Genomic DNA, 980186 nt, shown 5'->3' with positions numbered 1-980186 from the left:
GGACTTGTTTCTGATGGTAGCCAAATGGAATGTTGCCCCCAGAGAAGCTCCCTGGCTCTGACACCCTGGCATGTCCTCCTCCTTTGCTGGTCCTTGCTGGCCCCTGTGTCCCCATCTACACGTGGGGCTCGCACTGCCTTTCCTGGGGTGGTCGCAAGGATTAAATAGGAGCTGCGTGAGACCTGGCGCACCTTCCCTCAAGGGTTCCATAGAGCAGCCCCATCAGAAGCCCTCAGAAGCCCTGGGTTCTGAGGTGTCCAGGGAGACATGTACCTCTCCATCCTCCAGGTCCTTTCCTGGAAATGCAGACGTGGCGGCACCAGACCAGAGATGGACCGGGAGCCTTCCTAAGCTGTGGTGTGAATGAGTGTCCTTCAGGCACGGAGCCAAGCAGGGAAGTCGGCATCCGGGAGGGGATGAGCCCAATCAGGGCACCACATTGGAGTGGCTGGCCTAGGGCCGGCACCCAGTGACAGAGTGGACAGCAGGGACAAGAGCCACTGTGGGAGGTTCAGGATGGAGGGGAGGAGGAGGACTCGGTGCTCTCTCATAGGATGACTGCCATCTTGCCCAAGGCTGGGGAGGGCACCAGGTGGGTGTGAAGTGCCATTGTGTGTATGAATCAACAATTCCTCCTCCAGGACCGTGTCAATTCCTAAGAAACGTGGGGAGATTTTGCTGAGAAGCAACTGCCGAAATCAAAGACCAGAACGTTAGAGATGCGTAGGCCATAGTGGAAAGAGCGTGATTTGAAGTCACGCAATCTTGAGATTGAAATCTCTCATTTGGTTTCAGAGTATGACACAGTCTTGATTTCCTAATCTGTACAATGGACACCGTAGTTCCTACTACAGGTTATCATGAGGCTTATGTGAGCTGGAGGCAGAAGGTGCCTGGAAGAGAGGAGCAGGTGCGTCCCCTAACTGTTGATTCCCTGACATTCACCTTCTCCCCTTTCCCATAAAAGCAATGGAAACCTGGCTGAAGAGTGAGGGAGGGCAGGAAGGGGCCACCTGGGAGGCAGAGAGGGTCCCTGGGAGACTGTCATCAGAGAAGACATCCAAGCTGTGTAATTCGAGAAGTGCCAGGAGACCCCTCCCACATGGAAAATCCCCCAGCCAGATGGTGACTTGGGGGTTGTAACTTAACACCTCCTGGATTAAGGGCTTTAAAAATGATCTGTGACCGGAGGAGGGTTGGGGTCTGCAGGTTCGGCCCCGTGTGCAGAAGAAAACACGTGCACGCGCTCCTTGAGCACTGAGGGCCGTGCCTGTTGGGTGACGGTGGGGACGCTGGTCCTTGGAGTTTCCACCTGTTGTTGAACACAGAGCCCTGGGCTTTGCCAGGACAGTTGGCAAAGGAGGTGTCTCGAGGAGACAGGGGACCTGATGGGTTCCAGCCTCATGACACACTCGGTGTCCCAGGGTGCCACCTACGCAGCCACACTTGTTCACATTCACTTCCAAAGAGAGGTGTGTGAGCTGCTCTCATAGCCACTTGGAGGGTAACAAGCATTTACTGATAATGAAGAGAAAATGCAGACGTTGTCGGCCAATTCCTAGAGGAATAGATCTGTGCTTGATGATTTTTTTTTTTTTTGAAGTCCTACGATTCTGTCTTTACAATGGTGTCTACACTTGCTCATATTCCCTGTTTGATGGTGGAGTTTCTCTCCCCCTTCTCCTCCTCCCAGAGCCTTAGCTGTGCATTCTGCCTCAAAGCAACAGCCCCAGGGCGGCAGGAAGGGCATGCTATCCGGGATCAAATAGAGATAGGTTCAGATTCTACCTCAGGCACCATGTGGAGTCATGTGATGGATGACACAACTTCTCTTGGCCTCAGATACTTCTAGGTCTTGTTAAGGATTCAGAAGTAGCACGCAGACTCACTGTTGGATAACATGCACCATGTGAGGTTAGCTCCTTATTTATAAGGTATAGCAGGAACTCCAACTTACTTATTTGTCTATTTGTCTTGTCATGCTGAAATAATTTCAGACTCACATAAAGGTTGCAAAAATGGTACCCCCCATCTCACCCACCCTTCACCTCGATCCCCCAAATGATAACATCTTCTATAAGCATGGCACAGTTATAAAATTCAGGATATTAATGTTAATAACAATATTATGAACCGATGATTTAGATTTTACCCTGTGTCCCATGAATGTCCTTTTTCTGGTCCAGAATCCAATCCAGGATCGCACATCATCTTTACTTGTCCTTAGTCTCCTTCTAATCTGGAACCATTCCTTCACCTTCCCGAGATTTTCCTGACCTTGACAAATTGAAGAGAGTATAAAAGGCTTGTTATATTTTGTAGGGTGCCCCTAGATTTGGGGTTGTCTCATCTTTCCCTGTTCCGAATTTCAGGCTATGCATTTTTGGCAAGAAAATCACAGGAGTGATGTTATGTCTTTCCCAGTGCCTCATATCCAGAGGCACATTGCCTACTCGTTCCCGCACTAGTGATGCTGACTTGATCCATTTGGGTTTAGATTTCAAGGCTTCTTTTCTTCCTGTTGCTACATGTAACCCACATTCTGATTTCTGTCCATTGAGCTCAAACTGTCAGAAGTGATATTGCTGTCAAAGCAGTGGAAAATTATATTAAATGCTATTACAACTCTAGATGTTGCCTTCACACTGTGAGTTTACTTGAGGGAAAACACCAGTTCTGAATTTCCAGTGTTTTTGTATCTTACACAGAGAAAAACCCAAGATGAAGTTCATTGAATGAATAAATAAATAAAATAATGAACAAATGAATGAATGAGATTCTCAGTTCAGTCTCCTCCTGGAGGGCAGGAAAATATACCTTATTTATCCCTTTATCTTCTGTAAAAAGTAGGTACTCAATTCAATGTGAGTGAATAAAACTTAATCCTCTGGTGGATATTTCCTTACTTAGGGGAGGAAGGAAAAAATGGCTGTTTTATCTAAACAAAAATTTTTTTGCAGCCCTTCCTTTTTCTTTTCTAAATAAAGGTGTTTCTACTTTGATCCGGAGTGTGTAAAAATAAATGATTTTCTCTCTTTGGTTATTCCTGGTGTTTTTGGCAGATGGAGACCAAGACTATTTGGTTTAAGAAGGCTGCTTAATGATCTGGGGCTGTGGTAGGCAGAGTTCTGAGATGGCCTCAAAATTCCCACCCCGTGATGGTCATGCCTTGGCTTTCAGTGTGGGTGGGCCTGCCCCAGTCAGGTGAACCTTTATGGGACTAGAAGTCAGAGATGGAAAACTGAGATATTCAGAGCTGAAGCAGATTTTCTCCTGTTGGCCTAGAAGGACCAAATGGAGAAAATCCCGTGGCAGCGAATGGCGGGAGGTCTCTAGGAGCTGAGATCAACCACCAGTCAATGGCTCTCAGCAGGAAAACAAGGACCTTGGTCTTACCGGCACAAAGTGCTAAGTTCTGCCAACACCCTGGATAAGACTGGAAGAGGACTCGAGCCTCAGGTGAGACCCAAGCCCCACGGACACCTTGATTTCAGCCTCATGAGACCCTGAGCCAAGAGTGCCGCTGCGCTGGGCCCAAACTCCCGACCCAAGGAAAAGGCGACGTGACAAGTTTGTGTCACTGAGTTTGTGGTAATTTGTTATACGACAGTAGTGGTGCCTTTTCCAGAGTGTCACAGAGTTGGAATCATACAGTGTGTAGCCTTTTCAGATGGCTTATTTCCCTCAGCGGCATTCATTTGCTTCCTTCACGTTTTCTCTGTGACTTGGCAGCTAAAGTAAAAGCTTGGATTGTGAGTAACCTGTTCTGCGAGTGTTCCCGCAAGACGAGCAAACGTTTCTAATCCATGTTAACTTGATAAACGAGCCTCGTCCCGCAATATGAGTCGTACAGGTCGCCAAACGTCACATGATCTCAACCAAGCCAATGGCTCTTCTCTTTCTCTCTCTCTGCGGGATTGTGGGTGATCGTCTCCTGTGCTCAGATGCTTGGTACCGGGCCACAGTGTTTGGCAGAAATTGTTGATTTTTCAGAGCATTGGAAGGTACCCACAGCTGGCACCAGTGTGTTTTTTGTCACTTCAAAGCACCTATGGACCGTCCTTTCCTTTTCATACAAGACTGAGCTTAGGAATGCTTTGCTTCATTCTAGGTCAGGCTGCCTGCAGATACAGACCCTTTCTTCTGCTGCTTTATTGCCAGTTACATTAAATACAGTATACGACAAGAGTTTATTAATACCATACCGTAGTCACATCCGTGCGAGCGTATACAAGGGCCCCCATGCAGAAAAAGATTCCACTGAGCCAACAGATAGCCGTGACTGCATTAGTGATAGTGAAAACCGTCCTCCTCAATAACCCTCCTCTCTCTTGTCCCCCCTACACCAGCCACAAAGGTGTATACAAAATATACAAAATATACAAAATTATACAAAATATACAAAATATACAAAATATACAAAATTATACAAAATATAAAGAAAAATGAACTAATTAGCCTGCACTCAAAGTTAAGTGCAGGCTAATTAGTTCATTTTTCTTTATATTTTGTATTTTCTTTACTATTTTGTATCCTCTTACAGTATTGCAATCATTTTTTTTTTCAACGTTTTTTATTTATTTTTGGGACAGAGAGAGACATAGCATGAACGGGGGAGGGGCAGAGAGAGAGGGAAACACAGAATCGGAAACAGGCTCCAGGCTCCGAGCCATCAGCCCAGAGCCTGACGCGGGGCTCGAACTCACGGACCGCGAGATCGTGACCTGGCTGAAGTCGGACGCTTAACCGACTGCGCCACCCAGGCGCCCCAGCAATCATTTTTATATGAATACTTCTGGGTTGTGGAACGAATCATCTGAGTTTCCATTATTTCTTATGGGGAAATTCGCTTTGATATCCAAGTGCTTTGGATCACAAGCGTGTTTCCGGAACGGATTATGCTCACAAACCAAGGCTTTGCTGTAATCTCTTTTCATTGCTCAGTAACAAGTAATACTCCCTTGTTTGGCTGTACCGTAGTTTGTTTATCCATTCGCCTACTGAAGGAAGGACATCTTGGTTGTTTCCAAGTTTCAGCAGTTAGGAATAAAGCTGCTGTAAGCATTGATGTGCAGGGGTTTGTGTAGACATGTTTTCCACTCACTTGAGTAAAGGTCGGAGTGCAATTGCTGAATAGCATAGTAGGACTATGTTAGGCTTTGTGAGAAACCGTCAAGCTTGTCTTCCAAAGCGGCCGTATCATTTTGCATTCCCACAGCAGTGAATGAGAGTTCCTTTTGTTCTACATGCTTGCCAGCATTCGGTGTTGTCATTTTAGGGGGTTTTAGCGGCCGAAGGCACTTTTCAATGTTACTGCTGCCAGGACAAGCCCTGTCTCCCCCTTCCCATATTCCCACTTCTGCCTGTAATATAGGAATCGCCACCTGTGGCTCCAAGGTGCTGTGATGACAGCTTCTGCTTCTTTCTGCCCCTTTTTTCAAATTTCTTCATGGGCAAGGAAGACACTCCCCCCGATCAGCAAGAGTCCAACACCTACTGGACCTCGTTTTCCAAGGAGAGACTGGGTCCCGGAAACAAAACATGCCTCTGTCCCCCAGGGTTGAGTGTGCCCCCTTGGGGAAAGAGCTGCCATTCTTTGAGGGGGAAAAGAAGTAGGTTTATTTTGGGTGGCAGGTAGATAGGAGGTCCTGTGGTGGCTTCCAGTCATGTTTTATCAGGGGGCTCCACTTAGAGAGTTGTATCCCATTAGTCAATCCTGACGTGCCATTTTTTACTGCTTGTGTTTCCCAGTTAAGAAACTGAGAGACGTTAGGCTTCCCCAAATCCTCAGTGATATCTGCCACCACCAACATCCACAATTATTCCTCACACAGTTATTATTTATAGTATGCGAATAACCACTGCCCTTGTTGACTGTCTGTAGTTATGTTGGGCCCCAGAGTCAGTGTATGAGCTATGCTATATCATACATCTTCACAAGGAACCCAAGATTTGTGTATTATTACCCCAAACAACTTGAGGCTCCCAGAGGTCACACAGCCGAGAAATGGCGGAATCGTATTTTGAACACTGCTCTAGTTGAGTCAAAGACCTCCCTCTCTGGAGGTCACAGCATGGCAGGGGATGGGCGAAGGAGGTGAGGGAGGGCACTTCTTTCTTTCTCTCTCTAGTCTACCCTACATGCTTTTCCTTGGATTCCTCACTCAGAATGGTTTTCCTATCAGCTTCTAGTTTAGATTGTTATCAAGGGAGGGAGATCATGAAGTGATTACCTTCCACGTACTGGATGCCAGACTGCTTTTCACTTACCCCCCATCCCATTGGGTTGGGTAATATTATGATCTTTTTCCTATAGATGAGGAAATGAAGTCTCAAAGAGGTTAAGTTACTTTTCCAAGTCCACAACTAAGTCCCATGAGTAGACAGCAAGTACTGAGTTTGGAGTGTGGGGTGATCTCATTTGAAATTCTGTGATCTTTACTGCATCCAGGTGGTCCTCATACTTTTTTGGTCTCAGGCCCCTTTTATGCTCTTAACAGGGACTAAGCTGCAACCCTTACTGAGTTATTAGATTTAGATCATGACCACCATTGCTGGTAATTTCACCAAAAAAATTTCACCTCCCCCTCCGCATGGCAGAACACAACACCATTTGCCTCTAAACTGAACTTCCAATGTCCGGGAAATAAAGGGGAGAGACATATGGTAAACAAAACTCCACCAATGCAGTTAGTCAGATCTAGAATGTGGTAGAACACCACACCACAAAGTATTTCAGCATTTGGTTCCCTTACCAAGTGAATTTCAAAGAAAAAGTATCAATGAGAGAAGGAAACTAGGAGAGACATTTTCTACAATTGCCCCGTGTAGACTATTTCAGATCCTGATCTGAACAAAAAACTGTGGGGTGTGTGTGTGTGTGGGGGGGGAGGGGCTTGTTGGTAATTTTTTGGTAGGATAATGTCACTGTGGCTATGCTTTTTAAAAATGTCCTTGGGGCGCCTGCGTGGCTCAATCGCTTAAGCACCCAACTCTTGATTTGGCTCAGGTCATGATCTCATGGTTCATGGGACGGAGCCCCATGTTGGGCTCTGTGCTGACAGCATGGATCCTGCTTGAGATCCTCTCTTTCCCTCTCTCTCTGTTCCTCCCCTGCTTGTGCACACACTTTCTCTCTGTCTCTGTCTGTCTGTCTCTCTCTCTCTCAAAAAAAAAATTTAAAAATTTAAGCAAAGATAGTTTTAAAAATGTCCTTATTGGGGCATCTGGGTGGCTCAGTTGGTTAAGCATCCGACTTTGGCTCAGGTCATGATTTCATGGTTCATGGGTTCGAGCTCTGCAATGGGCTCTGTGCTGACAGCTCGGAGCCTGGAGCCTGCTTCAGATTCTGTGTCTCCCTCTCTGTCCCTCCCCTGCTCGTGTTCTGACTCTGTCTCTGTCTCCAAAATAAATGGATATTAAAAAAAAAACCTCTTGAAAATGTCCTGATATTCTAGAAGTATGTAATTAAACATTGAATTAATTTCTACGTGCTTTGCTTCTCACACCATTTCCCCCATATTTTTAGATGAAATGAGAAAAACCCAGAGAAGTGATTTGCCAAGTTCACACCTGGTACATGGCAGAGCTGGGTCTGAAGGCGGGGTGGGGGTGGAAGGAAATTGCTCTGCCTGGTTACAGCCTGGCACCAGACATTTACAGTCTCTGGTCAGTGTGTGGCAGCTACAAGACCTGAGCACCGAACCATGAGACAAACATGCAAGTCATGGAATTTTAAGCTGTGGCTTTAGCAGGATTCAGTTTAGGGGTTTTACCATGGAATTCCCTATACACAAGTTCGAAAGATACCCAGAAACAGCTCGATGCCAGGAAAGGAAATGCCAAAAGCAGCCTGATTAAGACTGAAACTCCAGATGTCACCAAATTTCAAGGCGTGTGCAATTTCATGGTGAGTAACAAGTGCTCGCCAGGGCTGCTGACTCACAGGCTGGGAGCCAAGGGCCTGGGTTGTTTCCTACACGAACATTTCATCAACCAGTAGCCATCTTGATATTGCTGTGTTGGCTGGTCTCAGAGGTCAGGCTGTTTTCGCAGGTTTTGATGGTTGGTCCACACCAAGGGACACTGCTTCATTCCAAACATATGCAGAACTCAGGCACATCTTGCTTTGGAGTTTCTGGTTGATGAATGAGAACCTCACCTTCCTTCCAGTTAGCCCATGGGGTTGGGGACATGGAACTGAAGAGGAGAAGGCATGATTCCGACCTTACGTGAGCCCATTACCTTCCTGATGGATGCGTGAATTCATGATGGAAATGCAGTCTCAGTCATTGAGCACTTATCAAACAATCATCATGAACACAGAAGCACTCCTCATGCTAACCAGTGGCTTCCACAATGCACAGTTTCTGACAATAGAAGAGAGAGGCTGTGGATGAGTCATTGCAAAACCACTCAGGGACTAAGAAGATAACTGAAAGATTTGAGCAGGGTTGCAACTCAGTCTCTGTTGAGAGCCTGCGAACAACAACAACAAAAAGGTATGGAAGGCTGAAGACCTTCCATAAAGGTCTTCTGTAAAGGTCACAGGGTTTAAAATGAGACCAGCCCACACTCCAAAAGATGTGTGGTTGGCTGCTAGCTCGATCTTCTCAGTGGAAGTCCCAGCTGGGCAGGACAAACTGTTGTGTTTGACACAACTGTTACATCTGGGCGTCAGAAATGTCTGGGCAAGTCTAGAGGATGAAGGGTTGGCCTTCTGGGATCATTTGCCTGAGGCCTCTGAGAAACAGCCGTTCGGAGGGGAGACTGAATCTAGACCAAAAAACTTGGTTCAAGAACAGAGGTCAGTGTGTAAGGAACACACTTAGCTGCTGAACTTCCCCAGGACAAGGCGGCCACAATAAAACCCGAGCACACATTCCGAGAGTTGCTACACATCAAAACTCAGGGAGGCTTTGAGAGCCCACGGCTGCAGTATTTTGTAACCAAGGAAACAGGATGTAGACAAATTGGGACAGGTACTTTCCCAGTCGGGGTGGCTGTTGAAGCACAGAATGATGTCACGCTAGAGGGCATAGTGCAAGGCAGTGGGATTTGGGGCACAACGGTGACCCTCCCATAGAGACATGAAGCTAGGGCTGGCCAGGAAGGATATATGGCAGACTCCACGCAGAATCCAAGGGGGGCATGTTCTTGAGTTCATGCACAGTGGCTTCTGTGGACCCAGCCAGGGTGTTGAGTAGCATATTGGAGGGCCGACGTGAGGATTAAATGAGAATAAGAGCTCTCGTACTGGTATTGCTGTTTTGTATTTTTTATTGTTGTGTCAAATGAATCTTGGTTCTGATATATGTGTCTTCTATAATTGAATTAAATTATATATGATAATTTATGTAAAACCTTCAACCCACTGTCTATGCATAGTAAGCACCCAGTGGCTGTTAGTTATTATGATTATGATTATTATTACAATTATTAATGGGGATAGCGGTACTAGAATAACAGGAGGCATTAAAAAAAACAAAACAAAACTAGATGCTACTTAGTTGGAGACGGGGGCCAGGATAGAGAAATACCTTTTGATTCTGATTACCATTAGCCCTGTTTTTATCCCCAGACTAAAAATAGAGCTTGGAACATACAGGTCATATTTGAATAAATGTGTTGTTGAACTCATTAAAAGAGGGACTTTCAGGTTCCACTTTCCTATCCTGGTTCAGCGTGTGGATTGGGTGCCCTCTCCTCCCCCATACTGCTGTGTTAGGTGCTCTCTCCTTCCCATTGGACTTAAGGCTTACAGGATTTTTCTGAAGGGTGGTTTTCCCCCATGAAAGGTTGGGAACCTGAAGCTCAGGGACCAGGAGATCCCCAGGGAGGCCCGCTGTGCCCTCGGAAGAGACGGCGAGATGAAGGCTCACCCAGGCAAACGCGCTTGCCCGAGGGTCTGCTCATGCCATAGATGCAGTGACTGAGACAGAGGAGGCCCGAGAGGCTGGCTGCAGATTTCAGGCTGGTTAGAGTCAGCCACGAGTGCCAACATCTGAACTCCGGCCTCCGCCTTCAAATCCCTTTGTGCCGCACGGGGCTGTTTCAGGTGTGAGAAAGGCCCCGGAGGTCCTGGTGCTCAGCGTGATGGGAACAAAAATGGAGAAAAAGTGGGTTGGGATCTGGGCTCCCATCTGTGTCCCTGGCTCTCAGAAGAATGTCCTGGTCCAGCCAAAGGGAGAGATGCTGGGTGAGCTGGAGAACTGGTTTGGCTGAGGGTTCTAAATTTAGAAGGGGACTTGGATGTGCCCTCTGCGGCTTTTGACTGGAGCCCAAGCTCAGAGCGTGTTGGTGTTTTTCCTCTTTGGTTTCCCTGTGGGGCGGGGAAGCTGTTCCCCTCTCAGGTTCCCGAGGGCTCAGGCAGCGCTAGGTTTATAAATACCTCTCCCTTCCCTGGCAGCTCCGACCCCAGCTGATGGCTAGTCATTTCGGGGTTTCTCGTGGAGCCTCTGTGCTCTGATTCCCTGGGGTGATAATCAAGGGTGGTGGGTTACTCCCAACCTCAGGGAGGCTCTGTGGCAGAGGCATGGCGTGACCGGCCAGGGCATGGCTTCAAGGAGCTGCTTTCCTCCTCACCATGGCCTCACCAGCCCGTCAGAAGTCATATGGGAAGTAACACTTTCCTTGGTTCCTCAGATGAAAGGGTTTGGAGGTTCATGTCATTAAAGGGGCTGGGGGCATGGAGAAAAGATCCTGATGGGAGCATCCATACAGTGCTGTCCATGCACCAGGCTTGTGCTAAATGATTTAATGCTAGTTGACGATGGGAGCTGATACTGGACGTCACATGTGTGACACTTGTCACATGGACTGTCTTTCTTACTCACCCATGTGATTCCACATAATCTGTACAAGATCTGGCAACTGAAATTGTCCTGTTTCATGGGGAAGTACCTGAGGATCTGAGAAATGTCCAAGCTGCACGGCTGGTGCATGGTAAGCACCAAAATGCTTCCTCTTTCTGCATGCCATGTTGAGAGCCGCTGTCATCTTTAATTTGTAGCATACTGGGCAATTAAGCAACTTGAACAGTTTTGAAGTCATGTAGACTGGGGCTCAAATCACAGCACTGCCACTTGCTCTAAGAATCTGGGCAAATCCTCTAAACTTATGAGTCTCCGTCTTCTCATCTGTCAAATGGGAATGAGAGCAGAGTTTGTGCAAAGACTGGGGTCGTGTAAGACACCAGTCTGGGAAGAGGTGTGCCCCGAATAAATGGTAGTGAATAATAATAAGAGCTAACACTATTCCATCCTTCCTTCCCACGTGTCAGGCTATGCTCTGAACATTACATATTTTATTTCTACTCTCAGCCACTTTAGGAAGACATGCTTTTCTTAACCTTATCTTTCCAAAGAGAGAGCTGAGCATTAAAGGAGGGAAATGACTTACCCATGGTCTCGTAAATGGTGGAATGTGGGTTTGAATCCAGAGAGTGACTCCAAGTCCATATTCTCCCCTCATGTATATTACTTTTGTCATCATCATCATCCCCAACATCACCACCATCATCCTCATTACTATCACCATCATCACCACCATCACCACCATCACCACCATCATCATCATCACCATCATCACCACCACCATCATCATCATCACCATCACCATCATGATCACCATTATCACCACCATCATGACCACCATCACCACCATCACCACCATCATCATCATCACCATCACCATCATGATCACCATTATCACCACCATCATGACCACCATCACCACCATCACCACCATCATCATCATCACCATCATCACCATCATCATCACCGTCATCATCACTACCATCACCACCATCACCACCATCACCACCATCATCATCATCACCATCACCACCATCATCATCATCACCATCATCACCACCGTCATCATCACCATTACCATCATGATCACCATTATCACCACCATCATGACCACCATCACCACCATCATCATCATCACCATCACCACCATCATCATTGCCATCATCATCACCATCAACATCATGACCACCATCATCACCACCGCCATCACCAGCACCATCATCATCATCATCACCACCACCATCATCATCATCACCATCACCTCCATCATCACTATCATCATCATCACCATCATTACCACCTTTGTCATCAGTTCCACCCTCATCATCATCACTGTCATTCTATCGTGATTATTGTTGTTCTTTAACTACTTCTATCAGCCCCAGACTCCTCCAGAGTAGGGCAAGTTTAGGCCCAGAACACAGTAGGGTCTCAGCCTGTGTCTGTGAATTGGCTGAATGACCTATGGCTGACTGGAAACACATATGGGGTAATCCTCTATGAACTCCGCTCATCCAGGAGATTTTCTTACCCTTGTACCCAGAGAAGTCGAGGCCTAGTGGATCCTAATCCTGAAATTATTTAAAATTAAATAAAATGGAAAACTCAGTTCCACAGTTATACTAGCCACATTTCAAATGCACCGTTACCTGTGGCTAGTGGCCACCATATTGGACGGTGTAGATACAGAACATTAGTATTGTTGCAGGATATTTTACTGGTACTATTCTAGAAGGTCCTGATTTTCAGTCCCCTCTGGGTGCACGAATGTTTCCAGGCCAGGAGGCTGATCTAGGGCTTAGGAAAGGTGCTCATTGTGGCCAACAGATCAGTGGGATGGAGAGAGGAGCCAGAGAAGTTTCTAGGGGACCCATCAGTCTTATTAGTATCTTTCATAAGCACTTCACTGGGCTTGAGGTGAAATGGTTAAAGTTGCCAGCATTGGGGCACCTGGGTGGCTCAGTTGGTTAAGCGTCTGACTTCAGCTCAGTTCATGATCTTGTGGTTTGTGGGCTCAAGCCCTGTGTTGGGCTCTGTGCTGACAGCTCGGAGCCTGGAGCCTGCTTTGGATTCTGTCTCCCTCTCTCTCTGCCCCTCCCCTGCTTGTGCCCTGTCTCCCTCCCTCCCTCCCTCTCTCTCTTTCTCAAAAATAAAAAATAAGTATTAAAAATATTTTTTAAGTCTCCAGCATTGGAGTCAGGGCCCACATCTCCATTTCCCAGCTGTGTGACTAGGGGCAAATTAATAAACCTCCCCGGGCCTCATTTTCCCAGTTGTGAAATGGGTATGCTAGGCCTCTGCCCACTTCACAGGGGCTTCTGGGAAAATTGGATGAGCTTGCACAGAGCAGGTTGTGAAGAAGTGTTAGTTCTCTTGCCCTGCACTGGAGAGAAGGCTGGAGTGGGTGGGGGTTAGAGCCAGGTGGCCGTGTAAGCTGCACAAAATCTCCACCCCCCCCTCCCCCCCCCCCGACTTCAGCCTGCCTCTCTCCACCTCGTTAGTCCTGTTAATTTTCTTACAACTATTTTTATAGGTTTGGGTATTTGTTGAGTCAGAGAATCAAATGTACCTTCACCAGTACACAAAACACAACACTTTCTCCAAAGGAAAGAGTGAGAGGAGAGTTAGGGGCGAGACCCCTGGCAGTCATAGCATTGGGCTCCCCTCCACCCGGTCAGGCCTTCCCCTTCCTACCCTCCACCCTCAGCTCACCCTGCTGGTCCCACACCGCCCCCACTTCTCTAATGAAAATCGGTACCTCCGCGGTTGCAAAGTCGGTAAGTAGCAGTCGTAATCACAGGTACTGTTTGTTGAGGTCCTTGCTCAAAGGTTCAAAGGCATTTACATACACTGTCGTAAAAACCCTCCGGTGAGCCACACTGTCAGCCCATTTTACAGAGGAGGAAACGGAGGCCCAGAAAGTGTAACTCACACACCCAAGGTTGCCTGGCAGGTTAAATGGCAGAGGAGGGAATGGAATTCAGGTGTATAGGAGGCCGGAGGTCCTGCTGTTCCCACACTTCCTGTGGGGCTCGGAGGCTGCTTATGTGAGAGGGTCTGGAGCAGGGTAGGGTTTTATGACTGTGACGATGGTCCAGCTTGGGGGCAAAAGCTCAGGCTTTGTGGTATCAGTTCAGCCTGGAAGTCTGGCTCTGTTGACCAGCACGGAGATCTTGGGCAAGTTGCCTAAAAACTTTTAAAAGCCACGTTAAGTTTTAATTTCCCTCTCCGTGAGACAAGGATGGTAATTAAACCTCACCATGATGCTTTTAGGATTCGCTCCTCAAGGTCTGTGTGTGACAAAGCGTTTGGCCCACATTGGGTGTCTGGGGCACATCAGAAACTTCTGCCCTTGCAAGTTTCCCCTCGCCCCAGCCCAGCGCCTGTCTGCCTTGGGACTGTTGGCATTCTGGGCAGAGAGTTCTTTGCGGCTGTTCTGTGCATTGCAGGACATCAAAAATGTCTCCAGACTTTGCTAACTTTTCCTGGGTGGGAAAGTGCCCCCTCCACATCCTCTAGGGGGGAACCTGTGCCCGAGTCACACTCATTCTGATTCACTGAAAATGGCACAGGTGCCCTTCATGCTGGAACTCTGTGCCCCTTCCCCAAGCAGCAGACCAGGGCGGGGACCCCAGCTCTAGCCCCATCTCCCATTGAGTGACCGGGCCGGGAGCTGTGACCAGCCTGGGGTGGCCCGGGCTGGCGTCTTTTGAGAATTGGCACCCGGCTCACGGTTTCAGCTGGCAATTATCTGAACAGAAGTGCTCTAATTGCCTGAGGATCAGGTTTCCTCTGGGGGTCATTTCTTTCAAGGCTTCTGTTGCTGTTTATTTATACTCATCCCAATAAAAAGTATGTGCTCTGCAGGGTGGGGTATTAACGATGGGAGGGTGGCTCCAGATGGCGCCTGGGGAGGCGCATATGAATCCACCCTGCAGAGGGGTTCCTCATTTGATGGATCTGCCTGGCAGGGCCCTGGTGGGGGCAAAGTGTGTGAGTGTGTGTGTGTGTGTGTGTGTCCCATGTGCTGAGAGTGGGCATTTGTTGCTTCTCTGCCTTAGCTCTTGTGATAACGCAAGTGTTCCCCGCCCTCCCAAGGAAGTTTCTGCCCTCACATCTGGCCACCAGATTGGGTCTCTGCCAGCTCAGACTTTCTGCACCCCATCTCAGGCCTCTGTGGCTTCCAACTTGACTCTTGGGGATTGCTGAAACTCAAAGCCATCACAGCTCGCTGTCCCCCTAGAGGGGGCTAATGCAGTCATGAGGATGCCACACGTGTGTGTGGGGCTCCCTTATTAGCAACAAGCTTTCTGCTGGTGATCATCATGATAAGGATAATATTAAATGAACCGTTATTGAGCACCGACTCTGTGCCGACCACTGAGCTGCTGATTGGTTCATTCATTCATTCATTCATTCATTCAGATGTTAGAACAGACATTCAGTTAGAACTGAGTATGGCTCTACCCCAGTCATCACTATAGTGCCAGGGTAGTGAGAGACAATCAGACAATTAATAGCTCCCGGGATGCTGACAATTTCAGGAATGTAGAGGGGCGACTGAAAAACAAGTCCCCTCCCGCAACCACACAATTGTAGGCAAAAAAAAAGAAAAAAATGAGCAAGATAATTTCAGTTACTGATAAATGCTGGGAGGAAAATAAAATGGGGGAATAGAACAGAGATTTGCTTAGATGAGAAGGGCTTCTTCAACGTGAGGGTGTGGTCACAGAAGACCTCAGGGCAAGCCCTTAATGACAAATGACTAAAGTATTCTTGGAAAAGAGACAGCACAGCAAATGCCTTGAGGTGGCAACAAGTTTGAATGACTCAAGGAACACAAAGGTGCCCAGAGCAAAGTAGAGTCTGGAGAAGTCTCAGGAAAGGGGAGGTGGCCAGAGAGACCAGCAGAGGCCAGGAACTGAAGGACTTCTTGGGCTACGGTAAAGAGGTGAAATTCAAGTCTAAGTAAAGCGGATGCTCTTGGGGTTATTACGGACCAGACGATGTGATCTGATCTCTGCGTGTCGAGGCCCAGGCTGCCTGCTGTGGAGGACGGACTGAAAGGGGCAGAGGGATCCTGGGAGACCAGTTAGCCGGGGGCCGTGGGGAGGTGGGGAGGTGGGTCGAGGTCCTCTTGCTGCTATAACAAACACTGCAAATTTATTATCCCGCTGTCTGGAGGGTAGAAGTCCCAAGTGAGTCTCACTGAGTAAAGTCAAGGCTAGTTTCTCTGGAGGCTTTTGAGAAGAACCTGTCCCTTGCCTTTCTTTCCCCGCTTCTGGAAGCCACCTGAATTTGCTGGCTTGGGGCCCCTTTGGCATCTTGAAATCTTGCACTGTAGCATCTTCAAATCTCTCCCTAGACATCTGCCTCTCTGACTCTGACCCTCGCACCTCCCTCTTCTAAGGATTCTCCTGATGATGTGCGACCCACCCAAACAACCCAGGGCTGTCTACCCCCGTCCCAAGATCCCTAACGGCATCATATCTGCAGAGTCCCTTCGGCCATATCAGGTGACACATTCACAGGCTTTAGGAGTTTGGACGTGGGTATCTCTGGGGGCCGTTATTTTGCTGGCCACAGGAAGTGAGCCATGATGGAGCCTGGGGTGGTACTGGTAGGGTGAAAAGAAGCGAGCAGATCGGGGGTTCTTTCCAAGGAAGAACTGACAGAGCTTGTCGATGGATGGGGTGTGGGCTGCGAGGAAAAGCAAGGCATCAAGGAGGCTCCTTTCCCGAGATGGGAAGGCAGCAGCCTTGGTGTGGGGACTGACCGAGAGGTTCTCTTGGCCGTCCTTGTGTTGAGACGCCCACTAGACAGTCGAACAGAAATATCAAGTAGTCAGGAGTATGGATGAGCCTTTGAGGGTGGAGGCCAGGGTGGTGATAAAAATGTGGGAGCCACCAGCTTATAAATAGAATTTAACCAGAATTTAACCATGGGATAGGATGAGACCCCCTATGCAAAAAGTCTCAAGAGGAGCAGAAGGTAATGGCTTTTAAAGATGCAGCAGAGGGGGTTCCTGGGTAGCTCAGTTGGTTAAGTGTCAGACTCTTGGTTTCACCTCAGGTCATGATCTCACGGTTTGTGGGTTTGAGCCCCGTGTTGGGCTCTCTGCTGATAGCATGCACCCTGCTTGGGATTCTCTCTCTCTCTCTCTCTCTCTCTCTCTCTCTCTCTCTCTCTCTCTCTCTCTCTCTCCCCCTTTGCCCCTCCTCCTACTCTGTCAAAATCAACAAATAAACTTAAAAAAAATAAAGATGCAGTAGAGAAGGAGGAACCAGCCAAAGAGCGATGCTCCCAAACACAGAGCCGCCCACGACGCCCTGATGCCCATGCACCTCCAGTTCTCTGGGCCTTACTTGCCACATCTCCCTTGGGAATAGAGAGAGAGGCTATCTCACCCCAGTGGGGCGCTCACTCCAGACCAGGCAGAGTGCTAAGTGCTTCAGACACCTTGTCCCATTTCGGCACCACAAACAGCTAGTTGAGGGCATAGTATCTCCATTTTACGGGAAGGGGGTCCATCTGGCCGAGCTGGAGGCTGTGTCGCAGGCCCAGGACTGAGTGGCTCCTTGGCCTGGGCTCCTTAGTCCTCCCTCAGCAGCATTTCGCACACCTGTAATGCTTTAATTCATTGGTTATCTTACATTTTTGGTGACGTTTCTTCCCTACCACACTGCAAGCCTCGGGGGACAAGGACTATCATGTGAGTGCTCTGTTCCCAGCACCGCTAGCCAGCCAAGTGACTAGCTCTGTCCCCAGTTCTCCTGCCCTGCCTGCCAGATGGGCTCAGAGTGGGACCTGACACAGAGTCAGGGCTGCTATGCCCATTGTGAGCTCGGGGGGACGAGGGCAAAATCCTGTCCCCTCCTACAGCTGTTCCAAGCTCTGTCCCCGCCCCCCATGACCTGCATTGTCCACGCCACCTGTGGGGACACCTGTTCTGCTCTGGGGAGTCCCCAGGGCCAGTGAGCACAGGTCCTCATGTGCCCAGTTCCTTAGCAGGCCCTTGGAATCTTCCAGGGGCTGGGACCGAGAAAAGCAAAGCCATAGCTTCTTTGTGCTGGAACTGCATCCTCCTTAAGGAGGCTGCCTGTCCTTCCTTCTCCCCTTTTTCTTCTCCCTTCAAACGCCCTTCCCTTCACCCTTCCTTCCCCTATCTCCTCTTCTCTCCCTCCCTTGCTTCCACAAACACAGAAGCAGAGCCACACGCTGGGGCATACAGTGTGGGGCGGAAGGCTGACCTCTTCTCGGCCATCATGCTGAAGATCAGGCTCAGCGGTTCTCTTTCCTGGTGGAAAGAGCAGAGATCCAGTCATGCCCCAGACTGACTGCATTGGAAAGGGGTGGGGGGGTGGTGTTATAGTCAAATTGGTGTGGGGGGGTCAGGCTTCTGTACTGTTTGAAATGTCTCTAGTTGATTCTAATGCCCAATGGGACTGAGAAGTCTGATCTAGGCGTCCAGTGGATTAACCCAATGTCTCTCTAAATAGTATAAAGCTGCAACCCTGATAACTGCTATGGGACGGTGGGGTGGAGTCCGGAGGGGATATCTGGAGGGTTTGACTTGGTTAGGGAGTCAGGGAAGGCTTCTCAGAGGAAGTGACTTCGAGTTGAGATCTGAAGGACAGATAGATAGGAGTGAGCCAGGTAAAGAGGTGAGGAAAAAGCATATGCAAAGGCACTGTGGCAAGAGGCAGTGTAGTGAGGACATTGACAAGGCCCTCAGGAGGAATCGGTGTGCCTGGAGCCAGAGAACCGGTTGGAGGGGGAGTTGAAGAGGGGGAGGGAGGGGAGGGGAGGGGAGGGGGAGGGTTAAGGTGGGGGAGATGGGGGATGGGACAGGTGAGCAGGACCCAAACCACTCAGGCCATGTTGGCTTGTCAGCCAAGGTAGGAGCTTTGTCTTTACTGAGAGATCAAAGGGAAAGCATCAAGGCATCGATCAAGGGATCAAGGGCTGGCACGCCCACACTGACGAATAGGCCGCAGGCTGCACGCAGAATGTGTGAGGAGGGGTGTTTAGGGTGCATTTTAGGAAGACCCGTCAGGAGGCCGTGCTGTGGTCCAGCAGGAAGGCCAGGAACTTGGATTCCGGAGCTAGCGGTTAGGAAAAGTGGCCGGATGCCAGAGGCTAAGTCACTTGGCTGGATTCACACGCCAGCAAGTTCAAAGCCAGTTCAATTGTCCTGCGAAGCCCATGTACTAAGCCACCGAAATTCTAACTGCAGATTTTCCCCTCATGGATTCTTGACATCATTTCTGCGGGTCAGAACCAACAGTTGCAAAAAAGAAAAAAAGAAAAGAAAAGAAAGAAGAGGGAAAACAGGATAGAATTAAATACAGCACAGGGTACTACAAGTTGTAAAGCAAGGACGCTTCGCGCAGAGGCGTTTCTGTTTTGTATGCCCATCTGTAGATGGGTGTGCCGGGCTGTATTCCTTGTGTCTGGTCACAGCCGAGACAAGGTTGGAAGTGGTACTCTCGAGTTCGCCCTCCGCCCCCTGTCTTGCTGACGCTGGGTCCGCGAATGAGTCGCAGGAGAGGGCAGCCCCCTACTCTCTGAGTGCCTTACGCTTCTTTACAAAACGGTGCTGTGAGTCGGGGGAAGGCTGGGGGCGGGGCCAAGTCCATGGCCGAGCCACCATGGCACGGGCGTCCAGGGGAAGGGGAAGGCCCCGAGAGTCCTCCTAACTCAGGCTCCGGCTCTGGCTCGGTCAAGACCACGTTCCCCGAGAGCACAGGCTACCCCCCGTTGAATCTGCTGCAGGATTCAGGGCTTCCGGCCCCTGGTGATGAGTCCCGGTGGCCCCAGCAACATCCCTCCATCTCTGGCTAGGAGGCAGGAGCGGGGTGCGAGGCCGAGAGGCCCTTAATTTGTTTGATGTAAGACTTCTCTGCCGGACGGTGCGCGATGCCAGCAAGGCCTGGCTTGGCCTGGCCCCCGAGAAAGCGTCCGCACGGATCTCACAGGACAGAGCCCGGAGGACGAGCCAACCAAGGAATGAGGGCCTGCTTCTGTCTCCCTCCCCGGCCACCCTCTCCCTGGGCCTGGCCCCGGGGAGGGGACAGAAAGACCTTGAGTGAGCTTCTCAGTCCCCTGGAGTTTGTTTTGAGCCCCAACTGTGTAACTTCAGGCAACTTAATCTGCCCGGGCCGTGGTTTCCTCCTGTGCGGGCCTCTGCCATTCTCTTTGTTAGAAGTTATCACTTTGAGAATGTTACGAATGATGGTCGAATTCCAAATACATTCCCAGTTCTGTTGAAAAGAATGAGAAAGGAGACGGGTCCCCCCCATCCCCTGCCGAAACTGTATCTGGCTCTAATCCTCTATTTATTTAACTCTCTTCTCCCCCATTTAAATGTCCAGCACCTCTTGTAGATAGGGAATCTCAGACAAAAGTTCCTGGAAGAGGCTTCCGTTCTCAACTAAAGCCTGGCTCAGAGAAAACCACCGGTCGCTCCCCTCTGCTTCCTGTGGATGGGAGCATGATGTCTGGAGGCACGGCAGCCATCCTGAGACCACGAGGGTGCGTGAGAAAGACACTAAGACAGAACGAAAGCAGCACATTTGTGGCATCATGACGTAGATGTCACGTCTGCTCACCTTCAGACTTCTTACCCATTTAAATCCTGAAATCAACTTCTTTTGCTTGTAGGCAAATACAGTTTCTGACTTGTGTAGTGTTTTATTCACGCAGGGGCCCGATCCCTGAATTTATTCATTCGACAAACATTTGTTGAGTCCCTTCCATGTGCCAGAGAGTGGCACTACAAAGGTCAATTCAGATTTTGACACTCACTTGAAAGGGCTCAAAGTCTCATGTGAGAGGTAGGAAGTGTGGAATCGTCATAGCAAAGGGGGGCTCCCTGTCCCCCAAGATCTAGTTACAATCAGCTGCAATGCCTGTTAATTCCAAGGCAGTTTTAAAACCTCAGATTCAAATAAGATCAGATTTCTGGCTTCTGTTAGGAAGTCCCCATCTCTAAATCTTATCTCTGTTGCTTGATTTCTGCCAGCATGGATCCAAATGGAAAACATCTTCTCTTATCAACCAATCAAATAGTCCTTGCCAAAAAAAAAAAAAGTCCCTGTTCACCCAGAACCTTTGTTTGTGCAGGAGACTTGGCGAAAGGTTTGGGGAGACACAGCCCACAAAGTTACAAATTGAAAATTAAACATTCTTGTTCTGAAAAGTCATTTGCTCTCTGTCCGATAGCTCCTCCTCTACCCCTTTTCTTCGTGCCTTGCCCGCCCCCAACCTCAGTTACCCTCGTGGAAGGTTACATCCTTGTCTAAATATACTCAAGAAAGCTATGCTGGTGGAGATGACAGGGCTTTGAAGTCAGACGACCTACATACCAATCATCTAGTTTGTGGCTCACTTTTTGCATCTGCAGAAGGGAGATGATAACCCCACCCCCCCCCCCACCCTGCCTTGCAGAATTGGGGGAGACAATTCAGTGGGGTGAAATCTGGCGCAGGGTCTAGGGCATTTGTGGTATAATCCATATTCTAGTTCTTTTTTTCTAAAGATTTTTTTCAGTGTTTCTTACTTATTTTGAGAGAGAGAGAGAGAGAGAGCAGGGGAGGGACAGAGAGAGAGGGAGAGAGAATCCCAAACAGGCACCACACTGTCCGCGTCGAGCCCAATGCAGGGCTCGATCCCACCAACCGTGAGATCATGACCTGAGCTCAGATCAAGATGCTTAGCCGACTGAGCCACCCAGGTGCCCCTCCCCCCCCCGTATTCTAGTTCTATATGACTTACCCCTCTAGTGCCCCCAAAGAAGCCCTTTAGAAAAGAAGTTTCCATCTCAAATAGAAAACCATCACCACTAGGCTTTATATTTCTGTAATCCTGAGAAGAAATAGCAAGGAATATGTGTCTTCATTGTGATCTGATGAGCAGAGAGGTAGAGTATTTTCCTAGAAAATGGGATGTTTGGGACCGCTGACATATTTGGCCCACTCTGTTCCATTCGCGTAGACCAACACCTGTCTCTCAAATTCGGTTACCATCATGGGAGAATTTAAGGGAATGCACTTTTCCCCATATGCACACGTCCCAATGCCTGTCCCGTTTCTTTTCTTTTTTCTTTTATTATTATTAGTTTTTTAATGTTTATTTTCTTTTTGCGAGAGAGAGCACTAGTGGGGGAGGGGCAGAGACAGAGGGAGACACAGACTCCGAAGCAGGCTCCAGGCTCTGAGCTGTCGGCACAGACAGCTCTGGGGCTTGAACCCATGAACTGTGAGATCATGACCTGAGCTGAAGCCGGACGCTTAACCGACTGAGCCACCCAGGTACCCCTCATTTATTTTCTTTCGAAAATGTTTATTGAGAGAAGGGGGGAGAGCAAGCGAGAGAGAGAGAGAGCGAGAGAGAGAGCGCGTGCGAGCAAGTGGGGGAGGGGCAGGGAGAGAATCCCAAGCAGTGATAGCATGGAGCCCCATGCAGGACCCAAACCCATGAGCCAAGAGATCATGACCTGAGCCAAAATCAAGAGTTAGACGCTTAACTGACTGAGCCACCCTAGCATCCCCCCATTTCTTTTCTGGAACCAGCAGACCATATTGAGGGGCCCGTATTCCTCTCTGAGACTTCTTTTTTTAAATTGAGATATAAGTCACATAACATAAAATACAGCCTCTTAAAATACACAGTTTGGTTGTGCAACGATCACCACTAATTCCAGAACATCTTCGTCACCTTAAGAGAGAAACCCTGTTCCGGTGAGCAGCCAGTCCCCATTCACCCTCTGCAGCCTGTGGCTATCCCTATTCTAGCTTCTTTCTGTGTCTGTGGCCCTTCAGAAACTTCTGGCACCAGTATCTCAGCTGTGGCCCTGCCATCCCCACCTTACCTTTGCTCCACAAGAAGCAGTTTAAATCTCACCTAAGACCCATTTCCCATTGTTTGCCCACCATGGGGACGTCCTTCCCATATCTGTGGAACTCCTTGGCGTATGGCTTTCTGTAGGAGGCAGAGGCCTCCTCTCTCTAGCAAAGCTAAAAAAAAAAAAAAAAAAAAGCTAGAAACGTGCTTTCCCAGAGTCCCTTGCAGCTAGACCTCAGATGTGTGAGCTAGCAGCCAATGACTTTAAATCTGGAGCCAGCGGCCCCAGAAAGCAGGGACAGTGGAGAATCTTTACTGGTAGCTGTGGTGACCTCAGCAGTGATATCTCAGGTATCGGCAGCCACGGCAGTGGGTCCGTGGCAGTGAAGCCGTGCTCGGTGCCACCAGTGTCCTCCCTGGGCCGGCTTTGACTCTGAGTGCAGGTCTGGTTACCTCGTAGGTTCCCTCCTTCCTGCCTGCTGTTCCCCTCAGGTCCTCTAGCCTTCCCAGCTATCTGGTGTGTTAGACCCTGTCATCAAAACAGATTCCCTTTTAGCTCAAATCATCCAGAGTTTGTTTCTGTATGCTTGCAGTTGAGAAGCCCGTCTCCGTTTGAGGCAACGTGTTTCATAAGAGTTGAGTTTTAACCTGAGCGGGCTCACGGGGGTTTTGCCTGGGAGAAGGCCTCACGTTTTAGAGATCCACCCTCCTCCCCTGTGTTCGTACTCGTTCCTGCTGAGCCGGACTTTTCCTCCGGGGCCATCTCCTTAGTAGCAGGGTGACCAAATGGACATGTTGACTGAGATCGGAAGCACGGAGTGTCCATTGTGGTGTCCCCGAATACGAGAGAAGTCCAAGCCTCTCCTCACCCCGCACCTCCTTGTTTAGAAGCTGCGTTTCTGCCTGCTTGTCCTCTGCTGCGTGTTGAATTGTGTCCCCCTGAAAGATCCATTGAAGCACTAAAGCCCTGCTACCTAAGAATGTGACCTTGCGTGGAAGGAGGGTTATTGCAGATGTCATTAGTTAGGAGGAGGGCGTACTGGAGTAGGGTGCGTCCTTCATCTAGTGTGACTGGATGCCCTTTTAAAAAAGGAAGACGGCAAAGACACCCAGGGAAAAAAGCCACAGTAGGACAGAGGCCCAGCTGCAAACCAAGGATCCCCAAAGACTCCCAGCTACCACCAGAAGCTAGGAGACAAAGAAGGACTTCAGCCTCCAGAGCTGCAAGAGAATGATTTCTGTTGTCTTAAGCCATGCAATTTGTGGTAGTTTGTTACAACAGCCCTAGGAAATTAAAACATCCTTGGTACCTAAGCTCCTGGCAATGGCTTTGTTTAAGCACCCAGCCTCCGAGGCTACACAGGTCCCGAGAGGGAGAGGCCGTTTGCCTCCTTAGAGTCTCCGTTTCCTCATCTGCAAATCAAAGGCGAACACATCTCCTTCCAAGACTGTTAAACATGTAAAGCAGTGCCTGGTCCGTAACTGAGCACCACTGACATTAAACACCTACCCCTTGTCAGTATCTGGCTCCCATGGTCCCGTCATGTTGGGGGGCATGAGTCTAAAGTGTTCTCTGAACACAGATCAATGCCATGGCTTTATTAAAAACCAGTGAATGTCCTTTTCAAAAGAGAGGATAATTCCATGCATGCCATGTTCTCTCTCTCTCTCTCTTTTAATATCCTTTTGCACTTCTTAGCTTATGGTGCAGGAAGACCCCCTTCTCGGCAAGAGTGAATGCTAACACACAGGGCTGCCCACCACTGCCCAAGGACAGAGCCGCCTTCCCTGCCAGCCAGGGTGGGGTCAAGGGGGTGCAGATGCTGGGGAGCAGTGGGTGGGGAGTCTGGCCTCCGATCTGGGGAAGCTCAATGCTGCCGGGGGCTTTAATATCCGCTCTCCACAGCTTTATCTCCCCTCAAGATGGCCATGCTGATTGCAGCCCAATAAAGCTGGAGTTCTGGAGGGGGGCCGTTCTGCTGTCCCTGGTTATGGCATTTAGAGGCTACCGTAATACTCTTCAGGGAGAGATGGCAGTGATTCAAGGTAACTCAAGAGTCTAGGAGTCCTGGATGTTTATGGTTCCTTCTATCCCCAGGGATTTTAGGATTCAGGGTGTGTGGCCACACGGCAAGGCCAGCCGGCTGCTGACATGAGGAAGAGATTTAACAGAGGCCAGTACCTCCCGGGGTGCCGGGTGGTTTATACACGATTAGCCGTGTATACCCCAAACAAACCTTAGGGTGTCTGAAGACAGGTTCCCTAGCAGTGGGCCCTCCACAAGGATTCCTGTGCATGTGATGGATGCAGGAGGAGCTCCAGGGAAGCCAGCAGGGAGAGGGGGAGCTGGGTGGGAGGGGAAGTAGCCCAGCAAAGATGCTATTTCAGGCCAAGACCATTTTGGGGGGGCACACAGGGGCCGCTGGAGGGTGAATCGCGCCTCTCCTGGGTGCACGGGAGCTGGACTTCCACACTCCTGCACCCAACGCTCACTGGCTGAAGGCCTTGAGGGTCAACGTGAGCAAACGCCCAAGCATTAAAGGTTCTCTCTGTGTGCTTACAAAGTGGCTCCAGTAACCCCAAGGCAGAGCAAACCTACCTTGCAGACCAGCAGAAGGATACACAGAAGTGATTAAAAAAGAAAAAAAAAAGTATTCAAGGGCATCTGGGTGGAAGCCAACAGCGTCTGCTACAGGGAGCAATTAAGATCTCCTATTTTACAGATGATAACACTGAGGTTCAAAGAGTGAACCGGAACCAGCATTCCCTGGAGAGATTAGTGGCTGAGTCAGGATTTGAACCTATGTCCCTTCCACTGCGTGGTGATGGTGGGCCTGTTGGTGGCTGGGAACCAATGGCTGAAAGCACTGATCTTTCTTGTTGCTTTTTATCATCTCCCTGAGATACCACATCCCTGGCCTCACAGACCTACTTGCTGCAAGGAGGAGAGACTCCCTCTGCCACCAAAGAAAAAAACATTTCGGTAGCATTTTCTAGGCGTAAAAAAAGCAATAAACAACGATAAGGATGAGGGCTTTGCCACTCATGCACAGCACAGCTGAGTCTTTCCATGGAGAGTAGGGGGAAAGTGGACAAAGAGCCAGATTCAACTTATGCAAAGTACACAAAGAGGAAAAACTAACGTCTGCTGACTCAAGCCAGGCCCTGAGTGCTCCTTGGGGTGGGTTAGAGGCCTGAAGGAAGCCCAGAGGGTACTTCATTCAGTTGTTTCTGATTTGGGGTGCTGGTCACACGGCTGTGTTCAGTTCGTGAAAATTCATCGGGCTAGGTACTTTGTGTATGATTTTTATATGCGTAGCATGCTCCAGTAAAACTTGGAAGTTGCCGGAAAAAGTGAAGGAAACAGAAGATAAAGAAGGGCGAAAGGGAGAAAATAAAATAAAGCATAATCCCACCCACTCAGAAATCACCCTTGTTAATGTCTGGTGTGTATTTCTCGACCTCTTTCCACGTGCGCGTGCACACGTACGCAAACACGTGCGACAGAATTCCCGGCTGTGTTGGAGCTGATTATCCTAATCTTGAGAGTAGGACAGGCTGTTTTTGGTACTGACAGCAACAGAAATAATAATGGCAACCCCAAATCGGGAATCAATATTCTGGCGAGCGCTGGGAAGAAAGAGGTCTGACAGAAACCTTTGAGGTTCGATACATCTGGGAGGTGGAGACTCAGTGATAAATCTACCCTTGTTTATTTAAAGTCTGTGTCCCATTTGTCCCCCAAAACTGGAAGCGTGGATTATGCCACACACAGTATTCTTCATCCAAGCTGTCTATGCTGTGTGTGGACTAAATGCTGACTCTGAATCATACGCGGGGCTTGCGATGATAAATAACGCTGGGGTTCTGACCTCAAGGGGCTTTGAGTTGAGTACTGTAACTCTGGGCAAGACACTGCCATCTTGCGAGCCTCGTTTTTCTTATTAGGAAAAGGGGGATAATAAAATCTACCAGGGGAGAGTCCTCTGCGTGGAAGAACCATCTGATTACTGAATAAGGTTGGGAAACCTGGCTGGGGAATCAGCTTTGGTTGGGTTTTACAGGGTGTCTCTTTTCTCTTTCTTTGAGTTGGGATTGGGGTGACACCCTTTTACTTATTTCTTGGTGGTGGCTTTGAGTGGCTTGGGCTTGGTAATGGAGGAAGATTTCAAGAAGAGACAAATAGTATGGCGGGAGTGTTCCTAAACCCACCCAGTCACAGCCCCTCTCCTTGGGGCACTTGCTGGGGGAAATACATGTCTGCATCCTGGGGTAGCACTTGGAAAGCCTTAAGGAGAACAAGAATCTGCTGAAAATCTTCCTCAATGCAGATCTCCATTCAGCAGGTCCGGGATGGGCCCCTCAGGGCCCCCTAAGGACCACTGGGTATATGTGTGGGGTGGGGAAGGACAGGAGAAGAGGAAAGAATGGAAGGGGAACCTGGCCTCCTTTACAGAGAGCAAACAGCTTTGCTCGCCTCTAAATTAAGGTTGTGTTGTGCATGAAGGTCGCGATTCCTAAAGCAAGGTTTCAAAACCACTGGCCTAGAATAAGCCTGGCTCGCCAGCTCCTTCCAGCCAGATCACTCACGCCCTCTCCTTCACACTGTAAACTCCCATTCTGCCTTTCACATCCAGCTGAGGTGTATCTGCTTGAATGCAGTGTTCCTTAAACACCAAGCCTTTATCAGCCCCTTATCTGTACTGCCTAGGCCCTCACACACGCTGCACTGGTTGCTATTATCTCAGTGTACTGAAAATGTGTTCTTTGCACACCTATCTCCATTATACACTAGGAGCTTTGGGGGCAGGGATGACATCACCCACGTCCGCTCCTGGGCACAGAGTGTGCCCGGCATGAAGTAATTCCTGGTTAAATGCTTGCAGAATGGGCACTACCTGGTTAATGCTTCCCTGATTAAGAAGCACACCTTCTTTCCTTTAAATTCTCAAATGGAGCCTGTATTTTTATTAATCTGAGATTTCATAAATGGTTATTAATCTTTGCTTGCATCTCCCGGAAATTGCATGGGCTTGGCAAGAGCAGGTAAACATGTTCAGATAATATCCTCTTCCCCAGCCCCTGACATCACTGATGGTATTGTGCTTTTTTTTTTTTTTTTTCCCTTGGAGACGCTAGACATTCACTTTCCCGCTACTTCCCTGAGACATGATCAAATACCCACCGAAAGGTCTGGAGTTTGTGAACAACTTAAAGTTCACGTTGGATAAGGGATCTGGCCGACGGCACCATTTGGGCCATTGTAATTTGATGATGCTGGCACCAGCCCATTCCCCAGAGGTGTGGGATTTGCCCATACACGCCTCCCAGCCCCGCTCCACAGAGGGTGCAGCTGTGAGTGCTGGAACCTATTCCAGGAGCCAGACCTTCTGGCCCCCTGGCACTGATGGAGAGGCCCCAGATAGCTCCTTGGGGCGACTCAGGAAGCAGGAGTTGTGCAGGAGCAGAGAGAGAAGGAGGCCCCTGAGAGTCGATGACCTGCCTTCACTCATTTCGCGATCTGAACTGAGAATCTCATCTTGCCATCTGAATTGAGAAGTTCTAAAGCTTCTAATTGGTCAGAATCCCATCTTGAATATTCTTGGGGGATGTAGCTCATTATGTTTACTTCAAAGGTGCTCATTAACTGAGTGAACCCCTTTGCAACCAACCGTGTGATCCAGGGAATAGTGTTTCTAAGATAGGGCTGGGAAGGGATAGAGATATTGACTATTTGCCCCACAGACCCCGTGTCAGATTTTCTCCCCGGCACTGAGGTGTGTGTGTGTGTGTGTGTGTGTGTGTGTGTGTGTGTAAGTAAGTGTAAGAATAAGCCAGTTTGTGTTCTTTTTAAAAAAATTTTTTTTTCAACGTTTTTTATTTATTTTTGGGACAGAGAGAGACAGAGCATGAATGGGGGAGGGGCAGAGAGAGAGGGAGACACAGAATCGGAAACAGGCTCCAGGCTCCGAGCCATCAGCCCAGAGCCTGACGCGGGGCTCGAACTCACGGACCGCGAGATCGTGACCTGGCTGAAGTCAGACGCTTAACCGACTGCGCCACCCAGGCGCCCCCAGTTTGTGTTCTTAAGCCTTACAGACTGTCAAATGCACAGCTTCTCTTGAATGGATTGTTGGGCAAATGCAGCCAGTTAATACGGACTAGAAATTCAGTCTTATGGATTGGATCGACTAATCGACTTATCAATCCAGACTAAATAGAAAAGCTGGTTATACGCGTAGGCAGAGTGGAGAGGGGGAAAGAAAGAGTGGTTCAAACTGGTTACAAGTGTGGACGGAACAGGGAGGTGGATAAAGCACAGGCTTGGTGAACACACAAAACAGTAGATGTGCTATTGATGGGGAGATTAGTCCTCTGAGCCATTCCTGATATGATGGGATTCCACAAAGGGGATGGTAGTCTGACATCCTGTAGACCCGGATGGAGAATTGACTGCTGGGGATTTGAGGGGTTCGATCAAAGGATTAGGAGCAACCACTCTATCCGATGGACTCCATAGCAATCGTCCAATGTCCACGTTGTGATGTGCATCACATTTATCATGATAACCTAACACCTGGGATGGCCATCTTCCAGCACTTTCTGGCTCTCCACGCAGTACTGATGAGGGTGATGATGCTGGTTGTGACGACCCTTTGCTGAACATCTGCTAAGTGTCAGGTGCTTTGTGTAATTTTTTCGTGTGTCCCAACAACTTGCAATGTAGGAATTATGGTCTGTACTCTTCACATGAGGGTTCTAAGGCTCAACAATTTTAATTGCCTTGTCACAGGTCTGGTGAGTCAGCGATGGAAGGGAGTGGTTATTTTTTTTTATTTTTTATTTTATTTTATTTTATTTTTTTATTTATTTTTGGGACAGAGAGAGACAGAGCATGAACGGGGGAGGGGCAGAGAGAGAGGGAGACACAGAATCGGAAACAGGCTCCAGGCTCCGAGCCATCGGCCCAGAGCCCGACGCGGGGCTCGAACTCACAGACCGCGAGATCGTGACCTGGCTGAAGTCGGACGCTTAACCGACTGCGCCACCCAGGCGCCCCTGGAGTGGTTAAAGGTGTGTGCCCGAGTCATGTGTTGAGGTTGCCGGTGCCTCCTCTGACACTTAAAAAGCTTGATTGACCTTGGGCAAGCTGTGAGACTTCTCTTAGCCTTGGTGTTCTTGTCCGCAAAACGAGTCCGTTGTGAAACTCCACCGTGCCTGTCGCATAGGAAGTGATCAACAAATGTTAGCTCCTGCTGCTCATTCTCTTTTCTCTTTTCTTCCCCTCTCCCTTCTCTTCCTTCCCCTCTTTTCCTTCCTCTTCTTCTTCCAAAAATAATAATAAATTATCATTAATATTATTGTTATTGACGGCAGGGCTGGGAGTCACAGACAGACCTGTCTGGCTACGTAGCGGTGTTCTTTCCTCAATGCCACGCTGCCTTCTGGGCATAAGGGGAGGGTTGACTGCCAGGTGAATCTATGCCATACTTCTTTACCCCTTTGTCTCTCCTGTGGCTCTCCGCCACTCCAGACGCCCGGGGCCAGGTGGAGTGATGCTTTGAGAATTCACCTGCCCAGAATCCAGGTGGCCACTTCTCCTTGCAGCCAATGTCAGAGGCAGAGGCCACTCAGCAGGTGGAAGTGAAGTAGAGACCCCGTGCCTCAGTGAGAGGGATGCCTCAGTATCTGTTTCCCACCCACAGCTCTGCTCCGCAAGAGCCCAGCAATGGCTTCTTCTCCTGTCCAGCCAGAGCCATGGGGTGCGTTTTGAAGCAAGGGAGCGGGTGGTCACAATCCATCTGTTCAGGGCCTCTGATGAATACACACTTCCTCGGGAGCCAGCTCCTGGACCAGCTCTGATGAAAGCAGCCAGGGGTGACCCAAATATAGTGCAATGGCTAGGTAAGGACTTTTTGGTGCCAGGCAGCAGATGAAACCCACTCCAGTAGAGTGTACAAAAAAGAGGAAAACTTACGAGTAGGCTTTGGAGGTGTTTCATAAACCCGTGCGTAAAAATACAGCTGAGGACCTGGAACATGGCCGAGAACCCACGGAATGAATGCTGTGTCCTTGCTCTGTGGTACAAAGCATGGCAGCTGTATTCCTTCCTACTGAGAATGGGCTCTCTCTGCTACTCCCCTGTGGAAATTGGGGTACCCCAACACCTGTGCATCGGTCTAGCCACCCGGGGGCTTCCTCTCTGTCTTCCAAATCTAGGTAGCAGGGAAGCATCTCTCACTGGCCTCCTCTGGGCCACTGAGAAACTTGATGGAATTGCATACAGATTTTAAGAGAAACCCTAGGTAGGAATATGGAACTCCTTGTTAAGTGATAAATAAAGGAATGAGAGAAAATTGTGTGCTCCACAGGATTATAACTCTTTAAATCTATTTATGCATGAGGTTAAAGATTAGAAGAAGCCACAGTGAGGTATATTAGATGGCTCGTATTCTGGTAAACTTGGTTTATGTTGCCAATATTGCTAACAACAACAACAACAACAACAACAACAACAAATGGCATCTATGCTCTATAGTTCAGAATGTTAGGCCACTGCAGGTGGGCACATCTGTGGGCAAGTAATCTGAGGTCTAGAAAATGTAGACCCTGCTGATCACTAAATCGTAGAGTCAGGGTCTCAGTCTCTTTCTCCTGCACCATGTTCCACCTCATGCTGTGAAGATGACCAAAGAATGAGAATTTTAAAATCATTTTTGTGCGCAGTAGGGATGTTTAATGTTGGCGACATCTAGAGAGTGAGTCCCAAGGTCATGTATGGTGAAGGGAAAAAAGGCGTGGACGTTTCTTAGAGAAAGAACCTAGGAGGAAGGAAGAAGTTCAGTCTTCTTTTCTCTGTGTTCAAGGAATGACTGAGTACATGGCTAACTCAACCTTCTAATCAAGTTTTCATAAGAATATACAAAAAAGTGTTACTAACCTGAAATATTCAAGATACTAAGAATATTTCAAGCTGCCACGCGGATGCCTGAGTTTCCATATCTAGAGTTGATTTCCTGTTAGGGGAGCACTCTTAGCCCCCATGATTCCCACAACTTCAGATACCAGTTTATCATTTGTAAGGCTCCTGATTGAAGATGTTACTACTCTGAAAGCTCTGTTATAGCTCCAAACATGTTCTAGTTTTTTTTTTTTTTTTTTAAGAAATAGAATATAAGACCCAACAGTGGTTGACTGAATGAATATCTGTGGCCATTTCACCTAAACATGCTCTAGTTCCCTATTCAAGGGTGGTGCGTTCTTTTCTAATGTCAGAAAAGTAAGGATATTTTGCCCCATGTCAAAGACGTACTAGGGATCATTGTAATTTGTCAAAGACTGATCCGAGTCTTAGTCCACGGTAATTTTTGCTTTGGAAGATGATAGGTAATCTAACTAAAAAAAAACAGAATGTACCCTGTAAAAGGGACTGTGAGAGGCTGTGCCTGCTGGAGCCTTGAACAGGCTCTTGCCCATTCTCTCCTGGGATGGTCCTGCTATTCCGTGATGAAGATTTGGGGGCTTGTAACGCTAATGAGGTATAAAGGCATTTTCAGCTATTTTATTAAGCTGGCATTTCCAGGTTCGTTATCATTAATATTTATAGTTGGGATATGTTCCCCCAGAGAGTCTGCAAATAGCTCTCCCATTTGTTCAGGTAAAGTTGATAGCAAGATGGGGAGGTACCATTGAGCCCAGGCTTGTACTTCTCATAGGAAACAAAAGCTTTGGCACCGGTTTTACATGGATGTGGGTCTCTTTAGTCTGTGTGTTCAGGCACCTTTTAAATAGAGTTAATTAACTATGCTGTTATGAATGCAAGGGGGAATGTGGATGTCTGTGTGCTGGAAGGCAGAGAGGGGTGGTACAAATCCCCCAAGATCATAGCCTCCTCCGTTGCGACTGGTGTTGGCAAGTTCTCCCTTTTGTTGCCACAGTCTCTGTCTCCAACAAAGGGTTACAGTGTCCTCTGGGTGCGGAAGTGCAGGCAGGATCACAGCAGAGTTTCCTACCCAACAGGATGGAAGGGTTTTCTTCCCAGGAAGAGCCCACACAGAGCCCGGACACTTGCAATGGTGTCATCTGTACCTGTCAGAGACTTCCCACTGCTGCATCTCAAATGGGGCTTGAAATTTCTGGCTGGGCCAGGAGGAAGGAAGTGGCTTTGCCACTCAGCCGTGCGTCTGCTGACGAGCTGTGGGTGGGCTGGGAAACTATGGGGAGATGACAGATTTAGGTATTGGAATCCAATGTTACCTCTGGTACATTTTATAACAATGAGCTACTTTTTACTTCCTAAAAACAATTTTTTTTGGAAGGGGTACAGCTTATACAAGAGCATAAGCCCCCTAAAAAGATCATAGGCACCAATTTCATTGGCATGACCAGTCCAATACAAACGCACATACCCAATTCCTGAAAGACACCTGATCCATGATTCAGGCGAAATCCTCACCTGCAAAATCAAGGGGTTGGATAGACCATCTCTGTGGTCCTCTCCCTCAATGATGCATTTTCTTGCCATTTGAATTCTAACAAGGCCTTGTTTATGTTTGGAATGCTCAGCAGGTGCTGAAGCTGTCCCTGGGTGAGTGAGTTATGATACCTACACCTCTTTGGGCTGAAGGATGAGGTTGGGTCCGGCATGGTGTGTCTGGTCTCCAAGTCATGGTGTGGAAGGAAGGGAAAGCCCATGACTGAGATCTGCTCTTCAGCTGAATTTCCTCTGTTTACAGGCTGCATCTGGGTCCTGGTGGGAGGGGCTTGGGGGTGGGGAGCAGGTGGCACTGGGGACTCTAGGGACAGGAAATACAAATTCGATACCACCTAGAGGTGGAAAATAGAGAACAAGGTGTTGTAAAAACAGCTAAGAAATTAGAGACATGGTAACCAAGAGCAACATGTGACCCTTGTAGAATCCTGGATTAAAAAAAAAAAGCTATAAAGGACATTATTGGGACCTTTGGGGAAATTTGAATATGACTGTGTATGAGATGGTATTGTATCAATATTAAATGACTTAAGTATGAAATTGGGGTTATGGTTGTGTGTGTGTGTGTGTGTGTGTGTGTGTGTGTATTTTTTACATGTATATCTAGACAGAGAGAGATGAAACAAATGTAAAATATTAACAGTCGGTGAATGTGAGTGAAGCTTAGGTGAGTGTTGACTGCTATTCTTTTTGACTCTTTTTGACTCTTCTGTAGGTTTGAAGTTACTGAAAATAAAAAGTTGTGGGAAAATTACTCAAAAGTCAAATATGCGCTACAGTAGAGGGAACTGGGTAAAAGGCACACAAGATCTCTATGTTATTTCTTACAGGTTCATGTGAATCCTCAGATATATCAAAATAAAAGGCTTAATTAACAAAAGAGAGAATATGAGGCAAATACAGCAAAATATTGACATCTGTTCTAACGGGTCTTGGAAATCTGTTCTATTCTTCGTTTCATTATTTTCTGAATGTTTGAAATATCTAGTAAAAAAACACCCTCTGGAGTTGTGGGAGGAGGCGCTCAGCTGTGGAGCTGACCCTGCTGAGCGCCACGCCTCTGACTTTTTAATGTCCCTCGTTTAACCTGGGAAAGCATCTAGCGCCCCTAGAGGATGAGGACTTCCTACTCCCCGGTAGCTCCCGCTGTGCTCCATGGAACCTCCGGGACGTGCTAATGAAACGGGCAAAAGGACACAGCCATGTTGATTCTTGGCACACCTCTAGACTACAAGGACTGTTGCAAGGAAGGCTTGCTAGGATTCCCACTAGAATCCTTCAGTCTGGTGTACTATAAAAAAAAAAAAAGAGACCTCTATACCAGAATTCATTTATTACATAACTAAATCACAACTTTACAATACATTTGAAAGGGACTAAATGAGACGTGCAGAATAGTTTGTGAAAATAGTAAATAATGTCTGAAAGATCAGATTGGAATATAATCTTGGTAATAACTAAGGAGTAAATAAAGCATTTGCAACTGGGCATCACAGGACAGGATGGGCCCTAGCAGGTCTATTCACATGGATTCTGAATGACGATCAGAAGATATTCCTTATCTGTGGAGAGAGACGGACAAAGTTAATCCACTGGAAGAATTCAACTTACTAAGTGAATACTTCGGCTAATCTGCGTTTCTCTTCAAAACATCACTTGGACTCTCTGTAGACCAATGGTTTCCCACCCTGGTTGCACATCAGAATCACCTGCTGAGCTTTCACTACCACGACCCGGGACCCAGTTCCAGAGGTTCTGAGTTCACTGGCCTGGGGTAAGGCCTCTGGTATCAATAACTGTTTTTGTAAAGCTTTCCAAGTGCTTTTGATGTGCAGCAGGGTGAGAACACAGTATATGGGTAATTCTGATGTTATAGATGTTCTCTAGAGAAGTTTGTTCCAGACTAGATTTGGGAGCACGAGTCCTGTGTTACACAGACATTGGTGAACACTGTGAATGTAATTCCTTCAAGGAGAGGAGTGTTTCTATGGCTGCCGTCTTGAGGCAGGCCCGGTAAATGTGTTCTCTCGAGGGGAGGGTGTAAGACCCTACAGGGCTTTGATCCACTCCCTACATTATCCCTATTTTGATTACTGGTAATAAATGCAAATGGGAAAAATTCAGATTCTTCAAAGGTTAAATCTGTCGCTAATTTCACAAAATTTCCAGCTTGAGTTTTTCAGATTCCAACGTCTTTCATTTTGTAATTGGAGAACACTACGCGCCATATTGCAGGTTAAAGTCTGTATGTCCAGTTCCTTGAAACAGAGCTTTTATCCAGTAAAGGAGAAAGATGCTTTAAATATGAAGTGAAACGCCACGTTACCTGGGGCTACCATGATTTCATGTTTCTTTGACCTGATCCTGAGAAAGGTGAGGTCATTCTGAGGATCAATGTCACGGACCGTGCTCTTGGCTTTCATTGTCAGCTGATGAAGAAGACCCGCGTACTGAACCGTCGTCGAGTTGTCCAAGGTTGTTCGGATAGGAATGCCTGTTACAAGAGTCACTTTTGGGTTAAAAGTTTTAACTGTCAAAGGAATGTGCACCCTGTGGATATACCGGAAAATACTGATGATTTTAAAGAGGAAGAAAAAGTTATGGCCGACATCACTCACTGGTAACAATTTTAGTTTCTTTCCTTCCGGTCTTTTTGTGTGTACGTGGGTCTTAAAATGTAGTTGTGACAAACCATCATGACAAATTGGACTACTGCTTTTTTCTTCATTTAAGTGATAGCATACCCGAGCTGTTCTTGTCAGTGACACGGTCCTCAAATTATTTTTAACGGCTGTGCACTATTTTATAACATACCGTCATTTGACCAATCCCCTATTGTTAGACTGGTAAGTATTGTTTTTTGGGTTTCGTGCACACATTATTGGGAAGCTGTGCACTGATTATTTCAGAACTGAGTTCACATATTAGTCTACCTAATGCCCTCCTCCAAGCAGTCTATAGCCATTTTGCTTTGAAATGCTTCGTCCGTGACGTGGTGCTCATGTCCTCCCCTGAGGCCAGCAACAGAAGGGGATATCATAGCACACGTTGAGGAGTGTATCCAAAGGGGATTTTAAAAATTACGCTGTGGCTCCTCACACGGTATTTTGCAAACCTTACATTTTATATGAGAGAATCCAGCAGCAAAGACACTGTGGTTTTGCTGGGCATTCCCTGGTTTGCGCTCACTCTTGGCTTAAGCATTCTTAGATTTAGCTGCTCGTGTGCTCTATTGTTCCATTATGCGATTTTAAAACTGAACCTATTAATTTAACTGGGAAAATCTATCCAGACAAATATGCAAGTATAATTCAATTCAGTTCAAATCAATCCAGCTCAATTCTGGTCACTCGGTGCTCAGCACTTACTTGTTAACAGGTGCCGTGCTGGGTATTTTACGTGTACCGTGTCTCGTCTGAGAGGGCTTTCAGATTATTGTGAGAACTACCAGACAGCCAGGGAATTGCAAGGATTCCATTTGCACACGTGCCTTCAATTTAGGGGGACACGTGAAGGTGAGTGTGGGGTGGCTGTCAGATCCCACAGGCACCTGAATGAAGGCCGATCAGTGGAAGAGGCTAACACAACTCTGGGTCGTCCCTCAGAGAATGCAATTCCAGAAGCTGTTAAACAAGAGGGGATTTCAGGAGTGGAACGCTCTTACAAACTAACGATTTTACCAGTTTTTCATGAAACTCTTTGAGGACCTCCATTCTGAATGTGAAACAGTCTCTTTTAAAACAACCGTTCGCTCTGGAATAGGTCTTGCCAAACGATACAAGGACAATATTTTCAGGAAAATCTGTTCAATAAACAAGGTTTTATATCAAGTTTGTTAATTTCTGTATTATTATTTCTTGGCCACTTTCCCCCGAAGTCAGTTACGCCTTTCACACCTGATGAGCCATCACAAGGCATGTGTCTTTAACGGGCAGGGAGCTGAGAGGTAGCAAGCTCTCACCTTTTAAGGGCACTTTCTGAGGACTGGTTTCATTTTGCATCCTGAATAGTGACTACCTCCAAAGTCTGCACCGCTCAGTGTCAAAACCAGAAATACAGCCAGGATAAATTATTTAAAATGTAGATGACAAGATTATGAATCCAATGCTCAGGCCTATTTAGTTAGTCTATTCATGATCCAAGTCAATAAATAAAACAGCTAGCCTTTCTGAATAATAAGTGCACACTGTGGAAGCTCTGGGAGGTTTTCATATCCATTACAGACCACTTGAAAAAAATCAATCGACAAATATTTATTGAGCTCTTGCTTGGTACCCTGCAAGGTAATTAAAAAATAATTTATTAAGGAGCAATTTTAGCACATGGTATAAAATTCACTCATGGCCCCTTCTGCGAGGTGACCACTGCTCCCAGTTTCTTTGGGAACCTTGCAGAGATATTCTAAGTGTGTTCAAGTGTCTTTTTGTTTGTATTCTTTGCATTGTTTGTTCTCTATTCTGTAAAAAAAATTATTTTTCATGAAATACACTTGGAAACTCCTTCTGTTCAGTACACACAGGGCTAAGGCTAGGCGTGTTAATGACTGCATCACATGACTGTCGAATGGATGCCTTGTGATACACGTAACAAGTATATCCTCCTGGCGGGCATTTAGGCTGTTCCCAGGCTTTGACTTTAATAAGCAAGGCGATGGAATATGTCCGTGTGCATGCCATTTCACATTTGTGTGTATGTATGGTATAAATCCCCACGATGGAACTTCTAGAACAAAGAATATGAATTGGATATTGCCGAATTTATGGCACTCCTTTAAAATATGACTCTTTATGATCCCAGTAAGCTGGTACTCTTCAACTGTGTATTTGTACTTTGGTTGATTGTATTTCAAAAGTGTAAGGAACTGACTGGATGGCTGATAAAGTCTAATGAAATTCAAATGATTGATGGTTAGAAATGTCAAGAATATGTAAAATCAAGAGCCTCTGGAAATCAGGCTTATATACATAAGAATATGGGATAGTTATGACCGTCTGAGAAATAATATGTATTCACCAGGATCTAATTCAACAATCAGTGCTGCAATATTGTAAACCGTGAATGGTTGGATAAATGGGAAACCGATGTTAGCAAAGGATCTAGTCTAATAAAAACCTCTACTGCTCAGCAGTGGGCTAAATTGGGAAGTCTGCTTTATTGTCATGGACAGGGCGCCTTGGTTTCACTAACGGTGAAACCAAAGGACTCTGTTTAACATGCCATATGAGATCGAAATGCATAAACCTGGTAGAAGGCCCACCTCGCCACAAACAAAACCTGGAGATATGTTAAAATGATTTGCTGAGAATTACACTAAACCCACTGGTGGTGTGCAAGAACATGTGAACACCATCTTAGATTTTTTTCAGCATTTAAGTTCCTGGGTCTTCTGAAAGCTGCCGGGCTGCACCATAATAAATGGCACTTTCACCTAAAATTGAGTAGGCAGCTGAAATGGAGTATTTTATTAATTCTGTTCACACACAACTTATACCATATGCTATTAATAAACATGCTTGTCGTACACTCTGGTTATTAATAATCTGACCACAAAAATAAGACCCTCATTTATATTTTTGGGAAAATGGTTAATTTGGTGTTTGGAAGGGTGCCCCGAATCCTAACATAATCTTATCTTAGTAAGGGTTAATTAGAAGAGGTTAATGGGTTTTTAAAAATCACATTTTGCCGCCTTTGGATAAGAAAAATATTGAGAGACTTCAAGCAAGTGAAAGCAAAGTCAATTGTAATTCCAGCGGTCAGAGATGATCGCCGTAACATAGCCCTGTCCTTTCTTCCATATTTACTGTAAGTGTGTTTGTGTGGCTGGCTATGTTTATGATTAGAAAATGTTGGCTACTGCTCTGTTCCGTGCTTTTCATCTAATATTGTTTCCCATGACTGTAAATATTCTTCAACATTTTCAATAGAGTAGTGGTTCACCAAGTAAACATTACATAATGAATGAAAAATTTTCCGTACTGCTGGGATAGATTTATTTACTTATTTGTCTGTTTCTTCACTGCTTTTGTACATGATGCCTCAGTGAGTATCCTTTGCACCTAAATCTGTTTCTTCGTCACTCCTTAGGATAAATTCCTAGGAGTGAAATTGCACGTCACAGGCTATGGACATTTTCAGACATATGATGCATATGGCTAGGATTATACACTTTTGACTAGGATCTTCCAAAGTGACTCGTAAGATGAGTTGTCCTGGGTTGAAAAGTATCTTTTCCCCCCCAAATTCAAGTCTATCCTAAACCTTAGCATGTGAAATAGCATGTCTTTGCAGATGTAATTAGTTAAGATAAGGTCACACTAGATTAGGGTGGGCCTGAATCCGACGACTGCGGTCCTCACAAGGAGAGTAAACAGACGCAGAGAGGAGAACGCCATGGGACGATGGAAGCAGAAACTGGACTGATGCCTCTACAAGCCAAGGAATGCAAGGACTTCCGGAAGCCACCAGAAGCTAAGAGAGCAGCAAGGAAGGATCCTGTAGAGCCTTCAAAGAACAGGCTGTCCTTACTGACACCCTTATTCCAATTCCCAGCCTGCAGACCCGAGAATAACTTTCTAATGTTTTAAGCCACCAAGTGTGTGGTACCTTCTTGCGGCAGCTGAAGGAAATGAATGCATTACCTTTCTGAAGCCCCACACGTAGCCCGTCGGAGGGGGTGTGTGGACTTGATGAGCATGCCAGGAACGAGACTCATTCCAGACAGAACAATGTGCTCGCGCTGCACTGCTTCCTGGAAATACTGGGCAGAACTCTTTCTTACCAATAAGGCTGATCTTAAATCCTTTCCCTCCTGATCACTCAAGCTGGGTGAATTTATTCATTTGGTGTTATTTTTCATTTTATTTTATTATTTGCAAAACACATCCAATGTTCTATTTACACATCAAACGTTGTCGCTGTACAAATCAATTAAAAACGTCCACATGCTGAGAACTATTTAATTATAATTCTGTTAAGTGTTGGGTACTGTGCTAGGCACCCAACAGTTAACATTTCATCCAACTATCATAAACCCTCAGTGAAGTAGGTTGTGTTCTGTCTTTAACTGCTAAGGGATTGAAGTCTGAATGTAAACAGGCGGTAGTATGTAGTTGCTCAATAAATATTTGCTGATGGATTTGGGCCAAAAATAATGATTAGCTGTGAGATTCTGTTGCAAAGCACTCTGTGTGCCATGGCAATTCACCAATTCTGTGGTTGCGCCGTGAGTTATGTGAAGTAGCTACTCTTATTTCCACTAATGCTCTGGGATTTGTGGTATTTCTTGCCTTTGCAAATGCCTGAATTAGCAATGAAACTAGCAGGAGCCTTCAAGAGATTGCCACCATAGCTGAGCCCATAGCAATGTGCCAGAGAAAAGGCTTTGTGGATTGTTAGCAGGGATTGTGGGACGAGAGAGAGCACGTTTCTGGTATAAGTTTACGGATCTCCTAGGTGGACATGCGTGGGCCCTTTTATACTATATCCACAAAGACTATCCTGTAAGTCGTATTAAAATTTATTCTCAAATATTTTATTAAGTGTGGGAAAGGAACAATTTCACTTAAAAGGAAGACTGAAACTCTGCACCCTTTATAATGTTAAAATAAAAACTAACTGCCAACAATGATATTCTCCCTATCTTCAATATGATACTTTCAATGGTATCCCTGAAATATTAGAGGAGTTACCAAAGCTTTAAAAATTAGACATGTGTAGTGTTTCTTAGGAATACAGAGATATTTTTAGACATGTTTTATTCATATTTATATCTTTAACTCTTAGCAGAGTGCTTGGTATATAGGAGGTACTCAATAGATATTTGGTGAGTACATGTTATAGCTACGACACAGAAAATAAACTTTACATTTCAAATTCTAAGGTGTCTGTCTTAGGCGAGGCACAGCCAACAGGTCCTTGTTTGGCTTGTGTGTATCTAGAAGGCATCCTGTGATATATTTACCTTCTGCATTCACGACCATAGTTCCCATCACCCCTTTATGGCTCTGGATCCTCTTTAGGGTTTCTTCCACCTCCGCCTGAAGAGATCAAGAAGGCAACTAACCAAAGGGGGTCTTTGCGGTAACCCTAATCCTAAAGTAAATGTTTAGAAAGACACCTACTCCCCCGTCCCCTTAACCTAAGGTACTGCATACTATGATCTCAGACCTTCGGAAGAGACCTTTGAAACCGCCAAGTCCTGTCTCCAAGCCTGCATAAGACTCCTGCATACAACTCTGACACATCTCTTGGTGTGAACTCTTCTAGAGAAGGAGAGCTTACTACCTCACAAGAGCTCACTCAATTTTCAATGTCTCTATTTGCTGGAAAAGCATTCTCTATATTGGACAGAAATCTGCTCCCATTCATGTTTTACTCATTGATCTTTCTGTATTCGTATGAAAAATTCCTTTTCTGTATTACACTTCTTTAAATAGTTACAGAGCTATTGTCATTATCTCCCTCTGTCTGAAAGTATCCCTTAGGGGTGCCTGGGTGGCTCAGTTGGTTAAGCATCCGGATCTTGATTTCTGCTCAGGTCATGATCTTATGGTTCATGAGATCAAGACCCATGTTGGCCTCCGTGCTGACAGTGCACAGCCTTCTTGGGATTCTCTCTCTCTCTGCCCCTCTTCTGCTTGTGTGCTCTCTCAAAGTAAATAAATGTAGAAAAAAAAGTATCCCTTAATGAGAAATCTTATTCTCACTCCTAAATGTTACCTACTTGGGAGTTCAGATGATTAAATTCAGGATACTGTGTAAACACAACATATCCCAGGATTCTCTTGGTAACGTGCCTGGGTCTCAGTGCAAGCTGAATATTCACCCATGAATGATTATGTTGGAGCCCCACTGGGTTTTAAACTCAGCTTCCTGAATGAATCTTATGCACAGACTATCTTGTACCAGTTTTATTCCCTTCTACAAATGCTAAAATCACAAATAATCTTTTTCAGACCTGCATATGACTCCTAAGTAATCACTGGATATTCCGAATTCAAGCAGTATCCTGCAGAGCGTCTTGATGAGGGTTTGTTTTTTTCCCTTCTAACCTCAAACGGGTAAACATTATGCTACTTTAGTCAAAAGACAGTTTTCTTTCGGAACGGCTGGGTGGCTCAGCTGGTTGAGTGTCTGACTCTTGATCTCGGCTCAGGTCATGGTCTCACAGTTTGTGATTTCAGGCTCGGCACTGACAGTGTGGAGCCTGCTTTGGGATTCTCTCTCCCTCTCTCTCTGCCCCTCCCCTGCTCACACACTCTCTCAAAATAAATAAACATTTTTTTAAAAAGATAGTTTTCTTTTGCCTTTGATGTGGGCAGGAACACTGATTTCCTCTTTTCCATAACTACAGCATATGCTTGCTGAATTTCAGGCGTTTGTGTACTGGAGTCACATTTTTTGCCATTATGAATATCTTCTATATTATATACCTAACATGTTCTTTAAATGATCTCACTACTAAAAGCTACTAAAAAACAAATGGATTTTTACAAGGAAACTACAACTACACATCACTACCACAAATGGAAAGCTGCTACTATTTGTCCGAGACAGAAATAACCGCAAGAAGGAACAAAATGAAGAGAGTGCCTATTATTAAATTCTACCCCAAAGAAAGGTCTGAGCCTGAGGTCTGATATTCAGGTGAAACATGGAAAATACCAAATGGCAGTGGTACTCAGGACCTAACAGTGCCAGGAGCTTTCTTGGATACAGTCTCCAGGCTGGGGGAAAAAATGGAAGAGGAGTCACTTCCTCAGGTGTGATTCGCTCTGTGTGATTTGTTATTTCTGAGCTATTTTACATAGCAACTACTGTTTGCGTCTCACTTTGGGAAACACTGCACCAAAGCACAAGAGTGATACAGGCGATCCAGTATCACATTTTGGCCGTCTTTAACACAATGTGCATAGCTCCCTACAACCACTAACCCCCCTTTATCTTTTTTTTTTTTTTTTACTTCTTTCCCAAACGGCTCTTTCTGCTGTCAGCCTCTCCCTCTCTCCTTCCAGTTGTTTCTTCCGTGATTTCTGCACCCCTCCAATACAATCTCTTAATCCCCATCTCCAATCCCCTTTCACCTCTCTTAAAAAACTCGCCTTGCTCCTCTTCAAGCTATCCCCAGTCTCCGCTTTCTGTCTATTTACTGATTTATTTATTATCTCTCCCCTCCCTTTCCTTTTTATTTTCCTTTCTTCTTTCTCAGTATCGCCTCCTTCTCCCTTCTCCTCACCCCCCTGCTCTCCCTGGGGCCCCTTTCTTCCTTCCCAGGTTCTGACTTCTCTCCCTCTCGCCTCTTTCCTTTTCAAACTTCCCTCGCTCCGGAGCTCTCTCACCCCCTCAAGACCTTTCATCCCCCCGTCTCTCTCTTCTCCTTCTCGGCATCCACACCCCGCAAGTTCCACTCGCCAGAGCCATCCCCCTTGATATCTATCCCTCAAGACAGCTTCCCCCATCTAGGCATCTTCTCCCCTCCAAGGTCGCCCTCTCCCTCCTTCAGGGGCTCCCCGTCGCCTCTCCAAGAATCTTCTAGAGCCCCCAGCCTTCGCCACAGCCCCCGGACCGTCTGGCGAAGGACGGCCTCGGGGGCAGGGCAGCGAAAGTCCCTCCCCACCCCCCCACCCCCACCCCCGACGTCGGCTCCCCTGAAGCGCCGGGTCGCAGACGGAGGCTCCAGATTTACCATCGTGCGAAACGCGGCTCAGCCCGGCGTCACCGCTGCCCGGGAAGTCAGCAACGCTTCCAGCCGTTGCTAGGCGACGGGGGAGGAAGTGACCTCCCGGAAGTGCGGGTGCACGCGCCTGCGTGTCCGCGGGTCGGGCGGCAGCCCGCGGCGGCTCTTCCGCCCTGAAGTGGCCTTGACGCCTCCCGGCCGCCGTAGGCGGAGGTTGGGGGCCGGTGGCCCCGGGCGCCCACTTGGGTGCCCCCAGCCCCGCGGGGCCGTGGGCCTGAGGACGCTCGGCGGGCACAGGCCTGGTCATTCGTTCGTCCATTCATTCACTCACTCCTTGAGGTACGCCTTAAGGTAACAGCCACTTCCTCACTCACGAGCGTTTTCTTGACCGCCTGCCACGTGCCGGGCGCTCTAGGCCCGAGTGCATTCTAGCTGGGGGAGACAGGCCGAATGCGACGGGCGAAGCAACACTTGCCAAGTGTGATACGTGCTGCGGAGCAAATAAGCAGGGGATGGGTCCGTCTGACTCCCGAGCTCGGGCCGCCTTAGAGATTTGGTGATAGGCTCAGCCGCTTGGCGAGGCCCAGTGTCCTCGCTTTCTCGGTGCCCTGTGCAGGCGGATACGTGTGTTCCCCCCCCCCATCCCCCCCCCCGATAGTTTTTTTCCGGAAAGAAAAACATGTTGCAGCATTGAATTGTACAATTATATATGTATAATATATATAATATATATTATGTATATGTTATATATAATATATACTATATACATAATATATATTATAATATAATATATTATCATATAATATATATTAATATAATAATATATAATATATAATATAATGTATATATAATATACATTATGTATATATATTAATATAATAATATATAATATAATGTATATATAATATACATTATGTATATATATTATATATATAATATATATATATAATATTGTTGATGTATAACTCCTTACTCCTTACCCCCCAAACAGTAGGGTAAGCTACCTCTTAGACTCTCATCAAGCGATAGCATCCCCTTCTCTGCTCCTCACTCAGTTGAAGAGTTTCTACTCACCAGTGTATTTGTTGAATCCCTTAGGATCTTTCTTTTTTTGGTCACTATCTGCTAGAAGTTCTGAGTTGCTGGAAAATCGCAGGTGGTAGTGCTGGAGGCTCCACAAATTGCCACAGAAGCGCATATGGCTGGGTATTGAAGGACCTGATGGAAGGAACCAGTTAAAGATCAATTAGGGATGGTCAGAAGTCACTCACTTTTGAAGGGCATTGATGATGTCTTTGCGGCCCGGGGAGGCAGAGACTAACTGTTTTGTGACGGGCAGCAGAACGGTGTGGTGGCTGGCGTCATGAAGCCCTGGGGTTTGAAGAGGGCAGACCCTGATCACTAGACACAAGGTATAGGATGGGAATTCCTCCCCCACAGGACCGTGCTTTAACGACTCCCTGTACTGCTGATGCGGTTTGTGCTTCCGTTTCCGGAAAGCGGTCTCCAGCCAGACATGGCATGCCTACTGCTAAGAATGTCAGCTAGAATCTGAATGGGCCCTCGTCAGGGATGCTCTGAACCAGTTTTGAAGTTGGTGGTTTTGGGGCTAATTGGTCCATTTCAACTTAGAGTCTGTCATTTCGTGACATTATGGACAGAAATACTCTGAGAAGCTCTAGCCGTGCTTCCTTTTCTTGGTGGTGGGGGAGGAGATTCTGGTCACTGGCAGTCTCTTCTTCTGCCTCCAAGAAACTTAATGCCTCTGCAAAATCCAGCTCACAATAGCTAAATGATCCCCCTTTTAACAAACCCCTGTAACTCCAACCGAGATTATTTGGAATGGACAGCTGAGATTGTAGGAGAAGAGTCAGGTGTGTGTGTGTGTGTGTGTGTGTGTGTGTGTAGCTGGCTCTTGACTCACTGCCCATATCTACCATTTTAAGTAAGCGTAGGTATTTCCAGTAATACTGGCTGAGCTGTATAAAGACTGATTCTTGCTCTCTCTGGGTGTTTCTTTTTTTTTTTTTTTTTTTCTTTTTTTTAAATTTTTTTTTTTTTTTCAACGCTTTTTATTTATTTTTGGGACAGAGAGAGACAGAACATGAACGGGGGAGGGGCAGAGAGAGAGGGAGACACAGAATCAGAAACAGGCTCCAGGCTCCGAGCCATCAGCCCAGAGCCTGACGCGGGGCTCGAACTCACGGGCCGCGAGATCGTGACCTGGCTGAAGTCGGACGCTTAACCGACTGCGCCACCCAGGCGCCCCTCTGGGTGTTTCTGATCAAGGAGACTCTTCCTTGATTGTGTAGCCATTTGTTTTGCTTATAAAAATCAGTGGCAGTGCACCATATCTGTTATGTCAATCAGCTTTAATGAAGGAGCCCACTGCATATGCATGCAGTGTGAATCCCCTCGCTTTTGGAGTCAGGGTGTCAAACTCGTTCAATAGCTGACAGCTGTGATTAGAGCCAAGCAAGACTCCAGCATGAAAGGAACTGACAGGAGTACCCAACTGCTGAAAAAGTAATAAGAAGTAGCCAAACTGACTTCTAACCAACAGTCAAGTTTGACTCACTGTGCATAGGAAATCAATGAGGAGAATATGAGCCATTTTCTCCTTATTGATTTTCACTTCTAATTATTCCTTGGAGGTAGCTTGGTTTCATTTTTATGCCCCCCCCCTTTTTTGGTGAATTATCCCTTTCCCTTCTCCCCCTCCCACCCCCTTACCCCTCCTTTTAACCTACAGGAAGTGCTAAATAACTTTGAACTTAAGTGAGAGAATTAATGTATATTCCTTTTTTCAAGTACTCTGAAGTGACCCCCAAATTTGTGGTACATACAAAGTCCACTGTTTTTCACAGAATTTTTGTCAAAGTGAGATGATTTTTTTTCCCGAGGTCTCTCTTTCTCACTGGTGGTTTGCTAGTACTTTCTGCTTAGCCTGAAGAAATTTGGGTAATTTGATAATTTTGAGTTTTCTCTGGGAATTTTCTCTAGCACCCCATACATCTGTCTATCTTTGGCATTCATGCTAAGTTGGTAAATACTATAAACTGGACCATGGAATATACTTTGTGCCCATTTTCTCATAAGATAAGGCATTCTTTGTCAAACAGAGCATCTTGTACTTTTTTCACTCCAGAAAGTGAAATATTAGATTCTTTCACTGGATTCTTTGAAAATGCCCCTTGGTCGTAAGGCAAAATTAGAGGATGTCAATGATCTCAAGAAGTATTCCACATAATACGACCCGATGCCATAGAATTGCAGAATTATAGGCTTAGGGTTTCAGAAGATCAACTATTTTCTACTTATTAGGACAAGGGCACCCTCTAGGGTAATTCTTTCCAGGACTCAAGTGTCACATAAGCATTTGCTTGCCATAAAGGAATTCTCCCTGTTGGAATTAAAGGGTTTCCTTGAGCCCAGAATTTGGAGTTGCGTGCAGCCAGGGTTGATGTTCCCAGGTGTGTTTCCTTGACTAAAATAAATTCTCAGAGCTTTCATTTCCTCATTTATAAAAGAGGAAAGATAATATATACCTTACAGAGTTGATATGAGATTTAAATCATATGGGTAAATGCCTGGCTTCTACCAGATGCCCAATAGGGATCATTTTGCCACATTTCTTTCTTGTGTCTTTTCCTTTCTTTAGTCCATCCTTCCTTTTTCTTTCCCTTTTCTCTCCTCTCTCCCTCTATCTCATCTCTTTCTCTAACCTCTTCCTCCCTACTTCCCTCCCCTGTTTGTTTCCTCTCTCCTTCTCCTCACCCTCCTTTATTCAACCTCTTTTTCCTTCATGCCCTTCCTAGAAAAAAATATCCAGAATTCATATTGTTGAATTTCTCACTAAAAGACATCTTTCCCTTTCTTCTATTCCCTTCCTCCTGTCATTCACTTAGAATTGTAGTTCATTGACCTCTAATCTCATTTTTCCACAAGTCCCATTTTTATTTATTTGTTTGTTTGTTTGTTTGTTTTAAGTAATCTCCACACCCAACTGGGGCTCACACTCACGACCCCAAGATTAAGAGTCACATAATCTACCAACTGAGTCAGCCAGGCGCCTCAACAAGTCTCATTTTTCAACTTCTGGCTCCAGTAAGCAGTTCTCACCTCAGAGAATTGCACTTAGTAGAAATTCTCAGTCTCTCAGGGTTGAGGGCAAACTGTAAATATTTCCTCATCTATTAATTTTGTTCAAAGAAGGTAGCGCTGAACGGAGCAATAAATCCCATGTACTTTATGTACCCCTTCTTTTTTCTGATAATCCATTCCCAAAATCTCCCATCTATTTTTCAAGCTCTTGGATCTATTTAGTTTCAAAATGACTTTCATTGGTAGGTATCACACACAAAAAGTTAGATGCACAAAACAAAAGTTAGGTTGGTGAGTTACTACAAAGTGAACTCTTGTGTAATTCTCAACCAGGTGAAGAAATAGAACACTGTCTACATTCCAGAAACGTCCACATGGCCAATTCCAGTCATTAACTTCCATAGTACACGGTCTGAAAAGCCTAAAGTATTTATCTGGCCCTTTACTGAAAAAATTTGCTAATCTCTATAATAGCCTGTTCCTTCCCTCTTTAGTTTTCAAATGATAGTTGAAAACAACAACAAAAAATTATCGCTTCTCAGCCTTTTGGCTAAAATCAAGTGAAAACAAAAATAATTATAATATTATGCAGAGTTTTCAAAGTATATAAATATAATATGTAAAATAACTATCATAGAAAGTGGGGGAGGGTGAAGGGAATCTGTCTTAAGAGTGAAGATCTTATATTCCGCTTGAAGTACTTAAGTATTGATTCTAAGTAGACTGAAAAATGAGGGATATAATCCCGAGAGCAAGCAATAAAAAAGGATACAAATATGTCAAAATAAAGTCCTAAAAATTGTTCAAATAATCTAAAAGAGAAAAGGGCAAACAGTAAAATGGAAAACAAGTAGAGCAATCAGAAAGCAAGTAGTATACATGTAGCATTAAATCCTGATATATCGATGATCGCATTAAATGTAAATAGTCTAAATACATCAGTTAGAAGACAGAGATTGTTATAATTAATTTTAAAAGATTATCAATGATTTTTGTTTCTGGAAATTTGGAGTAGATGTACTTTCCCCTGTTCCTCCTATTAAATATAACTAAAACCCCTAGAAATTATACCAACACAAGAAGACTCTGACAGAATCAGTCACACTGTCTAGCGACCTCAGGACCCAAGGAATGACATGATTGTAAGTTACCTGGGTTTCCTTTTGCCTCATGTATTCTAGACTTGGAACTGAAGAAGCTGGTAACCCTAAAATCTGACAAACATGGAAATTTTAAAAAGCCCCAACAAATGCCTATTCTTTAGCCAAAGGACCGGGAAAAGGCCATTGAACAAGGCACAAACTTGTAGAAAATAAGCATTCTACTCCAGCTAAATAGCGCGCGCGCGCGCGCGCACACACACACACACACACACACACACACACACACACACAGACTAGAAAGGCCAGGGGGAGAGTATAGACTTCCACTCTCACCTTGTTATAACTGCCCCTCATCCTCTATCAGGATGATGTCAAAGAAGGCTCAGTAAGGAATCAGTTCTTTCATCCTGTTCAGAGTTAACTAATTAGGCACCTCGCCACCCTCTGCAGCAGTTTCAGTGAAGTCCATTGGGGGAGCCTGGACTTCCATCTCCACTCTAGCATATGAATAATTAAATATAAACAGCTAAAATACACCAATAAAAAGATATAGATAATTCGATTGTATTAAAAGAAACATGACAACTGTATGATGTCTATAAGTAACTGACTTCAAATATGATAATATGGGCATATAGAAAATAAAAGGAGGGAAAGAGATATATCATGCAAACATTAATCCAAAGAAAGCATGAGTGGTTACGTTAATATCAGATAAATAGACTTTAGACCAAAGAAATTCACCAGGTATAGAGAGGACCATTATATAATGATAAAATGGTCACTTCACTAAGAAGATATAGCAAATCTAAAAATATATGCACCAAACAACAGAGCTGCACACTATAAAGCAAAAGTGGCAGAACTGAGAGGAGAAGTAGTCATTTCCTCAGTGTTAGTTGAAGATTTTAACACCTCTTTCTCAATAGCTGATACAAGAATCAGGCAGAAAATCACCATGGATGGAAAAGTCAACATCATTAACCAATAGGAACTATTTGACATTTATAGAACAATCAATATCAGGAGAATCCATATTCTTTTCAAGTGCCTACAAAGCATGTACTAAGATAGACCACATCCTGGACCATAAGACACACCTCAACAAATTTAAAAGAATTGAAATCCTACAGAGTATGTTCTCTGACTACAGGTAGGCTAGACATCAGTAACAGAAAGATAATAGGAAAATATCCAAACACTTGGAAAATAACACTTTCTAAATAATCCATGAGTCACAGAGGAGATCTTAGTGAGAAGCCAACAAATGAGCGATGAATTAAATGAAAATGAAAATACAGCATATCAAAATTGGGTACAATTAAAGCAATGTTGAGAGCAAAGCTAGCAATACATGCTTACATTAGGAAAGTAAAACATCTTAAATTAATAATGTGAGCTCTCACAGGAAGGGTGTAGAAAAGAAGAGCAAAATCAAAGTCAGCAGAAGAGTCTAAATCATAAAGATAAGAGCATAAATCAATAAAATTTAAAACAAAAACAATAGATAAACAAGGAGTCGGTTTTTTGAAAAGATCAATACAATTGACAAGTCTCTAGCAAGATGGTCAAAGATAAAAATGGGAGAAAATACAAATTAGCATTATCAGGAATGAAGCATGGAATTGCACTACGTACTCTACAGACATAAAAAGGACAGGGAATGCTGTAAATATCTCCACATACATACAGTTGAGGACTTAGATGAGGTGGACCAATTTCTTAAAACTGCCTACCACCAAATTTACCCAATATGAAATAGGTAATTTGAATAGCTCTATACTATTAAAGACATTGAATTCATAATTTGAAATTTCCCCAAAAGAAATCTTCACTGGAGATTCACTATACAATTCTGTCAAATGTTTGAAAAATAATTAATATGATATATACACAGTCTCTTTCAGAAAATGGAAGGGTTTGGAAAACTTCCTAATTCATTTTATGAAGTTAGCATTATGCTGATACTAAAACCAGACATTGACAGTACACAAAAATTAATAAAGGGAAAGAAAGAAACTATGAGCCAATATCCTCCATAAATGTACATGCAAAATCCTTCAGAAAATATTAGCTAATAGCATTAGCAATGTATAAAAAAATTATACACCATTACCAACTGGAGCTTTTCCCAGAGATGCAAAGCAGGTTCACCATTCAAAAGTCAGTCAGTGTAATCTGCTGTAACAGGCTAACAAGAAAAAAACATAATGTGATTCTATCAATTGAGGCAGAAAAATAATTTGAGAAAATTTAATACTCATGATTTTAAAAAACACTTAGCACACTAGGAATGAAAGAGAACATCTATAACTTTACAAAGGCCATCCCCCCAAAAAGCTACAGATAACATACTTAATGTTGAAGGACTGAATCCTTTCCTCCTAAAACTGGGAGCAAGTCTTTTTTCATTACTGTGGTTTAACACAGGGCTGGAACTTTTAGCCAGTTCAAAAAGGCAATAAAGGGAAATAATAGGCAAACAGATGGAAATGAAGAAATAAAACTGTCCCTGTTTGGAGATAACACGATTGACTGTGTAGAAAATGCCAAGGAACTTACAAACAGAAATGAAATTCCCATGTATCAGTATAACAAAACCTGAAGAAGACTTGTATGCTGAAAACTACAAACTTCTGATGAACGAAAATGAAGAAGATCAAAATGAATGGGGGAGAGTATCAGTTCTCTTCAAATTAATATACAGACTTACCACCATTTCTGCCCAAATCCCAGCAAGGTATTTTATAGATATAGAGAAGATCATTCTAATATATATATTGAAAAGCAAAGGAAATATAATGGGTAAAATGATTCTGAAAAGAAGAATAAAGTTGGAGGAATCATGGTACCCAATTTCAAGACCCATTCCATAGTTACAGTAATCAAGAGCGTGTGGTATTGGTAGAGGGATAAACATACAGGTCAACGCAACAGAGAACTCTGAAATAGTCCCACACAAATATGCCCAACTGATTTTTTGACAAAGGTGCAAAAGCATTCAGTGGAGGAAATATAGATTTTTCAATAAACGGTGCTGGAGAAATTCAATAACTGTAAACAAAATAAGCAACCAAACCAAATCAAAACAAAACAAAATCCTTGACTTCAGGCTCACACCTTATATACAGATTAACTCAAAATGGATCACAGACTTACATGTAAATGTAAAATTTTTATAGTTTAAGAAAAATAAAAAACGTAAGAGAAAATCTTTCTACTGCAGAGTGAGGCCAAGAGCTTATGGACTTAACCCCAGAAGTGCAATATGAAAAAGAAAAAATTGATAGATTTAATCAAGGTTAGTACCTGTGAGAAGTCTTGTTAAGAGAATGAAACACAAGCTACAGACTAAGAGTGAATATTTGCACATCATATATCTGATAAAGGATTAGTATCTAAAATAATTAAAGAACTCTCAAAACCCAACAGTGAAAAAATGGATGATCCAGTTAGAAAATGGGCAAAAGACATTTCATTGAATAGGATATACTGATGACAACTAAGCACATAAAAAGCTGTTCAACATCATTAGCCATTAGGGAAATGCAAATTAAAACCACAATGAGGTAGCACTATACATCTATCAGAATGGCTAAAATAAAAAATAGGGACAACACCAGTGAGGATGTGGAGAAACAATCACTAATACACTGAAGTTTCATTTTGTGTGGTTTTCTCTGTTTTTTTTTGTTTTGTTTTGGCTTGTTTGTGTGTCTGTGTGTGTGTGTGTGTGTGTGTGTGGCTTTCTTTGTATTTATCCCCCTAGGGGTTCGTTTTGCCTCGTGAAGCCTTGGCTTGATATCTTTTGTCAGTTTTAGAAAATTCTCATCCTGTGTTTTGCTAGTTTCCAGTAATTAAAAAAAAAAAAATTTTTTTTTTTTGAATGACCAAAGACTCTTGAGATTTATGTAAGGGACCTGGCTGAAAAAAAAATTTTTTTTTAAAAGTTTATTTATTTTTGAGACAGGGAGAGACAGAGCATGAATGGGGGAGGGGCAGAGAGAGAGGGAGACACAGAATCGGAAGCAGGCTCCAGGCTCCGAGCCATCAGCCCAGAGCCCGACGCGGGGCTCGAACTCACAAACCGTGAGATCGTGACCTGGCTGAAGTAGGACGCTTAACCGACTGAGCCACCCAGGCGCCCCTGAAAAATGTTTACTTATGGTACTCAGCATGTATGTTCCTGTGTACACAATTATAAGTATGAAAGTAAACAAAATAACACAACTATATATACTATTTCCCCTTTATTATACCCTAAATGATCTCTAGTTGGTTCTTACTCTCAGGATCTACTGATTATCATTTCATGTATGTTAGGCTAATTTGGCTAGAAGTTTTATCTTCCAACGAAACCTAAGTCAGGATGTTAGCAGTGAAATATTCTCTTCAGATCTTTAAAAATTGAGGAAAATGGCTATGGGATGATGAGGCAGTCTGTGGTCGTTCTATTAACATTAATAATCTCTCATTTTTTGTTGGGTGGACATAGTTTTCCAAGCACTTTGTTAGGGCCTGTCTCAGTTGCCCTCGCAATGACCCCTCGAGCCTGGCAGGTTTACTTCCATTTTCCAGATGTAGTCTCAGGCGAAACAGATGACCGAAAAGGATCCAGAGTGGTAAATATATTATTTCATCACAGTCTGGAACTTCCCAGGATGGTTCTGACTCTCTATTTGGGTGCCACTATACTCTTCAGGTTACCTAGATGGCCATATGCTCTTCTAGCTCTAGAATATCATAGTCCTTCCATGGACACGATAAGTAGTTGAACCAGAAACAAAGTTGAACTTCCTTGTTTTCCTTCTGTGCTATTATGTCAACCGCATACAGTAGAGGATAGGACTTTGTTACCTGCTTGGAAGGAGGAGCCGGGGGTGGGGGTGGGGGGTCTCATCTCCCTCCCAGTTGACTCTCGCTTCATTAGAGCTCACCAGACGTCCCAGAAAGATCCCTACTGTAAATATTTTGGTTGACCGCTTCTCTTGCAGCTGACTCAGGAATAGAAATGGGTTGTCTGCGGATCCTAGAACAAGTTCTGGAGATGGTGAACAGATGGCCAAGCAGAATTGCCATAATCCTCGATAGCAAGAGGCAGCTTACCTTGTGGAAACTTGGGCCTCTCTTCTGACGACTGTAGGGATTAAGAGAACAAGGTAAGTGAGGAAGAAAACCAGTGGGTATTGAGGCCCATGTTTTTGGAAGGCGAAGAAATGCAGGCTGTGTGCCTAACATCAGAGTCCTCCCCAACATAAATCATGCTTATATAGGGCGATCATTCCTTGATGGAGGCTTTGAGCTGAGACTCTGGGGATGCAGGGAATACAACTGTGAATAAGATAGAAATCCCCCCAGCTTTGATGGCATCTGCAGCCTAATGGGGGACATAGTTAATAAACAAGTAATTACATCAAGCTTCCTCATGGGAGAAGTATGGGATGCAGTTGAGGCACATAGGAGGTCATCTTGACCCAATGTAAGGGAGTCCTGGAAGGGTTCCTGGAGTTAGTCATATCTGAGCTAAGTCACAAACCAGAACCAGACACTTACGAAGTGAAGAGGTATGGAGGTAGAATAGAGGGAAAAGCCTGTGCCAGAACATGAAGACATTTGAAAGAACCAAAATCATTGCAGTTTGCCATGACTTTTAGTGATGGCTTTAGCATACAGCATGGGGAAAAGGTTTCTCTAGGCAAAACCTCGTATTCCTTTGGTCAGTTGGGCCCAATTGCATTTACGTCAAGAGTAGAGAATCACCATGAATGACCCACTCACTGCCCATCTCTGACCCTTTACTAGGGCGCTCGTTTGAGAACCCTGACTTCAGAATGCAGGTGAACTCAGATTTCTGCAAATTGGCCTGGCAAACTGTGACTCCGTCCCCTCTCCCCGAGGTGGACAGCGCCCCCCAGTGGAAATGAAGGTGAGCCCTCCTCCCATCCCCCACTGGCCGGGGCCACACTGAATGTACATGTTTGCCATTTCCCTGTGAGGTTGTAGCCGACCGAGGGTCTACAAAATTGCCTGAAATTCTGAAACCAAATAATGTAAGGGGAGGACTAGTTCCTATGAATAGCAGACATGTTTTATTATCTCAATTGTAATCCTTTTAACACGACTCCAAAGCAGTTCTCTGGTTCAGAAAAGTTACAGAAACGATAGGGGAATGAGAACTATAAAAAAAAAAAAAAGTGAGATGTTTTATTATTTCTCTTTCAACCCACCCCAGGACATTGATTCAGCTTAGGCCAATGGAACGGAATTAGTAAGTGGATGTGCTGGTGTAAACAGTTTTAATAATAGAAAGTTTATTATTTTTTTCTCAACTCAACGTAAATACACAGTGGACAGTAGCTCAGGAATGGCATGATTTTGAAATGTTACCCGTTGTCCAGTCTTTGGCAAGATAGAATAAGGAGGTGTGTGTGTGTTGGGCGGAGAGGGGAGCCATGGCCCAGGTCACAGTGTCCCAGGGCCTGGGATCCTTCAGCACACACCCAGTACTGCCTCCCCAGGAGGACAGCGGGGATCCTTGTTCCAATTGCATTACGATTTTGAGAATATTCCATCTCATTTAGCTGTTCCATAAACATTTCAAGATTTAAGATGATGCTCAATGATGTGGACAGAATTAAAATGCTTTAAAATGACATAAGATGGTGAACTCTATAGCTGCCTTTCTTTTCGCCTAAAGAGGAAGAATGGCAAGTTGGGGGAATGACCCTGTGTTACTTTTCAGAATCCTCTAGATGGTGCTGCTGTGATAGCTATTGGCCAGACTTTCTTTCTTCCTTTTTTTTTTTTTTTTAGCACTTAACTATCAAACCAAATATTTAACTTGTTAAATGTCTTATACTTATAGTTAATTGCTAATATGATACTATTGGTAATTTATACCATCACATTTACATTACATTCTCTTAACAATAGTCTATGCGCATAAATCATACAAGCAGAGTAATTTCAAGAATTGAAATACATGTACTTCTCTGGTCATTATTCAATAAAATTAAAGACTCTCATGTGTGGATGGATTTTTCCACACACATTAAAACTGGCTATAGGATTAGCTCTTGACTACCTCTCCTTGTGTTGGACAGTACAGGACAGTGGCTTGTACATAGTAGTTGCTAAGTTAATGTTTATCAAAGGAATTGATTCTAATTTGTTTTTTCCCTTCCACTACTGATTGGAGATGAGGTGACCAACTGGATTAAGCTTTTCAGAACCCCGGTTGGAGATTGCTGCTTATCTTTGCTTATCTTGCTAACGAAAAGATTGGGAGGCCATTTTTTTTCTGTATTTCTGAAAATGGCCTGGTGGGGGTGGGGGGAATGTGTGTATGTGTATAAGATCACTTCTTTATTTTAAAAGCAAATTGGTTTTCAGGTTGGTTCCACTGAAATGCAGGAATGGTATGAAAATTGTGTTTGATAATTGCTCGAGTCTTAATCAAGATTTTATTAAAATCAATATTTGATATGCTGCTCAATTTAATTAAATTAAACCATAGAGAAACGAGTAATAAATGAGTTTGAAAATCAATCACGGATAAGGTATGTTTCTTTTAATTAGTTTAACGTAGAGAATGTTGGGTTAAGCAATTGCTGACCAGAGAAGGAACAACAATGAAAAAAATCACCACTTTTGTTTATGCAGTATGAGCAACTAATAAGTTTCTTCATTAATTTTGGGACAAATTTTAGGAGGTCTGTCTCCTTAGTTGATGATTCAGACCTGGGTTTGAGCTATCATGAGGGTCCTGGGCCATTTAGCCAGGAAATGGCAGAGATAGATTTTAACACAACAATCAAGCTTTTGCCTCTACCTGGAGTCACTCAGAAATAGCAAGAAAAAACATACTTTTATTAGGATGAATTTTAGAGAAGTGCATTGGTGGTAGTTTTCTTTCTAAAAGAAGTGTTGCCTTTGTAGACGAGTGATAGATGAGAGGGGGGAGAAATCCTAAATCAAAAAGCGTGAACGTTGACTTAGCAGCTCAGAGTCTCGTAAAATACCAGAGAAAGGAAGAGAAAGAAAGAAAGAAAGAAAGAAAGAAAGAAAGAAAGAAAGAAAAGAAAAGAAAGAAAAGAAAACAAAGAAAGAAAGAAAAGAAAGAAAGAAAAGAAAGAAAAGAAAGAGAAAGAAAGAAAGAAAAAGAAAGAAAGAAAAGAAAGAAAGAAAGAGGAAGAAAGAAAGAGTGTTTTATTTTTCTGGACAGACACAGAATACAGTTATTTACCATGTAATTTATGCTTATTGGGAAAGGCAGAGATTTATGGCTTTAGTAAAAAAAGTGTTCTAATTGGGATTAGCTAATGAAAAAATGGTGGCACTGGAGAGGGAGAAAGGAGGAAAATGTGATTTCGGTTGAGGTGTTTCTTCTCTCCTGGGATGTAACAAAAGGGCTAGTGTTCCCCACCGGGGCAAGAATCACACTTCTAATTAGGCCGTCGGAGTTGGTGCCTGTATTTTTGGTTCTGGGTCTTTTTAGTCATCCGTGGAATCAACTCTAGGAAACTAAGGCTATTCTTGTTAAATACTGTCGGCGATGAGGACAAAACTTCAGCTTGCTGAAAAATCTCCCTCAATTTTATTCAGCGCTTGTTTGGTGGGATGAAAATAAAACCCAGCAACAATCACAACCATACAACTGCACAGCTTCCCTGCCATAGACCTAGAAGAATCTGTCTCAAGGCACTGCTTGCTAAACTTCAGTCACGATTTTTGCCATCCCTGCGTGTCTTGTGTTACTTAATATTTTCCTTGAAAATGGCTCATTATAAAACATCAAAATTAAACACGGTTGTTTTCGAAGGAAGCTTTGTTTCAACACCAAAAGTGGGAAACCAGAGATCCTTTCTCTAAGAAGGATGGGAGTGAAAAGAAATACAGTCAAATCAAAACACGTTATCAAATTTTAACTCCAGGAAAGTGTCCAGAGGTCATAAAGACATACTTGCACCAAACTGAGACTTCCTCTTTGACTATATCTGAGCAATAAAAAAAGATTGGAAAAGGGAATAATGTTATCATTATGTGAATCAGTTTCATCCAACAGTGTCTATTTATCACCTAAAATCATATTTCCGGGCCCAGGTGCATCCGTTAGCTTTTGTGATCAGCAGCCCACGTATCTTTGTCCGTTGCTCATGCGAAGCTTTGCCCCCTTTCTTTTCTTCCCTGATTGCCCCCAGTCACATCTGAATCTTGGTCTCTGCCCAGATAATTCCTCTTACCTCATTTCTGAACATATAGAGAATTCTGTGAAGCTAACACACGGGATGGAGGGCAGATTATAAAATGAATAGTTTCCATTGCTGGTTAACGCTACCTTTCTCCATCTGTACTGTTTGAGATACTTTTTCTCTAACTAGATGTGGCAAATTTCCAATAATAGTAAAGTAAATGTAGTGAGTGATATGTCTCTTTACCACCCTGACCTTCGTACACCCGGTTCCCCTACACAGGCGACCACCGTCATCATGTTTTACGTATTCTTCTGGAGATGGTCTGTGTATGTGAAACTTTACTTGAACCTCTGTGTCTCTCCCTAAATTTCACACAAATGGAAGCACACCCTACATGTCATTCTACAGTTCACTTTTTTTTTTTTACCCAACAGTATTTTTTGGATGTAGTTTCATATTAGTATATGTAAGCCCTCATCCATTCTTTTGAACGTTGCCTAGAAGTACTCCATGCATGTAACTCTTCCCCTTTTGATGTGTACTTAGATTATTACTGTTTTACAAATAATGCTGTAATGTCCCCGCATAATTCTCTTTGGGTCCATGATGGGCAGTAAGAAGTAAATCTGCTGCTGGACAGTACTCACTCAAATGGTTAGAGATCTAATTACAATAATTAGAGAGGGCAAACGTGATCATATTTCTTCCCATGAGAATCCCATGCTCTTTCTTCGTCCTCACCCATAATATGAACTTGTCTTGGGGCACCTGGGTGGCTCAGTCAGTTGAGCGACCGACTTCGGCTCAGGTCATGATCTCACAGTTTGTGCGTTCAAGCCCCGCGTTGGGATCTGTGCTGACAGCTCAGAGCCTGGAGCCTGCTTTGGATTCTGTGTCTCCCTCTCTCTCTGCCCCTCCCCAACTCATGTTCTGTCTCTCTCTCTCTCAGAAATAAACATTTAAAAAAAAAATGAACTTGTCTTTGTCATGGTGCCCCCCCTGCACAGCATGAAGCATCCTGATTTGTACATGAAGTTGTGGCCTCCAAGTTACGTTTGTCGTGTGCGTCTAATTCTATTTAATCTTCCCTTGTCGCCATCACATTTGAAATTAGTTGTGTAGTTTTGTTCTCGGTGCCTCTCTTTGATGGATGACAAGTTCCATGAGGTCAGGGAGGGACTTGATGTTATGGAAAAACCTTAAACTTCTCTGCCCTTAGAAAAAATGACCGCAATATCATTTTAATGGCAAATAGATGCACGTTCCTAAGGGAGCTCGAATGGGGAATATGGAGGGGAAAAAAAAAAAGAAAAGGAAAACAACCCATGAGAGTTGGGGTTGCTATTTTTGATCAAGTTGGAATTGGGAAATACCAGGAGTCTCCTAGGAAATCTTGATCTCACTGGAAGATGATCCTGCTCTCTTGGCCAAAGAGCAGGTCTGTATTTCTGTGCACATAAAACTTGCAGACCGAGACAGAGGGCCAGTGTACCTTCTGGCTTCGCCTGCCATTTATTATCATTCACAAGGTGGTGTTAGATGCTCAGCTTTTAAAAGAACTGGCTTTTCAGCAGTATTTTTACCCTTGAGAGTATATGGAGAGAGCTCTGTGTTGTATATTAATCAGAGCTTCCACGACTCTTTGAATGGTATTCGAAATGTGTCTGGGAGTGTGGTGAATGAACTATGCCCAAAGTGTGCTCTATTATTTATTACACAGGAGTCTTTCCATCTGAGACATAGGCTGAAATTAAAGGAACCTAATACCTACTTTAATAACTCAGCGTTCTTCCCACTTTCTGCTCCTTATGCACTCCTGCCCCCAAAAGCTTTCTAGGATTTGATACCTCTTAAGAGTCCGTTTGTCTCTCAAATCGTACTAAAATTTGTATTTCTAAATTCCCCACTCTTTCTGTGGATGTGTAGCTCTCAGTGCACCCCATGCTGTGCAAACATTTAACAATCACGCCTAGAAGCTGTTCCTTCTAGAGCTCCTTCCATCCCTTTTCCCAGATGGCAAGTCTTACTCATCCTACAAAACCTGGTTCAAATGTCATTTCCTCTTCTGCCCTCCCCGACTGTCCCAGGCGATGAGTCACCCTCTTCTCTGTGCTCCCACCATCTTCTCTGTGTACCTCGACTGCAGGCATCTCAAGAGAGCAGTGTTGTCCCCAGGAGGGCAAATGTGCATTCTTGGGGAACAAAAAATATTATTCTGTTTATGCATAAAACACAAATACACACAGCACACAGCCAGACAGCATATAAATTTCCATGCTGGCGGACAGATTAGGAAAAAGATGTCTAAATATGCTTATAGAAAACACAAAGCGTACATACATGCACAGCCCAAACATCTGCCGGCTGCCTCGGTTCACCTGGGTGGTACCATGCACCCATCCCCTTTCTCTTCGATTCGGGTGGCCCTGCTTCCTCCACCCCAAACCAACTCACGAGCCATAGCCCTTCCATTGCCCATACTTATACAGGCAAACCTCAGGTCTTCTTCAAGGTCAGGTGCATCGTTCTGTAGTACCTGCGTGTTTATTTAACGTGTATAAAACCATTTAACATGCAACCACTGTTACTAGTTTCTTTTTTCTGTGTCACTGTCAAAGTCACTCGGTGTCGTGCCCCCTTGTTCCACCTTCCCCATAGGCCCTGTGGTTTCGGCTGCGCGATTTTGCGGAGCAAGCTGACTTTTTAGGAATGCATATGTTGTGTTACATCAGAACTGACGGTACTTAGATGCTTGCAACTCTGAACTAATGACTCAGTTTGGATTTCAGAGAAGTAAGTTGATCTTCAGCTGAATAGTATTGAGGCTTTTTTTTTTTTTTCCTAGGGGGCATTTTGAAATAAGGATGAAATAAGTACATTGATACATATGCGTAGAATTGCCTTACTGTAGCAGCTCAGATGTGGACCAGTGCAGTCGAGCCCCGCTAGTGACACAAACAACCAGTAGGGGCGCTGTTACAAATGATGCGGGTTTCTAAAGAGGTGAATAACTTCTAAAGTTCTGAACAAAACAAAGTATACCTCTGTAGTTGCTTTCCCGGAAAATTCATTTAAATTAACCCTGTGCACCGCCCCCCCCCCCGTATTCATAACTCAGATGGAATTTGCTTCTGGCCGGTTATGTATAAACATACTTTTCATCTATAGGAATGGCATGGGGGACAGTCCCCTCTAGGGGACAGGCAAGCCCCTGCCCATCATGTGACAACCCACCTGCCCCCACAGATTTCCAGCACGCCCTCTGGTGAACCACTGGCCCATTTCCACCCACTGAAGATAAGCTATAACTGTGTAAGTTCCTCATGCAGGCTGAAAACATAAGTATACAGAGAAAGGAAGGGAGAAAAATGATTTAGCACAAGGAAGGGTAGGAAAAGTTCAAATGTTTTTGCTGACAGTAAGTGAAATAGGAGTAACTAGTTTTGTATGACCTCATATCCTTAGGCTGATTGGAAGAAATACAGCAAGACGAGTGCTGTCCGCTGGATGTGAGTACATTCGTGACTTCAGACTTTCCGGTAGCCGCATTTAAGAACAAGGTAAAAAGAAACATGTAGAATCAACTTTGCAAATGACAGTATTTAGTCCAACATACCCAAGGCAATGTTTTGTCAAGAATGTAAGCAGTATGAACAGTATATTAATCAGCTAGTTTGTATATATTTCTTGTACGAAGTCTTTCTAATTTTGCACTTGGAGCACCTCTCACTTTTCAAATGCCCAAGGGTTCTCTATTTGCTCCCAGCCAAGGAGCTCCCGATCTTATTGGGTTATGACAGTGCTTTAAAGTTAAAACATTAATTCTGTAGTTCCTAGGACACTATTAAGGGCGAGCCGAGAAACCCCGACTCACGCCGCCTTAAACAGTAAGAACGTTTGTTCTCTTTCTTAAGTCAGGAGGGAGGCTGTGGTCCAGGGGTGATTGTTCAGCAATTCGTTCAGCCTTCATCAGGGATGTGGGTTCTCTCCGTCTTTCTCCACATGGGCTGTTCCTCTCATGGTTGTTAAGGTGGCTTCGGTCTCCTCGTTTGTGTCCAAAAGGGGGAGTGTTGCTCTCCCGCGACTTGAAATATCCCTTCTTTCCTTCAGTCTTATTGGGCCCAAATGCCACGTCCCATGTGGCTCACGCAGATCACCAGGGTCAGGCTATTGGCCGTTCTTGTGACGGATGCGGGGATGCCTTTGGCTGGGCATTTTCTCTTCATTTGCTCACAAAAGAGACACCGTTTCTTATCCTATTCTTGCTTTCTTCACTCATTTACCGGACCTCACTGTGTCTGTGACGTCCTCGTAAAACCGGGACTCCCATAATTTTTGGCCAAGCCACACGTGCAACATTGCATTTGATTCTGATTTAAGGGGATAGAAAGGATGGAATGCATTTCAGGGACAAAGAGAGATGAATCATAGTATGTCAGGAATGTTGAAGGGAATGGGGGTGTAGACCCATGAGAAGTGGGAGCTGGATGTGGGGATGAGGCATCTTCCACGTCTTAAGACGGTGTGCCTGCTCGTAGCAGTGTGGCTGCCTCTAATTTGTTCTGGAACTGGAAGCCAGATAATTAAGTCTGTTAGAATAACGCCTATGAGAAGAACAAATAAGTTGTGACCGAGGCCAAGGTGCTTGTCTAAGAAGAAAGTATTTCAACATCAGTCCGTGAACTTGGTTACCCTCCTTCCATCTCTCACCTGATCCCTCCGCCCATGGCTTGAGGCCTTGTGCTTAGTTCTGGGCACATAGTGAGGTTCTTACCGCGTTTTAGAATGATAACAAGTTTATGAATGATCGTTAGTAAATGACAACATTAATTAATCTTTATTGATGATCTGAGCTAAGTACTAATTTATCTGTTGTCTTCTTAAGTCCTCAGCAAACCCTATGAGGTGGGTGCTATTTGTGTCTCTGGTGTACAGATGAGACACTCAGGCTTGTGAGAGAAACGAACCTGCCTAAGGTCACGGAGCTGGGAGCCATGCCAGGACTGAGCAGCCTCTGAACCTAGGATGTTAGCTAGCCCGGGAGATACTAGAGGACTCTCTGCCCTCTCGATGTGCAAGGTGTTAGAAAGAACAAGTGTTCTTCCTGATTCCCTGTGATGCTGCTGGGGCTCGTGGCTGAGACCAAGGGGTCATGACTTGGATGTGACGTGGCTTCGTTTTCTTTTTCACTCTCTGAGTGGTCTGCTCCTCTCAGGGCTGTGCGGGATGATTTTACCAGGGGTGAGGTTCTTAGTTCATTTTGTGGGCTCACACCTGTCTTCACTCTTGTCCGGTTCTGCTTCTTTGAGCACTGTGTGCCCTCATGTGCCCTCACAGAGCAGTGCACACCGTGGAAGCGAGTCCACATTTGTGAAATCAGGCTTCGTCTGAGGGCGGTGGGATGCCAGTAGAGCAGTTTTTAAGAAGGGGAGCGCTTTATAATTTATAAGCATTGCTCTGGCCCGTTTTGGGGACATGGAAGGTGAGAGTGACCAAGGGTGACCGAGCTCAAGAGGAAGCTCTTTCTCGGGGGATGTCACTCCGTCATCTCCAGATCTCAGTCCTCTTCCTTACAACGCTGAAGTCCTCTGCGTCATGTGTCAGGGAGATGGAGAGAATGTGTTCAGAAGAGAGGGGAAAAATCAGCCAGTGCAAGCTCACTCTTTGACCTGGGAGATGTGTGTTCATTTCCCTAAGGCACTCTTCACTTCTTGTGTCTCTGCCCATAAGCCCTGAAGCACCCAGATTTTAACACTGTTTTGGCAGTTCATGATCCAGTGAATCCCCAGTGAATCCAGTGAATAACTGGGGAGAAATGAGAAAGTAGAAATGCTAGGAATTAGGAGCGCCGGGGTGGCTCAGTCAGTTAAACGTCTGACTCTTAATTTTAGCTCAGGTCATGAACTCAGAGTGTGTAAGATTGAACCCTTCATTGGGCTCTGTGCTGACAGCCAGAGCCTGCTTGGCATTCTCTCTCTGCCCCTCCTTCTCTCTCTCTCTCTCTGTCTCTCTCTCTCTTTTTAAAATTTTTTAATGTTTATTTATTTTTGACAGAGAGAGAAAGAGAGAGAGAGAGAGAGAGACAGAGCATGAGTGGGGGAGGGGCAGAGAGAGGGGAAGACACAGAATCTGAAGCAGGCTCCAGCCTCTGAGCTGTCGGCACAGAGCCTGATGCGGGGCTTGAACCCACAAACAGCGAGATCATGACCTGAGCCGAAGTCGGATGCTCAACCGACTGAGCCACCCAGGCGCCTCAGTCTCTCTTTCTTTCTTACAATAAATAAATGAACATTAAAAAATCCTAGGAATTATAAATCCTTCCAGGACAAAGCTAGTGTAGGCCATTACTATTTTATGGAAGGAAATTGAGGATAGAGGGATGAAATCTTGCTCAACTCCAGAGCAGTTATAACAGCTAACGCTGACCAGGCACTTAACACATGTAGAGCATATCATACACATTATTTTACTTAATTCCCACTACAGACACGCGAGGGACTATTCCTGTTCCCCTTCTATAGGTGAGTGCTTTGAGGCCTTGAGAGGTCAAGTGAGGTTCTCAAGGTCACAAGGTAGTAAGTGGCAGAGTGTAATTCCAACCCAAGCTGTCGGACTCCGGAGCCAATACTTTAAACTCTGATGACTTTGGATTCCCCCACTGTTCAATTCAAGAAACCCGAGACCGTCCCTTTCCACAAAACAGTCGATCCCGCGCTGTGAAATGTGTAGCAACGTTGCGGCTCCTGCCTAATCGCCCGGTAGCCCTGGCCAAGTGTCACCTAATCCAGATCACACCCAACATGGACGTCCGTGGAAACGCGTAATGTCGACGTTCCAACGTGAGGAGCGCCATCGGGCAGCACCATCAGTGGCCAAGCGAATGGCCTAGCAAGTGAGCGCTAAAGCATCTCTACAAGGTCTAAATAAATAATAATGTGGAAAGAGAGCCGTTTGCTGGATGCAAGACGCCAGCTGTAGTTTCAAGGAAATGTTGATTGCATGCTTTAGCAGCTACTCCACAAAGCCGTGCTCCACTGTGTGTTTTCCTTGTAAGGTAGCAGGAGAGAAAGAGACACTTTTCTTTTGCCTGCAGTTTATTGTTTCCTCCTCAGCAGCTGTGCCGACGTGGTGTTGATTACGCAGAGAAGAATTATTTTGATTATTGACAGTTGGCATTCTTCTCGTAATTTGGAGTTCTTCATCTCTGGTTCACTTCCTCACCTCCTCTCCTGCCCACACATGTATAAAAACCTTGGAAGCTCTCGCTAGGATTCTTACGCATGGCAGCTGTGAGCAGCGATGGAGTTGAAAGTTCAGGGGCAATTTGACACGAAACTCTTCCTCCTGGTCTGTCCCTTCTCTGAGCATCGCTTCAGAGCAAGGGAGCCGGTGGGCTCGTGAGGTTCGTGGTGAGCGTCGGAAAAGCCTCTCCGTGAAGAAGCCAGGTTCCCTCGTGGGCCGCCTTGCCCCTGCATCTCTGTCTGCTGGCGGGTGCCCCATCTGTCCCAGCCACGTCCATTCAGAGCTGTGTGCCAGTGGAGTGCTGGTTGGGGCTGGCTCAAAGGAATAGTCTGTGGGAAGGACCCCGTAGTTTTCCTTGGAACAAAGCCCGCTTAAGAAACAACGATGATCTCAACAAAACAGAAAAGATCCCCCCTGGAGGTAATCTTCACATGGTGCATGTGACTGATTGCTGTGGAATCCTCTGTCACCTCCCCTTGCCTACCTGTATTTCAGCCTCAGATAAGACACACTCAGGTGGCAGACTCCCACCTCAAAAGTTTTCTCTCTCGGCCAGGAGTTAATGCCCCTGGGGATAAACCTCCATGAAGGGGATCAGAAGAAACCAGTGGGAAATGGCCCAGCTTCTCTTCCTTCAGGTGGGCAGTTCTGAGAGGCACTTTGCTTCTCAGACACCCTGGCCAAATCAAACCATGTTGCCTGCAGCAGTGACCCCAGTGTACTTCCTTGTCTCAGCTTTTTCTCTTTCCCTAGATCACCTCCCAAACGAACAACATGTACCCGAGTCCTTGTCTCAGGCTCTGCTTTTGGGGAAATACAAAATAAAGCAGTGACAGTGAAAAGATTATTCTTCCCTGAACTTATCCCTCTTTTTTCCTTTCCCAGATCTTACTCATTTGTATTGTTTTGGGGTAAATACTGAAATCTATTCTTAAAAAAAAGTAGGAGTAACATAGGTACATCGAAAAAAATGTTTTCTCTATTTGTACACATATGCATGTGCAGGTTTTTATTTTATACATGTTTATATATGTATGTATACGTGTATATATATTTTTTATGTTACAATCATCCCATCATCCCTTCGTGGAGACAGTACATCATGGACAGAGCACAGTTTTGGATCAGACAGACCTGGGATTGAACGGTGGCTTCGTAACATTCAAGTCTTACGAATTTGGGGTCATTATTTACCCTCCCGAGGCCTTAGTTCAAGCTCCTGTAAAATAGAGTGAGCATTATTTACAGGGTTATTATGCATATTAATCAATGTTGTATAGGTAGCACGCTAGCACGTCTCTGAGCATTTAGCAAGCACTTAGTGTATTTCAGTGATTATTATAAAAAGCAAAGCAAAACAAACGTCTGCACCAAGCTGTATGTACTCCCCCTACTCCCTGAGGGGTTGGGGCAGGGAGGAGGAGGAAACCACTGTATCTGCTGTGTATCTCTCCAGAACTTTTCCCATGTTTATACAAACTTTCTAAAAATGTACACACACACACACACACACACACACACACACACACACACAGGAATCAATAGGGGAAGCATTAATACATCATACATTAATAGAGGAGAGGGCAAAGCCATGGTGAATTAGTCAGGCTTCTCCAGAGAAACAGAACCAATACATATGTGTCTCTATGAGGGGAGTCGGTGAGATGTCTGTGGTCTTGTCATGGAGACTCTTTGACTCTCTTGATTCACCAGAGACTTTCCCATTCCCACCAGCACCTTTAAATAGATCAGGCTTCTTGGGCTCAGTCTTCCTTCTTGATATCCAGGCTCACAGCCTTCCGTTTAAGGACATAATCCCCAAGGATACCCTGGTGATGCAGGATAGAGCCCCTCTCTGGATAACAGGCCTGGTCCAAAGCTGACCCAGGGCAGCTCTTAGAACAATGCTCTTTGGAAGTGCTTGTGCCTTCTCTGAAGGTATTAGGCAACCAGGAGCCAGACACATTTGCATAACCTCTTACCAATATGCAGGTCCTTCAGCATAGGCTTTCTGAGGACTGTGGACAGACTACCCAAAGCCAAAACTCTATATATGTGATTTTAGCTCAAAATTTTGTTCTGGATGTATCTCATGTCCAGCATCAGCACGTACCCTGGACATAGGAGCTTTCCCCCTCAAGGAAGGCAGAAGTTAAAAGGGAACTATGCAAATTTAGGATTCCCTAGCTCCTCTCCTACCTGGAAATAAAAGGAGATTCCTGGTGTTGGATGCTCTGAACTGAGGGTCTTCTGGGGAGGGGGGACTCCTCCACTGCTGAGTGGCCCTGTTTTGATCTACAGTCCAGCATGAGCTGCTATGGCTGTCAGGGACCAGCTATTCAGACAAGCCCTCCTTTTGAAATCTGCAAGTGTAAAGAAATGATAATATATCAAAACAGATGTCGGGCATCCTTTTTCTTCCATTCTTATCTATGCTGTTGTATTTAATTACTAGACATTCTAGTCTATGCAGTTTCTTTCCATTTGAACTTGTGACATTTTATTCTATATTATTCTGCTCTATTACTTTCTATTTCATTCCATTCTGTTCTACAGCCATGTATTGAGTTCTTGCTCAATGCAAGGGATTTTGCTGAATGTTACAAAAGAAATTCTTGCGTATGTGTGTGTGTGTTGGGGGGGGCAATGCACACACGTGTGTTTTGAGGAATAGTTTTCAGAATATCATTATATTTGACAAAATTTCCACATTTCTTGTACCCCTTTCTAGAAATACTCAGGAGGAAATCTCAGGTGAATCTGAAATATTACAGAATAAGGCTTTACCTAGAAAGCATTGGTACCAGCAGTGAGTTCAGGAGAATTCAAGGTTTTAAGCCCTTTGTGTTTCTCTGCCCATCGTTTTTTAGAGACCATATTTACTAACAGTGCAAATACAAAGTAAATTAAGATACACTGAAGTCTTTTTTTGAAATTTGGAAGCTATCATGCAACAAGACTACAAGGTGAATAAAAACAACATCTGCTTTCAGATTTGTCAACCATCTTCCTTCAGTGTTGGCTGTGATGTGTACCTTGACATTTTTTTGTCAGCTGAGAGTCAGTTATTCTGGGAATAATGTGTTCTTGAGAGCCAGTTTAGTGTCATGGTTAAGGTCACGGGCTTTCCAAAGAGCTGAGTTAGAATGTCAACTCCACCAGCTCCAGCCATACGAACATGGGCATGTTCTTTAAACATTTGGATAATAGTAGTATCTCCTTCATGATTTTCTTGAAAGAATTAAATGATATAATTCACATAAAGTGCTTAGGGTCACACTTGCCAATATTAAGTGGTCAATAAATGTTAGTCGTTAGTTGGGAAATAGGGACGATGTAATACTCTTATGGGGATTTTGAGGATTAACTGAGATGCTTGTAAAGCATTTAGGTCATCATCTGACACAGTAAGCACGCAATAAATGTTCATCATTGACATCATTGTTTCTGCTATTATGTGTTAAGTGCAAAATGTGGATAGTGTAATTAAGCATAGTTATAAATACTAATTGAGATAATGTGAGTGAAGTATTTAGCACTGTGCCTGGCATGGAGTGAGAACCAAATTAAAGTTAAGTTCCTGAAGGACAGGAACTATGTCATTGGCTCTTTTATCCCCAGCATCCTGGGCAATGCTTAGTACATAGAAAGTATCCAATAAATATTTTGTAAATAAATAAGTGAATAATTGTATTATTAATTAGGTTCTACTCTATTGCAAATGTAAAAGGAAATCTTGGAAAAGAGTTCTGGTCTCCTTTAGAAATCTGATGACCCCTGAAAAATGGGGAATAAAATAAACCCGAGGAGACAGGATGTTCCCAAACTCTGAGATCATCGTCATAATCCCCTACATTACAAAGGTCTTTATGGTTCACAAAGAACTTTCACATCCATTATGTCATTCAACATAAAAAAAAACAACAACAAAAAAAACAAAACAAAACAAAACAGGCAAGAAATGTCCTTAGGGTTGGCCTGGACAAGGAACTCAGTCTCTTACAAATGATTTAAAACCCATTTCGTCTTGCTACAGATATTGCTTACAGAAAACTTCAGGCACAGCAATGCTACCCAGCTTGATTTAGCTTAAAGAAACCTTTCGTGACCTTATAAACAAACACAGCCCAGTGGGAACCCAAGTGGAATTTCAGAATTTTGAAGATGAGCTGAGAGAATTTGCTCAGAAATGGGACATATTAAAACAATCTCTACCAAAGGAGTGAAACAATAAAGAGATTGACTCAGAAGAGAACAAAAAGGCCAGTGCCACTTACTCGTGAGCAGTGAGCTCCTGACTCATTGTAACTGTTGACTGCGTAGCATAATGTTTGGGAACATTGCAATCTTGAGAGCGGGCTTATAATGATGTTCATCTGCTCATATGGATGGATGGCCTTACATAAACTCTGATTGTTCGTGGAAAGAGCTGCTTCTCCCGAAAGTACACTACCAGAATTGGAGTGAGCAAGGCTGATTAAAAAATATTTTTATGAATATAAATGTCAGCTTTTAAATGCCTGTTCTCTGATATAATGCTGTGTGTTCATGCACATGTTGGGTGAATGCGTTTTGACCTTATGTCATGAGTGAGTGGGTTAGGCTAGTTGATTAACTAAGTGAGTTACTGAAGTTCAGACAAGGACTGTATTGGTCAGCGTCCCAGCAAGAAACTTGGTTCAAATAGAGTTTCAGAGAGTTCAGTTGGTGGGACGTTATTAATCTAGATATGGGCAGGGTTACTCCCAGATGATTCAAATGGAGGGACAAAACAACTGAAATATGGGCAGTGTTACAAAAATGGACAAGAGATGGTGAGTGAGGTCATTACTGACTAGCCATAGTAAGAAGCTCTCTCGACCCCTAGGATGTATAGAACATTATGGGAACCCGGTGAAAACGCAGTATAGATGGGGAAGCCATCTGGAAGGGCCTGTGATAGTAGGAAGACAGGTACCATTGTAGATTTGGCAAAGCAGGGAAGAAATACTCTGGCCGCCCTCTCCTTCCACCCTCTGATTTCCTGTAGGCACTTCCCATTGATCAAACCCAAGTGGATGCTGGCAGGAAAGGGAATCTGGGAGTTGCAGTCTGCTTGGTCTCCTAGGCACAGATTAGGGCAGAAAAGGGTGGATCTGGGTGTGGGCCTTATCGTCTTTGTTGCAGCTACTCACCTCTGCCATTACAGGGTAAAAACGGCCATAGATAATAGGCAAATGAAAAGGTGTGGCTGTGTGCCAATAAAACTTTATTTACAAAACAGGCAGTGGGCCAAACACACAGTCATGGTTTGCTGACCCTTGGTCTCAGAAAAATCGTTTATATGTTGAGTCCAGCATAAACACAGTCATTCAGTTTCGGGTAGCAGCAGTATCCTCAGATGTTTTTGGTAAGAGCTTGCCTCCATGGTTTCTGCCCTGAGTGTCACATAAATCGAAACAATTGCCCCAGTATAGGCTTAACACACACCAGGGTAAATTTGGGTGGGAGCCTTTAACAAGCTTGAAATGAGGACATGAATAATTCAGTTGAATACATAAATGATTCAAGCCAAGTCTTCCAGTAGTGTGTGTGACATACACAAGCGTATGTGTTATGTTGTATGTCATGACTGAAAGGACAACCTAAAAATTATGTGCAGATAGATCACCAAAGGCAAGTGATCTATCTCCTACTTAAGCCAGTGGACTTTGAGATGGATGTGGGCCCTGCTCAGAATTTTAGGCAGTTTCAGGTAACAGGAGAAATAAAACAGTGACCATCCAAATGAGAACAAGCAGAAGCCCAAACTAGCATTGGGCAGAGGCTCCCAGGCAGGCAGGGGAGAAGGGATGTTGTATAGCGAAAACAAGGGACGTTTCAAATATGCCCTTCTTGGAGGCTGTTCTTATGGGGAAGCCGGGGGTGGCTAGAAGTCGGGCAGCCTATGTGATTGGTTTCCAGGACATATGTGGCTTTCTGAAGTTGGTCCTGAGTTGGAGAAGGAGAAAAAATGAGGGAAGCTGGGTGTTGTTGACCAAGCCCTGAATGTTTTGGATTGATAGTTGCAGTTTGTGGTTTGGCTTCCTGGTCTGGCTGCTGCAGAGCTTGTGGGTCAGAGCTCTCTTGTCACATACGGTCTGGCCATCGGTTGTCTGTATATTCACTCTCTCAATAGGTTTCTGTTGACTCCGTGTCCTAGCTCAGCCACATCCTGGGTGATGCTCTGCTTTGCTCTTCTCCTCTTCAGGCCACCATGACAGTGAGCATTTCCCTTTCTGTGCACGCAGCGCTGCAGGGACTCAAAATGGATCTGTGGTACCTGATTATCCCAACACTGGCTGAATTATCACAACAGGAGAAGTCACAGCCCAGTTCTCCGAATTCCTTACGAAACTCAAACTGCAGTCGACCCTTCCACATAAATCTCAAATTCTTCTCTTAATGACCTCGTCCTTGGTGGCATATCCCTTCCCAGATCTCGCCATGAGGGAGACCCAGCCAGGTAACATGTGGATTCTTCTCCCGTGATCCCTTGCCTCATTTGCACGTGGGTTTTCTCATTACGCTTTCGTCACCGGAAGAGGCATCCTTGAGCCAGGAGGACCCAGAGTGGAGTGTACCTGTGGGACTTTCCATTCAGGCCCAAACAGATGTTCCTCTGAGCCCCAGGTTGCTGTCTTCTATGCCATGAAAAGATTGCAAAGGCTCTCACAGAACTACTTTTCCTTCATACCTTAGTTCTTCCTTCCTCCAGGGTTTACCTTTCTTTCCTCAACCCTCAGCTGAACTGTACGGTTTGTTGTGAATTTGCTCAACTACTAGAAGTCTTTCCCTCCTTCTAAACTAAAATGTATGACCTTCTGAATTTTGTTTCTGATCAGCGCTTCTCTCTCAACAGAAACTACCCTCTCTGCTCTGAAGCAGACAAGCCCTGTAGGCAGTACGTTTGTGTGCGTGTTCATTTGCTCACCTGAGTCAAGTGATAAAATTCTTTTTCATAGACTTGCAAATCCCTGGAGCAGGAAGGGAATCTTAGAGGTCAGGGAGGCTAATATTCTCCAAATGTGATACATAATCCATTGGGGTATGTAGGATGATGTTAGCTCAACAGTAAAAAAAAAATTTTTTAGTGTTCTTGTTCATTTTTGAGACAGAGAGAGACAGAGTATGAGCAGGGGAGGGGCAGAGAGATAGAGGGAGACACAGAATCCGAAGCAGGCTCCAGGCTCTGAGCTGTCAGCACAGAGCCCGAGGCGGGGCTCGAACCCACGGACCGTGAGATCATGACCTGAGCCGAAGTCGGACGCCCAACTGACTGAGCCACCCAGGTGTCCCAATGTCAGCTAAACATTTTAAATAATTTTAGTTGTTTTATGTTTAGTTTAATTCTGTTGGAAAACAAGTGTACAACCAGTACACGAAACCACATGAGTTCATGAATATCATTGTTCAGGATGAGGCTGAAGCAGATGCTACCTTGGAAACCTCTTGTACTCAGTATATATGAATTGCAGGTGCTAACAGGTAATGCCTGGATGCGACAGAGACCGTGAGAGTTGCATCTTTGGAAGCACCGATCGGCTCTCCAACAAGAGGAAACGGAGGTTCTGGAAAGGGAGAAAGTTTGTCTAAGGCTACTCAGTGTGTGGAAGCAGGACTAGGGGCAGGTCATGATTGCCCAGATTCTCCGTGCTCTTTCATTCGGTTTCCAAGGACCCCTTCTTGGCCACTGGAAGTTCACCTGGAGATCGGATACCATGATCAAGTCCTCAGAAGGTGCCTTGAGGATGAATTTTCAAAAGCACAAGAAGATGGACAAAAGCCTGTTCTACCCACACGGTGAATTACCTGAACGAATCTAAGAGCCTCATTTTCAAAGACAAAAATTGGTCGTTTACTGGATCTAGAACAACTGAAACTTCGCTGGATAACAAGGTAAATGAATGCATTGCACCATTCACCAAAGTGGAGGCCCTCAAGCTGCTGGTTGTTTGGCGTAATGGGAGATTCAGAATGCAGTTAATGGGTTAGTGTAGTTTTTATTGTAAAAGCAAACTAAATTAAACTGATAGTTTTAATTAAATTTGAATTGGCTGTGATTTTACTCAGTTTTACAGGCCACTTGAGACACTAGTGTTGCACTTAAAATCTAGTGTTGTAATTAGTGACATCTACATTTATTATAATGGTTACTGCACTTTATTGAATTTATTCAGGAGCAAACAAAAGCTCAGCATCTAAAGAGCTTGGACTCCAGGCTAGGTTGGCTTTGGGAGCCTGTTTTGTTTCTACTGGAATGTCGGGCGATGATGCTGATCTTGAGAAGGGAAGTTGGTGAATTAGCCGTCCAGCCACAGGGTTAAGACCTTGGGTTACCTCGAGTTGAAACTGTCCCAGAACATCGTATTTATGTTTTCACTGTACTCTTTCTTCGTCTGGAACATCCACAACGGTGCATGTTTGAACATCCCTCATTCCCCCGGTACCTTTAGAGTTCAAGGTCCGCAAGTCTAGATTTGGTGACACTGTCAAGCAACCATTAATCTGATCTGTGCGCCAGAAATGCCGTGTGGAGCTTTGGCAGGTGTCAGGCAGGGAGGCCGCCGTCTTCCTGAGGAGGGCAGTGCCCCACCGGCACAGTCCTGGCAGTCGTCTCAGACCGAACTGGGCTCCGATGCAGTGGTTCACACAGGTTTGGTGTGCGCGGAATTACCAGAGAGGCTTATGAAGATGCAGCCTCCAGAGCCTCATCTTGAGGAATTCTGGGGTAGTAAGTATGCGGGCAAAACCTATTTCGAGAAGCTCCGCCCTGATGCGTTAATTCAGCACAATGGAGTCCTCAGAAAGACCAGCTGATGGACAGAAATCGGAGTATATTCGCAGAGGGTCATCATATTCCGTGTTTTGTTGAGAGGTCTGTGTGGCAGCGGTCTCTTGGCAGTTGTTTGAGGAGAATGAGTTAGAGCAAGGATTAGATTTTTATTTCAAATTAATAAATGCTTAACAAAATAGTACAAGAATGTATAACATGAAAGCTGAATTATCCATAGGTAATTCATCCAGTCCCTCTCCCCAGAGGCAAATAGTTCACTGTCAGGTATGTATTCTTTCTAGACACTTGCCTTTTTACTTGTCAGCATAGATATGAGTAGATGCTTCCCTTCTAGATTTTCTCTACTTATTACTTTGTTCTGAGTTTTGAGGGATTTCCTCTACTGTTTTTATGTTCTTGGGATATTCCTTTTATGTAACATCCCATTCTTGTTTTATGGATATAAATAAATACTTTGCCTCTGTCTTTGAAGATGGGATTCAGGGTTGTTTTGTTTTTGTTTTTTTTTTTTTTTTTGGTGGGGGAATAGGGGATACTATCTGTATTTTGTCTGTTACCACATTTTAAAAATTTATCTTGATCTTTTTCTGGCAGGCTGTAGGCATGGTGGTTCTCATTCATTCATGTGTAAGAATGAGGCTGCAAGAAGCCTCAGGGGGACTCTAGGATCGCCGGGATGGGTGGTTGTTGGGTTTTTCTTTTAAGGCGGTAGGCAAGAATCTGGACATTCTGGTTTGGAACTTCTAATGCCAGCATGTGGAGTGCTGTCTACGTCCACAGTCATCTTAGCTGCCCTGGTTTTTCTGTTTATGTAATATTTTTAGAGGAAGAGTCCTAGTTATCACTGGTGTGTGGTGTGTGTGTGTGTGTGTGGGGGGGTTATTTTTATTGCAGGTAAACACTTGCCTTTGGGATGTTCTGACCACGAGGGAGGGGAGTTGACTACTCCCAGGTGTAGAACTGTAATTAATCCTACTTTCTTCCTTGCTAATCTCATTTATGGCCTGATGTTTATGAGTTCCCAGCCTCACTGGAGTTCTCTCCTTTTGAGATAGTGTAGTTAAAACTCAGAGTTTTTCAAGACAGTACTCACAGACTTCCCAAACAATCTAAAATTCAAACAAGTTGATTAACAAACAACACTACCAGGAAACAAATCTGTGCATTTTAATAGTAACCAAGGGTTGGGATATTCTCACATCATTCACATGAATTTTAGGTTTGAATCTTTAGGAAGTGTCTACAAAGAACAGTGACTTTTGAACCAGCATGAAACAAATCTGAATCATTCACATCTGATTCCTTCAATTCAAGCTCATTGATGACTTGGAATCTATAGAACCTAAGAGTGCTTAATAATCATCAATTAAACAATCAAACAAACAGCAAAGAAAAATCCCAAGCTCGATGAACACGGATGTGTTGGGAAAACAATTACGTGTGATTTCTTTTTAATCAATACAAATCCAATTACTTTTACGCCTGTTGTCAATGTAAACCTCTGATGCGTTGAACACCAATTTCAGAATTCCACACTTATTCACAAAAGCTATAACATCAAAATATTTTAGACCTTGAAAGGGCCTTATAGAGCAATTAAAGCAAACTCCTACTTACAGAGATAAAGAAACGAAGGAAGCCATATTGGGAAGAAGTTAAAAATTTGGGCTTTGAATTTAGGTAGGCCTGGGTTCTCATCTGCCTTGGTCTGTGCCCGTTGCCTGTGTTCATGGTCTGCTGGTCAGAAATAATTACATGGCCGTCTCTTCACTGCAGGAGAGTTTGGGAAATATGGGGTCACACACAATGGTGATCAGAAGTTCTCTTTACCAGTATCATCATCATCATCACATCCAAAGAGGTGAATGCCTTTTGTCTAGGTTTACGGCCCATTTGGCAGAATTAGGACTAGAAGCAAGATAAGTGTTGTGCCACACTGGAGGATTCTGTCCACAAAAGTCTTTTATCTTACAAAGCGTTATGCTCGGGTTCCGAGAGGCTGAGCAGACATCTTAAGATGGTTGAATTAGGAGCAGTACTGAATTTTGTTCTTTCTACCTAATCATGCTTTCTCTCTTCTGGAGATTTCTGTAGTAGTCCCCTCTCACCATTATTTCTGTGACGTTTTTCCTCCAAATTACTGAATTGTTTATTATCACCTAGAAAGAATAAGTCTTTCATGGAATGTATGAGCATGTAAATTTTATGATAATGAGAAACGTTTCCTCCTAAAAGTAGGATAGAGCATCTGGAAACATAAAATGCACATTAAAATGACTGAAGAGACCCCCCCTCCTCTCAATCAAAGTAATTAAAGTTTGGTTTCAGAGATTTGTGTTAAGATCAGAAAAGGCTTCTTTAGATTCTGTAATGGTGAAGTCTTGTCACAAAACAGTCTTCTAACACGTGGATCCCATCGATGCTTCACTGGTGAAATGCATCCTTCTGGCACAGTGATTCTGAGCTATGAGGTATCAGTAAACTTGTGTGAAGTTAGCGGGCACCATCTCCAATCTAGGTTGGACTTCCACTCTGGTGGTTAGAAATGGCCACGGATTCTTAACCATACTCCCCAGTAAGAGGTAGGGTCCCACTGACAGCACGGGCTCTGTGTCTGTTTAGACCAGTGGAAGAATATGGTGGAAGTGACCCTGTGTCAGTTCCCAGACCCAGGTTAAGACCGTTTCCATTTCCTGTTTCTTAAAATCTTGTTCTGGGATCTCTATGACCTTAACCTTCATGTGGACCAGCTTGAAACCATGTGGAGCGACAGGGCTCCAGCAGTGCCCAGCTTTCCAGTCAATCCTGCCAAGACACCAGATGTGGGAAAGACGAAGCTGTCTCGGAAGCAGATCCCTCCGGCCTCAGTCGCCCCACCTAAGGCCACGTGAATCAGAGACAAACTGCCTGGCTGAGCCCTTTCTGAATTCCTGGCCAACAAAACTGTGAGCCAAGTAAAATGGTTGTTTTGTAAGAGGGCTTGGTTGCATGGCAATCGATAACTTGCACATCTGTCATCTGTGGTTCCTATCTAGTTACAAGTATAAGCTCTTGATCCAGACTGCTTGGGTGTGAATCTTGCCACCAACGCTTAGTAGCTATGTGATCTCAGGTAAATTATTTTAATTCTCTCTGCCTCAGTTTTTTAATCTATAAGATTAGGATGCTGGCATTTATATTAAAAGGCAGTTGTGAGAACATAAAGTACTTAAAGCAGTGCTCAATAAGTATTCGCTCAACAGGTACTTTTTTGAGGACCTACTGTGTGGCAAGCACAGGTTCTAGGGGCACGTCAGTGAAAAAAAATAGGCAAAAAGTCCTGCCCTTATGACATCTACCTTCTAGGTAAATATTATTATGCCATATACATTTAACATTAACCACATGAGCAAAACTGGAGCTCATGAAATCAAGGACCTTTTAAGACTCAGGATTACAGCAGTCAAATGTGTGATCCCTTGTCACGTTTCTGTACAGCCCCACTTTTTAATGTGGATAATCTTTGATTAAGTGATGGTTAAGTCACTATTGCAGTGATTATGGTGACTTACGGGGACAGTCAGGAACAGCCTTCAAAGGGAAAGCCGCTGTGTAACCATGGCCATATTGACCTTCCTGAGTCTGTGTCCTTACCTGTAAAGTGGGCCAGGTACACTGAAGGATATTTAAGGTGTCACTTACCCTTGATAATTTGCATGTTCAGAAAGGGAAGTGGTAAGAGGTCATCCAACGGTTGTGTGGAGAGTGAGGTAAGGGCACCCTGCCCATTGGCAGAGGTGAGGGGCCTAGTGCTATGGGGACCGTATTTTCTAAACTCTGCATCTACATACATGGTCAGATATGTATTAGTGCCGTTTCAGGGGCAGTAGGAAAGTGTTTCTTAAATTATGTTATTTTCTTTTATATTTTTCATCATGATCAGAGTACTCCTTAATCCCCATCACCTATTTAACCCATCTCCCCTTCCCTCTGGTAACCATCAGTATGCTCTCTATAGTTAAGAGTCTGTTTCTTGGTTTGTCTCTGATTTTTTTCCTTTGCTTGTTTGTTTTGTTTCCTAAATTCCACACATGGGTGGGATCATGTGGTATTTGTCTTTCTCCGACTGACTTATTTCGCTTAGCATTATACTCTCTAGCTCCATCCACGTCATTGCCGATGGCAAGATTTCATTCTCTTATATGGCTGAATAATATTCCATTGTATATACATCACGTCTTCTTTATCCATTCATCTACCAATGGACACTTGGGCAGTTTCCATAGTTTGACTACTGTACATAATGCTGCTATAAACATAGGGGTGCATGTGTCCCTTCGATTTAGTGTTTTTGTATCCTTTGGGTTAATACCCAGTAGGTGCAATTACTAGTTCCTAGGAAAGTTCTATTTTTAATTTTGGGGGCAAGTAGGAGAGCATATCTACAACATGGTTTGGATAAGGTAAACCAGGTGGCTCTCACGTAGCAGAATCATTTGCACGTAGGCGGCCGTGAAGAGAATGTTTGCACCAGAGGAGACTTCTTTGTTCTTACGCTCAACTCATCCAGCAACAGCACCCTGTCTCCATCTCTTTTTCAGACTCATAGACTCATTTCCTGCTTATAGCACGGCAGTCCCCCTCCTTCACCGAAGTTACTGACGCCTCTACTTGGCGCTTCGGAGGTGGTGTTTATTCACTGGTGCATTCGTTCCGTGAACACGTGCTACGCAACTATTTAGTGCTGGATGCACACAGGCGACAGTGATGTGTTGCGTTAATTGTACGAGTGGAGGTTTGCCCCGGACTCTGTGAGGGCTGGGGAGAGAGGCTGTCCACCCGGCCCAGGTGGCTCGGGACAGGCGTCAGGACAGCTGTTGTTTTTGTCTCTCTAGTACCTCTTCCTCCTCTGCAGATAACAGATCTCCTTCCAGTGAGGAGTAAATCCTACATGTTCCAAGTGGGACTGACTCAGCAACCCCTGGCCTGCGACCCAGACAAATAAACATCCCCCCTCAGAATTTTATGACACAGCCATTGGTGGAGACTGATTTTGTCAGGGTTGTATACCCCAATCTGATGGGGTATATATTTGGGGTGGCCGCTGTCATCTTTCCTTTCATTTGGAGAAAGTCTGCCTGTGAATGGAACATATATTAAGACAGCCCCCCCCCCCCCCGCCTGAGTCAATCTAAGGTAATTAAAATTTGGCTGCAAAGATTGATATCCAAATCACAAAATACATCCTTAAATTTTAGAGTGCTATTGTCTTGTTACAGTGATGACACTCTGAAACAGTGTGGACATATGCTTAAGAAGGAAATCAGAGAACTGGGGAAAACAGCCCCAAGAGAAGGAGCGATTGACAAAATCTTATATCATCCAAGCTCCTAGATCCAGTCATACCTGAAGCTAGGCGATAGGCCTGTACATATCTTGTTATCTGACAAAATGAATTGCTTCCTTCCCCCACCTTTTTTCTACCCTAAGCTAGTTCAAGAGAGATTTCTGTTGCCTGCATTTACAAAGGATTTCTAGAATATATAATGCCTGAGCTGAGTCATAATGGATGAATAGGAATTCATCAGGCAAAATGGGGATGGCAGGTGAGGTGGGTAAGATTTTCCAGGCAGAAGAAACATATAAACAAAGCCTTGTGGAAACAATTTCTAAGGAAAATATCTCTGTAAAGTAACTATACAATGGGCATTGTCATTAGCCCAGGCTGTTCTTTTGGAAAAATACTGTGATGGAGTGGCCAAAATTAATTTGGAAACAGTACCCACAAGACCGTGGCCTTCTGAGTAAAATCCACAAAGCAATAATGAGTTGGGAAAACTCTAGCTCATAAGATTCACTCAGTAGCCTTCTGGGATGAAGTTATAAGTGTGATAGACACAGAAGAAGTGACGGAAGAAAATACCTTGAATCAGAAGTTCAATTCAGTCCATTAGCATACTCACAGAAGTTGGGGGAAATCAATTGCATTTACTGTATGCTCTTGTTTATTTAGAATGGCTGAAAAATGAGAGGTTTCTCCCTAGTTGCTTATGAGTTACAGAATTGTTTTCACCTGAGTTCTTCTGTTTTACCAAAGATGCCGAATTTAATAATTTGATAATTAAAATGAATCCTCTATATGGCTTGCTCAGTGATAGTAAAGTCATACGCAATATGAGCGTATCATTCTCCTTGCTTGAAACGAGTCTTTGTTTCCTCCTCTTCCCTACTGTCTAGATTGACGTCTCCTTTAATGCCCAATTTCAAATTCTATTTCCTCCAAGTAGTTGTTTCTGAGTATTAAAAGAGAATCAAGCCCATCCTCTTCTGAATACATGTCTAAGTTTACCACGTGGTCTACAAACTACTTATTGTCTCTTTATGACATTAACTTGAATTACAACTTGACTTTGGGTTATAGGTCTACTTGGATATAGCATCTGGGGCAAAGGGGCTTTAGTACCATTCATGAATTGTGTGTGTGTGTCTGTGTGTGTGTGTGTGTGTGTGTGTGTGTACTTTGTAGACACAAAGTAGATTCTGTATATAACTCTCCAAGAGTCCCACCAGTGTGCCCCTGCCTTGTATGAAAGATATCTCCAGGAATTGTAGTTTCATGAGATATTAATAAGTGTTATGAAAAATGGCTCTGTGACAAAATACATTTGGGCATTTCATGTATTAGATGAAATACTCTAAATTCAATAAGTCTCTGTATTGCAGGACTTATCAGAGATTTTAATATGTTCTATTATTCCTCAAAGGAGGATATAGTATGCAACTTCATATATTGTCTTCATTGACCTATTTTCCATAGAATTTATTTGGGAATACTGGACTCCTTGGCTTTCTAGAGGAAGATGTGTTACTCTTCTGTTGTTGCTCAATAAATGACTTCCAGAAACATCTTTTCTTCCCAGATACCTGTTTCACTTAGAAGGGAGAATATCTCAGGGTTCTCATTTTACAATAAGAAGCAGTCTTGGCCCAAGAGACAATGAGGTGTGTGCCATGGTCTTCTAGTCTTTTCCTTTAGGGTGAGTCAGCAATTAACATTGGAAAAGCTTATTTCACTAAATGCTGAATTTTACCTCCATCATTTACCAGACAGATTCTTTTTCTCCTCTTTCAAATCTTAGTTCAGAAGGAGGCCAAATGTTTTGTTTTGTTTTTGTCTTTTTCTGCTGAACCCCTTCAATCATATTTGAATGTAGGAACAGTTTTAAACACAGAAATTCACTACACCTACCCCAAGTTCTCTTCATGGTGTGTAAGAGTTGGGCATATTTTAAGCTGATTTCATGAACAGTGGTTTCTGTCCCTGTATTTGGAAATGCCTCGAAAGACTGTTCATTTCTTCTTTTCATCCTTAGAACTGGTGGCTCTGGGGGTCGTGACGTGGAAAGAGTGGGGTCAAGAACACACTGAACTTGAACGTGAATGGCTGCTCTATTTCTTACATTGTGGCTTTTGGAAAAGAGTTCACTTTTCTGAACCTCCATTTCTCCACCTACATAATTAGAATGTTAACATACACTGGCCTCACTGGAAAGTTGTGACCTTTCCCTGTCTTGTCTTTGCAAGCTGAAATGCCGGATGATCCAAAGTGAAGTTATTCCCCTTAATCCAACTGTTGCTTGTGTTGTTTCCTTCTCCCACATAGGTGACACTTTTGTCCCCATACCAACCTGCAGTGCCTGCTCACATCAGTTTAGCACACAGACCTTTCCCACCTGTCCTCTTGCCAGTTTGTCTAAACATGTGATGTCTACAAACAGCAGGTGCCATCTGACTATTTCAGAATATCTTTGGTGAACCATCATCTGAAATAAAATCTTGGATTATTTCGGTCAAATGAGTTACGACTACCCCAAATTGAGTCTTATATGCCTAATATAAGATATATTTATAAGATATATATATATCTTAATACATATTAATATACATATTAATATACATATTAATATAAGATAAGATAATATAAGATAACATAAGATACATAATATAATTCTGAGATACACCTTGGAAACAATCTTGACCGTAAGAGAAATCACCCTACATTTATTCCGTCAATCTTTATCCAAAGCATCAAAGTCAAATTCTTGATCCCCTCTCCCTCTTCTCATCTCTCTTTCTCTCACCTTTTTGATGAATTTATTTTAACTTCCATTATGGAAAAGTTCAAACATACAGAAAAAGAAATGATAGTATAATGAAGTCCCACATACCCTGCACCCAGCTTCGACACTTGTCAGTTTATGGGCCATCTTGTTTGATCTGTGTCTTCTGCTGTCTCCTCACCGTTGGATTCTTCTGGGATAAGTCCAAGCCATCTTGTCATTTTATCTACAAACATTTCAGTATGTATATTTCAAAAATGATAAAGGCACCTTATAAAAATATAACTACAATAGAATGATCACATTTAAAAAATTAAAAAAAATGTTTTAATGTTTATGGATTTTTTGAGGGGGAGAGAGAGAGAGAAAGAGAGAGAGAGGGAGAGGAAGAGAGAGACAGCATATGAGTGGGGGAGGTGCAGAGAGAGAGGGAGACACAGCATCTGAAGCAGGCTCCAGGCCCTGAGCTGTCAGCACAGAGCCCATTGCAGGGCTTGAACTCATGAACCGTGAGGTCATGACCTGGCCGAAGTCAGATGCTTAACCAGCTGAGCCACCCAGGCGCCCCCACATTTAAACAATTTTAAATAAGGGTATTTGTTATGCCAATTATTTTGAATGGCGGAGGTGGGGGGAGACAAATGGTACAGTAGTTGAGATTCAGTCCTGAGCCATCGCAGATTGAGAAAACGTTGACTTGGAAAGCCTGAGCACTTTGTGATCTTGGCCTCCATGCCCTCTGCAGATTTAAAGAATCTAGGAATTTCTAAAACTGTGAAAAGGAGAGAAGTGAAGTCTATGGAGTGAACACATAGTGGTCCTGAATTCCTACCCGGCGAGGTTACCAGGGGCCAGAAGTTTCTGGAGACCTGCAGACTCATTTGCTGGGCTGCACCAATTGTCAGTAAATACTGTATCATTGGCAGAAGGTGATTTCTTCTATTTTGCAATTGAAGGGGTTTGCTGCAGTGTGGATTTTGGACCCAAATGGGAGATTCAGTATGTTTATGATATTACTATACCTTTCAGGAGCCAACAATTAAGAAATAGGAAGAAAGAAAATCTCCCAGAGAAGTCCTAAGTGTGCTGAGGACCAATAAGTACCCCCAAGTGGCAACATTTCCTGTCAAAGTGTGACAGAGTTCTTTTTTTTTTCTTTTACAAAGGTGCCAAGTTAATTAGCACCTCAGAGGACCTTGTTATAGCCCAGAACGACTTTCCATCTGCTGATAATTTAATCGTTATACATGTGACACAAGGAAATCGAGCTTCACATTCCGTTACATAGTGTAAATTGACGGTGAATGCCGCTCAATAGCTTGATGTCATTACTAAGGCTGTTTCTTAAACTCATAACAAATATCAAGTTGTTTTCTTGTAGGTTAAAAAAAATAGACCCAACGCATGTGACAGTTTTGTGACGTGAAACAGCCCAGGCACATCTGTCGTACTTCCAGAAGTTGTGGGCTACAGACGGGAAAGATTGTGTGGGCATTGATCTTTGTTTGAAGTCAAGAAGTTTCCAGAAGGATGAACGGCAGGGGCAGGGCAAAGGGCTGTACAGCCACTGTTCTCCCAGGTTGTCTTTGGCTTTTGACCAGGGGGTGAGAGCGGGGTCCTGTTCCTGCTGTAGAGGACTCCAGCCCGGCCAACGTGGACATGTGGCCGAGGCAGCGCCATGTTGGAATGAGGGAAGGAGAGCTTTGTGAACAGACGCCAGCGCTTCCTCTGATGCTTCTGTAGCCTTTCCACATTGGGTCACAGGTGCTCTGGTGAGCACATTCTTGTTGCTTCAGGGCTTCAGTGTTACTGCAGAGCGGCCCAGGAAGTAACTGTACAATCTGGGGATAGTAGGAACCGTGTCTCCATTCTGACCACCAGCCCAGGCGGCTGGAACAAGTTCACACAGAGTCAGCCTGCCTGGTAGGCCCTGTGTTGCCTCAGGAGGAGGCTTTCTCTCCAGCTTGTCGCATAATGCCACCCTAACCCTTGCTCTTGCCTGGAGTTTCTCCATCCCTGACTTAGTTCTATTTCTCCTGTCAAGCATCCCATTGTAGGTGAACAGTAGAAGCCTTTCCACATCTGTCAGGTGGGGTAGGGTTATGCTTGGAGTTAGGAAACAAAACCAAAGCAGACAGACACAAACGAAATGCAAGGCTGGCCAGAAACGGGGGGCGGGGGGCAGGGGCTGGGGGCAGCGAGGATGCTAACTGTGGAAGGTTTGGGCTCATGGAGCAGAAAGGCTGAAGATACTGTCAAGCTGCTCAGGGAGGGGCTTACAGACAGCAGGATTCTGGAAGGTCTGAGGGGAGGGCCCCCACATGCAGAGGATTAGATTTGAGGAAGGGGGTCTGAGCCCTGACTCCTGCCGTGTTTGGAGAGTGGGGATTGGAGCAGTGCTCCCCCTCAGGGCTCCTGGGTTAGAAGGGCCCAGAGGAGTATGTCTGGGTAACTGTCCTCAGGGAGGTGGGCACCACGTGAGCAAGTGCAAGGCAAGGTGAAGAAGCGGGCCCCAGTGTCAGACTGGCTGCCAGAGGGGGTCCTGGACACCGGTCACTACCACAGCCTGGTTTTCAAAGTGTGAAGAATTAAGTCGCATAGTGGGAGGTGTGGTGGCTAAGTGATCAAACTAGGTAAGACAGACTCCGAATCTGGCTTGTTTTGTGTCTTTGGAATAAAGAATCGCCTAGCTTTAAACCTAAGGTTCCTCCCGTGTCCTTCTTCGTAAACAAATTCATGGCATTTATAGAAAATCAGAAACTTTAGGTAATAAAAATAAAGAGAAATACAGATAGGCAACCCCCAGTGCTCTATACTTATCTAGAGATAAGTCACTATGATAAACTTGATAGATTCTTCCTCTTTCCTCTTCCCTTCCTCCTCTTCTTCATGTCTCCTCCTATATGTATGTGTGAATATATAAATATAAACATATATGTATGTAAATAAATACATACATGTATGATATTCTATTTTGGAGCATACATTTTCTCTCTAGTGCTGAAAATAACTCTTCATGTGTCTACAACATTTTCTGTGACGGCTGAGTAGTACTCCACTGGGTGAGTGCATTCAGTCTGATTGCCTGATCATTGACGTGATGCTCTTCTTAGTATTTTCTTTTGGGGGGACTGTATTGCCTGCACTGTGCCTGTAACAGTGAACTCCTATGGTTTTCTGGGGAGAAGAAAGGAGGAGTGCGCCTAGACTCACGGACTCTCAGGGCGAGATGAGAACTGGGTTGCGATTTTGGAAATCCTCAACCTTGTTTTACTTGGTGCCATTTGTAACCACTTCTCCCCTTGGGTGGTCCAGCCTCTATGTGACAGTGGCTAGGAATTCACTATGTCAGAAAGCCACCGATGAGCTTATTAAATCTCCATCATAAAACATTTTTCCATGAAATGGTCCAGAATCTGCTTTAGAACATGGGGGCCAGGAGTCAGATAGATTGAATGTGGAGTCCTGGCTTCTCCACCTACCGGCTCTGTGAACTTTGGCAAAAGTCTTAACCTTTTTGATCCTCTGTTTTCCTCATATGTAAAACATGTATAGTAAAAGAGAACATGCCTCTGACAGTTGTTAGAAATATCTAATGAGGGGCGCCTGGGTGGCTCAGTCCGTTAAGCGTCTGACTTCGGCTCAGGTCATGATCTCACTGCCTGTGAGTTTGAGCCCCGTATCGGGCTCTGTGCCGACAGCTCAGAGCCTGGAGCCTGCCTCGGATTCTGTGTTTCTTCTCTCTCTGCCTCTCCCTTGCTCGCACTCTGTCTCTCTCAAAAATAAATAATCATAGGGGCACCCGGGTGGCTCGTTTGGTTAAGCGTCTGACTTTGGCTCAGGTCATGATCTCACCGTTCGTGAGTTTGAGCCCCGCGTCGGGTTCTGAGCTGACAGCTCGGAGCCTGGAGCCTGCTTCGGATTCCGTGTCTCCCTTTCTCTCTGCCCCTCCCCCATTCATGCTCTGACTCTCTCTGTCTCTCAAAAACTGAATAAAAAAAATTAAAAAAAATCATTGAAAAAAAATTATCAAATGGGACGAAGAGTGGGGAGTGCAGAGTAAGAGCTCACCAAAAGTCAGCTTCAATGATGATAATGCCTGACATTATTGTAACAGAATGTGTTTAGTCCCTGCCTCTTGGCGGGCCTGTGGCAAAGCAAAGCAGCTGCATGTGGCAGGTGTCCTGTGTCAGTCTTTCTTCTCTTTTGGGAGCAACGTCATCGGCCAGCTACTCATGACCCTTCACCCCACCCAGCTCCTCTCTCCTAAATAGACTAATGTTTTCACCCATTTTGACTGGCGATAGCTTTTCTCTTTGTCTTCTCCCCGCCCCCTCCACACTTCCCTGGACAAAAACCTACCTTTGTGACTTGACTCCCAGTGAGTCCTCCACTGACTGCACAGAGGTGTTCCCTTCCCAGAGCCTCCACTCCAATCTCAAGAGGCGGAGTTGAGGGATACCACTGTGCAGATGAAATGTGAACGGTTTGGATATTCGATATCATTTGCTTCCCGTGTCCTTCTTAAGGGTGGATTTTGGTGGAATTATCATCACGAAAACAATCTGTGTATGGAGATAACACCGAACTTGTTGAGATCAGGGACCTTATTGTGCCCCGTCCTTTTTCGTTCCCCTAGTTTATGGAACATGTTATTAATAGTCATTGTGTGTGGAGCACTTACTAGGTGCCTGACTCCGTATCAGGGGGCTCAAATACATTGTAATTCTTCCAACAACCCTCTACTGTCCCCACTTTGACAGTTGAAGAACCTAGAATCCAGGGGGATTAAGCAAAATATGCAAAGTAAAACAGCTGTTAAGTTTTGGAATTTTTAGCAGGTCAATAAACGGCAATATTTTCTTGCCCTCACAAATTCAGAATGAATTGATAGACACAAGAGTCAAATGGGTGAAGATAAAACACTTACTGCCTTTAGTTGTTTAAAGCCGACCGAGGGGCGCCTGGGTGGCTAAGTCGGTTACCCGTCAGGCTCACGTCATGATCTCACAGTTCGCGGGTTCGAGGCCCGCATCGGGCTCTGTGCTGACAGCGCGGAGCCGGCTTGGCATTCTCTCTCCCTCTACCCCTCCCACGCTTGTGTGTGCTCTCTCTCTCTCTCTCTCTCTCAAAAATTAATAAAGAAACTGAAAAAAAAAAAGCTGACTGAAGGCTCTCGTTGTAGATTTATGGCCAAGAGGGCCTGTAGACACCTTCTCCTCCTCAGGAGTTAAGATTTTGGCAGAGCCCACTGAAGGGAAAACTTGGGAACGAAGATCGGTTTGCTATCCTGCATCGATCTGAGATCAGGGAGGAAAGAAAAGAGAGAGAAAGAGGGGGAGAAAGAAGGGAGGGGGAAGGGAGAGACGAGAACACGAGTTCCCGGAACTTGCTTCCTTTCAGTAGATTGACTTTACCCCCACCAATCCCAGTGACTCTTGTGTGGGCAGCACCAAGAGAAGAGGGAGGGCCCTCTGGTATCCTCCACCTGGATTTGAACCCAGACCAGTTTGACTTTGGGGTGCTTGCACCTATCAGCAGGCTTCCTTGCCTCTCTGTGATTTGCTTACCGAACAACTTTGATTTCCTGTTGAGAATATTTTAGGAGGAAAAAAAAAATCTTTGGAGGCTTTTCCATGCATCAGTATTTTTAAGCAAAATGAGACACACAGTATAGTTTTGGTTGGCAGAATTCCCGCTCTTAACCCAACGGAGGCCTCTGCTTGTGCCCGCAACCCAACGTGTTTCCACAACCCATGTGACTGGAGCTGTTTGCTAAATACCATTAAGTGACCAAGAAGGTTGACAGATTTTCCAGGTCTTCCCACCCTGACCAGACATCTTCTTGGCCAGACTGATGTCTCGCTCCCATTAGAATAGATCAGAGAAAATGGTGTCTTGCCTCTAATTAAATTCTCATCTTTGCCCAACTGTTTGAAAGGGCAACTGTCTTAAACCTTTGAACTTTATTTGTAATACAAAACTTCAATTAGATAAAGGACAATAATTAGCAGATCTTTTATCTTTGGGCATAATTAAATCTTTAAGAAGGGACGTTTTAATCAATGAATTGTAATGACAAGTTCATAAATTAATTAATCCCACCAATGGAGGCTTGGCAGTAATCAATGGGTCTTTAAAGAGGTTCAGGGTGAGGGGACATGGCTGTGGGGACACAGATGCTCACTCAGTTCAGTTTGGTGTAAAGATTCTAATTTGTTAAGGATTAGCTGGTTCAAAAGATTACCTATTTATTTAAGGGAAAATCATTTAAAATATTAACTTTTAATAGAAGAAAAACCTTCTTCTTGCAAGTTTTTGCCTTCAAAACTTTCTTCTTAGAGCTCTCAATTCAGACCATAGCTGTGGATGTACATTTGTACCCTCGTCTTAGAGTTGTTGGCCAATTTACTGATTTGATAGCTAGCTTGAATTAGAGAGAAACCAAAACTAAAGTTGACTGTCTTTAGCTACTTAAAGGTGTTTCTTCTAAGACAGGAATCAGCAAACTCTGCCCCCCTTGCTAAAACTACCTGCTTTTTATAAAGTTTTAAGGGAACATAGCCACGCCCAGTTATGTCTATATTGCCCATGACCGTTTCACATTACAAAGGCAGAATTGAATAGTAAATACAGAAACGATATCACCTCAAAGTTGAAAATATGTACTCTTTGACCCTTTTTACAAAAGAAGTTGGCCAGCCCTGGTTTTAAAACATTATGTCCTTCTCCCAAATGTTGAAGGTTTTGATGAAATTTTGACTCAATATAGCACTACATAGACAGCATTTAGTATAAGAATGTAAATTAAGTATTTTCACATCTGAAGTTCTGTGGCTTTAATGGCCCATAAACCAGGCTCCTGGTATTTATCTGGGAAAAAAACAAGGGAAAAATGATTTGGATGAGGGAAAGGAACTGGCACATGCAAAGGTCCTGTGGCAAAAGGAAACATGGCTCTTTCAAGGGATGGAGGGAAGGTCCAAATGGCTTAAAAGGAGTGGGGGGGCAGGTTGTATGTAAAGGCCAGAGGTTAGGCAATATCACCAAGGGCTGTGAAGGCCATTATAATAATTTCATAGTGCAAGTCCAGTCAGGTCCTCCTTCCCTCAGGTTAAAACCCTTCAAGGACTTCACCTGTCTGTATGATTAAACCCCCGAGAGCCTTCCTTACGTGGGATCCAGATTAGTCTGCTTTGGGGCTGGGAAGGGGAGTTTGGAGGATGGTGGGGGAGGGAGCATGGAGGTAGGGGAGCTCTGACAGGGTTAGCAGGCCGCCTCCTCTGAATCCTCCACATGCTCTGGGGACCCCCCGTGAGAGAACATGTCTATATTGGCTTGTAATGGTCACTGTTCGTATATTCTTCCCGAATCGACTTAGCTTTTCCAGGACAGACACCTTGTCTTGTTTAGCGTCACGACCCAAGCAGCCGCGGTGGAGCCTGGTGCTTGGTGGCTCCTGCTTAAAGCCGCCGGAACCTGCAAGAGGGGGTGTTCCAAGATGGCTGTCTGGCACCCCACCACTCTGAGCAGGATACTCCCGGTCAGGAAGAGGTCCTGCCCAAACTCTACTCTCCAGGAGGTAGTTCCCATTACTGCCAGCCCCCGCGCCCGCTCTCACCTGTGTCAGCACTGTCGCCCCTGTTTCCGTCAGCTCTCCTTAGTAGTTCTTGCTGGAGCAGAGAAACACTCACGTCTGGAAACAAACGGGGGCCCTTTTCACACCCCTCAGACATGTATTTGTTCCCAGAGGGCTTTCAGTTATGGATGGAGAATATGTCGATGCATCCTTCGTCCCATACACCATCCCTGAAGAAGCAGAAATAGAAAAGAGAGAGGAAGCGGGGCCCCTTTGCCTCCCTGCGAACCTCCAGTCCGTGGGAATTGTCTCATTAAGTCTTGACAGTGTCTCTGGAGTGGGTTCCACCAGAGAAACAATACCAGGAGATTGTCTCTCATTCGATTGATCAATCAATCTATCTGTCTCTATCTCAGGATAACCCCCAAGGTAAGGTGCTCCTCCTTGCTGGAGGGGCATATGAGCTGAAGCCTGAAGGAGCAGTTCAGGGAAGAGGGTTGTTGATGCCATTCGTGCTCTGGGCTGGGGGACGTCATGTGCAAATGCCCCGAGGCAGGAGCTGGCTGTGTTCCACAGAAAGAAGGCCAGAGTCATGAGTGGTGGCAAGTGGGTGGGTGGTAGTGAGGCATACATTCAAGCTGAGGCTGCTGTCAGGGATCAGGCAAGGAGGTTGGAATCTGTTCCAAATGGGAAGGGAAGCCATGGAAGGAGTCTAAGTTGGGAATATTCATTTCCCTGGGCTGCCACAAAAAAAATCACCACGCATTTCATGGCTTAAGACAACAGAGATTTATTGTCTCACAGTTCTGGAGGCCAGAGTCCAAAATCAAGATGTCGGCAGGTCTCTGCTCTCTCTGAAGGCTCTAGAGAGGATCCTTCCTGGTGGCTCTGTGTGTTCCCCAGGTGCCTCTCTCTTCACACGGCCATCTCCCCTGGGTCCGTGCATCATCTCCTTGCTCTTTCTCTAATGGGGCAGCAGTCATTGGGTTGCAGCCCACCTGAAATCCGGGTTGATCTCCTCTCAAGATCCCTAACGACCTCTGCAAAGACCTTATTTCCAAATATGATTCCATTCACAGGTACTGGGGATTAGGACATGAACTTCCCTTCTTGGGGGACGCAATTTAACCCACCATACAGGACATGATCTGCTTTCTTGGGGCAGGAGATTGGGCTGAGGATGCCCAGGCACAGAACTGGAGCTGAGAGGCCACCAGGAGCTTCCAGATGGGAGGTGACAGAGACTCCCAAGTGTGGCAGCCCCTGCCTGGGAGGTGCTGTGGGTGGGCGTTGCTTTCTTGGGACTCCTCTGCGGCCTAGAGGAAGTTACATCAGGTGGGTCTTGTGCAAAGTCGGGTGATGTTTCCTGCCCTCCTCTGAGAGTGTGTGCAAAGAGTAGGGCCGAGGGGAGCAAGAAGATGCTTTCTTGGGGAAGGGTCTGACCCCGTACATAGAAGATGCTCTACATACAATCCGCATATGCTGCTAGAATAAGTACAAGCAGAGGACTGTTCCAGATGCATTCTTCTCTGAGTGTGTGTTGGCTTTGGGCAAGGATGCAGGTCTTCCCTTTCCAAGATGTTAAAAAAAAATAGCAAACTCATTTGAACGGGGCTTAGAGGGCCTTGGCAGGGAGACATTGGACACTTGGAAATATTACTATTATTTCTGGAGCCAAATTTAGCAAAGGACAGTTCTGTCTTTAATTACTAGTTGATGCTGAGTTGTACAGGCAAATGATTACATGCACAATTAGTTGTTCCCACAAGTAGCCAATTATGGGAACGATTATTTAAGAAAATTGTGGCTCCTGCTAAAGGGACTTTACATCTTAGCCTCAAAATACATTTCTGTATAAAAATTCCTCTTATTGCATGTATTATTATTTTTTCCTCTCTGCCTGGGCTGCAAGAAAAAGTGGCCCTTGTGGTCTCATTTGCGGGGAGAGAGAGTGCTGGAAACCCAGATCTTTGGGGCACTGTGAGATCCGGGCAAGAGTGAGGTTGAGAGCTAGAAGCTCTGCCAGGACCCATCTCGTGCCGGCGACCATGTCTTAACCCCAGAGATGCAGTCTAGGGGAAGGCTCAGGCCTCTGGACGTTCCAGAAGGGGGTCATTCGGAAGCACATGGTGCCCGATGGCATAACCACGTGCCACTGCAACTCCGTTTTTGCCTTTGGCCCATCAACATGCTTTCCATTGCTTCGTGATGACTCTGCTTCTTACTAGGCTACTTCTGCCGCCAGAGCGTTACAGATCCCTCCATGTGGCCACGTTGTCATCAAATTCTAAGTTCTCGGAATCAGAAGGGACAGAAACGTCATCTGGTTCATCTGTCTCATTTCCAAGATGGTAAAACTAGGGCCAGACAGGCAAAGGACTCACCCAGTGGTCAGAAGTCCAGCTCAAGGGTGACCCCATCGTGCTTGAGTCCAAGCCCTTGGCTCTTTCTCCCATGCCATGCCTGCTGCTGAGGGTACAGCTAAGGGTCAGCACACTGTGACCATTATGGCCAAGAGGCAGCCTAATGTCTGGCACACACTGGAAACCATGCCAAGGAGAGTTGGAAGGGACTCCAGAGAACCTTCTAGCTTAGTCCTCTAATTTTGTATCTGAGTGGAATTTGGAAACTGTATTTATCTAAGCTTCTCTTCTCTCTTTGAACATTTCTCACTATGTAGGCCTTGGAATCTCCATCATCAACCCTAACCTCACTCATGTGGGAGAAGCCACAAGTCCAAATGCTGGTGTTTGGGTTGGTCCATATAAACCCTGTTCCCTGCCCCCAAATATAAAGTGTGCTTTTGTGTTACTGTGTTAACTACTATTGACCAAGAGTCAGGGGTTTTTTTCTTCTTCTTATTTTCATAGTGATATCCACTATTCAACCTTAATATGGTATATTCTACATCTGGTCCCAATTCTTCAGTACTCGGTACTAGTATTTTATAGCCATATCCTTGCCAAGACCTCATGATGGGTGAAATGTACTTTCCTGCTTCTTGGGTTTGGATTTGGCTACGCACTTTGTTTTGGCTAAAGAGTTGTTAGTACATGTGACATGAGCAGAGCTTTGAAAAATGCTTGCACCTTTAGGCTTGCCCTTTTGTGACTAGGCTATATCCTTAGTCACCCCATGCCTTGTTTACCCTTTGAAATCTGGAATGAAGAAATGAATGGGTAATTTGGACTTGGCAATAATTCACTCTTGTAGCCTGACTGCGAATGTCTCTCAGTGTAAGAAAAAGACTCCTTTATGTTTTATTAGGAAAGAACAAACACACAAGTAGTTTTTAAATCCAGCCGTCTTATTTTCTTCCCCCTCAAGTTGAAAGAAACCAGCTAGCAATGTTCCATAAGCCTCACCTGGCTGCCTGATAAACTCACCTCTGGCAAGATCTGATCTAACAGCATTTTTGTGTATCTTTCAAATGCCACCTGGTGACCTTTATTAAGTAAGCTGAAAGTAATAAATGGATCTGCTCACCACAAATTTCTCTTGTTGGCTGCTCAGGGTTCTTTGCCTTTTCTGGAATCAGGGGCTCAGGCTCCGAAAAGATGCTGGTTTCACTTCACAAGAATGCAAACCCAGTTTGCTCTGTGGCAGACCGTGACCTAAGCCTCCTTTCTTCCAGGACACCAAAACCTTTTGGCTCTAGAGATAATGTCTTTTGTGACCTTGGCACATTTGAAGATCAGCGACCAGTTATTTTATAGATTGTCCTTCAATTTGGGTTTCCCTGATGTTTGCTCACGATTACTCTGAGCTCACAAGTGATGCTGGGTCCTTGTCACCGGCAGGCGGGTGGTGTGGATATGTCTCATTGCTGTGAGGTTAATTTTGATTATTTGATTAAAGTAGCATCTGCGGATCTCTCCACTTTAAAATTATTCTTTTACCCTTTGTAATTAATAATTGTCCTGAAGGGAGATCCTTTGAGGTTATGTATAACCTCACCTTTTTTTGCATAATTCTTTTCAGCCCGCTAATTTCAGCACCCATCACTCATTCTCCATCTACCTTTCAAACTTGTGAGTTTGTTAGGGCCTGGCCCCAGGCGCTTTTGTCGTTCTCCAAGTCCTCCCCGCACATCTTGTGCTCCCTGGCTTCAGTTACATGTAAATGCCGCCAGCTCCCGTGGCCGCACCTGCAGCCTGGCTTTCCCCTTGGGAGGATGCGGCGTGGATTCAGGGGCACGTCACCTAACCACTCCCAAACCCATCTTGCCATCCTGGTGCATAGTACGTCCCAACAGGCCCCTCCACGCTTCCCTGCCTCATCAACCGTCATGGCCCGCACCCACTTACTCGTGTTACAAAGCTGGGAGGACCCATTCTTGTCCTCTCCGTTTGATTGGTCACTGAAACCTGTTGATTCTGTCTCTGTACTCTTTCCTTCCCTTTCCACATCCACAGCCAGTACCACACATCAAAACCACAGTCATCTCTGCCCAGAGCTGTTGCTTTGCCCTTGTAACTGGTCTGATGGCTCTCGGTGGTTCCCTTGGGTTAGGTTGTCTCCGTACCACCCAGCGCAGCTCTGTTCATGCCTCTTTCCCATTAGGTAGGAAATGCTCATGTAAATCTCGGTGACTCACACTTTGAGATATTACATAGCCATTACTAACAAGGCGCTAGTCGCATACCAGGGGACTTAGGAGTACTAAATGCATGCATGAATGAGTGACAGTGGAGGAAAGGGAACCACTTTCTCCTTCCTCGTGTTGATGGCTCCAGAGGAACCTTGCCCAGTGCTGGGACTAAGGGGTGACAAATGAGATACATACCTCAGGTGCAAAACCAAATTTAAGGGAGTGCCAAAACGCTCAGTAAGGAGGATCATTTTGCAATGCAATTAAAAAACATCAAAGCTAATTAAAAAAAATCCATGATGAACCAAATGCCAGAATTAAAATATAGGTAGAATCCTTATTAAGCATCACTCACCTTACCCCAGTGCTGTTCCTCTTCTTGCCAATGGGAACATTTCTCTCAGCAAATTATAATCACTTAGAACAGGAGTTCTCAAGGGGAGGGAGAGTGACCTTGCCTCCCCTGATCCCCCGGAAGGGGGCAGTTGGCAGGTGTCTGGAGTTGCTTTTGGGTGTCGCACCGGAGTGGGAGGGGTATGCTACTGGAATCTGGTGGTGGAGGCCAGGGATGTTGTTAAACATCCTGCAACACACAGGGCAGCCCCCACAACAAAGGACCATCAGCCTCCAAATATCAGCAGTGCCAAGAGTGATAAGCCTCACTTTAGAGGTGACTTGAAAAGTACCGTGTCCTTGTCTTTAAAGGCTCTGCATAACTGGAAAGAATATATCAAGGAGAATTTGGCAGGAGTCAACAACCTCCACAGTAGGGATACACTTCCCCTTCCCTTTGTTAAAAAAAAAGTCTGATGAATCTGAAAGGAAATAGGTTGTCGCAACTTCTGAGCCGTTGAGTTCTCCATTTTTCACGGGATGGGATGGGCCCAAGGAAGTCCAGCCAAGTAGTCCCTACATCTGTCCTTGGTCACTGGACGGGAGGCACCCCAGTGCATACTCCCAGAGTGACTAAGGTTGAGAATCAGGCCCCGTCGAGGGGTCTCCTAGGCCACTGGGTGATTTGCTTCTTAGAAAACAGTGGGAAAATGAGCTGGCTAAGGTGGTTCTCCAAAGACAGCCTCTGCGTTTGGTTGTCGTTTATTTATTGTGTTTCCTGTCCCCTGCCCCCATTAGTCTAGAATGCTGTCTCCTCCTCTTGCCTTATTAGTCTCAGGAGCAGAAGCGATTTCACCCTATTGCGGATCCCAAGGGGCACCACCATTCTGTGCTTGTTCCCCTGTCCCCACCTCCACTTTGCCTTTTCGTAAAAGCCTTTTCCTTGTCACTTGAACTACTTGGGTCGAGTGTCCTCGCTGCTAGTACCCTAATTGATAAACTCCTTTTCCAAGCTGGGTCAGCTTCTCCAATTTCATTCGTTGGTGACCTCAAGTTTTTCTGCTAGTTCATCTTCTGCCTCCACATTATTGGTGGCTGGCCGTTGGGCAGGGGCCCATGATTCCATCAGCCTTGGATTTATCATTTGTTAAACTGAGGTCCTAATTATCTGGCCTCTGGACCTCACAGGGCAATTCCAACCATCTAAAGAAATAATGAATGCCAGAGAGCTTGGTAGATTATACAGCGCTGCACGAAGCAAAGCTGCTGTTAGTATTCTCATTTCCCCACATTCACCCCAGGTCATCACATCTGCTTTCAGAAGCCTCCCCCGTGAATCCTTGGTGATGATGTAGGAAGACGTGTTCTTCTTAGATTTGGAAGAAGACAGACTCCAGTAAGCATCGCCTGGAGGTTGGAAAAGAGGCTAAATCGTGGGAATTGTACACATGCACCCTCAGCGAATCTCTTCTGAGGGACAGAGCAGAGGAGTATCCTGGTCATTGATTAGTTTAACAGGCACCTACCAAGCGTCTTGCATGAGATGGCGAAGGAGAATAGCCTAGTGTCTTAGGCAGCTTGGGCTGCCGTAACAAAGCACCACCTACCAGGTAGCTTAAAACCCAGAAGCTTATTTGCCCACGGTTCTGGAGGCTGGAAGTCCAAGATCAAGATGCCAGCATGGGGTTCTGGTGAGAACTCTTCCTGACTTGCTGTATCCTTACATGGCAGAGACAGGAAGCTCTGGTGTCCCTTCCTTCTCTTACAAAGGCTACTAATCCTGTCTTGTGGGCCCTACCCTCATGACCTCATCTAAACCCAGTCACCACCCAAGGGCCCCATATCCAAATACCATCACATTGGGGGGTAGGGCTTCAACATATTTTAGTGAGGAACACAATTCATTCCATAGCACCTAGTGTCCTGTTTATCCTATCACCTGGGAACCCTGTTACAATGCCAACTCACATCCTCCCTAGCTTGCCTGTGGTGGGGTCAGAGATTCTGGGTTTTAATTTCCAGGTATGTCCCGAGCTGACAGTCTCTGAGCCATCATGTGAGAAACTCCAGGCGTCTTTCTTAGGAGTGTGAGACCTTCAAATTCTGGCTCTGGTCCTTGCAACTTGGGTGACCTAGACTAGAATATTCTCCCTCATCTCTGTCTCTGATGGATGCAGTTTGATCATCTGTAAAGTGGAGATAGTGATAGAATGTTGTCTCCTACGGGGTTTCTGTGAGGGTTAGTCTTAAGTGATTGTTTAATTGTTTGTTATTAAGTATTAATTTATTAATTATTCATTAAAGGCAGATCTTAAATGCCTTTTATTTGTAGCCGCCGTCACCAACATCATCAGGTTATTTTCTCTGCCCTCCACAGGATCGTGGAATCTGGATCTTGTCCCCTTTTGACCTTGCAAACTCGCGTCAAGAGTATAGCCCTCGTAATGCCAACTGAGGAATGCCTGGCTGTCCCCAGGAGTACCCACATTTGGTAGGAGGACTTTCCATGGATACCTTTCACTCTACTGCCATTTCTCTCTCCCGTAGCCGCCGATCAGACACACTGTGCCTGGGCCAGGTATTACCTCCCAGGCTGTCAACAAAGGCATGGTTGACCTTCGTTTTCCAGATGCTCCCAATGACTTTTTTCTTGCTGAAGTTAACTTTGTCCCTTCCGGAGACAGTGGACAGGAACGTAGCCTATCTGTCACGGAGCCACCAGATGGCGGTGTTTCCCTGTCATCGCCCGGAGGCCCGGGGACACGCGCTGGTTTCAGTGCCCAGGCTTCCAGCTCCTGGTGCCAGGTCTCCCTGCTGACTGTCATGGTGTCCCCGTGGCTTATCTTTGGGAGGCGGGCAGGACAGCTCTGCCTTCCCTCAGTGGAAAGCTCATGCCCCTGTAGGCACAGGGCTTATTCAGAGTTGCCCAAGGAAAGCAACATTTCTTATTTCTAGATGGCCAAGCTATTGTTTGCTAACAGCTTTGATCCGATTTTGGAGAACTGTGGCCAGCGGCTCACAGGAGTCAACCATTGATTCTCTGGCTTTGGTTGACTTTCATTTCTTTCTTCCTTATTAAATGGCCCCAGTTTTGATAAATGAAACCTCCAAATTAGTCTCCATTTTATGAATGTAAAACCACTTCCCACACTATTTGAGATGCAAAGAGTCCCTCATAAACTGTGAATCGCCTGAGAACAGAAACACAGTGCAGGCAAAATCCTCTATTCTGACGCTGAGAAAGGACTTAGGTCAGTGTTCCATCTCAGCCACCTGCGAGGTGGTTTCCTCCGGCTTACATGATGCTGGTGTTGGGCTTTGGCACTCCGCCATAACCACCCATTTTTCTGAGCTGGTCACATCCACCTTTGCTTGTAATGCGTAGACCTGGGTCACTTGTTTAGATACTGCAGACTGGGCCTTTTACGTCTTCTCTATTGTGTGCATCTCCCTGTCCCCAGGCAATTTACACCAGCAAGGAGCACAGTTAGTTAACATAAAATCAGGCGTCAGCCTTGGGTTTGAGTTTCGGCATTGTCATTTATCTCCTTTGTGTTCTGGGCAAGTTATTCAGTCACTCTGAGGTTGCCTCATCTGTAAGATGGGAATAATAACAATACCAACATGTCACTTTGCTATGAAATGTAAATGAGATAATGCACGTGAGCCACTTGGAGCAGTGCCTGGCATGCTTACTAGAAAACTTTATTATACGGCTTAGCCTTGTCAAAAGGTGCCAGGAAGGAAGAAATTCAAGGAGGGGGTGGAGGAAGAAGACACAAGAGGTCCAAGTGGCACCCTTAGTGCCTTGTCTAATGGAAATAGGCCCCATTTCGAGTGACGGAGTTAGCGCTGGTAGTGAGCTTCCTGAGGGCGTCTGGACTGGAGCCATGAGGCAGGGGCTGCAGGCTGCTGGTCATTCAGTCCAATCTTAGTTCTGCCGATGAGCCGTGGATGTGGAACGTGTAATGGAAAGACTTTACTAGCTCTGAGGTGTGCATGTGCACAGTCGCGTGTGTCCGTCTCTTTCTCCTTCCCGTCCTCATCCTCCCTTCTGGACGTTTGTAAGTAATCACTCATTATTTCCAACACACTTCTGTTCCTTCTTCCTGCTGTCCTGTCTGCCTAGTGCCCTCTTCTGTCCGTCCCTCTGCAGGGCCCACCTTCCTGTCACTTGGTCCCGACGTCTTTCCTAGGCCTCCGCCCCTGCAGTCCACTGCCCTGCTCTCTCCCTCACCCTCACAACTCTAGGATGATTGCCTCCTGAGTTTCATGCCCTGGTGCCTCATTCATTGCACCCCGTCCTGGCCTCTTTCACCTCGAGCATTTAAAAATTAAATTAATTTACATTGCAAGAGAATATCACTCGCTACCTTTTTGTACAAAAAGAAGATCAAACAACAAATCTAAGGCTCAGATTCTCTGGCAGCCTTCGTCACCTAATCTTGACTCCCCACATCCATTTTTGGAATGAGGTGGGTCAGGGCACCCAGTGATATCTTTTTGAAGTATATCCTTCCAGACTTTTTGCTGTTACGTTTGTTTGTGCTTCTGTGTGCTTATCTTTAGCACTCTTTTTGTGCTCAGATAACAGTGTTTATTGCATCATGTTGAATGGCTTGCTTTCATACCTGTCCCATCCCGTAGGCTACAAGCTATTTAAGGGCACCCACTGTATCTTACTGATCTTTTCATCTCCAGGACCCAGCACTGAGCCAGGCACACAAGGGGTGTGTTTCCCTAAGTGGCTGCCTAGCAATCAAGTGTGGTTGAGTGTGTGCTCCCTGGTGTGAGGTGGGGAGAAGGACGAGGCAGGGCGTGGAGGAAAAAAAAAATCACAAGAGGAAGGCATAATTGGAGTGTGACCTCCCCAAGTTGCTAAAATTCCCAGAAGACATCTTGGATCTCTACAGAAGCTGTAAGAAAGGGCAAGGTTGGAGCGCGCAGCTGAGCAGAACACTGAGTTAAATGCAGGCGCTGATCCCTGAAAGACCCAGCTCAGCCGGGGAGAGAGGGCGACTGGAGGGGACAGGATGTACGTCGGTGTCAGCAAAACCTCCCAGCCCCGTGGCTGCGTGTTAAGATTCGCTTGGTCATTAAGATTCAACCGGGAGAAGCGGAGCCTCTCTGTCTTGAAGATGCCTACTGAGAATAGGCTGTACAAGCGTAGATCTGGACGGTGGAAGGACTCATGAATTATGTCTCAAAACCTAGGGGGAAAAGTAGTGTGAAACGGCTTTTGTTATTAGAAGTGTATTTTATTACCGTAGTTTGGAAGGCTGTTTGGAGACTGGAAGTGCTTTCTCCAGGATCCTCCCCACAGGTGGAGAAGGTTTTCTGTATTTGTAGCCTGTCTGCTTTCCTATTAATCTTTCCGATTCTCTCCTCCTGTGCATATGTCATGCGCCTCTCTGTTTGAAGACTTTATCGGTATTTATCTTGTAGCCTTTAATAAATCATTTGCTGATTGTGTGTGATCCAGGGTAGTTTACATGAATAGAACACCACCCTATCCCCGCTTTAGTACCTTGCTTTGACGTGTCTGTGTAACTTCTGTTCTGGATCTCTCTCTGAAATAGGAGCCAGAGACCAGGTGGAATTGGCCATCGCATAAAGCTTATTTGGGAAGAAATGGGAATTTCACCTAATCTAATTATCTGTAGTCATTATTTTATTGGACAGTGCTCATTAAAGCAGAAACATTTACTAAGATAGAATAGCGTAGACCACTGAAAATGAAGTCCGGTTTTCACTGGGGGAGGTGTGTGTGTGTGTGTGTGTGTGCTTTTGCATCACTCGCCTCCCTGAGGCCCTTCATTCATGGCCTGTTCAACTAAGCCAGAGGTGGGCACATTATAGCCCACCTCCCGTTTTGTAAATAAAGCTTTATTGGAACATGTGTTCTGTACATGGTAGCATACTTCTCATGCTACAGTGGCAGAGCTGAGAAGTTGCATCAGAAACCTTCAGGCCCACACAGCCTAAAACATTTACTCTCTGACCTTTTACAAAACAACTTTGCTGGCCTCTGTTCTAGATGTTCCACGGATATCAGTGGGTAGTGTGCCCTAAACTCTGCCCCCAGGGCCCCTCTAACAGGTGCCACAACTCTGAAGACAGCTCCATCAGGGACTATATAGTACATATGAATGTGAATGTGAATGTGAATGCGTATACATGTGTGTGTGTGTGTGTGTGTGTGTGAATCTTTGTGCAATCACTCTGTACTGGTTCTACAGCAACAACTACAAAATTCTTTCTTCTTATGTTTCCTAATTTTCACTGCATGGTTTGTGAAAGAGAAGTCCTGTAAGGGAGCTGAGTAGGGGAGGCATCCTTGTGTCAGGGACTCACGGCTGTGCGATACGTGAGCGTGTGCTTGTGGCTTTGTGGCTCCCCTGATTCATGCAGAAGGAGCAATCATAGTTCTGTCCTTTGCTTGAAAACAAAAGAAAACAACAAAATAAGTGTATATATATATGCACATATATAAATATACGTATGTAATAATTTTTCTCCCATTTATCCTCCTTTTCTGTACACTTTCTTTGTTTTCTCTTTGTGTGTTGTTATTTTCGATCCAAGTAATGATTATGGAAGGTTTTAAGCAAACCAAATGACACCTTTTTATTTTTTTTAAAGTTTATTTATTTATTTTTAGAGAGAGAGAGAAAGGGAGGGGCAGAGAGAGAGAATCCCAAGCAGGCTCCTCTCTTTCAGCACAGAGCCTGAGGCAGGGCTCAAACACACCAACCGTGAGATTGTGACCTGAACTGAGATCAGGAGTGAGACGCCCAACCGACTGAGCCACACAGGTGCCCCCAAATGATACCTTTTTAGATGGATCTGTTCGTCTGCTAATAGGTTCCTTGCCCCGTGAAGAGCTCTCCTCAGTTTCTTGCAGTTTCTCTGCACGCCCTGTGCTGGAGCGTGACACTCTGAGCCACGATGACCATCTTTCCGCAGAAGCCTGGCTCCTTGAGGGCAGGGGCAGTGCCTGGTTCTGTGCCTGGAAGGACAAATAAAAGAGCAGGTCAAGATGTTAGGCTCCTCGTGTGCATTTTCTCATTTAGTCCACAAAAGGGGCCTGTGATGAAGTCCTTCGTATTCTATTTGACACGGTGGGAAAGTCACAGAGATGTGAAACCATGCAGCCCAGAGTTACGGATGATGGGGCTGAGGTTAAACGGGCTCTTTCTGACTTCGGAGCTCGTGGTCTTCCTATTGTGTGGTATTTTGCCCAATGCTTAACAGAGAGAAAGAAGGAAGAAGGAAGGTCGGAGGGGCTTATAAATTAGGAGGAGACAGACGCAGGGAGACATGGCGATGCCACGGGACTAAGTGTCCTGCCAGAAGGATGCCACCTGGAAGCAGTGTTCCACCCCGCCCACGGGAGCATGTGAGGGGAGGGTGTACAGGGAGGCGGACTTAGGGGAGGGGATAATGCAAACCTAAGGGGGCTGCTTATACTCTCTTTCAAAAATTGAAAATGAAAAAGCAGTTTTCCTTTTTTTTTTTTTTTTTTTTTTAATCTGGAAATTGACTGAGAAAAAACAAATTTGCTTTGGTGTCCTCTGATCCCGAATTCTGAGTTTCTGAGGCAAGGCGAATGCTCCGTTACATTGGCAGCCAGGGCACTGAGGGACCAGATACTGGTGTGAACTCCAGTCTCTAATAAAGAATCTGCTTCTCTGTTTTCCTGCCATTTTCCAATTGAAAACACACCGAACACCGACAGGTTTTTGGCAAAGACCGAGTGTTCGCCAGGTTAAAGTCTTTACGCTGGAAACGGAAGAGTCAATATTCCTGTGTAAAGAGTTGAACTCAACTTGTCTTGGAAAGAGCCCTTGCCTCGTTCTCCACCCACCACTCCCCGAGGAGGACTGGATTCTCTCACCCGAAATAGTCATCTCTTTATCACACCAGGGTGCCTGTGAGGCCGTTATGTGGGATTTCTGGAATGAAGTCCTTATTGGAAGCAGCGGCTTCCTCCCCTCTCCTCCCCTTCTGGAACTTGCGGAATGTGATTTTCCGTTTGGCCGGAGTGCTTCTCTTTATGGGGGCCTGTATTTGGCCTGGTCTCCATTCAACTTTCTTAAGGAAGTCCGTTGCTGCTGTTGTTTTGGCTGTGGGGACCCGTGCACAGAGTTGTGACTTGAGCCAATCTTCTCGAAAATGCAGGTTCCAAGGATTGCAGCTCCGCGTGTCAAGACCGTGCCAGTGATAAAATGTTGGAGGTGGGGACTGGTGTGTCCTTTGTTCGGCCACCCTCTCACATTGTGGAAGGGGCTGCCGAGGCCCAGGTACCTGATCAACATCTCAGAGAACATTGCTAGCAGAGGCTTTACGAGAATCCCCGTCTCTATTGCCGAGTCCGTTCCCACTCATCCCTTCTCCGTGTGTCCCTGAATCACTCTTGCAAATGTTTTCCTTTCAGGTTTAAACCCAGTGGGTGGGAATGCAGGATCCAAATATTCTGGGATTTTGTCCTTTTCTGGCTAATTTGTGCGAGGGTTTGTTGCATGGAATGCAACAGGCCAGGCCAGACTCTAGGCCCCAGGTACATTCACAAGATGCTGGGTGAGGGACTGTGGAGTTTGGAGCCAGGGCAAACTTGGTCACGTGTGAACATCAATCCAGTCACCTAGGACTGTGGGGTTGGGGCCAAGACACCTCTCTTTCTGACCTCCTGGTTTCCTCATTGGTACATTGAGCCTAATACACTTTCCCCACTGGATGGCTGTGAGGTATAAATGAGAGAATGTGGGGAACACTTGGAACCGTCATGGTTGCTTGCTACACATTGGCTGCCTCTCCTCTTCCTCCTCCTCCTTAGGTGCAGATTTGTCACCTTAATTATGTTTACTTTTGAGATTCCCGAAACCTTGGGGATATAGTGAGGCAGGAAAAGAGAGAAAGGGGAATATTTGTTGAGCATTTACCATGTGCCAGGCCATATGGTTCTAGAGCGATCTTGTAATTAACCCCAGGGTGCTCTTCACAAGAGAATGGATGAGTAGTAGATCCTTTCTCTGAGAACTCTGAGGTGAGGCCACTCACATTCTTACATGGAGTCCAGGATATTGGTAAAGCAGGCCTTGAATGTAATTCTTGTCACATATTCCAACCCCAACAAAATCCAAGGCAGTAGAGACACAAGAGTGACTGCCAAATCACTTCATGACACTTCAGACAAACTTTCATATTCCCCACATGCTGTATCTTCCTTGTTCACCTCCACCTGCCCCCACATTCCGGTTAGCCCCAGGCATGAGTTCTCAGCCCCCAAATTCAGCTTAGCCCCTGGCACGGGTCGGGTGGGCAGTGTGGAAGAAATGTGCCATGATTAACCTCCCCTTAGTATGTTTCATGTGAGTGACTTCCTGGGTCCAAAGAACTTCTCTCTCTCTCTCTCTCTCTCTCTCTCTCTCTCTCTCTGTCTCTCAGCCTTGAGCTATGACACTGAAGACCAGGGTGAGGGAGGGAAGGGAGAGAAAACAGAACCTTTCCCCATACTTCATGTCCCTACACATGAAAGAGACAGGTGTGCCATGAGAGAGAGATGATTACCCCTCTTACAGATGGGGAAGGTGGGGCCCAGAGAGTTTATACAACTTCCTCAAGGCCACATGATAAGTGGAGTTGGGTTTGACCATAAGTCCTTCTGATTTCAAGGGCTGTGTCTTTCTCTTAGCAACCTAACCTTAGCTTTGGGTTTCCAAAGACCTGTGTTTGAATATCATAATGTAGTTTTGAATAAGCTTAGTCCATATTGGAAAATCAAATTCAGAGAGAAGGACTGTCTGTGTTAGATCTTTGTATTAATCATCTCCAGCTACCACAACTAAATACCATAGGTTGGGTGGCCTAAACTACAGATTTTCTTTCCCTCAAAGTTCTGGAGGCCGAAAGTCTAAGTTCAAGTTTCTGTCATTGTTTAGTTTCTGGTGAGGACTGTCTTCCTTGCTGGCAGAGTGCACTCTTCTCTTTGTGTCCTCATCTGGAGGAGAGGGAGCTCCGGTGTCCCTTCCTCTTCCTCCAAGGGCCCCAGTCCTATGGGACCAGGACCCCACCTTCATGACCTCATTTAACCTTAGTCCTCTCCTGAAAGGCCCTGTCTCCTGGAGTTACATGGGGTTAGGGGTTCAGCATATGAATTTGTGGGAACATTCAATTACAACAATATTTGTGTTGAGGGTTCACAGAATTAGAAATGATTTTAGATTATGGAGTCAGATCACAGCCTTCTTGGGGGTGGTAAGGCCCAGCTATAAGAGGGAGGATGATAGGGAGAGTTGATGAAGACATTTAGGAAAAGTAAGTCTTGTTAGAAACATTGTCTCCCTGATTTTGCTTTACTATAGGGAAACGCAGGCCAAATATCTTGGTCCATTCACTCTGGCTCTGTTTTTATCACTCTGACTTGGTTTCCCCAAGTGGTAGGTAAAGCAGTTGGCACTGTGTTAGGTTATGCCAAATGCATGTGAATGTTAACTGCTATTATTCTATTTGCTATGGTAGTTATTAGTGAAGTGAACCAGATCTTTCCAGATCTCCCCGATCCCATTCTAGGAACAAAGTAGCTAGCATTTTTAATTCCCACTACCCCCTTGGGTTAGACATGCTTATGTAACTTGCTCTGCTGAATTACATGGGAGTGGGACAGATGATCACTTAAGGTGGAACTTTTAAGAGCCAGTGCACAATTCAGCCATTCTCTTTTTCCGTCTGCCCTTACAGTCAGCAAAGCTCCAGATGGTGGCTGCTGTATCAGTCCTGGATCCTAGAAGGGCAACGGTATAGAGCAGAGCCCCCAGATGATTAGCTGTGGACAAGTAGCATGAGCTAGAAACAAACCTCATTGTTTTAAGTCACTGAGACTCAGGAGTGATTCGTACTGTGTCATAACCTAGCTTATCCTGACTTGTCTCCTGACGCAGAATCAGCACTGCCCCCTGTCTACACCATGGGCTCTGAATCACTCAGCGCCTGGGGATTCTGTACTGCCGCCTTCTCCTTCTTCTTCTTCTTCTTCTTCTTCTTCTTCTTCTTCTTCTTCTTCTTCTTCTTCGCCCACTTATTCTTCTAATAAGAATCTGCCAGTCGTTGAGAACTCTGTATTTGCCAAATCTGAGTTTTGGGCTTGAACTTGGACTTCAAATATCTCATTTAAGTCACAGAATGATGCTGTGAAGTAGGTCCTACTATTCCACTTTACAAAAGAGGACACCAAAACTCGTATTATGGAAGTATGATGTAACGAGAGATACAACCAGGAAGTGAGTTAGGTCTTGAACCAGATTTTTCCAACTCAAAATCCCATGGCATTCCCACAGTGGTACACAGTGTATCTTCTCAGGTACTGCAGGTGTTTAGAACTCTGCATCAGGGTCTGAGCTGTCAACTGATCAGAGACTAGCAATAATTTGGTCCAGGGGTTGGCAAACTATGGCCCACGGGCCAAATCTGACCTGTTGCCTGGATTTGTAAATAAAGTTTTATTGGAACATGGCCATGGCTATGTGATGCTTTCATGCTCCAACAGTGGCTTGAATAGTTGTAAAAGAGACCATCTGGCCCACAAAACCTAAAATATTTACTATCTGACTCTTTACAAAAAAGGTTTGCTGACCTTTAATCTAGACAGACTATGCTTCATTTGAAAAACTAGGAAACTGAGACCAGAGCAGAGGAGTATGCATTCAAATAGAAAATGATTTTTATGCAAAGCTGTGTGGTGAACCATTAAGCATAAGAAAATAATCTTTATGGTCTATGTGCACAACCGTGCTAAGTTATATAATTTGAACATTTATTTCTCTCTGCATTAAAAAAAGATGGCTGTTTTTGCTTTTCTTTAAAAAATCTAATAAACTTTTGTGATAACCCTAATGAAATGGAGATTAAATGAAAAGAAAAATCACTCTTGAATTGGTTTGAAATGAGTTTGTATAATATTAGTTGATACCATATGTCATATATAATGTTGTCCCTATTTCAGTTCATTTGACCTTATATCATGAGCATTTCCAGGTCGTTAACATTGTACATAAATGTAATTACCGATGGTTGCATAACATTCGGCTCTATAGAAATGCCATAATTTATATAATCATTAGAATATTTAGGGTTTCTAGAAAAGTTTTTCATTACACTGAATCTTTATACATAAATCTCTGTCTACATTTCTGATTTTTTCTTGGCATAGATTCCTAAAAGTAGAATTCCTGGCCAAAGCATATTAGTGGTTTAAAGGTCTCAACTCATGTTGTAAATTTCTTCAGGAAGGATTGTCTGATACATATTCTATTTTGAGGGTGAGGATATCTGTCTTAACTCCCTAAACAATTGCGTGTTGTTCTTTTTAACGTCTTTCCTATGATGATATGTGAATATAGTATTATTATATTTTTGTTTTAATCAGCGTGTTTTGATCATTATTCAAGGTGAACTTTTTTATATAATAAAAAGGATAACTAGCTATTTATGTTTTACATTCTGAAAATATTCAATTCCAATTATACTCCCTTTTACCAAGAACCCAAAATACTTTTAAGACTTCCCTTGATGTATTTAGTGAGACGTTTTATTGGCTGGTTCTACCATTTTCATTTGTTGGTGTTTTTTAATTGGTTGGAAGTGGCCTTTTCTATCCACAACCCCTATTTCCACCCTACCCTGAGCCTTCACTTCCCTCTGAGTGTGCTCATTGTCCTCTTAGTTATCTTCACTTCCTCATCTCAGCCCTCTTCTCCTGGGCCACTGATTCTCTTTGTGAACTACAAAGTACCATATAAATGTTGATATTGGTGTTGCTCAGCGGTGACCCCCTGTGTAGTTATTTCAGCATTGGTTCTGACAGCCTCATTTCCTTGACCTGCCATTGTGTTTATCTGGCCGATCCTGACTCTTCAATACACCCATCTCATGTTTAGGTATGGGAACGCTTCTAGAGCCATTCAGTGCATTTATTTGACACATACTCATTGAGCATTGACTTGTGGGGTGCCTGGGTGGCTGAGTCGGTTAAGCATTCACCTCGCGATTTTGGCTTGGGTCACGTTCTCATCGTTTGTGAGTTTGAGCCCTGCGATGGCAGCATGGAACCTGCTTGGGACTCTCTGTCTCTCTGCCCCTTCCCCACTATGTCTCTCTTTCAAAAATAAATAAACATTAAAAGAGATAAGATCTGAGCAAAGACTTAAAGTAGATGAGGGGGATAGATGTGCAATACCTTGGAGGAAGAGTATTCCGGGCAAAGAAAACAGCCCTCAAGGGGCTCTAAGGTGAGGGTGTGGCTGGTATGTTCCAAGAACAGCAAGAGGAGGACAGTGGCTGGAGTGGAGCAATCATGGGGGAGATGGTAGGGGATAAGGCCACAGAGGTTAAGAGAATTCAGGCCATGAACGGCCATCCAAGGGGTGTGGATTTTATCCCGAGGGAAATGGCGGAGTGGAGCACAATCACAGCATCTTAAACAGAGGAGTGACTTAATCTAACTCAGGTCTCGGAAGGTCTGCTCAGGATGCTGTAACGAGGAGCTTCTGCAGAGGGACCACGGTAGAAGTTAGGCAGTGGTTGCGGTACTGGTGTAGAGAGGCTGGTAGCTTGGGTCTGGGTGGAAGCAGAGGAGGCAGGGGGATGTGATCAGACTCTAGGTCTACTTTGAAGGTACAGCCGACTGGATTGACTGCTGGACTGAGTTTCAGGTCCTAGAGAAAGAGAGAAAAAAGGGGTAAGTCCAGGGTTTTCAGCAAGAGCAGCTAGTAGGAGATGCTGCCATCAGCTGAGATGGGGAAGGTTATGAGAAGAGTAGGCTCCGGGGTTGAGGACTGGGATTGCTTTTGGACATGGTGTATGTGGGATGTCTAAGCGGGACTCCTGGTGGATGTGTTGAGTAGGTAGAGGAGAGCAGGTTTCACGAGAGAGGTCTGCGCTAGAAATATCAAGTTGGGGGGCACCTGGGGGGGTCAGTTGGTTAAGCATCCGACTCGTGGTTTCGGCTCTGGTCGTGATCTTAATGGTTCATGAGTTCGAGCCCCACATCGGGCTCTGCGCTGGCAGCTTGGAGCCTGACCTGGGATCCTCTCTCTCTCTCTCTCTCTCTCTTTCTCTGCCCCTCCCCTGCTCACTTGCTCTCTCTCTCTCTCTCTGTCTCAAAATAAATAAAATAAACATTAAAATAAAAAGAAATATAAAGTTGGGAGTCACCAGGAAATAGATGGCATTTAAAGCCACTACAGTGCATAATATCCCACGCAAACGAGTGCAGGTAGACAATGACCAGATCCTCTCTAAATTTCCCTGCTCTGGTATCAGCTGGACTCTGTGTGCAGACTGGTAATTCTTTTACTTTTTCCTTGACTTATTAGCTCTGGGCTTTTCGATCTGGGTTATGACTCCTGCCAAGAGTTACAGGAAAGGTTATGTGATGGTGTGTACTTTGTATCTTTCTCAGCCTCAAATGTGATTCAGAAAACTCAGAAAAAATGTTTATATTGAAATGATAATTTGTGGAGTAGCATGCAAATGATTTTTTTAAAAGCAAACAATCTTTTAAGGAAAATGCATGCTTTTTCGAGGATTCCTCGCATCTCTCAAATTTGGCCAAAGTGTGGAGGTATGTGTCCCCCAGTTTAGGGGTGCTGTGGTGGGAAATTCAGGATGTAACCTCACCAGTTCCCTATCACAGAAGAAGGTCCCAGGCTAACACCTTCATCCTTCACCCCTTCTTAGTTTTGAAACTTTTGATTATTTCTCAGCTAAGATCTTTCTCCCTTTGTGAACGTTTCTAAAGTATACAACATAGACTCAAATAATATTCCAAAGAAAGGGTAAGCGTAGTTTGGGCTATGGCAGGATCCCTATAAATGTGTGGCCTCCTACTGTGATGGTTTTATGATGAGCAATACTTCTTTGTGTGACTTTTGGATCCATTTGTTAAAAATTCAGTTTCAGGTCTTTGTACTTATATTTCATACAGTTTGATTTATCTCCCTAATTCATACCATTGTATGTGCATTAAAACTCTAGCTTCTCACACAGGATACGTGCCAGTAAAATGAGGGGGAGGGGAACGAGAGATCGAGGGAACAGCGCATCCAACTTAAATGAGTAACGAAGGTTAAGTCCTGGGATGTAGCAGATGTAGCAGGGCTGTGTTTGTTTCCACCGCATCATTTGTTAGAGTGAAACAGAATGATGGAAGCCTCTAGAAAAGAGGCATTTTGGGGAGAAAATCTTTGATCTTTCCTTGAGACACCAGAAATACTTAAGGATTTGATAAAGACAATTTAAAACTCCATGAAAAACAGGAAGCTATATAAGCAGAGCAGTATTATCATTGCACCTTATTTAGCTAGATTGGTCTCCCTCACAGAGGAAACCTGGACTTGCTTTTCAACATAGGGCAAGGCCTGATTAGAGCCAAGTACATTCTTTGGGTAAAGCAACATTTATTGAGCATCCATTGTGTGTTAGTACCTTCTGGAATGTAACCACCTTTTATAAAATGCTCAACTTGCCTGTGGGATAACTACTAAAATTTCCATTTTTTTAGTGGCGAAACCTCCAATATAGAGAAGGTGAGAAAACAGCCCCAGATTCTGCACTTAGTAGCACGTTGGAATGCACATCCAATCTGTTTGCTCTGAAAACCCACGCCCTCTTCTACCCTTGCTGCTCGCTCCGATGGTGTCGGCAGAGCAGTTGCAGAAATGATTGTCAGCCACCTAAATACTATGGATGCGATCAGTGTATTTAATCATAAATACGTTGATTAGCAGAAACAGGAGTCCAAAATAAAGCTAACCAAAATGGAAGCACAACATTCATTCCCCAGCCATTGCATATTAATTAATAATTAGCCAATTATTCGACCATAGTAATATTGAAGGTAACATTTATTAGAATCCTTAAATTAGTGGTTCTCAACCAGGGGCGATGTTGCCCCAAGGGGACATTTGGCAATGACTGGGGGAGTGCCCCTGGCATCTACTGGGTAGAGACCAGGGATGCTGTTAGACATCCTATCAAGCACCAGCCCGTCCCCACCCACACCCAAACAAAGAATGATCCAGTCCAGAATGTCAGCGGTGCTGAGGTGGAGAAACTCTGCCCTAAATAAAGAACACATGCAGAGAAAGGCAACCAATACAACTGGTTTAACAAGTGGATTCATTCTCCTTTTTTTTTTCTTTAACTCCAAAAGATAATCTAGTGTTTTGAGTGAATATTTATTTTCTAAGGTTATTTTAGCTGTGTTTTGAAATGAAGATGAAAACTACCCATAATAATCTGGGTAAAGCGACTAGCTACTGATGTCCTGTCAAGGTCCAGGTATTTCTGAAGCATGTGGGTCAGTGGAGCGCATATCCTCTGTGTGAGGAGCATCGTGTGTACATACAGGCTGTTGATTGTGTGTTTGTGTGTGTGTGTGTGTGTGTGTGTGTGTGTGTGCGCGCGCACGCACACACATGCACGCGTGCTCTTGCTGGTTTTGTTGGGAAGTAGGAATTGGGTTTTGGAAAAAGATGCCCCCTACCACCTCCAACCGTAAGCCTTCACTGCTTCCTATTAAGATTTCCCTTGCAACTTGGCCTCTTTTAAACTCCTATCTCGTGCATTCTGTCTTCTAATCTAATACCTCCGCGTACATATCTAAACATGATCAGTGACAGTTTTCGCTGCGGGGTGAGGCTTTCACTGACAAGGCCAGTGAGCGCTGATTTGAGACCAGCCATTGTGAGTGACTTCAGCTGTCTCTTCAAGTGACATCCAGCTACTTGAGAAAGGAGCGATGACGAAAGTTCTTTGGACAGAAAACTTTCACTGACAAGAAGGTGACAGGTCCTTGCACAGCTGGTCTCTGATATGCCTCGGAAGGGGCCCACGGAGTGACTAATTTGAGCTTTGCAGTAGCTGGGAGGAAGCATGGGGCCCATGTACTCCTAGAGCTTGGATAAGTCTGTAAAACAGACCAGAAGTGGACGCAGGCTGGAGGAACCCATTGTTGGTGGGCAATAGGCCAGGGAACCTTGTCTGTTTAGAACATGAGAACACTGAAAATATTCATGGTGAATGGACATCTATTGTTTTTGCCTGCCCAGAAGCCATTCTCTTTCTTCTGGTAACAGCACCTCATTTCTTCTTTACCAGATACCCCATGTATACTCTCATTTGGTTGGAGCCAACCAGGCCCCCTGGTTGCAGGGACTAGCTACTCAACACACCCATTCCCTTCATTGCAGTGATTGGTTCAGGGAAGTGCCGGTGACCCCAGCCAATCCAATGAGACTCAGCGCTGTGCCTTTTGCCGTAATTGTTACGAAAGAGATGCCCTTTCTCCCTATAGTCTCCAAGCTGTAGAAGTAAGCCTAGAATTTCTGGGAATCACCATGTGGAACAAGGTACCTCAGAGAATAGAAGAGCTGAGAAATAGAAAGAGAGAGAGACAGAGAGAGACAGAGAGAGACAGAGATTGAGAGGGAGATTTCAGGTCCTAATGAAATTATGTGAGCTCCTAATTTAGCTGTAGACTTTCCATTACACAAACCAATGAATTCCTCTTTTCCTCTTAGCTGATTTAAATTGGTTTCTCCACAGACAGATTCCTGATCGATACAAATGGGTACCATTTTGAGTGCCTGCCATGTTCTAGGCTGTGTGTCCACGAGGCCATTTATCCTCACAGTGACCTATGGGGTGGGTACTACTCACGTCCCATTTTAGACATGAAAAAGTCTGAGCCTCGGAGAGATTAGGTGATACCTGAGGGTTGTGGCTAGTAAGGGTGACCCTGAGAAGCAAGTTGTCTGTCTTAGAAACATGCAGCTCCATTTTCTGTGTAAAAAGTGTGTAACAGTGTGAGTTTTGGAGCCAGACTGTCTGGCTTTGAGTCTTTGTCTTAGTGCTTCTTAGAGATGTGCCATTCATAGGACATTTAATGTTTCTGTGCCTCAGTTTTCTCATCTGCACAGTGGAGATTATACATAATTATAGTTACTTCAGCGTGGTTGCCAGGATTAAGTGAGCGAATGCTTGTAAAGTCCTTAGAACAATGCCTTAGAATACAATCAACACTCAGCGCATGTTAGCTGTCTTTATTTTCTATCAACAGGAATGAGCTGGGGTGGCTGCTTTCGGGGTGAGACCTAGGCTATGCTCTCTTAGAAAGGATACCCCAAGAGCCCTGAACATCTAAACTGATTGATTAGAGCTAAAATTCATTATCCTCTGAAGAGGGGAGAAGTCATAAAAATAATGGGTGTTTTAAATAGGTAATACACCATGTTTCGTTTATTCATCTGTTCTGTGTTTATGGAGTAACTTACCTGTGTCAGATGTTGGGGTGGATACATACATGAAGAGATCAGAGTCTTTTCCTTCGGTAAAAGAAGTTAAGGCACAAATAAGACTGATAGAATAGGCAAAGTGTTGTAGACTGTGAGAGAGAAGAAATAAAGCACCATGGAGCCTTGCTTGGGAGGAGAGAAAATATGAGAAAGGACAAAATGAAAGGATTCAGGGAACAGATGTTAGATAGGCAGGGTTCCGACACATAGAGTAAGGGGCGTTTCAGGAGGGGGGAAAGTAAGTGCCAAGCTGTAAGGAAATATGGATCATACTGTCTTCTGTGGGGAAGGAGAGTATACCCCGATACCCAATGCCATGACCAGACTCCCAGTTTGAAACAGGGCCCTACTGATGTGCTGAAGGGTGGGGCAATCACTAGAGTTCACTCGGAGTTGACTACATTTTATGGTCTGGTCATCAGCTCATTAACACACGGGAACAAAGCCCATCCATGCCGGCCTGGCCCAAAATAAAGGAGCAGAAAGCTGGCTCTATGTACCGCCCCTTCTACTGATGTTCCTTTGGCTCATCCAGGGGCCGTCACATTCTGACAACCTCTGGTGCTCCCATGTGGTGGTCCCACCCTTTTCTTTTCTCTTTCCGCAGAGTCCGAAAGCTGCCTTGGCTTCTTCACTCATGTTGTTTCTTGGCATTATAAACTCCCCCTAGGGACGTCAGATTGGCTCTCTCCATTCATTCTCTATTCTTAATACCTCCCTTTTCTACTACAGAGGGCCCTCCATCCCCTCTTCCTGGACCAGACCATCTTTTCCATTTCCCTGGTGAGGCCAGTAGGCTCTCTGTATTACAACCAAAGTCTCACCAACCATACTTTGAAGGGCTGGATAGGAGAGGAAGCAGCGAGGATTGGGACCCTTGGACGACCAGGGACTCTGTGGTGGTGAGTAGGTTTTGGCTCGTGAAGAGCTCATAGCCTAGAAGAGACACGCATGCCCCAATTAAATATAGCAGAGTATGAACAGCACATAAATTGGAATATATGCAAGGTCCAGGGTGGAGGAGGGAAAAACTGATCTGATTGGTGGGAGACAGGTTTCCCATGGAAGATAGTAGTTCAGCTGGATTATTTTTTCATTGTTTTTAATGTTTATTCATTTTTGAGAGACAAAGAGAGACAGAGCGTGAGCGGGGAAGGGGCAGAGAGAGGGGGAGACACAGCATCGGAAGCAGGCTCCAGGCTCCGAGCTGTCAGCACAGAGCCCGACACGGGGCTCGAACTCACGAACTGTGAGACCATGACCTGAGCTGAAGTTGGATGGTCAACCGACTAAGCCACCCAGGTGCCCCCAGCTGGATTTTTCAGGATGGATAGTACTTCCCAAAGCTGGAAAAAAACCAGTAGGGGCCTTTTGCACTGTCAAATATAGTAGCACTAGTCACCTGAACTGAGATGCACTGTAAGTATAAATTATACTAGATTTCTAAGACTTAGTACTCCCTCCCCCAAAATAAAACTCTGTAAAGTATCCCCTTAATAACATTTTAAAATTGATTATATGTTGAAATGATAATATCATGGGTATTTGGGGCCAACTAAAATGTATTATTAACATGGATTTTCCTGGTTTATTTTTTAAAACTGTGAGTATTAGGAAGTTTAAAGTCACATATGTGACTCTCCTATCTGTGCCTCCTCTTCGTTATGGTTCTATTGGACGGTGCTGCTCCGGGAGAAAGAAACAGTATGTGCATAGGGAGGCAGGAAAAGCATGAGTGAGTACAGAAAACTGGTTGACTCATTTGGAGTGAGAAGTCTTTAAATCTGAGGGGTGGGGAGACGTGGGCAACGTGGCTGGAAAGGCAGCCCAGAGCAGACCACGCAAGGAGGCCCACGTGATATCCTGACAATAAGGGGAGCCATTGAGGGGGTCAAATGGAGAGACGTAATGGTCAGATTTACGTTCCTTGTCTTCAGGGCCGTCAGCGAGGTGACAGGTCCTGATTCGTAGAAGACACGGAGATGCTGATGATTCTGGGCAGACGGGCGCGTTCCTTTCCCGTGACTTCTGTAACTGACTGCCACAAACTTGGTGGCTTAAAACAAAAGTCCGAGTAAAAATGGGGTAGTTGGTTGGGATGAAGATGGGAGAATATATTTGAGCAACAATATTTAGAAGATAATTGACATTAAAGCATAGGACGATACAATGTCTGAGATTTACTTCACAAAATTCCACAAGTGGGGAGGAGGTGAGTGGGGTATAAAGTAAACACGACTTCTCTGAGTCGAGCAGTTCTGGAAGCTGGTAGGTCATTCACTCTTCTCTGTACTTCTGTATATGCTTGACATTTTCCAAAATAAAAACATTTCAAGAGAAGGTAGGAACATTCCATTTCCTTATGTTAATTACATCTTAGTTACATTTCAGTTTTGGGGTGCCTGGCATTTGATGAGTCCCTTGTTTGCCCCAGATCTGTTTGTGTTTCCAGTGGTATGACACTCTCATATCACCTGACAAATAGGCCTAAAGGTTTACTTTGTGTAGAGGCACAGGCCTTTGTGGCAAGATTTTGTCTTAGGATAAATGCCCTTTCATCTCAAGAGGAGAGGAGATTCATGTCACCTTGTCCAACCCGGGAGAAGTGAAAACCCACAACTAGCCAGGGTCTTGTTGGAAGGAAACAGTTTGTTTTTCTTAATCATCCCAACGTCACTTACGAGTAGGAATGAGTGACAACGGTCTCTTTCTGACTCCATAAACTGACTGTCACAGGGAAAGATGAGCCTGTTTAACTGAGGGAAAATGCTGAAATAGTTTAATTGTCTTGTCTCCAAAGCAGACGGTTGTTATCAGGGTAGAGGAGGGGGAAGCAAAACCCAATGAAATATTAAATGCAGACAAGAATGTGTGGGTGAGCGTGATTCTGTAGTTCAAACCACGTGTTTTTTTTTGTTTTTTTCAGATCATTTTTAGTTTTGTTGCAAAGTGTGGTATAAAAATGATGTCAGAAGAATGGTTTGCTGGGTTATTTAAAAGCCTGCATACACCATTTACAAGGCATGTTGTTGACAGTTAAAAATGACATATCTATTATTCATGGGGCTCCCCCCTCCCCCCCCCCCCCCGCCCCATGACATAGAAGAGGTTGCTTGAACTTGGCGGCTGTAAATGAGGAAAGAGGAAAGTGATGGAGTTCGTGATGTAAATCCATGCTTAAATGTGTCTCAGGCTATTTCAGAAGCTCAATATTGCAATTTTCCTTTGAGGGATGACCAGCTCAGGGATATCCTCGTCTGATATAAACACCATTTAATGAAGTTTCCTTGTACCTTCCTGTCGTTTATTGCAATTTCTTTGCTATGATATTCATTTTTTTTGGTCTGTCTTCTTCTGACTGTGGTGTTTAGGAGCACATATCCTGGCCTCAGACCCCAGCTATGCCAGCTGCTAGCCTTGAAGCCTGAGTCTAGCTGCCCAGCCCCTCTAGGGACCAGGTTCCCTGTCTTTTTAAAAATGGATATGATGATTTCTAGCTGTTTCAGAAAGTTTTTGAGAGAATTCAAGGGTATAAATGCCTGTGGCAAATGTAGCACAATGTTTGCCCTATCCAACTGATCCATTGATTGAGTGACACTCAGTCAACATTAGGTCCTAGAGAGTTTGAGAATAAAGAGATTTACCGGGCCTTAAAAACAGCAGAGAAAATGAAACCCATGTGCTGAATGTAGCTTGCAGACTCACAGCGGCAGGGAGCTGGGAAGATGTGCAGAACCTCAGGACCCACCCTGCATCTGCCGAATAAGCAGCTGTACTTTGACATGACCCCCAGGTAATTCGTATGCATGTTAAATATGAGAAGAGCTCGACACATTCCTGTTAGAGGATATGGTGAGGGAGGGTTTCCCTGTGGTCTTGGAGCTAGAAACACAGGTGGTAAGGAACCTGTGCTTTCCAAAGAGCTGTCAATAATTGGGGCTAGACGCTCTTTTGGACCCTGACTCCACCCCAGCTTTCCAAGGGTTTGCAGAGCTGGCTTTTCCACTAGTCTAAATTAACAGACACCTGAGGACGGAGGTCACTGGGGGGAATTGCCAGAGTCATGAGTTGTTGGCCTGAAGTAGAAGGCTTTAAAATTTTTTTTTTTCCTTCTGCTTCCCCCAAAGCCAAGTAAGAGAATACCTTCAGGGACATCACTTTTGAAGACTGAAGATGCCTTAAAGAAGTAGAAATTGGCATGCCATACTCATTGGATAGTGGCTGAGTTGAGAACCTTCAGGCCCAGCCTGGGGGATATTGACATGTGGTCCCTGGAATTTGGGAGTATGTCTGAACATGGGGACGAAGGGGCTGATGCTTCTCCCCTAGAGATTTATGAAGTTAGGATATGCTTGGGAAGAGAGATGAGAAAACTACCCCATCCTAGGCTCTTGTGACCTCCAGGGAGTAGTTCCTTGACGCCATGTGAATAAGTGTGGATTTAGAGAAGCAGGCTTTGTGGTGCTGTCATTCTTAGATGGGATCAGTAGGAGTATGATTATTAGTGTGGCTGAATAGGAATGAAGCTTCCCATCTGTACGGTCCTCAATGACTGACAGGGTCAGGGTAAAGTTGTCCACCACCCAGAAGACCATGGCTCCTCTGGGAGGACACCACCATACTGGCAAAGATAATCAGTAGCCAACAGAATTCTTAGACAATGACAGAGTGACTGTGCCACTTCCCTTCCACCAGGCAGGTGACCATTTTCCTCCTAGTTCTCAATTCCAGGGAAGAGAGAACTTGAAACCAGCATTTGGGTTTCCCTCACTTCAAAGTGCTAGGAAGGGAGGAGAGAAAATGAAAAACAATTTCTAAGAGCTACAGGCCCAGCTGGTGATGAGGAAAGGGGAGAGATTTCAAAGTAGATATGGGTTTGGGGTCTTGAGGTGGGCTGGACTTGTAATAACTGAAAATAACCATGCATGTTTGGAATCTACTCAAAAGTGTCCTAAGAGAATAGAGTTAGAAAACCAACAGACTATAGTCCAAGGCTGTGACTGGAGAAAGAAAATATGATGTTTCTGATTTACATCTCTGAGTTGTACTACGATAAACTCAGAACACAGGTTCCTTAGTCTTTCAGGTATTTGATATCCATAGTTTTGGCCATGTCATCAATCCTAGGCTTTTGTGATTTGCAGTAACTTTCAGTTGTGCCTAAGAAAGAACGTGAAACCCTTGCTTGGAGCTGAGACCAGAGAGTGAGCATTTCCCATTCACCAGTCTGCCCACCTCAACCGTCCTTTGTCACCCTGACTTGTTTTCATGGACACAGTGACACTCTGCTGTGTTGTTTACTTATAAATACTGACACCAAAAAGAGAACCAAGTGCTAATTCAGGTAATAGCAGGGAAATAAAAGTGGAGATGTTGAAGAAAGGAATGATTCAGAGACAGAAAGCAGAAATTTGGGAGAACGTGGGTGAAGGATGTCTGTTTCAATGTGGCTTAAATTTGTGGTATGAACGTGTTGACTAAAAGTTTCATGTCAAGGCAAGAGGAAGGTTTAACAGGTTAGTGCCCCTCCATCTCAGGCATGAGTAGACCTTCCATGCGCTAGACTCACCCTTGAGTGGTATGATAATTTCTTCAAATATCCAAAAGGTGGTCAGTGGGTAATGGGATTGGCATTATCTCAGGATATGGACTTCAAAACCAATGGAAGAAAAAACTGGGGCTTTGAAAGTTCTTTGGAACAGTAAGAGCTGCCTCACAAGAGTGGACTTTCTGTCACAAGTCATGAAATTTTTGTGTGTTTAGAGCCCTAAGAGATCTACATTACAATCTACATTTGCTTATCCAGTGTTCCTGATGCTATCCCCACATGTGATAAGTCCCAGATACTGCCAACAGCATTGAGATATAAGGGTTGATCCTTCTGGGGAGTTAACGATGAAATCAATATGTAATAGACCAGAACAGAAATGTGTAAAGTTGTCGTTGCCTTAATCACAATGAAAATAATAGCTAAAGTTATTGAGTGTATGTTCTGTGACAGGTCCTTTGCTAGAAGCCTCTCACTCATCCTTCCATCCGTCCATCCGTCGATTCATCCCTCCACCTACCCACCTAATCCATTCATCCATTCATTGTCTGTCATGTACTCATCAGTTTTTAAATCCCCAAGGGGACCCTGTGAGGTTTGTATTACCATGTCAATTTTACAGATAGGGAGTGGCTCCCAAGCCCATATCGATGTCTAAAGATAAGATGGGTCTCTAGAACTGGTGACTAGTCACCTCTAAGAGTATAGATAAAGAGAGACAAAGAAACAGAGTCTCAGAGGGCAAAGACAGCCCAGGCATTATTCACAAGGGAAGGAATCTTTTCTACGTGTTCTGGAGCTTTACCGTATCCTGGCCATGCTAGCTAACCCTGGAGTGGGAGAGATTTTCTACCTCAGAAGCTCCTCTTTACTGTTGCTTAAGTGGGCATCAGTTTGGGCCTGTAAATCCATCTTGTTTGTACCTTAACCGAAACATTAAGAAAATAGAAACTGTAATGTGTGCGTAGGTGAAACCATGAATATGTGTGTTTGTGTGTTTATGTAAAATATATTGTAATACATGATTATGTATTTATCTGATAACATATAATTCCCATATGTACAAATTAAGTACACGGTTATAGATACTGTTTTAGCTCACCAGAGACTGAAGGAAGGCAGGCAAAGCTTTCTCCCCATGCTGGGAACTAATTTTTGTTGAGTCCCTGCTATGTGTCAGTTTTCTCCTGCATGTGACAGAGGCAAAATTTGAACTCAACCCTGGCCACTTTCAAAGTTGGGGCTCCTCCAGGTGAGAGGTATTTCCTTCCCTTTTGTTGAAACACCCCGCAGTTGGGGCGCCTGGGTGGCGCAGTCGGTTAAGCGTCCGACTTCAGCCAGGTCACGATCTCGCGGTCTGTGAGTTCGAGCCCCGCGTCAGGCTCTGGGCTGATGGCTCGGAGCCTGGAGCCTGTTTCTGATTCTGTGTCTCCCTCTCTCTCTGCCCCTCCCCCGTTCATGCTCTGTCTCTCTCTGTCCCAAAAATAAATAAAAAACGTTGGGAAAAAAAATTTAAAAAAAAAAAAAAGAAACACCCCGCAGTTGAGAGATCTTATCTCTAACTTCATCTCAAGTCCATAGACGCTCTCTCTTCAGCCACAACCAGAAACAACAGCTGGGACTAGAGGCTGAAGGGGGCGGGGAGCCTACTCTGGTGACAGGGGCATTGCTCAGCCGGCCTGGCTCCTCCCGTGGCTCTGAGCTGGCCACGGAGTAACGTGAGTCGAGGTGCCTGCCGTCCCGAGGTGGGTTTAAATCGTCAGAGAGAAATCTCCGCTGTGCACGTGCAATTCCACCTCACTCAGTGCCTCGTGGAGGCTCTGGACAGCAGTGTGTGGAGCACTGGCCCATGAGGGCCGTTTGAGTCCATTTCCCCGAGCTGGACCCCAGGATCGGACCAGCCGCAGGTGGAGGTGAGCCATGCTGGATCTCCGGTCAAGGGCGTTGGATTCGTGTCTTGACTTTGAGCCAGAGTGGAATCCCGGAGGGAAGAAGAGATTCTCCTGGGAAGTGCTGTCAAGCGTATCTTCCTGTTTTTTGTTTGTTTTGGCTTTTTTGGTTGTTTGTTTTGTTTTCGTGAAGGACAACTCCTTTTTTTTAAGAACCAAGAACCGTGTCTTCAAAGTAGATGGTTGGAACATGACAACAATTAATTTTGTTTCTCTGGTAGCAGGTTCACATGCCAGAATCGGTTTTTCTTCACTTGGACACCCTTCCTCCCTTAAGACGTACCATAAAGTGGTGAACAGTGGTTCCCAAGGGAATGGGAAAACCACTCTTAAGCACCCACCCCCCACCCAGGGAATGGCGGTAGAGTTGGTGTTGCCTCTAAGCTCATCCTGTGTATATTGAAAGTTGAGCCGCCTAGCAAGGTGGAAGACCTGTTTTGCGAGCCCAAGAATGCTTCTTGCTTTGGGTGGGAGTTCCCTTTTTCTTCGTGCGTCAGGGCTTCATCCATCACTGCCCTTCCTTGTCCAGCTTCATTAACCTGAGCTTGTGTTCCATCCTGTGGCAGCTTAATAACCTTTATTTGTGGAATCCCTCAAAGAAAGCCTTGGTTATAAATCCCACATCACAGAAATGAAGGCATAAATGCCAATCTGTGTCACTGAATAATATTTATTATTTTAATTAAAGAAAATGGATAGTGACATTTATTAGGTCACAAGTTACTTGTTAATGGCAACGAATGACAAAAAAATTACTGATTTTATGAGCAAATCTTGGAATGTTCCTCAATGATTACTCTGCTACATGCTCCCTGTGACTGGTGCTAACAATGCAGTGGGCACATTTTTGGAAGGCAGGGCTCGTTATGGACGAGATGCACTTTCCTTAGCAGAAAGCATCAGCTTACTGAGAGGGAGAGTCAGAACTGACTGGTGAATTTAGAGTTGCTTTCTTCCCCAGCTGTCTTTAGGATATAGTTTGGTTTTGTGAGATAACAAAAACGTGTGTGTGTGTGTGTGTGTGTGTGTGTGTGTGTGTGTGTGTGTGTTGCTTCCAAAGCAGAATAAACACGGTGGCAGGAGCGAGGGATTTGTATTAGAACGTTGATCTATCTCTGAGCCACTCCCACTGAGGTAGCCATTCAGATGGGGAAATAAGTAGGAAAGAGTCCCCCAAGGCTGGGGACATACAGGGTGTTGAAACATGCATTATTTCATTTAATTTTCATGCTACTGCCATGAGGAGCATACTTTGTATCTCCATCTGTTTACTTATTCATTTAGTCAACGTACAGTATTGGGATTAGTTGTTTGGGGAATAGTTTAGGGACAAGAAAACAAGCATTGTTTCATAACTTGTGCATGGTCTACAGCCTGTAAATGGCAGTGCTGGCGTGTGAACCTGTCGTTCGTGACTTCGGAGCCTGTGATCTTATCAGCACTCCACTGCGTCCCTGCAACAGTGACATCTAATGATGGGGCTTTTGACCACTGAGGTGGAGAAGTTAAGCAGACCTGTGGCTCTGAGGAGCCCACTGCTGGTAAACTTCATTTTTGTTTGCCCATTTCCCAGGGCTTGGATTCCTTTATCTTCTGTGTGGCTTCTCTCCTGGGTGCACAGGCTAAAGAACAGTGCTGAAAATTTAAGGCAGGGTCGTTTCTTTAATGGAAATTGTTAGCTTGTTACGATCATAACTGGTTGTAGTCTTCATTTTAATGTGTATTTTATTTGCATCCTATTGGTGGGAAATATTAGAATACAAGGGCTCTATTGCTTTTACTTCATTATGCTAGTAATTGTTTTGTTCCTTTAGTCCAATGACACCGAGAATGATTTTGCTCTAAAGACAGATACAGCGTATCGTCCACATTTACAAGGTAGGCTTAAAGATAAAGCCACACAAGGGAAGAGAGAAAAAGAAATAGTTATTGAATGCATACTTTGTGTTAGCCATTATACTACATACTTTACATGCATTAAAGCATTTAATCTTTTAAGATACGAATTACTGTTTTCCGAGTGGGGAAGTTGAGGCTCAAACTCTTTCCACTATGCAACCAAAGGCTATTAGATCAATTGCACACAACTGAAGCCTTTGATGTTGGGGCACTCACTGTCTGGCATCTATAAAATATTTGGGGAGGTAACTTATATGCATCAACATATCTCTGAAGTGTATAGTTCAATGAGTTTTGATAAATGCATGCACCTGTGTAACTGAAATCCCAGTCAGGGTGTAAAACATTAACATCACTGCAGAAAGTGCCCTGTGCCCTTTCTAGCCAATCCCCATCACCTACATGCATTCACTTTCTTGATTTCTTCATCATAGATTAGTTTTTTTCTTGTTCTAGGACTTCCTATCGATGGAATTTTATGGTATATGCTCTTGAACATATGGCTTCTTTCATTCAGTGTATTGTTTTTTAGATTCTTCCAGGTTGTTGTGTATGTCAGTAGGTCATTCCTTTTTTTTTTTTTCTTATTGCTGAGAGCATTACACTACATTGAATATGCCATTGTTTATTTATTAATTCACCTGCTAATGAATATTTGCATTTTTTCCAGTGATGGGCGATTATGGATAGGGTTGCTGTGAGCATTGTTTTGCAGGTCTTTGTATAGATATTTGTTTTCATTTCTCTTGGGTTGGTAGCTAGGATTGGGATTTCTTGGTCATAGGGTAGGGGTATGTTTAATGTAAGAAACTGCCAAAGTGTTTACCAAAGTGGTTGTGCCACTTTGTGTTCTCACCAGCAGTATGTGAGAGTTACGGTTGCTTCATAGTTGCCAAAATCTGCAGCTGTCAAGCTTTTTAATCGGAACCATTCTAGTAGTTGTGTTTGTTTTAATTTGTATTTCCTTTTTGTTTTAATTTGTATTTCCCTAATGATTAAAGCAGTGGGTACTTTTCCTATGTGCTTATTGGGCATTCAAATATTTTCCTTTATGAAGTGTCTGCTCAAGTCTTTTGCCAGCTTTCTATTTTCCAATTGAGCTATTTACATGTATTTTGTTTATTTGTAAGAGTTCTTTATATATTTTGGATCTAAGTCTACTGTCAGATAAATATTTTGCAAATGTTTTCTTTCAGTCTGTAACTTATCTGTACATTTGCTTCTTTTTTTTTGTAAACCATTTTATTGAGGTGTCATTGATATATAAAATGTTGCATACATTTTCAATGACTTTTCAGTTTGCTTAAATATAACTTACTCTTTTTCCTTTTATAATTATTATTTTCGTTGTTCCATTTACTCCCAGACTACAAAGACATTTCCCTTCGTCATCTCCTAGTGGTTTTGCAGTTAGATCTATGGGTCATCTTCAACTGATTTTCATATTTGGATTTGAGTAAAGGTTGAGGTTCATTTTTTTACCTTATGGACATTTGATTGTTTTAGCACCATTTGTTGAAAAGCCTCCTTTCTCCATTGAGTTGCTTTTATAACTGTATAAAAAATCCTACTACCATATATAAGTCTATTTCTGGACTTGATTCTGTTCCATTGATCTGTATGTGTACTCTGTACCCTTCCTGCACACATCTGTGCCCTTTGCGTTTCTGTGTAAGTTTCAGAATTAGACTGTAAGTTTCCAAACAACAACAACAACAACAACAGCACCTGCTAAGATTTTGATTGGTACTGTGTTAGATCTGTGGGTGAGTTTGGAAGAGAATGGGTACCGCTATGGCACTAAATCTTCAAATCCATGAACATGATCATGATCTGTCTCTCCATTTATTAGGCATTTGCTCAGATTCTCTTAGCAATGTCATAGTTTTCAGGGATGGGAGCCTTTACGATTCTTGCATGTTTTCTACTTCATCCATGTTGTCATTTTACCTGTAAATATTTCTGATGATGTTGTAAATGGTGTAATTTAAAATTTTCATTTTCTTATTCTTCATTGCTAGAACATTGGGTATGGATTTTTGTATATTCACTTACTAGTTCTAAAACTTGTTTCATAGATTACTTAAGATTTTCTATATACATAATTATGGTAATCTGCAAATAAAAACATTTTTACTTCTTTCTTTCAAATCTGTATATCTTTTAATATTCCTGCATTATTGCTCTGCCTAGGACTTCCTGTTAAATACAAGTAGTGAGAGCAGAAATCCTTGTCTATTCCTTATCTGAGGGGAAAATGTCACTTTTCAGTATTATATATATGATGTTATTTGTAAGTTTTTTTAAATAGATGATTTTTATCAAGTTGAGGAATTTCTCTTTGTTCATAGTTACTGAGAGGGTTTTTTTTTTTTAAATCATAAATGAAGTTGGACTTTGTCACCTTCTTTTTTGTATCCATTATGTTAACTAGCCATAGCATATTTTCTGTTACAGTGCTGATAATGGTCAGTTACATTTATGGGCTTGCTTTATTTTTTTTTTTTTAATATTTATTTATTTTTGAGAGAGAGAGAGAGAGCATGAGCAGGGAAGGGGAAAAGAGATAAGGAGACACAGAATCTGAAGCAGGCTCTAGGCTCTGAGCTGTCCACACAGAGCCCAATGCAGGGCTCAAACTCATGAACTATGAGATCATGACCTGAGTTGAATGAAGTCAGTTGCTCAACTGACTAAGCCACCCTGGCGCCCCACATTCATGGGTTTTCTAATGTTAAACCAATCTTACATATTTGTGATAGAGACTATTTAGTCATAATGTATTATCTTTTAGTAAATTGCTCGATTTACTTTGTAAATATTTTCACTGGGATTTTTATATCTCGTTCAATGAGGTAGGTTGGGCTGAAATTTTCTTTTTTTCCTTTTTGCTTTTTTCTGGTTTTTGTATCAGGGTTATATTGACCTCATAAAATGAGTTGGGAAATAGCTCCCCTGCTGTATTTCCTGAAAGAGTTTGTGTAAGACTGATTCATTATTGAATCCATGAAGCCTGGAATTTTCTTTGTGGAGATGTTTTAAATTATGAATTCTTTTTTTTTTTTCAACAGATATAACACTATTCAGGTTTTCTATTACTTTTTGTGAAGCTCTGGTAATTTGTGTCTTTCAAGAAATTTGTCCATTTCATCTCTGTTGTTAAATATATTACATATGTTTGTTCATAATGGCCCCTTACTGTCATTTTAATGTCTGTAGTTATATCCTCACTTTCATTATTGATGTTGGTAATTTATAATTTTCTTTCTTTTTTCTTGATCAGAGTTGCTAGTAGTGCTTGATTTTATGGAACTTTTAAAAGACTCAACTTTTGGGTTGTTGATTTTTCACTCTTGATTTTTATTTCAGTAATTTCCTATCTTTATTATTTCCTCCTTTTAGTTACCTGATTTAAATTTGCTCTCCTTTTCTACTGTCTTTCTAGCAGTGGATCACTGATTTTAGACCATTTTATTTTCTAATGTAAACTATAGCTATAAATTTCCCCATGAACACTGCTTTGGGTGCAACATACACATTTTGAAACACTGTATTTTTCATTATCATTCAGGTAGAAATATTTCCTAGTTTTCTTAATATTTTTTTTATCTTTGACTATGGGTTATTTAGAAGCATATTATATATTTTGAAGCTCAGGGCCAGGAGCCTGCTTTGGATTCTGTGTCTCCCTCTCTCTCTGCTCCCCCCTCCCACCCCCATTCATGCTCTCTCTCTTTTTCTCTAAAAAATAAGTAAAACATTAAAATTTTTTTAAAGTATTTGGGTATTTTATAGACACATTTTCTTATTTAATTTCTTATTTTATTGTTTTACATTATCTTCTATCAGTGTTCTGTAAACTCATAATATCTTAACACTTTTCAATAATGCTGCACTAAACAGCTTTGTGTGTGTATGTGTGCATTCTTGTCCTGCTTGTTTGCTTAAGACATATTATCAGGAGTGAAATTACAGACTTGAAGGGTATGCACTGTTTTAAAAAGTCTTTTTTTATTTTTGTCAAGCTTTCTTTCACGTATCTGATACTCTTGCCTCGTCTTACTGATCTGGATTCAATTTTCTTTTGAAGTCATAGACTCAACTACGAACAACAGTACTCTTACTTCCCTGGAATCTTCCTATAGAGATTACCTTTGCATGGAATATAAAGTCCACAGGGCCCTACTGAAGTTGTACAATATGGCTTTTCTGAGGAATGTCCTGTTTTGTAAACCTCACAGATTCCCCAAGAGGTAAATAGCCTTTCTTGTTTCCTGTCTCCAAATACACTTTCATTTTCAAACTTTAGGACTATAGGAATAATCACCACCCAGAAGTTCTGGCCATATCCTTAGTGTTTTTCTCCTCCTCCTCGTCCTCCTCCTCTTCCTCCTCCTCCTCCTCATCTTCCTCCTCCTCCTCCTCTTCCTCCTCCTCTTCCTCTTCCTCCTCCTCCTCTCCTCCTCCTCCTCCTCCTCCTCCTTCTCCCCCTTCTCCCTCTTCTCCCTATTCTCCCCTTCACTTTCTCCTTCTTCTCCTTTTTTTAAAGGAAGCATTTGTCTTTGTAAAATTTCTGATCCCCATAAAGGAGCCATAGAGATGATTTTCTTGGCACACCTGATTTCTTGGTATCTACCTGGGATTTTGGAGCAATCAAGAGGCTCACAACAAGCTCACAGGCTCTGTAATATTTCCTTTCTCTTTGAGCATCTTGCTTAGAAGGATAAACCCACCAAGTGTCCTGAAATCAGGATCAAGGGTGCTTTAGTATCTGTGTCTTCACAGCTTAGTGAAATCACTAGATCTCTGAGAACACATAGCCTTCCCCAAGTTCTAATCTGTTTCTGATAGTCAATATATCTGTGGTAAACATATGAATCCACTCCGATTCTAGGGCTAATAATGAGTCTGTGATGCAGGTGTACATTGTATTGGGATTTATAATAATGACAAACAAGTCTCTAAAGTGTATTCCTAGTTTACATGGGCTTCTTCAGCTTATGGGTGCAAACAGAGGCTCACTAGCCATAATAACTCATACATAGTAATAGCCTCCCAATTCAGGTAAGCACTTAGCCTTTGAGTACATGTGGCTCACATGTGCTACTTTGTCTGGTTGAGTGTCACTGCTGTTTTTACTGGATACGGCTGAACCACCTGCCACCGAGAGCAGTCCAGAGTAAGGAGAATGAAACGTGTCCTCTCACTGGAAGGAGTTAGCAGATACTGCCATGTTAATTTTCCATCAAGTGAGGAAAAAAGGAAAAGCTATAATATTAGTCTGGGATTAGTCAGAAAAACAGAGCCACCACATATATAATGGGAAAAAGAAGTGTATTATATGAATGTGGGAGAAGTCCAGGTTTGATGGTTTGGAAGCTAGAAGATCAGAGACACATTCACTAATGACCCAGGCTTGACACAGTGGGGCAGATGGGGAAGTCATAGCCTCCAGGGAAAGGGGAGGAACCACTGCATCTAGCACCTTCCTACTCAGTGGGAGCTCAGAGAGGTCTGTGAAGCTGCCACGTCTGGCTGCTAGAGAGTTCCTAAAACAATGTCTCCTACTTCCCTGCCACCTTCTAAATGTCATGTGAATTCCTGCAATTGGCAGATTCTAACCTGAATCCATATGGGGAAGGAGATCTAGAAATGGACTTACCAGCCTTATAAGGGAATGATGGCAGGGTCAGCCTGACAACAGATGTTCTAGCACCAGGACTCTCTTCCTTTCCACCCTCATAACATCTAATGCATGCTTGGCACCGCATGGGAGTTCTGTGAGTACTGCCCTTGTCTCCATTTCCACACTCTGATGTTCTCTGGAGACCTTGCACTATGCTGTGGTAGGAAATTAGGAACTCAGCCCCAACCCTCAGCGCACCCAAGACAGTCAGAGTCTGTGTGTGATCTGACGTGCTGGAATGGTGTTTCCACCATAAATATGATCCTTGTATGGAGGCTCAAGTGCTGTAGTCATGTTGCCTCTCTTTCCAGAAGGAGAGATTCAGTTGGCTTCACATGTGTCCTTTTAAAATGCAGATACCCTCAATACCGAGATGTGGTCTATGATGTTAGTGTAAATTCATCTCACTGACATTGCCTGGGGACATGAAAGGACTCTTGTGAGAAGAGTTAGTGTTAGCAAGGATATGACAAATCTAAAGAATGGCTCACTGGGTATTTTTTCAAAGGGTTACCATTTAAGTAAAAGGTTCTCAGACAGGAAGAAGCATCAGATAACCGGAGCATCACATTGGAGGTTCATGGGCAGCTAAAGGGTGATACACACGTGCCTGGAACCTAGAGGTAAAGGAGAGAAAGCTCCAGGAAGAGAGGATGAAAGAAAGCGAATATGTCATTGATGAGTGACATTTTTCTTGAAAATTTGTCCCAGGTTATTCATTCGTATTTAAAAAGAGTCTACAAACTTAGAAGAATGAACGTCAAAGTCTTAGATCTGGTATCTTGAACCGAACTAAGGAGGTAGACAAACTGTTGGCAGATGACAGAATTTGGGTAGAAATTTGGGTAGTGGGAATCCAAGGTAAGGGTTGGGTGATTCAGACACTGTTTGGTTAGGAAAGCCATCTCCCACCCAAGCCCTGGGCAGCAGCATAACTCAATCCCAAGCCCCATGGAAGGGGGACTAGAGTGGCAGACATGTTTCCTACCTCTTTGTCTTTCAAAATGACCCAAAAGGCTTGGAGTGGCCTTACAAAGCTGAGCTGCAGCTAAATGGTTATGACTCCTAAGCAGCCTGGGGCAGCTTGTCATGTGAAGGACAGCTACTGGAGAACCTTTTTCCTCCCTTCAAGGATGTCCCCAGTTAGCCTCACCTATTTTGTCTCTCAGGTGCTTTGATCAGAACCTTTCACTGTTAGTTGCCTTAAACATTTCAAGTCTTAACTCTGTACATACATTCAAAATCTCTTGGACTTACTTGTACCTATCTAAACAGCTCAGGCCAAGTTCTTGTTTTTAGCACATGAGGAACTTTGACAGTCAACACAAAGAGTGAGAAGAGAGGAATTTTGCATGCATTTTCTTCCTGCTGTCGGGATTGGTGTCGTCTCCATTTTGTTGACTTCCTGTCTCCTGGCACTTCCTGTCTCCTGTCTTCCTTTGATCATCATCAAAATGATCTTAATAATCGTTAGCACCTGATGATGGTTGGTAGCTATTGAGGACTTACTGTGTGTCCAGGGGTCTTCTAAGTGCTTAATATGTAACATCAAATTTAAGTCTTGAAAGAGCCCTAAGGGTTTGCAACTATTGTTACCGGTGAAGTTACTTGCCCGGGGTCACACCTTAGAGGCAAATTGGTTGGAATTTTGCGGGTAGGAGTGAATGTTTTACTCATGGGGAAGGTCTTGTTTTACTCCTGGTATGTTGTGTGACATCTGAAGTTGCTAAACTCAGAAACTAAATGACCCCAACAACCATGGGAAAGAGAAAAGTTAACAATCTCCTTGTATTTCTGTTGCTTGAAGCTATAGGTACTAACCTTGTTCTTTTGACTCATATTTCATTTTTTGATCCTTAAAATAAAAACATGCAAAATCACCCTTGTTATTAATCTTTACAGTATTCCTTTGATTTTACTCTGACTTTATTTCCAACAACGTAGATGTTTCTATGCACACTCGGGTGCATGTATGCTTCTAAGGGTGGTACTATAAATCATTTATTAAGTCCTACTTCCCCTTCACACCCAACTCTAAGATCTTCAACAGAAACTTGGTTTTCAGGGGCTTCCAGAACAGTGTGGGCTAGATTAAAGACCTGTTTGACAGATCTGCAGCTCTCTTACTGATGGGATTTTCAACTTAAAGGGCAGGTTGGGGATGAAGAGAGGTACGGGGGAGAGCAGAGCCCCCGGAGAAAGCTTTACGCAACAATCTGGGGGCAAAGGGAAGGAGAAGCCAATGGCAAGTACTCTGATTTTCACTGGAACCCTGATGTCTGGAAATGAGGAGAGGCTCAGACTTGGGCTGAAGGTAGTGAGGGACCCTGGAATACTAGAAAGAGAAGAGGCTAAGGTTATGTGGTTCCTTTGTGTCTTGAGAAATGTGTTTTGGGGAATATGATGAGAGGACATAACAGTCCAGGACTGTTACCTGGACAGGGTAACAGATTTCCCATTTAAAGCACCTGTAGCACCTCAGTGGGACCAGGGTTGGGGGACTGGAACAGGATAAAGCATTCCTTTGTCTCTCTCTCAGCTCCGGTCCCTTCTCCAGACGGGAAAACCGGCTTGCTGTCCCTTGGGCACGTCCTGCTCTGTGTTTGCAGCTAAAGAATGAAGAAAGTGCAGGGCCAGCTAGCCCAGCAGGTTCCGAGAAAGCTTATCCTATTGAGATGCAGTGTTGAAGATTCCAACCATTCACACATTCACGTTTGCTGCATACATTGTGGACCACTTTTTCCTAGTGATTTTCTCCTCTTTAGTGGCTTGGTTCCAAATTGTCTTCTTATCAGGAAGAGTTTGTGGCTTTTGCTCAGTCACACTATGCTGTGGACTAAATGTGTCACCCTCAAAATCCACATGTTGAAGCCCTAACCTCTAGTGGGTTGGTACTTGGAGATGGAAGTAGAGATGTCACGATGGGACTAGTGCCCTGATGAAAAGGGACAGGAGAGAGCTTGCTTCCTCTTTCTCTCTCTCGGCCACGTGAGGATACAATGAAAAGACAGGCATCTGCCAAGTACAGAGTAGACCCTCACCAGGACACAACTAGGCTGGCATCTTGATCTTGAACTTCTCCACCTCCAGAACTATGAAAAATAAATGTCTGTTATCTAAGCCACCCCATTAGTGGTAATTCATTATGGCAACTTGAACTGACTAAGGCACGTCACTATGACTGACAGCTTTAAAATCTTTGCGGGAAGAAAAGAGTCTTTTAAATTAATCACGAGTCGTTTGAGAAGAGCATATTATCATGGAAATAGTACAGGCTTTGAGGTCATACAGAGTTGGGATCGTATCCCAGTTCGCACTTAGGAATTAGGTGACTTTAGACAAGTAGCTTAATTTCTTTGAATATCAGTTTCCTAATCAGAAACTCTGGGGCTATGGCTTCTGAAAGCTTCAGAACGATAAAATATGTAAACTTCTTACATACTTGGTATATGATAAGACCTCAGTCAGAAGTAGCTGTTCTTTATGCCCACGAGAATGAGCAGCATATTTTGCCTGAGAGCGCCAAGTGCCGGGGAGGGTGTGGGCCAACTGGAACGCTCACTCCCCACTGGTACAAGCGTGCATCGGCACGGCCACTTTGGAACACGGTTCGGCGCTGTCTACTAAAGCTGAACATCTGCACACATCGTGGCCGGCAGCTCCAGGCCAGGTACGTACCCCCAGAAATGCATACGTATGTGGCCCAAAGGACACATACAGGAATGATCCCAGAAACACTATTCGCATCCGTCAGAATTCCCAAACAAACTCAAATGTCTGTCAATAGTAGATCCAGTCATGAAAAAAGTTAGCTATTACTGTATGCAGCAATTTGGATGGATCCTTATGAGCGTAACATTAAGTGATAGAAGCCAGATGTAAAGGAGTACATATGGTGTGATTCCATTTATGTGAAGTTCAAAAGCCAGCAAACAGAGTCTGTGTGGTACAAGTGAGGAGAGTGATTACTTTTGAGGAGGAAGCTGCCAATGACTAGGGAATAACAAGAGGTCTCAGGGGGCTGGCCACGTATTCTATGTTCTTTTCTTTTTAATTTCTTTTAATGTTTATTATTTAGCTTTGAGAGAGAGAGAGAGAGAGAGAGAGAGTTAGAGAGAGTTAGAGAGAGAAGGAGACACAGAATCCGAAGCAGGCTCCAGGCTCCAAGCTGTCAGCACAGAGTCTGATGCGGGGCCCGAACTCACCAACCGTGAGATCATGACCTGAGCTGAAGTCAGATGCCTGGCCACTGAGCCACCCAGACACCCCACACTGTCTACGTTCTTAATCATTTCTTGATCTAGTTACAAGAGTGTAGTCACTTTGTAAAAATTCCTTGAGCTACATTTGTGAATTGTGTACTTTTCTGTGTATCTCTTACAGGACAGTTAATAAAAGTTTCATTTCTCTTTATTCTTATTTGCTGTCTCTAGAGGTCTTTGCTTTTTCTCTTGTCTTCGTTCCTCTTCCTCCAGCCGGAGCCTCATGCTGTGAAGGCGAGTCCCAGTGCTCTAGACTCTGTCCTTGTCAGCTTTCTGCCCACCCCCGCCCTGAGTAATCTCAGAGACAGCCCTGTAAAATCGGACTTGACTCTCCTGTACCACAAATTCTTCCCTCAGCAGGGAGGACACAGCAACCCTGCCCCTCAGGCGCGATGCCCGGCCAGCCCCTCAGAGCTCTCGGTTGATTAAACCCTACATCTTGCAGAGCTTGCAAAGTCTAGGATGTTGTTTAGATGTAAGCTAGTGGAGGGGGGGCCCTGGTGGCAATGATCCCATTCAGAACCGGAGAATTAAGGGGCTTGTTCACCATGTGCTTGGACACAAGTTTATCTGTAGGTCCTGATAGAAACTAAACTGAAGGCTAGAGAGAGACCTTGTTTTGAAGAAGGGGATTGGTTCGCTTTAGAGAAAAGAAAGCCGTCTGAAGCACTAAGCGAAGTTGGTAGAAATTTCTGTGACCTTGATCTCCATTCCCTCAGGGCCCCATGTCTTCTATGCAGAAGCGTTCGGGCCCCTCATATGTACCACACTTGGTGTGATGCTTATGCAAATGTTATCTCAAATAGCGTCAGTCCATCTAGATAGTGTTAGTCTATCCTCCAGAGAGGAAGGATGAGCAAACTGAGTCTTGGGGAGCTTAAATAAGTTTCCCATGGACACAGGACTATTAAAGTAACTCAGGAGTAGCTGATTTGCAGATGTACCTGTTGGATGGCCAGGGCTGACGGTCACCAAGCAGACAAGTATGATGAATTCCATACTCAAAGACCTGATAAAATGGATGCCAGGATTGTCTCTGCAGAAGGTCAGGGATAAACCCAGCAGCGGTGAGGAGGTCAAAATAAGCAAGGGTTGAACAAGCTAAGGGAAGTCAGCACTGGCATCTGTATCTTCACTGTTCATAATTTCTGAAAGTGTCGTTCTGTCATACTGCGATTTCATGACTCAGGTCCCTGTCTTGTGTTCCTGGCTGGGTTGCAAGCTCCCCAGGGTGAGCATGTGTTCTTGGTGGCGTCTAGACCAGGACTGCGTGTGACGATCCCCAACCCCCCTCCCCCGCCCGTGAGCATTTGGCAGTCAGGTTTGGCCCTTACCACGTTGCGTTGGTCACAGGAAAATGCCATGTACTTGACCCTTGGTCATTCCTGATGACCTCTGATATGCCCAAGAGGTGTAGCCCTTTAGCGCACGGTGGCATTTCTTTTGCCAGACTGGTGGGTAACTGACATTGCCACTCTATACGTTCCTTGTCTCAGTCACTGCCTATCAGCTAACTCATTGCTTGAAAATCTGTTGATTAAAGGTAAACCACAATAGTGGCCCGTGTGACGAAGTGGCAGTGCCACATCTTAGGGCTCCTTGCCAACTCCTTGGGCAGTTCTGCTTGCCCAATTAAACACCTCGCATCACACTGACTACATTTGCTGAGGCCCCTCTCTCTACTCACCTGTTATTGAGCATTAAAGGCAAACTCAATTTTATGCAGATAAATAGAGTTTAGTGGTAATGTGCCATATGACCTTTGAAGTGACAAGATGACATTAATTTTTAGGGATTCTACCTTCTCAGGCTGTCACTGTTGAGCATGTAACTTGATGAGAAGTGGAGGTCTCTGCATTTTGAGGACGTACTTACAGTTTAACATGCTGTTTCAAATGTAAGGAGGCTCTCTCTTTAATTTTTTTTCACCAGCTTGACAGTTTTTCAAACATATTCACTGTCAGCCCTAACAACCTGTCAACAAATGCCATTATGTGAAAATTGCCAAGATTCACTTGAGGACTGTGAAAAGTGACAGACATGCCACACGGATAAGTTTCTCAAAAAGCCAGGGCTGAAACTTTTGAAAGACACTCTGGCCCTTCCAAGGAAAAAATGAACAGTCAGATCTCCAGGAAAGAAAAAAACCCATACACTTGTCATATCAGATATCTGTTTCTATCCGGGGCAAATTGAGGTGTATGTGAAAGAATAAAACATACAGAGGACAATAGCTGCAGAAATCCGAGGCTGGGCTGTGTCTCCACTGTTATCTGTGAATCTGAGAAAGGAACAGAAAACCATTTTTTCCCCCTTTCCACTGGGGAATTGAAGGGGAGGCTTCCTTCATTTTTAGGTTGAATGTTTCTGGGAATAGAAGTGGGGAAGAAAGTGGCTTAGATAAAGCAGAGTGGAGCCAACCACAATTCTCAGACACAGAAAAATGACAACTTGTCCTAATATTGGGACGGGACATGTCTTGGCGGGAAAGTGCGGGGGGCGGATATAGGGTGGTGTAGTACAAAGAGCCTTGGATTTGAAATAAGGGGGCCTGGATTTGAATCCCAAGTCTGCTCTTTTATGGCCTTGAGCATTTTAATTTAATTTCTCCTGCCTCAGGTTCCTAGTCCGTGCACTGGGAATGATAATACCCACCCCAAAGTGTTGTAGGGAGGATTAAATGAAATAATGTATGAACGGGGCTTTGCTCAAAAAAAAAAAAAAAAAAAAAGTGGAGTTGGAGTCTGAAACTCATACTGACTTTGCAAGAGGATGTCTCTGACCCAAAGGGTCACATATTTCATTTTAGATGTTAACCGGGCTCTTCGTTTGTAACGGAGGCTTCTGTTTACTCATGTTCAACTCAAGGGAAATGTTTTGTGTGTTGGATGACGTTTCAAACCAAAGGCAACCCTCCCATGAACACTGGTGGTGAGAGAGGGAGTCGGGTAGCAGAGAGGGAGGGGAGCTGACCTGGACTGCAGGCATACAGACCCTTCTGTCCTATCAGATGATGTCTGTCCGTGCTTTGATTTATCCACAGGGCTAAGGCTGCTGGTTTTCATTGTTGTTGCTTGGACATTTTTATCCCTTTTATTTTAAACTCCAGGGCTTACTCTAATGCTTCTGTCTTCCACCTGCCTCTCCGGAGATGGAATTCCGGAGATGGAATTCTCCCTTACACAGGAATTCACGTAGGAGACCCATAAAGGAGGACCCAAGATGACAAAAATCCTATGTCCTCTATAAGGAAAGGGAAGGTTTGTCTTCAAGTTCTGGGTGTTTTGTCCTAAGGAAGCTTAGAAAGGGGATATTTAAACAGAATTAGGTAATGCTTCCCAGGGACCCAGACAAAGAGGTAGAGTCTGGGGTCAGTGGGCATTTCAATGCTGAGTGTACCTGTGTCTTTTCCCCGGGGTCTTCCTATATATCACTTTCAAAGCCATCTCCCCATTTTTGGATATATCTGGGTGCCTTTTGAAATTTTAGGAAAGCTTATATTTTCCTGTTATGATTAGGGTATCTTCACAGAGTTGGAACTTACTTCCTTTCCTCTGTTTGCTATTTGGAACTTATGTGTTGACACTGTGCTCGTACTTCAGAGGAATGTCTTTGATGCTACTCAGGAGACATTGATCCAGTCAGTGGTCTCAAATGCTGATCGGCTGGCACTTGTCAAGGACCCTCAATATCCCATATGAAAGTCCAAAGGACGAAAGCCCTCTGACCTGACTGGGTGTAAAGTCCACATTTGCCGGTTCATAACCCCCTTCTTATGATCTACACTACTTATGACTGAATGTGGAGGTTGTAGTGATGGTCCAGTGACACAGTTGAGAAGGGCTGGGATGACATGAATATATGGTCATGGATTTTGCCTGTGTAAAGGTTTGTAGAAATCTTGACCTTGACCCTTGTGTATCAGATATGACACATGCTGTCCTGTTTAATACAGCTCAGTCTCTCTGAGCCTCCATTTCTGGCAGCTGTGAAATAGGGATAATGTCTGTGTTTCGGAGCCCGTGGGAGAACGAGCCGAGACCTGGTGTGAGAGGACAAAGTAGCCACTCTGTGACTACCTGTGGGTCTGATTTCGGTGTAGTCATGGTGGTCCTGGCAATTTGTGATGATAATGCTCTTGGCAGCCGTTTGACCAGAGAAAAAGGTTAGTATCTAAGACATTCTCTCTTCTGTAAAAGTCGTAAAGTTGCTGTTAGTTGTGACGGTGATGATAATGAAAGTGGTAACGATAGCCCTCACTTACTTATAGAGTATTCACTTGGTACAATGCATTCCGCTTGTGTACTGTATCATTTCGCCTCCCGGATAGTCTATCATAACCAGGTTAATTTTACACATCTGTTATGCCCTTTCTAATGAGGGATAAACTGAGGTCTAATCAGGGTTAATACCTTTCTCAAGGCTTTACAGCTACCAAATGGAAGACCTGGTCCCACTTTTGTTGGAGGCTGAGGCTAGAGATCAGTTCTCAGAGATCCGGGATTTTCCCAAAGTCTAGTACTCAGATTCCTCGAGTCCTTTATGCAGCTGTGGAGTTTTTCCAATTGAAACTTCCCCTGTTGTTCTCTTTGCCATTGTGCCCTTGGGAGCAGAGCCTTCACCTTGATTTTGGCGGTAACTTCCATTAACTCTAATGGGTGTCTAGCACATCTCCCCCAGCATGTTGAGATGAGATTATTTCCCATCCAATTGTTTTAATGTTGTGGGTGTTGAGTGAGTCTACAAACATTTAACCTTTGGTTTCATTATAAGGCTCAGAGCAGACAGGGTGTGAGGAGGAGATAAAGCAGGACACAGATGCCAAGCAAAGATGTATTGGAGATGGCTTTATGAGAGTACAGCGTATGGAATAATAGAAAAATAATCACGAGTGCATTTGAGAAGTGGATGGATCTTTCTTTCTTAACTTTGAACATTAGATGAACATTACCAGAATGCAGAATAGAAGATGCTGAGGGAAGAAAACAGTGTGTGTTATATAAAATTGCAACAGAACGGCCGTGTTTTTTTTTAATTATTTAAAAAGATGTAATAATATCCCAGAATGTGTAGGGCACATCAGGGTTTAGTATACACAATTCTTTTCTTTTTTTAATTTTCTGGACCTTATTATAATCGTGTGTGGTTTGAAGTTTCAAGGGTATGGCATTTAGATGCCTTTGCTTTGAGTTCCACTAATAACACTTACAGGTTTGTGACCTAGAGAAAGATACTTCATCCTTCTGATAAGACTGACACATTCATACCTCATGAGAGTTTGTGTGTGTGTGTGTGTGTGTGTGTGTGTATGCATGGTATAAATATACCATATATATATGGTATATTATATATATGTATATTATATATATATGTATTATATATATAATATATATATATAACTCATTATGAGAATAGTAAGGATATGAATATACGATAGCACCTATATGTGTATTTATCTCCATGTATATAGCCATATCCTATACAGGGTTTGACACTTACAAGGTGCTCATTAGATGCTTTCATGATAGCGCTATTATTCCTTTCATTCCCATCCTCCATTTAATAGATAAGTAAGCAAAGGCTCACAGAGGAGACTCGAACCACCCATACTTACACAGCTCATTCGTGGCAAGGCAAGAACATGACGATAGTCTCTGGATTCCGTCAGTGTCCATTCTGACTGGTTTTATAGGTGAAATAAATAGTTTGAGAAATATGATGTTTCTAAATCCACCACTAAAGTCTCCAGAAAGATCATCCCGCACCATTCTCCCCTGGATCAAGCTGTTTCTAAGAACGTTTCCATAAACAGCCATGCAAGGCGTCCCTCTGTCCCTGTCCCCTGGCTCGTGGTGAAGCCTGCACTTCCAGCCCTTGTGTTTGGGAAGCCTCGTGACTGCTCTGCCCCCACTGGGAATCACGCTCCGGAGGTGCCCTTCAGTCACCGAGTCCTGAAGCCGGGATGGCTGATTTCTGTGTTCTTACCAAGTTTTCTCAACTCTTTCATTTAACTAGAATGCTTTTTATAACCCCCGTTTCTTTCCAGGATCTAAGAATGGGTCCCCAAGTAACTGTGAGTTGCTATAAGTAGCTGTTCTCTCAACTCCCTTTCCTCAACTTTGGTCTCAGACTACATTTATGACTTTTGGGTGAATCCCTCCCCAGTCTGATACATTTTCTAGGCTTATGTGTTCTCTTGGACCTGTGATCAGCATCAATGGGTCAAATTGACTTCAGTCTGAAGAGACCCTTTAGGCTTTCAAAGAAACGGATTCCTTTCCCAAAGCCCCGGTCATGCACCCTGCCCGGTATATCTGATGTTTCCACGAAGCACTTTGCTCCTTGTTGTAGAATCTTCCACTAGCTATATTTGTCAGACTTCTGCATTAGAATGCGGGTGCTGTGAGAGAAGAAGCTATTGTATATTTATACTGTACATAATATAACACAATTATTATGTGGATATATGTATTTCTAAAAATATTTAATATTTTACTGCCACCTTGAAGTTCTCCTTAGGTTTTGATCAGTGCTTGGTGCTTAGCAAATGTCACTCTTTTTGAGTTTAAGAATTTCAAAACTGAGGGTAAAGCGGAAAGAATACAAATAAGTTATTAGAGAGAATGGTCATGAAATCTGCTTTCCTTACATTGGGAGTATAATATAGAAATTAGAATATATCCACTGTTTCTCATTTACTCTTGTCTGCTTTCAGAGGGCATTTGGTTCTCTTCCCAGTTTGGGGTAAGTGCAATGGGGTCCACCTAATTAGGGGCTCAAGGTAGGTATTATTCTGCTGTCTGTAGCTGTTTATGAGGCTCACTTTGGACCCCGGCAGCCTATGGAAGGATCATGGTAATGCTTGTAAACCCTTTGGAGCTGGTATCTGAGCATGTTATAAAGAGGTGTATCTATCATGCGTTCTGATGGACGCATGAGTGTTCTTATTAGTGATCTGATTCAGAGAGGGTAAGTTTCTGAGTGACAGTTTAACTTTGTCAGACAGAGATTAAACCACCCTGCTCAATATGCCTCTCATTGATGACCCCTCTTTTCTCAACACAGCAAAACTCATGATACATAGCATTACGACCCCAAATACTTGGAACTTCTTTTCCTGAGACAGGTAGCTGAGACAGATATTTCCTGGTTCTGATGAGCTCAGAAGACATTTGCTATCATGTCAATCTAATCTTGCTACTTTCTGGTGTAGAAGCTTTCGATATTGTTCTGCCTGTGAGCTTAAAGATTGTCGTTATTAACAAGGATTGCAAACCCTGATCAGACACTCAAAGCTCCTAGACCGTCCTCTGTGTATTTCTTCTGTGCCACATTTTTAGGTGTCTGTTTTAAGGGGATCCGGATTTGTTTTAATCATATATGGTAAGCATAGACTTGAAATTGACTGTCATGAGGGGGAGGTATACACTCACATTCCCCTAGACACAGAAGGCATGAGTACCATGCACAAGGGCCATACGGGGAAGCCCCAGGGTCAGCCAGGAGTCAGGCAGAGCAGGGAGAAAATGCAAGAAGGAGACTGTTGTGGTTTCGGAGTGAAAGGAAGAGTCGAGGCAGGGTTAAAAGCCTTAGGATTGGCTCATTTGAATGATTCCAGTGGACTCTGGGCTGTGGGGTCTGTCTAGCTGTCTGGCACTGGGCCCTGGGATGATTAGGGCAGGGTTATGGTGGCCCCAAATGTGACAGCCTGATCCACCTGTCATGGAGCTGCACGGAAGAGGATGGAACTGCTTTAAAAATAAGAATGATCGTGTCAAGGACCTAGTGAAGAGATATAGTCAGAGACGCTTACTGAGTATAAGGGGCACGAACAGTGGTGTGCTAGGCTGTGAGGACTCACTGGGCAACCAACGGCATGAGTTTGGCCTCTCAGTGCTTACAGTTGGTGGTCGACCAGACTCTGCCATGCATGGAGAGATCAGAGGGCAGGATAGCATGGGATCATGGTATGAGGGTCAGTTCCCCTCTTCCTGGGACTCTCAGCTAATAGAAATCAGACTTGAGATCTTGAGTTCCCTTAAGAGGGCTATTTTTCTAGAACCTTCCTTTCCCAGTTACATGTAGGGAGAGGAGCATAACCTTTCCCCTTTACATATTAGAGAGCTCAACACATGATGGGAAATATCTGCCTTGTACAGAGTGGTTGCTGAATAAAGTTTGAAAGGATGAGTGCATGGATAAATGGAAAATGTTATTGGTTTTGGAATTTGCTCCTTGTGCTCCATGGACTCCCTACCTCTTTATTCTCCTCTTCCCGCTAGTTTATAACCTAATGTTTGTAAGGCGCCCAGGTCAGTTGAAGCCTCGGGTAGGTAGTCAGTGAATGGTAGTTTCCCTTCTCCTTTGAGTTTCTGCTTCCTGGAAGCCCTGGTGCTTCCTCTCACTCTGGAGTTGGCAGGCAGGAAACGCAGCCTTTGGGTTCCAGCTTGCGGGACTCCCTGGTCACCCTAAAGGGCCGTGGTACCCATGCCACGGTTCTGTCAACGCTTTAAGGCCAAAGGCATTCTGGGAAACTGAGCAGCGCTGGTGTGAGTGAAGAGGTACAAAGGTAAATTTGAAGGAAGTCTGGTTCTTTTCTTTTTTAAGTAGGTATCCCAGACCTAGGAACTTCCTTCATGTGATGACACATAAAGCTGTGGTGAAATATCTTCAGCACGACCAAGCACGTTGACAGTTGGTCCTTGGACTCTCTACTTTCATATGGGCCTACACCACACATTTCATAAATGAGTTGGGTTTTTACTCGCCTTTACGTGCGGACATCTTCAAGGGCCACACCATTTCCTCTCCTGGAGTTGGTTTCCCTCCAGTTCAGATCGAAAGAACATTTGTGAAGCAATATCATTTGCCAATTATGCCTTCACACCTTTTGGTGATGGTTGTATTCATTCTTATGGATAAAGAAATATAAATTGAGAGAGGGTAGGTGATTTTCGTGAGGCTACACAGCTAGAGTTCAAATCCCATTTTGCTCATTCTAAATTCTGATTCACTTCCCTGTTGAGCCAAGTATGGCTACATATTTTCTGTCTTGCTGTTGACTTTTTTCTGTCTTGTTATTGGCTGTAAGGTAATTCTCTCAATCAGTCATCAAAAGAATTCTTGAAGGGATTTGGAACCTGTAGTATTTCTGATGCAGAGCAGGACTTGGAGAGAAGAAATATGTAGTCATCCCTTTGAGATCTCATTATCCATTCATGACCTGGCAATTGACCCAGCACCTACCCTGTCTCCTCCATGTCCTGGGACCTAGGGACATAATACTAAATATGGCTCTGCGGCCCCATCTCAGGGAGCTGATTTTCTCTAAGAGGGAGGCGTGTGATAAATAAGTAAACAAATGAATGAACAAAGTAGGTACTTACGGTCCAGTGCTAAGGGCTTTGATGAAATAGGGAGCCGAGGAAGGATTTCTGTGTAGCTGAGAACTCTGTTAAATGGAGTGGATAGAGAGAAGTGACGTTTAAGCCAAGACCTGGACGAATGATTAACAGGTACGGACTGATGTGGGGAAAGCATTTCAGCTAGAGGGAAGAGCACTAGAAAGGCCCAGAGGTTAGAGGACTTTTGTCTTGAGGCGTTTTGTTCTGTGAGTCAGACCTGGCAAAGGAGTACGGACAGACGTTGCATTCCGCCTGAGGGAGGCTGCTGGGCAGAGAGTCTCCTAGTGACCAGCACAACTTCTACAAGGGCAGCGCAGTGCTAACCATGAGATTTATGCACCTGCAAGGGTGGTGAGGCTGGCAAATGCCGAGAATGCTGCCTGTGTCTGGAAGCACTGAAAGCTGAGGTCAGCCCCGGAGCGCAGAAGCCTCTCTCCGTCTGCCTGGGGTGGTGGCAGACAGCACGAGTCCGTCATCTCTGCTGCACCGCCAGCAGTAAATCGCAGCTGGTTATTGCTAAATTCTGGGATTTGCTTCTTGGAGAAAAATAATTAACACTGGCAGGAGTTTGATTGCATTAATTCACAGAAAGAAACACCCAAATGATAAATCCATAGTGGGAGAACTGCCCATATGTTACAGATTGGCTTAACATGGTTGAGGCATTAAATAAAAGAAGTCTGGGAAACAAAAACCTTTATCAGCTTTATTAGCATTGAACTCTGTGGCTTCCACTGGGGCTGACACACTTAATTAAAGATGCTCTGGTCTAATTAGGTTGCACATCAAATATACAAATACGAGCTTTTAAAAAGCCCAGCGACTGGAATTTGGATTCCCTCTGCTGTGCATATTTATTTCAACCCAACACCAGAACCTTCTCCAGTGAGATGTGGACACTGTTAGGCAGTTCTGCCTAACGTCTGGAAGGAGTAGCATGATGCTCTTTGGGCCACACATCTTTGCATCCAGAGGACGCTGGAGAAGGCATACTTTGTCTTTCTTCTTTTCTCTTAAGAAGAAGGATGCATTTTGAAGAATTCATCCAGAAAGCCATTTTGGCTATAGTTTTAATGGAACATTTTTGGGGGCTATTTATTTAGATCACCAGTTGCCGCCACCATCACCATCGTCATCATCATCATCATCATCATCATCATCATCATCTTCATCATCATCACAATCATTATCCTTCACTGAGATACTGATATATGTTGGCTGCTATTTTATATTAGCTGGTCCACTTGTACTACGATGGCTTTGGGAAAATTCCTTAACATCAGTAGTCTCAGTTATCTGTTGTTGTGCAACTAATTACCCCCAAGATCTACGGCCTAAAAGAACGAACATTAGTTATTTCACACTTCCTGTGGGTCATGGATCTGAGCATGGATTAGCCGGGTCCTCTGTCTCAGCCATCAGCCAGGCCCGTGGTCTCATCTGAGGCCCCGACTGGGGAGAGATCCACTCGCAAATTCACTCACGCGGTTGTCGGCAGGATCCATTTCCTCACTGGCTGTTGGCTGACGGCCTCCCTTGGTTCCTTGCCACATGAGACCCTGCGGGGCCCTCAGAGCGAGTGAGATGGACATCCAAGACACAAACCTTAGTGTTTTTATAAACTGATCTCAGAAGTGGTATTAAGTCCCGCCCACGGCCGGGGGGGAGGATAATACAGGAGTGTGACTACTAGGAGTTAGGGTCACAGCCGCTATCTTAGAAGCTGTCTACCACATCACTCTTCTGATTTTTCAGCTGTCAAACGAGGCAGCATTAGTGTCTACCTTGGGGGCTGTTGTTCAGAGTAAACCTAAGGGTTTTGAACAGTAGCTGGTACATAGTAAGTGATAGCTATCGCTGAGGTCTGCCAATGCTTCCAGCAACACTGTGGGTTAAATAGAAACATTCCAATTCTTGGGGCGCCTGGGTGGCGCAGTCGGTTAAGCGTCCGACTTCAGCCAGGTCACGATCTCGCGGTCCGTGAGTTCGAGCCCCGCGTCGGGCTCTGGGCCGATGGCTCGGAGCCTGGAGCCTGTTTCCGATTCTGTGTCTCCCTCTCTCTCTGCTGCTCCCCCGTTCATGCTCTGTCTCTCTCTGTCCCAAAAATAAAATAAAAAACGTTGAAAAAAAAATTAAAAAAAAAAAAAAAAGAAACATTCCAATTCTAGAGAACGAAGAAGCGGAAACTTAAAAAGGTATCATGCCCGTGATCATGAGTACTCTCTTGTACTCTGCCTTGAAAGTTCTCCACCTGCCTGAGCTCTCTTCTCTCTCCTCAACTCGGTGACAACTGCCATGGTTTGTCACAGTTTGCCCGTCGTAGGCTGGAGTCGAGAAAGTGCCTTCAGGTAGAAGCCTGGGGTAACTACAGTGCTTCTCTCATCATTTATTTCTTGCCTCTCAAAGGGTTTTAAGTCCTGTGATGCTTGTTGTTTGCTTGAAAACAGCCATTTCATGTATCCTGTTTCATTTTCTTGTTGTTGATGGCTGTGTAGAAAATGGAAATTACCCTCATCAATTCAGTTTTTAAAAATTATGTGTAGTTTTACATTTTGTATATTAACCTCACTTAATATAAGGAAGGAAATGAGACTGTCCAAGTAAATCTGGGGCATATCCATTGAGGACACCAGAAAAGGTTGACATGTGGGGCTTTTTAAGCTCTTCCCTGCTTGTCTTCAGATTTGTCTGGGCTTATGACCACCTCTCTCCCCTCAAATACTTGCTTCCTAGTTATGAAACACAAAATGTTGGAATCTTGTTATGAGGAAGAACAGTTGCTGTGGGCATCCCATCTCAGGGTAGAGAACAAAGTATTTAAGAAGGGTTTAATATATGTATATATGTATGTATATATACATATATTAAACCCTTCTTGTATACATATACATATATATATATATATATATATATATATATATATATATTTTTTTTTTTTTTTTTTTTTTTTTTTTTTTTTCCCCCCCAGGAGAGTGTTTCTTTGGACTTGAGTAACACATGGATTCCACTAAAAATGCTGTTTGGCTCAAGTTTTAAGTTCTGTTCATCGCTACTTGTTTTAGTTTACCCTTTGCAGGACATGATAGACGTCTGTCTGGCGTTCCAGGAAAACCTGGTAGTGAATGCATTTGCCTTGATGCACAGGGGGCAGAAAGAAAGCCGAGGGTTGACGTCCAGAACTGTGCTCTGTGTTAGTCACCCTAAAGGATGTGTCGTCCCTTGCGTGGGAGTCGCTGAGTGGGACATTAGCAATGGGTGCTTCCACAGCCACCCATCTCCTGTACGCCAGGTTCTAGTGCTAGTTCCTGGCCAAACTGGGGGGCCAAGAAGGTCTTTGTCTCCTTTCTTTTCTTTCTGCAGCAATATTGCACCCTGTTAACTCACAGGAAACTCACTCACCTTCGAGTCCTCTGAAGATGCGTCCCTGGACTTGTCTGTTCAGGCCCATCTGACCTCACCCCGCCCACATTCAAAACTGAACTGTCCATTGTTTTATTCTCACAGGGCCCCAAGAGCTGGTGGCTGTCAATATGTGATTTTCAGTGCACTTGTCAGTTTCATGTCTGTGTCCTCTGTTAGGTGAGAGGCTCCCTGGACATGTGGGTCAGGGCTCGTCAACGAAGCCCCCTGCCCATCACAGGACCCCATACCCGGTGGGCAGCTGGGATCCAGCTGCATTTGAATAAAGGAAGGATAGGATAAACTCAGCCGCACTTCAGTCTTATGTGAACGCCTACCTCAGGCTTAGAAGGCCTGGGTCCAATCTCAGCTCATTAGCTCGGGGGATTTTACAAGTGGCTTTGTTTCTCTGAAGGTGTTCAACAGGGAAGTAGATCTGCCTCAGCAGTTGTCGTGGTGGATCTTGCTGCTGCTGCTGTGAGTTTAGACACGACACGGTGTCCGGCTGGAGGGCTGGCTGTTGGTATTTGGCTTATGCTTAGTGGAATCTGGAGACCTTTTCGTTCTGAAGTGCCCCACGCTGTCCTCTTAAAAAATTAGCCATGATGTCGTGTCCTCCAGAGTAGGTGTGTGTTCTGGCTCAGTCACTTACCAGCTTCATGCCTTGGTTAGTTACTTCTTTGAGCCTTGGTTCCTTTATCTGTGAAATGGGCTGATATCGTCTCCTACCTCATGGGGTTATGGTGGGAATGAGTTAGTTGAGAGAGTGTCGAGAATTAATAGAGTACTTTGGTGTCTAGTCGGTCCTCACTGAATGGTCCTTACACCGTAACAGATAATCTCAAATGCATCAGTCCCCATAGAGAGCTACGTGGGGATTCGACAGTAGAGACCGTGATGTTGGAATGGTTTACAACGCAGGAATGCCGCATAGATTTCCTGCTGCATTCCAAATCTTATTGCACAGTAGTGGCTGCCGGGAGATTTGTGTTGAGATGGATTGTGAGGTTGCCTGCAGGCTCACAGGAAAGGGTGCTGTGATGGATTAGCAGTGGCTGCCCTGTTAACAGTGGCAGTTCACATGTCACACGCTGATAATCTCTGAGTTTTCCTGGTGGAATTTTCCTGGTTGTCCAGTGCGGAGTAAAGGAGGAGGGATTCAGGACTTAAACAGGGAAAGACTAAGCAGGGAGGTTTGGGCATGTCTTCTCTAGAGAGATGCTGTGTCCCAGCCCATCCTGACTGCATGTCTCCACGATACTCACCAGGGTTGCCGAGTTCCTTCCCAACCAGAGAGAGTGTCCTAGCCAGTCTGTGTGTTGAACGGTCCCCTCTTGGTTGCCCTGTGTTTGCCTCTAATGTGGACTCCTGTTTGCTCAGAGTTTCAAGGCTCATGAGGCAGGCCACGTTTGGCTTTCCCTAAAGGGCGACCGGGTGCTTTTGGACAATGGTCAGCAACTTTTGCTTTGATACTCCTCACTGTGGCCCTGGGGCCTCACACTCTTTGCTGATTCTTATCTAATTGAAGGATTTTGTTTCTGTCTCGGAGGTGGTTAGGTGATTGCCGCTTACCCCAGCCCTGCTGGTGACCTGAAGTTATTAAACTGAATGAAATGGTGACGGGGAATGTGAACAAACAGCTGGAGGCATTCTGTGAAAAGGACCCTGGAGTAGAGCGATTTCCGAAGCCTTGTCCCAGTGAGGGGAAGTGACATAATGCATGCAGACATGCTTGGGAAATTTAAATTACCTTCAAAATTCCTACTATTTTTTTTTCCAGGGATTTAAAGAAAATGACTTTTCCTCCTGGTGCTTCTTTGTAGAACAAGCTTCTAACTTTCAGATCTTACCTAAATGTCACCACTTCAGAGATTTCTTTCCCCACCACCCTATCAAAAGTAGCCCCACACCCCATCCTCCCCCACCACTCCACCTGATTTTCCTCTCATAGCAACTATCCAGAGCTGAAGTAACAGGCTGCAGATGTGACTAGTGTCTCATTGTCTGCTTCTTTTGTTTCCCCGACTCCAAGACCCATGTCTGTCTAGTTCACCAGTCTGTCCTCAATTATCTAGGAGATGCCTGACACATAGTAAGTGCTCAATAAATATCTGTCGAATGAATATTTGGGGGACAGAACATGATACCGGAACAGGATTAGTGGGATTACAATAAATGCACACATGGGTTTGCGTCCTGGTTTCATCTCTTATTAGCTGTGTGATATTAGGAAAGTTCTGTAACTTCATGTTTCTAAAAAGAGGAAAACCAAAGAGGACCGTATGAATATAAATCACTGCATGCAGTGACTATGACAGGTTAGCCCTTTGCACACATAAGCTATTATTGTTAAAATGAGTGACTCTTAATTCATTCCCTGGCTCATTCATTCAATGGTAATTTATTTAATACGTGCCAGAGGGATTTTCCTTAGGAGAGAATCATGAGGCCCACAGATAGGCTAGCTTTTGTTCCTTTTTGCTACTCGTCTTTGACCCATTCCGGGCCCAGCCCACCTAGCTCAGAAGCAGCTCTAGCCTTTCCTGCCAGTACATAATGGTCTCTTAAGTCCATCTGCCCCAAATAAGAGCTACTGGGTTACAAAGAAAAGTGGTTCCCAATATAAGACAAACAGTACTGAGAGGACAGGACTATGTTAACTATAAATATGGGCTCCAAGTGCAGGTACATAAATAAGCAAAGGGATACAAGTGACTTGAAAGATGTTAAGATTTCGACCTAGGTCCAGGGCTCATTTAATGAGTACCTACTGTACGCGAGGTACTGTGTGCTTAGATGTTCTCATTTTTGTTTCAAATTTTCATCCTGATACCCTCTCCCATCTTCTTCTGAAATCAAGTGGGTGTCTTCTTTGCAGATCCAAATCCTGCTCGCCTTTTGACCCCCAGGTCACCTCCCTTGTCCTCCCCAATGCAGACAACTTCTCCTTTCTTTGAATTCCCCTTAGCATTTTATTTTCACCCTTCTTGTGATAATTTCTGGGACTTAACCTCTCAGCTCCCTGCCGACATTGAACAGAGAGATGGACAGAAGGTGTGCTGGTGGCTGTGTTAAATCTGGAAAGGGGGTGTCACAAGGGAGAGGTTTCTATGATTCCGACCATTCTGTCCTCCATCCTCAATTTTATGGACTTATCAGGCGTTTGCGGGGATGTCTTAGGTTGACCAGATTCACAAGAGACTATTATTTACATGAGAGACCATATGTTTTATTTATTGTGGTGTTCCATTGCCACAAGGACAGGAATACTTGCCCTAGGTGTCTAGAGCTATCCCTGGGGACTCCACATCCCTGGGCCAGGCCACTGTGTTCAGATACCCCTGTTCAATAAATGTACTGTTAGTCCTCTAACTGCTTCAGCCTGTCGTTGAGGACTCATTTTTGACACCCGTCTCTTCCTTGCTCCACACATCTGAACGATGGCAGAGCCCACACACTCAGACTCCTGGATGTCTCTAGAGTTGGCTCACTTCCTTCAATCCTCACCTGCACCCTCCAAGTTTAGACTCCCATCACCTCCACGGCTGCATCACCTTCTAACTCTCCTCCTCCTTCACCCTCATGGGCCCTCCACACCACCCTGAACCCCAGTCTGGGGAGTAAGTGCAATCATGAACTTCTGTTAAATCTTTGAAATGAACTGTTGCTCCCTCTGTCTGAAAGATTAATGGCCCCAGCAGATGAGTCAAACATTCAACTTGTGTCCTCCTCTTGCCTTTCTTGCTGATAAAGGATCCAGGCCCTTCCAGTTTGGAGTCTCTTTCTCTCCCAGGGATGCTTTTCTATCTTTTCTTCTTGGCCACCACATGTATAAACAATGTATACACGGCCCTCGGAACCTAAAACGCTCTCTTAAGACACAGCTTTCTACCTTGTCTGTGTCTCTAATGTAGCAGGAAGAAATTCGTGTCCAGGACAGCTCATTCTTAATGCCTTTGGGCTGAATCCTGGCTGAGAAAGGAGAATAGGAGGCTCTTCCTAGGTCTCTGGTTTCAGATGTGTAGGAGAATGTACTTTAGCAGAAACACGCTAAAATAACAATAACAATAAAATAAAATACAGACGATTATTATCTAGCAAGGATGCTAGGCAAAGACACCATGGGAAGATGCCTTCTCCAGGAGCCATATTCCCTGCCAGAGCCCACGTCTAAGGGGGCTTAACCCCTCCCCTAGAATAAAGAGAACTAAAAAAAAAAAAAAATTAAAAAAAAAAAGAATAAAGAGAGCTAAACCTAGAAATGCACCTCCAATTACATGAAATTGTAATTTCTGGAAGATCACTGATGCTCTTCTGGACAAGTGACAGATTCTTCTCTAAATCTATGATTACCGGGGCGCCTGGGTGGCGCGGTCGGTTAAGCGTCCGACTTCAGCCAGATCACGATCTCGCGGTCCGTGAGTTCGAGCCCCGCGTCGGGCTCCGGGCTGATGGCTCAGAGCCTGGAGCCTGTTTCTGATTCTGTGTCTCCCTCTCTCTCTGCCCCTCCCCCGTTCATGCTCTGTCTCTCTCTGTCCCAAAAATAAATTAAAAAAAAAAAAAAAGTTGAAAAAAATAAATCTATGATTACCTTACCACCTGGACCAAACTTTTACCATTCTGATATTCTCCCTTCCAGATACCATCCGCCACCCCCCAATCCTGTGAAATTATTATTACCCCATTTTAAAGTGATGAACTTAAGATAAAAAAGATTAAGACATGTTCATAATTATTTCCCAGTTAGTATCAGAGCCAAGATTTGAACCAATGCCTCTGTATCTATAATGCAGTGTTTCTATCTGTTTGGGCACCATTCCAAATACAAAGAAAATAAAACAATTAATCATTTAAAACAACTTTTAAACGTGACCTTTAAGAACTTTCCTAATTTCTTCACTATGGGATGTTTGCAGAGAATATTTTCGACACTTTGGAGGAATTCAGAGACTGTGTAGGAGACATTGACTCCATTCATCCACCAACACAAAGTGCCAGAATGTGTTTCTGGGGAGAGAAAAGAGAAGAGGAGAAGCATTCAAAGGAGGGCCAGCTGCTGAAAGAACTTACATTTTTTTAAAGCAATAAAACAATACATGCTCATTTTACACATTTTAGATAAAACAGAAAAGTTATAAAAAACAACCAACTCCATATTTAATACCATGCCAAAATGTAATGGGCATCTCTTATTTATCTATTTAACCTCTACTGCCTTGGGAAACTGTCTTTATTTTGTCTGGTCATCTCTTTTCCTGCTCTAACTTTATAGTTTCCATGGAAGCTTCCATTGTGTTTCATGCTTCTACCCCTTGCGCTGCCGCCTACAGGCCACGGATGATTGGTCTGAGAGCAGCATCTGAGCTACATCAGTTAACCACAGCCCTTCCCTTGGACTTTTAAACGTGAGGCCAGAAGGAGCATCTTTGTTCTTCCAGTAGTGGAGAGTGTGAGATGAAGAAAATATATGTAAAAAATCCTCAATACTCGGATTTCTACAAGTTGGTAAAAATCCATTTCCAGTGATTAGGAATAAAAATCATCATCATAATAGCTGCCTGGGTTTAATGCCTTTTTAACTCTTTACCGGCTGTGTGGCTTGGGCAAGTTATTTCATCTTTCTTAGCCTTAGTTTCCCCATCCATAAAGTGGTACTGTTCTGAGGATTAAATTAGTTACTAAAGGTAATGTGCTTAGACCGTTGCTGTGTACACAGTAGGCACTCTGTAAGTGCCCATTGCTGCTGACGTAACAGTACCGGCTGTAGGACCAGTACTGGTGTGGTAAGAATTGCACCGTTACAGGCAGAAAGATGCAGACATCAGAGCAGGTGAGAGAGTCTGGGTGGCATTCGCACTTCTTGGTTCAGGTTGGTTTCTAAGATTTGCTGAAATTGTGTTCTTCTCAGGGTTGGTCTCTCACACTGCTGTGAGATTCTGCGAGTCACAATATTCCATTTGTATCTAACCCGGGCGACTTGAGTTTCTTCCACTTACCACCAAGAGTCCAATAACTAAATTTCTTGGCACTTACCATGTTTAATATAAATGAGCTAATTATGAAAGTAATATAACAAATACTCCTGTCCGTTAACTAGAAATAATAAAATGTAACATTTTGATGTTTTTGCTTCAGGTTTTTGTGTTTATAATTATTATTATGGTATAAAATGTGACATATCAGTGAAGTCTCCTATCTGTCCCCGGCAGCCACGTTTCCCTTCTCTGCTTTCCAGAGAATTTTCCTTGGCACATATCCTTCACTTCCATAATTTTTATACATTTACTACATCAGTACATATCAAGAGATAATATATGGTATGAAAATGCATTAGTGGTATATTACGCAGTACTTATCCTTCAGCAACATGCTTTTAAAATTCAACATACTTATAAATCAAGTTCTTTCATTTAAGTGTTGAATTTTTCATTATTTGACTATAACATAATTTATCTGTTTCTCTCCTGATGAACACTTAAGTGTTTTCTCTTACTTATTTATGTATTTGCTTATTTTGTTCTCACACACCCTTAACATGTTTGTTAATTTCTTTGTGTGTGTGTGTGTGTGTGTGTGTGTGTGTGTGTGTGTGTGAGAGAGAGAGAGAGAGAGAGAGAGAGAGAGAGAGAGCGCGAGCATTTCTCTGAAGTACATACCTCAGAGAAGTAGGTTGCCGTTTGGCAAGGTTTGGGTGTTTTTAATCTTACTAGATGCTGTCATGTTGCCAAAATACACATTTACCATTAGTGTACGCATGATCCCTCCAACATCTGATATTGTGATTAATTATATGTGCCAGGTTTTGGGGTAAAAAATGGTATTTTCCTGTTGTTTAACTACATCTCCTTGATAAATGCAAATGTTGTGGAACCTCTCATGTATTTTTTGATCATATTTCCTTTTTTATGAACTAAATGCTTGTAGCTTTTGCTGTTTTTTTCTATTGAGTTATGTACCTTTTCCTTATTGAATATTAAGTGTTCTGTATATATTCTGATACTAACCAATTGTCAGTTAAGGACAATTGGCCTTTTACATTTTAATGGTATCGGTAGTTATATAGAAACTGATAATTTACTTTTAGTCAGAATTCACCATCTGTTTCTTTATAACTGGTGCTTTTTGATGTCTCATTTAAGAAATGATTTGCTACCAGGGAGTATAAATATTTTATTTTACACATTTTTTTTGTTAAAGTTTTTGTCTGTAGGTTTTGCACATTGATTTCAGCTAGAATTAATTTTTCTGTTGTATAAAGTAAGGATCTCATTTTATTTCTTCCCTAAATGAATATCATTTGTGGCACATTTAAATGAATAGTCCATCATTTCCTTACCAGTTGCTAATGTCAACCCTTGTTGTATCAAGTATCCATGTACATGTGACTCTTTCTTGGTTCTCTGCCCCATCCTATCCCATCTCCATTTCATTCCATCCCATCAGATTGTATCCCATCCTATCCCGTCCTATCCCATCCCATTCTACCCCATCTCCATTTCATCCTATCCCATCCAAACCATCCCATCCCAAACCATTCCTTCCCATCCCATCCCATCTTAAATCATTCCATCCCATCTCATGCTATGTTATGTTTAATCGCTATAATTTAACTATCATGTCTTATGGGAACATACCTGTGGTGGTTTTAAAAATTGTCTGAATATTCTTTGACACTTCTCCCAAAGGTCTGATTCCCCACTTCTTGATTCTGCAAAGGCTTTGCTATTTCAAACAGATAGGATATAGTGGAAGTGATGTGTGACTTTTAAGGCTAGATCAGGACTGAGCCACCATATTGTGAGGAAGCCAAGCGGCCACGTTTAGGGGCCAAGTACAGGTGTTGCAGCCACCAGCCCAGCAGCCTCGGTCCCAGCCATCAGCCAGCATAAACGGCAATACAGGTGAGTTAATGAGCTTTTAGATGACGGCAGCCCTCAGCAGTGCTTTTCAGCTTCTGCTGCTGCCTCCTGGGGCAGAGAAGAGAGGTTTCCACCGAGATCTGCCCAAACTGTAGATTTGTGAGCAAAATAAATTGTTGTTTCAAACAACTTAGATTTGAGGCAGTTTATTACACAACAGTATATACTGGAACAATTTCCTCTTCTTATTCTTCACAGTTGTCTTTGCAGTTCTTGGATCTTCCTCCTTCAATATGAATTTTAGGATCTGTTTGTCAACTCTGTGAAAAACCCTGTTGGGATTTTAATTGTAACTGTATTGAATTTATAGATGAATTTGGAGAGACTTGGATTTTTAGTGGCATTAATTTTTCTCATTTATAAATGCAGTATATATCTCCATTTATAAATGTTTATATCTTTCTGTGATTTTTATTGTATTTCCTCCACAAGTCATATACATTTTTATAGCTTTATTTCTTTGTAATAATTAAACACCTTGAATTGTTCTCTAATTTCTAAGTACTAATTTCTAGTACTTTCTAAATTGGTGAGTGCTGGTTTATAGGAATGTTACTTATTTATTTTTATTTTGGAATCTTATCCAGAAATCTTGCTTGTGGATAATTTTGTCCTTTTCACTGCAATAGTTTTGTTTTACTGGGTAAGCCATAGGATGATGTGTAATTTGTATGTAAAATCATTTTTTTCCTTTTTATTCCTAATTTTTAACTCTTATTTCCATCTCTTGGACTACCTCAGGAACTAAGACCTCCAGAACAAAGGAATAAAAGTGATCATAGGACATATTTTTCCATTTCCTGACTTTAAAAACAATGTTTCTAATATTTCACAATTAAGTATGCATTTTATAGTAGGTTTTTATTTTTTTATTTATTTTTTTAATATATTAGGTTTTTAGAAATCACTTTGTATCAGATTAAAAATGTTTCCTTTTCTTCCTAGTTTCCTAAGATTATGTCATGAGTATTTAAGTTTCATAAAATGTTTTACCCATATCACTTGAAATGATTATTTTCTACTCTTGAACTGCCCTTGTGTTTCTAGGGTAAAAATCTGCTTGATCGTGCCATCTTTTTCTGTCATACAGGGTCATGCAAGCCATCAGAGGATTAGAAATCTATTTACAATATCTGAGATTGCTGGGATATCAATAACATGTGATGATCCAGTCACTGATAGCTTCCTGATTCTTTTTGATTCTCCCTTTAAAATCTTCATCTCATAGGAGGTGTTGAGCACTTCCGTCAGGAGGTACATTATGTCTGCTTGTATCTCTTTTTGGATGTTAAAATTTGTTGGTGGATTCACATATGGTCAACTCACCCCATCCCTTTATAAAACTTCCCACCAGTTTCCCACCTGAAAGCTTAATTGGCCTTTGATAATGATAGCCTAGATCCATCAAAGGTTTATCAAATGTTGCAGAGTGGTGATGTCCTCCTGTGTCTGTCTCTGTTGCATTGTTTAACCTGGAATTCTTCAGAAAAGGAGAACTTTTATTTTCCCCTCCTGCTCTTATTCTTTTAAAGTTGCTGTGAGGGAGGGGTGCCTGGGTGGCTCAGTCGGTTGAGCATGCGACTTCAGCTCAGGTCACGATCTCGCGGTCCGTGAGTTCGAGCCCCGTGTCGGGCTCTGGGCTGATGGCTCAGAGCCTGGAGCCTGCTTCCGATTCTGTGTCTCCTTCTCTCTCTGCCCCTCCCCCGTTCATGTTCTGTCTCTCTCTGTCTCAAAAATAAATAAGTGTTAAAAAGAAATTAAAAAAAAAATAAAGTTGCGGTGAGGGAGAACTCATATTGGAGAGGGAGGGTAAATACTTGATTTCTATCCTCTTTATTTTTCAGTTTTCAAAATAATGACTTAGTTTCCCAGCATCCTCCAGCAGTGACTGTCTTAGTTCATTCAGGCTGTTCCAACAAAATACTGTAGACCGGGTGGCTTATAAACAAGAGTAATTTATCTCTCATAGTTTGGGAGGCTAGAAATCCAAGATCAGGGTGAAAGCATGGTCAGTTGAAGGCCATCCTCTGGGTTTCAGATTTCTTGTGTCCTCACATGGTAAAGAGGTTAGGGGTCTCTGTAGGATCTATTACGTGAGAATACCAATTTCACCCAGGAGGGTGTTTGTTCACATGACGTAAGTGCCTCTTAAAGGCTCAACTTCAAAGTGGTCACACTGAACATTCTTATTTCAACATATGGATTTAGAGAGTGGATACAAACATTCAAACCGTAGCAATGACAAACTTTTAAAAACAATATAATTATAAACACACGAATTTTAACATGATTGATACGTTTAAATCAGTGGCAGCTACTGTTCTTTTTATGCTCAAGTTGCCCCATCTTTGGCCAATGGAATTTCTTTCAAGTTGGCTTCTGTGTCCTTTGATGTGATCCCAGAAGTCTTGGTGACTCGTGCTTTCCTATTTGTCTCTGGCTCATCTTGTTCATTTCCTGTGCTTAGATTTGCAATCAGCCATTTCTCCAAGGAACAAGTGCTTTCTACCAGTGAGAAAAGGTGTTTTGAGACCAGATCTGGACTCTGGGCTCTTTGTATTTGGTTGGTCATTATACACAGGCCTTTTCTGAAGACAGCTCTAAGAAAAACATATTTTTATGAACAGATATGTTGAGTTGATACTGACAGTTCAAATGCCCAAAGCAAATATTTCTTTGCAGTTCTTTCTGACCTTAGGATTGAGTCTCATGGTCAAATTATTGTATTTTCAAGTCACTTCAAATAATGTCTTTTGATTATGTCATGTATACTTAGGTTCTTTGTTTCATTTAGTTTCCAATTTTGAGGTATTTTTTCTTATTCTCATTTAATTGTTTTAATACAACTTGGTAAAACATTTACATAGCTTTAGAGGCACATCTGAAAAACAAGATATATTCAGAGAAGTCTAACTTTTACCCTGACTATCCATTCTGTTCTTTCACTTGTCCGTACATGGCACTTTGAAAAAAATACAGGTACTTCTCTGTGCCTGCATTTTTAAAATTATAAGCAGCTTCACTCACGCACACATTTCCTTTCTTAAATAAGAGGAAATGTACCCTACAGGCTTATCTGCTCCTTGCATTTTTGAAATGAACAGTATTTTCTAATAACCACTGAAGAACTGTATATAGATCTCTTTTATTCCTTTTTATAATTGCATGGTGATTTATCCAACTAGCTACTTATTGATGGACATTTGTATTGTTTGTAGTTTTTTGCTATTACGAGCAGAGCTTCAATGATGAATTTGCTCAAACCATCTTATTTTTTGCCAGCACATCTTTGGGGTTTCTGACTAAAAGGGTAAATGCATGTGTAACTGTGCTAGACATTTACAAAGTCTTTGATATAGGGGTTGTACCATCTGAAAATGCTGCCACAAGTATTAAAGCTCGTTTTTCCCTCACCAACACAGTGTGTGTGTGTGTGTGTGCGTGTGTGCGTGTGTGTGTGCCCGCATGTGAGCGTGTGTATGTATGTATGCAGTCGACCTTCATAGGCATGAAATTCTATTTAGCTGTGAACATAATAGGTGGGAAATTCTATTTAGCTATAGTTTTACTTTTCATTTTTCTTTTATTAGCAAGAGTGAGCACTTTTTCACACATTTAAGAGTTATTATATTTCTTTTTCTGTGACTCCTGTATCTTGTTTTATTCATTTATTTTTTTCCTACAGGATTGTTGGGTTTTCTTTCTCTATTTATAGAAGCTTTCAATATATTTGGGATGTTAACTTTATTGTGATGTAGGCTGAAAATATTTTTTCCTCTTTGTCATTTGCTTTCTGCTTTGCTTTTTTTTTTTTTTTTGCCACATATTGAAAAAAAATATTTGGCCATCTGTTCTTAAAATTGTTCCCCTCATCATTCCCTTATTCCCTTATTCCACCCCTCTGACCTCAACAGTTACTGGTAAAGGGCTATATTTAAAATGCTAAGTTCTAGAAAAGGCAAAGAAAAGCCGATTCTTCCAGGGAGTTGTGGTTGCTTTCAGGAGAGGGGCTCTTTGTGATTAAGATCTGCAGGTCTTGGAGGAAAGGTACTTTCTTATGAATATGTGGGAGGGAGCTCTGGAGTATCCACGTCACAAGAATTATCTCAGTGTGGAAAGAACAGTGGCTTGAAGCCCGAAGTATGGTTTTGAATCCAGTTTTGTCACTTGTAGGCTGACTTACCTTGCTCAAGACTGTGTCACATCCCTCACAGGTGACAGTATCAGTTAAAGTCCTAACAGATGTAACAGCACCTTGCATATAGTTAGCTCGATCTGTTTGACTTGACCGTTGAAAGTGTCGTCAAGGTGCGTGGCAGCTCAGTTGGTTTAGTGTCCGACTCTTGATCTCGGCTCAGGTCATGATCTCATGGTTCATGGGATCAGGTACCATGTTGGGCACTATGCTGATGGCACAGAGCCTGCTTGGGATTCTCTCTCTCCCTCTCTCTCTGCCCCTCCCCCATGTTCTCTCTTTCTCAAAATAAATAAGCTTAAACAACAAAGTGAATAAGCCCTTTTTCTGCGAGATGGGTGTGGGAATTTTAGGTTTTCCTTTCCCGAGCGTTGTTTTTTCTATTCTTTGACGGCAACTGATTTATTTCTCCTTCTATGCCTGTGGTTCTTTCCAGGAAGCAAATTACTAGGTTCCTTATTTGAAGCCTTTTACTTTCCGTCAGTTCTCAGACTCCCGTGGAACTTTGCCCACTAGCTTCCAGGCCTTGATATTTCTTATATGAGTTACAGGTAGCTTATGTAGGTCAGGAATGCCTGCCTGCCTTCCTTGGAGGCCACTGCCAAGAGATCTGATAGTCCCATCGTCTAAGGTTGTCCTCCACATCTTAGATATTGTGCTTGAGATTGTCTGTCCCATTTTTGCCTTCAGTTTCAGTATAGGGACACATAAGTAATAAAAATATTAGAAAGCAACTATTTGGGGGGATATTTTTACGATGAGTGACCAAGTCCACACGTCCCGTGTATATGTGGTCAGCCCTATTAGCTCTATGTCCGAAATAGGTCCCCCAGCTGGCCACTTTGCCCCGTGGGCATGCCACCTCCTCTGCCCGAGCCTCTGTCTCCCATCTGGATTCCTGAAAGGCCTTCTTAACCCTGTTCTCCTTTTGCTCACCCGCAACCCAGTCCTCTCCAGAAGCTCACACACATATATCTCTACCTGATTGGAAACAACCGGATGCCTTCTCATCACCCTTAGAAAGAAATCCAAACTCCTTATCACATCTGTGAGGACTTGTATGATCTCATCTCTCCTCTGACCCCACGGGCTTCCAATCTCCAACTTTGTTTGGTGTCTTCTGTCATCCTGTCCTTTTTCCTCATCCCTCAAACCAGCCAAGTTCTATCCTCCTTTAGGGCCTTTGCGCTATCCATTCTCTCTGTATGTTCTTCGTGGAATTTACTCCTTTTTTTTTTTTTTTTTTGGTTAATTGAAGTGTAGTTGACATGCCATATTAGTTACAGGTGTACAACATAGTGATCTCACGTTTGTAAACATTATGAAACGATCACCACAGTAAGTCTAGTTACCATCTGTCACCATACAAAATTATTACGATGTAATCACCTCTATTCCTTATGCTGTATTTTACATCACTGTGACTTACCTATTTTATAACTGGAAGTTTGTACCTCTTAATCCCCTTTACCTAGTTTGTCCATCCCCCCTACACCCCTTTACCTGCTGGCAAACACCAGTCTGTTTGTGGTATCCTATTTCTGTTTTATTTTGTTTATTCATTTGTTTTTTAGATTCTACTTATAAATGAGATCATATAGTATTTGTCTTTCTCTGTCTGACTTAATTTCACTTAGCGTAACACCCTCTAGGCTCATCCAGGTTGTTGCAAATGGCAAGATTTTATTCTTTTTTATGGCTGAATAATATTTCAGTGTGTGTGTGTGTGTGTGTGTGTGTATGTGCATGCATGTGTGTATATGTGTGTGTATATGTGTGTGCATGCATGTGTGTATATGTGTGTGTGCGCGTGTGTATGTGCGTGTGTATATGCCTGTGTGCGTGTGTATATGTGTGTGTGTGTGCGCGTGTGTGTGCGTGTCCCACATCTTCATCGATTCGTCTGTCGATGACACTTGGGCCGCTCCCTTATCGTGGTTATTGCAAATAATGGTGCAGTGAACATAAGGGTGCATATATATTTTCAAATTAGCGCTTTCATTTTCTTTTGTTACGTTAAATACCAGAGGTAGAATTTCTGGATCGCATAGTAGTTCAGTTTTTAATTTTTTTGAGGAAACTCCATACTGTTTTCCACAGTGGCTGCGCCAGTTTCCATTCCGGCCAACAGTGCATGAGGGTTCCTTTTTCCTACATCTTCGCCAACACTTGTTGTTTCTTGTCTTTTTAATAATAACCATTCTGACAGGTGTGAGGTGGTATCTCATTGTGTTTTTGATTTGCATTTCAAATGATGATGAGGAGTGATGTCGAACATCTTTTCGTGTGTCTGCTGGCCATCTGGATGTCTCTTTCGGAAATGTGTCTATTGAGGGTTGCTGTCCATTTTTCACTAGATTGTTTTTTTGGTGTTGAGTTTTAGCGGTTCTTTATGTATGTATTGTCATTTGCAAATATCTTCTCCCCTTCAATGGGCTGTGTTTTTGTTTTATGGATGGTTTCCTTTGCCACATGAAAGCTTTTAAATTTTAGAAGTCCCGTTCTTTATTTTCACGTGGTACACTCTTGTCACCGACTCTGCCATTCCCAGTCTTGCTAAGTGTCACCACCTCAGAGAGGACTTTCTTTCCCGACCATACTATCAAAAGCAACTCCCTGAATCCAGTAATTATCATGTCACTCTGTTTTCTTTTCTCCATAGCCCTTATATCTGGCATCTTATTTAAGTGTGGCAACGTGTTCACGGCCGTATCCCCAACATTTCAAACTCTATATAACACATTGTAGATACGTAGTAAGCATTTCTTGAATGAATGAACAAATGAAAAGTGTATTTGTGTCTGTGGTGTGGACGCATCTGGACATTTAGCATCAGAGGGTCTCAGTAACACCTGACATCTTTGTTGAGCAGAAATCCCACACATTGGATGTAACGGGGCATTGTGTTCACCTTGCCTATATATTTCCTTGTCTGGTCCTCCATGTGAACCATCCAGAGCAGCTACTGGGCGTTCCATTTTACAGATGAGGGCACATTGCTGAACACTTCGGTGAATGTTACACTGCGGCTGAGGCAGGCCACCAGCTGCCTCTCCCACCCTCCAGTACAATGTTCTTCTGTAAGCTCCTTCCCTCCTGCGCTGGCCTACAGGCAGAGAGAGTAGAGACTAGACAAAATGAGTGGTTTCTGCAGAGCATACTACCCGAGGAGTTCGTTTTCCAGAGGCTTAAAATTAAATTAAATGCAAAGACCATGTCCAAATAGAGATTGAAACAGAAAAGACAGGCAAAGCTCATTTCAAAGAAAAAGTGTATGTTTACTTTTTTAATGCCACACTTAGAAGAGGGAGGGAGATGGGTTGCCAAGATTTGGCATAACGGTATTTCAAATGCTCCCTCCTGGAGCTATTTTTTTTTTTTTTTAAACTCTGATCGTTTTTTATGTGGCAGTTGGGATATAGGGTTGCAATGGTATAGGCTCTTGGTTTTCTTTTAAATAAGTCGCTTAAAGTTACGTTCAGGGAGAATCCGGGCTCCTCAAGGTCTGTTTATTGATTCTGCCCCCTCAGCTCAGGGTAGAATAAAGATGACAAGGCGGCTCACGGGAAACAGATTTCTCTGCTTTGCAAGGAAGGTAACAGGGTGCTGGCGTCCCGGGAAAACGGACCCTGCTAACTCCTCCTTCAAACACTGTTCTCAAGCCCTTTATTCCCCTTTGTTCTAAGCTCCTTGGCTGTTTCTGGCTTCATCACAGCTGAACCAGTGAGAAAACAAAACAGATCTCGAATCTGCATCCAGCATACTCATACACAGTAAATATTTGGGAACAAAAGTGGTAGAATTCAGTCAAACTGGCAGGTACACATGTATCTTTGGAATTGCCAGTTTAACCAACGTCTCCACTAAAAAGTCTGCTTTTGCCTCTGTAGATAGTTGAGTTGAAAAGACCTCAATTGAAGTGCACTTTATCAGTTTCTGGTGTTCTTTTTAAAATGTTTATCTCAATAACCTTTGGAACTGCAAACAAAATCACTGATTCCTTCTGTATGCATATCCCCTCCCCCCATGAGATAGCCTTAGCTTTCTGATTTATTTTACTTTTAATAAAATATTGAATGCCATTTTTTCTAATTATTTCTCATTGAATGTACTCCTTAAGTCCCCTCTTTTCAAATAAAAAGAATAAAAACGACCATGTAATAGGACAATGGTTCTATCACTACTGATAATTATACATTTTGTTCTCATTGTAATTGCCCTGGTTTGAACTGTGCTCATTTTAGCAGAAAGCGTTCATTATTTTATCAACAACTGGCAGACCCCGCTGGTATTTACTGACTTTTCTTTAACCAAAACAAGGATTAGAGCTCCTATCCATGGCTCAGCTGCTAAATCTTTGCTAAGAAATTTGGGAACCCCTTTTGAATGAAACACTGTACAAAGCTTTAAGCACTCTCTTTGCAACTGAGTTGTATTAAATGATAGACAAAAAAAGCCCTCTGAAGAATTGGTGCTTAATTACAACTTAATTAGCATAATTATGCATGCTAATAGCATCTCAAATGAATAGCAGTTGTCAGGAGGTTGGGACCATCTGTAAGAATGTCGGATTAATACATCATTTTTTATTTCTAACAACGCTGTAACTCTTTCCCTGAAAGTGATTTTCATTAATCAAGTTCATTTTTATTATATAGAAAATTTGGCATTTTTCATTATGGGCCATTATCTGTTTCCCCATGCAGCCCTAATACAATACTAATGAGCCCCCGTGTGGCTGGTCCACACTGACAATGGTGGTACAGGTGTATTATTATAATTGTTACAAACAGCACAGTGTACCTCTGGAGTAGTGGAGTTCTAATCTCAGGGCACCCGCGTTTCCACTTGGTACCTCCCCAGGGCCTAGTACAATTTTCAGAGCTTTATGAAAAACATACATGTTTGTGGTTACAAAGAAGCTATTTAAAGAGAAAGCGGCCCGCGATTACCTGCGGCCAGGATGCTGTTTTGCTGAGAATCCCTTTTGTGGAAACCGAAAAGCTTTGGGGGCAGAGAGGAGGTCTGTGCCTCGACCAGCCCCGCTCTGGGGAGGAGGGAGGCAGCGTCTGTGAGGCCTGGGCGCTCACCGCAGAATGGTTCTGTTCTGTTCTGTTCAGCATCACTCATTGCTAAACGTGGTCATAAAACTGCAGGGGGGACATGTGTCTTCATGGTTCTTAGCCCCAGGAAGCACCCCAAATGGCAATCTCGAAATCCACATCTGGATCCACGCACACATGCCGCAGCAGGCCCTGTAGGTATCTAGAGAATCGGCCTCGTCTCTGAGCTGCACTCTACGTTTGCTTGCTCTGAGGGTTATCCTGCCCCGCCCCAGCCCCCAAAGCTCTGCTGGTCCTCCCGCCAGGTACACGGCCACGAGGCTCTTTTTGTTCTGTTACTTTCAGAGGAGCCTCACCTATTGCTGCGCCCACAACCTAGACTGAAGCCCAGGTCTCCTGTTCAGGACCCCCCGTGAAGGGTAGGAGGGCCCTTCGGTGCCCTCCACTCCTTTCCAAGCTCAAGGGGAGCATCAGCCTCACCTGCGTTGTGCACATGCGAAACACAATGGTTTCGGCTTTATCCTAGACATCAGTAGAAAGCAGCTACTGGCTGCATGGACAAGCTCCGTGGTCCAGAGGTGGATAAAGAGCCCTCTCTTTATCATCACGAGCTACACGGGGCTGGGAGGGTGCCCTATGTGGGGACAGGGGTGTGTGTTTCTCCTTTGTGCTGGCAGATGGGGAAATGGCGGGGTGCTGGAGAGGGGGTCTCCACTCTTGGTGTGGTTACAGGGGTTGGGACCGGTGGTGGGTATCTCCCCCACTTAGGATCTTTGGCAAAGGTGAGCCTATCACTGCACGTATAGGGAAGCACGCTGTGTGTGCATCACATAGGCTGTGGAGGAGCAGGGATGTGGCGTGCAACGTTTGTATACCGAAACAATGACGTGTGTGTGTGTGTGTGTGTGTGTGTGTGTGTGAGGCTGTGTGTGATTGTAATTTGCTAAGTCTGGCAACCCAACTCCAGAGCCAGACTGCCTGGCCTTGACTCCTGGTCCTGCTCTTATAAGCTGCGTGACTCTGGGCGGCTTATTGAATCTCTCTGTGCCTTGTCTTTCCTGTAAAATGAAGACCGTGCTACCGACTTTAGAAGGTAGTTGAGAGAATTAAATGACTTTTGTTTTGATTTTTTCAAAATGTTTATTTATATTGAGAGAGACAGAGAGAATATGCATGTGTGAGCAGGGGAGGGGCAGAGAGAGAGAGGGAGAGAGAGAGAATCCCAAGTAGGCTCCAGGCTGTCGGTGCAGAGCCCGACATTGGGTTCAGTCCCACAAACTGTGAAATCATGACCTGAGCCAAAACCAAGAGCCAGATCCTTCACCGACTGAGCCTCCCAAGCATCCCTGAATGAGTTTTAAGGGTTAAGCATCTAGAACAGTATCTGGCAATAAGCACTCACAAAGTAATACCTATTACCATTGTCTCCTTGGAACCGAGGGCCAATTGGTAGCCTCTCTTCTACTTCCAAGTTTATTGTGTTTCTGATAGCCTGTTTGTCTCTATCCATAGTGTTAGCCACTGACTGTTTTTAAAACCAAAAGGTTTCACAAGCCCTTGAGGTTCGCTGAAGTTTGCTGAAGTCCCAGGATCAGGTACAAGATGCCGCTTGCGGTTTAAACGCAAAACATGAGGGCAGCTGTTGCGGGTGGGAGGGAGGGTTAGGGGGTGGGAAGGGACAGCGGGATCAGAAGTGGTGCAGAGCAGTGGTTCTGAGCACCAGCTTTGGAGCTGAAGGAATCTGGGTTCCCAAGCTTAATTACTGGCAGCGGGATCTTCCACAGGCTTATTGAGGTGACCTCCTGTGTCCTTATTGGCAAAAGGAGTTATTCATGGTTCCCGCTTCACGGGGCTGCTGGAGAGACCACTGGAGATAAGTGTAGATTGCTGAGAGCAGTGCCTGCAGTGTGGACAGACACCCCCACCCCTGCCCCCAGCCTAGTGGGAAATAGCCCTGGGCCTAGATTCCTGCTTCACATCTGGCGCTTACCAGCTCTGGGACTCTGAATAAGTTACTCAACCCCTGTGCCTTGGTTTCCTGCTCTGTAACTGGGATAATGGCAGTACGACGGCACTGGGTGGCGATCAGCTGTGTGATTGTGTACAAAGCTCTTAGGATTGTGCCTGGCACTTCCTTAGTCATCAGCATAAGCTGTTGTGGTTTTCAGCTGCCACGATTCCTTATCTCCGGCAAACTCTCCCCTCGTCGGAGGAGTAAGGCCCGGGTTGTTTGCCAGAGTGAATTCCGGGCAGGGCATCCATACAGAGCTTGCCTGGTTTACAACAAGCTGCCACTGGGAGATGCACTGTGTCCATGACAGCTCCAATCAGCCCCGAACAAAAGAGCCCCAGGCAGTCCTGCAGACAGCCTTCACTGGGGGCGGGGTGGGGGGGGTCGCGGCGTTCTTCTGAAGGTCACGGGCAGCCTGCTTTTGTTGTTTTTGTTGTTTATGGAATGGCCTGCTTCGTGCTCGGTATGCACGCGTGCACACATGCGCATGCACGCACACGGTGGCCACTGGCCTGGGAGGGTCCAGGTGCGCTCTCTGCTCCTTCTGCACGTATAAGGTCGCCCTGAAGAACATGGGCATGACCTAAGGGAAGACATCTTCGTCCACACTCAAGAAGGGAGAGATCTGGTATCTTCCTGTTAAAAGGGTTAAAATCCACCGAAAACTGGGAGACCCTTATTAAGTGGCTGCTGTTCACTCCATCACCTGTTCATGCACTTATGGGCTCTTTAGCAGACATGTAATGAATTGCTTTCCTCTACATATGGAGGCAGGTTCGTATGGCGGGACTCAGAGGAGCATGGGGGTTTTGTGGAGGAGACCGACCATCTGAAGACAGGAGGAAGGGCAGGGGGAGGGAGGAAGCAGGCACAAGAAGCCAGGTTGAGGTGGAAACCTGGGCAGCTTTCTACTGGTTTTGTACAGAGGTGCTGCGATTACCAGGCTGACCTAACATCCCGTCCCTGATTTAAAGATGTCCATCATGCGCAAGCCTGCCATGGGACTTCTGCTCCAGACCTGTGCTGAGACGGTCCTCTCAGCCTCGACTTGAGAAACAGAAGATTAGAAAGAATCAGGATGTTCATTAATAAGAGAATGGTAAATAAATGATTGTATATTTAAACAATGGGATATTATGAACTCATGAAAAAAGAATAAAGTGGATCTCTATACGGTGACATGGAAAGATCTCAAAGCTCTTTTGTTGAGTGAAAAATACCAAAGGCGTTATGAGTCTGGAATGTTCCCCTTGGTGGAAAGAAAAGGAGATATACACATAGGCATGAAATAAAATATGGTGAATAATGCTTGCATCTAGAGGCAGGGAGGGCCTGGGTTCAGGAGTTTGAAAGAGAATTAACCTCTTTGTATAGGCTATTGTTATATTTTCATTTTTTCCCATATGTGTGCATGAATTTTTCAGTCACAGAAAGAGAAGAGCAAAGACAGAAATCTGTTCTCTGCCGGGAGGCACCGAGAAGCCGGTCCAGGAGAGCAGGCTGCATGCCTGGGGGCTGGCGGGGGCGGGGGGGGGGCGCACAGCACATCTACAGTCTTGCCGCCTGAAATAGTCCTTCCAAACCTTTTCTCGAAGATCTTATAACTTGTCAAATGTGGTAGCTGGTAGAGACACCTAACGGCTGGTTTCCCACTATTGTTTTGTCCCACAGGAATGTTGATGGGGCTTCATGCGAATGAGATTTGTACCCATCTGCCTTGGTCCTGGAACTAAAGTAGTTTGGGGCAGAAGAAAGTAGATTTCCTAACAGAGCCCTATCATTTAGAAGCAAGAAGCATCCCTTCTTAAGATTCACAGTTCCCAGTCAGCTCGCACGAGTCATAATCCTTTGTTGTGTTATCACCCCTCTGAGACTGGATCCAGGGAGTGTTGGACGTAACTCTTCTGAATCGCTGGAGAAATCCCGAGCTTCTGCTCCAGCTGGGTCAACATGCATGCAGTTTGGGGTGAGTCCCCTCCACTCCCCGGCCTTAAGTTCCTTATTGGTGAAAGGGAGGGTTGCCTCCAGTCACTGCCGGGACCCTTCAGTGCTCATATCCTGCGGTTTTATGAAACTTCATGAGAAACAGATTCCTCTGGCCTGTGGACACCAAGGTCATACTGCTGACACTTGCTGGTTGTATCTGCCTACACCAGTTTTGGGCTTAAATATGAGGCTAATTAAAAAAAAAAACAAACCTATAGCCTTGAGTTTAAATAGCTACTTCAGGTTTCCTGCCTCCCTACTGTTTGGTCTGGAACTGGAGTTTATGACCAGTGGATATATTTGCTCTAGATACCCTGCCTATGGTTGAAAGGGACTGGCCCTAAGTCGTGCAGAGAAGCGTCCACTCCTTCCACTTGTCCCACATGCTCTCTGGCCCCTGTCACCGGGCCTCCCGAGGGTTATGATCTTCCAGTTCTGAAGCCAGGATGTTTTCTCGCTGGTGTTTCCGAACTCTATATGATGTTACTTAAAAAAAAAAAAAGAAATAAAGAAAAGAAAAATTCTTTAAAATGCTTAGAGAGTGGGAGTGGGTTTGCATAGAGGAGTGGCGGCTGCTATTCATTAGAACTCCTATAGAGTAATCAAATCTTTTCATTCCGAAGGGTGTTATTGCCTGGGAATTAATATTAGATCTGATTTTGAAATAAGCCTAATGATGATGACTTTTGGGAGGGTATATATATTTTTTTGCTATATTTGCATAAAGCCCTTTTCTCAGCTTGGCATATGGAAGTTAAAAATAGGAGTTCTGCCCTTAAAATGCTTGTTGGCATGTTATCCAGAAGAAAAGGTAATTGCTTGCAGGGACCATGGTTAGGGAGGCTAACGTAGTGTCCTCTGAAATGTTGCTCTTGAAATTAAATGGCCTTCTAGGCACGGAAAGCTTATGGGCCAGTCAGGGCTGGGAAAGCTCAGAAGCCCTGGCTGTCTAGAGCCTCTGGGGCTTTTTATTTATTTTTTAATGTTTATTTATTTATTTTGAGAGAGAGTGAGAGAGCTGTGGAGGGCCAGAGAGAGAGGGAGAGAGAGAGAATCCCAAACAGGCTCCGTGCTGTCAGTGCAGAGCCCAATGCGGGGCTCACACTCACGAATGTGAGGTGGTGACCAGAGCTGAAATCAAGAGTCAGGTGCTTAACCTACTGAGCCACCCAGGTGCCCCCTCTGGGTCTTCCCTAGAGGCCGAGGCAGGATGTGTTAGAGAGACAAGCTTGGTATATGTACATTTTCCTTGGCCTTTCTGTCTTGTCTGCTGAGCCACAGCACCACCTCTGTTATGTTCTGATTCCCCGTCGCTGTTCACAGAATGAAGTTAGTGCCTGCACAGTATGGTGTTTTGTCTTGTATTTGTTACCTATTGCTGTGTAACAAATTACCCCAGAATATAGTGATCTAAGGTAAAAAACATAGATTATCTGAGTTTCTGTGAGTCAGCAATTTGGGAGCGTCTTAACTAGGTTGTTCTGGCTCAGGGTCTCTTCTGACCCTCATTTTCTTCCCTTTTTCTCTGTGCACAATTTTCTGTCTGCTTGCAATGCTTTCCCTTAACCTTCTTTTACCAGGTGGCAAACTCCTATACATCTTACAAAACCCAGATTAAATAATCCATCCTCTCTTTTTTCCACTCACACTGACTAGAAATTGGCTTCTACCTCTAGTCTTCCATGGCCTTTGGGCATCCTTCTATCAAAATGAGATCCTCTGGAGGCGCCTGGGTGGCTCAGTCGGTTAAGCGTCGTCTCTGAATTTCGGTTCAGGTCATGATCTCACGGTGTGTGAGTTTGAGTCCCACGTCCGTCTCTGAGCTGACAGCATGGAGGCTTGCTTGGGATTCTCTCTCTCCCTCTCTCTCTGGCCCTCCCCTGCTTGCTCTCCTTCTGTATCTCTCAAAGTAAATAAATAAGCTTAATTGTTTCCCAAATAAATGAATGAAATGAGAGCCTCTGGTTTTTTAAATTTTTTTTTTCAACGTTTTTTATTTATTTTTGGGACAGAGAGAGACAGAGCATGAACGGGGGAGGGGCAGAGAGAGAGGGAGACACAGAATCGGAAACAGGCTCCAGGCTCCGAGCCGTCGGCCCAGAGCCCGACGCGGGGCTCGAACTCACGGACCGCGAGATCGTGACCTGGCTGAAGTCGGACACTCAACCGACTGCGCCACCCAGGCGCCCCGAGCCTCTGGTTTTTTAATGTGTGTATACAAGATGTATAGACCCTGTGACGTTCAGTGTGATAGACAGTATCCACATGTGACTATTTAAATATGAATTTAAATGAATGGGAATCCAAATAATAGATTGAGTTCCTCAGTCACATGAGCCATGTTTCAAGTGCCAGCTAGGCACACCGGGCTGGTGGCTGTGGTGTTGGCCTTTGATGGCCTCTTGCATCGTTGTAGATAGTTCTTTGGGAAGCATAGGCTCGTGTGGTATCCCTTTCAACTCTGGGATCCTGTCCTATTCATCCAAAATGCAGTTTTGTTTTTGTTTTTTGTTTTAAAGCAGCAAGTATTTGACCTGTTCACTTTTGTGTTTCCCGTGTCTGCATAGTGTTTGGTTGAATAAACTGGGGAAGTGGTTTCTGGAGCATCTCAGAGATGCATTTGACATATATGAGTTTCCATTCCACACCAAACACTGAATAGCTTGTCACCGGGGCTGAATGTAAAAGGGGTGAGGGGGGAGACTGGCTCAGTCTCTATTACAACACCCTTCTCGAATGTCACCTTCCAGCTAGAGGTGGCAATTGGATGCAGTGGCTATTGGGAGATGCAGGGATATGTCTGCTATGGAGTTCTTGGGAGGTCTTTTGCCTTCCCAATACTGTTGTTGTCACAATGACAGGCCAGATGATGGCCAGATGATGAGCTATCACTCTTTTTCATCTCTACTGGAATACAGGTATGATGGGTGGGGCTGCAGCAGCCATTTTGTGGCCATGAGCTGATGAAGGAGCCCCCTGAAATGACAGAGCCAAGGATAGGGACAGGTGGAGAGTGATGCTATCAGTCTCTGCACCAGCACCGGACCATAGTTCTCCAAGTTTCTTTTTGTGTGAGGAAAAAGCACACCCTTGGTTTTGCAGATATTGTGGCCGGAGTTTTATATTCCTCGCAGCTGAATGAAACCGTAATGAACACAGATGGAATGTGTAGAAACTCCGATCCCTTCTAATTAAAGGTAAGGGGGATTCTTCTGTAAAACCTAGCGCTTAGGACCTATGGCCACTTCAGAACACAGCAGCTGAAGGTAACATTTCTTACCCAACTGTCAAATAAAAGATTGGAGACTGGGCTCACTGGGAGCACTGGAACAGAGTCCTCCCCCCCAGGTTTGAGGAGCTTGGTGCTGTACTTGGTTTTCCACTCTCAAAGCCTTCCAGCAGCATTCAGGAGGTGGCGTTGCTGGGGCCATTTCCCACAGAGTGCCCCAGAGGCCCTGTACCCATGCTGACTGTTGGCACCTGTGAAACACACCGTCAACTGAGGGCCAAGCCAGCTCTGGACACTGGGTAGTCTTCTCTAGTCCTAGTCTGCTGCAGAGCCTAGAATTGAGCAGAGAAGGGTCTGGAATGACTTTGGAGTCTTTCATTTTATACATTTCTCATATTACACTTAAAAAAAAAGTTTCCAATCTTTATTTTTGACAGAGAGAGAGAGAGAGAGAGAGAGAGAGAGAGAGAGAGAGTGGGGGAGGAACAGAGAAAGAGGGAGACACAGAATCCAAGGTAGGCTCCCGGCCCTGAGCGGTCAGCACAGAGCCCGATGCGGGGCTCGAACTCACAGACCAGAAATCACCACCTGGGCTGAAGTTTGAAGTTGGCCGCTTAACCCAGTGAGCCACCCAGGCACCCCGCTCGTATTACACTTTTGACTTCAAGCAGGTCGGAGAAAATCTTTGTTCTGGGGAAACACGGTGAAGTCTGTGGACAGGTGAGGATTCCAAATCTAACCTTGCTTTTTACCTTGCTTTCTAATCTTGCTTTTACCTCACCCAGATCACCTGTGTGTCAGGTTTGACTGTGTCGGTTAAGTACTTCAGTACTTTGAAGGAATGCCCCGCGTGTCCTTATCCACCAGGGGAGTCAAGACACTTGTTGACGCTGCTGGAAAGAGCAAACTTAGCTGTAACTCACGAACCCTCTTTTTAGCATTCTTAGCCACAGACTTGTGTTTGCAAGGCTTCGAACCTCTAATTGGCGCATAACATCAGACTGACAGCAAGCTAGATTTCAATCAACATACTCATGATTTGCCAGTATTTTGAACAATAAATTGCTAGCTAATAAATTTCCTGTAGCTTCCTTTGTAAATGCCAGCTAAAGGCCTAAACATTCCATGTAGATTTAATTACACATTTAGTGTTCCTGTAATTTTGAATTAATTACATGCCAAACAGATTTATGTTCTATGTACTTAATAAACCTCAGTAAGTGCCCTTTTAGCAATCAATTGGTATTTAGGACCCAGTTTGTTTTTTAAAAATAATGGTTCACGTTGCTGGGTCTTGTTGTTCCTTCCATATGCTTGGGTGTTGATAGAATTAGAGGCACCAGATGTTGATGCCGAAGTGAAAACAGAGTCACTGGCGGATAGCGGGGTTCGGGGGTGCGAGGTGAGGGAGGGGATGAGCTCATACTTGGACTTCAGAGAGCCACATGGACTTCATCTGCGGGTTGGGGCTTTGGCGTCTCTCAGGCCGTGGTGCGGTGGGGGGCAGATGCTGTTCTGTGGGGGTAGAGGTGAGTTGCCGGGAGGTGCTGCATCCTTGCGGTTTCCTGGTGGTTGGTGTGCCAACGGTCACTCGAAAATGTTATTCAATTTTTTTCATAAGGTGCTGCTTCTTACTGTGTTTTTTTTTCTCAGCACATTCTTATTTCCAAGCTTATTGGGATAGCTTGATTTTATTTATCGAAAGTTTACTCCATGCCCAGCACTGTGCTGAGTATTTATTTGCCCTGTTTTGATGATTTTTGATTTCTCATTGCAGCCCTCTGTGGTGGAGACACAGGGGGGGGACCCATTTGCATTTAACAGATGAGGAAACTGAGGCCCAGAGAAGCAGAGTCACTTGCTGAGGTGACAGCATGAGTCACGTAGTGGGAATTCAGACTTGGTGGAAGGCACAGATGTCTGGTATTTTTAGCTGGATTTTTATTTTGAGCTTTTGTTTTTAACCTCCTGTCTTAGTCTGCGGGCCAGGTGGCTTAAATAATAGACCTTTATTTCTTGCAGTTCTGCAGGCTGGAAGTCAGAGACCAGGGTACCAGGCATGGCTGGGTTCTGTTGAGAACCCTCTTCCGAGGCTTACAGGTGGCCACCTTCCAGCCATCCGTGCACTCGCGTGGTGGAGAGAGAGAACAAGCCCCCTGGTGTCTCTTCTTATAAGAGCACTAATCCCATCAGGGAGTTGCACCTCAAGACCTCCTCTAAGCCCAGTCACCTCCTGAAGGCCTCATCGCCAAATGCCATCACCCTGGCGGGTAGGGCTTCGACATACGAGTTCGGGAGGGGTGGTGATCACAGCTCCGTCCTTAGCCCCTCCTGAAATGGCTGATGGTAAGTCGGATGGGAGGAAGAATCCAGAGTCCATGACCTCTGGAATCTCTCAGGTTTGCATGATCTCCTAGCAGACATTTCACTTTGTGCTGCAGAGACACTTCTCAGCGAGGAAACAGCCGCCACATTTCGTGAGAGCCTTCAGCAGAAACCGTCCTTTAGAGCAGAACTGGAGGAGGCAGGCTCTGCCCTGTGTCGCCAAGATGAAAGTGGATCCACAGGGGGATGCAGACGCAGGTCCGGTGACGAGAGAAGGGCAGCAGTGAAATGAAAAAGCAGCTCCTGGGGGCGGGATTGGAATTCGACATGAAACAGAGTGGCAGAAGGTTCTCTCTGTGCAGAGCCAACGTCTGATTTCCCTTGTTGTTAGAGGTCAGGGAGGCCGGTTTACAAGTGCGAGATGAGGGATGCTGCGAGATCACTAAACGCGTTTTGTTTTGCTGTGCCCACCCGCTTTCCATCCCATGCTCTGCCTCCTGCAGAAGGATGCATGAGTGCAGGAGCGGCTCCCTCCTCTGACCACCCCACCCCTCTGATGGGACCGCTGAGCTATGTTAAGGACAGGGAGAAACTTGCCGTTTTGCCTGTGTTCTCTCTTTATCCGGAAACGTCCCCAGGCCTGTGAAATTAAGCAGTAACATAGCATGCGGCCGTCATTATTGCTAGGTAATTGACTACGTATCCCGAGTGAAACAAAGGTGGTTACAGAACGGTGAAGTCAATTATCATTTATTAATGGTGGTTACAGAGCATAGCAGAGCAATTTATAAATTGAATTTTTAAATTGAATAGCTTTCTATTTATATTTTTAGAGGTAGGAGGCAGATGTATGGGATAAAGCATGTGACCTTTAGCTGGTGGCAGGGTGCATATGTTTTTGGAGATTCTTTTTAAAGGAAGTCTTTATTAGGCCGCCTTTGTGATGCATCTTGTTCCCTTGAATGAAAGCTGTTAAATGTGCTAATTCTCTCCAATCTGATTTGGGTGAATGGATACGGCAACTATTATGTGTCTGTATGTGGGCCATGATGTGTATTTTATCCGCACGCATATGTGTGCCTTTAAACATCAAAAGAGTACATGTGGATGCAGGAAAAGAGGTGTAAGATAAAGTCAGGGGAAGGTTGGAGCTAACCTCATGAGACTTTTTCATCAGTAGACGTGCCATTTCAACTGGTCCTGAAATGGAAAGACAGATTGCCAAAAAATCAGGGAAGAGATCACCAATATCAGAGCTTTCACTGGAGGGTGGTTTAGGCTTTGCTGTCTTTTGAAGGCATTTTTATCTTTAAGGAAAGAATGCTTAACTTGACAGCACTGATTGGCTACAATCACATAATTTATGGCGGGCTGAATGAGTGTCTCCAATTTTTCAGGATTAAAAAGCTCCTTTCTCACACTTAGAATGAATAAGTAGGCTAATACGGTACCATCTGTGAGCTCAAAGACATTTTGGCTCTTCCCATTCGTTCGTGTTGTGGGCACACACCTCCGCGGTGGTGAGAGATCTTACTTCGTCCGTGATTTCATCGCTCACGAGACTCTCGTTGATTTACATCCCAAGTCACACTTTCACCTACGTGGTACCTCACGGTCTGAGCCAGAAGTGAAGGTCACCTCCAGGGGTATTGTCCAAAGGCCCTGTATTGCTGGTGTTGTTTTGTTTTTACTACCACGTGACCGAGCTGGTTCTCACTCAACCTGCTACGCTCCGCAGAACTGCTTGAAAGACACAAAGCTGAGCGCCAGTGTCTCCTTTCACCCGCTCGAGTGGTTATTCGCGGCTATTTGTTGGCCGCACAAACCACTCTGCTTTTCACCCCCTTCTTCAAACACGCTTTCTTTACCCCTGATGTTTGGGCCCCGGGAACGTCTGATGTTCTATACAGATGTTGCCTCATGCATGATGAATACAATGTGCGATGGCACAGCTGGAATATTCCCTCGGAGCCTCTGCCCAGCGCAGATCCCCTCCCGTCAGCTCCTGCTCTCTGCTATGAAATCAGCATTGCGCCCTTCCCTTCTGTGTTTCCATTAATTTTTCCTTCAGCACATCTGATTTCGATTGCAGGGTCTCTGGGTAGAGCCCTGATTAGCTTTTCTTTTGGAGTCGGTCCTCGTGTTGCTTACAGAACGAGTGCAAATCATGAAAACGGTCCTAAACAAAATCCACTAGCTGGAAATAGTGTGGGGAGGGACTGTTGCGGCAGGGTGATGCATATTTGAAAACTCGCTGAGTTGGATGCCGTTTGCCAGAGATTCTACATAAACACTGGTGATTGTCAGGGCTTATCTTTCTTGCAGTATTTATTTCTGCTGAGAACTATTGAGCAGGCCCTATCTGGAAGATTCCGTCTCTCTCCTAAAAACAAAACAAAACAAAACAAAACAAAACAAAACAAAAAAAACCAGAGAGAAAACCTATCATCCCTCTGAGGCATCCCACTTCTAACTTCCCAGCCCACTCAGCATTGACTTGGAATTTTTGGCCCCAAGCGAAGCTTTTGTGCCTTTTTACATAATGGCTGGGCCCCTCCACGCAGGGATGGGTCAAGTGACAATTTTCTGCATTGTGTCCCTGTTGCCTGACTGGGTCGACAGTACATCCCGAGACTAGGAAAAATAGCTGTGGATAAAAACAAAACCGTCATTTAAAAATCCCCACACAGTCGCCCCACCCGCCGTGGATGGGCTGACATTTGGGGGCCAGCGGCCAAGACGTGGAAGGGCAGTGTGAGGGCGCACTCCGCCAGCCAGCATCATCGAGGCAGAGGGAAACAGATCCTCCTCCCCCACTCTTCTCCATTCCAGCCAAACTTCCTGCTTGGGTTATAAATATTTAAAGCAACAGTCAACAAAGTTTAAAGACAGGGGAGTTAGGAAACCCAATCCCGTCTGCAGTGCCTTCTGTGTCCTATGGCCTGCTGTGTCTATCCTTCAGAGTAAGGTCAATGGCACATAGCTCAGAGGAGTCTGATGTGGACCTTCCGAGCGGGTGCTTCTCTTAAGGAAAGTCATCAGCCCTAGTGAGTGGCACAGACCTTTCATCTTAGGATTCTCACTCTGCTGAATGTCAGATGTGGACCAGTTTGCCAGAAATAAAAATTTTGAAGCGGATTGCTCTTACAGATCCTTGCTTTGAATACCTTCAGTTCGACAAGCATGTTATGCGCTCTCTGCTGGATTTCAGGGATGCAGAACTTAAAGGACACAGATCCTCCCCCGTAAGAACTCACATTTATAGTACAAAGTGATACGTGCTCAAACATGGGGCATTGGGAGGCTTACCAAGATATATGCAGGCTGCCCAGGGGGCTTAAAGGACAGGTTCCTTCCTTCACCCAGCAGGTGCAAGCACTCACTTCGTGCTAGGCGCTGGGCCGGCCTCCAAGGAATCAAGGATGAAGCAAGGCTGAGAGCAGGGAGAAGCCTCCACTGAAGGGGCTGACTTTGTTGGATCTTGAAGGGTGAATAGGGGTTTTCTAGGTAAAAAAGTAGGTGAGGCTTGAGGAGAGGACGTTCCTGGCAGAAGGAAGTCAAGGGCAAAGGTATGCTAAAGTGGCCGGCACGACCAAGGAATAGGCAGAAACCCCATGAGGAGTTTCCTCGGGTACACGGGTACTTGACAGGCAAGGTCCTTGTAGACCAAGGCAATTACTTTGGATCTTAATTAAGCTGGAGACTCTGGTTCCAGGGCCATGCCACTCAGAGAACGAGGTACGTTTGAAAACATTGTCCCACCTGGAGGGAAACTCTTTTTCTAATTCTCACAAATATCTGGCATATCCTTATCTATCCTGTGCAAACATTGAATTCTGATGCATCCTTTACCCAAGGGGCAGAGCTCCCCGTAGGGTGAGAGGGAGGCAACTTCTTCCTATCTTGCCTCGGCTTTGGGACACACTTTGCCGTACCTGCCTGTCTGGACAAGCAGTGCAAGACTTCTTCTGGTGGAGCCATGTGGGCTGCACCCTGCAGGAGCGAGGCCTGGTGTGCAAAAGCCCGGGTGTGCTCCTCCTCTGGCTTAGCAAGAATGGGTGCAAATGCAAGTCATTACACTGGAGAGGTCTTCTTTGGGACAGTATCGGTGAGGGGCAAATTTAACAATAGCGGGGTAAACCCTGACCCAGAGGTCAGTTTCTAGCCGACGTGGGTCTCCTGCTTTCCTGAATAGAGCTGTCTTCCTAATAGGGGGGCAACCCAAGCCTTAGTTTTAAAAGACCATCTTTTCAACTGCAGCCAAACTTTAGTTGAATAGCATTAAGTAGTTCTGATGAATTACACATGCAATTGCTTTAGAAAATCTTAAAAAAAATTTTTTTAAATGTTTATTTTTGAAAGAGAGAGGGACAGAATGTGAGCAGGGGGGAGGGCGGAGAGAGAGGGAGACACAGAATCAGAAGCAGGCTCCGGGCTCCGAGCTGTCAGCACAGAGCCTGATGTGGGTCCCGGACTCACGGACTGTGAGATCATGACCTGAGCCGAAGTCGGACGCTTAACCGACTGAGCCACCCACACACTCTGAAAATAATCTTTTTGTATAGTACTCTTTCTTCAGTGGAAAATTTATCATTCTTTACTCTGTCTAAATAAAACATTTTAGTTTACAGAGCACTCTCATATATGTATTCTTCACAGGACCTTCCTGATGGCCAGGGGCAGATTCTTAAGCCCATTACACATGGGTGAGAAGACACAAAGTCAGAGAGATCTGGGACTTACAGGGGCACGGGACTGATTTTGGCCAGCATGGTTCCCCAGGAGGTGTGGGATTGCTCTCAGGGTCTGTACGAGGCCCCCTAGGGATTTGAACCCTGATCTCAAATCCTGATGCAAAATTTGATTGGATGCCTTGCCCGGAGGTTGTGGGCCTGAAAGGGCTTCATCTGATGCTAAGGAGCTGTGGCTTCGAAGGACTCATTTGTAGGTTGAAGTGAGTATGTGATTTGGGTCCCAGACGCTCTGAGATGGCTCTGTGAGGACACTCACGGTAGGACACAGCACTGCCTTCTGTCCTACAGTGTGGCATGTGGGGCCAGCCCCCTGGCTTGACAGTGGTCCCTGGTGGTGGTAAAGGACACACAGTCACTCGAGAGTAATCACTTGGGGACCTTGCTGTTCGGTGATCAAATGGCAGAGGTAAGGGTGTTGCTGTAACTTAGTTTTATCATTTGACGTCACCTGTAGTAACTCTGAATGGCCTGAAAGAGGCTCCTGGAGACTTCCGAAGTTGGCTGTTTGGTCCCCGGCAGTATTATATTCATCTCGAGCATCAGTCCTCTCCTCTTTGCCCGTACAGAGAGAAGTGCTCTGACATCCTCCTTTTGCCTCTTAATCATATCTGCCTGTGACTTGTTTTTGAGCTCTTCCCTGTCTGTGGCCTTATTTCTTGTTCTCACGTGCTCACCCAGAGTTTCAGTTCCCCGATCATCCTTCTGAAGTGCTGTGTCAGGGGTTCGCAATGGCTGGGCTGCGGACTTGGAACCCCGAGAAGATGAGCTCTCGACAGTTGCATTCAGTCCTGCTGGATCTGTGAGGTCTGAGGCTGAGTCAGTGTGCGTGTTCATTCCATTTTCCACAGGGCCTGTCACTTCTGGGCCTGCTGTGACTCTGCTCACGATGGAGAAGTGGCAAGGGGGCCTGGATGATACCTCCCTTCTGAGATAGTTCCAGAGGATGCAGTCTGAGGCTGAGGAAATCTGTGTGTGTGTGTGTGTGTGTGTGTGTGTGTGTGTGTGTGTGTGTCTTCTCACCTCTATCCATGCATATATAGTTGCTGGTATGATACAAATTCTGGAAGCTTTTGTAAAGCTGGATCCCTTACAGATTCCCATTACCAGTTTGGACCTAAAGTGGTAATAGTTTTATTAGAAAGTGAGGAGACTTGAATCCACACAGTAATACATTTCTGTAGGAAAGCAGCTCCAAAGGAAACATTTCTCTTAATCCAGGAACCACGAATATCTGGCCTTCCCTGGGTGTGTTCCACAAGAATGAAAACTGTTCCCCACACCTCTGCTGGGTGACAGCTGGCGTGGGAAGACGGGGCGAGGTGAGGGGGCTACGCCTTGAGAAGGGTTTCGTGGGAAACAAGATGTGGTTCTCAAGATGAGAGCCTCTCCGAAGCGACTCGCTTGTTCACAGAGTAAGATGAGTGGTCCGGTGTGAGTGTGTGTGGAAGGGGGACTGAGGCTTCTTTCCTGGGCACTGTGCTTCCTTGGCCACAGTCCCTGCTAACCTCAGACTTAATGCCCGGAGGAGAATAATTAGACTGTCTTGGGGTTGTCTTTTGTTTCTTTACGAAGAGCGCGCCAGTGGTAGGCAAGTTCGGAAAGCGTTACGGCTTAGTGGGCTTTGGTGACAGTGACTGGGTCAAGCCCTAGTCTCCTCTCCTCGGGCATGTGATTTCATCTCTCATGCCTCAGTTTCCTCTGCCCGCGCAGCGGGAATAACATTACCTACCTGTGATAGGCTGAAAAGATACGCATGTCCCAATCCCCGGAACCTGCAAGTTTTAGCTTCTTTGGGAAAAGGGACTTTGTAGGTATGATTAAAGTCCAGGATCTTGAGAGGGGGAGATGATCCTGGATAATCCAGGTGGGCTCTTAGTGCTATCGCAAGGATCCTCACAGAGGGAGGCAGAAGCAGATTTCACAGACACACAGAGGAGGAGACACGTAGAGGACGGAGATGAATACAGAGAGGGATTTAAATATGCTGGCCTTGGAAACTGGAATGATGGGGCCGCAAGCCAAGGAATGGCAGCAGCCAGTGGAAGCTGAGAGAGGCAAGGAAGGGATTCTGCCCCGGAGCTTCCAGAAAGAAGCAGCCTTTCTGGCACCTTGATTTTAGCCAGCGACACCAACTTTGGACTTCAGTTTCCAGAGCTCTGAGAGACTAAATTTCCATTGTTCAAAGAAACTTGTGGTGATTCATTCCAGTGGCCTCATGAAGGAAGTACACACCCTCATGGTGTTATTGATAGGATTAAATACGATAATGCATGTAACACATTTTGCAGAGTCTTTGGTGTTAACAGAGCAAGTTCTCAGTAAGTATTATTTTGAAGCTTGTAGGAAGGGTTACATACGACAATGAAAACTGATCGAGGGGGTCAAAAGAGTGGGTCACTGTCCCTTGCAAGCTGAGTTTCTGTTTTTCTCCCAGCCGACAAAGTCCTGCCCCAGTCTCCTCCCCCGAGTTGTGAGGATCAAATGAGTTAATGAACGTGAAAGCACTGTGCACGTCACCCACGTAAACTGTTAAGCTGTGGTTACAAAGACCGGGACCAAGCTGAAGCAGTGTGGCCGAGGGCTGGGCGGGAGCTTTGTTCCTTTGGCCCTGTGAGGTGAGGTCACCTCTTTCAGCTTTTGTTCCTGCCTCTCTGAGCTCATTTGCTGGTTTGCCCCCTAATCCTGGCCCCCTTCTGCCCCGAGTGGAGCTTCAGATGACAAAACTCTAACAGTCCCAGCCAGCCGTGAGCCTCCCCTGGGGCGTATTTCTTCTTCTTTCCATTTTTAAGGGGAGCAAACAAAAATAAAAACAAAACCCAAAACACACTGATCCTGAAAGTGATTTGCAAATGCCCACCATAAAGATGAAGTCAACGGATTCCAATTTAACTTTACTAAGGCTTTGAGATGTTTTCAATGTATTTTTCAGGCCAGAGACCCATGAAACCCAGGAAAGGGTGTCAACTTAGATGGGAACAAGTCAACCTTTGTCAAATGCTTCAAAGTGGTGAATTCATCTGTAAAGATACCCAGCCTCCCAGGAAATGTGCTGTTTTAGCCTGAATAGGCAAAAGACAACACACAGGGTAAAAACAAGCCATTTCTGGCCTTGATTTGCTTTGTCTTTTAATGATTATTTCCAGTAAAATCTTCATACTCCCTAAGATGGTCAAAGGTGTATGTCGTGAAGACAGCCTGTTTGCTGAAGGAAGTGGCAGATTCCTCCAGTTCATTGACTCCAATCTTGTCACCCACTGGAAAATAAAGGACCCGTTCACATGCCTTCATTCATTTAGCAAAAATGTTTTGAAAACCTACTGCGTTCCAGGCATGGTGCTAGGCACTGGAGAAACAGGGCTGAACACAGTGCACGTGGGTTATCTGGAGTTTGGTTGTGAGTGGGAATGACAACATTAACCACACGGTGACACAACACTGACAAGTTGCACCTGTGCTACAAAGGGCACCGAGTACTAAGAGCGTTTCCAATGGAGATTTCTCTGGCAGAGACAGTGAGAGCTCAGTTCAGGAGACATCCAGGCATCAGCTGAACCAAAGGAAGGGGAACACATTAGATTCAGAGACAATAGTGTGTGCAGAGGCCCAAAAGTGGGAAACAATATGGCATGTAGGAGGAAGCCAGTGTGATAGAAGCAAGGAAAGAGAAGAGTTTGGGGTGAGGCTTAAGGTGTAATGGGGGCCAAAATGGAGGTCTTGTTGGCCATTATAGGGTTACACCCTATTTGGGGAACATTACCTTCCCCAGTCACCCTCTCCTGGTGGTGCACTGGTATGGACCTTTGCAGGTGGGCTCCCCAGGCCCGTTCAGTTCCTGTGCCAGCCTTGCCAAGGTAGGACCATTAGAAAGTTGAGCCACCCCGTAGCTCGTAGTGGAAGCCAGCTCAATACCAGCCTGGAACACAGAGTCTGGAGAGAGTGCTCTCAAGCCCGTTCTAGGTCTCCATTCGGCCCAGCTCATGCATAAGGGTTTGCCTCCGCTTCCCTGTAGGTGTAGGTCTCTATTCTGTACTCAGCAAGGCTCGCTCTGGCCTTGAACTCCCCTCTGCTTCTAGTTTGTTCACTTACTCGATGCGTGGCCTGTGCCAGGTACTGGGCTAGGCCCCGGGGATGCCGTGCCAGAGTGCTCTTGCTCTAGAGAAGCTTCAGGTCCAGCGTGGGGGCAGGCAATAGCTTGGAGCCCCTGCAAGCAGCGGTCACCTTCCCTTTTGCCCTTTGCACAGACCTCCTGCTGTCCCCCTCCGCGGACTGCCACCACCTGCCTTCACTAATCACGGGAGCCTGTAGTGGACTGCTGTAGTCCTCCCCGTCACGGGCCACGGTTCCTTCCCACTGTGGTCCCAGCGCCACCCCCTGGCGTCTTGGCCGCCTGGCCGCAGCTTCAGGCCGGAGTAGAGACACCAAAAGCATCTTGCCGGGATCTGCGACCCTGCGCTGTGACTCCAGGTGCCCAGAAAGGCCGTCTTCCTTGTTATTTCCCTGCGGGCACGGGTCCTCCGAACGCAGCATAAGTGCCTTCGAACGGTGGCATATTCCCGCTTGCCAGCAGTTAATGAACTGTTACTGGGGATGGTTAATGCCCTGTGAAATCAGTCATTAATTGTAGAAACAACTGATTTCAGAGAGATTGTGGCAATTATGAACCATTTAAGATGGCAGAGGCATAAGAAAACAAACTGCCATGTTGCCCGTTCGTCATGAGGGAAAGAGTCTGCAACCTGACTTTGAAGTTGCCTCGCAGGGAGTGGTCATGGGCCACCGAGCGTCCTGCCACCGCACTCTTAAAGCCCTGGCTACAAAAACAAGAAAGTTAGCAACTGCCTTCCTTTGGGAGAGAAAGTACACCTGCAAAAGGCCGGCTGAAGGAGGCAGCATTGGATAATGGATAAAGCCGCTCTTGGGCGGTGGCCTTTCCTGGGCTGATGGCTTCCGAACTGCAGTCCCAGGCACTGTCGAGGGTCAGTGAAGGTTCTCCCTGCGGTCTCTGGGCTGGCTTCTAAAAGCGATGACGGTGAGACTTCTTCATCTGTTTTGTTTCTGGGGAGAACTGAAGAGAAGCTGGCCCCATCGCTGGTGGCGCCTTCACAACATGACCATTCGTTCGTTCTTTTTGTAATGCAAGTTTTCCTCCCAGCACTCAGAGACCAGTCACAGGAATGGGACTGAGAGCAGTCTTTCTCTGAATTGTCCCTCATAATGCTGGGTAAGATTCCCAGCTTTCCACCTTCCAGTCTCCCAGTTACTTCTGGAGCTGCTCTGGAGAACAGCTTGTGTAAACTCGTGAAGAAGTCTTTAGAGACCTCTGTGCTTCATTCAGCTCCTGGCAGACGGACCATGGGGGTCCTCCGCTTAGTTGTGGGCCCTGCGTTCGTTCGCAGGCACTGGGTCCTGTCCCCTGTGATGTCCACAGACGGTGGTGAGCGTAAAAGGTTTTGCAGCAGCAGAATAGCAGGTCCGTTATTCTGTTTTTGAGAGGTCAGCCAGGTCATGGCTGGGGAAGGATGCTAGCACATCTTCCCAGCAAGGTGATTTATAACATTGAAATGTTGGCATTACCCTAAATGATCAACATAGGATTAGCAAAATGCATTTTGGTACGTCAGTCAGTAGGTGGGATCTTCTGCAGCATTTAATTTGATCGTGAAAATCTGTGCTTATTGACATGGGAAAAAATGCCCATGGTATATTATTGAGTGAAAAAAAGCTGGCAGTCAAGTGTGCACGATCCCATTTATGGACAATGTGCTCACGTGTGCATATGGGCATGTGAGAGTGAGTGCGTCTTCGTTGATATGCCCCAACATGCTAACCATGGTTATTCTGGGAGATTGAAGGTGACTTTTAAATTCTTCCTTATACTTTTGGAGAGGGTCTGAATTGATTGTAACGAGCATGTCTTTGTTTCACAATAAGAAAAAAAAATTACATTTAACTGAAACCTGCTCTATTATATTTATTGTAATAAATTATATCTTATCAGGGTTCCTAAAGCTTCGTTACTTGCCCTTACTGGCCAAATTAAGGTAGACTACCATTAGGAAAATTAAAAATATTAAATTTGGAAGATACAATCTCCAAAGAGTTTTAAAGATCGAGTTGTAAAATAAATGCCGTGCATATTTTATGGATTATATTATAAACTGAAACCAAATATCACTGGCAGCATTGGAGAAGGTAAGACTGGGAGGGGGCAGTGCTGGCTTGAAACAGAGGTGCGGGCCCACAGCCGGGTTAGCAATAGCCCACTGAAAATAGCGCTTTGGCAGTGATGACGGGTGAATGGTGTGGTACAAGGCTGTGTTGTGACCACGGAAGTGATTAGTGGCCAAAGAAGTCTGAGAATTTGTGACATGACAAATTTTCACTCGGTCTTAAATTTACATTTCTCTTGACTCTGTGCATGACTCCAGATGCAGCCATTCCTCTTCCTGGTAATCTGTCTGGTCTCTAAATGCTGGTGGTGTTCCATCTGGCTCCCTGGCTGAGAACAGGCCATCCCAGATACCCAAGGATGTGATTGTCATTCCCGTGACTCCGTAAATGAGGTGTTACACACCAGTGCACGCAGACCTCATGTTAAAATCCCGCAGCACAGTTGGAATTTCAGCCAGGGCTGTCTTCAGAGTCCAAAGCAAGAAGATATCTCTTTAATGAAATTTGATGCAAAACGTGAAGTCTGAAATCAATATTGTGAATCTGGGTTTTATCTAAGTTACGAAGCACCTGGAAGGAGGGAACAGGGATTTTTTGTAAACAAGTTGAATAAATGAAGTATTTTTTAAAAGTTATTTTAGGTCTGAATGGAAACAATAGCATATATTCATTTAAAAGCATCTTTGTAAAAAAATAAAATAAGATAATAAAATAAAATAAAAATAAATCTTTGTAATCATGGTCAGAATTCTGAAACAAATTCCACAGCATAATAAACATTGACATCATTCTATTAATGGTTGAACAAATCGATATTTAATACACAAACCCTATTTTTTTCTAAAAAAAAAGTCCTGTGTTTTGTCAGAAGTTCTCTAGCTTTGGGAAGATAGTTTATAAATAGAAAAATAAAGTGAAATCAGTACAAGACTCATTCTGATTGAAGTGGGGGCTCCACTAGTAAGAATGTTGCAAGACCCAGGTCAAAAGTGAAAACCACGGAACTCTCCGTATTATCCCTTTACAGAGCATCTTCTTGACCAGTGATGAAGACAGTCTGTTCTCTACTAGCTGCAGGAATGCAGCTTTAAAATAAATCTGTTCATTGTTCTGTGTGTCTGTATTTTGTCTCTCCAGCAAGATTTTGGACTGTCCAGGGCCAGCACCATTTGCTCTGTTTCTGTTCTATTTCCCGCTATTTTGGTTGTCAGGATTGCTGGGGATATGGCAGGTGCTTCGGCATTATTTATTCAGCGGGCAAGAGTCAGATTCAGAAAAGAATACATTTTATACCACTTGCCAACTCTAGTTAATTGATAATAGCTTTCTTGACCAAGTTAAGAAAGACTGAGGACGTCTGGCCTCCGCAGAAAGAATACTGTGGCCGGTGGGCACTGTCCACCAAGGGCACAAGAGTGGTGGTACTTCTGCTGCGTTCGGTGCCTGTCCCTGAATCCACCAACCCTGGAGTCACGACGCTTCTGGACTCTCTGTTACATAAGATAAACGTTTACATCTCCTTATGTAAGCTACCGTTAATTGATTTTTCTTACATGCAGCTAAGAGCATCCTATCTTACACAGTCTCCTATTCACCAACCCCAGTACTTCAACAGAAGCTTTTTTTTTAACTCATAAATTATTTTTTTCCACTTAGGAATTTGTTTTAATGAAGCACCATGTAAGGTACAGGGCTGGAAAAGTTCTCGAATATTGATTCTCCTCCTTCCTAGTTGAGTAACTTCGGTGTGAGTGTTCCTAAAGCTCTCCTGTCTTCTGTTTTCTAACTTCGAAAAAGAGGACATTGTATGTCTCACAGATGCTGTGGAAATGATCTAGGTAAGATCCACAAGCTCGTGCAGACAGCAGGCACACATGTAATGCACAGCAGGTGCACCGCCCGGGGAGGTCAGCTTGCTCCGACCTCCCCAGGGAAGTGGAATATCAGCCACTCTGTAAAAACATCCATTTCACTTGGTCACCGGAACTCAGTCAGCATCTCTTCACACGGAGCTCTAGGAGGTCTGGAGCGAGGGGGTGGACAGGCTTTGCCTTTGGACTGGTGGATTTTTTTCATGAAACCATCACGTGATTCTGGCATCACATCCCTCTAGCTCTGGTGCAGCCAAAAGGCAATCTAAGCAGGAGACGAAAGTCAGTGCTAATTAATATGTAATTTGCAAACCTTCTGAGAGTAGATATATTTTATTCTTTGGAAGATTTGGGTCTTATTTTATTACTGGGAGTCCTGATAAATTAAAGAGAGATGAGTTGTTACAGGGCCAAAAGAAACCCTTACATTTAAATTAAAATTTAAGTCTTTTCTGTGTTTGCTGTCAGACCCACAGGGCTTTGTCGGAGGGACTTGAGCTATGTGACACTGTTTTATGTATATATTTTCCTAGTCAGAAAGGTCCTATTGACTTTTTCTGTGAATCTGTTAGTTTGTCACTAGAAGGTTACTCTCTAATATAAAGGAAACAACTGATGCTGTAGGGAGAATGACTTAACATTCAAGAATTGATTCAGCAATGGATAGAATTTCATAACAGTGAAGAATGGGCTTCAAAGTCCAGACAGAACTGCTTGTTAATCCTACCCCTGAACAATGACCTTGAGCAAAGCAGATTGTTAACCTCTTGTAGCCTCTGCTTCCACATCTGTAAAATGAAGGTGATGCTTGTGTTATTTAACCATTTTGCTGTATAAACACCTCCCAAAATTCATGCGCTTTAAAGAATCTTTTTTTTTTTCTTTTTTTTTTTTTTAATTTCTTCAGCATCTGTGTTTCAGATGAAGTCATCTGCACTTAGTTGGGTGACTCTGCTCAACTTGGCTGGTCATAGCCACATGACGGTGGGTTGGCTGGGAGTCAGTGGGAGTGGCTCTACTCCACGTGTCCCTCATCCTCCTTGGAGCCACAGGCCAGTCGAAGCCTGCTCTTCTCATGGCGATGGCAGAGGGACAAGCCGGCGAACCCAGCCATTCAACCCCCTGGCAAGACTTTTGTCACTCCTGCTAACATGCCAGTGGGCGAAGCAAGTTATATGGCCAAGCCAAAGTCAAGAGCTAGGGACTTCTGTCCCTGCTCCTCTTCCCTATTTTCTTCCTCCCCCCACCTCCTCTCCCCTCCATCTACCTCTTCCCCTTCTTCTAAGTCTCCTTCCTCTTCTCTCTGTGAGCAGTTTGAGGAGGAAAAAACCCATGTTTTATTAACCTCTCTCCACCTGACACCTTGTGGGTACCTGATACATGTTGACTGAAAAAACACTGTAAGGGAGTTTGCACTAAGCTCGTGAAAACACATGTGCTCCTGCACACACACACACACACACACACACACACACGTGCACACACACACACACACACACACAGTTGGAGGATGTTGGACACGTTCTGCTTCTGAGTAAAAAAAATGACCTCAGCCTTGTCAAACGCTTCAGGAGAGAAAAAACATTTTCTCTCTATGCCATCATTTGCTCAAAGGCAGATCCAGAGTGTTAGTTCAAATGTTTCTTCTCCCCCGATTATCTTGTACAAAGCTCTCCATTTGGGACTACTTGCAGGCTTCCTTGTCATTCTCCAGCTCTGGTTTATATAAAAATGGATCATTTGTTGAGGCAAACTTCAAAGCCAGAGAGTGCCCTAAGTCATAAATGGTTCCGTCGTTTAATTCAGGCATAATCCTATTAGAGACACAGCTCTCAGGGCTGGGGAATCCTTTTAGGCCTCTTTGATCAAGGGAGCACATTTGAGTTCAGCGGCTTCAGCTGCCCAAGCCCTAAAAATAACAGGGAACCCATTTAATATCTGGAAATGTCAATTTCTCTCATTTCTGGTGAAAGAAGTATATTCTCAAGTGGACCAGTAACCGTGTCTGAATTCAAGGGAAAGAGTTGTGCTGTGTTGCCCAAATGTGGGGCACCCTTGCCGGTATGCCAAAGAACTTAGGTGACATTAAATTGTGTCTGGAGGCATTTGCTACCCTGCTGGCTCATTAGCCATCTTCAAACCATGTTTCTGATTGCAGGAGATGAAAGTTACAGTTTGGTCTTTGTTTTTTGCTTCTCAAACTCTCGTTAACTTTTTCATCTCACGGGGAACATTAGGAAAGATGCTCAACGTCGCTCCTCATCAGGGAAATAGAAATCAAAAGCACACTGAGATACCACCTCATGCCAGTCAGAGTGGCTAAAATGAACAAATCAGGAGACTATAGATGCTGGCGAGGATGTGGAGAAACGGGAACCCTCTTGCACTGTTGGAGGGAATGCAAACTGGTGCAGCCACTCTGGAAAACAGTGTGGAGGTTCCTCAGAAAATTAAAAATAGATCTACCCTAGGACCCAGCAATAGCACTGCTAAGAATTTACCCAAGGGATACAGGAGTGCTGATGCACAGGGGCATGTGTACCCCAATGTTTAGAGCAGCACTTTCAACAATAGCCAAATTATGAAAAGAGCCTAAATGTCCATCAACCGATGAATGGATAAAGCAATTGTGGTTTATATGTACAGTGGAATACTACTTGGCAATGAGAAAGAATGAAATCTGACCATTTGTAGCAACATGGATGGAACTGGAGGGTATTATGCTAAGTGAAATGAGTCAGGCAGAGAAAGACAGATACCATGTGTTTTCACTCATATGTGGATCTTGAGAAAGTTAACAGAAGACCATGGGGGAGGGGAAGGGGAAAAAAAGAGCTACAGAGAGGGAGGGAGGCAAACCATAAGAGACTCTTAAATACTGAGAACAAACGGACGGTAGATGGGGGGTGGGGGAGAGGGAAAAGTGGGTGATGGGCATGGAGGAGGGCACTCGTCGGGATGAGCACTGGGTGTTGTATGGAAACCAATTTAACATAAATTATATTTAAAAAAATAATAAAGAAGATAAAGGGCATGTTGAACACAGGAGCCCACCTGGAAGAGATTCCAATAGCCAAAGTTGGAATAATTTGAGCAACAAACTAAATAAAGATAATATAGAATTATAACCGCCCCGCCCCCCCACCAAAAAAGACTGGGGTTCTTTGCACTGTGCTAGCCTCTGCCTCCCTGCCGGCCTGCAGTCTCTGCTCAGCCCCGCCTTTCTCTCCTGCCCTCCTTCACACTGCTCCAGCCACCTTGTGTTAACATTCCAGACCTGTTCACACCTCACAAACTTAGCACACTTTGTTTCTTCTGTTTTGGAAGGTTTTACCCCCAGAAATCCATGTGACTCAGTCCCTCACCTCTTTGTTTTTTAAAAAAAAATTTTAATGTTTATTTCTGAGAGAGAGAGAGAGAGAGAGAGAGAGAGAGAAAACCAGTGACAGCGTGAGTGGGGAAGGAACAGAGAGAGGGAGATAGAAGCAGGCTCCATGGTCTGAGCTGTCAGCACAGAGCCTGATGCGGGGCTTGAACCCATGAACTGTGAGATTATGACCTGAGCTGAAGTCGGACACTTAACTGACTGAGGCACGTAGGCATCCCAATCCCTCACCCTCTTCTGATCTTTGATCAAATGCTGCCGTTTCCATGAGTCTAGCTCTGTCCACCCTGTTCCAAGCATCCCCCCATCTCTGGCACCTTCTGTCTTCCGGCTCTGTTTTGTTTTATTTTCATAGCACTTTCCACTACTCATCACAGTATAAAGTCACTTACGTGTTTACTGTGCATCTCCTCCATGAGCAGATAAGCTTCTTAAGTGCAGGGATTTTTGTCAGTTTGGTTCTGTGCCATATTCCCAGGATTTAGGACGTGCCTGGCTCATAGAAGATGCTCATTAAAGATTTGTCGAACGGATGAGTGACAGAACTGCTTTTTGGCTTTGGTGGATGATAGTGTTTGGCTGGAGTTTGGTAATGCTGCTCTGTTTCCGTTGGAATCATTTTTACCTGGCCTTTCTATTTAAGGCAAATGACACTAACATCTGGGCCCACAGTTCCTGGACCGGAATTCCTTTTAACCTTCCGCATTCTGATTCCTCAATTTATCTGCCAGGCCTCTAGAGTTCATAGCAATATTTATCACACTCTTGGGATCTTTCCTAGTCCAGTTGAAATATGGGTCTCATTGGGTTTGGAAAGGTACATTTTGAGGCCCTATTTCAATTTATGGTTTTCATTTGTTTTTCTGAGTTTTTCACGTACAGTCCGCATTTTTCATGATCGGGGAAATGAAATTTGTGGACAGGAGGGCTGCGTGCTCTTCCTATGTCAGCTTGCTTCAAATGTAACGGAAGAATTCACCCATCAAGTTTAAAATGGAACTCTACCCTGAGCGCCATCTCGGAAGGGTGAGAGTCCTTGGAAGTGCTTGGAAGGTAGAGTCCAAGAGTGAGTGGGCTTGCCTCAGATCGAGCACGGGAGGCCTTTCCAGACACTCAGAGAATTTATTGTGAAGAAGCACCAGCCTCGGAGAAATTAAAAAAAAAAATGGTGAAAAAGCATCAAGGAGGCAAAAAGAGTCGGGCCTGAGCTTGACAGTGGTTGGGAGGCAGAAGTCTGTGACTCTGAGTAAACAAATTCAGATGTACCTGAGCTGTCCTCACCCAGCGGATGCGGTGACCCAGATCACTCGTGAAGCAGCAGGTGTATTGAGCTGCTCTAACGTGCCAGGCACCATGCTGCGTGCCTGCCACCCAGTGATGACGGAGCAGAGAATGGAGTTCATGTCCGGTAGGCAAGAAAACAAGCCAACACTCTAAGTAATTATCCATTTCCAAAGTGGGGGAATATCTCTGAAGGAAGAGGGAAGAGAAGTGGTCCGAAACTAGCAACAGGGGTCAGAGACTATCGGGCTCTGACTCGGACTGGAGGGAGAGCATCTAGCATGCAGTGGGGATGTAGGGCTCTGACTTAGATTAGGATTCAAGCTGAAGGTCTGGCCAGGCCATGTGGTGGGGTCCCCAACCTCTGCCCACTTCTCTCTTCACCCATGAGCTCCTTCCTGTCCTTTTCTTACTCATCTTCTACCCCTAGGCCAGTGCCCACCAAGCCTGGCTAAAGATTGGAACCTGCTAGGGGGACTGCAAAGGGATAACCCTGGGGCCCTTTGCAAACTTAGGGACTCTGAGTCTCCAGGGATGGGTCCAGGGAATATGCATTGTGAAAACCACCCCTCACATTGTTCAGGTGGCTCATGCTTGGGGGCTCTGTTTCGGGAGAGCTTCTGAGAGTCCCCCAGTTCTCCCACCAAATGACGCTCTGGGGCGTTTGGCTTCTGCTCCCGCATCTGCGTTCCCTCCGTCATTACTTGCCATCTCTGACCTGTAGCCCAACCACACGGGACTGTAGCAATTGACTCTCGCCTGCCCGTCTCCTTTGCCTGTTTGGAAGGCCCTTGAGTGCAGGGTGGGGATTTCCATGGGTGCATCACCAGCATGCGTTGTGAGAAAGTAAAGAATTATAACAGGCAGCACTTACATGGCACTTCCTATGCGTCTGACAGTGTCCTGATACTTGCACAACATGTCAAGTCCTCCCAGATTCCCAGGAGGTAGATACTGTTGTTATCCCTACTTAATGGGAGAGAAAACTAAGACACACAGGTATTAAACAACGCAAACACGTAGCTAGAAGTGGCAGAACCAGGCACCCTGATCCCAGAATCCAGATCCTCGAGCGTTGTGCACTTAGTGAATGAACGAATAAATGAATGAATGATTTTTGTGTCACCCCATCCCATTTTATCCTTGAATAATTAGTACACACTGTGTTGGGGAAGCCCTTAGAATGGTAAGAAGCTTTGATCTCTGTTAACACAAACCCTGTTTTGACTCATCCCCAGCTTTTGAAGATTTCATTACAAATACCTTGAGACAGGCGGTGGACAGAAAGTCCCCAAAGGGAGGGATTTCCTAGTAAATAGCCCTTGTTTTTCTCCTTCCTCCACCCCCTAGCATCACTGTTCCCTTAATGCACATTGTTAGACTGTTGATACTAAGGCACTGTTGGATATCCACTGTTGGTGTCCATGGGTGGTTCTTGCATGGGGCTGAAGCAAGATATGGGGAACTGATCGTAGTTTACAAACCGATGCATAGAGGGAGTCTCTGGGTTGTGTCCAACGTCCTAAAATGCCAGAACTCTCTTCTCTTGCAGCGTGTGCTAGGTAAGTCAGGTGTGGTTATTTACTCAGACCTGCTACAACCAGGCACTGCACAGGTAACACCACTTAGCTCATAGTGGCTCCTTCCTCTGATGGTTGGATGGCTTGACCCAGCAGACATTGCCAATCTGCTGATTCACTGGTTCCCAGTCTTGGGTCATATCAAGATCACTCGGAGAACCTGGCAAAAATACAAAGTCCTCGGTCTTATTTCAAGGATCCTGGGCTCTTGTCTTTAGTAACTTTCCTTGTGATCCTGATACTCACTTACTTTTCAGATCCTCTGTACTAAGACAACGAGCCCTGCACGGAAATATCAGAATTAAGTAGGGGAGCTTTTAATGCCAAGCAAACTGGTGCCCAGGTGACTCTGATTCAGAATCATGCCTCGGGCTTCATTCTCACCTGCTGCACGCCGCCGGCAGTCATGGGAAGACAGTAGGTTGGTCGCTCCTCCCGAGTCCCAAATACTCCAACTTACTCTTCCCTCCCAGGCTCTGCAGTCTCCTGTGGGAAGATATGCATGGACCCAGCATCCTTGCTACAGAACCCTGGGACTGCAGGCTTTTGTCAGGTAAGGAGATCTTTGCCTTTTATTTTGAATACAGTATTTTTGGTCTAGGTCGCTTTTGGGTTGGCTCTGTTTTTTGAAAGCCAGATCAATGTGGTTTCCTAAAGTCTGAGGCTGGATATCTGTTCTACGCGGCTTAAGGTAGGCCCTGTCTCTAACGAAGGCTATTTCTGTGCCACGTTTTCCTAAGCCTGTTCCCACCCAGCCTGTCTTCCGTTCTCCCCAAGTGCAGCAAGATTGGAAGGGTGGTTTTGTTACAAGAGAGGAGAGTGAAACACAAGGGAGAGGCTGGGGCGATAGCCGAGGACTTCTGGCTCTAAGCCGGTGCTTGCAGAGGCCGTGATGCGCCAGCCCCTGCGCACCGGCTCTCTTGACAGAGGAGGGTCCTTGACATTGCGGCCCAAGGTGGGGGTTGGGGAAATCTCTGAAACTGCACCAACCGCGGCTTCTACCATAAGCCATGGCGACGCTAGCTAGACTTAGGGCCCTGGTGATAAATTGGCATTAATGAAATCTTAATAATCTAGCCACGAAGAGCAAAACAAAAATCCATAACGAGCCTTGATGGACCATTAGGTGTTAATAGGAATACTACAAATGCCTGACAGGGTGCGTTACGGAGTTCAGCGAGCCTCGCCCAGTCCCTCACAACCTGTAATGTCTCAATATCTTCACTGTGTACAGAGATGCTGGATTGGGGATGATAGGGACTAAGATTGTGGGGGAGGGACCGTGCAAGTTCATGGTGGCAAACCTTCACTCCCCACCGGAAGAGACAGGTTTGGGCGAGACTTTGAAACTTTGACCTTCTCTTTCCAATCTGTAAAATGGGAATAAGACATTTTCTTTAGTCTTTAACTTGAGAAGATGGAAAAAGACCATACGGTCTTGTCTTGTCTTGTCTCGCTTTCCCCTCATTTCTAGGTGAATTGGTCACCTTTTCACATGTGGCTTTTGTAGTTGTCTCGGCCTGTCTACCTGCCGAGTTTCTTTTTTCGAGGTGTCAAACTGTACATTATGGACGTTCAGCTTTTTTTCAGCTATGTCGCAAATATTGTCTCCCTATCTCTTTCTTAAAATAACTGTACTGAAGTATGACTCACACACCATAAAATGCAACCGTCATAAGTCTACCGTTCAGGAATTTTAAGTGAATTTACAGAGTTGTGCAGCCTCACCACAATATACTTTTAGACCTTCTCTGCCAACCCACAAGTTTTCCTTGTGCCCATTTGCAGTTAATCCACACTCCCACCTCCCAGCCCTTAGCAACTACTGGTCTGTACTCTGTCTCAATAAATTCACCTTTTCTGGACTAAATGGAATCATACAATATATAGTCTTTTCCATCTGACTTCTTTCATTTAGCATAATTGTTTTTAGGTTCATCCATGTTGTAATGTGTCAGGACTTCATTTCTTTCTGCTGTTGGATAGTATTCCATTGGAGAGATATGCCGTGTTTGTGTCCTGCTCAGTCCCTGCTGTGTGTGTGTGTGTGTGTGTGTGTGTGTGTGCATCCTCAGCCAAGAATGTGCTGTCCCCAAGACCACAACTTCAAACAAGTAAAGCCATGGGCCTTCCCTGCCTCCACGATAGTCACCTTCACTGATAACACCTGCAGGTTTGGGCATTGTCCTGGTGGGCATGTGAAGCTGTCACTCCTCAAAGATATCCGCCCTGGCCGGATCTCTGCCAGCTAGGCACTAGCCCTCTGGTGATGGTGGTGGTGATGGCGGTGGTGGTGGTGATGGTGGTGGGTAGTCAGTTCTGGTCGCAGTCCAAGGCGAGACTATTGCAGAGTCCCCCTGTTCTTAGCGAAAGTCTAGCGGTTGTATACGCACAAACACTTCGCAGGTTGTTTTGTGCCTTTGGTGATGTCCAGGGCTCTGAAATGGTTGTTTTTGTTAATTTTTTTCAGCTTTAGAGTTGCTTTTAGGGTAATGATTTGCTGAACTCCTCATCCTTGGCTGGAAGGCTCACCTTGCTTCTCAATCTCTTGATTGCTTTCAACTCAGCTGTGAGGTCTATTGTCCTAGAACGATTTTAATTTTAGTGTGGGCGTATGTGTCATTGTTTCTATTTTGGCATCTATTTTTTTGTCTTGTTTAGAGAGACCTTCTCCCTCCTGAGATCACTAACAAATTCCCTTATACTTTCCTCTGATACTTTTTTACAGCTCTGTGACTTACACGTAAAGGCTCCTGATTCATGCACAATTGCTTTCTAGAAGGATTGTACACATATATTATTCCAGTGGAAAAGTATTAGAATTTAAAAAATCCTATGCTAGCTAGTGTTAAGATTCACATATATTTTCTCTACATTAAAGGTGTTTTTTAATTAGTTGTTTATCTTGTTTTATGAGTTTATGCTGTTTGCCATGTATTTCTTATGGAGTCTCTACACAGAAGATATTGAGCCCGCGTTTATGATAATTGTTGCAAATATTTCACCAATATGCTGTTTGGGTAGTAAGTGGCTTTATTTTCTGATGATAGGAATATAAAATCATTTTAGAAAAATGGAAAAATGAACACAAGAAAAAATTGGAAAGTACAGTTTTATTTAAATTTTAGTATTGATGCTTTTTGTGGCCTGTATAAATATAAACACGTATTTACACAGATAGTCCACCTGACATACCGTATCTTTTCACTTACCATATCATGAACCTCTCAAGGTCAACAGAATTGTAGTGATTGAAAAGTATTCTATTATATGGATATATGGATATACTCTAATTTTATATCATTTACTCCCTTCACTTGGTCATGTGGGTTCTTTGCAATGTTGTATTCTCTGTATAACACTCTGAAGAACAAATCTGGAGCTAAATTGTGATGGATGCCTTATTCATTTCCTGGCATACTTTGTCAGAGAACGTGACGATTACCAAAGCTTTTGATGCCTCTTGACAAACCAGCCTCCAGAAAACTTATTCTAGTTTACATTTTCATTGGTGGTGTATAAAAGTAACTTTACTCTGAGAACAGCAGGTGTTACCATTTTAAGAAAATCTCTACAAATTTGGGAGGCAAAATTGTATCCTTTCAATGTGTTTAGAATAGATTCATAAATTTATATTTTTATAAAAAGTAAAACATAAATGTATGCACATGTGCGTTTGTGTGCATATATCCGCATACTTATATATGTGTATGGATGTGTATATGTGTAATGTTTAATTGCAATGATTTAGTTACTAATAAGTTTAGACCATTTTTAATTCATGCAGTTGCATTTCTTCTATGCATGGTCTCATCATGTCACCTGCCCAGTTTTTAATGTTCATTTATTTTTGAGAGAGACAGAGAGTGAGCTGGGGAGGGGCAGAGAGAGAGCGAGACACAGAATCTGAAGCAGGCTCCAGGCTCCGAGCTGTCAGCACAGAGCCCGACGTGGGGCTCAAACTCACGGACTGTGAGATCATGACCTGAGCTGACGTCGGGACGCTTAACCGACTGTGCCATCCAGGTGCCCCTACTTGCCCAGTTTTTAAAGGAGTATTGATCTTTTTCTCATTGACTTCCATGTTTTTAAAAACTGTACTTTCTTTTCACTCTAGTTAACGGTGTTATATGAGACTTATGGGTTCCATACATATTTTCATTTGACAAATATAAGACTACAGTATTTTATAGTGTGTCTTTCTTAATTTAGACTATGTAGTGAATCTAATTCCGTATCAGTAGTAAACGTTGATATTAATATCAAGAACATGGCATTGTTTTACCTGCTTTCTTTATTCTTTTGCCACTGTGGTAGACCGGTTGCCCAAGTCAATCAGAAAGTTCCCAGTTCTCTATCCTTTCTCCTCCGTGTGCTCTCTGTTATAAGACTTTGCCCTTCGTCCCATCCAGGCATGGAGGCTTTAGTCTACGCTGCCTCTGAGACTTGCTTTGGCCAACTGAATGGGGTGGAGGTGACAGTGGGCCGTGATTGTTCTTTCTCTTGGGATTAGGCCACTGTCATGTGAACAGGCCCGGGGTTGGCCTGCTGGGTGCTGACAGACAGGGCCCGGTCACCATATTGCCTTGGCAGGCACGAAGCCCACTGCCAGACTGGTATATGACGGTGTCATTGACCACCAGACCCAGATGACCTGCCAGCTGACCAAAGGTGCATGAGCAAGTCAAGGCCAAGATGGTCCCAGACAGTCCAGAGGAACAGAGCCCTCCAGCCACTCCCTGGAGTTGTTAGTGGTAATACATGGTGGTGGTTTTAAAACTGCTACATGTTGGGATCATTGTTAGGCAGAAACAGGTTTTGTGTTTTTTTTTTTTTTTTAAGAAAATGAGGTCATGAAGACTTGGGAGTTCCTTTTACTCTACATGTGGTTGTGATTTGATATGTATCCTATTTTTTCATGATTATTTTAATTTAATAGGTATCTTAAAACAATAGAGAAGTTTTCAGTCTTTACCACCAGTCATTTTATACAAGGTGCTAATGTTCGAGTTCTTCATTTTGAGTTACCTCTTGCTCTGTTTTTGTGCATATTGATGAAAAAGTGACGATGCAGCCTGATTTTAAAATGTTTCTGCTAAAGTGACCGTTTATGGTCACTTCTGCCATAATTTGTACAAGGCAGGAGAGAGGCGCTTTCTGCTGGTTTCTCAACTCCAGGAGAAGAGGGACTGCTTTTGTGTCAGTTGAGATAATTACAGCAACTTCAGAACGTTCATGGTTGTCACATTTGATGAGTAAACTAAAATTCCACTCCCTGAAACAAAAACACAAAGGGTAAATAAAAATTCCCTATTAGCAATAAACGAGTGAAGTTAAAGTAGAATCTTACTGAAGAGCTTCAAATGAACTAGGCAGAATTCAGTGTTTCTTTAATGAATCGCTAATATTTAATTTCTTGGTATATTTAAAGCATCGGATTCTTCTCCAACTCTGACCTTTATATTCTTGGATGTCATGGTTTGTGCATCAGGTTCTTGAAGCTTTATATCAATAATCAAACTTTCGTAATCTCTCAAGTTCATCTGTGACCTCTGTTTCTTTTTGTTTGTTTGTTTGTTTGTTTCTATTTTAGAGAGAGAGCAGGTGAGCATGTGAGCATGGTAAAGGGGCAGGGGGAGAGAGGGAGAACCTTAAGCAGGCTCCCTGTGCTCAGCAAGGAGCCTGCTGCTGGGCTGGATCCCATGACCCTGGGATCATGATGTCAGCCAAAATCAGGAGTGGAACGCTCAGCCGACTGAGCCACCCATGCACCCCTGTGACCTTTGTTTTAAATGCGATTTTAATCCAGGCTAAATGAAAGATTTGGGATTTATTGTTTTCTATTTCCCCTAGTATTTTAGTGATTTTATTCCCTACAATCATAAATGAATGTTAAAATTCATGTGTCACTACTTATCTAAGAATGTCATTTAATTATCTTCAGATGCTTCTGTCCATTTGGCTGGGTATAATATTCTCAGGCTACGCATGTTCGAAAAACCATTTGCAAGGGCCTTGTTCACTTTTCTTCTGCCCTGTGCTCTTGGAAGGCCAGCCTGATTTTTCTTCCTTTATGGTTAACCACCGTTTTCTACCTGACTGCTCTTAATTGTCATCTGTTCTTGGATTTAAAAGACAAAGCCCACAAACAACCACAGTGAAACAGGTTTTTGTCTAGCTATTGGTTCCTTTATGTTGATTTTGCCTGCTTTTCTGCTTACAGATCAACTTATTCAGCTTCATTGTAGCTTTGCATTTTACTTTTGTTTCCTTTGTTTTGGTTCTCTGCAACATCGATTACCCATATGTTGGACTTGGAGCTTTGCCATTTGTTTTTCTTCACTACCAACTTCCCCTTCAACTTGTATTTGCTCTTTTAGTTGGTGTTCTGTGAAAAGCACACCAAGCTTGTTCTCCACTTTTTTTTTTTTTTTTCGGTGTCAATTTTACTTGCCATGGTTTTTAATGCTATTTACTTTTTAATTCAGTAAAGGGTTTTGTTTTTCCTTACATATGTCGGGAACCATTATATCTCTAGGTTCCCTTATCTACATGTCCTTGTGACTTCTCTCCCCGGAAAGCAGACCCTATGCGTGTGTAGTTAAGAGAAGAAAACTTGTAAGGGATGAGATACTAAGCTAGCCGACACAGTGGCACCTAAAACCAAATCCCAAATGGAAACTGTAGGAAATGGTATGAAACACGTGCTCCATATTATCCCATCCGGTGTGAGGAATCTGGGGTATTTACACTGTTAACGGAACCTGGTCTGGATGACCCGGCGGAATAACCAAGCGGCACTCAGAGATCTCGGAAGGCAGGGGGTTTATTTCACACTGGCGGGCTCTGGAGGAGATCACTCTCCAGAGGTCTGAGCCCCAACACAAATTATAGTCTGTTACTTCCGCGTTAGTAGCAATTTGACGCATGCGCGGCAAGTGGAGTAGGAAGAAGAACCCGGAATGGGAGTCTTCGGTCGGGCTGGAGTTTCCCTATCAGTCCCGTTGGCCATCTTATACCAGATTTTTCCCTATCAGTACAGCACGCCTGCCAGCCAGTGCTTAAGGGCTATCTGCGGGGGGATGTTAATATCCCAGGGACCACAGCTCGCCTCCTCCAGAGGCTGAATGGGTTCGGGAAGCCTGAGGGCAGACATCTGAAAAAGATGCTGGCCTTGGCCCTTGTAAATGAGGCTAGTGTGCATGGACATTATAAGGAGCCTTGAGGGACTATGAGAAGAGTGTTACTTTTGGCCACGTCAGATGAGAAGAAAATCAGCAAAACTAGTTGCTGCCCTGATAAAGCCAGGCTGACAAGGATGTGAGTAAGTGCACTTTAAATTCAATTCACTTCTGCCACTTCTTGGCTGTGTCTCATATCGCTAAGACTGCATTTCCTCAGGTGTAATTTAGGTATCCTTACAGGGTACCTTCCAGAGTCAAATATGATAGTGCCTGGTGTCTAACAGGTGCTCAAATAGACAGGTATTTATTTAAAAAAATTCAGTTGTGATTTTGCCTTCAAATGCAGCTTTGGCCATATCCTTTAATTTTATGATGGAGTATTTTTTGTGGTGTTTTAAATGTGCTGTGTGTGTGTGTGTGTGTGTGTGTGTGTATGCTCCTTACCTCACTTGAGACCATTTTAAAAAGCCGCCCAGCTGCCAAGCCTGGGCAAACAAAAAAAACTGAAACAACAAGACTTTGTACTTGTTTTGTGTTTTGATGTTTAAAGGACTTCTTAAATGTAAATCTTTTTCTGAGAGTACCTTTGTGAGGTTTTATGGATGAAGAATTATGCTTATAGAGGTTAGGCAATGTATCCAAGGTCCCAGAGGAGGAACTAACAGTGTCAGAGCTAGAGCTCTCTGACTCACCTTCTGGGGCATTTTCACAGTGTCCTTTGTGTGGTAGTCAGATACTGGCCCCCAAAGATGTCTACGTCCTAATCCTCTGAATCAGTGAATGTTATCTTCTACGGCAAAAGGGGCTTTGCGGTGTGATTAAGTGTTGTAGATGGAGAGTTTTTCCTGGATTTTCTGCACGAGCCTAATTGAATGCTAAGGGTCCTTGTAAGGGAGGGTGCAGGAGGGTGTGGGTCAGAGAAGAAGATGTGATGGAGAAGCAGGTTTGGAGAGTTGACAGGGCAGGGAGGTGGGGAATACGAGGGGAGGAGACAATGAGTGGGAGAGAGATTGGAAGCCACTGTGTTGCTGGCTTTGCAATGATTGAAGGGACCCTGAGCAGAGGAATGGTGGGGGCCTCCAGGAGGCAGAAACGGGAAGAAAACCATTCTCCCCAGGGAACCTCCCAAAGGAATGTGGGTCTGCCACCAGCTTGATTTTAGCCCTGTGATTTCAGACTTCCAACCTCTGAACTGTTAATAAATTTGTTTTAAAAGATTTATTTTTAGGGAAAGAGAGCAAGTGCGGGGGGAGGGGCCGAGAGGGAGAGAGAACCTCTAGCAGCCTCCACGTTCATGGCAGAGCCTGACATGGGGCTCGATCCCACCACCCTGGGATCATGACCTGAGCCGAAATCAGGAGTCGGATGCTCGACCAACTGAACCACCAAAGTGCCCCAAATTTACGCCGTTTTAAGTCATGACATTTGTAGTCATTTGTCACACCAGCCATAGGAAACTGACACGCTTTGTAATGGTAAGCGATTTGCATACCCACAGGTGCGCTTGAGGTGTTTAGAAATTGCTTATTCGTTTTCCATGCTAGGAACAGTAGTAGGAAGGACAGGCAGGGATAAAGGCAGGTTCCTGCCAGCGAACACCTCAGAGCTGAGAGCAGTAGCATGGAACATTAGAAGGCTTTGACCGTAGGTTCAAAGAGACCAGCTTAGATCCTGCATGAATAGAGAGAGTTCAGAAGAGGTCAAGGTGCAGCTGGAGCAGAGAGATGGGACCCGGTTGCCCTAGGCAGTGGGAACAGCATGTGCACAGCCATGGGAGGAGGCGGAGAAGGGCGGGGCGGGTCAGAGGTAGCACGGGGAGCAGCCAGAGCAGCATTCGGTATGCGTGGAGGATGATGACAGATGTGGCTGGACAGGTGCTTCCCCTCTATGCCCACACTCCCCAGGTTCTTCCCAGTAACAGCTGGCCTCTGTGCCTATTCCTCAGCGCACCTGTGGGCTTGCTTCCACTGCTCTGGGCTGGGATCTGGTCTTCTCAGCAGAGGAGGGAGAGCAGGTCAGCATCTGCTGGCAGTTCTCCTGGCTCCAGAGGGGCCTTCAGTCTGCTGATTCATAGGCACTGAATGTCAATAAAAATAATCAAAGGAAACCAGCAGCCCAGAAACAATATTAGCTCCAGGACTCGTAGGGTACATGGGGTAGGAGAATATCGGTGCAGTGTACACTGGGATGCTGGCCCAAGCCCCAAGGTGAAATGGGTTTTCTCTATTAGTAACACATGCTGATCAAAAGATCAAATGGTAATGGTTTAATTTTATGTGTCGAGGGGAAGACCACGTTCTTTCCTCTTTTCTGTGTATCTCATCTTGGAGTTGGGTCTTCTCTTCTGAGGTCAGCTCTGAACATTTCCAGGTTTTCCAGGAGAGCTCTGGACCCTGTACCTGGAGCTTCCCTGCTGCTGGGTCTCAGGTTTGGTTGAGCTCATAGCCTTGATCCTACTACTCTTTTTTTTTTTTTTTTTTTTAAAGTTTTTAATTTATTTTGAGAGAGGGAGTGTGTGGGAGGGCAGAGCGAGGGAGAGAGAGAATGAGCATATCCCAAGCAGGCTCTGCACTGCCAGCACAGAGCCTGATGTGGGCATCCAACTCACAAACCATGAGATCATGACCTGAGCCAAAACCAAGAGTCAGATGCTTAACCAACTGACCCACCCGGACACCCTGATCCTATGACTCTTTGACACCAGCATTCAGATTCCCTCTACCCTGCCCCTTAAGTAAAATTCAAATAGCAAATACTCAGATATCCAGCTCCTGTTAAAAAAAAAAAAAAATCTAGGTGGATCGGTTTTGAGTGTTAAAAGTAGGAAAGGTAAAAAAGATGAGATACTGATTTGGTATGCTGGCTGTTTCTTTAGCATCCCTTGCCTGGTTTCATTAACCAAGTTTACTAGTCATGTCTTCCAGCTCTGCCCTTTCCCTTGTGCTGCGTGGACAGAGCCTAACACCCAAAGGCTGAGTCACCTGGACACCCGTGTTCTCCCTGGGGCTCTCTCGCCTCAGTGTGTGTGTTGTATTTGTGTAGCATGTACTGTACGGCAGGTATTCTTGTAAGCACTTAAAGATATCACTTTATTTGATTTTCGTAACAGTCCTACCTGGAAGTGACAATTATTACCCTGCGTGAGCAGGGGAGGGTCAGAGAGAGAGAGAGAGAGAGAGAGAGAGAGAGAATTGCAAGCAGGCTCCAAGCTGTCAGCACAGAGCCCGATGCGGGGCGCGAACTCCCAAACCGTGAGATCATGACCTGAGCCAAAGTCGGACGCCCAACCGACTGAGCCACCCACATGCCCCAGTTTGGTTTAGTTCTAACGCTGCCTCTTGGGGAATGAGAGATTTGGTCACTCTGCAGCGTCCTCTTGCTTGCCAACCTCTTCTGTTCTTTAGAAGCCACATCTCTCACGACTCAAGTTCTTTTGCCTTCTCTCACACCAGCCCTGTGTGCCTGCCGAGGCCGAAACCTCTCTGCTTGCCTGGCCCTGGCCCAGGGAGTGCCCCCCTCTCCTCCTCCTCCTCTCTCACTCTGTGCTACCAGGCCCTGAAGGTCGACCCCAAAGGAAGCGCTCCAGCTCCCTGGGCCTGCCACCACCCACAGATGTGCCCTGCTCCCAGACGTACAACCAGGCCCTTTGTTGGAAACTGACAAGTGGATGCCAGTGGACGAAGAGCTTAAGTATCCTGCTGTATCCACCTCACTTGCCACCCACCCCCCACCACCCCCCACCACAATCCCAGAGTTTGGGGCAGAAGTGTCCGTGTTCTTTCAACAGCTCCTTTGAAGTCCCATCACTCTTCTGTGGGGCTTAAGGGGGTGTGCTAACCTCTTAGGGTCATTCAGTAGCACTCCAGACAAGGTAACTGGAATGAAGGTCTGCAGGATCCAATCTTCTGGACGGTGCCTTGGTAAAGATACATCTCTTAAGTTGCCCCTGTGCCCTGTACGGAGAGTGATTTGATTTTCTGAGTGCAGCATGGTCCTGGGCAATTCCCTTCGACTTCTTGTTCCTTCCATCAACACGTATAGACAAGTCAGGCCCCGTGTAAAGCACAGGGAAACCAGAGAAGTTCCTGCCATAGTTGCTGTCTCATTGAGCTCATCATCCCCTGGGTGGAAAACAGATAAATGGGCAATTAAATCAAAGGTGGAGAAATGTTATGATAATAGCAAAAAAGTGGGAAAGACAAGGTAACCTACTGCAGGGTAAAGTCTTAGGAGCTGACCCTACACTGTGTCCTAGAATAAGTGGTGGTTATCTGTGTGCAGGAAAAAGAGAGACTGTTCAGGTGTAGGGAATAGCATTCGCAAAGGTGTGAATAAGGGAGAAAACATTTTTGAATGCTGCTTAATGTGACAGTTGATCATGGGATTAAGACTTGCCAAACAAGGGGTGCCTGGGTGGCTCAGTTGGTTAAACTTCCAACTTTGGTTCAGGTCATGATCTAACAGTTTGTGAGGTCAAGCCCTATATCAAGTTCTGTGCTAACAGCTCAGCATCTGGAGCCTGCTTTGGATTCTGGGTATCCTTCTTTCTCTGCCCCTCCCCTGCTCATGCTCTGTCTCTCTCTCTTAAAAATAAACATTAAAAAAATGAAAAAAAAAAAGACTTCCCAGTCAAATGTATACTCTTGTGTAAGAATTGATGTTTGGCACTTTAGCAGCCATCTTGTGATCATGAGGCTGTGAGCCAGAGGATTGGAGCCAACTCATTTGGGATGTTTTGTAAAGTATTAAGTATCCTTAGGATCTAAGCCACCCTTTGTTGTTGTTGCTGTTACTTTCAGCTGGAAAGATATTAACTGATACAACTTTGATAAGGAATTTGGCCTTTATAATAATGAGAAGACCTAAAATGTTGAGTGAGCAGTCTTTTTTCTAGACATGTCATGTCCATGATGGGTGTGTGTGTGTGCGCGCACGTATACTTGAGTGTATTTTCCCGATACTGCATACTCCGGTTGTGTCCTTACATTATTGGTCTCAATAAGTATCAGTCTAAATGGGGGATAGATGGAGACATACCTCCATCCCTTACACTTGCTGGAACACAAAACCTTTGTGAACGGTCACCTCCATAACAAGCCACATTCATGCAAATATTCACAAGGAGGATGCCAGCTCTCCTCACACCCACCCTGCAGCTTTCGAAAACTTTTCAAGTTCATCATTATTTAGAAAGTTAATGCTTATAATGAAAAGGTTTGTCTTTGATGTGGGAGTGTTTTCGAAGCCTTGGTGACCTATATTGCCTACGCACTCTGTGTACGAGGTGAGGCAGGGACCGGCTGGGGAATTACCCGTGTTTAATGAACACTAAAATTAGAATTTGACTGAAATCCACAGAAATGGCTCGACAGCAAGTTCGAGATGCCCCTGGGGAGCTGTGGGCAGCTCAAATTTACCCACAGGCGTTTTTGAAAATGTTTTCTTTTTTTTTTTTTTGAATCAGCATAGTTGGCTCTTTTGAGCGGAGAATCCTGCTTGTACTCAAAGTTTCCCCCCCTCCCCCCTCCACCCCAACAGTGATGCTTCGGGGACAGCTAACGGCCTCTGTGGGCCTTTGTCATTTGGTCATGCCCTAGTGAGCACAGAGCATGGAGCCCGGCGATGGTCCGTTTCCCCTGTTGCCGGTGGCCATCCTCCTCATGGAAAGTTCTAAGGGAAATCACAGCATCGTGACCAGAGGTATGGTCAGCCGAAAGGGACCCTAAATGTCTTCCTGTTCTGTGAACCCCAAAAAGGGGGCCTCGAAGTTAATTTTGATGTTCAAAAAGGCCTAATAGAAATTCTCTGTTTAATGAGAGCAGAGCCCCACGTGAATAAACGAGCTTAGTTTGGTGATGATCTCTCCAAACCTAGGAACCATATAAATGAAGCACTTAGGAAACAGAGTCCCAGATGTTGACAAAGGGTGGGTTTGGAGAAACGTCCAGAGTGCTCTGTGCCCGGGCCTCTCACCCCGGTCTGGACACAGGTGCTCCACTCATATTGGAATTCTCAGTAAGCATTTTATGTGCTTGTATAATTCTAAGACTTCTTTTTGGTTTGAAGCTATAAAAGCATTTATTAAAAGTGCTTGTTTTAATAAGTAAATAAAATGCGTGTATTGAAATGTAAGCACTCCCCACGCTTGTCAGTTTCTGTAAGGAACTGATGTTAACATTTGATGTGTAGTATTCTTTAGTTTCTTCTATTCTTTATTTTTAAATCTTCCTAAAAACATTTTTATTTATTTTTGAGAGAGAGAGAATGTGAGCAGGGGAGGGGCAGAGAGAGAGAAGGAGACACAGAATTGGAAGCAGGCTCCAGGCTGTGAGTTGCCAGCACAGAGCCTGACGTGGGTTTTCAACCCACCAACTGTGAGATCATGACCTGAGCCAAAGTTGGATGCCCAACCGACTGAGCCAGCCAGGCACCCCTAGTTTCTTATATTCTTATGTAAACATACAAATATATAAATTATAGCCATGTATGTCTGTACTTTTTAAAAGGGATATTATGCTCTTTACTCAGCACTTGGCTTTTTTTACTTAAAATTACGCCAAAAGTACCTTTCTTCATGTATATGCATCCTCTAACTCAGAAGAATTGTTCCATAAAGTTCTACACTATTCTGACTTACCAGAATTTATTCATCACTCCCTATAGATCCGCTCATTCACTTTTCAAAATATATTTTCGTGTGTCCCCCTCTCTCTTACTACTACCCAGATCCAGTGCGTCTCAAACTTGAGAGTGTGTAAGAATCACCAGGTAAACTGATTAAAATGTAGATGCTTGGGCCCAGCTCCCAACAATTGTGGTTCAGTAGGTCCAGGTCAGTCCTGGGAATCTCCTTTTCCAAAGGTCCTGGGCGTGGGGTGATACTGCTGGCTGAAACCCGGCTTTGAGTAGCTCTGCCCTGCTCTAAAGTCACTCACCTCCTAGTGTGATGGGTAAATTCGTGTCTTAACTCACTGCTCTCCCACACCTCCTCTATCTACTTGTGATCTGTTCTTGGTGCAGCCAGAATGATCTTTTGGAAACAAAGCTCATTAAGCTTGTCACTGCTGAAAACCTTTCAGTATAATCTTTTGTGGGCTGGTCTCCCAGGACCTGCCTCCTTTCGTTCCCCCCACCCCCTTCTCAAGGCTCACTCTCCTTGGCTCTCTGCCCTTGAGCCACGACGGCTGTCTTTCGATTTCTCTTACTTGCCTTGCTCCCTGTAGCCTCAGGACCTTTTCATGTGACTTAGCTGCTTCTCCCAGTGTCTTTCCTGCTATCCTTTGCCAGCATAGTCCTTTGCACGTAGTAGAATTCAGAGAACAGCTGTCGAATAAATGCACGTATAAGGCAGCCCTACTATCTTTACAGACTTGGCCGACTCTAAAATGGACTTTTTGGGGAGCCGAGGTGTGCAAATGACACCTCCTTGGTTTGTTTCTATTCTTCTCCAAGGTCAAATCGAAACCACCTGTGCTTTCCAGGAGGCAGAGCAGACTGGAACTACTCTGAGCTGCTCTCCAAGGTGTGATATTCATTAGTTGCCGAGAGAAAATTCATCACTAGCATATTGTGTTCCATGTTGCCTGCCCTCGAATCCAGACCAGTTGCTGCTGGAGGTCTTGGCTGGTGATGGCCAGAGAGCATTAATCCAGGTGGGCTAGGCTACAGCCACTGTAGACACTGCCCCTCTGTGTGTCTGGTTTTGCATTAACAGGCCCCCTTCCCATGCCTCTCAGCCTCTCCCTACTCTGTCTTAAGCACACCCCTGTGTTCCTTGGCAGTCCGTTCTGGACTTCTGGACAGTACAGCCTGCCAAAATGGATAAACAGGAGGTATTTCCTATGTTATGCCCACCCAAACCATAGTTCCTTTAAAGTGTTCAAATGTTTCCATATCCTATTAAAAAAAAAAAAAAGGCTGGGACCCATCCGTCAGATTCCATCTTGAAAATTAAATCCTCCCTGAGTTCTCCTATGACTGCTCCCCCCTCCCCCCCCCCCCCCCCACCAGTTTGGGTCTCTCCACCAGCCACCTCCTTCAAAGCATGTATTTGTAGTCTGTATCCTCACCGTAATTAAATATGCACCGCTGGACAGAAACCACTTTACGGACGAAATCATGATTATTTTGCCTTTTTGTTTTTTGCTAGTCAATCTTCCTCCCCTCAGTCTTCAGTGGCTGGCACGTAGTAGGTGCTCATGAGACATGTGCTTCATGCCTATGTGAACGCGTGGACAGATTCACAGCACGCCCCCTGCCCAGTCCTTCACACACTCTAGGCCCCAGATAGAGTCCTGTACCCTAGGAAACAGCACGCTTCTTCAAAAAAATCTTTGCCTTCCCACGGGATTCTCCCTCCTCCTGAAATTTCCTCCTCTTCCTCGTTTCCTCTCTTCACCACGAAACACCTCCCCACCCGTTGAGGCCGAGTGCGAGTGTCAGGGGCTCTGTGGTGGCTTCCCAGGTGCTCGTGGTGAGTTTATCTCTCCCTGGGTTGAATGTGACTCCTGATGGCTGTGAGCCCCACACTGGGTTTGAATCCCGATCATCCCCCCTTTAACACCAATAATCCACACCCGGGCCTTAGACACTCTGCTTGAACATGTTCACCAGGGGCCTGGACCCCGTGATTTTTTTCCAATGGGAAAGATTGTATGGCATTATATAGCAACCCCAAAGCCTTAACACGTTTCTTAAATCATAACGAAGACTCAGTAGAATACCCATAGATGGAATAAGCTATCATGTTAGAGTGTAAAATGCTTAAAAGTTTGCATTTGAACACCAACAGATCACACAGATGTTATATATCGATAAGTTGTCTTGTCTGCTGTGAGGCTGTAATGTATTTTATTATTATTAAAAATTTTTTTAATGTTTATTTATTTTTTTTTTTTACTGAGAGAGAGACAGAGCACGAGCAGGGGAGGGGCAGAGAGAGAGGGAGACACAGAATCCGAAGCAGGGTCCAGGCTCTGAGCTGTCAGCACAGAGCCTGACATAGGGCTCGAACTCACAAACCGCAAGATCATGACCTGAGCCTAAGTCAGATGCTTAACCGACTGAGCCCCCCAGGTGCCCCTATTATTATTATTTTAATGTTTATTTATTTTTGAGAGAGAGAGATAAAGAGCAAGTGGAGGAGAGGCAGAGAGAGAAGGAGACACAGAATCCGAAGCAGGTTCCAGGCTCCGAGCTGTCAGCACAGAGCCCGACGTGGGGCTTGAACTCCCGGACTGCAAGATCATGACCCAAGCTGACGTCTGAGGCTTAACTGACTGAGCCACCCAGGTGCCCCATTTTTTTTTAATTTGAGGCTGTAATGTATTTTAGTGCAGCCACGCCTGAGACATGTGTCCCATCTGTTGGCCTTCAACTAGCTCTTTAAAATATCTACATGTCATTCTGACATTATGCTGATTTTTGTCTGGAAGGTCATGCAATTCTTTATTTGCACATTGTTTTTAAAAAATATGTTGCCCAGAGTTTTGGGGATGTAAATATATATTTTCCTTGATAAACACTGGTAGAATAATGTTGAGAAATAGTTGCATATTTTTGGAGAAGTAGTTACATTCTTGAAGTTTGAGTATTAAAAACCAAGTGTTCTGCTAGAAAAATGTTAACTGGGGAGATGTTCTCTCTGAAAAAAAAATACCACATTTTTTTCCTAAAACCAGCCAATCAATAGCACCACCTGGAGAACTTTCGCTTAAATGATTCATAGTCTCCTCCCCCCAGAGATTCAACATCAATAACTTTGGGGACCTGGGGATGGGGCCCTGCAATTGATCCCCAGTTATTTCACATGAACAACCAGGTTCAAGAATGATTGGTTTAGATTATGGTCTTTGCCAACTAGCTCATGAATTTTTCAGTGACAGGAATTCCTGTGTGGCTTTATGCTTGGATGTCTGGAATGGAGTGGTGTTCCAGTGGAGTTGAAGAGTCCTGATGCTGTGTATACAGCAGGCCTGCTGCCGTGCTTATTCAGAAATATTTGTGTGGGACCAGATTCTTTGAAGATTGTCCTTGCTACCTCTGCTGCAGGGCAAGGAGTATGAGGAATCAGTTGAAGATATTTCTTGGTGACAGATCTCGAATAGTATTTTGTGTAAAAATGTTCCCTCTGCTTCTCCTGAGTCAGGCGGGTTTGGTTGTTTTGCAGGACTGAGAGTTTCTTGAAGCATCTGTAAGGCTGAGTGAAGCCTGATCCTTGTTATAATCATTATTGTCATCTGGTTCTCATATCCTCCTGTCCACCCTGGGGCCAGGTCAAGCTGCCCCCTTCCTGAGCTCTCGCCTCCAGTAAAGCTTCCTACCCTTGACCTTGGGGCCCATCAGCTTGCACTTCACTTTGCCTCTCCAGCAAGTTCAGGGTTGCCTCTGGGGCTCTCACCTTTCATTTTATTTTCGTTAAATCCTTCTGGGGCTTCTATTTTTATCCTTGTGTTTGAGATGTCGGGGCTGTTTAAGATGAGGCCTTGGTGTGGTAGTAGCTCTCCTTCCAAGGGTGGGGACTGCTGTCCCCACACGGCCACCTTGTAGCATTTACCTGGACACATGGGGTGACTTCCTTTCTCATTCTTCATCCTTTTCACACATAACAATGCAAGCACATGCTGCCGTTTAGCAACTGATAAGAGGGGAAAATAGGACTTGGTCAATTTCTGGTCGCCTGCTTTTTCTGCATCGGTCACTTCTCTTATGTGTAACTCATTTTAAGCTCTAAGTATTTTCTGACTAATACCAGTAATTCAGCTCTGATCATGTAATATTCTGTCCCTTTAGTAAGGCTGTTAGACTCTTTGAGATCAGAATTCTGTCTCACCCACCTCGTTGCAGCACCCAGGAGCCCTCGGTGGCTGCTTGCTGAATGAAATGTTAGGCTCTGGATTTCTGAAGACACGGCCATTGATGCTGAGCAAAATAAAACACTGAAAAACAAAATTCCAATGGTTTATTTTTGAAACGTGCAAAATTTAAATTCTAAGATACAAAAACATTTACAAAAATGCTTGGTTTTAGCAGGTAAAAAAAAAAAAAAGGAAAGAAAAAGTTAATAGTCATTCCCCACCCTTCTTCAGCCTCTACACATTAGGGAACCAACGTGAACATTTGATGTATGGTGTTCTATAGCTTTTTCGATACTTACATCAACATACAAATATGAAAATATATAGGCAGACCTGTCTACATGTTTTTAATGGGTTTTTTCATGTGTTTCCCATTTATAGTTAGATGTAAACAGCTGAGCAGCACAACTTGGTCTCATGTCCAGGAAACAAGTTGGTGAATGCGTCAGAACCCTGCCTCGCACGCGTCTCCGTGGTGACGGTGCCTTAGCTTGCCTTCCTCTGGAGAAACAGAGGAGCCCATTTGAGCAGAAACCAATCATGAAGAAGGAGGAGAGGGGTTGCGTGGTAGTCCCACAATCCACCCTGAATAACACCTACATCATGTCTGTAGCCCAGTCTGCCTTTTTTTTTTTTCCCTTCGACAACCTTTTACCCCCTAAGCTTCAGCACATCTTTCTCCCTGAAACATGTTCCCTTGTTCTCTTCACCTGAGAAAGGTCTGCTAATTTTTCCCATCTCAGCCTCCGTGTCAGCTCCTCCAAGAGGCCGACCCTGACCTCGCTGCCCCTTGGGACGGCATTAGGGGCCTCTTCTCTGTAGTACCGTGGCCTCCGTTCTTCCCTTCCCTCTGTGTGTTATTATCCTCCGTAGCAGTTTTCAGCATAGTGTGCGCAGAGGCCCACCGCCCAGCTCCGCTGGGAGGCAGGACTGGATACCCAGCAGCAGGCCGTCTAGGTGGCACATGGTGGGTGAGCCACGTAAGCTGGGGCAGCCCCCGTCCAGTGACTGAGCGAGGCGGCATGTAAAGACCCTGCCGTTTCACCCAGGTTCAGGACAAGCCCAGCAGGTGGTTCCTGCCCCAGGGCATCTTACTCAGTGAGCCGAGGTCCTTTCGGACCTGCCTCCCAGCCCCCTTTTCCCTCTGCCCGGTCCTGCACCTTCCCTTCCTAATAAACATCCGCACCTCAGCTCTATCTCACTGTCTGCATCGGGAAAGCTCAGACATCTAGTTAGTTGCCTACCTGCTTCAGGTGAGGACAGGGAGAGTCTTTCACTACTTACTGCACAGAACTGGGTACTGTTGATGAATCTATTGAATGAATAAATGAATGAGCGGAATGAATGGATTTTCATGGCTCCAAAGAAGGCTCAGATGCTTGTTTCCCCCTGACCTCGGCCAGATGCCCCGGTCTTCCCATCACCCTCGTGACCTGAGCCCTGTCAGTCTTCCCTTCCTGCGGAGAACAGCACATTCACTGCATCTCTTCCCTTTTGTTCTCTATCCTTGCCTGTCCCTGGGAGGGCCGGGCAGGGGTGCTAAGAAGCCCACAACAGACAACCCCTTTTATTCCTTTTGACGGCCTCGGGGAAGTTTGATGGGGATATTTCCATAATCGATGAGGGAGCCCTGTCACCCCAAACATGGAGTCTTTAAAGAGAATAGGTTTATGCAAATGAGATATCGATGGAATAATGATTAATTGGCCCTGAGCCTTTGTTAATATGCAATTGTAGTAACAGAGATACATTTATAATTATTTTGGTTAATTGTTCAAACAAGCACTCAGGACTTAATTGCACAGAGTAATTGAAGAGCCTTCGTATTAAGATTATTTCTTCCCAGAGAAAAATTGGAGGTGTTTAACTAGTTGGACTCCTGTGCTGAGTGGGGGTGGATGAGGTCTGATTCTTTGAGGTTCTTGTAACTCCACCACAAGATGGGACAGTCACGTACAATGAAGTCTTGTGTTCGCAGAGGGTTGGGTATACGGGCTTTGCCTTAGGACCGATAAAGGTTCAGAGTCCCAACTTTGCCACTTCAGTAGCCCTGTGGTGACGGGCAAGTTATTTAGCTTCTCTGAGGTAGTTTTTTTAAGTCTGTAAAACGAGAGGCATAACACTTGACTTATGCCGCGGTGGGAGATACACACGAGGCAGCCGGTGCCCCGTACACGGTCCACGGCCCGAATGGGAGCCGGGACGGCACTGCTGTTGGCAGAGGCAAAGACAAAGGGAAACGGATGCAAGCCTCCAAACACCTGTGAGCCGGTGAACAGGAAGCATTTGGGAGAGGAAGGGCATAAAAGGCCTGACTTAGAGAGTTTATTTAAAAACGCAGAGATTGAACAGATTGGAGGAACATGTGCTCTGTTGCTGATCTGCAAAAGGTGATGACAGTGCTCTGCAGGGAGCTGGTTTGGCCACCCACCCTAAGGTGACCCACTTCTGGACAAAATCAGTGTCAGTTCCAACTTTTTCTTGTTTGCCTCTCTTCAAACTCTAAAGGAACTTGAAGCTGTCTGGTAAGGGGAGGGTGTTCTTTCCAGTGGTCCCTGGGTTTCTCTCCGGCCCTTCCTTGAAAGTGGACCCTCCCAACCATGCAGGGCGGGAGACTGCAGGATGGGCCGGTCGGTGCCTACCAAGGGCCGCCTCAGCACCTGCAACCCGGGCCCAGCGGGAGGGGAGAGGACGGATAGTGGTATTCAGAGCACAGGCTAAAAAGCCCTACCAACATATTTGCCAGTCAAGGCTGTGCCATGCCCAAGTCCTTGATCTTGGACAGGCCATCTAAACTCTGACTCAGTTTCCCTATTAGTAGTTTGGACTTCAGTGAGCTGAGATGAGGCCTGAGTGGGATCATGCAAGTAAAGCATTTAGCCCGGTCCCCGAGCACTGTAAGCTAAGCGTTTGACAGATACGTGGTGATGGTAGTGAGGGTCAAGAGCTCTGAGATGGCCTCAGCCAGGCCTGTGGGAAGTTTCAGAGGTACCACCAGGCAGATCGCCCCTTCCCATGTCACCCCATCAACTGCAACCATCAGCAGAGTCACCCAGGCTACGTGGAACGTTTATTTCCGTGATCTTTTGGTGGGTAGACCACTTTTCCAAGAGAACGCCTGGTGATTTCTTTGGCTGGGACCCTCCACTCAGCACGGCTAACCATGCTGCCTTTTGGTCGTCTTTGGCTAAGATCACAGAACAGAAGGCAATAGGTACAGGGAGGGTTGGTTCTGCGTGGTAGACCATCGAGATCGCTAGCTTATTGATTTGGTTACAACAGATGCTGTGCAAAGAATAATTCTGTGTAGTGAATGATTCCTCTGTCCCATCTGTGTGGGGCTCAAGACCGAGAAATGCTGAGGGCGCCCTATATATGCAGTGGACTCTCACAGAGTCATCTTAGTGAATTTCCTCATCATCGCAGGACGTGGGGATTTTCGTGATCCCCATTTTACAGGGAAGCAAGCTGAGACTGAGACAGATGTAAGTTGTATGTGTGAGGCACAATTCTCCATTTCCTGGTATATTGGGGAATCCCTTTTCATAAAATATTCTACATCCTACTCACTGAGGCTCAGGGTTTTGCCATCAAGGCTCCAAGGAAGTCTTTCTTCCCTTTTAAGTTAAAAATCATGGTGATAAGGTAGGGACGTGTGCAGACCCTTCTTGAAGCTTTTACAGGCAACGGATGTTCCTGTGTAATTGGTTTTGTCACTGCCGAGCGGTGCATCCACATCGGGAGCTGAATTTATTCCCACTTTGTCAGCCGCTTGCCCTCTCTGAGCGTCGGTCACTTCTCTAGTACATGTGGCCACCGTGGCACGTGTCTCATCAGGATGCAGTGAGGATGAAATTCACGAAGGCCCATTCAGGATTTAGCCCATGGTTTGATGCGATGTGCCGGCATAATAGGTAATGTTTTTGTCTCTTTTTGAAAGCATGGAGGAAAAGCACCGAGGAAGCTGGGTGACGGGACAGGAGAAAGGGGTAACGTCAGGTGTTGAGAAGGGGACTGGGCAGGGTTGCTCTTTCTTGGGGAAGGCATTCGTTTTTAGGAACTTCCAGTTTCTTGCTTCAAGAGTTTGTCTTGAAACTTTAGACACCTTAAAGTCTAAAGTTTAAGGTGTGGTGGAGGGTTGCATCCTGTATAACACAATGTTTTAGCTAATAGTGGCTCTACATCCCAAAAGGAAAGGATTCAGTTTTCAAAGAATGTGAAGCAAATAATACAGCAGAGTGCCCGTGATGTCCTTGTCCACTGCTTGGTGCGGAGAAAATGCTCCGTGAGTACATGTTTACTCCGTGAATAAATGAATGAACTCTGGATCTTCCTGCTCCCAAGCACTTTGCTCTGAGTTTCTCTCTGTTCTTCTCTTCTTCCCCTCATGCCTTCCTGTCTCTTCCCCCTCCCCTCCCTGGGAATCTGGGGGACCAGGCACCCCTGTGTCTCATGATCCCGTGGGAATGGTGTCTGAGACTCCTCTGAGACGGTGGAATCCAAGTCCAGGGCCTAAATGAGGGCTTGCTCGCGGACGTTTGCCGTGGGCTGCTACCTTCACTGTTTTCGTGTCCTTCCTTCTCCGCCACGAAGCGCGAAGGCTGCTGCTTTGCCCATCCAAATGCAGGGAAGAAGGGATTACCAGTTCTGTGAGCGGGACCCCCTTTATCGTTCCCGATTTCTGCCCCCACCCGGTCTGCATTGGGGGATGGTTCTCCTCGACACTGCTGTGCGTCAGGAAGCAAATCCCCACCTAAGCAGAAAAAACTCCTTGAGTTAATTTGCTTCCTTGTCTTTCCTGGCAGCTCTCTGGTCCTGTGGCCTTTGTCAGCCGTGGTGTGCCAGACTGCACGGAGGAAGCCAAATGCATACGCGCGTTTCGGAAAACACTTCCCTGACCGCTTTGCTGCCAGCTGCAGGCTCGGATTTTGCTTGGGGGTGTCGCCCCCATCTGTTTCCATCCCATCCTGTGACACCAGGTCTGGCCCTGGGCCACTCACCCTTAGCAGCCTCTCCCCAGGCCCTGGGTCCCCACCTCCCTGGCTGTGTCCTCAGGCTTCCTGGAATTGGGGAGTTTCATGGCATGTTATATTCCACAATTGTCCGCTCATCTCCTTTATTTCACTCTCTTCTCTGAAGAGGATGAAACCCGGGAGCAGAGGGCTGTCACCGATGGCAGGTCTGGCCCAGGTGTTTTATACGGAGGATGCTTCCCAGTGGCCTTCTCTCCACCTGAGGCACCAGCTCTCTTCGCAGCTGTATCTCTGGAAGCACATTTTGTGTCCGGTCTCCCTCGCTGGATATTACACTAGATGAAGAGGTTCCTAATTGCCCGCTCTACTCTTGTGCATCCAAGCTTACCTTCAACGTATGTGTGTCTTTATATTTAAGACCCCTCTCTTCTAGACCACCTATGGTTGGGTCTTGATTTTTTTTTTTTTTTAATCCAGTCTAATGATTTCTGCCTTTTGTTTAATGTAATTGTTGATGGGATTCGATCTCACCTGCTTTATTTACTATTTGTTTTGTCACGTCCTTTATTTTTGTTCCCGTCTCCCCCCGCCCCATCTTTTTGGTGTTAGTTTAGAGCCTATATTACAATTCCGTACAATTGATGAGCTTTTTAGGTGAATCTGTTTTTAGTAGCGTCTATAGGTACTGGAATATATATTCTTGACTATATTCTCAATCTACCTAGAGTTAGTATCTTGGACCACTTCAAGTAGAATGTAGAAAACCTCCAGCTGTGTGGGTCCGTCACCTCCATCCATGTTACAGTTGTACGTCTTCTATCTACATATGTTATAAGCCTCAAAATAAGATTTCCTAATATTTGCTTTAAATATGGACAACTATGGCCTACAGGACAAAACTTAGCCATTAGCTGCTTTTGTAAGTAAAGTTAGATTTATACGTAAACATGCTCAACTGTTTACGTATCGTCTGTGCCCACAAGTAGCTCCAACGGAGACCATATGGGCTACAAAGCCCAAAATATCTTCCAGCCCTTGGCAGAAAAAGTTTGCTGACCTCTGCTTTCAACTAATCGTGCATATTATAAAGGGACTGAGAAGAGGAGAAAAGCCTCTCACGGAGTCCACAGAGTTGTGCCTCTGAAGCTGTTCGTCTCTTTGTGAGCGTCCAGATTTCCGTCTGCTGCCATTTCCCTTCAGCCCGTGTCTTGTAGCTCAGACTCTGCAGTGCTATCTTCTTTTTGGTGTTACTTGTTTATTTTTTAATTTCCATCCAAGTTGTATACGGTACAGTGATGGTTTCAGGAGTAGGATCCAGGGACTCTTCCCAGCAAGTGTCTTCCTCAATGCCCCTTGACCATTTGGCCCTCCGCCCACCCACAGCCCCTCCAGCAACCTTCCGTTTGTTCTCTGTAAATTATTTAAGGGTCTCCTAGGTTTTGGCCCCCTCCCTGTTGTCGTATTGTTTTTGTTTCCCTTCCCCTGCGTTCGTCTCTTTTAGATCTTAAATTCCACTTACGAGTGGGCTCATACGTGTCTTTTTCTTTTTTTTTTTTTTTAAAATTTTTAACATTTATTTATTTTTGAGATAGAGACAGAGCATGAACGGGGGAGGGTCAGAGAGAGAGGGAGACACAGAATCTGAAACGGGCTCCAGGCTCTGAGCAGTCAGCACAGAGCCCGATGCGGGGCTCGAACTCACATACCGCGAGATCGTGACCTGAGCTGAAGTCGGACGCTTAACCGACTGAGCCACCCAGGCGCCCCATACGTGTCTTTTTCTGATGCAACGCCATCTTCTAAGTGCTGATGCCCCTCCAGACTCTGTCTGCCCTGGGTCACTCTCCAAAGCCTGCAGGTAGATTTAAATATTTTGTTCGGAGTGTTCATTTGTTACCTGCAGCAGTAATCTTTTTGCTAAGAGTTACTCTGCTAGGCCTGGAAGCAGAACCTCTGATAGCCTCTGAATTCTGAGTTAGTAGACACCTCCACTCATGGGGTGTGTGCAGTGATGCAAACAGACTTCGTGTATCTGAGTGCAGGCGCTCTGGTAAACACTTCAGGCACTTACCGCATTGCACCCTTATGAAAACCCTCCGACTTGCGGATGATTCGCGTCCCATTTCACAGATGAGGCCCGGGAAGGTCTGAGGGACAAACGGTGCGCTCAAGGTCACGCACCCAGTAATGGGCCCCCAAATCAAACCCACGTAGTGAGCCAGGCCTTTCCAACCTGGGCAGTCTGGGCAGGCCTACAGCCCCACCCTGCCCTCAGCACGTGCCTGATCTTACAGGTGTGGAGAGGCAGGGCTGCTGTGAACTGGCTGAGATGGGGGAGATGCTCAGATGAGGAAATGAGTGGATCGTTAGAGAATCAGAAGGCAGTGGTGGGGTGGATAAGGCAGGGGGCCAGGGAGAAGGGGTGGACTGGGTTCTGGGCAGGGTGAGACACTGAGACGATAAGCGAGGAAGGACAAACACATCTGCAAGAGGCAGAGCTGACAGGAGACTGAAATCTGTGCCCATAAGAGAAAAGGGATGGGTTTCAGGAACAGGGTAGGGAGGTAAGCCATCAAGAGAATGCCTGGATCGTACTAACTTGCTTTTGGAAGGTTCAGAATCTGCCACCTTTTCCCCAGCCAAGAGAATATACCCACCTATCTCTCTCTCCCTCTCTCTCCCTCTCTCTCCCTCTCTCTCCCTCTCTCTCCCTCTCTCTCCCTCTCTCTCCCTCTCTCTCCCTCTCTCTCCCTCTCTCTCCCTCTCTCTCTCTCTCCCTCTCTCCCCCTCCCCCTCTCTCCCCCTCCCTCTCTCTCTCTCTCTCTCTCTCTCTCTCACACACACACACACACACACACACACACACACACACACACACACACACACAGTTTGAGCTCCCAGAGTTTGGCTCCTGATAGCAGGTGCACAATAAATCCTTGTTGAATTAAATTAAAATGTTTAAGGAGCCATTTTCTGAGCCAGGCCTCTCTCTGCCATCAAGGAAGGATTTATTTAACAAGATCTACACTTTGGCAAACAAACTCTACTTCTCTTGGCTGGTCCGTGGTCATGATTTAAGATACCGATATTGCCGCCCGCTGTTGGGAAATGGGTTCTTGTTTGGGGAAGGGGGTGGGGCTTCATGGTTTGGGAAGCAGATAATTTCAAGATGCTTGAAACTGATAGTCCTCTGGTGCTTCCAAAGGACTCTGGCTGGATCCTTGAAGCACACGCTTGGTCCTCAAAAAGAATAATTCTGTGAGGGCAGTTGGTCATTTGTGTTGCAACTGCAAAGGCTTTCGTGCCAGAAAAGCACCTCCAGATCATCCCTTTGCAAGAGGCAGGGGATATTGATGACATCATTGCAGTGTCTGGTGCCCGTTTCCTTTGTTTCCCCCTGTGGATGTTGTCCATAGCAAGTGCTGGCTTAAATACGGTGTATATTTGCCATGTCTGGGAGCACCGGTCAGCAATCCGAAGCGGCCCCTAGTTATCACTTCGTGGTGCATCTTGCCTCCTCTTATTTCATGACCCACAGCGAAGCCTTTCCCTCCTGGAGCAGAAAAGTTGCTGTCCTTTTCTAGACACCCAGGGCTGAGATGGAGTGTCTGTGCCAGGACTTAATGATCACCTGTTTCTCAAGAAGACGGCCACAGCAGCTAGAAAGAGCCCCATGATTCAGTGAGGTAAAAACGAAGGGAGACGTTTTAATTTTAGCGGACAAGTGCCTTGCTGCTGCTTGGAATCCGGGCACTCGATCTCCAGTCCGGTGAACGCCAGCTCTGTCCCCAGTTCCAGTGGACAGGAGAGCCAGGCCCTGTTGGCAAGAGAGGCACCTGCCAACCAGCTCTTGCTTCTTCAGCGGAGACGGGGGATCAGAGGGTAAAGAAGCCACGTAGGTGCTGGTTTGGCCCGTGTATCTCTTGGCCACGGGGCAGCGTGGCCAAGTACTCAGGATGCTGTTATATTCGTCCAGATCTCGTGCCTGGTCTCAGCTGGGGAGAAGGTCCAGCAGACAATCTACAAGTTGTGAGCCTTCCTTATGGGTTTCGTACATCGGACCTTTGGATCCCTCCGGGTATAATTACCTGAGAAGTAGGCTCCATCTACTTAATTATGTAGGATTCTCTACTAACCCCAAATGATTCCTTTTGCAGAGATGATGTGAGAGAGGGAGCGAAGTTTCAAAGTTGCCAGACACTTGGGCAATCAGAGAGTTCATTTGTCCTTCTCCCAGTGGGGGCTGGAGTTAACAGTGAATAAGACATTCCCTTCTAATTCATCTTGAGTACTTCAGTGTGGAGTGAAGACAGTCCTGTTCTGAGCATAGTGATGTGTGTTCGGTTTCCCAGCAAAGCCTTTTCACAAGGCATTTTTCTTTCTTTGCTGCTTCTTTCCCACATGTCACTCCTGCATATTTTAAATAAATAAAAAACACAAGTATTAATGACTTTAAAAATTGGAAATCTAGGACCCCAGCTAACCCATCATGATTTCATTTCTGTTTATCTTCTCTGCCTGTGTAATTACAGAGAACACAACACCAAAACTACTCCTCTGTGTTTGATTTGCACTTTGACACTTTCCTCTGTGATTACACAAACTCATTTTAATGATCCCTCAGTATTCTGTCCTGTTGCTTTACAAATACTTATTAAAATTGTCCCCAAATATTGAACATTTATGTTGTTTTCAAAGATTAACTTTTAGAGGAAATATGCATTAAGTATCTGCATGCATATAATTTTTTTTTCTTCCATTTCTGCTGAATTTCATCCTTGGATACAATTCAGGAAAGCAGGATCGTTACCTTAATAGGCCTGCTTTTCTAAATCCTTTTTTTTTTCCTTCTAAGATTTTATTTAAATTCAAGTTGGTTAACATATAGTGTGGTATTGGTTTCAGGAGTAGAATTTACTTGATTCATCTATTACATGTAACACCCAGTGCTCGTGATAACATGCGTCCTCCTTAATGCCCATCACTCATCTATCCCAACCCCCACCACCTCCCCTCCAGCAACCCTCAGTTTTCTTTTAATATGTACTCTTTTTTTTTTTTTTAACGTTTATTTATTTTTGAGACAGAGAGAGACAGAGCATGAACAGGGGAGGGGCAGAGAGAGAGGGAGACACAGAATCGGAAGCAGGCTCCAGGCTCTGGGCCATCGGCCCAGAGCCCGACGCGGGGCTCGAACTCGCGGACCGCGAGATCGTGACCTGAGCTGAAGTCGGGCGCTTAACCAACGAGCCACCCAGGCGCCCCAACCTTCAGTTTTCTATTGTTAAAAGTTTCTTATGGTTTGCTTCCTGCTCTGTTTTAATCATATATTTTTAAGTTTATTTATTTTGAGAGAGAGAGGTTGGGAGAGGTAGAGAGAGAGAATCCCAAGTAGGCTCTGTGCTGTAGAGCCCGGTGCAGGGCTCGATCCCATGAACCGTGAGATCACGACCCGAGCCAAAATCAAGAGTCGGACCCTTAACCAACTGGGTGGCTTTTGATCTTCTTTCTAGCAAGAAAGTCCTGGCCATATCCGAGCTTGTCAAAGGTAGTGTTTACTTGGCTTCGGGGCACATACAATCCTTTCCCTAAGGGCTAAGAATTCCTGTAACTTCTCTTGTGGTGAGTGAAACCCAAAACAGAGGGAATCCATTGTCTTGCAACGTGAAACCCAAAAGAGAGGGAATCCATTGTCTAGCAACGTGATAACCCAGGCTGTCGTTCCCTCAATGGGGAGAAATATTCTACTTGATTATTTTCTCACGTCTGAGACCCCCAGCTGTTGTGTGTCCTTAATCCAGTGGAGAATGTTCAGTCTTCATCCTCCTGGACCCTCAGCAACTCTTCATCCCGGACCATTCTCTCTTTGAAACAGTGTCTTCCTTTGGGGTCTGTGACCTTGTCTTCCCTATGTCCTTTCACTTCTCTAGCTGGTCTTTGAGGTCCTTTGTTGCCTCTGTCTTCTCCCACCTGGCCTTTGAATGTGGGCGATTCCTGATACTTACTTTAAGGTCTTGGGAGGCCTCATCCTCCATGCACCCTGGACAGTCTCATCCTCATGGAGGCTCAGCGATGAGCCTCTCTGTGCCGTGGCTCCTAAATGGAAATCTTCATCTCAAGCCAGAGTGCCAGACACAGAGATCTGAGCATCACCTGAGCATCCCCCCCGACCTTCTGGTACGGTGTGGTTGATTCTGACGTCTTGGGGTTCTCCGTCCCAGCACTGGTACCTGCATTTGTTCATTCAGGTGAACGGGGACCAGGCAGCATCCGTGCTCACGCTTTACCCTGTGCTCGCCGACGGCTGCACCAGTGCCAGGGCCTGGAGCTTCACCTCCTGAACCTCTCTGGACTCCATTCAGCTCTCGCCATCTCCAGAGTTGCCACCTTGGCGCAAGGGAGCCGGTGTTGCCACGCCTGCTCGACCTCACCTCTCCCCACTCCGCTCAGTTCTGTTCTCTGCACCGCAGCACATGGCTTCCTTTGCTTAAGACCCTCTGTGGCTTCAGCTTACTCTTAGAGTGAGGACCCAAACTTCCCATGGGCCCCCAGGCCCCACATGATCTCATCCTGGCCCTGCTGTCCAGCCTCATCTCCGCTCACGCCTGTCCTTGCTTTCCGTCCCAGTCCTGCATGAGCCTTCTCTGCATTGTTCACGTGTTGATCCATGCACTCTGCTACCACAGGGCCGTTACACGTGCATTCCCACTGTTGGCTCTGGCTCCCTGTCTCCTAGGTCTCTAGCTCCTTTTAGGGATGTGGGGGGTTGGGGAGTGTTGCTCACCATTCCCATTTAAGCATTCACCCCCTCTCCTGCCAGAATTGCCATTGGCTGACAGCTGAGTCTTTCCCCAGATGTTGTCCTCAGCTGAAGGGAGCTGCCTTGACCAAAGTTATGAGTGGTTGATGTGGGGGTACAAAGTCCAGGCCTCTTGGCCTCAGCTGGGGACACTTCTAATCAGTCTCCCCAGCTCCTGAGCTCCCAGGTCCTGGAGACCTGAGCTATAGCCCTCCTGCTTGTCTTTTAGGTCTTGGCTCGTACTTCAGGCATCTTCCCTGATGCAGTAAAACTGTGTCTTGATTAGTATCATTGATTAGTGCATGGCTGCGCTTCGAGCTCCTTGAAAGCAGGGAGCTCACCAAATACTCAGCTCTAGGCATGGTGCTTGGCACAAAAAGGGTGTTCAAAAAGGGTTGATTCTCATTACCCGTGGTGGTTACATTAGGGAACATTACAGAGAACACTGAATTAGCCATTGCTGAACCACTCTTCCTAGGGCAAAGAAAGGGTTAAGTTCCCACTAGCCTCTGGTCACAACGTCTTCATCAGCTGATCTTGTCTTATGTGTGTTTCTGTTTTAAAACACCGGATTTAATATGTATTGTTGATTCATTAACCTAGAACTCACGGCCCATAGAACCACAGCTTATGCCTAAATGAAGCTTATCTGGCACCAGTTTTTTCTCCATAAGGCACATCACAGCCTTGTCGCACTCAGGACCACTAGACAGCACTATGTTTTGGGGCCGTTTTAAACCGCAAAATCGCCAACACGCAAGAGCATCCCAAGATCATAAAGAAATGGCCCCAAGTAGACCACAAGCAGGGGGCTTGTTCTGAAACGAGGGGGTGGGGTCTGGCTTCAGCTGGGACACGGGTACCGAGTGCCTCCGTGTTTTCCACCGTTCTGTGAATGGCCACTGAAGTGCTGTGACAGTTGATTTTGGGCTTAGAAATTAATTCAGTGAGTACGCGAACTTACAGATATGGAATCTGTGAGTAATGAGGATCAACCCTATTTGTTTAATGAACAAACGTGATAAATTAATAACGACCACATACGATTCCCCTCCTTCTGGCACACCCTTTGGTAATCACCCCCTGTACTGACTCTGAGCTGGTCTTGGGACCTGGTCAGTGGGACGGGAGCAAACAGAAAGCAGGCGGAGGGTTGGGGAATGCTTATGCGTTGTGGCATACTTTCTTGGTGTTGCCTGGAGCCCCCCAGCTACCACCACGTGAGGGAGCCTGGGCCAGCCTGCTGGGGGACAGGGCGTGTGGCCGGGTCATATCCACGCTTTCCCATCATCTGACCTTGAGTCACCTGCCACGTGTGTGAGCGAGGCCATTCTGGATCATCGATCCTGGGCCATCTGGCCCAGCTCAGAAGGCCTACCAGTTAAGCCACAGAACCTCGAGAAGTAAAAAAAAAAAAAAAAAAAAAAAAAAAAAAAAAAATATGTGTGGAACAAGTTGCTTCCGCTTCCGGAGTTTGAGATGATTGTTCCTTGTGGCTTCTCCCGGTTACGAATGTGAACCCCTGTGGCATCTACAAAGGGCAAACTGTCTGTGAGTATGTCGACTGGGCATTGACAGTTAAATACAAAAGCTCTAAGCTTACCTATCGAGGCTTTTGAACGTAGTAAGTGGCTTTCTGCTCTGCTCTGGGTGAGGAAGAGAGGGTGAAGCCACGTGTGTGGGGAGCAAGTGGATCCTCAGTGATAGAATTCCTTTGGTGGCTGTTCTCAGGCCAAGGCAACAGGCCACCTGTGGACTACGGAGGCCCGCATGGAGTGAGTCACAGGCCGGTGCTTCTTTCTGTGTTGTTGCATCGTGCCAACCTGTGGACTGACAGCCCTCTCTCGCAGCCTGTCTGCTTGCTGGTGCGTTTGCCTCTGATGCTCGGAGCTTCGTGTTTAGGTTTCCTAATGCCGTGTTTAAAAGTACTTTCCAAATCCCCGAAAATTGTTTATCTCAGGCCATGGTGCCTCTTGGGGAGAAAGACACCTTTGCATCAAAAACCAGAGCGGCAGTATTTCTCAATAAAACTGGGGGGAAAATCAGAGTAGCAGTTAAAAGGCAGAGAGGTCCACAGGGGTGAGTGTAAATTGAATTGGGAATAGGATGTACGACAGACTTTTCAAAAAACCAAGAACTAATCATGCAGTAAGCCAACAAAGTTATTTTGTGAGGCAGGCTTTTTCAACAGCTTCCACTTTTTTTTTTTTTAAACGCTTCAGTGACTAAAAATAGCAAAAACATTTTATTTATGTAAAAAGAAATCCCTTATATGCAAAGTTGCAGCAGCTGATTATAGGTATACAAACGGATAAAAGCCTGGGAACACGCGGCGTTTTCTTTTTTTAATGGAAATCTTGATTCACTCTTCAGTGTGGAGTTGAGAATCCTCCCTTCAGTGGTATCTTGGAGTTCAAACTGGACTGACCTCAAGAAATGAAATTCTAGGAAGACGTCCCTGTCCTGGTTATATCTCATTAGATGCAATTTTGCTTTCGAGAATTGTGACTTTCGTGATGAAGCTAGAAAATAAAAACAATGATGCTAGCGGCAGTAATAATTAGTAAAATTTCTAAGCAATCATTGTTTAATATTATCTGATATACTTTTCTCCTCCCCCACAACCGTGTCTTAAAATAATCATTTTTTTCCCCAATGAAGAATATTCAAAAATAGAATAATGACTCTAAAATTGTTCAGAGAGGATACCAGAAAATATTCCGTGCTTCGATTAACTTGTCTTTGGTGACTCAGAAAAAGAAAAAAAGAAATCCATTGTGTATACCGCAGACAGGAATGATGCTTTTATAAAGAAGATCATATAATCACTTATCTTTCAGAGCACCATCCAGTCTAGTTTTTAAAAAATTTTTTTGTTATTAAAATTTTAAAAAAATGTTTACTTTTTCTGACACACACACACACACACACACACACACACACACACGCACACAGAGTGTGAGTGGGGAAGGAGCAGAGAGAGGGGGAGACACAGAATTCAAAGCAGGCTCCAGGCTCTGAGCTGTCAGCGCAGAGCCCGATGCGGGGCTCCAACCCACGAACCGTGAGATCATGACCTGAGCTGAGGTGGGACGCTTAACCGACTGAGCCACCCAGGCAGCCCCAGGCTAGTTTCTTTTTGTTCGAAGGCAGTAAAGTTAACTCTGGAAGTCAATAGTGATGGGGGTTTAAAGGACAGAAACTGGGCAGGGACCCAAATGCTGTCATGGTCAGACCTTGTGTCTGGGCACCTGTCCCGAGGAGGGACAGTCTGGGCAGAATGGGCTCAAGAAAAGGTGATTGTGCTCTAGTAGCAATTTTTAACGAGGGGCACCTTTGTCCCTTAGGTGACATTTGGCAATGCTTGAACACATTGTTGGTCATCAAAGCTGGGTGGAGGCCAGGTCTGTTGCGGAATATCCCACAGAGCATAGGACAGCGTCCCCCACAAAGGATTGTGACCCGAATGTCCACTGTGCAGAGTGGGAAGCCATCAGGTAGTGAGACCCTTGCAGTGGCTACGATACCCCCCCCGGGCCTGTCGGGGTGTTTGTGAAGAGGAGTGGCCGTGAGTGCCAATGAGGAAGCAGAGTCATGGAGGTAGTAAGCAGAGCCCAGCTGGAACTTCGGTCCCCAAGGAAGAGCAGGGGACACAGAGTCTAAGCTCCGAGTTCCCGTATGGGGCTCTCACTGGCACAGACACTGGAGTTGGCAACAGTGAGGGCTTCGCAGGAGCCTGCTGTGCCACATGACGGAGAAGGGCTGCGACCCAGAGTCCAACAGCGGGGGTGAGAGTCCGTGTTCTGTGGGGGGGCCTTGGGCCTGTCACTTAAACTGCTGGGGCTGGATTTTGTTGCTTGTAAAATGAGGACATTGCATCACGTGATCTCTAAAAGACTTTCCACTTGGCCAGTTCTAAGCCTCTCCATGATTGCATGAATTTTCTGCCTTGTTCTGGAAGGGATTTGAGGCAGCTGATGCGCTGATGAGCATGTGGTTTTCCCCCACTGGTCCAGCACCCGAGAGTCTCCTGATGGCTGTTGACAAAACGATACAGTCCACAACATCTTCCCAGAAGCCTTTTCTCATGGTGTCCTTTAGTTTTGCCAAGAGAGACGGGGAGTGTTGGCTGCCCCTTATAGGGAGGCAAGCTGAGAGTTAGCAGCGGCTCGCGGTGCTGGAGATGCTTGTGCCGAGCTTGATGCCCGCGGGACTCCCCACAGCATTTCTGGGAAGTAGAAGCTTCAGGTGAATGTGCGTAGCCCTGTGCGTTTGTATCAGGTAATTGCTCTAAGGTATGGTCGTGCTGAACACGTTCATCTGAGAGAATGGTGGGTCTGGGAGAGAGTCTTCCAAAGCCGGGAAAGTTCACAGGGCCGGGCAGAGTCGGGCAGGCGTCCCGGCAGTGTCCCTCCACGCCAGGCACTCCCAGGAATCCGTGCAGCAGGGGGCTCTGTTTTGTGGGTGTTGTCACAGGGTGTCTTCCTCTGGGCGTCCAGATGGCTTGTCAGCCCAGTCACGGGGTTGGTTCCAGTGGGGTCCTGACCGCGCGGTGGCACGGAGCTCAGCTCAGTCCGTCCTGGTGCAGGATGTGGCAATGACAGAAGGTGGTCCGGGCGCCTTTTGCTTCCTGGAAGTGTTTTCTCTTTTCCTAGCTGGTCCAGCTGAACGCTGGGACTGAGAGCCTTTCCAGTGATGGGCATGAGGCTTTTCTTTCATTCCTGATCAAGTTTCTGTTCCCTTCACCTCCAGTCTGCCCAGAGGTTCTGCCTCCGAGCTGGCATGTACCAGTCTCGCTGAGTTGGCCATGGTTTCTTCGAGGGCATGGACTGTGTCATATTTTGTCAACAGCTGAAAGAGTGCCTGGCATGTGCTAGATGCTCAGAATTTGTAGGAGTGGCCCAAGTAACAGTGGGGATGGGACCCTCTGTTATCAGGGACATTCAGTAAGCCTTACTCTGTACTGGACACTGTTCTAGGCCTTTCCATCGAGTCAATCACTTGGCCCTCACAGCAGCCAACAGTAAGGACTCTTGTTATCACCGGTTTAGAGGTGAGGACGCTGAAGCCCAGAGCATTTGAAGGACATTCCCCCGGGTGCTTGAGCCCAGGATGCAAAACCTGGAGGCTACCCCAAGAGCCTGGCTTCTCGACAGGAAACCGGGACTGCGTAAGGCACTCCGTGTTCCGTTCATGCTGCCCCTGCCCCCTGACCTCACCCCTCCTCTCTGTAAAGTCCCATTTGCATTTTTGCTCGTGGCAATTGTAGAACCGCGTGGTCTCCCAGACCCTGCACCCCAGCTGGAAGCCAGAGACATGGCTCTTATTTATTTTTTTAGAGTTTTATTTAAATTTATTTATTTTGAGGGAGTGAGTGTGCATGCAGGAGGGGCAGAGAGGGAGAGAGAGAATCCCAACCAGGCTCCGCGCTGTCAGTGCAGAGCTTGACTCTGGACTCGAACCCGCGAAATGTGAGATCGTGACCTGAGCCCAAAATGAGAGTCCTACCCTTAACCAACTAAGCCCCCCAGGTGCCCCAGAGCCGGCTTTTCTCTTACAGGCACGCTGGGGATGTGGTGGGCTGAGGTGCGTGTTCCTACTCTCTCATCTATCCACCAGCGCCCCAGTCCATTGTTCTCTCCCCGCTGTCTGGTCTTCCTCAGCATCGGCCATCCCCGCCCCCAGGGCCTTCAGTCAGCAGCATCGCCCTCTCTTTCCTGCCGTTAACCATTCTCACCAAATCTTCAGCTCCGTACCGGGCCGCAGGCTAGCCATTTCCATGCCAGACAAATTCTGCATTCTGCCCCCTTCTGCACTCATGGTCTCTGCTCTCCCCACCAAGAACCACCTTCCAGGAGTAGCTCGCGGGCTCCGCTGATACCCTCCCCTTCACTTTGTGCTCACCGCAGTGCTGTCTTTCTCTTCTTTCCACTTATTTGCTTATTTATTGTCAGTCTCCCCTTTTTTATAACCAGAATATAAGCCTCTATGTTAAGGCTCTATCTCCAGTGCCTGGAACACTATGGGCAATGTAGGTACTTAGAACACATGTTTCGGAATGGACACATAACAGGTAATGTTTAATTAAATTTCTGAAGGCGGGAGGCCTCATCTGACTTGTGGGCCTGTTTCTTATCCTGGTCCCAGCTTTGTTCCCAGTTAGCATCATTGAGGGACACCAGCTGTGAGCCAACTTTGGGAATGAAAGTGTTGTGGGGTTGACTCATGTTCCCCAAAAGACCCATTCAATTGCTAAGCCCCAGTACCTGTGAATGTGGCCTTATTTGGAAATTGGGTCTTGGTAGATGTAATCAAGCTGAGATGAGGTCATACTGGATTAAGATGGGCCCTAAATCCAATGATTGGCATCTTTGTGGAAAGACGAAATTTGGACTTAGAGACATAAAGTTACACACAGATGGAGGCAGAGATTGGGGTGATGTGTCTACAGGCCAAGGAATGCCTAGGATTCTCAGAAACAACCAGAAGCTAGCACAAAGGCGTGGGACGATTCTCTCCTAGAGGCTTCAGAAGGAGTGTGGCTTTGCTGACACCCTTCTATCAGACTTGGAGCCCCCAGATGGAGAATACATTGTGTTGTTGTAGCCTCCCAGTTTGTGGCCCTTTGTTGGAGCAGCCTCGGGAAGCCAGCACACAAGGGAACCTGTCTCAGGGTGCTCCTCATACTTTGGCTATTCCTCGAAGCTTGGGAAATGCTCAGGGTGCTCCTTGTCCTTTGGCTAGTCCTCGCAGGTCAGGAAATGCTCAGAGTGCTCCTCGTACATCGGCTAGTCCTCGAAGCTCGGGAAATTCGCCCCTGAAATAAACCCGGCGTGAACTGGCCAACTCAGCATTGCCAGACAAAAGGATGTCAGAGAGTCGAGGCAGCGAATTTTTCACTCCCACAGAGCAGGGATGTGACCAGAGGCAGCTCTGGGAACCACCACGGGCCTGAGTGGTGCAGGACCTACGTGAAGCCTCCTGGTCTGGACCTCCCAGATACCCGGGACCCGGGAGCTGGTAGTGGGGATGTGAGCCAGCTTCTAGCTTAGACGAAGCCCAGCTTTGACAAATGTCCCCTTTGTGTACATTATTGTGGCTTCTGCGTGCGCCCTTTGGAAGGGGCGCCTTCTTGTCATTACTTACTGAATCTTTATCTTTTCTCTTAAACTCTAGACTTGAGGAGGAAAAAGACTTTTTCTGTCCTCAGGGCCCAGTTCCTGGCACACAGTAAACACCCTGTACCGTACGTGCAATTGGACCAGATTGATTGGAGTTACATATCCTTGCAGTTATTTATTCTTTGATAACTAAGTAAGGAGTCCAGTTATTGTTTATAAAAAGGCTGTTTTCGTGCCTTAAAGAAAAGTTTAATGATTCCTTAGGTGCTTAAAGGGGTAGGAAACCCTCTAAAACAAAGCATCTGAAAGCCTGTAGGATGTATACCACCAAGAGTGAGCTCTGATGTCAACTGCGGACTGTGGTTAATAAGAGTCTATCCATATTGGTCCATCAGTTGTGACAAATGTATCACTCTGATGCACAGTGTTGATACTGGGCCAGCTGGGGTGAGTGGGGGAGGAAGATTACATGGGAACTCACTCCACTTTCTGCAAACCTAAGAGTGCTCACAAAAATAAAGTGTATTCATTTAAAACATCTAAATACCAAAAAAAAAAAAAATCTCATTTCCTTATCATGTCCTTATTTTCTGGAGACTTATAATTTTTTTCCAGGATTACTAGCAACATCTCACACACACACGCTTAAGTATTTTAATAGGAATTGGCTATAAGAGGGGGTATGAGAAGGGGTTTCGCTTGCCTCCATCCACTATTTAAAGCCCCTTAGCCAGAGTTTTTACCCATATTAACTCCATAGGTTAATTTTTATATGTAGAAGCCCAGGTAGCAATGAATCAAGATGCAACTGATAACAAATTGCATAATTAATGCCCTGCCTGAATCCCAGATCATTCCTCCCACACATGGCCTTACCTTTGGTGGCTCACACTTGGCCTCCTGTTGAATTTCAAGATCTCCTTGACAACCACCTCTGGTATGATTTTTAGCCGCTACTCAAATCCGTTGCAATTGGAAGGCACTGTTCTGGCTAGCACCACAGTCTGTGTTTTCATGATTCCATGCCTCTGCCTTGTGGGGAAAATCCAGAAACTTAGACCGACAAAGATGATACGGTATGTGTGACCCTAGTGAGATAAATGTGCTCATCAGCACCCTCTCCCGAAAAGTCCACCGCAGAGGAAGCTATGGTTGGAAGCGGAGAGAGGTCGCCTCTGCCAGAACATTTCTAGCGCTTTGAGATGAAGGAGCAGGTAAAGAGTCCAGTAGAGATGACTGGATGGTGGGAGAACTGGGTGAGAAGGTCACCCTGAGCTACGCAGACACCTAACATGGCCAGGAGGAGGGAAGGTAAAAACTGAGCAGGCCACGGAGGGGGGAGCGGGTTTGGGGGGCAGTTTTATTAAATGGAAATCTCCGGAGAGAGTGGGAGGTAAGAATCAGGAGGAAAAAGAGGGGGTTGAAGACAAGTTTCTGGGCCGTGCTAGGTGTCCTTCAAGGGAAATGAATGTCCAATTCCAAGTCATTTGACAGCCCTTTAATTTTTGGTTTCTTTTTTAAACATAATACATTCTCTGAGACAGAAATGGACACCTTGTGCCTTCACGACCCCTTGTAGGGTGTGTGGGACCCCGGGAAAGTTTTGGGAGTCCTTGTCTGTATACGCAGTTTGATTATATGGGGCGCCTGGGTGGCTCAGTTGGTTGTGTCTGACTTCGGCTCAGGTCATGATCTCGCGATCTGTGAGTTTGAGCCCCGCGTCGGGCTGTGTGCTGACAGCTCAGAGCTTGGAGCCTGCTTCGGATTCTGCGTCTCCCTGTCTCTCTGACCCTCCCCCGTTCGTACTCTGTCTCTCTGTCTCAAAAATAAATAAACATTAAAAAAAAATATAAATAAAAATAAAATGTCTTCAAAATTCATGGGCCCATATAAAGGTTGGCGATCTGGTGAAGATAAAGAATAGCAGGCAGAGAACGCAAACTTATTTATTGACCCAGTGGTGCATGCGAGGAGTCCTGGCATGATTCACCCAGGTCTGGGGACCACTTCTCTGTGCCCCTTCATTGTTAGTGCTCCATTCCCGGTGAATTTCGTATCTTCTACCGGGAGCTGCTGTTGCTCGTAATTATTCCGTGACTTTTCATAACCTGCTTATATTCCAACAGGGCCGGTGTTCTTGTGTTTGCAGTGCCCACTAGCATATAGTTAGTGCTGGTGCCATCATTACTCATGGTGATGCATCATCCTTCATGCTGTCTGTGAATTCCACTAGCCTCCGGTGACTCTTGCAAAGGTTGTGCTTTGTTGATGGCGACCACAAATACAGGAGGTTGGGCATGACGACTCATTGCCTGGTCATGTTAAATCTGCCGTTCAGAAAATGTTTTTGTAGAACAACACATCTTCCAACAGTGTCTCCTTCTGAAGTCTTGAGGATATAATCACTGTGTGCCTGGCATGTGATTTATTTTGATGTTGATGGTACCCTGCCATTCTCCGAGTGGGATGCATAGGGGTAGACAGGCAAAGGGCCCGTGAATCGAGAAATGGGGGTAGTTCATTTGTGCAGAGTATCTGTGTCTCATGCAGCATGACCTTGGCAGGTCATACCCCTGTAAACTGGGACCTGGCTGTGGGGCGTTAGGGAGACCCTAGAGGTAGGAATTTTGGAACTAACTGGGACATCTGTTTGACTCAACATATGGGGTAAAGATCTAAGAGTACCCCACAATGGAGAAATGAAACCCATAGTTTAAGGAAGGTACTCCAAAGTGTGTGGTCCCTAAGGCATGGAGTCAGGTTGGGGCCCTACTAGCCAGGGCCTAAAGACTCCTCGCTTGCTGTCTGTTGTCAGTAAGATTATGAAGACAAGTCTTCACATGGTTTCACTTCTCCCCAGTCTCCTGATGTTCTTTGTGACCCACCACTCAGGTTACTGTGTTCTCTCACCTCCTTGTTCTCTCAATGCAATTTCCTGTCCTAGGGTGGATAGCAGATACTACAAGTGAATTTCCTCCTCCTCTTACGGTGAATGCTTTTTTTCTTCAAAATCCAGCTCATTCCCTCCTTTATCAAATCTTCTGGTACCTTTGCATCTTCCCAGTCCCTTTATCCAGCCAATGAGAACTTTCTAGTGGGCGCCTATCCTGTGCCAATCTGTGTTCCAGGCATTGTATCAACAGCAGTGAACCAGACAAATCCTCTAAGTTGCCATGTAGGCCCCCTGTGGACTCTCGATATTACTTTTTAATTTTTTTTAAGTTTGTTTATTTATTTTGAGAGAGAGAGAGAGAGAACACCAGAAGGGGAGGGGCAGAGAGAGAGTGGGGACAGAAGATCCAAAGCAGGCTCTATGCTGATAGTAGAGAGCCCGATGTGGGGCTCGAATTGATGAACCATGAGATCATGACCTGAACCAAAGTCGGACACTTAACCACCTGAGCCACCCAGGTGCCCTGGACTCTTAGGTATTTATATTTCCATGTCTCTTGTGTTAAAATTACTTTTATTTGCCAGCAGATGTTTTCTGTAAGGGGCCAGACAGTAAATACTTTACACTTTGAGGGACACGTGGCCTCTGTTATAACTACTCAGCCCTGCTGTTGTAGCACAAAAGGGACCAGAGACAATGTGCAAACAAATGGGTGTGGCTGTGTTCCAATAAAACTTTATTTACAAAACCAGGCGTGGACTTTGCCCGCTAGCCTCAGTTTGCTGACCCCCTGCAAGGAACAAAAGCTCTCTGAGAATAGGCCTGATGTTTTTCCCCCTTATTTTTTTGCTGGTGTCTTCCAGGTGCTTGGAACAATACTTTGCACCTAGAAGGCACTCGACATAGTTTTGTTAAATAGGGGAAGTGAATAAATGTCACCTATTAAACGGGAAGTTCCTGAAAGGCAGGGCTCCCTGCACCGCGATCGGCTCAGAGAACAGGTTAGGTGAAAATGGACTGAATAGGCGACGAGGGACGGACACCCCTCCTCCCATCAGCACCTCTGCTGGCTGGACAGGAGCCGGGCGGGTCCGGGCCAGCCTCATTCTCCCGGCCCTGTCGCAGCGGCCTCCTCAGCGGCCGTGGATCCACATGAGGAACCAATTACAGGATCACAGGCGGGCCTGGCTGCTCCCCGCGCCCGCCCCACGGCCAGCTGTGACAGCCGGCTGCAAGCCTGCAAAGCAGAGGCCAGGTTTCAGGGAACTCGGCAGCGGAAAGGGCCATTAAAGTTAAACACGACTGCCTGTCAGGGGACGAAGTGACAACAGGAGCCCTGCTCCCCACCATCTAACTACCTGTCAGCGCCAGCCGGTTGGCTTTCCCCGGGGGCACCATTCTGGCGCTCGGGGCACCGGCTGGGACAGGCGGGGGGCCCTGGTGTTGGGTGGGGGCGCGTCAGCCGAAACCCAGAGGCCGAGCTTGTGTCGTTTTTGGAAATTGGGGCACGGCCAGTGCAGCCGGATAAAGACGAGAGGAGGAAGGGAGGGTGGGGGTGCTGCCCTGTGCCGGGGCGGGGGCGGGGGTGGGGGTGGGGGCTGGCCAGCGGGGCCCTCCGCTGCTGGGGCCTCACCCAGAAAGGACGCGGCTCCTCTTCCGTTGCACGTCAACTTCGCTGCCATTGGATAGTCTGCGAGATTTCAAACAGATAAATGCCCCTTTGGGAAGCCGGAATGCCGTGGCAGACAATTTTAGGCCTTGATTTGATTGATAAATCCTTTGTGACAAGAGGGGATGAGAGAGGCCCCCGGTTTGGTACATATAAATAGGAAATTAGCTGGCAAAGTTGTCAGAGATAATTAACTCTCCGATTCTGCGGGTCTATTCAGGTTGACATCCTGAAATTATTTAGAAATGCACATGTCAACGCTCTGACAGAATTTGGGGCTGATCAGATAAACAGATTTGGAGATGTTTGAGTGTAAAATGATGTAAGCGCTTAGCTGGTGCTTTATCACCGCGTGCTTCCGTTCGCGCCAGTGGATGTGGCCGGGAGAGGGTTTGGCTGTGTGGGGATGGGGGATGGGGGGAGATTGGGTAGGTTGCACAAGGTTGGGCTCGTTGCCTTCTTCCTGCTTTTACTCTCACGGACTTGAGAGATTCCTAACCCTCACTTCAGCTGCAGTGAACCTTGGACTCAGCCCAAGGACTTGTCTCTGAACCTCAGCCTCCAGTCAGAAGGGAGGCGTCGGAAGGATTCAGCAACGTGTCTCCTGTCCTCCTGTGAAGCCCAGTATGGGTCAGGCGAGCACGGTGTACAAAACCATGTAGAGTCACTGCTGTTCCTTATTCATCACGACTTTAGGGTAAATCACTGGGCCTGACATGCTATTAAGAGGGGAGAATGCTGTCTCTGGCATTTCCGTCTTGTTATTGGAAATTGCCTTTTAAAAAGCAGATCGGTTTGGAGCCAGATCCTTCCAATGAGGAAGCATCCTTCCTCCAAGTGGATGAAAACTAGTATTTAGTGGGCACCTACTATGTGACAGAGACCAAGTTGGACACTGTACTGTAAGATTTGCTTACGTCGGTCTTCAGAATTTTGGTAGAGGTTTCTCTTTCTCGTTTGGATGAGAAAACATACTGAGAGAAGTTAAATCAGCTACTGGAGGTAACCAGCCATCAGAGTGAAATTTGGATTTGAACTTGGGTTTGCAGTCTCAGCCCTTCCCCACCCCCCACCTCAATGTTATTTTATGGTTAATTGCATCAGCTATTTAGAAGAAAGGGAATTCGGAGATCATCTAATTCAAGGTTTAATAACCTATAGGTCAAATCCATTCTGTTACCTGCTTTTTTTTTTTTTTAATGACCCATGAGCTAGGAATGCTTTTACATTTTTAAGTGGTTGGGGAAAAAAAAATCGAAAGAAAAATATTTCGTGACATGTATGAAAAACTGGTGAAGTTCAAATTTGAACTGTCCATGAGTAAAGTTTTATTGGGACACAGTCTCCCTCCTTCATTCATGTATCACCTATATGTTTTTCTGTGCTCTGAAGGCAGGATGGTGACAGAGACCATTTGGCCTTCAAACTTCAAAAGCTGAAAATATGTACCGTTTGGCTCTTGACAGAAAACATTTGCTGAGCCCTGGTTTCCCTCTGTCTCAGTGAGAGCTTACTGAGCTGGCACTGGTACAACTCTCAACAGGCATTACCTAATTTATCGCAGCCACTTGAGGTGGGTCCCAGTAAGTATTACGCAGGCGAACAAGCTAATGTTCAGAGAGGTTCAGGAAGCTGGCCTGGCTAACACAGCAGAGCCAGGATTCATGGCCAAGCCGGCCTGATTTCACACTCAGAGCACAAACCCTGAATTCCCTCCCTTTGTTGCCATTTCACTGTAACTTCATGTTACCTGGAAGTGGCTTTTCTTGGCCAGGCGCTTAAGACACAGGGGTGACTACCACTGTGGTGGGCAGAATAACGCCCCTGCAAAGACGTCCTCATCCCAATTCCCAGAACGGTCACTCAGCTACCTTCCGTGGCAGAAGGGATCTTGCCGATGTGATTAAGGATCTTGAAATGAGAAGATGGCTCTGGATTATCCTACAGACAAGGGTACTTACAAGAGGGAGGCAAGAAGGTCAAAGAGGAAGAGACGGGAGACTGAAGCAGAGGTTGGAGTGATGGGGCCCAGGGCCAGGGAGAGCAGGCTACCTCTCAAGGTGCAAAAGACAAGGAAACGGGTTCTCCTCTGACCTCCACCACTGCAAGAGGATGGATTTGTGTTGCTTTAAGACACCAAGCGAGTGGTAATTTGTTACGGCAGCTACAGGAAACTAGCACACCCCCCGCCAGGTCCTTGCCTTCAAGCCGTTCAGTCTGGTAGGAGACTCGGCCATCAACCGGAGCGGGTTTCAAAGGGAAACCTGAGCTGCAGGCGTTGAGAATAAAATCAGGCAATTTATTGGGGGGTGGGATCGTCCTCGAAGGCCTTCCTCACGGAGGGGCCAGAGGGCTCGCAATAGTGCAGAACTGTGTCCTGCACGAGGTCTGTCTTCATTCTGGTTTCTGGGGCCAGATCCTGGCATCTCCCAGGGCAGCCCCAGAGCACAAGGAGGAAGACAAGAATCAGGCCATTTCCTTCACTTTGCCATGCTACAGTGTCTGCCCTGTGCACTGCACATCTGGGGCCAGCCTCAGGCTTTGTGGCACGTGACCTACAGCTGCTGTGTGCTCCTCAGCGAGTTTGCTTTTGGTTAGTGAGGACCTAGGCTTTTGCAAAAGGGAAATCACAGTCTCGTCTTCATTTTATTAATATTGTGACCATTTGCAAATGAATTTCGAAGGCAATATAATTTACCTCTTGTATAGAATTCAGTTTTGATTACTGCCCAGTCACTGAAGTTCCACCTTTTGCGAGAGCTCTTATTATGAGAAATTAAGATACCTTTCTCCCTCGTCCAAATAAAATAAACGTATGGCTATGGGATGCGATCAAATTAAAAAATATCATTTAATCCAGGGAAGATAATTATTTGAATGAGGCTGGAGAGGAGAAACTCAATCTAGGGTTTGAATGTTGTCGTGGAATTTTGAAGGCTATTTTCACTCATCACTGACTTTTAATAGCATTTTGCACAGAGTAATTTGCAGCATAAACCTTGTTAGGGTGATATTGGTTATTTCGGAATCATGTTGGATCCCAAGACAGAACCTTTCTGCAGACCATGTTGTGGTGCCCCAGTATGTTTTAATGGATATTCCTGGAGCATCATTTAACCAGACATCGCTGTGCCTCTCCCTCGTTAGTGGTGACCACAGTGGCTTTATTCAATTTGATCAGGCTTTGTTCAAGATGTCATTGGGGAAGGAAGCAGAAAAGTTAGCTTTTGCTGTTGTACCACGTGTATGCCCCATGTTGTGTGTGTTTGCGGCAAGGTTCGTAGACTTGAGGGAGTGGCCTTGATTTTCAATGCCGGACTGTGTGCCCTGAGTTTTGTTTCAACAGTAAAGGTCCCTGCCATATATGTCCTTGGAATGTGGCACTTTGGAGCACACCCTGCCTAATTCCCACCTGCAGCCCCTATGATTGTTTTGAGTGCTTTCACTGCCGTGGGAAGCCCAGTCTGCCTGTTTTGAAGGAAGCTGGAAGTGTTCCGGAAATCATAGCCCTCAATGAATAACTCATGTGCTTTGGTGGGAGGTGGAGACATACTTCTCTCAGGGTGGAGTGTGGGTGGCCACATGGCTATTGTTCTCTGTGCCTAGTGTTCCCTGGTGGGAGCCCCAGTTGCCCCTAATGGTCACAGGCATGAAAATCCATCCTTTCCCCAGTTTGTGTCCCTTCTGTGTGTCACTCTCCCACTTCCTTGAAGTTACTGCCCAAGTAGACCACTTGCACCCAAATCCTGTCTTGTCCTTTGGGGGAATCCAAATCAAAATGATCATTGTACCAACTAATTTGTTTGCTTGCTTATTCAGTAAACACCTGTCTTGAGCCTGTTCAGAGCAGGCAGCTGGGAACTAGGTAAGCCCTCTGACTGGAGGAGCATAGACCCTGGGGGAGCAGACAGATGAGATAGGCAAGCAGACATAGAATGAATAGTTGTACCGAAGTGTCCTGCTGAAAATAAGCAGGGTCGCTGGAGGGAGAGAAGGGAGACTCTTGGCATACAGCAGTCGTCAGGTGAGCTCTGGTGAGCTGGTGACCTGAAGCCTGGCGAATGGGAAGGAGCCAGAGGTGCAAAGACTAGGGCAGCATCGGAGCGTTCACGGAGTGTCAGGGAGGATGTTGAGTTTGCGGTGTTGATGGGGATTGTCGTGGGAATCAGAGAAGACACAGGAAGGACCCAGATCACCCAGCTCTCAGGGGTCGTGCTAAGACCTACTTTATTTTAAGGGAGAACGACAGCTTAAGTTAAAATCTATGTGAAGAAGCAGGAACACTTGAAGTGAACCTGACACCTGAAGAAATGTTCAGACTCAGTGATCGCCATTGCTGACAAAGGCTGCGTTCAGGTTTCAACGATAATACAGATGGGGATGAACGAAAGGGAAGCAGCACTTGCCATGAACTTGCTCACGGCAGAGTGCTTTGTGCCTGGCAATATCCTACTTTCATGCTTTCTGCGACCAGTTAAGTTGGTCGTTTCCCATCCCCGTTGACACGGTGAGAACATTGAGGATCCGGGAGTTTGGATAATTTACCTAAAGCTCAGTGACATTTGAACCCAGATCTCTCTGGCTCTTCAACAAATGACATCCCAGTTACTAAAACACTGCCATCTTTGCTTTGTCTGAAGCACTGTTTAAAATAATTGATAAGCAGCGAGTTGCCAGTAAGAAAACTAGCATGAGATCTTTTGATTCAGTGAAGACAATGGAAAGGTTTATTGACTCCATGGCTATGTAACTTGCATGTTTCCTATTCCACAAAAGCATCGCCACACTTTGATCATTCTACCTTGCCAAGCTTTGAGTCTCTGATCTTCTGTTATTTTTCATGCTTAGAAAACTCCTGAACTGGGGTGTGTGCATGTGGGTGGGGTATACCCTACAGGTGTGGTGCTGACTGCACTCGGTGTGTTCATAGTCAGACGCCATAAAAGGTAGGAAAATGCTTAGCTCCGTTCTGGCTGCCTAACGTTAGAAATGACGATCTTCCCTTGGCTGGTTTGTATCTCTAGGACTTGCTTAATTAGACAAAAGTGTTGCCCAGCCACTGGAGATGCTTAAAGCAGTTCAGTAATCTCTTAACAACCCTTATCATTTGCCAATAGAAAGAGAAGGAATGTGTTTATTACTCTTTAGCCCCCCACCTACTATTGATAAGCAGTTTAGCCCCTTCTTAGCTTGTTTAGCCACAGAACTGAACATTTTCTCCCACGGCAAGCCTTTGGCTGGCGAGATGGGATGAAGGGCGGGGTGGCGGGGGTGGTGAGGAGCCCATTAACGTCTGGAATACTTGCTGGATTAAAGTTAGAATTTTGTTTGGGTTCACTTTGAATTTAATGTTAATATTACTTCAGTAGTTGAATCGACCCAGCTGATTTTAATATTTTGATTGGCATGGCCTATCATAGAAATTATTGAGCACTTACTATGTGCTGAGCACAGCGGTTGTGGCCATGACCACAACATAGACGGTCCCTTCTCCTCTGGAGCTGCAGTCTAGGTGGGGTTTCAAACAAACAAATCCCCATACCTCAGGTATGCACATGAGTTTTGGTGATGCTAAAACCCAGGGAAGTGACAGACACCGGTTGCAGGCGATCTTCAGACGGGGTGGTCGGGGAGGGCATCCCGAGAAGATGACAGCTGAGAGCTGAATGTTGAGGATGACGCCAGGCCAAGATGTGAGAGAGGAGCTTGTCAGGAAAGGGGAAGTACGGACGTCAAAGTCCCAAGGCGGGAATAAACTCAGTGCAGTTTCAAGAATGTATAAATCAAGGCACGTTGCTGGAGATGAAGAGCCAAGAGGGAGGGAGGCAGAAGGAGGTGTTGGTGAGGTATGCAGAGTTTATACCGAATTGTGTGGGGAAACCACTAGATGGTTCACATCAGACTCATCACATGCTCGGATGCTCATGTTTTTAAAAGATCGTTCTGGCTTCTTTAGGAGAGCAAAGACCAGAAGCAACTGTACCAGCAAAGGAGCTGTGGCGGCAGTTGGGGATCACTGTGTCTGGCATTAGGCAGTGAATGGATTTGGGAGAGGCCTTGCAGGTAATCCCACAGAGCTTGCTGATGGATTAGATGACAGGAGGGAAAAAGAGGGAATAGGAGTAAGTCCCCTTGGTGGGGGGGGTGGGCAGAATGCCAGGGCGGTGCCATTTTCTGAGATACAGATGACTGGGGGAGAAGTTGGCTTAAAAAATGAACCGAGAGGGGGCGCCCGGGTGGCTCAGTAGGTTAAGTGTCTGACTTCGGGTCTGGTCATGATCTCACGGTTTGTGGGTTCAAGCCCTGCCAACGCAGGGCTGACAGCTCAGAGCCTGGAGCCTGCTTCGGATTCTGTGTCTCCCTCTCTCTCTGCCCCTCCCCTGCTTGTGCTCTGTCTCTCTCTGTGTCTCTCAAAAATAAATGTTAAAAAAAAAATCAAGAGTTTTGTTTTAGTCTTGGGTTTTAGACATCAGTGGAGAAGTCCTATATATGATTCTATACTGTTTACAATTCTAAGAGTTTAAAGATCAAAATTTAAAACACAGCCTAGTCAAAATAACTTTAGGTTAACATGATCCAACTCTTCCATTGTGTATTAATAATCTCTGTTCTCTGAGTCTTTGTCCAGGTTAAGACAAAATTCTATACTTTACTCATATCCTTCCAATGAACTTTCGATGACACCTTCGTCCTGAAGTATGGCGTATGTGTGTGTGAGAGAGAGAGAGAGAGAAAGGGAGAGAGAATCTTTGTTTCTTAAAGTTTTTATTTTAATTCCAGTTGATTCACATACAGTGTTCTATTAGTTTCAGGTGTACAATATAGTGATTCATCATTTCTTTACATCACCCAGTGCTCCTCACAACAAATACACTCCTTAATCCCCAACAAGTATATTCCTTAATCCTCATCACCTTTTTCATGAGAGGGATAATTGTGTATTCCTTCCAGGCACTTTGCACTCACCTTGGCTTTGTAGGTCTCACAGAAAACCTATGTAGTTGGTACTTGACTCATTATGATGAAATTTGGCTTCACTTACTGGAAAGTCTCCTGTAGTGGTTTAAATACACAAGGTTGAGTCTCACAAGTCAAAGGATAACTGGAGCTGGGCAATCCAAGGCTGGCATGGCAGCTTCATGAAATCATTAAGGGACACGGGTGGGTCCCTTCTGCCTTGCTGCTCTGCTAGTTTTAGCATGTTGTCTCATGGTCCAAAATGGCTGCTCAGGCTCCAGCCATTATATTCTATTCCAGGCCACAAGAAAGTAGGAGTGGAAGGTCTTCTTCTTCTTCAAGGACTTTTTTGGAAGTTTCCTGCCATACTTCTACTTATAGCTCATTGTTGTATGTCTACACCTAGCTTCAAAGGAGTCTGGGAAAATAGTAAAGTGGCATTTGCTAAGGAAGAAAGGGATTAGGAATATTAGCAATTATCTAGCAACTTTCCTTCAGTCCTAGTATGCCTGCTTTACTTGCCCACGACCACATAACAAAATAGGTTGGTAGGCTTTACTATTATTTGTTCTCTTACTTTTTGCCTTTCTTATTCTCAGCTCTTCTGTTATCTTCACAGTTGAGAAAATGGCTAGTTTTGTTTTTTTTTTTTTTTTTTCCTCAAACACCCTCTCAGAGCTATTTATTTTCCCATTTCTAGTGCCAGGACCTTTCTGTGAGTTCTGCAAAGTGTTATGGGCAACAGAAGAAAGGGAAAGTACTGATTTTCAACCTTGCAATGCAATATCTCCCAACTTCCATAAATCAGCAGGTTTTCAGGAGGCGGGAAGGAGAGTACCATCTGATTTTTACGCCTGATTCACAATAAAATGTGCACAGGGGCTTCTGGGATGCTTGCTTTCCCAAAAGGCTGAGGCAGCAGAAACATGTCTATTATGTCAGGAGAGAAGGAGTCGCCCATTTAGAAGTAAGTGCTAATGCTGATAGAGAGCATTTGAACTTTCTATATCTATTTTTACTACAACTTGGTGGGACACGTCCTTCCACGTGTCTTTGTACATGTCCTGAGACTCCCAGAGAGGATCCTTAGTGACTTTTCTGCTGTAAACCAAAGCTTCGTTTTAAAAATAGGAACACCGAGTACGTGGACCTCAGATCTCTTGGATCAGCATGGGTGTGTGGCTTCTCAAGGTCCAAGAGTGCTAATTCCTGTTGCTGTAGAACATTCTCTTCCCTCTGCCGTAGATTCATATCCACTGGGTTATATGACTGCAAACCCGAATCTTGGGCTTGGTGTCAGTGTCTTTGGAATCTGGGGACCACATGTGAACATAGAGGCAAGACATAGCTCACCTGCAAACACAGGTACCCATTGTCTTGACCTGGAAGCCACTTCAACACTTGGGTCTCAGGCTCCGTCAGCTCCAGATGCAAGTCCGTTTAGACCATTTACCGCATTCCTGAACAGGGTGACGGGGTGGTAAGAGTTGTGATCTGTTATCCTGAGGGTGCCATCCTGTGACTGAGGGCTCTCAGCAGGAGTCCATTAGGTGAGCTCCTTTGGAGACATACTGTTTCCTGGACCCTGCACATTCTCGCATCATCCTCTGGGTAACTCCACAATGTAGTTGCTGACATCCTTGTTTTACTATCGGGGAAACTGAGGCTGAGAGAGGTCAATAACTGACTGACACTCTGCCTCATAAGGAGTAGAGCCCAGATCGGAGCTCAGACGTTTAACACCTGTCCACGAGCTTTCTTTCAAGAAAGCTAATTTACTACACGTACACCCCAAATAAAGAGTTTTTAAAACTTAGCGACACAGGGCTGGGTTAGGTTGAACTCTGTGCCACCGCAATACTCGATGGTATTTGTGTTACAAAAATGTCACTTCCACGTGGCTCCATCAGTACCTAAAATAACCCCTTGCCAGGTTATTTGATTCAGTTTAGGGTTGGGAAACTATAATTATTAAAGGACTCCTCTGCCGTTAATATTCTAGAACCCATAATTCCAGCGCAAATGAGCATAGTGCCAATGAGGACAGCATTATCGATCGGCTTGGCCATTACTCCTGGCTAGACATCTGTTGTCCCCTGTCCTTCTGCACCCCACCAGGAACTGCTAGCTTTCCACAAAGAGGAATGACACTTCTTCAGTGACGTACTTTCATGGAACTTAGGTAGTTGCCTTTCGGAAAAAAAAAAATTCTTTACTGCCACAGTTACAAAAACTTGTGAGATTTCTGCGTAAAGAAGTTTACTGCAGGGCGCCTGGGTGGCGCAGTCGGTTAAGCGTCCGACTTCAGCCAGGTCACGATCTCGCGGTCCGTGAGTTCGAGCCCCGCGTCAGGCTCTGGGCTGATGGCTCGGAGCCTGGAGCCTGTTTCCGATTCTGTGTCTCCCTCTCTCTCTGCCCCTCCCCCGTTCATGCTCTGTCTCTCTCTGTCCCAAAAATAAAAAAAAAAAAAAAAAAAAAAAGTTTACTGCAGCAAGAGGCACAATATGTACGTGATCGCGGTCAATACAGGAAGGTCGGACTGGAGGATGTAGGAGAGCGTCTTAGGGACTGCCAGTGAAATGGAGCGGAGTCTGTTTTACTTTCTCCCTGCTCTATCACACTTTCGTATACTGTCCAGCTTTCCTCTGTCATATGCTTTATACACACACACACGCACACACACACACACTTAGGAGAAGAAAATCAAATCCTCAAAAATGAAAGAAAAGTCTTCAAAAATACAACTTAAACATGGTTGGGCAAAAATATTGATGCGAAGAGGAAGTCTTACTCTGTCTTTTGGTGGAGAAAGAGTTTGATTTGCTGAGAGACCCTGCCTCTACAAAAGGAGTGTAGAGGGGGCTGTGGGGGCGGGCGGGGGAAGGAATACGAAAAGGGTGGAACAGCATGATGGCAAGCTGGGAGGATTCTAGAAGGAAGGGGACAATGGTCACACAGTGGGATATCTCACTGCGATGCCACATCCTCCATGGTGCCTCCCTGAGCCCCCACTCTGATTAGAGCCTCCCAAGTGCACCCTCATTAGGATGACATTGCCTGTTCAACCAGGACCTCCTGGTTTTAGCACTGCAAGTTCCATCCCCTGGAAACCCACTGCGATGGTTGGCCACGTGACCGCCATGGTCCTCTTTCCTTTCCTGTCGCTGTACTTAGCACAATTGAGTGCAGTTGTTAGTTACGGGGTGTGTAATTTCTTTATCTCCTTCATTTTCTTATAACTGTTTTCCCCTGTTAGGCAGTAGATTTCATGAATGCAAAAACTATACAGTGCCTTGCACACAGTGGGTACTGGAGTATTTACTGAATGAAGAGATATGCTGGCCAGGAGCAGGCAGTCAGGCTGTGCATGCGTGAAGATAGGTGGGGAGAGAACTTGGTATATTCTATAGCCAGCACGTTCACAGCAAGGCCAGTGAACAGTCAGAGGCTTGGGGTGAGACCATCCTAGAGTATTTGCATTTGGACGTTCATCCACCCTCTTCACTGTCTGCCCAAAGCTATCGACCTGCTCCCCACAGAAAGGCCCGGCTACACATCATTTTGCATATATCTTCGAAGGTTAGAGCAAGAGTGACAAGACTACATCCCATTGGATAAATGTGGCCCATGGCATGTTTGTAAATAAAACTTTATTAGAGCACAACCACGGTCATTCATTTGCCTACCGTCACTGGCTGCTTTCTTGCCCGAGGGCGGAGTTGCATGGTTGTGATGGGGAGTGTGATGGGCCTGCAAAGCCTCAAATATACCTTTGGGCCCTTTACGGAAAACATTGGCTGGCCCCTAGTTTAGAGAGTGCCAGGGGCCTCTGGGTGTCTAGACGTAGGATGAACCTTGCTGTAGTGGCTTGAGAGCCACTGAAGGATTGTGAAGATGACAGCAAAGCTCTCAGTCCCCCCCTTGGGGATGATGGCTCTGGCTGTGCTGTGGAGGGGTACAGAAAGCTTAAGACTGGCAGTGGGGGAACCTTTGTGGTCACGGCCCACGGGTGGGATGGTGAGATTGAACTGGGAGGGAGGTGGAGAGGAGAGCATGGAGTTTCAGATGCCTGCCTTTCCCGCTTGCTCTGCCTCTCCGTCCACCCAACTCTGCTCTGGATACGCCCCTGGCAGTTGCAGTCCACACTTGACCCTGACCTGCTGGGTCCCACGCAGATATTGTCCAATCAGCCCGTCTTAGGCTCATCCCTGGCAGCATGCAGAGCTCTCATCAGGGGAATTCACTCATACGCTTGTGCTTTGTGCAGTGCTGGCTTTAAAAAGATCTAAATGCAAAAATTGAAAAAAAAATCTAAAACCCTGTGGGGTTCACAGAGCAAGTCAAAGAGCAAGAGCTTATTGTTGGCCTTTGAAACAACCATTGCCTTTGAAATGTGAGGTCTTGACAGTTATGCATCAGGACAAAGTTAGGATGCAGTGAGATCTAGCTACTCACCCTCTGTACCCTTTGTCTATGATGATGCTGGGAGCATTGAGAAATAAAGAACAACATGTACCCTGAGATGTACTCCCCCTGGGAATCCTGTCTTCCTGTTTGCTATGTCAGGGTACAGGGACCACATCTAGAGATGAGATAGATATTGGAAGTGAGTGCTCATCCCACATTTACCATCAATTTTTTCCCTCCACTTGGAAGGACTTGTACAATTATTTGCCATAAACAGTGCCCTGAAGGAAGAGCTCCACCAGTGCTGGGCTGTTGTGGGCTCTGAGAATGTTATGAGGGGTGATGTGAGGTGGAACAAGCCTCGGTGAGGGGCAGTTACACAGATCATGCTGCGGTGTGGATGAATCTTGAGAACAAAACACTAAGTGAAAGAAGCCAGTCACAGAAGACCATAGATAGTATGATCCCATTTGTGTGAAATGTCCAGAATAGGCACATCCATAGACACACAAGATTAGTGCCTGCCAAGGCTAGAGGGAATGGCGAATGGGGAGTAAGTGCTTAATGGGTCTAGAGGTTTTAATCTGGAGTGATGGCGGTATTTTGGAACCAGATAGAGATGGTGATTGCACAACGTCGTGAATGTGCTAAATGCCGCTGAACTGTCCAGTTTGAAATGGTTACTTTTATGCTATATGAATTTTGCCTCAATAAATTACTCTAACAGAGGAGGGGAGGAAGAGCAGGAGAAGGGAGAGGCATGTCCCTTAAAGGATTACACTTCTTATGGGATTCAACAGTCACCTTCATCTGTCTCCCTTGTAGAACTGTCTCCTGTATGTATGTGGCTGTGCTAGTTCTCCCATTTTTATGTTCTATGTCTTGCTCCCACAGGCCTCGGATTTACCCCCGAGTCTCTCCAATCCACCTCTTCCTTTCTTGTCTTGCTGTTACCCCCTTTGTCTGGGACCTTCATCTTCCCAGAGTGGGAGATGCCCTTTCTCCCTGCCTCCAGTGTCCCCACTTCGAATCTGCTCCCAGCCCTGGACTGGAGAAATCTCAGTAGCACACCTCTGGCATGACTTCACACTGCTGTGCCCCATGTCTGTTCTGGTTCCCATACTTTGTGTAGAGCGTTCTAGTTTACCAGCCTGGTGTGATAAACTGAAGAGGACCGTGGGCCTGGATTCAGAAACTCTGGCACAACTTGATTCTGACATCCACTAGGGCAGCATCTTGGCCAACTTGAGTGTATGTGTGTTAATTTACACAGGCTCAGTTTTGTTTCCCATTTGTTTTTTCCTTTTGTTGTGTGGTGGGAATGACAGTCTGTCATGGGGTTTGGTGTGAATCAAGTGATGTTATGTGTGGCTGACAGTTGCTGAGCACTTGTGCTGGCAGTGCTGGACTAAGTACCTAATTTGGATTTTGTCGTATAGTAGAAGACAGCATCAACCTGAGGCTTTACCTGTGTTTGGTATACCATTTTCATGAACATTATCACTACCTTTCACCGTTCTCGTCAGTATGCTCTATTGCTTTGGCTCATTGCTTTCATTCTGTACATTGGGTCCATTTCCCTACCCCTGAACATGTCTCATGCGTGCTGGCCTCCACACCATTGTGTGGACTGTCCCCTCTGCCTGGATCTCCCTTCCTTTCCTCAGAGTCAGTCTACCTACAGTACCTCTAGTAGCCCAGTTCCCTGCAGGGAAGGTTTGAGAGGACTGTGGCTATTTTCCCAAAGGTTTCTCAGACTCAAGCTGCCTGAGGTGGCCATGGGGAGTGAGAGAGGCAGAAACCCTCAGATCTCTCCTTGCCCTCGCTGCTGAGCCTCTAGCAGAAATTCACAGCTTTGCCTGCAACCGTGTGTTCCAGGGTCGGCTCAGGAGAATTCACATCCTGGTTTGCTAAATTTCAACCTTGCAAATACTTACATTAACATGCCCTACCCTTAACGCTCTGGTCAAATGCCAGTGTTGGGTAGGACATTCCTTGTAAATGCCACATGTGTTTAGTGTGGCTCATCCAGCCTCTGACTCCCTGCCCTGGGATGGACCTGCTTCTTGTGCATGGTCCAGAGCTTGGGTGCTGCTGTGCGGTCTCCTTTCCCTCTCATCATTCAGGTTGTATCCAGGAAGGCTGATGAGGAAGGAGGCCTGCAGAGAGGCAGGAAACTGACAGTTGTCACTTTTGTGATCACTTGACACATAATGTGACTTCCCAAACATCCAAACAGAAACTTTCCTCCTTCCCCTCCCCACCTCTTCATTAGAATTTTAGCCTTAGATCTGGCTGAAAGGGAGTGCACAGGCCCAAGTCTTGGCTGGGGTGCTATGGACGGTGTTTGGCTTATTGATCCCCTGAATGAATGTTTATTCAGTATATGCTCTGTGCCAGGAATTATGCTAGGTGTTGGGAGTATGAGGTGAAGCACGTGAACATGCTCACGGGCCTCCCAAAGTTTACTACATAGTACGGATGACAAATAAGAAATTACCATCAGACAGTGTTGTGAGGGCAGTGGCAGAACGTGTGTGTAGGAACGTAAAACAGAGCTGTCTCCCTAGTGAGGAGTAGTCTGCGAGGGCTTCCTGTAGGAGTTAACATACGAGCTGAGGCCTGAAGAATGGAGAAGAATGAGCTGTAGGAGCATCGCAGGCCACTAGAATAGCACATGCAAAGTCTTGGAGGTGAGTGACAATGTGGAACATTCAAGAAAGTGAAAGGGGGTCAGCATGGTGGCTGGAGTGAATGGAGAGTTCTGTTGGGTTAGGAGGGACAGGGACAGGGAGAAAAGTGAGAAACGAGGCTGGAGAAAGTAGATGGGCCTGACACCTGAAGTGCCTCCCTGACCCCAGGGTACCCAGAGAGAGTCCCTTCTGTGCCCTGGTTGTTGAGAGGGCTGGAATCACAGGGCCTTCTGTGTTCTAGCTCCCCCAACACTTAACAGCGAGTCACTACTACTGAATCATGGTGTCTTGCCCTGTGAAGAAACATAGCTGGCCTCGCCATTCGCGAGGACGGAGGATTGGAGGGGGAGTGCCACTGATCACGGTTTCCGTGTGACCGACACTCCTCTGGAGGTGCTGATGCTGTGGCTGCTGGAGCTCAGCCTCCTCTGGCCTCTGCTGGCAGCCATCAAGCCCGAAAGGCTGGCCAGTGAGCAGGCAGGAGGGGCGTCCAGCTGCACTCAGCCACAGACAGAACCCCTGCAATTTTCTTCTGACTCCTTCAGTAGAGGAGAGGGCTTTGGTACCACACACATGCGGACTTGGCTCTGTTGTGTTCTCTGCTCATTTTGTTCATCGCTTCTCTCACTCCAACCTTGCTTGTCTGTTGTGCACAAGGATGTTCTCAGCCCCAGAGAGACACCCAGGCATGGTGAGCCAGCCACACATGATCGTTGTCCTTGGAGACCTTACCGTCTAATCAGGAAGAGGGGAAGTTAACAAAGAAATGCGGAAGTAATGATCAGGACTGTCAGAGGACCTCCAGAGGGCCAGTAGGGCACGACCAGGGCTCTTGTCCCACATTGTAGTTCATAGTTTAAATCTTGGCTCTCCTGATTATCAGATGGGGAAGTTCTTGGACTTTTCTATGCCTCGGTTTTCTCACCTGCAAAAATGTGAAGATTAGGGCCAAACCATGCAAGAAATGCTTTTAAACTTTGCTGCATCCGAATCCCCTGGGGAGATCTTAAAATTCCCATTGGCCAGGTGGTACCCACACCAGAGCAGTCAGGATTTCTGGGGCTGGGGCCCAGACCCCAAAGTTTTCTTACAGATGCTTAGGTGATTCCAGTGGGCAGCCAAGTTTGGAAACCAGACTTCTAGCCCAGTGCTTCTCCTACTTGAATGTGCCCATGAATCACCTGGAGTCTTGGAATATGCAGATGCTCACTCATTAGTTCTGGGATGCGGCTGGAGCATTTACATTTCTGACGAGGGTTGGACAATGGTTCTCAGTTTCGGCGGTTTTGCCCCTAGTGGACCTTTGGCAAAGACTGGAGACACTTTTGGTTGTCAGAATTGGAGGATGAGGGTGCTATTTAGTGCGGGCCACGGATGCTGCTAAATATCCCACAGTGCACAGGACAGCTCCTGTCACAGGACTTTCTGGCCCCAAATGTCAATAGTACTGAGGTGGAGAAATCCTTTTCCCACTGAAGCCGATGCTGCTGGTCCACAGACCACACCCTGAGTGGCAGCAGAGTCCCCTTTTCTGGCTCAGCCACAAGGACTCTGGGCTAAGCTACACAAGCGAAGCTGAGAATTTGTCACAAAAGTGAGCTGACAAAATTAGCAGAGATCAGTTTTTATCCCTTGTTAGGCTTTTGGCGGCAGGTAGAGAGGATTTCACCAGCTCCCAATTCCTGGCACTAAAGAAGTAGCTGTTTGAATGTTTGGAAGGAAGGGGCATTGAGAAAGCAAAGGAGCACGTGCACACAACCGCCAGATTTAAGCAGCAAATACAAAAAGAACTGAAGAAGGCAAGGGCATGAATTATTAACAGGGCCGGGTGTGAAAAGTGTAGCGCAAGCCTTTTTAACACTGTTTGAGATCAGGATGAGGAAAAATGGGCAGAGACTTAATTGTTTCATTGACTTCTGCAGAGGAAACCCAGAGTCATCAAATACACACACACAGAGCAGAAGAAGAATTCACACACCACACTCTCCTCCTTTATTTTTTTTTAAAGATTAATTTCTAATTTATAGCTTTAATGACCTGCCTGGTGATGGAGTCGAGATCTGGATTTAGGATTCATAACATGGTGACCGTTCCACAGCTCTCCAGAGTGTTCCCTCCACCCCGACCCCCTTGGCATACTTACACCCTCATTGTTTCTCATCCAGATGAATTCATTGGGTTCCTAAGTGGTTTTCCTGCGTTTACCCTGTCAGCCTTCCCTCCACGTTGTGGCCAATGGGAGGTTTCTCAAAAAAATGTCTGATCTCCCCCAGTCCGGGTGAAGCTGTCCATTGACACTTCCCGGATGTGGTCAGTTAAGCTTCCTAGTGCTGTACCATTGCCGAGGTCCTCTGAGCATGATCCAGGAGACCTCGTGGGTCCCCAAGACTTGCAGGAGGTTTGCGAGTGCAAAACTATCTTCCTAATGTTGAGACATTGGCTTTTTCATAGTACTGACACTGGGTCTGATGGTGCAAAAGCCATGGTGGATGCCAGTGTTGGTGCCTTGGCGGGAGTCAACACAGTGGTTACACAAGCTGGGTTGTACAAGCTACTACTGTCTTCTTCACTCCCCTGCTCTCACATTAAAAAAGAAAATAAGACAACTAGAGCCAGTTTTTCTCAAGCACGTCCTTGATAAAGCAATAAAGATTATTAATTCCATGGAATCTCAACCCTTGGCCACACATCTTTTAATATTTTGTGTGATGAAATGAGAAGTATGTGAAAAGTACTTCTGCAGCCTAGCAAGAGTGCGGCTGCTGCCTTGAGGAAAAGCACTTGAGTGACCGCGTGCTTGAGTTGTGAGCTCAACCAGCCACTTTGTTCATGTGACACCATCACCTGGAAGAATAATTGACGGACAAATTATAATTATGCGAAGTTGGCTATTTGGCAGACATTTTCTCGAAAATGAGTAAGGTGAGCCTGTTGCTTCAACAGACACAACCGACAGTCCTTGTTGCCAATGCTAAAATTCAAGCTTTCAAGTGAAAATTAGAATTTTGGAACACTTGTATGTGCAACTGTGAGCTTGACAGCTTCCCAATTCTGGATGAGATTGGTGGTATTAACACATGTGGGATTTATTTTTTTGTTAGTATCATATAAATGAAATGTGAAAATATTTAGAAAAGATCTACACACCTCAGGGAATCTGTATTTTCTTTTTCCTTTTTTAATGTTTATTATTTATTTTTGAGAGAGAGAGAGTGTGTGTGTGTGAACAGGGGAGGGGCAGAGAGAGAGGGAGACACAGAATCTGAAGCAGGCTGTAGGCTATGAGCCGTCAGTATGAGCCTGATGCAAGGCTTGAACCCCTGAACGTGAGATCATGACCTGAACTGAAGTTGGACGCTTAGCTGACTGAGCCACCCAGGCACCCCAGGGAATCTTTGTTTTCCAAATGATTCATCATGCATGATAAACCATTCAAAGTGCGAGATAGACTGATGAATTTTAATTGGACAGATTAAAAAAACATATTGACACGGTTTCAGATTCTACATTGCAGCTAATCTTTGAGAAATACCCCTTGTTGAGTTTTGGTGTAGTATCAAAGAAGGCTACCCACAATTATCTGAGAAGACTATTTCAAGTATTCTTCTCTTTTCTAATTACATACCTACGTGAATCTGGATTTGCTTCATAGACTTCAACTGAAAACCAAATTCTAACAGATTGAATGTATAAGTAAATGTAAGATTCTAGCTGTCTTTTACTAAGCCAGACATTGAAGGCATTTGCAGAAAATGTTACTAAACAATGCCACTGTTCTCACTAAGTTGTTTTTTGTCTTAAAAACTATGGTTATTTAAAATTGAAACTGTTGCTTAGGTTGACATGTGATGGATTTAGTATTGCTCTTTGAAAGGAATGAATAAATATTTTAAAATATCATCAGTTTGAGTATTGATAGACATAATTCACACAAACCAAAGCTCCTTGGGGACTTCCATAGATTGTCACTGTGAAAATGGGTCCCTGAGACCAAGAGTTTGAGCAATACCATCTTAGACCTTCACTACTGACACCTCTTTGATCTTCTCTGCTTAGAGGGATGTGCTACTCTTGTTCTTAACCTGTAAATGTGCACCACTCCAGAGATTGTTGCATTTCAGAGCGTGGTCACATTACATTATCAGCTGAAGTTTCCCAAGGCTAAGGAGTTGGGGAGTTTGGAGGCTTAATGACCTGCAGCCTGGAAAGCCATGCTGTGAAAAATAATACCCAACAGCTGGTGGGAATCGAATGCCCCCTGAGAGTTGTCCTTGAATGTGTCAATCTTTCGCCCTGAACTTGGAGACCTGCAACTCTCACCCCTCCATTCAGCGGGAGCTCGGCTGAGTTGTGTGCGGGTTATTCCTTTAAGGCGTACTTGTAACAGGTAGATTGGATTCTTGGGGCTCCCTTCTCAGCATTGTGTCTTCTTCTTTCTCAGAGATGATCCATGAGTCGCCATCAAGACCCAAATAGACCGGTAGCCAATGAGAACGTCGGTCTTCCACAAGCCCGCCTCCGCAGAACTGCAGGCTTTGTCGGGCCTCATCTAGCCTCCTCATGGGGTAAGTTGTCTTGGCCTGGACCAGATGGATTCCCCCAGGAGGTTTGGCTAAAACATCTTCTTTTTCTGAACGTTTGAAGCCCTCATGCTCATAGGCACCCATCTGTTCCTCTTGGAAATGTGTCTCAGCCGTTGGGTTTGGGATGATCTGGCATTTCCCCTACAAATGAAATATCTCTGCTCCATTTCCTCTGACACCCAGTTGCCACTTTCACAGGTGATGGGTTTGCTTAGAAGACTCAAATATGACACTAGCATTTTAGAGTTCTGTGTCTGATTGTAATGTCTACATTCTGCCATTCACCCTCTTGTTACCTAGTCTCCTGAGACAAGGGAGCTGTGTGACCAAGGGCAAAAGCTAAATGGAAAGCAAGGAAGGACTTGGACAGAAATTTATGTACCAAGAAACGTGAGATTCCTACAATAAGCAGAGATTAGACCAAGGGCTTCAGAAAAACTACTTGCTTCTCCTTCCTGAACCTCTGCTTGTTTTACCTGGAAATAATAGAGAGGGATATTATGAGTATAATTCAAGAACAAGTCAAATCAATGGCACCAAATAGAGAGGGTAGCTAGACACAGGTGGCCTAAGATACTGGCAAGTTATTGGCATGGGCAGCCTAATCCTTGCTGGTCCACATTACTAGGTCAATAGTTGAAGAGAGAATGGAGATGAGAAGGTTTGGTCTCCTGCCACATGGGGGACAATGCTTGGCCTAGACTGGAACTGGAAAAATAACTAAGAATATGTCCTTCTGGGCAGTGTTTCTCGGTCTCAGCACTATTGACATTTTAGGCTGGGTAGTTGTTTATTATGGTAGGGCTGTCTTGTATATTGTAAGATGTTTAGGAGAAACCCTTGATCTTTACCAAGTGGATACTAGTAGGACCCTCCTTCCCCCAAGTCACAACAACCAAAGATGTCTACAGACATTGCCAAATAGGTCTTCCTTAAGCTGAGAACTACCAATCTGGGGTTACTGGAAGAGTGGCCTTGTTTTTTTCCTTGAAGATACAGGAATTGGTAACACATAGGCCAGTGAATCTCCTCCACCTCTGGACCACCAGCTTAGAAAGTCATCTGATGAGGGGGAGCTTGGGAAAGGAGGGAGCCCAGGGTCTGAGGCTCACGCTCCACACTGCTCCCATATACAACGCCTCTGTCTACTTTCCTGTGTGAAGAAAAGCAGAAATTCAACCTTTCTCCACCCCAGTCCCCATAAGAAAGAAGAAAATGCACATTGTGGAGGTCAGTGGTACAATGTTTGGTTTATCCCTTGGTAATGTACTATTCCAAGTATTGTGCATCATCCAGGACTCAGATTAGCAGCCCTTCTCTAGAAAGTGTTTTCTGGCTACCCTATTTCATATCATTTCTCTCAGTCTTTCAATATATGACTAATGATGATTTTGTGTTTCCCAGTCATTTTAACAGAGATTTTTTAGTTCGTTTTCTCCCACCCACTGGAAGTAAGATTGCCAGGTCTCTTATTTATTATTAGATACTGGGAAGGTGTTTATTGATTATCCATCCCACCTCCATGGAGGTTGAAGCATGATGTTACTGATAAGGGCTGCACTGTAGGTTCCAATCTGGGCATTCTGAATAAGCATCCATTTCCTCAAATTATAAAAGGAGGAGCTCAAGTCAAAAGCAATTAGTGAGAAGAAAACATCTAGACATGTGTGACATCTAGACAGGTCAGAGATCCATCAGACACCATCAGTTATAGCCCCATTCACTTCTATTTACTGTCAACCTTTAGCAAATCACTTTACTACCTTGAGCCTTAGTTCTTTAATCTGTGCAATACTAGCATAGCAATATGTGCATTCGAAAGCTTTCAGGAAAATGAAATAAGGAATGTATACAGTAAAGACTGAGCCCTGAAGAGGCTCAAGAAAGAGACTATCAAAGCTCTAGGGGTTGAGTTTGGGTGGGGCAGGGGACTTGAGAACATATGTCATTGTAGAGAGATGGGCCCAAGAATATTTTGGCTGCTAGGAAAGTTTGGGGAGGAGTAGAAACATCTAAACATAATTTCTTAACAAGAGGCTGTGTTTGTGAAAAAATAAATCTGTCTTCTGCTTAAAAATCTAGGTAGTTGCTAGTTTATTTACATAAGCTTTCAAGTCAGATTTGTGTCTCTTTCCATTGGCAAATTCTACAGAAAGAACCAGGAAGGAACCCATATATTTATAAATTACATTAAAGAGTGGCTCTAAAAACTCCCCTTAAGTTCTCACCAAACACTGGGTTCTTCTTCAGCCCTTCTCTGATAGGATCCTGTGAGGGTATCCTGTGTAAATTCTGTGTGTCCCTCACTTATAAGTGACAGATATTCTAAGTGTGCTGACATGTTGACAGATCTGACTGGGAATGACAGGGGCAGGTGATGCCACTTGGATAAAGTTTGTGATGTATTTTTATGATGGGAAGACTAGCCTTGTGCTTTTTGGTCTAGACAGGAAGTGATCGAAGATGAGCTTGGACCATGGTTGATTCTGTTATTTAAAAACATTTATATGACAGCAGCCATAGAGTGGAACAACTCACATTACAAAACAGATGTGGCTGGAAGTCTGTTGCCATTATTTCTGGGGCCGGAGCTCATACTGATTCTTTACTGAGGCATTCGGAGCAAGCTTCCTATGATGAAACCGTCCTGATGAATTTGTGGCAGGAATTGGTGGAGGGTATTTGGTTCCCTGTCAACTTCCCAGATCCCAGAGAGGAGAATTAGGTGAGCAGTGAAGGGCTGATGGTCCCCAAGGAGGCCCCACTGCCCAACAGAAGCAGCCCCATGTGGGGAGGGAGGCTGGTGTTGGGGTAGATAGAGAAGGTCCAGCACGTTGTACATTTCTTCTCTTAGATAACAGCTTTATTGAGATATTACTCACATACATAAAAGTTACCATTTTTAAACTAGATTTTATGCTTTATTTGTCTTTATTATTTTTTTTTTAATTAGAGAGAGAGCACGCGTGCGCACATGAGCACGAGAGAGGAGCACGGGGAGAGAGAGTGCTTAGTGGAGCCCGACACAGGGCTCAGTCCCATGACCCCGGGATCATGACCTGAACCAAAATCAAGAGTTGTGCACTCAACCGACAGAGCCACCCAGGTGCCCCTAAATTTTATGTTTTAGGGCAGTTTTGGGTATACAGTAAAATTGAGTGGAAGGTACAGAGATTTCCCTTATACCCAGTGCTCCCACACATGCAGAACCTTCCCCAGTAACAGCGTCTCTCGCTAGATTGGTACGTTAGCTACAGCCTTTGAACCTGCATTGACACATCATTATCACCCAAAGCCAATAATAGTCTACGTTAGGGTTCACTCTTGATGCACATCCCATGGGCTTGGACAAGTGGATAATGACATATATCTACTGTAAGAGTATCATGCACAACTCTAAAAAAACCTCTGTGCCGGAACTCACCATTTTCAAGTGTAGAATTGAGTGGTTTTTAGTGTGTGAACATGGTTGTGCACCCATCACCAGCATCTGTTTCCAGAATATTCTCATGGCCTCTGAGGAGAAACTCGTTAGCCCTTAGCAGTCACTCTTCACCCATCCTCCAGGGACCCCTGGCAATCGCTGAACTTTCTGTCTCTATGGATTTTCCTGTTCTGGACATTTCATGTAATTGGAATCATGTAATATGTGGCTTTTTTATGACTGGCTTATTTCATTTAGTATGAAGTCTTCAAGATTCAGCATGTGTATCTGTTCTTCATTCTTTTTAATTATCAAATAATATTTCATGGTTATACAACACGTTTTGTTCATTCATTGGTTGATAGACATTTGGGCCGTCTTCCATTTTTTGGCTATCGTGAATAGTGATAGGGTGAGCATGCATGGTTTTTGTGTGGACACATATTTCTCCAGGAGATTATCTTAGAAATATGCCTAGGAATGGACTCGGTGGATCATATGGCGACTGTATGTTTAGGGTTTTGAGGAGGTGCTGAGCTGTTTTCCAAAGTCGCTGGGCCATTTTATGATTCCACCAACAATATATAAGGGTTCTGATTTCTCCAGATCCTCAACAAGACTTGTTATTGTTGTTCTTTTTGATGCATCCCTTTATTCTTTCATGTATTCACTCAGCAGTTAAGCATTGGGTACCTGTATGTGTTAGAGACTAGGGTATGATAGAAAACCGCACAAGAAGCTTATGACATTTTGGTAGAGACAAATAACAATTTAGGATAATATAAGTAAAGATGTGATTATGCGAAGAATTACAAGAGGGGAGCAGTGCATGATGCTCTGAGGTTGTATACCAGTGACACCAAGTGAGACCAGACTTTGACCAGGGGTTTAGCGATGGTTTCCCTGAAGGGGCAATGTCTGGGCTGGGAGGTGCAAGGTAATGAGAATTATGTGGTTGTTTGATCCTGAGCAGTCGTGTGAATGTGTCCGTGCCTCCGTTCTTCCTTTGTAGTATGGAGTTAGCCAGATCCACATAGCAGAGTGGTTTAGGCAGCTCGGTGAAAGCCATTGTCAGGCACAGGTTAATTCCCTCGATTAGTGATTCTCTGGCTTCCACTTGTGGTCTTCCAGCCCCCCGCACCTCCCTGCCCCCCGCCATTCCAGAAGATAGGTCCCTAGACAAGTGATGGTGAGGATGATGATGATGATGATATTGAGGTAGGCTAGGATTTGGTGAGTGCCTTCTGTGCACCAGGTACTGTGCTAAATAATTTACATCATATTCATTCCTTATGAGGACACTGCCCTAGAAGGAGGTCCGCATGAGATTAGAAAGGGTGAGAAAATAAGGCAATGGGTGAAAAAGGCCCTGGGTTTATGTCTGCAGGAATTGGGCTTGTGGTTGAAGAAATGATTTTACGGCAAGTATTTCCAAGGCCACGTTTAGAAAGCACCTGAAACAGGTACTTGGTTTCAGAAAATATATTTTTATGCAACTTAATTCTGTGTATACTTAGAAGGCTATTTTATTTCTTGAATATGGAATGCAATTTCTTTTATTTCAAATGACTTCTCTGGTATTAAACTAAATAGTTTAGCTTAATCACATATAACAAACCTCCCAGTATAAGGGCCTGGATCCCAAATCTGGCTACAAATTAGTTTCTAGCCCAGGCAATAAATGCATACCTGGAGCAAATTCAAAAAGGGAAACCACTTTAATTAGGTTTGAAAGTGTCTCCAATCAGTTCCAGAATAGCTGTCCCTGGATTTATGATGCACCTTCCAAACCGTGGCTCTTTTTATATCTAGCTGAAGTGAGAAGGCCCCAGAGAAACTGAGCGTGATTTCTTGAAACCTAAATATTTATCTCCCCCAAATAAGTGCCCCAAGAAAATATGGACAAGACTGATGGAGGGAAAGCTGGCTCACCTTAGCCAAGCCTGTCCGTTAGCCTCTGTCATTGTTTCCACATAATTGCAAGGGTTCTAGAAGGATTAATTCAATCAAACCTCCCTTGGAACATTTCCATAAGGATAGTCTGACCCCACTAATCTGTCACACAACAATTACCTTCACTGTTACATTTATGTCCAGACGGCAGTAACACAGGGCCTTACAGGAGAAAGAGCTGGCAATGAGACTCAGAAAGGGTCGTGACTTGCAGAATATCACCGAGCCCTAAATGTCAGAACCAGGACTCAAGCCCAGGTCACTCCACCACCAGGATTCTGAGCCCAAGGAACATACTCAAAGGAAAACATTGCAATAAAAATAATGATCGGTCATCTCATTTACATGATTCCCAGCTGCTCTGAGGTTGACTCACCTGTTAATTTCTGTTGGAGTCTTTTATCCTTGTTTTCCCAGCTGTAATACATGGATGTGACACAAACATGAGAAAATATACAGGCAGCGTGGGGTGCAAAGTTGGAAAAGCTGGACTAGAGCCTGGGTTTCCATTTCTCTGTCATGTGACTTTGGGCTTAACCACTCTGACCCTTAGTCTCTTCCTCTGGGTAGAGAGAATTAACACCTCCAAGGAGAGAGTCGTGAATATGAAGGCAGAAAATGCCGTGTAGGCTCTAAAACGCCTTCCATGTTATTTACTACCTCTAAAATCTGTAAGAGTGTAAGTCTGACAAAAGAAGTCTTCATGGGCTTCTCTAAGTGAGTTCGTTGGAGATGTCATTGTGTCAGGAAGTCCCAGTGCCACTTATCCTTGGGCACTCAACGACCAGCTCTTTTCTTCTTGCAGGAATGGTGTGGTGGTTGCAAAGAGGGGAGGACCTCAAAGTTAGAACTAGTGTTTTTTTCCCACAGTGTGCTTGACACCTACCAGATGCTCTGTGAATATCACCTCTCTGAAGCAAGTCTGTGTAATTGGTCGTTTTATAATCGTCGTTTCCCCAGAATGGAACTGACCACAGAGTGGCTCAGTTTGAGTTGAACCAACTCAGCAATCATTTCTTTTGTTCCAACTTCTTTTGCCCTTCCATTTCTTTGTTATATTCAAAGTGATTTGCCAGTGGAAGTTGAACTCTTTCTCCTAGGTTATTGTCATTGAATTTTAATCTGACTGACTGTACAATGGTGTAGTAGACAGAAAACATCCCTGTCCCCCTCCCCCGAGATGTCCACACTCTAACTTCAAGACCTGTGAATGTGTTACCTGACATGGCACAAGGAACTTTGCATATATGACTAAGGTAAGGACCTTGAGGTGGGAAGATTATCCTAGATTATGTGGATGGGCCCAGTGTCGTCAGAAAGGTCCAGTGTAATCCAAAAGTCAGAGAAGGAGGCGTGATGACAAAGCAAAGGCCAGAGTGGTTCATCTTAAAGATGGAATAAGAGGTCAGAGCCAAGAGATGCAAGCAGCCTGTAGAAGCTGAAAGGAAAGGAAATGGATTCTCCCCTAGAGCCTCCAGAAGTAACCCAGTTCTGATGACACTGCAGTTTTTGTCCAGTAGGACCCCCTTTGGACCTCTGACCCCAGAACTGTAAGGCGTTGGTTTTAATTCACTAACCTTGAACTGCTTTAAGCCACTAAGTTGCAGTAATTTGTTATAGCAGCTATCAGAAACTAATGCAGAGGGTCAGACCAAATAATTGTTCACGGTGAGCAAACCAACCACAAAACTTCATCATAAAAATTCAAATGAGTATAGCTCTACCGTGGATTATCAACATTCAGAGTGGCAATGGATTGGGAGGCCAGCCAGTGAGGTCAAGGCCACCCAGCTGGGAAGTGCAGCTCCTGGAATCCAAAGCCCTGTCTTTCTGACCACGTCTACCCTCTGTCTTTATAAATATGGCCTGCATAGTGGCTCACTCAGGGGTTGACAGCTGACTACCATCAGAGCCAGGCTTACAGGTGGTCCTTATTCTCCAGATACATTTTCTTAAAATCAGCGACGTGAACGCACACTCATCCCAGGAAGTGGATGCCAGACCTGGCTCTCGCGTCTTCTCCATGCACCTTATTTCTGCAAGCCCTTGAGTGTGCTGCTCATTCATCACTTGTGACTAGCTTGTCCGTCCTCAGGATCCTGTGCCAGCGATTCATTGGCGTACAATAGAGCTCAATGTGAAATAATCACTAATGAAGTGGTTAATGTTTGCTGAATGTCCCAAGACTGCACTTTGATTCCTTGTCACCACCACCCATCATCGAACGGGAGTCCCGATAGAAGAATCTCTTTTGATGTAAACAGAAGCTAGGTTTGCGCATGGTTTGGGGCATATCCTCTAGAATATCATGTCCTGCCCAGGGCCGAGATGAGGGCACGGCTATATGACAGAGCTGTGTTTCTAGGGTAGGGAAGGAAACTGCATGTGGCTGGGCACCCATTGTCTGTACAAAAGTATGCCTAGTGCTTTCAGATCTGTTAATCCTCACAGTGGCACTGCGGAGTATTAACAGTTCCTCTTTCCAAATGTGGAAACTGAGGCACAAATATTATGGGCAACAGGACTAGAAGCAATGCTGGGAAGCTTAGAAACGTGGGATCAAAAAAAGAAAAAAAAAGAAACGTGGGGTCAGTGGTGTTAAGAAACAAAATTCAGCCGAGTAAATTTGAAGCTTTAATTGGCTTTAGTAAGCAATTCATAAGTCAGGCAGCAAACTTTCTAGCAAGTAGAGAGATGCTCTGAGGAGTTGTACAAAGTGGAAGGTTTTTATAGGAAGGAGGGTGGGGGGAGGAAGTGATAGCAAAAGAAAAGAAAGGATTGCTTTAGGTCAGGACACCCTTTTGGAGGAAGGGACCAGCAGGACTTTTATCATGAAGATTACCTACCTCCCCAGTGCTGATAGGAAATTTCAGATGAACTATTAGTTAAGAGGGAGAGGTTGAAACTGGGATTCATTCTTGGTTTGCTGTCCTGGGGGTCAGATGACTCTATTTTTTGGCTCATTGTCTCTTTTTTAACATTGGGGGAAAAAAACGAAGTTATGATTCATACCCTTGGGTAATCAACAGGCACTACATGTCCCCTTTTTCCACCTACGAACAGGAGTCTTAAAATGCCATTATTGGCCAACACATAACGTGTAGTTTATGTGGGCATGCACATGTCCTGAATAGAGATGCTCTAAATCTATTTGTGTGGTGCTGGGTGAGCCCTTGAAGGTTGGTGCAAACTAAACCAGCATAGGATTCAAAGACTTGGATTGTAGTTGTGTTATTAGTCCTATTTATTTATTTATTTATTTATTTATTTATTTATTTTTATCTTGCGCAAATTAAAATTTAAAGAAGTCTTCTCTCCAGACTTTCTTACCTGTTGAGGCAATATACAGGATGGAAAAATAGCACAGGTTTTGAAGACGGGCAAACCCTGATTAAAATTCTGGCTCAGCCAGGTGCTAACCGTGGCCTCGAGGAAGTCACTTAACCTCACTCGTCTTCAGGTCCTTCATTAGGAAAAGGAGGATAATGATATGTGGCCAGTAGGGCTCTTTAAGAACTGTAAATAATAAATTACAAGCATCCAGAAAGCCAGTTGGCACATAATAGTTCCCAGTAAGTGGTAGCTGTACGGGAGATGTTCAACTAAGTAATCTCTGGATCTCTGCATGTCTGTAATTTTAGTTTTTCAAAACCTTCAACTGCTGTTTATGGGGGACTTATGACATAGTAGGCTCTGTGCCAAGGATTACACCTGCATTATCTCATTAAATCTTGGTCACAACCTTAGGAGGTACGCTATCAAATCCTTACAGATAAGGGCACCTAGGCACAGAGAAGATAAATAGACTGCCCCTGTTACAACAGCTAGTGATAGAGTCAAGATTTAAATCTAATTATCCCTGACTCTAGAACTCCCACTCTTAAAATTAAGCCCTTGTTAATAACATGTGTCTAGGCGTACTATTGCTTTCATAGAAAAGGCTGGACATCGATTCTCTCTTTTCCTCTACTGTGGGTGGCCAAGCTGTGACTTGCTGAGTGAGTCCTTGTGAGTCCCCGGATGGCATCAGGACAAGAAAACTCCAGCATAGACTATCTCAGTACTTTCAGTAGAAAGTTATAACTGAGAGCAATTGTCAAAGCTGTGGGGAAAAAAGTGAGATTCACGTGTTTGGTTGACCATGTTGTTAGTGAGAGGAAGAGTCTCTGCTCAAGGCAGGTGGGAGCCTTTTTCTCTGAGACCAGCTGGGAGATGTTGGAACAGGGCTTGCCCCGTTCCTCCATGGTGATTCCCAACCATTCAGTAGGTTAGACAGTTGGGAAAGCCAGTCTCTGAATCCTGTAACTATCTCCAAGTTGCTTCCAGAAGATTCACATTTAATGAGCATCTAGAATCTGCCATGCAGATTGTTAGCAATGAGAACAGAGGAAAGAAGATAAAGTCCTTATCCAAAAGAAAGAAAGAAAGAAAAAGAAAGAAGGAAAGAAAAGCCCTGATGTGTAGCATCTGCCCATGTCTGTGGTGTACTCCCATCACAGCCAATTTCAAGCTCCAAATGTGATGTCACTGAGCATGAAGTGGGGAGGAGTTGCATGCAGTTGGCTCTGGTGAACTGGTACAATCTGGTCCCAGCCCCCACCCAGTCCTCCTCCTGGGTTCCCAGACATGTTCTTCACTCCTCTGCCTTGTTCATGCTGGCTCATCCTTCCCATCGCCACTCAACTGTCACTTCCTCACAAGTTTCAGCTGGACCTTTGCCCTGGATGAAAAGCCTTCTGAGAGCTTGAGAGGCCTCTCCAGTCTTCTCCGTTGTTTCATGAGATCCGAGAGAGCACCCCCAGAGAGATTTTGGCTGTGACTCCGTGTGAGAACCCCTGAGCAGGACAGAGACTGGGGTGAGGGGCACACAACCTTGAAGGAATCTTTTGAGCTGGAACCTTTGTGTCAGAACAGCTCTTGGAGCGCGTCCTTGATCCCATGAAAACTTTTGCAATGTATCAAACGCAATCTTCCCAGAAAACGACTACAAAGAGACTAGCTGACATGTGCATTACATAATACTGAAAGCTCCCATCCCATGCGTTCACTGTGGAACACGGGATAACGCTCTTAAGCGATGTATGGTTCTACCTTCCAGTGGCATTTTAGGTGTCACAGGGTAGAGTAAAGACATTTAGTTGAGGGCTTTGGAAATACTGTAGCAGCACCCTTGTCTTCTCTCTAGAGGCTGCTGAGCTCATTTGGATAAAATAGGAAATGACTTTACCCGTTAGCCTTGAACAAAATTGGGACAGAGTTAAATGTGTGAACTTCAAAGGAGTTCACCCACCTTCTCCCCTGCTGGTCTTATTTGCCTCTGCTTTCCCTTCCTAATCACCACGCCTGGCCAGCTGTGGGGATGTCCCATTGGAAGTCAGCTCTGCCTGGGGTATTTCTGGCCTCACCCAAAATAGGAAGAACCCAAGGTCTCCTGAGAGCCGTATCGCCAGAGATTCCCGTCCGAATCTGAAATCCCGAGAGAGAGAGAGGAGCATTTGCAGGACTTGCTGTCGGAGGCTGAACTCTCATCTCCTCATCGAACTAAGGAGAGCCACCTACTTTTGAGAGGGTCACATGTTACAATTTGTCACCAATGCCTGGGGATATTGATTTTTTTCTCATGGTCTGTTCTGACACCAAAGAGCCTTTCTGGTGCCTCCTCTCGGGTCTAATTGCAGACATTCACAGAGCCTCTACGATGATCCAGTGGCCTGCCGAGCATGAGCATTTCCCATGTAGTGTCTCATCCAAATCTCACAACAACCCACAAACTTACGGTTTTTGCTTTAAGGTTGAGAATTCCAGGACTCACGTTAGGAAAGTTGCCTAAGATCACGTAGCTCATAAGTGACAGATTTTGAGACTCAAATCCGGGTCTGGTGACAGCCTTGTCTTCTATCAATAGCCCATCTAATGGAAATCGATGGAATGATACAATTTCATTTGGGAAAAAATAACTTCTTGGTGAACAGATCACTTAGGGGTTATGTTTTCTTCCTGTCACTTAGTTACTCTCAAGAAAACTTGCTGTCTGACCTCTTCCTGATAAAGACAGACAGAAGCCATGGGCACATCAGACATAGCTCCAGGCCTCCAGTGCAGGGCTCTTTGGGCCCCCCCCCCCCCAGCAGATGTGCTGTTTAACCCATGGCCGTCTTCGTTGGCCCCTAACCTCCCCTAAGGACCTAACTGGCTTCTCCTCCAATTTCTCTAAGAGCCGAACAAGACGATAGGGCATATATAAATAGTGAAAAAAATGTTTTTAATAACTTTATTCTCACTGCACATATACGTGCCTCAGATTCAACAACAGGAGATGTTTGGCTCTTTCATGACTAATTTCAATGATTTTTACTTTCCCACACATAATACCCTTGTCTCCAAAGGTCTTTGGGCTTCCCTCACGGTGATGCAGGGAGGGGCTGGTCATGTGGTCCTCGCAGGGAGGCCGCAAAGGTAGAATTTCCTTAAGACAGTTTGAATGACAGATTCTGCCTCGAGGCTGCCTTTACTGTTTTTCCTGGATAAAAAACACTCAAAGTAGTGAGTGGATTCTACATTTAGTATTCTAGGGTACAAACAGCCTCACTGTGGGTTAGAGCAGTGGGCTTGCAAGCAGTGGGCTTGAACCTCCAGAGGTTCCCAGGGAGGAGGAGAGGAAGCAGGGTCTGAGTTGGGAAGGGATTAGATGGCCTCACAATTGGCCTGAGAAAGTTCAGTCAGGCAGACCCAAATGCTCTGCCCAAATGATGGGGAAAATCTATAGTGATTCTGGCCTAGGAACTGAATCTGGAGGGCAATAGGCAAATCCCCAGGTCAAGTTGGATGGGCGTCTATATCAGGAGATCTGACTACATCATAAAGAAGATTAAGAGACAAGAGGGAAATTATACCTAGAGAGTATTTACTTTGTATCATGTTTTTTATATATCTTACTTTAGTTTAATGTGGGACTAAAGCATCAGATAGATCTGGGTTCTATTTCTGGACCTCCCTGAGCCCATCACTTCTCCACTTAGGAGAATAGAGTAAAATGATTGGTGGGCTGGCTCACTTGCTTAATTCTGTCTCATATGGGGAGTTATGGCTCAATCCTTTTCACTTAGATCCCACAGAATGGGTTCCCTGCAGGAAGTGTATAATTATCAAAAGTAAAGAGAATGGATGTGGAACAGCCAGAAGCAACAAGTGTCTGTTCAGTGATTGAGCCCCAAGTCCCCAATATTCGTTAATCTCTATACTGAGGGCGGGAGGGAGAGGAGGTAGCCTCCAGAGCTCCAGCTTCAAAGAAGTATGGAAGACTGATGTGAACCACCAAGTAGAACATTTTAATCTAATTAGAGACCAGTTTCCTCTATTACAATTTTTTTTTAATGTTTGTTTTTTGAGACAGAGAGAGAGCATGAGTGGGGAAGGGGCAGAGAGAGAAGAAGACACAGAATCCAAAGCAGGCTCCAGGCTCTGAGCTGTTAGCACAGAGCCCCATGCAGGGCTGGAACCCATAGACCATGAGATTATGACCCAAACCAAAGCTGGACGCTCAACCGACTGAGCCACCCAGGCACTCCTGATTTCTTAGGTCTTAGAACTAAAAGGTGAATGTTTCAGTCGAACTGAATGGACAACTTGACCCAGAGATTCACCTGCCAGGTATGAATAGAGCAAAAATGAGACAGGGAGGGAAAGGAGTGTTTCCACTCTCAGGAAGAATGAGGGTGTCATTCTCACCCTCTCAAGTGTGTTGACAAAGAAGGAAGGTAGAGACTGTCTTGTCCCAGCCCTGAGACCAGCCATGGAGGGCTGGTCCACCTTGGGGAGTGGGGGGAACTGCTGTTTCCTTTGGCTGCCATCAGCAGCATAGTCACTGTGGTGACTCCATGAGAATCTGTCCTGCACCCCCCTCCCTCCAGGGAGGGAAATGTACCAAGCCCCACCTGCTTTGCTCTGAATCCTTCACTGTGTTTGTGCCAAGGGTCACTCTTTCTGGGGGCTGCTTCCAGACAATGACTGAGCACAGCAGCCCCGTCCAGAGACACAGGATGGCTTTGACTGGTAACTGTGCCTTGAGGACTCCCCAGTGATCCTGAAGAACTTTCCTTAGACTGCAAAGGGGTCTAGGATTCTTGCTTTACACAGGTTGTTTTCCTAATGAATTCCCACTAAACTCCTGTATGTCTGCATATTAGTTTCCTGTTGTTGCTATAACAAGTTGCCACAACCTTAGTGCCTTAAAACAATGCGAATTTATGCTCTCACAGTTCTGGAGGTCAGGAGCCCAAATGGGTTTCACTGGGTTAAAATGAAGGGGTTGGCACAGCTGTATTCCTTCTGGAAGCTTTAGGGAAGAATCTGTTTCCTTGCCTCTCCCAGTTTCTAGAAGCCACCTGCATTCCTTCCTTGGCTTGTGGCCCATTCCTTCATCTTCAGAGCCAGAAGTATAGCATCTTCAAACCTGTCTCTGACCCTGACCCTCCTGCTTCCCTCTTTATAAGGACCCTTGTGATTATGTTGGGTCCATCTGGATAATCCAGAATAGTCTCCCCATCTCAAAATCTTTAACTGCGTCAGCAAAATATCTTTTGCCAAGCAGGGTAAACATATTCACAGGTTCAGGAAGGAAGCTCTGTCTACCACAATCTGTTGAAGCTTATCCAGGAATCAGCTGTTCTATTAAGACTTCTTTTACTCAAAAGCAAGTACTCATGGAAGCAAGTACTCATTCCTATGAAACACATAATTTTAGTTTTGTCATACGATATTGTGTTATTGGACACATCATGCTACAATGCCTTATTTCATTGTTTATATCCCATGCACTAGATGATGAGATCTTTGGGGTAAAGGGTCATCATATCTTACTCACCTCTGGAGTACCTCAAACCGAGCAGAGTCTGGCACAGCTTAGGTTTCAGTAAATACTCACCTGAACCGAAGGATACACTTTATAATGTGTAGATGGCATTTTAAGTATTTCTAAGGTGGGGGGAGGGGAATCCATTAAAAGGTTATTTGTAGATTGTCCAATATTTAGGACCAAGCAGACAGAGGGCCCATGAAACAGGTAGAAATTTGGGGAGATTTCAAAGTCCAACCTAACTTAAAAGGTTTGGTGGAAATGCCAAGGCAAGGAGGTGTGCTCCAACATAGTGTCTTGGGACAGTAACAATCTGTTGGAGTTGCTGGAACATAAAATGCCAGTAGGAGCAGAGCCTAAAGATGAGGCTGGAGGGAAAGAATGAAAATCTGTGCCAGACTCTTATAATTCCTGCTAAGGAGTTGGGGTCTTGTTCTGTAGGCATCAGGGAGCCATCATGGATTTCTAGTTTGATGTGATCAGGTTTATGTCTTCTGAGGCTGGAGCGTGGAGGGTAAAGGAGAAGAAGGCAGGCTGAAGGCAGGCGGGTGGCCATGGCTCATGATAGGGACACTCATGTGCTGAGCTAAGGCAGTGAGAACCGAGATGGAGAGGCAGAGAACCCCGGTGAACGAGGGAGTGACCGCGTCATTTCTGCTCACCATTTTACCCCAGGCCCCACAAAGGATCAGTGGGCATTCAGTGAATATATATCTGCTGAGTAAGTCACAGAAGTGGTTCTTGTGATGTTAAAAAAAAAAAAAGCAGGATTGGTGGAGCTGGGTCGTTGGGACCTGTGCAACTGATCAGGCAGCATGGGGGAAGCCCACTATGAGGCGAGCTTGAAGCGGACATCAGTTTGAACTTGGCTGTCAGATACCTACCTTACTTGCAGCACATGTGAATGTGTGCATGGTGTGGGGGGAGGTGGGCTCGGGGTGCAGGAGTGCCTCCCTCCTGGCTCCTCCCTGCCCTGCACATCTCTCTGGGCTTGTTCTTGGCTACTCAGGTTTCTAGTCCTGGCTTACCCCAAAGGGCATCGTGCATAGCATTCTTTCTGCAGCCCACTCAGGGATTCTTAAATGTTGCCTCATTTCCATACTCCCAGCATTTGCCAACAAATTCATTTGGGTTCATTTTTAATAAGCTCCTAGGCGCTTGGCTCAGACCTTAAATATTTCACTTGATTTGTGTTTGAGAGGGGGGGAAAAACCCACAAACCAAAAATGATGGCCCTGTGTGAAATGACAAATATTTATTGGACTTTTCTAAATGCACCCAATACTTTTAAAGGCCTCTGGGAAAATATTAAATTAAAAACTGTCTGTGCATTAAACAACCTGCAAAATCAACCGCTCTTGGTACGTAAAGCTTCATTTCCCTGACCGGCATGTATGGGTTTAGACCGTTTGGCCACTGCTGTCTTGACGAACAGAGAGAAAGTCGTGATGAAACATTACCTGTATCTGGATGATTCTTCCTCGTGGGCCACTTAAAGTAACTCCCACCCACCACATTTGTCCTTGCTTCTTGTTTTGGTGTGTGATTTGCCTCTCTCTGATTCAACAGACCTGGAGAAATTGATCTACAGAGACATTCTGAAATCTATAATTTTACCACAGTTGAGAGAATATGAATAGCATAATTGACCAAATATAATTCTCGTCTCTGAGGCTCACCCGTGGTATGTCGATATTTTAGAAAGGAAAGAAACCAACATTTATTGAACACCTACTGTGTGCCGGATATTGAGCTGAGCGGCGTTTCTGATCCATGCTCGGTGTTTGTCTTTCCTGTAGCAACAGTATTCCTGTCTCTGTCGTGTCGAACAGGGAGAGGCAGCTCAGAGACAGCAGACGCCTCGGCCAGGATTACACAAGAAGTGTGAGTAGCAGCTTTCAGGGCTCAAGCTTACATTTGTCACCTGCAGGAGCAGTTATAGGAGGAAACGAGGTGACAGCCGCCAGCGGCTTCACGGGTAATGCTCCTTCTATGTCCTGGCTTGCAGAGCATCAGCTCAGGCACTGCACACGCTGGCTGGCTGGAATCCAAGGCCACCATGTATGTGCAAGAGGGAGAGGGCCCTACTCCCCAGGAAGCCCCACTCTCAGTTCCTAGTAGCCTTCAGGAATGACTGCCTTGCCTCCGAATCGAACGGGGATGCTTTTGGTGTTTGACTGTCGAGTGTGACGTTGACTTGTGGTTTAGGGTGTCTTGTTTCCTATTTCTGCTGCGACAAATGACCACGGACCGGGTGGCTTAACACAAAAGAAATTCATTTTCTCCTAGTTCCGGAGGCCAGCAGTCTGAAATCCAGGTGTTGACACAGTGGTTTTGGGGTCTCTGAGCCAGAAACCGTCCCGTGCCTTCCTCTGGCTTCTGGTGGTCGCCCGCCGGTCTTGGGGTTCCTTGTCCTGTGGCCGCATCTTACTCCTGTCCCTTTCTCTGTGTACGTCACCTTCCCTGTGCCATTTCTGTGTCACATAAGGACACTCTCCTTGGATTCAGGGCCCACCCTAAACCAGCATGATCTCATCTTGATCCTGACCTTAGCTACATCTGCAAACACCCTGTCTCCAAATAAGGTCACGTTATGATGTTCTGGGTGGACGTGAACACTTTGGGGGATACTATGCAACTCGTTACAGATGGATATTGTTTGCAGTATTTAGAAAGTATTTTGATAAGATGCTATCAGCATTTGGTGTTTAATTTTATTAACTATAATTTTGGCTTTCTTTGAGTTAAAAAAAAATCTCTTTTTGTCTTTGATGGATTGAAGAGGACCAATCTATTAATAGACCCCTTATTATTAAATGATGCTCTAATAAGGTATTCAGCTCTCTTTAGTAGAGAGCTACATAGTATTGAAATGCTTGTAGTCTTATTTTAATGCATTTCTAGATTCAGTTTAAAAATATATTATTTAGGGGTGCCCTCCCGGGTGGCTCTGTCACTTAAGTGTCCCACTCTGGCTCAGGTCATGATCTCGCGGTCTGTGAGTTTGAGCCCCGTGTCGGGCTCTGTGCTGACAGCTCAGAGCCTGGAGCCTGCTTTGGATTCTGCAGTCTCCCCTGCCCCTCCCCCGCTCACACTCTGTCTCTCTCTCTCTCTCTCTCTCTGTCTCTCTCAAGAATAAACATTTAAAAAATTAAAAAATATTTATAAATATTATTTAGAATTTTTACATCATAGTCCCAAACAGGAGTGAATTTACAGTTTGTCCTTTGGAATATTTCAACTTAGTTATAGTCCATCCAACTTAAAAACTTTGGGAATTGTCTATCTCTTTTGTGTGGGCTGGGTAAGATTACACATTGTAAAAATGAGTTAATCTTTGAAGTGATACATCTATTAATTCTTCTGGACCCAAGGCTCTTTTACATAAATGATAGTAGGAAACTTTTTAAAAAAATTCTTTGCCAATAAATATTGACCTAAGCAAATGGATCAATTTTGATAGCCTCCTAGAAAATGTTTAACATTTAACTGTGATTTTTTTTCTCATTAGTAGACTGTCAAACAGTGTTCTGTTTCAAAAACTCTGCCTTGCTTCTTATCCAAACATTGTCCTTTTCTGTTTCCTCTCTTTTTGCCTCCGTTACTTGACTTCTCAGAGTTCATTGTAATTTCTACCTTGTCATCCCCATGTATCCACTCTTAGGCATTTTGGTTACTTGTATGCTTTTTCTGTTTCTTATTTTACTAAGTTACCATTACTTATATATTTCCCTTTATTTTTCAACTTAAGTGGAAAAAGATTGTAATGTAATATACATGTATAGCATTTAGAGTATAAAATATTTTTCATATACCTAATATTTAACCCTGTCTTATGTGTATGCATAAATACATAAAATATCTAAGGTGCCTGGGTGACTCAGTCGGTTAAGTGTCTGACTTAGCTCAGGTCATGATCTCACGGTTCATGAGCTCGAGCCCTGCATCGGGCTCTGTACTAACAGCTCAGAGCCTGGAGCCTGCTTCACATTCTTTGTCTCCCCCTCTCTCTCTGCCCCTCACCTGCTCATGCTCTGTCTCAAAAATAAATAAACATTAAACAAAATTTTTTTAAGTATATAAAACCTTTACCCTCTGAATCTGCTTTTGACTATAGTACTTAACACATCTTGTATGGATTTATTGGTCACCTATTGGCATTTTATATATTATATACCCTTTATTTACTTGTAAATGTAGGTGAAAATTTTAATTTTGAACTTTTTTTCTGACCCATGAATTAAAGGTGTGCTTACTCAAAATAATTACAATTTTTGCATAAGTTATTTGTTCTACATTTTTTAAATTTATTTTTGAGAGAGAGAGAGCATGCTGGGGTCAGGGCAGAGAGAGAAAGGGAGACACAGAATCCAAAGTAGGCTCCAGGCGCTCAGCTGTCAGCACAGAGCCCACTGCGGGGCTCGAACTCAACAACCGTGAGATCACAACCTGAGCCGAAGTCTGATGTCCAACCAACGTAGCCACTCAGGCGCCCCTCTACATTTCTAATTTTACAACTTTCCGATTAAACCATGGTGTTTGGAGGGCTTGTGTTTTGGGAACTTTATTTAGATGATCAATTTGTGTAGATATGCCAAGGACATTTGGGGAAAATAAAAAGACATTCTGTAGAAGTAGGTATAAAATTATTACATAGACCATCCAACTTGAATTTTCATTCCTCTGGACTTTCAAAGAGTGTTAGTCTGTCTTGTTTTAGTTAGCTAATTGTTGGTGAGGCATTAGTTAGACCCTAAGTTGGTTAGTGTCTTTGGTCTCCTTCCAGGAGGGATTTATAACTACAGACAATCCCATTGGTGGTGGTTCATATCACCTACATTTTTTTGGTTAATTTCTATTTCGGTTTCTAATGATTTTGATTTTATATTTTGACTCTATTATTTTGTCCATAGAGCTGCATGATTATTATAATAACTTTTTCAAAATGTTTATTTATTTTTGAGAGTGAAAGAGAATGAGAGGGACAGAGACAGAGCCCGAGCAGGGGAGAGGCAGAGCGAGAGGGAGACACAGAATCCGAAGCGGGCTCCAGGCTCCGAGCTGTCAGCACAGAGCCCGACACATGGCTTGAACTTACGAACTGTGAGATCATGACCTGAGCTTAAGGTTAACCGACTGAGCCACGCAGGTGCCCCTATATTAAATTTAGGTAATTTCTTTGTCTACGCAAAACCAGACTGTTGCTGGAACTCTTTAATGCATTTTATTTTCACTTTTCCTTTGTCTACCTGACTAATGTTAAATATCACCCCTTATTTCCCATTCCTTTGTGGTTGCCTGCTGTATATATACCTGAATTCCATCTTGGAGGTAGAGGAGAGGTACCTTCCCCTAACATTTACCCACAGTCTGTGTGTGTGCATGCACACACGTATTTTAGATGCAGGTATGTAGAAGAAACTTTCTTTTCTTTTTAAAAAAAATTTTTAATGTTTATTTATTTGTGTGTGTGAGAGACAGAGTGTGAGTGGGGGAGGGGCAGAGAGAGAGGGAGACACAGAATCCGAAGCAGGCTCCATCCAGGCTCTGAGCTGTCAGCCCAGAGCGCGACGCGGGGCTCGAGCTCACGAACCGTGAGATCGTGACCTGAGCCGAAGTTGGACGCTTAACCGACTGAGCCCCCCGGGTGCCCCATGAAGAAACTTTCTAATAGAGGAAAGCTGTGGGGGCAGGACAAAGCTCAAGAGTTGTTTCCAGGTTTTACAAGACGGACTGCTCCTTTGCTGCCACCTTCTTTCAGAAGAAGCTGTTAGTGAGACAAGGGGACCTCAAAGACGACCCTCCTGAAATCTGGGTCCCCAGGCCCTGACTTCCACCTCAGCACTTTGCGGTATACACAGCCCAAACCACAGTTCCTGTCATGACAAACACGTAACGCATCGGTAACATCTGTGTGCGTGCTGAGTCTGGTGGCCATGTGTGATTTCTTCGGAATCCGCTGTGTTTTGGAAGACAGGTCTGGAAGAAAGAAGTCATAAGTCATGCTACCGCACCACTCATTATTCATTCATTAAACTTTTAGTGAGCAGCTAATGTGGCCGTGTGGGGGAGACTAGCCCTGAGGACAGAAAGGTGAATAAAGCAGACCTGGCCGTGTGCTCCCTCACGGGAGGACGAAAAACCTGTTCCCCGCAAGACAAATAAAGCTGCGGTTGTAGGTCACCTGTTTCCAAGAATCACCTTCCCGGGGAGGGGGGGCGGGGAGAGGAAGGAGACTTGGGTTACTACAACTCCCTCACATCTTGGAGAAGACAGTACGGAGAGATGATTTTTGTGATGAACTGCCGGTGAGGAAAGTAATGTGACAGAAAGTGTCATAGCCTTGGGCTAAGAGAAAATCAGCAATTAGCCCGAGAGAGATTTGTACCCCCCCCACCCCCCAAAAAAATTGAAGATGGAAAAAAAAAAGTTCCTTAATTTTATATATACGCTAAGGAAAGGGGACCCTGTGGGGAGTGACTTCCTGTGCCCAGGGTATAAGTAAGAGTACAGTCCATCCACATGTCCTGGCAGACTCAACCGAGAGCACCAGGAAAGTCCTGAGGTTACATTTTTCTTTTTGAAGAATGCTGCCAAATTGCTAATTTGGACTTAGGTTCTTTTTCTGCAACATCGCTTTCTCTGACCTCGGAGGAACGAGGGTGTAGGCAGCTGAGTATCTTAACGTTTGAGAATTGCCAACTCTGCTTCTCCTCCTAAACTCTCGGGTGGATTGGTCCATAGGGTTAAATGGCTCATTGCAATTCAGCAAAGTGGCTTTTATGTGCAATTAATGTTTGTTAATTTGGTTAAATGTCAAAGCATACATTTTTTTGGGGAAAAAAAAAGTTTCTGCAATACGGTCTCCACCCCCAAACCTTTTAAATATCGAGGGGTGAGATGTTATTCTCAAACAAATGCAGAGGCAAACATATTCAGCGTCTGCTTGAAATTGAATGGACGATACCTTAGCTAAATGTCCCTCTTGGGAGAAGAGACAGTAATATGTCAGCACATCGGAGTGTAGAGCCAAAACTAACAGATAGTTGAGAAAACCCACTGGAAAACTATTGCCTTTACCACCTGGCCCCTAAAGAAGAAAGAAGGGCTTTGACTCAACTGTTGGCTCATTGTTTTGATTCCCCATCTGTTTGTTTCCCTAATATCTTAATATTTTCCCCTTGTATTTGTGTCTTGCATGCTCTGGGTATTTGTTATTAATCTTTGGTGTGTCCATATGTATATATTCTGATTCTGTTTGTTTGGGTGCTAAAGGTTCAGGCATAGTTACTAGATCCTTTTTATAATGAGCATTTTCATTAAAGCCTATCATGCATTTATGTAAAATATATGTAGTGAAAATGTACACCATAAAGATTTAAATAGGCTAAAGCTCTAGATTCTTCAGCCTTGGTATATATCTGGTACAAAATGGTCATCTTTTCCAAATTCACCAGGGAAAAAATAGATTTAAGGGTCTCAGTATTAGGATTTCTCTCCTACTTTTTATTTTTTTCCGTAACGGTTTGATCCCTGTTCCAGCCCCGTGCTGGTTAGATGGCACTGCTTCCATGCTTAGTGTGACTTTGGGTGTCCTAGATATTTTTAATTCCATGTCTTGTTCTCTTTTAAAAAATCATTCTCTTTGTGCTGCTCCTCTGCCGTGTCTTTGGTATAATTCGGTGGCTACGTTTTGTCTGCCCCACTCACTGCCCATTCACCCTGCTGCATGGCCGGGGCTGAGGCTGATCCCTTCCTAGCCTCAGTGATAGATTTCCGCTTCTTTTTGTTCCATCAGTTGTTTTACACTCATCACTCCTTTCTTCCTTTTAACCTCAGGAAAGAAAGACCCCCCAAGGGCCAGGATGTAGGGTCTATGGAGACCTGCTTTCGTTTGCTCATTAGGTCAGAGGGCCAGAGGCCGTCCCAGCGGCTTTTCCACACTAGGAAGGACCCCCAAAAGCCAGCTGATCGTAAAGAACATATATTTCTTGACTATATTCTCTCTTCAGATCATTCTCAGGAACCTATCACAATGGGTTGTCTCCAGTAGGGCCACGCCTGTGAACCTGTGGCCTGGTCCCCATGCTTGGAGGGGCCTTGCACTTGGTTTAATGCTCCGCTGTTGACGTCTTAAAAAATTATTACTAATTTTTGAACAAGAAGTCCCATGTTTTGATTTTTCATTGGGTCCTACAATAATGGAGCCGGTCCTGATTTTCTCTGCAGGATTCTGACCATTCCTCTTAGGAGATCGTCAACCCAGTGAATGTTGTTGGCCAATAAATGGGAGTTTCTGTCGTCCTCATCTCGGGAGGGTCAGGGACATCTAGGTACCTCTCTGGGCCTGGAAGAATGTGTTAATGTTCCCCAGGGTTCAGTGAATTGAGTTCAACAATGATTTAACTTAACTGCCAAGGAATTTATGATTATCTCGGGTGGTGAGCTCATTCACTGATAGCACTGTTTTTATGAATGGAAGGGAACAAGGTCCAAGGTGCTGATCAGTACGGTGGAAACCAGTCATGGCTTATCTGGGATGCCCTATGAATTTTGTGGCCCTGGGATCCTTGAAGGTGACATCTCTTCAAGTTTGATACAGAGTCCTATTTCCTACTTTTCTTATGTAACCACTAGCTGTCCTTTGGTTGTTCTTTCTGCCAGGACTTCTGCAGAGTCCTCCCAAACTTTGCAGAAATAACCTGTGGATTTTTCAACCAAAGAGTGTACCATTGCCTCTCATGGGATGTGCTATGTTCAGGAACTAGACTATGGTAAGCCGTCAGATAAATGATCTCCTTTCTCCTTTCCTGTACCTTTGTCTCAGGCCTTTAGTTGGATCTCCACAGCCCACTGGAAACAAACGACAGACGCTTCCTCAGCCAGATATTCAAGACACATGTCATTCTGTAATCCATTTATTTTTCTAGATAAGTCCCTAACTCCAGGTGCTAGGGAGGACATTTTGCTAGAATTGGAGGAGGTAAGTTACACACGTGTAACTTGTGTGAGAAGTGTGGTCAGCTTGGTTTTCTGGCTGATGGGTTACATTTAAGAATGGGCAGGGGCGCCTGGGTGGCTTGGTCCGTTAAGCGTCCGACTTCGGCTCGGGTCATGATCTCACAGTCCGTGAGTTCGAGCCCCGTGTCGGGCTCTGTGCTGACAGCTCAGAGCCTGGAGCCTGCTTCCGATTCTGTGTCTCCCTCTCTCTCTGACCCTCCCCCATTCATGCTCTGTCTCTCTCTGTCTCAAAAATAAATAAACGTTAAAAAAAATTAAAAAAAAAAAAAAAGAATGGGCAGACAGGTTGGTGGAAGGAATTGACCAGCTGACTTTCTGTCCTGGAGGCATCACTACGATCTCTCTGCCTCTGCCTCTGGCTTTGACTTCCTCTTGTGTGTGCTTTGATTGTAATTGGATTCATGAAGGAGAGAGGAGAAGTGCTCTGCCCCCAGCAGAATGGTCCACTGTGGAATTCTTACTGAGTGTGTAGGATTCTGGGAAGGATTGGGTTTGCTTCTTTGTCCTCCTCTCCCCAACCCCTCCCCCCCCCGCCCCCCCCCCCGGTCTTGATTTGATAGAGGAATGAATTTAAAACTTCATTTAAAAAAATACCATGCTAGCCTGGACTCATTGTCTATCCTATCCAGGGCCTCTGTTTCCAGGAAATGGTTGGACTGGGGAAGGAGTCTTGGGAAGGAAGTGGAAAGTCAGGTTTCAAATCCCAGCTGTGTGAGTGAGTAGCTGGCAAACTTGCAGTCTCCTCTTCACCACATTTAAGAAGGGCGGGGGGGGTGAAGTTGAATTATCACAGTGACCACTATGGTTTCAGAATGTTGTATGTGGAAACTGCCTAACCTAGTGTCTTGTGCATAAGAGACGCTCAGATTGTATTCAGTTGAACCAGAGCAGGGGAATAGCTCTGTATTAGTGTTTTTATTGTTACTAAGTGTCCTTTTGGCAGGAAACTAGGGTTGTCCAAATTCTGCTTCATCATTTGCCTACTTATATGTTCTGTGATTTTTTATACACGTGCGTATATACATACATGTGTATACACACACGTACACACACACACATATATACACGCACATATGCATACATAAAAGATTGTGACAAACCGAACATTACAGTAACTGATATTTGTGCCCAAACCTCAATGCAGGGGAATATGGTGAGGCGGAGTGTGCAGAAATCTATCTAACACAGTTAGGCTTAACCTTGTTCCAGGCCGGTGTGGCATACCCACAAGTCCTGGGATAATGGACGTGGAGAGCAGGAATGAATTTGCTTGCTCTAGCCTGCTACAGGGGAGTAGCCCTGGTTCCGGCTGACAAGTGAAATCGGGAAGTGCAAGGTGGCCGTCAGGTGGCCTCCAGTGTGGGACTAGCCTGGGCCCCCAAGAAGGACAGAAGGAGAGAGGAAGAGGGAGAGGCAGAGTGAAAATGACAGGGAACCAGACCTATAACGTGGTGCTCGCGTGCACGGTGACCCTGGCTACCAACCAACAGGGCTAGGTCAGACACGGCTTCCCGTTCCGGCAAATCCATAGCAGGTCCTGCCCTTGGGAGAGAGAAGCATTTCAAAGAGGAGGATTAGAAGTTCACCTCCATCCTAATGGCTCTTCAGAGGCCACTCCTTGTAGATTTGATTTGATGTCTCTCAAGGGAAACTTAGATTTTGTTCTTCTCGGGAGAATTCCACAACAGATCACACTCCCTGGGGTCTTGCTTTTCCCACCTGAATAGAAGAGGGGCACGTTTCAGGCCATCACGGAATTCCAAACTCAGATTCCAAGAAGGAAATTGCATTTGTTCATATAATAAATAACAATGCATTTGGGCCTGACAACCACTAGGCATGGCTGCAGAAGATATATAATACAATTAGCCCTTGCTGGGAGTTGCCAGCTGACAATGGGGCAAGATTTATGTGGTTGCTTTTTCCATAAGTACAGTTTTATTTGATAAGTACAGCCCAAAGATATAAAGAATTAATCCAAGGTCTGCATTGTGGGATATTTCCTCTGTAATATTAAAATAAATATTACTCCTCTATCTAATTACATAAAATTACGTTAATAATATCTTCTTTGTTGTTGTTGTCTGCCTGTTTCATCTTTGTAGGCAAAGAGTTTATTAAAAGCAGTGACTGGCTTCCTTTCAGAAAGAGGTAGATTTTTTTTTTTTTTTTTTTTTATCATCTTAGAAGAGTACAATTATCTCCTTTTAAAGAGAAACCCTCCTAACTGGGTTGGAAGGTCTGGTGACCGTTAGGGTTGGTTTTTAGGAGACAGCCTTTGCCCTGAACTCTGCCACATCTAGCTACTCCCATGTGGCAAACTTGAACTTTTGGGAGTGGCCAGCTCATGCTCCGCTTTGATTGTGTGTGTGGGGCTGGGAGTATATAGAGGTGGAAGGTGGGCTTTGGATCGTTTTGAAGGATTCTATACTTACCTGCTATGGGGCGTTAACCCTGCAGTGTGAGAAGGCAGAGGGTCAGAGGGTCACAGCTTGGGGAGAGGCTACTTTCTTCCTTTCTTTTTTTAAGTTTATTTTTTTTTACTTATTTTGAGAGAGGGAGAGAGAGAGCAGGAGAGGGGCAGAGAGAGAGAGGGAGAGAGAGAATCCGAAGCAGGGTCTGCACTCTCAGTGCAGACCCCGACGTGCGGCTCAATCCCACAACCGTGAGATCATGACCTGAGCTGAAATCAAGAGTCAGCCGCCCAACGGACCGAGCCCCCCAGGTGCCGCCTGGGAGTTACTTTCTTAATTGCCCATGTCATGGCCGGACATTCGGTGTGTTTATTGGTGGGTACTTAGTAAGAGTTTATCCGAGGCCAGGGGTGGTATAGACAGTCTCCGTGAAGGACCTGGAACCTGGGAGAGAAAGCAAGAAGGTGGAAACCTTAAAGTGTGCGGCGGCCTCAGAAATAACAAGGTCCGCTTCTTCACACGGGCATACACACGAGACAGCCTTGCCAGCTGCTTGTCTTTGATCACACTTGACTGAAAGTGTGCTCCATTGTGTGGCTTGCCAGTCTGCAAACTGCTGGGTGCTTACTCTCCAAGGTAAGGGAAGCACAGAAGTGGAGAGCTGGTGTTTGATTACATTTACGGCGATATGACACAGTCGTCCTACGCCTACGGACTCTCGGTGGTAACAGTCATCAAAGTTTGGCATTATAGCTTGCGTTTCACGTCACTGTTCTAGTTATATCGTTTTCTAGTAATTAATTTTTATTAATCGGAAGTGCAGTGACCTGGGGAAAAAGAAAAAGGAGCATTGAGTTTTTCAGCTGACGATTTGCACCAGTGCAGGTCTTAATGGACAGAGCGTTTTCTATCCCCAGAGCCCATTACAAAGATTAATACTTGGCAGAGCCCCAGTAAACATTGGTGACCCTGGCATCAGCTTTTTATGTATTTAGTTTTTGGTTTATTTATTTATTTTGAGGCAGAGAGAGAGCATCCTAAGCAGGTTCCGTGCTCTCCGCGCAGAGCCTGATGCAGGGCTTGATCCCATGGAACTGTGACATCACAACCTGAGCTGAAATCAAGAGTCAGACGCTTGACCAACTGGGCCCTGCAGGCGCCCTAAGCATGAGCTTCGAATGTGATTCCAGCACCTCTGCTCACCCCTGACTTCTGCTGTTGGGGAGGAGGAGGAGAAGAAGAAGAAGAAGAAGAAACGATTTGCCGTGGGTCCCGTGTCCTGGATATGCTCATAGTGAGGCCTCACAAAAATCCTTTGAGGAAGTGTAATTGGAGACATTTCCCAGAGGAGACAACCAAGGACGCACAGGTTACCCAGCTCCCAACGGATGGAGCCAGGTTTCGGTCCTGAGTGGCTGCTTTCTTTTTTTTTTGACGTGCCTGTGCTCAGCCGAGACTTTCGGCCAGCAGGGAGTGAGTGCCCACTGCGTTCTAGGCACAGCGCGGAGCTCCTTGCAGGCCTCCTCTCGGTAATTCCTCAGGAGCCCTCGGGGCTCATTTCGCTCTTTACCAATGAAGAATTTCAGTCACGGTTTGCTTAACTGCCACGAGAAAAACTGGACCGACCAGTGTCTGACACCGATGCTGTTCAGCGAGGGGCAGTGTGGCCCGGTGGTTCCTCTCAGGTTTTGGACTTGAACAAACCCTGTTCACGTCTGCCGAGAATAGGGGTGCCACAGCTGCAGGCTGCAGGGGTACACCCGTGCACTATACGACATCAGGGATCGCCATTTGCATCATCACCTATGTAGTGCAATGTAAAGGTGTGCCGTGTGTAACCTGCAAGGCTGCATCCGCGGGCCTGGCTGGGAAAGGCTGCAGAGTCTGAAACCTGCGGTTCAAAATAGTCCCAGATGCGCTTTTCAGAAAACACACCAAGCTCCACCCTGCTCTCAGTGGAGAGAATGCCTCCACGCGCTCCCCCTGGTGCCCCTGTTGTGCCGCCCCTGGTGCAGGTCACTGGTCAGAAACAAAGCAAGATGAGCTTGTGATACACCCTTTGTTGGCCCTTTAATCTCTGGCTCACTGTGCTTTTATGAAATGTGAAAGTAGATTATGGGCTGTGAAACACTGTAGAGCTTCGTTAGGTAATGATTAAAACATAGCAAATGCTGCCCGTGATAATAAAGGCAGAATGAGGTCATAGGAAAACGTACTCACGTTTCAGCTACTCGTTGTTTTAGAAGATCCAGATTCTCCGAGAAGAACAAAACCAGCATTTGTTCTTACTGAGATCTCTGTTGGCCTCTCTGAGTGGACTTGGCCTGGACTGTGCATTCGGTAAATGCTGACAGATGAAGGAAGGAAGGAAGGAATGAAGGGAAGGTTAAATGACTGAATAAATGAAGCTGCAGGGACAGCAGAAACCGGGAGCTTGCTGCCCGGCTGTGATATTTTTGGAGAGGTGGATGCGTGCAGATTATGGGATGGTACTTCCATGGGTGTAGATCGCCGGGCATGGAAACCAGTGTTTCCTGAGACCCAGCTGTATGTCCAGCCCTGCGGTAGGGGCTTGTCCACGTGCCAGCTCATTTAATCCCTCATCAGCCTCACGGTGTAATTACCACCATCTCCATGTTACAGGTTAAGTGACCGGTTTAGGCTCACACTTGTAAGTGACAAATACAGGAGTTGAACGCGGTCCCGCATGACTTGGGAGCCTATGCTTGTCTGTCCTGTCTGTCAAGCCAAGCAAAACTTGCCCAAAGGTACGCGGAGATAAACCCCCCGTTTGGAATTGTGGGCTTTCCGGGGTCTTGGGTTCCCGCCTCCCTCCCGTTTGTGTCTATTGTTGGGGTTTTGCCTTTGCTGAGAAGTGCCTTGTTCTCCACGCCCCTGGCAGAGCCGTGGGTGCAGGAGTGGGGATGGGAGGTAGAATCATGGGTCCTGTTACACAGCCCCCTCAGCCCCAGCCTCAAGGTATTGCTGCTGCTTGAAAGCGCCCCCCCCCCCCCCCCCCCACACACACACAGATCCAGGGCTGGGCTAATGGCTGCGAAGGGCTATTAATAAATCACTGTGCACAGATCAGAAGATCATAGCGAGAACTTTCTTCGAAAGGGGGCAGGGGAGGAAGGAAAGAGAAAGGAAGAAAGAGACAGACTGAAATTTCCAGAGTTGACAGATACTACCTCACGCCAGTCAGAGTGGCCAAAATGAACAAAGCAGGAGACCACAGATGCTGGAGAGGATGTGGAGAAACGGGAACCCTCTTGCACTGTTGGTGGGAATGCAAATTGGTGCAGCTGCTCTGGAAAACAGTGCAGAGGTTCCTCAGAAAATTAAAAATAGACCTACCCTATGACCCAGCAGTAGCACTGCTAGGAATTTACCCAAGGGATACAGGAGTGCTGATGCGTAGGGGCACTTGGACCCCAATGTTTATAGCAGCACTCTCAACAATAGCCAAATTGTGGAAAGAGCCTAAATGTCCATCCACTGATGAATGGATAAAGAAATTGTGGTTTATATACACAATGGAGTACTACGTGGCAATGAGAAAGAATGAAATATGGCCTTTTGTAGCAACGTGGATGGAACTGGAGAGTGTGATGCTAAGTGAAATAAGCCATACAGAGAAAGACAGATACCATATGGTTTCACTCTTATGTGGATCCTGAGAAACGTAACATAAACCCATGGGGGAGGGGAAGGAAAAAAAAAAAAAAAAAGAGGTTAGAGCAGGAGAGAGCCAAAGCATAAGAGACTGTTAAAAACTGAGAACAAACTGAGGGTTGATGGGGGGTGGGAGGGAGGGGAGGGTGGGTGATGGGTATTGAGGAGGGCATGTTTTGGGATAAGCACTGGGTGTTGTATGGAAACCAATTTGACAATCAATTTCATATATTGAAAAACAAAACAAAATTTCCAGAGTTGATCATTGAATTATTGGATTCACCTTTTTCCTTCAGTGATTAGTGGCAGAAAACCCTGGGGAGAGTGAGGATTCAGGGTCATGAAAAAAGAGAGAGAGAAAAACCCCACTTCTTTGTCCTGTCATTTGATGCCCCCGGATGCTGAGGTGGGGCTGCAAACTGCTGACCGGTGTTTGGTTGGTGTTGGTAACGTTACCTGAAAGCTCTGGGAGCCTGAGTGGTGGGCCTGGAGAGGAAGGAGAGGAATGTACTTGCGGGGGCAGGAGGGCAGGGTGCAGAGGTCAAGGGGGAAGAGGAGGCTCACCAAGCGTCGACATTGTTCAGTCTTTCAACCTGTCAGCTCGTTTGCCACTGCTCTGGCCAAGGCCCGGAGCTCTTCCTGTGGCCCCTATGTCACCTCAAATCTGACTTTATGTTTCTAGGGCATGGTGTGTTAGCCCCCTCCCCCTTCTCTTCTGCTTCTGTGCTGACCCACGGTCCTTTCCGTTCACGGCCAGGGTGATGGGGCCAGGCCAGAGTCCCAGGGCCCCGAGGCCTCACTCACATCACGATGGCCCTGTGCCGAGTCCACCAACGGGGGCTGCCTGACAGTGCCAGGGTGTCCCCCCCTTTCCTGCACCGCCACAAGGAGGCAAGGGCCTGGGTGTGGTACCTCGTCCGTGGTGTTTGTGTCCTCGACAGTAAATTCTTTTAGGATTTGCCGCCAATCAACAGAAAGCTGCTGAGCGTGCTGAGTGGGCCTCTTACCTACTGATGCCGCAGGGAAGCTGGGAGGGCCCGGGTGTTTCCATTTGCCATGCTCAGTCCTGGTAGGGAGTCTGAACACAGTGCCTTTATGTTTCATTTCCTCCGACTGCATTTTCAAGAGGTCTCTCAGAGCTCTGTAATGCTTAGACACATGGTGAAGTCTTCTGGTGGGTTGTTTTTTCTTTTTACCCTGTGCTCTTAATCCTGAATTCTTCTTAAGGATTTCAGACCCGCATGTACGTGTGTTCTGTGTTCGAGGCCCATTATTGTGCCCAGAATCCTCCAGTTTGATGCCTCCTAATGGCTTCTGCAGAGCCTAATGTCGGTGCCTGTTTGGTGGGTGGGGGCCGTACAGGTTTTCACCAGCACCATCCCTCTTCCTACGACCAAGGAGTTGGGGCGAAAAAGGCAATCCTGTGGTTGGTCAGGGGTGAAATTCTGCCTTCACATAACCCAGGATGTCTGGGGCCTTCCTACCTGTTGGATTTAATCCCCCAGCAACTTTCTGAATAAACCTTCCGGTCGTGGTTCTGGGCTGTTGCTAAAGCAACTGACCGAGTGTTCACGTGCTGATTAAAAACTTTAAAACTCACATAGGATCTGGTTCACGGGACTTTGGGGTCATGCCTTCACTCCTTTGATTTGGGAACCTTTTCCCGAAGCACACTTGAGCGTGTGGTGGGTAGATTCAAGAGGACCGCATTTGTTCTGGTATATTCCTCCCATGAGTGGGGAGAATCTTACTCCCCTTCCCTTGAATCTGAGTGGCCTCACGACTTGCTTAACCAATAGAAGGCAACAGAAATGATATTCAGGGACACCGAAGGCCGGGTCATAAAAAAGCCTTGCGGCTTCCTCCCGGACCTCTTAGAACACTTGCTCTGCGGATATCTCCTCTGGGAACCCAGGCGCTAAGCCCTAAGGAGAGAGCGTATGCAGGCGGTCGGTTTAACAGACCCCATGTCAGCAGCTGGCTTCGACAGCCAGCCTTCCAGCCCAGGCTCCAGGCTGTGAGTAAAGAGACTACCTTGGAACAGACCCTCCAGCCCCCTGGCGGGATCGTTCCATGTAAGAGCTGACTCACCCAGCTAAATCCGTCTTGAATTTCTTATCCACAAAATTGTGAACAAAGGCAAATGGCCTTTTATTTAAAATGTTGAGGCAGTTTCCGCGGTCCGTGAGTTCGAGCCCCGCGTCAGGCTCTGGGCTGATGGCTCTGAGCCTGGAGCCTGTTTCCAATTCTGTGTCTCCCTCTCTCTCTGCCCCTCCCCTGTTCATGCTCTGTCTCTCTCTGTCCCAAAAATAAATAAAAAACGTTGAAAAAAAATATTTTAAAATGTCGAGGCAGTTTGGTATATAGCAACAGGTGACTAGAACACTCGATGTACAGAGATTTGAGTTCTTGGGAATATGAGGTGTTGAGAAGGGTCAGTGCACCCAGTCAGAAGGGAAAAAGAGAAGAGGGCTCTTTGCTACCTGTTTACAATTCCTGATCTTCCCCTGTCTCCTCGTTTCTTGCAGTCCAGCCAGTCAGATTAACTAATTTCCCAATCCAGTGTTCCACCTGGATATTTTTGTTAGCTTCAAAGTGGCTTTAAGAAATGCAGAAGAAGAGATTTTGAGGCTTGGGGCGGTTCGACCTTGGAGTTGCACCTTTGCTGGGTTTTACTGGGCAAATCTGCGTGGTCGCGAAGTCAGAGGGATGGATGAGGCAGGCCTGGCCGTGAGAGTTCCGCCCTGTCCTACACAGGGGTGGGGGGGGATTGTGGGTTCAGTGTCATGTTTGAAGTACATTCGTCCCATAGCAGCTTCCTACGGTCCAGAGTTGAGAAGTTTTCTGAGGCTGGCAGCTGGCTCAGGGGGAAGGAGCATTATCAGCGGTTTGTGATGTTTGACAAGGAATAGTTGGTGCTACACTGTGAGTTCCCTGTGGCCAGAGACCGGGCCTCTACGGGTGACCAGTGGTTCTGATGCAGACCGTACACGGCTCACTGAGCGAATGAACCCAAAAAGGACCATCGACTCTGGCAAATGCCTGAGAGAATTTCAGTAAATTCTCGCAGTGGATCTTGGGGGCACAGCCCAGGGAGCCTGTGACTTTGCCCCATTGGAAATCGACGAGAATGGGGGTGTGTACACTCTTTGGATTCAGAGAAGCTATGACGTGTGGTGCTTGGAGTGGATTTTATACCAGACCATAAGCAAACACACACACATCCTGGTAGGGTGGCCTAGTGACATGCACACGAGACACGAAACGAGACAGCTGGTGTGCTATGGCCGCCATGACAGCACGCCATACGCTGGGCGGTTTAAACAACAGACGTTTATTTTCTCACAGTCCTGGAGGCCGGAAGTTCAAGATCAGGGTGTCAGCAAAGTGCGTGTCATCTGAGCCTTCTCTCCTTGGCTTGCAGATGGCGGCCACTCAGTCTGAGGGGGTTTCTGTGTCCTAATCTCTTCTTACAAGGACACCAGTCTTACTGATTTAGGGCCCACCCTAACGACCTCACTTTACTTTGGTCACCTCTTAAAAACCCCATCTCCAAATACAGTCACATTCTGAAGTACCTGGGTTAGGTATGCAACATATGAATTTGGGGGAGTGGGCAACACAATTTAGCCCCTAACATTTGGGTTTGAGTACTGGCTTTCCTATCTACCGGTCATGTGACCTTGAGTAAGATATTTAACTTTCCTGAGCCTCGGTTCCCACGTTTGCATAGTGAGAGTGAAAAATCACAGCATGTTGGGCGGTGACCTGATGTGAGACACGCACACAGCAGGTGCCTCGTGTGTACCGACTGTGGGTGAATAACCGCTCCTTGCCTTAGCGTCTCAGTAACAGCCCCTTCTGGGATGGGGGACATTAATCTCTAACATTTATAGAATTACTTAGAGACAGATGTAGTTCATCTAATTTCAAAAATTGTGTCATTACTATTAATATCAGAATTGTTGTTAGTGCCATAATTATACTGATGTGACGGGTACAAAATAGGTCTCTGTCTCCCATCATAGACCCACTGAGGCTGAGCATCTTGTCCCTGGTAATAGCTTTCACGACCTCAGGCACTGGTAGCGGACTGTCTCACCAACCAGCCTCAGCTCTGGGAGGTCTGTGGCAGTCTTAGGATCAGGAACATGAAGGACATACAGGTTGTCAGGCAGAGTACTTTGAGTTGGAACCCAGGGGTCTGTGGGGTCTGTCACGCTCTGTCTTGCCTTCCCATTCCTTCTAAAATCAGTTGTGCAGAAAACTCAGTGTCTTTATGTATCCTCTGGCTCCTTTTCTAATTTCAGAATTTGATTCCAGTGACTTCTTGTCAACTCTTAGTATAGAACTACCTCTGGCTGGCTCTGAAGAAACGCCTTATCAAAGTTCAAAACTGTTATCTTGAGGAGGTCAATGAGAAGGAAAACAACATCTTATCAGCTGGGAGCCAAGTTAATGTTTCTCCATTTATCTTAGCCATAGACGGGGGTCAGAGGACTAAGGGGCATATGAGCAATGATAAAACCTCTGTGTACAACACGTGGCCTTACTTTGTTTTGCGGCTAAAGAGGCCTCTGCTTTGGGAATACTTTGAAGAGAAGACTCACTCACGGGGGTCTGTTCAGGGAATGTGGAGATCTTGAACATGTCACAAGCCCATCATCGTAGGAAGGACGACGGGACCCACCATCTTGCATGAGCGTACCAGCAGCTGGATGTGGGTCAGGTGTTTTGTGGATGTAACGTGACTCGATCCTCCCACAAAGCGATGAGGAAAGGAAGGAAACCGACTGCAAACCTTGACGTGTGTATTCTTCATAAGGTCTCCGGAATCAGCAAGATTTAGGGTCGGATCCTGGCTCCGCGATCAATACGAGATGGAGGCCAAGTGTAATGGTTCTCCAAGCTTCTCTTCCCTTCCTTGCAATTTGAGGTGATGTAAGTGGAGTGCTCAGCTTAAGGTCTGTTACATAGCAAGAGGTCCGTCATGGATGAGTCACCTTCACCGTCATCACCACCAGACACCTCGATTATGCCATTTTCTAGAAGGCTCAGTGAAGTGGGCCTTAGTGTTACTTGGCACGGAAGATGTTTTAAGTTATGCCGATGAGCCTTCTTTGTATACTCTTCCTCATAGAGAGGAAGTCGCTTCCTTTTCAAGTCTTTTTCAGTCCTAATTATCTGAAGGAGAATATCACCATTTGGGGCATATAGGACTTCCACACCTCCCTGATGCTTGTTAACAAAGAGAAATCAGGCCTGAGGCTCAGAACGCTAGACAGGGGGTGGTCTCTAACTAGAAGTTGACAGTATGGGTTTTGTTATCATGTCTTCACGTCTTCTTCTTCTAGATGGCAAATAGTGTTTTCACACTCACAGTGGTATTTGAAGCATCTTACATAACATGATTCAGGGAAAGGCTAGAGTAGTAAATTACAAACAAGGAACGAACAGTGCAGATTGTAAACGGATATGACAAACGTGGTGATGGTGCTACGTGGCTATTTGGAGATTGGAGGGCTGCCTCCAGACAAAGAAAGCAAAACGCATTAACGTTGGCTCTATGCTCAGAATTGTAGCGGTTTTCCATCTCTTCCTGCTTCTCCTGAAAAGCCTAGTACCGTGTCCCCTGCGTCAGAATCATCCAGGAGAGCCTAACAAACATGCAGGCTCCTGGCCCTGTCCCCATGGTGTCCTGGAACCAGCTCTTACCAGCTCACAGGCGCCGAGGGGCCACTTCTGTTCCCAGCTTTGCTCAGTGACGTCATCACAGGGGAAGCTGAAATTTGCCGAAGTGAGAATACTTACACCAGGAAATCGGCAAGTGCCACAAAGCAGGGGTTTCTTCTTCCTCTTCCTCTCCTCCTCCTCCTCCTCCCCCTCTTCCCCTCCTCCTCCTCCTCTTCCTCCTCCCCCTCTTCCCCCTCCTCCCTCTTCTTCCTCCTCCTCCTTCCTCCCCCTTCCTCGTCTTTCTTCTTCTTCAAGAAAGCTGGTTGCAAAATTTACCGGCGCACCAACTGCCCCTACCCCAAACCTGCTGGGGCAGAAAGTCTGGAAGGGCCCAAATATCCACGCTCACTAGGGTGCATGCCATCCAGGTGATTCTGCTGCTTGGTCCACATTTTGTAGTCACTGCCCGAGAGCCTCAGCAACCCTCTGGACCTGCAACTCTGGCTTTCGCTAAGCCACTGCCCCTGCTCCGCCCGCCTCTTCCCCCAGCCTCTGTGGCCGGGAGGGCTCAGCTCTCTGGAGGGAAAATGCTGCCGAGGCTTCCCTCTCTGATGAAGCAGAAAGACACTGGACAGGGACAGAAAAAATACTCACTTAAACACAGAGAGCCGAAATAATTGCTGAGCAAATCTAGAAAATGACTGGCTAAGTAAATTGCTTTTTTGTGTGTCAAGTTTCTTGGAGTTTGCCCCTGGCTGCGGGGTGGAGGGAGAGAGCGGCTGCTTGTGAAGCCTGGGGCGGACTCAGAATCCCTGGCTGTACCTCCCCCGGGTTACACAGGCATTTCCTCCTGCTTCGGGTCACGGCTGCCTCTGCCCGCAGGACCCCTGAGCTTCTCTTGGAGGCTCGGGAAGGAGGCCAGGGATTACCGTAAGACACTGAGATCTCAGTCTGGAGTCGCTGTTGCGTTGGCTTCTCAAAGTCACGCTCTTTTGGTATGGAATTCAGATCAACATACAGCCTGTGAAAATGGTGGTCTAACTTTCTTGCAGATAAAAGCCGTGGGGATGTCCCTTTCCATCAGTAAGCACTTAATACGCGTTTATCGTGCTAAGGTGATTTTCTTAAGAACATAATCGCAGCACCCCAGCACGGGGAGCATACGAGGCACCGTCACAAAACCCCTTTCACACGATCACTTATTAAAAGCACACAACGAGTCTCTGAGGTACGTGTTCTTGTTCTCCACCGAGGAACAGTGGAGAACTGTTCCGTGGGACGGAATCTTGAGGATCACAAAGCTTGAGAGCAGAAGGGACCGTGTGGGGTCCCCGCTGAAGCAGCTCCCCCTCTGTCAGGCTCTAGCTCTGTGACCCTAGCAAGTCCTTCCGCCCAAGACTTTGTCTACCCTCTTGTAAGATGGCCATTATAACATTTGCTCAAGACGTCGTCAGAAACATTTAATAAACGAGCATGCACAGCCCTTCTAGCAAAATTCCTGACAAAGCACGGGGGAAAAATGTGTTGTTATTATTATTTCAACCCAAAGCTGGATGTTTTTGTGAGTTTGTTATCATGGTGATTTACAGGAAAATCCCTCAAAGCCTGGAGCCTGCCTGTCCCCAAGGTTAGTCCTGTGATAAGCCCTAAACCCAATCAGGGATCTCTTCCTGGCTGGCATCCCACAAACATTAATGAGAGAGGGAGAGAGGAAGGGAGAGGGAGGGAGAGGAAGGGAGCCGGAGAGGGAGAGAAAGATAAGCGGGGGAGGGAGAGGGGGGAGAGACACAAGGTAGGAATGTCCTAACCCTCCAGAAGAGGCTGTCTGGACCGCAGCAAAAGTCCGGCCAGGGCCCCTGGGCTGCAGGGAAGGACGTGTAAGTCCGGCCAGGGTCCCTGGACTGCGGGGAGGGACATGTATTGGTTTTGTCTCCCCAGAGGAACTCTGTTGTTTGTCACCACCTAGTCTGACCTTAAGGTTGACTCACTTGCCCTCACACAGCAGCAATCTCCACGCAGAGCCAGCTGGGGATCAATTTGATCTCAGAGCAGTCCCTTTGGACCAAGAGTAAACTCCCCTTTCCTGTCAGAATGAAGGCTGTCTTGTCTCCCGCTGGACTCAGTAGACATTTTGGTTTCAATTTCTGATCCTAGAATGTCAGCAGTCGTCCAGATGTAATGCAAGAAGCTGCCTGGGGCTTCTTTTTATTCTTATTTATGTTTTAAAATACTTTAGAATATTAGAAGTACAATAGTTGGCGATTGAAGACGGTTCAGAAAATAAAATAAGCCAAAACAAGGGGAAAAAAAATGGAACTACAGATCCTCCCTTCCATAAATGTAAGCTATAGCTTGATATTCTTAATTCACTTCCAATTCTCTTATAAAGTAAGAGAATAAGTAAAAAAAAAAGTATGCAATGCTAAGTGGTTAAACCTGCTGGATTTCGTTGCTTCCCAAATGCACATGGATAGAAATTGGGGGCGCTTGCTTTGAAGTTTGAAAAGGAAAGAGCTGCTCCTGACCTCTTCTGAATAAAGGAAGACAGGGAATATTCGTGGCCTTTGCTGGGGCCCCCAGGAATGGCACATTCCAGAGTCTGAAAGGAAGCAGTGAGGAGCCCCGAGACTCCTAGTCCAGATTGCCCGCCTTCCTAGGAATGAGTGGCAGCAAGGACAAAGATGGACGTAGGTCTGCCAGAGGAAGGCTCTTTGCCACCCACAGATCCACTCCCTGGGCTTTCTGATCTGCACAGAGAGAGAACGGGGAAGTCCGCTCTCACATGTTGGCAAAGCTGGCAGCGGGGAGGAGGGACGGGCCCACCAGCCACCCGTTGGCAACGCTTTGGTAAAATCACCGTGATTCAAGGCCCAGGCTCCTTTTTTGCAGTCCCGGGATTGCCGGTGCCTTGCAAATGGGAAGGTTCACGTTGGCACAACCGGCCCAGTTTCCAGCCTTTGAGTAGCTGCAACCGCAGCCGAATTGCCATCAGGAGATGGCTCGGCGATGGTGCCACGAGAAAAAGCTACCGAGCAAGTGAAGCGGCCTGGTGCCTTCACCCGAGCCTTCCGTCTCTGCCGTGAGGAGAGGGTGGCCGGGAGGTCTGCACGTTGAAGGCTTTTTCCTTTGTCTTTCCTACTTACTGTGTTGTGGGGTTTGGAGACCGTAGAATGGGTAAGGCACTTGAGTTACTTTGCCTCAGTTTTACCACCTGTAAAGTGGGAATGATGCAGGATCAATGGATGCTGGTGGATGTAAACCACCTGGCAAGCTGCCCTGCTCTTACCCAGAACCATTTTCTTTCTTCCTTTCTTTTGTTGTGGTTGTTTCTACACAATAACGGGACCTAGTTGGTTACTCTAAGTTCTTGCTGCGATCAGAGGCCATCCAGTCCCATTAAGGTGACACTTAGCCTTCAACTGAAAGCAGTTTCTGGCAGTCTGTGTCTGGAGCTGCCCCGTTTGGTTCCTGATTGTGAGAACCGCTCCAACTTCCCAGATCTATAGGGGAGGTTGAATGGTGGGATAATCCAGCAGAGGAGATGAAGGGATCCCAACTTAGATTACTGCCTCTCGGAAGGGTCCACATGGTGAGTAGAGACTGGATATACCTTGTGATCTTCACTTCTGCCTCCCAGCTTGGTAGATATCACGCTTTCCTTGAGTCCCATCGTGTGGGGGAAACACACCAATCTAAGAGAAAATCTTAGCATCTCCTGAGAGAGGCACCACACTCAGACCTGACAACATATGACGACAATGGAGTACAATCTTATGAATCTCTCAGGTTGTGTATCATTTCTGAGAAAGTATTTATTAGCAGGCATTGAAATTATCAGGAGTTAGTTTTAACCCAGAAAGGAATATATTTTGCAGGCAAGCAGAAACACTTCAGCATTTTTTATTAACTTCAATTGACGTCTAGGGATTTGAGGGTTTTCTTAAAGAAAGCTGGTTGGAAAGCCCAGCCGTTCGTGTGTAAACTTTCCCCATTAGTCAGGCTGATTGCTCCTGGACTTGCCCATTAACCCACCATTTTCTTCTTGCCCGAAGCCCCCTTTGTGGCCCTCACAAGGATATAGATCCTCTACTCGTATATGCAAATGTTAGATCAGTCGATTCCTTCAAAAGCACAGATGCCAGTCTTAGCTACTGGGAGCCCAAGATGGTCGAAGATCTGTCTTCTCATTCTGTTTTCAATCCGTGTTTTAAGGCAGCATTTTACAAAGTCAGGGACTTCTATTCCCGGAGGGACCTTTCCACTTTGGTACCTGTGGTCCAGCTGGTACCTGGTAGACAAGGCACTAAATAATGTTATCACACATTGTAAGATAATTATTTCCTTTTCAGTTTTCTTTCACTATTTCTGAAGGTGTCTCAGAGAAAAGGTCAGCGTGATGCTGGTGTAAATTGTCAGTCCCTTTCTAGGCTTGCCAATTTTAGCAAATAAAAATATAAGACACCCAGTTAAATTTTTCAGATAAGCAACAAATATATTTTTAGTAGAAGTATGTCCCCAATACTACATAAGCCATACTTACACAAAGAATCTGTTTATCTGACATCTGGATATCTTGTATTTTCTCGGGTACTTCCGGCTCTTTTTGATTTCTACTAATGGCCCCTTTTCTTTTAAAAAAAATTGTCTTTCACGTTTGTTTATTTTTGGGAGACAGAGGGTGAGTGAGGAGGGGAAGACAGAGGGAGACACAGAATCCAAGGCAGGCTCCAGGCTCTGGGCTGTCAGCACAGAGCCCGACCTGGGATTTTGAACCCACAAACCATGAGATCATGATAGGAGCCAAAGTCAGATGCTTAACTGACTGAGCCACTCAGGCTTTCCTACTAATGGCCCCTTTTTAACAAACATTCGCAGACTTCAGGCTTGAGAGCTATGCTTGGCAGTGACGTCTAGTTAAAGTTTAATAACAAGATTTTGTTCTCACAATATTTATGTTTACACATACATTGTAACTTAGGAGGAATAACTCCAGTTGTGTATTCACAGTAGGTCATTTAAAAATAAAAGGTGATTTTTAAAAGAAACTTAAGACGAAAGTGCGGAGAGATGAAAACGTGTTAGTACAGAGTGAATTTGAGTGTGGGCCAGAATGACTGAGGATGGGACTTGCTTCCTCCCTTTGGTTGTAGTTAGAGGTATGTTGTATATAAGCCTGGGGTAAAATACAATGCGTGCTACAAGTCCGAGGAATCCACAGCTCTCTCTGTGAATTCTTTTAATACAGGAACATAGAGAAAAATCCCAAATTGCCGTTTTTGTTTCTTGGTTATCCTGAGAGTCAGTGAGACTGGACTCCAAAGTGAAGAGATGCAAGCTTTTGCTCAGATGATTTTCTCACTTGGAACTGTTTTCTCTTTCTTCCCAACTTCTCCTAGTTCAGTGGTTTCTGCCAGTGTAGGGCCAGAGCGCTGAGTTCATGGGGAGCATGTCAGAAACACAGATTTTTCCGGCCCCACCTTGGACCACCAGCCTCTGTGTTGACAAGCTCTCCAAGTGATTCTGATGTGCCTTCCAATTTGAGACCCTCTGTCGCAATGCCTACATCGAGTCACAGCTACAAAGCTGGGACTGCTGGCAATGTCCTCTCCCTTATCGGAATATCCAGAGCAGTTCATCTGAATTCCCTTGTTTTTTGTGGGCACTGCAGTTTTTTGCAGGCAGTGTCTGCTGTCCTGTTTCACCGTGAGCTCCCTGCGAAGAGGAATGTTATAGATGGGTATCTAAAACTTACTGAAGAAATATCAGAACTCTTTATCTGACAAGGGGTTTTTAAAAATGCATTCCTAAGAGGTCTTGAACATAGGGATCATTAAGAAAAAAAAAAATCACTAAACTCTTAATAGCCGTACCTTGGGCTAAAGGTGCAAGCAAGACAAGACACAGAAGAAGCCGTGCAAATGGCTAAATAGGCAAAAATATTCAGTTTCCCTGGAAAGTAAGTTAAAGCAAATTAAGCTATGAATAAAGCCATGTTAGCTATAGAATTAGCAAAGATTTAAAAGTGGTAATAGGTTTGGCAAGAATGCAGAAAAATAAGCACTCCTATAAAGTGCTGGAGGGAGTTTAAGTTATACAATTGATATGGAAAGTAATTTGGCAGGATGTAGAGAGAGCCTAAGCAAAGGTCATGCCCTTTGACACAGCCATTATTCTTCTTGGGGAAAAGTCAGAAATGCATATGAATATTTATACACAAGTATGTTCATTGCAACATTATTTATAAATAGCAAAAATGTGGGAATGGAATGCATGCCAAAATGGTTAAATAAATTATGTTAAATAGAAATGATGGAACATATGCAGCCATAAAAAAATAATGTTTTCAAAAGATATTTAATGACATGGAAAGTTGGTGTCTTATAATGTTAAGTTAAAAAAAAGAGCAAGATAAACATTTATATATACAGTATCATAAGAATTATGTTAAAAATGTGTGTGTGAACACACAAAAGAAAACAGACCAAAACGTGGGCAATATTAGCTCTGAATAGTAGGCAATTCTTTTACTAGAAGATGCTGGGTCCCTTTATTTTCTTCTAGACTTTGTGGCATTGGGTAGACAACTGGTTCAACAGAACAAAAATATGTACCAAAACAGATTCACATATATTCAGTTGGTTTTTATGGAACATCCAGATAAGCATATAGAAAAAAGTAACTCTTGACCCCTACCTCACGCCATGCTTAAAAATTGATTTGAGATGGGTCTTAGACTTAAAGGTTAAATCTAAACCTTTCTAGAATAAAACATCGGAGAATATCTTCAGGACTTGGAGGTAGGCCAAGACTTGCTTTCGTGGGGTGGGGATACAGGTATGGGGAGTCCCCAGGGTTAAATATACCTGTCCCAAGTTATTTCAGATTTCGTAACCTTTCAGATAAGTGTCACGGTTTTGTCTCCTTTTCTTTTTTCTTTTCTTTTCTTTTCTTTTCTTTTCTTTTCTTTTCTTTTCTTTTCTTTTCTTTTCTTTTCTTTTCTTTTCTTTTCTTTTCTTTTCTTTTCTTTTCCCTTTCCTTTCCTTTCCTTTCCTTTCCTTTCCTTTCCACCCATTTTCTCTTCCCTTAAAGGATGCATCTCATAGGGAATTAATTGTTTGAAAAGAATGGGACGACCTTGCTGCGTAGCACCAAGAGCCCCAGCTTTGGAGCCAGGCAGATGTGGGTTTAAGTACGAGCTCCTCTTGTATCAGCATGAGCAAGCCACTCAAGCTCAGAGTTTCACAGGGTCATTTTATCAGTTAGGCAAAATCATGTGCATAGCGTGGCCAGCACATAGCATAGTGTCTGTCACATTATAGGTACTCACACAGCTGTTCCCTTCCCTCATCTCTTTTATCCAGGCACAAAGGTGGCCATCTGCAGGCTGGTGTGCGACACATGAGGAAGTAGTGGTTAGGGTACAGGTTGTGGAGTCAGGCCTTTTGGATTGAAGTCACACACACTCCCTGAATAATGGAGCAAGTTGTATTTAATCTCTCAGTGCTTTAGTTCCTTCATATGCACAATCCTGAATTAACCCAGAAGGTTGTTGCACCATAATCTATATGAGATGCTTAGCACAGTGGCAGAACGTATAGTCAGTGCTCAAGATGTTAGCTCCAGTACTCTTTCTGAAGAAGGACCATCTTCGGATGTTAAATAGCACCCCACTCTGATTACGGGATAGAGGGAATAGTGCTGAGGCCTTCAGAGGGCTGTCTGAGTCACAGAGATGCCTCCACTATTCAAGGCCATATTCTCTTTATTCCCAATGTCAATTAGATGCCGGAGTACATGCTTCTTGGAACCCAGAGCAACACCAAGGTCGTTCTACTTAGCCCAAGTGACAGCTGAATTATGAACATTTCTCATGTCCTCAACTCCAGGTCAGGATAAATCACACTCTGTTCTTCGTTATTATTTTCATGGGGTCTGTGACACGGTCTCTCGAAATCATGTGGTGTTGAAACATTAAGACAAGTAACATCTGTGGGGAAAGCCCAGTATCAAACCAGAAGCCGAGTGTTCTCTGTCGGCTTCATTGCCCAGGCTGGGGGGGGAAGCTATTTATAGAGTATTCCTTATTTATATCTGTGTAATGGCAACTTTGCTGGCTCCGAAGGAGGAATTATGAGCGGGTACATTGTCTCTGAGTGGCCTCTCTACAAAGAAAAAAGACTCAGTGGATATCCAAAAAATCAAAGCAAAATTGAGTTACAGCTCCCACGACTCAGAGAGGTATAGAGAAGATGGTTTGTAGCTCAATGATGAGTAAGAGTTATATTCTCTGCACTCTGGGCAGAGGGATGAAGAAAATGCCATTGAAGGTAGGGTGTGCTGCATCCTGGCAGCCTCAGGGTCCCTGAGAAGTGCTAGATTCTACTTGTCTGATGTGAAGAGGGTCATCAGTTCAGCCAGCAGTGTTCAGTATGCACAGCTACAATGGCATGGCCCAGAGAGAGGGCAAAAAGACTTTTCTTTGATGGTGAGGACTTACGCAGTCATAACTTTCACTGAGAAGGATGCATGTTCGTAGATTAGTCCACAAAAACACAAATAACCCTCTTGTACTTTCCAATTATCCTTCGTAAAGCCCGTCATGCATGTAACTCAGACCTTGTGTTTATATCTAGTACCATTCCTGAATGTAGCAGATACTCAGTAATTGAGCAGTCGCTTGAACTTTGCCCATAGGATATAATACTGCCTCAGAGGGCATTGTTTATTATTTCCTTCATTCCCTTTCCAAGAAGGTGGTTAATTCACGAGATCCTAGGGAAGAACCTGGGTAAAAGGAAATCATGAACATCTCACTGGTGCTGTAGAACAAGTTAGACACACTGGGGTCTTCTTAGTTAGGAGTCTTTTGGTTCCAAGCAACTGGAATCGACTTTACCTAGATGAGCTCGGGAGGGAAAAGTTTGTATTATAAGGCTTTGGGGTAGAACATGATCTTCAAGGGCAGGGAAGGAGCCACTGTTGGTCTTGGGTTTAAATCCAAACATGTCATCAGGACTCTCCCAGGTCTTGTCCTTGCTTCTCTCTATGTATCTAGTCTTCCCCTCTTCCTTGCTGTAGTCTTTCTTTTCTAGCACGCATGACTGAAAATGCCCACCCACACGTCCATTCTCAAGACCAGACAGACCCAAGCTGAGATTTCTTGGTATCTGTTCTGTATTTTCCAGGAAAGAGACTTAAGTCCTTTTGGGGTCACATACCATGTGCCTTTTAGTTCCTTTTAGCCAGGGGCCCACTCCTATTGCCAGATGGGTAGAATGCATGGGGCAGGACAACTCCCAGCAGAGATACTAAGCATTGTGGCTTAATTGGTGGGTATTCCATTTGTGATTCTAAAGCTTCAAGATGGCCTGTCCCTTCCCTAGGAATGTCAGAAAGGTTTGAGAAAGGATCTGAATGTCCCAACAAAACATCCAGTATACATCCAGTATACTTTCTTGAGTACACTTAACAACAAAACATACAGTATACTTTCTTAAGAGGCTAATGAAAGATGCTACTAAGATAGGGGACCCAGAGGGTAGCCTTGTAACAGACAATTGATGCTTAGGGACAGAACATCCCACCAGTTTGTCCTTGGGAATATGCGCTTCTGTCCACCTTCATGGCCATTACCTTGTTTGAAGTCCTCATCCTCTCCTACCTCAACCTCTTGGTAGCCTATTTGCCTCCCTACCTCATGGACTCCCTACTCTCACTCCTGTCCATTTCCTGAAGTGCTTTCAGAGACCAGGATTCCTAAAATTCAAGCCTGGCCATGTCACCTTCACTCTTGAAAATGTTAATGATTCTAGTAGCCCTAAGAAGTCCATATGCTTGACTTTACCCTTTAAGATACCAAATAGTGATTTGGGCCTCACTTCCTCTTCATGCACATCAACCAGAAGGTATATCTTAGGTTTGTCCAACTCAGCCACCAGGAAGGATGATAGAGTCAGAGCCCTGGATTCCAGTCTTCCTTCACAGCTGACTAGCTCTGTGACAGAGGCCAAGATACTTAGTTTCCTCCTTTGTAAAATAAAAATTAAATATAATACCCACACATAAGTTTGTAGGAAGAACTAAATGAAATAACCTATATAAAGTGCTTGAAATAATGCCTGGAATATGATGAGTATGCAGTAAATACTACCTATCATCATCATTGTTAGCATCATCAATAAAATTAACACCTTGTTCCAACAAACCATCGTTTTGATTCTTAGACCCTCAGCTCTCATGAATTCCAAATTTTGTTATATCACTCATTTCTCTGAAGCCAAGTTGAACGTATTCTTTTAGTATGGCCAAAAGGAAGCTAGGAACTGTGGATATAATGAATAAAACGCTGCCTCATTTATGAGTCCTCAACCATGTCTTCCTCAGAGGCACCTAAAAGATAAGAATAAATGTTTTGTGTTGTTTGTTTTTTAAAGAAATAATGTCTTTTTTCCTAAGTAGAGTGGGTGGAGCCTTCTAGTTCTTGACCTAGGACTGCTCACATAGGAACCCATAGGCAGAGGGCTGGGCCCAAGATGGCTGCCACTGGGTCTCTGGAGCACAGGGTCTGAGCTGTAGCACCTAGCTTGCCTGTGCTGTCACAGGGGAAGGATGTGGCAACCCTGTAATTCATTCCCAGTGGAAATAGAACATCATTGCAGAGATAAGGACAACAATGGCTTTCTATCCAGTGATAAATTACTAACAGTCGCATTATTTTCCCTTATTTATATATGGGTCTCTTTATTGAATTTAGGGGGAGATAAATAAACGATCTGCCAAGCGTCTGGTTAATATTACTTCTCAGGGACTCGTTTTAGGCCCAACTAGACTCCTACTGATAATATCTGTAAGCTTTTCGGGAGGGAGAGACATAACATTTGTTTCTGACAAGAACCCTCTGTTTGCCTTATCTGTTTCATTTGAGAGGCCATCGACCCCTAGCTTCTTTGGTTAAAACAAACTCTTTCCAGCCACGGAGGAGTTCTTGAACTTGATTCTCGCCACACAATGTGACAGGGTGTTGTGGCTGCAAATCTGAGGTCCTCTGTCATATCCAGTCAGACTTAGTGCTTCCTGTTGGCCACCAGGAGCCAGTGAGGGACATAGTGCTGAGTTTCTTCCCTATTGGATCGAGACAAGGATTCAGTTATCCAATCTGCATATTCTTTCCTGGTAGGAATTGAGAGTTTCTTTTTCTTTTAATCACAGCATTTACATTTTTTTTTTTTTTTAATTTAAGGAGCTGTTGATACACATTGGTTTAGAAATGCACAGCTGGTCTGTGGCAATGAAAATTAGCCCTTGGCCACAATAAAAAAAAAACAAATAACTCTAAGTTTCCACCAACATGCTGCGATAGGGCTGTAAACTCAGAGACCCTCTTTATTTTCAAGATGTGCCATTCTAATGTTCTGACTCTGTACACCATGTTGAAGGCGTTTTTCTACATGGTCCCGAGGAACCTGTGCTCCTTCTCTGCTGGCCATTTCAGAGGCAACAGCCTCCGAGAACCTTTTTCTGATCCTAGGTCTGTGTCTAAACAGCTAACTGCTCTGTTCTACGTTGTTGGCACCCACCACGCCGCTTTGCTGTGTTTCCATACTCCTCATTCAGGGCAGTGAGTTCTGGAGGACAGGCCGCCACCTCTCTGTATCTTCAGGGTTTAGTTCAGGGTTTGGCATGGAATAGGTGCTTAGTAAATATCCCTAGGCCCTTGTGAACCCTAATGGGACAGTGTTTCTTTCCCTGGAGTGCTGGTCTTCGTTTTCTTTCTTTGGCTTCATTTATTATTTGAGAAATGAATCTCTGTCTCACCAGACCATAAGTTCTGTAGAAGCAGAAGTTGTATCTGTATGTATACACCATTTCCCCGATGTCTAGCACAGTGCCTGACATTTAGTTGACGCTCAACATATGATTACCGAATGAATGAATGAATGAATGAAAGGCACTAGGGCTTCTGATGCAAGGCCTGTGCCTGTGGGGCAATGTCACAGTACCATGTAAGTACCACATAGAAGAGGGCACATCTGAGTCAAGCTTGGTTCACATTCCAGCTCCAACACATCCGTTGGGGATAGATACAATGCCACAACAACAAGAACAAATGTGCCTCCATTTCATCATTTGCCAACGTGGGAAAAATCTTAGGGATGTTGATAAGAATAAATATCCAATGACTCTGAAAACTTCTACTTCACTTAGATGCACCATTCTGATGGTAGTGACTCTCTGACTCGTGTCCTAGCCTTGAGTGCTTCCTTGAACAGTAGTCAATATGCAGTGAGACAGGCCCAGGTGAGGCTCAGGAAGAAGTTCTGGTCCTGGGTGACTCTCAGCTTGCAGGAGCCATGGTACAGAAATGAGAGAGCCAGCTGGAAATAAGAGGCTATGTTGCTATGGCAACAAGATCTGTCTCTGGGCCCTTCAACTGTGCATATTCCCTGGTGAAGGCCTTGAATGGGCTGTCGTTGTTTTGACCATCAGTGGTTCCTTTTTCTTGGAACCCTCCTCACCTTATCCCACATGGCCCATTCATTCTCTTTCTCTGTTTCTCTCCCTCTTTCTCTCTGACCTTTTCTGCCCCTTCTGTGATCCTCCAGTTGAGCCAGGTGCCAGTTTCCAGCTGGGATTGAACACAGCAAGAAAACCCTTCTAAGTCACAGGTGGGTGGGTGCAGTTTGGGAGTCTGGCGACTAGCCCTGTAGCAACAGGCCTTGCATCATCCCACCCAATTAGTGTGCTGGGTTTTTTCTAAACCTTTCTCTGTGTCCTGCGCGCAGCTCGTCCTCTCTCATCCACCCGCCACCCAACCTCATGCAGGCTCACTGCGTTGCTCTGAAATCGCTGAAGGCACTCTGGCTAATGAGCTAACTTCTGGCTAAAATTCAGTTTCGACTCTGAAATTCTTCACATTGCTACCAATGTTATTTTTTAAAAACCAAATTGGGGGCATTATATTCCCTTTATCCCATCCCTTGAATGAGTTTCTACTTCTCCTAGTTAAATTCCATATGCCTCATCCTGAGATTTAACGCTTTGGATGTGATATGCCTTTAACTCAGCTTTCTAGCCTCATTTCCCTCTGAATCCTGCTAACCCCCAACTCTGACGTTCCTCTAGACCCCTTCTGGGGGGGGCAGGGAGTATGGAACATCACTTGTATCTCCATCCTTCTTAATCTGTATTTGTGCTATTTTGTCTATACCTTCCTTGGAATATAAAAGTCATGATCACCTTTAATTATCACCTTCTTTAGGAAATTTTCCTTGAGTCCCACAATTAAAATAAATTTCCCTTTGGTGTGCCTGGGTGGCTCAGTCAATTAATCATCCAGCTTCTGCTCAGGTCATGATCTCACGGTTTGTGAGTTCGAGCCCCGCATCGGGCTCTGTGCTGACAGCTTGGAGCCTGGAGCCTGCCTCGGATTCTGTGTCTCCCTCTCTCTCTCTCTGCCCTCCTACCCTTGTTCTCTCTCTCTCTTTATCTCAAAAATAAATAAACATTAACAAAAACTTAACATACATTTCCCTTGAACTTTGCTCCCAGAGCAATTTGACTGTGGCCCCCCTTAACCTATCACAGCTGGTGTGGTTTCCAGAGCTATCTTTTCTTTCAGCAGCATCTTGGTCAGTTCAGGCCGCTATCACAATACCATTGACTGGAGGGCTTCAACAACAAACACCGATTCCTCACAGTTCTGGAGGATAGGATGTCCAAGGTCAAGGTGCTGGCAGATTTGGTGTCTGATGAGAACTCGCCTCCTGGTTTGTAGATGGCTGGGTTTTCATTGCACCTTCACCTGGTGTGGGGAGAGAGAGAGAAAGATGATCTCTCTCATGTTTTGTCTTGTTTTTTTGTTTTTGTTTTTTTTTTAAGGACACTAATCCCATTCATAAGGGTTCCACCCTCATGACCTAATTACCTCTCAAAGGTTCCCCTTCCAAAACTGTCTCATTGGGGTTTAGGTTTTGACATAGAAACTTTGAGGGCACACAAACATTCTGTCTGTAGCAAACATCTCTCACTTCGACCAGGGAATGAGTTTCTTGAGGACAGTTTCTTGTTTCCCATCTATCTCTCAGCTCAGAGTCTAGGACACAGTGAGTGTTAATGTATCTATGGGAAATGAATTTTCATAGTTTTTCCATAGATATACCTTTCTCCTTTTATTGCCAGGTCCTTTTAAAGAACTGCTTTTTATGGAAATTTTCAAAGTACACAAAAGTTGTGAGAATAGTTTGGCAAACCATGTATTCATCATCCAGCTTCAAAAATCTTGTCCATTCTTTTAAAAGCAAAACTCTGCTTCAGACAAAGACTTTGGTGGTGAGGGGCATAAAGACACCATTCTGTAGTGTCCAATTAATCCAAATCAAGTTTGAATATAGGACTCCAAGTGAAAGGATGTCTTCCTAGGGCAATTCTGAAGACCAAAACGCAATATAAGAACACACTTCCCAATAATGTGAAGATCTATGACTCTACTAAATAAAAATGTTCCCTTAATGTACTGTAAAAAAAAATAAAACTGTTTGGCTAGATTTATCAATCTGCTCCAGGAGCAGAATTAAGTTTCCATCCTACATATTTTTTCTACTTATTTAAAAACACCTGAGTTGTTATGTAGCTAGTCAGACAACTGCTTCATTATATAAGTATAATACATGTCTGCCCTTGAGATGTATGGTTTCAAAAAAAAAAAAAAAGGCTTCGGTGTTCTCAGACCTGTTGTTTACAAGTCATTGTTTATGATTCCTAAGGAGACAGATATGGATACAATTAGCTACATGCTAAAACATTACTAAAGATTTTAAGAAATTAATAATGTATCTGATATGTAATGTAGTAGAGGTTCAGACTGAGTTCTCACAAAATGAAATTAAAGCCAACTCAAAATTTTGAAGTTATGCAGCTTGGAAATCAAATGGCAAGGAAGGCCAAGGATGGAAATCTTGATTCTCAATGGAATGGATCAGCCTCGGAGATTCATGGTTGGCAATAATGAATGTATGTGCATATTGACATGTCATTATATCACATTCTCATTTTAGAGTCGTGCGAAGTTCATGGCCTTGAGTTCCAACAAACAGCGAGTGAGGAAAGGCTTTTCTCAAGTGTTTGCTCCTTCCATAAGCCATTCACCAGTATTGCCTGCAGCTTCTAAACCGGGCAATTCACAGGCCATGAGATGATTGAGAACAATCCAACACAGAGTGCTAAAACGGTGACCTGTGGCCACCAAACTCCTGGAGAGAGCAAGGTGGGAGGTTGGAGAAGGCTGGTGAGAAGCTACAAGGTTGTGAAGGTGAACATCAGGGTGGGTGGGGCTTCCTCACTTCTTAGAGCCGACTCTAAAGTCCATTTATGATGGAACTGGGAGATTTGGAGTAAGCCCACCAAGTAGTCAGTGGCTTCTTCTCCCAAAGGCTTCCATAAACCTGGATTGGTGGAGTATTAATTTGTTGGCTTTTTTATTTCCTCTTTTCTGTCTCAGTGTCAGCCCAGGAGAGAGCCGGAATATCACATTTCACTGGGAAAATCACTCCAAGCTCCTCTGAGCAGTTCTAGCTCAACCAACAATCCTGCTTATGAACATAGCACAGTGTAGATTCCTCATGAGCCTTCATCAACAACTAATTGATTTGCTTAAGTTTAAGTAATGAATGATGAGTCTCTCTTGGCCCTCTCTCCAGTTCTCAATCTCTCCTGATCAGGACTGACATATCAATGTAATGAACTGCCTCCGTTCTCTTGTCTTCCAGCCATAGAAAACACCACCACTTCCAATTAAATTCTCTGTGATTTATGGAAACCTACGAGCTCATTTGCCTTAATTCTTCCCTCTCTTGGCCATGTGATCCTATTACATTTCTTCCTTAAAGTGTAGTGCTCCCTACTCTGAAATGGCATGGGTTGTCGTGCACAAAAAAGTTGGAAGAAAGAATGGGCTAAAGGAAGTCTGGACAATAGTGATGGCTTCCTACCACTTAATGGATAGTACCATGTTCCAAAAAAATGCCCGGGGCCCATTAGTGAGGAGTGTATCCATTACATTATTAAATCCCAGGAACCTCTATAACCCCCCTTGAAAGACAGTGTAGTGCCCCTGTTTTATATATATGGGAACCTGAGACATGGAGAGATCAGGGGACTTTACTAAGGTTCCATAGCAAGTGGCAGAGTTGAAACAAGTGCCTGGTGCATAGTTGACTGACAGTCATGTTACTCATGATTACTCTTCTTGTTTCATGCTGTGATTGGGTATCTGTGGTCTGTATACTTCTAGAAGCCTGGGAAAGTATTATTGGTTTCTAAAACCATTTTTGATATTTCAGACATAGAAGCGATTGATGCATTTATCGATGGGATGGAGCCACAATCTGACAAAACGTGTTAATTTTCTTTGTTTGGGCTGGCGTTTTAATAACTCGGAGCAACCGTCCTGATTATCCCTCCTGATTAGTGTCCTAGCAACGTGAAGGAGGTCTGATTAATGTGGTTTCACACACAAACAAGGCAAAGAAACAAACAAATGAAAGTTTAGAATGTGGGTTCCTTGGTCAAAGGAATAACAATAATCATGAGAATAGTTGGTTTTGTAGTAAAGCGAGTACTGTTTTGGAGAGACAGAGCTGATGTATGTGCAAAAGCAACGGACAGACTGCAGACACATGCAAACACGTAGACCTAAAAGGAGTGCTGTAGCCTACATGCTGCCTTCCCTTGTATCTCTAAGGAATAATGGATGAATATCAGATGGGTGGGTTAGGTCAAGTTATTTAAATAGTGAGTTTGAAGCTGGACCTGAGTAAAGAGTGGGACTTGAGTCGGAAAATTAACTGAATATGTGTTTCCGTGCAGAGGAGTGTAAACGTAGCGTAGTAACAGCTTCACCTGTTCATCATACTCAGGCATCAGATGTGTCTTGGGTCAGGCGCTGAACTAGATGCTGGGTGTAGAAGTGAAAAAGTCAAGGACTGGGGCGTCTGGGTGGCTCGGTGAGTTAAGAATCCGACTTTGGCTCAGGTCACGATCTCGCGGTTTGCGGGCTCGAGCCCCACGTCGGGCTCTGCGCTGGCAGCTCAGAGAATGGAACCTCCTTTGGATTCTGTGCCTCCATCTCTCTCTTTCCCTCCCCTGCTCACACTCTGTGTCTCAAAAATAAATAAAACAGTAAGGAAATTTTTTTAATTAAAAAAACCCCATAAAGTCAAGGACTATCACTTGTGGACCTCAAGTCTAGTAAAGAAGGCTGAAGCATCAATAAAATAATTTAGTATGGAGTGATTAGGCTTCAAGGGAAACATATACTTAGCAAGGCAATGACAAACAAGAGGGAGTAAGTAAGACTTTTCTGACCTACCCAGGCTGAGTAAAACATGTGAGCTCCTTCTTGAAAGGTGACTGGGAATTGGCCCGGTGGGAAAGGAAAGAAAAAGGGGACCCCACTCATCATCCTGAGACATCACAGTAGCTGTGGGTATTCAGTGAATTCAACTGTGTTTTAATATCATTTACTAAGACACTTATTCTCCAGTTGAGTCAATGGAGGATATGTGCAATTTGCTGAGCTTCTTAAAGTCAAGAACCTTGCCTTTGTATCTTTGCATCCCTGAGGCATTGACTTGCGTATAGTAGCTGCTTGATAATTTTATTTATTTATTTTTTTTTTGGCGCTTAGTTGGGTGTAAGGACGTGCAGAACCTGTGGTACAGTGAATAGTGTTAGAATTTTTTGAAATGTATTGATAACTTGCCTTAGGAGACAGAAGACATTACATGGGTCACAGAACTGATTACATTTGTAGGAAATGCTGCAGGGGAGGGGGATATGGGTAAGCAATGGTGATAAGCGTTGGTGTGGTCCCCACTTGGCCCCAACAAAACAAATATTTACGTTGGGGCTATAGACTGTTTGGTTGTAAAGAGAAAAATACAGGAGTGAGTTATGGGGCAATGTCTTATTGAAAGAGACTCTCAAGAACAAGAGAAAAAGACTTGAACGGAGCCAGCATGGTTCTGGGCTAAGAGCTCTGGTAGAGCAACAGGTAATGGTTCTTGTTTGGACTTGGCAGCCGTTCTGTAGACACCGATTATGATTTAATGACATTTTACTGCCTCCGTCCCATACAAACTGGTCTCCTCAGTCTCGTCTACCCAGAGTGGTTTCTTACTAAGCATTTCATTCTGTAAGACTCAAACCACAGAAGTGCTTGATGGCTTCTCTCTCGTAACATGCCTTCTTCTTGAAGTCATAGGAAGCCACGATGGGAGATAAACTTGTGATACGAGCAACTGTCACATGTACTCTGTTGTGAAATCCCAGACATAATTTTTCTAAATATGGACAGGTCTTTGTGAGGGGGACGGGCATTAAGAAACAGCGAAATGATTAGTAGCTTGGGGGAAACGTCCCTTTTTCCTCCACGTGGACTGGAGCATCGCTGAAATGAAGCCAGGGAGCATCTTTAGGTTTTACTTCATTAAAATGACTAATGTTTATGTGGAGATACAGAGGTTAATCGCACCGTCTCAGAGAGCCAGGCACATACATCTACATTCAAGAGAGTTGCAACCGCCAACCAAATACCACTTTGATGCCTGAGGTATAGTAAGCTTCCATTTTCAAATTCTGTGCCTTGCTAGAATTTTCTGGAGCCCACCCTGTTACCAACTTGGAGACTAATCCTTCAATATTAACAGATTGAACTTTTCTTATTCATCTGAAGATCATCTCAAGTTGAGACCTCATGGTGTTTTCCTGTCCTCTTGTCCATTGATCCAAATCGTAATGATTCTGTAAGTTGCACCTCTTTCTGAAAGCCTTCCATCATGCATTCTTTGAAGCCCTTTAGCCCTGAGAGGCTGCCTTTGAATGGGAACGGTCATCTTTCTGGTTCTGTCATGTCTGTACCACCTGTGCCTTTATGTGGACCAGAAGCCCCTATGGCCACAGGCACGTCTCATGTGTTCTCCATCATCTCCCTCCCAGAACAGAACATGGAATAAGCCCTCAACAGGGATCGTGATCCTGCCCCATGCACAATGTCATAAAATGAGAAAGGAAACAAGCATATATCGAGCACTTACTGTATGTTAAATCTTGGTTCAGATTCTTTATATACATTATTGATTTACTCGGCAACCCTGAAAGTTGGTACTCACATTTTAGAGATGGGAAAACAGAGTCATAGGATGCTAGTAAGTGAAAGAACCAATGTTCAAAGACAGGTCGTGTGACCCCAAGGCTCTGCCTCTCTCCTCAATCCCGGGCCGTCTTTTATCTCCCCCGGGAGTTGCTTGGGCTCCTGATTGTAGCTAATATACTGCCGAGAGAACGAATTTAAGGGATAGAGTGTTAAATAAGCCTATGCTCACGGCTTGACACTATTCCTCTACTATCATGGCCCGTGAGGGGTGGGTACTGCCATGAAGCCTAGAAACTGAGGCTAGTGCAGTAAATTGTATGGATTACTCTAGAAGGTACAGCCAGTCATTATTATGGGGCCCATTTTAAGTGAGATACTGGCTCACACAGTTGCTTCACCCATGGCCACTTTTCCAATTAAATACAGTGAATGAGGAGAAAGAACCAGAGGAGAGGAGATGTGGCCTCAGAAGGAATTGGCTTTTGTATGCTCAGTCGCTGACTCCTGGGTTTTAATTGGCTTTTTGTTACCAGGACGTTCTAAAGAAATCATTTCTTCTGACCCTTGAGAGTTCTGGCAGTCATCACTTTTTTAAACATCGATTTGCATATTCAAACATTCGCTCAAACATGAACTGAGAGAGATGGGCTTGTGAGGCTGAATGCAGACGCCGTCTCATGCACTGCCCCCCCCCCCCCCGATTTTCCCAGTGCTGTCCTCTCTTCCACACCATTTGCCACGTGGAGACCTCGTTTCTTCCAGATGTCGCTCAAACATCACCTTCCCCACAGAGACTTTTCTGAACCCTCGCATGGCCCCGCCCGACACAGATAGGTCCTTCTACCTCTGAGATCCAAACTTTGGGGTGCGTTCAGCATCTGTCTCCTGCTCTTCAGTATGTATTAAAGCATGGCTCTCCGTTCAGGACATCTAATTATTTGAGGAGGCAATGCTGCACGGTGGTTAACACCGTGTGGCTCCTAATCCAGGCTGGCCTTCCACATCAGTGGGAGCGGCATCCCTTAGGTCGCTGGGGGAGCTAAATGAGACAGATGATCCTGGTAAAATGCTTAGTGCAGACCCTCGACTAGCGTTAGCTATTTATATTGCTGGCCGGGGGCGCCTGGGTGGCTCAGTCGGTTAGGCATGCGGCTTCGGCTCAGGTCATGATCTCACGGTCCATGAGTTCAAGCCCCGCGTCGGGCTCTGTGCTGACAGCTCAGAGCCTGGAGCCTGTTTCAGATTCTGTGTCTCCCTCTCTCTCTGCCCCTCCCCTGTTCATGCTCTGTCTCTCTCTGTCTCAAAAATAAATAAACGTTAAAAAAAAAATTTTAAATTTATATTGCTGGCCGGTCAGCCACCCTCCCAACCCCCACCCCGGACTCCCTTGACTATCTGCTGTGTGCAGAGAGCTGAGCACAGGCTGGTGAGCCTTGGAGCCCAAAGTCCCCCGCCCCAAGGACGCTGGTCCTTGTCCACTTGTATGGTCCCTGCTCTGTACTGGCGAAGTGCCGTCTGTTGTGCTTGGCATGTCTTCCGCAACCTCTCTGTGTCATTCTGATCCTTGCTGCCCGTGCTACACCTCCTCCCAAGAGTCCCCTGACCCACCCAGCCCAGGGATTCCACAGACTGGATTCCTGCAGCATTTATCTGGGGTGAGTAATTGCCAAATTCTGGCTTTCCTCACCAGTTTGCTTCTCAGGTGTCTGCATGTAATCTCAGACTCTGAGTGAGAAGCTGGGAGGCAGGGCCTGTGCCGGATTCTCCTCTCTTCCCAGGGCTTGGATAAGTGTCCCACACAATCTTAGGGCCCCAGTCATTCTAGATTCCAGGTTGGTGTTTCAGTGAATGCTTTTTTGTTGGCTCCTTGCACCAGGCTGGGCCCTGAAGTGCATCTGTGAACAGAGCAGCCAAGGCCCCCCCCCGAGTCTCCCTGGAGTTCATCCTAGCCCAAGTTACGATCCAGTAAGCATGTCAACACGTGAATGAAGGCGATAGTTCGAGATGGTGTTAAATCCCACGCAGAAAATGTGTTACCAAATGACTGGGGGTGGCAGCCTGCCCTCGGCTTTGTCGTCCCATTACTCAGCAGTCAGATATACGATCTCCTACGGAGCCGCCGGGCCACAGGCTCAACTACAGGAAAACAAGGGGGCCTATTGTCAAAAGCGGTTGGAAAATACATCCTACATGTTTATTCCCTGTTGGAGCCACACAGATTTTTGTTGGTATGTTAAAGGCTTTGACACTTACTTCCGTAAAGACATTTCTCTTTTGCTTCAGCTGGCATTTCCTAACACCGTTTTGATAGAACCTTTTGTCTACCTTTTAATATTTAGCACCCACTAACGTTCCCTGAAACCCATGTCTATGGAATAAACTTTGGGGTGCATTGATTATGCTGAATAAGGTTTTTTCTCAGCAAAGCTCTTGTTTATACACACCACAGAGAAGCTGGTCCACATGTCATTATCAAGCCATAATATTTAGGCAGAGGAGAAGGAACTGCATTGGTTGAGCTGATAATGAGTTTATTTTCTTAACAGTCTTTTTTAAAAACAGCTTATTTATTTATTTCGAAAGAGAACAGGGGAGGGGCAGAAAGAGGGAACGAGAATCCCAAGTAGGCTCTCCATCATCAGCGCAGAGTCAGACATGGGGCTCGAACCCATGAGCTGCGAGATCATGTCCTGAGCCCAAACCAAGAGTTAGGCACTCAACCGACTGAGCCCCCAGGTGCCCCATAATGAGCTTCTTTTCTTTTTAATGTGTATTTATTTCTGCGCATGTGCATGAGGGACAGAGAGAGAGAGAGAGCGCGCGCGAGCGAGCAGAGGAAGGGCATAGGGAGGGAGACACAGAATCTGAAGCAGGCTACAGGCTCTGAGCTGTCAGCAGAGACTCACGTGGGGCTCGAACTCACGGACAGTGAGATCATGACCTGAGCCTAAGTCGGACGCTTAACCAGCTGAGCCACCCAGGAGCCTCGAGCTGATTTTCGTGAATCATTTTGATCTTGCCTTCTCTCAGTCCCCTAATCCTTAAGTACCTACTAGATTCTGGTAAACGTTCTAGATGCTTGGAGTAGAGGAGAGAGCAAAATGTAGTTCCTTCCATCACGGAGCCATCCGCACGTCTTGTTGGATGATTGCTGTTGCTTCCTCCCTGGCCTTTCCTACAGTTTACTCTCTGCAGAACAGCCAGAGTGAACCTTTACAAGAGCGGGCGGATCATAGCCCTGCTTCGCTCAGTTTCCCAATGGGTTTTTGCCTCATGCCGAGACATCGCCGAAGTCACTTATGGTGATCTGTAACCGAGCTGTCCTGAACTCTAGCCACTAGCCACACGTGGCTTTTTAAATTAAAATTATTTACAATTAAAGAAAATTAAACATTGATAGTATAAACGGCGCTTAGCCACATTTCAAGTGCTCCATGGCGGGTGTGGCTAGGGACCGCTGGAGCGGGCAACCCTGACAGAGAACATCCCCATCCTTGTGGAGAGCACTGCTGCTCGTGCGGTGCCCTGTGAGATCCGGCGTCTGCTGATGCTCTCATCTTCCCCTGCCCTCGCCCCTCATCACTGTGCTGCCACCACGGTACCCTCCGTGTGGTCCTCCCACCCTCTAGATACAGCCCTACACGCCTTCCTGCTCCTTCCTCTGTCTGGCACCGTCTCCCTCCCGTGGCTACCTGGCTCCTTCCCTTGCCTCTCGCTGCTTTTCTCATACATCACCTTTTCAGCAATGCCCCTGTGGCTACCTCACCAGAAATGGCAGCATCGGCCCCTTACCTTACCATGCCCTATTTGCCACCTTGTTTTTCCCCTTAGAGTTTGTCACCATCTCAGGCACAGACCCTTTACACATTTGTTTCCTGTTTGTGTCTTCTATGAGGGTAGAGAACGTCTGTCTGTCTTGGCTCCCTGCTGCTTTCTGGCGTCTAGAATAGTGCCTGGGACATAGCAGGTGCATGGTAAACCTTGTTGGCTGAAGGAAGGAGCTCTATGAAGAAAGACGCTAACAACATCTGCACAATAACATCCACGTAAACAGATAAAGATGTCTGATGTCGGGTAGTGATAAGTGCTACGGAGGGAAAAAAAAAATGAAGCCACCTTGCATGGAAAGTGTTTCATCACCATTTTAAATAGTCAGGGACACAGAGATTCAGGGAAGTTAAATAGATTGCCCGTGATCATATTCACAGTGGACCAGCCAGGATTTGAACGTCCGTCCAGGGTGGTGCTGTTAATAGCTAACTGGCTCTCTGAAGGGAAAATAAAGTGCCTCAGAGTTGGAAAGAGACGTTTATAACCATCCCCCCCACCTCCACCCCCCACGTTGTGCAAGTTCCAGTACACCACTGTACCTGACCTTGAGGTCCACACCCAGCCCACTGTACCAGGTGGCCCTTCCTGGAAAGAGGCAAGCACACCCCTCTGGAGAGTCCTCGCTGTCCTGAGACTGGAATCTTTGGCTCTTGCTGTTAACCTCCGTCCCCCCAAACCAGTTGGGTTTACATTCGACCTGTTTGAATGATGGCATTTTCCTCCTAAGACGATCATGCTTATTTGACGTGACAGCAAAAGTTGCTCTCAGAGGATTCTTTTCTCCATGTTAGCCTTTGAAATGACTGCCTAGATGGCACAGGTAATCCTGGTGGACCTTTGGGGCCTGGGCGGACTAGTTTTTAATTGATAATTCCATGTTTCTATAATAAGTGGCCTCCTTAGTAATAGCCTGCCACGTCCTATGTGATGATTGCTAATTTAGGTTTTCAGGCTTCCTGGATGTAATGAGCTCTAATAAGGCCGAGACTTGTCACCGACTCAGGAAAGCCCGTTTCCCCCCTTGAAGCAATGATCTCCCTCAATCCCTGGACACAATTGGGCATACTCTTAAAGATATTAATAAGTGTTACTGGGATGTTCACCCCTTTCCAAATAAAACATAGAGTCCTGGTTTCATTAAGCCAAGCTATTAAATTAAGAAAGTGTTTTTAATTATCTGAGCATTTCAGGGAGCTCATAAAACATTTAAGGACCTCACAGGGGTGGTGCTGAAGCCCTTTCAGAGTGAATTAGAGCCTTGACTTCTGGAGCTGGATCGGAAGGGCGAGGGGCGCGCAGCCGCGGATTTCATTTGGCCCAGAGCATCGGCCTGCCAGAAAGGACAAAGCCGTGGGTCTTGTCTGGGGGGGTGGGTGTGCACCTGTGTCCGAGCTGCAGAGGAAAGCAGATCAGCTTCCGCCAGGAAGGAAAAACTCTACCCGACAAAAGCTGACAAACATTTCCTAGCACTTCCTCTGTGCCTGGCTCCCTGCTAGATGCTGGGGCTTCCGACGATGCTCCTGCCTTCTGAGGCGTCTCTTATGTGCTCGGCACTCTGTTCATGTTGTCTCCTGCCATCCTTATGAAGGTCACGTGAGCTTCCTGTTGTCACCCCCATTTGATGACTGAGAAAACAGAATTGAAATTGCCCTTGAGAGGGAACTAGCGAGGCCCGGCCCTGTGAAGCCACCGACCCTGTCTGGCCCCAAGCCCCTGTGTTCCATCCTGACGAGTGAGCTGAGCTCACACTCTGTTGCCATAAGATAAGAACCACTATTGCTGTCACCGTGGAATGATTGATACTATTTATTTAGGGTGCCGGGCCCAATGCTAGGCCCTCTACATAGCTCATCCGATTTAATCCTGACGATGCCGTGAAGTCATTAGCTCCTCTATTACTGATGAGGAAACTGAGTCATGGAGAGAGGTCAAGGGATTTCTGTGAGGTGTCACAACCAGTGTTGGAGGTGGGATTTGTGCCAAGATCACCGATCCCTGGTCTTTGCTCTTACTCACTGTGGCCCTTCAAACCCTCATCTGAGCCTGGCTCGTCAGCTGCCCACGCCTGTGATTTGTTAAGCATGAGCATTAGGTTGGACCAGAGCGTGCACCGTGTGGGAAAGGCGTTTTTCTTTATGAACCAACAAGACCTATGGGTCCTTTCCAGCTTCCTCTTTTCCCTTCTTACTGCCCGGGTCACTCCAGGTAATGCACCTGCCTCTCAGATAGGCTTTTGTGTTGATTGGATGAAGGGCTGAAGTAATGATAACGGGTCCTTTAGTGATAGAAGTGAACCAGCAGCATTCTTTTTTTTCCCTTCAAAACCATAGTTTCCTAAGTGTTATTACATACAGATTGCTGAAACACTGATGCCCTGCTCAGATACCACATGTGCAAGGGTCACCCTGGTTCACTGTTAAGTCTTTATGGCATTTAAAAAATCTAGTAGGGGGCACCTGGGTGGCTCAGTCAGTTCAGCGTCTGACTTCAGCTCAGGTCATGATCTCGCGGTCACTGAGTTTGAGCCCCGCGTCGGGCTCTGTGCTGACAGCTCAGAGCCTGGAGCCTGCTTTCAATTCTGTGTCTCCCTCTCTGCCCCTCCCCCACTCACACTCTGTCTCTCTCTGTCTCTCAAAAATGAATAAATGTTTAAAAAAGTTTTAAAAAGTCTAGTAGAATCCTTTTTTTTTTTTTTTTTGCCTACCAGAGTGATTAAAAAAAAAAAAAGCAATCTTCTGGCAAGGTTGTGGAAAAGAGGCTCTTGTGAGTGAGAAGGTCATTTAAAACTCCGATGGAGGGCAATTTTGCAGTGTTTATCCAAATTGTGAGTGCATAATCTTTTAGATTCAGCCATTCCTCTTCTAGGATTTTGTTTTTTAGGTAAACTTACTCCCAGTGCTGTATATCCATTATTATTTGCTGCAACATTGTTTAAAGTAGGGGTGGGGGAAGAAAAAAGACAAAAAAAGAAATGACATAGGGCTTTGTGAATGGGGCATGGTTTACGTAAATGATGGAACATCCATAGACTGGAATACTGTGCAGCTATAAAAATGAGGCAACCAAATTGTTGAGTAAAAGGAGGAAGCAAGACAGATGTGTGTATAAATGGTGCTACCCTCTGTGTAATACTGGAAAGAAGATAGTATATGTGTGGATGTGCTTAGATATGCTTTAAAAATCTCGTAAAGCATCTGGAGGTGGGGATTGAGTGTGGGGAGGAATGAGGTGAACAGCGACAGAGTTGGGTGGAGAATGTATTCGGTATCAACTTTTAGACTTTGGCTTTATAAATCAAATGTGTTGCCCATGCAAAGATCGTGGCAGGAGCGTGGAGAAGGGGATTCCAGATGGGGTGACACGTGCAGGCAGGAACCTGGTATTTGCAGGGAACTGAAGGAGGGTCAATGGCCAGAGTGGAGAGGAGAGAGGGGCCAGAACATGGCTTCTAGGGCTTCCTGAAGATTTCTGGGTCGTTAGCCTCAGAGTGACTGAAGCGTTCTGAGCAGGCTGGGGGTGTCTTGATCACCCCCACGCCCCGGAATGATCGCTCTGGCCACGTGGCAGGCTGGTTGGAGAGAGAGCCACGAGGAGCATGTTGGCTTTGCCCAGATGAGGGCCCGGCTGGAGGCTGTTGCATCAGAGTCGGGAGCGGCCAGGACAAGGAAGGGATAGGACGTATTGGTGACATTGTTAGGAGGTGAACTGATACACTCAGGGAGGGATTGGATGTGGAGGTGAGGGAAGCAGGAAGGGATGAAGGTTCTGTCTGGGACCTGGTTTGTGCAACAGGCAGGTGGAGCCAGTTTCCAAGAGAGGCTGGGGACCAGGTGTGTGGCAGGGGAACTTGGCTGTAACCTTACGCCCTGAGTCCAGTTTCCTTTGACACATCACCGAGGAGACGGCAAGAACGTGACTGGGGGGTGGAATTCTGGAATTTGGAGAAGTCTGACCACAGCCGGGAGCCCTGTATGCAGATAGAATCTGAGGGTGTACCCAAGGACGACGTTTCCTGGGACAAAAGTAGTAATTATGCCCTCCTCCCAGAGATGTGCGCAGAGCCCTGGGCATTTACTTGCGAGTACCATCCACATCGTGCTCCGCTGGGTGTCAGCAGCAGTTATGGGGGCTACCTGCTCAGTCTCTATCTCTCTTCTTCCCACTTGGCCCCCTCCCACCTGGGCGGCCTCTCCTGTGCCCCTGGAGTCTGTCGTGGGACCCTCCGCACAGTCCCTCGCGTGGGCCGTTCCCCCCGCAGCGTGGAGGTGAGCCGGTGATAATGCCCTCCTTCTGAGCACCTCCCAGCCCAGTGAACAGCTGCAGCCTCCGGGAATAATTGATATTACAGAAAACACAGGGCCAGGTGCCAGCTTCACATTCTCCAAACATTGAATGATTCAACCTTTTCAGTTTCATCAAAGCCAAGCTTGGAAACTCCCCGATGGCCCACCGCTGACAAACAGCAGGGTGCCTGCTTCCGCCATGCTGGTCCCCGGGTTTCCCAGGGGGGTGGATGAGACCTTTGGCTGGATGGCAGCAGCCGGGTAGCCCCTTTGGTGCCTCTGTGCCCACAGAGGGGCCTCAGGTTTGGCAAGCTGGGTGACCCCTCACTCTTGTAGGGGATCAGCCAGCCACGTTGGCTGGAGGATCCAGAGGTTGGCACGAGCCACCCATTAAAATGTGTTTGTTTAAGCTGTCAAGACAGGAAACAGCTGTTTGTGACAGGAAAGGGAAGCACGGGACAGGCCAGAAGTCTGTTGTGTTGTAGAAGCCAGGGGAGGGGGGTCTATTTGGGGAGTGCCGAGGCCACTAAGGAGTGAGGCTGGGGGAGGGTGGGGGATAGGGAGCAGGGCAGGGGACCCAGGGAAATGGGAAGGAATGGGAAACCAAGAGACAATAGAAGACGGACAACACAACACAACAAAGATAGAGACGCAGAGAAAGAGGAAGAGAGAAAGTCAGGAATGAGAGCTGTGCACATACACACACACAGACACTCACACAGAGGTGGCAGGGGGGTGGGCACAGCCAGCTTCCCAGACTTCAGACCGCTGAGCTGGGTTCAAATTCATTGAAAGACACTTGGCTTTCCCAGTTTGTTTGATTACCGACCACAGTGAGCCTTGAAAGCCGGGCCCCCCTGGTATGTTGTCGTTATTTTTGGTAGTAACAATAGCAGAAGCAGTCACTGTTGTGGTAGAAAGAGAACTTGCTCTTAGAGCTTCGCAGGCTCCTCGCACAACTATCCAAGGTAGACTTTATAATCTCTGCTGACAGTTTAATAGCTGAGAAAACCGATGCTCAGAGGAGTCAAATCACTTTTAGAAAGCCACCTAGCTCCTCAGAAACAGAAGCCCTGGGTTCATTCACTCTCCATCTCTTAGTATTTCCATTACACCTGTCTTTCCTTCCCACTCAGTCCATAAGATGAATGTATTTCTTTGAAGGCAAAGTAGACATAAGAAGAAAACAAAGCTTCAGGTGTACCGTGATTAAAAACAACAACGACAACAAATCTTCAGTTTGCAAACATTTCCACCTCCCTCTTGTAGGCACTGGACCCTTGGCAACGGTGGGGGAGGAAAAGGAAATGGGACAGGAAGGAAGAGAAGAAAGAAGGCAGAGAGCTTTGGCAGTAGGTTTTTAGGTGTCTGCACAATGTTCCCAGTCCCCAGTGTGTGACAGAAGGTGGGGTCAGGGGTGCATACCTGACTTGAGGTGGTAGGTTGACTGGGTTTCCTCTCAATGAATATTTAAGAACTTGAAACGAGAGACCCAGGGGCTGGGGTATGCCCACAGCATCCCTCTGGGTCTGCTGGTCTCAGGTCTGCTCTGGTTTCTACCATTCTCAAGGCCCACTTGTCCACCTTGCCCTTGAATCCTTTGAGGTTCTGCCATCTGCCTCAGTGGTCAGGCTGTGTGTTTCGTTCACTCAGAACCCTTACTTGGGAAACAACTCCTCTCCCTCTCCGTGTCATCCTAGGAAGGGCTGGCCTTGCCGCTTGGCCTCATGACACAGCCAGGCTGATCAGAGTGCACCCCCTTTCTGCCCATCATGGTCGATTCAGCCATGGCTGGGCCAAATCAGGCCAATTAGAGCCCCCCCCCCCCCCCCCCCCCCCGTCTTGTTGGAAAAGCCTTTCCTTCTCAGGGCTTCCAGGTTGGATGGGTGAGGTGAGGCATTGCTGCTTATGGGCACACCTTCCCCAGATGTTCGAAGGAGACACGCGTTAGTGGCAAAAATGGAAACAACACACAGCACTGGAGCCCTAGGGTCCGATGTGTCTCAGCATCCGTGGATGCCATCTCAGTCAAGAGAGCCAACACGGGCCTTGTTTTGGGCTCATGTTGGTTTGAGTTTGGTTCGTGCCCTTGACCACCAGAAGAGTTCTGATAAACGCAGCTGTAATTACTTTTCACCTTCAATTGTAGCTACATTAGCTTTCTACTCCTCGTACCTACGCAAGCTTTAATTTACACAGTTATTCTCTGTTGACAGTGAAAAACAAGACTCCTGAAAATGTCCCCGCTGTAAGTAGCCTCTGGGGATCATGTCTTGACGCAAAGTGGCTTCTATGTAACTGTGCAGGTGTCACAAAAATGTGAGCGTGCTTGAAGGCAGGGCTCATTTCTACAGACTTTTTTCTATGCCGAAAGCACACCCAGCAGGAGCAGTGAATTCAAATGCAAACAGGATTCATGTGTGAAAGGAATTCGATGCTCTCTGAATGGAAGTTCTTCTACTTGGTGGCTTGGAGCTGTTAGCTATGGCTGCATAACAAATAACCCCAAACCAACGGATTCAACGCTTAGCTCTGTCTTTGCAGGTGGTTATGAGATTCCACTGGCTTGATCTGGGCTTGGTAAAGCTCAGCCGTTTCTTCGAGGTCAAGTGTGGGTGGTTTGGCAGCTTTGCTGAACCTGACAGGGCTTTCCTACATGTTCTGGGCTCTGCCTTGTGTGTTTTCTTATCTAACAGCCAGTAATTCCCATGATGAAGACACGGAAATGAGAGAGTAAATGGAAATGACTCTTTAAGCTTCTGTTTATATTGAGTTTTCTTCTGTCCCATCTGCAGAAGTAAGCTAGATGGTCAGGCCAAGAGTCATTGTGGACAGACATCCCTGAAGGGCATAGATACTGGAGTATCTTCTGTTGTCATTAGTGAACTTCCAGAAAGTCTTAGAAGTGAACCCTCTCCTCACCTGGCTAGCAAATGAGAATTGCTGATGTGAGATGCTGAGAATCCAGAACTTTACATAGGGGTGGATGGGAGAGTGGGCCTTTCAGTTCATACTCAGGAAAGAATTTAGAACTGTATGTTCTGTTATTCTTCTCTTAAAAATATCTCACACAGAGAAGTGGGGTTTTTTTGGTTTGTTTGTTTTTTTGTAATAACCACTTCAAATCTCTCTTTTCATGCCAGTGCCCTTTTCTTGTCTTTTCAGAAAAGAAGGTCCTCAAAGAACTTACAGTGTAGAATGAGAGGCAGACACAGAAACAGAAAGTGTCCCGATCAAAAAATAAGGGCTGAGGCAGGAATAAGCAGAGATGCTCTGGGAGTCCAGCGTCAGGGCACTTAGCCCAAGCAGGCAAACCATTTAGAGAAATCTATTTTAAATTGATTGTTTTATTTGCTGGATTTTATATTGACATGTTTTGCTTTGTTCTCAATGTGTTCTGGGACTGCAGCCTATTCATTTATTATTAAGAGAACGGTAATTATTTCCAGGAGCTCCTGAGAATACGCTTTGCTTCCCCTTCGCCTGATCTCTGCTGATTCTGGTGTAACCTTCATATCTGCGAGGATGTCTGGCAGGAAGTGACAGCCCCCGGGTGCCGGGTGGAATCCACCAAAGACCCCGCTGCTCCGTAAGGAAGGTCTGCCGACCACTGCTTCTCAAACTTTAATGAGCGTAGGAGCCCCCTGGGAGTCTTGTCAAAATGCAGATTCTGATCTAGGAGTTCTGGGCTGAAGCTCGAGATGCTTGTTTTTCTAACAAGTTCCCAGCTGCTGCTGCTGTTACTAGTCTGTGGACCACATTTTGAGTAGGAAGAACTGTATAAGATCAGCCGCACTTTCTGCACCCGTGAATATTATAGCAGGGATACACAGAGGCTTACCTGTACCTTATCTGTCTATCTTTCTAGACTGTAAACTCAGTGGTCTTATCACCTTTTTCTCACCTGGACTCTATATCCCATGCCCGGCGCATAGAAAAATCTCAATAAATAATTGTCAAATGAATGCCTCCTGTCCGCCCACCACCCCTTTTCCACAGGTATGTATATGTGGAGCTTTACCTGATGTTTTCATTTGGTGCTGTGAGTGGAGCCTAGACCTGCGTCCATCCTGTGGGCCACAGTCTTGATCCCTTACCTAGCGCAAGACAGCCTGGTGGCCCGGGGCTGGGCCTCGTGACCTGCAGGTCCCTCTTAGACTTGGATAAAGCTCCTCTAACACTGGAGCATGTGTCTGATTTGCAGCACTCCTTCCCCTGACTACCTTACTGCTCCCTATCTATATCATGCCCATGGACCAGACCAGCTGGGTATTGATTCTGTCAAAATACTTCACTAGAGTTCCTTACGTCCTCTGAGACTCGCCGATTGCCACTGTTGACTTCTTCCTATCGCAGCTCTTCTGGCTTGGTTAAATTTCCCCAAATCTTTTAGCACTTCCTGCTTCCTTACTTGGGAATCCCAGCAAAGCTGCGTGGCTGGAGCCGGAGGTAGGCCCGTGGTGACATGAAGGACTAACGCTGAAATATAAGATCGTTGCTAGTCTCAGCTTGAGTTCCCACCCAGAAACTTGGCACCCTCTCCTTAGAATGCATTTTTAAAAAGCCAAAAGCAATTAACCATTATGCTAACTATCTAATCCTCAGCTTCCTCAACTGCAAAATGGGAATAGCTGTACCCTCCTTGTGGGATTTTAATTAAGACTGAGTTGTGATGTAATAAATTGCTTAGCTCAAGATCTGACCCTTGGAAAGTGCTCTGTAAAGGATAATTCTTTTTATTTTTATTTCTGAAGGGCGAATCCTAAAGTCCAGGATCCCCAAGGGGGAAAATTCCAGTGCGTCTTGGCTCATTTCTCTAACAGCTCATCATGGAAGAGAGAAGGTGGGGTCCAGTAGGGGGCAAGGTATAAATAGCTAACATAGTGAAAACACAAGGCTGGCACCCCACACAGAGTTATGGACCATGAGAGTACGTGGACCCTGAGTCAAGCCAACAGAGTAGCCCTTTGGTGCCTCAACTCCTAGGCGTCCCTTAGACTCCTTTCTCTTGTCTAATACCTCTCCGGTCTCCTTGCTGTGAGTATAGATTGTACCCGTGTACACCACCCAACACTCCTGCAGAGTTGCTTTCATTGTAATGTTTATATTTTCTTCTCTTTAAGATTTAATATTTATTTATTTTAGAGAGAGAGAGAGAGCACGCACAAGTGGAGGCGGGTAGAGAGAGAAGGTGACAGAGGATCTGAAGCGGGCTCTGTGCTGGTAGCAGAGAGGCCGATGTGGGGCTTGAACTCACACCCGGTGAGATCATGACCTGAGCTGAAGTCAGACACTTAACTAACTGAGCCACCCAGGCACCTCTAATGTTTGTATTTTCCAAACCGTCTGTAGTACCTTGAGTTTTATTTGTCTTCTGAGATTTTTCATCATCAAAGAATATGGTAATTTATTCAGTTAGTCAACAAATATTTAGCAAGCATCTTCAATGCATAGGACACTATTCTAGGATAGGGCACATCCAAAGATACAGTGCTAAACAAGCCCGAGAAACGTCCTGTCCTTATAGAGGTTAAATGTATTTTGCAGAAGTGGCATGGATTTTTCACTTAGTCAGAAAATAAGATGGTGACTAGAATGAGTCCCAACCTAGCAGATATTCTAGTAAAAGTCCTAGTAGGAATGCATACACAGTAGATACTTGTCTGCTGACCGAATCAATGAATATACGATTGGGATGGTAAAAAAAAGAAGATGGGAGAGGACAGATGGAATGTGGGTGGATTCCCCAGGACCCACTCCAATTCTTCCTGGGGGCCAGGTACTCACTCAGTTGTGGATGACCAAGAACATGCATTTCATAGTCAACAAAAATAACGAGACTGGCTTTGAACTTTGACCATGTGATAGCTGTTAAAATTGGAAAGACAAATAGTGCAGTTGGCAAGACAGACTAATTCCTGTCTTTATCAAGTTCGCTATCTAACTAAACATTCTTCCTGGGTTCTCTGAATGAGCTCAGAGCCTCTTTCCATATTTTCTTAGGTATCTGAAGGTCCATCCTGATCTTAAGTTTCATTGAATGTATTTTGGGGTAGGAGGACTTTTTAAGTGTGTGTGTGTGTGTGTGTGTGTATGTGTGTGTGCACACGTGGGTGTACCTGTGGGTGCACGTACCTGGGCTTCAGCTCAGGGATATACTGCTGAAAAAGAACTAACCTCTGTGTGGCTTGAGAACTCCTTGGCAGACCAGGAACGATCTCGAATGACCCTTGAGAGCACAAGCTTTGGAGAGAGATCTGGATTTAACTCCTGGATCGGCCATCCACCTGCTGTGTGATCATTTTGGTCAAGTTGTATAACTTCTCTGTCTCAGTTTCTTTATGGGACAAATAACAGTATCTGTCTCATAGGGTCATTGTGGTGGGGGGATTAAAAGAGCCCAGGGCTGTGAAACACTGAGTATCATGCCTGTGGCCACGTCAAGTTTGCTTAATAACTATTAGTTGTTGTTGCTATTATTATTCGTGTTATTTCGCCCTTGGGTACATCCCTGGGGATAATTTCAAAGCAGATAGTGGCCTCTTTCCAGGGCTTTCCTATCGTGCCAGAGTAGCTCAGTCAACAACTTCCCTAATGAGCTCAAGACTCCATCAGCAGGACCCTTTGTTTTCCTACTAACTCTCTGTCAACATGGTTTCCGCTCTTGCATCAACATTATACCAATTGCATTTTCACTAGCCTGCAAGGGACTCAAGACTATCAATTGCTGCAATGGAGTAAATGATATTCATTGTTAAAACAGGGTAAATGCCTATTTCCTTTACACAATAGGAGGAACTGTTATAGCCTATTAAGTAAATAACTATAAATAACACACTATAAAATGCTTTACATATGCCTTATCGCGCAGAACTACGATGCTCTGAAGTAGCTGTTATGGCTGGGTAAATTATACGTGTTTTTAAACACTGTCCAAAATACATATTTACACGTACTTAAAATCCTACACTAAACAGTCTCTATAGCAACCAGTAAAACACAAAAGCCTTATTAAGCATTCTTTGTAGTATTTTTAGGAGTTTAATCATTAGGAGAAAGCTCATAGGCCATGTAGACACCAGGGAACACGAAGAAAGAAAGTCTTTATAGGAACAAAAGAATGAGGTTGGCTTTGAACCTGGTGGGAGAGGATTTTAGTTTTTTAAACTAATAATCACCAAGGGCCTTCTCTTTGTGAAGGCGATGCTGTGTTTGGGGTACATCAGACACAATTTTGGAATTACAATCTGGTTCTCAACAGAGGAGAGAGATTCTTCAATTAACATATTCCGGCAAAAGACCGCTTTCAATTTTCTCTCTTTAGTCACAGCAAAAAAAAAAAAAAAAAAAAGATTTCCTTGCCATTCGAAAGTGAAGAAATATGTAATGTCTCTGTTGAGCCAGAGTCCTGTGACTCTTTGAAGGGTAATTCTGAGGGTTTCATTGGGGTGGCGCCACATCTCATCATTTAAATTCTGTATTTACCCAGTTATCTGTGTGGCATGGTGCAGTGACCGTGTATCCTAGAAATACCAGTGACTCAACACGGCAAACATTTCTTTCTTGCTCATTCTCTGTGTCCACAGTGCCAGTCAGTAGAGTTTAGGTTCCATTCTCACTCTCAGGGACCCCAGGGAACTCTGTCCTCTTGTGATGCCACCAGGGCTCTGCAGCCAGGCAAGAGAGTGCTGGAGGGTGGCCTGGGGACCCAGAAGCAGCACACCTCATTTTCACTCACACCCTATTGGCCAGCGCACAAATCAAGTAGTTCCAACCAACCTGTAGCAGAACTTGGAAAGACAGGGAACACAGGGAATATTTACTGAGCCCTAAACAGTCTTGAGGAAAATATCACTTAAACGTCAGAACTATGCCAGATACTTTATACTCCTTGATTTGATCTTTAAAACAACTTTGCGATGTAAAATTTTCCCATGCACTGATGGAGAAACAGGCTCAGAAGTTTTCATCTTTTTAAATGTTTTTTATTTAGTTTTGAGACCGAGAGAGAGGCCGATGAGCGTGAGCAGAGGAGGGGCAGAGAGAGTGAGACACAGCCTCCGAAGCAGGCTCCAGGCTCTGAGCTGTCAGCACAGATCCCGACGGGGGGCTCAAACTCACAAACCGCGAGATCATGACCAGAGCCAAAGTCAGACACTTAACCGACTGAGCCACCCAGGCGCCCCCAGGCTCAGAAGTTTTAAATGACTTACTTAAGGTCACTCAACCAAAAATTGGAAGGGTGAATTTAAATTTAGGTCAAGCTAGAGCGGAACATAAGATACTCTGTGACCCAACATTTCTACTCTCAAGTACTTTTCTAGAAGGACGCTCATATTTTTACCAAAAGACACGTTTGTAGACTGTTTGTACAAGCGATCTCCATGACGCACTCTTCATAATAGCCCCAAACCAGAAACAACCCATCATCCACCACCAACAGTGGGATAAATTGATTGTGGTATATAAACAGAGTGGAATATTATTCAGTACTGAGAACCAATAAACGGTAACTTCATACAGACATGGATAAGTCTCACAATTACCACATTGAATAAAAGAAGTCAGATAAAAAGAGTTGATGCAGTATGATCCCATACGATGTAACTCAAAAGCAAGCAAAATTAATCTGTGGTGATAGAAGTCAGGATAACGATGACCTTGGAGTTTGGTAGTGATGAAGAGGGTGCATGCATAGAGCTTCTGCTTTTCTTGTAGTGTTCAGTCATCTGGATGCTAGTAACATGGGTCTGTTTAGTGTGTGGAAATTCATCTATCTGCACAATTAAACTTTTGCATATTGCTCTGTAGGTGCTATACTTTAATAAAAAGTCTGCTCGGGAAAAAACAACCTGCAAAAGTATAAATTGTAGGTTCAGGTCAAACCGATTCTAGGACCCTGTCTGTTCTCACGTAGCATTTATTTCTTCTCCAGCCACATTAAAGCAAAGCTCACTTCTACCCTTAAATAGTTCAGCTTGATTTCTACTCCACCGACACAGCCCCTCCATTAAGTTAGTTCCTTAGAATAATGGTTTAGATAGAAACTTCCAAAAGATTTGAGAGAATTGTCTAAGTCGACTATGATTCACTCCAACATGGACTTTGGTAAGTTAGCTTTCTTCACCGAAATAAAATGTAAACCTGGAATTTCCAGGGGATGGAGAAAAAGGCGACAGAATCTGTTTTCTCCTCAGGCTAGAGGAATGAACACAGCCAAGCATGGTGTAGCGAATGAAACTTACATGAAAACAGACCCCCAAACAGAGACAACACAATAATGCAGGTTGGGGCTGGAGATGTTTTCATCCATTTCACTTGGAGCCATCATAAAACTCAAAAACCGTCCTACGTACTCAGCTGAAATGAACTGACAGCTGAAAGATTAATCCCATTGCTTTTTGTCTGCCTCTTCCCAACCCCCAAACACACCCAACACCAAAACAACAATTTGGTGGAGCCCTGGCTGCCAAAAGACAATGTTGTCTTCGGGAAGGTATTAGTGGTAAATCCTCAAGCTGTTTTATAAGCACCTCGTAGGTTGGCAACAGAAGACTAAACACAAAATTGCAAGATGAGCTTGAATTTAATTTTGCACTTTTCATCTGTCATCACGTTATGACAGTATGGTGTTCTGGGCTTTTCAGGAGGTTCAGGGCATGGGTATGGTAACTCCTACTGGGAAGGCCTTCTCTCCCATCTGTTCCTGTCTTGGAAGCAGTGCTTGTGGGATCATGGATTTCAAAGATCTAGCTGAAGTTGCCAGAGCCCACTCTATAGACCTGTTGGATTCTTTTTTTTTTTTTTTTTTTTTTTTTAATTTATTTTTGGGACAGAGAGAGACAGAGCATGAACGGGGGAGGGGCAGAGAGAGAGGGAGACACAGAATCGGAAGCAGGCTCCAGGCTCTGAGCCATCAGCCCAGAGCCCGACGCGGGGCTCGAACTCACGGACCGCGAGATCGTGACCTGGCTGAAGTCGGACGCTTAACCGACTGCGCCACCCAGGCGCCCCTAGACCTGTTGGATTCTTAATGGCACTCTTGATCTGCATTCTTTGTTTATTCATTTATTTGGCATGTTGTTTCAGGTGCTGTGCATGGCTCTGGGCATGGACTAGTGAACAGAGAAAATGTGCTTCCTGCCCTGGAGAAGCTCCTGATCAGAGGGGAAATAGACAAGTCAGTGGGGGAAATACTAAGAAATACTAATGGTATTCAGTGGTGTGCTATAAGAGCGAACAGGAGGCATGGCCAGCAAGCCTCGAGGAAGGATGTCACTTCTCGGAGGTCATGACATCTAGGGTAAAACATGAAGAGTGCAGTGAAGCTGTATTGGATGGCCACCCACATACCAACTGCTCTGCGAGGCTTTGGAAATACAAGGATGGCTAGAGCCTGGTCTGAACGAGGAGGTAGAGTGTTTTTTGACAAGGGATAAAGAGAACCAAATGGGCTATTTCAATAGATGGGTGAAGTGCAGTGGGGTGTTTGGGAAGCAGCTTGATGGAGGTGATGCCTGGAGAGTTAATTCTGAGCAAATGAGTAGCAGTGAGAGGAAGAAACATGGGGGGAGAAAATGGAGGATGTCCCAAGAGAAGGGACACCATAAGTTGGCACAGAGTCATGAAACAGTGGACCTACAATGGCTACTTTGTGTGTTTCAGTGTAACTGGAGTATACAGGTTGAAGCTGGGGGCTGTGGCATCTGAGAAGTGCTCAATGTGGCAGTCACAGTGAGCCATGGTGATTTTGGTGAATCACCAGTTGATGGTGGTGGTGATTTGATCACAGTGTGCTTGACAAGGATCACTCTAACACCAGTATGGTGAGCAGATGACATGTGAAATCCAAATTAGCATGACCACTGTGCCAGCGGTACCCGCAAGACGTATAGAGTTTCCTACCTTGGTCCTCTGGACCATTAGAAACATGAAATCCAAGCCCAGAGAACGGCCGCTAGAAACACAACAACCTGTTATCCTGCATTTCCCCTGTAGACACACGGCCTCAGTGTGGATTTATACAACTACATTTAGGACTGATGATAGAATCGTTGTTGGTGGTGTGGTTTTTTTGTTTTTTTTTTTTTTATCTCTTCCATGACACAAACCAAGAAAAAAAAAATCATAATGAAATTTTACAAGTTAGCTGCCACCAAGAATAAACAAGAGAGCACTATAGGAAATGAATCAGAGGCTCTAACTGAATCTGCTCTCAGGACAATAACTCTAATGCAAAGCCAGGGTCTGAGGAGGTCGCGGTGGGAAACTCTCCTGGGGCATTTCTGAGGAGAAAGGAGATATTCTCCTGCTGTCATGTTCACTTCATGTCCTAATATGTCTGTGGATGTGCAGAGAAAACATAATCCGCAGCCTCTGCTCTGAATCAAGGTTTGGATAACCAGGGCCATTAAAGCATCCCCAAGGATCATAGAATTAACCCTCTCTGAACCTAAGGAAGCCACTGCCACTAAAGCACCAGAAGAAAGTTGCTTGATTCTAATCACAGCTGAGCCATAATGTCACTTACCATTAGGCTCAATGGGCATTCCCCCCCCTTTTTAAATTACAAGATTACCTTTAAATTGTGTACAGGAGCTCATAACTGCTGTCCATTGGAGGTAATCGGGAGTGATTTCATTTTACCCAAAGACAGGTTCCCTCTTCCAGAGTCTTTGTTCATTAAGCCTCTGTCTATCTCAGGTTCCATTTCAGCATCAACGAGGAATAAATTCTGTAGCGCATAAGACCTTGCATGTTTGCTTTTAGAGTCCCCTCGTTTATTGGCCACTGATGCTTCAGAGCAACCTGGACCCTCCTGAGTCTCTCAGGTGTATGTTGCAAATGCATTCTGTATGCCCCCTGGGCAGTCTTTTCAACACAGATTGCTGTGCTGGGCTGACCCCATGAACTCTCCAAAAAAATCGCTTGGAAGGACAGGTCTAAACTGCCTGTCATTCTTTGTTGCCTTCAGTGGAAGCAACCTAATTATAACTGTTTATAGAACAAGTCATAGCACTATTAATTAATTAATCCATCCATCCATTCATTCATTCATCTGAAATAACTATTGCACAACAGCTGTGGGTAAGACATTGAGCCTGGCTTTGGGTACACTGGTGAGCTGGAAACTTCCAATATAGTGGTAGATGGGTGAAATTAAACAGGCTATTTCACTGCTCTGTGACAATAGCCATGAAATGGAGAGACTAGGAGGCCCAGCCTGGGTCCATTTGTTACAGGGTTTGGGGCACAAGCAAGGCTCCTCAGAAAGAGGAACATCTGAGCTTATCCTGGAGGTTGAGAAGGGTCTCACTGGATGAACGGACAGCTTGTTCAAGGGTCTAGAGGGGAGAGGGGCCCTTGGGGAGGGGGAGAATGGAAAGTAGGTATGCATATGAAGAAAGCAGAGCAGTGGATCAGATTGCCAAGAAGAGTTGCAGATGGAAAAAGACAGGGGTCATATCACAGGGAGCTTTGCCAGCCCTGTTAATGAGCCTGGACTTGATTCTGAGGCCGAAGGGGTAGAGAGGAGAGATGTGAGCAGATGTGCATTTGGAAAACATCACTGTGGGCGTTTTACACACAGTAGATGACAGGTTCTGTGGGGACCTGATGTGTTTGTAAACCTGGTGAATCTCCTATGCATCATCCCTTTCCCCAGAAACAGTCTCTAACCAGTCACCCCCTTTTATTTTGATCTTTCCCCCTGAGAACACCCTCTGTACTCCATTTACTCCTCTTCTGCATGTAATGGAGTAGAGTTACCAGAAGAGCCCATCTAATGAGGTTCACAGCAAAGAGCCGAGGGCATGACAAGATCATAAACACTCATGGCCCAAGACCCTCACCAGAGGCCACTCGTAAGCAGAGGAAGACTTTGGATTGGTCGTAGCAGACTGATTTAAATGGCTGCATGGTCAAGTCCTTCTGCTTTACTGATAGAAGAAGTTTAAAAACTTGGGTTAAGAGTTGTAACATCTCTGACACCTGTCAGACACACCGGATTTAGAGTCTTCAGATCCAAGTGTGAGGTTCAGTTATGGCACTTAAAATCTTAGACAACATACAAGAGTTTGGAGTCACATTTTTATTTTTCATCTAAAAGGTTAGTATAGCTCTTCCATCCTCAACATCCTCAGCTGCTGTGGGGACTTAATGACACAAGTGTAGCATATTGCAGATAGTTATTGAATGAACGGAAATGTGATAGTGGAGAAGACCCCAACTCTGTGGGCTACAGTCTCCTCATCTACAAAATGAGAAGGGTGGGCTGGATGCTTTTGATTTCTTCCCAGCTCAAATGATCTACAGCCCTTTGACACCGGCCTCTTTTGAGGCTTATACTGACCAGTGGCGTGGTGTATGAAATATAGGAAAATCTGGTTTGGCATCTTATAGTCAGGGGACAAGGAATAGAAGGTTTCTGAGAGAAGACACCAGAGTGATAGCTCTGGCCCCACTAAAATCACTCTTAGCCCAGAAGCCAGGTAGCGAGAAGAATGTTTATTTGCTGCGGTCACTGGCTTTACTTGCCTTCTCTGGTAAAGACTTGGTCTCCGAGGATGCCACTGACAGCAAATTTCCTGTAAGACCACTTTGAACTGCAGGAAAAAAATGACTTTATCCTTTCATGTTATCTCATGAAACACTATTGATGCAGTGTTGATGCTAAAAAAAAAAAAAAAAAAAACCTTCATGTTTCTGCTTGAGTAAGGACTCGAAGAAAGACAATCTGAGCACAGAAAATCTGATATTGAATAAATGTTCTTGCTGGCTTCTGGAAAGTGGTCTGATTCGGAATTTAAGCACCTCTGGGAATTACCCCCTCTGTTCAGTACCATTGAGGTGTATATATTCTATCCTTGCCACGTTTAAAGAATGTGTTCTTTCTTATTAAGTAGACATTGGCATGACTCAGTATGTGATGCCTCAGCTGATTAGCCTTTACTGTGATGATGTAGCTAAAAATAGCCACACGTGGAGCTGTTCCAAAGATAGGGCAATGGAAAATTTGGGGGAAATCTGTCTTACCTATTTGGGAATGATTGAAATACTGTATGCCCCAATTACAGTTTGACTATCTTTTGGCCACAGTGTGTTATCTCCTATATTGTTAGGACCTGGCACCTGCTGTTTTCTGTATTATCCGTATTTTTCTTTTGCTGCTTCAGAAAGGCTGACTATGATGGTGATCGCATAGGACCATCCAGATGCCCTTCCTAGAAGGCAACCCTTAAAATGTAGGAAACAGAGCTGCAAATCCAGTGCTCAGGATAGCATGAAATAGTTAGAAGGCAAAACCACAGTTTCAGCATCCTTTTCTCTGGGAATCTGGGCTGACCCCTTTGTCAGTTGCTTCCTTAGAAAGCAGCCTCATAGCATGTACTTTATCGTGGTCACTCCTTTGATACTCATTTCTTAGCTTGAACTTTACGTTCCTAGGTGATAGGAAAGCTGGTTGCTTGCTCAACTCTACCATTAATTGTCTGGCACATAGTAGGTACACAAGATAATTTCCAATAAAGGGTATACATATGATAGTGTTGCATTTTATTTTATTTTATTTATTAAAAAAATTTAAGTAATCTCTACACTCCATGTGGGGCTTGAACTCACAAGGCCAAGATCAAGAATCACATGCTCCACCAAATGAGCCAGCTAGGCACCCCTGTTTGTGTTGCATTTTATTTGTCTCTCTTCCTTATTAGATTGCAATTCCATGAAATAGAGACTTCATCTTTTAAAAGAAAATAATGTATTAGGAGAGTGCTGGTTGTTAGTGCTCAATAACTACTGAATGAATGAATGAATGAATGAATGAATGGATACACATAAGCCAAAACCAATTTAAAAGTGAAGAAAGTGTTCAAACCTTTGCATTCAAACTCTACTACTCAGAACAAATACATTGTGTTAAAAATTGTGAAATTAGTGCATTTATCTCTTTATTCTGAATCATCAATCCACTTTGTCTAAAATATGCATAGGCATGTTTTAAGAATTCTGACACTAAAATCATTCCAGTGTTTGCTATTTTTTTAAAAAAAGACCTCTATTGATGGAAAATTAACATAGAACAACCTGCACATATATAAAATGCACAGTTTGATAAGTTTTGATATGTGTAGACTCTAGTTTGATATACGTAGACAAGTTTCCTTGGGTCCCTTTGTAATCGCTTCTGCCCATTAGGCAACCACTATCTACTTTCTGTCACTATACATTAGTTTGTATTTTATAAAATTTCCATCAATGGGATTCTATGCATACTTGCTGTTTGGCTTCTTTCACTCACCACAATTTTGAGGCTGATCCATGCTGGGATGTGTATCAGATATTCATTCTTGTTCTGCCTGGAAGTATCCCGTTGTATGAATATGCCTCTGTTTAACCATTCACCTGTTGTTGGAAATTTGGGGAGTCTCCAGTTTCTAGGTATTATAAACTAGGCGTCTCCAAACATGCACGTAAAAGACTTTGTATACACAAATCTTTTCATTTCTTTCGGGCAGATAACTGGGGTTGGAACAGTTGGATTATAGGATAGGTGGATACTTTAACATCTTAAGAAATTGCCAAGCTGTTTTCCAAAGTAGTGGTACCATTTTACATCCCCACAACAGTATATGAGAGTCTTTTCCAAGACCCAGTGAGATCAGCCATTTTGATTTTAGTCATTTGAATAGGTATATAGCAGTATCTGGCTATAGTTTTAATCTTCATTTCCCTAATGACCAGTGATATTGGCAACTTTGCATGTACCTACTTGCAATCCATATATCTTTTTATTTGTTGGGTGGTTGGTTTGCCTATTATTGACTTTCAAGAGTCCTTTATATATTTTGAGTGCAAATTCTTTGCCAAGTATATTACTTGTGAATATATACTCTCAGTCTGTGCTTTGTCTTTTCATTCTCTTCACAGTATCTTTTGAAGAGTAGACATTTTAAATTTTTATGAAGTCCAGTTTATCAATTTGTTCCTTTATGGATTGTGCTTTTGATGTCATGTCTGAGAAATCATTGCCCAGTCCAATGTCAAAAATGTTTTCTCCTACGTTTTCTTTTTGAAGTTTAATATTTAAGCCTGTGATCCACTTTGAGTTAATATTATATATTAGCAAGTAATGGATCAAAGGTGATATTTTTATATGGATACTCAGTTATTCTAGTACCACTTGTAAACACTACCCTTCCTCTGCTGAATTGCCTTTGTCCCATGTAGAAAAGCTGTTGTTTGCACATTGGCACTTTGTTATAAATCTTGAAATCTGGGGTGTTAGCTCTAAAACTTTATTCTTTTTCATAGTTGTTCTGGCCGCTTTAGCTCTTTTGCATTTCCATATGGCTTTTAGAATACTCTCAGTTTCTGCCATAAGGAGCCTGCTGGGATACTGATTAGCGAGAACTGACATCTTAACCATATTGAGCTTTCTGACCCATGAACACCGTATATCCTCCATTTATTTAGGTCTTTAATTTCTCCAGCAATGTTTTATAGATTTCAAAGTACAGGTCCTTCATTTCTTTCATCAGATTTATTCCTAAGTATTTCATATCTTTAAAAGATAGGCAAGGGAATTAAAAGCAAAAATGAACTATTGGGACCTCATCAAGATAAAAAGCTTCTGCACTGCAAAGGAAACAATCAACAAAACTAAAACCGACGGAACAGGAAAAGGTATTTGCAAATGGCATATTGGATAAAGGGCTAGTATCCAAAATCTATAAAGAACTAACTGGGACGCCTGGGTTGCTCAGTGGGTTGAGCGTCTGACTTTGGCTCAGATCATGATCTCGTGGTTCATGAGTTCAAGCCCCACATGGGGCTTTTGTGTTGACAGCTCAGAGCCTGGAGCCCGCTTCAGATTCTGTGTCCCCCTCTCTCTACGCCCCATCCCTGCTTGTGCTCTGTCTCTCTCTGTGTTTCAAAAATGAATAAACATAAAAAAAAAGAACTCCCCAAAGTCCACATCCAAAAAACAAATAATCCAGTGAAGAAATGGGCAGAAGACACGAATAGACACTTTTCTAAAGTAGACATCCAGATGGTCAACAGGCACATGAAAAGATGCTCAATGTCACTCGTCATCAGGGAAATAGAAATCAAAAGCACACTGAGATACCACCTCACACCGGTCAGAGTAGCTAAAATGAACAAATCAGGAGACTGTAGATGTTGGCGAGGATGTGGAGAAACGGGAATGCTCTTGCACTGTTGGGGGGAATGCAAACTGGTGCAGCCGGTCTGGAAAACAGTGTAGAGGTTCCTCAGAAAATTAAAAATAGATCTACCCTATGACCCAGCAGTAGCACTGCTAGGGATTTACCCAAGGGATACAGGAGTGCTAATGTATAGGGGCACTTGTATCCCAATGTTTATAGAAGCACTTTCAACAATAGCCCAGTTATGGGAAGAGCCTAAATGTCCATCAACTGACGAATGGATAAAGAAGATGTGGTTTATATGTACAATGGAATACTACTTGGCAATGAGAAAGAATGAAATCCGGTCATTTGGAGCAACGTGGATGGAACTGGAGAGTATTACGCTAAGTGAAGTAAGTGAGGCAGAGAAAGACATATGTCTTTCACTCATATGTTTTCACTCATGTGGATCCTGAGAAACTTAACAGAAGATCATGGGGGAGGGGAAGGGGGGAAAAAAGTTACAGAGAGGGAAGGAGGCAAACCATAAGAGACTCTTAAATACTGAGAACAAACTGAGGGTTGATGGGGGTGGGGGAGAGGGGAAAGTGGGTGATGGACACTGAGGAGGGCCCCTGTTAGAATGAGCACTGGGTGTTGTATGGAAACCAATTTGACAATAAATTATATATAAAAAATAAATAAAAAACTAGTATTATTGCAAAAATGGATATTTTAAATGGTATTTTTAAGATTTTGATTTCCAGTTTTTTGTTGATAGTATATAGAAATAGAATTGATTTTTGTGTATTGACTTTGTATACTGCAACCTTGTTAAACTCATTTATCAGTTTCAGTATCATTTTTTGGGGGGGCCCACCAAGTCTTCTCCATTGAAGATCTTGTCATATGTGAGAACAGTTTTAATTACTTCTTTCCAATTGGGATCACATGGATCCCATGATCAGTGACATGACTGGTTGATTGATTGATTGATTCATTGGTTGATTGATTTTTACTTGCCTTATTGCCCTGGCTAGAATGTCCATTACAACATTGAATACAGGTGGTGAGAGTGGCTCTCCTTTGCCTTTTCTTTGACCATAGACAGAAAATATTCAGCCTTCAAGTGTAGACTCAGAACATTTGCAGAGACCAACTGTGGTCTGCAGTTTGTATAAAGCCCCAAATGTATACATTTTACAATGTATACAATTCTAATGAAGATTGCTATGGAATATGGAATAACATTACACAAAAATTGGAATCAGCAGCTGACACTAAACCAGATGATGAAAAACAGAATTTCGGTAGGGTAAGGATAGAAATACTCCCTTCACAAACAGAGGCTAGGAGCCTGATGAGAAGGGACTGAACATTAACATCAGAACTGCACTTTAGATTATTTATAACTTAGTATTGTCAGGGTGATATTAAATACAAACACTGATCAGGATTTACAGGCTGTTCTAGCCAACCAGTGTTGGTCTGCTGCCTGAGACGCGCTGTCTGGGAAAGAGTTTGAAATTAGCTCTAGATTGACATGGGTACAGTGGTGTGTTGGGGCCAGCTCACACACGCTCTCCTGGCCAATCTTGCTGAACTCTTCCCACCTTACATTCAGTGATGTCACCTTGGTAGCTTGAAATTGACCATGGTAGGAGTATTTACGCCATGAAAATTTGCCAATTGCTATAAATCAGGGACTTTTTCCCCCTGGAGAACTAGTTGTTAAACATACATGAGCACACTACAATGTAATTAGCACTGATCAGTCCACCACTCCATAATCAGAACTCTGTATATAATTATTATATTGATCAATTAATACATAGGTTATAATTCCTTGCATCTAAGAGTAAGACACAACATGATTTTATGTATAATCCCAAAAAGAAAAAAAAATGCTATCAATTGCAGTTTAGAGATTCCACTGATAGGCTACACATCCTATTTTCAGCCCTGCTAAAATGTGAAAAACTCTGACCTTTAACATTGAAGAAATAGAGCATTATTAAAGTTTGTTGTGTAGGAAAGACCAGGTAGTTGATTTTATTCTGTGTATTGCTCATTCACAGAAAATGTTTTCATTTTATTACAGAGTCCCATTAAACAAAACAATTTTTGGAGTTTAGCCAAAGTATTTCAACTTGGTGAGCCCAACCCATAGTCTGAGTCAAGATTTGGAGACTTTATGCGGGCAAACCAAAGAAACAGCCCTGTTTCACCCAATCTCATGGAGCACTTACTACTTTGCATTGGTGTAGTCTGTTCATTCGTTCACCTGTCTTTCCCAACTAGATAACAGTAAGCTTGAGGGCAGAATACTTGTGTTTCTTATTCCCCTTTATCTTCTCAGTATTGTGATAGTTACCCAACTATTTGCTTGTAAGTAACCAAGAAATTTCAAGTAAAAGAAGAATCTGTCTACCTCCCTACCTACTTTCCTACCTACCTACCTACCTATCATGGCTCCTCAAGAAAGCATATCTGTGTCCACACCAACCACGTGTGCACCACACAGATAGGAACATACACACAGATGGCAACACGAAGATGCTATTTTTACAGATCTGTCATTATAACTTAGAAATAAGATATACTGTTGAGTAACCTCGTTCGTCCTGAAAATCTCACTAGAGACCAGTGCTCAGTGTTGACTAAGTAACGTAGTTGGTGGGGTCGGCTATTTCTGAGAGACGAGCTGAGCAGGAAGATAGTCGATGCCTGAGCGTCCTGCGTGTACCATTGGGCTGGTAGGCTGGTATCTGTGCATTTGGACGTGGGTAGATTTGTCCTTTCTGCTCTTCTCTTAAGGAATGGATGCAAGTGAGTCTTCGGTCAGCTTTTGTGTGCCCAGTTGCTTAACAGGCTCTGGGAAAGTCTTAGGGCAGTTCTGCTCAGGCAGCCTGGTTGAGTGTGTGAGAAACTGACCCTTACTACCGGGCAGCAGCCCAGCACATCCCTCCGAACAGATCCATTTGGACATGGTGGCTTCTTTCCCTTCCTTTTTCCAGAAGCTGAAAATAGCCCCTGATGGCTCAACAGAGAAGAATAAATTGTCCTCATGTATTTACACAGAGGAGAAGGTTTTCCTCATTGTATTTGCAATTCTGTCTCATGCGATGACCCCCATTTTCATAATCCTTCATGGAGTATCATGATTTAAAAAGCTTTCTCTCCCTGCTGTTTCTGTTAAAAGGTTTTCTGGTGCGATTCTTGGAAAGTCAGATTCTGCATTTAAATGTTGTATTTTTGCAGATACGATTTTAAAGAGGCCATCCTTCTGGAATGTTTTTCTTTCTGGGAGAGGAGCAAGCAGTTCCACCCTTCTGCCTATATTGTTAGCCGAGCCACGAGAGCGTACCGCAGCTTTAATAGCGAGGCAGTTGCGATTACATCTCGCTCGTAATTACATTTATTTGCTCACATATGTCCGAAAAGGCAAGCATTAGCCAGACCGTATGGGTGTGTGTTTGTGCAAGGAAGATCATCTGGCGGGTTGACGGTGAGGAAAATAGCTTTCAGCCACTTAGGCCTCTCCTGTCACGGACACGCGCGAAGACTGTCAGAGCTTACTTCGTTTTTGCTTTCATGCCTCTAAAATCGATTGCGTTTGGAAAGCAGGGGAATTTATTATGGGTGATGGATTTGCATCAAAATAATCAAAATATCAGGGGCTGTGTATAACAAGATACGTGTCTGTGGTCCCTAAGAGAGGCAAGTTGAGAAGCACCCTGGTTCGAAGCAGTTTTGGAAATGGCCACTGTCCCATCCGAGGAAGGGATGTATGTGGCTTCCGGGAATTTAGAGGAAAATGACAGGGTTAGGCATGTGAAGGAATTTTAGCTCTGCATCCCAAGCCGTCCCCAAGGAAAATGAGAAGGTGGTGAAAATGGCACGGGTTTGTTTGTGAGACAGACATGGTTGGATCCCAGCTGGGTCATTTGTAACTCAAAAGACTTTGGAGAAGTTACTTTAGTCCTCTGTGTCTTCAGGTTCTTAACATTCGAATGGGTGTAGCAGTACCCGCCTTTGTGGCCTGTTTTCTCACTTACCGTTCTCTGGCCTGTAAATATGTTCCGGACTCTTTGGGCCACTGCTGTGCCCTCAGAACCTGGCACAGATCCTGGAGCAGCATACTTACTCAGTGAGTGTATTTTTTGAACAAATGAATGTAAATTATGTGATATATGCCTGACAGCAAATAATATTGTATTAGCTTGCTGTTGCTGCTCTAGTAAATCCCCACAAGTTTTATGGCTCAAAACAGCACACATTTATTATCTCGTAATTCTGGAGGTCAGAAGTCCTAAAATCAGCCTGTCAGGGGCTGCGCTCCTTCTAGAGGTTCTAGGGAGAACCCGTTCCTTGCCTTTTCCAGCTTCTGGAAGCTGCCTGCATCCCTTGGCTCACAGCTCCTTCCACCATCTTCAAAGCCAGCTGCGCCTGCCTCTGACTCTGCCAATCCGGCCTCCTCGTTATAAGGACCCTTGTGATTACATTGGGTCCACCAGATAAGCTCAGATAATCTGTCTCAAGATCCTTGGCCTAATCACGTTTGCAAAGTCCTCTTTTGCCATGTAAGGCAACATAGTTACAAGGTATGGGATTCTGGGATCAGGGTATGGACGTCTTTGGGAGTGCCGTTAATCTGTCTCGCGCAAGTTTCCGTTTTGGAATAGACCCCCTCCCCCTGATGTGTTACTGCCACGTCTTTTTATTACCTGTTTGAAAGCTCCTGTTGAAGCTCCTCCTAACAAGTAACAGAGAACTTGCAGATGTATTTTTTTGCCTCCGTGGCAGCAGTCCAAGGATGCTGGACACAACCTGTGTCCCTTTAGGCCTCAGTTAATGATGATTTATCTCACTTATATTTGGAGTTAGGAGGGCCTTTGTGGGGTCGAAAAAAGTTCTCTCCGCAACTAGCAGAGGGTTTGGCATTCAGTAAATGGTTGTGGAATGATGCGTAAATCGGTGTCAAAAAGGTATCAGCCTACCTTCCAGGATCATCTCGAAAGACAAGGGATGCCTTAGAGAAGATTCTCTGTTAGCAGCAGAAGAGCGACACAGAGCAGTGAGCATGTAGCTCCTGGGACTCAGCTATCAAGAAAATGTGGTGGGTTCTTGCGCCTCTCTTCCCTTGGGCTGAGAAATTGTCAAACACTGGGCTGGAGCCCTCGGGGCCTGAAGCTGGTTGCTGGCCACCAAATACTGGGGAATAGAACTGAGTTGTGTGAATAACCAAGGAGTTCAGGGAAAAGCCAAGATCTCCTACGTTTGGGGCTATGAGAAGGTGAGAAAGGGCCATCAAATTTAACCTTTTACCCGATATTTAGAATTTTTCTGGCCATGTGGTCTAAAAATAAGCCCTTGAAATCCTTCTCTGATGATGTCAGAATAAATTAATTTTCTATCTCTGCCAAATCTGGTGGGAAGTTCTTTGTTATATTGAACCAAAATTATCTCGCTACAGTGCCCATCCACTCATGCGTTCTCTGTGTCATACATCACCTTCCATGGACTTCTCGAGCCAGACGAGCGTCTGCCTTCCCATTCTCTCTTCTCCCATACGTTCCACATGACTCGTATGGTTCCTGTAATATCAGGTTTCAGGAGGCCATTTCACATCTCTCTTACTAGACTTCTTAAAAGCAAGTTTGTTTTATCTTTAGCTTTGAATCTCACAGCTTAGCAGAGTGCCCGATTTATAGCATACACAGAGTCAAGTTTGCTTGAATTTATACCGTCGGTAATGGAGCATAATGGAACGGGCCCAGGACACTCAGTAGAGAATTGGGTTTGAAGTTTGCCCATGCTGCCTTTGAACCGTGTGGATTGGGCAAAGCAATTCTCCTCTCCGAGTCATAGATTCTTGTCTCTATGGCAGCTACCTGGGGTTGTTTTGAGGATAAAATGTGTGAATTATGGGAGCATATTATGCAAATGGGAAGGGTTGTCTCAGTGCCCTTGAAGCCAGAGCAGATCTCGCCCTCTTCTGTTTGGCAGTCCTTCAAATATTCACAGGAAGAGATCTCACACTCCATATCCCAAGCTGACAATATATATATAATGACTACCTGTGAGATGCCCAGATTTCAAGCTCTGGGTTTCAGGTATCTGCTCTACTGTTTAATAGCTGTGTGATCTTGGGCAAGGTACTGCTCCATGCCTCAGTTTCCCCGTCTGTAATTGTGGGATCTAAAGGTGGGACCCATTTTATAAGGTATATGTGAGGGGGCACCTGAGTGTCTCAGTCACTTAAGCGTCGGACTTTGGCTCAGGCCGTGATCTCGTGGTTTGTCAGTTCAAACCCCGCATCTGGCTCTGTGCTGACAAATTGGAGCCTGGAACCTGCTTCCGATTCTGTATCTCCTTCTCTCTCTGCCCCTCCCCCACTCGCGCTGTCTCTCTGTCTCTCTCTCTCAGAAATAAACATTAAAAAAAAAATGGTAAGTTGGATGTGAAGATTGGCTAAGATATTGGGTATCCAAGCTGAGGACAGCTCCTGACATGCAGCAATTAATCAGTTGATCTTAATGTCCCAAAAGTTGTCATCCGACTGAGGATGAGAAGTTGATCGTTTTCTACTCTTCAGGCCTCACCTTCCACTGACCTGGGGTTCTGTGTTGTCCGCACACCTCACAGACTGAGGTGGAAAAAAGGAAAGAAGGAGGTTCATACTAAAGAGAGCGAGAGCAAAGACTGGAGCCCCAGCCCTCGCTTTTGTAAGAGCAGGGTTCGTAGCATCAGCACCCGTGTCTTCTGGTCCCGTCTAGACACCTGAACTCAGGCATGGTCTCTTACCCTCTAGGCGGTGCCCTGTTCCCTCTGAGGGAGAGCATTTACTTTGGAATCTTTTGGAGGTGCCATCACACCTCCACTACCTCTCCCCCTCTCCTCCCTGCCCTCCTCCCCAGGCTGCTGGCCAGGTGCCCCGGGCAGGGAGCCCCCTCTCCCGCCACAGGGAACCCTGGACAAGACGCATGCCGACAACCACTTGAAACCGCAACGTGTACTTGAGCATGAGCCGGAAGGGGCTTTGCGGCAAAGCACGCAGCTCCCGAGCAGCAGACCCTGGCTTTATTCACACGGTGCAAGAACGAGCCACGTCCTGCCATCTGTCCTCTGCCGTTTCTCCTCCTCCAGAAAGAATATAATGAATTAAACATAGTAGGAAATGCAAAAAGGTTACATTGAGACATATACTATTTGAAGGTTTAATTCATTTTTCTAGTGTATAAGACACAAGGCTATTAAATTTTTAAAGCCGTGATCTCCTAAACTCTCTACTTTATGAGGGCTTTCTTCATAAAGATAAATGGTTTCCTTGCCAAATCAAATGCAGATTTGAAACAAATTAAGTTAATGTTCAATGGTACAAGGTAGAATGGATGGGGAGCTGTTTTATTTTGCATTGTAATAGCCATACACACCTAAATCAATAGCTGTGGAAAAAAGGCAATAATATCGCGTAACTGCAGGAAATGAAATATAGTAGCTGGGTGGGGGGGAGCAGACTGCAAAAAGAAAGGGTTTGTATTGGAATAATGACATTTCATTAAACAGGGAAGGAGTAGTATTGAAGAGAAGTCCATAGCAGTAAATTCTATTTCGTATAATAACACTTGAGACAAGTTAAAGTTGGCTGGGTATTGTGATAAAGGATAATGCTGTCGTCAGTCCGTGCATTGTGCTGTAATTTTCTGTTTAAAGAAAACCTGAGATATTAAAGAGGCAGCGTATGTTTTCAGAGTGTGTCCCCATTCTCCTAACCTTTTGCTTAATTTGGTACAAGCCCCAATAATCTGTCTGAAAGTCAGCAGTTGGATAAGAAAGGTGGCCTAGTTTTGTTTTGTTTTTTTTCTAATTCCTTTTGAATAAAGCCAACAGGTTTCCTTTTAATTTATGATTATGATTATGATTATGGTAGGGAGTAGGGCAGGGACAAAGGGATTTGCTATTAAAGAAAGGGGCTTTTTCAACAGTTGTGAGAAAGGGATACGTTCACAGAGCTGCCGTTTCCCAACATATCCCTGCCCACCCCTGGGCTGTGGAATAGCTACCTACAACGTGCCCGGGAGACCCAAACTCCTTGGCCCCCAGAGGTGCAGGGGCCTGCCTCTCGGATATCCCTGTGTGAAAACCATTTTGACTAACCCATTGCCGTCTTCTCAAACTGGCTCCGAAAGAGCTTGGACAAGGACCGTCATTCTCCTCCTCCAGCCACAGCCCCTGTGGGTGCGTTCTTGGATCTCCCTGGTGCTTTGAAATCAGTCCGTAGGGGCTGAGAACTTGAACCTTCAGAGGAGCTGCTGAATGTTTTTTCATTCCGCTCCCTTCCCTGGAGGAGACAGAAGCACCTTTTCTATTTGCCACATATACACCTACCTGACTGCGCCTAAGGGGTGCTTATATAGCAAGCAAGATCCTAGGGGAGTCACCTCCTCCGGGAAGCTTTCCTTGCCCTCGCCAATTAGATGAGCTTTTCAGTCTCCATTCACAGCACTGCTTTGGAGTGGGAAGGCAGGACAGTGCGTTTTACTCTATTACCTCAACTAACCCCGCCAGCATAATGGGAAGCAGGTATCACAGTTAAACACGTGGGCTCTGGAAGACGCACCACCCAATACCAAACAGTAGCCCTGCAGTCTTGGGCAATTCCCTTAACCTCTCTGTTCCTCAGTTTCCTCATCTGTAAAGTGGTTCCCACCCCTCAGGGATGTTGTCGGCATTAGATGGGAGGATGCACGTGAAGCGATCATCAGTGTCTGGCGTGCAGAGCGTTCGGTAATTGTTCAGTGTTAGTTGGTACTGGTATTGGGCCCCTTATCTTTGTCATTAAAAACACGATCACAGATTATTCTCCCCTATTTACATTTCAGGAACTTGAAGCTCAGTGGTGCATGCGGCACATAGAATGCACTCAATAAAACCTCCTTCCCATCGTCCCTTCCTTCTTTCCCGGAGTGCTCGCAGTGCTGTAGGGTAATTTTATGCACATAAGGGGTCCCTCTCCCAAGCTGATGAATAGACAGGGTTGCTTTGTTGAATAGGAAAGGAATGTTAGGTTTGTTTGTTTAATACATTAATCTGTAAATAATGCCTCAGCTGTCTCCACCCCAGACAGGTGCCTCAGTGCCTCTGGGTGTCTGAGCCTCCCAAGGTAAGCCCATTTACCAAATGCTGCTTTAATGACTAGGAGGCATTACATAAACTGTAATAAAAGAGCTCTGATTAGACAACCAAGGGTATAAACAGAGCACATTTAATTACCCACCAAGCACAGCTCTTGGAATTAGGTCTCACGGTTGTTCTGGTCCCGTATATTCTAAGTCACTCTCCACTTTCCCTGTGCTGGAGAACATCCTGAAGCCTCAGCCCTGAAGATACTGGCAGGGGCCCTTGTGGGAGACACACAGAAGCGGAAGACATGTTCTGCCTAGTGCCCAGGGTTGAGCGGGGGCCCGGGCACCCAGCTCCCAGAGCAGGCACAGCGCAAGAAGGTCTGAGAGGACCGTGTGGTTCTCAGATACCAGACTGCGGGAGCACCACAAGGAGAGCCGTCTTTGCAAATTCTGCAGTGGGCTGTGGCTAGAGAGGGTGAAGCCACGATGCATTGTCCCCAGGCACCACTTACCCTCAATTTCCTGCTGGCGTGACCAGGAGAGAAGCCTTCTTCATTCCATCTGGGCGTGGCATGGCTTGGGTCTGCACCGGGCGGGGGGATGGGGAGGGTGATTCTCTTGAACTCCCTCGGCCTCCATACCTGCCCGGCCAGTCTTCCCTCCCCAGCTCATAGGTCCATGATGCCTCATATACTGGCGTGAGTGAGCGTGGAGATTCCAATCCCCTGCCTGGTTCCTATCAAAACACTGTCTCTTCCTAGCTAGGTGGCCTCAGGAAAATAACTCGGCCTCTCTGAACTTTCGTTTCCTTCTGAACTGAAGGAGACTCATCACGGTGATGATGATCTGAAGGTTAAATCAGATGCGCAACCTCTAATACTGTGCCTGACCCATAACACGCGTTTAAGAAATGCTAGCTATTATTAGTAGCTGGAGACTGACTCACCAGATGTGCAAGAGGCAAAAATTCAACCAGTGTGGACGGCTTAGGAGAGAATTTCTCATCATCTGCCCCCCGCCCCCCAACCGCCACTTCTTACATTGACATTAGGGTCTCATTTGATAGGTGCATAGCCTAGGGGTAAGCATGTGGACTCTGCAACCAGACCTCTCAAGTTTGGACCTCAGCTCCAGCCCCTCAGTCTCTGGCACCCTTTATGCCTCATCTTCATCATCCTGTGAAATGGGGGCACTGATAGAAACTTCTTCAGTAAGGTCAGAGTGAGGATGAAATGAGCTAATGTAAGTTGCGTGTTGGAATGAGGAGAGTGCCCGAAACATTGTCCGCAATGGAAACAGATGCTGTTCATCCGTATGACTACCAAGTGTAAGAACAAGTATCTATAGGTGAGGGAGAAAGAAATTGAGGCCCAGATGTGACACAGGGGATTTCCCCAAGGTTAGAGAGTGAGAAAGTGACGGATCTGGGTAAAACAGAGACACCGGTGGTGTTAACCCTCCGCTGTCTCATGTTAATGAGCCACCTCTGCTTTGGCCACTTCTCCTCCGGGACACTCCGTCTCCTCCCCATCAGCTGGCTCATCCTGGAAGCCCCAGCCCATCGCTTCTGCCAGAAATCAGCCGATCCCTCTCCCGAGCCCCTTTGGAATTAGTGCCCTTGCCACGTGTGTCTGTTTTCTGACTCTTCCCACACAGCACAATACAGCATCGGCCCTTGCCGTGACTGTTTCCACTGTCCTAGAGGCCCCTTGATTGCCTAGAAGAGCCTGTTAACCATTCAGTGTCTGATGGCTTGACTTGTGAGTAGCAGGTAATAAATATCAGTTGGACTGAAGAGCTGAAGAAAGAAGGATCGAAGGAAGGGAGGGTGGTAACTTTGGTTGGTGGAATTTAAAGTACTCTTGACTTTCTATTTTTTTCTCAGAACCTTTCCTAAAATTTGAACCATGAGAATGGCATAATCACATACAAATGAGGTACATGATAACTGTTTGCAAACCCAGGATTGATTCTCAAGTTTCTGGGAACTGCAAAGGTTAGGAGCTTTGTAACCAAGAGACACTGGGTTTGAATCTTGGTCTGCAAATTACTAAAGTCTCAGTGTACTCACTAGTGAAATAGGCATTCGGATCACCTAGCCTGTGAGGCTCTTGTGACAATTAGAAATCACTGATGGGATGGGCACCCCGGTGTTTCAGTCAGTTAAGCGTCGGACGCTTGATCTTGGCTCAGGTCATGATCTCACAGTTCATGAGTTCGAGCCCCACATCAGGCTGTACATGCAGAGTCCCCTTCGAATCTTCTGTCCACCCCCTCCCTCTGCCCCTCCCCCTGCTCTCTCTTTCTCTCAAAAATAAATAAACATTAAAAAAAAAAAAGAAACAGACAGATACTTGCAGGGGATTTGCATCGTCTGGCTTGGGCATTTGGTTAGTTTCTACTTGTTGCTATAACAAATAAGCCAGACTTGCTGGCTTAAAAGTGTGCACGCATGGGGCACTTGGGTGGCTCAGTCGGTTAAGCATCATCCAACTTCGGCTCAGGTCATGATCTCACAGTTGATGGGTTTGAGCCCCGCATCGGGCTCTGTGCTGACAGCTCAGAGTCTGGAGCCTGCTTCGGATTGTGTGCCTCCTTCTCTCTGCCTCTCCCACGCTCATGCTCTATCTCTCTGTCTCTGGAAAATAAATAAGTTAAAAAAAAAATAAAAAATATAAAACTACGCACACACATTATCTTACAGTTTTAGGGGTCAGAAGTCTGATACGGGTCTCACTGCACTAAAATCAATGTGTCGGCTGTGCTGCACGCTTTCTGGAGCCTCCGGGGCTGGGGCGGGTGGGAATCTGTTTCCTTTCTTCTAACTCTTAGAAGCCACCCGAATTCCTTGGCTCCTGGCCTCATCCTCCCATGAGCCAGCAGTGCCTCATCTTCACATCTTTGACTCTGAACCTCCTGTCTCCCCTCTTCATTTATAAGATCCCAGGTATTGACACTGGGCTGTCTTAGACCATCCAGGACAATCTCCTGATCTCAAGATTGTTAACCCAATCACATCCGAAGGTGACACAACTCACACATTCTAGGGATTAGTGTGCAGACATCTCTGGGGGCCATTTTTACTATCTGCCCCACATTCCATGAAGATCTCCCGCAAGGGGTCCTGAGTGGTGATTAAGGGAAATGCAGAGTAATCTACCAAAGGCTTTGGCAAGCGGGGCTTGGGCCTGTGGATAGGGAAACATGGAGAAAGAGTTTTCTGTTTGAGTTTATTATTACCTTTTTCATAAAAGGGCATTTCCATTTTAGTAGGAGGTGATAATCGTGATGCCAACGGCCCTTTATTGAACATCCTCAAAGAGTCACTCCCTTTGCAAAGTGCCTGACCTCAGAAATTTATTTAGTCTTTATAATAACCCAGCAAAGCATTATTTCCATCCTGTTCAAGGTCCCATAGCTATTTTACTGTGCAGGTGGAATTTGAAGTCATGTCAGTCTGACCTGAAGCCCCAGTTTGTTTCCCCTAGGACATACTAGTTTTTGGAAAAGAATTCCTTATTTTTTCCATGGACTGAGCTCCTGGTCAACAGTCTCTCTTTCCCAGCCAGATGTGGACAGATGCAAAATGAGGGGCCAGTGATGCCTTTTTTTGCTGGAACACTAGCTTGACTGGGGAGATCTGGGCCGGCAAGAGCTCAGTCATCTGCTCTTTTCTCACTGCCCTTGGAGACGCAAGCCAATCCGGAGAACAGGATTTCCCTCCCGCCCGACATCAAAAGGTTCCAGTCAGGGGCGCGCTGGGCCAGGATGCTGTTAGCATGGGATATTAACCAAACACACTTCACCCCTGTGTTTGCCAGGGATGGTTGTGTCTTTGACGCAGCCTCATTCCTTGGACTTAATTAAAACCCAGTTCCCTCTTTTATTCAATTTATGAGGCCTAGCCGGCAGGATTAAGCGATTACAGACAAAAAGCCCCATTTGTGAAACACTCCTAAACTCAAGCTGTTACGCTGCTTACTTGTACTCCATTAAATTAATAAGGAATGAATCGGCTGATCCATTATGAATAAAGCAGTGGGGAGTCTCTGCCCCGGTTCATACTTCCTGCTCCCTCCTCAGAGAACATTTGTGTAAAATGATTATGTTCATATTCATTCAGTTGGAATTCTCTAAAAGTGGAATGCATAAATTACTCTAAAGGCACAGAGTTTATCTTAAACATTAACTACGAAGGGTGAATTAATAAGACTATTATAAAGCCATTAGCATTCAGTGTATTTACCTACAGTTGCAGTATACCTAAACCATATTCAACCCACAGTTGCCATTTGTGTTGGGTGATCAAGCTAGTTTATTTTAGCTCACAGTTCATTTAAACTCGCAACACACCCTTGAATATCCAGGTTTCTACTAGCTTCTTTTTTTAGGGCTCCTCTCAGTTGGAAATTGACTGCTGTTATTTCCTCATTCAACCACAAACCTCTCTCTGGCAACTGTTGTACCCAAATGTTTCCAAATATTGGTTGTTTAATGCTACAGAATAGGAACCAAGAGGCTAACCTTAGTCAGATGAAATGTGAGTTCACATATTGAGGTCCCGAGAAGTTAATTTTCTAAGGGGTGTGGGGAACACAGTTGGAGAGAGGGGCCATTGGAGGATTTTTTGTTGACCACAAGCCCAGGCTGTTTGGGGAGGGTAACAGGGTTTTGTAGAAGTCAAATCGTCAAATCTTACTTTATCCAGGATTTTCCAACCCGAAAAGTCCCGACGTTTGGGGCTGGATTGTTCTTTATTGTGGGGCTGTCCTGCGTGTTGCAGATACTTAGCAGCCTCCCGGGTCCAATTCACCAGATAGCAGTAGCAACAGTTGCTCCCTCCCTAGCGGCTGTGACAACCAAAAACGTTTCCAAATATTGCCAGGTCTCTCCCGGGGAGGAGAATAGTCCAGAGTAGACCCTGGTTGAGGTTGAGAGCAACTTCATTCTCACTAACAATTAACAATAGGGTTAATCTATATAATCCTCTACATCCTGGTTTATATTGTGGAATATACACCTGCTCAGAGACGGTCGCTTCTCTGTCCTTCATCTGGTGGGGACACAATAGCTTGGAAAGAGGGACCACTTCGTGCTCTAAAACCATCCCCTCCCTTCTCTGCCATCCTATCTCCTGCTTACAGATTAATTTCTCATTCTAGGCTTGAGTAATAAAGCAGAAGCCCGCCAGAGAGAATTTCCACAGGCTTTACATCTAACTTCCCACCCGCGTGTGTGTCCACGCACCCTGCCTTCCCCCTGGTAGTGTAACTCAGAATCAAGTCTAAAGTTTTTATTGTCTGACTCTACATTTTAAATTCTTTATTGTCACCCACAAGGACTTCCAAGCAAGGGGGATGCTTCCAAACAAGGACCTGAGGTGTTGCCCCTCCGCTGCTTCAGATTCCAACACGAACACGTTGCTGCCAACGTAGCCCTCCCTTCTCTAAGAGATTCCTGCTCTAGAGGCCCCCCAGCTGTCAGGGACTCAGATGCCCTGAAATCCAGGCTGTCTAAGCTTAGAATGGCGAGCTCTCTCCCTCTTGCCATGTTGAAATCCACCCTGCAACACAATCCTGTATCCCAGGTCTCACTCCCATTCCAGGGCGTCTCCGGAAGCGGGCGGAAGTGGTTCTGAGCCGAGCTCGCAGGAGGAAGCGGGGCACATGGCAGCGGATGCAGGTGTCGGGGTTGACTTAAAGCGTGTGGAAGTTCTCTTTTGATGGCTTCTACTTTCCTGCTTGAGGCTGGACTGGGAATTCTGTCTGTTACGAGGCAGTGCTCTCCTTGTTGTGGGCCCAGAAGCTGAGACCGAGAGAGAGAGACCAGTTAACTTACTCAGTGCCACTCGTCCAGCGAGAGGCGGGAAGAGGGAGGAGTGCTGATTGCCTGAAACCCAATCTTCTGACCCTCTGACCTCAGCATTCTGCTTTCTTACCGTCTTCAAATTACCATGGTCATTACAACCTATCAAAAACCAACTCTTCTTTGCCAGGACTGAGCACTGAGTAATTAAATGCATTAAAAGTCTGCTCTGTACCAGGGGTTTTGAGCTCTGACACTGCCATTTTTTCTTCTTCTTTCTTCTAAATAGTACAGTAAGCGCTTTTACGTTGGCAGGTTTTCCTCTTGCGTCTCTAACTTTTTCACCTTTTCTCTCCGCGTCAACGGCTATCGTGGCTCGCGTATCCTCAAGTTTTAAGAGGAAGGAGAAAGGAAGCCAGGGAGACGGATAACCAGCGATGTGGCTGTTCATCACCTGCTCGTTGGCTAAAGGCAGTATTGGGCGTCGCTCAGTACAGAAGGAACTCTCCGCGTGGACTGTGTGTATGTGCAGCAGGGCCTCTGCTGTCCTGGGACAGGGTGACACCCCGGCTGATGGTGGATTAGCTGCATGCGCTGAGGCAAGTTACTTACAACGAGTCTCAATTTTCTCATCTAAAGAATTCATAACCCGTGCCCCTCGGTGCTGCCGTGGATAAAGCGCGTCCACTTATTAAGGTGCCTGTTAAGTGGTCCTGGCACACCCTTTACACATACAACTGGAGTCAGGAGCACTCTCCCCCGTGGGGCCCCTAAACTCCTCATCCCCAGCCCAGTGGGAAGGATTAATGCATTCTTTCTTGAAAGAACTTACGTGTACATATGGAATTGGCAAAAGTCTGGCTCTTTGGCCTGATTCCAAGCAAAACTAATCATCAGAAACTTCATGCAGATTTACGATTACTTTTTCTATAACAGGGTGAGGCCCAGGCTGCTAAGACAGAATTAAAAAGGGGCTGGTACAAGCAGAGAAGGCTCAGGTCTTCACAAAGAAGGATTTTCACGCAGGGCACCGCATGTGCACCTCTGACTCAAGGTTGGCTGTAAATTAGCATCAAGTGTTCAAACAGCCCGGCGCCCCTTTCTTAAGATTGTTGTGATGAGTCCTCACAACTGGGCTGTGGGCTTTCATTTAAGGCTAATGAAGAGTCACGTCGGATCTTCTCAATATAGTACGCATGATCCAACACATAATTTAATGTTATGAAGGCTCATGCGCACACAGAGGTCTTTCTCACTGTGGATGGGATGGCCATGGCTTTGAGCTATAAGCCCGGGTTCCAGACCACATCTTGCCACATACTAACTGTGAGATCTGTAACGAACCATCGTCTTTCTCTGCCCCGATCCCCGTTTATAAAATGGCAGATTAAGGTCAGGATGGAGGGCATCAGCTGCAGGCAGCCTGCAGAAACAGTTTGCTACACACTGGCTATACACTTTGAGGAGACATTAAATTTATTACTGGTACTAAAAAATTGACAGCATTCACATACAAAAAAAAATGTGCATTTTTGGCCTCTTCGAGAAAGCTGGGGGATTGGGCAACAAGCTTTGCATTTCGTAACGGCAGCAGGTGGATGGTGCTGATCCGTAGTTACTGCATTTTGCTTGGTCACAGGCTGGTTTTTCAGCCTGCCACTGTCCCCACCATCCCCTCTCAGTGCCACCTGGCCTCCATTATTCATCTCTATGTTTTCTCTTCCCTGCGTTATAGTTTGAAATCCCTGTATTGTGAAAACTCTTCTAGTTTTCGAACAATTGATTGATTTAGGATTTTGAGGATGGTGTGATGTGTGGAATTATCTGAGTAAAAGTACTGTTGCCAGGGAAATCTTTTAGTGAGACAAAAATCTAGCACTCTTATACTAACACACCTGAGATGCTTCTGGCTCAATTTATGCGATAAGTTAATTTTGAAAGCCTACTACTATGTGAAAATGTTTGCTGGCATATACTGGAGGTACAAGGTTGAACAAAGGTTGGTGGGTAAGGAAGACAGAAAATAAATAAGCAAACGGCCAAACGAATGTGAATGAAATGAACATCTGAGAGAATTCCAATATCACAGAAGAACAGATTTAGTGAAAAAGAACCATTCAGGGGGATGTCCCTTCAGGCCGGGGGGTTGCCATTTAAGCGGAGAATCGGGGATGCCGAAGAAGGCGAAAAAGGTCAGTGTGTCTGGATTTTAGTGGGTCAGGAGACAGAGGAGGTAGAGAGGGATCTTGGTAGTAGGCAGTGGCTAGAGCAACAGGGCTTTGGAGGACCTGAGAGCCCAGCTTGATTTTTCAAAGCTTAGGGATGAAACAGATGGGGCCATTCATGAACACCCACTCTGGCATGGATCAGGAATCTTGCTCAGGGAACCCACTGAGGCATTAAACAAATAGGCCCTCCTCACCCCGACATCCAACTTTCTGACCCTCCCTCTGTGCCCTTTCCCCATATTATCAGTGCCCACTGAGCTGATGTTATTAAGGATATCATTTACAGATAGAGGTTGCTTTTCTTGCACAGGTCATGATGGAGTCGTTTGAGGAAAGAAAACTAGCACTTCCTGAAAATGCTCCACTTGCCAGGTCTATTCCGTATAATTGAAAACAAACAAAGAAACCCTTTGTACCGGAGTATAAATGTGTATTGAAGTTCGCAGATGCTAAATGTACAGGGTGATGGATTTCATGGTGAACAGCACCCAGATCAGGAAAGAAGGCCGTCGGTTCTCGAGGAACAAGAACTTGTACCCCTTGTACCCCTTGATCGCCCCCTACCCCTTCCAAGGGTGACCAGCGGCCCAGATTCTAACCCCAGAGCCCAGCGTTTTGCCTGTTTTTGAACCTTATGTAGGCAGAACCGGGTGGGTGTTTATGGGCTTGTTTTGCTCAGTATTATCCTTTGTGAGACCTGCTGTTGTGTTTCCATTACCCCAGCAGTTCCATATGTGCATATGGGGCCGCCCTTCAGTTTTACCGTAGACGGACACTTGGGTGGTTTGAGACTTTGGTGACCGGCGCTGCCCTGGACATCCAGGTACTTATGTCCTCATACGCATGCGCATGTATTTCTGAGGGCCGAATACCTACGCATCGCGTTCTGCTTCAGTACTTCATACCAGACCGCTTTCTGTCCCTGCAGCTTTTACCCGCATCTATGCTTTGTGTTTTTGCATCAACCTTTCGATGTAGCCATTTCATCCTCATTGGCAGATGAGGAGACAAGGGCCCGGAAGGGCACCGTCAGTTCCTCGAGGTCACAGAGTCGGTTGAGCCGCAGAGCGAGCACGCGAACTTGGATTTGTGTGGCTCCATCACACCACGAGCCCCCGATGATTCACTTGCTCCGGGGCCCCGCCCAAATGGCACCCCTTCACCAACCCGTGCCCTGACCCAGCCTGGGGGAATTAGTGGTGCTGCCATCTGCTCCCCGGGCACCTGTGGGTCTCCCTGTGGCCGCCACGCAGTGGTGAAGCGGCGGGCTCCGTGGTCAGACAGGCGGGGTCTGAGTGTCAGCGCCGCCGCTCGGCTCACGGAGACTCGTGGCAAGTTGCGTTTATTCCTTGGTGCGATGGGGGTAATGACGATGGCGACCTCACACCTGTGGTGTGAAGGTTGAAGACGTGACGTCAGCAGGTGCTCAGGCAGGACCTGCACGTAGTACCGGCAGTCAACAGGTGGATGGACAGAGAGCAGCGTAGATACTCCCGCAGAGGATTAGTCACAGCTACCACGGTGGGTGCATATGTGTGTGAGCCTCGTATGCCTGCAGTTAGCTCTGCATTTACCCCCACTTGACGGGCTTGGCATAACCTTTCTCCTTTTAGGGGTCTGGCTCTCCTCCTCCGTCACCGAAGAGATGCCAGAGGATTCAGATTAAACAAGCTTTTGTTGATCAAGTACTCTCTGCCAGAAGCCTCTAGAACCGTCTCACCCATTAACTCCATTATTTTAATTAAGTAGTTAACTGAATTAAGTAATTAATCCATGCCCAATTTAAAGCTAGGGAAAGTAAGACTCAGAGAGGCAAAGCAACGTACCCCAAATCACCAGCTTCTGAGCAGCAGGGTCAAGTCAGTGTTGAGTCGCATTCCCAGAGTGGCACGTTTCTCCTGTCCTGCATCCTAGTGTTTCCCTCCCGAGTCTTTGGTCCTCTGTGATTCTTCAAGGGCTTTCTGTGTTCCTGCCTAAGGAGAGTTTGGCAGAGGCCTGGTCTACACTTAGGAGAAGGAAGGGAATAAAGAAAGCGTAGGGGAACTCAGTGGGAAGCCAGAAAGCCGAGTCGCTGTGAGCAAATGAGTGTGACACATCCCCACGTCTTCTCTGTGAGTGGTTTTGCACTCCGACCTGGCTCAGCTCCTGTGTCGCGCTTCCAGTGCTGGGTTGAATAGTGTCCTCAAAATGTCTGCGTCCGCACAAAAACTCAAAACGTGGTCTGTTTTGGAAAGAGAGTCTTTGCAGATGTAAAGAGTCAGGATCCCAGGAGGCACGCTGGATTTCGGGTGGGCTTTAAATCCACCAACAGGTGTCTTTATAAGTAAAGGAGAGGGCACAGAATTCCGGAAAGAAGAGGCCGTGTGGACGCAGAGGCAGAGATTAGAGCGACTGTAGTAGCCGTGGAACCCCAGGACTGCCAGCAGCCCCCAGAAGCGAGGACAAAGGCGTGAGGCCATTTCTCCCTTAGAGCCTCCAGAAGAGCCAACTCTGTCTCCTCTTTGACTGGGGACTGCTGGCCTCTTGACCTGTGAGCGAATATATTTCTGTCCCTGGTGATCTGCTATGGAGCCCCAGGAAGTTCATCCACTCACAGGCTCTGCCTCTTGGGGAGCCCCTAACCTCTGTGGGCCCTGCTTGCACACATGGAAGATGGGTCTAGTGGCTGAGAAGCCCCTGGGGGACTTCTGAAGATTGTAGATAAAGCATAAGGAAAGAACCTCCTCCAGGGCGGCTGGTTGTGAAAACTCCCAGGCCGCGTTGTCCCTCCCTGGGTCTGGCCACTCTTGGGCCTGTGCACGACACCCGCCCTCTCATCCAAGCTCCCCAAGGCGATGCTCGTGAGCCCTTCCCTGAGAATTTTGCAGCGGCCACTAGAATTCAGCACACCCTTGTTGCTTTTAGTCGTGATCATGTATCGCCGAAGACGCGTATCCCCCTTAGAACCATAAACGCTCTAATAGCAGTAACGGGGCAGCCTCGATCATGACCAAACGTGATTACATTCCACATAAAAATATAAAAGCTCATTTGAGCCGGACTCCCTCTGGGCCCATTGCCTGCACTTTTATTGAAAACCCCACATTCCTGACTTCGTGAGCACTGATGTAAGGGCCCAGTGAGGCTGGATCTTGAGAACCCCTGTAAAGCCCCGAGGTGGCCTGGTGGGCTGGACTCAGCAGGAAGTCCCTGGTGTATTCTCAGGCACAGAGCCTCACACTTCATTGTCTGGCGACTCCTATCCTCTTGCACCTCCCTAGATCCCCTGTGCCAGCCCAGGCCTCTTGCTTTGCCCCTGCTAAGATGTAAGGCTGTGGAAGCAGGGAATTGGCCTGGCGTGTTCCCTGCTGTATCCTCAAGACCCAGCCTGGTTCCCAGTGTGCAAGTGAACAGACATCCCGGGACACCCCTCCCTTCTCCACACCTGGCCCTCTGGCATCCTCCTCACTAACCTCCGCTCCCCCTCTTTCCCATCTCACCTTTCAGCCATACCCTACAACATGAGAGTCAGCCAGTCAGGCTCTGTCATTCCCCCATGTGCCACGCCATTCACTCTGGGGGGCTCTCCCTCCTCTGTGCCTCCCCACATCACCCTGACCGGCCAGCGGCCCCTCACCTGCTCACCTGTCTGTGCCCGTCTCTAGACTCTAAGCACTGCGAGGTCCTGGACAGTCTTCTTCACCCTTCTCTCCCAGGCCCTGGTGGATGTCTGGCTCGTGGCTTGTGCTTGATAAGTATTGGTCAAATCAGTTGGCAAACTGCTGAGAGAAAAACAAACACATCATCATAAAGTAGACACAAAAGTGGGGGAAATAGAGCGCTCGGTCACTATGGCGGCAAGTACCATGGAACGTAGTTTTACAGGTCTTTTCCATTGGATTCCTACACCAGCCACACGAAGAAGCCCCCGTTGTCCTCCCTCTCTTTTCCACATGAGGGAAGAGTGGCCAGGGATGGTAACTTGGCTGGTGTCACATACGCTGGAGGCGTGCAGGGCCAGGATTTCAGTCCAGGTTTGTTTGACTCCAGATCCAAATTCACAGCACAGGGAGGATGTAAGAAACTGTAGGAACAAAGTCTTCATAAGTGTTTCCAGAAAGTGTAATTGTTAAAAGCCCAAAACTACATGCCAAGGCCCAGGAGGGCCTGGGACAAATCGGTTCACTGCTCTGGACCTTGGTTTCCTCATCTGCACCGAAGGGCTGGAGACCTTTGTGAATTGGATTAGGTGATCTCAATACCCGTTCCAGCTCCAAAAGTATTCTGAAGTGTTGCACAATTTATGGAAAAACATATATTTTGAAATTCGGTGATTGAGGCAACAGCTGTCAGCATGAGGTTTTTTTGTCGTGTGCTTTAAAAATAGATTATACAGAACTGTGTGTGTGTGTGTGTGTGTGTGAGGCTGCGTATAGTCACATGCATACAAACCCATGAGTTGAACAATGACAGTTGTAGAGCTGTGGCTTCCTTTTAGACTGTTGTCCTCATGCATATCTCAGGGAAAACATAAGCAGCTTGCTGATAGAGATGCTCTGGAATCAGACCAAATAGTGTGGGTTTTGTCAACACTTTTGTCTTGATTTACCTGGATTTCTGTCCAAGTGGCATCTCTTCTCTCATTCCAGGAGACAGTCAGGCCAATATGAAAGGTGTGGGTTATGGGGGGCAGGAGGTGATGCTGGACGAGCCTGGGGGAGCAGGAAAAGAAGGCAGGCCACTATCAAGGCAGACACGTTGAGGGACGCCTGGGGGGCTCAGTCGGTTAAGCGTCCAACTTCAGCTCGGGTCATGATCTCACGGTTCGTGGGTTCGAGCCCCACATGGGGCTCTGTGCTACAAGCTCGGAGCCTGGAGCCTGCTTCCGATTCTGCATCTCCCTCTCTCTTTGCCCCTCCCCTGTTCATACTCTCTCCCTCTCTCTCTCAAAAATAAATAAAAAAGATTTAAAAAAATTGTAAAAAGATACGTTGATAATACCTAACAAAGCAGGATGACTAGGTGGTATCATCAGTCCCACCACGGCTTACACCTGGTGTGACATGAGTCCCACGTGTGGTTTCCAAAAATATAGAGGCTAATTCAATGCTTAACAAGCTCTTCGTCGATTTTTCTGCAAGATGATTTCTTCTTTGTGGTAGAGGAATTACATTGTTCGTTCATTCACAACACACACACACACACACACACACACACACACACACTCCACCAATGTGCCACATACTGTACATGGCGATGGCGAGTGGTCCTTGCCGTCACAGAGCTCCCAGTCTAGTTGGGAGTGCAGTAGACCTAATAGTGCCCCCCTCCCCAGAGGTGTCTATGTTCTATTCCGAGACCCTGTGAACACGTTACTTTACATGGCGGAAGGGACCTAATAGATGTGAAGGATCTTGAGATGAGAATAGCTTGGATTATCCCGGTGGGCCCAGTATAATTATTAAGTGTCCTTAATATGGAGAGGGGGAGGCAGAAGAATCAGGAGGTGGAGAAGGGGCCACGAGGGAAGGAATGCAGGTGGCCTCTAGAAGCTGGGAAAGGCAAGGAAGCGGACTCTTCCCTGGAGCTTCCGGAGAGGAATGTGGTCCTGCCGACACCTTGACTTCACGCAGCCCTGAGACTCTGACCTCCTGAACTGTAAGAGAATAGATGTGTATGGTTGTAAGGCACTATGTCTGTGGAACCTTGTTAAACAGCAAAAGGAAATGGACACTGTCTTTAGGACACCAGAGGGCTAAGTATATATAAATGCACAAAGTGGGGAGTGCTAAGAAGGAGAAGAACAGGTTGACTTAAGACCAGTCAAGGTCCGGAAAGCTCTTGGTGGGGGAAGGCTTCCCTGAAGGAGAAGGGCGTTGGTGCCTGGGGGATGGTGTGGGTGGGGAGGAAATTCCACATCGAGTCTGTTCTCTGCGCACGGGGCTGTGCAGGGAAGGAATATGGCGCAGGAGGCCAGGGGGCCTGGTGCGCAGAGTGTGAGCAGGAAATAAGGCAGACCATGTCGAAACCACCTCTGGGATCTAAGTTGGGCAGAGCCTTTGTAAATTGCCAGGAGTCTGGGTTCTTAACCTAAGAGAAATGGGAATGTTTTGAATGGTACCGAACTGCAGTGAGATTTGGTCAGCTTTGTATTTTAGATCTGTGCTGTCCAATTCAGTAGTCGCTAGCTATGTGTGGTTATGTAAATGTAAATTAATAAAAATCAAATAATTTTTAAAATTCAGCTTCTAAGTCACACTAGAACATTTTAAGTGCTCATGTAGCTGGTGGCCACCACATCAGAGAGAATAGATCTAGAACATTGCCAGCACTGCAGAAAGTTCTGTTGGATGGTGCTGCTTAGAAGTCACACCACAACTACAGAGTGGACCATGAAGTAGGGAGGGAGGCACGAGTGGAGGTGGGAGAGCACGTAGGAAGAAACTTCCCAATATTCCAGGTGGGATTTGATGGCAGTTCACACTAAGATGGTGGCAGTGGACATGGACATATGTGGGGAGACTGGAAATGTAACTATGGATTTGGAAGGAATAGCTATGGATTTGGAGCTCAGATATTGGGAAGTTTCTGCCTCCTTTTCACCCTTCATCAGAATCGTTACCTAAAACAAGTGGCTTAAATTCACGAGCTTCACTTTCCTTATCTGTGAGTAGGAGTAACATCTACTTCTAAAGGGATGTTGTAGCATAAAATCTCTGGCATGATGAGTGTTCAATAAAGGGTACATCTCATGCCCTTTATAAATCTCCAGCTGAAAATGGTCTTTTGGATGTTGTTAAGATCCGGGAAGAATCGCTTTGGAACTACAAACACCTCCTGACCTGGTGAGCTCTCTCTCGCTCTCTCTCTCTCTCTCTCTCTCTCTCTCTCTTTCTCTCTCTTTCTTGTAGAGCCTGATCAGAGTATCTTCCACTCAGATGGACAAGCCCTTACGCTGGACCTGCCCTTGGGTGTGAAGGTCACGGGGAAAGGTACAGAGGGAAAGAGCCATATGTAGAAAATGAGCAATTCGGTTCCCACCATGACGGCAGGGCGTCCAAATGGAGCTATTTTGTAGTCAGAATACCACGTAGGACCACACTAGGAGAGCGAGCTTGGGGGAAGCCAGGAGAAGAGCGTGCCATCCGTGTGGAGAAGATAATTGAATCCATGGGAGGTCGACTGGGGCTCATTTCACACAGAACCGCACAACAGCACGTGGCTCGCTCAAAGACAATACAGGCCTTCAAAGCGAACCGCTGAGGGGAGTGCATTTCTATATTAAGGGCACAACATCCTCTAAGTGAGACGCATTGTTATGCCTCTTCTTCCCAGCCACAGCCTGGAAATAGCCATAAAAGAAATGAAGTATATTTGCCTTGTTAACACAGTTTGTATTACATATTCATAAACCATTTTGTGAAACTGCAAGGGAAAGATTCAATTGTCTTGGAAACTGATAATGGCCAAACAGCCACACAGAGAGCAGGCAGCATGTTATGGAATTAGCTGCACAATGAATGAAATGCAACGCCTATAATAAACCCATTCAGATATAAATTATGGCCCAGTAGATGCAATGTTTGTTAAGCCATAAAGCCTGCCACCCTACGTGGGAAATTGAACGAGATTTATCATAAAATATGGCGGAGAATGTGCTAAGAATCTGGCTCCCCAAACTGGGCTTAATCAGAACAATCTAGAGAGCAGGCTTCCAGGAACAGGAAACCAAAAGAAAACGACAGCAGTGGGTCCAAGGGGGCATTTTGACATTGTGACCCCGAATACCCTTGGTCTCCGCAATTCCACCAAGGATATTTGTATTTTGAAAAAAAAAATCTGTTTTGATTTTTCCTTTGAGGATTATCAAAATGCCTTGAGCTCTGGGAATATGAAATGTGACCAGTAATTGGCTTTCTGGTTGGCCAAGGCAATAATTGAATTCAGGGACAGGGACCTTGTCCAAGTGACATTGGGCTCTTGGTCTCCCTTGGAAATGGTGGAGTAATGATCCGCAGGGAGGCAGCTGGCTCTCAGACTGCACCGTTGGATGTTTTACTGGGTCCTTGAAGGACGTGCAGCTTGTTTTCTCACAAGACCTCCCTTGAATCTTCCATGCACAGTGCTACACGAATATGAGAGCGTGTTGTGTGTCATCTCCTGGAGCTGGATCTTGGGTTTATCTCTCCACTTTCTGGGAAAAATAAAATGAAACCAAATAAAATAAAACAAGAATTAACCCAGCATGCTGCAGGCTTTCTGGTATTGTTACTCGAAAAGAACGGCAAATATTTTATGGCTTTACAAGCTGAAGTCAACGTTTGCAGTGTGTTGAGAACAATGAAAAATACCTTAGGAATGTATTATAGTCCCAGAGTTGGATTAAGAGTGTTCAGAAGCGGAAAGGAATTTTCTGCCTGCTAATAACATTACCCTGAAATCTAATGAAATGATCTCCCTAAAGCCAAGTTTATGGCATAAGCTGATTTCCCATTTGCTGTTAAAAATAAAACAAACAAATGTCTTCTTTGGTCAGCTCATCACTCAATCCGCATACTGTCAAACTGTGCTTCAGATAGCCAAGTTGTACAACTTAAACGGGTCACTCAGGGTGTTTTAGAAATAAGGATTATTACGGACGTTCAGTGAAGTGACTGTAGAATTCGAATTTGACAACAAGCGCCAACACATTCCCAAAGAAGCTTAAAAAGCACACATTTCGGAATTGCTGATGACTGGAGCTACCTCATACTCCCTCTGTCCTCACATTATGTGTGTCTGTGCAAATATATACACACATATACCTGTATATGCAAATCTACATATGTGCACGCACACACACACACACGTCAATAAGAAAATGTAGGTATTAACAAAAACATTGGAAAAATCAGAAGTCATATTAGATTCTAAAACAATTGATAACAAATCTTTTCTTCGCTTTCCTCATCAAGACATATTCTCTATACTCTTTCTCTCAACTAAGATGAGCTAAGTGCCAGGTATTTGGGAAGGTAGTCCAAAAAACAGGGGACTGAAATCAAACATAAAGATGAAGGCAGTCCTCAGTATCATAGCCAGGAGCATTATGTCAACAGCCTGCATTATTATAGGCTGTTTCTTTTTTCCATGCTATCATCTCATTCATGTCTCACAAAAATCTCCACAGAGCAGGAATCTCCATTATCATCTTCCAGGTATCAAGGAATCTTGTGCATCATTAGAAAACGTTCTTTCTGGACTTGAAATGATGACACATTTGTCTGTCCCACATAACGAGAAGTCTGGTGGTAAGCCTTTCAGAGTAGGATGTACCAGCAAATACTTAGAACCCCTTCTCTCTCTGCTCACCCTCATCCTGTACACTCTCCAGAATGAGAAAAAAGTGAAGGGCAAAAGAATGAGGGCCACACCCTCCGAGTGCGTCCTTTGTGTTGCCAAAACCACAGCTCTCCCAGAAGCCCCATCCTGCAGACTTTCCCACTTTTGTTTCATTGATCAAAACTATTGCTTGGCCACCCCGGACTGGGAAGGAGTCAGAGGGAGGGGGGGCTTTGGAGGTTATCACGTGTGAATTAAATGTAAATCTGAGTTGACCCACTTGGCACTCCTCTGTAATGGAGATTACGTTGAACTTGGTATGAATTCACCAGATCCACATGCTAAAGATTTCCAAGTTCTGGTTTATGATTCTAAATTAGTTTAACCAAAAAGGATAATTTAGCATAATTTCTGAACCATTTGGTTTTTATGGGAATATCAGGTGAGGCAGCAGTTAGGGACGATTTTTAAAGTCTTAGAAATACTAGGGGCTCTACTCGCAGTTGAAACCTCCCTGAAATGAGCACTACATAGTCTTCATGCTAATGTGCATTAAAGATTGTTTAACTAGTCTCGGAGTAATTGGGTAACTAGGGGATCAGCCATTTTCCCTTACCTGAAAAGTGATCAGAATTTATCTGAGAGTTTCAAGATCTAAGAGGAAGAAAGAAGACACTTTCCTTTTGAAAGCCTCTTAGTCATCTTGGTTGATCCAACCAAACATCATGCTGTCTATGGGCACAACCAGTTTGGTATGGATGCCATTCAGTGTCCATCATCCAGTGTGGCTATATTCCATAGCACAAACGTTCCCAAGCGACATGCGTGTGGGAAGGAAGGAGAGAAAGGAGCCACAAAAATGAAACCCACTCTAGACCACACTCACCTCTAAGACAACACTTGACTCCAAGACATTCATCAGTGAAATGTAGGCATACGGTGTTACGTTCCATACTGATACTACCAACTCTTGTTCCAAAGCACGGGTCTCTGTTTTCCAGGGTTTGGCTGAGGTAGAAATGTCCCGAAAGCTTCAGTTCTCTGTTACTGTGCACTAAACCATCCTAAAATCTAGTGACTTAAAACAACCCCCTGCCTTGGCTCAGACTAGTGCCGTTTCAGAAAGGCTGGTGGTAGCTGATCTCTGTTCCAGGTGGTGTTGCTGTCGTGCGACTTGTTCATCTGGGAGTCATCCGGGGGTGTACTCTGAGCTTTTTTATGTGGCAGCTGGATCCTAAGAAAATGAACATGGAAACATCCAGGCCTCTTGAGGACTAGAATCCAAAACTCACGCGTCACCCCACTACACTGCATTGGTCACAACAAGACACCGGCCAGCCCAGATTGCAGGGAAAGAGAAACATATCCAACTCTTAATGTAAAGGGTGGCATGTGCTCACAGGGACAGGAGGAGTCCTTGGTAGCCATCTTTACAGACACCTGCACGCCCAGCATCAGCGACTCTCTCATGCTTTTATTGATTCCCTCAAGGAATCATCCCCACTCTCCCAGGAACCTGTGTCTCTCTCAAATGGACCAGCAGTACAGTGTGGAGAGTTTTACAGTGGGGGATTTAAGGTGGGAGTGCTGATTCGAAGCCTGGATGTTCTAGCTTGCTCACTGTCAAATCTTAGTCAAGGTACTAAATGTCTTTGAACGTTAGTGTTCCCCTTAATAAAATGAAGATCATAGTGGTGCTGTCTTCATAGGCTCTTTGAAGTATTTTACAGAGTTAATCCATGTCAACCACTCAGGGTAGTGCCTGATACATAGTCAGGTGTAGTAACATTGATTCACACCTGCTCCCTCCTCTCTTCTATGAATTTCTGAGGGCAGGACTGGTATTGCCTTTGTCTCTGTGCCCCTGGGATGCTGTAAAGATTTTGATATGCAGGTGTTCAGGGAAAATGTGATAAGTGACTAATGAACCAGGGCTGTCTTTTCCTTTAATTGGCCCAAATGAAACAATTATTTATCTTTTAAAAAGATGGGGGCTGCATATGTCATGTCATGTGTGCCAGAAGCATTAACACACATTCGTTCATCCAGAAAATATTATTGAGCACCTATTATGGGCTGGAAAGTCCATTGGATTCTGGAGATACCATGGTAAATATGCCATGCGTAGTTCCTGCCTCATAGTAATTACATTCTAGTAAAAGGAGAAAATTAATAAACTCAAGGGCAGAAGATAATATTAAATAATAATCCGTGTTTTGAAGAACATAGCTGTAAGGTCAAGTGTTTGGTCTAACCAGGAGTGGGATGAGACGCAGCTTTGAGATAGTGATCCACCTTTGGCTTGGTGAATCTCCTACTTTTCAGAAAAGTTGAAATTTTAGCAGAGACCTCAAGAAGAAAAAGTCAATCATTTGGAGGTGTGTGGATGGAGTCTTCAAGGAAGAGAGAGGAGCAAAAACAAGATTTGTGTTGGAACTGAGTGTGGGGCTTGAAAGACATGAGGAAGCCCCATGTGCCTGGATCTTGATGAGTCAAGGAACGAAAGGCAGGCAGGGGCTAAAGGCTGTGGCACTTCTGATTCAAATTTTACTGTGTGCAATGGAATACCATCAAAGGGGTTGAAACATGAAAGATGGAAGTGGTTTCCCTTCCTTGTATATCATTCTTCAGTTATTTTATTACCGATAGCCACCCTACTCAACCATGATCCCACATTCACAGAAATTGGGGAATCCTGTTGTTTTGGTATATGTGTATGTGAAACTCTGTGGTTGTGTATAGTGGTGGTGGAGGGTCCTTTTCCAGCTACGTTGAGAGTATCTTGATTTCCCTGAGAAAAATCCAGATGATCCGGATTGTTTTTGTACCAAGAATGAAATGGAGATGATGCATGATGATGGCAGCTGTCTATCTCACTTTTTACTATGTACCAGGCACTGTTACATGCTTCACAAACATCGCCATGTTTGGTTCTCAGAGGAACTCAGGAGATCTGCCATTGACATCCGAGTTTCACAGTTGAACCCACTAAGAACTATGAGGCGAAGCACCCACCAAGGTTAACCCCCTGGGGATTTGAGTCTGAGTCTTTGGACCTTTGCTTCTGAGCACATTGCAAAGTTCTGCTCATCCGCACCTCCTCCCGAGAAGCCTCCCAGACGGTGCAGATAGACAGCAAATGAAACTCAATGATCGGTTACAAGATGTTCTCTAGAACTTGCGGAAATCATAGGGTGGGATAGCTGTGCTGGTTTTGCAACAATGCTCCTAATGAGCAATTTAGCAATGAGTGGTGCACATGTGTGGGGGAGTCTGAAGCACAGCCTGCCTCTGGCACACATTTGTGTCATTGTTTGGTGTCTGCATACAAGTTGAGATTTCCAAAATGTTACCCAAAGAAGTGGATGAATGGCATTTCTTCGATTCTATAGCTTCCAGGCTGAGACAAGCTAAATGTTGGCCTCAAGTCACACGGCAAGATGATGGAAGCTTCAGAGGCCTGCCTGGAGAAGCCATATACCACGTCCTTCTGTCTATATGATAAGTGATTTGACCTTCACCTGGGGATCAGTGTTTCCAGACAAGGTTTGCTGGACCACACTTCACCAACTTCTTCTTTAATTTATTCAACCAACGTTAAATAGGTCTTAGGCACTGTTTTAAGCAAGGAGAAGGCTAGAATGGACTAGACATGGTCCCTGCCCCTGAAAGGTACCAACCATTTCCATCCGGACTCTGCGTTCCTCAGTGTGTCCCAGCCCAATGCAGTAGTGGCGAAGACTGTAGATTGTGGTATTTGACTGCTTAGGTTCAAATCCTGGCTCTGCAGGACCTTGGGCTAGTCCCTTAACTTTTCTGCCCCTCACTTTCCTCATCTATAAAGCTGTAAGATTAATAGTACATAGTAGCCCGTAAATAAAAGAACGGTTGCATAAATAAAGTGACACAGTGCAGCTTATTTTTTTTAAGTTCCTTAATGATAGGTTTACTAGGGATACTTATTAAAAATGCAGCTCCTGGGGCACCTGGGTGGTTTAGTCGGTTGAGCGTCTGACTTCAGGTCAGGTCATGATCTCACAACTCGGCTCATAGGTTCAAGCCCCACGCCGGGCTCTGTGCTGACAGCTCAGAGCCTGGAGCCTGCTTCAGATTCTGTCTGCTTCTCTCTGTGCCTCTCTCTCTCTCTCTCTCTCTCTCTCTCTCTCTCTCACACACACACACACACACACACACACACACACACACACTTAAGTAAACATTTAAAAAATGCAGCTTCCCCTTCCTTGGAAATTCTAATGCAGTGGCTTTGGAGCCCAAGACCTTGGTTTATATTGTCATTGTTATTTGTTGTTTTTAAACAATATTCGAGTGATAGTTGTCATTGGGATAATCGGGGAAACATTGCTATAATGCATGGGGAGCGGTGGTTCTCGTCTTGGTTGCATGTTGCAATTTCTTGGGGAGCTTTAAAAATACAGATGCCTGGGTTCCCCTCATGAAGTTCTTTTTTAGTAGGTTGGGGTGCAGGTCAGAATGTTTAAAGGCTCCCCAAGTGTCTCTAATATGCCCTCAAGGTTGAGAATACCTGCTATGAAGCGCAAAGTGCTACTCAAGGCACCATTTTCATTGTCATCCTTCTTGACTTCTCCAAAGGAAAAAGGAAACATACGAGTAATAAGAAAATTGAATGTCAAGGGGCACCTGAGTGGCTCAGTCAGTTGAGCGGCTGACTTCGGCTCGGTCATGATCTCACCTCCCCAGCTCACACTCTTTCTCTGTCTCTCAAAACTGAATAAACATTAAAAAAAAAGAATGTCAACTGATGTGTAAGAAGAGTGAAAAGAGCCATCCTGAGCTCCCATAACACTTAATGTTTCATTATGACATTTAGGCTCCTTCGTGATCTCCAAACCTTAAACATTTTTGTGTCTTTTCCCTCCTTGACTATAAGCTCTATTAGGAGTAAGAGAACTTTCTGGTTTCCTTTTTTAATATCTCCACAAAAGTTTGCCCAATGCCTTATCTGTGGAGTAGGTACTAACCAACTATCAGGTAAATAAGATAAATGCATTAGTGGAAGTATAGTGGAGACCAAATACTACAGGAAAGGTGAGGAAGGAAGGATTTCAGACTGTTGGAGGTGATGTAACACCTGAAGAACGTGTGGACTTTTTTTGAGCCGAGAGGAAGAGGGGTTTCTGGTGGGAGAAACAGCTTGAGCAAAGGTGTAGAGGAGAAGATGTCTTCAGTGTGTGCAAGGGGACAGGGACACCCAGGCTGTGATGGAGAGCTGGCATGGTAGCTACAAGGGCACGTGGAGGAGCATTCGAGAAGGTTGTCGGTACTGACTCCTACTTACTCGAGGGCAAGGAAACAGGCAAAGGGAGGTTGGGTCCCTTTACCAAGGCGCACAGCGGTGGATCTGGAACTCGAAGCTCGGCGCAGGCAGCCTCCACACTCCAAGCTGCTGCACCCTACGGTCTCCCAGTGTCTCAAACAGCAGGGGGATAATGAAGACTTTCCAAGCAGAAGCATGACAGCCTCAGACAGATTCTGGAGAACAATCATCTTGGCAGCTGTGAGGAGCAGTGATCGCAGAGTGGTGAAACCAGAGGTCAGGTGATGAGTTCTTTCCAGAGTCTCTCCTTCTCAAATAAGGGTGAGTGATGTGTGCTTACAGCAAATGTGCATGCCCGCACACGCACACACACAGCACAGAGGTCAGCACGCAGAGTCTGTAAGTACCTGTCATGCGTCCTCTTCTCCCGGATAGAGACGGGCTGCCACTTTGGATCTCAGGGCTCTGGAATCCAACCCCCAAAGGGCACATGGTTTACAGGGGCTATGAAATGAAAATACATGGTCACTCAGGAGATGTCTAGCCCTTGCTGTGTCTGAAGCCGGAGAGAAAATCCCTCCTTTGGTTCCCAAAGTGAGGACCTCTTGCAAGATGCTGGATGTCGCCGTCAACAGTAGAAAGAGCAGAGTCCATTGTGTTGCTTCCTGAACGGTCTTTAGCAAAGGAGGCCTCATCAGTGGGGAGAGCTCCACCTTAATCCTGGAGCATCTAATTTCAGGACTTGGATAGTCCAACTTAGTATTTTCATAGCATTTTCACTTATTATTTAATAATAAACAATAATAAATGTGCCACCCCCCCCCCCAAAAGCAACGGTTGCCTTTTTTTAGGCAACTAAATGATTGATCATTCTTACTATATTCTACTTTATTTCCAGTGCTGAAAATATAAAGCTGGGCTTTTAAATATGTATATTGTAATTTCTTGCTGTCATATCTTCAGCATTCATAATGAAATGTCGATAGCTGTGGTAGCATATTAATAGGAATCTTCCTAATGATATATTAATAGAACAGAACCATCCAGCTTTTCTCCTTTGATGTTTTTATGCTGATTTTAAAACCCTGTGTACCCTGTTTGTATATAACCATAGGTTCTCATGTTCACAGTCGCCTTAGTCTTACATAGTCACTATCCTTTTCCTTCCTCTTCCTACCGCTTCCCAGTCACGGGATGTTGCAGAATCAGTTTGAACATGGCTTTTCACACTCCAGATGCCACCCGCGTCATTGCTCTGGGAAAGCAGGATCAGGGAGGCAGACAGGGAAGGGGAGATAATAAATGAATAGTAATTAAGCACCTTCTCTGTGTGAGGCACTTTGCACATTGCCTCTCTGAACTAGACAACACCCTCAGTGACACGCATTCATCTCCCGGCTTAACAAGGAGGGGCAGCGAGGCTCATGGAAGGCCAAACGAACGACACATGTGGGTTTACACATCTAATGGTAAGCCTCAGAGAAAAGTGTATCTCAAATCTGACTTCAGTACCCAAGTTCTGTTCATGGCACTATGTTTCTCCAAGGATAAACCTGAAAACATAAAGGCAGTAGGTTTCAGTCCCAGGTAAAATGATACATACATAGTGCATTCTGGCTCTTCAACTGAATGAAACAGTAAAAGCTCAGAATGCACAGAGAAACTATTTGAAGACTCAGTGTAACAGCAGCAGGCATACTGGGGACAAAGATCAGAATTCAGAATTCAAAGTGCCACCACGGGACCCGTGGTGAGTTTACCGCTTCTTTGCCTTCCTCTACCCTGCAGCCTAGACTCAAGTCAGCTGAGAACACACCAGTGTGCATCAATACAGAGAGAACTCGAAAAGAGCAGGAAAGTGGACTCCCAAAGCTCAGAGAGAGCAGGGAAATTGTTTCCTTTGAAAAATGGCTTACTCTCTCGAGCCCCAGTGCCCGGGTGATCATTGCACAGTGGTGACAGTGCAGTGTCAATGATGAAAATGGGGGGCCTTCCAGCCACTAAATCTCTGGGGAAGATGAACCCTTCTCTGTAACTGATCCCAAGAGGGAGTGATGTATCCCTATCACTTTTTTCCTCTCCTCTCTTCCCTCTGGATGCAGGTGCAGATGTGGGGAAGCTGCAGCTGACCAGGGGAACTAAGAGCCCAGCTTTCTAGTGGGGGGAACCAGAAAAAGGAACTTCAGGGAAGTGGAAAGTATTGGGGAGGTTACGTAGAGAGAGGACGTTGGCCCTCTAAAGGAAGTCCACTAAGTTGTGTATGAACTGGGCTCGTTCCACACTGAGCATGCGTGTTTCTGATCCCGAGGAGCATACCAAAGCCTTTGAGAACTGAACTGGTAGACCACCAGCCGGGTCCCAGACAGCCTGCAGGGTGAAACTCATGCCGGAGAAATCCAAAGAGAACTGCAAGGGCTTTGAAAATGAGACTCAAACTGAAACCACAGCCCACAAAGGGCTGGGGAGAATTTGCACCCTTGACCCAATGGGGTTGATTGCCTGGTAAAACAAAAATGTGAACATTCCCTGTAAGATTTAAACAAGATCCAGTGTCTTGTAACCTCAGACTCAACATATTCAGGACACAATTCAACATCACCTGGCATACAAAGCACCAGAAGGGTATCAATTTGTGTGGCAAAAGATAATAAAATATCAACGCCGAAGTGACACAGATACTGGGCTTACCTGATGAAGTCTTTAAAACAGCTCTTGTTCGAACGATCCAGGTAAAAGTTTATACTTTTGAAAAGAATGGAATGATAGAACATTTCACCGAGTAAGGAGAAGATCGATAAAAAGTGGAAACCTTAGAAATATAAAAACGATAACAAAACAAACCACACGGCCCCTCCCTGAATGTCCTTCATGACAGAATAGGGTTTAAACAGAGGAAGAGTCACTAGATGAACCTGAAGACAGACCAGTAGAAAATGTCCAATCTGAACAACGGATAGAAACAAAAGGAAAGGAATTGAAAAGAGCCCCAGGGACCTGTAAGGACACCACCAAAAGGTTAAACGCTTGTGTTATAGGAATCCGAGAGGGGAGGAGAAGTAGTGTGCTGCAGAGCAAAATACTTGAAGCAGTAATGGCTGAAAATTTCCCAAATTTGGGAAAAGACGTAAATCGGCAATTCGTGAATCTCAGTGTGTTTCAAATGGAATAAACCAAATGGAAGACTCTCAGATGCATTATGATCAAACGATTTCAATCTAAAGGTAACACAGTCTTGAAAGCAGCACGTTACTTATAGGCAAGTAACAATCTGAATGATGTGGTTTTCTTCCCCGAAATCAGGGAGGCCAGAGGAGGGGGAAAAACACTTTTTAAGCATGGAAAGAAATGAAGTATCATCCCCGAATTCCACAACCAGTGATGTCCTCCAGGAGTAAAGGTAAGATTTAGATATTCAGGGAACAAAGTATCCCTGTTTGTCCAGGATTGAGGGGCTTCTCCGGATGCAGGACTTCTAGTGCTAAAGCCAGGAAAGGCAAGACAGCTGGTCACCCGAACATTCTAAGATGAACGAAAACTAGAAGAACTTGTTGCCATTGGACCTGCTCACCTGGTCTAAAACGGAAGTGCTGTAGTCAGAGGGAAGTGACACCAGCTTGAAACGTGGAACATCGAAGAAACACAGGAAGGGAAATTAAAGTAGTAAATATCTGGGTAAATAAAATGGTGAATTGTTCTCACTTTAAGTTTTTAAAATGTGCTTAATGGTTGAAAGCAAAAAATATGACCATCGTCTGGTGAAGTTTTCATGCTGTCTAATAATGTCAAGCTTAATGATGAAAAGCAGAACAAATGCTCTCTCCCTGAGATTTGGAATAAGCAAACGAGATATACTCTTAGCACTCTTATTTAACTTTTTGTGTGTGGAAGTTCTAGCAAAGATAATAAGGCAAACAAAGGAAATAAAATTTATAGAGATTAGAAAGGAAGAAATAAATGTGTCCTAATTCACAGATGATAGGATTGAGTTGTTAGAAAATCCTCATGAATCTACAAGCAACACAAACGACACTATAAACTCTCAGTTCCACTGAGTTAGTTTGGGAAAATCCCGGATACAGAGTTGACATATAAAAATCAATTGTATTTGTGCATATTAGCAATGAAGACTTCAAGCCAAAACATAAAAAAAACAGGCAAAAATACCTTCTACAACAGATGAAATTGTTGGACACACATCTAAAAGTCATATCCAGGATGTATATGCTGAAAGCTACGAAAGCTTATGTAAGAAATAAAAGAAGACCTAAATAAATGGAGAGATATGCATGATCACAGATTGGAAGATTCAGCATGGTGACATGTCCCTGCTTCCCAAATTGATCTATAGAGTTAATGCCCTCCCCGTCAACATCCCAGCAGGATTCTTTTTATACATCTAGAATAATTTATCCTAAAAATTTACTTTAAAATCTAAAAAATGGAAAGGCAAAAGAACCAGAGTAACAAAATGATTTTATCGAAGGAAAATGATGGTGGAGAAGCACTCAACCCAATAGTAAGACTTAAGTGCAGCTCTCCAGTAATCAAAGCAGATGGTGTTAGTTGACAGAGAGACATTCAAACCCAATGGAACCAAGTGGAGGTTTCGTAAATAGACCTACACCAACATGGCGATTTGAATTTTAAAAGAGGAAAAAAGAATTCGGTGGAGCAAGGATATTCTTTTTTTTTTTTTTAGCGTTTATTTATTTTTGAGACAGAGACAGAGCATGAATGGGGGGAGGGTCAGAGAGAGAGGGAGACACAGAATCTGAAGCAGGCTCCAGGCTCTGAGCTGTCAGCACAGAGCCCGACGCGGGGCTCGAACTCGTGAACCATGAGATCATGACCTGAGCCGAAGTCGGACACTTAACCGATTGAGCCAGCCAGGCGCCCCAAGGATATTCTTTATAACAAGTCGTGTTGGAAAATTGTGGACTTTTACATATGTATATAAAAGAACATCAACCTAAACTTAGCATCCTAGAAAAAAAATTAAATTATGTACTAGATGTAAAAGTAAAATGTAAAATGATAATACTTTAGAAGAAAACACAGGAGAAAATATTTGCTACCTGGGACAAGGAAAAGAGTTCTTTGACATTCCAGGAGCATAGTTCACTAAAATAATAATAACTATTTTATTATTATTATTACTTAACCAAAATTAAAAATGTTTGCTCCGTGGAAGATACTATTAAAAAAGGAAAAGATAAGGTACAATCTAGGGAAGAGTCTCTGCAAACTACATATTCAACAGAAGAATTCCATCCATGGTTTATAAGGAACTGTAAAACTCAGTAGTAAGAAAGCAAATAACCTAATTTTTTTTTAAACAACGGAAGACTTGAACAGGTGTCTCACCAAAGAGAAAGTAAATTAGCACATGAAAAGATGCTCCATCATTAGCAACTAATTAAATGCAAATTGAGTTACTGCTACACACTTGTTAGAGTGACAAAAAAAAAAAATACTGACACTACCAAGTGCTGGTGAGGATGCGGAGCAACTGGAATGTTCCCGCATTGCTGGAGGGAGTAGCGGTACAATCTGGGAGACAAGTAGTCTTATGGTTGTTTTCGTAAAGTTAGCATAGACTTGTCATATGATACAGCGATCCTGCTCTGATTCTAGAGGATAAGGATCCTTTCATTACTCTGGAGAAATGAAACTTATGTTCCCACAGAAACCTGCTCGTGAGTATTTATGAACTCGGAACTGGAAAAAAAGGGAAACAAGCTGATTGGTTTTCAGGGGATGAATGGGTAAACTCAATGTGGGGCATCCACCTGCTATGGTATTTTCAGCAACGAAAAGGAATAGCTATTAATACACCCAATAACTTAGACGAGTCTCGAAGGCCCCATACTAGGTAAAAAAAAAAAAAAAAAGCCAGTCTCAAGAGGTTATGTTATACTTCATTCATACAACATTCTCAAAAAGACAAAACCATAGTGACAGAGAACAGATCAATGGTTGACAGGTGTTAGGGATGGGGGAGGGGCGGCTACAAAGTGAGAGCGTGAGGAGCATTTTGGGGGGTGATGGACATGTTCTGTATCTTGATCGTGGTAGTAGTTACAGGAATCTATGCGTACGTTAAAATTTATAGAATTGCGCGCACACACACACACACACAAGCCAATTTTACAGTATGTTAAGCTCAAAGAATTTTAGAAATAAACACAGCAATTGTTTTTTAAAAATGTTTATTTTTAATTACAAATGTATTTCCTAAAGAAATTCTCGTTGCCAAAATGGTAATAATAAAGATGCAGAGAAAGTTCCTTTGGCACCTTGACTAAAACTGCCCCCTTACTCTTCCGTCTTCCTCCCTCTGGGGGTAACCTCTCTTACCAGTTCACATATGTTCTTGTAAAGGAACAGTGGTTTCTCATCTTTGGAATTTCATCTCAGAAGCTCAGCTCTTTAATTATAAAATAAACGAAATGAAACAAGTTTGAAGCATTTCAATCCCACGCACTTAAATATGTGGAAAACACTGGTGCAGAGTCGGCGATGACCCTGCTGTTACGACGCTGCGAGGCACGCAAACATGTGTCTATGTTCGTCGAGCGTATTTATAAATTAGTTTCTGTTCCCATCTACTGCACTCACTCGCACCTCAATTCTGTCAGTGTTATGTTATTCATTTTAAATGGCTTATTTCATTCCTTTTAAACCTTCCCATCGAAACTCTCTCCCATCAATCATGGACGATCACAAAATCAATCTTAGGGCAGATGTTGTGAACAGACACTCAACAGATGCAAAAATTACAACAGAAACAAATCACTCCCTTTTGATGTGCTGGTCCCCCGTGCTTTCGCTTGGTCTCTGTGTCTTGATATTCTTCATGCCACCTTCCACCTAGTATCTCCGACTAAATGTTCAGAGTTCTCATATTTCCGGTTTAAAATCTGAGCTCTGTTTTCCAGGTTCTGGCCACATCTCTTATTTAGTATAGAGTCGCTCCAGACTGAGTCAGTCGTGGCACCTGTTTGGCACACCCTTGGGGACTCCATTATTGGTTAGCAGATTGCACCCCCCCCCCCCACCCCAGTCAGTTGCCTCCTGTGTTCATATGAAGCAAAGCCTGGGCCTAGACTCAAGCCTCAGGCACAGTCCATTTTTGTCCTGTCTTGCACATCCACATTCTGGATTGCTTGTGCTCTTTGCTCAGTCATAGGTGGTATCTCTATGCTGGCACCAACTCAACCATATTTTAATCACATTAGTTAGTCCAGTTGTCAAGTGGCAAAAAATAGATGACTAGCTTGAACAGTTGAGCTAAAATGGTTATTTTATCATCGGTGGTTGTAATGGTTCAGTGACTGTAATGGGATCAGACTGAATATTTAGGACCAATCCAGTGACTAGAAATCGACCTAAAACAGCCTGAGAGTCAGATTCGGTTCTTATTTTTAAGCATTGTCTTTCTCGTTTGGATCACAAGGCCATTTGTGTCCTGATTTGCATGAATTTTCTTTGTTAAGCATTGTCATAGGACAGCAATCATCGCATTCACAGATATGATAACAGTGGGCTGTGCGCTAAGTGGTATTTTTCTTGTTCTTCAAATTCCTGTGATAGCCACGATATTGATTTTATAACAAAACAGAACCCAAAGAGAGGCCACCTTTATGAATGGATCTGTAAAGAGAGAAGCTTCTTACATATTTAACGCTCCCCCCCCCCCACACCAAAGGAGATGGTTTCCTTGTCTTCCACTCTATTTCCTGGCACCCAGGACAAGAACTGCATACAACAGGCACTCGCACGGGGAAGGCAAAAAGCGTGGCCAAAAGTAAAAATGTGTGTAGTGTGTCAGGCAGTGTGCTGCACCCTTTACTTGTGTGATATTTAAAAAATTCCCACAGGAGGGGTGCTTGGGCGGCTCCGTCGGTTGAGTGTCTGACTTCGGCCCAGGTCACGATCCCGTGGTTTGTGAGTTCGAGCCCCACGTCAAGCTCTGTGCTGACGGCTCAGAGCCTGGAGCCTGCTTCGGATTCTGTGTGAGGCTTAGAGTCAGGGCCACCACAAGCTTATATAGTGACTTTGTGCAAATGAGACCCCTGGAAGACATAGCTCCATGAGTTGGCTAATGGGGCACAGGTAGGATTTCAGTCTTCACTTGCCCCCTCCGCTGGGAAACTTTTTGCTATTAGCAACCTGTACGACTGCACATGGTCATCCTGCTCAGAAAAGTCAAGAAATTTTATCAGGGTTTAATCAAGGTTTGACTCTAAAGTTGATGCTCTTGCTAGTTTAGCAAACTACTTACTGGTAAATGAATAAAACTCATGCTGTCCTTCCACTGAGAATATTCAATGATCTAGATTCTAAAACTTAAAAAAAAATTTTTTCATCTTTATTTATTTTTGAGAGAGAGTGTGTGAGCAGGGGAGGAGCAGAGAGAGAGGGAGTGATAGACTGCAAAGGAGGCTCCAGGCTCTGAGCTGCCAGCACAGAGCCTGACGCGGGGCTCGAACCCTCGAACCCTGAGATCATGACCTGCGCAGAAGTCAGATGCTCAACCAACTGAGCCACCCAGGCGCCCCTAAAACTAAAACTTTTAAAGAATGGATGTAACAAAATACATAGGGCTGGTTTCTCCACATTCAGCTCAGATTGCCTTTCATCGAGACTCTCTTTATTTTTGAATGTTGTGGTTGACTTTAAATTCAACTTAATCAAGCTCCCAAACCACCCCTTGTTCCCACCACCTCCCCACCTCCCAACTTCAGGAGCCAAGTTCAACAGTACCCTTGCCTTATGTCATAAGACAGGGCCCTGAAATATTGGCAGTAGCATCAGAGAAAGCCACAGCAGCATTAGGGGAATTCAAAGAAACCAATTTGCTTTTTAGTAGCTCACATAGCCAACTCTTTCCAAAAATATCTGCAGCTTTGTCTAATGCAGATTTATAACTCCACTCCCAATAAAGCTTTATTTCCCCCCAAGTTGTGGTGTTTAAAATTCACATGATGTAATACTGTTAACTAATGTTGCAATTTATTTCTATTTAAGGCGTTACGTAGGGGAAACATAGAAGAATAACTTAACGGGAGTGATTCAGAATGATATTAAGTGTTAATCAAAGCACAATAAAGTAATAATGAGCTGGATTTTCTGGCCTGGGTCAGAGGTAAATTTTCCCCAGATCTTGCCCACCCCCTTGTTAATTTGTAGTGCTGTGCCCCTCTGAACTTCCTCTGATTCGCCCCCCTTGAGATTTGGGTCCGGGATTGACTGCTTGTAGCTTCAAGAGTTCTGTTTAAGGATGTATGCAGCCAGATGAAACACAGCCCGTCTGTTCTCTTAATAAATGGGCAACTCTGGCCCAGACACGCAAACGTTCTGGTGTAAAACAAATTTAAAGAACACATACCCAACCGACACCGAGTGCAGTGTTGTTCATAGGTGCACTTTTTGTAACAGCCCACATCTGGAAACCACACAAGTGCCATCCACAGTAGAATGTGCTCCTGGAGGGCTCAGGCAGGTGGCTGGTGCTCCGTGCGTGTCTTCCTTCCCTTGCTCCTCCGCCTCCATGTTTGCTCATTTCAGCGGATTCCAAACTGACAGCCAAGTTGCTCCATTCCCAGCATGCTCCAGGGTGCTCCTTGCCTCTACCCACAGGACTTGTGCATATCAGGCACAGACGCTTAACCGACTGAGCCACCCAGGCGCCCGTATCGTCATCTATTTTAAATTTTTGGGGGATTCTCCATACTATGTTTCATGGTGGCTGCACTAATTTATAATCCCACCGACTGCACAAGGGTTCCCTTTTCTTCACATTCTTTTTCTTTTTTAATTTCGCTTTAATGTTTATTTGTTTTTGAGACCGAGAGAGAGAGAGAGAGAGAGAGAGAGAGAGCGCGCACAAGCAGGGGTGGGGCAGAGAGAGGGAGACACAGAATCTGAAACAGGCTCCAGGCTCTGAGTTGTCAGCACAGAGCCCGACGCGGGACTTGAACTCACGAAGTGTGAGATCATGACCTGAGCCGAAGTCAGACACTCAACCGACCGAGCCACCCGGGCGCCCCTCTTTTCTTCACATTCTTGCCCACGCTTCTTATCTCTTGTCTGATAGTAGCCATGCTAACAGGTGTGAGGTGGTACTCTGGTTTTGCTTTGTATTTACATGATGATTAGTGATGCTGAGCATCTTTTCATGTACCTGTTTAACATCTGTATGTCTTCTTTAGAAACATTTCTATTCCAGTCTTCCGTCCATTTCTAAATCATGTTATTTGTTTTCTTGCTATTGAGTTATGGGAGTTCCTTATATATTTTGGATATTAACTCCTTATCCGAGATCTTATATATGCCTTGCAAATACTTTCTCCCACTCCATAGGCTGTCTCTTTATTTTCTTGATTGTTTCTTTTGCTGTAGAGAAGCTTTTAAGTTTGATGTGGTGCCACTTGTCTCTCTTTATTTTTATTGCTTGTGCTTTTAGTTTCATATCCAGAAAAAATCATTGCCAAAAGCAGTATCATGGAGCTTTTTTCCCTATGTTTTTTTGTTTTTTTTTTTCTAGGAGCTTTATAGTTTCAGGCCTTACATTTAAGCCTTTAATCCATTTCAGGTCAAATTTTGTGAGTGGTATAAGATAATCCAATTTCATTCTTTTGCTTGTGAATATCCAGTTTTCCCAGCATCATTTATTGAAAAGGCTATACTTGCCTCACTGTATATTCTTGGCTCCCTTGTTAAATATTAGTTTGCCGTATATGCATGGGTTTATTTCTAGGTTCTAGGTTCTGTTCAATTGGTTTATGTGTCTTTGTGTGTGTGTGTGTGTGTGCGCCAATAACATACTGTTTTGGTAGCTATAGCTTTGTAATGTAGCTTGAAATTAGTAAGTAATGCCTCCCGCTTTGTTCTTCCTCAAAATTGCTTTGGCTATTCTGGATCTTTGTGATTCCATACAAATTTTAAGATTGTTTTTTTTTTTTCTGTGAAAAATGCCATTAGACTCTTGATAGGGATTGCCTTGAATCTATAGATGGCTTTGATATCAGGGCAGTTAATACTGGCCTTATAAAATTACTTTGGGAGTGTTCCCTCTGGAAGAGTTTGAGATTGGCATTAATTTTTTTTTTAATGTATGGTAGAATTCACCAATGAAACCATCTTGTGGCTTTGTTGTTGTTGTTATTGTTGTTGTTGTTGTTGGGAGGTTGATGCTTACTGCTTCAGTCTCTTCAGTCTTTAGTGTTTTGTTTATTCAGATGTTCTCTTTCATTATGCTCCAGTCTTGGTGGGTTTACAGGTTTCTAGGAATTTATCCATTTCTTCTAGATTATTCAGTCTGTTGGCATATAACTGTTCAGAGTAGCCCTTTACATCCTTTGTGTTTCTTTGGTGTCAGTTGTAGTGTTTCCTCTGTCGCTTGGAATCTTATTCGAATCCCCTTTTCTTGGTTAATTAGTGGTGTGTTGATTTCGTTTATCTTTTCAAAAAACCAACTGTTTCACTTTTTTTCTATTATCTTTCTAGAGCCATGCCATTTATTTCTGCTCTGATATTTATCATTTCCATTCCTCTGCTAAATTTTGGCTTAACTAGTTCTTTTTTCCAGTTCCTTGAGACGTAAAGTTAGGTTTTTTATTTGAGTAGTTTATTTTCTCTTAATGCAGGCATTCATTGCAACTCATTCACCATGAGTTCTTGCATATCGTTTTCATTTTTATTTGTCTCGAGATACTTTCTGATCCCTCTTTTGATTTCTTCATTGACCCACTGGTTGTTGGTGATAGTGTTTAATTTCCACGTATTGGTGGATTTTTCCTTTCTCCTCCTGTTATTGATTTTTCTATTGTAGTCAGAAAAGATACTTGATATGATTTAAATCTTCTTAAATTTGTTAAGACTTGCTCTGTGGCCCAAAATACCATCTACCCTGAGGAATGTTCTGAGCATGCTTGTGAAGAAGTGTATTGTGCTGCTTTTGGATGGAATATTCTATATGTCTGTTGGGCCCATTCATTCAATAGTGTTAACCAGGTCTGCCGTTTCCTTATTGGTTTTCTGTCTGGATTATCCAGTGCTGCAGGTGCAGTGTTGAAGTTCCCAAACGTTACTGGATTGCTGTCTGTTTCTCCTTTGAGTTCTAGTCATACTTGCATCGAATATTTAGGTGCTCCAATGTTGGGTGAATGTATATTTATAATTAATATATCCTCTTGGTTAATTGACCCATTTGATAATGGTAAAGCCAATATCTAGAGATGTCCTTTGTTTCTTATTTCATCCCTTCACTTTCAGCCTAATGTGTTTTTAAAGCTATAGTGGGTCCCTTCTAGGCAGAATATTGTTGGATCTTGTTTTTTGGTTTTTGGTCTTTTTTCTTTATGCATTCACCCACTCTGTGTTTTTTTTGTTTGTTTGTTTGGGGGAAATTAGCCCATTTATGCTTAAAGTAATTACTGATAGGTAAGGCCTTACTGTTGTCCTTTTGTTAATTGTTTTGTGACTTTATACAAAAAAAATTTAGTTCCTTTGTCCCCTTCGTCCTCTGTGATTTATTTTTTGTAAGCGTATATTTTAATTCTTTTTATCTTTTGTGTATCTACCACAGGTGTTTGCTTTGTGGTTCCCATGAACAAGGCTTACATAAAACATCATTTAGGTCCAACAGTCCATGTGAGGCTGATAACAACTTACCTTCAGTTGTATACAAAAACACTTTTGCTTCTCCTTCCCCCACATTTTATGCTGTTGGTGTCCCGCTTTACATCTTTTTGTGTTGCACATCCATTAACAAATTATTGTAGCTATGATTATTTTTAAACTTTTGTGCTAGAGAGGAAAGTGGTATCAGTCTTTGGGTATCTTGAATTTGACTATGAATTTACCTTTACCAGTGAGTTTTATGTTGTTACTTAGTGTCCTTTCATTTCGCTTTGAAGAATTCCCTTTAGCATTTCTTGTAAGGAAAGTCTAGTGGCGATGAACTCCTTAGCTTCTGTTTGTCTGGGGATGCCTTTGATCTCTCCATCCCTTACGAAGGACAGTTTTGCCAGGCGTATCGTATTTGGCCACGGTTTTTAGATGGGTGCCCTCCTCAAGGGTGATGGCCCCAGGAGCCTTGCCCCTAATAGGTACTCCACCTAAGTCGGTGCAGTGAATAAGTGAGTGTACGTGGGACGCAACCAGCTCATAAAGATCCAGGCCTACAATTCAGGCCTCGGATATCGAGAGGCCTTTTCCTTTCAGAGACCATCTCTAGATGGATGGCTCCTTCCGTGCAGTGGCTTCTGGCTCACCACCCCAGGCAGGGAGCAACAGGAGTGATTGGATTGGGCTTGTAAAAGTCACATTCCCTCATGAGAAACAACGTGGGGACTAGATCCAGGAAACCAGCCCAGTTGGTAACACCCTTGTAAAGAACAAAAAAAAAAAAAAAAAAAAAAAAAAAAAAAAAAGACTGATAAATAAATAAGCTAGCCGTCCAGCTTTTCTTCCCCTCAGCAAATGAGATGAGGCAGCTGGCCTTGGAAAGAGGCCCTGTGCTTTGTTAACTGGAAACAGATTAGCCGACTCAATCGGCCGGCCCGTTTTCTTCAGTCTGCGGCCTTGCGACAGTTGAAAAAGGGAATTTTTGTTGAAAGTTTCTCTGGCAAGGGCCAGGCAGCAAATGAACTAGCCTGGCCTGAATGTTACACGCTGGTGGGTAAAAATACTTCTTTTTTTTTTTTTTGGATTCTCATCTTTAACTTTCCTGTGGGTCTTTGACAAAAACCTCAGGGAATTCTATAGAGCGCATGTTGTCAGTATTTTAATCAGCTTCAGCTGTCAAAACTCTTGTAACCCGCCTCTTCTATTTAAAATGTGTCTTCTAGGCATAAAATAATTAAAGGTGCAGGGCCATACCGTAAGCTCACAGCCATTGCAATGTGACAAAACCCTATGGATGAAAGGTATTATTTCAGGAAGTTTTAAATATAAATTTTGTTTTGTCAGAAGGCTGCAGGGCACACATTTTCTATACTGTCAAGCTTGATAGTAACAATATTTATATTTCAAATAAAAAGATTAAATTGCAGTCTTACGTGTTTCTGCTTTTCATCAATTTTTTTTTACTAGTTTATCATATCAGAGTGCTTTCTCCGTATGGCATCATGCTTTTTTTTTTCTTTTCTTTTTCTTTTTTTTTTTTTTTTTTGCTGACAATACTTTTATTTTATTGAAACGTTCTGCCTTTTGCCGTCAATCTCAGAGTTGGAATAACGAAGGCGGACAGCCGCGCCACTCGGGTTTGGTTGTTTTACAGACGTCTTGTTTTACACGTTGTTGGAGGCTTTGTGAAGAAAATGCAAAACAACAAGACCAAACCAAATGGAACAACAGCAACAACAACAACAACCCCCCAAACCCCCAAACCCCGCCCAGTCCAATGTGTTCAGCGCGCGTGCTGGAAAAAGCGTTGAGCGCGTCACCTGGGGGTCACATGGCCGCGTTTTCCTCTGGGCGGCGGGAGGCCCGGGAGCAGAGGGCGTGCAGGCGGGGCCCCTGAGCCCCCGGAAGGGATGCGTGCTGTGTGCCCTGTGTGCCGAGAGCCGCGGCGCTGGCCTCTCGGTGTCACAGCTTGTCAGCCGAGGCCGATCCGGGGTCTCCAGAGGGGCTGGGGTGGCCCGGGGAGTTTTCTGAGCCACGGGGTCTGCCGGGCCTCTCAGGTTCCCAACTGGTGTCAGCCCTTGAGGATCGCACCCAGCAGAGCCGTTTGGGGGCAGCCTGCAGGGTGAATGACTCACGCCCGCTGGACCAGAGCTGGGCCGCTCTGGGGGGGGGGGGGGGGGGGGGGGCGCCGGGCCTGCTGGCCTGGAGATGGAGGGAGGGTCCTGGCCTTCAGGTGGGGGGCTCCCTCTTCTTCCCATTCAGCCCTTGGCTCTGTCGGGGGAGAGTCAGCCGGCTGATCGGAACTCTCCCACCCTCTATGGAGTTGGCGTGTTTCGAGTCCCCGAGGCCCGAGGAAGTAGCTTCATCTCCGTCTGAGCGGACAGGTCCCAGGGGAGCAGGAATGTCTCCTGCTGCGCCGCAGCAGACATCACTAATCGATCTCAGCGCTTTTACACTCAACCAGCTGCACCTCAGAATCCCTGTCTGCAGGTTCCAGGGCCCGGTCACAACCAGGCAGGTAACAGGCTGCCTTTGCCTCACCAGCTCCCTCTGCAGGGCACGGGGCGGGGAGGGGGCACCAGTCCAGGCACATGTGTCTTTAGCCGTCTCATGACTCGAGCAATGCTGTCATTTTATTTTTTTTAATATTTACTTATTTTTGAGAGAGAGAGTGTGAGCAGGGGAGGGGCAAAGAGAGAGGGAGAGAGACAGAGACACAGAATCTGAGGCAGGCTCCAGGCTCCAAGCTGTCAGCACGGAGCCCGGGGTGGGGCTCGAACCCATGACCTGTGAAATCATGACCTCAGCTGAAGTCCTGTGCCCAACCGATGGAGCCACCCAGGCGCCCCAATACTGTCGCTTTAATGGTGCGGTTCCCAGACCCAAATAAATCACATTTTAACCATACTTGAACTCACCAAGTCCTTTCCTATCCCGATCTTACTTGGCAGCTTAGAGCTCTCAAAAGCCCCAGTGAAAGCTGCCAAGCAGAGAGCCATTTCTGCCACATTCTGTTGGTGAAAGAGCGAGATGGGAGCCACCCAGATCCCGCATGGGAGGCGAGCCTCACCGGAGGCTGGCTTTGGAGTGTGGCCACCACAAGAACGCTCACTGCTCACTATGATCTAGATGAGAACATCTGACTCTCACGGAAGGATTTTCTCTGTCGTCAGCTCAAAAGTGACCTTTTGCTTTTGAATTAAAACCCATACCCTTTGGTATAACTATCAAGGCCTCGCACCATCTAGGCTCAGTTTGTCTGGTGTCAAAACTGCCATCCTTCTCCAGTATATGCCATTGTGTCTATGAGGCACTTCCTTTCTCCAGTTTCCTCATCCCCGTGTGATCACTTTATTATCCTGGATGATCCAGCCCCAGTGCCCCCTACTGTCTGCTCCTAGCAGAGCCAGAATGAGTCACTATTTCCCCTGAGCTCTTAGAGGACCCTGGAGGGAGGAAGAGGTGGAGGAGGAGGAGGAAGAGAAAACACGAAGAAGGGGGAAGAATTCCTTGCGTGAATCATAAACGACAGGGAAAGCCAGACAGTTTGAACCACTGATTGGATGGACATATGTTATGCGTTGTTTTCAGTGTGTAAGCATACACGCACGCACACACACACGCTGAAGTTACACTGTCAGGAGCTGAGTCAGAGACCTTATTCTTTCCCCTCTAAACTTCACTGGCCACCTGGAAACCTACTGATCATCTCATCCCATTCAAACTCATATTGCTGTAACATCTTCCAGAGGACAACCCCTGTCGTATGCATGTCGCATGTCAGCCTGTACAGGGAAAGAAAAACAAAGTTTTGGTTAAATCTGAGCCATTCACTGTACAAGGCAGGTTAGATGCCAATCTCCTTTTACCTTATGTCTCATGATATTCAGCGGCAAAGAACAGCCTAAGCAAAAGTAGAAGAAAATTTAAAAATGAAAGATACAGGACAGGGTCTTCTGGAAGCCAAGGCGGGGAGGTGTCAGCACGCGTCAGTAGCAATGGGAACGTTGTCCGCAGAAGCGAGAAGTTCCTTTCTCGGGTCCTGTCAGCTTTTGTGTCTAATTCTATACGGGTGTCTCTTCCCTTGGTCTCGTCATCCCTCTCTTTCAGTGGTTGCAAAGCAGGTTTCTTTGCCTCTTTGCACATGGTCCAAACATGGCCGTTACCATGGTGACCTTTACACTCTCTATGCCACATCTTAAGACCTGGCATTTCTCTGTCCTGATTCCATATTCCCAAGGGGGAGAATCTGATTGGTCCAGATAGCTCCTGAATATTTCTGGGGAAAGTGGCCACTTCTGGTCTAAACAGTCATGGCTACTGTGGTGGGGAATGGGGACTTCACTTTCCACCATGTGGTTTTAGGACCTCCTTCATGTTTTTGTGGGGGAGATGTTCTCAGATAAAGTCTTTTGAGGTGGATGAGAAGAGACCTGCCCATGCTTACTAAGGCTTATAATTCTTATTTCATAGAGAAGAAAATGGAATTTCAGAAACTTTGTTTTTGGAGAGACAGACTCTTTCTCTTTCCTTATATTTAACACAGATATAAGGCCATCTTTGTGGACCACACCCCAGTGTCACCTTCAGCCCAAATTTGGCATAATTTAGTCATCTCCAAATATCAGGCTTTCTTTTTCTTTTTTTCTTTTTTCTTTCTTTCTTCCTTTCTTTCTTTCTTTGTCTTTCTTTCTTTCTGTCTTTCTTTTTCTTTCTTCGTCTTTCTTTCATTTTTTCTTTCTTTCTTTCTTTCTTTCTTTCTTTCTTTCTTTCTTTCTGTGTCTTTCTTTCTTTGTCTTTCTTTCTTTCTGTCTTTCTTTGTCTTTCTTTCTTTCTTTTGTCTTTCTTTCTTTCTTTCTTTCTTTCTTTCTTTCTTTCTTTCTTTCTTTCTTTCTTTCTTTCTTTCTTTCTTTCTTTCTTTCTTCCTTTCTTTCTTTCTTTCTTAATCGCAGAGGGGACCATCATTATGACACAGCATACAGCCCATTTACTTTGGGGTTGACAGGTTAATGGCATGCCTAGTATGTAACGAAAGAAAAGGCACTCCCTAAAACTCCTGGGGGTACATGGCTAACCTCCGGTTTCGTGAGCAGAAATTCATAAGGATAGAGTCATTAGGAAAAAAGTGGTTTTTTTGAATAGGTGATTGATAGCTTTTGAATAGTTTTTGAGTAGGTAATAGACCTGAAATTACTGGCAAAGGAGGGTTCCATTATCAAAAGCCAGAAGAGTCATTCTTAGCTTAAACTATTATGTGTCACAGGATAGTTTTCAGAGTTTCATACATTTATAAAAAGTATGACAGAGCCCATTATAATTCACCTCAGTTTGTCAAATGACTTTTAAATCTTCATTGAGAAATGTAGTGTCTGTAAAAACAAAAAGCAAAACCAAGAAAACAAAACAAAACCAATATTCTAATTGTGTGAAAACAGAGAAGAGAAATTTATCATGTGGATCTAATCCCATTTTCAAAAAAATAAAAAAGATATAAGGGGAATCAGTGAAGCAAGAAGAAGACAGGACTATGTCAAAAGCTATAACCAAACTATTTAAAAATTTTTACCGTGTGTTCATTTTTTGAGAGACAGGGACAGAGCGTGAGTGGGGGAGGGGCAGAGAGAGAGGGAGACACCGAATCTGAAGCAGGCTCCAGGCTCTGAAGTGACAGCACAGAGCCCGACATGGGGCTCGAACTCACGGACCACGAGATCTTGACCTGAGCCGAAGTCGGATACCCGACCGACTGAGCCACCCAGGCGCCCCAACCAAACTATTTAAAAGCAATAGAAAAATAGATGTAACAGATCCTAGGAAGCAGGTTAATGTAGGTGATCTCTACTCAACTACCGATAGGAAGCCTGGTCTTGAATATTCTCTCACCGCAAGTAATCTCCAAAGCAGTTTCCCAGGACCTGCCAAAAAGGGGAGATGTTCTGAGTTTGATTCTTGAATAAAAAATAAACACTGCACAGCCTCCAACAAAGAGATGGTGCTCTGTCTAACATCAAGCTGAAGGGAATAGTTTCTCTACTAAGGGCACTTAGGACAAATAACACTTACAATGTGGGGAATGGGCATGGAAAGGGTGGGGGGTGGGGATTCAGTCCTTTTTTAGCGGAAGAGAATCAACAGGGAAGAATGAGGTGGGAACAATATGCTCTCATCCATCTCCTCTGTGAATTGTTATTGACAATACCAGCAAATTAATCAGGAAGCTTGCTGGTTTGATGATAAGGAAGCTGTCACTTTTCCTGCTGAGATTGACATGCCTCATGCCATCAGTATAATTGATGTCTGTTCAATAATACTCAGATCTGTCCCAGAATCTGTGCAAGAACATCTGATAGTTACATCAGATTTAAAAGTGAAATGCTAGAGAGGAGAGCGTCCAGATGGACACAGATGTTCTCAGACAAAATAAGATTAAAAAAAAATTATTCAAAGCTGGTTAACAGATGCCATATTCAACAAAGGAATGGATGGTTCACGGTACACGTGTTGGTTTTGGAGTAAAGTACTTTGTATCCAACGAAGCCTTGGCTTCATTGCCGTTGTTCTTGGGGCGATGGTGGTGAAGATTGTTTTTGGTGATCGCTTACATTTTTGAGCTCTTGCTAGACGACAATCTCGGCGGTAACTGCTTGACCTGCGTACCTCATTTACTCCAAACCCTGACACCATTAGGTAGCCACTATCCCCATTTTACAGATGAAAACACTGAGGCCTAGAGATACTGTGCCGTTTGTCCAAGGTCATGCAACCAGAAAATGGTGGATGCTACATGGAACCCAGACTAGCCGCAAGCAGAGCTCATGCTTTTGAAATGGTCAGGACGAGAATCTGGGCTTCACCTCCGGTCAACACATACTGGACTTGTGCTTGTTCTTCCCCTGACCTGACTAAACACAGCGAACACAGAGGGCAGCCACCACCCTAAGAATCATATGCTTTCGGGTTCACCATCTTCAATTCAGCACTGCCCTGGACTCAGGCTCACAGAATTTACGTCTATTTTCTATTTCATGAGCACCAAGTCCTTGCCGTAGCAATGCGCAGAAAACCATCCCAAACTCACAACCCGCTGTTGTGACTCCCCAGATATTTGTCTACCTCATGGAGATGAAGGTAAGAAAATGGAATTTAGTAGCAGCTCACATTTATCTAACGAGCAACACAAACCCATTTGTATTCTTTTACTCATTACTTTGTTTTGCTCATTACTTTCTAAGGAAATTAAATGAAGTGACACATGCAAAGTACCTAGTGCGTGTTTAATTGTTGGTAACTGTCACTATTACGACCTCATGCTCAGACTCTTGATACTTTTTAGCCTCTCTTATCCGCAGAAGAAAGCACTTGAGTTCCCATTTAGTATCCTTTGGATACTAAGGGCACAGAAGTTGCTTAAACAGCGGATAAGATTTATTTGACAAAGCAGTTTTCTACCCAAAAAGGCCCAATCAGCCCCATGAGGCACATGGCTCTTAAATCAATCTCTGTGGAGCTGGAAGGCAGGGTCTGTTACATCACTGTCAGCTTTCTAGGACCCACAGAGGGGAAAACCTCCCTCAGCCCTCCCAGATCTCTCTCTTTAGTGGAAAGGAGTTTAAATCAAGGGTAGAATGGGCCCTCAAGCCAAGAGTCATTGAAGCACCCCAGCAGAGGAGCCAGCCTGTTGTGGACATTGTTGGTGGATTACCCAGGATCCAATACACCTCCCACCAGTAGGAAACTCATTTTTTAGATTTTTGATTTATGTTTTATGTTTCTCATCTTCATTAAGTAGCTCATTTGCCTCAGGGGGAACTTACTCCATGCACAGCATCAAAGGCGAGCTGGCTTAGTTGCAAGGAAATCATCTCCCCTGTGAGTGATTGTTCCATGAAGGGTGTCGTACCCCACTGGGCCAGTGGATATAGGAAGCAGTGTTCTGGGGTCTTCCTCACTTTTCTGGGAGAACGTTCTAGAGCCAAGCTGTGCAGTAAGATAGCCACCAGCCACATGTGACTACTGAGCACTTGATGTATGGTGAGTCTAAACAGACATTAGGTCTCCAAGTTAGTATGAAACAAGAATGCAAAATCTCTTATTGATATTTTTACTATTGATTGAATATTGAAATGTTGGTGTTTTGTATATATTGGGTTAAAGAAAATATATTTTGGTGAATTTAATTCCGCCTATTTCTTTTGGCTCTTTTTTTTAAATAGATTTTTAAAATCAAGAATAATTAACGTATGGTGTTATATTACTATCACGTGTACAATATAATGATTTAACAATGCTATACATTAAGCCCTGCTCATCATGGTAAGTGTCTTCTTAATCCCCTTCACCTTTCCACCCATCTGCCCACCCACCTCCCCTCTGGTCACCACCAGTTTTTTCTCTAGAGTTAAGAGTCTGTTTTTTGTGTGCGTTTGTCTCTTTTCTCTTTGTTTATTTTGTGCCTTAAATTCCAGGTATGGGTGAAATCATGTGTTATTTGTCTTTCCCTGACTCAGTCACTTGTGCATTCATCAGTCAGTGGGCACTTACATTGCTTCCATATCTTTAATGTTTATTTCTTTTTAATACAGAGAAAGACAGAGCATGAACAAGGGGGGTCAGAGAGAGGGAGACACAGAATCTGAAGCAGGCTCCAGGCTCTGAGCTGTCAGCACAGAGCCCAACACGGGGCTTGAACTCACGGATTGTGAGATCATGACCTGAGCCGAAGCCGGATGCTTCACTGACCGAGCCACCCAGGCGCCCCGCATTGTTTCCATATCTTGCCTGTTGTAGATAATGCTGCAACAAACATAGGGGTTCGTGTATGTTTTTGAATTAGTGTTTTTGTTTCCTTTGGGTAAATACTCAGTAGGTAGAATTGCTGGGTCTTTTTACTTTTTTGATATGACTCTTAGACCGTTTAAATTAGATATATGGCTTGCTTTCTCCTGGACAGAACTATTTCACAGTGACTCCCATTAGTCTTCTAGGCATTGCTGTGTGCAGATAGGCCAAGAACTGCCATGGCCATGTTGCCATCAGCCTGTGGGTAAAGCCAGCACAGGCAGAGGGACAGAGTGAGGAGAGAGCCAGAACATGATGTTCAAAGAACCTCTGAACTTCCATTGACGTGATCTAATGGTTATTTTTATTGTTCAAGCAAATCTGAGATGAGGTTTCCTCTTACTTGCTATTGAAATAATTTACCCTTGTACATGGCCTTTGAAGCCTTACCTCCAGAGAACTTGGGGAAGGGGGTACACTGAGGTGTGAGTGTTTAGACCAGAATGAGGAAGAGAAAGCCTTGACCTCCAAGTCCGGTGACCAAGCTCCGAAGGAGCTGGGCAGGCAACCTCTCAGAGATGGGATATGACAGTGTTTCCAGAAGGTTGAACCGTCACTGATAACTTAGAGCTGGGAGACCGTCTGTGAGGATAAGCTCCAGGAGGGGGACTCTGGGGCAAATACAGAGCACGGGCCTCCTCACCTTCTACACCTCTCCAGCAACACAGGAAGGAAATGAGAAAATGAGGCTTAGTTGACCTGAACAGTCAGAATGATTGTGCTGGTTGCCTCCCTTAGCCCCTCCAAGATACTCTCCACCCTTCTCTGCCCTGCTCCCTCTCTGCAGGTCATCAAGAGCTGGCATTATCCCTCAACTTGAGATCATGGTTCCTGTCGGGTTGTCCTCTCCTTCTCAGCACCATGCCTCTCCTTTTCCCCCTTGTCCATTCAGGTCTGGCAATCGTCATGGTGCCCCCCTCCTTCTCATGGCCCCAAGATTCTGAAACTGGTGGTTTACCTATACCCTACCCGTAACTTCATCAATAGTCCTGGTTAAACTCTTTTCCACCGATCCAAATTGACTATGGCATCTTTTTCTGTAGGGACTCTGATATCATGCTGCTTCTAGCTCTCCCGTGTTTTCTCTGACCAGGTTGTGGGACGAGGTTACCGAGGTCACACACTGCCACATTCCAGTATGGAGAAGCATCCAGTGATCAGAGAGTAGGGGTATGACGGGTGGACTGGAGCAGGAAGGTGAAGGGAGTTGGCTCAAGGAATGAGCCATGTGAGGCAGAGGTGATGGGCCCTCCCAGCTGACAGTGACTGGGTTTGGAATCTCGACATGGAAAGCGAGGAGTGCAGGTCAGAATGGCCTGATCTTCCCTCTTGGCTTGTGACCTACAAAGTCATCTGTAAGTCACACTCGTATCTGGACTCTTTAGGGTGCTGTATAGAGTTTCTAGAAGCCTCTTCTAAAATCCCACCTATACAGGGCATTCATGTTGAATGAACTTCCTGGAAATGCCATGAAGCCTGAGCTTATGGAGCTATGGAGTATGTATTGACCATTTATGACTCAGGTAGGTAGCCATGTGATCTGGTCTTGGTCGGCCCAGAGAGAAACTCGAAGGTTAGAGAAATTTGACTCCAACGTTGTTACCTCTCTTCCTCTCAGTTCTGCTCTTCTTTTTTTTCTTTCACCTCTTCTTAAACTTCCTGTCCCTTGGCGTCTGTTGGCTCAGTATTTTTCAAACGTCGGCCATTCCTTTGTGTACTTCTTCAGGATTTATGGCAAATAGTTACAACCGATATTGATTTATTCAATATTTTCTTAAACCGACTTGCTTGTTTTTTTTGTTTTCACTTTAACTGCCGTGTCCTAAACATTGACATTTATGAAACCACAAATTTGACAACTGAGTTGTAATATTCCTTTTATACATACACACAGATACGTAATTATGATAATCAAAAAAAATCATGTGCCAATTACATCATTCCAGGGGCCATCAGATCTATGGCTCCAGCTCAGGACACGTGAGATTGTCTGACAGTTTCTGGAATAGTGCTGATGATGGGAATGTCTATGTCTGCGCTATTTGGTACAGCAGGCAACAGCCCCATGTAGCGACCGGGTACTTGAAGTGTGGCAAATGCAACCGTGAGACTGAATTTGTAGTATATTTAATTAATTAATCTAACGAATGTAAGCTTAAATTCGAACAGCCACATGCCGAGTGTGGCTACCATGGTGGATAAGCACAACTCTAGGGTATCTGCACTTAAAAATAAATCCTAGCAGAAGGGATGAACCTCAATACTGTATAAGCAGTTTGCATATTTTCCTAAGGACCCCGTGAGGGACGTATTTCCGCATTCAGGCAGTAGGCGCAAGTCAGCAAGGGGAGGATTTGCCACTGCATCCTTAAATACACAAACAACGAAGCCATTCTCTGTTATTTACAGAAAGAGAGAGCGTGCGCGCGCGCGCGAGAGACCTGTAAATGAGCAAATTGTCATCCAGTCCCAGCCACATTCAAGATTTAAAAGGTTGACATTCCTTTTTTCCTTCTCTCTCCCTTTTTTTTTTTTAAAACATCCAGCCTTCCTCATTAACCAGATATCTTCATTCTCTAAATATTTACCACCCAAACGAAATTTACAGTTTAATTTGCTGTATAAAATCATTTATTGACTGATAAACCTCATTACTAAGCTCCAGCACAGCCCCTGGTACTCCCGACAGTTTTAATTCTTGTAACAGCAGGCTCCTGCGAGAGAAAAACAATCCTGTCAAATGAACTGCGGGGGTCTAAATTATTCAAATACACTAAATCCATGCAGAACCCTTTCCCCAGCTCATAATTTTTCTTTCGGAGCCAACAATTAACTGGCAATATTCTAACTTGAACAATGACAGCCATTCTGAAAGAATTCTGGGAACGGGGAACATCCCACCTTCTCACGTGTCCTTTTGCTCCTGGGGCACCAGAGGAGTGACCCCTGCAGGAGGCCCTGTCTCTACCCAAACGCCTCGCCTCTTCAGAACATTGTCATTCTCTCTCCCCTGTCCCCAGGTCAGAGACTGTCTTCTGGGCATCAAGGTATGTGTGTGTCTGTGAGTGTTTGTTTCTAGCATTTATGAGGAGCATCGGTCTGCAATTAGTTAATTGCGTATGCCTCCTTCCGCCTCTAGGGGAAAGAGGGCCTCCAGTTTTCTACCTGCAGATGCAACCAAACTAATTATTGAGCTGCTGATTCAGAAGGCAGGCCCTTCTAATTGAGTCTGCAAAAAGAGAGAGAGGAAAAAAAAAAACCCCTCTAAAAATGTTATTAGCTCAGCAAAGCAAATAGCAAGAGTCCGTCTCACATTTGAGAAGGAAAGTTTTTTTCCACCATGTTGGACCTCAGTCATGATCGGCACAGTGAATGGCCTTGAATGTCAGTGGATGTGGTTTTGTATCTCATTTCCCATAGCCTGTAGCCCCAAACAGTCATGGATCCCTCTGCCTGACACTCAGTGTCAAAGTTCTTAAACAGGAAAAAGAATTGTTTTAAATGCTGATCTTGACAGTTCATCCATGTGTTCCTTCTTTTATCAGATATTGAGCGAGTGTCAACTCTCTGCCGGCTCATAGCGCCTAGGAAGCATCATGGCACCAGATGTGGGAGGCGAAGCAAAAGAGTGACACTTAATCAAAGTGGGTCTTAGTCCTTGACCCCTAGCTCAGGGCTGATGTGAATGTGTGAACCGGAAAAACTTCAGAGGTTTATTTAAAATGCAGATTCATTGGGGGCGCCTAGGGGGCTCAGTCAGTTAAGCGTCCACCTTTGGCTCAGGTCATTATCTTGCAGTCTGTGAGTTTGAGCCTTGCGTCAGGCTCTGTGCTGACGGCTCAGAGCCTGGAACCTGCTTCAGATTCTGTGTCTCCTTCTCTCTCTGCCCCTCCCCGCTTGCTCTCTCTCTCTCTCTCTCTCTGAAAAATAAACAAACATTAAAAAAAATAAAATGCAGATTAATCGGACTCATCTCACACAGAGTAAATCAGAATTTCTGAGATGGAACCCAGGAATCTGCATTCTTCCACGCTTCCCCAGGCGGTTCTTCAGTGCTTGCAAATTTCAAAGTGTTGGCTTCCGGCTTGCCAGATGACTTACGCCTGAGAGCATCAGGCACCGCGAGATGACCACGAAAGAAATGTCAGCCTCAATGGTACAGATAAGTAACCCAGAAGACCTCAGCGAGGGGCATACCCAAGGTCTGCACTCAGAGCTGGCTTAGAGCTGAAGAGACGAGGTGTGGGGTGTGTTTGTACAAATGCAAGGGGCAAACGGTCATTGTAACAGTGGTCGTCCTGCCTGTGGGGTTCATGGGGGCCTTGGTCTTGTGTTTACTGTTATTTTCTTCGTGGCTTTACTTGTTTACTTTATTAAATATTAAACTTTTAGTTTTAGAATGATAAGAACTTTGGAAAAGTGTGCACGGATGGTGTGGAGAGTCTCCTTATACCTCACACCCAGTTCCCCCCATTATTAACATCATCAGTTAGTGTGGTAACTTTGTCACAATTCCCGAACCAGAACCGATACGTGATTATTCACTGATCTCCATACTGGAACCGAATTTCCATAGTTTTAAACTTAGTATCGTCTCCCCTGTCCAGAATTCCATTCCATACTCCTCTATCATCACGTCTCCTTAGGTTCCTCCTAGCTTTGACTGTTTCTCAGACTCTCTCTGTTTTTGATGGCCTTGATGGTTTGGAGGTGTATCCTTCAGGTGTTTTGTAGCCTGACCCTCCGTTGGAATTTGCCTGATGTTTTTTCTCATGATGTTTTTCTCATGGTCTTATCCCTGTCGATGTTGACCCCGCTCACCTGGCTGAGTATGTTTATGAGGCTTCCTCACTGTAAACTTACCTTTCCCCTCCCTTCCCATCCTATGTGCTTAAAGTCAGTATGTGCAGCCCAAATTTAAGGGGTGGGGAATATGTTCCACCTCCCTGAGCAGAGAGTATTTACATGAATTTTTTGACATTGTTCTGTATGGAGGACTTGTGTATTCTCTTTCATTTATTTTTCCATTCATTCATTCAAACGTTTATTATGTTAGTATGAGCTTATGGGTATTTATGTTATACTCTGGGTTTTAACCCAATATACTATGTTATTTATTTATTTATTTATTTATTTATTTATTTATTTATTTATTGCTCACATTGCTCCAGTGGTAGATATTGGGGCGATTTCAACTGGCTTCTGTGTTCCTCTGACGTATCCGCATAGTTCTGTGTTTTGAGCACTCTGCCGTTGCCTTTCCTGGCCATAGTGGAGTTATCAAAATCCATGAGAGAAGTGCTTTCTAAGAGTATGCACTACACGCCTAGGTTGGTGGTAAAGATAAGGTTATAGAAGTTAAGGTACCAGGATCTCGTCTCTAGTAGTTCTGTTTCTAATGAGGTGGGGGGACCTTGACCCTTGTCCCATTTTGCCATTGTCGGTTTGTTTCTCTAAGTGCCCCCATACAGAGGAGCATGGGATGCCACAGTGTCTCAGAGGAGAGGACACCTTCATCTAGTTTGGAACATGTGGGGAAACATTCCAAAGGAGGCAACTCTTCAGCTGAGTTCTGAAGAATTGATCAGTATTTTGAATACGTGTCTGTTGAGTGTTCTAGTACAGGCTGGGTGTTGAGAACATAATGGAGGGGAGAAGAAGCCGGATAAGCTTACTGGATTCACGGAGACCTCAGTTAAGTGAGGAACTCAAGCGATTAGTAGCACAAGGGGCAGCGAATCAGGTGGCGACCTGGTGGTGCAGCCCTGAGGTTTCGCCTGCAAACTTTCCTTTGGGTTCTCACAGCTCCGTGTCCGTTGAGCCCCTCTGCGAGCATGTTCCGCCAAGATCCCAAAGCCCCTGGCTTACCGGGAGCTGTGTGCTGACTCCTGTGCATTGCATCAGGCACAAGGGAGAGGGGAGGAAAGGCGGGGGCCAAGTGGGACAACTTCCATTTTATCCTTTTTATATGTAAATGTGACTTTAAATAATATTTTGTAATGACCTGCATTTCTGTTAGGAAATATCTCTTGATGATTTATCTTTCTCTCTGCAATTATGACAGCCTAGTGATCTTGTTAATTAATGCCAAAGTGGGTTTTTCAGCACCTCATGAAAGGCTTGTCCTTTCAGGACACCGACACTCATGCCAGGGGCACAGAAAGCCGTTTTCTGGTGGGTGGAAACAGACCTTTTGATCCCCCACCTCCTCCTTTTCCTCTCCTTTGGCCTCTTATTATATGTCCATTTTCCCTGTTCTGTATCTCCTCCTCTTCCTCTTCATTCTCAGCCCTCTACCTTTCTCCTTTTCCTTTCCGTCTCTTCCAAAACACAGCTGCTCCTTATTGCTCTGAAGCGTTGTTTTAAATAGTTCATCAGCGTGTTCCTTTGGAGGCTCTCTCTCTTCTGGAAGGATTGTTTTATTTTACCATTTCATTCGATATTTCCTATTCAGTAAGTTTTGGTTACCTTACAGACATCAGGGAAACAAGAGGGAACCAGAGAGCGTCCTGCCTGCAAGACTCTTAATTTTGACCCATAAAAATTACTAACACGTTGAATGAGTGAATGAACGATTCTGTGGTCCAATAAATGTGTTAATCCTACCTCACGGCTGGCAAACTGTGGCCTGAAGGCCAAATACTTGCGTGTTTTTGTAAATAAAGTTTTATCGGAACGCGGCCACACCCATTCACTTGCATATTACCCATGGCTCCTTTCCTGCTACAACCACAGTTGAGTTGTTGCACGATAGAAGCCCTGTGGCCCACAGTGCCTAAACTATCTACTTTCTGGCCCTTTACAGAAAAAGTTTCCCGATCCCTGCTCTGTTCCCTCACGGGAGATTCTGAATGCCCATTATATATTCAAAAGTCTGAAAAAATTCTGCGGTCAAAAAACTTGATTTCTTCAACTCATTTTTTTCCCCAAACGTATCTGATCACAGAACCCTCCTCCAACCCTCATTTTCATGAATTGACTTTGTAGACATTGCCCTTAGATGAAATGCCTAGACCTGAAGTTTGTCTTTGTCTGCCTGATTTCCATTCTGGCCCTCTGTCTTCCCCTGGCTGGACTTCCCCTGGCTAACTCCAGCTCCTCTCTCAGCCCCTTTGAAAATACCCTTCCACTCAGGCATGAACGCAGGGATTCTCCTCCATTCCAGTGAGACAGGTTTCTCTTTCCAGGAGCAATGATGTGTAAAGCCCAAGTCACCACTCATGGCAAAACAAGTTAGACGGGTCTTCTATCCATGGAGTTTCCACTCTTGCCTCCTCTGAGTCATGTCAAAGGAAACTCGTTTCGATTTGTGGTTTATTTTTCTGTGGTATTCTTGAAGCAGAGATTAAATGGAGAAGGCTTAAAGATCAGCCTGACCTGAAGGGAGGGTCATGGTGGTATTGAAAATCCCAGCAGGTGTCAGTTTCCCTTAAGGTCCCTAGAGAACCTGGGGAGCTACCGCAGGAGATCGGCCTTCCTGTCCTGGATGTTGGGGGGTGGTCTTTGGAGGGGAAGACTCAGATTATACCTTGGCACTTGGAGCGTGCCTTAAAAGTAGACATGGGCTCCAAGGTCACTTCCCAGTCCTGCTGCTTCTTTCGTTCTCATAAATGAGGCTTGAGGAAGACAGCAGAGTGTCGGGTACCACAGGTGGGGTGTGGGGACAAATGCTTTTTCACTGGGCTGGGGGCGTGAAGTCGGTAGATAGCCACCAGCCGTAGAACCTGGAAGAGGGCGTTTCCAGAGCCAAATAAATAACCACAGCGCTAAAGTCAAGGAATGGTGCACAGAGCCCAGTGTAAGTGTGGCAGGCAAAATTATAAAGGAGTATTTTCTCTTACCCTCCACATTTCCTAATCGCCAGGAAAATGAATGTGATGGTGTTACTCCTGTGATTATGTGATATTACATAGCAGAAGGGGTTTCGTAATTAAGATGTAATTAAGGTTACTAATCAGTTGGCCTTAAAATAGGAGATCAGCAGTTTTCTTCATCTAGTGGCAGAAAACGAAGTCAGAAAGACTCAGTGCACAAGAAGGACTGCCCTGTTTCTGGCTTTGAAGATGCAGGGAGCCATGTGCCAGGATACAAGAACAACCACCACAAGCTGAGAGCAACCCCCACTGACAACCAGCAAGGGAATGGGGACTTGAGACCCGCAACCACAAGGAACTGAATTCTGCCAGCAACCTGAATGAGCCCAGAAGCATATTCTTCCCCAGATCCTTCAGATAGCATTTAGCCTGGCTCACACTTTGATTTCAGCCTTGAAAGATCCTGAGTAGAGAACTGAGCCATGCCGTACTGGGCCTCTGACTTTCAGAACTGTGAGCTACTAACGTATTTTGTTGAAGCTGCTAAGTTTGTGGTCATTCGCTTAGTGGGAAACTAAGATAATAAGCAAAGCATCAAGATGGCTAATAGTTTCATGAGGAGTGTCAAAGGGGCATATTATAATGTTTTTATAGCATCCCTTACTTTGTTAAGCTAACACTTCCCTCTTCTATAATAATCTTGGCTAGTCTCTGTGGTTTCTTTCAAATCTACTGCATGTCTCCACTCCACCCCAGGAGTTGACATCAGATCCAAGTCTTGCTAATGACAGGATTTCAACCTCCTGGCCACATTGATAAGTTCAGGAGTAAATTTATAACATAAGTGGGGCAGACAAAAATTATCGGAAAGACAATCTCAATGAACTCTTGAGCCATGAAGACTATGTGAGTTTCTTTTCTGGTAGTTGGAGAAAGCTTGGGAATAAAGCAACCACAGAGGAAAACAGAATTGTCAGATGGAGAGAGTCCATGCAATTGAAACATAACTCCAACTAGCACCCATGTCAAAGTGCAGGATTTGTGAGCCCCATACCGTTCTCTGAGGTTGGGCTAGTTTTACATAATAGGTTGAATCCCCAAGACCATACCAGATGTCATGGAACAGGCACACAGGTCCCTCATCTGCCCGTCGGGATTTCCCCATGAGTCTGCCGCTAACTCATATGTGACCTCGGGCCAATTGCTTCTCCTCTTTTACTTACAAAGTTAGGGTTTGGATAAGAACTAGCAGAGTTCTTGAAGACCAGCTAACACCACGTGATATCCGTGATTCCCTGGATGCACACCTGCGATCCGATTCTCTAATGGATATGGACCTGTGTGTGCGAACATCGGAGATTTGGAATCATTGTTCTGTACTTATTAGTACGGCACTCGTCATTCAGAGTTTCGTGGTACCCGAAGATCTTTCGTGGGTGTGAGACTCGTGGCCTTCTCTAGTTATGCTGTGAGCATTGTCATCTACCTGTCATGGAAGAGGTAATGCGGTTCAGAGAGGCAAAGCGACTTGCTCAAGCTCAGGGTACCGGTAAGTAGCAGAGCCAAGAGGAAATCCGAGAGAGCCCAGCTCCGTGGCACTGCCCTTTCTGCCACCATCCTTGCGTCGTTCAGACTGCTCGGGGAGGGTTCCTCTGCACGTGGCTGCCCTTCTCTGTTCCGCACGCTCAGCATTTGGGTTTGCGGCTGGAGGAGCCCGGTGCATCGGCCTGGAAGCGTCTGCCCTGTGACTGCCCATTATAAGACCACCACTGCCACAGAACCAGTTTCTAAGCACTGTCCACAGAAAAGCCTGAGCAAGCCCGAGTCTTGCCCGTGGTTTGAAGAACTCTAATGAAGGATTGATCTATGTCCTGAGCCTGAGTCTAAAGAAACTAAAGAAGAAGAGACAAAGGAGTAGCAGATGAAGAGACACAGATTGACCTTTCTTCTAGCGTCTGGTTTGAAACCCAAGTGGGTCTGAAGACGGGGCCAAGAATTCCGCGCACAGTCCCTCAATTACATGCTGTGCCGGGGGAGATGGCTTCACGCGCTTGGGACGTGCCAGGGTAGGTTGACAGCCCGAAGGCGTGGGGCAGACCTCCTGCTTCCAGCAGGGCTCTGAGCCCCAGAGGAACAGGGAGGAGCTGGGCCCACCTGTGCTGGGCGTTCTCCCTGGCTCTGGCATCCAGCAGGCCTCTCCCTTCTGTCCTGGGGTGGGAAGAGGAGGAAGTGGTGTGCTAACCAAGTCCAGTCCAAGGGGAAGGAACTATCATGAGTTAAGGAGCGTTTCTTCTTAAAATAAACATAATCCTTGCACAAGTGTGTACCTTTTCCCGGACTATCGGCCATGAGAAGAGCATTGTCCTTTGGTGCTGCGATGTGCCGTCTGCCCATCCATCCTTCCTTGGTCCCCTGCAGTGTCCTGGGATCCCTTTGGAGCAGAGATGAAACCTGAGTGTGCCCCGACACCTTGCCCTCGTTTTACAAGATTAGACCTGGAGAGCGACGCTCATCCTTTTGCATGGGAAGTAACTTCCACTCCTTATGGTGTCTTTAATCTCTGTGCCATAGGCCGAGAAAACTCAAATAGCCATTTTCAGCTTTGATAAAGAAAACCAAAATAAACTAGTCTGGCACAGGGTATCTACAGGAAGTCCCAAATGCTCATTAGGTTCTCCCATGAAGGAAAAGTGCCCTAAAGCCTTGCAACTCAAACTGTGGTCCGTGGATCTGTAGCACTGCATCCCCGGAGAGCCTGTTAGAAGTGAAGAGTCTTAGGACTTGCCCTGGCTCACCCTGAACTGGAACCTGCATTTGAACAAGATCCCAGGTGATCTGTGCGCTCATTACAATTTGAGAAGCACTGCCGTGAAGTCCTTCCCACCCAGGGGAAAGGACAATCCAGTTGTGAATACTGCAGTACACATCCATCCCACCACCAGGGGAAAGATGCAGGTATACTAATAATCAGGAGAGAGTGTTGGGGAACGTGTATTTCGGTGTGTGTGTGGGGGGGTGGGTACCACCAGACCTCCTCTCTGAGAGAAAATTGGTTGACTGTTTTCGTAAAGACTGAGCAGACACATTCATTCATTTACTTTTTGTTTGTTTTGAGAGATGACTCTGGGCTCCACACTTTGCAATAATCTCGGCGTACTCTGGTGAAAAAATAGACATCATCGCTGTGCACATGGAATTTATCGCCTGCTGGGAGCGACGTATGTTTACTTTTATATTTGTCTGCAGTTGTGACCGGGAGGAAAAGAACAGGGGGCTGCGCAGGAAGGACTCGGTTACCTTGGTAGGAGCGAGGTGATTTCAGGGCGTTCTGGAGGGGGAATCATACAGATCATCTCGACCAGGGACTAGGAAGCTAGAGCTTATGGGTCAACTCCAGCTTGCCACGTGTTTTTTAAGTGACGTTTTAATGGAACAAAGACACTCCCATTTACTCGTATTTAGGGCGGCTCTGGCCCTACAGCAGCCGATTCCAGTAGTTGTGACAGAGACCGTGTGGCTCGGCAACAGCTAAAATATTTATTATCTGGCCCTTGGAGAGTAAGTTTGCTCCAGCCTTTTAGGGTTTTTGTTTTGTTTTGTTTTGTTGGCGATAAGCGAAATGATATCCAGGCAGGGGAAGTTAATTACCCACGATCACAGAGCAAATGAATGCAGAGCAAGCATAGGACTCCCCCTTCCCTGACTCTCAGGGTTGGCAGGGGCCCCGGGAATATCTAGGACGTGCTATGGCAGAGGGACAAGTGGAGCCAAGGACCCTGTCTGGGCAAGGGCCCCAAGCAGCGAGCTGTGGACTTAGAAGCTGGCCTTGGTAGATTAGGAGAGACTGTCCAAGGCCCAGCGGGGAGAGGAGGTCACAGTGCACCCAGGAAGGAGGGAGGAGCTAAGCCTTGAGCCGACGCGCAGACAACCAACCGAGGAGAAGTGGGGTGACGATTTACATAGCAGTGGTTCAGAAAGCCCACAAACAGTGTCTTTCTCCAGAAAACTCCATTTCTACAGACCTGAAATGCCAACCCCAACAGAATGAAAATGAGAGGGTACAGAGGTGGGGGACCTGGGCCAACGAGCCTTACAGGCAAGGAGAAGAACAAATATAGACCCCAAGGCAAGCAAGGGCATGAAGCAGCTAAGAGACTGTAAGGAACTCAGTGTGGATCGTCCACTTTGCACTTTTTCTGAACTTGACCTCACTGTGGGTAAGACCACCTCCCTAGTCATCGCCAAGGCAGACTCTTCACTGGGGCTTTTGAGCCACATCATCTGAGCAAAAGGCTTCCACATACAGGAAGAAGGTGCTAATTCCTTGCTCTGGCTCAGGCCTTAAGCAGAACAAAACAAGACAAAGCAACACAACAGAACTTGCTGGTGCTGACCATCTGATACCATCAGGTTCTGCATCTGAGGGAGATTATTTTTGACTATGTTTTTCAATTAAGCAAGTATCCTAGAAATAATATCAGAGTCATTAGAGTTAAGCCCCATTCATCAATGTATATTGATTGATCTTAGTCATATTCAAATAGGAGAAGGGAGGCCATTGGGGGGAAGGCGTTTTTTGCTTTTATTTTTGTTTTTCTGTGAAGTCCAGTTAGATGCGCTTAAATGTAGAGAAAATAGAGGCGTTGAATTCACTCTTGAGCTTGTCAAAGAAATCCGGCAATTCCTTTAAAAAAGTGACAAACTCGGGGCCAGCTTTCTATCTGGCTGTTGGTTGGTCTTTCAGTCTTCGTGTGATATGGTTGAACCTCATTGTTAGGGGCAAGCCACGCTGCTCCTGGATTAAAGGACTGTTCTGAAACTTGTAGTCACTAATTATTTGGGATTTTTTTTTCCCGCCTGATGTTGTCATTTGAACTAAAGGCTAAGACTAGAGTCTCATTTATTACCGTGATTCCTCCATAACAGGGATGGATATGGAATTTAAATACAACCCTCTTCTGAAAGCCACGGTGCCTGCTCACACACAAAAATGTTCACTGAGTATGCTGAAATGTCAGAAGCAAGACTCTTAATGGAATCTGGTAGCAATGTCTGACATGCTCTGGAAAATTCCGATGTAGTAGACAGAGGGCTCCAAGGCTAAAATTTAACTATTTTCCCCTAAAGTTTAATTTCCATGGCTTGATTTCATAAAAAGCAATTTTCATCATGGTTTTTAGGTGGTCATAATTGAAAGAGAAATTTCTCCCCCTGAGAGGGTCTCTGAAGATAGCTGTCTTTGACACTGATGCATCTCCCTCTTGGCCAGAAGCCACAGAGATGGGTCCCCCTCATGTTAGATCATTAATTGTTCGTCTCCAGGTTTGCACGCACTAAGCTGAGAGCCGAGGCAATTATGCAATTAAGTCAAGCAAAAAACGATGCTTGTGCTCCACTGATCCACAATTTTAGTTGACAGTTGCTTTGACTTGACTTGTCCTGATAATTGCTTCAAGTCCTCCATGACCCTCTGACAGAAAGTGTGAGCTCCTTTAGAGAGTGTGTGATTTGCGGGGGACAGTTCCACCATCTTCCAGAAAAGTGGGGAGTGGATGCTGATATGTTTCATTGACGTCAAATACAACCCGTGTTAGTTGGGATTTGCCCAGAGGCTGATCCTAAGACAAGATCCCAGATGCATCGGATTATCCCAGAAGTGATTCCGGGAAGTGTTGGTAGAGGGATGAGGGCGTAAGACCGCAAATTACCTCTGCGGGTAACGAGCTTACCCCCACGGGGCACATCTAAGAACCAGTGTAGGCACCCTGCTCAGAATTCCTGCCTGAGGGAGATACACAGACCCCCAGTGGTCCCTGTTCAGGGCCTTTACCGGGGGCATTAGCTCTTTAGCACTTGGGGCACAGTGGGCTCCAGCTTACAGGGAAAGCCATCGGGCAAAGAGAGGCAGATGTTGGCCTGTGAAGTCTGGCCGGCAGGCTCCGCGAAGAGGAGTCCCAAACGGAACGGACGGGGCACCAGCTCTATGTCCAGACCTCCTCGAGCCACAAACCCTCACTTTTTGTCCCTCCAGATCCAGCTCCACCTTTCTTTTATTCTCTGCTTTCAGAACAAATTCTGATGTTCGGACCTGACCTTGACGAGCGTGCACCTTGTCATTCTCCTGGAGAAGGTAAGTCACCAGTGGAACATGCACATGACTTTTCAGTCTCTTTGCAAAACTCAAGATATTAGAGACACTTCAGATAAAATAGTCCTACGCTGGATTACCTGAGTTGGATGATGCCTCTTATAAAACTAACTCCGTAATGTTACCTATTTTTACTCTCAGGTACCCTTTTGTCTTTAAAAAGAAAAAAAATGTAAAACTTTAAAACAGAAACACCCCACTGTATCTGGTCTTTCTGTATGCCTTTCAACAGCCTCTGGCTCGAGGTAATGTCATCCTGATCAGATTATTTTCTTGGCTAGACTACACACATAGCCAGGCCAAGCCAAATCAACACGTATTTATTTAACAATTAATGTGTATCATGATTACATAAGGTAAGTACTTCTCAACCACATACTGCGTAACTTGCTCTAAGTCAACTTTTCGTCTTTGCCTCTGGTATTACTTGCAAATACATCTAGGAAAGGAATGGACACTGAGCTAACAATGGGTTTGCAGGATGGAAAGCATAATCCCCTTTCCGCATTTTGCCTCATGTAACGTTCTTAGAAAACCCGAGTACACATGAGCTCAGGAATTGTTCCCACCAGTATTTACAATGGGATCTTTTATTCTTTCAATTACAGCTCCTTTAAGAATGCTTGATAATATTAAAATCTAAGTGTCACGGGCACAGAAATTTAGGGTAATCTTTTGGCTCCCTGGAAGGAAGTCCGCATGTATAGATAAGTACCCAGAAGAGAGTTGTAAGGGAGCAGGCCTTGTACATCATTCTTATTAGCTGGGATCTCATTTATCTCATCTCCTGAGACCTTCGTGTAATGCTCTGTGCTCCGAGAGCCTTCACTAGCTCCCCTGGACAGAGCGAGTTGTTTTTCTGATTCTCCCACCTCCACCACTTTGTTTGGTGTTTACCTGTTTTACACCCTACATAGTGAATTTCTCAGAGCAAGGATAGTATCTTATTCAAAATGGGAATTTAGGGGGTGCCTGGGTGGCTCAGTTGGTTGAGCATCTGACTCTTGATTTTGGCTCAGGTCATGATCCCAGGGCCATGGGGTCAAGCCCCTCATCAGACTCTGTGCTGAGTGTGGAACCTGCTTGAAATTCTCCCTCTCTCTCTCCCCCCACAGCTCTTCCTTTGTCCCTCTCCCCCACTCACTCTCTCTCTCTCTCTCTCTCTCTCTGAAATAAAAAAAATGAGAATTTAAAATTCTCCTCTTGCGTAGGATAGTGACTAGGACATAATGGGTGATCAGCAAATGCTTGTTAAGTTGACATGAGGAAGAGTGTTCTTTATTCTGATAATGGCTACAAAAAAAAATCTACACCAAATATCATAATTAGTGGTGAAATATTTAAAGCTTTCCCTTGAGATTGGGAACCAAACAAGAATGCCTGCTATCTTTTTAATGTCACAGTGCATGTCCAAGCCAGTTCAGTGAGGAAAGGACAAGAAATTTTAAAATATAAGGATAAGGGGAGCCTGGGTGGCTCAGTCGCTTGAGTGTCTGATTTCATCTCAGACGTGATCTCGCGGTTGACGAGTTCAAGCCCCACATCAGGCTCTGTGCTGACAGCTCAGAGCCTGGGGCCTGCTTCAGATTCTGTGTGTCTCCCTCTCTGCCCCACCCCGCTCATGCTCTGTCTCTCTCTGTCTCAAAAATAAAAAAAAAACATTAAAAAAATTTGTTTTAAAATGTAAGGATAAGAAAGGAAGAAATACAACTATCATTAGCACACAACATTACTGGAAAGTAGAAATCTAAAAGTCTACAAGTAATGTGTAAGAACTAATAAGTGAATTTAGCAAGGTTGATAAATATAAAGTCAGTATGGAAATATGTACGTCTGTGTACCAGCAACAAATACTTAAGAAAATGAAATGAGGGTCACCAGGATGCTTTAGCAAATAGCATCACATACATTAAATATTAGGGGAAAAAAACCTAACAAAAGATGTACGTGACTTCTAAAACTATAAAACATCATTGAAAGAAATTAAAGAATGTGGTCTTCCCCCCAACCCTTATGGTTTCCATGTTTGTGGACGTGCAGAGTACAGAGTGTCCTGGGAGCGTAGAGTGGCCGAGAAGGAATCACAGAGCGATCGAGACCCTGGTTCGTATAGATCCGGGTAGGCTCTTCTAGTTATCAGTTGCTGTGTAACAAATGACCCCACACTTTGTGGCTGAAAACAGTGTTCAGTTGCTTGTAGATCTGTACTTTTGGCGGCGGCTCAGCAAGGGTGGCTCGTTGCTGCTCCGTGTTGCGTCAGCTAGAAAGGCTGGACGCGGTGCTAGGAAATTTCTAGATGATTCCAGTACGCGGCTGCTGAGTGGGTGCTGGGTGTTGGCTGAAAGCTCCGCACAAGCGTGTGCCTCTCTTTGGGCAGCTTGGGCTTTCTCCTGGAGTGGTCCCAAGAGAGAGCATCAAGGAGAATAGGATAGACGTGCATGGTGTTTGTATGACCTGGCCTCCAAAGTCACGCAGAATCACTGGCACCGCACTCTGTCGATCCAGGCAGTCACAAAGTGCCACTCAGTTTTAAGAGGAGGGGACATAGACTCCACCTCTTTGCGGGGAAGCAGCAAGGTTCCAGAAGAACATGTGGGGCAGGAGATGTTATTGTGGCCACCGTAGAAAATAAAATCTGCCACAAAGTCTCCGGTAAGCTTTCTGGATTTTCTCTTTTGTTACAAAGTTTTGAGCAGAGGGGTGACGTGACCTGACCTGGGATATATTTTGCCTTATTATTTTGCCTTATATTTGTATCTGGGCTTTGATTCCACAGATAGGATTTTGTTCTAGAACTAAAACACATGGGTCATTGCATATATAACTGTGACCCTACGGAAGTCAGGTGCCCAGCATATTACAGAATATCATCAAGTGCTGGGATCCTTTAGATTTTTGTGTGGTCATATCCAGCGGCCAGACCTGGGCGGATGGGCCCATGAGTCCCAGCAGTTCTGTACACACGGGGATCTTCGTGTGCCAGAGAAGGGGCGTGGTGAAGAGACCCGTTTTCTCAGGCTGGGGTGTCGGCTTCCTGAGCAAAGACGCAGACTGTGCAGAGACAGCTACCCGGCAGAGGCAAGGTCTGTTGGAATGTGTCTTGACGACCATAGAGGAGGCTCTACCCCTCTTGATTTGGAGTGATTTCCCAATTCTTACCCAGAGTCAGATGGAGTCTTTGGATGAGATGAGTGAAGGGAGACAATGTGCTCGCTTCCTGTCCTCCCAGGCACTGGGGAGAAGGCCAAGGAGCTAAGTAGGTCACAAGAGGCAGGAAGAGAAAAAAAGAGAAGAGCCCCAGAGATGGAATTTCTAGGGGAACCCTCGCCAACTTGGATGAAACGTTCTCTAGATTACTTGTACGGCTCAGTATGGCGTCATGGGGCAATCGCCAGCACGACAGTCAGAGAAAACGGCGTTTGAATCTTACCTCCAGCACCCATGAGCTGTGTGCTGGTAGACATGTAATGAAGTCACGCCTCAGTCTGTCCATTAAAAATTAAAGGTAAGGATGGCCACCAAAGGTCATTTTGAGGATTGAGTGAAATGACATACACAATACCCCCGGTACAGTTACAGTCACGGTGGACTCTGAAAATGGCGGGTACCTTCCCCTCTCGCTATTGCTTCCGTCCATCCTTCCTTTCCGTTGCCCGCTCTGACATAGCGAAGCTCGTGCGTATTCGGCCTGCACTCCTGGAGATTTCGTCTAGAGATGAGGCATAACATTCACGAAAGAAGACTCACCGTCTTTTCCACCATCTTTTCGTGGGATCACACAAACTTGGCAGGTATTTTGAGTTATTTAGTAATTATGAGTAGGAAGGGTAGTGGAAGAGAGGAAAAGGAAGGAAGGAAAGGGAACTCTATTTTACTTGTAGCAATAAGAACTCATTTGTTTATGAAAACAAAAGAGAGCATAAAAGAAAAGTGGATGGACTGATTCCACATAAAGCCAAACAAATAAATATTTTAGTAGATCCCCCAATAGAACTTAGAGGTTTGGGTAGTTTTGGTGGTTTTTACTTTTTTTTTCCCCTAGTAATCCTCTATACCTAAGTATATTGTTTGGGTCAACACAGCGATCACCCGTCAGTGTCGAGAAGCTTTCGTCACGTGTCTCAGTATCCGTGCGGCACGGCTGAGAATGAGGTACGTGTTGCTGCCATCTTGTTGGGGATATTCTAGATGGACAACACTTGTAGATGCAGACTTATGGAGGAAGACTCAGTGGTGTGCCAGAACCAGCTCTAACCAGCTCATGAGACCTGACTGTGCTAACTTGCTAACTCCACATTCGTTGCCGTCCCTCACTTTGGTAGCTTAGCATCATGAGCCACCCCGGGAGTATTTGCATCATGGACACCAGCAGAAGTCCCAAGTTATTATGCACCCTCTCCCTGACCAAGACTGATTGCTAAACATCTACTGAAACACCACTGGAGAGACAGAATGAAATGAAAACTTGTAACAGCTTCATTCAAAGGCAAAGAAACTACATTACATATTAAGATTTTGGTTTTGTTTTAAATAGGCAAACATGAGTTATGTACTTGAAGCTATTAAAAAAAATCTCAATTTAGAACTTGTATTTTGAGTTCCAAGGGGTTGCGTTGATTACCATCCAATCTAATTTTAAAGAAGAATTTCATTGGTTTTGGATTCATTGAAACAGGGATTTTTAAAGAATTGATTTTTGTTTTAAAGTTCAATAAAATTTTATTAATTTAATTAGTTCCTATCAATTTTTAAATAAGCAGTGGCTTAGATTAAATTTGCGTGCTTGGGGCGCCTGGGTGGCTCAGTAGGTTAAACATCTGCCTTCAGCTCAGGTCACGATGTCTTGTTTCGTGAGTTTGAGCCCTGTGTCTGGATCTGTGCAGACAGTTCAGAGCTTGGAGCCTGCTTCAGATTCTGTGTCTCCCTCCCTCTCTGCCCCTCTCCTGCTCGCTCTTTCTGTCTGTCAAAATACATAAACATTAAAAAAAACATTTTAAATTTGCATGCTCTCTCTCTCCCTCTCCTTCTTCACCCCCTCTCCTTTTTCAACCCAGTCTTCTCTGAGCACATTAATGGATCTAGGCCATCATTTTGTGAATAGAACACAATGGGTGATTGTAAATGAGGTAAAAGATCTGGGCCGGAATTTTGAGGTGTTGTTTCCATTAGGCTGTATGTTACCGACTCTGTAAACCAGGAAAAAGAATTTGGGTAGATGTAGGACAGGGGTTGTGTTTGTGGTGGAGGTCAGTCTAAGCCAGTTGGACTTGGTGTCACATTCAGAAGTTGATTTGAGAGTGGAGTGGAATCGGTAGGCATCCCATCGACAGGATGGTCCGGGTTCACCTTCCTGGTGCGTGTGGACATGGGGGTAACCAGGGAGGAAGCAGCGTCATGCAGTGTGATCAGAAGAGGGCCAGGTTAGAAGATAAAGGGCCCACAGTTCATAGTTCTTTTAGGTGAGCTTGCCTGACTTCAGAACAGGATCGAAATCACAATCCAGAGGAACTAGAAAAAGGAATAAATAGGTAACGAGACTGGAGTTAAATGCTGAGGAATGAGAACCCAAGTGTGAAGGAGTCTTTCCCCGCTTGCTTTCTTCCACCCGCTAGTCCCACGTGATGCTTTCCAAAACAAGGATTTGCAGTCCAGTAATTTTGCAACTTCATGGTGTCATCCTCCACCCCCTCTCAGAAACGCATAATGGGCATTGGCGTAGTTTAGGCTCTGACAAGTCGTGCAGTTAATAAAGCCATTTATGCTTGTGGAACTGACTCCTTTGAGCACAGAACACATTTTGGGCATCACGGTGTGTACATTCTGAGACCAGACAGACAGAGCATCTCAGATCAGTCTGCGATGTAGGGCAGAAAGAGCTTGGGGTCTGGTCAAATACTCCCAGACCCAAATCTGGAGATAAGGTCTGCAAAGAGACGAGCAAAGAACCAGGCACATAACAGACCCTCATCACACAGTGGCCTGAATTCTCCCAAGGCAGAGGGGGGCATGATTCTGAAAGAGAGGCTGTCCTCACAGGGGACTCAGGTGGGTTACTTGCTCTCTGCAGAGTTACCTGTCTGGAGTGAGGATGTGAGAAGGTCTAGAGTGGTTTAGGGAGTCCAATAACCTGTTACCCATTCCTGACTCTCCGGCCGTCTTGGCATAAACTTTTTGGCTGTGAAGTTGAGTTCAAGCTTCGTGTTCCTCAGGAGGCTCCCAGAGTTCCAGGGCTCAGAAAGTCAAATTGGGGACAGGTACCGAGGGCTAACTATGTACCCAGGATTAGCATCCCGGGTTTGGTAAAGACAGTATCTGTTGTTGAGTGTCTGTTTTCTTCCCTTTCGAGCAATCTGCAAGGGAAGAGTAGTGTCTTCTGGAGGCTCCCAAGATCTGAAATAAGAGGATGAAAGGAAACTGTTTATAAAGACCTGGGTGTAAACAGTAGGGCTCTGGAGAGAGGAGGTGGTGGGGGGAGTGTGCTCTTTGCGCCCTGGTAATGATCAAGGCGTCTTGGATGGTTTTACCTTCCTGCTTTTTCTCCAGGGTGTGATCCCCTGGGGGAAATGCACCCTGAGATCTGCCTGTAGCCTGTCTTCCCCAGCTCATCGGTCATTTTTGACTCAGTTGGCTGAGTCATAAGCAGAGGGTGGGTTCAGATCCTCATTTCTAAAATATTTCCCGTGCCAGGCCTTGTGCTAGCTACCCGGAGTACAAAGAAGGAGATGGGGCAGCCCCCTCCCTGAAATCACTCATGGACTGGGCGGGGGAACAGATGTACATACTAACTGATCATTAAGCCACAAAGCAGTGAATGCTGGGATAATCCATGAAAAGTGCTTAGAATACTGTCTGAGCACATGATAAGGGCTCAATACATCTTGATTACTATTATGATCGATATAATTATTATTATTAAACAGGCAGGTTGCAGTGGGAGCATCGAAGAGTGTGTGTGTCGGGGGTGGCTTGTTTTGCCTGGAAGCTGAGAGAAAGCTTCGCAGACAGAAGGTAATATTTCTCTTGAAAAGCTAAGAATGTGGCCATGCTCAGGAGAAGGAAAACATATCCCTCTGGTCAAAGAAACATGTACGAAAGCCTTGACATGAGTATTCAAGCATGTCGAAAGACCTGCAAATATTTTAGCATGGCTGAGTCATGAGGGGTGTGTGTGTGTGTGTGTGTGTGTGTGTGTGTGTGTGTGTGTGTGGCCAGAAACAAAATGGGAAGATGAGAGGTTAAGAGTCAGCTTGTGCTTGAGAAGGTGATCACTTACTGCAAAATTGGGATTATAAATGTTTACAATAGGAACATAGCTATGGTGGGTTTTTTAAGAAATATAAATTAAATAATTAACTATGATGAATACAGTAATGCACCTTTGAAAGTTGCTAAGAGAGTAAATCTTAAAAGTTTTCACCATAAGAAAAACATCTTATAACTGTATGGTGACGAGTGTTAATGAGACTTAGCATGGTGATCATTTCACAATACACACAAATACTGAATCATTATGTTGTCTACCTGGAACCCGTGCAATGGTAATAATGCCAACTATACCTCAAGGAAAAAAAGTGAAAAGCTCTTTGACCAATTGATTCCAATTCAGGGAGTCTGTTCTCACAAAACAGAACTGTTTATGTCAAAACATTAGGAAAAAAATCTGAACCAGGAGGAGTTGCGGAGTAAATTTTGATATGTCTCTCTGATTCCATTAGGGAACTATTCAGATTGTTATTAAAGAACAGACTTAGATAGTCTGGGGAAAAGCAGGTAATGTAGCTTCAGGTGAACAAAGTCTAGAAATAAAAACGGACTCTAAAAAAGAATCTCGACTCTGTTACAAAATGTGCTTAGCTGGACGATTAGAAGACAGTATTTTGAAAGGTTAAAGTTGTTATTTGTGGGGGAAGGCGTCAAGGGAAATTTTTATTTTCTTTTCTGTATTTATTCCAACCAGGGAAGAAAGGGGGGGCGGCAGGGGGTGGTTCATGTACCCCAGTGGAGAAACCAGAAAGCGGCCTGGTTTGTGACCTCCCTCCGCCCACCCATAGGACACCAAGCCATGCCTCCGGGGTTCACCTTGGAGCTGAGAGATGAGCCTTTGTGGGCATGTGGGTGAACCAGTACCCCACAACTGCACCCAGTAACAGTGAACTTGAACTCTCCAACAGGGGCTACAAGAGTTCTTGAGGGAGAGATCAGGGTGACCAGGGCCAGGAGAAAGACTTGTTGTAGACAGCAGGATTCAAGCTGACTCTCACAGGGTATGAAGGTTTAGACGGGGAAGAGGAAGGAAGCTTCACCTGAACCCCGCTTGTCTTTTCTAGCTCCTTAATGAGTAAGTAAACCCTGATTCTTGAAGATCTGCCTCCCACTGGTGCCTTATCTAAATGTCGATGCCTCTTTGTACCAAGCGAGCTAAACTGAGCCATTTGGTGGTTGGAGACATGATTGTAATAACTACCAGTTACTAAGCACTCGCCCAGCGCGTTAACCTGCCTGGCTTCTTCCTCTTCACCGAGCCCTCTTATAAATTGATGTTTTTACAGATTGGAAGACGGAGGCTTGGGTAGATCACCTAAAATAACACCTAAGTGCTAGAGTATAATTGGATCCGGGCCAATCTGGCTTCATAGTCTGCGAGGGTAAGCCGTGGTCACTTTCCACTGTACCGGTTTTCCCCTCCGCCTCCCCACCTCACATCACACCTATCCTCATTCATCTGGGGGAGAAGCAGGGCCCCCAGAATGACCTCTGTTTTCTGAACAGCAACAGCGAGTTACTGAGATCCATCCTTGTGTGCTTTCAACCGGTGTGTGTTTGTTGAATGAGCACAGTGTGCGGGATGCCATGCTGGGTGAGGGGGTGACAATGTGCCCAGGCGCTCCTGGAATGGAACCCATCGTGGCTTCCCAGGCTCCTCGCTGTGTTTGTGTGGGGGGGCAGGGACTGGTGTCCTTTAGCCCCAGCCCGAGGCCAAGTCCTGCCGTCTCTGGGGTGGTTAGCGCGGGAGCCTTATCATCCAGGGGAGAGACCTCTGAGCCGGCCGTGTGACCTCAGAGCCTCCTCCCACCGAGACAGGACAAGGCTGAATTCAGTGATTTTCCACATCTCTCCATTTTCGCACGTGGTTCTACTTCCCACCTAGGGAAAATACGAGGCCTCGGAACATGGAGGCAGGGTGAATCACACACGTGGAACAGAGGGAGAGAAGCCAGGCCCCGTGTATAGTGTAATTCGTGTACAGTTCACAAACAGGTGAGACCAACTGAGCTGTGGAGTTAGAGATCTGTCAGGATACTGGTCCCCCCTGGACGGGCGGGGGTGGGGGGCGTGACTGGGAGAAAGAAGGAGGATGCTTCCAGGGGCCGCCGGATGGGTCCTGCATCTGGATCTCTGCTGATTCCCCCGCATGTTCCCTTCACGATGCTTTGTTGACCTGCACGCCTAGGACTTTGGGTCCTTTTCTTTATGGGTAAACAGTACTTTAATTAAAAACAGTATTCACACAGCATCAAAAGAGAGTGGTGGGGCGGGAAGTGTCCCCGAGGGCTTTCCGGGGCAGGGCAGGGGCTCTGGACTCGCTCTGTGACTGGAGCAAGTCTCCTGCCCTCTCTGAGCAGTAGGGGGTCACTCAGGGCAACAGCCTCACTTGCCGGAGGGTCCGTGCTGTCGACGCTGCCCGGATTTCCCCGGCTCTGAGCTTGAACGGGAGCAGGGCACTGGGCTGTGCCGGGCCCGGCGCCTGAGCCTGGAGCCCTGGGCAGGAGCCCGAGGAGCACGCTATCGTGAGCATTCAACAGGTGGCACTCTTCCCTCAGCCTCCGGAGCTCGTGCGGCAGGGGCTGCCTTGACGCAGGGCTGAGCCAGGAGGTGAATCTCCAGGAGCAGGCCTTGCCACTCCCGGGAGCAGGGGTCTCAGACCCAGGGTCCCCCCGCACATAGTCCGCCCCTGGCCATTCTTCTCAAGGCTCCCGGGATCCCCAGGAGGAGCCCGGGACCAGTGTCCCCGGTCCCCTCCTCCTTGGGAGCGCTCCCACAGCCCTTCTGCCGGCATCCGGGGGTCCCGGGCTTCAGGCGGAGAGGGTCCTCCTTCCTGTGGGGCGGTCCTTCTAAACAAGAGAGAGAGAAATTTCTGGGAACCTGGGTGACTACTCCAACAGAGAAGGGAACATGAATATTTCATTAAGGTGGTTCGAGCTATTAAACAACATTACAAAACCAAGCGTGTTGGCAGGAATCTGAGAAGCACATTTACATGGGTACAAATAGTGTGAAAAGGGGCCCAGTGAGGAGGCAGCCTCAGGGAAAGCCCCCTGCTGGTCTGCCTGAAGTGGCCTCCGGGACACCCCTGTCCCCGCTCCAAGCACATTCCAAAGGGGAGGTGGAAGGGGAGCTCAGAGATGGCAGGACCCCCAGCCCAGTGTAAGTTCTTTCAGTGCCCTGGGGCAGTGGGGGGAGACTCTCAGGCATCCCTTTCCTGGTCTGAGGGGCCAAGGGCCTGGGAGGAGCTTAGAACCCATGGCTGCCCCAAGAGACTTCCCTAGAGTCTCAGATGTCTGCGCCGGAGGAAGTCAAGCTTGGGGAAACAGGGTGAGACGTCCGTCAGAGTGAGGGCAGGATCCAGCGTGAGGCCCCATGCTACCCTCTGAACCACCAGTGGACCGGCCGTCTCTCCCCCGTGTGTCCCTCTGGCTGAAGGACAAGGACACACAAAGGCCTTTTATGCAGCCGCCACCTAGAGCATTGAGATGTCCTTACATCTCATGTGTGTCCCCTTACACAACTCGAGGCCCCCTCCCCCGAGACCACTTTTGCATGATTTCTGCGCGAGATGATACTACAAAAACATGGGTGGAATTTAGCATTTTGCATCTCTGGTTTCTTATAAAGCTCTGACGTAGATGCTGATTATAATCTCCATTTTACAGAGAAGGACACCGAGGCTTAAAGAGGTTAGGTAAATTGCCCGAAGTCACACTGCTTAGTAGAGTCAGAGGGCAGTTGAAATCTAGGTTCATTTGAATCCAGAACCTACACTCTAAATCCATCTTGGCTGGAGAACGTGTCAAAGCCTCTGGTTCTCTGACTCCCTGATCATACCAGAGAGAGGTGTGACGGAGGAGGGCTCACAGAAGAAGCTGGAGAGTAAGGCCATGGGAACAAAAGACCAGGCTATTTATGAAGGCTGCTATTTAAGCACTTGGACAGACAGCTTAGCTGCTCGGAGACTCCATTTTGTCTACTTACCCTGAGAACTCACCACAGAAATACCTATAAAGTGCCAAGCCTGGTGTCTGGTAAACAGTAGGAACTCAATAAATGGCAGAGCCCTTCCTCACTTCCTGCTGCTCCCTCCACCTGCCCAGCTAGACATGGTTCTCTTCCAGGTTGATTCTTTCTGCTCAGGAAGAGTTTTCTAGAGAGGCTGTGAGTGGTGACTCCAAACTCGAGCTATGTGTGGGATGTCCTTTCCCCACACCTTGAACGCTTCCTGTCTCAGTACTTACCACATTGTGCTGTAGATTGTTTAATTTGTCAGCTATCTTTCCTCCGCTGGGGACTTGATGTGGCAGGAAATGTGTCCACCTCGTTCCCTGTGGAATCCCAAGGTACCGGCAGAGGCCCTAAAATGTTAGAACACTCATTAAGTATCTGTTGGTGGCCGTGTGGGTGAGAGGATGGGTGGGCTGATGAGCGGGAGGAAGGATGGAGGGATGGATGGACGGACTGATGGGTGAATTGGATGGGTCATTTGGTACATAGATAATCAGCTTGAGTATCTTCACTTATCACATTCTGTCACATGTGTACACACTGGGGTTTCCAGGAACATTGTCCTCCTGTTTACCATTAACTCCACGTTTTTGGGTTTTTTTTACCATCCTAAGGGAGGTAGAAGCAATACCCAAGGCTGGCCCTGCCCAAGCTGATAAGGGCCACTGTCCAGCCCAAGCCCCACAAACAAACAAAGGCATTTTCTGAGCCTTCTCCATCTCCACAAGCGTCCAGGAAGAAAAAAATTCTGTTTGGTAAGAGTAGATGCCAAAGTCTATCCCTCATTTCCACAAAGCTTCCCTCCACTCAGGAGGAGGGGCTGCCTATGATTTCTGGAATCTTAGACTCCTTTTTTTCCTCTTTTTTCTCCTTCGGTGTTGATGGGAAGGAGGGGGTCTGATAACCAGGCTGCTAATTGCTCTGCCTATCAGAAGATGGTCTTTCATTGCCGTGTGTATGTGGGGAGTGGGTGGTTCAGAAGGCAGAGTGAAGCTGGAGTCTGTGGCTTGGCCGGGACTGGGGCCCAGTGGAGAGATCAGGGTTCAGGGAGAAGTGAGGGAGGGCAGGGCCAGTGGAATGCTCTCAAGATAATCTCCTGTTCTTATCAACGGCACGTTTCCCCAACACACATACTTAATGTACTTGAACTTGTAACCCTGGAAAGCAAAATAGCAGCTTCAATCTGTTGGGCCCCAAGGGAAGCAGATTCTGGTTCTGGTTCTCGAGTGGGCTTGACCAGAGATCAAACCTGGGGCGGGGGGGGGGGGCGGTCTCCTTCTCATGCCCCTTTACTCCCTGTCATGCTCTTCCTCCTTCCTCTTTGCAGATATTATCTGGGGACTCTCTTCATGCCCACCTCGGTCCCCTTTCTAAACAAGTTCTCAAAATAGACTCAGCTCAACGCAGACCCGTGGAGGTGTTAAGGACTGAGAAAGCTCTTGTTTGTACCAGCACTGAGATAAATAAACCTGTCTTGGGAAGCTCCCCTTTGCACTTGGCCAAAGAAATGAAGTCCCTGTCTTAAATGAACAGATTGTTCAACAAAGTGGTGTGCGGGGGTGACCTGTCAGGGACTGTTGTAAGTATTGTCTCAAGGTGGGAGAGACAAGATAATAAGAGAGGAAGGAAGAAGGAAGGCAGGGAGGATGAGCTGAAAGGATGGGTGGGCAGAAGAGAGAAGTGTGGTACGTAATATTGATTGAGTATCTACTTAAGTCAGGGACTAAGCCACACCCTGTAGCACATTTTTCTCTAAGATCCACAGCCATCTGGTAGGTTTGTTGCCTTCCATTTAATAGATGAGGAAGCTGAGGCCCAGCAAAGTTCATGAATATGCCTAAGGTCACACAGCAACTGGAATCGAAGCCCAGTAAACCTGGTGAGATAGGCTGCCTTCTGTCTCACACCTGCTATGATCGGGTGGCCCATTAACTTGGCCCAATGAGGTTCTACTGGTCATCAGGACCACCACGCTTAAAGCCCCAACTAGGGCCTCCTTACTGGGCAAGTCTTCATTCTCAAACTTGGAAGCTGGAGTTGTCAGACCTCAGAACTCACTGCCCAGAGTCTGAGATGCAGTGAGAGGTCAGGTCTTATCCAGGGTCCCATGGTTGTTTGAGGCAGGAGCTGGGACTAGATCTGTAGTTTCCTGAATCATGGTCAGTGTGGCTGCTTTGGAGACACTTTGAGTCTCCTGTGCAGTCAGTTCTGTTATCGTGTAGAGTCGCAATTCACAGGGGAAGTCGCACAGGAGAATGGGATGGAGAATATGAGAGCCTAAGTCTCGACGTCTGCCTTTACACGGCTGATCTGCGAAATGGGACTGTTGTGCCATGCTGTGCCCACAACAGTCCTCCACACTTCATCCTTTCAGGCTGTTAGTAGAATATTTTGAAGACTTTATAGAAATAAAGGTTGGTACATATAAATCATATGGAGTGAGTTACCTGTGACTCTGGAAGGGAGTCCTTCCAACTCCCATTAGTGAGGTTGGTCAATAGGGCTGATAGGGAGTCCAGGGAAGATGGCTGATAAGGTGTAGGGAAAAGGTCCCTGAAGTCAGAACTCTTGGTTTGTGCTCAAGCTTTGACCAGTTGTTGGGTGGTTCCCATTGTTCCCGTGATAAGGCCTGGACAGGACAGGGTAGCCTGTGGGACCCCTTCTAAGACACCTCATCTTCCATCCCTTTCTCCCTCCCCATCCCACCCTGGGGTCCTCGGATTTGTCATGCCGTCTCCTCTGCAGGGACACTACCTGGAACCCCACCCACTCCTCCTTTTCCTGCCCAATTTCTCGTCTCTGATCTCATCCCTGTTGTTATTTCCTCAGGAAAACATTTTCATCCTCACGGGCACGTCAACTCCCTTCTGTTGTGTGTCTTTTCTCCCACATACCTCTGTGATCATACTTTCTGTTTGTGGATTACCCTGTATTAAACAACCATAACGATAAACTCCCTGACGTTTGGGATCATGTTGGTTTATGCTATCTGTTTTATCCCTGTGTTGAGAACGTGTGATAAATTCAAATGTTTGTTGAATGAATGAATGATAGGACATTTGGAGGAAGGGGTTAGGAAGGGGTTGAAGGAGGGGCTAAGGAACGGAGGGATTGGAGGGGGAGGCCGATCCCAGATGTATTTGACTTTTCTCTGAGAAGACATTTATTGTCAGTCACTAATGGTTGGACCAGTCAGATGTGATCTCAAGTCAACATGGCCCCTTTGAATTCCTCCCAATTCCCCAAGGCTGAATCCTCATGGAAGCGCCCCCGGCCCCTCCGGTGCTCGAAGCCCCGAGGGGAGATTCCATACCCTCCCAGCTCTGGCAACCAGACTGCGCACATTATTTCTTGCTAGAAGACTGCTAGCTTGTACAATGCCCATCCCCCATTCTTTTATTGCATACTTTCTTGATCAAACTGTAAACCAACAAGAGAATGCTGAGCAATCATTAACAGCTGTTCTTGGAAAAGGACTAGATCACATAATTGTACATTTTACAACATTCACCCTGGCCACTGTCCCACCTCCATGGCCGTGCATGTCCTCTGTAGCTGGAAGCATCACACACGAGGCTCCTGGCTAAAATCAGAAAGGGAAGGAGCAGGGAGTTCAGGAGAAAGATCCAGAAAACAATTTACTTGCTATAAAGTTGCTGAGAAGCTTAAGGCCACTGCATTTCGGTTGGCTGTTAAGTGAATATGTAACTACTTTATATATTTCAACAAAATTAAACTTAAACCTACAGAATTAGGTTTATTAATTTCTGTCAGGGCTCAATGGGGGAATAAGAATGGCCATTCATTATGGACACACAATTACTGGAGACAAAAATGAAGCCCAGCACTATTAAGTATAATAAAAATGTTGAACACTGAAGAAATTTTCATTAAATATAATCTATTCTTTATATTACTACACTTAATCCTTTGCTGTCTGCTTCTCTGTTTTTCTCCAACCTATTTAATTTTATTACTTAACTTTTTATAAATGTTTCTTAATATAATTATGATTAAATATTTGGGAGAAGAGAAGAACGTTTAGTCCCTTAAAAAAGAAAAAGAAAGAGGAGTTTTTCTTCCATCTCCTCTTTGCTTCACCCCTAAGATGGTGAAAAATGATGTTTTTTTGGAAAAAGCAAGTGCTAAGTGGGATTTTATTGTGGGGTCAAGGCCAGAGCACGAGAGAAGGGAAGGCAATAAACAAGAAAGAAGCCCCAACCAGCAAGTGCGGGAGCCCTCTTTATATCACACATTTAAATAAAAGTCCAGGGCCTAACTAAAGATGCCTGAGAATATTTGCATGACCAAACCATGGAACTAAAAGATGGGCCCGGCCAGTGTTCCCTACAGGAAAACATTTGTGATCTGAGCATTTATTTTCAAGCCACGGTGTTTTTCCCTAAAAGTTGCTTTCTCCTCTTCGGGGGGTGAGGGTGGGGGGTGGAAAATGGGGAGCTCAATGGGGAATTTAATGGTCTTTGCCAAATATGGTCCTGCTGCTGTGTCTTCAAGCTTCTTCTTGGACATATCAAGGTCTTACGTATTTTTTTTTTTTTTAACACAGCTCAATCAGGAAGTAGCAGTCCCTGTAAGCTTGGAATATAGGGATGTTGGAATAAAACAGTGATTCAACTTTTACCCACTAATGAGTGCCTTAATGGCCATGTGCAAAACAGAGGGATCTTGGTTCCAAGTCGCTTCAGGAGTTCGGTTCTGGGCACCACATGTTCAGGGTCAAGCATTAACTATTTTCTCTTCTTCCAGCCACGTAAGATGAGAATCATGCCTTTGTCCATGGCAACCACACAGCCCTGCCCAACCTCCAGGCCCCACCACGTCCACGTATTCATATTTCCTGGACCCCATCCTCTCAACACGCTCATTTCGTCATTTTGCTAAGCTGGGTATTTGGTGTTTATGTTGTAGTTGATTATGTAAACTGTTCACGGCTGAGTCATGTAGTGTAGAGTATGATGCCTTTTCTCATTAATAGGATGTCTTTGTTGCTCTTACTCCTATTTGCATAGTTCTTGACAAAGTTACTCTGCCCCCAGTCCTGCTTACCATTTGTGTAAATCTTCTCAAACGGGGATATTCTATCCATGCCATCTTCTCAAAGAAGTCTCTCCACCTTCTGAACCGCTCCAGTCTGGATTGGTGGCTCCCCGGTGGGGATCACAGCTATGACCTTGGGATTTCGTCCTGTCACCATTTCAGGTGGCCTTCCCATCTCTTTCACACTGAGTCCCTATTTCCTGAGTCCTACACCATCCTCTTGGTTTCTCTCCATGTTTTATAGAGCATGTCTTCTAGTAACTTGCAAAGGAGGAACGCATAGGAATTAGAACTTTACGAACTTGGACTTTAGAGAACCTTCCCTACCAGTACCATCTAAGTAATCTCCGCCCACCCCAGTTTCTCTCTAGAGCATCGCCTTTTTGGATCCTCTGTGTAGCCTCTGTGTAAACTGACACTCTTCAGACTTACTTCTTAGCTTACTTTACTTTTCGTCGTCCCCATAAGAAAGTAAGGTCATGAGTGGTGGGACCTCATCGTCGTTGCTTACCGCTGAGCCCCAGTGCCCAGCACAATAACACCTCTAGTAGCCGTTGCCTAAGTATCTGTTGAATAATGGAACTAATGAACTTACGGGCTTGCTTCAACATATGAGTCTATAAAGAACGGGAGGCGTTGGAGAAGTTTTGGCCCTCACCCGGCACGGCTCATCTTTAGGCAGCGGGCGTGTGCTTTGCCATCTGATCAAGAACATACGTCAGAACTTTGAACATGAAGCTGATGGAAGCTTCGGCTGGGTCCCCTGCTCTCAGCACCTCCAGCATGCTGGGTCCCCTTCCAGCAACCCCACACAGCATTGGGCTTGAAGCACTTGCTGGAGCCCTCCCCCTGAGGGATTTGCTGTTCTCCTGCCAAAAGTTTGGGGAGACACATTCCAGAGAGGTAGGCTAAGGGGCAGACCCCCAAGGATTCAGTATTCTAGATTGGTAGTCTCCAAACTGTATGTGTGTATGTGTGTGTGTGTGTGTGTGTGTTTAGAAACATACACATTTTACACATACATGCTAATTAAAAAAATGTTTTATATTTTTGAGAGAGACAGAATGTGAGTAGGGGAGGGGCAGAGAGAGAGAGAGAGGGAGACACAGAATCTGAAGCAGGCTCCAGGCTCAGAGCTGTCAGCACAGAGCCCGACGCGGGGCTTGAACTTACAAACTGGTGAGATCATGACCTGAGCCGAAGTCGTCCACTTAACTGACTGAGTTACCCAGGCGCCCCGCTAATTTTTTTATATCAACGACACATCTATAGTGTTGTTGACATGTTCTACAGCCATTATAAAACATGTGAAAAATTGAGCTGAAAAATAGAAGAAATAAAAATAAATTTTAACAGAAACGTTAATATTTTCTTTATGTACTCTCTTGGATCACTGTCTTTTTTGGAGAGCCTGGGTTAGATAGGTATTTCTAAACTTCTTTGTGCTGGGGAACCACCTGCACGGCTTTTAAAAATTGAGATTTCTGGGCTCCTTTCAGAGTGTGACTCCTTTCTTAGGGTGTGAGTCTGCATTTTTTCCCACATTCTAGTTATTCGGATGTCTGTGGCTGCCAGACCCCACTCCCAAACATTCACCCAGATACTCTACTTTGCTTCTGTATTTGGGCAGATCTAAGTGATCGCCCCCATGTTGGGACATATTTGGACCATGTTAGCTTAGCTTCTGGTCGAAATGCCTTCACAGATGCATAAAAACAGTAGGCTCTTGGCTTTGATGGGAAGGGGCATCAGTTAGTGACAACAAAAAAGGACCTTGTTCCATTTCCGTATCTCTTATCAAGACTTATAATCAGTACCTTCCGTGGTGGCCGTTGATGTTCCTCGAGTTCCAAATTCATCTCCAAATTTAGTGCTAAGTGGTTATTTCCACTTAAAAATAGGGCAGGAACACAGCTGTCTATCATGGACCCCATATTTTACGCCTCATTCAGTGCTTATCACTTATCTTTAGTACTCGCAAGAAAGAGATAGGTCATATTATCCCCATGTTATAGATGTAGAAACTGAGGCCTAGAGAAGTAACTTCATCGGTTACTCCTACCCCCCATCGAAGCAAAACAAATGAAGCCATAAACAGACAGCAAACACCTCTTGACTCCAGACTTACAGAGTCATGTGTTAAGGCATAGGGACGTGCAGCACTCGCTCAGGAGCCCAGGACTGGCAAGCGGCTGAGTGGGGTGCTGGCCGGAACCTCCTGGCTCATGCTCATGGCACAAGCTAGAAGCCTGCCTACTTGCTCACACCCCTCCCCCAGTGCTTGGCTGCCTGCGACGGTACATGGAGGACTCTGTAGTCCTTCCCTCTGCTTCTCTTCAGTTACATCCCCGGTCAGCTGCTGAGCTGGGTACCCTCCCGTGATAAGTAGCGGCCTACACAAGAGGCTTCGAACAGGACCGCAGGGCATCTTGCCCAACACGCCTCAAATGAATAGGACCCCAGAGTTCTGCTTCGCTGGTTCCACCGTGTGCCACATTCTTCTGAGAAACTCTCTGCGCACCGAGTCTCGGGACGGTTTGCTGCTCAACCAGTGCTGTATGCCCATTACTCTGTCCATGTGCCCGGCATCAGGTACACACAACAGGCGGACGCCAACAGCTTTCTCTCTTTTCGTCCCCGTGTTTTGGCATTGTGAACACAGCGGCCTCCGGGGACACTTTGATGGATGTTTTCCCCCTCCATCGCAGTAATATTAACCTTGTTTAATAATCTATTAACAAAGAGGATAAAGGTCTTATTAACATTCACATGCTTTCTTTGCTGCCGAAATAACACTGCCTTTCTGTGTATACGCAGGGCTGATTTTTGTTCCTTTTTTTTTTTTTTTTTAAATGACAGCGGTTGATGAATGTGGTGGAAAGGGCACTGGTAAAAAGACTGCAGATCACCTGCTTCAGACTCTGGCCTGCCGTTCACTCTCTGTGTGACCTTGGAGAGGTCACCCAGCCTCTCTGATCCTCTGTTTCCTCATTTGTAAAATGGAGACATTTGAATCTACATGCATTGTCAATTTGGAGGCTCGAGAAAAAGTACACAAAGTGTCTAACTTGAGACACAAAGGGCATGAATATGAGTTCGTTCTTTTCGCAGTTTTTGCACCCCATGAAATGGGTTTTCATGGAATTGTAGTTAAAGCCATCAGTGAGTAATAATACGTAACCGAGGGGCGCCTGGGTGGTTCAGTTGGTTGAACGTCTGAGTTGGTTTCGGGTCAGGTCATGATCTCACGGTTCTTGAGTTCGAGCCCCGTGTTGGGCTCCGTGCTGACAGTGCAGGGCCTGCTTGGGATTCTCTCTCTCTCCCCCTGTCTCTGACCCTCCCCTGCTTGCACACGCTCTCTCTCTCTCAGCAATAAATAAACTTAAAAAATAATAATAATACGTATCTGAGAAGTGCCTTCAGGACACATGCCTTTGCCTTCTGAAACAAACACTATCCTGTCTACCGTGATAGTGTGTCTGTTCCTGGGCTCAACCACGTCTTGTTGAACAACAACGACAAAAAGAAACCCGACGGACAAAGCCAGGGTGGGTCTTAGGGAACATTGGAAAGGACACGGATTCGTTTCTCTTCTGAAACGGTTATTTTCACAAATCACGTATTTATGTCGCCACATCATCCTGGGCTTGAGCAAATCAAGCCGTCTCTCTGGCCATTTAGCAGGAGTCCGAAGCCGGTTGTGTGTTCGTGATTAGCCGTCAAGGAAGGGAAGAGAAAGGGAGCGATGCGGCGTGGACCCTGGTCACAGAGTCCGTTCTACCCGTTACTGAACACCCATGGAGTGGTTCTCAGACTTCTCCACACACACGCATCACCTGGAGGTCTCCTTGGTTGCTAATGCCGATTCATTCCTAAGGGCTGGGCTCGGGAACTCTGAGTTCCTGGGAAGCTCCCACTCGCTGCTGCCGGTCCTCGTGCTGCCTGCACGCTTGTGCTTGGCATTCTGTGCACGTCCCCCAGTGGGCACAGCCACTTGCACGTTCCTTCCTGCATCCACACACCCCTCTTCCGCCACCAGTTGAGCTCTAGTCTGCTTTCTCTTCCTCTGCCCCGTGAAGCTTCAGTGCCCCCCGTCCTTCTCTGTCATTCCTGTCATGCTCTGTCTTTCTTGGAGGCTAAGTAACAGCAGACGACCTCAAGGTTTACCTCTAAAGGTGGAGTTTGTGCCTAGAGATGGTGGAACAAAACAAGACACAGAGACAAAACTGCAAGGCTCCAGAATACAGTTCTATTACGGGCAGGGAGACATCACACGCGCGTTGGAGGAGGGGGCCGTCCCTCCCAGCACAGCTCGCGTGCCTGGGGGCCACATCGAAGGTGTGAATGCCTGGCACTGCTAGGACGTCTGGGGAGACGCAGTCAAGACGCTACCCACACTTAGGGAGGCTCACCCTCACTGCCACCAAACGGCACCCTCGAGCCGGCGGGCTGGGTACCAGACTCTTGTTTCTAGGGCATCAGAGGCATCTGGAGATACAGATCTGCACAGATCAGTGTCCGCGCCCTTCCCCATTCAAGAGTCCGTGTTGGGATTCAGGTATTGATATTTTGAAGCCACCACAGTTGAGAGTCATGCCCCAAGGTAAATGGAGGGGCAGGGGTGCAGGCTGGTTGAGAGAGACACATTCCGCCTTCCCCTGTTCAGGATTATCTGGCACAGAAATGTAAGGAACGCGTTTCTATAGGGATTCAGAACTAATATCTACATGAAAAAAAAAAAGTGTTTCCTCTGCGCTGTTTGTTTTTTGTTTTTGTTTTTTTCAAGTACATTCTTCAACAGGGAAATACTCATCTCCCTCCTGGATTAATTGCAGCCCTGTGGCTGATGGCTTTTGCATGAAGTTCAGCTGCTGCTTGCAGTGGGGAAGGAAGGAGCTCCGAAACGCAGACGGGCAGCTGCGATTCATGGGGAAATTATTACCACTGCAGATGTCACTCAGCCTGATTTGTGATTAGGGGGAGCTGGAGACCCCTCCTGTCTCTGCTGCTACGAAAGCAGAAAGGCACCATCCGGGCCGGGCGCGCTGCATGTGACCAGTGCCCGTCACCTCCGTTCCGCCTCGTCCGGCGCACCCAGGAGCCTGAAGCGTTTAGCTTCAATTACAAACGTCGCTTGTCGTTTCTGGGATGCTGACTACATTAACAACTTTTTTTTTTTTTTTTTTTACTTTTTGGAGGATTTGATTAAAGTGCCTTGTGGGTAAATAACATTTATCTATTTTCCTTTCATTGCTGTGTTGTGTAAACGCAACAGCGGGGAAGGAGAAACACCTGAACTTGCAAGGCCCCTTGAGTGGGCAGATGTGGCCTCTCTTTGGGTACTCCAGACGCTCTTGAGCAATCCTAGAGAGGTTTTTGTTTAACTTGATACACTGAACCCTTCGTTCAGCCGGCAGCCTCCCTGTGCACCCGGGACGCGGTGAACTCTTGGAAGGGGAGGGAACAGTTCTGCAGAAAGTGCAGGGCCTCCTGGGGCCAGGCGGGCCAGGCAGGGCTCAAAGTGTGCGTGTGGCACCTTGAGGACGCGACGCTGAGGTGGCTGGGTGTGGAGCGCTTCCTCGCAGGGCTGGGGTTTCAGGGGTCGAGTGTGGTTCCAGTCCAGCTGGTGTCCAGAGCCAATAGCCTCTGCCAATGGCCTTTGCCAATGCTAGTAGTAAAGGTAGGGGCTCTGGGTTACACAGAAGTGGGATTTGTCCTCAAGGACTCTGGTCCAGACGAGCTCTTGGGATGTCAGGCTTCGGACAGTGGAGGGACATGCTGAGGTTTCCATGAGAATGGTACGTGGGTCAGAGGACTTGGCACTGTTTGCCTATTAGCAATGCTCACGGGTGACCCTCACAACATATGATAACCCGTGAGACTGGTCACCACTGGCACAGCTCTGGAGCAAGGTGCCAGAAGCCTTCTCCTGGGTCAGGCCGTAACCCTTGAGTTGCTGGATTGCAGCGATATATGGAAAAGCCAAAAGTGGGGAGGGTGAGGACACTAGCTCGCACGCAAGTGTCTCCATATTGTAGCAACGGAGACAGCTGCATCGGTACAAAACAGCCTGTACGACAGCCCGGGGCTGTTAACCCAGTGGCCCACTTGGTGCCAGCCCCCTGTGTAGACTGGGCTAGACAACTGCAGGGAGACGGGTAGAATCCCGGGGCTTCGCGGTGGACTCACTGATCCACCCAGAAGGCTGCTGATGAGACCCTCTGAGTCATTCGTGGGTGCTATGCACCTTCTGTGTGTTACGCACCTGTTCCCACCCAAAGGGACAGAGGTGGCCAGGAAATGTGTCAGCTCTCAGTGAGCTCGTGGTCAAAAGGGGGAGACAGGAATACAAACAGATAATTGCTCACAACATCCAAGGAAGTCAAAAGCATAGAGATGACACTGGAGTGGATTCTTCCAGGGACACAGAGCGCCAGAGACATTAGAGCCTTAAAAAAAAAGTATGAAATATTAGTCACTCAGATAACACAAGAATTAAATATCACTTACACAAAACTAAAAGTTGAACGATAAGGTTGAAGACCCCTAGGCCACCCTACCTCGATCCCCAAGCCTGCTGGTAGCTGCAGTTACTAACCTGATGTGAATCTTTGAGGCTCCTGTTCTGGGAAATAGTAAAGGCGCGTCTGTGTGTGTCTCTGTGCCGTGTAAGTGAACATTTCCACACATCGTATCATGCTGCCCATACCAACGTTCAGCTCCCATTTTATACTTTTATTTCAACACGCCCAGATGTCCGCGTAGAAAGGTACCGCTCCACGTTCGGTCCACGGACCAGCGGCATCAGCATCACCTGGGGATATGTTCCAAATGCAAATTCGTGGCTCCACCTCCCCCCCCCAAGTGAACCAGAATCTCTGGTGGCGTGTCAGTCTCCACGCGATGATTTTGCTCACCAAAATTTGAGATGCGTTGCTGTCCAAGATTACGTCCAAAACTCCAGGGCTTGGATCCTTGAGTCACCCTTTGGAGGAGAGCCACTCAGGAGAGCCGGCTGAACAGGATTGCCTGCGTTGGGTTTTATGCAAGGGAAATCGTAAATGTTTATCTGGTCGAGCTGCCGAGATCATTGCTGTTTGTTACCACAGTCACCCTGGTCTCCAATGACCAACCACAGTTCATTTCAATGAGGCTCCAGACTTCTGCTCGGTGGCTCTCCCCTACCAGAGACTTCCAATACCCGCTCAGGGAGAAGGCTGTTTTTATAACCAGTGGCCAGGGTTTGCAGCTTCCAGGTGGTCACGAGAGAACTGAAATAGAATTGGGTCCTTCCTCTTCTGTGGAGGAGAGAGGGGACCAGAACCAACCCATCCGACCCACCAAACAACGTCATTGCTGATAAAGTACTTGTAGAGAGCAACTTCTTCTTTGTTTGGTTGGACATTCTTCAGACTGAGAAGTGGCCATAGCGCTTCCTTCCTTGGGAGGAAGGCCTGCAGAATAAGCACAGGGAGATTCGTGCTTCGCGTTTGCCACCCTTCATTCTTGAACGATAGCTGCCCCTCGGAATAAACATGTGTATCGGACCTAGCCAGGTGCCTCTCGTCAAGTATCCTGTGTGCCTCTAGCTAGAAAAAAAAAAAAAAAGAAAAAATAAGTAGATGGTGGCCAACTGGTTCCCTGTGTGTGCTTGCATTATGCTGTTACTGTCCCTGTAGACCAGCGGGTTGGGAAAGATTCCGAGGCTTTGTTGTAACAGAGAGAAAGTGCCACTTAGCCTTGCTACGTATTGCCTGCCTTGTTCTGCCTGATGCCTAGCTTTCCTTCTCCTCTGACCCCACATACTTTCTGCTCTGTCTGCACAATGCAAATGCATCCGGGGGTCTTGGGATTCTCTCTGAGACTCCTTAGGATTCAACCCAGGAGTGTCCTGTGGGAATTTTTCATTGACCTGTCAGAGCGTTAGTGACTTGGGAAGCAGGTGCATAGGAGAGAAGCAATACCTAGTGCTTGTTCTCTACCCCACACAGTAGTTTTTGGTTCAGTGGAGAACCCTTGGATTTTGGTGCTGGAGGATGCGTTCAAGGCCACTCAATCCAATGCCCTCTGTACTAGGGTCAGCGAACTGTAGCCTACAGGCTAAACAGGTCGACCCCCTGTTTTTGTATAGTTTACAAGCTAAGAATGGTTTTTACATTTTATTATTTATTTATTAAAAAATTTTTTTTAATGTTTAGTTTTGAGAGAGAGAGAGAGAGAGAGAGAGACAGAGTGTGAGCGGGGGAGGGGCAGAGAGAGAGAGGGAGACACAGAAGCAGGCTCCAGGCTCTGAGCTGTCGGCACAGAGCCCGACGTGGGGCTCGAACCCACGAACTGTGAGGTCATGACCCGAGCCGAAGTTGGACGCCCAATCAACCTAGCCACCCAGGCGCCCCGTTATTTATTTTTAATGTTTATTTATTTTTGAGAGAGAGAGCATGAGTGAGGGCAGGGCAGAGAGAGAGGGGGACAGAGGATCCAAAGCAGGCTCCGAGCCGACAGCAGCGAGCCGGATGCGGGGTTGAACTCAGAACCTCGAGAGATCATGCCTTGAGCTGAAGTCAGATGCTCAACCCCCTGAGCCATCCAGGCACCCGTAGAATGGTTTTTGCATTTTAAATGATAGGAGAAAATTCAAAAGAAGAAAGTTTAATGATGCCTGACAACAACATTTAGTAACATATTGAAAAATGTAGCAAATGTAACAAATGAAAAATTCAATTCAGGGGCACCTGGGTGGCTCAGTCGGTTAAGCTTACGACTTCGGCTCAGGTCATGATCTTGGCGTTTTGTGAGGTCAAGCCCCGCGTCGGGCTCTGTTCTGACAGCTCGGAGGCTGGAGCCTACCTAGGATTCTGTGTCTCCTTCTTTCTCTGTCTCTCCCCTGCTTGTGCTCTGTCTCTCTCTGTCTCTTAAAAATAAATAAACATTAAAAATAATTAAAAAAAAATTCAATTCCAGTTCCAGTGTCCGTGTGTACATCTTACTGGAGCACAGCCATGCCCATGCGTTTACATATTTTCTGGGGATGCTCTTGTACCACAACGGCAGGGTTGACTGCTTGAGATGGAGACATGTATGGCATGCCAATCTAAAATGTTGCCTATCTTGCCTTTTCCAGAAGAAAGGTTGCCAACCCCTGGTCTGTAGAGTCTGGAAACTGGAGGCTTCCAGTAACACATTGTCGTGCTGTCAAACCGATTCCCTGGCCCGACACGGCCTCGGTGTGGCTACTTTTTCAATTATTGGGGCGGGGGTGGGGGTGGGGAGGAGGTAGTTGTCAGGCTTTTCCAAATTGAAAACTGGGCTTTGGGTGGGGTGTGACGTCAGGTGCGTGTCTCGCCTGAAGCTCCCGAGCTCACGCAGGTGTGGAGGAACTGGCTCTGTTGGCAGTGGCTTTCACCTTGGGGAGGAGACCGGAGGGAAGCTTTAATGGAGAGGGCTTTTGCTTTCGCGGGTGCCGCTCTTTTTCATTAGGGTGTGGGCTGGCGAGGCCCAGCTCCACCCCAGAGACATCACGGGAAGAGGTAGAATCCATCAGACATCAAACAGATGGCTTTGGGTGAGTGCATCTCACAGGCGGCGCAGGCGTAATCGTGGGGCTCATCGCTCCCAATGGGTGCTGGGGAAATCAAGATGCGACTCAAGATGACATTTCCAGCCGTCCCCGGAAATGGGGGGAAATCAGCTTTAGTTATTAATTCCATCTTGCCGGCTCCCAATTTGGTGTGAACAGTTATGTTGTGAAGCACGTTTCCACCCTGCGACGAGCAGAGTTAATTTAATGAAATGAGTAGTCTTGTGATGACCTGAAGGGGAAAAACACATTAATCTGGAAACCATCAAAGCCGTCTGACATGTATTATTGTAGGACTCAGAAAAAATAAACAGTTTATGTAGAAGATTAAGTGGCAGTGTGGATTTGCTTTTGACATATCTTGTCTCCAAATCTAAGTTGGGGATTTATTATCGCACTATCATGTCACAGCTATCTCATTTATATGATAACACATCTGTAATGTTTTACAAGTGCAGCACTACTTGTTCGAAATGGGGCTTTTTTAAGTCCTAAATTATAGTACCTGGAGAGGCATGCATAATTATAGTGCGTGTTAGCAAATGAGAGGGTGCATTTTCCACCCGCACTCAGCATTAATCGTCAGCACAGTGGGTGCAATAAAATCATAATTGCTTCTTCCAAACTTCTCATCTGAGCTGCATAGGTTGAAGTCAGTGGTTTGGTGGAAGGATGCCTCCTGTTAGGGTGGATGGAGGCCTCGCTCGCGTCTTCCCGGAGGGCCCCTGAACTGTGTGGCTGTAGGTAGCCTTGAGTCCAGGTGGAGAGCTAGACTCCGCCGGGGCTGCGCCTTGAAGTCCCCTCGTCTCAGTTGGGCTCTCAGGTCAGTACATGAGAAAACGCTGGAAAATGGCGACCACAGGTCCTGGTGTGGGGATCTGGGTTTGGAGTCTCGCTCTGCTTTTCAGCTTTGGACAAATTGTCTCGCTTCTCCGAATAACGGCTCTGTCATCTGTAATCGAAGGGTGAAGGGCCGTAGTCTCTAACTCAAAGGGTCCTTAAAGCAATTGCCGATGTTTATGAAGCACAAAACACACCTGCGATACAGAATAGACGTGATTATAGCTCTCTCCCCTGAAGATGATTGTCCAAAGGCTTTGCTGTCCAATATGGCGGTCACTGGTCATGTGTGGCTGGACAGCACCTGAAACATGTCCAGTCCCAACTGGGAAGGACTAAAATACAAAACACAGACCAGTGTTTCAAGACTAAGTATGAAAATAATGTAAAGCGCCTCAGTGGTGTTTTATATTAATTACATTTTGAAATGATAACATTTTGCCTATATTGGCCTACATATATTCAAATAAATCCCACCTGTTCCTTTTTACCTTCTTTTTTTTTTATTGCGACTACGAAAACATTTAAAATTACACAGAGGCTCACATTATAATTTCACTGGACAACGCTGGCCTGAACAGATGCATGCTGACCCAAACGTTATGTAAATATGTGTTTTGAGTTACAACTCAATGGTTCCTGGTACTAATATTATTATTATCATTGATTTATACTTAGCCTACTTTAGAAAAAAAAATATTTTAGGTGGTTTGCTAGGGAAGAACAGAAAAGAGTTAGTGATTGCAAGGAACCATCTAATTTAACTCCAAGCTCCCTGGTAGCTAAGGCAAAAAAAGAACACATAGTTGGATAGGTGGGTCTTTTTTAAAACGTAGAGGATTCACGTACGTTCCTTTGAAAAGGAAAGCTTCCTCCTGGCACTGAATCCTCAAAGGACCGTGTCCCGATGCAGTCCCAAATAGCAAGTACAGCTGCACCCCTCCAAACTCCCCAGACAAAGCTTTTGCGGACTTGGAACGCTGTGAGTCATACGAACGCAGTGATGATAATTACACCTCCCTTTGTTTATGTAAATTACCTGATTTGATCCTTGAAGCAGCCCTGCAGGATGGGCCGTGCAGGGACCATTGTTCCTTTTTTATGGACGAGGATCCTGAGGATCAGGTAGAGCTTTAGTGACTTGCTCAAGTTTTCATGGCCGGTACGCTGGCAAGGCCAAGGCTTAAACCCTCGTCGCCCAAAGTGGAAACTCCCTGTACTTTTGGCAGGGATGCACGCTTCGGTGTGAGAGGAGCCCCAGCGCAGTGACTGATGGGAAAAAGTCTCCAAGGGCCTCTGCCGGAAAAGGGGACCCAGGCAGCTTGGAGGCCAAGAGCCCCAGGGATGAACTTGGCTTTAGCTAAATAGAAGAGTTCGGTGTCTCTACACGGGCCTGCTGTTGTGTTTCTAACTGTGGCCCGCGCAACTCAAGATAGCCTGTGACTGGGTCCCAGAGGATGAGCTTGCTCACCTCTGAGGTCAGCTCTCCTAGAACCTCAGGGCACACACCCGTCACCTAGGACCTCATCACAATGCGTTTGCATTCAGAGGCCCGGCATAAGATCCCAGGGAGTGCCTGCTCTGTTGGTCTGACAGTCGAGTAGCGGGCTCCAACACGTTTTCTGCTTTCTTCCCCTCCCCAAGCCCCCCAAACTGCCTCAACCATAGAGTTGTATACAAGGAGCAGAGGACTGATTCTTAAACTTGGCTGCACATCAAAACTTCCCTGGGGGCTTTTACGCATTGCTGATGCCTGACATCCACCCTAGGTCAGTTAAGTTAATCAGTTTCTGGGAATGGGGCTCTGAGGTTGGCACATTTTCACCTCTCCCCGGGTATGTTTAGGAAATGCATCCAGGTTAGAAGACTACATTTGTGAACAGTGGGATCATGTGGCTTGGAAGTTTTTTTTTTGCCTGGCAATTGCCCAAGTACCCCAAATCTGAGCACTGGCTGCCCAGAGGGTTTTTCTCCTGTTGCTACCTAAAACAGGCCGCGTTACATGACCCGGTTCATTCCTTCCTAAAATCATCTATTGAGAGCCAACAGCGTGCAAAGCACTGACCTGATTGTGGATGCGCTTGGCAAGGTCCTGGCCTTGTAGGCATACATATTTCAGTGGGTATAGATGTGAAGAGCAGAGGCAGGAGGTTCTAGTAGGAGGGAATCCCAAGTTCAGGGGCTGGGCCAGCTACCAGGAGAGCAAAGTGGGACCTCACCTGACTGCAAGCCAGAGCAGTTACATAAACATCAGCAGAGAACTGTAACGGTCCGGGTTCCTGAGTCCCGCGCCAGCCTGGTTCGTCAGAATCTGTAGGCTGGGTCTGGGCATTCTGCGTGTAGATGTCGAACAAAACCGGGGCGATTAGGAGGCAACCTCCAGATTAAGAAGCCCCAATCTCGAATTCAAAAAGCACGAACTTCGGCTAGAAATAAAAGGTGTATTAGGAAGCTCTCTCTCTGCTTAAACGAATAGCTCACACGCCTTCTTGAAACTACGCGCATGGTTGGGAAGCAGCCTTCCGAATGCCCACATGGCTCCCTTTCTTTTCCTTTTTTTTTTTTTTTGAATAAACAGCTGGCGAATATGACATCAATTTAACTGTAATGACTGCTTTTCATTTTCATTTTCAATCTATACTATTACTATATATCGGGATTCCGGCTGGTGCCAACTGCTCCGGCCACACGTCTGGCTTTCATTTAGTCTCTGATTCCTTTGGGTAGTCGTGTTCAGAGGCCTGGTTTAATGCATGACCCTAATTGCAATGTGGAATTAAGTTGGTGCTGACTGCAGCATTTCCAGTCTTAGAATCAAGGAAAGTGTCTAATAGGAGGGGGAAAGCAAAGCCTCTCCAGAGTTTCACCCCTTACCAGTGCCTTATCTTCATAAATTTTTTACATCCAACGTTTTTTTGTTTGTTTTGTTTTGTTTTTAATTGAGTGCATCATATGGCTATAAAGCAGCAGTTTAGATAATGTGGTCAGGCTGCTGACTTATATGTCTCTTCTCAGCTTCAGAATGTCCCATTCTTCTCTTCCTAGTCTGACACTGGCTTCCTTTCTCATTAAAAATGCCGGCGGCTTGGACGCGAGGATAGAAATGCAGGCTGAGATCCTTCTTCCAAGTTATGCTTGGTGATGAGTCCTCCTGGAAGCCTCGAAGGCTTTGAGGGAAGCTTGGTTGCCAGCTGATCGTTATTTCCAACAACTGTTGGCCAGAGATCTGCTATGTAAAGGATTAAATTCAATGTTTTCACATCAAATGTGTTTAAGAGAGAGATTTCCTCCACCATGGCCAAGTACCTCTCGGTTAAACTCGGGTGGAGCCACGACGGTGAAAATTCACCCGTGTTTCCCGCTCATGGGAAAATACAGACAAAAGGAGATACGGATTGCAGATTGGATGAGATGCCGACTGGGAGAGCTGAGTTGGATCAGACATTTTTGGGGTGAGATGGGAGAGACAAATCAGAAGCCATGACAGGGCCCAGCCCCGTGTTTGATGCAGAATCCTCACTATACAAATATCTGCTGAACGAAAGTTAGTCGTCCTGTAGATATGTTGGTGCTCCTCCAAAATAGTTCTCTTGGATTTGTCCGTTCTTCCGTTTGTCGTCTCTTCGTGTATTCATTCAACATGCTATTTATTGAGTAATTGCTGTGCTATCACTGGGGGCCTTGGGAAACGCTGGGGATAGCACATGACACGAGGGCCACGTGCCCGCCCTCCTGGGCCTTACAGTCTAGTGATAAACGGGAGAAAATGGTGAAATAGGGGGAAATAGGTGTCCCAAGTGGTTTTGTAAGGGGTAGTGAGTGATTCTGTGGGCACCAGCAGGTACCCAACCCAGGCCGAAGGAAATGGAAGGCCACCACCGGGCCCAAGAAGCCCAGTCCCTGCCCAAACTGTCAGAAGATGGCCCACTCTTACCGAATGGTCCTGGCTGGCATCTTGCCTGAGTCCTGATTTGGAGGCTGCGAGATTATCACATGGGAAACTTTGTACTGACCGGAATAATATCGTTGAAGATGATTTTGAGTCTGTGGTGGCAGAAATTTCTCTCTGGTCTCCCTACAAGGAAATGCTGTGCTTTTCCTAGTTTGGTGTATCTCAGGGGCAGCACAAACTTTGTCACTGAAGATGTATTTCTTGCCCAGAGAGCTGGGTAACTCAGTCACATTTGGACGTCCCTTCTGGAAATTGCACAGGTTCATGGAGTATACCATTTGTATGTTAATTTTACCCAAGCTCAGTATTTCTCTAGCCTTATTTTCTCACCTTACCCAATTCCTTTTTTTTAATTTTATTATTTTGTGTTTTGTCCATTTTTTTTTTTTTTTGAAACTCTCAAATCCATGAGGAATAAGGACTAGGAACAAATTTGGTGTCAGTGAACTCATTTAAGGAAATAAACAAGTTAAAACGGGGCACCATACTCAGAGTTGAGAGAAAGGAGAAAGGGAGTGTGGAGTTTAAAAGTCAGGTTTTAATTGTGGGGCGATTCAAAAATAGGTTAAATTAAAAAAAAAAACAAAACAAAAAACAGAACAAGAGCAAGCTTTTCCAGTTTCTCCAAATCCTGGACATCTGACACCCAGCCAATGTCAATATTAGCTAAAGAGGTTTGGCCCCTGTTCAGTCTGATCAAAAATAAATTAGGAGGTTGCTTATAAACAGGGCTTACAGGAGACAAACACACACATACACACACACACACACACACACACACACACCAAGAGTAAGAATAACAATTAAAGGCTTTTAATAAATGCTAATTTAGTGATAACAATTTTACACACAACTGTTTATGCCAAGATCTGACGTTAGCCGATTTGGGATTTCAGCCATCGCCAAAGAAGCCAACTGCTGTGTTCTCCAGATACCTCCTGCCTCCCCTCTCCTCCATGTCCAGTGCCCCCACCTAACAGCTCCGACCAACTGCCTCGCAGGGGCTCGATCCAGGATCCAGGTGTGGCTCTGGGTAGCCTCTACTGTGGGGCCTGCCATACAGCCCTGTACATTGACCCCCCCCCCCAGTGTCTCGCACTATTCATCACGTCGAGTTTCTTTCCTTGCCTGTGAAAGGAACATTGAGTGCCTTGCAGAGAAATTCAGGTAGTTCGGGTCTAGATTTACCTTCCTCCCTTTCTCTCTCTCTCTGGTCGATGTTGGCCCATGCTATTTCCAGATCACAAGAGGGAAAGAAATGTTTTTTTTTTTCTTCAACTCTGCAAAGGGCTGCCTTGGGAGCAGTGAGGGAAAAGGAGAGCTAAAATCCAAGCCGACGATTCTCGTGGACGTTTGAACACGTGCACCACACCTCTGCTCGTCAGCACTCCCTGTGTTCCCCCGAAGCCAGAATTCCCCCTGATGGACCGTCGTTCAGACACAGCGACGCGGTATTGAAAGCGTGGGTGTTAGTCGATGGATCCGTGTGCAGATTTGGCTCCCTTGTTTGCTAATGAGGTCGTGGGAGACAAGCCCCATTCTGCCTTCCGGGTTCAGTTTCCTCATCTGCAAAAGAGCAAGAGCGTTAGCTGGTGGACGATGGGCCACCGAGACTCGGAGCGCGGTGAAGGCGACAGTACCCGCTGTGCGGTAGGTCCTCACCCAGCTGATCACAGCGAACCTCTCGGCTTATGCCGTGCGAGCCACTGCGCTCAACAGTTCCTGTGCAGTTTTTATCATTACTTTTATTAGAATCTTCCTCCGATCGAGCTCTGAGAGGAGCATCCTCAGGGCGTGGGAAATACTCTGTACATATGTGTTAAGCGAATGACCAGCTTCATTTAACCCTGAAAAGAACCCCGAGGAAGTCAGTACTGTAGGGATCCCCGTTTGTCAGACGGGGAAACTGAGGCCCAGGCGGTTCAATAGCTCGTGTGAGACGGTGCCAGCTCACAGAGGCCAGGGCGAGGATTCAGTGCAGGCGCTCCTGGGGCCTCACCTGCTATGCTCTCCCAGCTCTGGAAACATTTTTATGGTGGAGCAAGGGGTTCCCACGGCCTTCTCTAGCCCTCCTCTCTCCTCCGCCAAACACTAGTATGCACACCGGCCCCGGGGCAGGGTCCTGCTCGGGCCTGGCTGTCAGTAAGACAGCACCTGCACTTGGTGCGGGCGGCTGTGTGCCGGGGACATAAACCAGCGCCCGCTACGTGACGTCCCAGGAAGGACCCGTCTGACACCAAAGCCGCGCAGACAAGGAAGCTGAGCCTCTCGGCGGGCCCCAGCTTGCCTCCTGTGGGTTGTCTGTGAGCGTGTTCACGGAGGCTCCCTGCCAAGGCTCCGGAAGAAGGGACACCTCTCCCCGAGACCGTGCTCTTTGGCCGCTTGGGCCCTTGGAGAGGCTGGACGGAAGGGAGGGTGAGGGCCGGGGCTGGGAGACCGCCGGAGAGGCAGAGCTGGAGGCGGGGGCCTGGGTTCTGCTGCCCCCACCATGCTTTCTCTCCTCATCCTGGTCCCCAGCGGGGTGCTCCTTCTCTTTTCTTTTCCTTCCTTCCTTCCTTCCTTCCTTCCTTCCTTCCTTCCTTCCTTCCTTCCTTCCTTCCTTCCTCCCTCCCTCCCTCCCTCCCTCCCTCCCTCCTTTCTTTCCTCCTTCCCCTCCCTTTCTCTCTCCCTTCCCTCTCCATATTCCTCCTTCCTTCCTCCCTCCCTCCCTCCCTTCCTCCCTCCCTTCCTCCCTCCCTTCTTTCTTTCCTCCTTCCCCTCCCTTCCTCTCTCCCTTCCCTCTCCATATTCCTTCTTCCTTCCTTCCATCCTTCCTTCCTTCTTCCCTCCCTCCCTTCTTTCCTCCCTTCCTCCCTCTCTCCCTTCTCTCTTTGCTCCCTCCTCTCTCTTTCTCTCTCCCTTCCCTCTCCATATTCCTTCTTCCTTCCTTACATCCTTCCTTCCTCTCTCCCTCCCTTCTTCCCTCCCTTCCTCCCTCTCTCCCTTCTCTCTTTGCTCCCTCCTCTCTCTTTCTCTCTCCCTTTCCTCTCCATATTCCTTCCTTCCTCCCTCCCTCCCTCCCTCTCCTCCCCTCCCTCTCTCTCTCTCCCTTCCTTCTCCATCTGCCTCCCTCCTGTCTGTCCTCCCTCTCTCTCTCCCTCCCTTCCCTTTCCGTCTTCCTTCCTTGCTTGCTTCATTTTCACTTTCTCTTTTTTCTCTCACCCTCATTCTTACTCTTTCTAAAAGTTATTCTCCTCTCTCTTCCCGTGTTCCTCTGTGTTTCTTGGCCCTTGTCTCCAGCTCTCTCTCATCTAGTTTTTCCTCTTCCTCCCCACTCCTCCTTCCCTCTTTCTTTTTTTTCCTGAAGGTTTGAGTTTTTTTTCTCCAAATCCTCACAGTCTGGTGGGGAAAGGGAGGCTAGAAGAATTAACAGCCAACTATTCTTTTCTTTTCTCATTCTTCAAGTTGGCACATGGGGACAGGGAGAAGGTCATCCCCTTCAGCATGGTCACCAAGCTGTAGGAAAAAGATGTGCATAGAAGTATTGCTTTCGTTTGTACCAGTGGTTCCCAACCAGGGATGATCTTGACTGCCCCCGCCTCCCCGCGCACCCTCCACACCCAGTGACGTTTGGCAGTATCTGGTGACATCTTGGGTTGCTACACTGGGCAAGGGGGTGGTGGTAGTGTGTTACTGGCATCTGGTGGGTTGGGTCTCAGGATACTTCTGAACATCCTACAGTGCATAGGATGGCCGCCTACCACAAAGAATTATCTGGCCCCAAGTGCCCATGCTTCTGAGGCTGAGAAACCCTGGTTTATATCAAGAGAGAAATAAAAGTTTTTGGCTTTAGAGAGACCTCTCTGGCTCTGCCATGACAGACTGAGCGGGAGAGAGACTGAGGCTGGGCGAGTAGCTGGGAGCAGATGTGGGTACCTGGGGGATCTGTTCTTGGTCAGATTGAGACAGAGAGAGCGAGAAGGGAGGGGCAGAGAGGGAGGGAGAAAGAGAATCCCAAACGGGCTCTGCGCTGTCAGCCCAGAGCCTGATACGGGGCTCGACCTCACAAACAGATGACCATCTGAGCCAAAACCAAGAATCAGATGCTTAACTGACTGAGCCACTGAGGCACTCCGTTAAAAAAATATTTTTAAAGGAGTTGAGGAAGCATAGCTTTCCATTTGATTGGAGAAGTCAAAGAAAGTTTCAGGGAACAGGTAGTATTGAGGTGAGCCTTGAAGTCTGGGTGACATTAAGTTAGCTGAGATAATAGAAGAACCATACAGGTAAGCAATAGTGTAGGTCTGAAAATACCCAACCAGTACGTGAACGTAGGCTATAAATCAGGGTCAAACTGAATAGCCCTACATGAGATTGAAGGAAGTTTATAGCACATATAAAGCAAAGCTTGGAGATATAGGTGTCTATATTTCCTATGGAGCCATGAAAATAAAGGTAAACACTGCATCATTAGATTGTTTTCAGCTGCAGGTGAGAAAACTGGGGGGTTGGCTGGTTGGGTGACTCCATGATGCCATCAAAGACTCAGGCTGTTTTTAAGACTCAGCTGTGTTATCCAAATGCTGTTGGCTTTTCCGTCACAAGTGTTTGCCTCATGGTCACAAGATGGCTGCCACAGCCCTGGGCATCAGGAACTCACTGTCCATTCAGAGGTAGAAAAGAGGATAAAAGAAAAGTTTGCTTTTGTCAGAAAGATCAAAACTCTCCCCCAAGTTCCCCGGCAGACCTCATTACATCCCACTGGCAAGCATTTGAACACAGAGTTACCCTGAGCTTCAAGAGGAAGCTAGCTTCTGATAAAGGGTAATATGATTATATTCTTGGCTTAGATAAATCATTATCCTTCTCTTGAGGTTGAGGACATTGGTGCTCAAAAAAATCTACTTCTGTTAGTAGTAGAAGGGGAAAAATGGCTCTGTAGTGTGCAACAGACAGTGTCATAGCTATGGCACAGTATATACGTGATAAGAGGCATTTTTTAAAATAATATATATTTATGCTTCTTACTAACGTTGTGACATTGGGATACTTACTTAAACTCAATATGCCTTGGTTTCCTTACCTGTCAAGTGGGGATAATAATAATACTATCACCCAAGTTCCTTGTTCACGTGAGTGAGATAATTCCTATAAAGTGCACGGAACAGTCCCTGGTACTTAGCGACCCCTTAATAAATGTTGGTGTTGTTGTTGGTAATGATGTTAATTGTGGTTAGCCGTTGCAAGCGCGTTAGGCTTTATTTGTTCATCCCAGAGTGTTTAGCGAAGTCTTAGAGATGTAACAGTCATTCAGTTAAAGCTTTTTGATGAATTTTCTAACTGCTCCGTCCACCACATTGCGTACCTTCTTAAGACATTTCAGCGGTTCCTGACCTCCTGTGAGATACTGCAAGTTAGAAAACACCTTCCAGAAGCACTCCTTACCTCCTCGACTGTATGTTTCACATCTCTCTTTTCTCAGTGGTACAGTCCAGTCATGCTGACCTTAAAAATATCCAGACCTGCTGCATCACATATATACGTTTACAGATTTTCTTCCCTTTGAAGCTTTGGATACCTCCGCTCCCGTTGCGCATTTGGCAAACTCCTATTCATCCTTCAGAATCTTTCTTAGACATCATCTCCTCCGAGATATCTCCTTGCCCAACAGTGTGCTATCTGTGTTTTTCTGTCATATCTATACTTTGTACTGATGTCTGTTCCTGATTGTGTTATTTCCTAATTTAATATTTATCCTTCTGTGTTCACTTTTAAACTATACATCAGTGGTGGGAAGAAACTCTCTTCTACATACTTCTAGCCACAAAGTTTGGTTTGGAGTACCTAAAAAAAATGCTTGTTATTTTCTTGAACTAGATCTTTTGTTGAACAGAGACCTCTTGCATCTATGAAGTACTACGGTGACATTAAAAAATAGCTTTATCTGTTAACCCCCTGAACTTGCAAGAGACTCTTACTTGCTAACGATAAAATAATTCTCGTGACAGATCCTTAGTGATCCTTCTAGACTTGCCCATACAACTTACCCACGGTCACCTGGTTCTTTCTTACTCTCTCTTGGTGCAAATGTGTCGGGAGCCTAAATTTCTCACTCTATTTGTCTGCAAATAAAACATCCTGCCAGGTTAGTGTATAACCCACTTGTATTGACAGGTTGGAAGGGAACAAGACCGTCCCCGCTCTTACAGATATGTTGACCATTGTTGTCCAGCCCTGGTCCCATCAGACAAGCATTGTTCATGCAGAGTGAAGCCCTTGGCTTGTTTTTTCTTTCTGGCACCATAGCTAAACTCTGTTGGTTCCTAGCAGGGTGCACAGTTAGCAACCAGACCGCATCAAGCTTTCTGTCACTTAAGATGTCAGTAGCAGACGCAGCTCAGGAGAAGAGCAGGGCTGGTCCCAAGACAGACACTCATTGTCTTATCTAGGGGTTCACCAAGAGGTGATGGAGGAAGTCAGGAGCCAAGGATTCCAGTCACAGGTCAGGAAATGGAGTGCATGTTGGTTCAGGATGACATCTGTGAAAAAAATAATCATTTCCCTTGGATTCCTATTGGTTGCCAGATCTTACTGTGGAAGAGGTCATATGGGGAAAAGGCACAGGATGGAAGGGACGTGAACAGGCACCTGGGCCCCGTGAATAGCACCTCTGATCGCCCTGTGATCTGCACTGTGTCACCCACTTTTACCTCCTAGCAGCCCTTGTGCTTTCTTTACGATTCTTTGAGCATCCCCCTGGCTGTCCCTCAACACGAGCAGTTCCCTAAGGGTTCCGTAGAGAGGAGACCGAACAGCAGTCTGCTTTGTCCATTACCCTGTCCTAATGAAACGCGTTATTTGAAAGAATTATTTAAGCCTATGTAAATTGGTCAATGTGCGAAGATGTGGTTGGGGGGGAGGTTCAGCAGAGTTGAGTAGGGTGATAAAAATACAGTTTTATCTGCATTTGGACTGATTTTGAAAAGGTTTTTCACCACTGCAACTGAATCCTTTTCAGAACCACCCCCCCCCTTTTTTTTTTTCCTTCACCCGAGTTGTTATGAGAACATGAATCATCTCTTTAGCACAATGACAGCAAGTGTAGCATTTAGGAGCGGACTCTGATTTTTCACTGTTTGTTCTCCGCTCTCGACAAGATAAGCTGTTGTTATTTCTTTCTTCTTGAACAAGCACACCATGATTGCTGAAGTGGTAAGAATAATTGAACCAAATAGTCATGCGATTAATGCAAACAGAGAGAATTCATCTGTTTCGAGTACAGTAAATGCACTTCTGAAGATGTAAGAGCCTGCTCTCTGTTTATTCTTGGGCTGGGGAACAAATGTTGCTGAGTTCACTGCCACAGATTCCGGTGTTTCCTCCATGGGGTGGAGACCTGAAATGAACTGAGTTAAGGGAGAAATCAGCCCTAGCTCGAAGGGAGGGGCTGCTCTGTCCCAACATGACACCCTCTTCCCCTGCCGGCGGGGGTGGGGGTGGGGGGAAGAGGACTTCGGCTTTCTTAATGATTTGTTTCAATTAAAAGTGTCGAGCCACTGAAACGGAAGGGAAATGCACATTGATCCAAGCCTTCAGGTGCTCAGCTCTGTACTCAGAATTGTGTCCTTTAGATGCCACAGGCATGAGACATCCCTTGTCCCCATTGGACAGATCAGGAAACTGAGGTTCAGAAGTAAGTCTCCACATTCACAAACCTGGTATGCCGACGTGCTGGGGTTTGAAAACAGGTCTTTCTGGTTAAGGGTTTGTGGTGGAAACGCGCGCTTTGGGGTCAGTCTGTTCACTTTTAATCCTGACTCTGCCGTGCAGCCTCTGTGCAACTTTGAGCAAGCGCCTCCTTCACCTCTCGGCATCTCGGTTTTCTCACCTGTAAAAAACAAAACAAAAAACAAAAAAAAAAAACCTGGGGATGATAATAGTGCTTATCTAATAGGGCCGTTTCAAGGATTCAATAAGTTATTCCATGGGAGGAACACAGAATTGTGCCTCGCAGACAGCATGTCCCTGGTACACACCGGCCGCTTTGATTGTTCAATGCCCAGGGACCTTCTGCACAAGAATTCCCCGTACATCGTACCTGTGATTCACTGCAACGGTGCCCCGGCTCATTTGTCTTCATGCAGTCACCCTGGCGCACCCCGGGAAGGTTGATGTCTCTGAAATCCCCCTCCTGTTTTTTGGAGGTCGCTTGATAACACTGCTGTAGGGGAAAAGCTTAGCTGTTCCTCCATTGACTGTCTGTGCCCCATCTCCCCCATTAAGTTCCCATTGCCCTCCCTCCCTGCTCCTTGCAACGGCTCCCTCCCTGAGCCTCTCTGCCCCCACCTCTGGTACTCTCCCTCCTTTCGTTAGCCTGCCTTATCGGTCCCCTCCCGAGTCCAGAAGCCCAGGAGACCCGGGGAAGGTCGCTGTGGGAAGAGAAGTCTGCCTCTTGAAGTATCAGCTGAGTTTGGCACCTAGGAAAGTAGAATGGAGGAATTCTAGGCACAGGGAAATGTTTGTGCAGCGTTGTGGAGGCATGAGAATCGAGACGGAGGCAAAAGTCTGAGTTTAACAGATGATAGAGGGCACTGTGAAGAGACGTGGAAAGTTCTCCGTGGCCAGGGGCCGCAAACGTCATTTCTCTTCCCGGCTTTGACCCGCCGCTCCTCTTCCCCACGTCTCTGGAATCAGGCTTCGGCCCTGAGCTTGGTTCTTCTTTCAGTTTGATAAATGCTTTCACCGTTTTGCTTAATTGTCTCCTTTCAGTATTTATTAAACAGAAAGAAGTTTAAATCCAATTAAATAAATGAAGCACCTCACACCGATTGTGACCGCGAGAACACCGTCCGTTTGTGTTTGTGTTTGAAGCGAGGAATCCACTGGGAGCTATTTCCCCACAAATGGGTGCTCTGTCCTGGGTTGGAGGACTTCTGCTACAAGCCCTGTAAATCCAGTTTCTGTTCTGGAATTGCCAAAGTTCATGGCAAGGGGAAGACAGTCACCGTCTGGGTGTCACCCAAATGTCGGAGGCTCAGCAGCCATTATCCAGTCAAGCTGTAGAATAACCCAATGGAAACAGGTGTCACCTTCCCCCTCTGATAAGTGGGAATAGGGAGTCTCGGAAAAATAGGGCACGTGCCCAGGTTCATGAACCCTGTGAACTGTGGTGAATAACAGATGCCTTCAGGTCTCTACCGCTGTGCATTTTGGGTGTGCGCTAACCTGACTTTCAGCTGGGGCACTGGCTTCCCCCAACCAAATCTCTTGCAGGGAAGAGAACTCCAGTGCTGTGTTCTTTCCATTCTACCGAAGCTCCCAGAGTCCCCGGGGGAGGGTATGATTATGCCTAAGGAGGGCATGGCATTTCCCCGTCACTGTGAATGCTATGCTGATGAGAACAGCATTCCAATTCCAGACCTCAGGGCCATTGCTGGCCACCTGTGACTCTGGAGAGGGGCAGATCTGGACCTGCAGCCCCACCTCACTGCCCGGTGGTCCGAAGCAGAGGAAGGAAAGGAAGGAAACTGACAAAGAAGGACCGAGTCTGGGAGTCACTGTGTGATCCTCTTGGTCAAGCCAGGCCTGAAGCTCATCGTATTCTAGGGATTTTCATTTGCCTGAGCCCAAAGATCGCATTTTTTTTATTTTAATAAGTTTGCATCGGAACCTCTGTGTCTTACAAATAAAAAATATCTAACTAATTGATGGATAGAAAAATTTGGCTGGGAGTACCTACCGTGTTATGCCCACATTGAGTCTTCTAATCCATTGGACTTCTTTTTTGGTTCTCCAAATAGGAGAAAATGGGCTCCCCAAATTAGAGGGTGTCATTGGTAACTCTCCCCAGGGCCGCTCACCTCACCCCACCCACACATCCCTACCCACCCCTGCTCATGACTGGGCTCTTCCCTGCCCCAAACACAGAGAAAACAGACTTAAATGTCTTTTCTGTCTCAAGCAGTAGACGTTTATTATGGCCATAAAATGATTTCCCAGAGACTCCAGCCAGGCATGAGGCCTTTGTGTTCTGAATTTACCAATTTGCTAAAATAATCATCTTCACATTTGCTGTTAATAATCTTGCTTCAGGCTGTTACAACCAAATGGTTGGTCACTTCCAGTAATGGCCAATTTTTCAGAGATTATTGCTAAAATGATTAGGCACATCATGATTTCCCAGGGCACATGCTTTGGAGTTGTTCCATTAGCAAATAAAAAGCCTTCTGGGCCGATTGGGAAAGCAGGGGTGGGGGGGTGCTTATCTGAAAAGGTAAATATGTCATCATTTTTTTTTCTTTTCTTTAGCTAAGTCCTAACTTTAGGTTTCTTCCTGCCCACCGTTGGCTCATTATTTAGTCACTAGACAGACGGCTTCTTTGCTTGTTCCAACCTCCTCGTTGTAGCTGATGGGCCTGGGAAACAATTGTTAGTAAACCAGATGGATCAATACAGAAACATCCATCCTTGAGGTCCTCAGATGAGCCAGCCACCGGCCTAGAAATGTGGCGCAATATCTCATTTAATTCTTGCAGCCAAGTCCTGGCCCCCGTTTGCACAGGAAGAGACTGAGGGCCGGAGGGATCAATTCACTTCTTGCGTATCATCCAGCGAGGGAATGCATGCCTGCATTTGAATCCAGTGTTCTTCCCACTGTACCAGGAAGCCTGCTTTTCTCATTCACCTCCGCTCACAGTTTCCCCACTTGCGCCAGGGCCAAGCGTGACACCTGGCAGCCCGGCCCCAAGGTGGAGCAGGTTAGGACACTGGCAGGCAGAGAATGGAGAGCCACAGCCACAGCCCTCTTGGTTTGCAGGTGGCCGCCTGGGTCACACGGAAGGCCCGCATGTCGGCTATAAACCCTGGGCTTTCGGCCCCAGCTCCTGAAGCTGCAGAAATCAGGTGAAGCGGACTTTAGAGAGAGCATTCTAGACTGAATCTGGCCTGACAAATACTCTTATCTTCCAACATAAAGGGAAGAGATGCCTCTTCGTTGCAGGCGGAGTAGGCATTTTGCGGAAGGAATGCACAGACCCTCAGCTGAGAGTAGAACAGACTCACAACTTGATCCTCACGCATGCAGGAGCAAACTGGGACACGGTGCTAGAGTGCTGGGGAAAAAAATGAAAAGGTGGAGGCAGACATCGTCTGGTCTTTACAGACGGAATAGGAATTGGGGAAAGCTGGCCATTTTCTGTAATTAGCACATTACCTCTGACACCAGGAAATGGCCGTTCTAAGATTTTAATTTTCAAGTAATCTCGACCTTCAACGTGGGGCTCAAACTCACGAGACCAGGCGTCACCAGGTGCCCTAGGAAATGGCCGTTCTAAAATGGATCAGTGTGAGCAGTAGAAAGCGTCCCTTATGTGACTCAGACCCCACCTGTACGAGAGCAGACATATCTCTAGCCACACCTGGCAAAATGTTCGACCGACAAACTACTATGAAGGCTTTGGTAACCAATAACAAGGCTACATTCTCCTTTTCTGGGTGTTGTATCCTTGAAATGTTTTAAAATCCTCAACGTTTAAGTTGTTTATGTTTTAAGACAAAGCTATTACTTGTTTGCCCCTAAACAGAAGCACAAGAACCTTTCTCTTTTTTAATTTTTTTTAAGTCTATTTGTTTATTTTGAGAGACGCAGAGACAGGGTGAGCAGGGGAAGAGTAGAGCGAGAGGGAGAGAGAGAGAGAATCCCAAGCAGGCTCTGCACGGTCAGTGCAGAGCCCGACACAGGGCTCGAACGAACCCACAAAACCATGAGATCATGACCTGAGCCGAAAGTAAGAGTCAGACACTTAACCAGCTGAGCCACCCAGGCTTCCCAGCACAGAAACCTTTCTTAACCCTACAGACCTTAAAATTCATTCCAATTCAACATCAGGGATGCCTGGCTGGCTCAGTCAGTAGAGCTTGCAACTCTTGATCTCAGGGTTGTGAGTTCTAGCACCACGTTGGGGGTAGAGATTACCTAAAAAAATCAACATCAAGTGCACCTTGGTAGTATAAAGGTAGAAGCATTTTAATTAAAGCCCTCGGGGTGTGCAAGCTGGACACATCGATACGTACGTTTAATCTTAGTAAAACGTACAGCAGTCCATTCTATGAAGTGGACCGGGTGATCAACTCTGGCCGCTCGGAGAGGTTGCTGTTGCTCACAACTCATCGGTCAGAAGAGGTCACATGGTGCTGACTTAACCGCAAGGGGCCGAACAGTAATCTCTAGTACCTAAGAGGAAGTATAGGACGGAGGAGTCCTCAGAGACCCAAGTTCAAAGAACCTCTGCATGTCTGGCAAAAGAGGCATGCCCGAAACATAGACTTTCTGGTAGAATCAGTCCCTGCCCCCGTGGCCATGTTTGACAGGCCAGGAAACAGGTGCCCTCATAGAAAGGGATCCTCGCAGAGACGATTCCTTTATGCAGTCGTAGCTTTTTGGAACGGTGGTAGGATTTAAAGCATGAGAAGAGAAGGAAAAGCATGTGCCCTGACAGTTGATTCTGCTCCAGGATAATAAAGAAAACGATGTATAAGAAGAGAAGGATGACCGCGTATGAACTGAGGAAGTAGACATGGACATTGACGGTGTTAGTGCAACCCCTCGTCTTCCGGGAACCCTTCGGTTAGAATCTCTCTAAGTAGGCTGGCAAGGTGATTAAGTCTCTTGTAAAGCAGAAACAAACTGGAAGCAGGCGGTGAGTAGGAAATATTTTCAAGGAGTGTTTCTTTCTCCACGTGGGATTTTGCAACTGCCTGATGCAGAATTACTTAGCAAATCAGAATCTCCAGGGCCGGGGCTGAGAAAGGTTCATACGAACAAGCTCCGTGGTAATACTATAGCCACTAAAGTTTGAAAGTAACTGGCCCAAATCCTCCCCTCTGGCTATTATGTCATGCTTTGCCTTCTAACTCTACCCCGAGTCTCTGGGTTATTGGAAAGCAGTTGCCAGCCCTCCTTTTCTCTTCAGCCATGAAAACTGCTAAATGAAGCCAGGAGGAATGATTATCACCACGGAAAAGACAGTCCTCAAGTGGACCTGACTAGTCTCAGATGTGCCGGTTTGGGCCTTGTTCATGCAGCCAGAGAAACCACACACCTTTCCGAGACCAGGTTCTCACCAATGTTTGGGTGGCTGAATAGAGGTGAGTCACTGAAGGCAGCTGGTGAAACTATTTGGGGTTTGCGTGCATCGAGATTCACTCTGTCTTCCTCACCAGGAACCTGTTTCCAGATCTTTGGCTGGGATTTGTCATGGGTTCCAACCGCAGAGGAAAGCCCACCTCTTCTGCCTTCTGTGGAAAGCAGTCTCTTCGTCACCTGAAATGTGCCAGAGACTCAGACGAGATCTGAACTGATGTCTGAAGCTGGGTTTTGTGTCTGAATTAGGAGCTTCCCTGAGTACGGTACAGCTTGCCAAATGAGTCACTGCACTTTGGATCACCGTAGACTTTCAAAACTCAAATAAAAGTAGAACCGCTTTCCAAGAGATGGAAAACCTTTGCAGATTTTGTTTACCTCCTGGCATACTGAAAACAAAACTGACCTGAATGACATCACAGCCAACTACAAAGCCTGAACAAATTTTAAGGATTACCGTTAAGTCAAGAAGCTTTCTCATCAATTGTCCTTTTTTGCTCTTGAAGCTAATCCAGTGAGACAGGAAGGGCAGGGATGATCCCCATTTTCCAGATGAGGAAACCAGGTGTGAGGGAAGCGAACAGTATGCTAGGGGGCAAATCCCCCATAGCGGGGGCAGATTCCTCTGATCTTCTGATTCCGAGTATATTATTATTGCGTGATGAAAAAGGGGAGAGAATCAAACTCAGAGCCTGGATGTGAATCCCAGCTCTGCTCCTGACTTTGGAGCATTTCCTTAGTCTCTCTGGGTATTCGGCTGCTTCTCTTGTATGGTGACTGTAATATCTTTTATCTTTCTCCAGGTAATTGGGAAGTTAGATAAGGTTTTTTGTTTTTGTTTTTGTTTTTTTTGTTTTTTGGGGTTTTTTTTGCAATTAAAAATCAATTTGATTTATTTGTTTATTTTTTAAAGATTTAAATCCAAGTTAGTTAACATATAGTGTAATAATGACTTCAGGAATAGAATTTAGTGTTTTAGTGCTTGTTTATCCTGACAAGTATCCTCCTTATTGTCTCTTGCCCATTTAGCCCATCCCCCCACCTACGAGCCCCTCTGGCAACCTTCAGTTTGTTTTCTGTATTTAAGAGTCTCTAATGGTTTGTCTCTCTCCCTGTTTTTATATCATTTTTGCTTCCCTTCCCTTATGTTCACCTGTTTTGCATCTTAAAGTCCTCATATGAGTGAAATCCTTTATTTGTATTTCTCTAATTTCACTTAGCATAATACCCTCTAGTTCCATCCATGTAGTTGCAAATGGCGAGATTTCATTCCTTTTGCTTGCCGAGTAATACTCCATTGTATATACCTAGATATACTACATCTTTTTTTATCCATTCTAGACCCAGCATAGTAGACCTTCAGTAAATCTAAGCGCCTTTCTTCTCATTCATGCATCCATTTCCACTCATCACATATGTACAGGGCACCTAATATATCACAGGAGCTGTATTATGTCTGGGGTTGGAGGAGTCGACAGAATGCCCTTGGTCCCTGACTTTGGGGAACCTATTGTCCATTCCCCACCACCTCAAGCCAGGAACTGGAGAGCCCTGCGCCCGCTTGTTCCTGGCCCTCTGCAAGCACACCCCGGCCCACTCTTGCTCACCCTTCCTTCGTGCCGTGACCACCACAGAGATGTCAGCCAGGCTGTTCTTCCTCCCCTACTGTTCAAGAGGCTATCCTACTCCTTCTTCATCATCATCACCCATTCTTATGGTTTTCTTTTCTATTTGTTCAGAGCACTTGTCCCAGACTTTTCTAATTATCCACTGACATATCTGTATACTTGTTTATCTTCTGTCCCACAGGAAGCCATGAATTCCACATAAATATTTACCTGTGACCTGTCACATGATCTAACACTCATTTTAAACTTCAGTAGAAAGGGAAAAAAATGAATGGATTATTAACTTATTTACTATACACCCACACAGTTCCAAAAATAAACTGTTGAAATTATATTTACGTATACAAGAAATAGTAGTTCGGCATATTCCAGCTGGTTCTTTGACGACAATAAACGTACGAGTTCCTCATTCACTCATTCATTCACTCATTCACTCATTTGTGTACTCAACCAAAGTTGTCCTGGTATATCTAAAGAATTATAAATTCCAGGCTGGGAGATCCTATGTACTGTGCTTCCATGCTTCGACTCCATTAACTTTCCCATGACTGATATCACTAGTCAATTTTGACTCGTTCCCCGCTTTGTGTGGAGAAGCACATGCTCCTAGTAGATTCTTCCAGTGACCATGGTGTGCCTTTATGAGCCCTCACTCCAAGCCTTAGACATTACTACTGTCTCCAGGAGTCCGTGTTCACTATTGTTCTTGCGCCCAGGCATCTTGACCCAACAAACTTCCTCAGTCGTGAGGACACCACTGGTGTACAAATCTCAATTACCAGAATGTGCAGCCATGAAGTTTCTGGGCTAGAGACAATACGGACTCCTTAAAAGTGGTTCCCTTCCCCTTCTCCATTCATCATTCCAACAATGCCGGGATGAGATGAGAGATGATCTCTTGGCCCCTCTGGAAATGGAGAAAACAAAGTTCTTTGCGTACGAAGTCCAGATGCTACTTTTAGCATCAGGCTATAACTACCCCACGCCCAACCAGAACACAGAGAGAAGCTCTAGAGATTTCCATTCGCAGCTCATCATCTTTCTAAGTGCCTCAGCCCCCAGCCCCTTATCTTAAAGAGATATCTCTGCTTGAAACATCTCAGCCCATCTCCGCGGTGTAGCTTCCCAGCTGGATGCGACTCATAATTTCTCATTCTTTGTGAAACTTAAATTTCCCTGACACCTCCAAGCTTCTCCCTCTATTCACGCACTCAATCTTTTCCCTTCCTCTAGAGCAACAATTTCCAACCAGGGTCGATTTTGCCCTTCGGAGGATATTTGGTCATGTCTGGAGACGTTTTTGGTTGTCATCACTGGGGGATGAGGGGGGGATGTGCCACTGGCATCTGGTGGGTAGAGATCAGGGGTGCGGCCGAACATCCTCCACTGTGCAGGCCAGCCCTGCAACAAAGAATTATCTGGCCCCAAAAGTCAGCTAGTGCTGAGGTTGAGAAACTTCGCTCTAGTTTGGTACCAGCATCCTTCCTGGCATTTTGAGGTCTCCCCAGAGATTCTACCATAGTTGGCACACTCCAGGCATAGCACATCTATAGACCACGTTCGTTTCTTTTCATTTCTCTGACTCCAGCTGGCATAGGGGAATCCCATGATGTAAATGAGCATTCCTTAGGCATGCTTCCATTTTTTCATCTCTAGGTGTGACAACACTACCTCGGGGCGGGTAATAGGAGAATCCTGTAAGAAAATTAAGATATTTTACTGCCAAGTCCTGTCCCACAGATGGGGAGTGATAAACAGTAGCTCTTCTCTCTGCGTTGTTATTGTGACCTTCCTTGTCACTATTATTCTCTCCCCACAGTGCCAGACTTTGACCCCAGGTCTCTGTGCAAGGCTCTTTCCACTCTCCTCTTGTCTTTCTGGTCATTGCCTTGTCTGCCTTGGTTACCCTTTTAATACCTTTTACCAACTTCAAACTTAGGGGGATAAAGTGAATTTAATTTCCTGTAACTCTTTGTTTCCTGTAGCTGTGATTACCTTTGGCCCAGACTCAAGCTTGCATCTGAGAGTTTCCATCTCCAAACTATGAGTCACTTAGCAAAAGGGAAGGCTAAATGTGTGACATCCCAGGGCTCTTGACAATGATGGACCATGTCTCGGCCCTAGGACTCTTTGAGCATGGGGCCACTGACCTATCACAGAGTGGTTACACCCTCCCAGCTTTGATAGCCCGTTAGAACCAGACACATACCACCTTCTACCTAGAGGGGTTGAGCAGAATTTTAGAAATCACATTATGCTCACCAGACACACGTGGACACATCCAGAATCATTTTTCACATCTTTTTTATTTTATGCAAGTTCTCCAAATACATATCACTGGCACTTCAGAGCCATATAAAAAATGTTTTATTGAAGTATAGCATGTATCCTGAAAAGTACACAGATCATACATGCACAGCTCAAAGACTTTTAAAGAATATAACCATGTGGCCCATAACTCAGATCAGAAAATAGACAATTGTTAGCTCCCTAGAAGCCTCCTATGTCCCTGTTAGTGACCAGCACCCGCTCCTACCCAAATGTCACCACAGTCCTGATTTCTCGCATCATAGATTAGTTTGCCTGTTTTTAAAACTTATCTGATATTATATAGTATGTACTTTTTCCTATTTACTTTTTTTTTTTTTTTTTTGCTCAGTGTTTGAAAATCAGCTCTACTGATAGGTATAGCAGAAATTGATTTCACTATTTTCTGTGATTAATTTGAAAGCATCGACCATGATATATTTGTTCTATGCTTGATAGACTCTTAGAGTTTTTCCAGGGTTGGCTTTTATGTAATGATCCCATTGACACTCTCATCGCTGTCTCTTGGGCTTATAAACAGGAGCAGAATTGCTCCTTTATAGAAGTGACACGTGTTTGGCTCGTGGAGACACTGCTGGTTTCCCAAAATGGTTGTATTAACTTTCCCTTGAGCGGTACAGCGAGTTCTATTTGCATGACATCTTTGCAGACTTTGACACTGTCCGTTACATTTTTTGTTTGTTTGTTTTAGCCAGTCTGGTTGGTATGTAGTGGTATATCATTGTGGTTTCAGTTTGCATTTCTCTGATGACTAATGGAATTGAACATCTTTTCATATGCATATTATCCATTTGGTTATCCTTGTGAAATGCCTGTTCAAATCTTTTGCCCACTTTTCTATTGTGTTGTCAGTCTTTTATTGATTTATAGAATTTCATGATATATTCTGTGTAAAAGCTCTTTGATGGTATCTATCTATCATCTATCTATGTAACTACCTATCTATCTCCAACTTCCTCTATGTATCTATATGCTTTTATGCCACCTCATGCCTTATCCTTTCACTAGGTTAATGATGTCTTTGGATGAGTAGACATTCTTTATTGTAAAGAAAGCCAATTTATCAATTATTTTCTCTAAGGTTAATGATATGTGAGTCCAGTTTACTATTTTCTTACCTTAAGATCATGAAGGTATACTTTTTATTATATTCTAGAAACTCACCTGTTTTTTGTTTTGTTTTGTTTTGTTTTGTTTTTTACGTGTGGTTTGACAATATACCTGGAATTGACATTTATATATGGTGTGAGGTAGGAGTCAAAATTTGACTCTCTCAATTGATCCTGTGCTATTTATTTATAAATTTTTATTTTTTATTTTTGAGAGGGAGAGAGAGAGAGAGGGAGCAAATGGGGGAGGGGCAGGGAGGGAGGAGGACAGTAGATCTGAAGTGGGCTCTGTGCTGACAGCTGAGAATCTGATGTGGGGCTTGAACTCATGAAGCATGAGATCATGACCTAAGCTGAATTCGGCCATTTAACCACCTGAGCCACTAAGGCACCCCACACATTTGTCATTTATTAACAAACTATAATTTGTCCCACTCCACTGCTGTTGTTTGATATAATATAATACTCATATAATAAATGAAGTGACCATATATATTTGAATCTGTTTCTGACTGCTACATTTCATTGATCCATTTGCCTATCCTTGTATCAATAATTACTATATGTTTTTAATTACTATATGTTTAGGATTAGTCTTGATGTCTCATAGAGTAAATTTTTTAACTTCTTTTTTAGGATTGTTCTGGCTATTTTGGGCCCTTTTCATTTCGATATAAGTTACAGAGTCAGCTTGTCAATCTCTATAATCTCTGTTGGGATTTTGATTGGGATTGCATTGAATCTATAGGTCAATTGGAGAAATTTAATAGCAACATATTTTTCATCCTTTTACTTTAAATATTTGATGATCCTCATACTGTAGATGTACCTCTTATAGATAGCATGAAACGTTTTTCCGCTTTTACAATTTTTATATTTTAATTTGGTTGCTTGAAAATCCCTTCTATTTATATTTAATATAATTACTGATATGTAATTACTTTACATGTCTATTTGAGTTTTAATTTGCCTCTCTGCTATTGGTTTTTCATTCCTCTTACCTGCTTATGCTCTTTTTTTCTTTCTTCCCTTCCTTTGGATTAATCAAACGTTTCTTAATTATCCATTCCCATAGGCTTGTTAGTTATACATTACTTTATTTTTACTTTAGTCATCACATAAGAGATTAAGCCATACATCATTTACTGATTAGAGTCTAATATAAATAAATATATTTATCAATTCCCAGAAAGCACAAAGAAGTTAGGACACTTTAGCTCCATTTATTCCCTTACACATGATGTGTTATTGCTGTCATTTATGTTAATTGACACAAGCCATTACTGTCATTTTATACAGTTAATATTACTTGAGAATGATCTCTGTACTCACCCTTTTCACTGGTTTTCACTTCTCTGTGCTTCTCTGATCCTCCATCTAGGTTTGTGGTTCTCGAACCTGAAACACTCCTGGCAGTTGTTCTGTTGGAGGTGAATTTTCTTGGTTTGTGTTTTCCAGAAATGTCTTTTGTTTTTTACTTCATCTTTTAAAGATATTCTTGGGGCGCCTGGGTGGCTCCGTCGGTTAAGCGTCCGACTTCGGCTCAGGACATGATCTCACGGTCCGTGAGTTCAAGCCCCACGTCGGGCTCTGTGCTGACCGCTCAGAGCCTGGAGCCTGTTTCAGATTCTGTGTCTCCCTCTCTCTCTGCCCCTCCCCTGTTCATGCTCTGTCTCTCTCTGTCTCAAAAATAAATAAAAGTTAAAAAAAATTAAAAAAAAATAAAGATATTCTTGCTTGGCAAAGGATTCATGGTTAGCCATTATTTTCTTGCTCTTTTTTTACAAGTGTCATTCCACAGTCTTTTAAGATTCTGTCTTCTTAATTGAGAAGTCGGCCATTTTACTGTCTTTGCACTGAAGATAATGTCTCTTTTTCTCTGCAAGCTTTTAAGATTTTTTCTTCATCTTTTTTGATATCGTAAATGAAATTGTTTTCTTAATTTCATTGTTGGATTGCTTCTTGCTAGCATGTAAGAGCATAACTGATTCTTTACATAGATTTTGTTGAATTTGCCATTTTGCTGAATTTGTTCTGACAGTTTCTTTGTGGCTTTTCAGGATTTTCTATATATAAGATGATCTTACCTGCAAATAGAGACAGTTCTACTTCTTCCTTTCTCATTTGGTTTCCTTTTCCTTTTCTTGTGTGTCTGCCCTGGTTATAATTTCCAGTACAATGTTGAATAGAAGTGGTGACCACAGATGTCCTTGTGTTGTTCCTGGTCTTAGAGGGGAAGCTTTCACTCTCTTATTGGTGAGTGTGACACTAGCTGTGACTTTGTCATGGGTGCCCTCTCTTAGGTTGAAGGAATTCATTTCACTTGTCAGGTTGTTGAGAATTTTTATAATGAATGGGTGTTTGATTTTGTCAAATACCTCTTCTGTATCAACTGCGATGATCATGGACTTTTTTTGTCCTTATTCTATAAATAAAGTGTGTTACATTATTTGATGTTTATTGTGAAACCACCCTTGCATTCTTGGGATGAATCCACTTGGTCATGGCGTATAATCCTGTTAATATGCTGCTGGATTAGTTGCTGAGGTCTGTTTATATTTGGATTTTTAAAATAGTTTTGCTCTTATATGCAGAGCTGTAATTTCCTTTATATTTATCTTCCTTTGGTTGGTTATATAATAAATATATATAAAATGGCTTGAAGTCTTTCATCACTTCTGGAAAATTCCTAGCTCTTGTCTCTTCTGTATTCCTTCTTCATCTTCCTGTCTTCCCCTTCCCTTTTGGTTTCCAGTTGCACATGTATTAAACCTATTTCCCATGCCTTATAGTTCTCGTACACTCTTGATGTAGTTTTCATCCTTTATAATCTCCACGTTTCATCCCAGATTGTTTTAGCTAACTTCTGGTTTCTTCCAGTTACCTTCCTCCTCTGTGTCCAGACTGTTGGTAAACTCATTTCCTGAGTTCTTAATTTCAGCAACTGTATTTTTCACTTTTACCATTTCCATTGTATTCTTTATAAAATATTTTGTTCTCCTGTGAAAGTGTCTATCTGTCATGGTGATCTTAAAAAAGTGGCAACTTCGGGGTGCCTGGGTGGCTCGGTCGGTTGGGTGTCCAACTCTTGATTTCTACTCAGGTCATGATCTCACAGTTCCTGAGATCGAACGTCGCATTGGGCTCTGTGCTTACAGCATGGAGCCTGCTTGGGATTCTCTCTTTCTCTCTCTCTCTCTCTCTCTCTCTCTCTCTGCCCCTACCCCACTCGTGTTCTTTCTTGCTCTCTCAAAAATACATAAACATTTTTTGAAAATCTGACAACTTCAGTGTTTACTTCGTCTTTATTCTGTTACTTTTGCTCATTTTTTCCACTCATTTTTTTGGTCGTATCTCTTGTTAGCTCTCATAATTTCTTTTTCGAGAACTAGACATAGACATTGTGTATGAAAAATTATAGGAGGTCTAGATGAGCCTTCAGCTTCTGGTAGGCAGTTAGAGTAGGACCGAGCTGTTCCAAGCTTAGGATTCAGCCTGGGAAAGATCTGGTCTTTTTCCTCTTTGCACTATATAGAGAGTATAGTTTCCTCAGAGTCCTGACCGAGAGTCTGGTGGTAAGTTACCTCTGTTCAGCCTCTTGTTGGAAACTGAACTCCAAATTTCATCTCCCCAGGACCACAAAATACCTGAAATCTCTGTGAGTCTCTTTAGCTGACTGCCTGCTATTTCTTGGCCTCTCTAGTTTAGGAATTGGTGAATGCCTCCTGGAGAGTCAGAGCTCAGACCTTTAGGCTTTTCCTCTCCGCCTCCCCTTGCAAGATTCTGGCCCCTCAAGTGCTGGCTACCTTAGAAGCCTAATCTTCACTTTCTCTCTCGCTCACACCATAAGACTGTCAAAAACCCTGTTCAGTTTTTTTGCTCCTTAGAATCTGTCACTACTTGGCTTCTCACTCTGTCTGTCCAGGATTGTTACAAATTGGTAAACACCCCAAAGGAACATGGGGTATAGAGTGCTGTGCTAGCTTCAGCGAGTTTTTCTTTTCTCAGATTTTGGCCCGTTGTTTTGGCTCCCTTGATAGCTCTTTAATGGTATTTAGGTTTTCTAGTCGTTCTTGGGGAGAGGTTTGTTTTCTGTGGGTTACTCTGTCCTCACCACGAGCAGAGCCCCCTCACCCCCCCCAGGACTACCCTGGATTATGTGCCTTAAACGTGAGAGGACTAACCAGGTAAAATGAAAGATCCCTTCACCATAGTGAGTGTTTAGGGAACGTTCCTTCATTTCTGCTTCAGAGGAGACCCCATCCTCAGGTCCTTATCATGTCCTACTACTTATTAGTCTCTCCACCCCAAGCCTGTTTTCTAAAAAAGACTCTCAAGTTTTGGACTAGAGTATCAGTGTGACGCTGGAAGTATGTAGTTGTGTTTTGAAATATATATATATATATTATATATAAATATATATATAATATATAAATATATATATTATATATAATATATATATAATATATATATATAATATATATAAATATATTAAAAATATATAATATATAATAAATATATTAATACATAAATATATATTAATATATTTTTAATAGTATACTATTATATATATATTCATCCTGAAACATTTACAGTTGTGATGAATACCTATTCATCACAAGGAAAACACTTCTTTTTTTTTAATTGTATCTATGTGGAAAGGATGGATATTGTGCTAATCATGGCACAATATGTAGAAGTGAATCATTGTGCTGCATGCCCTAAACTTCTGTCTGTCGATTATTTCTCAGCAAAACTGGGGAAAATGATGAGTCCCTAAAATTTGCTTTAAAATAACCCGGCAAAGAGTTCCAGTGGGAAGAGGAGATTTGCCATGTGTGGATATTTGTTAAAGGTGGATTATGGCTACATGGTGGTTCATTATACTATTATGTGTCAGAGTGTTTTGATATTTCAATAATAATAATAAAAAACTAGACATGGAAAGAGATTGACAACCATGGGAAAAATATGCCCAACCCCTACAGAATAAAAATCAGAATTTCTAGACTATTGCATTAAGGCCCATGTACTCTTTGCACCTCCAGTCGTGCCGTGTTCTGAGTTCCTTACGGACGCTAATGCATTTTCATATTTTATTTCTTGCCTAGTATTATTTTTAAATAATTTACAAATTAATTGTCTTTATTATATTGTTAAGGGAATGAATTTCCAAAGAGTTTGAAGGAGAATTTACAAGCTGTTGGAGGCACCCAGAGCCCTCCCGCCAAGAAGCTTTACAAACTGCAGCAAACATAAAATTACAAATAAGCATCCCTCCCCGCTCTCCAAGCCCTCCTCCATATTATAAAACCTTGGCTCTCTGTATCTCTCTCTCTCTCTGCCCCTCTCCTCTGTTTGCTCTCTCTCTCTCTCTCTCTCTCTCTCCCTCTCCCTCTCATAAACAAACAAACAAACAAACAAATAAGATGAAAATCAGCACTAATTTATACTGCCTGCCATACATAAAGCATCATCCTAGATGCCGTACCTGCGGTTAATCCCCAGGAACTCTGAGATGATTGTTATGTATTATTCCTTGGTACGGGTGTAGAAACTGAGGCTCAGAAAGTCTAAATAGCTAGCAGCAGGGTACCAGGTACTAAATGGCAGCCTCCGGTTGTGACCCAGGGCCCCTTCCCTAATTAACGGAACAGTGGTTCTCAAACTTGAGCCTGTATCAAAATCATCTGGAGCCTTGTTAAAATGCATACTGCTGGGCCTCACCCCTCAAGTTCCTGACTCAGTAGGCCTGGGGTAGGGCCCCAGAATTTGCATTTTAATAAATTCCCAGGTGACACTGATGCTGTGTATTTGGGGATCACACTTGGAGGAATGTTGTTGTAGAGTGCATTATTTTCGGGAAGCAATAATATGATTTGTTCCCCTTAGATATGCAGAATAATCTTAGTGGTTCCTTCTAGGTGTTGGGGAGACAGGGACTTTGCTGTCCAGAAAATAGAAAAAATGCCCTACGGCTTTGATTTCTTTTACTAGCGGAGCGGCTCTCCTCTGGGAATTTCCACGGCCAGGAGACTGGACCTGCATGCTGGGCCTGGAATGCACTCAGGGTCCTTCCTGTCACTTTGCCGCGGGTGGACAGCCTCACCTCGTAGCAGCACGGAGACAGTCTCTGTTTATGAGCCACTTCGAAATCCTTAGTACCTCTCAAGGCCCCAGTCCCCAGTGTTGGGTCCATTAGGCCTTTCACTGGAAAGGCATCAAGTATAGTCACAGTAAACTTGGGAATCTTTGCTCCTTTCTGGCACCCCCTGCCACTCCAGCCTAGTTCTCCACTCATATTTCCCTGCCACCCAACCTCTTCTTCCTACGGCATTGCCTGCAAGGCTCTTCCAATGCAGTTAGGGGATGCTTACATTCTGCAAAGCTGTCTTATAGTCAAGAGGGCGAATCAGGATAATGGTGACAGAGGCTTAGTGGCCTTGGGACCCTACTGGTTAGCAGTTAAGAAACTGCCTGCCTTCTAATACAGCTATTGTGCTTTGCAGCTGGATGGTCTTGTAGAACTTAAGTACTCAGTGCTTCAGTTTCCTCATTTACAAAATAAGTATTCTGTATTTCAGAGTTGTTGAGGATTCTAAATGACCTGTTGCACACAAAGGTCTTAGTAAGTTGTCTGGTACAGAATAGGAGCTAAATGGGCTACCGTGGAGAAGTGTACCTTCTCATATGCACAAAGGTCAAGTATACTGGGGAGAGACTGGAGGTATGGAATCTGGACTGGAATTTGCAATGACCAATGCTAGGATGAGTTGTTTGGACCGTTCCACTGAGAACAGCCTCAGTGGAAAGGATAGGATAAACAAAGGCACAAATATAGCCAAGGGGTACAGAGATGGGTCTCTGGCCAAGAGAAGATCCACTCCTTGCCTGTTCTTTGAGCCTCTTCTTCCTTTCTGCCTACTACTCGTGATGGGCTAGAAATTCAGAGAACGGCTTACGTTCCTTAGAATCCTGGTCCTCTCCAGCCCATGAACACATCACACCTGGCCAGGCTTACCTGGACTTCCTCCTGCCATGCTTTGGGGTGCTTTCCCTCATTCTCTGGTAGAGTCACCACTTCTTTTGTGTGCCATGCTACAGAACAACGTTCTTCTGTTTTAGACCTGATGTTCAATTATGTTTGTGTGTGTGTGTGTGGGGGGGGGTGGATTTCATCTCGGTCGAACTGATTTTCTCTATGTTTGCCATGGAGACATGCCCATTTTTACATTCTCTGTGCTTCAGTGGGTGTTGGCTGAATGTACAGATGCACAATGAATGGATAAACAAGTGAAGGGATGAGTGAAGACAATATTTTCCGACTGAAGACCAGCCCAGGGCATAATGAAAATATAATACAGAGCCTCAGTACTCAAAATATGGCCCAGGGACCCGTAGTACCTGCCTCACCTGGAAGCTTGTTGGGAACTCAGAGTCTCCGGCCCCACCCCAACCCTGCTGAATCAGAGTCTTGGTTTTAACAAGAGCCCTGGGGTAACTCACGTGCATGTTACAGGGTAAGGAGACTGGTCTAGTGGTTAAGAGAGAAAGCTCTGGAGACTGGACTCAAATTCTAGATCTGCCTCTTACCCAGCAGTGTGGACTTGAGCAAATCCCTTTTCGCTGCTGGGCCTTAGTTTCCACATTTGTCACATGGGCACGATGGTAATCGTTACCTCATGGTCTTGTTGTGAGGGTTAACTGTGTTAACAGATGTGAAGTGCCCTGTGTAATCCCGGCCCGCGACGTGGTAAGTGCCCAACAACCACGAGCGTATTATCACCAGCCATGGCCTTCTGATTGCACATGAGGCCACAAGGGAAGACAGAGCTCACTAAAGGTCTGAATGGACACGGTGCCCCGTGTTTCCTCTCCACACCGGTACCCCGGGTGTTGGAGGCCGGCTGGCCAGGGGCTGTCCCTTCCTGTGTGGGGCTCCCTCGGAGGGGCGCTGCTGACGTGGGTGGCATGGCCTTCCTCTCAGCTGCCGCGCCACAAGCCCGAAGCTTCCTGGAGCTGGGGACAGCAGCCGGTCGTGGAGAACCACCCTTCCCCGGCGCTGAGTCATGCTGTCTCTATTCAGACAGGGATCAAGGCAGGTGGGAAGCTCCACAGGCCTGGCGGAGGTGCCCCAGGCGCGGGTTTGGGTGACTCATACGGTCCCGTGAGTCACACTTATTACATAAGGGCGGATCAAGAGCATTCAAAGGCCACACAAGCCCAAATCTGCCCCCACGGCCTGGGGAGGGGGATGTCAGTGGGAGACCCGCCTAGAGATACGTCCTGGAATCTCCAGAAATTTGACCCCACTGCTCAGAGGTCTCTTCTCACTGTCACCATCGTCACTGAGGTGGTTATGACTTGAAACCAAGGGGTAAGTTACTTTTTGAAATAAGAGAAAAGCTGTAGGTAAAGAGATAGAGATTAATTAGCACCCCCCAGACTGGGGCTATGAAAAAGCAATAATTCCTTCTTAAGAGCTGTGTAAAAATAAATGCAGAGTCAAATTAAAAGGCAGCCCAATAAAGGAAACACATTTATCCAGCGAAGGAATAAAGCTTTTACCCCAGTGAAGTTAGCAAAGCTCTTTCTTAAAAATATGAGTATTCAGGGATGGTGAAGGAAGAGAAGGACTAACACCCGGGCTCCCGTCTCAAGGCAGAAACTCAGGAGATTTCTGATCGCAAGTTGGCCTTAGGAAGACTTGCGACCTTTGACTCTCTAGGTTTGAGCTAAAGACACAGTATGAAACTACAAAAATATTTATGAGAAGAAAAATTATTATATATAATAAAGGAGTGCTAAAAGCACCCTTTCAGTCCAACTTTGTGGTTTGGTTTGGTTTATAAATATTAGACTTTCTGGTTACTGCAGGTGTCAGAAAGGCTGTTGGAAAGTCCTCAATACCATGGAAAATGCTACTGTTAAAATATGACGTAAAACAATAAAGCAGAAGACAAGATTTCTTTTTTAAACTTTCAGGTGGAAGGTACGTTAATAATAACAGAAGCTTGCCCCAGTCTTAAATTAAGAAAAACAAAATTGGAGGGGTACCTGGGTGGCTCGGTTAAGTGTCTGACTTTGGCTTGTGTCATGATCTCACGGTTTGTGAGTTCAGGCCCCACATCGAGCTTGTTGCTGTCCTCACAGAACCTGCTGTAGATCCTCTCTTTCTCTCTCTCTCCCCCTCTCTCTCCCTACCCCTACCCTGCTCTCACTCTCCCTCTCTCTCTCAAAAATAAATGAACATTAAAAAAATCGAAATTTGAAAGACTCAAACCGAAAAAAATTGCCGGTAGTTATCAGGATTCAGGGAACATTTTTCCCTCTTAACATAAATTTTCAAAACTTTCTGTAATTGACATTGGTTTTTTTTTTTTGATAGAAAGGTGTGCATATGTACAAATTAGTGAATATGTTTGCGTAGACCATATATGAATATGTCATGTAAAAGCAGTATATAGTATATATATAACGAATATAATGTGTGATGTAATAGAATATAATACACAGTAAACTGTAAAATTAAACCCAAAGGACAAGTCTGTATCTGGAGCATTAGAGTTAATCAGGTCTTCTTCTTTATCATATTCTCCTTTATATTTATGTGCAAATGGTGCCCAACAAACAAAAATTAGCCAGTTTGCAACTTTAGTCCAGTCAGCTTTAGATCTGTTTTTTAATGTTGATTTATTTTGAGAGAGAGAACACGTACGCACACGCGCGCACACATGTGGGGAGGTGAGGGGGAAAGAGAAAGAGAATCCCAAGGAGACTCCAGACTGTCAGCGTGGAGCCTGATGTGGGGGCTCAGCTTCAGGAACCATAAGATCGTGACCTGAGTTGAGATCAAGAGTCACATGCTGAACCGACTTACCCCCCGGGTGCCCCTGGTCCAGTGGATTTTAGAAGAAAGCTGTATGGGTGTGGATTACATGCTATATTAATCCTGATGGATGAGATATTTCTGTACGGAGAGCTCTGGTTGACTTCCCCACTGCTGGCCAAGCCAGGGACCAGGTTTTAGTTGTGGCGGTAACAGGTCTTTGAGCTTCATGGTAGATAGACCAGGTGGCACCTGGGTTCTTCCCTCTCATCCTTTCTTTCCCTCACCGCTTTAATAATTGTCGGTGGTTTTCCTGGGCCACAGAATGTCTCTGTCAGGGCCAGGGGGCAAGTTCGCAGGCATTTCCAACGCAAACACAATTGTGGCACTCTGAATCTATCTGCATGTCAGTAGGACTGTGGTCCTGTGCCTGAAAGGGCAAAGAGAGAGTCTCTCATGCAATCTCCAGATCCATTTTATGAAGAGAAGAAAATGAGCTAAACCAATGATCCTGACCCATCTCTCTAGGTCATCCTCTGATCGGGCCGGGCAGCAGGGACTTGGGAAACACACTCGGCGCTCCCCGAGAGGCGTGACACACAGTTTGGGAAAGACGCATCTTCCCAAACCCCTGACAAACCCCAGCCCGTGCACTCTCCAGCCAGCTGCCTGGTTTCTTTATGACCCTTGAGCTAAGGGTGACTTTTATTTATTTATTTTAACACAATGGATTTAAATGCTTACATCAATATGCGCCTGTTACTCTCAAGCCTGTCTTTTGGCCTCAATTTCGCCTAAACTATTTGAGTCTTCAAGGAAGCCCTTCCTGGGTGTTTCCGTCCTCGTCATTCCAGCCCCAGCTCTTCTTTCCTGTTGGAAGTACTACCGTGTTTCCCACTGGCACCCCTGTTCCTCTCTGCCCTCCCCCCACATTTCTTTCTGCACACAGCGGCCAGGAGGCAAATCACAGCAGATTTTTCCTTGCTTATTGCCTTCCAACAGCTTGTCACTGCTCTTAAATAATATCCACACTCCCTACCCCGCTCCTAGAGCCTGCAGCCCCTGCCGGCCTGCGCTCTCCCGCTCCCCCCACACATTCACTGGGTTCCAGCCACCCAGCCTTTCTGGTCTTTCTCACACTGAGCTTGAACATCCTATTATATACGCCTCACAGAGGTATGGACTTGGTCTTGGTGACGTCATGCTCCCCAGAATGATGTCTGGCACATAATAAGCACTTGATAAATATGTATTGAATAAATGATATTGAATCTTCCAAGCAACCCTGTGGGCAGGATTTTTTTTTTAATCATCATTTTACAGATGAATAAAAAGAAGTTCAGAAAGGAGGGGAAATCCAGTAAGCAGTAGAACCAGAATTAGAATTCAGGACTTTCTGACATCCCACCAGATCACATTCCCTTAGTTCAAACATTATGGCTTTCTTCTGCTAAACTACATAGGACACATCGCCGTATGTGTGGACACATGACCTTCTCCTGGAGGGAACACCTTTCTCCTGTGTGAGTTCTGTGCTCCACTCTGCTCAGAATGCCCTGATCCTGGCTGCTTTGTGTTACTGAGCGACTCAAATTAAAGTTTACCTGTAATCCTCTAAAACCAGTGTCTGGCTTTGGGCTGAAGAGCCTTGTTTTCATGCTGGAACATTCCTTCATAACTACTGCCTAGTGGAGGCCTTAAAACACTACCTGTCCATCCTCTTCCCTCCCAACTGGGAGCGATGAGGCCACCCCTTCAGAACAGGAGTCTGGCCTCCTCCTGCTTTTTTGCTGATACTCAGAACTCCTCGAGCTGCATGTTCTTGGATTATGGTTGGAGTAGGGGTAGGGGTGAGGATTTCTTACATCATTGTGCCCTTGCCGCCCTTTATTGGGTCTCCATCATCAGCCATCGTCTTTCCCAAACTGTGGTCATGTTATTGCTATCTTCACGATGTTTGCTTTATGTACGTAATAGGCTCGCTTTTTTCTTTTACTTGTTGCTTTGAAACAGGTACAAAAACTTACAGGATTTCTTATATACGCTTCATATAGATTCTCTGAATGTCAGAATTTTACTGCATTTGCTTTATTATTTGCTTGTATAGAATTTCTGAACTATTTATACATGTGCGTGTGTGCGTGCACGTGTACATATGTGTAGGCATATACCTTCTGAGCTACTGAGAATACATTGTAGACGTGGGTATGTGTTTCTTAAAATTAAGGGTATTCTCACATAACCACAATGAAAATATCAAAACTAGGAATTTAATATCATTGATGTGATACTTTTGCCTTATTCAAATTCTGCTAATTTCCCTGAAGATTTCCTTTACACAAAAAGATTATATGTATCCGAATACATGTGTGTGTGTGCGCGCTCGCATATTTCCTGCTTTGCGATCGGTCCAGGATAAAATATTGCATTTTATTGTCATGTCTCTTTAAGCTTCAATCTGCAACAGTTTTTTGGCCTGTGTCATTCATGACCTTGAAATATTTAAGAGTCCAGGCCAGTGATTTTGTAGAATGCCCCTCAATTTGGGTTGATTCAGTCAATGCATTTTGGGCAGAACATGATATCAGGAGGCAGACAATGTCAGTTCGTCCCATTACCACCACTTAAGGTGGGGTCCATTGGGTTTCTCCACTGTAAAATCATCCTGTACTCTTTCATTAATAAATATCCTGTGGGAGGTACTTTGTGATTCCGTAAATATCCTGTTTCTTGCCAAACCTTGACCCACTTCTGTAAGCCTGATTGTTGCATCTTGCCTGAATCGATGATTACTATGCTGATTGCCCAGTGGTGATTTTCTAATTCCTTTATTTTTTTCTCCATTTGTTAGCTCACCTTCTATCACAAGGAATTGTAAGACCTCCCTTTCCATCCACTCTATTATTCATTCCCATGTATTATTCATATATTTATGTATTTACTTCTATCGGTATGTATTTGCGGGTTCCTGTATCATTCCCTGAGTTATGATCTGTGGCTAGCCCTATTTATTCTAATACTCAAGTCGTCCCCACTTTGGCCGGGGAGAGCCCCTTCAAGCTGCACCCTCTGTCCTTGTGATATGTTTCTATATTTCTTCAGGCACATCCTTACTTTGTGACTCGATGAGCTCTTCCAAGCTTATCTTAGGCTTTTCTAGTTCCATCTCTGGAATCAACCATTTTTCCAAGGGTTTCTGGATTCTTTGGGAGGATAATGATCATCTGGATGACAAATCTCTCCTTGTTATGGGGACGTCATTGCCTCTCAGTGAACAGAGCTACAAAACAGAAGTATGATACGTGTGTTTATGTATGCCCACAGAAACAGACCATAAACCTACACATCTATATCTCGTTTTCTACCTATATTTCTATCTATTTATCCATCTATATTATAAATTATGATTCCACATCCATACCTCGAACTCCAGTCTAACACACAGGGTTCATGTTGATCTGGCCCCTTTCTACATTTCTTTCTCTCTTCTTTAACCATGAGAAACTGTGATCCCATTATCCACAATATATTTACTTATTTCATCAACCTTAGAATGCACAAAGAGTGGTTTCAGAATTGCTAATCCATATTACTGTGAAGAACAAACTAACTACATGTCAATATTTGCGTATAGCTACTTTTGTCTTTAGTCTGAGGGATATCATCCAGATACTGTATTTAAGTTATTTGGGCTTATTCTTTGTTCCTCTTTCGGTATGGGCATGTTATTCATTCAATATAGAGTTAGTTCATCTGTTACTGTTTGTATTCCATTTTAGGGTTTTTTTTTTTTCATTATCCCTGTTGATTCTTTTTTATGTGAAATGCTAACATGCTTACAAATGTCCCTATTCTACAAAAAGATGCCCTCAGAGATATACACCTCCCCCATTCCTGATCCCTCCCCTCCAACCTTTCTACTCTTCCTGACCCTGTTCACGTACCCCTACACATAACCAAGGTCATTGGGTTATGATTTATCTTTCCGGTATTTAGGAGAATACATGTATACTTTCTCATTTTCTTTTCCTTCTTACACAGAAGGTGGCATATTATAGATATTCTTTCTACTTTGAGTTTTTTTTCACTTAAAAATAATTCCTGGAAATCACCCCTCTCAGTTAGTGGAAATCATCCTCGTTATTTTTCACCGAGACATTGTACTCAGTTCTGTATGGATGTGCCAGACTTGATTCAACCATCTTGTATGTATGGACATTTAAAGTTATTTCCAATGTTTGTAGTCGCAGACCGCTGCAGTGAATAAACTTGTGTGTGTATGTTCTCTTATTGTTGGAGTTCTATCTTCAGGGTAGGGTCCTAGGACTGAACTTGCTGGGTCAAAAGCTAAAGGCACACGTTATCTTGTTAAATATTGTCAAATTACTCTCTACAGGAGCTGTACCAATTCATATTTCCACCCCCAATTCATGAGAGTGCCTAAGACAGTTCACTTTTTAAAAACTTACAAAGACTTCTTTTAAAATTAATAGGTCTATAGCTAGCATGGTTGAAAAAAGATATCACTGTCCAGTAAAAGAAGACAATCTGGAAAATAAGTGCCATGTCAACAAAAGGTAAAGTTGTACTATAGCCAGTGATGATTGGCCGTGTAGGTCCTGCACCTGGTTGTGTTAAAAAGAGAAATTAGCAAATGCTCAAGAAATGTTGACGATCCGCCAATGTCGAAGTGACTTTCTTCGTAGCATAAGCAGAAGTTTTCAAGTGGGGCTTGAAAGGGCAAGAACGCTGTCTCTGTGGTCCAGGGTTCATTAGTGCTTGGTCAACATTCCAGGTCGAATTGGACTCATTCTGCCTGTTTCACATTTGGGATATGCCAGTCTGTGGACATCAGACCAAACTCCTTGGTGGGGCCTAGACGCTCCCTCCCTCTCTGCCTGACTTGCCCCGTAGCCCCCTCTGTTGCACTCTACTCCCATATCTCATGAGAAGTTTCTGGTGACCGAAATCTCATCCCGGTGCCGACTGTGTACTGCCCGAGAGCTTACCTGTCGCTGGGCTTTCGTGCGCCTTATTTCTGTTAATCCTCCCCACCAGCCAACACCTTGCCAAGGCCTCACAAAGACAGAGCAGCTCACAGCAGGTTGAAATCCTGATGGTGTTCCTGCAGTTACTTTTTCCAGGACTCTTGCCCATCTCCCAACCCCAAAATGACTTCACTCTCCAGGTCAAGATCTTTTAGCTGTAAGCCTAGGAACAAGCATGGGTTTGATGCTCTTGCTTTTTTTTTTTTCCTAAAAGTACTCAGTGACTGGCTGGTGACTAGAGGGGACCATATCAAAACTTGTCACCTGTGCCCTGGAGTCTGGCATCTCAAGTTTTATTGTGCCGGCCAGAGGAGGGGAAAAACATTTAAAAAGATTTTTTCATGAAGGGATGAAGAAGAGGAGACATATGCCAGTCTCCTTCCGAATCAGCAACAAATAAAGGGTCCTGTTTATTTATTTTTTCAACCCGGTGCAAACTCTTATTTATCCAGACAACGCATTTGCTTTGCTACTTTTATTTCCCCCTTGAGGCTGCTCCCAAGGCCACAGAATGAAAAGGGCTGCGAGGAGTAAGCCATCAGTAAGCCAGCCTGCCATTCAGTACCTTTTCTTATACAACAGTTATTTGTAAACTAATCAATAAACTTTTCTTATTTTGTTTGCTCCTTTAGAACTCTTAGGCAGCCGCCTGCTGAACCATGAAGAAACTTAAAATAGCGATGATCTCCCTTCCGCGCTGCCTCTTTCCTCCCATAGAACCCGCAAGCCAATCTGTGGTGTTTATACTCGAGGCCATATGAAGCTAATCTGTATGGAAATAAAGGATAGAAATATTCAGATTGAGTTTTACTAAGTGAACCTGAGGTTTTTCTGTTCAGCAAAATAGGCCAGGTAAATGCGTTTCTGATACAGAATAAATCACTTGTTTGAAGACCCATATTTCCCTTTTGCCATTTTGCTTAGAAGTGAAGAATTCATAGTCCTCTGCACAGACTGTGAAAAGCGCCAAGTCTCTCCTCCCCACCCCTCCAGGTGGTTCCCTGAGCTGAACTCATCTTTCCATTAGGGTTTGAGAGCCCCACTCTCCCAGCCTAGGGCTGCAGGTGCCAAGGCTATTCTTAAAGAGCCAAGGAAGAGAGAGGAAGGGAAATGGGCCCGAGATAACATTTACAGAGCACCTTATTAGCCACATCCCAAGTCTTCACTCGGGGAATCTCTAACGTGAAAAAGGCGGTCTCTGGCCTTGTACAATAGGGTGTCGCCACACATTTAGTGTTGTGAGAGCAGAGGTGCGTCGGGAGGACATGGGAGGGGATCCTCACCAGCGAGACATGTGTCCGGGCCAAGTTTTCTGAAGCTCTTGATGCTAGAGTAGGCCTTTGCACTCATTCATTTATTCAGTCATTAATTCAGCCAGTATCTGTTGAATGTAGGTGCCATTTTAGGAATATAAGCAATGGACAAGACAGACAGGATCCCTTCTCTCATAAAGCATGTAGTCTTAGTGTACGATAAAGCATGGTTTGAGGTGTGGGAAAGAGGGGAACAGAGGAGAAGAAAGGCATTCCAGGTAGAGGGAATAGCAGGAGCAAACATGTGGAGGCTGGAAATAGCCCATTGCCTTCCGCAGCCACCCTGAGTTCATTAATACTTCCTGGTAACCTGAGGCTGGGAGTGGGGAGAAGTAAGCAGAGGGCTATGCTGCTGGCTTGTCCAGTAGGCAGGCCGACGAGTTCGAATCCCCTCTCTTTTATAAAAAGAATCTCCCACGTGCTGCTTCTCCATCCCAGGCAGGGAAGACAATAAATCTTAGGATTCTTGGCGTAAATTTTTCAGAGACAGCTCTTTGGTTCTATATAGCCAACCTGTTCTAGTGCCTCGGGGCGGAGCTAATGGAAGCAAAGCCAGGGGCAGGTATTGATGATTTGCTCTTGGGAGAAGACCATTGGCCAAGGCCAGCCACCTGTGGCCACGTGGCTTACATACTCAGTGACAGAGCTTGCCTAACGGTTGTCTAGTACATGTAGTCCATTTACAGAGTCTGGGAAACATCTGAACATTCTCTGGTTTGCGAATCCTGAGGAAGAACATATGACAGACATGAGTAGCCCTTACTGAATTATCGGAATTTTTTCAGAAGTGAAACCAGCTCCTCTTAACTGACAATTTTTTTCAGTTTATTTGTTTATTTATTTTTGAGAGCGTGGTGGGGGGAGCGGGGCGGAGCCAGAATCCCAAGAAGGCTCCACGCTGGCAGTGCAGAGTCTGACATGGGGCTCCGTCTCGTGAGCTGTGAGATCGTGACTTGAACTGAAACCAAGAGTCAGACGCTTAACCAACTGAGCCACCCAGGTGCCCCTTACCTGACACTTCTAAGTCAAACCATATCAAACTGCCAGAAGATGACCATTTTTTCTGTGTAAAAATGGCATTTTCGTATGATTTAACTACTATGTTTTAGGGACAGTATGGAGCTCTTGATATTTTATTATTTCACGAAGTCTCCCCCCCACAGCTGAGGTATATATTATTAAGTTCCTTGTTCCATAGCCGAAGAAATTAAGACTCAGTAAACTGCCCCAAGCCACACAACTAGAGGAACTAGGATGCAGATTTGTGTGGTTTTGTCAAAATCTTGCTGTGATTGACCTGCAGGAGTTCTGTTCTCTCTGCATGGGAGCCTGTGGGGCCACTGAAGGCCCTGTGGCCTGGGTGGGTCCAGCCGGCCCTTTTTACTCCGTGAATCAACCTCTGTGCTCTGAAGCCAACCTGACTGCCGCTGTCTTGGTCCCCTGCTCGGCTGGAACCACAAGGGGCTGGAGGACAAGGTGCAGACATTCCGCTGGGGACTTGGCTTCTGATGAAGGTGGAGGCCAGACAAGATTCTGGAAGTGTTTTGGAGATGACTCAGTCTCTCCAGGGGTTTTTCAGAATGACTGTCTCAGCACCTGTTTGCTCCCCTGTACCACAGACCCTGTTGTGTCAAGAAGTCTCCCATGACTGAATTATTAACGTCCACGCTTGCAGGACCACCAGCCCTTGCCCACATCCTGAGACTTCAGAAGGGAATGGCAGTCAGGATGGGCCAGGTCATGCTGGGGAAAACAAACACTCCACGGATCCCAGTGGCTTAACATCATCAGTTCCTCTCTGAGTCCGTCTGTCCATCTGCCCTGCCTGCATGTCGGTCTGTCTCTCCTTCTCCCTCAAGCCACATCTCTAGCAAAGTGATGTCAGGAGGGTCTGCTCATCAGAGGAACGCAAGGCACCTGGCTGAAGGAGGCGCCCTCTCAGCATGTGCTTCTATAATCACCTCAGCTTAGGGAGAAAACAGGTCAAATTGTGCCCTGGTTTTTAAAGCTTCCGCCAAGAAGTAGCACACATCGCTTCTGTTTCTATTCCTTTGGGCAAGCTGAGTCACATGGCCATAGCTATCTTAGAAGAGGGTGGTGAAATACAACATTATCACGTGCCAGGAAGACACAGCACAGAAGTGTTTGGTGACAGCACCAAGGACTTTCACAGCTGCTCCAGGCAGCACAGAGGAGTGCGTGCTCACCCCTGGACCCCTGGACCACTAGACGTGGCTCTGCCAAGCACGTAACCTCATGGAGGACCGGTTCGATAGGACAAGAGGCTGATCCGAGCAAACTCTAACAACCAAAGAAATCATTAGGGCACATCTTAGTGCAGTTCCATCCCTGAGTGTTGCTATTGTGGCAAGAGGCTAGAATCCAGCGAGCCAGGGGACCTCTGTTTCCAGCATCTCTCAGTACTGCCAAAGCATCTCTTTTCCCTTGGTCTTCTATCCCAAGTAGGCCTGGGCCCAGAGAGCAGTCCTACTTGAATAATTGATAGTAAACTTAGATATTACATCTAAAGAGTCCTTCTATATGAAAGCCAATGGTAATTATATGGGAGAACCTGTCAAAATACCACTCCAGAATCCCCTTCTGAGTTATGAAAGCCAAATAAACATTTTGAAATCTTGCTTTGGATAGGTGTCAGTTGCTGGGATGAGTTGCATACTATAAACTGATGACATTTAATGTTCATGTCAAATCAATTAAATATGCTTATAGTTTACATGTCTTCATGTAATGGGTGATGTTGATGGGTTCTTACAAATTCTGATGTGTCCGATGCGAATAAAGAGAGTTTATAAGCAATATATTTTTAAAAAAAAAATTTAATGTTTATTTATTACTGAGAGACAGAGAGGGACAGAGTGCGAGCAGGGGAGGGGCAAAGAGAGAGAGAGAAACACAGAATCTGAAGCAGGCTCCAGGCTCTGAGCTGTCCGCACAGAGCCTGATGTGGGGCTCGAACTCACGAACAGCAAGATCATGACCTGAGCCGAAGTCGGACACTTAACCAACTGAGCCAACCAGGTGCCCCAGTTTATAGGCAATATTAGGAGAAAAGAAGAAGAGAAAGCTATTTAGTATGTAACTATTTAGACATTAAATAGTTCCACCTCTCCATTTTCTTAAACTCCATCTGGATCTGGAGGAGATACAGGTAGTGGGTAAAGAATTTAAATGAAATTCATATGCCAACACAAGCTTCTGTCTTCCTTGCTTCCTTTCTTATTTAAGCCAAATGATCATGTCTAATATGAATGCAGGAAGTGAAAGTTCTGAGAACATTTCACAATTATTATTTCTGCCAATAATATCAATCATTTATCCAACTAATGTTTATTTAGTGTCTACAATGTGCTGTGCACCGAACAGTGAATGAGATGGAGAAGGCCCTTGATCTGTTGGAAATTACGTTTTAGTGGAGACACGGACAGTGAGTGAGGAGTAAAATACATGTATAATGGAATTTTGGGTAATAAGACTCTTCTAAAGAAAAAACAAAGAGTGAGGATGATGAATGACAGGTTGTTGGAGGGAAAGTAGTCAGAGATACTTCTCTGAAGAGGTAATATTTGGGTTGAGAAATGAACAAAGTGAGTGGGTGAGTCATTGAAAGTTTTGTGGGGAGAGAGTTCCAGGCAGAGGGAACCATGAAAACAGGGATTCTGGTGTGGGAATGAATCTGGTGTGTCTGTAAGAACTCAGGCCAACCAACATGGTGGAGCTGAGTGAGTGAGGCAGGGTATGGGAGGTGAGTGCAGAGAGGTAGGTAGCAGTAAGAGCATGACAGCCAAGGTGCAGAATCTGGATTATAGTCCATAGGTGATATAAAATCACTAGAGTTGTATGAAAAGATCAAGGACATGATCCAATTTATGTGTGTCTGGAACAAGCTCGCTCTGGCTGCTATGTGGGGAGAACTAAGTAAGGATGCAAGACTGGAAACAGGGAGAGCAGGTAGAATATTTCACAAGTCCAACTTAGAAATCACGGTGGCTATCCAGCTGGTCAGGAGAGTCAAATTCTGATATATCCTAATGATAGAGCCAAGAGGACTTGCTGATGGATTGGATGGAAAGATGATGGAAAGAAAGAAAACAAGGACAGCCTCTTAGTTTCTGGGCTGAGTACAAGGTGGTGCCTTTTCCTGAAAGGGGAAGGAAGGAACTCAAGGAGTGAAATCACAAACTTCTTTTCTGTATTTCTAATGTTTGACATGCTTATTAGGCATCCAAGTGGTCATAGCAAGTGTGCAGATGAATCTATGAGTCTGGCATTCCAGGGAGACATCAGAGCTAGATATATCAGGGTATAAATTTGGAAGTCATCAGCAAAGAGATCATATTTAGAGCCAAGAGTCCAAGTGAGGTCACCTTGAGAGTGAGTTTTAGATATGGAAGAGAAGAGGGTGAAGTCCATAATCTCTGGGTGAACCAGCACTGAAGACTGGGAAAAGACAAAAGCTGGATTAGCCAGTGATGGGGGAGAAAAGCCAGGAAGGTGTGGTGACTGGGGAAAGCTAAGGCAATGGAAGGTTTCAAGAGGAGTGACCCGGGTCAACTATGGTGAATGACACTGAGACTCAAAGACATTGCCGTCTAAGACATGGGATTTGAACTGAAGGAGATGAAGACCACCAAGGAATTTAACAAGAGACTTCTTAGTGGAATCATAGGGGAGGCAGCTTTGAAGTATTTTGAAAGGGTAGATAAGAAATATAACGAGATACCAGAAAGAGTTGCAAGGTCTTTATTTGTAGATGCTCCATGTTTGGGCATGTCCAAATGCCGATGGGAGTAATTGATTGGTTGCTGATTTGGGGGTTGGAGGAGCACCTTTAAGAGAAAATTCCCAAAGATGAGATGGAAGAGGGTGGGTTCAGAAAGCAGTAGAGACGTTTGATCATCCTAAACAGGAGTAGAGAAGGCCGAGTCTGCATACAGAGATGCAAGTGGAAAAGAGAACACATTCTTCTGAATGCTCCTATTTTCTCAGTAAAATAAGAATCAGGCTCATCTATTGACAGTGAGTGTTGGCTGCTGCCTGAAGAGTGAGAAGGTGTGAGTAGTTACCTGGATAAGTGGGAGGAGGCGCTGAAGGCCCACTTAAGATATGTGGCCAGAAATCTCACATGAGGCCAGTAAGCATGGTCGTGAGTTTTTCTCTTGCCACATTCTGCTCAGGTCCAGGCATGGAGCAAGAAGAGAGGTGAGTTTAAGCGGGGATGAGATTTACCACAGCATAGACAGGGGGGATCAGGAGCCGAGGTCAGGGGGTTGTTGTAGGGATGGACCACGGAATCCAAACTGGAGGAAGGTAGGTGACAGCGTGGGAAGCCAAGCCTACAGTCTCTGATGGGTGTGAACACTGTTGAAGTGTGTAGATTAGAAGTGATCTTGTTTGTGGCCAGAAAGTCTGATGTTTTAAACCTACATATAGGAAGTGGTGCAGCTGTTGATAACATACAGACTTAAAGTATATCTTTGAAAAGGTTGATGGTATGTGCTGGAGAAAAATCACCATAAAGTCACGATCCAGAGAGAAGAAAAAGTAACAAGAAAAAGACTAACGTTACTTTTAGACTGTGGCTACTGAAAACAGTGGGTGAGAATGAATTCCTAAATTGAATAAGTTACATGGACTAATGAATCATGCCCAAATCAATTTCGAGATCTACTAATACAATTTGTTATTAATATTGTAGTGTTAACGTTTGATATAAATGGCATGTTTTATCAAGGAAAAGAGACTTAAGGTTAATCTTTGTAATAATCTCACGGTGTATGTCTCATGTTGACCATTTTTTCTTGAATGTAAGAGAAGCAACATTTAGAACAGAGTGGGAAATACTACGGATTCCATAGGCTCTCTTGGCAATAATGTAAACTGCAGTGGGTGACCTTGAACATATATGCCATTATTAATTGTGGTGATTCTGAGTCTTTGTGATATACTGTACTTCTCATGTGATTTGGGGGGGCTTTGTGAACAGCTGGACACCCGCAGAGGTGCATGTTAGTCACGTGAATGGCATCCAGTGTGTTCTTATGGGAAAATAGGAGAGAGGATGTGCACTACAGCTCTTGGCAGACCGCGTGGCAGCTTGTTACAGAAAGGATCCCACTGAATGGCACTCCCTGCAAGGTGACTGCTCTCCTCCTTCTATCGGAAGTGGAGTTTGTTTCCCCATGCTTTGATGTGAGATGACCTTGTGGCCTGTCTTGAGTACTGAAATGTGGTAGAAGGAATGTGGTGTGACTTCTGAGTCTAGGCCTCAAGAGGCCTTGTAGCTTCTTCTCACTTTTCTGGGACACACCTGCCTCCAGACAGAGGTCAAGGCTAGCCTTGTGGAGGTTGAGAGCGATAGCAGCAGGAGGCCCTACAGACAGACATGCGAATGAGGCCATCTTGGTTCATCCAGCTGCCGTGTGAGTGGCCCTAATTAAGATCGGCAGAAGAACCACCCTGCTGAGCTCATCCCAAATTGCCAACCCATGGAATCGTGAGCTAATGAGGGATGTAGTTTTATACCACTAAGTTTTGGCATTATTTGTTACACAGCAGATGGCCGATGCAACCAGTAAGAGTTACTAACGATAAGGACAGGGAGGGCAAGAAGTAACATTTATTGAGTACCTACGTTGTGTTGAGCAACTCCTGAGAACATTGTCTCGATTTTGCCTTACGACACTTCTCCGAGAGTGCACCATTTTCCTCCCAGTGAGAAAACCAGAGGTCACAGAAGCTCAGTAGCTGGTCCAAAGTTGCATATCTAATGCGTGATAGAGCTCGGATTAAAACACACCCGAATCCCCCTCTTTAAATACATTAGTTTCACAACTTTAACTTACTTACAAGACATCTCCATAAACCTGACATATCTTTATGCCATCTGAAATATTGTTTATTTAGTATTTTCTTCAAATTGGATTCCTTGAATAAGTTACCAGACAAATAAACATATTTAAAGCAGAAACATTTTGTTACTAGCATGAATAACCATGGCTGATATTTATTGAATGCTTTTCCCAGGTGGGCTCTCTTCTGATTGCTTTGCATGAATGAATTGATTTAATCCTCACAGCAATTCAATCAGGTTAGGGCTACTGTCATCATCATACCCATTGGAAAGAGGAGAAAGGTGAGGGAGGGGAGATTAAATAGTTATTTGATATCATGGGAGAAGTGATAGAGGCATGGTTTGTGCTACCAGCATCCAGTGGGTAGAGACCAGGGATGCCACAAAACATCCTACAGTTCACAGCATCCCACCTCCAGCACATCTGTCTATAGTGCCAAGGTTAAAAAACCCTGTTTCTGCCTTTCTAAATGGTAAACAGAAACAAGCATTACTTGCCATAAATAGAAATTCAGAAAAAAGAAAAAAGGAACAATAGTTGAATCTCTAGAAGCTGTTCCTTGCCAATATTGAGTCTTGGGAGCTCTCTTTTTGTTGAAAAAGAGGTTAACAAAATGTTGGAGAGATAGTAAAGGCTAGCACCCTATAGAGACTCTCTGCTTGGTGTAATCATTGCAAGAGACTTATAGTTGGCATTAAATGTCCTTGTGTGATTCTAAGTCATTTATACCAGGTCTGTGTCCCTACCCACTCATCCCACGGTCCACTGAAGGAGGGGTCATCCTTTGGGGAATTGTGGCTCTGTATAGCAGCTGGGCAATCTGTATCCCACAGGCCAAGCCCTGCCCATCACCTTCTTTGTTAATCAATTTCGGAGGAACCTAGCTGTACCCATTTTTTAACAAATCGTATATGGCTGATTTTGCACTACAGAGACAGAGTTGCTATGTGGCAGCTGAGACGATTTGGCCTGTAAAACCTAAAATATTTACTGTATGTCTGTTTACAGAAAAAAAGCTTTGCTGACCCCTGCCCAGAACTATGCTTGGTACCTAGTAGGCACTTGGCCTACTGTGTGCTGATATTTGCTGGATGAATAAAGCCCTGGGAGATCCTACTCCTCCCTACATAATTGTTTGTTTATTTGTTTGTTTGTTTTTGCATTTCCATTTTGCTCAGTATGAAATGACAGCTCCATTCTTAAAACAAACACTTGTCCACCGAGTAGTTGATCACTGTAAGCTGCTCCATGTTAGGGCTCAGAGATATAAATGGGTCTCCCTGAGAGGGGATCGTGATGGATCACCATGTTCTTAGGAGTCTGAGCTATTCCCTTTCTCCTATAGCTGTTGGCATTCACTGCACTCTCTCAGCTCCAGAGCTAAGGGATATATAATAGACACGGGAAGACCTATAAAAGTAACATCTGAAACTGCCGCAGAGCTGAGTATTGATTTATTCATTACTATAAATTTTTTGTCATTACTATGCAATTGCTCTATCTCAGGAAGAATTGATAGATGTGGTTGGAAGCTGCAACCCACTGTGCAAAACTTTTTCCCCCTCCTATAATTTCCTGTAACTCTCCTGAAGAATCATTATTCCTTATTACATGGCGCTGGCATGCCACCTATTTAGATAAATGCGTGAACAAGTGTGCAGTAAATATTCATAGTGGCCCATGTGTCAACGGTATATGTCACTAATTAGATAATTTAGTAGTTCAAATAAATAAATAAGAAAATAGAAGCACACCCAGGAAAAGAGTGAAATAAAACACAGGCTCCTTGTAGGAATCTGGGCAAATAGGACAGCTTTTCAGGTTAGAGGATCGTCTTGGATGTTGGAGGCCAATCGAAAGGTCACAATGGTGTTTAATGATATTGCTCACACGTGTGGAAGAACACAAGTGCCATGAGTACATATGTCTACTTGGGTCTTCTTAGCAAACTGCATACTTGTTACATAAGCAAGACCACTCTGGATGGGTCTCAGGCGATTTGGTGGCCTTTTGCCTCTTCTGTTTGTTTTCTTGGGTCTGCTATTTATAACCTGCTGATACCAAGAAAACTGGGCTCAGAGCCTGTTGGTGACGGATTCAAGTTCTGAGTCTGATATAAAGTGGGTAAGTTACTCATTCCACTTGGGCCTCGGTGTTCTTATCTGCAGAATGGAAGTGGTTATAGTTTGGGGGATAATGACAACGATGGTGATGTTGACATGCAAATGAGGCAAGAGACAGGGAAGCCCTTCGCAGAGTCAAGTGTTCCTAACAGGTATTAAAAGAGTTAAAAAAAAAATTTTTTTTTAAATGAGTGGTCTCAAGAAAAGTGAAATAGACAGAGTAACTATTTAGAAAATCAACGTACTGGGAGCTCCAATTTTGGGTGCCTCCTTTGTGTCAGGCATCGAGAGTATAGATATTTCTATAGGGTACTGACTAGAATCCAGCTGGGTCAAGTAAAGGATGGTTTTCCTGTATTTTACAGACGGGGAAACTGAAGATTAGAGACACTCAATGTAACCTGCCCAAGACCACAGATGTGGTAAGTGATGACAGATGGAAATCTGCCTTTCTCTGGCTTTATCTCCCATATCCACTGTGTGCTGCTGACATGCTGTTGCCTCCAGGTTTAATTGAAAGGGCTTACTTAACTTTGTTTTTCAGAAATAAAAGACAAGATTTCACTCTGAGTTGTCCAGACAGCTTGTCTATATTGACCAAACTCATGGTAATCTTCCTCAACTGAGCAAGTCAGAGTTCTGTTTACATAAATGTAGTTATCCCATACAGTCAGTTTGATTAAGGGTCTCTATGGTGGCCTCGTAAAGTGGTGTTAAGCAAAAATAATTGGATCCACTGAATCCTGAGATCTGGCTGATGAGCTCCTAATGCGTGAATCTGGCCTTCGCCCTTTCCAGTGGTGTGTTAGAATATTGAGGGAGTTGGATTCACTTTGTCACACAGCTAAAACCAAGTCCCTTTAGACATGCCTAAACTAGTCATGGCCTCGTCTGGGCATATCCATTTCTCAAATGCAGGTAGGATGAATCCCGCACGTTGTCATTAAGCAATCATATGAAAAGTAAACTTATTCCTACCAGCCTGAGAGCCAGCCACATTATCTGATCAGGCCACCACCTTTTTGGTTTGGGTTTATCTAGTCATAACTGAGAGCACTCATTAATTTATTCAGCAAATATTTAATTTGCACTTCTGTACAAGAATGAATTGCATTCATGTGATTGTACCAATTCAGGGAGCCCTGATTAAGAGCCAGTGCTACAGTTGTTGAACAATGCAAATGTAGATGGATAGATGTATAAATATATGGGTGTGTAGATATGTGAATAAATGAATGAACTGATGGATGGGTGGATAGATACATGGAAGTGTCTTAATCATCTTGACACCTTTTTAAGCTTCCTTCTGACCCTCAGGAAGGCTCAGAATTATTTCTCAATATCTCTGTGAGTAATGGTGGTACCCAAATGAATCTCTGCAGATTCCATATTCACATGCACCATTGCAAATTTGCTTCCTTTTTAACTTCGGTTCTGGTATTTTGTCTCTTGACTAGTTTTTGTCTCTTAGCCAGTCCTTCCCACCTACCATTTTGGTTGCACTCTCTGCATGGACTTGAATCTGGGTTCATCTCTACTTCTCTCTTTGAACCTCACTGGGAGCCTCCCAGTAATGATGTCAGTGCCCACAGGGGTGGAATTCTACAGGGTGGATAAATGGATAGATGCTGATCGATGGGAGATTGTAGGTGGATGGGGGAATGGGTAACCGTACTGTTCACATTTATTCCTCCCACATCAGCACCGGTGCCTGGCTCATGATAGGTGATTACAGACTTAGGGAATAGGTAGTTAGGTGGTTGAATAAGTGGGTGATTGGGTGACTGAGTGAAGAAGCGGTGAGCAATTGAGTGGGTGATAAAAGGATGGATGCATCTATGCACAAATGAGTGGATAAATTACTGTATTGGTTATTGGGTAAGTGGGTGGATACATTGAGGAATTGATAAGTAGTTGAAAGATTAAAAGGAACTATATGGGTGGATACTTGCATCAATAAATGAATGGATGGGTGGGTGGAAGGATGAATAGATGAATGGATGAATGGATATATGAATATATAATTGCCTGGGCAAAACTTGAAGGATCTAGGAGTGCATGGACGATTGCGTGCATAAAAGAATGGATGGTGGGATGAATGTTTGGATTATAGCCCTAAAGCCCTGTTGGGCACTAAGAGAGGACAGGCTGATACCTAAACTCTCCCCTGATTATGGCCAAAGTAAACAATCCTCTTGGTTTAAAGGAATGATGCTGCTGGCTTTGAGAAGATTAAGGGCATGGCACACAAGGGCATGGAAAGTCTGACTGGCTGGTCAGGAGAGTGATAATGACTCGTGGTTTCCAAGCACTGTTTATAAAATAACCAAAGAAGCAATGAGTGTGTTTCTTGGTTTCCTTGAGGCCACAGTGAGGAGGGATATAACCTCAGCAGGGACAGCTTCATGTGAAAGGCTAGCCAGCACAGAATGCATGATTGCCTGGAGGTTACAGACCCACTGTTGACCAGATGGCCTTGCTATTTTCTGCTTTTCATCTTCCTCCTTTCCTTTCCTTTCCTTTCCTTTCCTTTCCTTTCCTTTCCTTTCCTTTCCTTTCCTTTCCTTTCCTTCCCTTCCCTTCCCTTTCCTTTCCTTTCCTTTCCTTTCCTTTCCTTTCCTTTCCTTTCCTTTCCTTTCCTTTCCCTCTTTCCTTTCCTTCCTTTCCCTCTTTCCTTCCTTCCCCCCTTCCTCCCTCCATTCCTTCCTTCCTTCCTTCCTTCCTTCCTTCCTTCCTTCCTTCCTTCCTTCCTTCCTTCCTTCCTTCCTCTTTATTTGTTACTCACTACCCTGGCCCAGGCAGGGGTGATTTGGGGCCAGAAAACAGAATCTTCAGGGAACTCACCCATGCTTTGCCTTCAAATTTGGAACTTCACCTAGGAAACCAGTTTAGACTTCTGGGTGAGCGGGCTAGATGATTTCCCTGCTCAGGATCATTTACCTCATATGTGTTCTGTTTGACTAAGGGGTTCTGTGGTAGAGAATGGCACAAACATGAGTCCAAAAAGATTTATTTTGTGGTGACCTTGGAAAGTTTCCTATGCTTTGAAACTCAATTTTATCTGCTAAAGATAATTGGGGAGAGGGTATAAAATTAAAAAGACTTGTTTCATATGGTTACGCTAAGAATTAAAAGAAATAGTGTGAGGAAATCACTACAGGATTGGCCCCTCTAGGTGTCTTATACAAGTTAGTGGTTCTTCGTTTTGTTGATTCCTTAATCTCTCTTCTGTAGTCAGAGTACATCAGCCCATATGAGACCTGGGTATGGTTTAGATGTCAAGTGGGCCCATTCACTTGGTCTGTTAAAGACTTGAGGAAAACACTGGCATTTCCTCCTGAACATATATATATATAGAACTGCCACATGATCCATCAGTTCAACTCCCACGTGCATATCCAAAAGAACGGAAAACAGGGACTCAAACAGATACTTTCACACCAATGTTTCATAGCAATACTATCCCAGATACCAAAAAGGTGGAAACGACTCAAATGTCCATCAACATATAAATGGATAAACAAAATGTGGTGTATCCGTACAATGGGATATTATTCAACCTTAAAAAGAAATTAAATTCTGATACCTGTTACAGTGTAGATAAACCTTGAAAATATTATCCTAAGTGAAATGAGCCAGACACTGAACGACGATTAATGTGTGACCCATTCATGTGAGACAAATTCGCAGAGCCAGAAAGTAGATCAGAGGGGGAGAGGGGGGTAGGAAACTCCAGGCTGATGAGTAAGTTTTGGAAACTGATAGTAGTGATTGATAGTTGTACAACGCAGTGGATGTACTCAATGCCACTGAACTGTATATTTAGTTATGAGACATAATTAAAATGGCACATTTTGTTGTGTATATTTTGAATTAAAAAAAAAATGGTGCCCCCCAAAAATGTCCTCAAAAAAAGGAGAAAAAAAAAGATTTGTGTCTGTGCTCTACAAAGGTTTGCCTCCCTTTGTGTGGTCCGACAGCCAGGATCAGCTAATTAGTCTCAGAATATGGTTAAGCTCTCCTACCGCAGGTTGGTTTTCCAGGATGGGAGGCAGGGATGACCAAAACTGGTTCCACTTTTTCTCATGTTACTGCAGGCATCTCATCATTCATTCCGTTGGCTTCGATGAGATAGCTATTGTTAGCTGCCATTGTTTTTTGACCGGGTGATAGTGCTCAAGGTCTAAATTTCTGGAGGTGAAGGTGTGATTGGCCTAAACACCTAGAAGAAGAAGGGGTTGGACTCTGGACAGACAAGAGTGACAGCGGTCAGGAGGAGGGTCATGTGGAGACTCTTCTCACCCCTTCCTCCATCAGTGCCCAGAACGTTGAAAACCGTCTTACCCCATAACCCCTACGGTTCCCAGATATTTAGATCAGGGAGGCCACGGAACGAAGTAAGACTTTTCTGGCCCCAACAGAGAATGGCATACGTGGAAAACCCAAGTTCTGCTGGAATCCTGTTACAATATATGAAGAGCCAGAGACTCAATTATGGGTACTCTGAGGACAAAATTTCAGACTTTGCTCTGGCTTTTGTCAGCTTAAGACTCTTAAGGTAGTTTACACAAAGATTTGTATGTCTGAATTTTTCCCTGGCAGGTTCTCATTATAACCTAGATAACACAAATCCTGAATATTTGTGGTTAGCAACAATCAGGAATTTTCAAGTTGTCTGACATTTTCTAGCCATGTAGATCACCACCTAGGATCAATATTCGGCTCTGAGACAAAAGGAGACATAGAAATGGTGGGAAAGGTTTTCATGGTTTGTGCAGTGTCTGAGTTTAAGCTCCTTCTCTAACACCTTAACCTCCCCCTCCCCTTTCTTCCTCTCTCTCTCTTTCATTTCCACATGCTCGCACACACCCCATACCTTTTGCCCTACAAAGGGTTCTTTGAGAGCTATGCAAAGGAAAATGCACATGTCTAACCACCTAACAGAGGTATCACCAGCCAGCGCTGCAGAAGGGGAAGGGGGAAGAGACGTTTAAAAGTGAGGTTTTTGCGTTCTCTTTCCTTTGCACTCTCCTGGCCAGAGGTTATACCCTTTGCTTCTAGGGCAAACTGGTTTCAGATCTCCCAGAGTTGAGCAGAACGACTGTTACCACGTCTGTAAACAGAAGACTGTTTACATAAAAAATATAGATTTCCTTTAAGCACTTTGCTTAAGCCTTTAGTACGTTGCATTTACATTATTATTGTTTATGTTCCCAGAAGTCGGCAGGAGGATGGCCTTGTTGCAGTTTATGTGGTTTCGTGATTCACACTTGCTGAGGCAGCTATCACACAGGGCGGGGATGGGGAGGCGGGGAGAGTCAGGGAAGCGCAGAGAAGATTAGAGCAAGCTCACTTGTGGGATCTATAGCCTTCACGTAATGGTAGGGCCAAGGGCCCGGGGATTTCTGAGTCAGTCTCTCAAATTCCCAGACATGTTTATCAGTCTTGAATTTCAAAATTGGCCCACCCAGAATAAAGCCGTGTTGCACCTGATGTTTCACTGTGGCCGTGTTTCTCGGGGGATTCTCCTGAGATCCAAGCTCTTTCCCCAGCTTCAGCTTGACAGTGTACTCAGCACCCCCGTCCCCTGGGTCCTGAGAGTGCCACAGGGTGATCCGCCCTGCCCGCCTGTGCCTGCGATTGGCTGGGGGCTGAGCTCCTTCTCTGTGCCCGCGATGCCCATTCAGATGTGCTTCAAGGCTGCTGGGCCCTGGTGGAGAAGGGGAGTCTGACCCCCCTGCTGGAAGTGTCAGGGTTTAAACCTTGGTAGGTCATGACCACATGCCGTCTCCTATGGTGTGTCCGGCCCAGAGCCACGTTAACTGGTTCTGAGCCAGGGCGGGGCAAAATCAGGAGAACATGTTCTCTTTTATGAGGCATTGAAGCAGAATGTGTAAAAATCTGTGTTTTGGACACATTCAAATCTGTGTGTGTGTGCGTGTGTGCGTGCACACACACACATTTGATTCTTTGTTGTTTGTTTTGTTTTTGAGACCTAGGTCTGCTTCTTGTTAGCTCCATGGCTTTGGGCAAATTTCTTAACCTCTTTGTGCCTTAGTTTACTCAATCTGTAATTGGGAGATGCTCTCCTCATAGGCTTCTGGGAGGATTAGGTGAGATAATGCATGGAAAGCACTTGGCATAGTACCTGATAAGTAAGTTCTTAATGTCTGGCAGTAAGACATAAAAACTATTTTTAATATATAAAGGCAGTAAGCAGGAAAACAGGCTTCTAATGTGGAAGGAAGGTAAACCAGGAGGAGTTTTGTGGGCTGTGTTTTAGAAGCTCGGGAGGCATCTTTGAGTGCATACTGTTTATGGCTTTGGTGTGGGATGCTGGGGATATTAAAGGAGCTTCAGGTTGCTGACTCTCCTGGGAGTAGCTGAGTACCAGAAGGATCCCAGGATCTTACTCTTATCCCATAGGGTCTCTGCCCACTTAGGGACTCTTCATCCTCTGGAAGGTCACAGAACCATCTTTTAACCAATTCTTCTGGGGCTCCACCTGTCCTGGACTGTTGATATTTTAACTTCTAAACTTTCTTTGATAAAAAGTCTAGCTAGATATGGCCACCAGACATGAATTAGTATTTGGGGACAATATCTGTTATCAAGTATGTTAACTTTGACAACTGGATGCCCTTTTTTTTTCCTGAAGCCAACACATTCATTCCATTGTTGTTTTATTATTTTATTCAACAAATATTTATTGATTACCTACTAGGTGCCAGGCTCTATGCTAAATGTTGGGGATGTTATGGTGAGCAAAACACATAGAGAATTATCATTGAGCATAGAAGGGGGCAATTATAAGTAACCATAAAAATAAATACAAACTATAAATTATTATTAGTGCTATGAAGGTAAAATACAAATTCTGAGAATATACAGGAAGGTGCCTGAGCATCTGGGGTGAGGGTTGTAGGAAGGTTCCTCTATGGGAATAATGTTTGAGTTGAAAGATAAGAAGGAATTAACAAGGCGAAATGGACTGGAGGTGGACAGAGCAGAGTCACAGGGTGTTATGATTATCTCCTGCTGTGTAACAGATCACCCCCAAACGTGGTGAAATTTAATAACACTTGATGATCACCTCTCCTAGTTCTGTGGTTGACTGGGCTCAACTGGGTGACTTCTGCTGATAGGCGCAATCAGCTGTTGGCCGAGACTCTGCAGGACTGGACATTCAAGATGGCTCCCTCACGTAAGTGACAGTTGATGTTGGCAGTGGGCTAGGAGCTCAGCTGGGTCAGTTGAACGATGCATCTGCCTGTGGCCTCTCTGTGGAGCACGACAGTGAGATCTGAGCGGGTGCCCCCCATGAATGTGCTCCAGCAGGCCCAAGTGGAACCTGCAGGGTTTCTAATGACCTGGCCTCAACAGTCCCAGCATGTCACTTCTGTCCCATTCGAATTGCCAAGGGAATTGCCAAAGCCAGCTCGGATCCAAGAACAAGGGAGAAATGATTCCACTTCTCGGCGCTGAGAAGGTGCAGACGTGTGGGGAGTGAAGAACTCACTGGCAGTCATCCTAGGAGCAAGTTACTCCATGTGGCTTTTGCTCTTGCTACTCAGTCTGGAATGATCCTCGTTGAAATAGTCACACAATCTGCACCATTTATAGCTCAGTGCAAAATATCTCCTTAATTCCAAATATCTTCCTCAAAGAGGGTTTCATTGACCTTTGTGTTCAGTTACTTTCTCTCCCATGACTGTGTTTGATTATTTTCATAGTACTCATCACTCCCAGATTATCTCTGGATTGGATTATTTGCTTCAGCCTTCCCACAATTACCCCTACTTTCACATACCCATAAAACATAAGCCTCATGAGGTCACAGTCTTGGTCACCACTGTATCCCCTAGACAAGTGCCTGACATGTAGTGAGTGCTGAAAAAAAATACTTATTGAGTGAAAGAAGAGGATGCTAAGTGAAAGAAATGGCACATGCAAAGATCCTGAGGCCGGTGATGAGCATGATGGTCTGAGGAAATGAACAAAGCCAGACATGCACGTGCATCTGGTGTCCCTGTGGAGCCACATGTGTTGGAACATGGGAGTATAAGGGTAGCTGCATGCCTGGGGGCCTAGGAGGAGAATCTTGCCTGGCCTCAACCAGACTGATTCAGACCTGACCATGGCCACCATTTCTGAAGTGCAAAAAGTATGCTTGCTTTCTGTTCTCCAAACACTCTAGTTTGAAAGTACCTAATGTGTGCCCAGAATGACTGATTCCATGGGTAAATGAAACACACTGAATTTGGACTCCTTACTATTATGTCTCACTCTTTCTAAAAATAACTAAAATAACAACAACAACAAAAAGACTCACAAACAACTAAGTAATGACAACAGGAAATTTGTCCAGGGCTCTCCAGTCTAATACTGGTAGATGCTGGGTTCAAATATAGGTCTGCTTAACCTCAGAGCCTGCAGAGTTTTGGGTAATGGTCTAAGTTGGAAGGAGAAAGAAATCAGGGAATGCAAATGTCTAAACCAAACCCCAGAATGATATATTTTCCCTGTGGCATTGAATCAACTTGCTGAGCCCCATGATAACTGGCTGGCTCTGATTATAAGGTAAGGATCTGATTCCTGCCTCAATTATGACTGAATAACCACTAGTTAGGAATCATGAAAGGGCCCAAATGAGTGCAGTGGAGATGAGGAAAGGTCCGTGGGTTGCCAGAGATGGATACAAAGGCATTCAGAGGTGGGGACACTTCAGTCAAGCCCAAACCAAAGCCACCAGAACATCATGTTCTTGGCCAGGGCAAGGGGAGGGGGCTGTGGTGGGGGAGATTGTTGACATCCATTGGCTGACAGCCATCATTATTAACTAGGTGCTCACTCTTGGTGACGGGAAGTGTGTGCAGTAATCAGATCCAGGGACTGCCAGCCGGTTCTCACCTTATACCCGTCGACACCAGGGGGTCTCTGCCCTAAACCCGTGTGAACTGTGATCGTTTCAATACTTTCCTGTGTTTGAATGGCCTTCTCAGTTAATATCTCAGTTTATGTTTTGAGCCATTTTCCCTCTTTATTTTTTCTCTTTATGGGGGAACCTCAACTACATTTTTTTTTAAGAGAAGGCTATAAAAACTTTCCTTAAGTCACACTGTCTATAGTGGTAGGCACTTAGATTTTTGTCTGGGAAGTAGAATTTCTTTTCCTTGTTTGCTCATGTTCTTTGGGAAATCCAGTGAGAAAGCAAGAAAGAAAAGGAAAAAGAAAAGAAAGAAAAGGAAAGGAAGAAAGAGGAAGGAAGGAAGAATAGAGAAAGAAAGGGACAGAGGAAGGAAGAGAGAGAGATAAAGAGAGGGAGGGAGGGGGAGACACAGAAAGAGAGGGAGAGAGAGAGAAAAAGGAAAGAAGAAAGGAAAAAATAAAAGAACATTCCGAAGAAAAAAAACTTTCAAAGGAGACCTGGAAATAGAGAAATTAAGATGCCCAGCAGATATTTCAGCAAAGCTTGAACGATATGTCATTTCTCAGAAGGGATACTCAATAAAGGGCTCTACTGAAAAGTTTGCCTTGGACTTGGAGATCCAGTGATTTGTGCTACTCATTTTTTACGTAGTATGTGTGTGCGAAAGCCAAGATTAGCTTCCCAGGAGAAATTCTCAGTAGGTTTGGAAGTGGAAAAATGTGATGGCTGGAAGAGGAGAATCAGTCAGCCGGTACAGGCCATCATTGAAAGTGATGTTCTAGGCCTCCATTGTTTACCTCGATGCCTGCCGGGAAAACTGTGACGTCGGCGGACCCCCCCCCCCCCACCTGCTAAACGATTCCCAGAGCCTTCAGTGCCTATCCTTGCTCTCCTTAGATCACTCCCTGGCTCATTCCTGCTTCTCTCTTTGGCACAAAACCTCACTATATGGGTGGTGAGTGGATCAACTGGAAATGGACTGAGGAGGTAGGAGGAATGTCTCCGCCCATGGGACCAATGTGCCAACAGCTGATGAAGTTCCAGGGTCTACTCTAGTCTCAATGGAGATATTATCGACCCCAAGCGTGGGATCGAAATTGAGGGATCTCATTTCTCCTCACTTGTTCAAAGTCAACAATGGGCAAGGTGCTGTGATATTATGCCCTTTTATTCTAAGAGAAAATTGGGACCCAGAGCTGTTAAGTTGTTTGATGTTACATGTGTCTTAGGTTGGAAATGTGGTTTGAATGGAGGCCTCTCTGATTTCAGGCAGTCACGTAAAATTGACCACGGAGAAGGTCCAGTTAGAGGGAAGGGATACCTTTATTCATTCCTTCCTCCATTCACTCTGTACTTATCTATGGACTGCCTGTGGAGCTCACCAGCAGACTGTCAGGCCCCAGAGCTGCAGAAATCACGGCCACGATCTCTACGCCCATGGAGCCCATGGTCCACCCGAGTCTTGCTACTCACAGTGTGGTCCATGGAGCAGTGTCCCTGGGTGCTTGTTAGGAATCTGAAGTGTCAGGCTCCACCTCAGAATTCCTCAGTTCATCTCAAGCTGGTCTCTAGGCCATTTGTATGCACATTAAAATTTCAGAAGATGCATAAAGCATGAGAGCAAGGCAAATAGAAAAGAAAGTGGAAATTGGGAGCTGGCAATCCAGGCAGTGGGTAAGCTGTGTGCAAAAATGAGCAGATAAGCTGAGCACATTGAAGACAAGTGAATGATAAATCAGCAGGAGAGGAAGAAAGGGTAGAGAAATACTTGAAGCTGGGCCCGGCTGCTTGGGTGTGTGTGTACCCCTGCCTCCTACAGGCTGTGAGATCTCACCCAGCCCCAGTGTCTTCTTCAGTAAAAGGGGAATCGTAATGGAATCCGTTTCACAAGGTTATAGCAAAGATTAAGAGTCAACATACGTAAAGTGTGCGGTCGGGTTCGTGGCCCAGACCAAGTCCTAAACACACTGGCTATTGTCTTTGTCATTATTATTCCCATGATGTAGCTTCTCCGAGGACTTCCGAGCACCCTGGGTAGGGCACATTTTCTCCCGGAGGAATGCACAGTTGGGGTAAAAGATGGAATAAATGTGTGTGCCTGGGCAATTGAGACTGAAAGCAAACACCCAACACTTTCTAAAACACTTTCTAAATTGTCTTTAAAAAGGATCTTAAGTATCACCTCCTCCTAAAATCACCCACGTACATTTTTATTAGCATGAACAGCGTTGCATCTAATGATGTAATTAATCATAGAAAATATCAGTAATGACAATATCTAATGCTTATTGAACATCTATTACATGAAGGTACTGTATGAAACCTGCAAGCATCATCTTAATTTAATTATCTCAAATACTCAGAGGTTTTGCGTAATTTTAACCCCCCCCTTAACTTTCCACAAATGGGGAAAATGAGTCTCAGCAGAAAGACAAGGAATCCATCTGTTGATGTGAAAGCATATGTCGGAAGCATAGGCAGGAGGCAACAAGGGCATACAAAGGAAAGGCCCATCTAAGGAACAGCCCCTCCCAAACTCCTCTCTACCCACTGCTCAAATGCCCGTCTGCCAGTGCCCAATTTTATCTTCGTAGTAAGCACATTTCTAAAGATGTCCCCCACCAAGATTCCTATCCCCTGATTATTCATTCAAATGAGGATCTAGGTTCCGTGAAGGAGTTTTGCAGATGTAAGTAAAGTCCCAAGTTCCTGAAACATACAGAAATTAGCCAGTTGGACTTGACCCCATCAGATGAACCCTTAAAAGTCAGTGCGTTTCCTTTGACTGGTGGCAGAAAGAAGTCAGAGAGATTGAAAGCACCAGGAGGACTTGATGTGCCATTGCTGGCTTTGAAGATGGAAGAGGCCACGTGATGAGGACCCCAGAGGAGTCTTGAGAAGCAGAGAGGGGCCCCACTGGCAGCCAGGGAGGAAGCTGACCCCTCAGTTCTACGACAGCAAGAAACTGGATTTTGCCCACAACCTGACTAAGTTTGGAAGCACATTCCTTCCTAGAAGTTCATGGTAGTGTGTTGCCTGGCTCACACCTTGACTCTGGCCTTGTGAGACCCTGGGCAGAGCGCCCTGCCAGTCCCATCTGGACTTGTGACCTGTAGAGACGTCCAGGTAACAGTGGGTGTCATTTTAAGCCATGGAGTTTGTGATAATTCGTCACAGTGCCATAAAAGACTAATACGACCTCTATCCGTGAAGACGTGACAGTATATCACACTGTTGGGGTTTTGCTCCGCCACTTTTTTCGCTGTGAAAACAAAGGGCATTGTTTCACTTTTCCATCAAACAAGTAAACATAAAAGCGACCAAAATATGTTTCCCGAAGGAAAGACTGGATGGGGCATAGGTATTTCTCCTTTTGACTACTGGCCCCTGGCATCAGCCTTCCCAGATTCAACATCCTTCTTCCTCCCTTGGTAGTTGTTTGGCCTTGAGTTGGCCCAGTCCACCTCTGTAGGCTGCACTGTGTTTATCCATAAAATTGGGATAATAATACGGCTCTTGGGAGGATTAAGTGATATAACACCTCTAAAGTGTTGAGTTCATGTCCACTGCACAGTGATCGCTCTTTATCCCAGTGGGTTCCTGAGTGAATGAACTCCAGCAAGAAGGAGCTAAGACATCGCCATGAACCCAGCTCTCACATTTTGCCACTCAGACCACATCACTAGGTCAGGTCAGCCCATGCTCCTGGCTCTGGGAACCTGATGGTTGACGCCCACCATAGATCCTGTAATGCAGAGCCAGATCCTGAAGGAAATGGTTGGACATCCCAACTGGAGATGCTATTTGGAAACCGGGAGGGCCACACGGCTTAGCCGCGATGCATCCCCAGGTGTCAGACCGCAGCCAGTTCCGTCATCCCTGTCACTGACTCGCAGCAGACTGCTCGCCATGGCGCACTCAAGAACAAGACGATCTGTTCCATCAAAACCGTTGAGTCAGCAGCTCCAGGTAGACAAAGCAAGACTTAACAACAGCCTTGTTCCCCGCATCTCTTCTTTTCAAGCCTTGCCAAGGAGCCAAAGGTAGAAATCTCTGAACATGCTTCTGGTTTCATTGAGTGTGCATTGCTCCTTTCGTTTTAAACTTCCCAAAGGACATGTAACTTTGGCCAGTATGTCTATGGCCTGTTTTTTATTTTATTTTATTTTTTTATTTTTATTTTCCTGTGCTTTTTCAGAGAATTATGTAAGAGAAAACAGTTTGTCGCCGAAAACGGAAGATTAATATTCAAAGCAAAACAGCACCCTGGCACACAGAGGCAACGGGATGTTTTCATTAGAGCGATGTGTGAGCTGACATCATAAAGTGAGCCACGTAGGGAGGGAGAGACAGTTCCGTCCGCACGCAGTGAACTAGAGTCTCTCTTGCCTTCTCCCCCTACCCCCCACCAACTGTTTGCAGAGCTCTCAGGCAAGCTCCTCTTTCTACCTTTCTTCCCCTAGATTCCTCTTCTCTAAGTTTAGCTAGTTGGACAACACTATGGCATGCTGTGGAGGAGGAAACTGGAATATGGGTAAATAACTGGTGGGTGCAGGGATCCGTTTCAGCAGAGGGGAAAAGGAGAATGCAGATCACCACGTGGTCCCTGCATGGGTGTGCGTTCAGGGTCCGGCACAGAGCAGGGGACAAAAGCAGAGAGGGCTGGCCAGAACAATGGGCCGTCACAAATGCCATGTTATGTAACCGGGTTATTTGAATTCACAATTGTAAAGGCCACAATTGTAGGAGAAGGCCTGTTCTCCTGCTCCCTGGTGGGCGGGCCGTAGGCTCCTCTGCTCCCACCCAGGTGCCCTGGGAGCAGGCTCTGGGCCTCCTGATAAGGCCGACAGCTGCCACTCAGGAGAGAGGGGCTGGGTTCCTCCTGACCCCACAGGTGCTCAGCAAGTCTGCATGGATCTGTGCTTTTGGATGTTTATAATAATAATAAAAAAGGAGCAATGAGTTATCTTCCCCCACCATAATTGGCCTTTTGGAAATGGCCTGATTCTTTTTTAAAAAAAATTTTTTTTAATGTTTATTCATTTTTAAGAGACAGAGAGAAGACAGAGCATGAGCGGGGAAGGGGCAGAGAGAGGAGATGCAGAATCCAAAGCAGGCTCCAGGCTCTGAGCTGTAGGCACAGAGCCCGACGCGGGGCTCGCACTCACGAACGGTGAGATCATGACCTGAGCCAAAGTCGGGCGCTCAACTGACTGAGCCACCCAGGCGCCCCGGAAATGGCCTGATTCTTTCCATTCGGTGCATTATTCTTGAGCTCGAGCGGTGTTCTCTGGATAGGGCCTTGGGACTATGAGCCACAGGTTCCACAGCTGCATCAAGACACATGGCCATGGCGGAAGGGTCACCATAGCAGGGAGTCAGGGAAAGCTTCTCGGAAGAGGTGAGCTTTGAAGATAGTGTGGCTGTGGCCATGATAAAGACACCAAGGATGATTTTGAAGGCCGCTTTCCATTTCGGTGACCTGGATGTAGCACCCGATTACCCAGCACGAGCAGTGGAAGAACTCTCTCCCGCCTGCCTCCCTGTTCTGTGCCGAGCTGTCCCTATCTAATAACCCTGAGCTGCAGCCACACCCCTAAGTGTGCCAGGGACACCCTCCCCACCTCAATCACGGCAGGACCATCCACATCGTCCAACCCCAGCCAACATCTCCCTGATCTGTAAAGCCTCCCTCAGGGTCACCCCGTGCACCTGCTCCTCTCCCAGTGAGGAGGCATACGTGCCCCCTCGCTAGGGTTCTCATGACTCTGTGTGTTTCCCTTCTGCAAGCACTGACCCTTCCCCACTCGCCTGATGTGTGTGCAGACTTGCCCCCTCACTAGGGTGCCCCACGGGAGGGCGGGGACCAGATCTTCTCATGTCATTATCGGTCATGTTCTGCCCCTTAGATGGCTTTGTAATGTCTCAGTAGTAAGAGCCATTCTCCTGGACCCTGGGTGCCCTTACAGGAGCTTCCACGTCAGTAAGCTTACTTGCAGATACAGGCTGAGTCCTTTCTCCTTGTGCCGTGGTTATGGCGTCCTTTTCGTGCATTTAAGCCAGACACCAGCGAGCAGAAACTTTGTTCTGATTCTTCAGCCGTGTCACCTGTCTGGGCAGTTTGTCAGTCCGCCAGAGGTGATAGGCAGTTCCAATCGGAGAGCTCTCCAGGAAGGAGCAGATAGCTCAGAGGCTTGTTCACTCACTGGTGTCCGTCGGGGGAAATACAGGCGTGATGGTGGCGCTGGTGATGATGATGATGGCGATGATGACGATGATATCGGCAATCTGAGTGTCTGTGGTTTGCCACGCACTTCCGTTTCTTTCCTTGGTTATACCACAGAAGAAAAGCAGAGGAAAGGTATAATGATTATGCTCGTTTTTTCTTCTTTTCAGAGAAAAACACTCTACTGAGGTATGATCGACACATCAATCACTGTCCCTATTTTTTTTTTTAATACTGTCCATATTTAATGTCTGCAACTCAATGAGTTTAGGATCAGTGTTCACCTGCGAACCTATTACTACCATCAAGGCTATAGAGACACCCACCTTCTCCCAACGCTTCCTCCAGCTCTTACTATTGTTGTTGTTGTCGTTTTATGACCTGAGAACTTCGCCTAAGATCTACCCTCTTAGAAAATATTACATCTACAGCACAGTATTGCTAGCCATAGCCCTCTGCTGTATAGCAGATCTCCAGAAATGCTTTACACGATGCAAAACTTACAGAGTACCCCTCCCCCAGCCCCTGGCAGCTGCCGTCCGCTCTCGGCTTCTGTGAGTTGGACAGTATTAGATCCCACATGTAAAGGAAACCGCGCAGGATTTGTCTTCCGTGTTTGGCTAGTTCCTCTTGGTGTGATATGGGCCTGGCGTGGCCTGGAATTTGCTTGCCCAAGATCGCACGTCTCAGGGAAGCTGGGTCGAGAGCCCTAGCAGGTCCACTCCAGGTGCCCCCACACCCCCAACATGGCTTCCTACTCCTGTAAGTGTGTCAGCACACGCACACTTACATATATGCACGTGTGCGCGTGAACGCACGGAGGTGGCTGTGTTATAGGAGATCGTGTGCCTGCAGGCAGGCAAGAGCCCGGTGTGTCTGATTTCGCCCGATCCCATCGGAATGTCTGTGTGTATGTGCACCATGTAGGTAGGTATCTCTCTCACCCCAGAAAAAGCATCGAATGGGGTCAATCGACATACGGTGTGAGGTTCCCTGAGGTCGGGCGTGTCCCCGCCCCAGCTCCTTCCTTCCCTGTCCATTCTGAAATACGAGGGCATTAAGTAGAGGCTGTGTTGAGTCAGGTGGGGGTTCTGGCCTCACCCCAAGCAGTGCTGCAGGGAGCTGCAGATTATTGGGAGGTAAACTTCCACCAGTGAAGACTTGCTTTTCACTGGTAAATTTACATTTCAATGCAGCCTGTCATTTTTAATCTCAGGCGCTTGGCACCAGGGCCTCTCAGGGAGCAGACTGTCTCAGTGAGGCCCGCTTCCAGCCCGGTAACACCTGGCTGCAGGAACCCACTGCAGACTCCGGGGCCCAGAGGCACTTCTGGGCGTGGAGGGAGCAGCCTGGTGATGTATGCAAATTTTACCTACAGGGGTAACTCCCACGCAGTCCAGAGAGAGTGCCATGGGGCATTTTGTGTCACCGGGCCTTGGGCGCGTCCCCTGAGACAGGAACTCTCCAGGTAGGAGGTAGGATGGCTGAGTGGCTTGTTCAGTCCTATTAAAGGTGGGACTGCCTTGAAGGAGGCTGACAATAAAGACAAAGCCTTGACAGTTCAAAGAGAAGCAGGCTTCCTCCAAGTTCCCGTCACTGCTCCGAGCCCCTGGTTCAGGGCACAGAGACCTGGCTGGGCTCATTTGTCCCTTACTGTCAGAAAGCGAGCTCCTGACACCCGGGTCTGTTTCGTTTGTCTCCTATTATTTGAATGCGTTCAGATTTTCAGGGTAGTGATAATTAGTTAACGCCCTCGATGATACCACTAAATACACGCGCCATAGCCTTGTTTCTGTCCCTCGTCACTGTTTGTCTGGCTCAAATCTGTATGAAAGCTTCATATTTCTCAAAAGTCCCTATCTGAATGAAACGTGCACAAGCCCTCTTAGAGCATCAAGCCGACCCGAAGTAGCTCTGGGATGTTTGCAGTGGGTCTGGAGTGTGAAAAGCCTTTTGTTTTACCCAGAAAGACACTGGACTCAGGCTCCAGCGACATGTCTCAGGCCACTCCGTGAGTCACTCGAGGAGTGCCAGGAGCCCAAACGTGACAGGCAAAACTATCCAGTCACAGTGTCCTCTTGTGGGCCTTGGGCAGACCACCGGGTGGCAGGGAGTGGCTCTCCATAACGGAGGATGAGTCAAGGGAGTAGACGGCCAGAAACCCGATTCCGTCTCCATAAGTCTGTCGGCTGAAGGTCCGGTATGGAAAATAGTTGGGTGAACGCAGACGACAGGTGCGGAGTTTTTAAACCCTGAAACAGTGCTTTCTGTTATGGAAAAGCCAGAATGCATACAGAAGGGATTTTTAAAAATATTTTTATTTAGTTAACACCAACGTACCTCATTATTTCTTTTCACTCTGTCCACCTGCATCTAACTGTATCAGCCTAGAGATGCAGCAGGGCCGAGGCCCTTGGCTGGCCGTGTGGATGTGGAATACGGGGAATTCGTTGTACGGAGGTCCTTCCCCAGCACCACGGGAACTGTCATGATTTGACAGTCACAGTCAGTGGTAACTAATATGCCTTAAACTGGCATATGCCGATCTTATGAAAAGTTGGTGTTATGGGTTGAATCGTGCCCCGCGGTGCACGCACAAGACGTTAGTCCTCACTAACTGAGGTCCCCCCAGGACCTCAGAAGGCGACCTTATTTGGAATCAGGGTCTTTGTAGATTTAACCAAGTTAAGGTGAGGTCCTTAAGGTGGGCCCTGGTCCAGTATGAGTGGTGTCCCTAGGAAAAGGGGCAGTCTGGACACACACTCACAGAGGGAAGGCCACGTGAGGTCAGCCGTGTAATGATGGAAGCATGGATGGGAGAAGGCCAGGGATTGAGGGCCACCACCAGGAGCTGGAGGAATCCACGGAGCTGATGGAGCTTAAGGGCAAAGTACAAGCTAGTCCCTCCCCCACCCCCACCCCAGGGGGGGATGTCTGTGATATTCCTTGCACACTCCTGGCTCCCCCAAAACACGAAAGGGCAAAAAAACAAATTATTAAACTGGTGAGAGTCTGCACCAGTTGACAAGAAAAAGGCTAACCCATCAATAGCCTAAAGCCCAGGAACTCCCTAGGGTCTTAATGTTAATGCTTTGCTAGAGGGAAAAACAACCTTAGCTTGACAATAGCTAGGCCTCCAGTAATCTGTGAGTCTTCAGCATATGAAAGTCTCTCTGGAAACTTCCCTTTTGGCTTCACCTCCCCCAGCCCGGTAGTATATACCCAAGCCACTCTGCATAACCCCAGTGCAGCTCTTTCTGCCCGCTGGTCCTGTCCATGTGCTTCAATGAAATCACCTGTTTGAACCAAAGACGTCTTCGAGAATTCTTTCTTGGCCATCAGCCCCAAACCCCACGAACCTCCACCATCACCCCGAAACTTCACCAACGGCAGGATCCCACCCAGCGGCTCAGAGGACCCGGCTGTTCTGCCTTCAGAACCCGAGCGAACACGTTTCTACTTTAAGCCCTCCATCGTGTGATCCTCCGTGGTAGCAGCCCCAGGACACTGACCTGGTGGCATTCTTGTTTCTGCCCCTGTGTGGGCACTGGCCTCGTTTCTGTTGGTTGGTTTGGTTTTGGATAAAGAGACCAGAGGACGTAAGAGATAAAAGTTTGACACTTGTGCGACGCGACGGTGCCTAGGAGTCCGCCCAGCTTCTGTGACAGAGACGAAATCCTGTGTGTGTGTTCTTCCTGTTCTTCCCTGGGACCCTGAGAGCGAGGCCGTCAGGTGCAGCCTCCCACATCTCTATCACGATCTCTCTTTCGGCAACGGTGACCGTGGAGGCCACATGTTCTACATGGCACGGGTACAAGACGGAGGGGAGCCCCCCAGTCCCCATCAGACCTTACTGGTGCTGAGACACTAGGCTTCATTTGCGATTTCAGAAAATTCTGCCCTCTCCCAGTAACCCCAAGGTTGTTCGCGAAAGGGATAAAGGGGATGCTGAAGGATCTGTGAGTACAGCGTCATTGACCCGGGCAGGCAGGTTTTCTTTTTTTTTAATGTGTATTTATTTTGGAGAGAGAGAGTTCGCAAGCTGGGGTGGGGTGGGGGTGGGGGACAGAGAATCTGAAGCAGGTTCTGTGCTGACCACAGAAAGCCCCATGCAGGGCTCGAACCATGAGATCATCACCTGAGCTGAAGTCAGATGCTTAACCGACTGAGCCACCAGCCGCCCCAGGCAGATTTTTCTAATTGAAGCCTACTGTCTGAGACCATCTTGTCCTCCCACCATATCCTTGCAGTTTGGAGTAAATGCAGTTAAATCAAGTACGGTAGCTATGGGATTGGGCTCAGCAGTAGGAAACCCTGGATTTTAATGCCCACCAGCTCTATGGCCCTGGGCAGGTTCCCCATATGCTCACCCCCTCAGTTTGCTCAGGTGTAAAATGGAATAATAGCAGCCTTGTCATGGAACCGTGGAGAGGTTGAACCGAATGAGGTGTGTAATGTGGGTCGGAGCGTCCGTCCCCCCAGTAAAACGATAAACGCAGAGCCTGGCACAGTGTCCATTTGGCTACTGCCCTCCTCTTACTTTATCAAGAAGGCCTGTCCTCTGATGGTTGGGATGAGCTTCTCTCCCTGGTAATTCAGAATCTTCCTAGTATGAACACCAATGGCCATATCCAAACCCATGCGCTTCCTTCGCGGTTGGATATCTCTCCCTTAAACCTCCCTGCAGATTCGGCTTCCAGTTGTGTTCTCTGCCCACTGCAGGTTGGTTTTGCTGTATGCCGAGGGACTTGGGGCCATGCTTTATATTTTAAGATAATGCCATTGCTCATTATATTCAAAGACAGAAGATAGAGCAACGTATTTAAGTGAAACCCACCTTAATAAAATAGTAGGGGTGGGTGGAGATTTCTTGAGGACAAAGTGAGACTTCAGTTGAAATTATCAACATCTATGCTTACAGTGCTCTTCTTAGAGCCATGGTTTCCCCTCTTGACTGTGTCCAGTTCACTGTGCCCAGAAATCAGAAACCCCACTTTCTGGAGTGGGGCACATGTGTTTTTTGGTGACTCTGAAACACTTCCGATAGGCAGCCACGTTGAGAAACCTTCCTCTGGAAAAAAACTTGATCGTAGACGCATAATCATAATTCTTACCATCTTAAGGGTACAGTTGGCAGAAAGGCTTCTAGAATTCTCCAAGGCTTATCGCAGCCTTACAAAGTGAGGACGAGACCATTAGCATTGTCTCCATTTCTCAGGCATGGAAACAGAGTCCCAGAGAAATGAAAAATCTTTCCTGAGTTCACACAGGAAGTAGTGAAGTTAAAGCTTGAGCCTCCCTGTGTCTGCCTACCGAGTCTTGTGAGGAGAGGCCGGCTCTCCTTGTTCTGCCACTTTCTCTTGACGATGGCTTAGGTGCAGTCCTGGTCCTGAGTGTCTGAATTCCTCGGCTGCCTCTGATGGTAAACCAGGTCATGGATTTCTTGGAGGCAACATCGTGTTACAAATTTCTTTTTGTTTATTTATTTATTTATTTTGAGAGACTGAGAGTGGGATAGGGAAAAAGAGAGGGAGAGAGAGAGAGAGAGAGGATCAGAAGCAGGCTCCACACTGTCAGCGTGGAGCCCAATGTGGGGCTCTGTCTCATGAACCACAAGATCACGACCTGAGCCGAAATCAGTAGTCGAACGCTCAACCCACTGAGCCACCCAGGAACCCCCGTGTTACACATTTTTTAACCCAGAAGCCAACGACATTGGTCATAGAACAGCTGAGTCCCTTCACATGCTGCCCTGAAAATTCCGATGCAGAGGCCAGCCTGTTAATTGCACAGAACCACAGGATAGAGGTGGAGATAATCGATAAGAATGAGGGAGAAGGTCAGCCCTCTTGGATGAGAGATTTGAGAGTACCAACTGACTGGGTCACACTTTTTGCACACCAGCCAGGGCCCTGTCCGTTCAGAGGGACCCTCTCCCGACTCTAAATAGGCTTTGATTCCCCAGCCTTTGAGAACACCATCTCTCCACTGATCTTTGCTCCTTAGCAGCTCTTACTTTTCTTGCAGGAGTCTAAGTTTTAATTTCAGCAGGCAGATGGCAATTCCTGTTTTTGCCTTGTTTTGCTGTGTTTTGTTTTGTTTTGTTTTACGGCCAATAGTCTTCTCTGGAATGGCTCTTTTCACTCTATAACTCAAAGTCAATTGACCTGGCATTGCCCCACAACAGGGTCAAAAAAATGTGTAAATGATAAATTGATGGGAAGTTTGGTTCTTCTGAGCTAGGCCTCGGGATCTCATGGACCAAGGGATACCTGCTGGTTCTCCAACTGTATTAAAAATAAAAACGCCTTGGGGCACCTGAGTGGCCTAGTTGGTTAAGCAGCAGGCTCTTGATTTCAGCTCAGGTCATGATCTCACAGTTCATGAGATCAAGCCCCACCTTAGGCTCCACGGTCACAGTGCAGAGCCTGCTTCTGACTCTCTCTCTCTCTCTCTCTCTCTCTCTCTCACTCTCTCTCACTCTCTTTCTCTCTGCCCCTCCCCTGCTCATGCTTGCTGTCTCTCAAAATAAATAAGCTTTAAAAAATTTAAAAGATAAATAAACAAACAAATAAATAAATAAAAATGAAAACCCCAGTGTCATCTGTGGAGTCCTTTACTGTCAGCCCATGGTTTGTTTTACCATGGGAAAGTCATTTCAGCTTGGAGCCCGAGCCCTAGCTGTTGGGAGCATGTCACCCACTGCCCCGTTAAGAGGATTCCCCCGTCCCCCCGCCAACCCCAGTAATTACAGGGTAAATGACTTGTTAAATCAGGAGACCTCACAATACATGTAGTTCATATTCCTTGGGCGGTTTATCGCACTTTCTCATGGTACATATTTTATAGAGAAGGGAGAGCTCTCCAATTAATAGTCATTGTGATCGAAGTGGTGTAATGATCGTCTCCAGCCTCATTCCGCAGAAGGAGACTGGAAGGCCCATCTTAATTGCCACAAAGAGCTCTGTCTATCTGCAGCAGTATATAAATAATAAACTAGGGGGAGGGAAGGGCACTGCAATTCTTACAGTCTTAGAGGAGGTACGGATATTTATGTAGTGCTGATTGCTAAAAATCCTCTCCAAGTAATTATTAGTAAAAGTAGAATGTCTACATTGGTAGGGGAATTTTAATTAAAGGGAAGGTGACTCTCATTATGGGGAGGCAGTAGCGTTTGGGGATTAAAATGCAGGTCCAGGACCAGAGCGTCCAGGTCCGATTGGCTCTCCCTGCTGCCGCTTGGACAACGGCAGGAAGCTCAGTCCCTCTGGGTTTAATTTCCCCGGGGTTTTAAACTCGGGGACATAAACCAGTCAGCAGTGCTTGAAGTTCCATTGGATGAGCAAGACCTACGGTTGGAGGCTTCTTATCAGATTTGGCTCAGGCTTGTCTGACAGGGACGGGATCCAACTCTTCTGAGCCTCAATGTCTTCATCTGTAACATGTGAACATCGCCATTTTTATGGCTTTACGTGGAGTGAATGAGACCAACGATGCAGGAGGACCTGGCACCATTTCTGGTATATTGCTGACTTTCATAACATTGGGGGACCAGCTCCTGTCTGTTTCCTTTCCTTTGATGTAACTCATTGGGCTCTTGTGATTCAGAAATAAGGAGGGCCTTCCTTGTTCTTGGCCCCCAAGCTGCTCACCATCTGCAACTGAATGAGATACCCTCAATTCATGATCTGCCTTCATTTCCACAGTGAGTGTAGTGATTCCTCACCTTTTTTGGGAATGAGGGTGGGCAGACATAGATTCCTTTAGGGAACTGATACAGGCCGTGCAACGTCTTCCAGAAAATTCCACGTTTTGTATGAAAGTTTGGATATTTTAGGAACCCTATGGTGACCATCAGTGTACCTTCACTTAAGGACTCGTCACTCAGAGGGCTGGACTGAGGAGATTTCCAGAGTGGGGTGCAGGAAATGGAGAAGTAAATGATCCCAGGTGACTTAGAAGCCCTAAGAGTGATGAGCAGGCTCCCCCTTCCCCTCTAGGAAGAGAAGTTAATTTCACACTCAGCCCATCCCTTTCTCTATATGCCAGAGAGGAAGCTCGTATATTCCGGACATGCCTCCATCAACAGATGGTCAGGGAGGCTCATTCGGCCTGTGGGAAACACTGTTTAGTCCTGACTCCCAGCCATCCCAACTACCCACGGCCGTAGACAATCAAGAAATAACAACATTGAAGGGGAACTGGCCTTTGGAAAGGAGAAATAAAATTCGAATAGAAAAGGTAATGTACAAGGAAGTAGGCTTAACAGAGGAAACAGATAAGTTGAAACTTATCTAATATCCCTTGGCTGATTCAGTGGGACATCGTAACATGAATACAAGGACAACTTAGTTGTTACCAATTTGAGTTCTTGGAAATAAAAATTGCAGTTCATTAAGGGGATGATGGCAGAAATAACACAATTAAAGGTCAAACTGGCAAACCGGAGCAGGGGTTGGCACACTTTTCTTAAAGGGCCGGGTAGTAAATGTTTTCCATTTTGCGGGTCGCAGAGCCTCTGTTCACAACTGTTCAGCTCTGCCCTCGTATCCTGAAAACAGCCGTAGACGATCCATATTGGTGAGCGTGCCGTGCTCCGATAAAATTGTACTGGTGAGCCCTGAAGTTTGAATTTCAGGTATTTTCACATGACACAATAATCTTCTTCTTTTGATTTTTCTCTAACCATTAAAAAACCACAAAGCCGTTATGAGCTCATGAGTTGTACAAAAAGTGTGGGTGGTGGGTTCTTTTGGGCCTCCAGGCCATAGCTTGCTGTCCCCAGCATCGGAGATGAACAAAGATGTGGAAATTCTGAGGGAGGTAATGAAAACGGAAGCTAGATTTAGCCGAATTTGTTTTCTCACTGGAATTAAAAATGAATGCCACTCCATTTTGTGGCTCGTCCATTCACCGATCTGCTCCTTCAGGAGCACGACCCTGATTAACTGGTATGTGGAGAGAGGGAATTAACATTTGGTCAGTCGCTGTTGATAGGTTAGGGGACTGGTTATTTTTATATGTCACCTTCCTACAAGGTAAGCATGAGTTCACTTTCAAAGACGAGACACCTGATAATAGAATGGGCAGAGTAACTCAACAAGGAGCCTCAAGCGTTCCAAGTAATGCTGGGGCTGAGTGCAGTCCTGTAGGCTCCCAGAGCGTCTTCTTATTCTGTTGCGACATGTGAGGGTTTTGACTGTTCTAGACCTGGTCCTGGGCTCGGTACTTTCTATATTGTATCTCATCGTCCCAATGTAGTTGAGAGAGTCAGAAATTACGAGCGAATGTCAATCCGTACAGTTGGTAAACGTCAGAGCCAGGAGTCAGAATTAGCAATCTAAATTGGCAAAGGCAAAAACCAACCCACTAATCTTAGAAAGTAATTGAAAAAAAAAATTTTAATGTTTATTTATTTTTGAGAGAGAGAGACAGACAGACAGACAGAGTGCGAGCAGGGGCGGGGCAGAGAGAGAGGGGAGGCACAGAGCCCGAAGCAGGCTCCAGGTTCTGAGCCGTCAGCACAGAGCCGGACGTGGGGCTCAAGCTCACAGACCGCGAGATCCTGACCTGAGCTGAAGTCAGATGCTTAACCGACTGAGCCACCCAGGCGCCCACCCAGAAAGTAATTTAATGACACGGATGTTTTTTAAATTCTATAGAATTTTGACTCATAAGGCCTTACATTGGTTAGGAACACCTTGACTAAATGTGGCAGTGGTGAATATGCTTGGACACCTCCTCTTTGCAAGGCGCTGTGTTAAGAGTGTTCCTGTACCGTTTGCACAGTGGCTGCATGGAAACAAGGAGTACTTCGATTCCAGTTTTGCAGAGAGGAAACCAAGAAGAAGTTAAGTTTGTTTAGTGCTCTTTAATTAACTTGTGTTTGTTCCTTTTCTTGTTTACCATCCTCCCTCTCCTTTAGAATGCGTGCTTTTCAGGGAAAGGATTTTCCTCTGAGTGGCTGCTACCTCCCCAGAATTTAGGATGGCACCTGGTTCATACCGAGATGCTTCAAATAACTGTAAAATCACCGAGTGAGTTAAGGAACGAGTAAATGGATGAGTGAGAGGATTTTCCCACTGCTATGCAGCGAACAGATACTGGTACCTGGATGGCTAGGTGTCCACATCTCGTTCACAACCCTCACCTCCTGCTAAGAAACATAGAAGGAAGTGTGAGGAATTACCAGCAGTCAGGAATCAATGAGAAATGAAGAGGAAGGTAGGCCTCTCTGGGTTTATAGGGAGGCTCTGTGAAAAGAGTACACAGTTGATGAAAACCCACTGTCTGCTCTCCTGGACGTATCTGATTGCAAAGAGGAGTACTTAGGCCCATGATCAAGACACGGCAATGGTACTTTCTAGACCACATCATGTTTTCTTAATGTATTTTAAGCAAAGCGACTCCTATAGGAAGCACTTCATAAATATTTGCTGTAAGGATTAGTGCAAGGGCCCAGTGGTGGTTTGTTGGCATGGCGGAGGAAGAAGGCCGAGTCAGACTATCTTAGTAAAGCATTCAGAGGGGACAGACGGGAGGAAAAGAGGGAGGGAAGGAAGCGAAAAGGGGAGGGAGAGAGAGGAAGGAAGAACTGTTGATTTGAGTGGGTGGATACATATACCAGTAAGGATAGGGAAGCAGCCAGAGAAATGTCTGGTTTCTGAGACTTTGTTCATCATCCTATTCTTGTCACAAAGGGAGTATACTTAGGAAATTTGCGTACAACTTATATAGTTCTGAGCTAGAAGGAGCTAGAAGGTTCTGGAAAACCCGTAGAGGAGGCTGACGGAATGTTCTGGGGAGATGAAGTGGCAGTCACATACGGAAGAGAATTTACTCGGTCACATCAGGGAGCAGAGCTCTTTGCAGTCACTGAAGCTACCGTGGCTCCCTGGGATCCTGTGGAGGGGCTTCCGCCATCACTGGTATCGCAGGGCTGTCACGCTGGGGGGACCGACGACTTGTGACAGCGCTGATGCTGACCTCTCAGCCAGCGTGGGCACGCACACATCCACGCACGATCACGTGCCCAGCACGCATTCCGACACACGTACTCACACACGTACATGCTCACCCCATGTACTCATACGGACTGACCCACTCGCACACACATGCTCACACCCAGACACGTTCCACACGCCTGAACACACGTGTGCATCCGGACGTGCTGTTCATTCTCCAGTCGTCTTGCTCTCCCGTAGGGAGTTGGTAAGACTCGCTCCCTGAACATGCAGCACATATCACTTGCAGAAGGATTCCTGTTGGCGTCCGCTAGGCATTCTGGCTGTCGGCCCACCTGCCTCCTTCAGGTTGTCTCCTTACTCCTAGAAAACTCTTGAAGAACCAGGTCAGGCAAATTCACTGAAAAGCTGGCGAGAGCCGGGGGAAGGGCCCTCTCTCCGCTTAATAACGTAGCTATTCTGCTATTATTCCCCCCGCCTTTGTATTATTCAGAAATCCATACATTGTGTTTGCCTTTTGTGTCCAGCTTCCAACAAGCCTCCCTTTGTCCCCAGTCACAAAGGCCAATAAACTCTGTGTGGCAAATAAGTTTCCGGGGCTTCTGGATATGGTGACTAATTGTAATGCGGTCTATGTCCTCGAGACTATAAACTGATATGAGAAGACAATGGCAGAGAGGGAGCCCATTGAGAGGAGAGAGTCCCCTGGTAACCCCACGGGGGCCGCCACGGGCAACAAGGAGGCTATTGATGGCGACAGCCCCAACGCAGAGCCTGGCGGAGGGGGAGCGGGGTGGCAGGACCGCATCGCTGGGCTCCAATGCTGCTTTTGTTTGCCCGGGCAGTGAAAACTGGCACGTTAGAATTAGTTCTGTTTAGATTGCCCAGAAACTTGTGGAAGGAGAGGAAAGAGAGAGAGAGGCTCTCCCAGCCCCTTTCCCAGCCCTGTGTGTTAAATGAGTCCGGTTGTGCCATAGCTCCTCAGATGTGCCCACACACGACCGTGCTAAACTGTATGGATAGTAATGAGATGGGGGTGTGCAAGCCAATCGAGGCCCATCTCCCTTCTGCACGTTAAAAAATATCGCTTCCCCTTCTCTCCGCCGTGCGAGTGGGGGTGAGGGTAGGGGATTAGACTCAGGCACCTGTCTAGTATGATGAGATGGGTCTTTGGGTCTGTCCAAGTCGCTAGTGCTGAATTTCTGAGGGATAGCTGATCTTCCTGGGGCAGACAGACCTTGGTTATTCATTTGACAGATATGTATTGGGTGTCTTCTGGTTGATTCCAGAGTGGGGATAGGCACTGGCCCGGCCTCTTTTCTCTCTCTCTCTCTCTCTCTCATTTGTAAAATAACAGTGTTGATTTGATTTATCATTTTCTTTTTTCTTAAATGTTAATTTATTTATTTTTGAGAGAGAGAGAGAGAGAGAGGGAGATAGAGAATCCCAACCAGCTCTGCAATCAGTGTAGAGCCCGGCGCAGGGCTCAAACCCACCAGCCATGAGATCGTGACCTGAGCTGAAATTAAGAGTCAGACACTTACCTGAGTGAGCCACCCAGGCACCCCATTGATTTATCACTTTGTGATTTAAAAACTATTTCCCTTTTCAAAAGAATCAAGTAGACATTAAAATAATTTTTTCCCTCACCAAGTGTCACAGAACAACTAACTTTGGCATATAGTGTTCGGTCGGGCAGTGTTAGGAAAACCTGAATTCTGAATGCAAATAAAAATGTGGGATTAGATTCATTTCGATGCTTTCTCTGATTAACGTGAGCTTCTAACAGAATGATTGCTATCATACCTTCATTTCTGGATAAAATTTGCTGTTTTTATCTTTCTGTCCATCAGTACTCATTAGAATCTTCTCTTTCCTTTTATTCATGCTCTTGTTGCGGATATGGAGAATAGACTAGACCTCCCTTTCTTAGCCTATCCTATTTTTGTACCGAAGGTCAAGAAAGTTGAAAGGCAGTGGACTCTGGAATGTAAGAAAGAAAATGTCAGAAGCTGCTACATGTATATCTCACTTGCAGGAAGCAAGTTTCCAAAACACCACAACATTCCCCAAATCCTAAAAGTGTATCCATTTTAAACAAACAACTTCACTAGCCTTACTGGTTGTAAAACTATAATCGGGCATCTTTAGGATCAGCTTATAATTTACCCTCTTTAAAGATGTAGTTGCCCTGCCCTCTTGAAGTGGACATTGTCCTGGGAGAGAGATCATCCACCTGAGGACAGATAATGGTAGGTGTTGAGAAAGCGAGCCTGGAATGGGACGAGTAGACAGTGGGAATGGCCTCGCTCATTTGGAGCCCCAGGAGGCCTCCTCGGAGAGGTGACTTTGAACTCAGCCTCCGGGGATGAGAAGCATCCTGAGAGGCCTCCTGAGCCAGCAAGTGCTGGGGAGAGCCTTAGGAGGAGGGAAGGCTCTATGAGCCTGTCTATTCAAGGGATGGAGAGAGTGTGGCTGAGGCTAGAGAGTGTTGGTGAACAGCGAGCGGAGGGAGGGGAGTGTGAGGCCAAGTCAGCTGAGAGGTGAACTGCCCCTCTGGACTCTGGTTGACAGATGTATCTAGGTCTGAATTCTAGTCCTGCCATCAGCTACTTCATATCTTGCACCCACAAATGAGTTGCTTCAAGTGTCCAGGCTTTACTTTGCTCATCTCTAAAATGGGAAAACCATTGTACCCTTCTAATAGAGTTGATGGCGGAAGTCCTCAAAGACCCTAGTATGGTTCCTGGCATATACTCACCATGACGCCATCTCATACTGTCATTTAATCAGTAGAGCTCTCACTAAGAGTGAAGATTGTGTCACGTACTATGTCGCCTGGCTCACATATGCTTCTGGAGCCAGGCAAAATGTTACATACAACAGAAATCCATTGGGTTAGAGTGGCCTTCCTAAGCACCCAGTGTTTGCCAAACCCAGTCCCCAGTGCTGAGCATAAAGAGATGCCACACTATTGGGAGGGGCCACAGACTAATAGGAAAAGTAGGCAAAAATGTCAAAGGATTTAATCAAACATGATAGGGGATGTGCCAGATGCTGGGGAACACCACGGGAGACCCTGATCTAGTCAGAAAGGAGCAAGAACACTCCTTAGAGCAGGTGATAGCTGCCTGGAGCAGGAAAGTTCTAATGGGAATGAACCGGGCAAAGAGGGCAGACAATGCAGACTCCAGGTCCAACGTGTCCAACGGCAGGAAGATGTGGGTGCCCTTGGCTCTGCTGTGAACTCCCTGGCAACATGGACAGCTGGACTGTAGCGCACATAGAGGCAGTGACAGGGAGTGAGTCAGGAGGTGTCCTATCTAGGAAGCCCATCTTCAAAGCCAGAATGCAGAAGAGAGAGAGAGAGAGAGAGAGAGAGAGAGAGAGAACTCTGCAGGCAGTTTTGTTCACCCTTGCCTGCCTCAGAGTTTGGTTATAAGAAATAATAAACTTCCTTGGGGCGCCTGGATGGCTCAGTCGGTTAGGCGTCTGACTCTTGACTTCAGCTTAGGTCTTGATCTCAGGGTCACGAGTTCAAGCCGCACCCAGCATGGAGCCCACTTGAATAATAATAATAATAATAATAATAATAATAATAATAATAATAATAAAAAAACACCTTCCCTTTTTGCTGAAGCTAGTTCAAATTTGGGTTTTTCTTATTTGCTACCTAAAGCATCATTATAAGGCACCAGGCTAAGGAGAAGTCTTTGCAGGGCAGAACAACATGCTCCCTAAGCTCAAGGGGTGACCCACTCAGGGCTGCAGGCTCTTGGCTGGCACTCTAAGGAACCATCAACCAGCTAATCCAATTTTCAAAAATTAATTACACAGAATAATCTGTCACACGGATGGGTACAGTGTATGATTCTCTCTTTTTGGCATTTCGCAATCATATTAAGCATCTCCCTCTCAGATCATTGTAATTTGTAACTGGTCCCCAGAGCATCAAATCTTGCCCACCTGCCCGTCCCCTACCTTCTGCCATCCATACGTTAGCCAAATGAACATTGTAATATGCAAATCAAACCAGGCAATGCTTCCTTTCTCCCAAATGGTCCCAAGAGGAAGGGCAGAGTTTTTCTTGTGGTTTATAAGGTGCTTCAGAGTCTGTGCTCTTGACTTCCCACTCTCCTTGCCCCTCCCCCCCAGTCACACTGAAATTATTTCCAATCTCTGGAACATGCCATGCTGTCGTATTCAAATCCTCAAATGTTATGTCAACAACAGTGGAGCCTCTACTTGGAAATGCCATCCGCCCTTCATCCCTTCCTTCACGTACCCGTTACCTGCTTTGAAGGTCTCTCCTTAGATGCCACTTCCACCGGAGCTCAGGAGCGGGAACTCTTTCTTTGGATGCTCGAAAAACTGTATCCTTGGCATTCTGTGTGGCAGAGATGCTGATGGCCACCCAGCTGTGTCCTCTTTTCCTGGGATCATAGCTAGCCTGCATTTTCCAGCCTCCCTAGCAATCTGGCAGGCCATGCGTTGGAGTTGCGGCTGATGGACAAAGTGGTAAGCGTCAGGAATACAACAGGAAACAGAAGGTAGACCCCATCATCGTCCTCTTCGACTCTCGTAAGGGAAGATAGTCAGTAAGGAATTAAGTACGTTAAATTCTTTGTTTAATGTTTACTTATTTTTGTGAGAGAGAGAGAGACAGAGTGCGAGTAGGGGAGGGGCAGAGAGAGAGGGAGACACAGAGTCTGAAGCAGGCTCCAGGCACTGAGCCGTCAGCACGGAGCCCGACGTGGGGCTCGAACCCACAAACCGTGAGATCATGACCTGAGCTGAAGTCGGACAGTTCACCGACTAAGCCACCCAAGCGCCCCAGGAGTCAAGTAAGTTAATCTCAGATAATTACATGTGCTGCGAGGAAACACAGAGTGATGGGTTATAAGTCAAGGAGGTGGCAGACAACAGGGGAGCCCTCAGCTGAGGTGGCCAGAGAAATCATCTCCAGAGAGAGGACTGGGTTCAAGTCTTGGGTGATGAGAAAACATCGTTGTGTAGACGTAGGGCACAGAGTTCTCTTGCTGCATAGTGATCCTTGTATGTGAGGAGCAGGAAGACACGGGTCCCCCAGGCACTCCCCCAGAGGTCCTGACTTCACTGGTCCAGGCGGAATCCCAGGCATTTTATATTTGATTCTTCATTTAATTCTAATGCAGTTACAATTTATCATGCCCCCAGGACTGAGAAGCTAGATGGCAAGGAGAGCAGGAAGAATGATGGGAGATCAGTGCCAGAGGTCAGAGGTCAGAGGTGAGCAAAAGCAAGTTCACAGGAGGTCAAGTTAAGGAATCTGAGTTTTATTTTGATGACTGACTTTTATTTGGAAAGTCATCGGAGTAGTGTCTTGGGTAATCAGATTTGATTTACAATTTTATTTTTGTTTGTTTATTTTTAATGTTTATTCACTTTTGAGAGATGGAGAGAGACAGAGCGTGAATGGGGGAGCAGCAGAGAGAGAGGGAGACACAGAATCCCAAGCAGGCTCCAGGCTCCGAGCTGTCAGCACAGAGCCCGACGTGGGGCTCGAACCCACAAACCATAAGATCATGACCTGAGCTGAAGTCAGACGCCTAACCGACTGAGCCACCCAGGCACCCCTAATTTAGACTTTTAAAATATCCTGTCTTTGGGGCACCTGGGTAGCTCAGTCGGTCAGGCGTCTGACTTTGGCTCAGGTCATGATCTCGCAGTTGGTGAGTTTGGGCCCATGTCAGGCAGTGTGGAGTCCACTTCAGATCCTCATCTCCCTCTCTCTCTCTCTCTCTCTCTCTCTCTCTCCTCCTCCCCTGCTCATGTAATGTCTCTCTCTCTGTCAAAAATAAACATTAAAAAAAATTTAAGTTATATTTAAAATATCCTGCCTGTGGAAATGAGAGGGAAGACACTATTGCAGGAGGGAATCCAGGAGCACCGGAGGCAGTGACCCAGAGTTGGGGAGGGAAGATGTATTCAGGACGTAGAACCATCATAATGGGGCAGTGAAAGGCAACATGGAAATTAAGGGTGACTCTTGGGATTTGGGGTCCAGCAACAGGATGGACAGACCTGCCATGGACTCAGAAGCAGTTGTCAGAGGAAGAGTTTGGAGGAGGGGGAACTAAAGGTCCTGTTTTAGACACATCATGCTAGGGATTTCTAGTATATGTCCGCGGTAAGAAGTTAGGGGAGAGTTAGGTTGGTACCCATGGAGTTCAAAGGAGAAGACAGGGTTGGAGGTATAAGTAAGAGAAGCATCTGAACACAGGTGGCATCTGCAAGCTGGGGTGACTTCAGAAGTGAACAGTCTACTGTGCCAAATGATGCTAAGCCATTGACCACAAGGAATTCAGATCATTGAACATTGAGCTTGGCAAGATGGTGACCATATCAGCTATTGAGGTGATATGGCAATAATGGTAGTTGAAGAAGTGGAGAGCAGGGACCTAGGTAATTCTGGAGGAATTTTACTACTCACAGGGGCAGAGAGCTTGGGCTGTGGCTTAAGGGCATTGTGGAAGGTCTTTTATCAATCAGTTCAAGAAAGGCCATAAATGAATATATGAATATATGAATGAATGAATGAATGAATGAATGAATGAGCCAACTGTTGAAGCCTTTAGGTGAAGCCCAAAGCTCACTGCTTGAAGTGTGTAAACCGCACAAACAACCCCTAGCGTTGTGGGCTCCACACAATGAATTGTTTGGCATTGGCTTATCAAAGACACAGTTCATTTCTCAGATGCCCTCATGGAAAAACAGCCATAAATTTTCCTTTCAGTGTTGGGGATATGTCCAGGTGTTTCCTGGATGATCCAGGTGGATCTGTGAAAGTACTTCCCAGGGAGGCCTGGTACTTTCCTTGCCTAGCAGGCCAGGTCCCGAGAAATCCTGTTGTAGTCATCAGACCTGAGGTTCTAGTTTTGAGTCTACAAATACACACAGTGGCTCATGTAAATGGCTTTTAGGAGTAAAATCAGACCTGGTGTCTGTGTTCTTTCCAACAGCTTGCCTTAATTTTTTCCCCTGTAATTTTTTTTCCTTCTTACTTGAGAAATAAAAGAAAAAGAAACTCAAAGAAAAAACTTTTCAAAAAAACACCCAACTTTCTATTTTTTTTTTAAACTTAGCCCAAAGCAAACAACATCAAATCAGGTGCCCTATCCTGCAATCTATTATTTTGGTGTGGTTCTGAACATTTCACTCCCCTGTGCCTGAATAATGTTCTTTGAAGGGCCGCCTCATCAATAAACCACTCTGGTGAAGTTTCACAGACCTAGAATAATGAATAACAATTAGAGGCATTTAAAAAGTAATATTTTTTTCCTGCAATTTGGAAATTGATTTATTAATTTGGGAATGCTCCAATTTCATCAAATAAGTGGTTTCCTCAACTGAGTTCTTTTGCCAGTAGGAGAAAAGCCCCCTGAAGGCTGGCAGGCTTGTAGAAGTTTCTTGCCAGTTTATTGATTTTGAGAGAAAAGAAACCTTTGACACTTAACAAAATTTGGCCACATGCATGAAGAAAATCTAGAGTCATTTTCACCTAGATAATTACTACATGGAAAGTATTTGTCAAACACTTTGGATTTCTCATCACCTGATCCCAGTTCCCTCAAGAGAATTTTTCTAAGCAATTGGGTGAGAATGTTTTAGAAGTGTATCTTGAAAATCTATGAGAGAATATAGAATGTATTCTCTCCTTATTAGAAAGCAGTAGATGATTGATAAATAGGTGATAGATTGATAGAGGACAGAGAGATAGGTAGGTAGGTAGGTAGTTAGGTAGGTAGGTAGGTAGGTATGAGCATTGAGAGAAAACATCATGTTTTGGGATCTCTGATTCTTGGCATAAGAAGTAAGATTAACTCTGTCTCAAAGTTCTTTTCCTTGCCTTCCCCACATTTTCCACCATCAACAAGTAACTTCCTCTTACGGCCCCTCTGTCTCATATGTTATCATATCTCATGGCTGCAAATGAATTAGCAAGCAACATGTGCCCTCCTGCAAGGTTAAATACATTAAGAAGAATGGAAATGTGGTCAGATTTGGGTCCTCATATCTTTTCCAAAACTGGGCCAAAGCATCACCTCTGGAAGATTTCCTTGATTGATTTTGACCAATTTGAGCCATTTCATCAGCACTCCCGTCCTATGATCCTTTGGCTTAGAAAGATAAGTCAGCCAACAAACACTTACTAAGTGTATGCGATGTTCCAAGAACTGAAACAGGCCTTAAGGCTACAAAAATGGACAAGATACTGTACCATTCAATATAATTGGCCACCTAAACTCTAATACAGTAGAGAGTAATTAAAATAAGAGAAAGGTAAATGTCTAACTCCTCCTACTTTCCTACTTGCTACTTTCATGATGTAGAAATAAATTAGTTGCAGTAGTCTCACTTACAATAGAAACAGAAGACTTTGGATTCTTTTAATTTGGTCTAGAGGTTTCCTCTTTGATATTATATCCACATCATGCTTCTTAACTGGCTTGACTCTTTTGAGTCATTGGTGTCAAACCACAAGGTCTACGTGACATCTCAAGCGTGTTTTGGAGACTAGCAACTGCCAAGCAGCAAGTCCGAAATCTGAGCTCATTTCTTATTCTTCAGTGGATTGAGCTTTGAGGTAGAGTCTCTGACCCTATTGGGCTGCATGTGCCAAAGAAGGCCACAGGATCGATCTTTGTGCCTTGCGCAAGATCCGAACTAAAATATTATGTAAGTAGGACTGTTTTATCCCAAAGAAGCAAAATATTTCAACATCTACAAGGCAATCATGTTCCTTGGAATTCTTCACTTCTACCTTAATTGGCTTGGTTAATTCTCATAGAATCAGGATTTCAATTTCCATGCTTCTGTTGACCATTTTAAGTCTACTTCTAAATATTTCTAGTCCCACCTTCAATCTGTGATAGCGATCGGGATGTCAGGATATATGCCCTCAACAACTCTTCAGCTTGGATATTCTTCAAGCATTTAAAATTTAAAAATCAGAAGTAGCTTTTCTGGCATCTGGAGGCAGGTGGATCTGGGTTCCAACTCTAGCCTGGATGTTTACAACTGTGGTTGAACAAGAGAGTCCTGATTTAATTAGTTTAGAGACAGGCTGGATAACTGTTTCTTTACATGGATCCCAACTTTGCCTGTTTTAAATATCTCAGCATGCACCCTGCATCCCACATCAGAACCTTTAGAAGTGAGACTTCAACACCAGTATTTTTTAAAGCTCTCAAGAGATTCAACTATAAGTCACAATGGAGAACCAGTGCCCTAGCCCTGCTACATACTAGTTGTGTAATCTTGGTGAGTGGTTTGACTTCACTAAGCCTCAGTCTACTAATCTTTAAATTGGCTATGATCATCATGCCTGTTTCAGAGCGTGTTATAAGGATTATGTGAGATGATTTATGTAAAGTACTTCACAGTGTTAGGCACATAATAAATGCTCCACAAATAAAACTATCATCATCTTAGTCAGCTCGGACTGTCATAACAAAATACCACAGACCGGTGGCTTAAACAACAGACATTTATTTTCTCACAGTTCTGGAGGCTGGACGTCCAAGGTCACAGTTGGGTTCTGGTGAGGGCTCCCTTCCTGGATTACAGACCGGCCCCTTCTTGCTATGTCCTTACATGGTGGAGATTACTTTCCCTTTCTCTTCTTAAAAGGCCACAGTCCTATAGAATTACAGCCCAACCCTGCTGACCTCATTTAACCTTAATTACTTCCTAAAGGCCCTATCTCCAGACAGTCGCATGGAGGGGGTGGGTGGGTAGGGATTTAACATATGAATTCTGGGGGGACCGAGTTCAGCCCAGAGCAACTAGCATCATCAATATCCATTTCCAAAACTTTACTGCTGGGGTGACTAACGGAACTGTCTGAGGTTGCCCAGGGTTCTCCCGGTCTTAACACTTGAAGTCCTGAATCCCTGGAGACCTGTGTTGCAGCCTCTACCAACCATCCAACGTAATACCCACGCTAGAATCCTTAGCCAGCTTAGAGGCTTCTTTCACATCTGCTTTCTGCATTGATCAACCACCGAATCCAACAATACTAAATTTTAAACATAATCTTAGATTTGCCTGCCCACCTCCATTTTTACTGCTACCTCCATGGGTTATGTCCTCACTGTCTCCCCTCTGGAGTGTTTCAGGGCCCTCTATTTTAGTTTCCCCTCACGGTAAACTAAAACCTGAGCATGCATCATAGTTCCCCGGGAGCTTGTTAAAACACGGATGGCTGCGTCTCTGTCCCTTCCCATTTTCTGAGTGTGTGGGTTGGCAGTGGGGCCTGAGAATTTGCATTTCTAACAGGTGATGCTGCTGCTTATGGGTCCACAGCTTTTGGGTTCAGAACTGAATAGCTGGGTGGTTTCCACTCTGCATGTCCAGAGCCATTGGAGAGATGGAACCTGCTGGAGATTCCAGAAGCATGTGGGTCATGCAGCAGCAACACATTCCCATCCAGGGGCCCTTTGAAACTGCAGAATTCCACATCAGCAGGAAAGACCTGGCCCCAGACTAGCTTATTGTCAAGTGACCTGCCCAGCTGGGAACTCTCTTTATCCCATCCTCATTCCTGTTCACAACAGTTACTCCTCATTTAAAATGCTGAGTCAGTCACTCTTAATAGATGATTTGGGTTAGAACATCCCTGAATTGTGAGTGGATTGTATTATCATTCATCATATTCAAGACCTCAGCGTGTTCCACACTCCTTACCAGCCCAAGGGAGAATGGATGTCTCCAAACAGCTGGGAGATTGCTTCCCCTGAAAATCTTCATCTTGTCTAAATATGCTTTTTAAAACATGTATTTGAGAGAGAGACAGAGAGAGAACACAAGTGGGGGAGAGGGGCAAAGGGAGACAGAGAGAGAGAGAGAGAGAGAGAGAGAGAGAGAGAGAGAGAGAGAGAGAGAGAGAGGGAATCTTAAGCACGCTCCGTGCTCACCATCAGATCCCGATGTGGGGCTCGATCCCACGACCCTGGGATCATGACCTGAGCCAAAATCAAGAGTCAGACACTCAAAGAACTGAGCCACCCAGACACCCCTGAATATGCTTATTAATATATACAATCAACTTGGATCAATTCTGGATTCTATTTATTCAATCATTAATTAATTAATTTGTTTAATAAGTATGTATTGTGCCTGCTGTGTGCGAGCATTAAAAATACAGTGATGAAGACGTTCAGAACCTGTTCCAAATCCCATGAGGCTTAGAGTCTAGGGAAGTTCCTTGATGTCTGTAACGTGACCAGAAACTCAGCTGCCCTGTTTCTGCTATTCTCTCCTGTACAAAAAGCAAAGCATTTTCCCCTCTGCTCTTGAGCCTCAGCAGAAGCAATCTGACCAACTCCCAAAGTTTCTACCTACTGCTATGTTCTTAAGATACAGACACACACGCTCTCACATGCACACAGCTTTCATGTCACATATTCATCATCACTCCTTTGGCGAAACTTCCATCAGCTGGTTCTATTAGTAATTATTACTGCTTAACCAATTGTCCCCAAACCTCTTAAAACAGTGTATATTATTTCAGAGTAACCTCGGAGTAGGAATCTGGGTGTAGCTTACTTAGCTGGGTCCTCTAAGTCCTGGCATCTCACCTGGCTTCAGTCAACGTGTCAGCCAAGGGGCCGTAGGCTCTTCTGAAGTCTCAGGCAAGTATCTGATTGAAAGCTTCTTTGAAAGCTTCTTTGTTGGTTGTTGGTGACATTCGATTCACCAGGGGATATTGTGCTAAGGACCTCAGTTCTCCTCTGACTGTTGACTGTAGGTCACGTTGTATTTCTTGTCCTGTGGGCCTCTCTCACCTGGCAGCTTGCTTCATCAAGAAGGTGACAGAGAGTCTTGTAATCACAGGAGTGACATCTCATCACTTTTGCTGTATTTTGTTGGTGCAGTCCATATGCAAGAGGAGAAAGGTGTGCGAATATCAGGAGGCAGGGATCCTTGAAGGCCATACTGGAAGCCTGCCTTCCATGCCTACAGAGTAGATTAGGCCCCTTTCTTCTATGCTCTTAGGACACCCCATACTTAATGGTGATAAGCCCCGTGATGATTAATTTTATGCATCAAATTGACTAGGCCACAGTACTCAGATATTTGGGCAAACACCAGTCTAAATGTCACTGTGAAGGTTTATTTAGACGAGATTAATATTTAAATCAGTAGACTTTGAATAAAGCATATAACCTTCCGTAATGTAAGTGAGCTGTTTGCAATCATTTGAAGACCTTAGGAGAAAAAGACTGTGGAAATTCAGCTTCCACACAGCCTTTGCACACAGGCTGCCACATCAGCTCTTGGCTGGGTCTCCAGCCTGTTTGTTGATGGCTTTCCCTGCAGGTGTTGGATTTGCCAGCCCCACGATCCCAAGAGCCGATTCCTTAAAGCAAGTCTGTCTGTCTGTCTGTCTCTCTCTCTCTCTCTCTCTCTCACACACACACACACACACATTATTGATTCTATTTCTCTAGAGAACCGTGACTAATACCAGCCCCTATTTTTATTGAATCAGTTATTTATATAACATTTGTTTTCCCCACCAGCCTGTATTTTCTGTGGTCCTAGTACTGTGTCTTTCTCCCTGCTGTCTTCCCTCTGGTCAGTGGTGGATTGGACACTAAAAATATACTCAGCAAACATGTAGAATTCAACACATGGGTATAATCTACAACATTCACTGAATATTTAAAATCCTACAAGTGGCACCTATTTTGTACCAGTTAATTCTGCCCTAAGTCGTGCTTTATATTTTAGCCATATATATAGGTATGTATAGAGTCTTTTAGAATTCTCGAAGAAAAGAGGTGAATAAGCCTCACCCTAGAAAAATCACTTATCACCCATGGGAATTGTGGCACACATATGAAAGATAAGTATTCCATCCATATATGGGACATTAGCCCATGTCATTACTTCTTTGAAAACCTAAGGTTTGAGAGTAGATTCTCCTTCTAATAAATGGACTTCTAATTTATTTTCTAAGACAGGAGCATGAAAATCAGCTGTAATTAACTTGGGGGATGTAATTCGAGGAGAGCTGGCTCATTGCTATGGTAGCTCCTGAGCTGTCCTGATGAATCAGCAAACTGCTGGGTGATTCAGCACATCCCTCATGATGGGCATAGAGATCACTTTCCAAGTGAAACCCTTGTCTCAATTACTACTTTTACAAAGCTTTCTCCATGACAAAGACTCATAATGTATAATAGGGCCAGAAAAGGAGAATCCAAACACCAGACATATTTATCTCCCACTATACTTTAACACTGGCATGTGTGAAATTTGCAGTGCTCAGGCCTAATGTGGGTTTTAGGGTATGGGATTGAGTCTCTGGGCCGCAGACTTACACATAAAGCAGGGTTATTAGTGGCTTACTTCGTGCGATAACATCAACTAGAGAATACTTCCTAGGATCCATTCCCACTGATAAGAACTTATCAGTGCACATATTGATTGGAGAGTTATCTGTACCATCGGTGGCTCTGGAAACTAATGATTTGGGCCGGTGTTTCCTCCAAAGGTCAAATACTGAGAAGTACCATTTGGATATGTGGGAAGCTCACGCTGATAACTTCCTGTATCCAGGCCAGTATTGCACAATATTTTGCAGGGTAATTTCTGTACTGCTGGCCTGGACTGAGAGTGTGCAGGGGCAGCACATCCCAGAATCAGGAGAGATGATTTCTTAGCTCAGAGATTCACATGGTCTCTATAGTTAGGGGAATTCAGGGAAGGTGGATCTCACAGATCTAGCCCACAAAGAGCCAAAATGTGAACACAGTAGCCATATGTATCTGGCCAAAGTTCTGTTTATGGCTTGAGAATTTCTGGGGGCAGCCATCTGGACAGGAAGGCTCTAGAACCTTCTGCAAGGATATTCAATGCTCCATGCAGACGTTCCATGAACTGAATAGACAAGGGCCCTTTAGATGGCTGAGTGGGGTGCTGCAAAGATGAGGTTGAAGGGAATGGAGATTAACCAGTGATTATGATACTTGACAAAGGCCTTAGCTTGTCAAAAGACTGTCAATGGACCAAATGGGGAAATGTGAGTCCAGCGTTGATGGGATGTACTTTTAGACATTCTAGGCTACCACTTGGGATTTCTCATACAGGATCAAAGTAGTGAGATGTAGGACAAAGTAAATACTAATATTAACACTAAAAATGCTTTTAATTTATTAAGAACCTATTGTAGGGTCAGGGCTTGTACAAGCTACTTTATGTATGTATCACGTATCCAAACTGACACCATGCCAATCAAGTATTAATTAGTCATTCCAAGTTACATATAAACAAACTGGGGCACCTGTGTGGCTCAGCCAGTTGAGTGTCCAACCCTTGGTTTCGGTTCAGGTCATGATCTCGCAGTCTGCGAGTTCAAGCCCCGCATCAGGCTCTCGCTGACAATGCAGGGATGCTTGGGATTCTCTCTCTCCCTCTCTCTGCCCCTCCTGCTTACTCTCTCTCTCTCTCTCTCTCTCTCTCTCTCTAAAAATAAATAAACTTTAAAAAAAGTGATTCACATATTTAAAAAAATAAAGATTGGGGCGCCTGGGTGGCTCAGTTGGTTGAGTGTCCGACTTCGGCTTAGGTCACGATCTCACGGTCTGTGAGTTCGAGCCCCGCGTCAGGCTCTGGGCTGATGGCTCAGAGCCTGGAGCCTGCTTCCGACTCTGTGTCTCCCTCTCTCTCTGCCCCTCCCCCGTTCATGCTCTGTCTCTCTCTGTCTCAAAAATAAATAAATGTTAAAAAAAATTTTTTTAAATAAAAAATAAATAAATAAATAAATAAATAAATAAATAAATAAAGATAAGCAAACAAGTGTCCAGAGAAGTTAAGAAGCTTTCTCAGAATTAAGTATCTAGTAAGTGGCGAAGCTTGGATTGAACTCTGTTATATGTGATGTCAAAGTTCAAACTCTGTCACACCATTGAGCCATAGAATGTTCTGAAAGCAATGGTATTATTTCCTTCATTGAACTTTGATATGGATTCCTAAACATCGTTTTTGTCAGAGACTTAACTGCCTTTCTGTTTGAATATTCTAGGTACAGGAAGGTTACTACTTATCAAGGTAGCCTAATTTAATATCCTGAAGGACAGATGGAACTTTTCAAAATTCTTCCTCATTTTGATCCATGAATTTGTATATACAGTATATATGTAAATGTGTGTGTGTGTGTGTGTGTGTGTGTGTGTGCGTGTGTGCATGTGTGTGTGTCTTTCTAACTTCTTTCTATCCTGCAGTGACCATCAGAGATATGCTATGGAAATTTTCAAAAAATACAAATATACATACTTTAGGAGTCCAGATATCTGTTCTGTGAAAAATGATCCTGATGAGATTCTGAAGCATATCCCTCCTTAAGAACTTTTTTATACTAGTAGGTTGGCAAACAATGGCCAGTAGGCCAAATCTGGTTTCTTTCTTTCTTTTTTTTTTTTTATCAACTCTGTTATTTGTAAATAAAGTTTTATTGGCCCGTAGCCATGCCTACTTATGTATTATCTTTGGATGCTTTCAAGATACTATGGGCAGAATTGAGCAGTCCTAACAGACACTGTCTGGCCCACAAAACCAAAAATATTTACTATTTGGCCCTTTATAGAACAAGCTTGCTGCTTTTTGTTCTGAAACATTTTAGTGCTCAGGAAAAAATCACCTGGAGAAATTATTAAAATGCCAAAGTGCCGGGGGGGGTGGGCAGCTCTCCCTGCATTTGGAAGAGGCTATAAGAGATTCTTAGGCAGTAAAGAACTTGGCTTAGTCATGGGGCAAAGAGGGGTTCAGTGGCACTTGATCAGAGAGGAAAAAGGACGGGAGGTGCCCACTACACATCACACGGGATCTGATGAGCTGTGGAAGATGTCTGGTCTGCATTCCACTTATTAAAACAAATGAAGGGTTTAAAGTCAGGGAAGCAATACGAACACATTCATGTTTTAAGAGGATCACACCATGTGCATGCAGCAGGGAAAATGGGGAGGGGCAGGAAAGGACACAAGATGACTGGTGGAAACTCCTCCGTAGCCTAGTTGAATAATAATGGTGACTGACACAAGGCTGTCCCAAGCCATACACCCTGGCACGAAGTCCAACTGGGAATCAATGGAAATAATAGAGAAATGAAGTCTGGACGGCAAGGAAATCATCATGAAAGATGATGGAATTGAGAAGGGGCTTAAAAGATGGCTGGAATGTGGATACCCAAGAAAAATCAAGTGGTTTCTTTCTCTCTTACCACATTCTAATTTAGGAAGTGGTCTAAAAAAACATAGTAGGCAATAATTCCTCGTAAAAATTCTTGAATTGGTATTTCCTTTTCTTTGCAAAATTGCCAACACCATATTAGACTTACACTCTTACAAAGTTTTACATTCTTTCTCCAGCCCACTGGATCTTGCTCTAGGAGTCTGCCATTTTGAGGGTTTCATATTAATCCATCTTTAATAACAATTACAAGTGGAATGTTTACTTTGCTTGATAACATTTATAGTTCTTCTGGTTGGCTAGATTTGTTATTCTTCATTAAAAACCTCTTATTACTTGCACTGTTGAACTTTTGAGCATTTTTATTGCTTCCTGTTTTATGTTACATTTCATACTATGGACCAGGGGTATGTGCATATGAGCTATGTGAACACACACACACACACACACACACACACACACACACACGGTAGGAAAACAGACTTTTTTTCTGATAAAATTAATAGGGATACCAATCTCTATTCAACACCATCACTTTGATTCAAATAAAGTATAGATACAGTTACTGACCCTTCTGGGACTTAACTCTTTGTTGGAATATGACACATTTATGACCAAAGAATCAGTTACACTTGGGGCATCTGAGTGGCTCAGTCATTTAAGTGCCCAACTCTTGATTTTGGCTCAAGTCATGATCTCACAGTTCATGGGATCAAGCCTCATCTGCTTGGGATTCTGTCTCCCTCTCCCTCTCTGTCTCTTTCTCTCTCTCTCTGCCCTTCTCTGTGTGTGCTCTCTTTCTCTCACACACACAATAAATAAATAAACTTAAAAAAATCAGTTACACTTATTTTGCTGCTTTCTCTTCTTCTCCACTGACTAGGATAAGTAACACCATCTTTAATGGTTGGAGCACATATTTTCAATGGATTGCCGAGTAGGACACATTAATGCTCTGTGGAAAGGAAATGTGGTCTATGACATCACAGAGTCCCATAAGTGAAGTATTTCAAGGTGGGTGAGAGATATCCTACAGGATGTTTTATTGATGTTTCACATCAAGAAACTTTGGAAGAAATTCAGTATTCACAGTGTAGCACCCAAGGGGTAATCCATGCAGGGAGGAAGAGAAATGAAAGAGTGGGGACAGTAGGTGAAGCTATTTCATGGGTGCTACTGACCTGGCTGGGCTCTGGGAAGCTCACTGTTGAACGTGTCCCTGCTTCGGAATGGGTGGAGGCTGCTCAGAGCCCCTCTTGGCAGCCAGGGTGAGAAAGGAAAGGAAGGTTGAGGAAGGCCACACTGAAGGTACTCATTCTGTGTGAGAAAATGGTGACTGGAAATAGCTTTCGTCCTGGCCAAAGGACGCACCAGAAGACATTGGGTGAGTGTCACAGTTATGGCCAGGAAACATCTGGCTTAGGCAGGAAACGGATGGAATTTGAACATAGGCACATCTGTGGTGATGGTAGGATGGGATCCAAAAATATGAAGAAATTTTAACTTTGGGGAGAGGAGATATAAGTGAAAAAAATAAGAAAAGAAAAATATCCAATTACCTGCGTTCTCTTTTTTTCCTTCTGATTTGTAGCAAACATCCTAATTTTTGAAATTTTACTTGGAAAAGGTTTGCGTCAGGTATATTATGAATGCTGAGATAGAATGCTCAAGAGAATACATTTCCGGGTAAAGGCCAAAGAAAGAAGACAACCAAAGTCTTCTGGAAGAGATATCTCAAATTTAGTTTCTGCAACACTATTATCAGGGCCCCCTTGGGAAGTGGCAGATTAGATGTCTAATTAACATATGGCCCATGGTTATACTTGATGGCTACTTTCCAGTAGGAAGGAAAACATTTTCCTTAAAATATTTTAAAGATTGCTGAGTCAGATAATAGACTTTAAAAAAGGATTAAACGATTCAAAGTCAGAGAAGCAAAATGGAGATTAGCAATGGGGTGATTTGGATGCTTGCAAGTATCGGGGAAGCAGGGAGATATCAGGGAGGCATCGCAGGCAATTTAATAAGCGAGGAGCCAGAAGCCCCCATCTGGGGAGGTTTGCATCTCCTCCCAATTGGATTCATCCCTGACTGTACTTCTCTCTGCTCTCCCTCCCCTGCCTTCCCCCCTCAAACAGTATTAGGCCTCACACATTCATTTGGGAGTGGCTAAGGGGTGGGGTGGGGAAGAAATAAAATGAGGAAGGAGTCCAAGAAGACAATAAAGAGAAGGGCCTGAAACATGCAGAAATAGGAATATCTTGGCAGCTTGTACCTTTTGGAAGTTTCATTTGTGAATTTTCCCCAAGGTCCAGAAAGCTCAACATGTCCACCATTAGGTAAAAACAAACCACCCGCTAGCAATGGTTGGGAAATGCACATGAAATTGACCCAAATAAGACTTTACAGCCAGAACAGAAAAGGAGAGAGAGCACTGAGACAGGAGTATTTTCAACTGTGAACTCTAAGAAGGGATCCAGGGAGGGCAGTTTTCAGGACATTCTTAGCAACGAGCATGTTTCTAGATCAGCATCTCTGAAAGTTTGACCTGGTTTTCCTTGGAGGTGATGGAGGCTGTCATAGGTGACAGTAACACATTCAGCCAGGACTTGAGAGCGCCCTTTTAAATCATGAACTCCTTGAGGACAGCATTTCTCTGTTTCTAATCTAAATCCTCATATCTCGAGGACTTAACTCACTGCCTGAAGGTCAAAAAGTGCTCATAAATATGTGTCAGACTGAGTACTCCTCTTAGAGATGTGTTCACGGTTCCATAAATACTTGGATGTGGGTGTCTGTAGAATGAGCACCAAAGGGAATAGCCTTAACCTGTTGTCACCTTCTCTTAGCCTTAGATTCCTCTTCCAGAAAATGGAGATATCAGACCTACCTGGTAAGCCTCTTGGGAGAAATAAAGCTGGGGTGAGACCTAACGGGGGTAAAGCAGCAACAATTCTTAGCCTCTTTTTCGATCTCTCTTAGTTTGGCATCTTCTAGAAAAGCTGAAGGGTCTTCTGATGCAGAATCAGCTTGATTTGTGTGGGAAAAGCCAAATGTGAGGCATTGGGGGAGGGTCAGATCGTCCACAGTCCAATCCATCTGTCCCTCTTCACTGAGGCTGCATCCTGTGAGTAAGGTGGCCTGGGGCCTGGGGAGGATGCTTGGAGGGGACAGGTGCCAAAGAGGCCAATAATTCTGTCAGGGGGTTGAGGAGATACAATGGGGCCTGAGGGCGCGGAGCCAACAGCAGGCCTCCCTCAGAACAAGGGCAGCCCCACTATGTCACCTGCCTTGCTTGTCCTGCTGCTCTTCCTCACCAAGCCCTGGAATCTTCCCCCTTTTTTTTTTTTTTCCTTCATTTTGGTTGGTTGGTCGGTTGGTTAGTTGATCGGTTGTTTTGTTAAATTAGACACAGGAAACCTGGTTAAGGCAGCCCTGCATGAAAGGCTTGCCTTGACCCGGCCTGCCTGTCTGGGCACTAAAATCCTGTCTGGGCTCTTCGGGAGTCTCTGTAGTAGCGTGGTTAACCACTTGGGAATCAGGCTGACCCGGTCAACGTTTCCGCTTCTCCACTACCGGGTGGAGTGTCTGGGCGTGGCCAGTCACAACCAGTTTCATGGAGCCAGTGTATGGGATGCATTTCTCTGATCAAGTATGCTGGTTTCCCCTCCTCTGTCCTTCCTCTGAAGGAGGCTTTTCAAGGCTTTAAAGTTTCACACTGGATTCGAATCCTGGCTCCTACACTTAGTTGCTGCGTGACCTTGGGAAAAAAATATCCCTTAATCTCTGTAGGTCTCAGTTTTCTCAAAGAGAACTAATATTACCTGTTGGAGGATTAAAGAAGATATAATTTGTAAAACACCTCACAGGGTTTTTGTCACAGGGTGAGCTTTCAGTAAGTGGTAGCTATTAGCATTGCTCTCTTGGCTGGGAACATCTTCCCCCATGTATGCACATGGCTAGGTCACTTCCTTTCGGGCTTTGCTCAAAAGCTCCTTTTTTTGAGGGAGGCCTTCATGCTTACTAATAAACACTGAAGTTCACCCTTGCCCCAGCCTTTCTCCACTCTTTCCTCTGCTTTATTTTTCTCTCTGGTGTTTTTGGCAATCTCAGACTAATTCTGTCTGTCAATCTGTCCATCTGTTGATCCGTCTGTCCATCCATCCATCTATCCATCCAACCATCGGCCTTACTATCCAGCTCTTCATCCATCCATCCACCCATCCACCCATCTAGCTAGCTAGCTATATTCATCTTGTATCTTCCGTCTACAATATCAGTTTAAATAGGGTAGGCATGTCCATCTGTTGTTATTTTTCTACTTCTCTATCCATAGCACCTAGAACAATAGAGAGTATAAATAAATATTTATGGAGACTCAGTAAATATTGAATGGCTTAATGAATATTATTATTGTTGTTATCCTTTGAATTGGGGCTTTCTGGTAGCAATATAATACTTGGTTCAGAGTGATGAAACTCAGGCATTAACCTGAGAGCTAGCTATAATAAGTTCCACTTACTACCTTCCATATTCTTAGCACAATTATATATATTTCACACACTGGGATTCGTGATGTAGCTAACGCAGTGGTGTACCATTAGACCCACCTTTAGGACTAAAGTATGCAGATGCCCATTTGTCCACTTGCCAAGAGCATTGCCTCTTTGGGAATTGCCCTTGGCTGACAAGAGTTGCCTCGTCCAAGGCCCCAACTCCTGCCGAAAGGTAGTTCGCATCCAGTGACTTGAAGATACATTGGTATAAAGGGCTGACCAACTTGTCCCAATTCAGGATAACTCTAAAGAGTAATCCCAGATCCCTGAGAGGTTGGTTGAAGCCTCCATTCATTAGTACTGCATCCCAGCCCCACTACTCCCTTGCCTGGTCCTGTTTCCTTCATTCCCAATGCATGTGTTGATCGTGAGAGCTTTCCCGAATAAGGTTTCTGCATATAAATTTCCAACTCAGATTCTGCTTCCCACTGACCTACAATAGGGGTGGAAATTTCTACTCATTGCAGGTGCAAATGCCCAGACTTCGCAGCCCATACGGGCCCCATCATATGATTTCTCTTCTTTCCAATGTGATGCAGATAATGTTTTACCTGTGTTTCGCTTGCTTTTCTTCTCCAGCGAACAAATGCCGAGTGTCTGCTATGTGCTCACCACTGTGCTAGACTTTCTAAATGGGAAGCTAGATCTATCCCTAGGTTCTCCACCATGATCTGCATTTTGCTATGACTGGAAGGGTTATCCTCCATTCCCTTCCCTAGGTTGAGTTACTTGTTGGCTGTGACCCAAGTTAAAAATGCATGTTTCCGTTAAGCATAATTGTCTATTCCATACTGCTTTCTGTATGAACTTCCTCAGATCAGCTCAAGAGTGTGATTCCGTCTAGATATACATGTATATCATCAAACTTGAAAATAAGTTGGGTTAGTCTATGTATCTCTTCCCTCATGTGTCTTGGAGATTTGTCCATGTTCATTCATGCAGCTCTCCCTTATTCTTTTGTAAGACACAATAGTAAGGCTGCATAGTTTTCATTCAGCCATTGACTCATGGAATCATCCAACAAATATTTATCAAATGCTTCCAAAATCATCATACCTCATCAGCTCTGAGCAAGACCAGGGATTTCTGTACCTTCAAGGAGATAAGATTCTAGTGGGCAAATCAGAAAACAAAGAAGAATGCGAACAGAAGTATGAGAGCTTTTCAGGAAGCAGGAAATGGGAAGAAACAGGATAAGATGATGGACAGTGAGGAGAAGAGGCTGAAAGGCCCCTTCCCAAACTGGCCGTCAGAGAAGGTCTCTCAGGAAGGGACACTAAAGTTGAGTCCAGAGAGCTGAAATAAGACAGACACAGAAAAATCATGGCAGTAGTCTCTGCATGCAGAAAGTGGAGTATGTGCTGGTAATATGAGACAGGAGTAACTGGGGCTTCTTCCGGGGCCAAATAAAAGCCAGCGTGCTTGGGCTCAGAGAGTGTAACCATGAATGTGAATTGAGGATGCTGGGTCTAAAATACAGCCTAACCTCTGATAAAACATCTCATGAGATTTCCTATCTCGGAGACATATATTTTGAAATTTACTATTCATTCAAAAGTGTTTATTAAGCATTTACTACGTTTGAAAGATAAAAGAGGAAGCAGCAAAGTGGACGTAACATCTGCCTTCATTGAGTTTATGGCCAATGGAGGAGACAGAAACCTTAATAAAAATCGTTTCACTGGCAAAATAGATATTTGGCAACCTAATGCTGTTTGAGTATGACATTTGTAGGTGATAAAGTCCAACCCCTTGACATAACTCTTTCCCACTAAAGCCAGTGAATGGTCATACTTCATAAAAATTAATAATGTCATCTGCAGGAGTTCATCAGTCTTGGGATTTATTTTAACCACATGCCTAATTCTCGTTAATCACTGCTACACATCATTTGTTAGATGTTGTCTCTGGAAGTTCCCATTCAGACTGTGGTACAGTCCTAAATACAGTGTTTTCCTTCCCCACTTCCTTAAGTTCTAAAAAAATGGCTTCTCTGCCAATGTCACTGGTCACTTGGTATTCAGAAATTCTCATTTAACTTAGGTTCCTCAGCCATCCGTCCAATGCATAAGGTCTGATTTCAATTCCCGTTTTAACATTTGATCTTTGTTATATTATAACCATTGAAAAGGGTTTAGCAATCGATCTGCCTTCTATTTTCCCTCAATTCCATTACTAGCATTGTCCTTTAGGGACATCGTTGCTGGCAATACTCTCATGTTGCCTGGTGCTCCCACCTGCCCAAGTGGTAGTAGATAAGTGTATTTGGCAGAGACAACAGAGGGTAGAAAGAGTGGGGCTTCAGAGTCAGGGCTTTCTGAATTTGAAATCTCCTCTTGTGTAGAATAGACACACGGCCTTGGGCGAAGGCCAGCTGCTACAAGAGCCTAGAAATCAGGGCCAGGATTATGGTAAGTTGAGTGAGACATTTACTTCAGGTGTACAATTTAAGGGGGCACCAAAAATCTCTGTAAACAAGATAAAAAATATCTTGATGCAATAATTTATAAAGCTCCAAAGTAATGCAAGAAATCCATGATGAAAAAAAAAATCAGAATTTTAAATAAAGACAGAATCTGACAGGATCAGGATTAGGATGAGTGAGAGAAGGATCACTGGAGCAGTGAGAGAAACTGAGTTTTATGAGTGTGGGGTGCCCCCTGAAATGTTGTACATAGAGCTGATGCCTCCCTCACTCCCCCCGGCCGTGGCCCTAATCTCATGACGTGATAAATCTGTTATGAAAATACATTTTGATCATTGACGTAAAGAATCTTACGTAGTGACTTGTACCCACTTAAGATAGTTCTCTCCCCCAACTTCCCATCTTTGACATCTTAATCCGCCTCCCCAAGATGTTGCAAGATGGGGGCTAGACCAAAGTGAGCCTTCATCTCGAGTATTTATCAGTGTTGTGTACAACTCATCAACCCTCCTAAGCCCTAGAACATTGGTCTAGCCAACTGTGAGATGCTTCTAAGTGCTTTTCTTTCATCTGGATCTCTTTCCCCCTCTCTCAATACAATATTGGCAGCATATTTATTTACTCTCTGCAACAAAACCACCGCAGTCCGAGGCTGGGACACTCTCTGGCTCCATGAGACTTACCCAGACATCGTTTAGATCTATGACTTGAAACTTTTCCCATCAGCCTCCCTCCCTTGTACAAACCGAGGCATCATGCACACTCATCACCTCGAATCCTGTGCCAAGTTCTTGCTTTATGCGCACAATTTCAGATCCATTGGCCATTTGGGCAGGAGGCCTAATATGAGCTCCTAAGTATCTTCTTGGCACCAGTTCCCTACCTAGTGCTGCTGTCAACCTCATCTTCCCCCATAGTGTTCTCTGTACTCACTAGTGTGGAAGAGGAGGGTTTTCTAAGCTTCCAAGAGTCTGCTCATGCTCCCTCACCGTCACTTAGCATTCTCGAACCTATGGATTCTTCCGATAGCTCCTGACCTACTGACGTGTGATGCCCTTAACTTGGGGGTGCAAAGGGCTGATCAAACCTGCCACTTGGGCAGGTGAGAGTGCCAGATTAACGTGATAGTGTTTCTCGGGGACATGTCCCTAAAGGACGATGCTAATAACGGGCCTGGGGGAAAACAGAAAACCTATCATGGCTAAACACTTTTCAAAGGAAAAGCTCAAAAGTTATCACATAACCAAGAGCAAGTGTTCAAATAGGTATTGAAAGAAGACTCCGTGCACTGGACAGACATCTGAGGAACCTACTGAGTTAAATAAAAATTTCAGAATACCAAGCAGTCATTGGCATCCTCAGAGGAGCTATTTTTCTCTAGAACATACTCAAGGAAGTAGGAAAGGAACACATCTTATTTAGGACACGACCCTAGTGGGAATGGGAACTTTCAGGGACAAATCTAACAATCTAAGAATGTGGTTAAACTAAATTCAAAGACCAGGGAGCTCGTGCTGGTGATATTTATGTATTTTTACCTGGATCCAGGTTATGGCCCCAGTACTCGATTTCCCTTCTTAACACCGAAGGTTGTCTTTTGCGTGATTTACTTAATCAAGCTTGTTCAGAACCATGTCACCTTGGGTTTCCCGGGCCCCTGGAGGAGGCGTCTGCTACTTGGGACAGAAAGGCAGAGCGAGAGGATCATGGACTTTGAAGTAAGACCAACCTCATTTCAAGCCTGTCTTTTATAGTGCAGTGACTTCATGAAAACCCCTTCAAACTTCTGAGCTTTAGTGTTCACACAAGTCATGTGTGGGAAAACGTCTACCCCACCACTCGGAGTGTGTGTGTGTGTGTGTGTGTGTGTGTGTGTGTTCCATGCAAAGTTTTCATTTTAACCTAAAGTCTGCAGAAATCCATCAATTCAAACAACAGATCCAAATTGAGAACCTATAATGACATAGGCACAGCCCCTGCCCTCCAGTGATTCAGGGACAGGGAAGAGAGCCAATAAGCAAACGTGAAATCAAAAGGACAGGGAGCTACAGGACGTGCGAGTGGAGATACAGCATGGGCCCAAGGAAGCTCGGGAACCCAGTCTGGGAAGTGGTTGGGAGAAGAGAATGCTCTAAGCTCCTCTAACTTGGGAGGAGATGGCACTAAGCTGGGTTAGGGATTAGCAGTTGGCAGAAGAGAATGATCGTGTAAGGACAAAGATGTGGATTCAAATGCATTGTGTTTCTTCCCGTTGCCACCTAGGGACCATAAATCACCAGGGCTGGCAATCCCTTTGCAATCATCCATTTTAGTCCTTCTTTGTTCCTTTGTATTATTTGATTATTAGTTTTGTTCTTACCCAACAGTACTTTGCTTCTTCCTCAAAGAAGGGTGCTTTGAAAAGGATCACCTGTCTCAAGGAGTTTGCGTTAGGCAGAATGAGGGTAGCCGTGGGATTCTGAGGGCTCCACCAGAGGATGGCCTCCTGATATACAAGGTCCAGGAAGAGGGACAAAGCCTTTGCATGGGGACATTAGTTAAGAGTGGCTGTTTGGAGTCACAGCTTGGAGACAGCAGATCTGGGATAGAACCTAGTTCTTCAGGTCCCAGACGTCACTTCTCTGTCCACCATGCTAGCTAAACAGGAGCAGAGATGTACTTCCACTGTTAGTGAGTCTCAATCTGGCTGACAATAGAATCCCTTAGGTGGTGGGGGGGCACTTTTTTTTAATATCAACTACTGCTGTGTTGCAATTGATTCGGTCTTGTATCTGTATTTCTAGATGATAAACTTCCTGAGGCCACGTGTGCAGGCCATCGTTAGTGACCAGCATAGAGGTCTGACACATGGTAATTTACACCACGAAGGATGATCTACCTGCATCACATTTGTCTGTTTCATCTTAAAAATGCTGAGGAATGAAACTCACCTGAGACCTACCGAATCAGAAATCTCCAGGCATCAGAGAGGCCTGGAACCTTCATTTTAATAAAGTTCCTAAGTAGGTCTCATGTTTGAACAAAGTAACCTCTTGTCGTAGGGCCTCAACCATGGAGGACCGGGACATGGCTGGTAGAATTGCGCCCCTTTGTTTTTTCAGAACTTTAGAATGGAGGGCCCACCAGAGATTCAGGCAGGCGGAGCAGGAGGAGTCCTTGGATGGGACGCAGAACACAGAGAGAATAAGGAGTCCGTCCGTGTAGACTCGGTATGATAGTGAGCCACAGGAAAACCTGGAGGTTGTTGAGGGTTGAGTCAAATCGACAGTCCTAATAGATGCCTGTGAGTGTATCCCTGTGAAAAAGTCAGTAGCCTGTGCCTGGCTAGTAAATTTTGGCAACACTTAGGCTTCAGTGGGGTCATTAAAGCAGCCCCTCGGGGTTCGGCCTCCTCTGTCTCCTCCTTTGTGTCTGGCACTCTGGCTGATTTGACAGCAATGCCCACATTAGTCCTGGTGAAGAAAGGTGCCTACTGTGTGATGACTGCACCAAATCCACTGCGAGCAGATTTTGCATAAGTCATTTGGGGATGTGGGCAGATTGACAAGACTGTCACTCTAGAGGAGACCACCTGGAAGTGTGTGTGTGTGTGTGTGCGTGCGTGCGTGTGTGTGTGTGTGTGTGTGATGCTGTATCCATTTTCAAGGACTGTGCCAATTAAAGGGAAGCCTATGTTCTCAAGAATTCTGACATGCTTGACCCCAAGGCATTCTGGGACATTAGTGACACAGCTAACTGACAGGAAATCAACTCAGGTTATACTGAAACGCTGAGGGTTTGGTTCTCAAGTCAGACAGACGGAGTTTGAATCTCAGCACCACCACGATCTCTTGATCTTGTGCAAATTATGGGAATAAGAACAGGAACACCAACCTCAAAGAGTTATGAGGATCAAATGAGAAAAATCTATCCTTCTAAAGGACTCGTCCCCTGCAAATGCCAGTAAATGTTAGGTTCACACTCCCCCAGAATAATTCAGTTGTTTCGAGTCAGCCACAACATCTTCCTAATAGGCCTATCTGACCTTGTCAATCCTATTTTCTAACGTTGAAGGGTCTCTCTGTGTTGGTCAGGAGGGAGGAGGCTGGAGTGTACCAAAATCCTGGTGGGTCGACCTAACAGAGGCTTATTTCATTACTCATGTAAAGTCTGTTGTGGGTCCAGGAAAGTCTCCAGAATACTCGACCTCCATGTGGTTACTAGGTGTTCATGGCTTTGCTTTCTCTAGTGCAGGCTCTCTGGGTGTTCCCTGGGAAAAGAGAGGTGGACAAGGAGGTGGGGAGAATGGATTCACGTCCACCTGTTGTTAATTTCAGCCTGGGAGTGACAGCCGTGGCATGTGCCTGAGTGCATGGCCAGAGCAGGTAGGAAGGCTGCCCCTAAATGCAAGAGTGCAGGAATGAGGGGCAGTGGATAGAACGAGAAACGATCACCACTTTCTCTGCCACGACCTCCTTCACTGTTAGAGTCAAAATACCGTGGCTTTTACCTTGCTATCTCCCTGCTGCTGCATCTCCCACCATTTCCCACGTTCTGTTTTGAAATACTGGCAGTTCCCTAGGTGGGTCCTAAAATGTCACACATCCATGCCTTTGCCCTGCTCTTCCTTCTAAGTGGATGCCACCTCTCTGCTCCTCCCCCTGACAAGCTCTGACGACTCTGAAGTCTCAGTCCCTTGGAGGGCACTCTTTCAGGGATGATGAACTTTTGTGACAAAGGGTTGAGGGATATCCCATCACTGTTGCGAAGCTACCCCACTGCTCTTCCCCACTCCCACAGGTAGTGTTTGAGCCCAAAGTCTTCCCTATCATTAGTTTTAAGTCATACTTCACAGTGACCTTAATAAAAATTTAAAGACCATAGAACATACATTATCCTGTAGGTGTGTTAATTAGTCTTATATATGACATCATCTGGGCTCCTGGGATTTTTTATGGCTGTCATATATCTTGAAGGAAAGACTTAGCCGTTCTCCACACAAGTATGTAGCATTCTGTTTAGTTTGCCAGGCACCACAAAGGAAATATATCCTCTGAAACATCACTATGTATTTATAACAGCAAAATAACTATAGAACAAGATTTAGAGAATATTAGCTCTTTCAGATAAACATGCACATTTGAAAGTATCAGTTTGTCATAATTAAAACTGGCACATGCTCAATTTCAGCCCATGTTTCATTGGGCCATTTTGGAAGCTTTTAATATTTGGAAGACTTTCTGTATCTATGTATAAGCACAACATTAAACATACATATAATCTTGTCAACTTCTGCCTTTAACTCATCATGCCAGATCCCTGCAAAAGTCTGTCAGTCTTCTGGATGTTCACTTGGTATATATATATTTAGGAATATAGCTGAATCTTTCGGTCCTCCCTTGTCGTTTAGGCACTTTATAACCATAACCTTCACTCTTCAGACCCAAATAGAATTATTGAAAGGAAGGCAATACAAATGACCAGAGAGGTAGAACATTTTATTTTATTTTATTTTATTTTATTTTATTTTATTTTATTTTATTTTATTTTATTTTATTTTATTTTATTTTGAAAATCACTCAAGTGTTATTTCACGTTGTCTGAATAGTGTCGCTAGAAGTGTGTACATTTAAGAACTATGGATTTAGTGTATACTATGTCCAAGGAATAGGGTCATGTAAAATTAAAAGATACGTCCCATTTTTCATGTGGTTCATATCAGCTTGACTTGCTTTTCTGTTTTCATTGAAAGGTCCTCAATGCAAAGAAAGAACTATCTCTACCCTGTCCCTACCCTGTTAGGGCATGCAGATAATTTAGCCAACAAAATAAATGTAGTCCTCTTTTCCACTGAGAATTTTTACCATAGGGTCCTTATCACACAGAAGATGATACAAACAGAACACACGATTGTATTCAAATGGGTTTGGAGGAAGGCATGGGGCCGGAGAATGTCATATGTCATCCTTAGGGTACACATAAGCGACAGGGAGAATGGGTCTTTGGTATCTTTGTTTGAATCCCTGTGGGGTTGCTTGTTCCTTGATCGCAAATGATCTGACAACTGGCATTCATTTATTCAATTCTGCAAGTATTTATGAAGTGCTCACGTGTCTTGCACTGATCTAAGTGAATACATGCTTAATTAACATTTCCACTTCATATCACCCATTCAGAGAGGTTAGAGGTGGTTTTCCAGCGGTGGTGGAGACCTTGGCATGCGTTCATCTCCACCTGCCTCTTTAGCCAGTAGCACAAAATGGCAAGGGGCAAGCTGCCTAGGGTGGAGTCTGGGGCCGTAGTCACGAATCAAAAATCATTCCAGTGCTGCGAAAGGAAATGACCCTCACGAGTAGCACCCTGCTTGAACCCATCAGGCTCCCCATCCTTTACTACTATCCAGAGTACATCTCTAGCAAACGGACATTGTTGCCTGACCCAGTGAGAAGGCAAGAGCAGGTGTCTAGGTGACCTCGTATCTCCATGGCAATCCTGTCCTGCTCTAGTATGTAAAATTCATTAATAATACCATGTCTCTGTGGTAAAATCAAGAAGTATGAAGACTTTTTGTAAAGTATAGGGTGGCTGCTGGGCACAGAATACCAGACAGTGGGCTTGATGAGTTTGATTTTAAAATTCCAAGGAAAAGAGGTGCCTCGGTGGCTCAGTCATTTGAGAGTTCAACTCTTGATTTTGGCTCAGTCATGATCCTCATGGAATCGAGCCCTGCCTCAGGCTCCGCACTGAGTGTGGAACCTGCTTAACATTCTCTCCGTCTCTCTGTTCTCTCTCTCTCCCTCTGTGCTTCTCAGTCGCTCACGCTCACTTTCCCTCTCTAAAATAAAAGTCCAAGGAAAATACGTTTATATCAGCCACACGACTATTGCCAGGGATGAGATATAGTGCACTTCCTTTTGCTTGGGGATGAGGAGGGGGATTGCCAAGTGGTCTAAACAAAGCACTAGAACTTGTTAATGAATTAAACCCCATCGATTGGTGGAAAAAAAGGTTTAGACTCGAAGACTAGTAGAGAAGCCCCAAAAGGTAGAAAGCCCACAATAATTAGTTTGAACAGTTTTTGTTGTTTGCGTTTTAGGTATCAGATCAATAAAGCAACATTAATAATTGAAGAGCAGGATAAATATACCAATTCCAGATTAGAGCTTTGAGCTTTAAATTGCTTGTGCCCAAGCCTTTTTTTTTTTTTTATAGGCTCTAATCTTCCCAGATGTACTGAAGGGCTCTAAAGTGACTCCTTACGCTGTGGCTTTGGTGAGAAATATGAGGTTCTTTTAGATGAGAGCCGTTGAGAGGTGACAGAACAGGCATTGGGCGGGGCCCCAACAGGAAGGGATAGGTATGTTTCATTGAAAAGACCTGTGTCTCTGTTGGACTGCTACAAATTCAGCTTTGCACCTCCTAAAACAAAGAGCGGGAATAGAACTTTCTGTTCACTGGGGGCTAGCTGGGATGCTGCCACGAGAGCTCAGAGCTTGGAAGGGGAAGACGTGGCTGAGAAGGGCTGCTGGGTTCAGATTCTGTGGGGTATCGGATGGATGTTGGAAGTGCACTGAAAAGGTAACTCCTGGCCAGGAGAGCTTATGACCAGCCAGTGGGGGTGGGAGGCTAGGCGATTAGGAAGCGGGACCTGATGCTAGGAAAGTGTCAGGACTTTCCCCGAGGCTGGGGGAGCAGAGATGTGGAGAAGGAACGTGCACTTCACAAGTCTTTAGTCCAAGGAGTTGGGCATTGATTTCAGTTCCCCCAACAGCCATGCCCCACAAGGGGAGGGGGCAGCAACCTCATCGGGTCAGTGCGCTTACCGACGGTCTCTGGTCACCAAGAGCCGGTTCTGTCTGCGTCCACGTTTCCTGTGAAACCATCGGGATGGATTTCCGGAGAAGCTCTTCCCATCCGGAAGGAAGTTGACTATGTCCACACTGGTCTGGCCTCAGGCCAGGTACATCTCATACTTAAAAATAAAAGACACACCCACATCCACTGCTACTTCACGTCCTTCCCATTCTTTCTGGCTCTCGTTTGGTGGTTTAATTCTACCATCGTCCAGTTCTCCTTTTTCTCTTAACAACCTATAAGTTGTCTGCTACCCTGAATCTTAGGCCCACCACTCCGTTTGCTTCTCAGTCACTCAGAGATCACTCGATGCTTTTATTTTTCTCCTTCTTCCCTTTCATCTCCTCTAAGATAATGGTCCCTAGTGTTGCCATGACATCTGTACTCTTGGTTATTCTAATTAGGTACTCCATTAAATTTGGCCACAGCTAGGGACATTGATGTGATCTTCTCCTACGGACTCAGGGAATATTCACGTTGAAAATACTTTGGAGATCACGGACACCAGTGTTTCCTAAAGATCATTTTGCCACACCTCTCTCCCCCTGCCCCCAGCGTGATGTCCACCCTTGCAGAAAGTTTCTTTTGCGCTGTCGGAAGTGGTGCGTGCTAATATCCCGTTTTGGACAGTCACAGTGCTAAAGATGCTACGACATGTTGAATTTAGGTTAATTAATGGTTCCCCTAATTGCTTGACCATCAAATCGTCCTCTCTATATTTTTCTCTAACTATGAATATCCTCTAACAACATTTTGATGAGCACAATGGGGGATGGTGATTGAACCTAACATTTCTGTTCAGCGAAGTCGTTCCCACTTCAACATTCCTGATAGATTGTCATCTGTATCTGTTTTGATGTCTCAAGTCATATAGAGCTCACCGCCTCTCAAAGGAGGCTCCTTTCGTCACTAAAAATAATTGTAATTTGCGTCCTTTCACCAATATTGGCACCTTTGGTTTTAATTTGGGGGCTTACAGTATTTCCTGATGGTTCTTACACCTCTTTTCTGCCTTTACAGTTCTTTCTACTTGGTCTCTTTCATGCCGTGTACCATCTTCCCTTTTCTTGATTAGACCCACTCTTTTTCCTGAAACCTACCTATGAACGTTTTTCTACACATTTTTAGCGTGTCCCAACACTCCCAGAATTTTAAAGGTAAGCAGCGTTTCATTCTTAATCACCGTATATCTGAAATTCCTGAGTTCAAACAACAGAATTTGCTCATTTCTGCCACATTTTCAGATCTTGAGAAATCAATTTTGACTGTATTCATTGATTACCAAAGGGAGCCTCTTCCTCTGCAGGCCACACCCTCTAGTGTTTCTTGCATAGAAATCCAAGTTCATTTTAAAAAGACATGCATTTCAGACTACTAATAGGTCTATTAAATTACACCTTCTTCTGCCCTACATATGTGATCTTAGACGGTGGTTTAATGATATGCCACATTTATTTTTCCTTCCAGTCTTTATATAATTTGCTGTTAGGAAACACACCTGGCACTATCTTTTTTGTTTGTTTGTTTTACTACACCCAAGGAATCCACCTCACTCTTACAAAATCTCTCATTTAGGTGTTCATTCTAGGAGCTTCCACATTCATAGACTGATCCCCACTCCACAAGTACTTAATTCACCCATCTGACTCTGCACAGTCTTACTTCTTGGTACTGATCTGACGTTGAGATGTGCAATTCTGAAAGTGTCATAGGTTATAGCCCGGCTATGAGAATCACGTACTGACCCATACTGATTACATGTTATCAAGGGCCAGGAAACACTTGGCTAAGTGTTTTACATGTGTTGTTTTGTTTCCTTGTTGTAACTACCCTAAAAGAAAATAATTATTTCCCCCACCTTAGAGGTAAAGAAACAAGGATTAAGAAGGTTAGATAAACTCATCTGTGGTTACCTCGTACGTGGAGACTAGAGTCAGGCTTGAACCAATCTGGTTCCATAGTGAACAGCTCTTAGCTGCTAAATTATGCTTCAGTTGTTGTGAGTCCAATCGCAGTTTTCTGTGTCTTGACCTTTCTTTTCGAGACTTAATTCCTATTTACAATGGACCCTTTCCTCCCTCCCTCCCTCCCTCCCTCCCTCCCTCCCTTCCTTCCTTCCTTCCTTCCCCCTCTTCTCTACCTTCCCTCTTTCCATCCTTTCTCCCTTATTTTTCTCTATCATTAATCTCTCCTCTCCTTTCCCCTCGTCATTTCTTTCTTTAGTAAAAATATTAGTTTCACTCCATTCTCTCTTCAACTTTCCTTTCCTCCTCTTTTGCCTACACATGAGTCTCTTCCAGCTTGGAGAAACCATGGTCTAGAATGAAAGGGCCTTGGAAACAGACCTCAGGACACTTGGGTTCTTGTCTCAGACATGCCATTTGGCCCCGATCCTGGGTCCTTAACTTCTGCACTCTCTTCCTAGAAGGAATGTCACAGGCCATGAGCATTTATTATGTGCCAGACACAGAGGGTACTAAAAACGAAATCATGGCTGCCATCTACTAAGCCGTACCGTTTGCCTAGTTCTTTGCCAACCACTTTTCTTGCCTTTTCCTCACTTTCTTTATTCTTTTCAGCAACGATCCTGCTAGGTAAAGAGTTTCATTCCCACTTAACAAAGAAAACAAGCAGTGGTCACAGAGGCTCCATACCCATATTTAGTAAATGGTGGAGCCGGGACACTAACCCAGGCTCAACGTTCCAAATTCTCATTCTGTGAATCACTAGAACACTGTGAATTCCACAAAACTGGACTATCAAGAGGTGTTATGCAAGAAAAAGGCCTCTTCGATCCAGTAAGTTTGGGACATTCTGGGCTAGGTACAATTAAACTAGATCACACTGGTGGTAAGTGGGAGTTCATGATTCACAATGAGAAACACATGACTCCACTGCCGTTCTCTCCCTACAGTCCCCACACCGCCTCTTTGGAGGATTCCTGGAGAAAACTCGAAAATACATTTGAGCTTGAAAACATACCCATATTTAAGACTGTGTAGGACCTAGAGGCCTTCATAAGAATGCATACTTATGCTAAGTGACATTGCAAATGGAAATGTCATGTGTCCGTATTTCTCCTAAGGATAATTCATAACCAAGGGGCGGGCGCGTGCTCCAGCGGTGACGACAGCAGAACAATTCTTTACAACCGATTGCCGCCTTTTTAGTAATTAACATGCTCCATATAGATTGAAAGGTCATTTCTTCTCCTCTTTCTCTAACAGTCTTTAATATTTACCAAATAGTGTCGCATTGTTGGAAATGTCACAGGCTCTATAGCACAGGGGCGATTCCACACAGTGATTCATGATGACTTAGTTCATTAAGAAAATTACAACTCATTTATTTGGATGCTATATCTCCTCTGCTCTCAAAGAATTCTCTTTGATTAAAAAAGTGAATTATGTTGACTTGTTTCTGTGTCGTAGGTGGCTTCTAATTAAAATAAAAGATAATGTGTCTTAGCCTTAAGTACGTATTTCCTTTTCAACGACCATTAGAACTTTCACTAAAGAAAGTTGTTATGGCAAAGGCAAAGCAATTCAGGGCTGAGTTCTCTTTTCTTTCCCCAGTCACTCGCTTCTCATTTCATGATACCTCCATTAAACCTCTTCTGTAACCGCAGACCAGGGAGCCACCTGGAAACCCACCTCTCTTTCTTCCCCACCACCAACCCATCACCAGGGCTGTGGATTTCATCTTCAATACTTCATTTAAGTCTGTTCCTACTCCCCACCTCCACAATTGCCCATGTCACTGTTCCCAACAGAATAGTCTCCCAACTCCCCTCCCTTGTTTCAGTGGCCTCCTGTATGCCACTCTGCATAGTAGCCAGAGAGATGTTTTTCAAGCCACCTGTGATAAAAGATAAGGTATTTTTCCCCATTGCACCGTGGACCAACATTCTTGTAAAATACAAAGAAATGCAATAAAAATGTGCTTGGATGTTGCAGCAGTCAGAACACTGTGGAGGTTTTTAAATGCCCATGCACCATTCTGGTGGTCATCTTATTATGATCTAGAAACAGAGTTTGCAATCTGGCAGTCATCTGAGGCTCACGGTTTGAGTGTCACTGAACTAGGAAGATTTTAAAAATATATAAATCAGATCACAGCTCCCCTCCTGATTCTGATTTGTATTAAAATACAAACTAAAGTGTCGCCTGGGTGGCCAGTCGGTTGAGCATCCGACTTTGGCTCAGGTCATGATCTCAAGGTTTGTGAGTTCAAGCCCCACGTCAGGCTCTGTGCTGACAGCTCAGAGCCTGGAGCTTGCTTTAGGTTCTGTGTGTCCCTCTCTCTTTCTGCTCCTCTCCTGCTCATGCTCTGTTTGTGTCTCAAAAATAAATCAACGTTTTTAAAAATTTTTTAAAAATGTGAACTAAAATAGTTAACATCCCCTATGTGGCCCAGCCTCATCAGACCTTTAGACTCTCCCCCAATATGTGTCTTCTGAGTTTGCCACCATTGTCCATCCCCACTGTCTTTTAAGTCCTTAAAATGCTGAGTGTCTGCACACATACTTTTTTCGGTCTGGAATGTCCTCCCCCAGCCCATCAGCCTGGCTTTTGCCTACATTCTTCAGGGCCCACCTTAAATATCTCTTCTGCAGAAAGATGTTACCTCACCCCTCCTACCACTGCTGATAAATCTATTTGACACACCTTCCATTGAGAGGTGGGGTCTCTGCTCACTTCCCCAAATCTGGGCACACTCTGACTGCTTGCCCAATAGAATATGGTGCAAGGGAGACTGTGCCAGTTTCTAGGCTCAGCCTTTAATGTTGACCATTTGCAATGGGTGGCTTTTGGATTAGGTGCTATGAGGTGTCCACCATGTAAAAAGTCTGACTGGCCAGAAACTGCCATGCTGGGAGGGATCCCAAGCTAGCTATATGGAAAAGCTCCCTTTAGAGACAGACACCGGTTCCCATGACACGGAAGTGAGTGAACAAGCGACTCCAGTCTCAGTTACCAACTGACTGTATCCATGGAAGAAGTGAGAACCATGTGAGAACCATGGAACCAAGTGAGAACCATCCAGCTGAGTTCATCCACCTGAGACCCACAGGAGATAATAATAAATTATGAATATCAGACATTATGTTAGACACCAAGTTTTGTTTGTAATGTAGCAGCAGATAGCTGCAAGAGTTTCCCTGCTGTATTATTTAACGCTGTCCTGTAATTGTTTTTGTTAAAATGCATATGGCAAACACTGGTATGAGCTTGTCTTGATTTGGACTTCCCTCAGTAGTGGAACCTGAGACCAGGGTTTCACGGCAGCTGACTTCTAGGTCAAAGAAAAAAATAACGTTTCCTAGGTTAAGTATGTATTTCCTTTTCTCCACCCAGTAAAGGTTTCAGTGCAAAAGCATCAGAATAATGAAAGAACAGAGCAGTTTGTAGTTATATTTGCCTTGTTTCTGTTATCATCTGGGGAGGTGATCCCAGGAGGCCCTGTGAGCAAAAACAAGACTGGCTCCTCGGGGCGGGGGAGGGGGTGGGCACTGAGGCTCCATGCCACTGGGGACCCACTAGAGGCTACGTGGAACATGTCCTGTAACTGCCCCACTGACAATAGGCGATGCAAGAAAGCTGGGGTGTCAACTCACCAACTCTCACTGGAAAGTTAATTCTCAGACACATTAGCCTGTACGACAAGAGGTTTCACCACCTTCCTGAAGCTGGAAAATGGCTTCAGGCAGAGGGATGCAAGCCTCGTGCTCAGAAAACTGTGGAGACCTCCGGAGAGGAAGGAGGGGAAGTGATGACTAATTTCCATGGGCAGGAGGCACGTCTGTGTCATTCCCTGCTTGATATGTAGTGCCTGGCACCTGCGGGGCATGCCATAAATATTTGTTGAACAACCAAAGGAACGGCAAAGACGCCTTGCTCTATGAAGATTGTAGCAATGATCTCTGCTCTGGAGGGCTCAGATTTTGCTGTTGATCTTGGCAAGACCCCTCTCCTCTCTCTAGGCCTTGGTTCTCTGCATGTGTGATAAAGGGGTTGAAGTTCATGATTTCCATGAATCCTTCCAGCTACTTCGTATAGATATACGGATAGAATATATTAGGCTAAGAGGTCATATTCTCAGCCAAAGGAATTAGTTGGTTTTTACCAAGAAATGGAATGAGTGTTTTAACAAGAAAGTGTAGTTAATGATGTCATGAGAATTACACTGTGATCTTCTGTCCTTTTAAAAAGGAAGGTTAATTATTGCATAAATTGGGCTACATATGCACAAGGGAATTATTTAACAGCCATGAAAAATCAACTTTATGAGAAATGTTTTATGATATTGAAATATAGGCACATATTATATGTGTAAAATATTTGTGTGTGTGTGTGTGTGTGTGTGTGTGTGTGTGTGTGTGTGTGAGAGAAGATATATCTGGAAGAAAAAAAGGAATATCTGATCTATCCTCTTAGGCTGGTATGATAATGGGTTTTATTTTTAGATTTAAACTTATTTACACCTTCTAAATTGTAGAAAATAGACATGCATTATTTTTACGATCAGAATTTATATAACAAATGTGCACATAAATGCGTTCAAATGGTGCAAAGGAAAGGTAAGGAAATGCAATCAGGGAAGCATTTAAAGGCCCCTCCGACCTCACTCCCTTGCTCAAGGGAAGGCTAAAGTGCTGTCCTTATGTAGACCTTGAAAGTGACACAAGATGAATGAAAAGTGTTGCGTGTAGTTTTAGATGCATATTCAGGCATCATCATTAGATGTATATCTCTGCTAACCTATTTTATCCTCAATATCTATATCTCTATAATGGGTATACCAATATTGAATTCACATAATGGTTATAAAGACTAGAGGATATAATAATAACATCCTGGCACATTTAAGGGAAAGTAAGGTTTCATGAAAGATAATAAGAAACAGAACCTGGGAAACTTGGTAGACTACTTTATAATAAATGGAGTTTCAAAGGTAGGGAAATGATAGCCTCATTTTATTACTCAGAGTCTGGCAACTACTTCTGGGTCAGACAGTGGGTGCTCTAACAATATGGAACGTCACTGGTGCTGAGGGCCTTGATTTGAGCTGCATATTTTTAAAAACAGGTAATAAAGTTAAAATAGCATCTGCCCGGGGTTCTCTCTTGGGGCATGTACCTTGGGAGCCCAGAGCCAACATGTATGAAATCCAGCTACCTTGACCTCACCATGCTGGAAAGTCTGCATGGAGATAGCACACAGAGACGGTGGGAGATGCCCAGGGAGCCCCATCTTCTCCAGGCCCCCTCTGGTTGAGTCTTCCCAGCCTGGCACTGTTCATGAACGTCAAGAAGCCTTTGACAATATCCCAACCCAAGTCAGCACCCTCCTGCAACTGAATGGGAGACCCCGGGCCAGAACTGCCCAGGCAACCACTCCTGAATTCCTGACCAATAGAAACCATGAGAGAGAATGAGTACTGTGGTTTTAAAGCACTAAGTTTGGGGGTGATCTGTTCCATAGTTACAGATAACCTGATTTATACAACAGGGAAGACATGAACTAATATATTGCTAAAGCCACTTCTAATTCCAAGGCTGTGTTTGTGTCATCATCATTCATTTACAACTAACCTAACATGACTGCAGGTTCCTCCATGGGCAAGAGGGTTCAGGAAGGAAGCAGGGTCTGGGGCTTAATATAGCCACCCTCTCACCTCTGATGCTCTTTAAATGATGACTTATGTACGTATATTGTGTTTCATCTCATTTTGCCCTGTGTAAACACATTTTTCTAACCTCATTATTAATAATGGCCAAGTGGAAATTAATCAGTGGAAAGAGAGCCAGCTCTTTAATTGATGACCGTGAATGTGGACTTGGAGATGAGGCCCTGGTAAAGCACATAGCTGTGTTGCTTTTACACGTTTCCTCTGATATTTTACCTGCTGCTCATTCACAAAAGCAGACATAGGCCCTGTTGAAGACAATGCAAAACGTCTCTAACAGAGATGAACACAGACAGTTGTTTTCTACTCACAAGTTAAAGAATTAAAAAAAAAAATTCTTCCACATTACATTAGCGGCTTTTGGATCAACCTGCCAAATTCACTGAGTAGTTTGGTGTGGCATGGAGATTAATACATTATTTCACTTGTAACTCTTCATTTTCATCCAGAATAGATCCAGTAGTTAAAAATACGTGATATTGCCCTGATTCTGTATGTATCTCCAGCGATGCAGCAAGCATTGTACTAACCACTAGAGAGGCTATGGTAAAAAAAAAAAAAAAAAAAAAAAGGTACGTGTGGTTCTCGTCTTCATGACATTTATGGTCTAGTTGGAAAGATAAACATTAATTGGATAAACGAACACGAAAAATGTAGTTGTTGTGTTGAGAATGTGAAATAACCAGAAGTTCCTAGTATGACCGGTTAATACGTTAGAACAACCACCCTTACCAATTTGATATTATCTACTAAAACTAAACACTCTTGAATATATACCCAGCTGAAATGTGTTCATATGTTAGAACATTCACAGCAGCACTATTTGTCTTAGCTCCAAAATGCAAATGACATAAAGATGTCCATCAAAAGTGCAAGGTATTAAAAATTACGGTATATTCCTGTAATCGAATGCTATACAGCAATGAAAAGGAATGACCTGCAACTCTACAGAGCAACATGATGAATCTAACTAACATAAGACTGAGTAAAAATACATACGATAGAACCATGTATACATGAAGTACAAAACTGAGGAAGCTAATCTATGCTGTTAGAAATAAGGAGAGTGAGGGGCGCCTGGGTGGCGCAGTCGGTTAAGCATCCGACTTCAGCCAGGTCACAATCTCGCGGTCCGTGAGTTCGAGCCCCGCGTCAGGCTCTGGGCTGATGGCTCGGAGCCTGGAGCCTGTTTCCGATTCTGTGTCTCCCTCTCTCTCTGCCCCTCCCCCGTTCATGCTCTGTCTTTCTTTGTCCCAAAAATAAATAAAAAAACAAAAACAAAAAAACAAAAAAAAAAACAAAGTCTTTAGAAATAAGGAGAGTGGATGCCGTTGGTGAGGAAGTAACTAGAAATGGGCATGGAGGAGGGGCTTCTGGGTGCTGGTCATGGCGTTCTTTTGGATCTAGGCGTTGTAACAGGGGTGTGCTCATTTCTGTTCGTTTTTCTATATGTATGTTATGCACTGTTGTAGAAAGATCAGATGCTTTCTGTTGTCGGCAAGTTTAACCCTAAGGCCTTGTGAATGAAGATCGGAATTCTTTATGATCAAATTCTCATCTACCTCTCCAGTCTTTCTTCCTTTCTCTCCCTTGCCAAAACTTACCTGATTGCAGTACCCCCCATTTCTCAAGAGCGCCAAAGCGTTTTCCATCCTCTTGATTCTATAAATGTGGTCTTCTTGCCTGGAATATGCCATTTCTCTTCCCCACCCGAGCGCCCCTTCTCGTCAGATGCCCCAGCTCAGCTGTGATATTATATCGGTAGGAAATCATCCCAAATTGTTCTCTCCACTCCTATATTCCATATCCTGTGTTTTTCAGTTCCCTTGCTATATTTCTTATTATGTTGTATTTAAAATGGTACGTTTACATGTCTGATGACCTACCGCTGAAGCCCTATACACCCTAGACTATGAGTAGCCTCAGTGGAAGGGGTCTCACCTATTCTTTCTTAACTCCCAAGTGCCTGGGTTGCCATGTATGCTAATAAATGCTTGAATAATGGATGCATGAGTGGATTCTGCACTAAGTCTGACTTGGAATGCATGAAAACTAGGCTATCAAATAAAGAAAGGAATCCAGGGACCTGAAAATTGTTGAATCAGCAAAACTAGCAACTCGTATTTGATCAACCCAACCAGGAGGTGAGATTTCTGGAGCATTCCAGAGAAATGGTGTAACCAGACAGAATAATTACAGATTCAGGTTCTTGATCATTGATCCAACGATAAAGAAAACTGAGCACACAAAAAGGATCTTTTAAACAAATTAATGTTAAAGGCAATTTTCATACAATAGAAAACTGTGGTTTTCTACCTCATAGCTAATCTGTGCATCTAGTTCATGCATTCACTGAGTGGTTCATGCTTTCATTCATAGCTTTTATTGAGCAGTGACTATATGCCTGGTTCTGTAGTAGATGCTGGAGATCATCTATAAAGGGGAGTTACTGACTACATAAGAAGAAAAACCTACAAACGTATCATTAGATGGATCCAACTTGATTATTGAGAATCAAGAAACATCTGTATCATTTCAGGTACTCTTGGTGTCTTTGGTAGCACCATTTTGTTTTTATGAAACATTTCTAAATAGTCCCAAAATCACTTATATTGTTTCAGCAGCTGCCAAATTTTTGCCTGTATGTATTACACAGGCAATAAATCATATTTCCTTTTCTTTTGGAAGCTAATAATTATAATAACAAAAAAAGAAAGAAAAGAAGAGAAAACAGAAAAGAGAAAAGAAAGGAAAAGAAAAGATTTTTTAAGTAAAAGTTACTCTCTACCCAAGGACACACAATGTATATTTTTTGGTTTTCCCCAGGAAAGGCTTCTAACTTACCATTGGGAAACATTGAGAAGCTTGGTCAAGTATTATCTCTGCTTGGTTGATAAATAGGTCATCAGGAGGGAAGTGTTATGGCGATAAAATGCAATCTGTTTATAACCTTAGTATCTCTCACTGTCAAAAGTCCCTTTGCCACTTTGGGTCACTTTTTCAAAAACATTTAAATACACTGGCAACCAGAATTCACTGAGCAAACCCCAGCTTACTTGTTTGCCACTTGCCTAAATGTTAATCACAACTGTTCAGATTGGTAACGGCCCCGGGGAGAACTGGCCTCCTGTGTGTTCTTCGCTTGTATATATCACTATGCATTCACCTCTCTCCCCACACAGTTGTGCACCAGGCATTCATTGCATCACATTTAATAATTTAGTTGTGCATCTCTGTCTCTTCCTTGGCTGTAAACTTTTGGAGTGGACAGAGCAGGGCTTTTCCTCTTCACATCCCTGAACCCAGGTTCATTGCATGGCATGTTATGAAGATTTTATGTTTTGGGAATTTAACTGCGTGAACGAACGACTTTCTTACCTTTGGCTATTTTCCACACTATTTCTCCAAAGATACATGTTGTAAATAGTCCACATTGTTCTGGGCTTTGATTTTGCTCATATGGAGTCCTTTCGTCCCAAACTGACCTGTCGGAATTTTAAAGCATTGGGCTGGTAAAATATTCACAGAGATTCTGGATGTTGATGCTTTTAATTGTATGAGGGAAGACGCACTAACAAATGCAGACACGTCCCCCAAAACAGAGAACGAGAGGAAATGAGTGATGTCACCCCCCCTGGAAATCCTACTGCCCGCTAGAGAAGGAAGTCCGTCTTTGAAAGTTGGCGTGACTGTTGGACGCTCAGCTGTCACTTTTTTCTCACATTTATTCTGAATGAGCACAATCCATCCATCAGTGCTTAAAGAGTTTTCCAACAGTACATTGACCTTGAATGCGGCACATTGATTTTCAGTAACGCACGGCAAATAGGGTCGTTACTGAGTCACCCAACAGTGAATGTGATTGGGAACAGATTTCTGAAATTCCAATAGGGTGCCACCTGCCCTGGATGATGGATCAGCCTACTGTAAACCATCAATCCTCGCCGAGGTCTTGAAAAGGGTGACACCTGTATGAAATTTATCATTATATACACCACCAGCCACAGCATAAGACCACAGCTAGGCTTTTCTGCGATGGCGGGGCCTCTGGAGTAAGTGGTCTGTTTTGTTCACAGTCACGTTTACTGACATGCTTTCCTGAGAAGGAGCCACTGGTGATGGTGACAAAGATGTAAACACTACAGGGAATTACATCTGCAGCAAGGATTGAGCGATAGATAAAGAGTCCATGTCTTAAGCTGTTAGAGGTTAATGCCCGATCAATTAAGGTGATTGTTTCTTAGATTGCATTGGACAAATGTACGCGCACAAAGGGGACATTAGCACAACCAGAGGAGAAGAACAAAGAGAAATTAACTGATGCTAAACTCCAAATCAAACTGGAAAATGATTTTATGTTCTTTTGAAATGCTGAATTATGTTAATGAAGAGTTTTCTTCCAAAACGAAGCTCCTATGTCCTTTTTTACTTTATCGTAAAAAAAACCTAAGAGTGAAATAAGAGGCTTCATAAAGAACTGGGTAATTGTACAGGCCATGCTAATTTTGCAAAAATACGGATGTGGGAATGTATGTTGTTTTCTTTTGTTTTGTTTTTTGGTAAAGTGATAGTATGTTGTATTAATATAAGTAATAATATTTGTCATTTATTATCAGCTGTGTGTAGTCACCACCCCAGTACATTACAGGCATTACACTGACTTTTAAATAACCTCGCCATGTAGATTTGATTTTTCTCCCCATTTTGTACATAAGGAAACTGAGAGTCTAAGATCTGGAGGAAGTTGCTCAGGCTTTATAGTTACAGATGGCAGAAGTGAGACTGAAAATCTTGTCTTTACTCTCTGACTTCAGCCCCCCACAAACTTCTCACTACATCCCTGCTGTTAAGCGCGTACCATGAGAAATTCAGTCACTGGCATTTACATACATTGCCTGGTTTTATGATTGCTCACCTTGAAAGCAGCCAGTCAGAGCAGACCACGTCCTGACTCTCCATCCACAAGGGTTAACAGATGTTACTGCACACGTGCACTTTGTGATGGTGCTCCTTTGGGAGTTGCTAAGCTCATGATTCTCCTTCCCTAATTACAAGCTGCTTGGGGAGGGAAAGCTTTTGGAGGTCTGGGTATATTATAATTGATGCCTTTCAAACACACACCCCAACCCGCCAGTCGCCTCTCCTTCTTTCAGACACTCTGGCACTGGATGGACGTGACTCCCCCTTCCAGACCCAGGGGCTGACATCCAGCCAGGCAGACCCTGCAGTGATGATAGGGAGGGCTGCCACGAGTCCAAACTCAGCCCGAGCTACTCACAGGAAAGGTTGGGAAAGTGCTCCACCCCGCTTCCTTTTGATAATTAAGTTCTGCGTTGGTGGCTGGGTTCGAGGCCTGTAGCCAGAGTGGGCTGCTTGTTGATTCTGCTTGTTCCTGGAGGTCTTTTCTGCTTGACTCACCTTCTGGAGCAGGCACAGAGGCCCGTTCCCAAGATACACCTCTGTTCATCTTGACCCCCACTTCTCTCCTCCGTTCGAGTTTGGGTTCCCAAAGCGTCCGGTACACCTCTGGGCTATACGGTTTTGTAGAGCTGATGTCTTCTTTATCTTTTTCACTCTGAGTACCTAGTATTGAGCTTTATATATATAAGAAGAGCCTTGTTGATGTTCATTGGAAGACAAAAAAAAAAGTAACAGAGGGACCCATCGTGGTCTGCATTTGCTTGCTTCTATTATTCTACCTCACAGAGGCTGCCAGACCGTGTGGCATCAGCAAAGCAAAGATTATGGCCTTTCTGTGATGGTGACATGAAGACAGGAAGCCTTTCCTGGGATTTATACGGTCTGGGTGTGAACAATGCAGCTGCCAAGACGGCCCGTTCCCGTGTCTTCCATACTGCAGAAATTTAACAAATGTCCATTGAAAACACAATTATTTGTTAACTAAATGGCTGAATAGACATCTATTGAATGAATAAATATCCGAGTGAATGGATACTGTAAATAAGTAAATATTTGCTGAATGAACAGACGGATGGCTATTTGTTGAATGACATGACTTGGCTACGTTAAGTTTCCCACAGTGCGAGGAGCTCAGGCTGAACCAATACAGTAGACAACTTTGCATCTGAACTTGTCAATGTGTTGTGTTCAAACTGCCCAGATACCTAAACTCCCTGACTACACAATTGATTGAATTGACTGCATAGACATCTGTCCTCCGAATTCCAAAAACTTCCAAACAATTCTAGTTTCTGTGTCTAAAGATAAGCCTCCCACTCATTTCTGCTATTCATTTCCTCATTTTTGAGTGACGAGAAAAACGGTATCCTGGGTGGTGGGCACCCTGTGTGTGTTCAAGGAATGAATGGTGTTTCCTAAACTTCTCTTCCAGGAGCTATCAGTATTCATAAAGGAGACCAAACACATGACAAATGTGATTAGAAACGACTGTCAAATAATGACAAATACGTTCTAATAAAAACAGACACAATCTGAACAATTACTTGAAATGCAGGTATTTATCAAACAGACCGAGATTAAAAATGACCGTATTGCATTAAAGAAATCAAACCGATGGAATTTTAAATATGCAACTTGGCGGTTTCCCTTTGCTCACGCCTTCCTCCTCACCAGGCTCCTTGCACAGAAATGGGGTGGGAGTGAATTTAAACAAAGAGCGTTCTAAGGCGAACTGAAGTATTCACATTTTTTACCCATGTTATCTCCGGAGTTGGACACGGCAGAAAAATGAGACCACAGTATCGAGGAGAGTGGGACAGATGACAGCCTCTCAGACTCCAATTGTGAGAAAGAATGGAGAGAACGCAAATAGCTGACTGTTCTCCGCGTGGGTGAGGGGTGCCCCTGGGCCCCTTGGACACTGTTGTGGAAGGGCCATGTCTCATTAATGGAAAGGTCCAGAAAGACTGATCTCCGGAAGAAGAACTCACCGGACACTGATGGTTAGGAAGCCTTTCTCTTACTCCCCCGGTCAATTCGCGAATTACCCATCTTTGTTTTAGAGACTTTAAAGAAATTCTGTGACTCTGGCCGCAAGGCACTGGAAGAGCCTGAGATGAAAAGTTTAGCCATTCTTCGGCTTCCTGTCGAAGTAATGAGCGTATTTGTAAATACCGTCACTCATACTGATAATCATGATATGTAATGTAATGTACGTATGTATGTATGTATGATATGTAATCATATGTAATCAGGATATGTAATCAGGATATGTATTTCCCTTTTAATTGCCACCATGATTTATAACTTATTAACATGAAAAATCTTAACAAACCCTAAAACATTAAATAGAATCCCTGCCATCTACCAGTTAGCACATGCTATCCACATGTTCTGTCTACATGCTGTCCAGGTTCTGAGCTCTGGACCCTCTACAGGTTGTGTGGGGCCCGAAGCTTATGTAATTTGGGGACTGTCCTTAAGAAAAATAATGCACTATTATAAATACAAAATGACAAATGCGAAAGTGAATATTTATTTGGAAAGAGAAGATTATAAACTCGTAACAAGCTTTTAAATACTGCAAACATCAAATATTTCCAGGGCGTTGGGAGGAGCCTACAGGGGAGAAAGGCCTGAGGCTTAACCTTCATCCGTGCCAACAAGGTAGCCCAGACACTGTTCTGACACTACTTGGGATTATGTTCTTTAAACCTCCCCACTGTCCTCCAAAACAGATGCAGTGATTTTTTGGCATGCTGTAGGTTCAGAGATGGTGGCCCAAAGAGGTGAAATCACAGGCTTGGGACTCCAGAGCCAGGATTTGCCTTTGGCTCCAGGATGAAAGGTGACACTCCTCGTGATGGACGCGCCCCTCCTCCCCCGCCGCCCCCCCACCCCCACCCCGAGTCAGCCTGCATTCGGCACAACTCCTCAAACCGCAAGGACAAGAATTAAATACCACATGGATGTAGGAATGTCAGGACTGGGGTACGCACTGGTCAGTATCCAAACAGGTACCCCCTCAGTTAAAAGAAAGGAGGTGAAGAAGAAAGGAAAGGAAGGAAGGGATGAGGAAGGGAGGGAGGTCAGGAAGAAGAGGCGATGGTCAGGCCAACTCCCATTCTTGGATCATTAGCTGTGTTGGGCAACAGTGGCATAAACCAAACCACTGACAGGCATCTTTCTTGACCTAATGAATCACACTATAGGATGTCTCATTGGTTGAGAAGTGACTGTTACCTATGGTGGCAATCATGTGTTTTGTTTTGTTTTCCTGGAAGAATCCATAGCCTATCCTTGAATACCTTCCCACCCAGGGGCCGGCCTCAGTGTGCTTATTGTGGCCAGACCCCATTCCTGTTTCTCTTAGACAATAACATCTGGTTATTCATACCCACCTTCCTTCAGAATTAGAAACAGGACAGAAGTTGTCAGACTTTTGACTTTTGAGTTCATAGGAAACTGTTTTTTCCCCAGCTCTCCAGCACTCGCTGAGTTCATCTAATGTCAACATCATTTTACATTAATCCAAAATGATTTACAGGGTTTCCTTCCAAGATTCCAGATTTGTTGCAATATTTTTGTTTCTGTTTTTCCTGCTCCTCAACTAGGATGTGTGGTAGCTATAGAGAAAAAGACAATAATCATCTTAGCCCTACATGCTTTGAAAAGGAAACAGGTGGGAAATGAGGCCCACCCTGTGGAAGGGTGGGTTTTTCAGGGATATAGAGGGTTTCTGCCCCAGCACGTCCAAGGATCCATGGTACTGGCTAGTGATAAAAGTGATGGGAGCCCTTGTCAGGAGGAGGTTCTTTGCCTTGCAAAAGTACAGGTTTTGCTTTGGCCTGGGGCGACAAGTCTGGTCCAAAGAGGGGCATAGATGGCTCTCCTTCTTTTTTTTTTTTTTAACTTTTAAAAAAATTTTTTTTTTTAACATTTATTTATTTTTGAGACAGAGACAGAGCATGAACGGGGGAGGGGCAGAGGGAGAGGGAGACACAGAATCTGAAACAGGCTCCAGGCTCTGAGCTGTCAGCACAGAGCCCGATGCGGGGCTTGAACTCACGGACCGCGAGATCATGACCTGAGCCGAAGTCGGACGCTTAACCGACCGAGCCACCCAGGCGCCCTGGCTCTCCTTCTTTATCTCAGGCCAACTCTGACTCTCTTTTGACTTCAAGTCCTGGTGTGTTTGTATTGAACAGCATGAGTTAGAAAGGCTTAATATGAAATCAGCAGTGACATCATAGGGATCTCCTGATTAACATTCCAGAGCTTCTGTATATGGCTTGGTACCTATTTGACCCTTCTTGACTTAGCTGACCATTAGGACGTGGTCTCCAACCCACCAAACCTTCAGAGCCTGTCTCAAACTCGTAACGCAGTCTGTTACCATTTAGAATGATGATACTTATCCTAAGTCTCCTTACCAGATAGGGCCACCTTAATTTGCTTGTTTATTTATTCAATATTCACTTAACAAATATCGATTATGCATCTGTTATATGCCAGGAGCTTCACTGGATTTTTCGACATCACATCCTGAGTTTGATTATAGGCAAAGTGAAGAAAAAAAGTCTGAGAATCTCACTCAGCATAACTGAACTGTTGGCCAACTTGAACACAAGGTGTTTGGGGAACTGCTCTAGCATTGTTGACTTCCAAGTCAGAGAGTTCCTTATTTAGCCAGTGGTCTGTCCAGCTTTCATCACCCAAAGCTTATGGAGCATCAGAAGCAGTTTCCAAACAAGGCGACAAGAATCAGAGGCAGAGGTCAGAAAGCCTCTCTGACTTGTCTTCATCAAGATATCCTCTGTCTTTCCTGCCTCATTTTGTTTCCTTTCTGGAATGGACCGTGCCCACCAGCATGCAAACACATAACACCTTCCCATCCCACCTTATACTACTTTCCACTCATTCTCTTTGCTCTGGATTTTCTCACTTCCTGAACTTGTCACCCTCTCTCCCAGTATGAAGGCTTTGCACATGTTGTCCCCTATGTGATACAGAAAATGTGTTCTAGCTGGCTCCTTGGCCATACTGCAGGTCTCATCTTAAATGGTTAGTCTTCACAGAGGCCTTTCCTACCACCCTGTCTGTAGTTGGTCTGAGCCTCCTTTTCTTTCTGTGATCCTCATTTGTTTCCTACTTAGCTTTTACCACAGTCTGTGATTACCTTGTTTTTATTTTCTATTGTTTTCATCACCTTCCCACTAGAACGTAATCTCCATGAGAGCAAGGATAGCTTCAAGAGTGAAGAAAGCTCCATCTTGTTCAACATTGTTGTCTTGGCATGAATTATGTCCTTTCTACATATTTACTGAAGGAATGGCCATTTAACTGAATGCATGAATGGATGCACCCTCTAGTAGCTTTGCCCCTCGGGCAGACTAAAGTGCCACAGCATTAGGGATAGTCAGTAATGTCCATTTCTTTCTCATGGGTCAATAGGATGTGCCTTTTCAACGGCAGGAACAAAGATGGGAGTGGAGAGCAGGCAAAGAGGACCCAGGCAACAAAGACTCTGTGTAAATGTAAGATGTTTACTACCCACCGTCTTTGATCTATGTGTGTGTGTGCGTGTGTATGTGTGTGTGTGTGCGTGCGTGTGTGCGTGCCCATCTGTGGTTCTCTTGCTGGTCATCCAAGCAAGAGATGGCAAACGCCTACCTGGAAATGTCATTGCATGGATTAGCTCAGGTGTGGAACTGATCATTCAGAGGGATGTGGGGAGGATGACAAAGGCCAAGGTCAGCAGACAAGCTGCCCGGCTGGCTGGCGGCTTTGTGTGAGCTTCCTGTTTACCTTGAAGCTCCGTGTCCACTCATTGTCTTTCCCTCCTGGGTGGACTTCCCATCTCCCTGCCCAAGAACATGGCAAAAGAAAAATGTCAAAAACACATTGTGCAAAAGCTGAGATGACTGGAAGCTGCGTGGAGATTCAGAAAGAGCACAGGCCTGGGGATCAGAGAGACCCAGTGGGAGTTTGAGCCCTGCCCTTTACCAGGGCAGGGCTGTGGGATGGTCATTTAATCCCCAAGCGTCGATTTACTCACCTGTCAGATGAGAACAGTAGAAATCCCTCCAACACAGAACTTCTCCGACGGCTTAGTGCAAAATGTATGTAAAGTGTTTAGCACAGTGCTTGGTACCTAGTAAGCATTACCAAAAATTGAATAGTTTTTAGTAGCAGGATGACTAGCAGGATAGTGGTGGTAGTTGTAACAGCAGTGAAGGGTGCAGGCAGAGGTATAGACCCGATGGTGCGAATGACAGTGGTCGTAGCATTTGTAGTGGTCGGAAGAGACATAGTAATAGTTTCGGAAATTGTAATGGCGATAGACACCACTGCAATAATCATGATTACAGCATAATGGCAGTGGTAGTCTGCGGATCATGGTGATAAACGTTCCTCCCATCCTCTTGGGCCTATGCTTTCAAAATCCCCAGGGTTGATTTGTAGTAAGTGCTATACGCTGGCTAGTTTCGAAGAGTCTCTCACATGTTACGAAGTTCAAAAAGCAGATAAATATGCCCTATAAAAAGAAATGAATGGCTTTGGAGAAGTTCTAGGAGATAATCCTGGAGTCTGCCACACGGTTTGGGGGGCGGAGTGGGGCTTCCTGCCAGAACACAGGGAACACACATGAGAAATTGTGAGCTCCCTATTTCCTTCTTTACCGTTGGCGATAGTGAACAGCCCAGTGAAAGGAAAAGCAAGGTTGGACTGGCCCTGATCTATGCCTCCCCAGTATACCCAGTACCAGGCATTGCCCCGTGCCCCATTCACTCCTGTGCAGAACGTGAAGGAGGATGCTATTCTCATGTTATAAATAAGGGGACAAAGGCTCAGGGGTGGGCAGAACCTTGGCCAAGGTCATGCAGCTGGTCCAAGGAGAGCTGGGATTGCAATCCAGCCCTGCTCATCTCACCAGGGACCCGGCCAGCCTCCTAGAGCCCTCCTGTCACCCTCTTCTGAAGGCCATATTGGGTTACGGAGCACAAAATCTTAGTGTTCACTTTGTGAAGGCACAGGCATTAATTTGTCCTCAGCTGGATTGTAAACTCTTGAAAAAAACCCAAGGATGTTCTTTGCATCACACATGGTACCCATTAAACCCCAACAACAATTAAAACAATAAGAACCACTTTATTGTTCAACTATCATGTGCTGGCGATCGCCCTCAAGACGTAGTTATTTGTAAAAAAACAACCAGAGGGAAATTAAACTAGCGCTTTGACATGTTTTTGGCTAGAAAGAAAGCAGACAGAGGGAGAGAGAGGGACGTTGAGATCCAATCTTATCCCTTATTATCTGAGAAATCGGAGATTACCAAATTACTTTGCCCTCCTCAGCCTGTTTCCACGTTTCTCCAACAACCAAATTTCTCTCTTTGAATTTGCACACTTGGAAATAACTTGAGCGTAATACACAATGTGGTGCCAACTGATAAGTAGCAGATATGGGCAGAGAAGGAGGTGCTGGATCCTTGGTCGAGCCGTTTGCTAGCTGTGTGAGCTTGGGCAAGCTCTTAACCACCCATTGCCTCAGTTTCCTCACCTGTAAAATGAGGGGATACTCGTAGGATCTCATGGGTGAGGACTCACTGAATGAATGTCACATGGAGTGTCTTTCGGAGTGTCTGACACACAGTTCATGCTCAATAATTTTTAGGAATTAGCAGAATCATTATCCATGTTATGGAAGGTGCTCTAAAAATAAATACGAGGCAAGAAAATATAATCTGTGGAAGAGAAGATACGCAAGGTGGACCTTGAAGCAGAGGCTGTTTTCCTGTAAGGCCAAGAGGTCCCACAGATTTCCAGCAAAGAAACTTGCATAAGCATGGTGGTTGGAAAGGCGTGGCTTTCATAGAGAATTGGGAACAAAATTATTACTAGTGTCACATGCGCACCTGCTATTCTTCCAGGAAGCTGGGAGGAGGTGAGTGAAGGGCAAGGCCATTCCCTTGATACATCTGGAATGACCACAGGCGTCATTCTAACACTTACATCCCACTTATTCTCCGTGTATTTTACTCAGCACACTGTGTACTCATTTGTCACTTTTTTAGGGTAAGATTACGTCCCTGAGTAAGCTGATTAGTGTTAGACTGATTGTTTTAAAATAACTCAAGCGGCATCTGAATTTATTTACATACATGATATTGCCTTCTATAAACACAGCTGTATGCAAAAAGAAAATTCAACAGTATTTTGGGAAGTTAAGCCAACAGTTTTAGCTGTAATAAAGGCAGCCTTCTCGTTCTGTTTTCTCTTTATTTATTTATTTTTCTTTCTGGATTAAGTTTTTACAGGAGGGGTGGACCCAAGTGCTCCGGCCCACCAAGGTCTCAGGCTCTGAGGGAGTAGAAGTTCCCGTGGCTGCGGGGAGCATGTCACCAGTAGGCAGAGAGAGTCTTTGAAGGAGGTGACTCTGCAGAGGCTAGTGAACTTGATGTCCAGTCCTAGCATGGATTTCACAAAGGCACGTTGACTTCTGTGCCAACTCAGACACCGTTATGAGGGTCAGGGCTGATTCTAACTTCTGCCTGTGTACAGAAAGCCTTTTTTGATTTTGTTGATTCCATGTGCATTTACTGAGTACCATTCTGTGTGGCCAGGCTCTGGGTTAGCTCTGGAGATCTCATAATAAACATGTTAAGATATAGATCCTGCCCCCCGGACCTGAAAGCCTACTGACAGAATCAAGCGTTCGGTAAGAAGGTGTGAAAATGACTTTATAATGGCAAATATAGTAAATCAACCAAGGACAGGAACACACGAGAAAATGGATACCCTTTGCCTGGATGCGGGTGGGCAAGGGAAAACTCCTTTGGAGAAGGGACCCTCAAACTGAGCAAACAAAAAGATGAGTTACGAATTGGGAAGCTGGAGAGACAGGGAAGCAAGTAGAGTTGGGTCAGTGTGGCTGCAGAGGAGAGTGAGGTGAGGCTACCGGGGAGGTCAGAAGCCAGAGCAAATAGGATCGGGCAGGCTATGCCATGGAGTTTCGCTTTATCCTCTGAACAATGGGAATCCATCGATGAGTTTCAGCCATGAGTGATATGGTCAGATTTGTGTTTCAAAAAGATCACTTGGGCTGCCGGGAGAGAATGGATTTGTAGGAGAACCAACAATGGTTGGGGCTTATCAGTCAGTTGGCTATGGCGCTGATCCAAGCAAGGGGGAGGGTGATTAAGAGAGATGATGGAAGTAGGCATAATCAATGGGGTTCGTGTTTGGATGTGAGGAAGGGAAACGTGAGGTCCAGTTACCCCTTTTCTCCCCGCTTTTGCCTGAACAAATGTGCACATAGTGGTGCCATTTAGGGAGATAGACTAGATAGGAGGGAGCCAGGTTGGGGAGAAAAAGGAAATTGAAGAGTTGTTTCTGACTGACATAAAATTTAAGATGATTCTAGACTTCCAACAGGAAATAGTGAGAAGGTAGAAGGTGGATAGGTCTGACTATCTCAGGGAGGACTTGGGCTGGAGATTTTGTTGGGAGATCGAGTATGGAAAGCCGTGGGAAGGATGAGATTAGCCCCAGAGAGAGAGAGAGAACCGGGAAAAGAGGTTTAGGAACACACAGCCTCTTGAGAACATCTCAGTTCATTTCAAAGCAGATCAGGCAGTTAGACGTCCTGCCTGGGGAGCTGGTCTCTGAAACAAGTTTTGTGTATCATAGGGTGGGACTCAGAAAGTAAGCTGTGCACACAAAACACGGCACCGATTCCAACCAGAGGATTTACGCTATTTGTCCCCCAGTGCGTCACGATGTAGGAAAATGTCAGCGTTAAACCCACAAAGGATTTATGTCAGCACTCCAACGCTGCCCATTTTGAAATCCAGTACAGAAGGGATTTATTAGGCCCTGCTGCTTGATCATTTTGTTTCTTGGAATTTTGAGCGTAGCACGTTATTCTTTTGATTATTTAAGCTCTTGTTATATTTTAACCCATTCCCACAAAGTCTTTTGGGTAGCGTGGAAACTTCAGTGCCCAGGGAGAGGGAAAGAAAAACAAGAAGGAGAAAGTTGGTAGGAGGATCATTTTCCTCTGAAAATGCCTCCGTTTGGAAAAGTTACCGTGGGGGAATTACTATCACATGTCAAGTGGCGGTTTGGCGGAGGCTGGAATGAGCCCCCGTCCAGCTCTGCCGCTCAGGAGTCGTGTTCCCGGGAGCGAGACATGTCACCTCCGTGCCAGTCCTGAGCACCTTACAAAATGGAGAGCCTGATGGTGCCTACGTCAGAGGCTCATGTAAAGATTAGGTGAATTAATATAGACACTTGGTTAGAAATATTTCTGACACCTGTAAGTGCTTCTCACGTGTGAGCTAGTGTACTTCTCACGTAGGCGACAGGAGCCCACGACCTAGAGAGGAAGACTCGTTGTTTTCCCTAGTCTGGCGCTGATCCCCTCTGAGGCTCAGGCAGCCACACAGCTAGGAGTGAAATTCCTAGGAAGAAAAAGGGCTTATTGTATCCAAAATCCTACACAGACCATTTTTTTTGGGGGGTGGGGGGCTAATGTTAAAATAAATTGAAGTCATGAAATATTGAGAAAAACCCTTTATGTGCAAACATGTTTATCACAACATCTTTTGTGATGGAAAAACATGGTAAACAACTGAGAGTTCCCATAACTAGGATATGATTACATAAAATCTGGCCCATACACTTGATAAAGTATTAAGTAATTTATTTTATGTACATGTGAGTGACTCTGTGTACATAGGTGCATCTCTATCCCAAGCCCAATTATGGATTTTCTAGCATAAATAGCATATACATGTATATATGTATAAATGGGATATATATTTATATAAGTATATATGTATATATGTATAAATAGCATATACCTGTATAGATGCATATGTTTATGTATAAATGGGATATACATGTATATATGTATATGTATATATGTACATATATATGTATATGTGTATATGTATATATACATGTATATGTATATGTCTAGACATATATACATATGTATATATGTATATATACACGTGTATATGTGTATATGTATATATGTATATACATATATACGTATGTATATATATATATATATGCCATTTATGCTAGAAAATCCATAGTATACATGTATATGAATATATGTGTGTGTGTGTGTGTATGCTGTTTATGCTAGAAAATCCATAATTGGGCTTGGGATAGAGACATTAATCATACATTGTACATATTCTGTAATGATTGAATATTATTAGATAATAGGCTTTAATTTTTCTTCTTTATTTTCATGTCAAAGACAACTACTATTTTTATAATCCGCTTTACTGAGGCAAAATTTATATCAAATAAAATCCACCAATTTTGAGAATGTAATAAATTAGCCTTTTTTTTTTTAAATAAATGAGTCTCGATAAATGTACCTAGGTGTAAAACCATTTTTACAATCAAAGTATAGGACCTTTCCAGCATCCCCCAAAACTCCCTCATGACCTTTTGTAGATAGTTCCCTCCTCTCATCTGTCCCTCAAAACCATGATTTACTTTCCATGACTTCACTTGTGTCAGATCTGGAATTTATATAAATGGAATCCCACTGTGTTTAGTTTTTAGCCCCACCACCTTGACTTAGCATGGTTTGGAGATCTAACCATGTTACTGAATATATCAGTAATCTGTACTTTTTTATTGCTGAGTAATATTCCATGGTCAGGGTGTATCCCAATGTGTCTCTTCAAATGGACAGTCATTTGAGTTATCCCTAGTTATGGGCCATAATAAATAAATCTGGTGCAAGGATTACAGTACTGCCTTTGTGTAAACAAGCTTTCATTTGATAAATACCAAGGAGTGGGGTTCTGGAGTTGTATGGCAAGTGTGAATTTAACTATGAAAAACTGCCTTAGGATTTTCCATTTCACATTCCCACTGGCAGTGTATGAGACCCCCCCCCCCCCCGCCTTGGTCCATATTCTCACCGGAATTTGGTATTATCTGGCTTTTAAATTTCAGCCATTCTAGTGGCTGTGTTGTTGTATCTCTTGTGGTTTTAATTTGCATGTCACTAGTAACAGTTGACGTTGAGTATATTTTTAGGCGCATAGTGTCTCTCTCTTCTTTGGGGGAAGTACCCAAATATTTTACCTATTTTTTTATAGAGTTGTTTGCTTTTCTATTGTTAAATTGCAAGGCTGAGTTTGATATTCTGGATATAATTCTTTTATCAGATGTTTTACAAATATTTTCTCCCAGCTTTAGTAGTTTTTTTTAATAGTAAAAGTCTTAACATTGATAAAAATTAAATTTATCACTATTTCCTTTATGTTTTTCATGATTTTGATATTCTTAGCTGTAAATTCATATTCTTAGCTATAAGTTAATAGATATAAGCCATATTAGTTATCTCTTTCTTCTTGAAGGAACTTTGGTTGTTTTTGTATCTTTCAAGGGATTTGCAAATTTTATCTGTTATAAATGTATTGAAATGAAGTTGTTCATAATATTCCCCTGTTGTCCTTTTAATGTCTGCAAAGTCTATTGTGATCTCTTTCTCTTGATACTTGATATTAGTAATTTGTGTCTTTACCCTGCTCATCTGTCTCTTGTGTGCGTGTGTGTGTGTGTTCAATCTAACGATTTACCGATTGTGTAGCTCTTTTCTAAGAACTTGCTTCTTCATTTATTTTCTTGATCTGTTCTTGTTGATGATGGATCATTTTTTATTATTTCTTTGCTTCAGCTTCCTTTGTTTTAGTTTGTTTTTCTTCTAATTTATGAAGGTGGAAGCTAAGATCACTGATTTGAGACCTTTCTTTTATCTAACATAAGGATTTAATAGCATAATTTTTCCTCTCGGTGCTGCTTAAGCTGCATCTTACAGATTTTGACATCTTGTGTTTTCATTTTTATTTATTTCAAAATACTATCTATTTTCTCATGTTATTTCTTCTTTGGCTGATGAATTATTTAATAGTTTTTTTTGTTTGTGTGTGTGTGTGTGTGTGTGTGTGTGTGTGTGTGTGTGTGGTGTGTGTTTGAGGGGGGTGTTGAGAGAGGGGGGTGGATTGGGGCAGAGGGAGAGAGAGGCGGGGGCGGGAATCCCAAGCAGGCTCCATGCTAAGCATGGATCATGGGGCTCGATCCCTTCACCCTGGGATCATGCTGAGCTGAAATCAAGAGTTGGATGCTCAACCAACTGAGCCACCCAGGTGCCCCTTGCTTAATGGTTTTCAGTTTAATTTTCAAATGTCTTGGGCTTTTCCACATACTCTTATCAATTGGTAGTTTTTTTCCGTTGCAGCAAGGAACATATTTTACATGATTTCAACTATGGTAATTAACTAATTTCTGTTTTAATGGCTCAGAATATAATTTATCTTGGTGACTATTACATATGCACTGGAAAAGAATGGATATCATGCTGTTAATGGATGGAGTGTTCTAGAAATGTCAAGTAGGTCAAAGTGGTTGACAGCATTGTTTGAGTCTTCCACATTCCTACTGATTTTCTGTCAACTCTTTCTATCATTTACTGAGAGAGGAGTCTCGAAGTCTCCAGATATAATTGTGGTTTTGTCAATTCCTCATTTCAGTCCTATCATATGTTGCTTCATGGAATTTGAAGCTTTCTATTAGGTGCACATGCATTTAGGATTCTATGTCCTCTGGATGAATCGATCTCTTGAGCATATGAAATATCCTTCTTTATCCCTGATAATATTACTTGTTGTAAAGTCTACTTTTTCTGATATCAGTATAGTCTCTCCAACATTCTTTTGACTGGTGTTTTCTTGGTATATCTTTTACCATATTTTCACTTCAGCCTATCTCTGTTTTTATGTTTAGAGCCGGTGTCTTACAAAAGCGTGTATTTGAATGTGATGGTTAATTTTATGTGTCATCTTAGATAGGCTTTGGTATGAGTTGTTTGGTCAAACACCGGTCTAAATATTGTGGTAATTTTTAGATGAGATTAAATTTAAATCAGCAGACTATGAGTAAAGTAGATTTTTTAATCTAATGTGGGTGAGCCTCATCCAATCAGCTGAAGGCCTGAGGAAGAAGTAAGTCTTCTTCCACGTTGCTTTCAGACTCAAGACAGCAACATCATTTCTTCCTTGTGTCTCCAGACTATTGGCCTACCCTGAGGATTTTGGACTTGCAAGCCCCGTAATTGCATGAGCCAATTCCTTAAAGTAAATCTCTCTATATATATATACATTCTTTTGGTTCTGTTTCTCTGGAGAACCCTGGTTAATACATTGTGTCTTGCTTTTTGATACAATGTGACAATTTCTGGCTTTAAAAGTACTTAGACCATTTACATTTAATGTAATTATTGATATAGTTGAGTTTTAATGTATCATCTTGTTATTTGTTTTATATTTAATCCTTCTTTCTTCTTTTTTCCCCCTCCTTTTTCTTCCTTCTTTTGGACCAATCAAGTATTTTAAAATGGTATTTTATCTCTACTGTAGCTTACTGTACTAGCTCTTTGTGTATCTTTTTAAAAATATTGTTCTGGGGTGCCTGGGTGGCTCAGTCGGTTAAGTGTCTGACTTCGGCTCAGGTCGTGATCTTGCAGTTCACGAGTTCGAGCCCTGTGTTAGGCTTTGTGCTGACAGCTCAGAGCCTGGAGCCTGCTTCAGATTCTGTGTCTCCCTCTTTCTCTGTCCCTCCCCTGCTCCTGTTCTGTCTGTCTGTCTGTGTCTCTCTCTCTCTCAAAAATAAATAAAAATTTTCTAAAAATGTTGTTCTATGAGTACATATATATAGTTATATGTAAATTACATATATATATATATATATATGTATATGATGTATGTGTGTATAACACACACACACACACACACATATACACACACTTATATAGGTTACATATATATGTAACTTACTACAGCCCACCTCCAAATAGTATATCACTTCATGTATAGTAGAAGAGGCTTTACGGTAGTTTACATCTATTCCCTCCCCCAATTTTTTTTGATATTTGTGTCATACATTTTACCTTTATAGAACTACTCAATCCCACAATAAACTGTTATTTTTCTTTAAGTAGTCAATTCTATTTTAAGAGGCTTTTTTTGCTTGAAGGAAAATGAAGGGAAAAAGTAATTTATATGTACTTATATATTTACTGTTTCCATAACTCATCATTAATCTGCTTAAATCCAAATTATTATCTCCTACCATTATATATTATATTACATAATTGTCAGCAAGGATTCTTCTGTCCTTTTTATCTTCGTTCTTCTGTACATAATTTGCAATATCCCTGTGATTGCTCTTAAGATTTTCTTTTTGTCTTCAAATTTCATCAGTTTGATTTTGATGTGCTTTGGTGTAGTTTTCTTTGGATTTATTCTTTTTGTGCATTGTGGAGCCCCTGGGATCTGTAGACTTCTAGTTTCCATCAAATTTGTAAGATTTTCAAACATTGTCTCATCAAATTTTTTTTTCCGCCTCCTCCACCTCCTTCTTAGAATTCAATTACTTATATGTTAGACTATTTTCTATTTTACAGAGGTTACTGACCCTCTATTTTATGTGTGGGTTTTTTTTTCCTCACTTTTTTAAAAAAAAACTTTCTGTTGTTCTATCTGTTAGATCATTACTTTTGTCTTCTGCATTGTCTAATCTGTTATTCTCATCACATGTATTTTTCATTTCAGATATTGTATTTTTCATGTGTACAAGTTCTATTTGGTCTCTTAAAAATATATTCATTTCTCTCTTCATCATGCTCTTATTTTCCTTTATCTTCTTGAACATATGGGATATATTTAAAATTGTCTTAGAATAACTGTTATTTTTAGTTCTGATGATTGATTTTTTTCTCTTGGTTTTTGGTCTACTCTTTTGTGTGTCTGGACATTTTTGATTGGATATAGGACATTGTTATATATTGTTAATTGCTGGATTTTGTTGTGTTTTTGACTCTCTGTTAAGTTATTTAGAATTTGTTGGATCCTTTTGAGGCTTACATTTAAACTTTGTTTTGCTGATTAGCATTTAGTCTGCTTTGGCCCCAATACTAAGGCAATAGCTTTCTGAGAATTCTACTTAATGCCCTGTGTTTTATTAACACAGGGCATTTTCTCTGTGTTTTCTCTGTGTTTCTCTGTGTTTTCTCTGTGTTTTGTCTTTTTTTCTCTGGCTGGTGGGAAGACAAACTATTCTCAGTTCTATGTGAGCTCAAGGAATTTTTCTCCCTATCACTCTCCTGGGTAATTTGTTCTCACTCATGTACAAATTAACACTCCACCAAAGAATCCAGGGCATCCCAATGCACGTCTCTCAAGCTCTTTCTGTACCTACCTCTCTTGTCATCTTACTCTGACCCACAAGTGCTAGTTGTCTAGGCTTTCCTTTACTCTAACTTCTGTCTCCTTAATCAGCAAGACTGAGAGTTGAGTCTGTTTAGGTTTTCAGTCTTTGTGTTCTGTCCTGGTAACTGACTCCAGTCAATAACATGTTAAAATCATAGAGTTTACCTTATCCATTTACTCTTTTTCACGAATCATAGTCCTATGGTGCCTGTTGTCCATTGTCTAAAAGCTGTTATGTATTTATATGATCTTATAAACATATAATTTATATATATACATAATTCATTTCTAGTTGCTTAAGAGGATAAATCTGATCTTTGTTAATTAACATTAGTCAGAAATGGAAATATGGAGTTATGTTTTACTCTGTTTTTCTGACAATGGTAATTTAACTATAAAATGTGAACGTTTTGCAAAATTATAGGAATATATGTTTTCATAGTGAAATTGAGAATATATATACATGTCACATTATTGTTATTACGCCATCTGTGCAGGAATAGCATGAAATAGAATGAAAAGATATTATGGGTCCTCATATGGTTGTCTTTAGATGGTAAGACTATACAACATATTTTTTTTTCTTTCTTCTTACTGTTTTCTTTGTATTTTCCTAACTTTTTAATGGAAATTAAGAAATTGATTTTATGTTGGAAAAATAACCTTTATTTAAAAACTAATTAAGGCTACTAAATAGTTATACACTGAGGAAGTAATTCTGGAGTAGAAAGGTCTCATCTATAAAAAAAATTATATGTGGGGCGCCTGGGTGGCGCAGTCAGTTAAGCGTCCGACTTCAGCCAGGTCACGATCTCGCGGTCCGTGAGTTCGAGCCCCGCGTCAGGCTCTGGGGTGACGGCTCGGAGCCTGGAGCCTGTTTCCGATTCTGTGTCTCCCTCTCTCTCTGCCCCTCCCCCGTTCATGCTCTGTCTCTCTCTGTCCCAAAAATAAATAAAAAACGTTGAAAAAAAAATTTTTTTTTAAAAAATAAAAAAAAAAAAATTATATGTACATGAATTAACATGCATATGCAGATTATGTTTTTATATACCCAATCCTGGTATATCCTCCTACTTCCCTTATTTCCAAAATATAATTTAGGCTTATAATAAACATAGATACGATAAAATACTAAAAGTGTCAAATGGAGGTTAAAGTTCAAGATACAGGAAATGAAATGGGTGAAGAGTATACGCGTTGAGTGGAGAATGATGGGCGGAGCATAAAAAGGAAGCACTATAATTTTAGCAGCAAACCTAGCCTAACAGTCGCCTTAGACACTGAGCACAAAATTTGGGAGCTTACTGGCAGCCAAAACAAAAAGGGAAACAGTGGGACTTCGACTCTCAGAGTTTAAAAGTTACTTCATCTAGGATTCCCTTTTCAATTTTATATATTCCATTTCTTACTTTTGAAAGAACATTCCCTCCATAAATTAGATCAAAGAAACACTCCACAGATAGAATCGTTGTGCTCAGCTCTTTTAGGACAAAAGAGAATGTCAGGCATAGACCCTTTCCTTAATGGGACTGGGTTCCTAGAGAGTAGGGAAGACACATAACATAAACGTGCAATCATTTGAGACTGAAACAAGACAGCATATGATTGATCTTAACTTAAAGTCAAAGCCTGCAAGATTCCAGTTAAAAGGCGACCTTTGGTTCCTAATGGATGGGTGAGTCTGGGTAAGCAGAGGGGAAGGGAAAGGCATTCTAGGGGAAACGCACAACACAGAATAAGGCAGAGAGGAAGATGAGGGCATTGCAGAAGGCCTGGGAAAGTTAGGCGCAGAGCATGCCTGTGGGGGCGCAGCATGGATACGGAAATAAACACACTGACTCTTCCCTGAGCAATGATTCCATTCAAGTCCGTCAGGAGTCCTAAATGTCTCCGTGTTGGAAGCACTGACAGTAAACCCACACGCTCTCTGTTCTTGGCTAAATCAGAGGATTTAAGTAAAGAAACGCAACACCCAACAGCTTGAGGTTTTCAATATGGCTGGATAAAGTTTCCTATTTTAATGCATCAGGCTCTCTCCTATGTGCTAAGGCTTTTTCTACCATTTCAAAGACAATGCAAAACCTCACATACAGGAAGGAAGAGTTTTGAGTTCAAATCTCGTCTTCATTATTTTTATAACGTATCACTCTCACAAGCCATTTCTGGCCAGCAGAGCAGAGACTCCGGATTTCTAATGGAAAGGTCCCTGATGCCAAGCCCGCAATGTAGCATAGTTTTGTCTGGTCAGTTACTCCGACTAGGAGTTTGGGTTTGTTGAAAGGGTGAGGAAGACAGCAGACTGGATGAAGCTTCGAATCTGAGTTTGAAAGCCTGTGGTTGGAAGACGGAGGGCGCCAGACGGACACGTGGCTGATGTGTGTGGGCGCGTGCGCATTTTTGCCTTTGGGTCCAAGTCCTCTGGGAAGAAGCACGCTGCTCTCAGACCGAGGAAGAGAAACCATAAAGTTCCCCTGAAAAGCGATGACCGCCTTTGGCCCTCACCGCTTGCATCAGCAAAGGCCCGATCCCGAAAACACAAACCGCGTTGTTTCAGCTGAAGAATCCAATGAAGAACTCGGATGTATGGGCGTTGGAACGCTCAACAGGCGGAAACAGGCATGCTGAGGTCACGCAGCAGTAATACCTGCAGGAGGTGCCTACCGCACCCGGGGCTGGGGCCGGAATGGCAGATGTTAGGATGCCAGAATCCAGGCGCTCGGAGACTGGGCCTGGTGTAGGAGCACTTGATTCCCAACTGGGGCTCGGGAGGCGGGTGCTGAGACCCACAAGTCTGTTGGTGGTCGTGCTCCACGAGGAGGCGCAACGAGGCTGCTTGTGGGGTTCTCAAAGTGCTGGAGACTGGAGTCAACAGCTGCTGCAGGGATGAAATACAGGAGAGGAGAAGGTGGCCCCCCGATTCTCCTGCCGGCGCCCCGCGGGGAGGGGGCTCTAGCGCCCCCTAGTGGCAGGTCGCAGCTGCAGGTGGAGAAGAGCGCAGAAGCCCCGCCCCGGCCTCACCGAGTGGAGCCGGCGGGGGGCGGGGCTTCGTGAATGCGCCCCACAGCCCCAAGGCCAGGTTCTCTTCCGCAGCGGGCAGGTGCTCCCTGGCTTCGTGCAAACGACAGGCAGCTGGCCCGTTTGGACGGATGGCTATCGGCTGGGTGCTGAGATGAAAACACTCATGTTCTTACCGTATTTTATCCTCACACTAACCCAGGAGATGAGTCGCGGTAATTCCATTTTACAGGCGGAGTAGTTGAAGCTCAGAGAGTTTGTGGAACTTCCAGGGGGTCACAAAGCTGGTTGGTGAGAGGCAGAACTCAGTGACTCCGGCCCTCTTCTGCGTTCACTAAATGACAACTCTCGCTACACCCTCCTTGGTCCCAGGAACCTGCCTTGAACACCGACCACGTGGGGGCTTCTTCCCCGCGAACACGTGGGTACCAGGAGCTCAGCACCGCGGGGGGCTTGCTGGGAGCTGCGTGCAGGGCGTCAACACCGCGTACGGGAGCCTGGGCGCTCGGCAAATGCCCATTAAATTAAAAATGTACATAGATTTAACTGCTTTCAGTACGATGGGAATGTGTATCCAGTTAGACAGGTTGATACCCGAACATACCTAACTTCTGTGTGACGCACGTGTGTGTCTGAACTACATTTTGGCGCCGCACAAAGGAAAGCAAGTGGCTTTTGCAAGCCAGAAAGGAAGCACGTGACACTGACATGCCCATCTTTCCTTCTTTGGAGGGTCTACATGTAGTGTCAAAACGAGGCAAATGTGAATACATATCTGATCGCTGAATTAACTGTCCCATCGAACTACGGGCCCTTCTCATCCCCCCCACCCGGCGCGCCCCTCCCCCACCCTAGCCCAGCCTATCATTAGCCGCTATCTGGAATCGACAGTAGAGTAATTTGAACTCTGGTTCCCAAGGGCCTATTCTTTTACTTCCTGCTGTAGGAATACGGTGTGTATTGATTAGATATCAGACCGTAATGGGCTTCCAATCTCTCTGCCTTAAGATATATGATGGAGATGACAGGAAACAGATACTCTGTTACTACTTGTAAATAGTCTGGTTGAACAAAATGGTTGGTAACCCCTTCGGTGCCGAGCGCTTTTACCACCAGGAGGAAGCTACTCCATCACTCGTTCCGATATAATTTCTTGGAAAGGCAAGGTGGGGGCTTTCGTCGTGGAGGCCAGAGCCACCGCCCAAGATTGTCATCTCCTCCGGAAACTCGGCCAGGAGGAGAGTAGCTCGCTGGCTGGGACAGCCCCAGCAGCAGCCCCAGCCCTCTTGCCCCTGTGGGACTGCTGAAAGGGAAGAGGGGGAGGGGGCTGGGCAGAAGCCAGAGCAGAGCTGGGCTCCTCTCCTTGGGAGCAAGACCTGGAGCCAGGCACTTGTAGGAGCTTCAGTTTCCTCATCTGTAAAATGGGGGCAACAATCTCGTTCACACCACTGTGGCCAAGATTGAGCGAAACCATGCGTTTCAGGGAAGCTAAGATACTGCCTGGCCAGTTCTCTTTCCTCCCCCCACCGCCGCCCTGTGCCCTCAAGTGGAAGCTTTCCCTTTGCTGGAATTCTGACAGTCCTTCCGCTTGGGCGAGACGTGGCCACATTCGGCGTATCTCCTTGTATGGCAGCCTTTCAGGCCCCAAAGAGCACACAGTGGTGGCATTTGTAGGTACCATGGGGTACACTTCGTCCAGCGCTGGAGGAAACACTGGTTCTGCACTGCTGATGGCAGCCTGGCCTGGGGAACTGATGACTCCCCGTTTGAAGCTGACCCCCGGCTGGGTGGGCGGGCTCAGCCCCCTTCCTGTGCCAGGCCTGGCAATGTTTGAGTTAGCAGGCCTCGACTCACAGCTTGAGAACTGCAGAGGTAGATAGGAGGGTGACCGTAACATCTTCCTCTTCCTGGTGGCCCTGCAGACGCCAAGGAGAAGGTTTACGCGCGGCCCAACCTGCAACGGGAGGTTTGATTGTGCGCAGAGGGGCTGAGTTCTGTTGGATCCCGAGTTTCCTTCCCTTTCCTTATCAGCACAGATGACTAAAAAGCAAGTTGGACGGCAGTTCAAAAAGGATTCCAAAGGATGATTGTAAACTTCCAAGGGGGAATAAAATGTGAGTTTATACATTTTTAATTACACAAGGCCTGAAGCTCACATTCATTTATTACCAGCGATATCAGCCGCTTATCTGCCACTTCTCTAATCTTTGCCCTGCAAACAGGCCTGACCTCTGATCAAGGGAGATAAGAGGAGAATAAAAAATGGCTACCTGCTAGGAACTGATTGGAAGAGAGGGATCAAAATGCCAGAAGCTCCAGTCGATCCTGGATTCCTTCCCGTCTTTTCTCCAGCCACTGCTTCTGCGGGTGAGGACAAGTGGACCCACCCACCTCCTCTACTAACATTTCCCCATTTCTCTTTCCTTCCCTGCCCCCATTAGAATAAGGAGATCAATAAGGCTGGCTTTGAGAGAGGAAGGAACCGATCTCCATGCTGGTAATCAAATGCCGTATCTCCGCAGCACATGGAGAAGGGCCAGTGTGCACCGAGTGACCTGATTGCACATTCCGAAAACACCGAATTCATATTATTGGCTTCATCAGCATTGTCCCTCCTGGAGGTTGCTCACAATTAGCCCAGGAGAAGATTTCAGGAAAGAGCAGCGGCTGTTAGCGGCAGTACAGAGGGGCCCGGCCAGGAGAGCAGCAGACGGGCAGTGATGGGCTCCACGTATCAAGTGCTCACTTCGTGCTCAGCCCCGAGCTCAGTTCCTGAGGGTCACTTGCAACGGCTCTTGGAAGACGTCTGATTATTCCTGTTTGCGGATGAGGATAACTGAGGCTTCAAAAGGTCGGGAAGTCCGTCCTCATTTGTACAGCTGGTAATTGCAAAAGCTGATTTCACCCAAAGGTCTGTCTGCCCCTGCCCGCAGCCCCAAATTCCAAAATGAAGGCTGGCTCTGAGTCCCCCTCGGGTCAAGCTGCCAACTCTCCATCAGCAGAGAAAAGGAGGCGGTGCAGTGACGTAACTGAATCCAGCCCTTCACTTTTCAGCTGAAGAACCTTAAGTTCAGAGAGGGAGAGTGATTTGCCCAAGGTCACACAGGCAGAGCTATCACTAAGTCCCGCAATTGTGGATCATCAGCCTTACCCCTTGGCAGCTTTATCGCTGGCTACACCTTACTTGTTGGCTACCCCTGTATCTCCTCCAGACGCCAGCAGGAATACCCCGCTCCCCAATAACATGGAGCTATGAAGGCCAGAAAAGTGGAGAGACAGAAACTTGACATAATACAAGGGAATTTCCTAGGTTATTTTGTTTATTCAACAAACTTTAATTGGGCAGCTGATGTATCTAAAGTACCCTTGCTACAGTTTTAGCAGTGAAAAACAGAGATACTAAAGGTTTGCTTGCATGTGGATTTATTTTCTTACTTTCAAGGAGGTATTCTAGGGACACATTTGAGCTTATAAGGAAAATGAGGCAAATAAAATTTAAAAAAATAATAAAACCTTCAAACACCTGTACACATGCATCACAAATGAAGGCACCAAAATGAACATTTGCTTCAGAATTTTATTTGATCGCCTCACATGCTTTCTACAACATCAAGTTTTTTGAATTCAGTAGTCATAAAGTAAATAAAAACAAGCTACAATAAGAGTACTTCTAAATGGGGTGTTCTTACCTAGGAGTAAAATGCTGAGTATTTTAGAAAGAAGGAATCATGACACTGTCAGTACTTACTCTGGGCCAGGCATTCCACAGACATTACCTCATTTAATCCCCTCGAAACTCGTGCAAGGTGTTATTATCTGCAATTTTACAGATGGGGGACTGAAAGAGTCACAAAGTCCCACTAAGACCCATATCCAGACAACAGAGAAATAGCCAAATTAATTGCAGAGCTGATAATGCAGGTAAGATACCTCCCCATTTCGTCACAAGAGAATCGTTAGGGTCATAGAACAATGATCGAGTCACAGTGCTAAAAATAATAATTATCGTACCTTGAGCACATCCAGTATATCAAGCACTCTGCTGAGCACGTTTCAGACATTGCCGTATTCGATGCTCACAAGACATCCAGGAGGGAAGCACTGTTATCCCCATTTTGCAGAGGAGAACAGAAAAGCACAGACAGGGCAGGAAACCTGCTCAGGTCACATAGCTAGTACATGACTGAGCCAGGAACCAAACCCAGTGCTAGCCCTAGACTCTTAACCACTCTGCCCCGTTGCCTTTTCAGTAAGAAACATATATTGTTCAGCAAGGCTAAGTGCGTTTCCCCTAAAATACGGTTTTATATGCTAGGTCAAAAAATACCAGAGGGGTGGAGGGGTTTGAAAAACAAAACATCAGAGAACGATGAAATCAAGAATTCTAGAGGGGCACCAGGGTGGCTCAGTCGGTTAAGTGGCCGACTTCGGCTCAGGTCATGATCTCGCGGTCTGTGAGTTCGAGCCCCGCATCGGGCTCTGTGCTGACAGCTCAGAGCCTGGAGCCTGCTTCAGATTCTGTGTCTCCCTCTCTCTCTCTGCCCTTTCCCTGCTAGTGCTCTTTTTCTCTCTCTCCCTCACTCTCCCTCTCTCTCAGTCTCAAAGATAAATAAACACTAAAAAAAAAAAAAAAGAATTCTAGAAATAGCACAATACCACAGTTATCACTCACTTCAATCAATGCAGATGTGGTTTAAATGGGAAGCAATTGCCCCAGATTGTATTTTCACTGAGGAATTGGATGATTTTTTTTTTTTTTTGCCCTTTAACATATATTGCATTATTTCCTCCCCAAAGGTGTAAAGCACACAGGGATATATTCATGTCGAAAGGTCTAAGTTTTACAGTTATGGTTAAGGGACTTTTGATTTTCCTTAATGTATTTCTTACCCATCAAGGCCATTCCTAGCAGTGAAGGACCGGTGTTCGTTGTCCCCTGTGGTAAACACGCCTGCATTTTCTGTGTGGTTGTATGTTGGATTAGCAAAGTTTCTTCCACCGGGTCTGGGAGGATTTCCTTCAGTCTGTGAAATGCTAACTTGCTTCCGCCCATCTGCTGCCCTCATGGTTTCCCAGGGGCTTCCAGAATGCTCTTTGAATGCCCTATTCCACTTCATCCTTTATGCTTCAGGGCACAGGAATATTTGGTTATAGGAATGTTGGGCATCTTACTTTGCTGCTCTGTTTGTCAGACTCATAAATAATTCTCCAGGTCACCCCTAGCCAATATGAGCACCCTTTCCTCATAAATGCCATCAGCCAGTTCACAGAAATGTCATCACCCCTGCATTGTGAGGGTCATCCGGTGAGGAAAATCAGATAGGAAAATGAGCTGACATTTTTTAAGCTTCTACCTAATACCAAGCACTTTACATATATTATCTCATTTAATTGTCATAAGACCCCCGAGAAATTGGTGTTACTGTCCCCATTTTATAGATGAGAAAACTGAGGTATCTGATATGCCAAAGGTTAAAAAATAAGTTTATTATTAATAAATACAGTCAGTGTTTATTAGATTCTTACTATATATCAGAAACCACCTCTCCTACTCTACAAATATTAGTTCCTGTAATGCCACAGTAACCCTGAGGGGTAAATTTAATTGTTGTGCCTGTTTTATAGTTGAGAACACTGAAGCACAGAGATGTTAGGCAACTTTTCCAAAGTCGAACAGCTAGGGAACAGTCTAAAACCACAGAGTATGATTTTTGAACTTGCACTCTTCAGACAAAATAAGCGGCTACCAATTTTTCCAGCCAATATGACCTCCATTTTAGAGATATAAATGGACAGGAATAGCTCTGGGCACTTGCCAGCCTTGGGATTTGGGGTCAGACCGTGTTAACTGGAGGACTGGTTCTGCTGCTTCCAGCAAATATGATCTTGGGCAAGACCCCTCTGGGCCTCCTGGCAAAGCTGCAAATTCTCTCTTTCTCTGAAAGAATGTAGGAAAAGGATAATCGTCCAAAACACAGCAGACCCCCAGAAAACCAAACTACAACCCTGCTCCTAAAGAGGAATCAGTGGGGGCGCCTGGGTGGCGCAGTCGGTTAAGCGTCCGACTTCAGCCAGGTCACGATCTTGCGGTCCGTGAGTTCGAGCCCCGCGTCAGGCTCTGGGCTGATGGCTCGGAGCCTGGAGCCTGTTTCCGATTCTGTGTCTCCCTCTCTCTCTCTGCCCCTCCCCCGTTCATGCTCTGTCTCTCTCTGTCCCAAAAATAAATAAAAAACGTTGAAAAAAAAAAATTTAAAAAAAAAAAAAAAAAAAAAAAGAGGAATCAGTGTCCCCCTCCACCTCAAGCAGTTTAGGGCCACAGCAGAAGATGTCCATTTAAATTTTTTTTTTAACGTTTATTTATTTTTGAGACAGAGGGAGACAGAGCGTGAACGGGGGAGGGTCAGAGAGAGAGGGAGATACAGAATCTGAAACAGGCTCCAGGCTCTGAGCTGTCAACACAGAGCCCGACGCGGGGCTCGAACTCACGGACCGCGAGATCATGACCTGAGCCAAAGTCGGACACCCAACCGACTGAGCCACCCAGGCGCCCCAGAAGGTGTCCATTTTAAATTCCTTGCCAAAACACGTACTTTCATATTGGAAAAACACACCCTTAACAATCCAAGAGATTGCTTTCATCATATTTTTTTCCATTGGAGAAATATTAGTTACTGATTTTTTTTTTTTTTTTTTTTTTGGTAATGAAGATAGTGCAGAAATGTGTAAAATAAGAGAGGTTTCTGCTCCCCTTTGCAGGAGAGATTTTTAGCAGGCATGTGCGATCCAGTTCCGCACTGGCCTTCGCCCACAGTAAAAGATCATGGGCATCCTCTTGCCTTAGAGTCTGAGGGTCTCCTGGTTCTTTCTGATGGCCTCACCCCAGGAGCCCTGCCGTGTGGAGGTGGCACCAGGGTCCTAGAGCTAATCCGCTGCTAGCCTTGAGGCACCACAGATGCAAAAGGGCACTTATATTCGATTTATGTGTATATCCTTGTACGGTTGCGTTTTGTAAATTGCTTTAAATGGGACAAAACACCAACATTGTATTTGACTTAGGGAAAAGCCACTAAGAGCTGCTGATAGGTGTGTAATTGGCTCCCTGTGCCACCGCTCTGTCCCCCACCCCAGACCCCTTCCCCTGTGCCACATCCTCCCGCCCCACCCCAACCCCATTGTGCTCCCTGCAGACTCCTGCCCTTTATCTAGCTAGACCACCCCATCTTTTGACCCAGCTGTTTTGAGAGTTTGGTCTACCATTTTCACGGTAAAAACCAATTTATAGCAACAACAACAGCAAAAGATTCCAGGGTGACTCACATTGTTCTTGGCCAGAGATGTCCCAGCCACCTGTCTGGGTGTGCGATTCAGGTCAGACCTTGGCCACATTTACTTAGCGAGGTCACTCCGATGGGAAGTTCCCCCTCTGTCACCTGGTGCAAAACCCAAGAGGTGCTCAGAGAAGAGTCACCTACTGCCTAAGACCAGAAATGAAAACCAGTTGCCTCAAGTTATCCCTAAGATTTTTGCTCTGTTTTTCCCTCCTTTTAAGAAGGATGATTGGAGCGTCTGTCTCAGTCCCCCAGCACTGATCCTTAGGGTCCTAAGCTCTTCTTACGGCAAACTGGATGCAAGAGTGAATGTCTTCAATCAATTCCTGCTATTTCTGGTTTTCAGCCTCGTCTTGTCAGACGGGCTCACGGCGTGTTTCAGCCGCAGCGTCAAGTCCGGCCCCGCGCCCCCAAATCTGCCCCGCACTAATGTGAAGAGGATATTTGGATTCTGATGCTTACTTACCTTTTTCCTTCCTTCCCCACCTCAGCAGCCAGCCTCCCACTAGCTGGGAACTGACAATTCTTTTTGGAAAACTAAGCATATCTTTCAAAACAGTTTTTATGTCTTAGAACCGCATGTCTTTGCTGCTACAGCTGGGAACTGTCAGGCCTCCAGCGTGCACCTTGGTTTCAGCTCAGCAAACAGAGCAAAATATCCATTCTGTGCATGAAATTGCCTGTGTTCTGCGTGGGAATCTCCGCTTCTCAGCACCCTGTGCACGTAGCGGGCTTCGTTTGACTTTTCCTTGCGTTTGGGAAATTGGGTCCCGGAGAATAGGCGCCTTCTCGCCTGATGCTGGAAAAGCCATCCTTGAGGAAACAGAATTCAAAGTGAGAACCATGAATTCTCACTTAGAACGTTTTTCCTTGAAAAAAAAATATATATATTTTTTTCTTGAGAGCACCCACATTTAGTGGGGATATGATCAAATGTTCATGCTCACCCAACAAGTAAACCAGCAGCAAGAATGACAACCACAGCTGCCCTCAGTGTGTGATGTGCAGTGACACCAAGACCCTCAAAAGCCTCTCATTTCACTTACGGGGATCAATCCTGAGGACACAAGCCTTAATCCACATTTCCGAGCGCATACAAACATCGTCATCGAAGCATTTACTGAAAAGGGTGACAAACTGGAAAATAGTTAAGTAAGTCACCGCGCATCACGTAGATGGAACATTCTGCAGCCATCAACATGAGTTTGTAAAAGGAGTTTATACTAATACTATGGCAGATTTTGTACAGTAAGTTTTATTGACGTATATGACACACACGCAGAAAAGTGCACAGATCATAAGCAAGCATACAGTTCAATGAATTTTCACAAAATGAACACACTCATTTACCCAGTATCCGGATTGGGGGGGGGGGGGTGGAATAAACATCATAGAACTCCAGAAGCCTGGCCTCCACCCATTCAAATCTTTACTCCACCCCCCCCACCCCCCAGGGTAACCCCTTCTAAGACTCTCGCTCGGTTTTGCCGGTCTCGAAACTGGATAGAGTCATAGTTTCTATATTCATTTGTCCCTTTCTTTCCTGAATATTTTTGTTTGCTACATTCATGCAGGTTGTTGTGGGAGTTGTAGCTTCCTGATCCCCATTCCATTGTGTTAATATGCTACAGTTACTTATTCGTTCCACCTTCCGTGAGCCTTTCGATTGCTTCCAATTTTATCCATTACAAACAGTACAGTGACAATTATTCATGAAAAGGCTTCTTCAGGTGATCATATGTACACATTTCTGTTGCGTATGTACCTAGGAGTAGAATTGCCAGATCATTGGAAATTCATTTGTTTACAGCTTTCACAGACACCACAGAGCAGTTTTCCATATGATTATACAAATTTCTACTTCTCTCCGCAATGTGTGAAGGCTCCAGTTTTCTTCAAATAGTTGCCAACCTGGTGTTGTGTGTCAGATTTTTTTGTTTTAATTTTAAACATGTAGCCAAAATTACAAATACAGTGTAATCACAGATTTGTTTAAAAATGTACACAGAAATGGGGTGTCTGGGTGGCTCAGTTGGTTAGGCATCCGACTTCGGCTTAGGTCATGATCTCGTGGTTTGTGAGTTTGAGCCCCACATCGGGCTCGGTGCTGACAGCTCAGGGCCTGGAGCCTGCTTCGGATTCTGTGTCTCCCTCTCTCTCTGCCCCTCCCCACCTCACGGTCTCTCTCTCTCTGTTTCTCAATAATAAATAAATATTAAAAAAATTTTTTTTTTAATATACACAGAGAAAAGCCTGGAAGGAAATACTCCAACATTTAAGTGTCAGTAGCTCTATGTGGATGATGGAGTTACGTTCTTTTAAAATTGTTCTGTTGGGGAGCCTGGGTGGTTCAGTGGGTTAAATGTCCAACTTCAGCTTAGGTCACGATCTCAAGGCCTGCGAGTTTGAGCCCCGCGTCGGGCTCTGTGCTGTCAGAGCAGAGCCCGCTTCAGATGCTGTATCCCTTTCTCTCTGCCCCTCCTGTGCATGTGTGCTCTCTCTCCTCTCCTCTCCTCTCCTCTCCTCTCCTCTCCTCTCCTCTCCTCTCCTCTCCTCTCCTCTCCTCTCCTCTCCCCTCTCTCCCTCTCCCTCCCCCTCTCCCTCTCCCTCTCTCCCTCTCTCTCAGAAATAAACATTTAAATTAAATTAACTAGTTCTTTTTTTCCCCTGATGTCTTGTTATTCTCTATGATGAGGAAGTATTTGTTATTGTAACTCCTGTTCTTTTCATGAGGCTATAGGTGAGGGAAGGGCTTTAGAATTAAGCTAAGTAAGCATGAGACAGGCCCCCCAAATAATGGTCACTTTCAAATGCTCTTGGCCTTGAGAGAAATAACCGTTGCCATTGGACATCTGCACAGGCCGATCAGGCACTTATCCATGTAACCATTCATGCATCTACATATTCACCCGCACATTAGTATATGCAGGCATTCAGTAAACGTTTGTGAAACAGCTACTTGGGGCCAGGCATTTTGCTGCATAGAAAGGAGTCATGAAAACATTTTAGAGCGGGGGGCTCCTATCACATAGTTTTGTAATGAGGCATAAATCATATAGCAATATCGAGGATATACTGGTAAAAACATAGTACCAGTAACAAATATTCTTCGAGGGCTCACGGTGTACTGGGCACTGTGCTGAGGGAGTTACGTGTAGGCAGTCGTTTAAATCATAATCACCCGGAGAGCATATGCATTTTTTTTTTTTTTTTTTTGCTTCTCCGCAGAACAGATGTGGAAGCAGAAGTTTAGAGAGGTGAGAGTACGTGCCCAAGGTTATAAAGCTAGCCGGGGATTCCGGCCCAGGCCTAGAGAGCACCAACCACACAACCTCCCTGCCCTCCCTGCCGTGAAGGGGCACCGGGGGGAAGGGAGTCGAGCAGAAGTGACAGTGACCAGAAATCTTAAGATGGGCTTCGAATGGGCTCTTAAAGGATGCAAAGGAATTAGTTAGGCAGAAGTACCCAACCGGACATTTTAGGAAGCTTGTACCTTGCAAAGCAAGAGTGATTCCACCTCTGAATGAGGGAGGGCCGGAAACGAGAGAGAAGGCAGGAGGTGGGAATATAATGGATTTTAAACTTCCCAAAAGGCTGGTCCCTGAGTCTGCTCATGTCATCCCGAATTTGGGAGCAGATCCAAGATGAAACGAGATACACAGAGGCCTGACGTTGACCTGACATTGACCCTGCGCCCCTCCCTCCCGGGCTGGGAAATCTCCGCTCACCTGGCTGCTCCCACGGATTCTGTTCACACTCCCATTACCACCTCCGTGTCATCCATAGCCGGATTATCCAACATGGTGGCCATTAGCCACACACGGCTATTTAAATTTAAATTAATGGAAATTAAGTTAAGTTAAAATACAATTCCTCAGTTACACTAGCCACACGTCAAGTCAAGTGCTCAATAGCCAGACATGGCCAGTGGCTGCCATATATAGCTAGAGAACATTGCAGAACATTCTACTCAAGCATGCTGCTCTATCATTTGTCTCCTGTGCATGGAAAAGCACCTAGGGAACAGGGACCTTGCATGAAGGTTGCTCCCTATGCTTTGTATGGAACCTGGTGCAGAAAAGTTGCTCAGTGGTTACTAAGTCACTGTTTTCAGGACTAGAATGGAGCTTCTTCCCCACACCCTCTTTTAACTGGGGGGAAGTCTAAGGCTGATACTGACTGGTGACACATCCTTGGACAGGGGACTCTGTACTCTGTGCTCTTCTGGTGTTAATTGCACATGAGTCACCTGTGGCAATTCAGTGTACAGATCTCGGTCCCATGGCTTTGGGTGGAGTGTAGATTCTGTATTTCCGAGATGCTCCCAGGTGCTGCCGACCACACTTAAAAGTAGCAAGTCCCTGTGATCAGAGAAAAGACACAAATAAAATACTAATGGGCAAATCTGGGAAGTCTAGCTGTTGGTAAAGTGATGAGTCCATGAATTCATTTTTGTGGACACAAGGACAAAGTTAAAGTATTCATTCAACTGTTTCTTTTTTGCTGCATTTATATTGCCTTTTAGAACATGAGAAAATCTGAGAGTACGTTGAGAAGTTAGATATTAAGAAAACCACCACCCTTTCCCCTGACAATACCTCCATCATAACCACGTTGAAAAGTCAACAACAATAACAAAAGCTTAAATTCAAGGAATAATCAATTATGATTCCATTTAGCCAGAGAAAGCTTAAAACAAACACAACAACACGCTTCTGAAACATGAGTCAGAGAGGAAGCCAAAAGGCCAATGTGTTTTTAAGAAACTTCGGAAAGAGAGGTACATAAATAGCATGCTCTTCCCAGGAAGAAAAATCTCTTTGCCAGTCTTTCCCTCCTGCCGGCATCTCCTTCAAAACCACATCTGACATGGGTCTAATTTCCTTGCTCAATAACATCATCATTAAACAGCCACACATCACCAGTAACATGTTTATCATTTTAACATTTCTTCCAAGATTGGGTTTGAATTATGGATTGTGAAAACATAGATTCTGTTGCTTGGGGTGGGGGGCAGAGATCTATCGGTGTTCTAGAAAATGAATTTTTAATGCCATTTGAAAGACAGATTGCAAATACTCAGAGGTTTTCACTCTTGAAGACCACCTTCATGCCTGAAACAAATATGTTTAATTAGGCAACTAACGGCTCTCCTTAATGGTAGAGAGCTGGAAAGAAGCACAAAGAAATTCTTTAGAAAAGGAGCAGGCATTTTTAGCTCAGAATGCTGGTTCTATGGCCAAAGTGCAGCAGTCTCCTCAATATGTCTTTCCCCAGCTTCAGGGAATCATAGAATGTTCGACATGAGTCAAATGTATGTGAGATTAAATCTGGCTGTTGCCTCTTTCTAGCCATTTAATTTTGGCCAAGTTACTTAATATTTTCTGAGCTTCAGCCATCTGGGCCATAGTAGTACCATTTCTGGGTTATAGGAAATATTAAATTAAAATAATGTATATAAAGTGCCAGATACATGGTAACTATTGTTTTAATTGAGGTAGTAATATTCATAATGGTGTTTGGCCTTCATCCCAGGATGGAGAATTTGAGTGGTGGGAAAAGTGTGAGTTTTCAAGGACATAGAGACTCCACTGACCTGCATGGATAACCACTTTTCCATCTCCAAAGGTGTCTATGAAAATGCACACCAGATGTGGCCATCAAAGTAATGATTTTCAGAGTAGGGGTGAGGGTACAAAGAACAGAGGAGGGTAGTGGGTATACCCACAGGTTGAATATTATAGTCAATATTCCACTTTTATTCACAAGTATAATTAACATTGATTATATCCCAACTCACACCAAGCAACATGGGAAATATTTTCCATACATTGAGTCTTAGAGCAGCCCTGGGAGGTTGGTAGGGTAGAGTTGCTATTATTTCTACTTAGTACAAGGTTTTTCAGCTTCGACACTATGGACATTAGGGGTCAGATAATTCTTTGTTGTGGGAGCCGTGTGGTGCATTGTAAGATTTTTAGCAGCATCCCTGGCCTCAACCCATACCTGCCAGGGGCACACCCCACCTTCCCCCTCCCCCAAGTTGTGACGACCGGTAACGCCCCCAGGCATTGTCTGGTGACCCGTAGGGGCCAAAATCACTTCCAGCTGAGAATCACTGGGTAAGTGAATAAAGTGAAGTGATGAAATTCAGTGACATCCCAAGACCATCCAGCTAAAAAGTATTGGATTAAGGTTAGAAATCAGGTGCCGAGTTCACTAAACCTCATTCAGAACATACAAAAGCTGTATTATCACCTAGGCTCAGAATATAAGGTAGACAAGAAGGCTCTGTAGTTTCTTGGGTTTGGGGTGGGGGAGGAACCTTCATACAAAAATTCTGCAGTGATGAATGGGCATAATAAGCCGTCCTACAACCTGGCCACATCTGACATTTCCAGCTATGTGTTTTCTCTCAAGAAGCTCTCCTGTGATTCCTACAACATTGTCTTTGCACAAATGATCTGAAAGCTTTTCCTTGGGAATGTCTCCCTCAGCCAGTTCACAGCATTCAGGAAAAGTCTGACATTTGTCCCCAAACCATTATCTCCTCCTTATTAACAAGACTTGGCAGTGGCTGTCTTTTGGCTTCTTCAAAAAATAAAGAAAGAAAGAAAAAAAAGAAGAAGAAAGGAAGGAAGGAAGGAGGGAAGAAACAAAGAAAGAAAGAAAGGAAAAAAGGAAGAAAAAAGGAAGGAAGGAGGGAAGAAAGAAAGAATGAAAGAAAGAAAAAGAAGGAAGGAATGAGGGAAGAAAGAAAGAAAAAGAGAAAGAGAGAAAGAAAGAGAGAGTTCAAGCCCCACGGTTGGGCTCTGTGTGGATGGCTCGGAGCCTGGAACCTGTTTCACATTTTTAGTCTCCCTCTCTTTCTCCGCCCCTCCCCTGCTCATGATCTGTCTCTCTTCCTCTTGAAATTAAAAAAAAATAATAAATTAAAATTTTTTTAAAAAAAGAAATCAAGTCTACCCTCTAAAGATGGAGATTTTCTTCACTGAGAACATCCTAATGACTAGATCAGAGGTCTAAAAGGCAAACTGAATAAAAACTTTTTGATTATGCTCAAATATGTGTTTGGCGTCCCAGGTGGATAAATTTCATTGAAATGAGTGATCTCCGAGTGATTCGTTAAAACGTAGTTCCTCTTGTCCTTACAGTCCCGTCCCTGTAGCTCAGATCCCTCCCTGGCGCTGGAGAGAGCCCGTTATTACGTCCGCAAGCACTGCTTTCATAACACAACTTGCTCGCATACGTCTTACAGTCACAAAGTGCATCCACGTTTATCATAACTCCTCTCTGCAACAGCTCCCCGGAGGCATATCCCCAGGCCCGTTTTTACATGGGTGGAAACCCACGCTCAGGAAGGGTGATGTCCCTCGGTCGGCGCCTGGCAGAGATCAGGCTCCATTTCAGGTCCTCTAATTCCAAAAGGGTGGGTTAGTGACGGGTCCCTGGTCAGGAGCAGGCTTTGGAGGCCAACTTCCTCTGCTCTGCTTTGGCCTGTGAACCCCCAGCAGACACAGGAGAAATGCACTAGCTAGCGGCAGTCAAGTGGTTGGTCAGGCGGCCCCTCAGGCCTGGACATGCCCAAGGCCGTGTGAACGTGTGGGCGTGTGTGTGTGCGCGTGTGTGCAATGCCTCATGGCCCAGGGCAGCGTGAAGGCGCGTTGGTAGATGTGGGCATGGGCAAAGTGCACAAAAACCGGAATGCCAGCACTCAGGCGGTGCACAGGTCAACACATAATCAAAGTAAGAGAAAGGGACTCGGTCCCAGAAGCGTCCCTAGTGCCTAACCGGAGCTGATTATGTCTTTAATTGTTGTCCCAGTGCACTTTCAGTGCCCACCTCCTCACCTAACCCCTCCTGCATCCCCGGGTGCTCACTGTGTTTGCTTTTCTGACTCCTTCCTGTACTCCGTGCAGCTCAGAGCTTATCTCCGTCTGGCAGTGCCTCAGACTTTTCTTGTCCATAGTGCGTGAGACTCGGCTCCAAGGACGCCAGCGGAATAAAAGGGCCATAAGGTCAGAGACTGACAGTAGTTTGTACTGATGTGTCCCCAGCCCCTACAGGAGTCGTTGGCACATAGTGGGGAGAGGGGCGCCTGGGTGGCTCCGTCGGTTGAGCGTCTGACTTCGGCTCAGGTCAGGATCTCACGGTCCGTGAGTTCGAGCCCCGCGTCGGGCTCTGTGCTGACAGCTCGGAGCCTGGAGCCTGCTTCGGATTCTGTGTCTCCCTCTCTCTCTGCCTCTCCCCCACTCATGCTCACTCTCTCACTCTCTCTCTCAAAAATAAACATTAAAAAAAAATTTTTAAAAAGGGGCGCCTGGGTGGCTCATTTGGTTGAGCATCCAACTTCAGCTCAGGTCATGATCTCGTGGTCTGTGAGTTCGAGCCCCGCGTCGGGCTCTGTGCTGACAGCTTGGAGCCTGGAGTCTGCTTCGGATTCTGTGTCTCCCTCTCTCTCTGCCCCTCCCCTCCTTGCATACTTGCTCTGTCCTTCTGTCTCCCACAAGTAAATAAACATGAAAACATTTTTTTAATAATAATAAAAAAATAAGAGGTGAGGAGAGGTAAAAAGCAGACTGAGCCAGACCACCAAGGCCTCAGTGCAAGGTCTGCCACTCACTGACCCCTTGACCTTGAATTGTGGCCACATCCCAATCGCTGGAACCTATAAATAGGTTACCTATAAATAGCAAGGGGGGATTCAGGTTGCAGACTAGATTAAGGTTGCTAACCAGCTGACCTTAATAGAGAGTTTATCCTTGGTTACCCAGGTGGGCTCAGGGTAATCACAAGGGTCCTTAAAATTGGAAGTGGGAGGAAAAAGTCAGTGTCACAGTGATGCTCTCTGAAGAAGACTTGGCCTGCAGTTTCGGATTTTTAAGGTGGGGAGCCTCAAGTCTAGAGGTGGCTTCTAGAACAATCAGGGAAGTAGATTGTCCCAGGGAGCCTCCAGAAGGGAGTGCAGCCCTGTCCACACCTTGATTTTAGCCCCGGTAGAGCCATGTTGGACTTCTGACTTCGGGAGACACGAGACAATACATTCGTACTGTTTTGAACAACAAAGTTCGTGATAATTTACTACAGAGACATTAGGAAGCTAATATACCAAGCGTCAATTTCACCATCTTTAAAATGCAGGTAATAAGGGGCAGCTCAGTCGGTGAAGTGTCTGACTTCGGCTCAGGTCATGATCTCACGGTTCGTGAGTTCAAGCCCAGCGTCGGGCTCTGTGCTGACAGCTCAGAGCCTGGAGCCTGTTTCAGATTCTGTGTCTCCCTCTCTCTCTCTCTGACCATCCCCCATTCATGCTCTGTCTCTCTCTGTCTCAAAAATAAATAAACGTTAAAAAAAATTAAAAAAAAAAAAAAAAAGAACAATGAGATAGTACTTGAACATTTAACGGAAGAGACCTGGGCTAACATAGACGAGTTTAGTACTTGTTAGACGTACAAACGTGTCTGTTGAACACATGAATGGATAAACAAATGAACAAAGTTGTTTGAGTCAAGAGGAAAAGGGGCCTCGGACATGTCCAATGAAGGATTTGCCAATTTAAGGTCAGGTGCATGAACAATTAGTTCCTTGCTGTTTGCCATTCTCTGCCTCGGCTGAAGGTATGTAGGCCCCTCGTGGATTTCACCCTTGAGTTTCCCCCTTAACCTGCTTCAGGCATGTTTGGCCAGCGCCTCGGGGCTGCTATGCTGATTTTCTCCAGAAACTGCCGGGTTCAAACCGCTCCCCTCCTTGAGTGTCTCTGCCAATAAATAAATACAAATAATAGCAACAAGAACAGAATAAGGAACAGTTAAACTATAACGTGAGAACAGTGGGGGGTGGTGTCTTTCTACCATTACATTGACCGAGACTTGAAATGATGCACTGTCTGTGCTGTTCCCTCGGAATCATTTGCTTTCACACCCTTCATTTTTGCCTGTGGGAAACAATCCACCCTGAAGGAACCTTGTCTCCACCAAGATGTTTTTTTTTTCCCCCTCCTTTTTTTTTTTTTTTTTTTTGCGGTTCCCCCATCCCAGGCCGTCAGACATCTAACCTACAAGAGAACAGCCAGCTCTGTCTTCACTCCCCAGCATTTTCTAAATATTCACATTCTTCAAATGCCAGCCCCTTCCTTATTTTCTCAATTCTGTATTTGTTTATCCTCAAAAGCTCCTTTGTAGCTGCCCACACGGATCTGGGAAAATGTGGAGGCCAGCCCTCTTCCCCTGGGCGGCCCGGGGCCCGGGGTAGCGTTTTCCATGCTCTTCCTCGGGGGCACTCGTCTGAGAACAGAACTCACTGCTAGGTCCCCGTGGACCAAACCACTGACCCAGTCCTTCAAAGGCAAACCGATCCTCTGAGGATCCGGGTCCCGGCAGGTGCAGGCTCCCCGTAACCCTGGGGAGACATGCAAATTCATGCCTCCCTCTTTTGTAAGTAAAAGCTGCCCGTTTGAACCTGAGCCCCCTGAGACAGATGCCAGAGCCCAGGGTGCCCAAAAACCAGGCATCAGCCCCCGGGCCCGGGTGCCCTGGCTGGGAGCTGTTTCCAGAAGGTTGCAGCCCTCACCCACGATCACAGGGTAACGAGAGCCGACCGCCTTCCCTGCAGCCCCAGCTTGTCCTCTGTGCAGGACTGGGAACCCCTGCAGAAGGCTCGCAGGGAAGGATCTGGAAAGCAGCAAGCCGAGCACCCGACTTGCCTGCTAAGGCCAGCCCCAGAGGAGGATTACAGAGGAAGTGGCCTTTAGGCAGCCAGGAGTCGTTCTCCTTCTCTCCAGCACAGGCTGCAGTAGGACTTAAGGCCCTGGAGTTGGGTTCTAGAATCATTTCTTCTTTTGGGGAGAGTGAGTCGTTTCCTCACTTCACAGCCTTTATCCTCTCCCCGTTGCCTTTAGAAAAAGCTCCAGAGCCCTCGAGTCCCGCTTCTGCCTGCTTCTCAGTCCCATCCACCTCCCTCCACACAAGTGCCTTTCAGGCCACCCCACACTGCTGGCCAGCACGCCCCAAACGCTCCCTGCCCTCCTGACTTCGACGCCTTTGGAAGAAACGTTTCTTCTGCCTGTGGGACTCTCTTCCCTTCCCCACCGGGGCAACCCTCAGTCACTCTTCTTCACAGCTCAGCACAGCTGTGACCTCTCCAGTTGGGTTAGAGGTCTGCCCTTGCTGACCATCAGGTGGTACAGAGAAGGTCCCAGTGTTTGTGTGTGTTAACTGTCCCCAGCATTTGGCGCACGCTGCCTCATTTACTCCTTGCCACCACCCCGTGAAGTAAGTAATATTATAAACCCTATTTTACAGATCAGGACATTGAGTCTGGAGAGCTTAAGTAATCTGTCCCGGGTTGCAAATCTGGCAGTGGGCACAACTGGGATTTGACTCTAAGCGGTCTAGCTCTGGTGTTAAGAGTGTGGATCTGTACTCAGCTGGAACAGGATTCCAGTCCAACCCGGATCCTCACCCTGTATGACCTTGGATCGATCACTTAACCTTCTCCAAACTTCATTTTTTTTTAACATTTATTCATTTTTGAGAGACAGAGGCACAGCATAAGCAGGGCAGGGGCAGAGAGAGAGGGAGACACAGAATCTGAAGCAGGTTCCAGGAGCCAGCTGTTAGCACAGAGCCTGTCGTGGGGCTCGAACCCATGAACCATCAGCCTTCTCCAAACTTCAGATACACTGGCTACAAAACAGGATTACAAGAGAGGGGCGCCTGGGTGGCCAAGTTGGTTAAGCGTCTGACTCTTGGATTTCGGCTCAGGTCATGATCCTAAGGTCTTAGGATCAAGCCCCACATCAGGCTCTATGCTGACAGCACATAGCCTGCTTGGGATTCTCTCTCTTCCTCTCTCTTTGCCCCTCCCCAACTCCAGCTTGCTCATTTGCACATGCCTTCTCTCTCTCTCTCTCCCTCCCTCCCTCCCTCCCTCCCTCCCTCCCTCCCTCCCTCTCTCTCAAAATAAATTAAAAAAAAGTTAAAAAAAAAAGCAACAACAAAGTAGGATTACTAGAGAACCTACAGGAAGTCATAATGGTCAGTCTGGCTAAACTTATAATGCATCCTAAGCGCCTACCATGGAGCAGGCACTCAGTTCAGACCTGCCAACTGCGATATTCCTGTTAGCCATAATTAGGACGCCCTCCCAGCCCTAATGACTGGAGCCAATCATGGCCTGAATCCCCACACAGGGCGGGAACCATGTCATCTCCACCTTACAGTGTAGCCCCTGATTTGGAGCTTAGCAGATACTTGGAACTTTGTAGAAGAGGAAGGAATCATTGCATCTCGTGTAACATTTTGGCACACCAGGCGATTCTTGAGCATTCAGCTAATATTACTTCTCAGGATTATGATTTACTTGGACGTTTCACAGACACATCTCCAACGGGGCGGGGGCGGGGGGGACTTTCACTTGTACCATGTTTAATGAAAGACTGTCACAGTTTTCTAGTGGATTTAGTTCTCGTTGCGAAGTTTGCTGCCATGTCCACTCAAGAGGACTCTTAACTGTATCGTACACTTAACGGAGATTCTTTTTTGGTGGTGGTAGTGTTCAAAATGGCGGTGGGGATGGTGTAAGAGTCAAATGGGTAAAAGCCAAAACAGTCCAATCATTTACCCCGCAATGGGAATCACTAACCACAGGGCCAGGGTCAATATTAGGGCAAGTTACATATCAATTTGGGCTCATCAGTCTCTGTCCTTCGTAGCTCTGGGGGAGCAGACTGGCCCGGAGCCAGCCCCATGTGAGGCCGGAGATGGCAGTGTGGACTCTAACCGTGAAAAACAGGACACTGGGAGGTTTCATGCTCCGGGAGCTTAAAGGTCAAACCGAATTGTGGTTACAGTGTCCATATGCTTTCAGGATGTGCTGTCTGCAGGGGTGAACAAAGTCCAGCTTGCTGGAAGGAATCGCGAGGCTGTGTGTTGGGTAACAACAGGGACTAGGCGGTCTTCCTGGGTTTCCAGGCAGGGCTCTAGGAACGTGGCAAAGCACCACACGGAGGGGCTGAGCCGGAGTCAGGGGGTTTAAGGAGTAATATTGCCATTGTCATTGCTAATTATAGTAGTTACCCTCACATGCTAGGTGCTGCAGACTGTGCTGGGTGATTTCAACATGTGACATCACTTAAACCCTTCAAACACCTTGGGGGCATTATTACCACAATTATACAGATAGCAAAGCTGGAAAGGTCTAGATTGCCCAAGCTGAACATCTAGTAAGTGGCAGAGAAGGGATTTCCTGACAGGGCATGTCTCCAAACTCAGCCACTGGATAGATATGGGCAGAGCTTGCCCCAAGCCCATCCACTCCTTTCTCTTGTTCAGGAGATTCCAGATGCATCCGGAACAGCAATGTGCCCACCACTCAGGAAATTCTTGCTCTCCTAGATCCCCCTTGGAGCCAGGGTAACCACAGGACAGAGCCATCAGTGAGGTTTAAAGGAAAACCCACTGGGAAAGGGGTACCCTTTTTCCCTGTATTTGCTTTCCTAGGGGAGAAGGAGGACAGGGTCATCTATGCCTTCGTCTTCTGCCTCAACTGATTTCTTTTTTTTTTTTTTAATGTTTATTTATTTTTGAGAGAGAGACTGAACACGAGGTAGGGAGGGGCAGAGAGAGAAGGAGAGAAGGAGACACAGAATTAGAAGTTGGCTTTAGACTCTGAGCTGTCAGCACAGAGCCCAACATGGGGCTCGAACCCCAACACGGCTTGAACTGTGAGATTATGACCTGAGCCAAAGTCGGAGCTTAACTGACTGAGCCAGCCTGCACCCCTGCCTCAAATGATTTCGTAAGCCTGGAGTAGCAGAAGCCTCCTCCAAGCCAGCTTTATTGAGGTATAGCTGGTAAGTAAAAATGACACAGCATGTAAGGTTATCCACACACGACATCTAAGATAAATGTGTATATTGTGAAATAATGATCACAATCAAGCTAATTAACACCTCCATCACCTCATGTAGATACCACATTGCGTGTGTGTGTGTGTGTGTGTGTGTGTGTGCGCGCGCACATGCATGCATGTGCGGTGAGAACACCCAGGCTTTACTCTCTTACCAAATTTCAAGTAGAAAATACTGTATTATCAGGGGCGCCGGGGTGGCTCAACAGTTAAGCATATGACTCTTGACTTTGGCTCAGGCCAATGGGATCAAGCCCTGTGTTGGGCTCTGCCCGGAAAGCAGAGGACCTGCTTTGAATTCTAGCTCTCTGTTCCTCCCTCTGCTCATGCTCGCCCCCATTCTCTCTCCTTCTCTCTCTCTCTCTCTCTCAAAATAAACAAATCATTTTTTTCAAAAGTATATAATACCATGTTATTAATGATGATTGCCATGCTGTATATTCGATCCCCAGAAATTACTCATCTTAAAACTGAAAAGCGTATCATGCATGAACGGCTAAAGAAAATGTCACACACACACACACACACACACACACACACACACACACACCCCAGAATATTAGTCAGCCATGAAAAAGAAAGAAATGCTGTGATTTGCAACAAGGTGAATGAACCTGGAGGCCATTATGCTGAATGAAATAAGTCAGACCCAGACAGACACATTCTGTATAATCTCACTTCTCTATGGAATCTGGGGAAAAATGCAGAACCCTTGTGATGCTTACAAGGGAAAGATGTCTGACATCTCCAGGTCCTTGAGCAGATGGTACAATGCCTGCTCCAGCCTCCTTCACAGGTTTATGTGCAAACCTCCTGCATTTGCAACAGAATTCAACACGCAAGACAGTCAGTCCGTCCTCCTCATGAGTGGGGGGCCATTTCTCACAGGGCATACCTGCGAGGGGCCCACTCACTGGGGAGGGGGGGGCGGAGAAATAAGATATAAAATAAACGTGGGGCCCCTGGGTGGCTCAGTCCAGTAAGCATCCGACTCTCGGTTTCAACTCAGGTCACGATCTCATGGTTCATGGGTCCGAGCCCTGTGTCGAGCTCCATGATGATGGTGTGGAAGCTGCTTGGGATTCTCTCTCTCTCCCTCTCTTTCTTCCCACCCCCTGGCTTGCATGCTCTTCCTCTCTCAAAATAAATAAATAGACTTAAAATAAAAAGTTCTAAGATAAGTGCAAAATGTAAAAAAGCACAAAATCTCAACAATGACTGGAACTTGGTGACGAGTCTTCAAGACTTGTCTTGCTTCCCAATTATTCTCCTCGAGCTGGGGAACTGGTTTTCCTTGGAGTGGCCAGCTTAGCTGCCGGGAGGGTTTAGCAGGGAGCTCTGACCCTCTAATTGCACTTATCATGTACTAATTAGCATTTAATAAGCAGCAACCGGGCACCTATACCTGAAACAATAAAGCAACCTCAGCCCACTTCAAAGATGAAGAAACTCGGGTTAAGGTGTTAACATCAGCAATAATGAAGGACTGCACCAGCCTCATCGGAGCGAATGCCACATTCAGGATCCGGAGCCACCCAATTTGGAATCTGCTCCTGGGCCAGGAGTCTTTGTCATTAGCCACGGTGATTCCTCTGAGTCCCTCGCTGATGGAATAATTAATGCGGGCAGAATCTGTTTCAACGGGAGCCAAGTCTCGGGTATCTAGATATACACTGTAAGGCCCCAGCAATCTCTTGGACCTGGTGTGAGTTCTTGGGGCTGGGAGGCTGTGGCGTGCAGGGCGGGCCCCCTGCTGGCTTAGCCATCGGGCTCCTGACTTTGGCAGGCCAGAGTCAAACTGGGGAGCGGTTTGCCTTTCAGAGTGTTCCCGAAGCCTGTGCCAAGGATTTAGTGACCAGCAGGCCATGTTTTATAATCCTTGCTTGCTCCAACATTCTTGCCTGGGACTTGATGTCTATCTGGGGAATAGCCCCAGTATCACCTGGAACCTTTACAGAAGTGAAATTCTCAGGCCTCACCCCGCACCCAATGAATCAGAAACTTTAGAGGTGGGGCCCCAGAAGTCTGCATTTTAATATGCCCTCCATTGGATGATGTTTGAGAAGTGTTGGTTTAGGATTAAGGTAGGCGCTGTCTTCCTAGCTAAGGGCAGGAGAGGGGAGGAGCCGTCACAGATGGACCATTCTGGAGGAAAGGCCTCCTTCTGTGACCCGCGTTCGGCCTGTCACCTCTCACAGAACTGCTCACGCTTGGGGACCTTCCTGCAGAACAGCTTTCTCATCTGCCTGTTTCATCAACTCCCTGCTTTGTTCTCATGGTTAGCTCTGTGCACAATGTCCTTCCTCTTCCAGGGAGCCTCCCCAGACTGCTTTCTTTGTTCCAACAGCTCAGAATAGCCTGTGAGCTCTTGTTGACATTACTTGTAATATCTCAGTCTTTCCCTAATCCAGGCTATCCACTTGGGCAGGTACAGTGGGACTCGTATGTCACGTCACGTCTCCCATGGCATTCTCTGATAGGAATTCAGTAAAATTTTTTTGCATTCACTTCGACAACTTACCCCATGCCATATTTTCTTATTTTTCCCCTTTATCCCCCTTCCCCTTTTACATTATATGCAGATTTTAATTTTTCCTCTCCTGTCTCCCAGTTTGAGAGGGCATAATGCAGGGGTCTCTTCTCTCCATACTGGTTCCTTTTTCCCTCAATGGAAGTCCACAATCAACAATCGGGCTTGCTCGACTTCCAATATCATCTCATCGTGATTTTTCACCACATCAGCATCTATTTACTGAGTGTCCCCTCTGTGCTCCTAGAGAAATATACAGAGACAAATTTCATAAATTGGTTCAGTTTTCTGATGTCCAGACCCTGGGGCAGGACACAGCCTTCAAACAACAGAGACGATCCTGCCCCAGTTAGAGGCAGTTCGTCCGTGTAATCCAGAGACTGCTTCCCTGGATCAGATCCCAAGTCCCACAGGGAGCCAGGGAAGGGCAGAAGTGTGTATGTGTGTGTCTGAGACATCTGGGAAGGCCTGATGGAGGAAGGCAGTCTTGAGAGTGAGAGGGAGGATGGCCCCTTGGGGTTGAATGTTAGGAACAGTCGCTTCACTAATTGATCACCTCCCTGCTCATCACTGGGGACAATACTGACATGAGCCCTGCCAGTACGAATCTTACCGTTTGGTTAGGGAGACAGATCATTTAGACCCACAAGCCTCATGCAATCTGGTATATGTGAAACAAAATACAAAGGGCTCGGGGCCATTGGATCCAGCCAGGGCCATCCAGGCAATGCTTCCTGGATAAAGTGACTTCTAAAGAAAGATCTGAAAGCTGAGTGGGGCTTCTCCGGGGACGGGAAGGGAGTATAAAAGGGACATGGAATGATGTCCCGTGAGAAGTGCAGATGCAAACTCAGAGGCACTGGAGAGAAGTTCCTTACGGCCAGGGCTAGGTGTATGAGCTGCAAAATGGCAGTAGTATAAGGAGGGGTTTTCGGGTCCACCTGTGCGTCAGAAAATTCAGATGGCTGGGTCCCGCCCCCAGAGATGCTGATTCGGTGGACCTGGGGTGATGCCTGAGAATTTGCCTTTCTGACAAAGTTTGGGAGGTACACCTTGAGATCCTCTGTGTCAGGGAAGGAAGTGTTGCCAACACGTATGGAGCTCACATGATATTTAACAGCAGCCTGGGCCCGGTGGAGGGCGTCGACTGTTGTTTTGATTTTACGGGTGAGAAAGAGAGAATCTCTGAGGCTGAATCTTCGACCCCCAGACCCCAAAGGTAGCAGATGTCGGAGCTGCTATTATCCATGTTCTTTGAACCTGACCATGCTATTCCCTAACCACCTCTATTTCTCAGGCCCGCATGAGATAGGGAAGGTCGAGTGGCCACATAGGAAGATACTAGACTGTCTTGCTGGTACGTAATGTGGCATTTCCGAGGGACTTGTGGGCAAGATACAGAGGGGTGAGGCAGTGAGCTGGAGTTACCCCACCCCTGCCCCAACTCCTTGGCCCTGGACAGGGCTGAGGCATCGGTAGAATTTTCCCATGACCAGTCAAAGGAACGGATCCCGCAGGCTGCACACCATTTCAGATGCAAGAGATCACTAAGACAAATGTCGAAAGGGTCAATAACATGGTGAAAGCTGATTATCAGCTATTTAATCTCTATTAAAGGTTTCACAAGCAATTCAAATTTCTTGAAGGAAAAGGAAAGTCACCACTGTAGCACATGCACTTACTAATTGTGCTCTGCGCGCGCACACACACACACGCGCACACACACACACACCCTGAGGGCACAGTTAACTAGGCCTGCCAGATGACGATGTATTTCTGGATACTGCATGAGAATAAGATACATGTCAGTTTCTGCGGATAGGACGTTCCATGGTCTTACCTGATCTTAGAGCAAGATCTATGCACATTGAGAGGCACACCAGAGGGTTAAGAAGTGCCTCGTCTTGTTGGATGCTCATGGTAATCCCACAAGAGAGGTGCGGTGTTATCTCTGTTGTGTTGGGTCCTAGGGATGAGATCACACCCCGCGTGAGGAGCATGGCACCCAACACACAATGCATCTTTGGTCACTAAGAGCGGATATAATTATTATCGTTCGATCTCAGCTTCGTTTCTTTCCCGACTGCTTAGTGGCCACGTGGAGTTGGGCAACTCTCTCTGTTTCTCTAAGCTTTAGGCCCTTTGTCTGTAAAATAGAGAGAATGAATGGATGGTTTAGTTCAGAGGCTTCAGGACATTCCTGATTTTGGCAGAAGAGTCTTGTGTTCTAACAAAATCGTATGTGGGAATGGATCAAAGTGGAGTGTTTCTGGCTGGTTTGCATAAACACTCAGGCTTTAATTAAAGGCTCAGACTGACTTAATATCTCAGAGCATTAGTTTTGTCTTCTGAAACATGGGACTGTTCACGGAACCGACCTCATGGGGTCGTGGCAAATGGGACATGAGCAGTGTTTCAGCTCAAAGCGCCCACGCCTGCCCCCTCCTGTCTCTCTTGTTTGGGGAGCCCTTGCTCTGACCCTTGAGTCCTTGGGACCGACTCAGCACCCCTGGAAAGAATCTAACACTGCTTCCGCCTCGAGGGGTGCAAGAGTCATGATTGATGGTCGGGCCTCTCGTGGGCAGACGAGGAGTATGTGTGTTCACAGGCGCACAGAGCTCCTGTCAGACAGAATGGTAGGCTCGGCGAAGGCTACAAATCAATGGGCTTTTCAATATGCCCGATATGTTCCCACCAGGATCCATCCCACTGGTGTGAGTCTTAGTAATAGCGAGATGGGGGTGCTTTAAGAGGAGCGGGCTGGGCAGAGGAGACAGAAGTGCACAGGATTCTTTGTACAAGCATTTTTAGAACCTGGGGTCTTTTTCCTGCCCCAGAAGCTCAATTTATTGAGCTGAGTCAAATTACTGTACATCCTGACAGAGTCCTCGCTGTCATTGATCAGCCCTGAAACTCTCCTCCGCATTACATCACCATTTCAAGAAAGAGCATGTTCTCAGAAATCTGTGTGATCTGGGAATGACCCCTAGGCTGCATCCTGCCCACTTGGAGAGAGAGGGATTCTGGGAGATTGGCAATCGATGGGCTGGAGACGCACCTGAGCAGGACGGGCGGTTCCTACCTGGGCTGCCGTCAGTCAGCATGTGCCTGGCTCAATGAGCCAGACTCTGGCATCAGTGTGCCAGAGAAAGATTCTCCATACTGAACACAGGGATGAAATGGATGAGGCAGAGCCTGGTCATGCTCTTTTGATTTTAAAATTGAGAATATTAACTTCTTAGCCCCAGTTTGGATTTTGTAAACATTGTGCAGGCTTGGGCCTTGTTTGATGTATGTGGAGTACTGCTGCTTAATGATGGGTGTGTGGTGTGTGTGTGCGTGTGTGTAACTTTGTGTGTGTGTTTCCTAATGGCCAAAATAGTTGAGAATTCCTTTGGGGAAAAAAAAATTAAATTTTTTTAACATTTATTCATTTTTTGAGAGACAGAAACAGAGTGTCAGTGGGGGAGGGATAGAGAGACAGGGGGACACAGACTCCGAAGCAGGCTCCAGGCTCTGAGCTGTCAGCACAGAGCCCGGTGCGGGGCTTGAACTCACGGACTGTGAGATCTCAACCTGAGCTAAAGTCAGACGCTTAACCAACTGAGCCACCCAGGTGCCCCTGGAAAAAAATTTTTTAAAAGACCATGTCTTATCAATTTTAAAATCACTAGTCCAAGAATGGGGTCTTATTCCTGCTAGAACTTCAGCAAATATTTCCTAAAATTGAATTAGATTTCTACATTACTTTTTTTTATAAAAGGAGTGTGAACTCATTGGAAATTTTTTTAATATCCATTAGAGTATAAAATCAAAAAGTTACCTATTACCCCTTCCTCAACATCCAAATATTGCCTAGGGTAAATCTGTGTTGGAAATTTCCATCATGTGTATTTACCCTATATTTTATGTTACATGGATACACAAACTTACATAAGCATATGCAACTGTTCATTTACATTTCTTACCATAAACAGAATCATATTATATATACCATTTCTCAATTTTGTTTTGTTTTGTTTTAACAATATTTGATTTGAAGCTGGATGGAATCCCTATCAGATTTCAAGTGAAGAGAGGAGAGGTCATTATGAGCTGTCCCTGAAGTTCAACACAGGGGAAAGGGCAGGGTCGATGCCATGGAGGAGAAGCAGGAACTCAAAACCCAAAGCGGGAAACAGGATAGAGGGAGAGACGGGCCAGAGAAGGGGCATTCCAGGTCTGAGTGGGGTGAGCATGAGATGAGGAATCCCCAGTCAAGTGTGACCAGCAGCCGTTGGTGGAGAGACAGTGATGGTGTGGCAGCTCGTCTTCGAAGGTGGCCCCTAGCGAGCCACACCTTCCAGCCCTCACACACTGGTGTAGTGCCTTCCACGTGGAATCTGAGCTGACCCCACTCCTGCTTAACTACAGAATGCAGAGGGAGTGATGTGTTGGTTCCAGCCCAGCCTTCAAGAAGACTGGCGGCTTCTGCGTCTTGCTTCTTGAAATGTTCATACCTGGGAGCCTTTAGACCCTGGGGAAGAAGTCCAGCTGCTCAGTGGGAGAGACCGCTGGGTGAAGACCACTTGGTGAGGCCACATAGAAAGAATCGGCCCTGAGACAGCATGATCTCATGTCTCTGTCTTCAGATGAGTGCAGCCCCAGCCACCATCTGGCCTCAACTGTGAGAGGGACCATCGGTGAGACGAGCGCAAGATCCGCCCAGATGAGCACAGTCATCCCCCAAACTGAGAAATAAAATAGTGCTGATCTTTCAGGGCACTGCAGTTTGGTGCGCTTTGGTGCACTTCATAGCAACAGAGAGCTAAACACACAGGTGATGAGTTGGGCATGTGCTCATTACAGACCCAGAGGCATTTTCAGGAAATAAGGACATTTGTGGGGAAGGGGCCGCTCTAAGTAAGACTCTTTGCGTCTCTTGAGTCTTGCAGTTGCTTGCGTCTGTGATCAACATCTCATGTTTTTAACTGAATTTTGCTTTGGAATTCCTTTGAGAGAAGAGGAAAAGGAAGGCTCCAGTTTTATTCCTGGTATGACTATCATATAGCCCTGGCCGGTGTCCATTGTGCAAAGGGTAGAAATAGGCCTGTGTCTTCTTAAATGGAGGTATATGCCAGGAAAAGACAAGTGAGCAGACCTCAATCCGCGGGCATTTAGTAATTAGATCTCAAAAAGTGTGAAAGAAAAACGAGGAAAGAAAGGCATCAAGGCAACCTAGAATGTCTCTATATATTCTGAAGAATACAATAATTTGCAAGCAGATTACTTGTTTGGCCCCCTAGGACATTGGTTGACATAATTAACTAATTCCTGGGAAGGGTTATGTGTGTGTATTCTTTATTAATTGACATTTTCCTTTAACAAGGAACATAAGGACCAGGAAAAATTGTCATTATCAGAGAGTAATGGGTTTTCTTTTGAGAAGCCCATGTGTTTAACGAGGATAGCATCCTTCATCCTGCAGCATTCCAAAGGTATTTAGAAACTTTATGGGGCTTGAAATGGAGCCACCTCTGGCATGAAACCCAGGAACACCTCTCGCCATTTGAGGACAGGATGTGCGGAACGCCAACCGAAACTACCCAGAGCACGTAATTACCAGTTGGAATTATCAATTACCAACTGGAATGGATCCAGGCCCCAGGCTCAACTCTTGTGACAAACATCAAGGGCTATTTAAAGACCACACACAGTTTGACATCTTTGCTTGGCCTCTTCACCATCTGGGACCCCAGAGCAGAGAGTATATTAAATAGATTAAGTCTCCCCTGTTGGCTGATGTTAAGTTCTGACTCATCCGAGATAGGCCTCAGAATTAGGCCCATGAACCACAATCACCCCTGCCGAGCACCTGGTCTTGGGTGCCAGCAGTGAGCTTTGAAGAGCAGAGGGCTCTAAACTCTCTGGGGTAGCCTCTTTCACCTGTTCCAGGCCAGGACACCACCATATCAAGCCAGCCAGGCACCTGGCATTAGTGAGAATTATCTACATGCAGGGAGATGTGGGATGTTGGGGGACGTACAGAACAACTTGAGATATAGAAAGAGATGGGTGGATACCCGTGTATGCAACTGACTCATGTGGCTTTTGCGTGGATGTATACCTGAGTATGATCGGGACTATCCGTGAGTTGGGGATTTATGTGTGAGTTCATGTACAGGCTGTGCAGATGTGGTTTTGAGTTCATTTGTTTGCTTTTTAGCTGTATTTATTTGTTCAACAGATAGCTATTGCCGGACAGCAACAGCACACAGCAAAGCCAAATAAATAAGTCTCAGTCCTCTGAAGCTCACAATCAAGTCACAGGCAAGAGAAGGAATCAGGCAATTATGATTCATTGTGATAGAAGTGTAAACCAGTTAGTTGCAAGTGAGTTTTCTCGGTGTGAACGCCTCTCCGTCCATTGGAGCGTATGTACGAACGCGGAAGAATGCATTATGGTGCGTGAGGAGAATAACAGAAGTTTGTCAAGTGGCTGAGGAAGATTTTTGGCCCTTGGAACACTTTATGGTGAAGTCAGGGTCACGGATGGACCATCAGAGATGTGCATGGGGGTGGGGGTGGGGGGGGTGGGACGTGGAGGCCTGCACAAAACCCCGAACAGCAAGTTTTCTGGCCACAGTACCTCCATCTCTCCCGTGGCTAAGTCAGCTTGGACTGTGGATTTTGTGTTCAGAACGGAGGGAATTGCATGTTTGTTACTGACAGTAAGATTGTGGTACGTGAAGGGATGGAGTGCAGTGTGTGTGTGTGTGTGTGTGTTTCCTTGTCTGGTCCTCAAATGGCTTTTTGGGTCCCATGATAGTTTTACATCCTCTGAAAAATTTGGGATTAAGAGATTTTTGCAGTTTTCCACTCGTAGATGTGCCCCACTCTCATTTGGGTTCCTTAGACCGTGGAGGAAAAGAGAAAAGAAGGAAAGAGATGCCACCTGCTCCCAGGCACCGAGCTGAGCACGCTTCCCTGTGTTGTCTCTTCTCAACCTCCCGAGACTCTTCCCAGGGAGGCGTCAGGATGCCCACTTCCAGTGGAGGAGACAGGCTCAGGCGGGAGACGCGTCCCGTGCATCTCTATTTCCACTTCCTTCTTCTCCCCATCATCGCACGTCCTGGATTTCTGGTCACAGTGTCTCACATTCAAAGCGTTTCTCACCCCGAGCTCATCATCTGCACCACGAAACCCAGAAAATTATTCGGGAGGCTCTTTCCGTAACTCATCCAAGGATGATGCGTAACTAGAATCATTTTAGATGCAGCAAGGAGAAACCCGTTCATGACATGCAGTGGGGGGCTTACAGCATGGTTCTCTGATGGGCAGCAGCTCTTCTAGAGGCTTCTAGGGTGAAGTTCCTGAGGCACTGTTGGATACCAGCTCGTCTTCTTTAGAAAAACCCCCCGTGGCTCACCACTGCCTTCCTTCGGCTATCCCCTTATCCTTTGGGGAGGAGTCTTTTTAATGCCATCTCCTTAGAGATCCCTTCCTAAAGTAGATGTCCCTGTTCCCAACACTCTCGGCACTATCATTTTGCATTGCCAGACATTATTACAGACAACATTTCAAGCACTTAACTATTTACTATCTTCTTATCTGCCTCCTCTCACTGCTAGGAAAATTTCGTGACAAGCAGGGTTAGTCTTTCTTGTTCACTGCTAGATCGCCAGCATTTAAATCATGGGTGTATAGTATGTTCTCAATAAATATTGGCGGGGCTGATTAACTGTCAATTAATTCTAGGATGTGAAACTTGTGATTCACATTCTAGTAAGGATCTCAGGTCTACAAAATTAAATAGTTGTTTGTAATGCACACACGCGCACATACACACATCCCCAAAACATCTGTTTCTTGATTTCTCCCTCTTTTCCATCAACTTCCTGAACCTCAGACACACCCAGAGTCTGCTCTTCCCGAAAAGCAGGATCATAAATATTCAGCCCGGTTTATCTCCGCCCGCTAAGATCGTGTGAGCCCGAAGCCCCCCCCCCCGCCCCCCAGTCTTGCGGGAAGAATGACAGGAAGCCCGCAGCTGGGGGGCGGGAAGGGATGGAGAAGGAGGGGACGGAAAAGGAAACCGTCCCCTGTTCATACCACTGAAAGAATGATGGGTGCATCTTGCAGATATTGATAACATCTGCTTGGCTATTCAAATTGACAGTTTCTCGCAGCCAGGCTGCTGCTCCAGCGGGAGGAGCCAGTGGGAGCGTTTGGGAAGGGCACCCACAAGCAGTGCTGGAGAGACAGGCTGTTGGGACACAGTGGTTTTCCAAGGCACTGGGGCCTGCCCAGGCACGCGGCCCCCGCAGCACGCTGGGGCCTGCGCGTGCACCGGCCCACCTGTGACGAAATTGGGCCTGCAGAGCCCCGAGGAAGCCGAGAGCCGCCCCACGGGCCCTTCGTCATGTGGCAATTCGATTTCATTTTTATTTATCAGATTGTGTCGGTGCTCTAACTTCAGTCAGAGCTAAGATGAATATTACAGGGGCGCCTGGGTGGCTCAGTCAGTTAAGCCTCCTACTTCGGCTCAGGTCATGATCTCTCGGTCCGTGAGTTCGAGCCCCGCGTCGGGCTCTGTGCTGACAGCTTGGAGGCTGGAGCCTGCTTCGGACTCTGTGTCTCCCTCTCTGTCTGCCCCTCCCCCCACTCATTCTCTCTCTCTCTCTCTCTCAAAAATAAATAAACTTTAAAGAAAAAAAATTGAAAATAATGAAAATAAAATGAATCTTACAACATCCATTCATAAATACCTACAAAGTTAGAATGTTTATAGCATGTATATATTCATTTACACACAGCATGTGTATATCTACATATTTCCTCTCCTTATCGAGCCATAATAATATCCTGACAATAGCTAATGTTCTATAAAGCTGTGGCTGACGCACACCAATGTGATTTATGGGTAGTGTTGCCAGGTTTAGAACATCTCAACACAGGACACCGAATGGGTATAAGTATGTTTCAAATACTGTGTGGGACATACTTATGCTAAACAGTTTTTTTTTTGTTTTTTTGCTTTGTTTTGTTTTTGTTATCTGAAATTAGACTTTCACTGGGCATTCCGTGTTTCATCTGGCAAACTGTTTATGGGTGTATTCGACTCCTAAGGGTGCTGTAACAAATTACTATAAACTGGGTGGCTTGAGACCACAGGAATTTCTTCTCTTAAGTTCTAGAGGCCACGCGTCTGAAATCAAAGTGTCAGCAGGGCAGTGCCCCCACTGGAGCTGTGAGCAGAATCCTTCTTTGCCTCTTCCTAGCTTCTGATGACAGCTAGCAATCCTTGGCTTGTGGGCACATTGCTCCAATCTCTGCCTGTCCTCTGTGGTCACAGGGAGCCCTCCCTGTGTCCCCGTCTCTGTCTTCTGTCTTCTCATATGACACTAGTCATACTGAGTGCAGGGTGTACCCTACCCCGATATGTCCTCACTTTAACAATTATATCGGCAGTGACCCCATTTTCCAGTAAGTTCTGGATACTAGGGGTTAGGACTTAAACAATCTTTTCAGAGGACATAATTTATCCCGTGACATGGGTTTATCTTAAGTAAAATTTTTAGGATAACTTGATTCTGGTTCATCATGAAGAACCCTCTTCAAATTATGAGAAACTGAGTCTCAGACAGAGTGAATCATCTGCTCAAGGTTGCATAGCTACACGGAGATCTTGGTGAGACCGAAACTGAGCAGCTCAGGTGAAGGCTGTGCTCACAGCCCCTTCTAGAAAGGTGAATAGTATACAGCATGAGGAATGAGAACCCAGAGCTGTGGCCTGAGTTTGCTCAGAACAGACTCCTTGTGACATGGCCATAGCTCGCTCCCCACCCCTCTTTGCCTCAGGGTCCTGATGTCAAAAATGAAGAGAATTTGGGGCGCCTGGGTGGCTCAGTTGGTTAAGCATCCGACTCGTGGTCTTGGCTCAGGTCATGATCTCACGGTTCATGAGTTGGAGCCCCACGTGGGGCTCCACGCTGCCAGGGCAAAGCCTGCTTGGGATTCTGTCTCCTTCTCTCTCTGCTCTCCCCCTCCTCAAAATGAATAAATGAATAAATTTTTAAATGAAAGATTTTGCTACCGCTGCTGTGCAGGATCCATAGCCACATGTGCCTTCGGAGGACCTGAGGTCGGGCTGGTGGAGATTGCTTCACAGTCAAACACACACTGGATTTCAAATAAAGGCTCCAAGACAAAGGGACCAAAAGAACCCCTCCGTGATTCTTTGATAGCACGCGTCAGATTGATAATAATTTGGATACGTGGGGTTAAGCAAAACATCTTGCTAAAATGAATCCACAGATTTCTTTCGACTTTTTAAAGATTTCATACCTGAAAAACACTTTTATGTCATTATTTTTATGACTGTTTTTCTTTCACCTCATTTAAATGTTTCATGCATGACTCACACTGGCTTAGATCCTTAAGTCTCAGGTCGTGTATTTGCTTTAAAAAAAAAAAAAAAAAAGGAAAAGTTGTTTGTCTTTTAGCCATAGAACCCTTCACCCAAGCACCACGTAGGCTCTACCCCAAAAGTCAGTTTTCTTTATGTAATCATGTGTTTATTCAACAAATGTTCATCGAGCACATCCCAGGCAGCATGAACTGCTCTGGGAACTGGGGATTGAATGGGACGCAGCATATCTGTTGTCTCTTCTCCTCTCTTGGAGCTTGCATTCTCAGAGACGGTAGGGACAGAAGGTAAACAAACAAACAAATGAGATATACATTTAACTGGAATACAAAAGTTAGGTTTTATGTTTGGAAAGTGCCAGAAAAGAAACCAGCAGGATAACAAATTGAGAGGGCACCATAGAGAGACCCTCCTTCAAGGTAGGGTGTCCAGGGAAAACCTCTCTAAGGGAGAACACCTACGTGGAGCCCCGAAATATCCAGGGGAAAGGTCTTGAGTCCCTACCTAGTGTCCCTTTCTGCCTTCCCCTGACCCCCGGCCCAGCCCGACTGGGGCTACATTCTCACTTCTGGGACACTCAGTTCAGTCACTTCTAAAGGGAAGGTTAGTAGCTCCTTCTTCAAAGTAGAGATCTGAAAAACCAAGGAGAATATTTTAATGCCATGTTATCAGTTTTCCCATTTAAAGAGTCAGACCGAGGGGGGTGCCTGGGTGGCTCAGTCGGTTAAGCATCTGACTTCAGCTCCGGTCATGATCTCACGGTTCTTGAGTCTGAGCCCCGCGTCGGGCTCTGCGCTGACAGCTCAGAGCCTGGAGCCTGTTTCAGATTCCGTGTCTCCCTCTCTCTCTGACCCTCCCCCGCTCGTGCTCTGTCTTTCTCTGACTCAAAAATAAACATTAAAATTTAAAACAAAAAGTAAGGAAATGGACCAAGAAAGCATTAATAGGGAGGTTGAAAGGAGGGAACAGAATGGCTGCAGAGAATCAACAGAGGGACCAGAAGAAGGGTCTTCTCTTGTGAAACAAAATGCAGAATAAAGACAGAATTGGGGAAGACCAAGTTGGAAGAAGGAATAAAAAGGAGGAGGTGGGGCAGGCAGAGGGAGAAGAGAGAGAAGAAATAAGACAAGGCCGGGAGATGGTGAGATGGTCCCTCATAGGGTTTTCCATAAACCAATGCTCTCTTCTTCATTTTCTTGCAAGTTTGTTTCAGTCTTGAGTTGTCGGTGAGGTCTCAGAGCTCTAAAGTGCTCTAGAAGTTACAACTGCTGCAGATGATTAGAACATGGTAGGTGGCCCTGTATCATACTCTCGGTAGACATTCAACTGTCCCAGGGGGGAGGTACAGGCTCAGCACTATGGTTAGCATTGCCTTCTGTCTTTCCAAGGACCTAGGCAAGGGGAGCTACCTAGATAGAACTTTTGCCAGGTATCCTTGTTTTCACAAAGAAGTGTGGTTTCTCTAGGCTTTTGAAATGTATTAATTTACCCAGCACATGCTTGGGGGTGAGGGGTGCCCACTCTGAGCTCCCCTTATGGGAGCATTGTTTGGTGCACATGAACTTGAGCTCTCTTTCCTAATCTCTGGAATAGACTCACCCTGGTGGGTTTTGTATGACCTTGGCAATCCTTTTGTCTTACCCACCACTGTTGTCTCCCACTGGGGAAGAGGACCCAGAACACAAAACACAAATTCTAGACACGGGGCTGACCAGATCAACCTGTTACCCTTGGACCAGCAGTGTTGTTGTATATTTCTTCCTATTCTCTTTTTTAATAAAATCAATTGATTATTTTAATGGAGAGAACTTATTTAGAGTCAGATTTAACCTTATTAGATAGCACTGATATATTTTCAGTCTTTAACTCTGATATGAAAAGCAAATAAAACCATGAAAAAGGGGAGTTGAAAAAAAAAACTCACCAAATCATTATGAGCATTTGATTGACAGTAGGGTAAGGAAGAACATTTTAACCCTGAGCAATTGCTCTGATAGTGAACGTGTATTAATTTGAATCCCTAAGATAGAATATTTATATGGAAAGATAATAACATAAACCATGCAAGGCTATTAAAATGTTAGTTTGGATATAAATTTATAATTTTGAGTATGTAAAAATATAATTGGGTCAAGTAAAAATGTGAGATGACTACATTTAAAGTTTTTAACTATAAAAATACTACAAGGACATTAACAGTCACTTTAAGAAAAAAATCACCCCCCACTATCTCACTATCCTAGTAGACCTGCTTCCATTGTTTTTGCAAATTCCTATCTCTATCTACGTATGTGTATTTACATATTGTAATTATAGTACCAGTCTCATTTTTATTTATAGATCTTTCATCCATCTGTCTTCAGAGTCATAATAAACATCACATCTCAGCTCAGTCGCATGTTTCTTGGGGAAATAGCTAAGAATCCTCACTCCCTCGCTTGGTCACTATTCCCTCCTAAATCACAAAAGGACCATTCTCCTTAACACTGATCAGAGCAGTGTTACTTTTTTGTGTTTGTTTCTTTGATTAATATCTGCTTCCTTCTGGAGAAACAGAAGTTCCTCAGTGTATCATTTTTGCTCACAGTTATATCTCTAGCCCGCAGTAAGTGCTGATTAACTATTTCTTAAATACACGTACATAATAGCTACATGGTATCTCATTGTGTTCATGTTGCAATGTTCCTGACCTCATGCTGCTGGCATTTTTACTAATTTGCTTCAGATGTGTTTCTTGAATAAAATATATGTAATAAATGTCTTTATGCACCAAATTTTTAACCAAATTTTAACTTATTTCCTTAAAATACAAATCACCAGGGCAATGTTTATGAGCGTTTTATGGTGCTTGATGTATCTGTATATTATTCCAAAAGGGTTGGACATATTTATAAAGACTATCAAATGATGAAACTATTTTGAATCAGTTATGATTGTTGAATCAGTTATGATTATAAATTAAATATATATAGCATAATTAACTTAAAAATATTATAAAGACCCTCCATAACATCCATAAGCACATTACACAAAGGTGACCACCATGAAACTTTCCTTTCAAGTTGGGTTTCATGTGTGTGTGTTTAAAGCTAGGTCCCAATTATGTAAATTCTGAGCCATGGGATTTACATAGCTTACTACTCTGCTCCCATCCCTTCCATTTGCATTACATAATGGTAATTTTTTATTCTTCTGACCACTTAGCTTTCATGGCTTCATATAACTTCATTGTATGGATAAGTTAATTTAATATTGTCCTCCTATGCAAAGATTGTTTTCAGTTATTTCTTATTTTATAGGCATTGTAGCGATGAGAGTTATGTTGTATAAAGTCACCGTGAATACTGAATTCGTGAAAACTGAATTAGTGAATACTGAACCATTGCTCCTAAGGGAGATACAGGGTTAGGTTCCTACAAGCCTCTGGTCGCATTTTCATCAACTGATAAATATATAACTGCCCGGTTATTTAAGACATACTGTTGATTCAGTAACATTGAACTCACAGCCAACAGCACTATAACCCATGCCTGAGTGAAGCGTATTTAACACATTTGTTTTCTCCATGAGACACATTCTGGTGTTCTTACTCTCAGGACCACTAGACAGCACTCCAGCTCTGTGTCTAGGGGACATTTTAAACAACAAACTCTCCAATAAAAAGCACTAGAATGTGGCACTAAATAGACTGTAAAAAGGACATTATTTACAGTATAATCTGAAATACAGAGGCAGGGCATCTCCTTCGTTACCTCAAGGGAACACGAGCATCAAGCAACCCAGATATTTTGCTGCTCCGCACTTGTCCACGAGTGACCACAAAACACTGCAAGGATCAATTTTGGCATTACAGATCAATTCTAGGAAATACGGAATGTGTGAGTGATGAGGATTGTCTGTGCATGTTTGGGGCATCATTGCATATGTCCTTGGCGTACATGAAGTGAAGTCTAGTGCTGTATTCTTTGAGAGGGCTTTGGAAAGGCTATGTGATAGCCATCCAAACAGAAAAGGTGAAGAGGGCCCGGTGTGGGGCATTTTATTTAGAAAAGTATATGCTACAGACAGTCTTCTGCCATGATTAGCTTCCGAGTTATTAGCCAGCTCCTTTTAGCACAGTCTGACCTGGATTCCCGTCCCTGGGGTGCAGCTGCTTCTTCGAGGGACCCCGAGTCAATTCCTCACCCCCCTGAGGTTTATCGTGTACATGAGGTAACCTTAGAACTTAGAACTTGGAACTCAAAGCGTTGTTGCAAGGAACGATTAAGTAAATGCAGATAAGGCATAGGACGGGGGCCGGGGTCAGATTCCACAAACCATGGCAAGAGAGAGGAAAACTTCCAAGGCTAACCTTCTTCCGAGTAAAACTTTGGAATGGTTGGGGGTGCCGTTCTCCTGAAGGCCTCGGAACTGCCCAAGGGGATCTATAATTACGATTTTTATTTCAAAATCCATGCGGTGTTCCGCCACCGGAGAAAGGACAAGAATCCACAGTTACAATTTAAGGATCAAGAGTTACCGAAAGGTCCTCATCTGAGCTCCAAGCCAGTCTCATTATCAGTTAGTTACAGCACAACCTTGGAGGCCCCGGATTCTATCTCAGATCACCAAGGGATATACTCTCTTTGTCCTCAGCAACGCTATATCAAAAAAAAATCAACTGCACTCCAGCGAGGTGATGCGGTGGAAAGATCACCGGGTCTTGAGTTGCACCGACCTGAGTTTGACTCACGACGTCTTTCTCTTACTCTCTGTGACTTTCAGAGCAATTGCCTTCTTCCCTTGAGACTTGTTTTCTTTTTGGTTTTGGTTTTGTGTTTTTGTTTTTGTTTCTGTTTTCCATCTGGCAAATGGGCATGAATAAGGAAGGCATAGTTCGTAGTTTTGTTGTAGATGTTTGGAAAGTTATTTGTAAAGGACCTAGCCAGGTGACTACCAGCTCTTGTCGGAGTGTCTGTGTGCATTCTTTGTGCATTATTAAAAGGCACATCACTCTGATTCTTACAAATACCCTGTAGCTTTCCTGCGCCCCGGTTCACATTTCCATTTGCTTTCTCTTTTCGATCTCTTCCTCCTGACAGAAAATAGGACTAACTGTATCGCGGGACAGAATCTTTACTTGGAATGTGAACCTGCAGTAAGGAAAGGCATTGCATTGACTTCCCCTTCCCTGAAATCTATTTCAAAAATCCTGAGGGAAGCGAGGCTCTAATAGAATGATGGTAGGAGGGATGACACATGGAATTGTTATAAAATGATGAGTGTTCCAGGGCCAAACTGGAATGATATAAAAAGGGGAAAAAATATTCCTGCCCACTTTCTTCTCAAGACCAAGGGAGCTGTTCAACATAATTATTACAAGCTCCCGTCCCCAGGAGTTATAACTTAATATCCTATTTCAAATACGTTACTTAAAGATAGAGTTAGTTTTTTTTTTTTTCCTTAAAGAGAGAAGAGTCATCTTTGGTTAGTTAATAATGTAACAATTCCAATTTTGAGTTAGATGATTTAATAGGCTGGAAAAATCATCTAGTTGTCTATGTGTGCGTCTGTACCCTTATATACATACATGCATACACGTGTGTGTGCACATAGGCTCTTTCGCCCAGAGAGACGTGAGGCTTTGTCTGAGGGAGGTGAAATAGTTACTCCTGATGCTGGGACTCTTTGATAATGAAGTGGCTGTTTTTATTATTTATGTGTGAAGTTTCGTCTTCTTAAAAAAAAAAAAAAAACAGAAAGAAAAAGAAATGGGCATCAGTGTCCTATCGGTTTCCTGGTCGGGATATTCTACTGGAATTACAGAAGATGTCAGATGGGGAGAATTGGGTGTCACATATATGGAATCTCTGCATTATTTGCTGTAACTGCGCGGGGGTTTACAGTTTTCTCAAAATAAGGGAGAGGGCAAGAAGGAAAGAAGGAGCGGTGGGGAAGAAGGTGGCTTTCAGCCCTCTACACCTTGCTTCGGGGTCGGTCACGCCCATCTGCCCACAGCACCTGCATCCATCCCTTTATGTGGCCCATGCCTTCCCCACCTTCAGATCTGAGCTCAGCTCTTTCTGCCTCAAGGCCCTTCATTCACCTGAGTCCTTCAGCCTTCAGACTTTTCCTGCTGAACAGATCTCATGGTTCTCAGGTCCACACCCTGTTCTGGATACCCACATAATTTAAACTAAAGGATTAAATATCAGTTGGGGTGCAAGTGTCCTCTCCCAGCGAGGATGTGGGCTCCCGAGGGAGGCACCCTATCTCCATTGCCCCCCTTCCCGTCACCTGGGTTTGGACCAGTTCTCAGTTCTCAGCATATAGTGTATATTTAATAAATATTTAATAAAAGTGATCATTTCTTTATTGCTTAGCAAACTCATGCCTTTGTAAAAATGTTGGGGAGGCTGTCCCATAACACTGATAAGTAAGAAGTGGCCTTTTTGTTGACTTTACAGAAACAGTGAGAATAGCATCTACTGTCTAATTCTCTACTGTCTTCAGGAGACGAAGTCAAACCCCTGAACGCCGCATCACACAGCCTCTTCAGCCAAGGGCCCCCATCCCGGTCCACCTTTCCATCCGCCTCCCTCCCTCACGTTCCACCCACCCTGCCCAGTGCGACATACTTGTTCATGTCTTTGTCTCTCTGGGACTCAACTCCCTCTCACACGTGTCTGTTCTCTACGTGAACAACCCACTCATACTTTAGTTTCTAGTTCTAGGAGATCTCCTGGGTGCACCAACCCTCTGATTTTACGATCCCGTAACACTATGGACTTGTTGGTAATAATCATGATCGCGCGTGCCATTCCGTCTTCCGTGTCTGTTACGTGGCACTGCCTGTCTCATACACTCGGGGGTGCAACCAGCACAGCACTGGCCCAGAATAATCTACAGCACATCCTGTGGGCTGAAGCATTAGCACAGTCCCTTTTGCAGGTGGAATTCATGGCTCTCATTCCCAATTCCTCCTGCTGGTCCTCTGCACCCACAAAGTGTTCGCTGACTGCTCCCAGCACCTGTCTCCCGGGATCCTGTGATCCACGATCCCGGTGACTGTCATCACCCAGAGCCTATTGTTTCGTTCTTGTTCTTGCCCACAGGCCCACCCCTTCACCTAGGCTCGTATCTGCACAAGGGCTGAGGCCATGTTCTGTGTCTTCGTAACCACAGCCCCTGGAGGTGTCTGGCATCCAGGAGGCATTCAGTACATGTGTGCCAAGGAACCAACCTTGATCTTGGGTGTGTTCTCTAATGGTTATGGCTGTACCTGTTAAGCTGTTGATTGAGGTGGGGAGGGATCGAGAGAGGGAGAGAGAATCCCAAGCAAGCTCTATGCTGTCAGCACAGAGTGGGGCACGGCTCAATCCCACGAACCGTGAGATCGTGACCTGAGCCAAGATCAAGAGTTGGATGCTGAACCGACTGAACCACCCAGACGCCCCCACAAAATGTTGGTATTATTGAATTCATCTCCCTGTGAGTGGTCTCAGGCTCCCTGGACTTGGGTGTGAGCCCTGTGGCACGAGTGAAGCGGACCCCACATTTAAACAGTGTGTGTCAGACCCACCGTCCCCCCAGGGGGTTGGGAACACTGGCCCAGGAAGGAGCTTGAAATATGCACTAAGTAAACAAAATGCGCTAAATGTTCTTTGAGGGATTTTGTAGAAAGCCCCACCCCAGCAAGAATAGCACAGACACCAGGAGCGAGCACGTGGGCTTGAAAAGAGATGCCGATATGGGGTCTGAAGGATTTCCCAGGTTCTGGGGGTCCTGACGGCGATGGGCTGTGGGTCTGTGGCTCAGCCATGGGTGCAGAGGGAGCAGCGTCAGAGGTGAGGGAACAGGGTGGCTTAATGTGTGGGGCTCCCAGTTTTCCTCCTCCATACCTACACCTCCCATCTGACTGCCTAGGAAAGTTCTGTCTCACCTGCCTGGGTCCTGGGCTGTGGCAAGACGCCAGAGGGGAAGCTCCCGGAAGGAGGGAAGGAAGCCTGCTTTGTGGCCAGCCCCTGGCAGGGCTCCTTCTAGAGGGGCTGGGAGAAGCGGGCAGACAGGGAGGGGTTTTTTTTTTGTTTGTTTTTTGATTTTTGTTTTTTTTTTTTTTTAAGGGAAAGAGAGAAAGAGAGGAAGGGAAGAAGGGGAAGAAGGTTTTGGAAGTTTAGAAAGGGAAGGATCCAGAATAGACGTGGACCAGGTGAATGGAACGGAGGGCAGAGGCGTTTTAGGAAGCGTTGCTTGGGAGCTGGGATCTTTTTGGTCCTGATCCCCATAACGTCCTCCACTGAGAGACCGGGCTTCTTTGAAATGACATTTGCTGCAGCACTGTGCCACGGGGGACCCGTGTGTGTGTGTGTGTGTGTGTGTGTGTACTGATCCAAGCAACGAATTCAGATGGGGCTCAGCCTGGACCTGGACCGCCAAGATTCATGCACTGACATTAGTGCTCCTGCAACCTCACAGAGTCGCTCGGCCCTCCTGTGACTCAATTTACTCGTTGGCAAACCCGGATGGTACCTGCCTCGTGGGATCACTCTGGGGCTTACACAAGGGAATCCAGAGCAGTGCCAGGCACACAGCAAACACTCACGCACGTAAATGTCAGGCAGCAGCACGTCCTCACCAGTCAGCACCTCTGGGCACAGACGCCTGTCTTTTCTCTACCACCCTGTCCCTTCAGGGGCCAGCTCCCCTGTTTGCCAGGGACAGAGGGGCTTCCGGGGGACCCAGGACTCCTCCGTTTAAAACCAGGTGCAGCCCCGGGCACACAGGAGCGAGTTGGCCACGCTCTCTGTCATCCTCCACCTCCTATTCCAACCCCATTCAAGGTCTCGTATACAGCAAACACTTAAGTATTATTGGTTCTCTGAGCCAAGCAATTGCTTGACTCCTGGGATAATTATTTAACTCTTCCTGGGCTGTAGATGCACCGGGGTCTCTAGGCGATCCATTGCCTAATACCTTCCCAGAATGGGCCCGGTCAGGTCCAGAAGGGAAGAGAGGCAGGGAGTGGGGGCTGAGGACACTCAGGGGGTGACTCAGCACTGAGTCTGGGGGCTCTGTCACGACAGGCCCACCTTCCCCTGGAACACCCATGCCCCAGCAATGTGCCCCGCCCTGAGCAGTGACTCAGACGAGGCGCTCCAGCTGTCACTCAGTGAAGGGCCTTCTAGGGCCAGGCCGGCCCCTCCTGCCACCTTCTCAGTAAGGGCAGAAGCCGGGACAGCCAGCTCGGGTCCTGGAGGAGGCGGCACCGGTCACCCCATGGAGATATGTGAGCTGAGTCACCAGAGCAAGGCGCCTTTGCCCTGCCTGCTGTGCCCCGAGCAAATCGGGTGCCCTCTGCACACAAGTTTTGGGAGGGGAACCTCCCAGTTTCGGTTATTTCCCAGCCAAACTCTTCTAAGCAAAAATGTGATTGGGAAGATTCCAGGCTCAGCTCCCCAGGGAATAAAGAAATGCTATCTTTATAATGATTGTATCACTGCCACCGTTTCCCGTGATTCTCCATCCTTCCCCAAGCCCCTCCCCCCTGCATGCCTGGATTTTTTTTTTTTTCCTTATACCAGTCAGCCCTTGAAATGGCCCTGGGAAATAGTTATTACTATCCACACCTAATATTTACATCATTAGTACATGATGAAACTAAGACTTTGGGAGGGTCTAGAACATGGGCAAAGTCACAGGGTTATGACTGGCAAATCCCGGACTCCAAGGCCCACCCCCTCCTCCCCAAATCCTGCCTTTCCCAGGCCACCCCACCCTGAGCATGGGCCCGACACACCTCGTGCCCTGGTTTTTATCCAGAAAAAATATGGAGAGCCGGACAAGCAGTTGGATTCAGAGGCGGTATGACACGAAAGGAATCTAAACAGGCAAACAGTACTTTAAAAAAGAAAAAAAAAAACCAAAACGTTCATTTCGCTTAGCAGAATGAACTCACGGTCCGTTCCCTGCTTCTGGGTCATTCTCCTGCTCGTGTTGATTTATAGATCGTCTCCAACTGCCATTTCCCTTTATTTCCCGGCAACTTTCAGGCTCGTGGGTCCTATTAAAGGATCCTTCTTTGCTCCTTGGTTCATTTGCCAAAACACACTCAGTCCTGCGTCTGTCTGCAATTTCTGTCAATTCAGTGTTTTAATTATGTTTGAATTAATCGACAGGATTGTTCTTTATTAAAAAAAAAATACAAATCCGAATAATACTGCATTGCACATTTGAAAGTTGCTGAGAGAGCAGGTCTTAAAAGTTCTTGTCCCAAGAGAAAAACAAAAAGTTGATACCTGTGACGGTGGATGTCAGCTAGGCTGATGGTGATCGTTTTGCAGGGTATACAGATGGTGAATCAAGACGTCGTACCCCTGAAATTAATGTCATGTTCTGTCATCTGCTTGCAAAATTTGCTTTTTATAAAGTCCGAATTCCTTGGACTGACTTGTCTCGCCTTCTCTTCCAGACCTCCTCTGTTGGCTGTTTCGGGAACAGTGGGGACCGGTCTGTGCCCTCCCCTCTGACAGGGCGTCCTCAGACCCTTCTTTGATCGGCCATCTCTTCCTTACTGACCTCTCAAACCAGAGTTCCAAAGTCACCTCCCTAAGTGGGCTTCCCTGAGTCCCCTTGGCCCCGACTGTAGCTGTCACAAAACTTTGCAATAACTCAAACACCGTCCTCAAGATGCACATCTGCTGAGTTTCCTAACAAAAGGGCAAGTTAGGGTCTTCTGGGATTCTGGTAAAAAAATGAGTTTCCCAGGGCCCGTCCCCCAGCCATTTTGATTCCGTCAGTCTCCTGCCACGGAGAGATCTGTATCTTTAACACATGCTCTGGGCGATTCTGATTCAGCCACTTCCTAGGCCATACTCTTAAGAAAGTGCACGTTGTTGTAACTATGTATTTATATCTCTGTTCTCTGTGACCTCCACTGACCACCCCCTCAACGGTCAAGAGCTCTCAGGAACAAGACCAACATATTTTCATTCCTAGGGTCCTGGTGCTTGGCCTAAGTACTGGGGTAGAGCAGGTGCACCGTAAGTATGTGATGACTGAGCCCCATTTGGTCGTCTTGTCTAGAATTACTTATTAAGCACCTACTGTGCGCACACGAGTATCCTATGCACTGCGGAGAAGCAAGAGAGATTAAAATCCCTGTCCTTATGGACCAAACGATGGATGAGTGAATTACAAAGAGCAGATTCTGCATTCTGAGTTTGAACAATCGTGTCTCAGAGGGCTACTGATAGCCAGGCGTCAGGTGTTTTCATGGACGCTATGCAATTAGACATCACGATCAGCAGGATAAATAATACAAGCGAATGCTGCTCCTGTTCATGACTGCCCCCCCCCCGTTTTCATGACTTTTTTAAAAACTTTTTTTGTTTGTTATAGTCGACACGCAATGTTGTATACACTTCAGGGGCACGACACAGTGATTCTACAACTGTATACGTTATGCTGTGCTCACCCCAAGTGTAGGTACCATCTGTCCCCATGCCACACGATTACCGTACCATCGACTATATTCCCCACGCTGTCCCTTTCATCCCCGTGACTTATTCATTCCGTACCAGGAAGCCTGTACCTCCCACTGTCCCTCTCCCGTTTCGCCCATCCCCGTACCCACCTTCCCTCTGGCAGTCATCAGTTTGTTTTCTGGATTTATGGGTCTCTTTCCACTTTCCGTTTGTTTTGTTTGGTTAGATTCCACATATAAGCAAAGTCATATGGTATTTGTCTTTCTCTGTCTGACTCGCTTCACTCAGCAGAATACCCTCTCTGTCCCCCGTGTCGTCCCAAATGGCAAGACGTCATTCTTCTTTATGGCTGAGTAATATTCCATTGGGGACGCATACCCTGTCGTCTTTATCCATTCATCTACCGATGGACACTTGCGTTGTTTTCCGTATTTTGGCTATTGTAAATAACGCTGCTCTTGGCTATTGTACAATCTTGGCTATTGTAAATAACATAGGGCTGGACATATCTTTTCGAACCGGGGCTCCTGTTTCTTTTTTTAACGGTGAGGAACTTGCAAATTCAAGAGGCTGTGGCTGGCGGTGTATTAGAGAGCCACTCACCTGCAGAGTCTGAATTCAAAGGCCGGCCTGTTCCTCTCGAGCCCTGAGGTCCTGGTTTCTCCCCGGGGACTCATCACCGCCGTGGCATGGCTACAGTGTTCTTTCACCTGGTACAGGTGACCTTACTCAGCCAAGCCAGAAGACATGAGCACGGGCCACCCAGCTGTCACTAGCCCCACTCACCTGTGGGGCTGCACGGGCACCAGGGTTCCCCGGGGCCGGCCCGTCGAGGGCCTATTGGTACGACTGTGCTTCGTGTCAGGAAGCATGTTGTGATCGTCACTCCTCCGTCGTCACGCTTTCATCAGGAGGACTTAGAACAGAGGGGGCTGAAATGGCTTCGTGTTAGCCCAAAAATCCAGAGATTAATAGTAAACCTTGAAAATAGTGAAGCATCTGATTTGAGCTTTTCCGTCGACAAACCCAATAACACAGAGGAAACTATTAACATACAAATAGACAGGCTTCCCATTAAAACAGCAGCAGACAGTTCTGGAAAAGACCTCTTCACGCAGAAAGCAATTATGATGGGAAATCGAGTCCGATTCAGACCCATTTTCAGCAAGCTTGGAAAATCAAAATGTAACCGCTCGTAAGTGGGGAGACAGCCCTGCTGTGGGGGAACTGGCAGCCAATTCTTTATTATGATTGCTACTTTTATTATTTTAGTTTTAAAGAATTCAATGTTACAAGCTCCAAATCTTCCTGACTTGCAACCTTTGCTCAGAGGGTTATGGCACAGCACAGACACATTTATTTACATAAAAGAAAAACAAATCAGCCCATATACAAACAAACAGATTTTTTTTTTAAGCTCAACTTTCCGGAGGTTGATAGCGTTTCTAGCTGAGATGCCCCTCGAACCAAGAACTTCTAAAGTTCTCCTGTGACTGTCTGTACCCTCTGCAAGCCAGATGCTTCAGTCTAGGCCCTTCTGCTTTCGCCGAAGCTGGGAATGTGCAAACCGGAACTGTTAGAGGCATGGCTGAGTCAAGAGATGGGATGCCAGACCAGACAAACTTAGAAGCTGCAGGTGAGGACAAAAAACCCTTCTAGAAAACAGGAGGGCTTTCTTCCACACGGTTGTGGGAGAGGAAGCCGTCAGGGATGCGACCATGAAATAATAGGCACAGCACTCCGGGACCTTCATGAAAGTGTAAGAGGTTAGTGACACTTTGCCCGCGGTGACATCACGTGGATTGAGTGGCTAAGACCCCTGCTGTGCCCTTTCCTGTCACCAGGCAATTCTTCTGCGATCACATACTTAAAGAAAAAATTTTTTAATGTTTATTTATTTATTTTTTTGAGGGACAGAGCAGGGGAGGGACTGAGAGAGAGGGAGACACGGAATCCAAAGCAGGCTCCAGGCTCTGAACTGTCAGCCCAGAGCCTGATGCAGGGCTCGAACCCGTGAACTGCAAGATTGTGACCGGAACCGAAGTAGGACGTTCAACCGACTGAGCCACCGAGGTGCTCCTGCCATAACATACTTTACTCTGATTAAAAGCTTATAGCGTTCGCGGCACCTGAGTGGCTCAGTCGGTTGAGCGTCTGACTTCGGCTCGGTCATAATCTCACAGTTCCTGAGTTCGAGCCCCGCGTCAGGCTCTGTGCTGACAGCTCAGAGCCTGGAGCCTGCTTCGGATTCTGTGTCTCCCTTTCTCTCTGCCCCTCCCCTGCTCATGCTTTGTCTTTCTCTGTCTCTCAAAACTGGATAAACATTAAAAAAATTTTTTTAATAAAAACTTAGGTTTCTGTCTCCTATGCTACGTTGGAGATCTAGTGCTTTATAATCTCTGATTACCTTTTCGGAGGAGGACAAGCTCCTCACATTTGACTCAGACACGCTCCAGGTGCTGGCCCTCTAGCCGAGCTCCCTCGCTTCTCCGTGCCCCAGCTGATCCGCTTGTCTTAGTTCCGCAGATGTGCCATGCCCCTCATGCTCTGGGCCTTTGCACATGCCTTTCTCTCCGCCCGGATGCTGTTCTGTCTCCCGCCTCCCCACCTCCTGCCTTCTGCACAGCACCCTTGCTAGCCACTGGGTTATATGCACACGTGACAAAGAGCCTGAGCTCTTTTCTCTTAGTGCCTTTGTCTATAACTATAAATTCACCTGGGTAATTATTTGGTACCTGCCAGTGTCCCCCTTCCCCTGCAGACTCTAAGATCCGTTTGATCATGGAGCTGACTTTGCCACAACCTCACGCAACAGCTGGTCAAAGGTTGAACAAGTCTTTCCTCGGCACCCGGCTCGGACCCTACTTCTAGGCCAGACTCTTAGACCTCACAAGAAGGGTCCGATTCTACCATGAAGGAAAATTTTAGAGCTACCTCATTCGTGTAGTCACTTGCCACTGAATCAGTCATTCAGCAAATGGCCTTGGATAATCTGTTGGGTCAGGTGGCCAACACATGAGGAACCGTTTATGGTGACAGATGTATAGGGTGTGATGAGGAAATAAACAGATGATGAGAGAGCCATATTAGTAAGAGTCCTACTAGAAGGTACCAAGAGTATAAAGAATTATGTCTTTTCCTTCCTCCCTCTCTTCCCTTCTCCCTCTCTCCATCTCGTCTCTCTCTGTCCCTCTCCCTTTGTCTCCCTCCCTCTCCCTCTCTCCCCCCACTCCTCTCCCTCTCTCCCTCCCTTTCCCTCTCTCCCTCTCTCTCTTTCCCTCCCTCTCCCTCTCTTTCCCTCTCTCCCTCCCTCTCTTCCCTTCTCCCTCTCTCCGTCTCATCTCTCTCCATCCCTCTCCCTCTGTCTCCCTCCCTCTCCCTCTCTCTCCCCACCTCCCTCTCTCCTCTCTCTCTCTCCCTCTCTCTTCTCTCCCTCTCCCTCTCTCTCTCTCTCGCCCTCTCTCTACCTCCCTCTCCCTCTCTCCCTCCCTCTCCCTCTCTCTCCCTCTCTCTCCCTCTCTCTCCCTCTCTCTCCCTCCCTTTCCCTCTCTCTCTCTCCCTTTCTCTCTCTCCCTCTCCCTCCCTCTCCCTCTCTCTCTCCCTCCCTCTCTCTCTCTCCCTCTGTCTCCCTCTCTCTCCCTCTCTCCCCTTTAACTGGTTCTGCCTCCTGGGACATTGTGCATGCCTATGCCGCTTACCCTGGGCTAAACCAGACTAGTTCTGTAAACCAATGAACATAGGACAGAGTGACGTCATACTCAGCCCTGGCCTCGAGACGCCTGTAGCCTGGAAGAGACAGACAGACCTATAACAAATTGCGATCATGCTGAAGACAGCCAGGTGCACTAAGTTCTGTGTTGTGGTTTGAGAAAGAAGTGAGTGGCTCAGCAGAGAGAGGAAGTGGTCTTGTGTCTGGAGGTGGAGTTTGACCTCCATTACAACATGGGACCCGAGCTGTGTCTTGCATTTGTCAAATCCCATTCCATGTGATCCCCATTGTCATATCTTAGAGAGACATAAGGGGATGGATCCTCCACTAATGGGCTGGACAGACTCTTAACTTTTTTTCACAAAAGGAGTACGTGACAAAACAGCGCAAAGAAATGCTCTGGTTGTGAGGCTTCCGAAGTTCCCTATTTTGGTACGCCTAGTCTCTTTCACCAGTGAGAATCCCCCCGAAGTCCCCAAGGCACAGAGGTCGCAAAGGTAACATCCAACAGGGGCTTGCTGGTGAATTCTCAGGGCCCAAAATGTTTCACAGCTCAGGCAGGATGTTCTCCCCCAAGCGTGTCTCTAGTCTGCAAAGGTAGAGAGAATTTTTCACCAATTAGTAACAGACCCCAGAGAGAAGAGTAAGCAGATCATGTTCTATCCAGCTTTTGAGAGTTTTACGTACAAAACGAGCTTAACTTTTTTGCCTTTGTCAGGGAGTGTGTTTGGGGTTTACACAGGGCAAAATGTTTGAAATCTTCCCACTCTTCAAGTTGAAAGAAATCTCATTGTCACCAAACCCGGTACATTGAATCTATCCCTTGTGTAAAATACTTAATACAGATTGTCTTATGTGATTTTTAACCGTGACAATCACCCTCCTTCTCAATAATGATAAGTTCCTAACCACAAAGGGCCACTCTTTTGGTATACCTTCTGGAATTTAGATAGAGTTCATTGCATGGATATACATGGGTGGATGGACAGATGAATGAATCAGTCGATGGATGGATGGGTGAATGGGCAGATAGATGGATGGGTGAATGGACAGATGGATACAAGGAGAGAAAATAGTCTCCAAGAAAATCTACTTGGCACAGAAGGATAGGAGGAGATTATAAAGCTATCCCAGTCTATCCCGCCTTTAGTGGTTTTGAAAATGTGTTCACCGATGCCTAGATATTCCTCCTTTCAAGCAGAACCTCGTTCTCTTCCCATGCGTATGAACTTAAGTTAGTGATTCGTGTACGTAGTAGAATGAATCAGAAGTGATCGTAAGCATGTTCGGAGACTGGGCCAAGAAAGGGCGCTGTGGTTACTGGTTTGATCTCTGTATTGGGCAACTTGCTGTAGAGGAAGGCAGCCGCCATGTCATGAGGACACCCAGGCAGCCCTGTGTAGGCCACCTCCGGGTGGGGAACCGAGGCCTCTGAACCCCTGTGTGATAGGCTGTGTTGGAAGCAGATTCTCCAGCCTTTTTCAAGACTTCAGGATGACTGCAGCCCCAGCCCATAGCTGACTGCAGCCTCGGGAGAGATCTTGGACTAAAACCACCCAGCCAAGCTGCTCTCAAATTCCTGCTATGAGATAATACGTGTTTGTTGTCTTAAATTGCTACCTTTGGGGTAGTTTGTTATTCAGCAATAGATAGATAAGTGATACACCACCTCACTCTTGAGATCTGATACCTGGGAACTAGGCCCCTGCAATGGTTCCTTATTGGAATAAACCAGGCTTACAGACTGCATGGAGAGTCAGCCGTAACTTGCTCTCTATTTGTTCAACCATGGTGTAACTTTCTCCGAATTAGAGACTCAGTTTGTGCAGAATTCTTTCCCCTCGTTTATTTATTTGTTCCTTATGGCATAAAATGGCCAATTGCATGGATTTGAAGTCAAACGTACCTGACTTCTAGTCTTTCCTTTCCTATTTATTGTATAGAGAACTGTTGGAAAACCCAATCTCTCTGAGATGAGATGTTTCACAATAAAACCGGAAGGGTGATGCTACTGACCTCATTGAGTTGTGCACTCCAGGACACAAGGGTTTTGTCAGGATCCATTTAGATAATGCACATAAAACATTTAGCACAGTGGTTTATACCTATTAAAAATGCAAGTAATGACAACTTACCCAAATTCCCTCACACCAGCAGATAGGAAATTCCTTTAATCCGAAGGGTTGTCCTTACTGAACTTAATCCTGAGAGACAACATGTAACAGCGGAGTCCTCTGGAAATGTGGTCCCTGGACTTGCTGCACCAGAATGATCTGAAGTATATGGAGTACCTGGGTGGATCAGTGAGCTAAGGCATTCAACTCTTGGTTTTGGCTCAGGTCATGATCTCACAGTTGGTGAGTTCAAGCCCCAAGTCGGGCTCTGCACTGACAACAGGAAGCCTGTTTGGGATTCTCTGTCTCCCTCACTCTCTGCCCTTCTCCCACTTGAGTGCTCTCTTACTCTCTCTCTCTCTAAAAATAAATAAATAAGCTTAAAAAAGAATGATCTGAAGTGTTATTAAAAATGAAGAGTTTTTAACAATTTCAGACCCTTTAAGTCAGTATCTTTGGGATGGGATTAGGGTAGGGAGAACAGAATGGTAATCTGCATTTTTTTCACATCTCCCACCCCCACCCTCAGCTTGGGTCTAGTGTTTGGAAAAGCTCCCGAATCACTGTGGCAGAAAGACGATTCATCTCAGAACTGGGGGACCAGAGGTGCTAGTCTGGCTTCTGCCATTTACTGGCCAAATCAAGTTAAACTTTGTAATTCCCAGTTTCTCCTCTGTGAAAAGGAAACACTAATCTCCCTCTCTAGCTTACAGAACAATTGTAAAGATCTGTTCAGATAACAAAAACATTAACTGACTTCTATCTAGTGTGTACAGTTTACAAAGTGATTATATCCACTTTATCTCATTGAAACTCAGGACTATCCTATGAAGTCAGTCTCCCTCTTTGTTGACAGGGACAGGAGCTAAGGTAGGTGAGGTCACCTCCAGGTTTGTCCAGGTTGCATTGTGGCAGAGTTGGTAGGCAAACCAAGGTCTGGACCTCCAAAGCAGAACTGAACTAAAACCAAGGTGCTATGTCAGTGCACTATTTGTGGACATCACTTTGGTCAAGACTGTTTCCCCGGTTACACTACTGAGCCCAGAGGAGAGACCAAGGGAGAATCTATGTTCTAATTGCTCAGATCACAATTATACATGCAAAGAGCAATAATTATTTTCAAATAAAAACTGTGAGGTCATTGGAATACATTTCTTTAGCAATGACATTAGAGAAAGTGCCAGGCTTGGTCTGTCACATATTTCTAACTTATGCATCATTAAATTCACTCATCTTAAATTATACACCTAATTAACTCCATTCATTTTCTCTTTCTGGGTCATTATTTTGTTTCTTCTGCCTAGGTGTATGCAAGAGGAAAATACTTGGAAAATCATTGGTATTCTGTATATGCTTTATGTATACAGAAGAGGGTTTCCATTAGATAGTTTGTTCCTATTAATAAATTAAGTGCCTGCCATTACACTCTGTGGAATGCCTGGATGGATTTTCACCAGGTTTTGAGGGTATGTGGGAGATGGTCTGATGGGTTGTGTATGTTAAGTAGATTTTGGGGTGTCAAGGGTAGGTTCCCCTCATAAAGATAGTGACACGTTCTCTGGAATAGCTGCCCATGAAGAGAACTCTGTGGCCAGGACAAGCCATATGTATTAGATTTATTAGGGAAGGAAACAAAGTGCTTTCAAACATGAGCCCAAACCTGAAGGCACAAGATCAGACCGTCTGAACTGTCAATGCTGTTTGGGATCCAGTTAACTCCTGTAAGGCGACCCGAGGTTGCAAGCTTGAGGGTCATTTCGAGACTTGCCTAAAGTGTTTTAGGTAGAGCTGAAAGTAGAGCTGGGTATAAAAGCTCGAGTGCAGATGGTTTATTTGGGAAGTGGTGTCAAGGCACTGGTAAGGAAGGCAGCAAATTCGAAGGGGAGGTGAGAAGGCCACGGTAGGGGTGCATGAGTGGGGAGGTTACTGGTGTGGGCAGTTGGGGCTCAGTCCAACTGCAGATGTCTGTGAGACTGTAGAAGACACCCAGCCAGGAATCCAGGGGGTAGTTATGCTGTAACTCCCATCTGTCATGGCTGTTCCCAGAGTGTTAACTCCCTGGCACTTCTGATGTGCCCTTGAATGTCCAGAGAAGGCCCTCAGGCAGAGAATCAGAAATATTTACAGCTCAAATCCCTCAGCTTGACTGGCCACCTGCAGAGTCTCCCGTAACTCAAAAGGCTGTGTCCTGGGGAAGTGTGAATGTAGTAATTACATTGGTGCACTGAGGATACAGCAATAGCCAGGTACTACGTGCCTGTCCCGTGGCAGTTACCAGAGCGGGTCCATCATACCCCTCATTTAACCCGCTCAGCTACCCCATGTCAAAGGTGTTATGGTTCATGCTTCACACCCGAGGAAAGGGGGAGTCGGAAAGCCTCAGTTACCGGCCTGTGGTCACACAGTTGGCAAAGGAAAGCCAAAATCTGAGCCCAGGCCTTTGACTGTAGAACACACTTCCCCCACAGAGCAGGTGGTAAATACAGATTTGTCTAATAGATGAACAGAACTCACATAAAGATTTTTTTTTTTAACTCTGACACTTCAAGGTAGTATTTTGTGGGCTTATATCTGTCTATTTTCTGAAATCCACCCCTCACTGCCTCTCTGACCTCCAGGCAAGGCTGAAGTATGTTCTGTGATAAAACGTGGATACCTTTTAGGCCTAGATAAACACATATGTACCTTCTGTGTGTATATAAAGCCTCATAAAATCAACACCAGGAATTGGGACCAGGTCAAAGGGGTTCAGACACGATCATCAACTCATGACAAGAATAAACAGACTCCCTCACTCTCTACCACAACTCCCTGCCTTCAAGTTAAAAGAAGGTGCTCAGATTAGCCTCACGTAATATCTAGTTATTCTCTGGGCTGTTTCACAACAAATATTATCAAAGTTTAAGAAAATATGTTGGGTTTCCAGCAACGTTTGAAGCGTGCAAATGTTAGTGGGATAAAAACATATGAGATAATCTATTTCCTACCACAGGAAGCTTCAGCTACTGACAGTGGGCCCATGGTTGACAGAAAAAAAAAAGTGAAAAAGGGGTCCAGCTTTTAATCTCCAAGAGTTTTGGCCACGGGCATGCAGGATTCATCTACTTGAAGCCATAAAAATTTAGAATTCGGAAGAGTTAGGATTTGCCATGTAGTACACTGTATAACAACGTCTTTGTTTATTACCCAGACACCTCACTCAAGCTCCAAGAGGGAAACCAGAGCTATTTTTCCAAATGGATTGATGTCTGAAATATTGGCTTCTGTTTCCAAAGAACTTACTTTTGATCTTGTTTGTCCAGCTCTGTAGTTCAAATTAATTTCACCCTTCAGGGATTTGTAGGCATGTTGACAGATTCGGTGACAAAAATGGAGTTTTATTGGAAAGGGTGTTAGTCAGGGAAGCAAAGGTCTCAGGGAATAATTTGGTAATGGGCTATGGAGACTTTCTTCCTAGGTCACTGGTTCAAATCTAGAACCTGCTTGGCAGTGATTGAAAATCGTTACCACTTGACAGCTGCCTGACAGGCGGCCAGTAACATGTCGGTGCCCTATTCCTGCACCTCCTTCTAGGTGAAACGGCTGCATGACAGGAGGGACACCATGGAGTAAATGAAATCACAGGAGCTGAATTACCAGGTTTCTCTCTCAACAGCTTGTTACTTTAACAGGTTAAAAGATCTTATCACTTTACCAGGTAATAGCCCACCCAAAGATTCCAATATGTACCTCCCTCTTTTTTTCTTTTGATGTCTTGGTGGGTGTGCCCACAATGGCTCTTTATTTGTACCTGAATCACGATTCTTCTAATTGAGGTATAACTGACCTAAAACATCGTATTTGTTTCGGGTGTTCCACCTGATGATTCGATATTGTATATGTTGCCCAATGATCACCACGACAAATCCAGTTAATATCCTTCACCGTATGTAGTTACAAAACTATTTTCTTATGATGAGAACTAAGATCTGTTAGCAAGTTTCAAATATGCAGATAGTATTAGTCCAGAGCAAGTATAGTCCTTGCTCTGTATTTTCCATCCCCGTGGCTTATCCATTTTATAACTGGAAGTTCGTACCTTTTCATCGATCCCTTCACCCATTTCACCCACCCTGCACCCCCCAATTCTGGCAACCACCAACCTGTTCTCTGCACCCATGAGCTCATTTTTAATTGTTTTTTGTTTTTCGATCCCACATGTAAGTGAAATCATACAATATTTATATTTCTTTGTCTGACTTACTTCATTTAGCACAATGTCCTCAGGTTCCATCCATGTTGTCACAAATGGCAAGATTTCATTTCTTTTTATGGCTGGATAATATTCCATTGTGTGTGTATATCACATCTTTATCCATTCTTCTGTTTGTATTCCATTGCCTACCTCTTAACAGTGGTTAAATCCGACTAAAACTAGGGAGAAAAATGGGAGACAGTGAGAAGTGAAGGATGAAAGAGTTATTCCAAAACCTCACATTGAGCAGCTGCATATAGCTTTGCTAGGAATCTATACATTTATGTAAAGAAGAACAAAAAAATCTTACAAGGCCAGAATGGGCATCGGGAAACCACACAGGGACAAACCCCAAATAGACTGGCTACAGGAGGAAACTTGGCAGATTTCCATCTCAACGGCCCTTGAGAGACAACCAGGCCAAGGAGCCACATAGGACCCATTATGAGAAGGTTGGCGCCATATTAATTTCAGCATGGCCATTCTCAGCTGGAACCCAGTCACCTGACCACGTCTCCACAGGGGTCCATCCTTAATGTAGGCTGGGCCAAAATAATGAGAACTTGATTCTAAGCAGGGTAATTTCCGTATTTCGATGGGCTTAAGCCAAAACCTTTAAAATTATTTTAATGTCATTTTTCTTCTTAATGGGACATGTAAGTACTAGGAAAATTATAGGCATTAAAAGGGTTTCTTTGGATTTTTTTTTTCTTTTTGTAATTGCCTTTTAGAGGGTAAAACTTAATTCATTCTGAGTGTTTTACTCTGATATGAGAAACCTGACCAAAGCCTTATATTATGAGGTAAGTTCCTCATATTTCCCCCTAAAACAACATTCATGATACTCACTGGTTTGAGCTCAACATGTGTGGATGTGTAGATGATAAACCACCAGCTTTCCAGAAAGGTCCCAAGATTTAGCTACGGCTGTTGGCCAAGGTGAAGAGTTTACTACAGCCACGTTAGAAATATACGTATTCAGCCGTATGACTGATTTGTAAATAATATCACAACCCGTCCATCTAAATGAGCACTGCACCCTTCAAAATACACCTGGATGAGACTCATGATTCTAAATGGGGGTCACTGCCAGAAGTTTAACTGCAGTGATGTCAAGAACAAACTCCCAAATCTGAGTGGCTTACAGCCATAGGTATTTTTTGTTTCTTGCTGCCAGGTCTGCTCCTGCTGTGGCTTAGCTGGCTTTGGCCAGAGGCTCCACACGCCTCTGAGTTTCAGACCCAAGCTGTAGGGACAACACCTGGGGAATGTTCTTCCCATTGTAGAAGACAGGAGATCAAGAAAGATGAGAACAAACACGCAGAACCTCTTACTGCCTTGGCTTGAACTGGTACATAGTCATGTCCGATCACGTTCCGTTGGTCAAACATGACCCAGCCCTTGGCTTGAACTGGTACATAGTCAGGTCTGATCATGTTCTTTTGGCCACACATGACCCAACCCTAAGTGGGATGATGGGTCAGAGGGAGAAGGGAGGCCAGGAGCCCATGTCCTTTTGCAGTACCTGGCTCTGTGCTGAAGTCTGGGGCTGGGATAGGAGGGTCACAGTCCCCATGAGCAAATCTGACCATCTGCTGAGATCCTCGGGCCAATGCACATGCCACTGTCATCTGAGGGACCGGATTCTGTTTTGGACATGATTCAAGGGCATTTGGCCAATTCTGGAAACCTAGGTGGTTGACTAGGCTCAGTACTCCCAGTTGAGGTGTGAAGTGAGATGTGACAGTAAATTAATGAGGCTGATCTTATGCGCCTTATAACCTGGCTTAGGAGGAAATTCTGAAGCGGTATCCCCACCACGTCATCATCGTCTGCCTGTAATGGAGGCTGGTAGTGTCTGTACCATTGAGGCTCATGCATTATTGATTATATAGGGAGGAATAGGAGGATGCTATTCCAATGTAGTAAGGACAAAGAGACATTTGTTAATATTCAATATGTGTTTGATAGTGTTTAAAGACTTAGATGTCCTACTGAGCCCAGGAGATGAAAAACCAACCAAGATGGTCTTTGCCCCCATGGACCTTATGGCCTAGAAGGAAAGACAGACTTGCATTAGGTAACCACCTTAGTGGCTATAGAATTCCAAACTGGACTAATCTGAATGAAAGGGGCACCATTCCACGAGAGACTATGACAAAAGTGACAAAGGCTTTCACAAGAAGTGACAGAGATTTGAAGGAGAGGGCCTTACAGAGGCCAAGTATGTATGTGTGTGCACGTGTGTGGGCCTGTACGTGAGCATGAATGTACTTTGTGTACACATGTGCGTGTGTGTGTGTGTGTGTGTGTGTGTGTGCGTGTGCATGCATGGACGTTAGTGGAGTGTAAAGTCGGGGGCATTCTAGACTGAAGAAGTTATGTGTGCCTAACTCTTGGCACACATAACTTGTGATGAAGGACAGTATCACCATCTAGGAGGAGCTTATGTGAAGGGCTGGTGCCTATAATACCCCCTCAACTACAGCCAGGTTCAAAGAGAATAGATGCCACCTCCAGTGAGATCTTCTTTAGTGTCTGCTGCTGAAGGGAATTAGTCCCTATTTCATGAAGGGAAGCTTTTTGTTGTTTTTTTTTCTGGTTATGAGAAATCAACTTCCTACTGCCCCAGAGAGCCCTGGGATATAACTAAGGAACTGGACCCTGCACCGGCTAGAAGCTGAGTGGCATAACCACACATCGCTCTCAGCTCGTGGAGTCAGTCCTTTTCTCGGGGCATTCAACACATGTGTGCCGAGTACTCACTATATTCCAGAAGTGTGGGAGACAGATAAGACAGGTACAACCCTCCCATCAAAGAATTCGTGGTCTACACAAGAAAACACACCCACAAGCATGCGATTTCAGGACCAGTGTCCAGGACAAGTCTCTAGAGTCTTGAACACAGAGTCCCCTCCCTCAAATTATGGACTGGGATGTCAGAGAAAGCTTTCTGGAAGAGTGGAGGGCTGAGAAAATTCGTGGATGATTACGGGGAGCTCACCAAATAAAAAAAAAAAAGAGCTCCATTAGAAGGAACAGTAGGTACAGAATCAAGGGTAGGTGCCAAGTAACAAAACCAAGCAAAACAATCCACAGTGTATTCAAGTACCAAGAGAGCCGCTAAGCTGGAGGAAGTTCTCTGATTGAGCATTCTCCCTGTTTGCTTCATGCTTTTCTCCTCTGTCCCCCCAGCTTTATTGAGATATGACTGATGGGTAACATCGTGCAAGCTCAAGGGGTATGGTGATTTTGATAGAGTCACATGTTTTGAAATGCTTGCCACAGAGAGTTAGTACAATATCCTTGGTGAGCACAGATAGCTGTCAACTGTAGTGACCGTGCTGTCCATTAAATGCCCAGGATTTACTCCCCTTGTAAGTGGAAGTTTATGTTCTTTGACCAACATGTCCCCATTTCTCCCACCCCCAGCCACCTGGCAACCATATTTCTACTGTGTCTCTGAGTTTGATATTTCCATATCTAAGTGAGACCTCACAGTATTTTTCTGTCTCTGACTTATTTCACTTTGCAGTGGTGCTTTCTGCTTCCAAGTGTGTCTTCCTCTGGCCTCTCTAGAGTGCCGCTAGAGCCATTGCCAAAACTCCCATCGGGATGTTGGGTGTCTTTGGCAATGGGGTCACGTGCCTGGGTTGGTGTTGGTGTTTTGGGCACAATTGCTATTTATTTCATGGGCGCCAGTGCTCCTGAGCCCTGGAGGTCATCCGCATAGCACATATAGGTAGCACGATGAGATGTGATGGGGCAGGTGACAGAATTCCTTTCCACCAGCTCTCAACTAAGAGCCAGCTGCCCCGAGAAGACTTGAGCCGTGCAGAAGTCACCTTCTGCTCCTTTGATGTTCATGGGAGGGTTTTCTTCATTGTGCCTCTGTTTTATATACATACATAACCTCTGCTGCTGGATTGGGAAATTGTACTGGGTTCCATCTAGTTGACTTGGGACATGGTATAGGGTAGTGTTTATAGGCAGTGCTTTGAAGCTCTGCCACATTTCTGCCACCTCTCTGCAGGTACATGCTGAGCCCTATGTTCCTCCTTCAAAATGTCATCCAGTCTATTTCTGTAAGAAATGCCATTGGATTTTGATAGGGGTTGCGTTGAACCCGTAGATCACTTTCGGTAGTATAGATACTTGAATATCAGTAAGTCGAATCCATAACAAGGGTTGTCTTTTCCATTTATGTCTGTTTTAACTTCTTTCATCAACGTTTTGTAGTTTTCAGTGTATAAGTCTTTCACTTCCTTAGTTGATTCCTAAGTATTATTAAGGGGGTTGTTTTCCTAATTTCCTTATCAGATAGTTTGTAATTAGTGTATGGAAACACAATTGATTTTTGCAAATTGATTTTGTGTCCTGCAATTTTACGGAATTTATTTAATTGGTTTTTATTATTATTTGTGGAGTTTTGGGGGTTTTGAAAAAATAGCTCTAAAATCCATATGGAACAATGGAAATTCCCTCAAGTTATTCTATACATTTAATACAGTTTGAATAAAAATATCTAAAGAGCTTATCCTGGAAATGGACAAAATTATTCTAAAATTTATAGGGAAAATGAAAGTGCTGAGAACCCATTTTAAATCAGGTGGAAAGCATGGCACATTCAATACAAAACGCTAGAATATTGGCATCCAAACAGGGAGGGAGACTAACTCAGATCTCTGTTTCACACAATGTCCAATAATGAATTTCAGTTGGATTAAATATCTTAGTTTGAGATGCAAAATTTAACACACTATTTTAAAAAGGGGAGACTAATTTTAGGTCATTGGAGTGGAAAAATCTTTCTCAAACAAGACACAGGAAGCACAATCCTTAAATGAAATTTTTTTAATGTAAAACTTGTCAACAAGTGTTAATTTAGAAATTCACAGACTAAGAGAAATACGATTTTTATAGTACATCCAAATATATAAATAATTATGACATATTAATAAATAAAAGATATGCAGCTCAATGCATGGTGGAAGGAATAGCCAAAGGATAAAATAAAGGAAATTTCAAAGAAGAGGAAAGCCAAATATTTGGCAAAAAATATGTCCGTCATTTCCCTCTTCACTTAACAATACTTTCTTGGTCACATACCAAACATTGGTGTTGACTCTAGGCTCCCTTTTCTGTTTCTTTGGTCTACTGGTCCGCCCAATAAAGTGGCCTCTCCTACTTTATCACAGTGTTTTCATGCTCTAAGTCTTTGCTGTGTGACCCGGGAGTCACTATCACATTTGGCTATTTAAATTTAAATTAACGTAAAACACACAGTCAACAGTCAATTCCTTGGTCACACTCACCACATTTCCAGTGCTCAGTAGTCATATGTGACTGACTGGTGGTTACCATTTTGAATAGCGGAAGTTCAGAGTTTCTGTGATTATAGAAAGTTCCATCACACAGTGCTGTTTAAGCTCCTAAATAAGTTCTAATATCATTATTGTAATCAGGCATGTCTCCTTTCAGCGTTCCTCATCTTTGAGATTGCTTTGGCTCTTTACTTATTCCAAATAAATTTTAGGCTAAGGAATCAAGGAAATGTCAGTTAAAACAATGATACACCACTCTCAGCAACCAAAATGAAGGCATCATGTTTATCAAAATGGATGCCTGAACATAATGAGCCTTCGTGAGAAGAGCAAGTTGCAAAAGGAGTGTGTGTGTGTGCGTGTGTGTGTAGGTGTAATGCTATGACACCATTTAAGCAACTTTTAAAAACACGTGCATAAAACTATTCTATTCATTGTTTATGGATCATCATAATAGCTCATATTAATTAAGCATTTATTTTTTTCCAGGCTCCGTTCCAGGGACTTTAAGTATATTAACATTTGACTCTCGCACCCGCGCTTAATTCGCCACCATCTTCCCCATTTGACAGAGGCATAGAAAAGGTAAGCAACGTGCCCCAGCTCACCTGGCTCGTTCGTGCAGATTTGGAGCTCGTAGGCAGGCTGTCTGGCTTCCAAGTCTGCACTCATAACCACGGTGCTATCCTGGACCCAGACCAAATGGCACTCACTAGACAGGCATGGGAATGTGTCCAGAGAGGGAGAAAATAGAAATGGGCTGTAGGGCTTTACCTTCTGCATAATGTGTGTGTGCGTGTGGGAGAGAGAGGGGGCAGGGGGAGAATGCGAGATCGAAAGGCAAAGCTAGGGAGCCATATTGACATCAGTCACGTTAGGTCGGTGGATACCGTGTCCTGGTTCAGTGAGATGTACAATAGGTTTTAACTGATGAAGTAAGAAAAAAAACCAAACAAACAATGGGTATATTGTTGGAGGAAGTAAGGGTTCCAGGGCTTGCCGTGACCTGAGGTGTGCTAACTGGACTGGGGCATTGTGAAGGCTTATCCCTTCCGCTTTGCAAAGCCGGCTGTGAAAGCTGCAGGGTTTGTGAGGGCAGGTGGCGACGTAAAGCCGGTGATGGGAGACACCGTGGGGCAGATTCTCGGAGCAGACCGGGGAGGGGGGTGGCAAGAGTGTTCAAAGAGGGATTCGGAAAACCTTCCGGTGCCGGATGGAGTCCCTATCCCTTTCCCCGGGGAAGGCTTCAGTAGGACCTACATTTTCCACATCTTTGGCTGTTGGATTACCGTTTCCCTTTGGCACGCGAGCAGAGGCGGGACTGGCTTCAGCGAGACCGTGGGGCTCATCATGTGCGGCCCTGCGTGGGCGACGTTTCGTGGGGGCCACTTGCAGAAAGCGCTTCCTCTTGGCCCCCAGCGGCCTTTGCCAGGGCGGTCAGTGTCAGTAGGAAGCCCTGCTTCCCGCGGAAGCCCCTTCTCACCTGGTGCCTTTGGTCATCTGATTGGGCCAGCGCTCGAGCCTCACACCCGTGTCACCTTGCTCCGGTGACGGACCTGCCCGTTAGCCCGCTGCCCCAGTGTCCCGGGCAAGGAGGCTCTTGGGCTGTGTCCCTCAGGCCAGCTCACGTGTGGGGCCTCTTGTTCAACTGCTGCCCTGGGAGCAGACAAGTGGGAGTGGCAAGGTGGGGCCTCCACGGGCAGGTCTGGGACAGTTTAACCTGTGTGAATGGCAGACACCTGCCAAGCCACCAGGAAGGGGAGCTGGGTTCATTGAGGGGAGGACAGGGAAGAGGGGAGGCGAGCGAGGGAGGGAGGTCTCTGCTCTCCGCTCACCCTTTCCCTGCAGCTGTCCTGCACAGTGCACCCACCGCCCCTGCCCACCGAGCCCCCTCCACTGCCAGTTTATGGCTTCTATTCTGCAAGCTCACCAGTAGTCATGAACCGCGCTTCTTAAGAAGCAGACATCCCTCGAGGTGGAGTCTAGCTCTGGCCTGCTGCGGCCCCTCCTTGGATGCAGAAGGAGGTTTCCAGATCCCGGGATTGCGGCTGGCCTGTGCCTGCCTCCAAGCCAACAGCAGGCCTCGTGCTGCTTTGTGCAATCCAAACGTGGAGCCGCCAGGCTAGGCTTCCGCACATGGCAACACGCTTATTGCTAAGCCAGAGAGCGCCAGTGGAGAATGATGAGATGCTGGAGTTTGTAGGGCATTTTGCAGCTGAATGAAGCCCTGTGCGCCTCGCTAAGTCACGCACCACTGTGAAAACTTCCGCTCTATATGGGACAGGGCTCTCTGGCCGGCAAGAGGTGAAGGCGGTTGCCATCGTTCATTCCCGCTGCCTCAGCCACCTGCTCCCAGATCTCTCTGACCACGTCCGATAGGCCTGCCTCAGATTTTGGATTCGTGGAAGAGGCAGGATAGGCTAATGGTAAAGGACAGTCCTGGGGTCAGGCAGGGCGGCCTTGGGACCCAGCTTAGCTTCAGGTCCTTGGTGGTTACGTTTCTGGGCTTCGTTCTCTTTATCGGAATGGAAAACTTACGCGCCTTGAAGAGTTTTTACAGTTAGAACCAATGTATGCTCACGTGGCTGGTTTCTCTCACCAAGCCTGCTGGGGACCACAACTGGGGCTGTTTTCCAGTTCTCAGAATATTCTGCGTATTATAAAGTCAGCCGTGGGTTGTTATTGCTGGTTGGTTTTAAGTACATTTACTATTAATGAAGTTGTCACAGACTATCTACCTATGTATGTTTTAAAATCCTCCCCATCTCAAAGATGAATACATAAACAAGTGAATGGAAGGTAAGTAGCTCCTTCATTTATCAGTGTTATCTTGTATATATGTGATATATAAATATAAAATATGTATTTAATATAATTATATATGTATATATTATATTACGTTTTTATATATTTATACATTATATTATATAGAATATCATTATTGCTTAATAAATAAGAATGGGGCCCTGTATAAACAGACCTGGGTCTCACTGTTTGCCGTGACACATCGTAGCTTTGTGACCTTAAGGAGGTTAATTAATGCCTCTGAAACTGTTTTTCCTTATTTGGGGAGACTGTATGCAGAATGGTTAAGGGCTTCAACTCTGGAACCATAGTATCTGGGTCTCAATCCCAGGTCCGCTACTCACTCGTCGCTCTGTGCCTGTTTCCCCAGATGTCAGCGGGCATAAGACTAGGACCTACCTCATGGCGATGCTAGGTGAGGATTCAGTGAGCCAAGAGGAAGTCGTGTAGTCCAAAGAGCTCAAGTGACTGCCTGAGAGGCAGGGATCAAAATGCCCCTCAGAGGGTCGTGGTGAGGATCGGGCAAGATACTGCACGAAGCTCAGGGCTCGGAACCTCGCCCAAGATGATAGCCGTGGCCGCTGATATTTTACTTTAGGGCAGGAGGCGGGAAGCTGGCCGGCAACTCGCGGTGCCCGGGACCCACTGCGGGCGCTCCAGCCCTGGGACCCTAGGATCGGAGTGGGGGAGAGGGAGGTGGGGAATGGGGTGCTAAGGTCCTGGTGCTAAGGGGACACAGAGGCTGCACACACCACGCTCTAGGAAACCGGGCCCTCTACTGCACCCAGGCCAGGACCATTTTGCTGAGCCACTTCCGGCTGCCAAATGTTGTTCCACCCAGAGCTCTTTGATCCGGTGCCAGTCCTTGGGCAATGGAGGCGAGGTGTGCCGGGATCCAGGCAAGGCCCTTGGGGGAGGGCCTGCCGATCCTGACAGCCGTGCCAGCATGGGGCCGGGGGGAATGACCCAGAAGGGTGGGGACGGGCATGGGCTGGGCGTCCCGAGCCCTCACAGCCGGGAAGGCAAAGCCACTTCACCGGGATGGAGGGGCTCCCAGCTCGGGCACTCAGAGCGTCCATGGTGGCCACGGCAGCTGGCCCCACTGTGGGAGGTACAGCTTGGTCGTCATTGTGGCTAATGGTGCCTGTGTTTGGCTCCTCATGCCCACCTCGTTTGGACCTCCCCTTGCAAAGGTGAGAATGCTAAGGCCAGCAGAGGCAAGGAAATTCTCCTGCGCTCGCAGAATGTCCATGGCGGGGGAAGGCTGCTCAGCCTCGGCTCTGTTGGCATTTGGAGCCATGGGGTGCCGTCTGGTGTGCTTCCTGGAGGAGGCCAACAGCGTCCCCGGCTTCCACTCACTGGAGGCCACATGCCCTTCCTCCCCTAGTAGTGACAACGAAATGTCTGCAGCCATTGCTAAATGTGTTCCGGGGGGCAAGCGTGGCCCCAGTTGAGACCCACTGGCTGCCTTATGTTCTGAAGAAGGAAGGAGAGAGAAGAGGATGTGCCTAGAGCAAGCATGGGCTCGGGCCAGCGTTCCTGCTCTTCGATCCAGGGACCTCCCGCTGGCTGGGCCCAAAGGGAGGTTCATGGCAAAGACATACCTGGATGCAGCCTCTTACAGAAAGGCCCAGTATGGTAGTACTTGCCCTCACATCAAGCTTTTCCCCGGGAAATACCTGTTTTTCATCATCTGCACCAGTGTTTGAGTCTCTGATCCCCAGAGATGCTTCTGCTCAGGGGAGGGGACCAGCACTGTGTCCTTCTCGGGGCTGCTTGTGTTTTCCTGACCAGATCCAAGTGCCCAGAGTGGGTGGTGCCAGGCATGTCCAGGATTTGGGCCTCTTGCGGGGCTCGCCGTCTGCTGAGAACAGCTAACCACTGACAGGCATGCCCAGCACACAGAGAAGGCACAGGCGTTGAGATGTTCAGTCTCAAAGACCGCATGTTGTTTATCTCCAAGTCAAATTTAACTGTGCCTCTTGTATTTTTATTGGCAACTCAGACCTGACCTCAGTGGCTGGATTGGGAAGACACCTGGTGGTCTGAGGTCATGCCCGTCACACTCTGCCAGGAAGGCCGCCAGCTTGGGAGGGCTGAAGTGGGACCATCCTGCCGAACGGCAAGCCGATTCCATCCCTGGCGAGAGGGGGACAAATGGAGGGAAATGGTCTCTTGGGTATAACCCAGGGCTAGAGCAGGCAGTCACTCAGATGCAAATATATCCCTGGGTCTATGCCACCCTCATACATTCATCGAGGGGTAGGATTTGCATTTCTATTTGTATCTGTGCCGATGCCCTCTGTACCCATTTAGAAGCTGGTCCCGCTGGAGAGCTGCAGAGCCAGACTCGATGGCTCACACAGTGGCTCACGTGATCGTTACCATTCACTGGGGGATTTTAGTCCTGCTGTCTTTTTATCCAGACCTTTACAAGGTCTCTGGCTCCAAATCAAGCCCCTGGGGTGCCTGGGGTGGCTCAGTCGGTCGGTGTCGACTTCAGTTCGGGTCATGATCTCTAGGTTCATGAGTTCGAGCCCCGCGTCGGTTCATGAGTTCGAGCCCCGTGTAGAGCTCTGTGCTGATGGCTCAGAGCCTGGAGTCTGCTTTGGATTCTGTGTCTCCCTCTCTGTCTGCCCCTTTCCCACTCATGCTCTGTCTCTCTCTCTCAAAAATAAATAAACATCAAAAAATTAAAAAAAAAAACAAAAAACAGAAGACGAGCACCTGACTGTACCTGCTACCCCAGGTGAGTCAGAATCCAAAAGCATATTTGGATAAGGTGGTGATAAGGAAGAGAGGACCCGGTCCAAGGGGCCCAGGCAGAAAGTTTGGGTTGAGGCCACCCAGCCCTGAGTCAGAACCCAACTCTGTTGTTGCCTGTATGACTTTGGGCAAGTGACATGCATTTCTGGAGCTTCAGTTCCATCTGCTAAATAATTGGGATAATAACACACACCGCGTAGGGTAGTTAGGATTTAATGAGAGAATGCATTAGAAGTAAGTACTCATCAATTGAGCTATTATCTACCTCAAAGGATTGTTGGAAAAGTATAAAAGGGATCTAAAGTGAAGAAATGTAGTACATGCTTCATAAATGGTAATTATGATTATTGTTACCAACACCCTTCGGAATTGGTTATTCATTTACCCGAAGCCACTCAAAAATTCTATTCTGATCGCAGAAGAATTGGATAAATGACTTCTTTGATAAAGTAGCTTTTCACCTGGGGGACCTGGTTTGCTGATCCTACTCAGGTTAAAATGACTGAAAATCAATTTGATTTGACAGTTGTGGAAAAAACAAAATGCGTGTACAAAGTGTTGAGCAGCCGAGCCCCTGAGAACTGATAGAAAGTGAGAAATGGAAGGGGCCTGCTGTCTGCGACCTGGTGGCCTGCTTCCTCCAGTTCCGAGGCGCCTGCCGGGCCACCCCTCCCAGCCTCTGGGATTGCAGGTCTCCCTGCCTCGCTGACCCTGTGGCCTCCTTCGGGGCCCGCAAGGTGCACACTGGAGCCCAGGCGCTGGGCCCTGCTTTGCTTGTCTGCTCCCGGAGCCTGGCCTTGGCAACCCGCCCCAGGCCTGCAGACTCCAGTGCGTTCTCTGCAGCCACGCAGCACGGAGAGTGACCGCTGACAAGCAGAACCCCGGGGACATGACAGCCGTGACTGGTGGTGAGGCCGAGGGAGGCAAAGGTAATTTCATCCGCCGGTCTCTTGCCCAAGACCAACTGACGGCGCCCGCCCCCTCCCTGCCTCACTCAGCCCCATAAGACCCCCATTTGCAGGGTCTATACTCCTCTAGTGTCTAGAGTCTCTTTGGGTCTACCTGCTCAGCTCTTGAAACGACAAATCCTCTGAGGCTATGAGGAACAGGTGAGGCCACCCGTGCGTCCTCGGGAAAGGCTTTTAGCCTCCTCAAGCCTGAGTTTCCATTTTGGTCAAGTAGGAAGAAATGGATGTAGTAATGTCTACCTGGTGTGGTTGCTGAAAGAACCAGGTGACATATGAAGGCCAAAATGGCTTTGCAACCCGGGTGTGCCTGCAAGTGGGAGTTTTAGAGCATTGACCATGCCCTAGGATGCTGTGGATGTCCTCCATGTAAGAGTAGGGACGTTATTCATTGACCTCATTCTTCTTGCCATTTTCCCGTGTGTCCTGATTTTCTTCCACTTGCTACGGGGTAGGGCTGGGATTGTCCCTGGGCCAATTCCACAGGAGACTAGATGCCCCGAGTTTTTAGTGTAAGTAACCTAGGACCCTATTGAGGAATCTGGCTAGATTATTCCTTATGGGTGTATTTTACACTAGCTGCTAAGAATAATCCTTAATCGTTATGACAAAAATAAATCCTTGGGGCTGCTTTCTCTGCCAAATGAAGCTTCCCTCGTAAGCAACAGGGTCTTCTCAGACCACACCTGGTTCTGAAGGCGTCTACCTTCAGTTATATTCTCTTTCTCTCTCCACCCCCCACCCCCAGCTCTGGTCTTCATATGTCACAAACTACTTTCCCAATCAATGAGCCACATGGACCATATGCGATTATCTCATTGTGATCTACTTTGGAAGATGCTTGCCTATTTTTTTTTAAGTACAGAACACATAGAGCTCCTATATACCACTTAGCCTTTGTTTTAAACCAGATCTGAGCACACCCTCCAAGTCTGGTGAACAAACCATTCACCTAGTTTTATCTACCCAAAGAGGCTTGTTTTAGTTATAGGGGTATGCAGGTATATGGTAACTATAGGTCTTCAGCCTAGAACAAGGACTGTGGTAGACAGTCCTGGGAAAGTCGCTTAACTGTGTTCAGGAAAGTGCCAGTTACTTGCAGTGCGTTGATATTAGCCTTCATGTGTGTGTCAGGCATCAGGCTATTATCTATTTAATCAGCAAGACCACCTCCAAGGTTTAGGTACTGTTATTATCCCATTTTATAGATGAGTAAAATGAGACCAGGAGAGATTAAGCAATTTTGCTCGGAACTAAGCTAATAAGTAAGAGTCAGGATTCAAAGCAAGGGCTTTAAATAAAACACTTTCCACTAAGCCTGCTAATCAACTCACAATGCTTTTGTGTGCGCAAAAGGCCTGTGAGCTGGGTGCTGGTATTGCCCTCATTTTATAGAGGAGGGGTGAGCCCAGGGAGCCTTCGGTGTGATGAGCTGAATGGAGGGAGATGAAAGATGCCCTTGAACCTCAGCGTGTGGGAGGGACCTGGGAGCTTCCATGACCCAGCCTCGCGGCAAGTGAACACTCCATGTGTGATTATGCATTAGATTGTTTAATTAATTCCATTGCTCACCTGTCACAAAATCTACCTTCACAAAGTGTCTTTCATCTTGGATCTCCAAAGCAGGTGTAAGAGCTATAATTACTTGTAATGATTGTTGTGTTTTTTAATAGTTACCTGCTATAATGTCCCTTTGATAGGTGAAGGTGCTGAAGCTTTGGGTCAGAGGGAGATATCTTGAATGTGGAGACCCGAGACATAAATTAGCCAAGGCCCTCCCATCTCAAATGCCCTTGAGCCTCCCAGGAAGACTGAGATGCCATAAAACAAAGAACTGCCACGGACTATACAAGTCTGTCTCCTCTTGCCCCTTAGAAGGGGCTCATATTTCTTCCTAGACAGAGGAAAGTGGTTGCTTTCTGTGGATTTAAAACAAGTGTGAATAGCCCAATTCATTACAAAGGCAAAGGGAGTTCAAGACTCAAGATGCTACTGCAGCATTCATCAACCTGTGTGCTCAGTGACAACAGAAGGGCGTGAGGTCCCGATAAATTCTAAATCACAGTGCTTTTATGTTCTTTTATGTGATGGTCAGCCAGGTGCACCTACCAGAGGAGACACAGTGAGGTTCAGGAAAACAGAGTTATCAACAGGTGCTAGAGACAGGAGGGACCACATATGGGCCACATGGAAAAGACACTGGGTAGTCAGGAGGTAGAAGACAAGAGCAAAGGAAGCCTTTAGGTCACGGTCTTTATTAGGGTTTCTGAGGTAACTGGCACGACAGGGCAGGGTAAAACAGCTTAAGGTTGGCTCGTCTGAATAATTTTGGCGGGCTTTGGGCTGCAGGGGTCATCCCCAGCTGCCTGGCAGGTGGCTCTGGGGTGATTAAGGTAGAGGAATATTACCCCCTAGGTGCACATGGGCCAAATAGAGGAAGTCCAGCTCTGGAATAGTTTGTGTATCAATGGCATGCTCTTGGTCCTTTGCTACCTTAAAAACTGGTTAGTCCAGAGAGGGACAGTTTCTCCCCAAATATAAAGGTTTTTTTAAAGATGTCAAAACATCGTAATTTATAGAAAATAAAATATATTATATATTATATTATATGTTAAATAAAAATATATATTTTTAAATATATACAATACAAAAACTGGCTTCCACAGAACACTGTGTGTGTATGTGCATGTGCACACACGTGTGCAATTGTGTACGTGTACCAGGACACGTAGAGTTTTTGAGGTTTGGGAAGAGAGTAGAGATCAACTTTCTCCTACCTCTAATAAAAAGCAAGAATTAAGAGCAAGATGAACTTACCTACCTCCCTTTGGAGGTGTTCATAAGATCCCGCTAAGTGAGAGTGTCTTCTCCCCTTTCCACTGACCCCAGTGACTATATATTTGAATGCAGGACAATCTGAAATACAGAAATGACGACAAACGAGGTTATCGTAAAATGCACAGAGAACAGCCTTTGGTTAGGCTTAGAGATTCCTTTGGATTCCCCTATTTCCCTGCCCTTCCATAGCATACTAATGAGTCTAGAATGTTCTTCTAGTTCTATTTCTTCAGACCTCATAATCCTGAAGTCTATTCTATCATAATGGCCGTTCACTATAGCTACTTGGATTCTCATTGCAAACCTGTGAAGTGAACAAGATTTACCCAAGGTCATTACTAGTAAATGGAAGAGGCAGGATTCCAACGAGGGTCTTCTCAAACTACCTCCACTGTGCCAGTGAGAGACAGGTGAATGTTGGCTGGGCGGCCATTGGTCAGGAAGTCAGGAAGTGGAAACTCACCTCTGAAAAATAAATTCTACAGAAAGAAACAGGGCGGCTGCTTTGGAACAGACTAATGAGAATCTTCCGATAATCAAAGGGCCCACCCTAGGGGTAGATCTACAGACCCTTTACTCCTTGTCCGTTCAACTACTGGGTACGTACTCCAGAAGAACTCTTCTTCATGCGCCTCAGGAAACATATACAAGAATGTCATATAGTCCTATTTCTAAAAGCCAAACCACAACCCAAAAGCCAGGTCACTGAAGATTATCTCCATTCTCCATCAACAAAAGAATAAATGAATGGAATAGAACACTCCGTGGTAGGGAGCAAAAATGAACAACCTATAGTTATAGACACCAACATCTTAGCAACATAACGTCAAGAGGAAAAATCAAGGAAAGTAAGATTCTGTAGCCTACAGTGACGTTTCTACAAAGCTGAGAACAAGGTGTGTGCGTGCGTGTGCACACACGCGCACACACACACACACACACACACACACACACATAGTTGAGGCAAACCTGCATAAGAAGTACAACTTTAAAGAAAAACAAGAGACTGACAAACATAATATTCAGGGGAGCGGTGGCTTGAGGAGGAAAAGAGAGGGGCCTTGGGATGGAGGATTCGCCGATATTCGTTTACTGTTCTGAAGGCCTTGTTTCACAGGCATTTTGTAATCATTTCATGGCTAACATTCAGATGGCGTATAGAATTCTGTGTGTCTCAAAAATACATCTTTCAAGAAAGAAGCTTCCTAGCGATAATGGCCCAAAGACAAACCGCTTCATTCAGTGAAAACAGACGAACGTGAACTTAAAGGAAAATGCAAGCAAGGCGGGGGTCTTGGGGGAGGGAGGGGCCCCCGGGGGGGACTATGGAAGGAGCAGAAAGTGGGGAAAAACACTGCAAGCAGGGACGCGGTGAGAAGTGTCTATGGGTCTTGATTTTACTTCTCCTGTGTCCATAAAATACTCTCTTCCTGCACCCTCTACGATATGCCTTTAAGGGCTCATGCACAAGGGAGAAAACAGGAAGCCCCCCACCCTGCCCCAGGATGTAAGGCTCCCTGCTTTCAGGCTGGCCCAGGCACTGACAGGAGAGAGACCTCAAGCAGAGTCAAAGCCCCAGGGTCCTATTTCCACTCTGAGAGATGGAGGTTTGCATACCTCTCAGCAACGGGGGGCATGTGGGCAAAGTACACAGGAGACCACGTGGTGGGCTGCAAGGGGCTGTGCTCATACGTGTTCCTGGCCCCAGGATCGCGGCTTGCTCGCTCTGCCCATGAAGAGCCTCAGCTCCGTTTGCTCACCCCACTTCCCGGGTCCTGGGGGTTCCGCTCTGCTGTGTGTAGGAATACCATCTCAGTTTGAAGGAGGTGGAAGTCACGTTTCCCTCAGACCCGACGACTGAACCTGTAACGCCAAATATCGTAATAGAAAGCAAAGAGAAAACTGCCTGGATATCATAAAGATCTGTTATTGAGCATCTGAAAGCACTTACGTTGGATTAGAGATTTAGTGTTACTTTGAGTTTGTGTATGAGTTAGACACCCCATAAAGAGCTCCTTAATACTAATCATGGTGATGATGAGGCTGCCGTTCGGTGATGTCAAGTGCATGTGCACACACGGGGGTCTCACAGATGGCCCCCTGTTTATTTGCAGAGCAATATGTCGAGGTCGGTACCATTATCCATTTACCGGTGGGGTCGGGAGGTACCTAAGGGCAAAGGAACTTGCCCAAGAACGCTCAACAATTAGGAAGTGGCTATGTTAGGACTTGAACCTGGGTCAGTCTGGAGACTAAAGCCACTCATACTCTATCCAGGTCCTGATATAGCATTTTCCGAAGATTTAGCAGCCAGGAGAATGTCACAGCCAGACCAAGAACAACCCCATTTTACGAAAGGCTTCCGTGTATTTAACACACACGCCTACTCAGAGCAATTAATTTCTAAGCACTCACGAGTTGCCTGCCTTCAGCTCTAGCTGTGAAGAGGGAGGGCAAGTGTCTGTATTTCACTGAAGCCAGGAATGGAAGGAAAAAGCAAATCCATTCTTATTCTGCTTGCCAAACCACACAGCTGCCTCCAAAATTCAAGAGTTGTTACCGTTGGCAAAGGGCATTAAAAATCCAACGGCACTTGATTGGGGTGGGTCTCGCTTTCACTGCCCTTGCTCCCCAGGTCCTCTGGGCTGCAGTCCAGCTCTGATCCCAGGTGACAGCGGTGAGGGTCTTGCATCAGACCTGCGTGAGGCGCTCAGTCCAGGCCCGGGTGAGGCGCTGACTGCCCTGCACCCCCACTCCCCCCCACCCCGCCCTGGGGCCACAATGCAGCTCTGAAAGCTAGGGCCTTTCCTGGGCTCCTCCCTACTGAGGAAGCTGGGCCTACAGAAGGTAAGACGTTTGGCCAAGGTCAGAGCTCTCAGGAGGCCAGAAGCGTTAAATAACTCCTGCCTGCTCCAGAGCTCCTGCCATGGACAAGTATCTCTCCAAGGCAGGGCCTCTCAGTGGATGGAGACTCTACCCCCAGGTACATTGATAGTGCCTGGAGACATTTCTGGTTGTCACAACTGGGAGTGAGAGCCCCTGCTGGCATCTGACGGGCAGAGGCCGGGGACACTTGTAAACATCCCACAATGGATAGGATAGACCCCCCCATCCCCCAGCAAAGAATTTCTTGGGCTGTCAAACTTGGGCTAAGTGTGACATTAAGGAAACAAAGGGGAGAGAGCTAAGGCCACCCTAGGAAAAGGGACCCTATCCACAGCAGCATGCCTGCCTTCTATATAGGTCCTAGAAAATCCTGTGCCTCCCTCCATGCAAGAGAGTTTGAACCAACCAGAGGCATCAAAGGAAACCATTCTCCTTCCCAAATCTCTCTCTCTCGAGAGGCCTCCAGCTTTCAGGAACTGTCAGGGGTAAGGTCGTCCAGGCAGGAGCGGAGTGGGGAGAGGCACTTGTCCCCTAGCATCGAGTGGTTAAGACAGGAAACACTGAGTGCCAGGCTGCACGTCTAAGGGAAACATCCTACTTCCCGGGAAGCACTTCACCATGTCATGGGCAACGGGACAGTTCTGGGAAGGGTTAAGTGCGTATCTTCTCTTGCTGGCCTGTCTCCCAGGCTAAGTGAAGGCTGCTTCATCTCACGTGGATGTGAAAGAGACAGTGCAGATTGCAAACAGCTGTATGCCGAGCGAATGGGCCACATGGCCACGGTGCCAGGCCGCTTAGCTCCATCGGTGCCCTTTTGTTTGACTTTGGACGAGCGACACAAATAAATACAGTAGGTTCTGTTTAAACAAAAGACTCTGATCAATAGAGGTTTGGATAGCTTACGACCTTCAACCATAAACAGAAATTTGAGGTAAAAATCTACAAATCCCAGATCAATTACCAGATTATTTACCCTTTTGCACTGCTAATGTTCCACTCTGCCTTGCATACTAAAAAGCCCGGGAAGAGAAGGATTTGTGTTGCAGGGAAGAGGGAGGGCTGTGTGGATTTATTAGTCGCGGCAATCGAAGCATGTGCCGTACGTTTTCCATATAAACCCGGCTGCGGTGGTCGTGCAAATCGGCTAAGACGAATTTTAGATCCAGAGACTTTTCAGCCAATGCTAACCAGTCGCTTCAATGACCTCTTTCTCTTTTCTTGGAGGGGCTTTAACCATCTGCCATCAACCTGTTATTGCATCGTGGTTTGCCACAGAGGAAAGTACATATGTCAGGGGCTTCAGTCCTCACCAAGATCCTTGGTGGCTGTGAGTCCCTGAGAAAAGCCCTCGCCCCTGGGTTGCTCCGGACTCAGTTTCCCTGGGTGTCAACCGAGGCTTTCGTGGAAAAGTCACTCTGTGGGTGTGTACCGTGGTTCAGTTGTTGGTCTCTCGGAGCCTCTGTTTTCTCATCTGTAAAATGGAAAAACCCAATACTGTTAGCCTCTGGAGCGGTGACAACATTAACTACCATGCAGCATAAAAAAGCACAGCTCATGCCTGGCACACGAGACATGACACTCAGTGGACAGGAGCTGACGTTGCTGTGGTCGCTGCTGTTAGTCTCAGGCAGACGGGCTGAACTTGAACATCTCCGTGATGTTTTGCAATGAGCACTCTGAGTCAGGGCTTTCAGCTGGGAATGATGAATTGGGGACTGAGGGACACAGGCCTTCATGCCACCAGGAGGAGAAGGGAAACATTTTTCTAGCAAGTCTCCCTGAAGAAAATCCCCCCAAGTAAGAAAGGTGATGGGTGCCTTCATGGGACCCCACGTCCCCTCCCATCCACACATAGAAGTCTACTGGCCGGAGTGTTTGTTCATCAGAACCTATAGATCTACTCCCTGCGAAGAAATGGCTTGGGTGTCCCCTCCCATGACAATCCTCCACGGGGTGCTGGTTTCGGCAAACACAATTTCTCACGCCATCTGCTAAACTGTTGGTCCTTCCGAGGGCTGGGAGCCTGTGCCCGACTGTTCACCTCTGATCCCCGGCCTCTAACCCTGTGAAGGGCTCAGAGTAAGCTTTAAAACACGTTCATTGGATCTCCTTGGGGCTGCCCAGGAACCTCTCCCTTCTCCCTCCCTCCTGGAGCACAGGTTCTAACCTTTCCCTCTCATCCTGAGCCCTTTTTACTCCCCTACTCTGACCTCCCGAGCCAGTCACAGAGGAGATATTAGGACTTATCCTGTTCTCCATGTCTCGCTCCCTTCCGCCTGTAATCGAGAAGCAATGTGTGTCCTGTGCCGTGTTGAGAGCTTGACACACAGAGACTTGTTAATTCACACAGGGACACCATATTATCCACATTTTACAATCAGGGGAGTGAGTAAGGTCTGCCAGAACCAGTGAGTTCTGTTCTACCAGGACAAATCGTAGAGCCGCGTCATTCTCAGTCCCCTTCTTCTTTGGCCAAGTTCCCAGCACCCCTTCCCCCACTCCCAGAGAGCAGGGGTAAAAGTCCTCACTTTCCTATATGTCTGGATATGAGACAGAAGACATTTACATCATCAAGTGGAAGATGAGTAGAAACAATGACAAGGTACGACCGTCAGTTTTCTTCTCATATTTTGCTGTGAAAACCAACTTACCTTGTGATCGTCTGTGTTGTCTAATCCACCCTCGAGTACTATTTGTAAGTTGAACTAAAAGCGAAATTCTCATTAACCAAGTCTTGGGGAAACTTTTTTTCGGATTAAGGAGTAGGGGATAGGAGGGAGGTCCAGGGGGTGAAGAAAATTCTTCCGAATTAACCTTTGAGATCTCATTATAGCAGAGGTTGGCTGTTTCTTTAAAAGAAAAGCAGTTTCTCGGGTTGTAATTATTCTACATATTATAAAATGTGGAAAGTAATGGGGTGGGAAGGAGGAGGACAAGAGACTTGCATTCCTTAGTAATGAACTACATAAGCAGTAAAAGCCCAAGTTAGAGTATTTTTTTCCAAACTTTTACTCAATAAATACCCTGTCTCCAAAGTATCACAAATTCCAAATTAGCAGCGTGTGGATTCATTAAATCCATTCATTTCTCCATTCATGCATCCCACAAACATTTACTGAAGCCGCTACTCCGTGCCAGGCATCTGCTGGGTGCCGGGCCGGGGGAGGGACAGGATGGGTGTGTGCAGTTCTGGGATGTTGCTCTTAAGAGAAATAAGATATGGGCCGTGGCCTTGAGGGGCTCACAGGACAGTGGGGGACAGAGAGTCATGGAGAAGACGTGTGTGCCTTTGTGAGGGGATGGAAAGGCTGGGGAATGGGTTTCTAGGCGAAAGGCTAGCAGGGATGGTTGACAGCAGCTGTAGATTTTGCTGGTGCTTCTTCAAGAGACCCTTTCCTGAGCCCCATGCATCTGTGCCCCAGCTGTGGGCCGTGGTCCTTCCTTCCATCTGATGGGTCCATCTCAGGTCGTGTGTCTGGCCGGGACCAATACCAGTTAACGGGAAATGAGAAAATGCTGGCCTCTGCTTGGCTTCCCTAATGGAGACGTACCTTCAGAGCTGGGAATGGGGTGCAGGCAGTGATTTACCTTCAGTGACTAACAGCTTGGACTTGGGAGCCAGCTTGTTGGGATTCAATCCATGCCTCGGCCCCTTACCAGCTGTCTGACTTCAGGCACCCTATTGATCTCCCTGTGCCTTGGGTCCCAACACGTATGATAGAGATAACCCCTTGCTCACTTCTTGGATTGTGACGAGGATCAAAAAAATTAATAAACGCTTGGACAGCCCTCGGTGCCTGGCAAGCGCAAATGTTAGCTCTTACCATATTGTGTTGGGTCTGAGCAAATTCCGGGTCTAGTGAGAGAAGAATAATAGGGCAGCCGACAATAGGTAGGCCACTAGCAGAGTCTGCTGCCCTTTCTCCTCAGCCCAAGCCTGTCGTCTGACTGCTTAACTGCCTTCGGCTTGGCCTCTGAGTTGAGACGTCATGGCCAGGTGGGTAGGTTCCAAAACCACTGCGTTCTTGCAATGTCTCTTGGCTTGCGGCGTACCTCCCCATGCAGTGGAAAACTGCATCTCTGAGCACCCCTGCGGTGACAACTTTTCTCACCAAAGCCCCACCTGCGCCCATCATTAAGCTTCTTCTCAGTTCGGACGGAGTCGTCAGCCCCGGGAGGTGCTACCTCCCTAGGTAGGGCCAGGACCCGCCTCTCAGGGGCCGGCCCACCATGGAGAAGCTGCCCCCCGGTCCAGCCTGGTTTGCTTCCAGAACCAATGAGAAGGTCGACCGAGCTCATCACGTCATGCCCCTGCCATGCTTTGAAGACTGGAGCCCTCGAACCCTGGAGCTGGGGGACCCGGAAAAGGAGTGAGGCTGGCCACAGGGTGTGAGAAGTCAGAAAGACTTGTGGTTAATATAAATATCAGGAGAAGGTGGAAGCATTTGTCCAGTTTGGTTAATAGTCTACACTAACCCTCAAGCTGGCCACGCATTGGGACATCTGCATGGGTTTTAGATGATCACTGAACCTCTTTGCTTATGTACATGCAGGTGGGCGTGGCCACTGGAATGTCCTAGTGGGAAGGGCATCGTCTTCCCATGGATTCTCAGAAAGGTTGAGATCCACTGCACTGAATGAACTCCCACACCACGAAATTAACCACCTCACCGCCTCACTCATTTTCCGGGGGCTCCTTACCACCGACAAAGATTTGTGTGAACAAGTTGTGTCTCTGAGATCCAGTAAGTTGTGAATCCGAGGCCGGGACCCAGGGGATGCCAAGGAGGGGTGCATCCTGCTGAGGGGGTGCTCCCTCCCCACCCTGTCTGAGCCATCAACAGAGAGTCAGAGCGCCATCTCTGGGCTTTAACATGGTTGCACATTTTGCACGAGGATAAAATCAATTGATGAGAAGCCTGGACTCTGAGGCCACACAGAGCCACACTCCACACTCAGAAAGGCTCAGATTTCCACCCTCACGTCACCTGGGGTGGCTGCTCCAGTGTGGCCCGGGCGTCCAGCAGCTGCTTACAGTTCACAGCCACAGAACGAGACATGGCAGGTCCACATTTGGGAAATCTGATAGTAATTTGACCCAGTAACTTTGCTTAATCTAATAGTTTTGTTTTGTTTTGTTTTGTTTTTAAACGGGGCTTGCATTGTGTGCTCCTTTTTCTCATTTTCCTAACAATCCCTTTTTGTTGTATTTTATTAAAATATTACCCTGCGGGGTGCTGGAAAACCCTGCTCTTCTCATAGAGTCTGAGAAGCAGTGACCCAGGGCACTCATCCCCACGCTCTCAAGACACCTGTTGGGCAGGGCTATAGAGGCAGGGAGCAGATGAATCTGATGCAGAAATTCAAATGGGAAATTTCTTTAAGGCTTCCTGTAACCTGAAAATGTATGAATGTTTCGCCTCGGTCTATGACAGATCCCCTTTTGTTTTAATATAAACATGGGTTTGCTGTTTTGTTTCTTTTCCTTCAAGTAAGTCGTCAAGTTTTAGCTCCGAGAAGATGCGCAGTGAGTGTTTAGTTTGTGTCTTTGAATAAAACACACATGTTATGTGCGTGAGTCTGTGTGCCCTCCGAAACTATGGTCACACACCCCGAGGAAATAAATAACAGCCTCTGTCATCTGGGGAAGCAGGTTTGCGGCAGACATTCAACAGCATTTAGGTCTCAACTTGAGATTTAAAAGCAGTTGAGCAGAAGAGGGGTTTTTGTTTTCGGTTCTGCTTTTCAGAAAGCAAATGTAAATTCAATAGTTTTATGTAAGTGTGGCTTTCGACGCAGTCTTAATATATAGTAGTCAGTGCAGTCTTCGTATATAAGAGTCATCTCTTAGATAGTGTGTACTGTGTGCTAGGGAATGTTCTAGGTGCTTCTTCAACATCAGCTCATATAGTCCTTACAGCAGCCCTTGAGATAGGTGCTGTTGAGAGCATCTCCACGGACGGGTGCAATAGTGATGCACAGGATGCTAAGTCACTTGCTCAAGGTCGCATAGCTGGTAGGTAGTAGAGTTCAGGTTTCCACTCAGGCAGCCTGGGGCCAGGGATGGGCTCTGAGCATACCCACTGCACAGTGCCTCCCCAGAGCCCTCCAAATAGGACACTCATAGAGGCCGTGTCAACTCATTAGAGTAGTCCTGCATGAAGAGCATTAGCACACTTGACTCAGGACCAGAGAATTACAGGGAAGCCAGAGTTGTACCCAGATTTGCATTAGACGGTGCCCGGATGAAACCGACTGGGTTATGAAACCAGTAAAGAGACTAACTTCCAGTGCCCATTCTGCTGTGCGTTCTGCTACCCGGGTGATGCCTCAAGTCAGGTCCACTTGCAGAAGAATTGGGCTGTCCAGTTCAAAGCGCCCTGATTAGAGCAATTTGCTGGAAAAATTGGGGGCGATTTTATAACTACAAGGACACCCCATCAATTCCGCTAACTCTTTCAGACATGCCGGATTTTGTCGTGGCGGTGAAGATTCAGCCCTTGCGAATTATCCACACGCCAGCCCACATCAGCATTCGATTTGGTGTTTCAAGCATCCCATTTGGTTTTGAAATTAGTTGAAGAGGATGCTATTTAGGGGCCATGTGAAAAAATATATAATCGGTCTTGTGCTTATGAAAAAAAATTGCTGTGTTCTGATTAACTGCACGTGACGCTGAGATATATCCCTGCGAAAATGACCTCCATTTGCGGTCTGCTTTTGATTTGCAGGCTGTGGAATTAGATTCCACCTCATTGGTTTTATGTTTCTCCCACCATTTGTCCATTCATTCACCAAACATTTATTGAGCACCAACTATAGTCAGGCCCGGTGCTGGGTCCTTGAGGGGAGGAAAAGAAGGAGGATATCCAGGGGTGAGTAAGTCCTGATTTCTGTCCTTGAGTTTGGTTTTGTCAGAGAGCAATAGTGCAGGAAACATGCAAAACCCGGGCCAGAACGGATCCCAAATTATTTAATTTGTCTTCTTTTTCCCCAAACTACTTTATTTTCGAATCGCTTGGTTACTTCGGTTATTACAAATACCAGGTTGTATTGCCCGAGAGCCTATTACTGAGGTATTAGTTACTGTTTATCTACACCTAGGGTTGAAACAGCCCGACGGGGTGTCTCTAAGGCTAAGTTCGGGATGACGAATTTGCATACTCAATCCGTTCTAGTTAAAAAGGTCAACCTGATCCGTTCTAGTTAAAACAAAGGACTGAAAGCATGCCCCGAATGCACCTACATCTATCCCAGTAACACAACTTCTGTCTGTCCCAGCCTTCACAGAGCACTTCCATATCTATCACTAAACTACCTCGTGGCAATCACCTCTGAAGACAGGCATTACCATCGAGGGAGAGTTAGGTGCCCAAGGACACCCAACTAGTTGATGATAGAATGGGCGTCTCTAATCCATGCCTCCTCATCCCCAAAACTGTTCATTTATTGAACATCTATTGTACATCCAACTTTGGATTCGCTTTGTGATCGGACAGCATAATTTCAGCCTCCAGATGTGGGTCATCTGGGTCACCTGGCCAGTCATTTTACGACCGTAGGCGAGTGGCAATTCTGTGCCCAGTAGCATTCATGACGAACCCATTTAGGACAGCGGCACCTTCCAGAAACAGCTCATTTTAGTCCACACCATTCATTTCTCTGGCCTCAAAACCTTGATGGTTTCCTTTATTGTTTGAGCGAAATATCTCTCTGGAATAATCTTCACGATGAGCATTAAAAAAAAATTTTTGTTTTTGTTTTTGTTTTGTCTTTTGTTTTTTGGTTTGACTCAAATGGGAAACTCAACTCAGCTTTTTGAAAGTCAGAGTGGCCTTTGTGTTTGGAAATTAACTTCTTACAGCACCCGGGGGGTAGTTATTACTCACTGGATACTTTCAGGAATTTAAATGTGATCGATTAATTGATGGTAAAAATTATATTATGTAAATGCAAATCCAGAATTGAGTTTGGTGTTCGCAGAGGCCTGAAAACATTTTAAAAGGCCAGGGTAGGCCTGAGGAAATTGAAGTTTTAGTCATTGCTATTAAAAAAGAAAAAAAAAAAAGCATGAAAGAAAGAAAAAGTGAATTTGCAAGAAACTCAGTAATGAAGGCCAGAATTTTCTTTTTCTTTCCTTTTGGACAATGTTATCGCCATCTGTTATCACAACCTAACTGTACCATAGAAACTCCAATGTAAGGAATCAGGCGAGCTTTTGTTTGACCTTTTTTTGTTAGAAATTCTGCCCTAGGAGTCTTATCAAGCTTATAAAGCTCATAAACACTGGAACCCCAAACAACTTAGGAAGATAGAAAGACAGAAACTGAAAGAGAAGAAGGGGGGAAAAAAAGAGAATGTTAATAAAATGAAATTGAAGAGGGTAACACAATAGAATCTGGAGCCATTAATTTTTATTGCTGATGCAGCTACTAATATTTTATGAGGTTTGGAAATACAAGTATAAAAAACACCCTCATATCTGCCCTTGTTCCCTTTCTGTTGTTGTTTTAATACAAAGATAAGCCCATCATATTTTGCACCTTGAATACGGCCTTATTACAGTTAAACACCCGATAGTAGAAAAGATTCTGTTCATGGGAAGTTTTTTTTTCCAAATCAGTGTCCCTTTGTTTCTGCTTAGTTTGGTTTTTCCACCTTTTCCAACAGAAATTCATGGACCACTTCCTGTGCCATTTCTCTCCCTTGTTTCTTCCTTTCTTTTCTTCTCCCCCCACCCCCACCCCCTCACTTATCAGAGCTTATTTCCAGTTACATTGCAACAGGGTCTGTGTTCACTAGCTTTCCAAGGCTGTACTGCCTGCAAAGTCTCCATTTAAATGTAGATTTTGACTTTACACTGGGGAGGGAGGTCAGAGCCTTTCTGCTGCAGAATTAACATCAAGGTGAAAATAGGAGCTTGGGATAGATGCCTTGTTTCCCTAAGCAGGGCTGAGTGAGCCCAGTTGGAATATTCGGAGCCATTTATTTACAAGTCGGCTTGTACCCCACGGAAGGGGCGGGCGGCACTGCCTTATTTGGAGCTAGATTCTTATTGAGGCCACAACACCAAACTTTAGGTCAAGGAAATCAAAATGCTAAAGGGTAGCACAGAGACTAGTATGCTTGCTGACCTGATGCGGTGGGGGCTCTTCCCATGACTCTGGAATCAATGATAAATATGATTAAAGGGCATGTTTAAGAACTATTCACATCTCTTTTCATTTTTCAGGAGCTATGTCTCTGATGAAGAAGTGGAATAAAAATATGCGCACTGTAAATAAAGGTTAATCATGTATAGAACATAATGCACTTTGAATCATATCCCCCCCTTCACATACACTTGATTTGTTTGTTTGTTTGTTTGTTTGTTTTAGCTGAACTGTGGTAGAGATCTAGGAAGTGCATTTTAAAGGAAGTTAGGGGCGCCTGGGTGGCCCAGTCCGATTTCAGCTCAGGTCATGATCTCCCAGTTTGTGAGTTTGAGCCCCACATCGGGCTCACCACTGTCAACACAGAGCCAGCTGCAGATCCTCTGTCCCCCACTCTCTGCCTCTCCCTTGCTTGCTCTCTCTGTCTCTCAAAAATGAATAAACAGTTACTTAAAAAACTAAAGGAAGTTAATGAAGTTCATGATTTGCCCTCTCTCCCTCTGCTCCATTTTATTGATAGACCACTTATGAGGGGGGCAAAATTAAGTAGCTCTGCTCTCATCTAGGTAACTTATGCACGTTTTTCCTCAGCTACTCATGAGACAGTTTTTCTCCCAACTGACATTGACCTGGAGACTCCTGCACCTTTCAAATGATTCCATGAAGAAAGTACATAACTTTGTCAAGAGCTCTTCAAATAGCCTATCCCAGCAAGCTCATAAAGATACTTGTTCTTATAAAATTATGTCTCTTGATTTGGCTGACCAAAAACAACATCCCCTACCTTTCCTGATGCCCCAGATACAACCCAGATCACACCATGGGAAAATGGTTCTCAGTTTTAACCGTATATGATACTTAATCTCCCACCACGTGCAAGCTGTGTGATTTTGTGTAAGTTACTTAACCTCTCTGTGCACAGTTAGCCCCTCTGTAAGCTGGGAATAATAATAGCATTTGCACCCTGAATTAATTTGGATGATTAATTCATTATTGGCAAGGAAGACGTTAGAATGGAACATGGCACAAGTAAGAGCTCAGTAAATGTTGGGAATTCACACCCACCCTCCCACACCCCCCTGCACGCACGCGCACACACACACACACACACACACATATACACATGTGTGCTCCTGCACACACACACTCACGTCAATATAGAATTCTTTTCTGGAGACTTAAGAAGCCAGAGAGAAGAGAGAGAAAGGAGTAGCTGTAGACTAAAGTCAAGTGTCACCTGCTTTTCTGGAGATCTTGATATGATAGAGGGGGGAAGAAAGTACTTCCCGTGATAAGAAAACAGTAAGGGAGTGATGCCAAAACCAGCAAACTCTGACAGAAACGGGAGAGGAAGAAGACAAAGGCAGGTATTTTCGTGTAGACCCCCAGAGGCTCAACTTAGCTCAAAGGCCCATGGTCCCTCCGGGCTAAAAATAAATTAAGATTCCCTTCCCGCTTTGACAGTCAGACCCAGAAAACCATCTTTTGCACTTCATCTGGTCTAAATATTCAGTTTACAAATGGATGTTGTTCAGCACCGTGTGTTATGGATGCTTTATGTTTATTTAAGAACTCAGTTTCAAGGAATGTTTTCCAGACGTGTGGTTCACCGCAATAGACAGCTGTTGATATTCTGATCCCATGAGCATTATAATATGTTTAAAAATTGCGACACTTTTAAAACCAGATGTTCTACATAAACTGCACACGGGGGAGAAAAGGAGGGGGAGAGAGAAAGAAGGAAAGAAAGAAAGAAAGAAAAGAGGGAAGGAAGGAAGGAAGGAAGGAAGGAAGGAAGGAAGGAAGGAAGGAAGGAAGGAAGGAAGGAAGGAAGGAAGGAAGGAAGACTGTCACTTGGAATAACATTGGAGCTCTTAGTGCTCACAGAAAATTCACAGCAGATTCAAGGGAACCCCATAAAACTTGCTCTGGGTTCTCTTCTGCAGGAAAGATGAGAGGAAAATCATTTTAACAGAAAGAAAAGTGCCATCCCCAGTAAAGACAAGCAAGAGAGCTGTAGCTACAGCCTGAAGGTCAACCACTGGCACTTCTGTGGTTCAAGGTTTTCTACCACAGCTATTTTCTGGGATACACTGAGCATTCACGAACTTAACTGGTTTCCAGCTCTTCTGAGCTTCTGTGTGTCTTGATCAATTTCATAAGCAACCTCCACCTCCCTCCTAAGACTTCCTTTGGGTGGAAGTAAGCCTCGTACGATGTGTTATAGGTTGGTATGTGTGTGCCAGTCTCACAGCTCCCGGTGAAGCTTCTGGGGTCAGACCACCCGGGTTTAAATCCCACTGGGCACACATGGGCAAGATACCTTATCTAAGGCTCCACTGTGCCCTCCATAAAATGGAGACCATAATGGCATCCACCTTAAGGAAGCTAAAGCATTTAGCACGTTGCTTGGGACATAATACTCGATACATTTTAGGTAATTTATATGTAAGGCTTTTTTTGTTGTTGTTTTGTTTTTTACCAGTTCAAACGATTTAAGACTAACTTGCTTTGAGAGAAAGTCTGGCAACTATACATCATACCCTGGTATAATTGGATAATTTAGGGTGTCCTCAACTCAGTCTTGAAAATCACTAGTCCACACAATTGGAAATGATCAGTTTGGGGAGAAATGGAGTGGGAGCATGGTGTAATGGAAAGGTGGCATAATCAGGCGGCCCTGGGTCTACGCCTGGCCTCTGCACCCCAGGAGCTGTGTGGCCTTGCAGAGAGCCTCTTTCCCTTGGGCCCCACTTGGAGCCGTGACAGTACCCCTGGTGTGAAATTAAAGGAAGCAAATTTAGGCGAAGTGCCTTGCATACAGTGGGCACTCAGTCAGTGTTTATTTATTTTATTCCATTACGTATGTAGCTCCTAAAATCACGTTTTTCTGTGTTTATCGAATGGCCTCTTCCCAAGAGCAGAATTTATTGCAACTATATTCTTCATATACTTGTCTCTGCAAAAAAAAAAAAACCAAAAAACAAAAAACAACCGACCAGTCAACAAAACAAACAAGTGAAACAAAAATCATAAACAAAAGTATCAGAGCAAAGTAAAACAAAATGTTTAGTGGCTACCCGTTGACCTTTATATAAAGTTCATGACTTGACCCCCCGCTTACCTCTCCCATCCCGTCTCTCACCCTTTCACCCCATCCCACCCTCTCATCCAGCCCCCCCTGAAGTGAGGCACTTCTCGCACATCTCCTCCTCCTCCACTCTGGCCTTTGCACTTCATGCCACATTTGTGTCCCTTACCATCTTCGGTCTTCATGTCCCAGCTCAGGACACTTCTAGAAAACCTTCTCCAGTGTGTGCCCCATTCCTTTGTGCTCTTTCAATACTTAATTCTCCCCGCCATCCCAGCCCAGAGTTCCTTGTATTATCCTTTCCTCATTTAAATGTTTCTCTTATTTCACTGTAAGACTTTTCAAGGTGAAAGTCATGTTGTAGGCGCCATGTTACTTCACCAACCTGTACATTCCTGTCCCTGGAGAACTGAATGCACGAATCAGTTACTGCATGGATGGGTGGATGGATAAATGGATGCGTAGGTGGTGGGTGGATGAGTAGGTGTGTGGATAGATAGACGGGTGGGTGGATGTGATGGATGGATGAACCGTCTGGGACTGGAATCTCAGATCTCAGCTACGTAGAACACTTTTGACAGGTTGGTTGTGAGATCCAGCAGCTGAATTTGACACGTGAAAGCAACCGTGACAATGAAGTAATTATGAATCCAGGCATTTACTAGTTGCTGACTGACTTCACCTGTAGTAAGTTCTATGTGCACCTCAATGTGGGCTTCTCAGCTATGGCCGATATGCTCTGCCTACTTTCCCAGCCTCATTTCTCACCACTGGCTATCTTGTTATCTGTGCTTCAGACTCACCAGCATTATCTTTGCTCCTCAACATCTTGAAAGTCTCCTTGCCTACAGTCTCTTGGCCGTATTACTCTCCCACGTTCACCTGCCCGATGCATCCTTTTGGGATGTGCTTCCCCACAGCTTTTTGAAGTGAGCTTTTCATGATGTGCTCCGTCTTCACCCCCAGGGTCCGAGCGGGGTAAGGCCCCTCTCTTGCCCAACATAGCACTTAGTACAGTTCTAATCACGTAGGAATTGATGTGCTTTTCGGTTTAACGTCTGTCTTCAGCCACGTTATAAACTTGAGGGACCACGCGGAGAATATTCACTGTTGTAACCCCAGGGCATTGCTGGGGCCTGACACAGAGTACGTGTTTAGGAAATAATGCTTGCCATTGAAATTAATATGTGGGGAGCAGGGTTCCATAAATCCCATTAAATTGTTTGCAGAGTGCAGGGTTAGTATGCAGTTGGCATGAACTAATACCGTTGTTCCAGTTGTTTACAACACACGTCCATTCCAATTAGTCAGATCCGACTGGTTAGTTATAGACATGGACAGTATCTCAGGTTTTATATCATATTTTCAAAGGGGTTTGTAACAGATCCCTCTCCCCCTAAATGAAGTAAAGATCCACTGCTCTGCAGTCTGAAAAGAGCTCATGGAAAGTTCTGGAAAGTCCTGGAAAGTCATCAGGGCTTGTGCCCACAGTCCTGGGCAATGAGTCAGTCTGTGTTTCCCATCTGTGCCTAGGTCTCGTATGTGTTTCCTGACACATGGTCCTTCCCAGCTGTATGTTAACACATGAAGGATATTCTGGGGCACTTGAAGTCATCGATGACTCACCTCTAGGGAATGAGTGGCTCCCCAAGAAAGACATACATGGAACAGAACAACATGCACAACAGTTTCTCTCCTTTGAGGGAAAAAAAAGTGTTCAAAAGTGTCTGAGGAGAAACAGACCTCAGTGGTACCCATGGCACATGTAAGCATCTTCCTCTATCGTCACCGGGGTATGAGGAGGAGGAGGAGGAAGAAAACGACAAGACAAATGAGAAGGTGCAGCCCAGCCCAGATGCCTCTCTCACAAATGGCAAAGAAAAGGGTCAATAATAAGAAGGCAACATACGTTGTTTATTGGGAGCTGGGTACTGTGCTACGTGCCTGTTAGGTCTTTACTGATTCATGAGCTTGATGCTGTTGTTATCCCATTTGCGTGTGATCACAACCAGCCTTGGGGAGGTCAAGTAACTTTCTCAAGGTCATTTATCTCACAAGTGGTGAAATTGGGATTCCATCTGGGATCTGAGTCCAGGGTAGTCTCTATGCTACTACATACCATGTCAAGAGATCAGGGACTGTCCTTTTGTACAATGGGGACAGCTATACTGGAATACTAGGTAATCGTTAACAAGCATTTATTGTGCACCTGCTGTTTGCCTGGTGCTGTTCAAGGTGCTGGGCATAGAGTGATGATCATGTCACACTAGTCCCTTGGCATCTGGAATGCGGTCTGGCAGAAAGTAACTTTAAGCAATGAATTACATTGGAAGAGTCTTTATGAAGGAAAATAGAAGTGATGGAAACCCAGCAGCCAGCCCAAGGTATGGGGTGTTCAGCCACTAAGAAGGTACACCCGAAAATGAACAGTTGATCTTTTCAACAGAAAAAGAGCAGCCCATGAAATCGTGATCGTTGAAGGTTGTGGAAAGGTCTTCTGCTGCGCTGTAAGTCCTGTAAACTCCGTAAGAGCAAGAATGGTATTGGATCCATGGATTTCTGTGTCTCCGGTGCATAGCACAGGGCCTCACATATAAAAAGAACATCCCTCAATATTTGTGGGTGAATGGATGAAACAATGAATAGAGGTCATAGGTGCCCAGCAGAAGAATGATATCAGCCTAGAAAGCTCTTATCAAACAACAACAACAACAACAACAACAAAACAAACAAACACAAAAACCTTACTAAGTTGGGCAAAGAACAGGGGAAACAAGGAGTAGCCATGGCACCAGGGCAGTGTGACACTAAATGAAAAGTCTTCTGAGATGTTGGCACCATTGCTTTTTCAATCAAGAGCCCGAAGGAGAGGAGAGGCTTGAATGAGAAGCCACTAGACTACATAGATTGCAGAAGAGGCTATGGAAACTCATCATGGCTTATCAGCTTCCTCAAAGTCAACACACACACAGGAGGGTGCCTGGGTGGCACCCTTGGTTAAGCATCCAACTCTTGATTTTGGCTCAGGTCATGATCTTGTGGTTCATGGGACTGAGCCCCATGTCGGACTCTGTCCTGTCAGCACAGAGCCTGATTGGGACTCTCTTTCTCCCTCTCCCTCTCTGCCTCTACCCTGCTCACACGTTCTCTCTCTTGCTCTTTCAAAATAAATAAATAAACATCAAATATATAAAAAAAAGACACACATAGGAAATTAAGTGAGAAGGCCTGGTTGGAAATTTTTGTCTTGCTAATAATTAAGTAAAAAGCTTCCATGGCTTGAAAGGTAGATGAGCCTACTTACCATTTGGCGTTTAACATCAACTGGTAGATTATAAGGCTGTTATCACATTCACAAAGCCCAACCAAAAACAAGAGCGCTGCATTCTTATACAGAATATGGAACTTTGTAAATGGCATTATGTAACTGATGTTAAGTGAGTAGTTCAAAGTTCCCACCTTTAGACGGAGGGAATTTCCTGTAAAATTTAACGACCCAAGAAGTTTTAACAGAAACAGCAAAACTTGAGGGGTGCCTTGGTGGCTCAGTCGGTTAAGCATCCAACTCTTGGTTTTGGCTCAGGTCATGATGTCTCGGTTCTTGGGTTCAAGCCCCACATCGGGCTCTGCACTGGCAGCACTAAGCCTGACCGGGATGCCCTCTCTCTAAATCTCTCTGCCCCTCCCCCCCCAAAAAAATAAATTAAAAATTAAAAAAAAACAGAACTTAGAAAATATCAATAGTAGTAGCTCTAGTAGTCCCAGAAGTAGCAGTGATAACCAACAGCAATAGAAATAAACAAATGGCATAGTATTATTTCAATCTCCAGTAAGGAACAGGCTTGAAATGGATGATATGCAACGTGTGTGTGTGTGTATGTGCGTGTGTGTGTGTGTGTGTGTGTGTGTGTGTGTGTCTGGAGAGACAGAGGAGAGATCCTGTTTAATTCTCACAAAATCTATGATATTATATGTTTACAGCAACTACCATTATTTACCCCTTTTTTATAATGGGGGAATGGATCTTGCCAAAGGTTACATGGCTAGTAAGTAGCAAGACAGAATCTGAATCACTATCTATGCAATACCAACACCCATAATCTTTCCAATGGACGCTGTTGTTTGGACACACGCTGGTGTTTTTGAAACTCAGAGAAAAGTGAAAGCTTTCTGGCAACTCAGCACAGGCAATTATGAACAAACCAAGACCACACTTGGTAAATACATATGTCTGGCTGGAGTGGACTGTGCATGTTGGGGACAAAAGTAAAGCAGGGTAGGAAAGGTTGACTGGGTCATGAAAGATCTCACTTACCAGAAGATAGGGTCTAGACTGGAACCTCTGACCCATTCTGAGCAGCAGCATCATTTGATAAGAACTATTTGTTAGAGGGGAGCCTGGGTGGCTCAGTCAGTTGAGCGCCCGACTTCAACTCAGGTCATGATCTCACGGCTCGTGGGTTCAAGCCCGGCGTCAGGCTCTGTGCTGACAGCTCAGAGCCTGGAGCCTGCTTCATATTCTGGGTTTCCCTCTCTCTCTCTCTGCCCTCTCCCGCTCATGCTGTATCTCTCTGTCTCTCAAAAATAAAATAAACGTTAAAAAAATTTTTTTAAAAGAACTATTTGTTAGACAGGAATGTTGGGATGGAGGCAGGGAGGCCAGCCAGAAGTCTTTTGCAATAACTTACTGAGGAGTCGTAGATTCATCTTGTCATCCTATCATGAGGAAATGTCTGTATTTGTCCAAGCCATTGGTGTCAACTTCTCAACAAGACATTAGAGATCATGTACAGCCTGATGCCATTTCTCTCTTTAGCATCCTCTAGTACCTTCCACCCACCCTTGCTCATGACAGTTTAGACCACTTATCTTTTAGTTCAAGTTGGTAAATTCCTGCCCGACTCACACATGCTACCTTTGTTCCTGAAAAATACTCTCTGCTTTCTTCAGAGGATGAACTCCTATCCATCACTAGCCTTCCAGCCTCAACATCCACCCAACTACCTCCTGGGAAATTTTCCTACCCCTTCTTAATGCTTGAATGGCCCCTTTAGTGCATTTGCATAACCCCGTGGCTTCTGCATTCTCCTCACTTATTATCACTGAGCTAGTTAATTACGTAAGTGTGGAGTTACTCGATTAATGCCTCTCACTCCCTCTCTAATCTGACGTTTGATGATGTCAGGGACAGTGCCTATTTTTTTTACTGTCACGTTCTTATCTGTGTTAAGCACAACACCTGGCCCATTATCAGCATAAATAAATGTTTGCTGAATGAATGGGGGATGATTCAGGAGGCTCAGCCTGAAAGTGTGGGGTGGATGGAGTGGATTTTGATGAGGATGAGTAAAAAGAAGGATGTTGAGGCTGCGTTGGGACATACGTGGCCTTTTGTTCTACAGACAGCTATGGTCAACGGCCCATCTCAGCAGCAGGAAGTAGAGACTCAGTGATTAGCAATTAATTGATCCACTAAACTAAACCAACTCCCAAGAGAGGAAGCAGCAACACCCACAACATGGGGCTTGCCTAGGACACCTCAGAACAACTGAAGCTGTGTCCACGTGGTTTGCTCCCTTGCACATCTTGACAAGGACAGTTGCCTATGTCAAAATTTCCATCTTTGTGTGGTAGGAGTAGTCATATATATGTTAAAAATTCTATGGAGCAGCCAGATTATTTCTGTCCTGATGTCCATCAAAGAGACACTTTCAAATCCAAGGGAGAAGAACGACATTTCCTGAGTTCTTCCATGGTAGGAGACACCTATCCATTAACTTAATAGCTGAATGATGATTCGATTGGCTGTCACATCTTGCTTCCCTGAGGGTGTTTTAGACACTGTCCCGCTGTTTTCTAGCATTGAATTATCACTGACATGAAGTCCGCAATCATTCTGATTATTTTTTTCTCCTTATATGTAACTGGATTGCCGTGAAATTCCCACTTTTTCTTTGCAACCTGAAACTATGTGAGAATATGTCTCAGGTTAGATGAATTTCTATCAGTATTTCCTAGGACATATTATGGCCTCTCAAGCCTTATCTTCAAATGTTGTTTCTCTGTTTTGTTTAGGTCGTCGGGTCCTTGTGTTAGGCACAACATTGTGTGATATCTAATCTCCTCTGTTTTCCAGAGCTATTATTTTTGTCTCTCATATCTTTTAACTCTTTAAAACTATAATTTCACATATTATTTTATCTCAGGAAAACATTCTTGAATTATATCACTGAATATGTATTTTCTTTCTCTTTTAAATGTTTTATTCATTGCCTTAGCTTAGTTATATCAGTGATGCATAAAACTAACATGTATCAGTTATGTCAAATGCCCTTTTTTTCAAAAATCTATTTTAAACTCTTGCCCTTTTTTTTAATCTAATTTTAACGACTAGTCTCAAGTCTACCTTCATGTCCCTAATGGTTTGTCAGCAATTCCCCCTTTAGTGGCTTCCAAAGGTCTTGATTTCTGTGATGATTTTCTGTCTCTTTTACACAGCTTTCCTGAATTTGGCTATATCATTTCTCATTTGCTCCTATTGTTCTGTCATTTATTCCTTGAACACTTGTAGGTCTACTTTGGGGCCTTACCTCATAGAGGTTATGCTTTGATCTCTTGGAACAGCGGGCCAAGCATATGCAATTGCCATTGCCAGGTTCCCCTGAGATAACCTTCTCACTGGATCACACTGCTTAAGAACTTTCTAGCATGGGATGCAACTGTTCCGTGGTAACACTCAGGGAATGGAGTGTTTGTAGGGTTTGGAAGAAAGCATTATGCTCAATGGCTGAATCAGCCCTGTAGTTGGGCTGTTCAAAACACCCTATGTGCTAGAACCATAGTCAGAGGGCCCATCATGGACCAATATCAACATCACCTGTGAGTTGCTAGAAATGCTTAGTCCCAGGCCCCCCAGACTTAATCCACATCTGCACTTTGACCAACTCCCCAGGTGACTGATGTGCATGTAGTTTGTGAAGCATTGTCAGAGAAGACCACCAGGGCAATGCCCGTTGCCATGATCATCCGCACCTGCTGGTATGGTGGGTTTTGCCCATAGTCTATGAAGAATGTCTTACAAAGACAGCCCACAGCCTGAGAGAGAAAACCCATGACTGTATTTGGAGCTCCAGAGTTTAATATTTTTCAAAACGTGAGTCTTTGTCAGCTGAGATTTACCGCCCATACGAGGGAGAGCATGGCTGCCTGAGTGAACGTACTGATCAATAATTCAAATTAAGAAATTCCATTTTTAACGCTCACCCCAGACTGAAATGACGGCAGGGCCCAAGTTGTAATTATTACAAACTTCAGCTATTAGAGATTCCACTCTGACTCCTGTAGCCAGGAGAAGAGAAAGGTGAGAAAAACCACTCTGCTTCTTTTAAGAGATTGTGCTTCTTCACGACATGACCAATGGTTTGGATTATCCCTGTGGGAATCTTTCATTGTGGGCCGTATCATATTCCGAAAGAGTATGCACTGGGTCTCCGTTAATGAAGATGGAGACACCGGGTTGAGCGTAGAATATGAAGCTTGCAAACACAACAGATCGTTTCCCAAAGATCCAGATATATCTAACATCCTAAATGTGATTTTGAGGCACTCAACACTCTTGGGCTGTAATTTGTTTTCTGAGAAGATGGTTTAAGAGAACATGGTCTTCCCGGGTACCATGAGGAATGTGAGTTACATAGAAGGAAGAGTTTCCTTACAGCACAGGCAGAAATCAATGAGAGGCTTGTCTACGAGTGTCTCGGCTTTGGGAATGTCTTTATACACATAATGGATGGCCACGTGCTACAGAAGGATATTCTCGCATTTACCAGGTTTTCTGGGCTGTAGCTTTGTGACAAAGCCAAAGGATTTTGAAAATAAAAATAAAAAGGATAAATCTGTGGTTTCATGTGTGCGGCACAAAATATGCCAATTCCACTAACTTCACTGCCCTTTTCACTGGAAATGGAGAAGTCTCCCATGCAAGTGCAGTGCCTAGAGCTTCTAGGGCTTTGGTGCGGCTTTTCTTTCTTGATTTATACTCTATGAGGGACCCAACTCTACTATTGCCCCATCTTTGTAGCACCTCACTTTTCAAAGTGTATGCACTACTTGGATCAATAATATTTAATCCTTTTAACGGACGTGGAGGCAGATTATCCCTGTTTTATCGATGAGAGAAACGGGGCTCAGAGAAGCTAAGACATGTTCCTCAGGCCATCTGCCTCAGCTTCTTTGAGTCAGAATATGAACCCAAGTAGTTTAACTCCAGATTCTGTACTCTTAGCCACCAACTAGAGCCAATGGTTTTGAGAGCCAGGCACTGTCCTGAGTTGTCACATCTATAAGAATAGAATACACAGTACACACAAGTGCTAAGGAGGTGTGGAGAGGAGCAGAGGTCATCTTGGAGGTAGCCTTTGAAGAGAGAGATGGTCCCAGAGAGCCCATGAGTGGAGTGCCCCATTATTCAATACCCTGTCATGGTGATCGTGAAATGGAAAAAAAATTATTATATATATGACTGGCTACATATATATGTGTGTGTGTGTGTGTGTGTGTGTGTGTGTGTGTGTGTGTGTGTATAAAATAAGAAATGCTTGGGGCGCCTGGGTGGCTCAGTCGTTTAAGCATCCGACTTCGGCTCAGGTCATGATCTCACGGTCCGTGAATTCGAGCCCCGCGTTGGGCTCTCTGCTGACAGCTCAGACCCTGGAGCCTGTTTCAGATTCTGTGTCTCCCTCTCTCTCTGGCCCTCCCCTGTTCATGCTCTGTCTCTCTCTGTCTCAAAAAAAAATAAGTAAAAAAAGAAAAAAGAAAAAAGAAATGCTTTTGTTTACAAGTAACAGAAAACCTAACTCCGGAGGCTTAAACAAATAAGCACTTAGTTTTCTCTTACTGCATGAAATCTGGTGGTAGGAAGTTTCTGGAATTAGTTTAATACAGTGGTTCTCAAGCAGGGATGATTTTGCCCTCCCAGGGATCATCTGGCAATGTCTATATATATTCTGGGTTGTGACAACTGGGAGACCCGTTTTTGATTGTCACTAAATGCTGCTGGCATCTGGTGGGTAAAGGTCAGGGAGGCTGCTGAACATTCCACAGATCAGCCCCCACAACAAAGACTTATCTGGCCACAAACATCAACAGTGCTGAGAATAAAAACTCCGGATCTAGTAGTGAGTGATATCAAGGGCCATCTCTTGGGCTTCACCTCATCGTCTCAAATTGGCCACTGAGCCATACCCACGTTTGAGACAGGGCAATGGGGCATGGGAGAAAAGCTATGCCATAGCTGTGTCTTTTCCATTTGTCAGGAAAGGAAATGCCTTCCCAGAACCCTGAGAAGACGGCCCCTTCCATAGGACTGAGCAGACCTGTGACCCCAAGGAGAATCTGAGATAGGCAGTGTCTTGCATGGGACCAGGTACACTGCTGCCCCAAGCCAGCTTGGGGTCTGTTAGCAAGGAAGGAGAGGACAGGGCGGGCTACAACCAGTGTGTGCCATACTAGGCCGATGTCCCTCACAGATGTACGTAGTGCCTTTCAGTCAGTCCTACAGAAGCCATGAAAAGTACAATGGCCGTACCCTCTTAGTGATGTTACATGGAGTGGCCTCCTTAGTCTGCCAGTGTCTCTATTTAAAGGGCTAGCCCCATCTCCCAAAAGCAAATGTTTTTAAAGCCTCTTTTCCCATTGATAAATCGTCTGAGCAGAGACAGATTGAATAATTTATCTAGACTCTAAAAATCAGTATGGGCTATTCTCAAAGCGGCTGTGGTCCAATTTTAGAAAATGTATTTGTGGTGCAATAAATAACAATATTAATCCCAGACTCCTTTTATTGCTGTTTGATTCATTCATTCAACAGATATAGAGAGGGCTCTGATGATGACTGCTTGGCTTAAGAATCAAATCACGGGTATGGTAAACTTCCCAGAAGGTAAGCTCCTTGAAGGAAGGGATCACATTGTTCTTGACCATCAGGATATCCACGGAGCCTGGCTCACTGAATGGCTTATGAATGAAGGTTATCTTCATGGGGACTATGTTCTACTTGAGAGTGGTGATGGATATGGAAAGTATTGTGATACATCACAGAAAAGTCAGATTCTCTAGGATGGTCTCCCCATCCAGCTTTAGGGGAATCGGGGAAGATTTCCAGAAGGAAAGTCTATCCAATGTGAAACCTGAAAGAAGACAAGTCAGTAATCAGTGGGTCTGCATTGCACCCCTCCTCACCCAAACAGCCCCTCCTCCCTTACTTATATGTATTGCATAATGTATTTATTATATATGTATTATGAAATTACATCTATAAATTTATTTATAAACAACTCAATATGAGATTTTGAAATTTCCTCTAATTTCCAACAATTTGTGAGTCTGTGATTGCGGTTCATTATTTCTGGCTGGAATAGACATCAAGATTGCCTTCCTTCTTGAAGCCTCACTGCATACCAGAGACAGAGGTGAAGAGAAAGGAAAAGCTGGACACTGGGACTGCCCTCTGAGTTTTTGCAGAGGCTGCCTCTGGAGGCAGGTCATTGGCTGCCAGCAAATGTGTTTCCATTTCGTTCATGTCCCCTTAGCCCCCTCACCCCTCCCAGCCCCCACACCCTGGCGTACCATTGTCCAAGAAACTGCAGCCTTCTCTGTTGACAGCCCAAGGTGGGAGACAGCCCAGACTGCCAATGTGGAGCTCTCTCTTGGGGAGGCTTTTATGATGTTTTTGGTTGGAGCAGCTTCTCTGATGCTCCTGTGTAGGAGGGAGTCATAATTCTATCCAGACTATTCCATCTGCCCTGCATGAGGAAGACTTCATTGCCAGAAATGGATTCACTAAGCACATGGCTCAAGACTCAGCTGTAGAGTGGTCTCAGTCATATAGTCTTTGTTGACCTTTCAGCCTAGAGATTTGCTTGCCCCCACTATGCCGTCTACATGTCTATCAGCACACTCACTAATAGTGTTTATTGCGTCACATTACTCTTAACCTATCTGCCTGTGGCCTTCTAGTATTTGGTGAGCCCTAATTTTGTTCTTGTGTTCACTGAACTAATTTTACTGAGCACCGATTATGTATTTGATGAATGCAATGGTCAACGAGACAGATACAGTAGTCCCTGTCCTAATGAATATTATATGCAGGAGGGGAAGTCTTCAATTCAATAGTTGACTGTAAAAACGTGCAATGAGAAACAGAGAAGGGTGCTTGGATGATCATGTGCCATGGGGACACTTAGCAAGGGCCCTGGCATATGTAGCAAGTCAGGGAAGGCCCTACAAGATGTGCTGTGTAAGCCGAGGACAATAAAATAAGAACAAAGACTGTCTCATCTGTCTTGTGTCTCTAGGGCCTCGTATGCCTGGAACACAAAAGTGTGTGCCAACTGGAATAAATGAATTGAGTCTGCTGCTGAGGTATCTTCCAAGGGATCCCTGCTCCTCCTCTCCTCCCCATTGGCTAGCTGGTTTTGCTCAAGTCCTCACCATCCCCTTCTCTTCTGCAACAGTCTTCCAACTGGCTCTGTCACTGGACCCTCCCTCTCCACCACTGGACCCTCCCTCTCCAGCCTCTGCCATGTTGAGAGCCTTAAATCACAAAATGGATCATGTAATTGCCTTGCACGAAACCTTCCCTGGCTCACCAGGTAGACCCCATCCTCTCTGTCCTTTCTTGTCGAGGCCTCTGTTTCCATATCCTAGATCTTCCCCTGGATTCTGAATTTGCCACCCTCTTTCTATCCTAACTTTGAATCTGCTGTTCTCTTTGCCTCGGTGGCCTTTCCATTTTCCCTGACCTAGTGAACAACCTAGCATGTTTGCAGAGCCCACGCATTGAACTCCATCTTAGTTACATTTTCCCCGCCACACCACCCCCCCGTCATAGGTAGGTTCCCATACAATTGGATCATGGTGGTTGACGAGACTTGCATCCCCCAGTAGACCGTGGGAGCCATCCTCAAGAATGGGGATGTTATTTTTAATCTTTGTTTCTCTGGCACTGTGTCTCAAGTGCAGTCAGGACTCAATAAATGTTTCTGAAAGGAAAGGGCATTTTCACTGCTTTCCAGAAATAGTCACTACAAGACACAAATTAATAGCCTTTTGTTTTCTAAAAGCGATAGCTACTATTACAGGCAGATTTTACAGTTGTTTATAAATACCAAAAACTTTTTTTTTTCTAATGAGCAGCAGTAGAACCACTGCATTTGGCTTTTGTTTACACTGTACATACTTCACCTCAAAACGAATCATCTGCTTAGCAATGCCTGTGCCAGGGTCTCTTGCCTAGAGAAGATCTTCCAGGGAATGTTGGGGAACATCGAGACCAGTGCACACCTTTCAAGAGCATCTTACAGATCTTCTTTACCAGAAGGGCATCTGAAATAAACAGCCCTTGCCAAAGGCTTTATTTTCCAACAATTTGCTGGAAAACTGACATAGGAACACATCACATTTTGTCCTTGAAAAAAGCACTGTGAGTCAATGGAAGTAAGCAAACCAGCTCCACCCTTGCTGGGTGAGCAAGACACAGCCCTAAAGCAAAGATCACCTGCAAACCCTCCGATTAATTGGGGTATTTTCTTAATTGGTCTTCAAGAAATGAAAGTATATATAGTACTTTACTTAGTATCACCATGATCCCTTTACAAGGTCAATTTATCATTGCCACTTGCACCTTCCATGGAAGAGTGCTTTACTGCTGAGCCTAGAGCTCTAATGAACTTGAACTTCACAATAGCTACAGGAAATTAACCAGTGTCATCTCAGAAGACACCAGCCCATTCATCAAGTTAATACTAGCTTCCATGAACAGGATGTTCTGGGGTTAGTGAATCTTTTGAAGCATGTGGTGACTCAACATACGTATCTTTGATAATTTATATAATTGACCATGCATGATACCTATTTGCCCAAAGAGCCTGACAAGACAGCGAAGAAGTTGCTTCTGCTTTCAAATCCCATCTGGCTTCCTCAAAGTGTTAATGGTAAAGAGCATTATTGCCTATTCCAAATGGTGATTCAAAAGGGTTTTCAAAATGAAAAGAAAGAACTAAGGCTTATTTGGCGGTAAGGAGCCGAATTCTACCTTGTTCTATTGTCTCTGCTTACAGGGACTCAAATGCTTAAACACTTAAAGAGAATCTTGAACACTGGAGTGATCGTTTCCATCAAGTTCCAAGAATTTCACCCAGTCCAATTCTGCTGGTGATAATGGTAATAATATATCTTTGGAAAGTTCCAAGCATGAATTATTTGCAACACAAGTTAGATGGTAATAGCACGCATCATACATTAGTTCTTGAAGCTGAATAATGCAGGGCTTGTGCAGTGTGGGTCGATAGAATTTGGATTTCTCCAAATCGTTTCCCTTTGTTCTCTCATGGAGAAGACAGTCCGTCTGTGAGGTCAGTCCCACTGTGATAGTGGACAAGCTCAGGTACCTTGCTTGATGCCAAATGAACAGCGATGCTCCCTCATTTCGGATTTATGCCCTCTATGTCCAAGACATCAACTTGGAGCTCCAGACGACAGTTATTAATGAATTGATGAGTATTTGTTTTCCAGACACGTTGCATAGAATGTGTGCTCCAGGTGCTGAATGGGCAGGGCAAGTTCAAGTGGAAAGAACATGAGGTAGCATACTCTTTGCCCTAACAAAACCAAATAAAAAATGCACCAGGATAATAAAGCTGAGGAGGCTCCTCTTGTAAAGCTCCTCTCGGAAAGTTCCCCCAAACGGTCAGGCCTTCCCTGCTCCTTAATTTTCATATCTTCTTGTCCCCTTCCTGATTCATGTCTGCATCATCTCACTCTTGATCTGCATTCAAAGACTATTCTCCCAGGCTCTCATCATGTTTTTCCACTGCTAAATGCCCAGTGCCTACCATAATGCCTGATACATATGAGATACTCGGTGAATAATTGTTGAATGACCTGAATTGGGATTGAATAAAAGCCCAATGGATGCTAACGGGTATCTCCCCTTCTGCATGTGCTGATTCTGATGATACTCATTTTTCCAAAGAGGATTGGACTGGTTCACTTGGTACTGTTGTCTTATCTGCGCAGAGCTCTCATAAGAACCAATCTCATGTGAGTATGTATGGGCATAGAAAACATTCAGTTGTTCTGGATACCTCTTTGGTACACCAGCAGATATGTATTAATCTGTTTTGTGCTCAGCCCTGTGCTAGTTTCTACAGACATCAATGGAATAGAATAACTGGTTTATGGTGTCTCCTGGACAACAAGGAAGGACTAGAACAGGGCCCAAGGAAACTTTTGGGAGTAACAGATATGCTCATTGTCCTGATCGTGGTCATGATTTAACAGGTGTATATAAATGTCAAAACCTCAAGCTATATACTTTCAATACATGTGGTCTATTGCACATCAATAAAGCTGTCGAAAATGAAGTAAAAAGATGTCCTCCAGAATGGTGAGGCAATTGTTTCCAAGGCTGGGCCATACCTCAGAATCTTTGTTAGAGGTGGACATTCTTAGACCCTCTCAATCCACAGTGTTTGTCTGAAAGTTAGATGAGAAAAGTATTGATCTGAAGTAGTTATAACTGAGTCGGAAGGATGGCCAAATCAAACACGTGCTATTTAATGGGAGACAATGTGAAACTTCTTCTTTGTAACTGGAAAGCTAATGGCACATGTATGGGATTAGAGAGAAACGACTTCACAGGACAAAACAAAGATGAGGAGAACATTTCATGGGCAGTAAATTCAACAGTGCACCATGATTGCCAGAAGGGAAAGGTAGAAAAGTATGACTTTAGGATGCGTTATCTAGAAGAAGGAAGGAGATTGTTCTGTTCTCCTTCTGAGCTCTTTACTCTGCTAGAATATGGTGTTTGCCTTTGGTGGATCACACATTAACAGGGATATTCGAGTAGGATATTTAGAGGACATAAATCAGGATGGTGAAACGATTAAAAATAATGTAGCAAGAGGAACAGTGGAAGGAGCTAAGAATATCTAACCCAGAGAGCACCTTCCATGATCTGCCAACTGCTGGGGGAACGAAACCTGGCAGGTATCAGGCATTCTGCAAACATGGAGCGCATGCCTTAAATCTCTAAGTCTGCAGAGCAAGCCTGTGAGGAGACATGGGCCCACAATGCTCGCCGAACTTCTCTGGCCCTCCCTCTTCCTCTTCGAGGGACATGGAAGGATTGCACTTTAAAATCAGGCATAGTCAGGTAACCTTCTTTGGCCGCCTATGTTTGTGTGCAGACGATACATACGGTTTCTTGGTGGGAGCACATGGCAGCTGGGTCAGACCTATCAGACCCAACTGCTGGGCCACTGAGGGAAGGCAATACAGGTCAGAACCTGCCCCTAGCTAGACTGCAGGCCGTGCTCCACACATGCCCACACGGCTGCAAGAGAAACAAAACCTTAGTTATCTAAAGCTACTGAGATATGGGAGCTCTTTGTTACTATAGCAAGACAAATCCCACCCTGACTGATACAGATAGCACTTAGTATCTGGGAATTTCGAAGGAGGAAGCAATTTGCCTAAAATCCTAGATCCAGTCAATGGTAGAGCTGTCGTGTCTATTCAGACGAGACTGGCTCCAGTTTGCACCTCCTTCATGCCACACAGAGGGGTTAGATCTCAAGTGCAATCTTTGGGCAGAAAAAGGAGCCAAACTGGGAGGTAAAAGAGACCCAATTTTTGGCTCCACATAAAGAGATCACAGCCCCGGTCAGCTGACCATAGAAGGGTCTGCAGGGAGGCTTCTGAGCCCCCATTTCCAAAAGTGTTGAAGCAGAAGCTTATCACCTGCTTTTCCAGGATGTGGTAGGAGCCCTGCAAAGATGTTTGGGCCAAAAGGCTTGTTAGTTTCCTTCTAGCCGGTAGGTCCTAGGAGACTGTCCCTTTCGAGTGGTAGATATGCCCGGAGGGCGTTTCATAAACACGAGCTGACTACATAAAGCCTTCTCTGCCAGGAAGGGGAAAGACGTGACTCCTTCTCAGCAGCAAGGTAACTCGTAAATTAAATCAATGTCGATGGCCCGTACGCTCCGCCTAAGTTCGGCAGAACCTCGCCGGAGTCCTCAGATATTAATTGCAGGAAATGATTTGTCTGCTCTAGGTAGTAAGCCGCAGGTCAATCTTTATCCTCTAAGATCTCCCCAAAGCAAAATACTTTTTTATCTTTCTGTTTTATCCACGACCCGTCCCCCTCCTCCACCCACCGTCCCCACCCTAGCCCAGGTTAATAAACGCCAGTGTTTTGTTGTGACCAGTGATTCCTTCTGCATTTTAAATTCCATTTCCCTTTGGTGGGATACTGAGACCCGTGCTCCCCCAGCCTGAAACCCTCAGCCACATAAATCATAGAGCAAGGAGATTTTTATGCAAAATAAAGCACTTTCCATGCTTTTTCCCTTGCAATGATTACATGATTTTCCCCTGAAACTGAACAATATTTGTTTCATAAATAGATCCCTCTCTCTGTAAGCAAACCTTGGAAATGGATTATTTGTTTGGTTTGCATTTTGTCTTTCGGGGTTGCAGCTTTGAGAAGCCAGCTCTCGTAGGCTCACCACAAAGAGGAGGGATTAGAAGGGCTGAGAGTCATCATGGAAACTGTCCTTTTCACTGGGACTTGCTCGCTCCAAGTGGCACATTGCCCTGTTAGAACCTAGATCATGAGATACTCAGAAAGCCTTGAAAAGAGTTGATTTTTAATCCCAGAGGGGGTGCTTCTCAAAATATTGTTGGGGGTGGGGGCAGAATGGTAGGGGGAAAAAACCCCAAAAGATGTGTTTCAATATCTGAAAGTTCGTAGCCTTTCCAAGCAGATGTTTCTTTTTAGTAACCTCATGTCACTTCTAAAAAACGAGAGAGAGAGAAAGTTCAGTATTTGAGAGAAGTTAGCGTTCTCTGTTAAAGGTACCAAACTGTGGGAAGTCAGCGGCGTTCTTTACAGGACGATGTGTGTTAGCTATGCAGTCAGCTGAAAAAAAAAGACACCAGCGATCGCTTTGAGAGAAAGGGCGCATTTAATGCCAGTGTTTTGAGTGCTCAGTATTGAAATACTTCTGCGAGTTATCTATCCCCCGTTTCACAGAGAACACCTGCCATGCAGTATGCCACCCACCCGGGAAGTGGGAAGGCTTTGGGGTCCCCTGGCCCTCTGACTTGACATGTCCAGAGGCCACGTGAGAGCCAGGGCTCCCCGCCCGGCTTGTCTAAAGAGACCAAGTCATTTGATTCCCAGGACAAAGGGGCCTCATCAGAGTGGACACGGCCCAGCAGGGAAATCCTGACATCACACAAAATAGAGACAACCTCATTATTCTGGAATGTGAGGAGCTTAGGGCAGAGCAGAGTTGAAAAGTGCCTTTGTACCTTACCTAAATCTGCATGCAGCCCATTTGTTTTCAAGTATCATTGAGGAGACGGTACATAATTTTATCACCCTGCGGCACGCGAAATGTTTGCCGTGAATGGTGGATTCGTCCAGTTCAAATTAGCCTACTTTCTCTTAAGAAGGCTTCTGAACAGGGGCCACGGGTATCCAGCTGCCTGCTTAGATTTTACTTGTCCTGTTGCTACCTACCCGGAGATGGCTTTGCACAAGAACTCTTCTGAACCCCCTTTTCTCATCTGTAAAATGGGATAGGAATGGGTTATTGTCACTGATATTATACTCAGTATGATCACCGTCATCATTATGAGGAAAGATTTCCTAAATGCCTCCACTGGCCACCCTGTCGCTACTAATGATCCCGATATGAAAATCCGGGCACATTTATTAATTTTTTTTAATGTTTATTTATTTTTGAGAAACAGACAGAGTGCAAGCAGGGGAGGGGCAGAGAGAGAGGGAGACACAGAACCTGAAGCAGGCTCCAAGCTCCGAGCTGTCAGCACAGAGCCCGATGCGGGGCTCGAACCCACAGACTGTGAGATCATGACCTGAGCCAAAGTAGGATGCTTAACCGACTAAACCAGCCAGGCATCCCTCTGCACATTTAAAAGTACAGAGATCCTAGACATTGTGATCTAAAAAAAAAAAAAAAAAAGTGCCCAGGATGTTGGAAGCCTGGGTTCTTTACATTCAAATGCATCAGCGTGTGTGTTAAAATTGACTGAATCTTGGTTTTCTACTTAACAAAGTAGAATTACTTAACAGAGTATTAATTATAGTGCCTGGGATTGGGTGCCGTCCATGCAAAGGGCAGGTCCAATCACTGGCACATGCTTCCCTGCCCAGCCTTTTCCCGAACTCATATCCAGGATCTGTGATTTGACAGTGTTGAGAGTGTGGGAAGGGGGTCGAGGAACAGCACACCCCCCTGGCCGTTCCTGAGCAAAGGGCTCTTGGGCGGGGGAGGGGGGAATCTAACGCAGACACGTGTTGTCTCTACCCTCATGGTGCTTCATGCGGTGATGCAGCTGCCCCCGAACATAGCATTGAGGCCTGTCTCCCTTCACCTGGTGAACCACGGTTTGGGGCAGCTACAGGGCTTACGGCTCTGTCTCACGCCCAGCATAGAGAATGCGAGCACTGTGTATACACGCACAGGAACCACTCAGTAGGTGCTGACTGAAGGAATGAATAATAGAACACCGCCTTCCCCTGCCGTTGAACATGGCGGGCTATATTATATTTGCTGACCTGATGTCACGTCTTTCCAGGCAGCACCTCTATGCTGGTCTTACTTCGTGTCAGGTCCCCAGGCTGAACACAGTGCCTGGCACACCCTGGATGCTTAATAAATGTTTGTGTTTTGAATGAATGAAGGAATGAATAAATGAGTAAACCCTGGAGTGGCTCAATGAATATTTAATTCCGGCTAAATAAAACATTTGCCATCTGATGACTTGGGTAAATTGGGATATATGCATCAGCTCATTAAGTAGATGGCAGAGAACCAGTCTTTGGGCTTTCTCTTTATAAAATATGATCTGGGGGCTGTCATAAACCTAGAATTACACGCGCATGAAATAAAACTTTGGTTGTAGGCTTTCCGTAATGATTCTGTTCATCTGTGTTCTGTCCTGACTTGAAGGCCCTTTTCTCTTTTTATTTTTTAAAAAATATTTATCTATGTATTTTTGAGAGAGAGAGACAGACAGACAAAGAGGGCGGGGGAGGAGCAGGCAGAGAGGGAGGCAGAGAATTCCAAGCAGGCTCTTTGCTGCCAGCGCAGAGCCCAATGCAGGACTCGAACTTGAGTTGTGAGATCATGACCTCAGCTTCACCAGTGGAGCCACCCAGGTGCCCCAGAGGTCCTTTGCTTTAAAGCCTGTTGTTCTTATCCCCTCATCTACGCATCTCACCCCTTCCCAGGGACACACCTGCCAGCAGACTTTGTTGTCAGTCTTTGTTGGGGGAGGGGGGTAGCATTAAATGTCATGTGATGTATTTCACAGACACAATTCAGGCTTTCTTTTATACAGTGGAAAAAGCACAAGAGGCTCATCAGAAATAAATGTCCAAACGTTACTAAGTGCTAGCAAGGACGCGAAAGGAGCTCTCACTCACTGATGGTGAGCTACTTTGGAAATCTGCTTGCAGTATTTTACTCAAACAATGCACACACCGACCCTGCAACCCAGGAACTACATCCCTAGGTACCTTATCTACTAAAAATGGCAGCCTGTGCCCCAAAGAGACGTACACAAGCATGTTTCCAGAAGACTTATTCCCCTTACTGGAAAGATAAATAGGTGTGGTTTCTCCATACGGCGGAATCCTATATAGCAGTTAAGAAGAGCCAACTGCTGGGACAACAGTACTGTCCATTTCCAATTGGTCTGGAAGAATTTCACCGACGTTTTGTTGAGTGATACAAAGCAGACACAAAAGAGTACACACGGTGTAACTCCAGGTACAGAAAGATGAAAAGCAGGCAAAACTAATCAATAATTCCAGCTAGTAGTGGAAGTGTGAAAAAGTGGATGGGGGGAAGAAGACTATATGGAGAAGGGACACAAGAGAACCTTCTGGAGATCTGGAAATGCTTCATATCTGGTTCTCACAGGTGAGTGCCTTGGAGTCTGTATCATCAAGCCATATACATAAGAGTGGTGCCCTTGACACAATTTGCTGTAGGTGTAGCATTCCCCATGTAAAATATTTAAATGGCGGGGTGCCTGGGTGGCTTAGTTGGATAAGCATCGAATTCTGGATTTCGGCTCAGGTCATGATCTCACTGTTTGTGAGTTCGATCCCTGCATCAGGCTCCGTACTGACAGTATGGAGCCTGCTTGGGATTCTCTCTCTCTCATGCACATGCACGTGCTCCCGCTCTCTCTATCCTCCCCTGCTCACATGTGCGTACCGACTCCCGTTCTCTCTCAAAATAAATCAATAAACTTAAAAAAAAAAGCCTTTAAATGGCAACACATGTCAGGATTCTCTATCTACTTCTTGACTACTTTTTTTTTTAAAAAACAAGTTATCCTTCTTTATCCATTGGTACAATCTTCTGATTTCCTTTAAAATATCAATAAATATCTTTGGGTGAGTTTTATAGGTATGATATTAATAAAGTCACTTCCACTCCTCTGATGTTTATGATGTGGAACTCTTAGCTCAGAGGACAGTTGTTGTAAACAGTATGAGCTTGAACTCAGGAGCCATGAAACTGACTTTGCTGTGTATTAGCTATGTGATACATTATTAGACGCATAATCTTAACCCCTGTGTGTCCCTGTCTATTTACCTAGGAAGTGGGAATAATAGTGATGTGTCCTCATAGGGATTAAGTAAGAAAATCTATGTGGGTAGCTCAGGGCTTGGCCCAGCGTAAAGGGTGACTATGGTATTAGTCATATTAGAGGTAGTGGTTGTAATAGTACGAAAAGCAATCACAAAGGCAGTGATATTGTAACCAGAGTCACATTGGCCTGTCCAGACCATAGCTCAGATTGCTGGGGTTTGAGCTCAAGGCATCGAGGAGGGGCGGGGGGGGAATACAAAGGCTGTGAGTAGCAATGATACCGTGGCCATATCCACATCAGAATGGAAACCTCGGAGCTCAGCTTGGAAAAAGGAGAACACAGCCTGCAAGATCCAGAACAAATGTTCCTGGATTTGGAATACCCCATACTTAAGGCCGGACATTTATCCATGTTCCTGGTGTCACCAGAGTCCAAAGTAAAGCCAGATGTGTCTGCCATGCCCCAGTCTGAACCCCAGCCCGTGGTTCCATGGGCAGATGGATCACATAATTCTCTGTAATGATTCTCCCTCAGCGGGCTGCCCCAGGACAGTGCGTGATTACTATGTGTAAAAAGAAAAAAGGAATCCAGGGGTTAAACCTTGGTGGAATCCATGTCTGGTTAGATCATTTACATTCAAAGTTGCTTTCCATCACCACAGTGGAGTGTCTGCTTGTTCCTAATGGGAAAAGTGATTTGCTGTGGTGTCCACACGGAGAAAGCCGTGTGACTCACAGGTCCAGGCTCAGCTCTGGGAAGGCAGTGTGGCTGAGTCCCTGCTTGGGCTGATTTAGTCTGAGATGTTGCCACTTTTCCTGGCAAAGCCTTTAACGCTCAGAGACAAGAAGGGCCATGAACCCAATCAGAACACAAAAGATAGGTTGATAACTCTCATGGCAAGTCTTAACATTGTCAACAGCAGTGGAGGCCGTCAAGCGTTTAGCCTCCACCATGAGCCAAGCGCATGATACGCAGTGCATCACTATGACCTCACACCTACTCTGACTGTCTAGACATGATCATCCCCATTTTGGAGAGGAAGAAAAGAAGGCTTATAGGATTGAAGTCGACCTTTCAAGTGACAGAACTGGGAATCACGTTCTTCCATGCCTGACTTCCAAGTCTGGGCTCCCCCAGTGGAATCTGGTAGAGTATTTGATAGTCTGACTTTCAATTGGCTGTGACTGGGCTCTACACTCAGCTCTCCTCAAGAATGATCTGAGTGCTCCCGTAAGGGCTGTGTCTGGATCAAACAAGAGATACTACCTGCCAGCTCCCAATCCCCAGCTCAAATATCATATCCATTTGGAAAGGGTTGTAAGTTCGTGGTGGACATTCCTTTTTCCAAGGAAGCTGACCACATGAGGAGTAACCTTCCGGAAAACTTGGGAGTCAGAATAACTCTGTTTCTTCAAGTTAAGTCCCACATATACTCTCAGATTCCTAGAAGACCCCAAGATGAAAAGAAAAGATGTGAAACCTCATATTGGCTCCACCAAAATGCAAACACACATTCCAGTTCACTGGGGTGCCATATTGGTTGAGGCTTGATGACAGAGGCCAGTAAATGAGAGTAGCTACTATTGGCTGTCGTGCTTAACACATAGGGTATATTCAATGAACTACAATAGTTGTTTTTATTCTCATTGTGTAAAAGATGGGCATTAGTTGTCATGTCTTATAGATGAGCTGAGAGACTTCTTACAAGGATTCAGCTTCCAAACAAGACTCTAACGTCAAAGGACTCCTACGTGCCACTGTTTTGCATGATGGGGAGATTCCACCATTGCCCACAGGCTGATGGTTCTCCTGTACCGAGTGGAAGCCAGCTCGTCCCATGGAATCTTGGGATAGTGTGTCTTCTGCCCACAGGATGGAATCAAGCTTTTGATAATAGAGTGGAATACTGGAAAAAAAGAGACCAGTGTCTAAGCATTTGCTTATGAGAAGCTAACACCTTTCCTGCAATGGAATTGATTTTTGCCCGCCCGGTCTGGGGTTGCCAGGAGCCATTGTGCCTGGCTGATGCCAGGGTGTTCACCAGACCATCTCCAGGTGAGTCAGAAGTGGACTTACACAAATTGTTTGTATGGGGCACTGGAGTTGCTTGGAGTAGTGGCGAATGTGCCCTGGGAGACCCTCGAAGCGGAACGAATGGCAAGCATGGGTGTGTGGCAGTCACATCTCCCAGATTTACATCTGCTTAGAATATTTTTAGCTCGACACATTTCTTGTTACTGGAACTGAGCGGGAGCTGTCACATACAATTCCAGATAGGGCCAGGCTTGACTCTGTTTCCTATTTCCTGGCAGCCGAAGGCCCACACTTCAGGACTCATTTCAGTGATTACGGAAAAGATGAAGTCGTTGTAGATTTCATCACCAGGAAGGCCTGCCATGTCTTGTAAGTGATTTGATATTTACACAGACCAGGTTTTGAAAATAATGAACTCCCAGGAAATATAGAGTGGACGCGCATCCCTAAGTCGCAAAGAAGAAAATGCCTGATGTGAGGGAAGGAGCTAAGGTAGTGTTTCCCAAAGTGTGTCCTGTGGAACCTTCCACAAAAGGAGGGCTCTGTTGCCAAACAATGGATGCATATTATTGCCTCATCTGAGATACTAAAGTACATCAGCCAACAAAAGATTCTAAAGTCACAAAGCCTTCATCTCAGGGTTTTCTGGAAGGCTTTGCTCATGGGAAGTTGTTGTTGTTTTTTTTGTCTTGTCTTGTTTTGTTTTTTTCCTCAAGGCACACCTATTACTTGGAATGACCTCTAGGAAATAACCAGCCAACAAAACAGTATCCATTGTTGCAGAGGCCCAGGAGCACATTTCCTCTCAATCTGCATGCCCTCCCAAACAGAAGTCCTGATAAACAGATTCTAGTTGGCAATAATTATTTCACATCGAATCAGATTTTCCAAGAAGAGGCTGAGAGGGTAGAGTAAAATCGCCTGCAAAAATACAAAAGAAATTCTGGAAATTTTTGTCATGGCCCTGTCCAGGTACATTTGGACTGCCATAACACATTACCACCTACTGGGTGGCTTCACCAGCAAACATTTATTTCTCACAGTTCAGGCAGCTGGGAAGTCCAAGATCGACGTGCTGGTACATTCGATGTGTGGTGGGGGCCCACATGTTGGTTCATAGATGGCCATCTTCTCGCTGTGTCCTCACATGGCAGAAGGGACAAGGGAGCTCTCTGGGGTCTCCTCTACAAGGGCACTGATTGCATTTATGAGGTCGGCACCCTTATGCCTAATCACTTCCCAAAGGCCCCACCTCCTAATACCATCTTGCTGGGGACTAGGTTTCCACATGTGAATTTTCAGGGGACACACACATTCAGCCCATAACAACATGCAAGTTAATATCTCAGAAACTGAGTCAAAACTCCAGGAGGGAGGCCGATCTTGACCTTGATGAAGTTCTTTGTAGGACCTTGGTTCCTGACCTTAGCTCTGGAGTCATTAGAATAAAGTCTAAGACCCTCTTCTTTATTTTTTTATTTTTTTAATGTTTATTTATTTTTGAGACAGAGAGAGACAGAGCATGGTTGGGGGAGGGGCAGAGAGAGAGGGAGACACAGAATCCGGAGCAGGTTCCAGGCTGTCAGCACAGAGCCTGATGTGGGGTTCGAACTCATCAACCGTGAGATCATGACCTGAGCCGAAGTCAGACGCTCAACTGACTGAGCCACCCAGGCGCCCCTAAGACCCTCTTTCCTTGTTAACAATGGTGTGACCTCAGGCAACTTTCTGAACTTCCCACAGCCTCACAATCTTGATCTTTAAAGTGAATACAATATAATAGTAACAATAGCATCTGCCTGTGTGAATTTCATGAGCCTAAAATGAGAGGTGGGAGGTAAACCCTTGACCTGTTAGAAGCCTTTGATCAACGTTGGCCATTAGAACCATTTGCTATTTTTCTTATCCTCTTGTCTTCCTACACTGATGAACACGGAAGACTTTATGCAATGAAATTGTCCTATTCTAAGGCAATCAAGATGGAGGCCGCCCGACTGAGGGGAATAGGGAGCCCGAGACATGGAGTCAGTGATGGTCACCCTGGAGAGGAAAGAAAGCAACCCAAGAGCCTGGGACTTGTGCCAGACAGAGAAAGAAGAGCAACCCTAAGGCCTGGCAGTCACGTAAGAAAGGAAAGGACCAGATTACCACCAAAACAAACTTGTAAAACACTGCCACAAAATGCCCCTGATCTACCTACGAAATGCTGGTCCTACCTTCGGGGAAAGGTAGAAACAGCTATGCAGTTTGGTTCCTTCATGTTTCTCTTGCATGTCTAGTTTAGTTGTGGGTGTTTTTTTTCCCCTTTTAACAGAACTTTCCTATTATCTGGGCCTACAAGTTTTTCAAGGAGAGGCAGGCCTCTCTATTACTTACATTACACAAGGCCTTGGCATGCAGGCCTGAAAAAATGGGTACTTTCCACCTGCCAGGAGTCTGTAAGGGTGTGTGCAGATACAGTGGTGGGTGATGAAGTCAGGGCTGGACTCGTGCGCTCATTTCCAGGGTTGCCCTGACAAACTATCACAAAAGGGGGGCGGGTCTTACAACAAGAGCTGAAATTAAAGCGTCAGCAGGCCGTGCTCCCTTGGAAGACTCTAGAGGAGGACCCTCCCATGCTTCTCCCAGCTTCGGGTGCTCCTGGAATCTTTTGGCTTGTGGCCACATCACTTCGATCTCTGCCCCCATCTTTACATGGCCTCCTCCCGGTGCGTGCCCTCTGTGTCCTCTCTTCTTACAAGGACTCTTTCATTCTTACGTATGATCTCTTCTCAAGACCCTAAATGAATTACATCTGCAGAGACGCTGTTTCCAAATAACATCATATTCTGAGGTTCCAGGTGGACATGAATTGGGGGGCAGAAAAAGTCCACATTCGGCACGCTTCCTCTTGGGAGCTCGAGGCAGAAGTTACCGAGGGGGCTTCGTGATGGGCTAAGTAGGGACTGGTCACCTAGTAGGAAAAGGAGCGTTGAAATCGTAAGTGCTTGTGCTCTGTGTCTCCACATATGACCTCGCTGGATCCTCGTGATACACACACACGGTAGTGTTGTTGCTACCCCTGTTCTGCTCGGTGACACTGTAGGACTTATTTGTGCTCATACATCTAGAGTAGTCAGCTCTTGAGAGCAGGTCCGCGTGCCTTCGACACCCACGCTCGGAGACTTTGTGGTGGATAGCAGGTGTACAACACAATTCTTTGGGGTCTGGTGCGACTGACGCAGAAGACCAACGCTAAATATTGGATAGACTTTTGGGTGGCTGCGTAAGACCGTATAATGCCTACCTAGAAAGCCTTGCCTTTACACTGCTCAAAAGCTCCCCCCTCTTTTTTCCCCACACCATCTCCAACAAATATTCCCCCTACATTCCCCATAGGCCTGACACAAAGTTTACATTTTCCAGAACGTTCTCTAATTTGAGATGAGCCCTTGAAAGTCTGTGTGAGTAGCACCAAGGCAAAGAAACAAAACAAACGAGCAAGCAAACAAGCAAACAGACTTTCCAACAAGGAAGCAAATATGCTATATGGGATGACCATCTGGGCTCTAAGCTTGGGGCTGTCGATGAGGTGTGATGCAAATTCTTCCAGGTCTCTGGGTCTCCATGTCCTCAGGTGAAAACCAGGGGCTTAGAGAAGAGTTCCTGAGGTCTGGCCCAGCTCCAGCCTGCTGTTTGTTGCTTCCCACCCTCCCACGGCCGTGGTATCTCCAACAGGAAGCAATCTGGTGTCTCAGAATGAGAACTGGCTCCCAGTTCTGTCTGGCCTTGCTGGCCACAGGCCTCTCTTCTTTGTGTTTCTCTTCCCTGCAGACATCTCTGTATCCAAAGGAATTTATGATCCCTTATATGGAGAACTTTGCTTCTCAGTGGGACACTGACTTTCTCTATATGTAAGATGATTCTGGGACAATGTAATGTAAGCTGTTCCACCCTTCACCTGCCCGGCCTTATCCAGACTTTAACAAGAGGCAGGAACCAGGGATGGAGACTGCTACCAGCAGCAGTCTCAGCCTTGATGGTGATAACTTAGTGCACAGTTAATTCTATTCCAGGTATATCATGCTAAGACTTTAATTTACTTTTGGACTCTGATTCTGAGCTCGGGTGCAGGTCTCTGAGCTGCTGCGAGGGGTCACCGGTGTACTCGTTCCTGAGCCAAACTCAGTGCTCTCTGATGGCTGACAAATGATTCTCCTCCCAAGTGACACGTGCTGCATCATCTCTGCATTGGACTTGCTATTTTATTTTTAATTGAAAAATGACTTTCACCCCCACCATGTCACCGTCTCCCGTGCATTCACTGCTCCGCGATCGTTAGGAGTTGGTAGACTGTCCACTCTGTATACAGAATTGTCCCGGGCACTCTAGAATAAGAAGGGAGAGGCACCTGTGAAGGTGAAGTTGGACATCAGTCACCATAGTTGATCTTACTGTGAGCTTCACCACCGTCCTGTGCACTGGGGGGGATGGAGGAGAGGCACACTAGGAAGGCAGGGCTGAATGGGTAAGCCTGGAAAGATTTCTTAGATGCCTGACTCCAGTTAACTCTTGACAATTGGTTAAAATAAAATTGGGGAAGGAGTGGGTAAAAGTAGCTGAGCCTCGTTGACATTGACGTCCCTTTGGTCAAAGTATTCTCTGCCATTTTGTGGACTGAAGCAAGGGGCCAGGTGTGACCCTTGATCTAGACAAGGATGCGTTTAGAGAGGACAGTTGGTACTGCCAATGACAGAGTCCTAATCTATCCACTGATGTACAGATCCATCTATTCGAAATACCTACTCCTACTGAAAATCTACTATATGTCATGTCATACGCTACCCTCTGAGGCCATTATATAGGTCAGCGATCCACAGTTATTTTCTGTAAAAGCCCAGAGAATGAATACTGTAGACTGTGGGCCATAAGATCTCTGCTACAATGACTCACCTCTGCCACTGTAGTGTGAAAACAAGCATAGATGATATACAAGCAAATGAAGGTGGCTGTGTTCCAATAAAGCTTTATTTATAAAAATACATAGCAAACTGGATTTGGCACAGGCCATAAGTTGCAATCCCTGATGTGGTCTGAGTAGGCTAGAGCCCATATTAACGGGCGAAGGCGTCGTATTTTCTTACCATCGTTTGTCATGTGCCTAGGTAGATAGAAAAGAGAGGGAGTCAAGAAGCAGGCAGAGCTGATACGGCTTCTCGAAAGAAAAAGGAGGTACTTTAGCTGGGAGTTTGCAGAATGAAAAATAAATCACCAGGCTAAGGAAAGAACAACATTTCAGACATGAACAACGGCATCGGTGAGGGCCCAAATGTGTGAAAGTGTGTGACCTTTTCTGGGAGCCAGAAGCAGCGTTTGGTGCACTTGGGGAAATGGCAAAAAGGAAAAAGGTATTTCTGTCAAAAGCGCTTTTCTATAACAGGCCTCATGAAGACTTGTTTTTGCCTGTCGTGTCAAAAAAGATAGAGCCGTCCCAAATCCAGGGGCAGAAACTGGTGATTCCAGCTACCGGGGCAATGGTCTCCGCCTTGATAATGAGAATTCCGTGCACAGTTAATTCTGTAACAGATATTAGGTAAGACTCTTCAAGAACACCCTAGAGATAGTACTATCCGGCCCATTTTGCAGGTAAGGAAGCTGAAGCCCAGATTGATGATGTAACACCGGAAAATTCATATATGTCTTCAGTGACGTGAGAGGGGTTTAAATGGAGGTCTGAGTGACTTCAAAGGCCATGCCCATAGGCACTGGCTCAGCTATTCTCAAACTGAAATATGCATAACGGAAACGTGGGGGGGGGGGGGCTATTCAATGCAAATTCTTAGACCTGCCCCCAGAAGGTTTTGAAGGACAGGTGTGGAGCAGGGCCCCTGGGAATTTGCATTTTAGCAAACACTTCTAGGTGACCTTGACAGTGGTAGTTCTTGGGAACTACTGTCTATACAGTACGTTAGGTTGCATTGTAAGATCCCGTCCAAAATAGGGTGGCCAACTGTCTGGGTTCACACATAGTGAGTCCCTCATCCCAGGGAACTGGGGTCAGCGGATGAGCCTACAAGCTTCACTCAATCCACGCATATCATTCATAGCTCAGTGCCCGGCACCGGTGGTCGACCCTTGAAAAATATTTGTGGAACGAATGAATGAATACCGCTCACCGCCGAAGCCCAGGGATGATCGGCAGGGCTTTCCTGCAGCGAGAAATTTGAGGGAATTGTCAAGGGCTAACTCAGAGGGACAGCTTCTCCTGCTCCCCTGAGGAGTTAGTCACAGCCCCGGAAAAAGTGATGCCTCATCATGTTCCCATTTGTGCTTACGTGTTCAGGCGACGCTTGTCCTTAATGCAAGAAGAAAGGAGAAGGAGGCAGGACTAAATCTCTTCTGTCATGACTACTCTTTCTGCCTTTCTGTTGCCCTTTCCCCAAACTCGGAACCCTCCCCTTCCCCTTCTGCAGAGAGACCTATCCACTGGGTTGTGGGGGTATAGGACAGATCCCAATGGTGAAAGACTGGATCCTGTCATCCTGTCCAAGGTCTGCCTCGGATCTGCTGGTGACACTTCTTGGCAAGTCAGTGGCATCCTTAGGACCTGAGAAACGGCATGTAAAGTTGGGGGCCACTGAAACCCTTTCCTGAGGGGCTTGCATGTGGACAGGGCTATGCAAAGCGAAGCCAGCAAGACTCAGATAATAAAATAAAATTTTTATCATAAATATCTGTCCATTCATCATTCACCCACTCACTGGGTGTCTTGATGCCCCTGCTCAGAGGCAGGGATGGCCACAGGCTTTTGGAATCTAAGGTGTGTGGGGGAGACAGGCATGTAACAAATGTCACATTCCCAAGGATATAATTACGATCATTACAGTCATGAGAGATCTCACAAAGAAGAGGGCTTTGTCAGACCCCATCCTACGGGACCTGGCTCAGTCTCGGGGTTCATGGAGGGTATCCCTGAGGAAACAGCACTCAGGTTGAGGTTCACAGGTTGAGCCAGAGTTGGCCAGATGAAGAAAGAGAGGAATGGCATTCTAAAAGAAGGGAACAGCGTGTGCAAACGCTTGTTTACAAAGGGCAGCAACACTTTCTGGCATAATCTTTCTTCTCTTCCTTTTCTTACCCTCTCTCGCTCCCCTGTCTTCTCCCCTTCTCCTCCATCTCTGTGTACTATTTTTCGTGTTTGCCTTCCAATGTGGTTACCATCTATGAATCTGTGTGCTATTGCTGTTAAATCGACATGATCCTCGAATTAGAAATGGGCTCTCATTCCACGTAAGCGCTGTGTGTTTTCCTTCCACACTTTCATCTCTGTATGCCCCGACATAAATGTGGGGGTTGCGTGGTGTGAAAGAAAATATGCAGCCCTGGGGAGCTTCTCACTTATATCAAATCGCTCAAGAACACAATTTCCGGTTCCAACCTACCACCAGACCCCCAAACTCTCTTTGGGCTCTTGGTGGGCCCCAGGGTCTCCAGATGGGCAGTGCAGCCACAGCGGAAGTGGTTCACCTTGCACACTGAGCTAAGAGTCTGGAAGACATTTCCCCGGGAGGAGATACAAGCGGCATCTTCTAGGGGAAACAGAACTCTTTTCACATAGTTCGCTCTGATTTGTGCTACATTAAAATAAACCTTCAGAGTCAGCTTCTGGTGCGAGCTAAACACATTGCGTAGGACTCTTCTAAATGTATTGTTTTTCACAAAGACCTTTTCATTGTTAATCATCGGGGCGCCATGGATTTGACGCTCTGGTATTGGAGTACCTGGTTTTGCAGCTATTTATTTACCGAGAGGGAAAGAGAACAGTGGTTCCATTTGCCACTCCTGAATTTATTGGCAGTCCTTCTGGGTGGTGTAAAATTTGTCCTCGTCTTCAACGGCCCTCAGAAATAAGCATTCCAAATATATTCGCCTACTGTACAAAGATGTGCTGATGCCACTCCTTGCGATTTTCCAAGAGGGGATGGGAGACAGTGGATCACGGTGGTAGGAAATGATTCTCGGGAAGACAACAAAAACCGAGGGACTTTGTAAAGTCCAGGAAATTCCAGGAATCACAAAGGTGCCACAGGGCGTGGGCCATTTGAAAGGGCCCGGGTTAATCGCTGCACACGTTAGGGAGCAGGGAAGGAGGGTTTCCCAGAACTAGGACAGCGGTAAAAGATCATAGGACACACTTTCTCTGCAGGATACTTACAACCAGTGGCCAACCGACAGGCTCACCAGACAGCTCATGCCCTTCTCTCTTCTCTATCAAAATAAAGGGAAACGTCTGGACACTGGCTCGAGAATTAGGATTGTGCAAACTCAAGCAATCTGGAAGTCCCCAAACCTTTCTGCCTGGTTGCAAGAAGCTTCCTGAAAACAAACAGGAAATGGAGCACTGGTTTCCAACCATTTTACCCCCCCCAAGCCAAAGGTCTGCTGGAGTCGGAGGGCCCCCACTCACCGGGGCTGATTGAGCACATCTCTTCCCAACTCAGCATTCAGTAACCCTTTACTGGTAGCGTGAAATCAGCCATGGTGGGAATGTTTTCACCAGAAAAACTGCTCATGGCTACAAATCGGGACTTCATTTTTTTTTAATTTTTAAAAAAATCTTTATTTATTTTTGAGAGGCAGCGTGTGAGCAGGGGAGGAGCAGAGAGAGACACGGAATCCAAAGCAGGCTCCAGGCTGTGAGCTGTCAGCACAGAGCCCGACACAGGGCTAGAACTGACAAATTGTGAGATCATGACCTGAGCCAAAGTTGGACGCTCAACCAACTGAGCCACCCAGGTGCCCCATGGACTTCATTTTTTTTTTTAATGTTTATTTTGCAAGAGAAAGAGCATGAGTAGGGGGAGAGGGGGAGAAAGGGGAGAGAATTCCAAGCAGGCTCTGCACTGTCAGCACAGAGCTTGACGTGGGCTCGATCCCTTGAACTGCAAGATCATAACCTGACCAGAAATCAAGAGTCAGACGCTCAACCGACTGAGCCATCCAGGCACCCCATGACTTCAGTTTTTTTTTTCAATTTGTCCGCACACTGATGCTGAAAACCACTGTCATCCATTCTGCCCCCCAGATGGCACACCTATTTACTTTTTTATTCATCCATTCAACCCATATTTATTGAGCCCTTATTATGTGCCAGCACTCTGGTGTAGGAAATCCACTTTCGATTTTCTCTGTGTGAACACCAAAGGTCAGAGAAGTGGACTCATTTGTGCAGAAATACTCAGTACCAGGCCTCTGCCCAGCATTGGAGAAGAGGGAACCCAGACAGCCAAGTCCCTGCCCTCACAGAGTTGACTTTCCTTCCACTTCTCAATCTGCATCTTTATATAATTACTGATTCATTTACCAGTTTTATAAATGATTTGAAGGCCTGTGAAACTGCCCATCAGAGCTTCACATCGGTTGAAAGAGGCAGTGTTGTTATAAAGACCTAACGCCCTCTCCCCATATACATTGGGCGGAGGAAGTGTCTTATTTTGTGTTTGATTTCCATTCAGGTCACTGATTATCAAAAAGCATCATATGTAAACACCCGGGGAAGGAACCCCAGTGCCCCCTTTATATATGAGCGATCTGCAGAAGTGAACTGGCGGAGGCAAGGTCACGTCTTTAGAAAGTGGGATCCAAGTAGAGGTTGATGCCAGGGACCCTAGGTGGGACTGTGCAGTCCCAGATGCTTCGTAAATAGGAAAGTGCCTTACAGAAGCCAGCCTCAACCGCCATGAGTGTCGGCTGCTAGCGTTATTCCTACCGTGTTTAAAAATAAAAGCATATGACCTTACAATACCAGACACAATCCTGGACTTCCCTTTGTGGGAGAAAGGGCTCGTGTAACTTTTCAGGTGTCCCCGCTCCCCTGTCGGCCCTCCCTGTGGTCTCCAGGGGCAACGGGGTAGGGAGGGGATTTCCTACTCCTGGGGGTTGGAAAGCCAGGGGTTTCAGAGAGTGCTGGTGCCCTGCCCTGTCTGAGATGATGAAGCAGGAGGAGATCTCATCGGCTCCCCCAGTCCAGCCGTTGGGCTTTAGCCACATCAGAGCCATCACGGGACCCCGAACAAAAGACAAGCAACATCTGCTAGAAATCGAGGCTTCTCGCCCCGTCGACACAGTAAACCATTCTTCCCAGCAAAACAAAATGTTCCCGTTTCTAATTATTTTATTTATTTATTTATTTTTTTTTTAAAGAAAGCCATGCGAGGCATCAGCGTGGTGCTGAAGCTGGTTGCGTCCGAAAACTCCAAAGCTGATTGCAAATGTGTTTATTTTATTTCACTTAATTTTCTCCAAACCGTACGGACTTGCCAGCTCCATGCATCACTGCTTGTTTATCCTAGAGCCGCTGTCGGCACCCCAATAATGCTATAGTATCGCTCAAGTGCAGGATGCCAAACCACAGTATATGGAAGTCATCTCACAAATTGAAAGTAAAAGAAATAAATAAATAAGACGCCACTTCAGATTCCAACGGTGAACTGCAAGGAAGAGGGTCGGATAGGGGGTGTGGAATCCTAGAAGTAGTCTTCAAATTCAGGATTGTTTTAACCAGGATAAAGTGTATCTCGTCTGGTTAATCACAGCTAGTATTTGGCCTTTACGAAGGTACCATTTACGTTGCATTGCCAACTGCAACTTGGTGTTTTCTTCTTTTAATTACTAAACTGTGATTCAGAGGTCGGCCGCAAGAACACAGTTGGGAAACTTGACTCCCTATAGGTTTTAGGCACTTTCTATGTATTTATTTGTTTTAACCATGAAGAAATAACCACTCATGCCAGGGGTAGCCAGCCAAAGACACACATCTCGGCCTTGTGTCCTAGGATCACCCGAAACTTTTATTACAGTCGGTTGAGCAAGTCTGGCCCCTGTGTCCTACATAGAGAAGAGTAAGCTTAGCAGATAATCTAACCGCAAAGAAAAGTCCCCCAGTCGGGAGGGAGTGGCTGTGCAAGAATGGAGAGAGTGTTGCGCTTCTCTTTGTCGTAGGGAGCAAAATCCTACCTACTAGAACTTTTTATATATATGATATTAGAGGCAGCTGAGGAGGGGACTAGAAGAGGAAGACAAATCATAGTTAAGTCTTCCTGTGCACAAGTCACTAAGCCTTGTCTCATGTAATCCTAATCCCCACCAGACCTCAAGATTATCCCCGTTTTACAGAAGCAGAAACTGAGGCCCTGAGTAGGGGAGCCCTGGGGGCTTGCCCAAGCCTGTTAGGGGTTGAATTGCATCTCCTAGAGGGATGTGGAGGTCCCAGGTACCTGTGAATGCGACCTGATTTGGGAAAAGGATCTTTGCCACTGTAGTTAAGAGGCAAGTTAAGATGAAGTCACACCAGAGTACAGTTGGGTCTCGATCTCATAGGGGACTAGTGTCCTTATAAGAAAAAAGAGAAGGGACACAGAGACAGACACACAAATAAATGCCACACGAAGACACAGACACTGATAGAGGGAAGACGATGTGTACACACACAGGGAGAATAATGCCGTGTGACCATGGGGGCAGAAAATACAAGGAAAACCAAGCAATGCCTTGCCAGCAACAGAAGAAGCTAAGAGAAAGGCATGGAATGGATCTTCCCTTCGAGCCTTCAGAGACAGCAGGGACTTGCCAATCCCTTGATTTTGGACTTCCAGCCCCCAGAACTATGAGAGAGTACGTTTCTGTTGTTTTAAACTACTTTGTGGGCATCGGTTATGGCGGCCTCAGAGGACTAATACAAAGGGTTCTTATGGTTTGGACACCTTACCATGGCTGGGTAGCCTTTCCCCAGAGTGATAAAGAGGACTACTCTCTATGCAGGAATCTCAGCACATTTCAAAGAATTCCAAAGATAAGTGGCAAACACACAACAGGAACGGAAGCGGAGAGCTCCCTTCGTGCCTCCATTTACTCCTCATGTACTGTATGTTTCTCCATGCCACACATTCTACCAGGTGCCAAGGACTCAGGGGGGAGTCAGCCATGGTCCCTGCATGGGACCCCAATGAGGCAATGATGTTGGCATTATTAGCCCCGACATATGGATGAGCTCCCCTAGAATAGAGGATGTTTAGAGCAGTGTGCAGTGGCTATATGGGATGAGATCAGGGAAAGGAAAGGATGACATCTGAGGAACAGCTGCAAATAAGGATCTCTGGTGGTGGTGTCTACACTGGGGAGGTCAGAGGGCACTGAGGAGAAACGCCAACTGATGCAGAAGCCATGCATTGGCAAGAAGGGGAAGCCTCGAGCCTCTGCAGAAAGGCCTTGAGTGGCAGGAGGAGTAGTTTTGTGGGGGTCTGGGAGCCCACCATGGGTTTTGAGGGGAGGACGGAGAGGCAGGATGCTTGAGCCGGTTCTGAATGACTAATCCAGCAGGAGAGGAGTTTGAGAAGCCATCAGCTGTGTCCAGACTCACACTTGGCCGGTGGCTTTCTTTGGTTAGTTAATTCCTCTGGAACAAATCTAGCCAGTCTGGGTGCTGGGGATCCACTTGTCATGTAGCCAAACCTGTGGGCCCCCAAATCTTGATATATCTGTTCACCCTTCCCTCAAGGGACCTGATACCGTCTAAGCACCAACACGAGTCATTTCGATAATGTGTTTCCATCATCTCATTTGGCAAGAAGAAAACCTACCAAGGAGAAACCATAGCTCAGTCCGGGTTTAAAGAATGAAGCTCTGGGTAGCGGGTTTAAGGAATGAAGAACCATTTTGCTCACATCAAAAATCCTTTGGGGTTCTTTAAAGTGATACCATTCACTTAGCAAATAAAGTGCAATCCTCATTGCATGCTGAAGTTCTGATTTCTTCTGGATTTAAGGCTTACGCCAATTGGCGTAAATACTTAAACCTCTACATTTTTCAGCATACTTATTAAGCGTCTGTTTTATGTCATTTTATCAAGTATTTATTTTGTCGGGCACTGTGTTAGACTTTTACATCATTTTGAATATTTGTATATTGTCTCGTTGAACCCCAACACCATCAAGTATCATGATCCCTGTTTTAGGGGTAAGGAAATTAAGGCCCAGAAAGGCAAAGGATTCTTGCAAGGTCAGCTAGCTTGTAAGATGGAACACAGGCCTCCAGTACTGGTCTCTTGATTGCAACCCCTACTTTTTGACCCACTATGTTGCTTTCCCCAAAACTGAAAGATGTATCATGTACTTTTTTTCCAGAACCATAAAACTACAGGTTTGTTCGTTGATTGGCTTAGAGAGGGAGAAACCCCTCTCAAAATATCTTTGTCCTCTGAACCCCGTCTATTGCCAAACACACAACACACAATACACGTACACATACAAACACACACAACTGAGCCCATAACAACATTTAAAAGGGCCCCAGAAATAGCTTGAAATGAAGATTGCCAACCTTTTAATGCTTTGATCTAAGAGAAGATGGTGGATAAAATCTTTACAAGGTGTTTTGGGTAGTGACTCTGCAGGTATCTGTCCTTCTACAGAGTAACTGCTTTGCTGAAAAGTTGCGTGTAATTGATTATTGTTAAATCCCATATGATTTAAAACTCATTCGCAGGACTTCTGTTGAAAGTAATTCTGTACCACCTTGGTTTATAAAATGAATAGTCCTTTTGTAACTTATCTATTTATAAATTATATATTTTTTAAACCTTAATCGTAGGAAAGTTGTGACCACCCATCTACTAAAAGGGGTTATTTCATTTTTCCTTCCCCTCCCTCCTCAGATGCACCTCTGACTTCAGGCTTATCAATCCCCAAACATTAAGAGACGTAAAGCTTCTAAATCTGTCAAACATTTAACATAAACTCTTTTAAAAATTCACCTCCAGTTAGGTCTATGCATTCCAACTCTTTGGGTCTCTGTTTCCTCATCTAAACAAACTGAACTAAATGTTCTTTGCATTAGCTCCTGCTTCTGCAAATCAAACACTCTCCCAACCCCCAGGCTCTCTAAGACAGAGTTTGTGGAAATGAGGAAGTCTAGCATTAAGCTAGAAATGATTAAGAGAATCCCTCTTTCCAAACACATGAAAACAATGAATTCTAGCCAGGAAAGAGAAATGAAAATAAACAGATTACTAGAAGACATTATAAAATGTTCATTACACAGACCAGTGTGTCAGTCTGTATTCAAGTCATTCATTGGAGCCCTCGCTGAGGACTTTAGCTACACCCAGAGAGGAACAAAGAATCTGTGCAAAGAGCAGCCATTAAAAGATAATCCCCTTTCTATACTCAACGCGACACCCGAAGGAGGAGATGGAGAGCTTGGAGGAGCTGCTTCTGGGAGAAGAAGGAATGGTCTTCCCAAAGACAGGCCAGACCATGCCCAGTAGAGTGTCGGCTTACAAGCTGGCCACACTGACGACGGACTTCCCAGATGCTGGTAACTCGCCACCAGGATTCAAACACCGGGCAAAACACATGGAGCGTCAGACTTGGTCAGGATTGCTGGGAAGGACCCCCAAGCATTGATTGACTCTACCATAGGCTGACCCATAATAGCAAAAACTTGAGTTTTATTTAGTTCTTTATCTCTGCCCAATTCTTCTGTCTTTGTCTTCTCTGAAATAGTTAAACTTAACTGTAGTAACTATATTTCCTTCAGAAACTTTCTAGAATTCTCTAAGCCTCCCTTTTCTCATCTTTAAAGAAATCAAATGGTTGATATGAGGATTAAATAAGTACACATTAAGCACTACCTATGGTCCACAGAAAGTGCACCATAATTTGGATGCCCTTGTGATTCAACATCCACTTTCCCATCAGCTTCTAGATCCGTTCATTCTCTAACCATCATTCTTCTCTTCATGCCTCCATCTGTCTACCCACCTAATATGCCTGTCTCCCTTTCTGCCTCTTCCTCTTCCCAAATTGAATTCTCCAATCCCAGACCCATTCTACCTGCCCCCCTGAACTCTGTTTCTTTGCCATGTGCCACCATTTTCCTTCTTCTCCTTTTCGTCTTTTAAAGCTACTATGGCTCTTTTCATTTCTGATCAACTCATGCCATTGACCCCTAGGAGACAGCTTGTGTGAGAGATGTCGCTTTAGCTATGCCCTCATGCTTTCTCACAATATGCCATGACCCACCACTTACTTGTATGGGCCATCTGCATGATGACCCAACCTGTGTCCAACATCAGCATTTTATGGTCCCATAGGGTCTCTAGTCCAAACAGAATAGTGACAGTCATCTTCTGCTAGTGGCACTTTTGTTTTCTTGTTTGTTTGTTTGTGTTTGTTTTTGGTTTTGGTTCGTGTAGCGTTTCTAAGTTACCCATGAACCTGGAACCCCTGGCTGAGAACACTTCTCGCCATAGGCTGAGGGAGCAGCCAGTGGTATTTAGGACAATATGGTATGTGAGAACACAAGCTTTGAAGTTAGGCCAGGTGTGGCATTCTGGTCTTGATGCTATTGGATGACCTTGACCTTGACAAGTCATTAAAATCCAAGTAACTGTTGCCTCATGTATGTGGTCGGAATACCAGAACCTACCTCTCTGTGTCAGTTTAAGTTAAACGAAGAAATAGATTTAAAATGCTGAGGGTTAGCACCTAGCATATAACAAATGTTCAGTAAATATTGCCCACAGTTATTTCTCCTTGGCTTAAAAACTGAAAGTATAATCCAGCAATACCTCATTAAAGGTCATTCTTCTTGTCTAACTTCACCAACATGCTGAAGGCCAAGGTGACTTCAGATGACAGTCCCAGCAGTGGAGGCCCCAAACGAAGATCCTGAGACCTCTCAGATGAGCAGAAGCAGGGAAAAGGTACAGTACATGGAGATGAGATCTAGAAAAATCAGAAAATTAGGCCCTGTTTAAATTACCTTTACCCAGCATTAATCACAATGAATGCAGCCTCTGGTCTATTTTTATACCAACATTAGAGGTCAAAGCCAATGGAGATTTTGAATTTTTTTCCTCCTTCTCAAATTACTCAGGACTCAAAGTGGAAAAGACGACCTGTTGGGTTGCTGACTGGGTATTTTAGGCAAAGTCATGAGGCACTGACTTTTCTCTCCCCAGGACGGAGTAAGGTGATGCTTTGTCAACCACCTGGCTAATTTCATTGCTGTTGACAGTTGATCCTAATAATGTGGTCAGCAAAGTAAGCCGGGGGGGGGGGGGGGGGCTCCTGCATGATCTACTCTGGCTCCTGGATTTCCTATACAGGCTGTCTCCATTGATCAGATATAATCGAATAATGGCTGAAATTCTGCTTCTCGATGGGCCCTATAGGCCATTTCTTTATGACATGACCAAATTGGCCATAGCGCATTCAATTTGTTTTAATGGCCAACACAGAAGCAATTAAGCGGATTGACTGTGCAGCGATCCAAATTGTCCATTAAGAAGGTGGCCAGAAAAACTGGACCAAAGGCATGTACCCCCCATCCACTTATTTTGGGATGTCTAGACTTGGCTGCACCTTTAATTTTCTTAAAACCCCTGGTAACTAGTTCTGTTAAATGTGGACACTACAGTTCTCTAGAATGAAGTGAGGCAGTTTGGGAAAATAAAGAGGGCTTTCTTAGGATGATCCTCAACCTTCTGATCTGAGAGAGGTAATAGGAAGTAAGCACCTCATTCGAGCTCTGAAGATTTACAAGGATATGCGAAATTAAATGCATTCGTGCAGATTGCTACTAATACTCGTTTTATGAGGAGGGATTTATCTTTCCACATTAGCAGCCCCCAAGGTTGTGATCTGTCTCTATAATATGTACCTGCATTTGAACAATTGACAATTGACTTCATCTGTTCCTACTTTGCTAATTCACCCTGCAAAGGAAAACTACTCTTGCAGGAATTTTAAAGATGAAAAACGCACCCATTATATTATTGAATACAATTGATCTTTGAGTACACGTGCGTTTAGATGTATGCGTTTGATTCCCTTGTACAAATTTCAGAGACACTCCGTGCGCGAAGGCTTGTTTACTAGGCAGGGATAGAGTATGTCTGCTAAGATGCTTTCACCGAGAAGTTTAGCAGTAGAGAACTAGTTTCGTTGTCAGTAGAAACAGCCAAAGATACATGGGATCACCGGAAACGATGCTCGACTTTCACATTGAGCCTGTCGAAAGTTCCTATTTTCCATTTCATTTGGCACTTTTCCTTTAGGTATTCATCATCAATAGTCTCCGGGCAAAATCAAGAGAGAGGGTGTCAAAGTAGAGCAACTAATGAATAAATAAGTCCATCTAACTTCATTCCAAACAATAAATTTCTCCCACCGTTTGCTAAAATGGATGCTGTGTATTTTGGCTTTCAAAACATATTTTCATTACGGTTTCACTACAGTTTCATTTGATTTTCCGGGGCTCCTTCTGAGTCCATTGTGACTATATCCATTTGACTGATAAGTGCCTTACCAAGGTTGCATGGTTACTAACGGCAAACAGAAGAATGAAGGCAGCTGGCTCAGAGCCTGGGGTTTCCCTGGGTCCCCTGCCTTGGTTGCTGTTAAGGATGGGTGTTAAGGAAGAACCTACAGTCACACTGACCATCTTTGCCAAGAACTCACGGTCTTGGAGGACGGTTCGTCTCAGCAACTGCGTCCCCAATGTCTGAATTTCCCTGAGCCCACATGATTTTCTTAGGGGCAATATAGTACCAAGGTTAAAAGTGAAAAACATCTGAATTTGAATCCAGTCTTTGCCATTTACTAGACACATCTCAGTTCCTCCTTTTCCTTAGCTGCAAACCAGAGATAAAAACAGTATCCGCTTCCTGGTTCTCGTGTGTTCTCTCCCAACTGGGTTTGTGATGTCGCTCCTGTGAACTGGTTTATACCGATGGGGCCACCACAAATACCTGGCGCTCAGTGAATAGTTGTTGAATGAGTGAATGAAGAATAAGCAAGATAAAAATGTCAGGTGCCTGGCATATGGCCATAAATACCCAATACACATTCATTATTAGTAACAAGACTGTTAGTGATAGATTATGTCAGAAAGACAGAGACGGTGTCTACATCTCTAAAACGGGCTAATGGGTAATGTCTTAGGGTTGTTGAAAATATTTTTAAAAAAAATCTCTGTGAGCTTCCTGGCATCGTATTTACTCTTACTACTGCTGTAGCCATGATCATCCTCATTATTATTATTTAGTTGTGCTGGGATTCCTACGAGACTGCATTCGGGCAGAACACGGGAGAAGTTGTTAGCATTCCTAGATGCTCACCATATGCCAGAACCTGTAGCACAGTAACTAGTCTATGTGAAAAAGTATTTACGTTCCTATTTTGCCAGTGGTAGAAACCAAGGGTCAGACCCCTGACAGTCATGGCTGGTAGGACTCGAACATCAGTCTGCTTTTCGTTAAAGTCTTTGCTTTTTTTTTTTTTTTTTGGACTGCATGTCACGTCAGCTAGTTGCTTTTGTCCCTCACCACTTTGGGGCATATTATTCTCTAGAATCAAAGCGAGAGACACTTCTGAGCATGAAGGGCCATGTAAGGACGACTCTAGTTGCTTCCCCATTGGTTTAAGGAAGTGGCAGGAGCTAGTCTCCTACATGGGCTTAGAGCAGGGACTCACGAAGTGTCTCCTGAATGGGTGAATGGATCCCCCTCCTCAGAAACACTGTTGGAGGGACAGTGCTCTTTGGGTCTGGTCACATTCCTTGGGCCGCATGCAAACTCCCAGAGGCTCCATGAGAAACGTAAGCACAGTGGATCTTTGTCATGATATCACTACCGTGTGAGGATGTATCTCATATTTTCTCTGAATTTAGAGAGAAAGATCAGTTTTGTGGCCCTAAATTAACACCATCCTTCTGCCCTACCACCCAGCTTACCCATGGTCCATTTGACAGTCCTCCAACCCCCCGATTGGTCCCCATTTGTAGTCTACGGCAAATTTAACAATACCTGTGAAACACAAACCCCCTTATCAACCCCTCTCTTTTCTCCTGGTCACACAATTAGCCAGATGATAAAGCTCTTTAAAAATGAAAGAAAACACTAAAAAATATTGATTTTCTACAGAGCCATAATATTAAATGTATCATTCCAAACTGAAGTGGGCACTAATTTAGAAGAGACGCATAAATCTAAAACTATCTTGGTGCAGTGGCATATTTTTTAAGAGCATAACAAAAAATTATATATATGGAAGCTTGTCTATCATTAAATTACTCAGTTTGGATTTCCACTAATAAAATATAAGGACTTATCACTATATTAGGCAAGTCACTGCCATTATTAATTTGTTAGATAAATGGCTTCTAGATCTTGGAACTTTAAATGAAATGGAATTCACTAATCCTAATTGCTTTGCCTTCTACAAGAGTTTTTTCCCATTAGTTCAGCATGTTTTGGTTCTCTCTCTCTCTCTCTCTCTCCTTCTCTCTCTCCTCTCTCTCTCTCCCTCCCTCCCTCCCTCCCTGTCTCTCTCTCTCCCTCTCTTTCATTTGAAGAGAGGAGCCTTCTTCAACTTAAAGCCTTAGGGTATACTTCATGGGTTTATTAGTTACCAGGTATTCATTCAGAGGGGTTAATTAAGCAACAATTTTCTGTTGACTGTGGTACACAACAAACGAAAGGCTTGGCTTTGCCTGCTGATGAAGCCCTGAGTGACCGAGTACCTGGCTTCATTCCCTCCCTGTGGTTGGGGGGATTGCGAATCTTTGACCAGTTCTGGTCTTGGGTTGCAAGACTGCACTGGACTGCAGTTAAAACCAGTTTATACTTACAATTCAAGCCACTTTGGGGCACCTGGGTGGCTCAATTGGTTGAGCATCCAACTTCAGCCCAGGTCATGATCTCATGGGTTGTGGGTTCGAGCCCCGCGTCGGGCTCTGTGCTGACATCTCAGAGCCTGGAGCCAGCTTCAGATTCTGTGTCTCCCTCTCTCTCTGCCACTCCCCTGCTCTCTCTCTCCGTTTCTCTCTCCCTCCCTCTCTCTCTCTCTAAAATAAATAAACATTAAAAAAATTTACAATTCAAACCACTTGAGATCATCCAAAAAAGAATCAGTTCTCCTACTCCTTAGGAGTCCTGAGGGGAGATTTTGTTCCCAGAGTCTTCTGCAGTGATCACCGTTCTTTTTTTTTTTTTTTCAGCCCCCAACTTAAACATTTGCATTTTTCCTCCTTACAGCGAATTACTTGACACACTTTTCTTTTGCTATGACTTCAGACAATCTGTGGCATGCCTTTGAATAGCAGAAGGCTAAGGATGAGTTTCATCCCCCTCTCTAGGGAGTTTGGTGGAGTCAAAAGAAGTCAACATGATAACTCCACAAAGCAGGCAGCGGTGGTGGTAGTTTGGAATTTTTATCGATAATTTTAATTTCAGAGTGCATCCGCTTAGGTTGTTGTTCCCAAAAGCAAAGTAGAGATTAGAAGCACACCACACGTGCAGGGATGGTGGGCTCCTTGAGGGCTGACCAACAGCTCAGCAAGCGAGAAAAGAAAGAGAGGAGTGTCCCCTAACATGGCTCCGTTCATCCAGCCTTTAGGAGGGAAGAACATAAAGCAACTTTTTTGCCAAGGTCTTGGAATGCTCTGCGGTGTTCCTCTGGGAAGAGACAAAAAGCACATGAAAAACCTATTCAGCAGAGGAACAACCCCTACCTGCAAATTAGCTGGCAGCGGGAGAAAATGGGAAACAGCACCTCTGGCTGGTGGTCCCATCGTCTCCTCCTCCCCCGTCTTCCAGAATAATGCGAACCACATGACACTTTATCTGGGAAGATGCACAGCATATAGTTTAGTGGTCACAGACGTGGCTTTGGCATGATTTGCCCATGGATTCGCGCCACGGCTCTGCCATTTATTAGCTGAGCAACCGTGGGCAAGTCATGAAGCTCGCAGAGACCCACACACTTATGATCTCATTTTTCCCACGCACTAGTTGATGACTTATATTATTTCTCCACACAGTAGATGAGGAAATGGAGGCACACAGAGGTTAGGTAAATTACCCAAGGGCCACATGGCTGTCTCAAAGGTTGATACGAAATCAAATACGGTGCCTGTAAAATCCTTGGGACGGGACTGGTCCTCCTCCAGCCCTGAGGCGTGTCAGCGGTTGCTGTCGTGGCTGTATCAGTCATGCCCATTTAGCCAGCTTTTCCTTAGCTAAATACTCTCTCTTTCTAGAAGGAATAGGTCTGGACACGGTGACTACACTCTTTTTTTTTGTTACAGAAATAAATCTATTAAGTTTTCCTTGTGTGGAATTCTGATCTCTCCCCCACCGCCCACCCCCTCCCCCCACCCCACACCATCTTTCTCATGAAGTTCTTTGTGTTTTACCTAATGCACAGAGTATCAAACTAGTTATATAGGGAATCTATTCTCTATGTATGGAGCTGCACACACCCAGGGCCACAAAACGGTCACTGCCGTATGCACCCTCGGACATCACCACACTCACATTGGGGAACAAGAGTACAGATGCTGTGGCAGCTCTCTTCCAAAGAGTACAGCATGGAAAGAAGGGCACAGGTAAACTGTAGAGTGAGGTACACAGCGCAGAAACCTGACAAACACAACTTAAGCCAGGCTGTCAAGGGCGACATCCTCCGTGCTAAGTCATCTGCCTTTGACGTGATAGGACGTGTTGAAAATGGCACTTCACTTCTGGGGTCTTCCTCCCCCAGATCCATGACCCCAGTGTAATCATGAGAACAACATCCGACGAATCCCAACCTAGGGGCACTCGACATAATTCCTGACCAGCAGTCCTCAAAACTGTCCAAGTCGTCAAAAACAAGGAAAGGTCTGAGAAGTGGTCACAGTCCAGAAGAACCTGAGGAGACGTGACTGCTAAATATAATGTGGGGTCCTGGAACAGAAAAGGAGGATTAGGTCAAAACTAAAGAAATATGAATAAATTCTGGACTTGACTTAATAGTGATGCACAGGTTGTTCATTGATGGTAACAAATGCAGTATCCTGATGTACAATGTTCGTCACAAGGGACACTGCCTGTGGGAAGCATGGAAAAGTTCATCCGGAAACTCTGTACTATCTGTTCACTTGTTGCGTATTTCTGCAACAGTTCTTCGAGTCTATTAATGTTTATAAAAATAAATACACGTTAAATTTTTATCTTTTATTTTTTTAATCGTTTTTTTATCTTTAAGTTTTTATTCACTTATTTTGAGAGAGAGCATGAGTAGGAGAGGGCCAGAGAGAGAGAGAGAGAGAGAGAGAGAGAGAGAGAGAGAGAGACTCCCAAGCAGGCTCCACACTGTCAGCACGGAGGCGACATGGGGCTCGAACCCACGAACCGTGAGATCACGACGTGAGCTGAAATTAAGAGTTGGACACTTAACCGACTGAGCCACCCAGACCCCCCTGCATTAAATGTTTAAAACGCATATAACAAATAGAGGCCTGCCTTACTGACTGTGGGCCACGCTCTCGCTACTATGCCCAGGTCGAGGGGGGACCCCAGTCAGGCAAACACGGTGAAATCTGCATATTCACTCGCAGGGTCTGACCGCATTCTCCTGTGGGGCCCATCTGGCCAGTAGGAATATCCATAGCTTTAGGGTCCCCAGAGCAAATCTGGACTCTTGCTGAAGAAAAGAGTCAACCCTCTCTCCAAGTCTGTGTCCTGCCTCCAGCCCTGGGTTACAGAGGCTGAGGAAAGAGGCCAGGCTCACTTAGGAAGTATTATCACCATAGGCAATAGGTAGTTGCTGTGTGCCACAGTCTGTGTTTGGAGTGACGGCCTCAGGAAGCTTCCAGTCTCCTGGACAAAACAGGGAGGCTCCCCCACTGTGAGGTAACAGCGACGCCTTGATCTACAAGGGGAGCCAAGAGACTAAGCACAGAAGGGCAGGAGGGCAATAGAAATCCCCATAAGGACCAAGGGGAAGGGTCTGGGAGGACCGCGTTCCCTTCCGGGGTCGTTGTGGTACTCGGATCTGGGGTCCCTCTCTTCAGATGCCTCATCCCAGGCCGATGGGGAAAAAGCAAGCTTCAGCTGGGCATTTAGGAGAACAAAGAGGAAGCAGTGGTGACCGGAGACAAATGTTTTTGTTAAGCAACCACAAGGGACAGCCTCTTTGGTGAGTGCACTTACCAGATGGCTGGGGCTTCTCAGCTGCTTCCAATCAAATCTTGCACCACTGGCTTGGTCGACACACTCAGCAAGATTCCGCTGAGTGGAGGAATTAAAAAAAAAAAAAAAAAACCAACTTATTTTGCTCCGTACCTAGAAAGTGTGCTCTTGGGGTTTTGGGGGGACAGAATCCAAAACCAACAAGAAAGAATCAGAAGAAAGCAATGGAAACTGAAGACAGCACCCTACCCTGGGCCATGTGTTTTGTTTTAAGTTTATGGTGTTGGAGGAAAGGCAAGGAGAGAAATCGACTCTTGACGTCCACGTTGGTGTGGGCAGAGCGAGGCAGGCAAGGGCTGAAACCGGCCCCGGGGGCGCCGCGTGGGGAGACGCGAAGGAGGACGAGAGGGAAAGAGAGAAATGAGGACATTCTCAAGGATCACCAGGTGCAAACTTCGATTCGATATTACTGTTACTCTGCAAATTATAACTCCAGTTGCTTAATTTTAGGCCTGAAGGAAAGCAAAGACGGAATTCGTTCCACCATATACACATGCATGTGTCATCCGTATGGACGCGCATCCATACGTGTGGATAAACACACATATAAATATATAACTATATAATGGGATGCATTAATACATACAGACTGTGTGCATATACAGCTCTCAGATCAGCAGTCGTGAGAGGAACTACAGAAAACAACACTCGAGTGGAACTTTTATAAATCATACATCGGCGACCTCCCCACAAAGAAAATGGTTTCCTTTTGAAGAAAGTGCCAGAACAACTGTTTTTCTGGGAAGGCTGAATACGGTGCTGTGGGGTTTTCACGCTTCCCGTCCCCCCCCCCCCCCCGAACACGCAATAAAACACAGCTTGTGGGTTTGACATGCTCCCTCCAATACAGTAGCAGCTCTCTCCCTCTGAGCCTGAATGCCCTGTTTCAGCTTCTTCCTAGAAACAGAATGCCCTTTTGGGAACGCCGGGACAATGCTAGCTGAATGAGACACCCCCAAACAGGGCACGGGCCCTCGTGAGCAGGGTATTGCAAAAATGCCCACGTTTGCTGGGGCCGATCGGTGCACGGTAGCCCTGTGCAGCTGGCCATGTCCTGCAGCCGCCAGACTCGTCACACCTGCTTCTCATTCCAAGACCCAGAGCAGGCATATCTGTCCCCACCAGACACTTCGGGAAAAGGAAAGGCAAAACTCTGCGGCGAAACAAGTCTTTTACGCACCCCACGCCAAGCCGTGCAAGATGGCAGAGTTGTCAGGGGTCTGGTGGGAGCCTTGGTTTGGTTTGTGCCCGCCCACCAAATCACGCAGACGTGAAAGTGAACCCCAACAACAAGTGCAAGTAAAACTCGTTACTCAGGTCAGCACCTCCAATGCCGTCCCCCAAGCCCTGAGATTAAAACCCCCCAAGATTCCACTTCCGCAACTCTAATGTGGGACAGAATTCCAGCTCCCACGGCAGGCGGTGGGAGGTCGAAAGAGATGAACAGAGGCAAACCTTGCAAGCCCCCTGGAACTGAGGTTAGTCCAGAGTGCCCTGGAGGGTGCAGGACCCCAGCCGGGCAGTGCTGTTCATGTACAACAAAGTTCGGCGGCCTGTGAGGTTGTTCAGGTCTGGACTTGGGCGACATCAAGGGAGAAAGTGAAATCGCATGCATCTGAAGTCAGACCAGGAGCTCAGGAACCACCTGGCAAAGAAAAGCTCGGTTGGGAACACTGCTTCTAAGTTTTCACATTTGCCGGGCATAAAAGCACCACCAGAAAGGATCAGACGCTGGACGTGCTGAGGTTGAATGGAATTCAGTGGCCGGCCCAACAAGGGAGCTCAAACGCTGAACCTTCCAAGGATAGAGGAGGGTGGGGTTGAAGGGAGGAAGAAGAGCTGGAGGAAAGTGTCGCTTTTCCATTTTGCTTCTTTGCTTTTCCAGGAGCTGCAATAGAATGCCACCTTCCGAATCCCACAAACTTCTCTTTCCCAGGGGTGACTTTGGAACTTGCGTATCCCTGTAGCCAGTGGCTAACGGTTAGAAAACCATCTACACAATTTGGTCAGAAAGCTATAATTTTCCCTTGGGGAAGATTGCCCCATTAGGTGGACATTTTGCTTGTTTGTTTGTTTGTTTGTTTGTTTCAATTCTCCTAAGACGCTAAAAATAGCATGCGGCTCTTTGACAAGTGTAGCGAAATGTTTCTAAGTCAGGATTTCAAAGAATGTTGCTACCATTATATGGTAGCTTTCTTTGAGAACGAATAAGTACCACGAAAAGGGCCAGGACGCAAATATATGATCTTGTTTATTTTTCAGTTAAGTCAAGACCCTCCCCAGTCATTGAAGCCTGCCAAAGGCATTTTAAATATTACAAGATCCCGATGAGTCTATATTATTATTCATCACTGAATCCCCAGCCCCTTTACTAGTGTGGCTCCTGGTACGTAATAGATGATCAATCAGTGTGGAATTGGATAAAGGATTGACTGCATAAGGCGATGATAGAACTAACAGTTAGTGGTTCTGAGGTTCTGGCTGTTTCTTTATCTGTTCAACCCACCACTCAAAATTCCATTTTCTAGGAAATGATCAAATGACTCCTAGTGAGCCTGGTTTTAAGCAACCTCTCCGCCCACACTGGCTTCTCTCCACATCCTCTTCTTACAGAACCTGTCAGAGTGCTTGCCTCCTTGCCCCTACAGAGTTTCCAAACTCCTTTGATCGTCAGAATCCCCTGGGATGCTTAGTAAGCACATAGCCTCCCAGGTCCTTCCTGCGGATCTCAACCTCGGTTGCATGTTAGATTCAGCTGGGGAGCTCCTAAAACTGCTGATGGCCAGCCTTGTCTTCCAGACCAATTCTATCAGAAGCTCGGGGTGTGGGATCCAGGCATCAGTAGCTTTAAAGCTCCCCGAGTGATTCCCGTGTACACTCCAGTTCGAGTCCCGCCATCAAGGCTGTAATTCAGCAGGTCCGCCTGGGGCCTTAGGGAGCGTCTGCGAGTTCCCCAGGTGACCGTCACCATCATGGAGAGACTTTGGAAATAACGCGCTATAGCCTATGGGCTGAATCAAGCACTGTTTCTGAAAGGCACGTCAATTTCTCCTAAGACCAAGACCGGTCAGTTGAACTGTTCAGTTTCAGGTCAGTTGAAACTCACTCCCCTGTGCACAGTGGTGGACACCTCATCACGCTGGACCGATCACATTCTCTCACCTGGGACATCATAAGGGGAGTCACTTGGTAGCAGGTGGTGTCCTTTGTAAGACCATGTAAAGGAGATTCAGGGTGGCCCTGTTTGTCCCATTGCCCGGTGAAGGTGGGAGAGGAAGGGACTGAAAACCTGGACATACCCCCTGAGGATACCGTAGGAGGAAATAAGGAAGGAGCAGAAGGAGAGAGATGGTGAGAGAGATACCCTTAGATCCTGAAAGCTTTCTTTCCATTCCTGGTTCCTAATTCTCCTGAGGCCCAGGCACCAGCTCTACCCTTAGGTTCGTAAAATGCTCCTTTTTTTTTTTTTTAATGTGTTCTGCGTGCCTCCATCTATTTCTTTATATTTTCTAGAGTCAGTGGGTGTTTCTCTCTGCAACCAAAAGATGTCTCAGACGCCAACTGATAAGCGAGATCCCCCCAGTAGCCGAGTCCAATTTGAAAATGCAGGACCAGGAAGAAGTGCATGTCCCAGATGTCCCCTCTGGTCCCCTGAGCCCACTTGCAGTGACGCTCTTGTGAAGTCCATTTTATTCGATCATCCACGAAGCCTCGAAGCTTAGATATTGGAGACAGACAACCCACTAGCTGTGTAGACCTGAACACATTACCTGGTGTCTCTAAGTCTCAATTTCTTCTTCGAAAAATAGTTGTATCCGCCCCATCACATCCTGGAAAAGATGAAATGGGACAATATGTAGAAAGTAGCTAAAGCAGGCCTGAGTTGACAGCAAATGGTCCAGAAATGCTGCTCTGTTTCCTTCTACAAAGCAAGACATGAACAGTTTCCCAGGGGTTAACCTGCAGTGTTGCAGATTTTATGTAACCAAGTCAAATAAGTGAAGAAACAGTAGATGGAAGGAATCAGAAGCAGGTTTCTTTCCTGCACGCCTTCTCAGAGCGCTTAGATGCCACTGTGCATTGTGAATCTCCCAGACAGATGTGTGATAGGCAGAGTTGTCACGAGTTACTTAGCATCGCAGAACCCTCTCATCCATGGAGCACCCAAAGGGCCTAGTATCCTACAGAACGCACCTCCGGATAGTCTCAGCTGGGCCTGGCACTCTCAAACTGTGCTCCGTGGAGCTTGGTGGTCCCGAGAGACAAGTTGTAGGGATTCCGCAAGGAGGATTGAATGGAGGTGATGGCCATGTTGAATATAGCTCTGACGCCCTCACCTCCCCTGGGAAATATTCCCACCTGGCATCAGGAACCTAGGATGTGAGTCCATAAAATCAGAAGGAGAAGGTATGCCTATACTTAAAAGTCATTGACGTTCACCAGAGCTTACCAATTCAGAAATAATTGTGATGAGGCACCTTGGCCATTCTTACCAGAGCCAGATGAGCACTGTTTCCTTGCCTATCTCAGGATCGTTTTTTCCTAATCGCCAAGGTTTTTGTGTTTCCTTTTCCAGTCGGGTTTATTGACTTATAATTCAGAAACAACAAAATTAACCCTTTGTGTTCCTTATATGAACTTTGACAAATGTGTACAGTCATGTAGCTACCATTCTACTCAACATATAGAATATTTCCATCACTCAAAACAGGTCTCTTATGCCCTCCTTCTACCTCAGCTTTTGGCATTCACTGGTATGTGTTCTGTTCCTACAGTTGCTTTATTATTTTTTTCCCCTTTCCAGAACGTCGTACAAATGGAACTATACAGTATGTTTACTTTTGCGGCTGGCTTCCTCCACTTAACAATGCATGTCAGATTCATTCATGTGGTTGCATGTCTCAGAAGTGCGTTTCTTTTTGCTGCTGAGTTGCGTTTCGTTGTATGGATATACCATAATTTGTTTACCCTTCTGGAAGGTGAATGACATTTGTGTGTTCTAGGCTTTTTTGGTTTTTTGGGTTTGTTTTTTTTTTGGAGATCATGAATAAATGCATTAGCACCAGTTGTATTCAGGCTTTTGTATGAAAGTATGTGCTCATTGCTCATTCCTCTTGGGTAAATACCAAAGAATGGAATTACTGGGTCATATGTAATGTTTATAAGAAAGTGCAAACTACTTTCTAGAGTGACTCCATCATTTTGCGTTCCTACCAGCAACATATGGAGTTTCTGTTGTTCCCAATCTTGCCAGCACTTGGTATTACCAATTTGAATTTTTAAAATTATTCCAGCTATTCTAACAAATAGGCAGTCATGTCTCATTGTGGTTTTAACTTGGATTTTCCTAATGACTAATGATGTTAAGCATCCTTTCATGGGCTTATGTATCACCTCTGTCTTCCCTAGTGAAGTGTCTCTTCAAATATTTTGCCCATTTTTTTCATAAGGTTGTTTTCTTATTGAGTTTTGAGGGTTATTTATAGATTCTAGATAGAAATCATTCATCGGATAGCTCTTTTGCAAATATTTCCTCACCGCTTGTGGCCGGCTTATGCATTTTAACAGTGTCTTCTGAAGGGAGGACATTTCTAATTTTGATGAGGTCCAATTTATAAAAATGGATTGTACTTGTGTTGTATCCAAGGAATCTCTGCCTAACCCATCGTTTCTTCAGATGGTTTACATTTAGGTCCATAATCCATTTTGAGTTAATTTTTGTATGTGGTACAAGGTATAGACACATGTTCATTTATTTTACATACAGAAGTCCCATCCATCCAGCACCATTTGTTGAAAAGCCTGCCCTATTGACTCATTATTTACACCTATTTCTTTAGCTGTTTTTAGTAGCTGCCCTTGGGTTTACTGCATACATCTTTAAATTATTGCAGTCAACCTACAAACAGTATTTTAACCCTACGTGGATAGTGAAAGAATCTTACAGAAATAAACTTGATTTCTTCTCTAAGGTAGGCCTGTGTGCCTGGGCCTCAAGCATGGGTTTTCTGGACGTTCCTGCTTCTCTTACCCAGTATAAGAGCCAAGCTCTGCCTTGCATCTGTTCTGGGCAGTAAAACTGTCCCTCCTCCCGCAGTTGATCACGATTATACCCTATCAGTCTAGGGTATGGAGCCCAGAACTCTTTCCCTACCCAGATATATAGAGGGATTTTATCTTTATCCTTCCCCAGCCTTAATGGGTCTGGATGCTACAGGTTCTGCCCTCTCCAAGCAGCTTAAGGATTTTGTGCCGTAGGGAAGAGGGTGCCGAGGGCCTTCCTGCCTTCCCATGGTGGCAGGCTCTCCTCCTCCAGGCCTGCACCCCTGAAAGGGTGCTAGCCTGCCCTCGATCTTTACAAGCCATTAAACATTTTAAGATGCTTCTGGTGTTGCTTCTTCCCATGGCCTGCCACGTGGTAAACCTGTGCCCCTGTCCCACCTCTCCTTGGAGAGGGCCTGTCTTTACTGGGACATTGCCCTGTAATCTCGACTCTCTCGTGGATTCAAGGAAAGTCAGTTCATCTGGATTTTTCTTCTTGTTACAGTAGGAGCAATACTTTGCCTAGCTTTCTACACCCAAGGCAGAAATGGGACCCCCCCCCCCTCCTTTACGCAGAAACGTTAAGCTTTTAGCAAATACCCTCTTCTCTTTTAGACATATGCAGGATATAGACCAGATCAACAAGTTGCTTCAATATCCCATCAGCCATTCAAAAGCTAATCAAATTAAGCTAAACCTTTCTGGATTGTATACTTAAGTATCGATTGATTGGACCTTGTGAACGATAGAGAGAGAGAAGAGAGAGAGACATACAAATCTCCTTTTCGATATCTCTTCTAATGTATTTCTAGACAGTTTCAGCTTGGAATTCTTCTAGTGCTCTTTTAATGGCTGCATTTCTTTACTTGTTAAAATATGGTAAAATAATTTAGTACTTGTCTTAGTTTCTTAGGGCCGGGATAGATTGCCACAAACCAGCTGGCCTCAAACAACAGGAATTCATTCTTCCACAGTTCTGGACAAAAGCAATCCACAGTTGGGTTGTGGGCGGGGTTGGTTGCTTTTGGAGGATCTGGAGGGAGAATCAAGTCCTTGCCTCTGTCCTGGCATCTGCTGCAGGCCAACCATCCTGGGGGGTCCTTGGCTTGTAGATGGCCCCACTCTGGCTATGCCCTCACTTTCACATCACCTTCTTCACCCTGTCTCTGCTTCCTCTCTTCTAATACCCATCATTGGATGCAGGGACCACCCTAAGTCCAGGGTCATCTCATCTTGAGGTCTTTAACTTGTTTACTTCTGCAAAGACCCTTATTCCAAACAAAGTCACCTTCCCAGGTGCTGGGGGTTAGGACTTGGACATGCCTTCTTGGGTGCCCTATGGTACTACTAATCTGTGTTTCCCAGGATGCAAGTGTATTGTTTTTATAGTTGTAATTTGTGCATTCCACCGGCTCACTTCCGCTTGGCGAGCAGAAGCAGCCAGGAGGAGGTATCGGCCATTGTGACGGCTGCCCAATGTTGCTGGTTTCACCTAGAACCAAGTGCTTGGATCGGTGAAGCCATTTCGCTAATCATTTCTTTTGTCTCTGAAATACCAAGCAAATTATTAGGCTTCTCTTTTGGCCAGACTGAGACTTTCAGTCACTATCACACGACCTTCCAGATGGTCTGTAGCTTCAAAGCAAAGAGGCTCATCAGCGCCAGGAAGCCCACCAAAAATGGAGACAGAAATGAATTAAGAGTAATTAATAGTCCCAAGTGAACTGAATAATGACCACAACAAACAACTTCTGTTGGGAAGGTATGGAGTCATCTCTTTAGTTTACACGCATTCAAAGGAGCCACCATGGAACGATAACATAATGATTTGAATAATGTAATTCTTCTGTTGAGGATTAGGAAGGAAGAACTGACTTCATATCTTAGTCAATCCATTTACAAGCCAAGGGACCCAGGCAAGTTACACCACAACTCTGTGCCGCACTTTTCCCATCCGTTACATGACATTAACATTCCCTCCCTTCTTTCAATGTTGTCCTGAAGATTCCATTCGATGAGACCAGGGGAGGCAAAGCAGGGGCAAATAGCAAACACCAGCAAATGTTAGCGACGCCTTTGACCCCATATAGCTCTTCATTAAATGAACCACGTCTCCCCACATAAACTGATTATATAATGCTTCGTACAAAAATGAAAGCAAGAAGGAGGCTTGGAATGGAAATCGGGAGAAGTAGATTCTAACCCAAATATCAGTGCCACGGCGCTGCTTAACCTGCAGTATATTGGCTCAGTTCTCCAGGCCTCAGTTTCCTTAAAAACAAAATAAAGTACTCCAAAGTTACTGGCTGTCTCAGAGTCCCCTACATCCCCACAGTGCAGGATTTACATCTTGGGTGGCGAATGAGCATCAGGGACACATCCAGACTTTCTTCTCATTTATTCCAGACTTTCACACCATCGGTGATTCACGGATAATCTCTTAACTCAGAGAGTAAAATCAGCACAATCCAGAGAATAAAAACCAGGCGTCTCTTTGCCAGGAAAGAAGACTCTGATTTGGGGGTAAAAACAGATGCAAGAATACGTGGTTTTTCTGCCAGGCCCAGGGGAGAGTGTATTCAATGCTTGTCCCCTCCCAGAGGATCTGGCACCACACCAACCTCACTCTCGCACCGACCAGCGTTTACGGCCACTCTAAAACCTCCCAAGTATGTATTTCATAAAAGCAGGGCCTGGTTCAAATCCCCCATAATGTCTCCAAAGGGAAAGAATAGAGTCAATAATCAGGGCTGTGTCTGTGTGTTGTAAATTCCCCAATCCCCTATTCCCGGGCCCAGCTAGCACACGCAGGCGCACGCACACCCATAAACACAGCCATAAATATATACACTCCCATTTAATAGACCAGGGATTCAAATTACAGTTACAGTGTAATAAAACTGACTAATCCACAGGGTGTGTGCAGAAGTCTAAGTGTGTGTGTGTGTGTGTGTGTGTGTGTGTGTGTGTGAGAGAGAGAGAGAGAGAGAGAGAGAGAGACAGAGACAGAGAGAAAGAGAGAGAGAGGCTTACAAGCCTCTTCCTTTACTTGAAGTCTACGTTCCCCAAATGGGCAATTCCTCTGGGACATTTAAATAAGCTGCCTTCTCAGAACAGTCTTGCTAGCCTCTTGTACATGGATTCAGGGCTGGCTACCTACTTTGCAGGACCAGTGCAAAATGAAAACACAGGATCCCTTCTTCCAAACTTCCTAAGAACGTCAAAACAGCAACAGGAGAGCCAGAAACCAAGTGTGAGACCTTCTGAGTGCAAGGCTCCTTGGGACTGTGCAGATCACACACCCATCAGGCTGGTCCTGGCTCGGGCACCAACTGACCCCGTCCGGCTCAGACTAGTTGCTACTCTCTCCACTTCTTAAGGATCCATCCCAGGGAAATGTGCTTGGGGAAGGCACGTGACAGCATGGAAATGGGGTGCTCTTTGGAGCTAGACCGGCCTGGGTTTGAACCGTACTAGACCACGGGCTAATAGTCTCCTGGGACCCTCCCGCTTGCCATTTTGAACTTCAACCTCCCATCTGTTAAAAAGAGACAGGGAGACGCATTGCCTGGAACTGCAGGGAGAAATGAAAGCAATCGGACCGGTAACCATCCCCCCACCCCCACCCCCCAGGGATGAAACCCTGGCCCCCAACAAGCATTCCCACTGCCCTTCCTTTGGGCACAAATCTTGCAGATCTGTTCCAACCAAACACACTATGTATATTAAGAGTGGAGCTGCTGTGGTTGAGGTTTGCAAATGGTCGCTGGTGATGAGTTCCGAGTGGGACCTGAAAGCCTGTCCTCCTTTACCTCTTAATAGGGCCCCCCCCCCGCCCCGCCCCATGCCCTTGTGGGGAAAGAGCCGGCCTTCCGAAAAGGGGGCCGAAGCCAGCATCAGCAGAGAGAGGAGGTGCACCGAGAAAGGGTAGGGGGAGGGAGAAAAAGAACGCGAAGTCCGCGCTGGAGTGTGAAGAGTCCCCGGGTCTGTTTTCTTGGCAGGAGCAGGCAACTTTTTGGCAGCGGAGTGGCCGGAGCGGGGCGGCGGCTGCACGGCCCCCATTGGTCCGCCCGCGGCTGTTGCTACGCAGATGGGCCAATGGCGCGCGAGAGGCGTCGGGGCTCCTCCCCCCTCCCCGGGCCTGGTGTGCAAGCTCGGGGCGTGCGCTCCAATCCACCCCCTCCGCCGTGGGCAGTGGCTCCTTCTTTCTTTTTTTTTTCCCCTTTCTTTCTTTTTTCTTTTCTTTTCTTTTCTTTTTTTTTTTTTCCTTTTAAGGAGGGGTCGGGAGTGAGCTGGGGGTGTAGCCTGGGCGGGGCGGACGCCTCCCTGCGCCTCGCCCGGGGAGGTTGAGCCTCTGGGGTGGCTCACCTGTCAGACTCGTTCCTCCTCTCCTGGCTCCCTGGCCCTCCTGGCTTTGCACAGCCTGGAGGTAAAGGGCTGGACGCGCGGGTTGTTTGATTTCATGCATTCCCCGCCCCCGCCCCCCCCCCCCCCCCCCCGGCCTGGTGCCTGTGTGTGTTTTATGTTTTAATAACTTTATCAACTCGGTGAACTTTTGCGAGAGCTGCCGATGCCGTTTCTCTAGTCTCTTCCTTCCCCGCGTCGGGGTGGCCGCTGGGGTACTTCCCCAGAGTTGAACCCCTGCACCTTGCCTACAGCTCACGCCTGGTGTGTGGAGCGTCTGGCATTGAAGAGTTCCCGTGCTGCACAGCAGGGCCTCAGTGGAGAAAATGGAAACTGTCAGGGAGGGAAAGAGAACTGAGCTGTACACAGCTCTGGGTGTGTGGGATTCGTAATAATACCATTAATCAAGTAATAGGAAGAACTGTCATTTGCTGTACCAGGCGCTGTGCTGAGCAATTACCGGGTTCCTCCTACTGAAAGCTTGTTCAGACCGGTAAACTGAGGCAAGAGCGGTGAACCACCTTGCTTCAGGTTGCCAGGCAGAAGCAGGACTCCATCCGGAGTCTGTTTCCGGCTCCAGAACCCCACGTTCTACCCACTTCCTCGCGTTGGTGCCGGACTCTAGGACAGCCCATGTGGTATGGGGGTTCTTAGATCCCCCCCACTGGGCAGCCAGCAATGCCCCCAGTGGCCATGTCTTCACCCTAGGCCTGCCCCTAGTTTTAGCACTTGTATGTTATGTGGATCTTCCTCAAGAATTCAAGAATCGAGGGGCACCTGAGTGGCTCAGTTGGTTGAGCATCGACTTCTGCTCAGGTTATGATCTCACGGTTCACGGGTTCGAGCCCCTGCTTCGTCCTCTGTGCTGCAGCTCAGAGCCTACAGCCTGCTTCAGATTCTATGTTTTCTTCTCTCTCTGTCCCTTCCCCACTCCTGTTCTTTCTTTCAAAAATAAATAAGCATTTAAAAAAATTAAAAAAAAAAAAAAAAGGATTCAAGAAATCCAGTAGAGAAGAAAGACACTCATTCTGTCTCTTTGGAGAGGGTCTTATCTCCATGCTGCAATCCACATTCACCTACGAAGCTTCTCTTTGGTTCAGAAACTACAGCTCAGAGAGGAAAAATGACTTGATCAAGGCTGCACAGCTTCTAACTTGGCACATCCATCACACCCCAAAGCCAGTTATCTGCCCAGGAGAGCAAGCCTGTAAAAGTGTTGCTCTCACAAAGGGCTGCAGACTCATAAACTCAACTGCACGCCAAGAACCACTGTTTTCTTTGAATTTTGTGGGCAACTATGCAGTTGAGTGTATGTGACACGTGTGTTTATTTTTCTTACAGAATTTCCTTTTTCCTCTTTTTCTAATTCATCTTGGTGTAGCTTCACCATTGTGGTGATCACTAGGGCGTGTGAAATTAACCCTATTCGCAGGTGAGGACACTGAGGCACAGAGAAGCAGTGCGTCTGGCCAGAGGTCACACAGTCACTCAGTGGCAGTCTCAGAACTGGAGCCCAGACCTCCCCCCCCCCACCCCTTTCTCCCCGCACTGTGGCTAGCTTCTCAGCTTTCCAAGAATGCCTGTGATTAAGTGATGAATTTAAAACAACAACAAAATGTAGGGGTTGGGGATTTTTTAAGTGAAGGAAGAGGAGGGAAGAGAGAGAGAGTCAGTGAGAAATGCAATCTGTTCTACTCCCCTGTCCGAGACCACCTGGAACTGGCCCCCAGCTGGGAGCGGGATTGACCGGTGGATGAGCATCCCCCGGTGAGGCTGGTTTCTCCCTGGCACATGGCTCCCTACCACCCTAGCCCTTGTTCCGAGCCTGGCACCGGAGAGAAGCGTGTCTGTACTCAGTCTGCTGTTGCCTAAGAGGCTCAGCAAAAAGGCCCCAACTGGCCTTCCCTCTTCCCTTTCCAGAGCGAGAGGGACCTGGGCAGGCTTCCCTCTAACACAGAAGGAGCCTAAGGGGTGTTGCTTTCCTGATGACTGAAAGGAGATGTGTTTGAACTTCCATACCCAGTATTACCCAGCCGGTGGGAGCCTCTCCAGCTCCACCCATCCCCAGAGACTCCCTTGGTCCCAGAAAGATAGTTCTGTCTCCTTCCTTAAATCCCCCTAGCTTAAAAAGCCTAGCCAAAACCCTCCTCATAATCTTTTGCCATAACCTTTATCTGCTAAAACTTTGCTTTAAAACCTATGGAAAATAAAAATCGGGATGGGAGCAGAACAGATTACTGTGTTTGCAGAGGCTGATACAGTTGCTGGCGGTTTTCCATGGTACCCACTGTAATGCTTTAGGCAGCCCTGAGTTGGAGAGAATGTTTACAAAGCAGCTCTCTTCCTGAGCCCGAGCCTAAATCCCGCCCGTTGCAAACTCTACTTCCTCAAGCTTTGCCCAGTGCAACCAGCCACCTCCCCGCCCGGTGTTTTGTCTCTCCCGCTTCTGTATTCTCTTAGCCAGGAGCCACGCAGGCCGCCCCTTGTTTCTTGCGCCATATTTCCCTAGAGTTGCTCTGCCTCTGGGCTAGGCACTGGGGACAACCGTCCCCATGCTCCCAGTCAACTGGGTGAAGCACTCAAACCCCACCACAGGCCCAGATTTCCAGCATTAGCTGTGTCACCAAGGGAACAGACGTGCATGATGCAATCACAGGGGGGGACTTAAAGGCATTGGGAGCCATCAGCACAGGCTTCGTGGACAACTGTCCTCTCCTGGGTCCAGGTCTGACAGCCACGTGGCCACTGAGAGCAGTTAGCCAAGCCTGTTGTTGGAATCCAACCCACTTTCCATGGACGGGACATGACTTTTTATTGAAACTGGTGAAAATTAACTCCTCTAAGAACATTGGTCTTTCCCCTAAGACAAGAAATTGGGACCATATGTTTAGGCCTGGTTTTCTTAGGTGGGCGTACAGCTCACCAAAGGGATAAAAATCAACACATTTTTCACTGCTTCCATAATCAGGGAGTGGGTACGTTCGAGTCCTAGTGACTTCTGCCTGGGCCCCGTGTAGCTTCTATTAAAAAAACGTTTAAACTCTCAGTGTCCCTGAAATGAGAGAGTTCAGAATCAAATGACACTGAGATTTATTTAACTGCTGAGCGGGAGCCTGGCATTTGCTAAGTAGGACCCTCTCAGAGCCCTGACAAGAAAGCAACAACACTGGCTGGTAAAACTCTTCAACCCCCTTCCGCAGATGAGACACAACCAGGCCCAGGAACTCCCTGGGGGCCGACTCCTGGTGTGTGAGTCAAGGACGCAGAATTGACCAAAGTATCCTCTGATGGCCACAGGATGAATGTGTCGTGTCATGGGCTCATGTCACGGGGTCAGGTGTGGACAGGACTTCACAGCAACTGGTTTTTGTTTTTGGTTTGTTTTGTTTTACTTTGTTTTACAATTATGACCCAGAGTTTTATATGTCACCCCCGTGACAGACCCCGGTTCCACTTGTATCTCTCCCTCCTCTCCTGGGGACTTCACTGCCTTTTTGATGAAGCCTGGTTGACTTTCAGGTCTTCAATGATTCACGGAAGCTTCCGGCCTCCGCCCTTCCAACGGAACCAAACAGAAAACGTTACCCTTTCCAGAAAGGTATAGACGAGATGTTTAAGCGAAGTCCGTGGGCATAACCAGAATCAGGCGTACTCACAGTCAAGTTCCTAACTTAGAGATGACACCAACCCCACAAGTAAAAGGCAGAAGCCAGAAAACCTTCTGAAAGATCATAAATGAGGTGTCTGAGAGCCCTCGGGGGCTACTCTGTTGCTCTTTAGAATTTCTGCATTCTTAGGAGCCTGAACTATGAGGATAAGGTAATTGAGTCAACCATTCTTCCCATTTTTCTTCCTAGTGGAAGCCCTCCTAGATGTAATACCACCAACATGAGGCTCTGAGTTTCACCTCTGCAGCCTTCTGTGCCTGGCTGGCGGGAAGGGCAATGGAGTTGCCGCTTTCAGAGCACATGGACTCATTTTCCCACCTCCACAGGTGTCCTGTACTACTTCTCATGGTGTCTCCATTTCTGTGCTTCCCTGATGGATACCAATTAGCTGGTACCCATCATCAGTGTCCGTCACAGCAGCCTCCTCAAACAGAGCCTTTCTTAATTCATTAACCCATTGCACAATGCTTACTGAACTCCTACTATGTGCAGTAGAGGAAGGGTGATGTTAACAAAGGAATCTTGCCCTGTTTTCATGACATTTACCTCCTAGTGGAAGGGGAAAAGTTAATGTCTAAAGGGCCGGTGATAACACGTGAAATCCCAGTGATTATGCATGATCACATTCCCCCTTCAAAAAATTCCCTGTGGCTCTTGCGAGTGGAAGGGGAGATGGGGAAGATGACTTTGCCTCAGTCTGTTGTTAATATTGCTAACATTAAAAAAAAAATTCTTAATGTTTATTTTTGAGGGACAGAGAGACAGAGCCCGAGCAGAGAAGGGGCAGAGAGAGGAGAGGGAGACACAATCTGAAGCAGGCCCCAGGCTCTGAGCTGTCAGCACAGGGCCCAACTCGGGGCTCGAACTCACGACCCATGAAATCATGACCTGAGCCGAAGTCGGACGCTTAACCGGCTGAGCCACCCAGGCACCCCTGAGTATTGCATTTAATCACCTTCCCCAGTTATTTCCTGCAAAAACTGCCCATGCCCTCAAGTTATGTTTGTTTCCTTCTGGACCAATAGACGAACTGCCTTTACTCCACTAGATTGGAAGCTCCATGAGGGGAGGAACTTTCTCTGGCTTGCTCACCTCTGAACCCCCAGCACCTAGCAGAGTTCCTGAAACCAAGTGGGAGCCTCTCTTATTTTGTGAGCCAGCGAATGACTTCTTCCTCAAGCTAAGAAACTCTAGAAACTCCGAGAAGGCTGGCGAGCATTTCAGGGGGCATCTGGAGTCACCCAGACCTCCAGGGAATGTCCTGCTGTTTTGTACTATTGTCACTCAAAAAGGCTCCAGTCTGCTCTCCTAGGAATCCTTTGGGGATTTGGAAAGAGGACTCTTCTTTGTTTTAATAATTTAATTACCGATTCACAATTAAATCCAAGTTCAGAGATAACTTCTTGAGTCTGCAACTGAAGAACGTTTTTCCCTTTCACCCAGCCCCCGCCAACCCACCCCTCTCTTTCCCCAGAAATAGGTGCCTAGCATAAAACCCGGGTACTTAGCAGTTGGCTATGAAAGCACATGAATCATCTCTCACCTTGATCAAGGAAGAGAAAAATGGAAAACCTGATCCCCAGGTGGCTTCATAAGAACTAGAAAGGGAAAAAAAAAAAAAATGGAGATGCTGGCATTGTCCAGTGCTTACAATATTTTCCTTTTTTAAAACAATCATTAGTTTTGTGCTCGCACCATGCTTTGTAATCACTTCTGATCATCATCCTCTACATCAGCACAACATTTATCCATTTTGAGGAAGCTGCCATTGAGGCCGAGAAGGGAGGGCCTCCTTCTTGAGGCCCCCGCACACACAGCTCAAACCCTGGAACGATTTGACATTCAGAGGAGTCTCTGTACCCTTGCTAACATTTCCTCTGAAGGTGAAATCTTCCATGTGATGAACTGCAAAGTGGAAAGTCCACCCTGTCCACTGGTTTTTATCCACAAAGAGAGAAGCAGCATGTCCGGGAAGTGTTCGGGCTAGAAGGGAGGGTTCTCCTCAGACTACCAGCATCCCCCTGTCTCTGTGGCATGGCACCAGCAATTAGGGATGCCGTCTCTCATCCCCAAATCACAGACAAGGAGGGGCATGGGTGGATGTCACTGGAGGAGACAGAAGATGGATAGCCTCGGGAGGTTCCTCTGTCCTATTGATGCAGACATACCCGTCCCTGTGTCTCACTGCTTGCATCACCTGTAATTTGGCCAGATGGACATCATGGGGGGAAATTTCGTCTGGACCAGGAGTCTTGAAACACTAGCAAAAAGAGCTGGCTCTTGGGAGAAATGAGAATGGGGCCATTAGAAGTTGGGAGTTGGGGCCATTAGGAAGCAGCCGGGCTGCGGGGATGCACAGGGGGATTTCTGCTCGATAATGGGAAATGTGAACACAGGTTAGTGCTGTGATTACAGCATCCTGGAGGGGGGCCCTGGGAGGCCAGGAATAGATTAAGATGCACTCAAGCAGAGGTTGGGGGAAGGGACCAAGGTCATCCGTTCAGATTCTGGGGAAGGGACCCAAGTGGTCAGAGACCTGTGCAGACGGAAAGGGTCCTGTAGGAATGTCATGGTGGGGAGTGGCACATACCTGTCCCCAGACCTGGGAGAACTGGACCCTTGAGATTAGGCCAAATGAAATGCAAGCCCAGCACAGAATTCTTCAAAGAGAGCTTTGCAAAGGGTTTGTGCCGTGGCGTGCCTAGATGGCTGAGCCTCTGTGCTGCTTCTGGGGGGCAATTTGGCAACGTCCATCCAGAACCTCAGAAAACACACTCAAGAGCAGATGAATTTATTCTGAAAAAAATATTCCGATGTCCACACAAAGATTTATAGATAAGAAGGAGCATTAGTGTGATATTTACAATTCTGAAAAATGGAAAGTGATCTAAAGGCCTAACGACAGAGGAAATAGCTAAATCAATTGTAGTGCATTCCTACAGTGGCACTTAGCAAACCTTTAAATATAAACTCATGCTAATGACACGGGAGAATGATTATGGCATGTTCAGTAAAAAAAAAAAATGCAGGTTGCATTATAAAAGCAGGTACGATGGGATCCCAATTCAATACAGAGAAAAAAGTTCAAAAGAAAATAGGTCAGGCAGTGAACAGCGCTTACCTCGATGTAGTAGGCTTATGGGTGATACTCTGTATTCTTTTTAATAGTGTTTAGTGTTTTCAAAAGTATCTACACATTAATGTGTATTAATATATATGCGTACGTATGACTAGTCCATACATTCGTTACTCCTGGCTCCCTAGCTTCCTTACTATGCTTTCTTCTTCTCCACACCAGTGTTTACTCTCTGGCATCCTATGTCCTTAGTTGTTTATTTGCTATCTGCCACTGTGGTTCTGTCCTCTAGAACATAAGCTTCCTGTGGACCAGGCCTTTGTCTGGTTCAGTGCTAAACCCCACTCCCCTCTGCTGCCTGGCACATAGCCTTAGACAGAGTTCAAAAAATACCCACTGAATAAAGCGATGTTCATGATGATAATTGCACAGAAGGTTCTACTTTCCCTCGTTTTCATGACCATGACAAAATCAAGAATGGGGGTATAGGCCGTATCAAGCTTCTCCTCTGTCATGGCATCCGATCGATGGTAGCAATGGATCGAGTCCCAAATCGGGAAGGAGGGTAAGAGGTAGTCCTGAGCAGGAGAAAGCTTGCACCGATGGCCCCAGTGTACCTGAGATTCCAATCAGTCCTCAGAGTTGAGATTCCCCCAGCAAGATCAGTATGCACTGAAGGCTGGCTTTGGCTTTGTGAACTTGAACTATCCGTCCACAATGTCCGGCTTTCCGCCTGCATAATCGTTGCTCTAATCACAGTAGACCCATAATACATTTCACCCCAAGACAGAGGTCTCGAAGTTCCACGATATACTGTAAGGAATAAATATAGACTGGTTTAGAATCCTGACTCCAACCCTTCTGAGAAGTATGACTCCATTCAAGATATTTAAGCCTTCCTAATCCTTGGTTCCCTTACCTACAAAATAATACTAGTCTCACAAAGTTACCTTAAGTATGAAATAAGACCATATACAAAAGGTCTCCCATAGTACTAAAGTGTGTACGACTTCCTCCAAATTCACACGGGGCCACCACCAGGAAAATCTGGTTTTCTGACAAGGAACTTAATCAATAATACCTACATACAATGAATACTGATCTCCACATTTGTGAAAAAAAAAAAAATCAGGGCATAAGGTCCTCTCATTTGAACTGTGAATTCTGCTGTCTCACTCAGTGTGATCTGTAGACCACTGACATCCCAACCATGGGAAGGGCTTGTTAAAATTCAAATAGGACACGGGTTAACAGGGCAGATTCCGTGGCCTCACTGCACTTCTGAGTGACAATGTCTGGCAACGAATCTGAGAGTCTACAGTTCCAAAGGGTCACCAGGTGATTTACTCACATTCGGAGTCGAGATCCACCCAAAGCCGCATTTCTAAGAACAAGGAGAGGAGCTTTGGTTAACCACACAATAAGCCTGAATGCCCAGTTCTCAACGTGGATTCATACAGTCTTCGTTCTGCCTTTTTAATTTGCACAAATGATCTAATGGAAATCTGAATCAAAGAGAGAAAAGATCTGTCCCTATTTTCACACCTCCCGCAAATTAATCTTTTTTTCTCCCCCCGTTCCTCCGCTTTTCTCCCTTCCAGTCGTTGAATGCTTGAGTTTTACAAATTCATAATCATTACATTGATATGCTTCCAAGATACAGTTCTTTTCATTTCATGATCAATATCTTTTCCACTTTCCCTTTTCTGCCATTCCTCCCACACTATAGAATTTCTTTCTTTGTAATAATTAATTCTTAACCTTTATGTGAGGCTGTGCAACTCTCAAAGCATTTTCATGCACATTATCTTATTAAAAGCACCAGATTCATTTATTTAAATGACAGCTTTGTTCTTTCTTATGAAAAGTATCTCAGTGGAGACTCATCCAGCGGAACAAGAGCTCTGTGACTGGAGAGACCCAAGTTCGATTCCTGACACTTGATGACAGTGAATTCAGATGACTCATGTCGTCTCCCACAGCCCATTTCTCTTGTCTGTACAATGTGGATAATCACAGTGCCCGGTCCAGAGAGTAGCCATGGGGAGGAAATGACGTAATCACTTATAAAATGCTCAGCGCGATGCCAGGATCGAGTAAGGGTTCCATTAATGGTCAGTTATTGTTGTCATTATCATTTTTATTAAATACATTAGATAAGGGCTTTTCATGACTGTAGGAAATGAGAGAAGGAGGACCCCATTTGGCCTGACCTGACCCTCAAATCTATCTCAACCCAGGATAGGAAAGAGGGGACCACAATTTGTGTTCTGCACTTCACTGATTTTTTATCTAATGGAGAGAGCATCGTTCCATATTATGTGATGTCTTCATCTGGGACAGAAAGATAATTTTTCAGATCTCATCCTCCTCCCAAAAAAGCCCCCCGCCAAAAAAAAAAAAGCAGATACTGGGGCCTGCCTAGTTAAACTGAAAGCTTAACTTCTTGTAGGTTAGAAATGTTTGGAACCTACTTTTCATGGTCCTCAGATGGGATCCTTTCAGGCTGGAGTGGAGATGGGGGGGGGCGGTTCTCGTTGCAAAACTTCTCATGGGGATGCGTGTCCTTGCAGGTCTCAGAAAACTCAGTTGGTTCCAAGAGTTCAGGCTCAGGTAAGCTTTGGACAAACACCTGGGGCTCTGAGAGGCTTAATTGAAATGAGCCCAAACTTAAATGTTTTACGAGGTACGCCCATCGCTAATTTTCTTGGCCAAGTCTGAGGCAGTCTCGTTGTGATCATGCTCCTGTTAACACCTGAGAAACGCGTCTTTCCTATGGAGCCCTCGGTTTGGTTTTACTTCCCCGCGTCTCCAAGAGCTGTAGAATATCTGTACGTGTCACCATGCACGGCCGGATCACACTGGGATCCGTCATTTCAGCCTGGGGGGCATTTCTTCCTTGGTACAGCTTGTCTTGAAGTTCCAGAAAAGCCAGGCTTCACCTCCTCCTTAGCCAAGTCCCCAGGCAGGGACCAAATTCTCCCTCGAACATAACAAGCCTTATGAACAAGGGAACACCTAATCCAAGCATCTCACCAAGCTCCCGTGTGAATTACAAGTGAAACAGAACCTGTCTTGGGAAAGGAGACATAAAATACCCCGGCCTGATGGGGCGATTTGAGAGAGGAGCCAACCTTTGTACCAAGACTGGCCATCTTTTAAAATTTGAACAGGCTTCTCCCCACTCAAGTTGAGAATCACCTTGGAAACTTGCCCTCAGCTACTACCCCCAACCTCCAGGCTGTAACTCCCTCAGGACCTTAGTTATTTTTGTTGTTGTTCATACCAAGAATCATTACAGGAGTATACCGAAAATATTAGTAGAAAACTCATACCCTGAAAGTTTGACTGGCACAATATCTGAGAATCCATGGAATTTCCAGAGTGTTCTTTGGGCCAAAGGAAAGGAACTGAGAAGGCACAAGTCAGATGAGGGCACGTGGAAGTTTTGATCCCACGTCGTGTCACCCTTCAGAATGTTCTGGAGCAGCCACACTCTGGGCGGAAAGAAGAATCAGAGCCTGACTCCAGGGAACGGGTCGAAGAGAAAGTCAGCATATAGGCAGTACGCACATATGCCTGAGATCACGTCTCGTTTTTATATATGTTTCATCAGAGCAAACTGAAAAATCAGAAAGCCTGCAGCTATTTTTAGTGCAAACACTTCTTCCATTTTCACACACGTTACTGTGTGCCATCTCTCTACAGCCAACTTCGTACGTTATTGTAGATATTGTCTTTTCACACTGCCGGTATCTAGTGCATTAGAGAAAGTCTCCATACATGTTTTTGATGCAGGAAGGAAAGAAGGCCAACTCTATCAAGAGCACGTTTTTAGTTTTTTTCAATGTTTATTTCTTTTTGAGAGAGGGGGAGGAGGGAGAGGCGGGGGTGGGGGGGGCGGACAGAGGATCCGAAGCGGGCTCTGGGCCTACAGCCCAGAGCCTGACGCGGGGCGTGAACTCACAGACCGCGAGATCATGACCTGAGCCGAAGTCGGACGCTTAACCGACGGAGCCAGCCAGGTGCCCCGCAAGGGCACATTTTTAATGAAAAGGAAGGTGGCAGGAACACGGGTGGTGAGCAGACTCCTCCACTGACTGACGTAAGGATTCCCCGAAATATTAGATTCTAAGGAGCCCTGTCAGCGTCGGGCTGAGGCGAACACACCCATCGTTAGTTCTCTGGGCCGCCGTGTGTGCCAGCGAAATGGCTCAACATCTTTTTTCGGGGTGATGTTGACACATGTCAAATACATTAACATTCCTATTGGAATGACTCATCTCGAAGGAACAGTCGGCTCGGAAAGAGGGGAGGAGAGGGGAGGCAGAGGGATTTTACAGTTGTTCGAGCCATTGGGACCAGCCTATCTTTTTTGTTTTTTCTTTCTTTCTTTCTTTCTTTCTTTCTTTCTTTCTTTCTTTCTTTCTTTCTTTCTTTCTTTCTTTCTTCCTTCCTTCCTTCCTTCCTTCCTTCCTTCCTTCCTTCCCTTCCCTTCCCTTCCCTTCCCTTCCCTTCCCTTCCCTTCCCTTCCCTTCCTTTCCTTTCCTTTCCTTTCCTTTTTAACAAGAGCAGCGATGGCGTCCCTACGGTGCTGTCCTCGGGTGCTGTCATGGTCGTCGTGGCCGCAGCTGAAATGTGGACGTTGCGTCCGCCTCACCAAATCTCAAGTCCGAATGGGGCCGCCGAGCCCATGAGGGGATGGGGCAGGGTCTCCCCTGCTGGCCGCTGTTCTTCCCCCACCCTCGGCGACCCCCGTCTGCGACGTATCAGGAACAGTGTCACCCAAGCCTTTGGCATCTGCTGTGGCCACCGTGTCAGGGCCCTTTCTCATCTCTGTGCTTTCCCCAGACCTCGTTTCAGGCGCCTCAGGCAGATGCTGACCCTGGTCTGGGGGCTCGGCCTCCCTCCCCTCGGAGATTTCCCCTCACCGGCTTAGATCTTTGCTGTCCTCGCGGCCGTTTCCTTGGCTTTGTCTGGCCTCCAGGAAGATTTGACTGTCGTGCCGGCTATCAGTATAACTACAATCCATCAATGAGAACTGAAAGTGACCCTCTTTAGAACCCCAGGCCCAGACTCTTCCTTATGAGGCCTCCATCGAGTTGCCTGCGGTATGACTTCCCTGTCTGTGCAGGGAGAGCTTTTCCTCCCTCTAGGGGACGACCTCAAGCCTCAGCCCCATTGTCCCTGCCTGACCAGCCTGGGCCCCAGGGGTTTGAGACCACCCTTCCCCCTCTGCCCTCGTGCTGACCTCAGGATGATGGACATTGGGGGTTCTGTTCCCTTCAAGAGCACGTATCTCCATCCCCCCGATCTCACTCCACACACACACACGCACACACGCACACACGCACACACACGCACACGCAACCCCAAGTAGGTGACCGGGATGTGGCTGTGTGACGCCCAGATGATTCTCCAAGCCTTGAGCCATTGATTTTGTGGGGCCTCTCCCACCAGGGTATCTGCACAGTGGTTTAGGACGGTCTGGGCCCAGGACAGGCCTGGCTCTGCTTCCGCGGCAGCTTTCTCAAAACGCTGTCAACGCGTACCCGTCGGTCCCCTTCTGTGTCGAGCCCTTTCACAGAAATATGCTTCTATCAACAAGGACTAGCCCCTGCTCATAGACACAGGTCGGACTTAATCTCAGTGGAACAGAAGAAATATCTCAGCCCCCGCTCCCCCAAAAAATACAAAAAACGAAACAGAACGGTGGTTCGGCCAAGCAGTCCACTTTAAGTTACCAAACTTTTTCTTCTAAAATATCTGCATTCAGCTCCACAGCCTTTCTTCACGGGGTTTCCTCAAGAGCCCTGGGTGGTACTGGTTTTATATATGAACCACTAAAGAGAATCTTTCTCGGATGAGAGACTAGCACATACTGTGTCCCAAAGGGGCAGTCATATCTTCACCAGAAAAAGGCTTAGATTTGAAACAATGGATCTTCCAGCTTTGACTAAACCTCCAAAGGATGCCCGGAGCAGGGCTTTAGTTATGCATGTATTACACTGTTATTGCCCACGTTTGGTGGCTTTTCTGACAAGCCTGCTCTGGAGTGAGGCATCATGGCCATATGCCCTCTCTCCACTCGATTCCACCACCCCGTGTCGTCCCCCCCGCCAGCTCGCACCCATACACACACGCGCATCAGCAAGGCTTCTGCAGGCGAGAATTAATTTGGACCAGCTGCCTTCCCTGTGCTGCTCCAGATAAACGTGCTACATCTAATCGCCCCTGCGAGAAGAAATTACACATCAGCCTCTCAAGGCTGGAACATTCTCTCCTGTGACATTTGACATGGCTCCCGTACTCGAAATCACAGTTTTGTTGTTGTTGATGTTGCTGCTGCTGCTTATTTTGTTCTGTTTACAGCATCACCGATATCTATGGCATCTCTCCTAGCAGAAGGTCCCAGGGACTTTCCCTTGAACTTCCATTTCGGCTACTTTGGGGATAACTGTCTACCTCTTGGGACAGAGGGCAGCCCCTATGCTGAAATCTTTTTGTGAGATAGCACTTCTGTTAGAAGTCCAGCCATCCCAAGGCAATCCTGCAAGTTTTGTGATGTTGTCAACTGTCTCTATGTAACACGGTACCAGGTGAATAGTCAGGGTTGGGTTTTGTTTTTATTCTTTTTAAAAAAAAAAAATTAATGTTTATTTATTCTTGAGACAGAGAGAGACAAAGCATGAGTGGGAGGGTGGGCAGAGAGAGAGAGGGAGACAGAGAATCCCAAGCAGGCTCCAGGCTCTGAGTTGTCAGCACAGAGCCCGACCCGGGGCTCGAACCCATGAACCACAAGATGGTGACCTGAGCCGAAGTCGGCTGCTTAACCGACTGAGCCACCCAGTCGCCCCGTGTTTTGTTTTTAATGGATGTATGGGACAAGCTGTGCTTGGAATCTGTAACTCTCCCTTAGAGACTCTTCTTCGAAGCAGCCAATGTTTTACTCACATCTCGTTTCCATGGGATGATAGGCAGATTTCCATCTGATCTCTGGGCCTCAACCCTTTCCACGGTTACCACACTGCCTGCCTGCCCTTCAGCTGAGCGCTTGTCTGTCGGCCACCCCGAGTTCCGTGACATGTCACTGAAAGCAGAGTTTGGAAATCTACCCCCCAGTTCTTTGAGGAAGGCGGCTGAAGACACCCAGAACTCCCCTTCCTTCTGTCCTTCCTTCCTCCTTTCTCTCCTTTACTGCTTTTCCCCCCTTTCTTTGACCAGGATTGGCAATATTTCTGGCCGTCTCTAATTCCTGCAAAAACTGAATCCACTATCTTCTTGTAGCCAAGATCACAAAAACCGATCTTTGCTCAACATGAAGGTGCCTACAGCTCACTTCCTGAGCTTTTCCCCCAAGCTGCCGTCAAATTTCTCTCTTTTACTTTGTCCTTTGATGCCTGAGCCTAGTTTAGGGGAAACATCAGAACCGTCTCTGCAGTACGTCCTCTCCTTCCTATGGACTCAAGAGAGCGGAGGCCTTTCTAGGTAGAATGGTCAGTTCCCCTGGGAATGGCTGTTATCTTTGCATATTTCACACGTGCCCTTTCATTCTCAAAAGTGTCCAGATCTTCTGAGGCGCCTGGGTGGCTCAGTAGGTGAAGTGTCCGACCCTTGATTTCAGCTCAGGTCATGATCTAATGGTTCATGAGATCAAGCCCCACATCGGGCTCTGTGCAGGCAGAAAGATTCTCTCTGTCCCTCCCCCATTCTTCCACTCTCTTTCTCCCTCTCTCTCTCTCAAAATAAATAAACTTTAAAATAAAAAAAAATAAAAAGTGTCCAGATCTTCTGATAAATTATGCCATTGCTGTGTTTCTAAGGGATCTTGAAACTCAGTTCAGACCCCAGCTTCAGGGCTTATGACAGGCAACCTCAATCCTTCCCCAAGATTTCCCAGGAATCTCTGCATTTCTCAGGGTTGTTTCCTCCTGCTTCTCTACGGGTTCCTGGATTCTCTGTTTTTCTCAGGCATCCATTTGACGTAGAATTTAGTTTTCATTGACTACAAACTTCCATTACCGTTAATTATATGAACATTTTGGTATACTTCATTTAAATTTGGGGAGAGAGCCAAAAGTGGCCACATTGTTTTTTCCCAGGTTCTTGCCCCTCATTCTCCCTTATCTCCCTTCCTCTGTGAGAAGTAGCAAACACATTCCTCTCTCTGCCCCCTGCAGAGTCTAGCCACTCCTGTCGAGGTCCCTGGAGGCCTGAGCTTTTGTCCCTAGTAGTAGCCATGGAAATTTTCTAAAGACACATCTTGCTCTTCACAAGAGAATACACTTTTCTTCATGTACTTAAACTACGTAATTGTATTTCTTTTAATTGCCCTTATCTTGATTCTTCTCACAGGCATGTGGATAAGAGTAAACTTTGGAGAAAAAAAAATATATATATATATATGGGAAAAGAAGAGATAAAAGCCTAAAAGAAATTAAAGTCATGAGGCAGGAAGAAAAAGGGGAAACAGAGAGAAGGAGACAGAAAGGAGAGGGACCAGATTTTAAGACTTTATACCCCTGAACAGTGGTTTTAAAACTTTCCTACAAATGGGTGTTCCCAGGGGTGTTGTTCAACAAGTTAGATTTGTGGAGTCTCATCCACTGAAGGACAGGAGCTGGCCTTTGAACACAAGGACCACACTTTGAAAACTCTTCTAGAACATTCCTGAGCTTACGGGAGATAGTAAGATTATATAAATCTAATGTCGCCAAATCTGGGAGGATTATGATTATTTTTCCTCACCAACTTATTTGAGCTGCATGGAAATCATGCTGTCAGCTTTGACATCTCATTTTGGTCTGAGAATCTGAAGTCTCCTTAAGTGGCAAAGTAATGAACACAAGCCTTAGAATGTGCCGGTCTTTTTCAACCCACCCTTGGCTTAAGCCTCACCCAGTACCTTTGCAGACAGATACACAGTCAGGTCATCCAGGAGGACATGGGCTAAGTTGCTGGGACCTGTGTTGAGCTTCTTTTAAAACACATGTCAGAGAAGTAATCACGAAATAACATATGGAAAGTGCCTAGTACTTTGCCTAGAACCGAGTGTTATTATAATGAAGAAGATAGCGATGCGTCTGCTGGAGACACGGACTCATGAGTTACCCAGCATGTGCTTTTCAAGGTATTCAACGTCTTGATGAGGAAGAGAATGCCTGATCCAAGTGGTGAACCAGAAGCCAGAGGCCAGAAAACAGGACAGTGCTGACAAAGCCAACTTTATCTGTTTGAAAGCCGTAGTCACAAATGCTCTGTGTGATCTTTTGGGCTACGTTCATTCCTTCTACACCCATCTTTCAGGCTATTGTCCCCGCCCCCACCTTGCTTATTCTATTTCTGGCCACTCCCTCTTTCATAGACAGAGTAGTGCCTGACTGGAGCCGGTGATCTAGGCAGTCAGAGCTCCACAGTCAAATACCAGCAACAGAAGATGATGCCACTTGTCTTCCTTCACTTGGGTTGTTATAACAAACATACCACAGAAAGTATGCCCTAAACAACAAATGTCTGTTTCTCACAGAAAGCGTGAAGTTCAAGATTAAGGAACCAGCAGATCTGGTGTCTGATGAGGACCCACTTCCTGGTTCATAGACAGCCAGCCCTCTTCTTGCTATGTGTTCACATGACAGAAGGGGCAACAGAACTCTCTGGGGTCTCTTTTATAAGGGTACTAATCTCTTCCAAGAGCTCTCTACATCCCTAGCCACCCCTCCCCCCATGCTATCGCATTGGTGGGTAGGTTTCAACACATGAATTTTAGAGAGACACAAATACTCAGTCCATAGCACCTTAAAACTCCAAGGGCTCAGGGCATCTGGGTAGTTCCGTTGGTAAGCATCTGACTTCAGCTCAGGTCGTGATCTCACAGTTTGTGAGTTCAAGCTCCAGTCAGGCTCTCGGCTGTCAGCACAGAGCCTGCTTCAGATCCTCTGTGCCCCTTTCTCTCTACCGCGCCCCCGCTGGTTCTCTCTCTCTCAGTCTCCCTCAGAAATAAATAGACTTAAAAAAAAACTGCAAGGGCTCAGACAACAAAGAGACTGTATGAAATTAGTTTAATGCATATTGCACATATCTTGAAGGATCCCCTTCGAGCTGACAGCTCCTGGTCTGCCATCTTGCTTTGTGATTCCAACTATAGCTCCAAATCCATGTCTTTCCCATGAAATCTGTATTCTTGGTTACTCCATCTTGGTTTTCCACTTAGAGCTGGCTGCAGCCCCATTTTCTTCTACATATGCACCCATAAGAGGGGGTAGTCTGTACCCGTCAACCAGAGAACAGTATACTCTTTTCAGGAAAATCCAAAGACCTCCTTAGCACCGTGACAGTCTTTCCACCGTGTTTTCTTCTCCATGCCTCCATTGAGGCCCATGCAGGTCATGGTTTCTCATCGCCCAGAAATTAGAAAGTCTCCTACGACCTTCATGAAGATCCTGAAGCAAGGCCTCTCTCTCATTTCTTACGGGATAAAATGAAAGAGATCATCAGCGATCACCTTTTCTAAGTTAATAAATAAAGGCAGCTATTGTTCTCAGGTGAAGGAGAAGTTGAGTATCGCACTTGGGCCCAACCAATGACTTTGCCTGGGATCAGATCCACAGGGACCGTTCTCTAAAGGACTCGTAATGAGGCTAATTCTCTTTGTATCCACTCCTGGTCTGTTGGCACTGAAAAACAAGTTTGGGCAAGGTCTGTTTCACAGGATCTTACTAGTTCGGAGGCCACTGAGCTGATGACTTCATCATCTTCCATGCAGATGCTAACTTTCCAAATCCCTAAGCAGTCGCATGAGAATACTTATTTCCAGGCCCGTAATTTATTGCACATACACTGGTATTCGCAGGGGGAAATCAAAAGTCTTTTGGCGTGACTCTAGCTTGTGTGTTTTGAGAACTACCTGAAGTTACTTAAAATAGATGACCGCAGAATGCGGTGTCTCTTACAGATTGTCAAACTAGTTTCCTTGATAGCTCGTTTGAAAAAAATGTGATTTAACCTGTTTTAGCATTTTTGAGATCATCCTGAGGGGGCTTGAATTATATGTTTCCTCATGACACGGACCTCCCCTTGGCCAGGGGTGTGAAAAACACACAACAGCCTCCATCATATTGTTTAACCCGCCCTGGGATCCTTTCTTCAATATTGGTGGTAGCTTAACGTGATATATCTGCCGTTCCAGGGTGATGTCAGTTGACACGATGCCACAGAGGCCAGTTAAACATTGTTTCTCAGAAAATAAGACAGGATTCAACCCTGAAAACGTTGGTAGTGGTCCAGGGACTGAGTCATTTGGCTCTCTCGGAGCGTCTGAGCTAGCTGGAACATGTCAAGAAATGCAAGTTCCCTTCACACCATAGAAGCAGGAAAGCAAGAAGCAGGAAAAGGGAATTTTTAAATAATGCACTGCTCTAGGGGTCTGCACTTTCTCTCACAATTCAGGTCTGACCATCTTCCTGGGTATTAGCCCCTTGTCCTGCAGTTCACCAACTGTGCTGGCTGGCAAAACAAAGAGCTGTCCATCTATAGGACTTCAATATTCAACACACTTTTAGGTGCTCAAAATTTTTTTCTTCGTTACTTCTTGCAAAAGAGCTGGGAAATGAAAGATTAAATCTGATTTAATTTATGGGCACCTCCCATTTTGATGGGAATACTTGGAATGTATTATGTACTTGGAAAAAAAAATATATCTTCATGGAAACTCAACAGTATGCCCAAGTGACTCTATACTCATGTTTGCACAATTGAAATGTCACACGCACACAAAATATCTGGTGTTGGAGAGAGGCACTATGGCTGCCCTTCTAGAAAGGAGAGCATGGTTATGTTTCTCCATCAGTTGTCGGACACAGCGGTAACCAGTCATCGCAGACTGGGGGGGTCCAAAACCACACAAATTTAGGATTGTATAGTTGTGTAGGTCACGGGTTTGACACAGGGCTCGCTGGGCTAAAATCATAGTAGCAGCCGGGAAGCGTCAGTCAGCAGGACCGCATTCCTTGGAAAGCTCTAGGGGAGAATCTGTGTCCTTGCCTGCATTCTCTGGCCTGTGGACCCTATTCCACCTTCGAAGCCCATCAGTCAGGGTGGGTTGAGCACTCATATCTTGGCCTCTCTACATTTGGCCACCCCCAGGTAATCCAAGGTAATCTCTGTAGTTTAAGGTCCACTGATTAGCAACCTCATTTCCACCCGCAACCCAAATCCCAATTCCGTGTAGAAGGTTAACCCAGCCACAGGGTCCAGCTGTATAAGGTTGACCTAGTCATAGGCTCCAAGCATTAGGACGTGGACATCTTTGGGCAGGGGAAACCCTTGTTCTGCCTACCATAGTTTCTAATTTATTCCCTACAATGTATGCAAACGAGTCCTTCTCCTTCTGTTTCTCTACAAAACGAAAACAATCGAAATTGACTTTGTATCACAATTACATAAATGAGCTCTGAATTATAAATTTGTAGTAGAAGGAGAAAGGTGGGTGTTTTTTTTTTTAATGCATTCTGATTAAGAGCCAGAGATTCTTAACTAAAAAGTTGTGGAAACTAGTACTATAAACAGATGTTTATTGAGTAGTCATCGAGTCAAGTTAAATACAACCTAACAAATATTTATTAGGAGTGGAAGCAAACATCAGTGTTGAAAACTCAAATCCTTGCTTCTCCACTGTCTTCTCAGTTTCCCCACAATGTATTTCTGGCTGTTGGGAGCTAATTTCCTAGATTTTATTAACCTGTAACAGGAGGACTTTACAGCTAAATCTATGCCAGAGAATAACTCATTGGTAACCCTATATTGCAGCTTCTGGAGCCAAAGATGTTCAGGAAAAAAAAAAAACACGGGCTCAGAAAACCTTGTTGCCTGGGGGCTGATCTAAGTTGGAGAGAGGTGGTCACCTCAAGAAAGGTAGGGGACCTGACCCACTAGCAAGATGCCAGCTTCCCTCGGTAAAAATCTTCAGATAAATAGAATCTACATTCAAAAATCTTTGTAAGCACCTATTCTGTACTGAGCATGGTTTTAGGCACTGAGGATACAGTTGTGAACAAGGCAGGCAGGATATCTCCCCTCGCGGAGTTTGCATGATTATAGGCAGAGAGGACAGAAATGTCGATACTTAAAATAATTTTAGAGAATGTAATAGCACACACACACACACACATACACACACTCCACAAAACAGCATGCACAAACTGAATAATTAAGGACAATGTCATAAGGGGCTATTTACAAAGGTTCAGGGCAGGTTCAGGGTAAGCCAAGGAACCCAGCCGAGAGGGCACCAGGGAAGTCAGTGTTCTGACTTAGTCTTCCTACGCTAATGCCTGTGAGTACCTTCCATGGCCAAGTCCAAATCACAGCCTGACGTCCAGGGAGCCCCTACTGTCCTCCATAAAGATCAGCTTCCCAGAGCACAAAAGAAAGTGGAGAAGGGCAGGGACCAGACCTTGAGGAACAAACTCAAACATTCCAGCACCTATACTTATGTATCAGTGCTTTGGAGTGATGAAATGCGGTGTAATGAGACCCTGGGGTCTATTTTAGATAGATTTCAAGGAGGGTCGACTTCTCTTGGGTGCGGACTAGGGGCATGTGAGCTGTGGCCGCAAAACAGAAAGAAGCCACTGATGTGTGGAGTCGGACCAGATGGCTCTTGGCAGAGAGAACCGAGCGCAAGTGCAAAGGACCTGAGGTAGAAACTAACTTGGTGTGCTGAAAAAGGGACAGTTCAGTGCGGGTGTAACAGAGTCAGGTAGGGGGGTGAGTGGTAGGAGATGAAGGCAGAGAGACCGGTGGCGGCTACCTCCAGGAAAGGCTTGTCTTAGGTCACGTTTTCCCAGAAGAAAACCCTGAGCTGAGAGTCCGAGGGCAAACAAACGAGGAGGCACAGGAAGGGGGGGTGAGAAGGGAAGGGAAGGATTCCAATACAGGTGATGTTATTACCCGACTGCCGCAAGGGCAAGTGGGACCCTACGTGGGACCCACGAAGCACAGCTCTGGAACAGAAGCGGGTGGCTTTTCTTTACCTTCCATCCATGGCCTTCTGTGGGCAGCTCCCAGGGGGCGGGGCGACCCTGGCTCTTCCAGAGAAGAGAAAACGGTCAGGTGAGGAGTTACGGGTGTTTGCAGGAGGTGTGGAGGAGGGGTGCGCGGGGAGGGTGCGTGCCCGGCAGTGGGGGTGCGGCGCCCTCAGAGTCTGCTAACAGGCTGGAAGTCATTTGGACTTCTAAGTGTGATAGGAAGCCATCAGAAGTGATAAATTATTCACATTTTCTCTAACCGGGCTGAGATGTTAGAGAAGAGCGAATGAGTTCTCTTTTAAAAAATTAAGATATAATTCACATCCCATAAAATGTACCCTTTAAAATGTGCAATTCAGGGGATTTTAGTGTATTCGCAGAATTCTGCCACCCTCACAATTACCTGATTCCAGCACATTCTCGTTGCCACAAAGAGAAACCTGTGTCCATGAGCAGCCATTCTGCAGGGAACTGGTTCTCAGGTGACAGTGCGGGAAGGTGGTTAGTGACAGCCTCAGTGTTCATAACAGAGGCTGTCGCTGGAGAGGGGAGAGCCCCGGCTCCTGGGTCAGACACCCCGGCTTTGACCCCTGGGCCTCTTTCCAGACCCGGATCCACAGGCGAGGCACCTCCGTGTGCTAGGCTGCAAAACGGGAGCGGTGTCCTCCTTGGGTGGTTTTTCTGACGATTTGAGGAAGCGCCCTGTGTAGCCCTTTCCCTGCTGTAATCGTCATGTGTTCTATGGACATGTGGGTTGGGGGAATGCTCACCATGAATAGAAAAGACGCAGGGGAGGGCAAAGCCTGTTATTTGGGAAGAATGCCGTAGTTAGAAACGTAACCAGAGCATGGACTTAGAAGGAACGTTTTGATGAATTGAGGCAGGAAGTAAAGATTTCTTTTTGTTTTTAAGTTTTTTTTATTTATTGCATTTGGGGGCGGGGGGGTTGCAGAGAGGATGAGAATCCCAAGCAGGCTCCACACTGTCAGCGTGGAAGCCCACGCGGGGCCCGGACCGCGAGATCATAACCTGAGCCAAAACCAAGAGCCAGATGCTTAACCGCATGAGCCACCCAGGCGCCCCAAGAAGCAACCATTTCTGAGAAGGACTAGTTGGGAGCATTGTCTTCCAGTTGAGCAGCAGAGAGACTGAGAGGGGTGCAGAGACAGGGTGACAGACAGCCGCAGCCCGGGGCGGTGGGCAGTGGCCCGCTGAAGACCGGACTGGGCTGCAGACCAGCCAGAGGTAACCCAGCTCTCTTGCAGGCCAGGCCCGCTCGGGCGGGGAGGGCCGGCCTGGCCGACGGGGGAGTGATCAGGCATGAGGAAGAGGAACAAGGTCCCTCAGGGAGTCAGGCTGGGGCAGGCTCGGGCCCAGGAAGGAGCTAGACTCTGTACCGGGGCTGTGTACCTACCATTTGTAAACCCGCATACCTTCCCTTTCTGTGGGTCTGAATGGCCAAGAGCGGCCAAGAACGATGTTGCAGATGGACTGGCTCTGAGGAAAAGGAAAAACCCAGGACGAAATGTCAAACTGCTTTGATTGATTGATTGATTGATTGATTGATTGAGTTTTTGGCAAGAAGCAAAAGAGGAAAAAAATATATGCAAGCCCCTAAACGTTAAAATAATAATAAACTTTGATTTGGGAAGATCACATGAATTTCTTGAAGTTCTGGAAGCTAGACGTTCTGAGAGCTGCGTGCCAGCATCTTTGGGCTCCCCTGGGAGCCCTCTTCCGGACCGCAGACTGCCCGTTCTCCTTGTATCCTCGCATGACGGGGAACAGAGCGGAAGAAGCGAGCTCCCCGGTGACTCCCCAAAGGCACTAACCCCACTCATGAGGGGCTCCCCCCACATGAGTTTATCTCATCCCGATTGCCTCTCCGGGGCCCCGCCTCCAAATACCATCACAGTGGTGAGCAGGGTTTCCACCCACGAATTTGAGGAGGGCACATTTAGTTGTCTTTTTGCTTTCCCTGTTGAGAAGGTTTATGTCTCTCCTCACAGGATTTTATCAGTCTGTAGACTTCTTTCCTTGTGATGCCTTTGCCTGGTTTTGGTATCACAGTAATCCTGGTCTCAGACTGAGCAAGGAAGTGGTCCCTCCTCTCCCACCTTCTGGAAGAGTTTGAGAAAGCTTGGTGTCAGTTATCCTTTCAATCTTTGGTAGGATTCACTAGTGAAGCCATGTGGTCCTGGGTTTTCCTTGTTCGATGTTTATTTGGTTTAATTACTGACTCAATGTCCTTCTTCTCCTCCCCGAGTTTTGGCAGTCCGTGTTTCTAGGAATTCGTTCATTTCAATTAGGTTGTCTCATCTGTTGGCATACAAGTGCTCATAGGATTCTCTTACAATCCGTTTTGTTTCTGTCAAGTTGGTGGTAATGTCCCCGCTTCCATTTCTGATATGAGTAATTTGTTTTGTTTTTTTTTTTTTAAATTTTTTTTTCCAACGCTTTTTATTTATTTTTGGGACAGAGAGAGACAGAGCATGACCGGGGGAGGGGCAGAGAGAGAGGGAGACACAGAATTGGAAACAGGCTCCAGGCTCCGAGCCATCAGCCCAGAGCCTGACGCGGGGCTCGAACTCACGGACCGCGAGATCGTGACCTGGCTGAAGTCGGACGCTTAACCGACTGCGCCACCCAGGCGCCCCTCTGATATGAGTAATTTGAACCTTCTCTCTTTTTCTTCTTGGTTGTTGTAGCTAAAGGCGCGTCAACTTTGTGGATCTTTCCAGAGAAACAGCTCTTGGTTTCATCGGTCAGTGTTTATTTTTGAAGGGAGGTTTCATTTCATGTTATTTGCTTCCAGTTCGGGGACGTTTCTACTGGTTTCTGTAAGCACAGAGGTACTTCACTCTCTGGGGTGCAGCATTTTAAAAGTGATGGCTGTTTGTACTTGATGAATGGAATTATACATGTATTGACTTACACAGAAAATTCTCTCCCTTTTGGCTAAAGAGAGTTAGCTACATCATGACAGGTACAGCCTTGGGTTGGTAATAAGTGAAAATCATCGCTAAGGACGCCGAAATGTGTTACAATCATTTTAGTGCTTATCTTCTCTGCCCAAAACAAGTTAAACCAAATATAAATCTCCGAGTATAAACATTTTCTTTATGTTGTTGCCCTAGCCTGAAAGTCTTTCTCAACATTTTAGCATCTGCTTATAGATGATGTGTATGTATGTCTTTTTTCCTTATAAGGCTCAGCTCCTCTCACCCCATAACCCCACTGAAGTGACTCTGTGAGGGGAAACCAGAAAAGAAATCCTGCTGGATAGCTATGTAGCCATTCTCTTTTCCAGATCCGAGACCTAATGTAGTCTGTTTTCTGTCTTTTCCCGGCTTGCCTTGCCATCTGGCCAGCTCCTATCCACCAGCTACCATATCTCAGAGTAAAGAAAAGTTAAGATTGCTAGACTTGTTTGTGTCAGAAGAGTCATTATGAAGGGCAGGATGTGGGTGGATCTTGATCTGCTAATTAGGGAAAAGACATGGTCTTGTGCCCAAGGCAGGTGTGTCGTGTATGAGGGATGTCTGGGCAAAGGTTTGGGGGCAGGAAAAGATGGGCCGAGAGCAGGGCATCACAGGACAGCCCAAGAAACGGATCTAAAGTCTAAAATAACCTCCATCTCCCTTCCAGATACACATTGCTGTGTGTATAGACATGTGTATACACACACACACACACACACACACACACACACACACACACACCAAGGCCCTCCTTTGGGTCCCAGAAGCATATTTGTACATTTGACCTCAAACCCTTTTCTGTTGCATTTTCCTCCAATGGAAACGACAATGAGGGCAACGCAGAAGGACTCGAGGTCTTTTTTCTTGGGGATCCAGTGGAGACTCCATGGACACCCCATGGCAGAAATCAGGGAGGACTGATACTCATCCCGAGCCCTATGTTAGCAGAAGTGAACCCTACTTTTCATGAATTGGCATGTGTGTGTGTGCGTGCACAGATGTGCATTAGATCATCTACACAACAGGCCCCTACAGTTCCTCATCTTCCCATACACATGTGCCAATACTTCTGTCAAGAGGAGGAGCCCCCTTCCCTTCAACCTCTGCTGTCCTTCTGACTTGTATCGACTTACAGAATGCAACAGAAGTGACACTGTGCCTTAAGAAGTCTGGGCATTTCCACATTCACCCTTTGGGGGCCAAAGCATGAAGCAGATTGGGCTGGACTAGTAAAAAATGAGAAACCATGTAGATAAGAGGAGTCTGTTTGCTCATTCGTTTGTTTGTTTAAAAGGCCTTGTTAAAAAACATAGCCTTCATTTTGAAAGGAAAGTGGGACGGCTTTGTTTGTGTTAGGGATGGGACTGAATGTTGGCCTATAAGGTCACACCTGCAGAGCCTATGTGTAAGATTCCAGATACACTCTTTCAAGACCTGGTTCATGATGCCCTTCAGCCGTCTCTCTGTTTTCAGGAAGATGAACACGATGTTTCTTAGAAAAGGTGTGAGTCTCAGGACCTGGGTCTGGTGGCCATCACCTTTGGTCTGTTTTGTTTTTTTTTTAATGCATTTATTTATTTTGAGAGAGAGAGCGCAAGTGAGGGAGGAGCAGAGAGAGAAAGAAGGAAAGAGAGAATCCCAAGCAGGCTCCCATGCTGTCAGTGCAGAGCCCGACCTATTGCTCGAACCCACAAACTATGAGATCATGACCTGAGCCAAAACCAGGAGTTGGCCACTCAACCAACTGAGCCACCCAGCACCCCCATCACCGTTGGTCTTGACCACTTCTTTGTGTGGGGAACTCACCTCCTGTCAGAGCAGAAGTTATATTTCTAGACCTGGCATGTTCTGCAGTCAATGTTGTGCCAGGATTCCATAGAGTCATAAAGTAAGTGTAGGTCTCACCCATGGTCCCTTGTCCTCTCACAACTAATCCCTCCAAAGGAGCAAATTCGGGGACTGGGAAGGGCTCATTAACTTTCCCAAGTTCCCAGGGAAAAGGCCTACAGGGTGTGAAATGGGGGGCCCTAGCAGAGAGAGAATGGGACCTCCAGAACCTGACTCATTCCAGCTAAGATGGATGGGATTTTCAGGGAGGACCCAGGCTCACAGATTCACTGATTGAGATTCATTTCCTTCATACTCACCTCTCACTCACTGAATAAACCTACGTCAGTTACCAAGCGGGTGCGGGCCCTGGGAAATGTCTTCCCATACATGAATACTGATCTTCAAAAAACCTTGCAAGGCCAATAATTTTACCTCCCTTTTAGGGTCAGATTCAGAGAAAACTTACCAGTGATCCCTCATTCAGTCACTGCCAGGGTCAGAAACCCAACTAAGTCTCCATATTTCAAAGATCATGTTGACTATACTGCCCTTGTGTCTCCCAAATGTAAATAAGCTGTCATATCCAGGTTTTACATGTATTATAATTTACTTAAATAGTTTTTTACTTTAATCACTCTTTAAATAAATTTAAGACAGCGTGCACAGAAAGAACAAAAGCTAGCAGAGAAAAACCAATGTTACTTGCCGCGAATAACAGGGAGCAATGAAAATAAAGCTTTCTTGTTGGATTCTGGCCGCGTAGGAGGCCCCTCTCAAGGGCTCGAACCTAGAGCCCAAGTTCTCTCTTAAACAGGGAAACAGGCTGGGGCCCCTGGGTGGCTCGATCTGTTAAGCGTCCGACTTCGGCTCAGGTCATGATCTCACGGTTCATGAGTTCGAGCCCCACGTCTCAGCTCTGCGCTTAGCCTGGAGCCTGCTTCGGATTCTGTGTCTCCCTCTTTCTCTCTCTGTCCCTCCGCTGCTCATGCTCTGTCTGTCTCTGTCTCTCAAGAATAAATAAACATTAAAACAATAAATAAAATAAAAAATAAAAAGGGAAACTGGCAAGTGTTACCCAGGGGGTGTCTCAGAATGCTGACAGGCTCACAGCTAGCTTACACTGTCTCCTGTGTGAGCGAGAACTGGAAAGGGCAGGAGTCAGTGTTTCGGGGGTTCCTTCTTTGTGTACCATCTAAATCCAATTCCTCTGCCACCTTTGGACAATGCCGCTCTGTACATCATTCCTTTCCTGGTGAGTTTCTCAGGACGTCTCAGAAGAGACAAGAGCCAGACAAATACAATGCACTGTGAATATGTCATTATGATCCCAAACCTTTCTGACCATGCACACTTACTATGAATTTGGTTTAATATTTATTTATTTTTGAGAAGGAGACAGAGCGTGAGCAGGGGAGGGGCAGAGAGAGAGGGAGACACAGAATCCGAAGCCGGCTCCGGGCTCTGAGCTGTCAGCGCAGAGCCTGAGGTGCAGCTCGAGCCCACAGGACGTGAGATCAGGACCTGAGCTGAAGTCGGATGCTTAACCGACTGAGCCACCCAGGTTCCCCTGAATTTGTTGGCCGTATTCCCCTGTATACATTTATATTCCTCTTTTAAAATTAATACAGGTGCATTGGTGGGGAATTTTAATTCCTACAAAGGTAGGAATTTAAAAAATAATGTAGTTCGTATTTTTCCCCAAAAGAAGGCCCTGCATTGCCCCACTTTGGAGACTCTGGTTTTAGGTGAAAGTGCAGGGAACACAAAGAAAGGTCACCCAGCCGCCCCCCCAGAGGTGCCATGGAGGCTGTCTGGAGAGAACATCACAGGAAACGGTCCCAATGGCAGCAAGGTACAGACAGTGAGCATGAGGGACCCAGCCTCACCGCAGAAACCCATTATAAGTGCTGCAGAGGGAGTGGGAAAAATGGGACGAGAGGAACCTGTGAAGGGGAGAGCAGAACAATTCATCAAAAGCCCTATAAACTAAGCTGACTTTGGGCTCTGTCCAGGGGGCAGTGGGGAGCCATCGAAGGGTGGTAGCAGGGAGCACTCCAAACTCCAGAAGATTCTTCCTCCATTCACATACACCCATACCCACCTTACCCACCCCCAAGAATGCAGTTGAGAACTGCGAGCCTCCCAGAGGATCCCCTTCCCGCACTCACTCCTTCATTCTTTCAACACAATTTAGTGTGGGCCTACTCTGTGTGCCACAGCACCTACTGTGTGTAATGTACCAGGCACAGTACTCTTACGGGGTATTCAGAGGTGAACAAGACGTGACCAGTGAAATCACCATGAAACTTCATCAAAGGGTGGAGGAAGAGTTGTCCGGGCTACGGGAAGGTCAGAGATGAAGGCCGTGACTCTACGAACCCCTGGCATGTTTTGGAAGCAAACAACAAAAGGCCCTGGAGAGCTGAATTAGAAGGAGGGAGGGAGGGGGCAGAGGAGGAAGGGGGTTTTCACGAGATGAGCCGGCAGCTCTGTCTTCCCAGTGGAAGCCCAGTGAGGGCTTGGTAGAATGGCACACACTTCCCGTGACAGTCAGCAGAGCTCGCTCTGGCTGCTGGGAGGCTCGGTGATTGCCGAGGCTGACCTCTCCCGGGGTGTTGGCCTGGACTAGGGTGGTCATGGTAGATAAAGAGAGGCGGACATTTGAGTGACGCTACTGTCAGAACTTGGTGATTTGGGGAGAGACACTGAGACCAAGCTCATGGTGTCCTTAGGAAAACCTGATTGCACAGGACGGAGAGACACTCAGTCCCCGGGCGTTCTAGGGAGACAGCTCATGTCAGTCAGAGGATCCAGGGTGTCCTCCAGTCCAAAGTCAAAGGGTGGCCTCTTAACATTTCTCTTGTTCTCCAAAAACTTATGCATGCCCGAAGCTGCCTTCCAAAAGAGCACTGGGCTATTAAAAACTAATGAAATCTGGAAATGTGGTATTGATCTGGGGTGTTTTCTTCCAGTTACCACCGGGCTCTGGAGTGACTCAGAGAGAGCCCGATGCAGACATGAATAATCTTTTACATCCCCGTCCCCCTTAAAGAAGCCACGTCTGTAGGGCCACTCACCAAGAAGTTGGGGGACCACCTCGGAAAGGGGTGGGGTGGACTTCAGTTGGTTACTCAAGCCAGACCACCCCTTGGTGGGAACTGAGAATAAGAGACTCCTTGGCTGGCCCCGTGAAGCTGATCTTCAGCCAGATCCAGCCCCAAAGTTTGTTTGTTTCTTTGTCTCCCTCTTCTAGTTCCTTCCATGGATCCTGAGTACATAGCGTTTTGAGCTGGCTCAAATACAGGGAAGGGAACTGGCATGTATTCAGCCAGAAAGCACCTGCTATGACCAAGTGCCTGAGTTAGCAGCTTTACGTGGCTTATCTCATCGGAGGCTCATAGCAAAGTTGCAACATGGAGAGTGTTACCTCCGTTTTATTAACAGGAAAAATGAAGTTTGGTGATGTCGAGAGATTTATCTTGAAGTCAAGAGTCTCACAGGTAAGAAGTGCAGCTAGATCTCAGATAAGAAATCATCAGTGTACATTTACAGCACTGTGTGTGCCCAGCAGGAGTCTACTGACCACGTGATCCTCACCCTAAGTCCCCAGGAGGGGACAGCTGAGAAGCAAAAGACCCATAGCAACCCCTACTAGGAAGGTGCTCCTACTGTTCCTCATAGCCCGAGGCCATCTGACAGGGATTTCTGAGATTGGAACTCAGGCATTCTGGCTCTTCTCCCTGCCCTAGATTTGCCCAAATGTATATCCTTTTCGTTGTAAAACTTCGAACACAGAATCACCTAGAAGATGGTAATTCCAAAGCCAGCACAAAGACCCTCATTGAGGATCAGGAATGAGGAATAATCAAACAAACATTTTCTATAATGAATGTCATACGGACCCAACCGGCTGGGTTCACATACATTCACATATGTCATCCATGTGTGGGAATTTCAAAGGACCGATAGCACGGAGTCTTGGAGACCTGTCACGTAATTATGTGTGATCTACAACATGTGGCTTAAGCTTTCTAGCCTCAGTTTCCTCACCGTGACACAGAGGCTAATCGCTTCTCCATGAGCTCTATTCGTGGAAGATGTTGTAACACCCAGCATGTAGGGCACTCAACAGATGTCAGCCCCTGTCATGCTTCCAAGCAATCAGCACGTGAAAAAGAGATAAAGAAGAGGGAGGTAAAAAAGAAAGAAAGGCGGCATGCAGAGGTTTTCTTTGTGTTCAAAGAGGAGGTCCTTGTGGAAGACGCAGTTGCTAAAGGGAAATCTAAAATGACCTAAGAAAACTCAGAGGGACCACACTGCATGTGATAAGAACAGGACAGCGGAAGAAACATTGCAGTGGAATGATTCCTTGTCAGTAGGAGAGTAGGAGGAAAAGGTTGGCTTGCCTTTTCTTTTTTCTTTACAATCTGCCTCACCCAGACACGCTGCAGACCACACACAGGGAACATCGGCTGTCAGGCTAATAAGATTCCCCTCTGGGGGGTTGGGGGGGGGCAGGGTTGGACACCCAGACTCTTGGGTATTCACTTATCTAGAGTCGTGAGAAATAGAGACACAGAAAGAGAGTGTCTCCATCTGCCAGTGGGGAAAATTGGCCAACAAGGAGCAGAGATGAGATGCAGGGAGTGTATTCCCATGTAACACCAGAAAGAACATGTTGCGGGACAAAAGGCCAGGAGGGATGAGCGGAGAAGTAAACAACTCATCATGGTGAAGGAGAAAAAGGAGGTGTCTTTGAGAGGTTATGGATTATGTAAGAAGCAGCATAAGGAGTTCGAAACACAATCTAAGGAGTTTTAGATTCTCAAAAGGGGTCTCTTTCAGGCATAGTGAGAGTGGCAGGGAACAGGGCGTTATGTGATGTCTGTAGTTAACTGGCTAGTGCAGGATGGGCTTAATTGGTAAACACTGTTTTTGGTTTATCTGATGGTCCCTGCTGCCCGATATGGTACCTGGTACACAGTAGGGGCTCAGGTCGTGTTGAATGAAACAGTTCATATGGCACAAGGGTGGTCATCTTGGCCCTTGTGATCCTAGACCAAGAATGGAGCCACCTAGTAGCAAGGTGGGAATGGAGGGGCTGGGCGGGGAGACAGGAAGCTCCCAACGATTGAAAGGAGGTGCTCAGGGGCCCAAGAGGAAAAGCCCTTCATCCTTTTGCACTGCCTCCTGGCACCCAAGCAGCCTGAGTGAAAGTGGGGGCTCTGTGCCATGGCAGGAGAAAGAGAAACGAGGAGGAAGGTGGACGTGAGAAGCTTTCTCTCAAACGGTGCTAAGCCTGCCTGGATCTCTCTCAGTCCGGCGCCCAGCTAGACGATGCAGGTTTCCACCTGCTCTCCCTCCCCCAGATGGATCCTTTTGTCTTTCTCTTGGCTTGGACTCTGAGTTGTCAATCTGGGCTCACCAAGATTTTAGCTTAAAGAGTTCTGCTGGGGAACCAATCACAGACCTAAGTCACGGGGCCCTCACTGAGTCCTCATTACGTGCCCAGCGTGTGCTAAGTGCTTTATCTGCCTCCTCACCTAACCAGAAGAGATGTTGTGCTGGGTCCCTGATGGTTTCCACGATGATCAGAGGAGATTCGCAACTTGCTCAAGACCAGCTGGTGAATCGGTTAGATCTTTCTGGCCCTTACACCACCCGCCCCCTGCCACAAAGCCACGGGGGCATTCAGCCATCTCAGTATTCATTGCTGGGCTGGCCATGCTGATGGTACTGGCCATGACGAGGAAGAGGACACTGGTCACTTATATACTATTCCATCACAACAGTGCTCACCTATTTATAGATAAGGAAACTGAGACAGAGAGAGTGAGACCTTTGCCCAAGATCACACGGTTGGTAGATGAATCCCCAGTTGCACCAGAAAACTCTTTAAAATGCAGCACCCTGCTGATGCATGATATAAATGAGATTGGGGCATGGGGGGTGAAGAGTTGAGGTTCTCCCTACACCCAGTGGGTCGTAATCAGGCAAATTGCCCCTGGTTGTAGTAACCAGTAACCAGAGCAGAGAGACGAGACCTATGGCTTTTCTTCCACCATCTGCTATCAGGATTCTGTTTGCCAGCCTGTTTCTCTGATGCTGGGGCCTTAGGACCCCATCACGGAGGGCAAGAAGGGAAGGAACAAATCTGACCAGAGAATTAGCTTGGCAAAGAGCACCTGGGAGCAGGGAGTATATCTCAGCCATTTTGTATCAGTTTCGTCTCTTATTGATCCATTTTATTTTCCTTCTCCAGAACGGGAGCATCCCTGCAGTCGAGCTCATCAGTGACCTTTAAAGGTTTCCTATTGATCTGTGAAACTATTGTCTCAGTTTGCATTATCCCATTTGGAGACACCCTTTGCTTTTTGGTCACGTTCTGCATTTGGTTTGCATCCCAAACATGGCTTCTTTTCTGGGAGCAAGGAGCAGACATCTTGGGCCCAAGGTAGCAGATAGATTTGAGTTTCTATTGCTTATGACACCCTTCTGGGCCTCCGGGAAGTCTCCAACTCCAAAGAGCAATGGAGAATGTTGGCAGAGGGGTGAAGGTCTAGCAAGGACCTGAAGACCTCATTCCAAAGGGCAAAAAAGAGGGACAACAATACCTTCCATTTCTTGAGCACTTTCTCCATGATTCCACCTGACAATAACCCTGAGACATAGTTTTACAGATGAAGAAACTGAGTCCAGACCCACTCAGCTTTGGATCCTGGATTTATCGGTAATGGCCTATATGTGGAAATAATCTGACAAAAGTTGAACAGCTTCCATTTTCCCATCTCCAAGATGAGGATCATGACAGAACATTCTAGGGTTGCTATAAGGTCCCCATTGGGTAAAGTATCTGAGGCCCTTAGCAGAGTGTCCAGCACAGAGAAGGTAACCAGTGGATATTTGGTGAATGAGCAGGAAATCTCTCTCAACCCATTTGCTTCTGTGATCCATCTGTCTGCCCTGTTCCCTCCCCATTATTAAAGGAAAACCGGTTTCTTCTTTCTAAAGCTAACATTTCAGGTGAAGTTTTGATATCGGGTGCAGAGAACAATGTACTTGAAAACGGCTAGTAAGTGCCTGCCATGGAGTAGGTTTTTAATAATGTTGGCTGCTTCGTTTATCCACCCACCCCTGGGCCCGGAGGAGCTATGTCTCCAACATCTTTGCATTTCCCTCTCCTCTACCTTCAGACACAATCTGCCCCTCAAACACTCCCAATGGACCCTTTTCTGATATATTTTTTTTTATTTCCTGCCAAGTGACTTTTCCTGCTTACTCTTTTCTTCTCAGCTTCCAGGAGCCTCCCTTGGACTTTTCTGAAGCTCGGATCTTCCCAAGCTTCCAGCAACCTGCTCTTCGCTTTGTGGTCATCTTTGTCCTCCTTGGCCTCCCTCTGGCCTTCGACGACGTGCATCATCCTCTCTTCCTTGCCAAAGTACTCTCCTCCCTTGGCTTCTGGGTCACTTCATTAGTTCATGCATTCATTTACTCCCTCAACGGCCTCTGTGTGCCTCAGTGTGCTGGACGAGGCTCTGGAGTCAGGCGTGGCTGCTCCTCGATCATTCAGACGTAACAGCAGACTCTGAGTCTTTCCTCTCTCCTCCACCTTTATCTACCAGCCGGCCCTGAGCAATCCTTCTAACCCCTGCTTAGAGGACTTCTTCTCCAGAAGACAGCCTGACCACCCTTCAACAGAAAGTTATTAATTTTCTCAGCATTTTTTTTAATTCCTTCCCTTTATTTTCGTGATCGCCAGGATCCCCTTGGTTTGAACTATTTTCATTCTGCACCTGATTTGCACTGTTGACTTTCTTGGGGGCATGAAGCAGGCCAGGCTCGATAAATACCTGTGGAGTCGAATGGAAGGTGTTCAGCGATTCCTTCACTCTCTACTTGCTTCCTCTCTTATTCTGTCCCGGGAATGGAGCTGAGCCTTCAGAAGCTCAGTAGTTTCCAGTTCATGCTCCTATGGGTTGCCTACTGATCGTGAAGCGAGCTTGAGAAGATACTGTTTCTTCGACTAGGGTCTTCTTCAATCGTCATCTTGCATGCATCCACACAAAATTACACTTATTCTTTCTCACCAGGCCCCTCCAACCCCCTGAGTCAGGACTTGTCCATCATGTAGCCTGGTGATCTCTGTGACTCCAGTTCATTATCCGCACTGGTTTCCTACATCTCCCGTAACAAACTACCGCAAACGGGTGATTCAAGACAACAGCAATTTATTTTCTCGTGGCTCTGGATGCTGGAAGTCTGAAATCAATGAGTCAGCAGAGCCATGCTGCCTTTGAGGGCTTCAGAGAAGAACTGTTCCCTACCTCTGTCCCAGCTTCTGATGAGCACCGGCAACCCTTGATGTCCCTTGGCTTTTAGCTGTGCCACTCTGGTCCCTGCTTCTGTCTTCACATGCCCATCTTCCCTGTGTGTGTCTATATCTTCACAAGGTCTACTTCAAAGGGCACCAGTCATTTGTGAGTATTTGTTTAGGGACCCCCTAACCCAGTATGACCTCATCTTAACTAATTACATCTACAAGGACCCTATTTCCAAATATGGTCACATCCTGAGGTTCTGGGAAGACATGAATTGGGGACAGGAGACACTGTCCAACCCAGTACATGCTTCCATCCCTCTCATCAACCACCACCCAAAACGGATTCCCAAACCACTGCCTGGTTATACCCTTCCAGGTCTCAAAAGTCTAAAGTTTAAATTTCCTCACTTCCTTGACCATCATAAGCCTGTAAGCAGCCTGTTTTCCACTTATAACACACATTATCTTTATTTTCAGTACTCAAAAAAAAAATCACGACTCTGATAGACTATAAAGTCCATGGGATGAAAGTTTAATCTGCATTCCTTGCCTCCATCTCCCAGAATACTGCACGGTTCATGCATGGGTATTCAACGGCTAACTGTGGAATGAGTACATAGCGAGCTGAGTATCATTTTCACGTCCTCTGTCTGACTTTGAAGAGTCCTCCATTACCTGTCACTGCACCATCCGCTCCAGTCAGCATTTGCTGAGTAAAAATTAGGTGCTCTCAGTAAATACTTGTTGGTTGATTGATTAATCCATCAACCAGCTTTCCTGCTCTGACGCATTTTTAATGTGGGTCTCCAGGGGGCTAGAATGGGGGCCTCAGAGAGGTCCAGGGATGGCAATCGAGACACTTGATCAGCATTCCCACCTTAGAACTTCTGGGGCCCGCCCAAGGTTTCCATTCGCCTGAGAACCCACTTCTAGGACTTCTAGGAGAACTAACAGCAATGACTTTGGGGACTATGGATGGTGCAATACGAAATTAAGATTCAAACAGGTGACAGCTCCTTTTCTGTGCGGGAAGTGTCCCAGAAAGACTGGGGGGAGTGCTGACCTACACTGGAGAGATGCCAGATGCCTGTCCTCTCTCCTGGATCACTGATGGGTCCTTATCAGTGAATCGTTTGTGAGAGCAACACATCTTCTAACACGCCCCAGCTGGGTGAAGCTGGCACCCGCGTTTCTAGACAAAGAGGGCTCTGAAATTCAAGATGAGGTTGCCCCTAGAATGGAGTCTGGACTGCAGGAGTTGTTCTGATGTAGGTAACCAGTCTGTGGATTGGCTTTGCTAGCAGAATGTTAATGGCTATCCAGGATCTTGACAACAACAGCAATAAACACTGTGGGGAGGTTGGGGAACCAATCACTTTAACATGGAATTTGGTCATAGGCCATCATAATTGCTACCCACACCTGAGTCAACATTTCACCCCCACCTCCACCCCAAATTGAGGTGACCTGAAGCAATGAAGTTCAGGCATCTAGCAAGTAAAAAACCACATGCATCCACTATTTTAGCTTTCTGTGTTCTTCTTTTCTTCCAAGGGTCCTAAGTCACCCGTCCTCTCAGTACCTATTCCTTTGGGGATTACAAAACTAAGGCAGGCTTTATTTTGTTTCAATTCCCTTGTATCCATTTCAGTGGAATCACTAATACCACTTATTTTCAGATTTTGTGTGCTTAATAGATTGGGAATATGAGGTCATGTGTCCAAAAAGATAATTATCATTTTGGGCACTGATTGAATGGTTTCATTGTCCTCAAAATATATGAAAGGCAAAAGGGACTTTTGTTATGGCTTTACCTGGTGTGTGTGTGTGTGTGTGTGTGTGTGTGTGTGTGTGTGTGTGATTTCTGGAACTTCACATGACTCAATTTGACATTCCAAAATAACAGAACATTAACTTTTCTATAGGGAAAGTAGAATTATAGTAGCAGACCATCCGTATTGTCAGGATTGTGAGCCGCAGAAAAATTGTATTAAGCATCATTAACCTGTTGGAGAGTTTATCACATCTGCCTGTTAGTTACCTGAATGTATCCATTCCCTAAATTCTGGACACTTGGAGTTTGAAGGATGAGCAGTACCTTCCTATGGCTTTCCCAATGAGAACACCCATCGACAGTACTTCTTCCAGGGCCCCTCTTCATTCCTGGAGGCAGAGGGCCCCAGATTTGTGCTCTCCCAACAGAACGTGGATGGTCTTGAGGGTTGCCATTCCCATAACTCTGTGAAGACCCAGAAGGATAGACACGAACATTTCTGGGAAAGGACATCCAGCAGTAGACTCAAGGCAGGCAACAGCAGATACCTGGAAGGAGGATCATCAATCATATGATTAGGGACAACCTGGAACTTTCCTTTCATGCATCTCAATTCTTCATGGACTGATTGTTGCTAAGCCAGATGTGGAGATGGCAGGAGTAGCCCTACCTGAAGTGTGCAGAAGACAGCCTCATCTGTATGGCTATCTGGCTTCCAGATGGTTCGAACTCCCCATTGCTCTGGATCTAACCACCACTGCAAGACCACAGTGGACTGGTTTTACGTCACCATCTCTGACCAGGCATCCCTTCTCATTTTCTATCTCTTCCTCAACACTTCCCGCCCAAATCCCTCACCACCAATATGTATCAGTATAGCATTAGCCACTCAACACCGAAAGGATAGTTCAATGTAATCAAAAGATGGGATGTGGAGGGACAGCTGTTTGGCTCAGTCAGTAGAGCATGTGACTCTTGATCTCAGGGTCATGAGTTCGAGCCCCACATTGGGGGTAGAGTTTATTAAAAAACAAAACAAAACAAAACAAAACCGACTGGATGTGGAGACACAGAGGCTTGGATCTGAGTCTCACTACACCACGTTCTAGGTGTATGAACCTAGGCAGGTGACTGAACCTCCCTGAGCCTCAATGTCCTCATACAGAAAATAGAAACCCAAGCTGTTGAGATTAAAGGTCCCTATGCCATGTGCCATGTAACAGTGGTAGGGCATTAAAGCCATCTTCTCTGCCCAATTTTTTTAATGTTTATTTATTTATTTTGAGAAGGAGAGGGAAGAGAGAGGTGGGAGAAGAGCAGAGAGAGAGAGAGAGAGAGAGAGAGAGAGAGAGAGAATCCCAAGCAGGCTCCATACCATCAGTGCAGAGCCCGACTCAGAGTATGAACCATGAGATCACGACCGGAGTCAAAATCAAGGGTCAGACGCTTAACCAACTGAGCCGCCCAGGCGCCTATTCTCTGCCCAGATTTTTGACTATTGTGTTCTCATTCTAAAGTAAAATTGGTAAAGCATCTTCTGGATTATCTGGATAGTCTTTTATAGTTAAGCAATGCTACTATGTTTTAAGCCAATGATTGCAAACCAGTTGGCATGTATAATACTAATTTCATGGACTCCACAAATGAGAAGAGAAAAAAAGGGAAATAAATTCAAAATCATGCTTTGCTGCAAAATGAATGCAAGCTCCTTCCCAACTCCCAGTAGAAATGGGGAGCAGTGATAACGTATTTCACACATCACCCTCTGCAGGCAGGGCAAACTGAACATGTACCTATACTCCAGCTTCCCTTAACATTTTTACACAGCAAGTTTTGAGCCAGTTTTGCCAGAACCGTATAATCTGTCACATTTAATTCAAACTGTTAGCCTGAATTTTAAATATGTTGTAGCTTTGTTTGCATTTAAATTATTAATTTGATTTGTGTTATCGTTTCGTAGGAGCAATACACATTAGGAGGTTAAACAGAATTGTATTTTCTAAATAAACGAAATTTAGTCTTCCATAATGTCATACATAAAAGAATGTGTCATGTTTTTTTTTTCCCATACCTTAATGTACTTTCCATGTGTAAGAAAGTTGGAGAAATACTGTGATAATGTATGGGAAGTTCTACATAATAAATGGTCCACAGAAGGTGCAGAAGAAAGCGGAGTTTCTTTTGTGCTTGTGTGTGTGTGTGTGTGTGTGTGTGTGTGTGTGTGTGTGTGTGTGTGAAAGAGAGAGAGAGAAAAAGAGAGTGAGAGAGAGAGAGAGATGGGGGTGTATTTTTAGCATGGTGAGGCATATAAAGAATAGAAGAATAGTTAATAATCATAAATCTATTTATCCATCACTTTCTGTGCGTGGCCAGTTAGTTACATGCTAAAGATGTTGTATATATTATCTTTCTAAACCTTCAGGAATTTTTTTGAAGGTTTTTAAATTTTTTCTGGGGCACCTGTGTGGCTCAGTCAGTTAAGCATCTGACTTCAGCTCATGTCATGATCTCATGGGTCATGGGTTCAAGCCCCACATTGGGCTCTGTGCTGACAGCTCGGGAACCTGGAGCCTGCTTCAGATACTGTGCTTCCCTCTCTCTCTGCCCCTCCCCCACTTGTGCTCTGCCTCTATCTCTCAAAAATAAATAGACATTAAAAAAAGATTTAAAAAATTTTAAGTACTCTCTACACCCACCATGGGGCTCGAACTCACAACCCCAAGGTGGAGAGTCACATGCTCCACCAACTGAGCCGGCCAGGCGCCCCCTAAACCTTCACATGTCCCAAAGCACAGGGTGTTATCATTATAGTATAGCACCTTCCCGCCCTCAAGGATTTGACCATCTACTCAGGAAGTGATTTATTCATATAGAGAATTGATACAAACTAATGAATGTCAGACACGAAAAGAATGTGTGAGCTCCAAGGAGGGATGTGATAGGGTGGGTTGTCTAGAAGCTTTTATGAAGTGAGGGTCAGATTTGTATCGACAGAGTTGCTACAGTGTTCCTTGGGCCCCTCCAGATCACTGCCCTCCTTCCAAACACTGCTGGGGACAACCCCTCCCTCAACCTGCTGGAAAGCGACAGCAATGGCTTCTCCTGCCATCTGATTTCCCTTTGGGTTCCACAGAATGGAGCCATCATCTTGTTCCATCAAAACTTGGGAAGAATCTTTCTTCTTCTAGGAGTTACCTGCTTCTGGAAGTCTTTCAGTGAGTTTCATGGTGAGCTCACCAGTGAGACTGGATATCCAGGATGGAGGGTCCCAGAATGGTGGTTTGCAGATCCGGTTTAAGATATATTTCACTTTCCACATGTTCTGTCTCTGGGTTGTACATCTTGCATTGCTGTAGCCATGGTGGCCCCTTTGGAAAAGTCATTTTCATCTCTCGAGCGTGTAACTGAGCCCATAAAATAGTCACCAAGTAGGATCAGAAAGGATTCAGGCGAAAGCGATCAGAGGAAAAAGGGCACCAAGATAAGAGCGTAAGCAGGCTTAGGAAGGTAGGAAGAGAGGGGTCTGGGTTTATTGCCTAGTGTCCCCGTCCTCGGTGAGTTGGCTGCCCCCTCCCCCCCAATAAAGACCAGAGCCCCTGCCCCTGCCAGGCAATGTTCTCCCCACAGCTCCCCTCTCTGGGCTCTTGTACTGTTTCTTCCCCTTGGCCTTTCAAGCCGTGAGGAGAGCTGGGTAATGGTTCTTTTCAACCACCATCCCCACTACTGTTGCTAGCCCTGGGGCCTTATGTTTTCCTTTATGGACTTCCTAAACGCTGTCCTCACCCCTGTGAAAAGTCCTTTATGAAACTCTCCTCCTATTACCCAGTCTGAGAATGCCATCTGTTTCTCCCCGACGTCTGACTGACCTATGAACGGATGCGGTGATGGGGGAGGTGGGGGTGGCCAGTCAAAGGGACTTCCTGGTGGCTGGGGTTCTTCCAGATAGGCACAAGGTGTATGCTATGGTGACAAGGGCAGCGAATCCTGAATAGAAGGCCTAACATTTATTAGCATGGGCATAAGCGAACCTGCTTTGTGCCTGACCAGCGGCTAGGATCTCTTAGCTACAGAATTACTAACCTTAAAGATATTATTGCACTGCTGTTCCCATTGCCCATGGGCCAAAACAGAGCCATGGATCCAGTTAAGGCAGTTTAGCTATTAAACCGTAAGGTTAGAATTCAACCCGGGTTCCCTGTGCTCATTCAGACCCTGGCAACCTCTCCGAGACCGTAACAGTCTGTTAAGGAGGAGATATTGGGCTCCCATACCCAATTTTTCTCTTCTTTGCTGGCGGGGTGAGGGACATGGGGGTAAGGGGAGAGTTCTCAAAAGGAAGAAAAGATCTTGTGCCCACCCATCCTTAGATCCTGGAGATCTTTCCCTCATCCCAGTCCTTAGAGAGGGGCCAGTGGATCTGTCATTTTGGTAGGATGGACTTTCTTGAGCTCTTTCCAGTTCCTGAAGACACCCCACCATGTTGGTTGGGATGCCTTCTCCACATGCAGCCAGAATCAGCCTTCAGAACTCTCTGGGTTCCTCTGAGTGAATAGCTGTCCATCTTGCACCTGGCTGGCTTGCATGCCTCCGGGCCTCGAACCCTGGCCAGCCGCTGTTTCGGAGCTGGAACCCACCTTATCCTCAGAGAGTCGAAGCCTACGGAATGCGCGTGTGTTAATAATGTGATTTCCTTGTGGTTCACCCGCTGAGAAGGCCTAGTGTGGCTATAGGAGAAAATCGGAGCATCAGGCACAGAGACCTGGCAAGGAATGTGCTGGAAAACGTGGCCGTGGGACAAGATTTAAGGAAAGGGGAGATCTTTTTATATTGATAAAATGTATTGCATTTTTTAATGTTTTCTTTACATGTTCATGATTAAATTTTTGAGAAAGATAGAACATTCGAGTGAAGGGGGGGTGGGGGGAGAAAGCACTTCCAGTCCCTCGCTTACAGATGCTGGCACTTGAGGACAGCCTAGGAGGGTTTTCTATATAGAAGTACACGTTTGCATACTTCTTCATCACAAAAATACATATCCCGTTTATTCATTTTTTTTTTAAAGGATTGATGGTTTAACGTTTATTTATTTTTGAGACAGAGAGAGACAGAGCATGAACAGGGGAGGAGCAGAGAGAGAGGGAGACACAGAATCTGAAACAGGCTCCAGGCTCTGAGCTATCAGCACAGAGCCCGACGCGGGGCTCGAACTCACGGACCGTGAGATCATGACCCGAGCCGAAGTCAGACGCTTAACCGACCAAGCCACCCAGGCACCCCATATCCCGTTTATTCAAAGTGGGGTCCATGGACCGCAACCCTGGAATCACCGGGGAATTCATTAGAAACGCAAAGCCTTGGGCCTCACCCCAGGCTTAACGAAATCAGAAGCCGCGTTCTACTAAGATCTCCAGATGATTCGAGGACACAGCGATCACAGATCTGTGTGGGACTCAATGACACGAATGCTCCACGAATCATTTCGTTGATCCCCTTTTAGTTCCAAATCATGCTCTGACTTTTCATGAGAATGTCCTGCAACGTCGTGAGGTATGCTGCAAAAATCCTTTTACGTTTGCCTTTAAGAAAATGCTAATGATGAGTAGCCTCGCTGTTCTGTCACTTTTTGAGTGCTAATAATGTACTAGGCCCTGGGTTGAATGCTTTCTAAGAATGTTCCCACCTCATCTTTATGAAGGCCCGCACAGGAGGCGCTGGCCTCATCTTAGAAGTGATGTTACTGGGCATTTTTTTTTTTTTTTAAATAAAGTACTTTACATAATGATGATGTTTCTCCTCTGACCGACGGTACCCGTGACAACGTTTACCGCGCACTTGCTCTGTTCTGGAGACTGTATTAGCTGGTTTACGTTCATTTTTCAAACCTACCCCTCCAACAACCCTAAGAGACAAGTATTCTTATTAATCATCGTAAAAGCCGAGGTAACCAAATCTCAAGGTTAAATATCTTGTCCACGGTCACGCGTCAAGACCGGAGCAGAATCCCGGTCTGGACTGAGTCGTACCCGACTCCACGGTGCGTGCTCTCTCGACACTGTGCATGAAGAGGAATGTGCTCATTTCCTTCTAGTTCTTCAGGGTACCCTTGGGGCCTCACCTCCCTGTCACCGCTGGGCTCTTAAGCAGGCCATTCTTTCCCCCAGAGCCTTTTGTGTGACTCGGCAGAGGGGATTCACAGCGCCTGCCTCCTCGGCGGGGATGGGCTTAGGGGAACAGAGGATTTTTCCCTAATCACAGCTCTCGCACAGCAGACCTGCAGGCGTTGGGATCCTCAGACATTCAGACTCTCTGGCCGCGTGGCAAACATCCCGGGACTTTGCAGGGAACAATGGGCACTGAACTGCGGGTGACCCGATCTGCTAATCGCTGCCTGATTACCAGCTAATCAGTGCCTTGTTTGGGACACTGAATCCCAAATCCCTTTGGACTGGGCCGGGCCCTGGCAGGCAGTCACCTGGTTAATGTGCCAGGGGCGAGGCAGGGGGTCATGTGCTCCCGCACAGAGCGGCCAAAGGCCGCCTTCGGGGAAACGGTCACGGGGTCTGTCTCTCCCCAGCGGCTCCTGGACAACTACAGCTCTTGTCAATAGCGCGGAAGTGAATAGAGGCAGGGGGATGAAAAGCCAACCTATGAAGAAAAAGTGACTCAACTCTTCCGGGCACAGAGAAAAGAGAAGACGCTTTTGCTCAGAAACTCTCCAGAGGAGGCCGCGGAAATTAACAATCCCCACCAATATCCTCACGGCTGCCGCCGTCGCTAACGCCGTCGCTAAGCCCACACGCCACAGTCAGCACTGCCATTCCCATCACCGTCACCTCCACCATCATCACCCCCATACCCCCCAACACCCGCTCCACCACCACCTCCGTTCTCACCACCGTCCCACCCTCAGCCACCCCGCCGCCACCGTTCACATCATCGCGCCCCTCCCACGACCGCCAGAAACAGCAACAACATCCCCGCTTAGGCCGCCCTAACCCCACCACGTTCACTGCCATTGCTACCACTGCTGAACCCTGTCATATCCCAGGAAAACAGTTGCGAGCGGTGTTTTAAAAACACTGGTTCGAGCGTCACATTCAGGATCTACTCCGTGAAGCGCTAGCTAGCTGAATTTGAACAAGGAAGTAAACTCTGAGGGGCGCCCGGGTGGCTCAGTCCCTTCAGTGTCGAGCTCTTGATTTCGGTTCAGGTGACGAGCTCACGGTTTATGGATTCGGGCTCTGCCCTGGGCTCAGTGCCGACCGTGTGGAGCCTGCTTGGGATTCTCTCTCTCCCTCTCTCTGTGCCCCTTCCCTGGGAGCTCTCTCTCTCCCTCTCTCTCTCTCTCTCTCTCTCTCTCTCTCTCTCTCTCACACACACACACACACAAAATAAATAAACTTTTTAAAAAATTAAACTTTGAAATTGAGTTTCCCAAATAGAAAAATAGAGACAGTGCCGTAACCAGTTCAGGGGCTCGTAGGTCATGCAGACCATTTGTCACAGTACTTGGCACATAGTAAGAACTCAACAAGAGCTTACTGTCACTATCATTACCGTTCCTTCTTCTTCCCCCGGACACAACTTCCCCTCTAGCATACTTGCTTGAAAATGGATGGCGAGAGGACAATTTATCCCTCAACCCTGATATCATGGGGTCCTTTATGGGATCATCTCGGGATACCTGATGTCTTTTAGAAGTATAAGTCTGGGTTGAAGAAAGTTCCCATCTGGAATCAGCTGTCTAGGTTTGAATCCACATCTTTTTAAAAGCCATGCGACCTTGAGAACTTCTCTAACCTCCCAGAGACTGCCTTTCATCTTGTGAAAAATGGGGAATGACGATCTCTTCCCTGAAGGATTGTGGGAAGGGATTCATAAGATGAGATAGGGAAAAGCCCCCGCATACCAACAGGCACACAGTAGGTCTTCAGTATATTGAGTTAACTTCATTTGTTCAGCATTTTAGCTGCAAATCACTGATTACCAGGAGGTGGGAAACATGCCTTGCTCTAGAGAATCTCCTCATGGGGAGAATAAAAGCAAGTCTTCCTCTCCCCCTTCCAGATAGAGCTGAGCCTTCCACTCTGCCAATCGCTCTGGGCGTACCGCTAAGGTCTAATAAAAGCTTACCTTTGCCCGGTTGCTTCAGTTCTAGGAAGCTGTTCAATGTTTGACTATATTTCTCAAACTGATTTAAAAACAGTTCATCAGGTTAGTTCAGTTGAGTTATTGCTCCCTGGGAGTTTTCCAAACCCTGAACTTCCTTAGAGAGCTGGATTCTGTTCCATTCTTGGAATTCAGCTCCTTGCCCCTCTCTGTGACCCCTAATCACAAATACAGTGTAAATAACCTGCTGTGTCCTCACTCAGAAAGAACTCCCTGGCCTCCTGCTCGCAGAATGGAATCTCTTCTCTCACGCTTCCCAGAGCAAGAGTATCAAACGAGCTCATCCATTTCCTTCTTCACTTCCACGGCTGTTGGTTACTGATGTTTAGGGAGTGGACAGGCCTTATGGTATTTGCATGGTATAGAGGAAGAGAGAACGTTTCATATCTTACATGAAATTTACTCAGTGAAATTCCATCCATGACCATGAAACACAGGCTGCCTATGGAAGGTCAAGAGAGGCCGTGGTGAATTAGGAACCCACAGAAATAAATAGATAAGAGTTGACTTTGGCCAAGTGGCACCTGGCTGGGGCAACACTAGAATCTGCCCACTCACATCAAGATGGGTAACCGTCTACCGGTGATGCTGTTCTCCGTGTTCAGAGCTTTTGTTCTTGTAGAAGCTCTGATCCGGCCACCAAGTAAGCGAGAAAGGACACAAAAAGGAACATTAAATGGCAGACAGTCCAGCAATTCAATTGTGAATAGTTTCCTATACCACCCCCTGTCCTATAGTCCTGGATCTTTTGTTGGGCTGGATAGACCCTTCTGGTGTTCCACCTACCTGTTGATAGTATCAAATCCCTCCTTTGGGTCAGTCCCCATGTTGTGTGTTGTATTGCCATTCGATCCTTTCAACAATCCTGATGGGTTGCTTCCCTAATATTTCGCCCCAGCACTGCATTTTTAAGAACTTCACATACTGCTGATTAGCAATTTCATTCCAGCTAGTTTCTTCTGATTGCTACATACAAAGTATTCCATAATAGATCCCATGGCATTTCACTTCCCCATTTCCTCACCTGTGGACCTCTTGGTTGCCTCTCTGTCCCAACATCCACAGGTCTCAACTCTATGATAAACTTTCATATTCTCTCTCATGGACCCAAGTGAGGATTCTATGGAATATTTTGGAAGTGGAACCCTTGATTCTAATGTACACAGATGCTCCATTTTATGAGATTATTCTTTAGGATGACTTCACTATATTCCCCAGGGCAATGATGATGAGGAATCATGATCACGTCTCAGACCCACACTTGCCAGTCTGATGGGTCTAAAGCTTATACCTCACGAGATTTGACAACCAGTGAGTTTGAACAATTCTTCATATCGTGTGAGCCATTTGGAGTTCTACCTCTCTGAGGTATCTGTCAAATCCTTTTCTACTGGATTTTATAATCCTTTTCTGGTCAACTTATATGGGTCCCGCACATACCCTGGATTGGTTGGTACTCAGTTTTGGATATTGCAAATATTGTGTTCCTATTTCTATTTTTTTCTAAACTTCATCTTTGCTACCCTTTATTAAAAAGTAATGTTCAATTTTGGAACAATCAAAACCATCTTCCCCCCTCCCCCTTACGGTTTATGAGTTTCGTTCTTGTCCAGAAAGTTCTCCACCTCTAAACCACAAAAATAGTCTTCTAAATTTTCTTCTCTTAACCTTATAATTTTGCTACCCGTATTATCTCTCATTCATTTGGAATCCAACTTTGTATAATAGAAGGATACAAACCTTATTGTTTTCCATATGGTGAGTTTTTCAATGGCATCTACTAAATAATCTAACCGTTGCCCATGATTTATAAGCTATGTTAATCATATTTCAAGTGCTCGTTTATAAATAGGCCTGCTCTATTCATCGGTCTCTGTTCTTGAGCCAGTACCATACTGATTTTATTATTATGGTTTTGTAGTATGTCAATATTTTGGAGGGCTAGCCCCTCCTCCATATTCTTCTTTTTCACGCTTGACCTCACTCTCTGGGGAACTTTATTCTTCTGTATCCATTTTCACGTAGTATCTCCGTGTTTCACAACAGTCAATTAAAACAATAAATATGTGCAGCTGGACTCTTGGTTGTCGTTGTGTTGGGTTCGCTTTCCGTTCTCTAAACGAAGCAAGACGCGTGTGCTTGTCGGGTGCCGAACCTGAGTTGTGAGGAAGTGTGCCCTTTGCACCCCTTAAGTTATAGTATGAACATGAGGGTGTCGCTCTGTCTTGACCCGCGTGGCCCTGGGGACCCAGGGCGGCCGTAGATTTGGTTCGGGTACAGCTGTTCATGCCTGATCCTTTCCTGACTAATGACTCTGCTCAGGAGACTGTGCCTGAGGGTTCATGTTTCCCCCATTTAAGCTTGTGGCTTCTTGGCCTGGGGCCTGTTCCCTTCCCAAAACGTTTGTTAGTGTAGTGGCTTTTTCTGGCACTTTATGGAAAAATTAAAGAGGGGGGCAGGCAACTGTATTCTGCACACCAGCCCGTCTTTAACCTTCGTTTACTGGCATTTGAGTCCTGTGCATACCTTGTTAGCAGAAAAAAAAAAACTTCAAATATATTTTTTCCATCCAGGCTCACAACTGGAATGTTCTTTACCTCTTAACTCGGGCCAGGACAAATGTGGCCCAGGCTCTGAAAAACAAGCAGAGTCGTGCAGCAAGCAGCCTTTACGCATGTCAGCTGCAGGGTTATCTGTACGCCGATGGCGAGGGGCCCGGCCCGGTGGAGGTGAGGGTCACCGTCGCTGCAAAGCTGATCCTGGGGGCAGTGTCGTTGGGCCCACTCCTTGCTTCCCCCAGAACCCCCGCTTCAGCTTCAAAGTCACACAGGGGAAGTACCAGGAAGGCAGTCTCTGCTTCTAGAACAGGGATCCAGCAGGCTCATGGTACGGCCTGTCTCTATCAAGCGCCGGAAGCCAGTCAGAGATGTTGGCTTTCAGAGATGTTCCTCCAGAGGAAGAGGGACCCAGACCATGTCTTCCAGAAACATGTTTTTCTTAGAACTAGGGTCTAGATTGCACACAAATTTGAGATTATCTTTGACAATTATCTAAAATTAACTGTGGTTTTCAAATGAAAAACATTTAGGGGCGGATCAGATAGGAAGGAGGCCTATTTATAATACTTGCCACAGCGGGGGGAAGAGAAAACGCAAAAACAAGGCGGAGAGAGAGTGCCGCACAAACGATACCAAATGTGCTTCAAGCACCGTTAGCCGTGCTGCTGACTCTTGCTCGCTGACCCTCATTAATAACCGAGAGGGGAACTTTTATTTTGAGTGTTCACCCTTGGTTTCTTGCAGAAAATTCTGTTTCAGAGAGGAATGCTGGCTTTCCATCTCATTCTAGACACTGAATGAAGTGTTACCTCTGAATTATTGAGCTCTGCAGAAGTCAGAATGTTTGTTCATAGGGTTTGAAATATTAACCAGTGACTTGTAGGTCGGAGGTGACTAGTCACGGGCTGGAACTACCTGAAACAGTTGCTAGAGTTAATGATGGGAAATGGGGCAGGATCCCTGATGAATCCCTGATGAACCCCTGAAAGAGACCGTTTGAAGTCTGTGGGGTTTCCCCAAAGGAAGCGCTTGGGTGCCCCCTTGGTACCCATGCTCTGCCTTTTGAGGAGACCAACTCTATAGAGTATGATGCTCTTATTCCCATTTTACAGGTGAGGAAATTGAGGCTCAAAGGATTTTACTTGGGTAGAAAGGAAATGCGATGGAATCTGAAGCAGGTCTCCGTTCAGACCTCACACTTTTTTTTTTTTTAAGTTTGTTTGCTTGTTTGCTTATTTATGTATTTATTGAGGCAGTGGATGGGCAGAGAGGGAGGGAGAGAGAATCCCAAGCAGGCTCCGCGTTGTCAGCACAGAGTCTGAGGCGGGCCCTGAACTCATGAACCGTGAGATCGTGACTTGAGCTGAAGTCGAGAGTCAGATGCTTCACCGACAGCCGTCCAGGTGCCCCCAGAACTCACACTCTTAGCTCCCACACCAAAGAACTTCCGCACAACCGTTTTCATTTCTACTCTGCTCAGCATGGTCCCACTGGGTGCACCATGTGTAGGGAGAGCTATTCCAAGAGGAAGAGAGAGGGAACCAGGCACGTGTGTGTTGAGAGGAGAGATGCATCCAAAGGGGAAACCTCTTGAGTGAAGCAGGGACAAAAGTTAAGGTAAAAGTGACCATCAACTGGGGCGCCTGGGAGGCTCAGTCAGTTGAGCGTCTGACTCTTGATTTCGGCTCGGGTCATGATCTCACAATGCGTGGGATCGATCCCCGTGTCAGGTTCTGCCCTGACAGTGCAGACCCTGCTTGAGATTCTCTCTCTCCCTCTCTCTTTGCTCGTCCTTCACTTGATCTCCCCACCCCCCTGCCTCAAGATAAATAAATAAACTTAAAAAAAAGTGGCCATCGCTTGAATATCTGCTCTGTGACAGACGCTGCATGTGTTTACTGCACGTAATCGCCACAGCTGCCGAGCATACAAGGCTGGGAAGGGGCAAGTGCCATGCTCTTCAGGAGCCGAGGGGGACTCAGTTTCCACTATGCGGTGACACCCCCCCCCCCCCGCCACCACTGAGAGAGTTTCCGTGACCTCCTGCGGCTTTGGGCTATGTCTACATTGCTTGTGCCACGCCCCCCAACCTAGACACAGGTTGGCAAAGGACAAAGGATCGCAAACACCAAGAACAGCCCAGTGGGAAATATTTAACCCACATACCTCCAGACTTTCTGGCATGAACCAACTCCCTTGCCCCACCTTTGTTCCTGGCCGGAAAGAAATGGCATGAAGCAAGGGACAGTTTTTATAACCTCTCTCTGCCCCAAACCGTGTTTCCTGTGCACTTAGCAGGTCTTAATGGAAACCAAACAGTTCTCTCCGGCATCTATCTTCTTAACGCCCCAAGTCAAGTGCCCACGTGGTTAAGAAAACCGTACCAACAAAAACATTTTTTAAAAATATCCTAGCGCAACACGGAGTGACCATCGCCAGTTCGAAGAGGCAAACATATTTCTCAAGGGTTGAAAAGAGGTGAGTGTTCCACAAGATTCTAGCTCAAGGCCACATGTGCAAAAGCAGAATCGCTCCCCTAGCAAGGTTTTGTTTATCTGGGCCTTAAAGAAAAAAAGTAAAACAACTCTTACTTTCAGCTCTCAGAATAAGAACTGTTTTTCCAGCTGTGTTGTTTGAGGAGGATATGAGAAGCTGGTTTGGTTTTCTCTCGCTCTCTCTCTAAATATATATATATATATATATATATATATATATATATATATATATATATATATATACATACATACACACACACACACACACATACACATATATATATTATACATACAATACATATATACATACATACATATGTATTTGTTTCAGAATGGGGGGGAGGTTTCTTACACAATTTTGCTTGGGCTAAACTACATACCAAGCAGTTTATTTATACTGTTTTATCGCACACCTGTTTGGATATGGGCTGCTTTGTGGTATTTAAACATACCATCTCTTGCCAATCGCTTTATCTGCAGACTCTCATGCCTTTGCTGCAAATGTTTCTTATTAAGTCAGAAAAAACCCCCACCAACTGCTCCGTGAGCGTTATTAGTGAGGACTAAAATAACCTCATTGTGACTTAGTTCGAACATATCGTCATTGAAGAACTGTACAGCAGGAGTCCGTTTAAAGTATGGTAAAGGCCATTTCACTGTACTTGGGAGGGGGGATGGATGACAAAGACTTTTTGGAGGAAACCCTTGGATAAAAATATTTTTAAAAAACACCTGCTTATGTTGAGCTAGTATTTTAGGGAGAAAGGGAAACACTGCCATTTTAGATCGCAGTGGGCTATTTTACCCACTGTAGAAATTCTGGAATACAGATGGCAACGTCAGAATTTGTGTGGAAGACCTAATGCCGTTTACACGACCCTCTCTGAATCCGTTAAGCCCTAGGCACCTCTCTCGGTAAAATGCGGGTCTTAATAGCCAACCAGTGCTGAGAGAATTTAATTCAACACATGGTTACGGAATTGCTCTTGTGGGATGAGATCCTGGGGTGCGTAGATGAACACAACGTTGCCAGGAATCCACGGTTCACGGTCTGGCCCACAGGATGTCGCCATTGAGTGTCAGGGGAATTTGAATATTAGCGTGTAGATTCATATGTAGCAAAATAGAAGCCAAACCTAATCTGTAGAATTGAGATCCGACTGTTCGTGTGGGGGAGGTGAGTTTATTCTGCCGCTAAAAAAAAGGTTGGAATACTCCCTTAACGAACTCTATCAGATGCCTATTGCCGTGTAACAAATTGTTCCCCCACATCTAGTGATTCACAACCAAACTATCCGTCACTTCACAGTTTCTGTGGGTTAGGAACCCAGTGTGGCTCAGCTGGGTGCCTGTGTCTCGAGGTTTCTCCTGAGGTTGCGGTCAAGGTGATGGCCAGCACTACAGTCTCATCTGCAGGTTCGACGGAGGGAGATCTCCCAAGTTCATTCACACAGCTACTGTCGCCATTCGCTCCTGGGCGGGCTGAGGTGCCGAGGGCCTCCATTTATTGGCACGTAGGCCTCTCCGTGAGGTGGCACGTGAGGCGGCAGCTGACTTGGTTCAGAGGGAGTCAGAAAACAAGAGAGAGTGAGCGCAACAAGAGCGGTGTTATCTTTGAAACTGAACCTTGGAAGGGACATCCATTCGCTTTTGCCATAGACTCCCTGTTAGATGTGAGCAGTAGGTCCAAGCCCACACTCACGGAGGGTGGATAACACAACAACATGGATAGCAAGAAGGAGGGATCATTGGCGGCCATCTCAGGGGCTCCCTCCCATACAAATGGAGATCAAACTGAGTTTGACCAGGAGCCCCAACTATGTCTCAGCATAATGGGGCTGGTTCCCTAGCGTCACAGCTTGGCAGTCCCGTCCGCGTCTGCATTAGAAACTTCTGCTTCTACTCCAGGGTGAATCGGGTGGGACTTAGCCACAAGGACCCTCTCCTCAAACCATTTCATGGAAGCATCTCCAAAGAGGAGCCATCATGATACCTGGCGGCCCCTGTAATGTTCCAAGAAGACAGACGTAGCCTCAAGACGTAAAGTCTGCAGATTTTCTCTTTCTGCCTCTTTTCAGCATGGATTTTTTTTTTCCTTTTGAAGCCTTGGTTGTGAAATGAGAATTATAAACAACTCTTAGCTCATGGGGTTGTGAGAATTATAAGCCATAAGCAGTTAATATACCTATTATGGATCTTTTAGTGCCAGGTCTCTATACTCCAAAACTTGTCCCTGCTTTCTGGAGACCCAAATGGAACAATATGATTATTAGCCAAAAAATCATAAAGTGAAGTATGAGCATAGGCTAGATGGATCAATCACAATTAACTGATCCCAGTCAGAGCTGGCTGTAAACCCAAATCATGGTTCTGGAAGTTCTTTGCAGGGCAAGGCGACACATCTTCAGTTCGATTATGCAGATATGGAGAGTAGTTGGGGGGGCGGAGGGGCAGTATCCCAGGGAGAGCCAGGGCGGCCAGAGTTTGGCCTTGGGAGCAAGGGCAGTAGCTAGCCATCAACAGTGATGAAACTATTTCAATATCTGAACCAGTATGGATACAGTGGTTTGCACAGTTTTACTGCCTACCATTGACTCTGAGAATGGACACCACGGAAACATAGGGTAAAAATATCTGAGCTTGTTTAGAGAGGTTGGGAGAGGCTTCTCTAAGGAAGACACTCTAGGGGAGACCTGGAAGATAAGGAGAGGTTATACACACAAAAGAAAAGAGAAAAATCTTTTTTATGCCAAGGGAACAGCATATGCAAAGACTCAGAGACTTGAGAAGGCTCATACATTCAGAGATCCAAGGAGAGAATGGTGACTTTTTTTTAAGTTTATTTATTTATTTTGAAAGAGAGAGAGAGCAGGGGAGGGGCAGAGAGAGAGTGAGAGAGAGAGAATCCCAAGCAGGCTCCACACTGTCAGCACGGAGCCCAACATGGGGCTCAAACCTACAAACTGTGAGATCATGATTTGAGCCAAAATCAAGAATCAGACGCTTAACGTACTGAGCCACCCAGGAGCCCCAGAATGGTGACTTTAAAGGTGAAGAGAATAAGGGAGAGAAGAGGGTCGCTCTGAGCCATGTGAAGCATTTGTATTTTGACTTGGTAGATTACCATTGAAGAAACCACTGAAGGGAAATACTAATCAAAACCGCAGTGAGATAGCACCTCACACCTGTCAGAATGGCTAAAATTAACAACTCAGGAAACAAGAGATATTGGTGAGGATGTGGAGAAAGGGGAACCCTTTTCCCACTGTTGGTGGGAATGCAAACTGGTGCAGCCACTCTGGAAAACAGTATGGAGGTTCTTCAAAAAATTAAAAATAGAACTACCCTACAACCCAACAATTGCACTCTTAGGAATTTATCCAAAGGATATAAAAATGCTGATTCAAAGGGCACAGGCACCCCGATGTTTATAGCAGTGCTATCAACAGCAGGCAAATTTATGGAAACGCCCAAATGTCCATTGACTGAGGCATGGATAAAGAAGATGTAATATATATATATATATATATATATATATATATATATACACGCAATGGAATGGAATTATACATGTGTATATATGTATATATATATGTATATATATGTGTGTGTGTGTGTGTATACATATATATATATATATATGTATACACACATATATATATATGCAATGGAATAGTACTCGGTGATGAAAAAGAATGAAATATTGCCATTTGCAACAACATGGATGGAACAAAATAAGTCCGGATTTCACCCATTTGTAGAATTTGAGAAACTCAACAGATGAATATAGGGGAAGGGAAAGAAGAATAAGATAAAAACAGAGAGGGAGACAAACCATAAAGACCCTTAAATGCAGAGAGGAAACTGAGGGTTGCTGGGGGGAGGGGATGGGTTAAATGGGTGACAGGCATTAAGGAGGACACTTCCGGATGAGCACCGGGTGTCATGTGTAAGAGATGAATCGCTGGGCTCTACTCCTAAAGCCACAGCTACACTCTGTGTTAAATACCTTGAGTTTAAACAAATCAAAGAAGCCACTGAAGGTATTGAAGTAAAATCCTGGAGGGCTTTTAGGTGTGGAAGCGGCTTTGGTGGTCTTGACGGGGTCACTTACACTCCTGGTGACCAGCTGTGGTGCCAGCTTGACTCTGCTGCACCTGCCTCTCATCTGCCTCCTGGGATCAGCAGGCTAGTCTGCCCTTGGTCTTCTCACAGCAATGGCAGAGACACCAGAGAGCAAAGAGAAAACAACACATCTTCAAGCTTGAAAGTGGCATACCATCGTTTTATTGGCCAAAGTAAGACGCCTGGCTGAAGAGAAAGTCAAGGAGAGTGAAATGCACTCCACTCCTTCGGTGGGAAGGACTGAAAAGTCACCTGACAAAGTACATGATACAGACAAAGGTAAAGGATCAGGATCATTAATATAATCTGCAGAAACGTCTATGGGCTGTATCACAAGTATGTGGATATCAGGCATGGTTGTCTTTTCTTTATTTAAAAACATGATTTTTTTTACTTTATGGAATGAATCTTTTTTTTTTAACATTTATTCATTTTTGAGAGACAGAGACAGAGCATGAGTGGGAGAGGAGCAGAGAGAGAGGGAGACACAGAATCCGAAGCAGGCTCCAGGCTCTGAGCTGTTACCCCAAAGCCCAGTGTGGGGCTCGAACCGATGAGCCATGAGATCATGACCTGAGCCGGAATCAGACGCGTAACCTACCTAGCCACCCAGGCGCCCCAGGAATGAATCTTTTTAATAGGGCAGATTCAGCATCTAATTCATCTCTGTGTCGCCTTTTACAAGATAGCATCTAGCACAGTGTCTGTTGGAGAGATTTCATAAAGGTTTCATTTAATATATGGATGACAGTACAGACAAGCTCATCAGAGGAGTGTTTCAATCCGACAAGTATCTACTAAAGGGCCTGTAGTTGCAAGCACACTTGTAGGTCAAGAGCAATCTCTGGTACATAAGGTAAGCTTGTCACTGACCTTCCATAGCTAGTAATCTGTCAGGGTAGCTAGACCTTGTATCAGTCAGCTTTTGCTAGGTTATGCTGCAGGAACAAACAATCCCCATGTCCCAATGGCTCAAATAACAAAGGTATATTTATCCCTCATGTTGCAGATCCTCTGTGGGTTGGATAGTTTCTGCTCCATGGCTTTAATCTGTTTCTTCTTCAAATTTAGATCCAAACCGAAGGAGCAGTTTCTATCCAGGGCATGCTTATTTGTTATAGAGGGAAAGAACATAGTGGTTCAATCACACAATAGTGGTTTCTATGGCTCGCTGGGTTATGACATACATCACTTCCTCTCACATCCTTTGGCCAAATCAAGTCCATGACCAGGCTTCATATGGAGGGGGTGAAGAATGGTCACCTCCTGCAGAGGAATTGCAGGTCATGTGATAACGGGCAAGGACACATGATCTCACAGGGAAAGGAACAAACAGTTGGGAACAATAGTCAAATGAAAATAATTCCAAGTGTGATTTGTAATACAAAAGAGGTATATATAGTGCTATGCAAATGGCATCAGATGAAAAGAAACCAATCTGGACAGAACTAAACTGATTGGAGACCATCTGTGAGGAGACCCATACAGTAAATGACTGTTAACCAGGCAAAGGGCGAACGGACACGAAAAGGGATGTTTCAGGAAGAGGAACCAACACGTTTGTAAGAAGAATAGAAGTACCCCAAAGACTAAGTACCCCAAAGCTTAGTGGGCTCAACAACAACAACAACAACAAAAATTGTAACTTCCATCAACGAAAGGTGGATAATAAAAGCCAATTGTTAGCACAATTTTTTTAATTTCGAGAAGGGACCAAACACTGTCATGTAGATAACGTGCAGTGCTGGCCACAAGGTACTCAAAACCTAGTTAGCTGGGCAGACAAGGCACTACCATTAAATGGGCAGCTACAGAGACATATCCGAGAAGTGTGTTTCAGGGTGTGTATCTCGGGAATTCTAATCCTGGCCGGGGGTCTATGCACCAGAAAAGTGGAGGCGATAGAACTTTGGCTTACGTTGAAGGATAAGTAAGGAATATACAAGTAGAAAGGAAGATGGGGGCATTCTTGGCGTGAAAGATACACGAACCAAGATGGGGAACGGGACAGGAAGGAGACCCACGAGCCAGGTTTAGGCCCTGAATGCCAGACTAAGTGGAGGAGTTTAGGCTAATGGGTGACGATCAATGGAGCCAAGAGAAGGGGAGTTCCACAGAGGAAGCCACGTGCTCAGGGACCCTGCTTCTCCAAGTGACACCCGTGCAGCAGAACCTGAACATCAACTGTGACACGTCAGGCCGTCTTCCAAAACCAGGGCCTCATTTTCGCAGGATTTCTGGGTGATCACAGTGCGTGGCATGGCTTGAAAAACAGGGCACTAGAGGACGGATCCAAATGAATTAAAATAAGGAGATATTGACGGCCAGCGTCAAATCATCAAATAAGTGATGGCAGCGTGGCGAAGTGAGCATCTCCTGCCGGTGTCTGGCAGGAAGCTCTAAGCACCTTGCGAGGAATGACAAGACACAAGAAAGGAGACCAGTGTGGCGGGTGGAATATCAAGAAGGCCGGATGCCTGCGTGGCTGGAGCAGGTGATGCGGGGGCCACACGGAAACCGGGTGTCGGGACTGAGAATTCTGGTCCTCTGACAGAAGCAGTTGGGGCGAGGCAGCTGTCGGGAGGAGAGAGAGAGAGAGAGCAAGAAATGGCATTTTTTTTTTCAAGTTTAACTTATTTATTTTGAGAGAGAGAAAGAGAATCCCAACACAGGGCTCGAAGATACACACCGTGAGGTCACGACCTGAGCCAAAATCAAGAGTGAGACACTTAACCGACTGAGCCACCCAGGTGCCCCAAGGAACGGCATGTTAGGTGATCGAGTTTGAATTTCCAGAATGGCCTGATCATAGAGGTCTTCAAATGACGTCCTGGAAAACTACCTTAGGGCCTGCCATGAAATGTGCCCCTCATAAGGGAAGGAGCTTCCCTAAGCTCTCCATTCCTATCTCAGTGCGGACATCAACATCCGGCTTGGAGTCAGTCTCATAGACCTCTTGTTAAAGAAGAAAATAGCTGGGAGTGATGGGTATGGAGGTGCCAGCTCAAGTTTCCAGAAAAGGCCAGCGGAGCAGGCTGCAAAGCGGGGAGCAATGTGCCCCGGTGTGGCCACAGACTGCCTGCAGGAGCTCGCTGGAAGTGGTCTCCTGAACCCCCCTCCTGAGCCCTACGGATCCCCACTCTCTCTCTCAGGCGACCCTGAAATCTGAGCACGCGCCAGGCTGCCTGAGACCCTCAGGGGCATTCTCCAGTTTGAGGACCACAATCCAAAGACAGAAATCAAGGAAAAGGAGTGCCCAAGATCAAAGCAGGGACGAGGCCCACCGCTGGGAGACAGGGCGTATGCAACTGAGGAAGAAAAAGAAAATGAAGGCAAAGGTGGGGGTAGATGAGCAGAACCCACCCGGGACCTCTCAGCATCCAGGAGCCTTAGTTTCCCTACAATGAGTTCATAGCCCTGCTCTTTCTCCTTGTTGGGGGCAATAGCGTCCAAACGGTCACTCCCTGGTGCGGAAAGCCCAAAACAGAACCTGCTTTTATGAACTTTGTTGGACGTGCATTGATGAAGCTCCCGGGCATACAAAGACAAACCTGAGGTCTGAGGGTAGACAGAGCAGTGAGTACAGTCCCTGCTCTTGAAGCTTTCCCGGCCTGTGTGACACAGGACCCTGCTATCTTATCAGAGCCAGCAGGCGGCCCTGGGGGCAGGGCCAGCAGGCGGTGGTGGCCCCTCCCTCCCACCCTGCCAGGGTCTCCAGTAGGAGCCTTGGAGGGCAGCGCCTGCAGGGAGGGGTGAGCAGGGCAAGTCCCGCCCTGCTCAGTGACTCACCCCTGGCCCTGGGAGCTCCAGGCTGTGCCCAGAAGCCCAGAGCTGCTCCCAGAAGCTGCTGGGAAGTGAACCCTGGCCCAGCCAGGGCCCCCCACCCTCCCTTCCCTACACTGAGCCCCACACGGGCAGCTGGCCCAACGTGCTGGGACCCTCAGATGCCATCTGATGGAGGAGAAGGTAAGGAGGTGTGCCGGGAGAGCTGACAGAAAACGAAGAGGTCAGCCGTGCAAGGTGGGGACCGTCCTAGTGAAGAGACGACCTGCCCAGGCCACACAGGGAGACGGGAGCAGCGCTTGAAATGAGACCCACACCTCCCGCCACGCAGCCCAGCCGGTGTCTCATGGAGAGTCTCCTTCTGTCACATGAGAATAGAAACCAACTTCCCCAAGGATGAGACTTCACGTTCTTTCGGATGACCTCTTCTGAGGCCAGCAAGCGGGCTCGTGGGACAGTTATGTACTGTCCATGGCTGCTTTCGTGCTGCAGTGCCCAGCGGAGTCATCAGAACAGAGACGATGTGGTCCTTTACAGAAAAAAATAATCTGTTGACCCCGGCCTAGCCCACCGCTGCCTCAGAATCCGCTAGGGAGCTTTTATAAAATAGTCGGTGTACTGGGGGCGGGCGGAGGGCCCAGGAGTCCCAGGGGTCCTGATGCAGGTGGCCCACGACCACGCTTTGAGAGACTTTGATCGATCTGCAGCTCAGGGGAGACGGGGCTGACTCCACGGGCTGCTGTGACCAGGGGCCGGGAAAGCAGGCCCGTGTCCCGGCCACTGCTGGGCAGGGCCCGCCGGCTTCTGCGCACAAGCGTGGAGCATGGTGTGCAGGTGCTGGCTCGCTGTGGCCTGGAGCTCCACGAGCTGTTACAGAGCAAGGCCCAAGAGGCCTCTGCAGGGTTTCTTCCCGGCATATCGAAGGGAGAGCCCAGTGGCCCCAGAGGCAATGGTCCTCTCTCATTGGCCGCGTGCCTAATAGGTCAGGGTATATAAACATCAGTGGGGCCATTTCCTTTCTGGGCCTCAGTGTTCTCCTCTGTAAAATGAGCCGCTCAGGCTCTGTGTCTGCACCGATGCCTTTCAGCTCTATGGTTGCTGATGTTGCATAACAATTACACACTACCACCACCATCCCTGAAATCCCCAGGATGTTGGCAGAACACCACAAAAGCAATGAAGTGACTTAACACCTCCTTCCTGAGTACCAGTCCTCAGAGCCAACAAAGTTCACGAGAAGACGAAAGGAAACGGTGGACTGAACGCTGTGTAGACAAACCTCGCAATCCTTCCCCACCAGCAAGCATTTACAAACATTTCTTAACCACTGTATAGCAGCTGTTTTTACGGAGAGACTATTACGTTCCAGGCTGTCTGCTAGGCCCTGAGACTACAAAGAAATACACAGGTCTTGCTTTTGGGGAGCCCGCACCTACCGCTGAGCCATGGTCACCTGGCTTGCAAGATTCCCTGCTTTAACTCGGTTCAGGGTTTATAGGAAAACGAGAGGAATATGAATGCTTCATGTTAATTCAAAGCACGTGAGCATGTTTCGATACTATTTGCCTTCGGTTAAAAAATCAAAATAAATCCCCAACCACAGAGAACTGTGTTGAAATAAATAAAAGGCTTGCAAACAATAAAAACAACATGCAACATCAGAAGTTATATCCACGAAATTAAAACCACAAGGCGATGTCACCTCACACCTGTCAGATTGGCTAATATCAAAAAGACAAGAAACAACAAGGGTTGGCAGGGATATGCAGAAAAGAGAGCCCTGTGCCCTGTTGGTGGGAATGCAAAATGATGCAGCCCCTGTGGAAAACGGTGTGGTGGTTCCTTTAAAAATTAGAAATAGAGCTACTCTACTATCTAGGAATTCCACTTCTGGGTATTTATCCAAAGGAAACAAAACACTAACTCGGGAAAATACGTGCACCCCTATGTTCATTGCAGCATTATTTACAATAGCCAAGATGGGGAGCAGCCCAAGTGTCCATGCGTAGATGAATGGATAAAGAAGACGTGAGATCTATATCTATATATCTATATCTATATCTATATCTATATCTATATCTATATCTATATCTATATCTATATCTGTATCTATATCTATATCTGTATCTATATATCTATATCTATCTATATCATCTATATCAATACCTGTATCTATATGTAATGAAATACTACTCAGCCTGAAAAAAGAATTAAATCTTGCCATTTGCAACAACATGGATGGACCTAGAAGGTATCATGCTAAGTGAAATGTCAGACCGTAAAAGCTATAGACCTCCAGTTATAATATAAATAAGTCATAGGGATGTGATGTACGGCATAAGAAAAACAGTTAATAGTATTGCAACAACTTTGTATGGTGATGGCCGGTAGCTAGATTTACCGCGGTGATCGCTTCATAATGTATATAAATGTTGAATCACTATGTTGTACATCTGAAATTAATATAACATGTCGATGACACTTCAGTAAAAAAACTATGTACCCACAGGGGCGCCTCGGTGACTCAGTCGGTTAAGTGTCCAACTTTGGCTCAGGTCGTGAATTCACCGTCTAAGTTCGAGTCCCGCATCTGGCTCTGTGCTGACAGTTCAGAGCCTGGAGCCTGCTTTGCATTCTGTGTCTCCATCTTTCTTTGCCCCTTCTCTGCTCATGCTCTCTCTCTCTCTCTCAAGCAAATAAACATTAAATTTTTTTTTAATTAAAAAATAAAAATTATGTACGTACAGCAGGATTTCTCAACACCAATGCTTTGTTGACACTGGGAATAGGATACTTCTTTGTTGTGGGAGGGAACTGCCCTGCTTTTTGTAAGATATTTAAGACCAGCCCCCTTCCTCCCAATAAAGACAACTAAAAATGTCTCTAAGCATTGCTGAATGCCCCTGGGAGACCAAACTACCCCTGCCCCACATTGAGAAGTGTTAGTCCACAACACTTCCCAAACTTTCAATAATCTTAGAAATTACATATGCAATATATAAAAGGCACGAAAAACAGAAAAGTAAAAAATCCAGCAGATAGTATGATCTTATCTGTGCAAAAAAATAGCAAAAGCAAAAGAAGGAAAAGAGAAAGAAGAAGAAAGAAGGATGGGAAGAAGGAAGAAAATAGAGAAATAAAAAGGAAGCAGCCCCAAAGTAAATCAATTGCTTCTGAATGGTGAGATTATAATCATTTGGACTTTTCTCTCAAGCCCTGCATTTTCTGCAATGACTACACATTACTTCAATAGTCAGGGGATGCATGTAGAGAAAACAACTTAAAAGACCCCAAAAATGCACAGTAATAAACATTGTTTCTGATTTATTTAGATGGCTGTATTGGACAAAACACCATTTTTTGGACTTCACACTTTTGAAAACTGCCTCTGCTTTCGGATTCATCTTGAACACGTAGACATGGGCCATGTTTCTGAGCTGCTGAGTCGAGTCTGTGGCCGGCAGCCAGGATGTCTTAGCCGTTCAGCTCAAAGGGGATTTTCCCCACCCCTCAACGAATAGTTGGTTCAAACGGAGTGACGCTAATATTGATACAAACTTGTGCTGACTCATCTTCACTGGCATATCATACAAGCCCTTAGACCTTTCTGGAATTACCCCCAATCGTTTCTGAGAGGCTTCAGGGAATGTCATATGGGATCTTAAAATGGCGTCCTTGGCGTGTCTGGGTGGCTCAGTGGGTCACGCGTCTGACTCTTGGTTTTGGCTCAGATCATGATCTCATGGTTTGTGAGGGGAGAGCCCTGCATTGGGCTCTGTGCTGACAGAGCAGAGCCTGTCTGGGATTCACTGTCTCTCCCTCTCTCTCTGCCCCTTCTCCCCCTCTCAAAATAAATAAACTTAAAAAATAAAAAAATAAAACATCTTCCTTAAGACCCTATGCAGCTGTCCAAATGCTGCTGGAAGGTGGTGTTTCTCCCACAGCGCTGCTGCCTCTGTGCACCTTGGTGTCTGTTCCCCCTTCCTCAGGTGCTCCCCCTGCAGGTAAGCCTGAGATGCCACACTTCTTGCACTCAACTCCCATGCTTGACCACCTAGGCCAGCAGGTGGAAAAAGCTCGTTCTGCCTTATCATCTCCATCTATAGCTCTCAAGCTCTAGGTCTGCGGTTGACAACTTCTTACTTTAAAGGGCCACAGAGTAAATAATTTTGTCTCTGTGGTCCATACTGCTCGACTCTGCTGCTGTGGTGAGAAAACTGGCATAGGCATCTTATAAACCAATGGGTGTGGCTGTGCTCCGATTAAACTGCATTCATAATCTCTGAACTCTGAAGCTCATAGAATCTTTAAGTGCCATAAAATAGTTTTCTTTAAAATGTTGCTCCAACCATGTACAGAAACAACTCATGGACTACATAAAGTGTTTAGGTGCTAGGGGTCAGCCTGGATTTGGCCCACGGGCTGTCGTTTTCAACCCCTGCTGTAGTGCAAGGGGAAAATGCCAGAAAGAAGACTAGGAAGAGAATGTGGGCTGGGCTCCATGGGAAGCCTGCAATAGGAACATATCATGGTCCAGCTGGCTTGGGGTCTTATAAGGTTGCAGTCAAGGAGTTGGCTGGGCCATGTTCTCATCTGAAGGCTAAAATGGGACACGTGTACTTCCAAGCTTATTCAAATCATTGGCCAAATTGATTCCCCTGTGTTATATGACCCAGGGTCCCAGACTTTTTGGGCTATTGGCTGGAGGTCACCCTGAGAGCCTAGAGCCAACTCACAGTTCCTCACCATGAAGACTTCTCTACCTGTCTATGGCCTCCCATTTCATCAAACCCACAAGAAAAGTCTGTCTCAGGAAAAGCCTAGTCTCTCTTAAGGGCCTCACCTGATGAGGTGGGGGCCCAGTAAGGCAAGATAATCAATCTCCTTTTGATGAACATAGAGTCAACTGATTTGGGTCCTTAATTACATCTGTAAAATCCAGTTGGCCGTCGACAAGTCAAGACTTTGCCTACCTCAAGAATGGATTATATAGTGTGTTAACCCAGGGTCAAGAATCTTGGGGGCCGCCGTAGGGTCTGCTCATAGGAAGGGGAGGAGGCTTCTCATGGAAAGAGATGTTTCACTGAGACCTGGTAGATGAGTAAGATTCTGCTAGGTGAAGACTAGAGGGAAAGAATTCTAAGAAGAGGAACAGCCTGTGTGAAGACACTGAGGAAGGATGGCAGTTTTGCAAAGCTGATGGTGTTCATTTGGGTGGAATTGTGGTTCTCATTCCTGGCGATACGTTACCCGAGATCTCAAAGAGGTAGCTGTTTTCCAAGAACCATTCTAAACCAATAGAATTCCAAAGTTTGCTTAGGACTGGGCAAACATTTTTATTTATTTTGTTTTCCCTAAAATTTCTCAAGGTATCTCTGCATGAGACCGGTGTTAAGTGTTGCCCAGATGTACCTATGTTAGGTCGAATCAAAAGTTGTTCAGTTAAAGGAGGCAAGGAACAGCTCATTGCTGTTTTCATAATGTAGACATCATTTCAGTGTTTATTTAAGGAGATCAAATCCATGTTCTATAGAAAGTAGTACTTCCTTTGGACCAACCCAGTTAGATTTTAATTAGAGTCACACAGCACAAGAGTTGGCCAGAATTGATCAAAACGCTGTTCATTATGGCCATCACACTTTTATTTCATCTTCTTTTTTCTTTCCTTCTCTCTCTCTTTCTTTCTTTCTTTCTTTCTTTCTTTCTTTCTTTCTTTCTTTCTTTCTTTCTTTCTTTTCTTCCTTCCTTCCTTCCTTCCTTTCTTTCTTTTCTTCTTTCTTTCTTTCTTTCTTTCTTTCTTTCTTTCTTTCTTTCTTTCTTTCTTTCTTTCATTCTTCCTTCCTCCCTCCCTTTCTTGCTTTCTTGCTTTCTTTATTTCTCTTTCTTTCTTCTTTCATCCTGTCTCTCTCAGCTTCCTAGTGGCTCAGATCATGATCTCACAGCTCGTGGGTTCGAGCCCTGCTTGGAGTTTCGTGCTGACAGCTCAGAGCCTGGGGCCTGCTTTGATCTGTGTCTCCCTGTCTCTCTGCCCCTCCCTTGCTCTCTCTCTTTCTCTTTATTTATAAAGGTAAATAAATGTTTAAAAAAATTAAAAATAAATCAAGCCATCTCACAGATTCTGATTAAGAATTGGCTAGATCTCCTCCCATCCCCCCTCCCAGAAGTCCTCTTCTCTGAGACTCAGTTTCTTCACAGTGAACTAAAGAGAGAGACGCTTACTTCTGTATGTGGTTACGCTGTCTACGGCACAGCGTCTGCATAGCTGTGACTGGGCACACGGAGGCTCTTCGTAATCACTCTATAAAGAGTCTCTATTATCATAAGGACGGAGAAAGAAAGACTGATGGAGGAAATTGGTGCAGATTCCCCCCCAAGTGATCCACCGAGCAGTTACATCCAACAGGCCCTGAACCATGACTCTGCATTCTCCTTCCCCGGCCTCCCCCCGGCCCGATGTGACACAATGTGAAACGCACAGACACTCCACGCTGCGTGAATAACAGAAGCTCTGACCTCTCTGCCCACAGCTCACGTCCACCTCCTTTAACACAGGTAGCGGGGGTCTAGTGTCCTCCAGAAGCCGCTCCACCATGGGGAGCCCACCATCCCTCCATCCCGAGGCTGGAAGGATGTGGCCCAGGGGGAGGCCTTCTACAGATCCAATATTAAATGGTGCATTCGCTCAAACCTGGAGCACATTCTGAGGTTGTAAATCACCAGCCCATGGACAAGGACAGCCAACCTTGATCCTCCTCGGCCCCCTGCCCGCCCCCACAGATTCACAATCCTGCAGTTCAAGGGAGTCAGGGCTTCCTACCATTACATGGGATGAGTATGTGACTGAGTTGCTCTTTCTGGCTCCAGCGCTACATGGGGAAAGTTATCTTTTAGCAAAGCAAAGAGGAAGGCCCCTTAACTCCCAAGGGCTATATCTGAATGCCTGTGTGCTGCTCCAAGAGTGACGAAAACCAGTTTGGAAACTCTAGCTGCCGCCCAAGAAGCAAGAGGAAAACCATGGTGCCTCCGTGGACACTCCTGGCAGCCGGGTGCCTCACAGTGGCCTTCCGTTCTCCACGACAGGATGGGCCATGCCTCTCTCACTTCGTGTTTTCCCCTGCATCCTTCGTGCCGGCAGAAATCCGAGTATCTAAACTCGAAAGGAAGACGGAACGCACGCAGAAGTTGAGCCGGCATTAGGGATGATTGCTAACAGCTCCTTCCGGCTCCTCATGAATGGTCATAGTATGTAAGTGGAGCTGAAAAAAAGAAAAATCTAGCAAATGTAAGCTACGTATGATGGGATGGAAAAAACACGCTGCTTAGGATTCCAGGAAAAATGTAGATCCACAGATTTCCACTGTTGCTGTTGTTGTTTGGTCTGGTTTTAAGGAAAATGAAGGAAATATCTTATTTGTTTCATCTTAGGACAGAAATGATTGCAAGCAAGATATAGAAGCATCTGAAAACTTGTTTTCTTAAGTTAGTATGCCAAGTCTAGACAGGAAAGGGGAAAAAATTTAAAGCAAGAAAGAGAGAGGGGGCAAGAAAGAAAAAGAGAGAGAGAAAGAAGGAAAGAGAAAGAACGACGAAAGAAAGAAAGAAAGAAAGAAAGAAAGAAAGAAAGAAAGAAAGAAAGAAAGAAAGAAGGAAACAGCAAGGAAGGGGCACCTGGGTGACTCGGTCAGTTGAGTGTCCAACTTCAGCTCAGGTCATGATCTCCCGTTTGTGAGTTCGAGCCCCTGGTCGGGCTCTGTGCTGACAGCTCGGAGCCTGGAGCCTGCTTCAGATTCTGGGTCTCCCTCTCTCTCTGCCCCTCCCCTGCTCATGCTCTTTCTCTCTGTCTCTCAAAAATAAATAAATGTTTAAAACTTGAAAGAAAGAAAGAAAGAAAGAAAGAAAGAAAGAAAGAAAGAAAGAAAGAAAGGAAGAAAAAAGAAGGAAGGAGGAAAGGAAGAAAGGGAAAGGAGGGAGGGAGAGAGGGAGGGAAGAGGCTGATTTCTCTCTCAGGTACAGGTCACCCAATGTCCAGGACCCACAATACTTTCAGGACCCACGGAAAGGTTTTAATTTTAATTTCTTTTAAAGTCAGAAGAAAAAAGTGAATGTAATTAATTATAATGAACATGTACTATCGAATCCTGCGTGGATTATATTCATCTTTACATCAATGCTGGCATAAGATATACTATTTAGACTATCATTTTATTATGGAGGTGGGTGCCCATGAGGGCAAACACGTGGAGGGCCCACAGAAGTCCGAACACCGCCCTAGGGCAGAGCAGAGGGGCCACCGGGAGGGGGCGGAGGAGGAGGGGACAAAGAAACAGAGGTTTATAGGACACGATTGTGAGGCCTTCTGTGTGGCGATAGGGGTTGATAACGATTCTTCCAGAGATAACTTCTACCTGTGTTATCTGGCTAGACAGCCGGCTTGTGACTTAGACGTGATTACTAAAAGTTGTATTTTAACATTTCCCGGATCCTTAATGCGCTAGAAACAGACTTACCAAGGCAATAAGTTACTTTGTATAGTCCCATGTTTCCTCCCCGTCTCTGCCGTAGCCCATGTGTGGGTTTAGATTCCTGAAATCCTTTCAAGTCTGATTTCTCGTTATTAAACTTCAGGAAGACTAAAGACAGAGGCCCAATCTTCACCCTGAAGGGATGGGCTTCCTTTTCCCAAGAGTGCAACTGCTCGATGGCATTCTTGCCCGCCGAGGAGCCTAGAAAAGCTTGACCTCCATGGGTGTGATCCATTCTTTCAAACGGTGGCTTTCCTTTTCAGGATCCTGCTCCCATCTAGCTGGTTGCCATCCTGGCCTCCCCACAACGGTGGGGGACCCAGGAGACTGCAGGCCCAGCAGGCAGTCTTTCTAAAGTTGTCCTCCCTGGAGTCCCGGAGGCTCTGCCCTGAGATAAGGGCAAACAGCCCTGTCAATGATGAACTAACCCTCTATAGATGAATTCAGTAAAGGAAAATCCACGACAAGAGAGCGTCCTTCTGAGTTTGCCTAAAAAACAGCATAGCACCGTGAAACCCAGCTCACCTATTTAGTGGGCGGGTGACCCCTGAAGCAAGTGGATCTGTGCCTCAGTTTCCCTGTTTAAAAATGTGACAAGAAATATCTTCTGTGCAAGGTTACTGTCAGGATTAAAATTAAATTATGTATACGGAGCACTTACCACATGCTTGACAAGCGTAGGTGTTAATCAAACGATGGATTTTACTGACACTATTGTTAATTAACTTTCAGTTCTTCCCCTAGTTACTAAGGAGATGATGCCTAATGTCCAAAATTTAAAGTATTGAAAAGTACAAAGAAACAGAAATAAATCATACCTATAACCACCTTACCTAGAAACAACTGATTTGATGTTTTGGTAATACCCTTACCCCACTCATGGTTAAAAGCATTTTAGATACAAAATATTGAAACTGATAAGAGAGGTCACCGAAGCTGCTAGGTTCAAGCCCAAAACACACAAGTCAGTTGTGTTCTTATTCATCAACAGTACATCATTACAGTGTTCTTATTCATTCAACAGTACATCATTACAAAGCATACTATCAAATTAGTGGTATTTACACTGGCAACTAAATAATAAACCCAGAACTGGGAGCCTGGGTGGCTCAGTCAGTTAAGCGTCTGACTCTCACTTTGGGCTCAGGTCATGACCTCACGGTTTCGTGGGTTTGAGCATCGGGCTCTGGGCTGGTGGTGCAGATCCTGCTTGGGCTTCTCTCTCTCTCTCTCTCTCTCTCTCTCTCTCTCTCTCTCTCTCTCTCTCTCTCTTCTCCCCCCCCCCCCCCCATTCATGCTGTCATGGTGTCTCTGTCTCTCTCTCAAAATAAATATATAAAAGAACTTGAAAACAATTTTTAATTAAAAAAATACAGAAAAAGTCTAACAAAAATCTAACTCTATGATAAAAAATAGAAAACGTCAGGGGCGCCTGGGTGGCTCAGTCAGTTAAGCGTCCGACTTCGGCTCAGGTCACTATCTCGTGGTCCATGAGTTCGAGCCCCATGTTGGGCTCTGGGCTGATGGCTCAGAGCCTGGAGCCTGCTTCCGATTCTGTGTCTCCCTCTCTCTCTCTGCCCCTCCCCCGTTCATGCTCTGTCTCTCTCTGTCTCAAAAATAAATAAAAAAACATTAAAAAAAACATTAAAAAAAATAGAAAACGTCATAAAAAAAGCCACAAAGAAAATTTCAGTATATGAAAATATAGATCGTGGTCACAGTGAGCAGATCATAAATGGCCAATTCTTTCCAGTTGATCTACATTTAAATTCAAAGTGACTCCAGTCAAAACCATAGCAAGGAACTTGAGAAGACAATACCAACATTTCATATGGGACATGAAAGGAAAGAACAGTCAAGGTCATTTTGAGTAAGTAGAATAAAGTAAGATTAAGGTAAGATTTAGCAGGTATAAAGGTTTATTATAAATCTATAGCAACTGTGGCAGTGTTAGAGGGAGAGAAAAATAAACCAACAGAAAGTTCCAAAGCAGAGCCAAGCATTTGTGGAAACTTGACCTAGAATGTAACAGGCACAGAGATCAGTGGGTTGGGGGCAGGGGGCAGGATGGGCTACATAATCAAGAATCCTGATACAACTGTTTTTCCAAAAGAAGACAAATGAGATCCCTTCCCAGTACACACACACACACACACACACACACACACACACACACACAATTCCAGGTGGGCCAAGACATACACATGGAAAACAAAATTTTTAAATTTTAGCAGATTATAGAGGACAGTAGAGGTTGTCTATAGAGGTCCTCTATAGAGATTATAGAGGACGGTACCCTGATGCCTTCCATTAGGAAAGATTTCCTAACCATGACTTAAAAAAGCATAATACCTAAAGGAAACGACTGATAAGTTTGGTGTTATTAAAATTTGAAAATTATATGCAGCAAAAGACGCTGTAAACAAAGCTAAAAGGACAACCAGAAAATAATAGCACCACATTTACAACCATCAACGGGTTAGTACCCAGGATATCGTACAGTCAGTAAGAAAAGGACAAAGAAGCCTCTAATAAAATGAGCAAAATTATGAACAGGCAGGCCGCAGAAGAGAAAACCCAAAAGGTCAATAAGCCAATGAGAAGATGCCCAATCTCACTAGGAATAAAGGAAATTCAAACAAAATTCAAACAAAATAAAGGAAATTCAAACAAAAAGCAAGATGGCGCTCATGCATAACAGAGTCTAGAATTGAGAAGTCTGACAATACCAAGTGCTGGCAAGGGAGCAGAACAGAAGAAGTGCTCATCCATCTTCTGACGGGAGTAGAATTGTTCCCAGTCACCTCGAAGAGCAGTTTTGCAAAACCGTGTCAAATTGAAAATGAGATGACCAGAGACCTAGCGGTTGCAAGTCTAGGACGAGGCCCGGGAGAATACCAGAATATTTACTGCTGGAAACTGGAATGTTGACGATAGCCACAAAGGCGAAGCCACCCGAATGCTTGTCTGCAGGACGATGGAGAAGCGAATTGGTGTACTCAATAAAATGCTCCTCAGCAGATAGAATGGATCGGTGAGAAGTACACGTACCAAAATGAGTGAACTAATCTCCCAAACATAATATGAAACGAAGAGGGAAAGTTGCAGAAGGTTATTGGTTAGATAAAACTGAAAATATAAATACATCACGATTACGTTGTGTATGGGCTTTCGTATATTTAGTAAAGGGGTAAAACCATGAGGCAGAATGCTAATCACCAAAATCAGGATAATTGCTTATTTCTGGCAAGAGGAGAGGGATTGGGGCGCCTGCATGGTTCAATCAGTTAAGCAGCTGACTTCAGCTCAGGTCATGATCTCATGGTTCGTGGGTTCGAGCCCCATGTAAGGCTCTGTGCTGAGTGCTCAGAGCCTGGAGCCTGCTTTGGATTCTTCTGTGTCTCCCCTTCTCTCTCTGCCCCTCCCCTACTCACGCTCTGTCTCTCCCTGTCTCTCAAAAATAATCAAAAGTTAAAAAAATATATATTTTTGGGCGCCTGGGTGGCTCAGTCGGTTAAGTGTCCGACTTCGGCTCAGGTCATGATCTTGCGGTCTGTGAGTTCGAGCCCCGCGTCGGGCTCTGTGCTGACAGCTCAGAGCCTGGAGCCTGCTTCGGATTCTGCATCTCCCTCTCTCTCTGCCCCTCCCCTGTTCATGCTCTGTCTCTCTCAGTCTCAAAAATAAATAAACGTTAAAAAAAATTTTTTTAAATAAAAAAAATAGGGGCGCTTGGGTGGCTCAGTCGGTTAAGCGTCCGACTTTGGCTCAGGTCACGATCTCGCAGTCCGTGAGTTTGAGCCCCGCGTCGGGCTCTGGGCTGATGGCTCAGAGCCTGGAGCCTGTTTCCGGTTCTGTGTCTCCCTCTCTCTCTGCCCCTCCCCCGTTCATGCTCTGTCTCTCTCTGTCCCAAAAATAAATAAACGTTAAAAAAAATTTTTTTTAATAAAAAAAATAAATAAATATATATATATATATATATATATATTTAATAAAAAAGAGAGGCAGAGGGTGAAATGGGGTAGATACAGTGGATTTGAACTGCCTTTGTAAGAGTGCATTATTTAGGGGAAAAGCTATAAGTGAATACGGTCAGAAGAAAAATTTAGATTTCACAAAGTTGAGACATGACCGTACTGGCTACGTTGCGTTAGTCTCCATGTTTTTGCGTATACTTGAAATGTTTTCTATCCTTGAAATAATATGGCAACTATATATATTTTTCAGCATATGACAAATGGCTATGACTATTATAATTAAAGGAACAAAGCCCAATTGTTCATAGGAACGCCAAATTAAAGGAATATTGTTAGAAAAATAAAGGTCTCGGAGACAAAAACACTTCCCAAGGCGGGAACCACTAAATTAAAAAGTAGAGTTTTTCTTCTTGACTGATTGATACCCTCTGGGATTCTCACCTATTAAAATTCAAGCCATTTGTACCAAGAACCACGGCCAAGGGGCACCCAGACTCACACATAGGGACTCTCCCCCCAGGCATCCATTTCCTTCCTCCCAGGGAGTGAGGTCCATGAAAAGGCATCACAGAATCCTGCCCCACACTTCACCCATCATTGCTACGGACAAACACACAGAAACACGGAGACTGGGATCATCACAAACCAGAGGGCCATGGGTATGTCCAAAAGTGGGGTGATTTACATTTGCTGAAGGTGATTTGGCTCTGAACTCCCATGAAGCAAAAACAAGGAAGGACACAAGATCAATCCCAAGCTTTGCAGTATCCCAAAGGCCAAATCACAAAGGTTTCCAGGGGAAGCATAACCATTTCAGGAGATTCGGGTCTGAGAGAAAGTTCTCCCTCATTGTAATAAAGATAAGCACAAAGTGAGAAATGAAGTCATTGGTTCTCCCCGCTGAACACATACACAGCGTGGACACGGAAAATTGAAGCCACCCCACCACACACACGACTTGCTGTCTGTGTTACATTATCACGGCATTATTATTCCTCTGTCTTCATTAATGTCTTCGCTACCCAAAGTGACACTCGCCCATGCAGCGTCTATTCATTGCACGAGTTTCCCTGAAGATCCACCATGGAAAGTGTCAACAGTCAAGTGGTGACCAAAGAGTCTCTGAATCCTGACCGTGTACCCCCAATCCTGAACTCTGTGTAGGATCCTTACCCATCACGTCCCCAGATTAGAGGAACTACCTTAAACCAAACTTTCAATTCTCGGTAAATTCTGACCCTGTCTCCTATTCTCTGAGGTGTTCCCAAAGCTGGGTCAAGGGTGGGATCTCCCTTAGCGTGCTTTGCCTTCCCAACAAGTTGCGTGGTGATTGTCAGGGAGTTGGCAAGAGGCGATCATTTAAACAAAGAACAACAAAACAAAACCTCTCCAAGAGACCCAACACCCTCTTTCCTTTTCTGCGACCCTTGAAGAGACTTTCCGGTGATGGGAGAAAACAGCCCTGCCATTTGTGCTCAGAAGCAAGAAGCTCGGTCACCTGCTGACACCAAGGAGCCCAACACCTTGGCATTCAGACATCCAAGGTTCATTACTTCTCCCTCCCTACCAGGACTCCAGGTGCTAGCTCTTGCCCAGTTGGGTCCTGCGAGCTCTCTGGATGCCTGCAGAACGGTCTGGGCATGTCTGTGACTCTGCTTTTTCTGGGCCTTCTTGTTGGCAATAATCAGGGTAATTATAGACTGTTCCCTCATTTCCCTGCCTCTCGGGAGCTCTTTAGCGCCAGAGAAAGATCAAGTCAGAAAGCCTTCCACCCAGGTGGGAAGCTGGAGAAGGTTTCGAGCATGATTGCTCAGCATGGATTTCAAAGGAGGAGGAGGAGGAAAGGAGGAAGGAGAGGAGGAAGAGAGATGGAAAGAGATGTATTGCTCTGTCAGAGAAGCATAGGAAATGCTACTTTTAAATAAAGTTGGACATGTTTTATCATTGTAGTATCCCTCAGATCTCTTGGAAAGTTTAGCTCTGACCCTGGCCGTCTGTTAAGATTACCTGTCTGGAAGGGTGCGGGGGGAGGAGGTGGGAAGCAGGGCATTAAAAATAAAGATGTCAAAGCCTCCCCCGGAGACATTCTGATTTTGATGGTTTAAGGTAGGGGCTGGCTGGTTGTAGATATTTATTTTAAGTTCTTCAGGTGATTCCAACGTGCAGCTATGACAAACCTCATTCCTTTTTTGTGCTAATGTGCTTTGAAGTCCATAAGCTCCTTTTCCATGCATATTTGACTACATTTATCTGCCTCTATTATAGGCATAGTTTTCGGTAGAAAACACGTTTGGAACTTGAGATTTTTCTGTCATGTATTTTTTTTTTCCTTTAGGTAGAAAGAGAGCACAGTATGGGTGCTGATATCCAGTACTAAGAAACGAGTGCCTTTTTTTTTTAATGTTTATAAATTTATTTTGAGAGAGAGAGAGAGAGAAAGAGAGAGAAAGCATACTAGAGACAGAGGGAAAGAGAGAATCCCAAGCAGGTTCCATGCTGTCAGCGAGATCCTGACTTAGGGCCTCAGGAACTGTGAGATCACGATCTGAGCCAAAATCAAGAGTCAGACGCTTAACCAACTGAGCCACCCAGGTACCCCAAGAAGTGAGTATCTTTTTTAACTTCAAATTATATTAATACCAACCAGCGGCATTCAGTGAATTCTAAAAAGTTTTGCATTTATGATCTCATTTAATCATTAAAACATCTCTAAATGCTTGGTAATGCTATTACTCCCATTTCGCAGATAAGAAAACTGAGGCTTGAACAGAGTCAGCCACTTGCCCAATGTCGTATAGGTAGTAGCAGTCGGAATCTGAGTCTGATCTGAGGGCCTTCATTGCCTGAGCCGTACAAGTATGCTCTACTCTCTCTATTAGAAAAGACCTGGTCCCTGCTCCCACCAAGTCGGTGGTTCTAGAATCCTCGAATCCGTCTAGTTCTCCATGAAGGGAAGGGGCTGCGATGTTTTCCTGTCTCTGAAATGAGTCTCACAATATAGCCATTCTGAACCTGACTCTGGAGTTCTGTGGGGCTTGCGATTAGCCAGTACTCCCCTTTAACCCGTTTCTCTGTCTCTCACCTCGCCCCAAGACGAAAGGACGGCCACCGTGCCCCAAACTCCTGGAGCCCCGCTAAGAAGGCAGTGTTAGGCCACCGGGCCTGAGGACCATTTGGCAGTGTAGGCCACGTGGTCGTGGGCCAAGGCTCGCACAGGCCGTGGAGAGTGATTTGCAATCAGTCGCAAGTGATTACACATTGTTTCTCATCGATAGGCACGAAGGAGCCCTGACGGGATAATGAGACGCGGCTAATGGAAAATCACAGCTGACTGGCAACCGTTAGTGGGGTTTGTCCAGCCCTCCAGTGCTGCAATCAAATCCTCCCCACTGCAGAGGCCAGGAGCAAATCTGAAGAATTTTAATGCCGAGCCACCTCACGGTGCCGAGGGAAGCTGACCGGAGGGCCCGCCAGTTGGGACACCCGGGATAGGACACGGCAACCCTCTCGGGACAAGCCACAAACCCTCCCGGACGGGGGCTCTGAATAATCTTCCCAAAAGGAGAACGCAGGTCCCGGACCTGCCTGGGGAGAGCATCAGAAACCAGGCCAACAAGAGGATAGGGTCCCTTTGCTTTGCAGGCTCCCCGCAAAACGGCGTTTCTCGGGTTCTGCGCATTACCCGCGCAGGGCTGGGGAATGCGGCTCTTTTCCTCGCTGTGCTCGAGGAGAGAATCCGTTTCAACTACCTTTCCATGGATCAGTTCACTAAGGGCCGACTTGAGCCCTGTTTACCCTTCTGTTGTCAAGGAAAAACAGCTGTTTGCTTAAATTGAGGTCTTCTTCCTCCATGACGGTCATTACCGCCTCCCCAGTAAGAGATAATGGGCTTGAATTTCCCAACTAGATGGGAGTTGCCCAAGTCTTGACTCTCCTGGTAAAGGCCATCTGTAACCCAGAGCGGCCTTCCTGAGGAAGGTACTACCCGACTTAATCTTCATGCTTAATTACCCTTCCCAATGGATATGCAATGAGGTCCCTAATAAATGAACTTGTTAAGCGCACAGCTGTGGTTCCAGATCTTTAACCCAGTTTCCTCACACACCATTTCCGTCTGCTGCCATTAGACTGCATCGCCCCTGCACAACTTGTTGGAATTGTTTATAATAAACGCGATAGAACTTGGCCAATCAATGCTTGGCAAGTGAACGCCTAAAAGAAAAAAAAAATTAAGTGCCAACAGTTGAAATGAGTCAAAACTTTTAATTGTTTTGCTAACAATTTATAATATTCCATTGTTTAAACGTTTTTAAAAAGTGTATGTATTTGTTTTGAGAGAGGGAGAGGAGGAGGAGAGTCAGGGGGGGGAGAGAGAGAGAGAGAGAGAGAGAGAGAGAGAGAGAGAGAGAGAGAGAGAATCCCAAACAGGCTCTCTGCTGTCAGTGCAGAGCCTGATGTAGGGTTTGAACTCACAAACAGTGAGATCATGACCTGAGCCAAAATCAAGAGTTGGATGCTTAATCGACAGAGCCACCCAGGCACCCCCAACTGAAACTTTTTATTTTGAGAAAACTATGGGTTCGCAGGCAGTTGCAAGAAATAATGCAGGGAGATCTCACAGAGACTCTACCCCATTTTTCTCCGGTGATAACGTCTTGCACAATCATAGTCGAATATTGCAGCCTGGATATCGATGCAGATACTGTCCGCTCCTTCTCAAGCATCCCCAGTTCTACACATCAGCTTTATGCAGTGTTATCCCACGCGTGGGTGCCTGTGTCGGGCACCAGACGCAACACACAAACCGGTTCCATCAACACAAAGATCGTTCTTGCCGCCCTTTTAAAACCTCCCCTGTCTACCTTGTCTGTAGCCCCTGGCAGCAACTAATCTGTCCTCCATTTTCATAATTTCTTCACTTCAAGAGGACCGTATAAATGGAATCCTACAGCATGTGACCTTTTGAGGTTGACTTCTTTCACTCAGCATAAAATTATCTGGATTCATCCAAGCCATTGCATGAATCAAAAGCTCATTCCTTTTTATTGCCAAGCAGTATTGCATAGTATGGGTCCACAGTTGGACGGCTCACCTGCTGAAGGACCTCTGGGTTGCTTCCAGTCTGGGGCCATTATGAGCAAATCTGCTCCGAATATTCACGGACAGGTTTTCGTATGAACATACGTTTTTACTTTTCTGGGACAAATGTCCTAACGTGAATAGAATGGCTAAGCCACAGGACCGTTGTGTATTTCGTGGTATCAGAAGTTGCCAAACTTTTCCAGAGTGTCCGTACCATTATTTTAGATTCCCACCAGCAATGTGTGAGTGACCCATTTCTCTGCCTCCTCACTAGCATTTGGTGGTGTCACCATTTTTTTTTTATTTCAGCCACTCTGATAGGTGTGTGGAGATGTCTCATTGTGGTTTTAAGGTGTGCTTAACGATGCGGATGATTAACGATGCGGAACGTCTTTTCATGCGCCCTGTCTGTGTCCTCTTTGCCTGTCTACATCCTCATCAGTATTTAGGCCTATTCATGCCTTCTGTCTATTTTTTAATTGGATTGCTTGTTGGTGGGGGGTGGGGAGGGGGTTTTGTTTTTTAGTGTTGGGTGTTGAGTTCTTTGTATATCTTAGATACTAATCCTTTGTCAGATACATGGCAAAAGTCTTTTCTCTCAATCTATAGCTTGTCTTATCTTAAGGGAATCTTTCCCTGAGCAACAGGTTTTAATTTTGATGGGGTCCAATTTCTCAATTTTTCCTTTTGCAGATACTTTTGGTATCAAGTCTAAAGACCCCTTTGACTAGACCTGGATCCTAAGGATTTTCTTCTTTTTCTAGAAGCTTTATAGTTTTACATTTTGCATTTCTAATCATGATCCACTTTAAGTTTATTTTTATATAGGGTATGAAGTTTAGGTTGAGATTCTGATCTTTGACCAGGGATGTCCAGTTGCCCCAGCCTCATTTGTTGAAAAGACTCTGCACACTCAGTAAAGAGTTTGATGTGGGGTTTGATCCCACGACCATGGGATCATGACCTGAGCTGAAATCAAGAGCCAGACATTCAACTGACTAAGCCACCCAGGCACCCCAAATTGCATTATTTTAAACCATCTTTTTGCTTTTGCAATTACAAAAGATGGGGCTTTATGTTGTCAGATTATTCAAATAACAGTATGATGTAGGGTGTCAGACTGAATTCCTTTTGCACTTTTGTCAAAAGTCAGTTGGGTGTATTTGTGTGAGTAAGTAATTCTTAAAGTTGAAGTACAATAGCAAGTTTCAGAACAATATATCTAGTATGATCCCATTTTTATTAAAAAATATAAATATATAGGGGTACCTGGGTAACTCAGTCAATTAAGCGTCCAACTTCAGCTCAGGTCGTGATCTCACAGTTAGTGAATTTGAGCCCCGCATCAGGCTCTCTGCTGTGAGCACAGAGCCTGCTTTGGATCCTCTGCCCTGCTCTCTCTCTGCCCCTCCCCTGCTCATGCTCCATGCTTTCTCTCTCTCTCTCTCTCTTTCTCAAAAATGAACAGACATTTAAAAAATGAGATAAAAATAAAATAAAATAGAAAAATATAAACATATATTTCCACATATGCATATGTTCATATTCATAGTGATGTCATTATTTACTATGATTATTTATTATTGTTTATTGTGGTTATTGCTGGGGATTGTGATTGGAGGGTTTTCATCTTATATACTTAAGATACTAGGTTGTTTATTGAGCATTTATTATGTGACAGGTGCTATTCTGCTTTCTACAGTTAAGGTGCAATTGTAATAAAATAGTGATGATGGTAAGGGTCAGGATCGCTAAACCATTACTGGCTCTCATACAGTCTCATATATTCATGTAGCTCTCCTACACTACTTAAATGCTTTACATATCCATATATCTCCTCCGTCTCACTTAGTTATCACAACAACCCTATGAGCTAATTTCGGTTGTGACTCATATATGATGGGAAGGGGACAGAGGCTTAAAGAAGCTGTGTGCATAAGGCCACAGAACAAGAAAGGTGGGGAAATGCAAACTCAGGTATTCTGACACCGCAATGCACCCCCAGACCCCCTGCATTATACCTTTTGTTATTTGAATTATTTGACAACGTCCCATCTTTTGTAATTGCAAAAGCAAAAAGATGGTTTAAAATAATGCCATCTCGGACGCCTGGCTGGCTCAGTCAGCTGAGTGTTTTGACTCTTGATTTCGGCTCAGGTCATGATCCCAGCCAGGGTCGTGGGATCGAGCCCCGTGTTGTGCTCGTCATTGAACGTGGAGCCTGCCTGAGATTCTTTCTCTCTCCCTCTGCCCCTCCTCCCCCTCTCCGCTCTCGTACTCTCTCTCTGTCTCTCTCTCAAATAAATAAGTAAATAAAATAATAAAATAATACAATCTGATTTGCAAAAGAACAGACATGCCTTCTCTTAGGCCAGGTTAGCTACAATATCAACTTGCCCGTTGTCTTGAGTCCAAAGGATGTGTATGGTCTGTGAGAATATTCTCTTTAGAATTATTTTATCCTAAACAAACTTTAAGAACTTCTAGAATATTCTAATACCTTATAGTCCCTCCCCCCAAAAAATCGTTTTTAAAAGAATTTCTTTCTTAAGAATTATGCTTGGCTGCTTTCAGATGGCTCCTGAGAATTAAGTGGTCTCTACCACGTCTCCTCTATATTCCAAATAAACAAGACAAAGCTCTGTGACAGGACATGACCAAAGCACTCAAGTCTTTATGGCCTAAAGTCACCTCGCCAGAATGCACTCAAAGGCAAACAGAGAACATTCTTGAAATATTTCTGGTTTAAAAAAAATGCAAAAAACAAAAAAAAACAAGACTTTATTTTATTCCTTTTATTAAATAGCAAGCCCTTAGGAAGGAAATAGTAAATAAGAGTTAAAATGTACATTAATTAAAAAAATATATGTATTCACGGGAGCAAAAACCCTCAATCACCCCAAATCCTGCAAATGAACATAAATGAGGGTTTGGTGTAAAAATTCCTGAGTGCATTTAGCACCTCAGTCTCTTTGTTTTACACTTTTCTGATTCATTGACACCTCCCCACATTCCCAAACCTCCATGAAAAATAAAACTTATACATTAAAAGAAAATTTAAAAATAAAAAGGTTTTCTTTTTTTTTTTAAAGTAGAATTATTTTTCCAAGTGCTGTCACTTCTACCCTGGATCTGTTTCTTCCATTACTCACATCCTTTCTGTTCCGATGGCCACTGGCTTAGTTTGGGCTCGTGGCACCTGCTTTCATCCGTATTTTAAAGCAGCAACCTGATTTCTAACTTCAACCTTTCTTCTCCAGTTTTACCATACCTCCAGATTAACTGTCAGAAAACACAACTCTAGCCGTGTGATTCCCTGACTCAGAGATCTTCAATGGCTCCCTACTGCCTGCTATTTCAAGTACAAACTCCACAGTTTGGAATTCAAGGGTATTCACAAAATTATGCCAAGCCAACTTTCCCTGTCTTTCCCCACCACTGGCCTTGACCTGCCCTCATCCTGCCCTACCTGGAGGGAGGACCAAGATTGCTTTCCCACCTGTGTGCTTCTCCTGAGGCTGAGCCTTGAGCGTGGGCTTTTCTCACGGGCCGTGTCGCCTTACTTCCTCCTGCAAAGCCATCAGAGCTTTCCCCCATAAAGCTTTCCCTTCACTTTCTCCAAGTTGGCCAAGACCTTGAACATGACCTGATGGAAATCCAGCAACATTCAAGCAGTCTCATGGAGCTCAGTCTACTTACTCTTCACAGCACTGTAAGTTAGGCAGTGCTGTGTGGCTGGTAAATGTTTAACGGCTGGCTCTCCGTAGGAAGAGGGCGAAAGTGTGGGTATCTATACATGCACAAATTTATTATAAGTGTTGCTGATATAAGGAATATAAAGCATAGCATTTACAAATAATAATGAAATAGTTAATACTCTTTTTTAAATAGATTCCATATAGTCCATTAATTCTCACAAAAATGCTTTTGTTGGCATTTTTGTTACACACTCGTATCTCAGCCCCACCTACGGTTGCGATAAACAGTGCGGATAGTGCCCGCATGAATGTTTGTTGGTGTTTGTGGTTACATTAATGGGTGAGATGGAGGCGAAATGAAGCATCTATTCGTTAGCGATGTGCATGACTTCTTTGCTTGAGTGGTAACAGCTTTCAAATACGGCCACAAGTTTTCTTCCAATTTTGGTGCTTTTCAAAGCCTCAAAGTTGCAAACGTGGTACCACTTTAAGGTGCATCTACATTATTAACATTGTTTCCAATACATTCTGAACTCTGGAGAATCAAAATAACAACACTTAAGCCTTGATCTGTACCCTGTTTCCACGGTGTGAATGTTCCCGTCACCGCCGATTTCAAGCTACCAACCTGATGTCCCTGAACGTAGAGTTTGGGAAGAGAGGTACGGTCGTGAATCATTATATAATATCTTTGCCATACAGGTGCAAATAAACTAAAGAACGTAGTTAAATGTCAAATAATTAGAAATGGTCAATTAACTTTCAATTCAGAGACCAAAGCCATTCAGTGGAGGAAAGGGATAGATCCATATGGAACAAAAAAATGAGCTTTGATTCATACCTTATGCCATATTCAAAGATCAATCTGAGAAGATGATTCATAGACCCAAACGTAAAAGCAAAAACAACAAAGCTTCTATCATGAAACAAAGAGGACATCTTCACAACATTTAAGAGAGCAAAGTTTTCTTAGAACACGAAATGGAATAACCATGAAGGAAAAAAGTAATGAAAATGGACTTCATGAATATAAAGCACATTCCGTTCAAAAGACACCTTTAAGAAGTGAACAGGTGAGTCACAGTCTTAAAGAAAATTGTTGTAATACATTTATTTGATTAAGACTCATATTCAAAATATATAAATCCATACACAACCTCTAAAATTTAAAAGGTGAATGACACTGTTCAAAATAAAACGGACAAAGACTCAAATAGGAACGTAAGAAAGAAAAATATCAAATTGTCAATAACCACATGAAGAAAAGTTCCACGTTAGTTTTCAGGAAAATAAAATTTAAAACTACGAGATAATATTATACACCCACCAGGATGGCTACAATAAGAGATCAACAACACCAGAGGCTGCCGTGAAACTGGGATGCAAAATGGCAAAAACCACTCTGAGAATCAGTCCAGCGATATCGCAGAAGTCAACATATCCCTACCCCGTGACCCAAGAATACCAGTCTTAGGTGTTTACCCAAAGGACAGGAAAGCTTGTATACACAATAAGGCTTGTACAAGAAATGTTTAAAAAAAAAAACTTCATTAATAGTATAAGGAACTATAGAGAGCCCAGATGTCCATCACATGAAATGGATTAAAGATTTGTGGTATAGCCATCCGGTGGAATACTACACAGCAGTAAAAAGTAGCAAACTACTAGTGTACTCCACAACACGGGTGAAACTCCAAAACTATTCTGAGCACAGGCAGTCAGATACCAGAGTACTACTGTGTGATAAAACTCAGGTGATGTATTGAAATAGGCAAAACTAAGCTCTGATGAAAATAAAATGTCTTACAGCTTTTTCTTCTCACCACCAAGAATGCCAGGCAATGTTAAACCCTTCAATGAGCGCGCGCGTGCACACACACACACACACACACACTCCACAACCTTCCCTTCCTTCCGACATATGATACCAAACCTGACTTAGTCTTCTCCTTTACTGAGATTCAGAAATTGGATTTTTTTTTCCTTGCTAGTACAGAATCCTATGTACTCAAGAATGCAAACTGTAAATCAATACCCACGTCTTAAAGGTGACATTTCAACAACTGTACATCCTGGAGCCTTCCAGGATCTCAGGATCGTTTTGTTCCTGTCAAATGTCTAACTTCTTAAATAATTTATGAGCATCCAACTCCACGTCTTGCGATACAGGATGGACTGTTTTCATTTTGTACGTGCACGTCTTCATTCAAATAGCCCAAGTTCATTCACTAAATGTCACTGAATACCTACTATGTGCTAGACATTGTACTGTGCAGTCGAAATGTAGTAGTGGAAAGGACAGTCATACTCTGAGCCTAGAATTCACATAGGGAGGAAGACGGGACAGACGTCAATTTATGAGTCGTAGCAATAATGGTTAAATTTCTATTGTAACTATTGCTTTAAAAAAAAAAAAAGGTGCTGCGAAGTGTAGGCTTCTTATGCACACATTTACCAAGAAGTCATGATCTTGTCTTAAATGGAGTGAGTGAGAGTGCATATCAAGGAGTGCTTCCTTGAGAAAGAGGCTTTCGAGCTGGGCTTTGAATGGGGAGGAAGAATATACTTGGAGGGTGCTACGTTGCAGATAGCAGAGGCATTGTGTCAACGGTTCTGATACATAAAGGAGCATGCTGTTTTTAAGGTGTGGGAGGAAGCTTATCCCTACAGAAGCTAGAGCCACAACGTGGATCTGGGAAAACTGGCAGTGTCTGTTAAGAATTTCTGTTTTATCGAGTAATAAGATCAGTGGGAAGCTACTCCAGAGATTTGTACTTCTGGATGGATCTGATCATCTGGCTACTGTGTGTCGAACGGACTGGCAAATGGGGAGACCAGCTTGAGTCCAGCCCGCGTACATAATAAACAAGTGCCCCTATTAATTTCCAGTGAAAGGCAGGCTCTGAGTTCTGCAGACCATAGAGATAACTTAGCCCTACTTTGAACCATTAGAGAATAAACTGGATCTGCTTTTTCAGACAAAGGGCACACATGAGGGGTGCAGGAAAAGGAGTTAAGGAGCCCGCCAACAAGAGGGACGCGAGGATGGACGGATCAAAGAAGATAGCCTCAGGAGGCAAACATCCGAGATACGGGTAAGTGCCAGACATTTAGTTTCAAATTGTGATTTTCAGAGTCAGCAACTGAGAGTTCATTCTGCCTCAAAACCGTCCCAAGTGCCTTATATTTATCACAGTTCATGCTCGCTTCTCTCTTCGAGGGATACATTATTATTAAGTATTTTCTTACAAAAAGAAACCTGGAGGTTTAGAGAGGTACAGCAGCTCCCTCGAGATTACTCAGCGCGTTAGAGGCAAAATTTGCACCCGGGTCTCTCTGATGCAATGCTGGCCCTTCGCCACCTTCCTTCGCCTCCTGCCCATTCTTAGTGCATTTGGGAACAACGCCAGGTTTTTCTGTGCTTTGGCATGAATACACCGAACATTAGCTCTAAAGGGGTCTTCGAAATCAGATAGGTGAACCCTCTTGCTTCGCAGGGAAAGAACGTGAGACAGATACACTGGGGTCCACCCACGGCCTCCCAGCAAACGTTGGGCAAGTGAGATACAGAACCCCCGGTCTTGCAGTAATCCACACTGCTTGTACAGACAGCTTGTCCGCTCTCTTTACAGATCTGGGACTTGGCAATGGGTGAAGTTTCACTGAGCCCGTGGCCCTGCTTGGCGGAGGGGGCAGTTCTTAAATGCCGGTCTGTGAACAAAGTGATCGTCAAAATGAGTTTGAGGAGAGTGGGACTAAGTCTCGATAATTATTTTGTCTAGCCCCCTCCCTCTCCAATGGGGGGAAGAAATGTTACTTAACATGTATTAAATGTTGAACATTTTAGAACTTGCAGCTGTGTTTGTTGCTTAATTATTCACAGATTGCTTAGGGCCAAACGCTGTCTGCTGGGGCAAGAACGATTCGTTGGTTACCTACAACTCCAGTGCAGACGGGAAAACTTATTTCCCACGCAGCAAAGGAACAGCCTCCATTAGGTACAACAGTGGACTAGTTGAGATTTCCAAAAGGGAAATTTGCATTATTTATACTTCCAAATTGTACACTGGTGCCTAAAACAAAGCACAAAGTACCTAGAAGATGTTTGACGATCTAGTCTTGCGTAACGGAATGCAATTAATAGGCAGCTCTTCCAGATTCTGGAACTAACAAATCTCTCAACAACGGTTGTTGGCAGAGAAGCAACCACACCGATCCATCGCAACTGGGAACGGTCTCTTCTGGGCAGAAGTGACCCAGATTTGGCAGCAGCTAGGTTTAAGACCCAAGGGAGACTTTTCATGTTACCAGCAGAAGACTTGGGGACCGTCTCTACGGTGAGCAGGAGGATTCTGGAAGTTCAGGGTCTACCGGAATGCCAACGCATGATTATTTTAGCAGAATCCCTCGCTCTTCGAGATGCGGTCAATAGTCTCTGGGTGCACCTGGAAAGAAATTTTACATTCTGTGCTATAGTTGAAGTGATCTTGTATTTTGAAGATACAGAATGTTAGCTTTCACAACTCAAAGGGAAATTTCTGCAGGCTGTTTTCCCCACACCTCTCCTCCTTGATGACGAGTAGATATTATTTAATTTTTGGCCCAACAAATGTCTTCACCACCTATGAAGAGATAGGAGGCTTTCTTCTTCCTGCTGAATTCCCACTATGGCATTTCCCTGACCATAGTCTCTTCCATGGAAAAACTCGCTCAGAGTTGTAACTAGGAAACAAAATCCCCGAGGTATTAAAAAAAAAAAAAAAAAAAAAAAAAAAAAAAAAAGAAAGAAAGAGAAAAAAAGACAGGGTAATGCAATGTGTGGAATTTGGATTAAGCTCTAAAAGGTTTTTAATTCTGTCTCCGCTGGTTACTATTTGTGTGACCTTAGACAAGTTCAATTACTTCTCTAAACCTCAGTTTCTTCATGGATATAACATTTTTTTTTCAGGTTATCGTGATGATAAAACAGATCCCTCCAATATAGTAAGTATCTTATACAGTCCCTGGCAACAAATTGAATCCCACAATTATTGTCTCTTTTAAAAAGAAATGTGATACCAAGCCCAGATAGCACTTTAAAAATCTAGAACAGCTCCCCTTATTTCAAATAAAACACTGCGAAACCTTAAAGGGAAAGACAGGACAGAAGGCTGAGAAAAGTTCTAACAAAAGGAATAACACCACCAATAACAGGATTTGTCATAATCATTTCTGAAGATCTTTCCTGAGTAACACAGGGCTCTTGCACAATGGCCAACCGTGAATTTGACAACCAGAATGATTGTTTTGGTCTGTGGTAGGTCAGAGAACAACAGTAGACCAGAAGGCCACGGGAGGGATTTAAATTGGTAAATCTCTCAACCTTTCCTGACAAGTTAAGTGTAGTCAGCCTTGACAGAAGCTGCCAGTGGAGACTTCTGGGTTTCCAAGGACCCCCACCCAAGTTGACACCCTGGATGTTAATAGGCCTCACTGTGTTTGTTTTGGATGTGGTAACAAGTGTGAATAGGACGAGCCCTTCCCTGGATTCTTACACATAATCGCTTCTTGGATTTCACTAAATTGAAAAATGAGGTTTCTTATTGAAAGTGCAAGATCAGAGAATGAGGTCATAGCCCCTTTTCGGTAGCCGCTTTGGGCCAGAGACCAAAGTCAGACTTGCAGCTTCGATCTAACATATTTCAGAAGAACAAAACATATGGCGCATAATGTATGCTACGCATTTAGAAGGACAAGTGAGACTTCTGTGCTTAGTTTCTCCCTCTTCTTTCTGTGCACACCCTCAAAATGCCTGCAGCCCACCACACTTGTTAGCAGTGATGGACACAGATGGAATCTCAGGGAGGCTGCTGTTTCTGTTAGTTGATGAGGAGAAGGAAGGTATTCTATGCGAGTCCGTCTGTCTCCCACCACCCCACGATGTCAAGATGAAGAAAGGCCATCAGGAAAATCAAGGCCAAACACAGAAGTGAGAAGTGCATTTAGGAACTCTGAAGACAGAGTCCTGCTGCTTCATGGTGATGATGGTAATGACAACAGATGAATTATTTACAGAGCACACAAGAAGCACTGTGGTGAGAGCTTAGCCTATGTTCTTTTTTGGTCATTCGCATAATAATCCACTTGTCTTCACCACTTTCCACACGAAAACAAGGAGACTTCAAGGGATGAAGCAAAACTTGCTGCCAGGCCCACCACTGGAGAATGACGGTGGAGGGATTTGAACTCGTCTCTGGAAAATCTGTAGCCCGCCCCGTGAGCTTAGGTTAAGGATAAGTGGTGTAAGCTAGCTGGATAACGTGGCCATTTGCTCATTCGGGATCATTTTCTGCCTGTTGACACGTGGCCGGCACCAGAAAAGGTGAGGAGGTCGGCATGCGTTCAGTGGTGCTCCCTCAAGAGGTCGGGGAGGAAGATCCAAGCATGAACAAATCTCTCTGCCCCAATGTGGCAACTGGAACAAAAGGTTTGGGTCGGGGATGCTCTGGATCCTTTCCTGGCTTGAGTGGAAACACATTGCACGGAGAAGAATTGGATGAACAAAACCACAGAAGTAAGAAGGAGTAAGTGAGGTACGTGTGAACGGGAGCCAATGGCTGTGTGGTGAAGGAGGCGGGGAGGTGGCACAAGGTGGGTGGGAAGACCAGAGGGGTGGGCCAGGTTAGATCAGGGAAGATCTTGTGACGTCAGTTACGGAAGTTAGCCTGTGTCCTCCGCACACACCTGGAGGTTGAGTCGTATCATTGCAGAGTAAGATTCAAGTTCTAAAACTCTCTCTCTCTGACCTGAAAGCATAAGTTAGTCTGAAGAAGAGGAGCAAGAGTGGAGACAGGAAGCCTGTTTAGGGAAGGACTGGAATGGCTTGAGCTGCAACCATTATAACTGAGATTGAGTGAAGTCATAAGGTATTTGAGGTCGGCCAGCAGAACTTGGGGGCCAACTAGAGGTGGGTTCAACGTGGAGGGAGAAGGTGAGGAGGGATCTCGGGCGACTGGCTACACGACTGTTGGGACCTGGGCTAGTCCTGAGACCGTTCCATTGAGAATCAGTGATTGAAAAGAAATGTATGGTTCCTCCCAGGAAGCACTTTGGTTTCCTAACTACTCCCAAAGCCCTACTTCCTCCTGACGCCCATACGTGTCCAGAACTTTATGGGTTGAAATAGAGACTTCTCTCTCAACGCTTGTGGTTGGTCCACAAGAGAGTCAGACTAGTCAACGTCTAGCTCGTGGTCCATAGCCAAACCAAACCTTCATCCTCAGGGGAATCAGGGTTGTAATAGCCACAGAATCTGTCTCCTGCAGAGTCACGTGGCTTTTCCCAGCTTCCTGGTGTCACATCTATGGATAGTTGAGTCATATCTTCCTAGTATAGGAGCTGCCATGAACACTTCCTCTTAAAATTGTTTTTAACGTTGATTTATTTTTGAGAGAGAGGGAGAGAGAGAGAGAGAGAGCACACAAGAGGAGGGACAGAGAAAGGAGACACAGAATCTGAAGCAGGGCTCCAGGCGCTAAGCTGTCAGCATAGAGCCTGATGCGGGGCTTACACTCACGAACCGCGAGATCATGACCTGAACGAAGTTGGATGCTTATCTGACTGAGCCACCCGGACGCCCCAACGCTTCCTTTTTCATTAGCTGTTTTGATCCGCATGTGTTGAGATTCTGCCTTGCCGTTCATAACAACAGGTAAAGCTTTCACTTTGGGTGTGTTTATCCTTCCTTACCCATAACAGGCTACCCGGTTGGCTCCTGTGTAGCCTCGAGAGAAGCCTTCTTTAGCATGGGATTTTGGAGGGATGGGGGAGATTTTCTGGTTCAAGTCCTTTCTTTTGGTGGGCTTGAGGACAATAGGGTCCTTTCCAGTTGTTCTCAGGAAGAACTGCCTGGGGATCATTTCTGATGCAGGCGGCCTGGAAATCTAATCAGAGTATCCTCACCCCCATCCTCTAAACCCAGTGGCAGCTCAAATAATTTTGAGCACAATTTGCCGGGCTCTGTAGGTGATCTCTCATTTTCTGCTTTTCTCCTCCTCCTCAGGTGCAAGTCCACGCTTTACAGAAGAGCCACTGGGTGATGTCCAGCAGCAGAAAAGAGACCACTGTCACGAGCTGTGGGAGCAAGGCCGAATGGATCGCGGTCACCCAGAACTGTGAGAGCCTCCAGGTACAGAATCTGGAGAATCCGTACACACACACACACACACACACACACACACACACACACACACACACACATTTACAGAGCACATGCTCTACTGTTCAGAAAGAAACTTGGGAAAATGGATGGTGTGTCTGCACAGCTCACTGGGCCAGAGGTTTGAGGGCTTGCAAACTTCTGCAGACCTCTAGCAATCTGTGTCCAGCCCCCACTGAATGATGTCCACCTTGCTCCCTAACCTTTCAGGCTCTTCTTTTCCCCCAGACCTATGCAAACACTGCCCTACCTGCCAGCTAGCCCTCCCCACCCTCCTGTCTAAGATTGGGCAGCATCCTGCCCCCCCCAGAGACCTCCAAACTGGATTACGTGTCCCCGCCTGGGTTCCCAATGTATGGCTCTGTGCTAGCACTCTTTGCCCTGTTTTATAATGATCGTTTTACCCCTCTGTATGCCTCAACTCTCATCTGCAGTTTTCACAGTATACTCCCTACGGTGCGTGTTCACTAAATGTTGGATCTTGTAATGAAGGAATGGGGAGACAGCTCCGCCCACCCCTGTCCTCAATCAGTGTGAAACCAGGAAGGGACTATGGCGTCCTTTCCACCAGGCCCCATGCTATGGGATTTTTCTAGGGGGGCTACTCCAGCCAGAGCAGAGGAAGAAAACTTAACCAACTTGATCCAGCACTTCCCCAGCCACGGTGGGCTCATCGCTGTGTGGCCAGACCCTTTACTCCCCTCAGGGCCTCAGAGAACACCAGGCTCCCCGAGGAGATGAAGCCACGTTTGGGTATCAGTGACATATCCTTCAAGGAAGGCCTACACACCCGTCTCTCAGATGCTGGACATGCTTTCCCAGGTCAAGACCTTAGGGAGAAAGCCCAGCCATGCCCTCCTCTTCTTAATGCTCTGCACTCGGCCCCAGCGATGCCACTGCCCATTGTCGGCACGTTCTCCAGCACGTCCTCACTGGTACCAACTTGTGGGTGCAATGCTTCAACTCCCTGGGCTGGCTTCCCAATCTCCACTAATCACTCTAAGTGTGCCCATGTCTCAAGGATGCCTAATACATGCCAGGTTGGGAAGTTGGGGGAGGGTACAACCAGGTTTTAACCTCCCTGCCCACTTCTTTCCTGATGCTTCTGGTATTGCTTTACATACAGATTTTCAAAACTGTATCTTTCTCCTTCCTTGACAGATATGGTGGGAGTTATTTTTCCCTGTATAGGCTCCTCAACACATTGGTCTCTTCCAGGTTACATTGGAGTGGCAAGATACCATTTTTGGCATTAGGTTCTGCCTCTCCCATAATGCCCTTGAGAGCTGAAATCCAGTCTTAATTTTCTTTACTATCTTGATAGGAATCTAGTACCAGAGACCTACACATATTTGGCAATTGATACGTATTTATGAAAAGAAATGGAATGCAATTATCTGCAATGAAAAGAGTCAGTAAAGGAGGCATGATTTGGCAGACCAGCCATCTGCAGAAGAATGTGGATATTTAGGGGAACCTGGGTGGCTCAGTCGGTTGAGCCTTCGACTTCAGCTCAAGTCATGATCTCACAGTTCATGAGTTCGAGCCCCACGCTAGGCTCACTGCTGTCAGCCTGTCAGTGTGGAGCCCACTTCAGATTCTCTGGCCCCCTTTCTCTGCCACTCCCCTGCTTGCACTCTCCCCAAAATAACGTCTCCCGAGGCAAGGGAAACAAAAGCAAAAATGAGCTATTGGGACCTCATGAAAATAAAACCTTCTTCACAGCAAAGGAAACAATCAGCAAAACTAAAAGGCAACCAACAGAATGGAAGAAGATATTTGCAAATGGCATTATCAGATAAAGGGTTATTATCCAAAATCTATAAAGAGCTTATCAAATTCAACACCCAAAACACAAATAATCCAGTGAAGAAATGAGCAAAAGACATGAATAGACACTTCTCCAAAGAAGACATCCAGATGGCCAACCGACACATGAAAAAATGCTCAACATCACTCATCACCAGGGAAATACAAATCAAAACCACAATGAGATATCACCTCAGCCCTGTCAGAATGGCTGACATTAACAACTCAGGCAACAACAGACGTTGGGGAGGGTGCGGAGAAAGAGGATCTCTTTTGCACTGCTGGTGGGAATGCAAACTGGTGCAGCCACTCTGGGAAACAGTATGGAGGCTCCTCAAAAAAATTAGAATTAGAACTACCCTACGACCCAGCAGTTGCACTACTAGGCATTCATCCAAGGGATACAGGTGTGCTGTTTCAAAGGGACACATGCACCCCCATGTTTATAGCAGCACTATCAACAATAGCCAAAGTATGGAAAGAGCCCAAGTGTCCAATGATAGATGAATGGATAAAGAAGATGTATATATATATACATACACACACATACACACACACACACAATGGAGTATTACTCAGCAATCAAAAAGAATGAAATCTTGCCATTTGCAACTATGTGGATGGAACTAGAGGGTATTATGCTAAGTGAAATTAGTCGGAGAAAGACAAAAATCATATGACCTCACTCATATGAGGATTTTAAGACAGAACGGATGAACATAAGGGAAGGGAAGCAAAAATAATATAAAAACGGGGGGGGGGAAACGTAAGAGACTCTTAAATATGGAGAACAGAGGGTTCCTGGAGGGGTTGTGGGAGGGGGGATGGGCTAAATGGGGAAGGGGCATTAAGGAATCTACTCCTGATATCCTTGTTGCACTACATGCTAACTCACTTGGAGGTAAATTTAAAAAATAAAATTTAAAAAATTTTAGAAAAGGAAAATAAAAAAAGAAATTAAAGACTGAATTTAACAGAAAAAAATGCGGATATTTAATAATCATTTGAAGTATCTTTGATTCTTTAGCAGGGTCCTGATAACAATTTGCTTTTGGCTCAGTGGTAAAATGAAACAAAAACGTAAAGAAAAATGAGTGTAAAAATCATTGTGAGCCATGATATACTCCCTAGAATGTCTAAGGAGGGGAAGAAGGATACCATCAAATGATGGAGAGCTGGTGGAGCCACCAGAACGCTCATGCATTGCTGGTGGGAATATAAAAGGGTAAAAACCACTTGGGAAAACTGCTGAACAGTTTCTTAAAAAGTTACATGCACACCTGCCTAATGACACAGCAGTTCTATTCCTAGATGTTTGTCTGAGAAAAATAAAAACACAGATCCACAAAAAAAGACTTGTGTATGAACAAACGTTCTTGGTACCTTTACTCATAACAGCCAAACGCTGGGAAAAGAGCAAATGTCCATCAAGTGGAAAATGGATTAACTAACTGTAATATATTCATATAATAGAATATTACTCAGCAAAAAAAGAAAAGAAAAAGAAAGGAAAGAAAAGAAAGAAAGAAAGAAAGAAAGAAAGAAAGAAAGAAAGAAAGAAAGAAAGAAAGAAAGAAAGAAAGAAAAAGAAAGAAAGAAAGAAAAAGAAACAAAAGGGCGGAATAAACTACGTACAACAATGTAGATGAATTTCAAAAATAATGTGCTGAGTGAAGTCAGACCCAAAAGTACATACTGTATAATTCCATTTATATGAAATTCTAGAATATGCAAAACTAACCTACAGTGATAGAAATCAGATCCGCGGTTGCCTCTGAGGTAAAGAATTGCCTGGAAAACGGGACAAGGGAACTTTTTGTGGGGATGGAAACATTCTGTGTCCCAGTTGGGGTCAGTGAAGTTACACAAGTGTATGTGTTTGTCAAAAGTGACTCAACAGTACAGTCAAGAGCGTTTCGCTGTATGTAAATTATACCTCCACTAAAGAAACTCATTTTGGATGTCTTCTCAAATCTCAAACAGAAAAGTCTAGATTCGGGGGGGAGCGGGCAGAAAGACCTGGGGAAAGCATGTGATCCCACCCACGGTATAGATGGAGAAACTGAGCCCCCGAAAGGAGAAGGGACCTGTTTAATATCACACAGACTTGGTGGCCGAGACAGGATTAGAACTCAAGGGACTCACTCTACAGGAGGGTGGGGAGTTTCCCTGAGTGACCAAATCCAAGGGGACTATTGAAGATTACTTCCACCTTGCTCTCTTCTTGCTTTAAGATCATCAACAAATTGACCACTGGACCTCAGTCAGCCTCCTGTGCCGTTTTCCACAACTATACCTGCTCCATGCCCCGCCCCCCCCACAGCCTCTTCTGATGGTACTTCTCCAAGGGGGATGATTTCCGGAGCTCCAGCTCCCTGGAGGCCAGCGCAGAGCTGGACTAGCTAGAAGGAAGTCTTTTAGGACATCTTTAGACTACTAGAGAGTCTCTAAATGTGATTCAGCAGCTTAGAGGACAGGTGGAGGAAAACCTAATAGCCAGAAATCAGGGAAAGTATCCTGGGACCAGATTCAGGAGAAACTCAGGCTATTACGGAGACTGGGGAGAAGTCATTCAGTTAGGCAAAAATCAAAGTGAAGACAATTACCCAGCATCAACTATACAAACAGGGCCAGCCAACTGGCTCTGATCTAAACAGTCTCTTTCATTTACCAGACTGAGTCTCCTCCTGGTGACCCCCACTGCCACCACTGATTCTTTTCCCGTTACTTTAACCAGACATCACTTGGACCCCCATGACCATGGTGGAAAGGGCCATCCAGGGGACATGTGGCTTCCAGCCCCAGCACCTCTAAAGAAGGCAGGACAAGGAGCCTATCAAACCATATAGCGTCATTCTGATATAAAGCCTAAAGTCTTAATCCTAAAAATAACAGGATGGAACGCTCCCGTCGGATCTGGACACACTGCATGTCAACTTCGATGGAACGCATTTGGTTCCTGGTTGAGTTTGCTCCTTAGTCTCTGCTCTGTTCAACCCATGAAGCCCTCTGTAGGGTGTCCATCCCATCTCCTTCGCTGGGGACTGCTGCACATCTACTCTTATAAAATACACACACACATACACACACACACACACACATCTTGGGAAGGCCGGCCATGAGTTCCCAGTTGCAGGCTCTCTCTTGCAGAGAGGAAAGCCAGCTATGCCAAACTTTGCGTAAGTTCCAAGGCGCCATTTCTTATTCCAATGCCAGGCACTCGGTAGAGGCTTTAACAACAACATATTGATTGGTAAAGAATGAGTGAATACTTGTTTTCCAGAATCCATGGTATTACATCTCAGTGTAATCTGGGGGAATGAACCAACCTGAGTTTTGGAGTTCAGCCAATCTCTGTTTAAGGGCATACATCACCACACTAGGCACGAGCATAGCACATACCTTCTCTGAACTTCAGTTTTCCCGTGTGCTCTATGGGGAAAATAACCAAACTTAAAAGCAGGTGCTTTCAGCCTGGAGTCCATGGGCCTTCAAAGAGTCCTTAAAACGTAATATAATTTTTGGCATATTGTATTTTTTTTTTTACAAAGGAAAGAGTTTCGTATTTCATCAGATCCTTTAACTAGGTCAGTAACTTCTTTAAAAAAAAATAAAGAAACCACTGTGGACTTGGACTTTTTTGTGAAGATGGAGATAACATTTATAAAGTGCTGGAGAACCGAAGAACCCCTTTTAACTGCTGTACAATCGCTGGCTTGGTGGAAGGAGCCTTCTGAGCTTTGTACCAGGATGTCCCAATCCTTACGTGTCTGCAGCCCTCAAGATATGCCCTTTGCCCAGCCAACTAGGTCACCGTAGGCAAATCCCTTCCTTTCTCTGGCCTCAGTTTCTTGTCTGTAACATGAAACTGTTGAACTTGGTATTCACCCAAACCTTGCAGATGTCAACATCCTGACTCTGTGCAGATGAAAACCAACCTGATCGGCCTTATGCTTCATTTTCCAGAGGGCTAAGGAGAATGGCCTCTGCCTTCTACCTCCAAGAATGTCTCAGTTAGTGAATGGAAGTCAGTTTCAGTGCAAAGACAAGTAGGATTCTCACAACAGGGTGGGAGGGGATTCAGACTGGAACCCTTGGGATCCTCCCCTGGAAAACAGTGGTGGGCTCAAGGTAGGAAGGTTTTGCAGAAGCAAATGGGTTTTCAGAGGGGCAGAGTTCAGATGGGGGTCACAACTGCAGTGCTGGCTTCCGATCACTCAATCAGCTGCAAAAGGAAATGGAGATAAAAATCACGTTTGGAGGACAAACCGCTGATTTGCATAAATTTAGGCAGAAAAGAACTCTCTTGGTTCTCTTCCTCCTTAGCTTGCTTCCAAGGGCTCTTAAAGGTCTCTCCTGGGGAAAACACACCTCCTATAGACCCCCAAGTCAGGGTAGACTTTCACTCTCACCCTCTAGATGGCTTCGGGAGAGAAGATGGGCATCTGAAGCGCCCGTTCCCGGCCCTTGCCAGCTACGTCGAAGGCCTGATGTAAGATTCCAAGGAAAATGCCCAGAAAATGCAGTCTTCCTTGGTTAGTTCTTACATGGGTACGTTACTAGGCCGGGGAGATTTGCTCATGAGAGGAGGCTGTGGGCAACTCCAAGGAGAGAGTTCTCCATATGGAGGCTTCCACCAAATATTTATCTGATTCCCACATTAATCCACAGGAAATCGCACTATTCCCCAAGCACAGGCTGAACTCCATCCATGCAGCCGATAAAAAACAACATGGGTCATTTTCACCTGACTCTTCTGCTTACCAGCTCGGGGATGCTGGTCAAACCCCGATTTTACAGAGCCTCAGCTTTCCCATCTTTAAAATGGGCAAATAATAGTATCAATTGTAAAGGATCAAATATGGTTATGTGCAAAATATATCTGGCGCGCTGCCTGCCGGCCTCCGATTGATGTCGACTATTATATTAGTTATCTGTTACTCCAAAAATTACCCCAAAACATTCCAATTCCAAGCAACATTCATGACCTCATAGTTTCTCAGGAATCCAACATGGCTTCGCTGGGTCCGCAGTTTCGCAACCTCTCAGAAGCCTATAATCGAGACGTCCGCTGGGGCTGTAGTGAGCCCAACACACGGCGAGAGTGAGAGCCACGTCCAAGCTCACTTACCTGGCTGTTGGCAGGACTCAGTTCCTTGTGGGTTGTTGGCCAGAAGCCACGCTCAGTTCCTTGCCATGTGGACCTCTCCATAGGATAGCTCGCTACATGGCAGCCGGCTTCATTAGATCAAGCAAACGAAGGAGCAAAAGAGAGTGGCAGATGGAAGTCATGGGCTTTGGTAATCCATAAGGGATAGCCAATCATTTCTGTTATATTCTGTTCATTAAAATCTAGGCCCAGCCCTCGAGGGGGGAGAATTGCACAAAGGTGTGAATCCTAGGAGGCAGGGATCATGGGCGGGGGGGCGGGGGGGGCGGAGGGGAGGAATCTTTAGAAGGCTAGGTTCGAGTGGGTCGCACTTTTAAATAGGATGGTCAGAGTGAGCCTGAGAAGGTGACATCTGAGCCAACTCATGAAGAAAGTTTCGAGGAACTGTGTTCAGGCACGGGGAACAGAGAGCACCAGGACTCTTGGTCAGAGGGTACCTGCAGGAGGAACAATGCCTGCCTCCCCTGCACTGACGTCAGAGCAACTAGAATGATGGGGATTAAGCCTTAGGGAGCCGGCCCAGCCTCCCTCAGATCCCAGACCCTTTGGTGTATTTGAATTAAATAGAAATCTCAGAGCGTCTCAAGTATTTCCTAACCCCCTGATTAAGCGTATGTAGCTCAACCACCTGTACGAGAAAGTAATATATTCTTGTGGCAGATGGATGCCCCCCCCTCCAAAGACGTCCACATTCTAAACCCGGAACCTGTGACTATGTCACCTTATGTGGCAAAAGGGGCTTTGCAGATTTCCTTGTCCTGGATTATCCATGTTGATCCAATGTAACCACAAGGGTGTTTACAAGAGGGAGGCAAGAAGGGCCGAGTCAAAGATGTGACAAAGGAGCAGAGGTCAGAGTGGCCCACAGCAACAAGCCAAGGAATTCAGACAGCCTCTAGAAGCTGAAAGAGGGAAGGAACAGATTCTCCCTGAGACCCTCCAGACTATAGCCCTGCCGACTCATGTGCTTTAGCCCCATAGACCCATTTCAACTTCCAGAACTCCTGGAACGACTGACCTCCAAATCTGGCAGATAATAAATGTGTGTGGTTTTAAGCTGCTCAGTTTGTGGTAAGTTATTAGAGTGGCAAAAGGAAATTAATGCAACTCCAAAATTATCTTAATAAAGATATACGTAGTGCTCACATACCGCAGGACCCTGTTTTAGCCCTTTACAAATAACAATTCATTATTTAATCCCCATAAGAATTTCTCAAGGGAGGTGTTATCAGTATCTTCAGTTTATAGATGAGGTCCTCCAAGCACAGAGGGTTTAAGAGATCTACCCAGGGTCACACAGCTCCGAGTGGCATGGTCAGGATTTGAATTCAGGTCTTCTAGCTTCAAGGGCAATGCATTTCTGCTCTGACTGAATTTCTCACATTGGCCTTTGTGACCTCAACATGACCTCTGCCTTTCTCGAGCCTGGATGATCACTGTGGTTCTTCCCTCCGGTGGGCCCTCATCCGATGCTGGCAGACCCATGGACGGTGCTCAGAAAGGACCTCAGAAACCACTAAAGCAGCACGGAAACTACTGCGTGGTTTCCATTTCTGCGGGAACCACAGAGGCAAAATGGTAATCCATCTTGGCTTTTAATTTTATAACGTAACCCGTTATTTTTTATAGAAACATAATTCACATACCATAAAATTCACCCTTTAAAAGATACAGTGCGTGGTTCTTAGTATATTCACGAGGCTGAGAAACTATCACCACTCACTAATTTCAGAAAATTTTCATCATCTCCAAAGAGGAATTCCATGCCTACAAACCGTAACTCCTCATTTCCCTACCCTGAGCCCCTAGAACCACTAATCTACTTCCTTTCTGTATGGATGTGCGTCTTCTGGACCTCCAAAATGTGACTTTTTGTGTCTGGCTTCCTCCACTTAGCATGTTGTCAAGGCCCCTCCGTGTTGTAACACGTATCAGGGCTTCATTCTTTTCTTTACGGCCGAAGAACGTTCCACTGCATGGAAACACCACCAACGTGTTTACCTCTTCGCCAGTTGATCAACATTTGAGCTGTTTCCACCTTTTGGTAGTTATGCATAGTGCTGCTGTGGACATTCGTGTCATCCATTTTATCATGCCTATTTAGAAGGGATTTCCGGAAGGAGCCCAGTAGCGTCCAGAACCCTGTTGGCAGAGTCTTGCGGGAAGATGCTGTTCTCGCAGTCACGACCCTGCAGCCAGATGCCAACACGCCCTGGGAACATTCGTCAGGATCCAAGGAATAGGGGGTCCACCCAGAGGGGTTGCAGTGTTCTCTGTCCCGAAGGGGAACGGGAGAAAAATTGTTCCCACCCTGCTTCTCCCGTGCAAACTCTCTGCGCCTCAGTTTCCCCATCTGTAAAAAGAAGGGCTTTATGAAATGGGGGCGATAAACTCAGAGGGGAAAGCTCCATGGCACCAAGTCCCAAGCTAATGTGCTAGTATGGCTGTTTTTTTGTTTTTTTTTTTATGTTAGACCCATTGAAATGCATTATATTACACCGCTTTATATAGTGCAACTTAATATGGGTTGGATACACTGAATAGAATTGCTGTATCTTTTAAATGTAATATGATATGTAATTATTTATGACGCTTTTTGTTTTCAGCATTCATTCTGAATAGAATTAAGCCATGCCTCTTAGGGTAGATTGGGGAGAAGGAAAATTATTTCGGGCCAAAAGCTGCAGGAACCAAAGGTTTTAGGTGCACGCTTTGGTCAATAACAAAGAAAAACCACGGAAAGCTGTTAAGATAATAACAAGGTGAAAGGGCTAGCTCTTCCAAATCCGTGCCTGTATCAACCCTAACTTCTGCAGTGTCTGGGGAGGCATGTACCCCATGCCCTAACGTGAAGCCCAGAGTCCCAGAGCTGTGACCACACCCCCCCCCACTTGTCCAAGTGCACCCCAAATGACATGGCACCCAGCAGCATTGCAGGGCACAGCACTACAGTGACGTCCATTTCAGTAACACAGGAATAAGTGCCGTTTTCATTCCAAATACACTGGCAGGAATCGGTGAGGCAATGGCCTTTTCCTGCCCCGATGCAAGTTAAAAATACTGCCTGCTTCTTTGCTAACTCCCGTCTTAGCCCTGCACATTTAAAAATACACCCGTCAGTGGCTCTGCATTTGAAAATGTATTTTGCATCTGATAATTATGATGCATTTAAAGGGCAAAATTAGAAAGCACAAAATTAGGCTGGCAGGCTTAATTAGCCCATTCTTTTTTTTAATGGGTGGAATTTGGGCAACCGTCTGCTGGAGGGGCACAAAGACCCCTAATGGGGTTGGTGGAAATTCACCGGCTCCTCTGTCAACCCAGTCACTCAGCGAGCCGGATGGGGATTAGCTGCGCACCAAGAAATGGGAGACCCACGAAGCAGGAAGATTACACCCTCTTGTCCTCAAGAAAACGACATGAGTGTGATTACCAAGTAATCTATCAACAGATAATAGAGGGCCGTGCACATGGCTTCCCAGAGGCCTGATGTAATCACGGTGGCGACAAGGGTTTATATGTAAAGGGATGAACTCCGCAGCTTGGTGCATTCGCCAGGATAATCACCACCGTATCTGCACCTGAAGATCCGTTTCCCCCCCGAGCTCCGGTCTTGCTAAAAAATTATTGAATACCTTCCCCTGTACGCTGTAGCTGGCTACGGCTCCAGGTTCGTGAGCTATCCATGGAGGGGCACACTGGGCTGGCCAGGACGGGTTTGGAAACTTCTAAGGACCTCCCAAGCGCTGCACGCCGGATTCCCTGCAGTTTGATTCTGCGTCCCCCATAAAGCTATCTTGATGGCTGCACCGAGCTCTCTCTGCACCCAGACGGGTGGATCCATCCCCAACATTCAAAAGGGACTTTTCTTTCCTCAACTCACCGTGGCCCTTCACAAGTCGCGACAGGCCACGGGAAGCCGAGTAGAGGCGAAGTGATCCCAGGTATGAGTCATCCTGATGAATCAGACGTGTCCCTGCTTTTTTTTTTTTTTTCTCCAAGCTGTGGGTTTCTTCATAACAGAGACGGTGTTGTTCTTTTTTTGCAGCCAGATCTAGAAGCCCTCTGTGCACTGAGAAATGGAGCTCTACTGGGCTGTGTCCATTAGACAGCACCCAGGATGGGCCGCCCCCACTTCAGGCCATGTGGAATTTTCGGAAACAGTCCGTGGGGCAGGCAGCTGCACAGCTCTGGAAAGAGCCTGAGATAGGAACTTAAACCTAGACTCTTAAAGCCTGGGTGGTCTCAGGCAAGACAATTCACTACTCTGAAGTGAAACCTTGAACTTGTAGGATTGCTGTAAAAATTCATTCCGTGATGACAGAGGTTGTCGACCAGGGTTCACCGTGCCCCCCCCTCCCAGGAGACATTTGGCAATGTTTGGGGATGGATTTGACTGTCACAACAATTTCCATCTTTTCCACCACCCTCTATGTGGCATTTTGGTGCTCCAGAAAAATCCCTTGAGTTGCTAACAATGAATGGGTCAAAATTCAGGCATTCGTTTTCAACGTTTTGAAATCTCTATAAAGAAAATGTGTATAACCCCAAATTACCTAGACACAAAGATGGGGGACAGATCAGGGAAACCATGCCCCTGTTCTATTTATACTGCCAAGGTGATATATATTTTTTAACTTGGTTAACATGTCTTCATGACAATATTTGGCTATTTCTGCCCAAAGAGCCAAAACAGAAGAGGAGGGGGGGGGGATGGTGGAAGGGAGGGTAGACGAGCGAGACAGAGAGACAGAATAGGTTGCTAGAAAAAGGTATAAAATATTTCAGTTTCTAGAGTCTGGTAATTGGAATTTCCCCAGCTCTGAGCCAAATTGCTTTACCCAGAGAGCAGCTGGATGACAAAATCGTACCCTCAGCCGGGTTTCTTGAGAGAAAGAGATTCGGGAGCTGCACACAAACACGCACCCTGGCAGGCCCTCAGAAGCATGAGAAGAATCAGGAAGGTGTCGGTCAGAAGCTCCTGGGACCTCTTCACTCCTTACAGAGACACCTTCCCCTACTGCAAACCCATCCTCCTGTTTGCAAGACAGAAGGTCACAGAGGAGAGGACAAGTCCAGTTCTGAATGTCTATGAGCGAGAAAGGAGAAGCCCAGCAAAACCCCACCGTGGGATAAAGACAGCCCGAGGATGCTGAAAGATTTCCACATGCCAGGTTTTTAGGGGGCTTGATGTACCATTCAAGTGAGCACAGCTGTGAGGAGGGGACGCGGCTCTGAGCCAAGAAGGGGAGAGAAGGGGAGAGCGTGAACAAGGAGGAAGGGGATTGTTTGCAGACTAGACTATTAAATTGACTTGGAAATAGTCCCCCTCATTCCTCCCTGCATAAAATAGTTGTCTATTTCAGATGGATTACCACAAACTCCCAGATAGAGCCCGTAAGTGCTGTTTATACAGTGTGCTAATTGCAGTAATGGAACCCCCCCCACCCCACCCCCAGTCATTACTCAGCTTTGGTCCAGTTTTCCCTCATGAGCTTCCTTCCTGGAGCCCTATTTGTGGCCCTTTCTCTCAGCCCCCAACAACGAGCATAGAAGGAAATATGTAATTATTCATTTTATTGCCATTGATGCCGCCGATGCCGCTGCCCGTTGGCCCGCGGGGCTTTTTGGATAGCGGGGATGCCGTCCAAGTGGAGCAGCTCGGTCTGGAGTCAGAATGACCTTCTTCTGGGACAAGGCCTGAGGCTCCCCATCGTCAGAGCCTTGCTTGCAGAGCTTCTGGGAGCTTTACTTTGGGGTCGCGTTCCCATTGTCATGGGAACCGTTGCCTCAGTCCCCAGTGGGTCTCACTCTTCTCCTGAAACCAGCAGCAGGAATAGCAGGCTATGCTGTTCCTTTAAGCAGCTGTCCCTAGCTTGAGGAAATGCATCTATCGCTGAGTGAAAGTCAAGGCCCCCCAGACACTCGGTGTGCATGCACCGTGGCCATCAACCTCTCACACAGTTGGAACTTGCTCATTGGCGCTTCTCACTCAACATCCTTCACCCTTTATTATGCCGTTAGCTCACGAAGCTTGCATCCAGATTTTATTTTGATGCAACCCGTGTCTCCCGACCTGAGACCCTGGCTCCTGTATCCATTTCTTTCTTGCGGCCACCATTAATATTTCACCTCCAAGAAACTTAAAGTGACCCACGTTCATTCTCTTACAGTTCTGGAGGTCAGAATTCCAACATGGTTCTTACTGGGCTGAAGTCAAGTTGGGAACAGGGCTGTATTCCTTCTGGAGGCTCCAGGGAAGAATCTGTTTCCTCGTCTTCTCTAGCTTCTAGAGGCTGCCCACATGCTCTGGCTCCCGGCCCCGTCCTTCACCGTCAAAGTCAGCAACGGTGAGTCCTGTCCTTCCCGCGTCATCCTGACGCCTTCTGCTTTTGTCTTCCCTGGCGCTTTTCGGAACACCTGTGATTTCACTGGCCCTACCCTTATAATCCAGGATAATCTCCCTATCCTAAAATCTGCTTGGCAACTTTAATTCCATCTGCAACCTGAACTTCTCTTTTCCATGGAGCCTAATACATTCACAGGTTCCGGGCAGTAGGATGTGGGCATTTGATGATCTGTTTCTCATCTTCTCCACTCCACAGTTGCACGACTAATCTTTCAGGGCATCTCCTTCTGAGATAACCTTGGATCCTGGGACACTCCGGCTCAAAGATAGAATGCACGCGCGCACACACACACACACACACACACACACACACACCATCCATCCCAGCCTCCCGGGGTCAACCAGAACTACAATTCAAGCTCCATGAGGCAACTTGGGGTTGTATTCTAGGAGCTCAGAACAGCAACCAGTATATGGCAAGTGCTCAATAAATATTTCTGGAATCAATGAATCAGTCAATCAATCAGAAGAATAAGTTCTTCAGTAGGAATGGTGTAACAGTATAATACTTGAGCCCCAGAGTCAGATATAGGGTTCAGTTCTTGCCCAGCTACTTACGAGATCTATGACCCTTTCAGAGAGCCTCAGCGACCCCATCTCTAGAGTGAGAACAAAGTCACCTGCCTAACAGGACTGCCATGTGGCTGAGTAGGTCTAGCAGAAGGTCTGGAATGCCCTAGTGCTCAGGGAGCAGAAGCCAGCCCGGTCTCCCTCCCCCCGGGGGTCACCGTCTTGGACAGGAAAACACATGTGCAGGCAAACAAGTGCCTAGAACCTCAGAGGTGCTTTTGGGGAGATGTGTTTGCATTCATAGTTGGGAGACAAAGTAGGAAATGATCAGCTTCAACATCAAGGAGGCTACATAGATGTGTCCACCCTTGAACCGAATCTGAAACAATCAGTAAGTGGCAGAAAGATGACAGAAAAGGGAAGGGGCGTTCCAGGAGAGGGACCAGCACGAACAGAGGCCCAAGGGCATGGAACTGTAAGCAGGTTTATAGAAATGGAGTAAAGGGAGTTACGGAGGCACCACGCATGGCAGGCAACAGGGCTGGCCTGGAGGAGGGATAGGTGAGCTGTGGGGGCCCAACCCCACGTGCCGTGCCAGGGGGCTTCGATGTCCAGAGATGGCTGTGGATAGGCTGGATGGGCCACACATCGTTTCCAGCGCTGTGCCTTTTCTCTCCCATGCATTCACACAACTGACACACACATCACACACACACATGCAGGGGTTTTATAAAAACTACACACACACGGGACGTGCACACCCATTGGACGTACACGCAGTTTACCAGCTAGAATGACGCATGCGTTTGGGGCCTGTGGTCGGCACGCCCACACGTCATAGTCCCGGAACCTCTCCGCACACAGAGGACACGTACCCTAACAAAGGCACGGCTGACCACGTGGCCAGATGCACGCACAGACACCCGGCGAAGCACCTACACACTGGCCGTGCGCATGCAGGCTCACGTACGGTCAGGCAATGCACACGCAGAACACGACACACACAGGCACGTGAAGAAAAGCGCACCCCCGCTGTCCGTGTGTACACGCCGCAACCGACCGCACCCATCTTCTCACACGGTGGCCGGTCTGCCCTGGCTCAAACGCACGCCCGTACGGAACAGGCGCTCACACCACTTAGACACACACATGGGCGCGCGTGTCAGCGTGCGGATCCCTCATTGCTTTCCGGAAGGTGTCTGGGTTCCAGGGCAAGCACTTGTTCGGCCCGAGGGAAGCCGTGATCCCTCTCCAAACCACTGCAGACAGAGCAGCTAAGAGACCTGCTTTTGGAGTTCACAGTTTATGTCCACCTCTCTCCCCGTGGCGGGGGGAGCGTGTCCGTGTTCCCAGCTTCTGTCTCCCGGCCGGCCCCGCCCCGGCTGAAGTCCCTGCGGCCCGTGACGGCTGGACGCCGTCCAAAAGCATTGCTGGGTCTCTTGCAGGAGTTCCCCATGTACTACTGGCTGCCCGGCCTCCTTTCCTAACTGAGCTGGCAGGGGGCCAGGCCGCCCTGGGGGAGGGGGCAGAGCCGAGTGCTCCGTGGCTCCCTGCACGGCGAGGCCCTCATCAGCTGCTCTCCCCGGGGGCCTGTTTGGGTGATGAGCCCAGCCAGTGCTGGAGCTTGGCAGAGAGGGGTCTCGCACGACATCTGCTTGGCCTCTCTGGGGCTAGTCAAGCACAGCTCCCTCTTCTGCCCGCGCTCATCGCGGAATTGGGTTCCAATGAGCTGGAACCTTGCGTTTCGCCCGAAGTTTTGACAAGCCGCTGTTTCCTGGCAGCAGCCGGGATGGAGCCGTGACCTCCATCTGGGTTAATGAGGGGAAGGGCTTCCCGCACACCTGCCACGTTGTCCCGGCTCCCTCTCCCTGCTCCAAGGAGCTAATAAACAGGGTCACGCCTCCTCCTTCTCCTCCTCCTCGGAGACCATGTCGTGCCCTCGATCGCAGCGAGCCTCAGCATATGGAGCCCCAGCCCCCTCCTCTTTGTGAGAGGAGGAGAGAACCGTGGGTACCAGTGAAGGCGAGCCCAGGGACATTGACAGTGTGAGTCAGATGTTATCCACAGCCCTCACTCCTAGCACATTTAGTTAAAATTAGTGCAAACCCGAATTCCACGGATTTTCAAAAACCCAGAGTTGTCCCCGCAGTTTACTGCGAATTCCCCCAAGAGCTATCGCCTCCTGTTTCTGCCAGCTTCTGAGCTCACGTGGCTTGTCACCCTCATCCAGCTGAACAAGAAGCATGTATCTTCAAGGGATTTCTGAAAGAAAGCCACTCATCTGAAACATTCCGGGCACGGGGCCTTTACTGAAAGGTTGATGATCCCAGGACTGGATGGGTCACAGGGGCACACGGACGGCTTTAGGACACCACGCCGGCAGTAACCCCACGCTTCTACCCTTCCTTCTTCCTTCCTTCTCTGGAGTGACACACAAGCCTGTCCCCGGCTCCCTCGGCCTGCTCCCATTCAGGCCCAAGAAGATCGGTTCCCTCCCCGATCCCCAAACAGACCGATTTGAATATTCTTCTCTCCTAAGAGTGGATGTCTGTTCATAAGAAATTCTCAATACAGCTGCCAAGAGAGGAAAATATTCCCCCCGTGGCATTACATAATAAAGCTGTGTGTCGGGCAGAGAAATTCCTGCAACAAAGGTGAATAAACATCACAGAAGTGAGCTCCCGGAGGGAGAGCACTTTCAACATGAGGGAGATGCCTGACCGCCACCCAGCTAACGGAAGAGAGATGACGGGAAGGAGGTGTCCAGCCTGACTCTCCTTTTACCCAAGCAATGGTGAGGCCACTAAAACTCGGTCAGAAGCAGGGGCCCCTTATCGGGCCCCAGGAAATGTCTCTCGGCCAGGGCCTGGGTCTTTGTTCCAGGCTGACAACAGAGGTCTGACCTTCAAGCATCCACCCCCTCCCCCAAGCCACTGTGGTTTCTTCGGGCCAAGAGGGGAAGAAGGGGCAGGAGCAGGTTATAGGGCTCCACCAAAGAGCTGACTGGTGGCCATTCATACGCAGGAGGGCTTCCTTTCAACAAAGTCTGTTTGTTTCCCCCAAGAGCCCTGGGGACTCTGTGCCAAGACAGAATGACTCACTGGCTCCCAGGCCTTGCCTCCCCCTGGGAGACGCTCGGGCAGGGCTCTTCCCCCAGCAGAGCGCAGGAGAGCAGCTTCCATGAGGCTCCAAGTGGATGTGGTCTCTACAGAGCGAGCTTGGTTGGAAGTGCAACACAGAGAAGACTCCAGTGAGGCCTTCAGGCCTTCAGGCCTCACTGCTAGTACGGAATTCCCCAACCCTGCTTGCTGGCTTCCTTCAAGAGTTCAAATGTCATCACTTAAAATGTTTTCTTATTTATTTTTAAGAGAGAGAGAGAGAGAAAGCACAAGTCGGAGAGGGACAGAGAGAGAGAGGAAGAGAGAGAATCCCAAGCACAAGCTGTCAGCACAGAGCCCAACACGGGGCTTGAACCCACGAACCGTGAGATCGTGACCTGAGCCGAAATCAAGGGTCAGGCGCTTACCCGACTGAGCCACCCAGGCGCCCCAAATATCATCACTTTAAACGGGAATCTGCTCTCCCGTCTGTGAGCCCCCGCCACTGGAGATGTCTGGGAGTCACGGCCAACCTTGGATGCAAAAGTGTGGATCCTCATGCTGGATGGTTTGAAAATCGTCCTTTTTAACATTCGAGAAGCTTTCAGAAAAGCTTTGTCAATGACAGAAAAAGTTTCTTTACATCAGTCAAAATCAATTATAGACACCAGTAAGATGTTTTCATTGATGGAAAGCTGGATAAAATCCAGCCAGTTGGGCCGACTCAACTTCAGAGTCATTGTCTTTTAAATTAAGACTATACAGTACCTGCTCGCGACCCACAGGATAGCCAGAGGGATTAAATGTGAAATCATCACTCCCAGGAGGAGGGGATTGCTCCAGACCAAGCCATATGCATACATGCTCAGGACATTCAAACTCCATCTGACTTCACCCTCGTATCCAGGCCCCGGGAAGTGTTGGTGTATTTATACCCATTCTGAGAAAACTAAGGCCTGGAGAGATTAAGCTGCCCAAGTCCACACGGTGAATAAATATAACTCGACACATTAATAGGGCAATAGGATAGCAAAAAGAGGTGCTCAGGCAACCTACAGACCGAGAAATGTTTTAGTGGCTTTTGAGCACCTTACAAGCCCAAGTATGAATCAGCAATGGGTATGCTCATTGTAAATCAGGTTTATCTATTGATGAAAAACGAGTTCTGTATGTCTTCAGCCATACTAGCCCCCAGGCAAGTTGTTTCCTAAAACAGGGAGTTATCAACCTGCCTTCGTTGGTTTTTCTCACCTTCCCAGCAAGGGAGATGTCACCTCTTCCTTTGGGTCATTCATTCTGTTGGGGCTAAAACTGGTTAGTAAAAGGGATGCAGAACTTAGAGTCTAGGACAGGTTTTTCAATGTCAGCACTGTCGACGTGGGGAGCTACGTCCTTCTTTGTTGGGGGACCTGCCTGATGCATTCTAGCGTGTTCAACAGCATCCCTGGCCTCAACCCCCTGGATGCTAGTAGTTTCCCCAAGTTGTGACCCCCAAAAATGTGTCCAGCCACCGGCCCTGGGAGCAGAGCCATGCCCATAGAGAATCAGCACTCCAGAATTGCCCCTGGGAGCAGAGCAGCGCCTATAGAGAATCAGCGTTCCAGAAGACAAGTCACTCAAACACTCATAGCTGTCAGTGCAGGAGGCTCGAATGACCACCCCCGAACCTGATTTTCTTGACAGAGGTGACATCTAAGTGAAAATACTGCGGATCTTGGTAGAGCGAGGCAGGAAAGCCCATCGGGGGGTGAAGGAGATGGGCTTCGGAAACATATTTCCGAAGCAGAGGGAACGGCGTGACCCAAGGCATGGAGGGAAACGTGATCCCGATTTGAAGCCTGTGTTGTTCAACATTCACATCAGAGCTCTGCCTACAGACGAAACGCAGCGTTGTCCGTGTGCAGTTCACACGATGCAGGGAGAAATGGCAGAATCTATGTTCCAGAAGGTTTAGACAAGTTAGATCCGTGGCCCAGCATTATGATGCACCACCAGGAACAAAGGCAAGTTCCTGCATTATGGTTCAAAAACAAACCCCAACCATTACAATGGGAAATCTGGCTCACAGGCAGAAGATTGTAGAAGGTGTTGGGTCTAAACCAGTATACTTCACACTCATTCATGCATGAGAATCCCCTGGAAGGCTTGTTAAAGCACAGATTGCTGGGCCCCACCCCCCAGAGTTTGTGATTCAGGATCTGGGTCCTGGGTGGAGCCAGAGAATTTGCATTTCAAACTGGTTCTCAGGTGATGCTGATGCTGCTGGTCTGGGGATTCTCCTTTGAGAACCACCGGTAGAAGCCTCAGTTTCCAAAGATGGTAATAGCAGAGGGGTCAGATTAATAGAAATATGGTGTCTAGTGTGGGGAGGTGAGAACCTCAGTGCCCCAACTACCGCTAGGAGGCCAGGGAGAATGCTGAGCACCGTATTTTAAGAGGATCTCTGGGAAACTGGAAGGTGTCCAGAGAAAAGTGAGGCAAGCAGGTTATGAAAAGTGATTGTTGAACATGGAGTGTTTGGCCTAGAAAAGAGGAGTTATGGGAAGAATCTGGGGGCTGCTTCAGAGAGAGAGGGGCTGTACTGTGGAGAATGATTTGAACCACATCTTCTTCCCACACCGTCAACCCCATTAGTTCAAGATCAAGAAAACCAGGGCGGGAGTGTCCAGTGCAGAATTTCTGGTTAGCCTAAAGTGGAATCTCGTGGCAATTCCACATTTAGGGCAGCACGGTCCAGTAGAAATGTAATGTGACCCATATATATCGTTTAAAATTGTCCTTGCAGCCATAATACAAAAAGTAAAAAAAAAAAAAAATAAAGAAATAGGTGAAGGTGATTTTAATAATACTTTTTTATTCAACCTAATATTTCCAAAATATGTTTACTTGGACACGTAATCAATGCAAAAGTGTTTAGTGGGATAGTTTACACTCTCTTGCTCATCCCGTGTTCTAAATCCAGGGTGCGTTTTGCGCGCACGGCTCATTTCCGTTCCATTCGAACGAGCCGGAGACGAAATGCTCCTTCCCCACGTGGGACTCGTGGCTCCCACACTGGACGGCTCAGCCCTAGTGAGCCATGAGTCGGTCACAGTGGAGTGAACGGTTCCTAGTTTGAATCCGTTTCTCTGCCTTCTGACTGTCTTTTGGATTTAATAACGTTTGCATCCCACTCCTACATTCCTATTTTAAATGAAAGTGAACTCACAAGTTTTTCTGTATATTTTGAGAATGTCATAACGTGCTCTAAGTCGTCTGCAGGCAGCCTGAGGAGCCCTAAATAGAGGCGGTGTCGGGACTCTTGCTCGTAAGTGACAGGAGACTCAATGCAATCTAGGTTAAGAACATACCGAAACAATGTACTGGCTTACATTTTGAAAAGTTCAGTGGTGGTGCTGGCTTTTGGCATGCCCGGATCCAGATGTTATCAACACTGTCACCAGGAACTGGTTCCTACTGCTTCCCGATTCACTCACTCCTGTGTTGCCTTCCTCCTTTGCATGGATCCCCCTGAGGTAGAAATACGGCCACTGGAACCTCCAGTCTTAAATCATCTTTGCCGTAAACTTTCCCTACAGAATGAGCTTCTTTTTTTTCCAAATCGTTCTCAATAGTTCTGGACTGGAAGCTTTCTTGGCTTGAATTGGTAGCGTGCTGCTCATCCCAGAATCCAATACTGCGGAAATGTATTTGGTCAGGGCCATCACCTCTGGAACCAGGAACCTAGGGAGTCTGCCCCAAGCAAAGTTCAAGAATGGGAGATGGGGGTGGGATCCCCAGAGAAAAGAGAAGTGTTTGATGGACACAAATATCAGACGTCCACCAGAGATGGACAGACCAAAGGATAGAGACCAACGGGCCATTTTGTCCTGGCTGATGAAAATTGCCTTTCGGAAGGGTCCAGCTTCTCTTTACTGTGAAGGCACTGCTTGGAATTTGATAGATGAGGAGCTCAATTTCAGACAGTGATCTCAAGTGTTGGGGCCACCATGTGAGACTTGTTTTGCTTTTCACCAATCTACTTTAAGAAGCCTTGTCCCGTGTGGCTGAATTTAGAAATCAGAAGCCTGAGGAGTTGAAAGAATAAATCGACATTTACACATTCCCGGAAAATTTGGAAGAGTGAAACTCGGAGAAACCAAGCTGGAGTCTGTTCTTTTCCTTCCGTCCCCCAAACAATGAGCTTGCAACCAAGATGGCGACCGAGCTCACATCAAAAGTGTCTGGGGTCAAAGATGTGAAAAAGCTCACAAGGCTCACAGTCTAACTTCTTTGGATTCCTGAACGTCCCAAACACAAACACAATAGCCTGCCATCCAGAAACCTGCAGCCCTCGCTCACGGACATTCTGTATTTTTTGCCAGTTACTCATTCCACCCTACCCGCTAATTTTCTGCCCAGTGGAGCTCAGTTTCCCCAAAGCTATGTACTTCCTCTGCTCACATGTTCCTAAGATGTTCCCAAATTCAGCTGAGCCTGAAATCTTTACATGTGCAATGAGTTTGGGAAAAAACAGAGGACTACAAAACTTTCCTAAGCCACGGGACTTTTAGGGACACAGTATCTTTTGTGATATAAAATAGGATTCTTTATCTTAAACTGAGGTTTATTTGTAAGAAACAATGGCCAGAAAATACTAGTTACTACGTGGCAGGCTTTCCCTGAAAGATACCAAACACTTTACTTGTCTAATTTGCAGACTGCTAATCATCCTTCAAGGACCCACCTCACCCCCAAACTTTGCTGACTCTTTTCCAAGAGTGTACTTCAATCATTGCACTGACCCCAGACTCTGAGGCAATACGGCTTAATGGAGTTAGACTGTCCTGGAATCAAATCTTAGCTCTGGCATTTCTTAGCCATGTATCTAGAAAGTTCTTAAGCTTGTCTGGGTCTCATCTTCTTTATCTATAAAAAAAAAATCAGGGGCTCCTGGGTGGCTCAGTCGGTTGAGCACTTGACTTTTGGTTTTGGCTCAGGTCATGATCTCACAGTTGCATGAGTTCAAGCCCCACGTTGGGCTCTGCACTGACAGCGTGGAGCCTGCTTGATATTCCCCCTCTCTCTCTGCCCCTCGCCCACTCAAACTCTTTCTGTCTCTCTCAAAATAAATAAATAAACACGAAAAAAATCATAAAAAAAATTAAAATCCCGCCTTTCTGGCTTGCTTTTAAAAACACTTGAATTAATGTGGGTAAGTTCCTTGATGGATAGGCACTTAGCATTGTAATTATCATCACACTGTTCTGTGGTTACTTGTTTAAAAGTCACTAGAGTCTTCCCGTTCGATTCTGATCTCCTCCAGGGCAAGGGCTGCTTCTCAGTAAACTTTTTGTCTCAATCTAGAGCGTAAAGACATACATGTTTGTTGAAATAATAACATAAATACATGCATGAATATATACAGATGAAGCCAGAAAAGTTAGTCCACAGCCAGTCTCTAGAGGACTGTGGTCCTAGAACGGGAATAGTATACCGTACGAAACCCTTTCATTGTTGGCTGAATGCTTAGACCCTATTAGTCTGAGTCACTTGAAATGTTTCTGAAGAAACAGTGCCCATGGTCAACGTGAACAATTGTATCTGATTTAAACTGATGAAGAACTAAGGGTCTTGAGTTAATTCTCAGTGTCTTTCAAATTTCACCATACAATTAATCGTATGAAGGATCTTCCTCATCTACCTCCTTCCAGACCACAGTGACCAATCAGAGACTTCAAATCAAAATAACGGTGCTTGTAAATTAAGAATGTTTGCTTGCAAATCAAGCTATAAGTATCCCAGGCCCTGAAATCTCAGAGTTGGATTTCTGAATGAAACCCCCCCGTTAACCATGCCCCATTTTGGAACTAGGGAGGCTGCCTATGTATTTTCAACTTGAAAAAAATGCACACGCTCATCCCATTGGAGCCTACCACCCGGCACCATCTGGGTACCTTTAAACCTAAGATTTCAAGTCAGGAAGTGAGGCAAAGCAGTGGGCACCGAAATCGTCTCTCAGCCCAACTGACTCAGAAGCAGTCGGCCTGGGTAAACTCCCTTATAAAAAAAGTCATCCCTTGTTTGGATCCAAAAACCCCTTCAGTCCATGCTGTTAATCTGGCCCTGACCATATTTTGTAAATACAAAGCCTGGTTCAATGGTCCCACCGAGACCACATTTCCAAATAATGAGGGAAATGGTATTTACAGGAAGGTCTGAAACTTTCCCTCAGTAGCCTGTATTTTTGTAAGTCCCATATGAAACCTCCATGTGGGCATGACTAATGGATCCACCTAATTAAATTTTTACAGCATTCCAGGGCTGGAGTGTCAAATGTTTGCTTCGAGCTTGTCTCCTTGTAACACTGTCAAATAAGTCTCCCATCCCCCCCACACACACCTATTTTAGGGACTGTAGTCTGCATTCCAATGCCATATGAAATCAGAATTTGGTTGATGAGGATGAAGAAATGGATTGCCAAATAGTTTTTGCAAGCCAGCCTACCTTCACCTATTTAGAGAGGTTAAAAGGGAAAAAGAAGAAGAAGGAGAAGGAGAAGGAGAAGGAGAAGGAGAAGGAGAAGGAGAAAAACAAAAAAACCTCCTTCTAGCCAAGGTAGGATTCTGTACGGGAAGTTGAAATAGTCGCTTCCAATGGATAAGAAGATCACTGCTGTTGTTTATAAATTCTTGCTCGAAAGACTAGAGTATGCTTTTAGCAAGGTGGGATTTTAACGTTGAAAGCATCCTTGAAGTCAGTAGATTCTACGGACTTTAACAAAAAGAAACCCCTTGATAATCTACAATACGTATTTTCTCATTCATTGCTGGGCATTTGGTTTCAAAGCGGAGGTGTACAATTAGACCCCTGGCCTGCCTCCATACTGACCATTGAGGGATTGTTGAGGGTTCATCAACAGGTAGACAATTGACAATGTGTCCTGAGCTGCTCAGCGAAAAGAGGAAATAGAATCTGATTTTAGTATTGAATGAATATCAGACTCAAAATAGGACACCGCAGGTTCGAGGAAGTGATCTCCTCAGTGATAACATGGAGCATGTCAGAGGAAGATTCTGGGAGATAGACGCTCAAGATGGACACAAGTCAGTGAATTCCTGCAGGCTTTCTAAGCCAGAGAGCCTCCAGAAGTGGTCTGTGTCACCTGTACCCAAGAGCTTGTTAAAATGCAGATTCTTAGACCCCAAACCAAAACTTCTGAGTCAGAATCCAGAAGTGGTAACAGGAACTCTGCACGTGAAGGGAGCTCCCAGACGAGCCCTACCAGCCTGAACTTGGAGATCCCTACTCTGGGGCTGTTGGGAAGGTCAGATCTGAACTCCACACAAAGATGATGCTGGAGGTTCCAAGTGACAAGCAAGGCATGGAGGAACCAAGGCTAGATGGAGACACTTGCCAGGGAACCAGGGCACCAGTGCCAGGAAACTGCAGTCTTCATCCAGCCGGAAGATCCCTGTGGACACACAGAGCCTTACTCTCTCACCCCTGAGAGCCCAACATGATTCTTCCAGCCCAAGATCTTCAAGAATCAGTCATAGTGGGGAGTTGTCGTCTGCTGTCTTCCATTAAGCCCTCTCCTGTAAGCCCCCCTCTATGCAAGTGCTCAGAAATACACATGCACACTCAAATGCGTTCACCTCTACATATGCAGACAGATCCGCTCTTGCAAACACTTGAATACATATGATTTGTGCACATACTTCTACACACACACGCACACGCGCACACACACACGCCTGAGCATATACAGAAGAAGGGCGCCATTATACAGAATCTTCTTTCTAAAATATTGTCAAAAGATCAATAGGAGCCTACCAAGACATCACAATGCCTACATCATTCACCTCATTTCATCTCATCACGTAGACATTATATCCTCTCACATCATCACAAGCAGAATCGTGAGTACAGTACAAGAAGATATTTCGTGAGAGAGCCCACATTCGGGTAAGTTTTATTGCAGTTATATGGCTATAATTGTTATACATTACTATTAGTTATTGTTGCCAATCTCTTACTGGGTCTAATTTATAAGTTAAGCATTATCATAGGTATCTATGAATAGGAAAAAACAGTCTATAGGGGGTTCAGTACTGCCCGTGGCTTCAGGCATCCACTGGGGGTCTTGGAAGGCACCCCTGTGGATAATGAGCTTCTGTATGTACATATGCTTCTCCATATCTGCCTGCCCCCACGTTCTAACACAGAGATGCTATACCTCAGCTCTTGCTGAGATGAACTAACCTCCCTTCCAAATATTTTTCTTTCTAATTCATCTTAGGAAAATCACTAACCACAGGCAATTCTGGAAACCATTTTCCTCCAAGAACCCCGTCCTAATGTGGGAATCGGCTACATCCACAACAAATGGTTGACCAGAGTCGGAGGAAGAGGAGACTGTCAGAAACTTATGATGCAACCAAGCAGGATTTCTTGGAAGCCATTTCTCCTGACCCCTGATCCTGGGATAGGCTCAGCACCACACGGGACAAAGAACTAGAATAACAGGGTGGACCCGGCAGGACTTTGGAATCCGGTGGCCCCACAATAAGTGTCTTTGGCTGGCTGCGTTGACTGCATGAACTTGGGTAAGTTACTGGGCATTACTGAGCCCCCAGTTCCTTTTGTATAAGCCAGAAGTTTACAAAGATTCAATGAGACCATGTGTGTAAGCACCTAGCCCAGGTTGCTAGGACACTCAGTCATAGGAGGTGATTGATGGGTGATTGGCCTGGAGGAGTACACATGTTCCATAGGCTTTAGATTCAGAAAGTTCTCTGTGTGACTCTTACCTCCTCCACCTATTGGCTGGGATGTTTTGTGCAAGTTTCTTAACTTCTGTGAACATCGAATTTCTCATCATAATGAAAAACATACCCCCGCCAAACTCACAGAGCCTGGCGGAAGGATTATGTTCGTATATAGGAAGAACTTAGCACATCTAGGAAAGAGGAGATAGCTGATTTCTTCTGTCCTTTTCCCACCTTCTCTAAAAGGAACGTCCCCTATGGGATGGATAGGATGGGGAGGAAGGATGAAGGCAGCTATTTCCTCCTTAGAGAGACATTCGGGACAGGAAACTGTTAGGGAAGGGTTCATTCCCGGTGACACAGGCCACCCGGCGACCTTTCAGAAAAAGCAAATCCCTGGTTCCTGTGTCACCTGGGCTGAAGGAACTCTCCCTTTGCCCGTAGTCCATCTGTGGATCAAACTCTCCCAACAAGGGAAGCGGTGTGTTGACTGGAGCTGGGGGCGGTTCTTTCTGAAGGGTTTCGCTTTCTTAGGCAGCAAACAGACAGTCTTTTGAGTGCGATGATATGGCTTCAATAGGTCTTTAGACCCAATAAGGCCCATTAGTTCTTAGCTGCGTATCCTTGGGCAAGGGATTCATCTCTCTGGATCTCTATTTCTTCGTTTTAAAAAATTCGGAGAATGATGCCCGCCCTGTAGCGTTTTCATGGGATTGAACACCGGTGTCATTTTGAGTGCAAGTTAACTATCCTGGTGATGGAGAGAAAGAGGGCTCTATGGGCGAAGCTGCCTCTCCACAGCCTTCTCAGTCCTGGGGAGACAGCCAGCTCTGGGGGTGACCCCACGATTAACTCTGGGCTCATCTTGGGTGGAGGACACATTAGCTGATTGGACACCAAGAACGATTGTGCAATGAGAGCTTTAAAAAATTAGTGATTTTGGGGCGCCGGGGTGGCTCAGTGGGTTAAGCGGCTGACTTCAGCTCAGGTCATGATCTCGCGGTCCGTGAGTTCGAGCCCCGCGTCGGGCTCTGTGCTGACCGCTCAGAGCCTGGAGCCTGTTTCGGATTCTGTGTCTCCCTCTCTCTGACCCTCCCCCGTTCATGCTCTGTCTCTCTCTGTCTCAAAAATAAATAAACGTTAAAAAAAAAATTAAAAAAAAAATTAGTGATTTCTCGAGGCGCCTGGGTGGCTCATTTGGTTAAACGACCAACTCTTGGTTTCAGCTCAGGTCATGATGTCACAGTTTGTAAGTTCAAGCCCCGCGCCGGGCTCCACAGCTGGCAACGTGGAACCTGCTTGGGATTCTCTCTCTCCCTCTCTCTCTGCCCCTCCCCAACTTGCGCTGTCTCTGTCTCTCTCAAAATGAATAAATAAACTAAAAAAAAAAAACATGGGGAGCCTGGGTGGCTAGGTTAAGTGTCCAGCTTCAGCTCAGGTCGTCATCTTGCAGTTCTTGGGTTCGAGCCTCGACACAGGCTCTATGCTGACAGCTCAGAGCCTGGAGCCTGCTTCGGATTCTATGTCTCCCTCTCTCTGACCCTCCCCCCATTCATGCTCTGTCTCTCTCTGTCTCAAAAATAAATAAACGTTAAAAAAAAAATTAAAAAAAAAAAATTAGTGATTTCTCGAGGCGCCTGGGTGGCTCATTTGGTTAAACGACCAACTCTTGGTTTCAGCTCAGGTCATGATGTCACAGTTTGTAAGTTCAAGCCCCGCGCCGGGCTCCACAGCTGGCAACGTGGAACCTGCTTGGGATTCTCTCTCTCCCTCTCTCTCTGCCCCTCCCCAACTTGCGCTGTCTCTGTCTCTCTCAAAATAAATAAATAAATAAACTAAAAAAAAAAAAACATGGGGAGCCTGGGTGGCTAGGTTAAGCGTCCAGCTTCAGCTCAGGTCGTCATCTTGCAGTTCTTGGGTTTGAGCCTCGACACAGGCTCTATGCTGACAGCTCAGAGCCTGGAGCCTGCTTCGGATTCTGTGTCTCCCTCTCTCTCTCTGCCCCTCCCCTACTTTGTGTGTGTGTGTGTGTGTTCACACGCACACGTGCACACTCATGCACATGTGCTCTCTCTCACTCAAAAATGAATAAACGAAAAAAATTTTCTACTTTTTAAAAAATTTTTTAAATGATTGATTCTTCAATAAGTTAAATGGAGAATTGCCATATGAGCCAACAATTCGATTTCTAGGTGTCTCCCCGAAAGAACTGCAAACTGTTTTTCATAAATTTTTTTTAATGTTTATTTATTCTCGAGACAGAGAGTGAACAGGGGAGGGGCAGAGAGACAGGGAGACACAGAATCTGAAACAGGCTCCAGGCTCTGAGCTGTCAGCACAGAGCCCGACGCGGGGCTTGAACCCACGAACTGTGAGATCACGACCTGCACCGAAATCAGACTCTTAACCGACTGAGCCACCCAGGCGTCCCTAGGTTATGTCAGTTTTACCTCAATTTAAGGAAAACCCTCCCACGTCCATGTGTGGGTGTCTTGATGCCAGGGTGAAGAAACTAGGAGAACAAGGAGGCAGTGATTGTTGAAGCACTGATTAAAAATGTGCACTTTTGGGGCGCCTGGGTGGCGCAGTCGGTTAAGCGTCCGACTTCAGCCAGGTCACGATCTCGTGGTCCGTGAGTTCGAGCCCCGCGTCAGGCTCTGGGCTGATGGCTCGGAGCCTGGAGCCTGTTTCCAATTCTGTGTCTCCCTCTCTGTCTGCCCCTCCCCCATTTATGCTCTGTCTCTCTCTGTCCCAAAAATAAATAAAAAACGTTGAAAAAAAATTTAAAAAAAAAAATGTGCACTTTGAGGGCAGGGCAGTCCTCTAAATCTCTTTAATTAAGACAAAGAGGACATGAGGTTCGGGGGAACAGCAGTTCAGCAGATGACTAGCGACCGAGCGAGACGCCAGCCAATGGCTTCTCGGAAGGGTCAGCCACCCGGATCTGTTTTAGAGTTGAGTTAACACGTGAAGTGTGTAAACACCACTGTCGATTCTTCTGTCCCCGCTCTCCCCAACCCTCTCCACCAGCTATCTCCGCTTGGCACGCGTCCTATTTTCCAAACAGCAGCTGTGCACAGTTGAATAGTAAATCAAACACCCTAAAAAACCGTTGTTTTAAAACAATGTCTCAGATTTCTCATATATTTCATTTCTATTTTCCTTCCCCAAACCCCTCGCCTCAGACAGCAGCGGTAGCAAGCACATTCAGGTAGTGAAGCCTCTCTCCTGTTCACGGGGGATTCGTGAGCGAATTCCCACTGACAAGTGGTTGTGGGGGCAGAATTTATAGGCAGAGTCATTTCAGGCAGATCCCGTATGTTCTTAGGAAGCAGGTTGTTGACGAATGTTCTTGGACAGGAAGGGACCGGATGGCTGAGGTTTTCTGGGGACACGTATCCCCAGGGTGAGCCCCAAGTTTGCAAGGATGTTGGCATCCTGAGAGTCCCAGCCCCTTGGCTTGGTGAGCCATTCTACAGCAAGACTTGGCTGGCCGTCCCCCCAAAGGCTGTGCGGGTTCCAAACGCACCGTCCGGGAGGCCATTTTCCTGGGGAAAGAGACAAATGGTGGTAATGAGGAATCTTCCTGAAGGCTCAGTGTCGGGCTTCCTGGCCAATCCCACACCCATGCACACATAATCCCACACTCCCAAGCCCCAGCCCTATGGGTGCCTCAGCTCAGCCTCCAACTGTCCTTGAGTCAGGGTCTCTCAACCTCGACCCTAGTGACATGTGGGTCTGATCATTCTTTGTTGAGCAGAGTTGCTGGTGCTCACAAAGGTTGGATGGCTCACCAAAGTCACACGCCATGAAGTCACAGAGCTTATCAGATGTTCACTCAGCAAACATTTCATACCATTGTTGTGTATCGAGCGTTACTACAGGCACGCGGACCGGCAGATATTTATCGAGCATCCACACGATGTTCAACGTTACGGATGCAAGAGGGAACAAGTGTGGAGGAGACAGAAAATAAACATGCAAAGCAGCTTGTCAGCCCGCTGGCGTTTGGGGCTTAATCAGGCTCTGTGGTGGAGGCTGGCCCGTGCACTGGATGACATGTAGCCGCATCCTTGGCCTCTACTAAATTCTTTTCTTTAATTGCTTTTTTTAATGTTTATTTATTTTTGAGAGGGAGAGGGAGACACAGAATCCGAAGCAGGCTCCAGGCTCTGAGCTGTCAGCACAGAGCCCGACACGGGCTCGAACCCACAAGCAGTGAGATCATGACCTGAGTCGAAGTCGGACGCTCAACCCACTGAGCCCCCCAGGTGCCCCGACCTCTGTGAGATTCTAATAGCGTCCCTCAGTCGTGATGACAAAATTGCCTCCAGACATTGCCAAATGTCCCGTGAGGGGCAAAGTTATCCCCTGTTGAGAACCACGGACGCCGAAGGAATTTAAGAAAACAAACTTAAAATGGGATATTGTGGTCTACGTACTGGTAGAACCCTGTCTGTCCATAGAAACACCAATGTATTTTCCAGAGATGATCTCCCATGGGAAGGAATATCCAGGGATGAGGAAAGCCCCTCCTGAGAAGGAAGGCAGTGTTTTAATCCATAATCAGACCAGCAAATTTATCTGAAATTACCTTATTATGACTCACGCGTTATTATGAGTGTCCCTACTGGACGGTAAATCTAGGAGATCAGGGACTTTGTCCCTCAGTGACTGCAGTAGACCCAGAACCTAGAACAGTGCCAGTCACAAAAGTCTGGGCCATGAATGGAAGAATGGGTAAATCCAGGCAACCTCCTTCTTACAAGAACGCTGTGACCTTTCTTCCTCTTTTCCTTACCCTCTCTTAGTTCTACCTCTTTGTCTTTCTGACCTCTTCTCTCCTCCCACCCATACCCAAACAGACACACTGTCAAGCACAAAACCAAATACACGAATGCTCCCACAAACAGACAACACATACGCACCAACATACCAGCAGGAAATGAAAAGTAAACACCAAAAACATGACCTTGACTCAGTGTTCTGAGAAAATAAACCAAACACAACAACAGATTGCTGGGACACAGACCGAACCGGAAACATCAAGCAGCTTTTGCACCACTCGGCACTTACCAATTTGTTGCAACCTTAGGGCTTCATGCCTTTGCCATAAGGTCACCAGAACCTCTGTGTTGGGGCCAAGAAACTATGTGATCCTTTACTTTCAGGGTGATACACTTTACCATCACATTTGCAGTGAAAAATAACATGGAAAGAACACCCACCTACCCCCACCAAACAGGCACACACATACACACACACACACACACCCGCACACACATACACACACACTCTGTGGTTATGGCGACCCTATAAAGTGGTTCCAGTCTCTTGGCAAAAATTCTTAGAGGCTGGCAAGAGCAGTTCAGAAAACATAATCTTTCATTTACCCAGATAAATACGATACTTGCCACATAAATTTGAGGGCACTTTGTTAAACACTTTATATGCCATACTACACCCCAAAGACCATAACTGCCTTTAGATTGAGGACAACGATTGAGAAATAGCAAACCAGGCAAATAAATAAATTGTGTGTATTTATTTTTAACTGCTTTTCTAGACACGCCACAAGGCTTCTCGCAGGCAACACACACTTGGCAACCTCAAATAAAAAGTGACCTCTTGATCGGAAAGAATTGAACTACCATTCATCTTCCTCTCGGGCCACGGCTGAACACCTGTCTGTCGGCCATTCTTGGTGAAGTGGAGGAAATTCTGATCCAGTGGCCACTGGGCTAAATCAAAGACTCTGTCTCTTTTTCCAAACTCAGGGCAGAGGAGCTGTTACAAAACAGAGGTCTGAGAAGGAAACTAGCCAGTCTTATAAAACATAGATTGAAACCCCAAACCATATTAAGTTGAAGTGGGGACCAGAACTTCCATGGAAACCACATGCCATATCATATAGGGCATTGAGTCTGAGAAATGCCAGTTGATCTGGGATTGGAAGCATTTTTTAAGTTTATTTATGTATTTTGAGAGAGAGAGAGTGTGTGTGTATGTGCAAGTGGGGGGAAAGCAGAGAGAGAGGGAGAGAGAGAGAGAGAGAGAGAAAGAGAGAGAGAGAGATAGAGAGAGAGAGAGAGAGAGAGAATCCCAAGCAGGCTCTGCATTTCAGCTGTGGTGCCTGACGTGGGGCTCTACCCCACGAACCGTGAGATCAGGACCTGAGCAGAAACCAAGAGTCAGAGGCTTAACCAACTGCGTCACCCAGGCACCCCTGTAAGTATTTCAAGTATTAAGGTGTTCTCTGGTTAGTGTCTGAGGAGACCTTCCTAATCTTGGCACGTTCCTTTGCTTTCTTCACTACCTCCAAATAATATTTATTAAGCATTTTGTGGGCGTCACGTTGTTCTGAGCACTTTACGTGACCATAAGTCTATCCAAAATTCTATGAAAGGCTATTGTTAATCCGTGTCTTAGAAAGAAGTAATTAAGACCTAAGGTGTTTGGGTAAATCTTTAAAGTCCGCGCAGCCAGTCAGTGGAGACAATGGAATTCGAATCCATCCATCAAAGCCAACACTGTTTAAACGACAGCTAGATGTGGAGCCTCAGTGCTTCCCACTCCTCATGCCCACACACCCACAACCGATTCCCCAATGGCTTCCGTCATCACCTCTATGACAGCCACCAAGAAGATTTCTTTTTCCATGCCAGCTCTACCCTATAGGCAACAGTAGGGTCCACAAGCAGTCAGGCTCAAAGGAAAAAGGATTCCATGATTGATTAGTGATGCCTGCTCTGGGTGCGGAAGTGGTCGCTAGTGGTACGTATCACATCAATGTGCTGCCCTCTTTCTTTATTCTGACGACTGTCCAATCTCTCTTGCTAAACAGTACTTTATCTTCTGATCTCCCGAGCCAGATTTTCAACTGCCTACTAGACATCTCCACTGGGGTGGCCTATTGACACCTTAGACTCCTCAACACTGGCCTCTTTTCTCATGGTCCCTAACCTGGTAAAAGAAAATCATAATATCATAATATCATATATATCATAATATCATAATCATAATAATTATCCACCCAGGTTCCAAGCTGGAGGCCTGACCACTGAGCTGAGCTCTTCTCTCTCCTTCATTCAGTACTCCATCCATCACACATCTTTCCCATTTTACTTTCCAAAAACATTTTGAGAATCTTCTGCCTCTGTCACATTCCCATTCCTTGAGTCTAGGATAGGCCCTCATTTCCACCAATACAACATTCCACGAACAACTGCTTCTGCTTCCAGACTTGCCCAGCTACGGCCACACTTTCCTCCTAAAGCACAAGTCTGTTTACACATTTCCCTTGCCCAGATACCTTTGTGGCTCTGATAAGGTCATGCTCTCCAGCTAGCATGGGAGACCCTGCACCGTGAGGCCTCATTTACCTGTTGAGGTATCTCCATGCTGCTCCATTAGCCACCACATCCCCTCACCTGTGCTCCAACAGCACAACCACCTTGCTCTGTTCTTCCTACGTGCCTTCTGTTCACGCCTACGTGCCTTTGCACAACCTGTTTCTTCCACTAATATGCCCCCCCCCCATAATTTAGTGATCCTTTATAGAGACATCCATGCCCTTGGTTGACACAAGTCAACAGTCACAGATTATGTGCTTGGCTCGAGGAAGCACTGCCTGAAGGTTCCAATGTAGCTCTAACAAGCCCACCTGCTCTGAGGCTTGCCTTGCCCCAGCCTGTCTTTTCCTGTGTCCTCTTGAAAGCAGTAGCTGTTAGAATGAGATATACAATCGATACATCCATAAGCAAAGGTAGCCTACAGACAGCGCCCCCATGGAAGCTGGATGGTGAGATCTAGGACCCTCAGTCACCCCCTGACAATGTCACTTGCATTCCTGGCACCTCATCTGGTGGATGTTTGCACCAGCTTACAGCTGCCATTGCATTCGGGCCACGACTTTTCAGGGCACACGACTCACAGCTAGGCCCCCAGCACACAGATCTGACTCAAGAATGTGAGCTCTTTGAGGGCAGGGGTCAATCAATGATAGCCTCACCTTCCTGTTGTACCTGGGCTGGGAGCCTGGACAAGGCAGGCATTCAAGAAATGGTTGTCCATGGATCAAATAGAGTGAACCAGAGAATAGATGACTCAGTCTCAGCACCATCCCTCATTAGTTGGGTGGTCTTGGTCCAATGTTTTAACCTCTCTATGGCTCTGGGTCTCCCACTACAGAAGTAGAATAATAGTGGTGCCATATTCTTTGGTTCTTCAGACCTTGTTACCAATGGATAGAGGATGGATGGATGGATGGATGGATGGATGGATGGATGGATGGACAGATGAATAGGTGGATGGATGGATGGATGGATGGACAGATGGATAGGTGGATGGATGGATGGATGGATGGATGGATGGATGGATGGATAGATGGATGGGAGGATGGATAGATGGGAGGATGGATGGATGGGTGGATGGATGGATGAATGGACAGATGAATAGGTGGATGGATGGATGGATGGATGGATGGATGGATGGATGGATGGATGGATGGACAGATGAATAGGTGGATGGATGGATGGATGGATGGATGGATGGATGGATGGGAGGATGGATGGATGGGAGGATGGATGGATGGGTGGATGGATGGATGTGTCTGTTGATGAATGAGTAGATTAAGGGAAAGTTATTTAATAGATTCACTATATTACATAATTAATTAATTAAGAAAAATGTTCTTCCATCACTGCCAAAAGCCACCATCCATTCACACGGTAAATAAAGTGGCCCAAACACAAATGGTCCCTCAGGAAACAATCAGTCCTAGGGACAGCTCCCTCTGGTCACTGCCTTCAGCACACACCCTTCCCATGGATAAAAAGGAAGGGAAAGGGAGGAAAGAGAACAGAGCTTACAAGTGAATATTTGGAAATACTGTCACTTCATGGAAGCCTCTCCCCCTACCCCGAGCCTCCCCGGGAGCAGTCAGCAGCTCCGAGGCTTTCCCTTGCAGGAGGTGGTGAAGACAGGATCTTGAGCCCCCCGTGGCTCTGCCCTTCACTTCCTCTGCCACTCCAGTAGCTCGTGTGTGTGAAGGGCTGGTGGAGAGATGTGCAGAAGGAATGGCCCCTGAATGCGTCTTCTGTATGCAACCTGTTAGAAGTCACCCCTCCACCTGACTTGGCTCTCACACTCGTGACTAAAAGGCCTAGCCCACCCCGAAAGCCCGGACTCTCCTTCCAGAGTGCTCTATGGACCCCAAGACTTCTTGGGCCCCTCCCGGCTCGGCGGTATCAGCTGAGTAATCTCCCCAAGCATCGACACACAGCTGCAAGGGATGAAAACTGTACTGTTGATAGATGAAACTTTGGCTAAGATTACATGGTTTTGAATATCTTGATGACATATTTGTCTGAAAAGTCTTTCAGAGGATGGCCTAATATAAATGCGCGGAAATGTTTCTAATGACTAGCATTTGTCTACAGACTTCGTTGGAGAAATTAGCATTCATATGTCTCGGGATGTCATTTGCATTTGTATGCGGGGACAAACTTTTGAATAATCATTTCTTCCAGCCCAGAAGAGTTAACTATTTACTCTGAACGCAGGCTGTTTTCCTTCTCAGGCTATCTGGCTGGGTTAGTGGTGTCCAGAAGGAGGTAATGATGTTCTAAGCATACATCCCATTGCTGTCGTACCACTGAAATCTTCTAAGTAGTCCTAATACCATTTGCCTAGCAAAGATTTACTGGGCTCCAGCTCAGCTCTGGCCACACCCACCTACCTCTTGGAATCCACCCCATGTCCTAAAGAACCTCAGCGCTTTCTACGAGCCCTGGGCCCACCAGGTTGAAGCCTGAGACCTATCTGGTTGCAAACATACCTGGAATTCTCCCCAGGATAACAGAGGGTCCATTGAAAACCCATGGAAAGCAGCTGGTGTGTGCAGACAGCTTGGGTCCCCCTTCCCTTATGCAGTTTCTTAGGGGTCCTTTGGCTGAAGTCCAGGGCATTTTCCTGGCCCAATTTTGCTTTAAATCATATAAAATGGCAAGGTCTGCATGAAGCCAAGGAGAGATAAATTCTAACAGGGCTCTTATTTGCTCTGTGACGTCCAAGAAGAAAATGAACCTCCTTCAGGATCAGTTTTGCCATCCATAATTCAGAGAGGCAACACCACCAATTACCGGGAATTAAGGAGACAAGAGTTGATCATGCATGTAAAACCCCACGACTTGGCACATAGTAGGACACTCGATAAATGTTACTTTCCTGCCCTGACTCCCCGGCATTCCCTAGTATGCCATCAACAACAGCACTTAGGCTCCTGATGGCAACTTGTGCAAATGGCAAAATATGGTGTTCCAGCTCGAGAGACTTTCACGGCGGTCACTTTCACTTTGGGGTAGCTAGACAACCATGGGATCCATCTTCTGCGTGAGCTCTGGGTCTCCAGTAAAATGCTCCCGTGCGTCTTCTCTGAGACCTTACCCCGTGTCAGAAGCAAACCCCAGATAGTTCTGCCCGAGTGGCTTACTCTGGAAGCAGAAGACCCAGGTCAGTTTGAGGCCCACAGCCTAGCTCCGCTCTGGGACCCAGCGCCCTGCACGGAGTAGGCATTTTCCTGCATGCCTGGTCAATGAATTGGTGTTTGAACTTGGGAAAACAGCCAACACCAGGCCTCCTCGTCCTAGGATGTGGAGCAGGAACATGAAAGGTCTATGTTCCAAGACATAAGCATCTTTAATAAGAAGATGAGACCAGCAAAAACGACCGTATATGTAATTAAAAATGGAAACCATACTAGCCTGGAAGAGAATCAATGAAGTCGAAGAAAGCACAGCTTTTGCTGCAATAATGACTTTAATTCGTGTTTTAAATGGTGGTCAACAGAAATATTTGGGGAGAGAAAGAGGATAACACGGGCTTTGCTGTACCTCGAGCCCATGTAGTCGTGCCTGTGATGCAGCTTGGTGCCAGTCCTGGGGCACCCCGTGCGTCTGTCCATCACAGGCCACGTTAGTCCTCGTTGTGATCCCAGGTTTGCTTGTCTGTCTGTCCATCTGCCCTGAAACCTCCTGGGGGGCAGGCACCGGCATGAAGCATGTGTCTGACACAAAACACTCAGTGAATGTCTGTAGAAGGAAGGGAGTAGTTCGTATAAGATGTCCTCTCTCAATTTGCTGGTGTGTCCCAATCTGAAAATGACCCCTCATAAACTGGTCTCACTGTCTGTCTGCCTCCGTCTGTCTGTGTCTCTGTCTTTTCCTGTCTGATCTCGTCATCTCTTTGTTTCTCTCTGTTTCTGTGTCTGTCTCCCTCTCTCAGGACGGTGCTACCAAGGAGGGAGGATTGAAACCTGATTGGTCAAAATGACTTGACTTGTTCCCATGTGTCTATTGGGCCCCATGTGAACACCCCAGGAAGCTCCCCGCCGCCATGGTAATATCTCAGATGATGCTATCTGGTGGCCCACATCTCACGCCAGAGACAACGCCTGCTCCCAGAGAATCCTCGGCCATGTCCCACCCTCTTTATGTCTGTGAAAAGCAGGTTGGGAGAGGCAAGGCTGATCTTCCTTGAAGCCTGGGTGTTGTGTTTTATGTTTGTTTTCTTTTTTCTAAAACACTACACCTGGAGAACACTTTTATGTGCCTCTTGCCAAACCTGAAACCTGGTGTGAGGATGGTTAGTGATCTTCTGAAAAGCAGGGCCTCAAGTGGCACCAGAGTAAGGGGACCACTCCCAGCGCCACACGTCTTCAGCCGCCAGAAACGACAGCTTGTCCTCAGGGTAGGAGCGGCTGGGGCGAATGGCACAGAATCTTCTAGTATCGGTTTTCATTGTTATCTTAAAAGAAACAACTTAACCAATGGATGTGGCCACCGTAGCCTCTGTTTTGCCTGAGCTGACTGGTCAAAGGAGCCAACCCATCACTAAATGAATGGACACATAATATATCCATATAGAATCGATTCGTATAAATGCCTTCCCTTCCCTTTTCTTAGCAGCCATTTGTTTTAAGTATCTGCTGACGGCAAATCCCGTGGCTTCTCATCTCACCTACCGTTTCGGATGCGGACGACCTTAAAGACAAGGTACAAACACCACCTCCCCTCATTCATTCCACCCAAGTCCCTTAAGGACAGGTATGGCCTTGAAATTCAGATCATATCATTTATGGATGGAAAAGATACAATGACAGAACTGTCACTGAGTCTTCATCACCCAAGTGGAACTCTCTGGAGGATTTTTAGGAGGAAGCACACCTGAGGGTATCTCTCACCCTCTGTCGTGAAATTTGGAGCACCAGCAGGGTTGTGAAGACAGGTGGGCAGCGGGGCGCTGAGGACAAAAGCAGAGCTCACCATGGGACAGGGGATTTGTCCTATACATCAGCCCCATCTTCAAGCGCTCCATGGAAGCTTCTGGAACATTCCGTGGTGGGGATAATTTTAACAGCATAAAGGACGGGGCGGGGGGGGGGGGTGGGGGGGAGTGTTAGGATCCTCTTTCCCCTCGTTCAGTTTTGTGCTGAGTGTCTTTTGGTTGTGGCCTCACCCCTCCCTGCTCCAGATCCATTCTCCACCTTTCCCCGCTCAGCTTGGTACTCCGGGGTGGGGGGTGGGGGGATCTACACAGACACATGAATGGACTCGTCGGGCGCCCTGGCTTGCACTGGGTCAGGCTATGAGTGCCCCTGGGGGGAGATGAGACAGGGGAGAGGCCTGCCTCCCCCTCCTCCCTGTGTGATCACTGCGGGCCACTTGTGCCCCTTGACTGAAGGCCACCGCTCACCTCTGCACTGTCCCCACAACCTGTCTTTCATCTCGCTTTCTCTCTGAGCTTGGAAACTCCCTTTCCTTACGCCTCCCAGCAGCCTGCCAGGAAACTACACCTTCCTGCAAGGACGTCCTTTGCCCTGGGCCCCTGTGCTCTGCGAACATTCCCTTTATGAAAACCCCCTTGGCATCAACCCGGTCTGCTCCTTCCTGCTTCGACCCAAGTGATACAGGTTTGTGGACCCAGCAGGCTCACAGCGGATGTGTTTCTCCAAGGTGTCCCAATGTCTACGTGGAGTGGAGCCTCCTTTGTCATTTTCTGCTGCTCCCCTCGGACCCAGTCAGGGCTCACAGAGAAGAACATGATTGACCTTTATCCTTTTCCTGGGAGAGACTAAGCTGGGGAGGTAAGCACTTCATCAGACCTTGCTCCTCTCCCCCTAGCCCCCTTAACTCACTCTAGACCCCTGAACTGGAGTCAAGCTGTGCAAAAAGGCAGAGCACTGGACCAAGAATCCAGCACCGGACCGAAGCTCTTTTCTTACCCTGCGACTTTGACCTACACGCACGCTTCTTCCTTGGGGTCGTCAGTCAAATCACGATGGCAGCCAGAGTCTACTTCCTCATCAGGCCCTCAAAGCATTGGAAAGATGTATGAAGACAATTTAAAATTCATCTTGCAATAAACCAATACACGCGTTCTTGTTTGCTTGGTGTTAACTGTAGCCTCTGCAGCTAGACGAGGAGTTCTCTGGGTCTGAATTGGGGGATTGTGTACAGTTTTTTATTTCTCTGTACGATCTACCCCAGTGCCAAGGCACCTGAGAGCTTATGAGACCGTCGCTGATCCACAGCTACTATTTTCTTTGTGATTTTTGAAGGAAAACAAAAGATTATCTTCTGGGACTTCTAAGAGGCACCCAAAAGGAACCCACTCACATTTCAACTCAAACTTAGTGGCAGAGTGAGTGGCACCAAATTTTGGAATTACAATTACAATTGTGCAAAATCAAGTCATACTTGAGTGGGTAGTCCTAAAATAAATTAATCTAAGGGGAAACTGTCAAATATAATTGACTGTCTTAACTTACTTGCCCTTATCTGTGTCTACTTACAGAAGTTGGTAAAGCTAAAAAAAAAAAAAATTCACTTTCGTAGATCCTCTTGCATCTAAGAATGGCCATGTGACTCAGTTCTCACCAATAAGATATAAGTATTTCAATGGTACCATCAATTTTTCTTCTTATATTTTTCCCATCTTGGAATGCAGACATGATGGCTGGAACTTCAGCAGCTATCCTGGTAAGATGAGGTAACAGAAACAAGGAAAACACAAGAGATTTGCAGAGGTGCTGACCTTGATATTTTTAAGCCACCAAACTAATTTAAGAAACAACTACCTCCAGAGGGAAGGGGGGAAGGGTATGTTAACCCTTATTTGTTTAAGCCACAGTTAGTTGGCTATTCTGTTGCCTGTCGCGAAAGACATTCCTATCTGACACAGTGCACAGTGTCAGTAAAATAACCTTCTGTTCTCTAACGCGTCATTGGCCTTTGTAAGTTGAAATCTGTGTAGCGTAAGATTTTTTTTTTTAAGTGATAAAGCTCCATCAGGATTAATTTGAACCTGGTTCATTCCACCCTTTTCTAACACCTATAACCCCTCTTACCGTCTTCTCCACAAGTCCTGGAGCTCTTTGAGGAGAATTGTCGTGTTGCCGCTTATATTCTTAGATATCAACACACATTTTTCACGTAACCGGCATTGAATTAAAGATGGAGGTCTAAAGAAAGAAAACAGACTTCAGAAGGTCCGGAGAAGATATTACCAGCAACTGCCATTTACCGAGAGACTACCATATGCAAAGCAGTTTCTAATCACTATATCAGACACATCATATCTCTATTAAGCAAGCATTCTTATCCCCATTTTATACATGAAAACCCTGAAGCTCAGAGAGTTTTCACAATCTGGCCAAGATCCTGAGGCTTACGAACCACACAGAGGAGATGTGAATGCCTCGCCCCGCTGCACGAAGGATGTCACCCCTGCGAGAGAAATCAGACTACAGAGACCACCCAGAGGACTTTGTTCTTCTCATTTTAGCATCCGAAGGTGCCAGCCAACCCAGCCAGGGGCCGACCTGCATTCAAACGGATTCTGCTTGAAACCTTCAAAATGCCTCCTACTCCATCCTTGGAGGGTTCAGACGGGGATGGTTTGGGGCCATTGAGAAAGTGGCCCGTTTGCACTCTCTAATTTGCATGCTGGATGTCTATTGAAAGTTGCTATGGTGATCCGTTTGACCAGAAATTTCCGCTGAATCATCCCAACACATGTATAAAAACATAAATGTGGTCAGGGGACCCAGAGCCCAGCCGCCAGGAGCGATGTCTCCATTTTTCGCTTGTGACTCACTCGCGGTCACGCGTAGGCCCAGCTGTAAACCTCTGTGGGCAGGTGTCAGTCCCTGGAGAGGTTCTGCACAGCAAGACACATTGAAATTGCCCCTGGGGAACCTGAAGACTGAAGAGGGAGACACGGAAACCACTCTGAGCCCCACCCTGCTCCCCTGGGCCGTGCCGGAGTTGCTGGCCTCGGCAGTCGATGTCTCGGTGTGCAGACCCCTATACGCGGAGGCCGATAAGCGTCCAGGAGCAGAGCCCCGGGAAGCAGACGTGGGATTGGGGGACAGCAAGGAGCGGGAGCCATTAGCACAGTGCACCATCCAGGTGGCTGACTGCGGCAGGCATCTGCTTTTGGAGCTGCCCCGGAGACCTGGGGGCAGGACCACCGTGGTGATGGTGCATATGGACTCAGGTTCACATCTCTCTGTGCTGCGTGCAGTTCCTTGGCAAGTTTCTGAACACTGACACAGATTTCTTTGTGCATAGAAAGGTAGAAAAGAGGGGCGCCTGGGTGGCTCAGTCGGTTAAGCAGCCGACTTCGGCTCAGGTCACGATCTCACATCTCACAGGTTCGAGCGTCCAACTTTGGCTCCCGTCATGATCTCGCGGTTCACGACTTCAAGCCCCGCATCAGGCTCCGTGCTGACAGCTCAGAGCCCGGAGCCTGCTTCGGATTCTGTGTCTCCCTCTCTCTGTCCCTCCCCCACTCACACTGTGTGTGTGTGTGTCTCTCTCTCAAAAATAAACATCAGGGGCGCCTGGGTGGCTCAGTCGGTTAAGCGTCCGACTTCGGCTCAGGTCATGATCTCACAGTCCGTGGGTTCGAGCCCCGCATCGGGCTCTGGGCTGACAGCTCAGAGCCTGGAGCCTGTTTCGGATTCTGTGTCTCCCTCTCTCTCTGACCCTCCCCCATTTATGCTCTGTCTCTCTCTGTCTCAAAAATAAATAAACGTTAAAAAAAAAATTAAAAAAAAAAAAGACGTGCAGCTAAAGGAAACTGTCGTTCTGTGAATCAGGATTAGGAGCTTATGGACAAATAGTATTTAAAAATTTAAACATATCTCTAAAAAAAAAAAAAAAAAACCAAAAACTACCCTTTATTTTTTTTTCTTTGGAAGTAGACATTACGTGGCATTTGACCTTCACCTGATACATGTATGGGCAACTAGGTGTGCATGCATTTGGTGGGGGGGGGGATCCTTACAGATAAGCAGGTGTAGATAAACAGTTGATTGCCTAGTTTCCTTTTGCTGCTTGGAGACATTTGAGGAATGCCACTGAAGCGGGGAGCAGGGTTGTTTGGGACAAGATAATCTCCCTTGTCGGGGGATTATCAGGGCAGGCTGTTGGAGTGTTGGTCAGGAGAGATGCTGACGTCGATTTTTAAAGACTGCGTGACACGTTAGTTACATTAGCAAGAGTTTAGAAAGACGGATACAACGTTTCAAGAAAATACATTGTCGTATCAGAGCCCTAAAATATTTATACCTTTCGGCCTATGTGTGAGTCAGCATTCACCAGAGAAACAGAATAGGAGATGGATATAGATATAGATTTAGATATATAGATACGTAGATATATGGATATAGATATATACACACACACATATATACACACACACATATATACACACACACTATATAAATACATATCATGTCCTATATATCCTGTCTCTATACATCCTCTATATATTCTATTAGATAATCTTGCATATATATATATGTATATATATATATATATATATATACATATATGTATATACAATGCATATATGTATCTTGCATGTGTATAGTGATAATGCTCACATGGACAGCAGTATATACAATATATATACATATATATCAGTGACTAGATATATGTGTATCCACATATATCTTCTGAAAGAAGACTTAATATAAGGAATTGGTCATACGATTACGGAGGCCGGGAAGTCCCTCTGTCTGACCTCTGAGGCAGGCTGGAGATGCAGGCAAGCTGGTGACATAATTCAGTCTGAGTCCAAAGGCCCAAGAAGCCAGGTTGCTGATTGTTTAAGTCCCAGTCTGAGGACAGAAGATGAGATGGGCTGTCCCAGCCCCTGCCGTGAGACAGAAAAATAAATAAATAAATAAATAAATAGGTAGAGGAATGCCTCCTTTCTCTGCCTTCTGTTCTGTTCACACCCTCCATGGGTTAGATGGTGCTGACCTACACTGGGGAGAACCATCTACTGCTGTACTGAACCCACCGATTCAAATGCTGATCTCATCCGGAAACGTCCTCAAGGCACATCCGGAAATCGTGTTTAATCCAGACACCCCATAATAGCCCACCGAAGGTGATACGTAAAATTCATCACCACAGCCTAGTGACCTCAGTTTTTTGATATTTATCTTAGGTAAGTTATCAGATATTCAGCAGTGATGTCCAAGGATAGCAATCGAAGCAGTATGGACATCACTGAAAAATTAGAAAGGGTGTTAAGGTCCCAAATGAGCAAAATAGCCAAATTTTTTACAATCACGTGATTAAATTTTACGTGGCCAACAAAGCTGTGCTCCGTGATCTGGGAAAGTGTGGCTGGTAGATTATGAACTGAAAAGTTAGACACAAAAAGGTAGATTCAAGCTGATCCCAGTTCTGCTAAAAATATCCTTTAGTTACAGATCTGTATATCTGTGTGTGTATTTTTGTGTTTTTTAAAAATCTTTTAGTATTTGTTTTTTATTATTTTTGAGAAACAGAGATAGAGCCCGAGTGGGGGAGGGGCGGAGAGAGAGGGAGACACAGAATCCGAAGCAGGCTCCGGGCTCCGAGCTGTCAGCCCAGAGCCTGACGTGGGGCTCGAACTCACAAACCGCAAAGCCATGACCTGACCCGAGGTCAGACGCTTAGCTGACTGAGCCACCCAGGCGCCCCTGTGTACATATGTCTGTATACTCAGTACAAAAAAATAACTTCAAGGAAAACACTATTAACAATCACTGTTTTCTGTTTAGAAACAGTGGTTGTTAATGCTAAAATCTTCACTTATGTTTTATCTCCACAGTTTCTCTAATGAACAAAACCCCCTAATCAGACAAAGAAGCAATAAATATGAGTTATCAAAATGCAAGAGAAGTCAGACTTTTGAATCCTGGTCACTTTTCTTTAGCATAATCTTTCTTCAAAACGCAGTGAGATCTGCCTCCAAAAGGTGAGGGTCTGGCAAGCAGTGGGGCCATCAGCGTCACGGGAAAGTCCTTTGACGTGTGGCCTCTGACCCCAAGGACGGACCGGGGAGGAGGGCGGCCAGGTGGAGGGGGCCGATGGGGATGTGTGACCCCACTGCACGACAGCCACCAGAAGACGGTGTGCAGCGTTGGTCAGTCTCCTGAAAATGCAAGGGGAATGTGTCACTTTGGATCTTTGGGGGTGCAACTCTGACCATGAAGGAAGCTGGAAAACGAGAAGCTCCCAACATCCTGATGTTCTGCCTTCTCCGTGTTGTCTCCTACGACGATGCCTCCACTCTGGTGCCCCTCCCCTCCTCTCTGTAGCCCCGTGCCTATGTGCTGCAGCGGGCTCTTCTCACTTTGGGCCCAAAGGGCTGCTCACTCACCCTGGGGTTCTCCGTGGGACAGCCACTGTGCCCTCTTCATCCACAGAGCCAGAGGGTTAGAAGAGCGACCACAGTGGCACCCACCGGGCAGAGACCAGGTGCGCAGGTAAAAAGACTTCAGAATTATAGTCAGAAGACCTTGGTATGAATCTTTCTCTACCAACCTGACAAGCTGTATGGCCTTAAACAGGTATCTTACCTTCTCTGTATGTCAGTTCCTTGACCTATATAACCAAAAGGGAGTAATATGCAACTTACTGGCTCACCATGAGAATAAAGTAAGTCTCTTAGAGCAATAATAGATTTCAATTGCTACATCACAAACACCATGAACTTAGCTTAAAACAATGTGCACCTATTATATCACAGTTCTGCAGGTCAGAAGTCTAAGTGGGCTCAGCCGGGTTCTGTGTGGAGAGGCTTCTACAAGACCAAAATCAAGGTACCAGCTAGGCTGAGCTCCTCCCTGGAGACCTTGGGGAAGAAACCGTTTTCAAGCTCATTCAGATTGTGGGCACGATTAATTTCTCTGGAACTGTAGGATTCAAGACCCCATTTCCTGGCTGGCTGTCAGGTGGGAGCCACTCAGCTCTTGGAGAACACCCCCATTCCTTGTCACATGCCCCCTACATCTTCAAGGCAGCGATATCAGATCAAATCCTTCTTGTCCTTTGAATATCTCCAGCTTCCCCTTCTGCTTCCAGCTAAAGAAAACCCTCTACTTTCGAAGGACTCGTGGAGATTTGAGAAGATGGTGTATGTAAATCAGGTAGAAGAATGATTCATTCAATAGATGATTGACCCGGGTCAACTTTTGGGACAAATACAGTGCACCATATATAAAAGGTTCTAAGTAGACTTTCGTGGAATAAATGAGTGGATGAATGCATGAATGAGTGAGCAAATGGGAAAAATCATCAAGGAAGTGAAGAGTTCCTGTTTCGGAGGGGATAAGGAATCGGCAAGAGGCAGTTCCAACGGCAAGGGGACATTCCGATATGAACTCCATCAATCCACACGAAGTGAGGGTGCAGTTGACACAGCCGCTCTGTAAGTGTTCATCCTGCAGCGTGACAGCACCTGGAGGGTGTTTTCTGAGCCGGGATTCTCTGCTCCGAACACACCCAGCTCTGAGGTCCCAGGAAATCTTATTGGCAATTAGGGCCAAAAGAGCGAATCTCTGTCTCTGAGCACTTATCCCCTTAAACTTCAAATTGTTCTTGGGATCGTTGTGTTTCTTCAACACGGGTTCTGCACTTGTGGGCCCGGCTCCCTTCCTATGGGAGAGAGGGCTGAAGGGGTAGACACCATTCAGGTTCTGGCTGGAGGGAATTTTGTGGTAATGCCCGCAATGGCTTCAATGTCTATAATCTTAGAAGTCGTCTGAGCATCATCAAATCATGACCAGCGGAGGTACTAGCTACAAAACAACCCGGGTACCAGAAAGAAACAGAACAAAGATGAAAACTGGTATCCGATGGATGGAGGCATTCCTGGTAAACTCACAAACACCTTGGGCTGTCAGACCTCCTCGAAAGGGTTTTTATAACTTCCTGAAAATGCTTTAACGTTGCGCTTTAATTAAACATTTAATATGCATCATGCAAATTTATTGATTCTGCCACAGGGAAAAAAAGATGAATCTTGTATTTGGACATCTCCAGCTAAGATGACTGGTATTTTCACGGGCTTTGCTAATGGGGCCTCGGGTTGCACCCTGCCAAGTTTGAACGGCACTGCAGGAGCTGAACGGCATCCCGGATTGGAAAGGCAATGGCTAGAAGCAGTTGCCTTCATTTCTGCCTCCCAGACGCAGTCCTAAGACTGAAGATGTAGGAAGGGCAACTAATGGGAAGCCCTTGCCAATGAACCCCCTTTGTCAGAGGATTTTCTTCTCTGATCATCTGTTTCCCCTCCTGCTGCCGTGTCTAATCTGAAGTTCTGATCTTTGGAGAAGAGGAGCCAAGCAGCCCAGAAAAATACCATAAGGGGCAAGATGGAAATGGGTCCATAAGGGGCAAGATCGATCATACCGCCTGCCTGATGTCACGTGGTTGGGAATCCCATGAAGTTGGTATTGACTAAGTTTTTAGAACAATGCAATACCTGCTAAACCTACTATTCTCGTAAAGTACACATACATCACAAACTACTTTGGGTTCCCATTTTTCCAATGTTATTGTGAAAATGGCTTCTAAATTCATAGAGGTCTCACTTCCTGCCTTAGTAAAGAGGAATCAGGTCAAACTATTGAATGAGCGGGGATTGCAAACTGCTGTTGGCTGTTCTCAGCACCCCCATTCACTGAACAAGACAATAGCTATAGGGCAGTGGTTTTCAAATGTCCAGTTTTGCCCCGCGCCCACCAAGGGGTTTAGGTAATGTCTGCAGATAATTTTGGTTGTCACAACTAAAGAAATCGGAGGATGAATTGCTGCTGGCACCAGTGGGTAAAGGCCAGGGATGCATAAATATCACTCAGCTCACAGGATAGCCTCCCCCAGAAAGAAGTATCTAACCCCAGATGTCAATAGTGCTGAGGTTGAGAAGATACAGAGATAAAAGAAGGTCTGCCCTACAGGTTAATATATTAGGTGGCCGTCTAGAAGGAGAGACTAAAAACAAACACATAGGGGCACCTGGGTGGTTCAGTCGGTTAAGCATCTGACTTCGGCTCAGGTCACGATCTCGCGGTTCGTGAGTTCAAGCCCCATGTCGGGTTGTATACTGACAGCTCGGAGTCTGGAACCTGCAGCCGCTTTGGATTCTCTCTCTCAAAAATACACATTCAAAAAAATAATAAATAAATAAATAAATAAATAAAAGAAACAAATAAAATCTTTGATATGAAAACCTGGTGGGGATTCTGCCATTAACCAGCTGTGTGGCCTTAAGCAAGTGAATAGACTAAATTCACCTTATGTGTTCATTCATTTGGCCAGCTCATGAAGCGTGGCAAGTGCTTTCTTCTTCTTCTTCTTCTTCTTCTTCTTCTTCTTCTTCTTCTTCTTCTTCTTCTTCTTCTTCTTCTTCGCTTATTGACTTATTTGGGGAGGGGAGGGGCAGAGAGAGAAGGATATGGAGAATCCCAAGCAGGCTCCATGCTGTCAGCATAGAGCCCAATGCAGGGCTTGAACCCACAAATTATGAGATCATGACCTGCGCTGAAATCAGGAGCAAGACGCTTAGCTGCTGGACAAGACTCAACAAGAGAGATGAAGGAGCAGAGACCCTTGTGGCCCTTCTAGACCTTCAGGAGCTGTGCTTGTATTCAGGAGTAATGAACTCTTCAAGCAGCGAGTAACGTATGCCTTAATGCCACCTTACTAGATCCTATCTTGTCCTTCTTGTTCACCATGCAAGCTCTAGAGATGTCTGTTGGATGAGAGACTTTGCTCCCTACTGCTGTGATGGGGAGACCTGACCAGGGGGAGGGGGAACACTAAGGGGCAAGGAGAAAACTCAAGAGGCCATTGTGTGGTCCTGGGTAAAGAAGATGGAAAATAGGTAATTTCTCAAACAATGAAACACGGTGTGATCAGATGACCCAGCAATTCCGCTGTTAGTTATATACCCAAGAGAAATGAAAATACACATCTGTGCATAGCAGCCTTGTTCATAACGGCCAAAGGTGGAAACAACCCCACTGTCCATCAACAGGTGAATGGATTAACCAAATGTGGTGCATTCGTACAATGGACTATCACTCAGCCACCAAAAGGAATGAAGTACAGATACATGCTACCGTGTGGATGAACTTTGGAAACATTATGCTAAGAGGACCACATTTTGTGTAATTCCATTTATGTGAGTGGTCCAGAATTGGCAAATCGATAGGGACAAAGAGTAGTCCAGTTGCTGGGGCCAGGGAGATGGGGAAATGGAGAACGAATGCTCGCGGGTCTGGGTTTTTTGCGGAAGTGATGCAAATGCCCTAGAAGTAGACAGTGGTGATGGTTGCCCAATCTTGTGAAGGTATTTTAAAAACACTGACCTGCGCAGGGCGCCCGGGCAGCCCTCGGTCGGTTAAGCCTCGCACTCCTGATTTCAGCTCAGGTCACGATCTCCCGGTTCATGAGTCCGAGCCCCGCGTCGAGCTCAGCGCTGACAGAGCAGAGCCTGTTCGAGAATCTCTCTCTCTCTCCCTCTTTTTCTGCCCCTCCCCCACTCACGCTCACGCACGCTCTCAAAATAAATGAATAAACATTAAAACATTAAAGCACTCAACTATACATTTTACATGGTTGAATTGGGCAGAGCCTGAATTGTAGCTCAGTAACGTTTTTAGGAAGGTGGTGAACGCACACGGATGGTGACGACAGAGGCACGTGGGACCCCACACTTGGAGACTGAGGCACGTGGGGGACGGAAAAGCGAGCAGGCAGCCGCCCGATTTCCCAGTTGCTGCTGCTGCTGCTGTTAGCCATTCCTTTCTGGTGCCACATTCAATAACTACAGGCTGGTTGTCTCAAAGCCTACCTCCTTCTTCTCAATGGAGTGTCAGAGGGGAAATGCTTTAGGGAAGAAGAGCTGCTTTTTTTTTTAAGAGAAATAAAAAAAAATTTTCGGTAACCTTTTCACTCTTGGTTGCCAGAAGACTTTGACCTTGGACCCCATGGATGCTAGGGTGGGGGGGGTAGACTCAGGTGAGGGAAAGGTTGAAAATGCAGCAGGTTCTGCATGGAGCGGATGTGGTTTCACTGCATGTGGAAGCTGTGTTTCACTGCAGCTTCTCCAGACGGTAGGCAGCGTACCGAGAGAATCACGGTGCTTTCCTTTACTTAGAAACTTAGCAGTTTTGTACGCGTAGAAGTATGGCTTCTGGTAAAGTCAAAAACAGAAAGAACATTCTTTGGCGCTATGAGATGAAAGAAAGAAAGAAAGAAAAAAAGAAGAAAGAAAGAAAGAAAGAAAGAAAGAAAGAAAGAAAGAAAGAAAGAGAAAGAAAGAAAGAAAGAAAGAAAGAAAGAAAGAAAGAAAGAAAGAAAGAAAGAAAGAAAGAAAGAAAGAAAGAAAGAAAGAAAGAAAATGATCCAGGAACACATAATTCATTAACATAAGATATCCAAGTCTCCTGTCATTAAGGGGGTAGGGAGCATGTGAGGCTGGTTTTAACTCTGCTGTGAAATAATAAACAGGCTACGATTCTACAAGCGTGTTCAAGGCCAGAGCAGAAGCCGAGTGACCTCGTTGGGTCCTGAGACAAAGACATTCCCTCCAGCCCGAGGGGCCACCCAAGAAACACACTCATATTCACAGCAATATCTAATTTCCAGAGTCACGGACTTTTTATCCATCCATCCCTTTGTTCAGGAAGCAAAGCAACTTGCTACCACAGGGCATCTGGAGATAGGAAGATAAGACCCCACCCCTGCCCTCAAAGAGCTCACAAGTATATGAAGAAGGCAGATAGTCAATGGCAGACTGTCAAAGAAGTATTCACAGTATGGGGGGCATCCGCTCCTTAGGAGGGGGGGCGCGTTATGGAGACGCGAGTGGCCTCTTACGGGGCGCCCGATAAACCATGCGCCGGGAGTATGGGAAAGGAAAATAAGTGCTCTCGATCATTCCTTCCTTTTCTTATAGTCAGACATCATCTGAAGTCTGCCCCAGAAGTTGAAGACCTGGGGTCACTCTCTCGGGATTTCACAAGGCTTAGGTTAGACCTCAAGGCCAATCATCCCAAAGCCAAGTGGTTTGGCAGTCTCCATGCCCTCCACAGACCCCTCCGCTGACCCTGGCTTCCCATCAGGGGAGGCAGTGGGGAGGTGGGTTTTGTTTCCCAAGCCTGCGCCCGGCTCCCCACACTCTGTGCCCCGCCCCCGCAGTGCTCAGTCATCTGGCTCCTGGTGTGGGAGGGTGTTCGCCACATGCTGGTCTCCGAGCCCAGGCTCCTGGCCCCGCAGCCCGCCCCCGCAACCCCTCCGTGCCCAGCCTTCTGCCTCACCTACTTCCTTCTTTCCCAGGCGCTGCTGCGCCCACCTCCTTGGCAGGTGGCCCGGCACGGTTGACCTACCGGGGACCTGTGATTTAAGCCAGGATGGGTGCGTCAAGGGAGAACCCAAGCTGTGGTCCCCCTTGCCATCCCCCGGGCCCCTCCCGATTTCCTGGTTGCTGGCTTGGAGGCCGCGAAGGAACAGCCAAGCCATCCCATCTGAAAAAAAAAAAAAAAAAAAAAAAAAAAAAAAAGGAAAAGAAAAGAAAACCAGCTTGGGACCAGAAAACTGAACAAATTTAATACAGAAGTCACCGAGACAGGATAAACAGGGAAGCCTGCGGTCTGTGTCATCCTCACAGAGTGACTTTTCCCGTTACTCTCAGACTTCAACCCAATTAGAACCCGGCTAATTAGTTTTGTGCGAGGCACAACAGTTGGGGGAAAAGGTCACTTTGGTATATGATTTTCTTTCTCTCTCTTTCTCAGCCACAGAACTTCCTCCAAAGAACGAGCATTAACCTCCGGTTCTCAGAAGCAAAACAAGCCAAGTCACACATTTCTATGAATTCTCTCCATAAGCTGAGGATTAGTAATAATAGCTAAAGCCGTGTCTGTTGAGTGAGCGTACATGGCAGGCTCCTCACAGATCTTGAGAGTAACGGGGCCTCCCAGAGTCGTGGGGAGCCCGGCTCATGTCTAAGGAAACCAGGTCTCCGCCAGGATAAGGAAGGGAGGTGATGTCCTCAGGAGAGCCAGGATCGGGTCCTAGCCTGCCCGCCAGCGCCATCATGGCTTGGGCAAGACTTTTCCTCTCCCAGCGCAAATCCCAAAGCCATATGCAAAAGAGTGATTAGCTATAAGGATAAAATACATGCTGGTGCCTGGTTTTATTGAATCCAAGTCTTTGTGCCACAGAGACGATACTCCAGCAAGTATATCGACACCTCCCGAGGGCTCCCAAGATGGAAGGAAGACCATGTGTGACTTGTGGCTGCCGTGTCCCAGGCACTGTGTGGCCCACTGCCACATGCTTTGCAGTGGAAAGAGCTTTGGAAAAAAATACAGACACATGTGTAGACATCTGGGAGGGCAGTTCTGTGGTCCTCAGACGGCTCTGACATTTTACGGAGGAGCCTGGAGAGCCAAGATGGCTCCCGCAAACATCCTGTCCTCAAGCGTTTGCCAAGACAAGGTGTAAGTACTTCCTCCTTTCAAGACTGAGAAAAGCCTTGTCTCTGAATATACTGTCATTGCAATTATGTCGTTAAGCTACGTAAGGTTAGATGGCCACATAACGTCATACCAGCGAGCTTGAAAGCACAGTGCCCTCACCCCAGGTGTTGCTTCCTCACCCCCATCACGGTGTCTCTATTCTCTGTTCCTATAAGATGCAAACATGAGCACAGTTGGAAGTCCCAGCCATATTTATCCCCATATCTCTCCTCCTGCCTTTCGTTGCTTCAGAAAGCCTTTCTCTTCCCCACTTCTGAGTGCCTAACATAGGAACTGGGGCAAAATCTATATAGACAGGAGTTTTGCCAAAAGGGCACTTGCCGTGAGAATATATCACTGTATTTGTAGGTATTAGGTTCAGTTAGATTTGTTTTTTTTTTTTGTAAGTTTATTTCTTTATTTATTTAGAGAGAAAGAGGCAGACAGAGAGAGGGAGAGGAATCCCAACAAGGCTCTGTGCTAACAGTGCCAAGCCAGATGTGGGAGCTCGAACTCACAAACCATGAGGTCATGACCTGATCCCAAACCAAGAGTCCTATGTTTAACCGACTGAGCCACAGGCACCCCTAGATTTTTATTTCTAAGAGCTGGAGATCAGCACAGTGCGGAATGAGGGGAGCATTCATCATATGGCACACTCACTGTTTCAGGAGAGCTCTTTGGTCCCTAAACTGGACTGCCCCAGACACACCTTTAAACTTTCGAGAGGCTATTCGAGTCCATTCAGATTGGTTGATTCTCACACAACAACAGGGAGACTAGGAAGAATGAGTTTCTTGACATGGGCTTCTGTCTGTGAGGTGTTCTGTCACCAAGAAGGCTTCTGTCACCAAGAAGCCTGGAAGAAACTCGATGAAGATGCTAGGAGGAATTTTATTCTCCCTCAGCTGAAACCGAATAATCACAGTGCATTCCATATGTAGTAGAGTCTCCTAGAGATCTGGAGATACCAGTGAGGGGAAAAAATAATAATACTCCACGAGATCTTCACTTCTGAGAAACAAAACCACAAAATGTACTGAGTGCTGGGAGTGGGGGGCATATCCACAAAGAGTTTGCTTTTCTGTTCAGATTCTCAAGTTCCTTTCTTAAAGCAGTAGAAAAGTAACATAGGTTCTTTGTCACCAATAGGCTGTTCCACATACATTCTACGAGGTTGGTGTTCTTGTTATGTCTAATTGGCAAAGATATGTTTGTGCCCAGTAGGTAGTGCAAAGAAGTTCAAAAAGGTACTGTTGCCTCATTGTACTTTCACATGTCCCTGGGACTACTAAAAATTATGGGTCTGTATACAAAAATGGATGGATGGATGGATGGATGCATGGATGCATGGATGCATGGATAAATGGACAGAAAGATGGATAAACAGGTGGATGGATGGATGGATGGATGGATAGACAGGCATGTGGGATGATATGTGGATGAGTCACAGGATTTTATCCTTTATCCACCCAACTACCACAAAGCCTGATATCCAACAAGCTTTCAATAAGTGCAGACCTAACACTTAGTAATCACAGTAATGAATCAACTGGTCACTGCCCTTCAAGACTCAGGCTTGGAGGGAACTCAAAGTCATCTGACCTACTTTGATATTTGTTTATTCATCAAAATCCAGGGATTCAGAAGCCTAAGAGGAGTCTTCATGCATCAGTAAGGCACATGTCTAGATACTTGGGGGTAACTTGAGGATCTCTACTATTCCAAGACAGTTTCTGAAAAGTCTACCCTTCGTAGGATGACACCCAAGAGTGGGGCTGGGGACCAATGAAAGAAAACTTTCCTTCTTCCAGTCTATTATGAGATTGTCTAGAGAAAGCAAATGCCAAGCCTTTTGTTCAGTTCCCCCACCTCCTTGCCCAAGTTACTCTTTCCATCTAGCCTGATGAGTCCCCCTGGCCTGAATCACCACCAGCAACAAGGGAGGCTGAAACCCATTCAGGGGTGGCCTCCTAGAAGAAAAGCTGGTGATGGTGATGAGCCCATAATTGTCAAGTGCATTAACCTCACAGGCCCCATACTCCTAGAAAGAGGAGTCCCAAGGAACCAAAGTAGGACCAAAAACAAACAAAAAGTCTGGTGTTGATGCTTCATTTCATCGTCTGCATTTCCTGTGAAGTGGTTCTGGTAGTTGTTGTGTCATTATCATCACCATTCCATTACTACCAAATGATGCCAATGTTGTTGGGTTGGAGAGGGTAAGAATGTGGGCAACGGGAGTGCTAGCTTTTAGAAATCCAGCTGCTCCATCATATAACGTTCAACCAGCCCTTTCCTCCCTGTGACACAGAAAATGGACAGCAATCTCATGTCGGTGCTCAAGGTCGGGAAGCGATTCCAGTACAAAGAAAGCGCACGGACTTGTGCAATGGCCAGGCAGGACCGGCACTGCAGCTGCATTTATTGCTGGGAGTTTCTGGAAACAGATCTTTCTGACAGTAAATTACAATGCATTTGGTGGGCGTTATATCAATGACTAGACTCTTAGTCACCTTAACGAACTGAAATCAAATGACACCGGGACGGTGCAGGGAGGTGAGATATTAGCAAGTCCGATTGCAGATGTGAACGTAATTTCAGGGGCATTTTTATAATTGCTTTTATGTTTTGATTAAATGCTTCACATGATCCTAGGCTACAAGGTGGAAGGCAGGAGTGAAGTGAGGAAACCCAAGGGTATATATTTGCCTTCATGTCCGTGCTGCGAGAAGGCCAGGGGAGGGGATATGCTTCCTCGCCACATAAAACACAAAATCTTCACTGTGCAGGCCACCTTGTGCACTTTCACACTCAAACACAAGACCCTGCAAACAGACCAATGCTTATTCGTGTGTAGCAAACACCAATTTGAAGATAGTTCTGAAAATTTCAGAAGTGTCACATGCATCGTTTTAAAAAGGGGGAAGGATTAAATGGCAAAGCTCTGTAACGTTTACATTTGCTGCTTGCTTATCTCCTTTTCCACCTCTGTTCCAGGGCCGGTGGTTCCCAGCCATGTTCTCTACCCAAAAGACCCAGGAATTCCTTAGATCTTTTCCAGCTGAAGTGTCCTGTAAGTCTTAGGGACACAGGTTCAGCCTGGTGTCTTTAAACACCCACCACCCCTGGAAGCCAGAGAGCTCTAGGTCTAGAAATTTTAGCTCACCCGATCTCTCCTCAGACTTCTTCCTTTGAGTCCTTTGTTCTGTGACGAAAAGAAACACAGGAACGTAATAATGTTGTCATGAAAAAAACAGTGTTCTCCGATCAAAGGATTCACACTATACATGTAAAATGGTGCATTCGGTCATCTGGCCAACACTCGTCCAACACCTCCAAGGCTCCACGCGGGTGATGCATGTCCTCAGGATGGACACGAAGATGGACCCCTTACCAACGTCTGTCATGATATGATATGAAATGATATGATACAATGATATGATGATATGCAATTCTATTCTGTATTATATAATGCCATGGTATCACTATGCTACATGATAGTATCATAGAGTATAGTGTATATTTCTCTTGTCTATTTGTCTGCCTTGTGTGTCTCTCTCTTACAGTAGATAATAAAAGGGAATGGTCAGGAGTGTGGCCTTTGCAGCCACGCCTTGATATGAATCCTTGCACGCTCACCTTGGAAAATCTCCCTTAACTCGCTCCTCTGTCGCATGGAAATAACAGCAGCACATATCCTACGGGGCTGTTGGGGTGATGCAGTGAGTTAAAACTGGGTGAGTAGCAAGTGTGTGTTGGCCACTTGTAATGCCATGATTTGAAGGCAGGCTCCATGCCGTCGCCATGAGGCACAGCTTCTCCATCACGCTCAGAGCGGCTCGGAGAATTCCCCAGGGCCCTGCCCACCCCATTTCTGAGTCTGAGTCTGAGTCAATAAGCATAGTTCATCCCTTTGCTCCAGGCACTGGTTCAGGGGTGGGTGGACAATCCAATGACCCAGACCGATTCCATCCGGAGAACCGGACCCTGCTACAACCATCAAGCTTCCGTGGAGAGCCCTGGTCTGGAGTCCACGCAGTAGGATGCAGGGACAACGGAGGGATGGAAGCCAGTTCCCGTGACATCACAGGGCTCCTGCCCCCAGCCAGGCCTGCAGCCAGTTCTGTTCCTACACCTGTTGGTCACGTGAGTCGGTAAGCTTCCTTTTCATTTAAGCCCATTTAGGTGGAGGTGTTTTCACCGACAACTGCAAAGAGAGCTAATTGGCACAACACTATATACTGAGACTCAGAGGGCACACAAAGTGCCCCTTGGAGATCACACAACAAGTGAGGAGCAGAACCCCATGCCTGACCACTCTAAAGCCACACAAGATTCTAGAAGAGAGGTCAAGCTACAGCTACAGGGACCCAGGAATGACACTTTTGGAGGCAGTAACCCTGCATTAACAACTAAGCTTTATTAAACGCTTATTAGATGCCAGTCACTATGCTCAGAGCTTCATGTGCAACCTCGGACACGGAGGTGTGCCTTGAGGACTGAGCAAGATCTGGGCATGTGGAAATAAATGGAGGAGGGCTGGCCTTCTTATTGGAAGATTACAAAATATTGTCCATGCGCCTGGAGCCCTGAGGAGGCAGCTGTGACTCAAAGCTGGAACAGGGCTGTCTTCGGTGACGGCAGTCCGTGCTGGGATACAGACACCCCACCGTGCTCACACCCGGGTATTTAATCACCACCCTCCGCTCATCCAGAATTCCATCCCGGCAAGAGTTACCGATTTCCACTTTGGTTCCAGGGCCCGTGAACCTCAGCCACGTTCTCTACCCGGTGCCATCTCGGGAAGACGTAGGCTAATTAGTGAACGAGATAAGCATCCTGGTAATTGAGGGATGGGCCGATTGGGCTAAGTGAGCAGTGAGCGTAAGAGCAGTCATGTTGCAACAGAACAGCCAGCCACCCTGCCCCCATCAAAGTCAGGTTTTCTGGGACACTTGGCAGGACATTGTGTGCATGAGAACTTAAAAAAAAAAAAAAAAAAAAGAAAGAAAAAAGTGGGGAGGGATCCGAGTGTTTATCAGTGACTTTCAGTTAATAAACATTAATTGAGCACCTTCTGTGCACCAAGCACTGTAGTAGGCAAAGGAGGGATGAGAGGCGCTGTCCTGGCTTCAAGGGGCTCAGAGGGTCCGCGGGGAACTCACGTGGTACCACAGAACTCCAAGGCAGTAAGCGCAGACCAGGCACCCAGCCTGCCCTGGGGGCTGGTGGGCACGAGGATGCAGGGGAGGCTTTTTAAGAGAAACCCAGGATGTCACGGAGAGTCAGAATTAGCCAGGAGACCGGACAGAGGGCAAGGAAGATGGGGATGGGTGGAGATCCAGGTGAGCGACGTTGTGCAAAGGCTCGACAGAGGGGGAGAGGGAGAGGAGCCACACGCAGGGCAGGGGTGACCGCAGCTTTAAGGCAGGAGCATAAGCCAGAAGGAGGGAAATGGTTCCTGACCCCCTGGCACCCACAGGGCCCTTACGTGGAAATGGTGTGTGGAGAATGTCAGCAGATACCTTGCCATTTCGGGAAGAGGGAGTTCTGTGAGCACGTACCGGGGGGGCAGGTGGATACCTGGCGACGACTTGGTGCGCACGCTCACCGTGATCACAAGACTGTCCCCACCTTTGATCCAAGGGGCGAACGAAGGCCGAGAGGTCAACTGACTTGTTCAGGCATCACCCCTGGGACAGAGCAGGATTCACACCTGTGTTGGCCTGATGCCAAAGCACAGTGTCTCCTGAATGTGTCTCCTTCCCTAGCCACACTCAGAAATCCCTGCTTTACTCCCTCCCTGCCCTGCCTCCAAAGGCTTTCAACGTTGTTAACTACAAACCACAGCATCCCCTGGCCTGGAGAGGCAGGGGCGCATGGCCCCGCCATGCCGACCCTGCCAGCCTGGCTCGGCCACGTCGACCCCGAAGACAATCTGGCTTTGTCATTGTGACCCATCAGAGCTCTGCAACAATCCAGCAGGTCAGCTTTTGTCTTTGCGGATGGTTTACTGACCCTATAGTCAACCTCAGAGGGCTGAGAACATTCGCTCCGTGCAATCCAGAATTTTTGTTAACCTCTTCACGCGGCCCAGTCCGTTTGCAGCCCGAAAAATGAGTTGGAAGAAGACAGTGAAACGCTTGGCTGAGGTCAGAGGGTGAATCAGCAGGCTGTCTCCAGGCCAGCCCACGTGCCCCCACCCCAGTCTGCCAGTACCCGCATCACTCCACTCGTCCTGACCAGCCGCTCTTTGCAGAGCCTGAAGTCCACAGTCAGGGACACTGACCTGAAGAGTTCCGGCCATACCTCCAGAGTCCTGATGCTCCTGGGCCGGGTCTACTCAAACAGCCAATACCAAGCTCTCATACGGGACATATACCGCAGACAGCAGGTCATAAATAACTCATGGGCCCCTCCTGCTCTCCTTCCCAGGTTTGAGGATGAGATGGGAGTCGGGAAAGGCAGATTCTGCAAAAGCCTGCACTTTCAGGTCCTTTTAAGAAGAGGCCAGGGGGAACTGGTTGCAGCTCAAAGGTGGACACTGGAAATTCTGAACTCTTCTGTTCAAGAAAACGCCTTGGGGCCTCCTGGCTTCAAAACTGGCATCAGGAAATGGCAGGAAAGTCAGCGATCTAAAGAGAAAAGCCAGGGAGGAAAGAACAGATCTCAAAAAAGCTTTTACACGTACACGGGATTCTTCTGCTTAGTTTCTCTAGGTTTAGATCTATTTTTTATTAGTCTCTGAGGTCCCAACTTTGGGCAACTACTCTATATTTTGACAGGGCAACGGCTTATGAAGATCAGGGCAGCTGAAACATTAGACAATTATCTAAATAATCTGTCCTCTTTGACAGAGAACTTTGTCTATACCATGACAAATAAAGTTATTTCAGAATTGATTAGAAGGAATCATGTAGGACACCCGGATGGAGTAATTTCATTTGCAATTTCCCCGATTACCAAATAAGGGTTTTATCAGCTTTATTGGGATATAACCGACAAATAGACATTGTATATATTTAAGATGCACAGTGTGATATTTTGGTGTATGTATATATTTTTGAAATGGTTACTATGACTGTAATCATGGTTACTATTTTCTGTGTGTGTGTGTGTGTGTGTTTCTGTCAAGAACTTAAAATCTACTCTCTTAGCAAACAATAGACAATACATTGTTACTAACTATAGTCACTGTATCATTCAGTTGATCTCCAGATCCTATCTATCCTGCGTATCTGGAACTTTGTACCTTTTGGTCAACATCTCCCCATTTCCCCCACCCCCAGCCCCTGGTAACCACCATTCGATTCTCTGCTTCTATGAGTGAGACTTTTTTTAGATTCTACATAGAAGTGAGATCACACAGTATTTGTCTTTCTGCGTCTGGCTTATTTCACTAAGCATAATGTCCTCCAGTTTCATCCATGTCGTTGCAAATGGCAGGATTTCCTTCTCCTTTAAGGCTGAATAATATTCCATTATGGTGGTAATATATATATATATATATATATATATATATATATATATATATATAAAACATATATATGATGTATATATATATATATAAAACATATATATATATATATTACATTTTTTAATCCATTCACCTGTCAGTGGACACTTAGGTTGTTTCCATATCCCCACTAATGGAATAATTCTGCAGTGAATATGAGAACACAGGTATCTCTTTGAGATGCTGAAGTCATTTCCTTGGGACTTCGGGGTAAATTCCGTATGGTAGTTTTAGTTTTAATTTTTCGAAAAACCTCCCTGCTGTTTTTCACAGCAACTCTACGAATTTCCAGTGCCACCAGCAGCGCACAAGGGTTCCTCCTCTCCACATCGTCACCAACACTCGTTACCATTTGTCTTTTTGATAAAGGCCATCCTAACAGGTGTGAGGTGACATCTCCTTTTGGTTTCGATTTGCCGTGTCTGGGTGATGCGTGCCGTCGTAGACCCATTTGACTTACAACATCCGCGAGGGGACCTGACTCATCCGTTAGGTCGGTTTGCATAGTGATTGAGGTTGGGGAGGATAGTCTCTCCTGGGGTACCACAGGGCTTTGTCCCTTCCGCTGTTGCTACCCACAAGTCGGGGGGGGGGGCGGGGATAGTAAGAAATGTACAAGAGCACCAACCATTGGTGGACCATCTGTGGCCTCACGTGGCGGGAGACACTTCTCCCTGTAACCCTGACAATATCCCACTTTGCAGAGGTGGGACCAGCTGCAGAGAGGTTAAGTCATGTAAAAAGCACATCAGTTTCATTTGGAGCTGGCCCAAGGCTGGGAAGCAAATTCAAACTAGTCGATGGCACATTCTGGATCCAAAGAGATTTAGACAAGCAGGGAACAGGCTAAGGAGACACGGTCTACTGGGATTGTTCTCTGTTCCTGTGCTCGGGTTCAAAAACATAAGCACACAAATGGAAGATGGGGTAGTGTGGGAGGAAAAGACCCTGGGGCCGCGCAATGAGTCACCGGTGTTCTGTGTCTGCCAGAGAGGCTGGTGAAATTACGGTCTGCGGTGCTTGCTCTGTGATGAGAGGCTCACACCTGGGGATCTGGGTTTAGTTCTAGGACCTGAGCCCGCAGACAGGGGAGCAACCAGGTGGCCCTGTCTGGCAGTCAGCAACCAGGAGGCAGGGGCACTTGACATTGAGGTGTAGGTGGAAATGCTAAAGGCACTGACTGTGTTTACAGTGAAAACCAAAAGGCAGGGACAGGATGTCCTATTGGTGGGCTTCCATTCCTCAGAGCCCCTGGGGGATGTGAGGACTCATTATACAGGACCTTGGAGGGTATGAAACCAGGACTCAGGTATAGACAAAGAGGCTAACTTCATACGAGACAAACAAATGGAAAGCTGTCCTAACAATCTCCAGACCTGTGGAAAAAATAGATGGACAGGGTGGAGGGTGAAAGTGAGAGGTAGTGAGTGCCCTGTCACTAGAGGTGATCAAGTGCATGCTGTTGGGCCACACTTGGACTTCTGTGGGCGCTAGGCACTTTGCGTTCCATAGACCCCTTTCTTCCATACACAAAATTAAGTATTACTTTATGACCGTGTTGGCATAATGACAGATATAATCCATGCTCGATTACATTCATTTCTTTTCGTCTGACTTTAAAAGACAGGAAGGTGTTTTCCCGGGCCCCTAATAGTCTGATGGGCCTGAGGCATGGTGTCTGCTGTGTGTAAATCAGTCTTGCCTGCTGACTCACGGCCCGAGTGTTGTGAGGCCAATTCTGATCATGCACTGGTCGGACGGAGGGTGTTGAGGTCAGATGCGTAAACCTCCCCAGGTCTGAGATGCTATTAGGTGAATTCTGCCAAAGCAGAGAAGAGCACCCCAGCTGCTTTTCGAGATTGTCGAGGTGCACGTGTTGCTAACAGCACGAGCTGAGGAACTCTTTTGGAGCTGATTCCATGCCATGGAAATACGCTCATGGACCCCCATCGTTCAAGGCAGTAGCACCTGAGGCCAGGATCAGGGGCTTGGGGTGGATAAGGAATTAGTGGTTTCTTTTGTTTGATATCCTCCTATTTCTGCCTTGTTTAAATGTTGATATTTGGCTAAAAGCATGGATCACTGTTGTGAACCGACCAGAAAGAAATACAAACGTAAGATCTATATATTGGGATTTGATTTGTATTTGGCTGCCCCCACCTCTTTGTCTGATCAGGAACACTATCATGATGGAGGGATGATGCCGTGAGGTGTCACGGGGCATATTTGGCATTTCCTGCGAACAGAACAGCAGGAGAGAAAGCTCAGCATAACCCATTATGCAACAAGAAGTCAAAGGTAAAAACAGGGCCACAGGGGATCCCTTTGCTCGGGCAGCCAAACAAATTCAGAAACACACGAATTCAGAAAACATCTACATCACCACGTTCCTGGCAATCACACAAGTATTTAAGTTTGGTCTCTGTTTTCCAGAACTTTCGGTTTCCTAGGTGCAGTGAGTGCTAAACGTGTCTGGAAAGGGACCTTCGAATCCCTCCATCCCCAGGGGTAGGAGGAAGAGGGACCCAAACTTCACAGAGCTACCACCCCCAAAAGCCTGTCCTCTGAGTTACAGCGTATAAAAGGCACAGCCTGAATAAACACTGTCCCAATATCAGATCCCCCCTTTTTTTTTTCATTCCTTTTTTTTTTTTTTTTATCAGTTCTGATTTCAGCACAAGAAACATCTTTGAAGGGTTGAATGCTTTTGAGACGTATTCCCTCATCAGTCTAAGCTGTGAGTAAGATCGCAAGGGAGGGGTAAATCTAAGAAGGTCCTAACTGGGAGGCGGGGGTGGGAGGTGAGAAATCTAAGGAGATAGCTATGCCCTGAAAAAAAAACAAAAACAAAAACAAAAGCAAGTCATGGAAATCTGTCGATTTGGAATGGCAGGGGTGGAGAAAGAGACCTCGTCATGCTGTATCTCTCTATCTGCTGCCTGAAAACCAAAAGAAGCCTTTTCGTTCAGGGGTTCATGTGTGCGCGAAAGTCTGTCCAAAGCCTCCTGTCTGCCAGGCCATCCTGGGCATCTTTTTTTCCGGGTGAAGAAAGGGAGTATATTTGGGGAGCTCGTCCCGGGAATTCTCACTTGAAGACACGGCTGGGTTTTTCACATCTCTTGTGCAAAAAGAAGAAATGTTTTCATAAAGGAGGTGTGTTGTGTTCTGGGGAGACCGAACAGACAAAATAAACAAAACCCGCCAACGGCCAATGCCACGTCACTTCCCTTCCGTGGCTCTTCCCAAGGCGGGGATGACACCTCCTTACGGGCTCTTTCAGGACCCACGGCCTTGCTTGTCTAGATCCTCTAGCAAGCAGTCCAGTGTATGAAGAGCCTAGCCTCTCCGGTGCCTCCCCCTGTCCTCCCCCGCAGACACACCCCCCACCCCCTGCTGAATGACACCCCCTAGAAAGAGACCCGTGCATCTCCCTTGTCTATATTTTGCTTCCTCCTCATGATTGCTCTCCTCCTTTGCAGCCTGGCTTCCCCGAAACCAAATGAGTTGTTCTCTAACTGCACCGGAAAATCAGAATTTATTGTACATATGTTTGTGTTCCACTTAATAAAAAAACCTATATTTTAAGATAAACTTTGTTAGTAATTCACGAGGTAAGTGACTATTTATGCTAATCAGGCAGAAATATATTCTCAAGCATAATGCATTACATAAATTTGAATGCAAAATGTTCAATTATGAAGTAAATACAGGTAATGCAAATAATAAATTACCTCTAATAAAAATTATAAAAGATGTGTCTTCAAAGAGAGAGCGGCTTTAACTTACAACTGTGAATTGCTTAAAGAGAAAAGAATTAATAAATGCTGAATTACTCTGATGATTATTTAGCACATAATTCACCTATTCATAACGACTCCTAGTAATCAGACTGGTGTTTCACATTCTCCAATATGAGGCAAGACTGTTTTCTCAGCAATTTTACCCTTATCAGATTATCTCGTCTGATTCTATTAATTTTCTTCCATGGATCTGCTCACAGTGATTTGTGATTTACTTACCCAGCTAACTAAAGACTGTTAAAAGGATTTATCTAACACGAGACCTAAGAACACTATATGTCTTACACCATTCAGTTACTCTGAGCAACTCTTTCCTCAAATCAAGTTAGTTGCTTTCCTGGTGAAATGAGTGGACACTCGTTAGTTCTGCACCGTAAAATCAGTTTCTGGATAAACAAAGAGTTCAGACGCTGCCCTTGATACATCTTGTTCTTTTTAGATTACATATGTCTGATTTTGACATGATATACCTGAGTTGCTATAACTCACAGTCAAGAGAAATATGTTACTTTTGGCGTTTGATCATTGTAATTTGGACATGAACAAGTTTTTTTTTTCCCTTTCTTTTTTCATGAAGTTCCTATGTATGTAGTTTTGCAATCATCCTCTACAGGATTCGACCCATACCCTCCCCCTCCACATTCTTCTATAAATATTCACTGCTTTCAGAAACTTTAATACTACTGGTTTGAATTGGTCAATAATGACAAACGCATGGTTTCTAAATTACTCTATATTGTTCTACAGAGATTACTAGAGTATATATAGCAAGGGGATATTAAGCAGTAAGAAAACACAGCTCATATTGTATTTGGATTAGACTAGCTTGGAAGAAGTGAAACAATGTTCCCAAAGAAGTCTAAAGAAATGTGGCCTTGCTGTAATTATAGAGAATCAAAAATCTGAATAGTACTAATTAAAATGAGAGAGCTCAATTGTTACAAAAGAAACGCAGCTAACAGAGAACTGTAAATGTTTAGACACCCCTGTGAATCACTAGCTAATAAAGCAAAAAGGACAAAAATGAGAATTCAGTTCTAAAAGCACCACTGCTTCCCATCTGAAAAATAATTCTAATCCTCTTTTTTTTTTTTCAAGAGAAAATGGGAGACTAAAAGACTGCAATAAGAGAAAGAAAAATACCATAGCTTGACAGGAGCGTACGAAAATAAACCATAAAAAATGTGCAGATAATAATACATTTAGCTGCCCAAACATGGACATTTAATTTCTAGAAATGATATATAATTGCAACAATTAGGTGCACGGCCATGAATCTGTATCCCATGGTCTTCGTCATTAGCAAACTTTGTTTATAAAGGTTGTTTATTTATAAACGTAGCAGTTGCAGTGTTCCTGGCCAAAAACACTTTCATGAGAGGCAGGGATCCTATCTTACAGCTTTTAATGAAAATGTGATGCAAAAGGATAAAAAAAAATTATCACAAACAAAAAAATGCGTCAATAAATACACTTATATTCATTTTCCACGAAATATATAAACTTCAGATTTTTGTGGCTAGTGAGAAAAAAAGGCATAGAAAACTATCACTATGGACCATGCTAAAAGATAGAATATGTTTATGTAATTTAAGCAGTGGATTTTCCTCTGAATGCATAAGCTATAATCTCTTCACTTCATTACTAGGTAAAATACGGTTTGAGAGGAGGAAAGCAAAGGAATTCTGTTAGGTTGCATAAATATTGACATAGTTTCACTCTTTCTTCCCAACTGGTAATAGACATACTTCATTCCATCCCTACAAAGTGCTCCCATAAAACCAAAACTATCCTTATAAACAACTTCTCTGTAGCGATAATGAAAAGGAAAAAAGCGCTCTTCTGGAAAACACCAATGGCACTGGCCTCTTAGGGTTATGATGTGCCTACAAACCCTTTGGGGAGTCTCTCATTAGGGATTCTGGGTGTGCTGGAGCTGAAGGCTGCCAGCTTCAAAGAAATTAACACAAGTCTAATCTGGTGTAAGAAGCCAATGAGTGACACCTAAGGTCTCATTATAAATAGTCAAGTATGCCGTGGGGTGGGTGAGAGCAGTTCTGAAGTGCAACGTTCAAGAAGCTAGCTTAATATATGACTAAGTGTCAGAAGTCAGGTTTTCTGAGAATTACTTTTCAGATAAACAAGTTTATAGCACTGCACTTAATCATACTTACTAGAGACATCTCATTTATCACCGAATTACAAGTAACTTTAATTCTATTGATATTGCCATAAAGCCCGTTGAAAATCCATCCTGGGCACTTTTAAAGGGTTTGGGGCCCTGTTACATGGGAGTCATTTGCAAAATTCTCTGCAAAGCCACACTCGGAAGGCTTCTGTGTCTTCTGGCCTCTTTGTTGACAGTCGAGGGGGACACCGGGGGGAAAAAATGACTCCCGCACCTGCCAACAGTCTCCTTAGCCCCTTTCCTACAAGGTCGGGTTCTCGCTCTACAGTCAAACTGATTCTCTGTGCCTCAGTCCCCCTCCCACCTTGGAAAACCAGCTTCTTTGCACTTCATCAACAAAACTGGACAGGGATCAATTTCAACTGACCTTTGCCGAAAGGTGGCGCTGTTGAGGTAAAAATCCAACAATAGTTTTCACTCTTGGATTCTTTTGCAGGCTTTTCAGAATTTTTTTTTTTAAGTGCGCCCTCCTAGCGTCTCCCCCTCCCATAAAGTAAAATAAATATGATTAACACCAAATGCATTTCATTAATTGGAGGAATCAACAGTCTCAACATCCAAGTAGGCGGGCTGGTCTTCCAAAAGCTGGGTCTGCTTGGCGCACGCTTGCTTTCCCCCAAATAAATCTCGGTTTCTCCGACTTGCCTATCGCTTTAAAATCTTAGAAACAGTTGTTGGTTCTTTCTTTTCTCTTCTTTTTCTTTCTTTACTCTTTCTTTCTTTCTTTCTTTCTTTTTTTTTTTTTTTTTGCATAAGCTTTAAATGAATCCATCTAGAAAACTGAACAGTTATTAGCATCTGCAACGGGGAGGGGGAGAGGCAGCCCCCCACCCCACCCCACCCCCACTGTGGGTTTCCGGGCTGGTCGAGAAACCGCGGTTTAAAATTTAACCCTTCGAGGGGAGTTGGGGAAGGCTGGGGTGTTGTTTACCCCCACGTACAAACACCCCTTGCCGCTCTCCAGCGCCAAGTCTGAAATAATTCAGTGAAACGTGAAAGTGCAAAGGGCGCGCGGGACCCTGATAAACAGGAGTCAGATTTCATATGGGGGTGGGTGAGCGTGTGCGTGAGTGTGCGTGTGTCTATGGGGGAGGTGGGGTGAGACAGAGAGAGACAGAGACAGAGACAGAGACAGAGAGACAAATATGAATCTCTAAGGCCGAACTCTGGCCAGAGGTGGAAGCCCAAGGGCAGAGCCCGGCTGACCGGGCTCTGAGCTTCTGCGGAGTTAACTCGCGTAGGCGTTCGCTCCCCCCATCCTAGGGCACGCGACGCCAGCGGGCAGCCAGTCCCCGCGCGTAATGGCCCCCGAACAACTTATCTCCCTTCCTTCAAAGAGGGCGACAAAACGGGCTTTCTCCCCGCGCGGACTCGGAACCACTCAGGCTGCACGCGGTGAAGTGGTGTCCTGCGCGCAGTCGGGACCCTGAGCCCCCAGCACCCTTGCGCCCCCGAGCGCGCGGGCCCGGGGAAGAGGGACAAAGAGTTTGCGCTCTTTGGTTCAAAGGGCCAAGTTTGAGCTCCGGGCACAGCCAACGGCTCGGGGAAGGAAGGTCCCCGGAGCAGACACCTGGGTGCCAAAGGTGGAGCAAAGAGGAAAAGATGCCGAGCGAATTCGCAGTCCCGAGGATGGGGGCTCCCGGGGAGGGGAGACAGGCCAATCACCCGGCAGAGCGAGGGGAGGGCAAGCCGGCGCCCCGGAAGGCAGGCCTCTCTCGCGCTCCGAAGTAAAGCAAACGGTCCTCCCGGGTTCCCGAAGCCCCTCGGGACTACTCCTTCCCCTCTTGCGCCAAACTTTGCGCCAGGCTTCGCTCCCTCCCTGGGAGGCTGCGGCGCGCAAAGGGTTAAGCCAGCCTGTCCCAGCTGACAGTCAGCTGATTGGGCCCTGATTGACAGCTCCGAAAAGTTTCCTTGTTTCTATCTATTATGCTAATCGCGGCCGCTCTCGCCGCCTCCCATTGGCCTGGAGTACCAGTCAATTTCCCATTTGGACCTGACGTCACACGTGCTATAAAACTCAGCAATTGCTTTAAACTCTTCTTGCTGGATCAGAGGCTTTAAAATCTTTTTTCATCTTCGAGCTGTGGCTCGGGCTGCTCGTCGGCTCGGCCTCCCCCCTTTTGCTCTCTGCCTCGCCTTTCCCCAGGACTTCGCTATTTTGCTTTAAAAAAAAAAAAAAAAGGCAAGAAAGAACTAAACTCCCCCCCTCCCTTTCCTCCAGCCGGGCTGCACCTCTGTCTTGCACTTTGCACGGAGAGAGCGCGCGAGGGAGAGAGAGGAAAGGAAAAAAAAAAAAAATAATAAAAAGAGCAGGCAGAAGAGAAGGCGAGAAGCATGAAGTGTTAACTCCCCCGTGCCAAGGCCCGCGCCGCCGGACAGCCGCCCGCCGCGCCTCCAGCCCCGAGCGGCCGCCGCGCGCGCCCCGCCTGCAGCCCGGGCCGGCGAGGCGAGCCCTCCTTATGCAAAGCGCGCAGCGGAGCGGCGAGCGGGGGACGCCGCGCACCCGGCCGGGCTCCTCCGGCTTCGCCGCCGCCGCCGCCGCCGCCGCCACCGCAGCCCGCGGAGGACCTTCCCGAGCCTGAAGCCGCCGGCTCGGCACGCACGGAGGCGAGCAGGCGAGGAGGGGCCGGGGCGAGCGAGCGAGCACATTGGCGTGAGCAGGGGGGAGGGAGGGCGGGCGCGGGGGGCGCGGGCAGGGCGGGGGGTGTGTGCGCGCTCGGAGCTTTCGGGCCAGCCACCGCCGCGCGAGCTAGAAGCGCCCCAGCCCGGCAAGCTGGCTCACCCGCTGGCCACCCAGCACAGCCCGCTGGCCCCTCTCCTGCAGCCCATCTGGCGGAGCGGCGGCGGCGGCGGCGGCGGCAGGAGAATGGCATCAGAACTGGCAATGAGCAACTCCGACCTGCCCACCAGTCCCCTGGCCATGGAATATGTTAATGACTTCGATCTGATGAAGTTTGAAGTGAAAAAGGAACCGGTGGAGACCGACCGCATCATCAGCCAGTGCGGCCGTCTCATCGCCGGGGGCTCGCTGTCCTCCACCCCCATGAGCACGCCGTGCAGCTCGGTGCCCCCTTCCCCCAGCTTCTCGGCGCCCAGCCCGGGCTCGGGCAGCGAGCAGAAGGCGCACCTGGAAGACTACTACTGGATGACCGGCTACCCGCAGCAGCTGAACCCCGAGGCGCTGGGCTTCAGCCCCGAGGACGCGGTCGAGGCGCTCATCAGCAACAGCCACCAGCTCCAGGGCGGCTTCGATGGCTACGCGCGCGGGGCGCAGCAGCTGGCCTCGGCGGCCGGGGCCGGCGCCGGCGCCTCCCTGGGCGGCAGCGGCGAGGAGATGGGCCCCGCCGCCGCCGTGGTGTCCGCCGTGATCGCCGCGGCCGCCGCGCAGAGCGGCGCGGGCCCGCATTACCACCACCACCACCACCACCACGCCGCCGGCCACGGCCACCACCACCACCCGACGGCCGGCGCGCCCGGCGCCGCGGGCAGCGCGTCCGCCTCGGCCGGTGGCGCGGGCGGCGCGGGCGGCGGTGGCCCGGCCAGCGCCGGGGGCGGCGGCGGAGGCGGCGGCGGAGGCGGCGGCGGCGGCGGCGGCGGCGGCGGGGGCGCGGCGGGGGCGGGGGGCGCCCTGCACCCGCACCACGCCGCGGGCGGCCTGCACTTCGACGACCGCTTCTCCGACGAGCAGCTGGTGACCATGTCGGTGCGCGAGCTGAACCGGCAGCTGCGCGGGGTCAGCAAGGAGGAGGTGATCCGGCTGAAGCAGAAGAGGCGGACCCTGAAAAACCGCGGCTATGCCCAGTCCTGCCGCTTCAAGAGGGTGCAGCAGAGACACGTCCTGGAGTCCGAGAAGAATCAGCTGCTGCAGCAGGTCGACCACCTCAAGCAGGAGATCTCCAGGCTGGTGCGCGAGAGGGACGCGTACAAGGAGAAATACGAGAAGTTGGTGAGCAGCGGCTTCCGAGAAAACGGCTCGAGCAGCGACAACCCGTCCTCTCCCGAGTTTTTCATGTGAGTCTGACACGCGATCCCAGCTAGCCACCTTGATAAGTGCTCCGTGGGGGTCCGACTCGGGTGTGGGCTTGCTACTTCCAGAGCCGTGCTCGCCGCCACCTCGCCCCCTCCCCTGCCGAGATAGGCCCCGTGCCCCTGCACACACACACGCACACACACACACACACACACACACACACACACAGCCTGCTCCCAGTTGGCGGTGGTGGTGGCTGTTTTTTAATGGGGAGGGAGTGGATGTCTGGCTCATGGATTGCCAATCTGAAATTCTCCATAACTTGCTAGCTTGTTTTTATTTACAAACCGCACCCCCACCCCCCACCCCCCACCATGTTCAAAGATCTCAGCAGAGTTCGTCATGCTCACCTTTGAAGCCGGCATCATTCACAGGTTTTGTTTTTGTGGGGTTTTTTTTTTCTTCTTCTTCTTTTTCAGTTCATGAGCTGGTGTTCATTTTCCGTGTGTGTGTGTGTTTTACTTTGTTTGGATTTTTTTTTTGTTTTGTTTTTAATTTTACTTTTTTGGAGCTTGCTGTGTTGTTGCCCTTTTTCCCCCGACCTCCACCCTCACGCTCCTTCCACCCATCTCCTCAGAGATAAAAGAAAAAAAGAAAAAGAAAAAAAAAAAAGCTAAGTTTTTTTTTCCTCCTCCTGAGTTCTTCATATGTGAGATTGAGCTTGCAAAGGAAAAAAAAAATGTGAAATGTTATAGACGCAGCGCGCTGAGTTCCATCGGGTTTTTTTTAGCATTGTTATGCTAAACTAGAGAGAGAGAGAAAAATCCTCATGAACCTGCCACAATCAAGCCCGCATCAACCTTCTGGGTGTGACTTGTGAGTTTTGGCCTTATCATGCCAAATCTGAGAGTTTAGTCTGCCATTAAAAAACTCATTCTCATCTCATGCATTATTACGCTTGCTACTTTGTCTTAGCAACAATGAACTATAACTGTTTCAAAGACTTTATGGAAAAGAGACATTATATTAATAAAAAAAAGCCTGCATGCTGGACATGTATGGTATAATTATTTTTTTTCTTTTTTTTTTTTTCCTTTTGGCTTGGAAATGGACGTTCGAAGACTTATGGCATGGTATTCATACTTTTGTTTTATTGCCTCATGACTTTTTTGAGTTCAGAACAAAGTGCCACCCTAGAGCCTTCTTCCCATGAAAGTTTGCATCCCCCAAACTGCTTTGAGTTACTCGGAACTTCAGCCTCCCATTGGAAATGCACTGAAGGCATTCCTTGTCAAAGATGCCAGAATGCGTTAAAAATCTAACAGTAAAGAACTCTTCATGTTTCCTTTTTAATAAGAATGACACCCCACTTTGGGGACTAAAATTGTGCTGTTGCAGAAAGCAGTCTAAAATTTATTTTTAAAAAAGAAAAAAAAAAAGAATTCTGCCCCGTGATTTTTGGTTTGTTTTATTTTTATTATTATTTTTTTTTCTTTTTGGCTTTTGGTCATTGTCAAATGTGGAATGCTATGGGTTTCTAGTATATAATTTAATTCTAGTTTTTATAATCTGTTAGCCCAGTTAAAATGTATGCTACAGATAAAGGAATGTTATAGATAAATTTGAAAGAGTTAGGTCTGTTTAGCTGTAGATTTTTTTAAAGATTGATGCACTAAATTGTTTACTGTTGTGATGTTAAGGGGGGTAGAGTTTGCAAGGGGACTGTTTAAAAAAAGTAGCTTATACAAGCATGTGCTCGCAACTTAAAATATAAGTTGGGTATGTGTAGTCTTTGCTATACCACTGACTGTATTGAAAACCAAAGTATTAAAGGGGAAACACCCCTGTTTATATCTGTAGGGGTATTTTACATTCAAAATGTATGTTTTTTTTTTCAAATTTAAAGTATTTGGGACTGAATTGCACTAAGATATAACCTGCAAGCATATAATACAAAAAGAATTTGCAAAACTGTTTAGAACGCTAATACAATTTATGCAGTTATAAAAATGGCATTACTGCACAGTTTTAAGACGATGCAGATTTTTTTACAGTTGTATTGTGGTGCAGAACTGGATTTTCTGTAACTTAAAAAAAAAAATCCACAGTTTTAAAGGCAATAATCAGTAAATGTTCTTTTCAGGGACTGACATCCTGTCTTTAAAAAAAAAAAAAATGAAAAGTAAATCTTACCACAATAAATATAAAAAAATCTTGTCAGTTACTTTTCTTTTACATATTTTGCTGTGCAAAATTGTTTTATATCTTGAGTTACTAACTAACCACGCGTGATGTTCCTATGTGCTTTTCTTTCATTTTCAATTCTGGTTATATCGAGAGAAAGAATAATCTACAATAATAAACTGCATTTTTTTTTTTGATTCTGTGCTCAGCTTCTTAGTGTGCAGTTTAACTGGGCCCAAAACCGCATTAGAAGTGTAAAATGCATCCTTTTCTCCAGAGGAAGGATTAATGGAGGAGTAGGGAGGCAATCATTCAGGGTGAAACATAGGCTATTCTGTGAGGCTGGGGGAAGGGGGGGGGGACAGTCCCTTTGAATAATTAGCAATATTTAATATAAATGTAAATTATGACCTCTCAAAATGCCCTTCCCCACAAGTTTTCAGTTTTCAAGTGAGTTGAGACATCATTGCCCTCTGGTGAAAACAAACAAACGAAAATCCCAACCAGAGAGAGTAGGGCCTTCTCAGCATTGCCCTGAGCTTCTGGTCCAACAGCAAGCCCATCTAGAAAGAAATGGGCCTGGCAGACGGGGCTTGGACACATATGCATTTAATGGTAAAGATAAACAATTCTTGCCTTTTCGCTAAAATTGAGTATTTTTCCTTCTTCCCTTTACACACTCTGATTTTCTTGTTAGCAAGGCCTGCCACGACTTAACATCAACACTTTGGACAAATCAAATTGTTTGTTGGTTTTTGGTTTTGGGGGGTTTTTTTGTTTGTTTGTTTGTTTGTTTGTAATTTGGAAGGTCATTTGTCTTAAATAGGAACAAGAACCCCCCTCCCCCTTACTTACATAACCCCAAGTACATCTCTGGATTTGAACTGTGTTATTAAATCATACTTCACTGTGAATATTTAGCAGAGGGCTTCTCCACTTAGGCGAGCTGGCAGTGATTTCCAATCACCTTAACTCCAGAAATACAAGCGAGCAGAAAGTAATGCCTTGGTCGAATAAAGGCTGTGCTTTAATTGATGGGTATTTGCCCCCAAAGAGGCTGTGTCAGGAGGCTAACTTAAAAAGATGACTGAGAAAGTCAGTCCAGCCACCTTCCCTAACAGCACTGACCTATTTTAAAATGACACAAATTCATGCAACTAATGTTACAAATCCGTGCAGTTTGCACTCCTAATCAACCTCCCAGAGAATGCTAAAAGAATGTTAGACAAGGCCAACCCTGTTCGCAAAATATAGCCAAACATGATGACTTCTGTTTTATTTTCTTTTCGGGCTTTTGGGGGGTTTTTTGTTTTGTTTTGTTTTGTTTTTTAAGATAATACTGCAACTCTGAACGGAGGCCTTATTTTGCAGAAAACAGGTTGCGCTTGGCGGGGGTGAGCTCTGACCAGTCGATCATCTTGTCTTCCTTCCTCTTTTTCACAGAACGCGAAGACACTATACCCACTGCATTTAGACCTTCCCTTTAGGTGCCAGTTTGGATTGAACTCCTGAATCCACACTTAATGTTGGTTAACAAAAGTCTTCATGGTACATGCCCTTCTTCGGTGTGCTGAACTTAGCTAGCTGTTCTCTGCTTTGGAGATTTTTGTTTGTTTGTTTTTTCGGTTTTTTTTTTTTTTTTCTCTCTGATTCCCAACGAGGAGATACGCAGTTTCCCCCTGAAGAGGCAGAAATGGAGATACCATTTATGCAAGACGCTCGGCCTCAGAGGAAAGCTTTTAGGCAAACACATTCTCAGAATAAGCCACCCTTAAGCATTTTGTTAGGACTCCACAGGGCAGCTCAGTATCATAAGCGGGGTTTGGCCCCCAACGTTAGAAAGCAGAGAGGCGCTGGCAGGATGGGGTTTGGGTGGCTGGTTTTAAGAGAAGGTTAACTCCTTAGTGAAGGGCAGTTTTAGAGATCACCCTTACTAAAAACTTTGCAGAGTGCTAAGAGTGGCAAATGCGAATGCACGCGTGTGTGTGTGTGTGTGTGTGTGTGTTTAACAAAGAAACCCCAAGTTCTACCGAAGTGCCCTTAGCAGAAATAAGTCTCCAAATTAGAAAACAAGAGAGAAATCGTGTAAGGAAATCTAGCTTTCCCTTTCCACTGCATCTGAGTCCTTGTCTAAATAGTGTTCAAATTCCTTTCATTCCACTTACAGAACTGAGCCCACTCGTGAGTTGGAGCCATGAGTGGGATACCCCACGTTTTGGAAGGCCCAGCAATGCGTACCTACCAGTATAGTCACAACATGAAATTTATGTGCGAACCGTACATTAAAAATGTATTATTATTATTATTTGCGGCCTTGGACAACACCCTGCCCCTGACTTCTATTTAGTTTCCTTTTTAAAGAAAAATGACTGTGCTAGAGAAGAAAGCTAGCAAATGTCTAACCTCTGTGCTGGTAACTATCCCCCTTGCCTGAAGGTCTTCTCTGCCAACCTAGAGGAAAAAGCGCATGGATGCTTCGGGCTCCACGACGCGAAAAACTAAAGTAGGTGCCATTGTTTTCAGCCTGCAAGATCAGCTTTTAAAAATCCACTGAAATTTAGAGGAGATCTCCATGTCCATTTGTAGGAAAAGGAGGCTCCCAGAAGGTAACAGCTAGCGTTTTTGGAAGCGTATGTAGACACACACACTCTAAATAGTACTTTTCCACACTTCATTGTTTCTCTGGCAGATAATGTTACTAAGAAGAAAAAACAAAAATTGCTCGCCTCCCCCTCCCCAAGCGGATGCCATGGGTGGGGAGTTTTAGCCCAGCCAAAGCGGCCTGGCTGTCTGGTAGGCCCTGGATAGTATCGTATTTATCAGTGATGTCGAACGTGTTCATTTATCAGCCATCGCTGGAAGTGAAAACACCGCCCGGCAAAACGCAAAGTTAGTTAAACCACACCCTCCAGGTGCCTTTTTTTCCTCCACTTTGCCGCTCCCAGGCCATTCATAAAATCGCCTCCCTTGTATTTCCCTACTTTATATTTTTTTACAAAAAAAAAATAATAATAAATAATAAATAAAAAGCGTAAGAACCTTTCCCAATGTATCTGACACGGTCATAGACTGACATCGAAACAGACAGAGATGCCACGTCCTGATCTTGGTGAGGACACGATGTCTGGGTGCCATGATTTTCCGCCTCCATGCCATACCCACCTGGGCCCCTCTCCCAGTGGGAAATTATTTATTATGTAACGCAAGAGTCTTATGTCCTGATCTTTTCTCCCTCCTACCTTTCGCCCAGTAGTTTTTATTTAGTAATGTCAACTCTGGATACTTCTGTTCTCGCACAGGACCTCCCCGATGCCAAACCACCGCTTTCCTGCTAAACACGATGAACAGCGCAAGCCACAGCCACCTTCACAGACATGGTCTGCAGCAGACCTGTAGGGCTGTGTTCTTAGCGCCTCCCTGTCTGAATAACTAAACTTGCTTCTGACACAAAGGTTCCCAGACTATAGTACGTTGGGAGGCTTTTGTTGATGTTGCCCTAGCTTTGTTTAGGCCAACTTACTTCCGTATTCACACACTCTTGGCTTTAGAAAACATTCTCCTCTGGTATTCTAGGCCAATCAATATTTTTAAAAGTCTGCTTGCCACACAGGTGTCTCTATTTTTTGCCTGTCGGTAGTTAAAGCCTAACCGAGGTGGATGGGAGGCTAAAATACATGAGTGACAACCTCCAGCCATTCGACTTCCTTGCCAGGGAAACACACAGCCAGGCTCCTGGCCTTACTTTTCATGTAAACACGCATAAAAGGAATTGGGAGGCCAGATTCCTCCCCCTTTAGATGGCTGATTTGAGAGGCTCCCCACTGTGATTTACTTTCATTTGATTTCTAAAAAATAATGTTGCCCCTTTCTATGAAGAAATGTCTTAGTCTTGTTGTTGTTTTAAGGGAAGATTTATCCACAGTGATGGGCTATAATTTCCACCGCTTCTGATTATTCCTCAAGATGCTGAATGAGTTCTTCGGGGTCGGTGTCTTCCTTGCTCTTTCGAGGCAAATAAGGGAAACCTGAAGTTTGTCCTCAGTCCGGGCTCGCCCTAAATGGGAAAGATGTCCCAGGTCCAAAACAGGGCCTACAGTGGCGGTCTGTGTGAGTGATGGTCCAGGGTCCGGAAGTCTGAGTCAGGATTTGTTTGTTTGTTTTTGCATTTGTTTTAAAACCCAGCAGGAGCCCTACCCCACCTTCTGATAACCCTGCTTTTCTCACTTTTGATATAAATCTTCAAACCCTAGACATCAAACAGCCCCCAGAAAAGGGGAATTCTCTTCAAGCCTTGCTCCGCCCAGGCTCCTGAACAAACCCAGCTCTGTCTAGCACTTTTTCTCCAGCGGGGGGTAGGGGACAGGGTGAGAGAATTTCAGTCTCCCAGGCTGTCTCATGATTGTCGGGGCATAAAGGAGTACAGTCCTGTAACAATGCGGGAACATCTTTACCCTTTAGAGAGGGACAAAACAGAAAACAAAGCAGATCCAATTGCCCTGCGCAAAGGCATAGCAGGACCCTGGGCTCCTGTTCTCTGCACCCTCTGTGGGCGGTGAGAAATGAGGGTAGCAAGACAGAGTGGTGGGGAGGACTTGGAAGGCAAGACTCCCGGGAATAATCCCAGTGGCCAGTCTGAATTTCACTTGCTCGCTGGCTAACGACAGGCCCAGCGTTCACAGGGGCCAGGTGCAAACAAGGTCTGAGGGCCCGTTTCCTTTTCCCAAACAGCTTCAGCGCTCACACCCAAACTGAGGAATCAGGGGAAATTGTCACTGTCTCAATGCTGGGACCTTTGTAAAGGTATCAGTCTGCCATTTTACAGCGGTGACATTTTGGATCAGACAGACATGTTCTGGCAAAACGTATAGGGTCCCCGTGGTAGGTTTTAGGAGGTCACGGCAGTTTTTATTGTTTCAATCTGAAAGCACTTGGTGTGTATGTGTGTTTTCCGGAAGTTTGCCCGCTGTAGTAAGGCCGAGAAAGAACACGTCCGTAGCACACGGAAATCAGATCTTTATATGAATTTTGCATTGGACTTGCACAGTTTGAGGACGCTCACAAAACACATTTGCCACAGAGAGGCTATGAGTGGAATGACAGTCCCTTACTCAGAGCATAATCATCTCCTGAGCACCTCTTCCTCTGTTCAACAAAATTCATTTTCCTCTCCTTTCTTTTTGTCAAATAACAATTTCACCCCCCCCCCCCATAATTAGGACTTTGGATTGCAAAATCACATTCCTCTCTTCTCCACAGATTCTTGGATCTTTAGTGGCGATTAGAAAGGGGCATTAATTCAAGAAGGGAGGATGAGGGAGGGGTGTTTGTGGACATTCGGGAAGAGGAGGGCAGGAGAGGAAATAGTTCTGTGCTCACCCCCCACACCCCTCGGCCCCCGCCCAGCCCAGGCCTGGGTGTGAGCTACACGCTGGGGATTTGGATTCTGAGCTGATTCTAAATATTCTGATGACCAACCTTGAGCATTTCCAAGCTTAGATTCCAAAACATGGTTTTTCCTTGTGGTCGGTGGTTTCAGTCAGGGGATAGGAGAGGCCATGAAGCCTTACAGAACCGGGCAGAGATGCGTGAAAACCGCTCTTCTGTGAGAATCCCCAAGGATGGCTGCGAAGGGGATCCTGGGCTGAAAAGTCTGGTCGGTGGTGCAGATTCCCTTTTGCAGCCAGAATTTGCCCCTGTCCCCCGTAAGTGAGTTCCTGGCCTTCTTTGAGGGCATTCTCCAGAAGGAATGTTCTGAGGGTCTCGGAGTGGATAGGCCATCCCAAACTAGGCCAGAGGAGCAGAGAACAGGAGGGGTCTGGCATGCAGGGCTAGGGAGTAGTGCTCTCAGAAGCCAGCCTTCGCTTAAGATCCCAATCCAGGGATCAAAGCTAGGTCAGTCCCAGGGCCCCACCTCACCCCAGAAGTGATCTGCTTGCAGGGTGACTGAAAATGGACTGGCAGACCCCGAGATCCCCATGATTCCTAAGTAGAATTACCCATGTCCTGAGCTCCAGGGCTTTGGCCTCTTATCACCTGACCCTTGCCCCATTCCAGTGCCCTCTCTGTAATCGTTACCACCTCTTTCTCCCAGGCCTAGTTGCCCAGGGCCATCAGAGAGTCGGAGGTCATTGCCCTTGGGCCAGAAGGCAGTGCCCAAGCTAAGGTCGTGGTCAAAGTCCCTCCTGCCCCAGTTTAGGTGTGGCCAAACCCAGGGCTGGAGAGACGGGCTGGCAAGCTTGGATGGGAGAGGAGCTGGGAGGTGGCTCTGGAATGTTCAGCACCGGCTGCGGCCTCTGGTGCCAAGGGTCTTGAAGCCTGGACTGCAGGAGATGAAGGCCCCGGAGGATGCTGAGGTTGTCCACCTCTGGGCTTCCTCTCCCGCCACCCCCCGCCCCGCCCCCCTGCACACAAACACTCTGTTCTCGCCCTGTCTCTGTATACACTCTTCGGGGCCCATTGCCCTGGCCACCACTGCCTGGACCTGACTGCTGGGGAGTCGTGGAGCCAGGTATGTGCCCCAGGCTCCTGGGTCGCGGCTGGGACCAGGCTGGGCAAGGCAGGTGCTGAACAACAGAAGGCAGGAACCGCGGGGGCGGGTCCTGGAGGCTGCCTGAGGTCACCGGGCAGTCCCTGCTCTCCCCAGGCCCGAGGCTGCGCCCGCCCGGGAGGCTAGCGCGCTCCTGGATGCCGGCCACCGGGCTCCCCTCGGAGAAGCCCAGGATACCTCCCCGGCGCCCGGGGGCGCTAACCGCGGCGGTCCCCAGCGCGCCCCTGTGCCCCGCGCCCATCAGGCGCGCACGCCCCAGCAGGGGCCTCGGATTTGTATTGGAATTTGGTTTATTTTCCAAGAGGACTGCCCTGGCCAGAGTGGAGCGCCAGGGGACATCAAAACTGTCAGCTCTCCGGCGCTCCCCGGTGGGCGCAGAGGGAGGGAGCCTGATTCGGCCCTAAAAGTCTCCACCCCTCACCTTGGGACCCCCACCCCACCCGCCAGCGGACCCAGGAGCTTGAAGATCATCGGCTCCAGATCATTTGATTTTTTTTTTTCTCTATTAATTTCCCGGCCTATTTTTTCAGATCTTTTTTCCTGCCCTGGTTAGAGAGAGGGGGGAAAAGAGAAAGAAAGAAGGAAACCCAGATAGCAAGTTTTACAGGCTTCCCAGAGATCTCTGTATGGTTGGGGTTTCCCGTGGTGTGGTTTGATGTTCCTTACACAGGAAAGCGAGTCAAGCCAACTTTGTTAGGATTTCGACAGCAGCCCCAGCAAGAGGGTCCTGCTTGCTTTCGCGGATTTAACACCGTGCTCCAGGCCAATCTGGGGCGCTCAGGCACCGTTTTACCACCACAGATTTTAAAAGCACTAATTTCAGAAAGGAGTCCTCCCATGTAGGGCCTTTTACTTATGGGGACCCTCAGTTTTTTAGATCCACAAATACGGAGGCAAGGAACATTACACTTTCTTAAATAGATGTGTCTTTTCTTTTTCCGTCCCTCCAGGATGGATTTGGTAATGTGCAGAAAAATATGTTAAAACTGAAACAATGATCTCAGCATCTGAGACAGTTTTACACCGTCAGATTGCACTAAAGTCCCTTTTGATAGAAAGGGGGGGGGGACCTTGGTAAATGCAACATATTCTTTGATCTGCCATTTATCTATCTATCAATCTGTCTATGACCCATCTATCTACCTACCAATCTGGGGAACCCTTTAACGCACTGTAGAGGGAGAAGCGACTGAAAGATCAATCTGCAGTTTCCACATTATAAAATAAACACGATCACATGACAGTGAATCCCTCTACTCCGTAATTTTGTAGGCATGAGCAAACCTACCCTGAAATGTCTGTCTTAGGGTGATTTACCCATAAATCCTTCGACTACTTGGGGCGATGCAGGGCCGTGCAGAGACACATGCTGACCATCCACAGCGTATTTTCAGGGTGCCAGGTCCATGTTAATTCCCTGAGCTGTGTGGGCACCCAGACCTTTTAAAATCTCCCTTGGAACATCACTACATGTTCCTATGCTATTTAAAAATACTATTTAATCATTAGGTGAATGTCTCCAACTGTTAAAGGCTCTGCGCTAACAGACGTCTGGCCTGGATGACACGATGGTGGTCCGGCTCGAAAGCCTCCGCTTTCGAGAACCCCTTGCCCCCACCACTCTTCCCCAGATGACTAGCCTGGGTGAAGCTGATGAGAACAGAGAAGCCGCATTGGCTTTTGGACTCTATTCAGGTGTAGGCACAGAATCTCTCTCCCCCGCCCTTTTGAAAGTAAATGCCTTGATAACAGGATGGGCTGCCCGGATGGCCAAAGAGTAGAGGTCATCTTGAGGAAAATGACACCAATGATCTAAAAAGGACATCTACTTTATGAGATTGCAGGCGAGATGCCAAATATTACATTTAATGAGGCCTGATTCTTTTTCTCCAAAAATAACAGAGACTGTCAATGAGACTGTCAGGAAGACAGAGGAGCATTTTGCAAAGCCTATGTTCAATTATTGCTTTGTAATATTTTTCTAAAATTGAAAAATGCCTCACAAGTATATGATCTCATGTAAATACTCCTTGAAGAAGCTTAACATATGTTTGCACTGCCCCAAAGGAATTACAAAAATATTCTTTCTGCAATCTCTTAAGCTTTTAAACTATTCACTTGCATTTCTAAAAGAATCTGTTTTTCCTAAAGTTTTTTTTTTTTTTTAAACGGGGCGGTGGGGAGGGGGAACCTTAAATAGAAAGGGTTTTTGTTTGTTTGTTTGTTTGTTTTTTTAGAGATTAGCCCTCGGAACTTCAAATGAAGAACAATTGATGTTAGTGCTAACATTTCCAGGTTTTTAACTTTGTGTTTTCTGTTTCCTTTTTTGTTGTTGTTGTTGTTGGCATAGAAATAATATATTAAGCAAAGATTAATAGATACTATTACACGAAGAAAAGTAGTCTGTACTGTAAGATTTTGAAGGCATTTCTAACAAGATGTGTGAATGGAGACCCATGATGTGTTCGGGGCAGCTCTGACAGAAAGAAGAGCACAAACATGTTTGTCCAGGTGTTTTAATGCATAGTTATACCATCCAGAGAAGGGGCATTTGAAATAACCGGCGAGTTACGCTCAATGAAAATTTAAGTAAAGACAGATTCTACGGCAGTTACAGTAGCCTACAGATTTCAGCATGTGTATATGTAGAGTGAATTTGTTCGTACCCGTGATAATTTGGAGTTTACCAAATGAAAGTGTGGGGGATTAAAGGGAAATAAGCGAGTATCCATCTTGGAAGAAAAAAATCAGATTGACTTACTGGTTTATGGCAGTTACTGTACACAGATTCTCTGTAACCATGTTGAATTTTTAACGTTAGATTTTAAATATATTTTGACAGTCTGAACTTGTATGGTGTGACTAACTATAGGGAGAAATGACAGGTCTGCTTTGTTATTAAGCTGCTGTCTGGAAAATATTGGACTCTGTACAGTAAATGATAATTATTTTGCCACTTACATTAGTGCGGCTAATAGCAATAAGGGTTTTTTGAACCATAGAGAGCTAACTACTTTGAATTACTGTGCTTTGTTATTCACTGTGAGGCAAGAAGCCTTTTTTTTTTTTAAAGCAACCTCATTTTCATATCCTGGTTTTAAGAATTCCCTGCTACTAATTTAAACAGAGAGGAAGTTAATAAATAAAAGGGTGGTATCTGAACGTTTCTATTTGTTGAGAGAACGTTTGTAGTTAAGGTCAGTGGTACCAGCAGAATAGACCAGAGCAAGGAAGGAGGAGGGGGAAAATGGAAGAGAATGTGCCCTAGCAAAGATCCAGGGGAAGGGGGACCAGTTGGGCTCCCAGAGGGATGGGCTTCAAAGCTGGACTTCAAAGCCGATCCAGACTGTCAGGCGAGTAAGTATCTCTATATCTCAGCTTCCTTGGGGTCAGAGCCGTAGTCAGAGGGGGTGACCTTGCCTTGCATGCCATTCTCTTCCATGTGAACCCCTCCTCTGGCAGGTCTGAGGCCAGGATGCCAAAGCAAGTGGACCTAAAATCCCTGTTCCTTGGGTCTAATTCTGCCTTTTTCATAGATAGCTAGGCTGCCTTTGACGTACTGTCCTTGAAACCTTCTTCATGGTTATTAATTACCCTTTGTTTATTTTAATATATTTACTAAATCAGGTACCCAAGGGAATCCTCTACATCAGTGATGTGAAAAACCCTGTTGCCTGAAGTCAAAGAGGTACATCTTGATTTCTGATTTGCATGTGCTCGTTTGAATAACTTTTCCGTGAGGGAGGAAGCAAGCAAGCAAGGAATGCTGATAATTTCTTAGGTGTGAAAAGCTCCTGCTTTGGTAATTGTCGTCTCTGGGTTTCCCACGTAACTGAAACGGTGATCCAGGAGGCTGAAGGGGAGATCCAAGTATGCGGGACCAGCATGCATGTATTTCTGCATTTATCTCATTACGTAGGTGTGGTGGACAGAGTAATTGATTGGGTTTGAGGAAACATCACATCTTTCGCCTTCAACAGCATGCATCTCCTGACACTCATGGAGCCAGGCCTGATGTTAGAACATCACGCATTTTGGGTGAAGCTGTACAACTTGCATCCATGGTCGTTGGCCAGCTTTCCCTGGGCCTCGTAAACATTCCAAATTTGTAGACTCTTAGGATTCACTCCATACTCACATTTGGAAAGTTTGGTGTCCCGCCAAAACACAGTGTGTCCCCCACCCCCAGCCTCGTATCCAAATGTGACTTTGGAGCCACTGCCCGCTTCGATTATAGGCAGAAGGAAAGAGTGAGAGACGGGTGGGAGGCAGAAATCTCATTCTCATCTAAAAAGAAAAAAAGAAAAGAAATTAAGATATTTAAATCAGTTCTCAATTGTAAGCATCCCAGAGTGACTTTAATAATGAAACCTCTTCGTTTAGAAAGTGAGTCTGACACTTGTACCCCAACAATTATTTAGTGTCATTGTTTTATGTGTTCTTGTGACCTTTTATTGGCTAATGGAACAAAGTTTGATTTTTTTTTTTTTATTAAAAACTTGCTTGCTGACAAATCTGCATGAAATACAGTTTTTGATTTCTAGAGAAACTGAGGAGGGGGGCAAAAGTCACACTGTCAAAATGCTACTCTTTGCGAAGGAGACACTTTAAGGATCCAACGAATCTGAGAGTGTTGGAAACCAGAACCCTACTTACTCCCATTATTCAAAAATAGTGTCAGATTGCTTACTTTTACACACTGCTTGAATAACCTGACTGTGGATATTTAACTATGATTTCTTTCCTAGCCTTGCACGGAATTAACCTTTTCCTGAATAGTTCTCACACACAGATTTTACCTTGATGTATATGTACCTTGGGGATTAATCTGAGTGTCCACACAGTTCCAATACTTTATTCCTCTCGTTTTCATTCCCGTCTTTTGTCTGTGTCTTTATAATTGCAATTTGAAAGCCATCTATTAAATGTGATGATCTAGGCCCACTGGCAGGTTTTGTTACATGGAAACCATCCATTTTGAGCAAAGAGCTAATGAACTTTTAAGGCAAGGTTCACACTGGTCCTGACCCTCCTGGTAATTTTTCATATAAGGTTACGGGTGGGAGAGAAATCAAATTTCATCTGTGAATTTGATTGACAGGTGAGAGCAAGGAAGAGAAAGGCATTTGGTCAGATGGGGAATCTTGGGGTAGGAGGACAATTCCTCTGAGTTACTCCGGGATATTAGATATTATAAGCGGATATATGAAAAGTTCAATACTTGATACTCTGGGGAGAGTTACTTAGTGTATATTCAGAGAGTCACTTTGGCTAAGGGATTTTAGTAGTGAAAGTCAAAAATGGAGAGCTGCTAGCTTTCTTCTCTCTTGCTAATTTCCACTATGTACAGCGCGTGGCTCATTTCTGGCAATTTTCTAGCTAGAGTAGGAAAATTAAATCACACACCATTTGGGAAGTCATTTAATTACCTTTCATTTCTTCTCAGAAACACAGTCTGGATTATATTATGGTTCTTGGGCCTATTACCAAATATTCATCTTAAGCAGTATCACAAAAAGATTAAATTCTCCTTTGCTGCAGCACCTCCGATCCTGACTCGCATTTTCTGTAGGTGCATGTTATATCTTAAGGTGTGCAAATCTACCCAAACTGCATGGTTTATCAAGATCGTGCCTTCTAAGGAAGGTCTTCTAACGTGAACGTCCACAGAGACCACTGCTGTTTGATGTAACAATTTCCATGGTTAGCATCCTTGGGTAACGTGATGTTAGTGCCTTGGCCATGGAAACAAGTGATGATGTTGCTCGACCCTAATAATACCAAAGGTGGCTTTGGAATCTGCCTTAGGGACTGTCCCTCAGCTTGAATTAACTAACCCAACTGCCCCTGGTTTGCACCAATGTTGAAAGTAGGACTTCAAGACATGTTCTTTCGTCTTGTGTGCTGTAACACTGATTTGGAAGGTGGTGATGGATCTTAGCCTGCTCATGTCTATGCTCTGCCCATTTCAGATGTTCCTGACATTGGCTAAGACCCATCCGGAAGCAACCAAGCCTTACAGAGCTGCCTCAGGGCAGGGCAGGTGGGATACATACATAGGGGAGAGGCCCATTTGTAGCTTTCCTGTCGCCTATGGGAGAAGCTGATGGAACTTGTATAAATAGTGTTTCCTGGGTTCGAAGTACCCATCAGTTTGTTTGGTTTTTTTCCTCCCCTCTAGTCTTACACTTAGCTGAGTGGACATGTTTTATCCTGACTGTACCTATGCCAATCTGAATGCAAAGAAATGTAAGGAAGTGTTCATTGTTTTATGAACTGGGATAAAAACCAAAAATGAAACGAAACCAAGCAAAGACAGTAGAAGTGTTCAGAAATCTTTTTATTTTGTATAACTTGACTTCCCGTGTTGCCCATGAATCATCTAGAGAAATACAACGCAAAGCATGGTTTCCCGATGCCCAGTGTCCACGTGGGGGCCTTAGCACAGCTGTTTCATTCAAACATAAAATGAAGTATGTCATAACCATGTTTCCCTTGCAGAGCCCGTCAAAATCTTTTAACAGAAATGGTGAATCAGGTGTCCTCATGCAAAGGACATGTGAAAACACAGACTGTAAGTTCTGAATTCTTGGTGCCTCTGTTTAGAAAGCCCAAGTGAGAACAGTGGCTGGTCTTGACTCTGTCTTCATCACAGGCCCCTCAGGGCTTCTAAATACTCCGTTTTTAAAGTACGTCCTCCATACCCCCAGGCAGCAAGGAACAGAGTGCTGTCTTACATGCAGACTTGGAGCGGACCAATCCATCAAAAGTTCCATGAGTGTGTCTTAAGCGAATTACATCAATGGATTTGTTGGCACTGAGAAAAAAAAAAGGGGGGGGGGGGATACTTTCGCTTGAAGTGTTTATTCCGCGGACTTACTTGTTTGTTTGCTGTTTGTTTATTTAGGTCATGCTCCCACATAACCACTGTCTCACCCCCTTTCTAGACAAAGCCTGCCTAATATTCTTTCGGTGGGGACTGGCCCCCTCCTGGGCTGATGTAATCAATTGGGGCAGGTAGAGGATAACGAGCCATATCAAGTCATATTTTCCGTGAGCTCTAGGATACTCTTGAGGGGGCAATTTAAAGAAAGAAACGGTATGCATTTAGGGGGGAAGAAAGGGAAGAAAGAGTTTTTGCAACAAGTACGGCACTCGTGACTTAAAACAAAGCCATGCTCCTGTAAAAGAGTGTTCCCGCTGAAAGCACACATTCAGTCATTCACCTGCCAGAGCCTCAGATTTACTGCTGCCGTTCGCAGATGCCAGTGCTGAAACCCTCTTCACCTGCGGACTGCTGAATCTTCCATTTCCTCCATCCAAAAATCACAGTCAAGTTGTTGTTTAGTGTCTGCATTGTTTTTGCTTTTCCTGGCACCTAATGAAACTATCAGCAATAAATGAGCTAAGCAGAAGGGCTGGTTTTGATTTTGATTTTGTAATTTTTTTATTTTTTTATTTTTTGGTCTTTTTGCAATATTTGGAAAAGGCTGGGACAAGGGTCAGCCAGTGGGAAAATTGGACATGCCTCTGTTTTCAGCATCCACAGGAAATATTACAAAGCCATTGGCGCAGACATAGTTTCAGGTGGGAAGTAGCACCAAGTAGGGGGAGGGGAGGAGCGGTTCCAGGCGGTGGGTGGAAAACTCAGACCCAGCTGTGGGAATCACAGGTCTTGTCACTGGAGACCACACAGCCACAGGAGCAGTGTGACCTCAGGTGTAAGACCCTGGACCTAATGAGGAGTTATTCACATGCAACCAGTAAGAACGTCTTTTGTTCATTTTGGGTCTGTTGGAAAGCAGGGTAGGTTCACTTGCAGGTGGGTAGGCAGTGGAGGGGAGAATGGAATTGATACGAAATTCACCTTGAGGTCACACTTCCTTTAAATTAGGTTCTACAAAGTTTCTTTTCTTTTTCCCTGGCTCCTTCTGCAGCAGCTTTGTGTCCTGGGTTTACAGTTATGTTAAGGGGATTCTGAACCACGGTTGACGCCCCTCTGCCTCCAACAACAACGTTAATCAAAACGGAGACCTTTTGTTACCAATAGTAGTTAATTAAAGGGCTTGATTCTGTGCCGCTGTGGTGCATGCCTCCAGCTTGTTCATACTCGAAGACGAATTTCACCTGGCATGTACATGAAATGGGGGGAAAGCTGACATGGGGGTCTCTTCCTGGGCTGAATGATTTGAATGGGAGAGTAGGATTTCCTGTTTACCTTTCTGAAATTTCTCTTCGTTATTTTCCTGCCCTCTCTCTTTCTTCATCAGGGAGCTATAGGAATCCTTACAGAATATCTTACCGTGCATCCGGTACGCTTCGCAGTGTTCGAAATCATGCGTGGCATTTTAGAAGGCCATGTGAGTCTGCCCGAGAGGATGTATAGCATCCTTCTCCTCTCAGCAGTAGCCAAGAGAAATCAGAAATCCCTTCACCCATATTGACCTTTTCGACACAAGCTAAGAACTGTTTTCTTTCCCACTCTTTGCTCCAGTGAGTCGCACATACAGGTAGCTCTGTGTTGATGCTCAAAGACTGTTTTGTTTGTTTGTCACTGGGCTTTCCCAGACTTTTTATTTTATTTATTTATTTATTTTTTATTTTTCTTCTCTTTTGTACTTTCAAAGCCAGGAAGCTCTTTCTCCCCACTGCACAGAAGGCAAGTGCAAAGCCCACGTGCTGGCATAGGCTTTCACAGGCAGTTTGGAGGTTTGAGCCCGGGCTCTCCCTCACCGCAAAGGAGGGAGAGAGTTTGTGATGGGGACTGGATTTCTGGTCAGCCTCGGGGCTGCTTTGCTGCCCAGGGCTGACGGCTCCCAGCCGCCCTTCTCCCCAGCCGCCTTCTGGAGACCCCCTCTGCATTCCAGGCCCCTTGGCATCGCCGTCTTGCCTTGGACGCCACGGCTTTCCACGTGCTCCTCTCCACGTGCTCCGTGTTCTAATCCAGCCAGCGAATCAGAATGAGCAGGGCTGCTGCTGCCTTCACTATCGTCCCCACCTTAGCGGTTGGTGATGACCTTGTTGGCGAAAATGGGTGTGTTCTAGACACTAGTCACCGGGGGTAGTTTGGCAAACCTAATTATTCAGAACTTAACCTGTTGGATCTGAACCTCAGGTATTGACTAGCATCCTGACAAAACCCCAGTCCGAAGGCAAAAAGGTCATTGGCGAAATAGCATAGGACAGGTGCAATCAATCCTCCCCACAGTCGTGCGGGCGGATATAACCCCCGGCTCCTGAGATGAGCGGGTGGGATTTGAGTTGGAGCCTCGACTCCAGCAGGAAAATCCAGGGTACAGCTTGGATCCTGACTGAGAGCGGGAGGTTTTTCCCTGTCCAGCTGGAGCTCGGAGCTGTCACGCAAGCGTGGGGAAAGTCGCCCTGCCCCGGAGAGGAAGAACAAAGTAAGGAAGGATCTGTTTTTATTCTTTTTCCTTCTATTTTATTTGAGCCAGGTGATAGCAGTGATGAGAAACTTTCCCTGTTGCTGGAAAACTTTTGTTTTTCAAGGCATTGGTGGGAATGGGGGGAGGGAGTGCAGTTTCTGCAAGGTGTTTGTGTCTGTCTTGACTCGACGTTTTACGGTGTCATTCAGATTCCCCATTCCCTGCCCCATCGTTTGCCGCTACAATAAAAAAGGCACCTCTCCATGTTTGCCACGGTTAACCGAGCAGATTTTCACTTTAGGGAGGTTGAGTTCCGAGTGTGTGATTTCAACTGTAAATTCATCAGGAGTTATTTGCAGAGCTATTGCCGATATGCAGTTGTTCTGAGAATGCATGTTTTTATGATTTCTGTAAAATTTAATTGGGATCAGGTCACTGTGTGGCTTTGACTCAAGGACTTCTTTCTTTTTCTCCTTCCTCCTCCTCCTCCTTCTCCTTCTTTTTTTTTTTTTTTTTTTTTTTTTTTTTTTTTTTTGGTGTTGCAAGCTGTAGTAAGTGATTTGTAATTTATAATCAAAGTTTGGTATCGTTAAACTAAACTGTAAAAACTGGCTTTGGGAGTTTGCTCATAAAATAAATATTTGAAAAAATATAGCAGGGAGGCTTACGCAGTAGAGGCAATGTCAGTACGTATATATCTGTGTAGGTGAATATATATGTATGCATATTTTTTCCGGAGACTCTTAATACTAGCCCCCAAAACGCATCTTACAAAACTGTGACTTTCTGTAGCCCTTCAAGCCTGAGCATATTCTGATAAGCGTGTAAGCACATTTTCTTTAACGAACTTCTAATTTGTTTTTACAACTCCGATCATAGTTCACATTAACTTATTTTTTCAGCTATTTTATTCTTACACTAAAGAGTCTGCGTATATGTGCTAGAATTCTCTGTAAGCTATAGTGCTCCTTAGCTAGAAAGACTTTTTTTTTTCTTTCCTCCTAACAAGGAAGCTCATTTAGAAAGAAATGTTTATGTGAAGTGCTTGTCAGTTGGCATTTTTACTGGTTTGCTAACCCAAAGGTAAAATATAAAGCCATGTCTATTCCTCGCTGGCTTGTTGTTACTAGAAGGGTCCCTCCCTTGTTAGCTTGATAAATAATTTTACTAGGGGGACTCTGCTGTATTTTTATGCTCGCTGTCTATTTTCTGCTTGCTGCAAATAAATTTCTGTACTCAGAGGGCACTAAAACTCCAAACACATGGTATTTTCCCATTTTGCTGCTGGTCGCCTGAAATATTTATTTCCTCTCCTGTTTTTAATTAATTTTTTAAAGGAAAAAAATAATTTGTGGTTAATATCGAACAAAAATTTGTAATATATTTCTCAGGACTGTTGGGTTTGAACAGGGAAGGAGAGCGTTTTGAGATGCTTCGTGTGTCAAAGCCGGTCCCATATTTGTCAAATTGAAGACAGGAGTTATTTATTGCGGGGGAGGGTGTCCTGAAGTCTTCTCATTATAGATTTCCTTGTCTGTCTTTCCAACTTTAAATATTAAACTGTTCATATGAGGAATGAATAGGGCTGTAGAATTCTATCTAGAAACAAGGCACTCCACAATAAAATCTTTACCTTTGAAAAATGATACATGGCACAAAAGTAGAGATGAAATTGATCATAGGTATCAATATAGATATCAGCATCCACCTGAGTCCCAGGCATTTTGACATGGGATTCGTCACTGGTGTGAACTTGGCACGGGTCACAGGGGGAAAATGGGTGGCACCTACCTAAACAAACACACTGTAAAACAATCCATTAAAGTAAAATTAAAACTAATGTTTTCTATTATTAAAACGAACATAGCATATACTGGGTACACAATGAAATGTTTAAGGAAGGAATGATATACATATTGGGGAAAACAAGTGATCGTTTTAGATGAATGCCAGATTATTACACGGATTGAAATACAGTCTTTTTCGAAGCAGAGACTGCTTGTTATGTGTGATTTGTTATTTGCTTTTATCAGCAGGGTTTTATTTTGCAAAATTGGAAAATAATAAAATTTTTTTTGTTTTCATGTTCATTTTTGAGATAGAGAGATGGAGGGAGGGGCAGAGAGAGGAGAGACGGAGAGATAGAGAGAGAGGGGGGAGGGGCAGGGAGGTAAGGAGACACAGAATCCAAAGCAGCCACCAGGCTCTGAGCTGTCAGCACAGAGCTGGACGCGGGGCTCGAACCCACAAGCCATGAAATCATGACCTGAACCAAAGTCAGATGCTTACCCCACTGAGCCAACCAGGTGTCGCTGGAAAATATTTTTAGAAAGGTGCTAGAGGTATAAATTTAAAACCAGAAGGCCAGCATATGTCACCAACATCAACAGTATTGGGGAGACTGAGTCAGAGGTTATCTGGAGTTCAGTTTCTGCAACGATCACCACGATGAAGAAGAAAACCTAGATCAGGATTTTGAACGCTGATTTTCTTGGGTTTTTGAACTTGGAATACTTGATCCACACGTTTTCACTATAGATACATAAGTTGGTGACCAAAACATGTATGTATCTTCCCAAACGTGTGTGAGTTTTATTTTCATATCCCGCTTCTCAGGGATTTCAGAAATTAGCTAGACTTCAGGATGATGACTTGTTTTCTCCTTTCAAGTCGGCAGTTTATAGACTGTTCAGAATCGGTTTTTGTGAGATTTAAGGGAGAGTTGATAACTCTGTACTTCTTCGGGGCTATGCCAATTGGTCAGGAGTTAGAACAAACTTCCATGGGGCTGGAGACCATGATGTTCCATCCTGGTCTTTGGAGGTCATCCAAAGCCTCACAGGTATTGATGAGGACAGCTGCCATTGATCTAGGGCCTCCTGGGAGCCAGGACCTACGCCATCTTAGATTGTTACAACAGCTAGAGGGGCAGATATTTTAATCCCCTTTGTACAGATGAGGAAACTCAGGCAAAAGCTATTAAACTATAATTTGAGCCTACGCTGCAGTCATGTATTTCTAGATAGACCCCGTGCCGCTCTGCCCTGATCGCCATATTCCCTCCTTCCCAGCTAAACAGCCCAGCGTTGTAACCTTGGCACATGGAGTGGGGGCTTTGTAGCCCTCTCCTCTGTGGTCATCTTTTTCTGAGTTGGGTTGAGTGAGGCCTAGAAAACAAGTATTAGGATCTCATCAGTATCTAGAAGACTGGGACTGGTGCCTCTCAGGACCTTGACCCCAAGGACCCCTCCAGCTCGAAAGTCGAATGATGCTGTGGTTTGGTTTCAGTGGGTAACAGCAGCCATTTCCTACTTGAAGATCAAGATGGTTATTTCAAGAGCATGTAAAAAATAATAGATGGTCCGTTTCCTTAATACCCTGTAATGTGTAAAGTCTCAGGTGGACAAGTGACACTCGGGAAATGGCAGGATCGTGAAGATAAATCAGCATTAAATCACTCCACTGAAAGCCCCATTTAAAACAAAGTTGTCAGCGAGAGCTGTAGTAACATGAGAAAGAATACAGTTTTTGCATCTGTAAAATAGGGTTGTAAAAGAAGATTGGGCAAAGGATTAAATGCAATAATGTGTGTAAAGCACCTGGCACAGAGTAAACACCCTGCCATGCTTGGCCTTGATCAGTTTTAGACAGAATAAAACTTTGACCTTCACACCTTACAGGCCTCGGTTTGTTTTTAGAGTAACTGTGCTATTATGATACCAGGCTCCTCCTTCTCCTCTGCGAAGTGTTGTCAGACTGGAAAATGGAGAACAACCTAGAACAACAGTTTTCTTCTTTAATGTTTTAAAATGTTTATTTTTGAGAAAGAGAGAGAGGCAGTGCACGAGCAGGGGAGGTGCAGAGAGAGAGAGGGAGATACAGAATCTAAAGCAGGCTCCAGGCTCTGAGCTGTCAGCACAGAGACCGAGGTGGGGCTCAAACTTAGGGACCACAAGACCATGACCTGAGCTGAAGTCAGATGCTTAACTGACTGAGCCACCCAGGTGCCCCTGTAAGTTTCTAACTAGTTTCCTGAAGAGGGGGGGAAAAAGCCATCACCCCTTAACCTTTTTTTTTTTTTTTTTTTTTTTTTTTTTTGACAAGGCATGTTTGGGGAATTCTGTGGTCAAGTACTTTAGGGAAATCATGGATTGGGCAAAATCAGACACTTAATTTTGCTATCCTCTATCTCAGAGCCTTTATATGCTAATATTATCATGACCCCTCTACAGGAAAGGAACAGCACAGATAATACACTGTCTTCCAGACTTACTTGAACATGGGACCTGTTCTCTAATGAACCTTTTTGTGGAATTAACATTACATCAGACAGTTGTGAAAAATGGCTGTTAAGATACTGAAGTCTGACCATTTTATTGAGTACGGGAGGACACTTGTACCAATTTCCCCTTGTGAAACTCATGTTCTGAAAGATGGTTTGCAATTCGGTGTATTTGCTTTTATTAATCAGAACCGTCTGGAACAGCAACGGGGCATCTGGTCAGCAAGAGAACAGGCATAATCAATTCCATTGACGTACATGCAGTGAAAGGCCAAGAAAATCTTCCCGTGGGGGAGTGGCTCATGGGTGCGGTTACTATTTTCATGTGCTTGCTCCTCAGGGGGTTTCAGGATCCGGGTTTGGGACCCTGTGCTCTGATAGAAAACCCAAGATCACTGTCAAATCCGGCCTGGCCGTTGGTGATGGGATGCACCTTCCAAGGAAATGAGAGGTCCTGTAAGGAATATGTTAATTTTCTAGAAGGCTGGCCAGGGATTCTTTGGACATAAAAACTCTAGCCTTCAAGTTTCTATTCCTTGAGTGATAGGCTAACGGTGTACATTAAGGGCACGTATATACAAGCTGTATTGTGGAGGGCAGTTTGGAGCAGAGGTTCGTTCTCTCTGGCCTGTCTCCCTCCTTCTCTGTTTTTGTACACCTGCTTTATCCTCCCCTCAGCAGGCAGGCCTTCTCTAGGGAGAACCCGTGATGTCTCCAGTCACTGCTGGCTTCCACGCCAACCATGCTTTTGAGCTCCCAAGCAGAGCCTCCGAGAGACTCTTACAACTCCGTTCTAGGAAGAGACTGTCAATTGGCTCACTGGGGTCAGGTGTCGATCTCTCCTCCCATCAGTAGTAGCTGGGGGAGGGTCCTCCAGATTGTGCTGGGAGGGGCATCTGGCCTTCCCAGTATGATTTTCTGAGAAGGGGGGGGGCAGCAGGTTTGGAAGATGGGCCCTTCCCCACGTGGGGGAGGGGAACTCGTACCCCGGACTCCTGTGCACGCCCTTTTGGAGATAGACGTGAGTAGAATTGGGCCATGAACAGATCCTGCACCTGGGAACTGGGTTGTCAACCTTGGATGCCCCTGGGGAGCTATTGAAAAACCATTGATGCCGGCCCCAGACCAATGACTCCAGAACTTGAGGCGTCGGTGTTTTTTTTTTTTGTTTTGTTTTGTTTTTAAATAACAACTGCTGGGGATGCTAATGCACAGCCAGGATTGAGAACTCCTAGTAGAGGAATTCAGGGACACAGTTATTCATGGAAACCAAGACAGTGAAGAAATAACTGGTGAATAGCACGTATTTTATTGTTCTGTCTCACAACTCGGCGTTTTTCAGGTCCCGTAAAATTAAAAGGGATGAACGATTGTTTTGTGCTTTCCCAGCTTTGTCTCTTCTTCCCAGCCCTCTATTAGCATAAAGTCTATATAAGGAAGGAGTAAGGAAGTCAGATAAGGCTCACAGGGAAAGCAAATTGGAGGTGGGGTCCAGAAGTCTTCTTTTACACCTGACTGAGCCACGAAGCAGCCATACAAGCTGGGCAGGCATATTCCCCTGGGGTCTGATTTTTCTCGTTTGGGAAATGGGTCAAGTAATCCAGAGTCAGAGACCTCCTAGGAGTCTACAGTCAGCCAAGTGACCAGGTCATCACAGATCTAGCATATGAACCAAAGGGGATACTGAGGATTTTGCACTAGCAGAATGGCTAAGTTGACTTAAAAAAGTTTGTTTTAACATGTTTGTTTATTTTTAAGAGTGAGAGAGACAGAGCATGAGTGGGCGAGGGAGAGAGAGGGAGACACAGAATCTGAAGCAGGCTCCAAGCTGTCAGTACAGAGCCCAATGTGGGGCTCGAACCCACGAACAGTGAGCACATGACCTGAGCCAAAGTCAGATGCTTAACTGACTGAGCCACCCGGGCGCCCCAGAATGGCTCATTTTAAAGTGATGATGGTACTTAAACAGCATTCTGCATGAAAAAGAGAATAATGGATTTAGTTAGTGAGTTACAGGGATAGATGTCTTCCAGATTATTTGCACAAACTCTTAGAAGTACTGAGGAGGTGTTTTGTTATTCGTCGCCAACACCACCAGGCACTTCTTGAGTATGTGATTTGGCTTAGAGTAGAAACAGGACTGGGGCAAATGGCACTAGCTGAGATTAACCAAGATGTTTGATCACACACTGTCAGGCCCATTGATCCTCCACTAAAGCATAGCATTAAACCACACAAACGGCCCGCTCTGAAGGCATACTTCCCTCTACTCTGTGAGACAATTAACTTTTAAATTTCTCCTCTCCTCTTGGATTCTAAAGTCTGTGATCAAGGAGTCTGCGCCTCATTTATTTCTGTGTTCGGTACAGGCCTGCATCGGTGAGCAGCACACAGCATTTGTGCCTCAGAGCCTCTCTGGAAAGTGCCAGAGCGTTCTCAAATAAGCAGGGGCACAAGCGAGCACACAAACAGGTAATACGAGTCTAGTAACAGTTTCCTCAACGGCAAAGATGACATCTTTGCAGTCTGTCAAAATTAGAGGTTGTTCTCTTAATCCCTTCCCCGCTTTTCAAAAGACCCATATCCTGACATTTCCTTGACACTTTTGTGGGCTAGGTTTCTTTTCCTGGACAGCATGTTAAATATAGTCTGCACCAGCCAGACCTATTTCTTAATGTCCTTTTTTGGAGAGCTATTGGAAAATAAACCCCTTTTCTCTGGCTGGTTTGGCATCCGAGTTCTTGGGCTTTATTTTAGGATTTAACTCCATGAACACTTACTGGGCAGTCCCTATACACTGGAATATGGATTCGATGCTGGAACATTCGGAAACAAATAGGACACAGTTCTTGCTCTCAAGGTTGATTATTGATGCACACCGACAATTAAAACAAAATGCTTGTTGGGTTGGATAAACGCTTTCCAGAAGATGGGGGGTTTGCAAGGTGAGCAGGAGGAGGGTGGTCATTTTGTGAACACCCCACGCAGAAACAAAAGCTCCAGAGGTAGCAAAAGGAAATTGGGCTCCTTTTTAAACTTGGGATGGGGAAGATCTTCCTTAGCCTGACCTAAAACCCACATGCCATCCCACCAAGCACGGATCACTCTATGTAAGCATTTAAAATCTACTTGTCCCGAGAACACCCTAAACAAAAAAGACAAGCAGCAAAGTGGGGAAAAATCACAACCCACCAGAGAGGCAAAGGCCTAATTTCCTGAGGATGAAGAGCTCTTACGGAGACGACCAACAACTTGATGGGAACATGAGCAGAGAAGAATGGGCAGCTTTTAGAAAAAGGAAATACAAATGACCAATAATCTTGGGAAACCATGTTGATCCTTGCTCATAACCAAGTAATAGAAAGGATAACCTTGCATTTTAGCTGAAATGAGTGGTGATAGGCACCCACATGTGTGCTTGTGAGCCTGTGAATTAGCCTCTTAGCTTTTATAATATCTCCTGGCACATTTATCTAATAGCAAATGCCAGTTTGTACACATTTCCTGTTAGGGGAATTTTTTTTTTAAGTTTATTTTTGAGAGAGACCGAGTGTGAGTGGGGCAAGAGCAGAGAGAGAGGGAGACAGACACTCCCAAGCAGGCTCTGTACTGTCCGCACGGAGCCTGATGGGGGAATCCAACTCGGGAGACCGTGAGCTTGTCCCCTGACCCAAAACCAAGAGTCGAACTGACTGAGCCTCCCAGGTGCCCCTCCAGCAGTGAGGGTACAGCTGGAATAAACAGTGTGTTCATGGGTCTGAGGTGGGGAGGAAGGACTCTGCTGCACAGGGACCGGTGGGTACCCTGGGAGAAGAAATGGGAAAGCCAGACCAGAGAGGGCGTGGAAACAGAGGTAGAAAGCAAAGCGGGATGAATTCGGGTGGGTGGTGCCCTGACAGCTTGCACGATCCCCTTTTCTGAAGCCACTTGGGTCCACGTCTATGTTGACGAGCGTGAAACCATCCAGGTCCAGCCCCTCCTCTCCTTCAGTCTGTTCCTGCTCCGTGCTCCCCACCGGATAAAAGACTCATTTGTGTTAATTGAATTAAGGCCGGTATTGTTCATTGAGTTGTGGAAGCCGTTCCTCTGTTCTAGCCCTTTTCTGTATCATCGGCATTGTCACAGCCAAAAAAAGTGTTGGGGAAGGTGGGGGGGGGGGGCGGGTGGCAGGGATGGAGGGAGGGGCTTGTTTCAAAGAACTACATGGGGATTTGGTCACGTGTCTGCCATTAACATCAATCGCAGGCACAGGGCAGAAAAGCCCGGCGCGTTCTTACACACACCTCTTTGAACAAACGTCCCCTCTGGTGTTGCTACCAGGCTCCCCTCCACTGATACAGGATTTGGGGGCTTTGAAGTCAGTTGTGGAAATTTCACTGCCTTCTTTGACTCCAGCAAATTGCTCCAAAATGCTACAAATGTAAAAAAGACTAAGGGAGTTTTAGCAGCAGCTTAGAGGTGGAATCCCCTTAAGCCATTGACAGAAACATGCGTTTTTTCTTTCAGTTTTTAATTTGTGAGTTATGTGTTAAAATACAGCAGTGCGATGGCAGTCTCCTCTTAGGAAGTCAGGTTCCGGGTGGGGAGGAGAGGGGCAGATTCCAGGCCCTGGTTCTTTAGATCTGGTTGTGTTTAGGAGCCAGCCTTGACTCGGCCTTGACTCAGGGGCAAAGCTGCCTGCAGAGAAATCCTGTAAGACAGATTTTTTGCCCGATGGGCTTGAAAAGCGTTGGCAATGCGGGGTCGGGCGTTTCCAGGGTGAATCTGTATTTGACTGGGTGTCGAGGCAAATTGGATGCCCAGCCCAGAAATCCTTGCAGCCTGGTGCTGTGTGAATGCCAGACCACCCAGAACAGGGTCCAGAGTCAGTGGTTAGTGACCTGCTCACAGTCTTGCCTTAGGACTTTGCCCGTTTTGGGGAGGAAGTAAATTGGGCTTGGATGCAGTTTCTGAAAATCTCCCCAAAGTTCTTTTATTCCCACAGTATGTCCCCACTGTACCAGGTGAGCAGGGGTTCAACAGAGCAGAGCTCTCCAGGCTTCTGTTACCACCTCCATAAATACTAAGTTCTGGCAGCAATTGTGGGTTTTCAGACCCATCTTGTTTTGTTTCCACAGGGGAACCGTTTCTAAAATAAAGGTGTATGGGGGGAATCCCTGTAGCAAAAAGACACAAGAAGCCACTGAGGGTGGAAGCCGGCCCTCCAAATTGTCAGCCCTTCTCCCCCCACCCCCCCACCCCCCAAGACTCTGAGATCTCTGCAGAGGCTCTAGGAATATCTTTGAGGAATAGTTCGCTACGGGAAGGCTAGCTCACACAGCCTTTGATGGAGCAAAGGGTCACTTGGCCTCACTGGAAACACTGAGGGATTCCACAGAGTGCTGCAGCCCCCATGGTGTCAGTGTCAGGGCTTTCCGGCTTTGTGACTTTGGAGAAGTCCCTTCCCTTCTACAGATGGGATGACAGAACCAGCCACATGGAATTCTTAATACAGGTCAGATGAATAAACAGGGGCAGTGTCTGCTAAGTGCAAAACCAGCTGGCTGCTCCCATTACTAAGGGGACAGGCAGGCGGGACCAGTCAGAACCATGTATTTTTTGGCTCAGAACTGTGGAGGATCTTTTTTTCCCCTGAAGCCGGGGGGAATCCCATAGTTGAGTTGGCAAAATCGACTGCTCCCTCCTTTATAGCTACCTCTTACCTGTTTCTCAGCCTGTCACGTGTCACTGTGAAAGGCAGTGTTTCCCCATAGACCACACCAGACTGTGATCCAGGACCTGTACCTTCGGTGCCTCGGGCTCAGCATTTAGCACGGGGGCTGTCACAGAACAGCTTCCCGGGAGATGTCGCCTGGATGGCTGACCAGCCGTGTGCAGGAGCCCACTCCTGGGGGCTGAAAAGAACCAGTTGAGTGGATCTCTTCCCGATTCCCTGTTTAGGTACTGGCAGCATGAAATTGGTCGGGAATATTTGCAGCAGGGAATGAAAATGCTATAGAACCAGACCCCTTTTCCTTGCTCCCATCCACCGTAGAGCTGTTAGCTGATCAGCACAGCGCTGGGTAAGATGCCCAGATTTTTAACAAATGGAAATTGATCAGCATAGAAGCACATGTATTGAAAGTGTCCCCACTGATAATGCTGTTCCGATGGTGAAGCACAATAGAATCGGAGAAGGGAAGAGTAGTGTAGGCTGGAGGCCTCAGAGAAGGATCTTGAAGGCTGGAGGTTACGGGTGTCTGGGAAGAAGTCCTAGGCTGTCCAGGTTCTGGGGACAGGATGGGGAAGGACACGCCCAGAGTAATAGGGCTATGTCTCACCTTGCCCCGGACTGCGAAGGGGCAGGTGAGCAGCAGGACAGTGATGAAAAGGTGATGACAGGACGGAGGGATTACTTTAGCTGGACCTGGAAGGATGTTCAGATAATGCGGAAGAGACAGCTGAATTTCATTGCCGCCTGCAGCAATGATCCCTGTACCTTGCAGATACATCCGGTTTAATGCAAAGCATTCACCTGCCAAGTTTACTGGCCTCCTTAACCTCTCGAGCTGGTGCAGAGTCCCACTAAAGAGCTTCCCAAAAGTTCAGAAATTTAGGTAAATCGATGGTAGAGGGATCCAAAAAAGGAAGCACACACGTGAGGCCCCGGGCTGAGTGAGGCTATGGTTTGAGACTGAGAGCAGAGGGAACGGCTACACTGCCCTCGTTGTTTCTGTCCAAGATTCCGGCGGACGGGTCATGGGACCAACCTCAATGGTTTTTAATTTTAGCGCTTGGGACATTGACCAGTGCCTCCCTGAGAACCTGGGTCAGCTCCCTCTAGGTCGGTGGTTCTCCACCTCAACTATTCCTGAGGATCACCTGGAAGGCTTTCAAAATCCCAGTGCCTGAGTCCCCCCCCCCCACCCCAGCTCAAGTAAGTCAGGATCCCCAAGTGGTGTCAGTTTTGTTTTTGTTTTTGTTTTGTGTGTGTGTTTTTTTTTGTTTGTTTTTTTTTTTTGTTTTGTTTTTTGTTTTTTTTTTTTGTTTTTTTTGTTTTTTTTGGAAGGTCCTCGGGTGATCATAGTGCACAGCCGAGGCTAAGACACGTTGCTATTAGGCACTGGCTTTCAACTTACGCAAGTTTCAGCGCCCCCCCCCCCCCCCCCCACCGGCTAGAGTCCCCAGCCCTCAAGTTTCCGATTTAAGCAGGCTGGGTATGAGGGCTCAGAATTTGCATTTGGAACCAGTTTTCAGGTTCTGGCATGAGGCTCCATTTAAAAAGCCACTGCCCCAAGGTCACTGAAGCAGCATTTGGAAAACTATCTAGTGGAGGTGTCTGAGACCGACCCTTCCCAGCTCTGCGGGACGACAAGTAGTGTGAAGCAGTGGGTTCTGAACCGGGGTGAGGTTGCTCTCCATGGTGCAAGGAGCAACATCCGGAGACGCTTTGGGGTGTCATGACTTGGGGACCGGGTAGGTGGAGAACAGGGGTGCTGTTGAATGCCTTAGAAGGCACCAGACAGGTCATGCTGGGATTGAGTGACCCTGGTTTAAAGCCTCTGAGCTTCCTTTCTCTTCATATATGAAGTGGGGAATAGTCAAACTTTTTTCTCTAGATTGTTAAGAATAAATGGCATCCCGTAGATGAAGGGCTGTAGGCAGGAAGTGCTCAGAAAACGGTAGATGATCCACCCTTGAACAGGGGTTTGAACTGTGCAGGCACGCTTAGAGGCAGGGTTTTGTTTTGTTTTGTTTTCAATCAATAAATAGCATCGCAACTCTATTTTCTTAAAAAATTAACATTTTCTTTCCCTTAGCTTACTTGATTGTAAAAATACAGTACGTAATACAAATATTATATAAAATATGTATTAATCGACTGTTTCCATAAGGCTTCTAGTCAACAGGAGGCTTTGGGGGGGGGGTCAAAAGCTAAGTGTGGATTTTGGATAGCGCAGGGGTCAGTGTCCCTCACCCCTGTGTCGTTCAAGGATCCACTGTAGCTCTGAAACTCCCGGGTGAGCCACTTCATGATATAAAGTTGGCTGAGGGATTTGACCTCCATGGACCTGTCCTCGCATCTGTACAATGGGCACAGTAGTAGAACAAATCCCTGAAGGATAGTTGCAAATGTGAAAGGAGATGATCTATGTGAAATCTCTCAAAATGCTCAATAAACAACTATTACTTTGATCTTCCATTATATCTTTGCACAGGCCTTGACTGTCTGCCTTGAAGGTTCTAGGATGCTGACTTAACCCTTGTCATTGACCAGGCCGGTTATATAGGTGGAAAGTTGGCTAATTTCTGGTTTTCAGGTTGCGAGGGCTCAGGAACACAGCAGGAATAGGGCAACCTCTTAGCCTTCCAGGCCAGACTCAAGACTCCCGAGCCGGATGGGGCTTCCAAAGTGCCCAGATGCATGCTGCCTCTCAGAAAACCTGATGTTTAATTTTTGCTTCCATGTTGACAGGTCTGCTTTAATGAGATTGTAGCGATGTGAAAATTTTTAGAAGACAAAACGTCCCCGGACCCATATCCCATAGGTTGATAGACCTCAAGGCACTGAGTGACAGAGGGCGGTGCCTCACCCAACCTTCCCCACTTTTCAGACTGAGCAGGGATTTGAACCCAGGTCTGTTTGACTCCAGTGCCTGGTTTTCTCATGAGCCTGTGGCTCATTATGTGCCTTACAACAGGGAGGAGACCTTAGGGATGACCACGGGCCATCCAGAGATCCCCATCTTACCAAACCTGCTATATAGAGAGTTCCTGCTCCCATTCTAGCGACAGGCTCAGAGGTAAATGTCCTTTCTCTAATCTGCACGCAAAATGGATTTTAGCAACTGGATTTTATTGAGGAACAGGCTCCCACTTCCCCCACCTCCAGCATTCGAAAACATATTGTCTTCTTTACTGTAGTTCATTTTGCTTTCTGAGGTGATTAATGAATTAAAGATGCAGTGTATTTATTCTTTTGCCTGATTACCATTCTGTAATAAATCTAAGCTCCGGAGTCTGTCGATACAGGAAGGCCAAACTGCCTCTTCGGAAAATAAAGGTTTGTACATTAAGCTCGACTTCCAGCTCTCCGGCACAGGGGAAAATTCACTTTTAGAGCCTTGTAAAAATAAGAGGGAAGCTCACACAGACACTGGCTGGTCCTTGAAAGATGCTATTTCTGTGAATGGGAAGGCATTTTGCACACACATCTCCCTAGACATGGGAAGGCCTGTTGACCTATAGACGGGATTTATTTATTGGGAATACCGAATATCAAGCTATTCGTGGAGGTGATGGCGGGGAGGGAGGTGACGTCCGTAAAGACCTTGTCCCAGCCCTGGGTGACATCTTACCACTTTGAAATGGTGCTGACTGCCAGCTGCACTAATCTTTGGCCGAATGGCCGTGAGAGCTTGGGAGAGTGAGTTACTGGGTTCCAGGAGAGCTCCTGGAAGGCAGGGCACTGGCTTGCCTAGGGGACCGGGAGAGCATGGTGGCCAAGAATACCGCTGGACATAGCTGTCCAGCTCTGTCCGTCTGGCTGTGTGACCCCAGGGATGTTGGGAGGTTGGCTTGCCTCCAGCACAGGTGCAGGGGTGGGACAAAACTTGGCTTTCTTAAAGCTCTCACTTTGTATAACCCTCATCCAACTTGACCTGTACCAGGATGGGAAGCACCTAAAAAAGAAACAAGCAAACAAAACTAGGTTGGTAATATCATTGGTGACTTCCTTTCCTTTCCTTTTATTTTTTTAAAAAGAAAAAGCAGGGGTGCCTGGGTGGCTAAGTCAGTGAAGAGTCAGACTCGTGGCTTAGGCTCAGGTCATGATGTCACAGTTTGTGAGGTCTGACAGCGCGGAGCCTGCTGGGGATGCTCTCGCTCCCTTGCTCTCTGCCCCTCCCCCACGCACACTGTCTCTCTCAAAACAAATAAAAAAATTAAAAATTTTTTTAAAGAAAAAATGAAAAGAAAAAGCAAAACAAAAATAATTTACTTAGCTTGTGATTTACACTGGTCCATTTCTTAGCTGCTGCTGATTAGACATAACATTATATATGTATTTTATGTGTGTGTGTGTGTGTGTGTATATATATATATATACATATAAATTCATGGTAGTAAGAAAATAACAGATTGAATGAGTCGGTTTCAAGGACTTTATAAAATCCTCTAGAAATATTCATCATTCTGTCCAAGTCCATTTTTCTGGAAAGAGGGTCCCTATCTTCATCGGAGCCTCAAGGGATCCAAAAGCCAAAGACCGTTTGGAAATCAAACCACAGGTTCTAAAGGCTTTCTCTCTGGTGAGGGTGAGGCAGGCACAGGAAGTTTCTGGGCCGGACCGCTGGGAGGACTAGACATCGGGCAGTGTGGTGCCCAAGCCCTGACCTGCATCCCCTTTCCTGACCAGCCCACCCTCCTCCGAGCCTCCCCTGCTCCTTCAGAATGCTGCCAAGCTCAAGTCCCTCTCTGCAGGACAGACTCCCGGGTGGGTGGGCTTTGGATGAGCCAGCACGACCATGTCATGGCCGCTTCCCCACCCCTGGCTGAGGGTTCCGCTGTGACACCCGTGACCTTGTTCAGCTGCAGACTCATTTCTTACTGGTCCTCCCCCAGATTTCTCCTCCCTGCCCCCTGCAACCAGAAAATGGCCGGTGCAGGTAACAGATACCAGAGAGAAGCATCCCAGCAAGGCAGGCTTGCTTCCTAGGACCAGGAAATACGCTTCCTGCCTTCTCTTCCAGAAATCCAAAAATTGCCAAGGTGGAGAGAGAGAGGCAATCCCTGAGGACCCTGCGTTTAATTATGCAGTGAAAGCCTCTTCCTGGGAAGTCCCAGGAGGCCTGAGGGGATGGCCCTGGAGGTGGGGGAAGGGTTATGTTGCCGGCAGGGCTTCCTCTACCTGAGCTGGATCCCACCTGGAAGGTTCTCCCTTTCTGCCTTTGCACTTCGTGCGGCTGTGAACTAGATTAAGAAGGAGCTTCAGACCTAAGCTACTCCTTTGGGGGTTGCCTTTTCCAGCCTCCCCAGGTGACACAAGTGATTCTGCTCTGACGACTCTGGGTGACACTGTTTGAAAATGAAAAACTTTATAAGGGGCAAGAGGCTTCCTCCTTCCTGACCAGAATTACAGATAGGAATTGGATAGGAGTCCGAATGGGATAGGAAATCAGATAGGACTCTCTGCTGAGATTATCCAAGCAGTCAGACTCCGTGTGTATGTATGTGTGTGTGTGTGTGTGTGTGTCTCACATCATTTTTGCTTGCTATTTATTTATGGAAACATCTAGAGCATTGCTGTCCAATAGAAATATAATGTGAGGCACACTTAAAATTTTCCATTTTCTAGCAACGTTTACATTTAAAAACGTGAAAAGAAACCAGTGAGATCAGTTATAATACTGAAAACCCAATCCACCAAAATACTATGGTAACATGTGCTCAGTATAAAAGTGTACTGATGAGATATGTTACCATCCGTTTCTTTTTGTGTCAGGTTCCTGAAATTCGATGTGCATCTCAGGCTGGATGCTAAATGTTCAATGGTTAGTGTGAAACAGAGTCAGACTAAAATAAAGTGTGCTTAACAGGAAAAAAACAAACATTTTTATGCTGCTTCGGTTTTCCTTTTAATTTTTTTAAGTGTTTTTATTCAGTTTTGAGAGAGAGACCGATAGAACACTAGCGGGGGAGGGGCAGAGAGAGCGGGAGACACAATCCACAGGAGGCTCCAGGCTCTGAGCTGTCGGCCCAGAGTCTGACAAGGGGCTTGAACCCACAAATCGTTCGATCATGACCCGAGCTGAAGTCGGACGCTTAACCTACTGAGCCGCCCAGGTGCCCCTATACCACTTCAGTTTTTAAATTTAAAGGTACAGTAGTTAGTCAAGTACAATTAAAAACTCTGTTCTTCAGACATGTCAGCTACCTGTCCAGTGCTCGGTCGCCTCGTGAAGCCAGAGTTGCCTCGCTGGACGGCATAGTGAGCTCTAGACTTGAGGAGTTACCCGAAGGTTCTGGTTGAAAACCACTAGGTGCCAGCTTGAGTTTTAGCTTTGTCTGGTATCGGGCACCTCTGTGTGTTCGGGCCATCGCCTTCAGCCTGTATGGCAGAACCACCAGAGGATAAGTGTCTGCCTGTGGAGTGGAAACACTTAGAACCTGTGCCTGCACATAATATGGGCTTAATATTTGCCAAGTGGATGGGTGAACAGAAGGGACCTATTAAGGACTTGCTGCCAGGTAGATCCGTATGCATTTAAAACCGAAGCCTGGAGGAGTTCTTGGGTTTTGTCGTTTGTGTTGGGAGCAGGAAGGGACTACTGTATTTCCTGGACCAGGGGAGGTGCATGTATGTAGGTCTCCTAGCCGGAGCCGCTCCCTGGGTTGGATTATGTTTCCTCCTCCCTTCTACTTGTTCTCCTAAGGAGTAAGACCTGGGTCAGAGGCCTAGATAGCTCCTTCCCAGTAAGTGTGGGGCCTTCCCCAAAGCAGGGAGGCTTACCACCAAGGGTTGGAGAGAGCGTGAAACTCTCCCAGGCCTGAATATACAACCTATCTTCCCAGGCTCAGAAATATTCTATAGTGTTACTTGGCATCCGGGGCATAGATAACAGAAGAATGTTCCATGCTTTGGTTAGCCAATAGACCTTTAAGCTTTTAAACTGGATTCTTTGTTGAGGGCTAAGAACTGTGTCTCTGACTTCTAGGTCTTGGGACGTGGTAAGAAAGTCCACTCGCTCATTTATTCCTCTTTCCATTAATTTATGTATCCACCCATGTGTCACCTATTAAGAAACTGTTGTTGGGGCAGGGGGATGCTGGAAGATCTAGACGGGAGCAACATGAACCTGGTCCCTACCCATCCACAGCTTCACAATCGGTTGGCAAAGCTGGATGTGAATCAAAGATCTATTTCAGTTGGGCCAAAGCACCATAAAGGCTGAGACCAGAGTGCTTTGGCCAGACCCGGTCTGGATATTAGGATATGGGGGATCTTGATCCTAGGGGAAGCTTTTATCCCTAGGGGGATCCTTATCCTAGGAGAAGTTAGGGGAAGGTACAGTGAAAGGGGGAATGTGTTGGTCCATGTCGAATAAGGAACATGTTGGATGGCTGGATGGGAAGGAGGTGAAAGCTGGCTGGCTGGAGGCAAACTGCTCATGTCAAGGCCAGAGACACTGTTGTGTCCCTTCTGGGCTCCTCCGTGCCTAGCTTGGTGCCCAGTATGTGACAGGTGCTCCACAAATATTTTCTGAACTAGGGAAAGCAAAGAGTTCTCCTGGGGATTCCTAACTTTGGTGGGGGGGAACTCATGTCAAGCACCCAGATATACCACCTCTTTGCTCCCCCGCTGAGTTCCATTCGGAATCTTGAGGATCATCGTTCTCCCTTTCCTTGGCTTTGGAGAACATGGTCAGCGCCTCTTCTTAAGACCTCTCCCACAATCCCAAATTTTTATGAAAAACGATAGAATTCAGGTTATTTTTTTAATTCTTACCTATGTAGCTTATGGGTGTTGGTCTGTTTTTAATTTTAAGCACGACATTGGTTCTATTTAATTTGAAATGCCCATATGGGAGGTTGCATAGGTTTCCTCCTCTGCCCTCTCAAATCTTCCTGATTTCTCTGATTTAACCGACTCGGTATCCAAAGCAGTCTGTGACTTAATGGAAAGTTTTTAAAGAGTAGTGTTAGTGGCATAGACATAAGGGAGAAACCTAAAACACATTAAACCAAACGAAGGGCGCCTAGACGGCTCAGTCGGTTAACTGCCCGACTCTGGGTGTCGGCTCAGGTCAGGATCTCTCGCTTCGTGAGACCGAACCCCCCGTCAGGCTCTGTGCTGGCGGTGGGGGGCCCGCATGGGGTTCTCTCTCCTTCTCTTGGCCCCTCCCTCCACACTTGTGCACACTCTCTCTCAAAATAAGTAAATAAAAGTAAAAAAAGAAATTTATTAAAAAAAGTAAACAAACCGAACAGAACCCAAACCATGATAGGGTAGAAGTTTCAAGAGCCCATGTTCCGTATTGCCACATGTGCTCGTCGATATCGAAACCATTAACTGATGTATGGAGAGGAAGGGGGGGGAAAAAAAAAACAACCAGGAGTGAAATACAGCACAATCAGCATTTTTCATTTCTGGTGGCTCCTCCAATTTAAAAATGGAATCATGTTTAACATCTTAATTAGGGACAGTAATGTACAACAGTTTTTTTTTTTTTTATGAACATCTAGTAATTTACTCTTGAAGTAAATTATAGTCCATTTATCTACAGTGACAAGTCAATAAAGCAGCCCAAGGCTCAAGCCTTTCAATCACCTGATAGTGGTTTCCCCGTTCTTCCTTCTGGTTGGCCGTCAGGGCAACAGGTAAGGAGCGTGCGCAGCTCAGGGTGGGTGCTGGGGCTTTTGCAGTCCGCCCCTTGAGGCTCCCCTTCTGAAAGGCCCGGCCCAGTTTTTGCCAGCTGTTGTGAGTCTGGAATTTGCAGAAAGATGCACCCTGTTGAGGAGGGAGATGACTGGGGCCTTTGGGTTCTTGCTCTGTGGATGGCCAGGGCGATTCAAGTGGTAAACCGAGCTACCGTCTGCTTTCAGCAGTGGCTCATTCGGAAGAGTGGTAAGGGCGTGCACAAACCATCAGTAGCTGGAATCGAGGGGCCTCCCCGGGCTTTCTTGTTGGTGGTGCAAGCTTGGTTAATAACTAAGCTCGCTCAAACCATGGCCGGTGTCCTCAGGCAAGACACTTGGGTTTGATGGCTTGTCCTGTGGTTTCAGAAATGGCAATTAGATCAAAGTCAACAGCCCCCAAACACACAGGGACCAGGCGAGATGGCAGAGACCCACCCTTCACGGAGGCTTTTGTGGTGTTGCTGTTGGTTCAGAAGACAAGTACATGTGTCCGGCCAAGAATAAGCACATTTTGTGAATAATGGGCCTAACTTCAGAGAAAAGAAGCAGGAAGGTTACCCGGTGATCATCTTCTGTAGCTAAAAAGCTTCCGAAGGAAAGGGAACTCCCACTACGAACAGGGGAACCACGTTCAAAATCCTAGAACCAAGGGGGAATATTGTGGCTTTGTTTTCCCCGGGAGAGCCACTGGCCTCGTGAACGGAACCCCAGCTAGATGGCAAGATTTAGAAGGATAGGGAGTATCCATTTGGCTCAACGGTGTCTCCTCAGGGCCGAGGACGGTATTCCAAAGGTACTGAAAATCCCTCATTAAATACCCCTGTGCTCTGCTCTCTTTGTATAATGGAACTGATCCCAAGAACTTTGATCCAGCATTCCCTTCTCTCCTAAAGGAGAAGACAAATAATGGTAGGAAATCAGTTCCAATAATAACCTTTAAATTTAACCCCCAAAGGCAAAGAGTTAAACTAGGGTCATTTGAAAAGACAAATCCATTCAATCTGATTAGACGGAGAGAAGATTACTCAACATTAAACCCTGGAATTTCCTTGACATGGGGGTGCTTGAACCAACCAACCAACCTCCCTTCCTCCCTCCCTCCCTCCCTCTTCTTTTTTATAGTTTCCAATCCCTTACACACTTTGATTTCCACTTCTTCCAACAACCACTATGCTCATACCATGGCCCCCACAAACCAGAGCAACCTTCTGGTTGATTCACTGGAAGGCATGTTGGCTTGGATGGTCTCTGCCGGCTCGCTGCATGCATTGGTCAGGTTCCAGGGCCCAGCTTCACCAAGCGGGTGAGAGAAGGCAACACCCTTCCCCTGAACAGCCCCTATCGCATCATGGAACATTCACGGCCCTTCCTCCACGCACCCATCAGCCTTGGCTTAAAGGTCGCTTGCCAACGGAAGCCTTCTCTTACTGCCTAAATTAGGCTTAGAGGCTCAGATTTACGGCCCCATGCCATTTGCACATCTCCTTCGCATACGTACAGCACAGCTCCCTGGGATGCATCTGTGTGTCTCCTCCTGTATCCTTCCCCTTCACGGAGTACTCGGCATATTCCAGGCACTTAGGATGTATTGGTTGAATACGTGAGAAACTACACATGACCCCTGTCTCTAATACTAAGTGGCATTACTCAAGGATGACGACCGTCAGGTGTGACAGATCATTCCTGTAGTCTTTGCAGCACCTTAAGAGTTGCCCTCTGTTTTTGCATCCCTAGTTAGCAAATGAGGAAGCTGAGTCAAAGAGAATCTGACATGCTCAAGGCCATATAACTAGTAAACAGTGGGGCCGGGGGACGAGTTGAGGCATACAACCAGCATCCGGGACCAAAAGAGTCCCAGTTCAATTGCGCTGGGCACCGGGACTAACTCTCCTGGTGGATGCTTGTCGCTCACAGGCAGGGATGTATTCACTGACCCTCTGCACCCTGGAGGACTGGAAAATGCTGTGACAAGACCGTTGGCAGAGAAGTTCCAGTGTTCTCCTCCTCTACCCTCAAACCGCTGATCTTGGCCATTGTCTCATTTTCTCCTCCAAAAATGGAAACTTCGGGAAATTACCTTGGCAGGAAAGCCTTTCCTAGCTCTTCCCCAGCAGCCCAAGCCCTGATATAGCTGGCATTCACACTGGAATTGAATTAAAAGGGGGGGGGGGGGAAAAAAAACAAAAAACCTTACTAGCTGAAGTTTGTTAAATGGAGTGCTGGCCGAAAAGAGTCTGTGCAGAAAAGATGGAAGAGAATCTATAATGGAAAATTCCCACCAGAGCTGACACTTAGGAAGCATTTTCCTTGTGTGAAGGACCGTTCTAAGCGCTCCATACAGATCAACAGCCCTATAAAGTGGTGATGATGAATGATACCCATTCTTTAAAATGAGTAAAGTGAGGCATAGAGAGATTATCTGATTTGGCCTAGATCGTACAGATAATACACGAAGGTACCTGTTTTGCTTGGGATGAAGAAGAACAAAAACAATTTCAAGGTCTGGTTGACGAGTCTGTGCTCAATTCTCACACTGATGCTCAGCAAAGATGAGGGTCTATATACCATAGAAATCAGCAAATGCTAAAATTCTGGGCTTCCCCAACCTCCAAGAGCTGGTTGTTGAACATTACCCATCACACCACTGTTCAGAGGTAAGGAGTATCAAAGGTATTAAGGGACGCGAGATGGGCTCTAGAGACCCGCAGGTACAGGTGTGGGTGACTTTCCTCGGTCCCTGGACCTCTCCCGGCTCCTCCGTTCCCTCATCTGCAGATCAGAGACCCAGGTCCCTGCCTCGTGGAGTCACCGAGAGGGTCCCACTGGGGGAGCGTTCCGCCGTGACTCACGTGGCGCCTGCACACGGTAACTGAGCGAGGCATTGGTGTCGCAATGGTATGGAGCTGTGGTGAGAGTGCACAATGGATCTCTTCCCCCGGTCAGGAGCTGTGGAAACATGGTGTCTTTAAGCTCCTTCCAGAAGGAGATCGGGGACTTGCAGCCGTCCCCAGGGCTTCCTTTGAAGGGTCGGAGGCACCGGGTTGCTGGGCGCCCTGAGCCCTGAGCCTCCCTGTAGCGGAGACAATATGCCGGGCTGTCCCTTTGACAAAGGTGCTTTCTGAGCATGGGCTGACTCCAGACTGTCTGTTGGAGCCTCCCCCGGTAGAGGCTTCTGGAACTGTGGTGCCGTGAGGCTCCAGCAGCATAAGGGTGGGCTCACGCTGGCCTCTCTGCTCACTGATGTTCTCTCCTGGGCCAGGGACACGGAGGGACTGGGTCTGTGCAAGGCTGTCCAGCCACTGCTAGGTACAGCAAGCTTCTCTTGCATCGTGGAGGGTGACAGAGGGCCGAGGTAGCCCCTGGACATGGGGTGCCTGTGGAGGAATGGGCTCTTCCCTCATAAGGGACCCACGTGTGTTTCCTGGGCAGGCATCCAATCTGACAGCTGGCATTTTCTGAACACCTACTATGCCCCAAATGCTTTGTTTTCTTGCTTGACTTAACCCTCCCCAATCTGCTGGGTTGGGGATGTTAGTAGCCCCCTTTACAGGTGGGGATATTGAGGCTCAAAGGTCCTATAAATTGGGAATTCAGACCTCAAGTGGCCCACACCCCAAACCTCTGTGCTCTTTCGACTTTGTCTCGTGGAAGCGTGGGGCCCTTGTCCCATCTTCCTGCCCTTGTCCCCAAACCTAACCGGTGTGGCAGAAAGGAGTCTGGTAGACTGGAGTTGGAGTGGGGACAGTGGAGCCGCAGTCCAGCTCTCTCATCTCGCCAGCCAACATTTGCCGGCTGTGCGTTAGCCCTGGAGCTAAGCACGGTGAACGTGACTGCCGAGAAAACATGCCCCTGTGGCAGTGACGGTCCAGGTGCAGGAACTCCGGGACCAGCTGTCTGTGGTTAGTGAAGCCCAATGATGAGGGCTTGAGATTTTGTCCCAAACAGGAAACGGAGAAGAGAGGAGCAGGGGGTGGGGGTGGGGGCAAGATACCAGAGCCTTGAGAAAGCGTGAGGACAAAGGTAAGACTGGAAATGGTCTCCTGGCAGGATGGGGAAGTTTCCAGGTAGAAGAGCATGGGGTTTCAGAAAAAGAAACAGCAGGTGCAAGGGCTCAGAGGTATGAGGGACTGGACGTTTTCCAGGACCCCTGCGTTCGTGCTGAGGGCTGGTGCAGCAGAATGGCCATCTGGCCAGGTGGGTCTTAGGACCTAGTAGATCTCCTAGCGAGTAGGTCTCTGGTCTTTTTGCCCAGCTGATGAGTGTGCATTTTATCCTACAAACGTTTTTGAAGATCTGTGTTCCTTAGAATCCCAAAGTATAAAGGAAACAGCAGCAAAGTGGAATTGAAGCATATAGTAGAATTGGGTAGGGCAAGGTCCAACCCTCAGGACCAGTCAGAGGCAGAACCCTTCTGTAAAAGGGCCAGAGGGCAAGTATTTTCAGTGTGTTCTCTTCTTGTTACTCGAGTCAGCACAACACAGCACAAGACCTGTGCAATCATCACTCCGTAAGCTGCTGTCATGGAAAGCGTATCCACAGATATGTACATGATTGGGTGTGGCACAAATTCATCTTATTTACAGACACTTAAATTTGACCCTCACATGAGTTTTCATGTGTCACAGAATATTCTTTTGATTTTTAAAAAACTCATTTTAATGTTTATTTTTGAGAGAGAGGCACGCGAAGTGCGAGTAGGGGAGGGGCAGAGAGAGAGAGAGAGAGGGAGACACAGAATCTGAAACAGGTTCCAAGTTCTGAGCTGTCAGCATGGAGCCCGATGTGGGGCTGGAGCCCAGGGACCACAAGATCATGACCTGAGCCGTAGTTGGATGCTTAACCAACTGAGCCACCCAGGCACCCTGTCTTGGGTTTGCTAAGAAGCCATCTAAATTGTGAAAACTGTTCTTAGTTCCCAGGCAGTGGGGATCTGGCCTGTGTCCCATAGTTTGGTGACCCTGACTCAAAGCCATCAGGTGGCCCCTACGAGAGGGTTGTGGCCCTGAGAGCCACCACCCAGGGACACAGCAGCCAGCAGGGCGATGAGGAAGGTGACCTCTGTTTCAAAAGATCCTGGAGACAGCATGGGCCACGTCCTTCTCCCTTGTAATCGTTCGAGTCAAGTTGGAAATCTCAAGAAAAGGGGGAGGGCTTCCCCCAGCTTCAATGTGGCCCTGTGCTTCCCGAACTTCCCCTCGGGGGGTGCGTGTCTGGAACAAGCACATTGCAAGGAAGGAGAGGGACTGTGAATGAGAGGATGGCCCTCACGTATACATGTTGCCAAACTGGAAATCGCGCCCTGGGTGCCCTTTGCGGCCAGGCCCTGTGAGGAGAGGAAGAGGAGCCCTTCGGGGACTGTGGCTGCTGCGCTTAGCCGGAGCGCAGCTGGGGAGCGAGTCCCGGCTGGAGACGCAACACTTGTGAGGTTGTCTCTTCCCGGGTCACCCCTCTGAACAGTGAGGGTGCGGTCTTGCCTACAGCGGTCCTTCAGGGGAGCGGTCCGGGTTGGGGTGCTGTGCGGCTCCCACACGGCAGAGGGCCTGTGCCCATCAGGCCTCAGTGCGCTTGGCCTGCTCTCCGGGCGGCGCGGTGGCCTTCTAGGTGGACCCTGACCCCGGCCACAGTAGAAGCGGCCCATGGAGGCCCCGGAGGCCGTGGTCCTGGACGTGACCTGCAGCCTGGAGAGGCTCTTTGTCGAGCCATCTCTGGCGCCTTGGAGGGAGACCGTTAGCGATGCAAGGAGCTTCTCTGGCCTCGGTGGTCGATGCTTTCCTGTGTTGACAGATCGTCTGTGTAGGAACTCGGCTCACTGCCGCGGGTGCTCTGGACCCAGAACCATTTAGGAGGTCGCTTTCCTTCCGGTTGTCTTTAGAAGCCCTCCTTGACCTGTGCAGTCATCACTCCGTGAGCGGCTGTCACGGAAAGGTCATTTTCCCTAGATTCACTGTATGGAGGGAGATGGTCTTGAACCTTCCGGGTTAGTGAGAACCAGGACTGCTGAGGGGAGTTGGGGGTGTCTTGCCTTTCCCGCTATGGTGTTTGCCGTGGCACTTAAGCAGACGCTGCAAGGTGACCCACGTTGGTGGCAGGCTCCAGACAGACAACATGGAAGCAGAGGGGATCGTTTTCACAGGGGGGCCCACCGGAAGGGAGGTCTCCACCCTGAGGAGGTGGCCAGTGTGATGGAAGCTGGGCTTCACCGGCTGTGACAAGGGCCGGGTGGAGAATCAGTAAAGTTTGGTCCTTATCGAACACACGCAGGTTCCCCACCTGGGATTTGCCACTGAGGACCTGAGACGGTTGAATAGCTTAGAGCTCCCGCGCGCTTTGCTTTCACAGACAGCGTCGTGTCCTGAGGAGTGGCTCTGCCCCATCTTGGGCGCTCTGCTGACGCGAACAGCTCTGCTGCTCCCCAGCTCTGCTGATGCGAACGGACCTCGTCTCCGTGTACCCAGCTGTAAATGGGGGATTGTCTGTAGGACGGCCCTCATGGAGGTGTTGCGGTCAAGGGGCTGATGCGTCCTTGTCACGTGCCCTACGCCGGGCACATCCTGGCTGCTGTCCCAGCTGTTTGCCTTGTTAGCTGCCATCTTCCTTTGAAATAGATCCCAGCAGCTGCCAGCTCTGAGCACGGGGCTGAGCCCTTTGCAAGCGTCCCCTCATTTAAACGCGAGGACCACCCTCCAAAGTAGGTGATGCGGTTTTTATGCGACAAAGATCCTAGGCTAAGATTATTTGCTTGTGGGTGGAAGGATGGAGGGGATGTTTTTCTTTTGGATGACGGTAACATCTGCTAACGTAGAAGATGAACCAAGTCAGCCCGGATCCCGCCGTCCCCGAGGCGCCCACCGGGCGGTGGCTGGTTAGTGAAGGTTTTCCTTACCCAAAGATGTTGAAATGTCATGGTGGGGGGCTCCGGGCTCCCCTACTCTGCCATACTGCCATACTACTCAATTTGTGGGGTGTGGGCTACCCTCCCTAGGGCACCCACAATCCCGGGGTCCTACCGAGCTGTCTTGTCATGAGTCCTGGAGTCTGGTGGGCAGGGTACCAAGGTGTTGGCTCGTCTGGAAGTCTGTAGAGAGGCACCAAGACGAGAGAAGGAACAGAACACTTTGAGTCCATTAAAATAAAATGTTTCCCAGAATGATACAAGACTCTCCATCTTCAAGGCCATCTATGTAGCCACAGACTAATTAATGGTCACTGGAGAGGTTGTGCTAGAAGCCTTGTGAAAATGTTTCGTAATGTGTCCGTAAATCCAGAGATTGAAGACAAAGCAACCAACATGGGATCCCCCCTCTCCTGCCCCACCAACAGGCTGTTTTTACCTTGTTAAATCTTAAGCTTCTTTCCTCTATGAATCGGAGAGCTGAGAAATTCATTACACAATTGGACGTTATGGTTTGTTTATGCTGATTCCGATCACAGAATAAATGACTACCTGGAGTAAAGAAAAAAAAAATAATGAAAAACAGACGTCAATCCAGAACATTTATGAATAAAGACTTTAAACATCCATACTTAGAAATACATATGATATTTAGAAATAGATCTGCAAAGACTTATGTAATGTGTTTTAATCAAATCTTGAAGAGAAATTGGCCAATAAATCAAATCTTGAAAAGAAATTGACCAATAAATCAAATTTAGAAAGAAAGTGACAGATAAATCAAGTCTAAAAAAGAAAACAACCACTACATCAAATCCATGATATGTTTATTAAAAGCAACAGATCTCAGTTTTTTGTGAACCTGTGTCTTTCCTGAGCCCATGTGTTAGGAATGTATTGAGGGAAAAAGAGGCTTATACTGTATATGCTCTATTATATGTATGTGCATATCCCGCACACACATATAATTTGTAAACCAAAATAAACTAGGGGTCTGGACTGGGATAGTGGAGAGAGAAGAAAGAACCACTTGTAGACAAATGTCTAGTACCTGCCTCGCTTCTGTGTGATTTGTAGGATTTATGCTTTATGGAACCTTCTATTATAAAGCATCTGCGTAAACAGCCTTTAGGACATCAGCAACCAAACTTCTTGGGATCTAACTCAGCTCTGATGAATCTTAAATACTCCTTCACGGTGAATTGAGTTAAAATCCATTCCAAAAGGAACTATATTTTGCATCTATGCAGCAATATAGAGGACATGGTATTTCGTTTGCTTTAAAATTAATTTAATTTTAGGAACTTTGCACAAAGGTATTAAGGTATTTCTAAGTATATTTTCAAGATCAAGTCATGTGTGTGTATGCATCTTTTAATTAAAATATTTTTTAATGTTTATTTTTGAAAGAGAGAGAGAGAGAGAGAGAGCTAAGGGGGAGGGGAAGAGAGAGAGGAAGACATAATCCAAAGTAGGCTTCAGGCTCTGAGCTGTCAGCACAGAGCCTGATGTGGGGCTTGAACTCACGAACGCCACATCGTGACTCCAGCCGAAGTTGGCCGTGTAACAGACCTAGCCATCCGTGTGTCTCCTATGTGTGTGGATGCTTCGGAGTCTCCAGTTCTGTCTTTACTATCTCATTCCCTTCACCCATAGTACCGTGTACTGAATTTCATAAAAGAAATTCTCGAAGAAAAAAAAGAAAAAACTTAGGACTGGTACTCTAGTCCTTGCCAGTCACATGCCCTGCATTTCCCGACAGAGACGTGTGTTAAAATATTCTATATCCTTGCCCCCATAAGTGAGCTTATGGTTGTCAAATCCTATGTCCCAATATCTGAGCCTAGAAAGTTATTTCTCTGTATTTAGATTGCTCCTTAGTTACAGTTCATAAATATTTCATAGAAGTCCATCCTCCCCAATGTAATTTCCAATGTTAATATCGGTAGTTGGTCAGTTGTCTGGTTTAGGTTTTTTTTTTCCTTTTTTTTAATTGGATAAATTTGACATGCAACCTTGTATAAATTGAAGGTACAGTGAGTGACTTTGATACATTTATATATTGCAATACAGTTGCCATGGTAATAATATTTATTGCATTGCATACTTTACAACAATTGTCCATATTCACTGTACTGTACTATGGGCCTTTTGTCTTTTTTGAAAAAATTTTTTTTTAACGTTTATTTATTTTTTGAGAGAGACAGAGCCAGAATGTGTGTGGGTTAGCGGCAGAGAGAGAGGGAGACACAGACCTCGAGGAAGGCTCCAGGCTCTGAGCTGTCAGCACAGAGCCTGACGCAGGGCTCGAACTCACAAGCTCTGACATCATGACCTGAGCCAAAGTCAGATGCTCAACCAACTGAGCCACCCAGGTGCCCTGGGACCTTTTGACTTTAGTCTACACAGGTGTACACGGGGCAGGAATTCTTACTGTCTCCGTTGAACAGAAGAGGAAACTGAGGCAGGAGAGGAATAATATGCCCAAGGTCCCATAGCTGGTGAGCGATAGAGGAGGGATTTGAAGGAGGGTGTGCTCCTGGACGGTGTCTTCTCTCTTTCAACAGCATTTACTCTGTTCCCTAAACATACAGCCATGTCTGTATTAATTTAGGGCCGGCTCCCAATTCCCCGGTCTTGCCTTGCTGTTGACCACACGGTGTTACTGCCTGAGGCCAGCAATAAAATAAAAAAATACGGTTGATGGCCAACTTCTTCCAGTGCTTGTAAAAGTTCGTTCGTGGGTCCTCGTGTGAAGCGGGATGCTTCTTGTAAGGCTATCATGGTCTCAAATGGAATAGTTGGGTTTTTTTTTAATTGAAGAAAATTTTTTTTGATGTTTATTTATTTTTGGCAGAGGGAGACAGAGCATGAGCAGGGGAGGGGCAGAAAGAGAGGGAGACACAGAATCCAAAGCAGGTTCCAGGCTCTGAGCTGTCAGCACAGAGCCCGACGTGGGGCTCGAACCCATGGACCGCGAGATCATGACCCGAGCTGAAGTCGGACGCTTAACCGACTGAGCCCCCCAGGGGCCCCCACACTGTCGATTTATTTATTGATTTATTGATTTACTTATTTTTATTTTTAATGTTTATTTCTGAGACAGAGAGAGACAGAGCATGAGCAGGGGAGGGTCAGAGAGAGAGGGAGACACAGCATCCGAAGCAGGCTCCAGGCTCTGAGCGGTCAGCCCAGAGCCCGACCTGGGGCTCGAACCCACAGACCGTGAGATCATGACCCGAGCCGAAGTTGGACGCTCAACCGACTGAGCCATCCGGGCGCCCCTGAAATAGAATAGTTTTAATTTTTAGGCATTTCCTTGAAGATGGACTCACTTGTTGGGAACCTTGAAAATGATCTCCTCACTTGCTGTGTGGTTCCAACATGCTGAAACCCGTTCCAACTTGCGGGATTTTCTCCTTCCCAGAGCACTGCACAACTTAGAGAGCCTGGTATAAATTAAGGTTTGTGACTGAGAAGCGAATTCTCTAGGTATTGTTTCCGAATTAGATCTCTAATGTCTCACTCTGAAAAGAAAAGAAAATAATTGTCGGGTTGATTTGGATTTTCACCTGTGTTACCCGGAAATACCATTTAAAGCAAACTGTCTCAGATTACCGTATAATAATAAGGTGGTCATAGCCCTGTGGTCACAAAGGTAGGATTTTTGGGGGGTTTTTACCCAATGAGATGAATCTTCAGGGTCCGTGTGGTCTCCTTAAGTCTTTGATATTGGTGTTTTTATCCACACACATACACACATACACACACACACACACACACACACACACACACCACTCTATATACTGATAGATTTCAGAACACCCACTATTTTCCAGTGGAATCAGTTTTTTTCCATTAGTTTGTGAAAAATTAAAGTTCTCTATCAGGACAGGCTTCCTGGGGGTGTGATGCATGCAGTCATGCAAGCCTCCTGCTCAGGAGGGCCACACTCGGCTTAATGCTCTGGTCTCCTCTTCCTGGAATTCTTGATCATTTTTGAGCAAGAGGTCTCGAATTGTCACTTTGCAGTAGGCCTTTTAAACTGTGTAGCTGGTCCAACTCTGCCTTTCCCGCCTTTAACCACATAGATGGCTTCTCCAATTTGATTTGCTAGCACTGGAGAGCCACAGTTGCTCTGAATTTCCCGGTATGCTTTGTAACATCTGTTCTATAGTTCTTTGTTTTGCCAGGCTTGCGTTCTCCCCCCATCCCAATATTTTTCCAAAAATTGTTGAGGTTTGTTTATTTTTGAGACACGGAGCACAAGCAGGGGAGGGGCAGAGAGAGAGGGAGACATGGAATCCAAAGCAGGCTCCAGGCTCTGAGCTGTCAACATAGAGCCCAATGTGGGACTCGAACTCACAGACCATGAGATCATGACCTGAGCCGAAGTGGGATGCTTAACTAACTGAGCCACTCAGGTGCCCCTAAAAAAATTTTTTTTTTTTTTCAACGTTTTTTATTTATTTTTGGGACAGAGAGAGACAGAGCATGAACGGGGGAGGGGCAGAGAGAGAGGGAGACACAGAATCGGAAACAGGCTCCAGGCTCCGAGCAATCAGCCCAGAGCCCGACGCGGGGCTCGAACTCACGGACCGCGAGATCGTGACCTGGCTGAAGTCGGACGCTTAACCGACTGCGCCACCCAGGCGCCCCCCCTAAAAAATTTTTTAATGTGTATTTTTGAGAAAGAGAGACAGATGGCAAGTGAGGGGGGTGCAGAGAGAGAAAGGGAGACACAGAATCCAACGCAGGCTCCAGGCTCCGAGCTGTCAGCACAGAGCCGGATGCGGGGCTCAAACCCACGAACTGTGAGATCATGACCTGAGCCAAAGTCGGACACTTAACCCGCTAAGCCACCCAGGTGCCCCATCCCCCCCACCCCAGTAGTTAAGGATGGAATTTCAAACCATGGAGGAAAAGTCTAGTTTCCCATCCCTTAACTAGATGGGAAAGACCATCTAGTTAATATTCTAGGAGTTAATAAGGAAACAAACAACAGAAATGCATGTCCAATGATCTCCTGGGAGATGATGAAGGACACTCCCTTCCTCTGGGGAACCCGACGGCCCTGGCTCAAGACTGAGCTCATACACAATAGCCCTGGATTTTTCATGGGGTCATCTCAGCCATGGCCAGACATAAATAATACTGAAGAGTATCAAGCCTACCAATTTGATATTCTCAGGATAAATCTGTGGTGTTAGGTTTGCCCTTTTGAGGTAATGGTGGTAGAACATTATTAACCAGTTCATAAACATGAATACCAGTAATGTGCAATATTGAGACCTAAAACGCTGTTTCTAGTGTTTTCCCTTACAGGAAAAAAATAATGATAGGGTGTCCTTTAGGAAAATAACGTTTGAAATCACTCAGAAGTCCTAAACCTCTACCTGAGCACTGTCCGATTAGAACTTTCTCAGATGATGAAAATGGACATCTGTGCTGTCCATGGTGGTAACCCCCAGCCATGTGTGATGAAATAAGGCTAGTGTCACAGAGGAACTGAATTTTTAATTCTAGTGAATTTTTGTTAACTGAAATAGCCATCCATAGCTGGTTTCTGCTGTGCCACACAGCACTCAAGAGTGGGGCGCCTGCGTGGCTCAGCCAATTAAGTGTCAGACTCTTAGTGTGGGCTCACCTTGTTATCTTATGGTTTGTGAGTTCAAGCCCCGCTGGGGGCTCTGCACTGGTGGCATGGAGCCTGCCTGGGATTCCCTGCCTTCCTCTCCCTGTGCCCCTCCGCTGCTCACACTGTCTCTGTGTCTCTCAAATAAACAAACCTAAAATTGTTTAATTAAAAAGAAAAAAAAAAAAGTCGTTGCTCTTTATGTGTGCTCATCCATCCCATAGCCAGGCTTCCTTTTCCCCATCGCTGCCACATCCTCCTGTCTGCTCTGTGGCTTTAAAAATCTTCCCTTTAGGGGCGCCTGGGTGGCGCAGTCGGTTAAGCGTCCGACTTCAGCCATGTCACTATCTCGCGGTCCGTGAGTTCGAGCCCCGCGTCGGGCTCTGGGCTGATGGCTCGGAGCCTGGAGCCTGTTTCTGATTCTGTGTCTCCCTCTCTCTCTGCCCCTCCCCCGTTCATGCTCTGTCTCTCTCTGTCCCAAAAATAAATAAAAAACGTTGAAAAAAAAAAAATCTTCCCTTTATAGACTTGCAAACAGAAGTTGACAAGCATGTCCCCATCTTTTAGTCCAAAGTGCAGCCAGAGGCTCTTGGTGTATGGGTTAGTCCAAAGTGCAGGCAGAGGCTCTTGGTGTATGGCTTCATATGTCAGCATGAGACATTGCTCAGCTACGTACCTGAGCCTTGAAAGTTGGCTACACCCTCGGGGTCCCGGAGTGTGCCATCCCAGAAGACAGTGTTTGGACAGAAGAGCGTTGCCTTGTCCGCTCCCAGGAAGTTACTAAAAGGTGGGAGAGAACAGATTCTGGAAAAGCAGGAGGGGGTCTTGCAACACCCAGGTGTTTGTCGTGCATTCGTCATGTGTCCATCCCAGCCCTGTGATCTCAGCGCCAAGGCTTCAACGTGGCTCCCTTGGCATCTTAAGCGTAGGGACAGCCGGAACGGAGAAGACACTGGAGCGGACAGGCGCCATCGTGCCAATGTTAGCCCCAGCTCCCTCTGGCTCTGAACCCCCTTCTGTCCCCGCTGCTGCTATCTACAAGACGCTGGGGAGTGATACTGACTGACACAGGTAGTACCCGCTGGTCTTTGTCTCTTGTCCTTTTACAAGCCTGGGAAGGACCTGTCCCTGCGCATGATGTTATCACCTGAATAGCTTTGTGCAGTGAGATGCAAAATTCACAGCGGCACGATTCTGCTTTGGGGAAAAAAAAAAAAAAGGGAAAAAAAAAATCTCAAAATGTTGCTGATTTTTATTGCTTACATAATTGTGGGAGTGGTGGAGAGAAAGACAGCTGTGTGCACGCACGCATACACACACACACACACACACACACACACTCACACACACACGTGTGTGTGCTTGGTGTGTCAAGCCCTGAGATAGTTTCTTCCCTTTTATAGAAAAGGCTCTGTCAACTTAGGAAATAAAGACCGTGCAGGGTGTAGATAACCAGAAACCAACCACCTCGAAACTCCTCCCTTGAAATCGATTGCGATCTGCTTGCTGTGGTCGCCAGGGCAGGGCAGGGAGCCGCCGCGGGGTGGAGGTGTGAGTCCCCAAGGGAGGGAAGCCAGTTTCTCCGAACCTGGGAAACCCAGCTGACCCATCAGAGTGGGGGCGGGGGCAAAAAGTCCGAGCTCCCAAGAACCATCTAGGGCCCCGGGCGGCTTAGCTTGCCAGCAGGCCTGACCCTGTGTGCAGCCCGGGAGTTCTCAGGCCAAGGAAGAGCACAGTTCCCCCTTTCTCCAGCAGCTTCCCCGTTGTGACCCATGAGCCTTGGAGAGCGCCGAGGCCCCTGGGAGCTTCGTGATCTGGAATCCCGCCATGGGCCTCACCCCCCGAGCCACTGACCCGAGTGGTTCGGGCGACACCAGTCTGGAAACCGGCCTTGGCTCTATCTAATCCAACAGGCTTACTTACCACGTGGTCCGGTCCAAAAATAACACGCACCAGGGGGACCTTGGGGACACCAGGCCCAGCCAGCGAGAGGCCCCACAGGCCTAGGAGTCCGCTTTCCTGTTTGCCTTCCTGGCTATCGGCCTCTCGGCACTCGCCTGGCCTTTGTGCTTCCTCAGGGTATCGAGGTCCCAACCGCTGTCCTTGCTCAGCTGCGTCCTGCAAAGGCTTTCCTCCAGGGGCCCCCGAGTCCTGCGTTCCCAGTGTCCAGGTCATAGAACTTGCCGCGAGGATTCTCATGAGTAGGCAGAGGAGATTGTCACTGAGTGACGGCAATGCTTGGGAGTCAGGAAAACTGGGACGCCCCAGCTCAGCTTCTCGTTCCAGAACCTATCTCTTGCCATCAGGATGGTGGCCCATGCCAGCACCCAGGCTCCTTTGGAGTCGTAGAAAACCCCAGGAGCGTAGGGACTCCGGGAACCCTGGGAGTGCTTTGTCCGAATGTGGGCCCTGCCATTCTGTGGCTGCCCCAGCTTGGGCCTCTCCCTTCCCCACTGGAAACCGCATCTCATTCTTGACAGGAGAACGACTCCGCAGTGGCAGCACTTGGTGGGGGGCAGGGACAGGAGTGAGGATAATGAGGTACATCGAGTTCCTACGACGACCCACGGAACTTGCAGCCATCGGCTTGCCGCTTGGCTCAACAACGCCTGGGACCACGGGCGCAAATATTTTCTGCACCGGCAGGTGCGTAGACGGAGAACTTTCCGAGATGAGGCAGAGTAATTGCATTCAGGATGCTCTCCCCCAGTTCGGGCACGCGTGGTTGCTGTGAACGCACAGAACTTCCTGGGGTCACGACAGTAAATGTAGCAGCTGCTCGGCAGCAATGGTCGTGACAGTAGAAGTTAAGGCAGCAGTGGTCACATTAGTCGTTAGTAGGGACAGTGCTAATAGTAATAATCGTGGAACGATGTTGACAGTGATAGTAGGAGTCCCAGTTCACTGTGGTTATGCCCAGTGGCTGACGGTGCTAATCTTTCATGCACTGACTCCTTGCCTTCTCCTGAGGACCCTCGGGTACCAACTCTGCCCTACATGCGACAGAAGGGGAAAAAGTCCTGAGGCTCATATATAAATACAGAATTGTTCATTTCCAGCCTGGGCTGTGAAAGACTGCACCTCCATCGTGTACCTTGTTGGACCTTCCCGGGGTGACCCTTCCACCTCCGTGGTGCACACTGGGAAACGGATGCCCTACAAGGGGAGCTCATGATGGGCAGCAGGTGTCTGTTGGAGATGAGCAGGATGGGGAGGGGGGAGGGGTGTCCTTTGTATGCGGACGCCCTTGCTCTCCCTGGGGGGCTGAGCGGTCAGAGGACTGGTATCAGGATTGTTGGGATTTTACTACTCTGCTGGTAGTCAGTGAGGCCAGAGTTTATTATTGAGACACAGAGACGGAGCATGAGCATGGGAGGGGCAGAGACGGGTGGGGGGACACAGAATCTGAAGCAGTTTCCGGGCTCTGAGCTGTTATTGCAGAGCCCGACATGGGGCTCGAACTCCCAAACCATGACATCATGACCCGAGCTGAAGTCGGACGCTTAGCTGACTGAGCCACCCAGGCACCCCTCTCCCCAACTTTTTTTCCCATTTGACATGATGGTTGGTATTTTCCTTGTTGATTTCTCATAGCTCTTTATATGTTGTGGCTTAACCCTTTATGTTTGTGGTAAAAACTTTTTCCCGTCTATCTCTTGCCTTTTAATTGTTTTTTTACATGTACAATATTTACATCTAAATATATTCTTGCTTTGCTTGTATGTTTAGAAAGACTTTCCTCATTTGTATCAGTTAACTCTTCACTCCTACTTTTTTATTTTTATGATTTTGATACCTGTCTTTTAAATCTTTAATCCATGTATAATTTATTTTGGTATTAGATAGGGGATGCAGACTTTTTTTTCATAAATAACAAGTTTTAAAACAGCATTGTCAAAAGGGTCTTCCTTTCTCCATTGGTTCTGATGAATCTTTTATTGGCTTTAATTTTTCTCTCTCACACACACACACACACACACATACAAATGTTTCAAGGGTGTTGCATTTCATTGACCTGTTTATTGATTCTTATAATAGGACAGAACACTTGCATGATATTTATGTTAAACTTTCATATTTGCTGGAATAATCATCCTTTGTGTTCTTCTTTTTTGAAAATTGTCTTTGGAATTAAAAAGGAAAAATAGTACTTTCTATTTCTTTCTCTCAGTACGAGATCTAGAATAGAATTCACAGTGAGCGGCCACACAGATAAGGACTCCACGTCTGACTTTTTAGATCATTAACTGTAGGCCCAAGTTGTTTTGTCTTCCTGAGCTTCAGCTTCCTCGTCTGTGAAATGGGGTGAGATAGTGTCCGTGTCAGATGGGCACCTTGCATACGTGTATCACGCCTGGAAGCTAGGGCCTGAGACACAGGAGGTGCTCAGACAATGGTGCCTGTCATTCTCAGATTCAGATGACCATCCCCGGCCTTATCTGGTGGGGCGGAAAAGATGCCAGCTGTCTCTCTGGCACCCACAGCCCCTGGGTTTGAATTTTGCTGCTTTGACATTTCAAGGTGGCAGATCTCATGGCATCTGAAGAATTTCCAGGAGGCATCTGTTCTCAGGTCCTGTGCCACAAACAACCTGTTCCTAGTTGAACAAGACTGATGGGGTTCAGAGAGCTCCGGAGCAGGTTCCAAGTCAGAGTGACATCCGTCTATGGTCAGGTTTGGTCAAGAACAAAGGGTAACGAGTCTGGTTTTGGGGTTAAACTGGCCGAGCTCCAGCTCCAGAGTTGACCGCTCTGAGACCTCGGGCCTGCTGCTTAACCTTCCCAAGGGCCAGCCAGTGTCCTCGGCTGTAAAACGGGCACCCCTTCTAGAATTCTTGTGAGAAGTCAGCATGAGTTTGAATATGAAACACTCCTCAAACTGCGCGGCCCAGTAAACGCTCGATGACGATTAGAGGCTGACAGTGCTGATGTTACACGATCAGGTATCGGTGTGTGTTTGGGTGAACCCGTTCATGCAAACTCGTGGAGGAAAATCAGGCGATTCCAAAGTTAGAAAGGCTTGTCTGAGGGTGTCTCTGGAAGTGGGTTTGAGCAGAGAGCCGATTCACCAAATGACCCCCTTTGTCATTTATGAAAATGTGCTGGTCGGTCAGGTTGAAAGCACGATCTTCCTAGGATCTTGGGGATGAGCAGACACGGTCGGCCTCTGGGTACATGTGCGCACACAGGTGCGTGCACACGCATGCACGCTCGCCCTCGCCGACGCCTGCCGTGTGTAGCAAAGTCCGGGGTACCCACAAGAGGTCTCCCTACCAACGCCACCATGACGTATGTGACTTTGGTTGCTGCTGTCGTTGACTGGAAGAAATTGGCAATGAATGCCACGCTCTACAATTTCGTAGACTCTGCCTGGGCCAAAGTTTTATAATAAGTAATACTGCCTGTTCCAAGCAGTGATGGTAAGAGCTGTTCTCTGTGGCATTCTGATGCCTCATAGCTTAAGAGAGGTTTCTCTGTCTTCTCCGTTCTTTTTTATTCTCTCTCTCCATGTATCGATGTATCAGTCTGTCTATCCAGTAAGTCTTTATTGAGCACCTTCGTTCTGCACAGAGCATGTAGAACCAAGGGTGAATTGGACATGATCCTGGTTCTGTAAATACCATCAGCCATGAGAGAGAAGCATATAGCAGGTAATGAACACAGAACTCTGGCTTTGTCTCCATTTATGTTCTTAATGGTTTCCGTTAAGATCTCACGCGGGACTGTGGTGGCATGGGAGAAGCAGGGTTAGATGCCGTCTCCAATCCTCCAAATAACGCCTCCGATTATGTGTAAATGGGTGAGAAACATGATTGATACTCACTAATCTTGACGCCTCTTTTTCCCTTCCTGGACCTAAGGGTATTTCCACCTACCTCTCGAGGTTAGGCACGGTCCTGTAACTTGATGTGATCCCTAAAATACGTGAAGTGACCAGTGCTGTTTCTGGGAGGAAGCATTTAAGAGTAAACTTGTCGTAAGTGGGTCAAGGAAGGCGTCACCCAAGAGGCTCAGAATCCTTGGGCAGGACTCGGAAGCAAGAGTGGAGGTTCCTGAGAAGTAATTCATGGGACCCTCATCAGCGAGCTCATGAGGCAGGTGGTATCTTCATCGGTGTGGTTGTCATCATCCCCAGTGAGTGAGAAGGTTAAAATTGAGGCCTGGGGAGATTGAGAGCTAGACCACGGTCCGTGGATGAAGCTGGGCTCAAATGTTGGGCGTTCCTTTCCGAGTCTCCCTCACTGGCCTGCACGTCCTAGCCCCTTATAGACAATGCCCTGAAAGGGTAACAACTGGTCCCTAATCTTCAAGGAGGGTGTTCTCGGCTATATTCTGTAGATCACCAGTCTTGGGCATATAGGATACTGCATGTAATGCATCAAAACCTACAGGTACATGGGCGTTGAGTTAGTTCTGGGGGGTTGCATTTTGGGGAGACTTTCTGGCACTTTTTCCGAGTGATACACCGTCTCTTACATTCAGGTGTCCTGCTGGCCCGACTCCTTTTGCCCACAAGAGCAAAAATCGCACGGTCACACAGTAAGATGAACGGAGACAGGAAGATGTAGAACCAGAAGCGTGCCTAGCCCCTGACTTTTTTTTTTTTTTTTTTTTTTTTTTTTTTTACAAAAAGTGAAACGTAAAAATTTTACATTTTTAGCAAGTGTAAAATCACACGTGGATTCTGTTTTCATTGGAAGAAGTAAAACAAACTGACACGCAACTTCAGAGGTTAAGAATTAAATCTCCTCAGGGCACCTGGGTGGCTTAGTCGCTTGAGCGTCTGACTTCGGCTCAGGTCATGATCTCATGGTTTGTGAGTTCGAGCCCCACGGCGGGCTCTGGGCTGACAGCTCGGAGCCTGGAGCTTGCTTCGAATCCTACGCCCCCTTCTCCCTCTGCCCCTCCAACTGCTCATGGTCTCTCTCTCTCTCTTGAAAAAATATATTAAAAAAAAAACATTAAAAAAAAGAAGCGAATGAAATCTCATCATCTGTCCCCAAGCTATACTTCCGAGGAGGCAACTTTTGGCCAGTCACCTGCCAGAGTAGATTCTGGTCTGTTTTCCTCAGCAGATTGTGATTTCAAATGTCATGGCAGGGAATGAGATCTCCTAAGACGAGCTTTCAAGCATGGCAGCAGCGAGGACCTCAGGTGAGCGGGAGGGGGTGCGGGAAGCCGAGGGCGTCAGTTTCCCATGGTTGTCCTTGGCCTCTCTTGTCTCCCTTCCTGCTGTGCTGTCTTCCAGGAAGGGTGAAGGGGGTGTCCCAAGGCCTGTTCAGGGCGCTGGGCTTAGCAGTCATTGTTTGGATGGCCGGGGAGGAGGGGGACGGGATGCGATTTCCGAAGGGAGGACACCGCTGGATAAGAAAATTCATTTCTCCACGTCCTCTTGAGCGGAGCTAATCACCCGGGAGGTCGTGCGGAGGTCGCTGGAGTTGAATGCTCCCGTTGAAAGAAAGGTGACAGTGAGTGAGAAATGGATCACTTTTACTTTTTCCTCCTGTAGATCTTGTGGTTCCGTTTCTGGAATCCTCACCTCCAGAAGAAAGATCAGGTTATGCGCGTCTGAGCTGATGTCCAACTGTTTTCCCATTTTTATTCCTCTCTCTCTCTCTCACTCACACACACACACACACACACACACACGATTCAGAGAAAATGAGTAAAATTCAGACTAAGATGTCAGTGCTTGTGAATGACTGCGTTGCCCTTATTATTGGGGGTTACAGCAGCAAACTTGAAGATAGGCATTTTTTTTAGAGTCCATCAACTGGCCAGTCATTTCTGATTCTGTTGTATCTAAAAGAAGCAGTTGAGTAACTAGGAAGCCCTTCTCATTGGTTCTTCATATGGAAAGTTGACGTTGAGAGAGAAGCCAAACAGGTCTTGGGCTCTCACTCTGCGCCCCCCACCCCTTTTGTGAAAGTAGGAGCTTCTGTTTTCTTGATAAAAATGATAGCCCTTGTGGAAAGGATAAATAATTTCTTGGCTAACGTTCTTGGTCCATGGCTGCAGTCTAACTTTGATACAAAGAGGCCAGTGAAGAGAAGATAAATATAGAGAGAGAGACAAGAAAGAAACTAAGACACTAAGTTATCCCAAAGGGCATTCCTGTATTAGTCATCTTATAAAAATTATATGTACCACAGAATATCTATTTTTAGAGGCCAGGAGGTTATGTGAAGCAGTTCAGATGTCGGCAAAGACCCAGAGGCCAGCTCCCAGCGATGATATTGGATATTTGGATATTTGTTTTCTTTATTTTAACTGTCCAGAGCTGGTACTGACCACATGGGTATGTTGGCCGCTTGGGGACGGTGAGACAACATCCATGTGCTTCTTTAAAGACATCTGAGGCCCTGAGTGATTGCTTTGTGTTATTTTTGTCCATGTTTGAGGCCCGGGCACTACATATACACCCTCGAGCAGTTCAGCCTGCACCTTTCCTTCTACCATGCCCGACAGAGGTCTGTGTGAGGACAGCATGTCCCCAGCTCCCCCACGATCACAATTCAGCTTTTATCAAAAGCTTGCAAGACCTCCACCTGCCCCCCTCCCTATGATCTGACGAGGATACTTTATTTCACCTGTGTCTCACTTGTGACGCCTTGCCCGAGTTTATAGGCCAGATAATTTGTGGCTCCTTTGCAGAGTGGAGAGCACTTGATTTGGCTACTGAGCAGTTGAAAATCTTAGTGGATTTAGTGATTCCCGTGGAAACAAACTGCACCCGAAATGCACGGCCCGGCCCGCCCGTCACTCATTCGCCTGGCTTTTCTTTGCTTTATTCAGTGAAACTCTGATCCAACTAGCTTCTCAAGGCTCAGCTGTCTTACGTGCTCAAGAGACGTGTCTCTCGGTGGCTCAGGGTGATGCTGTCCGAGGTGACGCTGCAGAGCATGGTGATGAGGCTTCCGTGTGTCCACGACCCTCCTGCCTTCCTGCAGTCCGGACTCGGGGCCTATTTCCACCCCTCCCTCCCCTTGCCTTCGAGTGATGGGAGAAATGCGGGGCTGGGGGAGACTCGGGGGCCCCAGGGTACTTCTCTGAGTTGCTGGGGCCGGCTGGCCAGATTTAGCAAAATAAAATCACGAGACACCCGGTTCGGTTGAATTTCAGTTAAATGGCAGATACGTATTTTAATATAAGTAGGTCCCATCCATGCAATATCGGGACCTACTTATGCTAATAGTTTGCCAGTGTTTATCTGGAATTCAATTGACCTGGTGTGCCCTGTATCTTACCTGGCAATTCTCCGCTAGGAAGGTGCCCCTAAGATGTTCAAAGTCCATGCTTTGTACTTAGAGCTGACCCTCCGAACATTGAACGAGGGGAGGAATTTTAGGAAAAGAGGTCTAGGGGAGGCGTGACCTTACCCGGAGTCGTCTCATGGCTAACTCTTGATGGGACAAGTCTCTGCAAACCTGTTGCTTCTCTTTCACTGGGACTGTCCGCACCTAGTGTTGTCTCCTTAACAGACAACGTTTGGGTGGTTCTTGGGGCCTTCTGGTTGCAGGGAAATGGCTCAAGGTAATCAACTGCCCTTCCTTCCTTCCTTGGAACTTTCCTGTCTCCAGGATACTAATGATGCAAAGAGGGGGTGATAACTAACTTTGAAAGGAGTTGCCAAACCACAGTTAATCGTTAATTTCTTACTACTTCTCATTTTCATTATTTAATTTTATTGTGACAGTGGTACAGCAGAGCGCATTTAGAAAATCCAGAAAAACACGACGATGAAGATAACCCTCATCCAGTCGTCCTCTTAGCTGGAAAAAAAAAATCCTTATTTTGCGCTCTCTTTATATCTGTCTTTTTGAGGCATCTGTAAATATACGCATCCATCCACATTTGTGTGCAGGCCTGGAAACACACTTTGTAGAATTAATAATGCCCTTAAATACTTGATCCTGATTTTTCGCTTTGCATGCTCCATATGTATTTTCCAAGGGCATTTCAATGTTCGTGGAGAAGGTGGGGTTTAAGTGTCTCCCAGTGTTCACATCTGTTTCCTTTAATGCCCCCCAGGGGGCTCTGATTTTTGAGTAGGCCCTTCAGGGTGCTGATGTGATGGTTTAAGCAAATGGAAAAGGCTCTGGATGGCTAGAGACAAGCGTCCGCACCCTGGCCCGTTTGAAGCGCTCAAGAGACCTCAGAAAATGCGCCACACATTTGTGTCGCGCTCCCTATATGAGAGGAGGGGATGTGTCCTGGGTCCTTCTCAAACTAAAGGAAGCGTAGAGATAAACAGGGACCCGTTTGAGGGCCCGAACATGGTTCTAGCTCCTCGTGAGGCCTGTTCTCTGCTGACACTTGATGGACAACATTTGCATCATCCCTCGTTTGAAATTGAGTCAAAATAACATCTACTGGGTGTTTAATATCTACCCACCTATGCATTCAGCCAAGATTTATTAAACGTCACCTGCCAGGCACTGTATGAAGTGTTTATACATACATGTTACATTTAACACTTGGAAAAACACCCTCTGAGATATTATTGTTAGTGTTCTCCTTCATGCTCTTTAAAAATACCTATTTTTCAATATTACAAATTCACACAAAATTGCTAAAATAGTACAGTTTTGAATACACTTCATCCAGCTTTTCTCATCCATCCTTCTATCCTCCACCCTCCTCTCCTTCCTCCATCGCTCCCTTTCTCTCTCTTCCTTCCTTCAATTTTTTTTCCTTCCTTCCTTCCTTTCTTCCTTCCTTCCCCCCTTCCTTCCTTCCATACACAAGGAAACAGACTCAGGATAGATAGCTAAGTAGCTTTCCTAAATTAAAAATTAGGGTGAAATATTTAAGGACCTTATTCTATGAAGAGTTTTTTGGGCATTGACACAAATGTGCATGGGTCTGTGTATTTATGTAAGCCTCAAAAACCAAAACAAACCAGATACAAAAAAAAGTACCAAAATATTAATAAGGGTTTTTCTAGTTATCAAGAGTAGGCCTGAATGATTACTTTCATCTGTGTGGTTCTCTTGATGTCTCTGTCTTCCCCTTTGTGTTTCCACCCAGGTAGGGAAGGATGGACGGTAGGCTCTATCTTGGGTCTGTCCAAATCCACAGGAAAACCTCCTTCCCCCTTTTTGGCCCAGGGGAAGGTATAGCTGATTCAAGAGAGCCCAGATGGAGCTTGAGATCTCTCATTCTGGAACCAGGAGTTCCAGTCGGTTCTCTCCCACTTCCTAATCTGCCTGGGGGTGCCACTGATTCAGCACTTGAGTCCTAAGGTGGTTTTAGTCTCAGTTGGGGGAAGAACTTGGGTTGGCTTGCTAAGACTATAGGTAGGAACGAAAATAGAAACTTCTGACAGCTTTTCTTCCTCCTGTTGGCACCACCCTCTGCTCAGTGGATCTGGAGGAGACCCTATAAATACACAAATGCAGGAAAACCCTGCACGGGGTCACATCAGCCGCCTAGATGGGACTGAAGGGAAAGCGTGTTATTGCAAGCAACCGGCTCCGAGAAATCCCTGAGTAGTTAGTGATTACAGAGAAGAGGCCAGAGACGGCCTGCTTCATTTTCAGAATTCTGGTTTATTCTGTCAGGAATGCACATACGCATACGTCTTCAGTAACAGCGCTCCTAGCAGGAAGCTCTCCACTGGCTTCCTTGTTGCCTCTTTCCTCCCTTCAAATTGATATCGCAAAGCCTTGAGTCAAACTGTGTTTTATTAAGAGAACGGGTTATTTGAGATACGGTTGTGACATTAACCAGGGCCGAGCCCAGCTGTAGTTCTGCCAAGATCCTTCATGCTGAATCTGGATTTCAGTACAGCGAGAGCCCCGCTCTGCTCGGTTTTGCTTGGCTTGGATGATTTCGCTCGGTTCCTCCCCAAGTGGCAGGGTATTTGCCAAGAGCAGGATGATTTCCCAGCCGCTGGGACGGTGTCTGTTGATAGTGTGAGTGGCTCACAGAAGCTAGATGCATCCAGCCGCTTGAGCTTGGCGTTCTTCTCCACGAGCAGGATTCCAGAAAATCATCCCGTTGCTCCTGGGGCTGCTATGAGAAGGAGCAAAGGGCTGCCGACACCTTGGACTTGGATATGGCCGAGGACCGGAGGGGGGGGCGGGCAGAGAAAAACTCTTGGAATATGAGACCCCTGACAATTTGAACCCTCAAACTCTTTTTTAGAAACTGTTGCCTTTTTTCTTTCTGGTGGGTCCTGAGCCAGTGCGCTGCTGGCCCCATCTTACTAAGAGCCCTTTCTCGGGGGCTCCCCCTAATTGCCTTGATAATACTCTCTTCTTCAGACTGCTCCGCGAATCTTTACAGATGCTCCCCCAGTGGTCTGCTCTGAGAAGTGGTTTTGATGATTATGAGTTGGAATGTGGGGACCCACATCGGCGTGGAAGCACCCCCGGCCCCCTGTTTCACGAGGTCACCAGATATTGGCATCGGTCACCAGATATTGGCATCAGAGGGGGTCATTTGCTGGACATTTAGTCTCCTTTCTCTTCCTTAGTGGAACTTTATCCTCTGGGCCTGTAGGAAAGGAAATAGTTTCAAGATCGTCCGGCGCGAGATGCCGTAAAGCTGAATGACTTCTTTTGTTTGAGGAGTTGATTCCTCTCTTCTTGAGGTTATTGAGATTCCGCTTAAGCAAGGTAAGAAGGCCAGCTTAGAGCTATATTTGGAGACGATGAAGCAGATGAAACCTTATATCAAAGAAACCAGGCAGCTATGACATTTTGTGGGCAATTGTATTGGGGGGGGGAGCTTTGAGGGACCAAGCACAAACTGAATCTCTCTAGTACAGATCCAAAAATATGGTCCATCCCTGGAAACGGGCAAGTTCACTACACCACAGATGACACGCAGCCATTTCCAGCTGAATGGAGCCAGGTTCCCCTACAACAGTAGTGTGTTGGAGCTGGCTTGTAGTGGCTCACAAGGGGCCTATTGTTAAATTTTTAAACCGTCAAATTTTCAGAAATTTCGCGAGTCTGTTGTTACATACAGCCATTATTAAAAATCAGGTAACCTAAAATCAAATAAATTTTATTTTTAAAAAGGTACTAAGTACTCAAAAACCCTCCCTTCCTAGTTCTCGTGGCATGTTGTTTTATGATCTATGCCCTTGTTAGGATTTATATCTATTGTACTATATAGTAAGGGACTGCTTCATACCTTCTCCCAACTCCACATCTGGTCACATTATGGGAGCTTGAAATTGACCAGGGTGGGAGTATTTACATCATAGAAATGAGCAAATAACTACAAATCGAGCCCTTCCTCCTTTTTTTTGTTTGTTCGTTTGTTTGTTTGTTTGGGAGAGCCAGTTGTAAAGCATTTCCCAGCACGACAGTCATCTACAGGATCCATCTTTGAGGATTTAAAACCAGGATCTGGACCTCCAGAGTCAAGGAGGTCAGAACGTGCAGTAACGAAGAATCTGTTCATTTGACAGAGATGAAGGAGACAAGACGCGTATTGGTCATGGGGTCGAATGATGTTAACTCCCCCATCCTTTCGTTTCGTTTTTATTAATGAACGAGGAGCCTTTCATGCTGTTTAGCTACTGTCACACAGAAGTTGGGCATTTTAAGGCAAGGAAGTTGATTTCCTCCCATGCCTCCAAGAAGTCTTCTTTCCAGGTCTCTAGGGACTTTGACTTCATAGGGTATGAATGTTTGTAACCGTGTTTTTTCTCCAGTTGTCTTACCGCCTTCTTGGAGAGTCCTTAGGCTCTCCATGGAACCTACAATTGTTGCTACAAAAGACATCTTCTGAATATAATGGTTTGTGAACAAATACGTTGTGTTTCTCTATAACGTCATTTGGTGATATAACCATGGTAGGAAAGGGAAAAAGGAAAATCTTAGAAGGTTCAAAGAATTAGGCATCTTTTTGGCTTATGTGAAGGAGACACAAATACACATCATCAAAACCAACAAGCAATGGAAAGTAGCTGCCTAAATGGAATGAATGATTCATTTTTCAACTTGGAAGGGATTTTGAAAAGTTGACCATGCGTCATTCCTTTTCTTCTCTCTCTTGGAATCATTTAGTCTAGCTTTATCTTGCTTGCCTTTCCAAATTGACTGAGTCGCTGTCAATATTTGGGAGGAAAAAAAAAAAGAAAAAAAGATCCAACCTATCACATCTTTGATCCTCTGAGACCGCTCTGTCCCCTTCGAGTGCGTGGCCTGGACAGGGCCATGTTTCAATTTCTGTTGTCTTGCCAAGTCAGAATGGGATTCACTGTTCTCAAGGTCTCTGGACTATCACTTTACCCAAAACATCCATCCCGGGTATTGCGGGAGGCAGACAAGCTCTGCATAGCTATTTATTTTAAGTGCCTGATTAAAATTTCATGAAAACAGGAAGTCAGGGGAAAAGAATAGATTGCAAGAGCGATGAAATCCGGGGCTTTGTAATTTTTAGCTCACAGGGAAAAAAAAAAGCGTTAAATCGTAAGGAAGGTATATTTTCAGAATCGTGCTGTGGCCACTAATGGCATATTTTGTCACTGGCTGGGGAGCTGGTGAACTAAGAATGGGTCCAATTTTTTAAATCTTATTACACAGTTTTGCTCTCATTTAGAAATTGTCACCTTAAAGCAACCTAATGCTGCTCTACTTAAAGCGAACCTCATGCAACTATCTGTGTGTATGTTGGCCACATTGTCTTCTACCTAAGCAGATATAAATGTTGTTCTGACACAGTTAAACAGCACAGAATCTGTCCACCCCATAAGTTGATGTTGCCTAAGAACTTAATCTTATCTAATTCCCATATCCAATGGGATAAAGAATTTTTGGGGACAGAAAATAATGATATATATATATATATATCATATATATATATATATATATATATATACACACACACACACACACACACACACACACACACACACACACACACATATATTTTTGCTGGACAATAACTGAATGGTTTCTATGTTTGGTCTGTGTTTCTCCAAAGGAGTATCTGGAGGCATTTAGCTGTCGAGGAAATCAGCATTCAAAGGGAAAAAACAAAAACAAAAAACATAATCAGACCAAAAATTGTGATGCGACCGAGTGAAATAACAGGGAAACAAGCAACGAATACAATGCTCCTGTCCTACTGCCGTTCCTGGAAATTGCAGAGTCCTGGATGGACGTTGGATGGCCAGGTTTAACCTTTGGGATCTCAAGCTGAGCTCTCATTTGGCTGACCACACAGGAATAATTGCATCAGGCTAGTGGCTAGATAAGTTTCATTTGCCCGTCTCGAATAAATCCCCACCTGAAAACCGGCCTCAAAGTCGCCGAGGAAGGCGTAATCCTTATGAGAGATGGGTCAGTGTGGAGCGGGAAACCGAGCAAGAAGGTATCACATAGCCCCCAGCTAATGCGGCAAATTAACTCCCCTGCAGAAGGGGTAAGTCGTTTAGCTCTCTGGCCAGGCTTTCCGTTCGCCCATTGAAACTGACCTGAACAGGGATCAGAAGGTTTATCAAGTAGGGAAAGCATCTGGGGATGCTGATGGGCACAGCTGGATGCCAGGGCATCCCTTCAAAAGCTCCCCAAATCCTGCAGGGCCTGAGTCGGCTTGAGTACATCTGGGGGAATCCAAGTATGTCTGGGAGATCTGTGTATATTTATACTAGATGGCTTAAGGCCATTTCATGCGGATAATCACAGGATAATCACAACTGTATTATTCCAAGATAGAGAAAAAAAGAAGTAAACCACGATAAACTTTGTAAGCCCCCCCTCCCCAAGTTGAAAAACCAGCCATTTAATGATAGGCTGTTATTGGCCTAGTAAATTCATTTCCATGGGATGGAGTTGGTCCATAGGCCTTGCTGTTCATTGAGACACATTACTCAAGGGCTCATCGCTTGAAGGATGTGTGACATCTCATGAGCCATTTAAACCTCTCTGTACCTCAGTTTCCCCTTCTGTACAGTGGGGTTTCTAATACATGTTGAGCTCACTGCTCCCCACCTCTGTTACCACTGTCTCAAGAATTGGCTTTGCCGAACTTCATTGTTTACTTCTCTGTAGACTCTGTGAACTACGTTCCAGTCACCAATCCAGTCTCCCCAGTGAGCAACGTTTCTTGCTGTGGTGGGCCTTTGGGAGTAAACATTTGAATGAATGAATGCCTAATAAATGTTGGGCAAATAGAAATAAGATGCGTCAAAGTTCTTCCAGGACTTTCAGAGACTCAGCTCAATCTCCCAGCCTGTGTGGGAGTTGGATTCAGGGCACAGAGGGACAAGTAGTTTACTTGCTCCCAATGGAAGAAGGGTCACTACCCACCATAGGGGAGCAGCTACAGAAGGGTGTACCCCTCTTAGCTACCGTGGAGAACTCCTATCAGAATGACCATGGCCAGAAGGTCAATAGTTAATTGAATTGAATAGATGCTACTTTGATTTTGCCACTTAGAAAGCCCGGTGCTCTAATTTCATGGTAATATCTATTATCAAACACTATTGACCAATGGATCGGGAAAAGCACAAGAAGAAAACAGATGCCACGAGAGAAATCCCTTGGCAGTAGCATTTTTTTTTTTTTTTTGTTTTTTATGGCTCCAGTGCCTATAATCATTCAGACAAGCCTCAAAATTCTATTTCCATCATTCTGCCTTTGTCCCTGTGTTGGGTAAGATTTTGAGGCAGAAGACCTCGTGTTTTGTCTTTGGAATTTGGAAATCTAAACATGGTGCTCCCAGGGAGCCGTGCTCCTCTGAGCTCTCCAACTGTGTGGTATTTATGAAGCAACTTTTTCTAAGGATCTCCAGGCATTCGGTGTCTTAATCCGGTTCAGCCTTAGGACATTTGGTGACAGTAAACGATTTGTGCCCACAGCCCCGATAAGCAAAGCCATTGTTGGATGGATCCCAATGCAAGAAGCCTCTTTGATTTAATCATGGGCTTCTCTGGACTCTCAAATCACTTTGCTGAGACTAATAGCGATCACTCTGTTTGGCCTTCAGGCACACATCTCATGTGTGCATTTGACTCCAGTGGCTTGACTGTAAACTTCTGAGGGGCAGGGCACAGTCTAGACGGCAGTGACATAACCATCCTGTACCAGGCATGGGGAGAGTTGTGTATGTTTATGGAGGCTCCTCAGTTGCATGTGTTTTTGGGTGGCTGTTACTTCCATCTGAGCATGACCCTGGAGGTGAAAACACAACTCCTTTAGCAGTTCTGAGCAGGAGGACAGGCTCTGGTTGCAAGCCTATGACTCTTGCATGCAATGGAGTCCTTGAGACGCCATCTTGCCTACATAGGAAGACTTGTGCAAACAAGAAATGTGACTTCTGCCCAGCTGAGAGGGGGTTTGGGGAGATCAAATGACGCTGGGGCAGTGGAAGGTTCATGGGTTCAGGGCTGCAACCGCCTGGGTTTCCATCGAGGTTCTACCTCAAAGTGGCTCTGTGTCCTCGAAGCAGGATACTCAGCCTATCTGAGTCTCCTGTGCCCAGCATGCCGTCTCTGACCCCCTGCACATCTCAGCTTCTCTGACCATGTGCTCTCTGTACCCTGACCTCACCTACGTCTCTCTTCACGCAGACCTGAGTCTTGGAGACACGAGCATGTGGGAGGTTCTTGCCAGGGAAGACACCGGTCACTGGTGCTTAGTCGTGCTTAGGGAGTGGTGGGGGGGGGGGGCTTGCTTTTTTCTCCCCCGTGACGCTAAGGAGAAGGAGGAGGCTCTTGTTCAGAGTGGTTGGGAAACCATTGTGTTCGGAAGCCTTGAGACCCAGAATTCCGGAGTCCACAACAGGAAGGACCTGGAGATCCTACAGGAAGTGTGTCCGAGGATTAATGGTGGGTCTAAATGCTGAGCGAGGACTTTTCCCTTTTCCCCATCTGCATTTGGGAGATCTTTACTTTTCCGTTTTAAAGATCAATGTGCTATATATCTTTTTTCTGAAGGTACATCTATTAAACCAACAGTGGTTGAGCTCACAGACAATTCCCCACCATGTAATTAACCCCCTCGGGGTCCCATTAAGATCCGATGATCTTTTGTGAGGTTATTAACTGAAAGTAAAGAGGGACCGTACCCACTGTGGAGCCTGGCTGGTTTTGGCACTCTCGGTCTCCCAAGCCCTTGAACAGGCTGTGATCTTTGTCCCCACTGAACAGTGTCTCAGCATTTTCTATGTGCCCTCACTCTTAATCCACGACATTATTGAATCCTAGAGGAACGTATAATACGTTGGTTAGGAGAGAGTTCTCTGGAGCCACCCTTTAGCATTACTGAGTGATTTGGATACCTTACTTAAACTCTCGGAGCCTCAGATTTTTATTCATCTATAAGACGAGGAACACCTACTTCCTGAGATTCTGTAAGGCTAAAATGAGATGAACAGGTGAAGGGCTGAGCTGGGCTGGAGGCCCGTGGCTAATGTTCTTCAAATGCTAAGTACTGTTAATCAGCAGTAGCACGTTTTGGTGGGTGCCCTGGGTGTGCGCAAACAGGCCGGGGCAGACAGTTGGGTGTAGCCCAAGCCTACCCAAGAGACAGAATTGGGACTTGAACCAGATCTGATGGGCTCCAAAGCCAGTCTGCTTTTGTACTCGGTTAGCGTCAAGAACAACGCTTTTCTCTCAAACTGGTCACTGTTTGGGGAGCACCAGTTAGACGGTCAACAAGAGAAGGCATTTTCATGTTCGCGTCGGGGGTTTCAGAATCTGTGGGCGAGAGACAGAGCTTGAATGGAGAGGATAGCACGGGAGAGGCCCTTTCTGGGTCCTGGGCCGGCTCCCGGAGGTGGGAAGGAGCACAAGGTGTAATCAGCCCAGGTGAGAAATGCACGGGGCAAGGAGGTAGGGGCCAGATACTGAAGGGTTTCTTAGGCCACCACGAGAATTCTAGGGTGTTTGGTGGGCATCCAGTACCGGAAGGAGCTCTGGTCCTTTACAGTAGACTTGCTATCCTTTTGGCTCGAAGTACAGGTACGTGTCCTTGGAGTGTTTGTTCAGTGCAGATTTGTCTCCCCAGAGGCCTCCAGCATCATCTCCTGCCCAGCTCAACCTGTGAAGACCTAGAACTTGGCTGGTGTGAGACAGAGGCCCGCCCCCCAGAAGGTGGGGTGGAGGCGGAGGCGTATGGCCAGGCTGGGAGGGCTGAGTGGAGATAGGGGACTGCTCACAAGGACCCGGGGCTCTAGTTTCTTTTCCCACCTGGCGACAGGTCACGGGACACGGCTGGCTACCTGTGCTGTGAACCCAGAGCATCCAGAGGAGGCACAGAGTCATGCCGGCAAGTGGGCTAGGACAGGAAGTGCGAACCAGAGTAGCTACAGCCGTGCAAACCACAGGCAGGAAACCTGGGTACGCGAGGGCCGGGTCGCCTGGCTTGGCCTGCTGCCAGGCTACCCGGGTTACAGGCCCTCCGGGTCCCCGAGGGCCAGGCCGGGGGAGAGCTAGTGATGATAAGCGATAAGGAACTGTGTTTTCTCTTGCAGCTGAGAGGCAGGAAGAGACAGGCAGAGGGCCAAGGCACGGTGCCCCAGAGATGACAACCCTCCGGGTGCCGGGGAAAGCAGCTGGTATGCGCAGGCTTGAGGGTGGGAGCCGAGGGCCCTTGGGAATAGCTCTCCTTGGAAACTTTGGGGGGACAACCCCCCTATAACATCAGGTTTAGATCATGCAGGTGACAGACCCCGGCTGCTCTCTGTCATGGGCAAAGCCTACCCCAATAGCATGCCTAGCCTGTCTTCAGAGCTTGAGATACTTGGCGCCCCATCTCCTGGGGGCCCCTCTGTCCTTGGATATCCCTAAAGAAGTCATATTGTTATTTGTAGGTTTCCTGAGTTCTGAATAACAGTTACAGGTGTGCTAGTCTGTTCGGTGTTGCGTTGGGCAAGTCCCTGAACCTCCCTGTTCCCCGGTAGTCTTAAAGTATATAAAAGGAATGATCACCGCGTCCCTGCCACAGGGAGGTTACGAGGACCAGCAGAGATGAGTGTGACGGGGCGCTGGGGTGGCTCCGTCGGTTGAGCGTCTGACTTGGACTCAGATCGCGATCTCGCAGTTCGTGGGTTCGCGACCTGCATCCGGTCCTGTGCTGACAGCTCAGAGCCCGGAGCCTGTTTCAGATTCTGAGTCTCCCTCCCTCTCTGCCCCTCCCCTGTTAGCACTCTGTCTCAAAAATAAATAAACATTAAAAAAATTTTTTAAAGATAAGCATGAAGAATTTTGGAAACTAGAATATGACCATGTTATCAGTATCCGTTGTAGGAGCAGCAAGAAGTTAATATCAGTAGACCTTTATTTATGGAGGCTCTATTATATGCTAGGTGCTGGTGGTGCCCAGATGTGTGCTCCATGGCTCTTCTGTTGGCAGGAGCTTGTAAACTCGCTGTGTATAATAAGTGCATATTACTGGCTGAGGCCTCTAAAGCACCTACTGTGTGCCAGGCACTGTTCTCAGTGTTGGGTGTGTGTTAACTGATTGGATCCTCACGGTGACCTTACTGCGGGAGACACTATTGTCACCATTTCACAGATGAGAAAACTGAGGCGGAGGGAGATCCAGCAGCCTTCTCAACGTCAGGCAGCTGGTTAGAGTTGGTGTCAGGGTCAAAGGCAGGCCAGTTGGCCAGAGAACCCGTATTCCTCACCACTATGTGACATGGTTTGCTCCGTAAGAAGAGCTGCTGGTGGTTTTCAGGGTTCCCCACGATAGTCCTACAAGGTCTGTCTGTCTGAGTTCAAAGGTTGGGTTTTGAACCACTTAGCAGCCTTGAGAGCTCATCAGTGAAAAGTCCAGAGAAAGATTTTCCCACCTTCTTGGAGAGGGGAAGGCACTGACCTGATGACACAGCCAGTGATGAGGCATCTTCGATGCTCGGTTGAGCAGAGTCATGTTGACAAGTCATTGAAGGGACCATCGAGTCAGAACCCAGAGGCGGTCCTAGTGAAGGGGAGGGCTGCCATCAAGGAAAAGAGCTATTACAGACATGCCGTGTATCGGGAAGGAAGCCTGGAGAATGTGTACCCAAACACGCTCTCATCTGCCCGGCACTGGCCTCCGGGAGCGCCCTCCATTGGTCAAATCTGGCCAGCGTTGAGAAGGGGGTGGGGTCCCCAGTGGACATCCGCCACACGGGACTGCCTCCCGGGATCCGGAGCTGGGTAGAGAAGAGTGGAGATCAGCTCTGCAGGAACAGACAGAGGATGTCCAAGGGAATGACAGAACTCAGTTTGAAACCCAGCGTTTTCTGCCACTCAAGCCTGAATTTTCAATCGTTCTTCTGGAATGAATGTAGTGATGCTGGTGCCATGCAGGCATGCGCTTGGGCAAATCAAAGCTCTGGGTAGCAGGCTGAGATGGTCTTCAATTCTCAGCTGACAAGAAATTCAGGAAGCCATCCTTTGAAATCATGTGTACATGTTATATTTGCACTCGTGCTGAGAAAACTTTCTATTATTTTTAGGCACACCAGCTCCTCTTTACAAGGCTGGTATTCATGAGACCGTGTTGCAAACCACTCCCTCACAAAAAAGAAAAAAAAAAAAGGAAAGGAAAGTTGAATAACCATCCATTTTAAAAAGAATGCTGCTACACATTTGAATGATAGGTAATGGGATGTCTGACAAGTCGCATGTTCGAGGTCCCTTCCTAGCGACACCACCATGAATAGACAATGAGGACACATTTGCTTTTCTCCAACAAGCCGGAAGAACTGATTTCCCTGTGCAGTGAAAAGGCCTGTGAATTGGGCCAGAAAGTGAGACTGTGACTTATCTAAAAACAACTGTTAAACATCGCAGAAATTAAACTTACTGAAATATACGGGAAGGAAGGTTAGAATAGACGCTGAGAACAGCTATCAGATGTCCTACTTCTGTGGGAGGGGGAGAGGTGTTCTCTTTATTGATTTCATTGTTTCCTTTGATGGGCATTATTATGTCTTCATGTGCCTGGGAGATCAACAGTGCTGGACGAGGCTGGGGTTTTAGCATCTAGGGCGTTTTTCATGAGCCACAGCCTACCCCATGGCGGGAAGAGCTTGGGCCGTGGTGGGAAAGCTGTGTTCTTATAACTAGAATATGTTGAGTGCATCCTAAACACCAGGTTCTAAGCTAAGCACTTGCCCTGGTTTATTTCATTTGATTCTCAGAGCAACCTCATGAATTAGGTGCTATTATTGTCCCCATTTTACAGGTGAGGAAATCGAGGCACAGGGAAGTTAATTAACTTTCCCTGAATCCCACAGCTGGTAAAAGGTAGAACTGGGACTTCTATTCCAAGCTGCTTGATTCCAAAGTCCCTGTACGTAACCACTCTGCTCGATCATGGTCTCTGTGCCTTTTCCTGCAAGGCGACCTCCGGAAAGCTCAGTAAAATGGAGCTTCTAGTACATTCCAGGAACGGCATGGAGAACTCGTCTGCATATTACTATCTCACATCCTCCCGACACCTCCGCAAGGTGACTGCCTTTTCTTATTCTCGTGGAACTTTATACTCAGTGAGGTTTTGTGACATGTCTTTGGCGACCTAACGAATCGGTTGCAGAACTGGGATTCAAAGTCCTGTGTCCATGGCTCTAAAGCCCCTAACGCGCGTGGCCCGTCTTCCATGTGGTACGTCGGAGCCTGGGGCAGGGTTGAATGGTCAGAGGGGCCGTTGCTGAAGCCATAGGGCCTGGTCCATTCTCTACCCCGGCATGCTCTGCTGTGGATGTGTGAGCTTGCACACACATTTGCACACGTGCATTCACACAATGCTGCTGTAGTCCTTACAGGTACCTTTGTGTGCATTAGGAAGAGGGGAACGGCACTCTCTCTTGGCAGTAGTCAGCACTTTGTGAGGACACGAGCCCACCCCCAGTAGCGTGATATCCAGCGGCCACCTCCCACCCCCACCCCAGCCCCAAGGAATGTGTGCAGGTCAGGGCGGAGGGTGCGTTTGCAGAGCCCCCGGGACGGCGCATCCCGGGAAGGCACAGCCATTCATTGTCATCAGTTGGAAGAATGAAATCGATACCGGCAAACCCACATTTTTTCCTGCCACAAAACCTGACTCAGGCACATCTGTTTCTTGATGATGTTTTTACCATTATTTCCCTCCCATTCAAATATGGATGCTCTGGGAGCTGTTAAACAGTTGTTTTCATAAACGGCACACTCTCGCCTTCCCTGGGTCTTCAAAGACTTTCCCCACTGCCAGGGAGGGAGAGGTCCTGGCTCGGGAGGGACGCAGCTTGGATGGCGCGTGAGATCAGGTCCAAGTGGGGCACCCATTCCTCCCCAAAGAGGACCCCTTGACGTGGCCCCAGATTGAGAAGCCACACTGTTTTCCATGATCACGTCCCCTCCGTGGAATGCAGAACCTCTTGCCCTGCTGGCCCAGGAGTCTATACCCAACCCCCGCAAAGTCGTGTGCAAGTGAACAGAGCTGAAAGTTTTTCTTCAGCCAGAAGTGGGCTCCATCAACTGGTTTGAAAACGGCCTGGAAACTGGCTTATAGGAGAAACAATTGGGGGAATGAAGGGGCACCACCTTAAGATGGGAAGAGTCCAGGAGACTGGGGAGCCTGTCCTGGGGGTGAGGGTGTGCCTGTCATTTGTGCCTCTAGCTTGGAGTGAAGGGTGGAAGAGAACACATCTGTATTTCAAGGTAAAGACAAATGTTTTTGCTCAAAGAGATCGGGGATCCTGGGAGAGGTAGTGAGTTCAGGTAGTTGTGCAGGGTCCGGTAGGTCCTATTCAGGTTCAACAGGTAGGGAGTTCTCTGTCATGGGGAGTAATAAAAAAAAAAAAAAAAAAAAAATCTCTAATAGGAGATAATGGAGGATAAATTCAGGTACGGGGTGACAGGTTAGAAAGATGACCTCTCAAATTTCTTTCTGACCTGAGATGTTGAGTTTATAAGTGATCAGCAATCTTGCCAAGCCTGGAGGTGAGACCACTGTTTGTTTTTTTTTGTTTTGTTTTGTTTTTTGTTTTTTTTTGTTTTTTTTTTTTTGCTCCAGCTACGCAAAGTGGCTCGTGTTTATACACGCAAGCTGAGGAGTGTATGGAGAACTTGGGCAGGTGAGGCCGGAGGGATCTGGGCTCCATTGCGGGCTCTGGCATGCACTGTGTGACCTTGTGGGAGCCTCGGCTTTATCCTCTGTCACTGGAAGGCACCTGTCTGGTAGGGAGCTTTGCAGAGTCAATGGCCCATGAAATGCCAAGTGCTTAGCGCCCCGTCAATGACAATGGCAGGTATACACACACAGCAGTGGGTGCAGGGCCCCAATGTGAGCTCAGTAACGGGCTTGTTTTACCAGGTGACGCTCAGTGTTTTCCCTAGCTGTAAATGCAGCTGTGTCTGCCGTTACTTTTGAAATTAAAATGCATGAAATGTAGCAATGCCTTTGTAGTCAGGAAAGATGGTAAAAAAAAACTTTCCTGGGTACTCTGGCCTTTCTAAAATAAAGACCTGAATCTATTACTATTTATATTGAGATTTTAGACTCGCACATAACAAACCCATTTTAAGTGTCTGTCTCTGAGTCTCTTTCTCTCTCTCACACACACAAATCCGACAATTTTTGAAGAACCTATTCCTTACGCTGTGTGAATGAGGTGAGGTTTTGCGGGGGAGGGGGGGGCAGCAATTTTCTTTCTTTTTTTTTTTTCTTTTTTTCTTTTTGTAAAGGAAACACCTTTTCGGGTTTGGCATGGCATTAATAAAAATAATAAAGGAGAAGGTTTGGAGGGAAGAGGTAAATAAGGCCATTCATACATCATCTGGGAGAGACACGAGAGTAAGGCAGAGAAAAATCACCATCCAGCCTTCTGAAGTGGGAGATTTTCATGAGTCAGCTTGTTTGCTGTTTTCTGGGCTCCCAGCTGCCACTGCTCTGGGACTGGCTTTCTCCCCTCGGTGGGGCCGGGCCTGGTTTGGAGATCTCTCATAATCACCCGTGCTTTTCCTCGGCAGTCAGTGCTACCAGACAGATCTCTTAGGTGTAGCAACCTAAAACTCCAAAGAATCCCTCCCCGCCCCGACCACACACACACACACACATACACACACACGCCTAGAGTCTCGAGGCAGTGGTGACCTTGCAAAATGCACCTACATTGCAGGCCTGACCCGCTAGTCACTGTGCAGGGCCCAATGCCAAGGAGAAACGCGGGGCCCCTTGTCCAAGCAATACTGAGAAGTCCAGACGGCCAGAGCAGAGCCTGAATGCATGGACAACTTAGGAGTGTGGTGCCTTGTATGACTGCATGAGTCACACAGGCATGACGCCACCCCCCCCAACCCCCGCCGTACCTTTTTAGGTCATAAGCTGTGTAGATATGAGAGCAAACAGAGCAAACAGTTGTATTGTACAACTTTACAGTTGGAAGATTCCCTAGAAAACATGTCCTCTGACGAGCGAGCCTCATTTTCCAAATGTGGACACCGAGGTCCCGAGAGAAGGGAAAGAGATTTCTGCTAATCGGTGATCTTTGTTGTACCTGTACGTATCTTACCTGCGATTAACTCCCAACCAGCATAGGAGGGAAGCGGGGCTGTTACACCCATTTTACAGAAGGAGAAATTAAGGCCGATGAAATTTCAGTAGCTTTCGGCAGATCACGCAGTGGGCAGGTCGCAGAGCTGCCTTATGAAACTGATTCGGGAGAGCTCCCTTCTAAGTTCCCGGCCATATCCAAAGCAATCGAGAGGCAGGGGTCCCCAGGTCCAACTGCCAGCTCCGTGTATACGCCCCCTTCCCCTCTGCTGCCCGTCTCCTGCTCGGGGTAGTCTGACACCCTCTCTCCATCATGTCCCTCCCCCAAAGTTGGGGTGGAACTTCCTGCCCAGTGAATTCTCACTGGCAGACACAGAAGAGGCATTCAGTAAGAGACTCAGCAAAACCTAAGAAGCAAAATAGGTTTGATTCTTCTGTGGAAGACAGTTGATCTCAAAACCAGGGCCTAAAAAAGCACGCATCCCCAGAGAGATCCAGGGCCGGGCATCCACCATGCCAGCCCCGAGGCCCCCGCTGTGAATGAATTACACGCTGGGGCCAAGGTACCAGAGGTGTTGGCCAATCTCCCCAGGTCTTTTCCTGCCCTGTGTTGGCCTGGCCCCGGGCACGTCCAGCCAAGAACGGGAAGACGGTGGGAAGACAGGAGAAGGCCTCATCAGAGCTGGTCTCAGAGCCCCAGCAGGGCCTGGGGTCTCACCGGCAAGGTCCTCCCTGCCAACACGCTTGCCAGCCAAGCTGTGTAAACATCCGAGCCCTGTTGGCAGAGCTGGGACATAGAGGGGACAGACCGGAGCTTCTTTTCCCGGGCCTGGATGTGGCCGAGCGTGCCCGGCTTCCTGTGAACTTCCTTCCTCAGTGCCTCTTCCTCCCTCATGGGCCCTCAGAACCACAGGCCCGGAGGACTTTCTTAGAGACCCATGTGGTTGTCAGCTCCATTTCCCCTTTGCAAAGCCCCGTCCTATTTTTGTTCTGCTTCTGCTTACAACACCCAGGGTCTGCTGTCCCTACTGCCGCGCCTCAGAGATCTTTTCACCCAGGCGGCGGAAACAGCCACGTGACTTCAGTGGTGCGTGTATGTCCAGACTAGAAGCCTTAAAGGGAACAGATGAAGACGTAAATGTGAAGGTAAAGGCAGCGGCAATCCTGAATTTTAGTTTAGAGACATACTCTTTCCCGCGTTTAGGGAATGAGATGTCTTTCCCGCGTTTAGGGAATGAGATGTGATGAAAGCCGGGTCTAATTTTTTTTTTACATAATAATAATTAGGTGCTTTACATATATATTCATGATGGAAACCTACAAACCTTGAAAAGAGAAATTGTTATGCATACTAACTAAAATGGGGTATTTACCAGCTCTTAGTGCTGTGATTTATGTGTTTATCGGCTGACTAATAGAGATTTCCAAAATATATTAAGTAGAAATGTAAGATGCAGAGAAGTTAGTAAAATATACTGTTTGTTTTAAATAAACCACTAGTGATACATATAAACAGCATAGATGGGTGGATGGATAGGTGGATGGATGGACGATGGATGGATGGGTAGGTAGATGTATGGAAGAATTATGGATGGAAAATGGATGGATGGATAGGTGGATGGATAGGTGGATGGATGGAATTATGGATGGAAAATGGATGGATGGATGGATGGATAGGTGGGTGGATGGATAGGTAGATGGATGGAAGAATTAGGGATGGAAGATGGGTGGATGGATGGAAGAATTAGGGATGGAAGATGGGTGGATGGATGGATAGGTAGATGGATGGACGACTTAGGGATGGAAGATGTATGGATAGGTAGATGGATGGAAGAATTATGGATGGAAAAATGGGTGGATGGATGGATGGATAGGTGGATGGGATGAATAGGTAGATGGATGGAAGAATTAGGGATGGAAGATGTATGGATGGATAGGTGGATGGATGGAAGAAGTATGGATGGAAAATGGATGGGTGGATGGATAGATGATGGATGGAAGAATTATGGATGGAAAATGGATGGATGGATAGGTGGATGGATAGATGGATGGATGGATGATGGATATATGGTTGGATTATGGATGATGGATGGATGGAAGAATTATGGATGGAAAATGGATGGGTGGATGGATGGATAAATGGATAGATGATAGGTGGATAGAGATTTTTATACACATTTTTTAAATTGTGTATAAAATTAGGGCAGTGTTGGGGTTATAGAAAGGTTGAATACCAAGTACAAAGAGCTCCCATAGACCTTGCCCCCATGTCCAATTTTGGTACTCCTTTGGCTTTCACTCTTCCAGTGGTTTCCCATCTCACTAAGAATAAAATCCATACAACCTTCCATGACCCACAGGGTTACATCTTGGATCCCATGCTCCTCTGTCTTCCCCTCTCCTCAGCTGCAGTCTTGGTGGTCACCTTGAGGTTCTTCACCCAACAAGGCCACCACCGTAGCTGCCTCAGGCCCATGTGCCTCTAGGTGCACCCTGTCCACCCAGCATGAGTGCTACCTCGGCTAAGCTTCGGCCAGCTCTTCCTGTGAAGGGACATGGTGAACTGCACCCAGGAGCTTCCCGTGGGTCGTCACCCCACAGCCCTGCTTCATGGTCCCATGCCTCACCATCTCCCCTTTTCTTCCACAGGCCCTGGATGGCATCAGGTGTTCCCCACATTCCCCCTGTTGTAACGTGCTTCCAGGGTCTCTGGCAGAGGATCCTCACCCCTTTTTGGTGTTGGGCTGGGGTCTTCACCTGCTGCTTTTCTTGTCAGAAGCACTAAAACACAGCAACCAAGGACCCGGACTTCTCTGAGACTCAGCTTCCATAGCATGAAAATAGGGTTCAGGAAGGTATTGGTTTCAGGGGAGGTCCTGAAAAGGACCAACGGACGTTGGACCAGAGGATGTTGGACAGTGTCTAGTTACAGAGTAAATACTTCCTCAGTTTACCCCCTTTGACTGTCATCTGTGCAACTCCCAGCTCTCTTTCCCTCTGCTTTTTTCCCTTCAGGGCCTTGAATTCCACTGCTGAGTCACAGACAATGCCTTCCTCGTAGCCTAGGAAGAAATGGTGGCTCTTTCTACTTGGTACTCCTTCTCTTTCTTTTCTCCTTCTTTCCTTTTCCCCTTTCTCTCCTTACTCTCTTCTCCTTCTCCGTCCATCCATTGTCCTGTGTGTTAGGTGTGCAGATTTTGTGATGACCCGAGCTCTTCCGTGCCCTGGTACTGCCTTGTGTGAGGGCCGAGGAAAGTTCTGGCTCCCTTCTCAAAAGTGCCTTTGCTTTCCAGTTCGCTGTCCCCCAGAGCATATGTCAGGCCTCCCAGCCTCTCCAGGGAGAGTCTAGCCCTGGAGATGCAAGGGACAGACCCCAGGGGTCACATTTCGTGGCTCTTGCAGGCTGCCTTGCAGCACTCTGCAGGCCCCACGGCTCCCCCAACGATGCGTCTTTTCAGGCCTGTCCGCCGCCTCCTTCCCAGGTCCCATTGCCCTGGGAGTGGCTGTTTGTCCCAGCGCTCCGGTTTTGGACAGGAAGCAAGCGTTTCCGGACCAACTGGAAATCAGAAGCCTCTTCCCCTAGGAACAACGGGTCCCTTTTTCAACAGTGGCCTTTTTATACATTTTCACCTTCCTCCTTTGTCAAACTTCCCCCCTCTCCCGTGACTGAGGGACAAGGACAAACCAGCCCCGCAAAATAGATCCAACCGTTTAAATTGTCACCTGCCCAGTCACATGACCTCATCTCTGTCTCACTCAGTACAGAAGTATTTGGGGGGGGTGCAGAAAAAGAAACCCATAGCCTGAATTTCCAGATTATATTTGATTTCTGTTTTGGTGTTGCTGTTCAGAAAAGAAGAGTCAAGCCTGTAAGTGTTGGGATTTTCTACCTGTTTTCCTCCTACTTGGGATTGTTAGTGGTTTTTTGTTTTGTTTTTTTTTTTTAAGATTATTTATTTATTTTGAGAGAGAGCATGAGCAAGGGAGGGACACGGAGAGGGGGAGAGAGAGAATCCCAAGCAGGCTCTGTGCTGTTAGTGCGGATCCCGATGTGGGGGCTCCATTTCAGGAACTGTGAGCTCATGACCTGAGTCGAAACCAAGAGTTGATCCCTGGGCAACTGAATCAGCCAGGCGCCCCCAGGATTTTTAGTTTAAAAAAAGAGGGCATAGAATAACTTACCTCTTAGCTAAGATGTGTGTTTAAAAATGTAGATGGAGGCAGTCCTGGCTGACTCAGTCGGTAGAGGGTGTGACTTGTGATCTTTGGTTTGTAAGTTCAAGCCCCACATCGGGAATAGAGATTACTAAAAAGTAAAATCTTGGAAGGAAGGACAAGAAAGGAAGAAAGAAAGAACAACACATACAGATGGAGGGGATAACATCCTTATCCAACTTGTGGGTTCCGTTTTCTCTCAGGTGTATACATTTGCAACTGATTGTACCCCAGGAGGACAAATACAGCCACCCTGAGATGGGTGACCCCTGGGAAGCAGAGTAGTAACTCACACTGGGGGTGTGAGTGTGTGTGTGTGGGGGGGCGGTGTATGTGAATATGGACCCACACATAGCCACAATCTTGCACCAGCAGGGGGGAGGGTAGAAGAGAGTGTTCTCCCTTCTAAACTCTGGTGAGAAAATACAGAGAACCCCTCGCCCTAATGTATAGCATTGCCTTATCTAGGAACACAGTCTATGCTATATTCATCCATCATCCACCCATCATCCATCCATCATCCACCCATCATCTCTCCAACCATCATCCAGCCACCCATCCCTCCGCTCACTCAACTACGAATTATTGGGTGATTGTACTGTTCCACACAGTATGCTCTCTAAGCTACATGGGATTCCCATTCTCACAACACACCCACAAGGCAAGGCCCTTGTTATTTTCTACTAGGGAAGGAACCAAGACTCAAGAAAGTTAGTAACATGTCCAAGTCATGAGCTGTAAGAGGTTGAACCAGAATTGAGTCCTTCACTGTCGAACTCCACAGTCTGCCCCTCTTCTGTTAGTTACATCATACTTTCCGGGGCGGGGGGTGGGGCGGAGATGAGGAGGAAGAAGGGGTGTCAGCTGGGTGCTATCAGATTGAAGGGGTCAAGAGGGGAGGGGGAAGGGAGTGACTTCTAACATATTGGTTCAGCCCTGCCTTCTTCTAAAAAGGGTTTCAAATGTCTTGGCTTAAGTATTTTTAAATTCAGGGTAGAGCAAGATAGCCAAGTTGAGATAGCCCGAAAGAAGGTCAAATCAAAGTCCTATCTGAGCATCTAAGTGCAGGAAACGCTCTGACAGGTACTATTTCAAATAACGTGAGTGGAAAAGCTTTTGTGAAAACTGGGAGGATTGGAAAAATTGAGGGAGATGCTGACCGAGTCCCTGCTATGTGCAACTTATGTGTATATTTCTAGCATGGTACCTGTGTTAGAGATAGAAATCCTAGATGGAATTCTTTCATTTCTTTTTAATACTTGGCCTAATTCCATATGTGGTTTATGGAATGCACGAACAAAATAATGCTTAGGGCATAACCAAAAAAGAAAACCAAGAGAATGAGGGAAATATCATATTCTAAAAGGAAGTCGAGACCAGAGAGTAACCGTAGGGCAGAAGGGCAAACCAAATACTTCTATACAGTTGCACTGACAGGCCTGCACGCTTGGCTGTGAGCTTCCTGGTGAACAAAGTGAAAAGGGAAACAGTCAGTCATGTGATTTTCCTGGTCCCAGAAGGGAAGACAAAGCAGGGTAAAGGTGAAGAGAAGTCCACACTCCAATGGGTACATTCAGAGAATCCAGCTACTATGATACCCACGCCATGATAAAAAGAAGGCACTAATGGCCACTGATTCCAGTACAGTATGGAAATGGGTCCCAGATGAAAGAGAAGGGCTTCTCAGCTGGGAACTATGGTGGCTTCAGTTCCCTGTCTTTGAGAATTTGATTTACTTTAATGTTGCAGTAAAAAAAAAAAAAAAAAAAAAAAAAAAAGTTATCAAATAAAAACATCTCTTGGGAAATAGAGGTTCTTTTGAATAAAATTTGCAACTCATCTAAATTCTGGGAGCTTTGTGGTTGTGTCCATATATCTGGGTATTTCACGAGGAATTTCAGCTGCTTAGCATGGTGTCTGAGATGCCCTAGACACTCAATAAAAAATTGTCGACGGAGTGAATAGAATATTAACACCGTGGCTATTGAGCAAAAAGAAACTGAGGATGAATTTAATACAATACGAGAAATTATGATAGAATTCTTATAGATTTCTTATAGAAATTGATGGCTGCTGCGTTTGTATCCCCTTCCCAAACCAAGCTCCCCTTGGGTTCCCAACAACTTCCAATGCTCAGACATCCCCACAGTGCTCGAACTACAAAATACTAGTTTTCTGGTTTTCACATATTTTGACTCAATTCCTCACAAAAGCAGATAGTTTTTTAAAGAAGCCTTATCGAGGTGCAATTATGTATAACGGCATGTGCACACTTTCAGTAAAAGCTGTGTGACGCCCGATGAGTGGCTCAGCCCGTGTAAGGACCACCTCAAAGAAGACACACAACATTTCTAAGACCCCAGACGGTTCCCTCGGGTCCCTTGGTAATGCATTCCCCCACCCCTCTCCTCAGGCAACCAGTGATTGAGTTGATGGGTTTCTAACCTGTTTTTCATGTTCTTGAGGTTAAGATTTAGACGGAGGGGAGCCTGGGTGGCTCAGTGGGTTCACTGTCCGACTCTTCATTTTTGCCTGAGGTCGTGACCCAGGGTTGTGGGGTTGAGCCCCGCATCGGGCTCTGTGCTGACCATGAAGCCTGCTTAAGATTCGCTCGCTCGGGGTGCCTGGGTGGCTCAGTCGGTTGAACATCCGACTTTGGCTCAGGTCATGCTCTCACAGCCTGTGAGTTCGAGCCTGCGTCGGGCTCTGTCCTGATGGCTCAGAGCCTGGAGCCTCTTCAGATTCTTTGGCTTTCTCTCTCTCTCTGCCCCTCTCCTGCTCACACTCTGTCTCTCTCTCTCAAAAATAAACATTAAAAATTAAAAAAAAAAAAAAAGGCTCCCTCTCTCTCTGCCCCTCTCCTCCAAAATGTGAATGAATGAATGAATGAATGAATGAATAAAAATGAAAAGATAGAGATGGAACAGAAGTTTTAAAAGTCTAAGGCTGCTCATTAAGGTTAATTTTACTTCAGGGGTAGGGAAACTGAGGCCAGCAGGCTTGTGCTAGGCTAGTCAGCAGCTAGGCTGTTGGAACTCTTCAGATCCCATAGGCCAGAACTCCTTCCTCTGTCTGCCCTGCCTGCACAGTATCACGTTGCTGGTGCTGAGGGCCTCTAGGGAGGGAACCGGGAGGCAGGGCAGGTGACATACATTCCATTGAAGTTAAAAATTGCAGCGGTGGTGGAAATTATTCTGAATTATCCTCAGATTATTAAGAAAATGATACCCTTAAATAAATGTTTGAAAGAAATGAGTTTTGTTGGGAATAATACCTCACAGCCACTTCTCAGAAGTCCAAAGAGAGAAGCAAATTAAGAGATGTCCTTCAAGCAGTTGGGGAAAAAAAACACAGAGTTCCTAATAAATATCTCACCAATCCAATTATAACATTCAAATCAAGGAGAGAAAAATGCAGTATCAAATATAATGAAAGCTTTCTTTCCCGTCGAAAACACAGCCTGCTTCTCATTGTCCAGTGCTGAAGGGGATTTCAAAGTCAGCATTTATAGGAGAGGGGGGAAAAATGCCATGTAAATCAAAGTGAAATAATCAAATTTTTCTGGTGGAAATAAGTGCAGTTGTTTGATGTAATTTTGACATTCAGCATAATTTTAGCATCAACGCCGAAGTTAGGGGATCGGGGCGTCTCCATGAGATTTGATATGTCGTGAGCATTTACCAATCAGGAAAATCTAAGGCTTTGAACGCAGTGAGGCATTCTGCATTTTGGGCTAATATATAGTCTTCTAGTGCATTCACTACCAACAGAAAGCAGAAGAGACCCCTTGCCACCTGCGATGGCTTTTGATGGGCATGCCCACCGAGAACCTCAGAAGGTAGTGTCGTTTGGAAATCAGTTTTAGAAGCTGGAAGACGCGAGAAGTCTTCCCTAGAGCTGATTGAGGAGGTATGGCCCTGCTGATACCTTGGGTTGGTCCAATCCCAATGGATAGATACCACCTAGAACTCCTGGCCTCCAGAAGAGCGAGAGAATACATTTCTGTTGCTTTAAGTCGCACGTGAGGGGCATCCTTTATGGCAGCCCTAGGCAACCAATGCACGGGTGCTGGGTAAGACGCCTTTTGGTTCTAGAAACAAGAACCCGTTCGTGATCATGATGTAGGAATACCGTGGAATCTGGGAGGGGACTTCTCTTCCCAGAGAGACTGGGTTCACAGTATTTGGGTCAGCACGTGAGATTCTTCTAGACACCCTCTGAGAAGTTCTGGCCGTGCCTTCCCTCCAGGGAGTGAGAAGCGGCAGCCTCAGTGACCCCTCCAGCTTCCAGCAGGAAACGCTGGTGGCTCTTCCACGTCTATGGTGAAAAAATCACACTGATGTCGTCCTAGTAGACTTCCTCCGGAAGACGAGCCCAAGTAGCTTCCCAGGGAGTGTGCTCTGAGCACGGGAGAGGTGGAAAGACGAATTCCTTGGGTCCCCTTTCTGCCTGGAGCCATCCAGCCTCTCCAAGAGACCGGTGGGGTTCGTAATCTCCAACCTGGGGTGAAGAGACAGTGGCTTGGAGCAGAGCGAGAGGGGGCGTCTGGGGCAGGGGAGCTCACGTGACAAGTGACCGCTGGGCTATGACACTTTCTGCAGGTGGAGGTCTTGTTGGGATCCACCTGTAGGCTACCACAGCCTGGGTGTCTATTGTGCAGACAGACGGTGTCCGAACCCCAAAGGCCGTGTGCCACCTGGGAGCTGGCGCTGGTGGTGAATGTTAATGGGGTGGCAGATGGGCCTTCGGCCAGCCCACTTCTGTTGAATCGGGTTGAACTTGTGCTGGAGTTTCCTGCGGCGGCTCTAACAGGTCACCACAAACCGGGTGGTTTGAGCCAGCAGTGATTCATTCCCTGACAGCTCTGGAGGCCAGAAGTCTGGCGGTTCGATGCTGGCAGGGCCCCCTTCACTTTGGAGGCTCTAGAAGGGAGTGTGTGCCTTGCCTCTCCCCACTTAGGGCTGCTGTTGGCGTTCCTTGGCTTGTGGTGGCATCTCGGCTCTGCCTTCTCGTCGCCTCTCCTCTGTGTCGGTCTTTACGCTCCCTCTGCGTCTGTCATACAAGGATGTGTGGGGTTGCAGTCAGGGCCACCTGGTGCAATCCAGGATAAATTCTTCTCAAATCGTTCGCTTAGTCAGGTCTTTCGTCACAGAATGCAATAGCCACAGATTCCGAGGCTCTTCAGACAGGGATGTGTCTTTTGGGGAGTCACCATTCAGCCCCTGGTGGTGTCCACGTCGTGTGGTTTTGCCCTGCCTCTGGCTACAGTGGGCAGAGTTGTCTTTGGGAATCCGTGCAATTCTGCTCTCACATCTGGCACCCCGGCCCCTCCACCGTGAGACAAGTCTGTCCCAGATGGTGGCTGCTCCTGCGTTCTGGGACCAGAGTGAGACCCAGGAGGAGCAGATCCAACCTGACCTACAGCTTGGGGCAGAGCAGACACAGCCAAGTCACAAACTGGTGTTGTGTGGTAACACATGCTTATTGCTCTCTGTCAGGGAACTCCAGGGGGCTTTTGTTACTGCGGCAAAAGCTGACTAAGACGGATGAGGTTACAAATAGACCCTGTAATAGTTTTGGGAGTCGGAGCATATGATGGTCCCCCTGGAATGTCCGTAACGCCTTATCCACGTGGGGCTGCTTCCTATCCGTCTTCCTCTATGAGGCTTGAAAAACCTAGGAAGATGTCCTCCTGATGTCTCGCTTCCACGCTTCTTTCGTGCCTTTTTCTCAAAGTCAAGGACGGTGCTAAGGTGTCTCAATGAATGCTTGAAAACACAAATGAGTATGTGACTGGGGCATCCACACCTTCTTAGAGCTCTAAGAGTTTTGCGCTGGGCGAGGGTGCGTGGTGGTTCCATGCAAGGGGCTGGTGCTGGACCGCGTGGGTTCGAAGCCCGGTGTTTCCACCAACTAGGCATGTGGATGTGAGCTAGCTCCTTACCCCCTCTGTTTCTGTCCCCGTGTGCAAAACCGGAATGGTAACAGCCCCCGCAGGGCTGTGTGGGTTGAACATGGATAAGCACTCGGAACAGCGGCCAGCACCAGGGAAGCGCTGTCGAGGGCATGACTTGGCCACCTCTGGCCCACGGGCCGAACCTGGCCTGTGGTACAGCCTATAAGCTAAGATCGGCTTTTGCATGGTTTACATCATCGAAAATAAATTTCTTAAAAGGGCAGTGCTTCGGAACACATGAAAAGGACATGAAATTCCAATGTCAGTGCCTACGAATAAAGTTTTATTGGAATACAGCCGGATCTGCTTGGTGACATATTGTCTATGTTTTTGTGCTACAATGGCAGAGTTGGGTAGTTGTGACAGGGACCACACAGGCCTGCGAACTCTACAATATTTACTATCTAGTTCCTTACAGAGAAAGTTGATCTGCTCTTGACCTAAGCTGTTCCAGGTTACAGTCTTGGCGAATGTGTGCACGTATTGCAGCCAGGAGGCCAGAAACACTGCCTGCCTACTTGGTGACACCTCAGTTGGCGGGTCACCAAGGTTCAAGGCTCGATCATTTCTCCAAAAATCGCACATGTCATCCCAGTATGGTTGATTTCATCTGGAAGCAGGGACAGAAGAAAATGGAAATTCATCTTGTCCTCATCTCCTCTCCCTTTGTTTTCGTCATCTGTGTGCATGTGAATGATGTCTCTTAGGTACTAAGCGAGTAAATGGGAAACAGACAAGTAAATACGTGAGCAACGAACAGAATTCAGGGATTTACAGGTTCACTATAGCCGGAGCTTTCTCTGATTTTCTGTGAAAAACTCAGTGGCTTTCTGTTTACTGTTTTGCTGTCTCTTCCAATGAATTAATTAATCCATTCAGTAATTCATAAGCACCTATTTAATGAGTATTGATTATATGCCTAGAATTGTCCCAGGTGCTGGGGCTCAAACAGTGAACAGGATGAGCCAACTGGTCTAGACCCCACCAAACTCCTGATGCAGGAGGGGCCCATATGGGACGATGAGGATGAATTAGATAAAGGCACCCCGTCCCTCTGGGCATAGGGCAGGGCTTAGCACGTGTAACAAGGACTGTATGTCACTTGTGCAGTGCACACCTGACACAACTGTACATGACCCTGAGTCTCCCGGGAGTCATCCCCAGCTCACAGGGACAAAGGACACAGGAGGAATGGGAAGATTGACGGGCACACAAAGTATCTGACTGGGTCCTGGTCGAGCCAAGAGCGGCATCTCAGAGGAGGTGACTTCTAAGAAGAGGCCTGTACCTTCAGCAGTGAAAACAGCCATACAATAAGAGGTCAATTAATCCTTTACCTTTTTCTCAAACTTCCTTCGTAAAGGAGAGAGAGAATTTACACACCACCATTTAGGACTTTACAACGCAGTCAGCCCAAAGGCGTTGTATTTTGGCAGAGGCACCAAATGACTTGAGAGAGTTGGGAGGTGGAGGGAAGATGTTTTTATTGTTGTTGTTGTTATTATTATTATTATTATTCAGAAGTTTTTATTTGGTCATATAAATCGTTACACTCGCTTAAGCTTCTGCCTCAACCAAGACCAAGAATTACGTCGACCAATATTCTCAGGCCCACTGCTACCATATAGAACCTGCAATTGTAACTTGCAAGAAAAAGAAATAATTGTAGGGATTTATCACGATTGGACCCTCAGATTCTGGAAAATCAAAGCACGCTTTGCGGTAAAGAGGAATTTGCATGTGCCGTAGGCTCGCATCCTGAAACCCGCTGTGAGGATCACTGGAACACCTGCTTCTCTTTGCATTAGTGTTTATTTTCCTCTCGTTTATCATATCTACCTGCAATTTACGGCATGTCTGGACTCAGTCATCTGCATTTTTAAGAGGACACCCTCCTTATGGGAACCCCTCCTTTGCAAACTAAAACCATGTGGAATTCTTTATCTGCGTAGATGGAGGCAGATATACAAGGTATGTTATATAACACCACACAGCAAGAAACTGCTCTGTTAATAAAACTCCGGGAATTTCGAGTAGCAGCTGTGATAACAGAGCCCAGGGAGTGTCATGCCGGGAGAGTAATAAAGTACAGTAGGAGAATTCAGGTTGTGTCTTTGAGACCCACCCTGCGGGACAGTTGTACGGCTGCTGGTTGTACTTACTGGTCAAGGCTACAGCCCCAGCCTGCCCAGAAATTGTAACTGTCCAGAAGCTTTTCTTCTGTCACAAACCTGTTAAATCACGTGGGATCTTCCCAGATGAACTTGTTCCAAAACGCAGCCCAACTCTCTTTTAGAATTTCTTAGTCGCCTCTCTTACTCCTTTTTTTTTTCTACTAAGAATTGTCAACATCTGACCTAGTACATGGTTAGCTAGTCCTGCATAACGAATATTGCAATATTTAGTGGCTTAAGACAACAGCATTATCTCAGAATTTTTGTGGATCAGAAACCTGAGTATGGCCTACCTACATCTTCTAGCTCACGGAATCTTACAAGGCTGTGACCAAGATAGTGGCCGGGACTGTGGTCCTCTCAAGGCTCGACTGGGGAAGGACCCAGTGGGAATCACTGGGAACCATTTTAGAGGGTGCGTATCACATCATATATTTTATTTTATTTTATTTATTTTTTTTTTAACGTTTATTTTTTTTTATTTTTGAGACAGAGAGAGACAGAGCATGAACGGGGGAGGGGCAGAGAGAGAGGGAGACACAGAATCGGAAACAGGCTCCAGGCTCCGAGCCATCAGCCCAGAGCCCGACGCGGGGCTCGAACTCACAGACCGCGAGATCGTGACCTGGCTGAAGTCGGAAGCTTAACCGACTGCGCCACCCAGGCGCCCCACATCATATATTTTAATGATCTGTTGGTATGTCCTCTCTATCCTGCTACAGTAGAGACTCCGTGAGGGCAGAGTGTTTTCTGCCTAGTTCCTCACTAGATCCACGGTGCCCAGAGCTGGTTGCCGGTTGTCACTCAGATTATCTGTTGAACGAATGAACCGATGTAAAGACCACTTCTCCCCAGCGAAGTCCTTTCCATGTCTTGCCTCTTTTCTTTCTTCCGGAGGATTTTGACTATCAAAAGACTCAGATAGTGTAAAAACTATTGAGAAAGGAGCCATTATCGCAGGTGTGGTAGACGGAATAATGCCACCCCAAAGATGCCCATGCCCCTACCTCTGGAGCCCGTGAGCATGTTCCCTCACACGGCCAAAAGGGAGGCGACAGAGTTTGCAGCTGTGATTGACTGCACTCACAGACCTTAGGAATGAGGGGATTCTTTGGGATGACCTGGGCAGGTCCATTCCGATCACTTGAAAAAGGAGAACTTTTCCTAGGTGCGCTCAGAGAGCGAGCCGGTGACAGAAGAAGGTCCCCATGGTGGAAGCTTGAGAGAGATTCAGAGCCGCCTGGCTAATCCCGAGGAGGAGAGGGATATGTGCCAGGACCAGAGAGAGGCTTTTCGCAGCCAGGAGCCACCCCCGCTCACAGCCAGTAGGGAAACAGATCTGAGCCAGTAGGATCACAGTCCTACAACCACGTGGAGCTTAAGTCTGCTACAACCTGAGTGGGCAAGACTGACTCTCCCCTAGAGCTCCCAGAAAGGAGCACAGCTCGCTAACGCTTCAATTTCCATTTGCTGGAATCCATACTGGACTTCTGACCTCCAGAACCGTAATACCATTAATTCGTGTGGTTTGCGTCCGCTAAGTTTACTGTCATTTGTTACGGCAGCGGTGGAAAAGGAGTACCGCTGTGTTCGGCAGCTCCAGAAGCTGGCTAGGGTAGCGTGATAGAAGGCTTTGGAAATAGCGGTAGAGGGGTTTAGCCTTTGCTGTCACCACTGAAATAACCCAAAGACCGTAAATCCGCGGCCTTTCGAAAGAGCCCGATTTTCAGGGAAATCCGGATAGCACCAGGGATTGTGGACCTCCGGAAAGAACATTCCATTTTTATTAATACCCATCCACAGAGAATTAGAGACTGAGGGTGAGGTGAGATCTTTGTTCCCGATAAGGCTTTGGAGAGGAGAAAATCTTCCACTGAAACTTGTTGTCTCAAGAAACGTGAAAGGAAATACCCTCCTTCCAGGTCCACGTATGTAAAGAGGACGATGCCACAAGGAATACACGTGAATGCAAGAGTCGTCAGCTGTCATTTGCTTCTATTTTTTTTTTTATTTCCCTAAGTAGTGTTATTAAAGTGTGACTTACATACAGAAGGGAGCACAGATCAAGTGCATTTTCACAGAGTGAAAACACCCATGTGGGATTCATTGCACGGTCATGTACCCGTGGTTGGTGTTTTCTCACTGCTGAATGGCTAGTGAAAGGCTAGACCCCAGTGGACTTAACCTTTTTACTGCCGATAGGCCTTTTGGTTGTTTTTCTCTGGGGCTATTGTGAATGGTGCTGCTGTGAAGTTCTTGTATGTGTCTCTTGGTGAAAGCATTTCTCTTGGGTGCGTGCGTGTGTGTGTGTGTGTGTATATATATATATCTCCATACATACATACATACACACACACGGCAGAGAGGTGAGTTCCTAAGTCAAAAGCATCTTTGTTATGTTAGGTACAGTGAATGAAGGCCTGGGACTGAATGGGATGAGAGATGGTGACGTGAAGACAGCCTCAGATTCTGTCTTTATTTAAAATTTGGGTATCTTGGGGCGCCTGGGTGGCTCAGTCGGTTGAGCATCTGACTTTGGCTCAGGTCATGATCTCGCAGTCCGTGGGTTCGAGCCCCATGTCAGGCTCTGTGCTGACAGCTCGGACCCTGGAGCCTGCTTCGGATTCTGTGTCCCCCCTCTCTCTCTGCCCCTCCCCAGCTCATGCTCTGTCTCTCTCTGTCTCAAAAATAGATAAACATTAAAAAAAATCTTTTTAAATAAGTTGTTTTCATTCACAAAGAACTTTGCAATGTGGTCTGAGATTTGTTGGTCTGGGGGGAATATTTTAAGTTTGACATCTAATTAATTAAGTTAGTTAATTAATTAGTTAATTAATTGGGCTGGGGTGGCCAGGCTGGACTCTCATGTCCCAATTCACGTTTCCAGACCATGTCAAAGAAAAAAAAAAGGGGGAGGTGGTGGTAAGGAAAGGTGCGGTTTGTGAAGGTCTGGCTGGGCGGAGGGGCTGTGCCCACAGCCAGACTAGGTGCGAATGTTGCTCAGTAAAATTCCCCTTCCCTCCCTTTCTTTAACATGAAGAGCTTCTCCACCACCCACCTCGTATCTCTTTAGCCAGCTCTATCCCAAGGCTTACACGGGCAGGTAACGGCCTGATAGGATGAGACTTTTCCAGGGCTCGGTTTATTGGGTTTAGGTAAGCAAATCCTCTTAAGAAAAACCGTTCATCAGTCGGCCTCATTTACGCGTCTGGAGCAGAACATCTTTCGTTTTGTTAGGTGCTATAGTTGTTCCATATGCTGGCATATGGGTTCATTTATAGCAGGGGAGGTGGGGGGTGGGAGACCTGGGACACAAAACCGAGGTTCTAAGTGGGAGAGTGGTGTTCGATTCCACCGGCCGGATGTGCTGAATGACTGCCTCAGAACCGGTGGGGACCTAGGGCTGCTAGACTGGTTGTCAGCCTGATTTGTGTACCCCCCGCCCCTCCATAAGAGGAATCTGCGCTAAGGATGCAATCCTCATATTGGGAAAGATTTTTGTTTGCCCGTTCGTTTGGCTGACCTCCTATCCATCCTCGTATCCGGGCTCTGGTTCATTTCTCCAGGCAGCTCCTGCGTCCTGGTCGCTGGCTCCCCCAGCACCTGCTTGGGGTTTGCCCTCTTTGTGAGACTGGCTGTGCCCTCCTGTCTGGTCCTCACCGATGCTTTGAGCAGTCAGAGCTGCCCCCGAGAGACACAGCGAGGTTCTTGCCATGACATCTCAGGCTGGTGGGCTTCCAGAGAGTTCTGTCTTACGCTTGCCCTCCCCTCCCGCCTCCGCTTCCATTTCTGTTCTCTGAATTTCGACTGCGTGCGACACAGTCCCTTTTATAGATGCTCGTTGCCATTTTCTCTGATTCTGAACCTGATTTCTCCAGCCTGTCCCTCTCCTTTCTCCTTGTGATCACAGTTTGGACTCTGTGTCTACCAATAACGACATCAAACATCCTCCAGAGACCAGGGTGCCTGTTCCCTCCCCCGCCCTCCCCTCCTCAGAGAGCCCTGGGCAGCCACCACTGCTGGGGGACATGACAGCCCAGAAGAGGGACCATGACAGTTACAAATACCAGCACCATTTCACCTTCACATCTTCATGGACACCACGTTGTTGTCATTACAAAAGAAAGATAGATAGATAGATATAGATATATATAGATACATATAGATACATATAGATACATATAGATACATATAGATACATATAGATACATAGAGAGATATATAGATATATATAGATACATATAGATACATAGATATATATAGATATATATAGATATAGATATATATGGATAGATACAGATATATATATAGATACATAAATATATAGATATAGATATATATGGATATATATAGATGTATAGATATATTATCTATCTATCTGTATATCCTAATGCCTGTGACTGAGAAAGTACTTAGTAATCAGAGTCTCCAACAGTTTGGCCTGGGTTCCCAAATCTTATAATAAATTTATGTACGGGTATAGGTATCTGTGTGTGTGTATTTTTACGTTCACTTAACCGTACATCTGAGATATCTTTTTATGTCCGTACATGGAGATCTGTCCCATTCTTTTCAGAGGCTGCAGGGAGTTGCACTGTATGAATGTACCATAATTTATTTATCCAATTAAAACCAGAGAATCTTCAAACACAGCTAGTGCTTTGAGACAGAGTAGTTCCCTCTATGGCAGCTCTGTGGGATGCTAGCCCAGCCCACACACGTCTTGAGTTTCCTCGGGTACAGAAAGTTTTGACGGATTCAAGTCTACTGGATCCGTCTTTATTTCCGCCTCGTGTCAGGGTCTGGCTGTTCAGTCAAGAGTAACGGAGATTGCCAGTGGAGCCTGTGTCCAAGACAATTTAAAAGAGGCAAACCAGTTCAGGCAGGTGGCCTGTAGAATCACCTGCACGTAGAGGTTCGGGTCCCCAGTGGTTCATCTTTGGCCTTTCGATCTCACTCAAAGTAATTTCACCCGCTTCCTTCTCTTGTATGTCTGCCTTGGATTTAAACTGTAACTGCCTGTCTGTCTTTCCACGCATAGCTGTAGATACCCGGACTCACCATGTTCACGGGCACCTTGGCCAGAAACAAAGTACAAGGTAACTGACAAATGGCCCAGAAAAATGTTCCCCTCGAAGGCTGGTTCTTTCGGACTTTCTACCTAATGGCAGTGACATTGGTGATAATAAAATGCTAACAGCCGTCCACAGAAGCACATCTGTGTTCCTGATATCATGTTCACGGCCAGGGTCACACTCAGGGGAGATTTAGGAGTCACTATAGGGTCCCACACAGCTTCCCGTTCTTAGGGACTCCAGAACTTGCCCCTGGTCACCCAGGGGCGAAGTGACAAGACCAGGCTCCAATCCTAGACAGTCTGACCCCAGAACCTGCTGGCATATGCACCTGATGGGAGCAGGGGCCAGGGTGGAGGGCCACCTGAGATTTCTGGATGCATTCCTCCAGGGCAAGGCGCCTTCCTCCAGACCCGTCCCCCCCGAAGTCCTCGCGGTAGGATTCACTTTCTCCTCTAACGGGAAGAGAACTAGGGTCAGAAGAGAGATTCAGCCGCGGTTCCCGGCTGGCTGGTAAACGGCAAAGCCAACTCAAAGCGCAGGTGGCTCTCTGCGTGCTCTTCCACACGGGAACGGGCGGGATGAGCGATTCATGGTGTCAGTGCCAGATACGCCTCCGTGCCACTCCTGTGGGTCCCCAGGGACAGACTTTTTAAGGCCTGATGCTTCTACTTTTCAATTCTTGCGAATGCAAATGCTTCTCCCCCCGATTTGTAACCACATTCCTCTCAAATACATGGATTGACAGCCTGTCTAATTTCCTTGTGTCTCCTCGTTGTGAGCACAGGGTCTTATCCTCTGCGTGGAAAGGCTCTCATTTAAAATGCAGGCTGGAGAGGTTCATCCATATGCAAAGACGAAAGCAGAGCCCTTTACCATCAGGAACAAGGGACTGAGCCTCTTGGAGCCAGTAGACATTTCCGATGACCTGGTGGGGGTGGGGAGCTCTGAAGCTTCCCAGGGTTCTCTCCAGTGATGAAGTCTTGGGAATCTAACAAACATGAGGTCTGCATAGACAGTGAGCATCTTTTTTTTTTTTTTCCTCCTTCCCTTCACATCAACCTTTTGCATACGAAGTCATAAAATAGGATTTTTCCCCCAAGGGTGCGTTGAGAATTATTCATACCTTTGGAGTCGATTTCACATGGGTAAAAAGGCTCCTCCTTGTTCTTTTTCTTCATGTTACAATACTTCCAGAGTTGTCCCAAACAGGAAACACTCCTCCTTTCAGTCATTTCTGTTCTTTTATGTCCATTTGTTTTGTTTTTTTGTTGCTGGCTCATCATTAGACATGTACTTAGCATTGACAGCTGGGTGTTGTGCCCTCACACGGTCCCTGGTTCAAAAGTCTTCATGAAAGCAGATGAAACAATGTTTTAGGACGATTTTAAGAGATGTGCTTTGCAGAAAGGAGAGGAACTTGAAGCCCTTTTAATTCCTCTCTCCTCTCCTCCCCACCCTCACACAAAGAATTAATCTGCACCAAATCTGAGCAGCATATTTAGGATGGACTGCTTAAAATATGCTCACTGGTCTACTGGAAATGCACTTGGTAGGGGGTGGAGGGGCCTGTCAAAGACTTAGGCAAATGTCCCGAAGCCGGTATAAGCCTTGATTTGGGATAAAACCTGTTTCTCACCCAGGCTGCTCTAGCTCACCCAGAGTGAGTAGCAATTAGGACTTACTTGTTTTAGGATATGTAACAATTTTTTCTAAATGATGATAATAGCTGGGGGCCAGAAAATTTGAGAAGTATTTCATGTTCTGTCTCCTTTTTGGAGATTTATAAAGCTTATCAGCAATTGGATATTAAAGGTACTGATAAGTCCTGCTGTAATGATAGCTATTTCATTTGGTTGACTCAACATTAACTAAATATCTTTGCCTCCTGAACCCTCTTAGGATGGAGAATCTTTTTTCTGTCTCACGGAGCTCATGTTTTCTCTAACCTAGGTCCTGAAAGTAAAGGAAATCAGTCTCTGGGTGGAAGAATTGTATGTTTGGGTTTCAGTTCTGATAAACATACGGCTTCTGTCTGCATTTCCTCAGATTGTCCTGTGACTTTAAAAAATTACTTAAATTATCAAAGTGAATGTGGTGTGACCTTCAAACCTTTTTCAACAGATGAATGAAAATATCCATTTTGGAAAAGTTTATTTACGTAAACCTCACTTTTCTTACTCTGTGGTTAAGTATTTTGAATCACAGAGGGACCAGAAGCACTCCTCTTTCCCATAACTGCACCACTGCGTCTAAAAATCACGAGAGATGAGCCCCAAACGGAACCAGAGGTCCCTGATCTGGCAAGGGAAGGTCATGGGTGAGCAGAGAAGCGATAGTTATTGGACAGTCATTCGAGACACTCTATAATCAGGGTTTATTCTCTTTTCTGACCTTTTCCTTTCTCTCTGATGCGGGTGGGAGCAATCAATACGTGTTTCCAAAATTCCTGCCCATTCTCCACGGTGGTCCAGATTTCCTGTCTGTGGGAATCCCGCAGGCTGCTAGCAGTTCAGAATCTGCCCCAGCGTCGAGTGGACGTTTTATTCGTTTTTCGGCCGAAGTCCTTTCTGCTAATTTGCTAATTCATTCGCCTCCTCTGTGCCAGCCGCTGGCCGGCCGCGGATCGCTTCCAGCCTACTTTTGTGCGGCTGGACGTGAACTCTGTGGGCTGCTTTGAGTTGCTGTAAGTCCTTTGGAGGGAGGGACCTGACAGATTGTGCTACTCTAACAACACGCACCACAAGTGTCACGAGAGGATGCTTTGGAATCACCGGATCTATAATTTTCGCAAGAGATTCGAAACGAGCTTGGTTGTGATACATTTCTGTTGTCTCGGAGCATCGGCTTGTGCTCCTGGACCAAATTCGACACCTAATCACCATGCGTTTTTAGCACTCTTTTCATGTGCTACCTTCTGAGAGGGATTCTCCGAAGACAGATCTTAGCCCGGGTTCTCAAGGAGTACGCAGCCTGTCGAGAGATTCAGGCCATCTCTCTTAAAAAAAAAAAAAAAAAAAAAAGATAAAATAATGATACATGGTGGTATAAATGGAAAAGGCAGTGTTATTATGTACCGATCGCTGTCCTCAGCACCATAAAAGTATTAACTTTTCTACTCCTCAATCCTAGGAAGTACGTATCCTTATTATGTCTGTTTAGATGCGAGTAAGCTGAGACACAGAGAGGTGAAGACACTTGCCCAGGAGCACACAGCTAGTCAGTGGCAGAGATGGGGTTAATTGACTTTGAACACAAGATCACTGTTCCTGGAAGAAAGTGGCTTTAACTGAGTGTTTACTGTATGCCAGGTCTCGCACTACATTCTTGCGTGTCTTATTGGGTTTAATTTCCATAAAAGCTTTTAAGGCCAAGCAGTATCATATCCATTTTTGTCGGTAATAAATCGAAGCTCAGGAAAGTAGAGTAGCTGTCCCAGAGTTAGGGGAGCCTTCAAGGGGCCGATCCAAGGTTCAAATTCAGGTCTGCTTGATTCTAAATTTTGTTCAGCTACACATGTTGCCTCTGTTGGTCCAAACCTTTGTCTGGCCAAGTAGCTTTTAATAGAAATGCATTCACACACACAAGAGAGACACACACACGCCCCTAGCTAGTTACCCGTCCCAGCTACCAGCCACCCGGTATATTCCACCCGGTATATTCTGCCCAGTATATATCCTGTGGAGCGTAGCCACAAAGGGGCCAGTTGTCTCTTCTGTCACAACTCAGCTCCAACCTGGAGTGGCCAGGGGACCAGGAAGGGCCATCACCACCTTCATGGCAGCCACCTGGCCCTGGTTGCTGCTGGGAATGTGCTCCAGGGGCTTTCAAGGGGGAGGCTTCTCCTGTATCCTTGCTGCACGTAGGGTCGGGCCCCTTCACCGCCCACCAGAGCAGGGACCAAGAGCCACCGAAGTGTGAACCTGGTTGACCCTCGGTGAGGACTCCGCCCGGGGAACGCCCAGCGGACGTGTCTGTGGCCAGAAGGGCTGAGTCACTTCTGAGGTCATCTGCAGATCTCCTGCTCTGCTCCTCTCTAACTCACTGAGGACCTGGGCTCCCGTCTCAGTCAGTGAGGACTTGAGCCCTCTGGCTCCACTGTCAGAGGGGAGAGTGGTTCCCGGAGTCACAGTCTCAGAGGAATTAGGAGCATCTCCCGTGCCCCCCAAGCCTCATCATCAGTCGCCTCATGACGAAGGGAGTCATTTGGCTTCAGGGGACCTGGAGTTTGGCCCTGGTCCTGTTGCTTGCTTGTTAGGGGACAGTGGGCAGGCCCCTTAACCCTCTCGTGGCCTCACCGTCCCCAGGGTGGAGCGAGGGCATTAACAACCGGCCTCGTGAGGACTGCCAGGTGACTTCCCAGTGGTGGGAAGCGCCCGAGGCAGTGCCTGGCGCCTGCCTTTGCTGCCCTGAGCCTTTTCAGCAGCAGCCCCTCCCCATCCAGGGAGCATCCTCACCCATCCCTGTCCAGTTGGTCAGGATGGCCACTGTTCCGCGAGGCCAGTCGCGGGCACGGCCAGCAAAGCCCAGCATGTCAGTGCTTGTAGATGACACAGCACCACCAGGATGGGGACCCAACCCTGCCTCGGGGGCCCCGAGGCCTTCCTGTGTGTGGAGACTCCCTCTTGTAGCAGGCGCTGTGCATCTCCTGTCTCCTCTGCTAGAACGGAGAACACGCTTATTTTCGTGCCTGGTTGTCGCTTCTGCAGCGAAGCCCCCCGGGCCGGGTCACTCCTGTCCGGTTCCTGCCCTCACGATCCTATGCATTTCTCCCCCTCCGTGCTTCACCTGGATTTAACAGGCAGCGTGCGCCCTCGGGGAGGGCACAGACCGCGGATTTGTCCCTTCCCGCCGCTTGCCCTCCTCCCCTCCCCCTCTGCCCCATCGTATCCCTTTTGCCTCCCGCAGCCTTTGCCCACAGACGTCCCGTTGCACGTTTCTGGATGGGAGGAAGGAAGAAGGAATCACGCGCGCCCCCGCGGGACCTGGCAGGCCCTGTGTGCCTCCCCCAGTCTGTGGGGACAGGCGGCTTTGCCCGGCAGGGCGCTGGTATCCTGGTGACCAGCTCCTGCAAGCTGCCACCCCATCCTGGGGAAGGGAGGGATGCTTCCCTGAGAGCATGTTCGGAGCTTCACTGCAGTGTGGAAGTGAGCACGGGAAGTCTGATGCCAGGTGGGGAGGCGCTGGTGGTGACCTAGGTGGTGGGCTGACACTTCCCGGTCAAGGCTGTGCTCCCTTATCGAGCAGGAAGCTGGCAGCCTGGGTTTTAATCAATTGATGGCATCGCTTGGCCTCCAGCAGCCAGATGAGATTTTGTAAGAGACCAGCTTGCCGATTTTCCAGTCTCTCCTGCCTCATCGAGATCTCAGGTTGGTGGCAGAAGGCAGCTGTGAGGCTCCTCCCGGATGCCGGAGAGGGGCCAGAGCTTGGCATGCCACACTTCCCCTGCAGAAGGATACAAGCCCCCAGAGAGAGGGGGAAAAAGAGAAGAAGGAAAGTGCCAAGAATGTTCTGAGGGAAATGAAACTGTCATATGACTGTGGTCTCCCCGCATCGGGAGGAGGGGCTGCAGGCAACCAGGACGGGTCCAGCTCAGACCTGAAGTGAGTCAAGTCTCTTTAATAAGAAGCTTGTCCTTTGGTCCGGGCCTCGGCGCTTAGAAACACTTCCCACATCTCCCTTTCTTCTCCTGGCCCTGCACAGACCTGATCCCATGACCCAGTACTTTCTGCTTTCATTGCCCATCCTGTGTCTTCAGTCTTGCCCGCCTCCACACTGACCTTCAGTCTTGTGCCCAAGCAGTTTTCCCAAAGTCTTAGCAGGTCGCCCCCTGTTCCCGTTGTAGCACCTTCCTGTAACTGTTCCTCCTCCTGTCCAGGTGGGTGTTTCTCAAGGTGCACCCATTCTGATGTTCACCATGCTGGGGCCGGGGCTGACGTTGGATCTGGGATGCAGAAGATACTCGTGTTTATGAACAAATGGATGGATGAGTGGAGGCATGGATGGGTGGGTGGGTCAGTGGATGAATGGGTGAGTTGGTGGATGAATGGGGGGGTGGGTGGGTGGATGGGTGGATGGACACCTGTCTGCATGCATGCATGGGATGGTCAGGGACAGGAAGAGGTAGAAAGATCTGGAGGTGTGTGTGTGAGATGGGGCAGTCTTCATGGTGGTTATTGGGACCATACACAGTGGACAAGAGCCAGGTTCTCCCTGTCTGTGGAGCCATGCCCAGGATCCCTGAAAGTGTGCTCTCTTTTCTATGCTTGACTTGGAAGTTCTTACCTGGCTTGCCCCACAACTCTAAAAAGGATCAAGTCGGAGACTTAAGGAACCAGACTGGAAATGACATCATTTACCTTACTCACATGCTATTGGCCAAAACTGAGTCGCATGACCCTCTTTTAAGGGGCAAAGCATGCTGGGAAATGTAGTCTGTTTTCCCAGGAAGAGAGGGGAACCAGGGTTTGGTGAACACCCAATAGCCTCTGCTAAACCTGCCTTCTAGGTCCACTCTTGGGTGAAACACACGCTTTGGTTCACGATACACTGATGTCACCCCTCCAAGCCAGTCCTGTTCGATTCCAGCTCTGACCGTGGCCCCTGAGGTTCCATCCGATATAGAGCTCCAAGCCCTCACCCCACCCTGATCCTCATACACTCTTCCCAAGGAGAAACCTGATGGGACTTCTGAGTACCAGGTACAAAACAGAGCACATCACCTGGCTTTGGGTACTTTTTCTCCTGTATAAACAGTGTCCACACTCTTGATCCATGGCCTGAAGGAGGAACCTTCTCCTCTTTCCTTTCTCCTTCCTCCTCTGCTTGTCCCATTCTGGGTCATACCAGTTTGCCCTTGGAGTTGGCTTTTTTTTTTTTTTTAATCCGAACCAATTAAAAATATATTTTGTAAAAGAGTGTGAAGAAAAATGTCTTTCACCTCAGCTGAGAATTCCGCCTGCCCAGCTTTACCTGGAAAAGAATTGAAACCGACAACATGTTACTAATTGGGGAATTGGAGCAGTCCCTTCTGTGCGGCATGGGTCTTCAACGTACTGGCTCTGGTGTGTGAATAGTCACAAGTTTACCGTATCTGAAATCAAGGTTCTGAGAGGTAGCGTCTCGGACAGACCAAGCAATGCAGTCAAGGTGTATTTGGGGACAGGCTACGGATTCTATTAATATTATGCCCTAGAGCTTGACCCAAAGGGGAGGCTTAGTGCCAGCTTCTGTGGTGTCCTCTGATTTTAGACACGCCAGTGTCCTTTCTCACCAGCAGCTGGCCTCCTAATCCCTTTGCCCATCCCAAACCTGTGGAAAGTAGTGTAGGACTGTGAAAAAGTGGTTCAGATCCCGGCCCCATCTCTGTTGTCTGAGCCTGGCGTTAATTTCTCCCACCATCGATTTTCTCATGTCTCCAGTTGAGTCGACAATGCTAACAAATGAAAGAATTCAATCCTTGATAGGAAGTACCAGCACCGACATTAGCATGGAGTAGCCTTTCTCCTTCTTTCTTTTCCTGTGAAGGAAATACCAAATCCTGCCTGGGGTACAGGGTAGAAGGCGTTTCCAAACACCCAGTGCTGTGGTCTGCACAACCGGCTTGCTTCTCTCTCAGATTCAGGTGAGCTGGCTCGGCTCTAGGGAGAGAGACTGAGGATTCCCTCTGTCAGCAGGGAGTTGATCCCTTGCAAGTTTAGCTATTAAAGCCTGTGATGATGGCACCTTCCCGGCAAATTCCATTCAAGTGCGGAGCCACGGAAAGGAACCGTCGTGCCAAGGCAGGTCTTAGAACGGATGCCTGTTCAGACACTGGAAAGGAACCATTCACTAGTTCCTGCAACATATCCAGCAAAAACGGTTATGGTTCTTGATTTTATGGAGCCCTTACCGGGATGGAAGACTGGCGTGTTGGGACAGAATACAGGTGTGTTGCAATGGTGGGACAGAACCCTCTGTGCACTGGTATATCCTGGGATGGAACGCAGGTGCACTGGGACGGTGCATCAGAGGGGACACAGGGAAGTGACACTGGCACATGGGGGTGGTACAGAGACGCGCGAGCAGGAGCCACCGGGATGGTGCATCCTGGAATGGGGCACTGGGATGAAGTGCAGCCACGCTTAGAAATATACACAGGGTGACGCGTGTGTATGATACGCACATAGGGCACACGGGTATGCTAGGACAGGGCACGGGTGGGACACAGTTAAGGCGAGATCGTATGCCCCGATATTTTGCCCATGAAGACACCCCACCATTGCCATGCCGAGGACCTACCACACTGTTCGTCCCTGTGGCTGATGATGTGTGTTTTCCTCTTCTCTGCTGGGACCCCACAGCTGTCCACGGTGCAGAGCCCGGAAACAAGCAGCCCAGTCTCAAGTGCTGGCCCCGCCACTCTTGGCCGTGTGACCTTGGGCAGGTTCGTAAGCCCCCCGAGGCTCGGGCTCATTCTTTCATCTGTAGAAAAGAGAAATGAAAATCTTCTTTGTGGGCTTGTAAAGCACAGGTGATGCAGGAGCGCCCACGGTCCATCCCCGCTCAGGGTTACCTGTGACGGTTACTGGCTGTTTCTTGCAAGCTGGCGTGCAGGGGAGTGGGGATGAGGGCTCGGGAGTCTTAAGGGACAAAGTTTGAGGTTTAACTTTCCCACGCGGTAACTCTGAGGCCCTGGCAAGCTGTGTTCTAAGCCTTAGTGTCCTTATCTACCAAAGAGGGTTAATGATGTCTACTTCTGTGTGCTTGCTTCTTTTTCGAATAAGTCATTTCTCTCCATCGAATGCCAGGCAGGTGGTAAAAACTCCCACAACAAACGAGGCGTAAATCAGTACTTCCAGGTGAAGGGACAGTCCGGGGAGACTAAGACGATAAATCCAGTCATACCGTGAAGGAAGCAAACGCACATAAGGTGGTTGGCCACGCTTGGCACATGGTAGGAACGCGGTGAATGTTTGGTTCCCTCCTTGGAGCAACAAAAGGTTTTCAGGGTAGTTTTCTTAGGCTGGAAGGGAATATGGGGCAAATGACGTTTTCTACCAAGAGAGCTGGGCTACCGGAAGCTGGGCTCTTCTGTGCTGTGCAAACCTGATCAGGCTGGTCCTGACCTGCTCAGTGACGGAACGTCCACCCGGAGGTCTGTGTCCAGCAAATCATGTCTGCGGGGAGGGGAGCCAGACTTTGATCTCAGTCTCTCCCTGAGCCCATGCTCCTGGGTCCTAGGGCTCTTAAAGGGACATCTTTCAGCTGCCACATACCACAGAGCCCTCGTGGTCATTAAAATGATCCTTTGGCACCTTTTCTTCAAGAAGAGGAGTGTGGCTGACAGCTCTGACCAATGCCAAGTTCAAATTACAGTAATTACAGCTGTTCCGTCCGTGGGTCCTTTCAACCATTGCTGGTATCCTTGTTCCCCGAAGCCCTGAAACGCTCTGGGGACTTCTCCTTGTCACAAATGCTTGATGTCCTTGAGGCGGGGATCATCACCTATGACAGGTGTGGGTTGCACTTGACCTTTTGCAGCCAGAAGCCCAGAAAAGGCCTTCAAGGTGGCTATGGACATCGATCTCAGTAACACGAAACCCTTATGGCGGATCTCTTCAAGCTGGCGCACGCGAGCACTTATAGGAAATCACATGGAAAAAAAATGCAGTGATGGAGATGCCGAGCCACGAGGATGACAGGCTTCGTTGCCTAAGGTGAGATAGGAAATCAGTGACAGGAGCCCTCTGCCATGTGACTCCACATCCACTCCCTCACTGTCATCTTGTCATCCTTATGACCGTGGCATGCGTTCTCTCACCGAACACCTTGACTCTCCAAATCCTCCAGTCTTAGCCTCACAACTATCCTGGGAGAGGATCCCCTTGGCCTTCTGACTCTGAAGACGAAGAAACTGAGGGCCAGGGAGAACGAGCACATTTTCCAGGAACACCGAGTAAGAGAGGAGTACGACTGGGATTCAAATCTATGTCCCTGCCCTTAAGCACGATTCTGTACTGTCTCCAGTGCCCTCGCGCCCTTTATTTGGTGTCTTTTTATTATGGAAAATCTCAAACCCGCACAAAGTAAATGGAGTAGTGTGTCAGTTTCCTAGAGCTATGTAACAGATGTCCACAAATTTAGCAACTCAACACAACTCCCATTTATTAACCAAGAGTTTTCATGGGTCAGGAGTCTGGGCATGACTTGCCTGGGTCCCCTGTGCAGGGTCTCCTAAATCTACAGTCAAAGGGCTCTCATCAGAAGTTGGAGATGCTTTTCTAAGCTCAGGGGGTTGTCGGCAGAATTCCTTTCTTTTCCAGCTGTAGAACTCACGGAGGCTTGTTTTGTCCAGATCCTCCTGCTTTGAGTCTCTGGCTTCAGGGAAGGCCTAAGTGCTCTTCTGAGAGTTCACCTGGTTAGGTCTGGCCCACCTACTATAATCTCTCTCTTAATGAACTCAAAGTCAAACTGGTTAGGGACTTTAATTACATCTGTAAAATCCCTTTGCCACAGAGTATAACATAATCATAGGAATGACACTTGTCACATTCCTAGGCCCACTCCCCCCACTCAAGGGGAGGGGATTCTACAAAGGTGTGGGTCACTGGGAGTCATCTTAGAATTCTGTCTTCAAGAATGACCCATGTGTTCTCACCATGTAGCTTTAATAATGCTTAACACTCTGCCATACTTTTTAAAAAAATTTTTTAAACATATATTTATTTTTGAGAGAGTGCCTGTGGGGAAGGGGCAGAGAGAGAGAGGGAGACACAGAATCCAAAGCAAGTTCCAGGCTCTGAGCTGTCAGCACACAGCCTGACGTGGGGCTTGAACTCAAGAGCCATGAGATCATGACCTGAGCCGAAGTCGGACGCTTTACCGACTGAGCCACCCAGGCGCCCCGTCATGCTCCTAATAATCCCCCCCCACCCTTCATTATTATTTACTTTTATAGTATTTTAGGTAAAACTCACACTGAAAGGCACACATCTCAGCTGTGCAGCTTTGATGAATGGACGCATCCCATGTAACGCACATCCTTATGACAGCTGAGAATATCTTCATCCCTTAGAAAGTTCCTCCTAGTCAGACACACTTACGTGTGACTTTTAATTTTAAAGAAGCTAATATTTGCACTAAGTCATATCACAGCCACCAGAGTGCAGGCAATCCATCCCTGTTAGCTTCTTTCCTGTTCTCGTAACTGAAAGTCTCAGTTCTTGATGAGATTCCACGAAGGCGAAGAGAAGGGACCCAGCTGAGCTGCCCATGGCCATGGAAAAGAGACTTCTAGAAATGCTTTGGTCGGGGTGCCCGGGGAAGCCATCTGCGCGTGCTGCCGTCATCGGCCGCGTTACCAGCGCAGTGTCTAGAAAGCATGGCTTGGGGCTCTGATCCTCGTTGGGTGGTCCACACGTTTCTAATTGCCAGGGCGCGTAATTGACCACGGTCGGTCATGCCCGTTGGCTTTCAGACCTCCCCCCGTATGGCCACATGCTCTGAGGTGAAGGGTACTCTTGACCTGGACTGCCTGATCGTGAGGGGGCCCTTCTTGCTCCCAAAAGGCAGGTCTGGGGCACAGCTGCGCTCAGGGCTTTCCTCCCTCCCCAGCAAAACACGCTAGGTGGCAGGAGGCAACGTGGTGGAGAAAGCTCCAATTGTTCCCCTCCCATCTGCAGAAGGGAAAGGGGATGTGGAATCGGACAGACAGACTACAACGTGCAACACTAATGCAACGTTGCCCTTTGGGCCGGGGTATTTTAACATCAGAGTCTCATTCTCCTTGCTCCCCATCTCAGCTCCGTTGAGTTTTTGTGGGGATCGAATGGAAACACAATGGCACCTGTCAGCACCCAAGAAGCCCAGTCCCTTCTCCTTGGCTGTGGGTTTAGCAAGAACCTTTTCTCATTTGTCTGTCCCGCCAACCAGCAACTCTCTCGACCATCTCTTACCAACTAATATGCATGAAGGATGGAGATATGAGGGAAATATACGGACCCGTCAAACGTAATCTGTGCCTTTGGCAGGGGAAATAGGCACTTTTTTATAAACACCAATAGTATAAACCAGGCAGGGGTAATTTCCCCCAAAGAAGTAAATAACAACATGCATTAAGGTTTCCAGTGGGGCTCTTTTCTCCTGCACCATCTGGAAAGATCCGGATGAGGGAGGGGCTGCCGATCTCTAGTTTAAAGACGACAAATAATTCTGGCCCCGTTTCATACCTGCTTTTATTTCCTCCTCGCTCCTGCCTCTCTCCTTCAGGGAGATACTCTATTCCACTTCATTCCCCTGTTCCCTTTTTCTTGCTCATTCTCCCTCTCCTCACAGACGCAGGAATGCCCAGCTTTCTCAAGTACACTTCCTAGCTGATTCCTCCCTGCCCGATGCTTTATAAACCGTAACCCCCAGTCCCCTGGGTTTGCAGATGTCATGAGAAGGACCCCCTGAAGAGCAACGGTGGTGATTTCTCATTTAATTTTTTTCAAAGATTTGATTTTTTTTTTTTCATTTAAAACTCAAACATGCCATTAAAAGCCTCACCCGGATCAGCTGTATCTTTAAGTGTAAAATCCATTTTAGCCGCCAGAGCTGCGATACGGTTAAGTACTTATTTTTATTGTCTGTCTGGGCATGGTTTTTAACTGCAGGTAGAGAATTGATCAGTAATGTCATAAAGACACCTCACCCTGTGCCCTTTCCCCAAGCCCGAGCTCAGGGGAGTGGCTGAGGTCTGTGTGCCCTGAACCGTCCAGGGTGTGCAAGGCTGTGGATGCCTGTTCTCTCTCCTTTTGTCAGGCATTGTCTGGCATAGGCTGAGAGCTCTTTTTTACAGTCTCCCCGACTCTTTGCCAAGGGAACCCATCCATCTGGTCTATACACTAGCGTGAGATCCAATGAGAGGATGGGAATTTGTCCTTCCTGTTAGGGGAGGCTTCTGGTGGCTCTGTCTGTCCTGCATTTACCGTGCCTGGGGTGGGGGGTGAGGAGAGAGGAGTGACATTCCAGAACGGCAGTTGTCCTGTTGGATGTCCTTAGTGCCCCCCCCCTTGGATTTGGCACCCCGGGACTCTTCCTGAATAGATGGGAACCAAGGAAAGCATACCTGCCTTTATCAGTGCATGCGAGCATACTGGGCAAAGAAACAAAAAGGGTTCAGTTGCTGCCCAGAGGAGAATGTGTATGAATCCCTGTGTGCTCTTGGTCTAGGCTAGACCAGGGCTTGAAGCACTGCACACGTCCAGAAATCAATGGCAGAGTATACCATCGAGCACTTTGGGGTGGGGTTGGGGGAACAGGAGCTGTGTCCCAGGAAAATGGGCTGTTGGTGTGGTGCTAAAGCACTTAGATGCCCTTGTCACTCTCCCAGACCTTATGGAAAACTGGGGTCCTCATTTATGCATTTATATCCTCTTCTGTGCTTATTGGGAACCCACAGCTTGCTCAAAACTGCATGAGCCAATGCTCAGAGCCTCAAAGACCTGTAAAGAGCCTCTGGGTAGTTCTTCTCTGAGAACCGCCTGGGGTAGGTGCCAGGGAACTCCTATTCACCCTTCAAAGCCCAGCTCTAATGTCACCTCTTCAGTGAAACATAGCTGTTTCTCCATAAGCATGTTTTAGCCTCTGGGCGTTTGCACTTTCTGTCCCCTCTGCCTGGAAGGTGCCACCTCTGTTCCCTCCATTGCTCCCTCCAGCTCTCTGCTCACAAAGTTACTTTATCAGAAAGCTTTCCTCGGCACTGCAGAAAAAAGCATCCCCAACTCTATAGCCCATTACTCGGCTTTGTTTTTTTCCCCGTTCTCTTCTTCCAACTCGCAGTGTGTATATATTTCTGCACTTAATGTCTGTCCTTCTCCTCCGGAATGCAAGCTCGGTAAGGACAGGAATGATGTTTTGTCCATGCTGGTCCTGGGAACATGCCTGTTCATCGCTGATTGGCTGGATTGACGCCCCTCTAACACTGGCATCCTTCCCGTGGCAGGTTGTTGTTGTTCTTTTTAAGTAGCTTTACTGAGGTATAATTTATATACATACTGTGAAATTCACCTGTTTAGGGAGTAAAATTTAATAGGTTTTAGTACATCTATAAAGCTGTGCCACCATCACTCTGATTTTCAGAACATTTTCATCACCCCAAAAGGAAGCCCCCCTACCGCTTAGCAGTCAACCCCCATTCCTTCCCTCCCTCCGAGCCCCCAGTAACCACTTATCTGGCTCTATAGATTTGCCTTTTGTGGACATTTCATGTAAATGGATTCATAAATTACATGCATTTTGTGACTGGCTTCTTTACTTAGCATGTAGTGTTTGTGAGCCTCATCCATTATGTGGCCTGTTTCAGTATCTTGTTCCTTTTTATTGCCAAGTAATACGCCATCGTACGGCTGGAGCATATTTCATTTGTTTCTTCACCAGTCGGTACGTACTTGGGTTATTTCCACTTCTTGGACTAATATGAATGCTACTTCTGTGAATGTTTGCGTGGACACGCGTTTTCATTTCTCTTGGGTAGATTTCTGGGAGCAGAATTGCTGGGGGTCTGATGGCAGTTGGTTGCTTTTCCATGTACTCTAAGTTCTTCCAACTTGAGGGCTGGCTGTGGGAGCTTTCCTGTAAGACTTAATGTGGACACTTACATAGAGTGGCTCCTTATAAACGATGTTAGAGCAAAGGACAGAAGACCTGCTGAGTTAGGGGAGAAGTGAGGGAGGGGGCTGTGGGCTCTTTCCCTACTAGGAAGCACATCTTATCTCCTGCAAGGATGTGCTTCACGAGGACACCCCCCCCAAAGTTGTTTATGGTGTTCCTTGTGTCATCTTTTTACAAGTGTTTTCCTCTCGTAATAAACATGAATTGCACCTATTATGGAAAACCTGATAATACACAACAATAAAGGAGGAAATGGACCACCTGTCATGCTCCATTCCTGACGTGGCCACTTGCCAGACATCCTAGGAGAAGCAGAGGGTATCTCTGAGTCTCAGGTTTTTATGTGTGCAAAGTAAGGGGAATAACAAACGCCCTGGTGCCCCCAGAAATAAGGCATGATGACCTGGGTAATAGCGTCTGAAAATCTTTGTTTATTCAATCTCAGCATTCTTAACCCTCTGCTTTTAACCCAGAGCATGCGGAAAATTTGCAGTTGAGAATTCTGCCAAGCATCTTGTGATTTCCCTGGATCTTTTAGGATCGGTGAGATAAGAGGGAAAGAAGAAGAAAAAAAAAATTCAGATTCGTAGGCATAGAAGCTCAGTTGTAAAACATAGAAAGATACTCCTTCTGTCTCACCACCCTACCCTTGCTGTGTCCTTCTCCCTCGGCAGAATGACAGTGATCAGGAAGCAGGCCAGTAGGGAAGTCCAATGAGCATGGACCTGTAAAATGACACTTACCTAGGAATTTGTTCAACAAACATCTGCAAGAGTTACCAGGATAATTTGGTTGGGGATGGTGTGACATTAGTGAACATGACCCTGATGGTAGCTTCCACTTACCACCTGCTATCTTCCAAGCGTTAAGTAACACATTTTACCCATCCATCCACCTTCCCTTCTCTATTCTTCGTGGCCACCACAGGAGGTAGATACCATTATCTCCATAATGTGTCTTGTCCAGCTGGTAACAGACCTGAAAGAAACCTTGGTGTTTGTGATTCCAGTATTCTGTCCTTTCGCAGTAAATCAAATAATCAGAGTGCCTCCCGCTGCGTTGGGTTCTCAGAATACAAAGATGAATGAGAAACAGTGGTACATAGTGGTAGAGAGCACAAGTTCGGGAGTCACATAGCTCTGTGTCATCTATCCATCCATTTCGAGCACCATATTGGACAGTGGGATCGCGGATCCCCTTCCTATAATACGTTGAGTCATTTAATCTCCATTTTCTTAGTAGAAAACGGAGAGAATAATAAAACCTACACCACTGGGTTGTCGTGAGAATTAATTAAATTGGGCTTGACACAGCACCTGGCAAGAGCAAATTAACAAATGTTGGCTGTTGTCATCGGTGATGGTATTTGCCTAGTGTAGGAAGACAAGACCCTGCTTTCTGGAAGGGAACTCACTGTGGGACTGGATGTCACCCCTATGGTCCTGTGCTTCCCTAACACTTTCTCTAGCCCCTGTGAGGTGAGACACCCTTGTGGCCATGCCCCCCGCTGGGGCCCTGCACCATGCCTTGCCCTGCACCCACTGACCAGCTCTGCCAGGAAAAGGCGGATGGGCGTCCCTGTTGGCAAGGATCCAACCGGGCCGACTGTTGGGGTTCAGAGGACAAAGGAAAGGGACATTTGAAGGAAGTTCCTACTTCCTCAGAACCAGTGTTCCTATCTCCCTCGCTCACATGATCTATTGGGACATCCTTCACGTTCCAGCAGTAAGCACGTCCCGGAAAAATGCCAGTGGTGGTCGGTCGTGTGATGAAATGTCTTTCTTTACAAATACACTGGCAGGGGTGGGGGATGGGGAAGAGAAGAAGCTGACTCTGCATTTCTGAGTAAGGTTGAGATGGCATATTTATGTTATTAACTCTTTGAATCTCAGCTAACGGGTGTCTGTATAATGGGAATAACACGGGTACGTATTATGGGGGGGACTTGTGAGCTTGAATGAAGCCCCGTGTGTAAAAGTGCCTGCCTTCTGCCGTGACCATTTTTTCATGCCGTAACGTATTTTATCTTCATATTGTTCAGGAGAGTAGACAATTTGATTCTCCCCCTTTATGGGGGAGGAAATTGAAGCTAAGAGAGGTAATTGGACTCACCTAAGGCCACACAGCTAATAGATGGGAGAAGCCGTCTTCAGGCCCTGATCTGTCTAAATCCCGAGCCACATGCTGCGTTCTGCGTGCCCTGTTCTTAGCTGGTCTCCATTTCTTGAGCCTCCGGGTCAGCGCACTTTTTCCGCCAAGGTACGGTTGTTAAACGTTTTCAGCTTTGCGGCCCACACGTTCCCTGCGACCACAGAGAAGCTTGTGACGCGAAAACAGCCATAGACAATAGGCCATCGGGCAAGCATGGCTATGTTCCCATAAAACTTTATTGACAAAAACAAGTGGCGGGCCGGCGTGGGCCTGCGGGGCTGTAGCTTCCTGACTTCTGCTTTAGAGCAATGCCTGGCTGCCTGGGAAACACCATGAATGGGGTTAAGGAATAAATGCCTGCTAGCATGAGGGCAGCCTGGAGCTTCTCCCAAACATCTGCTTGTCCCTACGGCGGCATGCTTTCATAGCTGGAAGATGGCTATGAAAAAGGCGGTTCGAGCCTGCCATCGATTGAAGGCAATCAGAGAAAACAGGAGGATTAAGTACAAGAGATCTCCATTAGAAGGGTTTCCTCCTTGTAGCCTTACTGACCCAGGACAAGAATAGCCCGCGTGATTTATAACGCTCCCTGGAGCACTCACTTCTCTGGTTTCTTTTCTGCCCCCTGGATTATCCTGTCCTCAGCCACCCCCTTCCCCTTCCCCCAAAGCGTTGGGACCTCCCCAGGCACGGGGGCCTCCCAGCATACGCTGCCCTGTCCCCGGTGCCAACGCCCCTGGCCTGCCCGGGGCGAGCCGGAGCTGGGCAAATTGAGGATACGTGTGCCTTGAGGCCGGAGCGCTCTGGGGCCGCTCCAGCCCTGTTTCTGGGACAGCAGGTGCAACTGCTCACTGCCACCAAAATACATTCTCGAGGTGAGGGCAGACAGACCAAACAAGAGCAAGGCTCTGCCCTCCCTCCCAGGACTTGGCTTCCTCCAGAGGACACATTTGCTGTGAGGACACCCCGAGTGCTAATCCTCTAACCCAGGAGATGCAACCGTGGTCAGCACTTTTCGCCAAGGGCTGGACTCGGGCAGGGGCATCCCCCCGGCGCTGGCAGGCTGGCCCAGGGCAGCGGTAAATCACGCGGGAGAAGGCACTCCTTGGACGCCACGCTGCTGGGGACTCCGTGCGTGCCATAAATCAGGAGCTCACTCCGTCTCACCTGTCCCATCCATGTGACAGTGCGCGGGGGCCCCCTGGAAGCCCGGGGAGGGGACGATGGCGGCGGATGGATTCAGCCAGGCCGGGCATCAGCGGGGGCTGTCTCTTTGTCAACTTATTACCTGAGATTTATGCGTGATGAAGCCAGGTCTGCTCGGTGACACATTCTAATTTAATTAAATTTCTGTTGGATTGATGTCTGATCAATCAATAATGTTAATGTTTTTGCAATTTGGAGATTAAAGTATGGTCAAGCCTTGGCAGAACCCCCCCCCCCCCCCCCCAGCATCATCTTCTTGCTTTGGAATATTCTTTTGGAAGAGGTTTGCCTTCTTTGCTCCCCTCTCTGCCTTCCTCCCTTTCCTATTTAAACATATTATTACGTGCCTAGAACGCGGACCCTTAATAAGATGGAAACACGGCTTTGGGGCATGGTTTCCGAGCCCGAGGCTGCAGCAGAACCCCCTGGAAAAGTTGTCAGGATCCAGCTCCATGGGCCTCAGCCCAGAGTTTCTGACCTGGTGGGTGTGGGGTGGGGGCCCAAGTCTGCATGTTAACGAGGCCCAGACGATGCTCCTGGTGGTGGTCCAGGGACCCCGTTCTGGAAACAACTGGCCTACAGGTAAAGAGTTCAAACTCCGGAATCCTCTGCGTGCCGATGTCCTTTACTAAGCTGTGTGGCTTCGGGCAACTTCCTTGATGGAGCCACGCCTCCGCTTTGACTTGATTTTTCCATAAAATGGGAATAGTAACAGAGCCTAATTCAGAGGATCCCCGCAAGCAGCGAGCGCGATTCCTCGTGCCTGAGTAGTACTCAACCCAGTAAGCCCCCAATACGCGTCACCTTCCTTTGTAATGGGAGGAACACAGCTGGGTGCCTGCCTGCCTGGAGCCTCCCACCTGGAGGGCTAGACCGATCTAGAGGTGATATTATGATCGAGGCAACCAGAGGCTCTGACAGGGGTACTGGACCTAATCAGGGAGGTGAGAGAGGCCTCCGGAAGGAATGGAGTAGAAACTGCAAGGAAGGACCAGGAAAAGAGGGTCTGGGAGACTGGCATCCTTAGAGGCCACCAACAGAACCCTATACGTATATTGAAAAGATCGTTCCAGCTGCAGCTTAAGGGAACAGCCTGCTTGCGGTGAGAACAGACAGACCGTGGCCCGGACTATATCCGCCAGGCCTCGAGCTCTGAGACTCCGTTCCCTTCTGGAAATCTGACTCCCCAGCCATCGCCTCGGTTGCCTTGAAGTGGATTTGAAATCCCCTGTGTCCCTCTAACGAGGTAATTCGTCCCCATGGCGTGAAAGGTGCCATGTTAAGTGGTCACCCGAGACTCTGGTGAACCAGAACGCCTGCGGTCTTCTCCAGGATTTTGCTGCCTGTCGCCGCACATGTCATTTATCCGCACAACGACTGAGATGAGCACGTGCTCTCAAAACATCTTTGCTGACAACCAGCTGTGAGGGCCGTATCCCAGCACAGGCTGCCCTTTGCCGCCAGGGTCTCTGGGTTAGCGTGGGAAGCCAGCTCTCGTTCAGGGTTTCATGTGTTTCTTAAAATTTTTTGCATCCCAGAACCCCTCTCCGAGATTGCTTGGTCGTTTTTCATTGTTCTTTTCGAAACAGAGCCCAAGTCAGCCTTAAGCGATGAAGCCCGATGAGAACCACTGTGAGTGGGTTGGCATTGACGGGCATTACTGATGCCTAAGAATCACTCTTGATTCCTACAGACGTCACAGCACCTCGCCCTGAACCCCTCAGTTATCTGTCCCAAGGCTGGTGGGAGATGCCAGCACATGTGGGACATTATATCCATGAGAAGGTACCATGTCAAGCCCTTCACTGTATCTCTGCACTTAGGCTTCGCGGCACCTATTGGAGATAGAACCTTCTATAGCTCCCACTTTGCCAGAAAGTAAATCGAACATCACAGATAGGAAGTGAGTTGGCCAAGGCTGTGCAGCTTGTGATAGTGGAAGTGTAAACACGTATCAGTCAGCTTAAAAAAAAAATTCTGCCATCCGTCTGTTTTTCATCCAGAAGAACTTGAAATGAAGGGAGTTGATGAAAATCCTTAAGATGTTAGCAGTCGCTGAAGGCTTTCTCCCTGCTGGCTGTTGATCCATTAATCAGCATCTTTGGGATTTGAATGGTTATCCAGCTACACATGTAGCTACAATCACTAGAAAGTCTGCCACATCTCTCCTCGGCTGTAGCTTTAAGCCATTTCTACGCGATTTGCTCGAACTCCTGGTCCGGTAGGCCTTCTGAGGTGCCCCTGATCTTACCCAAGCCATCGTGGCAACACAGCCCACACCTGCCTTTCTTGCCGTGCTCACTGTCGTTAGTACCCCCGTTCTTGAATTTGCCGGAAATCGGGGTCCAGGACTCGTCTGCTTTGGGGAATGCACCTTAACCCTTTTGGAAACTCTGGACATTTCCTGCAACCCTTCGTGGCCCTGTTGCTGACCACCAGCTCTTGTAGTAGGCCGTGAAGCCATCTTCCAGGTATCCCGCACTGACTTAGCACAGATTTCCAAAATGTCGGCCTTGGGCCGAGCCTACCCCGTGGATGCAGGTGTTTTTTGGGGGTCTGCATGGTGTTTTGAACAAATTTTGCCTTCCTTGTCAGCATTTACAAAACCTGGGCAATTCAAGTCTAAAACCACTCAGGGTCTGGCTTATCTGGAAGATTTCAGGGTGGGGCTGTGCCGCTCGGCCTCCGGGGTCACTGCCCGCTGGACCCTTTACTTACACTCCCTCTGCCCCCACCAGCTGCGCCCGCACACCTTACGCTTGGAACCCACCCGCCTGGTGCCAGAAGTCACCTGAGTCACAGCCCCTGGTGGATACACTACCCTTGTGCCCCTGTACCCGATTAATGCTTATGAATTCATCCTCAGCCACGTGTATGTGATCGTTTCCAGCTTTGGAGACGGTTCCTCGGGGGAGAAGGTGGAGGCAGATAAAAGCACAGAACTTCTGCTTTTCTAACTGTCATCTGTTCGAATATTGCATCATCTTCTCCCAATCCCTTCCTTTTCCTTCTTGCTCCAAACATAGCTCGAAAAGCCCTTTTTTATCGTCCTTAGCCTTTTTTTTGCAAGCCTCAGCGCTTTCCAGGGTTTTGTCTCCTAACACTCTTCTTACAGAAGCAGTGTCAGTTTGCATTTGTTTTAGGGGGGGATGATGCGTAATAGGATAGCACACCTGCAGAAGCGACTAATTTAGCAATCCAGCCACGTTTTCAAGTTCGCAGCGGGATCCACTACGTCAAGAGACAAAAAAAATATGTTAATGGGGTTGAGGAAAAATGTAAGAAATTTTCCAAAAGAGAGGCCCACGATTTGGAAAAACTCACTCATTTGCCTACCCGATGCCAACCTGGACGTCAAACGTGCCCACCTCTCCTGACTTATGAAAGGTCCAGGAAGGGTTGGGCTTGACAGAGAGAATGTGTGCCAAACTTAGTCCTCATCGGAGCCTGACGATATGCTCAGTTCCGGTTTCCATAATGCACAGGACCCAGTGAGGATATTTGGTGTGGCAGCTGGGTAATGTTGATGTTATCTGCCACGCAAGTTTGCCATAATTCGTATAAGACGTGGGGTTTTCAAATCAAATTGTCATTGGATGTTAATGGTATCTGCTCCCGCTGTCTTAAAACAGGGCTGGAAGGAAGGCTTTCAGTGTGTCAAGATAAGTTGGCATTTAACAAGAGCGCAAGAGTGATCTTATTAAAATGTAAATCAGATCCTATCATTACCTTGCTTAAAACCATCCAGCACCTTCCACCGCCTGGAGATTCAAGCTCAGCTCCTTGCCATGGCCCAGGGCCTTGTGGGATGCAGCCCTGGCTGCTTCTCTGAGCCCATCTCTGGCACCTTCTACCTTGCTTTTTGCTTTCCAGCCACAAGGACCTTCCCTCTGTTCCTTAAACTAGCTTGTTCCCGCTTGGGGCCTTTGTGTTGGCCATTTCTTCTGGCTCAGATGGTTTTCTTCTCAGGCCTATGGGGCTGTGCCGAAGATGCCCATCGACGACAATACTCATTCCCTGGGGTGGGCCTTCTCTGAGTCCCCTGATGGACACAGCCCTATCCACCACCACTCTCCAAACCCTGACCCTGATTTATGTACCCTCATAACGCTAAGCAATACCCCAAAATGCGTGTTCCTGTGTTCTGTGCTTAGGATCTGTCTTCCCCATAATAAGAGAAATTTAATAGAGGCAAGTACCTGAAATAGTGTCCCTGGTACCCACGTTAGTGCCTGGCTGTGCCTGGTGCTCAGTCAACATCTGTTACAGGTCCAAAGGCAAGTGAGCACGACCGACTACAGGAATGAATTGTTAGCGTGTCCAGAATGGACAAAACGTGCTCTGTGCTGGGTGTGTGAATGCACAGGCGGGTGTGCCAATGTGTGTGTGTGTGTACCTGCGTGTGCCGTTTTTAGTTTGGGATCTTAGGTTTAAGCCTCTAATACCTTCTGGGTTGGTTTTTGTATATGCTGCAAGGGCCCGGTTTGATTTTTGAAGCCTGTGGAATATCCAGTTTTGAGAGCACCGTTTACTGAATACCCCGTCCTCTTCCCCTTGTGTGTTCATGTGTTTGGTGCCCTTGTCGAAGATCAGTGAGCTGTGCTGCGTGTGCGTGCACTCTTGACAAGAGGTGAGCTGCCAGAGGGGGGGAATTGCTAACTGGGCACGAGTTTCAGGCTTTAAACTCAGAGTGGTGGGGAGGATTTCTAAGCCCGTAGTAGAGTGGTTCAGACTGGGGGCTCTGGAGTCCGACCACTGCTGTCCCTTGCATCGTCTCTGCCACCTTGCGACTTTGAGTGCGTTACTCACCTTGTTAGGGTGGGTCTCCGTTTCCTCGCCTGAATAGGGAAATAATAAAATTTCCTGCCTCGAAGAGACGCGAGAAGGAAAAGAAACTATGTGCAGAGTATTTTTGCACAGTGCCTGACGAAGAGTAAGGGTTTGGTAAGTGTTGGCTCTTGTTACTATCGTTACCATTTTTTCCCAAACGGAGATGAGCCAGAGGGTTCGTGTGGGGAGGAGTCGCTGATCGACCTGGACTGGTGGGGGCGGGGGGGTGGGGGCGGGTGAGTGCCGAGGTCCAGAAAGTAGAGCTTCCATTTCACGAGCAGCTCAGGGAGGCCTGAGGTCTCATGTAAGGCGTGGTTGGAGCTGAGTCTTGAAACTGGGCTTCAGCCCTTGAGACTTTCCACCTCTTATTACACAGCCAGAAACGGCCTCTACCTTCTCCCCCCCCGCCCCCCCCCCCCCGAAAACACATTAGGTCTCGTTTTGCAAAAAGGACTCAGGTCACCCAATCCCAGGGGTGCAGGAAGGCAGACCACAGGACAAAGGAGGAAGGGACTTGCTTACTTAGGTCCCTCTCCTTGTTCCTGGCCTGTTTTCAGGCTCACCATGTGGACACAAGTGTTCTCCGTCTTTTCCCCAAACAGTGCTTATGGTAGAGACCACTATAAGCTAAACAAACCCTAGTCGTCTTCTTCCTGGGTACCTGGTGGACTACATTGCCCAGCACCCTTTGCAGCTAAATGTGCCACATGACCACGTTCAGGCCAATGGAAGAAACGGGAGGTGATAAAGACCCTTTCTGGCATGGCCCATGAAAACTTCCTCTGAATTCCTCCATGACCTTTCTGTCCCATCTACTGGCTGAAGTGACATGCTTCCAAGGACCCGGACTAGCATGGCGGCCTGAGATGGAAGGAGCTTAGGTCCCTGTGCTGTCCAAAGGACACAGCTGACCAGAAACACCCACTTGGAACTGGCATGTGAGCAAGAAACAAATCTGGGTTGTGTCAAGCCACTGAAATTTGGGGGTTGTTTGTTACAGCAACTTACGCACCCTAAGTAAATATGCCACCCCTATGAAAGTACCATCAGAGTGGTCTATCAGATATCTTCTCTAGCCATGTACCCTCTGAGAGTGGATTAATGACATCTAAAAATAGAAAAACAGGGCCACTCAACTCATTGGTATGATGATGCCTTCTTGGTAGACAAATAACTGGAGGTTCTTAAAGTTCACAAATAAATATCACCACCAGTGTTTTCGGCACCTTATTTCATATTCTTTCTGCTGTGTGCTTCTAAGTGTGTTAAGTAGACAGGAGTCTAAGGAGATCTCGACGACACCAGCTTTGGAGAGCTGAAGAAAGAGGAAGAAAGAAAAAGGAAGAAAAAAATGTTCTTATGTGTTTGAAAACCAATCGTCTGAACATTAGCAATAAAAAAAGGAAAACGTTTTTGGGGGAGGGGCACTCACCAAAAAAAAAAAAAAAAAAAAGTTGGGATACCTTGGGATAATGTTAACAAGGAATATGAAAGAAAATTTATTACTTTTTTTTTTTAAAGTTTAAAAATAAAACTTGGAGAAGTATTTCCAACACATCAACCCCATGCCAAATTCAACTCTCTGTTGAGGGAAATTTCAATCAAGATCTTAGATGATGGTTTTCATGACAGGTTAACTCCAAAGATCATTGGGAAGAAGCAGAGTGCAGAAGAGCCAATAGATGACAAATAAAACTAAGTGACAGGAAAGGGGAGGGTTAGTGGCCTCCTCTGTCGGACATAAAAATGTATTCCCTAAAATATGATCATGTTGCAGGAATGGGCAAATAGCATAATGGAACAGAGGAAAGAGTTCTGGCATTGGACACTTTATGTGTGAGAGTTTAATATATTAGGAAGCTAGCCTTTCAAATCAGGGGATTCAAGATAGATTATTTAATATATAACATCAGGACAATTGCTTCTCCCTTTCTTCTAAGTTTCTGGAGAGCTTTGTACGAAAAAAATACGTGAGCTATTTTAAATCCTGATGAACGATCTTTGTAAGCATAATGTCTAATGCTAGGAAAAGTGAGGGTCTAGACTGATAAGGTCGGTTCCCAAACACTGTACAACTTGCATTGCAAAAAAAACAAAAAAACAAAAAACATACAAAATTTAAAATACGAATGATAAAATAAGAAACTATTTGCTATAGTTTTGAAAATCTAAGTGATAATAGCCATCATATATATAGGTCTATTATTAGGCAATCGTAAATAGAAATCCATATTAAAATGGATAAAAACATAGTCTTTTTGGAGGCTAGCATGGCAGAAAGCACATTTTAATTTGTTTAGTGTTTATTTACTTTTGAGACAGAGAGAGCACGAGTGGGGAAGGGGCAGAGAGAGAGGGAGACAGACACAGAACCTGAAGGAGTCTCCAGGCTCTGAGCTGTCAGCTGAGAGCCCGACACAGGGCTTGAACTCATGAACTGTGAGATCATGACCTGAGCTGGAGTCAGACGCTCAACTGACTGAGCCACCTGGGCGCCCCCAGAAAACACATTTTATTTAATTTATTTTTTATGCATATTTAAAAAAAATTTTTTGAAAAATCCTTATATATTTTTGAGAGAGAGACAGAGTGTGAGCAGGGGAGGAGCAGAGAGAGAGGGAGACACAGATTCCGAACCTGGCTCCAGGCCCTGAGCTGTCAGCCCAGAGCCCAACACGGGGCTCGAACTCACGAACCGTGAGATCATAACCTGAGCCCAAGTCAGACGCTCAACCGACCGAGCCACCCAGGCGCCCCCAGAAAACAGATTTTAAATGCCCACACCCTTTGATCCAGCAAATACGCTTCTGTGGTTTTAAGGATATAATCCATCCAGTGCCCAAAGACAGCTGTAGGAGGATCTGCTTTGTAATACTGTTTAAAAGAGGGAGAATAAGGAAGAATTTATTGAAATGAAAAGTAACGGGAAGGGTCTTTTCTTTCTCAAGATTAAAATATGTTTGGAAGCTTCTGTAGGAGAAGAAGGTGGCCATGATGCAGGACCAGACAGCCGAACACAAGACAATGCAGAAGTAGTTTGGGATCCATGATAAGCTTCTCCCTGAAAACACAAGCCCGCGGAGCACAGTCCTCTTACTGTCTTGTCTGCTGCAGTGATCCTACCAGTGCAACAACACCTGGTCCATAGTAGGTGGGAAGAAAGACTAGAAGAGTAGCTGGTAAGCTGGTATGGGGATATCTTGTTTTCTTTTTCTTTCTTCTAATCACAGGCATACTCCATCGTGGTTCGGAGAGTGCACGCTTACACCTCGCAGAACCATAGGTGAGCCTTGCCTCTGCCTCTGATGGACTGATCTGAGTCTCCAGTCCGAAACATTTGAATGAAGAATAATACCTACTGTAGGGGGTAAATGGGAAGAATTAAGATGATGCATGCTAACTGCTGTTTCAAATGCTCCGTAATTCATTTTGTCCCTGTAAAGCTAAGAAAGGAAAAAGAAGTTTAAGTTAAAAAAAAAAAAACAAACAAACAAACATCTTTTCCTGCATTTTCCTGCAGCTTGTTTAATATTTCCACAAAATCTTCAGGTATCGAGACTTCCCTGGGGAGAAACGTTTCTCGGTGACTCTGACCCAAGACAACGCCTGACCAAGGAGAGGACTAACCTCTCTTCTTTGACCTCTGCCTAATGCACAAGGTCACACATTATCCTTCACGGTACTTAAAATTTTTTTAACATTATTATTTTTTTTTTTTGAGAGGGAGACAGAGTACGAGTGGGGGAAGGGCAGAAAGAGAGGGAAACACAGAATCCCAAGCAGGCTCCAGGCTCTGAGTGGGGCTCGAACCCACAAGCCGTGACATCATGACCTGAGCCAAAGTGGGACCCTTAACCGACTGAGCCACCCAGGCACTCCCACGGTACTTTTTAACCAAGATACTAAAAAATAACATAATGACAGATAATCTAGGAATATCAACATAGCTATCATTTTTGCTATTAGCACCATCATTTTTTAACTAAAAATGCAATTCCTGCTTCCTGGCAAAGTTTTGGAAAATACTGAAGTGTACAAAGAAGAGCGTGGAATTTCACTCCTCCGCCACCTTGAGCTGGCCACGGTTGGTACTTTGGTTAATGTCCTTGAGTCAAACGGGCATCGATTTCGGAATCTGCCTTTTCACCTTGTTGTAAGTTGTACCTATCTTCCTCTGTTGCTACGTACGCAAAAATATATAAAAATATGCTTTCTCATGAAACAAAGAAACTCTCTTCTGAGGGCAAAGTGGTTTCTGCCGTTGGCAAAGCAGTCTCCTGTTGGAAACACAGAGCAAACTCGTTTGTCTCGTTCTTCCCAAAGATGCCCAGGGAAACACGTGTGTTCTCAGGACCGGAAGAGGAAGGGAAAGTCGGGCACTCAGGTTTCCAGGTCTGCCTGATCTGAAGCTAATCGAGAGGGTGTAGGGAAAGAAGTAAGATCCGAATCATGTGCCCTGTCCCTCTGCTATTTAGCTGAGTACTCACGTGCTAAAGACCCTTCTGCACGCACAATTATATACACCGGCATCTTAGTGATAGTCTTTGGGTGATGGGATAATGGGCCATTTTTATTTTATTCTCTTTGATCATTTATATTTAAAAAAAAATGTTTCTCTAATGAGCAGAGGAAAAATGAGAGTAATGGTGGCTTTTTTAAAAAACAAACTATGAACTATATTGCAAGAAACCTTCCAGAATAATGAAATAGTATGGCTTCTATGGTATAATAAAGCCACTCTTGTTTCGGTTCAGTGGGAGGTAGCTGTGGGTACTGCTTGTCCTGATTTCCAGTTGCCGTGGCATTTCAGGCCCTGATGAAAGATACCATGACCTCCTTGGGGTGCCTTGATCACTCTGGGGTGCCTGTCCAGTCACTCCGTATTAAGTTTAATCCTCATTTGAGGAGGATAGAATGTCGAGCATAAACTAATGGATGCTGTAATGTGTCGAGCCATCCTGAAGCCCCACTGCCCATGTCTCCTACTTCTGGGGGCAGTACATACAAATGTATATGTACACATATATAATTTATTGGGCGGCTGGCTCATCAAGTATATTGGTTTTCATAGCTCCCCTATTGTCAGCATATTTCAGATTGGATTTGCTGCTGACATGGTCGAATGAGAAAATACTGACATGTTTCAGTATTACACTTGACATTTTGAGTATTATTATTAGTCGTTTCATTCCATGTAGTATCATTGTCCGAATGGGATCGCGCTTAAAAAAAAAAAAAAAAAAAAGTCCGAGTGCTACTCGATTCTGAAGAGGTGCCCAGCTTTGGGGTGCTCCCCTGTACGCCGTCCGTAGAGCCGGGAGGGAAGCGTGTTAAACTGGGGAGCAAACCGCAGGTGATACCTGTTGGACAGAAAATTCCGGCAGAGCTAATTTGGAAATTGTTTCAGGGAGAGCTCTTTTCTTGAAGAGAATGGCCCCTGTCAACCTCACCCTAATCAACAAAGTGTATTTTTGGTGCCAAGTGGGTTTACTTTCCAACTGCGATGGCCACCATATCAGTGTTATCAGTTTTTGAAATGTGACCTTGCAGGGAGTTATCACCCAAATTTCTTATAAGCCCACACAGAAGAATCACCTAGGCAAATGTGTGTGTGCGTGCATGTGTGTGTGTGTGTGTGCACGTATTCCTTAAAAAAAGGCTTTGTAGGAAGAAATAAACAAAATATATTTTTTTCTTCTGTGCTGCAAAAGACCAACACACATTTGCATATAAATACAATCATTCCATATTCAAGGTTTAATTTTTAGCAAATGTCCCAGAAAGAGGAGGCTCCAGGAATAGACCATCTCACTGAGAGGTAGAACCTGAGTTATTTCCTTGTGAAGAGCTGTTTCTGGATGCTGGCTGCCAGGGTGTGAAGAACAGGGTAGGCATATTCTAAGCTCATGTTGCAGAAGGTCCTTGCTCAGCAAAGGGGACTTCTGTCATCTGTTACTTAGCTTAAGGTTGTAAAGAACAGCTTTCTCTAGTCGATTTGACTTACTAGCCAATCACCTTCTCCCAAGCCCTGAGCACGGTTAGAAATTGAGAGTTCTGGAATCATCAGTGCGTATTCATGAATCCAGTGGGGTCCTCCGGCAAGCATTTCCTGTATGTAAGGGGATTCTTCTGGAATGTGTAAGCCCCTCAGGCCCTAAGTCCTTGGACTTATTGAGAAGGAGACATGTTTATCTCTGGCTGGGTTGCTGTCAAAACAGAGTGGGTGTATTTCTATCAATAAAACACTGCTCTGACAATGTGTCCCTGGAGATAAATGGCCTTTTCCAGAGAGGCTTTAAATAGGGGCCACGATGGTAGCGAATGGGACTGAGTTGAATAATTGTATCATTCTCCATAAATCCTGTGGTGCCGTGTTCACACGGGACCAACTCCTGGATGCATGTCAGCACACAGCCTTCGTGTGGCATGGGCACAGCTGTGTGCCATGTCGGCATGATGGGTAAGCAAACTGCAGATGATCGGGACATGGGGGGGGTGGAATTTAACTCTCTGCTTTCCCTGTACAATGTGTCTCCTTTGCCAGAGGAACACCCGTATGACTTTGTTTCTGTTGTTAAAATTAAGATATTCACATGGCTAACAGGAGCCCTCCCCACCTACTTGATTGGACTTCAGTTTTGAAATGTAAATCTATCAGGTGCATTTTGTTTACAACAGGTGGGAATAACCTCGTGAAGATGAAAAGAAGGTATTTCTGGCAATTTGAAAGATGGCGTCTTGAAGGGTGTTGGGTTGTACAGGGGAAGTCAAACGTAGGTCATGTCTTCTAGTGACGTGTTTCCCACCTCCCAAAGTAATACAATGTAGAAGTCACTCTGTGTATACTGGTCTATTGGGTTTGGAGATACTCATGGCACGGGCCATGATTTAGTTCATTTTCTATCCGTTTCGCGGAACAGTTCACGACACATAATTAAGCAAAGAGCAGGGTTTTTAAATTAAGTGCCATTT

The 980186-nt window shown here is 45.8% G+C and overlaps 2 protein-coding genes, 5 long non-coding RNA genes and 2 other non-coding genes across 10 annotated transcripts; 2 read left to right on the top strand and 7 right to left on the bottom strand.

Annotated features, from left to right (window-relative positions):
- Window positions 1–34468: 34468 nt before the first annotated feature.
- On the bottom strand, window positions 34469–43958 carry DYNLRB2 (dynein light chain roadblock-type 2). The gene is made up of 4 exons (XM_058707330.1): window positions 43838–43958; window positions 41114–41189; window positions 35477–35644; window positions 34469–34712 (listed from the first exon to the last, which is right to left on the bottom strand). Exons 1-4 carry the CDS (start codon window positions 43838–43840, stop codon window positions 34669–34671), a joined length of 291 nt encoding a protein of 96 aa, XP_058563313.1. The 5' UTR covers window positions 43841–43958; the 3' UTR covers window positions 34469–34668.
- Window positions 43959–43998: 40 nt separating this feature from the next.
- On the top strand, window positions 43999–844350 carry LOC131499372 (uncharacterized). The gene is made up of 16 exons (XR_009255831.1): window positions 43999–44167; window positions 54030–54194; window positions 61398–61541; window positions 61695–61789; window positions 191632–191711; window positions 251152–251275; window positions 397834–397896; window positions 472354–472410; window positions 622594–622689; window positions 783904–784020; window positions 785874–785908; window positions 788967–789092; window positions 802275–802451; window positions 814400–814706; window positions 840019–840726; window positions 843056–844350. It is a non-coding gene; the product is annotated as an uncharacterized LOC131499372 (long non-coding RNA).
- Window positions 285086–286932, bottom strand: LOC131499374 (uncharacterized). The gene is made up of 3 exons (XR_009255836.1): window positions 286717–286932; window positions 286340–286416; window positions 285086–285548 (listed from the first exon to the last, which is right to left on the bottom strand). It is a non-coding gene; the product is annotated as an uncharacterized LOC131499374 (long non-coding RNA).
- On the bottom strand, window positions 342204–344912 carry LOC131499382 (uncharacterized). The gene is made up of 2 exons (XR_009255844.1): window positions 344549–344912; window positions 342204–342487 (listed from the first exon to the last, which is right to left on the bottom strand). It is a non-coding gene; the product is annotated as an uncharacterized LOC131499382 (long non-coding RNA).
- On the bottom strand, window positions 349593–352149 carry LOC131499381 (uncharacterized). The gene is made up of 3 exons (XR_009255843.1): window positions 351727–352149; window positions 351507–351643; window positions 349593–349882 (listed from the first exon to the last, which is right to left on the bottom strand). It is a non-coding gene; the product is annotated as an uncharacterized LOC131499381 (long non-coding RNA).
- TRNAR-UCU (transfer RNA arginine (anticodon UCU)) lies at window positions 370953–371037 on the bottom strand. Its single transcript is given in 2 exon segments — window positions 370953–370987; window positions 371001–371037. It is a non-coding gene; the product is annotated as a tRNA-Arg (tRNA).
- LOC131500512 (small nucleolar RNA SNORA17) lies at window positions 603850–603962 on the bottom strand. The gene has a single exon (XR_009256327.1). It is a non-coding gene; the product is annotated as a small nucleolar RNA SNORA17 (small nucleolar RNA).
- A 794-nt stretch (window positions 844351–845144) lies between the features above and the next one.
- LOC131499378 (uncharacterized) lies at window positions 845145–856085 on the bottom strand. Its single transcript, XR_009255840.1, has 2 exons — window positions 854616–856085; window positions 845145–847379 (listed from the first exon to the last, which is right to left on the bottom strand). It is a non-coding gene; the product is annotated as an uncharacterized LOC131499378 (long non-coding RNA).
- A 561-nt stretch (window positions 856086–856646) lies between these two features.
- On the top strand, window positions 856647–874364 carry MAF (MAF bZIP transcription factor). 2 transcript variants are annotated; one of them, XR_009255830.1, is made up of 4 exons: window positions 856647–858259; window positions 870577–870637; window positions 872522–872652; window positions 872922–874364. XR_009255830.1 is itself a non-coding variant. In XM_058707327.1 (3 exons), exons 1-2 carry the CDS (start codon window positions 857115–857117, stop codon window positions 870608–870610), a joined length of 1179 nt encoding a protein of 392 aa, XP_058563310.1. In that variant the 5' UTR covers window positions 856647–857114; the 3' UTR covers window positions 870611–870637; window positions 872922–874364. The 2 variants fall into 2 exon arrangements, 1 of the variants encoding a protein (XP_058563310.1); XM_058707327.1 differs by lacking the exon at window positions 872522–872652.
- The last annotated feature ends 105822 nt before the right edge of the window (window positions 874365–980186 follow it).

The sequence above is a fragment of the Neofelis nebulosa genome, chromosome 17, assembly GCF_028018385.1.
Source record: "Neofelis nebulosa isolate mNeoNeb1 chromosome 17, mNeoNeb1.pri, whole genome shotgun sequence".
Classification (NCBI taxonomy): domain Eukaryota; kingdom Metazoa; phylum Chordata; class Mammalia; order Carnivora; family Felidae; genus Neofelis; species Neofelis nebulosa.
This window is presented reverse-complemented; position numbering and strand designations above follow the sequence as displayed.

Bases quoted from the DNA above. Each gene is read 5' to 3' on its own strand.
- DYNLRB2 (XM_058707330.1), bottom strand. The intron at 35,645-41,113 runs GTAAATATATCA...CTCTTGTAACAG, and splicing joins TATGGTCGTGAATGCAGAAG to GCATTCCTATCCGAACAACC. The intron at 34,713-35,476 runs GTAACGTGGCGT...CTCTCTCCACAG, and splicing joins TGAAATCATGGTAGCCCCAG to ATAAGGAATATCTTCTGATC.
- MAF (XM_058707327.1), top strand. From the start codon at position 857,115: ATGGCATCAGAACTGGCAATGAGCAACTCCGACCTGCCCACCAGTCCC. The intron at 858,260-870,576 runs GTGAGTCTGACA...TTACTAAATCAG, and splicing joins TCCTCTCCCGAGTTTTTCAT to GTACCCAAGGGAATCCTCTA.